General features: G+C 43.8%; 284 protein-coding genes across 284 annotated transcripts, besides 4 other annotated features; 143 read left to right on the forward strand and 141 right to left on the reverse strand.

The window, feature by feature from the left end:
* Window positions 1-1,271: 1,271 nt before the first annotated feature.
* N7516_007157 (chromatin segregase YTA7) lies at window positions 1,272-6,239 on the forward strand (the record flags this gene model as incomplete). Its single annotated transcript, XM_057219877.1, has 2 exons — window positions 1,272-3,291; window positions 3,346-6,239. 2 exons carry the CDS (start codon window positions 1,272-1,274, stop codon window positions 6,237-6,239), a joined length of 4,914 nt encoding a protein of 1,637 aa, XP_057073968.1.
* Window positions 6,240-6,813: 574 nt separating this feature from the next.
* On the forward strand, window positions 6,814-7,815 carry N7516_007158 (Sec63 complex subunit SEC66; the record flags this gene model as incomplete). The annotated part of the gene is made up of 3 exons (XM_057219878.1): window positions 6,814-6,919; window positions 7,030-7,340; window positions 7,438-7,815. 3 exons carry the CDS (start codon window positions 6,814-6,816, stop codon window positions 7,813-7,815), a joined length of 795 nt encoding a protein of 264 aa, XP_057073969.1.
* A 612-nt stretch (window positions 7,816-8,427) lies between these two features.
* Window positions 8,428-9,993, reverse strand: N7516_007159 (uncharacterized protein; the record flags this gene model as incomplete). The annotated part of the gene is made up of 1 exon (XM_057219879.1): window positions 8,428-9,993. One exon carries the CDS (start codon window positions 9,991-9,993, stop codon window positions 8,428-8,430), a length of 1,566 nt encoding a protein of 521 aa, XP_057073970.1.
* A 375-nt stretch (window positions 9,994-10,368) lies between these two features.
* Window positions 10,369-13,086, reverse strand: N7516_007160 (pentatricopeptide repeat protein; the record flags this gene model as incomplete). The annotated part of the gene is made up of 1 exon (XM_057219880.1): window positions 10,369-13,086. One exon carries the CDS (start codon window positions 13,084-13,086, stop codon window positions 10,369-10,371), a length of 2,718 nt encoding a protein of 905 aa, XP_057073971.1.
* A 30-nt stretch (window positions 13,087-13,116) lies between these two features.
* N7516_007161 (uncharacterized protein) lies at window positions 13,117-15,574 on the forward strand (the record flags this gene model as incomplete). Its single annotated transcript, XM_057219881.1, has 8 exons — window positions 13,117-13,176; window positions 13,233-13,445; window positions 13,503-13,576; window positions 13,629-13,863; window positions 13,917-14,056; window positions 14,109-14,382; window positions 14,429-14,550; window positions 14,599-15,574. 8 exons carry the CDS (start codon window positions 13,117-13,119, stop codon window positions 15,572-15,574), a joined length of 2,094 nt encoding a protein of 697 aa, XP_057073972.1.
* Window positions 15,575-15,860: 286 nt separating this feature from the next.
* On the reverse strand, window positions 15,861-16,953 carry N7516_007162 (uncharacterized protein; the record flags this gene model as incomplete). The annotated part of the gene is made up of 5 exons (XM_057219882.1): window positions 15,861-16,372; window positions 16,431-16,567; window positions 16,624-16,684; window positions 16,735-16,854; window positions 16,911-16,953. The coding sequence occupies 5 exons, from the start codon at window positions 16,951-16,953 to the stop codon at window positions 15,861-15,863; spliced, it is 873 nt and encodes a 290-aa protein (XP_057073973.1).
* Window positions 16,954-17,103: 150 nt separating this feature from the next.
* Window positions 17,104-19,890, forward strand: N7516_007163 (snoRNA-binding rRNA-processing protein NOP14; the record flags this gene model as incomplete). Its single annotated transcript, XM_057219883.1, has 2 exons — window positions 17,104-17,391; window positions 17,446-19,890. The coding sequence occupies 2 exons, from the start codon at window positions 17,104-17,106 to the stop codon at window positions 19,888-19,890; spliced, it is 2,733 nt and encodes a 910-aa protein (XP_057073974.1).
* Window positions 19,891-20,157: 267 nt separating this feature from the next.
* On the reverse strand, window positions 20,158-21,906 carry N7516_007164 (uncharacterized protein; the record flags this gene model as incomplete). The annotated part of the gene is made up of 3 exons (XM_057219884.1): window positions 20,158-21,198; window positions 21,277-21,636; window positions 21,697-21,906. The coding sequence occupies 3 exons, from the start codon at window positions 21,904-21,906 to the stop codon at window positions 20,158-20,160; spliced, it is 1,611 nt and encodes a 536-aa protein (XP_057073975.1).
* Window positions 21,907-23,236: 1,330 nt separating this feature from the next.
* Window positions 23,237-24,431, forward strand: N7516_007165 (putative G-patch domain protein; the record flags this gene model as incomplete). The annotated part of the gene is made up of 2 exons (XM_057219885.1): window positions 23,237-23,335; window positions 23,430-24,431. 2 exons carry the CDS (start codon window positions 23,237-23,239, stop codon window positions 24,429-24,431), a joined length of 1,101 nt encoding a protein of 366 aa, XP_057073976.1.
* Window positions 24,432-25,066: 635 nt separating this feature from the next.
* N7516_007166 (uncharacterized protein) lies at window positions 25,067-25,681 on the reverse strand (the record flags this gene model as incomplete). The annotated part of the gene is made up of 1 exon (XM_057219886.1): window positions 25,067-25,681. One exon carries the CDS (start codon window positions 25,679-25,681, stop codon window positions 25,067-25,069), a length of 615 nt encoding a protein of 204 aa, XP_057073977.1.
* Window positions 25,682-26,394: 713 nt separating this feature from the next.
* On the reverse strand, window positions 26,395-27,182 carry N7516_007167 (uncharacterized protein; the record flags this gene model as incomplete). The annotated part of the gene is made up of 4 exons (XM_057219887.1): window positions 27,085-27,182; window positions 26,698-26,976; window positions 26,501-26,607; window positions 26,395-26,445 (listed from the first exon to the last, which is right to left on the reverse strand). The coding sequence occupies exons 1-4, from the start codon at window positions 27,173-27,175 to the stop codon at window positions 26,395-26,397; spliced, it is 528 nt and encodes a 175-aa protein (XP_057073978.1). The 5' UTR covers window positions 27,176-27,182.
* Window positions 27,183-27,495: 313 nt separating this feature from the next.
* N7516_007168 (uncharacterized protein) lies at window positions 27,496-29,088 on the reverse strand (the record flags this gene model as incomplete). Its single annotated transcript, XM_057219888.1, has 1 exon — window positions 27,496-29,088. The coding sequence occupies one exon, from the start codon at window positions 29,086-29,088 to the stop codon at window positions 27,496-27,498; it is 1,593 nt and encodes a 530-aa protein (XP_057073979.1).
* A 1,157-nt stretch (window positions 29,089-30,245) lies between these two features.
* Window positions 30,246-32,743, forward strand: sip5 (Sip5p; the record flags this gene model as incomplete). The annotated part of the gene is made up of 2 exons (XM_057219889.1): window positions 30,246-30,611; window positions 30,671-32,743. 2 exons carry the CDS (start codon window positions 30,246-30,248, stop codon window positions 32,741-32,743), a joined length of 2,439 nt encoding a protein of 812 aa, XP_057073980.1.
* Window positions 32,744-34,058: 1,315 nt separating this feature from the next.
* On the forward strand, window positions 34,059-35,882 carry N7516_007170 (MFS transporter; the record flags this gene model as incomplete). The annotated part of the gene is made up of 4 exons (XM_057219890.1): window positions 34,059-34,131; window positions 34,189-34,554; window positions 34,617-34,673; window positions 34,735-35,882. The coding sequence occupies 4 exons, from the start codon at window positions 34,059-34,061 to the stop codon at window positions 35,880-35,882; spliced, it is 1,644 nt and encodes a 547-aa protein (XP_057073981.1).
* A 437-nt stretch (window positions 35,883-36,319) lies between these two features.
* N7516_007171 (uncharacterized protein) lies at window positions 36,320-39,565 on the forward strand (the record flags this gene model as incomplete). Its single annotated transcript, XM_057219891.1, has 1 exon — window positions 36,320-39,565. One exon carries the CDS (start codon window positions 36,320-36,322, stop codon window positions 39,563-39,565), a length of 3,246 nt encoding a protein of 1,081 aa, XP_057073982.1.
* Window positions 39,566-42,686: 3,121 nt separating this feature from the next.
* On the forward strand, window positions 42,687-45,349 carry farB1 (putative C6 transcription factor (Ctf1B); the record flags this gene model as incomplete). The annotated part of the gene is made up of 3 exons (XM_057219892.1): window positions 42,687-42,892; window positions 42,950-43,116; window positions 43,182-45,349. The coding sequence occupies 3 exons, from the start codon at window positions 42,687-42,689 to the stop codon at window positions 45,347-45,349; spliced, it is 2,541 nt and encodes an 846-aa protein (XP_057073983.1).
* A 216-nt stretch (window positions 45,350-45,565) lies between these two features.
* N7516_007173 (transcription factor domain-containing protein) lies at window positions 45,566-47,686 on the reverse strand (the record flags this gene model as incomplete). Its single annotated transcript, XM_057219893.1, has 3 exons — window positions 45,566-46,299; window positions 46,357-47,542; window positions 47,600-47,686. 3 exons carry the CDS (start codon window positions 47,684-47,686, stop codon window positions 45,566-45,568), a joined length of 2,007 nt encoding a protein of 668 aa, XP_057073984.1.
* Window positions 47,687-48,850: 1,164 nt separating this feature from the next.
* On the reverse strand, window positions 48,851-50,094 carry N7516_007174 (uracil-DNA glycosylase; the record flags this gene model as incomplete). The annotated part of the gene is made up of 4 exons (XM_057219894.1): window positions 48,851-49,144; window positions 49,212-49,670; window positions 49,743-49,892; window positions 49,948-50,094. The coding sequence occupies 4 exons, from the start codon at window positions 50,092-50,094 to the stop codon at window positions 48,851-48,853; spliced, it is 1,050 nt and encodes a 349-aa protein (XP_057073985.1).
* Window positions 50,095-50,421: 327 nt separating this feature from the next.
* pdiA (protein disulfide isomerase PDI1) lies at window positions 50,422-52,190 on the reverse strand. The gene is made up of 4 exons (XM_057219895.1): window positions 51,806-52,190; window positions 51,368-51,746; window positions 50,863-51,302; window positions 50,422-50,805 (listed from the first exon to the last, which is right to left on the reverse strand). Exons 1-4 carry the CDS (start codon window positions 52,180-52,182, stop codon window positions 50,454-50,456), a joined length of 1,548 nt encoding a protein of 515 aa, XP_057073986.1. The 5' UTR covers window positions 52,183-52,190; the 3' UTR covers window positions 50,422-50,453.
* A 442-nt stretch (window positions 52,191-52,632) lies between these two features.
* On the reverse strand, window positions 52,633-53,388 carry N7516_007176 (uncharacterized protein; the record flags this gene model as incomplete). Its single annotated transcript, XM_057219896.1, has 2 exons — window positions 52,633-52,928; window positions 53,022-53,388. 2 exons carry the CDS (start codon window positions 53,386-53,388, stop codon window positions 52,633-52,635), a joined length of 663 nt encoding a protein of 220 aa, XP_057073987.1.
* A 317-nt stretch (window positions 53,389-53,705) lies between these two features.
* On the reverse strand, window positions 53,706-55,539 carry atg22-1 (putative autophagy protein Atg22; the record flags this gene model as incomplete). Its single annotated transcript, XM_057219897.1, has 2 exons — window positions 53,706-55,354; window positions 55,413-55,539. The coding sequence occupies 2 exons, from the start codon at window positions 55,537-55,539 to the stop codon at window positions 53,706-53,708; spliced, it is 1,776 nt and encodes a 591-aa protein (XP_057073988.1).
* Window positions 55,540-55,637: 98 nt separating this feature from the next.
* On the reverse strand, window positions 55,638-55,897 carry N7516_007178 (uncharacterized protein; the record flags this gene model as incomplete). Its single annotated transcript, XM_057219898.1, has 2 exons — window positions 55,638-55,818; window positions 55,854-55,897. The coding sequence occupies 2 exons, from the start codon at window positions 55,895-55,897 to the stop codon at window positions 55,638-55,640; spliced, it is 225 nt and encodes a 74-aa protein (XP_057073989.1).
* Window positions 55,898-56,576: 679 nt separating this feature from the next.
* Window positions 56,577-59,871, forward strand: N7516_007179 (mediator of RNA polymerase II transcription subunit 14; the record flags this gene model as incomplete). Its single annotated transcript, XM_057219899.1, has 2 exons — window positions 56,577-57,269; window positions 57,322-59,871. 2 exons carry the CDS (start codon window positions 56,577-56,579, stop codon window positions 59,869-59,871), a joined length of 3,243 nt encoding a protein of 1,080 aa, XP_057073990.1.
* A 207-nt stretch (window positions 59,872-60,078) lies between these two features.
* Window positions 60,079-61,011, reverse strand: N7516_007180 (uncharacterized protein; the record flags this gene model as incomplete). The annotated part of the gene is made up of 1 exon (XM_057219900.1): window positions 60,079-61,011. One exon carries the CDS (start codon window positions 61,009-61,011, stop codon window positions 60,079-60,081), a length of 933 nt encoding a protein of 310 aa, XP_057073991.1.
* A 20-nt stretch (window positions 61,012-61,031) lies between these two features.
* N7516_007181 (DNA polymerase epsilon noncatalytic subunit) lies at window positions 61,032-62,372 on the reverse strand (the record flags this gene model as incomplete). Its single annotated transcript, XM_057219901.1, has 1 exon — window positions 61,032-62,372. One exon carries the CDS (start codon window positions 62,370-62,372, stop codon window positions 61,032-61,034), a length of 1,341 nt encoding a protein of 446 aa, XP_057073992.1.
* Window positions 62,373-62,751: 379 nt separating this feature from the next.
* On the forward strand, window positions 62,752-64,173 carry N7516_007182 (SHNi-TPR domain-containing protein; the record flags this gene model as incomplete). Its single annotated transcript, XM_057219902.1, has 2 exons — window positions 62,752-63,822; window positions 63,892-64,173. 2 exons carry the CDS (start codon window positions 62,752-62,754, stop codon window positions 64,171-64,173), a joined length of 1,353 nt encoding a protein of 450 aa, XP_057073993.1.
* A 294-nt stretch (window positions 64,174-64,467) lies between these two features.
* N7516_007183 (yippee/mis18 family protein) lies at window positions 64,468-65,166 on the reverse strand (the record flags this gene model as incomplete). The annotated part of the gene is made up of 1 exon (XM_057219903.1): window positions 64,468-65,166. One exon carries the CDS (start codon window positions 65,164-65,166, stop codon window positions 64,468-64,470), a length of 699 nt encoding a protein of 232 aa, XP_057073994.1.
* Window positions 65,167-65,582: 416 nt separating this feature from the next.
* On the reverse strand, window positions 65,583-66,501 carry N7516_007184 (ornithine decarboxylase antizyme; the record flags this gene model as incomplete). The annotated part of the gene is made up of 3 exons (XM_057219904.1): window positions 65,583-65,799; window positions 65,909-66,324; window positions 66,376-66,501. The coding sequence occupies 3 exons, from the start codon at window positions 66,499-66,501 to the stop codon at window positions 65,583-65,585; spliced, it is 759 nt and encodes a 252-aa protein (XP_057073995.1).
* Window positions 66,502-67,988: 1,487 nt separating this feature from the next.
* On the forward strand, window positions 67,989-68,290 carry N7516_007185 (uncharacterized protein; the record flags this gene model as incomplete). Its single annotated transcript, XM_057219905.1, has 2 exons — window positions 67,989-68,042; window positions 68,090-68,290. 2 exons carry the CDS (start codon window positions 67,989-67,991, stop codon window positions 68,288-68,290), a joined length of 255 nt encoding a protein of 84 aa, XP_057073996.1.
* A 699-nt stretch (window positions 68,291-68,989) lies between these two features.
* Window positions 68,990-71,030, reverse strand: N7516_007186 (cleavage polyadenylation factor subunit MPE1; the record flags this gene model as incomplete). Its single annotated transcript, XM_057219906.1, has 4 exons — window positions 68,990-70,281; window positions 70,336-70,436; window positions 70,493-70,790; window positions 70,859-71,030. 4 exons carry the CDS (start codon window positions 71,028-71,030, stop codon window positions 68,990-68,992), a joined length of 1,863 nt encoding a protein of 620 aa, XP_057073997.1.
* Window positions 71,031-72,218: 1,188 nt separating this feature from the next.
* N7516_007187 (histidine biosynthesis bifunctional protein hisB) lies at window positions 72,219-76,000 on the reverse strand (the record flags this gene model as incomplete). The annotated part of the gene is made up of 10 exons (XM_057219907.1): window positions 72,219-72,308; window positions 72,370-73,812; window positions 73,886-74,048; window positions 74,584-74,612; window positions 74,674-74,724; window positions 74,781-74,868; window positions 74,928-75,060; window positions 75,133-75,494; window positions 75,563-75,905; window positions 75,979-76,000. 10 exons carry the CDS (start codon window positions 75,998-76,000, stop codon window positions 72,219-72,221), a joined length of 2,724 nt encoding a protein of 907 aa, XP_057073998.1.
* A 560-nt stretch (window positions 76,001-76,560) lies between these two features.
* N7516_007188 (putative autophagy ubiquitin-activating enzyme ApgG) lies at window positions 76,561-79,121 on the forward strand (the record flags this gene model as incomplete). The annotated part of the gene is made up of 7 exons (XM_057219908.1): window positions 76,561-76,829; window positions 76,880-76,988; window positions 77,057-77,838; window positions 77,907-78,051; window positions 78,110-78,574; window positions 78,628-78,990; window positions 79,041-79,121. The coding sequence occupies exons 1-7, from the start codon at window positions 76,639-76,641 to the stop codon at window positions 79,119-79,121; spliced, it is 2,136 nt and encodes a 711-aa protein (XP_057073999.1). The 5' UTR covers window positions 76,561-76,638.
* Window positions 79,122-79,192: 71 nt separating this feature from the next.
* Window positions 79,193-80,380, reverse strand: N7516_007189 (RlmE family RNA methyltransferase; the record flags this gene model as incomplete). Its single annotated transcript, XM_057219909.1, has 6 exons — window positions 79,193-79,237; window positions 79,292-79,453; window positions 79,509-79,925; window positions 80,009-80,035; window positions 80,090-80,140; window positions 80,207-80,380. 6 exons carry the CDS (start codon window positions 80,378-80,380, stop codon window positions 79,193-79,195), a joined length of 876 nt encoding a protein of 291 aa, XP_057074000.1.
* A 248-nt stretch (window positions 80,381-80,628) lies between these two features.
* Window positions 80,629-82,295, reverse strand: N7516_007190 (uncharacterized protein; the record flags this gene model as incomplete). The annotated part of the gene is made up of 3 exons (XM_057219910.1): window positions 80,629-81,855; window positions 81,914-82,204; window positions 82,263-82,295. The coding sequence occupies 3 exons, from the start codon at window positions 82,293-82,295 to the stop codon at window positions 80,629-80,631; spliced, it is 1,551 nt and encodes a 516-aa protein (XP_057074001.1).
* A 349-nt stretch (window positions 82,296-82,644) lies between these two features.
* N7516_007191 (OST3/OST6 family protein) lies at window positions 82,645-83,824 on the forward strand (the record flags this gene model as incomplete). Its single annotated transcript, XM_057219911.1, has 4 exons — window positions 82,645-82,989; window positions 83,044-83,141; window positions 83,207-83,562; window positions 83,643-83,824. The coding sequence occupies 4 exons, from the start codon at window positions 82,645-82,647 to the stop codon at window positions 83,822-83,824; spliced, it is 981 nt and encodes a 326-aa protein (XP_057074002.1).
* A 667-nt stretch (window positions 83,825-84,491) lies between these two features.
* On the forward strand, window positions 84,492-86,140 carry N7516_007192 (oligosaccharide translocation protein RFT1; the record flags this gene model as incomplete). The annotated part of the gene is made up of 2 exons (XM_057219912.1): window positions 84,492-85,234; window positions 85,297-86,140. The coding sequence occupies 2 exons, from the start codon at window positions 84,492-84,494 to the stop codon at window positions 86,138-86,140; spliced, it is 1,587 nt and encodes a 528-aa protein (XP_057074003.1).
* Window positions 86,141-86,311: 171 nt separating this feature from the next.
* N7516_007193 (replication factor A subunit protein RFA1) lies at window positions 86,312-90,503 on the reverse strand (the record flags this gene model as incomplete). Its single annotated transcript, XM_057219913.1, has 8 exons — window positions 90,443-90,503; window positions 90,232-90,383; window positions 90,084-90,174; window positions 89,491-90,037; window positions 88,538-89,436; window positions 88,385-88,474; window positions 86,537-87,880; window positions 86,312-86,468 (listed from the first exon to the last, which is right to left on the reverse strand). Exons 1-8 carry the CDS (start codon window positions 90,484-90,486, stop codon window positions 86,312-86,314), a joined length of 3,324 nt encoding a protein of 1,107 aa, XP_057074004.1. The 5' UTR covers window positions 90,487-90,503.
* Window positions 90,504-90,960: 457 nt separating this feature from the next.
* N7516_007194 (ubiquitin-specific protease UBP14) lies at window positions 90,961-93,585 on the forward strand (the record flags this gene model as incomplete). Its single annotated transcript, XM_057219914.1, has 5 exons — window positions 90,961-90,991; window positions 91,050-91,117; window positions 91,171-91,311; window positions 91,373-93,381; window positions 93,441-93,585. The coding sequence occupies 5 exons, from the start codon at window positions 90,961-90,963 to the stop codon at window positions 93,583-93,585; spliced, it is 2,394 nt and encodes a 797-aa protein (XP_057074005.1).
* A 132,726-nt stretch (window positions 93,586-226,311) lies between these two features.
* On the reverse strand, window positions 226,312-227,334 carry N7516_007195 (putative mitochondrial folate carrier protein Flx1; the record flags this gene model as incomplete). The annotated part of the gene is made up of 3 exons (XM_057219915.1): window positions 226,312-226,853; window positions 226,922-227,161; window positions 227,325-227,334. Coding segments are annotated over 3 exons (792 nt in total), but the record flags the coding sequence as incomplete, so codon positions are not given.
* A 1,268-nt stretch (window positions 227,335-228,602) lies between these two features.
* Window positions 228,603-229,796, forward strand: N7516_007196 (U2 snRNP complex subunit HSH49; the record flags this gene model as incomplete). Its single annotated transcript, XM_057219916.1, has 4 exons — window positions 228,603-228,622; window positions 228,672-229,047; window positions 229,115-229,469; window positions 229,597-229,796. The coding sequence occupies 4 exons, from the start codon at window positions 228,603-228,605 to the stop codon at window positions 229,794-229,796; spliced, it is 951 nt and encodes a 316-aa protein (XP_057074007.1).
* A 542-nt stretch (window positions 229,797-230,338) lies between these two features.
* N7516_007197 (DUF2015 domain-containing protein) lies at window positions 230,339-230,859 on the reverse strand (the record flags this gene model as incomplete). The annotated part of the gene is made up of 2 exons (XM_057219917.1): window positions 230,736-230,859; window positions 230,339-230,658 (listed from the first exon to the last, which is right to left on the reverse strand). The coding sequence occupies exons 1-2, from the start codon at window positions 230,788-230,790 to the stop codon at window positions 230,339-230,341; spliced, it is 375 nt and encodes a 124-aa protein (XP_057074008.1). The 5' UTR covers window positions 230,791-230,859.
* A 422-nt stretch (window positions 230,860-231,281) lies between these two features.
* N7516_007198 (uncharacterized protein) lies at window positions 231,282-232,117 on the forward strand (the record flags this gene model as incomplete). The annotated part of the gene is made up of 5 exons (XM_057219918.1): window positions 231,282-231,324; window positions 231,414-231,508; window positions 231,593-231,616; window positions 231,731-231,852; window positions 231,946-232,117. 5 exons carry the CDS (start codon window positions 231,282-231,284, stop codon window positions 232,115-232,117), a joined length of 456 nt encoding a protein of 151 aa, XP_057074009.1.
* An 844-nt stretch (window positions 232,118-232,961) lies between these two features.
* On the forward strand, window positions 232,962-234,363 carry N7516_007199 (malate dehydrogenase; the record flags this gene model as incomplete). Its single annotated transcript, XM_057219919.1, has 8 exons — window positions 232,962-232,974; window positions 233,025-233,056; window positions 233,137-233,247; window positions 233,307-233,394; window positions 233,460-233,837; window positions 233,886-233,970; window positions 234,023-234,167; window positions 234,223-234,363. The coding sequence occupies 8 exons, from the start codon at window positions 232,962-232,964 to the stop codon at window positions 234,361-234,363; spliced, it is 993 nt and encodes a 330-aa protein (XP_057074010.1).
* Window positions 234,364-234,840: 477 nt separating this feature from the next.
* Window positions 234,841-235,642, reverse strand: N7516_007200 (trafficking protein particle complex subunit; the record flags this gene model as incomplete). The annotated part of the gene is made up of 4 exons (XM_057219920.1): window positions 234,841-234,972; window positions 235,031-235,120; window positions 235,217-235,334; window positions 235,419-235,642. The coding sequence occupies 4 exons, from the start codon at window positions 235,640-235,642 to the stop codon at window positions 234,841-234,843; spliced, it is 564 nt and encodes a 187-aa protein (XP_057074011.1).
* Window positions 235,643-236,128: 486 nt separating this feature from the next.
* N7516_007201 (uncharacterized protein) lies at window positions 236,129-238,088 on the reverse strand (the record flags this gene model as incomplete). The annotated part of the gene is made up of 6 exons (XM_057219921.1): window positions 236,129-236,606; window positions 236,660-236,885; window positions 236,944-237,049; window positions 237,120-237,436; window positions 237,493-237,816; window positions 237,947-238,088. The coding sequence occupies 6 exons, from the start codon at window positions 238,086-238,088 to the stop codon at window positions 236,129-236,131; spliced, it is 1,593 nt and encodes a 530-aa protein (XP_057074012.1).
* Window positions 238,089-238,510: 422 nt separating this feature from the next.
* On the forward strand, window positions 238,511-239,024 carry N7516_007202 (DUF2423 domain-containing protein; the record flags this gene model as incomplete). Its single annotated transcript, XM_057219922.1, has 3 exons — window positions 238,511-238,694; window positions 238,754-238,789; window positions 238,891-239,024. 3 exons carry the CDS (start codon window positions 238,511-238,513, stop codon window positions 239,022-239,024), a joined length of 354 nt encoding a protein of 117 aa, XP_057074013.1.
* A 1,891-nt stretch (window positions 239,025-240,915) lies between these two features.
* On the forward strand, window positions 240,916-243,936 carry las21 (mannose-ethanolamine phosphotransferase LAS21; the record flags this gene model as incomplete). Its single annotated transcript, XM_057219923.1, has 7 exons — window positions 240,916-241,112; window positions 241,177-241,221; window positions 241,291-241,579; window positions 241,648-241,775; window positions 241,831-242,201; window positions 242,311-243,309; window positions 243,395-243,936. The coding sequence occupies 7 exons, from the start codon at window positions 240,916-240,918 to the stop codon at window positions 243,934-243,936; spliced, it is 2,571 nt and encodes an 856-aa protein (XP_057074014.1).
* Window positions 243,937-244,054: 118 nt separating this feature from the next.
* On the reverse strand, window positions 244,055-244,632 carry N7516_007204 (uncharacterized protein; the record flags this gene model as incomplete). Its single annotated transcript, XM_057219924.1, has 2 exons — window positions 244,055-244,391; window positions 244,454-244,632. 2 exons carry the CDS (start codon window positions 244,630-244,632, stop codon window positions 244,055-244,057), a joined length of 516 nt encoding a protein of 171 aa, XP_057074015.1.
* A 1,186-nt stretch (window positions 244,633-245,818) lies between these two features.
* Window positions 245,819-249,029, reverse strand: N7516_007205 (putative meiosis protein MEI2; the record flags this gene model as incomplete). The annotated part of the gene is made up of 14 exons (XM_057219925.1): window positions 245,819-246,024; window positions 246,084-246,186; window positions 246,256-246,335; window positions 246,388-246,431; window positions 246,492-246,520; window positions 246,573-246,590; window positions 246,948-246,978; window positions 247,036-247,054; window positions 247,107-247,173; window positions 247,238-247,273; window positions 247,331-247,567; window positions 247,653-248,084; window positions 248,139-248,823; window positions 248,896-249,029. The coding sequence occupies 14 exons, from the start codon at window positions 249,027-249,029 to the stop codon at window positions 245,819-245,821; spliced, it is 2,121 nt and encodes a 706-aa protein (XP_057074016.1).
* Window positions 249,030-249,973: 944 nt separating this feature from the next.
* N7516_007206 (Rab GTPase-binding exocyst subunit SEC15) lies at window positions 249,974-252,743 on the forward strand (the record flags this gene model as incomplete). Its single annotated transcript, XM_057219926.1, has 9 exons — window positions 249,974-250,021; window positions 250,081-251,073; window positions 251,140-251,271; window positions 251,328-251,429; window positions 251,480-251,589; window positions 251,654-251,789; window positions 251,847-252,296; window positions 252,354-252,604; window positions 252,665-252,743. 9 exons carry the CDS (start codon window positions 249,974-249,976, stop codon window positions 252,741-252,743), a joined length of 2,301 nt encoding a protein of 766 aa, XP_057074017.1.
* Window positions 252,744-253,286: 543 nt separating this feature from the next.
* Window positions 253,287-254,445, reverse strand: hapE (CCAAT-binding factor complex subunit HapE; the record flags this gene model as incomplete). The annotated part of the gene is made up of 5 exons (XM_057219927.1): window positions 253,287-253,289; window positions 253,346-253,981; window positions 254,037-254,093; window positions 254,193-254,206; window positions 254,361-254,445. The coding sequence occupies 5 exons, from the start codon at window positions 254,443-254,445 to the stop codon at window positions 253,287-253,289; spliced, it is 795 nt and encodes a 264-aa protein (XP_057074018.1).
* A 741-nt stretch (window positions 254,446-255,186) lies between these two features.
* Window positions 255,187-256,209, forward strand: N7516_007208 (Fcf2 domain-containing protein). Its single transcript, XM_057219928.1, has 3 exons — window positions 255,187-255,369; window positions 255,425-255,575; window positions 255,812-256,209. Exons 1-3 carry the CDS (start codon window positions 255,233-255,235, stop codon window positions 256,184-256,186), a joined length of 663 nt encoding a protein of 220 aa, XP_057074019.1. The 5' UTR covers window positions 255,187-255,232; the 3' UTR covers window positions 256,187-256,209.
* Window positions 256,210-256,351: 142 nt separating this feature from the next.
* N7516_007209 (purine-nucleoside phosphorylase) lies at window positions 256,352-257,634 on the reverse strand (the record flags this gene model as incomplete). The annotated part of the gene is made up of 7 exons (XM_057219929.1): window positions 256,352-256,396; window positions 256,449-256,728; window positions 256,779-256,981; window positions 257,039-257,103; window positions 257,174-257,253; window positions 257,306-257,384; window positions 257,433-257,634. 7 exons carry the CDS (start codon window positions 257,632-257,634, stop codon window positions 256,352-256,354), a joined length of 954 nt encoding a protein of 317 aa, XP_057074020.1.
* Window positions 257,635-258,246: 612 nt separating this feature from the next.
* N7516_007210 (mitochondrial 37S ribosomal protein uS10m) lies at window positions 258,247-259,383 on the forward strand (the record flags this gene model as incomplete). Its single annotated transcript, XM_057219930.1, has 5 exons — window positions 258,247-258,297; window positions 258,350-258,543; window positions 258,600-258,644; window positions 258,722-259,146; window positions 259,229-259,383. 5 exons carry the CDS (start codon window positions 258,247-258,249, stop codon window positions 259,381-259,383), a joined length of 870 nt encoding a protein of 289 aa, XP_057074021.1.
* A 458-nt stretch (window positions 259,384-259,841) lies between these two features.
* N7516_007211 (tryptophan--tRNA ligase MSW1) lies at window positions 259,842-261,240 on the forward strand (the record flags this gene model as incomplete). Its single annotated transcript, XM_057219931.1, has 5 exons — window positions 259,842-260,225; window positions 260,291-260,371; window positions 260,433-260,548; window positions 260,600-260,718; window positions 260,792-261,240. 5 exons carry the CDS (start codon window positions 259,842-259,844, stop codon window positions 261,238-261,240), a joined length of 1,149 nt encoding a protein of 382 aa, XP_057074022.1.
* Window positions 261,241-262,135: 895 nt separating this feature from the next.
* On the forward strand, window positions 262,136-263,618 carry N7516_007212 (pepsin-like aspartic protease; the record flags this gene model as incomplete). Its single annotated transcript, XM_057219932.1, has 3 exons — window positions 262,136-262,228; window positions 262,297-262,615; window positions 262,678-263,618. 3 exons carry the CDS (start codon window positions 262,136-262,138, stop codon window positions 263,616-263,618), a joined length of 1,353 nt encoding a protein of 450 aa, XP_057074023.1.
* A 564-nt stretch (window positions 263,619-264,182) lies between these two features.
* On the forward strand, window positions 264,183-265,338 carry N7516_007213 (N5-glutamine methyltransferase family protein; the record flags this gene model as incomplete). The annotated part of the gene is made up of 2 exons (XM_057219933.1): window positions 264,183-264,469; window positions 264,534-265,338. The coding sequence occupies 2 exons, from the start codon at window positions 264,183-264,185 to the stop codon at window positions 265,336-265,338; spliced, it is 1,092 nt and encodes a 363-aa protein (XP_057074024.1).
* A 740-nt stretch (window positions 265,339-266,078) lies between these two features.
* Window positions 266,079-267,336, reverse strand: N7516_007214 (sterol desaturase family protein; the record flags this gene model as incomplete). The annotated part of the gene is made up of 2 exons (XM_057219934.1): window positions 266,079-266,859; window positions 266,921-267,336. Coding segments are annotated over 2 exons (1,197 nt in total), but the record flags the coding sequence as incomplete, so codon positions are not given.
* Window positions 267,337-268,461: 1,125 nt separating this feature from the next.
* Window positions 268,462-270,809, forward strand: rcoA (uncharacterized protein; the record flags this gene model as incomplete). The annotated part of the gene is made up of 8 exons (XM_057219935.1): window positions 268,462-268,561; window positions 268,746-268,827; window positions 268,901-269,220; window positions 269,289-269,830; window positions 269,902-270,372; window positions 270,442-270,574; window positions 270,638-270,713; window positions 270,785-270,809. The coding sequence occupies 8 exons, from the start codon at window positions 268,462-268,464 to the stop codon at window positions 270,807-270,809; spliced, it is 1,749 nt and encodes a 582-aa protein (XP_057074026.1).
* Window positions 270,810-273,099: 2,290 nt separating this feature from the next.
* On the forward strand, window positions 273,100-274,777 carry N7516_007216 (C2H2-type zinc finger protein; the record flags this gene model as incomplete). Its single annotated transcript, XM_057219936.1, has 4 exons — window positions 273,100-273,834; window positions 273,908-273,961; window positions 274,043-274,216; window positions 274,340-274,777. The coding sequence occupies 4 exons, from the start codon at window positions 273,100-273,102 to the stop codon at window positions 274,775-274,777; spliced, it is 1,401 nt and encodes a 466-aa protein (XP_057074027.1).
* A 625-nt stretch (window positions 274,778-275,402) lies between these two features.
* N7516_007217 (NCBP1 family protein) lies at window positions 275,403-278,264 on the reverse strand (the record flags this gene model as incomplete). Its single annotated transcript, XM_057219937.1, has 7 exons — window positions 275,403-276,268; window positions 276,326-276,507; window positions 276,565-277,460; window positions 277,518-277,785; window positions 277,843-277,949; window positions 278,045-278,139; window positions 278,204-278,264. 7 exons carry the CDS (start codon window positions 278,262-278,264, stop codon window positions 275,403-275,405), a joined length of 2,475 nt encoding a protein of 824 aa, XP_057074028.1.
* A 1,091-nt stretch (window positions 278,265-279,355) lies between these two features.
* On the reverse strand, window positions 279,356-280,989 carry N7516_007218 (GSK family serine/threonine-protein kinase; the record flags this gene model as incomplete). Its single annotated transcript, XM_057219938.1, has 7 exons — window positions 279,356-279,489; window positions 279,541-279,745; window positions 279,798-279,991; window positions 280,092-280,440; window positions 280,530-280,613; window positions 280,715-280,887; window positions 280,944-280,989. The coding sequence occupies 7 exons, from the start codon at window positions 280,987-280,989 to the stop codon at window positions 279,356-279,358; spliced, it is 1,185 nt and encodes a 394-aa protein (XP_057074029.1).
* Window positions 280,990-286,268: 5,279 nt separating this feature from the next.
* tom40 (TOM complex pore protein TOM40) lies at window positions 286,269-287,800 on the reverse strand. The gene is made up of 3 exons (XM_057219939.1): window positions 287,216-287,800; window positions 286,492-287,139; window positions 286,269-286,417 (listed from the first exon to the last, which is right to left on the reverse strand). The coding sequence occupies exons 1-3, from the start codon at window positions 287,525-287,527 to the stop codon at window positions 286,310-286,312; spliced, it is 1,068 nt and encodes a 355-aa protein (XP_057074030.1). The 5' UTR covers window positions 287,528-287,800; the 3' UTR covers window positions 286,269-286,309.
* Window positions 287,801-288,275: 475 nt separating this feature from the next.
* Window positions 288,276-290,571, forward strand: N7516_007220 (bifunctional fructose-2,6-bisphosphate 2-phosphatase/6-phosphofructo-2-kinase; the record flags this gene model as incomplete). Its single annotated transcript, XM_057219940.1, has 11 exons — window positions 288,276-288,289; window positions 288,470-288,658; window positions 288,723-288,758; window positions 288,816-288,913; window positions 288,964-289,133; window positions 289,198-289,278; window positions 289,334-289,441; window positions 289,490-289,609; window positions 289,662-290,036; window positions 290,090-290,266; window positions 290,320-290,571. 11 exons carry the CDS (start codon window positions 288,276-288,278, stop codon window positions 290,569-290,571), a joined length of 1,620 nt encoding a protein of 539 aa, XP_057074031.1.
* Window positions 290,572-290,658: 87 nt separating this feature from the next.
* N7516_007221 (ubiquitin-related modifier 1) lies at window positions 290,659-291,113 on the reverse strand (the record flags this gene model as incomplete). The annotated part of the gene is made up of 3 exons (XM_057219941.1): window positions 290,659-290,776; window positions 290,831-290,995; window positions 291,052-291,113. 3 exons carry the CDS (start codon window positions 291,111-291,113, stop codon window positions 290,659-290,661), a joined length of 345 nt encoding a protein of 114 aa, XP_057074032.1.
* A 231-nt stretch (window positions 291,114-291,344) lies between these two features.
* Window positions 291,345-293,818, forward strand: N7516_007222 (Elongator subunit ELP2; the record flags this gene model as incomplete). Its single annotated transcript, XM_057219942.1, has 2 exons — window positions 291,345-291,473; window positions 291,533-293,818. The coding sequence occupies 2 exons, from the start codon at window positions 291,345-291,347 to the stop codon at window positions 293,816-293,818; spliced, it is 2,415 nt and encodes an 804-aa protein (XP_057074033.1).
* Window positions 293,819-294,370: 552 nt separating this feature from the next.
* On the reverse strand, window positions 294,371-295,272 carry N7516_007223 (putative ABC transporter; the record flags this gene model as incomplete). Its single annotated transcript, XM_057219943.1, has 2 exons — window positions 294,371-295,080; window positions 295,140-295,272. The coding sequence occupies 2 exons, from the start codon at window positions 295,270-295,272 to the stop codon at window positions 294,371-294,373; spliced, it is 843 nt and encodes a 280-aa protein (XP_057074034.1).
* A 364-nt stretch (window positions 295,273-295,636) lies between these two features.
* On the forward strand, window positions 295,637-296,995 carry N7516_007224 (tRNA dimethylallyltransferase; the record flags this gene model as incomplete). The annotated part of the gene is made up of 1 exon (XM_057219944.1): window positions 295,637-296,995. The coding sequence occupies one exon, from the start codon at window positions 295,637-295,639 to the stop codon at window positions 296,993-296,995; it is 1,359 nt and encodes a 452-aa protein (XP_057074035.1).
* A 125-nt stretch (window positions 296,996-297,120) lies between these two features.
* Window positions 297,121-298,687, reverse strand: N7516_007225 (DXO/RAI1 family decapping nuclease; the record flags this gene model as incomplete). The annotated part of the gene is made up of 9 exons (XM_057219945.1): window positions 297,121-297,272; window positions 297,324-297,623; window positions 297,686-297,856; window positions 297,909-298,012; window positions 298,065-298,072; window positions 298,131-298,158; window positions 298,222-298,253; window positions 298,313-298,555; window positions 298,613-298,687. The coding sequence occupies 9 exons, from the start codon at window positions 298,685-298,687 to the stop codon at window positions 297,121-297,123; spliced, it is 1,113 nt and encodes a 370-aa protein (XP_057074036.1).
* Window positions 298,688-299,156: 469 nt separating this feature from the next.
* N7516_007226 (protein GET4) lies at window positions 299,157-300,450 on the forward strand (the record flags this gene model as incomplete). Its single annotated transcript, XM_057219946.1, has 4 exons — window positions 299,157-299,200; window positions 299,282-299,538; window positions 299,663-299,815; window positions 299,870-300,450. The coding sequence occupies 4 exons, from the start codon at window positions 299,157-299,159 to the stop codon at window positions 300,448-300,450; spliced, it is 1,035 nt and encodes a 344-aa protein (XP_057074037.1).
* A 102-nt stretch (window positions 300,451-300,552) lies between these two features.
* N7516_007227 (uncharacterized protein) lies at window positions 300,553-301,247 on the reverse strand (the record flags this gene model as incomplete). Its single annotated transcript, XM_057219947.1, has 3 exons — window positions 300,553-300,653; window positions 300,718-300,786; window positions 300,878-301,247. 3 exons carry the CDS (start codon window positions 301,245-301,247, stop codon window positions 300,553-300,555), a joined length of 540 nt encoding a protein of 179 aa, XP_057074038.1.
* Window positions 301,248-301,795: 548 nt separating this feature from the next.
* On the forward strand, window positions 301,796-303,087 carry N7516_007228 (replication factor C subunit 4; the record flags this gene model as incomplete). Its single annotated transcript, XM_057219948.1, has 5 exons — window positions 301,796-301,881; window positions 301,933-302,153; window positions 302,212-302,311; window positions 302,365-302,787; window positions 302,862-303,087. The coding sequence occupies 5 exons, from the start codon at window positions 301,796-301,798 to the stop codon at window positions 303,085-303,087; spliced, it is 1,056 nt and encodes a 351-aa protein (XP_057074039.1).
* A 642-nt stretch (window positions 303,088-303,729) lies between these two features.
* Window positions 303,730-305,635, reverse strand: N7516_007229 (amidase; the record flags this gene model as incomplete). Its single annotated transcript, XM_057219949.1, has 5 exons — window positions 303,730-304,638; window positions 304,715-304,909; window positions 304,971-305,243; window positions 305,314-305,335; window positions 305,388-305,635. 5 exons carry the CDS (start codon window positions 305,633-305,635, stop codon window positions 303,730-303,732), a joined length of 1,647 nt encoding a protein of 548 aa, XP_057074040.1.
* Window positions 305,636-306,062: 427 nt separating this feature from the next.
* Window positions 306,063-308,422, forward strand: N7516_007230 (CeGAL family transcription factor; the record flags this gene model as incomplete). Its single annotated transcript, XM_057219950.1, has 5 exons — window positions 306,063-306,179; window positions 306,267-306,358; window positions 306,407-307,414; window positions 307,474-308,071; window positions 308,153-308,422. The coding sequence occupies 5 exons, from the start codon at window positions 306,063-306,065 to the stop codon at window positions 308,420-308,422; spliced, it is 2,085 nt and encodes a 694-aa protein (XP_057074041.1).
* Window positions 308,423-308,687: 265 nt separating this feature from the next.
* N7516_007231 (uncharacterized protein) lies at window positions 308,688-310,398 on the reverse strand (the record flags this gene model as incomplete). The annotated part of the gene is made up of 3 exons (XM_057219951.1): window positions 308,688-309,749; window positions 309,806-310,102; window positions 310,162-310,398. Coding segments are annotated over 3 exons (1,596 nt in total), but the record flags the coding sequence as incomplete, so codon positions are not given.
* Window positions 310,399-311,009: 611 nt separating this feature from the next.
* Window positions 311,010-312,921, forward strand: N7516_007232 (glycoside hydrolase family 32 protein; the record flags this gene model as incomplete). Its single annotated transcript, XM_057219952.1, has 2 exons — window positions 311,010-312,501; window positions 312,560-312,921. The coding sequence occupies 2 exons, from the start codon at window positions 311,010-311,012 to the stop codon at window positions 312,919-312,921; spliced, it is 1,854 nt and encodes a 617-aa protein (XP_057074043.1).
* A 334-nt stretch (window positions 312,922-313,255) lies between these two features.
* Window positions 313,256-315,147, reverse strand: N7516_007233 (putative amino acid transporter; the record flags this gene model as incomplete). Its single annotated transcript, XM_057219953.1, has 2 exons — window positions 313,256-314,071; window positions 314,122-315,147. 2 exons carry the CDS (start codon window positions 315,145-315,147, stop codon window positions 313,256-313,258), a joined length of 1,842 nt encoding a protein of 613 aa, XP_057074044.1.
* A 327-nt stretch (window positions 315,148-315,474) lies between these two features.
* Window positions 315,475-316,644, forward strand: N7516_007234 (cytochrome b5 reductase family protein; the record flags this gene model as incomplete). Its single annotated transcript, XM_057219954.1, has 1 exon — window positions 315,475-316,644. The coding sequence occupies one exon, from the start codon at window positions 315,475-315,477 to the stop codon at window positions 316,642-316,644; it is 1,170 nt and encodes a 389-aa protein (XP_057074045.1).
* Window positions 316,645-316,864: 220 nt separating this feature from the next.
* On the reverse strand, window positions 316,865-318,257 carry N7516_007235 (O-phospho-L-serine:2-oxoglutarate transaminase; the record flags this gene model as incomplete). Its single annotated transcript, XM_057219955.1, has 2 exons — window positions 316,865-317,434; window positions 317,493-318,257. 2 exons carry the CDS (start codon window positions 318,255-318,257, stop codon window positions 316,865-316,867), a joined length of 1,335 nt encoding a protein of 444 aa, XP_057074046.1.
* A 746-nt stretch (window positions 318,258-319,003) lies between these two features.
* On the reverse strand, window positions 319,004-320,249 carry N7516_007236 (putative GPI anchored protein; the record flags this gene model as incomplete). The annotated part of the gene is made up of 2 exons (XM_057219956.1): window positions 319,004-319,307; window positions 319,369-320,249. The coding sequence occupies 2 exons, from the start codon at window positions 320,247-320,249 to the stop codon at window positions 319,004-319,006; spliced, it is 1,185 nt and encodes a 394-aa protein (XP_057074047.1).
* Window positions 320,250-321,458: 1,209 nt separating this feature from the next.
* N7516_007237 (glycosyltransferase) lies at window positions 321,459-322,830 on the forward strand (the record flags this gene model as incomplete). Its single annotated transcript, XM_057219957.1, has 2 exons — window positions 321,459-322,105; window positions 322,170-322,830. The coding sequence occupies 2 exons, from the start codon at window positions 321,459-321,461 to the stop codon at window positions 322,828-322,830; spliced, it is 1,308 nt and encodes a 435-aa protein (XP_057074048.1).
* Window positions 322,831-323,312: 482 nt separating this feature from the next.
* On the forward strand, window positions 323,313-323,702 carry N7516_007238 (uncharacterized protein; the record flags this gene model as incomplete). Its single annotated transcript, XM_057219958.1, has 1 exon — window positions 323,313-323,702. The coding sequence occupies one exon, from the start codon at window positions 323,313-323,315 to the stop codon at window positions 323,700-323,702; it is 390 nt and encodes a 129-aa protein (XP_057074049.1).
* A 1,901-nt stretch (window positions 323,703-325,603) lies between these two features.
* On the reverse strand, window positions 325,604-327,377 carry N7516_007239 (tRNA modification GTPase; the record flags this gene model as incomplete). Its single annotated transcript, XM_057219959.1, has 3 exons — window positions 325,604-325,622; window positions 325,684-327,221; window positions 327,282-327,377. 3 exons carry the CDS (start codon window positions 327,375-327,377, stop codon window positions 325,604-325,606), a joined length of 1,653 nt encoding a protein of 550 aa, XP_057074050.1.
* Window positions 327,378-328,345: 968 nt separating this feature from the next.
* On the reverse strand, window positions 328,346-333,872 carry N7516_007240 (formin sepA; the record flags this gene model as incomplete). Its single annotated transcript, XM_057219960.1, has 5 exons — window positions 328,346-330,369; window positions 330,461-330,773; window positions 330,844-332,650; window positions 332,703-333,386; window positions 333,451-333,872. 5 exons carry the CDS (start codon window positions 333,870-333,872, stop codon window positions 328,346-328,348), a joined length of 5,250 nt encoding a protein of 1,749 aa, XP_057074051.1.
* Window positions 333,873-335,112: 1,240 nt separating this feature from the next.
* N7516_007241 (uncharacterized protein) lies at window positions 335,113-335,702 on the forward strand (the record flags this gene model as incomplete). The annotated part of the gene is made up of 2 exons (XM_057219961.1): window positions 335,113-335,139; window positions 335,274-335,702. 2 exons carry the CDS (start codon window positions 335,113-335,115, stop codon window positions 335,700-335,702), a joined length of 456 nt encoding a protein of 151 aa, XP_057074052.1.
* Window positions 335,703-336,293: 591 nt separating this feature from the next.
* Window positions 336,294-337,645, reverse strand: fdh (formate dehydrogenase (NAD+) FDH1; the record flags this gene model as incomplete). Its single annotated transcript, XM_057219962.1, has 4 exons — window positions 336,294-337,179; window positions 337,233-337,408; window positions 337,466-337,492; window positions 337,643-337,645. The coding sequence occupies 4 exons, from the start codon at window positions 337,643-337,645 to the stop codon at window positions 336,294-336,296; spliced, it is 1,092 nt and encodes a 363-aa protein (XP_057074053.1).
* Window positions 337,646-339,858: 2,213 nt separating this feature from the next.
* On the forward strand, window positions 339,859-344,352 carry N7516_007243 (leucine--tRNA ligase NAM2; the record flags this gene model as incomplete). Its single annotated transcript, XM_057219963.1, has 6 exons — window positions 339,859-340,248; window positions 340,317-340,729; window positions 340,782-340,993; window positions 341,323-341,816; window positions 341,889-342,029; window positions 342,082-344,352. The coding sequence occupies 6 exons, from the start codon at window positions 339,859-339,861 to the stop codon at window positions 344,350-344,352; spliced, it is 3,921 nt and encodes a 1,306-aa protein (XP_057074054.1).
* A 142-nt stretch (window positions 344,353-344,494) lies between these two features.
* Window positions 344,495-345,496, reverse strand: N7516_007244 (uncharacterized protein; the record flags this gene model as incomplete). The annotated part of the gene is made up of 1 exon (XM_057219964.1): window positions 344,495-345,496. One exon carries the CDS (start codon window positions 345,494-345,496, stop codon window positions 344,495-344,497), a length of 1,002 nt encoding a protein of 333 aa, XP_057074055.1.
* Window positions 345,497-345,940: 444 nt separating this feature from the next.
* N7516_007245 (Sec1 family protein) lies at window positions 345,941-347,836 on the reverse strand (the record flags this gene model as incomplete). The annotated part of the gene is made up of 4 exons (XM_057219965.1): window positions 345,941-346,311; window positions 346,364-346,580; window positions 346,639-347,664; window positions 347,726-347,836. The coding sequence occupies 4 exons, from the start codon at window positions 347,834-347,836 to the stop codon at window positions 345,941-345,943; spliced, it is 1,725 nt and encodes a 574-aa protein (XP_057074056.1).
* Window positions 347,837-348,121: 285 nt separating this feature from the next.
* On the forward strand, window positions 348,122-349,979 carry N7516_007246 (lysophospholipid acyltransferase; the record flags this gene model as incomplete). Its single annotated transcript, XM_057219966.1, has 4 exons — window positions 348,122-348,143; window positions 348,210-348,254; window positions 348,317-349,435; window positions 349,495-349,979. 4 exons carry the CDS (start codon window positions 348,122-348,124, stop codon window positions 349,977-349,979), a joined length of 1,671 nt encoding a protein of 556 aa, XP_057074057.1.
* Window positions 349,980-350,783: 804 nt separating this feature from the next.
* Window positions 350,784-352,967, reverse strand: N7516_007247 (putative serine-rich protein; the record flags this gene model as incomplete). The annotated part of the gene is made up of 1 exon (XM_057219967.1): window positions 350,784-352,967. One exon carries the CDS (start codon window positions 352,965-352,967, stop codon window positions 350,784-350,786), a length of 2,184 nt encoding a protein of 727 aa, XP_057074058.1.
* A 1,330-nt stretch (window positions 352,968-354,297) lies between these two features.
* N7516_007248 (CAAX prenyl protease RCE1) lies at window positions 354,298-357,280 on the forward strand (the record flags this gene model as incomplete). Its single annotated transcript, XM_057219968.1, has 7 exons — window positions 354,298-354,349; window positions 354,402-354,442; window positions 354,534-354,914; window positions 354,980-355,512; window positions 355,654-356,347; window positions 356,407-356,699; window positions 356,749-357,280. 7 exons carry the CDS (start codon window positions 354,298-354,300, stop codon window positions 357,278-357,280), a joined length of 2,526 nt encoding a protein of 841 aa, XP_057074059.1.
* A 704-nt stretch (window positions 357,281-357,984) lies between these two features.
* Window positions 357,985-360,663, forward strand: N7516_007249 (Major facilitator superfamily domain general substrate transporter; the record flags this gene model as incomplete). Its single annotated transcript, XM_057219969.1, has 10 exons — window positions 357,985-358,151; window positions 358,217-358,291; window positions 358,365-358,401; window positions 358,464-358,530; window positions 358,599-358,810; window positions 358,861-358,967; window positions 359,021-359,285; window positions 359,354-359,950; window positions 360,407-360,532; window positions 360,601-360,663. 10 exons carry the CDS (start codon window positions 357,985-357,987, stop codon window positions 360,661-360,663), a joined length of 1,716 nt encoding a protein of 571 aa, XP_057074060.1.
* Window positions 360,664-361,869: 1,206 nt separating this feature from the next.
* N7516_007250 (lovastatin nonaketide synthase) lies at window positions 361,870-367,656 on the reverse strand (the record flags this gene model as incomplete). The annotated part of the gene is made up of 3 exons (XM_057219970.1): window positions 361,870-362,883; window positions 363,162-364,592; window positions 364,663-367,656. 3 exons carry the CDS (start codon window positions 367,654-367,656, stop codon window positions 361,870-361,872), a joined length of 5,439 nt encoding a protein of 1,812 aa, XP_057074061.1.
* A 229-nt stretch (window positions 367,657-367,885) lies between these two features.
* On the reverse strand, window positions 367,886-373,769 carry N7516_007251 (lovastatin nonaketide synthase; the record flags this gene model as incomplete). Its single annotated transcript, XM_057219971.1, has 3 exons — window positions 367,886-367,895; window positions 367,943-373,401; window positions 373,482-373,769. The coding sequence occupies 3 exons, from the start codon at window positions 373,767-373,769 to the stop codon at window positions 367,886-367,888; spliced, it is 5,757 nt and encodes a 1,918-aa protein (XP_057074062.1).
* A 938-nt stretch (window positions 373,770-374,707) lies between these two features.
* On the forward strand, window positions 374,708-376,288 carry N7516_007252 (cytochrome P450; the record flags this gene model as incomplete). Its single annotated transcript, XM_057219972.1, has 3 exons — window positions 374,708-374,899; window positions 375,087-375,680; window positions 375,746-376,288. The coding sequence occupies 3 exons, from the start codon at window positions 374,708-374,710 to the stop codon at window positions 376,286-376,288; spliced, it is 1,329 nt and encodes a 442-aa protein (XP_057074063.1).
* Window positions 376,289-376,882: 594 nt separating this feature from the next.
* On the forward strand, window positions 376,883-378,380 carry N7516_007253 (FAD-dependent oxidoreductase; the record flags this gene model as incomplete). The annotated part of the gene is made up of 4 exons (XM_057219973.1): window positions 376,883-377,590; window positions 377,645-377,762; window positions 377,818-377,913; window positions 378,001-378,380. The coding sequence occupies 4 exons, from the start codon at window positions 376,883-376,885 to the stop codon at window positions 378,378-378,380; spliced, it is 1,302 nt and encodes a 433-aa protein (XP_057074064.1).
* A 239-nt stretch (window positions 378,381-378,619) lies between these two features.
* N7516_007254 (dienelactone hydrolase family protein) lies at window positions 378,620-379,505 on the forward strand (the record flags this gene model as incomplete). The annotated part of the gene is made up of 3 exons (XM_057219974.1): window positions 378,620-378,707; window positions 378,779-379,213; window positions 379,297-379,505. 3 exons carry the CDS (start codon window positions 378,620-378,622, stop codon window positions 379,503-379,505), a joined length of 732 nt encoding a protein of 243 aa, XP_057074065.1.
* An 807-nt stretch (window positions 379,506-380,312) lies between these two features.
* N7516_007255 (FAD-binding oxidoreductase) lies at window positions 380,313-381,465 on the forward strand (the record flags this gene model as incomplete). The annotated part of the gene is made up of 2 exons (XM_057219975.1): window positions 380,313-380,426; window positions 380,476-381,465. The coding sequence occupies 2 exons, from the start codon at window positions 380,313-380,315 to the stop codon at window positions 381,463-381,465; spliced, it is 1,104 nt and encodes a 367-aa protein (XP_057074066.1).
* A 46-nt stretch (window positions 381,466-381,511) lies between these two features.
* On the forward strand, window positions 381,512-381,715 carry N7516_007256 (FAD/FMN-containing dehydrogenase; the record flags this gene model as incomplete). Its single annotated transcript, XM_057219976.1, has 1 exon — window positions 381,512-381,715. One exon carries the CDS (start codon window positions 381,512-381,514, stop codon window positions 381,713-381,715), a length of 204 nt encoding a protein of 67 aa, XP_057074067.1.
* A 1,067-nt stretch (window positions 381,716-382,782) lies between these two features.
* Window positions 382,783-384,954, forward strand: N7516_007257 (GMC family oxidoreductase; the record flags this gene model as incomplete). Its single annotated transcript, XM_057219977.1, has 6 exons — window positions 382,783-383,190; window positions 383,252-383,749; window positions 383,830-384,124; window positions 384,188-384,643; window positions 384,760-384,822; window positions 384,887-384,954. The coding sequence occupies 6 exons, from the start codon at window positions 382,783-382,785 to the stop codon at window positions 384,952-384,954; spliced, it is 1,788 nt and encodes a 595-aa protein (XP_057074068.1).
* A 1,788-nt stretch (window positions 384,955-386,742) lies between these two features.
* Window positions 386,743-388,512, forward strand: N7516_007258 (MFS transporter; the record flags this gene model as incomplete). The annotated part of the gene is made up of 2 exons (XM_057219978.1): window positions 386,743-386,956; window positions 387,014-388,512. The coding sequence occupies 2 exons, from the start codon at window positions 386,743-386,745 to the stop codon at window positions 388,510-388,512; spliced, it is 1,713 nt and encodes a 570-aa protein (XP_057074069.1).
* A 3,281-nt stretch (window positions 388,513-391,793) lies between these two features.
* On the forward strand, window positions 391,794-392,283 carry N7516_007259 (uncharacterized protein; the record flags this gene model as incomplete). Its single annotated transcript, XM_057219979.1, has 2 exons — window positions 391,794-391,881; window positions 392,189-392,283. The coding sequence occupies 2 exons, from the start codon at window positions 391,794-391,796 to the stop codon at window positions 392,281-392,283; spliced, it is 183 nt and encodes a 60-aa protein (XP_057074070.1).
* A 178-nt stretch (window positions 392,284-392,461) lies between these two features.
* N7516_007260 (uncharacterized protein) lies at window positions 392,462-392,650 on the forward strand (the record flags this gene model as incomplete). The annotated part of the gene is made up of 1 exon (XM_057219980.1): window positions 392,462-392,650. One exon carries the CDS (start codon window positions 392,462-392,464, stop codon window positions 392,648-392,650), a length of 189 nt encoding a protein of 62 aa, XP_057074071.1.
* Window positions 392,651-392,658: 8 nt separating this feature from the next.
* Window positions 392,659-394,361, forward strand: N7516_007261 (DUF3176 domain-containing protein; the record flags this gene model as incomplete). Its single annotated transcript, XM_057219981.1, has 2 exons — window positions 392,659-392,921; window positions 392,987-394,361. The coding sequence occupies 2 exons, from the start codon at window positions 392,659-392,661 to the stop codon at window positions 394,359-394,361; spliced, it is 1,638 nt and encodes a 545-aa protein (XP_057074072.1).
* Window positions 394,362-395,934: 1,573 nt separating this feature from the next.
* On the forward strand, window positions 395,935-396,174 carry N7516_007262 (uncharacterized protein; the record flags this gene model as incomplete). Its single annotated transcript, XM_057219982.1, has 1 exon — window positions 395,935-396,174. One exon carries the CDS (start codon window positions 395,935-395,937, stop codon window positions 396,172-396,174), a length of 240 nt encoding a protein of 79 aa, XP_057074073.1.
* Window positions 396,175-396,844: 670 nt separating this feature from the next.
* Window positions 396,845-397,591, forward strand: N7516_007263 (uncharacterized protein; the record flags this gene model as incomplete). The annotated part of the gene is made up of 3 exons (XM_057219983.1): window positions 396,845-397,263; window positions 397,319-397,396; window positions 397,453-397,591. 3 exons carry the CDS (start codon window positions 396,845-396,847, stop codon window positions 397,589-397,591), a joined length of 636 nt encoding a protein of 211 aa, XP_057074074.1.
* Window positions 397,592-400,782: 3,191 nt separating this feature from the next.
* On the reverse strand, window positions 400,783-407,812 carry N7516_007264 (ketoacyl-synt-domain-containing protein; the record flags this gene model as incomplete). Its single annotated transcript, XM_057219984.1, has 3 exons — window positions 400,783-401,580; window positions 401,687-407,587; window positions 407,660-407,812. The coding sequence occupies 3 exons, from the start codon at window positions 407,810-407,812 to the stop codon at window positions 400,783-400,785; spliced, it is 6,852 nt and encodes a 2,283-aa protein (XP_057074075.1).
* Window positions 407,813-409,809: 1,997 nt separating this feature from the next.
* On the reverse strand, window positions 409,810-410,910 carry N7516_007265 (uncharacterized protein; the record flags this gene model as incomplete). Its single annotated transcript, XM_057219985.1, has 5 exons — window positions 409,810-410,055; window positions 410,117-410,194; window positions 410,255-410,672; window positions 410,720-410,822; window positions 410,871-410,910. The coding sequence occupies 5 exons, from the start codon at window positions 410,908-410,910 to the stop codon at window positions 409,810-409,812; spliced, it is 885 nt and encodes a 294-aa protein (XP_057074076.1).
* A 540-nt stretch (window positions 410,911-411,450) lies between these two features.
* On the forward strand, window positions 411,451-412,841 carry N7516_007266 (dTDP-D-glucose 4-6-dehydratase-like protein; the record flags this gene model as incomplete). The annotated part of the gene is made up of 3 exons (XM_057219986.1): window positions 411,451-411,629; window positions 411,687-412,225; window positions 412,288-412,841. 3 exons carry the CDS (start codon window positions 411,451-411,453, stop codon window positions 412,839-412,841), a joined length of 1,272 nt encoding a protein of 423 aa, XP_057074077.1.
* A 1,379-nt stretch (window positions 412,842-414,220) lies between these two features.
* N7516_007267 (Major facilitator superfamily domain general substrate transporter) lies at window positions 414,221-415,796 on the forward strand (the record flags this gene model as incomplete). The annotated part of the gene is made up of 3 exons (XM_057219987.1): window positions 414,221-414,473; window positions 414,532-415,415; window positions 415,470-415,796. The coding sequence occupies 3 exons, from the start codon at window positions 414,221-414,223 to the stop codon at window positions 415,794-415,796; spliced, it is 1,464 nt and encodes a 487-aa protein (XP_057074078.1).
* A 659-nt stretch (window positions 415,797-416,455) lies between these two features.
* On the forward strand, window positions 416,456-417,976 carry N7516_007268 (uncharacterized protein; the record flags this gene model as incomplete). The annotated part of the gene is made up of 1 exon (XM_057219988.1): window positions 416,456-417,976. The coding sequence occupies one exon, from the start codon at window positions 416,456-416,458 to the stop codon at window positions 417,974-417,976; it is 1,521 nt and encodes a 506-aa protein (XP_057074079.1).
* A 1,663-nt stretch (window positions 417,977-419,639) lies between these two features.
* N7516_007269 (uncharacterized protein) lies at window positions 419,640-420,739 on the forward strand (the record flags this gene model as incomplete). Its single annotated transcript, XM_057219989.1, has 2 exons — window positions 419,640-419,858; window positions 419,915-420,739. 2 exons carry the CDS (start codon window positions 419,640-419,642, stop codon window positions 420,737-420,739), a joined length of 1,044 nt encoding a protein of 347 aa, XP_057074080.1.
* Window positions 420,740-423,072: 2,333 nt separating this feature from the next.
* N7516_007270 (uncharacterized protein) lies at window positions 423,073-423,465 on the forward strand (the record flags this gene model as incomplete). Its single annotated transcript, XM_057219990.1, has 2 exons — window positions 423,073-423,425; window positions 423,453-423,465. The coding sequence occupies 2 exons, from the start codon at window positions 423,073-423,075 to the stop codon at window positions 423,463-423,465; spliced, it is 366 nt and encodes a 121-aa protein (XP_057074081.1).
* Window positions 423,466-423,985: 520 nt separating this feature from the next.
* Window positions 423,986-424,289, reverse strand: N7516_007271 (uncharacterized protein; the record flags this gene model as incomplete). Its single annotated transcript, XM_057219991.1, has 2 exons — window positions 423,986-424,021; window positions 424,050-424,289. The coding sequence occupies 2 exons, from the start codon at window positions 424,287-424,289 to the stop codon at window positions 423,986-423,988; spliced, it is 276 nt and encodes a 91-aa protein (XP_057074082.1).
* Window positions 424,290-424,681: 392 nt separating this feature from the next.
* On the forward strand, window positions 424,682-425,281 carry N7516_007272 (uncharacterized protein; the record flags this gene model as incomplete). The annotated part of the gene is given in 4 exon segments (XM_057219992.1): window positions 424,682-424,688; window positions 424,703-424,782; window positions 425,117-425,170; window positions 425,243-425,281. 4 exon segments carry the CDS (start codon window positions 424,682-424,684, stop codon window positions 425,279-425,281), a joined length of 180 nt encoding a protein of 59 aa, XP_057074083.1.
* Window positions 425,282-425,891: 610 nt separating this feature from the next.
* Window positions 425,892-427,724, forward strand: N7516_007273 (uncharacterized protein; the record flags this gene model as incomplete). The annotated part of the gene is made up of 1 exon (XM_057219993.1): window positions 425,892-427,724. The coding sequence occupies one exon, from the start codon at window positions 425,892-425,894 to the stop codon at window positions 427,722-427,724; it is 1,833 nt and encodes a 610-aa protein (XP_057074084.1).
* A 296-nt stretch (window positions 427,725-428,020) lies between these two features.
* N7516_007274 (GMC family oxidoreductase) lies at window positions 428,021-429,763 on the reverse strand (the record flags this gene model as incomplete). The annotated part of the gene is made up of 1 exon (XM_057219994.1): window positions 428,021-429,763. One exon carries the CDS (start codon window positions 429,761-429,763, stop codon window positions 428,021-428,023), a length of 1,743 nt encoding a protein of 580 aa, XP_057074085.1.
* Window positions 429,764-431,130: 1,367 nt separating this feature from the next.
* Window positions 431,131-432,762, forward strand: N7516_007275 (uncharacterized protein; the record flags this gene model as incomplete). The annotated part of the gene is made up of 7 exons (XM_057219995.1): window positions 431,131-431,164; window positions 431,214-431,343; window positions 431,389-431,701; window positions 431,743-431,988; window positions 432,040-432,124; window positions 432,186-432,614; window positions 432,683-432,762. 7 exons carry the CDS (start codon window positions 431,131-431,133, stop codon window positions 432,760-432,762), a joined length of 1,317 nt encoding a protein of 438 aa, XP_057074086.1.
* A 463-nt stretch (window positions 432,763-433,225) lies between these two features.
* N7516_007276 (uncharacterized protein) lies at window positions 433,226-434,036 on the reverse strand (the record flags this gene model as incomplete). Its single annotated transcript, XM_057219996.1, has 4 exons — window positions 433,226-433,269; window positions 433,326-433,415; window positions 433,485-433,641; window positions 433,686-434,036. 4 exons carry the CDS (start codon window positions 434,034-434,036, stop codon window positions 433,226-433,228), a joined length of 642 nt encoding a protein of 213 aa, XP_057074087.1.
* A 935-nt stretch (window positions 434,037-434,971) lies between these two features.
* Window positions 434,972-436,027, forward strand: N7516_007277 (triacylglycerol lipase; the record flags this gene model as incomplete). The annotated part of the gene is made up of 1 exon (XM_057219997.1): window positions 434,972-436,027. The coding sequence occupies one exon, from the start codon at window positions 434,972-434,974 to the stop codon at window positions 436,025-436,027; it is 1,056 nt and encodes a 351-aa protein (XP_057074088.1).
* Window positions 436,028-437,418: 1,391 nt separating this feature from the next.
* Window positions 437,419-437,781, reverse strand: N7516_007278 (uncharacterized protein; the record flags this gene model as incomplete). Its single annotated transcript, XM_057219998.1, has 1 exon — window positions 437,419-437,781. One exon carries the CDS (start codon window positions 437,779-437,781, stop codon window positions 437,419-437,421), a length of 363 nt encoding a protein of 120 aa, XP_057074089.1.
* Window positions 437,782-438,191: 410 nt separating this feature from the next.
* Window positions 438,192-438,742, reverse strand: N7516_007279 (uncharacterized protein; the record flags this gene model as incomplete). The annotated part of the gene is made up of 2 exons (XM_057219999.1): window positions 438,192-438,368; window positions 438,434-438,742. The coding sequence occupies 2 exons, from the start codon at window positions 438,740-438,742 to the stop codon at window positions 438,192-438,194; spliced, it is 486 nt and encodes a 161-aa protein (XP_057074090.1).
* A 2,194-nt stretch (window positions 438,743-440,936) lies between these two features.
* Window positions 440,937-441,872, forward strand: N7516_007280 (kinase-like protein; the record flags this gene model as incomplete). The annotated part of the gene is made up of 1 exon (XM_057220000.1): window positions 440,937-441,872. One exon carries the CDS (start codon window positions 440,937-440,939, stop codon window positions 441,870-441,872), a length of 936 nt encoding a protein of 311 aa, XP_057074091.1.
* A 1,986-nt stretch (window positions 441,873-443,858) lies between these two features.
* Window positions 443,859-444,179, forward strand: N7516_007281 (uncharacterized protein; the record flags this gene model as incomplete). The annotated part of the gene is made up of 1 exon (XM_057220001.1): window positions 443,859-444,179. The coding sequence occupies one exon, from the start codon at window positions 443,859-443,861 to the stop codon at window positions 444,177-444,179; it is 321 nt and encodes a 106-aa protein (XP_057074092.1).
* A 1,765-nt stretch (window positions 444,180-445,944) lies between these two features.
* Window positions 445,945-446,663, reverse strand: N7516_007282 (uncharacterized protein; the record flags this gene model as incomplete). Its single annotated transcript, XM_057220002.1, has 2 exons — window positions 445,945-446,484; window positions 446,532-446,663. 2 exons carry the CDS (start codon window positions 446,661-446,663, stop codon window positions 445,945-445,947), a joined length of 672 nt encoding a protein of 223 aa, XP_057074093.1.
* A 201-nt stretch (window positions 446,664-446,864) lies between these two features.
* On the forward strand, window positions 446,865-447,629 carry N7516_007283 (uncharacterized protein; the record flags this gene model as incomplete). The annotated part of the gene is made up of 1 exon (XM_057220003.1): window positions 446,865-447,629. The coding sequence occupies one exon, from the start codon at window positions 446,865-446,867 to the stop codon at window positions 447,627-447,629; it is 765 nt and encodes a 254-aa protein (XP_057074094.1).
* Window positions 447,630-448,590: 961 nt separating this feature from the next.
* On the reverse strand, window positions 448,591-449,340 carry N7516_007284 (BTB/POZ domain-containing protein; the record flags this gene model as incomplete). The annotated part of the gene is made up of 1 exon (XM_057220004.1): window positions 448,591-449,340. One exon carries the CDS (start codon window positions 449,338-449,340, stop codon window positions 448,591-448,593), a length of 750 nt encoding a protein of 249 aa, XP_057074095.1.
* Window positions 449,341-450,679: 1,339 nt separating this feature from the next.
* On the forward strand, window positions 450,680-451,857 carry N7516_007285 (uncharacterized protein; the record flags this gene model as incomplete). The annotated part of the gene is made up of 3 exons (XM_057220005.1): window positions 450,680-450,915; window positions 450,969-451,455; window positions 451,510-451,857. 3 exons carry the CDS (start codon window positions 450,680-450,682, stop codon window positions 451,855-451,857), a joined length of 1,071 nt encoding a protein of 356 aa, XP_057074096.1.
* Window positions 451,858-453,441: 1,584 nt separating this feature from the next.
* N7516_007286 (uncharacterized protein) lies at window positions 453,442-456,129 on the reverse strand (the record flags this gene model as incomplete). The annotated part of the gene is made up of 2 exons (XM_057220006.1): window positions 453,442-455,333; window positions 455,382-456,129. The coding sequence occupies 2 exons, from the start codon at window positions 456,127-456,129 to the stop codon at window positions 453,442-453,444; spliced, it is 2,640 nt and encodes an 879-aa protein (XP_057074097.1).
* Window positions 456,130-456,813: 684 nt separating this feature from the next.
* Window positions 456,814-457,728, reverse strand: N7516_007287 (uncharacterized protein; the record flags this gene model as incomplete). The annotated part of the gene is made up of 1 exon (XM_057220007.1): window positions 456,814-457,728. One exon carries the CDS (start codon window positions 457,726-457,728, stop codon window positions 456,814-456,816), a length of 915 nt encoding a protein of 304 aa, XP_057074098.1.
* A 3,638-nt stretch (window positions 457,729-461,366) lies between these two features.
* N7516_007288 (uncharacterized protein) lies at window positions 461,367-461,898 on the forward strand (the record flags this gene model as incomplete). The annotated part of the gene is made up of 2 exons (XM_057220008.1): window positions 461,367-461,397; window positions 461,447-461,898. 2 exons carry the CDS (start codon window positions 461,367-461,369, stop codon window positions 461,896-461,898), a joined length of 483 nt encoding a protein of 160 aa, XP_057074099.1.
* Window positions 461,899-468,936: 7,038 nt separating this feature from the next.
* On the forward strand, window positions 468,937-469,422 carry N7516_007289 (uncharacterized protein; the record flags this gene model as incomplete). Its single annotated transcript, XM_057220009.1, has 1 exon — window positions 468,937-469,422. One exon carries the CDS (start codon window positions 468,937-468,939, stop codon window positions 469,420-469,422), a length of 486 nt encoding a protein of 161 aa, XP_057074100.1.
* A 552-nt stretch (window positions 469,423-469,974) lies between these two features.
* On the forward strand, window positions 469,975-470,480 carry N7516_007290 (uncharacterized protein; the record flags this gene model as incomplete). Its single annotated transcript, XM_057220010.1, has 3 exons — window positions 469,975-470,067; window positions 470,125-470,176; window positions 470,245-470,480. The coding sequence occupies 3 exons, from the start codon at window positions 469,975-469,977 to the stop codon at window positions 470,478-470,480; spliced, it is 381 nt and encodes a 126-aa protein (XP_057074101.1).
* A 487-nt stretch (window positions 470,481-470,967) lies between these two features.
* N7516_007291 (uncharacterized protein) lies at window positions 470,968-471,306 on the forward strand (the record flags this gene model as incomplete). The annotated part of the gene is made up of 1 exon (XM_057220011.1): window positions 470,968-471,306. The coding sequence occupies one exon, from the start codon at window positions 470,968-470,970 to the stop codon at window positions 471,304-471,306; it is 339 nt and encodes a 112-aa protein (XP_057074102.1).
* Window positions 471,307-472,289: 983 nt separating this feature from the next.
* On the forward strand, window positions 472,290-472,897 carry N7516_007292 (uncharacterized protein; the record flags this gene model as incomplete). The annotated part of the gene is made up of 2 exons (XM_057220012.1): window positions 472,290-472,808; window positions 472,874-472,897. 2 exons carry the CDS (start codon window positions 472,290-472,292, stop codon window positions 472,895-472,897), a joined length of 543 nt encoding a protein of 180 aa, XP_057074103.1.
* A 1,089-nt stretch (window positions 472,898-473,986) lies between these two features.
* N7516_007293 (DNA/RNA-binding domain E.t1.c1-type) lies at window positions 473,987-475,550 on the forward strand (the record flags this gene model as incomplete). Its single annotated transcript, XM_057220013.1, has 2 exons — window positions 473,987-475,435; window positions 475,500-475,550. The coding sequence occupies 2 exons, from the start codon at window positions 473,987-473,989 to the stop codon at window positions 475,548-475,550; spliced, it is 1,500 nt and encodes a 499-aa protein (XP_057074104.1).
* A 732-nt stretch (window positions 475,551-476,282) lies between these two features.
* On the forward strand, window positions 476,283-477,636 carry N7516_007294 (uncharacterized protein; the record flags this gene model as incomplete). The annotated part of the gene is made up of 3 exons (XM_057220014.1): window positions 476,283-476,381; window positions 476,429-477,287; window positions 477,356-477,636. 3 exons carry the CDS (start codon window positions 476,283-476,285, stop codon window positions 477,634-477,636), a joined length of 1,239 nt encoding a protein of 412 aa, XP_057074105.1.
* Window positions 477,637-479,502: 1,866 nt separating this feature from the next.
* Window positions 479,503-481,482, reverse strand: N7516_007295 (uncharacterized protein; the record flags this gene model as incomplete). Its single annotated transcript, XM_057220015.1, has 1 exon — window positions 479,503-481,482. The coding sequence occupies one exon, from the start codon at window positions 481,480-481,482 to the stop codon at window positions 479,503-479,505; it is 1,980 nt and encodes a 659-aa protein (XP_057074106.1).
* Window positions 481,483-492,866: 11,384 nt separating this feature from the next.
* Window positions 492,867-493,796, forward strand: N7516_007296 (uncharacterized protein; the record flags this gene model as incomplete). The annotated part of the gene is made up of 2 exons (XM_057220016.1): window positions 492,867-493,385; window positions 493,482-493,796. 2 exons carry the CDS (start codon window positions 492,867-492,869, stop codon window positions 493,794-493,796), a joined length of 834 nt encoding a protein of 277 aa, XP_057074107.1.
* Window positions 493,797-494,529: 733 nt separating this feature from the next.
* N7516_007297 (uncharacterized protein) lies at window positions 494,530-495,768 on the reverse strand (the record flags this gene model as incomplete). The annotated part of the gene is given in 4 exon segments (XM_057220017.1): window positions 494,530-495,011; window positions 495,030-495,127; window positions 495,209-495,532; window positions 495,587-495,768. 4 exon segments carry the CDS (start codon window positions 495,766-495,768, stop codon window positions 494,530-494,532), a joined length of 1,086 nt encoding a protein of 361 aa, XP_057074108.1.
* Window positions 495,769-495,911: 143 nt separating this feature from the next.
* On the reverse strand, window positions 495,912-496,174 carry N7516_007298 (uncharacterized protein; the record flags this gene model as incomplete). Its single annotated transcript, XM_057220018.1, is given in 2 exon segments — window positions 495,912-495,991; window positions 496,009-496,174. The coding sequence occupies 2 exon segments, from the start codon at window positions 496,172-496,174 to the stop codon at window positions 495,912-495,914; spliced, it is 246 nt and encodes an 81-aa protein (XP_057074109.1).
* Window positions 496,175-498,441: 2,267 nt separating this feature from the next.
* On the reverse strand, window positions 498,442-498,675 carry N7516_007299 (uncharacterized protein; the record flags this gene model as incomplete). The annotated part of the gene is made up of 1 exon (XM_057220019.1): window positions 498,442-498,675. The coding sequence occupies one exon, from the start codon at window positions 498,673-498,675 to the stop codon at window positions 498,442-498,444; it is 234 nt and encodes a 77-aa protein (XP_057074110.1).
* A 386-nt stretch (window positions 498,676-499,061) lies between these two features.
* On the forward strand, window positions 499,062-499,286 carry N7516_007300 (uncharacterized protein; the record flags this gene model as incomplete). Its single annotated transcript, XM_057220020.1, has 1 exon — window positions 499,062-499,286. The coding sequence occupies one exon, from the start codon at window positions 499,062-499,064 to the stop codon at window positions 499,284-499,286; it is 225 nt and encodes a 74-aa protein (XP_057074111.1).
* A 394-nt stretch (window positions 499,287-499,680) lies between these two features.
* N7516_007301 (uncharacterized protein) lies at window positions 499,681-499,983 on the forward strand (the record flags this gene model as incomplete). The annotated part of the gene is made up of 1 exon (XM_057220021.1): window positions 499,681-499,983. The coding sequence occupies one exon, from the start codon at window positions 499,681-499,683 to the stop codon at window positions 499,981-499,983; it is 303 nt and encodes a 100-aa protein (XP_057074112.1).
* Window positions 499,984-502,387: 2,404 nt separating this feature from the next.
* Window positions 502,388-507,517, reverse strand: N7516_007302 (uncharacterized protein; the record flags this gene model as incomplete). The annotated part of the gene is made up of 3 exons (XM_057220022.1): window positions 502,388-505,762; window positions 505,816-506,221; window positions 506,283-507,517. 3 exons carry the CDS (start codon window positions 507,515-507,517, stop codon window positions 502,388-502,390), a joined length of 5,016 nt encoding a protein of 1,671 aa, XP_057074113.1.
* A 1,384-nt stretch (window positions 507,518-508,901) lies between these two features.
* On the forward strand, window positions 508,902-509,774 carry N7516_007303 (uncharacterized protein; the record flags this gene model as incomplete). Its single annotated transcript, XM_057220023.1, has 1 exon — window positions 508,902-509,774. One exon carries the CDS (start codon window positions 508,902-508,904, stop codon window positions 509,772-509,774), a length of 873 nt encoding a protein of 290 aa, XP_057074114.1.
* A 12-nt stretch (window positions 509,775-509,786) lies between these two features.
* Window positions 509,787-510,429, forward strand: N7516_007304 (uncharacterized protein; the record flags this gene model as incomplete). Its single annotated transcript, XM_057220024.1, has 2 exons — window positions 509,787-509,877; window positions 509,939-510,429. The coding sequence occupies 2 exons, from the start codon at window positions 509,787-509,789 to the stop codon at window positions 510,427-510,429; spliced, it is 582 nt and encodes a 193-aa protein (XP_057074115.1).
* A 577-nt stretch (window positions 510,430-511,006) lies between these two features.
* Window positions 511,007-511,384, forward strand: N7516_007305 (uncharacterized protein; the record flags this gene model as incomplete). Its single annotated transcript, XM_057220025.1, has 1 exon — window positions 511,007-511,384. The coding sequence occupies one exon, from the start codon at window positions 511,007-511,009 to the stop codon at window positions 511,382-511,384; it is 378 nt and encodes a 125-aa protein (XP_057074116.1).
* A 147-nt stretch (window positions 511,385-511,531) lies between these two features.
* N7516_007306 (ankyrin repeat domain-containing protein) lies at window positions 511,532-514,162 on the forward strand (the record flags this gene model as incomplete). Its single annotated transcript, XM_057220026.1, has 1 exon — window positions 511,532-514,162. One exon carries the CDS (start codon window positions 511,532-511,534, stop codon window positions 514,160-514,162), a length of 2,631 nt encoding a protein of 876 aa, XP_057074117.1.
* A 2,148-nt stretch (window positions 514,163-516,310) lies between these two features.
* N7516_007307 (NADPH oxidase family protein) lies at window positions 516,311-517,182 on the forward strand (the record flags this gene model as incomplete). The annotated part of the gene is made up of 4 exons (XM_057220027.1): window positions 516,311-516,333; window positions 516,401-516,779; window positions 516,829-516,991; window positions 517,046-517,182. The coding sequence occupies 4 exons, from the start codon at window positions 516,311-516,313 to the stop codon at window positions 517,180-517,182; spliced, it is 702 nt and encodes a 233-aa protein (XP_057074118.1).
* Window positions 517,183-518,119: 937 nt separating this feature from the next.
* On the reverse strand, window positions 518,120-520,371 carry N7516_007308 (tetratricopeptide repeat protein; the record flags this gene model as incomplete). Its single annotated transcript, XM_057220028.1, has 4 exons — window positions 518,120-519,230; window positions 519,279-519,798; window positions 519,846-519,970; window positions 520,019-520,371. The coding sequence occupies 4 exons, from the start codon at window positions 520,369-520,371 to the stop codon at window positions 518,120-518,122; spliced, it is 2,109 nt and encodes a 702-aa protein (XP_057074119.1).
* A 324-nt stretch (window positions 520,372-520,695) lies between these two features.
* Window positions 520,696-521,424, forward strand: N7516_007309 (uncharacterized protein; the record flags this gene model as incomplete). The annotated part of the gene is made up of 2 exons (XM_057220029.1): window positions 520,696-521,012; window positions 521,133-521,424. The coding sequence occupies 2 exons, from the start codon at window positions 520,696-520,698 to the stop codon at window positions 521,422-521,424; spliced, it is 609 nt and encodes a 202-aa protein (XP_057074120.1).
* Window positions 521,425-523,756: 2,332 nt separating this feature from the next.
* Window positions 523,757-526,147, reverse strand: N7516_007310 (dynamin family protein; the record flags this gene model as incomplete). The annotated part of the gene is made up of 7 exons (XM_057220030.1): window positions 523,757-525,064; window positions 525,114-525,207; window positions 525,257-525,298; window positions 525,356-525,443; window positions 525,493-525,640; window positions 525,693-525,968; window positions 526,019-526,147. 7 exons carry the CDS (start codon window positions 526,145-526,147, stop codon window positions 523,757-523,759), a joined length of 2,085 nt encoding a protein of 694 aa, XP_057074121.1.
* A 1,647-nt stretch (window positions 526,148-527,794) lies between these two features.
* On the reverse strand, window positions 527,795-528,541 carry N7516_007311 (uncharacterized protein; the record flags this gene model as incomplete). Its single annotated transcript, XM_057220031.1, has 2 exons — window positions 527,795-528,424; window positions 528,497-528,541. The coding sequence occupies 2 exons, from the start codon at window positions 528,539-528,541 to the stop codon at window positions 527,795-527,797; spliced, it is 675 nt and encodes a 224-aa protein (XP_057074122.1).
* Window positions 528,542-533,397: 4,856 nt separating this feature from the next.
* N7516_007312 (uncharacterized protein) lies at window positions 533,398-534,335 on the reverse strand (the record flags this gene model as incomplete). Its single annotated transcript, XM_057220032.1, has 3 exons — window positions 533,398-533,718; window positions 533,787-534,023; window positions 534,096-534,335. The coding sequence occupies 3 exons, from the start codon at window positions 534,333-534,335 to the stop codon at window positions 533,398-533,400; spliced, it is 798 nt and encodes a 265-aa protein (XP_057074123.1).
* Window positions 534,336-536,403: 2,068 nt separating this feature from the next.
* On the reverse strand, window positions 536,404-537,184 carry N7516_007313 (uncharacterized protein; the record flags this gene model as incomplete). The annotated part of the gene is made up of 2 exons (XM_057220033.1): window positions 536,404-537,125; window positions 537,178-537,184. 2 exons carry the CDS (start codon window positions 537,182-537,184, stop codon window positions 536,404-536,406), a joined length of 729 nt encoding a protein of 242 aa, XP_057074124.1.
* A 1,891-nt stretch (window positions 537,185-539,075) lies between these two features.
* N7516_007314 (uncharacterized protein) lies at window positions 539,076-540,854 on the reverse strand (the record flags this gene model as incomplete). Its single annotated transcript, XM_057220034.1, has 6 exons — window positions 539,076-539,617; window positions 539,666-540,009; window positions 540,064-540,173; window positions 540,298-540,450; window positions 540,540-540,759; window positions 540,808-540,854. Coding segments are annotated over 6 exons (1,416 nt in total), but the record flags the coding sequence as incomplete, so codon positions are not given.
* A 1,062-nt stretch (window positions 540,855-541,916) lies between these two features.
* On the forward strand, window positions 541,917-543,828 carry N7516_007315 (cytochrome P450; the record flags this gene model as incomplete). The annotated part of the gene is made up of 6 exons (XM_057220035.1): window positions 541,917-542,251; window positions 542,313-542,506; window positions 542,564-542,604; window positions 542,656-542,959; window positions 543,019-543,229; window positions 543,294-543,828. The coding sequence occupies 6 exons, from the start codon at window positions 541,917-541,919 to the stop codon at window positions 543,826-543,828; spliced, it is 1,620 nt and encodes a 539-aa protein (XP_057074126.1).
* A 909-nt stretch (window positions 543,829-544,737) lies between these two features.
* On the forward strand, window positions 544,738-546,390 carry N7516_007316 (uncharacterized protein; the record flags this gene model as incomplete). The annotated part of the gene is made up of 1 exon (XM_057220036.1): window positions 544,738-546,390. The coding sequence occupies one exon, from the start codon at window positions 544,738-544,740 to the stop codon at window positions 546,388-546,390; it is 1,653 nt and encodes a 550-aa protein (XP_057074127.1).
* Window positions 546,391-546,835: 445 nt separating this feature from the next.
* N7516_007317 (FAD-dependent oxidoreductase) lies at window positions 546,836-547,741 on the forward strand (the record flags this gene model as incomplete). Its single annotated transcript, XM_057220037.1, has 3 exons — window positions 546,836-546,844; window positions 546,882-547,324; window positions 547,411-547,741. 3 exons carry the CDS (start codon window positions 546,836-546,838, stop codon window positions 547,739-547,741), a joined length of 783 nt encoding a protein of 260 aa, XP_057074128.1.
* Window positions 547,742-549,179: 1,438 nt separating this feature from the next.
* On the forward strand, window positions 549,180-551,408 carry N7516_007318 (FAD-binding oxidoreductase; the record flags this gene model as incomplete). Its single annotated transcript, XM_057220038.1, has 7 exons — window positions 549,180-549,448; window positions 549,513-549,605; window positions 549,670-549,877; window positions 549,986-550,973; window positions 551,028-551,092; window positions 551,145-551,187; window positions 551,311-551,408. The coding sequence occupies 7 exons, from the start codon at window positions 549,180-549,182 to the stop codon at window positions 551,406-551,408; spliced, it is 1,764 nt and encodes a 587-aa protein (XP_057074129.1).
* Window positions 551,409-552,054: 646 nt separating this feature from the next.
* On the forward strand, window positions 552,055-553,101 carry N7516_007319 (NAD(P)-dependent oxidoreductase; the record flags this gene model as incomplete). The annotated part of the gene is made up of 2 exons (XM_057220039.1): window positions 552,055-552,334; window positions 552,410-553,101. 2 exons carry the CDS (start codon window positions 552,055-552,057, stop codon window positions 553,099-553,101), a joined length of 972 nt encoding a protein of 323 aa, XP_057074130.1.
* A 277-nt stretch (window positions 553,102-553,378) lies between these two features.
* On the reverse strand, window positions 553,379-553,600 carry N7516_007320 (uncharacterized protein; the record flags this gene model as incomplete). Its single annotated transcript, XM_057220040.1, has 1 exon — window positions 553,379-553,600. The coding sequence occupies one exon, from the start codon at window positions 553,598-553,600 to the stop codon at window positions 553,379-553,381; it is 222 nt and encodes a 73-aa protein (XP_057074131.1).
* Window positions 553,601-553,644: 44 nt separating this feature from the next.
* N7516_007321 (MBL fold metallo-hydrolase) lies at window positions 553,645-554,551 on the reverse strand (the record flags this gene model as incomplete). The annotated part of the gene is made up of 3 exons (XM_057220041.1): window positions 553,645-554,062; window positions 554,153-554,292; window positions 554,351-554,551. 3 exons carry the CDS (start codon window positions 554,549-554,551, stop codon window positions 553,645-553,647), a joined length of 759 nt encoding a protein of 252 aa, XP_057074132.1.
* Window positions 554,552-554,871: 320 nt separating this feature from the next.
* Window positions 554,872-555,960, reverse strand: N7516_007322 (NAD(P)-dependent oxidoreductase; the record flags this gene model as incomplete). The annotated part of the gene is made up of 3 exons (XM_057220042.1): window positions 554,872-555,423; window positions 555,492-555,868; window positions 555,927-555,960. The coding sequence occupies 3 exons, from the start codon at window positions 555,958-555,960 to the stop codon at window positions 554,872-554,874; spliced, it is 963 nt and encodes a 320-aa protein (XP_057074133.1).
* A 1,187-nt stretch (window positions 555,961-557,147) lies between these two features.
* N7516_007323 (fungal specific transcription factor domain-containing protein) lies at window positions 557,148-560,071 on the reverse strand (the record flags this gene model as incomplete). Its single annotated transcript, XM_057220043.1, has 4 exons — window positions 557,148-558,198; window positions 558,246-558,361; window positions 558,724-559,814; window positions 559,978-560,071. 4 exons carry the CDS (start codon window positions 560,069-560,071, stop codon window positions 557,148-557,150), a joined length of 2,352 nt encoding a protein of 783 aa, XP_057074134.1.
* Window positions 560,072-561,056: 985 nt separating this feature from the next.
* Window positions 561,057-562,595, reverse strand: N7516_007324 (uncharacterized protein; the record flags this gene model as incomplete). Its single annotated transcript, XM_057220044.1, has 3 exons — window positions 561,057-561,771; window positions 561,848-561,977; window positions 562,037-562,595. The coding sequence occupies 3 exons, from the start codon at window positions 562,593-562,595 to the stop codon at window positions 561,057-561,059; spliced, it is 1,404 nt and encodes a 467-aa protein (XP_057074135.1).
* A 1,729-nt stretch (window positions 562,596-564,324) lies between these two features.
* Window positions 564,325-564,597, reverse strand: N7516_007325 (uncharacterized protein; the record flags this gene model as incomplete). Its single annotated transcript, XM_057220045.1, has 1 exon — window positions 564,325-564,597. One exon carries the CDS (start codon window positions 564,595-564,597, stop codon window positions 564,325-564,327), a length of 273 nt encoding a protein of 90 aa, XP_057074136.1.
* Window positions 564,598-565,620: 1,023 nt separating this feature from the next.
* Window positions 565,621-567,416, reverse strand: N7516_007326 (Major facilitator superfamily domain general substrate transporter; the record flags this gene model as incomplete). The annotated part of the gene is made up of 2 exons (XM_057220046.1): window positions 565,621-567,072; window positions 567,135-567,416. The coding sequence occupies 2 exons, from the start codon at window positions 567,414-567,416 to the stop codon at window positions 565,621-565,623; spliced, it is 1,734 nt and encodes a 577-aa protein (XP_057074137.1).
* A 1,848-nt stretch (window positions 567,417-569,264) lies between these two features.
* N7516_007327 (uncharacterized protein) lies at window positions 569,265-570,902 on the forward strand (the record flags this gene model as incomplete). Its single annotated transcript, XM_057220047.1, has 3 exons — window positions 569,265-569,924; window positions 569,987-570,425; window positions 570,493-570,902. The coding sequence occupies 3 exons, from the start codon at window positions 569,265-569,267 to the stop codon at window positions 570,900-570,902; spliced, it is 1,509 nt and encodes a 502-aa protein (XP_057074138.1).
* Window positions 570,903-571,542: 640 nt separating this feature from the next.
* N7516_007328 (uncharacterized protein) lies at window positions 571,543-573,352 on the forward strand (the record flags this gene model as incomplete). The annotated part of the gene is made up of 3 exons (XM_057220048.1): window positions 571,543-571,834; window positions 571,893-572,528; window positions 572,598-573,352. The coding sequence occupies 3 exons, from the start codon at window positions 571,543-571,545 to the stop codon at window positions 573,350-573,352; spliced, it is 1,683 nt and encodes a 560-aa protein (XP_057074139.1).
* Window positions 573,353-574,979: 1,627 nt separating this feature from the next.
* Window positions 574,980-583,269, reverse strand: N7516_007329 (type I polyketide synthase; the record flags this gene model as incomplete). Its single annotated transcript, XM_057220049.1, has 16 exons — window positions 574,980-575,864; window positions 575,924-576,407; window positions 576,466-576,803; window positions 576,859-576,933; window positions 576,984-577,265; window positions 577,317-578,180; window positions 578,245-578,270; window positions 578,334-578,430; window positions 578,483-580,629; window positions 580,678-581,127; window positions 581,195-581,633; window positions 581,684-581,796; window positions 581,848-581,971; window positions 582,039-582,552; window positions 582,611-583,161; window positions 583,213-583,269. The coding sequence occupies 16 exons, from the start codon at window positions 583,267-583,269 to the stop codon at window positions 574,980-574,982; spliced, it is 7,446 nt and encodes a 2,481-aa protein (XP_057074140.1).
* Window positions 583,270-584,037: 768 nt separating this feature from the next.
* Window positions 584,038-584,638, forward strand: N7516_007330 (mannoprotein; the record flags this gene model as incomplete). Its single annotated transcript, XM_057220050.1, has 2 exons — window positions 584,038-584,376; window positions 584,450-584,638. The coding sequence occupies 2 exons, from the start codon at window positions 584,038-584,040 to the stop codon at window positions 584,636-584,638; spliced, it is 528 nt and encodes a 175-aa protein (XP_057074141.1).
* Window positions 584,639-585,614: 976 nt separating this feature from the next.
* N7516_007331 (uncharacterized protein) lies at window positions 585,615-586,274 on the reverse strand (the record flags this gene model as incomplete). Its single annotated transcript, XM_057220051.1, has 1 exon — window positions 585,615-586,274. The coding sequence occupies one exon, from the start codon at window positions 586,272-586,274 to the stop codon at window positions 585,615-585,617; it is 660 nt and encodes a 219-aa protein (XP_057074142.1).
* Window positions 586,275-587,201: 927 nt separating this feature from the next.
* N7516_007332 (OPT family oligopeptide transporter) lies at window positions 587,202-589,984 on the reverse strand (the record flags this gene model as incomplete). The annotated part of the gene is made up of 7 exons (XM_057220052.1): window positions 587,202-587,540; window positions 587,603-587,892; window positions 587,951-588,128; window positions 588,271-588,816; window positions 588,873-588,989; window positions 589,092-589,652; window positions 589,706-589,984. The coding sequence occupies 7 exons, from the start codon at window positions 589,982-589,984 to the stop codon at window positions 587,202-587,204; spliced, it is 2,310 nt and encodes a 769-aa protein (XP_057074143.1).
* Window positions 589,985-591,391: 1,407 nt separating this feature from the next.
* Window positions 591,392-592,337, forward strand: N7516_007333 (glutathione S-transferase family protein; the record flags this gene model as incomplete). The annotated part of the gene is made up of 4 exons (XM_057220053.1): window positions 591,392-591,442; window positions 591,496-591,655; window positions 591,706-591,939; window positions 592,015-592,337. 4 exons carry the CDS (start codon window positions 591,392-591,394, stop codon window positions 592,335-592,337), a joined length of 768 nt encoding a protein of 255 aa, XP_057074144.1.
* A 1,067-nt stretch (window positions 592,338-593,404) lies between these two features.
* N7516_007334 (bZIP transcription factor) lies at window positions 593,405-594,331 on the forward strand (the record flags this gene model as incomplete). Its single annotated transcript, XM_057220054.1, has 2 exons — window positions 593,405-593,546; window positions 593,601-594,331. The coding sequence occupies 2 exons, from the start codon at window positions 593,405-593,407 to the stop codon at window positions 594,329-594,331; spliced, it is 873 nt and encodes a 290-aa protein (XP_057074145.1).
* A 173-nt stretch (window positions 594,332-594,504) lies between these two features.
* On the reverse strand, window positions 594,505-595,648 carry N7516_007335 (putative short chain dehydrogenase/reductase; the record flags this gene model as incomplete). Its single annotated transcript, XM_057220055.1, has 5 exons — window positions 594,505-594,781; window positions 594,837-595,277; window positions 595,336-595,401; window positions 595,451-595,499; window positions 595,558-595,648. The coding sequence occupies 5 exons, from the start codon at window positions 595,646-595,648 to the stop codon at window positions 594,505-594,507; spliced, it is 924 nt and encodes a 307-aa protein (XP_057074146.1).
* Window positions 595,649-596,618: 970 nt separating this feature from the next.
* Window positions 596,619-597,665, reverse strand: N7516_007336 (alpha/beta hydrolase; the record flags this gene model as incomplete). The annotated part of the gene is made up of 1 exon (XM_057220056.1): window positions 596,619-597,665. The coding sequence occupies one exon, from the start codon at window positions 597,663-597,665 to the stop codon at window positions 596,619-596,621; it is 1,047 nt and encodes a 348-aa protein (XP_057074147.1).
* A 742-nt stretch (window positions 597,666-598,407) lies between these two features.
* Window positions 598,408-600,134, reverse strand: N7516_007337 (FAD-binding oxidoreductase; the record flags this gene model as incomplete). The annotated part of the gene is made up of 5 exons (XM_057220057.1): window positions 598,408-598,688; window positions 598,754-598,968; window positions 599,024-599,457; window positions 599,518-599,985; window positions 600,033-600,134. The coding sequence occupies 5 exons, from the start codon at window positions 600,132-600,134 to the stop codon at window positions 598,408-598,410; spliced, it is 1,500 nt and encodes a 499-aa protein (XP_057074148.1).
* Window positions 600,135-600,753: 619 nt separating this feature from the next.
* Window positions 600,754-601,719, forward strand: N7516_007338 (DUF3425 domain-containing protein; the record flags this gene model as incomplete). The annotated part of the gene is made up of 2 exons (XM_057220058.1): window positions 600,754-600,895; window positions 600,956-601,719. The coding sequence occupies 2 exons, from the start codon at window positions 600,754-600,756 to the stop codon at window positions 601,717-601,719; spliced, it is 906 nt and encodes a 301-aa protein (XP_057074149.1).
* A 425-nt stretch (window positions 601,720-602,144) lies between these two features.
* Window positions 602,145-603,179, reverse strand: N7516_007339 (aldo/keto reductase; the record flags this gene model as incomplete). Its single annotated transcript, XM_057220059.1, has 1 exon — window positions 602,145-603,179. The coding sequence occupies one exon, from the start codon at window positions 603,177-603,179 to the stop codon at window positions 602,145-602,147; it is 1,035 nt and encodes a 344-aa protein (XP_057074150.1).
* Window positions 603,180-608,785: 5,606 nt separating this feature from the next.
* Window positions 608,786-609,287, forward strand: N7516_007340 (uncharacterized protein; the record flags this gene model as incomplete). Its single annotated transcript, XM_057220060.1, is given in 2 exon segments — window positions 608,786-608,834; window positions 608,851-609,287. The coding sequence occupies 2 exon segments, from the start codon at window positions 608,786-608,788 to the stop codon at window positions 609,285-609,287; spliced, it is 486 nt and encodes a 161-aa protein (XP_057074151.1).
* An 11,166-nt stretch (window positions 609,288-620,453) lies between these two features.
* N7516_007341 (uncharacterized protein) lies at window positions 620,454-625,917 on the forward strand (the record flags this gene model as incomplete). The annotated part of the gene is given in 6 exon segments (XM_057220061.1): window positions 620,454-621,429; window positions 621,491-621,700; window positions 621,752-621,816; window positions 621,859-622,375; window positions 622,400-624,348; window positions 624,361-625,917. 6 exon segments carry the CDS (start codon window positions 620,454-620,456, stop codon window positions 625,915-625,917), a joined length of 5,274 nt encoding a protein of 1,757 aa, XP_057074152.1.
* Window positions 625,918-627,998: 2,081 nt separating this feature from the next.
* N7516_007342 (uncharacterized protein) lies at window positions 627,999-628,220 on the reverse strand (the record flags this gene model as incomplete). The annotated part of the gene is made up of 1 exon (XM_057220062.1): window positions 627,999-628,220. One exon carries the CDS (start codon window positions 628,218-628,220, stop codon window positions 627,999-628,001), a length of 222 nt encoding a protein of 73 aa, XP_057074153.1.
* A 2,764-nt stretch (window positions 628,221-630,984) lies between these two features.
* Window positions 630,985-631,245, forward strand: N7516_007343 (transposon I factor; the record flags this gene model as incomplete). The annotated part of the gene is made up of 1 exon (XM_057220063.1): window positions 630,985-631,245. One exon carries the CDS (start codon window positions 630,985-630,987, stop codon window positions 631,243-631,245), a length of 261 nt encoding a protein of 86 aa, XP_057074154.1.
* Window positions 631,246-631,479: 234 nt separating this feature from the next.
* N7516_007344 (reverse transcriptase) lies at window positions 631,480-631,942 on the forward strand (the record flags this gene model as incomplete). The annotated part of the gene is made up of 2 exons (XM_057220064.1): window positions 631,480-631,570; window positions 631,674-631,942. 2 exons carry the CDS (start codon window positions 631,480-631,482, stop codon window positions 631,940-631,942), a joined length of 360 nt encoding a protein of 119 aa, XP_057074155.1.
* Window positions 631,943-632,529: 587 nt separating this feature from the next.
* N7516_007345 (uncharacterized protein) lies at window positions 632,530-633,411 on the reverse strand (the record flags this gene model as incomplete). The annotated part of the gene is made up of 2 exons (XM_057220065.1): window positions 632,530-632,840; window positions 633,081-633,411. Coding segments are annotated over 2 exons (642 nt in total), but the record flags the coding sequence as incomplete, so codon positions are not given.
* Window positions 633,412-645,284: 11,873 nt separating this feature from the next.
* Window positions 645,285-647,666, forward strand: N7516_007346 (uncharacterized protein; the record flags this gene model as incomplete). The annotated part of the gene is made up of 1 exon (XM_057220066.1): window positions 645,285-647,666. The coding sequence occupies one exon, from the start codon at window positions 645,285-645,287 to the stop codon at window positions 647,664-647,666; it is 2,382 nt and encodes a 793-aa protein (XP_057074157.1).
* A 1,551-nt stretch (window positions 647,667-649,217) lies between these two features.
* Window positions 649,218-649,678, forward strand: N7516_007347 (uncharacterized protein; the record flags this gene model as incomplete). Its single annotated transcript, XM_057220067.1, has 2 exons — window positions 649,218-649,403; window positions 649,652-649,678. The coding sequence occupies 2 exons, from the start codon at window positions 649,218-649,220 to the stop codon at window positions 649,676-649,678; spliced, it is 213 nt and encodes a 70-aa protein (XP_057074158.1).
* Window positions 649,679-650,072: 394 nt separating this feature from the next.
* N7516_007348 (uncharacterized protein) lies at window positions 650,073-650,954 on the forward strand (the record flags this gene model as incomplete). The annotated part of the gene is made up of 1 exon (XM_057220068.1): window positions 650,073-650,954. The coding sequence occupies one exon, from the start codon at window positions 650,073-650,075 to the stop codon at window positions 650,952-650,954; it is 882 nt and encodes a 293-aa protein (XP_057074159.1).
* A 1,133-nt stretch (window positions 650,955-652,087) lies between these two features.
* Window positions 652,088-653,574, forward strand: N7516_007349 (uncharacterized protein; the record flags this gene model as incomplete). Its single annotated transcript, XM_057220069.1, has 2 exons — window positions 652,088-653,201; window positions 653,276-653,574. The coding sequence occupies 2 exons, from the start codon at window positions 652,088-652,090 to the stop codon at window positions 653,572-653,574; spliced, it is 1,413 nt and encodes a 470-aa protein (XP_057074160.1).
* A 2,329-nt stretch (window positions 653,575-655,903) lies between these two features.
* N7516_007350 (uncharacterized protein) lies at window positions 655,904-656,718 on the reverse strand (the record flags this gene model as incomplete). Its single annotated transcript, XM_057220070.1, has 2 exons — window positions 655,904-656,572; window positions 656,620-656,718. The coding sequence occupies 2 exons, from the start codon at window positions 656,716-656,718 to the stop codon at window positions 655,904-655,906; spliced, it is 768 nt and encodes a 255-aa protein (XP_057074161.1).
* Window positions 656,719-659,990: 3,272 nt separating this feature from the next.
* N7516_007351 (uncharacterized protein) lies at window positions 659,991-661,183 on the reverse strand (the record flags this gene model as incomplete). The annotated part of the gene is made up of 3 exons (XM_057220071.1): window positions 659,991-660,180; window positions 660,231-660,396; window positions 660,448-661,183. The coding sequence occupies 3 exons, from the start codon at window positions 661,181-661,183 to the stop codon at window positions 659,991-659,993; spliced, it is 1,092 nt and encodes a 363-aa protein (XP_057074162.1).
* Window positions 661,184-661,877: 694 nt separating this feature from the next.
* On the reverse strand, window positions 661,878-662,159 carry N7516_007352 (uncharacterized protein; the record flags this gene model as incomplete). The annotated part of the gene is made up of 1 exon (XM_057220072.1): window positions 661,878-662,159. The coding sequence occupies one exon, from the start codon at window positions 662,157-662,159 to the stop codon at window positions 661,878-661,880; it is 282 nt and encodes a 93-aa protein (XP_057074163.1).
* Window positions 662,160-662,345: 186 nt separating this feature from the next.
* Window positions 662,346-662,537, reverse strand: N7516_007353 (uncharacterized protein; the record flags this gene model as incomplete). Its single annotated transcript, XM_057220073.1, has 1 exon — window positions 662,346-662,537. One exon carries the CDS (start codon window positions 662,535-662,537, stop codon window positions 662,346-662,348), a length of 192 nt encoding a protein of 63 aa, XP_057074164.1.
* Window positions 662,538-664,087: 1,550 nt separating this feature from the next.
* On the reverse strand, window positions 664,088-664,808 carry N7516_007354 (uncharacterized protein; the record flags this gene model as incomplete). Its single annotated transcript, XM_057220074.1, has 2 exons — window positions 664,088-664,711; window positions 664,794-664,808. 2 exons carry the CDS (start codon window positions 664,806-664,808, stop codon window positions 664,088-664,090), a joined length of 639 nt encoding a protein of 212 aa, XP_057074165.1.
* A 7,583-nt stretch (window positions 664,809-672,391) lies between these two features.
* N7516_007355 (uncharacterized protein) lies at window positions 672,392-673,632 on the reverse strand (the record flags this gene model as incomplete). The annotated part of the gene is made up of 2 exons (XM_057220075.1): window positions 672,392-672,612; window positions 672,660-673,632. The coding sequence occupies 2 exons, from the start codon at window positions 673,630-673,632 to the stop codon at window positions 672,392-672,394; spliced, it is 1,194 nt and encodes a 397-aa protein (XP_057074166.1).
* A 1,199-nt stretch (window positions 673,633-674,831) lies between these two features.
* Window positions 674,832-675,083, forward strand: N7516_007356 (uncharacterized protein; the record flags this gene model as incomplete). Its single annotated transcript, XM_057220076.1, has 1 exon — window positions 674,832-675,083. The coding sequence occupies one exon, from the start codon at window positions 674,832-674,834 to the stop codon at window positions 675,081-675,083; it is 252 nt and encodes an 83-aa protein (XP_057074167.1).
* Window positions 675,084-675,807: 724 nt separating this feature from the next.
* On the forward strand, window positions 675,808-677,326 carry N7516_007357 (uncharacterized protein; the record flags this gene model as incomplete). Its single annotated transcript, XM_057220077.1, has 2 exons — window positions 675,808-676,465; window positions 676,545-677,326. 2 exons carry the CDS (start codon window positions 675,808-675,810, stop codon window positions 677,324-677,326), a joined length of 1,440 nt encoding a protein of 479 aa, XP_057074168.1.
* An 898-nt stretch (window positions 677,327-678,224) lies between these two features.
* Window positions 678,225-680,283, reverse strand: N7516_007358 (uncharacterized protein; the record flags this gene model as incomplete). The annotated part of the gene is given in 3 exon segments (XM_057220078.1): window positions 678,225-678,764; window positions 678,782-679,949; window positions 679,982-680,283. 3 exon segments carry the CDS (start codon window positions 680,281-680,283, stop codon window positions 678,225-678,227), a joined length of 2,010 nt encoding a protein of 669 aa, XP_057074169.1.
* Window positions 680,284-682,031: 1,748 nt separating this feature from the next.
* On the reverse strand, window positions 682,032-685,280 carry N7516_007359 (uncharacterized protein; the record flags this gene model as incomplete). The annotated part of the gene is made up of 3 exons (XM_057220079.1): window positions 682,032-683,831; window positions 683,915-684,240; window positions 684,302-685,280. Coding segments are annotated over 3 exons (3,105 nt in total), but the record flags the coding sequence as incomplete, so codon positions are not given.
* A 1,498-nt stretch (window positions 685,281-686,778) lies between these two features.
* Window positions 686,779-687,621, reverse strand: N7516_007360 (uncharacterized protein; the record flags this gene model as incomplete). The annotated part of the gene is made up of 1 exon (XM_057220080.1): window positions 686,779-687,621. The coding sequence occupies one exon, from the start codon at window positions 687,619-687,621 to the stop codon at window positions 686,779-686,781; it is 843 nt and encodes a 280-aa protein (XP_057074171.1).
* Window positions 687,622-690,275: 2,654 nt separating this feature from the next.
* On the forward strand, window positions 690,276-696,539 carry N7516_007361 (uncharacterized protein; the record flags this gene model as incomplete). The annotated part of the gene is made up of 1 exon (XM_057220081.1): window positions 690,276-696,539. One exon carries the CDS (start codon window positions 690,276-690,278, stop codon window positions 696,537-696,539), a length of 6,264 nt encoding a protein of 2,087 aa, XP_057074172.1.
* A 1,690-nt stretch (window positions 696,540-698,229) lies between these two features.
* N7516_007362 (uncharacterized protein) lies at window positions 698,230-699,540 on the reverse strand (the record flags this gene model as incomplete). Its single annotated transcript, XM_057220082.1, has 3 exons — window positions 698,230-698,700; window positions 698,752-699,203; window positions 699,261-699,540. 3 exons carry the CDS (start codon window positions 699,538-699,540, stop codon window positions 698,230-698,232), a joined length of 1,203 nt encoding a protein of 400 aa, XP_057074173.1.
* A 1,167-nt stretch (window positions 699,541-700,707) lies between these two features.
* N7516_007363 (DUF3632 domain-containing protein) lies at window positions 700,708-701,757 on the reverse strand (the record flags this gene model as incomplete). The annotated part of the gene is made up of 1 exon (XM_057220083.1): window positions 700,708-701,757. The coding sequence occupies one exon, from the start codon at window positions 701,755-701,757 to the stop codon at window positions 700,708-700,710; it is 1,050 nt and encodes a 349-aa protein (XP_057074174.1).
* A 620-nt stretch (window positions 701,758-702,377) lies between these two features.
* Window positions 702,378-703,616, forward strand: N7516_007364 (uncharacterized protein; the record flags this gene model as incomplete). Its single annotated transcript, XM_057220084.1, has 2 exons — window positions 702,378-702,535; window positions 702,590-703,616. 2 exons carry the CDS (start codon window positions 702,378-702,380, stop codon window positions 703,614-703,616), a joined length of 1,185 nt encoding a protein of 394 aa, XP_057074175.1.
* A 303-nt stretch (window positions 703,617-703,919) lies between these two features.
* Window positions 703,920-704,763, reverse strand: N7516_007365 (Mitochondrial inner membrane translocase subunit Tim17/Tim22/Tim23/peroxisomal protein PMP24). Its single transcript, XM_057220085.1, has 2 exons — window positions 704,227-704,763; window positions 703,920-704,143 (listed from the first exon to the last, which is right to left on the reverse strand). The coding sequence occupies exons 1-2, from the start codon at window positions 704,647-704,649 to the stop codon at window positions 704,102-704,104; spliced, it is 465 nt and encodes a 154-aa protein (XP_057074176.1). The 5' UTR covers window positions 704,650-704,763; the 3' UTR covers window positions 703,920-704,101.
* A 2,210-nt stretch (window positions 704,764-706,973) lies between these two features.
* On the reverse strand, window positions 706,974-708,040 carry N7516_007366 (uncharacterized protein; the record flags this gene model as incomplete). Its single annotated transcript, XM_057220086.1, has 3 exons — window positions 706,974-707,566; window positions 707,622-707,769; window positions 707,834-708,040. The coding sequence occupies 3 exons, from the start codon at window positions 708,038-708,040 to the stop codon at window positions 706,974-706,976; spliced, it is 948 nt and encodes a 315-aa protein (XP_057074177.1).
* Window positions 708,041-708,051: 11 nt separating this feature from the next.
* Window positions 708,052-708,919, reverse strand: N7516_007367 (uncharacterized protein; the record flags this gene model as incomplete). Its single annotated transcript, XM_057220087.1, has 4 exons — window positions 708,052-708,298; window positions 708,357-708,664; window positions 708,724-708,753; window positions 708,812-708,919. The coding sequence occupies 4 exons, from the start codon at window positions 708,917-708,919 to the stop codon at window positions 708,052-708,054; spliced, it is 693 nt and encodes a 230-aa protein (XP_057074178.1).
* A 418-nt stretch (window positions 708,920-709,337) lies between these two features.
* On the forward strand, window positions 709,338-709,532 carry N7516_007368 (uncharacterized protein; the record flags this gene model as incomplete). The annotated part of the gene is made up of 1 exon (XM_057220088.1): window positions 709,338-709,532. The coding sequence occupies one exon, from the start codon at window positions 709,338-709,340 to the stop codon at window positions 709,530-709,532; it is 195 nt and encodes a 64-aa protein (XP_057074179.1).
* Window positions 709,533-711,188: 1,656 nt separating this feature from the next.
* Window positions 711,189-711,703, forward strand: N7516_007369 (uncharacterized protein; the record flags this gene model as incomplete). Its single annotated transcript, XM_057220089.1, has 2 exons — window positions 711,189-711,249; window positions 711,315-711,703. The coding sequence occupies 2 exons, from the start codon at window positions 711,189-711,191 to the stop codon at window positions 711,701-711,703; spliced, it is 450 nt and encodes a 149-aa protein (XP_057074180.1).
* A 918-nt stretch (window positions 711,704-712,621) lies between these two features.
* N7516_007370 (uncharacterized protein) lies at window positions 712,622-712,907 on the forward strand (the record flags this gene model as incomplete). Its single annotated transcript, XM_057220090.1, has 2 exons — window positions 712,622-712,658; window positions 712,735-712,907. 2 exons carry the CDS (start codon window positions 712,622-712,624, stop codon window positions 712,905-712,907), a joined length of 210 nt encoding a protein of 69 aa, XP_057074181.1.
* A 1,304-nt stretch (window positions 712,908-714,211) lies between these two features.
* Window positions 714,212-714,745, reverse strand: N7516_007371 (putative DRAP deaminase; the record flags this gene model as incomplete). Its single annotated transcript, XM_057220091.1, has 1 exon — window positions 714,212-714,745. The coding sequence occupies one exon, from the start codon at window positions 714,743-714,745 to the stop codon at window positions 714,212-714,214; it is 534 nt and encodes a 177-aa protein (XP_057074182.1).
* A 416-nt stretch (window positions 714,746-715,161) lies between these two features.
* N7516_007372 (uncharacterized protein) lies at window positions 715,162-719,992 on the forward strand (the record flags this gene model as incomplete). The annotated part of the gene is made up of 2 exons (XM_057220092.1): window positions 715,162-715,164; window positions 715,229-719,992. 2 exons carry the CDS (start codon window positions 715,162-715,164, stop codon window positions 719,990-719,992), a joined length of 4,767 nt encoding a protein of 1,588 aa, XP_057074183.1.
* A 1,445-nt stretch (window positions 719,993-721,437) lies between these two features.
* N7516_007373 (thioesterase family protein) lies at window positions 721,438-722,400 on the forward strand (the record flags this gene model as incomplete). The annotated part of the gene is made up of 1 exon (XM_057220093.1): window positions 721,438-722,400. The coding sequence occupies one exon, from the start codon at window positions 721,438-721,440 to the stop codon at window positions 722,398-722,400; it is 963 nt and encodes a 320-aa protein (XP_057074184.1).
* A 514-nt stretch (window positions 722,401-722,914) lies between these two features.
* Window positions 722,915-724,127, forward strand: N7516_007374 (Clavaminate synthase-like protein; the record flags this gene model as incomplete). The annotated part of the gene is made up of 3 exons (XM_057220094.1): window positions 722,915-723,222; window positions 723,278-723,344; window positions 723,417-724,127. 3 exons carry the CDS (start codon window positions 722,915-722,917, stop codon window positions 724,125-724,127), a joined length of 1,086 nt encoding a protein of 361 aa, XP_057074185.1.
* Window positions 724,128-725,007: 880 nt separating this feature from the next.
* On the reverse strand, window positions 725,008-725,427 carry N7516_007375 (uncharacterized protein; the record flags this gene model as incomplete). Its single annotated transcript, XM_057220095.1, has 1 exon — window positions 725,008-725,427. The coding sequence occupies one exon, from the start codon at window positions 725,425-725,427 to the stop codon at window positions 725,008-725,010; it is 420 nt and encodes a 139-aa protein (XP_057074186.1).
* Window positions 725,428-727,138: 1,711 nt separating this feature from the next.
* Window positions 727,139-728,767, reverse strand: N7516_007376 (CoA-acylating methylmalonate-semialdehyde dehydrogenase; the record flags this gene model as incomplete). The annotated part of the gene is made up of 2 exons (XM_057220096.1): window positions 727,139-727,546; window positions 727,625-728,767. 2 exons carry the CDS (start codon window positions 728,765-728,767, stop codon window positions 727,139-727,141), a joined length of 1,551 nt encoding a protein of 516 aa, XP_057074187.1.
* Window positions 728,768-729,292: 525 nt separating this feature from the next.
* Window positions 729,293-733,848, reverse strand: N7516_007377 (TRAPPII-specific subunit TRS120; the record flags this gene model as incomplete). Its single annotated transcript, XM_057220097.1, has 3 exons — window positions 729,293-732,565; window positions 732,642-733,612; window positions 733,683-733,848. The coding sequence occupies 3 exons, from the start codon at window positions 733,846-733,848 to the stop codon at window positions 729,293-729,295; spliced, it is 4,410 nt and encodes a 1,469-aa protein (XP_057074188.1).
* Window positions 733,849-734,377: 529 nt separating this feature from the next.
* On the forward strand, window positions 734,378-739,668 carry N7516_007378 (histidine kinase-like ATPase domain-containing protein; the record flags this gene model as incomplete). Its single annotated transcript, XM_057220098.1, has 2 exons — window positions 734,378-734,505; window positions 734,568-739,668. 2 exons carry the CDS (start codon window positions 734,378-734,380, stop codon window positions 739,666-739,668), a joined length of 5,229 nt encoding a protein of 1,742 aa, XP_057074189.1.
* Window positions 739,669-740,648: 980 nt separating this feature from the next.
* Window positions 740,649-743,045, forward strand: pabA (aminodeoxychorismate synthase pabA; the record flags this gene model as incomplete). The annotated part of the gene is made up of 1 exon (XM_057220099.1): window positions 740,649-743,045. One exon carries the CDS (start codon window positions 740,649-740,651, stop codon window positions 743,043-743,045), a length of 2,397 nt encoding a protein of 798 aa, XP_057074190.1.
* Window positions 743,046-743,486: 441 nt separating this feature from the next.
* med6 (mediator complex subunit MED6) lies at window positions 743,487-744,624 on the forward strand (the record flags this gene model as incomplete). The annotated part of the gene is made up of 3 exons (XM_057220100.1): window positions 743,487-743,580; window positions 743,632-743,993; window positions 744,061-744,624. The coding sequence occupies 3 exons, from the start codon at window positions 743,487-743,489 to the stop codon at window positions 744,622-744,624; spliced, it is 1,020 nt and encodes a 339-aa protein (XP_057074191.1).
* A 2,257-nt stretch (window positions 744,625-746,881) lies between these two features.
* N7516_007381 (LOG family protein) lies at window positions 746,882-747,757 on the forward strand (the record flags this gene model as incomplete). The annotated part of the gene is made up of 2 exons (XM_057220101.1): window positions 746,882-746,922; window positions 747,067-747,757. 2 exons carry the CDS (start codon window positions 746,882-746,884, stop codon window positions 747,755-747,757), a joined length of 732 nt encoding a protein of 243 aa, XP_057074192.1.
* Window positions 747,758-748,016: 259 nt separating this feature from the next.
* Window positions 748,017-748,918, reverse strand: pre5 (proteasome core particle subunit alpha 6; the record flags this gene model as incomplete). Its single annotated transcript, XM_057220102.1, has 3 exons — window positions 748,017-748,640; window positions 748,710-748,821; window positions 748,881-748,918. The coding sequence occupies 3 exons, from the start codon at window positions 748,916-748,918 to the stop codon at window positions 748,017-748,019; spliced, it is 774 nt and encodes a 257-aa protein (XP_057074193.1).
* A 402-nt stretch (window positions 748,919-749,320) lies between these two features.
* Window positions 749,321-749,905, forward strand: N7516_007383 (Vps55 family protein; the record flags this gene model as incomplete). Its single annotated transcript, XM_057220103.1, has 3 exons — window positions 749,321-749,359; window positions 749,416-749,629; window positions 749,772-749,905. 3 exons carry the CDS (start codon window positions 749,321-749,323, stop codon window positions 749,903-749,905), a joined length of 387 nt encoding a protein of 128 aa, XP_057074194.1.
* Window positions 749,906-750,398: 493 nt separating this feature from the next.
* Window positions 750,399-751,863, forward strand: N7516_007384 (uncharacterized protein; the record flags this gene model as incomplete). Its single annotated transcript, XM_057220104.1, has 2 exons — window positions 750,399-750,450; window positions 750,500-751,863. 2 exons carry the CDS (start codon window positions 750,399-750,401, stop codon window positions 751,861-751,863), a joined length of 1,416 nt encoding a protein of 471 aa, XP_057074195.1.
* A 362-nt stretch (window positions 751,864-752,225) lies between these two features.
* Window positions 752,226-753,152, reverse strand: N7516_007385 (UPF0220 family protein; the record flags this gene model as incomplete). The annotated part of the gene is made up of 4 exons (XM_057220105.1): window positions 753,032-753,152; window positions 752,570-752,830; window positions 752,367-752,464; window positions 752,226-752,289 (listed from the first exon to the last, which is right to left on the reverse strand). The coding sequence occupies exons 1-4, from the start codon at window positions 753,128-753,130 to the stop codon at window positions 752,226-752,228; spliced, it is 522 nt and encodes a 173-aa protein (XP_057074196.1). The 5' UTR covers window positions 753,131-753,152.
* Window positions 753,153-753,840: 688 nt separating this feature from the next.
* fes1 (Hsp70 nucleotide exchange factor FES1) lies at window positions 753,841-754,553 on the reverse strand (the record flags this gene model as incomplete). The annotated part of the gene is made up of 2 exons (XM_057220106.1): window positions 753,841-754,093; window positions 754,152-754,553. The coding sequence occupies 2 exons, from the start codon at window positions 754,551-754,553 to the stop codon at window positions 753,848-753,850; spliced, it is 648 nt and encodes a 215-aa protein (XP_057074197.1). The 3' UTR covers window positions 753,841-753,847.
* Window positions 754,554-756,309: 1,756 nt separating this feature from the next.
* On the forward strand, window positions 756,310-758,056 carry act1 (actin; the record flags this gene model as incomplete). The annotated part of the gene is made up of 6 exons (XM_057220107.1): window positions 756,310-756,316; window positions 756,429-756,459; window positions 756,663-756,718; window positions 756,858-756,888; window positions 756,992-757,763; window positions 757,826-758,056. 6 exons carry the CDS (start codon window positions 756,310-756,312, stop codon window positions 758,054-758,056), a joined length of 1,128 nt encoding a protein of 375 aa, XP_057074198.1.
* A 1,253-nt stretch (window positions 758,057-759,309) lies between these two features.
* ade1 (bifunctional aminoimidazole ribotide synthase/glycinamide ribotide synthase) lies at window positions 759,310-761,886 on the reverse strand (the record flags this gene model as incomplete). Its single annotated transcript, XM_057220108.1, has 3 exons — window positions 759,310-760,913; window positions 760,967-761,494; window positions 761,607-761,886. 3 exons carry the CDS (start codon window positions 761,884-761,886, stop codon window positions 759,310-759,312), a joined length of 2,412 nt encoding a protein of 803 aa, XP_057074199.1.
* An 838-nt stretch (window positions 761,887-762,724) lies between these two features.
* Window positions 762,725-765,580, forward strand: N7516_007389 (Pet127 family protein; the record flags this gene model as incomplete). The annotated part of the gene is made up of 5 exons (XM_057220109.1): window positions 762,725-762,922; window positions 762,987-763,578; window positions 763,633-763,696; window positions 763,748-765,039; window positions 765,081-765,580. 5 exons carry the CDS (start codon window positions 762,725-762,727, stop codon window positions 765,578-765,580), a joined length of 2,646 nt encoding a protein of 881 aa, XP_057074200.1.
* Window positions 765,581-766,677: 1,097 nt separating this feature from the next.
* N7516_007390 (uncharacterized protein) lies at window positions 766,678-770,589 on the reverse strand (the record flags this gene model as incomplete). Its single annotated transcript, XM_057220110.1, has 1 exon — window positions 766,678-770,589. One exon carries the CDS (start codon window positions 770,587-770,589, stop codon window positions 766,678-766,680), a length of 3,912 nt encoding a protein of 1,303 aa, XP_057074201.1.
* A 1,597-nt stretch (window positions 770,590-772,186) lies between these two features.
* Window positions 772,187-772,702, reverse strand: N7516_007391 (uncharacterized protein; the record flags this gene model as incomplete). The annotated part of the gene is made up of 2 exons (XM_057220111.1): window positions 772,187-772,555; window positions 772,610-772,702. The coding sequence occupies 2 exons, from the start codon at window positions 772,700-772,702 to the stop codon at window positions 772,187-772,189; spliced, it is 462 nt and encodes a 153-aa protein (XP_057074202.1).
* A 422-nt stretch (window positions 772,703-773,124) lies between these two features.
* his3 (imidazoleglycerol-phosphate dehydratase HIS3) lies at window positions 773,125-773,949 on the forward strand (the record flags this gene model as incomplete). The annotated part of the gene is made up of 2 exons (XM_057220112.1): window positions 773,125-773,443; window positions 773,534-773,949. 2 exons carry the CDS (start codon window positions 773,125-773,127, stop codon window positions 773,947-773,949), a joined length of 735 nt encoding a protein of 244 aa, XP_057074203.1.
* A 358-nt stretch (window positions 773,950-774,307) lies between these two features.
* On the reverse strand, window positions 774,308-775,033 carry N7516_007393 (uncharacterized protein; the record flags this gene model as incomplete). The annotated part of the gene is made up of 2 exons (XM_057220113.1): window positions 774,308-774,615; window positions 774,703-775,033. The coding sequence occupies 2 exons, from the start codon at window positions 775,031-775,033 to the stop codon at window positions 774,308-774,310; spliced, it is 639 nt and encodes a 212-aa protein (XP_057074204.1).
* A 1,604-nt stretch (window positions 775,034-776,637) lies between these two features.
* Window positions 776,638-777,892, reverse strand: N7516_007394 (glycosyltransferase family 32 protein; the record flags this gene model as incomplete). The annotated part of the gene is made up of 4 exons (XM_057220114.1): window positions 776,638-776,925; window positions 776,982-777,341; window positions 777,395-777,550; window positions 777,614-777,892. 4 exons carry the CDS (start codon window positions 777,890-777,892, stop codon window positions 776,638-776,640), a joined length of 1,083 nt encoding a protein of 360 aa, XP_057074205.1.
* Window positions 777,893-781,295: 3,403 nt separating this feature from the next.
* On the reverse strand, window positions 781,296-782,039 carry derA (putative ER-associated proteolytic system protein Der1; the record flags this gene model as incomplete). The annotated part of the gene is made up of 1 exon (XM_057220115.1): window positions 781,296-782,039. One exon carries the CDS (start codon window positions 782,037-782,039, stop codon window positions 781,296-781,298), a length of 744 nt encoding a protein of 247 aa, XP_057074206.1.
* Window positions 782,040-782,544: 505 nt separating this feature from the next.
* N7516_007396 (histone H3 family protein) lies at window positions 782,545-783,143 on the forward strand (the record flags this gene model as incomplete). The annotated part of the gene is made up of 2 exons (XM_057220116.1): window positions 782,545-782,695; window positions 782,797-783,143. 2 exons carry the CDS (start codon window positions 782,545-782,547, stop codon window positions 783,141-783,143), a joined length of 498 nt encoding a protein of 165 aa, XP_057074207.1.
* Window positions 783,144-783,760: 617 nt separating this feature from the next.
* N7516_007397 (uncharacterized protein) lies at window positions 783,761-786,029 on the reverse strand (the record flags this gene model as incomplete). Its single annotated transcript, XM_057220117.1, has 5 exons — window positions 783,761-785,255; window positions 785,304-785,419; window positions 785,471-785,488; window positions 785,542-785,652; window positions 785,712-786,029. 5 exons carry the CDS (start codon window positions 786,027-786,029, stop codon window positions 783,761-783,763), a joined length of 2,058 nt encoding a protein of 685 aa, XP_057074208.1.
* A 1,743-nt stretch (window positions 786,030-787,772) lies between these two features.
* Window positions 787,773-788,641, reverse strand: N7516_007398 (uncharacterized protein; the record flags this gene model as incomplete). Its single annotated transcript, XM_057220118.1, has 2 exons — window positions 787,773-787,788; window positions 787,890-788,641. 2 exons carry the CDS (start codon window positions 788,639-788,641, stop codon window positions 787,773-787,775), a joined length of 768 nt encoding a protein of 255 aa, XP_057074209.1.
* A 1,116-nt stretch (window positions 788,642-789,757) lies between these two features.
* Window positions 789,758-791,482, forward strand: N7516_007399 (putative hydrolase, alpha/beta fold family; the record flags this gene model as incomplete). The annotated part of the gene is made up of 6 exons (XM_057220119.1): window positions 789,758-790,534; window positions 790,592-790,752; window positions 790,809-790,889; window positions 790,940-791,063; window positions 791,118-791,246; window positions 791,297-791,482. 6 exons carry the CDS (start codon window positions 789,758-789,760, stop codon window positions 791,480-791,482), a joined length of 1,458 nt encoding a protein of 485 aa, XP_057074210.1.
* A 231-nt stretch (window positions 791,483-791,713) lies between these two features.
* On the reverse strand, window positions 791,714-792,473 carry loc1 (the record flags this gene model as incomplete). Its single annotated transcript, XM_057220120.1, has 2 exons — window positions 792,071-792,473; window positions 791,714-791,995 (listed from the first exon to the last, which is right to left on the reverse strand). The coding sequence occupies exons 1-2, from the start codon at window positions 792,368-792,370 to the stop codon at window positions 791,714-791,716; spliced, it is 582 nt and encodes a 193-aa protein (XP_057074211.1). The 5' UTR covers window positions 792,371-792,473.
* Window positions 792,474-792,682: 209 nt separating this feature from the next.
* On the forward strand, window positions 792,683-793,746 carry N7516_007401 (NADH dehydrogenase [ubiquinone] 1 alpha subcomplex subunit 6). The gene is made up of 4 exons (XM_057220121.1): window positions 792,683-792,812; window positions 792,918-792,979; window positions 793,158-793,304; window positions 793,483-793,746. Exons 1-4 carry the CDS (start codon window positions 792,770-792,772, stop codon window positions 793,600-793,602), a joined length of 372 nt encoding a protein of 123 aa, XP_057074212.1. The 5' UTR covers window positions 792,683-792,769; the 3' UTR covers window positions 793,603-793,746.
* A 248-nt stretch (window positions 793,747-793,994) lies between these two features.
* N7516_007402 (DNA-directed RNA polymerase core subunit RPC19) lies at window positions 793,995-794,747 on the reverse strand (the record flags this gene model as incomplete). Its single annotated transcript, XM_057220122.1, has 4 exons — window positions 793,995-794,128; window positions 794,220-794,296; window positions 794,429-794,520; window positions 794,634-794,747. The coding sequence occupies 4 exons, from the start codon at window positions 794,745-794,747 to the stop codon at window positions 793,995-793,997; spliced, it is 417 nt and encodes a 138-aa protein (XP_057074213.1).
* Window positions 794,748-798,606: 3,859 nt separating this feature from the next.
* Window positions 798,607-800,064, forward strand: N7516_007403 (uncharacterized protein; the record flags this gene model as incomplete). The annotated part of the gene is made up of 2 exons (XM_057220123.1): window positions 798,607-798,803; window positions 798,864-800,064. 2 exons carry the CDS (start codon window positions 798,607-798,609, stop codon window positions 800,062-800,064), a joined length of 1,398 nt encoding a protein of 465 aa, XP_057074214.1.
* Window positions 800,065-800,725: 661 nt separating this feature from the next.
* Window positions 800,726-801,944, reverse strand: rrp36 (putative pre-rRNA processing protein; the record flags this gene model as incomplete). The annotated part of the gene is made up of 3 exons (XM_057220124.1): window positions 800,726-800,745; window positions 800,892-801,759; window positions 801,810-801,944. 3 exons carry the CDS (start codon window positions 801,942-801,944, stop codon window positions 800,726-800,728), a joined length of 1,023 nt encoding a protein of 340 aa, XP_057074215.1.
* Window positions 801,945-802,482: 538 nt separating this feature from the next.
* N7516_007405 (NIF domain protein) lies at window positions 802,483-804,713 on the forward strand (the record flags this gene model as incomplete). The annotated part of the gene is made up of 2 exons (XM_057220125.1): window positions 802,483-803,394; window positions 803,478-804,713. 2 exons carry the CDS (start codon window positions 802,483-802,485, stop codon window positions 804,711-804,713), a joined length of 2,148 nt encoding a protein of 715 aa, XP_057074216.1.
* A 1,326-nt stretch (window positions 804,714-806,039) lies between these two features.
* N7516_007406 (putative translation elongation factor eEF-1 subunit gamma) lies at window positions 806,040-807,632 on the reverse strand (the record flags this gene model as incomplete). The annotated part of the gene is made up of 4 exons (XM_057220126.1): window positions 806,040-806,565; window positions 806,618-807,038; window positions 807,348-807,549; window positions 807,603-807,632. 4 exons carry the CDS (start codon window positions 807,630-807,632, stop codon window positions 806,040-806,042), a joined length of 1,179 nt encoding a protein of 392 aa, XP_057074217.1.
* Window positions 807,633-807,867: 235 nt separating this feature from the next.
* Window positions 807,868-808,982, forward strand: N7516_007407 (mitochondrial 37S ribosomal protein uS9m; the record flags this gene model as incomplete). Its single annotated transcript, XM_057220127.1, has 2 exons — window positions 807,868-808,699; window positions 808,769-808,982. 2 exons carry the CDS (start codon window positions 807,868-807,870, stop codon window positions 808,858-808,860), a joined length of 924 nt encoding a protein of 307 aa, XP_057074218.1. The 3' UTR covers window positions 808,861-808,982.
* A 1,506-nt stretch (window positions 808,983-810,488) lies between these two features.
* Window positions 810,489-812,088, reverse strand: N7516_007408 (uncharacterized protein; the record flags this gene model as incomplete). Its single annotated transcript, XM_057220128.1, has 3 exons — window positions 810,489-810,580; window positions 810,640-810,906; window positions 811,182-812,088. 3 exons carry the CDS (start codon window positions 812,086-812,088, stop codon window positions 810,489-810,491), a joined length of 1,266 nt encoding a protein of 421 aa, XP_057074219.1.
* A 4,033-nt stretch (window positions 812,089-816,121) lies between these two features.
* On the reverse strand, window positions 816,122-817,004 carry cnaB (calcineurin regulatory subunit B; the record flags this gene model as incomplete). The annotated part of the gene is made up of 5 exons (XM_057220129.1): window positions 816,122-816,132; window positions 816,199-816,533; window positions 816,633-816,706; window positions 816,764-816,816; window positions 816,887-817,004. The coding sequence occupies 5 exons, from the start codon at window positions 817,002-817,004 to the stop codon at window positions 816,122-816,124; spliced, it is 591 nt and encodes a 196-aa protein (XP_057074220.1).
* A 456-nt stretch (window positions 817,005-817,460) lies between these two features.
* N7516_007410 (uncharacterized protein) lies at window positions 817,461-819,387 on the forward strand (the record flags this gene model as incomplete). The annotated part of the gene is made up of 4 exons (XM_057220130.1): window positions 817,461-817,619; window positions 817,722-818,207; window positions 818,266-818,562; window positions 818,620-819,387. The coding sequence occupies 4 exons, from the start codon at window positions 817,461-817,463 to the stop codon at window positions 819,385-819,387; spliced, it is 1,710 nt and encodes a 569-aa protein (XP_057074221.1).
* A 549-nt stretch (window positions 819,388-819,936) lies between these two features.
* On the reverse strand, window positions 819,937-821,573 carry N7516_007411 (ribosomal lysine N-methyltransferase; the record flags this gene model as incomplete). Its single annotated transcript, XM_057220131.1, has 3 exons — window positions 819,937-820,644; window positions 820,703-821,307; window positions 821,423-821,573. The coding sequence occupies 3 exons, from the start codon at window positions 821,571-821,573 to the stop codon at window positions 819,937-819,939; spliced, it is 1,464 nt and encodes a 487-aa protein (XP_057074222.1).
* Window positions 821,574-821,895: 322 nt separating this feature from the next.
* On the forward strand, window positions 821,896-823,076 carry kae1 (O-sialoglycoprotein endopeptidase; the record flags this gene model as incomplete). Its single annotated transcript, XM_057220132.1, has 2 exons — window positions 821,896-822,247; window positions 822,334-823,076. 2 exons carry the CDS (start codon window positions 821,896-821,898, stop codon window positions 823,074-823,076), a joined length of 1,095 nt encoding a protein of 364 aa, XP_057074223.1.
* Window positions 823,077-823,637: 561 nt separating this feature from the next.
* On the reverse strand, window positions 823,638-825,105 carry N7516_007413 (putative Snf1 kinase complex beta-subunit Gal83; the record flags this gene model as incomplete). The annotated part of the gene is made up of 3 exons (XM_057220133.1): window positions 823,638-823,685; window positions 823,738-824,315; window positions 824,379-825,105. The coding sequence occupies 3 exons, from the start codon at window positions 825,103-825,105 to the stop codon at window positions 823,638-823,640; spliced, it is 1,353 nt and encodes a 450-aa protein (XP_057074224.1).
* A 335-nt stretch (window positions 825,106-825,440) lies between these two features.
* Window positions 825,441-825,961, forward strand: N7516_007414 (uncharacterized protein; the record flags this gene model as incomplete). Its single annotated transcript, XM_057220134.1, has 2 exons — window positions 825,441-825,614; window positions 825,698-825,961. The coding sequence occupies 2 exons, from the start codon at window positions 825,441-825,443 to the stop codon at window positions 825,959-825,961; spliced, it is 438 nt and encodes a 145-aa protein (XP_057074225.1).
* Window positions 825,962-826,399: 438 nt separating this feature from the next.
* On the forward strand, window positions 826,400-827,900 carry N7516_007415 (putative aminotransferase; the record flags this gene model as incomplete). Its single annotated transcript, XM_057220135.1, has 4 exons — window positions 826,400-826,432; window positions 826,497-826,957; window positions 827,019-827,734; window positions 827,896-827,900. 4 exons carry the CDS (start codon window positions 826,400-826,402, stop codon window positions 827,898-827,900), a joined length of 1,215 nt encoding a protein of 404 aa, XP_057074226.1.
* An 85-nt stretch (window positions 827,901-827,985) lies between these two features.
* N7516_007416 (transcription factor domain-containing protein) lies at window positions 827,986-829,071 on the reverse strand (the record flags this gene model as incomplete). Its single annotated transcript, XM_057220136.1, has 1 exon — window positions 827,986-829,071. The coding sequence occupies one exon, from the start codon at window positions 829,069-829,071 to the stop codon at window positions 827,986-827,988; it is 1,086 nt and encodes a 361-aa protein (XP_057074227.1).
* A 1,255-nt stretch (window positions 829,072-830,326) lies between these two features.
* On the reverse strand, window positions 830,327-830,918 carry N7516_007417 (uncharacterized protein; the record flags this gene model as incomplete). The annotated part of the gene is made up of 2 exons (XM_057220137.1): window positions 830,327-830,792; window positions 830,854-830,918. The coding sequence occupies 2 exons, from the start codon at window positions 830,916-830,918 to the stop codon at window positions 830,327-830,329; spliced, it is 531 nt and encodes a 176-aa protein (XP_057074228.1).
* A 733-nt stretch (window positions 830,919-831,651) lies between these two features.
* On the reverse strand, window positions 831,652-832,952 carry N7516_007418 (protein kinase family protein; the record flags this gene model as incomplete). Its single annotated transcript, XM_057220138.1, has 3 exons — window positions 831,652-832,331; window positions 832,386-832,527; window positions 832,581-832,952. 3 exons carry the CDS (start codon window positions 832,950-832,952, stop codon window positions 831,652-831,654), a joined length of 1,194 nt encoding a protein of 397 aa, XP_057074229.1.
* A 1,026-nt stretch (window positions 832,953-833,978) lies between these two features.
* N7516_007419 (uncharacterized protein) lies at window positions 833,979-834,285 on the forward strand (the record flags this gene model as incomplete). The annotated part of the gene is made up of 2 exons (XM_057220139.1): window positions 833,979-834,164; window positions 834,217-834,285. The coding sequence occupies 2 exons, from the start codon at window positions 833,979-833,981 to the stop codon at window positions 834,283-834,285; spliced, it is 255 nt and encodes an 84-aa protein (XP_057074230.1).
* A 3,815-nt stretch (window positions 834,286-838,100) lies between these two features.
* Window positions 838,101-838,535, forward strand: N7516_007420 (uncharacterized protein; the record flags this gene model as incomplete). Its single annotated transcript, XM_057220140.1, has 1 exon — window positions 838,101-838,535. One exon carries the CDS (start codon window positions 838,101-838,103, stop codon window positions 838,533-838,535), a length of 435 nt encoding a protein of 144 aa, XP_057074231.1.
* Window positions 838,536-839,891: 1,356 nt separating this feature from the next.
* Window positions 839,892-844,095, forward strand: N7516_007421 (uncharacterized protein; the record flags this gene model as incomplete). Its single annotated transcript, XM_057220141.1, has 6 exons — window positions 839,892-839,985; window positions 840,043-840,509; window positions 840,601-841,010; window positions 841,061-841,260; window positions 841,313-841,919; window positions 841,974-844,095. 6 exons carry the CDS (start codon window positions 839,892-839,894, stop codon window positions 844,093-844,095), a joined length of 3,900 nt encoding a protein of 1,299 aa, XP_057074232.1.
* A 969-nt stretch (window positions 844,096-845,064) lies between these two features.
* On the forward strand, window positions 845,065-846,365 carry N7516_007422 (uncharacterized protein; the record flags this gene model as incomplete). Its single annotated transcript, XM_057220142.1, has 3 exons — window positions 845,065-845,093; window positions 845,161-845,516; window positions 845,584-846,365. 3 exons carry the CDS (start codon window positions 845,065-845,067, stop codon window positions 846,363-846,365), a joined length of 1,167 nt encoding a protein of 388 aa, XP_057074233.1.
* A 311-nt stretch (window positions 846,366-846,676) lies between these two features.
* Window positions 846,677-847,291, reverse strand: N7516_007423 (GrpB family protein; the record flags this gene model as incomplete). The annotated part of the gene is made up of 1 exon (XM_057220143.1): window positions 846,677-847,291. One exon carries the CDS (start codon window positions 847,289-847,291, stop codon window positions 846,677-846,679), a length of 615 nt encoding a protein of 204 aa, XP_057074234.1.
* A 913-nt stretch (window positions 847,292-848,204) lies between these two features.
* On the reverse strand, window positions 848,205-850,416 carry N7516_007424 (protein kinase COQ8; the record flags this gene model as incomplete). The annotated part of the gene is made up of 2 exons (XM_057220144.1): window positions 848,205-849,307; window positions 849,357-850,416. The coding sequence occupies 2 exons, from the start codon at window positions 850,414-850,416 to the stop codon at window positions 848,205-848,207; spliced, it is 2,163 nt and encodes a 720-aa protein (XP_057074235.1).
* A 320-nt stretch (window positions 850,417-850,736) lies between these two features.
* On the forward strand, window positions 850,737-851,712 carry N7516_007425 (urease accessory protein UreF; the record flags this gene model as incomplete). The annotated part of the gene is made up of 2 exons (XM_057220145.1): window positions 850,737-850,863; window positions 850,919-851,712. The coding sequence occupies 2 exons, from the start codon at window positions 850,737-850,739 to the stop codon at window positions 851,710-851,712; spliced, it is 921 nt and encodes a 306-aa protein (XP_057074236.1).
* Window positions 851,713-852,201: 489 nt separating this feature from the next.
* On the reverse strand, window positions 852,202-854,689 carry N7516_007426 (E3 ubiquitin-protein ligase BRE1; the record flags this gene model as incomplete). The annotated part of the gene is made up of 6 exons (XM_057220146.1): window positions 852,202-852,375; window positions 852,426-853,496; window positions 853,553-854,094; window positions 854,156-854,207; window positions 854,273-854,416; window positions 854,507-854,689. 6 exons carry the CDS (start codon window positions 854,687-854,689, stop codon window positions 852,202-852,204), a joined length of 2,166 nt encoding a protein of 721 aa, XP_057074237.1.
* Window positions 854,690-855,024: 335 nt separating this feature from the next.
* N7516_007427 (transcription factor TFIIIB subunit BDP1) lies at window positions 855,025-856,978 on the forward strand (the record flags this gene model as incomplete). Its single annotated transcript, XM_057220147.1, has 2 exons — window positions 855,025-855,052; window positions 855,111-856,978. The coding sequence occupies 2 exons, from the start codon at window positions 855,025-855,027 to the stop codon at window positions 856,976-856,978; spliced, it is 1,896 nt and encodes a 631-aa protein (XP_057074238.1).
* Window positions 856,979-857,284: 306 nt separating this feature from the next.
* Window positions 857,285-858,229, reverse strand: N7516_007428 (DUF1183 domain protein; the record flags this gene model as incomplete). The annotated part of the gene is made up of 1 exon (XM_057220148.1): window positions 857,285-858,229. The coding sequence occupies one exon, from the start codon at window positions 858,227-858,229 to the stop codon at window positions 857,285-857,287; it is 945 nt and encodes a 314-aa protein (XP_057074239.1).
* A 2,952-nt stretch (window positions 858,230-861,181) lies between these two features.
* N7516_007429 (uncharacterized protein) lies at window positions 861,182-861,524 on the forward strand (the record flags this gene model as incomplete). Its single annotated transcript, XM_057220149.1, has 2 exons — window positions 861,182-861,437; window positions 861,466-861,524. 2 exons carry the CDS (start codon window positions 861,182-861,184, stop codon window positions 861,522-861,524), a joined length of 315 nt encoding a protein of 104 aa, XP_057074240.1.
* Window positions 861,525-863,248: 1,724 nt separating this feature from the next.
* Window positions 863,249-864,045, forward strand: N7516_007430 (uncharacterized protein; the record flags this gene model as incomplete). The annotated part of the gene is made up of 4 exons (XM_057220150.1): window positions 863,249-863,356; window positions 863,480-863,784; window positions 863,842-863,919; window positions 863,976-864,045. 4 exons carry the CDS (start codon window positions 863,249-863,251, stop codon window positions 864,043-864,045), a joined length of 561 nt encoding a protein of 186 aa, XP_057074241.1.
* Window positions 864,046-864,069: 24 nt separating this feature from the next.
* N7516_007431 (uncharacterized protein) lies at window positions 864,070-864,733 on the reverse strand (the record flags this gene model as incomplete). The annotated part of the gene is made up of 2 exons (XM_057220151.1): window positions 864,070-864,645; window positions 864,710-864,733. The coding sequence occupies 2 exons, from the start codon at window positions 864,731-864,733 to the stop codon at window positions 864,070-864,072; spliced, it is 600 nt and encodes a 199-aa protein (XP_057074242.1).
* Window positions 864,734-866,882: 2,149 nt separating this feature from the next.
* Window positions 866,883-867,651, reverse strand: N7516_007432 (glutathione S-transferase family protein; the record flags this gene model as incomplete). The annotated part of the gene is made up of 3 exons (XM_057220152.1): window positions 866,883-867,419; window positions 867,503-867,566; window positions 867,641-867,651. 3 exons carry the CDS (start codon window positions 867,649-867,651, stop codon window positions 866,883-866,885), a joined length of 612 nt encoding a protein of 203 aa, XP_057074243.1.
* Window positions 867,652-867,869: 218 nt separating this feature from the next.
* On the reverse strand, window positions 867,870-868,547 carry N7516_007433 (glutathione S-transferase family protein; the record flags this gene model as incomplete). Its single annotated transcript, XM_057220153.1, has 1 exon — window positions 867,870-868,547. The coding sequence occupies one exon, from the start codon at window positions 868,545-868,547 to the stop codon at window positions 867,870-867,872; it is 678 nt and encodes a 225-aa protein (XP_057074244.1).
* Window positions 868,548-869,670: 1,123 nt separating this feature from the next.
* N7516_007434 (uncharacterized protein) lies at window positions 869,671-874,571 on the reverse strand (the record flags this gene model as incomplete). The annotated part of the gene is made up of 9 exons (XM_057220154.1): window positions 869,671-870,091; window positions 870,150-871,239; window positions 871,305-871,617; window positions 871,667-872,596; window positions 872,657-872,900; window positions 872,960-873,303; window positions 873,366-873,817; window positions 873,876-873,958; window positions 874,024-874,571. 9 exons carry the CDS (start codon window positions 874,569-874,571, stop codon window positions 869,671-869,673), a joined length of 4,425 nt encoding a protein of 1,474 aa, XP_057074245.1.
* A 1,419-nt stretch (window positions 874,572-875,990) lies between these two features.
* Window positions 875,991-876,813, forward strand: N7516_007435 (uncharacterized protein; the record flags this gene model as incomplete). The annotated part of the gene is made up of 2 exons (XM_057220155.1): window positions 875,991-876,037; window positions 876,093-876,813. 2 exons carry the CDS (start codon window positions 875,991-875,993, stop codon window positions 876,811-876,813), a joined length of 768 nt encoding a protein of 255 aa, XP_057074246.1.
* Window positions 876,814-877,803: 990 nt separating this feature from the next.
* Window positions 877,804-878,391, forward strand: N7516_007436 (uncharacterized protein; the record flags this gene model as incomplete). The annotated part of the gene is made up of 3 exons (XM_057220156.1): window positions 877,804-877,839; window positions 878,068-878,223; window positions 878,368-878,391. 3 exons carry the CDS (start codon window positions 877,804-877,806, stop codon window positions 878,389-878,391), a joined length of 216 nt encoding a protein of 71 aa, XP_057074247.1.
* Window positions 878,392-879,492: 1,101 nt separating this feature from the next.
* Window positions 879,493-880,398, reverse strand: N7516_007437 (uncharacterized protein; the record flags this gene model as incomplete). Its single annotated transcript, XM_057220157.1, has 1 exon — window positions 879,493-880,398. The coding sequence occupies one exon, from the start codon at window positions 880,396-880,398 to the stop codon at window positions 879,493-879,495; it is 906 nt and encodes a 301-aa protein (XP_057074248.1).
* Window positions 880,399-880,543: 145 nt separating this feature from the next.
* On the reverse strand, window positions 880,544-881,891 carry N7516_007438 (uncharacterized protein; the record flags this gene model as incomplete). The annotated part of the gene is made up of 2 exons (XM_057220158.1): window positions 880,544-881,513; window positions 881,566-881,891. 2 exons carry the CDS (start codon window positions 881,889-881,891, stop codon window positions 880,544-880,546), a joined length of 1,296 nt encoding a protein of 431 aa, XP_057074249.1.
* A 1,542-nt stretch (window positions 881,892-883,433) lies between these two features.
* N7516_007439 (60S ribosomal export protein NMD3) lies at window positions 883,434-885,123 on the reverse strand (the record flags this gene model as incomplete). The annotated part of the gene is made up of 3 exons (XM_057220159.1): window positions 883,434-884,847; window positions 884,898-884,996; window positions 885,056-885,123. 3 exons carry the CDS (start codon window positions 885,121-885,123, stop codon window positions 883,434-883,436), a joined length of 1,581 nt encoding a protein of 526 aa, XP_057074250.1.
* Window positions 885,124-885,730: 607 nt separating this feature from the next.
* Window positions 885,731-885,968: a sequence feature (Protein overlapping with rRNA (N7516_007440, KAJ5932951.1) was converted to a misc_feature.).
* A 49-nt stretch (window positions 885,969-886,017) lies between these two features.
* Window positions 886,018-886,313: a sequence feature (Protein overlapping with rRNA (N7516_007440, KAJ5932951.1) was converted to a misc_feature.).
* Window positions 886,314-886,360: 47 nt separating this feature from the next.
* Window positions 886,361-886,476: a sequence feature (Protein overlapping with rRNA (N7516_007440, KAJ5932951.1) was converted to a misc_feature.).
* A 52-nt stretch (window positions 886,477-886,528) lies between these two features.
* Window positions 886,529-886,943: a sequence feature (Protein overlapping with rRNA (N7516_007440, KAJ5932951.1) was converted to a misc_feature.).
* A 1,234-nt stretch (window positions 886,944-888,177) lies between these two features.
* Window positions 888,178-889,047, reverse strand: N7516_007441 (uncharacterized protein; the record flags this gene model as incomplete). Its single annotated transcript, XM_057220161.1, has 1 exon — window positions 888,178-889,047. One exon carries the CDS (start codon window positions 889,045-889,047, stop codon window positions 888,178-888,180), a length of 870 nt encoding a protein of 289 aa, XP_057074252.1.
* Between the last annotated feature and the right edge of the window lie 3,744 nt (window positions 889,048-892,791).

Raw genomic sequence — 892,791 nt, forward strand, 5'->3', positions numbered from 1 at the left:
CAACCGTTGAACTATAGACAGATATCCAACGGGATCCATTGCTATTCTAAAAAGATCTAGTTAGAGAAAAAATGGGGGGGTTCCTTTGATATCACGATGGCAACGCAAGAGCCATTGCCAAGGTATAGTTTTGTATATATTGGAGAGTCTTCATGGCATTCATCGGTGCTGTAGTGAGACATAAGTGAAATGCTGTCAATAGAAAAGTCATTATAACAATTGAAAGATCGAGAATAAGTCAAATTGCACAAGAAAGACAGCGATATGTACTCTCAATTGGCTGGATGGGTATTGGTGCTTGTCCAGATTGTAGATCCCCAGGGCTTCAGAGGCAGCACGAGCCACTGCTGAGTCAGCGGCACATGATATCAGGTCCGGTCGAAAGCGTCGCAGAAAAAAAAGACAACCAAAAGGAAAAAACAAAGGGCCCTATTCTCGTCTTCTTCATGTCCCAAATTGCCCTCTAACACCTCCTGTCATCATTGTATCATGTCATTCTCCCACGCCTCCATCAATCCTGAAAGTGCCATATTGGGGCATCAAAATGGCCGAAAGTATCCATTTAGCTAATTCAGGAGAAGAATGGAGCACTACAATAGCTCGATTCATGGGGGCTTGATTCATGGGCTGAAGGGTGACAATGGCTATTGAAGCAATTCCCCCCATTGAGAGATGGTGGCACGTGCGCATTGTTGACTAATTAGGGGGCGCCACAATAAGTGGCTGATACATTCAGGCAGTCAGCCCCAATGAGCGCGAGTCCTTTCCGCCCTTCTTCCCTGAAGTCTTTGTTCCTCGAGTTCCCATCGTCTTTTACTCTCTTTTACTTTCAACAATTCTTTCTGTGTACTGCGCATCTATCCTGGTGGCTGACAGATTTCCAACACCTTTGTTTTCCCACGCGTTCCCGAGTCCGTGAGACCCTTCCACCTCTGCCCCAATTGCGCTCCACCATCGTGCCGTCTCCGCTAACATACTGACCAGCAATTGTCGGGGAAGAAAGTGTCAAGGTTGCTGCTGTGACAGGCAGATTTTTTTCCCTTCGATCGAGTGGTCCAGCTGTTGCTGGCGACAACTGAACCATTCGTAAGTGCTGTCCCTCCTGCCCGCATCGCGCAACATCAACAATCCGCCTTTTTGCATCTTTATATCTTCCTTATTGTCAGGGCATCTGAACCCCTTGTCTATGCTCTCATTGTACTTCTCAAATTGGAGCGGTTTGTGCTGACTCTGTGATTTCAAAGTGATCGCCTAATCACCAAAGCTCCGTCATGGCTCGTGGCGCAAAGCGTACCCTGCTCGAGGCTGCCAACAAGTCCGACTCCGACGACGAGGACTACAGCGACCACGCTCACTACTCGCGTTCGACCGGCCGGAAGTCAAAGGCCAGCCCCAAGAAAAAGTCGCGACCGGCCTCAAAGAAGAGACGGCGCACCTCAGACGACGGTCTCACCTCGGAGGAAGACCTGTCCGAAGACTTTGACTTCGATGAGGCGGAAGAAGAATCGGAGGAGGAGGTTGAACGCAATGTCAGAGGAACGGCACGTCGACGAACCACCCAGAGCCGTCGCCCGCACTACGAGGAACCCGATTCGGAAGAAGACCCGCTCAACGATGATGATGAGAATGAGACTCGAGCTCCTGCTCCACGCAAGAGCACCGTGATCAAGTTGAAACTCCCGCCCAATTACTTGGCTTTCTCTAAACGTGTAACCCGCCGGACCCGTGACGCTTCAGAGGATATCTACGCCCTTACCAACTCTGGTCGTCACATACACACCGTTGAGCGAGGTACACATACTCCAGAAGCTGAAATTCCATCGCCGTCTCGCCGCGTTTCCAGAGTCGATCGCATGGCCAAGCGCACGATCATTGATGAAGAGGATGAAGACGCCGAAGGACATGAGGATGTCGAAGATGTCATCAACGAAACGACTATTCAGGGCTCGCAAATGGAGGTACTAGAAAGTGACGTGCCTCAAGGCGGCGCTGAAGGTGATACACTGCCAGTCAATGATGGAGACCACGACCCAATTGACGAAGAAATGCCGGATGAAGACGTTGTCCCTGAATCGGAAAATGGCGACGCGAAGATTGATCATTCCGAACACACTGATGAACCCCCAACAACCCGGCGACGAGGCAGGCTATCCCACGAGCAGCTTCGCGAGGAGAATACCACGCAAGACGCCGAGACAAATGAAGAGACAAATGAAGAATCGCAGCTACGTCGATCCAGCCGTAAGCAGCCGTCTCGAAGCTCACAACGGAAAAGCAAAAATGAAGAAAGTGATTTCGAGCCAGAGGAAGAGCTATCGAATGATGAGGAGGAAGACTCGGAGCCTGAATCGCGTGCCTCTCCTCGCAAAGAACTTCGAGCTCGCGAGGATGCCGAGGATAGCTCTGCCAGTCGGCGCCCTGGCCTACGCCAACGGCCTTCTCGAACCCGCGCACCCTCAGAGGAGGCAGAAGAACTCGCTGAAGAATTGGAAGACCTTACTGGCCGTGCCCGTCGCCGTGCGAAGCAAGCGGCCGTGTACGAGAAACCGCGTCGCAATCGAAAGGACGTTGATTATCGCATTATTCGACCTGAAATGTTTCAACCTAACGAAGACAGCGACAACGAAGTGACCGGGTCTCCATCCCGCCGTGGCCGTGGAGGTGGAGGCTGGCAGCGCACTTTGTTCTCCACGTTGGGTCCATTCGGTGGGGGTGGCAATTCAGCAATTCTCGGTGTTCCTGGTGGCCCTACTGCAGTCGGAGGAGCGGACAGCGATAGCAGCGATGATGAAGGTGCCCAACAGCCAAATCGTGCTCCTGGCGTTGGAATTGCAGCCACCCACAACCAGTCGGCTGACCCTGGTCAGACCTCGGCCGGTACACCTGCAAACCTTGGCAAGTTCAATAACAAGCAGGCTTTGGCTGACGCCGATCCCCTGGGGGTTGACATGAATGTCAACTTTGACCATGTTGGTGGTTTGCAAGGGCACATTGACCAGTTGAAAGAAATGGTTTCTTTGCCGTTGCTGTACCCGGAAATCTTCCAGCGTTTCAAAATCACTCCTCCTCGCGGTGTTCTATTCCACGGTCCCCCTGGTACCGGAAAGACGCTGATGGCTCGTGCTTTAGCCAACAGCGTGAGCTCAGAAGGACGCAAGGTCACGTTCTACATGAGAAAGGGTGCGGATGCACTGAGCAAATGGGTCGGTGAGGCTGAGCGACAACTTCGGCTTCTTTTCGAAGAAGCCCGTAAGAACCAGCCCAGTATCATCTTCTTTGATGAAATTGACGGTAAATGAGGCCCCTCTGAACGCATATTTGACAATCGCTAATACTCTATACCAGGTTTGGCTCCCGTGAGATCCAGCAAACAAGAACAAATTCATGCCTCCATTGTCTCGACCCTACTTGCCTTGATGGACGGCATGGATGGTCGTGGTCAAGTAGTTGTCATCGGTGCTACCAATCGACCTGACTCTGTTGATCCTGCTCTTCGCCGCCCTGGTCGTTTTGACCGCGAATTTTATTTCTCGCTGCCTAATATCGAGGCACGTCGTGCTATTCTCGACATTCACACCAAGGAATGGGATCCTCCTCTTCCAAGCAACATCAAAGATGAATTGGCGGATATGACCAAGGGTTATGGCGGTGCTGACCTGCGCGCGCTTTGCACCGAGGCTGCAATCAATGCCGTACAAAGAAGATACCCCCAAATCTACAAATCTGACCAAAAGCTCGTGATTGATCCGAAGACAATCGATGTGGCCCCCAAAGATTTCATGCTGGCAATCAAGAAGATGGTGCCCTCTTCAGAGCGGTCGACCTCATCTGGTGCGACTGCCCTCCCTCCGAACATTGAACCCCTGCTTCGTCATCCATTGTCCGAAATCAAATCATTGCTGTCCAAGATTCTTCCACAGCGAAAGAAACTTACTGCCCTCGAGGAGGCCCAATATGAGGAGCCTGATGATGGTGCGGGCTTCACCCGAGAGCTCCTTTTGCAAGAGTTTGATCGCTCGCGTGTCTTCCGACCCCGACTCCTTCTTCGGGGGCCCCACGGCATGGGCCAGCAATACCTCGCAGCCGCACTACTGCATGTGTTTGAGGGCCTGCATGTGCAGGCGTTCGATCTCCCCACTTTGTTGAGCGACTCAACCCGCTCCCCAGAGGCAGCTGTCATTCAGCTCTTTACCGAGGTCAAGCGACACAAGCCGAGTGTGATTTACATTCCCAACATTCAACTGTGGTTCCAGACTGTCGGGCCTACTGTGATCTCTACGTTCATGAGTCTTTTGCGGTCGGTGCCTCCTTCTGACCCAGTTCTTTTGCTTGGCATTCTTGAATCACAAGAAGAGGAACTGGACGAGGGTCTATTGAAGAACATGTTTGGGTTTTCCAAGAAGAACCTGTATGATCTATCTGCTCCAAATAATGATGCGCGTCGTGAATTCTTTGGAAAGATCATCGAATTCGTCAAGACTCCCCCGAAAGGATTCCCCAACCCCGAAAATCGCAAACTTCGTCAGCTTGAACAACTGAAAGTCGCGCCACCTCCACCTCCCAAACCCGAGGCAGGACTCAGCAAGGAGGAGATCAAGGCTCAAAGGAAGAAAGATTACATATCCTTGAATCTTTTGAAAACCCGAATTCAGCCTATCATGGATCAGGTCAAGAGGTACAAGCGTTTCAGGTCGGGCGTGATCGATGAATCGCAAATCCGATATCTGTGGGAGGAAGAAAATCCCAACATTGTTACCAGTGATCTTCCCCCGGATCAACAAAACACATTCCGGCCTTATGAGAAAGCATACGACAAACATGGTGTGTTGGGTCTCCGTGAAACCGCCACTGGGAAATTCTACTACAACCTGGAGATTGTGACGATTGAAAAACGCCTTGCAAACGGATACTACAAGCGTGCCATCGACTTTGTGGCGGATGTCAAGCGAATGGTCAAGGACGCTCGTCAGACTGGTGACCCGGAACGCATTTTGCGGTCAAGTGAACTTTTGACCAATGTCGAAGTTGATATCGCCGGTGTTCTGGTAGCCGAACCAGCTCTTATGGCAGAATGTGAGCAGGTTTATCTGCGTGAGATGGCTCGCGAAAAAGAGGCTGCGGAGCGTGAGAAACGTGCCCAAGAGGAGAACGCAATTCCCATCCCTGACCCTACCAATGAGTCGCACGGCAACACTGAATCGGGCCTGTCGACAGGCCCGATTCAACTCGGCGAGGTTTTCCCCGACAATGAGGATGATAGAAAAGCAGCTTCGCGTCCCGTGACCCCCACGCCCCAGTTCAAGAGTTTCGCCAATGGAGATCATCACGGCGGTGGTTCGGATCTCAATGAGTTTGGTTCCCATGCTGTCGGTGCGAGCAATGGTACCCATGGAGATGCAGACGGCGACGTTTTCATGTCCAATTCTGATGATCACTCGGGTAGCAAGGACACCCAGGGAAGCTCATTCGGGCCCTCCGCACAGCCGAAGCCTCCTTATTCCCACACCGCGCCTTCTCAACAGATTCGTCGAGAATCCGGTCTTTCCAGCTTCTCTCAGCGAGGCCCCATGACTCCAATGGCCCCCGGATCTCAGCCAGCTGATTACACCAATGAAGCATCCACTACTCAGACGACCTCTGATAAGAAATCCTCTGAGCATCTGTCGAATCAACATGACCACACTCAAAGCCCTCATGTCTCGAGAACTGAATACCCCGACCTTACTCAATACCCCGATCGCGTGTCGCAGGAAGACCACTTGCCCGACACCCAGCAAAATGACAGCAGTCAGCCTTCCCCCAATCCCCGGGACTCACTGCTTAGCAATGCAGACACCCAGGAGAACAGTGGTTTGAATGGAAGCCAGTCGCAGTCAAAGCCGCAACCCCCGCTGTTCGATGCACCCAACATGCCAGCAGCTAATGCTTCGGCTAACTTGCAATCGATCCTGAGCGAAGAACCCCATGAGCCATTCGTCCTTGATCTTGAGGTTGTTGAGCGTCTACACACGCAGCTAACCCTGTCAACCAGCGGGTTCTCAGTGGAGCAGCTGGAGCAAATCAACACCAATCTGATGGACTACGTGTGGCACATGCGTGGAGAATGGAACCGTACCCGCGTCGCCGATGGTCTCGGCAAAACATACAATGCAGTCCTAGAAGACATGCAAGCGATGCAGGAGATCGGGCCTATCAGCCAACAAACCAAGGATATCCTGGCCAACCTGAGTTTCCAGTGAGAGCTGACTGATGGGTAATTCCTTACTTTCACCCTTTTCTCTTTTTTTTTGTCCCTTTTCTTACTTTGTCAATATTTTGACTTGGTTCATATTCCCCTTTGATCTGGCGATGGTTTTCTTTTCTTTTTTCTTTTTTTCTTCTTTTTTTCTGTTTTTCTGTTTTTTCTGTTTTTTCTTTCTTCTTTGTGGCGAGATGGATAGGGGAGGGGGGAGCAAATGTGTCAATTACCCAATTTCCTTAATTGTTTATGCAAAAACTAGTTTTAGTGGGTTATTTGACATGAGGAAATGTATGTAGACTATGAGAATAATGGTCTAAAATGTCGTTGTTTCTTCTTTGTAACTGTAACTCTTCTCTTGTCTACAACTTTTTATACAACAGAATGAACATGTGACATGACCCACTAAACACCCTGGCCTTTTGAGCTTGACCAACACCACATTTCGCAACTTCAAGACCCTTCTTTTCTTTATTTCACCTTCACATTGGTACAGATTGAATATTTCTATCTCGTCTTCTTCTTTCCTGGACCTTCAATCCCTATACCCCTGTCACAAAAACCACTTCACCGCAATGTTCGACGTGGACTGGCTCAGTCTCGCCGTCCCAATCGCGTACCTAGGCATTCTCTTGGGATCGCTTGCTACATTCTCCTCCCTCTACCGCAAGCGCAAGTCCCGTATGTGAAATATCCCCAGAAAGCGTTGAGCTCTCAACATCCAACCATCTCACGCACCGACGTGTCTGATTGTCCTTGAATGCTAATATATGATTTGTGAATCCTTATAGACAAGGCAGCATCTCTAGAACCATGGTTCCCCGCCCACCTCCAGCGCGATATCTACTTCTCTCTCCTCCACCTTGAACCCTCATCAACCTCCACAAAAGAGAAGAAGGCCCCCGCCATCCCCGACTCTATCTTCAAGGCTTCTCTTCTCCGTCGCGCAGCTGAAGACATCCGTCGCATTATGGCACTTCGCAGCCAGAAGCAAGCTCTCACAACACTCGTTCAACGTGGTAGTGTCGGGGATGATCTCTGGCAGCGATTCCAGCGCGCGGAGAAGGAGATGGAAGACGAGGTCAAGGATGTGGTTTCAGAGGTATGATAACCTCCGTTCTCCGTCGCCGATAAACCATTGTTCTCAGCGAACAAATGATTGTATATGCTTTTGTGCTTTGCTAATCAAAATCAAACAGGCAAATGCCTATGTCCCCGGCTGGGGCCAGACTATCTTCCAGTCCGCCAACGAAATGATGAATAACGATCTCTACCGCAAGCGCATGGACGATCAACAAAAGAAATTGGAAGAGGAGCGCCAGTGGTGGAGCAAGAAGAAGACGAGTATCCAGGAGGGATTTATGAAGGAATTGAACGAGGGCTCGGCCACTTCTACCGAAGAGGCGAAGACTACCAACACCACGACCAAGTCCGTTGAGGCACCACCCACAACCTCTACCGCCGGTACTTCTGTCCAGGGCAGTGATGACGATGCTGTTCTTGTGGAGGCTGAAACTTCCTCGAATACGCCTGCCTCTCCACCAAACACAAAGAAGAAGGCCAAGGGCAAGAAATAGATATGAGTGTTTTTTCTGTTTTGTTTGTTTTTCCTTTTTTTTTTTTCTTTGTACTTTTATCTGGGGTTCAAAATACACTCTCACTGCTAGGGTTTTGGGCCACGGGTTCAGGAGTTACATTATTATACCAGTTATAGTCATGGGTGAGAGATTGAATACTCAGAAAACCTATCAATATACCACGAACAGGCCAGATTCAAGTCCGAAGTGAACATGATGCTCAAATTCAACGACTTTTTATATGGACATCTGCCAGTCATGTGACTGCCTCGTTACCCTATAGTACGCACATTATCTAGGTAATATAGACTACGGGCATGTCTAGTAGAGGAGGTAGGGATGATATCAGTCTGAGAAATACTACATTTTCCAATACGCTGCGAGGTAATGCTGCCAGGTAGTCTGACTACAGGGTACAAAACTAGCTGCCCTTTTGACGAACAGCTGCAAACTAATCCGGGGGAAATATGTGACATTGGGGGTTTTTTTGAGTAACAACAGAAGGGCAAGGCCTAGGGTAACAATCCCCTAGTTCTCTGCCAAAGACAATCACATTCCCCTATCAAACATACATGACAGAACACCAAAAAAAAGGCTTAGTGGTTAATTGAATCAGGAGTGGTTTGACGAAGGGGTTCTCGAGTGGACTCGGGTCCCGGATAAAGCTTTAGGTAGGAAAAAGGTAGACATCGGAGTGGGTTGAGGTAGAGGTGACCACTTCTTGACTTGGGACTGTAGAGCCGGATGGTCCTCTAGGAGTGTATCATAGCTTTGTATCCTATCCCGGAGTGCTGTCACTTCTGCGCACTGCACTGTCAACATAGCGGACAGGGTCTGATTGACTGAGGATTGGTTATTTCGGCCCCGCTGAGTCATGCGCCATTCATGTAGTAGCACGGGCATCGTAACATCGTTCTGAGTACTGCCAGGGACTTGGGGGGACTGAGCAGGAATGGGTGGACTAGCCAGCTCGGGATGAATGGCGGAAGACTTCGCTGGGGATAAGGTGATCTGCCTCGAGGATGGGTTCTCTGAAGAGACCTTGCAGAAGAGATACTGTCCGACTAACCACGGGTTACACGAATGAACGAGCTGCACAGGCAATTTGAACCTCCCGTTCTCCACGGTTTCGAGAAGGTGAGCGTATTCAGTGCGGATTTGACCTCTCCATCGGAAGGCTGTTTCGTACTTTTTCCGGATGGTGGGTTTAAAGAAAAGCAGTGTCTCGATTTGTTTGTGGGTCAAGCGTTCCTTCTCCATCCCTTTAAGATCTGCGGGCAGGTCCTTCTCCGTTTTCCAATCCCAATGCCATGAGGACTGTTTGCTAGAGGTATCCATGATTTCATGATAGTAGCGATACACAGGATCGGTTTCTCTTTGCTCAAGGTGCCTCATTAAATCCGGATGTTTGCTCACTGATCTAGTGCAAATCTCTTTCCATCGCGCCCGGGCAGGCTCGGTGGGAGTTGGATCAGGAGCGGATCTCACCTTCTTGTTCGGGATTGGGTCAGAAGTCTGAGATCGGGATCGCTTTTGGTTGGTACTCTGATAGGCCACTCTCTTCTCTGATTCAGATGCAGGTTCTAGTTCAGATTCGGTTCTCGGTTCTGAATCACAGTCCATATCCGCCAGACCAGAGGTTGAGTCACGAGTAAGAACATGAGGACTGGGTGTTTGAGGTCGATTTGTCTTGGATGGAAAGCTTGTCGAGGGTTGGGTTTCCCCAGACTTGTGATGCCCAGGTAGGATTCCCTTGCAATGGACGTGGGTAGGCGAAACTAGCTCCTCGGGTTGGATTGGGCCAGTTGAGTCCACTGGATCACTTGGAGATTGCAGTCCTCGGAACGAATTCTCGAGGGCAGATAATTGAGCAGCCGTATACTCTTCTAGGCCTGGCGGTGGCGACGGAAACGGGTCATAACCTAAGTTTGGGAATTCGGGATACTCGGGTTGTAGGTGACTGGCGTAAGGTATCATTTGTGGTCGTGTATCCCGGATCGGGATATGAGACGGATGGTGTCTGCCTAGTTGGAATGGGGTGTTGTTATAGGTCGTGGTCCCGTACACAGCTCGTGGATCGAGGGCTGGTTGAGACGGGTCCCTGCTAGGTCTCATCGTCTGGACAAGAAGAGCCCACAGGTTCTGCGCCGACATTGAGAGTGTGGGATTTCCGGTCATTGGTTCAATCGAATCGGGAGTTTATGGAGGTAACTTACGGTTAGATATTGACCCGTCGTTTAGCTGTAGAGGGTTGGGCAGAACAGCTGGATTGGCGTGACAAATCGAGTGAAATTTTCTGGAGCAGGTAGGGAAGGAAAAAAGCATTGAGCTTAGGGAGTGAAAGGGGGAGGGAGGTATGAAGAGGAGGAAAAGGAAGATCAAGGTGTAGAGAGGAAAGATGGTGTGAAGGCTACATCGATCTAAGTACATTATGTCTAAATAACAAAGTAGTATACACAACCCTAATTGATTCGGGGGGAAAACAAAACCGACAACCCGTCAAACGCCATGATTTCCCATGCAATGGAATTCGCTTGATTGACATATAGTCAATTATAGAAGCTTGCTATCGTCTACCCCCAAGGGCGGGCCCAAGTCGATATGTTCAGCCAACATCTCCTTCGCTGCTACCTCGAGTTTATTTTCGACTTGAACTGGATCCAAGGCATCTGCTCGGCTCATCACGATCCGTAGTAGACTGGCCATGATCTCTAGTTGATACTGTTCCATCTCACGTGAATCCAGCTGTTCAAGACTCAATCCTTGCAACCGCAGGTTTTCAGCTTTGCGATCACCCAACAGTTCTAGCAAACGGCTGACTTGACCGATATTCTCTTTGCTTCGTGGTGTCGAAGACAAGCGGCGGAGGCGCCGTTTCGGAGTGTCGGCCGGTACACCAGCAAGTCGTGCAATCTGAAGTACTATCATGCGGGCAGTCGTGTCATCAGGTGCGAAGCCGAAGGCTGAATGCATCGAGTGTATGACGACCAATGTGCCGGAGAGGTCTTTGGAGAGACAGAAACATCGCACAATCTGATCAAATAGAGCTCTAGGAATCTGTGCTTGGGTGTTTTTCTGGGCGCGAGGAGATAACTGGGAGTACCAGGATATCATGTTGGCATAGAGCTGACGTGCCGATGGAAAGCCCACATCGAAGGCAGTACGCCCGCGGTCGTATTGCAGCTTGGCACAGTCCCAGAGGCAGGCGTACGTTTCTACGTCGGGCCGGATGGCGGTAGACATCGTCTGGAACTTGATCCAAAGTTGTTTCACGTCTTGCTTTCTGAGCTCTGCGTATAAAAGGTGGTTCATGAAGTAAGAGTTCGGCTTGATATGGGCATCCCCAAGACACTTGACCAAGTATCTAACCATGCCGTCGTCACCTCGGCGTGTGTAATGAAGAAGAAGGATAGAGAAGGTCTCGATGGTCGCAGGCGGGACCTCTCTCTGCATAAACTGGGGCATGCGTACAGACTCTGTCTCCCCAGATCTGACTCGAAGCTGAGGGGAAATATCGGCTGGTTGGTATCGCCTCCATACAACATCGATGCGCTTCTGGATCATGGCCCAGCCAAGTCGCTCTGCCTTGTCGCGTGCACTTGTGTTCCCGTCACGGAGCCAGCCCGCAATGATTCCATTCAAGTGCTTGCTATCAGGTTTGACACACCGCTCATACATAAGTTCAATGACCAGAGCAGCAGAGTCCACCTCGCCCATACCAATGAGCTTCTTCATCCAACTGGCATAGAAGAACCGATTCTGGAACTGGCGAGGCAACACCTTGAGCGCCGACAAAGAGACCTTATTTACTTCATTTTCGTTGATGCTGGATGCATGAAGATTACCCGCCAGACCCAACGCGGCTTTGTACAAAGCAGTCGAGTCATTGGCTGGGTCTTTTCCGGTCACCATCATATCCTTGAAGATTGCAACTGCAGTATCCAATCGACCAGCCGTGAGAAGGGCAATGCTGATTTGATCATAGTCTTCCATGATCATATCCGAGCCCAAGAATGTCTTCAACTGCAGATAAAGTGCCCAGGCTTTTACTTCAGCCTCCTTTCCGGGCAATCTTCCCCACGCTGCAATGACAGGAATGAGTACACGCGGCTGACGAGTTCGATCGTTTGCCAGGAAAGCCAAAGCAATATCTTGAGCTCGTTGTGGGTTGTTGTCTGCAGCAAACAATCGTACTCCGAGCTTCCAGTACTCTTCCAAATCCTCCTTCTTCTGGGACAGCTCTGCTTGATATGCCTCCCATTGCTCCAGTGCGAGGTTAGTGGAGCCAGTTTTATGCAGAGATGTGATATAAAATAGGATTTGAGGCGTAGCCAGTTCTTGGCCGATAGATTTAGCGTCCCGAACCAGGATTTGCAAATGCGTTGAGCGTGTAGCCTGGTCAGTCTCTCCTGCTGCTTGTGCATCCCATATTGTTTCGAGTGCCCCCTCAGGCATTATTGTTAGAAATCCTGGGATAGTCTGCTTGCATCGTCGGTACCACTTCCATAAGTCTTGTCGAGCCCGCTCGTCTGACATCTTTCCTTGGAGTTGTCGTAGGGAATTGTTGAACTTTATAGCGTAAGGATGAGACTCTGCCCCTGCACGCTTTGCTGCGACAGATCGCCGGGCGGCTAGTTTTCGCCGACTCTTGACGCCATCCTCCCAATTCTTTTCTTCCATGGCGAGGCCTTCAAACTCCTCCCGTAGCATATCATCAAGCTCTTCGTCGAAAACCTGATCCAATCCAGGCTCGTCTGCAGGCTGAGGATTTTCCTCGTCAAATTTTCTCAGGGCTTCTAGGGCAATCTTGCGGTCTTCTTCTGGTAAACTCTTGATGAAAGGGCTGCTGGGAGCAAAAGGTCCCTCCTCCAAAACATTCAATTCATCCTGGAGCTTCGCGAGCTCCTTTTTGACCTCATCTCGCTCCTCATTATCTTCGGCTTCGGGATCGATTTTGCGTCGTGTTTTGCTCTCGAGGGATTCTTGTTCGTAGAATGTGACTTTGTCGTTCGGTCCGCCAAATTTAAGACGCCGCGGAGCTATGGCGGAGAAGGCCCGGCGTGGAGCGCATGTCGATGGGTTGCGGGCCACATGCTGACACCATCGGGCTCCTTGAATAGCCTGGCGCAGCATGAAGTCTGAAGTCAATCGGTCATCGAATGCGACCAAAAAAGTTGGAGAAGTGAAGAAGTTCAAGTTCGGGAGAGAACCAATTATCACCTGATTGGGTTTAGCGTCTTGTCGCGCTTCCGCCCTTGAAGTCATCCCCATTGCGACAACCAAGTCCTTTTAAGCAGCAGCATGGATGCTGATGGATTGAACGATGCCTTGGGCTTGTCGAATGACAAGTCCCAAAATCTGGTTTGTCTTGAGTTCTCGTATGGACCTTGAGGTTGCGCGCTAACAAATCATCGCAGGGTGCGTATATCTACCAACCGCCCAAACATGGAAAATCAGCGGGCGAGCGACTTTCGAAGCGCCGCAAAGTCTCGTCAACCGCCCACAAGGACGAGCAGCCTGATCGACAGCGGTTTGTGCCCCTTTTGAACGGAGACGAGAACGCCGAGTCCGTCCAATTACGATATGATGCCTATCAGGAGCTATGGTCGAAGCAAGAACACAAGATTCAGGTCAGTCAGGTGAATTAGTGGGTGGTCATAGTGATAAATTACTCACCAGGACTCAAGAATATCCTCGAGGATGTCGATGCCGGGGTTTTGACGGATGTGTTGTCCTTTGTCAGAGACACCTCACCTCAGACGTACGTCCCTATCCCATTGCGATCCACGAACATGCTCTAACTAGGGCTTTAGATGTGATGGATGTATTCCTACGGCTCTGGTGACGGTTGGTTCAAATGTATCTTCGCTCAGCAGATTGCTATCACGGCTTAATGGTCAATTGATATCGACCGAAGAAGGCAGTGTCGTGGTATTGGAATCAGGGGATGCTCCCAATTTGAAAACAACGTTGAAAAACATTATCCGAGCTACCGTTACAAACACGGATGGCAATGATGGATATCAAAAGTTCCTTACAGATCGTGCTGTACGTGATCGCATTGAAAACATTGAATCATTGTGCTAACCGCCGTGCACCAGGGACCTCGACTTCTTGGTTACGATTTAGACCTTCTTCACGACTATGTGCAGAGAAAGGGAACCAAGAAATTAGTATTAGCCTTTCGAGATAGCGAGGCTTTTGACCCTGGCCTTTTGACCGACCTTTTGTCTCTATTCAAGTGCGATTGATATTCCAGACTTTGACCGATCCCCTAACTGACCCTCTACTAGATCATGGCTTGACCGTATACCATTCACAGTCTTACTAGGCATCTCTACCTCTGTAGAGTTGTTTGAAGGCAGACTGCCTCGCTCGTGTGTTGCTCTCCTTCGGGGAAAGCATTTTGAGGTCCAAGAGGCCGGAAACTGTGTCGACCGCATCTATGAGACTCTCCAGACCGACCCAGACACCAATCTTTGGCTAGGTCGCAACGTTACCAGCACTCTGTTTGAAAACACAAGTGACTATTTCCAAAGTCCAGAGGCATTCAGTCGCATGGTCAAGGTGACTATCCCCAATAGCTTTAAAAACAGACATCTAATTCATCCAGTATGCATACATGTCTCATTTCTTCGCAAATCCTCTGGCAGTGCTATTAGCCAACCCGAAGTCTACCATTCTTGCACAAAACAAGCTTTGTGAAGCCATCAGAAACCTACCATCATTCCGAATGTAAGTGTCTCCGATTCTCAAGTCATAACTCCACTAATGCTGTTCAAGGTTTTGTGAGGATCTAGTCGAAGAGGGCTCTATCAAGCAAGTCCGAGATATGCTAGAAGATGACGAATATCTTATTCAAGAAACGCCCAAGTACCTGGATGCAAACCAGCAAAGAATGCAAAGCATGTTCCAGGCAGTCCGCGTCGTACATACCTGCCTTCAATACACACAGAGCGCGAAAAAAACCAATGTGTCGGACCTTTCCATTCGCGCACTCTCTGGCGAACTGTCTGAGTCCGCTATTGTGGAAGAAATGGTCGCCACGGCGAAGACTCTGGATTCTGATAAACTGGATGAACTCCTCGTCCGTCTCCAGGGGATTATAATGAGTCCAGAGGCCGATGCGATCCAAGAAGATCTCAGGACTTTATTGGAAACGTGCCTGGACTCCGGTCCACTGCGCAGTGGATACAATATCAACAGCACTGTCACAAAAACCACTGTCGTCCAGCAGCGGATCCGGCTAAGCAAAGGGCAGGCCGATCTCTCGGAACAAGCCGTGGAATATACCAACATCGTCGACCGACTGGTTGCTCTTTTGCAAGTGCATCTCGCAGAAACCCTTATCAACCCACAAGATCTGTTTCTACATGAAGCCTTCTTGTTTGATCTACGAAATCCATTAAAGGAAACATTTGCCCCTCGGCCGCGCTTTGCAATCGAGCGCGCCCTAGCTACTCCCTTTGATTATTTGCTTTCTTCGTCAGATGTCACTGTGACCAAGGTCTCGGCCAAGCAACCTGCCACTGCAATTCTTTATCAGTTGTACCTTGATTCGGGCGCTCTGGTGAACGTCCATGATCTCTGGCAGGCTTTCTATGGTGTATTTGAAACTGGAGAGTCTGGTGGATGCGATGACCGAGTCGTAATGTCTTTGTTCTATGGCGCTCTCTCGGAACTAAAGGCATTCGGTGTGATCAAGAACAGTCGGAAGAAGACTGACCACTTGGCCAAATCAGCGTGGATGGGGCTTTAGTTTTATTTTGAGGTTCAAATGAAATTCATTGCATATCATCTTTCTGGTGTGGGGGGTATCATGGACATAAAAATACAGTAGCTAGCAGGCTACATATGTAGTTTTGAAACTGGGTTGTCTGTTGTAGACAAGTTGAAGATCATAAAGAGCACGCACTCACCGCGATCAATCAATAGGTCGTTGGATTATGTCGTCGTTTCCAATTGGCCGTCCACCGTCGCTCAAAACCATAGCTTCTCTCCTGCGTCGTCGAAGCGCTTGCTCTTCGGCACTCCCCTCCTGAAGTCTACGCGAAGGAGTTCGACCAAAGGAGCCCCCCTGCCTCATCCGCATCTACCATCCAAACATCACTATCCGCATCATCCTCGTCGTCATGGTCATTTTCTTCAATCATGCTGCCCATCAGTCCATGTTTCCGCAGCTGCTTGATCCCATCGGGGTGCGAGGAAAGCGTGCTGAAAATCGCGCTCATGACTACGTCATCTGACCACCATGTTTTCATGAGGATCACCACGTCCCGCCGGCGAGAAGGCTCAGCTATTGCACACGGGAATGGATATCTGCAGAGCCATCGACTGATGATCCCCGCTTCCAGTGCATCGGGTATGTTCTCTGGCAACAGGACATTCAGAATGTTCAGCGCCTTCTTCTCTCCCATCGGCCGTGTCTTTGGCAAAATGGGCGAATTGGTCGTAGACGTCTTCTCCACATGTTCTTCTAGTAAGTTGCAAAGGCAGTTGATAATGGCGGTAAAGGTGGATACGTCGGCGAGTCGACTGCAAATGGAGGTTCGAGTGACTGTAAAACAATATGAACATTCATAGACTGTTAAAATGCGGTAGAATGGGTGGCATACGGGCTCGGTTGGAAACTAAGAAGTTCAATGCATTCAGAGCTCGTCGTTGGTGCACTTTGTTCTTGGAGGCCAGTTCCTCCAATAGCAAGTCACGAGTATCCCCCTTGGTAGATCGTTCTGAAATGATGCGCAAAGCCCTAGAACGTATTAGCTGGCGCGCAGAGTGGTTCGAGAGAACATTGTTTTGGCGTACGCGGCTCGGAGGTCATGGCTTGTGCTTTGAGAAAGCTTTAAGAGGGTGTCTAACTTCAGAGCTATAGAACTCGTTAGTACAGTAACATGTTGGAAGTAGGTATCTATGCACCTTCTTCTGTTCCCTCGCTGATGATCTTGTCTTCTTTTTCAACATGTTTGATTTCTGTAAGATCGACGACTTGGCGGAGGTCTGTAGCGATGCCGCGGATGGCAAAGAACAGTGAAACGCCTAGATAAGTTAATCATCTGAGCCGAACTCAATTCATCGGGCAGATGCGTCCATACCTAGGCATAGCCATAGCACACCATCCCCAGAAAAGGGAGCCATAGTGGTTGTGAGAGTTGGAGAGATGCGGAGAACACAATCGGCAGAATCTTGATCGGCGCAGGCCGCGGAGGCGGTGTACCTGATTTTTTTGATGAGAATCACGACGGGGAAAAAAATCCCAACTCTCGAATTCAAACCCAATCACGCAAAATGCCACCTTCTCAGCTAAAACAGCTGAAGGCTTCGCTCCGTGATAATGGGGTTCTTGGTCCTCAGAAGTCCAAGAAAGAAAAACGACAAAATGCGAAGACCGGAGTCGGTGCGAAGAATCGCAACCAGCGCGAGGTCGCTTTGCAAGCCATTCGGGATCGGTTCAACCCTTTCGAGATCAAAACGATAAACAAATCCAGCAAGTTTGATGTCACAACCAGAGACGGCAATACGACCGCTGGAGGTGGCGCTCGCCCAGGTGTTACCAAATCACTGGGTGAAGAAAGAGTAGGTTTATCTACTTTCCTCAAGTACTACCATTATAAAGCTGACTTTGATTAGCGACGTGCCACTCTTCTGAAAGAGATGAACAGCCGAAACAAGATCGGTGGACTTATCGATCGTCGGTTCGGTGAGAATGATCCCACTATGACACCTGAGGAACGGGCCGCCGAGAGATTTGCGCGAGAGAGCCAGAGAAAGATGCGGAAGGAGTCCATGTTCAACCTCGAGGACGATGATGATGAGATGCAGCTTACTCACATGGGTCAATCTTTGTCGTTCGATGGACCGAACCAAGACGACTTCGAGGCTGGAGACTTGGATGACGCGGAATCTGACGAGGAAGCGTCGCGGAAACGGAAGCGTTTCCCCGATGGCGACGAAACTCAGGATCAGGACCAGGACCAGGACCAGGAGGACTTTATCGACTATGGAGACGAAGAACAGCCAGGGCGCAAAAAGACCAAGGCCGAGGTCATGAAAGAAGTCATTGCCAAGTCCAAGTTCTACAAAGCGGAACGGCAACAGGCCAAAGATGATGATGAAGACCTGCGGGAAGCTCTGGATAAGGAACTTCCTGATCTTTTCGAGGCTCTGCGGGGCGTCAAACCTGCAGCCAAGGCGGCCAAGCCAGAGGCACCGAAGCAGGATTTCTCAGAGATGAACCCAGAGCGTGCTGCCATGCTTGAAGAGTCGCAAAACAGCAAGGATCCAGAGAAGGAATACGATCAGCGCCTCAGGCAAATGACGTTCGATCAGCGATCAAAGCCCACAGATCGCACGAAGACCGAAGAGGAGAAGGTGGAGGAAGAGGCCGAGCGACTCAAGAAGCTTGAGAACGACCGCCTCCGACGTATGCGTGGAGAGCAGCTCACTGATGATGAGGACAGCATGGATCAGGACGAAATTCCCGAGGATGACGAGTCAGAAATTGACGATGCTATGCATTTCGGCCTTCCGACTTACCCCACTGAAACACGCCCTGAACTCAGCGTTGAAGATGAAGATGATTTCATCATCGACGAAGATCTAGTCGAGACAGATTCAAATGCCAGCCTTGACATGGGTGACAGTGACATGGAAGAGGAGGAAGGTTCGTTGAGCGATGAGTCTGACGGGCCAGATGGGGAGGACGAGCACATCAATGGAATGACGCTACCGACGGAGGATTCCGCCGCCGCTTCGACTGCTGTCGAAGTTAACAAGGAAGCAAACGGAAAACTCGCATTCACGTATCCTTGTCCAAAGGACCACGAAAGCTTCCTTGGTATCACAAAGAACGTGCCTGTCGAGGAAATCCCGACGGTCATCCAGCGCATTCGAGCATTGCATCATCCCCGGCTCAGACCTGGAAACAAGGACAAGCTTGGCCGATTTGCTGAAGTTCTTGTTGAACATGTTTCTTACATGGGTAACAAGACTAAGCAGCCTCCATTTGCCATCCTGGAGAATATCATTCGTCACATTCATTCTTTGGCCAAGACCCATCCTTTGAATGTGACAATCGCATGCCGAGCCCAACTTCGTGAGATTGGCAAGGAACGCCCACTCAATCTGCTGCCTGGCGACCTTATCCTGCTTACTGGCATCCCAACCTTCTTCCCCACATCAGATCACTTCCATACGACAGCCACACCCGCTCAACTCTGTCTGGCCCGGTACCTGGGTCAGTGCACCACCACCTCGCTCGCAGACCTTGCAAGTGGTACATTTGCCGCAAGTCTTTGCCTCCAATATCAAAAGACCTCCAAAAGATATATGCCCGAGTTTATTAACTACACTCTAAATGCTCTCTGCAATCTTACTCCTGCAGAGCCAACTGTCAAGTTCGGAGCCTTCCCCTACAGAAAATCACAGGAATCTGTTCAACTCGTGCCCTCCAAGAAGGTCACACCTCGCAAGCTGCAATTCCGCGATGTGACCACTTCTCCTTCTGATCCTCAGGCGCAGGAGGAGCTTAAGGTCTCCCTCCTCACCACTCTCGTGTCTCTCCTTGGTTCCGCTTCCGATATTTGGGCCGAGAAATCTGCTTTCACCGAGATCTTCACACCGGTCCGTGCCGTTCTGCAGTACCTCCGCCAATCCCTCAAGGGCAAGGTATACGCGGCAGCGCGGGAGCCCATCCAGAGCACCCTGGATAAGATCGATTCCCACCTCGCACAGGCTCGTCTCGTTCGTCGCCCGCTGTTCCTACACGACCACAAACCCCTGGCCATCAAGACAGCCATTCCGAAGTTCGAGGAGAACTTCAACCCAGACAAGCACTACGATCCCGACCGCGAGCGTGCCGAGTCCAACCGTCTCAAGAAGGAGTTCAAACGCGAGCGCAAGGGCGCCATGCGCGAGCTTCGCAAGGATGCCAGCTTCGTTGCTCGCGAGCAGCTGCGCGAGAAGAAGGAGCGCGACTCCGAGTACGAGAAGAAGTACAAGCGTCTTGTTGCGGATATTCAGAGCCAGGAGGGCCGTGCCGCCAACGAGTACGAGCGGGCGCGTGGCAGACGGTAATCTTGCATTTTGCAATTTGTATTTCAACTTCCTGTTTTACGTCTGTTTTTCTTTCTTCTTTCACACTTGGTTGTGCATCCTGTTGGGCTGGTACATACATCATTGTTCATCTGGCGTAAGGCTGGGAATAAAAGTCAAGTTCATCGAGATCCGCGATATCTACACAATTCGCTAGTCCATATTTCTTTTTATTTTTTTAGTAAAGAATTGACTGGTGCAAGGTTATTCGCAGTTTGATTTCCTTCCAAGGGGTATATATACTATATGCTACTGCTTCAGATCAAGACCAATGCTGGTTAAATATTTACATCGGTTTCTCTGTTCCTGTGGCGCCGTCTCCATCCTGGTCTCGTTGGTACGAATGAAGATCCGCTTATATCCATCACCACCTTTACCCCAAGTCTCCCATTTCGGGCTCGAAGGAAGCCGTTTGGTGTTTGGATCCAGAGACGTAATGAAGCTTGACCAGTAACCCTGCATCACAGGCACGATACCTGCGTTGGTGGTGTAGTACGAAGCTGGAGCTTTGTGCCCAGTATTGGCCGGGCCCCAGATTGCGTTCACTTCGATGGTGTGCGGTGTGCCCAATCCCGAGTGCTCGTTGCCGGGGTCCTGAACTGCGTAGTGGTAGTTCCAGCTTGGGACACCTGCCGCTGCGTAAATGGAAGACAGATCAATTCCGGGACAGATGTAGCGAATTTCGCCGTACGCCGTGCTTGCTGGTCGCCAATAGGACCCAGCGCCAGGGAATTTTTCCGTCTGGTCTGGAGTAAGATACATACTGTTGATCCTGGCAAGATGGGCTTGTTTTATTGCTGGGAATTGGTTCTGGATGAACGTATCTGCCTCGTCAACGCTGGAGATACTCTTGGTAACGAATTTCGTGCCTTCGTTGGTGTCATCGCCAAATATTACTGGCACCCTGATGAATTTGCCTTCATGGAAGAGACGGTATGTGTAGTCTGGCACCAGGTCCTCGTCGATTGTGGGACCGTACAGGTATAACGGCTTCCCCTTTGCTCCTGGGTTGGGTCTGTTGACGTTCTTCTCCTGCAAAGCACTGACATCGAGGTTGCGCAGACATGCCAGGGTGTTTTTACTACTGTCACATGCAGTCGCAGTTACCAGGGCGTCGTATGCAAATTGACTTTCGGTAACGTTGAGCATCTGGGCAAAACTTTGTGACTCTGCAGCAGCTCCAATAAACAGGCCTTCATCTCTTCCACCATACGCCGAGAGCATGAGAGTCACCGAGGCAGCACCTGCACTACTACCACCAATGACAACATGTTTGGGGTCTCCACCGAACTAGAAAGAGTGTCAAAACCCAGATATCAAACAACAAAAACCACACGAGAAGAACGAAGAATGGACGACTTGGCCTACCTTGCTGATATGCTTCTGAACCCACTTCAGTGCCTTGCGTTGGTCTTTCAGACCATTGTTTAGACTGCCTCCTCGTTCAACCTCTTCCCCAGCAAGAAATCCATAGGGTCCAACCCGGTAGTTGAAGGTGACCACCACCATATTGTTTTTAGATGCCTTGATCAACCCAGTGCCGTTATAGTTGGCATTTGAATTAACTGCAAAGCCTCCTCCTTGGATCCAAAAGAAGACAGGCAGTTTCTTTGAACCTTTTACTGCAGCTGTGGGAGCATATATATCAAGGAAGAGACAGTCCTCTGAAGTTCCTGGTGGGACTGCCCGGCCTTCACGTGCCACCGTGGGGATACATATACTTCCATGCTAGTAGTGAATGGTCAGTGGCTATCTATCTATGAAGAACTAAAAACAAGAGGTACATACCTTAGTGGCTTGCTGTATTCCCTCAATCGACAAGGGATCCTGCGGGGCAGCAAATCGTAGATCTCCTACAGGAGGAGCAGCAAACCGCATACCAAGCCACTGTGTGACTCCAGAGTGTGTATGACCTTCGTACCTAGCATAGCCTAAATCTACCACTGTAGAAGCTGATGCCAGGGATAGCAAAGTGCAGATAGCAAAGAACTTAGCCATGATGACTGACAGTCTGGTTGTGAACCGGTCGATGTCATGGTTTATAAAGGGCCCCGCGGACATAAAAGAAAAGCCGACCCTTGTCCATCGAAGTCACGGTGACAACGCACAGCCAAGTGCTGTGGGAGGGTAAAATGAGGACAAAGCCCTTGCTCCACTGTTGCTTCATTGAGATATGCATACTCGACGCTTGCGGGGATGTGTCACATGTGCCGCAAGGGAGCTTTTCGGGAAAGGACAGTGTCCATGGTGTGCATAAAAGACATAATACATGGGGTTTTCTAGTGATCAACAGACTTGTCGGTCCTAGAAGTAGGTGATAGGCACAAAAGTTCCATGATTTAGGTGTTCCTAGAAGTGATTTTGCTACCTAAGCATGGTACTAAAGCAACTATCTAGTCAGATACACTTTTACAACACACACTTTTAGGGTAAGAGGGACCGTGAGACATTGAAAGACATCTGAAACCATTCAATCTAAGGGTCTAAACAAAGAAGTGATAAGTTCCAGAGGGGATTATTCTCATGTACCTAGATAGATACTCGGGATAGTTTCTTTGTTTATGCTACACCATACAAGTTCATTTTGTTTGTTCCCCAATAAAATAGTACAGAAATGATTTTTTTTACTGTAATCTATCTAGTCTATACCCAATGGAAAATAGAAAATAGAAAATAGTGCATATAATAGTATGTACAGGTGTGTAAGAATGGACTAAATGTACTCCAAAGTACATCGAAGAGCCCCATGCGAATTAACGAGAGCCCCCACTTCCCCACAAAACCAAAAGCCCAAAGCGTTTTCTTTCCGCCTGCGGATCTGCCACTGGCACATAATTACCTGATTAGGTAGTTAGTTAGTGAACTAGTTAACTAACTAACCAACCAACTAACTAACTAACTAACTAGTCAGTTATCTCTGTCATTAGTTATTCCCTCACCGTCTTTTTGAAACATATACGCTAATTTCAATTTGAACTGAGCGTATTGTATTGAACATGTACCTAGGTATGTTTTGAATTCTTCCTTAAGTAGTTACATGTACCCTCTCTATAATTCAATCCTATTCAGACTCAATTCAATTTCAATTTAGATTTAATTTACTTTAGAAGTCCCTACCTAGGTATACCTAGGCTTCAATTAATAACGACAACATACAACATTAGTTTTATATAGTTAGTTAGTAAGAGTGGATCTAAATTACTGCTGGCAATATGAACCAATCACAGAGTTATGTATCGGTAGCATCCTTACCCGTACCCTCCCCCCCCAGGTCTTCTCTCTTCTTCATTTATTTGGAATTCTAGACCATACCTCAACTCTTGGCATAATGGCTTCAGATGATGAAGATGATTATATGAATATGGTCATTGAGGAACCCACTCAAAAGGAGACCTTCACCCAAAAAAAGCGCCGTGAACTACGAGAGGTACCGTATCCGTGTCCTCCACATTCTAACCTCAACGCCATATCCGTCTCCGGCTAAATGCCAACCCAATTCTAACATTCTTTTCCATTTACAGGCTGAAGCTCGAGGCCGAGTCCCATCCAAAGCCGAACGCGCAGCTCGGGAAGCCGCCCGCCGAGAGGAAGCCTTGGCCACAAGCACCCTCAACCCCACCAACAAAGGATTTCAAATGATGGCAAAGCTTGGATTCAAGCCTGGTGGGGTACTGGGCAAACCTGCTGCTAATGACAATGACTCTGGCACTACCAACACTGCCAATTTCCTAAAATCACGCGCTGAACCGCTAAACCTAACCTTGAAAGAAAACCGTGGCGGAATCGGGTTGGACACGGAGAAAAAGCGCAAGCTCCGTGAGGAAGCAGAAGAAGCAGCAAAGAGAATCAAACATGAAGAGGGAAGTTACCGGGATCGTGTTCGTGAAGAACGTGAGTTGAAACGTATCGAAGCGCAGGTGCGCGCGGCGCAGAAAGTTGCAGAGAGGCTGGATGGGGAATCGGAGAGTGGGGCTACCACCGACAAAGAGAAAGAACAAGGAACAGGGTCCTCGGCCAAGTCCAGCAAAGAAGAAGAAGATGACTCCACAGATCCTAGTCAAACACGGGACGGACCCGACGCCCCCGCGACAAAGAAGAAGCCAATCAAGCTCACATCCCAAATCAATGTCCTCTACCGCGGTCTTATCCGCGAGCGCGAACGGAACGATAGTGACCGCCAGGCACGCCATGCTCTCCAGTCCTCACTCCCCTCATCATTTTTCCCCAATCTACTACGCCTGCCAGAATACGATGACTCGACTATGGACCGGGAGGATAAAAGGGCGCTTGACCGTGCACTAGACAATGAACCAGATCAGAATACCTCCACACTGGAGATAGAGTTGGAAGAAGACGATGAGGAGCTCGATGCCTTCAATGCGCTAGAGCCAGCTGAGCGGCTACACAAGCTGGTCCTCTTTCTGCGCGAGAAATATCGGTATTGCTTCTGGTGCAAATATGCATACGAAACTGATCTTGAGTTGGAAGGGTGTCCTGGCCTGACCGAGGAGGATCACGATTGATCTATCAGAGTCGTTTGTACCATCTGGGAATCCTCTTGACACAACAATGAGCTGACGGTTTGGTATGGTACCTAGCACATAGCCCAACCTCTTACGGAAAGGTTTGTATCTCTACGAAATGTCACATTTATCTCACGAATGCTGAGGGGGAAAAAAAGAGTATTCATTATAAACATGCTTCAGTCGTCCTTGTTAAACCATAATATACACGAGGTTCTTGGTATCATAAAAAAAAAGGTATACAGATAAGAAAAGAAAAAGAAAAATAGAAAAAAGAAAAAGAAAAAGAAAACATAGCTAACAGCCTTGGCAGGACCTGTACTTCCTGCGGAGGTTATGCAATATATGCTCTCAAGATCATTTATACCAGTGCACCCGATATGACAAGGATATCAACAAATTAGACGAGTTTATCAACCAACTCCTCGACCGAACGATTCTTGCATTTCTGCAGGATCTGGTAACACGACTCGCAGATGCGCAAGCAACAAAACACACAGCGATGCCGGATCTCAATGTCAAATTTCTGACATGTCATACACGGCATCGGACACCACGTATTCTGCGCCACGGGCATATTGCGATGCTGCTGGTAGCATGTGAGATGGATCTCATTCAACTTCGGCGCCACGGGTTCAACATCCGGAGGGACAAAGGGTGAGGGGGGCCAGTTCCTCGCGCGACAGTTCTGGGACTGATAGTGGCGGTTCAACACTATCTGGGGTCGGGATGAAGTCTGTCGGCAGAGGGGAGCTGGCCTCATCGGCAGGAGCAGGACCTGGAGCTGGAGCTGGAGCCTGGACTAGGGTCGGGACTTGAGGTGGGGGAGAGTATGTCACTGGGGTTGGCTGTTGTTGAGGCGTGTGGAAATCAGGCTGTGATTTCTTGGTCCGCATACCTGTCATCCGAGGGGGAGGAGACTGCGTTGGGACAGGGACCCGTTCAACTGGGCGTCGTTCTGGGATTGCATTTCCGGGAATTGGAGGGAAGTATGGGTTGTTGGATGAGGCTGGAATGTCCACTTTCGGGGGAGCTGGTAGTTCCTTGTCCGGCGGAGGGGCCGGCTTTGGTGGTGGAGGGGCAGGAAAGGATGTCGGTTTAGGTGAGATTGATTCGTCAGACGGCAAATCAGCTGGCAAGTCGGATTTCTTTTGGAAAGAGAATTGCGATTTCGTTGCTGAAGACTTCAGTGCTGCGAGCGAGGGCACACGAAGGCCTCGAGGGCGCTTCTCGGAGTCGAAGATTGCCATATTCCGACAATTATATGTATATTATTTCTGGAATATAGGAAATAGATCAAGCCTTTAAAAGTGAGGGAGACACAGTAATTTAAGGAGAGAAAAATAGGAAAAATTCAGGAAAAAAAAACCCCCCATGGAGAGAGTCCAAGAATCCACTTGATAATTAGCATCCAATTGTTAGCCGATCCAAATGTGGTATTCTGGTATATACTCCTCCGTAAGGATCCTCAATTGCCTATTAAAAACCTATTAAACCCTATTAAACCACATTCCACCTCGAATTACTCCAATCTATTGGTTATCCATCCAATCTTCCCTGTTTCAGATAGTGGGGATAGGATCGGTCTAAAAAGCGCTAAGAAAAAAAAAAAAAAATAGATCTATCGACTTTGTAATATGACTGCGTACTTCGTACTCCGGTTATAGTTAACTAGATTATACAACATTAGTTAGTTATGTTGTAGTAGATTATACGAGTAGATTATACGAGATAAGCTGCGTGTGTATGGAGTAAATTGATTATTTACCCCTGAATTGATACTTTGATGTAGGGTGTACTCCCTACAGAGTACATCTTTTATATCCATTCCTCCTGATATCATATCGAGATCCTATGATTCCTAGATCCATCATATGTCGATCTCAACTTCTCTGTTTTAGGCACTTTGCTTAGATTTCTGCAATATTATTTCAAATTCTTCAAATTCTTCAAATTCAATTATTTAGCGATCGGATTCAGCAACGGGTATATACGACCTGCGTTCTCGTGCAGCCTAAATCAGTTAGTACATTTGTCCACAAAGATCTACCAAATTGGCATTGGCTTACCTCGACATATCGCTCAATCCATGGCTTGCAGGCAGCCCAAGCCAGCAGTCCACCTGTAGCAAAAATGAAAATAAACACTACCGCCTCGTCTTTCCGTGAATCTCGCTCTAATATCGCAAGACCCCGTCAGCATATCTCTTTTATAGCATCCAATTCGGTTCCTCTCGGCTGATCCACGGGTCCGGCAAATCACTTACGGAAGCAGGTTGTGTACACATCTTCCTCCTTCGCACCTTTGCAGGTCGGTAGCTCGTAGTCCAGACAGAACTTGCGATTGCAATCGTTGCAGCTCAGGGATCGATATTTCTGAGCTCGTTTGATGTATTCATCGGTATGTTCAATCTCAGAGCTGAGAGAGTCGCGCTCGTAAAAGCGGAGGACGTGGTCGATGCCGGAGGAGGTTTCTGACTTGGCGGGATTGAGGGGGATGATCGTACTATTGGAGAAACATGTACATTTGCAGAACGAAGTTGGTGCTGTAGGCATTGCGTATTAGTATCACATAAATATCGACGCAAAGATGGTAGCCATTTGATCTCCCACTTGGCGCATTGAGGCGGAGGAGAGGGAAGGATAGCACTTACTGGATGCTGCTACCAATGATGTGACAGACAAAAATGTAAAGAGTAGCAGCAGCAGCTGTATGCTGCGCTGTGAGGACCAGGTAGAAGACATCCTGGGCACACAGTGGACGATGCGACAAGTCCTGGTTTGGCTTGGGTTTAATGACGATGTATGGTCACATGACTATGTACGCAATCCAACAAAGACCAGCCCTGGAGCGGCGAAGATGTCTGGATGTTTTATATATATATATATATATATATATATATATTATGTTTATATTTGATCAAACTTGGAGGGGAAGTTTGGCTTAAATTACATGGTATTTGTTGTCGTTGAAAGGCTATTGGCAGCCTTGTTATGGTATGAGTACCACATCAGAGTCTAGATACACATCACTCAACTTCCCACAAAACTCAGATTTTTCGAATCTATGACTTTCCCTTGATTCCCTTCTTCCGGTTGTCTCTCTGTCTCTGCTCCTTGGCAGCATCACGTCGTCTCTTCTTCCAGGCGCGATTGTTGTCACCGCGGTTCTCCCAGAACCACTTGGCGAACTCGGTTTCTTCCATGTTTGCACCGGCTTCCACGCGGGCTTTTGTGACAGGACTGTCGATCGAAACGTCCTCGTCATCCGAGTCCTCACTCTCGTTCCACGTCATATGCCGGGTGGCCGCAGTAGTGTCGGGAGTGGGAGCTGCACTGCGCTGACCTCGGTTTTGTAGGTCGTTCTTTGTGAAGGGTGTGAAAGGTGTCTGAGGCTCAGCCATTTGAGGCTCGTCCTCGGATTCAATGTCATTGCCAAAGAAGCTGAATCCAGCCTCGGCCTCATGAGCTGGCTGGTTATCGGATGCAGTCGGGGCGGCCCGCTTGAAAAGAGCCTCAAGGGGGTGGACCTCCTTGGCAGATGAATCTTGTTCCACCTCTTGCGCAGCCTCCGTGGGTATCTCATCCAAGTCCGGCTGGCTCGGTGTATCAGAATCACCGTCGTTAGCCTCTGTGGACTTGGAGGTCTCTTCTTGGGATTGCCGCTTGACATCCTCTCCGTCAGAAGATAAAGAAGAATCTTCAGGATTCTCATCGACCTTGCTCTCATTCACCTCGCTCTCCGAGTCACTACCCTCGTCTGAAGATGAGCCACTCGATGAGGTATAATCTTCAGACTCGGATGATTCCTCTGGAGTCTTTTCTTTGCGCGAAGGCTTTCTTGTCTCTTTGGCGGCCAATTTGGCAGCTCGGCGCTTCTCCTTGGCTCCTGGGATCTGACCAGGCCGATAATTATCCTTCGAGATCTTTTCACTGGCAGGTTCTCTCAGATTCCCGGTGGAATCCACCCAGCCTTTTCCATCTTCAAATGTAGCCGTAGGCGCTGCGCTTTCCTCCGCAGTGCGTAGGAAGCTTGGCTGGGTCACCGTCTTCTCAAATTCATGGATGACATTATCCTTGGACTTCTTTTTCTTCTTTGCTTTCTTATCGTCGGAAGTTGCGTCAGATGCTCGGTTGGGTGGGATCGTTGCTCGGAACAGGCATTCGGATTTGTCGGTGTACTTGGACTTGGATTGTAATTTCTCTTCCTTGCTCTTCTTCTCTTTCTTCTCCGACTTTCGTCTTTCTTGCTTGGCATCACTGGACTCGGTCCAGCCTCGTTTCACTTTGCGGTCTGCGGGAAGCTCAAAGCCTTCCACTACACCATCCTCGGGCGTTTCCTTCTTGGTCTTCTTGGTCTTCTTCTTGGCGCTAGAGGGGGCTTCAGGTACCACATCCTCTTCCTCCCGATGTCTCTTTTGAGGGCGGGCGGCCTCGACTTTGAACTTCTTGCCCTTAAGGATGGAGCCGTTTAACTTCTTCTTGATCTTCTCGGCTTCCATGTTTGGTAGAGTCACGTATCCGTAGTTATTCTCGGGGAAGGTGGAAATCTCGTGGAATGATATTTCTGTGGCCAAGTTGCGAATAGAGGCTGGCAGCACAGACGGAAGGATATCCTGGGTGAAAGGCGTGATATGCAGTCTGGTTGTTTCAGTCATTGCCAGAGGATGCTTAGTAGATGAAAAAAGAGTAGAGGTATCACTGATGCATGACCTGTGGAGGATGTCAAGATTACAAGGTAAATTGGGGAAGAGCTTCAACACCGCTCTTCGATCTTTTTTTTTTTTTTTTGGGCAAAAAAAATAATGTACAGACTGATTTTATGCCACCGCCTTTTTAGGGATGTGTGGTTATTGGCTGAGATAGTTCCGAGGTTGGAGATCACAAGTTGGCCTGAATTGGCCTGAATTGGCTATTTCTGCCTGCAATTCCCTAAGGACATCCATGTATCCAATGACTTCACCTTCCCAATCACATAACTACCTAGGTAGTTAGTCAATTAGGTAATCTTTTAGATCTGCAAAGTGCAGCATCTTAAGGCCTATGATGTATAGTATACATCGCATTCAAAGTGGAAGTGGAGTGGACTGTGTAATCTGCCCATGACTTGACGATGACGATGGATCAACTGATGATCCTGGGTTGAGTAGTAAAAAGCTTGCTATTTATCTAACCTGTTTAACTATATAACATACTATAACATACATTGATAGTTATACATTGATATACATATAGTAGATAACCATAACCATGTATCTCTAACTATAACTAACTGTAGTCAGTTATATAACTAGTAATACCATAACTACCTAGGTATAGTCTAGACCTTTAAAATGAGAAAAACAAGTACTCCGTTAGTTATATGTTGCCCACTTATGAGATAAAATCCAAAATAACACAAAAATAACATCCGCCACATCCGATATTTTCTATCTATCTATCTATGTTGTATCTATTTTTTTTTTTTTTTTTTTTTTCTTTTGGAATCTCTTGAATCTGTTAAACACTTTGAATTGTTGCTTGGGGTCCTCACCCGATCTCACTTCCCCAGTTACTCCGGACAGATCACAATATCCCCCCCGCTCTGCTCTGAGAGTTACTCCTCTTACCTCCACTCTATTACAATTAGTCTTCCAACTTGCCGGCCTTAACCTCTTCTCCTTTACCTTTTATCCCCATTCCCCATTTCTACTGCCCACCCAATATAACACCCCCACCCCCTTGGGGGCCTTTCCCGCCATATTCCGATTTGGATCACCGTGACTGTGAATTAATATTTTCCCCTCACATCCTCACATCTATCTGGACTCCCAATATGGGAAACTCCCAAACCAAGGAGTCGCGCTCCACAGCCCCATCAAGTCGTCGAAGTCAATTATCCCCGGGCGCTTCCGATGCCTCAAGTCGACCGTATCATGGTTCTCGATCAGCAAGAGGCAGTAGACCTGACCTTTCGATTCTTGGAATCAGCAATCATGATCGAGAGGTGACCACATTGGAACGTCGGCGGGAGACAAAGCAAGAACGCGAGGCCCGCCGCTTGGAGAAGGAACGGGTGGCGCGTCTCGAAGAGAGGGAGCGTAGTATGAAGGAGGAGCATGTCGATGGAGGTTATCTCGTGACACAGGGCGTGTATGTGGGGACAGAAGACTACAATAAGGTAGTGGTGCGCCAACTGATGGTAGGTTTGCCTGAAATACCCCCTCGATGCGAATTAGTCAAGGCTGACAGCAGGGTTAGATCGAACGCCGACTGGCTCCCTTCTGGAGAGGTCTGAATGATTTCTCGGAGTCGTGGGCTGAGCATCAGATTATGGCGGCTGCACGAGGGATGCCCATTCCCCAGCCCGACGAGATCCCGCCCGAGTTGGAGTACAAATTGTCCAGGATCCCGGATGAAGCCTCCGTCGATCCAACAAATATTCAGCATCTCACAGTGCCGATTACGTCCAGGTCGCAATCTTATAATTCAGATGCGTCGCAGTCCTCCAACCCTCCTCAGTCATTACCCTCCGCATCTCCGATCGCATCCGGGACATCCACCTCCCCTCTTTTCCGAACAAGGGCGAAGACCTTGGCTGCTTTGACGACCTCTAAGCATAACTCACAGACAGATCTAACGCCCCGGGAACTGCAGCTTCCCAAGGACCCATTTGTCAACGGACAGCCGATCGAAGTCAATTTGTACAAAGACGCAAGCGAATGTCCTATCTGTTTCCTCTACTATCCGCCGTACTTAAACCGTACCCGATGCTGTGATCAACCTATTTGCTCCGAGTGCTTCGTGCAGATCAAACGCCCGGACCCGCACACCCCCGAGCATGGAGAGCCTAGCGCGAATGCACCTTCAACTGAGGGAGAGCAGGCGGAGTCGACCGAGTCCCAGTTGGTCTCTGAGCCCTCGGCATGCCCCTTCTGCGTCCAGCCCGAGTTCGGAGTCACCTATACACCGCCCTCGTTCCGCCGGGGCCTGACTTATGCTGCAGACCCCAGTGCCCGGCTCTTCCCTAACTTCACTTCTCCAGTATCCTCCACATCCTCCTTATCATATGCCACTGCCGCCGTTCCAGGTCGCCGCCGTGCGACCTCACTATCGGCCACTGACCCCACAGTGGTTACAACCGATAGGATTCGACCGGACTGGGCGACCAAATTATCAAATGCACGAGCCCACGCGGCACGTCGATCTGCGGCTGCGACTGCCCTTCACACGGCGGCATATTTGATCAACCCCAGTACATCTGGGAGTGACTCGCGTGGGTTTGGCATCGGACGGCGGGGGATGCGAAGAGCCACTGGTGGAGAAGGGTATAGCGGCCGGACCGCTTCACCCGCCCTCAATGCGTTGGCTTTCTTGACGGAGCGTACGGGTGCTGATCGGACGCCTCGAGCAACTGGACAAGACACAGATTCTGCTTCTACCGAAGAAGGTGCGGGTAATCCGGCTGCTGGTCGATCAAGCTCAAGGCGCAATCGAATTGACGATCTTGAGGAAATGATGATGATGGAAGCTATCCGACTGAGCTTGGCCAGTGAAGACGAGCGTCTCAAACGGGAGGAGAAAGAGGCAAGAAAGGAGGCCAAGAAGAGGGAGAAGGAGAAGGAGAAAGAGGCCAAGAAAGCGGATAAGGTGGCTCGCAAGAATGGCTTATACAGCAATAATGCTAGCGCCTCCGCTTTGGATGTCCTTGGCGAATCCAATTTAGGTAAGGGGAGTAGCTCATCCTCTATCATAGGCGAGGGTGTCATTGGTGAAGAAATCGCAGCTGGTAGCAAAGGCAAGGGAGTTGACCGTACACTGCCATCGACTGCAGAAGAAACGAACTGCCCTACACTGCTTGATCCAGCAGCACCAGCAAGCCAGTCGGTGGATCAGTCTGAGCCGTCACGACAGTCTCACCTGCGACAGGTCTCCAGTGCCTCTTCGTCGTTCTCTTCTGTCATGGAAACCACTCCAGAGGATGGCACAAGCGGTCCTGCTGCTGGAGAGGGCAACACGAACTCTCTTGAGCCAATGTTCAATTTTCGCAGTCTAGCTGCCGTGATTGGAGATGAGGAGAAAGTGGATGACTCTGCGGAACACGTTGAGGATACCTCCAGCAAGCCACAAACAGAGGGCTCTTCCTCAAGTGCCACTCCGTCGGTCCATCAGCCTTTCACAGAGGTGAACCCCGAATCAGCGCCTATCGTTAAGAAGTCTCGTGAGGAGTCTCGTGAGGAGTCTCGTGACCATTCTGGTACCCTTCCTAAGGAACTTGAGACTCGCTCTGTCGAGATCACCAATTCCCCCACGCATCCGGAAGCTACTTTGTGAAACCTTTGATTTATTTTTTTTTTATTTTTTATTTTTTCAGTTTGGCTTTGTTTGGTATCTAGATACAATCCGGACCGCATGGCATGTGTGGATTAGCCGGCGCAGGGGATTGGTCACTGGTGAAGGCATCATCTCTGCTTATCTCTTTCTATGCTCATTGTTTTTCTTCCGCCCCTCCCCCCTTCTCCCCTTTTCTGCCACGTTCGGCCTTCCATATCATCATTTCATACTTTCTGGCCAAGGATAGAAATCCTTTTGTGTTTAGCATTCAGATCGGTGAATAGTGAGATTTCTGATTTCTTCAAACTATCTATGCAAGGAATATGTCGATGGGTAGCTACATACAACTATGACAACTATGTACATCAGTCCGTAAGTATATGTATAATCTTGAATAAGTCGGCCGCTAATGTAGCTTCCTTGACGATGTATCTTAGTAATTTGATACCATTTGGCTTAAAATGATGGAAGGGGCGATATATTCAATTACCCTTTTACAATATATTTTGAATATCTTTTTAGGATTGTAAACGTGCACAATAAAGAAGTACCTAACTACATCGTATGTAGTACTACATATGCGGCTGATCTGCGGGGTCTAACTCAAATTACGCTGACCTGTGATTGGCCGAGAAGGGTTTAAGAAAGCAGAGTGGGGAAACCTTGGAAAACTCCCGAGGTCCATTGTTGTTTATTTATCTTCACATCGTAGCTATATGACATCCATGGATTATTACATATGTATTATACCTAAGTATTCTTAACCTGGTAGCTAGCTATTATTGGACAATATCCACTATCCTCGACCATTACCGAGATACCCGAACAAAATATGGTTCGCCACCCAAAGAGTTTTCATTCATCACAACGTGGGAAGAGGTACTAAATTACATGTACAAAATATACAAAACAAGATTCTCAGAAGTTAAGATAAATCCACATTTATTTCTCCAACTACATATTTATATTGCTATTTATAAAATATTAAGAATCCTTAATTGCTTTAGGTAACTAGGGTTCAGGGTCAGATGTTGTCCGTTCTCGGCGGTGGAAAAAATAGTCTCTTACCAAGGTTCTCCCTCTCCGACCTTTTAACCTCTTCTTCCTTCCACCTTGTCTTTGGTTTATACACTCCCAAGGAAAATACAGAAGTCGACAGTCTTGAGATAAAAAAAAAAAAAAAGAAGAAGCAAGACGGAAAGCAAGACCTCCCGCTCCGCTCATAAGGTACGAGCTGTGCGGTGGATAACAAGATCAACCTGATAGACACTGCCGGAGTGGATTGCCGTAAGATCTTAACTGCTTCTGAAGAACTATGGCATTGACACCACAGGCAAGATCTCACCCCTCGCCCGACAGCTTTCCAACAGCACAACTTTTCCTCCTAGGTATGTTATGTCCTACCTAGGTAGGCTCGTACTTGGCAATGACTAACACAGCAACAGCAATATGTCGGGTTGCAGAGCCCATCGCCTTGACGTCTATCTTCCCCTATTCGTGGGTGATGGTCAAGGACTTCCACATGGATAATGGCAACAATGCCTCCTTCTATGCCGGTATTCTGATTTCTGCATTCTCGCTGGCAGAGGCTCTGACCGGTATGTTTTGGGGTGCTCTTTCAGACCGTGTGGGCCGGAAGCCCATCCTTATATCTGGCTGCGTGGGAACTATGGCCTCTTTGATCCTGGTAGGGATGGCCCCGAACTTCTGGGTCGCGCTCGCTGGTCGAGCTCTTGGTGGAGCCTTGAATGGGAATATTGGAGTAATTCAGACAATGGTCGGTGAGCTTGTCAGGCGACCTGAGCATGAACGTGAGTCTATCGCCATTCTGTAATATCTAGCGGAGTTGGACGGAGGCTAATCTTACATACAGCTCGAGCGTATGCCATCATGCCTTTTGTTTGGTCAATTGGAACGATTATCGGCCCAGGTATGTATGGCATTCGTCTTCATATGGATATAATTCTACTGCAAATGCTAATTCCATTCAGCTATTGGAGGCTTGCTAGCAAAGCCCGCTGAAGGGTTTCCCTCCCTTTTCCCAGCCGATGGTCTCTTTGGCAAATTTCCCTACCTTTTGCCCAACCTCGTTTGCTGTGTCTTACTTCTCTTTAGCATTATCGGCAGCTGGCTGTTCCTGCAAGAGACTCATCCAGACATGCAACCCAGCGAGGCCTATGGACATTTCGACCAAGCAGCTGAGCAACCGCTTCTGGTTACATCTGGCGCAACTGCCAATGCTGGCGTGGACCTGCGAGCGGAATCTTACGGGACCTTTAATCGGGTTCACCTGCATAATGATGAGAGTTGGAGTGTACAAGCCGATGGCTCCTCTCCTACGTGGAAGAAGTTACCAAAGCCCAAAGTTTTCACCCGGCGAATCGTTATGCTTGTAGTTGCGTTGGCTATCTTTACTTATCACTCGATGACGTATGACCATCTCTTGCCCATCTTCTTGCAGGATAAGGATCCGCGAGGATCGTCACGTCTGCACCACTCGCCCTTTGACATTCCGGGCGGAGTCGGTCTTTCCACTCGAACTGTGGGTGTGATCATGTCCACCGATGGCATCATCGCCCTCGTGATCCAAAGCATCATTTTCCCCATGCTGGCACATTACCTGGGAATCTGGCGGCTCTTTGTCATCGTTACGGTGCTCCATCCAATCGCATACTTCATGGTTCCCTTCCTGGTCTTCTTACCCCGCCAGCTCATCTATGTCGGTATTTATGCTTGTTTGATCGTTCGCAATATCCTGTCCATTATCGACTATCCTATCCTCTTGATTCTCATCAAGCAAGCTAGCCCCTCAGACTCCGTCATGGGCAAAATCAATGGCCTCGCTGCTTCCGCTGGGGCTGCATCTCGAACTCTCGCTCCTCCGATTGCCGGCTTTCTTTACAGCTCCGGGGCTGAGATTGGTTGCACTGCTCTTGCCTGGTGGGGGAGTAGTCTCGTTGCGTTGGTCGGCGCTTTACAGCTGTGGTTCCTCCAGTGCGGTAAACGCTCATCAGTGACCGTGGAGCCAGCGGCGGTTTGTCATTATGTTGCTCTTCCAGAGCAGCCACACGATGACATCGTTCATATCATTGTCAATAGAGATGATGCGTACACAGAAGGGTCAATAGTGTCGGATTAGGAAACAAAGAGCGAATGGGGTGCTTTTTCTTATATAGAGTTCTAAGATATAATCATAGATATTACAATATGATGAACAAGACATTGGGCATTGTTCTCTCTCATAATATGTTGCACTTCATACGACGTCCATGAGCCAAATGTATCACTGATAGATGACTGAACTACGTCGTCAACGAGAGAGGTTATGTATGGTGTAGTTAACTAGTTAGTTAGTCCGACGCTCCGATTAGATAGTTTGGATGCACCTTTCCCAATTAGGCCTAGTTTTGTTTACCCAGCAACGTCAACACGGCAACTCTTTTTGTATACACAAACTCTGCCTTACTCTGCTTTCTTTTTGCCCAACCGAACTGGCTCTGAAAACAGTCCAGAGACGACTTTTTACGACTAACCTTTTCCCCCCTCTCTTTCCCCAGAGGTGCTCTTGCTTTCATAATGTCAAATCCACTCTCGCCTCTCTCATCTTCCTACCAGAACGCGCGCGCACAATCTCAAATGGCGAATTCTTCGCCCTTTCTTCACAAGACCCTTGATCAGCCCTCACAGCATGTTGCCCCTTCAAGTCCATTGAAGAAAGGACGGACAAGCCACGCCGCGCCGAGTCCGAATGCCTATGATGAAAACGAAGCCCACTACCCTAACGAACCCGAGAACGAGTATGAACACGATAATGACGATTTCAATGACGCCGACTCATATCAACACGGTGCCAGTTCACCGTTCCAGTTTGATGGACGCGAAGATACCGTGAATTTCCAGAAGCTGCGCGAAATGCAACAGACCTCGTCTCAATCACACCCGCAACTTGAACCGCTAGAGGAGGAGAGCCCTGTAAGCTCTCCGTTCCGTCCACATGCAGCAGAGGATACAGTTGATTTCCGCGGGTTGCGTGAAGTGCAACCCATGTCACCTGGCTTGGACAAGCGGCTGGCTCTAGGGGAGCCAATGAGCTCTCCCTTCCGTCCCGACGCGAGTGAAGATACAGTGGATTTCCAAAATATGCACGAAGAGCAACAGTCGTCTCCTCTGCCATACCCACAACTTGAGCCACTAGAGGAGGAGAGCCCCAGAAGCTCCCCGTTCCGACCTCATGTCCGAGAAGAGACAGTGGGTTTTCAAAAACTGCCCGAGGTCCAGCCTATGTCTCCTGGATTGGGAAGGCGGCTAGCTCTAGAGGATCCAGCGAGCTCCCCATTCCGCCCTGATGCGAGGGAAGAGACGGTCGACTTTGATCGCTTGCGCGAAATGCAGAATGACTCGCCAATTCCTAAATCACGGCTATTGCCTGAACCCGCTAGTTCGCCGTTCCGGCATGAGGCAGAAAACATAACAGCCGATCCACCGGAGCTAGATGATATGCAACAAGATTCACCAATGGTGTCTAAGTATCCTTCGCCTATCGTGGCACCGAACTCGCCCACCGGCCCTGAAGTACTAGAGACGACGGCTGATTCGCCGAAGCTGCGCGAGGTGAAACAAGACTCACCGGTGGGATCTAAGCGTTCATCCTTTGCTGCGGAATGGAGCTTGCCCGTCCGCGACGAAGCAGCAGAGACAGCTGATTCTCCCAAGCTACATGCACATGTGAAGTCACCGGTAGCATCTAACTCCTCTTCACCTATTCCAGTACCTACTTCGTCCTTCCGACCGAGTCCCAAGGAAAGCACCCTCGATCTTCATAAGTCGCGCCGGATTTCTCGTGCATCACTTGGAGTGAGTGAACAGCGCTCGGCTGCAGCAACTCCCCGCAAAAGATCTTATGACCAAACGCCCCAGGATCTGGATGATTTACAGATGACCGAGCGCCATAAGAAGGGTATGGTGAGTCGACCAGATGCACCAGCGATTCACATCGATGCCGAAGAGCCAAGTGTTCTCCATGACCAGAGCGTCCTCTCCGGTACAAGTGCCGTGCATGACCGATCAGCAATTGGCAACAGCATGATAGAGGAGAGACACAATGAGGGAATGAGCACAGTACTTCATGAAGATGGCGACAAGGAGAATATCTCCCACGAGGATTCGATGGTCGACGACTCAATGGATGACACTTGCTTGAGCACATTCTCCGCCATGCCTGATATGACTACATTTGCAAAGCTTCGCGCCCAATCGCCGATGAAGTCGATGCGAGACAATGTCGCCCCCAGCCCAGCCCCCACTCGGGACGGGCATCGACACAGTGTCGATCCAACCACCCCGGGCACAGGGCGCAGGGCATACAAAGCGAGTGCCTATCTAGATGGGAATTCGCCAATGGGATCGCCCACACCGAGACCCAGAGGCCCTCGGGACATGGCTCATCCGGTTGACTCTACCAATCTGCTTGATTTCTCTGATCAAATGAACTTCTTCCCTCGTCAGTCCATGCAAAGTACTCGTTTCTCCCCCTCGCGGCGTTCGCCTATGCGACCTGCCCGGCAATCCATTCGATCTCCCGGGAAGATGTCGTCACTGCTGGACTTTGATATTCCGGCTGCACCTACCCCTCGATCCATTCCCACGGTCACTCCCCGTGAATTAGAGTCACTGAAGTCCGGCTTTTTGTCTGACATATCTTCGCTCAAAGCCACTCTCAGTGGCAAAGAGGCCGAGGTTGCCAGCCTAAAGCAAGCAGTGGCAGACGCGGAGAGACGAGTCGGTGAAGCGCTGGAAGAGGTGCGCAACGAAGCCGCCGGCAAGGAGGTACTGGAGATGGAACAGGCCGAGTGGGAACGTCGAGTCAATGAGATGGAAACTGTTCTGCGATCTGCCCGCTCCGAACTAGTGGAGGGAGAGCGTGAACGTGACCGTCTGTCTCGAAAGGCGGAAGAGGCCGAAAAAACCAAAGAGACTTTGGAAGGCAAAGTTGTCGAGCTCGAAAGCCAGCTTTCCGCTGCACGTGCTGCGGCTGTGTCTAGCACTAGTAAGGCTAGCTCGTCTCACCAGTCTTCTAACTCGGCTGAGGATACTGCTCGCGAAGTTCAGGATGCCGTGGAAAAGGTCGCTCGTGAGCTTCATGTGCTCTACAAGGGCAAGCATGAGACCAAGGTTGCGGCCTTGAAAAAGAGCTATGAGTCTCGGTGGGAGAAGCGTTTGCGTGAGGCGGAGAAGAAGCTCACTGCTGCACGGGAGGAGAATGAACATCTCCGTGTCGAACGTGATACTGCGCAATCCGATTCAATGGGCGCGGCTAACAACAGTTACTTTGCTCGCGAGAATGACGAGCACGAGGCCGAAAAGCGTGTCATGGAGGCCCAGATCAAGGGTCTGCAGCGAGAAATGGCTGCTCTGAAGGACGATACCGAGCGAATTCGTGCAAACCTGGAGTCTGAACGCGCCGAGAAGGGCGAGCTTGTTGCTGCTGTTGACGAGTGGCTAGCCATGCAACAGACGCCTGCCCCATCTCAGGCTCGAGACCGGGAGCCCTCTGTGGCATCTTCTGTGCACAATGACCACATTGACGAACCAGCTCAGCCATCTCGTGAAGTCACCCCTGACGACTTCCGTCGCAGTGTCAGTCGTTCTGTGTCTGGGAGCATCCGTCCTCCTGCCACTACGGAAAAGAGGATACCCAGATTTGGTGCTCCCGGCGGTCATTCTCGTGGTAATAGCGGTGGCAGATCTGGCATTGCAATGCCTACTCCTGGCCGAGGCGGGATCATGAGTTCTATTGAGAGGATGGGCCGTGGCGGTGTTTAGGGATGGTTTATGACTTTTACTCGGTTATTTGTTTTGTTACTTTTTTTTTTCCTCATGGGTCATTCCTATCTTATTCCCCGACAGCAGTTGTGATTTGCGGTTTACCTGAATTTGTGTTATGATGTTTATGTCTACTTCTATTTCTCGGTGTCTATTCAGATTGGTCCACACTAAAGGGGTGTTTATTGGAATTGGATTCCTCAATCAATGATATGAAATGATGTAACGAGTCCCAAGGGTCCATTTTATGATTTTCAAGATCACTCTAGGCAGTGAGTAAGTGACTGGAGTCTTTGCTGTGCCACTTGGGGGGGACATCAGAGGGATCTTGGATGCCAAGTCAGTAGTTCTTGGGTATTTTTTCCTAGGTCCAGTTCCCTATTTTCAAGTATAACTATGAGCAGATAAGAAATCAGCATATATAGCCAACTCCTGGATGAACAGCGGAGACACTAAGAGATGAGAGATGGTGGGGCCAGCGGCTATCTATAGGCTATGAGGCCTAGCAAAAAAGCACCTCATCCATCGTTGCCACCTTCCTTACCAAAGGAGAGAAAAGAAAAGAAAAGAAGAAAGAAAGAAAGAAAAAAAAAAAAAAACACCCCGGAAATGGCAATTTCTAGCGGGGGGGGTCCACGGGTGATGAATACGGGGGAAGACTTGGACTAGGCCTAGTCACGCGTAAGATAGCATTAATACATATATACGGAGTATATATATACAAATATATATAATATATCTATTATATTAGATAGTATATTATCAATCCATAGCCAATGATTCATTGAAAGGTTCCTATTCTCCCCGCATTTGGAGGGGCAAAGTATGAGGTGGCTGAGACTCGGCTTTCCCCCGGACTAGGAAAAACGTGGGGTGGAATTATGCCGCACTGCCGTGTATTTCCTTGAATTATTTAGTATTTAGTTATTTAGTTATTTAGTTATTTACCATATTATTGACATGTCTGAGGGGTACATATGTATGTTCCGCCTTGGATTCTATCGAGTTGTACTACTCTGTATTGTCATCTAAAAGTTTTTTTATTCCGCTTCCTTGGAACCGAGTTCCGATTCGGATGGCAAAGTCGGCAATGTATCTGAGCATGTACGGAGTAAGCTTTTACCTTTTGCCCTTGGAAGTCCCCCAACTTCCTTCTTTCGGAAATTCCAAAGAGGAACAAGGTCACGATTACCCTCTTACCCCAGGATCTGGTGATTTCTTGGGTTTTAATCTGGGGGGGAACGGAATATGCCGGGGCAGAATTAGAATTTCTAAGAAGATCCGGTAATTAAAAATAAAAATAAAAATAAATAAATTGGTGTCCCACTGGATCCGCTCTCAACCTCGTGAGGGACCGGTTTGAGGCTTTGGAGGGTATGGCGTCATTGTGGCTATTTGAATATTTTCAAATGGAATGGACAAATGCAAAAGAAGATATAGAGTAACTAGGTATGTGGTATGTAGTTACTTGGAGAATGTTACATGCGTTCTTCCGGAAATCGGCACTTGGGGTCCACGTGAGGGTTAAGTCGGCAGGCCGTGTGAAACACGGTGCGGGATATACATCAATTCATTTGGGGGCCCGTTCAGGGGTATTCTACAGATTCCGGCTTGTTTATCGTCATTATTCCGGGGCAATACAATAATATGTCGAGTCAAATAACTAGTTAAACTATAAGAACTAAACACTGTAATCGGTAGCACCGAGTACTCTGTACAAAGCATAACATAGTTAACTACTACATAACTATACTACATATACATATTGTACAAAAGTACACTCATTTAATTGTCTCATAGAAAAACAGTGTTCCACCTGTTGAAGGCCTAGACTGGAAGATTAATAATATGACAGAGCTGCGTCAAAATGGAGCCTTTAGGACCGTGCTATTTATTACGTAGGTACAACATATAACTAGCCGGGTTCTGATATATTATATGTAAGAGAATCAAGAATGGAATTCTATAACCATATAGTTTCAGACATATACAAAGTAGTTCGATCCTACATGATATATACATATATGTATATTGTATAGAGCATCATAGTCCAGAATATAGGTGTACAACATATATACATATAAGAAACCTACCTAGAGTGCTGATATTAGTTACTTATCGGTCCAGACGTTAGGATACCCTCAAAAGGGTTAATATCCCTCCACAGGCTCCGCTTGTCGGAGACTGGAGAACTTTCTCCAGTCTTGGCTTGGCTGAAAAGTCTGGGTCGGGGGGAAAGTGTGAAAATCCTGAAAATTCCCCTTTTCCTATGTTGACCCACAATCTAGGATCTTCACGGGGGTTTCTTTGATTGCTTTGATTGATTTTAGCTCTGTCTTTGTTGGTCGGTGTTTCTCGGAGGATGGGGGCCCACTTTGAAAAGAGGGAATAAGAGTCAGAATATGGTTGTCCAGAATAAAAGTGAACAATATATTAAGAGATTTAATATGAATTGTTTAACAATCTCATATAAGATACAATATAAATATACTAACATACTAACATAGCATGAGTATATAGTCGACTATATATGTTGTAACATAGGGTGTATATGCTTTGAAGAGAATGATATCATAGACCGATAGACTTTCACATGGAGTCCCCACGCCACGTAACGTGACCGGGCCGAGGGATGGTACAGACCCAACAAAGGCCAAACAAAGGCCGCAACGGTATCCGAAGTACCCCAGTTTGACGGCCTTAGCCCCTGGGTTAGCGGCATATTACCTAACTGGGTAATCTTGACAATACAGTTAATACAGGTAATTTAGGTAATACATGGGGGGACACGGTAATTTATAATTTATTTCCCAGCGGATCTCTTCCCCCTCAAACCTTGGGTTGGTTGGTGGATTCAACCATGGTAAGAGAGTAAGAGAAACTGTGGGAACCTGGGGGGACATGACTTATTTTGGATTTTTGCAATTTAAATAAAATAAAACGACTCCTCTCTCTATTTCTTTCTACTTTGGACTTCTTTTTTCTTTTTCTCTTCTTCTTTTTTACCCTCTTCACATGTTAACACATCGTTCCCCTTTCAGCTCTCTATATCACATGCTCAGTGTCTTGTCTCCATATACCTCGAATGTCCCCCATTCGCCCCCGGACACAATAACACAACATGACTGATACCGAATCTGGGAAACGAAAGGCCTCCACGGCCGGACTCTCCGGTCATAACCGTCCCGTCAAGAGACGCGCCTCAAAAGCCTGCTGCTGCTGCCGTGCCCGTAAAGTGCGATGTGACGTGGTTGAGAATGGCTCTCCATGCACGAATTGCCGTTTAGATCAGGTTGAATGTGTGGTCACAGAGAGTAAACGCAGAAAGTTCGTGGAATTGAAATCCAATTTATCGAATGAGTTTCACTGACATGTGGGATCTAGGAAATCTCGCGTTGAAATAGAGAACCACTCCGAATCTCCGGAGGCCTCAGAGGAGAATCCTTTCCATCGACTTAGTGATATTTCAGGGTTGGCCGATTTGGTGCCGACGTCTCCTTCGCAGACCTCGGTGGATTTTGACCAGGGCCAACATATGCCTCATCTGCTATGTTCGTCAATTCCTTCCGAACTTCTAAGGTCTCCATTTGGCTGACGAGTAAAAAAAAACACACAGATCAAAATCAGGCTCAACGTATCGGATCTGATGACCACTATCGACGCCGTATGGCCCCGAACCCAGCAGTTCCCGCCTCCATGCCATTAGCAAATGTGACATCGCAAATCCAACAACTTTTGGACCCCAATTTTGGCAATACACGATCTGCCAGTGGGTTCCTACCGGATTACATCCGAGGACTCCCCGCACGACTCCAGAAAGAGGATATTGACTACTTGGCTGTCAAGGGTGCCTTGACTATCCCCGACGTGACACTGCGGAACGAACTATTGAAGAGCTATATCCACTATGTTCACACCTATATGCCCTTGCTCGACCTGGAGGAGTTCTTGCAGAATATCGTCCAGAACGATGGAATTCACCGCATCAGTCTGTTGCTTTTCCAGGCCGTCATGTTCGCCGGTGTGGCCTTCATTGATATGAAACATCTGCAGGCCGCCGGCTACCAGACCCGCAAGGTTGCCCGAAAGGTCTTTTTCCAACGTGCCCGTCTCCTGTACGATTTCGACTACGAGGTGGACCGCATCTCGCTCGTGCAGTCGCTTCTGCTCATGACCTACTGGTATGAGACCCCTGATGACCAGAAGGACACCTGGCATTGGATGGGTGTTAGCCTGTCTTTGGCCCACACGATCGGCCTGCATCGGGATCCCGGAAACTCGCGGATGGATGTGCGTCGCCAACGTATGTGGAAGCGGATCTGGTGGAGCACTTACACCCGTGACCGACTAATTGCTCTGGGCATGCGACGACCCATGCGTGTCAAGGATGACGATTGTGATGTGCCCATGCTGAGTCTCGATGATTTTGAATTCCACCCTTTCTCCCCCGAGATCGTGGCGATCGTTGGCAACTCGGAGATTCTCCAGAATGTCAGCCACCAGCGCGAGCTCGCATTGATGTTCATCGAGAAAGCGAAGCTCTGTCTCTGTGTCAGTCATGTATTATCTGCCCAGTATTCGGTTCTTAGCCATAAGTTTGGTGGTACCATGGAAACCACGATGATGCTCGTCCCGAAGAAATCCACTGCGGAGACCTTCGAGGTACGAAGTTGTGATCAGGAATTGGAGGACTGGCTGGCCAATCTCCCCGTCGAAACCCAATATGCCGCCTCGAGTGGATCGAAGCTATCTGAAGCAGACGAAGTGCTTCACTCCCACCGTGCCTTGTTGAAGATGGTCTATCTCACCACATCTAGCGCTCTGCACCGCCCACAAGTCCTCCCCGCCATCCCCTACCCCTCCACAGACGCCGAACTCCAAGACATGTCCCGGAACAAGGTGCGATTCGCCGCAGTCGAGATCACTGCCATCGCCCAGGACCTGCATTGCCTCGACCTGACCCGGTACTACCCCACCACCGGCGTCACAGTCCTCCTACCAGCAGTCATCATCCATCTCCTCGACATCAAGTCCACGGACCCAAGCATCCGCATGACCAGTCTCCAACGCTTCTATCAATGCATGCGCATCCTCCAGCGACTACGTGAGATATACGCCTCTGCAGACTTCGCCACCTCCTTCCTTGAAGCCGCAATCCGCAAAGCAGGCATTCAGCTCACCGTCTCTCCCCAAGATGTCCAGTCTTCTTCCGCCTCATCACATCCCCCCGACCAACCTACCGCATCTCCAGACCCCTTCCAATCCACCACCACTACCGTTCCCTCCCGTCTGCACACCCTGACGCCCCCGCCGGATTCCCTTGCTCAGAAGATCCCGGACCTCACATACCCTAAACTTTCCGGTCCTTCCGCGGGCGGACGATCTACCGGAGACCTTTTCGCTTCGACGCCACCGCACTCCGACGGAAGCGACAACGGTAGCACAAATAACCTTAATCCGAATGCCAACCGCCACAAGGATCGTGATGCCTTTGCTATGCCCTCTGAAATGAGTCTCACCGAACTCATGGATCTGGCGAATGATGCCGAGGTTACCCAGAATGACTTTGATGCCCTCATCAACTTTGACGATCCGGGCAATACCGATTTCTTTGTTGATGACAATGCCGAACACAATGGTGCCCCGGCTCAGGAGAAGGGGTTTGATTTTGACGTCGACAACGTGAACATGATGGGCTTTGATACTGATACAAAGGCCGTTGATTTCGCCCATCTGGCGGACAACGGTATGTCCGAGCATGAGCCTACGAAGCTTTCAGACTGAATACCATATCCGAGAGCCAACTCGGACTTGGCTACCGTCAGTCTCTGACATGTAAATACGATGAACGGCTCCTCGTGTGCCCCGGGTATATTCTACCTATTGGAAGGTTGCACAGGCGAACTGCTCGGCACTAAAATTCATGCTACATCATGTATAGTCTTTTTTTTATCTTTTTTTTTTATACATAGTATATATTTATAATGATGATGATTATGACTACGGATCATTCGTTTGCCCTTGAATCTCCATAAAGATAGGATCCCAGAAATGAGTGGGTAAAGAGATATCTAGGAAATCTCCAAACAAGGTGTCAATGTCTGCAAACCCATCCTGCATAGATGTATCCAGATCGTCCACCGGAGGTTGAAGGACGTCCATTGCGTTTTCCGGCGCCGGAGATACACCTGCAATTCCATGGCTGTTATTGCGCTGCCTCTTGGCTCGGGGAGAGGAATCATTGCCCTGGGGTGCGGAATTGATTGTTTCTAGCCCCTTTGATACCGAGCTGCCGGTGTTGATTGGTTTGTGCGAGGACTCTGCTACAAGAGGTGAACCCACAGGTTTTGTCCGAGATGATTGTGGCTTGCCTTGAATTTGGCGCAGGGCTTTTTGGCCCAGCCGGGCCATCGCCTCGGCGGAATACCAGTAAGGACTAAGATTTTCTAGGACAGAACGACACGCCTCAAGACTAGCTTTCGCTCGGTCAAGGTGCGTAATGAGTCTGCTCGAGCGGAGTTGTCGGTACGAAACACCCATCGACAAGGTGACGGAGTATGGCACGATTGGAAGAGGTGGTAGGTCATCTGCACACTCCGATGCGACGATGGAGTGAATGCGAACAGCTGCTAGTCCTTGTCTGACCGATGAGAGCCTGGTACTATCAATGTTCTCGGTGGGTCTATACCGACAGGACAAAATAGCAACAGAATGGTAATAGAGCTCCAAGAATCCTGCTCGCGGTTAGTTCGGAGCCCGGATAAGACAGCAAATATATCTATGAGACATACCTAGTGTAGCAAAATCCAGATCACCTTGGGTGTCCTCCCCCACAATATCCTCAAATGCAGGGAATCCCTCTTCCCACCCGCTAGTAGTTTCTGCGGAGGGTCGGTAGAACGAAATCACAGCTGCGAGCAGATCTGACACAGCAAGCCACACCTCAAAGGCCCCTCGTGACGCCTGAGAGCTGACATTGGGTTTCACGATCCCGATGTCGCGGTCAGCTAAAAGAACCGGCCGGCCACCGATACTTGCATGCATCTTGTCCAATGTCCATAGACACCAGAAGAGCTTAGTTAGGGAATCGGTGGAGGTTTGATTTGGCCGGCCGAGATGCAATCCTACTGTCTGGGCCTGGTGGATAGCTTGACAGAGGTGTGAAGCTGCTGCCTCGGCCCCTTCAAGGCCCTCACAGTGCAAAGACATTAGTGCAAGCACGCGGATCCGTGTCAACCGATCCGGTTCTAGCTCTGCATTCATAGCGATAACTAATCCTTTGTAAATCTCAGAACAGAATTGGCGTGACGGGAGGATTGGGCCGCCTGGCACAAGGCGTAAGTGGGAGTTGGCCGCGTGGGTCTTTGCTGCGGCGAGGCATATGGCTTTTTCAAGGAACACCGACGCCGACCCTTCTGATTGAGCTTGGTAAACCTCCTGATCAACTATTGGCACAATGTGATTAACTTTGGAGAAGTAGATAGCGGACAAAGACTGGCGCGTCGCGAGGGGTAGTTGTTCGCATGCTTGCATCCCCGCGGTAAACTGTTGGTGAAGTAATGATGCAATGGTTTGGCCATCGATTGCCCTTTGTACTGGGGCATTGGCTTCATATCCTTCATTTGTGACTTGTTCTCTCTGTACGCTCCGAGGCTTCGCTTTCTGCGCAGCTGGGGAGTTGATCCAGAGCCCGATACGATCCCGAAGAGGGCTCCCAGTCGGCCCATCTAATTTCTCCCGAATTAGGGATTCGGGATTGAGATCGCCCACAAATCGCTCGGTGGCAGGGACCGAAAACGAAGTTGGATTATCGGATGTTGCCTGCGTTGGGTCTATGTGCGAGGGTACAGGAAGCTGTTCGCGATTCAAGTCATCTCTGTGGATGTGCCTCCCAGGGTCATCGTTCAATTGGGGTGATGACTGTCGATTCAGATCATTGAAGGAATCCCATTTGGAAATTAAATGTCGGCACCGTTTCTGTTACAGTGTTAGATGGAGGAATTGCTGGATTCAATGTTCCTATTGTGTACGCACCTTTGATCGTTGACACGTGGGACAAGCTCTCAAGGCTCGAGTGCGATTCCGCGACTGAGGGATATCCGGAAGCCAAGTGAGTTCCATCTAAGAAAACCATTTACGGAGGTGCAATTCTTTTTTTTTTTTAAGAAAAAACAAAAAGTAGTATAGATTTAGTTATCTAATTCCCCTAATATTCCTAGGGGTTGTTGTTAATTCCTCTTTGGATGATCTCACCGCTGCCTTAAAATCCAGTACCGCCTTCCTAATATGGTAATTATAGAAATTGACACCTGGATCGGTCAACCACTCTGCACACCGCCTTCCACTTTCTTCCACCGCTTTTATATCAAACAACCTCACTCCATATAGTAAGTAGACTTGGACACATCCAGCAGCAAGCCAGGCAGAATATAACAAAATTTACTAATAAAATGCAGGTATTTTTACTATGTAAACCAGAATTAATATAGGAGGCAGAATATCCATCCATATATGAATGGAAGCCAACACAATGAGCTCATATCTTCAAAACCTTCTCTCTCTACCCTATAAAGATTCACCCACCTCCACTCATTTTTACTAGTGCAGATCCCTATACTTTCTCTTAATATAATCCTTTGTCTAGTTTTATACCTCCTTAATAGGGTTTAAATCAGGTAAAAGATAGGCCATTCTATCATAAACAACCCTAAGCTCCTCAAAGAAATCAAGAAAAACCACCAACGGCGAGGATTCTTCCTTGTTGCTCTGAATAGGAGGCTTTTGCCTGCCTCTGATGCTAATAAACAGTACTGAGCAACAAATATGCTTCAAACTCGTTTTCATATGTAAAGAAACGGTGGCAGTGTACTCTTCTATTGCTCTTATCGATAATGAGCGACCTCGGAAGCTTAATTAAGCTTACGTCGTGTATGTATTTTCCTACTAGGGATCTTGATGGCCTTAGGCCTCTAGATACTCCTTGCGGACCGAAGTATCAGTTAGTTTAGCATCTTGTTTGGCATCTAGTTTGGCATCTAGTTTATTCGTTTGTTTGGGGTATGTTGCTTCGCTTCGCTCCGCAACTATCGATGGATTAAAATGACAATTAGCTAGTGCACATTATACAAATGGGTCCGAAATCTATCTGACATGCCATGGATGCGCTTGAACCTTTGAACTCCTTAAGTATCCCCCGGCTGAAACAACATGGAAACAAACATAGCCAACGCAGGACTCTTCTCGGCCAGGAGGATGACATGCATGCATGCATGCAGGTGAAGAAGCCTAAACTAGACTTGAAGAATTTTCAGCCGCTTCAGCCGCCATTAGGGCCTCAATGGCATCGTCATCATCATCAAACTCATCAACCTTGCCAGGCCGGACTTTGACATCCTCAGTCTTGCCAGATTGAGGCTCAACTGGCACCTTGTTGGCCAAAGCGGTTGAATCTTCCTTGTCGGAGACACAAGGAGCCAACCGAGGATTTTTGGACGGTACTAAGCTCCAATCAATGATTTCATCTTCTCCGTATCGCGAAGCAAGCCAATCATTGCACTTCTTGAAGTGCCCGTTTTTGAACTACATTATCATCTTGTCAGCGAAAAAGGGGTTTGAAGGACAAGTCGATAGAGAACGATCCACTTACAAAGCCATTATGCGCGCTCAGAGGACTGGGATGCACGGATTGTAGGATGCAATGCTTCTCTTTGTTGATTTTTGCTACTCTGGTTCCGGCAGGCCGGCCCCAAGCAAGGAAGACGACGCCGTTAGTTCGTACTCGAGCAACGAGGTCGATAACCCTTTGGGTGAATTTCTCCCAACCCTTGTTGGAATGACTGTTGGCTTGGTGAGCACGAACAGTAAGGCAAGTGTTGAGCATCAGGATGCCACGCTCAGCCCAAGGTATGAGTAGCCCTCCCTTATCGGGCGGTGACTCGAAGTCAGGATAGTCGATCTTGATACCCTTGTAGATATTGAGCAATGATGGCGGGGCTCGCACAGGGGCACGGACGGAGAAACATAGCCCATGAGCTTGGTTGTGATTGTGATACGGATCCTGGCCAATGATGACCACTTTGACATTGTGCAGGGGGTGTGTCGGGACCTACAATATACGGCCTGGTCAGCATACGGATTTGGCCCAAATAGAATGTGGTCCGATTTACCAAGAATAGACATCCTCCTCCGGCGGGAAGACCTTGACATTGGAATCTTTCTCCTTCTTCAGGAATCGCTTCAAGTTCAAGAATTCAGTGCTGACCACTTCATCCTTCAAGTGAGCGAGCCAACTCTCATCTAAGGTATCAATTTCCAACTGTAATAGTTCCTTTTGTTCTGGCGTCAGGGAAGCAACCCATTTTGCCTTATCAAAGCTGCTTGACCGTGGGGTTGGGGTTGAAGTTGATTGATTGCTCGGGGGGGTTCGGCTTTGGAGCTCCAAAAAATGCAGTGATGCTTCCACCTTTTGGTTTTTTCGAGTCAGGGCCGGAGAGATGCTCCGATTTTCGTTTTATGGCAGGGCTGACCATGGTGAATGGGTAAATCTGAAGATTAATGGAATTGATCACAGAACGTTGGGAAGTTGTCGGGAGCTCCGGGGCGATAAGAGATCGACGCGTGTCACGCGACGCGATTGATCAGCAAGGCTGAGCTCCAGGGTTTGGCCGAAATCTATGTTGCATGTTTGTTGTACAGGATAGAATGTATAGAATTGATAATATTAGTAGAGTTATAGAATGCTAGAATGATTTACTGATTTACTCTACACCACTATATGTCTGGACTTTGGTAACAACAATCTACGGGGAATAAATGGCATCGAATATAGTCCGAGTTCAGACAAAGAATACAACATATGAAGTTACACATTCAAAAACCGAGTGAGCGCTTAAAGCTCATCGTGAATATCCTTCTCTTCGGATGCAGGAGACTCGGTGGCCTTTGGGGCCGCAGTGACCTCGGCACGCTCCTCGGGCGTCTTGGCGCCATCGGCCAGGCCGTCCACCTGGTACTTGCCGTTCTCCTTGATGAAGGTAACGAGGTCCTCAACAGTGCGGGAACCGGCGTACTCAATAGGGGAGTCCTTGGCACCAGCGGGGTAGAGCTTGATAGTGGGGAAGCCAGTGATGGAATCGGGCACATCGTTGGCAGTGGCGTCAACCTTGGCCACGGTGACCTTCTCATTCAACTCAGGGACATCGGCGTACAGGGCAGCAAGCTCGTCGTACTTGGGAGCAAGACTGGTGACAGTGAGTTAGAGATGGGACAAACAATAGACGAACTGTATCAGAACTTACGACTTGCAGTGTCCGCACCAGGGAGCGTAAAATTCGACCAGGACATCCTTCTCATTGTCAATGACAACCTCCTGGTAGTTGCGGCCAACAACAACAGTAACAGATCCCTCCTGAGTCTCGGGAATGGGCTCGGACTTGAGGCTAGGGTCAACCTTGCCGTCAAGAACGTCCTTGATGAACTTGCCGACATCCTTAGCATCAACCTTCTTGTTCTGGTCGTAAGGGTACTTGGCGTTCTTGGTAGTGTCCTGGATAGCGAAAGCAGGGAACTTCTCAGGCTCAAGATTGAGGTTGCCAGCGTGAGCGCCGAAGAGCTTCGCATCAAGGGTAACAATGTTAATAGCTCCACGGTGGCTCTCAGCGATGGGACGGAAATCAGCAGCGAATTGCTCGCGCTCCTCGGGAGTCTCGGCGAAGATGTAAGCCAGGGGGATACCGGCCTAATCATTGTAGAAAGTCAGTTTATTTTCTTGCTCAAATGCGGGACAGAAGAAGCTAGACATACCGCCATGTACTTTGAGTAAGTCTCGGGACCAAGCTCACCAACAAGAGGAGTGCTAGCGGTCTTAACCCATTCGAGGATGGCCTCATCCTCCAGCTTTCCGTCGTACACGGCCTTCTTCTCATCGAAGTCCTTGTAGAGAACAATCGAGGGCTGCTTGGCGCCCTCGGCCTTAGCGAGAGCAGCGTCGTTGGATGCAGCGAAGAGGAAGTTGTCACGCTGGGATTCAGCGAACGAAGTGAAGCTCTCGTTTGCGGCCTTGTCATCAGAAGCCACATATCCGATAATCACAATCTTGTCCAAGGCCTTGAATTCCTCCAGGTTCTCCTCATTCACGTTCGAGACGGCGGGCATGGACTGCTTGGTCATGTATGAAACAATTCTATTGGAGTAACGTGTTAATTTCCAAAAGACAACAACCCGAAATTCCGAATGACTTACGCGTCGGACTTGCGGGCACCAGCGTAGGGCTTGTGTGAATCGGGGCCACGGAAGACCTTCAGAGTAGGGTAGCCATCAACTTCGTAGGTTCGGCACAGCTCCTCCTCCTCGGTGCAATCCACCTTGACCACAGGTATATCCTTGGCCTTCAGCTCTGTGGCAGCCTCTTCATACTTGGGGGCAAGGGCCTTGCAGTGACCGCACCAAGGCGCATAGAACTCAGCAAGCACCAAAGGGTGCTCCTTGACGAATTCATCAAAGGTATCAGTTGTCAAAGTGACGACATTGGCGTCAGCGTCGGCAACTTCGGGCTCAGCAGCGTGAACTGCTGCTGTAGCTCCAAGGAGGCTTAGGACTAGTGGGGCGAAAGACCGCATAATGAAGAAAAGACTCTTAAATCAAACAAAAAGCCCAAAATGCTCAAGGTTGAATAAAAGAAAAATAGAGACAAGCTTAAAAGGTCCAGAGAGGGAAGGTTTTATTTGGGGAGAGGGGGAAGGGGGAAGGGAATGGGAACTTGAGGACAGTTTGTTCACTAAAGGTGGAGCTTTGTGACTGGGCTATGCGCTATGCAGGGCTGCAAGGGCGGACCTTTTCCCTTAGGTACCTGGTACCTGGGTGACCAACCCAATTTATAGGGAGATTGAAAGTACATGGCACTTATTATAATAACTAACTAGTTAACTAGTTAACTATACATGCATATGTATGTTGTAGTAATAGTCTACAATGGTAACGGAGACATGCCCTTGATATTTGACACATATCTTCATTGTTGACAAGTGGTCTTTATTTACTTAGTTATTAACTCTTAGTTATTGACAGGACTAGCTAGGAAGGCTTTCTGTTACATTTAAGATATATGTCCATGCTCCTACTATGGACTGGAAACCCCCGGGCGGACTTTGATGAGAACTTTTCTGCAAGTTCTGGCCGTATATCCTTGAAATGTAGGTATTCAATACCTGGTTCCGTCTTTTCTTTGATGATTTTGTGGACTTTGTGGATACTGCGGAATGACGAACCGCAACGACGATGGTATCCTCCGGAAGTGCGCTGAAGCACTTGCGGTCAATGGCGACAGAGTTGTTTGACATGTCTGTTTGGGCCTTGGTGATGGGACCTTCATAAGAGGTCGGGAAGTGCTGACATTTTGGCGCGCGAAATTAGTCTTGGTAAGCTTTGTATAAAGTTTCGATGAATGAGTCATCCTTACCTTTTCGATTGGATGAAAGGAAGTTGGAAGGGAGAGAAGGCGAGAAAGAGAGAAGAGAGAAGAGAGAAGAGACAAGAGACAAGAGACAAGAGACAAGAGACAAGAGACAAGAGACAAGAGACAAGAGACAAGAGACAAGAGACAAGAGAGAGAGATGAGAGAGAGATAAGAGAGAGATGAGATTGAGAGAGAGGCGGAAGGTAAGAGAAGGAAGGAAGGCATGGCCAGGAAGGAGAGGCTTTCCCACCTTGGCTCCAGCTTCAGGTTGATGAGAACGGATTGAGAACTTTTCGTCATTCAGGATTTGTTCATCTTGGTCACAGGCTTGGATCCCCATCGATTTCAGCGCGAGTAGGAATCCTTCCATCTAGATGGCGATGGGTGCCTCGAGCATACAACTCATTAGGACTATGTTAGATCCACAATCTTCCACTATAAGTCATTCTTGTTCATGTTATTCAAGATGTTGGTCATTTGGAAAGTCAGCTAATGATTAGTGTCTTATTAGTGTCTTATTATCGTCTTTATATTCGATGCATATCTGCATCAGAAAAAGCCCGACACCAGAGCAGTAGTGGACTCAGCTCTATTCTTTAAATGATGAACTCCAGAAATAGGAAAAACAGCAATTATCTTACTCGTCAACATCACAATCACAGTCAAACATACTCCGTACTTTAATCTTCACTCTTCAATCGAATCCTCTATGGTTTGACTGTCAGATATGGTCCCATACTCAGATCCTTGTGGTATGCCATCCAATTCGGCTCCCAACGCTAAGGCATCTCGTTTTCCACGGTCAACATCCACCAAAAGCATAAGTGGGAGTGGCACAATAATTAAAACCGCCAAGAACACAAACGCCGGTCGAATCTCACCATAGCGATCCGTAATGGCGCCAACAATGGCCGGCCCAAAAATGCTAGACCCTTTGTCGGTAATTGCATAAAGCGCGTAGAAAGCTGCTTCGTAACCTGGGGGTATGAGTTGCCCGAAGAAACTTCGACAGTATGATGACAGTCCACCCATGACAAGGCCATAAACGGCCCCCAAAGGATACATTTCCCAAGACTGATGAAGACCAAGCCCCACGCGTTGCACAGCAGGAATGAACCCAAGAAGACCATATAGCGGAATGAGCTCAAACAGGATAATGCACGCAATGATTGTCTGCGAGGCTCGTAGATTGAAGAAATTCGATATGTAGCTCCAAGAGAATGCACCGAACACTCCTGCAAGCATGACGATCACATTGATCAGTCCTAGGGCAGCAGGCTTCATGTTCAGTTGGGTTTTTGCAAACAGTACAGCAGTACCACTGACAGTGGCAATTCCATCACTGAGAAGGAACCAGGCAGCAAGGAAGATCACTATATCTTTCAGTTGCCGCGCCCGCGTCACTGTTTTTCCAAGAGATTTCCAGGCATATGCCATGTATCCGATCCACGAATGGAGTGGTTTGCCGTCACTGTCCAACAAAGGCGGGCCTGGCCGAGTGCGCAGCCACAAAGCTGCCGGGATGGTAAAAACAAACCACCATAGCCCAATCAAGAAAAGTACAAGGCGTAGTGAGAATGTTGGTGGGCGCACCACCATAACAACTAAAATAGAAAACATCTGTAGAATCACTGCCCCGATATAGCCTATACCCATACCATTGGATGAGATTCTAGTGGAGAGTTTAAGCTCCAGGGAAGTGATAGTGGCAGCGGACGTTTTTGTGGTTTCCCTGTTAGGCCGGAGTAGCGGCGTGGAGTCATTCACGTTTGTTCGGTCAATATCCCCGGTCGACGATAACAAAGGGCCGCCCCTGGGGCTCGTCACATTGTCACCTGACGGCGTCGACTCTTCACCTTCCTTGAGCGATGGGTGGTGGCGGACCAGAACAGGTAGAAACGAATTTAAAAGGACAAAAGACGCACCAAAACAAGTATTTGAGATGATTGCAAACAGTCCACCTAGGAGGTAAACTTTGGGGACCACAACCAAAAACAACATGGTCGCAATCGAGCCAATGAAAGCAAAGACAATCAAGAGTTTCTTGCGATAGGTTCCATGGTCAGCGGCCCCTGACATTGAAATTATCAGGACTGCCTGAACCAACACGCTCAGTGAAAAGGTATACAGCGCAAAGCTTGCCGTGTTGATTTCAGCGCCGAAGAAGTAGATGATACATTGGCCACCATCTGACACCTGGGGGAGATATACTGGTACATCTGAGCCTGGTGGTGGCAGCGAGGGGCTCCAGGTTTCGCTGCATGGTGTGGTTTTGTCAGACAGCAGAACACCCCGATCTCGAGCCATTTGCTCCAGCGTTATCGGAAGAAATGAACCTTTCTCAGATCAGATAAAGTCTAGGACGAACATTTATGAAAGCGGAAGCACACATACCCATGCCACAAACGACAAAGACCTCGGCCGCCCAGCCATAGCAATACCAGCCAGCAAGCTCCCTGTTGCTGGTCGGCCGGGTGTCATCACCTGGATATTGAGACTCAACGTTCTCCTGTATACTCATTGCTGGCGAGGGAAAGCTAAATTCATGACCAGAAAAAGAACGAAACAAGAAAGCATACAGTATTGTAAGGTGATACAGCTCAGTTAAAAGTACTTGGGTTAACAATGCCCAGGCAGTAGTGTTGGAGTGTTGGGTGATGGGATTAAAGAGGTGAGGACATATGAAGGAAGGGTGAATGTGGACTTGCTGGGGGTGAAGGCTCTTACAAGGTATGGTATTGAGAAGTCAATGAGAACTTCAAGGCCAGCGTTAAATTGTACTGTTGTTGTTGTAGCAGTACTTCTAATAATACATGGATTTATTACCATACTGACCAGAGTGATACATCATAATACCAGGCACCAAGGCATGAAGGCATTAAGGCATTAAGGCATTAAGGCATCAAATGGAAGGCGGTATGCAGCGCATCGCGCTTTCATCATATCATCTTGGGCTTGAGATATTATTATTGACCCAGTCCTCTTCTGCGCACTCATTTTCTTCCTAGGTGCTTCTTCTCCAGACGATCTATGAAACTTTAAAATTCGTCTCAGTTACTTTAACCGTCACTCTACCTTTCGTTTCCTCAGCCCACCAGATTGTTTTCCTACATTACTCGCATTGCGACAACCCTGCTATTATCCTTGAAATAATCAAGATCCCCGATCGCGCCCCTCGTCACAGCCAGTTTCTAGACAGGTCGAAGTTGAAACCTGTGCGATCCGGAGCATTTTTCACTGATTCCGACCCCAATCCGTTGCCATCCTCGCCCGAGCCTCGACCGATCGTTTGAGGCCCATTTGAAGCCAAAGCCGTACGTCAAGCTCCTCCGATTATGAGCGTGGCGTTCTGTTTGCACGGCCCGTGAAACGCATGGCATCAGATTGAGGACCTACCTGTGGCCTTATCTTTGATTTCGGCTTCGCTTCCTACCCCAGCGCCGACTGGATCGAGCCCGGAGCAGTGTCTGTGTTGCGTCGCTTGTTCCGCGCCGTGCAGAGGGCCGAGGAGGGGGAAGCTTTGACGGACACTCAAGCAGCTAGGCTGTGCTTCCAGAAATGCCCGGTGTCGTCATGGACAATGTCAACATTGAGGGATCTGTCCGCCGACCGGGCCTCAATGAGGCCAGAAATGGTGTACCTAATGCATTTGATAATGCCGATAAACCTGATCAACTCTCTGGTATGAATGGATCAGTTTACGTCAACGGCGCATCGAGCGGGATTGCTGCTTCGAATCAACATCCAAGAATGCTCGCAGATAAGGCAGTGGAAATCGTCCCGACATCGCCTTTCAAACTGCCACATATTACACAAGGGTTCTTTCCGTTCGGGACATTGGTCAATCGCTCAGTACAGGAATGTTGGAATGAGCTCTCGGAGTTGATTACAGAATTGGCTACGATACAAGTGCCAGCCTCGGGTGGTTCGATATCAACCAATGGAAAACCAGCCGGCAACCAGTCATCGGAGAATGTGCATAAGAAGTTGCGACTCTTGGATTTTGCTCATGCGAAGAGAGCCGAGTTCATCAAACTCCTAGTCCTCTCGCAATGGAGCCGCCAGGCTGCAGATGTCAGCAGACTCATTGATATCCAAGGATTCATTCGCACACGACACCAATCATACGACGCAGCTCTCCAGTATGTCGGTGAAGTGAAACGAGATCTTGTTCGAGCACAAGTCGCCAACCCGGATTTAAAAACGGCGGTGGAGGTGTTATCAAAGGGACGAGTCGCCTCTTTGCCAGATGTGAGTCCCCCCAATGGATTCGCAACCTGTAACAATCTAACATCCTACCTAGCTCGGTTATAAACCTCCTACGCCACTGACAGCACGAGCAACACTCAAAAAGCTACTTAAACTCAATCGAATCATTAGCGTGCGATTGGCATTACACGATTCAGTGCCTCCGCCATTGCGCAATTACCGGGTCCATGATGGCCGGGTGACATTCACAACTTCTGGTGAATTTGAACTTGATCTCTCAGTCGCGGAAGAGTCAAAGACTTCACAGTTTTTCTTCGTGGACATTCGCTTCCTTTTCTCGCCATCATCGCCTATTCCAAAAGGTCGAATATTCAATGAACTTGATGGTAAGATTAACGATCTACTCCGTGATGATGGTTTGGCGGGATGTTTCCAATTTCTCCATGGTCTCGTTCTCACGAACAAAATCAACGTTCTTTTCAAGCAGGCCGTGGACCTTTCTCGGGGCCTCTGGGCAGATGCGTTGCGTATCGAGCTACTACATCGAACACTTGTTGTTCAGTACTGGCCTCAGAGATCGGGGCCAAAGAGCTGGCTCGAAATCGGAGTCAAGAGTGGTCACCGCGGTGGCAGTTCTAGCGACCCGAAGCCTGGGATATCCCATCTCGGCTTCCGATGGATGCGTGACGGCCAGCAGGTCAGCAGCGATGCCATCAGGTTTAACCCAGGAGATCTATCTATGGAGCTTATTCTGAGAAGTGTCATTGCATTACACACGTCACATCTTCTCTCTGCCGCATTTACCACCCTCAAAAAGCATGTTCTTTTCTCGAATCACACACTATCACTACAGGCTCAACTATCACCAACGGAACCTGGAGATTGTCGCCTTGATGTGCAACTCACAGCCTCACGTTCTCTTCGGGTTTCTATCGAACCTATGTCAGGGTCCATTACCATGTGTAGGACACCACATGTATTGGAACGTCTCGATGGTGATCGAGGGCTCTATAAATCATCGATAGAAGAGATATTATCTCGTGTCGCCCGCCTGCGATGTACCACTGCAGTGGATGAGATTGACTCCGGCACAAAGGCACTCGGCCTCGAACCTGTGAACCAAAGAGTACTTGGGCTTGATCCCCGCAAGCTGTTCCCTCCTGGTGTAATGCGGACCGCGTTCTTCACCCATCGGCTTTGGAACCGGCACTGGGTCGCTGCAGCGACCAGTAGCATGGATGGTGACCGCTGGTGGCTTGTTCAACTTCGGCCAACCCAGCCAACGAAAATGGGACAATTTCATGGTATTGGCGATCATAGCGTGGCTGCTCCGCAGGCCCACGTGGTCAGTGAAACTCTCGTTCCTCCGCAGAGACGACTCAACTACACAACATGCGCCGAGCTGGTCCATGGGATCACTGGAATCCTGGCGATCCATGCAAATGCGCGTTATCTAGCAGACTTGCCAGCCATGAATTTCTGGCCAACGTTCAAAGAATTGCAGCTAGAAACGGATCTCACAGTCCCGGATCTCTTATTCAACTATAACTCGTCCACACTTCCACCTGCTTTCCGGGTCACCTTGCCCTTCGGGGCAAAGAAACAGTCGCAGTTCAAAGAAATGATTCGACTGGTTTTCCATGGAATCGACAGCCAGACCCGTTCTGTCATAATTATGGCTCACGGCAGTTTGAAAACCCGCATCAAATCCTTAGTCCCACTTGTCTCAAGTATGGATCCTTCTTTGATTATTCAGGACAAGGGTTCTGGCTTCGCGCTTCGTTTGCTTGTGCCAGCTGGGCATCCTGTCGTTGCTTGTCTGTTTGAACTCTTGCAGCGACTTGAGTGTGTTCTCTCTATTCTCCAATCCCTCATCCGGAAAGGAATGGAGCCCCGATCTTTGTCCTTGTCGCGGATTGATTTTGCCTACGGGCCCGAGAACAAATTCTCCGCTTTCTTTGATATGAGCGCCAAGGGACCTTCTTTATCTGACTACGTTGACGTTGCGGATGCTATTTCGAAGACTACCCCCATTTTCCAACTGAAGCTGGGCATCCAATTCGAAAGCTCCAGTCCTCATTGTCGCATTCAAGAACCCCTCACTGTGGCTTTGAACCAGCGGTTCACTGAATCCGGCGTTGAATCAACCCTCCAGCTCTTGGCTACCACACTTCCTCTGTTGCGGTCATTGGATCAGGTAACTCCTCAGTCGAATCAGACAGATCTGTCAATTGTGCAGGTCATCGCGCGTAAACCGACTGTATACCTGATTCATTATCCTCGGCTGAGGTCTCGTTTCCACTTGAGTGCAATGATGCACCAGGACCACTTGGTCTGGATGTTAAGGGATGCCAACGGAATGGACCAGTCTGGCCGGGGCCAGGTCGCAGCTTTTATACAAGAGAAACTCTACCAGTCCAAAGGCGATGGCTGGAATGGCCTTGGAGATGGAGCGGTAGCGAGTATCAACAAGGTTGGGAACCTCATACTCGAGCTGCACGAGTGTCTTAATGCTCCGCATCTTCAACTCGACAAAGAAGTGGAAGTCAAACCTGAGCAAATTCCGAAACAATTGCACATCAAAGGTTCGACATCTGCCGCTCCGCAGACAATGGGAAATACCGATGTCATCACCATTGACTAAGCATTGTGATGATCCATGATGACCATCCCCGTCTTCCCCAGGACTTCGGCGTAGCTCAATTATCTTTGATTTGAGCCTTTTCCGTTTTAATGCAAGAGCAACTACAATGTTCTCTTCACGATGTATTCCTAGGTCTCAATATGACATAGCATCTAAATGTATTTCTGTTCATGATGCGTGAAATTTAAGTAAATCGTTCCGATTAGGTTAACAGCGCTCTTCCCTGATCTTCCCTCGGTTGCGTAACACATCGTACTCGATCCATCTGGCCATGGGAGCACCACCTTCTGGTAGCAGGCGCCCGGGGTTCATGACATGACAGCCCTCGTAGGTCATGCAAAACGGTGCAGCCTCGGGGTCTGCAAGTACCAATGCGGTTGGCAGCGGGTACAACTGCAGGGCTGAGGCATGGTCCCATAGGACGGGCCGCAATGGTAGCGGAAATGGGGAGATTGTTCCCTGGTCCAGAATGGTCTTGACGAGTCTGCGGGCCATTGACGCTCCAGACGAGGCGGTTGCAGCCTTGGTTCCCTGTTGCTGGCCCATGTCTTCGATCTGGCTCTTGTCCTCAGCAAAGACCGCATCACCAGCAGTACTGCTCGAGGGTTCATGCATTGTAACATCTGACTCGGTGTCAAGGGTGGTGTTGACAGCGCTGCGTCTCAACCTTCCCGATATATCATCTCGGAAGATGGCGATGTCATGCACTGGCCCGAACCACGAAAGACGTGCCGGATTTGAGGTCCAAATTGCATCACCCGCGGGTTCGGGGGCTTGTGACCTATTCAACTCTGAGTTCGCTGTTGCAAATGCACGTCTGACTCGAGAGGTGAACAATTCCGGGATGGGTTGCCGTGGTACTGTTGAGGCTGCACCAGCAGAGAATGCTGATGCCCAAGGATCATTATCACCAGGCACGAATAAAAAGGTCGAGTGTTGTAGCAACGCGGGGAAATCAGATAAGACTAGCGCTAATGAGTCAAAGTATTCCTTGTATTCGATACTCCCAGCTCGGCCACCTCCACTGATGATAGCTTTCTGCGAAAAATTACCGATCAAGACGAAGGCTTGTGGGCGTTCAGGAAGAGACAGATCATTGTAGGTGCTGAAGACCTTCTTCAGGGCGTCCAATGTCTTCATGTTGTCTAGATTGACTTCGCTTATGATAGCGACTTTGAGCCTGGTTGTTTCTGGTGCATCCTGGTCCCCCGTAGGCATTTTTCCTGAATTCTTCTCATCCGTGCACCCTGGGCACGTTCACTTCCCAATCCGAGAAAGTCAACCCATCCAAATCCACCACTAGAGCTCAGCTGTCCGCTGCCGTGGCGGTTGCTTGTTCCTAACGAGATATCACGTCGCTCACAGGGAGGTCCGCAAATTGATATACCGACAAACTGGCCTCCGATTGCACCTCCGATTCCTGTATTTCCTCCCAACGCAGCACCTTTTACCATCTCTTCCTCTTCATATATGCCATCGACAAGCACAATCATGCCTGGCGCAAACCACGCGCCATCTTCGGGTATCATTCGGGCATGGCTCAAGTCCAATGCTACACTTCCAGTCAAGTCCACCAGGGATAAGTCTCCGGTGGGGGAAATTGCAAGCAATCCTAATAGTAGATGCGAGGTTCCACTTCTGCCGAGCAAATTTGCGATTGGCGTCAGTTTATAGGATTGTCGGTGGGCAATATTGGACGATGAACGTTGCAATGAAGGAACACCCGCGACACCCAATGAACTTTGAAAAGATTCATTGCGGAGCAATCGCTGATACACAAGATTGTATCGGTCTCGGAATAGTGCAGTTTTGTAAGATGGTGATGGAAACAAGGATGGCTTTGACTTCATGGCTTCGAAGTATTTCTTGTCGACGTTATACGTCAAGCGCGGAAGATCAAAAGCGTCAATCACCTTGAGCCAATGCCTTGGGTGAAGTGACAGCTGTGTGTCGTCTTCCTCGGCAGTCCCTTGTTTAGAGGTATCACCCGCTGTTTCAACCCGCCCATCGTCTACACCCAGGGTGGATGCCTTCAAGGAACCATCTTGGGAAGTCGTTTTCCCAACAACAACCCTTCCACCACTCATACTACCCTCGAGGGTTTGCAGTATTGTCTTTAGGGAAGCCCCTTTCCCTTCCTCAACAATTACGCCTCCGCCGGCTCTTTTCCATATCTTGGCAACCTCATCCAGAACTCGCTCTGCTAAGCCTTCCTCGCGCCATCCCGAGCCACAGTTCTTGCCCACAAACACTGCTAGTGTTTGAAGCGCAGATGATGATATTGTGAGGTTATGTTTGCGAGTGAAGGTTCGAAAGGCTACTGGGCGTAGGGTTGATGGAGGGAGTAAGATTGGTAAAATGGAGGTTTTGGAGGGAGGCGCATTTCCCTTGGGTATTCGAAATGGACGTGCTGGTGTGCCAAATGCAGGCGAAGAAGAAGGAATAGGGTCCCCTGTCGCCATTTTGAAGCGATCAGGATGTCGCGGTGTTGAGGCGTCCATATTGTGTCAAGATTTCAAGAAACGCGAAAGAGATAAATTTGGTATCGGTTCCGAAGCTCAAGCGAGGATCAATTTAGAATAGAAAAGTCTCTGGTAAAGATTTAGATAAAATGCATAATAAGGGAGAAGAAGGGAGAGTACAGAGACACAGAGAGAGAGAGTAGAGACAGAGAGAGAGAGAGAGAGAAGTCAATTAAATCGAAGACGCGTGACACGCGCGCCGGAGCTAAAGAAGCTTCTTCCAATCTCTTTCTCTCTTTTTCACTTCACTCGACTCTCCCACTTTTAGTCTTAATTTTTAAATTGTTAAGACTATCTTTTTTCTTTCTCAATTTGTTTCTTCCCTCTTTCAATATTCTTCACTAAAATCGTATGCATCATGGCTGATCCACAAGGCGTTCAATCCCCCGTCTCGGAGCAAGAGAAACGAACTCAACTCGATGACTTAATCGCACGGGCTGCTGCAAAGGATGCGACCAAAGATCATGACTCTGCCTCCGAGTTGTACTCCCAAGCTACTGAGCTTCAGGCCGAACTCAACGGCGAATTGTCCCCCGAGAATGCCGATTTACTCTATGCCTACGGAAAGTCATTGTACAATGTGGCTGTGAGTAAAAGTGATGTCCTTGGCTCCAAGGTAGCCGGTGAACAGCAGCCGCAATCCGGCACCGCATCTTCAACAAATACATCTTCCGCTGGATCGAAATCCACTAGTGATCCCCTTGTTCAAGACGCGATCGCCAATTCTATGACGGAGAAGTCGACTTCCGCCAAGCGCGCAGATAGAGAACCAGAGCCCACAGAATCCAAGCCATTCTTCCAGTTTACAGGAGACGAGAATTTTGTCGACTCCGAGGACGAGGATGAGGAGACCGCTGAGCAAGCCGAGGAGGATGAAGAAGAAGACGACGATTTCGCCAATGCCTTTGAGGTCTTGGATCTTGCCCGTGTTCTGTACCTCAAGAAGCTGAGTGCTGCAGAGGAAAATGATGGGGGCAAAGGAAAATCGACTGTGGTGTCCTCGGACATCAAGCACATCAAAGAAAGGATCGCAGACACGCACGATCTTCAAGCTGAAATTTCACTGGAAGCAGAAAGATTCAGCGAAGCGGTTACTGATTTGAGAACTGTTCTCGAATTGAGGAACTCGCTATATCCTCTAGAAGATCCCTCTGTTGCTGAGTGCCATTACAAGCTCTCCCTCGCCCTAGAATTCGCATCAGTCCAACAAAGTGGCGAGGAGGAAGGAAATGATAAACCCAAAGTTGATGAAGAGATGAGGAACGAAGCTGCCACCCAAATGGAACATGCCATTGCGAGCTGCAAGGTCCGAATGGCCCAGGAGGAGAAGAAACTCGAGGCCGATAAAGATGGGGATGAGGACAAGGCAACTGCGACAAAGCGAAAGATCACCAATGTCAAGGAGATCGTCACTGAGATGGAGCAAAGGGTAAGTGTTTTCTCTCTTGTCTGTCTTTTCTATATATGGTTCGAACTTGTTAATAATGAATTAAATCAGCTTGTTGATCTACGCCGACCACCTGTCTCAATCGAGCAGAATGACCAAGCCAACGAGGCTATGCTAAAGGGAGTTCTGGGTCAGATTATCGGTCAGTCTGCGACAGACCAGAAAGCTCAGCTTGATGCGGCTAGCAAGGGAGCAACAGATCTGTCTGCCTTTGTCAAACGTAAGCCTGCAAAGCAGACATCCGACCAACCTGAAACTGCCTCAAAAAGGCCTGCCGAGGAATCTGCGGAGAATGGCTCCAAGCGGTCCCGCGTTGATGATGCTTCCTCGTGAACAAGATGCTCTTGTGTCCTCTGACTAAACCGGAATGTTCCTTCTCTTTTATACGTCCTAAGACCCATCTAAATTACCAGGGTGTTAATGAATTCAATGAATCAGATTCCGTGCAGAAATGCCGGGCTTTTCAAAAAGAAAATAGATCATAGATCGCGAGCTCTTGTTTGCTGGAATTATAGTGGATTCATATCCAATGAGAAGAAAAAAAAGACAAGGCTGTGCAAAAGGGTATCATATCACATTATGCAATGGCCTCATCCCACAAGGTCCATCCCCCAGATTTCCTACGGCTTATGAGATTCCCCACATCGCAGGACGACGTTTAATCTCACGGTTTCTTCGGCGTGCAGCAAGTCCAGGGCTCCATATTCCAGCGAACAGGTCCTCGCACTCATCTTCGTCCTGGCTGTCAAACTCCGTATCTGCTGGGCTAGACTCGATTTCATGCTGGTGATCGGCTTGCAGAGTCTGATCCACACCAGGTGAAGATTCCCAGCATGAAGAGGCGGCGATTTTCTTAGTTTCCAGAATGAACTTGCCAACCTTGTACCGTTGTGATTCTTCTTCCGCTGCAACATACTTCCAACCCAAGACACAGTCACAGAATGTGCAGCTAACATCGCTCACTGTATGTGCTCCCGTGACAAGCTGACGAGGAACTGGACGCTGCAATATCGTATTGGGGAGAGAGGTTGTTGGCGAAGACGAGGCGCTGACCGACACAGCAGTAGCTACTGGCTCCGCCGACACAAGATAGGCACGGCCATGGCGACCTGTGAACCCTTTGCTAATAATTTGGGAGGTCCAGCACAGATGTGAGGCACAGCCTGCACAGCGCAGGTAGGAAACATGGCCGTCGAGATACTTCTCGGTCTTTGTGTTTTGGGGTCTGTGGTCCGTTGGAGAAAGCCCCGCACTACGTTTTGTAGAAAACACTGCAGGAAGGAGGAATTTGGGGAACTGGAGAGACTTGACGCGCTCCTTCGACATTTTGGGGTATTGTTTAAGCAGAAGGCTTCACTCTGAGGAGGACCTTAAAAAGGTTTTCCCAAGATGTGGGAGTGATACCCAGGTCAAGAGGTGAAGTTTAGGTGAGGTCATATATGACTTATCTCTTATCTTATCCATGCGGCTTTTGATTCCGCAAAAGCGGGGGAAAGTGACATTCTCATTAGAACATATACTATGTGTATACAATATATATAACTATATATCGTAATAAAGCACAGTACGCATGAAAACTAAATGAAAATAATGAAGCAATACTCGATACTCAGAATAAAAGGGATATCTGCCTTGCGCAACAAGCTCAAGCATCAACATACAAAAAAAAAGAGAAAGAAAAGAGAGAGAGAGAGATATAAACCCCTATCCAAACCGATGTAAACGAATCATGGATACTATCCCTAGACTTCAGCAACCAAGAAGAGCCATTTATTACTAAGGCATGACCCTTGGTTACCGCATGGGACCCAGGGTGTCAAGGTGGTGAGGTTGAATCCACACCATCCTAGACTTCGCACGAGCTCCATTTCATTTGTGCGCTGGGAACGAATGACACAGGCAACTATTTGCGAGCACCCAAAGGTGGCAATATCGGCAAGTTCAAACAGAGCGATCAAGCTGAGGGCAAAAGTCAGCGGATGAATCAAAAACACATACACAGGCCTGCCACTAAACAAAAGGGGAAAGCCTTGACTTGTCCAAAGAAACACAAGGAGTGTATACATACCCTGACTTGAGGCCATGTTCAAGTGCACGGTCCTCGAAGAAAACGAACAATGTCCGCTCCTTATTGTGTTCAGCCACAAATCCGCGGTAAATAGCATCACTAGAGTAATCCCACACTTCTATCCATCGCTGGATTTGACTATGCTGGTTCCCGATTTGATTTGACTGGATGTTTTGAAACGCATCCATCCCCAGTGACTCCTGTCCCACGGAATTCCTCTCACCCAGGAATGTCGCAGACAGTCTGTCACAGAAGAGTCTCTCACACTCTTCCGGGATGTTATGCGTCGCCTCCCCCTTGTACTCTGGCTTATTTCCAGGCCAGATTCGTTCCGCGCGGGAATCGAGGATGTCGTGGGGAGGACTTAGAAGAGACGGTTTAGTCCCCGAAGGGACCTCAGGGATACCACTGTACCCCTAAATTTCAATATTAGATCTCGAGCAACATGGATACGATTTGGGGGTTACGAGATACTTACCGGCGCCCAGGGTAGTGCAGTAGTGGAAGCCGTGGACCTTGGAGGTCGACGACTCAGCACTGTAGCAAGTAGCGAGAACGGTGCTCTGGGAGTCTTGGTCGAGGAACCGCTGCATTTGATTGGAATTACTACTGTGGTTATTCATATACTTCGCCATGATAGTTGATCTTTCAGGTAATTGTTCTGGGAGGGATTGATGGATGGTTGTAGGTCAAGATATCGAACTAGATCGAAATTTGAAATTTGGAGTGAGTGGGGAAGACACGATGAAGACGGTTGGTTTTTTTGGGGGTTTTTTGGTTTTGGTAAGGAAGAATTCAAGTGGTCTTGATGTTGAACAGAGGAAAGTGAGGGAAGTTGGACGATGTGGATGGATGTGGACGGTAGAAGTCGAGAGAGAGACGGTGTGAATTGGGCGTTTTCCCCCAGTCACCTGACTACAGCATATATTCCATGCAGAAACTTAGTAATCGCCGGCTAATAGCCCTGGAGCCCTGGAGGATCATAACTAATTAGCTACATACTAACTAACTAACTAGTTAACTATGTAACTAACTAGTTGGTTAACTACAATAACTAACTAGTTACTGGGAAGTTATATGGTATAGTCAATGTGCAATCGGGGCTTTTCTGATTCCACAAATTCTTTCACATTAGTCGACCCTTCGAGGAATTCGTCTGAAGGTATACCTCCAACCGCTCCGCTCCGGAAGTAATGGCGATCAGCGTTTTTAAAAGTGGCTGTTATTCGCGAATACGTCGGCCTTGTCTAAGTGAAACTATTAGCTAACTCTTTACCCGGTCGAGGTCGTGGTTAATACTTTGCGATCAACTGTTATCCAGCCGACCTCCCGATTCTAGAACCTATTCATCTTATTAGCCGGTGATCGTAACTTCCCAAATGGCGACGAGGTCCCTAGTATACCAATATGAGACATGATAGCATGTAGTCCACGGTCCGATAGAGAAGAACTAAGTACCATTTTGTTGGTTTAACTGTATCTGTGTCGATGACTGTATCCAGTTTAATTGACCGTATTGCGCTTAGGGGATAAATGTTGGGTTGGGTTGCTTGATTGTCGTCTGGATTTCACCAGATAATCATCGATAAGGTCATGTTCACGTCCGTATTCAAGTACCTAAGTATTTATGTATTGCGACCTTCTAGGGATCTTTGTGTTTAGTCGTATTTACCGGCTAAATATGCCATCGGCCACATAACTCTGTGATTGGTTCATATTGCCAGTAGTAATTTAGATCTACTAATGTTGTAGATGCTTAAAGATGTCTGAATACCTAGATTATAAGGTTATGGGTATAGGGACTTCTAAAGTGAATCTAAATTAAATCTGAATTGAATCTGAATTGAATCGTCCAGATTACGGGATCTGGTACGGAGTACACGAGGCTATATGCCTCAATATCCTAATTGTGGAGGCCAAGAAGACCGATATCGACAGCGGCGTTGCCCAGGCCCTAGGCTATATGGGTAAGTATCTCACAATATCTATCATATTATATATCAGGAAGCTAACCCGTCTAAACGACTGTATCCATCGGGAAAGGAAGAGATTCCCAAAGAGAGACTCGACCGTGTATGGAATGGCATCAAACGGGTCAGCGTTCTGGTTTCTTAAAATTTCGAATGATTCCAAGGTAAGCTCTTCTAATCCACTCCCTCCTATGGTTCTAACCTCTACTAGTGGTCCGAGCACGTTGTTACTGTGCGGGATAACAACTACGAGCGTGCTCTTGGGCTGCTCGTTTACCTATTTCGCCGGGCAGCCTTTAGATCCCCAACCCACTCGAAGGAAAGCTCTGCCCAGTCCCATGACCGGGAGGAGTCCGACGGACCCGTTGGCGCTCTGGGCGCTATAAATGAGGATGTTGAGATGAAAAACTGAGTTTTGATCTGTTCCGTGTCTTCGACTCTTCCTGTTTTGCCTCATATTTTATCTTTATACGGTACCATATGTTACCGTAGCTAGCTTCGAGACTACATATATATGTAGTGGAATACATCATCTCTTACCATACCATCAACTTGTACTATCCCATACCCCTTAGTTATCTCATCCGTAATATGATAGAAAGTCAGTCAGCAGAATCCAGCTAGGCTACGGTTATCAATATTAATTATGTCCTCACATTTTTTTTCCATTAGTTATTATTATTCTGATTTTTTTTTCTTTTCATATCGTATACATGATTTCTAGTCGTTCAATTCTATAGGTGTGTGTTATAAAATGATCAGAGTATTAATACCCAACGGAGAAAACTGTAAGATCGAAGGTTATACATATATATTCATGTCTAAGCCCCGTCAAGCCCCTAGGGAGTGCTTAAGAGAGAAAACAATTAAAGGTTGGATTATTCTTATTGCGGCTATGGTAGTAGTAGTACACATTCTGAAGAAGGTAAAAAAAAAAAAAAAAAAAAAAGAGAAAAGAAACCTCCCAGGATGACATGAGAGAATGAGAAATAAACATAGAAAGAAAGGGGGGAAAGGGGTGGAAAGACCGCTCTAGATAATATGCATATTCACAGTGTACTAGGAAAGCCATAATACAAATCCGAATAAGCCATGGTCAGCACTTGGCTATTCAGAGCTCCCTGTAATCGCTAGGCCGAACTCGTCGGTTTCGAGCCTGATGACGTTGCGGATTCACAGGTTGACGAAAATAGGGTGAATCTTCTTCCCGGGAGTATGGTGTGCTGAAAGCCGTTCGCTGCTGATTTGAGAAGTTGTTCATTCCAGAGTTTGATCCCTGGAAGCCATTCTGGGGCATGGGGAACATCATTGAAGGGTCACCATTGAACATATTGGGAAATCCGTTGGGCATCCCACCATTGCTTTGATCGAACATTCCAGCTTGAAGGGAATTGAAAGGCATGTTCATGGGATTCCATCCCGGGCCCATGCTACTGGGAAAGCCATTAACAGGCGCCATCGCCATGGGATTCATAAACCCCATGGATTCATTACCGAACCCAGGAGCCGAGAAAGGCATGATAGGTATGCCTTGCATTGGTCCAAAGCCGTTGAAGGGCATCTCCTGATTATTAAAATTTGCTGGAGCAACACCAGGCGCACCGTCTTGAACGCTATTAGCCTGAGGTGGGACGTCGGAATGACCGTCATCTGCCTTCTGTTTCTTTGGCACATTACCCAGCTCGGAGTTTGCAGTTTCATGTCGGCTGGTAGGCTCATCCTCAGCAGGTCTTTTCTTGGATTGTGTGGGCGCTGTCTCTGGAATTTGATTGGGCGGGCTCTGCTCTTTGTTGGCGGAAGATTCCTTGGGTTCGGCTTCGGAGATTTCGGGGATAGGAGTACCATCCGGGCCTGCGGGGATCTTTTCCTTCTCTTTCTTGGCTTCAGCCTTGTCGGCTTCATATTCCTTAATCTTTGATGCAGATTCATCATCGGGAGTGAGGTTATCAAGTAGGACCCCCTCAGTAGCACATCCCGGGCAAACAAAGTCACTTTCAATCAAGGCATTTGAAATACAATCATTGCAATATGTCCTCTGGCAACATGGTGTCTTTGTTGGCTCTAAAAACATCCTCTTGTCAATTGGGCACTCTAGACCTCGAGCTTGCAACGCTTTGCTCTCCTCGGCTGCTGCTGCTTCGGCTGCTGCTGCGGCCGATGCCTTCGCCTTTTCTTGATACAGTTCCCAGGCTGCTTTGTCTGGCTTGGCAATGACAAAGTCACCATCAGCATTCACCATAACCCCGGTATTCCTTGAGTCTTCAGTAGAGCCATCGGGGGCCAGGGATTCTGGTTTGTCGACTTTGGTTTGAAGTGAGCGTGGTATGCCGGTTGATCGCTTGACTCGATATTTGCCGTCAAACTTGGGGTCGTTATTCGTAGGGCATGCTTGGATCCAGTGGCCTGTATAAAAGGTTAGCGGTCTGTGGGTGTGGTGATTGAGCTAGAGGTGCATACCTTTTTCCCGGCAACGATAGCAAAGATACCCTGGAGGTGGGGGGTGGTCGGGTACATTGACGGGTTTCCCTCTGCCACGACCAAACGGTACGGGTGTTGCGCTAAATGAAATCAATATCTCCAATATAATCGAGAATCCGGTTGAGAGTGCTCTTACTTTGCCATTTCTTGTTGTTGCTCCTGCCATTGGCTAGCCTGTAGGTTGAAAAGAGCGTTGATCTTCTCTTCTTCTGTTTGTGCATTATTGAGTTCGAGGACGTTGTTGTTGACGGATTGCCCCGTTCCGGGTGCTACTCGGCTCATCGAGGGTTCGTTGCGAGGGGCACTGCGAGCATTGACTGGCATCTTGCCTGAAACATAACGAGCAGCACCGCCCTTCCCTGGGCGCGCTGCGGGTAATCGGCGGGCGATCACGGAAGTCGACCGAGGGATTATGGTGGTGTCATCGTCGTATTCTGTTGAATGTCAGAATAATTCCTGTTAATAAGGAGTAAATGAAGCATATTTGAACAGAGTAACATACCCTCTCTGGTGTCCTCGTTGTAGATCGAAAGCTCAAAATCACTCCCATCGCCCAATCTACTTTGGCTGATAATCTCTCTTTTGAGCTCAAAGACCGAAATACCAGTGCCATCGAAGGTGACCCTTGAGGGTTCTTTCTGGGACTTGAATTTGAAATGAACGGACGATGACATTGTATTCAATTTGGGAGGGGAGGTGATGCAACAAAGATGGCCGCAGGTGTATAAGAACCAGATTTAGAGGCACCGCCGCCGTGTACAGTGAGAATAGGGGATAATAGAGGGAAAAGAAAAACTCGTGAGATGAAGTGAAACTGGTGTATCACCAGTCACAACAAAAAGAAAGAAAAGGTCCAGAAACAGATTTTATCTGTTCAAGTGACAGAGAAAGCACGAGATAATTTTTTTTAAGAAAAAGAAAGCAGGGATCAATAGACCACTGAGACAATGGAATGTGTGAATGAATCTTTTTTGAATGCTGAATGGTGAGTGTTCAGGTCACTGCATACAAATGGAGATCAAAGAATTGATGAATACGATGATCGAAGGAACACACTGGCGCTGAATAAAAAAAGGTGTATTCAAGAGAGATTGATGGTCTGCCCTGTCCTTCAAGTGATTCGTAGAGCCACCCTAGCACCCTGACCTGTGTGATTGGACCTGTCTGGGGATCCTTGTAGACACCAAATCCAGTTATAGAGAGACCCTGTTAGGAATGAGCAAATCCACTGTCAAACAAGCCCTGGAGACCGTGTCGCAGTTGTTAGGTAATGTGGTTGATCACGAGACCGAATACCATCGAATGGTAAAACAGAAGACCGAAATTTCGTAAGGAAGTTAGGAGAAATAATGGACGCGCGGAGATGGTGAGGTTGGGAACGGTGTTTTTTGTTTTTCGTAGCACAACGCAGGTTATTGACTGAGGGGAGAGGAGAAGGTGAAGTGGCAAGTGAGGAAAAGTCAGATGATTTGGATCCTGCTTCCACCGCCTTCTAGACCGCTTTTGATCAGTGGGTGTTACCACGTGACCCTCTAAGCCCCGGAATAATATACTAACTATGACTACTTAGGTAGTTAGTTAGGTATATATAACTAGTTAGTTATTATATCTGTCCACTATCTGAATCATTCTAGCACTGTTTACTATACTCTGTGGCACCGAGGCCGTCCAAGTATCCAGGGCATGGAATTCATTATCTCAAACATATTGTATATGTGAATTTTATTTGAACTGTATACATACTAATCTTGGTTGATGGGCTCCATCCTCATGATCTCCATCTTCTATTCTCGTATAAAAACATAAAAGTTGCAAAAGGTGCCCCCATGTGAAAATATCACACTTTCGATACAGCCGAGTCTTTAGATCTCAGCCTCAAATTGGCGGACCAGGAATCCCTCAGTTTGCAGGTGGTCTTTCACTTGAGTCACAGTATATTCACCGCGATGGAACTGGGACAGGATTAGAAAGGCCGTTGCGAGAGAGAAGATACTTGGAAGAATATGAACTTACCATGCCTGCCCCCAATGCTGCATCAGTGGTGGTTTTGTTGAAGACCTCTGCAAAGTGCGCAGGTACTCCAGCCCCACTTGAAGCAATGACGGGAATCTTGATTGAAGCCTTGACATCTCTGATTAATTCCATATCAAATCCACTGTTGCTTCCATCTTTATCAATGCAATTCAGAAGAATTTCACCAGCTCCCATGGCCTCAACAGCCTGTACAAGTTGCCGCACATCGATATCGCGTGTTTCTCTGCCACCTTTGACGGTGCACTGATACCAGCAGAAGCTTTGCCCATTTGAGTTGGGGAACTGGGTTTTAATTGTGTGGTGGTGGGTGTCTTCTGGCTTATCCACATATACCCGCTTGGGGTCGACACTCACCACAACAGCCTGTTTTCCATAGGCTTTGGATATCGTCTCGATTGCTGTTTGGCCAGTCAATTTCTCACCGGCGTTGTAGTAGTCCTCAGCGGCAAAGACAGAATCGGAGCCAACACTGACTTTATCGGCCCCGGACTTGAAATACATCGTTGCCACATCCAGAGCAGGGACCCGGGTGCCATCAGTATCGACGGTGTCTTTGATTCCTCCGCCGATAGTCAAAGGCACAAAGACTGTCTCCGATGTTCGTCGCAGAATTTCAAGCATGGGCGTATCAGCAATAGGACAGTTTCGGAAAGAAGTGATGTTCAAAAATGTCACTTCATCCGCTCCTTGCTCATAATATTTCTTAGCCATATCAACAGGCTTACCAAGGTTACGAACGCTGCCGCCGGCGTCTGCTCCACTCTTCTCCCGGACATCATACTGGTCACCCTTGGTGACAACCAAGTCACCAGAGTCGTTTGTCCGAACATCAAGGCAAGCAATAACGCGACGAGTGAGCCCATTTTCTTTGCCAGTGACCAGGTCCTTTGAGAGCGACTGGAATTGATCACCATTCAAGAATGCGCGTATGGCCCGTAGCCCAGCCACGCCACTCTTCTCCGGGTGAAATTGGGCGCCAAATATGTTACCCCGACTAATAGCACCGATGAACTCTTCCTCGCCATATGTGGCTGTAGCCACAGACCAGCCGTCACTTTCCAATACACCCGGGTTGTAGGGGGCCGCATAAGAGTGGACGTAATAATACTTGCTGGTCGGCCTCAGGCCATAAAAGCTTTCGTGTTTTGTGCCATCAGATCCAGTGTTGATTGCGGAGTTCCATCCAATGTGCGGTACACTCTTTGAGGTATCGTCGAATTTTTGAATGCGCATAGGAATCACACCAAGCCCTGGAACGTCATTGTCCTCCTCTGAGCCCTGGAAAAGGGCTTGCAGACCAACACAGATCCCCATAAAAGGCTTCCCTGCTTCGATGTGCTGTCGAATAGGCTCCAAGAATCCTCCTTTCTCCAGTTGGGAGAGACAATGGCCAAAATGGCCAACGCCGGGGAGTATCAGTTTCTAAAATTCCATGGTTAGAATGGCACAATCCTGAGCCAACCGTGGTGGAATTGGTCCGGGGCCGTTGACTAACATCAGCATTCTTCACATCCTCCGGGGATTTGACCCATTCGACATCATATCCGACTTGGTTAATCGCATTGACCAAGGATCGGATGTTTCCGCAACGTAGTCCAGCAAGTGGACGGTAGGCATGGCTGTAGGAATCTGGGCCAAAATCACAACGGTGGTCGCAGCTAGCAGCGTGCAAGGTATTGGATTATCGAGGTTGAGCTACCAACAGTAAAGAAAGCCGGTCCGGCTATAAAGACCGTCGAGGGGTTCTTGAGGACCCCGCCAAAATTCGCACGCTGAGTCATACCTTTTTTTTTTTCTGCCGGTCAAAATGCGGAGAAAAGAGGTACATTGAGGTACCTCTTTAAAACGTAAAGTTACTATGTAATCTAGGTTCTTTTTATGCTTAATAAGTACCTGTGAGTCATACATAGTTAGAACGTGCATAGTATGTATAGTTATACGGAGTAGCTCTGGAGGTGTTTTCTTAATAATAGCCCTAGGACGTGTATTTCCATCAATGACCTCCTCTTTAATTACAATATCATCTGGGCCAGTTACTTCGTATAATAACTTTGACATAGCCCTGGGGTGGTGCAAATGTTTAGTTATTGATACAGGTGTTTTTTTTTTCTCCTCACCTAAGGTTAGGTTGCCCCGTGCCTTCACTGTCGTATTGTAGGTTATTGGTTTTCGGTTGTGACTGGTCTCTCCGACGCCTGAAGATAGATGAGTCCATTTGTAGGCTGTAAGTTTATAGTCAGTTATGTATAAAAGAGGTGGGGGTGTAGAAGGAAGATTAGCTACCGGGTGGAATTGCCGCAGTCGTACGCCTGCTTCTTGTAGGATAGCTGCACTCTGTAGATTCAAATCCGATTAATTGGAATCCTTGAAACAAACAAGCATTGACTTACGTCGCTATCCATGTTGTACCCTTGAGAGTAGACGACCTCCGAAATTCCAACTTGGGCTATCTTGACAGTGCATGTCAGGCAGGGACATCTACAATTCAGTGAGATTTTATCTTTGGCACAGTTCAGTTAAGAATGGAGTACACTTACGTATCACAGTAGAGGATGGCCCCCTCTCGAATCCGCTCTCGGCCTGCTTCCAGTAACGCGTTTTCTTCGGCGTGGAGGCAAAGACAGGTTGAGAGACCAACTCCTCCTCCATCCCCGCGATTGCACCGTGGACCTATAAGGATTTCTAGTGAGCGAGATGAACAATAGGGCCATTGGGATTATTCAGTTCTGGCCAGCATCGTACATCCACCTTGGTTGCAGTTCTGGAGATGCCGTGGTGTCCCATTATATCCCGTGCTGATGACACGACTCTCCCGAACGAGCACACATCCCACTCTTCTTTTCATGCAGTTGCTCCTTTGGGCAGCAAGAGAGGCCAGCTGCATGAAATATTGATCCCAGTTTGGCCTTAGCCGCTGTTCGTCTGCCAGGTCGAGGGACTTCAAAGCCGAGTGTAGCTCCTCGATGGAAGAAGAGGAGTTGAATAGACGCAACTGTGCTTTGTCGGTCAAGTAAACACGCCCAATATCCTTATCGTAAAGATTATGGTCATTCCACATTACGAACTTTTCAAGCTCGGGCGGATCCAGTTGTCTTCTCCAACATCTTTTTTGTTTATAAAAGTAAAGTAAACAGTCAGCTCCCAGGCATCAGTCACACGTAGCATCACGAACCTGTCGGCAAATCGTTTCCATCGGAGGCTAACTGGTGCATCGACGCTCACAAGGAGGAAGAAGGGGCGCAAGAGGAATCTATCTAGGGTAGTGGCATCTGCAATGTCTGTGGTAACCCAGCGATCTTGCCATCTCTTTGTTGCAAAGTCGAGTAGAGAGTCAGGATCTTGAAATGTAAGTTCTGGCGACTTGGGGTCCTCTTTCTTCTTGATTTCTGACGCTTGTAGTCGCAGGTCATCCCCCGAGTTAGAGATATGGGATTGAGATTTGCTGGCGAGTTCAAGAAGCTGAAACCCTTGCTGAATCAGGTACTCAGCAATCGCATGTTTGCCAGCGCAAATGCCTTTTGGTGTATACCCTCGTTAGTTCATCCGGTGTGGGGGTAAAGGATTGATTTGCGCAAATTATCTGCTGACCTCCACATAAGCCGATGAGCATTTTTAGGTGTTGAATACTTGTACTGTGGAAAAGAGGGAAAGTGGGAAAGAAAAGAAGCAGAAGAAGCAGAGTGTCCCAGGTGGGGCAGAGCAAAGTGAAAGTCGCGACGCGATTCTTATCGGCCTGATCTTATCGGCCTAAGAGGGAATGTTCCCAAGTTGGAATTCCAAAAGTTAGGCCGAAGAGATAGTATCTATGTAGGTATGTATTATATACATATGTATAGTTATATGTATTCTAAATAGTGTACAGTATCCATACCCCAGGCATATCCATGGATATGTTTATGTAGATCGCGTGTTCAGCATAGGTCAGCTGTTCATCTCACGAGGTATGATTGTAACCCTGATCCATTTAATATGTACATAGAGTAGAGAGAGATATGTATATACTAGCAAGTAGATATCATATATACACATATATATACACATATGTAGATTTAAAATCCACTATTGTTGATCTTATAAAGCATACAGGTAAGTAACCTTTGGATTATCGATAAGCCCCCCCCTCGTGACATCAGACCCTTTCACCTCCTTTTACACTTCTTCCCCCAACTTACCGATTACATCCAACCTTCCAAGTCTGTATCATTCAGGGACTTGATAATCTCTTCTCTTTCTATCTGTTCCTCCGAAATGCAGTACACACCGTTTGCTTCCGACATCGAATTACCTTTCTATACTTCACTGGCTTCCCATAAGATCAACCATGACAAACTAGATGACGCTGCCCGGCCCGTTCTAGGACTATACGAGATCCGTCCTTCTGATCCTGAGGCTGCGTCCTGTCGAATCCAAATCCATGGAAATGCCCTCACCAGCAGCGAGTAAGATAAAACGAAATTGTTTAAAAAGGTCCCTTCTAACAGCGACCTAGGGTTCCAGCTGGCCACTACAGGGCAGAGGGCATGATCAAAAATGTCAATACAGTTGAGGAATATCGAAACATGGACAGATCCCAGCTGCTCCATCAAACTGGACAAATGGTAGGAATAACCATAACCAGTTGCCTCAGAGAGAAAGATATATATAATGCTAATAAAAACTCTTAAAGATGTGGGATGCCATTCACGATGGCACAATCCTTTCATGCCCCTCCTTACTATGCAGCTTTGTGATTGTATCTTTTGCAGACCTCAAAAAATACAAGTTCCACTACTGGTTTGCTTTCCCAGCAATCCACTCAGATCCTCAATGGGTCCCTGTTCAACCATCAGATCAAGTACCCCAGCCACACCAGGATCATGATATTGACAACTTGAAGGGGAAACACTTATCTCCACATGAGAGCACTGACTTAGTGGAGGCAGTGCAAACATGGTCATATATTGTGGATCATCGACAACGAGGGTTCTTTTTGGCTCGAAGAGCCAGACAGCGTTCCGATAACGTATCCTCAGGCAATTCCGAGACGAATAGTACCCAGCAACACGATACATCAAATAGCAACTGGCAGATAGCGTCACTTTCCGAATATGAAAATGGATTTTTCAAGAATGTCGCTGCTGAAGACCGCTATTTCTGTTTCTCAGACCCATCAAATTATGAACAGGCTCCAGGCTGGATGTTACGAAACCTGCTCGTTCTGATCAAGCAGCGATGGGGCATCGAACGGGTGCAGTTGATACGCTATCGCGACGTGCACGCGAAACGTGATCAGGGGCGCAGTACAATAATTCATTTGGAGTCAAGTTCAAAACAAGATGTCCAGACCCCGAAATCACTGCAAACCCCAAAGTCGTTGCCGCTGCCAAAAGTGACCGGCTGGGAACGTAACTCGACTGGGAAACTGGCCGGGAGAATTGTCAATCTTACAGAGTACATGGATCCCAAGAGGTATGGCGTTAATTTGGAGATACCCAACCCGAAAACTTGATCAAGGGAGCTAATTTTTCCCCCTAAAGATTAGCAGATCAGTCGGTCGATCTCAACCTCAAGCTTATCAAATGGCGGATCAGCCCGACGCTCGATCTTGAGAAAATCAAACACACGAAATGTCTCTTGCTAGGAGCCGGTACATTAGGTAGCTACGTCTCCCGGAATCTGCTGGTATGTCGACGTCAACTTCCGCGCTCGGAAACACATGTTCTAATTATCATCTATACAGGGGTGGGGCGTGAAGAAGATCACTTTCGTCGACAACGGGACCGTTTCATTTTCTAACCCTGTTCGGCAGCCACTATTCAACTTTGAAGACTGCTTGAACGGTGGCGTCCGAAAGGCACATCGGGCATCCGAAGCCTTGACCCAAATTTATCCAGGAGTAGAGACTACAGGTCATGCGCTCTCGGTGCCCATGGCAGGCCATCCTATGGTGGACGAAGAGGTAACAAGGGCCGATTTTGATCGTCTCAAAACACTCATTGATGAACACGATGCTATCTTTCTCCTTATGGACACCCGAGAGTCACGATGGCTGCCCACGGTGATGGGGAAGGCGGCAGGGAAAATTGTGATGAATGCAGCCCTAGGGTTTGATTCCTTCGTGGTGATGCGCCATGGTGTCATGAAAGATGAAAAACCAGCCGAGCTTGGGTGCTATTTCTGCAACGATGTGGTAGCACCAGCTAATGTAAGAATATCCAAAGGAGGGGCCCGCTTTATACAGAGCTGACTGCAGGATAGTCTATTAAAGATCAGACTCTGGACCAACAGTGTACAGTGACCCGCCCTGGAGTGGCTCCTATAGCTTCTGCACTTTTGGTGGAGCTTTTTGTGTCACTCCTTCAGCACCCCCAAGGCGCTGCCGCACCAGCCCCCATGGCCCGCAATACCGAGCGTGATGATCATCCCTTAGGCATCGTGCCCCACCAAATACGAGGATTTCTCTCCAATTTCGAGAATTTGTCTGTCACCGGCAAAAGTTATCCAAGCTGCAGTGCATGCTCGGACAAAGTTGTCGGTGCATACCGCGAGCAGGGTTGGGACCTCGTGCGAAGAGCTCTGAATGAACATGGATATGTCGAAGAATTGAGTGGACTAAAGGAGGTCAGTCGGTGTCTGGAAAACGTCTCAATCCCAAACTGACACATATAAAGGTTCAGGAGAAGGCGGAAGCAGCACTCGCCGATATTGACTGGGATGAGGCATCTGACAATGAGGAGATCGAGATCCTTTAGGCAGACAGCGCGATTCGGCTCTTCGGCTACGCTGTGATCTGCCGACATGCAAGTCCGACATAGCTCTAGTCTCACGTTTTTCGCTCTAGGCCAACGAAAAATGCCTCCTTAGATTCCTGCCAATTGCTTTAGTCGGTGGATGTGTATAAATTGGGTAGGGCAAAGCATACACTGCGAGATGATTCGGGTTTTAGACGATGAACCTTTTTGAATAATTCCTTCAGCTGCTGCTCTAGTTCTTTGTCTTCGGCGCCTTGATAGAATTTGCAGACGAAATGACCGCCTGCCTTCAAAACATCCGAACTGAAGCTCAAAGCCGCGTGGCAGAGATCCTGCGTAAAGTCAGAAGAGGTTCACACCTATCAATTGAGTAACAAGAATTCATACCATGCTTCCAGCATGATCTCTGAAACTGACACCGCTGGTGTTCATCATCCTATTATAAGGAGCACTTAGACTTCGTTTCCAGAAACCGGAGGTCTGGTGCCAGGGAGCGGACATATCGCTAAGAACCACATCTACCGTTCTTTCAAGTATTTTATCGCCCCTCATATCTGTCTTCTCTGCCTCGATAGTGCATCCAGTATCCGAATTCGGCTCCAATAGACTGACACTGGAATCGTCCAGAAAGCCGGTTTGGCGCGGCCTGCCTCTGTCTGGACTGCGGAGAAAGTCTCGGATGTATGTTTGAATTTCGGGTGCAAGGAAATTGCCTTGGATTGTCGACACTCCTTTTGGAGGTTGAGCTGGGATTATATCGACGCCGAGGACTCGACCATGCGGTTGTGTACGGCTTGCAGCAACCTTCTCTGGCAGTTAATTACGGCCCATTTGACAGAAAAAGGGGGGGAGGCAAGTCAAAGGCAAAAGAGGAATGGCCGACACACCTGCGACCATGACCCTGGAGCATAACCCTAAATGCAACGAATTAAACAACAATTCAAGTTCAGGTTGAACGACTAGCATACCAAGTCGACAACTGTCTGCCCAGCCTTGAAGATTCGGTATTTCTCATCAATCTAACAACAGATGCCAGTGTGTTAGATCAATCCAGGAAAAATAGAGTAATTTCAGTGCTGGATTACCTGCAGCAATTTGAAAGCAGCACGGCTTTTCAGCCCTTGGACAGCTGCCTCTCTGGTGAACTGGTCCTTTTGCTGCCGGGCTTGCCAGCGCTTGGATGATGCATGTCTTGCTTGACCAATTGCTCGCCGGTGACAGGCATTTTGTGAAAATCGAATTAAACGTAAAGCAAACATAATGCGAATTGAATAATGTTAGGGGAAATAATTGGAGCCCTGAGAGCAAGAAGGCTTTTTAGTTCTGCCGGCAAAACAGATACGACCGCCGAACCCTTGAGTAGGGCAGCTCTTATCTATTAACTAAGAATATTCTAGTTACTTCATACATCCCGAGGTCATACATATATAACTTAGCTATAAAATGCACTATTAGAGTCTGTACCAGTCTGTACCAATAGAAATGAATATTTCTTCTGATATATCCATTAAAACCGTCTGCGATCTTTCTTCAAGGGAGAAAATCCCATGGGAGCTGCCCCAAGACCGAGCGCCCGTGGTAGACTAGTGGTACCAGGTTGTGGTCTACTCCCCAGCGTTGAAGCCCGACCATTTCCTATTGCAAGTTTTCGCCCAAATTTCTTATTGAGTTGAGGCTCTTCTTCATCCTCCTCATCGAACAAACTCCGATCCCGCTGACCACCAAGTTTGCGTTTTTTTGGCCTGGCCTGTTCATGCTCAAACTGCTCATGTAATTCATCGGTCTCAGTGGATGGCACTCTGTGATCTAAGCGATGGACTGGTTTCTTGACCTCGTTTTCCGCCGCTGAGGCAGGAATTGCGCCATCACGTGCCCTTGATTTGGTGAATTTGGTACTTGGAATGCGGTCTTCTGTTGGAGATAGCTGGCGCCGGAGGGCAGAACCCATACGCTTTGATTCCCCAAAAGTGCTTTGTTTGCCAAGTGGTCCACGAGGAGTGTCGGTATCTCCAAGAATATCGTCTTCGTCTCCAACTGAGCTCATTGGCGAATCCGCAGGTGCCCCTGTGCGGTTCAAGAAGGGAGTGATGGAAAACGCCGACTTATCACCAGGCATGGCCGAATCCCTCTTCAATTTCTCTTGCACACGAACAGCCCCAGGGGTTGCAATCGTCACGCCGGCATGGCCACTCGGACCAGGGCGCTGAAGTGGGACTGTACGAGAACTGGATTCAGAGTCATTTCCTGCGTGTGATTTGAGGCTGCGTCGCTGCTGAATTTCAATCTGGGCTTCCTGGAGCTTGTCCTTGGTTGACCGCAATTGTTGTTTGAGCGAATCGATTTTCCCTTCAAACGCCGCCCGCTGATTGGCCCATGTCGAGTTCTGACGGTGGTTGTCTCGTTCCTGCTGCTGTTTGGCTCGTAATTCTCCCGCTAGCTCATTCCGCAACTCTTCAACTCGGGCAGAGAGCTGGGTGATCTCTGTCAATTGCTGTGATCCCTTGGCCTGGGTACGTTCGTGGGCATGTTTTTCATTGTCCAGTTGAAGCTCCAGAGAGTTTATCTGCCGTTCCAACTCATGTTTCTCGGAAATGATAGCTTGATACGATGCATTTTGCGCTTTGAACCGCTCAAGCTCTGACTGTAGAGTTGAAAGATCTCTGGAGAGATGAAGTTTCTCTGCAAGGACAGTATTGTAACTGGTCGAACTATTTTTCTGGGCCAAGAGTTCTTCCTGTTGCTGTCAACATGAGGGATTATGCATCCAGCCCCTACATCGAGTTAAGACTTACTTTGAGTCGGTTAATCTCACCCGAGGATGCCTGTGCTTGAAGTTCCAAATGATCAATTTCCTGGCAAGCCTCCTGAAGTTGAGCACATGCCTCCGAATCAGCACTTGTGAGTCCCAAAAGATGTCCATTTGCTTCTTCCAGCTGGGATCGGAGAGTTTCGTTCTCGAATTTTGAGAGCAAGAGCTCCATACGTCGTACGCGATCCCTCTCGCCGTCCAGAAGACGAGCGGAATCCGAAAGAGTCTTCTCATACTCCTTCTCTAGACGCATAGTTCTCATGGACATTTCAAACTGCATGGTCAAGTTAGAATCTTGAGCAAATGCCCATCAATCCAGGAAAACCACATACATCTAAGGCGGATGCTTCTTTGGCCATTGCCATGACGACAGTGTCCACAATAAGACGGCAGCCCTTCGATATAAGAAAATAGAAGGGAAAGGCCCATAAATTAAATTATGTCTGTCCAGATCAAAAGAAATACCTAGGTAAGATATGTGGAAAAGTATATGATATAAATCGTCTCAAAAGGAAGATACGCGCCGGTGTTTTGGCGTCGCCCCGAGTATATTAAGTAAGCTGATATGCCCCCGATTACGTTGATAGTGGACACCTGGACTTTATCACCTCAACGTGTTCAAACATCTTCAATTGCAACCGATTGATAATTTTTCAATCAATTGCACTTTATAACTAACCTCTTTAAAGCTGTCCAGCTCCTTGGAATGTCAAAATGAAGCTCTGGACGGCCCTTTTTCTCCTTTTCTCGGTCGTGTCCGGCGTCCTGTCTGCGAGCTCAACACCGGACAAGTTTGCAAGATACCAATCCCTGTCTCGTTCGGGGCCTGTTGATCTGGACAGTGCATCATATGAAGACCTCACCTCGGCACGTCGAGATTATTATGCTGTGGTTATCCTGACTGCCACGGATCCTCGCTTTGGCTGCATCCTATGCCGCGACTTTGAATCTGAATGGGACCTGATCGCCCGAAGCTGGACCAAGGGCACCAAGCCTGATGACCTCAAGGTAGTCTTTGGAACACTGGACTTTGATAATGGCAAGGCTGTTTTCCAAAAGGTAGGGTATCTGTACTCGAGACTGAGCTATATGACATACGACTAACCTAACCAGCTCATGCTGCAAACTGCACCCGTACTCCTTGTCTTCCCTCCTACCATCGGTCCCTTTGCCAAGGTTGAAGGGAATCCCCTCCGGTTTGATTTCACAGGGTAGGTTTTTCTATCAAGGCTCTTGCGCCGAGCCCCTATCTCACTAACACATCAATCCCAAACAGCCCAATCTCAGCCGACCAGCTCTACTCTTGGATTGGACGTCATTTGCCTGAAGGCCCTAAGCCTCAACTAGTTCGACCCATCAACTACATGCGGATTGTATCAGCGATCACACTTCTGATGGCAGTTGTAACCGCGATTGCGGTCCTTTCTCCCTACCTGCTACCAGTTATCCAGAACCGAAACCTTTGGGCTGCAATCAGCCTTATCGCTATTCTTCTGTTCACAAGTGGTCAAATGTTCAACCACATCCGAAAGGTTCCATATGTTGCTACTGATGGCAAGGGTGGTATTAGCTATTTTGCTGGTGGATTCCAGAACCAGTTCGGGATGGAGACTCAAATTGTCGCTATCATATGTAAGTGATAATCATGAGGCTCATTGATACTGAGGCGTTATCCCCATGCCGATTCCTTGATTAACATTTTGGTCGCACAGACGCCGTTCTCTCCTTCGCGACGATCGCACTCGCACTAAAGGTTCCCCGGATGGAAGATGTCAAGGGTCAGCAGCTGGCTGTCTTGGTCTGGGCAACTGTTCTTTTTGCAACATACAGCTTCCTTCTCAGTGTCTTCAAAACCAAGAATGGTGGCTATCCATTCTATCTGCCTCCGTTCTAGAACGTTCAAGAGCCTTCCTGATCAATGGTCTGAAGACGGCAACACCTGGAAACATATTGGTTTGCAAACGATCATTGACATCTCAGTGGCTAGGGATCTCTAAGGCTTCCTGTATATGATGACAGAAGTTGACATGGATCAGGACGACTCGGAGGAAGCACGGTGCTTTGCGGATTTTGACCTATAGTGCCTCTTTTTCCTTTGCCATGAAAATTTTTGCATATCAAAAACATCATAGAGGGTTGTTTTGAGATGAAATTTCACAATTAGGTAGACACACTTGACTATATATACCTAGCCCAGTAGGACTCCAGGGGACCTTGGAAGCTACTTGTAAGCAAGTATACTGGGCCAAGTAGAATTCTAAGTAGATTTCTAGATTTCTAGATTTATTTATTGTAGATATCTATATGAAAACTATCCTCTTTTACATATGTATTGACCTTATTTCATCTGGCAAATATCTCTCCCATTCCTTGAAAGAGGCCCGTAGGCCCTACCAGTACCTAGGCCCCACCTATGTTTTTCACATCCTACATCCTCCCTCTCCTTTACAACCCCTTCCCATATGAACCTTACACCTCCCGAGGTCGGCTTGAAGTCTTGATTTCCTTGATTTGAGTACACCTTATTGCGTTCACTGTCATAGCTGGGTTAAATCACGGGCATGGCTAAACCTGACGATACCCATATGGGCAAGATTCTGGCGTCGTCAGCCACGGGCACAAGCTTTCTGATCTTGATACAATTGGCGTCCAGGATCTTTACCTTTGCCTCAAACCAGTTGATTTTGCGCAACCTTTCACCGGTCGTACTGGGAATAGCAGCACAACTGGAGCTCTTCCAGGTTTCCATCCTGTATTTCTCGAGGGAAAGCATTCGGATGGCCATCCAAAGACAGCCTATTCCATCTTCGCCCGACAAAAATTCTTCCATTGAAGCAGATGCTGTAGCGGCGGATTCGCAATCTGTGGCGTCTCAAGCAGTGGTGAACGTGTCCTACTTGAGCCTCGCCCTTGGGATTCCTTCTAGTCTGATGTTCGCTATGCTTTACCAGCGCTTTGTCCCAGAGGAAGCATCAGAGACTGCCTTCTTTTACCACAGTGTCATCTTGATTGGAGCTGCAGCTCTCATGGAACTTAGTATCGAGCCCTTTTTCTCGGTGGTGCAACAACATATGTTTTATGAGAAACGTGCTGTTGTTGAAATGCCAGCGGCATTTCTGAGAAGTGCGGTGACATCCTCTACCTTCATATATGCTTCTCAAGTCAACTATGACCTCGGTGTGCTACCATTTGCTCTTGGTCACCTCAGTTACTCGCTGGCACTCATATGTGGTTACTCGCTGGCCTTACTCAGAGGAACCAACACAACCCGCTTCTCTTTCTTATTGACACGTATACAATCCAGGTAAGGCTGGCTTGATCTGGTCCAAGCTATAGCACAAAGAACGACACAGTAACCATTTATAGTGACCCCTCTAACTACTTTCTGGGGCGGTTCTCACGCCAGTTAACGTCGCTTGCCGCAAATGTCTTTTTCCAATCTATGGTGAAACATTTACTCACACAGGGCGACACTATGATTCTTGCTGCCCTTTCGGGGCTAGAAGATCAGGGCATATATTCTCTTGCGTCCAACTACGGGGGGCTCATTGCACGGATCATCTTCCAGCCACTGGAAGAGAGCAGCCGGAACTTATTCTCAGCACTACTGAGCCGCGATGAGGGCGGGAAGCTGAAGAATATTCATATTCGCACTACCAGAGATCACCTCGTAGATATCCTACGAGCATACCAGTTGATGTCAGTCTTGATATTCCCGTTAGGCCCAATGATGGTTCCTCAATTGCTGCATATCTTGGGAGGCCGTCAATGGACTTCCCCCAAAACCGGGGACCTGCTCTCCGTCTATTGCTACTATATTCCATTTTTGGCATTTAATGGGATCACTGAAGCGTTTGTGTCATCTGCAGCAAATTCGCAACAGATACGGAAGCAAACAGCGTGGATGGGTGCCTTTTCTGCCTGCTATGCCTTGGCGGCCTATATGTTCCTAGAAGTAGGGAACTTGGGTGCGTATGGATTGGTTTTGGCCAACATTGTGAATATGGTGGTTCGAACCTCTTGGAGTTACAGTTTTATCAAATCGTACCTCCATCGAAATGGATGTAGCCTGTACACGAGTGAAGTGGCCATTCGACCTGCTAGCTTCATTCTGTGTGCTCTGGCGAGCTTATTCTTGGGCCGATTTGGCCTGGAATTGGGAATTATGAAAGCATGTACCTTGAGTGGCAGCTATGTTCTCCTCATGTGAGTACTCTGATCTGATCTGATGTTGATTTGTTCTTAACGCCTAACGAAAAAAAAAAATAATAATCACAGAATCTATATTGAAAGGGAATATTTGATGGGTCAATTGATAAAGCTTCGTCACATTTTATCCTCCAGATTCTCCAGAAAAGGTACCAAGTCGGAATAAACCCAATTAATCGTCAAATGTGATCTTTGTCGCTGTTTTGTCCATATCAACGTCCTTGTAAAAGGCACCGTAAACGTCGTGCTGCTTCTTCTTGACTGTTGTTCCAAACTTCAACAGCCCCTCGGGCACATCTTGCTTAGCTGCCTTGAGAACATTGATCAATCTGTTTCACAGTTAGCATTGCCCTGAAGGGGCGGTTGTGCAAAGGATAGGAGAATATGAGTAACATACCCGCCAGACAATCCCTTGTCAGTTTCAGTAAACATGGTAATGGCAAGGCCCTCAGCCCCAGCACGTCCAGTTCTTCCAATTCGGTGCACGTAGTCCTCAACGGTAAGGGGGAAGGTCACATTAATCACCAATTTCACGTTTGGGATATCTAGACCACGCGCCGCCACATCGGTTGCGACAAGAACGGTAGCATTGCCCTTCTTGAAAGCATCAAGATTTCGGAACCTATCTGATTGGTTCAAATCACCATGAATACCGGCGACTGCGAATCCCTTGTTTCTGATGAGATTCTCAATGCGCATAGCCTCCTTCTTGTAGAGGCAGAAAACCAGGACTTTCTCGGGCGATGGATGGCCACGCTGGGATTTAGTGAGCAGTTGCACGAGTCGACCCTCTTTGTCTCGGCCATCAACAACCTCGATGACCTGCTTGATCCTTGTGTTGGCTCGGGGATCCGCAGATGGGTCTCCGCCAATGGTAACAGTCACCGGGGTCTTCATAAAGGTTGCTGCAAGATCTCGAACCGACCGTGGCCATGTTGCCGTAAACATAACAGTCTGTCTCCTGGAGACGGGCATTGGCTTGACGATGTCCTTGATATCCTGCTCAAATCCTTTGTCAAGCATGCGATCTGCCTCATCCAAGACGAGGTAGTTGACCTTTCCAAGATCAATCGAACCGTCATTCTGGAGATCCTTGAGACGGCCAGGGGTGGCAACCACAATGGCGGCCCTTTGAAGAGCCCGACGCTGTTCATCTTTACCCACACCACCATAAATGCATGTCACCTGAGTCTTCTCAGTGCCGCCAAATTTAACAAGCTGGTCATAAATCTGCATTGCAAGCTCTCGCGTTGGTGAAATAACCACGGCCTTGGGTTGACAAGGCTTACTTTGCTTGGAGTCGATCAATTTCTTCAGACACGGCAAGCCAAAACCCAGGGTCTTGCCACTTCCAGTCTCTGCGATACCAATCACATCACGGCCAGCAAAAAGAAGAGGCCAGGTAGTGGACTGAATCGGTGTTGGCGCAGGGAACGACTTCAACTGGGTGTACAGACCAGCATCACATTCGGGCAGGTGATCAAACGAAAGGATTGGGCGGAATTGGGAGGAGTCGGGTGAGGAGGGATCAGAGATTTTAATCACATTCTCGGTCAAGAAACTGTCAATGTCTGACTGAGGGATCTCAGATAGAGCAGACGCATCAGAATAAGATGCAGCCTTCTCATCTCCATTTTCCTGCTTATCTTTAGAAGCTTTTGCGGGCTTCTCGGACTTGGACTTTTTCTTCGGTCGCTGCTCAGTTGCCTCGAGATGGCTTCGCTTACCCATGACGAGGATTCTAGAAAGAGGATATAACAAGATATTATTGGAATAAAAGATAAAGAGGAGCAGACTGAATTCTCTGCCTGGATTGTTCCAGCAGAAAAACAGAAAGGAGAAAAAAAAAAAAAAAAAAAAGGGAATGACATATTGCCATATAATTCCGCCCTTATTGGCTTACCGCTTTACATCTTACAATACCCTAGAACAACATCCCGAGGTCCATGGGCATGTTTCTCATCCTGAAAACGGTGATAGCCCGGATTGCAGACTCATAAATAAGAGTATAATATTGAAATAAAAGAGAGAGAAAAAAAAAAAAAAAAAAAAAACATACTAAATGGACAAAGAACATGTGGAAAGTAAGAAGCCATAACTAAATGGAATGGAATGATCATGGCGTAGCTCGAGCAGCATAAAAAAGTACACATGAATATTGATAAAAAATCTCTGAGTGCATGTAGAAATAGTAAAGCTAGTACAAAGCTGGACAAGGATATTTCCTTACTTCGCCTGTACTCACTCAATGCTGTAGGAGTCAATGATGTTGGCAAGGCGAGAGGCTTCATCCGAATAATTGATTGCTTGGGATGATGAGACCTGATATCGCACACTGGATGGCATAATTAGTATGAAGTTCACGTCATTGAAATTATTGTGATTCTATCATTCTTACCGCTGCTGGTCGCCGAAATTGTCTATCTGGGCTCGGCACCTGAAGCTCCAGGTCTGGCAATTGGCTCCCTGGAAGACTTCACCAAAAGCAGTTGGATCGTCTTCGCGAAGTTGCATTAACTCATCGGCCGTTGTGCCCATGATGTTTCTTCCAGTGTCATCAAAACAGCTAAGCCAAAGCTGGCCAGTATGGTCACTGACACTAATAGGCATGATGAAGCGATACTCTGGCTTGGGGTGGGTCTTGTCACACTTTTCGCACCGCCACTGTCCTGGATCAAGTTCCGTTACCTTCTTGTTGCAACTTTCAGAAAGGCAAGCAGGGTAGCACCAGGTGGAATCCTGCTTGATGTAGATCACAGTTGCTTTCAGGGAGAAGTAATCAGGAGTTTCAGACATGCCAAGCTGCTCTTCACGAACTTGCGCAATGGTTTTGAGCCGATCTGTTTTGCCAGTGGAGTTGGTCGCATTTGACAATGAAGCATGGGATGCAAAGTTCTCCGACCTGCCTTGAGCGTCATACCAACCTCTGAGTCGGTGAGCCTCCCCAATGTCAGGGTCAACAGTCATTGAGCCCGAACTCAGAAGACTCAGACTCCTTCCGCCAAAGTCAGAAACCTTGACACCTTTGAAGGCAACAACAGACTCAGGCGCCACACTAAAATTGGTTGCAGTTACACCCCAGATTGTCAAGCGGACAGAAAATCCTGTGTTATCGACCAGCGTAAGATCACGTTTGTCATACGGTTTGCCGGTGCTTTTCGATGTAATCTGGGAGGTCTCTCCAACATCCTTCAGCACACCAATAACATCGGTGGTCGTGTCTTTTTCAACAGTCTGCAAATCAGCAACAGTGGTGAAGTTGAATCGAATCTGAGGGACATCATTTTGCTCCTCGGCCTATAATAATAAAATGTGAGCGACACATTTGGTTCGTAAAGAAAGAGATGTTACCTTCTCAACGATGGTATTTCTCTCAAATGTGAGTTCATAATCGTTGTTGAGATTTGTGAATTGTTTCTTGGCAAGATGGACCCGACAGGGACACGAAATGTAATAAACACTGCCCTCCTGGAAGAGTTCATAGAGCATGTCACACTGTTCATTGAAACCGGTTGCCCGAATTTCACCACTGTCGTCCAGCAAATTCACACTGAACAGTTTACCCTCACCATTCTTGTTATGCCATGTTTTGATGTTGGACTTGCTCGTGCATCGCGCTTTCATCGTCCATTTGTTGGAATACGGGGAGATGGCTTCAATTGGGTAGATTGTTGCATGGGCGGAGGAAGTAGACATAGGGGCGGACATTGGCTGGGCTCGGCTGTTTGGCTGAGCCTGTGCACCCTCCATCTTGGAGCCGTAAAACCCATTACTGGATATTGTTGTCGGTTGGCCCACTTCCTCCTCCTCGGCTTTGACTTCAAGTGGCTTAGGTTCACCGATTTTTTCAGCCTCACCCAGTTCCTTTAGAACTTCAAGGTCCAAGATGATGAGGATTCTACAATAGTCAGCACAATCAAAATTGATAGAGTTCCCTCACATACTTCTTTCCCTTGACAGAGTTTGATTGAAATGATTTGAGCCGCACAAAAGACCCCTTGCGGAGAGACCCATCCGTCACCACTGAGTTGGCTTCTTGGGGCAGTCAGTAAGCCCGATGGTTATAAGGAGTACCGAAAGGACAACACATACGAGTAGCAAGCATGGTTTGAACATAGTTTGCAATATCACTGAAAACAGCCCGGTAACGTTCCGGTTGATTGGGCTGAGCTGGCAATGCCTTGATCTGCACACATTGAACAATCGGCTCTTGTACTTGGGGTTTGGTTTCATCAAAGATGGCACTGTTAATTAAACACTCGATTAACAAATATAGAGATCTTTGTATCAAATGGATACAAACCTTAGAGCCCCAATAGTGACTTGAGATGCCGCATCGGAAGCCATGATATGATGAATTCAAATTTCTGTAATTGACACAGTCGAGAAAAAAGTATTGGGAAAATACTGAAAAGGATAGAATGAAGGGATGGATCGGGGAAACAAAAAGAGGAAGAAGAAGTAGAAGATGGAGAGAAGCAAAGAAGACTGAACTTGACAGAGCAAGTCCAGATCAAGTTGCAAAGTAGTTGTAGGACAAGGTTGGAAACGCGTGTTGAGAAAAATAACGCGTTAAGTGGCATAACGCCCCCCCCACCACATGACTTGGTGCCTCAGGATATCATTGATAACAGCACGTGCAGGCGGTGAGGAGCAACCCCACGCATCGTAGCTTTGGCTTGATCTGCGGTATCTGATATTCTCTCTTTTGTCATCTTTACTTTCAATGGGATACTGTCACATCTTCTGAAGTCTCCGTCAAAAAATCCAAGAAATATTGTTGGCGCTTCGTTCTGAATTCCCGAGATACCCTCTCTGGATATGGCCACTTGTGTCCATACCGGTGCTGCGGGTTTGTGACATCACCTTGATAATCGCAAATCGAGCTAATAGAGAACACTCCTTTATAGATCTAAATCCACCAGGATCCTCCCAGGCGGTTTATCGAGAAGATTGCACCCAGTGCTTTGATTCTATTGTATGCCAGCCCCCTTGGTCCCTATGCTACTCCACCGACTCTAACCTTGCAAGGACGACGATGCTGGTCTAAATGTTTGTCTCCATTGCTTCAATGGTGGATGTTCTGGAAACAGAGACCATGCCCTGCTTCATTACAAGAGATTTGGTCATTCATTGGCTTTGAACATTCGAAGGACCCCCAAGAAAGTGCAGGTACAACCTCCAAACACTCCCTGAGCTTGTGACCAATGATTCTCACACCTCTGATTTACAGCGCGACGAGCCTCCGCCGAAGATTTCAAAGCTTTCCATCGCAGCCGAAACAGAAGAGGATAGATATGACATTGCTACGTCAGTGGTGTGCTATTCATGCTCTCAGGACAATGTGGACAAAGCCAGTGGCAAGCTTCCTGCTGTCATTGAAGGTGTTATGACCGCAATGACTTTCTCAAAAAAGGAAGAAGTCAAAGCTTGGGAGCAAGAGTTTGTTCCGTGCGAGCATACACTCTGTCTAGTTCAACAAGACAACATGCAAGCCGCGTCGACGGGTATTGATTCCCTGCAATACTCAACTGGGGGTGGTGCTAACGAAATTGCAGATTCAAATAATTGCTCGGAGTGTGATCTGGGCGAGAACCTATGGCTGTGCCTGGAATGTGGGAACAAGGGTTGCGGGCGAAGTCAATTCGGTGGAAGCAAAGGAAACTCACATGGGCTTACTCACGCAGACTCAACATCACATGCTGTGGCTGTCAAGCTCGGCTCTATCACGGCAGAAGGCTCCGCTGATGTCTACTGCTACAAGTGCAATGAAGAAAGAGTAGACCCTGAACTGGCGACCCACCTTGCGCACTGGGGAATCTACTTGGCTGGACGTGAGAAGACAGAGAAGAGTCTGATGGAGATGCAGGTCGAGCACAATCTAAAGTGGGAATTTTCCATGACGACCGAGGATGGCCGGGAACTGGCTCCAGTCTTTGGGCCTGCATTTACAGGCCTAGCGAATCTCGGAAACAGTTGCTATCTCTCCAGTATCATGCAATGCATATTTTCCGTGGCTGGATTTCGTGAGCGATACTATCGGCTGTCGGAAGAACCACCACTCTGCCAAGCACCAGCACAGGATCTTGAGACACAATTACAAAAGCTTGCCGATGGTTTACTCTCAGGCCGGTACTCTGAACCTGATTCTCGCGGTATGTTGTCAGCGGACATCCCAGAAGTCGCTCATCAGAAAGGTCTAGCACCAGCAATGTTCAAGTATCTTATTGGGCAAGGCCATGAGGAGTTTGCAACCATGAGACAGCAGGATGCATTTGAATTTCTTCTTCACCTATTCAAATCGGTCAGCCTATCGAAACACACCAGTCCGCAGATTAACCCGGTACAGGACTTTCGCTTCCAAGTTGAGCAGCGTCTTCAGTGTTTGCATTGCAAGAAAGTCCGCTATAAAGTGGATGAGCAAGATAACATTTCGGTTGCTGTTCCCGCACGTCCTGTCGCCATTTCTGATGAAACAGGAAAGCAATATGAATCTGTGGATTTGTCAGAGTGTCTAGACATCTTTACTTCGGCGGAGGTCGTCGAGCTTACATGTCCTGCTTGTGGCAGCCAAGGTGGCTTTTCGAAGCAGTCGTCTTTCAAAACGTTGCCTCGAGAATTGGTGGTCAATGCTCGTCGGTTTGAGCTCGTCAACTGGGTCCCTACAAAGTTGGATATCCCTGTGCTGGTCGACGATAACCCACTAGATTTCAGCTCCTACCTTGCGGGTGAGCATGATGCGGGTGAGGAGCAACTTCCGGATATTGAAGAATCCACCGCATTTGTCCCAAATCCGGAAGCGCTTGACCAACTAATGGGCATGGGTTTCCCTGCTGTGAGGTGTGAGAAAGCTCTACATGCCACTGGTAACTTAGATCCGGAAACTGCCATGAATTGGCTATTTGCCCACATGGAAGATCCAGGCATTGATGAACCGCTGGTCCTCGATCGAGTCGGCACCTCTAGTTCTACTGAGCAAGAAGTGACAAAAATTGCCCAACTAGGAGATATGGGCATTGAGGCGTCTCGTGCCCAGCGGGCATTGGCTGCGACCGACGGTGATGTTAACAGGGCACTTGATTGGGTCTTCACTCACCCGGATGATGTGGTGGAAAGGGAAGAGCCGAGTGTCGGCGATCACGATGCACAGTCTCATAGTGGCCCGGTTGGTCTCACCAGCTTACCTGCTCGCTATGAGTTAAGGTCAATTGTATGCCACAAAGGCACATCTGTTCATGCAGGGTGAGTGGCTTGATATGTCTCCGTTCTCGTTCCCTTGGGTTAGACTAACACATGCTAAGGCATTATGTTGCCGTGATTCGCAAAACATTGTCAGGTCAAAATGGCCTGTCATGGGTGATGTTCAATGATGAAAAGGTTGTCAAGTTCGAAGATATCGAGACGATGAAGAAAACCGCATATCTTTACTTCTTCACACGGGTCTAGTGGTGATCTGCGGTCCCTAGGTCAAGCCAGGGGCACCTATGTTGTTCTCTTAGGATATTAGCACGGTGATGGGTGGATAGATTAAATGTCTATGCTTTGTTTATCTCTAACAGACCGAAATCTGTCCCACCCCTTGGGGCCAGACTCCTTCCTGTAGATCTCTCCAGGTTGACCGGGGCCTCAGCTACGGGATGATCGTCTCCTTTGGAGATATAGATGGGAAAACAGTAAAGATCTGATGGTATCAATTGAGTATCCCAAGGGTTGGTCATCTAACTATGGGAGAGGGGGCTAGGCGGGGGCTAATGCCCACCCCCTAGGAGAGCGGTGATCTTACCGACTCTCCTTTTTGTCCGGTAGGAAGACTAAAAATATTGATCTGACTACGAAGGGGCCTTCATGAGGGGTTGCTAGAGGCCAAAGACAATATACAATACTACTACGAAGCAATGCAATTCCAACTAGTACTCTGTAAGAATATACTGGTTTCAGGTGTAAGGCCGGCGGAGTAGTCGTCAGGTTGTCAGGTCGTAATTTACCAGTTGCTCCTAGTAACTAGGTTATAGGGGGTAGTAGTAGGTTATATTTACTAATAGAAGGTAACAAAGATAAATTACGGCCTAGCGAGCTGTCAGGTTGTCAGGTTTGTCCTACTAGTAACTTACTTCGATCTACTAGTACAGTGACTGTTCATAAGTTTTAACACCCCCTTTAGCCCCACCCATATACCGCCTTCCCTAATCGTCTATACCGCCTATATGAAATGAACTGGTAGACCTCAACTCTCTTGAGTTCATGTCATATATCTGGATATTTTGGTTTATTGTCCTAAAATGATATCTAGCCTTTTGTAAACAATCATTAAAAGCCAGAGATTTTGATTTATAATGGTATTGAAGAAAATCTTCTGACCGGCAGAACATTATATAATCACAGTGGTGTGGGGCAGGGGTGTTAACACTTTTGAACAGTCACTGTAGACTTGGAGCTACTAGAAGGTCCCTCACAAACTGTCGCTCGTATTTTATCGTACACCTGACAGCCCGACGGTTTGATACATAAATTACCTTACAGCCCCTTTTAGATTTATGAGAGGTTATAGGGGAGTCAAAAATGAGAAAAAGAATTTAGAAATCAATTGTAAATCAATTGCAGAAAAGTATTATGATCATAGGAAAAACCATGAAGGATAAAAAACTAAGATCTAGGTATTATCTGCCATATATTTATGTTATATTCATAATGATTCATAATGTGTCGACCAGAATGACTCCTTGCCCGTCCCGTCATTACCAGATTTTCTCTTTGTATATAAGCAGGACCCACTTCTTGCTTATTAGTAAGCACTTAGGGATATATAGAGAGAAGACTTTGTACTTCTTAACAATTACACTCATTTTACTACTTGCTCGATATAGTAAGATCTTGGTATTAAGTCACTTGCCCTATTCCTTCGTTCGATAGTTATAAGCCCGGTTAGCTAGTAACTCTTCTTTATAAGATTACTACTTAGTCGCTTATCTAAGCCTCTAATAACCCCTAATACCCTTAAGTAAGAAGTATATAAGAAGTTAATAAGTTAATATACTAGACGAAGTATAACCTAATCTACTTCCTATCTCTTTCTTACCTCCGAATAATATAAAGAATAAGTACTATAATACCGAGATATTACTTCTTTATAATAATCTTACTTCCTTAGGTACCGACCGCGGTATTTATAAAGGAAAGACGATCCTTAGATCCTCGCTCTAATAGCGAACCTAGTTCTTAGATATAAAGAACTCTAGGTAGAGTCTAGAAGTATAATAATATCTAGATCTATTAATTTTAAAAAAAAGCTAGATTTTCCCTCTAATAAAATCTAAATAATTATTTAAAACCGATAAGAAGTACGCTAAAGATCTTATAAATAGTCGTCTATTTAGCGAAATATTTATAGATTATAATACTAATCGCTATAATTATAAGTAAGACTTATTAGATTACCGAATTATTTAAATATTATTTAATAAAGCCTCTAAGAGAATAAGATACCTTTTTTCCCTAGAGTTATAAAATTTAATAGTCGATATAAAAGATATAAAAAAGCTTTTTTAAATACTTTAAAAATACTTTTTTTTTATTAGTAAGATATAAATATAATTTATTAAGAGATAATAAAATAAGCTACTCTTTATCTTAATTAAGGATATAAATATTAATATATAATTATTAAAAGTTAAAAATCTTTATATAGAGTATAAAATAGCGAAAGTAGACTTTATTAAGTCCGAAAAAAATATTATTTATAACTTTTTATAAATATTAATATCTTATAAACTATAATTTTATTATTAATAATATATTAAAGTATTTATAATAAAATAATAGATTATTTTTATAAATATTATTAATACTTACTACTCTAAGTAAGTACTTTTTAATAGAAAGAAACTAAAAAATAAAGCTTTATAAAGAGCTTTTATAATATTTAATAGTAAATAAAAAGCTAAACTAATTACTTCCTCTATTAATTAGATAACCTCTTTATTAAATAAGACTTTAAAGGGATAGCTATAATATATATATAGAAAAAAGTATTTCTTTATTATATACTCTTACTTTATTAAATTAATAAGGCTAAATAATTAGAAACTAGATCTAGTTATTATTAAGAAATTAATTATTAATATAGAAAAGCTAAATAAGAAAATAAAAGAGAAAGCTAAAGTACTTCTTATAAAACTTACTAAAAAAGAAGATACTATTTAGTCTTATTATATAGAGATTAGAGAAGATAATAAAAAGTCTTTTTTAATTATATTAAATAGTTCTTAGTTAAATATAAAGAAGTAAGTTAAAAAACCTATATCTTCTTTATTTATATCTTTTTAATAAGTACTATCTATAATACTACCTCTATAAGATATCCTTTCTTTAGTTAATACTACTTTCTTAATTAATCTAAGATTATTAATTAAAGATTATTAGTTAGTTAATTTAGCTACTAGTAAGTATATTACTAATAATAAAAGCCTTTTTATTAAATTTAAATCTTTTAATAACTTATTAAAGATTAGTAATATAATAATTAAGCTTTATAGAATAGATAAAATCTAACTTTAGATTATAGGCCGCTCTAATAATCTTATAACTTTTACTTTATTAGAAGTAGAGTTCTTATCTAGTTTTTATTATAATCTTATTTTAGTTATATTTATAAAATAGAAAGGATATAAAACTAATTTTAATAAACTTATTATTATTAATAAGATAATTAGAAGGACCTTCTTTTATTTAAAAGAGATTAGTAACTTTTTTATACTTTTCTAAATAGATTTTATATTCTTAATAGTATTTATTATTATATTATTTAATACTAAATATTCTTTTTTACTACTTATTTTAAAAATAATAACTTTTTAATAATATTAATATCTTAATTATATATATAATAAGTAAGTTTAATAATTTATCTAGATAATAAAAAGAGTATAAATTATTCTATCTATAATTATAGAGTATAAACTAGAGTTTTATAAGACTTACTAACTCTCTTAGATACTATAATAAGTCTTATACTATATTTAAGATATAAATTTTAATCTACTTAGCCGGATATACTTTAATCTTATAATATTATAAAAAGCTTATAATAATAATAAATAAATCTTTTATTTCTATTTTAATAGGATTCGCTTTTATTAGATATAAAGTTATAAGCGAAAAAGTAGTTATTAGAAAGTAATTATTTAATTTATTTTATAACTATAAATCTAGTTTAATTTAGTAATCTATATATTTTAATCGGATAATAAAGCCTTTATAAATAAAGATATTATCTACTTTCTATAAGAGAATAGGATAATTATCTAATATTCTATTATCGATACTTTAAAATAAAATAATTTCGTTAAGCGATTTAAAAGGATAATTATTATTAGAGTAAGAGTACTTTTTAAGGATTTATAACTTTTTAAAGATCTTTAGCTAGAAATAGTCTAGGCTATTATATATATATTTAATAAATCGCTAATAAAATTTAACTTAGATAAATAGATTATTTTATAGTAAGAATTTTATTATTAGAGAATAGGTATCTTTATTCTTATTAATCTTTTAAACTTATAAGTTTATAATTATTATACTTATATAAGAATTTAGAGAATCCTATAATTAAATAAAATATACTAATATATAAAAATAGGCTATTTAATCGGATATTAAATAAGTAATATCTAGAAAGTCTAGTTCTTTTAAATAAATAATTATAAATTTATTTATAATACTACTTTTAATAAAAATCTAAATTATAAAAAATATCTTTCGGAACTATTAAAGATTTATTAAAAATAGATAGCTAATATTATTAATAAAAATAAACTTAATAAAAAGCTAGAATAAGCGATTCGCTAAATAAATATTATACTAATTATATAAAATAATCTTTAAGATAAAAAATAAGATTATACTTTCTAAGATCCTCTAAAATAAAAGTAAGATTATACTACTAAAGATAAATAGAAAGAAAAAGATCCTTAATATTATTATATAATACTTTTATTATTACTAAATACTATTTTTTTACTAAAAAGTACTTTATAAAGCTTATAATTAATTAAGATCTTATTTCTATAAAATAAAGAAACTTCTCTAATTACTTTACTATTAATAGCTATATCTTATATATTTATTATATTAGATAATAAGTCTTTTATTATAATTATTCTAAAGAAACTATAAAAATAGATTTTATAAAGATAAGGTAATTAAAATATAATATTATTTTATTAAATATAATCGGACTAATATAATTTATTAGTTTTATAAATATTTAATACTTTTTTTAAAGTTAAAATATTAAGAACTACTACTTTATTAAAAGTACTTATCCGAGGAGATATTATATTATCTAATATACTCTAAGATAAATAATAAAGATAAGTCTATAAAAATTTAGATATAATAAGCTATCTTATTTATAATAGCTCTAAAAATAGATTTAAACTAGTATTTATAATATTTATAATTAGTTTTTTAGTAAGCTATTTATAGCTAAATAAATATTAAAATAATCTTCTTTTAAAGCTATAAATATAGAAGAAAATACTAAATTACCTATTTATTAAAGACTTTCTTACTATTATAAGACTTAAAGCTAAATTAATTAAGATAAGGAGAATATATAAAATAGAATTATATCTATAAGATAAAAGTTTTAAGTACTTTTTCTAATCTAGATATTTATTTATAAATTTAATAATAATAGCTTTTTAATTAAACTAAAAACTAGGATTTATATAAAAGATAATCTTTAAATTATTAATTCTAAAAAAAAAAGAATAATAATATTTATTACTTAAATAGTAAAAGCTATATTTATACTTATTATTATATTTAATCTTAATATAATATAATTTAATACTATTAATATATTCTTAAATAATAATTTTAATAATATTATCTATATTTAAATATCTAAAAACTTCTATAATAAAAATAATATCTAGAGATTATAGAAAGTATTTTATAGACTTAGAAAGTCGCTATATTTATAATAATAAGAAGCTATATATATATTTAAAAAGTTTAGATTTATTTTTATATTTAAAGACCCTTATTTATTTATAAAGAAAGATATAATTATCTTTTTCTATATAAATAATATTATTATTATCTTTTATTAAATAAAATATTAGTAAGTTTTTTAATTAAAATAAGATCTTAAAAACTATTAAAAGCTCCGAGAAATAAGAGAAGCCGCTTAGTTTTTTAGGATTAGGATTCTCTAAAATACCGCTAAATATAAGCTTTAGTTTTATTAAGATTTATATATCTCTTTTATAGCGATTTATTATAGCCTTACTTATAATTATAAATATAAAATCCTATTTCTAATAAATAAAATAATAAAATTTACTAAAATAATAAGTAAAAAGTAGATCTATAAATACTAATAAAAGCTTAATTCTACTCTCTACCTAACTATTATTACTCGCCTAAATATAGCGAAAATAGCTAATTATTTAGCTAAGTTTCTTATAAATCTAGGCCTTAAGTATTAAAAAGTAGTAAATTAATTAATTTAATATCTTTATAATATCTAGTTTCTTATTCTTAAATACTATTTTATATATTCCGCGCCTACTCTCTTTTTCTTAAATAATACTTTTTTTAGTAATTATATTAATTAGAAAAGTTCGGGAGGCTTTCTTTATAAGCTTTTTAGAGCTACTATTAATTAAAAAATAAATAAGTAGAAGATAATAATAATATTAATTATAAAGATAGAGCTACTTACTATTTTAAAAATCGGTAAGATAGCTATATAATAGAAGAGGCTTTTTTATATAGTTAGTCTTAATTATAATATTAGACTTTTAATTAACTATAATAACTAATAAATTATAGATTTATTTACTAAAGAGTAGCTATAACTTCGTACTAAATTATAATATATTAATATTTATTATTATTAGCTTTATTAGGAAGTAAATAAAGGATATATTATAATATAGTAGATAGCTACTACTAATATATAGGTAGATAGCTTTATAAAACTCCTTCTAAAGTAAGCTTACGAAGTATTTATCGAAGCACTTAGGCTAGTTAATATCTAGCACTTAGTCGATAAATAGATTGCTTAATAGAAAGAACTTTAGAGTACTAGAAGGTAGCTCCTAGGGGGGTATATCGACTAGAATGACTCCTTGCCCGTCCCGTTATTACTAGATTTTCTCTTTATATATAAGTAGGACCTACTTCTTACTTATTAGTAAGCACTTAGGGATATATAGAGAGAAGACTTTGCACTTCTCAACAATTACACTCATTTTACCACTTGCTCGATATAGTAAGATCTTGGTATCAAGTCACTTGCCCTATTCCTTCGTTCGACATAATGATTCATATAATTAATCAATGATTAATTGATTCTATTTATTATTGCAAATTTAATCATTGTGATTCATAATAATTCATATAATTAATCAATATTAATTCTATTCAATTGATTTAATATTATAAATCATTATATAATTATATTTTAATGTAATTGATAAATGTTCTATTTATTTTATTTGTAACAATTATATTATATTTCTTATAATTCTATTGTTATAATAATAATATTATTCTTATAATCTAATTGTTTTTATAAATAAATAAATATAATATATTAAAAAGCTTTTAAAAGACTAAAAGAGCTTTTAATAAAGATATTAGTACTATATTATTGCGATTTAATAGCGGAAACCTAGATTAAAATTAATATTTTAAATAAAATAGTAGGAGGTATATTTATCTAAAAAGATATAGATAAGTAGTAGTATCTAATATTATTTTTTTAAAAAATACTTTTATTAATTAAGTAAAACTATAATATCTATAATAAGAAGATACTCGCGATTATAAAAGCGCTAGTAGAATAGAGAGCCGAGCTAGAAAGGCTATAAAAGAATAAGCTATTTAAGATATATATTAATTATCGGTCTTTAGTATACTTTATAATAAAAAAAACACTAAATAATTAGTAAGCCTAGTAGGCTTAAATACTTATATAATTTAGATTTACTATTAAGTATCGGTTAGTAGCGAAAACGCTATAGCGGATATATTATCCCGAAAGAATAAACTAAAAAGCTCGATCGATTATGAAATATAAACCTTACTATCCTTAGACTAACTAAATAAAGAGGTAGAAACTATAAGCGAATCTAAAGATCTAATAGTAGCTATCTTTATACCGATAAATACCCTAGTACTTAAGATAGATATTATAGAACGGGTTAGAATAGTAAATACGGAGTAACCTAACCTCGCGTAATATTAGAAAGAGGCGATAAATATAGAGTCGCTATATAAAGTTATATTAGTAGGATTACTAACTTATAATAGCCGATTAGTTATACTAAAGGATAATAACCTATATATATATTTATTAAATAAAATATACTATTAAGCGTTAATAGTATATACTAGAAAAAAGAAAACGGCTAATTTAGCTAGATAATAATACTTCTAGCTAGGATTATAAGACGTAGATAGATATATAGAAAACTATCTAATTTATAAATAAACAAAACCTTAGTATAATAAGAAGCTAGGATTACTATAATCGTTACTAATATCGGACCGGCCTTAGTAGTCTTAGACTAAGGACTATAATTTATATTAGAATTCTAGGAAGAATTCTATCGAATCCTAAGCGTAAAAAGAAAACTATCGACTATCTATTATCTATAAATAGATAGTTAAACCGAGATTATAAACTAATATATAGCGTAACGACTAAGACTATTCGTCGACTACTACTAAGATAATTAGTCGGAAATCCTACTAATAGTAGATTTCGTAGCGGCGGCCCTTTTATAGGATTTAATAGGGATATTATTATTTATTATAGAATATAGATATTAACCCTATATATTATAGGACTAGTAAATAGCCGGCCTACTCCTAAAAACTAGCCTAAAATAAAATACTCGGGAATTTATTAAACTAATAGAAGATATTTAGATCTAGACTAAACCTAATTTAAAATCGGCTTAAGATATATAGAAGCGTAAAGCCGATAAGTAAAGCGGGATTTAGATTTCGATATAAGTAATATAATTTTTATTATAACTAAGGACTAAATAATATAAAAACTAAGTCGGAAATTAGATAATTACATAGCTAAGCTATATAAAATCCTTAAAAAATTCGGTCGTTTTTTTAAAGTCGATATTCTAAAAATTATAAAAATTATTAGTATACTAGTATTATATAATCCTAATATTATATAAGATATATATATTATAGTATAAAAGGAGGTTATATATATTTTACCGGTACTATCTAAGCAATCCTTAGATATATAATCTATAGTAAACTATATTATGACTTACTTACTATCGCTATAAATATTAAAGTCATTCTATATTATCGTAAGATAATATAGCGTTACTAGAGGGCTATATCCTATTTTACTATTGCCTCCTAACTAGCTATATAAGGGATTAACTCTCCCTACTAGCTAATATATTAAAAAAAAGAGATTAATAATAACAATCAACGTATTTACCGACTCTAATTACTTCTCTAGCTAAGTATATCCTTTATTATATCTATAAGAGGTTATAGGGAAGTCAAATTAAGAGAAAAGAATTTTAGAAATCAGTTGTAAATCAATTATAAATCAGTTGCAAATCGGTTGTAGAAAAGAATTGTATTATAATTATAGGAAAAAACCATAAAGGATAAAAAACTAAGATCTAGGTATTATCTACTATATATTTATATTATATTTATAATAATTTATAATGATTTATATAATTAATCAATAGTTAATTGATTATATTTAATATTGCAAATTTAATTAATTATTATTGATTAATTATATAATTAATTGATTCTATTTAATATTACAAATTTAATTATTATAATTTATAATAATTTATATAATTAATCAATAATTATAATTCTATTTAATATTTATTATTAATTAATTTAATATTATAAATAATTATATTCTAATTATATTCTAATTAATCGATAAATGTTCTATTTATTTTATTTATAATAATTATATTATATTTCTTATAATCTAATTGCTTTTAAAATTAATAAACTTTTTATAAATAAATAAATATAATATACCCCTTTAATCTTTATCTTTAATTTAAATATATAGATTAGCTATTATATAGATTAGCTAACTTTACGAAGCTTTTATATAATTATAGATATAGATTTTTCGTTAAAAAATCGGCTAGTTAATATTTTATAGGAATATAAATTAATTTTATTTTACTATTTAATATAGCTTATCTTATAAAGTAAAATACTATTTTTATATATTTAGCTTTTTTATAGAATTTAAGATTCTTAGATAGTTTCTTAGTAGATAAACTATCTACTAGAATTTATAGAATAGATATTATATAATTAAGATATAAATTATCGTTAAGATAATTAAATATATTTCCTAAATATATAGCTTCTTTAGTAGCTTCTCTTAATACTATATATTCGGCTTCGTAACTACTAATAGCGACTATTTTTTATAATTAAGAATTCTATAATATAGGATTATTAATTCCTATTTCGGGAGATAAACTAAATAAATATATAAAGGTAGATTTTCTATTATTTAAATTATTTCCCTAATTAGTATTATAATATCCTTTTAGAATAAGATTATTTCCTATATAATTATAATATAAACCTCTAGTAGGGATATATCATAGATATTTCTAGATTTTAAAGAGAGTATTAAAATATCCTTTATTAGGATTACTTATAAATCTTAAATAATAAATTATAGTAAATATTATATCTAGTCTAGTTTTTAGAACTAGATATAGTAATAATCCTATTTACTTTTAGTAATTATTTATATTATTTATAGATACTTAATATAAATTTTTAATTAATTTTAAACTAGATTATCTAGGAATTTTAACTAGTTTTTAGTTTATATTAAATTTATTTAATAATTTTTCGATATATTTATTCTAGTTTATATAAAGATATTTATTTTCGATCTTAATATTATTATTTAGAAAGGTAGAAATAGGCCCTAATTCTTTAATTTTAATATATTATTTTAATTATAGTAGAACACTAATGGCACAGCAAAAAGTCTAATGGCACAGTCCACTAAGCCCTTTTGGTCCTAGCTTTCTTGGCACCCATCTTTCGGTCTAGGTGTTATTTATTATGGTATCACCACAGTAAAAAACACAGCCCCTGAACCACCCCAGCCACATAGTGCTCCACGATCTCCTCCTTGATCTGCTCCATGATCAGCCCCATAATGATGCCACCATTAGATCACGTGATCATGACTATCTACCATAAGATCACGTGATAATGATTATCCATAATAATTTAGATCACATAATCATAATTGTCTACCATTAAATCACATAATAGGGTTAATCAAGCCTTAACACCCACAATGAAATCTCTACATACTAATTATCGTCCATTAATTTCGATCTCCTATAGTAAAACCTTCATTTCTTCACTATTTTTTGCATAAAATATAGCAAAAAATGAAGCATATAGAGTGGGGAAAATGCAGAAGAAGGATCAAAATCTGGGAAAACCTAGGTATATATAGCCTATTGAAACCATCTGAATATAGTCTTATTTACTAGCAAACTATACAAACTATACAAATAAACTAGCAAATAGCAATTATAATCATATGATCTAGTGGCATTATTATAGGGCCGGGGCCGATTATGGAGCTGATCGTGGCTAGGGTGATTCAGGGGCTGTGTTTTTTACTATAGTGATACCATAATAAATAACACCTAGACCGAAAGATAGGTGCCAAGAAAGCTAGGACCAAAAGGGCTTAGTGGACTATGCCATTAGACTTTTTGCTATACTATTAGTATTCTAAAATATATACGTAGTATTAGTTATAATTACTTTGTAGTAGTAATTCGTATTATATATACCCTTAGTACTCTAATTATACCCTTTATCAGACCCTTTATAGTAGGTCTTTATATACTAAGAAGTTATTTAGAAGAAGATATTTATCTAGTCGGTTTAAATCTAATTAATATAAAGTCTATAATAAATATTATTAAGTAAATTAAATAAGTTAACTAAGAAAGTAATAAGCTAAAGGATTTCTAATAAATTACTAAAAAGGATAATAACTAAAAATAGATAATCGAAGAAGATTTACTTTTATTCGAAGGACGACTTAAGATTCTAGACGAAGGAGATTTATATATAAGACTTCTTAATAATATATATCGATAACTATTAACTATATATCCTAGAATCGAGAAACTAAAGAAGCTTATTTTATTAAGATATTATTAGCTAGGATAAGCTAATAATATAAAGCGATATATAGAAAACTACTTAGTTTATAAATAAATAAAGGCTTAGCGAGATTATATACCTAGATTATTATATCCTTTATCTATTCTTAAGAGACCCTAATAGTATATTTCGATAGATTTCCGCTTATTTCTAAAAGATTATTATAGTTATAATATTATCTTTATAATTATTAATTAACTGAGTAAGAGACTAATTTCTATCCCCTATTATAAAGATACTAATATTAAATAGATAACTCGACTATTTATTAATAATATAATTCGAATTATAGGTATTCTAAAGACTATTATATTAGACTAAAAAGGATAGTTTATTTTAGAATTCTAGATTAAGTTTTATTAGATACTTAGAATTAAAAGAAAGTTATTAATTACCTACTATTTTTAGACTAATAAATAAAGCGAAATCGCGAATTAATATATAATCTAAAGATTATAACTATATATTAAATAGAATTAAGATAACTAGTTAGAGATTTTACTAATAGTAGATTTTATAGTATTAATTCTTTTATAAGATATTATAAAGTAATTACTATTTTTTATTAAAAAAGATTATAAACTAGCTATATCTTTTAATTAGAGGGACTAAAGTAATCTAATAAATAATAAATAAGATATAATTAATATATTATTATAATTCTAAAATATCTAGATAAAAATAAAGAATTAGATTATAAAGTTTTAATAGTAGATAATTTAGTAAATAAATAAGTATTAAAGAGAGAAGGATTTTAATATTAATAATTAGATTTTTATTATAATAAAGAATTAGTAGCTTAACCGCTTAAATTAGAAGCTTTCTTATTTTATTAACGGATCTTATAAAATTATTAAGAAGATCGGAAATATCTATAAGCTCGATCTTTTAGAATCTATTAAAATTTATCTAATATTTAATTATAATAAGCTTTAAAAAGCCTTATTATTAGAACTATTATATAGATAGTATTTAGATCCGCTACTACTAATTAGGATCTCTAAGGAAGATAAATAAGAGATAGATAAGATTATCAATTTACGCCTTTACTACCGGAAGTTATAATACTAAGTTTAATAACTCGGCTATAACCTCGACCTATAGTAATATCCTATAGGGAATTTTAAGTATATATCTTAGAAGATTTAGGAATTCTATAATAATTACCCCTTAAAGCCCGGACCCCTAATACGTCTATAAGCCTAAATAGACGTAGCGAAAGACAAAGTCTTCCTTAAAGACTATAGGGATAATAATAAGCCGGTATTTAGGGGCTAAATATATTCTTAGTCGGGGGTTATATAACAATCTATAGAGTTTTCTACTAATTATTTCCGCCTTTAACCTAGGACCTATCCTATATTATCTTTAGTCCTATTATTAATTTCTTTTTTCTTTCTTTTCTTTTCCTTCCCTATACTTATTATTCTAGTTAAAATATACTCTTTAAATTAAGAACTAGCTAGTAATACTTTAAACCCGAATATAGATAAAGCTTTTAATAAGTATTTATACTATAATCTTAGATTTTATTTTAGACTATATATTACTTTTAATAGATAATAATATTTAGTTTTATTATTATATATACTAGTTAGTAAAATAGTATATATATTAGTATCTATATCTATATATATAAAACTATTTTTAATATTATATTATAAAATAGTCTAGCCTTTATTAACTATTATAATTAAAATTATATATTATATTTCTATTTTATATATAGTAGAAAATATTTCTAAAGAATTAATACCTAGCTATTAATTAAAACCTTAAAAACCTATCTTTCTATTATAGGTTTAATATTAGCCGGTATATTTTTAATATTATAGGTAAATACTATTAGTATAGCAAAAATCACTAATAGTATAGGAGTCTAACCTAATTAGGTATAGAATATCTTAGCGGTTATTTTTAGTCTAAGTATTATTTATTATAGTATCGCTATAGTAAAAAGCATAGCCCCTAAATCACCCTAGCTATATAGTACTTCTATAATCTACCCTATAATCTATTCTATACTCGGCCCTATATTAATTCCCTATAATAATACTCCTATAATTATACCTCTATTAAATTATATAATCTAGATAGGGCTAATTGTTAGAGTTAATTAAGCCTTAGTACTTATAATAATACACTATACTAATACACTATAATAATATACCTATTAAATCACGTAATTATAGTACTATAATTAGATCACGTAATTATAGTAGGCTAGGGTTAAGCGAGCCTTAGTATATAGTCTTATTTAGTAGTAAATAATATAAATAATACAAATAATACAAATAAATACTAGTAATTATAATCACGTAATCTAATCCTAGTACTATAATTATATAATCTATATCTACTACCGTAATCTATAAGGTCTAGTACCGTAATTATATAATCTATATCTAGTACCTTAGTCTATATCTAGCACTATAATCACGTGATTTAATAGGTATATTATTATAATATATTAGTATAGTATATTATTATAGATATTAAGGCTCGATTAACTCTAGTAATTAGCCCTATCTAGATTATATAATTTAATAAAGGCATAATTATAGGAGTATTATTATAGGGAATTAATATAGGGCCGAGTATAGAGCGGATTATAGAGTAGATTATAGAAGTACTATATAGCTAGGGTGATTTAGGGGCTATATTTTTTACTATAGCGATATTATAATAAATAATAGGACTAAAGATAATATAGGGTAGGTCCTAGATTAAGGGCGGAAACAATTAGTAGAAAACTCTATAAGCGGAGTTAACTAGTAGAAAACTCTATAGATCTCTATAGATTATTATATAACCCCTAACTAAGAATATATTTAGTCCCTAAATACCGGCTTATTATTATCCCTATAGTCCTCGAGGAAGACTTCGTCTTTAGCTACGTTTATCTAGGCTTATAGATATATTAGAGGCCTAGGCTTTAGGGGGTAATTATTATAGAATTCTTAAATTTTCTAAGGTATATACTTAAAGTTCCCTATAAGATATTACTATAGATCGAGGTTATAGCCGAGCTATTAGACTTAATATTATAGCTTCTAATAATAAAGATATAAATAAATAATCTTATCTATCTCTTATTTATCTTCCTCTAAGATCCTAATTAATAATAGCGGATCTAGATACTATCTATATAATAATTCTAATAATAAGACTTTCCGAAGCTTATTAAGATTAAATACTAAATAAACTTTAATAGATTCTAGAAGATCGAGCTTATAAGTATTTTTAATCTTCTTAATAATTTTATAAGATTTATTAATAAGATAAGAAAATTTCCGATTTAGATAATTAAACTATTAATCTTTTATTATAATAAAAATCTAATTACTAATATTAAAATCTTTTTCTTTTTAATACTTATTTATTTATTAAATTATCTATTATTAAGACTTTATAATCTAATCTTTTATTTTTATTTAGATATCTTAGAGTTATAATAATATTAATTATATCCTATTTATTATCTATTAGATTACTTTAATCTTTCTAATTAAAAAATATAGCTAGTTTATAACTCTTTTTAATAAATAATAATAATTATTTTATAATATTTTATAAAAAAATTAATATTATAAAATCTATTATTAATAAAATCTTTAACTAGTTATCTTAATTTTATTTAATATATAATTATAATCTTTAGGCTATATATTAATTAGTAATTTCGCTTTATTTATTAATCTAAAGATAATAAATAATTAATAACTTCCTCTTAATTCTAAATATTTAATAGAACTTAGTCTAAAATTCTAAAATAAACTATCCTTTTTAATTAAATATAATAGTCTCTAGAATATTTATAATCCGAATTATATTATTAATAAATAATTAAGCTATTTATTTAATATTAGTATTCTTATAATAAGAAATAGAAATTAGTCTTTTATTTAGTTAATTAATAATTATAAAGATAGTATTATAATTATAATAATTCTTTAAAAATAAGTAGAAATCTATTAAAATATATTACTAAAATCTTTTAAGAATAGATAAAGAATATAATAATCTAGATATATAATCTTATTAGGTCTTTATTTATTTATAAACTAAGTAGTTTTTTATATATTATTTTATATTATTAGCCTATTCTAACTAATAATATCTTAATAAAATAAGCTTTTTTAATTTCTCGATCCTAAGGTATATAATTAATAGTTATTAATATATATTATTAAAAAGTCTTATATATAAATCTTTTTTATCTAGAATCTTAAGTTATTCTTTAAATAAAAGTAAATCTTCTTTAATTATCTACTTCTAATTACTATCTTTTTTAGCTATCTTTTTTAGCTATCTATTAGAAATCTTCTAGTTTAGTATTTTCCTAATTAGCTTATTTTACTTACCCGATAATATCTATTATATATTTTATATTAATTAGATTTAAATTAACTAAATAAATATTTTCTTTTAAATAACTCTTTAGTAGAAATATTATCTATCTATTATTATTAATATAAGATAAGTCTTTTTATAATAAGATATTAGCTATAATATTCTTCTTTCCTAAATAATACTTAATTATAAAATAAAACTAAAATAAGAACTCGCTTTATTTTATTTATTATTAGTTTATCTATCTTATTATTATAAAATATTTAAGATACTAATAATTTATTAAGATCTTAAAATAATCTTTTTATACTAAATCTTTAAGTTTAAATTGCTATTCCGATAATATATAAATAATTACTAAGAGTTTTTTATTCTATAGATTATATACTCTTTAAGAAAAAAGCTACTAGATACTAGAAGTTATTATTTTTATAATATTAAAAAAAACTACTTTAAGTACTTTATTAGAAGTATTAATCTCGACTCTTATTTATTAAGCTAGATTATAATAATAAAGAACTAATATAATTATTAATTTTTTTTTAATAGTAAGAAAGTAGCTTTATATTATTTAGTCTATTTATAAAAAATATCTTATTAAGTAAGTTGATATAAAGATTTTAAGATAGTATTATATCTTTAAATAAATTGTTAGTAGAAATTATAAAATCTTAAAAATAACTAAATTTCTTTTATAATTATTAAAACTTATTATTAAACTAGGATATAGCCTCCCTAGGCTCTAAATAGGAACCGAGGTTTTTGTTATAGTCTAGTAGAAAAGACGCCGTATTTATTCCTATACTTATTATAATTAAATAATACTAATCTTTCCTAGATTAACTATAATACTATTTATACTTATAATAAAACTAAAGAACTTTATCTTTTATATAGAGAATTCGTACTTTAGTAATATTATCTAGAGATCTACTTTTTATAAACGTTAAAATATCTCTTTTATTTACTATTAGTACTCTTTAAAAATCTTACTATAAATTAAGATATTATCTATAAAGATTATAATATATTTATCTAGATATTCTTATAATATATTATTTATATACTATTAGAATATAGTAGATCTATTTATTAATCTAAATAGCCTAATTTTATATTTAAATAATTTATATTATATATAGAAAGTAATAAGCTCTTTTACTCTTAGTATTAAATAGATTTAGTAGAAATTTTATTAGATATTAAGTTTTATAAAGAATTTTACTTTATTAGTTTATTATAAGACTTTATTAATTAATAGTAATAAATAATAATTTTTTTTTATAATAGTATTTAATCTTTAAAAGTCGATATAAAAATAAAGATTATTTTTAGGTTTTTTTATTATTAAGATTAAGAAAGTATATAGTATTAAACTTAAAATAATAAATCTTTTTTTAAGATTTTTTATAATATACTCTTTTACTTTTTTTAATTTATAAAAGAATAATTTATAAAAAGGATAATATCTAGATTATACTTTAGCTTTAAATATAATATTATAATTAACTCTAAATCTATAAAATAATAATTTATTTAATCTTTTTTCAAAAAGATCTTTATAAGATTATAATACTCCTTCGATAGGATTTAAAGTATTTTATTAATTTTAAGATCTTATATTTAAATACTCTTAATATTAATAATATAATTAATCTTATAGAAAGAGATTATAAAAATCTTAATTTTTTTATTAATCTTACTTTTTATATAAAGCTAATTAAATCTAATATCTTTAATTATATAAATATTAATACTAATTAGAGACTACTCTTTTTTTATTAATATCTAGATCTTTAGAATTTTTATTTTATATTTTAAATTTTTATTTATCTTTTATTTTTTTTAATTTATTAGTATTTATATTAATACTTTTTAATACGTTAGAGTTATAAAAATAACTATTAATCTTATTAATCTTATTATCTAAAAAAATAATTATATTATTTTATATTAGCTTAATAATTAAGATTTATCTTTAATAGCTTTTTTAAGATTTTAATTAGAAAGAAAATAGTAATCTTATTTATAATTTTATTAAAAAGGCTTTTTTAATCCGATTAAATTATTTAATACTATTAATAATCTAAAAAAATATTATACTTAATAAATTATATCTATCTAAAGATTATATTATATTATCTAAAATCTATAATTAATATTAAGACCTATCGCTATACTGTACTATCTATATAAATTATAAGAATAATAATATATTATATTAGTTTAGTTAACTTACTATTAAATTTATATATTAGATATTTATAATTAAGTCTTTTTATCTTAATTCTAAATTACTTACTAAGTAGTATAATTATTATTAAGTTAATAAAGATATATTTATTTATTCTAGTATTATCTAATACTAAAATAGAAAAAAAGTAGCTATTATATATAAATTATATATTAAAAACTAAGTTATTTTTAGAATTATTAACTAATTTTTATAAGTCTAATATAAATAATAATACTTTCTTTCTACCTAAAAGAGAGACTTATTTTAGATAAAGACTTTTCCTAGATTCTCTTTATCGCTTATCTTAAGCTTTATAATCTCTTAAATATAAAAAGTAGTAATAATAGTAGTAGTTATAATAATAGGCTAATTTAACTTCTTTTTCGGATAATTATAGGTTATATATCTTTACTTTTTATAATTAAAATAATAATCTTCTTTTATTAAAGTCTCTTACTTAGATATAAAAAGACTAATAAAATTAATATTATTTTTAGGGTATTAATATATTTGCCCCCTCTTTAGCTATTCCTACCCCCCTTTTGGCTATTCCTACCCCCCTTTAGCTATTCCTACCCCCCTACCTGATTCTACCTGATTTTATAGTAGAATTCTTTTCTACTAGGTAAATCTCTACTTTTAGAATATTAATTTATATAGTAAAAAATCATATTTATAATAAGAAAAAAATGCTTATTCCTATATAATTAAAGCTTTTATTCGTATATAACCCCCTATTTTGCTTAGTCTATATCAAATCTCTATAGCAGCTCGGGCCTTAGGCTTAGCCTAAGTACCTTAGCGCCTCGACCATAAGATATTCTTATACTACGACTACGAGTTATTCCTACGCTACGACCTCGAGTTATAAGACTAGCGCGTTAAGCAGTACCGCGACTCGTAGTAGCTATAAAAGTAGAGAATAGATAGGAGATAAAGAAGAGAAGAAGTAGGAATTAGTAGAGAGAAAGGTAGGTTTAACGAGGCAATATTAATTTTAAATTTAATTTCTATAAATCTTTACTTTTTATAAAGGGTACTTATTTTTATTAGGGGTTTATATAGTAAATAGAGGTACTACTAGGAGTACTATACTTAACTAGAGAAAGCGGTAATTTAAAAAGGAAGGCGGTAAGAAGGGCGGTTAGCGGATGCCTAAATATTAAGGTAGGGGGGGGTAGGAATAGCTAAAGAGGGGGCAAATATATTAATACCCTATTTTTATACTTTATACAAAAAGTAAAATTTAAATTTAAACTAGTTATAATAATACCTATACCGCTTTTTAAGAGTAGATTTATATAAAAATAAGAATTAGTTGATTTAGCTTTTTATTATAAACTAATTTTATATAATATACTTAATAAGCAATCTATAATAGATTACGTAGAATACTAATAATATAGCAAAAAGTCTAATAGTATAGTCTACTAATCCCTTTCAATCCTAGCTTTCTTAGTACCTATCTTTCGGTCTAGGTATTATTTATTATAGTATTACTATAGTAAAAAAAACAGCCCCTAAACTACCCTAGCTATATAGTACTCTACAATTTCCTCCTTAATCTCCTCTATAATCTACTCTATAATTAGCCCTATAATAATACTACTATTAGATTACGTAATTATAACTATCTACTATAAGATTACGTGATTATAATTATCTATAATAATTTAGATTATATAATTATAGTTATCTACTATTAAGTCACGTGATTATAACTACCCTATAATAATTTAGATCACGTGATTATAATTGTCTACTATTAAATCATATAATAGGGTTAATTAAGCCTTAGTATCTATAATAAAATCTCTATATACTAATTATCGTCTATTAATTTTAATCTCCTATATTAAAACCTTTATTTCTTTACTATTTTTTATATAAAATATAGCAAAAAATAAAGTATATAGAGTAGGGAAAATATAGAAGAAGGATTAAAATCTAGAAAAACCTAGGTATATATAGCCTATTAAAACTATCTAAATATAGTCTTATTTACTAGCAAACAATATAAACAATACAAATAAACTAGCAAATAGCAATTATAATCATATAATCTAACGGCGGTATTATTATAGGGCCGATTATAGAGCTAATCGTAGCTAGGGTGATTTAGGGGCTGTTTTTTTTACTATAGTGATACTATAATAAATAATACCTAGACTAAAAAATAGGTACTAAGAAGGCTAGGACTAAAGGGGTTTAGTAAACTATACTATTAGACTTTTTGCTATACTATTAGTATTCTACTAGATTACTACTAAGAGGGAAAAAGTAGAAGAAAGATTCTTAATTGCTAAAACTAATTATATAGGGGTTTGTTTATATACCCTATAAACTATCTAAATATTGCTCGTATATAGCAAACAACAAATAGCAAACAAAAGAAGGCTTAGTCTATAGTAAACAATCATATATATATGCCTAGGAGTTCAACAATACTCTAATAATTTTATATAAATATATTAAATAAGATAATCTCTTAATTAATAATCTATATAATCTAGATCTAAAATAGATATAAGAGCTTAAAATATAGATCTTATTTTTAATTCTTAATTATAATAGTAGCCTTTTCTATAAACTATATAAACTTTATAAGAAAGTTAGTAAAGTTATCTCTTAGCTTTATCTTTAGTCGGTAATATATAATATATACTTTAATATATTAATTTAGATTCGCGAAGATAGTTTTTAGGTAAGTAATAATATCCTTTATATCTTTATAAAAAGTATTAGCGTTAGCGCTTATTTAAAGAGTAATATATAATTAGGTTTTATTTTTATATTAACTTTATATATAGAGCTTCTAATAAATAAAAAAAGGATAATAGTCTATATTAGCTTTAAGCTTCTATTAGATAATTATTTTCTAGATTTCGAATCTTATTTTTTTATTATTATTAAGTATTAATATATTAGGTATTTTAATTATCTTCTAATTAATATTAGCTTTTATAATTAGTATATTAATATTAGTTATATTTAGATTCTAGGCGGAAAGAAGATAGAAAGCTAAGTCTTTATATTTATAGATTATAAGATCGCGATAAGTAATTATCTTATTATATTTAATTATAAGTTTATTAATATCGATTCTTTTATTAAAAAATACTATAATCTTATTTTTTAACTCCTAGTTCTCCTACTTTAATCGTTAGTATTAATAAGTAAGTTCCTAGAACCTCTCTTTTAATAAAGTCTTCCGTAATTATTCGCGTATAAAGAATAATCCTTCTCCTATATTATCGTTATCTTTATTATATTTACTAGTATCTATTAGTCTCTCGGTATATAGGGTCTTCGGTATCGATATATTAATTATCCGATCGTTAATCTCTTCTTTATTAAGTATAGTAGTAACCGGCTACTTACTATAGTTCGTAGGGTTTCGTCGAGTCTTAACTATTCCGATTAATTAGATAGGAATTTAGTTTAGTTCGGATAGCTTAGCTATACGATATTAAGGAATAGAAAGTAGGGTAAGCTAGACCGAGATCTACTATAATAGGGATTTATATAGTCTTTCTACTTATTAAAAATTAAATAGGTACTTATTATTATATTACTAGCTAGTTCTTTAATAAAAAGAGTATATTTAACTAGAATAATAAGTATAGAGTGTGACGATCTGTAGAGTTTTCTGCCAGTTGACTCCGCCTACACAGTTTTCTGCTGATTGTTTCCGCCCTTAACCTAGGACCCACCCCATATTGTCTTTAGTCCTATTATTGATTTCTTTTTTCTTTCTTTTCTTTTCCTTTTCTATACTTATTATTCTAGTTAAAATATACTCTTTTAATTAAGAATTAGCTAGTAATATAATAATAAGTACTAATCAAATCTAATAAGTAGTACGACTATATAGATCTCTATTATAGTAGATCTCGGTCTAGCTTACCCTACTTTCCGTTCTTTAGTATCGTATAGCTAAGCTATCCGAACCGAACCCCTATTTAACTAATTAGAATAGTTAAGACCCGATAAAACCTTATAAATTGTAGTAAGTAGCCGGTTACTACTATATTTAATAAAGAAGAGATCGATAATTAGATAATTAATACGTCGACGCTAAAGACCTTATATACTAAGAGACTAGTAGATACTAGTAAATATAATAAAGATAATAATAATATAGGAGAAGGATTATTCTTTATACGCGAATAATTATAGAAGACTCTATCGAAGGAGAGATTCTAGGAACTTATTTATTAGTACCGATAATTAGAGTAGAAGAACTAAGAGTTAAAAGATAAGATTATAAAGCTTCTTAATAAAAGAATTAATATTAATAAACTTATAATTAAATATAATAAGATAATTATTTATCGCGATCTTATAATCTATAAATATAGATAGAGACTTAGCTTTTTATCTCCTTTCCGCCTAAAACCCAAATATAGTTAACGCTAGTATATTAATTATAAAGACTAATACTATTTAGAAGATAACTAAGATATCTAATATACCGATACTTAATAATAGTAAAAAAGTAAGATTTAAAATATAGGAAATAGTAATCCGATAGAAATTTAAAACTAATATAGATTATTATCCTCTTTTTATCTATTAGAGACTTTATATATAAAGTTAATATAAAAATAAGATTTAGCTATATATTACTCTCTAAATAAATACTAATACTAGTATTCCTTATAAAGATATAGAGGATATTATTATCTACTTAAAGATTATCTTTATAAACCCGAATCGATATATCGAAGTATATACTATTTATTATCGACTAAAGATAAAGCCTAGAGATAACTTTACTAATTTTCTTATAGAGTTTATATAACTTATAGAAGAAGCTATTATTATAATTAAGAACTAGAAATAAGATCTATATTCTAAACTCCTATATCTATTTTAAATCTAGATTATAGACTATTAACTAAAAGATAATTTTATTCGATATATTTATATAAAGTTACTAGAGTATATTATATAAAATTAGCTTATAATAAGAAGCTAAATTAATAAATTCTCGCTCTTATATAAACCTATCTTTAAAAAATAATATAGATACTATTATAATTAGTTCGAATTCTATTTCTTATATAAAATAGGAAGGTAGTACTAACTTTATTAGTCTTTTTATATCTAAGTAAGAGATCTTAATAAAAGAAGATTATTACTTTAATTATAAAGAATAAGGATATATAATCTATAATTATCCGAAGAAGAAGTTAAATTAGTCTACTATTATAGCTACTACGACTATTACTACTCCTTAGATTTAAAAAATAATAGAACTTAAAATAAGTAATAAAAAAAATCTAGGAAAAGTCTTTATCTAAAATAAGTCTCCCTCCTAAATAAAAAGAAAGTATTACTATTTATATTAGACTTATAGAAGTTAATTAGTAGTCCTAAAGATAACTTAGTTTTTAATATATAACTTATATATAATAATTACTTTTTTTCTATCTTAGTACTAAGTAATATTAGAGTAGACGGATATATCTTTATTAATATAATAATAATTATATTACTTAATAAGCGATTTAGAATTAAGATATAAAGACTTAACTATAAATATTTAATATATAGATTTAATAGTAAATTAGCTAAACTAATATAATATACCGCTATTCTTATAATTTATATAGATAGTAGAGTATAATAATAGATCCTAATATTAATTATAGATCTTAAATAATATAATATAATCTTTAGGCGGATATAGTTTATTAAATATAATATTCTTTTAGATTATTAATAATACTAAATAATTTAGCTAGATTAAAAAAGTCTTTTTAATAAAATTATAAATAAGATTATTATTTCTTTTCTAATTAAAATCTTAAAAAAGCTATCGAAGATAAATCCTATCTATTAAGCTAATATAGAATAATATAATTTTTTTTTTAGATAATAAGATTAGTAAGATTAATAACTATCTTTATAACTCTAATATATTTAAAAGTATTAATATAAATATTAATAGATTAAAAAAAAATAAAAGATAATTCGAAATTTAAAAGATAAAATAAAAGTTCTAAAGATCTAGATAATAAAAAAAAGTAGTCTTTTATTAATATTAATATCTATATAATTAAAAATACTAGATTTAATCGATTTTATATAAGAAATAAGATTAATAAAAAAACTAAAATCTTTATAATCTCTTTTTATAAGATTAATTATATTATTAATATTAAAAGTATCTAGATATAAGATCTTAAAATTAATAAGATACTCTAGATCCTACTAAAGAAGTACTATAATCTTATAGAAGTTTTCTTAAAGAAAAGATTAAATAAATTACTATTTTATAGATCTAGAGTTAATTATAATATTATATTTAAAGCTAAAATATAATCTAGATATTATCCTCTCTATAAGCTATCTCTTTATAAATTAAAGAAAGCTAAAGAGTATATTATAAAAAATCTTAAAAAAAGATTTATTATTCTAAGTTTAGTATTATATATCTCTCTAATCTTAATAATAAAGAAATCTAAGAATAGTTTTTATTTTTATATTAACTTCCGAAGATTAAATATTATTATAAAAAAAGATTACTATTTATTACTATTAATTAATAAAGTCCTATAATAAACTAGTAAAATAAAGTTTTTTATAAAGCTTAATATCTAATAAGATTTTTATCGAATTTATTTAATACTAAAAGTAAAAGAACTTATTATCTTTTATATATAATATAAATTATTTAAATATAAGATTACGCTATTTAGATTAATAAATAGATCTATTATATTCTAATAGTATATAAATAATATATTATAAGAATATCTAAATAAGTATATTATAGTTTTTATAGATAATATTTTAATTTATAATAAGACTCTTAAAAAATACTAATAGTAAGTAAAAAAGATATTTTAATATTTATAGAAAGTAGATCTTTAGATAATATTACCGAAGTACGAATTCTTAATATAAAAAATAAAATTCTTTAGTTTTATTATAAGTATAAATAATATTATAATTAACCTAAGAAAGATTAGTATTATTTAATTATAATAAGTACTAATAATTATAAAAAGGGTTTAGTCGTTCTTAAGATTTTATAATGTTTATTAATAATTTATTTAAGGATATAGTACTATCTTAAAATCTTTATATCGACTTATCTAATAAGATATTTCTTATAAATAAATAGAATAATATAAAGTAGCTTTCGTATTACTAAAGAAAAAATTAATAATTATATTAATCCTCTATTATTATAATCTAGCTTAATAAATAAAAGATCGAGACTAATATTTCTAATAGAATATTTAAAGTAGTTCTTTTCTAGTATTATAAAAATAATAACTTTTAGTATTTAATAGGCTTTTTTTTAAAGAGTATATAATCTATAGAATTAAATTATAAGATATAAAATAAAGAACTTTTAGTAATTATTTATATATTATAAGAATAATAACTTAAATTTAAAGATTTAGTATAAAAAGATTATTTTAAGATCTTAATAAATTATTAGTCCTTTAAATATTTTATAATAATAAGATAGATAAATTAATAATAAATAAGATAAAGTAAGTTCTTATTTTAGTTCTATTTTATAATTAAGTACTATCTTAGAAAGAAGAATATTATAGCTAATATCTTATCGCGAAAAGACTTATCTTATATTAATAATAATAGATAAATAATACTTTTATTAAGAAATTATTTAGAAAAAGATATTTATCTAGTCGGTTTAAATTTAATTAATATAGGATCTATAATAAATATTACTAAATAAATTAAGTAAATTAACTAAAAAATTAATAAGCTAAAGGATTTCTAATAAATTATTAGAGAAGGTAATAACTAAAAGTAAATAATTAAAGAAAGTTTACTTTTATTTAAAAGATAACTTAAGATCCTAAATAAAGGAGATTTATATATAAGACTTTTTAATAATATATATTAATAACTATTAACTATATATCTTAGAATTAAAAAATTAAAAAAGTTTATTTTATTAAGATATTATTAGCTAAGATAAATTAATAATATAAAATAATATATAAAAAATACTTAGTTTATAAATAAATAAAGACCTAGTAAGATTATATATCTAGATTATTATATTCTTTACCTATTTCTAAAAGATCCTAGTAGTATATTTTAATAGATTTCCGCTTATTTCTAAAAGATTATTATAATTATAATATTATTTTTATAATTATTAATCGATTAAATAAGAGATTAATTTCTATTCTTTATTATAAAGATATTAATACTAAATAGATAGCTTAATTATTTATTAATAATATAATTCGAATTATAAGTATTCCGGAGACTATTATATTAGACTAAAGAGGATAGTTTATTTTAGAATTCTAGACTAAGTTCTATTAAATATTTAGAATTAAAAAAAGTTATTAATTACCTACTATCTTTAGACTAATAAATAAAGCGAAATTATAAATTAGTATATAGCTTAAAGATTATAATTATATATTAAATAGAATTAGAATAACTAGTTAGAGATTTTATTAATAGTAGATTTTATAGTATTAATTTTTCTATAAGATATTATAAAGTAATTATTATTTTTTATTAAAAGAGATTATAAACTAGCTATATTCTTTAATTAAAGAGATTAAAGTAATCTAATAGATAATAAATAAGATATAATTAATATATTATTATAACTTTAAAATATCTAGATAAAGATAAAAAATTAGATTATAAAATCTTAATAGTAAATAATTTAATAAGTAAATAAGTATTAAAGAAAGAAGGATTTTAATATTAGTAATTAGATTTTTATTATAATAAAGAATTAGTAATTTAACCGCTTAAATTAGAAGCTTTCTTATCTTATTAGTAGACCCTATAGAATTATCGAGAAGATCGGAAACGCTTATAAACTCGATCTTCTAGAATCTATTAAAGTTTATTTAGTATTTAATTCTAATAAGCTTTAAAAAGCTTTATTATTAGAACTATTATATAAATAGTATCTAGATCCGCCGCTATTAATTAGGATCTCTAAAAAAGATAAATAAGAGATAGATAAAATTATCGATTTATATCTTTATTACCGGAAGTTATAATACTAAGTTTAATAGCTCGGCTATAACCTTAACCTATAGTAGTATCCTATAAGGAATTTTAAATATATACCTTAGAAAATTTAGGATTTCTATAATAATTATCTTTTAAAGCCTAGACCCCCGATACGCCTATAAGCCTAGATAGACGTAGCTAAAGACGAAGTCTTCCTTAAAGACTATAGAGATAACGATAAGCCGGTATTTAGGGGCTAAATATATTCTTAGTCGGGGGTTATATAACGATCTATAGAGTTTTCTACTAGTTAACTCCGCCTATAGAGTTTTCTACTAATTATTTCCGCCCTTAACCTAGGACCCACCCCACATTGTCTTTAGTCCTATTGTTGATTTCTTTTTTCTTTCTTTTCTTTTCCTTCTCTATACTTATTATTCTAGTTGAAATACACTCTTTTAATTAAGAATTGGCTGGTAACATAGAGAAGGAAAAGAAAAGAAAGGAAAAAAGGAATTAATAATAGGACTAAAGATAATATAGGGTAGGTCTTAGGTTAAGGGCGGAAATAATTAGCAGAAAACTCTACGAGCGGAGTTAACTAGTAGAAAACTCTATAGATCTCTATAGATCGTTATACTAGGTAGGCTTTATACTATTTATATTTTTTATTACTATCTATAGCTTCTTTATATTACTAGTTAGTTCTTTGATGAGCAATCTATGATAGATTACTACTAAGAGGGAAAAAGTAGAAGAAAGATTCTTAATTGCTAAAACTAATTATCTAGGGGCTTATATACCCTGCAAACCATCTGAACATTGCTTAATTGTAGCAAACAACTAATAACAAACAAAAGAAGGCTTAGTCTATAGCAAATAATCATGTATGTATGCCTAGGAGTTTAATATACCCCCTAGACTAAGTATCAAAAATAAATCATAAAAATCATTCTAGTTTACATAGTAAAATCATATATAAAATCATTAGTTTCTAAGTATCAAATTCTATTAATTTGTCGTTTTCTTTATAATAAGTCGTTCTCTTAATCTTTCGAAATCAATCTTCGGTAAGGCCTTTGTTAATATATTAGCTAGATTTGACTTTAAATTAATAACTCTAATATTAATCTATTTAGCCTTCTAGATATACTTTACGAAGTAGTATTTTATATCTAACTACTTAGTACTCTTCTTAAAAGTATTATTCTTTAAGATTATAACTATATTATCGCTATTAGTATAGATTAGGACTTAAACTTTATCTTTAATTTTAAGATTTAGCTATTAAAGGATTTTGATTAGGTATAATACTTCTTATACTATACTATCTAAAGTAATATACTCTATAATAGTATTTCCGGTAGTAATAATATCTTACTTCCGAGAGCTCTATAAAATCGGTATTCCGGTATAGTAGAAAATATAGGCCTTAGTTAATTTACCGTCCTTATAGTCGTTATACGAAGAATTAATATAGCTAATTAAACTATCTTCCTTAACTACTAATTAAACTCTATAATCCCGGGCGCCTTTTAGATAGTATAAAAGCTAAGATAAAGCTTCTAAATCCTACTTCCTTAGGTTAGTAGTTCTTTATAAACGATTTATAGTAAAGGCTATATCTAGCCTAGTTCTTATAGTTAACTAGCTAATCTTATCGATATCTTCTCTATATATAGATTTTTCTTATATTAAAACCGCCTAATTATTATTATTTATTATAGAAAATAGCGGCTTATAAGAAGCTTTTATTAGTAAGTATATCGAACTAACCCTATCTAAACTTACTATCTATAAAAGATCTTTAAGGTAAGTAGCTTAATCTATTTAGATACTATAATCCGATCTAGTAAGACTATAATCTAAAAACCTAGTAGGTTCCCCGATTATCTTAATCTTAAAAGTAATCGACTATTTTAATTATTTAATATCTTTCTTTAATACCGCGGTATAAAGAGTATTATTAATATATAGTAAAAGCTATATACTCTTCCCCTTATACTAAAAAATATATCTTTTATTAGGTAGTTATTCGAATCTAAGACTCTCTAATTACTATTTAATTATTTTATACTATAGATAAGCTAATTAACGTAAATTATATATTACCTAATTAATTATATAAATCTTATCTAGTATCTTATACCTTATAGGTAATCTTATAAAGACGTACCTCTTATTAATTAGAGTATTAAGATAGGTAGTTATATAATTAATCTATTCCTAAAATAAATTCCGAATTATTACTATAGAAAGGAATAGTCTTATACTCTCTAGCCTTATAATAAGTATATAGATATTATTAAAATCGAAACCTAGTCTCTATCTATTATTATAGATAATCTATTAAACTCTGAACTTAGTAATATAGTCTTCTTTATTATATTTAATATTAAAAACCTACTTACTAAGTAGTATAATACTTCCCTTTAGTAGATTATTAATAGTTTAATAGGCCTTAATACGATTAAGCTTCTTAATCTATAGATCTATTACTTACTACTAAAGTTCGCTTTATAATAAATTTAATACTTCTATTCGGTTATATAGAATTTTAATTTACTAAGTCTTTAAACCTTAGGGAATATTAATTACTACTAATCTAATCGATTTAATTGCTAATAAAACCTTATTATACTTATCCTATTTTTTATCTTCAAAACGTCTTAGTATATTCGATTGCCGTCTATACCTAGTTCTTACTAGTTATAGCGGAGTTAGAATAGGCGTAGATAACGGATCTAGTAATAATAAAGCTAGAGATAGTACTAACGGAGATAGTATAGGTATTAACCTTATACTTACCTTTAGCGTAGTAAAATATATAGTTTAATTATTATTATCTTTATTATCTAACTTAGTAATCTATAGTACCTAGTAGAATTAATCCTCTAGCGCCTAGGTATTAAGCTAGTTAATTAATTTATTAAATTTACCGAGAACGTTATACTATAATAATAGATAATCTAGTTCCTTACTTAGAATCTAAAAGGCTATCGATTACCTCTCTTTTAACGATAATATCCCGATTATTAAAGTAAGGAATTCCCTATTTCTATTTCTAGAAAATAACGTTTCTATATCTCGTTACTTTCCTAGTTTTAGGATTATAAATTCGGTAGATATAACTATTATCTCCTTCGTATCTAATAAGATAGCCTATCTAGGCCCTTAGCTGTATTTTCTAACTCTAGATCCTCCTCTCCTTTAAAATATAAATATATATCTTAGTATACTAAGTCTATAAAAAAGAAAGGGTTATATTATCGGGGGTTTATATATTTAATTATTTCCTCTATATAATTACTAATATATTATATCCTTTCCTTTAAAGACGGTTTATAATATAGTAAGTTATATTTAAAGCCTCGGTCTATAATTTCTTTAGTAATCTAGTATTAATTCCTATTATTCTTATAATTTAAAGAAGATAATAGCTTATAAATTCGGAGATACTATTTTATTTATAGATATAGGGAGTAGAAATAGATATAATAATTATCTTATTTCTTACTTAGATAATAAAGATAAAAAACTCTCTTCCTCTATTAATTCTCTATTTAAATATTATTATTTTCTATTAAATTTCTTCTATAAAAAAAAATATTATAGAATTAGTAATACTTTACTCTTTATAGTAAAGTATAAAATAAAATAATAATATATTATATTATCGGTAATTACTATTATATATTATCGATTATTTTTACTATTTTCCGGGTTATAATTAGGCGGGTTTACCGGCTATAGATCGATATAAAATATATAGGCGGCCTTTATAGCTCTTACCTAATTAGTTCTTAATATAATCTATTTAGATTTACTAAGATTATATATCTTATAGTCGAAAGGTTTATTTTACTCCTAAATATTATAACTAAGATCTATCTAGTTAAGTTTAGTTTTATAAGAACCGGTATAACCTAAGCGTTTATAGGCTAGTTTTATAAAAATTACTATAGTACTAAAAGAGAATAAGGCTAATTAAATAAATAGTACCCTATAAAAGTCTTTAGTAAACCGATTATCCTATCTTTATTATTATATAGGGTTTTTAATTTACTATTCTATTAAATCCCTATTTCCTTCTCTATAGTACCTAAAGAGAAAAGATTATATTAACCTACTCGGTAAATATAATAGATACTAATCTAATAATATATTATTATAGTATAATTAATATAAAGACTTAGTTAAACTAATCTATAATATTTAGCTTTAATCTTTTTATTACCGGAGGTTAACTATTCGTATTCTTATTCCTTCGGATATTTCTTAGTTATTAGAAAGATAGATTAATTATTATAGATATACTCTAAAGTACCTATATCTAAGATCTATAGATATATATATAGTAGCTATAAATTAAATAGCTATTATCGATTAATCTAGTTATTAAATTAGAAACCCCTCGATATTATTAATATTATCTAGATCTTAGTTATCTAGGTCCTATTCTATTATATATTAATCGGTAAGTATATAAGAAGAATTAAAATTATTTAGTAAACCGGCTATCGATATTATAATAAAGCTAGTACTTTTAGGTATAGAAAGGTTTACCTACTTAGTCCTATCTATCGGTAGTCCCTAGATCTATTAAGCTTTATCCTATTTAAATTCTATAGGGTTTATCGAATTGCCTTTACGATTATTATTATTCTTAAAGAACTAGATTCTAGGTCTTAGAACCTATCCTTCCGGACGTTTATTAGGATATAAATTTTAGTATAACGATATACTATAGCCTATTACCCTATAATAAGAATAATTACCGTTATTATCTCTCTTAGGTCTATATACTCTCTATTTATTAATATATTCCTAGAGAGACGTACCCTTCGGAGATAAATTTATTAAACGAGTATTCTAAGGATTTTAAGGCTTCGGAGTATTCGAAGGATTCGGAGGATTATTATTTTACTAGCGTTAAGATTAGTTATTATTAACCGCTAATATAATACTAAAAGAATCGGCGGAAGTAGACTTAATATAGTCCTAAATTACCGTACTATATCGATAGAAATTAATTATAGTAATTATAGTAACTAGGTTTTTAATAGTATTTAGCTTATTATCTTTTATAACTAAGCTATTTAACTCTAGTATCTTTATTAGCTCTATTAGCCTTATTTATAAAATAAAGTAGGGCGAAATTCTAGATTTTAAATCTATTAATATTTTATATATTACTTTTAATATAATAATAAACTTATTACTTAATAAAAACTTCTTCTATAAGATTAATCGGAAAGTTATTATAGCTACTTTTAAAATACTATAATCTTTATCTTTTATATACTTCCGTATCTCTTTTAAAAATTTATTTATAAAGATAATCGGGTTTCCCCGACTATTAATTTCCTCTATTAAGTCGCTATCTAAACTACTAGATATCTAAATACGGACTTACTTAGAAAGAGTCTTCTATTTCTAATTATTTAAGTCTCTTCGACTCGGCTAGGGGATCGATTATTTAATTAAATTATATAAAATTATAGCTCTCTAAGATCTTCTTAACCTTATCGATCTATTTATTAAGATCCTCTCTTTCTTTAAGAGGAGAAGTAATCTTATAAAGATTAAATATACTAATATCTAGTAGACCGATAGCTTAGTTAATAACTAAGACGTCTTCTTTATTATACTAGTTATTATTATTAGGTAGGTAGGTTGCTATCTTAACAAAACAAAAGTAAGGTATAGTATATAATACTATCCTTTAAAAACAAAGTTCTAAAGCAAAACCTAGTACTATTATAGCACTATCTTCGATAGATATTAATAAAATAATGATTTAGAGGTAGAAAAAGGGCTTTATAACCTAATGAGCAATCTATGATAGATTACTACTGAGAGGGAAAAAGTAGAAGAAAGATTCTTAATTGCTAAAACTAATTATGTAGGGGCTTATATACCCTGCAAACCATCTGAACATTGCTCAATTGTAGCAAACAACTAATAACAAACAAAAGAAGGCTCAGTCTGTAGCAAATAATCATGCATGCATGCCTGGGAGTTCAACATTCTTTAATAAAAAGAGTATATTTCAACTAAAATATTAAGTATAAGGAGGGAAAGGAAAAGAAAGAAAGAAGAATTATAGATAGGACTAAAGGTAATATAGGGTAGATCCTATATCGAAGGCGGAAATAATCTATAGAAATATCTATAAGGCGGATAAATACGGTAGAACTAACTAACTCGTCTAAAGGCGGAGTTAACTAGTAGAAACTTTAGTAGAAACCTCTATAGATCGTTATACTTTATAGGTATTAGATTTATTTAGAAGAGTAGTAGTTAAAAGAAAATTATTTATTATATTATTAATATTTAGAATTAGATTTTCTAATTTAGTATCTTTTATAGTATATAGAATATTATTTTCTTTATAAGATATTTAAACCTTTATTTTATATTTAGGGTCTTTTATTATATTATTATAGTTCTTTATATTAATATTATAATAGTTTATATTAGAATTATTTAGAGTATAGATATTATTATCTTATAATATTTATAATAAGGATTATTAAAAGATTTTTTCTTCTATATATTTTTAGATTTTATAACTATAAGTTTAGTAGAACACTAATGGCACAGCAAAAAGTCTAATGGCACAGTCCACTAAGCCCTTTTAGTCCTAGCTTTCTTGGCACCCATCTTTCGGTCTAGGTGTTATTTATTATGGTATCACCACAGTAAAAAACACAGCCCCTGAATCACCCCAGCCACGATCAGCTCCATGATCGGCCCCGGCCCCATAATAATGCCACTAGATCATGTGATCATAATTGCTATTTGCTAGTTTATTTGCATAGTTTGCATTGTTTGCTAGTAAATAAGACCATGTTCAGATGGTTTCAATAGGCTATATATACCTAGGTTTTCCCAGATTTTGATCCTTCTTCTACATTTTCCCCACTCTATATACTTCATTTTTTACTATATTTTATGCAAAAAATAGTGAAGAAATGAAGGTTTTACTATAGGAGATCGAAATTAATAGACGATAATTAGTATATAGAGATTTCATTATGGGTGTTAAGGCTTAATTAACCCTATTATGTAATTTAATAGTAGACAATTATGATTATATGATCTAAATTATTATGGATAATCATTATCACGTGATCTTATGGTAGATAGTCATAATCACGTGATCTAATAGTAGCATCATTATAGGGCTGATTATAGAGCAGATTAAGGAGGAGATCGTAGAGCACTATATAGCTAGGGTGGTTTAGGGGCTATGTTTTTTACTATGGTAATACTATAATAAATAACACCTAGACCGAAAGATAGGTACTAAGAAAGCTAGGACCAAAAGGGCTTAGTAGACTGTGCTATTAGACTTTTTGCTATGCCATTAGTATTCTACTATAATTAAAATAATATATTAAAATTAAAGAATTAGGGCCTATTTCTACCTTTCTAAATAATAATATTAAGATCGAAAATAAATATCTTTATATAAACTAGAATAAATTAAAATAGAGAGAAAAATAGAATATAATAATAAAGCTTTTACTATAGGAGATTAGAATTAATAGACGATAATTAGCATATAGAAATTTTATTATAGGTACTAAGGCTCGCTTAACCCTAGCCTACTATAATCACGTGATCTATACCTAGTACTATATAAAGACATCGTGATCACGTGATTTAATAGGTATATTATTATAGTACATTAGTATAGTACATTATTATAGGTACTAAGGCTCGATTAACTCTAACAATTAGCCCTATCTAGATCATATAATTTAATAGAGGCATTATTATAGGAGCATTATTATAGGGAATTAATATAGGGCCGAGTATAGAGCGGATCATAGAGCAGATCATAGAAGTATTATATACCTAGGGTGATTTAGGGGCTATATTTTTTACTATAGCGATACTATAATAAATAATACTAGGTAGTTAAAAACTATAGCCAGCGGGAGAAATACCTAAAGTAGTTTAATAGAAAGTGTGCCGTAAGCAAAAAAAGTATACCCGTAGTCTTTCTCTATCTAGAGATTATAGAAAGCGCTCTATAAATTTAGGAAGTTACTATATTTATAATAATAAAAAGCTATATATATACTTAAAAAGCTTAGATTTATCTTTATATCTAAAGACCTCTATTTATTTATAAATAAAAATATTATTATCTTTTTTAAATAGATAATATTATTATTATTTTTTACTAGATAAAATACTAGTAAGCTTTTTAATTAAAATAAGATCTTAAAGACTACTAAAAGCTCTAAAAAATAAAAGAAGCCGCTTAGTTTCTTAAGATTTAGATTCTCCGAGATACTATTAAATATAAGCTCTAATATTAAAATATAAGGTTATATATATAGATTTATATAGTATTATATTATAGAGATTATATAACTTCGAATATTAAATAAATTATATATTATATTTAATTATTATTACTATATAGATTATTAAAATAGTAGGTTTTATTATTCTAGAAAATAAGAGTTTTTAATATTAGTTATTTTACTTATATAATTTAATATAGATAGATTTCTATTAGTTATAAGTCTAGAATCGTTCTAATAAAGATTAATCCTATTATAGCTAAAATTAAGATAGTTAAAGCGATAAAAAAGAAGTTATCTATCTAGCGATAAAATAATCCCTAAATTAAAAATAAATCGTAAATCTATTTATAAAATTATTAATAATAATTAATCTATCTAAATTATAGCTAATTATCTCTTTATAGATTTATCCTCTTATATTATACTAAAGAATACTATAATATAAGATTTATAGCTAGCTAGTATTAAGTTAATTATTATTTAATTTAATATATAAGAGCTATATAATCCTAATAAAAAGAAGGAAATAAAACCTCTAAAAGTATCGGTAAAGATTATCTTAATAGCCGATATAAAAAAAGAGTATAAAGAGAAATAGTTTAAATTATTAAAAATATTTTAATCGGAATAATTAATTAAAAATATTATATATATATCTAATAAAAAAAAGATTAAATATAATAGTAATAATTATCTAAAATAGTATTTATCCGAACTATTAATCTTTTATTATCGACTATAAAATATTATATATATTACTTCGAAACCTTTAATAATAATATATAGCTAAATATAATCTAACTAATATTATTAGGCTTTATTAATTATAGAGAAATCTAAATAAAGAGTTAGAAAGAAATACGGATATTAATAAGTAGCTATTAAACTATAAGATAGTTTAAATAAGATATAAAAAAGTAAAGATACTAGAAGTAGATAACGCTCCGACTTAGTTCCTTAATATTATCTTAATAATATTATCTAGATTCTATAAGATATAGACTCTAAGACTATAAAATAAAGATATTAGATTTACTAAGCTTCTTAATTAGTATCGAGTTTATTAGAAAATTACTTATAATAAGCTAGCTACTATTAATTAATATAATATCTCTAAAGCTATATTCTTAATATAATAAGACTATAAAGAAGTAAAGCTAGAGTAAGTATTATTTAGTATAAAATTATATCTATATAAAGTAAATAAAGATAAATATATATTCTAAAGATATTAGGAAATATATAATAAAAATAAATCTTTTAGATATATAAAAAATAAAGATATTAAATAGAAGTAGAACACTAATGGCACAGCAAAAAGTCTAATGGCATAGTCCACTAAGCCCTTTTGGTCCTAGCTTTCTTGGCACATATCTTTCGGTCTAGGTGTTATTTATTATGGTATCACCACAGTAAAAAACACAGCCCCTGAACCACCCCAGCCATATAGTGCTCCACGATCTCCTCCTTGATCTGCTCCATGATCAGCCCCATAATGATGCCACCAATAGATCACGTGATCATGACTGTCTACCACGAGATCACGTGATAATGATTATCCATAATAATTCAGATCATATGATCATAATTGTCTACCATTAAATCACATGATAGGGTTAATCAAGCCTTAGCACCTACAATAAAATCTCTGCATGCTAATTATCGTCCATTAATTTCGATCTCCTACAGTAAAACCTTTATTTCTTCGCTATTTTTTGCATAAAATATAGCAAAAAATGAAGCATATAGAGTGGGGAAAATGCAGAAGAAGGATCAAAATCTGGGAAAACCTAGGTATATATAGCCTATTGAAACCATCTGAATATGGTCTTATTTACTAGCAAACTATGCAAACTATGCAAATAAACTAGCAAATAGCAATTATGATCACATGATCTAACGGTGGCATTATTATAGGGCCGGGGCCGATCATGGAGCTGATCGTAGCTAGGGTGATTCAGGGGCTGTGTTTTTTACTGTGGTGATACCATAATAAATAACACCTAGACCGAAAGATAGGTGCCAAGAAAGCTAGGACCAAAAGGGCTTAGTGGACTGTGCCATTAGACCTTTTGCTGTGCCATTAGTGTTCTACTAAATAGAAATAGAAGAGACTTAGATTAATAAAAAATATTAAGAAATCTAAATATAAGAAAAGATATTATAGTAAGCTAATATTATCTTTAATAATAACTTAGTATATAGCTTCTTCTCTATATAAATAATAAAGCTAAATAAAGTAAGTATATTATAGATAAATAGACCTTAAATAAATAAGCCGGCGGCTAATAAATAAATAAGTATTTTAACTATTATTATTATTATATCTATCTAAATCTATAATACCGAACTAGTTAAAAAGAAATAGATAGTTAATACTAGAACGTAAATATATATATATAATAACTAAGAATTATTTAAGACTTTCGAAGATATATAAAATAGTATTAGGATAGGAGATATAAAAATAAGTATTAATAGTATAAGTATTATAGTAATTTATAATATTAATATAGTCGATAATAATAAAGTAATTAAAATAGAATTATATAATACTAAATACTTATCTAATTTTTATAATAATCTAATATCTAATAGATTAATAATAAAAGTAAGGATAATAATAAACTTTAAAAAGAACTAGATTAAAATAATTACTAGAAAACTAATATATAGAATATATTAAGACTAAAAATTAATATAATTAAAATAACTAAATAGAAAGGATTTAGTTTTTACTACTATAAAAAAGTTAATCTAAGAATTAAAGATAAAAATATCGATCTAAACTTAATATAAATACTTAGGTTATATTAGCTAATAGCGTTTTATTAAACTAATAGAGATAATTAAAGAGATTACTATTAAAAGTAACCCTAATAAGAAGTAGGTATATAAAACTTATTAATTAGTAAATACCCTAAAATAAATCTCTTACTAAAAAATAAGCTAAGTATATAATATATTTAGATATATTTATCTTAACCTAGTATAAAATTAACCTACTTATAATAAATATATCTAATTAATATATTTTTACTTTAATAGTATTAAGTATTATTTTATTTTTATATATACTAAAAAAAGTAATTACTAAATTATTATTAGAAAATTCCTAGTATTAGTTAAGAACTAATTAAAGATAAAGATTAAAATATTCTACTATAATAATAAATAAAGCGTAGATTATAAAGTTAAAATTATAATTAAAGCTAAAGGATATATAATTAAATATTTATTATCTAGCTTACTAAAGATAAATAGTCCTACTGAGAGATCTAAAAAATTAATTATAAAAACTACTAAAGTTCTAATTAATAATATAGATCTCTCTAAGAATCTATAACTAGAGGTAATATATATAGTAATATATATCCTAAATAAGACTCTAATATAGATTAAAAATAATATTAATAATAATTAATAGATTATATCTTAAAAGGAATTAATAAAATATATTATATTAGATAATATCTATTATTAGATAATTAATCCTTTAAATATAAGATTATATAATTACTTAAATACTCGAGAATTATTAAAAAAATATAATTAGATAAGATAATATCTAAAGTAGAGATAAGATATCTTATAAAATATATCTCTAAGAATCTATATAAGATATAATTTTCTTATAAAAGCCGAAATAGAAAGATTAATATTATTAAAAATAGTATTTTTAATAAAATAAGATAGTATTTAAAATCGATACTATTAATATCTAAAATAGAAGATACTATTAGTATTATAATAAATAGATTAGATATATAACTATAGATACTTACTAATAAAAAAATATAAGCTAAGATTAGTACTTAAATAGAGATATTTAGATTAATAATTAAGATAATACTAATATATTTTATATATAAGCCGCTATTATAACTAGGCCGCTATCCTATCTATCTTTATTAAATTTAAATATATTTATTTTAACTATAATATAATTAAATTAATTAAACTAACTAGCTAGCCTATTTTAATAGTTTTCTTTTTTATACTCTAGTAATCTATATATTCTATAATCCTAAAAAGATTATTTATTTAGCTAATTAATTAATTTACTAAATATATTAAAGCTAAGAAGAGGTATTTTATTTGCTTCTACTAGCTTAGTAATTAATTAAGAAACTTTTTAAATAAATAAGCCTTCTCCGGTAGATATTTATCTTTAGGATCTAGCTCTTTTTTACTTCTACTTCTTATTAATAACGCGTAAATCCTTATTTTCTTTAGTAAGTAAGATAGTATTTTATATTATAAGATAGAAGCCCTTTATTTATAAGTTAATTTAATATATAATTTAATAGACTAAGCGGGCTTTAAGACCTAGTATAAAGTAAAGTTTTAATTAATAAAACTTACCGACGTAAGTCCTTTTTTATAGCCGGTATTTTAGATATAAAATTCCGGCTTAATTTATTATCTTAGCTAAAGAAAGGGGGGTATTTAAAGCTAGATATTAAGCTTCGAGATTACCCGATTAGGTTTAAATAATACTAAACTAGCTACTCTACAGCTATTTTAAATCGTCTCTAATTTAAAAGCTTTAATTCGGGTAGAGAGGTAGGCTTTAAAGGAAATTAAGTTTATTAATATAATTAATCCCGCTTTATATTTTTATTTTAACTATCCGACTATAAATATATTTTAAGACTATAAAACTACCTATATTAAGAGGTTATAAACGATAGGATAAATACGCTAGTATATAAATTAATATTATCTTATTTTATTTATAAATTTTATTAAATTTAGATATTAAATAACTTTTATAGTTATTAAGAATTAAAAGCTAGTAAATCCTTTTAGTCTATAAAGAAGTAGCTAGAATAAAGAGCTTTATAAGCTAACGAAGTCTAATTTTATCTAAAATCTAATTATTAAGACTAAATTTTAACTACTAATTATTCGGAAGCCTATTAAACTATAATTTAATAAAGACTTTATCTTTAAAAATTATATATAAAAAAAAAGCTTAATTAGAAGTATTTAAATACTTAATAATAGTTACTTACTCGCGATTTCTAGATTATAAAAATACTCGCCGATTATAGTATTTACTTTTTATTATAATCTTTATAATTATTATTAATCTTATCGCGAAACTAGTCTTATTAAAATTATAAATATTATTAGGATTAATTCTAAATTAAAAGATTATTTTTTAAACTAAATTAAACTATTTTTTAATAATTTTAGAATCTTTATATTTTACGCGCTTAGAATTATATTATTTTAAAATCTAAGAGGATAAGAGACGATATTATTTAATAAAATTTATAATCTAATTTTTACCGACTAAAAGAACTAAAATAGTTTTATACTTTTAAAAAAGAAGATCCGCTATTTCTTAAATTATAAAAGACTAAAAGACTATTTTATATAAATCTATAAAAAAAATCTATTTTTTAAATAATTTCTCTTTAATGTTTATTAATTTATATAAATTAGCGTATATAATATTTTATTCGATATAGCCTTTAAAATAGTTATATAAAGTTAAATATAATAGATTAAAGATATAAATAATAGTAGTAATAATACTTCTTAATAGCCTAAATAGCTAATAAAAGCCTATCTTCTTACTTTATTAAATTCTAAAAGTTTTAAAAGTAAATTAGTAGTATAATAAATAATTAATTTATAATTTAACTAAATACTAATTATTAGATATATTTTAAATAAGATAATAGCTCGCTTATAATAACGGCTTATATATAAAATATATTATATAATAAAACTAAGTATATTAAGTAAGCTAGTAATAATATAGCTAATATAACTAATAATATAATTAATATAGCTAGTAATAAAGATAATAAAGAGATTAGATAGAGAAAATAATAAAGGAAATAGCTAGATTATTTATCTTATAATTAATAATTAAACTAAAAAAGTAAATAAAAGAAGAGTAAATAGATTCTATACTAAAAAACTTTTTAGATATATTATCTTCTCTACTATTATTAAGATTATTATATATATTTCTAATATCTATTAATTAATTAATATCTATTAGAATTATAGCTTAAGAGTAAGAGAATCTATTAAATCTAGAATCTAGAGAAGTATTACTATTACTATTAAAATTAGTCTTATTATCCTTAAATCTATCGATTCTATTAAATCTAATACCCTAAGAAACTATATTATTATTATTAGATCTAATTTTTATAATATTATTAATTAAAATTAAAAGGCTAGATAAGGATATAAAAATAAAAGATAATATACTCGCTATTCCTAATATTATTATTATTACCTTAATAAGTACTAAAAAATATATTAGATAATATTAATATATTAAATATTATTATTAGTAATAGATCTAAGAGACTAAAAATAGATCTAGATTATATAATCTATTTATCTCTTAAAGACTAAGTAGAACTACTAAGCTTACTTTATATTTTTTTATAATAGATATAAATAAATAATTTAATAAAAAGAGAAAGCTTTATTATAATAAATTACTTTTATTATTAAAGAACTAGTCCTAAATTAAGATATATTAGTTTAATAAAGGATTTATAATAATAATTAGCTTTAAAATTTAAATATTAGAGAAGAAAAAGATTAAAGTACTAATTCCGAATTAAAAAAGAATATAGATATTATCTTTAAAGTAGATTTTTATATATAAATTTAATACTAATAGATTTCTTAAGAAGTTTAAAGTAAGAATCTATATTTAAGATAACTTTAAATAGTTATCTATAGAAGAAAAAAAATAGCTATACTAGCTATTAAAATAATAAGAGCTATTTTTACTTTAATAATAATATTTAATTTTAATATAATATAAAAAGATATAATTACTATATTTTTAAACTTAGTTTTATAAGATAAAGTCTATATTAAGTACCTACTAAGATTTAATATCTTAAATTAATACTAGCTATTTTATAAGACGCTCTATAATTTAAGAATATTACTAAAATTATAATAATAAGAAGTAATAAAAATATTAGTAAAACTAGGCCTAAAGATCTATATATCTTTATTATAAAAGATATTATTATCTTCTTTTATATCGATAATATTATTATTATAAATTATCCTTATTATATTAAATAAGCTACTAAGTTAGATAATAATATTAAGAAATAATAAGAATTATATAAACTAGATATAAATTAGTTTCTAAATATATATATTCTTAGAAATAGAGATTAGAAGAAGCTATAGCTATATTAAAATAGCTATATTAAGAGAATAATAGCTAAATATAATTTAATTATTATTAAGAAAGTAGGATCTCTATTAATTACTACTAAATAACTATAGTTATATAATAAAATAGCTATATTAAGTTAGATTTATAATTTCGAAATTAAGATTAGATCTACTTAGTATATTACTACTATCTTTTAGCTAAATATTTTAAAAGTTATAACTAAACTAACTAAATTTCTAATAAATCTTAGTTTAAAATATATCGATATATCGACTAAATTATTTAATATCTATATAAAATAAGATACTATGTTATTAAATATAATATTAGAGAATAATAAAGTAATAACTAAGATCTCTAATTTATTATAAAATTAATTAAATTTATAAGCGATACTTTATTCGGAGATAATAAAAATAAGAAGAGTTCTAAAGACTATATCTATAAGTTATATAGTAGTCTAATCGATTAAAAAGTATCGAAATAAAAGATAATAATAATATTAATAACTAAAATAAAGCTTTTTACTCTAATAAAAGCTAAAAAAACTATTTAATAATGACAGAAATCTGGCGTATTGAACTATATGGGTAAAAATGGCTGATATTGAGAACTCTGCATTTTCTACATAATAGAAACTGCTGTTTCTGTGCGGTAATAACTAAGCTTGATTACATAACCTTCCATGGTATCATCCCATGTATGCAACCTTGCAATTTGACAAATAATAATATTAAGTCCTCGAAGTACTAGGCTTTTAACTAGGGGATTATTAACGGTACCCCCCTCTTAGATCCTTATACCCCCCTTTAGATTATAGTACCCCCCCCTACCTAAATATTAAGAAATTAATATTACCGCCTTCTTAATTAGGGTATTATATTTACCTCGACACTTATACCTTCCTACCGTATTCCTTATTGCCTTTAAGGTTCTATACCGCCTTTATATTAAACTACCCCTTAATACTATTAGACGATAGTGGATACCTATAATTTATATATAAATATATAGTAAAAATAAGTTACTTTAGTCTTATATATATTATAGGACTCGAGTAGTAAATAATCTAATAATATAATTCTAGTTTATATATATTAACCTACCTTCTCCTAACTTATTTTTTATCTATATTTATACTAAATTATTAGTTTTAATCCTTTTTTTCTATTATTTCTATCCTATTTTTATTATTCTAGTAACTAAAATAGCCTCTTTAGGCCTAGTATACCTTAATTCGTCGGATTCCGACTATAGTTCGGACCGTAAGATCGTCCCCGAGTCCCTACCGGCGCTATTAATTACCGAGTCCCTACCTATACTACTAAGTACCGAGTCTCTACCCCTACTACTAAGTACTAAGTCTCTACCTATATTACTAAGTACCGAGCTCGCCGTTACCTTACTACTTCCCCCTCTAGACTAGTAGTTCGAGACCGAGGAGGCTAAGTATACTATACTTAACAACTTCGCCCGATAATATAGCTATATACTAGTCTCTATACATTTAAAATAGACGAAGAAGGGGGTTAAGAAGACTATTCGGCTCCGATATAACTAGTATAGCGCGGTACTACGCGATACGAATAATTCTATTCGCGATCCGAAGGATTCTAGTTAATAGAGATCTATAATACTTAGTAATAAGTACTTATTTACTATTTCCCTATAGCTTTAGCTTAATACCTAACTTTAGTATATTATAGTAGAGAATTTATCTTATAACTATAGTCTATCTCTTATATTAACCTATCCTATCTACTAATAAAACGAGCTAGTCTAAAAGCGTAAGATTATATAGTAGTAGCTGATGGGCAATCTATGTAAGATTACTACTGTGTGTGGGAAAAAGCAAGAGAAAGATTCTTAATTGCTAAAACTAATTATGCAGGGGTTTATATACCCTGCAAACCATCTGAACATTAATAACAAATAGCAAACAAAAGAAGGCTCAGTCTGTAGCAAACAATCATGCATGCCTGAGGGTTCAACACACCCCCCTAGACTAAGTATCAAAAATAAATCAGAAAAATCATTCTGGTTTGTATAGTAAAATCATATATAAAATCATTAGTTTCTAAGTATCAAATTCTATTAATTTGTCGTCATTTCCTTCTTAATTTTCTTCGTAACTAGTTGCTCTCTTAATCTTTTAAAATTAACTTTCGGTAAGGCCTTTGTTAATATATCAGCTAGATTTAACTTTAAATCAATGACTCTAATATCAATCTATTTAGCCTTCTAGGTATACTTTATAAAGTAGTATTTTATATCTAACTACTTAGTGCTCTTTTTAAAAGTATTATTCTTTAAGATTGTAACTATATTGTCGCTATTAGTATAGATCGGGACTTAAACTTTATCTTTAATTTTAAGATTTAGCTATTAAAGGATTTTAACTAGATATAATACTTCCCGTACTATACTATCTAAAGTAATATACTCTATAATAGTACTTCCGGTAGTAATAATATCTTACTTCTAAGAGCTCTATAAAACCGGTACTCCGGTATAGTAGAAAATATAGGCTTTAGTTAATTTACCGTCTTTATAGTCGTTATATAAAGAATTAACGTAGCTAATTAAACTATCTTCCCTAACTACTAATTAAATTCTATAATCTAGAGCGCTTTTTAGATAGCGTAAAAGCTAAGATAAAGCTTCTAAATCTTACTTCTTTAGGTTAGTAGTTCTTCTTTATAATCGATTTATAGTAAAGGCTATATTTAGTCTAGTTCTTATAGTTAACTAGCTAATCTTACCGATATCCTCTCTATATATAGATTTTTCTTATATTAAAACTTCTTAATTATCTTAATTATTATTAATTATTAGCTTATAACTATCCTAATTATTATTTATTATAGAGAAAGGTAGTTAATAGGACGCCTTTATTAGTAAGTATATCGAGCTAACCCTATCTAAGCTTACTGTTTATAAGAGGTCTTTAAGATAAGTAGCTTAATCTATCTAGATACTATAATCTGATCTAGTAAGACTATAACCTAGAAACCTAGTAGGTTCCCTAATTACCTTAATTTTAAAAGTAATCGATTGATTTAACTATTTAATATCTTCCTTAGATACTACGGTATAGAGAGTATTATTAATATATAGTAAAAGCTATATACTCTTCTCTTTATACTAAAGAATATATCTTTTATTAGGTAGTTATTCGAATTTAAGACTCTCTAATTACTGTTTAATTGTTTTATACTATAGGTAAGCGGACTAACGTAAACTATATATTGCCTAGTTAATTATATAAACTTTACCCAGTATCTTATACCCTATAAATAATCTTATAAAGACGTATCTCTTATTAATTAGGATATTAAGATAGGTAGTCGTATAGTTAATCTATTCTTAAAATAAATTCCGAATTATTACTATAGAGAGGAATAGTCTTATACTCTTTAGCCGTATAATAAATATATAGGTATCGTTAAAGTCGAAACCTAGTCTCTATCTATTACTATAGATAACCTATCGAGCTCTAAACTTAGTAATAAAGTCTTCTTTATCGTATTTAATATTAAAAACCTATTTACTAGGTAATATAGTACTTCCCTTTAGTAGATTATTAATAGTTTAATAGGCTTTAGTACGATTAAGCTTCTTAATCTATAGGTTTATCGCTTATTACTATAGCTCGTTCTATAGTGAATTTAATACTTCTATCTAGTTATATAGAATCTTAATTTGCTAGGTCTTTAAACCTTAGGGAATATTAATTACTATTACGCTAATAGCTAATAAAGCTTTTTCTTACTTATTCTATTCTTTATCTTCGAAGCGTCTTAGTAGGTTTAACTAACGTCTAAATCTAGTTCTCGCTAGTTATAGCGGAGTCGGTACGGATAAAGGATCTAGTAATAACGATACCGGAGATAGTGCTAACGGTAATAGTATAGATATTATCTTTATACCCGCCTTTAGTATAGTAAAATATATAGTTTAATTATCTTTATCTTTATTATCTAACTTAGTAATCCGTAGTACCTAGGTATTAAGCTTCGATAGTTAATTAATTTGTTAAATTTGCCTAGGACGTTATATTATAATAATAGGTAATCTAGTTCCTTATTTATAATCTAAAGGGCTATTAATTACCTCTTTTTTAACGATAATATCCCGATTATTAAAGTAAGGAATTCCCTATTTTTATTCCTAGAAAATAACGTCTTTATATCTTATTATCTTCCTAGTTTTAGGATTATAAATTCGGTAGATATAATTATTATCTCTTTCGTATCTAATAAAATAGGAGAAGGACTACGGGCACACTTTTTTTGCTTGCGGCACACTTTCCACTAAACTACTTTGGGTATTTCTCCCGCTGGCCACAGTTTTTAACTACCCAGTGTTATTTATTATGGTATCGCCATAGTAAAAAACACAGCCCCTAAATCACCCCAGGCACATAATACTTCCATGATCTGCTCCATGATCCGCTCTATACTCGGCCCTATATTAATTCCCCATAATAATACTCCTATAATCATGCCTCCATTAAATCACATGATCTGGATAGGGCTAATTGTTAGAGTTAATCGAGCCTTAGCACCCATAATAATGCACCATACTAATGCACCCATTAAATCACGTGATCATGATACCTTTACATAGTGCCAGGTATAGATCACGTGATCATAGTGCCTTTACATGGTGCTAGGTACAAGTCACGTGATTATAGTGCTAGGTATAGATCACGTGATTATGGCAGGCTAGGGTTAAGCGAGCCTTGGCACCCACAATAAAATCTCTGCATGCTAATTGTCGTCCATTAATTCTGATCTCCCATTGTAAAAGCTTCATTATTATATTCTATTTTTCTCTCCATTTTAATTTAATGAAAACGTCAAATAAGGCTCGATTAACTCTAACAATTAGCCCTATCTAGATCATATGATTTAATGGAGGCATGATTATAGGAGCATCATTATGGGGAATTAATATAGGGCCGAGTATAGAGCGGATCATAGAGCAGATCATGGAAGTACTATGTGGCTGGGGTGATTTAGGGGCTGTGTTTTTTACTATGGCGATACCATAATAAATAACACTGGGTAGTTAAAAACTGTGGCCAGCGGGAGAAATACCCAAAGTAGTTTAGTGGAAAGTGTGCCGCAAGCAAAAAAAGTGTGCCCGTAGTCTTTCTCTAAAATAGCCTATCTAGGCCTTTAGCTCTATTTTCTAGCTCTAGATTCTCCTCTCCTTCGGAATATAAATATATATCTTAGTATACTAGGTCTATAGAAAAGAAAGAGTTATATTATTAGGAGTTCGTATATTTAATTACTTCCTCTAAGCGATTATCGGTATATTATTTCCTTTCCTTTAAAGACGATTTATAATATAGTAAGTAGTATTTAAAGCCTTAGTCTATAATTCCTTTAGTAAACCGGTATTAATTCTTATTATCCTTATGATTTAGAGAAGGTAATAGCCTATAAATTCGGAAACACTATTCTATTTATAGGCGTAGGGAGTAGAAATAGATATAATTATTATCTTATTTCTTACCTAAGTAATAAAGATAAAGAACTCTCTCCCCCCGTTAATACGCTATTCGTAAGTCTAAGATATTATCCTCCGGTAAATATCTTCTATAAATTATTATAAAACCGGTAACGCTTTACCCTTTATTATAAGATATAATATAAAACAAAAACGAGTTATATTATCCGTAATTACTATAGTATATTATCGATTATTTTTACTATTATTTAGATTATATCTAGGTAGGTTTATAGGCTATAAATCGATATAAAATATATAGGTAGCCTTTATAGCTCTCGCCTAATTAATCCTTAATATAATCTATTTAGACTTACTAAGACTATATACTTTATAATTAAAAGATCTATCTTAATCTTAAATATCACAATCTAGATCTATCTAATTAATCTTAGTTTTATAAGAACTAGTATAGCCTAAATATCTATAGGCTAGTTCCGCGGAAATTACTATAGTACTAAGAGAGGGAGAGGCTAATTAAATAAATAGTACCCTATAAAAGTCTTTAGTAAAACCGATTACCTTATCTTTATTATTATAAAGGATTTTTAACTTACTATTCTACTAAATTCCTAACTCCTTCTCTATAGTACTAAAGAAAAAGAGGTTATATTAACCTACTCGGTAAACGTAATAAATACTAATTTAATAGTATATTATTATAATATAATTAATATAAAGACTTAGTTAAACTAAGCTATAATATTTAGCTTTAACCTTTTTATTACCGGAGGTTAATTATTTATATTTTTATCCTTTCGGATATTTCTTAGTTATTAGAAAGGTAGATTAATTACTATAAATATACTTAGAAGTACTTATATCTAAAATCTATAGATATCTAGGTATTATAGCTATAAATTAAATAGCTATTATCAATTAATCTATCGTTAAATCTCCTAGTTATTAAAACGAAACCTCTTCGATATTATTATTATTATCTAAATCTTAATCCTAAGAAAGTTCCGGATCTCTTTAAACCTAACTATAGCTCTAGTTAATAAGTATAAAAGAAGGATTAAAATTATTTAGTAAGCCGGCTATTAATATTATAATAAAGCTAGTATTTTTAGATATAGAAAGGTTTACTTACTTAGTCCTATCTATCGGTAGCCCTTAGATCTATTAAGCTTTATCCTATTTAAACTCTATAGAAATAGAATTTATCGAATTGCCTCTACGATTATTATTCTTAAAAAATTAGATTCTAGGTCTTAGAACCTATCCTTCCGGACATTTATTAAGATATAAATTCTAGTATAACGATATACTATAGCCTATTATCCTATAGTAAGAATAATTGCCGTTATCGCTTCTCTTAGGTCTATATACTCTCTATTTATTAATATATTCCTAAGGAGATATATCTTTTAGAGGTAAATTTATTAAATAAGTATTCTAAGGATTCTAAGGCTTCGGAGGGTTTAAAGGATTTAAAGGATTATTAGATTAACGTCGTTATTAATTATTATTAACCGCTAATATAATACTAAAGGAATCGGCGGAAGTAGACTTAATATAGTCCTAAATTACTATACTATAATAATAAAAATCGATTATAGTAATTATAGTAACTAGGTTCTTAATAGCGTTTAGTTTATTATCCTTTCTAACTATAAAGCTATTTAACTCTAGTACCTTTATTAGCTCTATTAGTATCGTCTATAAAGTAAAGTAGGGCGAAATTCTAGATTTTAAATCTATTAATATTTTATATATTACTTTTAATATAATAATAAACTTATTACTTAATAAAAACTTCTTCCGTAAGATAGACCGGAAAGTTATTATAGCTACTTTTAAAGTACTATAACCTTTACCTTTTAGATACTTCCGAATCTCCTCTAAAAACTTATCTACGAATATAATCGGGTTTCCCCGACTATTAATTTCTTCTATTAAGTCGCTATCTAAACTACTAGATATCTAAGTACGAACTTACTTAGAAAGAGTCTTCTACTTCTAGCTATTTAGATCTCTTCGACTCGGCTAGGGGATCGATTGTTTAATCAAATTATATAAATTATAGCTCTCTAAGATCTTCTCAACCTTATCGATCTATTTATTAAGATCCTCTCTTTCTTTAAGAGGAGGGGTGATTTTGTAAAGATTGAATATTCTAATATCTAGCAGACCGATAGCTTGGTCAATAACCAAGACGTCTTCTTTATCATGCTAGTTGTTGTTATTAGGTAGGTAGGTTGCTATCTTGACAAAATAACCACAAAGTAAGTACTATCTAGCACTATCCTTAATAGATATTAATGAAATAATGATTCAGAGGTAGAAAAAGGGCTTTATAACCTGATGGGCAATCTATGTAAGATTACTACTGTGTGTGGGAAAAAGCAAGAGAAAGATTCTTAATTGCTAAAACTAATTATGCAGGGGTTTATATACCCTGCAAACCATCTGAACATTAATAACAAATAGCAAACAAAAGAAGGCTCAGTCTGTAGCAAACAATCATGCATGCCTGAGGGTTCAACAGTAGCTTAAATAAGGTATTAGGGCTTCCTAGGTACTAATAAGGATTTAAGAGAGTGACCCTAATACCTCCCTAATACCCGGTTCTTGCCAAGCAACCCAACCCCCTGCGGGTGTTAGGTTACCACACACTAATACAAACTCTTGCCTAATACAAATTTTACACCACCCACCATTTTTACTACCATTTTATACCCTACAAATATGCCTGAAAAAAACATAGATTTGGAGAGATCATTGGCAAATGCCCTATCTATATAGTATGCTAGAAAAAAACTAAAAATAGCACTATTAGCGCGAGAATTCGGCGTTCCCTATACCTAGTTCTATAACCGTATTTACGGTCGGGGTTCTCGTTCGACGCGTTATACTACTAATCTAGTCTTAAATTCGGATTAAGAGTAAGTATTAATTAGCTAGATTACTATACTAGATAATACTTACTCTCCGCCTACCGCTAAGATAATAGAAGGATATATAAATTCGATAATTCTACGCGAAGACGCGTCGCGTTCGCTAGTAGATAAGAACTAAGTATACTAGTTTTTAAAATATATCCTATCTATCTATAACCTTTATTTTATAAAATAAAAACTAAAGGAAAAGAAGAGAATAGAGGCCGAAGATCTTAGTTATCTTACTACTTAGTATAAATATTTAAACTAGTATATTAAGAGTAATTAACTAAGGCTATAAGATATCTATAACTTTAATAAAACTAGCTTCTAAATTAGCTAAGAAAAGCCTTAAAAGATCGTTCTAAAAAGCTAGAATCTATATTTACTAAATAAAGATATTATAGAAGATATTACTAGTATTAAATATATTACTACCGACGGTTAGAAGATAATATCTTAGTTCTTAATTCGGGGTAGATTTTATATAAAGAATTAGTATAAAGATACTAACCTTCCTATAGATTATACCTAGTAATTACGCCTAATAATTATATTACCGATTAAACTACTATTTAATAGCTTAAGATCTTTAATTTAGCTATAAAAGACCGGATTACTTAGGATAGTAAACGGTTTTTATTAATAGATAATTATAGTTCCTATCGGACCCCGGAATTTATTACTTTTATAGCGGAAAATAGTATTATTCCCTATTATTTTATATCCTATATAACCTATCTATACTAACTGCTAGATAGTAAGTCTTTTCCTACTTTAAAATATTACTACTAATCGAATAATAATATTATTATTTAATAAGGTAGTTCGGTAGATTATAAAATAGACTTTTTCTAAGAGATTATTTCCGTCTATAATACCCTTATAACTAGAGTAATTAAGTTAGGATTTATTTATTATAGTATTTCTCTATTTAACTATATAATAGTACTTAATCCGCTTAAAAAAAAAGTAGATTATAGTAATAATCTAATTATCTTTAGTAAAGATAATAGATTAGAGGTAGATTTTCCTAGCTCTATTACTAATTTATTATCCCGCGATATCTCTTATATAAATAAGAGTATTTATAAATTAAAGGTAGATATAGAATTACTAGATAGCGAGCTTTATATAGCTATTCGATACCGAGTAAGGCTATTATATCGAAGTATACGGATTTCGGTAGAGCTTACTACCTAGCTTACTAAGGATAATACTACTCTTCTATATTATAAAGTCTACCGGGATACCCGAATTACTAAATAGTAGATTAATTTAGGGGGCCCCCTAACCGCCGGTAATACAAATCAAATAATCCCGGCGCGTGAATTAAAGGAGTAGGCCTAAGAAGATAGGCGGTTAAAAAAGTAGGGTCGGAAGTAAGTAATTATAGAGGATATACCGACACTAGGACCCCGTTTTATACTATAGATACCGCCTATAGATAATAAACCTACTATTTAACTTTTTTCTTATATTTTTACCTGATTTTATTAGGCGTTATGTAGTAGGAAAAATACAAAAACATTTGATACGTTCTTTAAAATTTGTATTAGGCAAGAGTTTGTATTAGTGTGTGGTAACCCAACACCCGCAGGGGGGTTGGGTTGCTTGGCAAGAACCGGGTATACCGTAATCTCTATAATTTCCGACGGAAGCTTAATATAGAATTCCTTACCGGTCGTACCTTTTTTTAGGCGCTTTTAATAGAACTTCTATAAGACGGCGATTAGGTTTTTAAGTACGATATTAATAATAAGAGCTATATAATAGCTTTATTTTATATCTATAAAATAGGTCTAATTATACTAAAATTAAATCCCTAGGTAATTTCTATAGATTATACTTATAAGACTAATAGATATAGCCTCCTCTTTCTTAATATTATTAGCTTTACTTTAACTAGATCGACTTTTTATATTATATTTATATTTATAAAAGATAAGTATAATAACTCCTACGAGCTTATCTTTTAACATCTCGCTAAGGTTTATAACTTATATAACCTTCTATATCTTAGTACGATCCTTATAGATAAAGAAGATATCTTAATAAAAGTAATTACCTCTATCTTCTTAGATATAAAAGATATAGTCTATCTCTAGTATATTAATCGTAATATTATAAAGAAGGCCCGTCTACTCCTTTCTAATTAAATCGCGTAAGCTCGATATAATTCCTAGTAGGATTCTTAGTAATGTGCCTAGTAGCGGCGCTAAACTAATAAAGAAATCCGGTAAAAAATTAAAAAGAGCTAGTAGTATATACTTCGACGTTAGTACCGGATTATATATACTATAACTATTAAAGAGATAAACTAGCGATAGTAATACTTCTAGAAGAAGTATAATAATCCTATCTTTAGGCCTCTTCTTATATATATTTAAAAGGAGTAGTTAGATAACTACCTTAAGCGGTTTCTATATTACTATATATCTTAATATCTTTATCTTAATAAGATTACTACTTCCTATACCGAGTTAGCGTATTAGCTTTTAAAGTAGGACCTCTAAATATCGATTAATAACTTACTTATTAATCTTCTAAGCTTTTAGCGCGTAATTACTAAATAATATATAATAATTTATTATAAAATTAAGACTAGTAAGATTAAAAAAGTACGGAATATTTAATCTCTTTATAGGCTACTCTTTAGCCGGATTTCCTCTAAAGGAATAACGCTTATATAGTAGATATATTCCCGGTATCTTCTAGAAGGAGATACTAAACCGCCTATCCCTATATTATATAACTATAATTTAAAGAATATAGCCGGTTTCCCTTATATATATATTATTAAGTAGTACGAGGATAAAGGAAAGAGTCTCGAACTATTACTATTTTACTAATAATAGTATTTATAAGATAAAGATATATCCCTAATTAATCTTATACTATTCCTCCGAGATCTATACTAGGTTCGACGCCGAGGGCGGCTAGCTAGTACCTATAATTTTGTCTAAAGTACTATCTAGTAGAGTACCTAGTAGTAAAGTATCTAGTAAAGTACCTAGTCTTTAGTAGACCCCCTTATATAGGATCGATCTACGTAGAGAGACCCCTTAGGCTTTAAGTATATATTATTATAGGAAGGAGGACGAGGACGAGGATAAGGATAGGGACGGGGACGGGGACGGGGATAGGGAGTTAATATAACTATACCTATTACTAAAAGTATTAATAGTAATACCGAGACTAGAGGACGAGGACGGGGAAGGGGCCGGAAACGCGCGCGGGGAAGTGTATAAGTAGCGTATTCGATCTATATAAGTAAATAAATGCTTAATTTAATAAGAATATATAATTTTTTCTAATTAATATATATATTTTTTTACTATATAAACCGGAATTCTTATAGTAGTTGTAGAATTATATAGTAGAAAACTCTATATTAGTAGAATTATATAGCAAAATCTAGTATCGTATCTAATTAAGAAAGCGGTGATATTGATTCCTTAATATTTAGGTAGGGGGGGGGTACTATAATCTAAAGGGGGTATAAGGATCTAAGGGGGGGGTACCGTTAATAATCCCCTTTAACTAAATTATTCCTTATCTATTATATATAATAATTAGTAGATAGTCGATCTATTAATAAAGGAAGTAGAATACTAATAGTATAGTAAAAAGTCTAATAGTATAGTCTACTAATCCCTTTTAGTTCTAGCTTTCTTAGTACCTATCTTTCGGTCTAGGTATTATTTATTATAGTATTACTATAGTAAAAAAAATAGCCCCTAAACTACCCTAGCTATATAGTACTCTACAATCTCCTCCTTAATCTCCTCTATAATTTGCTCTATAATTAGCCCTATAATAATACTACTATTAGATTACGTGATTATAACTATCTACTATAAGATTACGTGATTATAATTATCTATAATAATTTAGATTATATAATTATAGTTATCTGCTATTAAGTTACGTAATTATAACTACCTATAATAATTTAGATTACGTAATTATAATTGTCTACTATTAAATTATATAATAGGGTTAATTAAGCCTTAGTACCTATAATAAAATCTCTATATACTAATTATTATCTATTAATTTCAATCTCCTATATTAAAACCTTTATTTCTTTACTATTTTTTATATAAAATATAGCAAAAAATAAAGTATATAGAGTAGGGAAAATATAGAAGAAGGATTAAAATTTAGGAAAATCTAGGTATATATAGCCTATTAAAACTATTTAAATATAGTTTTATTTACTAGTAAATAATATAAATAATGTAAATAAACTAGTAAATAGTAATTATAATTATATAATCTAACGGCGGTATTATTATAGGGCCGATTATAGAGCTAATTGTAGCTAGGGTGATTTAGGGGCTGTTTTTTTTACTATAGTAATACTATAATAAATAATACCTAGACCGAAAAATAGGTGCTAAGAAGGCTAGGACTAAGGGGTTTAGTAAATTATACTATTAGACTTTTTGCTATATTATTAGTATTCTACTAAAGGAAGGATTAATAATATATATAAAGCTATAGTATATAGATATTAATCGACGATTAATCCTAGATAAAATAAAAAGTAAGCGTAGATAGACTTAATATAGACTAGATTTTAATTATAGTTATATTAGTAGATAGCCTTATAAAAGCGCTTCTAAAGTAAAAATAATATTATATCTCTTCTAAGAGATAATTAGAATAAGAGAAATTAGGTATCTAATTTATCTAAAAGAAATAGAAGAAAAGTAAAGAAATAAAGAAATTAGTAGCTTTTAAAAGCTAAGAAAATATAGGCTTTAAGAGCTAAGAGATATATTAAAGTATAAGATTATATATATAGATTTATATAATATTATATTATAAAGATTATATAACTTCGAGTATTAGATATATTATATATTATATTTAATTATTATTATTATATAGATTATTAAAATAGCGGGTTTTATTATTTTAGAAAGTAAGAGTTCTTAATATTAGTTATTTTACTTATATAATTTAATATAGATAGATTTCTATTATATAATATTAATATAACCCTTCTAATTAATCTATCCCTACTTATATAAGATTCTTTTTATATATATTGTTAAAGATAATCTTAAGATATATATAACTCCGCGAGTATCTAGGCTATCTAGGCTATTTAGTCTTCTACCGATCTATTAATCTAAATTTAAACGTAAGAAAGCTTCTTTATCTACTAAGATCTATCTTTATAGGAAATAAGCTAAGACTAGATTTATAATATATCTTAATACGCGTATAGTCGCGGTTAAAGGATAGATACTACTTAGGATTATAATTACGGTTAGGATCGCGGTTAGGGATATAGTTAGATTATAAAGAATACTATTATAAAGAAAATAGTTTAATAGATAATAAATAATTTTATTAAAATAGAAAGTATTAAATCTATTAAAATAAGTTTTTTTTTCTAGATAGAAAGATATATTTTTTATTATATAAACTAGAATTTAAAATTATTAGAAAAAGTTTAATAAAAAGAATTAATATCTAAAGAATAAGATAGAAACTATTAGGTATTCTTAAATATTTTTAGATAAAAGGATATTAGATTACTAAAAAGGGATATTAGATTATAGAAAGAGGATATCTTTATACTAATTCTTTACTTTTATTCAAAAAATAACTTAAGATTCTAGATAAAAAGAATTTATATATAAGACTTCTTAATAATATATATTAATAGCTATTAATTATATACTCTAATATTAAGAAATTAAAGAAACTAATCTTATTAAGACATTATTAATCTAAATAAATTAATAATATAAAATAATATATAGAAAGTTATTTAGTTTATAAATAAATAAAGACTTAATAAGATTATATATCTAATTATTATATCTTTTATTTATTCCTAAAAGTCTTTAGTAATATATTTTAATAGATTTCCGCTTATTTTTAAAAGATTATTATAATTATAATATTATTTTTATAATTATTAATCGATTAAATAAAAGACTAATTTTAATTCTTTATTATAAAGATACTAACGCTAAGTAAATAGCTTAATTATTTATTAATTATATAATTAGAATTATAGATATTCTAGAGACTATTATATCTAATAGCGAAAGATAGTTTATTTCTAAATTCTAAATAGAATTCTATCGAATACTTAGAATTAAAAAAAAGTTATTAACTATTTATTATCTTTAAACTAATAAATAAAATAAAATCGCTAATTAATATATAATTTAAAGATTATAATTATATATAAAATAAAACTAAAATAACTAGTCGGAGATTCTATTAATAATAGATTTTATAATATTAATTTTTTTATAGGATATTATAAAGTAATTATTATTCTTTATTAAATAAGATTATAAATTAATTATATCTTTTAACTAGAAAGACTAGGATAATCTAATAAATAATAAATAGGATATAGTAAATATATTATTATAGCTTTAAAATATCTAGATAAAGATAAGAGATTTAATTATAAAATTCTAATAGTAGATAATTTAATAAGCGAATAAATATTAGAGAGAAGGAGATTTCGATATTAATAATTATATTTTTATTATAATAAAAAACTAATAATTAAATTATCTAAATTAAAGCTTTTTTATTTTACTAATAGAACTTATAAGATTATTAAAAGAATTAAAAACGCTTATAAGCTCGATCTTCCGGAATTTATTAAAATTTATTTAGTATTTAATTCTAACAAGCTTCGGAAAGTATTATTATTAGAGTTATTATTAGAATAATATATTAATCCTCTATTATTAATTAACATCTTTAAAAAAGATAAATAAGAAATAGATGAGATTATAGATTCTTATCTCTATTATTAGAAGCTATAATACTAAATATAATAATTTAATTATAATCTTAATCTATAATAATATCCTATAGGAAATTTTAAGTATATATCTTAAAAGATTCAAGATTTTTATAATAATTATCTTTTAAACCCTAGATCTTTTTTATATTTATAAGCCTAGGTAGATATAGCTAAAGATAAAGTCTTTTTTAAAGATTATAGAGATAATAATAGACTAGTATTTAGGGACTTATGATATTTTTAATTAGGGGTTATATAATAATCTAAGAGATTCTACTAATTAACTCTATCTATATAAGTTTTCTATTAAAGATTTCCGCCCTTATTCGATATTTATATTCGTCTTATATTTATAGGACCTATCTATTTTATAATATCTTTAGTTTTATTTATAGATTTCTTTCTTCCTTTCTTTTCTTTTTTCTCTCTTTATATTTAATATTTTATTTAAATATACTCTTTAATTTAAAGACCTAGCTAGTAATAAATACCCTCTAAATATATACTTACTAACTTCTTAATAAATAATATTAATAATATCTTATATAAAGCTTTAATAGATCTAGCTAACTTAGCTAAACTAATATAGATACTATAGAAAGTATTATTATTATATATATATATACTATATACTAATAATCCTTATAAAGATTATAAGGATTAAAGGGGTATATTAGTATACTAGTATTATATAATCCTAATATTATATAAGATATATATATTATAGTATAAAAGGAGGTTATATATATTTTACTAGTACTATCTAAGTAATCCTTAGATATATAATCTATAGTAATCTATATTATAACTTACGTACTATCGCTATAAATATTAAAGTTATTCTATATTATCGTAAGATAATATATTATTACTAAAGGGCTATATCTTATTTTACTATTACCTCCTAACTAGCTATATAAGGGATTAACTCTCCCTACTAGCTAATATATTAAAAAAAAGATTAATAATAATAATTAATATATTTACCGACTTTAATTACTTCTCTAGCTAAGTATATCCTTTATTATATCTTATATAACCTAATTATATAAGATATAAGCTTATCTAATATTACTCCCCTACTAGAAATATTATAGTCTATTATAGACTATAATATATTATCTACTAAAGTATTAATAAAAATCTATCCTATTTATTATACTAAGAAATTATAAAAAGCTAGTATAATAGAACCTTTTATTAGATAAATTTAAGACCTCTTAAGGGCTATAATTATTAAAGACTATAAAGAGTATAAGATTAAGAGGATCCTAGCTAATAGGACCTATAATTATAAATTATAGTACTAAATTAAATAAACTAGGTATAATAATAATCTAATATAATATCTAGCTTCTAATTTCGCGTATATCTTATAAAAACTAATAGACTTCTACTAGACTGCCGCTAAACTTATTTAAATAAATAAGATATATAGAGTAAAACGAGTTTTAGGTTATATATCCTAATAATAACCGCTTAGTATTAGATAAATACTAATCTAATAATCTTATATATACGGATATCATTAAGGATAATTACTAAATCTAGTCTAGAGGTTATAAGTCTCTCTAGAGTTTCTAATATCTTAGGGCCTTCTTCGTTAACCCGCTAGCGCTAGTAAATAAATACCTATAATATATAATATATATAATATTAAGATTTAATCTAGAAAATTAGGATTTCGAGCTAGGTAGCTAGGAATATTATAAGAAAATAACGCTATTTATAGACTTATTATAAATCTTATTAGATAATCCGCTATTATTAGTAGAATCTTTATAATTCTCCTTTAATTAGGTAATCGAATATCTAGAGGAGGACGATTATAAGCTACTACGCGGCTTATAAATAGAGAAAGGATAGGATATAATAAAAGTCTGTTTAATAAGCTATATCTATCGGGATTACCGCGGCCGCTATTTAACTATTAATAAGCTAGAGGTAATAGGGGACGAGATATAATAAACGGGTTAATCGAGGGATTATCTAACTAAGCTTAATTAAAATATAGGCTTCTATTTATAAATAGGGAAAGAGGATATATATATAACTAGCTAGTTACTAGGCCTATCCTTTTTCTTTCTATTAATAAGATTCCGAGTTAATAAGTATCTTCTTCTAACTAACTAGTTAGTTATAATTAGTAGTTCTACTATACTTATCCGCTTATAGAGATTTCTAGTAGGGGATTCCGCCTAGGTTCGAGATATCTACTCTAAAGACCTTAACCTACCGAACTACTAAGACTAATAGATACTAATAAATATAATAAAGATAATAATAATACTAGAGAAGGATTATTTTTTATATATAAATAATTATAAAAGCCTTTATCGAAGGAGAGATTCTAAGAACTTATTTATTAATACTAATAATTAAAATAAAAGAACTAAGAATTAAAGAATAAAGTTATAATTCTTTTTAATAAAAGAATTAATATTAATAAATTTATAATTAAATATAATAAAATAATTACTTATCGCGATTTTATAATTTATAAATATAAAGACTTAACTTTCTATCTCTTTATTATTTAGAATCTAAATATAACTAATACTAATATATTAATATTTAATAATAATAATAAAAATAGAATACTAATAGTATAATAAAAAGTCTAATAATATAATTTACTAAACCCTTTTAGTCCTAGCCTTCTTAGTACCTATTTTTCGGTCTAGATATTATTTATTATAATATTACTATAATAAATAATATAGCCCTTAAACTACTCTAGCTATATAATACTCTACAATTTCCTCCTTAATCTCCTCTATAATCTACTCTATAATTAGCCCTATAATAATACTACTATTAGATTACGTAATTATAACTATCTACTATAAGATTATATAATTAAGATTATCTATAATAATTTAAATTATATAATTATAATTATCTACTATTAAATTATATAATAGGATTAATTAAGCTTTAGTACCTATAATAAAATCTCTATATACTAATTATCGTCTATTAATTTTAATCTCCTATATTAAAACCTTTATTTCTTTACTATTTTTTACATAAAATATAGTAAAAAATAAAGTATATAAAGTAGGGAAAATATAAAAGAAGGATTAAAGTCTAGGAAAACTAGGTATATATAGCCTATTAAAACTATCTAAATATAGTCTTATTTACTAGTAAATAATATAAATAATATAAATAAACTAGTAAATAGTAATTATAATTATATAATCTAACGGCGGTATTATTATAGGGCCGATTATAGAGCTAATCGTAGCTAGGGTAATTTAGGGGCTATATTTTTTATTATAGTAATACTATAATAAATAATACCTAGGCCGAAGAATAGGTACTAAGAAGGCTAGGACTAAAGGGGTTTAGTAAACTATACTATTAGACTTTTTGCTATACTATTAGTATTCTACTAATAAATCTTAATATTAATTATAGATTTTGAATAATATAATATAATTCTTAAATAAATATAATTTATTAAGTATAATATTCTTTTTAATTATTAACGATACTAAATAATTTAGCCTAATAAAAAAAGTCTTTTAAATAAAATTATAAATAAGATTACTATTTCCTTTTTTAACTAAAATCTTAAAAAGTTATTAAAAATAGATCTTAGATATTAAGCTAATATAAAATAATATAATTATCTTTTCGGATAATAAGATTAACTACTATTTTAATTTTTATACCTTTAATATACTATAGGGTATTATTATAAATATTAGTAAATTAAAGAGAAATAGAAGATAGTTTAAAATCTAATAAATAAAATAAAGATAATTATTCTAAAAATCTAACTTATAATAAAAAAAGTATTTCTTAATTAATATTAATATAATTAAAGATATTAGATTTAACTGATTTTATAAAATATAAAAGATTAATAAAGAAACCGAAATCTTTATAATATCTTTTTATAAGATTAATTATATTATTAATATTAAAAATATCTAGATAAAAAATCCTAAAATTAATAAAATACTCTATACTCTTTTAAAGAAGTATTATAATCTTATAGAAGTTTTTATAAAGAAAAGATTAGATAAATTATTCTTTTTATAAGTTATCTTCTTATAAATTAAAGAAAGTAAAAAAGTATATTATAAAAAATCTTAAAAAAGGATTTATTATTCTAAGTTTAGTATTATATATTTTTTTAATCTTAATAGTAAAAAGATTTAAAAGTAGTTTTCATTTTTATATTAATTCCTAGAGATTAAATATTATTATAAAAAGGGATTACTATTTATTTTTATTAATTAATAAAATCTTATAATAAATTAATAAAGTAAAGTTTTTTATAAAGCTTAATATCTAATAAAGCTTTTACTAAATTTATTTAATACTAAAAATAGAGGAGCTTACTATTTTATATATATAATATAAGAGAAGGACTATAGGCATACTTTTTTTACTTACGGTATACTTTCTACTAAACTACTTTAGATATTTCTCCTATTAGCTATAGTTTTTAACTACCTAGTATTATTTATTATAGTATCGCTATAGTAAAAAATATAGCCCTTAAATTACTCTAGCTATATAGTACTTCTATAATCTACTCTATAATCCGCTCTATACTCGGCCCTATATTAATTCCCTATAATAATACTCTTATAATAATACCTCTATTATATTATATGATTTAGATAGGGCTAATTGTTAGGGTTAATCGAGCCTTAGTACTATAATAATATATTAAATTTAACGTTTTTATTAAATTAAAATAGAGAGAAAAATAAAATATAATAATAAAGCTTTTATTATAGGAGATTAGAATTAATAGACGATAATTAGTATATAGAGATTTTATTATAGCTACTAAGGCCCGCTTAACCCTAACAATTAGCCCTATCTAGATTATATGATTTAATAGAGGTATAATTATAGGGGTATCATTATAGGGAATTAATATAGGGCCGAGTATAGAATAGATTATAGGGTAGATTATAGAAGTACTATATAGCTAGGGTAATTTAGGGGCTTTATTTTTTACTATAGCGATATTATAATAAATAATACTTAGACTAAAAATGACCGCTAAGGTATTCTATACCTAATTAGGTTAGACTCCTATACTAAAAGTGATTTTTGCTATACTAATAGTATTTATTATAAAGATAATAGTATACTTATCTAGATATTCTTATAAGATATTATTTATATATTATTAGAATATAGTAGGTCTATTTATTAATCTAAATAGTATAATTTTATATTTAAATAATCTATATTATATATAGAAAATAGTAAGTTCTTTTATTCTTAGTATTAAATAAATTCTGTAGAAATTTTATTATTAAGATTTGAGAAATATATAATATTAAACTTAGGATAATAAACCCTTTTTTAAGAATTTTTAAAATATACTCTCTTACTTCTTTTAATTTATAAAGAGATAACTTATAAAATAAATAATATTTAGACTATATTTTAGTTTTAAATATAATATTATAATTAATTCTAGATCTATAAAATAATAATTTATCTAATCCTTTCTTTAAAAAAACTTCTATAAGATTATAATATTTCTTTAGAAGGATTTAAAGTATTTTATTAATTTTTTAAGATCTTCTATCTAAATATTCTTAATATTAATAATATAATTAGTTTTATAAAGAGATATTACAAAGATTTTGGTTTTTTTATTAATCTTTTCTTTTTTATAAAATTAGTTAAATCTAATATCTTTAATTATACTAATATTAATTAAAGAATACTTTTTTATTAGAGATTAGATTTTTAAAACTATTATTTTTATTTTATTTTTTAAATTTCGAATTATCTATTAAAGACTTTATATATAAAGCCGATATAAAGATAAGGCCTAGCTATATATTACTCCACGAATAAGTACTAATATTAGTATTCCTTAAGGATATAGAAGATATTATTATCTACTTAAAGACTATTTTTATAAACCTAAATCGATACGCTAAAATATATACTATATACTATCGACTAAAGATAAAGCCTAGAGATAACTTTACTAATTTCCTTATAGAGTTTATATAGCTTATAGAAGAAGCTACTGTCGTAATTAAGAACCGGAAATAAGATCTATATTCTAAACTCCTATACCTACTTTAAATCTAGATTATATAAGCTATTAACTAAAAGGCGATCTTATTTAATATATTTATATAGAGTTATTAAAATATATTATATAAAATTAGTTTATAATAAAAAGCTAAATTAACTAATTTTTATTTTTATATAAACCTATCTTTAAAAAGCGGTATAGGTACTATTATAATTAGTTTAAATTCTATTCTTTATATAAAGTATAAGAGTAGTACTAACTTTATTAGTCTCTTTATATCTAAATAGGAGATCTTAATAAAAGAAGATTATTATTTTAATTATATGTCGAACGAAGGAATAGGGCAAGTGACCTGATACCAAGATCTTACTATATCGAGCAAGTGGTAAAATGAGTGTGTTTGTTGAGAAGTATAAGATCTTCTCTCTAAATATCCCTAAGTGCTTACTAATAAGTAAGAAGTGGGTCCTACTTATATATAAAGAGAAAAACTAGTAATAACGGGACGGGTATAGAGTCATTCTAGTCGATATACCCCCCTAGGAGCTACCTTCTAGTACTCTAAAGTTCTTTCTATTAAGCAATCTATTTATCGACTAAGTGCTAGATATTAACTAGCCTAAGTACTTCGATAAATACTTCGTAAGCTTATTTTAGAAGGAGTTTTATAAGGCTATCTATCTATATATTAGTAGTAGCTACCTACTATATCGTAATATATTCTTTATTAACTTCCTAACGAAGCTAATAATAATAAATATCGATATATTATAATTTAGTACGGAGTTATAGCTACTCTCTAGTAAGTAAATCTATAGTTTATTAGTTATTATAATCGATCGAGAATTTAATATTATAATCGAGACTAATTATATAAAAAAGCCTTTTTTATTATATAGCTATCTTATCGGCTTCTAAAATAGTAAGTAGCTCTATCTTTATAATTAATATTATTACTATCTTCTACTTACTTATCTTCTAGTTAATAATAGCTCTAAAAAGCTTATAGAAGAAGCCTTTTAAACTTTTCCGATTAATATAATTACTAAAGGAAGTATTACTTAAGAAGAAGAGAGTAGGCGCGGAATATATAGAGTAGTATTTAAAAATAAGAAACCGGGTATTATAAAGATATTAGATTAATCGATTTATTACCTCTCGATATTTAGGGCCTAGATTTATAAAAAACTCGGCTAAGTAGTTAGCTACCTTCGCTACGTCTAAATAAGTAATAATAGTTAGATAGAGAGTAGAACTAAGCTTCTATTAGTATTTATAAATCTATTTTTTACTTATTATTCTAGTAAACTTTATTATTTTATTTACTAGAAGTAGGGTTTTATACTTATAACTATAAGTAAGGCTATAATAGGTCGCTATAAAAGAGATATATAAATCTTAATAAAACTAAAGCTTATATTTAGCGGTATTTTAGAGAATCCTAATCCTAAGAAATTAAGTAGCTTCTCTTATTTCTTAGAGCTCCTAATAGTCTTTAAGATCTTATTTTAATTAAAAAGCTTACTAGTCTTCTATAAAGCCTAATTTTAGGCCTAGACTTTAGGTCTAAAGCCTAATTTATAATAAATTAAGGGTCGAATCTTTAGACCTAAAGCTTAACCTCTAGCCTACTATAGACTCTTATTAAGCCCTTATTATTAGCTAGTTCTTAATTAAAAAAGTATATTTTAACTATAATAATAAGTATAAAGAAGAAGAAGAAAAGAAAGAAAAAAGAAATTAATAATAAGACTAAAGATAATATAGGATAGATCTTAGATTAAAGGCGGAAATAATTAGTAAAAAACTCTATAGGCGGGTAAATATAATAGAACTAATTAATTAGTCTAAAGATAGAGCTAATCGGTAGAAAACTCTATAAATAGAGTTAACTAGTAGAAAACTCTATAGATTATTATATAACCTCCGATTAAGAATATATTTAGCCTCTAAATACCGGCTTATTATTATCCTTATAATCTTTAAAAAAGACTTTGTTTTTAGCTACGTCTATCTAGATTTATAGATATATTAGGGGTCTAGGCTTTAAAAGATAATTATTATAAAATTCCTAAATTTTCTAAGGCGTATACTTAAAATTCCCTATAAGATACTACTATAAATTAAGATTATAGCTAAGCTATTAAACTTAATATTATAACTTTTAGTAGTAGAGGCGTAAATTAATAACCTTATTTACCTCCTATTTATCTTCTTTAGAAATCCTAATTAATAGTAGCGGATCTAGATACTATCTATATAATAGTTCTAATAATAAGGCTTTCTAAAGCTTATTAGGATTAAATACTAGGTAAACTTTAATAGATTCTAAAAGATCGAGTTTATAAGCGTTTCCGATCTTCTTAATAATTTTATAAAATCTACTAATAAAATAAGAAAGCTTTTAATTCGGGTAATTAAACTATTAATCTTTTATTATAATAAAATTCTAATTACTAATATTAAAATCCTCCTCTCTCTAATACTTATTTACTTACTAAATTATTTACTATTAAAACTTTATAATCTAATCTTTAATCTTTATTTAAATATCTTAGAGTTATAATAATATATTAATTATATCCTATTTATTATCTATTAGATTATTTTAGTCCCTTTAATTAAAAGATATAACTAGTTTATAATCTCTTTTAATAAAGAATAATAACTATTTTATAATATCTTATAGAAGAATTAATATTATAAAATCTATTATTAATAAAATCTCTAATTAATTATTCTAATTCTATTTAATATATAGTTATAATCTCTAGGCTATATACTAATTTATAATTTCGCTCTATTTATTAATCTAAAAATAGTAGATAATTAATAACTTTCTCTTAATTCTAAATATCTAATAGAATTTAATCTAGAATTCTAAAATAAATTATCCTTTTTAGTCTAATATAATAATCTCTAGAATATCTATAATTCGAATTATATTATTAATAAATAATTAAGTTATTTATTTAATATTAATATTTTTATAATAAAGGATAAAAATTAGTCTATTATTTAATTAATTAATAATTATAAAAATAGTATTATAATTATAATAATTCTTTAAAAATAAGTAAAAATATATTAAAATATATTATTAAAATCTTTTAAGAATAAATAAAAGATATAATAATCTAGATATATAATCTTACTAGGCCTTTATTTATTTATAAACTAAATAGTTTTCTATATATTATTTTATATTATTAATCTATTCTAGCTAATAATATCTTAATAAAATAAGCTTTTTTAGTTTCTTAACTCTAAGATATATAGTTAATAATTATTAATATATATTATTAAAAAGTCTTATATATAAATCCTTTTTATCTAGGATCTTAAATTATTCTTTAAATAAAAGTAAATCTTTTTTAATTATTTATTTTTAGTTATTATCTTCTCTAGTAATTTATCGGAAATCCTTTAGCTTATTATTTTTTTAGTTAATTTATTTAATTTACTTAATAATATTTATTATAGACTTTATATTAATTAGATTTAAACTAATTAGATAAATATTCTTTTTAAATAATTTCTTAGTAAAAATATTATTTATCTATTATTATTAATATAAGATAAATCTTTTTATAATAAGATATTAGCTATAATATTCTTCTTTTTAAAATAATATTTAATTATAAAATAGAACTAAAATAAGAACTTACTTTATCTTATTTATTATTAATTTATCTATCTTATTATTATAAAGTATTTAAAGAACTAATAATCTATTAAGATCTTAAAATAATCTTTTTATATTAAGTCTTTAAGTTTAGATCGCTATTCTTATAATATATAAATAATTACTAAGAGTTCTTTATCTTATATCTTATAATTTAACTCTATAGACTATATACTCTTTTAAAAAAAAGCTATTAAATATTAGAAATTATTATTTTTATAATACTAAGAAAGAATTACTTTAAATACTTTATAAGAAGTATTAGTCTTAATCTTTATTTATTAAGCTAGATTATAATAATAGAGAACTAGTATAATTATTAATTTTTTCTTTAGTAATATAAAAGCTATTTTATATTATTCTATCTATTTATAAAAAATATCTTACTAAGTAAGTTAATATAAAGATTTTAAGATAGTATTATATCTTTAAATAAATTATCGATAAAAATTATAAAATCCTAAGAACGATTAAATCTTTTTTATAATTATTAGTACTTACTATAACTAAATAATACTAATCTTTTCTAGATTAATTATAATATTATCTATATTTATAATAAAGCTAAAGAACTTTATCTTCTATATTAAGAATTCGTATTTCGGTAATACTATTTAAAGACCTATTTTCTATAGATATTAAAGTACCTCTTTATTAATACTTTTTAAAAGTCTTATTATAGATTAAAATATTATCTATAAAGATTATAATATACTCGTCTAGATATTCTTATAATATATTATTTATATACTATTAAAATATAATAGGTCTATTTATTAATCTAAATAGCGTAATCTTATATTTAAATAATTTATACTATATATAGAAGGTAATAAGCTCTTTTACTCTTAGTATTAAATAAATTTAGTAGAAATCTTATTAGATATTAAGCTTTATAAAAAACTTTACTTTACTAGTTTATTATAAGACTTTATTAATTAATAATAATAGATAGTAATCTTTTTTTATAATAGTATTTAATCTTTAAAAATCGATATAGAAATAAAAACTACTTTTAGATTTTTTCGCTATTAAGATTAGAAAAATATATAATACTAAACTTAGAATAATAAATCTTTTCTTAAGATTTTTTATAATATACTCTCTTACTTCTTTTAGCTTATAAAAGAATAACTTATAAAGAGGATAATATCTAGATTATACTTTAGCTTTAAATATAATATTATAATTAACTTTAGATCTATAAGATAGTAATTTATCTAATCTTTTTTTTTAAAAAACTTCTATAAGATTATAATATTTTTTTAGTAAAGTCTAAAATATTTTATTAATTTTAGGATCTTATATTTAAGTATTTTTAATATTAATAATATAATTAATTTTATAAAAAGAGATTATAAAGATTTTAATTTTTTTATTAATCTTACTTTTTATATAAAATCGATTAAATCTAGTATCTTTAATTATATAAATATTAATATTAATTAAAGACTACTTTTTTTTATCGATATCTAGGTCTTTAAAACTTTTATTTTATCCTCTAAATTTCGAATTATCTTTTATTTTTTTTTAATTTATTAGTATCTATATTAATACTTTTAGATATATTAAAATTATAAAGATAATTATTAATCCTACTAATCTTATTATCTAAAAAAATAATTATATTATTTTATATTAATTTAATAGATAAGATCTATCTTTAATAGCTTTTTTAAGATTTCGGTTAAGAAAGAAATAATAATCTTACTTATAATTTTATTAGAAAGACTTTTTTAATCTAACTAAATTATTTAGTACTATCGATAATCTAAAAGAATATTATATTTAGTAAACTATATTTATCTAAAGATTATATTATATTATTTAAAATCTATAATTAATATTAGGATCTATCGCTATACTTTATTATCTATATAAGTTATAAGAATAGCGGTATATTATATTAATTTAGCTAGCTTACTATTAAATTTATATATTAGATATTTATAGTTAAACTTCTCTATCTTAATTCTAAATTACTTACTAAGTAGTATAATTATTATTATATTAATAAAGATATATCTATCTATTTTAGTATTATTTAGTACTAAGATAGAAAAAAAGTAGCTATTATATATAAATTATATATTAAAAACTAAGCTATCTTTAGGACTACTAATTAATTTTTATAAGTCTAATATAAATAATAATATTTTCTTTCTATTTAAGAAAAAGATTTATTTTAGATAAAGATTTTTTTTAGATTCTTTTTATCGCTTATTTTAAGTTCTATAATTTTCTAAATCTAAAAGATAATAATAATCGTAGTAGCTATAGTAATAAACTAATTTAATTTCTTCTTCGGATAATTATAGATTATATATCCTCGCTTTTTATAGTTAAAATAATAACCTTTTTTTATTAAGATCTCTCGCTTAGATATAGAGAGGCTAATAAAGTTAGTATTATCTTTTTATTTTATATAAAAAGTAGAATTCGAATTAATTATAATAATATTTATACCGCTTTCTAAAGATAGATTTATATAAAAGCAAGAATTTATTAATTTAGTTTCTTATTATAAGCTAAATTTATGTAATATACTCTAATAACTCTATATAAATATATTAAATAAGATTATTAATTAGTTAATTTAGCTACTAGTAAATATATTATTAATAATAGAAATCTTTTTATTAAATTTAGATCTTTTAATAGCTTACTAAAGATTAGTAATATAATAATTAAGCTTTATAGAATAAGTAAAGTTTAATTTTAGACTATAAGCTATTCTAATAATCTTATAACTCTTATTTTATTAAAAATAGAGTTCTTATCTAGCTTTTACTATAATCTTATTTTAGTTATATTTATAAAATAAAAAGAATATAAAGTTAATTTTAATAAACTTACTATTATTAATAAGATAATTAAAAGAATCTTCTTTTATTTAAAGAAGATTAGTAATTTTTTATATTTTTTTAAGTAGATTTTATATTTTTAATAATATTTATTATTATATTATTTAATATTAAGAATTCTTTTTTACTATTTATTTCGAAAGTAATAATATCTTAATAATATTAATATCTTAATTAATAAGCGAATTTAATAATTTATTTAAATAGTAAAAAGAGTATAAATTATTCTATCTATAATTATAAAATATAAACTAAAGCTTTATAAGACTTATTAACTCTCTCGGATATTATAATAAGTCTTATATTATATTTAAAATACTAATTTTAGTCTACTTAGTTAAATATACTTTAATCTTATAATATTATAAGAGGCTTATAATAATAATAGATAGATCTCTTATTTTTATTTTAATAGAATTTATTTTTATTAAATATAAAATTATAAATAAAAAAATAATTATTAAAAAGTAATTATTTAATTTAATTTATAATTATAGATCTAATTTAACTTATTAATCTATATATTTTAATTAGATAATAAAATCTTTATAAATAAAGATATTATTTACTTTTTATAAAACAATAAAATAATTATTTAATATTCTATTATTAATTGCGGAGCGAAGCGGAGCAACCAGTATCATAAGGGGGTCGCACGTCACGTGACCTGGATCTCAAACACTGGGTCGAAATCCATAAGATATCTGGATGTCTAGGCGGTGTAAACTGATCGCTGAGAAACGGCAGAATCCTATCCGGCAGAATAAACATTACGTAAGGCCTCGCACGTCACGTGACCTGGATCTCAAACACTGGGTCGAAATCCATAAGATATCTGGGATGTCTAGGCGGCGAAAATCTATTCGCTAAGAACCGGCAGAATCCCAACCGGCAGAATAAACATTACGTAAGGGCCTCGTACGTCACGTGATATATACTAATCTAGACTAAATTAAACAGCGGTCACGTGGCACTATAGGATAGATAGCCTTAGGCACCTAACTAGCTAGATCACGTGATATACACCGATCTGCTCCTAATTAGGTGGCGGTCACGTGGTACCTATAGGATAGATGGCCTTAGGCACCTAACTAGCTAGATCACGTGATATACACCGATCTGCTCCTAATTAGGTGGCGGTCACGTGGTACCTATAGGATAGATGGCCTTAGGCACCTAACTAGCTAGATTACGTGATATAGACCGATCTGCTCCTAATTAGGTGGCGGTCACGTGGCACCTATAGGATAGATAGCCTTAGGCATCTACTATATCCTTAACTATATAGTTAGCTAGGTAGATACTAAACTAGGTGCTAAACTGGGTAGTAAACTAGGTGCTAAACTAGGTGCTAAACTAGGTGCTAAACTAGGTGCTAAACTAGGTGCTAAACTAGGTGCTAAACTGGCTACTAAACTAGGTGCTAAACTAGGTGCTAAACTGGCTACTAAACTAGGTGCTAAACTAGGTGTTAAACTAGGTGCTAAACTAGGTGCTAAACTGGGTGCTAACCTAAGGCCATCGAGATCTCTAGCGTGTAGTAGCGACCAGAGTAAGCGTGCGGGAATGGTAGAGGGTGAGAGATAAGAATAGATGATATATAGAGGAGAGAGTTATTAACTAGGCGGCCTGATACCTCTATTCCGGGCGGCCGAAGGCCGCCCCTCCCCCCCGGGAGGGGTCCCCTGGAAGGGCCCCCGGAGGGGATCGCTTACTATTACTACTAAACGCTTCCCTCCGTAAGGACTATCGAGAGGCGTAATGCCATCGAGATCCCTAGTATTCTAGAATAGAATAGTTTCGCTAAGCGATCTAAGAGAATAATTATCGCTAAAATAAAAATATTTTTTAAAAATTTATAGTTTTTTTAAAAATCTTTAGCTAGAAATAATCTAGACTATTATATATATATTTAATAAATTACTAATAAAATTTAATTTAGAAAAATAGATTATTTTATAATAAGAATTTTATTATTAGAAAATAGGTATTTTTATTCTTATTAATCTTTTAAATTTATAAATTTATAGTTATTATATTTATATAAGAATTTAAGAAATCTTATAATTAAATAAGATATATTAATATATAGAGATAAATTACTTAATTAGATATTAAGTAAATAATATTTAAAAAGTCTAGTTCTCTTAAATAAATAGTTATAAGTTTATTTATAATATTATTTTTAATAAAAATCTTAATTATAAAAAGTATTTTTTAAAACTATTAAAGATTTATTAAAAATAGATAATTAATATTATTAATAAAATTAAATTTAATATAAAATTAAAGCGAGCGATTTACTAAATAAATATTATACTAATTATATAAAATAATCTTTAGGATAAAAAATAAGATAATACTTTTTAAGATCTTTTAAAGTAAGAGTAAGATTATGCTTCCGAAAATAAATAAAAAGAGAAAGATTCTTAATATTATTATATAATATTTTTATTATTATTAAGTATTATTTTTTTATTAGAAATTATTTTATAAAGCTTATAATTAATTAAAATCTTACTTTTATAAAGTAAAGAAGCTTCTCTAATTACTTTATTATTAATAGTTATATTTTATATATCTATTATATTTGTCACGACTGACGTCTTACGTCATCGTGCATCGTTCTCATCTGATCTATGATCACATGCCACTCCTTTGTTTGTTTGCTACTATGCTACTATGCCTAATTAGGTAATAGCTTGATAGCTACTAAGCCTAATCGGGTAATAGCCTTTCTTTGTCTTCTTTATTGTTTGCTTTAGCGAGAAGGACGGGGTTTGTATCGTTTATATAGATCTAGCATATATCTAGGGCCCTCTAGATCTTACTTCTCTTTCCTTCCTTTTCTCCCTACCTTTAGTATCTTGAATTGAATACTCTCTTGCTTTATTATTATCGATCGATTACTAAGCTTATAGACTTAGTTCGTTATATTATACTAAAGGTCCTCTCTACAAAAGGCCTATAGATAAGAATCGGGTATAGCGCTTTCGTATAGCTATATAGAGGTCTTATTATAAGTACACTCTTAGCTCGAAGTATCTCTCTCTATAGACAGCTCGGTAACGGGACGTACCTAAGTACGTGATCTAGAGATTAGGCTACTCCGGGTTAGATAGTAAGCTAAGTACGAGAGACTATCTATTCCCTTCTTAAAAAAGACTCTACCCCTAGATTTCTTCCCCGGATTTTTTTTCTTCTTTCTCTACTTTCTTAGGTATAGGTAATAAGTACAATTTTTCTTACCTCGCTTCCTTTCTCGATCCTTCCGTTAAAATAGATTAACTAACTCCCGATTAACTCCGAGCCGAACTTCGAGCTAAATTTACCTCTATAATCGACAACCTTTAGACCTAAATTTAGAATTAGGCTTAGTTAATCTCCGATCTTTAAACCGCCGCCGCCGCTTCCGCCGCCGCCGCCTCTAAACCTCCTTTATTAAAACGTCCTAAGTCCTCCCTCCCTAATCCGGAGAAGTTTTCCGGTCTCGCTATTAAGTACGATACGTAAGATACTTCTATCCGTACTAAACTCGCTATCGACGGACCTATTATAGAAGATTCGGTAGCTTAGTTTTATTACGTTTATCTTAATCTCTCGAGTTAAGTTTAAGCTATAGTTCTCCCTTAGCTTTCCTCTATATAAGATTCCGGTAACTACGATTATAATATAATCCTCGACTCTCTCCGCCGCGTCTATAATAACCTAAATAAGATTTAAGAAATAGAGGACTATCTTCTATCGAACGAAAGAACAGGGCAAGTGACTTGATACCAAGATCTTACTATATCGAGCAAGTGGTAAAATGAGTGTAATTCTTAGAATCCTCTGGCTAAAAACTCTGACCTCTATCAGACTTCTAGACCGCCCTTCTAGCTTCCGGTAGAAGCATAGACCGCCTATCCTATCTAACCGAGGTTAGAAACTAGTACTATAGACCGCTAAGGGCTTACTAATAATAAGAAGTAGGTCCTACTTATATATAAAAAGAAAACTAGTAATAACGGATAGATAAGGAGTTATTCTAGTCGATATACCCCCCTAGGAGCTACCCTCTAGTACTCTAAAGTTCTTTCTATTAAGTAATCTATTTATCGACTAGGTACTAGATATCAACTAGCCTAAGTACTTCGATAAATACTTCGTAAGCTTACTTTAGAAGGAGTTTTATAAGGCTATTTATCTATATATCGGTAGTAGCTACCTACTATATCGTAATATATCCTTTATTAACTTCCTAATAAAGCTAATAATAATAAATATCGATATATTATAATTTAGTACGAAGTTATAACTACTTTCTAGTAAGTAAATCTATAGTTTATTAGTTATTATAGTCGATCGAGAGTCTAATATTATAATCGAGACCGACTATATAAAAAAGCCTCTTCTACTATATAGTTATCTTACCGGCTTCTAAAATAGTAAGTAGCTCTATCTTTATAGTTAATATTATTATTATCTTCTACTTACTTACCTTCTAGTTAATAGTAGCTCTAAAAAGCTTATAAAAAAAGCCTTTTAAACTTTTTTAATTAATATAATTACTAAAGAAAGTATTACTTAAAAAGAAGAGAGTAGACGCGGAATATATAAGATAGTATTTAAGAGTAAGAAACTAGATATTATAAAGATATTAGATTAATCGATTTATTACTTTTTAATACTTAAGATCTAGATTTATAAAGAACTCGGCTAAGTAATTAGCTATTTTTATTATATTTAGATAAATAATAATAATTAGATAAAAAGTAGAACCGAGCTTTTATTAATATTTATAGATCTACTTTTTACTTATTATTTTAATAAATTTTATTATTTTATTTACTAAAAGTAGGATTTTATACTTATAATTATAGATAAGATTATAATAGATTATTATAAAAAAGATATATAAATCCTAGTAAAGCTAAAGCTTATATTTAATTATATTTTAGAAAATCCTAATCCTAAGAAATTAAATAGCTTTTCTTATTTCTTAGAGCTTTTAGTAGTCTTTAAGATCTTATTTTAATTAAAGAGCTTATTAATATTTTATTTAATAAAAGATAATAATAATATTATCTATATAAAAAAAGATAATTATATCTTTATTTATAAATAAGTAAGGATCTTTAGATATAAAGATAAATCTAAGCTTTTTAAGTATATATATAGCTTTTTATTATTATAGACGCGGCGACTTCCTAAGTCTATAGAGTATTTTCTATAGTCTTTAAATATTACTTTTATTATAGAAACCCTTAGGTATCTAAATATAAATAATATTATTAAGATTACTATTTAAGAATATATTAATAGTATCGAGTTATATTATATTAAGATTAAATATAATAATAAATATAAATATAGCTTTTATTATTTAAGTAATAAGTATTATTACTCTCTTTTTTTTAGAATTAATAATTTAAAGATTATTTTTTATATAAATCCTAGCTTTTAGCTTAGTTAAAAAGCTATTATTATTAAATTTATAGATAAATATCTAGATTAAAGGAAGTATCTAAATACTTTTATCTTATAGATATAGTTCTACTTTATATATTTTCCTTATCTTAATTAATTTAGCTTTAAGCCCTATAATTATAAGAAAGCCCTTAGTAAGTAGGTAATTTAATATCTTTTTTTATATCTATAGCTTTAAAAAAAGATTATCCTAATATCTATTTAATTATAAATAGCTTACTAAAAGGCTAATTATAAATATTATAAATACTAGTTTAAATCTATCCTTAAAGCTATTATAAATAAGATAGTTTACTATATCTAAGTCTTTATAAATTTATCTTTATTATTTATTTTAGAGTATATTAGATAATATAATATCTTTTTAGATAAGTACTCTTAATAGAGTAGTAATTCCTAATATTTTAACTTTAGAGAAAGTATTAGATACTTATTAAACTAATAAATTATATTAGTCTAGTTATATTTAATAAAATAGTACTATATCTTAATTATCTTATCTTTATAGAATCTATCTTTATAGTTTCTTCGGAATAACTATAATAAAAGACTTATTATCTAGTATAATAAATATATAAGATATAACTATTAATAATAAAATAATTAGAGAAGCTTCTTTATTTTATAAAAGTAGGATTTTAATTAATTATAGATTTTATAGAGTATTTTCCGGTAAAGGAATAGTACTTAGTAATAGCGAAGGCGTTATATAATAATACTAAAGACCCTTCTTCTTTTATCTATCTTTAGAAGTATAATCTTACTTTTACTTTAGAGGATTTTAAGGAGTATTATCTTACTCCCTATCTTAAAGATTATTTTATATAATTAATATAATATTTACTTAGTAAATTACTTACTTTAGTTTTATATTAAGTTTATTTTTATTAATAATATTAGCTATCTATTTTTAATAAATCTTTAGTAGTTCTAAAGGATATTTCTTATAATTTAGGGTTTTATTAAAAGTAATATTATAAATAAACTTATAACTATTTATTTAGAGGAACTAGACTTTCTAGATATTATTTATTTAGTATCCGATTAAATAGCTTATTTCTATATATTAGTATATCTTATCTAATTATAGGATTCTCTAAATTCTTATATAAATATAATAATTATAAACTTATAAATTTAAAAGATTAATAAGAATAAAAATACTTATTCTCTAATAATAGAATTCTTACTATAAAATAATCTATTTTTCTAAGTTAAGTTTTATTAGCGATTTATTAAATATATATATAATAGCTTAGACTACTTCTAGCTAGAGATCTTTAGAAAACTATAAATCTTTAAAAAGTATTTTTATTTTAGCGATAATTATCTTTCTAGATCGCTTAGCGAAACTATTTTATTCCGGAATACTAATAATAAAGTATTAGATAATTATCCTATTCTCTTATAGAAAATAAATAATATCTTTATCTATAAAGATTTTATTATCCAATTAAAATATATAGATTAGTAAGTTAAACTAGATTTATAGTTATAAAATAAATTAAGTAATTACTTCTTAATAACTACTCTTTCGCTTATAGCTTTATATCTAATAAAAATAAATCTTATTAAGATAGAAGTAGAAGATCTATTTTTTATTATTATAAGCTTCTTATAATATTATAAGATTAAAGTATATCTAGTTAAATAGACTAAAATTAGTATTTTAAATATAGTATAAGATTTACTATAATATTTAAAAGAGTTAGTAAGTCTTATAAAGCTTTAGTTTATATTCTATAATTATAGATAGAATAATCTATACTTTTTTTATTATCTAGATAAATCGTTAAACTCGCTTATTATATATATAACTAAGATATTAATATTATTAAGAAGCTATTACTTTTAAAATAAGTAATAAAGAAGAACGCTTAGTATTAAATAATATAATAGTAAATACTATTAAGAATATAAAATCTATTTAAAAAAGTATAAAGAAATTACTAATCTCCTCTAAATAAGAGAAGATCCTTCTAGTTATCTTATTAATAATAATAAGTTTATTAAAATTAACTTTATATCCTTTCTATTTTATAAATATAACTAAAATAAGATTATAATAAAAACTAGATAAGAACTCTACTTCTAATAAAGTAAGAGTTATAAGATTATTAAAATAGCCTATAGTCCGAAGTTAAACTTTACTTATTTTATAAAACTTAATTATTATATTACCGACCTTTAATAAGCTATTAAGAGATTTAAATTTAATAAAAAGGCTCTTATTATTAATAATATACTTATTAGTAGCTAAATTAACTAACTAGCGATTTTTAATCGACAATCTTAGATTAATTAAGAAAGTAGTATTAATTAAAAAAAGGATATCTTATAAAAGTAGTACTATAAGTAGTACCTATTAAGAAGATATAAATAGAGAAGATATAGATTTTTTAACTTACTTTTTTATATTTAATTAAGAACTATTTAATATAGTTAAAAAGGATCTTTTATTATCTTCTCTAATCTCTATATAATAAGACTAAGTAGTATCTTTTTTTTTAATAAGTTTTATAAAAAGTTTTTTAGCTTTCTTTTTTACTTTCTTACTTAGCTTTTTTATATTAGCGGTTAATTTTTTAATAATAATTAGATCTAGTTTCTAATTATTTAGCCTTATTAATTTAACGAAGTAGGGGTATATAGCGAAGAAGTACTTTTCTCTATATATATATTATAGCTATCTTTTTAAAGTCTTATTTAATAAAGAGATTATCTAATTAATAGAGGAAGTAGCTAGTTTAGCTTCTTACTTATTATTAAATATTATAAAAGCTTTTTATAAGGCTTTACTCTTTAGTTTCTTTCTATTAAAGAGTACTTACTTAGAATAGTAAGTATTAATAACAAGGTTTTAGGCCGCGCATAGCGCGGCCTCCTCCCTTGCTGTACCCCGGTGAGTAGTCCCATACTAACAATTTGTATTGAAGAAAATCCCTATCCGTCATTATTTGTTACTATTAGTAAGTGAAATATCATTATATCATTATAGCCTATACTAATAATGGTATTACCTAATATTAAAATATAGCTAAATCCGATAGGCGCTTCTAACTATCTTTATACAATTAATAGGGGGTAATTAGGTTTTTTTTATAAAGGTATACTTTAATGTCCCTAATTCTATATATGATATAGGGGCTATTTCGTAATTTTATAGAACTATTTGGGGGATATTATTATTTTTATACGATTAAAAAGGGGGGTATTCGACTTTTTATATATAGGTAAGTTTGAATAGTACTAATTCTAGGTATAATATAAGGACTATATTATAAATTTATAGAAGTATTCGGGGGGATATTATTCTTTTTATACGAAGGTAAGTATATATTAATAGTACTAATTCTAGATATAATAAAGGGGCTATATTATAACTTTATATAACGAAAAGGGGGCGATATTTAGCTTTTTATATAAAGGTAAGTCCTAATAACCCAAATTCTATTTACGATATTAGTATATATCTATAGATAATATATAGGAAGTAGGATAATATTAGAATTTTATTAAAAGTATAGAGGGTATAAGGAGTAAATCGAAGCCTAATTAGCTTTACTATATAGTATCTAGCGTATATTTATTAGGTAATAGTAAACCCGACGTATTAGTAATAGGTAAAGACCTATAGTTATATACCGAGATAACTACTACTATATAAGTCTATATATATATAATAAAACCCCTATATATATCCTAAATCCCCTAATAGCGCTTATATTTCTTAGACGTATTATCGGTCTCAGTTTTAATTATAATCTAATAGTTAGTATAACTATTATTATCTATAGGGACTATAGATTTCTTAGACTTCTAGGACTTCTTCTTCTTCTTCTCCGGTTCTAAGATTAGAAAAGGAGATTATAGGCGCTTTAAGGACTCCGGACGCGGAGTCTTATTAGTTTCTATAGGATTATTATCTTTATAAAGTAAAGATTCTCTAAGTAAAGAAGATATAGAAGCCGCCTAGTTTTATAAAAAAGGTATATTTAGACGAGGGGAAGGGGAAGTAATAAGGGATTTATTATATAATATAGTAGTCCCTAAGGTTAATAGCTCGTCTAGTAATAGAGCCTCGGCTATACTATTACTAAGTATATAACAATAACGTCGGCTTAGTATAGTCGAAATAAAAATAAAAAGTATAGTAAATATAATTCTAGATATAAAGAAGAGAGCGGATATTACTATATAAAGATATTACTAGTTTTAGTAGGTACTATATCTAATCTAATTACTAGAGGCTTAGAGCTACTTCCTAATTATTAGTATAGGGAAATTCTACTAGCGGTCGGTTTTCAGTAAAATATATATAATATTAAAAGATATTAATATATTAGGTTTCTTATCCTATATATAGGGTCTTTTATTATTATAAATAGTAGTATTAAGTACGAAGATACGGTTACTACTAGGGTTAGTTATTCTAGCGATAAAGATATTAAGGAAGGATAATGACCTATTAGTTATAGCGGGTATATATCTATTATAATCTAGATCGTTAGGTTTACTAGGAATACTATAATAATATATATTAGTTATAGATTACTAATAGGATTAGAGAAGGAATATATATAGAATAAATTAGTCTATATAGATAGAGATAAATAAGGCTATATCCTTAGAGATATAGACGGATAAGGTACCCTAAATAATTGCTATTATACTAGGAAGGAAACTTATCTTCTACCAGTTATAGTAGTTAACTATTAAGGAGAGACTATCTAAAGGATTAATAATATTATAAAGATAAGGGTAGGTAGGCCTTTAAGAAGAGATAAGATAATATATTTTAATAGCTTTTAGATTAGCTTAAGCGCTATCGATTATAATAATATCTATAAAGAAATAATAAGTATTTTATATAGTATTAGATAAAGAAAAAGAGCCGGAGATAAATATAATAAAAGATAGGAATTAGAAAATAAGAGAGAAAGATAATTTAAAATCTAAAAAAAATAGGAGGAGAGATCTTAAATAGAAGCGAGGAGCCGGAAGCTAAAAAAATAAAAACGCGGAATATAAATATTAAAAAGCAATTTTAATTACGCTAGTCCTTAATAAAATATAATAATAAAATATAATATATTATAGTATAATATAATATACTATAGTCTTCTTCCTAAAGCTAGGGCTCGCTAGCGATATACTAATATATAAGAGAGAGAGCCCTTAATATTATTTTAAATAGTAGATAGTTATAAAAAAGGGTTAATTACCTTATAGTAAACTATATTATTAATAGATTTCTCCTTATTATTAGGATATAAAAGGATCCGGACCTAACTCGCGTTTAATAAATAGGAGAAGGTAATATATAGCTAATTATACGCGAAAGGGGATATATAGAGATCGACCTTAACCTTAGTAAGTAATTAACCTTACGACTTATTAATAGTTATAATAAATATAAGCTATATAAGGAATTAGATCCGATTAACTATAAAGGTATAGTTATTATCCTTTAAAACTAATATTATAGGAAAGAATAGGCGGGTTTAGCTAAGATATAAACTACTTATAATTAATATCTTAAGATAAAGCAGACGGATATTAGTTATAATCGCGCGGGTATTATTATAAAAGCCGTTCTATATATTAATATTCTAAAGGAGTATAACCGGCGTACCTTTTTTTATATAAATATTACCTAGTAGGAAACTACTTAAAGAGAGAGTATATAGATATTATAGGATTAAATTATAGCGTAGATCGATATTAGAGTTAAGACCGGTATTAAGATTATATAAGTCTATAGACTTTAAACTCTATTTATAGCTAGAGACCAAGGGAAGAATCGATTTATTAAAAGTATTAATATCGAGATTCTTTATTATTAAAATCGTACGTTCTATAAAGAATTAATAGGAACGTAAAAAGATAGCCGGATTATCGATATTAGCTAACTAATATAAGTTATATTCTAGATAAATCAAGTTTATAAAGTTATCTTTATTATAGCCTATATTCGGGAGAAGATAATCCGGTATAAGAATTAATCCCTCTATTATTTTATCGGTATAAAATTACGAAAATTATTAAATAAGAGAGATATTTAGAGGATCTATTAACCGGAGGCGTATATTTTTAACTAAAGAGAGAATATAGATCGAACTATCTTATATATATATATATATTATAGGGTAGATTAAATAATTAACGCGCGGGTATTATTATCTTAAGCGCTAATTAGTAGTATTTATTAGAAGTTACTACTAAAGATAATAGGAATACCTCTAAAAGATAACTTACTTATACTAAGATAGTTAGTCTTACGAATATTATAAAATATCTTATTTACCGCGTTAAAGATATCGCGGTATATTATAGGAATTTTATTCTAGATAATTAATTATATTAGAGAGATTAACTTTATTATTATAGTATATTTAGCGATAGAATAAGTACTTACCTTGTCAAATTGCAAGGTTGTATACATGGATTTACATGGTATTATACCATGGCAGATTATGTAATCTAGCTTAGTCATAACCGCACAGAAACAGCAGTTTCTATTATGTAGAAAATGCAGAGTTCTCCATATCAGCCCTAAGGTCCATACATTTCAATACGTCAGATTTCTATCAGTTATGAGCCCGGCTTTGTTCCATTAATCAATTCAAAGATCAACCCTGCTTCTATCGATACTGAGGTAGTCAAAGTGACAGAAGAAAAGTCATCTACCTAGCGACGAAGCAACCCCTGAATCGAAGAAAAATCGGAAATCTGTCTAAATCATAGCCGATTATCTCTCCGCGGGTCCATCCTCCCGCGTTATCCTTAAGGACACCGAAACTTAGGATGTATAGATCGCTAATATCGAATCGATTGTAGTGCAATTTGACGTTTGGGAGCTATATAATCCTAGTAAGGAAGAAGAACCGGAGATATAGAAAGCTCCGGTAGAGATTATATCGATTGAAGAAGCGGAGAAAAAGTATAGCGATAAATAGGTCGATACTTATAAAGTGATTTAATCGAACTAGTCGATAAAGAATACGCTCTATACCTAGGAAAAGAAGGGGTTAAGTATGATTATAACGGTAATCCGGAATAGCGTTTATATAAACTTCTAGCTATTTATTATAGACTATAAGACTCTATATAGTCTACTCCGAAACCTTCGAGAAAGGTTCGCCTCGGAGTATAATCCGATCTATTCTACTAGGCTCTATTAATAATAGAGAAGCCTAGATAGAGGGTTAGATAAAAATATAAATATCGATAAATAGCTATTAAACTAGAAGATAGTTTAATTAAGCTATAAAAGAGTAGGAATAATAGAGGCAAATAACGCTTCGACTTAGTTCCTTAATACTATCTTAGTGATATTACCTAGATTCTACGAGATATAGACTCTAAGACTATAAGATAAAGAAGATATCGGATTTACTAAGCTTCTTAACCGGTATCGAGTATACTAGAAGATTACCTATAGTAAGCTAGTTACTAATTAAAGGGGTATCTCTAAAGCTACTTTTTCGATATAGTAAGGCTACGAAGAAGCTAAGCTAAAAACCTCGGATAAAAAGTCAGCTAATACGAAGTTAGCTAAAGAAGAACTACCGTTTAAATTAAAGCTATATCTATATAGACAGAACTATAGACGGCACCTACCTTAGAAGTATTAGGATATCTTTAATAAGGATAAGCCTTCTAGGTATACTAGAAACAAAGAAGCTAAGCAGAAATAGGAGAAAGCTATAAAGGCTAACCCTACTTAGAAAGCCTAGGTTAATAAGAAACGTTAAGAAAACCTATAGGGGAAGGCAGCGTAGCAAGCAAATACCACCCTTAATAACAAAGAGGATAACTTATTATATAGGTTCTTCTCTATATAGGCCGGCGTGCTAAAGGTAGGCAAGCCTTAGATAGGCTAGCTATAGATAGGCAAACCTTAGGCAGCTAAGCTATAGGCCGGCGTACTAAAGGTAGGTAAGCCCTAGGCAAGCAAGCCGGCGGCTAGTAAGCAAATTCCAACTTCTACCGTTATATCCACCTAAATCCTCGATACCGAACCGATTAGATAGAGATAGGTAGTCGACACCGGAGCGTAGATGTATATATACAACAATCGGGAGTTATTTAAAACTTTCGAAGATATATAGAGCAGCGTTAGGATAGGAGATACGGAAACGAGTATCGACGGGGTAGGCATTGTAGTGATCTATAGTATCAGCCCTATTAATAGAAAAGTAGTCAAAATAAAGTTATATAACGCTAAGTACTCGCCTAATTTCTATAGTAATCTAATATCTAATAGGTTAATAATAAAAGCGGGGCTAGTAATAAACTTCCGGAAGAACTATATTAAATCAACTAAGAAACCGGTATACTAAGTATATTAGGATTAGAAGTTAATATAGTTAAAACAACTAACTAGAAAAGGATTAGCCTTTACTATAAAGAAGTTAGCAAGTAAGCTAAAGTTAGAAGCTTTAATCTAAACTTAGTATAAATACCTAGGCTATATTAGTTAGCAACGTCTTACTAAGCTAGTAGAGATGACTAAGGGGATTACTATTAAAAGCAACCCTAGTAAGAACGAAACGTAGGTATATAAAGCTTATTAATTAGTAGATACCCCGAAGTAGATCTCTCGCCGGAAGATAGGAGAGACATATAGTATCTTCGGAAGGGTCTATTTCGACCTAGTACAGAATCAAGCAGCTTATAATAGGTATATTTAGTTAACGTATTTTTACCTTAATAGCATTAGATATTATTTTGTCTTTACCTATACTAAGAAGAACGATTGCTAGATCATTATTAGGAAGTTCTTAGTATTAATTAAGAACTAGCTAAAGATCGAGATTAGAGTATTCTACTATAGTAATAAGCGGAGTATAGGTCTTAAAGTTAAAACAATAATAGAAGCCGAGAGATATATAATTAAGTATTCGCTAGCTAGCTTACCGGAGATAAATAGTCCTACCGAGAGATCTAGGGGGATAGTAGTAAGAACTACTAGAGTTCTAATTAATAATATAGATCTCCCTAAGAACCTATAGCCTAAGGTAATATATACAGCGGCATATATCCTAAATAGGACTCCTATATAGATCAAAGATAATACTAGAAAGAATCAATAGATCATACCTTAGAAAGAACTAATAAAGTATACCGCACTAGATAGCATCTATTACTAAGAGATCAACCTTTCAAATATAAGGTTATATAGCTATCTAACGTACTCGAGGATTATTAAGAGAGTATAGTCGGATAAGATAGTACCGAGAGTAGAGATAGGATATCTCGTCGGGTATATCTCGAAGAACCTATATAAGATATAGTTCCTATACAAAGGCCGCAACGGAAGGGTAGACGTCGTCAGAGATACCGTTTTCGATAAATTAAGGAGGTATTCGAAATCGATACCTAAGGAAGAAGATACTATTAGTACTATAATAGACGGACTAGGCATTAATAATTAGAACTAGCTATAGGTACTTATTAATAATAAAGTATAGGCTGAGATCAGCACCCAGATAGAGATACCGAGATCGATAGCTAGGATAGCACTATATAATAAAACTAAGCACACTAAGCAAGCTAGAGATAATACAGTTGATGTAGTTGATATAGCTAATAATACAGCTAATAATATAGTTAATGTAGCTAATAATGCAGCTGATGCTATAGTTAATATAGATAATAAAGATAATAAAGAGGTTAGGCAGAGAACCCCACTATAGGTTAGGAAGGAAGCAGCTAGATTACCTACCCTATAGTTAATGATTAGACCAAGGGAACAAACAATAGGAGAGCAAACAAATCCACAGAGAGGCCTACTAAGAAGCTTCCCAGATATACCATCCTCCCCACTACCATTAAGATCATCATCATTACTATTAAAACCAGCCTTAGTATCCCCAAATCTATCGATTCCATCGAACCCAGGACCCAGAGAAGTACCATTATCGTCGCCAGATCCGATCTCCGTGATCCCGTCGATCGAAACTAGGGGGTGGATAGGGATATAGATATAGAAGTGAGTGATAACAAAACAGAGATAGAGAGACAGCTTCAAAGAGAAATAACCTACTCACCGGCACTAGCACCGTCCCATCGAGAGTCCTCCCAAGCATCATCATCATCCCAACGAGCACTAAGAGATATATTAGGTGATATCGATATATCAAACGTCATCACCGGCAGCAGATCTAGGAGACCAAGGACGGATCCAGATTATACTACATACCTATCTCTCAATAACAATCAAAATAATCTACTAAGCCTACTTTATACCTTCTCTATAGGTATAAGCAAAAGATTCGATAAGAAGCTTTACCGAGATAAACTTCCCCCGCTACTAGAAAACTAGGCATAGATCAAGAAGTACTAGTTCGGAGAAGGTTTTATAACAGCGGCAAGCTTCGAAGTTTAGACGCTTAAGAAGAAAGAGACCTATACTAAAGTACTAATTCCGAATTAAAAAGGAATCTAGGTACTACCGTTAAAATAGGTCTTTACCTATAAATTTGATATAGATGGATTTCTCGAGAAGTTCAAAGCGAGAATCTATATCAAAGGTAATCTTTAATAGATATCGATAGAAGAGAAAAGGGTAGCTACCCTAGCTATTAAAACAGCGAGAGCAATCTTTACCTTAATAGCAGCTTTTAATCTCGATATAATATAGAGAGACGTAGTTAATATATTCCTAAACTTAGTACTCTAAAATAAGGTTTATACTAAGTATCCGTAAGGATTCGAAGTATAAGGTTAATACTAGCTACTCTATAGAGCTCTCTACGGCTTACGAATATTACTAAGATTATAGTAGTAAGAAGTAATAAGGATACTAGTAAAACTAGGCCTTACCCTAGTACCGGAAGATCTATATATCTTTATTAAGAATAGTATTATCGTCTTCTTCTATATAGACAATATTATTATTATAAACTATCTAGATCCTTACTATACTAAATAGGTAGCTAAGCTAGATAACGATATTAAGAAGCAATAGGAATTACGAGAACTAGAAGCAAACTAGTTCTTAAATATCCGTATTATTAGAGATAGAGATTAGATAAAACTCTAGCTATACTAAGATAGTTATATTAAAAGTATAGTAGCTAAATATAGCTTAATTACTACTAGGAAAGTAGGATCTCCCCTAGCTACTAAACCCCTTCTTCTATTCGATAAAGTGGTATTACTAAACTAGATTTATAGTTTCTAGGCTAAGGTTAGATCTACTTAGTATACTACTACTATCTCCCGGCTAGATACTTTAAAGGCTATAGCTAAACTAGCTAAGTTCTTAACAAACCCCGGTCCGAAGTATATCGATACTATTAACCGAGTGATTTAATATCTCTATAAAACTAGGTTCTAGGCTATCGAGTATAGTACTAGACAATAAAACAAAAACCTCGGTTTAGATAAAACAAAGGGTCTCTAGTTTACTATAAAGTCAGTTGAATTTATAAGCGATACTTCGTTCGGAGATAATAAAGATAGGAAGAGTTTAGAAGGTTATATCTATAAGTTATATAGCGGTCTAATCGATTAGAAAGCATCGAAGTAAAAGACGGTAATAATATCGACAACTAAGGCAGAGCTTCTTACTCTAGCAGAAGCCGGAAAAACCGTCCAATAGTAGCGTAGAGTCCTTAAAGCACTTAGCTTCCAACTAGATCATCCCTTATCCATTATATACGACAATCAGTAGACAGTCGATCTACTTACGGAGGAAGGATCGACGATATATACGAAGCTACGGTATATAGATATCAATCGATCCTAGATAAAGCAGGAAGTTAGTATAGACAGAGTCAATATAGACTAGATTCCAACTGCAGCGATACCTACAGATAGACTTACAAAGGCGCTTCCAAGACAGAAGCAGCATCTCTTCCGAGAGATAATTGGAATAAGAGAAATCAGGCATCTGATTCATCCAGAAGAAGTAGAAAAGAAGTGAAGAAAATGAAGGATTGGCAGCTCTAAAAGCCAAGAAAATGTAGGCTTTAAGAGCTGGGGGGTGTGTCAAATTGCAAGGTTGTATACATGGATTTACATGGTATTATACCATAGCAGATTATGTAATCTAGCTTAGTCATAACCGCACAGAAACAGCAGTTTCTATTATGTAGAAAATGCAGAGTTCTCCATATCAGCCCTGAGGTCCATACATTTCAATACGTCAGATTTCTATCATACCTTATTATATAGTATTAGGATATAAAAGCGCTTATATACTATTCGGCTATCTTTAAAAAGTAAAGATATAATACTAATAGATACTATATAAAGTACCGCTATATTAAGCGAACGCTATCGGAAATAAGAGGCTAATATATAGTAGATAAAAGTCTTCCTTATCCCGTTAGATCTATATAAGAAGAAACGGGCGTTAGTTAGATTTCGCTTAATCTATCTAATAATATTATTAAAAGCGGCTTTCTAACCTTACGTTATCTAATTTTAGCGGGCTTTAAAGTTATAGCGTTATTAATTAAGATTATATAATAATTCCTCTTATATCTCTTTATATTAAATAGTAAGGATAAAGATCTAATTATTTATAGAAGCTAAAAGATTATACTCTTCTAACGTCTTATTAAAAAACGTAAGATCCTATTAGATATACTAAAAAGCTAAGTCCTTATTTAATCTATTATTAGGTAGATTAAAAAGATTCGATACCTAGCGAATACAGAGAGGAAGGTTATCTCCGAAATATTCTTTAAACTATTCCTAAATCCGACTTACTATCGAACTATCTAAAGAGGTATTTAGAATAGTAGATATAAATATAATATAAAAGATCTTACTAGTTTAATAAAAAGATTAATAATAGATAATTAGAGGGAGATAGGGATATAATTATATCTAAAAGTAAATAGTATCTTCGAAATACTTAATCTATTTATTATTCCGTTAAAGAAGGCCTTTAGCCTAATATAATTCTTTAAAAGTAGGATATCGAATTCTATTATAAGTATAAAAGTCTTCGTAACTAGTTAGTCTTAAGATAGATATAAAGAGATAGCGAAGGAAATAGATATCTCCTAGGCTTAGGCTTAATAGATAAATATAGCTAATTTAGATTTTACTAGATAATTAACGTAAATACTATTTTTTTATATAGTAGACGAAATAATAGGGGAATTCTTAATAGATATACCGCGGATATTTAGGATACTCGGTATACTAACGGAAGAACTTAGTTAATAGGATCTTCGAATTATTTAATAGCTAGTTAAGCTTTATATCGCCTAAGATTTTATCGAAGAATATAGATTACCGGTCCTATAGATAAATAATTAAAGGTAAAATAGAAGATTTAATATACTTAATATTAAACTCTAATAAACGCTAAATAGCTTTAGATAAGCTAATATACCGGCCGGAGATTAAGTCCTTAGCCTTATCGAGAGTAAGTTCCGCTATAGTATAATTAGGACCCTTATATAAATACTTATAGAGGTATTTTATAGTAAATATCCTAATATAGACCTTAATATTAATATATATATAGTATTTACGAAGTAAGAACGGATTATAAGGAACTACCCTCTCGTTACTAACCTAGATTTCTTAATTATAAATTAAAGGGTTTTTAACTTAGTAAGTAAAGCCCTAACGGTATTAATAAATAGGATATATATAATCTAGTAGAACCGTCTTATTAATATATAGCTTTAGAAAGGATTTCGAGTATATCTTCTATTTATTCTATTTAACTATATAAATAGTATTAGGATTAAGATCTCTATAGAGACTATATAATATATAAGTCGTTATTAACCTAAAAAGCTTAGGGTCTTTAGTAGGATTTAGGAGCTTAGTATAGATAAATTTATTAATAACGCGCGGATTATTATATTAGAAATCGGAGATCTAAAAAAGAATATAAGAATAAGATAGGCCGCGCTTCTAATACTTAATAATAAAGATATATATATAGTAATAGCCGAAGATCTAATACTTAAGAATATTATCTATTAATTCCTTATATTTTATTTTAAATATATAAATAATTAGATCTACTTAGTCCTAGTATCGTTATATTAGATTATTATTATTATCTTTAAATAGATTCCGTTAAAGTTTTAGCTAGTTTAGATTCGCTATAAAGGTAACGAATAGGGAGGAAGTACTATACTACTATATAATAGTAATAGAGTTATAGAATAAATTCGACTAATTATAAGGGCTATCTTTATATAAAAAGAATAAAATAATAAGACGGCTAAGATTTTTTATAGGAATACCCTACTCCGTAGTATTATAGCGATACTAGATAATCCTATATCGGTTATTATTAAACTATATTATAAAAAAAGAAAGAAGTAAAAGAGTAAAGAATATATACTTAATATACTCTTTTATATAGAACTTCTTCTAATTTTATAGGGCGGAATAAAACTCTAAATATTCTTTCTCTATTATAAAGTAAAGATTAACTATAAACTACTAAAAAAGGGACCTACTATAGTAAAGAATATTAAAAGAATTCGATTAGATATAGAGTAGAAACCTCGCTTATATCTATAAAATAAGTTTATTATAAGCCTTTAATACCCTAGACTATATTATATTATAAAGATATAACGTACGATAGTACCTTATACTATCCTCTAGCTAAAATAGGATATAATAAAAAGGAAGGTATAATAGATAGGATTAATAAATTAAAGTAAGATATTAAGGCCGTCTATTCGTACCTAGTATTTTATTAATATCTTATACTAAGTCGGAAATAGCGGGGATTTCGGCGCCTATATAGCTATATAGTTATTTATAAAGATATAGATATATATTACGTCGGCTTTTATAGACTAATTTAATATTAATATACTAAAGGCGGTTTAATTCTAGGAGAAAGGTACTAATCTTATAGATAGACGTTAGTAGGTTATACTAGCGCCTATCTTATAGATTAGGTATAAGTTATAGCTAAAAGTTTAAATATAATTAGGGTAAATTAGATTCCTCTAAAGCCGTTCTTATACGACGGAAGAGTAGTATAAAGTTATTATTTATCTTAATCTAGTAGTTAATCTTCGATATAATATAGTATCTAGTAGTCTAGAGGTTAGGATTTATATTATAATAAATATTATCCGCTATATTTAGATTAATTATATAAAGCCTAATATATAGCGGCCTCTCGCCTTATATAGAAATAAGTATATTAGTAAGGATATTTACTTAGAGCGAAAGGATATAAATATTACTTTATAAAGATCTAGAGAAATAATAGTTCGTACCCTCGATAGAGTATATTAGAACGGCCTTACTTTAATTAAGACGGCTATCTCGGGTTATAGAAATAAACGTAAAGATTAAGGCTTAGTTTAACTACGTAATATACTTACGAAAGTAAACCGAATTAGTATTATTTATATTAAAAAGGCGTTTGATTTTATCGGAAGTAGTACCTAATAGCGACTAGGGGTCTATCTTATTAAATACCGTACCCTATATATAGCACTTTTTAATCCTATTAATTATAACTTAAACCTTATTATTAAAAAAAAGTATATAATACTTATAGTATTCTACGACTAAGTCCCTAATATCGAACATATTAAGTACCTCTAGGCTAGACCGATACCTATATAGGATACCCGTACGTTATTATATACGCTAGTTATATACCCTATATAGACTATATAAATAGTACCTTTAAAGGTATACCGGAAGTTAAACCCTATATAAATTATAACAGCGTAGTATAGGAGTTAGGACTAGTGTTCTTAGGATTCTAACCCGGGGAGAGGGAGGTATCGGACGCCTAGGGGTTATAGGTAGGGATAAAGTAATAGGCCGGAATAGCGAGGAGTTAATATATATTAGTATCGGAGAAGAAGGGGGAAGTATAGGTATCGGCGTAGTCTTAGTAGAGATAGGTAGAGGATTAATAGACAAACGTTATAATTATTACCGTCGGCGATAATAATAATAGATATAGTAGATCTATTCGTACGTTATTCTCTTAGAGGCTTTATTAAGTAATATTCGAATAATTTAGTAATCTAATAAGTCTTACTTATAGTTATAGCAGTCGGTATTATAATCTATAAATACTTCGCTAAGTAGGCGACTACTTATAGGATCTTTAGCGTACTTCTTATTAGTTTTAAGTAATTATTTAGGATTTATTAGAGAGGAAATCTAGCTTTCTTTCGAAGTTAATAGATCTAGATATTACTATACTTTTAGGCTCTATCTAGAGTTCTCTATATCTAAGAACTAGATTCGCTACTAGAGCGAGGATCTAAGGATCGTCTTTCCTTTATAGATACCGCGGTTAGTATCTAAGGAAATAAGATTATTATAAAAAAATAATATCTCGGCGTTATAATACTTATTCTTCGTATTATTCGGAGGTAAGGAAGAGGTAGGAAGTAGATTAGGTTATACTTCGTCTAGTATATTAACCTATTAACTTCTTACGTACTTCTTACTTAGGGGTATTAGGGGTTATTAGAGGCTTAGATAAGCGACTAAGTAGTAATCTTATAAAGAAGAGTTACTAGCTAACCGGGCTTATAACTATCTAACGAAAGAATAGGGCAAGTGACTTGATACTAAGATCTTACTATATCGAGTAAGTGGTAAAATAAGTATAATTCTTAGAATCCTCTGGCTAAAAACTCTGACCTCTATTAGACTTCTAGACCGCCCTTCTGGCTTCCGGCAGAAGCACAGACCGCCTATCCTATCTGACCGAGGTCAGAAACTAGTACTATAGACCGCTAAGGGCTTGCTAACAACAAGAAGTGGGTCCTACTTATATACAAAGAGAAAAACTGGTAATGACGGGACGGGCAAGGAGTTATTCTGGTCGACATCTTCTTTCGATTAAATAGTCTCCCGACGAATCCCTCGCCGTTTATATCGCTAAGTTCGAACGGGTTCTCTATAAAGTAAAAGGATAAGATTAGCCCGACGTTATAAAGATCTCTATCTTCTATAAAGGTCTTTATAGCTTACTTCGGACTCGCCTTTCTTAATAACTAAATCTTCCGCGTACGTATACGGAATTTATTAGCATTATTCAATAGCTTACCGGTTATACTATCTCTATAATATCAAAGCTAACTTCGAATAATAACGATCGGATAGATCTTACGGTTCTCGACCCTAATACTAAGTCTAAGGATATTAACGCAATCTTAGATAGTCTTTGTGAATCGTGATCTAGGGACTAGATCGATTTTTACACCGGGGTTATATCACGACTGACGTCTTACGTCATCGTACATCGTTCTCATCTAATCTATAATCACATGCCACTCCTTTGTTTGCTACTATGCTACTATGCCTAATTAGGTTATAGCTTGATAGCTACTAAGCCTAATCGGGTAATAGCCTTTCTTTGTCTTCTTTATTGTTTGCTTTAGCGAGAAGGACGGGGTTTGCATCGTTTGCATAGATCTGGCATATATCTAGGGCCCTCCAGATCTTGCTTCTCTTTCCTTCCTTTTCTCCCCACCTTTAGTATCTTGAATTGAATACTCTCTTGCTTTGTCATCATCGATCGATTACTAAGCTTATAGACTTGGTTCGTCACAATATTAGATAATAAGTTTTTTATTATAATTATTCTAAAGAAATTATAAAGATAGATTTTATAAAGATAAAATAATTAAAATATAGTACTATTTTATTAAATATAATTAAATTAATATAATTTATTAATTTTATAAGTATTTAATATTTTCTTTAAAATTAAAATATTAGGAATTACTACTCTACTAAGAGTATTTATCTAAAGAGATATTATATTATTTAATATACTCTAAGATAGATAATAAAAGCGAGTCTATAAAGACTTAGATATAGTAAGCTATCTTATTTATAATAGCCTTAAGAATAAATTTAATTTAATATTTATAATATTTATAATTAGTTTTTTAGTAGGCTATTTTTAGCTAAATAGATATTAGGATAATCTTTTTTTAAAGCTATAAATATAAAAAAAGATACTAAATTATCTATTTACTAAAGGCTTCTTTATTATTATAAGACTTAAAACTAAATTAATTAAAACGAGGGGAATATATAAAGTAGAATTATATTTATAAAATAAAAGTATTTAGATATTTCCTTTAATCTAAGTATTTATCTATAAATTTAATAGTAATAGCTTTTTAATTAAACTAAAAGCTAGGATTTATATAAGAAGTAATCTTTAAACTATTAACTCTAAAGAAAAGAAAGTAATAATACTTATTACTTAAATAATAAAAGCTATATTTATATTTATTATTATATTTAATCTTAATATAATATAATTTAATATTATTAATATATTTCTAAATAATAATCTTAATAATATTATTTATATTTAGATATCTAAGAGCTTTTATAATAGAAGTAATATCTAGAGATTATAAAAAGTACTTTATAGACTTAGAAAATCGCTACGTCTATAATAATAAGAAGCTATATATATACTTAAAAAGCTTAGATTTATCTTTATATCTAAAGATCCTTATTTATTTATAAATAAAGATATTATTATTTTTTTTATATAGATAATATTATTATTATCTTCTACTAGATAAAGTATTAGTAAGCTCTAAACTTCTATAAAGCCTATAAAGTCTAAAGTCTAACTTAGCCTAACCTATAAATAGATTAAGCTTTAGGCCTAGTTCTTAAATTTATAATAAGCTTTAGGCTTTTTTTTTAGGCTTATAACCTATTATAAAGGCTTATTAGGGGCCTATTTTTTAATAAATAGTATAAATATATTATTTTCTTATAACTTTATAATTAATATATTTTTTATCTATAATTTTTAGTAATTCTTTTATAGTTTTTAACTTTTAAATAAATAAAAACTAATAGTATTATATATATAATATTAATAAAATATATTATAATTTTAATTTAATTATATATTAGTAGCTCTTAAATTTATTATCCGCTATAATCTTCCTCTTTCTTTCTAATATATATAATAGGAGAGTAGTCTCTAATAATTATAATTTAATAAGATTAGTATTATTTTTTTTATTAGTATTAATATTAATATTAATAAGATCTTTAAAATCCTAGTATTCTTTTTTATATTATTTATTTTAATATCTTTAAGCCTCTTATTCTTCTCTTTTTTTAATACTTTAATCTTATTTAAAGAAAAGAACTTTTTAAGCTTTTTTACTTTTTATATCTTTAGCTTAAATTTTAATATATAAAGATATATTATTAGTTCTTAAATAATCTTAGATTTTATCTAATTATAATAATAATAATAAATATTATAAGTAATATTAAAAAGTCTTTCTATACTAGTATTTATTACTAGAAATCGGTCTCATTAATCTCTTTAGAATATAAATAGCTTAAAATTAGTAATATCTATTAGAAAATTAGTATTTAATTAAATAAATAAAAATTTAATATACTATTATTAAAATATTAAAATATTTTATTTTCTACCGGCTTAGCTTTAAATTTATAACTATTTAGTAGATTATATAATAATAAGCTTTATCTTATTCTAATAAAAGAGCTTTTAGGATCTTAAAAGCTTATAAGATATTTTTAATAAAGAACTAATACTTTTTAAAAAGAGATATAATATATATTATACTATTTCTTATTTTAGTTATCTAAAAAAAAGAATTAGAATCTACTATTAGGGATTAATATAATATTAATTATATAAATATATCTTTAAATATTATCTATTTATATATAATATTTATTAAGCTTTTTTTAATTAGTTTTAAAAGACGTAAATATTTATTATTTTTATAATATATACTTCTACTTTAATTAGATTATCGATTTCTCGAAATACTTAAAAAGTATATTATAGATCCGGAATATAAGATATACTATAATATCTCGAGTTTTTAAAAACGCGAGTATATAATTAAAGAATAATTTAATAATATAAAAAAGATAATTAATCTAACGCTATTTTTTAATATTTAGTATTATTTTTTTATAATTATAATTTATATAAAATATCTTAAAGAAATTATAAAATCTTTTTATTTAATAAAATATTAAAAATATTAAGTTCTATTAAATTTATATATCCTAGATCGGTATAAGCCCCTACTCTAAAGATTAAAGTTTTATAAACGCGTTATAATATTAGGAGCTTATCTAAATATATATTATTAGATACCGGATCTTATTTAAAATATAGGAAATTTCCTAGTTCTAAGTCTATATATTAGTTTTTATTAAGACTAATTAATAGTTAGTCTATTTAATCTTTATAATATTATTAAGTAGAACTATTTTAAGATAATTAAAAAGCCGATTTAAGTTAAGTTAAATAATATATATAAGATAAAGGATTTAGATAATATTAATATTTAGAGATAAAGCTTATTATAGTAAATTAATTAATATTTTATTATTTAATATATTATTTATAATTAATCCGAAGATTCGGTTTTAAATATAATAATTAATAAAGATCTCTAAGAGAATATTATTTATATTTATATTTATATAAATATTATAAAAGGATTTAAATCTAAAAAGAATTTTATAGTATATCTAATTTATATTAATAAAATAGCTAGTAATAACTATAAATATTTATTTAAATAGAGATATCTAATAATCTAAAATAATTAATATCTTTTAATTTCACTAAAAGTATTTTAAATATAGATTATTATTATTTTTTAATTAAATAGATAATTAGCGATAAATAGTATTAATTAATAGGAGTTTTAGATTATTTAGGGCTAATTAAATTTTTAAAATTAAGTATTAAAAGATATAATATTTAATTAAATAGAATAAAAACCGATTAAAAGTAAGAAACTAGAGAATATTATATTCTTATTCTTTTTATATAAAGATTATATTGCTTAATATATTCTTAATAAATAAAAATTAGGAATTTAAAGTAAAATATTATATTTAAATAAATATATTATTTTTTAAATAAATTTTAATATTATTTTCTTCTATTAATTTATACTTATTATTTTTATATAAAAAAAAGTCTTAAGATATCTTATTATAATTATTATATTATAATACTTATTCTTTCCATTAATATCTTTTTTAATAATATAAAGGTATTTAAGGATCGCGGAATAATACTTATATATAATTTTTATAGTACTATTTATATTATATATAATCTAGATATAGTATTTTTAAATATCTAAAAGATAGTTTAAGTCTTAACTAATCTTATTTTTAGATTTATAATCGATTTATAACTACTATTCTACCTAGTTATTATAATTTATTTTATTATAAAATATATATAGTCTTTTTTTATTAAGTCTAATATATTTAAATATCGAAGGGGCTATAAAAAAATAAGTAGTTAAAAGAAGGAGTTTTCGAGTATATTAAAAGTCTATTAGTTACTAAAAAAGATAGTAGGGTAGTTAGTTAGGGTAAAATATATTAAATTATTAAATTCTATATTATATAAAGATAATATAAACTCGGATTACTAATTTTAAGATATTATAATATAAGTAAAAAATATAATAATAAAAGATAAGAATAGTAAAGAGGGGATATATTATAATTAAAATATTCTTTAGGATTATTATTAAAGAAAATAGATATTAAATAAAAAATACTTACTAGTTTCTTATTAGATAAATAATATAAATAAAATAGATATAGTCTATTAATAGTCTATAAAGTTATTAATAATTTATTAATAACTTATAAAACCTATTAATAATCTACTAATAGTCTATTCTTAGCTTATTATATAGCGATTTTTTTAAAAATATTTTATCTAGTCGGAAGAGGGATATCTATAGTATATCTTTATATTACTATAATATTAAGGATTTATAGAGAGTCTTTTTAACCGCGATTATAAATAATAGTAGATAGTCTATTATCTTAAAAAAGTTTTTTTAATTATAATTAGAAATAATAGTAGATATACCTACTATCCTAAGAGAGCTTTTCTAATTATAGTTAGAAAAGCTATATTAGAGTATATAAAAGAATATAAGAATAATTTATTTTAATTCGCGTACTAAGAAGTTACTAAATATATTAAATAAGAATATAAAAAAAAGAGAAAGGGGCTTTTTTTTAATATTAATTATATAGAAAATAAAATAAGTAGAACACTAATAGTATAATAAAAAGTCTAATAGTATAGTCTACTAATCCCTTTTAGTCCTAGCTTTCTTAGTACCTATCTTTCGGTCTAGGTATTATTTATTATAGTATCACTATAGTAAAAAAAATAGCCCCTAAACTACCCTAGCTATATAGTACTCTACGATCTCCTCCTTAATCTCCTCTATAATCTACTCTATAATCAGCCCTATAATAATGCTACTATTAGATCACGTGATTATGACTATCTACTATAAGATCACGTAATTATAACTACCTATAATAATTTAGATCACGTGATTATAATTGTCTACTATTAAATCATATAATAGGGTTAATTAAGCCTTAGTACCTATAATGAAATCTCTATATGCTAATTATCGTCTATTAATTTCAATCTCCTACATTAAAACCTTTATTTCTTCACTATTTTTTGTATAAAATATAGCAAAAAATGAAGTATATAGAGTGGGGAAAATGTAGAAGAAGGATTAAAATCTGGGAAAACCTGGGTATATATAGCCTATTAAAACCATCTGAATATGGTCTTATTTACTGGCAAACAATGCAAACAATACAAATAAACTAGCAAATAGCAATCATGATCATATGATCTAACGGCGGCATTATTATGGGGCCGATTATGGAGCTGATCGTGGCTGGGGTGATTCAGGGGCTGTTTTTTTTACTGTGGTGATACCATAATAAATAACACCTAGACCGAAAAATGGGTGCCAAGAAGGCTAGGACTAAAGGGGTTTAGTGAACTGTGCCATTAGACTTTTTGCTGTGCCATTAGTGTTCTACTAAAATAAGAATAAGAGATTCTATTTATATTTATATTTATTTTAGAATATATATATACTCTCTTCTATTATAAATATATATTTCTAATAGTCTATAATTAATAAATACTTAAATTAATATAATCTTATTATAAAATAATAAATATCGATTTCTATTAGTAATTAATAGAATATAAAGCTTATTAGCTTTAGATTTAGAGTATTTCTATAGAATTTCCAACCTATTATTGTAATAATATAGTAATATTTAATAGATAAATCTAAATAGTTATAAAAAATAGTTATTTATTTTAATAATTTAGTAGCTTTATAAATATTAAGACTAGTTTTTTATATAATCGTAAGCTTTTATAAAGGCTATAACGATCTATAGAATTTTTTATTAATTATTTCTATTTTTAATCTAGGATCTATCTTATATTATTTTTAGTCTTATTATTTTTTCTTTTTTTTCTTTTTCTTCTTTATATTTATTATTCTAATTAAAATATACTTTTTTAATTAAGAACTAGCTAGTAATATAATAATAAGTACTAATTAAATCTAATAAATAGTATAACTATATAGATCTCTATTATAATAGATCTTAGTCTAGCTTACCCTTCTTTCTATTCTTTAGTATTATATAATTAAGCTATCCGAACTAAACTAAAATCTTATTTAATTAATTAGAATAATTAAGACCTAACGAAACCTTATAAATTATAATAAGTAGCTAATTACTACTATACTCGATAAAAAAGAGATTAACGATTAGATAATCGATATATTAACGCTAAAGACTTTATATATTAAGAGACTAGTAGATACTAATAAATATAATAAAGATAATAATAATATAAAAGAAGGATTATCTTTTATATACGAATAATTATAGAAGACTTTATTAAAAGAGAGATTCTAGGAACTTATTTATTAGTACTAATAATTAGAGTAGAAGAACTAAAAATTAAAAGATAAGATTATAAAGCTTTTTAATAAAAGAATTAATATTAATAAATTTATAATTAAATATAATAAGGTAATTACTTATCGCGATTTTATAATTTATAAATATAGAGACTTAGCTTTCTATTTTCTTTTCGCTTAAAATCTAAATATAATTAATATTAGCGTATTAATTATAAAAACTAATATTATCTAGAAGACGATTAAGATATCTAATATACTAATATTTAATAATAGTAAAAAAGTAAGATTTAAAATATAGAAAATAGTAATCTAATAGAAATTTAAAGTTAATATAGATTATTATCCTCTTTTTATTTATTAGAGACTTTATATATAAAGTTAATATAAAGATAAGATCTAGCTATATATTACTCTTTAAATAAACGCTAATATTAGTATTTTTTATAAAGATATAAAGGATATTATTATCTATTTAAAGACTATTTTTATAAATCTAAATTAATACGCCGAAATATATATTATTTATTATTAACTAAAAATAAAGCCTAAAAATAATTTTTACTAATTTCTTTATAGAGTTTATATAGCTTATAAAAGAAGCTATTATTATAATTAAAAATCGGAAATAAAATCTATATTCTAAACTCTTATATCTACTTTAAATCTAGATTATATAGATTATTAATTAAAAGATAATCTTATTTAATATATTTATATAAAGTTATTAGAGTATATTATATAAAATTAGTTTATAATAAAAAGCTAAATTAATAAATTCTTACTTTTATATAAATCTATTTTTAGAAAATAGTATAGATATTATTATAATTAGTTTAAATTCTATTTTTTATATAAAATAAGAAGATAGTATTAATTTTATTAGTCTTTTTATATCTAAATAAGAGATTTTAATAAAAAAAGATTATTATTTTAATTATAAGAAGCGAGAATATATAATCTATAATTATCTAAAGAAGAAGTTAAACTAGCTTACTATTATAGCTACTATAATTATTATTATCTCTTAGATTTAGAAAATTATAGAATTTAAAATAAATAATAAAAAAAATCTAAAAAAAATCTTTATTTAAAATAAGTCTTTTTCTTAGATAGAAAGAAAGTATTATTATTTATATTAGACTTATAAAAATTAATTAATAGTTCTAAAGTTAATTTAGTTTTTAATATATAATTTATATATAATAGCTACTCTTTTTCTATCTTAGTATTAAGTAATACTAGAATAGATAAATATATCTTTATTAATATAATAATAATTATATTATTTAATAAGTAATTTAGAATTAAGATAAAGAGGCTTAGTTATAAATATCTAATATATAGATTTAATAGTAAGCTAGCTAAACTAATATAATACGCCGTTATTCTTATAATTTATATAAATAGTAGAATATAGTAATAAGTCTTAATATTAATTATAGATTTTAAATAATATAATATAATCCTTAGGTAGATATAATTTATTAAATATAATATTCTTTTAGATTATCGATAATACCGAATAATTTAATTAGATTAAAAAAGTCTCTCTAATAAAGTTATAAGTAAGATTATTATTCTTTTCCTAATCGAAATCTTAAAGAAGCTATTAAAGATAGATCTTATCTATTAAACTAATATAAAATAATATAATTATTTTTTCGGATAATAAGATTAGTAAGATTAATAATTATTTTTATAACTTTAATATACCTAAAAGTATTAATATAGATACTAGTAAGTTAAAAAAAAAATAAAAGATAATTTAAAATTTAGAGGATAAAATAAAAGTTCTAAAGGCTTAGATATCGATAAAAGAAGAGTAGTCCTTAATTAATATCGATATTTATATAATCGGAGGCATTAGATTTAATCGATTTTACGCGAGAAGTAAGATTAATAAAGAAACTAAAATCTTTATAACCTCTCTCTATAAGATTAATTATAGGGGATTGATATTGGCACCCCCCCCCCGGATGCTCGCACCCCCCCTGCCTGAAAATCCAGTACCGCCTTCCTAATTGGGTACCGCTTCTACCTCACACCTAGATCCGCCTAACGGTCTCCACACCGCCTTCCAATTTTATACACCGCTTTCGTGTCAAACTCCCTATACAATTGTACCAAGACAGCAGGTACCTGCATTTTGTATGTAAATCCCTAACAAAATTAAGTCACTTTTGTCATATAGCACTCTATATATAGGATCAAACAAATTGATACTCTAATTCTGGTTTACATATATTAACCTACCTTCTTCTACCCCATTTTCGACCTTCATTTTTATCCCAAAACCTATCATTTTCATCCATTTTCATCCATTTTCATCATCAATATGGCCTCTATAGGCCTCGAATACCTCCTTTCTGACTCGGATTCCGAGCCAGAGATCGTCCCCGAGTCTCTACCCGCAGTGCTAAGTACCAATCCCGAGCCAATCACCCAGTCTTCCCCCGATCCCCTTACCTAGGAATAGGATCGATCTACCTAGTAAGATCCCTCGGGATTTGAACATATACTCGCGTAGGAACGTGGACAGGGACGTGGACGTGGAGGAAAACGCGCGGGGAGGTGCCTAAGAAGCAGGATAATCAATTTGTAGAGTAGATCAATATAGAAATGAATGAATTGTACGATTTTTTCTGATTAAAATGATGCATTTTTTGCTATATAAACCAGAATGATATAGTGGTGGCAGAATATATGGCAGAAAACTCTGCACCTGGCAGAAGGTTTGGCAGAATTTAGTGTCGCACATACTATTATAAAAAAAGATTACTATTTATTATTATTAATCGATAAAATCTTATAATAAATTAGTAAAGTAAAGTTTTTTATAAAGCTTAATATCTAGTAAGATTTCTACTAAATTTATCTAATACTAAGAGTAGAAGAGCTTATTACCTTTTATACGTAGTATAAATTATTTAAATATAAGATTACGCTATTTAGATTAATAAATAGACCTACTATATTCTAATAGTATATAAATAATATATTATAAGAATATCTAGACGAGTATACTATAGTTTTTATAGATAATATTTTAATCTATAATAAGACTCTTAAAGAGTATTAATAGTAAGTAAAAGAGGTACTTTAACGTCTATAGAAAGTAGATCTTTAAGTAGTATTACCGAAATATAAATTCTTAGTATAGAAGATAAAGTTTTTTAGCTTTATTATAAATATAGATAATATTATAATTAATCTAGAAAAGATTAGTATTATTTAGTTATAATAAGTGTTACTAGCTAGTTCTTAATTAAAAGAGTGTATTTCAACTAGAACAATAACTATAGAGAAGAAAAAGAAAAGAAAGAAAAAAGAAATCAATAATAGGACTAAAGATAATGTGGGGTAGGTCCTAGGTTAAGGGCGGAAACAATCAGTAGAAAACTCTATAGGCGGGTAAATACGGTAGAACCAACTAACTAGCCTAAAGGCGGAGCTAGTCGGTAGAAAACTCTATAGATCATTATATAACCCCCGACTAAGAATATATTTAGCCCCTAAATACCGGCTTATTATTATCCCTATAGTCTTTAAGGAAGACTTCGTCTTTAGCTACGTCTATCTAGGCCTATAGACGTATTAGGGGTCCGGGCTTTAAGGGGTAATTATTATAGAATTCCTAAATTTTCTAAGGCGTATGCTTAAAATTCCCTATAGGATACTACTATAGGTCGAGGTTATAGCCGAGCTATTAAACTTAGTATTATAACTTCCGGTAGTAAAGGCGTAAATCGATAACCTTATCTACCTCCTATTTATCTTCCTTAGAGATCCTAACCGGTAGCGGCGGATCTAGGTACTATCTATATAATAGTTCTAATAACGAGGCTTTCCGAAGCTTATTAGGATTAAATACTAGATAAACTTTAATAGATTCTAGAAGATCGAGCTTATAGGCGTTTCCGATCTTCTCGATAATTTTATAGGGTCCGTTAGTAAGATAAGAAAACTTCCGATTCGGGCGGTTAAGCTATTAATCCTATTGCGAGGTCACGTGACCTTACATGTTTGCTCCCAGCTACTTGGTCCCCGTAACTTTAGTTTAGATAGTTCTTCTCTTCTTCTTCTCTCTGCGTAATAGACAATTTTCTAGTTTACCTATATCCTTTGTCTAAGAGGTTATAAGCTCCTAGCTGTGAAGCTATTAGTTTAATAGCTAGCTTTATACCCTATTTCCTCTATTTTTTCGGTGCCGTTACGTCGTACCGAAGCTTTTTATAGGAATTAGAGTTTTCTATTAGTCGAATTTTCCGACCGCCCTACTTTCCGCTATACGATTTAAGGATCTACGGCGATTATTAACCGGACTAGATTCTTATCTAATTTATAATACCTTAGCCGTCTTAACTTAATAGTTAATAGCTATTATTAATTAGGAACTATATCGAATACCCCCGAAGGTTCCCCCCTATTATCGGCGCTAGGTACGCGTCGCTATATCTCTATTTCCGCTATATCGATCTTTAAATTCGACTACGATCGTCGAAATAAGATCGATATTATAACGCTTATTCTAAAGTTAAAGGGCGAGTCTAACTAAGCTACCTAGGAGTAGAGTTTATATATAGCCTTAAAGGAGAATAATAAGGCGTATATTCGCGTTATAAATAAAGAGAATATTAAACCTACTTATCCTAATTATCTTAATATCTCTTCGAGTATTATATAGGAACTTACTCTATTTAGAGCCGCGAGTCTAGATCTTATTACTAACGCTATTATTTAAGAACTTATTAAAGAGTGTTAAAATAATAATAATTATCTTTATTCTAAATATAAAAAGGAAGTTAATAAGTAGGATTAGTATAATATATATATTTATAATATAATTATAAATATTTTAGAACTAATTCCTATCTTTTATATTTATTATATTAAAAACGCGAGGGATATATTTTAGGCTTTAAAGATAAAGTTTAATTCGCCTTTTTAATAGACTAACTATAAGTATTTTAAATATCTTTTAAATCTTTAATATAAAAAGAATAATCTATAAGAATTTATTCGAAAGTATAAAAAGATAATTTTCGATATTATATAATATAAACCGAAATTCGATAATTATACTATTTTAAATTATTTTATTAAGATTATCTCTTATAATCTATATTATTAGACTTTTATTTAGACTCTTCGGCCTAATCTTAATAATCTAAATTTTATAGTTAAGATATATTAATAATTTATATTAATAAAGGGTTCGATAAAGATTATTTTAAGTAATCTTCTATCTATTACTTTTACTTCGGCTAATATTACTTCCTTTAGTTCTAAGGACTCTTTTAATAATAAGAAGAAAAAGGATAAGAAGAAATCTTAGTAAAGCGATAAGCCTAAGGACTTTAAATTTAAGGATAAGAAATAGAAGGATAAGAAGCTAAAGACGGATTTTAAGAATAATATTATTTTTTATAAATTCTATAATTCTATAGGAAATTACTTTATAAAGAACTATATTCTAAAGAATAGTACTTCTTCTAATACTATTTTTATAGCTTAGCTATAATAAAGATTTTAACCTTAGTAGGTAGCTATATTATAATCTAGCTAGATTCTAGGCCTTATAAATACCTATAGTAGAGTTATCCTAACTTAGTATTAGTAGCCTTATAGTATAAACGCTATTTATACTCCGGTATCCTATCCTTAGGAGCCCTAATAAGGGCCTATTAATAATTAGATAAAACGATATAATAATCTTTTTATCCTTATTTTATTTAATTAGTATAAGATTTACTCCGTTTCTACTAATAGTATATTTACTAATAATAGTAATATCTTCTACTAAATAATTAATTCTAGTATTATTTATTATATAATATCTTACCGTTCTATTTTTATTAATTTCTAGGAGTATATTCTATCGGTAATAATAACTACTAATAATACTTTTTATATTAAAGATTATAGTAATATTATCCTTCGGATAACTAATTTATTATTATTAATCTTAGATAATATAGGAATATTAACTCTTTATAAGATATAGCTAGTACCTACTTTAAAAGCTAGTCTAATCTCTATCTCTACTCTTAATAAAGATTAGATTAGTACTTTAATCTAGAAAGGTATTATAATATTTAGCCTTCGAAATTAGGCTTAGTCCGGCTAATTAATTATCGGATATACTACTTATAAAGATAAGTATTACTAATTAAATTACTATAATATTTATAAGATTAATACTATACTTAATCTTTAGTCTAATCTTCTAATTAGATTCTTAAATTCTATCTTTATAATAAAGAAAGATAGTTCTCCCGCTACTATCTCTATTAACTTAGCCTATTAATAAGCCTACTATATAGGAGAGAACTAAGTTTATAAGATAGAAACTTATTCTAAAAGAGTTAAGCTATTAAAGGATAAGAAGGTTACCTTTCTCTATATTCTCTATATTAAAGATAAAGGCTATATCTTATCTTTCGGTAAATAGAGAATAATTAGATTAAAGTTTAAAGAATTTATTTATTTTAATATCTAGGGACCGATCTTTATTATATCTTATAAAGATAAATATTACTTTATAATCTTTACTAATAACGCTACGCGGTTTATTTAGCTCTATCTTTTAAAGTTAAGATCTTAGGTTACTAAGATATTTATTTAGCTTAAGACTTATTTAAAGATATAATTTAATTATATTATAAAAAGGATCTATAGTAACGATACTCCTAAGTATAAGCTACTTACTACTTATATTTTATTTAAAGATATAATCTAGGATCTAACTCTATCTTATACTAAGTAGCTTAATAGCGTTCTTAAGATTAAGAACTATTATCTTATCGAGCTTTTAGTTACTATAATAATAGAATACTAGCTTCCGAAATATCTTTAGGGCTATCTAATTAGTAGAGTTAATTATATAATAAATTATCTATATATCTCTTATATTAATATATCTCTATATAAAGCTTTATATAATAAAAAGCTTAATTTATCTTATTTTTAGGCCTTTAATTACTAGTATTAGTTTTTAATTCCGAAGGAAAAGAGGATTATAAAGTTTAATATTTATATAGAGAAAGTAAGATTAATTATCTATAATAAAGATAATTACTACGTTCTTTATAATATTCGAATAAAAAAGATTAAGTATTTTTAGAATATTATTTTTAATAAAAACCCTACTCCGGAGGCTTTACTAGAGCTTATTTATAATCTTAATCTAGCGTCTTAAGGGCTTTTATTATAGGTCTTATCTAATTATTATATTTTAATTAATTTCTTAGAGCCGTCCGAAGGATTCTAGGTTTATAATAAGTAAGTATTATAATCCTTATCTTTCTATTTTAGGTTAAGTACTCTACTATCTCTTTTAGTAAAAGATAATCTTAACGATAAAAATCTTTTTAGTCCGGTAAGCCTACTATTAAGTCTTATAGATCTTATAATTATAAAATACTATATTCTAGAAGTTACTAGTTTATCTAATCTTTTTATAGTCGAATAACTTCTAGCGATTAATAACCTCCCTAATCCGAATTCTTTTAATCCGAACTTTTCTAATAATAATATTATTATAGTAGGTAGCTTAAGAAGGGAAGTAGAGATATAAAAGATTAAAAATAGTCCTTATTTTAAAGTAGGTAGGGTATAAGCCCCTATAGGGCTATAGCTAGCTTTCTAGTAAGCTATAAATTAGGATATCCTATAACTAGCTTCCCGGTAGGCTATAGATAAGAAGTAAGACTTTTTATAAGATTATTACCTAGACTTCTCTTATTTAAATCTAGTCTCTAATAATCTAAAAACCTAGATTATATCTTAACTTCCTAAGGATCTACTAGTTAGTCTTAAGGACCTCCGCGTCGATCGACCTAGCTTTTAAAGCTATCCTAAACCTATATTAATAGTATAACTAGTCGATTATTCTTTAATACTAATATACTATAGTTCTTTATTAATACGCTAGATATCTTAATTAGTCTATTCTTTATAGCGATATTAAAGTTTAAAGATTAATATATATCTTCTAAACTAATATCTAAAGATATTAGCTTTAAGCTTAATAGATAGAAGGAGGCTATAGCTTATATTAAGAAGGATAAATAGCTCGCTATAATATATAAGAAGCTAAGTAGGTAAATTAAAAATAGTATTTAGAGATAGATTCTATAATCTTCTTAGACTTTAAAAAGAAAGCTACTAATATTATATTAGATCTTTAAGATTAAGTATAATAGTACTTATAAAGCTTATTTAGTAGCCTATAGTTTCCGATAAATTAAAGATCTTAACTTCTATAAGGTCTATATAGTAGTTACTAAGCCTATATCTTTTAAGATCTTTATTATTATTATAGTAGTAAAAGACTAGTAGATTTATTATATTAATATTATAATAGCTTTTCTTTATATAAAGCTAAAAAAACTAATTAAAATTAAGCTATCTAAGGATCTTTAAGAATAGTATCTAGATAATATTAGATTACTAATAAAGATAATCTATAGACTAAAATAAAGTCCTAAGGAGTAGTATAGACTATTCTATAATATTATAATCTCCTTAGGTTTCGTCCGAACTTAGTCTAATTATTTGATTTTTATTAAATATAGTAATAGTAAGAGTAAGGACCCTATCTTTATTATAATCTATATTAATAATTTACTTATTTTATCTCTATCGATTCGTCTAATTTAAGACTTTAAGACGGAGATTAGTAAGTATTTTAATACGTCTAATAAAGGCCTTCTAGAACGATACTTTATAATTAATATATATTATAGTAAAGATAATTAGATCGATAGATTAGCGTTTAATAGAGGGATAATTTATCTCTCTTAATCTAATTATATTAATAAGATTTTATAGTATTTTAGTCTAGATAACTATAATTCTTATACTACGCTAATAGATAAGAAGCGGATTTTTACTCTATTTTCTAATAGTATAATTATTAAAGCTAAGATTAAGAAATATTAGACTAAAATTAGTACTCTAATCTAGTTAATAATATTTACTTATTTAAATATCTTTTTTATAGTAATTAAGCTTACTAAGTATACTAAGAATCTAGGCTTAATTTACTTTCTAGTTTTAAAATAGATTTTTAGATATCTAGTAGGTTTAAAGTATTTATTAATTACTTTTTCTTTAGTAAATTAAAACTCTATTATAGCTTATTAAGATTATCTAATCGGCTACTATAACGCGGATTAGATTAGGTCTTATAGTAAAAAAAGGCTCTCTACTTCGGGATTTATCTTTAAGATATCCGGTAGCGTAGTATCTTAGATATTAAAGAAGTAGTTATATATAGTATTATCTACTATAGAATCCGAATATATTATAGAAGCTTTAGCGATATAGAAGGTAATCTAGCTTTCTTAGCTACTTACCGAGATTAGATTATCTAGTTTCTTATAGAAGCTTATTTATATCTTTATAGATAATAATAGTACTATTGTACTAGCTTTAAATCCCGAGTTCTATATAAATACGAAGTATATTATATAGTATTACCGCTTATAAGAGGAGGTTACTATTAGTAATATTAAATTTATTAAGATTCTAACTATAAAAATAGTAGCGGATGATTTTACTAAGCCCCTCTCTAAAATTATATTCCGGAGATAGATTTAATAGATAGGTTTAATTACTTATAAGCCTTAATTTTCGGTTTATATAGTAAGAATAGGGGGTATTTATTTTTTACTAGTTTTTTAGAGAGTTTCTAGGAAGAGAATTTAGGACTATAGATTAGTATAGACTAAATTACTAGTCGTAGGGGGTATTGCGAGGTCACGTGACCTTATATATTTGCTCCTAGCTACTTGGTCCCCGCAACTTTAGTTTAGATAGTTCTTCTCTTCTTCTTCTCTCTACGTAATAGACAATTTTCTAGTTTACCTATATCCTTTGTCTAAGAAATCCTTTATTATAACAAAAACCTAATTACTGATATCGAAATCCTCCTCTCTCTAATACTTATTTACTTACTAAATTATCTACTACTAAGACTTTATAATCTAATCCCTTATCTTTATCTAGATATCTTAGAGTTACGATAATATATTAATTATATCCTATTCGTTATCCGTTAGATTACTTTAGTCCCTCTAGTTAAAAGATATAGCCGGTTCGTAACCTCTTTCGACGAAGAATAGTAACTACTTTATAATATCTTATAGAAGAATTAATACTATAAAATCTACTATTAGTAGAATCTCTAACTAATTATCCTAATTCTATTTAATATATAGTTATAACCTCTAGGCTATATACTAATTTACGATTTCGCTCTATCTATTAGTCTAGGGGTAGTAGGTAGTTAATAACTTCCTCTTAATTCTAAGTATCTAGTAGAACTTAATCTAGAATTCTAAAATAAATTATCCTCTCTAGTCTAATATAATAATCTTTAGAATATCTATAATTCGAATTATATTATTAATAAATAGTTAAGCTATCTACTTAGTATTAGTATTTTTATAATAAAGGATAGAAATTAGTCTCTTATTTAATTAATTAATAATTATAAAAATAATATTATAATTATAATAATCCTTTAAAAATAAGTAGAAATCTATCGAAATATATTATTAAGGTCTTTTAGGAATAGATAAAGAATATAATAATCTAAATATATAATCTTATTAGGCTTTTATTTATTTATAAATTAAATAGTTTTTTATATATTATTTTATATTATTAGCTTATTCCGGCTAATAATATCTTAATAAGATAAGCTTTTTTAATTTTTTAATTTTAAGATATATAGTTAATAATTATTAATATATATTATTAAAAAGTCTTATATATAAATCTTTTTTATTCGGAATCTTAAGTTATCTTTTAAATAAAAGTAAATCTTCTTTAATTATCTACTTTTAATTACTATTTTTTCTAATAATTTACTAGAAATCCTTTAGCTTATTACTTTTTTAGTTAACTTATTTAACTTACTTAGTAATATTTATTATAAACTTTATATTAATTAGATTTAAATTAATTAGATAAATATTTTTTTCTAAATAACTTTTTAATAGAAATATTATCTATTTATTATTATTAATATAAGATAAGTCTTTTCGCGATAAAATATTAGCTATAATATTCTTTTTTTTAAGATAATATTTAATTATAAAATAGAATTAAAATAAGAACTTATTTTATCTCGCTTATTATTAGTTTATTTATTTTATTATTATAAAATATTTAAAGGATTAATAATCTATTAAGATCTTAAAATAATCCTCTTATACTAAATCTTTAAATTTAGATCGCTATTCTTATAATATATAAATAATTATTAAGAGTTCTTTATCTTATATCTTATAATTTAATTTTATAGACTATATACTCTTTAAAAAGAAAGCTATTAGATATTAAAAGTTATTATTTTTATAATATTAGGAAAGAACTACTCTAAATATTCTATTAGAAGTATTTCTTAATCTTTATTTATTAAGCTAGATTATAATAATAGAGGATTAATATAGTTATTAATTTTTTTTAATAATATAAAAGCTATTTTATATTATTCTATCTATTTATAAGAAACGTCTTACTAGATAAATCGATATAAAGATTTTAAAATAGTATTATATCTTTAAATAAATTATTAGTAAAAATTATAAAATCCTAAGAATAATTAAACCTTTTTTATAATTATTAGTACTTATTATAACTAAATAATACTAATCTTTTTTAGATTAATTATAATACTATTTATACTTATAATAAAGTTAAGGAATTTTATCTTTTATATTAAGAATTTATATTTTAGTAATACTATCTAAAGATCTATTTTTTATAGATATTAAAGTATCTCTTTTATTTACTATTAATATTCTTTAAGAGTCTTATTATAGATTAAAATATTATTTATAAAGATTATAATATATTTATCTAGATATTCTTATAATATATTATTTATATACTATTAGAATATAGCGGGTCTATTTATTAATCTAAATAGTATAATCCTATATTTAAATAATTTATATTATATATAAAAGATAATTAGCTCTTTTACTTTTAGTATTAAATAAATTTAATAGAAATCTTATTAGATATTAAGCTTTATAAAAAACTTTATTTTATTAGTTTATTATAGGATTTTATTAATTAATAGTAATAAATAATAATCTTTTTTATAATAATATTTAATCTTTAGAAGTCGATATAAAAATAAAAACTATTTTTAGATTTCTTCGCTATTAAGATTAGAGAAGTATATAATATTAAATTTAGAATAATAAATCCTTTCTTAAGATTTTTTATAATATACTTTTTTATTTTCTTTAGTTTATAAAAAGATAGCTTATAAAGAGAATAATATCTAGATTATATTTCGGTTTTAAATATAATATTATAATTAACTCTAAATCTATAAAATAGTAATTTATCTAATTCTTTCTTTAAAAAAACTTTTATAAGATTATAGTACTTCTTTAGTAGGATTTAGAGTATTTTATTAATTTTAGAATCTTATATTTAGATATTTTTAATATTAATAATATAATTAATCTTATAGAGAGAGGTTATAAAAATTTCGGTTTTTTTATTAATTTTACTTCTTATATAAAGTCGATTAAATCTAGTATCTTTAATTATATAGATATTAATATTAATTAAAGACTACTTTTTTTTATTAATATCTAAGTCTTTAGAACTTTTATTTTATCCTTTAAATTTCGAATTATCTTCTATTTTTTTTTAACTTATTAATATTTATATTAATATTTTTAGATATATTAAAATTATAAAAGTAGTTATTAATCCTACTAATCTTATTATCTAAAAAAATAATTATATTATTTTATATTAGTTTAATAAATAAGATCTATCTTTAATAGCTTTTTTAAGATTTTAGTTAAAAAAGAATAGTAATCTTATTTATAACTTTATTAAAGAGACTTTTTTAATCTAATTAAATTATTTAGTATTATTAATAATCTAAAAGAATATTATACTTAGTAAATTATATCTATCTAAAGATTATATTATATTATCTAAGATTTATAATTAATATTAAGATCTATCGCTATATTTTACTATCTATATAAATTATAAGAATAATAATATATTATATTAGTTTAGCTAGCTTATTATTAAATCTATATACTAGATATTTATAGTTAAACTTCTTTATCTTAATTCTAAATTATTTACTAAATAGTATAATTATTATTATATTAATAAAAATATATCTATTTATTTTAGTATTATTTAGTACTAAGATAAAAAAAGAGTAGTTATTATATATAAATTATATATTAAAAATTAAGCTATCTCTAGGACTACTAACTAATTTTTATAAGTTTAGTATAAATAGTAATATTTTCTTTCTATTTAAAAAAAAGACTTATTTTAGATAAAGGCTTTTTTAAATTCTTTTTATTACTTACCTTAAGCTTTATAATTTCCTAAATCTAAGAAATAATAATAGTTATAATAGTTATAGTAGTAAGCTAGTTTAATTTCTTTTTTAGATAATTATAGATTATATATCCTCGCTTCTTATAATTAAAGTAATAACTTTTTTTTATTAAGATCTCTTATTTAAATATAAAAAAACTAATAAAATTAGTATTATCTTTTTATTTTATATAAAAAGTAGAATTTAAATTAATTATAATAGTACTTATACTATTTTTTAAGAATAAATTTATATAAAAGTAAGAATTTATTAATTTAGCTTCTTATTATAAGCTAATTTTATATAGTATACTTTAATAAATTTATATAAATATATTAAATAAGATTATCTTTTAGTTAATAGCCTATATAATCTAGATTTAAAATAAATATAAAAGTTTAGAATATAGATCTCGTTTCTAATTTTTAATTATAATAATAGCTTTTTTTATAAATTATATAAACTCTATAAAGAAATTAGTAAAAATTATTTTTAGGCTTTATTTTTAATTAGTAGTAAATAATATATATTTTAACGCGTTAATTCGGGTTTATAAAAATAGTCTTTAAATAAGTAATAATATTTTTTATATCTTTATAAAGAATATTAGTATCGGCGCTTATTTAAGGAGTAATATATAGCTAGGTCTTATTTTTATATTAGTTTTATATATAAAGTCTCTAATAGATAAGAAGAGGATAATAGTCTATATTAATTCTATCGGATTACTATTTCTTATATTTCGAATCTTATTTTTTTACTATTATTAAGTATCGATATATTAGATATCTTAGTTATTTTTTAGATAATATTAGCTTTTATAATTAGTATATTAATATTAGCTATATTTAGATTCTAGATAAAAAGAAGACGGAAAGCTAAGTCTTTATATTTATAGATTATAAGATCGCGATAAGTAATTATCTTATCGTATTTAATTATAAGTTTATTAATATTAATTCTTTTATTAAAAAGCTTTATAATCTTATTCTTTAACTCCTAGTTCTCCTACTTTAATTATTAATATTAATAAGTAAGTTCTTAGAATCTTTTTTTTAATAGAGTCTTCTATAATTATTCGTATATAAAAGATAATCCTTCTCTTATATTATTATTATCTTTATTATATTTACTAGTATCTACTAGTCTCTTAGTATATAGAGTCTTCGGCGTCGATATATTAATTATCTAATTATCGATCTTTTCTTTATTAAGTATAGTAGTAACCGGCTATTTATTATAGTTTATAGGGTTTTATTAGGTCTTAATTATTCTAATTAGTTAAATAGGATTTTAGTTCGGTTCGGATAGCTTAGCTATACGATACTAAAGAACGGAAAGTAGGATAAGCTAGACCGAGATCTACTATAATAGAGATCTATATAGTCGTACTACTTATTAGATTTGATTAGTACTTATTATTATATTACTAGCTAGTTCTTAATTAAAAGAGTACATTTTAACTAGAACAATAAGTATAGAGAAGAAAAAGAAAAGAAAGAAAAAAGAAATCAACAATAGGACTAAAGACAATGTAGAACACTAATGGCACAGCAAAAAGTCTAATGGCACAGTCCACTAAGCCCTTTTGGTCCTAGCTTTCTTGGCACCCATCTTTCGGTCTAGGTGTTATTTATTATGGTATCACTATAGTAAAAACACAGCCCCTGAACCACCCTAGCCACATAGTGCTCCACGATCTCCTCCTTGATCTGCTCCATGATCAGCCCCATAATGATACTACCAATAGATCACGTGATCATGACTGTCTACCATAAGATCACGTAATAATGATTATCCATAATAATTTAGATCACATGATCATAATTGTCTACTATTAAATCATATAATAGGATAGGGTTAATTAAGCCTTAGTACCTATAATAAAATCTCTATATACTAATTATCGTCTATTAATTTCGATCTCCTATAGTAAAACCTTTATTTCTTCACTATTTTTTGCATAAAATATAGCAAAAAATGAAGTATATAGAGTGGGGAAAATGTAGAAGAAGGATTAAAATCTAGGAAAACCTAGGTATATATAGCCTATTAAAACCATCTAAACATAGTCTTATTTACTAGCAAACAATATAAACTATACAAATAAACTAGCAAATAGCAATCATGATCATATAATCTAACGGTAGCATTATTATGGGGCCGGGGCCGATCATGGAGCTGATCGTGGCTAGGGTGATTTAGGGGCTATGCTTTTTACTATGGTGATACCATAATAAGTAACACCTAGACCGAAAGATGGGTGCCAAGAAAGCTAGGACCAAAAGGGCTTAGTGGACTGTGCCATTAGACTTTTTGCTGTGCCATTAGTGTTCTACAAGACAATATAGGGTAGGTCCTAGGTCAAGGGCGGAAATAATCAGTAGAAAACTCTATAGGCGGGCAAATACGGTAGAACCAACTGACTAGCCCAAAGGCGGAGCCAGTCGGTAGAAAACTCTGTAGATCGTTATAATAAGTATTAGACTGCGACATCGCCCGTCCATGGGCACTAGAAAGTGTCCACGGCCCGTGGGCCTTTTGAAATTTGACGCCCATCGCCCACCATTATGCAAAATTAATGCAAAGATTACCCTATTAGGCTATTTTATGTACATAACCAGATCTTGGCAGTATCCACTTTGCCAAGAGTACCCGCATATGTCTTGGCGACGCTAAAAGTGTCTCCACTTTAACGGGCGTTGTCGCAGTCTAATAAGTATTAATAATTATAAAAAGGGTTTAGTTATTTTTAGGATTTTATAATTTTTATTAATAATTTATTTAAAGATATAATATTATCTTAAAATCCTTATATCGATTTATTTAATAAGATATTTTTTATAAATAGATAGAATAATATAAAGTAGCTTTTATATTACTAAAAAAAAATTAATAATTATACTAGTCTTTTATTATTATAATCTAATTTAATAAATAAGGGTTAAGACTAATATTTCTTATAGAGTATTTAGAATAATTCTTTCTTAGTATTATAAAAATAATAATTTCTAGTATCTAGTAGCTTTCTTCTTAAAGAGTATATAATTTATAGAGTTAAATTATAAGATATAGGATAAAGAACTCTTAATAATTATTTATATATTATAAAAATAGTAATTTAAATTTAAAGATTTAGTATAAGAGGATTATTTTAAGATTTTAATAGATTATTAGTTCTTTAAATATTTTATAATAATAAGATAAATAAAGTAATAATAAGTAAGATAAAGTAAGTTCTTATTTTAGTTCTATTTTATAATTAAATATTATTTTAGAAAGAAGAATATTATAGCTAATATCTTATCGCGAAAAGACTCGCTTTATATTAATAATAATAGATAAATAATATTTTTACTAAGAAATTATTTAAAAAAAGATATTTATCTAGTTAATTTAAATCTAATTAATATAAAATTTATAATAGATATTATTAAGTAAATTAAATTAATTAATTAAAAAAATAATAAACTAAAGAATTTCTAATAAATTACTAGAGAAGATAGTAATTAAAAGTAAATAATTAAAGAAGATTTACTCTTATTTATAGAATAATTTAAGATCTTAGATAAAAAAGATTTATATATAAGACTTCTTAATAATATATATTAATAACTATTAATTATATATCTTAAAGTTAAGAAACTAAAGAAGCTTATTTTATTAAAATATTATTAGCTAAGATAGGCTAATAATATAAAATAATATATAAAAAATTATTTAGTTTATAAATAAATAAAGACTTAGCGAGATTATATATCTAGATTATTATATCTTTTATTTATTTTTAAGAGACTTTAGTAATATATTTTAATAGATTTCTATTTATTTCTAAAAGATTATTTTAATTATAATACTATTTTTATAATTATTAATTAATTAAATAATAAACTAATTTTTATCTTTTATTATAAAAATATTAATATTAAATAAATAACTTAATTATTTATTAATAATATAATTTAAATTATAGATATTCTAAAGATTATTATATTAGACTAAGAAGGATAGTTTATTTTAGAATTCTAGACTAAGTTCTACTAAATATTTAGAATTAAGAAAAAGTTATTAATTATTTATTATTTTTAGACTAATAGATAAAACGAAATTATAAATTAATATATAGTTTAAAGATTATAATTATATATTAAATAAAATTAAAATAACTAGTTAAAGATTTTATTAATAATAGATTTTATAGTATTAATTCTTTTATAGAATATTATAAAATAATTATTATTTTTTATTAAAAGAGATTATAAATTAGCTATATCTTTTAATTAGAGAGACTAAAGTAATCTAATAGATAATAAATAGGATATAATTAATATATTATTATAACTCTAAAATATTTAGATAAAGATAAGAGATTAGATTATAAAGTCTTAGTAGTAGATAATTTAATAAATAAATAAGTATTAGAAAAAGAAGGATTTTAATATTAGTAATTAGATTTTTATTATAATAAAAGATTAATAGCTTAACTATCCGAATTAAAAGTTTTTTTTTTATTTTACTAACGGATCTTATAAAATTATTAAGAAGATTAGAAATACTTATAAGCTTAATCTTTTAGAATCTATTAAAGTTTATTTAGTATTTAATTTTAGTAAGCTTTAGAAAGCTTTATTATTAAAATTATTATATAGATAGTATCTAGATCTATTATTATTAATTAGGATTTTTAAAGAAGATAAATAGAAAGTAGATAAGATTATTAATTTATATTTTTATTATTAGAAGTTATAATATTAAGTTTAATAGCTTAGCTATAATCTTAATCTATAATAGTATTCTATAAAGAATTTTAAGTATATACTTTAGAAAATTTAGGAATTCTATAATAATTATCTTTTAAAGTCTAGACTCCTAATATATCTATAAGTCTAGATAGATATAATTAAAGATAAAGTCTTCTTTAAAGATTATAGGAATAATAATAAGCTAGTATTTAAGGACTAAATATATTCTTAGTCGGGGGTTATATAATAATCTATAGAGTTTTCTATTAGTTAACTCTATTTATAAAGTTTTCTACTAACTAGCTCTATCTTTAGACTAGTTAGTTAGTTCTATTATATTTATTTATCTATAGAGTTTTCTATTAATTATTTCCGCTTTTAATCTAGGACCTATCTTATATTATCTTTAGTCCTATTATTAATTTCTTTTTCTTTTTTTTTTTTTTCTTTATACTTATTATTCTAATTAAAATATATTTTTTTTAATTAAGAACTAGCTAGTAATAAGGGCTTAATAGGGGCTTATAATAGGCTAAAGATTAGGCTTTAAGTCTAAAGATTCGACCCCCGGCCTACTATAGATTAGGCTTTAGGCCTAAGGTCTAAGTCTAAAATTAGATTTTATAGAAGACTAGTAAGCTTTTTAATTAAAATAAGATCTTAAAGACTATTAGGAGCTCTAAGAAATAGAAGAAGCCGCTTAGTTTTTTAGGATTAAGATTCTCCGAGATATCGCTAAGTATAAGCTCTAGCTTTACTAAGATTTATATATCTTTTCTATAGCGACCTATTATAATCTTATTTATAATTATAAGTATAAAATCCTACTTTTAGTAAATAAAATAATAAAGTTTATTAAAATAGTAAGTAATGTGACGATCTACAGAGTTTTCTGCCAGTTAACTCCGCCTACAGAGTTTTCTACTAATTGTTTCCGCCCTTAACCTAGGACCCACCCTATATTGTCTTTAGTCCTATTGTTGATTTCTTTTTTCTTTCTTTTCTTTTCCTTCTCTATACTTATTGTTCTAGTTGAAATATACCCGGTTCTTGCCAAGCAACCCAACCCCCCTATAGGTATTGGGTTACCACACACTAATACAAACTCTTGCCTAATACAAATTTTATACCACCCACCATTTTTACTACCATTTTATACCCTACAAATATGCCTAAAAAAAACCTAGATTTGGAGAGATCATTAGTAAATGCCCTATCTATATAGTATACTAGAAAAAAACTAAAAATAGCACTATTAGCGCGAGAATTCGGCGTTCCCTATACCTAGTTCTACAACCGTATTTACGGTCGGGGTTCTCGTTCGACGCGCTATACTACTAATTTAGTCTTAAATTCGGATTAAGAGTAAGTATTAATTAGCTAGATTACTATATTAGATAATACTTACTCTCCGCCTACCGCTAAGATAATAGAAGGGTATATAAATTCGATGATTCTACGCGAAGACGCGTCGCGTTCGCCGGTAGATAAGAACTAGATATACCGGTTTTTAAAATATATCCTATCTATTTATAATCTTTATTTTATAAAATAAAAACTAAAAGAAAAGAAGAGAATAGAGGCCGAAGATCTTAGTTATCTTACTACTTAGTATAAATATTTAAACTAGTATATTAAGAGTAATTAACTAAGGCTACGGGATATCTATAACTTTAATAAAACTAGCTTCTAAATTAGCTAAAGAAAGCCTTAAAAAATTGTTTTAAAAAGCTAGAATCTATATTTACTAAATAGAGGTATTATAGAAGGTATTACCGGTATTAAATATATTACTACCGACGGTTAAAAGATAGTACCTTAGTTCTTAGTTCGGGGTAAATTTTATATAGAGAATTAGTATAAAGATACTAACCTTCTTATAGATTATATCCTAGTAACTACGCCTAATAGTTATATTACTAATTAAACTACTATTTAATAGCTTAAGATCTTTAATTTAGCTATAAAAGACCGGACTATTTAGGATAATAAATAGCTTTTATTAATAGATAATTATAGTTCTTACCGGACCCTAGAATTTATTATTTTTATAGCGGAAAATAGTATTATTCCTTACTATTTTATACCCTATATAATCTATCTATACTAACTACTAGATAGTAAGCCTTTTCTTACTTTAAAATATTACTACTAATCGAATAATAATACTATTATTTAATAGGGTAGTTCGGTAGACCGTAAAACGGACTTTTTCCGGGAGATTATTTCTATCTATAATACCCTTATAATTAAAGTAATTAAATTAGGATTTATTTATTATAGTATTTCCCTATTTAACTATATAATAGTACTTAATCCGCTTAAAAAAGAAGTAGATTATAGTAATAATCTAGTTATCTTTAATAAAGATAATAGATTAGAGGTAGATTTTCCTAGCTCTATTACTAATTTATTACCCCGCGATATCTTTTATATAAATAAGAGTACTCGTAAATTAGAGGTAGATATAGAATTGCTAGATAGCGAGTTTTATATAGCTATTCGATACCGAGTAAGGCTATTATATTAAAGTACGCGGATTTCGGTAGAGCTTACTACCTAGCTTACTAAGGATAATACTACTCTTCTACGCTATAAAGTCTACCGGGATACCCGGATTACTAAATAGTAGATTAATTTAGGGGGCCCCCTAACCACCGGTAATACAAATCGAATAATCCGGGCGCGTAAATCAAAGGAGTAGGCCTAAGAAGATAGGCGATTAAAAAAGCAGGGTCGGAAGTAAGTAATTATAGAGGATATACCGACACTAGGACCCCGTTTTATACTATAGATACCGCCTATAGATAATAAACCTACTATTTAACTTTTTTCTTATATTTTTACCTGATTTTATTAGGCGTTATGTGGTAGGAAAAATACAAAAACATTTGATGCGTTCTTTAAAATTTGTATTAGGCAAGAGTTTGTATTAGTGTGTGGTAACCCAACACCCGCAGGGGGGTTGGGTTGTTTGGCAAGAACCGGGTACTCTTTTAATTAAGAATTAGCTAGTAATATAATAATAAGTACTAATTAAATCTAATAAGTAGTACGACTATATAGATCTCTATTATAGTAGATCTTAGTCTAGCTTACCCTACTTTCCGTTCCTTAGTATCGTATAGCTAAACTATCCGAACCGAACCCCTATTTAACTAATTAGAATAGTTAAGACCCGACGAAATCTTATAAATTATAGTAAGTAGCTAGTTACTACTATACTTAATAAAGAAGAGATCGATAATCGGATAATCGATATATTAACGCTAAAGACTTTATATACTAAGAGACTAGTAGATATTAGTAAATATAATAAAGATAATAATAATATAAGAGAAAGATTATTCTTTATATACGAATAATTATAAAAGACTCTATTAAAAAAGAGATTCTAAGAACTTATTTATTAATATCGATAATTAAAATAGGAGAACTAGGAGTTAAAGAATAAGATTATAAAACTTCTTAATAAGAGAATTAATATTAATAAATTTATAATTAAATATAATAAGATAATTATTTATCGCGATCTTATAATCTATAAATATAGAGACTTAGCTTTTTATCTTCTTTCTACTTAGAATCTAAATATAACTAATATTAGCGTACTAATTATAAAAGCTAATATTATCTAAAAGATAATTAAGATATCTAATATACTAATACTTAATAATAATAAAAAAGTAAGATTTAAAATATAAGAAATAGTAATCTAATAGAAATTTAAAGCTAATATAGATTATTATCCTTTTTTTATTTATTAGAGACTTTATATATAAAGCCGATATAAAAATAAAGTCTAATTATATATTATCTTCTAAATAAATATTAATATTAATATTCTTTATAAAGATATAAAAGATATTATTATCTATTTAAAGACTATTTTTATAAATCTAAATTAATACGCCGAAGTATATACTACTTACTACCGATTAAAGATAAAGTCTAAAGATAATTTTACTAATTTCTTTATAAAATTTATATAGCTTATAAAAGAAGCTACTATTATAATTAAAAACTAGAAATAAGATCTATATTCTAAATTCTTATACCTACTTTAAATCTAGATTATATAAATTATTAACTAAGAGATAATCTTATTTAATATATTTATATAAGTTATTAGAGTATATTATATAAAATTAATTTATAATAAAAAACTAAATTAATAAAGGGTATTGATACTACCACCCCCCTTGGATAATACCACCCCTCTTTAGATAATACCACCCCCCTGCCTAAAAATTCAGTACCGCCTTCCTAATCGGGTGCGACCCTAGTTTCTGCCATACTTTCTGCCAGTGCAGAGTTTTCTACTATATAATTCTACTACCACCATAGGAATTCCGGTTTATATAGTAAAAAAACATGCATTTTGATTAGAAAAAATTGCACATTCTCATTGAATTAAGCATTTGTTTACTTATACAGATTGAATACGCTGCTTATACACTTCCCCGCGCGTTTCCTCGTCCCCGGCCCCGTCCTCGACCCCGTCCTCGGCCTATACTACTAGTTTTACTACCCTCTATTACGGTTATATTAGCTCCCCGGCCTTATCCCTAGCCTCGTCCCCGGCCTCGCCTACGTCCTCGTCCCCGTCCCCGTCTATCTTCTTACAAAAGCGTATATTCGAATACCGATAGTTCTCGCCGGGTAGATCGATCCTAGATTAGGGGTTCTAGTAAAGAGGGAATATTCGAGGTACTTTACTAGATAATAGTAATTAGGTTTCTCGCTCCCTATAGACGTCCCCGTTATCGAACTTAAAGAGGATCTTAAATAAGAAGGAGAGGGTTAATTAGGGATATAGAAATACTATATAAATACTAGTATTAGTAGTATAAATTAGGCTCTAGGCTCTTCTTATTGTTATTATACTACTAGATAATATATATATATAGGAATCTAGACGTATACTTTAAGTTATAGTTATATAATCTAGGAATTAGTACTTTCTCCGGTCCCTCTAGTAGGTATCGTCTATAGATATTATTTATATACTATATCGCTTTTAATAAGATCCTCTTAACTAGTTATAAATAGAGCGGTTAATAATATATAAGTATTTTAATCTTCTTAATCTCGATCTTATTTATAATTCGACTAAATTATAGTTTAATAACGCGTTTAAAGTTCTAAAGAATTACTAATAAATTATTTATTAATACTAGAAGATCCTATTTTAGAAGCTAATAGGCTCCCTCTATCCGAGAAGTAGCGATTTTATTAAGATAAAAGTATTACTTTATATAAAAATAAAGGAACTTCTTAGGGTAATCCTTAATCTATTTAGCCTATATATAGTTAAGAAGGGGACTAAAAATTGGATCGGTATATCTCTCTTTAAATACTTCCTATTATATATTAAAATTATTAATTATTAAGATAAAAACGACTTAGTTCTATCGCTTTAGTATCTTCTTCTAGCCTTCGTTAACCTTCTATTAGAGCTCTTTAGCTTCTTAGTCTTTTATACGACGGCGGTAGCGAGCGGAGTCTTAGGTTAAATCCGCCTAGATTAAATCCGCCTAGGTTAAATCCGCCTAGGTTAAATCCGCCTAGATTAAATCCGCCTAGCTTCGAGCTTCTTATATAGCCTTTTTAAGCTAATTAGAAAGTAGCGGGCGTACCTTCTTTATAATATTTATATTAATATACTATAAATAGATTATATTCTTTATCTTTAGGAAGATATCCTTAATAGCGTTTATTAGGGCTTACTCCTTATCGGTTAGGATTATATAGGGGGATCTAGTCTAAGGGATTTATAGGCCTTAGTAAGGTACTATAGGATAACTTTATAGCTATCCTCCTTCTTATCCTTTATAAAAGTAAAGCTAAGATAGTAGGTTAAACTAGTAGTAAAGAACCTAATAATATTAAGTAATAGTATACTATATCGATTTGTCTTATATATATAATCTATAGAAATTACCTAGGGATTTAATTTTAGTATAGCGATATTTATTTTATATATATAAAATAAAGTAGTAACGTAGCTCTTATTATCGATCTTATATTAAAAGATCTAATTACTATCCTTTAAAAGCTCTATTATTAATACTTAAAGCGGGGTACGATCCTAAAGGAATCGGCTCTAAACCTTCTTCCGGTAATTATATATATTACGGGAAGTTATATAAGAATTAGGATCCTTATATATTCTAGTTATAATCTTACGGGTAGGTAGTCCTTACTTTAGTATCTTCTCGAGATCCTTAGCCTTTATAAAAACCTCCTATTTCCGGTAAGCGGGGTAGGTTAATAGCGGCGATAGTTTATAATTATATATATAATTCTCTATAGTTAGGACCTACTAATTTATATCCTAAAGCCGAAGGGAAATAGCGAAAGGATAGTTAACTATAAGTATAGTTAATTAACGCTTACGCTCTATACTATCGGGACCCCGGTTTCGGTATATACGACCGCGGTTATAGTATAGTCTATCTTCTTTACCCCTATCTTTATAGTTTTTAAACGAAGTATTAATACTACGTACCTATACTAGCGCGCGAAAGTATTAATAGCTGTAATTCCTTCCTCCGGTAAGCTAAACTATTAGTTAAGAGAGGGAAGAGGTATCGAAATCGAGGGAATAGACGGAGAGGGAGACCTGGTGATTAGTAGCGCCGGTAGGGACTCGGGGACGATCTTATAGTCCGAACTAGGGTCGGAATCTAACGAATCAAGGTATACTAGGCCTAAAGAGGCTATTTTAGTTACTAGAATGATAAAAATAGGATAGAAATAATGAAAAAAAAGGATTAAAACGGATGATTTAGTATAAATATAGATGAAAAAATGAGTTGGGAGAAGGTAGGTTAATATATATAAACCAGAATTGCATTATTAGATTATTTGCTACTCGAGTCCTACAACATACATGAGACTAAAGTGACTTGATTTTACTATATGTTTACATATAAATTGTAGGTATCTGCTATCGTCCAATAGTATTAGGGGGAGTTTGACACGAAGGCGGTAAGGAGGTCGGTAGGCAGGTGTAGGTGTCGAGGTAAAAGCGGTGCCCGATTAGGAAGGCGGTACTGAATTTTCAGGCAGGGGGGGTGGTATTATCTAAAGGGGGGTGGTATTATCCAAGGGGGGTGGTAGTATCAATACCCTTAATAAATTCTTACTTTTATATAAATCTACTTTTAGGAAGTAATATAAATACTACTATAATTAATTCAAATTCTACTTTTTATATAAAGTAGAAAGATAATACTAATTTTATTAGTTTTTTTATATCTAAATAAAAGATTTTAATAAAAAAAGATTATTATTTTAATTATAAAGAACGAGGATATATAATCTATAATTATCTAAAGAAAAAGTTAAATTAGTTTATTATTATAATTATTATAATTATTATTACCTTTTAGATTTAAGAAATAGTAGAACTCGAAGTAAGCGATAAAAAGAATCTAGAAAAAGCTTTTATCTAAAATAAATCTCTCTCCTAAATAAAAAGAAAGTATTACTATTTATATTAGACTTATAAAAGTTAATTAATAGTCCTAGAGATAGCTTAGTTTTTAATATATAACTTATATATAATAGCTACTCTTTTTCTATCTTAATATTAGATAATACTAGAGTAGATAAATATATCTTTATTAATATAATAATAATTATACTACTTAGTAAACAATTTAGAATTAAGATATAAAGACTTAGCTATAAATATTTAATATATAGATTTAATAATAAGCTAGCTAAATTAATATAATACGCTATTATTCTTATAGTTTATATAGATAATAGAATATAATAATAGATCCTAATATTAATTATAAATCTTAGATAATATAATATAATCCTTAAGCGGATATAATTTATTAAGTATAATATTCTTTTAGATTATTAATAATACTAAATAATTTAACCGGATTAAAAAAGTCTTTTTAATAAAGTTATAAGTAAGATTACTATTTCTTTTTTAACTAAAATCTTAAAGAAGCTATTAAAAATAGACCTTATTTATTAAGCTAATATAGAATAATATAATTATCTTTTTAGATAATAAGATTAGTAAGATTAATAATTATCTTTATAACTCTAATATATTTAAGAATATTAATATAGATATTAGTAGATTAAAAAAAAATAGAAGATAATTTAAAATTTAGAGGATAAAATAAAAGTTCTAAAGATTTAAATATTAATAAAAAAAGAGTAGTTTTTTATTAGTATTAATATCTATATAATTAAAGATATTAGATTTAATTAATTTTATATAAGAAATAAAATTAATAAAAAAATTAAAATCTTTATAATCTCTTTTTATAAGATTAATTATATTATTAATATTAAAAGTATTTAGATATAAGATCTTAAAATTAATAAGATATTCCGGACTTTATTAAAAGAGTATTATAATCTTATAAAAGTTTTTTTAAAGAAAAGATTAGATAAATTACTATCTTATAAATCTAAAGTTAATTATAATATTATATTTAAAACTAAAATATAATCTAGATATTATTCTTTTTATAAATTATCTCTTTATAAACTAAAAAAAGCTAAAGAATATATTATAAAGAATCTTAAGAAAGGATTTATTATTCTAAATTTAATATTATATATCTCTCTAATCTTAATAGTAAAGAAATCTAAAAATAGTTTTTATTTTTATATTAACTTTTAAAGATTAAATATTATTATAAAAAAAGATTATTATCTATTATTATTAATTAATAAAGTCTTATAATAAACTAATAAAGTAAAGTTTTTTATAAAGCTTAATATCTAATAAGATTTCTACCGAATTCGTCTAATATTAAAAATAGAAGAGCTTATTATCTTTTATATATAATATAGATTATTTAAATATAAGATTACGCTATTTAAGTTAATAAATAAACCTACTATATTCTAATAATATATAAATAATATATTATAAGAATATCTAGATAAATATACTATAATTTTTATAAATAATATTTTAATCTATAATAAGACTTTTAAAGAGTACTAATAGTAAGTAAGAGAGATATTTTAATATTTATAGAAAATAGGTCTTTAGATAGTATTACCGAAGTATAAATTCTTAATATAGAAGATAAAGTTCCTTAGTTTTATTATAAATATAGATAATATTATAATTAATCTTTTCTAGATTAATATTATTTAGTTATAATAAGTATTAATAATTATAAAAAAGATTTAGTTATTTTTAGGATTTTATAATTTTTATTAATAATTTATTTAAAGATATAATACTATCTTAAAATCTTTATATTAATTTATTTAGTAAGATATTTTTTATAAATAGATAGAATAATTGCGGAGCGAAGCGGAGCAACTAGTATCATAAGGGGGTCGCACGTCACGTGACCTGGATCTCAAACACTGGGTCGAAATCCATAAGATATCTGGATGTCTAGGCGGTGTAAACTGATCGCTGAGAAACGGCAGAATCCTATCCGGCAGAATAAACATTACGTAAGGCCTCGCACGTCACGTGACCTGGATCTTAAACACTAGGTCGAAATCCATAAGATATCTGGATGTCTAGGCGGTATAAACTGATCGCTGAGAAACGGTAGAATCCTATCCGGTAGAATAAATATTACGTAAGGCCTCGTACGTCACGTGACCTAGATCTCAAACACTAGGTCGAAATCTATAAGATATCTAGGATGTCTAGGCGGCGAAAATCTATTCGCTAAGAACCGGTAGAATCCCAACCGGCAGAATAAATATTACGTAAGGGCCTCGCACGTTACGTGATATATACTAATCTAGACTAAATTAAACAGCGGTTACGTAGTACTATAGGATAGATAGCCTTAGGCACCTAACTAGCTAGATTACGTGATATATACCGATCTGCTCCTAATTAGGTGGCGGTCACGTGGTACCTATAGGATAGATAGCCTTAGGCACCTAACTAGCTAGATTACGTGATATAGACCGATCTACTCCTAATTAGGTAGCGGTTATGTGGCACCTATAGGATAGATGGCCTTAGGTACCTAACTAGCTAGATTACGTGATATAGACCGATCTGCTCCTAATTAGGTGGCGGTCACGTGGCACCTATAGGATAGATAGCCTTAGGCATCTACTATATCCTTAACTATATAGTTAGCTAGGTAGATACTAAACTAGGTGCTAAACTGGGTAGTAAACTAGGTGCTAAACTAGGTGCTAAACTAGGTGCTAAACTAGGTGCTAAACTGGGTGCTAAACTAGGTGCTAAACTGGCTACTAAACTAGGTGCTAAACTAGGTGCTAAACTGGGTGCTAACCTAAGGCCATCGAGATCTCTAGCGTGTAGTAGCGACCAGAGTAAGCGTGCGGGAATGGTAGAGGGTGAGAGATAAGAATAGATGATATATAGAGGAGAGAGTTATTAACTAGGCGGCCTGATACCTCTATTCCGGGCGGCCGAAGGCCGCCCCTCCCCCCGGGAGGGGTCCCCTGGAAGGGCCCCCGGAGGGGATCGCTTACTATTACTACTAAACGCTTCCCTCCGTAAGGACTATCGAGAGGCGTAATGCCATCGAGATCCCTAGTATAAAATAGCTTTTATATTACTAAAAAAAAATTAATAATTATACTAATTCTTTATTATTATAATCTAGCTTAATAAATAAAGATTAAGACTAATACTTCTAATAGAGTATTTAGAGTAGTTCTTTTTTAGTATTATAAAAATAATAATTTTTAGTATCTAATAATTTTCTTTTTAAAGAGTATATAGCTTATAAAATTAAATTATAAAATATAAAATAAAAAACTCTTAATAATTATTTATATATTATAAAAATAGTAATCTAAATTTAAAGATTTAATATAAAAGGATTATTTTAAGATCTTAATAGATTATTAATCTCTTAAATATTTTATAATAATAAGATAAATAAATTAATAGTAAGTAAGATAAAGTAAGTTCTTATTTTAGTTCTACTTTATAATTAAATACTATCTTAAAAAGAAGAATATTATAGTTAATATCTTATTATAAAAAGACTTATTTTATACTAATAATAATAGATAAATAATATTTTTATTAAGAAGTTATTTAGAAAAAAGTATTTATCTAATTAATTTAAATCTAATTAATATAAGATCTATAATAAATATTATTAAATAAGTTAAATAAATTAATTAAAAAAGTAATAAGCTAGAAGATTTCTAATAAATTATTAAGAAAAATAATAATTAAAAGTAGATAATTAAAGAAGATTTATTCTTATTTAAAAGACAATTTAAGATCTTAAATAAAAGAGATTTATATATAAGATTTTTTAATAATATATATTAATAACTATTAATTATATATCTTAGAATTAAGAAACTAAAAAAGCTTATTTTATTAAGATATTATTAACTAAAATAAGCTAATAATATAAAATAATATATAAAAAACTATTTAATTTATAAATAAATAAAAGCTTAGCGAGATTATATATCTAAATTATTATATCTTTTATTTATTCTTAAAAGATTCTAGTAATATATTTTAATAGATTTCTACTTATTCCTAAAAGATTATTATAATTATAATATTATTTTTATAATTATTAATCGACTAAATAAAAGACTAATTTTTATTCTTTATTATAAAAATATTAATATTAAATAAATAACTTAACTATTTATTAATAATATAATTTAAATTATAGATATTCCGGAGATTATTATATTAGATTAAAAAGAATAATTTATTTTAAAATTCTAGATTAAATTCTATTAAATATTTAGAATTAAAAAGAAGTTATTAATTATTTATTATTTCTAAATTAATAAATAAAATAAAATTATAAATTAATATATAGCCTAGAGATTATAATTATATATTAAATAAAATTAAAATAATTAATTAGAGATTTTATTAATAATAGATTTTATAATATTAATTCTTTTATAGAATATTATAAAATAATTACTATTTTTTATTAAAAAAGATTATAAACTAATTATATTTTTTAACTAAAAGAATTAAAGTAATCTAATAAATAATAAATAGGATATAATTAATATATTATTATAACTTTAAGATATCTAGATAAAGATAAAGAATTAGATTATAAAGTCTTAATAATAGATAATTTAATAAGTAAATAAGTATTAGAAAGAAGAGGATTTCGATATTAGTAATTAGATTTTTATTATAATAAAAGATTAGTAGTTTAATTATCTAAATCGGAAGTTTTTTTATCTTATTAGCGGATCTTATAAAATTATTAAAAAGATCGGAAATACTTATAAGCTTAATCTTCTAGAATCTATTAGAGTTTATTTAATATTTAATCCTAATAAGCTTCGAAAAGCCTTATTATTAGAACTATTATATAGATAGTATCTAGATCCGCTATTACTAATTAAGATCTCTAAAAAAGATAAATAGGAGGTAGATAAGATTATCGATTTATATCTTTATTACTAGAAGTTATAATACTAAGTTTAATAGCTCGGCTATAACCTCGATCTATAATAGTATCTTATAGGGAATTTTAAGTATATACCTTAGAAAATTTAGGATTTTTATAATAATTACCCTTTAAAGCCCGGACCCCTAATACGCCTATAAGCCTAGATAGACGTAGCTAAAGACGAAGTCTTCCTTAAAGACTATAGAGATAACGATAAGCCGGTATTTAGGGGCTAAATATATTCTTAGTCGGGGGTTATATAACGATCTATAGAGTTTTCTGCTAGTTGACTCCGCCTATAGAGTTTTCTACTGATTGTTTCCGCCCTTAACCTAGGACCCACCCTATATTATCTTTAGTCCTATTGTTGATTTCTTTTTTCTTTCTTTTCTTTTCCTTCTCTATACTTATTGTTCTAGTTGAAATGCACTCTTTTAATTAAGAATTGGCTGGTAACAAGTAAAGAGTAGATCTATAAGTACTAATAAAAGCTTAGTTCTACTCTCTATCTAACTATTATTACTTACCTAGATATAATAAAGGTAGCTAATTACTTAGCCGAGTTTTTTATAAACCTAGGTTTTAAGTATTAAAAGGTAATAAATTAATTAATCTAATATCTTTATAATACCTAGTTTCTTATTCTTAAATATTATCTTATATATTCCGCGTTTACTCTCTTCTTCTTAAGTAATACTTTCTTTAATAATTATATTAATCGGAAAAGTTTAAAAGGCTTCTTTTATAAGCTTTTTAGAGCTACTATTAACTAAAAGATAAGTAAGTAGAAGATAGTAATAATATTAATTATAGAGATAGAGCTACTTACTATTTTAAAAGCTAATAAGATAGCTATATAATAAAAGAGGCTTTTTTATATAGTTAGTTTTAATTATAATATTAGATTCTTAAAAAACTTCTTTTAAAATAAGCTTATAAAGTATTTATCGAAGTACTTAGGCTAGTTAATATCTAGTATTTAGTCGATAAATAGATTACTTAATAGAAAGAACTTTAGAGTACTAGAAGGTAGCTCTTAGGGGGGTATATCGACTAGAATGACTCCTTACCCGTCCTATTATTACTAGATTTTCTCTTTATATATAAGTAGGACCTACTTCTTACTTATTAGTAAGTACTTAGGGATATTTAGAGAGAAGACCTTGCACTTCTTAACAAACACACTCATTTTACCACTTACTCGATATAGTAAGATCTTGGTATCAAGTCACTTACCCTGTTCCTTCGTTCGACACCTTCGACCCAAAACCCAATGCCAAGAACCCAAAATTAAAGTTTAGGCATAAAAGTGCCAAGACTTGCCTAATTAGGTATATTTATACCGATTTTATGCATATTTTATGTATTTTGGGTTCCGATGGGTTCCGATGGGTCCTTGGCATGCCAAGAATGGGTTATAAAATGGGTTTTGCCGAAGTCTAAGTATTATTCTTATAATCTAATTGTTTTAAAGTAAATAAATAAACAATAAAATAAATGAAATAAATAAATAAATATGATATTATAGGACACACCCACAACATTTATGGTCCTGTCTTTATAGATTCTTTTTCTTCTTTTTCTTTTCTTCTCTGTACTTAATATTTTTGTTAAATGCACTCTTTTGTTCCAAAAACCTGGCTGGTAACATACTAGTATTCCTAACCAACCGGCTAGTAAGCGGGATCTTTAAGGTCGAACCTAAATACCACTATCGCCGCGTACCAGAGGCGGTCGTCAACTAGCGATAGTGGGTTCGTAAAGAACGCCCCTAGGCGCTAGAGCCTCTGGATCGTCTCAGCAGCAATGGTAGGAATTTCTTGCTTCTTAATAGCCTGGATAGCTAATAAAACCCTACCCTCTTGCTCTGCTAAATTTTTAGCTGATTGAGAGCGAATTGGTGGCATGGTAGGGGGTTGATTTAACTAAGCGCTAATTTACTGGACGCGATTTGGTTGGGGTGGCGGCTTGGTGTGAAATACGTTAGCTATTAGGACTACCCTAGTTAGATTAGGAATACGAAGGATAGGCGATAAATGGAAGAACGGGACTAAGCAAACGGGCGAGCCGAGGAGTTGCCTAGTTACGCCTAATTAGGATGTAGACTCCCGTCTATAAACGGAGGAAAGGGATATATATATAGAGCTAGTCACCAGGCCTACCCTTCTCTCTCTATCAATAAGATTCCGCATTGCCAAGTGCCCACTACCACCAACTGGCTAGTCGTAGATGACACTGTCACAATTAGTAGGAAGTATTCCATGGATTTTCCGCCAGCCGGAATAGGTAGACCTTGGTATTCTCGTATACCAGGAAGGTAACCCACGTACTTGGAAGGACCCTGAACAGATTTGGACCAAGACCCTTATAGAAACCCGCAATCCCCTCTTGGGCCCATACCTGGGAAAAGACATCAATGGCCCCACGGTAGATCAGGTGGGCCTCATAAGTTTGCAACCGGGACCTAATTACTTGGTAAGGATACGTCACGCTGCCAGCGAAGACTTTTGATAGACCGGAGATGACCAAAAAATCAAAATTACCCAGTGCCCGCTCGGGGCCCAAATGGTTGCTCTCAATTGAGTCCTTGGTATTCATCGACCGGGATCTGAAGAGTTTCAACTGCTCATATGCCATAAACTGAAGGGCACCATGGCTGACGCCAAATAGGGCTGGTATGAGACCTCGGTAGAAGCCGGGTATTCCTTCCATCTGGTATATCTGTTTGGCCCCGGATGCAAACGAAGAATATGCCCCTGGAGCATGCGAACCTGTTGACAACATGCGAGTTTTGATCACCCAGATTGGATTGGTGAGGACCGACGTAATGACGCCTATGGAGTTCCACAGGTTAACTGAGGAACAGAGAAACGATGCTGAATTGGACATGAGATGTGCATACCTGCACTGCCAGATGCGAGAAGATAATCAGACGATGTGAGAATCTGCTCCCTCTCCTCGCGATAGGCTCGAATAGTATCCTTCAAGCTGCTGTAGCATAAAAAGTACAACCCCCAACTTGTGGAATTTCCGATAAGATTGGGGGTAAGTCCTCGGTAAAAAGCGGCATAGCCACCCTCATGAGAGAAGATATTGCGAATGATTCGTAGTGAACTCCCAAATCGGGAAGATGATCGATCGACTACATATATGAAAACAGGGTTAGTCACTCTATAACCCAAGGGGAACCAAGATAATATTGAAGCTTGCCTTGTAGCCTTGTTTTGACCATGTCAAGAGGATGTAGAGACAGAGTTGACACAATTCCCGCTGTGAATCCTGCTACGGTCTCCACAAAGGATGACGAGAAGCCATCTTGACTAGTCATGAACCTGCCTTTAGACAAAGATACAAATTCGAACAGCCCAGAGATAGATGGAGACACTGGGGGAGAGTGTACGGAGAATGATGTCAGAGCAGAGGAAGATAAAGAAGATAAAGAGAGAATTCCAAGGATGTCAGAACATGTGACCGCTGAGTAACTCCGTATGGAATATATGTGCACCACAACACACCTTCTGCATTTACACAAAGCTTAGTGTTTAGTGTTTACTATGAGATATCACAGGATTACAGCAATTCCGTACCAAAGCAGACAAATATTCGGCCAAAGACTTTAAAAATACAAAACCATCCAGCTTTCACAAGCTTCAAACAGTGGTATCCAGAGATTCAAACCCATTATTCCTCACAGAGGGCTCTCACAGAGGGCTCATAGAGAGAATAATCGAAAGGTCATCCAAGAATATACTGGGCCATATCCATCCAACCCACATATCCAATATCATTTCTCCAGTCAACACGTAGTTTACGCAAGAGGCGAGAACAATCTAGGTGTCAAGTTAGTCATAACAGCTGGAACCCAAGGAGTTTTGAGACATACCTGAACAGTGTTGGCTTGGGCTCGCTATAGGTGTAGCCTATGGTTTTTCTTTTGGTTAACTTATTGTGTCAAGAACACCAAGTGTATATACATACCCAGATACACGATCAGAGGCAAGTATCCACTAGATGGTTATCGCTGGTTAGCTCGGAGGATGGCATGAAGGTGATACGAGGCTCACTAGTGGATTGCAACCCGAGAAATATCGATGACCTTGGAGACGCGCTCCTAAACAGATTAAAAAGAGAGAGTTAGAAAACCGGTCTCAAGGAGGATCAGATCGGGTTTGCGACGAACCTTGGTCTCCTCTGAGAATTGAACCATTGTGAATTTATGAGAGTGAGGTTAGGGAGGATTTAAAGGAGATCAAGGAGAATAAATTGGAGTTTGTTCAAAGTCGATCCAAAGGAACAAGTGGGAGATGTGGTTGATAGGTGAAGTGGAAACAGGGAGGATTTGCGGAATCAAAAGTTTTCGGGAAAGGTCACTGATCTTCCCTTAACTCTCCGGCTTTCCCTTCACTTCAACACTTTCATACCTCATTACCTCTCCACTTCCACTCAAATTAGTCTACTTTGTTGCTCCAAAGTTTTTACCACCGGGAATTTCACAGCTTATCAATTCTACTTGGATCTTTGAGTCCTTTTCCTTCAGGGGGAGCTTTTCCCCCCCACCCCTCTCCAATTAATTCACTGGCGCCATGTCGAACGCAAGGCATTGGTAAGACCCTCTTTCCTCATTATAGGATCCTGATGCTAACTCAACCTAGGGAACAAGATAAAGAGGCAACCGTTTACATTGGAAACCTTGATGAACGGGTCTCAGACAGCCTAGTATGGGAATTGATGCTGCAGGTTGGGCGCATTGTCAATGTCCATCTACCCAAAGACCGGGTCACGCAGTTACATCAGGGGTACGGGTTTGTCGAGTTCATCAGCGAGGAGGATGCCGAATATGCATCAAAGATCATGAATGGAGTCCGTCTCCACGGCAAGCCTATTCGTGTTAACAAGGCATCAGCCGATAAACAAAAGACTGTGGAAATTGGCGCAGAGCTGTTTGTGGGTAATCTTGACCCTATGGTTGCCGAGCAGGTTCTATTTGATACATTCAGTCGCTTTGGCAATCTTGTCAATCCCCCTAAAGTGAGTTCTTCCCCAGTACTAATAAGGTGGACACCGTTAACAGTGTGTCTTTTATCATCATTATTAGATTGCTCGTGATGACAATAATCTGTCCAAGGGATACGGATTTGTGTCTTTTGCCGATTTCGAATCCTCGGACGCGGCCATCTCCAACATGAATGGCCAGTACCTGATGAACAAACAGGTTTCGGTGCAGTATGCGTACAAGAAGGATGGGAAAGGCGAGAGACATGGTGATGAAGCGGAGCGAATGTTGGCAGCCCAGGCTCGCAAACATAATGTACAGCCACCCACTCAGCAACCTCCGCAGTTCCCTGGCGCTGCCCCTGGTGTATCAGCAACGCCTGTTATGTCGAACGGCGACAGCTCTCGACCCTTGGGCACAGCCCCGCCTCACACGCCCGATCTAGGCATGAATCGGGGTATGCCACCAGCTATGCCCTACCAGAGTGCACCCCCTCCAATGCCCTACCAGACCGCTCCCCCTCCAAACCGACATGTTCCACCTCCCGTCCCTTCACTCAATACCCCACCCCCCCGGACTCCCAGCCCGACCCCCGCCTTCTCAAGCTGGCTACGGCGGCCCACAATCATTTTTACCACCTGGATTCAATGGTGCAGGCCAGCCGCCCTTCGTCCCACAGGCTGCAACTCCCCCTGGGTTTGCGCCGCCTGGATTTGGACCACCAGCTGGGGCGCCTTCATTGCCACCGGGATTCCAACAGCCTGGATACGGAGGCGCTCGGTGATTCCCAGTGGCTTTCGATCTTCTTTGAAAATCAATCTCCCCCACAAAAGCTATGAGCCCTTGTCACTATTCTCGTTACTACGGGAAGTAGAATTCTACCTTTCTTCCCTTTTTTGACATGATTTGATGACCCAAGAACCAAACCGGTGGTCCGTGTGTTTGATCTTCTCATCTTGTGTGGCTACCTCGAACATGTTTAGCCGGGGTGGGGGGTTGGATCATTGACGCGGACTGGCTGTTGGCAGTGCCGGATGGTCACATGTAATATTAAGTGTCTATTGGACACGGAGAAAAACAGACAGACTTGTTGTTATTTTGATAGCACGTCAACTTAATAGGTTTCAATTGCCATGGATCATTCACAGACACAAGAAATCTACCGGCCGAAGTGGTAAGCCGTAGTAACCCAAGTGCTCCGATAGCACAGATGAGATATTACTGGGCAAAAGACATGACCTGTTTGTACGGACTCTGCTAGCAAGATGTCCGCTTTCACAATGACCAAGGAAACATTTTAGGATTGGCGACATGGTTGTAGGCTAATCACGAAAAAGAGACGAATTTGGGGTCCCTTGGCCGGCCGTCAGGCCCGATGTTATTCTTTGCAAATCGTTTCTCCGTGTATATTCGCCGTGCTTCATCAAAATTGACCTTTCGGCTCTTCATAATTTTGATCACCTCGGTCTTTGCTTGTTGGTCCAAGCCAGCCCTCGAATCCCCGCCTGCAAGATTGGTAGTAATGTCGAATTGTGACGAGCTGAGACCGGCCTCGAGATCGGCGGTAAAACTTGATGGGAGGCGATGATAGAGATAATCAGGCACTTGGACTAATGGCATCCATCGTGACCGAGTAAGGTATAACGCTATAGTGTAATTAGAACCAAACTTGTTATGAATGATTGCTTTGTTCCCTGTGGACTTGGAAAGACATTTGACCTACCTGTCCCGCCGACGATAACTGAAAAGAGTAGGAAATAGAAGAGAATGTAGGTCATGATGGTGAGTGATACCGGTGAAGATTCCGGCGTGTAGTAACTAACGGTAGTATAGAGTTGTTTTGCGATACTGCGAGGTAAGGAGAAGTAATTCGCCAAAGAGCTAAGAGATGACTTGTCCCATCAGGCAATAAGCGGTTGATGAAGAAGGCATAGGAATATTAGAAGTGGTTCTAGAAAGGAGAGTTTGGAGGGGGCAACGTCAGCATCGCGTTCATATTATTGGCAGCCTGGAGGTCGCCGGATGCTGTCAGTTATGCCTTAGAAAATAGGCAACGAGGGATGACATGATTCAGGTATTCAGGTATTCAGGTATTAAGGCACCAAGGCATCAAGGAATCAAAGCTATTCCTAAAGTAGCCGCCTTAGCGAGACCCCGTCGAATCTGAGGTCTTGGCATTCGAGACACACACAATTTGATCGACGTGAAGACGGTTTTGATAGTGATTTCGATCTTTCAATTCTCCAACTCAACATCCCCTCTCATCACAATGGCCTCAAACATCTCCAACGATCTGGTCTGGCAGATCACCCGTATGTCCGATTCTCCGACTTTTTCCTTTTCGAACTTTTATGTCATAGCTTTTGGAAACCGAACTCTAGCTCATCAATCTTGGGAATAGGCAACCAGAACTCCTTCCTGGTTAACCGCAACTCCGGCGGTGGCTTCCAGTTCTCCCGGGACCCCATGAACCTGCTGAACAAGCACTCCTACAAGGTACGGGCCTCGGGAATTAGACGGAATGGATGATGCTCTCCGGGAATGCATGGCTAACGACGGACCCTTCTGGGCGCATTATAGTATGCCGGTTATGCCAACAACAAGGTAATTATGCTCTACACTGCTGGTGTTTTCCCCTTTGTTTTCTTAAAAAGAAAAAAAAGGAAAAAAGGAAAAACAAAAGAAAAGAGTATGTGGCGCTAACTATTATACCTTCAGGCTGTCGGTGTCCAGGCCACTGAGAACGGTGTTGCCGTGACCACCAAAAAGCCCAGCAACCCCCAGCAGCCCGCTCAGAACGTGGTCACTGTGACCTACGGTCCCAGCACCTCCACCCGCAAGTAAGTGGAATGGAATTCCTTCTTCCCCCTCCCAGACTTGGTTTGGTGTATGTTACTGTCACAACCCAGTGCTAATCATTATCTGCTCTTCAGGATCTACAAGGGTGTTGCCGACAAGACCGCTAAGAACAGCTACCGTGCTGATCTCCGTGAGGAGGCCGTCGCCCGTGTTAGCGCCGTCCGTCGCTCCCAGCTCCCCAAGAAGGATACTCCTGCCCAGAAGCCCCGTGGCGCTAAGGCCCGTAAGGCTGAGGAGTCCGAGTAAATTTGGCTCGACATGAGACTGAATTGTGAACTATGAAGGATCGGGGATTTTGGGGTGGGGGGAGGAGACTTGATAAGGCGTATGTAAAACGCCATGCTGGACTTGGAACCCATGTAATCTAGCAGTCTTGCCTCCCAAGGTCCAGAAAAATCAAAATACAAAATCAGTGTCCTCTCTGATACCTTCTAAAGAAAGAGAAAAACAGAGAACAATGTCCTGTGAAATGGAAACGGAAAAGAAATTAGCCAATTAGCCAATTAGCCAATTAGCCAAGGGTATATATTCACAACCGACTGGTCCGAGTCACAATGTCTGGTTTAATGAGAAGATGATAGTCCGCATTTTCCCGATATGACAACCCGGTATAGCCCGGGGGAAGGGTGGAACAGTTCAGGTTAAGGGAACGAGAATTACCGGGGAGATCATTTGGATCAAGTATTGTATTGGGGATTGAGGGATTCATGTTAAGATATTAATAGTTAGGATAGGATATACTAGTTGGCCAAAATATCAGTCAAATATCAGTCAAATATAAGCCAAATAAAACAATTAAATATAACTAGATATAACAAGAGATAACAAGATATAACTAAAACAACTAAACCAACGAAAATCAAGGCCAATAAAGTGATGTCGACATAAAAAACACCCGTGGACCTCTCCAAGAAAGATCTGGGGTTGCCCCTCTCTCTCCCAGCACTTGCCCCTCTTATAAATCGTCCCCCTCTTCAAGCTTCCTTTCCTCCCCCATATTCCCCCCCATATTCCCCCTATCCATCATCTTCTTCTTCTTCTTCTTCTCCCTCTCTTTACACACATACACACATACACATAATAATTCATCATGGTCAAAGCTGGTATGTTATTCGCTGGTGTTTTGATCCATCATTTGCTAATTTGTTATTAGTTGTTCTTGGAGCTGCTGGTGGCATTGGCCAGGTATGAACAACAACAACCCCCCCAACAAACACCCAACTCATTGAGTCTCTTATTATGAGCTCAACTAATACATCATTTAGCCTCTCTCCCTTTTGCTGAAGGCGTGCCCTCTTGTTGATGACCTTGCCCTCTATGATGTTGTCAACACCCCCGGTGTGGCTGCAGATCTCTCTCACATCTCCTCGGTCGCCGTACGTATACTCCCGAAGCATTGCGAATAAGCCTACTAAAAAAAAAAAATGTGGACTAGAAAATCACTGGTTACCTCCCCAAGGATGATGGATTGAAGCTCGCTCTGACTGGTGCTGACGTTGTTGTCATCCCCGCCGGTATTCCCCGTTAGTAGATCCACAGATCGGGATGTGGTGTTGGGTGTTTTGCTAACATCCAGGGTGACATCTAGGTAAGCCCGGTATGACCCGTGACGACCTTTTCAAGTTCAATGCCGGAATTGTGAAGGGTCTCGTCGAGAGCATCGCCGAGTTTGCCCCCAAGGCTTTCATCCTCGTTATCTCCAACCCTGTGAACTCTACTGTCCCTATCGCCGCTGAGGTCCTCAAGGCTGCGGGTGTCTTCGATCCCAAGCGTCTGTTCGGTGTGACCACCCTGGACGTCGTTCGTGCCGAGACCTTCACCCAGGAGTTCTCCGGCGTGAAGAATGCCGCTGATGCCACCATTCCTGTTATTGGTGGCCACTCTGGCGAGACCATTGTTCCTCTGTTCAGCAAGGTTTCCCCCAGCTTCCAGATCCCTGCTGACCGTTACGAGGCTCTTGTCACCCGTATGTGAACAGTCCTTTCTGTGGGAGGCATTTGCTGATATTTCACAGGTGTCCAATTCGGTGGTGACGAGGTCGTCAAGGCCAAGGAAGGTACTGGCTCCGCTACTCTGTCTATGGCCTTTGCCGGTTTCAGGTATGTTTCGTCCTGTTAACCCCGGGCTACCACGGTCACTGACAGATACTAGATTCGCCGAGGCTGTCATCAAGGCTGCCAAGGGCGAGAAGGGCATTGTTGAGCCTACTTTCGTCTACCTGCCCGGTGTTGCTGGCGGTGATGAGATTGCCAAGGCCACCGGTCTTGAGTTCTTCTCCACTCCTGTGGAACTTGGTGTAAGTCTTCAATTTTCCAGTGTGTTAAGACAACTAATTGACATGTTCGATCTAGCCCAACGGCGCCGAGAAGGCCATCAACATTCTTGACGGTGTGACCGAGCAGGAGAAGAAGCTCCTTGAGGCTTGCATCAAGGGACTCCAGGGCAACATCGAGAAGGGCGTTGAGTTCGCCAAGAACTCTACACCAAAGTAAGGTTCCCTCCCCTCCCCTGGTCGGTTTGTCCACCACGTATGTCGGGTGGATCTCTTTGTGTCGGTAGACTTCTCGCAGGTTTCTCCACGACTGCGATGACACCGGAAAATGGCAGAGCGTTGCTAATCAATCTTCTCCCGGAAAGATAGGCTTTAAATGTGAGACCACGAGTTTATGAACAATGAGCAGACACGAATAGTGTACGGTCCGAAATCAGATGGGTCAGGTTGGACACACAAATATAGTAACCAACCTGCGAATGGAAAGAAGTACAGGTTTCACCGTCCATATTTGCGCGTTTGCAGTATCCTGTCTCATGTAACCAAGAGACTTTGGAATGATCCAAGATCCTTGTAGTAAATTGAAGGAACCGGAACCACAAGGTCTTTGCAAGATGGAACTGTCATAAGTCATAGATTAGGCGTAAATTGGTTGAGCAACAGGCTAGCCCAGGCCCAGGTGCAACCATGTTCATGTTCAAGGCCGAGGCTGGAGAGTTTTGATCTGGAAAGTTGCACCTGGTAGATCTGAGGTCTCGGCCTGCACGGTGGTGTTGATACCCAAATTGGCCAACGCACCCCGGATGATACCACAAGGAAACCAGAGGTACTAGGTCAATCTGTAAGCCAAGATATCCACCTTAATTAGGCAAACGGGGAATGCTTACTGCCTGCGCCATGGATATTGCTTCACTCCGTACCGCCATGCTCATCCTACCAAATGGCCGGAACGCGCTGTCGGTCAAAACATAGACACCCTATGGATTATCGACATTAGTTTTATTGGAGACCTCTGTGCAAGTGCAGTAATGTCGTATCTTCCCAGACTACAATGCTCTCTGTATTGCACATACCCGATGGTTCGTTTTCAAATTATCCACCTGTTTCTTGAATAGGACCATCCACAGATCCTTACAGAGAAACTTGATCACATCGAGATTATCGGTAAATCGAGGACGGTCTCGGGCGAAGCTATAGAGATAGATACAGAGTTAGCACGCCGTAGGACAGCAAGAGAAAAGCAAAGGGGCTGCAAAAGGAGATGTTCGTGCTTACCGTTCCGCCAGGCCTTGCCCAACACGATAACCCAGAGACTCTAGACGAAAGAATGTCGTCTCTCTAACCTCTTCGTCTTCAGTTTCCTTTCCCTCGGTCGCAAGATCCTTTGCCATACGCTCGGCCATTGGCACCAATTCTATGAGTAGGAAGTCAAAACATGAGGAGCTGAAGACGCGGGCATTTGAATCAGTATTTAACGGGGAAGTTGAATCGAATGACATTATGAAAGAGTCAAATGTGATCAAATTCAAAGGTTGAATGAGCAAGGGAATCCGGTTGATGTACGAAATGAGGATGCGTTGATGGTCAGAGGAATTGAAATTGGGGGAGTTGGGGAGTTGGAGAGTCTAAGCTAACCTCCGCAGGCCGGAATCCACCAGATATTGGCCTCTTGATCTATACAACTCTTATACAACAAAATATAAATACTATCTATATGTATTGTATGTTATTTTGAAAAAAAAAATAATAATAATAAGAGTAATAATAGTTCACAATATATTTCCAGGCTAATTGGCTGGTTAAAACTAGAATGATACAATCCCTCTTGGATACATAGCCACTTGTGATATCTTGAAGACTCCCCCTGCCAGAAACTCCATGGAAATATGCACCAGAAAGAGAAACAACAGATGTTTTTTTTTTTTTTTTTCTGGTCCTCAGCTTGACACAAGCCTGAATAGAATAAAAAAAAAAAGATTCCGAATTCACGGTGGGTACGACCCGCCATTCAGAGGGCTGCTGGCAGGCGGCATGTGGTACTCCTGACGAGAAAAAGCTCGGGATGGTAGACTTGAAGCTAGTCTTTTAGGAGGTGGAACAGGAGACTCTTCATCTTCATCACCGCTTTCAGTCAGGTCGATGACCTGAGCAATAGGTCGCTTTTTGCTGGACATGCGCATTGCGGAGGACGGGGTTGATGCCTCTCGTGACTGCGACTGTGATTGCGACTGCGACTGCGCAGGTGTTCGCTCCAGGGCGAAGTTTAGGGGTCCCGGTTCCTGTTTTACAACGGGCATTCCTGGCTCGCTGATCTCGATCAAGTCGTCGTCGTCATCTGACGCGGGAGTCATCCCTCCCGGTTTTGTCGTGTCGGAGTCAGTGGGGCTTGACCATACACCGTCAGGTTCAACGGTGACTTGGTCGATGTCTGGTGACGTTGACTGAAGAATGTCATCAACATACCTACACAATCAGTCAGGAAAATAAACAGATATGTCAAGGGGATGTGGACTTACTGGTCAACCTGTAGAGACTCAAAGCTGGTCGATTTGGAACACACAGGGCACATCCAAGTTGGAGCTTGTTTTTGCAATTCAAGGAATGAAGATGCATCGAAGCATTGATTGTGTGTACAAACAATAGAGCGGCAAGGCACCTGTATGCGCAGGGTAGATAGAGGGCATTTAAGTGACATGACACTTGATGTCGCGACAATGTCTGAGTCATTCGCGCGATTTTTCACTGTATATCTAGATTAGCATAGTATCACCCAAGGAAGAGAACCAGAAGGGGTTCTTACTTTCGCGTAATACTTGCTCCTTCGAGATGAGTTTGCGTGTCTTCAATTGCGAGACAAGATCATCAGTGGGATGCTGCTTCACGAGATTGGCAAGCGCAAAGAATTTCTGTGTAAGAAGTAGTTAGTCAAACAGTCTAACACCTACTCTACCGAGTCGAAACGGAATGGGACCCAACCTTTTGTGTCAATGCGTAAGTCATGACAATATTATTTGGATAATTGGGTTTTTTGCGGATCCAGTTGGTGACATCTGCAGGTTGTGTAGTCCCTGGTCTATTTTTCAGACCTCTGAGATTGGCTTTGACTTCATCGAGGTTTACTTTGAGCTCCACCTGATGTGGAAATGCGATGTCCGACTTGGTGTATTGTGTGAGGCCCGAATCACCGGCGCAATAAACCATCACTCGAAGATTTGAGTCCGTTTGCAGCCTGTAGGCAACTTGCTGAGATAGCATGACCTTCAGTTCAACACTATCCCGTGTTTGTTCGCGAACTGGATAAAATTAGACATAGATGTCCCACAAGGTTCAAAAGAACATAGTAACATACCTTTACATTCCACGACTGCAGTCAAGGGCTCGAGGATTGTGTAAAATGGACTCTCTTTGAAAATCAAAGGACCTGGAGATTTATGAGCGGCCACAGGAGGTTTCATGAGAGGAGCACTCCCACCAGAGGAGTATGGGTGAGGTGACATGGAAACCCCAAGCGGTGCAGATCGAGCCTGTGCAGGAGATTGAGAGACAGGCGATGGCTGGTATTGTGGCCTAGTGGGTGATTGATACGGCACAGTGTTTGGGAAAGCAGTAGCGCGGATGCGCCTGGCCAGAGCATCGAAACTGACAGGGTCAGATTCCGCAAGGGATTCGATTCCTATTTTGTTGGTCAATATACGGGTTTCTGTAAGAAGGGGATATGCCACAAAGGCTTGAAGAAAAGATTGGAGACCATGCAGAGGATAGAATGAACAAGTCATAATAAGAGTCTGGGAGAATTGACGAACTTTGAATAATGCGGAGCTGTAGGGCTACCTTCAACCCAGATACCTGGAGGCCCTCATACCTCAACAAATCTTTTAGTTGTGGATTTGTGAGGGGTTTAATGAAGGCTGTCAGTGTTGCAACCTCTGACGATATGGTCGACATGACTGCTTCACATATAAGAGAAGTGCGAAAGCAATCAAGGTGGACTTGGTTCGGGGTTCCTCGATAGACAAGGGTCCAATTCAGCCAGGCCAATTGTAAGGGCTCTGCATCGATACATCTCTTGGCTGGATTGAAATGTGAGGGAAACGTCACAAACCCCAGTCACAAAAGGGTGAGGTCAAAGTCGACAAGACCCTCGGAGGTGAGGTGAACCTTGGAAGTGCGGTCTCCGGATGACATAAGACGAGCCTATCGGGGCGGAAAAAAAAGTTGATTGTGTTATCAGTTGATCATTTTATTTCCCACCCGGACATCAATTCATCTATTCATCTATATCCTCTCAAGTCTTCATACCTTTATTGACCTTGTTTATATTGTTTATCTTGTTTGTCTGGTTGATTTCCCCTTCTTATCCTCATAAAATGGCGAAAAGTGTCCGAGCCAGCGTTTCCAAGCGCAACAGAGCCAATCTGCGCAAGAAGGTCTTTGGCCCACTGGTCGATGCCAGAACCGAGAGACTCGCTGCCAAACTACAGGAGCTTGCATCACAGCCACGACCTGAAGCCCCTGTGAAATCAAAGATGGACCTAGCCGAGGATGAGGCTGGTATGTATACTACCCATCATTTTTCCAAGGATACCGACTTATCTCATATTCTGTTTTAGCCGAAGCAGCCAAGGCCCAGACTGGTGACAGCGAAGGTTAGTCTTATGGCAATTCAACTTTGGAATCGCACCTTTGTTTTTGTTTTGTTTTTTGGCCTTGAACCACATAATGCTTACTTACCTTCTTCCTAATACAGAAATGGATATCGACACAATTAAGAGCTCCAAGAAGAAGCAGGCACGTGTGCAGAAGCGCAACCAGAAGCCTCGCAACTCGATTGTCTTCCAAAAACGTCTATCTACAGCCAAGAAAGGTCCCAAGAGGAAGTGAAGCGCGTGCCGAGTGAGGGGCAATGGATTGGATTATTTGACGAAACGGTGTGGCGGAGAAGAAGAAAAAAGAAAAAGGCGTTTGGGAGTCCACGATTACACCTGCGATTCACGTACATATGGTTTCATAGTCTACACCTGATATACCATAACCTTTCATTACAGGCTTGAGATATTACTTGGATTTTGATCAGTGGGGGAAAAAGAACCCTACTAATGTACCGACAAACAACCATAGTCAAGATTAATTAACTGATTTATGCCTTCCTCCAGTCTTGTCAACTTCTAGTTCATGAATAGAAGAGTATACCAGAGTATACCAGAGTATACAATCCTAAATCCTACAATCCTACTCGAGAAGGCGGTGTGGTGATGGATCCCCCAGACAGTTCACGTCTATTGACATTCAATATCCAACATCCCCAATCTCAGATACACCATGTCGACAAACAGATTCATTCAATCTTTTACTCAAATTCCCAAGGAGCTTTTCCGTATGAAACTCCGGCACCTCCATTCGACTCCGGGCCCAGGCCGGCCCTATGCGACCGAAGAATCGCAGCTTCGATCTACTTACAACTGACGGGAAAGTCCAGCCGAAGGCTCTCAATCCAGCCTCTTATGAATGTAAGTTATTTATGGGCCCAAGATATCTCTCATCACTTATTAATATATCTAGAGCCGAACGGTGCTTCTATGCGCCCTAACACTGCGACACTGCAGAATCTTATAATATAGTTCAATTCAATTCAGATTCAATTCACTTTAGAAGTCCCTATACCTATATAACTAGTGAATCCTATATTATACGTATTATGATAGAAAGTTTCTTCCGTCTAAGAAGGGAGTAAGATCCGATTGCTATATACGATAATACTTTGATATAGTATTCATTTGTAAGATTGTCATATAAAATACTACGCTAGTTAATTGTGTACCAGTAAAAATTAGTGGAGGTGGGTGAATCTTTATAGGGTAGACTGTTGTAGACGGTAGAGCCCCTGAAATTGCGAACAAGAGGTTAGATGCTACACTAACTAGGTGCTAAGATAGGTGCTAAATTAGATGCTAAACTAGGTGCTAGCCTAGGTGCTAACCTAAGGCCATCGAGATCGCTAGCGTGTAGTAACGGCCAGAATTGGATTATAAAAGAGTAATATCTCGTCGCTATACCACTTATTTTTTTATATTAGATTAGAGGAGAGGAAGAGATAGAAAGTAGGCCTATACTACGTTTAGTAAATTAACCCATCGTCTTCTTATATATCTTCGCTCGGGGGTATAGAGGCTTAGAGTAAGCGACTATATAATAATCTAATTAAAAGTAATCAAAAGAGTTACTAGCTAACCGGGCTTATAAATATCGAACTTAGGAAGGGCAATATAGCTTGATACTAAATTCTTACGATGCAGAGCAAGTGGTGCTTACAAATGGACACCAATAAGTCCTGCTTACATACAAGAAGTTCAGTAATGACGGGACGGACATTCTGGTCGACATCACATGACTACCGGGAGAGGGATCCTAGAGCCATCCAAACTGGTAGTTGTACAGATACAACAGATACAGGAGGGGAGATGGTACAGTATGGTCCGATGTGAATGATGATAATTCAAGCCACCTACAACATACTAGATAGGTAACCGTAGATAGGAGCTAACCACTAGCTAAGGGGCTGAGGTCACATGACCTCCAAGCTACAACCGGAGAAGAAGATATTAAAGTTTCTTAGGTAACTATGGAGACGCCAATCATGTGACCAATGAGAGATCTTGAACACCACCTATCTCCTCGGCCAAACAATTTCGCGATATGTGCAGTTAACCAACTAATTTGAGGTTCTCTGACATAAAAGTTGCCCTGAGCTATAACGCCAAGTCCAATTTGCAAGATGGTGGGCTTTAGCAGCTGGGCGACAGTCATTGCCAATTTGCTGATTCCAGTGGGCATACTCACCTTCTCTTCAGGATTCTTCCCTTATAAACCGTTGATCCCTGGATTAGCGAATTTTGATGAAACAGGCGAGAATGTCACAGCACCTGCGGTCTTTGATAAAGTTATCTTCATGGTGGTAGATGCGCTAAGGAGGTATAATTCGAAACAATTCACCTCCGAGATATCCCCAGTAACTAACAAGGGTGTTCACTTATAGCGACTTTGTATATTCGAATGACTCGGGTTTCTTGTTTACACAGAGGTGAGTATGAGTATCACTTTCAAAACCCAATATTTAATTGTTTGAAATCAGGAACTGACTTGATACTAGCTTGATCCGGTCCGGTGCTGCACTGCCATTCACTGCATATGCGAGCGCTCCGACTGTTACAATGCCTCGATTAAAAGCCATTACAACTGGTTCAGTCCCGTCTTTCTTGGATGTTATTCTCAACATCGCAGAGTCAGATACCACATCAACACTGGCATACCAAGACACCTGGTTGGCGCAATTAAAGGCCATAGGAGGACGGCTTGTGATGTATGGGGACGACACCTGGCTCAAGCTCTTCCCGGGGATGTTTGACCGGGCTGATGGAACTACAAGCTTCTTCGTGTCGGTCAGTTGTACTTTAGGTGATTGTGTACCCGCAGTATTAGTATTGAAACTGAGATTATTCTCTCGCAGGACTTCACGGAAGTAGATCATAATGTGACTCGACACGTTCCAAACGAGCTTGCCCAGGATGACTGGTCTGCTTTGATCATGCATTACCTGGGTCTGGATCACATAGGACATAAGGCTGGCCCGAAAAGGTAAATACAGCTCCTTATCTTATTCTTCACCTGCTCTCTAATCTTCAACTCCTAGTCCTTTCATGATACCGAAACAGCATGAGATGGACTCCGTGGTGACTGAAATCTATACTGCAATGCAGCAACAAGACCATCTTCAATCCACACTGTTCGTGTTGTGCGGAGATCATGGCATGAATGAGGCTGGAAACCACGGCGGGTCCTCTGCTGGGGAAACCTCCCCCGCGTTGCTTTTCATGTCACCCAAGTTTGAAGCCTTGGGTGGCCGAAGAGAAAGCCCCGTGGAACCGTCAGACGATATGCAGTACTACCGGACGGTTGAGCAAGCGGACATTGCTCCAACCTTGGCGGGACTTCTTGGTATCCCAATTCCTTTAAACAGTCTTGGTGTATTCATTCCAGAACTTTTAAAGATGTGGGATCATGGTATGTGCTCTGTTCCTAACTGGCCAAGCGAAAACAACAACAACAACCTATTTTCTTTCTTTTCTTTCTTTTTTTTTTTTTTTTGATTCAGGAACTGACACGGAAACAGGTTCTCATAGACTTCAAATCTTATATCAAAATGCCGAGCAGCTGCTGAACACGCTGACAACTACATTCCCTGGGTCTACGTTTGGCCCCGATGGCACCACATCCTGCCCTTCAGGAGTTCTATCGGGTATTGAGGGAGCTCAATGTGCTTGGACTCGAGTCCAACAACTTCTCTCCACCAGGGATGAATCAGATGATCCTTACGCTACGGCTGATACCGCTTTGTTGCAGTTCTTAAGGATTGCACAGGAGGTCATGAGCCGTACTGCCAGTAACTACGATGTCTCTAAACTCACTCTCGGCCTGTTGATCACGGGGGTTGCAGGCCTGCTTGTACTTCCGGCCACATATAAGGAATGCACGCGTTACGGATCTTCCGGGATATTTTTGATGCTCATGATCATCACCTGTGGGATGATGATGTTTGCGAGTAGCTATGTGGAAGAAGAGCAACAGTTCTGGTATTGGATCTGCTCGGGATGGATTGTCTACCTGCATATCAAATCGCAATCGCAATCGCAATCATCTACAAGACCGATCTTACGCAACCGCTTTGGACCATTGATATATTGGTCTGACAAATGCATCATTCTTATGCTCGCAATCACCCAACGGCTCTTGCGACGGTGGAACCAAACGGGACAGAAATTCGCGGCCGAGCCTGATATTGCTCGCACCTTCTTTACACGCCATCCAGAAATCTTCTGGGGTCTTCTTATCCTCACGTACGTGGATGCTGGCCATCATCTTCTCAGGAGTATACCGATCACTGGAATATTGAAGCTCAGTGCCTTGGCCCCTGCCGTGTTGGCCTTTACGTTCAAATTGCACTTTGTGACTTCGGAATCCCCCGAACTCCTCGATGAGACGTTCATCTTGCAAATCATGAAGGAATGGCCCTACAGTCTATCATTGGTTTTACATGCCAGGCTTGTGTTTTATGGACTTGCTGTCGTTGTCCTGCTAGCGCTCGTTGGAAACCGATCAAGAGTTCCCCGAGGTAAGCCCACACATGCTCTCGATTGCCTCTTGGAGTTGGAGTCGTCACTAACAACAAATTTGTTTCTTTTTGTTTTTCTTTTTAGCACATGATACAATCCATGAAGCTCTGCACCTCTTCTTAATGACGCAGTCCCGTGCCACTAACGTCCCCCTGTTCCTGCTTTTCCGAATTCAGGCTGGCATTCTCTCTTCCATGAACCTCACAGGGATCGAAGTGACAATCACAACCTTGATCTTCCAATATATGACCTTCTTCGCGTTTGGTGGCTCTAATTCAATCTCCTCTGTGGACCTTGCTAGTGGATATAATGGTATTGATAGCTACAGCGTGGTGCTGGTAGGGATTCTCACCTTTGCGAGCAACTGGACAGGACCTATTTGGTGGGCTTCACAGAGCCATCGTCTCCGGCCGAAGAATCCAGACCAAAACCCCTCGGCACTATTGACCTTCCATGTTGCCATGTCCTTGGTTTCAGTTATGGCCGCCTGTACAGTCCTCCGGACGCATCTTTTCATCTGGACTGTTTTCTCTCCCAAATATCTCTACAGTATGGCGTGGGCCACTGCCAATCATGTTGCTGTCAATTTATTGGGCGAGGTTATTTTCTCTCGATCTCGTTCATAAAAACAATCTTTCTAGCCTTTGGAAAATACATGACTGGACATAAATCCCTTGCAATTCCGTAAAACACACAAAAACACACCCCCAAAAAGGATATTGTACATAAAAGGATATATAAGTTTCAAAATAAACCGCTAAACAAATCATCGATGGCGTTCTTGTTCTTCTTCTTCTTTTTCGTTTTGGAAACTTCTTGAAGTTTTTCCGTGGGCTTTTCTTTGGCTGAAGCCGTGGAATCCGACAGGGAAATCTTGACTGGGACAAGTGGCACAGTATCAATTCGATGAATGCGTTCCCCAAGATCTTCCTTTGCGACTGGAATAATCTTGGACTTCCTCACAGGTTGCATCTTCAGCTGATGACTGATCCCCGTGATTTTGGACAGTCGCGCCAATGCAGCTAGCAGTACGATTCCCAGGGTAGAGAATTGGTTATCGGCAACGACAGTTGAAAAAGCACTAAGAAAACAGTTAGTTTGCCTTCAACTTGATCCTCCCTTTGCTTTTTCTTTTCTTCATACATGTAACATCTGGGGATTATGGTGGCCAGGTGGGATATTACCCCCGATCGGGCGAAATCCAAGGTAGCGCGTTTCAAAATGGATAGCCATTTCCACCATTTGGTTCGACGATGCTGATTTTTGTTGCGATGAAAGATTAGATGTAATGTTGAATGAACTGCCAGGATTTCCTTGTCCATTTTGTTGTATATTAAGGAAGATGGAGGAAGATGAAGGAAGATGGAGAAAAGTCAAGGGGGTGTGGTTCGGGTTTCCGGGTTTTACTGTCTCTACAACATCGTACATCGTACATCGTACATCGTATTCATTCATATAATCCAAATATAATCGAAAGAAAATATTCCATTTGACTAATTTCCTATCTCCAACTTTTTTTGGGATTTTCTAGATTTTTTAGGGAAAAAAAAAAAAAAAAACAAAAGGCAAAAGCCAACGCGCATTGAAAAAACAAGAAAAGCAAAAAAAAAAAAAAGACTGCCAGGAACCGCAGAAACCGCAGAAAATGCAGAAACCGCAGACCAGAGGCTCGAGGTGAGGAAACGTAAGAAACGCAGCAGCGCCTTTGGATGGTTGCCAATGTTGGTTGTCGGTCACAAATAAGTGATCTCCGGTGAGATTGGGGGTTAGGATCGAAGCAGGCAACGCAGGAAACACAGGAGAGGTAGAGAATAGATGTGAGCATAAATGAACGAGTTTGACCGTGAATAACGAAAGAAAGGTTAGAGCGAACACCGCGCAGAAGCACAGTTCCGAAATGAGATGAATTTCTCTTCGGAATATGCAATACAAAGGCACATGTCATCAGCAGAGCAAGCAAAGACTGTGCCAGCTATTCTGAGAAACTGTAGATGCCTCTGATTCCCTCTGTGTGGTAGAGGAATATTTCATGCTGTTCTCAATGGGGATACCACACATAACCTACTTGGGATATTGCGAATGATATCCTCTCCTGTCTGGGGCAGATGGGATCAAACAAAGGGACGTAGAAAGACCCCATAAACCAAGGATGCGATGTTTCAGTATCCAGAGTTTTGGGGCTCTGTGAACGGCATTGTGGTGTTCATTCTTTGGGTATCTCGCGAGGTTGAGCTTTTTTTTTTTTCTCGGGTTTTTGGTCTTTTTGGGGGGGGAGGGGGATCTGATTCTGATTCACTCGTTTGAAAATAGATCTGGGTAATTGGGCTGGCGCATTGTTTCATGGATGACTGGGGGGCGTCGGACTGGAGTGGAAGGATCGGTTGAATATTTCGAAAATGATTCGCCATTCAACAGCTGCATATGTGTCACAGTGAAAGTGAAAGTCAAGAGCAAGAGAAATAGCAAGAGGAAGAGCAACTGATTTTCTTGTAGATGAGCTCATAAGGCTTAATTCCTCGGCGAGATGAATTGACGGTCCTCTGCCCGCATCGAAGAAAAGTCGCTAGGGACATGCTGCACCGATCGTCCACCAGAATGCCGGGGAGTGCGGATGGATCCTCGACCTCGTGGAGTCTGGCTGAAGGACTGCGATTGGGGTCGCGTACGGTTGGTGTGAGGCGTAGTGGGAGGTCGGGTTCGAGGTGCAAAGAGGCCTGTGGAAGGGTCAGAACATGCCCACAAGCCAGAGGGTAAGGCATCTTACTCTTCTTACCTTGCTGAGTAGTGCTAGCAACTGAACGACGGAGCTTACTGGCATCATTGGGACCGGGGAAGGCTGCTTCGGTGCCCGCGCGGGGGCCGTCGATATGGAAGAGCTATATATTCAGTCAATATCGGTACCGGAGTGGGACAAAAAAGAAAAGAAAAAAAAAGATTAAACTCACACGAGGTCGTTCTCCGGGAGGACGGGTCATAACGTTACTGTTTCGGAACCTGTTCACGAGAGCCTCCTTCCCTTGGAGTGCTATTGAAACTGGTTAGACATCATTCCAATTGGCCATGGATGGGATACAAACTGGCGTAAGAAATCTCAGTTCTCTTCTCGGAGATGCAGTCGGGCCTGTAATTGTCTCGAGTCAGCAAACGTGCAGTTTCCTGGGGAAGATGGGGAGGACCATACCAAGTCTTGCCCTGTCGAGAGTGCACGAGCTAATAGATACTGGTAAGTACATGTCACACACTGACCCATGATATAACTCACGTCGATAATGTCAATTGCCTATATATTATATTAGTAAAAAGATCAGACGAAAGGGACATATGAAAGTAGGGCTAGTAAAAACATGTGACGAAAGGGAACATGGGACGAAAGGGAACATGGGACGAAAGGAAACATGGGACGAAAGGAAACATGGGACGAAAGGAAACATGGGACGAAAAGGGACGAAAAGGGACGAAAGCAAACATGGGACGAAAGGAAACATGGGACGAAAGGAAACATGGGACGAAAAGGGACGAAAGCAAACATGGGACGAAAAGGGACATATGAAAGTAGGGCTAGCAAAAACATGTGACGAAAGGGAACATGGGATGAAAAGGGACATGGGACAAAAGTAGGGCTATCAAAAACACTCACATCTCCGAAGTTCATGAAAGCATAACCAACGCTAGAAGGACAAAGGGTAAGCAACATTGAAAGCCAACAATGAGCAATCAGAACTTACTTGCAATGATGGGTAAAATCTGTGGATCGAATTAGCCTGAACAGGAGAATAAATCGTGGAGAAGCACTTACCCATGCGTAGGTAGAGGAAGTCATACTTCCCATAGCTGGACTCGTCAATGATGCTCTTCAACTGATCCTATTGAATGATCAGATCGAATTCGCCATTGAATATTTTCATAAGAAGATGGAGATAAGCATACCGATGTTATCTTGTTAGGAATGTTGCGGATCATGACCTGTAACGAGGCAATATGTGAGAAATCGGGTCATGTAGCAGATAGGTGAAAACTTACAGTGCTGCGAACATCTAGTCCTTGCCTGATTCGGTCGAGATCAATGGCGTGTTCTGCGCTCGTCTGACCCTCCTCAAAGGCCGGGGAAACATCGACCTTCTCAACGTGTTCGTTCACCTTGGATACGTGGCGATACGGCGTAATGGGGCTCTGAGGGGAGCCAAAGCTGGTAGTTCGAATATGAGACAAAGCAGGAATCTCTTCCTGTGTATCAATAGAGACATTGAAACGAAAACCCTGCACGAACCCAATGTTAGCATTCCACTTTCAAGGAACATAAAAGCAAAAATGAAGGCGAAAGAAGAAAAAGAAAAAAAGATACTTCGAGCTTGAATCCACCGAGACATGAAAAAGCATAAGTCGCGTGACGCTTGTTGAAATATTCTACTTGGTATCGACCCATGTTTGTGCCGTTCTCAATAAGCTTGCAAGAACGCGGGGTCCCAAGAGAAGTGACGACCTGTCGAACAACATCCTCCATAGGTTCCGTGAGCCACTGGTTTTGGATGGTGTACACAGAAAGCAGGAATGCACCATCTTGATGAACAGAGGAAGAGGTATTAGCTCCGTTGGTTCCCTTAAAATTGGCAAGATCTTTGCAATTGGCAGGCATGACGCGCCATGCAGGACGAGTTTGGCGAATTTTGTTCATGGCGCGGATGGCCTCTCGAAGGTCACTAAACGAAAACGAGAATGCACCCTGGGTCTCAACTTGCTTGAGACAAACATCCTCAAGGGAGGGGTATTCGTCAATCTTAATAGAGTCAGCTTTGGTCTATCCCATGAGAAGGTTGGTATTGCGACTTACGGGAAGCATCATAACAATCGAGCGGTGGGCGGTGTCGACAGGGACATTTCGCACGATAAAGCTTCGATGCTTTTCAGTAACGTTATGAGTTCCACCGGAGAGGGGCTGCGAAGACAGGTTAGTTGTACCAGTGGAGCGACCAGCTTGGCTACCACGGGAAATATGGGTCAAGGCGTTGTTGGTAGAAACAGGGACATCTCGAACTGAATCCTGGGTGGTTGCGAGCAAGCTAGATAAGAAATCCGGGATCGGCTTGTATTCAAACGTGATATCTTCACGCGATGGGGAGTACCGAGCGTTGGCAATGCTTGACTGAACAGGAGAGAGCAGATACTGAGATGCTCCCAGACGTGCCTGAGTATTAGTCGAAGAACGAGGCGAGTATGCCATGTAATCCAGCGACCGAGATGTCTGGGCATGGGAAGGCGAGTATCGCATTCCACCAGGACCAGGGTTTGTGGGATGAGCTGAAGAAACTGGGGTTTGTCCGATGACAGTTTGAGATGTGTTGATTGTGCGAGCTAGCCGAGGCGAAACAGACGAGTACTGGTACTGAGTGTTTGCCTGGTCAAGGGTAGCGTGCGCTGGATAGGGGTAGCCAGAAGCAGAGCCTGCGGTAGTGGTTTGAGATGAAGGAACGCTAGACGCAGACCCTGTCTCATTGGACCAACCAGCAAACGGATCACTGTAACGCGCGTTGACCGTGTTAGCACTTTGATCGTCAATGTATAAAATAAAACAACAACTAGTATCTTACGCAGTTGGACGGATTGTCTCCATCCCAGGCAACGAAACAGGATTCCCTCGGTGACCAAGAGGGTCGTAGCCCATCGCATTGAATGCAGTAAGCTGCGCCGATGGCGATCCTCGAGCTGGAGAAGGCCTCTCCATGTTCAATCCTAATGAGAAGATGAGCGGGAAAGCGACAATCGTGTTGTAAGACAGTCCACATACAATGTAGCAAGTTGTCCGACTTAATAGGTAGGGTTCGCGCGATGTAGCCACAGATGAGCAATTGAAATTGTTGCGAGAGGGAAAAAAAAGGAGTGTTGACGAGGGGATACAAGTCACTTATGTACTTGTTAATTGTCCCAGGGCCAACAAATGGAGTCACTTGATCGTCGAACGGTGCAAACAAAGCAATTAAGAAACCGTTGGGGAGTGAGTCGTTGAGCATGCATCGCAGCATATATCTAGTCATTAGACAGGCTGGTTATAGAGTTCTCTGTCTGCCTTCAATCTCATAGTGTCTCCAATACGCTCTCATACTGAGTCTTATGGAATGACTTGCTGTGATCCTATGTCAGTGATACTATTATAGTAAAGGGTCATTATACAGACCAGACCCCCAATAGAGAATATAACAGCCATTGCATCCACCTTCAGCATGGTGGTGATCGCTGCTCTCTGTCTTACTGTATAACTAACAGTGTTTATCTGACGTACTGTTCCCACAGTCTCTGAGCTGGTGAGAAGATTGATGAAGTTGTGTTAGGAATGCTAAAAGAACAAGTAAGTTGGGACGTTGTGTATAAAAAAAGGTGTTAGAAATAATTACCTTGGAAGAGTGATGTCTCGCGCAGGTTCCAGGTTAGGTAGTATACACCTGGGCATGTGATATTGGCCAAAGTTTACGCTAGTGCAAAGTAGGATTAGCCTCGATTACCTAGGGAGGCCTCTCGAAAGCGGTCATGCATATTGGTGGCAGATGGAACATCTGACCGCCTGTGACGTTCAACTAGTTACCTAGGACCTATAAGGATAAGGTTGCAAGCCTAACAGGTGTGAAGTATTAAGACTGTTAGGATTTCATCTGGCTATGAGGCTAAGCCATTATGCCACCTATGGCTCCAATGCTCAATGAGCCACATGTCCTGAACCAAGTGAGCCAGCCTATACACGTTGGAGAGTCTACCCAAACAAACTGACTTCTTGTCCATAGATTATCATCTCACCCTCTGACACAGACTATCTTGATCAACTCATTCCCTCAATCAGAGATTACAGTGTTGAAAACCGCACTCCACAACTGCTGCAATCGCTGTCCCGGTTTGCGGGTGACAAGGAGTCCGAAATCGAAAGCATATGCAACACAAATCACCAGGAGTTTGTCTCATCAGTCAATTCACTGCTTCGGATTCGAGAGGGGACAGTGAGCTTGACAGCAGAGATTCTGGACTTGAACCAATCTATTCAAACCAGTACCCAACGCCTAGCCGAGCAGAAGAAAGCACTGGTGGAGTCGCGTGGCCACCGGCAAAACATCGATGAGACTAGTCGCGCCATTCAGGATTGCTTGGAGGTTCTGCGTCTAGCCAACCAGGTCCATGACCTCTTGGCAAAGAAGAACCACTATGCCGCGTTGCGCGCACTGGAGGAATTACAAAATGTCCATCTGAAGGGGGTGACGCAATACAAGATTGCAGTCATGATACAACGCTCAGTTCCAGCGACACAGAGAGCTATCGCGGAAGCAGTGATGTCAGATCTCAACACCTGGCTTTACCGCATCCGAGAAATGTCTCAATACCTCGGGGAAATTGCGCTCTTTCACACGGACCAACGGAAAACAAGACAAAAACAAAGAGCGGATAAAATCCCTTATTTAGAGCATTTCAATTTGAACTCGGCAATCGAATTGGTGTCTGATGAAGACGAAGAGTATGACCTGCTCCAGAATGAAGATCTTCAAGTTGACTTCACGCCGCTGTTCGAGTGCTTGCATATCCATCAATCTTTGGGACATATGGACAAATTCCGAATTGAATACGCGACCACCCGCCGAAGACAAAAGGAACTCTTGCTTCCGTCTTCTATCACTCTTGTTGATGAAGATGGTTCTAGTCTGCACAATCTTTTGGAAGAGATGGCCGGGTTTGCCATTGTTGAACGGGCCACCATGAAAAGAGCCCCTGATCTCAGGTCATCCGTCGATGTAAGTAACCGTATCCCCTTCCCTTTAGCCCCCTCAAGGAATTATCTGACCCATGCCTTTGAGTAGATCGACGAGCTATGGGATTCGATGTGCCAAGCGGCTGTAGTGCTGATATTGAAAGCACTTCATGAAGTTGATAACGCCGAAAGCATTCTCAACATCAAGAATCTGATTGCTCTATTTATGCAGACGATGAATGTGAGTAGGCCCGACTATATTATCTTGGCCTCAAATAGCTGATACCCATATTACAGACGTGGAACTTCCCCGTGCGGGTCTTTGATGACTTCTTGTTGACGCTCTTTGGCAAATATGCTGAACTTTTGAAGAAGAGATTCAGTGATGATTTCCAGGAGGTAGGGCTGTTTTCTCCCTATCAATCTATTTTAACTGCTGACACTACCAGATTGTATCAACGGATGATTATATGCCTATGCCCATACAGACTGAAGAGGAGCATGACAAGGTCCTCAATGTTAGCTGGTACAGCCCGGAACAACCTCGCGAGGAACAAGTGTAAGTTGGGAATCAGCCTGGGCCGATTGGTCCTTGTTTAGATGTAACTGATCATTTGGCTTAGGTTCCCATGCATATTACCATTTTCCCGAATGTATCCGTTGTGTTGCATTGATATCCGGAATTTCCTGAACCAGTTCTACTTTTTTGCAAATGATGGGTTCGCAAATACAAATGTGATTGATGAGACACTGAAGAATGTGAGCTTGAACCAACGTGTACGCTCAAACTCCATGACTTGACAACTAACCTAGCAGGATCTGGATGACCTCCTTTCGCAAAAAGTCTGTGACACTTTAGTGGAGCGCCTGTCCTCGCAATATCTAGGCCAAATCGTTCAGATTCTTATTAACTTGGAACACTTCGAGCTAGCTTGCCGCGAGCTGGAACTCTTATTGGCAGCAGCCCGATCACAGAACTCCACCGGCACCTCAATCGCGCTGAAGGCTACCGAGAAGTTCAAAAGCAACAAGAAAGCAGCTGAGAAGCGTATCTTCGAGGTCGTCAATTCCAAAATCGACGACCTTATCGAGACCGCAGAGTACGAGTGGATGTCCCCTACACCTCCCACAGAGCCAAGCAATTACATGCAAACCTTGACTCGATTCTTGTCCAACATCATGAACTCCACATTGTTGGGCCTGCCAACGGAAATCAAGGAGCTCATCTATTTCGATGCCCTTAGTCATGCTGCTAACATGATTCTGGTGAGATTTCTATGGACCCAATCTGTCGAAACAGAGACTTGCTGACTGACCATACAGGCGCAACCATTGTCCCCAGATGTGAAGAAAATCAATCCCAACGGAGTGGCAGCATTAGCAAAAGATGTTGAATATCTCGCCGAATTCGTGGACAGCTTAAACGTCCCAATTCTTCGCGAGAACCTCGACGAGTTACAGCAAACCGTGCAGTTGATGCAAGCGGACAGTGCAGACGAGTTTTACGATATTTCCACGAGGAACAAGAAATATGGACGAGTTGATGCCATGCAGGGGCCCATTTTGCTCGAAAAGTACAGTTCAAAATCTACAACCGCATTGCTGTGAACTACCTGCTAACTAGTTATGAATAGGCTCACACGCAGTATTCAAGCTCCCACCAAGGTGGATAAGTTTGCGACTCTTTCATCACGCTTTAAGAAGACTGGATAAATCTATAAGTGTGTTATGTGTAATGCAATGTTCAACTACAACAATGAAGTACCCCCTTGGGACCTATTGAGAGAGCGTAAGTACAGAAATACAGCTAGAAGCGTACCTTGCCATATCCAGAACTGGTCAAAAGGCCATATATGAAACAACTTTGGACGGCCTGAGGATGTCTCTTATCTCATGGATTGTAACCTCGGCTTACTCCAAGACCGGTACGGGATATAGGAACATATATGATACTACAATCAACAAAGCCAATCACACATAATCTTCATAACGTCACATGTGGTTTCCTCTTTTTCTAGCTAGGATCAAAACCCGTGCTAATATAAAAGGTTCCTGAAAGATCGGAAAAGATCGGAATCAGGAGTCACTCAATCACCACTTCTACAGCATTGACCTTGCCATGTGTGGGAAGAAAAAAAAAAAAAAAAGAATCAAATAAAAACAGTAAGAAAGAAAAAGGAAACGGACCAAAATTCGCCTGAAAACGCGCGTGAACTAAATTAAAATGACGGACTGGACCATGTGCTGATGACACATTCACTTGACGACCAAAATTAGCTTGTCTGCTAAAGATGAGACATTTGACAACTACGTACCTGCTGGGGAGGGAGATGCGGGTAGGCATACATCCCCTCGAACATTTGGGATTGAGGCTGACCATATGCTGCAGTTGGGTCTGACTGAACGGCTCCGGGGTACATGGCAGGTTGTGGGCGGTACTCCTGGTCCTGAGGCATACCGTGCTGGCCAAGGGAAGCGTAGTCGGCAGGGCCCATGTGCTGGTGCGGTTGAACTCCATGCGGGGCAGGGGGCAGCTGACCCGGGGCAGCAGATGGTCCCGGGGCAGTGCCGGCAGCTTGACTCGACCGCTTTGCATGAGAAGTTGCCTCCTCGCGGGGAACTATATCAATGAGGAAGTCAAACATGTCCGATTTGGACAGAGCCGCGGCAATGTCGGATCGCTGGAGGGTACGACGTTTGTTGTCCTCGGCGTGGATCCAGGCACGCATAGTCAGCTCGGTAATAAAAATATCACAGCCCTTAGCAAACAAGATGGGTGCCTCTGCAGATATCATCTTGACCTCCGGGTCCGCCTTCATCACCTTCTTGATACGGGCCAACGGTAACTGGTGGATCTTGTAGTCGTGGTTGTCTGATTCCAGGTGGTTGATGACATGCTGCCAGTAGGTCGTCAGGATATCACGCGCGGTTCCTTGAAGGCCTTGGTTTACCTAGTTCTGGTGAGTACTGGAGCTCGATATGTGTTTGGTCATCTCAGGAGCTTACGTTGGCCCAGGTACCAGTGTACAACTCGGCAACTGGCGCATAACCTTGCGCCGAAAGCTATTTTCACCCAAATTTGATTAGTTGATACTCAAAACACTTCGCGCGATCGTCATAGAATGAAGATAAGGCCCGCGCGGCTCACTGCGATGGACATACCGCTGCGCTAGCACCTATAGATAAATGGCCGACGTTAGTCTCCCCTTCAATCAATTGGATAGCCGAAGAGGAAGCAACAAAACCAGCAGCTTAGCCCTGTAATGGACCTCGGTGCGCAGTTTTGGCGCGTAGTTTTTGGGTGCAGTGATAACCTTGGAAGGAACTTACCATAATGACCCCCATTTCTAACATCATAAATCGGCTGTGGTTGTTGTCTGCCTTGCTGCGCAGAGCCTTGAGGGGATTGCTCCATGATTGCTTCGGGGTTGCACTATATGGGCCTCTGGGTGCGTATCGGGTGGATGGTGCACTGGACGGACCGAGAGGATGCGACGCGACCGGGTGTGAGGTGAGATACGGGGGAAGGCGGGGTTGGCAGATATAAGAACAAAGAACGAATGGACTCAATAATAAAAACGATTATCAGATAAATATCACGCAGCCAGAAACTATTTGAAGCTAGTTGTGTTCGTCGAGGCGCGTTGCCAAAGGTGTTGAGCTGTCTGACGTTCCCCGGGGCCACCCCTCCGAGCTCGATGTATATAATACCTAACTAGTTAGGTGTACCTAGGTGTACCTAGGTATAGTTATATAACTAGGGGTTTTCTTTTTGGATATAATCAGGCCTAATTTAAAATAGTAGAAGGGTTATAAAGCATTGGATTACTCTATTACAATGAATGTATATATGTATGTATACACACATAGTATAACTAGTAGATAAATACCTCTGATAGGTGATTTCCCTTGGGGTCTTTGACTTTCAATACATGAGTACCATTTAATGAGTACTTTAATAATAAGTACTGGGTACTTCTGTTACCACCACTTAAATAACACTATTAGTTTGTACCAGGTACTACAAACAAAAGTATGTTCAATCACATGACCCTTACTCCACTCTCGCACTAAGCAGAAATTTCTCATAAACGTTTGTCCGGCTCCGGGAAGCAGCAAGCAAAGCTAAGAAAAAATATAAATTCTCTCCACCTCATCTTAAATCGCTCTTGTTTTTTTTCTACCCTCCCTATCCAACAGGGATGGCTGATTCAACATGTGTGGATGTTCAGGAAGACCTGACTGATGATCAGATCCAGCAGTTGCTTCTTGAGGCAGAGACTCGACTGAAGGGTTCCAATGCCCTAACCACCCAGACTGATGATCTGGCATCTCTTAGGTATGGGAACCTTTTCAACATTAATAAGCTAAGATCTAGGCTAACCTCCCTCTAGAATCCCGAAGTTGTCACCGGGGTCCTCACTGGAATCATACATTCGCCAGGGAGATGATGTTGCTACTGTCGATGCTGCAAAGATCACCGATCAAAAGCAGAAGGAGTTGGCCAACTCTCTTCGCGCGGCTGAGATCAAGAAAGTGAATACCGTGAGTCACCCAGTTACTTCCTTGCTATCCTATCTTCCCTTTTTTTTTTTTTTTTTGCTATGAGGAAAATATCCCAACGCAAAGCGCTTGATGCGGCGTAACCAGTCCGTCTTGGGCTGTGCTGCACCAGTGAGAGCCTTTTTATTCATAGTTACTCTGAGCATTCGTCATAATCACTATCTTTTCTTGGTGTGCGATATCTGTGGGCAATTGCTAACAACCCTCACCTTCGATAGGACAAGCCTACTGCTGGACCTGAGTGGTTCAACCTCCCGAAGACAGAAATGACCTCGGAGCTTAAGAGAGATCTGCAGCTCATCCGGATGCGTTCTGTGCTTGATCCCAAGCGTCACTACAAGAAGGAAAATGGCAAGGCCAAACCGCCAGAATATTCTCAGGTTGGAACCATCATCGAGGGCCCTACCGAGTTCTTCAGCAATCGTATCACCAAGAAGGACCGCAAGAAGAACTTTGTTGAGGAAACATTGGCACTCGAACGTGGCACCAAGCGCTTCCAGGCCAAATACAGGGACATTCAAGCCAACAAAACAAGCGGAAAGAAGTCCTTCTACAAGGACTTACAGGCAAAGAGAACCCGGAAGAACAAGTGAAATTTCGGTCTTTACTTTCCTCAAACTATGCCAGGGATGGCAACAACCCCATGTTAGCCATGGCTGACATCTCAACAAAATGGCCTCTGCTGGGATCCTAACAAGCTAGACATGGATCCTCACACGATCTGAGATCATCATATGCGTTCTGTGTCAAGCCCAGTCTTAAACGCTATCAAAGACATCCACGAGGGTTTCGACAACCAGTTTCTGGGTCAATGTCAGTTTCATTGTCTTCCAAGGATTGATGCAACGATCTTACCTGCATGTCAATGGCCGCCGCGCGGCCAGCTTCAAGAACCTCTTCGTGTCCTGCCATGCCCTCTTCTAGAAGGGCACTCAGTTCGCCTGCTGCTTTATTCTGGAGCAAATCGTCATCTCCGCGAGGTACAGGAGACAACACGGCCTTGTTAGTGACCAGACTGAATGCAAGCACTCGTAGGCCACAATGTCTGGCGGTAACAATCTCCGGTACTGTGGACATACCAACCACATCGGCACCAAGTATTCGAAGCATCCGGCTCTCGGCTCTCGTCTCGTAACTTGATGCTATCAGAATCGGATTTGAAGGGATTGTGTTGAGGTGACTTACGTGGGGCCCCCGCAAAATGCATATACACCCTCGTGCAGCTTTCTCTTGCTTTCCGGTGATATGACTTTCTTCCATGACTGATGCACGTGGCGACGGAGCTCAAGGTCATAGGCGTCGGACAGGGGCGGGAATCGCACTCCAAATTCATCTTCATTGGCTCCTCTCAATGGATGAGTTCCTGCCAGACCTGCGAGGAAGAGATGCTGTAACCCGATGTTAGAATAACTCCACGCGATGCCGTTGACGAGGATTTCTCTTACATCGTTCAATAGAACGATATCTCCCACAGCATACTCAGAATTCAAACCTCCGGCCGCATTGGTCACTACCAAACATCATTAATCTTCGTTCTATAACGTCAATCTTCGGGTTATTAAGGATCATGTAGAACATACAGACAACCGTATTCACTTGCAACTGCTTGAAGACTCGAATTGGGAATGCCACCTGATCAATCGAGTGTCCCTCGTAGTAACTAGGTCAAGGTCAGCTGTGCTATTACAAGCAGAATGAGGGCTTAAGCTGACTGAGCCCGGCCAACCATCAACACCGCAGGAATTTTCTGGCCGAGAAGACCAAAAACCAGCTTTCCAGCATGACCAACGACTGTGGAATGTTAGAACCTCCTCTCTAAGCCCGAAGAAGATGACCAACCTGTTGAGCGAGGGAAGTGGGGGATGGATGCGTAGTCAAATTCGATCCGTGACTCGGGTTGAATAGTATCTGCAAGCCCTCCTAGCCCTGAACCACATACAATTGCAACCTGAGGCTTTTGCAGGGTCTCTGGCAACTTGGTTCTGAGATAAGAAACCGCTTCGTTGGCCCGCTCAAATGAGGACAGGTTTATCTTTGTCATTTTTGCAGACGTTAGTGTTGTATACAAGAAGAAGTTTGAATATATATATATATATATATATATATATCAAGTGGGAAAGTAGGAGTAAAAAAAAAAAAAAAGAAGGGACGTTTCCAAGTGCGGAGTCACATGGTTCCATTGCCCAGGTCGCTAGTTTGGCGGGGGGTCGCAATGATCCGATTCATAGAAAACATTTGAGATAAGTGGCCTTGGAGGATAACCACATCTACTAACTCATCAAAGAGAATATCCTGTTTAAAAGCTTAGAGTAAGAGAGTCGATCATCTATTAGGGGGAACACTATAAATATCGACAGTAACATAGGGTTGTACAAAGTCGTTTTTACTCACAATTGGATCAATCATCAATCTCTACTCTGTAGATCATGGTCTATCTATATTTATATTTATTCTTGTTATATCAATAGTTTAGCGCATAGTATAATAGTATAATAGTATAATAGTATAATAGTATAATAGTATAATATAGAGATATCACCGTCCATTGTAGTTTCAGTTTCTCTATATCCTTCCTCACTCACCGCCCTGGACTCGCTCCCCGAAAAAAACCCATCCGCCAGCAACGGATCTTCCTCAAAATCAACCATTAACAATGTTCTCATACACATCGCGCTCTTTAATTGGAGTGGGCAAGCGCCTCCGGGTATGTTCTTATTCTGCGATTCATGATTGCTGTGCTAACACCTCCTTGAAAGGCCCCTGTGTCATTCCGCTCTCTATCATCCCCAACCCAGCCAACTCCGCCGGAGCAAGAGAAGACACCCGCTCAAGACCCAACACCGACCTCTACACCAGTTGCTCCTGCAGAAGCTGCCCCTGTTTCCCCTACTCCTGCTACACCCATCGCGACTCCCGCCGCTACCGCCCCTGCGTCGACTGCTCCAGTAGCGTAAGAAACCCTTCGAATCTAGTATTTTGGCTTTGTCGCTAATTGAGGTAATCCAGACCGACCGAAGCCGAGCAAATCACCAAGTCTAGTGTGAAAGAATGGTTAGTATCCAAGGCAATTGGCTCAATTGGCTCAATATCAAAAATAGATCAAAGATGAATGCTCACAGTTCGGTTAGGTCTGAACGGTTAGGAGCATTCGGCGAGGACAGCCGACTTCCACGAAGCGTGCAAGCTATATATCTACGGCCCTTACGGAGGAAGGTGGAATACGGCCTTCCAGTCTGCGACCTTCAATTGCGATCATACAGTGTCCGTAACGTGGAGTTCTTCACCGACTTTGCCATTCGTGCCGCTTACTACCTCAACCTCCCCGTGTCCGGGCCTGTGCCTCTCCCCCGCATCGTTGAACGCTGGACCGTACCCCGAAGCAACTTCGTGCACAAGAAGAGTCAAGAGAACTTTGAACGAATCACCCTCCGTCGATTGATTCAGATCAAGGATGGAAACCCACAAGCGGTACAGGCATGGCTTGCATTTCTCCGGAAGCACGCATTTTATGGAGTCGGTATGAAGGCAAATGTCTGGGAACACGACAGTCTTGGTATGGGCTACCCTTTCCCCCCACCCGCCTGGATAGCTAGCGTCTTTAATGATCAGGGTACTAACCATATTTTCTGTACTAGATGCTGGTAAGACCATGGATGACTCGGTTGCCGAGGTGGAAGAAGCTCTTCGCCCCGAGCTCGCACAATTCGGTCAGCGAAAGGACAACTCGGCCCCAGGCACGATATTCGATACTTTGAACAGTGAACGATTCGCTGAGCGCAAGCGTCTATAGATGGAATGGTAATCTACTGTTGAACTTGTATACCCGTGAACATCTGGACTTGGTGTCTTTGCTACAGGCGCTGTTTTCATTATTTTCAAAAGCCTTCTTGATCTAGGCCATATGTATTTTACTGTTTTACTATTCTCATTTCAGCCCAGATGAAAGGAAACTTGTATATACTGCAAGGAGGTTGCTCGCCCCAACCGGGTCCCTAATAGACGTACTACCACTTCGATATGATATTCCTGTGGAATATGTGGAATTTGGTTGTCATAGATGTAGACAATGCCCACCCAGGTGATGCCCAGTGCAGTTTCATCCGACACGATATTGGTCACGTGACACATTTCGCGTGTCGCGTTTTTCGGGGGCATTAGGGTCTACGAAAGTACAGTACGAAGTGATTGCACTTGAAATTTCCCATTCTCGCACCGTTTGAGTGTTTGTTGGAGATGTCTACCCACGCGATGCGACATGAATTTACCTCGCTGGGGTCATTGCGTGCAAAGCACCTCCATATCCGCCCAAGCAGGCTCTCCCTTTTCCAAAGGAGATGCGATCGATGGAATAGCTCAAACAGCACGCCAGCACAAGAGCCCATTATATTTTCCGGGATTCAGCCAACTGGGGTGCCTCATTTGGGAAATTATCTAGGAGCTTTACATCAATGGGTAAAGCTCCAGCAGGATGCAGCCGAAGGAACCAAGTTATTTTTCTCTATTGTTGATCTACATGCATTGACAGTACCGCAAGATCCAGCTCGATTGAAGAGATGGCGGAAAGAGGCCTTTGCAACATTGCTTGCTGTGGGCCTGGATCCTAAACGCTCGACAATATTCTACCAGTCCGGTGTAGGTTCCGTCTTCTAACTGTTAGCTGCTAAGCACAATCGAGACTTATATTGACATTTCATCAGGTGCCGGCACATACCGAGTTGATGTGGATTCTCAGTACAGTGGCTTCCATGGGGTATCTGTCGCGTATGACACAGTGGAAGGTGAGCGGCCCTATCGCTTTTTTTTTCTTTACATATGGGCATTCTATTGACATCCGTCCAGAGCAAGCTACAACTGCCCGACGATGCCACACTGGATGATTCGACGGCACGGGCACAGCTGCGACTTGGTCTTTTCTCCTATCCAGTACTACAAGCTGCTGATATCCTTGTGCACAGGTATGTTTCTCGTTTACATTGGCGATTTTTTTTAACTAACGATCACCCAAGAGCTACCCATGTCCCAGTTGGGGAAGACCAAAGACAGCACCTAGAATTTTCCCGATATACCGCGAACAGCTTCAACCACCTCTACGGGCCAATTTTCCCCATCCCAGAGGCATTGATATGTAAGATAACAGTTGCCCATGTCAGAAGGGACAGAAGGAACAGAAGGAACAGACCAGACACTAACTTGACTAGCTCCTGCCAAGCGAGTGATGTCCCTCAAGGAACCCACTTCCAAGATGTCCAAATCGCACGCCGATGAGAAATCTCGGATTATCCTTACCGATTCGCCGGCTGAAATCCGTCAGAAAGTCAAGGTAGCCCTGACCGACTCGGAAGCAAACATCACCTACGACCCGACGCGTCGGCCTGGGGTGTCTAATCTTATTGAGATCCTCAGCCACCTGGAAGGTGTACCATGTGAGGAGATTGCGACTGACTTCCACAGCACCAGTCTCCGGTCACTCAAGGAACATGTTGCAGACCGGATCGCATATCATTTGCAAGAAATCCGAGATCGGTATATTACGATCATGGAGGATCAGACTGGTTACCTGGAGTCAGTGGCTGAGGAAGGCGCCGAAGCAGCGCGGGCCAACAGTCGGGTGACCATGCAGCAAATTCGGGAAACGATGGGTCTATAAGTGGCCAGTGTATTACAATAGAGAGATTATAGTAAGAATGTACAATATCTAATAGTATGAATATCTATGTTACTATGAGTATGTTGTATATACCATCCGGAGTACTCCGTGTAAGAGTCCCATGGACTAAAGTGGAGAGTCAACCGCGTCATCGCCTCTACTACGTATGTCTTGTACGTGTGCTATATGTGGGTATACCTACAACATAAGGGTATATAATAAGGATAAGAACTGGTAACTTTTTAGATTACTATTATATATATGGAGTATATTATAAAAGGCCTTTACTAAATTATATCTGGTGACGACAGCACTTGGGAGACTTCCGGGTTACCCGTTCAGGCAACAGTATATCTAATACATACACTAACTATACATATGTATACTAATAGTACTATATAATACACTATATAACTACTAATACAATAAATATATCTAATAACTATAACTACTATAACTAACTAGTTAACTAGTTAACTAACTAACTATATAGTTACTAACTAATACACTATATAACTACTAATAGTACTATTATTATAACTAGTTAACTATAGTACTATTAGTGTTAGTATTAGTATTCTTATGACAGTACTAGTGCTAATACTAGTAATACTAGTAATAGTTGGAGCCGAGGATCTCCATGACCATTTCATCTTCTTGACTCTTTTTGCTTTTCCCTTTCTCAACTTCTTCCTTACTCTTACCGTTCACCAATCCTCATCCAAACCCACTTGGGAATATCGTCTCTTAAACCGTTCGAAATCACTAATTCGGGCCGAATTCGGGGAGGACGATCGGCACCATGAAAAATAGTTGGATCCTATTGGTCACTGGCCTGGTGATGCCAGTCTGGGGCATAACCCTCCATCGACGAGATAATCCCGCGGTGGTACAAATGGATATTCAACGAAACGATGTCTCCAACCCCGTCGCTAGAGATCAAGCAAGGAGGAAACGGTCGACAGTCAGTCAGGCATTGGACAATGAGGTACACATATCTATCTATATTTAGAGAATATATAATCTGACGGAATATATACTAATGTTTCTACCTAGGAAACTTTATACTTCTGTAATGTCACTCTAGGCACCCCCGAACAGACTGTACGTCTGGTTCTCGACACCGGAAGTAGTGATTTATGGTGCAATACGCCAAATTCTACTCTCTGTGCATCCACCAAAAACGTCTGCGCTGAATCCGGTACTTACGACTCATCCTCTTCCTCCTCATATTCCTTTGTGAACTCGGACTTCAATATCAGCTATGCCGATGGTTCCGGTGCCGCTGGAGACTATGTGACCGACACTCTTACCATCGGAGGCACAACTATTAAAGACTTCCAATTTGGCACTGGGTTTGCATCTGGTTCCCCAGGTGAGTGATTTTGTGTCAGATATACCAGGATCACAGAACTAACATAAGTTGTTTGTATACAGAGGGTGTGCTGGGTATAGGATACACCGTGAATGAAGTTCAGGTCGGCAGAAATGGAGACTCGGCTTATGCCAACCTGCCCAAGGCGATGGTCGACAAAGGAATAATCCAATCAAATGCCTACAGTCTCTGGCTGAACGACCTAGATGCGAACACCGGCTCGATTTTGTTTGGTGGAGTCAACACTAAAAAATATCACGGCGCCCTACAAACAGTCCCCGTCCAGAAGGTCCGTGGACTATACTCGGAGTTCATTATTGCGCTCACTAAATTGTCCCTCACCAATTCTTCTGGTGAAAATACCTACTCTTCCAGTTCCATTCCAGTGGGCGTGTTGCTGGACTCGGGAAGCTCCCTTACGTACCTTCCAGACGCCCTTGTTCAGGACATCTACGATGATCTCGGGGTCTCTTACGAATCGGAGAGTGGCATTGGTTACGTTGAATGCAGCATGGCAGATGACAACGTTACCCTCAGTTACACGTTCTCATCCCCGACGATTAACGTGGGCATCAAGGAGATGGTCATCGATGTTGGCGGTCTTTACTTCCGAAACGGCAAACGGGCCTGCGTTTTCGGTATTGTTCCCGCTGGAAGCAGCACAGCAGTCTTGGGAGATACGTTCCTGCGCAGTGCGTATGTGGTATACGATCTCGCCAATAATGAGATCTCCCTCGCCAGCACCAACTTCAACGCCACCGAGAATGATATCTTGGAGATCGGGACTGGCACCGATTCCGTCCCCGGTGCCACTGCAGTCTCGAATTCAGTGACTAATGCGCCGGTTGGTGGCACCGCTGCTCGCATTGGAGGCATTGGAGGAGGATCCGGCCTCTTTGGCTCTGCGTCTGCCTCCGGAAATATGGCCATCCCTAAGGCAACCGCTATGCCAAAACATCTGGCTGCGGGCCTTGCTGGTGTGGGAGCTCTTTTGGCTCTTTAAGGCCTTTGATTCACAAATCTTTTTTCCTCTTCCGTATATGTCTTGCATACTATGGGTGTATTTGGAGTCTGGGCAGGCTATACCTAGAATTCTTTTTCCGTCATACTCTCAATTATCTAGTTTTTATGTGTTATGAAATGGGCATTCGGTGATTTAACTACATTTGGAGTACTAATGTTGGTTTAGTTATCCTATTAGTGTTTCGCTCCTTAGATCCTTAAGATGTACTTTTCACTTCTCCCACCATCGTGAATTTTACCCTATCTCCTGCACTTTCATAACCCAAACCCTTCATCAACATTCGAAGATCAATGGCTGCCAACCGCGAGGAGGCATCATATGCTGCAGCTACGAAGGACGAGTAAATTGTCAATGACGCCTTATTGCAGTACCGCCGAACATGCCGAACTTCTGTGACAAGAGACAGTAGAGATAGTTGCATGGAGGATGAGTGTGATATTGGGGAAGTCTCACATACGAAAGTCACAAAACAGTCTTGGCATCGACGGAATCTCTTGGCATCAGCGGTCCTGGACTGACAACAACTCTGATGTTGTTCCCATAATGCCCCGAATCCCCTTTTCTGTCATTAGAAAAGCACAACGGGAAAATTATCTTCTTCCTGTACTCCTCAAAGAATGCCGCACAATCGATTCTGCTCGCAACGAACTTCGCTGGCTACGCGAGCGAGCAGTACGTGATAGCCAGGCTCTTTCCAAAGAGGGATGGAGAAGCCTCTTGAGATCTATGTGTCAGATGCGATCTAGAGGATATCCTCTCCAATACATCCTTGGAGATCAACCATTCGGTGACTTGGAAATTCTTTGCCGCAGAGGCGTTCTGATCCCAAGGTCTGCCTATCAGAATTTTTTATTCTATTTAAAAGCCATATCTCTTGCTGACAACGTTTTGTAGACCAGAAACTGAATCATATACATACCAAGCGGCCAAATTAGTCCGTCAAATGGCCCTGGACCGCAATGACAAGTCCGAGTCTTCCAATCAGACGAGATCCTTGCGTGTCATTGACCTTTGCACTGGCACAGGCTGCATACCACTTCTTCTGCACGCATTACTGGCCCCCCATTTCCAGCTGGAGATAACGGGAGTGGATATCAGTCCTACAGCCTTAATACTAGCCCAGAAGAACCTCGAGCATAACGTGAAATTGAGCCAATTGGCACCCACCGCAGGCACAGACATCCACTTCTATCGCGCCGATGTCCTCGGACATGGTAGTGACGATTCAGTACCGTCCATTGAGTCCATACTCCAAACTCAACCCCCCAATTTTGGAGGATTGGACATCCCATCACCCGACCAAGAAAGTGAGTGTGACCTGTTAATCTCCAACCCGCCCTACATATCCAAAATGGAGTTCCGCAACGGCACCACTGCGCGCAGTGTACGGCGCTTCGAGCCAAAGCTGGCACTTGTACCTCCACACTCGGGCTCCGGGGTGGAAGACTGCATGCCTGAGGATATCTTCTACCACCGCATTCTCACTCTGGCATTCAAGTTGAAGGCCAAGCTTACGGTGCTGGAGTGTGGGGATTCTCACCAGGCCGATCGAGTGGTTGCTCTTCACAAGCGACTTGCTTCTGCTGAATCCGGTCAGTTTAGTGCGGAGGTCTGGCCGAGTCAAGAGCAGGATTTGGCTGAGAATGGGTTTCATGCGACTGACGGATCGCGGAGTGTTATCATACAGGCTCTCCGGTAGTGAGTGTTAAGGTGCGCATCATTCTCGTTCCATCAGAGAAGCCCTTTCCCCTATGTTGGATCATCACCAAATGGCTTGTTTTCATAGGTGGGAGTGATCGCAGTCTTGGTCTTTGCCTCGCGAAGACCAGGTGGTCTGGTCTGTTAGATTTCGGCCGGCCATTCTTCCAAGGAGTGTCTGAATATTCGGGGCTAGAGTACTTGACGGAAACCAAAAATGGATATGGATTATGATTCTCAATATTAATTTCCATCTTATTGCATAACTTTGAACTAGTTTGGTATTTCTTGTTTCTTGTTTCGTAGATTTGAAAGTATCATGCATCTGTATCAATTTTCGGCTTTTAAGATGAACCCATGAACTTGCATCACATAGAAGAAAAATAAATGTACAGAAAAGTCCTAACCAAGTGCATTTCGACTGCCCACAGAAAAAAAAAAAGAAAAAACCCGAACATTATGTACAGAATGGGGTAAAATAACCAGTAGGCCAGAGTGCCGCCGGTCAGTTTCGAATATATTAAAACAGGTAAGAGGTGCGCAAGGAGAATTAATGTACTTGAATTAGCGTAAAAAATGGCACGGGAAACGACAGGGAGATGTAGAAAGTCCAAATCCAAAACCCAGGCTAAGAAAGCCAAGACATACAGTCCCGTCTATCGGGGAGTCTGCAATGGGCTTTGAATGGTCCCTGTAGTCTAGAACCAATCGTTGTGAAGTCGTGAAGAATGTCATGCCGTTTCAAAGATTCTTCTTGTCGGCGGAGTAGCTGCGATCGTCTTCGCCCTCGACATCCTTGAGGATCGACTCCATCTCCTTGGCCTGGCGCTTCCACTCCTTGTCGTCCATCTTCGTCTCTCTGCGGAAAAGCTCCTCATTGGGCTTGCGGTAGCTGCCACCCAGACGGTCCCAGAGAGTGGTAAACTGTCCATAGTTGTAGTTGAAGTACAAGTGGTGCATGGTGTGGCAGGCCGCACCGTTCACGATGGGGCTGTTGGCAACGTACTCGCCATCATGAATGAAGACGGTCCATAGGTTGATAAATCCGAACAGGAAGACGTAGGCGAACTTCTGCAGGGGGAAGATGAAGGGGAAGACGTGGTACGGGACACTCTGGGACCAGCCATCGAGCGGGTGAAAGGCGTGCGAGGCATAAGGGCTCGGCATGATCCATTTGTGGTGAGGCTTGTGTAGGGTCTTGTAGACACGGGGGTGGTGTAAGCCGCGGTGGATCCAGTAGATGAAGAAATCGGTAAAGCAGATGAAGAAGGGGATTTGGATGAGGCTGTAGTATGGGAAAGGCTCTTCGGCGGTGGTGTCGTAAAGTTTGGCGTATCCGCGGACCTCCAGAACGAAGAAAGGAGCTGTCAACAGTGACATTGGGGGCATTGCGGCCATGGCCTGTCTGATCTCCAACCCAATCTGGTTCTTGAGGAATTTGGGGTGGTTATAGGTTGTCTTGTCCCAGACAAAGATGTATGAAAGCGTTGCGACCAAGAAGTAGACGAGCAGACCAAACAGCCTAATTGATTGTTAGTTCTTGTGTTGACACAGGAAAAGAAGTGGCATGATTGGCGCATTACCAAGTAATCAAGAAAAAGCTCGTGAATTGACGGTAGACATTGTTCCTAGGCCAAGCACTCAGGTATGCGTATTTCGAAGGTTCCAGGTAGATCATCTGTGTAGCCTGTTCATAGACATAAGGTTCCGGGCCAAAAAGGGCCATTGAAGTGTTGGCGGCCGCATTGACAAAGGCCGGCAGCGAGACGGACGAAGAGAGCGAGGCGGGGGAGGAGTGTCGAATAGAGGCGATCACCAATGAAGGTGTCCCATAATTCGAGAATGATATCCATGATTGAAGACACAGATAGGATGGGGAAAGGAGAGAGGGAAGAATTGAAGTGGTACTTGAAGGAACAAAAAAAGAAAAAGGAGATAACGCGGCGAATAACAAAGTAGTCACACCAGTGCGGAACCGCCACAGCCGTTGCGATGCCACCTTTTTTTTTTTTTTTTTTTTTTCTTCTTTCTTTTCTTAATAAGCCAATTGATCCAGGGGGAATGGTCTGATGTTGGGATTATATTATATACAGCATATATAAAATATAGTTCTCTATCTTATAGTATATATATTTGGTATATCTTCACTTTTCTATACATACATACCTAACTACCTTGGTCTACCTAGTCACTAAAAGTTACCCCTGGTTTGCCACAGTTCATGCCTTGATGCCTGGAAGATCATGCCGTGGCTATCTGTGGCTATGGCCTTCTGTGGTTATGGCCTTCTGTGGCCTGATGGATCAGGCAATAATGACCAAAGAACCCCTTACTCCGCTTTGTACTCCGTAATGACAATACTAAATTGGTACTGCACGGACCAGCTCCACTTTTGCTTCCCGTACTCAGAGGTACCTCCACTGCCCACACTTGCCGGTGTAGATCCAAGTATTCCCTGGTATTCTCGGGTATCTTCAGCCATTGGAATAATACCGGTTTTATGTGAACCTCATGATCTGGACCCATCCATGGATGTACAACGTGCAACTAACAGTTATAGTAACTACCTAGGTAGTTAACTAGACTATCTGAAAAAAGTACTTAGAGCCAAAAAAAAAAAAAAAAACTCCCAGAATTATTGAGCATATAGTGTATAATGTTTTATTCATTTACAGATGTAATTATCTACTTTAATAAATTTGTATCTTTAGTTGTTAACTAGTCAAAAGTAGTCGACGGTAAGACCCGCTGCGCTTCTCGCCTATCAACTCGCTTCTCGCGTCAACCACTGCCGCCTTCCCCCCAAACTCAAACCTTCCCGCTTTAAAGTGTCATCTGCCAGCCTCTTCCACCCCTCTTACCACTACACCCTTCCCCTCCATTCTCATCTCCCCAGTTTATATTGCATCGCCCGCTATCGCTGTGGCTAGCTGCGTGGTGCTATCCACCAAGCATTGAAGCCTCAGTGATCAAGATCATTGAGTCCAGGTCAAATCCTTGGTCGCGATCTCATTTGCTGACCCAGAGCTACTATCCAATCATCGCTCTTGTCCCTCTCTCTGTGACTTTAGAAAAACAAGAAGGGGAAAAAAAATATCCTACCATGTACAACGCTCATCGTGGCATGGTGCCCGCTCCCAACTCCCGTCTGACGGAGTTGCTGGATCAACTGCGCCAGGAGTTTGAGAGCCAGTCACGAAACACCGGTGAATTTGAGCATCAGTGTATGTTACCTGTCCCCTCTGACACATTGTTACCCCTCTCTTTATACTCAGGCCATTTGGTGCCTTGAGCTCTCTCTCTCTCTCTCCAATCCTTTTTATACAAACACCCCCCCCTCCCCCAAATGACTGCGCTCCATGGGTTCCGACATTCGCTGAAATGTTATCTAACTGACAGATCATGCAGTGACTGGTCAACTCCAAGAGATGGAGATGATCCGTCAAAAGGTCTATCAACTGGAACAGGCGCAGATCAAGATTAAGCAAGAGTATGTATCCTTTACCTCTCTTGAAAGCTCCAATACTCCTCTCTGACATTACAATCTTCTTTTCTTTTTCTAGTTATGAATCTGAGATTCGAATGCTGCGACATGAACTTGAAGCGCGTGGCGTGCAAACCATCCCTTCCCATATCGGCGGACCCGGTGCGGCTCATACAGCTCCTTCCCAGCCACCTGCCTTGGGCCACGGCCCCAGCAATCTGTTTGGTGGTATCATGACCAACCCATCAGGTAGTGGCCCCGGTCTTGCACCTTCCCTTCCCCAGGATCAGCAGCCTCCCCAGCATCCCCTTCAACCGCCTGCTTCGGTCGCTCAGCCTGGCGCACCGCAACCCCAGCAGAGCTCCTTTGGAGGATATCCGGCTGGCGCTGCTGTGAACGGTATGTCGCCGTGTTTATGAGACTCATCGCCCAGTCCGCTGACCCGTTGGATCGTTTAAATCTCCCAGGCTATGGACCGCCTCCACCTCCCACTGCATCCCCAGGCCCCGGTAAAAGTCAGGGTCGTGGCCGTATTCCCCCAGGCCCTGGTACCCCCCAGCAAACGCACATCGCCTACCCGGATCCCCGTGCATCCCCTCAGATCCCTCGCCCGACTCCTCCGAACCCCCCTCTCGGCCGCACTGCCGAACGTCCGGGAAACATGCTGGCAAACTGGAATCCCGATGATTTACCTCCGTCGCAGAAGCGTGAGGGTTCCGATTGGTACGCCGTGTTCAACCCTGAGGTCCAGCGTGTCCTCGATGTGGAGCTGGTGCATCATTTGAATCACGATAGTGTCGTTTGCTGTGTGCGCTTCAGCCGGGATGGCAAGTACTTGGCGACCGGCTGCAACCGCTCGGCTCAAATCTTCGACGTGACCACCGGTCAGAATGTGGCCACTCTTCAGGATGAGAATGTCGACAAGGACGGCGACCTGTACATTCGCAGCGTTTGCTTCAGTCCGGATGGCAAATATCTTGCAACCGGTGCCGAGGATAAGCAGATTCGCGTAAGTTTTCGGTTTATATGGAACCCGTAGCATGTGCGAAGATCGCTGACTGAATGTGATTGGCGCTTTAGGTTTGGGATATCAACCAGCGCACCATCAAGCACATTTTCAGTGGACACGAGCAGGACATCTACTCTTTGGACTTTGCTGGCAACGGTCGATTCATCGCCTCTGGCAGTGGGGATAAGACCGTGCGCCTTTGGGATATTCTCGATGGCAAGCTTGTCTACACCCTCAGCATTGAGGATGGTGTCACTACTGTGGCCATGTCTCCGGATGGCCGTTACGTGGCTGCAGGTTCGTTGGATAAGAGCGTGCGCGTCTGGGATACTACAACTGGATACCTGGTGGAGCGCCTGGAGAACCCCGATGGCCACAAGGACAGTGTTTACTCGGTCGCATTCGCGCCCAATGGCCGTGACCTTGTCAGTGGCAGTCTGGACAAGACTATCAAGCTCTGGGAGCTTACCGTTCCCCGGGGCATGCACCCTCACAGTGCCATCAAGGGTGGCAAGTGTATTCGTACATTCGAGGGCCACAAGGTTAGATCTTGAGATTAACCCGAGAGACACAAGCAGAAGCTAACTTTTTTTTGTTTTACTACTATCTAGGACTTTGTTCTCAGTGTGTGTCTGACACCCGACGGTGCTTGGGTGATGAGTGGTTCCAAGGACCGTGGTGTTCAATTCTGGGATCCGGTGACTGGAAATGCCCAGATGATGCTTCAAGGCCACAAAAACTCTGGTGAGTTTCATTCAATCTCAGCCGGTGGTGATCATCTTCTCTAATTCTTCACCTTCCGACTAGTCATCTCGGTTGCACCCAGTCCTACTGGCAACCTATTCGCGACCGGCAGTGGAGACATGCGTGCACGAATCTGGAGGTGAGTTGTTTCGTTTATTTATTATTTTTTGTGTTTCAGATCATAAGCTGACTTTTTTTGCACTTTTCCAGATACTCGGCGTACACTGGACGATGAAAAGGGTTGATCCTTATGGGCGCATTATGATGTTTTTTGTTTTTTTTGTTTCTTTTTGCTTTGGTTATGGGCTGTTTGAATTTGTTTTCTATTTATCTTTCCCCTTTCCTCCCCCTTTTTCTTATATACACTTTAGTGTATACGTGAACTTGCTTTTTATCAATTCCAAAATTGCCATTTTCTCCCTGAGATTGTGTTTTGTACGGAGTAGATATTATGTAAGCAGCACGGACACAAGCTGAACTTCCCAACAACACCATCCTTGTCCGTCTGAATCATCACAGAGCCTCTGAAATCCATGGATATACGACATATGTTGTACTAAAGAGATTGGAAATAGTCTGAATAATCAGATTATTATCGGATTATTCGGTGGGTACCTATGGAGTACTGAGGATGGAGTACGGAGGAGGTAAATATACACATCAACTCCCCCTGATCCAAAATCTCCCCGAACTAGGCTTAACGCATATGCACAGGCTAGGTACCTTCGCCCATTCAGGAAGTAGTTCGTGAAGACTAGTCGCATCCCTGCAGGAACCATTACAAGTCCCGACACCTCATCTCGACGCAGGACGTGCAGGGTTGCCCACTCGTGTCAGATGGGACATGGCTGTCACTTCTCGGATCGTCAATATGGAGCCAACTAATCCCACGAGAGGCCATGATCGACATGGTCCATGAGCCAAGCCATTTTTACCCTAATTAAGGGGAAAATCCAAAGTTCATCGAGATCAGACCAAAGCCCCGTGCGAACTTCTCCGATGGGCTAAAATCAATTCTCTTTTTCCTCCCGCAAAGAAAAAAAAAAAAAAAAAAAGAGAGAGAGAGAGAGAGCCAGATCGCACTCGATGGGAAAGAAGCACATAACTTGATTGGCTTTTCCCAAGAGAATCAGATCACCCGACTGAATTTTCCAGGGCCTTAGGCGGCTAGCTGGGATATTCGATGGGCTGAGATCGGACACTATTGGCGACTATCGGGATGGCGCATCCTGATACTCGTAATTACGGCCCAGCTGGCCATTGAGCGATTGCTGACTTCGAGATCGACTGAATAATCTACATGTCGACTGCAGGTCGATCACGGCCCACTTGGGAATTTCCGCGATTTGAAGGCCCGGCCCGTCTCTCCTCGAGGGGAGAGATGCATAGCACGATGGGTTTGCGTGTTTTTCCTTTCTTTTTTGTGAGATTTGGAGTCTGACAGATGTCAGTCTCCTCATCAAGATCAGTTATAGAAGGTGTACAGGGTACGGGGAAAAACATGGAAGAAGTATAGGGAACAAAAAAAGAGAAACAAGGCTTTCGTCGCCAGTCGCGGCTGTGAGTATATATCAATTTTATTTTATTTCCCTGTGTGACTGACACACATTTCACACCGAAGGTCGAAATACATTACCACTAATGAGAATTTTACTATTTTCCTCGTGGTACAGGAATTCGATGCGTCCAAAGCAAATGCATCTCAAATGGGATGCAATGCACCTGTATGCTCCTTCAGGGCTTCAGGGCCAGGGCTCCCCAGGAGCTCTCCAGGGCTCTAGAGAACCCTCGGAACTCGATTTGATTTGATTTCTATTATTTCCCCCGGTGGAGTCAGGTCGCTTCAATCATCTAGGATCCTCCTGGAGATCGTCGAATTCAACACATTTGGTATGTTGTTATACATGGATCTCCGAACTGTTCTTCTTTCGCCCCCCCTTTTTTATTTTTTTACTCTCTCTTTTTTTATTATATTATTATTTATCAATTTCTAAACGTCATACAGACAAAATGGGGCTTTTCAACTATCTTCTCACCGGCTGACTCCCCCCTTGTCGCCCCCGCCATTGGCATTGGGGGGGCCCTTATATATCTAGATCGGGGAGGCGCCACGGTCGATGCGGAAGATCATCGCTAGTTGTCAATCATTATATTCACCCTCTTCACGGCATGACCTGCATATATTTGCTATTTCTTTTCCTCCATCCCATATCTATATATATACATATATAGATCCAGATCCAGATCTATAGACTGATTGCGCTTTGGTCGGCCGGTTTGTCTATTTTCCCTATCCTTGCTTCTTCCTGAGAACTCCCCAGCCAGAACCCAAATATCACCGGAGGTTGGGTTTCAGAACATATTCAAAGACTACACAGGGGAGAAAAAAAAAATCACACCCACCCCCAAATCCCGAAGACAAGTATACATTGAGATACCTGGGTATCTAGGAGAGATCCGGAAAGGAGAAGGTATCCTTTGTTTTTCTGAAAGATACTAAGAAGAAAGACCTCGAACATACCAAGATGGAGACTGCAGAGCCCGTATCTTACGAGTTTCCCGGCCATGCCGTGGGTGCGTTTGCCCACAGACGCCCGATGGACTCGACCCTGAGCCAAAATTTCCCCTTCTATTCGCCTCAGACAGCACCGTACTCGCTGCCTTACCAGACACCAAGTAGCTTGCCTTACAGCTTCGGTCACTCCGTGGGTCACACACATGCACACTCGAATCCCTATCAGCAATACTTTGTCCCTAGTCAGCACCCGATACAGCCGCAACCACTACGCCTCACAACGGAGCCGTTACAGTCTCTTCCAGAGATTCGCCCGGCGAAGAACGCCATCACTCAGACAGTAAAGTCTACTCCCGACCATGGTCCACGGCTGCAACTTTCAACTGGAGGCCACGATTCACCAGTCGGGCCAAACGAGGCGAAGCAAACCCCCGCTGACATCGCCTTCTCAACCAATGTGGATGTCCTGATGAAGGCAATTCAGGCCAAGCATGCTTCGTCACCAACCCAGCAATCGCTGCCACCACTCCAACATCTGGAAGCACCGGTACCACAGGCCTATCCTGTATCTTACCCGACTGCCTCACCCACCCCACCGCGCTGCTACCATGCCAACGAAGGTCAGCTATCGCGCTCAGGCAAGAAGCGCAAGTACAACTGCAACCTCCCAGGCTGCGGCAAAAGTTTCGCGCAGAAAACACACCTGGACATCCACATCAGGGCACACACAGGTGATAAGCCATTTGTGCGTACACCCATAGTTTTTCAAATCAAATTTAGGGTTAGGATCAGCAACTAACCGTTTTTGGGTGTGGCAGATATGCAAGGAGCCCTCCTGCGGGCAACGCTTTTCGCAGCAAGGCAACCTCAAGGTAAGCACATCAGCCTGCCGCGCCATGCGATTACGGTACACGAGACAAGACACTAAAAAAAAAAAAAAAAAAAATATATAGACCCATCAGCGCCGACACACGGGCGAAAAGCCCTTCCAATGTGAAATCTGCCATAAGCGATTTGCTCAGCGAGGCAACGTCCGCGCTCACAAGCTCACCCATGATCAATCTAAACGGTTTGACTGCCGTCTAGACGAATGTGGCAAGCAGTTTACCCAGTTAGGCAATCTCAAGGTATGTCTCTTGTCTTTCCCCTTCTTATCCTTCTACTATGTCAGCATCCATCATTTTCATTTTTCTTTTCTTTCGTGCACCGTCGTTCAAACCCAAGCTAACCAACCGCTTACCCAAAAACAGTCCCACCAAAACAAATTCCACGCAGCCACACTCCACAATCTCACCGTCCGCTTCTCACAAATGGGCGAGCACGGAGCGATGAACATGAATGCGGCAGATCGCGAGCTATGGATATATTTCGCCGGTTTATACAAAAACAGTAACAAGGGCATCAAGGGCCGTGGCAAGGACCGACGGATCTCGACGACGAAACGGTCCGATGCACAGAGTAGTTGTGACTCCATGGATCGAACACAGTCTGTTGAGTCCGAAGAGGGTGTGTCGAAGATGCAGATGCAGATGCAGATGCGCCGCGGGAGCTTTGAGGATGGCTTCTCCGTGTATAATGCTTCTAGCAGTGATGGTGATGACGGGGAGCCTTATTATATCGACCGCAGGACTCATGCCCACGGACATGGTCATGGTCATGGTCATGGCCATATTCATCATGGGCCTTGATTGGGCTTCGTCTCGGGACTTTTCTTTTCTTTCTATATTACTTTGTACTGCACAACCCCCCTTTTGATATCCCTGGTCTTATTACTTGCTGATTTCTATTGTTAATTACTCTTCACTTTTTTGGTTTGTCTCATTTTTCTTCTGTCCTGAGAATTGCGCTATATACAGGAACGGGATCCGACTTCCAGTTGGATATGTGTTTTTTTTTTTTTTTTTTTTTCTTCTATTTTTCCTACTCTTTTCCTTTAGGGTTTACCAAGATGTACACGATTCATGACTTTTGATATGTATTTTGGAGAGATATTCCCGTGCTAGGGTGGTACGGTTGAATCAATGAGGTCTTGGGGAGTGTTTCTTTGAAATTAGTTCTATACAACTCACTACGTAGGTCGACAAGGCGCAGATGACTCGGAATAACCGGAGAGAAACTTTCATATTTCTGTCGGCCTGGTTTGAAGACCCGGAGTTAAAGTGTACAGTACAGGACAAGGAAGAAGAGAGAGAGAAAAAAGAAAAGGCTCTCCAGGACATAAATCATTTAATGAAACAGTTCAGAGAGATCAAATGCGAGAACGCAGCATGCATAAGCCGATATCCTGATTAAGATGCCATTCATATGTAACATCTACTGGGCATCGGCATCGGCATCGGCAATATCCAAATCCCCATCCGCAGCATCCTCTCGCTCAGAAAAAGGCGGGGCCTGGGTACCGAGGGGAGTAGCATTAGCCAGGGCATCTGAGATGAATGATTCCTCGACGGCAGCCTTTCTCCGGAACACGCGGAGCCAGCGACGGCCCCATTGGCGGATGATGGCGTCCTCGGGCAGAGTGCCGCTACCATCACCGCGCTCCATCTGTTCGTCGTTGCTTCCAGCAGCGATGGAGACGATGGAATCCTCGATGTACTTGAAGAGGGCTTGCATGTCGGTACGCTCACGAGCGAGAGTCTCGTCGATGACGGTAAGCTGGGGCTCGTAGAGGCCGGGCTGGGTGCGCGCGGCGACGATCTGGCGCATGCGGTTAGTGACCTTGCCGACGGTGGCGGAGATCATCTCGAAGACATGAGGCTTGGAGAGGATGGTTCCTGCCGCGACAGACTCGGAGAGGGCCCATTCAAGGACGGAGAGCGGGCTGAGGATGGTGTAGTTAAGCAGCTTGTCGATGATATTGATGGCAATACCGGGCTGGTCGACCCAGTAGTCCATGACGGAGGTGATGATTTGGCAGCGGGCGTGTTGAGATTCCGCGCCGATGGCCAGGAGGCGATCTTTGCTCCGTTCGATGCATGACAGGACGTGAGAGAGCGATTTGGATCCGACGAAGCAAAGTGAGGTTACGAATGCATCTGTCGAAGGGATCTTGGGGTCATCGACGCCCTGGCTCTTGGCCTGGTCTTCGATGGCTGTGATGACGGGCTGAATTTCTTCGTCACTAGCCTTCTTCCGAATAAGCTGCATGAGTTCTTGTCCTTCTTTGGAGTATGGCGCCACTGGAAACTCAAGTTAGCAATTGTCCTTCTGCCGATTTGAGCACAAGATAAACTTACTTTCAGAGGAATATTTGAACTCGGGAGTATCCTTTTCTTTGCCTGCTGTGATCAACTTGGGGTAGGGATCGGGGAGAGTTCCCTTGATGCGCTGGGCAAAGCTCAACCGAATTTCCTTGTCCAAAGCACCGTGAATGAACGCCATTCTTGGATCAATGGCGGGCAGATCAAGATCGTCGGTCCTGTGAAATTGTTAGATTGCTGAGTACAACGGGTGGAAGGTGACGTTTTCGACATACCACTCGCTCCATTTCCATGTAAACCCGAAGTTGCTCAAGTGGTGAGCGAACCAGTCTAGGAAACGGTTGCTGAGCTCCAAATCCATTGTCTCCAGGTTGTTGTACAAGAATCGGATAGCACGGCCCAAACTCGGCGCAATTGCCGCTGGGGCAATCTTGCAGCACTCGGTGAGAACAGAGTGGTAGTAGACGAGTTTGTGCTCCGATGCTGGCAATTGGAATAGCTGCGAGAACACTGCATCCACTGCCACATCCTCGGGCTTCCACGGTTGCACCTCCCCAATGAGTTCGCGCATTCGGTCGAAAGGCGTGGCACGCTTCACGAATGTGGTAGAGGTAAAATAGCAGTCGATATCGATCAAGAACTTGGCTGTAGCAACACGGTTAAAGTCAAGGAGGTTAATGGTATCAACCAGTGCATCCCGAATAAGCGAAGAGGAAATGTCTGTGGTGGCAGGAACGGTGTCTACTTCTTGGTTGGCATACACCGAAAGGTAGACCTCCGGGAAGAGAGGACGCGCGCCGTTTGGTACCGGGTTAGGCACAGTGACTGTGGGGAAAGGAACCTTAGTCACCGACTCGAAAGACTTGGGCTCATCCGTCTCGGCGTCATGGACGTCATTCCAAGGACGAGGGAGGCACTTAAGCTCCCAGCCCTGGTGAGCCTCCGTTTGAAGCTGAGTCTGCATCAAACTGATAACGCTTTGGCCAGCTGCATCCTGGTTCTCCTCGGGGCTGAATGTGTTCACCAAATCGACGAGAGCGTGGGGCGTGGATGCGATGATATCGGTCTTCTCCAGAAGCGCGGAAGCCTGGGCCTCAAAGCCAGTGGCGGGGGAAAGCATGACATAAGGAATGGTGAACTGAATAATCTTCACCAATTCAAGGCCAAGAAGCTGAGAAAAGCTGTTAGGCAAGGTTCATCATCAGAAAGTCAACCCAATCCAACTTACATCTTCCGAAGAGGCAGTCTGGAGATCGACTGCACGAGCAAACAGCTCTTCCAGAAGAGGGAAGATGCCATCACCCTCATAGACCGGCTGGAGAATACCGAGGAAGCGAATAAGAAGCTTGACTTCACGCCATGCGCCAATATCAATATACTTCTGCAAGGCCTCAGCTGCCTTGCTCAAAACCTCCGATCCAAGCTCAGGCTTGAGACTATGTGCGACCAGGACCGTGCCGGCGATAAAAGGGATTTTCATGGGTTGTTCGAGAACGCTAGCACATATTCAGGTTAGTAACATTCCACGGTGAATTGAGTATACCGACACGTACAGATCAAGGGAGATGTTGACAAAGTCGCGGCGGATCTCCTCGTCGTCGTAGTTATCCGTGACTGTTTTCGCAATACCCTGGACGTCATCTTCTGCTCTGCGAGCAGCCTATCAATGAGACACAAGCGTTAGTTCATATCAACCATTTGTAGAGCGCAATGCGCGCGGCGCGGAAAAGAAGGGAAAAAAAAAGAGGCCCGTACCGATTCCGCGATGGTCAACAACTGTCGTCTGACCTGGACGAACAATGGCTCCTCATATCTGCGCCTTTGAGGGCGCCGATCAAAGTCATCATCATCTGTGAGAATCGCAAGTCATGTTAGCGTGCTGTCCGGTAAGCTTGTCAGATCCATGTCTCTTACCTCTGTAACGGCGTTTGCGCCCACCCCTGTAGCCCTGGTTTCGACGGTCGTTTTCGGCCATTATGTTCTGGAATCAATCCAATGAGCCTGTGTAATACCAGGTTTTCTATCGTAGAGACAGCGATCCTGGGAAAATGGAAAGCGAGGGTGACAGCTAGCTTGAGGTGAATGGGGGAGCTCGGGAAGGGGAAATTGAAGTTCCGGGACCCGGTCTACGTCGTGGAAGTATCTCTACAACCAATACGAAGTATACATACATACTCTACATAATTACACAATTACACAATTACACAGTTCAAATCCTATTTATTCTTTACGAAGTACTACCGGAAAGGAAAAAAAGAAAAAGAAAAGAAAAGAAAAGCAAAGAAGATCGTCTGCTTGAGAACTGGAATGACATATAGCTCATGGCCGGTAAGTCGGAGGACCGGGGAACCAGCCGAGCCCGATGAATCTGATACAAGGATATTGCGAACAAAAAAAAAAAAAAAGAAAAAGAAAGCAAGGACGCAAAAGAGAAGAACGAATGGGGATTCTAGCGCTGCAAGACGAGAGATTGACCATCATAGAAGGGTCCTCCCTAAAACGTGTATCCAAAGAAATCTTCAAGATCTCCGATGCATTTGTGGGAAGATTGAACCCCTCCATATCCGGGGTCGAGATATCGACTTGCTGCGTCTGGGGGTTCTTCCCCTCGACCGATGAAACTAGGCAGTCTCCGACTCCCAAAGGCAGACATGCACAGAAAGGGTATCACTTTTTCCTCCCAAGAGCTGTCTCAGACACCTCAAAATAAACTCCAGGCCATGACCTCCCATTGCGTGAAAACCATCAACCCTTACCACCCCCGAAGAAACATGGTTTCCGCTCCCCCAGCCATTAAAAAGGATGCACTTTTCCCACTTCATACCATTCCCTGCTCATTCACCAGTTCCCAAGGTTCCACCATGTCCGGGGTTGGGGCCATATCGAGTCCCAAAAAAAAAAAAAGAAGAAAGAAAAAGACAAGGCAGTGCAGTCTCAATTCAAGATGTTTATTCGAGATCATGATGGAACTTGGTTGGCAGGTCGAATCTCATGCAAAGTGCAGATGGCGACACAATGAACAGACGTATCCCTCGCGGAGGGCGGAGGACACACGCACTAGTCAACTCAGTCGAGGTGTGCAAGCATCTCTTCCTTGGAAAGAGGTTTGAAGGTATCGAGGCCGAGGCCACGAGCTTCGAGGGCTGGACGAGCGTGAGGGGGAATCATTTGGGCGTTGAGATCAGGGGCAATCGAAAGTTCTAAAAGTAGGATTAGTAAGGGGATTCATCTCTCGCGCGGGGATATTTTACCATGTTGTGAGAAATCGAAAAGGGCGGGGAGATCCTTGGAGGGGTTGTTGTGGTGACGGGAGTCCGGTAGCCGGGTGTTCGGGTCGCGGAGCTCATCGAAGAAGGGGTGGCACATCGCTTCAACCGCAGACAACCGTTGTGTCGGAGTGTATTCCAGAAGGGCGGAGATGAGGTCAATAGCCTCCGGTGGCGCCTTACGGAAAACCTGATTTGGGGTCAGCACCATGAGAGAACCGGAGGTACGGCGTAGTAAATACCTTGTTGAAGGGATGGGGTTTGATTTGAGGGAACTTGTGCTCCATATAGTTGGGGTTCATGGTGCGAATTTGTTCCCGAGTTGGGGTGCCCAAAATCTTGATGATTTCTACCAGCTGGTCAATGCCCGATTCGCCAGGGAAGAGGGGTTGTCCAAGCATCAATTCTGCCATCACACAACCTGTCGACCAAACATCTAGAGAGGGAGAGAAAAAGATGTCAGAAATTGAATAATGAATGTGCAAGGAAAAAAGAGAGAGAGAGAGAGAGAGAGAGAGAGAGAAAGGGATATGTACCAATCTTTGTTGTGTAGTTGGTGGCACCAAAGATTAATTCAGGTGCCCGGTAGTAGCGAGAGCAGATGTATGAAACGTTAGGTTCATTTTCGATCAGAATCTTAGCGGATCCGAAATCGCAGAGCTTCAGAACACCAGTTGCGGGATCCAAAAGAAGATTCTGGGGTTTGATATCACGGTGACAGATACCCTGGGAGTGAATGTAGGCCAGCGACCGGAAGAGTTGGTAGATGTAAAGCTTGACTTCTAGCATAGGCATCGTAGTCTTGAGTTTGTTGAAGTAACGGGATGCGCGGTACACCGTCTCGGGGACATACTCGAGGACGAGGTTGAGGTAGACTTCATCTTTCTATTTGAGGGGAAATTCCGGGGCACGGTCAGCCCACGGGAACGGGGGGACGGAAAGACGATCGGGCGGGACACCCAGGAGACACATACCCTGTCGCCGTTGGAGTAGTAAAAGGCCTTGAGCTCGACAATATTAGGATGGCGCACAATCCGCATGATTTGCAGTTCACGATTCTAGAGCGAGAGAGAGAGAGAGACTGGGTTAGTGATCCGACACACACACATACACACACACACCGACACCGACACCGATCTCAGGTCGAGAACTTATTTACCTTGAACCGCTTATCCTGCAGGACTCTCTTGATGGCAGCATCTTCCCCGCTCGGAGCCATCTTGGTCTGAAACACAACACCGAAAGAACCATTGCCCACAATCTTGCACTGAGTGTAGGAGATCTCCTTGGATTCGCCGGTGAGTCCATCTTGGACCTTCTCGCGGATGACCTCTTTGAGGGAATGGTCAGACTTGTAAGGCGATTGAAAAAAACGGATAATAACTTACCACCCATGCGCAAAGTCGGGAACAACCCGGGTCGATTCTGTGACATGGTGGGAAATGGATATGTGAAGTTGAGGAAGACCGTTGTTTAAAACCGGGGTGGAGTAGGGGAGGGGCGGAAGGACCGATGGGAAAAGGGAAGCAAAATGGCCAAAAGCCAAGAATGTCAAGTTAAAAAAAGTAGGGAAGAGGAAGAAGAATGAGAGAGAGGAGAAGGGCAACTTTTGGGAACTTTGGCGTAGAGAATGTTCAACCAATAAAGTCGAATCGAGTGAGAATAAGACGGGTTAGAGGGTTAGACTAGGGAAAGGTTAGGTAAAATTGGGGGCGTTCAGGGCGAAAGAAAAAGGTGACGTTGATGGAATGAATTTCCTTTTTTTTTTTTCCCTTTTTTTTCTCTCTTCTTTCTTTTCTTTCTTTTTGTTTTTCTTTTTGTTTTCTTTTGGGAGGAGATATGTCTTTTTTTTTAATTCAAAGAAACAAATAAATAAGAGGAGAAATAGATCTCAAGAATCAAAGCCAATGTCTTACGGGGTGAGCAATTCGGGAAGGGGAGGGGGGAAAGAGGGAAAAAAAGAGAGGGGCGGGAGAGCTACAAGTTCAAGTTCAAATCCGACCTTCTCTCATTGCTGTTTATGGTGTTGATAGGTGTTTATACTCTTCTTTTTTAAAAAATTTCCTTTTTATTTTAATGATTTAATTTCTTATAACCTACGGAGTAGTTAGTTACATATATTCTAGTTAGTTAACTAGTTAGTTATATTAAGGTATGTTATGTTATGTATGGGTATATAGTTATATATTATATCTTCCATTACAGTATAAGTATTTGTAACTTACTGTCATTTACCCAAGTTCGGGAGATGATATCATAGGTACAGTTGTCATGAACTGTATTTACCCATACAAGCCGGTGTACGAATGTACGAAAAACTCGGGAAACATTGAAAGAAAAAAAAAAAAGACTTTTGTTGGAGAAAGCGGAGTCTCCGGGGTAGTGGGAATATACCTTCAAGCTATATATACATAGTATATATACTCCGTAGTATACGGAGTACATACTATATCTGTTAATAACTATTACACCTTATATACCCCCCAAAAATAACCAGGTAATAGAAACAGGATGTCGGGTGACCCAACGGTGATTTTCCCTGGAACCACTTTCATTGGTTGAATTTACCTGTACTGTAATCTTTTTTTTTTCTATCACGAGACCAGCTGACCTCGACAAAAAACAAAAAACCAAAAAAAAAAAAAAGAAGCTTGGGCCGAAAGATGGTCCAAGTGGTCCAAGCTGCAATTGGAGCTAGACCCGTTCCAGGTTCAACGTATACCCATAGGTAGTTACCTACTAATAGTTAACTAATAGTTATAGTTATATAACTATGTGGACTAGTTATATACTCGACTAACTAAACTATCATTTAGCTTTTCTATCGGATTCTTTGCTTAGTTTCAGGGGCATTCCAATATAAAATAAAACAAAATTAAAATAACACACCGATCATTGGGATCTAGACCGAGCAGTTCAGAAAGCCATATACAACATACATAGTCAATCAGAAAAGCTATTCGGCCCGGAATATCCATCGGAATTGAAAAGGGGCCTCCCGTTCCACTTCCATTCTTTCGAGGATCTCTTGAAGTGTATACTCCGTACTCCGTGTGCAGGGATCCCTTGGCATGTGAGTCGAAGCTATCTCAGCCGACGCCCAGTTCGGGACAATCATTGGGATTCCAGCCGTAGTCCCGTCCATGCAGCCTCTTGTACCAACCTAGTCCGGTAGATGAACCCCGACTCGGCATCCACAGACATGATATATCAAAAAAGGGAAGCCCATAGAATATCAAAAAGAAGGAAAAAAAAACCCCTTCCACGTCCCCCCAAAAAAACAAAAGATAAAGTGGAAAAAGAACCCGTTCTTAATGAAGGGGGTTAGGAATGTTCCTGGCAGCAAGCAGCCGACTCAGGTACTAAAAAAAGGATGTACCCTCGATTGAACTTGGCCCCTGCGCTGTAGGGATGCACCTGGCTCAAAAGGTTAACGTTGAGGAGCTTACCAGGGCTCCTCGCACGGTCCATTTACCGTGTACTAGTGTTTTTTTTTTGTTGGTATTGGTATTTACATGGTATTTCAAAGTATTTTACATTTCCCATTTCACATTTATCAATCATTTTACTTCGTACAGAGTACGAGCAGAGTAGCATATCACACTATCTGAAATAAAACGTTATAGATCGATTTATATATATCCCAATCTTAACATTTGCCATCTAAGATTGAAATCTCTTGAAATCTCTTGAAATCTCCCTATATCAAAACATCTAAACTACATGAGTTTTCCCCTCATCGACGTCACCAGACCTAGAGCAGGTGACCATGGCTTGGGGATCGGAATCGCCACAGTTTGGTTCAAAGTCATGCGACTGTGAATCTTGACACGAGGGAGAAAAAAAATAAAATGACGCCCCCTCAGCAGGGGTCTGATGCCGTCAACTTGAAAGAGAAAGAAGAAGGAAAAAAAAACCAAAAAACCAAAAAAATGAGGAATCCGTGTCATATTCAGAACCATGCACCGGTACAACCATGACTACATATCTACAACTCGGGATTCCGAAATGTCCATCGGGTCTCGGCGAACAATTTAATTAGGTGGATATTCCAGCTCTTTGCTGACTACAACTCACTATCAACCACTAATAATCAAATTGCTAGTCCTGGGAGGAACAGAGTGGATGCAATTCAATGATCCATACCTTGAAGCCTTGGATGTTCGTATCATATACATACTCGAATTGTATAAAATTGCACAATACACATAGCAGTAGCACTCTCGTTTCACGGACCCGGGATGAGGAGCCGGTGTGTTCCTGGCAAAAAAGCAACTTCCCGGCTGGCACTGGCATGGGGTTTAAAATGTCGATGCATATGCACGGGAGGAAACCGGCGGAATGTCCCCAATAGTGCACCATCGGCATGTACGGATCGTAAAGCATGGAAGCAAGGAACGGCATTCCGTTTGTCTCTCTGTCAGACACGTGGGTTAATCTCTCAGCAAAATAGAGAGATACAATAAATATATACACGGGTATAATGAGTCTTCCCAGGGGTTGAAATTGGAATTGCTATTGCTATTGCTATAGGATGGATATCATATTATCCAAGGAATTTGCAAGTACAACATAAAATATGTGAATCATCTTGGAGGTTATTGGTTCAAGCTTGAAATTGGGTCTAATCTGCCTACACTATGGCTACAATATAGATCTACCATGTTCATGACGATCCAAATCTACCGATCTGTATGTTGTATATTATACAAAAAGCACTTATATCTATTCACATTCATTCCACAATAACCACAACAGATATCCACATTGTTTAGGGATGAATAGATTATTATATTGTATGATTCTACATTATGCCAACCTATAATCCATCCCGGATAGGTATACACCATGAACCTTGGGCAAGACCTCTATGGAACAGGTAGAACGAAATGCGAAAAAAAAACCCCGATTCTATTAGAAGTTGCTCGAATCTACCAATGAATCCTTTTCAAGGGAACGAATTTGCCTTGTGGACACAACTCCCCACATTCATTTCCAAAGGAAATTATCCATATAATTCAAGGGAACAGCATGTCCTCCGTACGTTGGAGGTATATTACCCAAAAACCAAAGAGTCCTGTTCAATTGGGCCGAGACACTCGGGCCTCCTCTAAACTATAATTGTCTCTTTTTCTCATTTTCTCATTTTCGTTTTCATTGTCGTGTTTTGATTCGTTTAGCATATCATCCCGGGTCAGCCATTTATCCGGGACATACATCCCTAGGTGCATCCCAGGCCTCCAAGATAACTGGCCAGTTTTTCTTATATTTCTTATATTTCTTATATACACAACCCGGTAAAGAGAATTACGAGAAAGTAAAGCCCTAAAAAGAGGGTTGAATGGAGGAATATGATGTCATTGCAGTCTGATAATGAGCGTCCGAACACCCGACTATCAACGGGGACTTCCAATCGCAAGGCAGCAATCAGACCCAGCCACACTCGAAGCAGGGAACGGGGTTGACGGTCCATCAAGACCTCCCAACTGACCTTTCCGTTTAGGTCCTTCAAACTTGGGGGTATGGAGTAAGTGGCTGAGGATCCCACATGTCATTCTGAGAAAGTACTAACTAGTTAATATAACACCTCTCTTTTAACTACGTATATTGTATGTCTAAACTAATAACTAGTGGTACAATATACTTCTTATACTTTTTTATACTTTTCATACACTCCTTACTATGTACTGCTTCAGTTTCTACCGAAAACACATACACTCCACAATAACCCGTATCATTTTCGAGAGCGAAACATGGAAGACACTCAACATATCAAATGAATCCACTTTACCGAGAAACTTAGTCCAATTGAGTGGAGAAACGAAGCAGAAACGGTTCCATTCGAGGAGATGCATGAGGCCACTGCGGCACTCCGGAGTCGGCAACCAATTGAATGAGTTGTCTTCGTGCCCACAGCATATAGTGGAGCAAAGTTGGATGGTTGATTCCTCCTGATTGGTTGTGGTCTTGGAGGATATGCCGTCGCTTGTCCCGGTCACCGCTTTGGGTATATACCGGCATTATCCGGGATTATTTCCCTCTCCGCTTTTATTTGTGTGTCTTTTAAGGGCTTGTTTGATATCTTTGTCTTGGACAGAGAGATATATATATATATAAAATAGAGCTCTGTCTTTAGATATATTAGTCTGAAGAATTTATGGTTCAAAGAACTGAGACCTATATATTTAATGGTCTGACCTGGGTGGCAATCTCAACACCTATCCATTGATATCCATGGAACAAAGAGGTGCATCTGTTCACTAGCGAAGCCTTTGAATAGAAAATAATCAGAAAGATTACAATGAAACAATTTGCAACTGATTCAACTAAATAAAAAAAAACTTGTTTTACATTGGCCCGTCTATGATGCGAAAAACATACCCAGAGCCATCTGCAGGCACAGCCGTGCATCCCAGACCTGGCAATCCCATAGACCCAAAACATGGTCATGCAAGGAAATGAACTGGAAAGACAGCAAGGAGACACAAGATATCAGACCACAAGCCAAACAGAGATGCAGCATCAGGTGGTAATGGAAAAGGAAATCAAAGAACCGGAGTGTGAATCTATACAAATAAAAAGGTTGGAATCTCCATGGCGCCAAACAACTGGTCACCTGCACCAGTAACCCAAATTCAAGAGGAGATACCGAGGAAGGGAGACAACATATGTCATTTCAGACATGGAGAGGGAAGAACTACTAAAACATGGGAGGCGAAAGGGTTATTATCTCAGGCGAAGCGAGAGGAGAGATTTAGAAGGGAGGAGGAATCATGCTGGCAGGGTCAATCTTGTCTTGCTGCTCCATGACATCCTCACCAGCAAGCTCAAGGGAGACGGCAAGACCGAGCTTAGCCGTTTGCTAGAGAGAGAAAAAAAAAAAAGAAATTAGTATCAAGTATTGAGGTTGTGATGAGAAAGACGAATGTCGCTTACCTTGGCCTGGTCGATCTCACCAGCGAAGGAGAGAGAGATGGGCATGGCAATGCGCTTCTCGAGAAGGCAGCTAACCTTGCCGGTGCTGTCAACCTGGGCGCGGAACGAAGAGGCACGGAAGTCGTACTTGGCACCAATGGCAGTGGTACCGTCACGAGCGGGGCCACCCATCATAAGAGTAGCGGGAGAGGGCTGGAGTTGGAGGTTCATGTCAATACCAGCCTCAACACGCTCGGACAGCTTGCGCCAGTAAGTGGCGTTGAAAGTACCCTGGGCTTGCAGCTGAGCGGTACCAATCCAGTCCTCACCCTTATACTTGGCGGAGTAGGACAGAGCAGTCTCGGGGCGAGCGGTGATGCCCTGGCGTTGCCAAATAGCCTCGAAACCAAGAGCGAGACTGGGGGTGATAGACTGCAGGTAGCTGCCGACGAAGATACCAGTGAGACCACCCTCGAGGCAAGAAGGGTTGAAGGCCTTGAGGGACGCGGAGAAGTCACGGCCAGTGTAGTCGTTATCGATCTGGACCAAGCCCTGGGTACCACCGTTCATGATCTGAGCATTGGTCTTGGTGACAAGGGCCTGGTTCCAGCGGTAGTTGGCGACGGCGGCGAGCGCACCGTCACTTCCGTAGTTACCTTGCATAAACACCTATCGGATAATAATATGTTAGGTACTGAGAATCGCAGGGATCGACACACGGATCGCATGGAATAGTTGTCCTTACCCTGGGGCTTCCGTACATGGCGGAGAAAGCATATGGAGGCAGATTGCCGGTTGAGCCCATAGAGAACGCATGCGACACACGGAACAGAGGGGACATGCCGAAGACCTTGGTCAGATCTGCCCGGAGACCGGAGAACATGAAGTTGGTCAAGAGAACATCCTTCTGCACTTCCCTGGCGAGGTTATCGACAGTGCCGGGGTTGGGCAGGTTAAGCAAAGCCCTTCGGTCGGAGAACGAGGAGTATGCATCGTTGATGGCCGCGGCGGCAGGGTTCTCTGTGAGAAAGGAGAGGGATGATAGGTAATCGGCCATTTTGGTTGGAAATCTGATAATTGACGAATATATTAGGTGTCGTCACGCGTGTTAGTCGGTCTCAGTTGAGACTCGGGGGAAAAACACAAAGAATTGAGAATAAAAGGGATTGAGACCAGCCCGAGGATCTGGGACGAACAAACGTCTCAGATGACCTTGATAAAATAGTGTAAAAAGGGCTGGATCTGATGCGCTCAGGAGTGTAGGGGAAGCAATTCAAGACTTTCCAAGCTGTGAAAAATGCTAGTCACCTGCCTCGGCGTCTTTGGTTGCTGTCGTTCGCCGGGATGTTACATAAGCCTTTTCGGGCTTTCCCGGTCCAGGGCAAGACTGGGTGAGGTATTGAGGAGGGATTGGAGGCTGATTGAGGGTGGTTGAGGGGCCTAAACTGATATTACTTGATATTTGAAGGACTTCTTTTTCTTTTCATTCCATTTAGGGTTGAATTGTGCCTGAATCGGTTTTCGTTTGGACTGCTTTGCACATTGTAGCCTGAAAAACAAGGCAACAATATGGATGATCTGCACCTGATATCTGGGCGTTGATCGATTTACCTATACCGCCTCTCAGGTACCCTTTCCTTGTTTCCCTTGCTTCACTATCTTGCCATCTGCTTGACGTGACTCGAAATATCTCTGATCTATCTCAGGGCTCTCTCTCACTCTCTCTCTCGATAATCCCAATAGGTTCAATACTGAATCTTTTGATATCTTGATATATCAAGATTGCGTCACCTCGCCATCCCACCATGGACACCTTACTGTAAGCTTACCTTTCCCGCTTCACAATTTCATGTTTTCTTCCTTGAAAATTGCCTTTTATGTTATTTCTGCTTGACAGCACTAGCAAAAGGAAGTAAAAAAAAGGAGTCATGTCCCCTATCTAGTCTTAGTGAAGTTGAAGAGTGAGGCCTGATAGTGGGATTGAACTAACATCATATAGCACCGCTGAGATAGTGGCCAACTCTCCACGATTCCGCCGCAAATCGTCAATCTTTGTCGATGCAATTCATGACTTGCCGGAAAAGGCCGATCTAGCTCCGGCCCAGCTATACAGCACCGAATCTGGTCGGCTTTTCCATTCGGGCCGCATTGTGATCATTACCGTCGGCCTGCCTGCCAGAGGCAAAACGTATGATACTTTCTACCATTGATATTAGTGTTGCTCAGTGGACTAATTTCAAAATACATGACAGGCACATCTCAGTAGCCTTGGCACGATACCTGCGATGGTATGCTTTACTCCTGTGACTTGCCCATTTCGAGAGGTATCCTGACGCAATTGATAGGCTTGGTGTTAAAACCAGGATCTTCCACCTGGGCGACTATCGTCGTGCAACAATTCCATTTGGCGAGGACATGCCAGATGATTATTTCTATGTCAATGGTAGGCATGATATCCCGGTTTACCAGAACGATATTAACATCTTTGTTTAGCGACTGCCAAATCTGTTCTTCTACGCCAAAAGATTGTGAGGAAATGCCGAGAAGACATCTATCACTTTTTGAACCATGAAAATGGTCAAATAGCGATATATGATGCCGTCAACCCGCTAGCCTCAGGACGGCGCTCGCTTGCAAAGGAGTTTGCAAAGCATGATATTGAGGTAAGTCAGAATTAGTCGTTTGAATACTTGACGTTATACTAATTATTGATTTTCTTTTTACCAGACCCTGTTCATTGAGTCTTGGTGTGACGACGAACATCTCATTGAAGAGAATGTTCGCAGAGTCAAGATATCATCCCCTGATGTGAGTCTCATGTATATCTTGGCATTGAATGAAAAAATCTAATAATCATGGCTAGTATGTCTCATGGAAATCAGAAGATGCCGTGAAGCATTACTTGAACCGTATCTCTTCTCGCATCCCTCAATTTCAGACCATGGAGGAGAAGGACTTGAACTATATCAAGGTACGCGCAATTTGATTTTGTCGGACTGCCATTACTCACCAAATATAGATGATTAACGCCGGCGAGAGACTGATTGTCAACAATCGAAGCTTCGGTTATCTTTCTAACCGCATAGTGTTCTATCTTCTGAATCTCCACATCAAATCGAGACGCACGTACTTTGCCCGGGTAGGTAATCTACTGTCCATAGCTACCATGCATAAACTAATGTTCTATTTAGGCTGGCGTTTCGCTAGACGTAGATTCATACAAAGCCGATGCCTCGTTATCAGAACAAGGAGAAGACTACGCCAAGAAAATGACGGCACGTCTACTAGCTCACCGAGAAGAAGAAAAGCAAGCAATGATCGAGCGAGGAGAGACTGGCTATGAGTCGAGACCCTTGAAAGTCTGGACCTCCACACGACGCAGGACAGTTGAAACCGCGAAATACCTCCATGAAAACGGATATAAAATCCGGCAGAGATCTCAATTGAGCCAACTGAACCCTGGTGTCTGTGAGAAGATGTCTGAAAATCGCATCCGAGCAGAGTTTGGGGACGAGGTTGCTAAGCACGAGCTTGATCCCTACCACCACCGTTATCCCCGGGCAGAGGTGAGACTTGCCTAAACCCTTCAAACGTTTGTAGCTGCTGACCTTTCCACTAGTCATACCATGACTTGGCTGTTCGCCTCGAGCCAATTATCCTTGAATTGGAGAGGGAGCAAGCCGATCTACTCATAATTGCACATGAAAGTGTTTTGAGGGTTTTATATGGCTATCTCATGGCCTGCAATGCTGCGGACATTCCGTTCCTTGAGTTCCCTCGCGATGAAATTATTGAGGTAAATTGGACTTTAGGTTGGATATTATCTATGGTTAATTGACACTTTTCCAGATCGTCCCCGAGAGCTATCAGAACGAGGCACAGCGGATCCATATCCCTGACCTCCCCGAAGAGATTATCCCGGCCTCACCAGAGGACTTGAAGATTCCAGTGCCCCCAAGCGGGGTGGTATCACCGACGCAAGGGCTTGGTACCCCTGAAGGTCAAGCAACCCCACAGAGTGGTCATCGAACACCCAGTGGAATCCGAACACCACGTGAGCGCGAACGGATCTCACAACAGCATGTTGAAGATGTGGTCTAGGTTGAATTCCTCCAGGCACACGTCGAATTCAGTTTCTCTTTTGTCTTAGTCGTCGTTGCTAGCATCAATACAATCCATCCATCGTGTTTAACCGCCATGTAAAGTCGAAACAAAAACAATGTTGTCCCCTTGTTGAAGTTCATAGGTTTCTTCGCCTTCGAGTTCCCAATCGGCATCGTTGATGAGGACGAGAATACCTGGTCGCCTGTCGACATCATTAATACTGTTTGAATAAACCCACAAAGTTATATTCACATACACATTGTCTTCCATGATGAACATGTCTATTCTCTGATCTTTCATGAGGTTGTCGACGAGGTATTTAAGCAAGTATGAGATGTTTGGCCTGCTGCCATCCTCTAAACGAGCGGGCAAAACGACCTTATGCTTGCGCTCATTCCCGAATAGCAATTCTAAGCCGCCGCTATCGAGATCAATTCTTAGCAGAGGTTGATCAATCGAAGGAAAGATTTGACGTACGTAAACTCAACAGTAATAGGAATGGGGAATTCCCCTTGGCTCGCATTTAAAGTACCAGCCATGGCGCTGCAGATGAGGGGAAATACAGAGAATATAGCAATTATCTCTCTATCTCTCTTGTTGGAAACGAAAGAGATCCCAAGTTGAGTCTGTTGAAGATGGAGGGGCTAGGCGGAGACCGAGCCTCTTATCGATAAGCCCCAATCCTCCCGCAATTTCTTTGCGGCTTTTCTCCAATTCCTAGTACAGCACCAACAGACAGACAAAGGGTTCACAAGCCCCCAGAATACTCCATGGTCGCCGTTGAAACAGACTACATTAGCGTAGGGGGAAACCGACACCCTGGTGCTGCGGATTGGGATGTGCAGACAGGCGTGCTCGCCTTCGGTGCGGACAACAATGTCGCCTTATGGGATCCTCTAGTAGGTCCATTGAAAACAGCTGCGCATTGATAATAAGGAAGAGCTGACACTTAGTCAAGGACAAGACTGAGCGTGGTATCTATTCCCTGCTTGTTGGTCATACCGACAAAGTCAGTGTCGTTAGATTTTACACATGCCCCGCCTCAGGAACGAGATTTATCGTCACCGGCTCCGTCGACCGCACAATAAGGGTATGGCAACAAGACAATGCCAATCCCCACAAATATGTCCTTGCATCTACCCTTGAGGGCCACACGGGCTCAGTGAATGCAATTGCCGTCGCCGATGGAACGGACATCATCACATCTGGAGCGGCTGATGGGACGGTTCGGATCTGGAGAATAAATGCGCAGCACGAATTGAAGTGCGAGCTACTTGAAACGATCACAATGACACCACGATTCTTCCCGTTGTCTTTATCATTGCAGGGACTTGAAGGCGACTCAGATATGCCATTGGTGTTGGCCGTTGCAGGTACAACGACCAAGGTTCAGATCTACGTCTCGGAAACCTCCATCAGCCAGCCAGAGTTCAAGCGCCGGGCTGTGCTTGCGGGACACGAAGCCTGGATCAAGGCTCTTTCGTTCACCCAGGACAAGCAGAGCAACGGTGATATTCTGCTAGCGTCTGCAAGTCAAGACAGATACATCCGTCTTTGGCGACTGCGTCGGGGTGAAGCAAGTGCCACTGCTCCGATAGATGATACCGATCCTTTGCTTGGAGGAATGGAACCTACGCTATCAAACAAAGCCCATGAGTTCGAGGCTGCAGGATCGAAATACTCCATTACTTTCGAAGCTCTTCTCTTTGGACATGAAGACTGGATCTATACCATTGCATGGAATCCTGATTCGAAGCGGCAGCAACTTCTCTCGGCATCGGCTGATAATACCATCACAATTTGGGAACAAGACCAAGCATCAGGCGTTTGGATGTCCGCAGAGAGAATGGGAGAGATCAGTGTCCAAAAAGGATCTACCACCGCGACTGGTAGTGCAGGTGGCTTTTGGATTGGGCTCTGGTCACCGGACGGGAAGCAGGTGGTGAGTCTTGGCCGCACAGGTAGTTGGAGAGTCTGGCGACATGATTCCGACTCGGATCTTTGGATACAGAGATTCGGTATTTCGGGCCATGTGCGCTCCGCGAACGGTGTACAATGGGAGCCCACTGGAGGCTACCTGCTTTCAACTAGCTCAGACCAAACCACCCGGCTTCATGCCAAGTGGGTGCGCGAAAATACGGGTTCATGGCATGAGTTTTCACGCCCTCAGATTCATGGATACGATTTGAACTGCGTTGACACACTGGGCCCCTCACAGTTTGTGACTGGTGCAGAGGAGAAGCTCCTACGTGTGTTCAATGAGCCGAAACCAATTGCTCAGTTACTCGAGAGACTCACTGGGTTCAAACAATCGAATGATGAGGACCTCCCCGACACTGCTGAAATCCCAGTGCTGGGTCTCTCGAATAAGGCACTTGGAGATGAGGCGCCAGTGGAGGAGGACGAGCAAAAAGCCCCAACTGAGGCGCTAATCGCTTCTGCCTCGCTGGCTGCCAACCACCCGCCACTGGAGGATCAGTTATCTCGTTACACATTGTGGCCGGAGCATGAGAAGCTCTATGGCCATGGCTATGAGATTTCGGCAGTGGCAGTGAGCCATGACCGCAGGCTCATTGCTACCGCCTGCAAAGCCAGCTCGATTGACCATGCAGTAATTCGCCTCTACGATACGTCTGACTGGCACGAGATCAAGCCTTCTCTCACTGCGCACTCATTGACCATCACGGACCTGTCATTCTCGAGTGACGATCGCTATCTTCTTAGTGTTGGACGAGATCGCCAGTGGGCGGTCTTCCAGCGGAGCGATGCAGACCTAACTACATTTACAAACCTCAGCGTAAACCCCAAGGGTCACTCTCGCATGATCTTAGGTGCAGCCTGGGCCCCAGCTACAACGGACCATGTCTTTGCCACGGCAGGACGTGACAAATCCGTGAAGATCTGGCAAAAGTCTGAGGACACTTTCGTCTGCAAAACGACCGTGGGCCTGACATCGGCGGTCTCAGCAATTGGTTTCTTGCCCGCAACATACAAAGGCACATATGTTATTGCTGTTGGCGAAGATAACGGTGTCATCTCTATCCACCGAATTTCTGCTGACACGCTCGAAGCACAGCACGTCGTGACCATTGATAAAGTGGCCTCCCCCTCAAAGACAATTACTCAATTATCATGGCGACCAGTGCCGGCTGTAGAGGTGGATAGTAGGGATGAGTTCGAATTGGCGGTGGCAAGTGAGGATACATCCACACGGATATATGCTATCTCGAACATGCTCTCATGATCATACAAAAGCAGAATGGTTTTACTTCAAGTAGCCCCCCTTTATGAGTCATGATGGTTCAGATGCCTTTTCGATGTGTTTTTGAAATCTCCTTCTAAGTTCTTCCTGTAAAGATACCCATCGTTTATATTGTCACATCCCCGTAGTTGCATCCACGTTCGTCTATTTTTATCTGCACTTACGCGGTGTAACTATTATACCAGTGCTATAGAGGAGGGATATTAAGGATCAGTTCGAATTGGCGCAGGCAAGGACACGTCCACACGCATAGATACTATCTCGAACGTGCCTCATGAATTTGTACAAAAAGAGAAAACAAAATGAGTCTTAGGCCCCCGTTTTATGAGTCGTGGTTGAAAACTCCCAAAATGTTGAATAAATCCTCCCTATAGATGCAGATGCCAATCCATAAACCCCGTCTATGCCTTGTGGTTGAACCCAATTGTTGTTGAATGGCACGTTAAATGACTCCTGACATCCAGTGCTTGCATGCGAAAGCCAAAAAAAAAAAAAAAAAAAAAAAAGCGTCGAATCGTTTTCCAGATTATTTTCTCAGTCATGTTTTTCCAGTCCATACCCCCCAATACCCTCGAGGGATTGATAGGTCTTGGCCTGATTACCACGACCATTTCGGGGACCTCTGGCCTGCATATCCTCCTTGAGCCACTTGAGAACTAGCTCTCCAAGGCGGCTATTCTCCGAAGTCCACTCAGGGACTTGTTCATGGAACGACTCCACACTACCCAGCGCCTTCACCTTACCCAAGTGCATGTGGGTCAAATGGGTAGGCCACTGGGCGAGGTTATCCAAGATATGAGTAGCATAAACAATAGTACAGGCACGGGTTTCAGTCTCCCGCTTTAGGAAAGCCAGGAAATTGCTCCTGGACAAAAGGTCCAGATCGACAGTGATCTCATCGAGCAGCAGGACCTGCCAGGGCCGCAACAAGCCCATAGCCAGCTGCACACGGCGACGTTCTCCGTCCGAGACGGCATGCATGCGCCAGCGCAGATCGACATCGAGGATATCGACCAGCTCGTCCCGGCGTTCCGGGTAAGCATTTCCGCCAACGGAGGCGAGCAGTGTCGGCACGTCAATGTCTGTGCGGACGATACTGTTCAATACCCACTCGACTCCCAGGTAGGTGACGCCGTCTAGACTGTCCTTGAAGGGGTCTTTGCCGCCAATGGCGATGGTGTTATTGGGTGCAAGGCGCTTCCCTGATAGGAGGCGGAGGAGGGTGGTCTTCCCCGCTCCATTTGCTGTGTGTTTTGGGTTAGTCTTCGAGATTAGTCTCGAATGGGGACGGGGTTTGACTCACCCCCGATCAATAGAGTGCGGCTTCCAGCTGGTAGACTCATGCTTACATTCTCCAGTCCACTAGAGCCATCTTGGAACTTGTACGAGAGGTTTTGTACCTCAATGTTTGGGGGAGTGGAATTGATATCCGCCATGACGAATGTGGGAGAAGGAAAGCAATGAGAGAACCACGAAATTGGATGAGAGTACAAGGAGGAAGAAGAGATAAAATGAGTGATCTCAACTGATTTGATGCTAATTAACTAGCGCTCAATGCAATATGAGACGATCTGGAGGGTCGCGCCAATGGATGAGGTAACCCGCGTGATAACCGATAACAACCTTTTCTTCCTCTCCCCCACCACGTCGCAATGAGCATCGCGGTATGCTCTCAGTCTCTCGACCTATTTGGCACAGGCAAAGAATTATGAATCCCCTCATAGCTGTTGTCGGTGCAACAGGCACAGGCAAGTCAAAGGTAATGGCTCCCAAGTCCCCCCCACACTTCCTCTGAACACAATGACTGATAGCTGTAGACAGCTTGCAGTGGACTTAGCCTCTCGATTCAATGGTGAAATAATCAATGGCGATGCTATGCAGATGTACCGCGGTTTGCCGATCATAACGAATCAGATCCCGACAGAAGAACGGAACGGTATCCCTCACCACCTCCTCAGTTGCATCGACCTAGACGCCGAAGCATGGCGCATAGGGCTGTTCAAGCGAGAAGCTCTGCGAGTCATTGAAGAGATCCGTGCCCGTGGCAAGGTCCCCATCCTTGTTGGTGGCACACACTATTATACCCAAGCAGTGCTATTCAAAGAACAGCTTGTGGGCGAAGGGGTGGACGACGAAGGCGAGCGGGAACAGCTCACGGAGTTCAGCTCAACGTCGACGAAATGGCCGGTTCTGGATTCGTCACCTGAAATTCTCCTGGAGAAGTTGCGTGAGGTGGATCCTGTCATGGCTGCGCGATGGCATCCGAAAGATGCACGGAAAATCCGGCGGTCATTGGAAATTTATTTCCAGACAGGGCGGAAAGCCTCGGAGATTTATAAAGAGCAGTTTTCTCAAAAAAGAAAAGCGATAGACCAGGAGGAAGGACTGCTACGATTCGAGAATACATTGGTATTTTGGGTACATGCCGAGAAGGAGGTTCTCAATGCGCGCCTGGATGCGCGGGTCGATGACATGGTCAAGCAGGGCTTGATGACCGAGGCAGAGAAGATGTCCGACTACTTGCAGGAGAAAGCCTCGCAGGGGATCGAAGTTGACCAAACACGTGGAGTCTGGGTATCCATTGGATTCAAGGAATTGGCGCCATACTTCAAGGCTATCCGGGACGGGGAAGCAAGCGAGAAAGAGATCGAAGATCTCAAACGGAACTCTCTTGAATTAATTCGGATCGCTACACGACAGTACGGAACATCGCAGGTCAAATGGATCCGCAATAAACTCTGGCAAGCACTCACAGAAGCCGGAGAGACGCATCGGCTTTATCTCCTGGACAGTTCCAATGTCAGTGACTGGAGCAAGTGCATCACCGAGCCGTCCGAGGAGATTGTGCAACTGATGCAGCAAAACAAGCCGACTCCGGAACCCAAATCGCTTTCCCAATTAGCCACGGCGGAGTTCGGTGCAAAGGAGGCTCAGGCCCAAAAACGTGTACAGACAGACCCAATCGGGAAGTGCTATACTTGTGATGTCTGCCAGAAGACTATGGCGTCGGAGGACCAGTGGCATATTCATCTGAATAGTCATCAACATAAAAGGGGACTCAAGTCCGCGAGTAAGAGAGCACAGCGAGATGAATATTTCCGAAAGAAGGAATTGGAAGTGCAGGGGATCCAACCCACTGAAACCGAACCTGATTCATGAGTTATATTGCATTTGCGTAGTCCAAAATAGAATAATATAAGAGACCTTCCTTATGGTATAACATTTGATAAACTCAAGCGATACAAGTACATTAGCACTACCTAGCATACACTGGACTATTTTAATCATGCTGAAGTGGTCGATCGCCAGGCCCTGAAAGCAGGTGAGAGAATATCACCATGTCCTTGCTCTTCAACTTGATAGACCTCGATAACCGGAGACTTCTCCTTCTTCCGAATTCTCCACGTCCCCTCCTGGTTGATGGTCTGCTTAAGCCCTAGAAAGTGTGTCAGTACTGCTATAAACTCAATCACGAAGAAACACTCACACTCCAAGAATGCACCTGTGAAATTGATACAGACATTTCCATCCCAAGAACGCCGGCCGACACTCAGTACTTTCCCGGGAATACTGGCTGTGTCCAGTTCCTCCAAGCTATGGCAAATGCCATTTTCATCACGAAATCCCACGATGATCTTAGGCACACCCAGCAGGAATGACTGAGCCCAAAACTTGAGCAATTTCCGCTCATACTTTATCATATCGCGTTCATTGCGGATCTGAGCTGATGTTTTCAGCTCAACCCAGTTAATGGGGCTTTCTTTTCTCGATGGCTTGCTGTCCCAGACTAGGGGGAAAAAGAAGTAAGCATTGGGTCTAGCGACGAGAACCAAGGTAAACGAAACATACTAGCATCAACCTCTCCACCGAGAATCATACGCACGTTACCAATCCCGGTGCGGACAACGGAACAATACTGCGCTGCATTGTTGACAACTTCGTTCTCACGGCCTTCGATCTCTTCACGAGTTGATTCATCCCACGTCTTCGAAAGTACAGCCAACTTTTCGAATTTGTAGCCTAGGATTGTTCGTTAGTTTAGGCATAGATTTGCATAGGTTGTTTTATATACCCCAATACATCATGAGTTCCTGTGGTGCCATTCCAGGTGGCGATCCTCGCTTGCGTTGGATCTCTTTCTGTTGGTTCTTATACTCGTTGTTTTCTTCGATAAAACTAGTACAAGTCAGCACATTATATAGCGACCTAGGTAGCTAAATATACAGACATGGTGCCCTATAATAGATATTAGATCATGAAAGTTAGACAGTCTTGACTGAGATTGATATAGTACCTGGAAACAAGTTGCATTCATCTCGAAGCTAGAGATGGTTCGGAGTTAGAGAAACAGCACGATATGTTGATAATAGATCAGGGCTACAAACCCATTCATATTATCAAATGGAGCTGTTAGAATCTGTATTTAGAAGTCAGAAGTCAGAATTTGGGTTGAAATTTGATGATATTCACACACACCTTGGTCATCATTCCTCTCCATGTGACAATGTCTACATCACACTTCTTTTCTGTTTCTTTCTCATGGGCAACAAGGGTATCAAGCAAAGCATCCAAGTGCTCATCGGGAACATCATTGAGCTTCTGGAATGTCTCATAGCCCTTGTTCAGGTCTGCAGGGAGAGCCGGCGTGTAGTAGTAGGCCATGGACGTATCGCCTAGCGAAAACCGACGCTGGTCATCATAAGAGAAGCAAGCAATTTCCTATCATCCAGTGAGCTATTCAGTTTCATTTGTTTGACATAGAGGTCTTCAGCTTACCCTTGGTCTCCGGATAGAGGTATTTGCGCCGCCGAAGCGGTGCAAGGGTTGGATGTTAAAAGTAGATCGGTTCATCATGAATTTGTCGCACTATTGGGTGATTGACATTGTCGAATAACCAAGAGCGAATGGCTTGGTCCTTGATATAGATTGTCGCGACCTAGTGTGAGATAGCTTGTATAACTATGTAGTCGTTAGGGAAGAGTCCGTAATGGCGTGGGTATTATCGTAAATATTCCCCCTATCAACCGGAAACAGGGGGGTCAATAGGACGAACAGATTTCCAAACAGCCGAAATAACAAATGTTGAGTCAAAACAAAGCTGGTAGTTTCAGCTATAAAACCAGATAATTCGGAAGGAGATGACGGAGATGCCATTCTTCTCTAGGGATCTCTGGAATTGCCGTGTCCCCCCCCCCACCAAGTCTCTCTCTCAACCAACTCCCCCCCCGAACATTCTTGCACTACACACTCTGCTTTGATAGCGTCTTCGATTCGACTTTTTCTTTTGGGTTATTTGATCAGCGCTTCCTTTTAATCAACAATGTCATCCCGGATTGATAAGGTCATCGCCCGCCAGCGAGAAAAGTGAGAATCCCAGCCCGTAACCACCTCAGACCACCTTGGACCCCAAAAGATCCCATTCTGACTATCTGTTGCTGTCTATAGGATTGCCGATGGCGCCTACTACGAAGCTCATCAGCAACTACGTGTTATTGCTGCCCGGTATATCAAGCAGTCCAACTACGATGCTGCGGCAGAGATCCTAGCTGGTGGCGCGAAGGAGCTATTGAAAGCTGGTTCTCAGCAGGGCGCATCGGCCAGTGGTGGAGATTTGGCCATCATGTTGGTGCTCGAGGTATACAACAAAGCCGAATGGGAGATCTCAGGTGGTACTGATGATGCAGAGGGTCGGTCTCGGAAGAGTGAGTCTATCAAATATCCTTTTTTTACTGCTGGGGGTTTTGAGTACTACAGCGTAGTGCTTCAGGTTGCCTCAGTAGCTGCCACAGACCTAGCATTGCTAACCTATATATTTTTATTCTGCAGAGCGCCTGATCGAGCTACTGCGCGAATTCCCGTCAGACGAACCTACACGAAAGAGATTCATCCAAGAAATGACTGGATGGAGTGCGAAATTTGGGCCACTTGAACGAGGAGATCCGGATTTACATCATGCTATTGGCTCAGTATACGCCGAAGGTGAGTGATTGTTAGAGCGCAAGATTTGATACACATTCTAATCTAGTCCCTCAGATAACGAGCCATACGATGCCGAGAAACATCTCATCCTAGGAACTTCCGAATCAGCCGAGATCCTTGCAAAGCTCGAATATGAGTGGTACACCAGCGATGAGCCACACACCGCAGCGATCTATGCGTCACGCGCAGTCTTCCCATACCTCCTCACCGGAAATATCCGCAGCGCGAATAAAGCCCTGCTTATTTTCACTTCACGGCTTGCAGCAGCCAATCCTCAGCTCGGTGTGCAAGATGTTAGCAGTGCCAGCTCCGACGCACGAGTGTTCCCTGCCCTTCCTTTGGTGAACTTCATCAGCATGTTGCTGTTGGCCATCCAGCGCGGAAGTGCCGATCTCTTCCGACAGCTCACTGCACACTATGCGACACAAATTCGGGAAGTTGGTATCTGGGACGATGCTCTGGCTCAGATTGGTGAGCAGTACTTCGCCATCAAGATCCCCCGGCAAGGAAACCCCTTGATGGACATGATGAGCGGTATGTTGTTTGGAGGAGGTCAGAACAAGTCAGGGGGCAACGGAGCATCCAGAACTGCGAAGAAGGTTGAGGCACCACCGTCGAGCATGGAGCTTGATTAAGAGACCAGATGCGTGGGTCTTTTTGAAGCAGACCTTTACAGGAAAACATATCCAACTGATAATGTAATGAGATCAAGATGCATGCAGCAAGCGCAGTCCTGTCTAGTTAGAAATCGAGTACTTCTCAGGCTCAAACATCCAATTATCGTCATCCAATGATGCTGCCTTTTTGCGTAGACTCTCGTGAACCATATTTAGAATCTCTATTTCAGATCAGTATATGACCACAGAAATAACCGTTAGACTCATATCAGATTGTTAGCTTACCATCAGGTTCACCATTCGATTGTCTGGTCCGATGCCGAACCATCATCTCCACAAGAGCTGCCTCGAACTCTTGAGTCAAGTATTAGCAGACTATACTGACTTCATAGCGGAAAATATCATCGTGTCAAAAAAAAAAAAAAAAAGAGAAAAAAAAACATACTCTCTTTGTCATACCCAGTAGGATCTGAAGAAATTAATCCTCCATCCTTCGGCGCAAGTTCAGCCAGCTCCTTTCCATCTTCTCCAACCAGAGCCTGCGGCAATGTCGGAATCTCGAGCTTGTAACTGCCATTCTTGTCCCGAACCACAATATCCTTGTTCTCCACAGTTTTGAATGGTCGAGTATTTGGCCCCGAGTCTGACGATGTAGACTTTAGCCGGTGCGAAGGGCGATTGGAAAGGCCGTTGTGATTTTGAGGAACTGCGCCATTGGGTGGTCCTACTGAAGCAGGTCGGCGGCTGAGGTTCCCATGGAATAGGTTGCGACGGACAGAACTTTGGTTCATCATTCCAGATGTTTGTGTTTGCATGACTGTACACACCGTGGTCTGTGTTTTTTTTTTTGTGATGTGTTTGGCCGGAGGTTCTTAAGTATGCGGGGAGCCGTGTGCGCGTCGCGGAGAGGAAGTGTGGAAGTGTGGACGTTTTGAGGAGTTGGTTGATTCCAACCGTGTGTGTCAGGGTGTGTAAATTAGAGAGAGCGTAGTCATTTCCCAGCTTCTAGGTATTAAGAATAATGGTTGTTTGGGGGTGAAGAGAGGAAGAATGGTGCGGAATGAAGTAAATGAGAAAAGAAAAGAAACGACCACAACAACACCAACACTGTTGAACAAAACTGACTGTGTAGCAGTGAAGGTAGTATGATCAATTGACTACTAATTATCTTATACTAATTATCTTATATACAAAAGAGTAAAATCACAGCTTTAAATAGCTTCAATACCTCAATACTTTGAAGTGCACAGGCCAACTGATAAGCCCCGTTATCGCGTTTCCACACGCGCTGCTCTTCTTTCGCGTCTCTCCTTCACTGCACTTCCCAAGGCTCTTCAATTTGAAATCAACCAAATTGCTCACAATGGTTCAAGCTGAATCTTCAACTGCTTCTCACAATGGTGCCAAGCCAAATACTGCTGGTGCCCCTGTGGACTATGAGCTTCCCTGGTAGGTTTTCCCTGCAAGAAGATCAGGCAGAGCTAACCTTTTGATTTATAGGGTCGAGAAATATCGCCCAACCTTCCTCGATGATATTGTTGGCAATACTGAAACAGTGGAACGGTTAAAGATCATTGCCAAAGATGGTAATATGCCACACGTTATCATCTCCGGCATGCCGGGTATTGGAAAGACCACTTCAGTACTATGTCTAGCACGACAAATGCTGGGAGATGCATACAAGGAGGCAGTTCTGGAGCTGAATGCAAGTGATGAAAGAGGTTAGTTTTGGCATATTTGCTTTGATGACTGAGTCGATACTGATGCTGTGTGGTCTAGGTATTGATGTGGTGCGGAATCGGATCAAAGGTTTTGCCCAAAAGAAGGTTACCCTGCCACAAGGACGCCATAAATTGGTCATCCTCGATGAAGCCGATAGGTTTGTTCTCGTCAGAGTTTCATTTTGACCATTAGACTCACATATCTCTGCAGCATGACCGCCGGTGCTCAGCAAGCCCTGCGCCGTACTATGGAAATCTATTCCTCCACCACACGATTTGCCTTTGCCTGCAACCAGTCGAACAAGATCATTGAACCCATTCAATCCCGTTGCGCCATTCTCCGTTATGCTCGGTTGACAGATGCCCAGGTTGTGAAACGGTTGATGCAAATTTGCGAGGCGGAGAAGGTCCAGCACTCCGAGGATGGCATTGCTGCACTTGTTTTCAGTGCAGAGGGTGACATGCGGCAGGCTATCAACAACCTGCAGAGTACTTGGTCCGGTTTCGGTTTCGTCAGCGGAGATAATGTTTTCCGAGTAGTTGACAGCCCGCACCCGGTCAAAGTTCAGGCCATGATCAAGGCTTGCTGGGAGGGCAAGGTGGATGTGGCACTGGAAGGTTTGAACGAGCTATGGTATGTTATTAATGTGTTTACTTCAAGGTGCTGGTGGTTTCTAACCATTTTTTTTTTTTTTTTTTTATCTATAGGACCCTGGGTTACTCTTCTCACGATATCATTAGTACCATGTTCCGAGTCACCAAGACCATCCCCACATTGTCGGAACATTCCAAGTTGGAGTTCATTCGGGAGATTGGATTCACGCATATGCGTATCCTAGATGGTGTGCAGTCACTGCTTCAACTGAGCGGCTGTGTGGCGAAGCTTTGCAAGATCAACATGAAACCCAATCTGTTCGAGCCTCCCAAGGCTTGAGACTCCAGTGTGCTTGTGTGCTTGTCTTGTTGCGTATTCCCACGGCGTTCGTCATTTAAGTGACTCTGGAGGCAGGTATCGCAGCTGCATAATGAGTTTATGTCTATAAAAAATTTATCTAGCGATTCACACAGTGAAAGCAAAGTCGAGGAATTAAGAACTAATCATGCATTTCCCTCATTTGATGTCGCGTTAGGAAGACCTGTAAGAATTAGGCAGTCTTGGGGCTCTCCTAGAATAAATAGTGTACTCTCTCTTCTACACACACCACTCTTACATTTTTAGTATTCTGGGGGAGTTTGAATATTTATACACCGTGATGTATAGCGACTAAGAAATGTACTGACGTTGTATGCTTAGATAATGCTCGTGAGGACCTTGTAGAAAAGCTCGCAATTAAGGACGAATTAGCGAACTAGGCCGAGTAGTAGGTAATAGAACTACCTTATACTATAGGATTCCTATTCACTTCCTATATAAAACATGGATTCTCTTACCACTTTCATTAGTAGATGAAAATCAAGTTGACGTACCCAAATAACAAGAGATTATATATAGTAGAATTAGATGTATAGAACAAGTGTATAACCATATGTTCACCCATTCTTCATCCCTTATATCTACAGAGGAGTCCTAGACAACTCAACTGGATTTGTTGACATGACATTTCCAGAGTTTCTCAATAACTGTAGCGGCCCCTAGTACCTTCTCTTCGTGGAGTTTCTTCCCGATGATCTGCAGATTCACCGGATATCCATCCACCTGTTTCGCATTGTAAAGATCACAATTCCACTCGTCCTGACTGTTTCTGGGGACGTAGGGTTCCGAAGGCAACACATCCAGCTCAGCTCTCACCCTATCCACTGGGAAAGTCAAAGCCGGATAGTCCAGGAAATTCCAAATCTTAGTATAGCCAACCCAACGGAATTTCCGATGAGGCACAGTCGTATGCGGCAAGGTAGGACCCAACAGAACATCGACAGCCCGACCCGACGGAGACCGCACCGCATTCCATTTATCCAGATATTTCTTCTGCGCGGTAGCTTTCCGTTTGTTCAACTGCCAATACTCATAAACCGAGATAGCCTTACCGCGGTTAACCAACCCTTCAACGTGAGGAATAAACGGTTCGCCGGCAGCGGCTACATCCCGTCGAATATCCTCACCCCCATCGACCGTGTAGAAGAGATCCATAATTTCAATGCAGCCGGCATGGTCAGATGTGTCCCAGACCACAACCTCGTGGCCTTGTGCTTTAAGCCCTTCTGAGAGTTCTAACAAGGCGCGCGCAATAGGCGGGTGGACTTTTACCACGCCATCATCCAGTATCAAGCCGACAACCATAGGTCGGTCTTGGAGTTCTTGGAATGCAGTGTCATTCCAGGGAAGAGGAGCGCATCGCGGATCAAGATCCCAGGGCTGACTGTTCGCTATCAGACGGCTCATGTAGCAGATAGACGAGAGATCTCGGGCCATCGGACCAATGGCAGATGGGACATGTTCTTGGCCTTCAGTAGAGACGGGTACGCCCTGGTAGGGGAGCCGAGCGCTCTATTTTTGGGGATCATAAGTATTCACCAGTGAAAAGAGGGAGAAAGGCAGCTTGTTCATGGCGGTTGGTGCTTACGCTTGGTTTGAAGCCATACAAGCCCACTGTAGACTGTGGGATTCTTGTGTTTCCGCCGATATCAGTTCCGAATCCAAATAGTGATCCATGCAATGTCAACAAAGCACCTTCACCACCAGTTGAGCCACCGGGTGAGAAAATCGGATTGCGAGGATTGGTCGTGAGTCCCCAGAGAGGATTCTCGGTTTCGGCCCACTGGAGATAGAGTCAATCTCCGAATAAGATACTGTCAGTGATAAATCTCAGACGAACGAACCATGATACTCTGTGGAACGTTTGTCTTCGCAATGATGATGGCACCCATTTTCTTCAAGATCTGCACGATCACCGCGTCTTCCTGGGCCGGGGCAAAGGACCTACCGACGTATCCCAGGGTCGTGTCAACGCCTTTGACGTTGAATTGATCTTTCAGCGTGATTGGAATTCCATGCAGGGGACCTTTGAGCTTTCCAGTCTCTGCAAAGTCAATATCTAGTTGCTTTGCCTGTTCTATGGCATCTTCGAATAGAATCTCGGTCAAACTGTTTGTCTATCCATGCCGGATTTGATCAGTGAGTTGGTTGGGAATAGAAATGGAAACGAAGATGCGAGGTATATACCAATTGGTGTGCTACCACAGCGCTACCGATGATATTAGTATGTGGGCTGTTTCAACCCTCAATAAAAGACACACCGTTGGATATATGCCTTGATCACTTGTTCTGCTTGGAACTCTCCTTTCTCCAGACATTCCAACAGAGAGATGACACTGTCAATATTTGTGATCTTTTGGACCGAGGGATCTTCTAGCCGAGTACGTTCCTCGGGATTCTGTACTTGCGGCAGACGTTGAGCTACATCGACTAAGTATGGTGCAAGGAGTTGGTCTCTGATGAGCCGTTTCTGGAAGACAATCTCTTTCCAAGTCGGTAAGCTGCCCATTTTTCTAAATTGGGGTCAATTGTAGTCTTATTGGAGGTCAAGACTAGCTTAATATAGTCAGCTAGTCTGCTCTGCTCTGCTGTCCGAGAGCCACTCTTATCAAGTGGAGAATGTGGCACACTTCTCGTCAAATACCACTGCGGGGGATATTTGGAGTAATTTTCAGTCTTTTTATCTTGTCGTGTTCTTTATATTCCCCAATAATTTGGAGTTATGTTTGGATATGATATCTTTTTTTTTTTATTTTTTTTGAATTGAGAATATGTTGAAGAAGAGAAAGAAGAAGAGGAAGAAGAAGAAGAAGAGAGAGGAGGCGGGGAAGGGGGCCAATTTGGATGTGGGTCCAACCTTCTTCTTCAACCTCTCACTAGATTTTTAATCTCATCTCTGCCTGTGATATAGCTCGAGTTCAAGAACTTCATGAGTTATGGAATCAAGGAGATCTCCTACGGGTAATACGCCCACTGCCACTGGTGCTATACGATCACATAAATCGGCTATCGCCAAGAGAGCGTGCGACCAATGCAAATTCCGCAAGATCAAGGTAAGACATCCCATTCCCCCTCCCCCTTTTATGTATCAAAATTTCTAATGAGCATATGAACATATGAACATACTAACTTGCTTCCAGTGTAGCTTGTCACAGCCCTGCAAGGCTTGTGAGTCCATGGGCTTCGAGTGCACATTCCTTCAACCACAGAAGAAGCGCGGACCAACCGGGCAGTGAGTAATCACCCGTGACTGTGAATAATATCACTGACTGGGATAAAGTCGCGTGTCGCAAATTCGACAACAGCAAACTGTTATAACCCCTCAAGAAGAATCTAAAAATGGCTTTCAATTTCAAACTCCAACCTCATCGGTGGAGTCCGGACAAGCCGGTGCTTTGCCCGGGGCAGCTTGGACCCCAACTCATGGTCCAACTACGATTCCCCTTGAAGGGGCCGGAGGACTGCCACCTTCAGGTATACCACCTCCAATGGCACCCTGGGGTGAGGAAACCCCATCTATAGATTCTCACAGCAACAGCGCCGGCGCCATGAGCTGGAACGATCGAAATGATGTCGAGTACTGGCTTCCAGATAATCTGGATTCTCAGGTCCCTGTTTTCGAATATCCAGGAAGTAATGTATATCTCAGGCCATCTCTCCCGTCTATCATTCAACCAGTACCCGATGCTGGCACCATTGGAATGCCTCCGCAGGAAGCTCCAAATATGCCATACTCACCAACTGTGGGGTCCATGCACTCAGATACCCAGGAGACTGATGCAATTTGGCCGTCCACAATCAACGAAGCAAATATGATCCCCTGGATTGACGTCTACTTTGATCGACTACATCCGACCATACCCGTTCTCAACCGATCATCCCTGTACACTTCGATGATCACACAGGAACATCGCAAGAACTCTCAATTCGGTGCCATGCTTTTGTCTCTATGTGCATTCTCGCTCACACAACCAATTGAGATCAACGAGCGGCCGACGACCTCATCTCGAGCTCTGCAGGCACGAGCCATGATGAACGAAGCGACCAAAATGCGAAGTTGTTCGGATTTTGGCGAGAACCCAACCATCGAAGCTGTCCTAACCAGCTTTTTCCTCTTTGGCTGTTTGTTTGGGAGTAACCAGCACAACGCCGCGTGGCTCCGGATTCGGGAGGCACTAGATCTTGCGGCCACGCTGGGGTTGAATGATCCCGAGTCTTATCAGGATCTGTCTGGGGAAGAGAAAGGCCAGCGGCTACGGACGTACCTCGTCCTCTCTATTACCGAAAGGTAAGAAACGAGAAACGACCAACTATCTTATAAATCGACTCGCTGACTATGAACTCCAGAGCCTATGCTTTGCAACGGCGACACCCAATCACCTTCTGGGGGAAGCCGGGATTCACCATGCGGTCAGTGCATGACTTTATCCACAGCGCCACGCATAGCGTCGTCTCCGGCATTATGGTCCACAACGAGAAAGATGCTGAGGGGATGATGGGTCTCGCACGAATGATGGAACTATTCGATGCTATCGACGAAGATGTCATCGACTGCTGGAACCGCCGATGCGATAGTAGCAACGGCTACTGTCAGCGGCTCACCAAAGCGAAGGCACTCGCCATTCATCAAAATCTCAATCGAGTCAACCAGGCTGAACGATATCGCGGCTATGACTGGTTCGAGCGAGCCAAGGTCGGCCGTGGCGAAACTAGCAATGCCACATTTGCCATGGGCCTACGAGAGACTCAAGCAGCCGACGTTTTTATCACCCAGAAATGGCTCCAGAACCGTGTCTGGCTCCTTTCCTCAACTCACGGGCTTCTGAGTGCCCATTCGGAACATCCCGAGCTAACCTTCGGATATGCCGTATCCGTTGCTGAGACCACTCTTCAGCTGTGTCAGTCATTACGGTTGAGCTCCATGGAAGCCCATGGCATCGGTCTGGTATGTAATTTATTCTCATCTATAATCTGTAAATGGGTTCGGCTTGTGAAATTGTCTCCTTACTAACAAATTAATATTTAGACCGAAAAACTGTACGATATCGCAATCTGCGCAACAAACATCCTATGCAATACAAGCCCGTCTTACGGGGTTGGCATGAACATGCCCGTCAATTTCACTGAAAGAATACCATCGACCACGACTTATACGCCCCAAAGTCTCGCGGAAGACTTCTTGTTACTTATGACCAGCTTCCGTGGTGGAAACCATCCTTATCTGGAGAAGTATAGAGCTCATCTACGCTCGCTCCAGATTATGGAACCCAAAGCCCCGGAGTGGCCGCAACGATGACTGAAGCTGTTACAGGGGGCTTTTTGATTTTTTCCAATTGTATGGAATGGGTTATATGATTTTTTTTTTTTTTTTTTTAGAACTCATTGACTCACGTTGTACATGGAAACCCCATTTTTGACTGGATTCTGCAGTGTGCCAATAGAGCGAGTTTAACTATACCCAAGTTTATTTATATGTCCATGGTATAATGCGAAGAGCACAGAGCATTTACCCTGCAAGTATATTACAACCTTCAATTAGAGTAGAGACATAAATAGTTGGATCATGTCAACCCTTTTGACGCACGGGACCTCAGCTCATATGAAGTCTCATACGACCTCCACTTCCACATAGGGATCTTAGCTGCATACATCTCATCGATCTCGGCAAAAGTGCGGCCACGCGTCTCCGGCATAAAAAAGTAGAAAACCACAATGATGGCAGCCATACAACCAGCGAAGATGAGATAAGTCTTCGCGCCAAGGTCCGCCGCATCCGCCGAAGTTAGCTGCGGCACGACGAGAGTGGTGATGACGGCGGTTGTTTGCGCACATGCAATTGTGTAGGCCATGGTATGGTGGCGGAGTTTGGGAGTTGCCATTTCGGAGGGCATGAGGTTTGACAGTGAGAAGAAGGAAGATGCCCAAAAGAAATTAAATATAAAGGACAAAGCGGCGATGGCCATAGTAGCTTTCTTGTTTCCTCTGTCGAAGGCTAGGCCACCGGCCACGGCGTCAATTACGAACAGAATCCCCATTCCAAAGAATGCTGTGGGACGTCGACCGGCACGGTCGATGACCAAGGGTGCGGCAATGGTGCCTGCTAATGTGCAACAAGACGCGATGATTGTCAAAGAGAAGGGATCTGCAATTCCCAGCACTGTCAGGAAGACAGTTGTATATGTTGTTGAAAGAATGATGCCTGATATTTGATTAAGAGAGAAGAACGAGCCCGCCGTCAGGGTACGTCTGAGGTGCTGTCGCTGGAATATGTGCCAAAACTTGGTCTCAGCGTGTAGCTGGCGCTCGCTCTCTTCAGAGAGCCTCATGAGACGGAGTTCATCTTCAACTTCGTCATCGCTGGACCCACGCAGTTTCCGTAGGCTATGTCGAGCGTCTTCGATCTTCCTCTTCCCGGTCAGCCACTGTGGGCTTTCTGGAAGGGACACTGTCAAAAGTATGAGCAACACAGGCAGAGCACACTGTACAGCCAGTGGGATCTGGTACGAGAGATTCCCATGGATCTTTTCCGTTCTGAAGACCACCGTGGTACCTACCACGCCAGCCGTTAGATTCAAGATGTTCATTGAACTGACACATCTTCCTCGTATAGAAGCGGGAACCACCTAAGAGTAAGAATAAGCGAGATTGAACATCGAACAGGGGGGTAAAGGATCAATACCTCGGAGATATACAAAGGGGCAGTTGCATTTATAATACCCAAGGCAACCGAATTGATAGAACGACCTCCCACAAAGGCCCCCAAATTTGGAGCAAAGACCTGTAGTAATCCACCACCCACAGAGACGAAATATGCAATAATCAACGGCCATTTGCGACCAAGGTGGAAATTCATTGGTGAAGCAAGTAGACCTCCAATCACCGATCCCACCAATGGAAGGGAAAAGACCAGATTTTGATTACGGGCCGTGAGAACATATTTCCCAGTGACTGGGTTAGGTCCTTGGAATTTCTCCACCTGCGTTGGAATCAGCTTTGGATCCTTGGATCTTTTTGTTATGATGCAGCAGCACCCACAAAACCCGGTAATGCAGCAACCGGTGATATAATCTTGTCATCGAATCCAAACAAGAATGAGGCGGCACCAAATACTGTACAGGCGAAGATTAATTGAACATTGATGGCTGACTTTCGATGTGAGTCCCTGTTGGAGTAGTCGACATGTTGTGTCTCCGTTGAACCACATTTGTAAGACATGATACGTATAAGGCCACACCCTTGAAGACAGATTTTCCATGGATATATATTAATTGGTTCTATATCGATTCATGGTTGAATGTGTTGAATGTGTTGGATGTTGGATGTTTGGGGAGGAGGAGAGAGGAGGATAGGGGAAAGGGAGATGTTCCCCGGATCCCCCGGATTTTCTTTCCCTAAACCCTAAGGCCCCCGGATTTATTTTTGTTCGAGTTTCTCCGAGATTTCCCATTTCAGTCAATTTCAGTCAATTTCACCTGCAAAGTGATGAAATGAGATCTCTCATGACTTGGATATACTCAATTACCCCATCGGACCATCTTCTGATCATCTCTTCGACTTATTTGCCAGTTTAATTGGATTTTATGGGAATTTCGCCGATAATCCTCCTGCAAATGCCGAATCTATTTCCGATTAACCCCCGAATCGGGAAATCTTCGTTGAAGATCAGGTGTTTCCATGATCAAGTCTTTTGTTTTCTGGGAGTTACAACCTCAGGCTATAATAAGGTACTACTGGATGTGTTTGGTGGCTGAAGTTAACCCTGCAATAGATCCTGGGAGTATATCTTGGGAGTATATCTCTATCTCCTCCACTTCGTCCCACGACGACACATCCTTTTCTTTTCTTCTTTTCTTTTAATTTTTGCATCAGATCAAATATTCAATATGTCTGCTCCAGTCATTACAGAGTCCGACATGCTTGTCCTCCAACATCAGCAAAACACTGGACAATATCCTTGCAAAACTTATGAAGAGAAGAAATGGCCTCAGAATTCTTCACAATGGAAACCATCATTTCATGTGAAACCACCAGCAGGATGGATGAATGATCCTAGTGGATTGGGATATGACTCAGAAACAGGGTTATATCATTTGAGCTTTCAATGGAACCCGCACGGGAATGATTGGGGCAATATGTCCTGGGGCCATGCTACATCGCCAGACCTGGTGTCATGGAAGACATCCACTGATCCCATCTTGACACCCTCTGCTGAATACGATCGCTTGGGCGTCTTTACCGGATGTCTACAGCCAACTGATATCTCCGGACAGGTGGGAGCTCTCACAATCATATATACCTCCGTGAGACATCTCCCAATTCATTATACGTTACCATATACATTCGGAAGTGAGACTCTCAGTGTAGCTGTTTCGCAAGACGGAGGCGAGACCTGGGAACGACAGGACTGCAACCCGGTTCTCACTGGCCCACCTTCACATCTCAACGTGACGGGCTGGAGAGATCCCTTCCTCACCACTTGGGCTGATGGTCCTCTTTCCAAACACACACCGTCAACATTATATGGCTTTATATCAGGAGGAATCTCCAATAAAACTCCCACCGTCTTTGTTTACACTGTCCAAGCAACAGATCTCACCAAATGGGATTTCATTGGCCCATTGATGGACGTCGGCCTCAATCTACGACCATCTCGCTGGTCTGGCGACTATGGCATGAACTGGGAAGTCGTTAATCTGATGACCCTGAGCAATGACACTGGCACTTGTCGGGATTTCATCATCATGGGGGCCGAAGGCTGTGTACCGTTGGATAGTTCGAACCAAGATGGGGTCCAAGAAGCACGCCAGAAACGAGTGGCCCGAGCCCAGCTCTGGATGTCTATCAAATCCAACGGGGAAAAGAAATCGATCTCCACAGACAGTCCTCTGGCCTCATATGCATTCTCTGGTATCTTCGATCACGGATGCTATTATGCGGCTAACTCGTTCTACGACCCTCAAACCTCACAACGTATCGTCTATGGCTGGATCACGGAAGAGGACCTGTCTGACTCTCTGCGCCATCGCCAAGGATTCAGCGGCTTGGTTTCTCTTCCTCGTGTGGTGGGATTGATAACATTGAAACATGTCAAGCAGGCACGAATCTCGCAGTTGAGTTCGATTACTTCAATCGACGCTGTCCCCGATGCACCTGGTTCTGGTACCTTTACGATTCATACCATGAAGATCAGCCCAGATAGTCGACTCACGCAGCTGCGACAAAGTGCCCGGGAGAGACATCTCGCAGGGGTAGCCCTGTCCACAACGCCTTCACAAAGTGATATGCTGTTGGGAACATCTAAATGGGAAATCGATGCCGAATTTTCGGTTAGTAAATCATGTGCCCGTGTGGGTATCAAGATTCCACACACTTCTGGTAAGACATTCCGGTCCGCTGGGTCTATCTCGTATATATACTGATACTGTTCTTCAAGATGGTCAAAACTGCACGACCCTTTCTTGGGATCCACGAAGTGAGACCTTCGAAATCCATCGACCTTTGATTGACAACACCGAAGTAAACCACGGCTATGAAACTGCTCCGCACACGCTATTTACTTTCTTGAATGAGCATGGCGAAGAGGTTGAAGAGACACTTCGAGTACACGCCTACTTTGACGCCAGTGTGTTAGAAGTGTTTGTCAATGACAGAACGGTCATCTCTACACGAATCTACCACCCAGCAGATCATTGCTTGGGACCACTGTTCTTCGCGGTGTCTGACGCCGAAGCAAACGATGAACAGCCAGCGGCAGTTCTCGAGCGGGCTTCTATTTGGGATGGACTTGGTGTATGAAGAATTGCAATATGCAAACATTAATGAACATTATATATAGTATGCGACATGTAGTATGCAGCGCAGTAGATTTTAGTAATAAAACAAGGTAGAAGTAGATGCGGCATGGGGCATCTTGAAACCAGCAAGAAGATGAAGCAATCAAAATGCACCCGCCTAGAGCTAGGTCATCACATCGTCGCCAAAAAAAGGCTTCCATTGCAAGCGCCAATACACACACGAACACCAAGCATAGCTTTCACTTCGTACCACACACACCCCAGCTATATATATGCATGGGTATCACAATCATAAGAGCAAAGAAGAACGGAGCGGACGGAGAGTTCCCCCGAACCTATCGAGAACCTCGCTTCCAGAATTTCCAGCTGGGAAGATCGATTCGACCATCTCGCTGGTAGATACGCCAGTAGTAGACAGGTACGCCGGTGATGATGAACGCGACAACGATGAGGGTTTGCAGGGGCTCGGAGATAACAGCCCGACTGAGGAGGAACAGGCTCACGCAGCAGAATATGATGGGCGTGGTGATCCAAGTGCGGTAGGGACGCTCCAGATGGGGTTCACGGATACGGAGGACGATCAGGCCGAGAACGGTGAGGAAGTAAAAGGTGTATCCGGCTACACCGTAGAAAGTGACAAGGGTGCCGAATTCGCCGACGACGATGTAGATGGCAGTCAGAGCGCTGTTAAAGGCCATGGCATAGATTGGCGTGAGGCCAAGTCTGGAGTCATCGCCGAAGAGGCGGGAGAGGGACTTGCGGGCCCAGGAGCGGCGACGTAGTCGGCTGCTTGCTGAAGGGCCTTGCGAGGGGGAGGCGTGGAGACCGATGCGGCCGAATACCGAGGGGAGATAGCCTTCCTTTCCGGCTGCGTAAACTAGACGGCCGCTTGTGAAGGTGGTTGCGTTGAGGGCTCCGAAGCAGCTGGCTGAGACGACGAGAGCTAAAATCAGGGCCCCGGCGGCGCCGAACACTTTTGCGCCGAATTGTACGGCGACGGTGTTGCTTGCCTCAATGGTTGAGTGAGGTAGAACGAGGAAATATGAGACATTGGCCAGCAGATAGGACAGGATAACCAGTGGCATGGCCGTGTGGATAACTCGTGGCAGATCGCGGTTTGGGTTCTTGAATTCGCCTGTCACGTAGTTGGTCTGCAATATGTGAGTGGGAGCATTTTAGAAAGAGCTGAGTCTCAACTTACATTGTCCCAGCCGTCAAATGCCCAGAGACCTGCATACAGGGCCACTGCAAAATCAGAGATCTCGGTGTTGGTTCCCTCGAACCATCCTGTTGTCTTCCATTCTTCGCTTGCGTTTCCTCCAGCCGAGAAGCCAGTCACCGCGACTATAATGCCAATGACGGTGACACCCAGCAGAGCAACGAACTTGAAGAACATGAAGAAATCACCAATGCGTGTGGCGAACTTGGTGGAGATGCAGTTGAGCAGAGTCACTGCGACAAGTCCTCCAAATGCAACACCCTTATTGATCCAAGGATTGACGTCGCCCACATCAGCGCCCACAAATGCGCGAACGACATACTCGCCAAAAATGAGAGAGATAATCGCCGCAGAGCCAGGTTTCAGTACTAACACAGCGCACCATGCAAAAAGGAAGCCCGTCAGCTCTCCAAAGATCTTGGACAGATATATCTGTGAGCCTCCATTCAATGGAATTGCCCCTCCCAGCTCTGCATAGCTTGCAGCCCCCGTCCAAGCCAATAGACCAGCCACGGCCCAAACGATGAGCGAGGCACCCGGCGACCCCGCGTTGGCGTTGACCTGACTCGGCGACGAGAAGATACCAGATCCAATAATCAGCCCGACAATGAGTGACAATCCGTTCAGGTATGTCAATGTCTTATTCCGTTCCAGCGATCCATCTGTGAATCCTGGCCTGTCTGCGGACGGAGTACCTAGGGGCGCGTAGCCACCTTGTGTTTGCGACAGCGGGAATAGAGTGCCCCCGAAATCGAAAGCCGAGGAGATGGAGTATGAGCTTTGAGCTCTGTGGCGGCCTGTTCCTAGCTCGGCATCTGTATGCGATTCTGCGAGAGGGTCTTCGTCTTCGAGGGAGAGCTTGCGGGATGAGGAGATGCCGTCGGGGGAAGACGAGCGTGATGACCCGCCTACGGAGCCGGGGGATGAGGATGCGAGGGAGGCGAGTTCTAGTGAATCTCGAGGCGCAGCGAGGCTGCCATTCTTGTTGCCTTGATATGTATTCGGCATATTCTCTTTGTGTTTAGCGTGTCTAGCGTCTATAGGTCGTCAAGGAGAGAGAGAGAGATATGGGGGAGGATGGCGGAAAGGTATGTCGTCAGGAGTGGCTAAGGGGAGTCTCCATTGCCTAAAGAGAATATCGAGAATATCGAGAATGTCTCGAATGTCAAATCTGTAGAGAGAAGAAATCCCCAAAGTGTGAGTTGAAGTGAAGAAGAAGAAACCGCTAAAGGGGTGCATTTTCTTGTCGATCGCCCAATCGGCACTCTCTTGGCCTCGACTTTCGGACTTCCGCCTCCCCGCGATTTCTTTTTTCTCCTTCACTTGCACTTCCATATGAACAACTTATCCTCTTTATACTGTAGAAGCAGTCAAGGTCTCGGAGCTGTAGCTCGGCCTGTACGCTATGCTTCAACCTCGGCAACCCCAACGTCGTCACCAAAGTCCTCCCGTTCCAACTCACGCCGCTGGCTAAGCATCGTCTTCGTGGGCGCAACAGCAGCAGGTACAGGCGCCTATATCCGATCTCAAAATACATCTTCCGCAACTTTGAACCCTGAAACATTTACCAAATACAGCCTTGTATCACGCGAGCCCGTGTCAGCAACCAGCAGCCTCTTCACGCTGCGACCACGCAAACCTAGCGACAGCAACTACGATGTTTACGAGGAAGCATGGCAGACAGGAGTCTGGAGTGTGATGTTCAAACAACCACAATTACAAATCGGACGAGATTACACGCCACTACCCACGACGGCGGCGACATCGCTAAGCGTCGACGACGAGAATGAGGGCTGCCTGCGGTTCTTTATTCGGAAGGATCCCTTTGGAGAGGTCTCGCGCTATCTGCATAACATCGATGTAGGCGCTGACGTCGAGATGCGTGGACCCAAGATCGAATGTGCTATACCGAAAGAAACGGAGGATATTCTCTTTATTGCTGGTGGGACGGGGATTGCGCCGGCTCTGCAGGCTGCATATTCTCTTTTGAATCGCAAGCACACTGAGCATCGGCCGAAGATCCACATCTTGTGGGCGAATCGGTTGAAGGATGACTGCGCTGGTGGTCACAGTGACTCCCTGAAGCCGCAGCCACGCCGGGGCTGGTTCCCTGGGTGGCTTGGCTCGTCGAATAGTCAGGATACTATGTCGGAAAATGTTGTGGATGGTGTGCGAACGGAAGACAGTTCTATTATTGTACGAGAGCTGGAGGCGCTCAAGTCCCAGTATCCCGGACAGGTCACCGTGGATTACTATTTGGATGAGGAGAACACTTTTATTAGAAAGGAAGATATCCGAGGTGCCATTGCACCAACTTCCACGAACGATTCTCGCAAGAGCAAGAGCAAGAGCAAGAGCAAGTTGATTTTGGTTTCCGGTCCTGAGGGATTCATCAGCTACATGGCTGGGCCCAAGCTGTGGGCACAAGGCCAAGAGCTTCAGGGCCCCCTAAAAGGAGTCATCAAGGAACTTGATCTCAAAAACTGGTGTGTGTGGAAGCTCTGAATACTTTCTCTTGGGCTTTTGAACCATTTTGTACCAATACCGGAATCATTTTGTCATTAAAGCATATATATAGCATGGATACACTGGGAGTTATGTTGAATAAACAGTCACAACTGTCCTGGACACATTCTAGCGTCCTATTTCGTTACCCATCACACATTCCTGGCCCAAAGCCCCAGGTTGAATTCGCTCAAACACCGATGTTATATCCAAACACGATCTACTGTTCTGCAGCAAAGTCCTCGAGGTACTTCACCAACTTCTGCACGTTCTCTAATGGAACCGCATTGTAGTTGCTGGCACGCATGCCGCCTACACTGCGGTGACCCTTGAGGCCCTGGAGAAGACGCTTCTCAGCGCCCGCGATGAACTCCTTTTCCTTTGCATCGTCGCCACCGCTGACACGGAAGCAGATGTTCATGCGGCTGCGGACGCTAACATCAGGGACAACCTGGTATACTTGCGGGAACTTGTCCAAAGCACCGTAGATAAGCTGTGCCTTCTTGTTGGCGATTTCCTCTTGCCCGCTGACCTTTTGGACGCCAAACTGGGCCACCAGGTCGGCCATGACCTGACCGGCAATCCAAAGGTTGAAGATGGGGAGGGTGTTGTAGAGGGAGTTGTTCTTTGCGAGGGTTGCGTAGTCGAGAACGGTTGAGCCGGGGAGACCGCCAATGTTCAACCGTTGGAGGAGAGCAGGGGGAGGAGTCGCAGTCTGGGGGGGAAGAAGATCCTTGCGAACGATGGCAATGGCGATACCGGCAACACCGATGTTCTTCTGTGCACCACCCTGTATATATTGTTAGTGTACTAGTCTCATAACGAGGGAAAAATCGAAGCCAACATACGAAGATAACAGCGTATTTACTGACATCAACCTTGCGGCTGATGAAGTTGGAGCTCAAATCAGCGACGACGAGACGCTCATCTTCGGCATCCTGACCCTGAGCCTCCAATGACTTGGGGAGCTGCTGGAATTCGACACCATCGACGGTCTCGTTGTCGCAGAAGTAGACAAACGCCGAACCCTTGCCGCCCTCCTTCTTGGTAGGAGTCAAGGACCAGGAATCTTCCGCGGGGATTTTTCCGAATTTCCCATTGTTGGCCTTGCGAGCATCAAGAGCAATATTGACGTACTTCGAGCCGATCATTCTGCTCGCTTCCTGGGCAGCCTTGAGTGACCAAGATCCAGTCACGAGGTAATCCAGCTTCAGCTCCTCCTCGATTTCCTTCTGAAGTCTCTGGAAGACCAATTCATCAACCTGAGCCTGTTCCGCATCGGGCTGTGCCTTCTTCACGTCGGCCTCGGCCCTGCGACGGCGGCGCTCAATCCAGACGGGGACCAGGTTCTGCACGACAGCGCTGAACCCGCCACTGCCTCCGGCTTGCATGAACAGGACCTCATAGTTATCAGGGATATCGAGGAGAGCGGAGAGGTTTGCTTTGGCATCGTTGAGGATCTTGTTGGCGGCGGGGGAGCGGTGGGAGATCTCGCCGAGACCGAGACCGGTATCGTTGAAGTTGACGAATGCCTTTGCGCCGGCTTCAACGACTGAAGTCGGGAGAGGGGCTGGACCAGCTCCAAAGTAGGAGACTTCTTGACGGGAAGGCATGATGTGATTAATTAAGGTGGGCTGAGGTAGAAGAGAAAGAGAGAAACGGGAGGGAAAAACCTCAAAAAGTGTGGACCGCAGTGGATCAACCTTGGAGGAAAAGTAAGAAGGGATATGGGCTTTTTATATGTTCAAATGACAGGGATTTATTAGAATTTGAACGTGTAGCAGAATATATTCACCGGATCTACGTTCATAAGCCGAATTGGCTGATTTATGTTGTATACAACATAGGTCCTAACTGTGGCGGGGGTATGAGTCAATTTGGTATGGGCCATTGAGTCACTATCTCGGAAGTTGAAGAACCAAAATGATATTTCTAAGTAAATACTACGTACTCACAGACTTAGGTATATCACTATTGTCTACAACAGTAGGCTCCAATCTATTCGAGGGTTCAAGATCAACATGGGAATGGCGGGGTTGATCGACACATACAAGGTTGTATAGTATGGAATGGTTGTTCTCCAGGTATATGTAAAAGGTATATATATATATATATATAAGATATGAAGTAAAAGATCCTATTCTCTTCCTAGATCCAATTGCTAACTATTCTAACTCTTTACTGAGTGAGACTGAGATGTAAAAGATCAAGACCGATATCGGCAAAAGAGTCACGTGCTATACTACCTGGTTTGCAGTGTTTGTCTCCGAAGTATATAAATTACAAGTCAACACCACCTGAACTGGTCGAACTATTTTAAATACGAAACCAAGGAAGACCACATACCATAGATTCTCCCCTATGAAATCCGATATAGTAGCGAGCCAAACCCAAGCACATCAAAGCCACCTGACGTCGAGCCGTAATTTCCACCACCACCCTCAACCCCGTCCGTGGAATTCGCATTCACCAAATCTCGGTAGGCATCTGTCCAAGAGGAGTCGAGGCCCTTTGTCTGGCCATAATGAGCGGAGAGCAGCTCGAAACCGGGACGAACAGTTCCCCGCGAATAGTTTGAAATAACAGTCTGATTTCCCTCGAAGCTTTGGTATAGGGTGTAAGGCACCTCATCGCCAACATTGTACTTCGCGACATATTCAGCCCTAGATTAATCAGTCAATAATTATGTTTGAAGCCAATGGTATTTTACTATAGAATACTGACGCATTGAGAATTTCGTTACTGTATTCGGCGAAAAGGTCATCTCCCTGGTTAAACGCCTGTTGGGCGATGATACCAAGAAGCACAAGGTCCAGTGTGGAATGGCCCTGGTCCCGGCCAGCTTCTTGTCCTTGTGTCAGGACCTTGCCCGAGCCAGATTCCGTGTAATTGGCAACCGCAAAAACAGGGAGAGCCCCGTTGGAAGGGCCGGTGCGGACATAGTTCAACGCGTAGTCGTACATGGTTTGATTATCGGTGAAGATACCGATAGCAAGAAGAGATGCGAGGTTACATTGATCCCAATTGGCGTAGTAGTGATAATTGTCCTGACCGTTATGTTCTTCCATGAACCGCGTGTTCATCGAGGCAAATACATTCGTCAACATGGTCGCAGTAGCAGTCTTATTACTGCTGTCCCAACCAGAATAATCAGACATCAGCTCTGCTGCATTGGCCATCTGGTACCCATAAATACCGGAGGCCAGGAATTTGTCGCTGGTACCATCGATGGCGGTCAGCGTGACAGCCCATGAATTCAGAATGTTGACTGCGGCATCTGCATAGCTCGTATCGTCGGAGATTTTCCAGCGTACGGCAAGTTGGTACGCGGCCGCAGTGTCTTTATACAGGGACGGATAGTTTTGCCCATCGACGCCGTTGTCACCTCGATACACCGTCTCTTTAGGGTTAGGCTGGTAAGTTGACTGAGCATAACCGCTCGTAGTCAATAAAGTCCATGTGGTGTTCCAAGGTTCATCCTTGTTAACGACATGTTTCTGGATGCGCTCGAAATCCGACGCGGTGTGAAGCGCCCCAGGGTGAACAAAGGCTGCTGTAGACAGCGAGAAGGAGAGTAGAGACAGATAAGAGAGAAAAGTGGGCATCTTGGAGGTGAAAGAGTGAGAGTACCGATTCAAAGTAAATAGCGCTGGTCTTTTGAATAAATAGTCGAACCTCCTGATAGACAACCCACTGTGTAGGATAGATTAAGCCAAAAGAAAAAAAAGACTATACAACATACGAACCTTAACCTTGCCCCCTGTTTCAAGTGAGAGCTCTATAAATTCACCAAAATCATTCAACCCTCAGAGGTGACGGGGAAAGGTCGGAGACTGTCCGGCTTAACGCGCGTCCACCGATCTGATCTTCAGTCCTCCGTATACTCCGTATACTATACTATATCCAGGTGTTCATGCATTAAATAAAAACCCATAGAAAAGGTTAGCTAAGAGCTGAAACATAAACTAAGTGACTATGGATTCTATTTTGACCAAAGGGCTGCTCCCCCCGTTGGATTTAAGCAGATCCTAGCCGGAATTGCGATCGACAACCGATATTAATACAACGAACATGAATTATTTTAATCTATACTCACTCAGGGGGTAGAGTCACACTTTCCAACTTGGGATACGGAGTTGTATGTTGTATATACCTAAGTAGTAGAGGCGAATGAACGACAATGTGCCCGTACTGATCTACGGAGAAGAGTACGGAAAAGAGCCCCGGGAGAATCTGGGGCTATTAAAAAGGCTACATAGACGTAGATAGATTGTAGAGAACACAAAATCCAAGTATATAACCGTCTATAGTCCAATCAACTCGGCGGGATTCGTTTGGATATCCCCAAGTCCGTAGTGGCCTGAGGAAAGGACATCGTATTTTGGGGGCCATTTCTATCCTGAATTTTAAGGAACAAGCTTCATTTCTCTGCTCTCTCATTCTCTCACAATGAGTCAGTCTCAAGTACATCCATCTCGAAAGATCTTGCCGGTGGTTACTACCGGGGGATTCACGCATGCCGGTAAAATTCACACGAAATGTGACAGATATAGATACTAAAAGAACCTACATAGCTCCTATTCTAGAAATTGGCCGGGTCCTGGCGGACCGTGGCCACGAAATTGAATTTGCGACACTCTGGGTGAAACCCGAGTATGACTTTGTCAACAAGCTTCATCAATTAGGTCCTGGGCCAACCGCCGAGCAACTCGATGGTCACTATCGACGTATGCAGGCTTGGGATATCACCAAGGGTATTGGACAAGCCATGAGATCCAAATACCTGTTTGACTCATTCTGGCCTCAAACCTACCATGGCCTCAAAAACGATCATGGATGATCCCGTCACTCGACCGGACATGATAATTGCGGATTTCTTCGTTGAAGCAGCCAACGATATTCACTTCGAGTACAAATTCCCGGTTGCAATCGTCGCTCCCAATATGCCTCTCTTCCAGTTACCTTGTTCGTACATCCCCGGCCAACCAGGCTTCCAGCTTCCAGGGACCATGACCTCTGAAAATGCTCCGATGTGGCTACGCATTATGAATGAGATCTTCCTCGTCCCGGATCTTCCGACTATCATACGTGCAGGGAAATGGAGCAAGAAGATGCGAAGTGACAACGGTGTCTTTCATCCACCTTACAAGCCCAGCAAACCAGACTATCTCTTCTTTGTCAACTCTTTCTTTGGGCTGGAGATCCCGCGCGATCTACCTCCAACCGCTGCTCCTGTAGGTCCTCTCTTGAGTCCAACCTACCTGCCACTAGACCAGGAGCGTGGGGCATTTCTGGCCAGCCATACATCAGTGATCTATATCGCCCTTGGGACTCATATCATCCTGCCCCATAAGGATGCTGCCAAGATACTGGAGGGTGTAAATCGTCTCAGAGAGGGTGGGTTGATCGACGGTGTGGTCTGGGCTATGGGCAAGACCTGTCGAGCAGACCTTGACCGCAGGTAAGAACTTACACCATTAATGAGAACAAATCTCCCCTTCTACTGACAGCTGGAAACTTTCTAGCGCCCGCTTCTCATTCAAAACCGGCAAATCGAATAAAACCATCCTGGGCGATCTACTTGACAACAAACATCCGGATTGGGTTTTCTCATTCTTCGCACCTCACCGTGCCATCCTGGCCAGCGAATCAACCAAGCTCTACTTCACTCACGGTGGAGGATCTAGTGCCAATGAGGGTCTTTATCAAGACAAGCCAATGTTATCAATGGGTATCCTCTCAGACCAAATCGCCAACTCCACACGGCTCGTCGCAGGAGGTGTCGAGTCATTAAATAAGTTTGACTTTACATCTGACAAGATCTACGACAAAGCCAAGAAGATTCTCAAATCCGAAAACGAAATATACAGCCAGAATGTGCTGCGCTTACAGCGCATTGCTCATGTTGCTAGTCGTCGCAAGTACCATGCGGCCGATCTTATCGAGGAAGTCATGTACGACAACGAGCTACGGTTCAAAGATGGTAAGGAACTGCGACCTATGCACTTACAGACCGCCGATATGCTAATGTCTGCTTTTAAAGCCAATAACTGGGATTTTTACGCTGTGGGTGGGCTTGCTCTAGCTGCAGTTGTGGGATCAACGTGGATTGCGGGTCACTGTGTGATCGGACAGGTTCGATATATTGCGTTTGCAGGTTGGGAGAGTTTGATAGAATACTTTTAACAAGTAGGGTTTGTTTGAGAGACATCGAGGCAGTAGTAAATTATTGAGAAATACACATATTGATTATGGTTATGGTGTAAATCTGGCAAGGCAAAGCTATGTGTAGGACTCTTCAGTGTCAACCGTTCAAGCCATGGCTTTTATAATTCCTAATGCTGAAAGGAGCTGATGTGAGTATAAGAATTATCCAATATACTAGGAGTATAATAATATAATAAGCTGGAATAGCTGGAATAGCTGAAATAGCAAACAGCGTAGTCAAGACGCGTCCCAAAACAGCAAGTACACTCTTCACTATAAAACGGGCACAAGTCCACCTCTCCTTCTTCTTCTTCTTCTTCTTCCCTTTCACTCCTTCACATTTCATCACCGTCCTCTATCATCCATCATCGATTATCGATCGTCTGTCGATATTCGACCATATCATTGACCATCGATTCACTTCCAATCCACCACTCTTCACATCCACACCCTCAACCACGATGTATCTGCGCCCTGCAGTACGTCAAGACCACGAAAACCCTCTGGGTCTCCCAATCTATGAATGCTGGTTTTGTCCAACCAACTGGATTGGATTCTCTGGTCTCCTTTACCACCTTGAAGAAGGTCGTTGTGTTAAGCGAGACCGAATTCGTACCCTCGCTTTTGAGACTCCCGAATATGGCTTCTATGGCAACAAGCTTACCGATCGAAATCCCTTCTTCTGCTTCCAATGCCGGGCCCAGTTTCCTGAGGTCTCTCACCTCTACAACCATGCCGAACAACATCCTTCCTGCTCTTACTTGCTCAACCCCTCTGAGTGTCTCGGTGCTCTCCGTGACTTTTACATTGAGTACTACGAGTGCCCTGGTTCTGACTATGTCAGTTACTAGGTTTCTCTCATCATGAATACTAATGTCAACCTGCCATTGCAATTATGGTGGGCTGTTTAGTATGGTATGAAGGACTTTGAGGGTCAGTTCGGTTTCAGAGAGGGAAAGAAGATATCAATGGTTTCTTTTTCATTTGTTATAGGGAAGAAGTGTGATGTGCAATATTGCAATACTGCAATATGGGTAGAATAGCTTCCATCTCCAAATAACATTCCAATCTTTTTATCTTCCAGTTCGTATGTTATTGATAGAACTTAGAATACTATGCCAGATGAGACTCTGTATATTAAGTTTAGATGATTTTCCAAATATATACATATATATATATATATATATATATATGGAAAGGCTTAGACAATAGATAAACTAAAGGAATAACACAAAGAAAGATGAAAGAAACACAAAACAAAAAAGCATGGTTAAACAAAACCCTTAACAGGGTACAAGTATCACTAAATAAAGCTAAACAGACCTTACAGCAAGAAACCATATGGATCGACAGGGATAATGAAGCTATTCATAGCACATCCTGCACGTCCTGCACATCCTGCACAACCAGACATCGGTAGTTATCCAGCCTATACTCTCCACCTTCACTCCCCCTACCAGCCTATTAGCTTATTATAGACCCTATTATTCTCTTTTATAAGCAAAATAAGGACTACTAGATAGTCCAGTTACATTCTAGTCCAAGGATGCAAGGTACTTGTCAGCCCCAACGACAGGGTAATGGGATGACGAAGTTCTGCACGAACACAACGTGGGTTTCTTATTTTATTCTCCGGGGCATTTTTGTCTTTGATATTCTTTCTTTTCTTTCTGTTTCTATTTTTGATTGGATTTATACAATCCTTCTAGAAGGGAATTCTCCATGCAGCTATCCCGCTATTCTTAGATCTGACATGAGTTTTACAATTGAAACATTTGAACCCCCCGATATCTTAGTCCAGTAGAAAATAAAGAGATAATACAACCAATAGTAAAAGAAAATAAAAAAGAAACAATAAAAAGAAAATACACAAGTATAGAAAGATCAAAATATCCCAAATGTGCGTAATCCCAAACCATCGACCACTAGGAAGCATGTTTCAACCTCAAACTCGGCATTTCTATAGGACTAACAGCTGAAGCTCGTCTCAGCATTAGAATCCTTCATGATACCGTAGCATCCATGACGACAAGAATAAATTCCAAGCCTCAATGTAATAATAATCTACGGCGTGCTATGTTACTATATTTCGGCCTCGGATACATAGCCCTAACTGAGACACAACGGCAAGTAGCCTAGGTACCTTACGGAGAGTCCCTATCCGGATCCCTGACTCAGATAGATCTTTCATGTTAGACAGACTTTCTCTGCGTCTTTGACAAGGACAATAGGAGTGTGTTTCGGAAATGACCCCGGGGTTCGTTGGATGCCTGGGATGTTGAATGGGGCCCCGGCAACCAAGGCAGACAATTTTAGGATGTCCTTTTGGCTTTCCTATAAGTATCGAGTTGTTGGAACGGTAGTGGTTCTTGTTCTATCATTGTATACATTATTATTCTATCGAGCTATTCATACATTCCATCGGCTTGTTCCTTCTTCGATACATCTCCTATCTACACGTTGAAGCTATTCCAGCATTTATCTCTGCCTAAATCATTCATCATGCTGCCTCCTGTGATGGGTCGAGGAGGGTACAATTTCCCAGCCAACCGTCCGTGTCCCAAGCTTCTGTCTGGCCAGAATTAGGCTGTCCAGAATGTACATGGACAATACACCCTCGGCAATCATTTCAATCGCCTCAATTGCAATCAGCAACCAATGGATATCACGACTCTTGCCAAACACTTGAGGTTATCATGAGACAGCGTTGCAGGTCAAACTCGTCGTTGGAGTCATACTTGAATCGGACTCTTCACTTGCCGACACAGAATCTACGACAGTCAGCTCACCATCCAGACCAGAAGACCAAGACCAAAATCCTCCAGTACTTACTTCTCAAAGACAACTCCCAACACATCCTCGACATCTCCACTCTCGCCTTTTCCTGTGATCTTGGCCAACATATCGGCCGCAAAGCGCAGATGTTCCGCAGCAGTGACGATATCGACTTCAGATTCAGCATGGGAATCAAGGGAGCCCAGTTCTTTCTCGTGCGAGGAATCAGAACATCCAGCAGAAGAAGCTTGAGATAGGAAGTCATCCAGATGATCAAGGCATCTTTGAAGATTGGAGCTTTGGCGATGCGTGACACCTAGAGAATCTTCCCAATATGAAATATCATACTCCCGATCTCCATCCACGCCAAGGGGTGAGGCAATCTGCTCAAAGGTCGTAATTAGTCCACGTAGAAAGACCTGTAGATTCCCGGGATCTGTAGTGGTATGGAGAGACGATGCTCCCCGCTTGGCTTCCTCGCAAGAAATGGCAAACACGCGGTCTATCGGGACCGAAGGGAAGATGTCGTGGATCGTATCAGACAATGACTGCGGCACACCACTTTCCAACGCGGAGTGTAGCTTATCGTACTTGTTGATGGCTACAAGGAGACATTTTCCCGCCTCCACGCAGTCATTAACAGCATCAAGCACTTCGGGCTCAACGAATAACCGAACCCCAGTGGCTGTATCTTCCAGCGAAACAACCACAATAACAACATCGGACTCCAAAGCTCTCTCTCTAGCCCTCCGAATTCCCTCTTTCTCGACCGCCCCAATCACAATCCTCCCACCATCTCCAGAACCACTCTCAGCCCGAATCCCCGCCATATCCCCAAGCTTACAATACCATCCCCCAAGATCAACCCCAACATCAACAATATCCCTCGTAGTCCCCTGCTCCGTACTAACAATAGCCGCCTCCTTCCCAACAACCCGATTAAGCAAGGAGCTCTTCCCGGCATTCGGCGCACCTAACAACGCAACCCGAATGCCATTCCTAAGCAACTCCCCACGCGACGCATTAGCAATATGGAAACCGATCTGCACGGTCAGCGCGCGCACCTGACGCGCAACAGACGAAACAAGTTCCTCGGTCGACTCATCGAAATGCTGATCCTCCGAGAAATCAATCAACGCCTCCAGTTCACCGCGCGCATATAGCAAACCCTGTCTCCACCGCTCGTACCGGTTCAGCAATGCATCGCTGGATCCACGCACGGCCAGTCTGCGCTGTTGCTCTGTATCTGCGGAGAGGGTGTCGCCGAGGGCTTCGATTTGAGGGAGACTTAGACGGTCGTTCATGAAGGCGCGACGGGTGAATTCGCCCGGTTCGGCGTAGCGGACTGTTTGTTCTGGGGTGTTTGTTTGGGCGATTGCTGAGAGGACTGCTTTTGTTATTGCTGGGCCGCCGTGGATGTGGAGTTCGAGGATTTCTTCGCCTGTTGCCGTTCGCGGGGAGGGGAAGTAGAGGACTAAGGCGCCGGCGTCGAGGATTGTGTTTGTGGTTGGGGGTTGGGTTGGGTCGTAGAGGGTACGCAAGGATGCATAGCGGGGTTTTGGGAGGGGGTGGTTTGGGCAGAGACTTTTGTATATCTAATTGGGGTTGTTAGTTCTGGTGATTTGGTGATTTGGGGTTGTCTTGCGGAACCATACCGAGGTACAGGCGGGACCTGATACGCGAACGACTGCAATGGCTGCTCGTCCGGTTGCAGTGGAGAGCGCATATATTGTAGAGTCTCCGTCTAGCATGAATCTAGTAGGGCTGGTCGACGAGAATGCTCGAGCTTGTCCGGGAGTCCGCCGGGGACCTGGCAATTCGGAGAAAAAGCCATGACGTCGGATATAAGATCTATTTGATATCGGTTGCCATGATCGGCTCGTTGATGTGCTGAAGGGAGAAGCCCAACGCAGTACTCGGCGATATGCTCGCATGCGCAAGATTGAACCAACGAAATATTGGTAGATGTCGAGAGAGAGTTCAAATGTTCAAATGTCCAAAATGTTGGTCCAATGTTTATCTGGCGATAAGATAGATATACACGTGATCGATAAGAACTATACAAGATACGAGTACGAACTACAAGTGTGACAACATTGGAATATTGAAGAGATAGAACATAGATTGTGTCTAACTGCGGGTATTTAAATGATCCTAAAAGGCACAAGCAATAGCAGTCCATCTAATGCGCCTGTAGTCAAGGATACACAGCAGATATAAAACTTGATCACGCCTGCGCTCCGAAAGTAGGAAAGTAAAGAACAAGGTGACAATGCAGGAAACATTGAACATCAAGCTCAATATGCAATTCAATGATACGCCCTCCAATCATGGCGACATTTCCATGGCAGATAGCGTTTGATGAAGACAGGGGAAAGAGGTTATGTACAAGGAGAGAGACGGGGTGTCGGTGTCAGGGTAGTATGCGGGAAGTAGATAACGAAAAGAAATCGGATAATGATTGCACATGAAGAGATAGTGTTAGGAGGAAATGGAAAAGAAGAAACAAGGAAAGGTATCATCACACCATGCTCGACTCGTCAAATCAAGGAGGGCGGCTCAAAAAGTAGTGTAGGTAAAGAATGGGTATTATACAATCAAAGGCGGTTGTAGTGGTAGTGGTGATATTGATGGCGATGGAGACCATTTGGGGTTGGCTCCATGCATCATCAATGGGAATCGATAAAACATTAAATTAAATCAGCTGTAGGTGACTGATTCAATTCGACAAATCAGTTGGTTTGTGAGGAGAACCGTCAATCGAGGGATCCTGTGATAATGACTCGCCTTGCTCCGATACGACAATCGAGGGCGGAGGCTGAGACTCGTTGGGCGGGCTAGGTAGTGGTTGGTCCTCTGGGATTATCGAGTCTGTCTGCTCAGGGGAAGCAGGCTCTTGAACTGTAGCAAGGCCACTAGAGCCATCCGCGCTATCTTTGCTCCCGCTTGTGGCGGGATTGCGGCGTCTCATGCGGCGATTACGACGCTCTTCATCTGCGCTCTCTCTTCTCCGTCTCTGGCGCTCGCCACCGCCTGCATCGGAATTACTTCTCAGACCGAGAAGCATGCTGGCGGCACGGTCGGCAACGTCTTCGCCTTCAGACACTTGAGCTTCCTTGCCATCTTCATCTGCGGTGGCTGGAGGGCTGAGAAGACCGTTCTCGTCATTGTTTTCGCCATTAGCCGTGCTTTCGGCTCCCTCTTCGCCTTCTTCCGCCTCACCCGAATCAGGTGGTGGCTTGGAGCCCGACGTTACGCGGACGGTATGCCGCTCCTTTAGACGAGCACGACGACGGCGATCTCGTTGATCCTTGGCTTGAGGTGCTGCAGCACGCAATTTCTCAAGTAATGAGTCCATAGCACCACTTGAGGCAGGCGACTGCGCGGCCTCCGCGGTGGGAGTGTTGTTGGCGAGGTTGACATTAATTCGCTTGCGGGCGAGAGATGCCTCTGTGCGCCTTCTGGATTCCTCCAAAGATGTGTTCTTCTCTCTGGATTTCTTCCACTCGATCAAGAACGCGCTCAACTTAGCAAAGAACTCTCGTCTAGCGTTCTCGTCTGCATTGTCTTCACCGTAGAAGACCATGATATCATCATAAGCCTTCACCATCTCTTCCAAGTAAAGCTGCAGCTGCTCGGCCTTCCGTCTAGCATCCTTCATCGATCGCTGGACGACTTGGCTGACACGATCCTGGGGGTGGAACCTCTTGGGGTCACTCAGGTTGCCAGCGTCCAAACTCGACTGTACGTTCTTAATGTTGCCAATGTACTTGTTGGCGTCAGTGCGGAGCTGATCGACATTAATCTTTTGCAGGCCAATAACACCGCTGATATCGTCGAGGAAGCCCTCCCACTCTGGGTATTGGTTGCGCACGATACGCTCGACCAGATCGGCGAAGGTAGTCTCATTCTTGTCATCTTTCACCATACCCAGCCGGGCGAGGGAGCTCAGCTTGAAACCCTGGGCCTGTTTGTTGGCGTCGTTCATGAAGTTTCCAATGTCGAGAATCAGACCGAGCACGTTCATCAACGAAACAGAGTCCCGCAAGGACTCGCTGACTCGTGCGACTTCCCGTAGCCTTGTGGAGATGTGCTCGTACTCTGGTTCGTAGGTGCGAGTCAGTGCAAGCGCTCTGTTTCTTGCTTTCCAGTAGTGATTTAGCTCAAATGCAGTGTAGAGATAGATTTGATCCTCGCGAGTGATCTCGGAGGGGTCCTGTTCACGATCGGAAGTAGCGGCGCCAGGACCCGTCCAATCCTTACTATATGGCGCCATAAGCTTGGCGACGTTTTCTGGTATACTGCACATTTCGTCTCTTTGTAAGAAATCCATAACAACATTGTTATCCAGAATATCCTTGTCACAGTGGATGATCATGCGAGTCACCTCCTCGGCCGGGTATTGAGAGAACTTGGACAGAGCAATCTGGAAGTTCTTGGATAGATCGTTCGAGATAATCTGTTTCTTGGCAGTGCGCTGCTTCGCACCAGTGCTGGCTCCGAAGATCTTCGTTTCTTTGGCCATGAACAATCGCTCAACCTCGTCCAAGACACCCTTCTTGGCAAGCTCGGTATATTTCTCTTCCTTCTGTTCAGGAGTCGGTGCGTGACCAGCCCAAACAGTCACCTGAGGAGTGTCGACCTTGTCCCAATGCAACGCCTTGAGCTTTTTCTTAGGTCGAATGGACGGCATGTGGATTGTAGACGGCGAAACATCTCCAGCCATGTATGCCGGTCGCCAGCCTGAACCTAAGGCAGCGTTTGGTGGTGGGGGCGGGGGGGATCATCAGGCCCTTGGCTCCAGGAATAGGGGGAGGAGGTGGAATCATTCCACCGCCACCTGGAGGCGGCGGCGGAGGCAATCCGACTCTTCCACCGGGGGGCGGAGGTGGAGGCGGCAATCCAGGAATACCCTTGGCACCACCTGGCGGAGGCGGCGGTGGGAGAGCCATTCCACCAGGCGGCGGAGGGGGAGGCAGACCAACTTTTCCACCTGGAGGAGGTGGCGGTGGAAGAGCAAAGCCCCCTGGTGGGGGTGGAGGTGGAAGAGAGAAGCCCCCTGGCGGAGGTGGAGGTGGAAGGATCTTGCCTCCTGGCGGCGGAGGTGGGGGAAGAGCCACAACTCCCGGCGGGAGCGGAGGAACAATCTTGCCCCCTGGAGGGGGGAGGCGGCGGCATAGGCTTTGTAGAAGCTTCATTGTCTTGTAGCCTGGGTACCTGTTCCCCTTCAACGGCATTGGGATCTTCAGCGTCAAACTTGGGAATCTTGGAAGCAAGCTCGCCTAGGAAGCCGGTAGCCTGGGCAGGGTCTAAGCGCGGACGATGCATTTCCACCAGACGAGGCCTCTCGTACATCGGCTCGCCATTGCTATCTAGTGGGATGTCCTCCTCGTCTTCCAGAGTCGAGTCCATTGTAGGGATATGACTGCGCTTGCGGTAAACAGATCCCAAAGCACCAGGGTCGAGGTTTCGGCGGGTAGTTTCAGCAAAGTCATCACTATCATCATCTTCGCCTTCCATCTTCTCGCGCAGCTCACGGAGTCGATCAGATGGTCCATGCTCGCCCCAGACCTTACCCTCCAACTTGAACTGGGTCTTAGTCCGCTCGAGCTGGCGTTCCAGACGTTCCATGAGTCGTTCACGGTCCATGATACCGGGCATCTGGGATGGATCTGCTACCTCCACCGTCTCAGGATTGTTGGCCTTTCGGGCATTGGCAGCGGCGATATCCTGGGCATCTCGGAGCATGAGGTATAGTTCTCGGGTTTCCAGCTCATTACGCTGCAATTCCTGGGCACGCAGTCGTTGTACTTCTGCAACCTCGGCCTTAAAGGATTCATTTTGCCTTTGCTGCAGCTCGATAATACCAGCCTGTTCATCAATCTGCTTTTGCAATTTCAAAACCAAGCCTTCTGCGCCGAGCTCGACCTGCGCTCGCATCTCATCGCGCTCAGCAATGGCAGCCTCCGCAATCTGCCGGGCCTCGAGAGACTCGTCATAGACCCGTCTTGCCTCAGCATCGGTATGCAGCCGGTCTAGCAGACTCTGCACAGTGAAGGTTAGACCCTGCCGGAGATCAAGGTCGGGCAGCCTCCGGTCCATGGCCACGTAGCTCAGCATGGCGTCAACCAGCTGGAACATACGCAACCCTTCCTCGCCGGAGTTCTCCCGAATGAGGAGCATATGCTGCATAGCCGAGAGGAAGTAGTCATGAGACCGGCTGCCGTTGATCTTGGATGTGATTGCATCGACAATTTGCATGGGATCGCTCATGTCCTTGACTTCGCCCTCGATGCTATCCTTCATGCTGCTGCCCTCCCGCTGGAGGAGATCCTCATAATCGATAGCCTCATTCTCGCGGAAACGCTCGATTTGCTTGTCGATAACCTCATACTGGAACCCCTCCATCTTCGTCAACAGACGCTTGATTCCACATGATGTGAATTGGGCGCGAATGTGGCAACGCAGCTGGAGGTCCGTTTCTGCTCCATCCACCAGCATATTGATGAGAATCATGGTTGAGACCGCGTACTCCATAAGGAGGTTCTCCATGCCAATGCCTCCGCTGCGGTACTCTTCGCTGGCACCCACCAGACTTCCCATCTTTCCACGGCCGTCGATGGTGACCTCAACAATACGCATCCAAGCATCGAAGCGACCAGTTTCGTTGTGATCATGTTTGACCTTGTCCATGGATTGCAGAACTTTTTGGTGGCCTTGTCCATCACCCCAGTGGCACAAGAAAGTGAGGACTTCGCTGACAAGCTTCCGAGTATTCAGGCGTGGCGATGATAATGAGCTGACGAGTGCCACTAGCACATTTTGATGCTCGAGAGCGTCGTCTGCGCCATACTTGTTGTTCATGAGACCTTTCAAACATTTGGCAATATCGTATTCCCGGTCTAGATCCTTATCGCCTGTCGGGGGAGCCGGGACAGGACCAGAGGCTTTTCTTCTGTTGATCTTCAAGAGGACATTGGTCAAAGCAATTTGACCTTGGGCTTCAACAAAGGCTTTCACCCAACTGTGTAGTTATTAGTGATATGTACGATATCGAGAAAAGAGGCATTACATACCTGATTGGCTGTGTCCGCAAGCTGACACTTAAACTAGCAAGCTGCTTGGACGTAATGGTGTCATCCATCACCTTCTTCACATACCACTCCGGGCTACCTTCTTCATCGGCGCGTTCAAGCAAACCAGACAAGCCATCATGGCCATGAGTTTGTCGCGCATTTTGTCGTCTTTTTTGCTCTCCTTGCAACTCTGTCAATCGATCCTGATGTACCAATGTCCATTTCTTTGAAGCGGGGTACGACAACATCTGCCGTTTGGCCTGTTCGGGAAGATTTTGCCATCCTCGCTTCTGCATCAGCTCTAGAAACAGCTGGTCCACAATGCGGTCATCTCTCGGTCGAGTAAGGTAGTTATCTTGTGGCCGGGGGACGGCGGCGGGTACCTGGTGGGAGGATCCCGCATTTGACAAGCGCCCCGAGCTGGAGCTGGGGAGCATAGTAGTACGGTCACTAGAATGCGAGGTTGTGAGAGTGCGAGAGGAATTGTCCGAGGAGAAGTAGCTCGAACCGCGCGTGTTCGAAGAAACGGAGGAGTAGATGCTGGCTTGGTCGAGGGAGGTGCGGGAGTTGGAGGACGAATCAATAGACGAGGAGTTGTGGTTAGGCCCGCTATTCGCTGCGGAGCTACCTGGTCGTCCCCATTGTTGCTGTTGCTGTCTGGTACCTCGATCGCCGGAGTTGCTGCTGGTCAAGGTATTGTTTGAGCCGTGCGGGGGGCGGACGAGGGCCAGAAGGATGTGGAGCGTACCCATTTGGCGCAGACGTCGAGGTCACAGTGGGATATTGATGGAAATCACCTCCAGCTTTACCCAGATGGTTGGGCGAAGGCTCATGGCGCGATGAGCCCGGACGGGCCATGTTGTCGATTGGAATCGGGGTCCTAGTATCGGTGGGGAGGCTTTCAAAAGGGATAGAGGTGATGACGCCTGAGGTGTGTGCAATACTGCCTGGGTCCAAATCATGGGTCAAGTCAACGGATTGAATTGAAGACCGCTTTGAATGGCGTGACGAGCGTGAACCGGCGGCGCTTGGCGGAGGTGCCAGGCTATCATAGGAACCAGCATAATTATCGTATCGATCCTCGGTCGGTTTCTCTTTGTACAATTTTCGGCCGAAGAATGACTTTCCACTCGATATTTGCCTAGATTTGTCGGCTTGTGAACTTGGCATTTTGGCGGGCGAGATTAAGATGATGCAGGGCGCAGCATAAGGACCCCTCCAACACTCTTAGAAACGGTATTAAATAAGGATGTCCGGATTTGCGGTAAGTCGCTGTCGATCGCAGGGGATATGGGAGAAGGCGATGACATTCAAATTGGGCGAAAGTGGCTCTCTGTTTTGTCCCTCCCTGGCTAGTTAGTATACCCGTTGCGACAGCGGAGTCGCGTGAGACTGAGGGGTAAGGGGATTTCTTCAAGGCACTCACCCCACAAGGAAAGCAAAATAGGAGAAAAGGAAATTAACATGCAAGCTTTTTTTTTGCAAATGTCAAGTCCAGTTTGACGCCAGGATCAAAGCCCGAGCGTTCTTCTTAATCAGTCTATTGATATTAGGGGGCCCCGGAGAAACTCCCCGACCGTGCACGTGATCGTCGAGATCACGTAAGCTTATACTTGGACCTCGGGAGGATATGCCCAGAAGTGTCTACCAAAGCAGCATGGACTTGGAATGAACGGAGTTTCAAAGTGAATGTGTAATGAAGCATCTATGTATTGAAGTTTAGGATTCACTCATACTGTCAACCATTTTATCAAGAGTTAGTTGAAGAATAATCACCTTGTAGTCACAATGAGGAAGGTGTGATATATATTGCAAGTGCAACCAAGAAGTTGAAACTCGAGCAACTGAGCTGAAGTCGATAGAAGGAGGAAAGGGAGAGACCAAAAGAAATGAAGGATTTGCCAGCGAGAAGATCTTATGCTGCGCATAAACACGGTCACAGCTGCCCAGATGCTCTTCCTGCTGTTGATTATTCGTGATAGCAAGTGATGAACTGAGGGACTGAATGGGAAAGAGGCAAAAACAAAAGAAGCCCTCGAATTTATCAGCAACCGTTCGAGGTACCCTGTCCAACATCGGCAGAGACCTTCCAATATCTTGGGATCAGGTCAAAAAAAACAGTTAAGGTGGTTAATTACGTATGTGTAGTCTAGTTAGTCTACTTAGGTAGTTTATCTATACTATACTATTTTAAGTAACAAGAGTGATTTGATATATAAAAAGCATATTTCAAGACAAAAGTTGACGATGCTCATATCCCGAGCCGCTTGTCGATCTGCCGATCCTCTGCCACGCGTTGGTCTTCAGGACCGTGGGACCCCCCGGACCTCAACTCCGCAATTCTTCACCCCTCAACCCTCACCACTTTACCATCCTCTCTTCGGCGCAGCCTAATATCCCAGCATTCAGCATGGGATCAACAAGTGTCTTTGCTAAGGTGCGCTCATAAAACCCCCTATCTCGACGCGCATACCACACACACACACCATCATCGTCATCTCCAGGGCACTCACCGTGTCCACGACTAAGACCAAAAGAAAATCCAAACTAACAACCAACCTACCCAAACAGACGATCCTCATCCCAGCCGCAATCGCACTATCAATATACATCCTAGCCTCCTGCGTGATAATCCCCTTCTTCCGCCGCTACCACCAGCGCTACTCGCAATACCTCCCGCTACACAGTATATCCGCACACACACTATCCCTACGCGATCGCATAGCCGATAAAGTGATGCACTTCTTCCTTCCCTCTCGATGGCGATGGGGAGCACATGTAGCTGACCATGACACGGAGAGTATTGGCGACGAGGAAGGGGAGGTCTTGGTTGGGATGGATATGGATTCTGTGAGGCGGGGTATGCTGCAACAACAGAGACGTGATAATCGGGCTGATACGCAGAGTCGGTTGAGTCGGGATTTGGAAGAGGGGTTTATGGATGATAGTGATTCGGAGGGGAGTGAGAGGAGGGGACATGGACGGGGAGGGAGACTTTGAGTTTGTTGAAGATCACGTTTGTATATACATATATTTGCATTCTTGGGGGTTGGGGTTTTTGTCTAGGGATGTTTTGGAAAGCCTGCATGGTCTGGGTTTGTGTGTTTGGTTTCGAGTATGGCTACTTTTGTGAATAGAGTTGTTTTGCCTTTCTTTTGTTTTTGGAATTGTATGTAGATAGACTTGGGTTATTTAGAAGTTGATATGGATTGTGTATACTACATACTTAGCCCTGAAGAATGTCCTACGGAGTACACGTTCTAGACTCCACCAAAGGGCTGGACTCAATTAATCTGGTGAGATCGACATGGCTCCACCGATCATCACAACTCTGCGTTGTACTCCATATGAAAGTACAGAAAGTACAGAAAGTACAGAAATCTCAAATGTAAGTCAATGTAAGTCAAAAGTGGAAAAAAGGAAGTAAAAGGTTATAAATATTATTCATTGGTATCGTGAAAAGATGCTACCTTTTTCAGCATCGCCCATGCTACGGAGCAAATGGGACTGTTATGAATATATAAACATGAAATATAAAAGGAAGCCACTCAGCCAGAGAATACCTCACACTGCGTCATGCAAGGACTTTCTTTACTTGCGCTGACCGTAGGCCTTGGTGGCATAGCCACCCTTGTGAACGATCAAGTCCTCAGGACGGTAGTCCTCACGGCCGGAGAAGTAGCTGTCGAGAATGTCCTTGGTACCGTTGGCGTAGCGGACCTGAGCATCGATGGAGGTACCGGACATGTGGGGAACCATAGCGTTACCGCCACCCCAGGGGTGCTCGGCGTAGCGGAGAGGGTGATCCTTGGGGGCGGGCTGGGGGAACCAGACATCACCACCGTATCCACGGAGGTGGCCAGACTTGAGGGCGTCAGCGACATCCTCCTTGACAACGATGGCACCGCGAGCGGTGTTGACGAGCCAAGCACCGGGCTTCATCTTAGAAATGAGGTCCTTGTTGAAGAGACCGCGAGTCTTCTCGTGCAGGGGGCAGTTAATGGTGACAACGTCACACTGGGCAAGCATCTCCTCGAGATCGTCGACGCGACGGCAACCGATCTCCTTCTCGGTCTCGGCGGAGAGGGGCTGGTAGTCGTAGTAGAGGAGCTCCTTGCAGTCGAAGGGCTTCAGACGGCGGAGGACACGCTCACCGATACGCCCGACAGCGACGGTACCGACGACCTTACCCTCGAGGTCGAACTCGTTCTTGGCGACGGCAGCGACGTTCCAGTCGCCGTTCTTGATCTGCTCGTGGGCAGGGACGAAGTTCCGGACGAGGAGGAGGATGGTCATGACGACGTGCTCAGCGACGGAGACGACGTTGGAGCCGGTGACCTCCGCAACGGTGATACCGCCGTTGGTGGTGTTGGCGGCGTTCAGGTCAACATGATCGGAACCAATACCGGCAGTGACGGCGAGCTTGAGCTTCTTGGCCTTGGCGAGACGCTCAGCAGTGAGGTAACCGGGGTGGAAGCTGGTTTATTATTAGTGGTGAGTTTTTCGGAAGTGCGTGGATAGAAAACGAACGGAGTGGTAATGATGACTTCAGCATCGACGAGCTCCTTGTCAAAGGTGGAGTTCTCGCCCTCCTTGTCGGAGGTGGTCACCAGGGTGTGACCCTGTTCCTCGAGCCACTTGCGGATGCCGAGCTCGTTTTCGGTGGTACCGAGGAGCTTAGGCTGCTGCTGGGAGTGCTCACCACCCTATATCACAAGAGTCAGCGATCGAAGTATGTATAGTTTGAATTGAGAATGACTTACATCGTAAAGAACCAAAAGAACTTTGCCCTGAAGATTCGAAGTCGCGGTTAGTGTACGTGCACCGGAAATAGAGCCAACCAAAGGTGAAACCCGAGTGAATGGGTTGGAGGCAGCCGATGGTTTGAGAGAGCTCAAGAAGGGTCGTCGCAATTGACGGGAAAGAGAGCGGATAAATACCATTGTGAAGGATTATGAAATGTTTTCAAGAAGTTGCTAAAAAAAAAGAAAATAGTCAGTGGGCTGTTATACGCATTATATACAGTTGATGAGGTCAATGTGGCGTTGGACAAAACCAGGAGGGAAGAGGGAAGCTCTTAAGGTAGGAGAAGTGGGGAAGCTTGCAGGCCAAGAGATGTTGGCTATAGAAGGGAAGGGGAAATAGTAAAAAGGAGTAAAAGAATAGTTAATACTTACAAGTAGAGTATAGAAAAAGGTAAGAGAAGAGTTGAATGGATGATAGTTTGGATAGAATGAGAAGAGACCGAACAGCAAATGGAGCTGGTTATATATTCCCCCTCTCTCTACAAAGTTCTTGTACATCCCCTCAAAAGGTAACATGGGACGTAGTAAGTGAAAGCCGGGACTGAACTGGGGAATCCACTTGGAGATCTCTCCGCACGAGGGACAGAAAATACAACATTGTACTCATCCACGGGTGTTTCAACAATTCATAACCAATCATATCTAGACTCACATAGCTTGTCATGTATCCCATGTATCCCATGTATCCACATGTATATTTGAGTAGAATGTATGAGCTACTAGTTAACTATGTTCTATTGCTACATTTGTACTATTCTAAGCATACATTTTACTCTTAAGGGATGAACGTGCGGGGACACTTTTTTAATATTGTAGTATACAGTTACCTATATTTATACATACACTACATACACTACATAGACTGCATAGTATATCTCTTTCTACTATAATAATACCTAGGTAGTCTACTACTATTCTCATCCCCTAATCTCATCCCCAACCTGTCAGCCCACCAAAAGTTGTGTTACCCCGCAGCGGGGTAACTGACATAATGAGCTGACATAATGAGGGGTAAATCCAAGGTCAACTACCAACTACCAAGAAGGTATACAGCCCATACAGAACCATCCCCAATTGATCTCCCAAATTATTACAATAATCAAGCATCTCCAACCTACAGTCTTAATCGACATCCTTTCTCACAAGGTACTAAAACACCCCAATTCCCCCCCCCAGCACCCCGTATTCTTCCTACGGAAGCCAATGCCGAACAATTTCCGTTCTTCTGCCGAAATTCGGCCTCTGTGCCACCTTCTCCAACTCCGGGCCCCGCTACTTCCAGAGCAACTCATGATGTAGTCCTGGTGTAATGTACATCGTCTCCTCGCGAGGAGGTTTTGGAGATCGCTGGGTCCACTGAGCTTCCGGATCAGATCATAGACATACAATATACGGAAGGCATGACCGCATCCAGAATCAAACTGGACGAGTGGATTTTTTTTTTAATTCACCAGTCTCCTGGATCGGAGACCCGATCATTTCTCTTTTCGCTACACGTTTGCTCGCAGTTAGTACTAGACTGCAGATCACGAGACAATTGCTGCGACGTAGTGTCCTACGTTGGGTGTCGGAAAACTAACATCGATGATCTGTGAATTGCATTTATACGATACGACTAATGTTATAGTTACACCCTTCGATCGCAGGAAGACAAGACTATACATCATTATACTTTCGCGGGATGCCAACGATATAACTACCAGCTATCGTTCCAACCTACTGTCGATCCCAAAATTGCCTACTCGAATTTTCGATCAATGAAACCGATCAAAACAAATCAATATGAAATTTGGCTGGGAGTTTGCATACATGGTATATGGATTCATATATCGTACTGTCGCATGACCAGTGCGGGGGACTCCGAACTTCTGTTTCCGTGTGCTATCGCCAGCTGGCACAAGCTTGCAAAACACAATCTCCATAATGAAGAATTGGGACCTGCAAAGCCTTGCTACCGAATAATATTCGATTTTGATAACCCCCGATTGGGATCATTACAGGCGAAGGAACCAAGCTGACCGGCTTGCGCGAGTAGATATATGCACTGCGCGCACCAGCCTACCAGAATTATTAGATACCATGGAAAATCACAGGAAGCCCATTCACCAAACATTCAAGTTCAAATGCCAACATTATACAGAAATAGCTATGTTGTAGATGTTATCGTAGAATAACCTGGGAATTGTTTAGATCTGCAGATCCAACGAATCAAACGCGAGTGATAATCTCCGAGTCGGACTCGGCACTCGGACATTTCAAGATTCACCTCTCTCCCAATTTCTGGACATTGTGTCTTTTTGTCCTTTGAATTTAACCCCCTTCTACCAACTCATACAAGGCCATAACATTTAATGCAACCAATACTCGCGCAATCGCTCACGCGCGCCTGGAGCGGGCGAACCTATCGCAACTGCCAAAATATCCGTCTACTGTCCAGTACCCCCCAGCGCAGCAGCAGACTCCGCGCACGCCTAGAAATCCCCCCTCCCTTCCCTGTTACCAAGACATGCCCCGAACCAAGTTGCAATTGTCCACCCACGCCCGCCCTGCCGGAGGGGTTACCGATCGATCATGAACAAGTCTTGAATGGAACGATGGCTGCCTACACGCAGCAGCTTCTCATCTGCACCGGACAGCCAGACTGGACGAGTCGCATTGAGGATGATGGTGAAAATAAAGGCTGGGGCAACCTCGTGAGAGGGCTGAAGACCCTGCTAGGTCGTGGCGGGCCATATCTTGATGTGAGTGGATCATATAGCCCGATGATGGATGCGCGAACTCTTGCTAATACGAGGTCTCCTCACTCTAGCCTTTCAACAATGTCTTGGTTACGAATTCATCTATTGCCCCAGCTGCAAGCTCCTCTCCCTCCTCCGCCTCAGCATTCCTCTTCCCCAGCTTCAAGTACATCCCCTCAATACCCGTGAACTCAGCCTCATCGCCCGACCAAACAACCGATCTAACAACCTTCGTACGCGCATATCTCCTCCCCGAACGACTCCACGACATGCACTCCTCTCTCCCCGCAGCCAAACAAGCAGACATGACGCGATCTCCGGACCTAACATCAAACTTCCCGGGAGTAATCGACATCAACCACTCCCCGACAGTGTTGATATGCGGACATGGAGGTCGCGACATGCGCTGTGGTGTCATGGCCCCCCGCCTTGGAAAGCGAGTTCAAGCGGGTGTTGCAAGCGCGAGGATTCACCTCCGCGGACAGTGATGGGACCACGGTGGATGGCCCCAATCATGCTAATATTGGTCTGATCAGTCATGTTGGAGGACATAAATACGCAGGCAATGTGATTGTTTATATCCCGCCGAAGATGACTGTGGGAAATTACTCAGAGCCTCACCCGCTGGCGGGTAAGGGGATTTGGTACGGCCGCATTGAACCCAAGCATGTGGAGGGGCTTGTCGAGGAGACTATTCTCGGCGGGAAAGTGGTTACGGATCATTTCCGTGGTGGCGTTGACAGGAGCGGTGATATTTTGAGGATATAGACTTAGAATAGAGTAGTGTGTATGGTGTATAGCGATTGCATATTCATTGAACATAAAAAAAAATCAATGCCTTACAGATATACTAAAGGACCTCGACATCTTCCAATCTCTACAATGTCCAAACCTTGGAAGTATATAAGTGCTGGTGCGCTAGTCCAAATCGGGACTAAAGCTACCTAGGCTCCGGGGAAGTTTTGAAGATGCGCAAGTGAGAGAGACAAGTCACACCTTCAAATCGCAGACATGGCCAATTACTCCAATTAATACTCTCCAATTTCCAAACATATCAGCCACATAATGATCGGCTAGCTATGCAATCCCTCTCCCGACTCCGATTAACCAGCGCCATCGCGCCTGGCCGCATTCACGCGCGTCCAACCCTCCGAGCCCTCTCACCAGTCTACACCCTAACCCGACTATCCAGCACCTCGACCCGCCGACTGGACCTGCCAGCACTCGACAAAAAATGGCACGCAAAATGGGAAAGCGACCGTGGGGCGCCGCACCTAACACCCAACACAACAGAGAAACCCAAATCCTACATCCTATCCATGTTCCCATACCCGTCCGGCACGCTACATATGGGCCATTTGCGCGTATATACGATCTCCGATGTGATCTCGCGGTTCTATAAAATGCGCGGGCATGATGTGGTCCATCCTATGGGGTGGGATGCATTTGGACTGCCGGCGGAGAACGCGGCGATTGAGAGAGGAATTGATCCTGCGGTGTGGACGCAGGCGAATATTTCGAAGATGAAGGAGCAGTTGAGGTGTATTTCGGCGGAGTTTGATTGGGATCGGGTATGTTGGTGTTGGTTACTTGGATCCAGCGGGTTTGGTCGGCATGGATGGCTAATTGATACTTATTGCTAGGAACTGGCTACGTGCTCCCCGGATTTCTATGAGCATACTCAGCGCATCTTTTTGATGTTATATCAAAAGAATTTGGCGTATCAGGCGGAAGCCTTGGTCAATTATGATCCTGTTGATAAGACTGTTTTGGCAAATGAGCAGGTGAGTCGGGATCAGAGGGTGAACTTTTGATTTGATCTGATTTTTTGTTCAGGTCGATGCCAATGGATTCTCTTGGAGGTCTGGGGCTAAGGTTGAGAAGCTGAACTTAAAGCAGTGGTTCTTTAAGATCACTGATTTCAAGGAAGCACTTCTGAAAGACCTTGATTCTCTTGCCGGGGGATGGCCGGAGCGTGTCCTGTCGATGCAACGCAATTGGCTTGGGAAGTCTTATGGTGCCAAGGTTACATTCCCTGTGACCATCGGACGGGATGCCCAAGTGGATGTGAATGTATTCACTACCCGGCCGGACACTTTGTATGGTGTGGAGTATTTGGCACTCTCGTTGAATCACCCTATTGTGTTGAAGGCCGCGGAGGAAGACGGGGCGCTTCGCACATTTCTGAGTGATGCATCGTCGCTTGCACCAGACTCCAAAGCAGGATACCGGCTGTCCGACATTGAGGTGTCTCATCCATTATGCAGTATCGATACAGAAACCCCCCACTTGCTCAGGAAGCTTCCTGTTTTTGTGGCTCCTTACGTTCTTAGCGACTATGGCGAGGGAGCAGTCATGGGTGTTCCGGGCCATGATACCAGGGACATGATGTTCTTTAAGGAAAATATCAACACCGACTCGATCCCTATTGTTATTGAGGCTGAGCCAAGTGGCAATGAGACAAACAGCAGTGTTATTCCGTCAGAAACAAAGGCTTTCACTCAAGAGGGATTCCTGACCTCGCGCTGCGGAAAGTACCAAGGGTTACACTCCAAGGAGGCATCAAAACTGATTGTCAAGGATCTGGAGCAGGTCGGCCAGGCTGCTTTCGTCGAGAGCTGGCGCCTACGGGATTGGTTGATCAGTCGCCAGCGATATTGGGGTGCACCCATTCCCATTATCCACTGCGGGGACTGTGGCCCTGTGCCGGTGCCCGACAAGGATCTTCCAGTGCAGCTGCCGAAGATCGAGGGAGAGTGGCTTAAGGGAAAGAAGGGAAACCCCCTGGAATCCTCAGAAGAATGGCTGCACACAAAATGCCCCAGTTGCAATGGTCCCGCTCGACGTGACACAGATACCATGGACACCTTCGTGGACTCGTCTTGGTATTTCTTGCGGTTCTTGGACTCTGCTAACAAGGAATCTCCATTCTCTCCTGCAGTGATGCAACCAGTGGATGTGTACATCGGTGGTGTTGAGCATGCCATTCTGCATCTTCTCTACGCTCGATTCATCTACAAATTCCTCTCTCAGTCTGAGCTGAGCCCAAATAAGAACTCTACTGCGCCCGCAGAGCCGTTCAAAGTGCTTCTCAGCCAGGGTATGGTCCACGGAAAGACCTTCACTGAGCCCTCGACCGGCCGCTTCCTTCTTCCGGCGGAAGTTGACCTGACCAATCCAGACAAGCCTTTGATAAAGGGAACCCAAGTCGCCCCTAGTATCTCCTTCGAAAAGATGTCCAAGAGCAAGTACAACGGCGTGGACCCTACAACCACCACATCAAAGTATGGCGCCGATGCTACTCGCGCACACATCCTATTCTCCGCACCAGTCAGCGAGGTTCTAGAATGGGACGAAACCAAGGTCGTCGGCGTCGAGCGCTGGTTCAACCGACTCTGGAAACTTGTCCAAGACACCCAGCAGACCCTGACGGAGGCATCATTCTCCGTCTCGGAAGCAGACCTGAAATCATTCACTACCCATGCCGCTCCCCTCCCATCATCACTCCAGGATATAAGCGACTCCGACGCAGACGCAGTCCTAGCCACCCACAACACCATCGCATCCGTCACAACCTGCATCGAAAGCAACCCCTACGGTCTAAATACAGTTATCTCAGACCTAACCAAGCTGACCAATACCCTGGCCTCAACCCCCGCCTCCTCCCCTCTCATTCTATACCTATCCATCTCATCCCTCCTCCGTCTACTAGCCCCCATCGCCCCAGCCTTAGCCTCTGAATCATGGGAAGTGCTACACGCAACCACAAATAGCTCTACCACACCGGTACCATCGGTCCTTTCATCACCCTGGCCCAGTACCCTCCTCACACCAGACCAAGCCGAAACCCTCTCCTCTCGCGGCGGTCAAACGGTCGCCGTCCAGATCAACGGAAAGCTCCGCTGTGCGGTAACAATTCCGCGCATGGAGTCAGCGACAGCATCGCAGGGCAAGAATGCCCCTTCGCAGGAAGAACAGGATTGGATTGTTAGTCGGGTGTTGGAGACTGCTGAGGGGAAGTCGTGGCTTCAGGAGAAGAATGATTGGGAGAAGAGACGGCGGGTTATTGTTGTTAAGGGGGGTAAACTTGTTAATGTTGTTTTCTGATTTCCCCCTTTCTATACATTCAATGTTGGTGATGTGGGATTTGTATTACCATCTTGGATAGATTTGTATATTATTTGTGATATTATATAGAGATTTCTCTTCTCGCTTGCTCAAAGTAATACCCTCCACCCCTTTTCCCAGGTCATGTATCATATTGGGTATCATATAACATATAAGACATTGAAAATATTCCAACAGAATCACCCATTACCCAATTCACTCCCCCTTCAGTCCCCTCCTGAAACGAAGACCTTTCACGCTCACTTCTAACCGGCAACTGTGCATCACCCACGGGGAAACTAAGATATTTCCAATCCTCAATCTCCTCAATAATACACTTCAACCGATCCCGCACACTCTCAACCGCATATGTACCCAAAATCAACCTCAGAGGCGGATAAGAGCAATGCCCAAGCTGCCAAACCAAATGCGCCGCCTTAACAGCACTAGCCGGCTGCTTATCACCAAGCCACATAAGCATGCGGCGGGCATGTGCCGCAGGCGACGTAGTCGTATTATACGGCTCACTGGGCGGCTTAACCAAGAAATGACCGTAAAGCGGCAAAGGCGCAGAAAGCCGATGTTCCGAAGGGTTGGGCACCTGCGGCGAAACCAAATCCGCGATATCATCCCGACGCATATGACCCGGTTCAACAAGGGTACCCTTAATATTAAAGCTATCCACTTCGTACAACATACTCTCCATCAAGCCCTCGACGGCATATTTGGAAGCACAGTATGGGCCGAGCCCCGGCACGCCGAGAGCACCAGAGGTCGAGCTGAAGATGAGATATCTGCCTGCGCGACGGTGACGGAAATGCGGTAAAGATAGCTGGATCATGTTCAGTGTTCCTGTGAAGTTTGTTTCGAATTGGTTTCGGATGTCGAATTCATCTTGGTCTTCGCAGGCGCCGATGACGCCGTAGCCGGAGCAATTGGCGATTATGTCGATTCGGCCGAAGTGCGATATTGTTTGGTCGATTACGCGTTTTACGGTCTCGCGTGCTCGTACGTCGCATAGTAGCCCGATGCAGTTGGGGGATTCGAGCTCTTTCATTGCTGCTGGGCTATTCTCGTAGGTGCGTCCGACGGCTGCTACGAGGTCGTTATTGCCAAGGGCGGTTTTTACTAGGGAACGGCCCATGTGCCCTGTTGCACCGAAGATCTGGAGGGGTGTGTGTTAGGTTGTGTTTGGGTGGGCTTTTTTATGTTGGTGGGGGTTGGGGGAGGTATACCAGCCATACGAGGGGTTTGGCGGGATTTTGGGGACCTGGTGGATCGGCTGTTGAAGGGAGATGGAGTCTTGGTTCGCGTGATGGTGAGGAAAGTCCTCCTTTTGGGGATGTTTGCTCCATTGAGGTGTGGCCGGCAGATATGTGGGGAGAAAAGAGGAAAGATGAATCTCTCCGCATTTTGATATGGGGGTCTTCACTCTCTACGGAAGGCAACAGCGACAAATGCGAAAATAAGTTGCCGTCAGCTATTTTCTTTTTTCTTTCTTTTTTTCTTATAGAATTGACTTCTCATTTGCAGGATTTACTTGATACAATGCTATTCCATTACCCATATACACACAAGCTACACACAATTATCGTCCCACCTCCCGTCGCAGCCGTCCCGCAGCCGTCGAGGGTCCTGGTTCGGGCCAACTACCCACTGCATCGTCAACCTCTTCCAAAAAGGTGGCACTATTGTGAATTGAAGTGCCGCCGAGAACGACTCGCACTCCCGGGGAGCTGGCATTGACCTGCGCTACCATCTTGGCCTCCTCATACGTGGTGCCGCCAACCATAAAGATGATGATGTCTTGCGGCTTGTCCCGCGTGTGTCCGCTGCCCTCGAGGAAGGGGTATTGCAGTTCCTTCAGGCGGCCTTTGATGAGATTCTGGAGAGTAACTTCCAGACGGGGGAGAGTGTTGTGTGTAGACGTTCTCAACACCTTTAAGGCCCTTGAAGCGGCTGCTTGCGCCAGAGAAGAAGGAGGTTGATTCGAAGAGGTCGGAGAACCCACCTGCGACTGGTGGGGCTTGGAGGGAGTGGTGATAGGCGAGGAGCTTGGGGATAATATTTACGCGGTTAGAGGAGACTTCGCCTGCTGTGACAAGAAGATCAAGGAGAATTGGCAGCGCGTTATTGGGTTGCTTCTCATAGCGAAGGGCGTAGAGAGCCACCAGACGCAGCTTATTATCTGAGGGCACATTTGGCAGCGCGATGATTCGTTGTAGTGACTAGGGAAGAGTGAGTTCGTGAGAAAAGCAAATTTAGTTTCTTCACATTTGAACATACCCTAAGATCATTGGAGTGGTTATCATTGCATGCCAGGCTCTGCTCCAACTCGCTCACATCGAGGAGGGTATTCTCGCCGACACGCCGACTGAGTTCGCCCACCAGGGTAACATGCTTGCTGACATTACCTGCCAGCTTGCGGAATTCGGGATAATCCTCCACAAAACGTTTCATGTCCGCAATGGATTCGATATTCGCAGTGCTTTGAGTTTTGGTTTGATACTGCTCCACATATTCTTTAATGTTCTGGCCCAGATCACCAAAGTTCTGATACATATTCTTCTTGAAGAATGGGTCCTGGTCCTGAGCCAAGACAACCTCTTTCAGTTCTGGTCGGATATCTGGCACATCCTGCAGATCCACGCGGCCATTGTTGATGCCAAGCATCTCGTGTACCATCGCCTGGTATGTCCATTGAGTCAGCAACGGGGTGATAGGATCATCGCGGCGGTCAAGAACGAGCAGGATAGGCGGTGTATCCGTCCGGCGGAAGTTAAATAGCTGCTCCTCCTGCGTGATGTGGTATCGGACCTCCGTCGCTAATTTCCGGGCCAATAGACTGTTCTTCTCGTAGCGAATAAGTGGATTTTTCTTTAAGGCGAGAAGCAGAGCTAGGACCCCCTCGGTGGCTCTTTGTAGTGAATCCGGATTCCATAAGTCCGGCGAATGGCTCCAGATCCGTTGCAATGGAAAACCCATCCCTAAAGAGCAGAGGTCCGGGTTGATTACGAGGAAATCGGCGAACTGTTCCTGGACCGACTGGACGACCTCGTGGCTGTCCGCTTCGGCAAGCCGCTCGAGGGCGGATTTGCGGATAATGTTGCTAAGATAGATGTAATATTCTCCATATTTGGGTTCTCGAAGCTCGTCGATCAAAAACTGGATAGAGGTGGGTGATGGGCGCACAAAGCACAGGCATCGTAGATGTCGCATCTTCTCGCGCGCGGCATTGTCTAAACGGTCGATGAGGTAGACCTCATGATTCAGGAGGGCGGATTGGGTAATTGCGGTCGAAACAATAGGAACCTATCACGATAGGAGTTAGCGATCTAGATGATTATTTTGTTAGCTAGGTAAAATCACCCACTGTCTCACTATCAAGAAGCAAGATCTTCATCTTGGATGACGACGCTCCTGCGGACTCACCCACGGTGACCATCTTGGAGATGTACCCCGAGGCTGCCGCAACGACGTCCATGGTGGGGGTGAGATTTCAGGAATTAAGTTCTCAACGTATTATATTAGATCCTGATTGAAGTTATTGAAGTTGTTGAAGCTATTGAAGCTGTTGAAGATCGAAGGGTTGAATGTGGAGAGGGCGGGAAGTTGTTGGGGGAGTGGAAATTCAACTTTCCACATGACAAGCTGTTTTTCTTGTCTTTTCCTCTTCTTCACCTTTTTTTCTTTCTTTTCTTCAACTCTCGTCTGATTTTTTGATTCTTCTTCTTGTTTTGTCTGTTTTCTCCTCTACAAGGTCAACAATATGTTGCCTTATGTAGATCAGAGTATGTCTACTTCCTACAAAGCTCTCTCAAAGCTCCTCGGTTCAACTAACACTCTTCTTCTTGCAGTATTTGAGGTACCAGCTCAATTGACTGGCGCATCAACTGATGAGCGTACGATCTTCCATTTCTATAAGCTCCCGACATTACTAGCAATTTCTGACCTCCAGCTCCAGTCAAGCTGATCGGCTCATTCCTCCTCTCCTACCCACTGGCCGCCCTCCTCAAACGTATCCCCGATGGCCAACCCTGGAAAAAGAATGTCTTTATTATCGCCGTGTCGCTGTTCTATATTGTTGGACTCTTTGACCTCTGGGATGGTCTACGCACCCTACTATACAGTGCCGCAGCCACCTATGCGATTGCCTACTACGTAGATGGATCATTGATGCCGTGGATTGGGTTCGTTTACTTGATGGGTCACATGTCAATCAACCACATTGAGCGTCAGAGGGCGGACGACAAATCGGCCGTTGACATTACTGGAGCGCAGATGGTCATGGTCATGAAACTTACCTCCTTCTGCTGGAATGTCCATGACGGCCGTCTGCCCAAGGACCAACTCTCGGATCCGCAGAAATACTCTGCTATTACGAAGTTCCCGGGTATTATAGACTATCTGGGTTACGTCTTTTTCTTCCCTTCTCTCTTCGCTGGTCCTTCCTTTGAATATGTGGACTACCGCCGTTGGATCGATACTACGCTCTTCGAAGTCCCCCCGGGCACTGACCCATCCAAGGTGCCACCCACCAGAAAGAAGCGCAAGATCCCTCGCAGTGGAAGACCTGCCGCAATGAAGGCCGTCGCCGGACTGGTCTGGATCTTCGCGTTCATCCAGTTGAGCTCATACTTTACCACCGACTTTGTACTTTCAGACGAGTTCTTGCAGTATTCCCTCCTGCGTCGCATTTTCACCGTACACATGCTTGGTTTCACTGCTCGCACCAAATACTACGGTGTCTGGGCTCTGACTGAGGGTGCCTGTATTCTATCCGGCATGGGATACAACAGCTTCGACCCGAAAACAGGCAAGGTTTTCTGGAACCGACTCCAGAACGTCGATCCGTGGGCTATGGAGACTGCGCAAAACTCGCACGCATACCTGGGCAACTGGAACAAGAACACCAACCACTGGTTGCGCAATTACATCTACCTCCGTGTCACGCCCAAGGGCAAGAAGCCCGGCTTCCGCGCCAGCATGGCTACTTTCGCTACCAGTGCCCTCTGGCACGGTTTCCACCCAGGATACTACATGACCTTTGTACTGGGCTCATTCGTTCAGACCGTGGCAAAGAGTAAGCACCAAGACGTCTCCATCGACCAATCCCTCCTCCCATAACTAACCACACAATAGACTTCCGCCGCTACGTGCGCCCCTTCTTCCTCACACCGGACGGCACCAAACCCACCGCAAACAAGCGCTACTATGACATCCTTAGCTGGCTAGCAACACAGCTAACCCTCTCCTTCACCGTCATCCCCTTCATCATCCTCAATTTCGACAAGTCCGTCACCGTCTGGTCCCGGGTCTACTTCTACGGTATCGTCAACTGCGCCGTCTCCCTAGTCGCCTTCGCCTCGTTCTCTCCACTTAGAAAATACCTCGTCTCGCAGCTGAAGAGCCGCAACCGTCCCCACGTCGCTCGTACGGCTAGCACCGAGTCCGTGCGCCCGCCTGTCCTCGGCTTGCCGAATGATCCCGAGCGTGACTTTGACGAGGCTGTTGCTGAGATCAAGGCCGAGATTGAGTCCCGTGGTAGACGGGGAAGTACGGTTAAGATGCCTACGGGTGAGGACTTGAAGGCTGCAGTCGAGCAGAAGATTGGGCGGAAGTTGTAGGTGGGAGTTGGCAGTTTTGGTTTGCGAACTGTGCGAGTGGTGGATTCATTGAACAGAGGGGGGATTGAATAGCCGTTGAATCGGCTTTATAGAACAGATAATTAGGAATGTTTCGTGTTTATTCTATTTAATAGTGGTGACTTGGTCGAGATTGGTCTCGTCTAGGTTTGAGGTGTCTATAGATGGTTTGCGCAGGAAATAGCAAGCTTTGGTTCGATTACTATTACTTTCCATACAGTTGAGTACATAACTATGTGTATATATATATATGTGGTAAAACCAGATTCAATATTTGGAGTCAATCAAATAAAAGGCAAATATAACAACAAGAAACATATATCCATTACGCTGATGTATAGCAATGCAAACCAAGGCAGTCGCCATGCATAGAAACGCAATTCCAGCAAACATATGAAACCACAGGTCAGTAGGCCAATGTTGAAAGCAGAAAAATGTAAAACAGAAGAGGATATTTATGTGCGTTGAAGTCGTGGAGTCGTTCAGAACAAATGTGCAAGCCGAGAAGAGAAAGAATCAAAAAGTAGAAGAAGAGCAAAGGGGGGAAGGCTGAATAGTCAATAATCAAAGAGAAGAGATCGCAGTAAGGAGAAAGTGTCTGCAGGATCCGAGAAGGGCAAAGAGAAAAGAAACCAGTCGACTGGTATGGGGGAGTTCAACCACCAAGGGGAAAAGAAGAAGAAAAAGAAGAAAAAGAAAAGCATCAAAGATAGTGTCAAATGATGAAAGGGAAAAACCCCAAGTCGTAAAAGCGTAAAAAGAAAGATCGCTGTGTAAATAAAAGCCCTAAAAGCCCGAGGTAGTGCCAATAACAGCAAGCACAATAATAATAACCAGAATAACCACCCCGAGAGAAATCATCCATCGATTAAGATTCCTCCACCAACGTGCATTATCCCTCCTCCTCTGCTGCAAATTCACACACTGAGCCTCGAGCGCATTACCAACATCCGACGCAACCTCGAACTCAACCATCTGCGCAACCTTCGGTTTAGGCGGCAGGGGCAGGAACGCTGCAACACACCAGGCAGGCGGGAAAATAAATCCCAGACAGAACGAATAGACCTGTATATTTCGACGGCCGAGAACAGGCTCGTGGCGCGAGTCGAGTGAGGGCGGACGCCACCTACTTGTCGAGCGTTGTAGGACACGTCGGTCGGGTATGAGATGTGGTGACCAGCTGTGTCGGAGACGGTGGAGATGGCTGCCGGTGAACTCGCCGTCTTCGGGTTGGGGAGATGGAACCCAGTGGGCGCGTGGATCGCGGGGGTCACTTTCCAGCCGACGTTGGGGGATTGGTTGGGGATTGCGTTGTGGGGAGGGAGAACGTGCTGGGGAGGGAGAACGGGTATGTTCTGGGGAGCGGGGATGGGGGATGTTGAGGGGGCCTGGGACTAAATTGAAGACGCTGGAGTTTGAAGTTCCGGGTCTGGTTGATGGTGGACGACTAGGGTCGATCATTGAGAGAGTGGAGTTTAGACCCATTGGTTCGCGGAGGTAGTAGACTTTTGCCCATGTTGGGAGGATGTTGAGGATTGTGCTTGAACCTGTTCCTGGGCGTTGGAGGCTGCGGGTGCTGTTGCTCCGTTTCGAACCCGAGGAGAGGCTTTGGGAGAAGATTGGGCGGGTGGGGAGTTTGGTTAGGCTGTCGAGACGTTCGTCTTCGCTGTCGTTTGACGGGTTGACGAGCCAGACGGAGGACCTGGTGTTTTCTGTTGCTAAGGCTGCTTGTGGCGGTGGGGTTGGCTCTGCCATTTCGCGGTCTGAGTCTGTGTCTGGTTCTCCGGCGAGATTGGTTGATTCGTCGGCGGACCAGATGGACGAGACTGTTGAGAGATGCGGGTTCCAGCGTCCTGATGCCAGGTGAGGATTGCAACGTCCGGAGGCAGGACCAGGGGTGAAGTCGCGTTCTGATGGAGCTGATGTACCGGCGCGGGAGCTTGAAGATGATGGCGCGCGAATACGTGGGTATTGAATAGGAACTCCATTGTCGATGGCTGCCTGCAAGTCAGAAGCGGAGCGGAGACTGCGAGAAGATGATGTTGCTGATTGAGAACGGCCGCCTGATGGTGCCCTGGATGATGAGTGGAACGAGGCTATGGATTGGGCCAGCGGGCTCGAGTGGAATGAGGCTATAGACTGAGCGGGCGGACTGGAGTGGAATGACGGGGATCCATAGGATTGCTCGGATGAGGCTGGTTGGAAGGCGTTTTGGAACCAGGGTGCAGAGCCGACGTGTCTGACGACGGTTCCTCGGGAGTTATATGAAGAGAGTGAATTCGTTCGCGGGTCTGACTCCGAGGATGCTGTAGCCGGACGGTGGAAGTTCATGCTCGAGTTATCCAGCATAACAAAGTTGGGGCTTGATGGGGCCCCAATTTGTTCGAGAATAGGACTGGAGTAGTCCGTTACGGACTCGGCAGAGGACTTTGGCGACATAGATGGCTCGGAGACTACGGCTTTTATCGTTGGGGTGGTCGTCGGCAAGACCATCATATCGTCGTCGGAGAACTCGGCTTCTGAACTCTCGGATCCATAGTCTGGTGCTTTTCCCGAAACGTCTGGCAGCGATGACTTGCTCGAGGATGGGTCATCATCCCACAACTGCGGAGGTGAGTTACCGGTATCCACGGTGGAGGACACATCCCAGCTACCAATTGAGTGATCTCTGGGGCTGTTGGGTGCAGGTTGGCTGAAGGTCGGTGGGGAATACGCCGACGTGGATGGTCCAAGGTGGTGATCTGAATAGCTGAAACCGGTGTCTGATATGTATTGTTGTTGTCTGCCGGGGAGCGGCAACAGAATCTGCTCGGGCTTGGTTGGGAATGGGGTAGCGGTGTACATATCGAGGTCTTCATCCGGAACCATGCGTAATGACTGGGTTGGTGATTTTTCGTTTGTGTGAGAGGGAGTACGCTCGTGTAATGCCCTTCGCGCGCGCGGCGAGGTCGACCGAACGGGAAAAGACATTATTTGGAGACCCTTAAGAGCATTGATTGAAAAGATCGAAAAGCACAAGCGAAGTCGAAGGCGATTGTCGAACCAAAATTGGTAAACAAGATGTCAAAAATGAGTGGATTTGTTTTGTTTTTCCGAGTATTCGAGTATTCGAGGTAAGGAATGTGGTGACCCTGGATATCAAGGATTGTATAGGCTGATATTCATCAAAAAAAAGAGCGTAGGTTCGTCAGAGATTAGTTCGTTTCAAACATCCAAGGCCATTAAAAGAGTGACTGGCAGGAAAACAATCATTAAAACGTTTCAAAACAAAAAAAGGACAAAAAAAAGGGACCAAAAAGCACAGAACGAGAAGTAAAGAAAGCAAAAGTCACAGAAGGAAGGTGAGACAACTTGGGGGAAGGGAGGAATTTTGTCGGTGAGCGTCTAAGCAAGTGAGATCTTAGACCGTGGGATGCAGGGGATTGACAGTTGTGGCTCTTAACGATTGGCCTAAATCAAAAGTACTGGTCAATTGGAATAGCAATTCATGCAATTCATGCAATTGATTTTTTCTTTTCTTTTTTGCTTCTTGATTGTGGTGGTGGTGGTTGTTCTTGTTCTTGTTCTTGTATTTGGACTGTGTTGATATTTCCTCTATACTCGGCTATCATCTTTAATATATATATATAAATCCTATCCTATTAGTCCTATAAATCCTTAATTAATGGAGTATCCGGCCAGAGCCACACTTGACTCCTTGAAACATCTTTCCTTATTTAATCGCCCTGTTTTAAGTGGAGCTGGTGTGCGTTGTCAGTGATGAACTGCCACTAGTTAATAGCCCATCTCCCTGACAGAACGGGCAGAACAGAACAATAATCATATGCTCATTGCCAATAGATCTTTGCTTCCCTCGTGATCGGAGAATAACCGTCCACGATCCCTCGCATTGACTTACATTTGAGATGAGAAGAGACTCAAGGGGGTTGGGATGAGAGAGCTCACATCCTGTTTTTTTTTTTTTGTTTTTTTTCTTTTGCACGGTCCACCAGTTCGAATCGAGTTTTGCTTTTTTAATGAACCCCTGTTCATTTCTTAGATACTGTTCGAGGATATATATCTATATATATATATAGAATCAATATCAAAAGGGAGAGAAGAGGAAAAGAAGAAAAGAAAAGAACAATCGCAACAAATTAACATTGAAGTGTGTGATGACAGTACCATACTGTATTATACCATTTCCATCCAATCATCACCTGTCAAATTGTACGGTATCAGGAACAAAGAAACCAAGTCATCCCTTTTTTCTCTTCTCATCTGAAAAATCCATAAATAGCAACTTGAACCTCCTCCGATCATGGCACCTCTAGGGATAATGGCTCAGCTCAGGAGTCTATACTCCAAGCAGGGTAGGTCAGGGGTAAATCTAAAAAAGAAATATCCCAACTAACACGAAACCAGATGAACCTGCCTTGTCAGAGCACACGGTCGCTTTTCTATCTGTATGTAGAACTCCTAGAAACATCAGAAAAGAAGAAAAAAAAAAAAAAAAAAAAAACTTATATCTCTAAATCCTATCTAACTCCCATATAGGTCCTCCTCACACTACTCTACGTGGTCCCATTCTACCTCTCCCCAACAACCCGCCCATCCCCAAGTCTCAGTCGCGATGCCCCGTCCGTGATCCGCGCCCGCATCCGCGCCGTCACGGGCTCATGTATCGTGAGTTCCGTCCTGGTCCTCTGGTTCATCGTCGAAGAGGATAATTCCTCCCTCAATGCCGGTGCCAGACTCCTCGGCTGGTGGCCCGTCGGCCTGCTAGAGACCCTTCGCAGTCTTCTCCTAACCGCCATTCTATTCATCGGTCCGCTCTTTGAGCGTGGCATTGTCGAGGGCGAATGGAAGTTCTGGTTCCGTCGTAGTAGTCTGTCCGAATGTCTGGGTGGCTGGATTGGTTGGAGGAATTATGTCGCGGTAAGCACTTCCTTTTTCCTTTTCTGTCCTTTTTGTATCAAACAAACAAATCTAATATCACCCAGGGCCCCTTCACCGAAGAAGTCATGTTCCGATCCGCGATGGTCCCGCTACATTTACTAGCACACACCTCGCCGGGCCGAATCGTGTTCCTGGCGCCGCTGTATTTCGGCATCGCGCACGTGCACCACTTCTACGAGTTCGGTCTCACGCACCCAGATACGCCAGCTATAGCTGCGCTGCTGCGGTCACTCTTCCAGTTCGGCTACACCACTATTTTCGGCTGGTATGCGACGTTCGTGTATTTACGGACGGGCTCGTTGCTGTCCGTGGTTCTCATCCATAGTTTCTGTAACTGGTGTGGATTGCCGCGGTTCTGGGGACGGGTTGAGGCGGGTGAGACTATTGGTCCTCCTATGACTCGGGGTAAAGAGGATTCTGATGATGTCAAAATTGGGGTCAGCGGTAACGGTGGTGGATTGGGTATTGGGTGGACGGTTGCTTATTATGTGCTTCTTGTTGCTGGGGCGGTTGGTTTTGCTCAGGGATTGTGGCCTTTGACGGAGTCTCGGCATGCTCTGGTTTCGTTTTCGGGGAAGTCGGTTTAGGTTATGACTTGTGACTTTCGGGGTCTAGCTTTGGTACATTTTGGTTTGCTTCCGGCGTCATCTTCATAAGGGCTGTTTACTGTTTATATTTGGTGTTCTGTCGATACAGTATAACCTAACACTTTGAGTAGATACAAGGCCGTGCAATCCAGGAGAAAGCAGCCCACAATATCATGCCTTGCCTCTCAGGCGCTGACACCGTCCGATACACGTGCATCCGTACTCGAAGAAGACCACTCCTCAATCTTCACTCCAACCCAGGTACCACTCGCCTCGGCCATCGAAGTTGAAAACAGCATGGGCGCGGACAACACCCTGTTAGACTTATACTACGAATACTTTCATCGCAGCCATCCCTTCGTTCTACCGAGGCACAATCTTCAAGCGAAGCTAGCATCAGGATGCTCCAGCCTGCGAGCACTGCTCGCCGTCATGCAATATATTGGTTCATCTTACGGGGAGTCTTCCTCGCAAAGAGAGAACATGCTAGACGAGCAACTTGTTGATGTGGTGGATGGATTCGTAGTTCAAACGACGTTATTAATGGCACTGACCAAGAGCATGTGTGCCGAACGAGCTGCCTCCGAAGCGCTTCTGGCAAAGGCGATTGAGCAAGCCAGGCTGATCGGCATGAACACCAAAGCTTTCGCCGATGTGGCCGCCGAGAGCGACCCCGTGCTCGCCGAGAGCTGGAGGCGGACATGGTGGATGCTTTATTTGTCCGACCAGAACTTTTCCGTTATTCGCTACGACTTCATTACGTCGATATATGATACGGACCACGATGTCGATCTGCCTTGTGATGACCTCAACTACTGCTCCACGGTAATATTGTTTCCGTGTGATGTGACATATATTTCGATTACTGAATAGTAGAACCCTAGGATATACCACGAACGACGCCCTCCTCCACCGATTACCGAAACCGAGAGTACGCGCTGGACACCATACGCTTCTCATCATTTGCCTATCTTATCGATGCAACGCGTATTTTTGTCTCCTCGTTGAGAGTGGCAACTCAATACGAAAACCCGTACAAGGCGGAAATCCTCTGTAGCGACTTGGAGGCCTCTGTCGTCGGTTGGTTTGTCATGCTTCCGTCCGACAAATGGCAGCTTGCCGTACAGCCTGTTCTCCTAGACCAGCTCATGTTCCAAGCTCACATGATGATGTACACGTATGCATCCCCGAAGAAAGAATGCTCGATGATTATACTAACAACACAGAGCTCTGGCGTATATTCATCGGCCGTTGTCGAACCTCCAACACGATCCCGCTGAAGATTTGTCAAGCTGTGGCACACCTCCACCACCTCTAGTCTCTAGCGCGATAACTACGGGCGCATTCAATCATAGAACACACTCAGACAAGCTATTCCAAGCCGTCCGCAATCAAAACCAGTGCTTGACCATCCTGCCTCTAGGTGCCGCTCAGCTCTCGCCCTTTCTCATTTGTATGATAGCGTGCTGCACGATTGCCTACCTGGTCGCCTGCAAGTCGGGATTCACACCACAAGAGGTTGAGGTGGCGCGGTCGCGCATACGAGTCTGCCTGGGCACGCTCAAACACTACGAAGATATCTGGCCCAGAGCTAAGAATATCCTGCATGAGCTGCGAGTTATCGCCAATGCTCTTATGCGAGAGGATTCTGTCCCTCTGCCACCAAGCACCGGATTTGACCTCCTCGCGGAACAGGATGCCATGGTTGCTAATTTATTTGACGGAGAGTGGTTTAATGCAATAGGAACCATGACCTAAGGCAATTTCAATGGTGCATTTTGGTCGGAGCACCATATATACCTGCACCTCCATCGGGTAAACGAAATATGCTTAAAAACACTTTCAGTTGAGAACAAATTCCGCTCTTCACCTTCTTGAGACGAAGCACCAACCCAACCCATCTTCAATTAACTATATTCCGTATACCTGCAATCGTTGATGGTATGCGCAAGTATACTAAGAAGGTATTCGCTCACACTGCGGGGTGGAAAAGCTCGGAACAAAGAGCGTATTAGCTGATAAAGGGTATTTTTTCGGAACACCTAGAACAATGTAAAAGTAGGGAGTATGCACTTTAGTGTTCATATTTAGTAGTGGAAGCCCAGTCGTCGCACTTCAAAAACGTGAGCCACTCGGGGTAACACTGCTCCCGCCGCCTGAACACCGATACAAACAAACCAAAGGGTGTAGATGAATGTCATCGAGTAGAAAAATCTGGATCCCTATTTCTGTTCATAACTAAGTTCTGTTGCGGTTGGACGTGGATAATCCCGAATAGCCTAATGGTGGGTCATACAAACTCCGACGTTGAGATGATTCCGAATTGCCTAACCGGAAATTGGTTCTTCTCGGAGAATTTAAGGAGAGTGCAAGAAATATTTCTCTTATTTATTGGCCTACCGTGTGCACTTGTGTTTTAATCATCATATCGTTCGTGCAATCGAGACAGAGAGAGAAACGAGATGGCGTATCTCTTTCGGACAACAGCACTAGGTGCATTTGCTCGACTAGTTACCGGAAACAAAGTCATTGGATTTCCAACCGAAAAGCATAAGTACTGTACCGGCGAAAACTCGAGCTTCGCTGAGAACAAAGAGGAAAAGGAGGAACTCTGGATTCCAGTGACATGGTGAGCAACGGTTTTATCCATCTTATTTGTGGACACCGTAACGTGCATACTTACATGATAAATAGGGTATCCGATGAGGATATAGAAAACCCTCACAACTGGTCGACAACAAGAAAGGTGGCGGTGGCGTTTCTTATTTGGTGAGTTAGATACACAACCCATTTAGCTGACCAGTTGTTAATCGGCGTGTTGGTAGTATCTACACATTCACAGTATACTGTGGATCATCAATATACGTCCCGAGCGAAGAGTACGTTAGCACACATCTATCATATGAACGAAGGGGTTATGTTGTTGACTTGACACAGGCAGGTAATGGAAGAGTTTGGCGTTTCAGAGGCCGTCGCCTCCCTGGGCCTAGCTCTCTACGTCCTCGGTTGTGAGTGTTGTCAATATATCTTCAATCAGACTGAAAGTACTTGATCAAATACTAATATGGGGGATTAGATGGCATTGGGCCCCTTCTCTTCTCTCCGTTGAGTGAAATTCCGCATATTGGCCGGAACCCCGTCTACATCATCACATTCGCCATCTTCATTGCCCTGTCGGCCATAGCCGCGATATGCAAAAGCTTTGCGGGGTTCCTAGTCGTGCGCTTTTTACAGGGCTTCTTTGGCAGTCCCTGTTTGGCGACCGGGGCAGCGTCCCTAAGTGACATGGTATGCTCGACGGCATCTATAACTACAACAAAGCTGACGGAAAACTGCAGTTTTCAGTTGTATATGCGCCGTACACCCTGGCGGCGTGGTCCGGTGCTATGTACTGTGGCCCTGCGCTTGGTCCGTTGCTATCTGGATTCTCCGTATCTGTCAAAGGGTAAGGCTGTCTTGCATCTAGCTGTCAGAACCTACTAACAAGGAGGTTGCTAGTTGGCGCTGGTCTATGTGGGAGATAGTCTGGCTCGCAGGCTTTGTCTTCGTCCTGCTTGTGTTGTTTCTTCCCGAGACATCGGCACCAACACTACTGTTCTACAAAGCCAAACGTCTCCGGCAAGAGACCGGTTCGGACCGATTTGTCACCGTCGATTCCTTGCGGTCTAAGGGCGTCTCGCGCAGCCAACTAGTGAAGCTTGCGCTTATTAAACCATTCGAGATCACCCTCAAGGACCCTGCCATTGCGTTTGCGAATTTTTATGTAGGTTCTACTTGTTCAAAGCTTGCGCTGATTTGGATATTGTGATGGTTTACTGACAGGAGATTCAGACCTCTCTTACATACGGCATCTACTACTCCTTCTTCGAAGTAATCCCCATTGTATATCCTACCGAATACGGCTTCAACATTAGCGAGACTAGCGTGGTCTTTGTCTGCGTTCTCATCGCATGCATCATCGGTGCAACTTGGTACTGCAGCTGGTACCGTGTCTTCGTCCAGCGCCGCTTCGAGCGACTCGGCACTTTCGACGTTCAGGAGACCTTTCTACGCCCCGGCCTCGTGGGCGTGTTAGGCATTCCAATCGGCATGTTTCTCTTCGGATGGGCGGCGCGTGCATCGGTTCCCTGGCCCGTGCCGACACTCGGTGTCGTCATCTTTTGCGGGTGCTCATTTGTTGTCGGGTTGGGTATCTTCCTACACCTCCCGTTGAGCTATCCGGAGTACGCGGCAAGCCTGTTTGCGGCCAACGATGCGCTACGAAGCTCATTCGCGGCGGGTGCGGTGCTTTTTGGGCGGCCGCTATATCTGAACTTGGGGGTAGGGAAGGGTTGCACCTTGCTTGGAGGGTTAAGCATCCCCCTTGTGGTAGGATTTTGGTATTTGTTCATGTATGGAGACAAGTTAAGGAAGAAGAGCAAGTTTACTGTCCATGCGTAGACAGACGGGCATACTCACCATGACTTTTTTTTTTCAAAATAGCAAAATAGAAAAAAAAACATACAACAGTGAGGATTCGCTGGTGGTCACCCACCCAACTACCAACTCACCGGCGTGTGGCTTATATGCGGCAGATAGTCGGGTGGCTGCCGCCCGGGTGAGTTTAGGGTGAGCACCGCTTTAGCGTCGCGCGACTAGGGTGAGATAGGGTCAGTGCGCAATAGATAGGGTGAGAATCCGGGTGAGAGCGGGTGAGAATCACCCTTCGTCGCGCGACCACTGCACTGACCCTCTGTCGCCTACGCTTATGCAGCATTAACTATTGGATAGTCTTGATCAGGCTGAAACAGTGCTTTCTTGGCACTTGCGGATCCCATTGAATCCCAAACCAAGGTTAGCCAACAGAACGGCGAGGCCGACTTATATCGCCTTGCGCAAAAGTAGTCTTATATCAACACGACAGCTCATCCGATCGAGGAGCTCTTCGCAGCCCGTGGATCGTATACAGGTACGCGCGGCCTCATTAGTATCCGTTCATCCGTGCCGAGACCGGTTCGCTACATGACGACTGTAAGTGGACTAATAATATCAGAGAATCACCCTCCAAACGGGCCAGGCTGACTTTAATGTTGCCCTAGGCTGATGAGGCTATTTTGGAACTTGGAACTCAGCAGTATGGTGCTTCGATGCTCGCAGACTAGGTCCGATTAATCGCTGTAGCCAGGTTTAAAAGTTAGTATGTAGTAGTAAAGGGAGTTGGTGGATGAACACAAACAAGTCCCGGCTGTTAACTAACTAAGCACAGTTATAACTAACCTATATGGGCCTTGATGTGGTTGTTAAAGGGGGTACGGCCCTTATGGGGAGACTTATTCAACAACTCCCTAGATGTGAGATAGGGATTTATACAATCAGCCATTTGTGGATGGGCCCAACCCTTGCCTAATATTTTCGGTTGTTTCATATAAACTTATTTCTGTACTCTTGTTCCAATTTATGAGTTCATGAAAGACTTGTTACGAAAGTGGTCGGGTCACAATTAAACTGGTTAATCAAGCGATACTTCCAGGGCTGACTTTTAGGGCGATAGCATTGTGTATTTGGCAATATCATCCCCCTTATTTAAATAGTGGGCCTTGGTGAATACGAGACTCGCTTGCTGAATACGTTAATTCAGGCCGGCAGGCCAAATATAGGCACCAAGGCATCAACATTTACCGGAAATAGGGGTTTGGCAGCTGGAGCCTATACCGCTGCGTAACTAAGGGCCATTTGTCCAGTGCTAAAATGAAGAAATTCGTTTCTTCTATGGTCTCAATGCCTGGTTTCGTAAAGATCACCCCTTCGAAACATTGACATGCAAATGGAGCATTTTGACCCCGAGATTATTCCCCTGAATTTTCCCCTACTCTCGAGTCTTCTATGGCTATAATTCGAGCATTTACTGTCTTACAATCTAATTTACCGTCTACATAGTTAGCCCTTGCACGCCGGTACTGCCTCTTTACCACATTGGATCTTGTGTATGAGTGACAACAATCTACAACTACACAACCCTTTTGATTTAGGTGCCAATCACCATGTGCGCCTGCGTATGTAGCGGTTCGCTCCTCTAAGCCCCGACTTCCTAATTTCTTGATACCCATCCTCCCTTTCTATAGGGGTTGCAGGTGAGGCATTTCTATCATTTTCCAGATCAGCGAGCTTTTTAGTTCCGCCACTCCTTTCCTAATGTACGGATTCGCAAATATTCTGAGCTTAATATACAGGCTGCAAAATTTAATCGCATTGAGGTAAATGATAATCATATTAATGTAGCCCCGAAGGGAACGACTATTCTTCAAACAAAGTACAAAATTAGCATTACAGTTTAGAACAACTATGAATGCCTAGCAAAGTCATGTGGGTCACTCTTTCCACAATGCCCGCAGATATGCCTCATCTATGGCCGGGCAAATCACCAAATCTTCCGCACCGGCTAGTGCAGCATCAGTGCAACTTCGATCCAACACAAACATATTATGACCCTGCTGGAAATAATCACCCAGGACCTCTCGGCGTAACTGTTCGTCCTCACCAGCATTGCCTTGGGTTGAGTTTGCAAGCCAGTCATCCACGCTGACATGTTGCCCAATCTGACCCGCGTCATCATCGCCACGGATGAGCCCTACCAGAGCCGGAAGTTGATCCAGAGGAAGGGGCCTAGGGTTGGTGATGTGGAAGACTTGAAGACCTCGAGTTGGGGAAATGGCCTTCTGAGAATTCCTCCGTTGCACCGAAAGCCGGGAGAGAACATCCACGAGGTAGTTCACGGGAACGAAATCGACCACGAAAGGATGATCCGTTGTTCCGGCCTTTGGAATGACGTTGTGGCGAATCATGTCTAGAATCATGCCTCGGACGAAGTCATTTTGGGAGGACGCGACGCCAGTGCTAGTGTTGCCGGTACTGCTGGAGGCTCGGTAGATGGTGATTGGGAAGCCTCGATCTGCCGCTCTTGTGAGAAGCATTTCAGCTGCCCAGCGAGACTTGAAGTAGCCATGCTGGCTTGTGGGCTGAGGAGTAAAATGACCTGCGTTGTTTTCGAGGATATTAATGGAGGGAAGGGATCTTTGAGTGTCAGACCAGGATTGGAGGTGGGGAACACTCCAGGTCGATAGGTAGTGGATGTCGCTCCCTCCGAGATGGGATAGCTCAATGAGGGAAAGGATAGAGGTAGTGTTGATATGCTTCAGGTCGTGGAAGGATTTGAGCAGGGAGACCTCTGAGGCGAGATGGTAGATGGTCGATATCGACCTTCCAAGATGCTCAAATTCAGTGGGTGAGAGCCCAAAATTGGACTCTTGACCCAAGAATCCATTGATTACATGAACACGAGTGAGAATTTGCTCACCCGTTAGTGTTTCGTTGATCAATCTGCTCTCCAATAGCAACGTGAATATACGGGCATGGTCGAGGGGGAATGCATGCCCAAGACGTGGATTATCACCCCAGGATGCTGAACAAGCAGATGGGCCAACAAATGAATCCCCTGAAATGTATCCGCGCCAGTGAGGAGTATATTAGTCATATCGGACTTTACCCCGGAAGCCAAAGGATAATAACGAGTATGGTTTGGCAGGCTAGTCTCCATGAACCAGTCGACGTGATCTATATTTCCTTCATGGGAGGTAGTGGATCCAAGAGCCCTTCCATGTACCAGATGGGCTAGTTGCATTGGCGTCGGTCCCCCAATCATGTCCTGCAAGCTGAGAGAGATATTCATTGCTGCTCGGAGCTTGGATTGGAGACGGAGGAGAAGAATGCTCGAGCCCCCCATTTCAAAGAAATTGGCCGTCGGTTGGACAGGGGTGTCCAGCTTGAGTACTTCCTGCCAGATTTGATTGACCTTCTTGATGGTACTTTCACTAACCTGCTCCGCCGGGGCTTGGCCACTGTGCAAAGAGGACTTCTGACTTGAATTCATCGAGGCTGTGCCATCCAAATCTGGACGGATGAAATCCATATCAAGTCCGAGAAGGGCTCGTCTATCTGTCTTGCCACTGGAGTTGGTTGGTAGTTTCTCAATAAACTGATACACGTTGGGAAGCATGTAATGACTGAGTGAAGACTTGGCGCGTGAGGACAGAAGCGTGGCGAATCTGGTCTTGTCAACCACAGTTGTCATAGGCTGCTTGGGAACAATGAAAGCGACAAGCCAGCGGTCGTCTGTCATTGAGCTGGAGTCATCGCCTGTTGAATAGGCCACGACTGCAAGATCGACAACGCCTTGGGCCTCATCCGGTGATGTAGACCGGTGCAGGACATGTTCAATCTCACCAAGATCGATTCGATATCCACGCAGCTTAATTTGTTTGTCGCCGGAGATGCGACCCAGGAATTCCAGGTTTCCGTCAGGCAGGAAACGGCCCAAGTCTCCAGTTCGGAAGAGGGTCGTCCATCCACGCTTCTTATCGTGCGCAGAGGCAAATGGGTTGTCCATGAACTGCTTACGGTTGACCTCGAGGCGATTCCAGTACCCGGTCGCTACTTGGGGGCCTCCAATGCAAATTTCCCCGATGAAGCCCCCCGGTAGGGGATTCATGCACCCATCCACGATATAATGTCGGCATTTTCCAAGAGATTTGCCGATGGGGATGTTAATAATATCATCCTCCGGCCAGCGGACCGGATGGAGAGTAGTCTGGACAACTGCCTCAGTTGGGCCCCAAGCATTATACAGAGTTGCCGGGCATTGCAACCGGTAGAATGCATCCGCGAGGCGTGAGGGCAATCGTTCTCCACATAGCAATGCAATACGATAGTCGGGACATGCCGCCAAGGCCGCACCGTTATGCTCTATCACCAGAGCAAATTGAGTTGGGGTGAAGTAAGTGACGGTCACAGACTCTTGGCGCATATATTCACCAAGAAGCACGGGATCATGTCGTATCCCCATGCTGGCAATGCAAAGCTTAGCGCCGATGGCCAGCGATGACCAAAGCTCCACCACAGAAAGGTCGAAAGAAGGTGAGATCTGGTGTAGAAACCGGTCGTCGGGGCAAAATTTGAACTTTTCCTGCATCGCTGCCAGCATTTCGTGAACATTTTGTTGGGAAATTGGAACACCCTTGGGTGTACCACTACTACCCTAAATCATTGGACAGCCAATGGTTAGCGCTTTCGGTCATTCTCCAGCTTGCCGTGTAGGGTCAACTCACCGAAGTATACATCACATAGAAAGGATCACCATGCAAAGTCTGATGAAGATCTGCCAGCCCTTGCGAGCTCGTGGCTTTCTTGATGCTCATCGTATCATAATGTCCTTCAGCCTGGGAGCGAATTTTGGAGGATAAGATGCTGCACGCCTCATCGAAAAGCAGTAAATCAATGCCGGAATCGTCAGTGATGAATGCCAGGCGTCCCACAGCCATGGTGGAGTCCATTGGAACATAACCACATCGGTTGAACAAAACTCCCAGCATGGCGGTCACCATGTCAATACCCGGGGTGGTGAGTATCCCAATGCGTTGCCTAGGCCCAATACCTGCACTCTGTAGCGAAAAGGCCAATCGACGAGCGGAGTCAACCAGAGAACTATAAGTAATGGCCTGACCCTCCGACGTCGTGATGGCAATGGCATTCCGTTGCATCTCTGCGACATGGAGGATTTGTCCAGCTAGGCTCGGATGCTGCCGAGAATCAGACCCTGAATTGCCATTCCAGAAATCGTCTCTCAGTCGCTCAATCTCCTTGGGACCGGATAAAATGACTTCATCGATCGGCTGTCGGTGGTCCTGAATGAGGCTCGAGAGGAAAGTCTTGAAGTTTTCAAGGAAAACGTGCATATCGGTGTCTCCATATAACGTGGTGGAGTATTCCAGCTGCAGTTGAAGGGCATTATCCGGGTCTTCTCGAGCTCGAAGAGTCAGTTCACAACCAGAAACCATATCTTGTGCTTCAGTCTTCTGAAAGACAAAGTCTTTAGTCTGATAAACTTCTTGGCCATCCGGTTGCTGATAGTTGATCATAACCTGGCCCAATGGGAAGTGACTAGTACTTCTATTCTGTTGGGTTTCCGTGACAATCAGGTCAAATGGCACAGCACTGTGGGACATGGACTCTAAAATACGGTCCCTTGTAGATAACAAAAGAGTTTCGAAGCTGCCCTCACATGTGCTTTGGCACCGAATCGGGGTCACGTTGACAAAGAATCCCAGCACGTCGCTTAAGTCCGCATGGGGTCGATTTCCATCCACCATCAAGATCGTCAGATCTTTGTCCGCAGTGTAGCGGTAGAGAAAGGCCCGGAAGGCGGCGAAGAGAAATTGGAATGGGCTGGCTTTGGACTGCAAGGAGATCCGCTTCATACGTTTGAGTTGACTTGGGCTTACCTCTGCCGTGGTGGTCGCCCGGCCATAATCATCCCATGAAGGCCGTTCCGACTTGGCGAATGGTAGCAGCTCACAGCTGGAAGGCATTCCAGATAGCTGATTCTTCCAAAATTCGATTTCCGAACTCATGGAGCTCGTTGACAGAAAGTCATTATGCCACAGAGTGAAGTCTGCGTAGTTCAACTTGGGACTTGGGATAGTGCTGATGTTTCCTCCCTGACCAAGGGTGTCGTAAATTGCGGATAGCTGCGTTATCAATGGCTGTGTGTTACTTCGGTCCGTGCAGATGTGGTGCATTATGAGCACTAAGGCAAAGTCATCTTCATTGATTTTGACCAAAGTTCCATCAATCACCTCCCCCTCTTCGATTTTCATCTGCTTCATCTTCAGAGCCGCAACAAGGGGCTTCAGGGCTTGGGTTGCATCTTCGTTTTCAGATACATCTTGACATTTGAGAATGAATTCTCGATCGTGCATTACTCTTTGCTCGCCATACTCCTCTCCCTCCTGGTATGCGGTCCGCAAAATTGGATTCCTGAAAATCAGCTCCGAAATTGATTTCTCAAGGATATTATGATCAGGCACTCCATGAAGATACATGACAACTGGAAGATTCAGTAGGGACTTGTCTGCAGCGAGCATGTGAGAGAACCATAAGCGGGTCTGAAAGGTGGACAGGGGGAGTGGCTGCGACAAGTCTGCTTTCGGGACGTTCAGAGCCTGCGGCGTAGCGCCAACTTGTGGTGAGGAAGCACTTGTATTCTGTGGCCCGGACCGAGGAGCTTTGCGCTCTTGCGTACCAAAGATAGTCACGCATTTATCTACCAAGGCTCTGATAGATGGGGCTGAAAGCACATCAAAGAGTGCTATGTCGACTCCCAGGGCTTTAGTAAACCAGTTGCGCAGCTCGATGGCCACTAATGAGTCTAGTCCATAAACTGGATCTGCCGGCTTGAGTGATTCGGGCGACAGACCAAGTAGAATGGACAGCTTGTTGACAAATCGCTCCAGAATGAGATCGAATCGCTCCAGAGGATCTGTGACCTGCTGAAATACAGCCAACAGACTCGTTTCTCCTCCAGCTCCTCGCTGGCCAGATTGCACGTTGAAGTCATGGTTGCGATATAGATTTTTGAAGATAGATCTTTTGGCCCAAAATACATCGTCACGTGCAAGAGTGACGCCTGTCAGGGTCTGGTACAAGGCAACTCCATTCAAAGAGACTTGCGAGGGGCTGTGCGAGAAGATGGCATTTTCTACTTGGTAGAGCAGCTCCTGTCGGTTAACCCCATCATAGCCTATATCCTCCATGAATCGTTCCAGCGCGGCATCTTCAGCTGCAACACCGTGCCCAGTTATACGCCCACAGTTCATAGTGGAAGCAGGTAGGCCAAGCTGTCGGCGATAGCCCATCAGGCTGTCCAGATACGCATTCGCAGCGGCATAATTGGCCTGCGCTTTACCGCCGAAAAATGCGGAAATGGAGGAGAAGCATACAAAGAAATTGAGTGGGATACCCATTGTCGCGTTATGTAGGTTATACGCCCCCTGAACTTTTGGTTGAACGCATTTCTGCCACTGAGAATAAGTCATGCTCTGCAGCGGGGCATCGGCCAAAACCATGGCAGCATGAATCACGCCGCCTAGATTTTGAATCTTGCTGATGCAGTTTTGTACATCGGTGGGGTTGGCGACGTCCCCTTTGTACACGGCGACCTTGACACCGCGTGTTCGTAGCCATGAAACTGTAGATTTTGCCTCCTCACGATCTTCACCGGATCGCGAGAGGATGGCCAGGCTTCTGGCTTGTCGCTGCATCATCCACTCAACCAGGCTGCGTCCCAAACCTCCCAAGCCACCAACGATGAGGTAAGTCTTGGTTGGACTGAGTTGATTTTTTAGGGTATTCCAAGTCGCCGGGCGGACCGCAACCTCGACCTCGTCATTGTTGGCTACCAGAACCACTTTTCCAGTGTGCTGGCCCATCTGCAACATTCTAAAACCCCTCACAGCTTCTGAATATGGAAGTGTGAATATTGTCTCGGGTAATTTAATCTTGCCTTCGTGGACCAGGTTGCAGCAGTCTCTGAGCAGCTGAGCACCTAACTGTCGATTGTGTTTGTAGATGGTCACCAAATCAACTGAGGAAAACGAAACGTTTCGTCGAAATGGCGCCATCCCAATAGTCGTGTTCTCATGGATGTCACGTTTTCCAATGTCGACAAAGCGGCCAAATGTGGCTAAACTGTTCCAAGACGCGTGAAGAAGTTCGCCAGCCAGACTGTTCAGGACGACATCCACGCCCCTGCCGTCGGTCAGCCTCATAACTCCGTCGACAAAGCTATTGTCTCGAGAGTTCAGAATATTCTCCTCAGCCAGAGCATACTGAGAGATCAGTAGATCCCGCTTTGCGGGAGAGCCAACTGTGGCGATGATATTGGCACCGATCATTTGGGCGATCTGAATTGCCATCTGGCCGACTCCGCCAGCTGCGGCATGAATCAAAACAGTTTCGCCAGGTTGTAGCCTTGCGGTATCGACAAGAGAGTAGTATGCGGTGGTCAGAATTAAAGGCACGGCGGCTGCCTGTTCGAAGGGCATTTGACCCAACCGGTAACAGTGGCAGGCAGGGTTTCGGACGACGGAACGATGAGCTCCCCTCCCGGGCCGCAGAGCTAACACGCGATCTCCAGACTTGAAATCTGCAGGATTGACATTTTTACCCACTTTCCGGACAATGCCAGCACACTCGTCGCCTAGCATATAGTCATCGAGAATACCCACAGCGGCAGCAACGTCTCGGGAATTTATGGGGGAAGCGCGGACATCAATTTCAATATCATCTGCCGCGAGATCCTCGTTGATAATCTCATGATCTTCCTCCCAGACAAGCGTTTCCAGTAAACCAACCTGGTCAATAGCCAGCCTGATGGGATGTTCGGAATTGAAGGGCTCCGCCTTGGCTCCTGAAGCCACGCCTCCTGGAACCCTTGAATTAAGGCCGTCATCGTTCACAATGCGAGGAATAGAAAGGACATTTTCCCGAAGAGAAAACTCTTCTTCTTGGATCGCTGGATTCAACAGTTGAGGAATCAACGTCACAACCGATTCGTGAGCCCATTCATCAGGAAGATCCAGAGTCAGCAGCCGCAAGCTTGCATTTTCGGACCGCGCGCTCCGACTCAGCCCAATAATTAAAGCCCCCATAGGGCTCGTCACGTTGGAGGTGGCTCCATGAAGCAGCCATAGGACATTCATGTCTGGGCGGGTGAGCACTTCCCTGGTAGCATTGAACTCGAGCTCATCCTCCTGCTTCATCTGCGCAAACAGATCTTGGTCTAAGCTAGCCAAAATGACCAAGTCGGAGTCCTCGCTCAATCTGCTAGGTAGCTCAGCGATCGAGACAGAAGAGATAGAACGCTGCTTGTTTTTAGCTTTGAGATGCGATACCAGGTCTAGCGTACGGCGGGAAGGCTTGGATGACAGACACAAGAGAATTGGTTTCTGGTAGCATAGAGTCTCTGTGCTCTTCTGCCACACATTGATGTTTTGCCCATCGAAAAGCTTCTTCAGTTTCGATTGATCAATGATGCAACCGTTGGTGATAACATAGCCGTCATCTTTGATGTAAGGTAAAACGTCTTGATCTTTGGCATTACTCACAATCACCAAGTCAAAACTCTGCTCTTCTGGTGCTTCTGAAAGAACAAAACCTGGCCGCTCTTTTTGCAGTACCGCTAGCTCATCTTGGAATTGATCATCGAATGACTTGTTGCACGCAACGGCTGTAATAGACTGGAACACACGCCGTTCGTTGCTATTGTCAGTCAACAAGTTTACAATCTCCCTGGTATGCTCAATATCAGAGGTGACATGGAGTATCCTTGTGTTCGGGTGCTGATGCACGAAGAGATGGAGCAAGTGTTCTAGGCCCGCCTGGTGTAGAGCCGGTGAAGACGACATCATCAGTTGATCAAAGGCTGGTTGCCATCGTGTACGGAAGAACAAAGAGCGGTCATTGGTATCATCCCCATTACTCAATGAGGTCAGTCGGAGACCGGCCACAGACACCAATGCCCGACCGGTGTCTTGATTGTAGACTACCAAATCACTGACGGCAGCTCGGGGGCCAGAGAAATGAGCTGATGATGCCACCCATACCTCCTGCGGTCCCTTAGCATCCTTGATCGGTATCATCTCGGGCAAAATTTCCAATGATTGGAGGAAGGTGGGCACAAAGGCTACGTCCAGGTCCTTTCCCATAAGACCCTCGAGAGCAGCAAATATGGTGTGGAACGTGGCATCTAGCATGGTCGGGTGAAGAACAGTCACATCTGCAGGTTGACTTGCATATTTCTCGGGACTGAATGTGAGTGTCGAGGAAGCAAAACCAGAGCCACACTCTATATTCCCAGTCAAAAGCTTGAAGCCTGCACCATACTGCAGTCCAAGGTCATGCAAATGACGGTAGAAGCCCCGTGCCGAGGAACACGAGGTGCTTTGCTTCTGTCGCAGCTCATGTTCCTCTAGTGACATCTGCCTGTTCGCATGATCCTCAACTGAAACCAGACCTGTGCAGTGCTCTGTGCATGCCTCACCACCAGCAGCATAGGAGAAAATGGAGAATTCAAGCCATGTATTGGACTTCGACTTGGCGGAAGTGGTTCGAGGGCGGATATCCAGGATCACCTCGGTACCCATATCAGAGTCGTCAAGAACTAACGCGGCTTTTATGGAAATGTCCCGTAAGGCTAGACCATTGAAATCACCAACCTCCCCCTTCGATCGGATGGCAGCTTCAATGGCAAGGCTCATATAACCTGCTGCCGGAAAGACGACCTTCCCATCCACCACATGGTCGCCAAGCCAGGGTAACTCTCGAACCCTCAAGTAATTCCGCCAACGGGTATGCTTCTCAATTGAGCCGGGCATAATGGTGCCCAAAATTGAATGCCGATAGGGACGTAGACGATGCTCATGGATGATTCGGGTCTCCGCCCAAAACCGCTCGGAATGATCCCATGCATACGTTGGCAGGTCGGGCAGCTTTTGAGCAGAGGATATTTGATGTGCAACATCATTTTCGGTAAGGTAAATATCACTGTTAAGCGCCGACAGGTCGACCGGGTAACCCAGTTGAAAGAGCTGGCCAGCCAAAGCCAGCATTCCCTCAAAATCTGGGGCTCCCCGTGTCAAAGATGAAAAATATGGCAGATCCATGTTTAAGCTCTTCATCACCTGCTTAGATGGGCCTTTCAGTGCTGGATGAGGTCCAATCTCGATCAGGACATCGAGGTTTTCATTTTCCATATCATCGAGGAGGATTCCGACCAAGGCGTCAGAGAATCGAACAGTGCCGGTCATGTTGGCGGCCCAGTATTCTGGTCCCATCTTGTCTGATTTGGCCACTCGGCCAGTAACACTGGAGAACATCCGTGTTTCAGAGGGCTTTACTACAAAACTGGAACATTCGACTAGCGCTTTCTCGTATGCCGGTGCGAGGGGGCTCATGTGGTGGGAGTGGAACGCCTGTTTTACCTGCAAGCGACGTGCAAAAACATTTCGAGCTTGCAAGCCTTCGTTGACAGCGATAATTGCATCTTCGTCTCCAGATAGAGTGACACTAGATGGGCTATTCACTGCGGCGATGACCACTCGGCCTGGATAGTCCCTGATCTCCAAGGCAGCTTCAGCTTGCCCTAATCCCACAGCTAACATCGCCCCTGGGATGTTATCCTTTCCTAACTGTAGCGCTTTGTTTGACATGTGCAAACCGCGATAATATGCGACACACATTGCGCTATCGAAAGATAAAATGCCTGCCGCATATGCACTTGCTACCTCCCCTGACGAATGTCCAGCACATGCTGCTGGAACAACCCCCCAACTCTTCAGGAGCTCCAAAATCGCCAATTGCACCGCTGTGCAAACAGGCTGAGATAATTCGGTTTCTGCGAGCCGGGACTCCTCCTTTGTCCTGGAAAGCTCTTCCACGATCAACCAACATGGGCCATCGGGTAGACTGGATAGAACACGATCGGCTCTCTCCAAAGTCTGCCTGAATATCGAGACCTTGGAAATCAATTCGCGGCCCATTGAATGCCATTGAGCACCCTGGCCGGTGAAAATAAATCCTAGTCGTAAAGGGTCTTGCTTGGCCCTTGTCCACGGGGGCACATTTTCCAGCTTGTTCACGACGTCCACTGCACTCGTTCCAATAACGAAGGATCGTTTTTCATGAAGGGTTCGACGATTGGTCAGACTGTAAGCCAAATCGGACACGAGGGTCTCCGGCTTTTCTTGCAGATAAGCCGTGAGGCTGTCAGTCCACACCTTCCCTGCTTTCTCCGAGTGCGAGGTCAATGGCACCAGGAACGGGCGACCAATGACATCGGCCTCAAAAGCTTTTAAAACCGTCGAGCCTGGTTGAACGATGTTGTCGGGAAATGGACCAAATGCTTCGAGAATTACATGTGCATTGGAGCCACCATAGCCAAAGGAATTGATACTGACTCTCTTCGTACCCTGACTGTTGGTGGGGAAATCGATCAAATCCGTGGGCACTTGAATCCCCCAGTCGTCAAATGCGATTTCTTTGTTCGCTCTCTTGAAATGCATATTTGGTGGGATTTTCCCCTTTTCAAGGGCCATTGTGGCTTTGATCAGGCCGGCGACTCCGGATGCCCCTTCCGTATGTCCTATATTGGTCTTGATAGATCCAACGTATAGGGGCTGACTGCGCTGTTTGGAGGCAAAACATGTACCGATGGCTCTCATCTCCAGCGGATCCCCGCGAGCAGTGCCGGTACCATGCGCTTCTACATATTGTGTGTCGGCGGGATCTAACCCACAGGACTGATAGGTTCGTTGGATCAGGTCCACCTGTGCCTCTGGGGAAGGCAGAGTGATCCCCTGTGTCATTCCATCATGATTAGACCCGGTGGCCTTCACAACAGCGCGAATCCGATTTCCATACAGTTGCGCCTTGTTCTGTCCGCGCAGGATGACGGCGCATATTCCATCTCCTCGGGCGTAACCTCTCCCATCGGCATCGAATGCCCGACAGCGACCTTCTTCGGACAGCATTCCCAAGTCCGTCATGGTGATGAAAATATTCGGATCAAAATGGAGCGCTGAGCCCACGATAATGGACATGTCACATTCTCCATTCTGGATCGCCTGGGCGCCGAAGTGGAAGGAGACCAGAGAGGAAGAGCATGCAGTATCGATTGTGAGACTCATCCCTTTAAGGTTGAAAGCATAGGACACCCGATTGGCGAGGATGGCGTTTCCTGTCCCCGTCACAGTATATTTGGGGTAGTACTCCAAATCTTTAGTGAGCATGGCATTGTAGTCATTTGTGAATGAGCCACATAGGACCGAGGTGTCTGATCCATCTATTTCATCCAAAGTAAGGCCGGCATCTTCGAGCGCCTCGTACACCACTTCAAGAAGGAGGCGCTGCTGGGGGTCCATAGCTTCGGCTTCCTTGCCGGAAATGCGGAAAAAGCTACGATCAAACACCCCCAGATCTTGATCAAGAAAGTAACCATGCTTGGTATTTGTCTGGCATGATATATCGCAGTCAGCAGTGCTCTGATCAACATCGCCCAAAGTCGGTGGGCTTAGAAGGGTGATGTTATTACCGTTCCCTTGTTTGTTCCTTTGGGATGAAAGAAATTCTCAATATGGAATCGATTAGAGGGCATCTCTTGCCTAAGGTCTTTCTGTTCGACAATGTTGTCCCAGAGTTTACTTGGACGATCTGCACCAGCAACGCGACAGGCATAGCCTATGATAGCAGCGTGGTTGGGGCCATGGACCGAGGATATGGACGATTCTGAGGGGCGAGAAGAAAACGGCGGCGAGATATCTTTACTCGTTGTGCCTGAATCTTCAGATCCTCGAAGATCTCTCGGCGCGATTGATACCATAGTGAGCGGTTCTCAAATGAGATAAAGTCAAGTCATACAGTTGTGAAGAGGCTTTGGGGAATGTTTTAAGACGACAGAACTCTCGTTCATTCGCAACAATAGAGATCCCAGGCTTTATCTAGTGTGCTAGTCATGCTTGATACCACGTCAGGATTGGAAACGGATACATATTATGATCTATGAATGTATAGTGTGGTACATGAAAGGGGCGGAATGTCTCGTTCAAATTCCGTATAGCATGGAATGGCCTAATCTATGTCGCAGTGAAGAAATCCTCCGTCCCACTCCAGATAAGTGCACAGCCGGTAAATTTGGGTCAATGAATCTCATGTCCTATTCAGGTAGTACTTTATATCCCTCCAAATAATAATCAAATCTTCTAATAAGGCCTTCCAGCCTTGAAAGTGTCATGGGACGGCCCGTTATCTCTGCCCCGCGATGTCTCATTGCCAAATACTCCAATACAACCTCGGGTTCTGCTCTAGTTCTGCAAACCTTGCCTCACTTATATCGAGCGACTAGGCAACCTCAAGAATGAGCAATGGAGCGCTGCATAGGTGACGTCATTCGGGATCACCGTAGAAGTCCAATCGTAGAGCAGCGGATATCTCCCCCGAGTATGAATGATTCCACCCTGATTTATTTCATACGCCCTTGCTTATCTTCAGGGCCGCACACGGCTGACCGGCCCACGGATATTTCTTGAATTTCTGATCGATGGAACGCCTAGGTATATCACATCATAGGGTGTAGGGAATATCGTTACACGAGAATGTTCATTTTTTCACGCATGTGGATATGGTGCTCGAGAGGAATGAGCCGTCTAATCACAATTCTCACGTAGAAAGACCGCGCGGTTTGTTCCCTTGTCTCGCTTTTTTTCTCTCTCCTCCACCCAATTCTTATCTAGAACATCAGTGCCTTCACGAACAGACAAAATGATCGCACACGTCCTATCTTCATCCGGACTTTCGGAGAAGCAGCTTGGCTGCGCATTGGTTTGCACCGTCACATTTGTTTTGTCACTCGTTTTCCTTTCGTTGAATTCTGAGGATGGGAAGAAATGTCCTCCTGCCCCAAATTTTGGACTACCGCGCATCGGCGACGCAGCTGCATTTCTGAAAGATCCTGTAAGCTTCATACAGAAAGCAAGTAAGAAATGTGGATCTGTATTTCAGGTTAAACTGCTCTTTGCAAACCTCATCTACTTGCGTGGAACCAGATATAACCGCATGTATACCGACGTTAAGGAGGACACATGGTCATTCGGTGGTGGCATTGTAGGACTTCCATTACAACTGAATCAAATTTCACCAGGCTAATGATCCGTTCCAGGGCTTGTTTCTTAGGAAAATCGCTCAACCAGGTTATTTTGACCACTTCCGGACCTTGGTCTCCTCGTTGAACCGCGGCGTGAATCGGAAGGTCGCTTTGGATCACTACACCCAGTTGGTCGAGGAGGAAGCTGACAAGGTGCTTGAGATCTGGAGCCAGCAAGATAGGGTCCAAATCTTCGAAGAGACCTCCCGTTTTGTGCACCGAGTGATTGTGCGGTGCTTAATGGGTCAAGACTTCTACGAGAACCATCTGGACGAGCTTTACGATATAGTGCATCATATGGAGACAGATATAGGTCATCCTCTTAACATGCTCCTGCCCGACTGGGTCCCCCATCCACCATCGCGTCGACTGCAACAACACAGAGACCGATTTAGGCGAATCTTTCAACAACAGCTTGCGGAGCGGCGCAAGGATCCTCAAGCATGGAAGGACTCCTTGGACTATATTTCGTTTACCCTGGAGGATCCACGAACCGCCCACCTCGCCGACTGGCTTCCTTCACATCATACAGTGATGATGTTCGCTGCCCATACAAGCACAGTAGCCAGCATTGCATGGACAATCATAGAGGTCAGTTACCAAAATCACCATGAAGTGCTGCTCGGATCATTGACGAATATATACCTTACCTTTAGTTACTTCGCAATCCGGAGTACATATCTGAGGTGCGCAAGGCATTGGACGCTCATGATATGGATGCACGCCACACTCCTGAGCTTTTGGCATGTATCAAAGAGAGTGGTCGTCATTACTCAGGGGTCCACATGTTTCGAACCACGCATCGCCCCGTGGACCTGGATGAAGGCAGGTATACGGTCCCTCCCAACTGGATTGTCTGCATATCTCCTTACCTTACACACCATGACCCTGAGATTTACCACGATCCACACAAGTGGCTTCCTAGGCGTTGGTTAGGGCACGATTCTGGCACTCGGAATCTGAACAACCCACAGGAGGTCGCATTCATGCAATTCGGTGCTGGCTGTCATCGATGCCCAGGGGAGGCACTGGCCGGAATTATCGCCCAAGGGCTGGTTTCTCATCTCCTCAAAAATTATGATCTCGCCTTGGAGAATGATGACCTACCTATGAACCTTTCTATGTTGGATTTCAGTAAAGTGGGAAGTCCGTGGCTTTTAGGGGATGCATTTATTAGGCTCAGTCGCAGAGAAGAATAGTGAGGTTATTGTCCTGCTGATTTTACCATGGGCCAGTGTTAGATTTTCTTCAAATAATGTGCGGATAATTCTTGAATACGCCATCTATGGATCACTCAACGTGATATCACTTCCCTATGTCCTTACTTATTTATAGTTACATCACTCAATCATAATGTTACAACATCGTATCCGCGCCACGGAATGAAGTTACTCTTGGAATGAAAGGCGTTACCGGATACAAAACCACAAACACTATATTTTTATAGCTTGCTATTTGTTTCCAAGTTCACATCATTCTTTTGGATTAAATTGTTCTGGCTTCCGGACCCAGATCTACATAGGTATGCAGACTCTTCCGAAGCGCCCTGCCACTAGACTGGATCCAAGGATACCTATTTATACATCCCTATACTCATGCTCCACATTGTCAGGCATGCATACTTACCTGGTCAGGTATCTTTAATGTTTCCGTGCCGACGGATAATACATGAATATATGTATATATATCAGGTATTCTCATAATACCCCTTGAGTCCAACCAATCTTTCTTTCCTTTCCTGGCAAGGGTCTTTTACATTGAAGACATCCTACTCACTTCCTACATTACATATCATGACTCGAGTCGCTCCAACTACAGATGCCCAGGTCATCATTGTAGGTGGAGGAATTGGAGGCCTGACATTGGCGGGTATCTGTAAAAAGCTTGGAATCAGCTATAAAGTGCTCGAACGCAGTGCCGAAATCACCCCCGTCGGAGCAGGGATCTCCCTTGCACCCAACTGCCTACGTATCTTGGATCAGCTGGGACACATGGACGCAATCCGACGCAAAGGACAGCCTCTTCGCAAGATTCAAATCTTCCGGGACAATACCTTGTGGAATGTCGTTGACTGGGAATGGATTGAGAGCAAGTTTGGGTACAGCCTCTACTCTATTGAAAGACATTCAATGCACCAAGCCCTTTATCAAGGTGCGGGGCCAGAGAATGTTTTACTCAATGCAGAGGTAGTCGATATTGAAGATCTGCCCACTGAGCCTACGGTCAAGGTGAGCCTTGCCGACGGTCGACAGATAACTGGTGAAGTAGTGGTAGGTGCAGATGGCATTAGGTCAGCAACCAGACGCATTTTGGCTGAGAAGGACGGACTGGATGGCACCACCATCCGCTTTACTGGTCGTACACACATGACCGGTTATACCCAGCCCTTGCAACATTTGAGTTCGCACGATTTGGGTGTTGCTACTTGGGTTTTTTACGACGACGCCATTTTGACCTCGTGGCCATGTATTGAAAACAGGCAATGGTTTGTAGGAGTCAAGGTATCGTATTACCTTTACATTTACGCATGACCTCTCCCGGCTGATAGTGGATAGTCATCGGAACTGAAAGATCCTAGTCGGTCAAGCTGGAAAGGAGCCTCGAAGAAAATGATCAATGACGTCTATGGCGACCGATTTCATCCGTTTGGTAAGAACCGTACGGTGCGCGACGGTAATTCCCCCTTGCCCAGAATGTATCCATGGTGGTCCTAACTTGAACCCCATAGTGGTGGATTTGGCCGAACGCGTGACAGCTAGTGACGTGTTCGAGGAAACAGCATTTCCCGCCATGGCTACTGGACGGGTAGCCCTTGTGGGCGACGGTATGATCTTGCCCAGTCCCTGACTTTCTCGGCCTTCGAGGCTAATTCAATCTAGCCGCACATTCCATGACGTCCTTTATCGGCCAGGTATTTGTCACACCGCCACTTCTGCAGCAGCTCCCACTGACTCAATGATGCATTACCAGGGCGCGTGCCAAGCAATCGAAGATGCAGGCGAGTTGGCCAATGTGCTCAATTCGTACTTCCGTGATCGGTCAGGCCACCCGCAGGCGCTACAGATGTGTCTGAAAGAATACCGTCAACGCAGGGAAGAGAGGGCCCGCTACGTTTTCGAGTTTTCCAGTACTTTTGCCTCACTGCACACCGGCAAAATGTCCTATGGATTGGGGCCGCTGCTTCGCAGGGTTGCATTTACCTGGGCCCCATTATGGTGCTGGGATCGTGCACTCACTCCCTTGTATGGCTACCAGCCTCACATCGAGGCACTGGCTGAAGGGTCGGCCTAGAATCATGGAGAGGGAAAGGATCTACGCATAGGGCTAATCTCTGAACCATGAGACAAATCTAATGCATTTTACTGTTTGGCTACTGGAAAATACGCCACATTTGGGGCACCAGCTCTGTGTAATACCACGCAAGTTCTTTCTGATAAAGATACACAAGAAGTCAAGTTCAACGCCATACTCATCAATCATTCCCTGCCTGTATCCATAGGCTGCCCTCTTGAAGCACGGATTAATCCATCATGACCTCCCTACCACCCTCACAGTGTTGCGCTGGTGGCTCGCTGCACGGGGGTCAGAGCAAAGGCGAGATCACGTCTATCGGGAACAGTATGCCGGTTTTTGTTCCCTTCATGTCACCATCCCCCAATTTTCCTCCTAACTGAATCGCATCAGTCCAGGCATATCTTTCCTACCCCCGGACAAAGAAACTGGCAATGCAATCTTATTCTTGTCTGATATATTTGGGCTCGAACTTGTGAACTCCCAGTTAATTGCAGACCAATACGCAGCCAATGGGTATTTCGTCGTCATGCCGGATCTCTTCAAGGGGGACCCGGTCCCCGTGGACCACCCAGAAAGCTTCAGCGTCATGGACTGGCTTCAAGGTCACCTCCCTCAACACACTGATCCAATTATCAATGAAGTGCTAAAGGAGATGCGAGACTCCTTTGGCTGCGAGTGGGTTGGAGGCGTGGGCTACTGTTATGGAGGGAAGTTTGTCTGCCGCTATTTACGTGCAGGCCAGATTGATGTCGGTTTCATTGCCCATCCAACGTTTATTGAGCCGGATGAGTTGAAGGCAATTCAAGGTCCATTGAGTATTGCGGCGGCCGGTGGGTGTTTTATAGTCTATGCAGTTTTTCTGATTTTATATCCCGCTCGCCTTTGTGTCTAGTTGCTGATTTACATGTCCTAGCCAATGACTACCTTTTTCCGCCTGGGAAACGTCATGAAAGCGAAGAAATTCTGGCCACATTGGATGTGCCTTATCAGCTGAGCATCTTCTCGGAGGTGGAGCACGGTTTCGCGGTTCGCTGTGATATGAACAAGAGCCGGCACAAATTCGCCAAAGAACAAGCCTTCAGCCAAGCGGTGGCATGGCTGAACCATTACCTCAGTAAATGAGCTCCTATGCTGCCTGGAGGAGTTGATGATAATGATATTTGCACTGAATTGGAAACCCTTCGTCTGTCTTACAAAGCTTATAGACTACAGTAATGTTCTATAGAAGTGACGATGTAGGCTTTAGGGCTAGGGAAGATCTCATAAGCCTCTTCTAAACTAGCCGATAACGTAGAAGACAAGACTAGACATCTGCCTTGTAGCCTGGACCTCTAGAGATAAGTAGCTACTCGATATTTTATCTCGTTCAATTTCTATTCGTTTTCTTTTAGAGCAATCTACTCTTGGGGCAAATATCCTAGGTGACATACGCATAGCCGGTCACTTTGAGTGGAGACATTCCTTTCATTGCGATGGAATTCTGACTCCATTCCCACATTGGGGCCAGTGATATGTATTAGATGAGATGCGCGATTTGTTGGGAACTTACCCTGCCAACCGATGAATTCGTATCCCTTTTTATCTTTATTTTTATTTTTGGTGTTTGTGGCGGTCAGAAGACTCGCATGACAGCAATTTTAAAAAGAGGTATGATGAGTGACACCTTGATTATGCTCTCCCGAGGGGCTTGCATTGGGTTACAATGAACTGTAAACCCCATGCGGAATACGGCACGATGGAAGAAGGGGCGAAGAACAGAGAGCCTTTGGCACATATTCTCTGGCAGAAGATTTTGCATATCGGCCGGCACAATTACGCGGCCTGGCTCCTTGCACATTTATTAGGCCCATTGTCTGCGCATCCCATCAACCATACAAAGCGCGGATACATCATACCTTCGTCTATGGTCCCTTAGATTTAATCAGCACAATGGAAGAACTGCGCAAACACCTTGAAGGCACTAATGCCGTCATTTTGACGCCCGAGTCTGACGGATATTTGGAGAGTATCAGACGCTGGAGTGACACGTGTGAAAAAAAGGCTGTAAGGAAACTACCTATTGAAAGACAAAACCCTGGCTAATCAGCAACAGGCCGCCGTGATCTTACCGACGACTACAGAGGAAGTATCCCTGTCAGTTAGGTTTGCAAGCAATCGTCAAATTCCCCTGGTGGTGCACAACGGGGGTCACTCAACCAGCGGCTCTTCTGCGACGGAGGGCGGAATCGTGATTAGTCTTGTACGTATGCGGCATGTGGTGGTCGATCCCGCTCGAAAGACAATTACGGCACAGGGTGGCACCATCTGGGAAGATGTCGACAAGGCGGCGGCAATTCATGGATTAGCGACCGTTGGAGGCACCGTGAATCACACAGGGGTGGGCGGGTTGACGCTCGGCGGGGGGTATGGATGGCTCACAGGAAAATATGGTCTCACGATCGACAATCTCCTCGCAACTACCGTAGTCCTCGCCAATGGCAGCATCCTGGAAGCCTCTGAACAAACTAATCCGGACCTATTCTGGGCGCTCCGCGGTGCGGGCCAGAACTTCGGAGTCGTCACCGAGTTCGTCTTCCAGGGCTACGATCAAGCCAACGAGGTATACGCAGGCATGTTGAGCTGGAACCCCGACCGCCTCCCCCAGATCATTGACTTTGTCAATGGATTCGAAGAGCCTAGTAATACAGGAGATCAAGGCATCTTTTTCGGTTTCTGCGGTACCAGCATTGTCGCAGCGATCTTCTACAACGGCCCTCGCTCCAGAGCAGAGAGATACTTCGCACCCATCCTCTCCATTGAATCTATCTCAAACAGCTGTGGTATGATGCCTTACTGTGAGCTAAACTCGATCCAAAACCCTCTCGCCACGTACGGTGGTCGTAAATCCTTCAGCGGAGCCTTCGTCAAACTCCCGCTCGAGGTGTCCTTCTTCCAGGAACTATGGGCCGACTATACCGACATGCTCAGAACATACCCAGAATCAGCTCGGACGGCGGTTTTATTCGAGCTCGTCTCCCAGAAACAGGTTCTGCGCGTCCCCAAGAATGCCACGGCCTTCGCTACTCGGGGGGCCCTACTATAATGTCGGGTGTGTCTTCCGGTGGGATAACCCGGCACTTGATCAGACCATGCGTATCATCCAGCGCGGCATGATGCGGAAGGTCGGTGAGAGTGCTGGTGCGGGTGCCCATGCCCGGGCGTACGCAAATTACTCGCATGACGGCCGGGCAGGGGAGGTCTACGGCGAGAACTTGCCGAGATTGCAAATGCTGAAGCAGGAATATGACCCGCACAATGTATTCAGGAAGTGGTTAAATCTACTACCGAATTGATTGCGAGGCGCTTATAACAGACCCTTCCTGTATGTAATGAGGAAGAATTTAGGTTTCAGAGTTTCGGAACGGTACGCGAATCTTGGCAACTTAAAAAATGGTCTGAAGCGGAAAATCCCGAGATAGTGGTGTAGACCTGGGTATTGCCGTAAGGGATGGGAACGGTGAGGGTCCCATTCCAGGGTTTACAATCCTCCAAGGTTCCTTCTCGTCTGGGCATTTACAGACATAATTAGCTTCAAATTGCAAGAATCATGTTCGCTCACCATATTTTCCAAGTTTTTTTTGTCCAAGAATGTGTTCCAGTGGATTAAGTTGAGACATAATTGCAGACATTTTATCCACATCTGATACAACGGGGCGGTGTGGATCTACTAGTCAGCCATGATGACCCACCTTTTGATTGCTGTAGGTATTGACCATGGATTCTCTAGTTACACTTTATTCTATGCTCGATCAGATCTCGAATTATTTTTGTGGCCATCTTAGCTGGTAGAGCATACCTAAAGCGGACTTTTTTTTTGCAAATGAAGTCTCAACACCGACCCCATAGATTTCTTGTTTCGAGGCATGTCTAAGCTAATCTGGGAAATGATCACTTCATACACTATGAACTGCGACATTTAGAGAATCATGTGCGGAAACCTTGGAAGGTCGCATTCATGCCGATGTTGTCGAAAGCAGAGGACCTTGGAAAGAGTCTGAATGGAAAGTAAGTGAGATAAAAAGTGCGATGGTCGCCGGATAGAGAATCTTTTTGAAGCGAGTTTAGACTGCTATTTACCCACCCTGGTTAAGGTAGCTAGTTTCTACTACGTCAAAATCATCAATAAGGTTTGAAAGATGGGGCTTCAGGGTGCCACCTTGAAATCCAAAGGAAGTCGTCATGATCCGAATTCAGAGGCGTAGTCGTGATATAATAGATGATGGCTACTATCTCATGATCTGGAATTGAATCAAAGTTTCTCATGTATAACACTAAAGTAGTCATATAACCAGAGGGAGTTACAACCCGGGCATCTGGCAGGTGAGCTTCATCAAGAGTAATAAAGCAAACAACATCAGACATGGCTCCAACTGTGTTGACTAAGGCTTTCTTGTCTTTATGGGCATTTTCATCTGCTGTCCGCGGCTACCCAAACGGTCCATGGTACCAGGTTCCCTTGGGCGAAAATGTCCTGGGAGATCCCACGAGATATCCTATTGCAGATGACAAACTTGTGGATTATGTCGTCGTGGGCGGTGGTGCATCGGGTCTCACTGTGGCCGCGCGCCTGTCCGAAGATCCTTCAGTCACTGTGGCAATTGTCGAGGCCGGTTCATTTTATGAGCAGACTGGCAACCACAGTGAAGTTCCAGGATACGCCGCAGACTTCTTGAAGGGAAATATCCCCCCTTCCCTGGACTGGGGATTCGATACCGTTCCACAGGAAGGCGCCGATGGCCGCGTGAAACATTTCACAAATGCAAAGACCGTACGTTGACAAGGAATTGGAACGAGAGACGAGTGTAATGGATACTAACGGACCTTCACAGCTGGGCGGCAACTCTGCCTTTAACCTGATGGCCTATATGGCCACCAGCACGGGGGCATTGCAGAAGTGGGCATACGAGGTTGGCGATGATTCCTGGACTTATTCAAATGTAGCCAAATACTTCCAGAAGAGCCTAAACTTCACAGGCATTGACTCCAGCAAGCGACGACTTAACGCAACTCCGGAACTGGATACCAGCCATATTGGACATGGGGGGCCCCTGGACGTCACATATCCTAACTACGGTCAGCCTTTCAGCACCTGGATCAAGAAGGCATTTGACCAAGCGGGTATGTTACCCGTCGGAGGTTTCATGTCTGGGGATATGTTTGGGAGCAGCTGGGTCTTGGACACAATCAATCATACTGATGGTAAGCGGGCGTCATCGTCAAAGACCTTTCTGCAGCCCATCTTGGGCCAACGTGAGAACCTATTCTTGTATAATGGTACTTTGGCAGAAAAGGTCTCGTTTAGTGACAAAACCGCGACCGGTGTGCAAGTATCCCGGGGGAGACTACTTTTTTCTTGTCTGCTGCGCGTGAGGTGATAATCACAGCAGGTGGATTGATGACCCCACAGCTGCTCCAAGTCTCGGGCGTCGGCGACGCAAATCTTCTCAAGAAGCACAAAATTCCCGTCGTCCTCGATGCGCCGAGTGTAGGGCAAAACATGGAAGATCACATCAGCTTTGGAATCGGCCACAAGGTCGATGTGCAGACCAACTCGGCCCTGAAATACAAGGACCAATATGACGAGGCCGTGAAAGAGTTTCAAGGGCAACAAGATGGACTCCTTTCCAGCCCAGGGCCAGACTTCGGCGGTTTCGCCGACATTCCGCTGGACCTGCGCAACTTCTCTGCAAGCACCAAATCAGGTCAGCCCATTTTCCTTTAAGCATACCCGATAGATAATATCCTTATTAACTGCTCGTCAACAGATCTCGCCAGCTTCCCCAAGGACTGGCCGGAGGCATTCTTCATCTCTTTCCCTGTCGACATGGGCTTCCCGACCGATGGATACAACTATGCAATGCTATTTTGCACTCTCATGACCCCCATGTCTCGGGGAACTATCAGTATCAATTCAACCTCAATGAAAGATAGCCCAGTGATTAACCCGCGATGGCTCACCTCCAGCACCGACGTTGAAATTGCTGTTGCAGCATTCCGACGTGTCCGACAAATCTTGCAAATGCCCGTCCTTCAACAAAACATTATCGTCGGGTCCGAGGTCACACCAGGATCCGACGTGAAGACTTATGATGAGATTCATCATTACCTGAAGCAAAATTTTGCCTCCATGTCCCACCCGGCGTCTACCTGTCGAATGGGAAAAGAGGGGGACAAGAACGCAGTGGTAGATTCCAAGGGTCGCGTTTTAGGTCTTAATCACTGTACGTTCTTTTCTTCCTCGGTTCTTCCTTCTCATTTGCACTTCTCTTTGTCTGCTTTCTGTTTACTTCACCTTTCCGCTGGACTTAGGAGAGCTTGCTAACTAAGGGACGAATAGTGCGGATTGCAGATGCATCAATCTTCCCTTTCTTGCCTCCTGGTCTTCCTCTGGGCGTTGTCTGTAAGTCATCCTCTTTGGAGTCTTGTCATGCAAGCAGGATATTTAACTGACTGGTGTGCTTCAGACATGGTCGCTGAAAAGATCGCCGGCGATATCAAGCACGCCCGCAAACCGCAGCATTCCGAGCTGTGAATAACAGAGAGGTGAGGGTACAGCTTACGTCTCACGTAAGCTGAGAGATCGAGAAGGCAAGTCGGTCTCTACCTCCCCTTATCGATGCTGGTGGTCTTAAATTCGTGGTATCATATGTAATGAGGACCTCTTAGATACTTCTATCTTGTCGATATATTTATATTGGAAAATGCTTAGCCACCTGTTAAAAATAAAGTATTGCTTACTTAGGCAGTCAAGAAGGATAGTGCGTAACGTATTCGGCAAGCGAGTGGCCACCCCAAAAACGTCATAGTAAATGTGATATTTTGTAACTTTATATCTCGACAACAAGATTCATCTCAGGTCCCTTTCTTTGTCGATAGCAGGTGATCAGGATTCTACATTCTGTATATACCAATATTAAAGAGATTAAAATGCTATAGTATCGCGGTATTGCAAATTAAGTTGCTAAGAATCCAGAATATATATCTTGCAATCACGACGTCTTATATTTCAATAAACTCCCTTAAGAGGTTAGATGTCACCTTAAAGATAATAACTTATAAGTAAACCCCTTATAGACAACTATTGTTGAGAGATCAAGTTGTAATTTATCGCATTTACTATGTGTTTTTGGGGTGGCCACTCGCTTGCCGAATACGTTATAGAATTTTGCAATGACTAGTAACCTGCTGCTGGGGCCTTATACATGAATGAATTCTAGCATGAATCAGAGAGAGCCCATCTACATTCTACAGTCAGGTGGCAATATGTTCATACATTGAAAGATTTTCCTGTACATAGGATAGGATAGGTTGGAAGAAAAGTCGAGTTTGGAACGAGTGGGAGATAATGGTACCTGCAGGTGCGAACAACTGATTCACTTGAGGGAGTCACAGGCGGGAAGGCCCCCCTCTCAGTAAGCGCAGTGTGGTCATCACCACTGGCAACCCCAAGAAACTACTTCCGTTTGCGCTACAACTCAATAGAAACCTGCTGACGGCTAGTGGAGATCTACATTACGAAACCAAACCAAGTAACAGACTGAAATCTGATTGCATACCTACATATGTCCTAGTAACGGTGACGGTGACGACGATGAAGGTGAAGGTGGTGAGGGGGTAAGGGGGTAAGGGGGTAAGTGGGATCTAGACATATGAAGCAATGATCGACGTTTTAGTTCAAAATATGTGGATACTGGCGGGCCGGGGCATATTTATCAGCAGGATGATCAGCCCTGGAACCTCGGAATGCTCTGTATGTTGTACAAAGGTACGCACCATATTTCACTTGCGCAACCTTCCAAGAATACAACCTTGCATATTGCTATATATTTACGGTTATTTACACAGAGATTAGATTTTGCATTATTCTGGTTCGCGTCCTTGAACTAGAATCTTTTCTTTTTTTTTTTTCTTCTTTTTTTTTCTTTTTTTCTTCTTTTTCTTCCTATCTTTTGATTGCTATGGTCTATCATGATTCACTGTTTTCACCGTTCTCTAGTTATGAGTCATGCACATAGAATTTCATGACTGCACATAGAATGCATCATAATCAAACTTCCTTACCATTGGGGTTACATATGTGGAACTGGATCATGAGGGCAATGCAGGTTCTCCTTCAACCACGGTAGCATCTTTCCAATGTCTACTCTATAGCTGTAAGGGTTCGGGTATTGCCCAGGAATGGAATGTCAGCATCTGTCTCTTGCTTCCTTGTTCAAGAAAAGTAAGAAAATATTTTTTAAAAAAAGAGTAAAAAGATTAGAATGAATCCGACTACCTACTCACCCTCTTCCTTCCTCCCTCCCTGCCTTCATGAAGCGTGATGGCTCACATCCTGACCAATTCGCCAATTGGCCTGATCGGCCGCTGGCTCTCGGGAGGACGCTTATTCCAACCCACCGAAAAAAGACAAGGCTTCGAGCTTCCACCACCGTACAAAGACGCTGCAGGTGGCAGCAAAACCCCACTCCATTATTCTGACTCCCCCGGGAGTAAAAAGGAGATATACGCCCAGGAGAACTCCATATTTGCTGATAGTAGGTTAATGTGTCTCAACTTCTGGTAAGAGACAACAAAACTGATGGTGAGAAAAGGCTCCCAGGCACCTTCTCCGTCCAATCAGCCAGAACTGGAGCAACAAGAATCGCAGCGGTCTCCATGGATCGAGCCAACTATCACGTCCGACGGGGCGATTCAGGTCGATTGGTACTCCGACCAAGACCTGGACAATCCGCATAATTGGTCGTTTGCCGCAAAGTTACTGGTATACATCGAAGTGAATCTCTTCACCTTCGTAGTCTACATGTCAGTCGCTATCTTTGCAGCTGCAGAGGGGGAGTTCATGACCGTGTTTGGCGTGTCGCGATCCGTGGGCGTACTGGGCATGTCGACGTATGTGTTGGGGTATGGCACAGGTCCTATGATCTGGAGTCCCCTGTCAGAGATTCCGTCCATCGGTCGCAACCCTCCCTATGTGGTCTCCATCACGATATTTCTTATCCTCAGCGTTCCCACTGCGCTTGTCAACAATGTACCGGGGTTTTTGGTCCTCCGGTTTCTCCAGGGCTTCTTTGGTTCCCCGGGGCTGGCCACTGGAGGGGCCTCTATCGCTGATGTAACCGGGCTAGTGCAATTGCCTTATGGGCTATACATTTGGGGCTTGTGCTCCATCGCAGGACCAGCTATAGCCCCGGTAATCTCTGGGTTCAGTGTTCCCGTGAAGGGCTGGCACTGGTCCATGTGGGAGGTCCTTTGGGCCGCGGCTTGCTGTTTTGTGTTTCTTATCTTCTTGCCCGAAACCTCCGGTCCAGCCATCCTGCACCTGCGTGCAAAACACCTCAGAGAACTGACAGGCAACCCATCCTTCCAATCTCAGTCAGAGATCAAGGTCAAGAACGTCTCCCCTATTCAGGTCATGTACGATGCTCTGATCATTCCCTGGAAGATTCATGCGCAGGACCCCGCCATCCTCTTTTCCACGGTATACATCGGGCTAGTTTATGCTATTTTCTACTCTTACTTCGAAGTTCTTCCGATTGTGTACATTGACGTCTACAAGATGAATCTCGGGGAGCTTGGCCTGATCTTCCTGGCTTCGGTTGTGGCCCCCATCTTGGTTCTCCCCTTCTACTATCTGTTCATTCACTACTGCCTGAACGCGGACTTTCGCCGGGGAATATCCCCTCGACCCGAAAAGCGGCTCATTCCTGCACTTCTTGGGAGTTTCATAGTGCCTGTTGGACTATTTATGTTTGCGTGGACTTCGCGACAATCGATCCATTGGATAGTGCCGACTATAGGTCTGTTCATAGAGGTAGCGGGCATGGCGCTGGTCCTTCAGTGCATATTTAGTTATATTGCCGTCGCTTATACGCGCTATAGTGCGAGTTTGTTTGCAATGAATGATTTGTGTCGTGCATATCTTGCCTTTGCAGCCATTATGTGGTCTGGGCCCTTGTATGATAGTCTGGGTGTGGCTGGGGGGACGACTTTGTTGGCAGGCCTTACAGTAGGCTGCGTGGCGGGCATGTTCATGTTGTATTTCCTTGGGCCAGCGCTGCAGAAACGAAGCAAATTCGCTGAGATCGATTGATTGTGATTTTGATTCGCGTGCGTGTGTATGTGTTGGGTATCCCTCGGCCGGGGATTCCTTTTTACTAACATTCGATTAAGCCAATGATGACCCGCTCATCGTTCCCTCCTTATGTTCACTTTGCTATGATCTACCTTGACTGTGATGGCAAGTTTAAGGTTGATGAATCATCTTCTATTCAAGAGCAAAACTCCACTGTGTTTACCCTAGAAGTCCGTCGGTACTTCCTCGAGATAAATAGTAATAGTTAAGATAGGCTAGGGTTATATATTCTAGATTTACGGTACTTCGAATTATTTTCCTATCCTCTACTTCTTATCGACCTAAATACGTATTCGTAAATATAATCTAATATATTACTACTAGTATATATAAGGATTATCTTAATTATAGATATTACGCCGGATAATATCTTACTTAAGTAGTTCTTACAGTCGAAATCGTAATAGATATTTAAGTATAATTAGATATATATAACGAAGACCGCTATAATTTTATAGCCTTTAATATTAAATACGATATAAATAGAGTAAGTACCCCTCCTAAATAGTAGTAGTTATAATTATACTATAACTAATATATAACTCCCTATATTCGAATAAATAATATTAGTAAGGCTTATTATTAAATTAGCCTATTTAGCTTTTAGATATTCCTCCGCTAGGACCTTTACCCCTATTATAACCTTATATATAGTAAGATCTTAAGCTACCCTTAGTCCGACTATTCTTCGACTAGCGTCTTAGTAGCTATAGGATAATCCCGAGTATTCTTATACTAAATTATACCGAACGATTTAAGGTTCTCGCGGTAGATATTAAGCTTAAAAAGGTTAGAAAGTTAAAGAGCGGAAATCCGTATATAAGGGGAATCTCGGCCGTAAAAAAGAAAAGAAAAGAAAAGAAAAGAAAAATACTTACGTCTATAGTAACCGGCAACTTATTATACCGGTCCCAATCTTAGCCCTCTAGAGGGTCTAGAACCTACGCCCCCTCTCCTTCCTAGGCAAGCATAGTAGGGATATTTGTACTATTATAAGTACTAGCAGTAAGGCCCTCTAATAAGTCCCGTTTCGCTATAAGATATTCTATTAGCTAAGGTCATCCGGTTTCTATCGTAGGTGATAATAGACGTCTAGGTTCACATACCTAGAACACAATGTAGGCAGTCAAGCCAAGCAGCTCCTCCGCCAAAATATCGTGAGACCTACCCTCCTTTAAGGCAAGCTGACCAACGAGGTCCTGATTCTATATCTCTAGAAGGACCGTTGCATACCTGGTTTGCCGTAGACTGGTAGAAAACACCGATAGTACCGGCATAGAGAAGGTTGAAATAGGCCGAGTCTACTTGTAGACCGCCTCGAGGGAATCCGCAACAAGTTGACTAGAATTTTTGTTAGCGATAGGAGGAGTGCCCGAGACTAATAATGCACATCCAGGGATAAATTCCAGTTTAAAATGATCCTTTGATAGCTCGGGCTTTGCCCGAGTGCGAGTAGTATATCAAATTTAGCTTGATGACTTTAGAACAGCCCTGGAGAGGTATATAAACTCTCCAGACGTCCAGTGTTTGAGCAAGTCCACGTCAACCTTGACCGATAGTTAAATATCGGATTCGCAAAATTCCCTACATCCGAAATATTTGCATACATACTACAAGATGATGCTGAGACAGGGGTTATATATTCTCGTTGCAGTCATATCTGCCGCCAACGCTATCACTATCACAGGATATGCTTCACAATCTTGCAGTGGCACTAGTGTCATAACATGCTCTGGCATAGCTCAAGTAAGATACTGAAAGAGAGAGAGAGAGAGAGAGGCATCCATCTACATGGATAGTCCCTCCCTCCTTACACTACTACATATATGCGTGCTTGAGGCACCTATCGTTAATATCATACATTTCGACGCTAGAATCACCGAGCTTTCCAAAAAGAAAAACCGATTAATATAATGGAGACATATATAGGCGGGCTAAAAGTAGTCCCTATCTGCATCCTATATTCCTTTTCCACACATAGCCTGACACATACGACCATAGGGTGTGGAAAACAGGGCTTCCCGTCCGCTCAGCCGTACTTAAGCCACACGCCGGTGAGTTAGTAGTTGGGTGGGTGACCACCAGCGAATCCTCACTGTTGTATGTTTTTTGTTCACCCGGTTTTTTTTTTACTTGTTCGGAAATTCCCTCTTGCCGCCCTACTCTTCAGTCCATTCACCTGAATGCCCTATTCACCTGAGTGCCCTGAACATTGGCTGTTATTCCCCTTCGCAAACATAAAGGATTACGAAACCCAAAGCACTTTCTTGTTAACACCTAACTCTTTGATTACAGGCTACGGCAAGTCTTCATATTATGGTTCTCTGGGTGGGCTACGGTTGAGTGAAACGATCCTTCATGCTTGGATTGAATAGTGTCGATATACTCTGACTGCCTCAAAATAGATGCGAAAGAAAATGAATCTTCGTTTGTGTGGATGCTCATGTGATACATATACATCGGATTTTAGGCCGCGCGACATGGCTTTCCCTTTCCGCTTTAGTGCTCACCCCTAGCCGCTTTTTGCTCACTGAGTAAAACTGAGCACGCCCCTGGGTATTATATAATCAATAAACTTCCAAGGTTGCTCACTGAGCATCGGGTTATCATTACATAAGCCCGATGAACTCGCTCACTGAGCGTGACCTGAGTACTCCGACTTGCTCAGTGAGCACGACCTGATTATTATATAAGCTCAAGGGCTTCCAAGGTTGCTCACACCTAAGCAAAGTTGGAGCAGCTAAGTCAGCAGCTCACCTTAATAAAATGCACCACGCTAGCCACATCCCAATGCAGTCGTTCACCCAGCACTCTTGACCGTTGTCCTCTCAACGAAAGGCTGGCGTTATCAATGTGGCGGTCGATCCTGGTTGTTTCGCCTCTAGTTGGGAGGCAAATGCACAGTGTGGCCACATTTATTGGCATTACTATTCTGCGGCTATGCCACTATTCAGCTCGTCAAGTCCCGCATTCACGATGCCATCTCTACATAGTTGCGGGAAATATCCAACCCTCTATTTTTGGTTCTACAATATTGAGGAATATCTCAGAAAAGTCCAGTCAAATGGTTTGTAAATCCAATTTAGTGTTTTATTCTGATTTTTCTTTTTCTCTTGATTCCTAACGGACTATCGCTCTTGCTGCCGCCACTTGCTCCTAGGAACAAAGGAGCTCTAGTGACCTAGACATTCGCAAAAATATTCTAGACAGGTCATGTCCACTGGATTGTCTACCTGCCCATGACGAAATTTGCTCTTGCAAAAGTAAGACTGCTTGCTCCGCGGACCGCTGCTTACGAGCCCCAAAGTGGCTGGTCGGAAGTAGGCAGTAGGTTTCCACTGCGTATGAGATTCTTTCTGCGATGACTGATTCCAGCACCTTGCCTAGTGCGCGATGCTGAACAGCAACTTTCGAAAACAATTTACCCCTCAGGCATGTATACTTGTTTCTCAGTCCGTTCCCGAGATAACGCTAGGCCAAATCCGCTTAGTCGGCAAATTAAAATGATCTGTAAGTGGACAATATCTTACCACTTGTCCTAATAAAGTTTCAGCCTGTTTCGGGTACGGGCCGACAACAAAGTGTGAGTGTCTGAGGGGTAAACTGTTTTCGAAAACTGCTGTATTCTAAAAAGGACGAACAGTGGAAGGAGGAGTAGAGGAGGAGGAGGAGGAGGAGGAGGAGGAGGAGGAGGAGGAGGAAGAGGAGGCAGAACGCCATAGTATCTAGCCGAGGTCCTGCAGGTGGTCTCGTGAGCCGAAAAACAGTAGGGGCTGGGGCGTAGCAAGTGGGTTGCCACAGGGGTAATAGAACTCAGCCTCACTAAGGATGACCCTTCCAGGCTTACAGATAGGATCTTATTTATTCTTGACCTCCACGGCCTATTCCTAAATAACCATTGGGAACCATGGAACAACCTATGGAAATGGCATTATTGGAACCCGAACAGAGTACGTACGTCGACGATCAGAAAAACTCCAAAGCTCCGTCTCTTGGCGAAGGAACAGATCAGCAACAGTGCAAGCGGTCCTGGTCATGGTCCAGCAAAGTCAACGATTACTGGGTTTGGGAAGCCCTTTTTGCACTGGAAGCTTAATTGCTTTGATGGCTGTCATTGTATTGCTTCGGCTCTACGATGGAAAATCCCTTCCTGAATGGCCGTACGGCATAACCATTAACTCGGTTCTGTCATGGATCACGCAAATTTTAACTTCGTGCATCGTCGGAGCAGCTGCACCATGCCTGAGTCAATCTAAGTGGATTCATTTCAGCACTGGTTACAGGCCACTTGCGGAGATGGACACATACGACTGGGCCAGCCGAGGACCGCTTGGCTGTGCGGCGTTTATATGGATATCGAGAATGAAGTATGTTTTCTATTTCTATTTTGCCTGATCTCAAGTCTAAGTACCCCAACTCACTATCGCTACAGACGTTCTGCTGCAGTTGGCGCCATTATCACGATCTTGTCTATCGGTGTGGGGCCTTTCGTACAGCAGATGGCCACTGTCAGAAACCAACTTGTACCATCTAGCATTCCTGCGTCTATGCCCCGAGCAGGGTCATATCAAGTCATGGCCCAAAGAACTTCAAATCAAGAAGCAATGGGTTGGGAGATTAATGAAGAGTCGATCGCTATCTACAATGCCGCGCTTGGCCAGTCAAACACTTCCGCAAGAGTCAAGCCTGATTGTCCAACAGGCGACTGCGACATCCCTCCTTTTCGATCACTTGCTCTTTGCTCCCATTGCAGCGATGTCTCACATCTACTGTCTTCCAGCTCCAACCCGGTACCCTGCTACACAGACTACAGTGTATTCAATCATTCTTTACCCACTGGGCTTAATCTCAGTTATACGAATATACCGTTTTTTTCCACGAACTCTGGGTCTGTTTCAACCGGCGCCAATATTGAGGGTTACCGTGATGAGTACCTGCCTCCTAGATCGAGAAGCTTTTGGCTAAATGCGGTCCTGAACCTTACCACAATTCGTGTCGCTGGGGTTGCAAACCTTTCAGACGCCACTGCTTCCCATTGCTCGTTATATTGGTGTGTCAAAACCTATTCAGGTGGGGTGAAAGGCGGTCAGGCATACGAGACAGTGTTAGATACATATTATGAAGCTGAGGCTACATATCCAGTTACATTTCGACTTCCAGCCAAAACAAATTTACCAGCAGCCAATTTCACCGTCCATGATGAAGGAAAAGGAGGTCTCCAAAGATGGCTAGCAGATAAGTTTGAGTTCAGGACTGGATTTGATTTGTCTTGTATTCAGGATTGGGGGAACTCTGAAACTTTGGTTTCCATCGAAAGCGGTCCATCCACTACTGAGTTTACCCAACCCTTTATAAGCTTCAAAACGCCTGATCTATTTGCGAGGATTGCCGATGGATTGACCGCCCATGTGCGGACGGTACAACCGTCAGTCGAAAGCGCAAAAATGGCAGGAGGCACGAGGTCTTCAACAGAACATGCCCTCGGCAAATCCTGGGTCATGGAGACCCAAATCCATATTCGATGGGTCTGGATAACACTGCCCGCATTTTTAGTTCTATTGACAATCACTTTCCTTGTTATGGTCGTCTTGCAAAGCAAACAAAGAAGGCTAGATTTATGGAAGTCGTCGAGTCTCCCTTTATTGTACCTGCCAGAGATGGATCAAAACATTCAGCAAGATATGCGTCTACTAGGGGATCCGGTGCAGGTGGGAAGCCTTTCAAAGAAAATACGCGCAATGCTTTTGAAAGATGATTCCACAAGCGACACGTGGCAGCTGCACTCGGTGGATAAGTTAGCTCATTGAATGTAGACATGATGCAGTATATGAAATTTTTTTATTCTGTGCCAACACGTGCATGCTAGAAAAAACCATTGAAGTGGTCATTTCCTTCCATGAGTCAAGTTTGGCAGCGTAGGAACCACCTCGATCCTGGAAAACCTTGCTCGGAATCATTGAAACGAACCTACGGACATTGTCTGCGGATGTCGTCAGGCCTCGCGTTGAGGCTGAGCCTGCGTTGCCATTGGCCCATTGGGTGACATGGTGTCTGGTTATATGATTCTTTGGGGCTCGGCTCACGAAATCATTATCCAGCTGCAAGGCTGCGCCATATCGTCATAATTCATGGGTATCTATCTCTGCCAATGATCCCGACCAGTCCCGGCAATGCCGGCCATCACATTCAAAGGACACAAGATCACGCCAGTTACATGACCCAAAGCGCTATCATTTACGAACAACGATCACAATCCAGCGCTATTAGCTGATAATCACTGCAATGTACGTACACACTAGCCATGAGACAATTTTTAGCCCGATCGTCGCTCGGTCGGTAACCGTGGCTTGATGAATTCCGAAGTCGGAGTCTGGCAACGGCCATAAGATGCAGCATAGATAGGGGGCGCGCGGCATTTTGGCTATTGACCCACATCGCCGGGCTATGCTTTCGAATATTCATCGACTGGTGGATAGAAACGTGAGAGACCGATGGTGACGGCGACTATGCTCCACACTATTCGTAGCCAGGCAACCGGACACCAATTTTCCGCAACGGGGCTGTATAATGCAACCTCAAATGGGGCGGACAGAGAGGGTTATACGGCATCGAGGGTATAGCAGCACTTTGCCGATGTGAAGGAGGCCACCGGAATCAGGATGAAGGCACACTGACAGAGGGAGACCTAGATAGCTTTGTAGTATGGTGCACAATCACCTTCCCAAGGAAGTAGTGAGATAATCGAAATGAAAGGATACATGATACCACTACCGGCTGTAGTCTAGCGATTATGCTCCTGTGGGACAGTCGTTGCCAGCTGGGCGTCGGATTGAGCGGCATCTCCGGTAAAATGAAAGGGGCAGTGCGTCGGGCTGAAAGTCAAGGCGTAGTGGTCGGCGGTGGGAATAGGAAAGAAAGGGTGCGACGATGAGTGCAAGATAGATGGGACAAGGAGGAAAAAGAAAAGGAAAAAGGTGGGAAAGCCGACGTCGGTCTTTTTATGTCCAGGCAGCCAGGAGGGGAGCTTACAGAACGTTGTATTGAGGCGCTAACCCTCAAAAGGCAGAATTGACCGCATATAGTAATTCACAGGTCCGCCAGTATGTACCATTGACTTCTTTCTTATTCAATGTGTTGAATTTCGGAGGAGCGAGCTGGACACATAATCTCTAGCGTGTAGCAAAATTGTGGAAACAGATTCTCGAGTGTCTGACAAAGCAATGGAGTGACCCTTCACCATAGTGACTAATTTCGCTGTTCTTTTGAGTAAATACTGTAAGCACTTCTGACTTGGAAGGAGTTATAAAATGGGTTTTCTCAAGTATCGTGACTCCTAAATCGGTATTTTCATATTCTATATTTCACCTAAACATCGGAATCATGCATCTCAAAACCCCTTTCGCCCTTGGACTGGCCATGCCAGCGTCTGCTCTGTGGTCCGTCACTTATTATACTACACCCCATTGTTCAGGCGCGGGAAAAGAGGTTGGAGGCTTCGAAAGATGCCAGACTCTGGATAGCGGCACGGAATCGGTCAAGATCTTTACCGACAGTGGCAACAACATTACCTTGGGCACGGATGGCTGCAACCACCCTTACGGGGATGTGTCAAAAATATAATCCGAGGAAGCTAAGACCGAGCTAAGCTGAACAGGAACTATTGGCAACTTAAACGACGTAACTGCTGTTGGAAGTCCGATCGGCAACATTTTCCTAAAGAGCTCAGTATCTTCTAGTTTAGTAAGGAGGCTCTTAAGTGCTCTTTGGGTTAATGAGGGATAATAACCTACCAGCGCTACCGGGTACATAAGGTTGTAAGGATGTGGTCGTGCAAGCCCCGGAAGAGGTATAACTGTTATAACGAACTAACAATCCCCTCAATATATGAAGAGCAGGCCATTGATATCCTGAATCTGACAAACAAAGCACTCAGTCTGTAAGCAAACAAGTCTGCACAATCAGGTATCAATGGGATGATCAAACAACAATATGATATTGACACAAACCTCCAAGGTTGGAATGAATGAAATTTTCGGTGCCTGATCCACGAGGCTGAGAAATCAATAAAGTCATTGTTACTCCTTCACCTTCTCATTTTCATTTTATTCACTCTACTCATAAACTTTAATCTCTGATCAGTTTTTCCTCTTTCTTTTTGCACTCTTGTCATCAATCTCCACACCAACATGTCTATCATGGGATATTCAGATCTTTGCTTAGGCACACAAGTGACTTTCACTCGCCTCAGAAGTGGGTTCTCGAGGAGAAGCTCACCGAGGATTTCCAAAGAATGACCGACTGTGAACTTGAGCTGGGTGGTGGACCTTCCTTCGCCGTGTTCAAGTACCTCTGCTACAGTGCGACAGACAGTAGCAAGAAGGCATTCATGAGAATTTACTTTCAGATTCCCAACCCCGGAACAGAGTCCCAGCTCCCCCGGCTTCGACAACAACAGGCAGCTCCACCCCGTGAGCATTTGGAGCTACAAGCTTTGAAGGATCTCAGTAAACAACACTGTACTGTGGTCCCAGCTCTCCTCGCCTACAAAGAAGGAAAGCAAGGCAAGGACGGCGTGGTTCCAGACGGCTACATAACACATATTGTGTGGGAAATGGTCAGCGGGAAGCCACTTGATACGGATCAGTTCTGGAGGCCTGAATCGGCGCGGTTACGCGAGGCTGTCCGCACGAAGTTCCGCGATATCTGGGAGTATGTTTACAGAATCCCCTTTTAGCGTGTTAAGAGTGAAACTGACAAACCTAAGAGAGTTGAAGCGTCATGGATGGCAGCCAGGGCTCCCTCTTCTGCAGAAGATTATCTACGACGAGTCAACCGGGGATATGTATGTGATATGTGATATACACCTATTACAAAACAGAATATGCTAACTATCTTTAGGCATATTGCAGGTTTCCGAGACCCCGACCGCTTCGATTCCGGCGAGAAATTTTCCGACATGACCTTTGTCTTTTGGCGTTTAACTACGCCACCCAGAAAGTCCGGTTGGGAGAAAGACCCTACCAAGTGGGCCTGGTAATCATCATGGATGTCCGTTATCAACCATCTTCATTGGATAACGTTATCAGTGAGGCCGGGAGCCAGACTAGTGCATCCGGGCGTCTCATTTCTTGTATAAAGGAGTGATACAGGTATACAGATTGCTTCCATTACGTTCCTTCTAGCCTTCTGGCAAAAGATCTTTTCCCATTATCTATATATCATGGCTGAAAAACAGGACAAGGTTCCAGATGATATTGAGGCATCACCACCCATGACTCATGTGCCTTCTTAGATGGGCGAGATTCTGGCTGGAAAAAATATCACCCATGATGCCGTGTTCGGTGAGGTGACTGAAGGCGGACCTAACTATCGCAATGTAAACTTCCTTCAGATTTACACATTCAGGATCACGCTTAACAATGACAGGTTGGATGGTTAGAAACCGTTGCCTTGATGATGGAGACCCAGATCGGTTTAGGTGTTCTTTCTATTCCTTCAGTTTTCGATAAAGTCGGGATGGCCCCCGGAGTCATTCTGCTGTGTCGTTGCAGGTATTGCTACGTGGACAAGCTATATGGTGGTGTCTTCAAAATAAAGCATCGCGGGGTTTACGGCATAGACGAGGCCGGCGGCTTGATGTTTGGTAAGGTCGGTAGGGAGGTATTTGGGATTGCATTTTGTCTTTGTGAGTAATGCGATCCGGTATACTGGGTATTTCCATCAGCTTGAATGCTGTCTCCAAACATGGAGCGTGCACTGCTATTTTCGTTGCTATTACCGCGATTGTAGGTTTCTTACTTGCCAGCATTCGGACTCTTGGCAAGATCACTTGGATTGCGTGGGTTGGATTGGTTTGCATCCTGGTTGCCGGTTGGTGGCTCAAGATCCGTCAACTATTTCAATGCTAACAGTAATACCTTTTAAGTTCTGATTGTAACCATCAGCGTTGGCATCCAGGATCGACCATCATCTGCGCCTCAAATGGGCCCTTGGTCTTCAGACTTCAAGATATTCAATTCTCCAACCTTCCCACAAGGAGTTACGGCTGTCTCATCACTGATTTTTGCATGCTCCGCCACGCCCGCCTACTTTTCCATCGCCGCCGAAATGCGAGACCCGAGGCTTTTCACTAGATCGCTCGTTGTTAGCCAGATTGGCTCAACTCTTATATACCTTGTCATTGGAGTCGTGGTATACTACTATTGCGGTTCCGAGGTAGCTTCGCCTGCTTTAGGCTCTGCTGGTCCGATTATAAAGAAAATCTCTTACGGGATCGCTTTGCCTGGTCTCATTGCGTCTACTACCATTGTCCTGCACGTAAGTGCGGTCTCTAGTTTGTAAGCTGAATCGGAGCTAATAAATTCCAGCTCCCGAGCAAATATGCTTTCGTTCGCATCTTGCGAGGCTCACATCATCTGACTGCCAATAGCTTGGTCCACTGGGGTACATGGCTTGGCTGCACCTTCGCTTCTACAATCATAGCCTACCTGATCGCTAGTGGCATTCCATTTTTCAACAGTCTCGTCTCCTTAATCGGAGCTTTGCTAGGTGCTTCCTTGGCCTACCAACCCACCAGCTGTATGTGGTTCTATGATAACTGGAAATCTCCCCATCGAACTTGGAAGTGGAAGCTTATGGCATGCTGGAGTACCTTTATTATTGTGATCGGAACATTCATGACAGTGGCAGGTACTTACGGCTCGGTTGTTAGTATCATTGACTCACTTAAAGCCGGAGGCTCTCAGCCTTGGACTTGTGCGGATAATTCCAATTCTACATGAAGAATGTATCAGAATTTTACGTGAACTTTACCATTAATGACTCTTGCCTTCTACGAGACAATTAGTTGGTTTCATGTACTACTCAAAGAACAATCGTCATAATTGCGAGTGTGGAGTACAATAATCGGAGTGACTCCCTATCCTATATTTTTATATATAAACATAGTAAGCCTTATCCTGACTGGCCACGAAATGATCTTAAGGATAAAAATGATTGGAGTTTGGCCTCAGAGTAAGAGGCGAACGAAATTGACAGCCACTCGGCCTTAAGCTTTGGCGCCTTTGTTGCAAAGTTATTCTATGCATCTACTCATGGATTCGAAGAATAGAGAACGCGCAAAGCTATTAAGTGTGGCATAGTTTAACCGGCATCTCCATAAAAAAAAAAGACACAGCAAAATGTTAAATTGATGTTAAACAAAAAAGAAAAAGGAAAAGCCAAGTGTTATGGCAAGGACTTTGAGCCTATTTTCATAATCATCGTTCAATGCCGATGCCTGCAGACTGGCAATATCTCTCCAGGAGATAACTTCCTGTATATAGTGCTGCCTCGAGTTTAATTGATAACACCGACGAAACATCTCGTTATGATTCAAGTACGGCCAGAGTAAGTACGCTTCCCTTTCCTCTAGAGGCGTTGTCTAAAAACACCCAGTCACTTTATCTCCCCCTCGCATACCTAGAGGTTGGTCCCAACTATGAAGTCCTGTCAAACGGGATCACATGCGGCCCCACATGCCTGTCACGTGATCTCCAACGTCAGTGTATGATGGAGTGTCATTCTTATATCCTACCAATTGATTCTAAATGACTTATACTCTATAATTCTCTCCGATGAATAAACTAGTACATACGACCACAGGGTGTGGAAAACAGGGCTTCCCGTCCGCTCAGCCGTACTTAAGCCACACGCCGGTGAGTTAGTAGTTGGGTGGGTGACCACCAGCGAATCCTCACTGTTGTATGTTTTTTTGTTTTTTCTCCTGCTTCGTTCAGGAAGTCGTCTTGCTGCCCTACAACATACGCTTCAGTCCCTTCAGCCCGTTCACCTCAATGTCCCCACATGCCCCTGAGGCTTAAACTGATCCTGATCGGAGCTGACCTCGGAGAATAGATTTACCATGGCTATTTCATGGCCTTGGCTATCTCTTCTCTAACGACGAGATGAGTTCCACGTGGTCCGAAATGCACATGTCTTCTCCTGCATTTCCGACCAACATTTCCCTTTTGGGAATTTTCGACCAAACGCTAACCCGCTTCGGAATTTTGAACCGAAAGCCCAGTTGAACAACTTCGAACCGCCAACACACAGATTCAGTAAAATAGATAAAACCACCATTCCAAGGTTGACCTTTATACCCGGACCCCTATATCTCCATATTGACGACCTACTCAAACGGCATTTTGATGTCCTCGGTTAAAAGCATTGATTCTGTTGTATATATATTTAAGCAAGAGCATTGACCAGGCTTGATCGAGCGGTAACTTTCTCCGCAAGTGCACGCGGGGTTTGGTTTACCAGCACATCAGCCGACTGCAACGTCGCCTCAAACCGTCTCAAGATCCAGTTCCGCAACTCAACAGCAACCAGGGAATCCAAGCCCAGAGCAAGGATTTCATCGACCTTGCCCACATCGACCGAAAGTAAGTGGGAAATTTTCCTCGTTATCGCCCGCAAGATAAAGTCGGCCACAGCCTCTTCGCTACCAGCGGCGATGACTTGCTCGAATGATTGCTCTTCTTCGTCATCACCACCCCCAATAGGGGCTTCGTTGATGCCGCGCCGTGCCTCACGGAACAAGGCGGAGTGAATGGGTCCATTGGGTGCGGTTGCACCGGCTAAAGACTCGGCGTCAAAACCAATAACAGCCTGGGAAATTCCGGCCCCATTGGGTTCAACAGCAGCACCGAGGATGTAATCGAGGAACCGGGTAAGATGTTCCACCTGAATAGGCTTGAGACCCACCCGCCGGTTTTCATTCTCAGGAGCACCATCATCGTTCACTGACAAATTGTCCTCTCTCCAATCGAGGTTCACTGTCATGAATTTGGTCTGAGATGACGAGTTCAACTGCTCCTGATGAGCCAGGGAATCTTGCCACGCGTCGACACCAGTGTTGCTGGCATCGATGTTGTTTCCAAGGAGATACTTGGCCGATAATATCGAAAGGAAGAATGTCAAACTGGGAGAGGCAAAGACACGGTAAAGGGCAGGCTTTCCATTCATTTCACCTTCGTGATATTCCTGTGGTAAAGTGTGAGCATAGACTTCAAAGTTCACCGAAAATGGATCAAAATCGCAGAGCAAGAAAAGATGGATGAAAGTATGGGGAAAGATTGGGTCAACTTACAATTTCGGCAGCGGCGGTCTGAATAATTCCATGAACAGTGGGCGCACCACGACTGGCGAGTGTACAAGAAATTTCTCGGATGGCGGACTCGGAAGATATATCTCCTTGGGCGATATACAGACAAGCTCCTGGTTGAATGGCCTGCAGTTTCGCTTGGAGGGTCTTTGTGTCATTGGGGTCTACAAGTCCCCTTGACACCAGAACAACATGCCTCGCGCCGCGACGCGCCATCTGCATCATGAGATTCCGCTCCAGGCTTCCTAGTTTGCCTGCAATGAGATATGTGGCGTTCTGATTGGACCAGGGATCATTTTCTGAGAAGGGAATGACTGGGACAGTTGACTCGGAGCTGGCTTGAAGAACAACCTTGGAGGCAGTGCCATTTTTCAGCGTCTTCAGTGCATCTGCGACTTCCGACACGTCGCGGACAGCTAGATTGAAGCCCCCCATCGGTATATGCTGGAATGCAGCTGTCGCTTGGGAGATAAGGGTGGTAGTTAGATTGGGACGAGCTTGGACAAGACTGTCAATGTCGACAAAATGAAGAGCCACGTTGGGCGGAAGCTTGCTCGATATCGATGACGAGGAATCTCCAATGACCACCACTCTGCCGAATGGCTTGATGTGGGTAAGTGCTTCTTCTGCTGGCGCCGAATTGCCCGCTGCATGAATCACGGCGTCGAGTCCCTCGGGGAAGATATCTCGGGGTAAGCGTCGATGGAATGAAGCACGCGTCACCAATACATCCGAGGGATCAATGCCCAGGTTCTCTTTGAGTAATCGAGCCTCGGTGGGGTTCGAAGCAGTTGCAACGAGGCGAATGCCAATTGATCTGGCAATTCCGATGGCCGCCCGACCAACCGCAGTGCCGGCTCCGTGGATCAGTACAGTGCCCCGGCCCGAAAGCATACCACCTACCTCGCGGATAGCATATGAAGCTGCCATGGCTTCCAAAAGCATTGCAGCAGCGTCGGATGGTAGCAACTTCATAGGCAGGCGGCCAGCGAGGGTTCCTGGTATGCGCAGTCGAGTCGCACCTATGACTGGGGCCAGGGCAATTACATGATCACCTGGAGCCAGTGAAATAACATCGGAACCAACGTTGGTGACGAAACCTGCGTACGCACCTATCTTCGGGCGAGAACTGGGATCTCCCATGGCAAGATTCTGGGCCTCAATCTCAATTGAGTCTGGACCTATGTGCGTCGCAAAGGTTTCTCGGTCCTCCAGAAACAGGTCGGCACCGTCCGGAGAAAGCACCAGAGGTCGTTCACAGCTAGCAATCTTTTGAAACTGAGGCTCAGCTCTTGAATTTCCAGAATTGTAGATGGCCCAGTTGAGCCTTTCGCTGCGGTGTAGGCGTGGAACCATGACGGCACCATTGCTGCGAACTCGATATTCACGTTCCGTAAGGGGCATGCCGAGGTTTGACACCTGATTAATTGTTCCAGCCACAATGTCGACCAGGCGTGCTTGGTTGAGGTCGCTTGCGAGGAACAGTGAGGATGCATGGACGGTAGTAAGACGGAGATCATCGTTTTCCACATGCGCAGTACGAGCAAGGCTCTCGTTCTGATGGAAAGACGGAGGTACATCAGGGCTGAGCCAAACGAGACGCGAAGAATTTGCCAAGAGTGTAGTAATTGCATCCGTAGCGACCGGGTCTGCCAGAATAGGTTGCTCTGGCTGGTCGTCAATGATTAGGACGGCGTCGTTGCATGTGTCTCCTAGTGCACTAGTGCGTTGAAGATCCTCCACGGCACTTCGAGTCAATTGATTGATCGTAACATTCTCGTTGACGGCCTGCAATGCTCGAACCAGTGCAACGGACCAAACCGGAGCATATTGAGGCACGCAATGCGTGAGGATGTGCATGGCCGGCATATTCTGAACTTTGGGAGGTAGTGCCAGAACAACAAGTCTACCGCGGGCGTCATCTTTGTAGACAACTTGCTCAGTCAGTGAAGTCGAGGTGGTGTTCTGTGATATGTATTCCTTGGACTCGCGTTGATTGAGCCGAAGAAGTACAATGCCGTTGGGTTTGACCAGCATTTCAGCCTGACCCAACCATTTGGTCGAAGTAGCCAGAACCAGATCATAATATCTGAGTTGAAGTCCACGCATCTTGGGGTCGCTGGTGGGGAACATGGTCCGGAATTGTACCAAGGGGTTCTCAAGACGCGTAGCGGCTTCGTCGAAAAGACCTGGTGTGGTGTCGATAAAATCGAAAGACGTGATTTTGTTGTTCGGAGACTCGAAAGCAGCAGTGAAGTCTTCCGATAGATCAACCCCAGCGCCAAGACCGATCACAGATAACTGGTCTTGTTTTGAGGCAAGCAGTCCGACAATGTCCGCAAATGAAGGGTTTTGGGGCATGTCTTCAGTTCGCAAATGATCGAGGTCGGGTTGCAAGCGTAACTCGTAACAGATATTTGCAGAAATATCGCCATCTTCATGCCGTTTGATGTTGGTTGGGGGTTTCGTCAGACTTTGGAGCTTTAGAGCGGAGATTGAAATCACCTGGTTGTGGCCGCACGCAGATGAGATACTCCAACTGGCTGGGTCAGATTCGATGGGGTCCAGAAGCGTGGATATTTCGAAACTTGAACCCGGAGCTTGCAAAAGGGACGATGTCGCGACTAGCAGCTCACTGATATGGCTTGGCATGATAGGCCCAGGGCCGCTACGAAGGGATTGTAGCGGAAAGACTGTTTGGAACATGCTTTCAAGTGTCGATGGGTGGATAATGAGCGGATTCCGGTGCCCATCAGACACCATGGCCACCGCATCTGGCACAATCAAGGATGAAGAAGATTGCGATCCATCGGGCGCAACCTTGATGGAGCTGATACCCGCAAAGGCAGGACCATATGTATTGCCTACAGAGTCCAGGTCCCTATATAGGTTTTGGTGGGGGATGATGTGGCTAGTGCTTGGCATTGGGGGGAATCCTGTGCCCTTTGTGGATGCTGCTGTGGTATTATCCTGTTCGGCGAACTCTGCCTCGATGATACCGGTGGCATGAGTATGCCAGTGACCAGTACAGTCGGAAAGGGCAGCAATCGAAAAGTCAAAAGCAACATCCGCGCCAGGGTGTTGCTGGAGACTCAATTGGAGTTCAACGCGCTGTGCATCATCTGGCACAAACAATTTTCGTTTGAATTCGACGTCACGAAGCACCAATGTTCCAAGCGAGGAAACTGGGAAGCGTCGGCGTGAAACCTGCGTCACGGCCTCGATAGCCATAGAGATGTACCCTGCGCTGGGGAACATGGTAACGCCATCAATGGTATGGTCGGCAAGCCACGGCAGCGATGTCCGGCTAATGAAATGCCTCCAGCGAGGTTGAGAATCAGTTGCATCAAGAACTGGCACACCGAGTAGCTCATGATACGGCTCATCACGCAAACGATAAGCTTGAGTCAGGCGAAATTCCTGGCTGTGCTGGGTGGAATGGTCCCACGAGTATGCCGGAAGATCATACAGTACGGCTGCTTGGTCTGCGCCATGAGCCATTGCGGACACGGCATTCCATTCGACATTGACGCCGCGTTCAAATAACTTACCCGTCAGAGTCAACGCGCTGGTTATAGAGTCTAGCTTGCGCTGCAACACCGGATGGTAGTCAAATGAAACCTTAGGCAGATCTGGGTGACTGAGACTCTGTCGAACTGGACTAGCCAAGCCCGGGTGGGGACCAATTTCCACGAAGAATACGTGTGATTCTGGGCGAAGTGTCTCTTTGGCAAGTGTTTGAATAGCAGCGCTGAAACGGACGGGTGAGACGATGTTCGAGATCCAATACTCTGCGTCGAATCCAGACGACTTCACTTGTCCGGTGACAGATGACATAAATACCACCTTTTCAACGGGAGCAGTTAAGCTCTCCGTGCTCATGGTATCAAGGCGGAACCGATAGTAGTCGGCCACGGCACTCATGTGGTGCGAATGGTACGCTGTCTCAACTACCACTTTGCGATGGAAGGTTCCATCGTCAGCTTGGGCGATGCGCTTATCAATCTCATCAATGGCGCTCATATCACCTGAAATAGTCACGCTGTTGGGACTGTTGACACAGCCAACCACGGCTTCTCCTGTTGGCAAATTGTCGAGATGTTGTGCAACTTCATCCTCACTGAGACCAACGGACAACATCGCACCTTGTTCCAACCCCTTCAGTTTTGCAGCGGCAGCTAAAAAGCCACAGTGGAAGGCGATTGTCAACGCTCTCTCCTGGGAAATGTGACCTGCCAAAAATGCCGCGGCTATTTCACCACTTGAATGGCCTACGACGGCGCGGAATTTCAACCCATAGGCCTGGAGGAGAGCAACAAGAGCGATTTGAATGGCCGTAGTGACAGGCTGGGATAGCTCAGCTTCGTTGATTCTGGACACTGCTTTGTCGCAAAGAAGTTCCTCCTCAAGGTCCCACCTGGCACCCAATTTGCAAAGGATGTCTCGGGAGAGGCGCAAGGAATCCCGAAAGACGGTAGAGGCTGTGGTCTCATACAACAGTAGCTCTCGACCCATGCCAGCCCATTGTGATCCTTGGCCACTGAAAACAGCGACAATATCGGGCTCTGAAGCTAGTGATTTTGTGATGGGGACGGAGTGTGATTGGTTGAGAATTTGCAACAGAGATTCTTGATCGTCGGCTACTGCGCTGAAACGATAAGACATGTCACAGCGCCGGTGTAATAGGCTGTAGGAGAGATCCGCCAGCGGGGTATCCTCAGTGTGACGGCTGATCCAGCTCTCATATGCGGCAACTTTGGCCTTCAATGAAATCAAGCTGTTGGCCGAAAATTTGAAAAGACGAGGGCAAGGTGCGCTAGACGTGGATATTGTGTGGGTGTTCAGTGATCCTCGCTCAAGAATAACGTGAGCGTTCGCACCATCCGACCCAATGCTATTAATCGAGACACGAGGAGTAATTCCAGGGTGGGTGGGCCAAGGTACTGCCTTCGTTGGAATAGCAATCCTATCCATCGGGAGACCTTGTTGAGGATTGGAGAACCCGGCGACTGCGGGAATCACTTCCCTGTCCAGAATGACGGCTGCCTTGATCAAGCTCGACAAACCAGCTGCACTCCCGCCGTGACCTATGGATCCCTTGGAGGAGCCAACGTAAAGAGGAACTGAGCGATCGTGGGATCCTCCAAAGGCCTCTGCGATGGCAGTTAGCTCCTCATGGTCGCCTGCCTTGGTGCCCGACCCATGTGCCTCGACATAGGCAACTTCCTCTGGCATCAACCCAGCACGGTTGTATGTCATCCGAGCCAGCCTGGTTTGATCCTGGCCGATGCCACTGTTGCGGATGATGGTGCGCACTGGGTTTCCATCTCGGACGGCGGCATCCAATCGTTTCAGAACCAGGGCAACTGCGGCCTCGCCGCGACCGTACCCATCACCACGCTCGTCGAACGGATAGCTCTGCCCAGTGCTTGTAAGAAGATGCAAGTTGGATGCAGCGACCAGAGCCATTTCCGAATCGCCATTGCGCAGGCTTTGACATGCTAAGTGAAGCGCAACGAGACCTTCAGAGTCTTTCGAATCTAATGTCAAAGAGGGGCCATGTAGGCGCAAGAACTGCGAGATGCAATTTGAAGGTTTGACACCACTTGTATGGGCGACTGGGAACTCCACAATGTCCTTGTTCAAGTGCCGATCATATTCTGTGGTGGAGACTGCTGTGTACACTGACGTCGCGGTTCCCAGGATGTTCTCGCCTGAAACACCGCCACTCTCGAGAGCTTCATATGCTAACTGTAGCAGAAGGCGTAACTGTGGATCGACTGCAGCGACTTCAGACTTTGAAAGACCAAAAAAGTCATGGTCAAAGTTGTAAACATCGCCAGAGAGGAAGTGCCCACCACGGTGATTGCCAGGATGCTCAGAGATCTACTTTCGATCGTCAGCTACCGTGATTTTCTTTTCTTTTCTTTTTTTTTTTTGCTGGGTATGATCACTTACATCTTCGTCACATCGCTGTTTGGGAATGTCGATCCATGCGCGTTCTCCACTTTCGAGAAGCTCCCAGAGGTCCTGCACGTCGTGAATCCCGCCAGGTAGACGAAATGACAGGCCCACTACCGCAATGGGCTCAATCGAAGTGGGTGCAACCATGACTGTGATCTAATGGCTTCCAAAAACTGATATACTGATTGGGTCAGCTCGATAGGCCCTTGTAAAAGCCCCACATCCACATAGAGGCGTCGGCGACTTACCTCGTTGGCCCAAATATCTTTATTTGCAAGGAGAAAGAAATTACCCTGTATGTTGATGCATCTATTGCCTGCTGAAGCCGTGGTTAAAGGCATTGGCACCTGGTGCATTTCTCCCGCAGTCAATGACTCCGAAATTCGGATACAAGCTTGCCCGTCCAAGAGTCATTCTTACTAACAAGCCCAATCGCTCTCGACCACAGACTTGGGGGGGGGCGAGCAGAGTGGCCTAAGAATATTGTGGCGGGGGTTTGACTGTGGTCTCGTATTCCATCGACTCTATACGGTGGGGTACTTGAACCCGACTCGTGACTCCGTGGATGGACGGAGTAGGCGAAGACAACTTGGGACTGGTGAAGCTCCTTATGAAGACATTGATTGGATGAATGTAAAGTAAGAAATTAGTAACAAATTACAGTAATAGTTGTTTCAATACAAGGCAAGTCAAGGGGATACATAACTATGTAACGACGAATACAACCTTGGAAGGCAAGTCGAGGGGATAAAGACGCGTTGAAACAAAAAAGTATGTGGTATAATACGAATGATATTGATACAATGGTATAATACGATAGTAATACGAAGACGTATAGGGGTCAGGCGTCAAAACCCAATCTTGGGGGGGATGTTGATGCCTTAATGCCTGGATTACCACCGCTTCATACACCGCTCTATACAGTGTACTGTAAATTGTTAATACATCAACCTGCAGCTTTTTGACACCATAAACATAAGGCATCCACGGATTTCTGGGTGGTTCAAGTCCGAAAAATGAAGCTTTTGACCTCCATACAAATCAATTAAACCGGCCAAAAATATGGAGATGTCTGATTTGTATGGAGGTCAAAAGCTTCATTTTTCGGACTTGCAACCACCCAGAAAATGGAGATGCATTGATTTGTATGGAGGGCAAAAGCTTCATATACCCTACCTCACAACGCTGTACGTTGATTATTAAGGCACGTGTAATAGTAATTCATGTATTTATTCTTTTGTGCCGTTCTAAAATAAGGCATTAAGGCACCAAGGTCCTCTAAAACTAGGTTTTGACGCCTGACCCCTATGCGTCTTCGTAATAGTATTGATCTATTGATACCGAAAATTTGATTCAGCGCCAAGATTTCCAAGGTATGTGAATGTTATATACTTACTACATTCTGAGGGCACTCAATTATGAGCATCACGGGATGATAATGGCTTGGATGTGTTATTTGAGACGAGAGACCACAAGAAAAAGAACAGTCATTTAGATGGCATAGTCCTGCATACTACCAAAAAGGCCCTTCCATGCAGACCAGAAGGCCGAGTTTGATCCCCGACATATCAATATCATATTATCATTATTGCCCTGAATATGGATAAAATGTACAGTATCAACAGATATTGCATATTGGGTTTTTATTTTTATCAACGTTGACTAGGATCAAGAATAAATAGCTACCTAGGTAGTATTGGCCGCTAACATCATCATGCCTTCCCGAAAAAGACATAAAAGAAGGTGTGGAAAGAGATCACGAAGAGGACCTTCGCGTGGAAATCACGACCGGCGAAATCACAGCCCGTGATGTGACAACTGTACCAACTGTAGCATACATAGTACATTGCAGCTTCCCGATCTCGCCGGATATCGAAGTTCTGCTGTATTCCTGACAGAAATTGAATCATTTCTTGGTCAAGGCTTGTGATAGTGTCCAGGTGCATCTATCTCGTGATCAATCCTTTTTTTGAAGTCAGATAATGGTGAATGAGTTACAAGATGGACTATCCAAGGCGATGCAGGCCGCAGATTTTGTAATTTTTGAAGTTTAAGACCAAAAAAAGCAGATGTGTTCATTTATATTGGACGAGATCTTGCGACATTTGCAAACAATCAAGAACTACGTATCAAGATAACCAAGCCTACAGTCCCCTCTTCGCCATGATCTGGAAGATCTCTTCGAGTGCCTCGCGGCGCTCCTTGACCTCGTAGCCATATTCTCGCAGTTTAGTCTGCAGCTTGCTTGCATCCAAAATGCAAATCGCACGTGGTGCTTTCAAAGTTGCCAGCATGTCCTTCAGTTCGAATGTTTCCCATTTAAGGTCGGGCCGGATGTATTGCTTGGCCATTTCCATGACCTCAACGTTACTGAGTTCGCCGGGCGTGACCTGAAAGAGGGCATTAATACAACCGAAGAGACAAGATGAGCCAGGATGTTATTTTACTTACAAAGTTGTAGATTCCGGTTTCGGAGTTCTCTGAGAGAATTACAGCACCCGGAAGCAAGTTGGGGAGACAGGTGCCAGACTTATCGAAATGAAGTTAGCCAATAAATTCTGTTCGCAAAGAATGGAAAAGAATACTCACGCCAGTCAGATCCAAGATCTTATCATACTTCAGCAGCCTCGCGACATGGTTATTTTGGTGGAGGTCTGCAGCTAGCGGGATCCGCATTCGGAGGAGCAAAAGGTTAGGATAGTGGCCAATGGTTTGCTCACTTAGCAAGCGACTCCGATGGTACCAAGCGCCTTTGAAGAACGGCTCCTCGGTCTCTGAAAAAGGTGCACGGCTTCGGACCTGGTCCTCCGGCAGGTTATAGATGCATGCCGATCCAAATTGCGTGACGTGGATGCCTAGCTGGTAGCAGCTGTCGACCACGTTGAGCGCACCCAGCACATTTGAGCGGAAGGTTTCGATCTTGTGGTCTTCACACCAATCGGCGTTAGGCGTTCCTCGTACGCCAGCGGTATTGATGACACGCGTGGGCTTGTGTGTGGTGAGATTGCTGCGTGGGTTAGTGGGATCTTCTGGAGATAAGAGTTCTAAACATACCTCATCACCTGCTCACGGTTTTCAATTCGAGCATTTGATACAAAGACTGCTTTCCCTTGTGCTTGCAGGATTTCTTTGAATTGACTGGCAATCCAGCCATTTCCTAGATATGGGGTCAGTCTTGAACATCCGAATCGCCAAGTCCACTCACCAAAAATCAGGAAACGTTCAGATGGAGCGATTGATCCCATCTTGAGATGTATCAGTGTCTTTTTCAATTGATTGCTGCCAAAAGAAAAAGGCTGTTCCCCCTCGATCATCTTATAGTATTCACAATAGATGATTCTCGTATTCATCTTAAGTCAGAACATTCAAATGTGACTCTGACTCTGAATCTGCTTTTCTCTTCCATGACTCTGGATGCAAAGGGGTGATTGGACCCAGAGATGGTGAGATTAGTACCAACGCGACAAATCTTACCAAGTCGCGCCGAACGGAGTAATTCCGGGTCACGGGCCGCGACACATCGGAAAACGAAGTCGCCCCCAATCATCAACTTGGACCGAGAGACAACCACATCCAATCTATCCATATGCCTGACTGAGGATATCTCTTGGAGTCACCGCAGCCTCATTGTTTATTGCCAATGTATTCGGACGTTGAACTATTTCAAGGGCCTGCGCGCCGCAGAAAAATCGAATTAGCCATAACACCAGCAGCAGCATCTTCGTCTTCATCGCAAAATTTCAAGAATCACTGAATTCATACAATCCGTTAGATTCCTGGACAAAATGCCTGCTCTTCGTGCCCTTACCCCTCCTGCGTCCCCTCCTCTCAAGAAGGGTCTTTCGCTCGCTCCTGCCAGAGCTAGTGCGAATGACATTGAGGGCCAACGTCTCATCGGAACCACCCGATTTGAGCCTCGGAGCGACATCAAGAGCATTTTGATCACTGGTGGTGCAGGATTTATGTGAGCAGATTCTTCATTACCCCAATTGTACATCACTGACATGGACATGGCTTTTAGTGGAGGTTGGGTAACCCGCCACATGGCGGTGCAGTACCCCGAATACAACATCGTCTGCTTTGACAAGCTCGATGTTGTCGCTTCTCTGTCCAATGTCAACTGCTTGGACTCTCTGACCAACTTCACTTTTGTGCAAGGCGACCTTACGGATCAGGCGGCCCTCGCCAAGGTTCTTCTGGACCACAACATTGACTGTGTGATGCACTTCGCTGCGTGCTCGCACGTCCAGAACTCATTCAACGATCCCCTCAGCTTCACTGTCAACAATGTTGTCGGTACTCAACAGCTCCTTGAAGCCATTCGTCACCACAAGGGGCCCCAAAAGGTGAACCGATTTCTCCACGTTAGCACCGACGAGGTGTATGGAGATGTTGTGGAGTCCGCATGTGATGAGACCAAGCAATTCATGCCCACCAACCCATACTCAGCCTCCAAGGCTGCTGCCGAGATGTATGTCTGGGCATACGCAAAGTCCTTCGACATCCCAGCTCTCGTTGTGAGAAGCAACAACGTGTTCGGGCCTGGTCAATACCCCGAGAGTAAGGATTACACCCCTCGGACACTTTCAAGGGGACGGAAACATGCTGACACATGAGATTAGAAATCGTCCCCCGCTTCTGCACCCTGCTGATGCAGCAGCAGCCGCTAACAATCCAAGGCACCGGCTTGAACATTCGCCGCTACCTCTACGGAGCCGATGCTGCCGACGGCTTTGACACCCTGCTGCACAAGGGTGTGATCGGCGAGGCATACAACATCCAATCATCCCACGGCATCACCAACCTTGAAGTCGCCGTTCGCACACTTGAACTGTTCGGCTTCAGCCCGCGAGACTTCACACGCTCACTCATTTGGATCCCCGACCGTCCCTTTAACGACACTGACTACTGGGTCGATGGCAGCAAGCTGGCTGCATTGGGATGGCACCAGCGTGTGCCCTTCTCCGAGGGACTCAAGGCCTCGGTCAACTGGTACCACAAGAACTTAGAGACTTGGTGGCCCGAGGTCTCGAAGACCATCAATGTCGCTTCGACCGCAACCACAGAGAGCTACATCCCTCCCCAACTCAGTGCGAATGCGGTCGAGGATGTCTATGATGGTGAGGTGTTGGAAGAATCATCGGGCTTGAGCACGCCTGTGATGGTCGCTGTGTGAGCTCAATCATGCAGCTTTCACCCCGTACACGATGTAGAGCTATTTTGGTGCAACAAAGGGCAAGGACAACTCCGGTTTGGGGTTAAATAAAGATTGTTTTTGAGTTTTATTGTTTGAAGTTGTGTTTATGCGTTTCTTATATATCGAGATTGGTTGCAGCTGCAATAAAGTATTTGTCTTAAGTTAAACCCCCAATTACTTGCACTTGCGTTGTTGGGACCTATGTGGAGGGCATGCTACGAAAACACTATATTATTGTACATATATATACCTATGTAGTCAGTCTATCCGATTTCAAATGTTTTCGGGGAGATACCTAAGGTATTAATATACACCACCTGGATAAGCACGTTAACGGAACATCGATCGCCAACTCTGCTTATTCAAATTACTATGCATGTAGAATTATAATTCTACTGGTTGATCACCTTTACACTACGTTAGCTAGACTAGATTCTAAATGGGTCGAATCAGAGTGTTCATTTGTTCTAAATGAATTCAGCAATCCGATTGTTTCAATTGATATATGTCTCCGGATCATAAATTTGAGCTTTCCAATCACACAAACTAGTTGAGATTGCCCCTGACTCCGTTTAAGTGGACCTGACTGGGACCTGACTCTGGAACTCCGAGACCAATACCTAACTAACTAACTAGTTAGTTAGTTAGAGGTAGCAAACAAGAGTAAGTTAGCCTCTTAATCATTTCCGTCTCAAAAGTGGCGAACATCAAAAACATACCAGAAAGGGTCACATTGAGAACATTTAAACAAAGAAAAGTTGAAAAGTTGAAAAATTGAAAAAAGTCAGATCTGTTCCGGAGTCAATTTTGCCACCTTCTAGTCAACGGGCTCTCTAGTCAACGGGCTCTCGACCAATGAATGCCATCAACCCCTGTCGTCGGCACGATAACGCGCCGCATTCTAGGCCTCTTAGCGGTTTTATGTGTCCGAAAGGCGAAGTTGGCAAAAAAAAAAAATTGTGTCCGATCACGGCCAACTTCGAGATTCAACGGGGTTATCGTGACTATGTGATGGGGGACTCAGTATATGTATCCCCCCTCCTGCCGTGGGAATTGAGAGTTCACAGATCCCACATTGAACGATAACTAGCCTGTGAGGTTGTGCCTGAAGAATCCGGCATCTGCGACTATTTGTTTCTTCGGTTTCGATTCATTGCAACGGTTCAGTTTAAGCTTCTTCGAAGGAAAAAAAAAGAATATCGATATGGAGTCCTGGTTCCAGTACCGCCGTCTTCGCCGGGAAGCAGAGGAAGACTTGGCCAACAGTCAAGCCAAGTCTGTGCGCACTAGTACCTCGTCGCCGTCTCTGGGATCAGACCCAGAGGCAGGAGTAGCAGAGAAGCCAGCCGTCTTCGACGATGCCCCCCCTTGTACCCGGTGTGGAGGTTTCTCGGCTAGGAGACAACGGCGAGGTTGTCTTCGTGGTTGGGTGGAGGGAAAACGATCCAAGTAACCCGCTCAACTGGTCTATGCTTCGCAAGTGGATGGTCATGTTGACCTGCTGTCTGGTTGCTATCGCCATGACAGTCCCCTCCTCGGTGGAGGGTGCCACTCAAGACGCCTTCGATGCGCACTTCGGTGTTAACGCCATGGCTGGATCCATGACAACCGGTACGTTTATTCTTTCCCTCTCTTTGGATATCCTGCGTTCTAACAAATCCATCAAAAGGTATCTTCCTCATTGGAATCGGCGTTGGCTCTCTTTTCGCCGGTCCATTCTCCGAGACCTTCGGCCGCAATGTGGTCTACTTCACCGCACTAATGCTCGTAATTCTGTTCGTGATGGCAAAGGCTCTGGCACCGAGCTATGGCGCAGCCCTTACCTTCCGCTTCCTGTGTGCTCTATTCGCCGCTGCCCCAATGACAGTAGCTGGCGGAACCGTCGGCGACATCTGGCATCCATTGCAGATCCCCTTCGGCCTGCCCCTCGTCACTATCGCCGCCTACTCGGGCCCGATCCTAGGCCCCGTGATCGGCGCCTACACGCCGGATATCGGCTACGTGTGGGCCGATTGGATCTCGATGATCATTGCCGGCGTCGCTCTGGTCGTAGTCACACTTGCCCAGCCTGAGACCTTCAGCCCTATTCTTTTGGAATGGCGCGCGAAGCACCTCCGCGAACTGACTGGTGATAGCCGGTACCGCGCTGCCCATGCGTCTACCTCTTCAAACGCATTAGGCCCGCGTCTACTCACCAACGTCTCCCGGCCCTTTGTCATGATCTGGACTGAGCCTATCATTCTTATCTTCAGTTTCTACCTAGTCCTTCTCTACTTCGTGCTGTTTACCTTCCTTAATGGCTACCCCTTCATCTTTGCCAATGTGTACGGTATCAGCACTAGCTTGACCTTCATTATCTTCATCGCCATGATTCCCGGTGTTATTGTTGCTCTGGCTATGATTCCTCCTCTGTATACCATGACCAAGAAGGCCGCAAGACAGGCTGAGGCTGAGGGTCAGGCTTTGCAGCCCGAGGTATCGCTCTACTGGGCCATGGCAGGCGCATCTATCATGATGCCGGTTTCTCTCTTCTGGATGGCCTGGACCTGCTACGTAAGTTCTTCTAATACACCATCTCATATGATATTTACTAACATTACCTTCTAGGCCGATATCAGTATCTGGTCCCCGATCGTGGCCTCCGGCGTCTTCGGCTGGGCCCTTGTTTGCATTTTCACGACGACATACATGTATATCATCTTCGTGTACCTGCAGTATGCTGCGTCGGCACTTGGATTCATGACCTTTGCGCGGTACGTCGTCGCTGGTGCTCTTAGCCCTGCTTCTGTCAAGATGTACGAGAGAATTGGTCCCCATTGGTCGGTGACTATTGTTGCTGCTCTGGCTACTCTTATGGCGCCTGTTCCCTATATGCTTTACAAGTATGGCCATAAGGTTCGTGCTATGAGCAAGAATGCGGTCAATAAGGCTTAGATACTTAGGTTCTTTTTTTTTTGTTTAAGGCTTTTGTATTTACTGAGAATTCGGATAGGATGTATGTGGTTGAGAGGTAGGTGGTTTTGGGGTTGTATAGGGCTAGATGGATTGATTTATATATTGCATTTTCTTTTAGGATAGAGAACAATTATTAACAAACACGACTTTACGTGCTATATCTCGTTATTTTGTCCAAAATAGGAAGCACAAAAAAGGCATAATTTCCTCATTTGACCTCATAGTATCATTTTTGAGCTTCTATCGTATTCCCAAAATTTGAAGAATGTCTCGATAATATCATTCTTGCAATTCTTGATGATGAACCTTAGGATTAAATTTATTTCTGATACACCTTGATAGAATATCTAGATCTAGACTTTTAGCATAATGAGTGCAAATCACAATTAGGATATAAGCCATAAATGACTCTGGTTGACTCCGATCCCGTGCACGAATATTCGAGCATTTTGATGTGAATAACGGAGTCACGTAAACCACCCACCTACCTAGCGTAACTCTGGAAGCTCGAAACATCGAGACCATCGTAGAAGCCAACCTCCTCGTAGCCGGGAGAGGCCCGTTCGATGCCAGAGTATAAAGCGAAGCGTAGTCTGTTCTCAAATAAAACCAATTAACTCAGATACAACTCCTCCAAAATGGCCATCGAGAATGAAATCCGACAAACGGTGAGTCCATTAGACTTCGTTCCACCTCTCAATTACGTCCGCCTTGTATTCCCCCTTCCCCTCTATCCCAACGCCGACGACAAGCTCGTCTTCACCGATCTCCACCAGGCACTCCACAAGACCTTTGTCCAAGAACCATGGGCAAGCGGCAAGGCCTACCGCCAATCACCCAGCACACCAGGATGGCGACCAGGGCAAATTGAAATGCGCCATCGACAGTACTCACTAAACGACCCACTCCCGTACCAGCTGCGGTATCTCAAACTTGAAACAGACTGGTCATACAATGACTTCAAAGCCGCCGGGTTCCCGAGTGATATCTTCCCCGAAGAAATTCTCCTGCTGGATGCGCCATTTCTAGGCGACGTCGACGTCGCAGGTGCCGATATCTTCTTAGCACAAGCGAACTTCCTCACCGGGGGCGTTCTGCTCGCTTTGACGGTATCGCACTCGACAATGGATGCTGGCGCCATGATCGGGTTGATGAAGCTGTGGGCTGAGAATTTCCGCGAGCTGCGCGGTCGCGACGAAGGGAATCAAGTCGCGCCCTCGCCGTACACGTCCATCGACCGAGATCACGCCCAGCCGGATCGGATCTGGGAAAGGGAAACTGCCCAGCGGATCATGAAAAATAGTCCCGACGACCCGTGGCTGCGAGCATTGGTCTGTTTGGACCTGGGCCAAGATGGCAACCCCGGCAAAACCCAGAAAGTGATTGAAGAAGTAGACACGGGCGAGCGAAAGATGTTAAACAGGGTCGTCTTTCTCTCCGGACCGGATCTCGCGGCCCTGCAGAAAGAATGCGCCGCAGAATCCTCGCTCCCCGGCGCGCCTCCGCTCTCCATCAGCGACGCCATCCAAGCGCTCCTTTGGCGGGTCCTGATGAAAGCCCGGGTATCAGCAGCCGGAGCACGATCGGCCCCACTCCGGGATGATATCTCTGTGTTTGAGACCCCGGTAGATGTGCGCAGCACGTTCGGACAAGGGTTCCCGCCCGCATACCTCGGCAATTGCTTCCTGATGAACACGGCCCGCATGCCGCTAACTGAGCTCCTGGCGCCGTCGACTTCACTCGGTCGCATTGCACAGGCTATTCGGCAGGGTGCGGCCCGGTTGGATGGAGAGGCTGTTCAGGATGCGTATGGTTTGTTGCGAGAGACTGGCGATCTCTCGCGCGTGCAGGGTCGCTTTGTGGAGAGGCCGGACTCTTCTGATGTTTTGGTTTCAAATATCATTTTCTTGCCGTTGGAGGAGATCCGTTTTGGGGATCAATATTTCAGTAATGGCGGTATGCCGCAGGCGCTTCGCGTTCTACATGGACAATATGCTGCGCGTGTGAGACTGGCGCATGTGCTTCCGAGGAATAAGAAGCACGGTGGTATTGAAGTGAGTGTGAACCTGTTTGATGATGAGTTTGAGTATCTTGATAGGGATGCGCAGTTCAATCGGTACCTGGTTTCGATAGCGCCGTGCAAGCGGGAGGCGGACTAGGGGTCTTAGAATAGCATTCTAGCATTCAACGACGATTCCACAGTTCTACAGGGATCAATCCGAAATTTTCGTGCCCAATCACGAAATTCTAATGGTAATTTCATAATTTTATAATTGCTTTTCAATTGTGAAGCGTACGTGGCCTACCCAAACCTACAACATAGGCATCGTGCAAACGAAAGTACCATTAGTGGGGGTCTACGTTATAGGGCATTATTTCACGATACATACAAATTCGTAATGTATATAATTAGAATTAGAGATAGAATTAAAATTGAGGCGAAATATATATTCTCCTTTTTTTCCTTGCTATATTTATAATATTTATACTCGAACATCTACTCCGTAGATTTCCTAAGGTCCTCCTTATAGGGACCCTCTTTGATAGAAGGAGACAAGTGCTTACATATGTACTCTATAAATATATAATACGCTAATATATGGCTTACACTAAATCAATTAAGACCTTATTTGCTAAATAGGGTCTATGTCCGATCACACTACTCTAACTAATAGATTAAATTTGTGTAGCATATTGTTAAGCTGTAATTACCTATTTAGGGAATCCCTTACGGCTCTACCAGATCTCACCGCTATATTGCCTCTCGCTTATCTTACTCGGATTTTATATAGTTAGTTAGCTCCGGGTGACCTTCCTATATGCTGATATGCATGATTCGTGTGCTATTCATCCGTAGATAAGTGTATTAATTGTCCAATAATCGGTGACAATCGCTGTCCCACTTCGACTAGATTGTATTCACGTGTGAGATACCCTGGATTTTAGTGGGCTATACACTAAAAAGTCTGTTGCAGGAATGTACTATAAAAAGATAAAAGCACCTATGCTATGCTTCATGACTCTAGTCATTTGATTTGATTCACCACTTCGAAATAGAAGACGGGTGGGATTCAAGGTCATTCTTCGTGCTCAAAGCACGGAGTAATAAGAAGCACGATATAAAATTTGAAATCCTAAGCCTCAGTACATGAACACACCCTGATCAAAATGCGCGACCGGCATAATTACACATGTGTTTATATAACAGTTTAGACTGTCGAGCTTTGGAGTTTTGAGAGGTCCGATATCTCATGTAAAATATGATTGAATGTTACATCTACCTTTTTTTCTTTATGTAGGCCCACTTTGCCACTACCGTACGCGAGGCTGCATTCTCTCTGGCATACGAATGTTTTAATGGGGATGCAGGGGTTCTTCAAGTAAAACAATGCCAAATTTGATGTGATTGGTCGAAAGCTCGAGTCTTTTAAGTCACCACTTGTCTAGAATAGTTGCTTGAGTAGTAGACAAGGAAAACAAACCTTTGAGCAGATTACAGAAACTACTTATTGTATTCAGCGGAATCAAACATACAAATGGCAAATGGCACAGAACCGGAGATCCACCGGGAGATATACATGCGGGAGGGATCAAAGCGGGCCGAGACCACAAGTCTCAGAATATTCTTGCAGGGAATCTGATCCTTCGGCACCTGCGACAGATACGAGTGGCGAAACAACTCGACCGGAGTCAAGAACCACCAGTAACACGAACCAACATGTAAGGATTTAGGCAATTCGGAAGATTTCCAATCCTTTATATATATAAATCACAGGGCGGTTCTCACCCAACGGCGAGGGGTTGGGAGAACCACAATTCGCCATGGATACCTCGACCCAGCTTTCTCCTCAGAAATCCCTGAAAAAAGGCAACTGGCTACCAGCAGAAGATCAGCGGCTCCGCAACGGGGTCGCCAAACATGCTACTCGCTGGGTCCTGGTTGCAGGCGAAGTCGTCACTCGGAATGGAGATCAATGTGCGAAGCGATGGAAGGAAAAACTGAACCCGGAGCTGGATCATAGTCCGTGGACGTCAGAAGAGGTACCGAGCTCTGCGGGTCACAACAAATCTAGGACACGCTGACCCCCTTCGCACAGGAAACTCATTTGCTGGAATTAGTTGATCGATACGGTCGCAATTGGAAATTCATGGCCGACTTTTTTCTTGAAGCGCGCGCTCCGTTGGCGCTCAAAAACCGGTACGCGTTGCTGATGCGCCGACTTAAACGACAGGGCTCGGGATCTACTGGATCCACTGATGTCGGTACCTTCGATGTCCCCGCCCATGCAGCCCTGGTCTTGCCAATACCCGCCACTTGTGTCTCGCCAATCCACGACATCGTTCATACTGCGACTGCGTTGATAGAGAACGAAATCTCTATCGAGTCAATCTTGGGCACTTCGCCTAAAATTTCAGCTTCTTCGTCGACGATCTCTTTCCCGAACGGGATCAGTTCTTCTATGGAAAATGTCACCGCGGAATTCCCTCCAATAGATACCCTCGGGCCTGCACAGGCAACATGCAAAAGTGCTGCTATTGCCTGGGACGGCGAAAATGTCGACTGGCAGCAGGTTATCCTAGACAGCATGATGGACCTAGATGGAGTCGAGCCTATTATAAGCAATCCCTGGGAGGGTAATAGTGCTTCCAAAATAGCGGTGGTCTCGACTGAGTCCGCACGGCCCTCATATTACAGCGACTCAAGTGAGAGAAGCTCTTCCCGGAGGAGTCAAGAGGACAGGTCCTCTAACAGCGACGGCAGTAGTATGACTTCTGGTTCTAAGGTCAAGTTCTCTATCACATGCCAGCGAGGCAAGCTAAAGTCGGTTGTGAAGCATATGGTCGACGCGGCTATGGCTGAGAGTGGTGAATTGGCGACGGAAGAAGATCAGGTTACGTTAACTTTGCAGTTAAAAGGCTGAGACTACCTAGGGTGTGGTCGAGATCTCTCACGGTCTTTTTATGAACTTCACGCCGATAGATTGCATTTTAAGTGTTCTATAATATATATCAAATTTCGATAGAGAGAATAGCGGGTAGCCCGCATTCTCGTTCAATTTGAAGAAGCGGGCTCTAGATAAACCCCGCCCTATTAATACTATCACCCTACTATTGTATATAACGAGTCTGGTGATTTACTCGGTTTCTAACGGTATATAATATCTCGCGTGGTTTCTAGGGTATTAGTATCGACGAATTACTAGGCGTGGCATTATTAGACCTTGACATTTCCCATGGGCATCCCAGAATCTTCGGCCCACCATACATGCCCATAGTTCCTATGGGAATTCCCACGCTAGCATCACTAACCTAAAATGGATGGATAAAATGCTGAGCTATCATAATAACTTACCGTTAACCCTGACACCCCCAAAACACCATACTAAATGCAATTTTTCAGATCAAGGAATATCAACAACCAGAAGCAGGTTTTGCTTGGTTATTAGTAGCGTATAAATTCTGAACATTATAAACAGGGTAGCCTAATTGTAATATCCAGAAAAGGATTATTTACCTATACTCCCAAGAATAATGCTCTGATCGAGCCACGCAGATATATATATCAAGGACTTTCAAAAACACCAGGTATGTAGGTATGGGGATAGGCTCACAAGACCTATATGGGTATTTCATAAATCATAGTACCCATAACAATTGTAGAGAGCTGTATATGATTTATAGTGAAAGGTAGATTTCGTGAAGCATGTAGACTCTATTTTGTATTCGCAACAAGCAAAAGGCCGTCTACGTCTAAAGTACATTTCCCCGAGAATGCTTGGCTCAGAAGCCTGAATGAGAATGCTTAAATTATCTTAGTCAAAGCAGCAACCTCCGGGGGTACCGTTACTGCTCGATAGGGAGGCATTGGCCGATGCCATTGATCATACTCGGGTCACAGATTTAACCTATGCAACCGAGAGAAAGACGCCAGGTATCATAAACATACTGTTTGATCGAGGCACAAATCCAGTTTTCAGATTAGGCGAGATGACAAGATTGATAATGTGAAAGGAAGAGTGCATGCACTTGAGGACCCTGGAAGGCATGCATTGGGTGAGTATGGACTTGCTCAAAGATCTTTGATCAGCGTTTCAAAGAGAAATCAGGGAAAAATGCGAGTGAAATATATGCCATTTCCGTCTTTCTCGGAAAATGATGTGGGAGTGTGGGACCATTGAATGTATCCAATCATTTACAATTTGGTTGAAGAATTGGCTGGCACCTGGTGTCTTAGATGAGTGTTTGATAGAGCATTTCAAAGACCGTCTAATTCCCAATGATTTTATTACAAAACATTTCTTCTCTTCTCCTACTCGTAAGAAAGTCAGCTCGAATAAAACCGCGTTCACCGAGTAGGTTGATAGAAAGTTAGTCAAATCAAAATATCTTATCTACCACTTGTTAGTTATATATAGTCAGAAGATTTCGTCTGACGCACAAAATCTCCATATGAACGATATGTGATATTAAAGTATTGTTTTTGATGATACTTCCTGGAGGACATATACAGCCCTAGCCCTCAGGGCTCTACGATACGGTATGTTACTTTCCCGCTATGCCTCAGATACCCTCATTAGCTGAGGTAGTAGCCCTTAGATAGAGTAAAAACAAAAAACATACAACAGTGAGGATTCGCTGGTGGTCACCCACCCAACTACTAACTCACCGGCGTGTGGCTTGAGTACGGCTGAGCGGACGGGAAGCCCTATTTTCCACACCCTATGGTCGTATGTACTTGTTCAGCTTATAAATAAGAATATATAGCATATGTTATATAGCCAGGGGTAGAAACAATCGGATCGCGATAGAGGGAATAGCCGTACTAAGGGTCTAATGGCCCTTACAAACGTAAAATCTAGAAATTAACTAACTATCTTTCATATTAGTAAATCATATAAAAGACCCCGGAGTACTTAATCTCTATTTTGCCTTTGCTAGGGTGCACTAATAACCAGTAGATAGGTATATTAGGCGCTTAGCACGGCTATCTATCGAGAATAGGCTTAAATATAAAACGAATAAAAACAAAAACATACAACAGTTGACTATCGCGAGACACTCCCTTTCCGGATTCGAGTATCTGGTCTCGGCATCTGAAAGCCGAAAGGACAGGAACATGACGATCCTCTCAGCATCTCGATGCTCAGGGCCGGCCACGGTGGGTACCGGGGCCGGTTCCGTTGGGATCACGTCCTCGTAATGAAACTCTTCGGTTTCTCTTCGGAAGTAGGGGAGGTCAGAGCATGTTATGGTCATGAAGAGTGCATACCTGAAGAAAGTGCCCGCGAAACCATATAAAACCAAGGAACCGCCGCCCGATCTGGAAGATTGCGATGGGGATTTGACTGCCAAGAAGAGAGCGCCGAAGAAGAAATTCCCTCCGGCGACGGCAGAGGATCTACCGAAGACTGTCCGGACAACGTGGGCGGAAAAGGAGTGGGATTGGACGGAGGACTGCCAAAGGTCCTTCGATGCCGTGAAAGCAGCCATTACATCAAACGCATGTGCGGCCCGGGTCGCCTGCAAACTGGCACCAGACGAAAGAGAACTGATGGAATCCGACGGAGAATTGCTTCTTACTGATGGAAAGAAATGGACTGCAAGATGGTGCTTAATTTCTAAAAAAAAAAGAAGGAAGTACAGTTGATGGTCTACGCACCGGTGGTGACTGCAGGGATCACCCGCCGTCGCCCGACCACCGCACAGACTTTCACAGCTCAGCGGCAGTTGACTGTTATTGGATCGTAGCGTTCGTTCTGAAACACCTACTCTCTTGGTTCTTTTGTTCGATCAAAGGCAGAATACGATGACTAGCGAGCTGATTTGAACATAAGCTATACCATTTTCAACCTAGTCCCCTTGTTCTCAAGGAGTGAGCATGCTGGACTCTACTAGCTACACTGTCGGCTAAATTCGTGCCATAACCATCTAGTATGTTGCTGCTTAAACATTTGTTCATGAACAGCATGCAGGACCGATACTTATGGCACCGAATGGTAGGAAGTGAAGTATCACACAGTAGATATATAGAGGGTCAGGGTCAGGGTCGCTCGTGAGCGACCCTGACCCTCGGAGGGGCGGGTGGAGGGTCCAAGGTAATGGACCACCCGGAGGGTCACTGCCAGGTCTAGATACGGTATATAGCTGCCGTAATAGATATATATTATTTAGATTTCCGAAGGCTTTAGATAAGTCACTGAAACCTAAGACTGCATATAAATGGATATATACATCGAACAGGCCTAGACTAAGATATTTGCCTTGGCAATCCACGGTCTCGAGTTCTGTTGGTGCGGGTGCGGATGATTCCTGGCCTAGATAGGCAATTTTCACATCCGTAGCGATAAGTGTCTGGTTTTCTATGATTGTGCCTAACGCGACATCAACAATATTGGCATTGGTGAATTTGTATCCCTTAGGTGCCGGGCGGGTCCACGATTTGATATCGGAGCTAGGGAGGTTCTGTGCCATGATGAATTGATGCGATATAAGATATTGCGATATACTGTTCATTCAAGAGATCAAGAGGTTAAATATTCCTAAAAGAGGTGACATGATTAAGCATTACGGGGATCATCGGATCTAACTACATCGGCAAGTTAACAGGCAGATTGCCGTCTTTATCGGACCGACGACCAACTCCACACGGTAATCTTTTACCGAATTGATTGGAGATAAGGATCCTCTTTTATAGCTAAGGGGAAACCTAGGGATTGTCTCTGATATAAAACATCTCTTTGTATATATTTAGTGAATGGTTGGTCTCCAATCGACCTGAAATCACTGCACTGAACCGCCTTTGTCAGGTATTTATCCCAATAGACAACTTCAGCAAGGATATCGCAAATAAGGAGTCCGATCGAATGACCGGTAAATTAGTCAAGCTCCGGGGCTCCTAGGCTCCTACACTGCCGAGGAAGAGAAAGCCGTTTTACGCAAGATTAACACAGTCATTCTGCCTTTAGTAAGTGGTTCTCGTCCTTCATTCCAGCCATACACTAGCTAATAGGCAAACCTAGATATGCTTCATCTTTTTCCTCCAATATCTTAACAAGTAGAGTCTGAGTTATACTAGCGTCTTCGGCTTAATCGAAGATCTCAACATAACCAGCTCGCAATACTCATAATCAAGCTCCATTTTCTACATTAGGCAACTAGTTTCTGAGTACCCCTTTATTTATCTAATAAGTCGACTTCCATCAAACAAATTCGTCGGTACCACCGTGTGAGTTTTCATCCGGCCTTCGTGTCATATCATTTCATATGCTAACAGCGTTTACTTATACAGAATTATCTAGGGCATCATCTACATATGTCTAGCTGCACCTCAAACCTTTGGCGGATTCGCTGCTGTACGTTTTCTTCTCGGATTCAGCGAAGGTACTATCTCCCCAGCATTTATAACAATAACGAGTATATACTAGTACCGCAAGCCAGAAAATAATGCCCGAACCGCGTTATAGGTTTTAATAAATAGACTAGCTCAAGTACTAGGCTGTTGTCTGATATACGGGATTAGCAAAAACACATCACTCACGATAGCCCTCTGGCACGTATTATTCATTATTCATGGTGGGATAACTCTTGCAGCCGGGGTGGCATTATTGTTTTTTCTGATGCCGAATGGGCCCAAGGATGCATGATTTCTCAACGCTCGGGGGAGACAGGTGCTATTTCTACGCATAGCGCAGGATCGGGACGGTGGTGACAAAAATCTTTCTCGGTCTAATTAAAAGAGACTATTAAGGACCCTAAGGCGTGGATTCTATTTTGGTTTGGTGTTATGGTCTGCATGCAATCGTGCTGACTTTTGCCTCACTTGGCAACTCGTCGGCGGATTTCAGAAGTCATTGAAATTTGAGACGGCAAGGTACGATAATCAATGTCGGGAGGTTGCCGACATCTGAACGTACATGTCATCTGGCAGTATTGTGGAAGGAGCGGTCCGAAAAGCTAGAATTCACCTTGGAAGCCCACTCAACTCTTTTCTCTTTTCTCTTTTCTCTTTTTTTCCTCTCCCAACTTCATCAGCAGAGATGTTCAGTTCATCCATTTGTTTTCTTTCAGATCAGAATGTCCACTTACAAGCCCGAGTTTCCAAGTCCCGCCTCTTCGGGCCCGCCAAGCCCGTGGAAGAGGCGTCGGCTTCTGAGGGAGTCAGAGGACAATGAAGGTGAAATGAGGCTGGAGGAGTTCCGTTATCGCACAGACCCCTTTCGGAGCAACACATTCCACGGACATGACAACTCGGAAATGAAGACCGAATTTCTCACTGCAGAAGAAAATCCAACACGACATCTTCGGCCTGAGATCGACGCAATCCTCAGTCAACACCGGATACCCACAGAATCTTTCCACCACACCCTGAAAGCACGAGTTACAGGCAGCTATTTCTTTTTGCTGCGCGTTACGGTGTCAGGTGATGGGTCAACCTTCATCCGCTTAGGGCCTATCAAAGACAGCCTTGTCAAGCTGCTTCATAAGAATTCCCTTACGAATGTGCACGTCGAGGTTCTCAACGGAGACCACTTCTCTCCACCTCATCTGTATCCCATTGCCTCAACAAGTGCAGTGGTTTCCGCCTTTCACACGCTCAAGCACAGTATTGTGGAAACGATGAGTTCTGCAGTGGGGGAGAACTGGCAAATGATTTGCCCGTTCAACGTCGGTGGCCCTGACATTCGCTTGGCGCGACCTGGAATTGTGATTTTCATCCAGCCACTACTTATGGCCAACTGGTACGAAATCCGGGCCCGGATCATCGGACAACTTTCATTGAAGGTGTCAGCTCTGCTTGTTGACGTGGAGTTTCTGCCGGGAACCCTTAATCTCCTGAAACATGATCCTTCCATCTCATTCAGAGATCGGTTTGATGACAGAGATTGGGTGGCGATGGGTGATTCAATTGGAATCAGCGGTGATCAGAATGCTGGAACTCTGGGCGGTTTTGTTGAACTAAGATATGACGACCGGGCCCATTTTGGGTTTCTAACTAACTACCATGTTGTGAGACCAACAGCACACACTCCCTTCCGCGATGAGGTTGATCGCACTGGAATTTCCGCCAATTTCCCCCCTGACGACCAAAATGCAACCATCATCGAGTCTATCGCCCAGATGGACCGAGACCGTACACTCGCGGATATTCAGCACCACAGAGAAAGCCTCGCATCCCAGAAGGCTCGGATCGAAGAGACCATTGAGCTGCGGCTTCTCGCCGGAGAAGAACCCAGAGAAGCCTCTCGGCAGCGGCTCCAGGACCTCGACATCGCCGACGCTAGTCTGATCCAGACACAAAATGTTGTGAAGTCTATGCCACACGTTCTCGGCAAAGTCAGATTTGCATCAGGACTATTGGTCCATGGCAAACGGTTCCTTGATTGGGCATTCGTCGAGCTTACAACCGAAGCCCAGCAACGGTACTTCCGCCCGAACATAGTACCTGACATCCCGCGGAAGCAGAGGCCCACGTCGACTAATCTCCTATCTGGTGGATCTGCAACCTTTCTTCCCCGGCCTAACAGCTCTATCACACAGTTTGGTGAACTACAGACTGATGAGTACTACTTCAAGAAAGGTCGTACCACGCAGGTGACTGGGGGCATCTGTAATGGTGCGAAAAGCGTCTGTCAGTGGAAAGGGCCACGATATGAAATCGATGGCGCTGAAATATCAATGGCAACCCATATCACCGAAGAATATGTTATCACGGGTGTGGATGGCGATTTCCTGGAGGATGGCGATGCTGGCAGCTTCGTGATCTCTGCCGACAGAGATGTTGCAGGAATACTATTTGCTGATGTGATCCACGAGGGAAACCGCATCGGAGTAGCTTTGAATATGCCAGATGTCGTCGAGTCGATGAAGCTCAGGCTGAATCACTCCGTTTCTCTGCATCTTCCTTGATGGTTCTTTACTTTTTCTGTCAGAGTATGCTGATAACTCCGCTGTACTCCTTTGACAGCATTTGCTGACTTCTCGCCATGTGCCTTTAATTTTGACTATTGCTGGCCTGTATTCTTATCATCATGGCTCTGCCATCCCCTTTCCTCTGTCGTCTTTTGAAATCCATAGCTTTTCAGGTGATCTCAACAACTACCTAGGTATTCACTAAACTAATTCGTTACGGACAATTTCATAAGTCAAAAAGATCATAACATTAGATCTTTATGCTAAAGGCTTACTCACTCCAGTTACCTAGCTTATTTGTACAAGTCGCCGTGGTCACGCTTGATGGCATCTGCACCCTTCTCACCAACCATGTAAACAGAGTTCTGGATCCTGCAGTCAGGAATGACAGGGATAACGGATGCGTCAATCACACGGAGGTTTTTGATGCCGTGGACCTTCAGGTTGGGGTCGACCACACCCTGCTGGATGTTTTTAGACAAACGAGCAGTACCACAAGGGTGAAAGGAGGTCTGACAGCGGTCCAGCACGGCCATTTTCATGAGTTCGTCGTCATGCAGAGGCATCTCCCAGGGATACTCGTCCTCAATAATGTCCTTAATGCCGGGTCCGTTCTTCAGGACATCGTAGGTATATCTGATACCCTCGCGGAGGGCGATGATATCGAGGTCGTTGTTGAAGTAGTTTAAGTTGATGTTGGGTTGCTGCAGCGGGTCGGCACTGTTGAGAATGACCTCACCGGGGTCAGAGACAGGGCGGACAAGGTCAACCATGACGGTCATGTAATTGCCCTTGCTTGGTGTGGGATAGTGCCACTGGAATGCGCTACCGAAAAGACAGATGAAGTCAAGCTCGAAGTGAGGCTGGCCGTACGGGCAGAATGGGTCATTATTTCCGTTCGAGGCCTTAGCCTGACGGTACAGGGGGTCATTTTCCAAGTACTTGTCAATCCGGGGGAATCCGACTATCTCAAGGAAGCCGGAGCCTAATGGACCGCTGTGATTGGTCTGGTAGGCTTGTATGGCCTGGTTGTTACGGGGGGTGCCCTTGCGTAGGATGTGGTCATCCATACCGAAGCCATCCTTGACGCGAAGGACGAAAGGAACACCAGGGTGATCTAGGAGATGCTGACCAACGTGAGGGTTATCGACGACCACCGGGATACCGTGCTTCTTCAGCTCTGCACTCGACCCGATACCACTAAGCATCAGGAGCTTAGGAGACTCGAAGACACCCTGGGACACGATGACTTCACGGGTAGCATATAGGTTTAGCTCTTGGTCAGAGCTCGTGATAACAGTCACACCCTTGCAGGTCTTATCAGCCTTGTCGATAATAAGCTTCTTCGAGTGCACCTGGGGAAGGATTGTGATGTTTGGCTTGTCAACACAAAGGAAACTACCAGAGCGACGACCCTTGTAAATACTGTTGACACTGTAGGTCAGGCCAACCATTTGACCGTCGAAGATATTCTCGCTGATTGGCTGACCAGTGGACTTCCACGCATTGGTGAGGAGGTTACGGAAAGTTTGCATCTCTGGAATAAGTTCGGAGTGGGAAATTGGGATCGGACCGTTTTCGCCGATCTTTTTCAGTTCTGGCGCGTATGCCTTATCATCGTCATGGTAGGTCGCACTCTTTCGCAGGTAGGGAACGAGCGGGTCCCAAGTCCACTCTTTTCCACCATACTCCTCCCACATATCAAAGGTCCCCTTGGATCCTGGAGCCCAGGTGAAGTAGTTCAGGGACGAACTACCACCAAGGGCTTTGCCGCGGGTGTTGGGCTTCTCAATCCGTTCATAGTCTTCTCGTTTGACTATGGTTGACTTGTAGGCCCAGTCATACTGGCTGTTTCGAAGTTGCATAGCGTTTGAAGGTGTTCTGATTTCCTCGTTGTCTTTCGAATTGCCAACACCAGCTTCAACAACTAAGATTTTAGCGTTGGGGTTCTCAGCCAGGCGGCCGGCCACAACGTTGCCGGCAGTACCACCACCAACGATAATGAAGTCGAATCTGGCATTGTCCTGAACAGACATGATAAATGGAGGACAATGGTAAGATAGTGCAAATGATTGAAGGTTTAAAAAAGGATGGCTTTCTCAGTCGACAAGAGACGAATTCTACAAGCCTTTTATAATTGAGGTAATGGAATTTCTGGTATAAAGGTCTCGCACCCCAGTTCCAACCAGAGTTGGGTGCAAGGAGCAAGGTACCTAGGTAGCAGTTCCACGTATGCAGGGATCCAGACTCGCGTAATAATCCCCCATTGGTCTGATAGTATTTCCATATTGGGGGTGCGTGGGATGAGTTGCGCCGGTTCTGAGTCCTGAGTCCTACACCTAGCATCACCTTGCACTCTCGCCCGTGCGACACATCTTAAACACGCCGAGAGCTCTGCAATTAGGTTACTTTAACTGGTAGTATCTGGCCGGCCAAGAGGGTCGTATTTCGGAGAGACCTACAAAGCTCCGACTAGATTGGAAAATCTCTACACCAGGTGGTTGGCTGTTTGGAAGCACGTAGTGGGCCGTCTCCCAGGCTTCCGTTAATGAGGGACACAGAGAGAAAAGTGTCACCAATGGACCCGCTGGGTTACCTCGGCATGACATCTGCTGCATCCACGTCTAGGTACAGCCTAGTTTGTACTCGGTAAATACGCGCTAAATAAATTTTATTGATTTTTCTCTTGGCCAGCTCTATGGAAATACACCGAGAAGGGATCCGCAAGCTCCGGATCCATACAGATGGCTAATATAGTATTCTAGAGCTGAACTATTGGTCCAGACTCCGTAAATAACATATGCCACCTCAACGGAATTGGAATGTAGGAGCTTCCTTAACAGAGTAGTTGGAAGTTGAAGGGCACAGGGCTTACAGGGAGTCAATCTCAATTGAAGAATCCAGTTACATGAGGACCACACCTACGCTAAGCCCTAACAAGCTTTCAAGACTTCCAAGGTTGAGATCCGAGGGTCAAATATAGTGGGTCCACGGATCCAGGTTCCGGCGCGGATGGATCTCCACTAACCAGATTTGGTAGTGGTATTCGACCAATGAGACGTTTGCCCTCGCTTTAAAGTTGCGACTTACCCAGGTAGTGCTTCTTACATCAACTTTAACTGCGTCATCTTTTACAAAGAGGAATATATGTGTTGAAGCTAGGGGTCAACGGCAGTGGACCCTTCCTAGCTGTCGATGGCAAAGCTCCAATGAGTGTAAGCGTGATACTAAGAGCTAACTTGAATTCAAAGCCTCTCAAATCAAAATGGGAGCTTTCCCTGGGGTTGAGACTACATACTTATATAATCTGCAACCCTCGAGCGAGCCTAACTCAATAATCACACACACACAATTCTTCTGTCTCATCTGAAACTATTACCATCACCCTCAATTTCCATTCAGCATGGGCGACAACAAATATTACACTTTGGCCGAAGGTACAAGACATTTTCAGTATTGGATTTGTTTATGTCTGACTATTCCTAGGCTGCCCCTTTGCCAGCAACAAAGCGACTGTTCTGATGCGGGATAGACAGGGCGGCGGGCTCGGATTGCTTCAGGATACTCGGCTCATTGAGACCTTGACTCATTTCTCGCGTGAGAGAATCCCGGAGCGGTTAGTGTCTTGTCCAATCGATCGGTTACTTTGAGGCCCGTATAGTAAACTGACATTGGACCCTTGCATAGAGTCGTCCATGCAAAAGCTGTTGGGTAAGCTGTTAAGGCTCCCCCGAAAACTTTCACGGATTGACACTATTTGTAGATCTTATGGCGAGTTCGAAGCCACCCGTGATTGTTCTGATTTTACCTGCGCCAGCTTTCTCAACAAGGTCGGGAAGAAAACGCCGGTGCTGCAGCGCGTGTCAACCGTCGGAGCCGAGTCAGGATCTGCTGATACCTCTCGCGATGTGCACGGATGGTCAATGAAGCTCTACACGGACGAGGGAAACCTTGATTGGGTTTTCAACAACACAGTATGCTCGGTTGTTACCTAGATAATGTCCTTCATACGCAGCAAGGAATACAGAATTTCACCCGGGAAGAAGCTACAAAAATTGCCGGAGAGAACCCTGACTATATGATTCAGGACATGTTTGAAGCCATCGAAAGAGGCGATTATCCTGTCTGGAATGTCTATGTCCAGCTGATGACCCCTGGAGAGGCCGAGAAATACGAAGTAAATATCTTCGATATGACCAAGGTCTGGTCGCATAAGGATTTCCCTCTACAGCAGATTGGTCGTCTTACTATGAACCGCAATGTAAGTATTTGACCTTTCTCCAGGATACATGCAGTGACTGAACTCGAACAGCCGCAAAACTATTTTGCGGATATTGAGCAAGCTGCATTTTCGCCATCAACGATGGTTCCAGGATTTGCACCATCCGCTGATCCAGGTAGGAGGGGCATTAAGTCTTTCTCCTAGAAATTCTCGAGGCTAACTTGCTTGTGACTAAGTGCTACAAGCACGACTCTTCGCATACCCCGACGCGGCCCGCTACCGACTTGGAGTGAACTACCAGCAGCTCCCAACCAACGCTGTCCAGGTCCAAGTCTACTGTCCTTTCCAGAGGGACGGAAAAATGCGATTTGACCACAACTATGGCGGAGATCCTAGTTATGTTGGCTCCACAATCAAACCCATTAAGTTCTACCAAGACGTGAAAGCATCAAACCCGGGAGCATTGTACTTACACACTGATCATGAAAAATGGGCGGGAGAGGTTTCGGCCTATTCTAGCGAGATCACTGAAGCAGACTTTGTCCAGCCCGCAGCATTGTGGGAGGTTATTGGTCGCAGCCCTGGTCACCAGGATAAGCTTATTAGCAATCTTGTCTCCAGCGTCAAGAATGTTCAGTGCCTCGAATTACGCAAAGCTGTCTATGGTAAGTACTATACTGGTTATATTCGAAGAGACCGGTCCGATATAGTGCAAGTCTAACACTGAATGTAGGCCTTTTTAGTCGTGGTGACAAGGACCTCGGGCTGAGGTTGCAAGAGCGTACCGAAGCATCAATCAAAGCGGCCGCATAGTACTGAGAAGATCAATCTGTTTCTAGTATTTCTACTGTCCTACTATACTTGATTACGTCTCTGGAGGAAAATTCCATTAGATGATATTGATATTTTGCTTTATGAATTATAACTGGAAAATAATAAAACAGCAATGATAGTAATCATTACTTATATAAAAATCGGGGGTTTTTGTTTCTTCTGGATAAGTCTTTTGATATTTCAGAGGTTCGCTTTCACTAGATGGCACAATAACCTTATATTTGTATAGCCTAGTATGCCGAGAAGACCAATAAGGTCAAGCGGAATCAATATAATGTCAATTGAAAATGGTTGATTGATTCAGGATCCTCTACAAGAACAGGAAATGTAAAGTATCCCTCCATGGGATGACATACTATAATTACTCCTAAGGATATTCTATATATACACATTTTTTCAGAATTACTAACATTCACTGGATGTGACAGACATATTGTAACTTTCAAGGCGAATTCGAGAGTCGACACAGATTGACATCAAAATTGTCTTCATCATTAAACATAGGTCGAACAACCAGAAAACAACAAGCAAAATAATCATACCGACTGAAAACCATAGTATAGCATTACTCTCTAGCTCTTGTCCCAAATACACGGTTGCTAGCGTGAACCCGACATTAGGAAAGATGAAGGCTATTATCATGTATGGGATTCATAATCAGCAATAATTCTGCAATGTCAAATTTTGAGGAGTATACTTACCCCACCACGTGTTGGTAAACCTCATAGGTATCACCCATAGACCATTTTCACGCGTGATAACCTCAGCCATGCAGACAAAGAATGCGAGCCCAAACAGCCACAGCGCAAAACCCCAAAGGAAGATACCAGCCCATGTTGCGAGTACCTGGAGGATTTCCTTGGCCATCGGATGTGTTGCAAATACCCATAGCCTTCAGGCACCGCACGGGCTGTGCCGATAAGCGCAACAGTAGTGAACCCGGCAGATCCGATACTCATGAACAAGCCCGGTCTCTGGGAAGGTTCTGGCCAGCCCTTCTCTAGAAGTTGACCGATGAACCAGGCCAGAAGGAGGACTGAAGCAGTCCAACCCAAGCCTTGGTACCCAATTCCGGCAACGATGATAGGCATTCGCTGAGGCGGCGGCTGCGAAGGCGCTATGGATCCCGCGATAGTATCTGTGAGCATGGCATTGAAGATAGAAAGAAACCACGCAGGGCTCATCTCCACCGCGACGACAGGTGTGTATTTAAAGGCAAGGGAGAGGTGTAGAGTAGAGTTGAGCAGAGTCATGGCGGCATAAATTCAGAATAATACTCCGATAGCCACCACAAGTCATTCTCGGACGTTCGGTTTGCCAAATTGCTGCATGCATATGAACATTGTCGCAAAGCTTAACCAGAATGAGCCATAGAATGCGCATTCAGGCCCTTCCGTAAAACATAGTTTGAAAGTCCTCGGGTTCGTAATCCAACGTAGGGCCATGAGCGAAATGAAACTGAGATATAGGACAATGTTGAATACGAATATGACCTTCCCGATTGTTTGCAATCCTTGAAATTGCTTAGGACATTCAGAGAGCACGATAGCTACACCGCCGCTAGACTGGGTGCAGGTAAACCAGGACCAATTCATATGATTTACGACCCATTGTCGCGGAGCCATTCTTTTGTAGCCATTATTTTCGTCATTATCTTGCATCTCAGTGTGAAAGAATCCATTGATGCCGCTATTAGAATTTGCTCCGCCGTTTGGTAGTCATTGGAATCACCCAAAACCCAAAATGTTGCATCAGAAGTACGTCGCAACACCGCCCTGTCTGTCTTTCTATTAGGGCGGATGAGGTCGGATGCCCTAACTCCGGAATAGGGTAAGCCATAGGTCTCGGCAAAATGCTGCTAGTATGCCCCTGCTTCACCTGAAGCTGAGAATAGCCATTTTCTGGTAGTCTAGGACGAGCTTTAGCACGAACCAGGTTTCTTTATCTGCATTCTACCTAGGTATACCTAGGTATCTTGACACCTAGGTAATTTCCAGAAAACCTTGTCATGGCTTCATTATGAATTCATAATGTTCCACTTAGGGATATCACTTGCAGCCAATGGGTCGGTACTGAACGTCCACCCATATGGCGTATCCACATTATCACAGATATATAGGGCACCTCTTTGCATCTCACTACTCTTAGTTCACACCAGACATTCTTTCCATAGAACATTTATATCACAATGGCTCAGCAACATATCCCCAAGACGGGGAGCCGCTCCCAGCTCAACGAATCAGTCTCCTCTTTTCTCGAACAATTTCCAGACCTGCACCTGGGTGGCCAAGAAGACTTCCACGATGAACGTTGCAAACACTTAGGAGTCTTTGGTATCCACAACCTGCCTTTGAACAAGGTTCACCCCATCCACAACGTGGAGTTTACTGCCATAAGAGGACCACATGGCACAATTCCCATTAGAGTTCTTTATCCGAGTAGTGGAGAGGATTACCGCGCATCTAACAAAGCAGTCGCCCTCATTTATTTCCATGGCGGAGGTTACACCGTCGGCTCAGTCGACGAGTTTGAGAATGGCCTGCGAATGCTTGCAGAAGCCAGCGGCGTTCAGATCCACGCTATTGAATACAAACTTGCGCCAGAATTTCGCTTCCCAGTCCAGCTAGACGAGTATGATGCAGTGATTGATGCCCTTCAGGGTGAGTTCGGTAGAGAACGTGGCATTCAAACAGTGCTCGGTGGCGGAGATAGCGCCGGTGGAAACATGACTGCTGGAATAGTGCTCAGACGCAAAGATGCCGGCAAAAAGCCACTGGATGCGCAAATTCTCTTTTATCCCGAGGCAAGGGTACCTTTTGATACGCCGGCTGCGGTCGAGAATAACTCAGGTTATTACCTCGAGTGTAATGGCATCTTTTCTTTTGCCGATCATTATCTCCCACGCGGAATACCTCCAAGTTCCCGATACGTCAGTCCAGGGATGCAGGAAACAAACCAGCTGTGTGATCTGTCTGCCGCATGTGTATACACAAACGGCTTCGATCCACTTCGAGATGTTGGAGTTGAATACGCGAGCAAGCTTCAAAAGGCGGGTGTCAAAGTCATGTGGAGACACTATGATGGTAAGAAAAGTCTGCACCTCAAGACACTTTGTGGCGTTCTGACATCCACATTAGACATGACCCATGGCTGGGTGCAAATGACGGCCTGGTCGCAAGCTGCTCGGACTGCTGTCAAGGACGTTGCTGGGGATATTAAATCGTTGGTGTATGTGTCACAGTAATGCAGGATGGTGATAGATAATGCGACAAGTGATAGACAATGTGAATAAAGGAACGATTGTACTGGAGGTTAGTCTGAAGAAGATTTCTTTTTTTCAAATTTGTGCAAGACGATCGACAGCAAACAGCACGGCGGATGCCAAACGTCGCCATCTTTTGCATAGTGCGGATAGCTGACCCACCGGCGGTGGGATTTCCGCTGTTGCCCGTGGCCACGAGGCCTAGAGCATATCGGCTCAGTCTTGAAACCATTTTTACCACACTCGGTAGATTGCGAGACTAGGCACACCTGGGAGAGTCCTGAAGTCAGCGATGATCAGTTTTCAAATTCTACTGTACTACCCTACCTACATAGAGATTGAGTATAGTTCTCGCCTCCTAGAAGCTGAGTCCATTGGTGCAAGGCGGACAGGGCAATGTGGCGAGATAATTGGAAGCGTTCATGAAGGTAGGCTGAGACCAGATAATGTAGAGATTCCTAAAGGCAGAGGAGAAAAAAAGCTTCCCTGCGTCAGTCAATGGACTGGTGAGGTCTTCCACTCATTGCGAGTCAAAATAACCACGGGGTAACGGGTTGACGTAACGCTGGAGTTCTCACCTGGTATAAAAATCAAGTGCATCTGGGAAGTGCTTGTGGTGGTGGTGGTAGGGTAGGAGGTAGAAACCGTTGGAATCGAATCCCTAGAAGCAGAGGAAGAAAGATCCGTTAGCTAGTTACGAGTTACTGTTGACGGGGGTTAGGAGTTGCGCCAAGACAGGGTACCCGATGGAGGATGCTACGATGTAAAGTTTCAATGGAGAAACAATGCATATGAATTCGTAGGGAGCAGAGTGGACAGAGAGAGAAGAGAAGTATTGTAGAATCTAAGAAGGATTGTATGAAGAAACAATATCTGTAGATTCGGAATGATTAAGATGGACGGAGGAGAGAAGAGAAGGAGGAGAGGAGAGAGAAAACTATCTACTATGTAGGTGGATCTGTCTGATAGTGGGTCCATGGGTGCCTAAGGCACCCAGGCACCCAACAAGAAGAGAAGAAGGAAGAGAGAAGCGATCTACTTCATGTTATATGATCTTTTGCAGTTTTATTGACCCTATCTCTTTGTTACAATCTCTTTTATTACCACCCTTGGACTTCCCGATCACCTCAGGGCTGCGGATGTAAATCTTCAGGGCAATGTATTCCATGGCCATATTACCTCAGACAGTAATATGACTATGCTAATGACTGGGTGAACAACAAGGGTGTCAATCATTGTCTCCGCGGGAGACTGCCGATTCGCTGTCGGGACCTTTCCTCCCTCAAATTGTACACGAACATTGCCAATATACCCATCATGACTTTTCCTGGACGGTTCTCCACGAAGCCTCCTACAGGGAAACGCCGGAATCCCTAGGGCATGTCCTTGATGTCATCAATAGTACAACTGACAGGAAAGCTAAGGTCACGATCCCCCATAAGCAAAGCTATGCCGGAGAGGGTGGCGGTGACACAGTCGGTTTTGTTGTAGGGTCTTGCGCTGCCCTCGAAGAGCGACCTGCACCGTCCTAGCAAGACATAATGTCTTGCACGAGTCATCGGACAGGTTGTATTGGCCTTTTCGGCTGCGTAGTAGCAGCAGTTGGAGGCAGATCGGGTGCACTGGGTCCACCAGGCGTTAAAGGGCGCGCCACAGTCTTCTGTTGGATCAAGGTCGACAGCAGCGGCAGGGCAAGCAAGTAAGGCAAGAGCAGAGAGAGCAAGCGAGATTTTCATGATGAAGCAGATTTTGTCTAGTAACGAAGGACGTCTACACAGGGAGGAGGTGTTCTTTATAAAGTATTCTCGCATAAATGCGGAGAATTCTGTTATAGATGGCTAGACAGGATAACATGCAACACCTGCTTATGCCGAATCTGGCGAGAATACGCGATCCCTGTAGGTGGCTTACATCAGTATGCATTTGCACCTTGCCTGACTAGTGGTTGCTGTAAACCCCCCGTATAGTAGTCTGGGTTCGTTTTGTCTTTCCGGTTATGGCGATCATCTTGATTATGGGTCATTTAATCGTAACAAGTGAACGTACACACTTTCCTCGCACATGCATCTGTAGGAAATAAAAAGCAACTAATGAAAGTCTCTGGCTCCTCAGGTACAACTAACAACCCTGATGACATAAGCCTCTCTTAGACCGGTTCACGCATGGACCTTGCCATATCAAGTTTCGCAGTTGGAACCAACCCTAATCCAACCAGCTTGGTGATAACACGAAAAGTCCAACCTTGGCAGTTCTCTGTCACAGACTTGCGATCTTTCGCTCTGGGGGGAACCTCTGCCGCTGCGACATTGCTCACCACCGCCTGCTGCTCTTCGGTTACAGCGGCTAGATGATAGATGTAAAAAAAGAGCCAGATTGGACAATATTAACGGCTCGATTAGAAGGCAGGTAGCTCATGTACTCTGCGTCTCCCTTGACCTGATAGATATATCCAGGTTGGTTCTCACGGGAAACAAAAAGTGCCCAATGCAGAGGTTCTCCTTGACCTTGTCGCTGATGAACGAGAGATAGGTAGAGGGGTGGCGATGGAAGAGATTGGTTAGAGCTGCTGGTTGAAGCGGTCTGCTCGGTCCATTGCTGTGTGCCTTTTCTCCTGGTGAAGGTGCGACCGTTGACCTCGCACACCTCCCTAAAAGCGAAGGTCCTTATGGGCGTCGTCGCGGATGGATAGTGGCTCATTTCTTAGAGACATAAGCATCAGTACCTTATAACCTGTGAGTTTGGGCATTTACTGCAAAATACCTACTAAATAGCTTATGTATTGTTATTGTTTGTGTTCAGCTTGGACGTCTGAGTTATCAGGTCGCTGAAAGAACGACCCCACCCCAAGTGAAAGACTGGATCTGTGATTTATGTATGTGGGGATGTACTTAGGTACCTAGGTACTTGAATACTTCTGATATCTATTTTTGGGAACATTGAGCTGAAAGCAATAACCCATCTTGTGCATCAGGTTGTCAGATCCTGCCCTTTTTACATAGGATCGACATCCTATAATTGGTCAACGTATGCAATCATAAAGTGAATAACAAGGTATGGCAAGAGAGAGAGACTCATCTCCCAATCAAAATTTCAGTAGAAAGAATTGCGCTATTTGACTGGCCTGGGAAAAGTAAGGCGCTAGGTACGAAGACGCATAGGGGTCAGGCGTCAAAACCCAGTTTTAGAGGACCTTGGTGCCTTAATGCCTTATTTTAGAACGGCAGAAAAGAATAAATACATGAATTACTATTACACGTGCCTTAATAATCAACGTACAGCGTTGTTAGGTAGGGTATATGAAGCTTTTGCCCTCCATACAAATCAATGCATCTCCATTTTCTGGGTGGTTGCAAGTCCGAAAAATGAAGCTTTTGACCTCCATACAAATCAGACATCTCCATATTTTTGGCTGGTTTAATTGATTTGTATGGAGGTCAAAAGTTTCATTTTTCGGACTTGAACCACCCAGAAATACGTGTGTTTATGGTGTCAAAAAGCTTCATTTAGGCAGGTTGATGTATTAACAATTTACAGTACACTGTATAGAGCGGTGTATGAAGCGGTGGTAATCCAGGCATTAAGGCATCAACATCCCCCCCAAGATTGGGTTTTGACGCCTGACCCCTATACGTCTTCGTACGCTAGGTGCAACTGCGTTGTGCTGGTCACCTGGGACATGGATTGGGGAGGGGAAATATCCAGCGCATAGCCGAAATACGACCTACGTAATTCCGGACATCCCGGGGTAATGTATGGACCACATAATGCCTATGACATGGCTCGTATACTGCCTAGGTGGCTAATTAGGTGCTGCAGCTTGGGAGTGCCCAGGTGTCTCACGGTGATTATATAAGCGCTGTTGAAACCTGTGGGCCGCCCGCAGCTGAACGGGACCCGTGAAAAACCAGAGTCCCGCTCAGCTTTTATGCCCTAATTTAATGTAGTTATGTGAGATTTTGTACAATAATCGTGCCAAGCCCACCACCACCTACCCGGTGGCACCCGATAGCAAATTTTCACCCGATAACAAATTTCACGAATTAAATATCTTTTGTATGGCAACTCCATACAAAAGGTACATAAACAAGACATAGTCATAACCTCAACTCTCTAAATGAGCAGACTAGTTTAAGGAAAATTAAACAGATAGGTTATTAAAATAAATCAGGCTTAACCGATCTACAACTATAATTAATTCTAAATATATAGTATGGAAGTGTAGGAAACTTTTTGGAAATCACCATATATAAGAACTTGTATGTAAAAGATTAACCATTCGTTTACTCCACACATACATTATTAAATTTACTAGAATTGATACTAAGTAATTGAGGGCTTATTTACACAATATATATCTTCCTATATGTTTCCTAACTATTTTGAGGGATGAGAAAATTGGGGTTATGATTATGTCGTGTTTATGTACCTTTTGTATGAAGTTTCCATACAAAAGATACTTAATTCGTGAAATTTGTTATCGGGTGAAAATTGGTGGTGGGCTTGGCACGATTATAGGGTAGACTGTTGTAGGAAATCGGGGATCAGGTGCTGCGACAAAACAACTTGACTGCGTACTCGAGCACGAGTAACACAACCACTCGGGGTCAAGCTCTACTCTACAGGCCTACTAACAGCACATACACAGAATGAAAAATAATGGAAGGTTGATTCCTCATAACTGGGGAACAGCTTCGGGGTTATTATACTCCTAGCCGGAGCGGGTGATCTCTACCCCCGGGACACCTGCACGTGACTGTGCCAGAGCTCATTGGGACCCGCTGTGGAGTGAAGGGGTCTGTTCCTACCGAAGCAACTTGGATCTTTATGAGATTTCCACCTTGTAATCACTGCTCAGCTCAACTTGGCTGTCGGTCAAGGGAATATCCACAATATGACCGAATCTCCAACTGATGAGGTTCTTTACGAAGATCGGAATCTTCACATAGGGCACCGATATATCAAGAAGGGCAACACTTTACTACCATGTCCCTCATCTGTGGATCCACTCAGCCTTGAAAATGAGCAAGAACTGATCCATGTGCTCGATAAGCAAATGGGCAGACTTGTTATTGAATGGGACGCTTCCTGGGTGACCAAGTCAGGGGTTGGAGTGCGATCTGCGGAAGCCGAAGCAATGAGACTTGTTTCTAAAAACACCGAGGTTCCGGTCCCTGAAGTGCTTTTCACCGATTTCAGTGCGGATGAAGCTAAAATGGAAACGGAAACGGAAGAATCTTCAAACCCCAACTTTCATGCACCTAAGGGGTTGATTGCGATGACTATTATTCCCGGGATACCCCTACAGAAGAAATGGGACAGCCTAGACGACGAGGCTAAAGAGTCAATATGTCTTCAACTTTGGGATCTAATCTTAAAAATCCGAAATATCGCTCGTCCGCAAGCGCTTGAGGGGCCGTATCAATGTGCCGCAGATGGCTCTCCATCCCATGACCCGATGCTTGAAGATCTGCAAAATCCCGTTCGCCCACTTACCAGCGACTTGGATCTACGTGCGAGAATATACGAGCGCTATCTCCGCTGTGGAGGGAGTCGGTATATGAATCAACTGCTGGATATGTTGCCTCGGTCAGAGCGCTCGGTGTTCACTCATGCGGACATTGCGCCACGCAACGTGATGGTAGACGAGCAGAACATGGTCACAGGCATTCTTGACTGGGAATCGGCGGGGTGGTATCCTGACTACTGGGAGTATGCACAGATTATGCGGCCGGCTTTTTGGGGAGACTGGTCGGTGTGGATGGAGAAGACGGCACCACAGCGGTGGGATCTTGAAGGAATCAATGCTTCAAGAAAGGTTTTGTTCTGAGTCTAGTTATAGGAGGGTACTACATGTTAACTGAAAACATTCAATATGTACTATCAAAGCCATTCCTACATTTTCCAGTTCCCCAGGCGCGGGATAACTGAGCAACTTACAAAACATTCTACATCAATTAGCAAAGTCCAATAAAACAGATCGCTTCCTGAAGTACTTATCATAAAGCATATTCCAAATCTCGCTATCCCGATATCCACTCTCCCTGGATATTATGGTGCAGGTGCCAAGATATCGGAGGTTTCAGGCACACGATTGCCGTTCGATTTACATACTTGCTGAGAGTTTGGACTTGTACTTTGCAGAGGTGTGGAAGCCTAAGATCTGCCAGGACTGGCGTTCAGAGATCCCAGAGTTGGACCATGGAAAGTCAGCCGTGTGCATATGCCAAAACGACTTAGTGTTCTAGATGGCGCCTCGTCGCCCAGCTATATTCTATTCTAGCTCCGAGGACGGCGGCAAGAGGGACTTTTATATAATAACTAAAACAAAAACATACAACAGTGAGGATTCGCTGGTGGTCACCCACCCAACTACTAACTCACCGGCGTGTGGCTTAAGTACGGTCAATAGTTCGGTGGGTGTCGCCTGGGTGAGAAATGGGTGAGCGCCGCTTTACGGTCGCGCGACCAGGGGTGAGAAGGGTGAGTGTGTTATAGACAGGGTGAGAACCGGGCTGACAAGCGGGTGAGAATCACCCTTGGTAGCGTGATGCCCGCACTGACCTCCTATAGTGACACGGAGGCGTGATATGATTGGATTACAAGTTGAACCTGAAACGTTTCGATCCTTGGCATCTGCATACAGCCCAAAAGAGACACTATGTCTTCAGTTAATTCGTTGTTGTGGCTTTGTCGCCTTGGAGACTCGCTACAGCCCTTCTGATTTGCCCATGCTTACACATATAAAGTATCCCAGTGCAAATAGGTAACTAGCACATAATCGTGACTAAGCATTCACCTACATAGAAGGTTAGGGGAGGGGAGGGGAGGGTCAATCCGCCTTAATAAAACTCAATAAGACAATAATGAGTTAAGGAAGCGGTAAAGGTAATGTTTTGAAATAGGTAGTACAGTGATATTCGAAATCAGTTTTAACTCAGGTCTCACTCTCTTTCCCTCCCGAGGCCCCACCTCAAGCGCACTAGTCCTTATTCGGATATATTCCCGCCAGCCTTGCATGGGAGTGCCAAGATATGGGAGTCACAATTAGTCCGCTCTCATGGGACTGTAAACAATGCAAACATACAGAAAAACGTGACATACAAGTTATATAGAAATTCCTTCTATAATTAAAGATTTACCTGATTACCTAGCAGATTTATACAGCCGAAATAGAAAATCCTTGGCAAAGTTATGCTCGCGTGAGACCAGGACATGGGACCAACCTTTTTTGGTCCCATGGGAGTTGGTAGACTGCGACAATGCCCATTAAGGTGGATACACTTCTAGCGTCTTAATATTGCATAATGATGGGCGATGGGCGTCAATTTTCAAAATGCCCATGGACGGGCAATGTCGCAGTCTAGGAGTTGGCAAGGTCTACTCGGCCGCGTAGGTCTGAAAAGGCAAAGAAGTCTCTAATTATATTTCCGACTGTCAATTATGGCTCTTGTTCCTGAGTGAGGTCAGTGGTGGTCTCCAGGGGTGGGGGCGTATCAATTTGCCGGGCGTTAATTCCCTCTCGGTAAGCACCAAGGGTTCCTCTCAGCAGTTATATCACGTGGAGTCATTCTAATGCATGAGCAATCACATCTCATTGGCCAATCAATCGTCGATGTGTGCCTGTAAGAGCGCGTTAGGTTCTTGGCGCGTCTGTGATAAGTCATAAAATCTTGCGGTGATATTTTTTTACCTCTACAAACAATTCCAGCACACCAGGCCCGGGCTACCCAGACAACAATTTCCCCTAATCGCCCCGACCAAGCCTCAACTACCAATACAATAAACTCGGCTTACCGCTGTTGACCAAACACTTATGCAGGCATTATTTGGGTATGAGCAAATGCTGGACCTGGATCACATTTCAATCGTTGACGCCGCCCAAACCCTCGGGATAGTGCTTAGCGACCAAGGCAAATTAAATGAGGCCGAGCGAATGTTCAGGTGGGCGCTGGCCGAGTACGGAAAAGCGCTAGGAATGGACAACATTTCAACTCTCGACACTGCGCTCTGCCTCGGGATACTATTCAGCGACCAAGGAAAACCAGACGAGGCCGAGCAAATGATCAGGTGGGCGCTAGCTAGGTACGACAAAACGCTAGGGCCGGACCACATTGCAACGCTCCACGCTGCCTAATGCCTCGGGATAGTGCTTAGAGCCTGAGGAAAGCCAGATGAGGCCGAGCAAATGGTTAGGCGGGCGCTAGCCGGGTACCAGAAAGCACTAGGGCCGGACCAACTTTGAACTTTGAATGCCGTGGAAAGTTTCAGTGTGCAATATCGTACATACTTATGATATACGTTGTTGCCGCTGGTATAGACGCATGAATGGATGTATTTCATTTGCCCTGACACCTCGCAATGAAAAGCAATATGCAGGCTATATTTACTACAAAGATATATGTTGATTGATCCCTGAGATTCTTCCAAACTGCCCGAATGATGAACATTGAGCCTCACCTGGTAAAGCCTGTCGTGGCCTTGTTGCTATTTGCAGTATTAGGCGGCCCTCGTGGCGTAGCTGTGATGGGTTGTGGGATTGTCAAGAAATGAGGTTACTTTAATTTACACTGACTCGTCAAAGATACATGGGCAAATGTGAGGTTGGCGGAATGGTTTCCTAATATGGACTAGAGTGTGGGGCGGGTCCTTGGGAGGTAAAGAGTATGAGAATTGAGTTAAAACTGATTTCGAATATCACTGTATCTTACTCGTAAATGCCATACAATGGTAATTCTCTGCCATACCCACCCACTTCAAGCAGGAGGCATCTTCACCCGACTATCTCTCTAGAACGTCATACTCGACCTCACAAAATGGCTCCGAGGCTTCCACCATCCAAGCTACATCTCATCCGCGACATGATAGAGAGCCAGTCACTTGGCACATCTAAAATGGCTGAAGAAGCAGAATGCAGCCAGGCTACGATTATAAATATTCGCGCAAACTTACGGCAATTTGGAAGTGTGCATGCAACCCCAACTCGTATAGGACGGAAACGGACTGTAACGCCACTGATGATCGAAGCCCTCTGCGAACACCTGTCTGAAAACCCCGGCTTATACCTCGATGAGATGGCTGTTTTCCTCTGGGATGAATTCCGCACCCTAGTCACAACCTCCAGCATCAGACGAGCCCTTGTTGCCAACAGTTGGTCTAAAAAGTGCACTCGGCAGCAAGCGAGGGAGCGAAATGCCGATTTACGAGAATGGTATCTACATAATTCATCGGATTTTCAGTCCTATCAGCTGGTTTACGTAGATAAATCCGGATATAATAAAAGGGTTGGGTTCAGGCGCATAGGCTAGTCACTACTTAGTGTGTCCCCTATGTAGGTATCACAGTTTCACCGCGACCAGCGATATCAGATACTGCCTACGTATACCTAGGATAGAATTGTTTTCTCGCGTGTCTTCCGCGGGTCCACAGATGCCACCGTGTTCGAGGACTTCATAGCGCAGCTTCTTCAGCACTGCGGAAGATGGCCCGAACCTAAATCTGTTCTGGTTATGGATAACGCCTCGTTTCATCATTCAGAGCGGATAACGCAGATGTGTGTGGATGCAGGAGTAAAATTGGTCTATCTGCCACCCTACTCGCCGGACTTGAATCCGATTGAAGAGTTTTTCGCTGAACTCAAAGCCTTTATTAAACGAAACTGGAGTTATTATGAAGTAGACCCCGATCAAGGCTTTGATGCCTTTCTTGGATGGTGTATTAATGTGGTCGGTGCAAAAGAAGAGAGTGCTAGAGGTCATTTTCGGCACGCAGGCTTGAAAATCGAAGAAGTATCAGAAAATTGCTAGTTCAACCTTCAATGGTTTCCTTTCATCTAGCTTAAATGCACTAATACCACTTGGTATTCTTACAGAGCCCCTGCCTTTGGTCTGCTCGCTAGATAATCAGGTAGTTAGTTTCATCCACATGACAGGAGCCAGAGCTGGACAAACCAAGAATTCCCCAAACTCTGCAACAAGCGTATCTTCTTCTTCACTCAACCGCTGTTCATCTGGCCCCTCAATCGAAAACGTAGTTGCGACGTCGAAATCGACCCATACCATCCGCTTTTGAACGCCTGGAACAACGAGTATATTTTTGGGGTATATATCTCGGTGGTGAACGTGAGCAGCGTGTATCTGCTTCATGCCCTCTATTGCTTTGCGATAACACGCCTCAGAATAGTTTTCGCAATTCAAACTTTCGGCATTCGGAAGGTATTCGAGTAGTATTGCTTTGGGGTGATATTTATCGTGCGCGAAATGTTGAAAAGCTGGATAGAACGCGGTAGGGTCGATTCGATCAATGTGGCCGTAGAAGTATGGGACTAATCCTCTCTCGCAGACACCGTGTTCCCGAAGATTCATGTAGGCGTTTAGTTCGCAGCGGAATCGGTTCAGGTCTCGACCATTCTCGGCAAATCCTGGATCCCCGTTGTCGTGAAACTGAGTCGTTAGTAACAAGCCAAGAGCAAGTAGCTGAGACTACTTACAAGTTTCATAGCATATTTCCGCCCTTCGAGTTCTATCTCAAACACTGAAGACGCATCGGAACGATCTATTTCTCTAACAATCCGTATGTTGGCAGGGACAACATCCAGCGAGCCTTGATTGCTGGGGCGCATTGTTGTTTTAAGAACCTACCGAGGTGTGGTCGACTTCGGCCAGCTCCCTGACTGATTACGAACAAATTCACGTGAGGAAGCCAGAACGAGCGGAATAGCGGAAGAACTATCTAACCGAAATCTACCCCGCATCTTCCGGGCGGGATTTCAACCATGGATCCTGAATGACCGCGAATATTAGATAAGAGCACATACGTTGAAATGGTACTCCAAACTCTGCTGGATTACCTTTCCGTTGGCCTTCCGCCGATTCCCGTAGGTGGCACTGCCCCATCTCGCAATACGACAAATCCTCGCTATGGTGCAGCGGATATCACCCAGGTAGTTTCTTGGCCTGAATTCAACTACTCCACAATCATCCAGCGATATGGTGTTCCGTTGCGATCGAAACAGATTCAGTCCGATCCCATCGCATCTCCACCTGCAGCAATAAGAGACGAGCCTCAGTTTCAGCTACGATTTGCTGAACTAATTTTACCCCGTATAAGGCGGTCCCTTCGGGCTGCTTTCGAGCAACTTGCATCCGAACTTGCGACGCGACGACTCTCGCCAGTCACGTTCGATGGAGGAAGTGCGGCGTCTATAATAGATCTGTTTCGACCCGATACTGCTTTCATAGCGGTCGGTGCTGCTTCGAGTTCCAACCGAGCTCCAGGGGACTTGAAGGTATCCTGGAAATGGCAGGCTTCATGGCGGTATTCCCAGACTTTGGCAGAACAGCGTGAATACAAGCAAGTCTTGGCTCAGGTTAATTTCTACATGCGCCAGCATAATGCCCGGTACGGCTATATTCTGACGAATACGGAGCTTGTTGCTATCAAGCGTTTAGAGGGAAGTGGTCGCCTGGCGGTCTCCACTGCTGTGCCCTGGAGAGGTGGAGGTGTAGGAGAATTATCGGTACTCCTGGCTTTATGGTACCTCGGAATGCTTGCAGCGGAAGATGCGACTTGGTTTCTAAATGCATAGCAGATCTCGACAGGATGTTTGCTTAGCTTTCGAAGTTATTTACTCTATATATATATGATAATCTCTATGAATACTGTAATGTAGAGCTTGTTCGACATCGTGCATTATCGTCCTTCTCAACGTCCTAGCTCCTCGGTCGTCAGGCCTGCATGTCGGAAATGGCCTTTGGCGCTTTTCTCTCGCGCACCCACAGTGTCAACACACCATTCCAATAACCCGCAGAAGCCTTGACTAGGGTCGTCCTCAAATAATTTCCAATTTTGCTTGACGAACGCCTTTAGCTCTGCCAAGAGCTCTTCAACCGGGTTAAAATCAGGTGAATATGGAGGTAGATATACTAATATAACCCCTGCTCTTAGGCACATCTGTTCAATTCTCTCCGAATGATGAAAGAATGTGTTATCCATACAGTAGTATTCGAAATCAGCTATACTTGTGACTTGATTCCCGGAAAATAAATCCGACAGTTGTGAGTTCTGATTGGATATGAAGCAAAGACGCCGCCTTCCAGACCGCTTTCTAAACTGGTGGGTGTACTTTACAATACTGTACTAAGACACAGCTAAATGTATTTTACGGGAAAATGTTATACGCTTGCTACATAGTTTTCGTTTTTGCTCCCTATAGCCCTCCTTTACTATCGTAATGTCGAATCGGCATTGGGCTTCTTGTGAACGCCAACATCGCCCGTCCAGTCATGCTGATAGACCCCCAGAGGCACGAAAAATTTTAGTACGTATGGCAGTTCCTACCACTATTGTATGGTTATTTCCCACGAGCTCATGAATTCAAGCCATGGGAACAGTACTCACAATGTTCTCCCCCACCCACGAAATGTAATGCGTTTGAAACTAGCGCGCCCGCTCACCCCTTCCCATAAAGATCATTTCATTCTTGAACGAAGTGATAGAACTTGATAATTAGCAAGTAAAGATCGTAATACCCTCCCATTTCTCTCATCTCAGTAGTCGTTGTCCTCAAACAAACCGCTGGCATCGTAGGAGGGGACGCGGTATTTGAAGGGTTTGACATCCCAAGGAGCCTCTTTAGCCGGGTTTAAAGTATCCATCATGCGATAACTTAGTGATGGGATGGCTTGGAGCAACTCATGGAACTTGGTCTGAAGTCGTAAGTTTTCTAGGCACCAAGCAGCATATTGAGCCAGCCATGCAGGAAGCTTATCGTGGAGGGGCAACTTCGAAAATGCCAACGACAGACAATCAATGACCGCAAGCTGTTCATCCAGATTCTTTGGTCTTCCTATGTCTCTCACAACCGCTGTGAACTTCTCAAATGACAGGTCTTTGAGTTCACTGACCAAATAAGTGTCACTAAAGATGTAGACTCTTAGATGGCATAAGGGGGTATGTGCCTGCAAAGTTTTGTTTTCGTCGCTCGTAAGCCCTGACTGAGGGGAATTGGGATCAGGCTTCTCTGCGTGGGGTACGTCCATAGGCGTGAGCTCATCCTCCGAGTAATCACCCCTATACGTCCATTCAATGAACCGTGCAACAGTGTCATGGGTTGTTTCCTTGAAGGTGTATTGCCCAGAAGTGCGCTCCGAGAAGTTCTGAGTAAATGCTGATTCCAAAGCTTTGCATTTTGATACCACAAGCTTCCGGTGAATCTTCCATGACTCAGAGCTTGTTGGAGTGTAAAGCTCGACAGTATCCGAACCTAGAAATCTGATTCTCATTAGCGATTTACTCATTTCGATATTGACTAGTTAGTCATACTCCTGGAAAGTGAGCGCCTTACTGGGCTTCATTATCGGGCTGAACTCAATGAGCTAGTTGGTCGCGCGTGGTGCAAAAGTTTGAAGAAAGAAAGTTTACGCCACCAGTATCTTCTTAGGGAAACGCTAGACGAAATGTTTTTAACAGAGGTCAACTCGTCATCACTAAGTAAATTTCGACGACACATTCGTCATCACATCGATATGCGGCTGTTCTAAACACGAATTTACTAAATTATTTGACGTCAACGAAAGTCGAATAACCAAGGAGCACATTGGGGTAGAAGTGGCGAGGCCCACATGACACAACCACTCATCTTTGACAGCCCAGGGGTTTGAACATAAATATGCAGTACATAACGCAATGTACGCTCTTGCGGTCTTGGGGGTAACATAACGCAGGATCAACAAATTTGCGACTATACTAAAATGCCTTCGCATTCGCATTCTATGACGAAGTCAGATTCGTCCAGAATTCAGTCATCCCAGGTAATTAAATTGCGGCTCGTCATATCCTTTTCTCGAGCGAGACCAACCTTTCTTCTAGGCTCGATCTGGCGGTGACATGTCGTCAAATAGTTTCGCATCCCGTGCTCAGTCAGCCGGTGATCGATCTGTCGCTTCACACTTTTCTGCAAATTCCGGGGGAGGCAGCGCATCTTCAAAATCCTCTGGAGACAATGCACAGTCAGATCATAAATCAGCGAGTGCAAATTCTTCAACATGAGACCGATAATTTTGAAAATTGAATTAAGCATCATAGCACACATGGAAAGTGGCGAAGGCACTGATTTAAAAGTGAATCAAGTTGCAGGCGACTAGGAAGCAAGCAACGAGATTTTGGAATGTATCATGAAATTGGATGTCTAAATAGTGATGAGATCGTGATTTAATTACAGCAATGCACAAACGATCCTCACATTTTCATAGATACAGTAAATCGCATATTATTCGTGACAACTTTTACCAGTGAATACAATACAGCCCTACATGGATTAACAGGGGAAGAGCTAAAATTAGATTAGCGTGTCTCCACTTAGGGTCCGGGGCATAAAAAGTAAGAGTTTAGAGTTAAAACTGATTTCGAATTCTACTGTATGAAGAATTCAGAGGTCGGGTCACTGAATGTCAGGTGACATAAACAGTCATGTGCTAAATGGTGACCTGACCTCTGAGTTAATCGATGACCCGAGCTGTAGTCACCTGAGGGCCTAGGCATATGACATCTGCCTATCTTATCAACACGTGATACTAACTGCTTGTCCTCTTATCTGCCACATAAACAACCTATCTCCTAAGGATATGGACACCTCTCATGGCGACTGAAATTACTCCACCGGGGAGTTTCCTTGAGTCTCCCCTAACACCGCCGCTTACCAAAGAAAAGTCGAAAACCACTCAACGCGTACTAAACTACTTCAAGCTCCATCGTGCAGGCCATAGGCCACAGTTTTGGTGGCAGCACCGGCTCGCTTTAGACGAATATACGGAAGTTTTACATGTCCTAGATGGGGACGACTCTCTCCGAGGATATATCGAAGACAAAGTTAGGTGAGTACTACTAAGCGACGCTATTTTAAGGCATTTATTCAGCTGTATTATAGGTACGACTACGACCCTTGTCGTTCCTACCTAACTATCCGAATGCCAAGTCCTCTCCATGATGTTTTCTGTGCAAAGATAGTCGAGGAGATTTCACGGCAACTAAAGCAGTTCCAACGAAGCGAAGACCCCTCCGCTAGTTTTGCGAATGAGGTCGTTCACCTTGCCACTTCCCGAATTATAATACCTGATGAGATAAGGGATGGAAAGCAGAGTTATTCCAAACGGGAACCAGATGCATCTTTTAAGCACCGGCGGGCACGCTATCCAGGTGTTATTATTGAGGTATGCTATTCGCAAAAAAGTCAACGCGTTTCGCACTTAGCAGACGAGTACATCCTAAACACCGATGGAAGCGTGAACGCCGTGATTGCCCTCGATGTTGATTATAAAGGGTCTAAGAAAGCGACTATCACCGTATGGCGACCAACATATACGACCGTGGATGGTATAGAGGAGCTTCAGGCGACCGCTGTGATCGAGGCTCTGGTACATTCCCTTTGCGCGCCAGTCTTCTTGAAAATTATATGCTAACATCTATAGCCATTTCGGACAGATTCTGGACTTCCAGTTGAGGCAACGACGCTCCGACTATCATTATGGGACTTCGGGACCGAGGACCTCTCGCGAGAGTATATAAGGCTCGATCGAGAATTCACGATAACATCGAGACAGCTATGTGACTTTCTCTCACGCGCTGAAGAAGAACAGAGAGCGCAGACACTTCAGCAAGGTTCTACCAATCGACTACGGCCGGGTGCGGGAAAGCGTCGTCGGCCTCAAACTCCTCCGGAGCATCCAAGTTCAGAAGAGGAAGGATCAGTCGAGAAGAACAGAGAAAGTAAACGTGGACGTTTCAGCAGCGACTTTTGTCCGGACTCGTCGCAGTGAATATGCCAACCCAAAGCTGGCCCTGCACCACGTGGACGAGATCGAGAAGTGCGTTGGTGTCGATAAGGTTAAGACAGGCTCGTATGCGGAGGATGAGAGCTTGGTAGGATCCCACTTAGTGAACTGGTCGAGAGACGAGCAAGATGGACGAGGGGACTATGCCTCGGTTTTATGGTTGGTCGTGCATGCTTAGTGTGCCTCCTTAGGCGTTACCGCAGCTTGTTCTTGGCGCAGCATTTATCATGATACTAGGCACTTAGTAGATTGGATCAATACGCCCACGGAGCTCGTGATGAGGATGGTGTCTTCTTTTCCATCACAAGGTGGAGGTTGACTGGTATAGTGGATAGCTGTGAGGAGAGAGGTCTACGGAGACGTCGAAGTGCATTGTGTAATGTGAGGTTGGATTGAGCAGAGAGTTGCTAAAGCTAAGTTACGAACGAGAAATCCTGACAATAGCCTTTGAACCATTTGCTCTCTTCTGTCGTATACTTAGTCGAAGCATATAGTGAACAATTGCCTTTGTCGGGGTGAGAAGCAAGGGAAGCTGGGTAGTGCCAATCATTCCTCTTAGAGGCCACGTCCAAGATCGAGGGAAAGGTAAATGTTATTTAATTATCAATGCATTAGACATCACTTTTCTGATTGAAGCTTTATCCCTCCTTCGCATTCTGTCATCACTTTGTTAGGGTGAGTTTCATTTTGGTCATGTGATACTATCATGTGATACTATCATGTGATATTATCATGTGATCAACACTACCGCATGACTGCCCGACTTTCGCTTCAATCCCCGCCATCACCCCTCAGGCATTCGCCCACTTTCTCACAACCTAACTACATTGTTCAAATCGTGCCTTCAACCCGAATATTCCACAACTGTTTTTCAACTGGACTCGACGATTTCTTAGAAGAACCTCAGACTGCGCCAAATATCCCCTTCGGATTTTCTCGTTATGCCGTATACGTCGCCATTAGAGAATGCAGCTGCTGTTGCAGCTGCTAAAGTCAGATCACAGATAACGCGGACATCTCATGATCGATACCCTTGGCTCTTCGTCTCACCAAGGAGCAAAGAGGATGTGCGCCCTGTCGTGGAATGCTTGCTCGAAGTATGCCTCAGTGCCCCAGATGAGAATGTGAATACTAAGTCATCTTGAAGGATAAAGCAAAATTGCAGTCAATTACCAGCGAAACCGGCATCACCTTTCCCGACGACCCTTGGCGTGCCGTAGTGGATTACTATCCTGTCGTTTGGACAAAAAGGGCAGGGAAGCTCGATCCACCATTTCCTGGAAAGCACTTAGTGATTGTTGGGCTGGAATACATGGATCATAATAATGGATTTCCCAAAATAAACCAAGGTTCATTATCGCCTGGAGATTATGTTGTTGTTTCCGGTGATAGTGAAATGCAGTTGACCGAAGAAGGAGGGGGTACATCGTTGTTTATTCTGTTAAGCACAATTTGATACTATTTTGTATGACTAATTGACCGTTGGCTTTGGAGGCAATTTGTTCTTGTATATATACTTTTATTACTACATGTCTCATGTATCTGGCCTGACAGAAAACAAAATGAAAGTCAATTCACCATCACCACGCGAGAATATTGCCGACTTTTTGATTGATCTCGAGGTTGCAACGAAGACCCACCAGTCATGGGTTGTGTTTTCTTAGTGACTCCTGGCACTTCCGCAGGGTGCTGGACTGATGTCACGTCTGCCCCATTCGCCCAAGGAGCGTTGGAATCAGAATGAGAGGTTTGCGTTAGTGCTGAGTCCGTCGCAGATACAACAGACCAGGCGTCACTAGCACCAGGATGGGGAACATTGCGACGATTGGAAACAAACTGGACTGCCGCTATTCCGGCCGAATTTGCCCAGGAGTTGCTGCAACTAGTTTGAGGTGCTTGAACTGTTGATGTTTTTGGTACTTCCGCGTCACTAGCACCAGAATAAGGAACATTGTTCATACATAGGTCGAGAGATGTGTTCTCAAGCATCTGGGTATAGGGATTTACCCAGGCATCGCTGGAATTGGGTTGAGGGAAAAAGTGACGGTTGGATGGAACGTGGTCTGCTGCTATCGCGGTTGAATTCGCCCAGGCGTCACTGGCATCGGGCTGAGGGATGTCTAACAAAGGACGGTTGGACAGAACATGGTCTGCTGCTATCGCGGTCGAATTCGCCCAGGCGTCACTGGCATCGGGCTGAGGGATGCCTAACAAAGGACGGTTGGACAGAACATGGTCTGCTGCCATCGCGGTTGAATTCGCCCAGGCGTCACTGGCATCGGGTTGAGGGATCTCGAATAAAGGACGGTTGGACAGAACATGGTCTGCTGCCATCGCGGTTGAATTCGCCCAGGCGTCACTGGCATCGGGCTGAGGGACGTCGTTGAACAAAGAACGGCTGGATGGAACGTGGCCTGCTGCCATCACGGTTGAACTCGCCCAGGCGTCACTGGCATCGGGCTGAGGGATGTCTAACAAAGGACGGTTGGACAGAACATGGTCTGCTGCCATCGCGGTTGAATTCGCCCAGGCGTCACTGGCATCGGGTTGAGGGATCTCGAATAAAGGACGGTTGGACAGAACATGGTCTGCTGCTATCGCGGTTGAATTCGCCCAGGCGTCACTGGCATCGGGCTGAGGGACGTTGTTGAACAAAGAACGGCTGGATGAAACGTGGCCTGCTGCCATCACGGTTGAATTCGCCCAGGCGTCACTGGCATCGGGCTGAGGGATATCTAACAAAGGACAGTTGGACAGAACATGGTCTGCTGCCATCGCGGTCGAATTCGCCCAGGCATCGCTAGCATCGGGTTGAGGGATTTCCAACAAAGGACGGTTGGACAGAACGTGGCCTGCTATCATCGCGGTTGAATCTGCCCAGGCGTCACTGGCATCGGGTTGAGGGATATCATTGATTAAAGGGCGAGTATTGGGAACATGGCCTACTGCCATGGCGGGTAAATTCGCCCAAGAATTACTAGAATCAGGTTGGAGTGCTTGGAGTGGTGCTGGTTCTATCAGTGGTACATCAGCCCACGCGGTCATTTCTGGCATGCTTGACCAGGAATGGCTGGTGCCACTTCGAGCGATTCGGGCTGATAGTGATTTGCGTATTTGGGTTGTAATGTTAGAAGTGCACTCAGCATCTGTGGTTTCTGGGCCTATGTCCTGGGAAGAATCTGAAAGATTTGACTCAGGGGTGTCAAACTCTTCTTCAAATGAACCCGAACTTCCTTCTGAACCAGTGCATCGGAAGTGAATATTTCCATTTTCGCCGAGGCAAGGCGAAGGTGATCTAATAGCACATTGTATTGTAGCTTGCTTAGGTGTAATAAGCCGGCCCGACAGCTGAGATTGTCCATTGGGCTTAGGTATATGGTCACAGGCCGAAGAGCTGATTTGCATACGCATCCGCTTGTTCGTTTGGTAGTTTTCCAAGTCTGCCCGGATATCAACGACTTCTAAGGAGAATATCAGTCAAAAGTTGATACCGACACCATCAGACTTACTATTGTAATATGTCTGCAGCTGGTCGTACCATACTGAAGTTTTCTTAATAATATCTGCAATGGAGGGTCGCGAAGAATGGTCTATCTCCTGCTCGTCCTCCTTGACCGACAAATCCATTGAAGTTAACTGGAGCAAATTATCCAGAAACTCTGGAATTTCCCCGTAGTTGAGGTACCTGAAAGGTGTGACGGTAAGAGCTGTGAAGGCAGATATTCCCGATGCAGTGCAACATTGCCCCCCATCGCCAAGCCTTTCTTTAAGCAGTCGTTCCATCACTAACTGTCTCATGCCAGCTTGTATTGCTCTGATGGCAAATGATGCATCTTCCTCCTCGATAGCCAGTTCATATGTCACATATTTGGAAATCTTGCCCTGACGTCCAATGTTGACTCTTTTCTTTCCCCTGGAAGATACAATCTCACATAACCTTTCAATATCCAGATAGCCAGACTTCTCACCCTGGAGAGCAAGCGACCTCTGAGCCAGAGCCCTCAATAATTTGTACTTTTCTTCAGCCTTGTGATCCCCCTCAACTCTGCGGACATCGGCAAGCCTCCTATCACGGACACGTGGGCGTTTGATATTTAAGACGTCTTTTGGTTGAAGATGAATGGATTCCCACACCCAAGTTGAGACTTTGTTCAAGGCATTTAGAAGCTTTGTCGATTTGGTCGGGCTACTTACGGCGGGTTGCTCGACGGAAGAGGCCTCGTGCACGGCTTCATGACTATCAGATATATTAAACATCGCCGTGAAGGTTTGAGGAAGGATGGATCTCACTGTGGGGAATCAAAATCTCTCAGACGCGCTTCAATTTCTCGAAGAGCCGCAACGGCTTCATTTCTGTGATCTTTTAAAGATTGGCTAGGGGCATTCCGAAGTAATTCAAGAGCCGAAGATATATCCATTCTGCTTGAGTGTGGTTATAAGAATGTACCTGGCTTTTGTTGGTTGTCAGGGGTATCTTAAGTCAGACGGGCGTACTGAAATGTACACAAGAAGATAAATTGGAGAGAACTCATGCACCTTACGTGTAGTCTGGGAGGAGAACCCTGTTAGACCCATGCCCCTTAGCAAAGACCAGAGAGCAAAGGCACCATGTGATGCGTGATGTGGAAGCTCAACGCGCCGGTGATTGGGTGTATTGGGGGACCAAAGCGTTCGCAGCCCACTAGACTGCCGGCCGTACATCAGCCCGCTGATACCCCTGTTTCCATACAAGGTTATCATCTCCCTCGCCCAAGTGATAGCAAAGCTCGGGGAGAAAAGATCATGATTAATGAATAGCTGAGGAAGAAGGCTGATCTATCTAGAAAAAGGGCCCTGGATAAACAAGGCGGATGTCTCATTTATCACAACCAAAACGTCATTGTATTAACGCTAGTACATTTGCTTAATTCGGGTAGAATCTCTATTTCTGTCCCTTTGCCATTAATACGAAGACAACCTATCCAAAACTTCTCGGCCCTTTTCATCCAAATTCGGGTATTTTCTCAGATGACGCAGATCAGTCCAGAAATCCTTCGCATCATCATATCCTTCGCCATGTACACCCATACGCTCTCGTAGAATCCTTTTCCACTCGGCGTCCTCCTCTGTCCACCCCCAAGAGGCCGAGACGTATTCATACCATACAGGATAATATGCAGCAAATTCCCAATCAAGAATCCCAGCCAGCCCTCCGTCTTTCACCATGATATTGCCCAAATTAAGATCACAATGAGTCAGAACGTAGGGTTCACATTTAGGCAGACGTTTCTTCAGATTGTTTAGGGCTCGTTGAGGGAACAATCTGGTAGGTGGATCGTGGAGAGTAAGGCTTATAGCATCCCAGAGTTCGTTGTCGGAGTGAAAAGGTCCGTGTGGCTCGCGGTCAGAAAAGAGTAGACCCGGAAAACAAGGACTTTGATCAATACTTTGTATAGATATTGACCTAAAGGATCGAAGCTGCTTTCGAATTCTAATAACATCATCTGCGATATCCATTTTCTGAGATTTTGATAACGAAGACCAGGCCTTCTCGAGCGTTTGGCCTTGTATCCGCTCTTGAAGTACAAAGTATCGCCCGTTGCCGTCAACCCAGTCACGTAGGATCTTTGGAACCGGGATATTGGAGTAGGATGTAAGGTGATTCAGGGTGATCACTTCGGTTTTCGGGCCTTCGTCAGGGCGTTCTTTTAAAATAACATCAGACCCGATCGACCACACTCCCCGCCTACTTGCACCATAGAAGAGTTTGACATGGCTCGAGTAAAAGCACTGCTCTTGCTGATCGAGCGTCCAACCACATGCGATGCAACCTTTAGATGATTCTTCAGACATCGTGGGGAAAGCTGAGAAATTCATGTTTTGTAGAAGGGGAAAAGGGATTTATCGTTAGTTATAGTCGAGGAGGGCAGCTGTTCACCGCCCCTGCCCTGTGCTGGTGCAACTAGCACGGCCCCGCTCTAAGTTTGCATATTGGATTTGTCGTTCGGGATCCCATTCGCTGGCAACTTTCCACATATTTTAAGTGACTCTCGATCATCCTCTAGGTGGGGCCATGCATACCTTCAATTGTGCCGGTGCGTCTTTCAAACCACACAGGGAAACATATCGCGCTTCGGCTGCGGAAAGCTCACATGGTGAGAACTATTGCGACCCTTCGATTAATGCAGATCTGCAGAAGTTTCCCAGCTGTGAGATACCAGAAACTATTTTGATTTTTTGAAATCGCAGGGTAAAAGTGGGGCTTTACCTTAGACTGGAGAGCTACATGGACTGAGCGGGGAACCCTGTCCTAAATACATGAATACCACTCACCAAGGGGTTCCAGTGCGGTACATATTATGAACTGTGTGGGATTAGCTGGAAATAGGCAGATAGCAACTAAACCAAGAGGTTCCAGGACCTGAAAGTGACCCCCCCCCGCCCCCCATGCATGTGATGAATGCCGCTGAGCCCTTGACCTATATGTTTAAGCCAGCGGCTATGTCGGTTGGTAGATATTGGGATTTTGCCAATGAGACTGTTGCACAGTGTACACGGAGTTTCTGAAACAGCATTTCCCATCATGATCAATGTAGCAACCGATTCATTAATATCTAAATATAGGCGATTTGTTTCTGTCAGACAAAATCGAGCGTCTTTTTGGGGAAAATCAGGGGCAATCGAGAGACGGGATTATTTAGGGCTGACTAATCCAATACTTTTACGAACGCCGAGAGTTGGTGCCAAAGCTAAGGGCATGATGGAATGATGAGTATTAATTACGTTATTTGTCCATTTGCGAGGCTAGCATTTGAGATCAAACTGGAGGTACCACATGGCCACATACCGGGAGTCAGTGAATTCCGTCAATTTGCATTGCCAAGTTGTAAGGATCCGACATTAGGGGGCAGCAGCCGGTAGATTACTCCAGCAACAACGATACCAAGCGAATACAGAAGGACAGTGTAATTGATTTGATATTCATGAAATCAGGTGTTTAATTTGCTAATAATTTCATGCTTAAAGAATGACTGTGGGCTATCGCCAGATGCCTGTCGCAAGGTACGTAGTACATACACGGTCAGGGTGCGACAGAGTAAAGAATGAACTGTGGATAGGATGCCCAAGGACCAAAGCATGATATCAATCATTGCAGTAAGGAGGTCTCTCGCCAGTACCACGATACATCAAAGGGGCAGTCCCGTGGATACCTCGTCATTCATAGCGTGGCCCGAAAGCTGCCCGTTCTGGAGAGTCTGTATTATCGAGCTCAGCTATGCACAAGGCAGACATTATGGACAGTTTTAGAAAAGAAGGAAAGCGAAATCAGACCTTTTGAGACCCTGGAACTTCTGCTTGGCATTTCTCACAGGGGAAGGGCTCCGGGTGAGTTATGTTATTGAAACCGCACTTTGCACACTTCATCTTGGATGATAAGAAAGGCTTGTTTAAAAATGATCTGAGTATTGTGCGGATACGGTAGAGCAAAATTGAATAGATACCAAACTCGAATGCCAGAGACCCCTACTTATAGAAAGCTGGTGCATGAATTACGCCGAATCACTCCTCACGGCCTTGATGCATCATCATAGATCACTTAGACACGGACCAGTGCTATGAAGTGGCACGTTGGTGCATGAGCCATCAAAAGGGCTGATTCAGTAGTATGGTAAGGAGCTAGCTACACCTCAGAAAATTCAAAACAGCCGCCAGCAGTTTCTATTGGCTAGAAGATCTAGGTCCGTGCTAACCCATCCCGCCTCGCGTAGATCCAATTAGAGATCCGAGAACCACTGCCAGCAGTAGTTTCTCATAGCATCTTCAGATTTTGGAGTCCCCAAAGAGTGTATACCTATCTCTCCTATAGGAATAGGAAGGAGTTCGCGTCCACTTGTGATGCTTCCAGCCAGGTTGTAGCAAAGTTGAGAAAACAAAGATTAATAACCAAAAGGATGAATAGGCCTGTCTTCTTTGCAGGTGATTCTTCTTCGGTCTCGAGAGCCCAAGAACATCTTGGTTCATGTCTTCTTATGATGACTACGGGATGCTGATCTATTCACTCTACAATATCATCTTCATATTCAGGCACATAAAGTCTAATGGTTTGGGGCCCCCATCTGCTGTCCGATATTCTTTCTTGCTATGGTTCAGGATCACATTATCTCGAAAGGCGTAGGAACGGCTTTCTTCAAAACAGAAAGCAAACTTCTTCATGGACCAGTCCAGCCCCCAAACACCTGGCACGCCAGAACTCGACGCCACTCTTATCAAGGAAGACGTGTTATCCCCCGGTTTCCATCTCCCGGAATTTACGCCTCCATTTCCAAATATCAACCCCGCGTGGACAATTTTCCATGTTGCTGACACACAAGGTTTGTTTGACTTATCAAATAGGATTGGGCTCTAGCTAACCACTACAGTGCCGATTGTGGTCGTTACAAAATTGGGCGCAAGATATTTTGCTATCCTATGTACCGAAGAACTTTTGAAAAATTGTCAACATTTATTCCTTAACCGGGGCATTATGTTTTCAATCGCTCATATTTATACTAGAATGATAAAGACATCACCAGACTCGACTCTCTACGGGCCGGCAGGAAAGGCTATGTTGCAATTTTTAGATTGGGATATACAATATGCTGACGACATCGACGTATACGCAGCAAAACTAGCCAAACGAATTCAGACGGATGTGTTTGTTCGGATAAATGGAGGGCAGATAGAACATGCCTATAGATATGATCTGCCTTTGAGATTAGGTGCACTGGTGTCTCTGAGGGAGGAGTGTAATTTCTGGTTCATTGAGGTTTTATGGGGGGATTTCACCACTCCTTGAGTTAGATTAGGAGATATCGCAGATCTACTGGTATGCTTCAATCTATAAGCGGCATATTTCACTGTCTCCATTGGTTAGAGCCAGTTTATTTCTATTATTTCCGCCTCTATCTTTACAGTGGAGATATTATAAGCTCGCTGGTCGTCATGATAGTATGGAGGGGTGGTAGGGAGATCCGAGGGAAATTGTTGGTATAATTATATATTTTTGGTAGCCGCGATTCCCCGATGGTGACTGCCTTTTCCTGCTTAATTCGAAAGACGAGATTTGTATCTAAGGGGGGCTACGTTGAAGTCTCCTTGGTGCGCAATATCAAACTAGCGTATACCCCGCCTCTATTAAGAAGCGAAGTCAAGTAATAACTCCCATATAAGAAAATCATATGAGTATGATTCTTATCTGCCTAGTATTATAAAAAAATCCAATAAATTAGAAAATCCGAGCCATATACTCCGTCAACTGTAATTTAAGAAGCTGCATTTCGGGGTTGGTAAACACCGAAGTGTGAAACCATGACAATATTCGGTCGCTTTAATTGAACTATGAATCAATTTCATGATTTATTTTTTTTCAACTAGAAGCGGTCAAGGATATTTCTTCCCTATGGAATGTATAAATCAATTACAAAATCCTATTCAATATTGCTCAAGAAGTTAGACTCAGCCAAGTGACCCAAACGATGGCATTTGGGATCGAGCTAGGCCAAGCGTGTATGTGCAACCCAAATAGACGTTGGAATTTGTCGCTAATACGAAGTAGATGTTATCAAACGCAACCAGAATGAACCCCCAATACTTCTACCGGTATCTCTGGTCAATGCGACATATGGGCCAGATGATATTTCGACGATATACGAAATCGAATACGCAGTTAGAGCCGTTGACAAGTTACGTTCGAGAAAAGACTTATCACGGGACGAGATATCAATGGAATTGTACAACCACATCCACAACAAGGACCTTTTCCAGAGCGACATAGCAAAGTTTATCCAAGCTTCTATGCTGGTTGGTTATAAAATCGATCCCAAGAGTTATTTCAAAGGGTCATGCGCTTTATGGGACGGGGAATCCCCGGTGAAGCTGATGACTGTTGCCTTCAACGGAGAAAAGGATTCCCATGGGCATGACCTAGTGCTACTGAAAGTTTCATACAAGCGATTATCTTTGGATATGGTCACGAACGTCACCCAAGTTTTTCGAATTGTATACTAAGACGCATGTGGTGTATTCTATCAAGGTGATGTCAAAATTCCTGTGGATTCGTCAGAAGTATGTTTCATCTAGTCCGTATTGTGAGGAGCCAATAATACAATACTACGAGCATGTTATAAGGGGGTTTGTCTTTGTTAGAATGAATCTACATGTTTAATTTGTTACCTTGGCGAGAATACAGAATTATTAATGAGTGCTGATTGGCCCTAGCACGTGTACATTTATTGTGTTCGACCAATTGGACTCCCTGATCTAAGGTTGTGACTAATACCTGGAGAGCCTTAACTAGATATCGGAGATATAACCTGTAATCGGCATCTTTTATGTGCGGTGGTATCCAAGGGTCTTGAAAGAATGTATCTTCTCACATGTAATTAAAAATCGGCCACAAGGTATAATTGCGTCCTGGTTCCCCTCGCAATTCCCTTGCTGATCCAGTACTATAGTAAAGAGCCAACTTCACCACAGAAAATTCAAAACAGCCGCCAGCAGTATTCTATTGGTTAGAAGATCTAGGTCCGTGCCATCCTACCGTCCAATTAGAGATTCGAGAACCACCGCCGGCAGTAGTTTCTTAAAAAAGCATTTTCGGATTTTGGAGTTCCTAAAGAGCGTATATCTTTCTCTCCTATAGGAATAGCAAGAAGTTCGCGGCCACTTATGTTACTTCAAGCCAGGTTGCAGCAAAGTTGAGAAATAAAGCTTAATTACCGAAAACGATAAATAGGCCTTTCTTCTTAGTAGGTGATTCTTCTTCGGTCTTACGAGCTCAAGAACATCTTAGTTTATTTCTTCTCATAATTACTAGTGGATACCGATCCATTCGCTCTACAAAATCATCTGTAGGTTCCGGCACATAAAGACTAATCGTTTAAGACCCCCATCTAATACATACAAGTATAATCAAACCGAATTACAGCGTTTTGATTCAAATAATTATACTACTATACCCTATACCAGTGGTTGCTTTCCGTCTCTATATTTGAAGAAGGAAATTTCAATTAAAGGGTAGCATAATAACAATACGGGCGTGGCAGTGACTAAGCCATCTTTTTCAAAGGTAGCTAACTAGTCGGCTTTAGAAAAGAACCAAAACAATATCAGTAGCCGGGACTAAGATCATCATCCGAAGCTCAGATCAAGCCGCATACGATACCACAGGCGGTGTTAAGGAGCCGGAGGTCCTGTCTCCATCACCAAAGTAATTTAAGAAGTCAGACTTGGTTGATATTCAAGTTTAATTGAAGCCCTATTCGTTGTAGCATAGGCTCTGTATCTAGAAAGAGAAACCTTTCGTATATTACATATATCCCTTGCCCTTTATCTGGATTGAAACACGAACATTTTTATTTCGATTATTTTCCTTTGCACTATTGTTGGTTTACCCTTACAAGAGGCTGCGCTCTCTGGTTTTGGATCTGTCCTGACTTGCTTCGTCTAAATAATTCCAGCCTCACATCTCCGTTGAAGCAACCAACGCATTGCTGTATAATTCCTGATTATTGAGGTTCGCCATGTTATCAACCCAGAGTGTATAGACGACAGGCTAATATGGCTTACAAGTGAGGCAGTCATCTATTATGTGTTGTCAATATACATACAAATATGGATGTGGATGCGAGGAAACGGTGCCATTTCCATGTGTTAACAAGGTCACCAAAGGCCACTGCACAATGGAAAAGGACCCACCAAGAGAACAGAATTTCCGACATCGATGTCCCCGGCATTCTCGTGGGCCTAAGAACTGAAGCTTCATGTATTCACCGGATGAAGGGAGAGGGGCGCGCTTGCCTATTTTGGTAAAGGGAAGAAGCCGCGAAGTCAGAAGCTTCGTCAACCCTATCACCAGCCAACCCTATGGGCTGGTGATATCAATACAAAGTACTAAGGCTCTGTAAAATTGTGCTCTGTAGAATTGTAGAGCATATTGACGTAGGACTTATCCAATGCGAATGGCTTATCAAATTAGTAATTGTTTGTTCGATATATCTCATTCGCTATTACATTTCATTTGATCTATATCATCAAGCAGGAAAACAAACCAAAAGTTCTTATTCGTGGAAGACACTGGCGGTATCCGCTCCTAGCACCAAAAGAGATCGAGAAGCGAGCAACCCCAGTGGTAGCCCGCTGGTGTTTTAACGAAAAATACAACTTGTTCATATGGAGCTACCTCTAGTCCCCTCCTTCTGGTATAAAGAGAAAAGTTGACGACGCGTTGGGATTTTGATAAAGAAATATCAATTGGCCAGTATAATAACCCATTGACGCTGCTCTGCTAGCCAACCTTTCTACACCCATCTTACCAGAATAGCTATTAGCTTGATAAGGAACCCCTATGAATTGTATTCCAACTTCATTGATACGAAGACTGCTTCCTAGCTGGATTTTATTCATTCAAGACGATTCGCCGTCCACCGGGGCAACCCAAGAAGAGCAGAGCACAAAAGGCAGAAACACAGAAGAAGCTATAAACCCCAACACTAGATACCAGCAGCCACAATTTCACGGTAGCATCCACTTCCCAAAATGCATCTCACCAGTGTGCTCCTCCGTATATACTAAGCGTGCTTATTTAGATACTATTCCTCCTGCTCCCACCCAATCGGCTCGATCTTCTATTAGTGATACCGTCATTATTCTTCCAGACCCCTTCTCTACTCCAATTCACTCTCGCACCCTCGAAAGGTTGTCGAAAAGGCCAATCCAGCGTATGTCGGTAGAAGTTGGTTATTTCAATCGTATAGAGTCTTGTAAGTAAAGGCCGGGTTACTTAGGGGAATTCTAGAAATGCTAACAATGCAGATTTGAGTGATGACACAGCTGCAGGGACCAGTCTTAAGCGTTCAAATTCTCGGCGAAATTGCTGATTTCGAGAGATACGAAGGTGTAGTCTGGACCCCACGATCTGTCTGTATGAAGTTCTATGTCAGATATAACAACAACCGAAAAGGCTATGTTTATAGCTGTCACTACGTTCGTGGAAAAGCGTCGTCCAAGCTCCACCTGCTCAACCTTCATTACAAGCTTAGGGTTGCAAAGAGTCTCGTGGGAGCAAATGAGTGGCGCTATATTAAACGGAAATACAGCATTGAAAGAGATGAATATTTGATTCTAAGTCGTGATATGAATTTGTGATAGTGTTCTACCTGTTTTTTAGCTTCATATACAACACTCATAGAGATTATTGTTGCTCTACTTTGCGATATAATGGTGTCTCCTAACAGAACTTATCTTAGAAGCAAACGAAAATCTCGCAATTTGGACCCAAACCCATGGCCAGTCTAGCCAGCGAGACTATGGGCAGTCGAATAGGGTTAAGATCACGAAAAGTTCAGGCAAAGCGAAAAGTCATATAATACTAAAACGTTATGGGTTTAAATGCACGCCCTACATATTTAGACAGCTAGTGTTACACGGGTTATGGAGAGTTATGGGATTATAAAGTTCATTCCCTTGAGGAGCGATGATCCGATTGTCTTACAACAATCGGCAACGGACCTTAAATCGAAGAAAGCTCTTTGCTATATACTCCTGCATTTAAAGTACCGACACGAGATTGAAAGAAAGCAAAGCTCAGCAGCAATTTTGGGATAACACATAGTCATGCTTACAATTATTGAAGGTCCATATAATCCCACAACGGTATAGCTCGGAATGCTTACCCTACATAGAAATTATATTGTTTATGGAGCCCGAATCGGCCTGTCGAGACCACCCGTCATATCAGTTGATTAAGCCAATGATCTAAAGGGCTGCGTAATAGGCGTAAGTTCCCTGATACCTTGCACCTTGCACCTTGCACCTTGCACCTTTTTCGACCTGATACCTACTTCGTATCCTTTGCCTTGCACCTTGCACCTTTTTCGAAATAAGGGTGGACTATAAATGTGTCGAATCTCACACGTTGAGGTAGCTCACCATACCCTTTTCTCAACATACCCGAGAATCCTTCCGTATCGTTGCCCACAAACTCCGTGACTCCGGCCTCAACTTTGTTCAATCTGTTTTCTCGAAAATCACTTGCTGCGAAGACTTGTTATTGTAAGTACCTTCTTTGATCATTCCCGTCTATAAGCTTGTCTCATATAATACCCAGCCAAAAACCAATCTCTCAAAATGAGCAATGACCGGATTCCCGCACCCTCGGATGCCCTTGGACGCACGCAAGATCAATCTAGAAGCTCAGCAGAGTGTGATATCGATGAAGCAATTTGGCGTAGTATCCTAGCGCTTCAGACCGCTATTGATTCCGCCCACTTAGAGAGCCTTGGAATGCAGCTGGATGCTCGATATCAGCAAACACAAAGTTCGAATGATCTCGAGGCAGCGATGGAGTGTTACCGCCTTGCGACTACAACGCCTACTCATTTCGACTATGAAGTACGCCTACATCGTCTAGTGAAATTGCTCAATTCCCGGTCCCACTGCCCGGCCCAAATCCTATGTCGCAAAACGAGCGATGATCAGCTTTTCCTACAGTTAGACGCCCTCGAGAGCAGTTCCCACGCTCAACATCAGTTTATAAACCCGACGGGTGATATCGATGAAGAAGCTCGGCTTAGCTTTCTAGCGCTTCAGGCCGCTGTTAATCCTGCACTCTTACAAAACCTTGGGATGCAGCTGGATGCTCGATACCAGCAAACACAAAGTCCCAATGAGCTTGAACTCAACACAGCAGTACAGTGCTGTCAGCTGGCGACTAAAACGACTTCCTATGCCGACTATGCAGCGCACCTACATCGTCTAGTGGGGTTATTCGAATCTCGATTCCAACACCTAGACCAAAGCCAACATCGCGAAACGAGCGGTGATCAGCTTTTCCCACGCTTATACGCCCTAGAAAGCAGTTTCCACGCTCCAGTTGAGCCTACAAACCCGACAGGTGATGTTGATGAAGCATTTCAGCTTGGCTTTCTAGCACTTCGGGCCGCTGTTAATCCCGAGCTCCTCGAGGACTTTGGGATGTCACTGTATCTACGATATGAACTGACAGAGGATATCGTTGATCTCAACTTAACGATCGACTATTTTTGGCTTACGGCTAAGATGACTACTTCCAACCACCCTGAGTACAGAATGCGCCTAGATCTTCTGGCGGGACTACTCGAAGCTCGATTCAAATCCACGGGATTTTTACCTGACCTTGATCGAGCGATTCAACTTACTCGTACTGCACAAATTGGCATTACAAATGGTAATGCTTTTGTACTGTACTGGTTCGAACTCGGGGAAAGGCTCGGAAGACGGTTTGGTTCTACAGGAAGTACCGCCGATCTCAACAATGCTATTTGTTGCCTTTCCCTAGCAGTTGAAGAGGCCACGGCCACTAGAGATTCCCCTTCCCTCTTCCATATCTTGGTTGAGCTCGCTTTCAATTTGGAAATCCGATATGACACATTGGAAAATATAGAAGATCTTCATCACGCGATCTCACTACGTCAACGTGCTCTTCAGACTACCCATGACCAAAATGAATTGTGGTTAGGTTGTACCCATGATCAAAATGAATTGTGGTTAGGTTGCATCCGCGATCTCGGAAACAACTTAGAAGCCCGATACAGACATATCGGAGGGCTCTCTGACCTTCGGGATGCGATCAACGAAGCTCACATTGCGATCAACAAAATGACGGTCATCAGCCCTCAGTATTATTTGCTTAGAGATTGTTTCTATGAGCTCGGGACTAAGCTCGGACTTCTATACGAAGCAACAAACACGATAGATCACCTCGATGAGGCCATTGTATGGTCTCGCAAGGCGGTGGGTGCTATTTACGCACGCATCGAGGTTTTTCGCCAACTCGAACACTTATTGACACTTCGTTACAAGAAAACACACCAGGTCAATGATTCCGAAGAAGCATCCAAGTGGGCAGAAGAAGCAGCCAGGTGGGAAAACGCAGTTTAGGAAGGATCATTGGCCTTCACTTTTTACGTGTTGCCTAGACGCAGAATTGTATTAGTCGTGAGAAATAGGAAAGGAAAGGAAAGGAAAGGATATGAGCTATTACCAATGTTTGATACTTGGACTTGAAATGCAGAAGTTGTTGTGCGTTATTAAGAATGTTGATATAGCTAGCTCTCAGAAGCTGCTTGGCGTTGGCTTCTTCGACAAGGGATAATCGGCGGAAAGTAGGCAAGACCGGAGCTAACAAAATTGCAATTCCTTCACCAAACTCAATCTCAAACCTCCTAATCTTTCGCCCCTGTTGAAGGGCACTACAAGCATTGTGATCATTTGACTGCCCTAGGTGACGAAGGAAAGACGGCATGGACCATACACCGCGGACCTAGCTCCCAGGATGTGCACGGTCTAATCCTTGCATTCGTAGCCATTCTTCCTCTCTCAAGGCCAGAGAAGACCATTCAAAGATGGTTTGTAGGCGTCGGATCCATAAGCGTGAACTCACACCACGTAAAATAAAATCCACTGAACTGGTTGTGCTAGTTTCTGCAAAGGCTGGAGAGACATCGGCTTCCAGAAACCTTAGAAAATGTTCCATCTGAGTGGATAGATCGTGAAGCAGACCTTCCGCAGTGACTGGTGGATTACGGCGAGCTGGCATTATCGACATGTGAACAAGGGAGATCGGATTTCGGTCAGAGCCCTACTGTAACGCTGACTCATAAACCCCGAAGGTGACGGAACGGGTATAGGAGAGCCCGCAGACTTGATTTCTCAGAATCCAGGCCCGCTCAGACCCTGAAGTCCAGAATCATGGTCTTTGTAGAACATGCCCCTGAGTTTTGGCCTCAGTTAGTGCGGTATTGTGATATATAAGTCTCTAAGTCCAGTGTACTTTTAGTGTATCCAAACACATATCTGCTCAACCCAACATGAACAATTATCTCTTACATCTATTCTATGCCTGCCTAGGACGCTCGAATGTACGGACTTTTACTCCTTGCACATTCAAAGCTAATCAAGACATAGAGTGGACCAAACAAAGGGCTGCATATCCCCCGTAAACCAAACAATGAAGACCTACCGAAAGCAAGGCCTCTCTATTGGATGGAAGACCCAATACTACGTCGAATGCAGAAAGCGGGGATGGGGAACCGCGATGTCAATGTCAGAGACGCGGAGAGCATCGCTTCTTATGCTGTCAAATTCGATATATTAGGCCTTGTCCAAACACAGAGCACGGAAGTGATCGGAATAAAGGAAATCCATTTTGAGGAGCCCTGTTTGGACAGCGCAATATTGTATGTCGAGCTAGAGAGCGATGGGTGCAGAACATTGTGCTGGTTGGAATTTGGAGATTTCAACACGCTCAGAAAAGCAGACGACGTTCTGAAAACTTTTAACCCTTCGTTCTCCAACAGAACGAATGTGATCAAAGTGCGCAGTGTTGAATACGCGAATGGCCTATTCGATATAACAAAATTACACGTTGAGCTGGACGTCAAAGGGAAATTGGAAATTTGCTGGCTGGACTACAAGGATTTCGAAAGGATCAGTGGAGCAAGAAAGGCCCTTGCGGAATTTCGCGGGAAGTCTGTCACTTCGCCATCCATGTAAAGGCAAGAACATGCCGATCATTATGGTCCGGGGGCGTAAGAAGGATCGGGATTAGGGAGGCGAGAGCATGGTAGCAGGTCACTGGCCAAGTCAACCGATATGCCGGCTGGCCTTAGCAGACTAAACAAATAACAGCGCTGATTCGGGCTCTGCACACGGCATAATATGTATGTAGGGTGTGTATGCATTCGGAGCTATGCCGTTTCGGGATTGAGTGGCCTTTCGATAGTGAGAGATATATCTCGCACGGAAAGAAGCAAAGTTAGCAGACAGATCAACACTGGGGATGTGCAAAGTTAATTTGGAAGTATTCGAAGAGGTCAAATCCCGAGGGATCAAGGCACGCGTGGCTACTGGCAGCGGATGCGAAAACACGGTGTGACCAATCTACTTGTTAGGCTACTCTTTCAGTCTCATTCATCTTGAGACTGGCTTGATTGATCTTATAGCGAGGACCCTAGGATATAAATACGACATCATCCACTCTCTGCAATGCATTCACTCGATAATCATTTTTCATTTTCTTCGGCCGTTTGATTCTGATTGCTTGATATGGATCAAAACAAGAACGAAGAACATCCTAGTGGTGGTCCTCCTGTCACTTCTCAGCACCATATAGATGTGGCCCTATCTTTGCAAGAAAAGGTGAGTTGTGATCAAGAAACTACCGGCTTCTAGCTAATCATTTGACTTTGGTTATAGAGCCATTCCTCTGATTTCGTTCCTCTAGGCGAGGATAAAAGAAGTCGACCAGGTATTGCGATATTGTCTCACTCCTTGCTGCCCTCACTTAAGAAAAATCTAATATCTCCTGCCCTATAGGTACTTCTTCCAGACGGTCCACACATGGCTTATTTGGGATAGAAATAGATGAAGGTTCACTTGTGATCAACGGCGACGTCAGAGGCAAGCATCCCGATAGAACCACGAGCCATATGATCAGTGGTGGGTCAGTGAAGAATAACAGCGCCGTGTACAATGGCGATTTGGATATAGAAAGTTTGATGAAGACTTTTGGCAAAAGGCGCAAGGATGACCAAATAGAAAACAATGTCTAGCAGGTAGTCTGATATTTACAGGGTCGATTCAATTGCCAATGGATTCTGAACGTACATGAAGTGGTCTCCTCTACAAATGAAGTCCAATCAGCATGAGAATGCCAACTACTATACACAAGAAGTGTGATAGTTGGTGGGACCGAGTGTTACAGACTACAAACTAGTCACAGTTATATCAGACAGGATCCAGTTATACTTGCCTTAGTACTCAGTATCCAACGTCAACGATCTGTTCTCTCGGCCGTACTGTTGTCCTTCTGAGGTATCGAGGAACGGTGCCAGATAGACCGCCGAGTAGATCTAACCTGCTGACAGATACGTTTATTTGGCTCTTGGTAGCCCATCTGGTAGTTGCGGGTCCCCACACTGATTGGTGACTGGCATATCCGTAACACAGAGCAGCTTAAATATCCAGTATCCGCCGCCGAAATGTGCAGCGAGCACAGCAGCATACCTCCTTCCTAAGTTTACTCACTATCTCCACGCCATGGGCTTTTCTAGTGTTCCAGTGGAAGAGATCGATATCCCCTTGGTCGATTTTCAAGAAAAACAACCCGACATCGCCAGATTTTCCGCCAGTGCTCTTATTTTCTGCTATTGCCCGCAAATGCGTACCCTTTGCCTTCTTCTCTGTCTACGGGCTCCAGTAGGCAAAGACGAGAACGGCAAAGACAAACGGAACTCATGGGCCTTCACCTGGGAGCCGCCTAGGGGAGCTTGTGAGAAAACCGATCAAACTATTTTGACCACTGCGAAACGAGAAACGAAAGAAGAAGTCAACCTACGTGGCCGGTGCGTTTCTCGCAAGGTCTATAGGGATAGCTAGACACATAAGGGAATTCCGATGGCCAGATACACAGTACCCATGGATGTCTGTGAGCCAATCCAGCCCCAACGAATATGGTGCGACAAACAGCAGGAGCCAGTCGGTATAGATGAAGGACCTATACAGTTAAGGGAAGGCGAACATCTTGATTACTGTTGGGCCACGGAAGCGCAAATTTGCGATTCGCCTCCATACGACGAAAAGAACCCTCAGCGCCGCCAAAGAGGGCTTGTTATGCTCGAGAGTAAGAAGGAGATAATTGTGGATGCATTCAAACAGTTGAAGAATTCACTTGATATGACATATGGTTTATGGTGAAATGTTACCTTTCCGAGCCTTGCACATGTCGTTTGAATCGGAAGCTTGTTAAGAGGAGACTAGAGAAAATGGTCCAGCCTTCTTCGGATAGACGTTGGTAAAACGGGGTTTCCTTTATAACGCACGGGGCCAATTCTAAAAATTTTCTAAATTTTCATGTCTGCTTGATGGTGAGAGGACTTCGGGCGCGAATAATGAGTGGAGACTTGAGATTCGATAGCAGTTGAGAATGACAAAGTGTTGATTGACATGCGGCTTGACGACCAGGCTGACTCGGCCCAGAAAAATAGCAAAATCGCCGCCCGGTATTGTCGGTCAGCTCGTATTTGACATGAATAGTCTGCAGGGTTATAGACCAAACGAGAATGACTGCTGACCACAAGCCCTATGGAGGAAGCAATGTGAGCATGGTCGTGGCCAATGAAGGTGAGCCTCTAGAGACGGGACGGTAAAAGATTTGCGACCAATCCCCATATTTCGATTGTCTTAGGCACGTAATGGTCTCCGTGATGATGTGTACTGGGCTGGCTCCCTAGCACTCACTATAAGTCTGATTGAGCGCGACGCATGGTTGTTTGTGCTTCCAAATCAAGTAAGTACCCGGGTACGTTCTTAAGGAAGATGATCCCGGCCACGAAGAAAATACATCGGTCTTTTACACCACAATGTCTCAGCGATTGTTTAACTTCCCAGGAAATGACGATGAGTATATCAGATTTCTCGAGTCTCAGCTGATCAATGTGCAGCCCATTGTACAGCCATTGTTCGGCGTTCCAGGCCCAATTAGTGCTCTGGCATTTGAGCTCCCCCAGAATGCAGGGGCCTCTACGAATAGTTTTCGTTTTGTCGAATGCATGCCTCAGCTTGCTGGCCCCGCACGACGTCTAGAGCCAGACAGAGGAAGTATTAAATGGAAGAAACAACTTGACAAGTTTGTTCACGCCATTCCCATTTCGGAAGCCCAATGGAACGAAGCCAGAAAGAAAGCAGGCATCGATACTGTTTTCCGGAACCAAGAGGCTCTGAAAATGATTCTGGGCTATTCTGGACCTATTTTCTTTCATGAGTACCAGGACGATATTGTCATACCTTCCTCGCTACCAACAAAATATGGGCATCTTATCACGCGGGGTTCTGAATATGGTAGCTTCATTGCTCGCTGCGCGGACGATCGAAACTTCGCGGTGCGTGTGGTTGCATATCAGAATCTAATTTTTTGCAGCTACTATGTGGTTATAATGCGAGCTAGAGTTCCGAAGGCGATGACAAATAACATGATGAAGCGATATACCGGTCAGGATCAAGGTGATCAGACACTAGAGAAGTATCGCCATAGCGCCTTGTGGGTTAATCGATGCGCGGCAGCGCTTCTAGACAATAGTTGGGGGTACAAGAGCTAGGAAATCTTTCTCCTAGGTACGTTCTTTGTTTCCCTGCCCTGGCAAACACTGCCGACCTTGAATGCAGAGAACCGGACACCGGCTCAATTCGCTCGTTTCGCCGCCAATAACGCAACGAGCTATCAAGAAGTAGTGAGACATCTAGGAAAGACAGACACCCCACATTGCGAAGAGGTCTGGATACCATACTGCATTCCTTCTATCGTCCATTATCTCACAAGTGGTACGATCCAGTAAGCACTCCGCGACACCATGATAAGGCACAATTGACATTTCAACATAGGCTGGCAGATATATGTGAATATCTTGGTTACAAGACACTTCACTTGTCCATCATATCTTCCCACTTCAAGGCCCAATCCGAGGCTATCATGTACTCGCTCACAGGACCGAATCTTCCAGAGCATGCACACTCTGGGGTCCAGCCTACGGGCGCTCATGGTGACTTTCTGCAAGCAGATGATCTGCTGTAGGACAGTCATTGGTCCCTGGTGCACACACATTCGTTCCCTGGTTTATCAGACATCAAATAATAATGTCTATGTAGGGTATGCATTCTGAGCTATACCGTTGTGGGACATGGACTTCGCACATATTTGCTTTATATTACGAGAATTGTTTCTATATACTATATTCTGTTAAAATCTCGGAATGGGCTGGACGAGTCTTATTGGCTGCTTTACTGTCGCTTGGCTTTCATATTAGCCAATAAATACGAAAAAGCCAACAAACCGGAAATTATAGGCCAGCAGTAATCGCCGTAAGGTCCTAGTCTAATGCCAGGGTATCTCGTATGCCCTGGGAGTTTTTTTTGGCCCACAACAGTGAACCTGTATCATATTCTTAACACTCTACCCCCTTATTGCACCCCTTCAGAATTTGAACTACGATCGTCAGTTATATTGCACTTACAAAATTCTCTTTACTGACCCTTTCTTTCCCTCAGAGCAGTGGCCATTGAAATGCATGATATCGACGGTGTCTCAGGTAATGCGTCGTTTCTCGAAAACAGCAGACCAGCAGACCAATGCCACGCAGGCTCAGGTGCTCAGGAAGGCCCTCGAGAAACGACCAAGCAACCGGTGATTACCGAGGGGCAACTGGTCAATGAAGTGAGAGGAATATATGCCAGACTTGTCATGCTAGAAAAGAAATGCATCGAAATCGGCGGACAACAATGGCACTCAAAAACCGAACTATCACAGGCTCAGTGGCAGTCACTCGTCTCACTACACCGAACACTACTCTACGAGTATCATGACTTTTTACTCGCCTCCCAACACCCGTCAGCTAGTCCTATTCTTAAAGCCTTACCTGATAAGCATGCGGTGCCGGCACGCATGTGGCGCTATGGAATGCTTTCATTCTTGTCGCTCTTGCTTCAGAAACTTCCCGGCTCAATGGAGTACATGCTCAACTTTATCTACTTCTCGTACTCGATGATAACAGTTCTGTTAGAACGCGTCTCGGATTTCAATGAGACTTGGATGGAGTTCTTAGGTGACTTAGCACGGTTTCGAATGGTTATAAAATCCGACAAGAAGGACCACAAGCGCTGGGCAGAGATATCAAGATATTGGTACAATCAGGCCGCAGACCGACGTCCAGAAGATGGCCGCATCCAACACCATCTCGCTGTTTTAGCTCGCCCGGACGTTCTTCGGCAGTTCTTTCATTACACGAAAGCATTGACGAGTGTGCACGCATTCTCTGATGCTCTTGACGGCATGACCAAGCTAGTCAGTCCTCTTATGAGTGTGCCGCCCGATGAAAGCTTGATCACCTCGTTTGTGACTACACACGGCACACTTTTCATGCAAGCTCCGGTTGAGGAATTTGTTTATCGGGCGAATGTGTTCCTTGCTACTCTAAGTAACGAGATTAGCAAGGTAGGCAGACAAGGTGTGCAACTCATGTCTTGCAATATCTCTGCGATATTCCAATATGGGAGTAAATATGGAGTGATAGATCTCTCGTCGCAGCTTGCACTCCAGGCAAGCTCTCTCGCGTTTCACACATTAATTGTTATGCTCGGTGAGATCGGGGACCCAAATATGTGTCCAAGTGTGCACATCTCAATGGCATTTGTGTGGTGTCTCACGCACAACCCAGCGGCCATACAACAACTGGGACCGCTAGTCCCGTGGCCACGACTGGCAACGTATCTGAATTCCTTGTTCCAACCCGACACGATCATTTCGAAGGTCGAGGACGAGGCATTCCCACTTCATGAGTCATCTATACAACAGCTACCAGAAGACTTCTTGATCAGAGGACAAACATGGACCCGGCTTTACTATCCAGAGAGATTCTTCGAAGGGGCCTCTGGAGAAGACAACAGACTGTATATAGAAGAACATTCGACTACTAGAGCACATCGATGTCTTTGGCTTGGAGTGCGGATTGCAACTGTTAGTCTTCCTTTCTCTCTTCTGCCAAATAGCACATTTCAAACTGACTATCTATCTCATACAGCGCACCGGCTGGTTGACATACAACAAGACAAGACATTTCACGCCAAGTTAATTAGCAGACGAGAACGTAGTTGGGTGAAAGAATTACCGGATCCCCTCTTGTTTAGGCCCACCTGGACACTGGGTAGGGTATACGCCATTTTGGGATTATGTGACATTTCGATTAGGAGACAAAGGCTTTGCACAGAAAAGGCAAAGACTTCTAGTGTGTTGAGCTCCGATCCATTGTTCGCCGCAGAATACGGTCGTTCCCATCCTAAGACTGCGTTTGATGCTTTGACACGGATGGTAAACGAATACTATAAAGCAGCGAATTAAATCTACATGTCAAATGATCCACGGTGATCAACTGGTTCGAGGGCAAAATAAATCGCCTTGAAATGCTCCTAAACCATTATCGAAAGGAGATCGAGTGCCCTCAATTAGATCTATAAATCTCAAAGTGATCGAGATTTTTCTTTACCTTTTACTTCCCCGTAGTTGAGATCGAAGTACTCTTTCCTAGAATAGGAAGGAAGTAGACCTGACCAGTTGAAAAAAATGAAATGTGATTTTACAGAAAAAAAAACGTCATGACCACCCTTGTCAAAATAAGAACCGCTTTAGTCGTACTAAAATTAATTCCCCGGGTGTGTTTTGCCAAGACTGGCCTGCGGCCCAGGGCATGTGATCTCATTTCAATATCCCAGGATACTGAAATATATAAACGTACCCCTTTCCTGTTACCCACTCACCGCCTCCATTCTTACTCCTTTTCTTATCATATATGTATTCCCAGACTGCAATGGATGCAGATCTATCGAACGTGTTGCAGACTGAGCTGATATTACTAGCTGGTCACTTTGCTTCTTGCACAAGCTTCGAAATTCGGGACAACTTGAAGGTACGAAAATAAACATTTAGGAGGTAACTTTCTACTGACTGAATTAGTTTCGAACCTCAATTCATGCATTATGTGAGAAAGCACCGAATATTGCGAATGCTATTGCCGAAGTTGTTCAAGAGAAGAAAGATGCCTCAATTCGAGAAATCTCCGAGGAATGCATGACGCCGCGGAAACGAAGACTTACCCAAGACCCCTCTTATCGTCCACCAAAATCTAGTAAACTAGATAAAAAAAGCGTCGATGGCACCAAAAAGAAGATGGATTTGCCGACTACTCCACTTAACAATTGCCACCACTCTAGACCCGCCCAGAACGATATGCCCACTGGCAAACTGCCGGAATCGCCTAGACCGGCCATCGAGGAATATCCTAGGCTTAGGCCTATTCTGAAGTTGATAATTGAGGCAACCAGAACTCTGCACCAGCTCAGTACACAAAATGATGGTGTTCCGAGGGATGTTCATAAAATGATACTGCAGACGTTGAACAGCCAAAGCTGCAATACAGTTGCGAATATCGAATGGTCGGACGGCTCTACCTGGGTAGAGATTCTCGAGAGAGGAGCATCTACAAGGGTACAACTTACTATCTTCAATATGCTTGAGTATATGGGCGCATCGAGGTGGTACGAGAGCCAGATCCAACTTGCTATGAGAACAGTAACCCGTCGGCAAGCAACTATAGGGGTGCTTGATAGCATTCAAGTCCAACAAACACAGGGAAGAAGTCGGAGTATGTGTGGAGTTGGACCACTTAAAATGCAAGACGAATCTCGCGACCAGTCTCCCAACCCCGGTTTTAGTATCCCAGAGAGGGAGAAAGAAGCCAGAAGAAAAGCTCTTCGCAATCGGCTCTCGAGAGGTCACAAACTAAGCACGAAAATCGTCAAGGAGTTAGGACTAGGTATACTATTTAGCCCGTCTATCTAGTAAGGGAAATCTAATCATAGGATACCGTTCAATCGCTAATAGTTTTAAGGAAATATACGAAAATGAGCCCCGAGGATCTTGATCTTACGATACAAAATATCAAGGATGATCGCGAACATATAGAACTCCTTGCCATCCTAAGCCCGCAGCTCCAACGACTAGTTGATTATAGTCTCCCCGATCTTCACTCATTCTATGCGGATCTCAACAGTAAAAAGCTGTTATCGGAGACCGAGATACAGGAGCTACAAAATGAATATATCTTAAAACAAGCAAGTACCAACCTAATAATCCTCCTCAACACTACTAATTCGCATCCTTAGGACAAATTACCATCTGGAAAACTTGATACAGCTATCAACATATTAATCAAAATGATTGAAGAGAATGTGTTAGATCATCAGAAGTTAGATGAGTACGATACTCTTGCTATTTGTGGAGGTTCTAAAATATCCTGTGACATTTTCCAGCTACTTCGTCCTAATACATGGCTAAACTCTTGGACTATATATGCCGCGATGCTAATATCGGACCGACCATGCTATGTTAGATATGGTTTAAGTGTCCCATTATATAAGGATGGACCCGAAAAGAAGAAAAGAGTGAAGGATCCACTAGCGGGCTGGGTCAAGGATATCGAAGAAGATCGGCAAAAAATGGAAATGCTCCAAATTTCTCAGGGCCTTTGGTTTATTACCGTCCTATCAACCATGGGAATCACTTTTCTCTTCTTGAAGTCAACGAACGGAAGAAGATAATCCGCCACTATGATTCAAATGCGACTGCAGACATCATCAAAGGCACAAAAAGAACTTGGATATCAAAGCTAGCCCAGAAAGCATTTGGGCACCTCGGATTTCCATATCAAGAAACTGTAAGGCATATTAACCTACTGGGGTTTCTACGATAACTAACCTGTTATACAAACTCAGCCGACCCCCCAACAAGACGATGGGTGGAGCTGTGGTATTCGGGTGATCTGGAACTTCCGCCGCTTATCAAATGAGCTGATAGTGGGGTCGTGGGATACAATCTTGAGTCCTGAACAGATGCTACTCCAAGTAGTAGAAGGGTTGACAGAATGTGTCGAAAATGGTTGTATAGAAAGATCTAGGCTGGGGGGGGCATATCGATAGAACCGTTTCTTCGTTTCAAGGGCAACACTCAATAGTGGTGATCGATTGATCTATCTATATGGCTGTAAAATGAAACCCGCAATGATTGTTTTGGCCGTTATGGCCGATTTCTATACAACCGTGATCCCTGCCGTAGTCTAGTACTTGGACCCTTTTTCGTTTCGCTTTTCTTTACTATTATGAAATACGAAGTGGACTGCCTAAGACTAAGGGAATTGCAGAGGAAGCTCAGAAGAGAAGTCGGGGACGCGTTCAATAGTGCGTCGAGTCTGCTGGGAGGCTCAACTAAAGGTGAGAAAGGTAAACCAGACACCGTCTCGCGAGCCAAAACGGTCAATGCCGTGCTGGACTTCGCTAAGGCGTCACAGCGGTTTTGCAGTCACGCGCCACAAGGGCAGCCTAACAATGGGAGCGGCAATTAGGCCACGAGAGGCCCTGACAAGGCTCTAAGTTCGTTTTCAGGAAGTGGATCACTCTACATGTACATACTCGGATATATATAGTTGTTGTATCCTACATATCGCTTTCAATTTGCGAGGGGTCAGGGTAGATGAAAAACACACACACACACACACACACACTGTACTATATCGGATTGCGGTGCTTTCTCATATCAATCCCATTAAAATACTATTCTTAAGATATCTAAGATTGCTTTTTGAAGGCCAGCATGCAAGGCTGAGACTAGCAGCAATCTTCGATAATTAAAAGATACAAATGAAGTGGGCCGGCCCATAACCAATGATTTATATCTGCTAGTGGAGTCCCGTTGTAGTATCGCGGACTTTTTACGAGGAGAGGAGCTCGTGAGATGGTGATGTATTGAGGAACTAGCTTGAATCTGGCAATCTGTAAGCTAAACAATAAATAAAACCAAAAGCAACGTGTAAAGCGAGATCATTAGAAAGACAATGAATTTCAGAGACGCCGGGGACGAAACAAAGGCAGAATCACAGGAAGACAATTTCCGGGCTTTGTAAGACCGGCTCATAGGAGGACCACAAAATAGGTGCTCATCATACTATGCTCCTCCAGCCTCCAGCGGTTGGTTCGCTATCGACGTATCCATCGCACTTTACGTGGCCTTTCACTGGCGGGTGCATTGCGGACGACGTCGCTATCTTCATCGGTACTTTCTTCAACTTGGGTTGGAGTCTGTTTGCGGCGTGAATGAGAGGAGCGAACAGGTTCGCTATGGTGCCTGGAGCTGTGGCTGTGTGAATTGGAGGAACGAGCAGGTTCGCTACGGTGCCTGGAGCTTTGGCTGCGTGGGTTCGAATAGTGAGCTGGTTCGCTACGGTGCCTGGAGCTTTGGCTGCGTGGGTTCGAATAGTGAGCTGGTTCGCTACGGTGCCTGGAGCTTTGGCTGCGTGGGTTCGAATAGTGAGCTGGTTCGCTACGGTGCCTGGAGCTTTGGCTGCGTGTGTTCGAATAGCGAGCAGGTTCGCTACGGTGTCTTCTGTTGCGAGTCTGATTTGACTGAGTTGAGATGTCGCTTTCGGTATCGATATCATCATCTTCGATATCATCATCTTCTATATCATACAACCCATGCTTTTTGCGGTAAGAATCCTCGAGCTCTTCAGCCTTTTGATATATCACCCTATCACCGTCCAAAGCCGAGCCCGTTGTGATACGGCGGATGAAGGATCGCCCTTCTAGAGTAAAACGACCGTCTTTCCATTTGACAAGAATCCGAGTTTGTGGATAGACTATATCTTTAGCGGGCAGGAGCAAGTTGAGAGGATTTACCCCTTGCTCATCGTCTTCTTCGACCTTCCAACCGATGCCAACGAAGTCTTCCACGTCTTTTCGTTGATATTTCCAAAACTCTTCTGGAAGCCCGTTCTTAATCCCGGTTACCTTAGCGGTACCGCGAGTCATCATGGTCAAAACCCGTTCTACCTGACTTGGGTTGTAGCTCTCATGTGACCCAGCACGAATGCGATAGATCGGCGTAGACCTACTTCCGTAGCGCACGAATATCTGAGAGCCAGTGCCTTTGGGCCACCAATACAATACTTTGGCTGAGTTCAATTGGCGTTGCTGTTTATTGGTTCTCACTTCTAAAGCATCAAGTCCTGTGGGTTGATGATCACTGTCAATATCAACGTCTGATTCGGCACTAGATTCTTCACTGGTCTCGTCAGTCTGGCTGTCGCCAGCCTGGATGTCGCCAGCCTGAATGCCGCTATCAGAAGTGGAGCTAATATCTTCCTCAATCCTAATCCTAGGATTCGACGACCCAATTAAATTCTCGGCCCACGCTTCACTAATATTCCAGGGCCTAGGGAGACAATATCGTTTGTTGAACCTTGTTAAAAGATCACAGGTCTTATTGTAAGCCTCCCAGAACTCCTCTGGGGAGCGATTGTCGATTGCTCTCTTTGCTGCTTGCTGGAAAGCCCGGCATAGGGCATTGTAGCCAGTCTCGGGGATAGTACCAGTATCAAGGTCCATGACATTATGCCGTTGGTTGGCCCCTCGAACGTGTTGGTTTAGTCTGCGAAAGAATGCCAAACATTCGTCGTACGATGGGTTTTCAGACGTAAAAAACCCCTCAACCATTCTTTCTGACTCTTTCGATGTCTCGCCTCGAATGACATCCTTGACCCAGCGACTTAGTGGCTGTAGCTTGTCTTCAATGGGACCATCTTGATCAGAAGAATCGCTGTCGAGATCCGATTCGCCATCTGACTTGTAATCACTCGCATTTGGGGCAAAGTCACCTGCACGGGTTGGACTTCTAGCATATCGGTTCCTTGGTTCGGGAGTTTTGTCTTTTGTATCTCGACCAGCCTTTCTCGATTCTTGTGTTCTCGAGGATTCGGCTTGTGGAGATTCAGAGCTTGTCCGTTCAGGGGCTTTGCCTTTTTTATCTCGACTAGCCTTTCTCAACTCTTGTGCTCTCGAGGATCCAGTTTGTTGTGATTCGGATTCGGAGCCAGATGCGGGTGTTTGGATATCACGGGCATTTCTCTGGGCATCCTTGGCCTTCAGTGCCTTCTTTTTCGCTTTCTGACGTTTAGACATACTCAATAATTTACTTTTTGAATGGCGGTTCTACCGTTAAAGTTGGAGAAAGCAGAATAGATTTATACAAATGTTGATGCGGCAGTTGTGAAATATACGAACCCGTGCACATGACTAGAAGAACAATACTGCAGACCAGAAACAATACTGCAGACCAGAAACAATACTGCAGACCAGAAACAATGCTGCAGGCCAGAAATGATGCTGCAGGCCAGAAATGATGCTGCAGGCCAGAAACGATCCTGTTCTTTTGGATGATTTTATCCCCAAATCCCTATTGGTTTATCACCTGACTAGTCCTCATTTGAGAAGGACAAAGTATAGCTTGTCTCAGAATTCATGTCTGTGTAAGACTGCGCCAGAAAAGAGAGCTCGGTCGGTTGCTACTAGAGCTACTGATCGCTACAGAGGGCGTTGATTTAGAGGACTCTACATCTCGACGTTTACATGCGGCAAAACTGTAATATATAACTAGAAACCTTAAGAAGAAGCTAGTGTTCACTTAGTATCAGATGTAGTGTCCTGTAAGAATGCCATCATTTGTCCTAACATATTTGAGCACTGGAAACATTTGGTCTGATACCACTCGGCAACGGCCATCCAGTTCAAAATGTCCTGTTGGTAAAGATGTATGGTAGTTTGCGCTTCCTGAATTATTGAATTCTGGTCTTTGATCTCGGCTTCCGCTTATGTTGCAGCCTCCTCGTAACGAGATGCTTTATCTTCGGACGCCCTTAGTCTCTCTGCGAGACTAAGATTCTCAGCTTGCACATAGGCAACAATATCAAGCTCCGTTTGGTTTTCTTTGCACTATAAACTCCCGTGAGCTTAATGATTTATCCACGAGGGGCCACTCTAGTTACTTTTGCAGGGATTGCATAAAATTTCTAGCCCACTTCGCGGTGAAGTAGCATATATGCCCCTACCGAGTGTTTACTCATATACTTCTGAAAAAGATGCTCGATAGATAGATCTTCTATCTACCATACATAGAGACATTCGGTATCTATCTTCAATCGCACCTCGGTAGGGTCCACTTTGATTTAAAGCCTCTCAACTGATTAGAGATGTTAGTAGGTGTGGCTCCGAAGGCTCTAGAGCTTACATATATGCTGAGCGAGTCGCTTTCGGCAGATTGATCTCCAAGAAGCTCGCTTCTCGTTACCTAAAAGCTGAGTTTGCTTATCCATCTCAGCCAAAAAATCAGACATCAATGATAAACCTCCTAGCTGCTTTATGTATTGCTACTTTCTATGCGACCGGTTTTAAGTGTCGCGGTATTATATTTTATCTTAAGACTTTCAAAGTAAGGTTTACCGTAAAATCCTCGTTTAATTCAATGATTCTATACAATCTCCTGTAAGTAAAAGACATTTCTGTAGGCCAATATTCCTAGAGTAGAGAAAGGATTCTGTCCGAATTTGCAGTTCTGAGTCGCCATCCGTGTTCCATGTTTCATGGTACAGTTGATTCCTGTCTTTAAAATATACTTGCAGTACTCTCCCATCTTGGGCTTTCAGGAACTTTTCCAAATCCAGGCCCACAAGCCAACACTTTGCTAGTTCCAGCCGTCGCAAGGAAGGCAAAGGGGCATAGGACACGAACCCCAGAAACCCCGGGCTATCTATCAGCGTCAAGCTCTCGACTTTCCCTAAAGCAGCCGTTGCAATTTCGAGGATATCGTCGTCTTTAGAGGTCAGCTTGGAATGTATTCCATCAATCTCAAAACATTTCAAGCTTAATCCTGTAGCCTGAGCTGCCGTGATACCCTTAAGTACCGTCTCAAGGTGAGTGAGAAGTGAGTTCCCAAGAAATACGCAATTAGAGAACCAAATAAGTTGATCTTCCTTCGCTCCGTGAAAGGAGAGCCTGACAGTATTCAGGTTGGAGAGATGTCGAAGTGATTCTACAAATATTTGGATATCCGTCCGCTCTTCCAGAAGTAAACTCTAAGCTCTTGCAAGTCCCCTGAAATAGTGAAAGATTGCCTTATAGGAAAATTGCTTTCCTCTGAGCTCCCATTGAAAATCCTCCTGATCTCTGGCATACTCCTGTGGTATATAAATGCAGGCAGAAAAATAGTCCCTATGCTAGATCACTAGAAAGATCAGTAAGGAGCTAGCTAAAAAGCTTCAAAGTCACATACATGGATCGATCAACTCTGATGCATCGTAATGAAGTATTTTCACGCATTATGCTAAAGTGGAAATTGCTAGCCCCTTTAGCCTCTTCATCCCTTGTTCCGAGAACTCGACTTTGAGCGTATGGAAGATATCTAGGGTGCTGATTGATCTGCAAGTTTTATTCACGAGAGATAACGATTTCAAGGAGTAGTAATCGAGGTTGACGACAATCAATCTCAATAACTCGAATGGTAGATCTGCGAAAATCCCCATTTGGCCTCGAAGACAGTAGAGCCTTGATAGAACTGATTAGAGTAGAGTGCAAAGAAATGTTCTACCTACCTCTGGGTGAAATAAGTATTTTATGCGACCATCAAGCTTCTGTGTGGTAATACATTGCAGCTACTATCCTGATCACGGAAAATGCTGCGACACTATTCCCGATACCCCAGTCCGCCTGCTAGAGATCTACCAACTCCCGTGCTATTTTCGGCTTGGTATTATGCAACCAATTTCCTGTAAGTAACCTACTAAGTTGCTGCTACAAAGTCACTTTTCAGACCTGCTAAAACATGTAGGACGGACACCTCTTAGGGCTCTGTATGTCACCTGAGAGCGAAGTTTCTGCTGGAATATAACGCCTATAAGGATATATGCAGAAGATCCGCCCGCAGATTCGGCCGTATAGACAGTCCGGTAACTCCATCAAGGGCCTCCAATGTGATCTCAGCTCAAGGACACCCCGAAATAGTGCTGCTACAATATTACCTGCTCTTCGGCGTTCATTGACCGCTGATCCTTGTTCTTGCGATCCTACCCCAACCGCGACACTGTCTCAAACTCGCGACAGAATCCCTAAGTTTTTCCTGGCTCGGTTCGGGCCTACATTCGAGCCGATTGGCTAATGAGGACAGAAAGTACGGAGACAAAAAAGCTACGTTCCACGTTCCGTCTATTCCCCGAAATTAAAATCCAACCATAGTTATGGAGATCACTACCTAAATGAAGGCGTAGGAGCTGCCCGCCCATTCCGAATCTTCCATTACAGTGACGTTCTGCCCCCAATACCTCCCCGTTGCGTTGGAAGGTACAAAATATTAATTTTTTAACTTTTCTTCCTTATCTTTCCTTATCCCCCAACGAGGCTCAATAATTGTAACATTCGCCGTATGCATAACATTAGCACGGATCGAACCGCTTTAATCGAGCTTCGTTAAAGTTTTACACCCTGGCGACCCTAAAGGGGGAATCTCGGCCTACTTCCATGGAACCCTGTTGCGCTAAAGGTCTCAGTTACCAACGGCGCGTAAAACCCCGCTTACATTGGATGTTACAATTTAGGTTACATCCGATTCCGTTTTTTTCGTCCCAAAACGCGGAGTAGGAGAACTCATGGCAAATGCCAAGTAAAAGGATCTGAAGGGCGTACGTCCCGTCGGTTGTTATGACTATGCATTGGACCTAGACAAGGACAGATGCTATAGACGTAGCGCGTGATAGGTAGTCAGCAGTTTCGTCCATCTACAACCTCGTTGCCTTAGTTCCCGTGCCGGCCAAGGCGGACTACATGAATTAGCTCAATATGCGGTACCTTCGCATCGGAAGTGGATTGAGACTTTTAGGCTACCATTAAACGGGAAAGAATACTCTTACGTAAACTCGGAAGAAATTAAATTGGGAACCTCACGGAGAGCGCAGAATCCATTTTTTGATACCTTAGCTCCTAGTGGAAGGTGTGTCCGTGATGATCTCGATATTCGATTCTTCCGACGAACAAACAGAGGACCTGAATAGCCCACCTTAGCCTGCGTTTCCTATAGGGAGTCGTTGAGACAACTGGTCTAAAGTATCCTAAAGGTCATACACGGTCTGTTCACGCGCATGGAGGAGAGACTGAAGACAATTGATCAGCTCTCGCTGACGTCGGTTCTCTAGCAAAAAATGCTCCATTATCCCCTTATCATCGACACATCCAGACCCCTGCTTGTCTTGATTCCATCGCTATAGCCATGAATCAATAGCTGGGTACAAGTCATTAAGACGAGACTCAAGCCCCCGCACTTTCTCCCTTTCCAACTAAAGACTTTGGGACAATGCTTGGCAGGTTTCTGTGGCATGGCGTAATGACAGCTCAAGCTGCGATTTTTGATACTGCATCCCAGAAAGCGACCTTTCGCAATAGACATGTAATTTCTGATATGCCACGGAATCGCTGTTGATTCTAAACTCTAATTGTCCTTGGTAATGCTTTGACTGCTGCTCTTGGTGCAACAACTTCTCTACCAAGAGAAAGATGTCATCGTCATATTTTGCAGAGTTCGCGTGATCCTACATTTGAAGCAGAATTAGCGTATGTCTTATGTACTGCGAATCAAGTTAGGCTTTACTCGAAGAATGGTTGCTGCAGATGGCGGCGCTACCTCTGAATTTTGATATTGGGCTTCGGAAGACATAGCTTGAAGGATTTGGTTAGCCTTTATCATTCAATAAAGACCAGAAGGCTCATTTCCTTTATTAGTTATTAACCACTATAGGAGGTGCGGTAGAGAGCTAAACACGAGCTGCAAGAAAATAATATTTACTTTATGAACAGCATTCAGTGTCGCAGGAATTGGTCGGTGTCGCAGGTTGTTTTTAGTGTCGCAAGTCGTTTTCAGTGTCCCGGGGAGATTTGCTGAGCCTTTTCAACCGTGGTGCGGGTATCTTTATCTGTAGATCCCAACTATAACACCCGCATATTATTGGATGAAATAATAATCTAGCAACCTACGCAATGGGAAAATTCGGCGGGTATTGGTGTCGATGCTCTGGCAAATATTCCGACACACATTTTGGGTAAGTGGCGTTATATTGTCACCTCTGCTTGCGTCATTGGGTGATAGAGGGCATCCTCAATAATATTTGCGTGCTTTTTGAATTCGTGTTGCCTCCATAAGCCTGCTATAATCTCTCCAAGGTTTCCGTACCAACGTGGAGGTCAAAGCCTCTTACTATCCTACTTGCATTTTTCACAAATCACAATGAGTCGGGGCCAACGTCTCGATCCCATATACGAGGAGATTACTCCCGTGGATCATCAAATTCTATGCCACGGAGGCACGTCATCCAACCTCGAGAGACTGCAGTCGCGGTTGCAACGTGCAAAAAGAAAATCGCCAGATTTCAAAATCCAGCTGGAAGAAACTGCGTATGAGATGGGCTATCTCAGGGCTGAGCTTCAGTGGCATAAAGAAACCAAACAGATACTCTTGCAGTTCCAAGAAACTGTGTTTGGTATCTTCGGCTCCCTAGAAGATGCCCTCGCCCATGCAACCGCGCGCCTACACGAGTCGGAGCAGCAGTATCTAACGCTTTGGGGATCCGATTCTAGAAGTGGAACTAGGGGATGTTTCTGAATTCTCAGATGTGTCAAGTCATTGGTTGGATATTGAAAGGCTCCTGGGCTGTGAATCTACGTGTTGCTGTCTTATTATACTTGGACTTCTTTTTATCTCCTTTAGAAATAGCAACGCATGTCACTGAATTTGCAATCTCACTAGCTCGTTATATCTCTCGCTCACGGTACTGACTTGTCAAGTCACCAAACTCCTGCATTACTATCCGTTCCTGCCTTATAACCTCGAGCAGATACTCATTGACAGTTTTGAACTTGGCCTCCAAGTCTTCTGTTCCCCGAGAGAAATTATCCATGGTGTACTTCATACTATCCATGCGGTGCTCCATACTGTCCAGACGGTGCCCCATATCATCGAAGCGGCTATTCAAGCCATCAACCTTGTCACCCAGCGATTGCGAAAGGACGCCAAGTTGGTTTATCGTACTCGTAAATTGCTTCAAGGTGATAGATAGCTCTTCATGCGAGGTGGTCTCAGTCTCCCCGGGGTCGTACGGACTAGTTGAAGATAATGCATCGGCTTGGCTGCTAGTCTGTCAGCTCTAGTTGAGTCATATAGGCGGGTGAGGATACCTTATCCCATAGTCGCACCCACCACAGTATAACTCTGTCATCGAACGATCCCTAGACGATTCCGGGCACGCCTCTGACTCAAGGCCGTCATTTCCCATGACCACGTCATGCTGTTGAACGAAAGTACTCAATTCGTTGTATGAATCAATGTCTGCCTGAGTGAAAAACGGGGGTTCGTTGGCGCCAAGACAGAGAAAAGGATCATGAGTCTCCCACAGACCATCTGGGATATTGATTCCCAGAGATTCTTCGTAGTCATGATCGTGGTTGTAATTCGACATGTTCAGGCAGGGCAGCAGAATAATAATAGGTCTCGGATGCCGGAGATAGATCTTATGTATTGATTTCTCTTAAACGCCGGACTCCCAATGGCTAGGGCAGCGCCACCAACTGTTGGATAATGAGAGCTGGGTATTGGTTATGGAACCCTGTTGTTGTTATCCCTGTTTGACCTTTGCCCCTGGACTTAGTGGAGGCGATAATGGACGTTAACAAAAGTACGTAGTCCGGGATCTATACCAGTAAAAGTGGGTCAAGGTGAGAACGAGGTGAGAACGAGGTGAGAACCAGGTGAGAAGTCTGTTTCCGTCCTAGTACCAGTCCCGTTTGTGAACTAATCCACCTAGAGGTCTTGTTCGCAAATGTGGATGATATTATCACCCTAGTTATGAAACACGTTGGTCAAATGAAGGGGTCAGATTTACATTTAAATATCTCGCACCGTGAGGCACCAGAGAAGCATTATTCTCACTTTTACTTTCGCCATGCAAAATTCGATAGATATTGGCTGGCTCGATGTCGGCACCCGTGAAGATTCCACGTTTGCAATCCAAGACCACGGCCGGCTACGCCGTGTAGTCTCCGAGTTGTACGACCAAGATAACCAATATCCATCATTATGTGTATTCCTCGGTGGGAAAACCAAGAATCACGCTCTTCAGCAGCTCTACCCTCTGAACAATATAAAAAGGCATGAATCTGAGGCTCCAATAACGCTGCGATACGATGTTGCGTCTTTGCAAAGCCGCCAGCCAGTATTGTTGGTTGATGGTGACATCCCGAACACTAACAAATTCTACACTGCCAAGAGACTCGATGCCGGCGTTGGCCATCCTGTTTCTTGGAATAACTATTCAGCGGCAAAAATACTACTAGTTCTGTGGTCACGGTTGATTTTTGTCTTCACGGATATAGTTTGCATCTTCATCGACGACACTGCCTGTCTTGACAAGGTCGTGCACTTTCTTGTCAGCTGTTTAGAGCTTCGTTCTGCGTCCTCGTTTTCATCACAACATTTACCAAGGGCGATATTTGTTTATGGCCCATCGGTGACAAAAGAAGAAAGGGGTATGGATGATATAGGATTACTCCACCGGAAAGTCCAAGAAAGCGGGTATAACGATCTATCAGGGTTGTTCTCCAGCTCTATATCTTTATACCTGCAGTATGATTTCTCTGATATCACAAGATTTCAACGAATCAAAGCGTCGATCACAGAACAGGTCGACGCCATTTCCTCCATTCGACAAGAAAATCAAGCCCGGCCAAATGGGACGCATTTGATAGCATTATTTCAATCAGCCATCCAACACACCGTAGAGGATATTTCTCATCCGTTCGATTTCGTGAAAGCTACAAGGAAAGATCGCCCTGTTAGTTTATGCGCAGAGCCACATTTGGCGTATTATCTTGAGATCGGCCACCACGCCAATCTCCCTCTCTCTGTATTGGCCGCCACAATTTCGTCCGCGCTTTTTATGGACCACTACGTACCCGAGATGCTTGGTGGGTCCTGTCTCAACATTTCATTTCATACGCTGAGGCTGACATCAGGTAGCCACGAATCCCCGCATAGTATTTAAAACTTTGTATCGCTCTGCTGTTAATACAGCGTATTGCATTTCGAAGGCTTTATGGCCCGATATATGTCCGGTAAAAGAAACTGATCTGGTGGAGCTTCACTTTGCGCGCTTATATGAACGCTTGTCGGAGAACGCAGTCTCCTCAGCAAATTTACGCAAAGAACAACTCAAGTCCTTCAGTGGTCAGGTATCTCGCATGCAAAGCAGTCGTATTTGTCTGGTCTGCCTTTTGCGTTCCGCACAACACGTTCTAGCATGTGGGCATACAGTGTGCGACCGCTGTGCTCAGATTTTCGGAAGCCCTACCTCCGGGCTGGAATATCAGTTCACTATTAAAGGCTGTCTCTATTGCCTCTACCAGAGGCCGTTAGTCGTGGATGTTCTTCCGCCGACTATGAGCCCCACAATTCTTGCCATCGATGGTGGTGGAGTTAGGGGGGTAATTCCGTTAGAGTTTCTACTTCTGATTCAGGAACACCTGCGCCCGTGCGCGATACAAGATGTGGTAGACCTCGCGCTTGGCACAAGTTCCGGTCAGTCAGGTCCCTTGTGTATGTTTTCAAATCAGGAAGCCTAATGGAGGATATTGTAGGTGGTCTTATCGTCCTAGGTTTATTCGCAATGGCATGGCATGTTACAGAATGCTCGGAGCGATTCGATACCTTGGCATGTCGAATTTTCCGTGCAAGACGCTTTTCTGTCTTCCCTCTACTTCTTCGCCAAATCTTTGGTTGTATATCTGTCTTTGGGGACATGGCTAAATGGGTCCAATGGCTCCTACACGATAGCTGCTACGATTCGCGGGTCTTCGATTCCGCCTTAAAAAGTGCTTTTGGGGAGCATCGTCGCATTTTTGGTGCCACCCGAGAAGATCCACTCGGACCACAACGCTCCGGTCCGAAGGTTAGGGTAGTAACCACGAGCATTTCCAGAGACACAAGTACTTTTGTGATAGGGAACTTCAACGTGTCCCATGACTCAGGGGACGAAAACGGCAAGTTCGACGATCAATTTGCCTCACGTTCCTACTAATGTGATAAGACTTCCGAATAATACGTCCCGATGATACACGAAACGAACCACCTGTGTGGAGAATATAGCCTTAAGCTTGCCATGCACCCCAGTTTTTATAGTCAGCGCTAACTGAAATCTAGAGGAAGGGCTACCGCCGCGGCCCCGTTGTAAGTCGATAATTCCTTATCTTATCGTAGTAGAGCTGACCGTTAGATCACAAGCTTTTTTACGCTAGCGGATCTACAGGGAATCGGTTCCTTTCAGGACGGTGGACTAAAGTACAATTTCGCGGGAGAGATTGCGCATCAAGTCTCACGCCAAATCTAGCCCACAGCCATAGGGTCTACAAGAATACTGTCATTAGGTACTAGAAAAGCGCAGCCGAGTGATCAGACTCCACATTTCCGCCACATCTTTCGTGACAGTTTCGTACGCCGGGGATTTGATACGTGGATGTCTACCATGGAGACAGATAGCGAGTGGAAAAAATGGAGAGGTCGTCTAAATGATTCAGTTAAAAGTGATAGTTATCGCCTGGACGTGCCTCTAGGAAATGGGCCTCACACTATTGACGCTGTCGAGGCCATGGAGGACTATCGCAATCTTGTGATCCTCCAAATCGGTAGTACACGGATGGCCCGGGATACGGCAACTACACTACTCACCTCTAGATTATTCTTTGTCGTTAGCTCATTGCCAGAAAACACCGCGACTCCATTCTGGTATTGCGGGTCCGTGCGCTGTAAAGGGCCGGCACAGATGGTGATCCAGGCTTTGGAAAATCTCTACCCTGATGGGCTTAGTTATATCTCAGATTGTGGATTGATCGATAGGTTTGGGGGTCTAGACAGTCTTTGCCCCTCATGTGGATGTTACAACCGCTCCATTTCTTTCTTGACTCGTCATCTGGAACACACGGTCAATATATATATACAGACCAGCTCTAAAAAGCGCTAGAGGATCGGGGGTTTCCTAGAGAGTATGGCATCGTTTGCTTTAAGATAAGGCCTACAGTCTTCGTTTGGTCAAGATAACCATGGGTATCCCTGCCGCCAACCTTGCCAGAGCTGTGACGCGATCCAGAGCCCTGTCAGGGGTAGGAGACGCAAGCGCGAATCAAAAGGCCCGGAGGTTGTTTATCCCAGGAAACGTTCACTTATCTAAACCTACATCGAACCTAGATTATGTTTTTATCACGTGTTCAAATAATAACTAGAAAACAAATTAGGGTATAAATATGAGACCTTTTTCATCCGTGTAAAATGCCCGTATGAAAAGGTTTACCTCATTTGAATTCTCTTATTAATTGAAGCCATAGGTGGGCCTGATCCTAACAGGAACTCGCGAGTCAAATTCACGAGAAGATCCCATATATTAAAACTCAAAGCTCACGAGCTTGCCAAGTTCTATAATGCGGATATATACTTAGTCATCAATCATCAGCGAGGATCGTTTGTCTACAACTCAGTTAATAATAAATCGTGGCCCCCTAGTGATAAGAAATTGGTGAGTTAGATAGTGCCCAAAAGAGGGTTCATTAAGCTAAGAGACTGGTAGGAACAGAAGCACCCTGATCTGGAACGATCGAACTTCAATAAAATGGAAAGCCTGCCGGAAAGCTCCGAGAGTCGCCTATCTAGGCTCACTCGGTACTTCGCCACCAGATCTGAGCGTTTTCGATCATTAGAGAACCTCTATAGGAAGATGGATCCAGCTAATATTGTTGCTGATGAAGAGGCTTTAAAGATCGTGTCTCCTAAGCATGATCATGGTTTTTGATATGACGAGACTATACTGGTTATTTCCAATTAGGTGAATACATACAATTTCTATGTACTGGTAGACGGTAGATGCGATGCAGAAAAGCCTGCGAGGAATTGCCTACAATCCCATACATATCATCCATATATCAACCTTCAAGCGGTATCTCCCTCATAGACATACAGTAATTGGCCTATCAAGGTTGCCGCGACCCTCAAATTCAACGATGTGAGAATTGCGGGAACGTTCTGTTCTCTACAGGCCATCTTGCAATTTGCAACCTAACGATAATAAAGCACCGGTAAAAATAAAGCCTTTGGGAGGCATGTTATTGGTGTGGTGACTGAAAGGATCTTCGGACGCGTCTCTCTTGCTGGCGACTGGCAGACTAATGCTGCGACACTGCTTTTGGTTTATCTTGGCCAATTGGGGACTGCCAACAGGTTCCATCTAAAGTGTCTGCCAGGAATGAGGAAGTAGGGCACGACTAGCTAATTAAAGGGCCATGTCCAAATTTCTTTCTTTTTTTTTTCCTAAATGAAGGACTCTCTCACACAGCCAAAAGCATAACGAAAAAAATTTCGCGGAGCAACACCCACGATCTATTCTATCTATCTATGAATTGAACCACAAAGGATCCGACGCGAAATTTACGGAATGGAGTCAAGCACCAAACGAGATACTATTCTACCAAATCAATTGTGGCCGAATAGAGGAGATGCCAATGCGAAGAAATCCGACTTCAATACAAGAGATGACGACATGAATGAGGACACCGTGGGTGAAGCAAGCCCGCCGAAAAGGCTGTTCGAGAAAAGCCATGTGCACCGAATGGGCGTTCCAGTCAAACCAAGCGAAAAGAGCGCATCTCTTGCTCTTCCCAAGAAAAGTTCACTGGACAAGTATCACAAATCATACAATATTGACCAGGCTGGAACAGGAGTAATAGCCTTGAAAGACACTGAGAATCTCCCCATTTGTCTGATCAAGGACCGTGACGCTAGAAAACTGCGAATTCGAGGACTGAAATTTGCTAGTCACAGAAACATTCTATCCTTGATTGATCACTTCCAATCTAGAGATATACTTCATTTAGTCTATGAGTATGAGCACTTGGCAATCAGTCTTGGTTATATTACAGGAAATGTTCAGTTCAGCGATACGGACACAGCGACAGTCTACAGGGAGATCTTAGAAGGGCTTAAATTCATTCATTCGGCTTTAAGGACTTCATATAGCTTGTTAGATTTCAGCAACGTCCTTCTTACTTAGCAAGGCGAAGTTAAGCTTGGTACGTCTTGTCCGCTCAATTTGAACTTCACTAATTCACGAGAAGCAAATATTGGCGAAAGCTTATTGAAAAAGCATTCCTCTGATACGATTCAGAAGGATATCCAAGACATTAGGTCAATCGTAGTGTTCCTAAGTGACCGGAGCGCCGCACTTCTTAGCTCAAGCCATGACCTTGATATATCACCGCTTTCACGGCTGGCCCATTCATTTGTGCAGAGAACTAAGGAAGATACAACCGCCGACAAGCTGATAAAAGTCAGTACCTCAAGCTTTTTCTCTTCGTGGCATCGCTGATTTCATTAAAAGGACGAATTCCTACATCTTGCCAACCCGGGGGGGCCTGGAGTTTGAAGCGACACTACTTCAGAACTCTGCCTTTAGGCATTCGCATCGGAAGTAAGGCTAATAAGGATGATAATTGAGATCCGGACGCTCCGCAGACAATTGATACACACACAATTCATTAATGCCCGGCGGGTAAGGCGAAAGGGCAACTATCACTGATCTATCAATATATGTTCTAGCGTACATGTGCCGTGTCTCCTTCGTAGCGGGTCCTCGTTGGTTAGTAACTTTGTTAGTAGACTGGCTTGAAGGCGCTTCTTCAAGTGCTTAATGTCCTATCCTTAGCAGTTGAAGCGCGTCTACCATATCTAACATAAGGTTGTTAGTGTGGGTTAGTTTCGGGGAAGAGTATCATTGTGTTCGTCGATATGAGTAAGTGGCGTCGAGTCGGCCCGTGACGTTTGCGAATCGTATTGAGACTCGACCTGCTTCTAAGTTCGACTTCTAGCTTTAGTCATCCGAAGGCGGTTTTCCGCCTAGGAAAAAGGATATATTACCTTCGGTAGGTAGAGGTATATTGCAGTATTTCTGTCTAGTATACAGCTCACTTCCGATATCGAAAGAGGAAGCGCTCTACGGTCTCCCTTGCTTATCTATATACACACTAATCCGTCTACGCGACGTTTATTCGATAGAGATATCTATTCAATCTTCAATCTAGCTATACCGATCCGAAGTTAAGCTAGTAAGCTCGCTTCATTCCATAACAGCTGCCGAGTGTGTTCCCTAGGAGTGCTGTAACCACTTGTTTGGCGTGTCTCCCGACGTTGTCTAGCAAGTCTTTGTAGTGTTCCTGGTCGGACCGTTGTCGAGGGTTCCTTAGCGTGAGAGCCACCGCTTTGTTACTCGTGAGCAGCGAGATTCTATACTGTTTGAGTCCTGGTAGTGTGCTCAATGCGTGTGCCATCGCTACCAGTTTCCCGGAGTATGGATTCTGCTCTGCTCTTGCCCCTAGTATGGAGAAGGTCTTGAGGTATTTGCTTTGGATCACTCCCCCAAATCCTACCAAATTGTTCCGTACCGAACTGCTTACCGCAATCTGCATAACTCCGCCCGTTTCGGTCCGTATCGCTGGGATCTGCACGCGTTCTCCCTGTAAGACCAATGCAAATGAGTTGATGGTCTCTCGTGTCTCCATCTCGATATTCTTCAGCGCATCTGCTACTTGATACAACGGCGAACGGTGGTATCTTCTGCATTTCTTGAACCGCGTTGTATTCCTGCGGAGAGGGTTGGTTTCTAGCAGGATGTGAGTGTCCGTCCATATTTTCACGACCCGTCTTCAGAACCAGTGTTGTGTAGTGACAATGTGGGCCTCCGCTTCCCGCTACGCTGGTTGCAACTTTGAGGAATGTCCCTACGATCGCTTGCGCTTCTCTTTGGACGCGGTTGGTCGGTCCGATGGCCATATTCTCGAAACCGTGCATCTAGGCATTGGAGGCGTGGTCACCACCGGGGCCACCGTCGATGTGAATAGCTGCCGCGCTGTTGCTAGGGATAGACCTTGAAGCTGTGGTACCTTCCCAAATGCTGCATCCTCTCCCGACTTCAGGTATTTAGCGGCTTTCCATATGTTATCGTTGTCTGCAAGGAATTCATTCCAGTGCTTTTTCTTTTGTTGCCGGATGGCATCGTGGTATTGTTTTGCCGCACCTTCGGCCGTCTTTTCCAGGTGAGATATCTTTCTTTCGCCCGTCGATCAGAGCAGGCGTGATTCCTCCAGTATGTGTATATATGACGGAGCTGTGTCAAATCTGCTGTCCACCATCGCTTTGCGTGTGGTGACGGTTTGGCCCTCGGTGTCGAGGCATACACCGTATCCTACACCGCAGACATCAGTCGGTCGGTTTTTAGTCGTACCGTGCTTTCTAATGGAGTGGCGGCCAGAGTGCCCGCAATTCTGGCATTTATCTCCTTCCATAGCGCAGTTCTCAGCAGAGCTCGTTCCTAGCGCTTTGGGACCGGCCACGGGGCATCAAACAGTCTCAGCTATCATAATCCGGTTCGTGTTTTCAGATCCACCGTGACAGCGCGACAGCACCAGTGCATTTGGTTTTCCATCGTCTAGATCTCTGTCTCAACCGCTGCTCGGATTGGGCCTGCGGAAATCCTCTCGTTTTCATTTTCTACCATCTTCGAGGGGTCTATTGTGGAATGTAACGTGTCGGTGAAAGTGGTTGGTATTGTGTTCGACATTGAGAGAGTCTGTACGTTGCTCGGGTGACTGGTTGGAGGAGTACGGGCAACGTCTGCATAGGACGGGGACCTTGCGGTGGCGGAAGGGCTGATTGCATTGCGTAGGGATTAAATTTCAAGAAGGATCTCATCGTGGCTGTTCTGAGAGCATACCTTGGAGTGGGATTGCGGTGTCAGGGGTCTATCTGTCAGGGTCTGTAGCTTGTGATAATTATTTGGTGGTTTGGTGGTGAATCTTCGTGTTCGTCGCGGTCGGGCGGTTCAGCATCGCGGCCCGTCCCGACATTGTTTTCTGATACAGATATAGGAATATGGATATTCCGTGTTTAATCCTAATATAGACTAACATATCTTGGCGTTAAGAGGTATGAGAATCAATCGAACAGGCGGAGGCGGGTTTCCGTATGTAGTAAGGAGTACACTGACGCAGCGAAGGTTTCAACGCCCCTTGCACCACACCCCCTATATTATGTAATATTTTGCCGGTTTATCTAACTAACTAACGCGTGAAGAGGGGAGCGCTCAAGGCTGTATCCTCTCAGGCGCTCTCAGGCATACGGGTCGATTCAGCACTCGCAGTTCAGTTCCATACCCGACTTTGCATACAAAAGAATCCAGGCATACAGCCCCAGAAGTCAATTCAGAGAGGTGTAGGAATGTGTATTATCCATCTGTGTCTATCTATTACTTGTAACCTCGAATCCCAATGCTAGCTTACATACCATACCGATTGAACAACATTAAAAGGAAGAAGGCGAGGGTGATGTGTACTGATCGGCCTCCCCACTACATACCTCCCCCCCATAGAGATATCGACAGAGGACGGTCGATCAATCTTCGCCACTCTCGGCGTGAAATTACAAAATAACTCACGTACGAAGCAATAACATTTCTAGATAAGTATGAAATACATTCAATACGAAGCAATACACACTGAACTTCCGGAATAACTCGCAATATGTACTAGCGTGTCTTAGAATAAGGGAAAGTAACGAGTGAAGTTGTTGCGCCGGTTTCGGGACGGACTGTACTATTGAATGCAATGTACATAAGAAGTTTCATGTCCTGGGTTATTCTTCATGCTTTTCTGACCGTTTCCCTGGAATAATATCGTATGAGAGGGCAAATCCTTAGACATGGAGAGGGTGTTCGTGGTTGCGAAAAACCCGATTATGTTCTCGTTTCAGTCTCTGTAGTTTGCCAAATCTATAAATATACAGCAGAATAAGGGAGCAGGCAACGGACAGGCCAGATGTAATCACGGTCAAAAGTACCATGATAGACCAATCACCATCATGGGCAGTGTATAAGCTAACAATCGTAGTAAGAAAACCAGCTAATACATTAAGAAGCGTAGGACTAACAAAAATTAGGCGAGATCTCCTATCATTAATACGTGACACTCACATAAAAATACGATTAATAAGCCAAATAAAATTCCCGCGATACTCCCAGAACAGCCAACCCATGATCGCTAAGCCCGAGACAAACAGTATACATGCCGTCGCGAGAAGTGGAGGATTCTGGATAGTATTTAGAATCCACTCCCCGGCTTCATTTTCGGCGAGCCCATTGTGGATAGTGTTCGACTTTTGGAGAGACGTGAACGTCCCAGGAATTACCAGATATCCAGCAAGAAGTATCCAGTGTGCTATACTAGCAAGAATGTTATCTTGCCAGGGAATTTCGTCCGCTTCCACGATCATTCGTACGTAACTGGATTCGAAGGGCTCGTAAGTCAAACCGCTGGCTTGATTGTCAGGATGAATAGAGTATTGAGTCGCCATATCTCTATTTGTGAATTGGATAAACTGTCATAGGGAGGGCAGCCTCTTATTCTTAAGACACCCTGCGGCACATAAAACAGATCGCACAAGAGCCTTTGGTAGAACGGAAACGAAAGCCGAAAGCATAATCCGATGCAGGCGACACTACCCACCGCTCGTTCCTGTCCAATAGAAAGGACGGAATCTCTCTACCTTATTTTGGCTAGATCATAGGGTGGCTACTTGGAATATGTTTACAGTACTTCCGGAAATCTGTCCCTTTTGTCTCCGGAACGCGTCCACGTGACCTTCGTTAGCTTACACCCCTGTCAAGGGCGTGAGGGTTCGCTGTTTGGGTTGTATCCAGAACACGCCGATTTCAATTGGGGATATCATAGTGTACGTGAATGCGATCTTGATCCGGTAGTGAGGTTGATTTTAGAAAGGCTGTTTATGGAAGCCTGGATGATGGCGCTCGCCTAGAAGCCTGACGGAAAGGTAGACTGCGTTATCAAGGAGAGCAATTCGTATCGGTGTCCTTCGATCCCAACCGGAACCTAGATAGGGGACTGGGAGTCAGTAAGGATAGTCGGTATAGGGGTTGAATGGGGTTACATTACCTGCTCACAAGTTCAACCTTCCTGGGCACAGTTCTGACAGTCATTTGAATTGCCGGAGTCCTGAACAAAGCGAAACTGGAAGCGAGGCCCGAAACCAAGCCCGGTCCCCGCCTGGGTCCAATTGACGATATTGAGCTGGACACATGTAAGGCAAAAGAGGAACTGCGGGACAGAGGTGGAGAGTTGAGCACGAACGTGCTGACGGGAAGAGTTGCTATCGCGAGGGGCGCGCTGACGCTCAGGCATGATTACTGAGTTTCTAAACTAAGAGAGTAAGTCAAGAGGTCAGCCTAAGAAGCGAGAGGTGTCAGGGGAGGATGAAAGAAACCAAGGAGCCGAGAGAGGAGAAGCGGTAGGATGAAAGAACGCGGATGGACGTGGCGTCACATGCGAGATAGGTGATGAAAGAGCACGTTGTGAGGTGGCGTCAAGTGATGGAAGGCAGGTCCTTTTACCCTCGGGAGAAGGTTCTATTAGACCGAAGAGATCTAGAAGTGAGACAGACTGGATGCGAAGTCAAGAAAACTTATTCAAAGTTGCCTATTCCTCCACTCGACTTTCACGACTCCCACACAGTGCTCAATTTGCTTGAGTTGCTACTTTGAACTAGCTGTCGCCCTTACGATCCTGAGATGGCCGGCCCTAGTCCCAGTCCTGACAATGCCACAGCCCTGTCCACGATAGAGACTATCTACACCCAGCCCTTGGGGGCTTCGGATCCTACCTTCCAGAGAGTCAAGCAAGCCTTAGAAAACCGCCCTCCGGAAGAACGCTATAACCTTCAGTGGGAGATAGGGGAGATGTCTGCTACTACGCGACGTATGTCGCGGTTCGTCCGGATCATACATGGGGATTGATGGCCTTCCCTTACTACACAAAAAGCGCGTATCCAGGAGAAGAGACAGGGTTCACACATATTGATTTGAACATTGGCCATTCCCTAGTAACTGGACGTAGTGGGAACGCAGTGCAAGGATCTTTTTACCAATGAGGACAGCGAAAACTGCACTATAGCCCCCCCCTAAGATGCATTTGCATCTTGAAGAATGGTGGTCCAAGATTGCGAGTCACCTAGATGCCCAGACGTCCGGCCACACAATTGTGATTTACCCTTGGATGTAGGGGAAAGCAAACAAAGAACAATTTGGAACCTCCTTTGTAGGGGCAATCTGTTAGGCTGGAGATGTCCGGTTGACACTACCGGTGATCCCATATGGTTCTACAGGACCAACCACGCGCCTTAGGCGCACAATGATGCCATGGTTTGGTGTTATCTATGAGGACCACGAGCGGATGGAAACTGCTGAAGCCGGGACATGGAGCAAAATTGACGACGCCTATCGGGATATGCGATTAGCTCCCCGAAAGCCATCAGGAGAATCGAGTCAGAAACGTGCAGTCAGAGACCTCCCCTCGTTCCTAGGGGTATCCCACCTTACCGGTCTCGGGGATCTCTCCGATGCGCTGCGCGGGAGAATTAAGTGGTCTGGATGGCCTATTGTTACTGAACTCGAAGCCCTCTTCGGAGAGGACAGACAGGCCGCGCATAAATAGGCGGTCCAATGGAGACTTCGTGCTTCTCGGCAGTTCATAGAAGCCTTTATACGAACTGTTTCCGCCGAAAAGCCAGCGTACGGCAACCAATCGTTCTTTCATCTTCTGAAGGAGGGGGAGCCGATTCCTAATGTTCACCTACAGTACCAAAAAAGGGTGCTTAGTGATAGCGAATGTGAATGTGAATGTGAATGTGAATGTGAATGTGAATGTGAATGTGAATGTGAATTTGAATGTGAATTCGCCATTACAAATTCTTTATTTGAATCAGAATCTTGTTCGAGCGCGAAGTTAGCGTGCCGTGTGCTGTCACGGCCGAAAGGAATGTTCAGCCGAAAGGAATGCTCAACCTCAACCTTCCCTCCGAGATCAAACTTTTCAAATCCACGGCTCTGGTTTTGGAGATCATTAGGAAGCTGGAACCTACTGGACTTGTTGACCTCAATGTCCTTAAGGAGGGCATGAGATCATTACAGAGACATCACTGGGCTCTATGTGGGTTTCTGGTCAGCAACTTGACCCATTCTATGTATTTGCTCTGCTTACAAGTCTGAGATGCTATGACCAAGCAGGCCTTACCTAATGGATACGCCTCTCATATAACGGAGATGTCAGTGACGGGCTATGGCATATATCAACTCCAGGAGGTGGCTTTGGCGTTATTCCATAAGCACTTACCTAAACATCATACTCTAGTTAGCACGTGCAAATTCTAGGCTATAAGAGCAATATACTAAAATTCCAGCCAGTACTCCCGGACAGTTCAACGAAAAAACCAAGCCGGTTGTATGGCCTTCATAACTTCTGCTATTCGTGACCTTGAGAAAAACGAAGCACATCTCAATGACCAGAACGAATCCGTGTCTGTTTTGCAACAACTGTATCTCACAACGACTTGTCGTTCGATGTTCCTTAGACAGCTCCGTGACTCTGGAGTTAATAGATACTCACAAAAGGAGTGTGGATGCATTGACCAGGGGAGTAATCGGAGGTCATCTTGGCTGGACGATATTGTCATTATCCGGGTTGGACAAGATGCGCTGGAAGATTATGCTATGTTTGGTAAATAATTACTGGAAGAAATTACACGCCGGAGAGTTCTGGAAGAAGCCAAGAGCCTGGAAGATATTGTGAGGACGTAGAAGGACATTTTTGGGCCTCTCTTCAACATCTTGAGCACAGTGAATCGCTCATTTTATATGAGACATTGACCCGGGTTACCGACTTAATTTCAAGTGAAGTAAATCATAGGGCTGTACCAATGAGATGAACACCAAGCTTGAATTGCTAGAAGGCCTATATCTCAATTTATATTGGCGTGTTCAATTTTCTTCGTGGTGTATAGCAGTCGGCCTTATGACGGATCGTTCAATAAAAGATTAACCAAATACGGCTTAGCGACTCCTATGACTAGGGTTTGAAAAGGCTGCTCTGCGTTGTCCTACATCGAAGGCGAAAGTGATACTATATCATTTTTCGTCTTAAGTGGAAGCGAGAGATTTAAAAATGCAGAACTAAAGTCTCATCCGATTCGATTTATCTGTCCGTTTCTTGTGGCAAAACACCCCAGTGCATGATTGTATCTAGATAATGAGGTATCAGATACCACGTCCGACTGTCTGGTTGCACTTGCTGCAAGAATGCATGCTGTGAGTTGTGAGCATAAGACTAAGGAACATTATATAGAGAGCCCAACCTCGAATAAGTAAGAAAACGATGCTGAGCTAATATGCTCTACAAAATGAATCGCATACTTCGACAGCCTAAACCCGATTTGCTGGGCTCTAACTTGGTCTTCGCGTTCATCTAAAGATCTCTGTGGATCACCGAGTTGAAGCAACAGTAATCCAACATTTTCGCGATCTAAATCCATAGACGTGGGTCTATCATCAATCATACTGTCTCCGATGTTTGCTAAACAATTAGTTATGTGTCGACGAATGAAAACAGTATGTGACACTTACCTATCTTAATGCCTCCATCAGAACATAGGATAATGTTGTCACAGTCGACATGCCCATGGACTATCAGAAGCTGTTCATGGATATACTCAAGACCCCTGAGAACGCTCCTGCAGATACACACACACACACACAATTTATTAACGCCCGGCGGCTAAGCCGAAAGGGCAACTATCTCTGATCTACTGTACATGTCATAATATATATAGTACTGTGTCTCCTCAGAGCCCATACATAAAGCCTTGCAATATATGTCATCTCAGATGTCTGTATCGCAGCGGATCCTCGTGGGTTAGTAATTTGGTTAGTAGGCTGGCTTGAAGGCGCTTCTCCAAGTGTTCAACATCCTATTTTCGGCAGTTGAAGCGCGTCTACCATTGGTAACACGAGGTGGTTGGTGGGTTAGATCGGCGAAAGGGGGTGATTTATGTTCGTCAGTATGGTTAGGTGGCCTCGAGTCGGCCTGTGGCGATGGCGAATCGTATTGAGGCCCGTACTGCCTCTAAGTTCGGCGTCCACTTCTGATCATCGGAAGGCGACTTTCCTCCTAGGAAGAAGGATATATTTCCTCGGTGGGTGTTGGTACATTGTAGTAGCTCCGTCCGGTGCGCCGTCCATTTTTGACATCGAAATAGGAAGTGCTCCACGGTCTCTCTCGCTTGTCCACACGCACACTGGTCCGTGTCTGCCACGTTGATTCGATAGAGATATCCATTGAGTCTTGCCATGCCAGTTCGGAGTTGAGCTAGCACGCTCGCTTCTTTCCAAGATAATCGGTCGTACAGCTGCCGGGTGTGTTTGCCTGGGAGTGCTGCATCAACTCGTTTTGCGTGTCTCCCTACGTTCGCTGGCAGGTCATTGCTGGGGACTGCTTGGGATCGTGCGATATTTAGTGTTGTTGACTTCATTCTCGGGACGCGTTCTTGCGGGAGAGCATCTTCTTGTGTCGCGGCTCTGGCCTGTTCTTTAGCCAGACCCCGCAGTTTATTGTCTTCGCTCGTTGAGATCCACCGGATATTGATCTGGTTTCCATTTCTCCGTAGCTTTCTCATCAACTTGTACAGTTGGCAGACGAATTCCTGGCCTGACTGTTGTCGAGGATTCCTTAGTGTCAGAGCCGCCGCTTTGTTGCTCGTGAGCAGCGTAATCCTGTAGTCTTTCAGACCAACTGCCATGTTCAACGCATGTGCCATCGCTGCTAGCTCCGCAGAGAACGGATTTTGCTCTGTTCTTGCACCCAATGTGACGGAAAGGGTCTTCAGTTTCAGTTTTCGATACCGAGGTGGCTGTCTCTCGATCGCCATCCCAAACCCGACTAGCTCGTTCCGTGCTGAACTGCTGGTTGCGATCTGCATTGACCCGCCTGGTACGGTCGGTGACTGCGGAGTTGCTTCAACGCCAACCTGTACGCGTACTTCCCATGGTGCCAATGTGAACGGATTGATGGTTTCCAGTGTTTCCATCTCAACGTTCTTCAGCGCGTCTGCTACTTGATACAACGGCGAACGATGGTATCTTCTGAATTTCTTGATCCGTGCTGTGTTCCTGCGGAGAGGGTTGGTTTCTGGCAGGGTATGTATGTCCGTCCACATCTTCACGGCTCGTCTCCAGAAGCGGTGTTGAACAGTGGCAAGGTGGGCCTCGGCTTCTGCTACACTGGTCGCAACTGTGAGGAATGTTCCTACAATCGCCTGCGCTCCTACCCTTTGGACGCGGTTTATCGGCCCCATGGCCTTATCCTTGCACGCGTGCATCCAGACATTGGACGCGTAGTCCACGACCGGCGCCACCGTCGATGTAAATAGCTGTCGTGCTGTCGCTGGGGATAAACCCCGAAGTCGTCGAAGCTCCATCGCGGCCTCCAGGCCCTTGGATGCTGCCCTCGCAATATGTTCCTTGTACTTGAGTTTCGTGTCCATGAGGACGCCCAAGATCTTGACATGGTCCTTGGGCTCAACGGTTTGTCTCTTGATAGTGAAAGGTCCCTGATCCAATTTGTAAGCCTTGGGAGCAAAGTGTATGATGGCTGTTTTGTCTGCTTCAAAAGTCGCTCCGCTCCTTTTCTCCCAGTCGAGTGCGTCATTGATAATTGCTTCAATGCCTTCCCGGTTGCTCTGGGCGGTCGGCCCGGTCACCCATGCGGTGAAATCATCCACGAACGCCATCGCTCCGCCCTGGCTGTCGATCTGTCTTTGTACGAGGTCTGCATTGAAGAAGAGGAATAGGATCGGGGACAGGGGCGAGCCCTGAGGTAGGCCAGCCTGTGGAAGGCTCTGGACCTCCGACACTTGTCCATTGATTTGGATGGTCGCCGTTCGTTCCGAGCAGAACGCTTCGACCCACCGGATCAGGACACCTGGTATGCCTCGCGCTTTCATTCTCTGGAGCAGTCGTTCTTTACACACCCCGTTGTAGGCGCCTTTGACATCGAAGCTGATCAAACTCAACACCCGTCGGCCACGCCACGCTGTGTAGATCTGCTCTTGTAGGAGTACAAGTGCCTGCTCCGCGGACCGTTGCTTCCGGGCTCCGAAATGGCTGGTCGGGAGCAAGCCGTGTGTCTCCACAGCGTGCGAGATCCTTTCTGCAACCGCGGATTCCAGTATTTTGCCCAGCGTTGCGAGGAGCGAAATTGGCCTCCATGCCTTCGCAATAGTGTAGTTTTCCTTGTTCGGCTTTTTGAGCGGTATGATCTTCGCATGTCTCCACTGTCTCGGCAACATGCCTTCTTCCAATGACGCCTGGAACAAGTCGAGAACCCTGTGCTTGACCGTGGGCCACGTCATCTTCCAGACTATCGCCGGTAGACCGTCTTCGCCCGGCGCCTTCCATGATTTCGCCGCAAAAAGCTGTCGTTCTACCTCCTCTAGGCCGATAGTAGGCATTTCCACCGGCTCTCTTTGTGGTCTGGTCCCCTCGTCGTCAATAACGTCAGGCAGTGGGGGAAAGAACTTAGACAGCAGCTCTTCTGCTTGCTCTTGATGATCCGTGGTGGTAGTCCCGTCTGCTCTAACAAGCTGCGGTAGCTTCCCGAATGCCGCGTCCTCTCCCGACCTCAAGTATTTAGCGGCTTTCCAGATGTTATCGTTGTCTGCGAGAAACTCATTCCAGTGCTTCTTCTTTTGTTTGCGGATGGCATCGTGGTATTGTTTCGCCGCACTTTGGGCTGTCTTTTCCAGGTGCGGTACTTTTCGTCCTGCCCGACGCTCCGAGCGAGCATGATTTCGCCAGTATGTGTATATATGGCGCAACTGTGTTAAGTCGGCTGTCCACCATCGTTTCGCGTGTGGTGACGGTTTTGCCTTTGGAGTCAAAGCATGTACCGCCTCGCTGACCGCCGTCATGAGTCGGTCAGTCTTCTGCTGCACCGTGCCTCCCGACGGAGTGGCGGCCAGAGCACTCGCGATTCTGGCATTGATCTCTTTCCATGGTGCGTTCTTCAGCAGAAGTCGTTCCAGATGCTTCGGGGCTGACCACGGTGCATCGAACACAGTCTCAATGGCACGGTGGTCCGAGCCGTGCTCTGTCCCATATATCGCACACTTGATCATTGAGTCTGTCAAATTATCAGAGGCCAGGACGAGGTCGATGGTCGACTCGCAGTCCCCGCTCCATCCACCACCATGCCACGTCTTTGTACCTCGTTTGAGTAAGCTGCTGAGAGCAAACTCGTTCATGAGGTCAATGATTGGATCCGCTTCGCCCTGTCTTCCCAGGGACACCTCGTCTCCTCCCCAGAGTTGGTCATGGCGGTTAAAGTCTCCCACAATCATGACCTCTACCACAGCGCCCGTGTCTCGCCGCACCTTTGCAATTGCCTTTCTTAGGTGATCACACACGCTAACTAACGCCGAGGCATCTCCCCCTCGACGTAAACTGATGCCATAAAAATCAGTCGCTCGGGGAGTCGGATGACCGCCGCCGTCAGATCCGGGGATTCTATAGCCACTTGCTCCGCTTCTATATCCTTGTTGACCCAAAGCATGCTTCGGATCGCCCATCTGCCTTCCCTCCAGGCGGAAGGAACCATTTTCGTCCACTTGTGATGTCCCATCGGGGTCGTCAAGAGCCTGCCGTGGATTCTCCTCGCTTGGGGTTCTTGGATCGCTAACACCGCTGCGTCTCGGGTTTGTTCGTCATTCATCAAGCTGTCATGCACCGCGCCCTGTTTTCTCACGTTCAGTTGGATGATACGGAAGGTTTTACTCATGACGCGGCGGATAGAGCTTCCGGCAGTTCTTGCTATGCGATTCATGCGGGCCTCCACACGGAATGCACTTTAGAACCGTTTGGTTGCAGTCACTATGGCGATGGCCCTCCGCGGCGCATCTTGCACACTTCTGGACGTTCTTACACTGGAATGCTTTATGTCCAATCTCCTGACAATTGTAACATTGCGTCGGTCGTGGACGATGTTCAAAGGTGCTAGTCACGCCGGATTCTCCCCCAGCGTGGAAGAATCCGTCGGCGAGGAGCCTCCGTGCATCAGTGCCCCTGGTTAGGTAAACAACCATCGACCCGTAGGCCTTTGCGCTTTCCTTTCTGCTGAGCCACGCGATCTTAGCAACGGTGACTTCGTTCTCCTCGCTGAAGGCCACTGTGGCTCCAGCTCGGATCTCATCTTTTTCGTCAAGAACTGCGGCCCTGTTGACGCTGTCGACTTTGATCGGGTAAAGCTCGTCACGAAGCACTCGGGCTCCTTCGCCGATCTTTGCTTCCGCCACTTTCTTGACTAGCTGGTGTTCAGCTTCATCGCGACATGCAATTCTGATCCGGTTTGTGTTTTTCGGATCCACCGTGACGGCGCGACAGCGCCAGTGCGTGTGCTTTTCCATCATTCGGATCTCTGTTTCAACCGCCGCCCGGATCGGACCTGCGGACATCTTCTCACTTTCGTTGTTTACCATCTTTGAAGTGTCTATCGTGCAATACAACGTGTCGGTGAAGGTGGTCGGTGTCGTGTTCGACGATGAGAGAGTCCGTACGTTGCTCGGGTAGCTGGTTGGGGGAGTGCGGGCAACATCTGCATAGGAAGGGGATCCCGTGGTGAGGTCTGCAGGACTGATTGCAATGCGTAAGGATTGGATTTCGCGAAGGATCTCATCGTGACCGTTCTGGGGGCATGGTTCGGAAAGGGGTTGCGGTGTAAGGGGTCTATCTGTCAGGGTCTGTAGCTCGTGTCGAACTTCTGCAAGGGCGGCGCTGAATTCTTCCTTGACTTTCTGCAGTTCTTCTTGTACTTTCTGCATCTCTTCTCTATGCAAACCATCTCGCCGTTTGATGTCTCTCCTGAGTTTCACAAGCTCTTTCACCAGGTCGGCGACGTCCAGGTCGTCGCTCTCGGTTAAGGCATCGTCCAAAGTTACCGCTTCATGTTGGGCTACAGGCTTGCCCTGGGCCTCATTCTTCCGCTGGGAGCGCGCGTTTCTCTGTTGGATGTCGATCTCTTGATCTTGGCCATAGTTTTTAGGCGGTCTGGTGGTGCGTCTCGGTCTCGACAATCGTGGCGGTGACTTTTCGTGTTCGTCGCGGTCGGGCGGTTCAGGGGTTCGCGTCTCGGCCCGTCCCGACATTTCTTGGGCAAATCGCAAATTGGTACCGCTAGTGGTGCGGCCAGATGTACAGTACCGATTATTGATACCTTATATTCATACAGCTTTGGTATGTACAGTCTCCTCGTCTGGTGCCGGATTTTTCCACTGATACATACAGTCCACCTTCGCTACTGATACACACACACACACAATTTATTAACGCCCGGCGGCTAAGCCGAAAGGGCAACTATCTCTGATCTACTGTACATGTCATAATATAAAAGAAAGCTACTGATACAGTCACTAGCGAAATCTGCTTCCTCCCTAACACTTTCTATTCTTTTCTCGGGACCCACTGCCAAGGCACTAGCGCCAAAATTAATTCAACGGGCATCAATTTAAAATCCATTCTGAATGTATTGAGTTGTAACTTACAGCGAAATTACCATTTCAAATATACTCAACATTTACATTGTTTTTGGTGAGGGTGTGCTCAGTATTGAATAATGCACGTGATCCTTGTCTTGCAGGACGATTGGCTATGGGAGATTCATCGATAGTTGCCGCCCTCGAATTACTGCTTGCTTCCATGAATAATTCTCCGTTTTACCGCATCAATTTATAAAGTCAGATTACCACCATAGTAATTCATTTTTTTACCCTTGCATTTGATTCGACCAGTTTTTTTTATTCCCGCTGTGTTGTGGGATCTTGACTTAGGCCAAGGACGCAGAATTCGGACGGCCCTGATGATTCGAAGATTAGATGCTGATGTTTTCCCTAATCTGGATTAGTGACTCCACATCCCAAAGAATATCATGGAATATTACGTCGGGGTTGGAAGACCGGATTATGGTATTTCCATGCCGCCAGACAACACGTCACTTGGTGAGGCAGGTCAAGGCAGGGTTGATTTACTATTGGTGCCCCTTTCGGTGGAAGTGGGTCCACGAAACTTGGCCTTGAGGGAGGTTTCGGTGCGGCGCACCCCGTTGCCAATAACAGGAGAACAAACTTGCCCAGGAATAGGACTTCATGGAAGGCCACACTCGTCATATATCTCTGCCAACAACTGTCAATTGCACCACACAATAAATTGGACAAGATGAGTGCATTCCAAGGCTGATCTTGGCATTTCTTTGCTTCGATGGGATGGAGAAGACGCCTCCTACCAATAGCATCTCTTCTCTTACCGCTCGCTGCTGCATGTCGTGTTCATCATGTGGCTGAGCCTCCCCAGTTGGCAAACATTGCCCTGTCTTATAATGCTTCTTTCCTTCTCTCAAGCCTCCTCCGTTCACCTTTGCTCATAGTGGCATATGCTGTCCCCATGAGCTAGGCCTCTATTGCACACCAGACATCAGGACTTACGAAAAGTCACGCGAGTAACTGAACTTCAGGCATTTTCTCTCGCGTTGAAGCGATGTCAGATCCTGCGCGGTATACTGTGGGCTGGATTTACGCCTTACCCGTGGAATACATTGCCGCACAAGAGTTTCTCGATGAAGAGCACGACAGACCCAGTTTCGTGTCGCCAAACGATGCCAACGACTATACGTTAGGCAAGATAGGCGAGCACAACGTTGTCATTGCCGTCTTGCCTGATGGTGAATATGGAACAGCTTCCGCGGCCACTGTAGCGACAAACATGCTTAATAGTTTTCACAACATCAGGATCGGCCTTATGGTCGGGATTGGCGGGGGTGTACCAAGTGAGACCCATGATATTCGTCTAGGCGATGTTGTGGTCAGTGCACCTCGCGATGGCGAGAGTGGTATATTTCAATACGATTTTGGCAAGTCGATCCAGGACCAAAGTTTTCAGCATACGCGGTTCTTAAATCAGCCACCAGCTATTTTACACGCTGCAATAGCGGGTATCCGAGCTCAATACGAGAGAAAAGGGCATCAGCTTGAGGAGGCCATCAACACCATTTTTGGGAAGAACATGAGACTTCGTCGGAAGTACAAACGGCTAGAACCAATCACGGATAGGCTGTTTCTCCCCGAAGTTATCCATCACCAAGCTGACTGTGCTATGTGTGCGGTTGATCCTTCCACGTTGGTACTACGAAGCGAGCGGGCTAACGATAAAGATAAACCTGCTATTCACTATGGCCTGATTGCTTCTGGCAATCAGCTGATGAAGGATGCTTTGATTCGAGATCGGCTTGCTACAGGGAAAGACGTCCTCTGTTTCGAAATGGAAGCCGCGGGGCTGATAAATACTTTTCCATGTCTGGTCATCAGGGGTATCTGCGATTACTCGGATTCACATAAGAACAAACAGTGGTAAGGGCATGCAGCTATGGTTGCAGCTACATACACGAAGGATCTCCTACAGAGAATTCCTCTGAACAGAATTAAAGCCGAGGAGAGGATAGGTGTTGTTGTGTCTGGTTAGTCTAGCGCAGTCTTTTAATGATTTTGTTAGCAAATATTGACTTGGGCATAACTTAGAGGAGCTGAAAGGCATCCAACATCGCTTAGACCAAGCATACAGTCAAAACGAACGTCACTTTGGTGAACAGAAGGCAAGAGTATTAACAGATCGGCAGCGCCTTTGTTACCAAGTGTTTAAGGTAGTTAACTACGCCGAGCAAAAGAATATAAACCCTAAACGAGCCGAGGGAACCTGTCAATGGGCTTTCCAGAGCCCCGAATACATCCGTTGGTGGGAGAGCAACTACAATAATCTTCTCTGGGTGTCGGCTGACCCAGGCTGCGGCAAATCTATCCTCGCCAGATCGATAATTAATGGTTACTCAGAGACCTTTCATCCAACTATAAGAATATGTTATTTTTTTTTCAAGGACAATAATGAACAGAACAGTCTTGCTACGGCACTATGTTCGGTCCTTCATCAGCTATTTAGCCAGCAGTCAGATCTATTGACATATGCCATTCCGACCTGGGAAAAGAATGGGGGGGACGCTCCGACAAGAAGTTGACGAGCTTTGGCGGATTTTGATGGCGGCAACATCAGCTAACATATCTTACAAGACCATTTGCATATTCGATACACTTGATGAATACCGTGAAACGGATCAGCGCCGATTAATTAAAAAGCTCCAAGCGTTTCATCGCCAGCCATCTTCATCAACAGAGGAAACCTATTTGAAATTCCTCGTCACCAGTCGTCCCTACGATCATATACAGGATCATTTTCGAGCAATCACCGATTCCTTCCCACATATATATATTAAGGGGGAAGAGCAGAATGACCAAATCCATGAGGAGATCGATCTAGTGGTAAGGACTCGGGTGAGAGAACTAGCTGAATCAGTGCCGCTCTCACCAGAGCTTCATCATCAAGTTGAAAAAAGGCTGCTTCAAATAGAACACCATACATATCTTTGGCTGCACCTAGCCATTGATGACATCCGTGCTACCTTGAAACACAGCCTTCGGCCCGGAGAGAACTCGATCACATTGGTACCGCCTTCTGTGAATGCAGCATATGAGAAAATCCTTTGTCGAGTCCCAGCCAGTGAAACGAATATAGTCAAAAGGGTCTTGGAAATCATTATGGCAGCACGACGTCCCCTGACAATACAAGAGATGGCCATTGCGCTGGGTATTGCCACTATCTCAGACCCGCAAACGATAAGACAGGCTAAGCTGGATCCAATCCAATTAGAAGAGAAGCTTCGACAACTTTGCGGCTTGTTTGTCTTCACAAACAATTCGAAGATCTATCTCATCCATCAAACAGCCAGGGAATTTCTCATTAAGAAGAAAAGTTCTAGCTATCCCAATTCTGCATACTGGAACAGCCTGACTCATGCGGAAAATCAGATGGCTGAGATCTGTTTGAGGTACTTGTTGATGGAGGATTTAGAATACGATGAAGACAGATCAGGCTCCCTTACTGGATGTTTCTTGGAATATTCAGCAGCACACTAGCCCGATCACGTACGAAACATGGCTTTGACTTCAATCCAAAAGGAAACCGACCGAGTACATCGATTATACAACATAAGCGGGAAACCGTTCTCAATATGGTTTCCCATTTTTTGGAAGACAGTCAGACCACTTGGGGGAACTCCTATAATGAGTGCGCTACATCTAGCAGCTTTGAATGGCCATGAACAGGAGGTACATGCTATACTTAGTGTGGATAAAAGTGATGTCAATAGACCTAATGGTACAAAATCATACCCGGTCATATGGGCTTCATTAAATGGACATGATAGGATCGTGGAATTTCTGCTAGGGCGAGGAGCCGATGTCAACGTCCAGGGTGGGTTTTACGGAAATGCCCTCCAGGCTGCTTATGATAGAGGACACGACAAGATCGCACAGATGCTGCTAGATCGAGGAGCCGATGTCAACGCCCAGGGTGGAGAGGACGGAAATGCCCTCCAGGCTGCTTGTGCTGGAGGACACGACAAGATCGCACAGATGCTACTAGAGGGAGGAGCCGATATCAACGCCCAGGGTGGAATCTACGGAAATGCCCTCCAGGCTGCTTGTGCTAGAGGACATGATAAGATCGCACAGATGCTGCTAGATCGAGGAGCCAATATCAACGCCCAGGGTGGGTTTTACGGAAATGCCCTCCAGGCTACTTGTTACCAGGGACACGACAAGATCGCACAGATTCTGCTAGGGCGAGAAGCCGATATTAACGCCCAGGGTGGACGCTACGGAAATTCCCTCCAGGCTGCTTGTGCTAGAGGACACGACAAGATCGCACAAATACTGCTAGGGCGAGGAGCCGATATTAACGCCCAGGGTGGACGCTACAGAAATGCCCTCCAGGCTGCTTGTTCTAGAGGACACGACAAGATCGCACAGATACTGCTAGAGCGAGGAGCCGATATCAACGCCCAGTGTAGAGAGGACGGAAATGCCCTCCAGGCTGCTTGTTCTAGAGGATACGACAAGGTCGCACAGATGCTGCTAGATCGAGGAGCCGATGTCAACGCCCAGGGTGGATACCACGGAAATGCCCTCCAGGCTGCTTGTGCTGGAGGACACGACAAGATCGCACAGATACTGCTAGAGCGAGGAGCCGATGTCAACGCCCAGGTTGGACGCCACGGAAATTGCCTCCAGGCTGCTTGTTCTAGAGGATACGACAAGGTCGCACAGATGCTGCTAGATCGAGGAGCCGATGTCAACGCCCAGGGTAGAGAGGACGGAAATGCCCTCCAGGCTGCTTGTTCTGAAGGACACAACAAGATCGCACAGATACTGCTAGATCGAGGAGCCGATGTCAACGCCCAGGGTGGATACCACGGAAATGCCCTCCAGGCTGCTTGTGCTGGAGGACACGACAAGATCGCACAGATACTGCTAGAGCGAGGAGCCGATGTCAACGCCCAGGGTGGACGCCACGGAAATTGCCTCCAGGCTGCTTGTTCTAGAGGACACGACAAGGTCGCACAGATGCTGCTAGATCGAGGAGCCGATGTCAACGCCCAGGGTAGAGAGGACGGAAATGCCCTCCAGGCTGCTTGTTCTGAAGGACACAACAAGATCGCACAGATACTGCTAGATCGAGGAGCCGATGTCAACGTCCAGGGTGGGTTTTACGGAAATGCCCTCCACGCTGCTTGTGCTGGAGGACACGACAAGATCGCACAGATGCTGCTAGAGCGAGGAGCCGATGTTAACGCCCAGGGTGGATGCCACGGAAATGCCCTCCAGGCTGCTTATGCTGGAGGACATGACAAGATCGCACAGATACTGCTAGAGCGAGGAGCCGATGTCAACGCCCAGGGTGGGCGCTACGGAAATTGCCTCCAGGCTGCTTGTGCTGGAGGACACGACAAGATCGCACAGATACTGCTAGAGCGAGGAGCCGATGTCAACGCCCAGGGTGGGCGCTACGGAAATTGCCTCCAGGCTGCTTGTGCTGGAGGACACGACAAGATCGCACAGATACTGCTAGAGCGAGGAGCCGATGTCAACGCCCAGGGTGGGCGCTACGGAAATTGCCTCCAGGCTGCTTGTGCTGGAGGACACGACAAGATCGCACAGATACTGCTAGAGCGAGGAGCCGATGTCAACGCCCAGGGTGGACGCCACGGAAATTGCCTCCAGGCTGCTTGTGCTGGAGGACACGACAAGATCGCACAGATGCTGCTAGGGCGAGGAGCCGATGTTAACGCCCAGGGTGGATGCCACGGAAATGCCCTCCAGGCTACTTGTGCTGGAGGACACGACAAGATCGCACAGATACTGCTAGAGCGAGGAGCCGATGTCAACGCCCAGGGTGGACGCCACGGAAATTGCCTCCAGGCTGCTTGTGCTGGAGGACACGACAAGATCGCACAAATACTGCTAGAGCGAGGAGCCGATGTCAACGCCCAGGGTGGGTTTTACGGAAATGCCCTCCAGGCTGCTTGTGCTAGAGGACACGACAAGATCGCACAGATGCTGCTAGGGCGAGGAGCCGATGTCAACGCCCAGGGTGGATACCACGGAAATGCCCTCCAGGCTGCTTGTTCTGGAGGACACAATAAGATCGTACAGATACTGCTAGAGCGAGGAGCCGATGTCAACGCCCAGGGTGGAGAGGACGGAAATGCCCTCCAGGCTGCTCGTCGGGGAGGATACCACCATATAGTGAAACTTCTCCAGGGACATCAGTTTGCTGATCAGTCGACCTCCCAACGTCCCCCTTCCAAGAGGCTTAAGGTTTCAACATGCTCCCACATTACCATGTTCAACTAAATTTTTTCACTACTTCGATATCTTGATTGGTTTTCTCTCCCTATGTAGTTGTGCTATAGTCCTTGCTCTCAGTACTGAAATACTTTGTCCATGATCCATAATCCTTGATCCAGCCGTTTAAACAATAATGGAATAAGAAGCACTGGAACCAAATAATAAACCTGCTTCGTCTTTTCAGTCGATCAACCTTTGTATCACTCAGTAAATTCAAGACCTTTCCTCTCATGACTTGGGCCGGCTGGCTATTGCCTTGTCCCACCTACGTTGTGGACTCATACGAGGGATATCGGATAACGTGATGTTACAGGATCCTCAGATTAATATGAAGCTTTCTGAACTGCTATACATACCCATGAGTTCTAGCAATTTATGGAGGTTTCATAACCAATCTGATAAGCAAACAAAACATGTCAAACAAAACAAACATTATTCTCAGCCTCCTTTCTGACATCATATCATGTGATAGATCATCAAGGCAATTTTGCTGTACTGAAAGCACAGTGTATCATCGTTTTCCGGTATTGTCATATTCAGCAACAACATAATTTCTTTATGGTTGACCGCTGAGTAAAAGAATGCGCACTAATGTCTTGAAAGTGGGGCCACAAAATAGAAAAGCAGTTCTTGGGGCGGAAGCTGATTTCGCTATCGACTGTACATACCGAAGGTGGTATACTTTATCATAATTTCCATTCAGTCAAGCTTGGCTCATTTTCTTAGAGCGTAAGCGGTCGGTTTTCGCTATGTACCTTTCCGGTGTCGCGGATGGCAGATAATACCCGAAGTTATGATGGGGTCACTGCCTGTCATGTTGTGATTGGGCCGCGGCAAAAGTAAAAGCTAGTGCTTTTCTAATATTGAGCCAGTCCTCAGACACTGGACTGGAGCTCCAGGTGCTCGCAAAACACAGTGGCAGCCACGTAAGCAGAGTTGCGGACACGAAAGCAGAGTTGCGGACACGAAAGCAGAGTTGCGGACATGAAGCAGAGTTGCGGATACGAGTCGCGCACACTGAAGCACCCTCCTTTTTCTCCTCGCACCGGCGGGCGTTCAAACCCCCTTTTTGCCCCGCAAAACCCTAACATAGACATTAGCGGCTACAGAGATATGATTGTGCACTCGGGCCGGTCATGCCAATAAAGGCCACTCGGTTTTTATCAACGCTGACCATCAGGAGAGATAATGGAGACGTATAAATATGCCCCTGGTGTCTGCTAAAGTAAATGAAGAAGTTTTTATCTTTTCCCGCATAGATGACTACTTTTGCCATCACTCATTTTCCGACTACACCGGAAGCAATTTACGGAGCGGTCGTCGGTTTTATCGCTTTCTCATTCCTATTGTATCGTCTTACTTTATGCACTTGCTCATTCTTATCAACCTCTCCTTTCTTATCTTCTCGTGTTCGGCCTTTCTTATTGCGCCATGTGATTTATGCCCGGTCCTACTGGCGGTTCCTCGGATTTGGATGTACATCAAGGACCCATTTAATACTCACAGTTGTTTATTTTGCCGGCACTGGCGTCAGCAATGTTGTGCGGGTCCATTCCGTTCAAGATGCTGGCAAGAGAGCAGCAAAGCTCTCTCTCATTAACTTGTTTCCAATGTTTTTAGGCGGTGGTTACGAGTTTGCTGCTCGTCTTCTTGGAATTTCCCTCCAGTCCTATGGATTTCTACATCGAACATTTGCGTTAGTGGCTCTATTTGAGGCTCTAGCTCATGTCATAATCGTTGCTCGATCGAGGCTGATTTCATGGGAAAACGAAATGCAATTTTACGGTCTCCTGGTAAGCTTTCCCGGTTTCTCCAAATTGTGTGTGTATACTAAACCTTAGCCAAGGCCGCCAGTATGTTCCTGGCTTTGATGGTTCTACCACTAGTTAAAAAAAGGGTCTACGAAGTATTTCTTGTAACCCACATTGGATGCGCGGCGACGATGATTTACGCAGTGTGGCAGCACACCCGATCAGCTAAAGGGAACTTTTGGGTGTTTCCACTAGTATTCATATGCACCCTCGTTATCACGGGGCTGATGCAGCTAATTCGTATTATCTATCGCAATGCAGTGGTAGGAAGAAGCCATGTCCGAATGAATTTACAACCCTATGTGGGTGATGTCGTTCGAATGACACTATCATTACCTAGACCATGGGTCGTGCGCGCCGGTCAACGTATCAACCTAGGCGTTCCCTCCGTTGGAATATTTTATATTTTTCAGTCGCACCCTTTTACAATCAGTTGGTGGGAGAATGATATCAATGGCCGGGCGGTTTCAATCTCAATTCTGCTTCGGCCCCGGTCTGGTTTCACAAAGAGACTGTTCGATCGCATTGAACCAAATAGAGACTGCGGGGCTTGGATTGACGGCCCTTTTGGCCCATCGTCTGTTAATTGGAATTTAAACAGCAAAGTCGGCGACTATGGACATGCCTTTTTTATTGCTACCGGTATCGGCATCGCAGCTCAGTTGCCATATATCAAGGAGCTCCTCGATGGCCATGAAAAGGCTCAAATATGCACACGGAGAATATCACTCGTCTGGCAGTTGGATAGGATTGGTGACTATGAGAGTGCACGAGACTTACTACAGTTCCTCGTCAGGCAAGATAATGGATACGTCAGTACACAGTTCTATATCGACGACGCTATATACTTACGCTAAGCAGATGCTTCATGTCTCAATTTATGATCCACTACGTGCTCAGTCGGAAGATGATATCCAGCACATTGGTGAGAATGGGCTCATCGATGTGCATAGCGGACGCGCCATCTGGGAAAAGCAGCTCGATATAGAGATAGAAAGCCAAATGGGGAAAATGCTAGTACTTGGTAAGCCTTGTTCTCGTCATCTAATACGAACTAGCCCACTCATCACGAAATTAGTGTGTGCGCAGGCCCAAACTCGGCATGATATCAGGAACTTGGTTAGGTCACACGTAAATAAGAACGTCGAGTTATTCGAACCTGAGTTTCAGCCTTGGGGTCAAACTGGAAGCTTACGCGCCTTCCTCAAGCCGTGAGAGAGAGAGAACGGAAGGGGTACAAAGCGTCGGACGCTGGAGTGAATGGTATAGTCGCAGAGTTAGGGTAGACACAGTCACGTGGGATTACTGGTATTCTATGTCAGCATCGAGTCGCTAGGGTTCTGATGTGCTATGTAGGAAAAAACAAGAGGGCAGAATGATATGTTGAAATATTGCGGCGCCCCACGAAAGCAATAGGCCAAGCCAAAGAAATTGGTGGCGGTGGTAACCATCCATCGAGCGTCTAGTTAACCAACATCCAGGAAATTAAAGGAAGAAGCGATGGGCTACTTCGAAGGCATCATGGCATAAGGGAACCGGTGAAAAAGTAAATGTACAGTAACCGTGCCAAGCGCCCAACCCCCAGGCACTTGTGGTTGGTGCACCCCATTAGATACCCATTTTTCACCAGGTACCCAATCTACAATTTATGTATCTTTTGTGTGAATTTCCCATACAAAAGATACTTATATACCTACATGACGTAGGTGGGACCCTGCCTTGTGTATCTTACTTGAAAATGCCATACCATCCACTCTAAGTAGGAGGAGGCATCTTCACCCGTTCATCTCTCTTAAATGTCACAATTGACCTCACAGAATGGCCCCGATACATACTTCTATCATTTAAGCTGCATCTATACTGGACATGATATAGAGCCAGTCACTTGGCACAGTTAAAATGGCTGAAGAAGCAGAATGTAGTCCGGCTACGATTATAAATATTCGCATACAGTAATCCTGCGACAATTTGGAAATGTGTACGCACCCGCCCCCCCCAACTCGATTGGGATGGAAACGGACTAGTTATAACACCACTAATGATCGAAGTCCTTGGCGAACACCTGTCTGGAAAGCCCGGCCATGACAAAACCGCCGGCTTCGTTCCTGGTGCTTGGCAGGGCTACCATGTGGCATCAACGCCCGGATGACGATCAATTGCATTGTTCCAAATAGTTCAGCCAATGACGCAGGCCAGGAATCCAGTACAAAGCTCCACCCGCATCAGCACATTTCTCAAGAGCATCTAGTTGATCCCGGGTCTGTTGCTCAAGATCGAAGAGCCCTTGACGATTTAAAACGTCGCACTGGGAGAGGAGGATTATGCGTGTTGTGCGTCCGCTGGCTAAGTTAAATCCCCGAAGGTTACTCATCGCTTCTGTCCAGTAGCGGAAGGCCTCCCCAAATTGGGACCGAACGTGAGATAGCTTAGCTTGGACAATTGCTAGGCGTAATTTATCCATCTTCATGAGCTTCAGTTGGCATTGGAACACGCGGCAGAGCGTTTCCTCTACCCCTGCAAGTCTCTTCTGTGCAAAAAGACATTCTGCAAGAGCAATGATCAATGCACCCTGCTTTGGAGCTTGACGGTTGATCGCAGCCTGGAGACAGCTCTCGGCTTTGGCAGGATCGTCCAGCTCAAGATACGTATCAGCCAAGCTACATGCCAGCTCACTTGTATCTTCAAGATAAATAAGATCCTTGGCGGTATTCGTAATGTTCTGGGATCTCTCCAGGTATGACAACGATCCTACAAAGTCGCCTTGGTAACGTAATATCTTTCCCATGGTCAATTGCTGACGAAAGAGAACAGCCTGTTCCATTGCAGAATGTGCCCAGGAAGTCGGCTGCCATATCCCTAACACTTCCGTTGCTTCGGTAAGTTGATCAAGCTGGATGTGATTTAGGGCAAGTTGGATCATGGTATTCCCATACGCAGCATGTAGCTTTCTGTTGCCTTGATAAGAGGCACCGCCCGTTAGGGAAATGAAAGCAAGATCTATCTTACCGGAGAGCCGGTGGATCAGGCATTGTCTCTGCGTGAGGCATGAACGCATGTAGCTGTCGTCTAAGCCAACCGTGAGTTCTTCTGCATGTTTGATCGCGGACTGCTTCCACTCCATAGCAGAGAAGCGAGCAGATTCAATAACGTTGAGAGCTATATCAATCCTAGCCATAGGAGTCATGTCCTCAACTTTACAATAGCGTCGAGCTCGTTCCAGGGTGTATCGAACGTGCGATACTAATAGGTTTGCGTCAAGTTCTCTGTAAGTGTGTTAGTCGCTAGAGGCTCAATCGGGACGGTAGAATTACGTCTGCTCCAGATACTTCCAGGGGATCGAACGGGACGCCAGGATGAGAGCTTGTAGACACCAAAATGAATGAGTACTGCTAGAAAGCATATGTAGCATCCCATTTCTTGCTCTTTTGCTCAACTTGAAACGCGAGTTGGATACCCAGTCAATGGCCAAGGATGATTGGAGTTTGGACAATACTTTCGTCAGCGTGTCAGGGGAACATATGCGTATCAAATCATCAGAAAGGCCCAATTCAGCTGAATCTCCTTTGACAATGTCTCCATCTTTACCCCAGCGCTTCCGAGGGGAAGCTCCGCGGCACAGGAGATCTGCCGGGACTTCGTAGTTTGCGAGATAGGACAGAAGTATCATCAGACGTGCAGAGTCGGCACACCCGGTGGCCTTCAGATGTGGTATCACTTCAAAGACCATGGCTATGGATCTGGTATCGTCGCTTAGAACCGCCTCGTTCCTTCCTTCACAACGGCTGAAACCCAGCATCGTGTGCTTTGGAGTGTTTACGAAGCTAAGATGCACTGTAAATGTGTCAGCATCGTAGAATACTTGGAGTTATATACCATACATTTCACTTCTTTGATGAGATTGCCAGCCAACTCGCTTAGCTCTTTCGCTTCACGCAATGTATTCGACTTTTTTAGGAGTTTGTCAAGAGCATTCCGCCATTGACTCTCAGCATAGCGTTCCCAGCTAACTGGTAGATTAGCCAAGATCGTGCGTATTCATTCCAATACTTACATGTATCCCTTTTCCAGAACAAGGAGAATTCCAGTAAGCGGTTGGTCTGATTCCCGTGAAATCCAGGACACAATAGCATGCCATCGTCTGCCGATCCTACGAGCGTTGTATATCGTATTTTCGGGGGATTCCACATGTCCTAGCGTAGCTTGCGCTTGATGCACTAAAGTTTTGATGGACTTGTTTTTCATGTGTAGTTCAGCTAACACGTACCGGACAAGCCGCTTCCACTTTTCGGTACCAGTACAGCATGTCTGTGTGATAGTGGAAATTATCATCCTCGTGCTAATCTGAACACCCAGCTCCAGCTTAACATAGGAATGGTCAGGGCTGACCTCTACCTTAGACGACATTGTGTTGAAGGTTAGCATAGGTTCCTAGAGCGGGGTTGGCACATTGACACACAATCGATCCATGTTTGTTTTGAAATTTTGAGTTTGCACTAATCCCGAAATGGCCCAATTTTGTACGACGTACAAAATCTATCCAAATTGGGTCTAGATGATTTAGAACCTTGCACTAAGCCAAGGTTCCGTCTGTCGCCTGCTGGAACAGCACAGGTCATACCAGGAGAGGTATGCTGAGCTGTAGTAGGTACTAAAGGCAGGGTCTACCCTTCATTTTGCACAGACAAAATAGTTGTCTCTCTTGTCTACACTGCCAACATCCGATGCGCTATGTCGAACCGCCCTATAGAGGACATTATCTCCTGCCTGGCAGTAAACACAGAAAAGAGTCTCCCAAATGCTGATATCAAAGGTCACTTTTTGATAGAGCTGGTAATTGTTACCAATAGCTGGGAGATACGTGTTCCCACAGGCCAAGGTGATGTTCGTCTTCGACACACGGAAGAAGGGCAGAGGGTTGGGGTGTATATCGCGGGTGACAAGTTGAGGCATTCAGGCAAAGAAGAGATGAATGCAGTATTGCAAGCGTCTTGTGTGTTGCAGGCGATCTGGGAGAACCCTCAAATTGGTCGTACCTGGATTGTCCAGTAAGTGTCCCCTTCAGTCAAACCTATTTCCATAATAACAGAAAATAGTTGCGAGGGAGTGCCAAAGTATCTGTTAGTATCTCACTAATAGTCGGCAAGGCACATCTAACATATCAGAAGATTTAATCTATACGCGGCTCTCAACAAAGACACTCGGAAACTCCAAACTTGTTCCTGTCACTGGGATAAAGTTTCAGCCATCGCCCGCCGGCAATTTGAGACTCTTAAGGGAGAGCTCAACGTCAACTGCAACGACCCCGAACTATATAGAAAACAGGAGATGTTTCATGTCCCGGGAGGAAGTGATGTTCGCCACATCCTTGATGATTACCAACACCAACTACAATTGCTGGAAATAGGTGGAAGGAAGAGATTGGAAGCAGCGAAACACACAGACTATACAGTAGAGTGACCAGAGTCTGACTCGAAGACTGTTGCTCTAGTACTCTTCGTATTGTATCTAGTGGTAATAATACTGGTTATGATAGCGGCGTCGATCTTTCGGCTAGATACTGGATATGATAGAGAACCAGGCCCACGTATTTCCAGCCTACCCTCTTCCATAGCTAGGAGGAAGACAAGGGGGGTGAGGTGGATGGCCTAGAGGGAGCGCAAAACATTGCGATACTCAATCGTTGTACGCCAAAGTTATTGTGGCATTCCGGGCCTGGACCGCGGACTCTATGCACGCAAGCCCGAACTTGGTCACGTCCGAGTAAACGCTGGAGTCTAGTGCCTGCAAAGACGACTACCTCAGGGGCTCCATCACCAACAGTAGGAACGTGCATAAAAGACGCCTCCGACCCAACCCCTTCACTGTTTTGTTTCTCTGTTGTTTCAAGATCCGCAATTTCCAGGCCGTCGTTCTTATCATGAGACCGGAATAAAATAGTTAATGTTCCACTATCTTTGTGGGGGGACTAAAATGGCCGCTGAAGTCAGGATCGCTTCCAGAATCATAATAGTGGATCCCGATAGTGGCAGAATTGAGGAGCGTCGTGCCTGTTAGGGGAGTGTTCAAATCCAATGCCTGCGACATAGTCTTCAACAATTGCAACCTTATAGGGGTCCATTCCTTAAAGAAAAGGAAAATCAGCACGATACACAATAAGAGGGAGAAGACAAGGACGGTTTACCTCGTGAAGAGATTTGACTGAACGATATAAGTTGCGAGAGGGACCATTGAGATTGTTCGGCTCGGCGTCATTCCGGAAAAAATAGATACTCTCTTTAGGTATCTCAGTCCTACCAAGAACACGTTCCGAAGCAAAGGGCGAGTATCCCATTATATCTGTCTTAGCTGCGATCGGTTGTCGGAAAAAGCCCCGTGCCTAAAGAGTGCGGTCAGTGATGGATGCTATTCCTGGAAAGTGGGTTTAGCCTGCATTTTCAATGACAACGTTGGGACAGCGTTGCGTGGTTTCAGGGGGTGCTGCTAGGCGGAAAGCTCCAAACCGACGAAGGGCAAGTTTCAGGTCAGAGACCAGAGTGGATGATATAGGTTTATTCAGATGAATCAAAGGTAGTTTGGCAGACATTCTGATGCACGCATCCGTATGTACGTGAGGGACTTGACGACGAAGCAAGCGAGATCTCCAAGCACCTGAGATCTCGAAAGGTTTGCAGAGTTTGCAGGGTTTGCAGGGTTTGCATTACTTAGCGGCCTCAGGCTCTGGAAGAGGGAGTTAATGCCTGAGGCCAACAGGCCCAGGGAGTAGCTCGCTTGTAGAGAAACAAGTTGCCTACCAGGATAAATTCTCTATAGCGTCACCACAGGCTTCTTTTGGATGCGAAAGAGTATAGGCGAAGGCTGCACGTGGCAAACTGACCAAGACAGAGAGAATGAAAGATATTCCCGGATTGTTACAGTACAGCAGACGCAAACATGAATTCTGAAGCTGTATTTTGGTCCCTCTCAAGACTGAACTGGTCAGATGATATGTAAGATTCTCTTTTGTTTGATCTGTTTGCACGATGGATTCTATCGGTTTCTACTGTACAAGACAAGAAATGACGGTACAGGATGGATCGAAATTAGTTTCACCACTTGCACACGGAAAATCTATCTCGAACCCTCTCTTGAAACACGCTATACTTATTACAGTTACTCTTCCCCTGAACCCCTGTCTTGGCAGTAATTCAATACAGTTGTAAATGACAAAATAAAAATAGCTTCTGTATTAACGTTGAATAGTCTGGGTTGTTTCTAGAACGTTCCTTTTGTAATCCGACGGATATATGGTACGGTGACACCTCTCAAAGCTGGGGGCTTCTCTTTTGAGGCAGTCGAAGTACCAGCGTGCCACGTAACTTTTTGATTCTCATAATGACCCACACTTGAAATAAATGGACATCGGAAATGCTTTGGCTAATTATCGGCGGTTGAATTGATTTGAGGGATTTTTAAGCCACAGGTCATTTTCCAGGCGTAGCGCAGTAGCCTATACTGTGAAATTCCACTTTATGGAAATGATGATAGAAAACCTCAAATAAACGTAAATAAACAGAAAAAACTGTAAACCGCGCGAATAGGCAAGCGCAGGTGCAACAAGAACAAAAAAAACCCAAAAAATTCCTTCTCGCATTCGCGCTGGGGGATAGGAAAACCCAGTGGGAAAAACCTATGCCCAGAAGAATTACACACAAAATACCCGATACGGAGATGAATCAGCCGCGCTATTGGGGAAATCTACATATTGCTGAGAGGCTCCCCAACCACTAAATGTCACTCAGCATACCTGAAATCATAGCACAGCGCGTTTCGCAATGTCCAATGCCTCTCTCAACCGTGCAGCCATGGATACCAAGTCGTTTCGCCGGCTTGCTGTGGAGAAGTTCTCACCCGCAAGATCCGTCAGCATATCATCATCAAAGCCGCCGATGAGATCTGGTGAAAACATTTTCACTGGGCCTTCCTCCCCTACTATGTATCTTTCAGAAACTTGAACGACGACGTTGTCCATGAAGCGCTTCATGGCCACCTTGTAGTATGCTTTCAAGATATCGTGTATGTCAAAAACGGCTTGTTGTTCGTTGCTCAAGTGAACACCTTTCAATACTGTTTTCATGTCGAAACCAAAGCCGTCTTGGAGCCCGAGACCTTCAAGTCTGGCTATGACTCTTTCCTGGCGGATCGAGGATAAAGTGTCAGCGAAATAGTGGTTCACGGTCTGAAGGATTCCTCCTCGTTCATCATTCACTATCATCAGCAGCTGGTTGTGGGCCTGGCGGTATGTCTCCTCTCCGGGTTGAGATAGAACCCCTTCTATTTTCTCTCTCACATCGTTGTCGGGGATGATTTTTGCAAAAACCTGTTGGTTAAAGGAGTGCACTGCAGAGGCAGTTTTTTCGAGATAAACTATCGCAATTTTCTCCCACGGACTGGATTGTTGGCGAAACATATTCTGGAGCACAACAGGGTTGACAGTGCCAGGTAGTTCAGAGCCGCGCGACTCAAGGTAGTAACGTCGTATCCAGTCGTATATATTTTCCAAGTCACCTGCTGGTCTACTAAATTCCGGATCGTTTTCATCTTGAATTGTACGAAAAACTTTGGCATGACCCCCTGTAGCCATTGATGTAGCAAAATCATCTGCATGCTGCCGCAGGTGCATACGAAGCTTGAGCGGGCTTTGTGCTTCCAAGTCGGCACTATAGTTCCCGGTCAATGCTCTATCAACTTCGTTTTGATAAGTAGATGCTAGGCGTGTCAAGAACCTTCTCTGCTCTGCAGGGGTTTGGCGAGAAGGTCCGAGGATCTCCAGCTCTTTCTGAGTCTCCAGAGAAAGCTTTTCGATATCTGCCACAACAGCAGGAAATTCAGAGCGAATGTGGTCGTATAAAAGGTGGCCCAGAAAGGACTTCAAGGCGTTGATACCGACTCGATCTTTCTTGAGTTCTGTCCAAGGATGCTCCGTTGAGAAAAACTCTTTCTCCTTTCGATGTCGGCCCTCGATAGTTACACCCTCTTGAATTTCCTTTGTGGAGCGGTTTCGTACAGCGAACCATCCGTGAGTGAGGCGCTCGACCTCATTTTTAGCGATACGCAAAACCTGATGCGTTTTCAGTATGGCGTTCGCCTCAACATAATCAGACACTTACACCAGATTCATCTCCTGCCTGCAGCGCATCGCATTTGGTGACGATTCCAACAGTACGTTTACCTGCTGGGTCAGCGGCACGTGCCATTGAAAACCTAGTATAAGTGAGCACTTTCAACACCGAACCGGGAGCATCTTCCTTACACTTCCTGGTTGGCAAGGTTATTACGTGCATCCATAACTGCGCTAATGATACGTAAGCCCTACAATTCTTCCATGACCCTCTGACAGGTATTTACTTACAGGATGATGGTACGCTTGTCAGTCATATAATCCTCGATTAATTTCCGGATAATGGCACGGTCCTCTTCGGTTTGAAACTTTGTCGGATCTTGTATCGAGGTTAGCTAAGTCATCAAAATAGTACAGGGTCTTCTCACTGTGGAAGAGACCCGGAACATCCACAACACTGAGATGCCGATGATTTGGACCTGAGAGCTCAATCTTGAGTATATCATCTGAGAATCTTTTTTCGACATCTTCCAAATTCTTCGCCTTTGGTCCTGGTATGCCCATACAGCTAGCAGCCTGTTATGATATCAACACGGGTCCTAAAATGCCAGGAAAATGAGATCCTGACCTCATCGAATATGTCTTCGAACTCTTGGCATCCGAAGTCTGCAGCGGCCAGGGTTTTTTCGAAGGTTAGAAGATTTTGATTCAAGGTTTCATCGAGTCGCGAAGTTGGTCCTGGAATGATCGTAATCCTGGCTCGACCCTCCCCTTCTGGGGCTCGACGAAGAACGATTTGAGTGGCAAATCTTGTACAGAGGTCACTGGCCACAGGGAATGAAAGACCCGTCAAACCTTCTAGAAGGGATGACTTGCCGCTCGATTGATCACCAACTACAACGAGCTACAATTGATCAGTGAGAGTCCATGGTCGGATCCGATATATTCACTTACCTGAGGAAGAGAGACATTCTCACTGATGCCTAGTTCTCGAAGTCGGTCAATGATCCCTAAGAGCCTTACTCGCTTCTCATTGTCCAGCCCATCTGCCCCTGTAAGGTCTATAGCACGTTTCCTAGTCATTTTGCTTGCCGATGTTGAGGATGAGAGAAAAGAAGCAAGGGCAGGTCTGAGGGGATTGAATTGATTTGGATGCTGCGGGGAGTTTAGCAAGGATTGGGAATCCTTTTATTTATGATCATTTGGTCACTGCATTCAAGCCCATTCCAACCACGAGACTGAATGTAACTATATTACACCCATCCATGCAGCATTCTTTGGCCGACTTTCTTTGTGCCTGATATGCAAGTGGCTTGAAGTATGCAATGACAGAACAAAAGATTGCAATTGGCAATAGGATACCATGCTACATTATGGAATTCTTTCCCGGTAAGGTTACAGTTGTAGTCACATGAATATCCTCTGCTCTCTCCTACTGAGTAAGACATGGGCTTAGTGATATGAAGGTTCTGGGTGGCTGCCCGAAAGAGGCTTTCGCCAATGTAACTGTCAAATTGAGTCTTTTTAGTCGTCCTCAGCAAGTGCTCAACAACTGTAGTTGCGGTAAATATGAAGCAATCACCAAAGAATGCATCTCGAAGCATCCTCAAGGAAGTCACATTCTTGTACCCATTCATGTAATTGAGGAATACTGAAATTAAGGAAATATCACATTATCGCATTTTGTCTAAAGGGCTTTTTTCGACGAATAATTCGGTTTTGCTGCCGCTAACTTTATTTGGTTGCAGATAAGCCCCGTTGAGATTAGCTCTCATATAGAAAAAGTCGACCTTTAGTACTCCTAGATCACACCGGTCAGGGATAGTCTTTTGATTTCCCATGGAACTCCCCGAAAAGGCATTCATCATTTAGAGCAATGCCCCACGCTATGTATCATGTATTGGCAACAGAATTGAGGACTTGCCAAATCATGCCTGGCGTAGAATCAACTCAATCTAATTTGTTAGTTTGGTACGCACTATCTGTTAGTAAATGGTCCGACTCCTATGATGAAATTGCATTGAAGAATGGGGTGGTGATATCTGAAAGAGGTGTTCGAGAAAGGAAGGGGCAGTATTTGTGGTATAATATTTCCAGTACTATACCGCACTCATTACCACGTGATGACACATTTCCATACGATTCAATCCTTGAAATACCGCTAAGCCAGATAACGATTAGGGTGTTTCAGAATAGGGTTCTAAAAACAATTTCTATAAGGTGGTGAAACTGATTTCGATCCACCCTGTACTATAATGTCGAATACCAAGGCCGAGTCCACTCGACAATTCGGCTGCCATACAAAGTGCATCGTTTTATTAGGTAAGCAATTACCGCATAGAAGCCATAAAAAGCGGATTTTGTCAAATTAGAACGATAGAGAAAATACAATCTGTTATTTACCATACATTGTTCGTGTGCCTGATTTCTGTCATATAACAATGACTCATAGTGGTTACCAGGGAATACAATATAGCCCTACATGGATTAACAGGGTCTCCACTTAGGATCTAGGAATTAAATTGGAAGAGTTTAAAGTTAAAACTGATTTACTATTCCACTGTATCATGGTCTTAGAACTCTTCCACGAATTTGATAAAAGAATATCTGGCATGACATGATACTAGTGTGAAAACTACTTGAAAGTCATCGCTCTTAACCATATCATGGCCCAATTCATCCTTTAATAGAAACAAGTCTAAATCAATAGCACCCACTAAGACCTGCTTATCACGTATCGCACATAAGTAGATCGGGGAAATTATTAACAGTGGACCGATCATCAGTTGAAAGAGACGAGGGTACACTCTCATCTTGCCGCTGCTCATGGTTTTCGGTGTCATGATCACCTGCGGGAAAGCCGAGAAATGCCTCTGCGAGAGATGTTTTCAAGTCCTGTAGCATCTCTTCGCGAGCAGAAAGAGCCCCCTGAAGATAGGTGTTCAGCTCTCGCTGACGCTGGTTTTCTTGAAGAAGTTGTTCCATATTTTGGCTTTTCTGAGTGCCATCGTTATCATTCAAAGAACAAAGCATTTCATCAATTGCTGGATACAAATGAATGAGACGAGATTCAAGCTGGTTCACTTTGTTTCTTTGAAGGTTGAGGTTGTTGGACATAACCTGACAAGATTCCACCGCGAATCGTAATGAAGTCTCTTGCTGCGATCGTATATACTCCAAGGCAGAGACTTTTCTCTCGACCTGAACGCAATAATCCCTCAATTTTAGATACGTAGAAGAATCCACATTGATTTTAGACTCGAGGTGTCCGTGGTAGCGCCTAGATTCTTGCTCCTGGCGTAATAACTTGTCCATCAGAGAATAAAGTCGTTTCTGATAATTGAATGTGGGGTCATGTCCCTAGGAAAGATAATCAAATCAATACTTGTCTGGTATATTGATTTTTTACGCTTTCTTCAACCTCGTACATACCTCAGCCGGGTTGTCCATGGACGGACTTCTACCATGTTCTGACATTTCGCTGGTGAATAGAAAGTGACTGGAAGTTGTTTTGTCGGTTTGGGAGTGGCTAATACCAGTGTATATAAATGTTCAACAGCGTAAATACAAGAATCCAGGAACATGGGTCGCAGCAAAAATAATAAATGACCCCGCTTGGGTCAGGTATGATGGATATAAAATCGCCGTTGAACAGACCAATCAGCTGAATTCTGCAGGTCGCTATTATGCTTAACAGCAGCCTAACTGCGACCCTTGTTCCCAAGTCTACCTGCGACACTCATTCTTACAATGTTCAAATTCAAACGAAGGTACGGCAACTAAGTCTTAACCCGGAATTTAGTGGCGAGTATATGGATATACTCCTGAGTAGGGACTCACTGGGGAGTAGGGACTTACTGGGGAGTAGGGACTTACTGGGGAGTAGGAACTCACTGGGGAGTAGGGACTCACTGGGCAGTAGGGACTCACTGGGGAGTGGGGACTCACTGGGGAGTAGGGACTCACTGGGCAGTAGGGACTCACTGGGCAGTAGGGACTCACTGGGCAGTAGGGACTTACTGGGGAGTGGGGACTCACTGGGGAGTAGGGACTCACTGGGCAGTAGGGACTTACTGGGCAGTAGGGACTCACTGGGGAGTAGGGACTCACTGGGAAGTGGGGACTTACTGGGCAGTAGGGATTCACTAGAGAGTGGGGACTCACTGGGGAGTAGGGACTTACTGGGGAGTAGGGACTTACTGGGGAGTAGGGACTTACTGGGGAGTAGGGACTCACTAGAGAGTGGGGACTCACTGGGGAGTAGGGACTCACTGGGGAGTAGGGACTTACTGGAGAGTGGGGACATACGGGGGGACTCACTGGAGGAGTGAATGAACGCGGGGCAATGCGCGACACATTTTTAAGTGTCGCTGGTAAATTTTAAAATAGCACCGCCACCCTCTCTCACAAATTTTCATGCGTCCTTTCCTATACCAAGCAAAACGAAAAATATGGACACAAGCGAAAATCTTCTTGGTCACCGAACGAATACCCTCGCCCTTCAAAGACTACAGTGTTATCAGGGATGCGCAATTATCAAGTTACAGAATCTTGTATTTGAAGCGAATAATCTCACAGGAACCCGAGAAATCGCTGAGAAAAAACGTGGAGAAACTTCTTAGAATGTTTGAAATCGAAGGCTACGGCAATCTAGAACCTGAGCACAGAGTTTCCGTGACAATTGGACAGGAGGCTTTGAGAAGAGCACTTGCAAAATCAAATGTCACCCGAGAAGCACTTCTGGATCCTACGAATCAGCCATATCTCACGTTAGAAGGAGAGGATCTCATGACTTGTGTATATGGAAAACATCGTCTGAAAGCTGGCGAGAGATTCGGGGAAATTATATGGCTGGCTGATCTCTATTTAGACAGTAGGGTATATCAGCAAATGTCTGTTTTCTTTAAAAACTAACTATGGTATTAGATATCTCGACTGACGCACTCGCCTAATTGCGTGAGGAATCGATAGCAAGTGTAAGTTTTACTGTCGGCGAAATATATCGATCCCTCAGATTCTACCAAATTTCACAAAATGCTGCCCTAGAGCAAAAATAGTGGGCTAGACTTAGGTCCGAAGACTATCGGAAACAGATACGACGCTTACAACTTAATACTAATCGGCGTGACATTCTAGACAAGTTGTTACCATACATTGGACTATGGAAACCTTTGAGATCTTCCCAAATCACTAGGATGTTAGGACTCAAATGCCCAGATGTATGTTTAATATCCGTATCTTTGGTTTATAGCTAACCTCCTAGCTCCTATATCATTACTTGTGCCTAATACAGGAACAATGGGCACATCTTTTTGGCTCTAGATACGGGTCGCTTGTGGACTCAGATTCAGTGTGCCATATTAAAGGATTGATGCCTCATATCTCTCTAGTAGACCGAAAACGCGTCACCGATCTTATGGATTCAAAAAATCTATTCCCTTATGTTAGGACTACTAAAGATAGGGAGGTCCTCAAGAGCCGACTTCTCCAAACACCGGGGAGAATAATATCTCTCCACACGCTTATCCAAGATACACTATTTATTGAACGGCCAGCAAGAGCTCTCCACTGTCTCTATCCACCGAAATTCAAAGGAAGCCTCAAAAGGGTCATGCTAAGTCAATGGAAAATCATCGGAACTAGAGGATTCCTTGAAGTTCAGACCACAGAGCAGGATTTTATAATAATATAAGAAGCTAAATCCTCGTTTTCTATATCTATAATACAGCTTTGGCTTTTTGCTTATAGGCATTTTGTCTGTCAAGAAAGCCGGCTAAAAAGGATTGGACAAAACTATACATGGCCCACTGAGGATATGAGCTTAAGTAAGCTTGCTATATTAGCTTCGCGATTAGGATTTAAGTCTGATCAAATTACCCTGCTTCAAGACAAAAATGTGGCGCAACATACGGCACAAGGCTTTTTCAAGTCTATTTGCAGGGAGGACTTCTACAAGTACGAAGATCATAAGGTGCAATCAATGTCTAACAGACTTTAGAGCTATTTAAGGAACCTGCCTAGGTATATAGAGGAAGAAGTTACTACAGCCCAATTCACGACAAACGACCTAGAACTTAAAGCGAGACATCGTTTTAACAGCCCTACGCGAGAGGAGTATAATCGGCAGCGAAGAATGATTTTTGCCAACCAAATGTTTGGTCCCGATCCGTTACAATCAGAATATATGACGTCGCTCGGAGTGATAAAAGATATTATCAGCTGCTTCTTTAGAAAATCTTTATTTCACCAGCTTTAGAATGAACGGCAACCTATCCCCCCACAAAGTCTCCTAGGGATTTCCGAAGCCGCGCCTGAATCTGTCGAAACAGATATAGATTTTAAAGAAGAGCGTCCAACAGTTCAACCTGTGAACTCGCCGCCTTCTAAAGAAGCCCCCAGCTATCTGCGAACTCCGGACCAGATGCGATTGAAGAAGAGAGTATAAGCGAGCCGGTAGAAATAGACCCACACCCACCTAGAACTCCCGACCATGATTTTCCACCATTGGCGGCCGGTTTTGAGGAAACATCTCAACCAATAGAAAAGAAAAATTTCGTAACCCTTCATCAGAAGTTTGCTAAGATACTTTCAACGTGGTTTAAATCATATCGAGAAGTGATTATTATCTACCTATTCGAACCACGAATTTACTACAAATTCCCCTTGACTGGCGGATACAATCTGCGAGCAACCTTACAAGATCTTGCAAAGAACCATATTTTTGCGGTAATTAATGAGTATGGGCTAGGAACCCCGGATGTGAACAAGGTATTTAAAGAAGGTTTGAAAGAACGGTTAATACTGGTCGGAAAACGAGACAATCCAAGTCATGAAAAACAGCAGGAAGGAATATTTTCAATGGATAAACTTCGACATTACGTTTTGAATTATGATGTTCACACAGGAAAGAGAAAGGCTGATTCTACAGCCAATAGACCTGGGAAGCGTCAGAAGGATAGGACATCTGAAGAGATATATTAATCAATTTACCAATTTGGACCTATAGGCGGATTCTTATGTTAAATTCTTCTTTAACTGAAGTCCCTTGGGCCGGTTTTCCGAACAAGGGAGCCATCTGGAGAACAGGTATATGAAAGAAAGACAAAAACACCCGAATCTTGCCCTGAATCAGATTAGCTTCCATGAATTCTGTCATAGGACTGTGAGCCGTGCATTGAATCTGAGCTGTGCATTTGACGGGTACAGTAGCTGACAAGTTCGGGTTCTAAAAGATTTACACTCTTTTCGCTCTTTCTCAGGGCTGTACTAGTCTATACTAAGCTTGAGCTGTAAATTAGGTATTTGACCTATTGTATTCGATGGTATGTACATAGTATATCTTCTGTCCAGAAACTAAGAAATAAATTCATTAATATAGAGAAACCCCAATTTTCCTGGATCTGGACAAGTCTCTAAATTGAGGGGAAACGAAACGTTGGTTCAAATGGATATTATCCCTGACTTGCATGTATGCGTCATGATGGATGATCGGTAGTCCAATGGTCAGAAACTAATACAACACGTGTGTAAACAGTATGTATGCAGATGAATGGATAATATTGGACAAGGAGGGGAGAGAGAGAAGGTGAGAGAAGGAGGAGACTATCTATTGATTGATATTGCGAGTTTTTGATGTTGTTTTTGCGTTGTCATATTTCGCCTGCCTTACGAGTTGATTTATTGTCTTGTTGATTTTTGATTTTGACTGTGATATACGCTTGTTTATAGGTCCGATGTGGACCTTGATATTTGATGTTGATGTGTTTGATTTTGATTTTGAGTTTGAATTTTGATGTTGATAGGCGTTTTTGACTTCGATACGCGATTGTTTATGGACTCGAGCGGTGATCTGTGGTGTGCTTGGTGATGATATTGGTTTTTGACCTTAAGATATGCTTGCTTATGAACTCGAGTCCTGATTTTGATACATGCTTGCTTGTGGTTTGCTGATTTATGATGTTGATTTTGGGATATGCTTGGTTCATGATACAAGCTACGGCTTAGCAAGGTGCTCGATCTCGCCGCCGAGGTTGACTTTCGGGCTTAGCTTGTTGTGATATAGGCACGATTTGCCTACCACAACATGCTTTTACTACATGCTAGCTTTGCCGAGGGCGAAAAGAAATAATTCTGGAGTGGGGTGGGGGACTACGTCAAGAAACGTCAAGAAAAATATGAGCAAGGGGCATCACATCGAGGGTGATTTGACCCGGAGGTGCATTTTATGCCCCATTGAAATCATCTTATCTGCCCCATGGCATCGCCTTTCAAACCACGAAACCAATGAATCAGCACACTACCAAGCTAGCACCCGCCGATAAACCAGCAGCTATTTAGTGAGCGGACCGGGAGGAGCGGAGACCAAGGCCCCGGAGCTCCACGGGCAGGATCTGAGCTGGAAACCGGTTAAGCCGGTCCGCATACTCTGCTTCATGAGCAGAGTATAGTGTACCCTCGTCGACGATTTCAATTACCCTCCGACGGAAGCTCACAACGGCCCCGTACCAGTGATAGACATGATCTTCAGTGCCCGTGGACTTGTGCTTGGACATTGAAAATTCTGCAAAAGCCTCGGGAGAGCCGTCCAGTTCGACACTTGACGGGAGGGGTTGACGGTGCAGGAGCCAGTTCCGGTACCTAGTACGGCGAGAACGCTAGCATAAGAAACCAGGAGTTAGCAAGCAAGAAGCTAAAAAGGAAGGCTTAACATAGGGGACCATACTGAGCAGCCAGGGTGGATACCATGCTCGAAGATGTGGTTTCGCGCGAGAAGCCGGAAGGAAGAGCAGAGCCGTCTAATCTCATCTCCTAGCTCGGCAAGAAAAGGGGAGGGAAGCAGCCAAGTCGGGACGAACGCGTCAGAAAACGCGTTAGTGGGATCGTAAGATCCCCACATCAAGTTCAACCAGGCGATTAAGGCGAGGAGTTCATAAAGGTGCCCCTCGATACCGGTGGGAACCTAACGAAAGGAACTGGAAGTCAGCAAATGGAAATATAAAAGAAAAGAAGGGGGGAGAAAGGGCTATTTTACCCGCTCGCAGGCGGTCCCGGTTTGATGACAACGCTGGCAATCATTTGACTCTCCGGAGTCCTGAAGACAACGGAACGTAAAGCGGGGACCAAATCCATACTGGGTCCCAGTGCGGATCCAGTCAGCGACGTTGGCTTGGATGCAAGTTAGACAAGCCAGGATCTGGGATACTGCGACTGAGAACTGAGGACGGGGTAGCTGCCTGCCGGCGCTATGAGGGACGATCTGTTGCTCGGACATGCTGCTTGATCTGAGATAAATAAGTGAGTTAGTCTGAGGCGTGGTCGGGCGCAAGAGAGACAAAGAGCCTTTTGAGGCAGCGGGTATGTATGGGCGAGACAGGTGAAAGAACAGGCGAGTCCACAAACCTTGTGAATGAGCGTGGCGGAGCAAAGTGAGAGTCCAGTTCAATGCAGGACAGAAGCTGAAAGAGAGGGAGCTGCTAGCAGAGGATATAGTAGGTGAGAAAGACGCTTAAGAGGATTGGTGGATGCAAAGAGATGCTTGGAAGAGAAAGAAGTTAAGTTGATGAGAGGTGACACCAGAAGAAAGAAGTAGGCAAGAGGTGAAAGAAGTGTGCGGAAGTGATGCTAAGGAACTACGTTTACTCACTGAAAGAATGACGCTCTCTATACTAGCAGATGGGTTCTTTTCGGCCGAAAAGATCTCATTATGAGTCTATATGCAAGGTGAGGCGACCGAGTTTAAAAGCGAGGGGACTGCTGCTTCCTCAGACCAACTCCAATCTCTCAAGCAACCCCGCGAACAGCCTCATATTTCCTCAAAACGTCGCGAAAAGCCAATCATCACGTCAATCATGGCCGGGTCCAGTGATTACATAACATAAATTACAAAACATGAAGGATAAATCAATCCTCCGGTATGCCGAGTCCATTATTCTAACAACAGAAACAATGTGTGTCTCGAGTCGGGATATGACAAGCGTGTAGGACGGTGACGAACTGTTTGGTCTCCACGTGGGGTGACACCCGATATTGTAAGTCAAAAAGTTTTAGATCTAATTGAATTTCACTAAGCAATAGCATTGTAAGGGATCCGCCCCGTTTTATAAACTAGGGATTCAACTCCGAGAGGTCTAAAATATACAAACACCCCCAATGAGATGAACATGCAACCCCTCATCCTGCTGCACAGATTCGTTGATGCGTTGACATTCGCGACGCGTCACCCAAAAATCCCACTCCTGCTTTGCCCAAGCAACGGTTCTTTCAAACATGATTTGATCCATCTTCTTGTGGATAAACGCCCGCTGTTCCTTCGATGATAGAAGGTTGGTTTCCTTCAAGCAATTCGCGCATAATGTATTGATGTTGATGCGCCGCTTAGCAGGTAGTAAATAGGACCAAACGCAAACAAGATAGGATCCGGGCTCATGTGCCGTAAACTTGATATTCATGCGATGTGAATCGCTGGCATGGCAAGATACGCAAACCCAGGAGACAGTTCCTTTCATTCTAGGAAGTGTCAGTATATATAATGTTTGCTAGATAATGTAAAGACTTACGTCCAATTAATGCCCAAGATACCTTGCTTTTATAGATTTGGATCCTGTTGATATCAGGCTGAAGGATTATCAAACGCCACGAGCAAGCTAACTATGGGGCAGCGCCGTTACTTAAGCTTCATTTGATAGCTAGAGCAGTAACACTAATCCATCCGGGCACCATGATGCCGCCACTGAAAGGTACATATTGGTGGGTGCCACGACTCCACAAATCTGTCCGTACTAGACAAAGCCATATCAGGGGGTCGAGAGGGAAGCTGGCCTAGGAGTCAAAATCAAGTCCAGGAATTAGTGGCACCTCGATCCAAAGAGCGTGTCGCAAAGTGTGTCGAAAAGCGTGTCGCAAAGCGTGTCCCAAAGCGTGTCGTAGGGTTGCGGGCTTATTGCCACATCTAGAGACTTATGGGCAATTAAATTCGCCGATCTGGCGCACAAACTCGTGCCTTTCCATCCTATCCTACCTTAAGTCCGGAGATACTACACACTTTGTATCTGCATATTCTTCTTCAATTCTTCTGAAGGTTAAAAACATGACATTCTCTACCTTCCTGCTTCTCGCTAGCATCTACATACGTGTCGCCTTAGGTGGCGCTCTCAAAGTTCTCGATTATAACCGTGAATGCGTGATATGGTCCGATGATAACCATGGTTGTACGGGATACTCGGCATCTTTTGGTCTCCTTGATGGAGATAGCTGTGCAGGTGAATGATAATCCACAGATATACGATTGGCATTAACGAAGTCCTAGATATAAGCAAGGTTGCACATGGTACACGAACGGGTTACTCTAGATTATATGTGGATACTTGTGGCAAAATAAATGACCTGCCTGTTGCATGGATTGAGGTAAACAAGGACGGGGTTGTTAACATTTTCAACCGAAAGGGAGACGAATCAGGATGTACATTGGAGAACGGATTGAAGGTTGGCAGCTCGTGTATTGCTTCCAACACATATTCATCGGCATCATCAACATCATCTTCCTCGACATCGTCTCTATCGGCATCGGGGTCATCTTTGTCGACATCGTCTCCATCAGCATCGGAATCATTGGCATCGGAATCATCGGTGTCGGAATCATCTTCCTCAACATTATCTCTATCAGCGTCGGGATCATCTTTGTCGACATCGTCTCCATCAGCATCGGAATCATCGGTATCGGAATCATCGGTATCGGAATCATCTTTCTTGACATCATCTCTATCGGCATCGGGACCATCTTTGTCGACATCGTCTCCATCAGCATCGGAATCATCGGTATCGGAATCATCGGTATCGGAATCATCTTCCTTGACATCGTCTCTATCGGCATCGGGGTCATCTTTGTCGACATCGTCTCCATCAGCATCGGAATCATTGGCATCGGAATCATCGGTGTCGGAATCATCTTCCTCAACATTATCTCTATCAGCGTCGGGATCATCTTTGTCGACATCGTCTCCATCAGCATCGGAATCATCGGTATCGGAATCATCGGTATCGGAATCATCTTCCTTGACATCGTCTCCATCAGAATCATCAAAATCATCGGAATCGACATCTTCTCCATCACCCACGAGTCATATTCAGGTCTCTAGCTGCACTACGTCCGAATAAAAGAATCATTAGGGACTATACAAATGGGCTCAGCCATCTGACTATTATTCATGTCTCCCGTTCTTAGATTGAGCGATTACTCCCTCTTTCTTTTCTATAGTGACAGATAAAGTCCGATAGCATTTAGATCTCTTTGGGTATGGTTTTTCCTACGGGGTTTTCCATACCACCAGCGCGAATGCGAAAGAGACCACCTTATATTTTGCTGTTCTATAAATGATATTTTTGGGCCTAGTGAGCTTGCTTTATAAAACCCAGCTCGTAAATGTGTATGTGCGTAATTGGTGTAGACCATCGATATGGTTGTTTTTGATGGCCTAGGCGAATCATTACTCGAAAAATGCTAGCCAGCTTTGGCACTTAGCCCTCTTCTATCTAAAATATGCCAAACATTTAAAAAAGCACCAAAAGGCTCCCCAGAATCGCTGCATGGTGTGCCGGTGAGCTACAAACATACATATGGAGTCATGTTGAGGGGATATATGTCTAGAGTGCTGATAGCCTTGATATTAGGTGCTGTGATCTTTCTCTAAGGGTATCTCGGCCTAGATGCAGAGCCTTATAGTCGCAAGATTTTCCGCTGTCATTTTAGCGTTGGTTAGCTTTCAGATATTGAAGCTATAATAAAGGAAGTTGTCTCTCCATTCAGGTCGGGGATACTCTACACCGTAATTTTTATTTTTACCTCAAGGAAGCCAAACTATAATCACCCCTATTCTTGACCACAGACATAGGGCTTGCTAAGGAAAGTATATCACTTGAAGAAAGATAAGTTTTAACATTCAAGTCTCTGACCAACCAATATGCAGTCAATCTACCACCATATAATCGTGTAAGAAATATCCAGGGATGATGAAGAGTCTGACATCAAGCAACTTCAGTATCAACGATACGATGTCACCTGGTCAGTAAGAGTTGTCACTAAAATGTATGAACTCCATAAAGAGATCATCTATAGAGCTCATATCCGGTTCTTCAAAAGTAGTTGACAGAGTAGGGGGAAATGATCCTCTAGGCCCGGCAATGTTTCATCGCTCAAGTCCATAGAGAGATCATCTATAGAGCTCATATCCGGTTCTTCAAAAGTAGTTGACAGAGTAGGGGAAAAATGATCCTCTAGGCTCGGTAATTTTCCATCACTCAAGTTCTCGAAAGTAGTTCCCGTAGACTCTGGCTAAAGCTGCCACTTCCTTTTTCGTTTAACACAATTAGAGCGGGGCTCTTCGATTGAATGTGCATCAAAGAAGTGCCACCGGAGATATAAGTTGTCAACATACTTCCTTTCTTCACAACATGGATGAGGGCAGAAGACTACGGTTGAAGAGTCCGCTGACCCTAAGTGTTCGTCAATGTGATTTAAAAGAGTCGATTTTATAACCCATTATTAAAATCTCTCGTCGGGTTTCTTACTTTTATCGCCTAAACAGAATAGACAGAAACCTGGGGCGACAAGTGTGGAACGGAAGGTCAGGAGACCACATCGAGGCTTAAGGCTATCGAGATGGCATTCGCAATGATTCTTCCAGGAGTCTTCGTCAAGGAAGATTTTAGCGCAAAGATAGCAAAATTAAACAAAGCTGCGAGGTGCGCGTCGATGGGCGCGCCTTTCGTTCTTATAGCGCTGCTGGTACTATGCACCATTTAAGGATTTTCTTCGACACTATAGGATATGCTTGGCTCTCCCTGGTAGTGGAACGCTGTCTTTTTATCAACCTTTTTGATCCATGATACTATTCAGGTAGACTCACTCTAGTATAGACTTCTTACATATTAGACAGCAGCCTTCCTCGGGGGCCATGCCGGGATAGTAAACGGTACGTTCTCTTAACGTACAAATAGTGACCATGTCTTCTAGGCACTATCGACCAAGTTCACTATCTAGAGATCCCTTCTTCAATAGGTTCTCGCTGAGACGGGAGCGCTCTGGTAGATATTTCTTGTAGACGTCAAAAAGAGGTGTTAAGTCGCGTTCGGAGAAGTCGTTCCCAGACACATACTCAGCGTATGAAGTATCCCACCAGTCTTTGACAAAATCCTTCTTCCAGGCTAGCAATCGTTTTGCTTTCTTGTCATAAAGACGAGCCCGTTCAAATACGAGGTCCCTATTTTCTTCCAATTTTCCAGCAATCTCCTGGGTTATGTGAGCAATTCTCTGATTTATCTTAACAATTTCATCGTTAGTTGTGAATTGTGCGATCGCAGCTGCATTGAGTTGGAGTGGCACGTTCGAATCTCGGTGATGAGACATGCTTTGTTCCATATCACGGCATTCGTAGTCAGGCTCTAAATCATAGAATAAGGCCTGTATATCTAACGCCTTGAGAGAAGACTGATATTTTATAAAGGTGTCATGATTCTGGTGATCAAGAGCCTGACCACGAGTAGCCTGGGAAGCCTTGGCTGAAATTCGTTAGTAATATTGAGGTTTGACGGCACAAATGTACTCACGGTCGATCTTGTTTGCAACGCCTCCTCGAATTCCATGTACACGCAACTGGTCTTTGAACCCATCGCGCTGGGCTAAGCTAGTGAAGTTATGCCGCAATGAGGAGAAGGTCAATGCCTTCGTTGATTTGGGTCCTTTAGAGTCGACCATTCTAAAGAATGGGAGGTCCTTTACGGTTTCGTTCCATTCTAGAGTCCATGACTCTCTTCCCTTAGGTGGCTTTGCGGCAAGAACCTCTGTCACAGTAGCAAGCCCTTTAAAGGCACCATCCGCCACCCCATGAACGATTACCCAGAAGACAAAACTCATTCCAAGAACTGGATGCTCCCTAAACCAATTCCTTGGGCTAATTCTTTATATTAGCCAGTTCTAAATAGAATAATTTTACTCATACACTCACAGGGTAGTATCGTCGCGATAACGCCAGCCTTTTATGAATTCGGGATCAATTGTTACCCAACGTATCAGATGCCCCTTTGCCTTGCTCCATTTAAGATGAAATGAAAGGTACTAATAATCATGAGTCAGTTTTAATATAATCAAAGATAATAATCATCAAGACACAAACCCTATAATATAAGCATTCGTTTGACTTGCGATAAGCACTTGATTCGACGATAGCCCCTGCTCTTACACCCGAGCCAGCAAATAAAGAAAGAGAACTTCCAGTCTGCATACGTACTCTTTCATATACATAATCGTGATGGTCATCCACAAAGAGGTGTCGAAGCAGGTAATCTATATCCTTTCCGTTGACTAGGAAGCGCTCTCTAGGCTTTGTAGGGAGCTTATATCTCACTGTTAGTTCGGTTCTAATAAACTTTTGTTTTTTTTATTAGCAGCAAGCTCTATAAAAGGATAGTTGCTATCCCTTACGTTAAGAACGTCGTCCTTGACTTCCTTAGAAAGGGATCGAGAAGTTTCACGCTCCCACTTTGACGTAAAGCTAGTAAAGTAACCACAAGCCGTTCTTTGAGACGGAATCTTTTTACAGGATTTGATATAAAACTCTGCGAAAAGTTTCAGACGTTCAGGAGTCGGAACAGGTAGGTTAGGAAAATCTGGGTCTGTGGACTCGTTACGAGAAATCCTCCATCTACTAATAATTAGGAACTCAGATCAGTAAAATATAGGTTAAACTTACAGGGCCCAGTTGCTAACTACATAATCGTATTTCTCTAGCGTAGCAGGCGCTAGCTCAGGGTGGCAGATAGTATTACCCTCTTTTTCCTATTCGTCTTGATATTCACGTATAAAGCCACGTGATATGGCACGTGCGAGACGCTCCTAGAGTGATTTCGGGATATTCTGTTCGGAGAACATATTATGCGTTATAAAGAAGTTCAAATAAAATCATGGCAGACTGAGAAAAGAGCCTTAGAGGTTGTATTATATATTTTTCTTGGGGCCGGCATAGGCTTGGAATGAGTTGGCCCTTATCACCCTAAGGGTGAGAATTGTCACCCCGTTCTCACCTCTCTCACCCTAGTCTCAAGACTTCTCACCCATATCACCTGTACTCACCCTGGAGTGCCGCTTAGGTGCTAGGGCCAAATTGAGTATTGACTGTGCAGAATAATGGGCTTGAGTACGGCTGAGCGGACGGGAAGCCCTATTTTCCACACCCTATGGTCGTATGTATTTACTTAAACTATGATAGGGAATATGTAGTATTGTGCTTTTGTTCTAGTGGGAATAGAAGAAAGCCTGTCAGTAGGCACAATGGGGGTTGTTTGAGCCTCGGAGATTGAGAAAGGTATGGAACTGATTAGGCATTTTATATCCAAGGCAGGGGTGAAATGAAATGAAAATGAAATGAAAACGAAAATGGTCGACACTCATGACCATTCCTTCGGGCAACCCACTTGGATACCCATATACATAGCCCACAAAATTACCCTACGCAGCGATTCTCAGAATTGCTTGAGTAGCAATGTGGGGGATCCTGGTGGACCATCTCACCCCACATCCGCCATCTAACTGTATCCCACTGGGCTCCTGCAATATCGAGTTTGGAAGGCCTCTATCTGAACTGCTTTTTACCTTCGGCGTCTCACGACAATAACTTACAATGTCTCAACACCGGGTAGTGTGTTGGTGAAGGCGATGCTACGGTTATATCTCGGAAGGCTACAATGTTTCCCGAAAAGCAAACATTCAGAAATAGGTAGCCCCTCCCATGTGGGGTGACCAGATTCTTATATGCCACCTACAAGCACCGAAAGTTAACTTCATCCTGCCTAGTTCCAAACCATGGCGCTAATAACTATTGGCATTGCGGCTGCCGCGACGGCGTTCCTCATCTACCACCTTCTCACTGCTACGATTTCCACGAGAAGACCACCAAAGGGACTGCGAGATGCCCCTGACGCCGGAAATGCATCCCAGTTGGGCGTTTACCCGCAGCGGCAGCTCCAAAAATGGGCTAGGGAACACGGTGAGCTCTTCAAGGTTCGCCTAGGTAGAGAGCAATGGATCTATGTCAACAGCCCAGCGGCCGTCAAAGAGATCTTCGACAAGCAGTCGCAGCATTCCTCCTCTCGTGCGGCGAGTCCGGTTGTGTCCGATATCCTCTCGGGTGGAATGAGGTACGAAGTCCCTGAGCTCTAGAGGGTTCTATTCATAGGATTCTTTCTGACGCCGAGACAGATTCCTACTAATGCCGTACACGCCTCACTGGAGGAAGCTTCGAGCAATTGTCCACAAGCTTCTAACCCCAAAATCATCCAACACCTTCATTCCGTCCCAGGAGTTTGAAGCAAAGCAATTGCTCTGGGATATCCTGACCGACAATGACAACCAGGAGAATTTCTACATGCATATTCGTAGATATACCACATCTGGTCAGTAAATCGGGAACTCAAGTCATGGTGGAGCCACTAACATGGTATTTCCTGCAGTTGTGATGACTTCAACTTACGGGCGGCGCACCCCTATTTGGGTACCTATGCCTTTCCCTTCGCATCTGAAACTTTATTGACACATACTGTAGGACTGTGAAGACATCCGCGAGATATATGGTCTCATGGACGACTTCAGCAAAGCTGTAATGCCGGGAAAGTACATGGCCGAAGCGCTGCCGGTGCTAGCTAAGCTTCCGGCATGGATGCAGTGGTGGAGGAAAGAGGCCCTCCAGTCCTTTAATCGGCAGGCGGCCATTTGGATGAAGTACTGGACCGGCCTCCGGACCCAGATGGACCAGGGTCAGGCGCCCGACTGTTTTGTCAAACAGTTCATCGAGACCGCCTACGAGAAGAACGACATCAGCGAGCTCCAAGCGAGCTTTGTGGCGGGAAGTATGTCCCCATATGAATCCTCCACCAAGTCTGCCTGGCAGCTAACGGCCTGCTCCCAGCAATGATTGAAGCCGGGTCCGAGACCACGTCGTCTGCCCTCAACAGCTGCGTCAAATATTTTGCAGCGTATCCCGAGGCCCAGATAAAGGCATTCGAAGAGATTCAGCGAGTGGTTGGCGAGGATCGCATTCCTACCTTCAAGGACGAGCCGGACTTGCCGTATATCAGAGCGTGTGTCAAGGAAGTTTTGCGGATCCGCCCAGTCACCAAGTGAGATGATTTCCACAAGATATCTACAAACCTACGCGTATTTCTGTACTGACCCGCTAATTAGTATCGGATCACCACACTACACGACAGCAGATATAGTGTACAAGGACTACTTTATCCCGGCAAAAACAGTCGTTTCTATAAACCAGTACGCACTGCACTTCGATCCGAATCGCTATGAGAATCCAGACGACTTTATTCCCGACCGGTATCTCAAGCACACGCTCAAGGCCGGTGCGTACGCGGCGCATCCCGACCCCTATGCCAGGGACCATTTTGACTTTGGTGCCGGGCGGCGAATCTGTCCGGGAATGCACCTGGCGGAAAATAGCCTCTTTATTACCATCGCTTGTATTATCTGGGCGTTTGAAGTCCTGCCGCCCATGGAGAATGGCAAGGTAGGCACCGTTGATGTGTCTGATGCGGCGTACGAGGATGGGGCGAATACCCTTCCCAAGCCTAGTAAGCTGCGGTTTGTCCCTCGGAGCCCCGCGTCGGAAAGCACTTTAAGAAAGGAATGGGCGAGGGCTGAGAAGGAAGGGTACATGCTTGGCCAGGTCAAAGTGAATGCGGAAGGCGTGGTTGTCCCTGCCAAATGACAAAGGCCGGAGGCCGCTTGGAGATAGAATGTTGCAGATGTATGTAAAATATGGATTTGAAAGATAAACGCGGCTTTTTGGGGTTCACCTATAAGTGTCAGTGGACCAATCAATACAATCTTCCATGTCACATTCATGGGGTAGAGGAGCATCGTCTACTGTCAGGCAGATTAAGCGACAAGCAAGATAGCAAAAAAAAAAAAAAAAAAAAGGAATGGACGCGTTCCATGTGCATAGTGGCTCGCAGTAATGACTAGTTGCAGCGATTCCGCGTCGGGATCGAATTTCTAGACTCACTTCCAGTCTCATTGAGCAGAGATGGGGCACCGAAATCATTATCCGTGAAGAACATGGCACGGCGGCATTGTCCAGACCGTGGATCTGTCCGTAGATCTATATGCTCCACCCACGCGACATCATTGGTGAATTGAAAGGGCAAATCTGGGGAACCCTGCAATCCACAATGTGGGGTGAATCTGGGGAACTCTCCTTGCGTCTCTCCTGCTCCAACAAGCTCCTTTCAGAACATCATGAAATCCCATTGGACATTGTGGGACTCATGAGCAGACTACCATAAGCTTATGCAATTCTAGATCAGATCTTACCTGGGTGGGACATGATCAACAAATCCCTAGGATTTCCTGGAAAGAGCATTGATAATACAACCTTGGGAAACAACACAATGAGTCTTCAGAACCTTAAATGACCCCCGGAATTGTGCCCACATAGAATACCCCAGATTCGCTGGACCCCACATGGCTTTCGCCGCAGTCACCAGTTCTCAGAATTGTATATGGTCCTGGGAGCACGACCCTCGGAATGGCAGCAGGTCCTTATTTGGTTATTCTCTATCGCTCCGCTGTGCTCTCTGCCTATTGATCTTACATCTCTTACACTGACGATTTCACCATGGGCTTGGGTGTACTTGACGATCGCTGTGGCTTGGCCCAGGTCCCTGGCACTGTTGCCCTAGCGGATATCGACCACCTCTACACCGAGGGGGACGGAAGCCCACGACTAAAACGAGGCACCGGCAAGGACAAGGATGTCATCCTCGCTCCGCAACCTTCCAATGATCTTAACGATCCTCTGAATTGGCCGTACCGCAAGAAATTTGTGATCCTCTTGGTTATGGTTCTGGGAGCCTGTCTAAATGCGTCTACAGTTGGCCCTCTGCTCAGCGCCAGTATCGTGGTGCTCGCTGGGGAATTCAACCGGCCTATTACTGACATCACCCTGCTCACCGGATACAATATGGTTGTTGCAGGCGCATCGTGCCCGCTGACCTCAGCCCTCGCCACAAAGTACGGCAAGCGGCCGGTGTTTTTCGGCTCTTCTGTCGCCTGCCTCGTGGGAAGTATCATCGGCTCCGCTAGTCAGAGCTACAACACTCTTCTGGCTGCTCGAATTATCCAGGGTCTGGGATTCGCAGCATACGAGTCACTGACGTTCAGTGTGGTCGGAGACCTGTTTTTCGTCCACCAACGTGGTGCTTGGGTGAATGTCGTTCAGTTTACTCTATCCGCGGTATCGAACCTGAGCTCGGTTATTGCAGGGCCCATAACAGCCCATCTTGGATGGCATTACCTTTTCCACATTCTGATTGCCGCCTCTGGTCTGCAAACGGTCCTGTGCTTCTTCTTCGCGCCCGAAACGAGCTACATACGAGATGGCATTTGCACTCAGCGTCTCAGCGCGGGAGGAGAAAAGCTTGACGTCCAAGTGAACGGAGTTGCAGAGCACCTCGAGGCTGCCGACAGAGCCGAACCATGGCACAGCCCACAGTCCCCGGCTAAGAAAACATTCTCGCAAGAGCTAGCCCTATATACAGGGGTGTACAGCGAAGAGAGCCTTTTGAAGCTGATATTCGGTCCCCTTGTGTGTCTCACAAATGTCGTTGCACTATGGACCGTCGTGGTCACAGCTGTCATCACATCAACCTACGTCGCGATGTCCTACGTTGTGGCCCAAATCTTTTCCCCGCCCCCGTATTTGCTATCCAGCGCGCAAGTTGGGTACCTATCGGCAGGACCATTCATCGGCGGCGTCATCGGAACCATCCTCGTAGCAAAGACGACGGACCGTCTAGTTGTCTGGATGGCGAAGCGCAACAAAGGAGTCTACGAGCCTGAATTCAGGTTCCCGCTTGTTCTATTCTCCTTCATCTGTACCGGCGGCCTCTGTGGTTTTGGTGCCCTCGCTCAAGCGCAAGGAAACCTGTACGTGATCGACTTCATGTGGGGGCTGACACTGGCAGGGATCTGTTTCTGCGTTGGCCCGTGTTCGAGCTACGCGATCGACGCCTTCCGCGAAATGAGTAACGAAATTTTCGTGGCGAACGTCATGGTTAAAAATTTCCTCTTCTATGGCTACAGCTACTTTATCAACGACTGGATTACGGCCCGTGGTGCAGCGACTCCCTTCTATGTCTTTGGGGGGGTTAGTGCCGCGCTGATTATCTCTACGATTCCCGTCTACATCTTTGGGAAACGCTATAGAAGCTTCTGGCATACGCACAACATCATGGAGAAGCTGGGCATTCAGGGTCATGCTGAGATATGAATGAATCTGGGTTGTTACGTGGAGCATCGCTCGTACTGGGAAATGGGAAGGATTTACTGCCGTGACTCTCTATAGTAGGGAAGCTATAGTTTAGTCTATCAATCAAAAGCTTTAACCTACAACAATGCGATACTCGAACTTCTAATTCTCATGATATTTTCTTCTCCGCTCCTTAACAGGCTCGCACGCCGCACATAGGAATGAGATAACACCTACTCCCATGATGTAAGGAATGGATGTCGGGGGTCCTCTTGGCCCTAGTTGGACCCCCACATGGATTGTGCGAATCTCCGCCTTGCCACAACCCCAACATAGCCACATGGATGGCATTTATAGCTGGGGAAATTCAGTCCATATGCATCGAGGCACCAAAAGGAAACGAGTTGACTCTATCACTTGCGCACTTACACCCAGGATTTCATCATGAAGGCAAGTTTATAAGTTCATGTTTGGTGTACGCTATGACGCTATTTGCTCATTAATACTCTCAGGTTATCATCGTCGGTGCTGGACCTTGCGGCTTGCTACTTGCAGTCCTTCTCTCAAAGCAAGGGGTGCAAGTCCAAGTGTTGGAAGCATCGACCGAACTTGACGACCAGCCACGAGCTTGCCATTACAGTGCTCCCGCCAAATTTGAGCTGGAGCGTGCTGGCGTCCTCGACAGCATCAGCGCGGAAGGGTTTTTCCCGCGAAGTGTATGCTGGAGGAAAAATCATGGGTCCCACATTGTCGGACTGAACCACGAGATCGAGCCGGAGAGCAGCGTGCATCGGATGGTTGCCCTCGAGCTGGGTCGCGTGGTCCAGATCCTATATAATGCCGCCACTGAGCAGGAAGGTACCGAAGTTCTGATGGGGCACAGGGTCACCGCCGTTGGCCAAGATGACCTCTCAGCTTGGGTGGAGGTGGCGCTGCCGTCTGGTCAGTCTGACCAGTTCAGCGCGGACTATATCATCGGATGCGATGGTGCAAATAGCTACCTCCTTCAACTAGGCATTTGGCTAACAGTGCTCGAACTAGCGGCGGCCTCGGATTGACAGGCGGAATTGCGGATGTCGGAGCCCTTTATGACGCTCTCGCTGGAATTCACAAGGGCGTGGCGGACGAACAAATCCTCACAGAGTACAGCGAAGCCCGGTCTGCCAAGTATCGAGGATATGTAGATCCGCTATCCACCGCGAACTTTCGACGCCTGTGGGAGAAAGACCCGGAGACGACTGTCGCTGGGGATGGGTTTTTCCAGATGGTAAGAGAGGCACAGGCGGATCCGGATGTGGCAAAGAAAATGCTCGAGGTACGTAGTTCCCATGATTCATTTGCCTATTGGAGCAAATGGGCTGACTTGGTTTAGGGATTCATGCAGTTGAGATCAGATCTTACTCAGTTCTATAAAGGGCAAGAATGAGCATGAGACTAACGTATTTCACATACGAGTGGTCCACCCCAAAACACCATAGTAAATGTGATAAATTACAATTTGATATCTCAACGACATTAGTCTATAGGCACTTCTCCTTAAAGTTTCCTAATTTCTATGTGATACGTAGCCTTTTCTGGGAATTTAAAGGGTTTTTATGGCTTTATTATTACGATATATATATTTGTAGTTTTAATGTAATTTTCGGGAATTTTCGAAATAATGATAACATAGCCTCCTACTCCAATGTTCCTATAAGATTGACAGATAGTGCTACTATGTCTTGTCAATGAATATCTACAAATAAAGGGATCAAATGACATGTTGGTTGTTGAGATATTAATGGAGAATATATCCCATTTACTATGGCATATGTGAAATACGTTAAGTCATCACTCCACCTTAGCTAGGTACACTACCAAACGATGTAGGGATAGGTTGATGGGGACGTCTTCTGGTATAATGAAAGTACTCTACTGGATTTCTCTGCCTCGCCCTCTTAACTGCCTTAAGGGATCAACTTGGGTACCCTAGGCCCAGACACCAGGTGGGGGACACTCTATGTGGGGTAGAGATTCCCAGACGTGGCGACGCCAGACTGCACCAGCCGGGCCACGTTCACATATCTAACTTACAAGCGAGGATAGACAGTGCCAATGAAAGATTTCCAAGCTCTCCGGGGTAAAAGAGTTCTATCTCTTGGCGCAGCAAGCGTCGAGCTCGTGCCGATTCTGCAGCCTAAATTCTGTATCTACCACTCCGTAAAGCCGTATATTGAATTATGCGCGCTTTACCGTGCTAGTAGGTGAGTATAACCAGAAGATTTCTAGTGTTTCAAACTGCTTCCTTGAGAGACTTGTAAAATATATATTTTCGAGTCGCCGAGGTGAATTTCCTAAGTGCTTGGAACCATACTGTAACTCAGACTACTATTCGGTTTTGATTGTAGGAGAACCCTATAGCTTAAAGATACCAATAAACGTCACAAGCCATATATGAAAGTACTAGTATAAAAACTAAGGTTTCTCTTCGTCTTCAGTTCTTGAAAATGGAACTGTGCAGGTGCTAGCAACATACGGTGCAAATCACAAAAGCGTTCAATTTTTGTGTACGGAGTGGCTACTCAGTATCCTAAACATCCGTGAATTTAAGAATACGTGAGAGATATTTTATCGATTGGATTAGCTGGCGCCAGATGCTATGATCTGAGGATTATGCACACCCTGCACTACTGGCAGGTCCAGCAAGGCAGATCCTCCGCAGTATTTCCATCTGACCCCCCACATGAATTTCTTTAAAAGCCCACAGCATTACCACAGCATAGAGAAGAGAGACTACTTCCACAGTACAGACTCAATAGCCGAACACCATCATGACATCCTCCCTGCCTCCCAAGACCTACTCCGATCCGGAGTACGAGGCAGCCCATCGACAAACGTTTGCCACCCCCAAGACCAAAATCCCAAATGTTCTACCACTTGGTGTCACAAGGGCCACATTTGACGTCGCCATCAAGGAACTCATATCTGCCGTCGGGGTCGCGTCGGTCTTTGTTGAGGAGGCTCTCGCTCATTATGTCGACCCCTATGATGTCTACGAGGATGATGAGTCCCGACGCAGGGTTCCAAGTGCGGCCGTAACGTGAGTCGAGTTCCATCATGGTATGGGCTTCCATTGCGTTTATGGCGTTGACTTGTTCTGTTAGACCGGGATCCCTGGACAAACTGCGCCAGGTCCTCAAGATCGCCAATCAACACGGGATCCCGCTGTGGACATTCTCCAGGGGAAAGAACCTGGGGTACGTATCCATGACCTTTCCCAGGCAAGTTTAAACTCGGATTACTAACGATATTGAATGTTAGTTACGGTGGGCCTGCTCCCGTCGTGCGCGGATCTATCGCCTTGGATCTGCACCTTATGAACCGCATTCTCGAAGTTAACGACGACCTCCACTACGCGGTCGTGGAACCTGGTGTAACATGGACAGATCTTTACAATTACTGCGTGGAGAACAGGAAGAAAGTCTGGCCAAGCGCACCCTCCCTGGGATGGGGCAGTGTCATCGGAAACGTAAGTCACGATGAGGAAGGAAGAAGAAGAAGAAGAAGAAGAAGAAGAAGAAGAAGAAAAAAAACAATGGATAAAGGTATATTGTGCAAAAGCTAATATCGCACACAGACTGTAGATCGTGGAACAGGTTTTGGGTCAAATTCGAACCATCATCAATGCGTTGCAGGATGCGAGGTGATGCTCGCCGATGGCGATCTTCTTCGAACTGGACAATTTGGAATATCTAACTCGCCTTCGGCATTCCTATCAAAGTTTACGTACGGACCATCAGTTGAAGGGCTTTTCTGGCAAAGCAATCTGGGCATCGTGACCAAAATGAGCATCTGGCTAACCCCGCAGCCCTCAGCCTTCATGTCTTGTGTCTTCAACATGCCAGAGTTCGACGACCTCGAAGTCATGGTTGACACCCTTGGTCTCATGCGTCGTAACGGAGTGATTCCTAACGTTATATGGGTTGGTAATGTCGTCGAAGCCCTCTGTATCCGGGGCCGGCGGCGGGACTATTGGAAGGGAGAAGGTCCTATTCCCGATTGGCGTGTTAAGGAACTTCAGAAGGAGTTGAACCTAGGCTGTTGGACTGCACGGTTCGGCCTCTACGGCCCTGAGCGCATTGTCCAGGCGCACTTTGATGAAATAAGCGGAATCCTCGAGGACAAGGCCCCAACTGGCGAGTTCATTGGGAAATTGTTCGCTGGACCTGACGGTGGTCTGCTTGACGCCGCGTCTGTTCCGTTTGAGGACGGAAATGTACTTGTCGGAATCCCAAGTCTTATGAGCATCCCCCTCATGAGCTGGCCATTACAGGAGGACGGTGCTGGAAAGGCTGCACATGGGGATTACGCACCCATTATCCCGTCGTCCGGGAAGAAGCTCCTAGATTGGATGCGGCGGGCGAAACCCATCTTTGAAGCTTCGGGCCTCGAGTTGATGACGGACTTCTTCATGCAAGAGCGACATGTCGTTGTGACAGGGATGTACAGCTTTGACCAGCACAGCCCGAGAGAGAGAGAGGCAATGCATAGACTGTTCCATGCCATGCATGAGGAGGCTAAGGACAAGGGATACGGCATGTACCGCGGACATATCCAGCACATGGGTGAGTTTAGAAAGCCTAATAGCCTTGAACGCGAGGGTACTGACCGCACTATAGATTTGATTGCGGACCTCAACGACTTCAACAACCATGCCTATAGCAGGTTTGTCGAGACCCTGAAGGTGCGTATTATCCTAGGAACCGTACGCAGACAGGATCTGACTCTTGATGTAGGATGCAACTGATCCAAATGGAATCCTATCACCCGGGAAGCAAGGTATATGGCCGCGTAAATACCGTCACTTACGAGGCAAGACTGGAAACGTTGCTCCCAAGGGAAGGCTATAGCTTCCGGTGGTGGGTGAGCCTTTTTCAGCTCCAGTTTACCAGGACCTTGTAGTCTACCAACAAGATCGAAACACGACAAGAAGGGATCCGGGATGGGCCAAGAACCTGCAGGATATGGTAACTGGCGGGGCGACTGTGTGCTGGAACTAATCTCGGGCATAGTTTTGAGTGTCCTTTTGGCAGGGCAAACTGGAGGGTGTAGTTTGGCTCTCTCTATACTGTTTGGGCAATCTCAAAGACTGATGGAGTTGTGGAATCAGAATAGTACTCCAACTGTAATTTGATCCTTTACATCAGTGAAAGAATGTTGACAAGGACCTTGTCAAGGCTTACCTGAGTTGACTATATCTTAATGCCATTGTCGTATAGGATAGGATACTGACCCTACAGCTACTGGATTTGCATGAGATGAAGAGCTTCATATTGTGTAAGCATAATTACAATACGACGTATAGAGCGGTGTGAACGGTACAAGATAAGGCATTCAGGCACCATATTCCCCCTAAAACTGGTTTGAACCCACAGAGCACCATAAGACTGGGTAGTCTTCTTTTACTACATACCTGGGCCGCCATGATCACAGATTGAGTGGGGTGCCAAATTGTCATCCCCAAATTAGCAGCACATCACCAGCAGCAGGTTCTGGAATGCGCTTTAGGGGTATGGTTTGGCTTGTTAGGATGTCCCCCGCACCCCACATAATCCTCTGGTTCTTAACTATGGGGAAGCCCGCACCATACACTGGCATCAACAGCCCATAGCCCTGCTTCCCAGATTGCCAAACAACTTCCACACAATGTCCGACACCAGCAATCGTCAGAGTGCACTCGTGGGCGTCATCGGGCCCGCTGGGTTCGGAGGATCATACCTGACAGCCGAACTGATCCGTCGGGGGCATACTGTCGTCGGTATATCGCGCAACCCGCAGTCTTTTGGCATCCATGAAAGATACAGACCACGTCCACTGGACATTGAATCATCTACGGTTCTCCAGTTGGCGGACAACTTCCGTGATCTCGATACTCTTGTCAGCGAATACGGACCTCACACCCAGGGTGCGGACGCACTACAGTATAGTACGCAAGCTATCCCACCGCCCAGTTGTCTCTTCCTTGATTGCTCTATCGCGCTCTGACATCCATTCATTGTAGTGCCCTATATTGAAGTCGTCCGCAAGCTAATTCTCGCGGTGAAACTGGCGGCCGTCAAGTACTTTGTATTTGTAGGCGGTGCTGGCAGCCTCGTGGTGCCCGGGACCCACGAGTCCCTGGCAGATTATCCAGGCTTCTTCGCTGCGTATCGCAAACAAATTGCAGAGAGCAACGCACACGTCTGCTACATGGAGGAGCGCCTAGGGCCACTCGGAGACAACCTACGATCCTACCGCAATGCACGCCTAGCAGAAAAGTCCGGCACCGCCACGGCGACTGACATTGACACGATAAGGACGTACGAACACGCCATTCGGAATAATGACAGGGCCTCTGACTATATTAAAGCTGGGAGAGCGAGTCTCCTGTTCTTTGAGGGCAATTCATCCTTTCCGTGGACGTTTGTCTCGCCCAGTCCGCTGTACAGACCTGGTCCCCGGACTGGGCGATATGAGGTTACGGTAGATTACGTTCCCCTTAAGGGAGAGCCAAAAGGGGAAGATGTTTTGGATGGCCACTTGACGGGGATCTCAGCTGCAGACTTGGGTGTCGCTATTGCTGACGAGGTTGAGAGTCGCCAGTTAATCCATAAGCACTGGAGCCTCTGGGGACTTGTCGGACGACACGCTTTATCCAAGCTACGTAACTGCAAAAGATATATGAATAGCATGTCCGAAAATGAGCAGCCATAAACTTTTACGTCCATTTTATGGAATGCATTGAGTACATCGCAATGAAGCTGCTTTACAGGCGACAAGGACTATATAACTACCAGCGCTGCTCTTCCCCGGACGTAGATTTAATCAACCGCTTGTAGCCGTGATTTTGGTCTTCTCCTGTCTGGCGTAGCTAGCACATACTTCAGCCTGGATATATTAATTTATGGTATCTACTCACTGTGCATGACGTATTATTTGCTTTCTGCCATACTGAGGGCGAAGGCATCCTTATAGGTAGAGGTTGAATCTACTAGAACGGCAGCTGTCGTGTGAGCGACTGGCGAATATCATGACGAAATTTATCATCCAGCAGCGACAGCAGCACTGCGTTCTTTCCTTCTTCCATCCAGGTAGCATCGTGAGCCAGCGCAACATGCACCCCAAGTTCTGACTCCATCACCCGTATGCGCGCCAGTGTATCGCGAGCAGCGGCAACATCCGTGTGGAGACAGAATGTACTGCCATCGGGCATCTCAAATGTCCCGAATTCTTTCAAACCATCAAGGATTTCTCTATTCAGCCAGCAGACCCCATATCAGTCTCGGTTATTCGCTCTAAGAGAATTGCAACATATCCACAGGCAACGTACCGTGAATGACAGCAATCAGAACCGAGTAGAACCCACTCGCCCGTCTCTAGTCTCGCACACGCGCACAGGTTCCCCGGCATATGACCCGGAGCTTGTATGACCCAGAAGCACCCGTCCCCGAAGAAGTCCATTGCCCGGTCGAATGGTCCGAATGGGACCCAGGGGCCTTCTAGCGTCTTCCACCGCTCGGTTGCCCGATCCGGATCGAAATACCGCCCATCCCAGAAGGATGATGGGTCTGCGAGGTGGCCTGGTGAGCAATACTCCGCCGTGCCGGGACCGAAGAAGACAGTTGCGTTCGGGAAGGCTTTGCGTGCGGGTCGGCAGTGGTCGAAGTGCGCGTGGCTATAAGATAACTTAACCAAATTTCCTTTGTCTCATGGGGATACAGGCGTGTATTTGGATAGAGGGAAACGGTGCAGGGCATCTTCACACCTGAGAATTATTGTGTCAAGCTGGTCAGCAGCGATGCCACTGCGACGCATTATTTGCGCTTCAAGCGACTCGAAGGGAGCCTTGACTCCTGTCTCTAATATTGGGCCGTTTGCAATGACAGGAGGGAAATCGTCGGGATTCTAGTCAGGGGACCCGGTTGTTAGCAGCATTCAGCATATTTACGATGGATAAACACACCGAAGACATTCCTAAGTCCCATAGTAGTTCGCGATCTTGTGATTTATGACGAATGAGGAAGCTCCAGTTGTACATTCGGAACTTTGTTGCTGGCTGCCCGGCGTGGAGTCGGTGGTATTCGGCTGTCATGCTTCCTCCATTCAGGAGTAGAAGCTCGACATGTGCCTTTGTGGTCGGCAGCTCGATTCCGTAGCTGGACATTGTACGAATTGCAATATTTGCCTGAGTAGGGCCTTTGGGGCACTGAATGTTTTACATAGCCAAAGACCACAAAGTGGGGTGGAGATGGCTACTTTCACCCCACTAACTTCTCAGATATACACGTCTTATGCTATTGGGCTGGTTTCCGTAATTCCTAATCCATAACGCCTATATTCTGTAAAGAACTGTCCTTGACAATAATTTCACGTTCTAATTCTCCTAGTCTCATACCCAAACCCAGTCCAAAAGGCTACTCCGCAGGCTCTTTTGGGGGTTTGTAAGGTGAAGATAGACCGACGATCCATCACGATCCTGCGTAGTCAGTACATAGCCAATTCCGGGCGCCCAACGCAGGACAAAAGACGACTTACAATGCATTGTGGATCCACCGCAGCCTTTTCATACACGCGAAGGGCGGCCTCTGCGACGCTAGGATGAATGCCGGTCGCATACCCAGCCTCCACACCCAACGACAAATCCTTGATCATCATCTGCGTCTTGAATCCCAGTCTGTAGTTGTTACTGCTGGGCGCATGTGGCACAACCCCGGGAGCTGGCTGAACATGGTCTGCCATGAAAGTCTGACCGGTGGAATTGTGGATAATTTCGTGCAGTAGCTTCGGGTCAACGCCTGACCTGACGCCGATGGCCATGGCCTCGGCGACTGCTAGGAGGATCGAGCATGAAAGATAGTTGTTGCTGATCTTGGCCGCGAGGCCTGCACCGAGCGCGCCACAGTAGAATAGCTTTTGCGGGTCGCCGATCATTGACACTGCTGCCTCCAACCGTTGCGAGATCTCGTCTGGCTTGGACGGTTTGCTGTGGCCGATGAGGAAAGACAGTGTCCCCTCGTTTGCTGCCGGAACTCCGCCCTGAAAGATTAACAAGATTATTTAACTAAATTCTCTTTAAGTGTGAGGGAGGGGACTCTTCCACACACCGAAACAGGGGTGTCGATGTAGGTCCCCGCCCCTGCCAGCAGCAGCTCCTCGGCGACATTGCGACTTGACTGGGAATCGATCGTGCTGCTCTCTAGGATGAGCCGATCGGGATTCCTCGCAGCGGCAATCACTCCGGTCGTCGCATCAAGATACACCTGTCGCACTTCCTTGGCTCCCGGGACAATGGAAATGACGGTCTGCGACGACTCTGCCGCCTCGCGAGGCGAATTAACAACCACGGAGTGCCCAATACCTCGCAACTCCAGGCAGAACCGCTCACAAACACTCTTCGACACATCGTAAATGTACAGTATTGCTGTTGGCGGCATTCTCTTGCGGATGTTCCTAGCCATGCCGTACCCCATGGCACCCAACCCTGTCAAGGCTTAGCCGATATCGAGTGAACACGGAGGATTTTAGAGGTTGTAGGTTACCAATAAAAGCAACGTTTTCTTTGACCTGAGACATGGTATCGTATCGATTATGTTGGATCTCCTTTGGTGGTTTGTTTTGTCTTCGCTGTTCGTTTTTGAGACCAGCCCCTGCAGTTATATATATCGACATCCCTCACCACACCCCACCTGGGTAATCCCTACGAGTGGAACTTAGTATAATTTTTGACAACCAGAACATAGTCTGCAATTTTCATTTCATTTCCTTTCTTGTTCTGTTAGATAGATAAGGCAGCCCCCGTCTTCCCTAAACATGAATCCAAACTATTGCTCTAAATCAAGCATTCGGGGGTGACAGTTTACCTGAATCTATCCTACTGAGGGAACAATTTCTGAAAGCTGTAGGCTGCCCATAATCTAAATAGCGCTTCAAGAGGGCTATATATATGTAAAAAAAAAATATATAAATAGGAGAAAAACGGCCTTCACCTACGCCAAAGTTCAGCATTGATCATCATTTCCCAGCGACGTACCCGTTAATAGCCGGTTACGACGGGATCCCACAGCAGATTAAACACCGGACCAAGAGCAAAAATGTCCTCATCGGGCACTAAGATGGTCCATCTGCTTCCTACCGACAGGGGGGGGCGTATGTCTAGGCTGATGGCTACGCGGTTCGTCCGGCGATGTCTATCTTTCAAACTAGCCCGACGAGACGAGATAGGCACGATGCTAGTTGCGCTAGTTGCGTCAGATGGTACGGACGGTTGCATCTCCACAAGTGGCGACGAATTCAAAGCAATTGTCATGCCATGCACTATATATATCGGAGCCTGGACAATCTGAGCGTAATGCTCAGATATAATGGTCCCTGGAAAGGCTATGCAACTCATATCATTGATGTTGCGTATCTATTCCTGAACTATAACGAATCATTATCTGAATCCCAATTTGCAGTTGCAGTTCAATTTGCCAAATATTTGATTACTCTCTCTAATGGGTGGGGATAAGACCGGAGTGCGTTGCACCCCACATGGACATCTCCAGGAATGGAAAAGGTGATTAGGACCAGTGGTCAGATCCTCAACTACAAGTAAATATGTTTGTTAACCCCGATATAGTTATTTCATGGCAGCTATGTGACCAAATACTACGTGCGGTAGGCAAGAAATAGATATATAAATTCACGATCCATCAGCTAGAGGTTGTGGTCGTATTTTTACAGTATGTAGGTTCCAGCCCTTCGCAACTTCCCATCGGCAATCATAATGCGATATTCTGGCCGTCAGGTTTTAAGAGAGTATCACTAATTACATGCAGTACGTCGCAATACTCCTGGACATTCCATTTACCCACCTCTTCTAGTTGGGAAGCAACATTCATAAAAGACCTCCGAGCGGCACCGTATGGACTGCAGTATTCTGCGCCGTGGAAGCAGACTGGACCGCCATTCTGAATGAACGCAGCGGCTGCCGAGACCGGGGAGGAAACACCTCCGTCCAGAGACTGCGACTCCAAACCCAATGTCCCAATATGGGTCCAGTCCACTTCTTCAAACACGTCATAGCACGCGCCGTCGCTCGATTTGAAGTTGGGGGCAGTGAAAAGATAAAACCCCATGACGAGTGCTGCATTAAATAACGCCATTTCGGAATGAAGCATCACTCCATCTGACCGACGATGATTATTGATCACCATGAACATTTGAGCCGCATGTAGGCAAGCACGACGGGCACTAGGGGATTCGGCCCATGGTCTCAGTCGTTCAAGGGCTGCCTTTGCAGCTTCAGGACCATTCCGACCAGCCGCATCCTCGATAACAGCAAGGTCACTTGTTAGGCGAAGGCACAAATAATGCCATAGGATCAGCAAGTTCGCATTTCCACGTTTGAATTCCCACGCATAAACATCAAAGGCCGAAGCCAGACAAGATCCAACAGATGCCGCATTGCTGTCCTCCGTGTTTTCACACGATAAGGTACCGTTGGGCGTCCAGGGCTCAAGCACATGGGCCGCGCGTCCTTGAACTTGGCGGCGAGGTTTGAGAATACGGAGCCAGATCAACGTAAGAGCTGTTTGAAGTCCCAGTCCAGAGAGCCCTGATGGAAGATTATGTATATCAAGCACCACAGAGAGCGGCTGCCTCCACGGGTCCTCGATCGCAGCGAGTTCTTTCCACTTCTGTGAAGAATATACTGTGAACAGGGCATCGCAGCATGTAAGTGGCATTTGGATATTCTCAGGTGAAAGGATAGGCGCAAGGTTCAGCATGTGTGCCGAGTACACATCAGCTAAAATCAAACAAGCCGTAAGACTAATTAAACGTTAGATGTTTACTTAGCCATCATTAACATTGCCTACCGTTGAGCGGATTGGATCCGAGCCCACGCTTTCCACATGATAGCATCGTCTCCCACGGCTTGTATGATAGAATGGCTATAACCGTGCGAGCCGAAAAGTCCCCTATCTTTAGCCACCTATGGCACATTAATGTTAGTTAGTCTGCAGCAGTGTGGGTGGTTTGGCTAGTAGCAGATGGGAGAATCTGACAGATATTGCTTCCTCGTAAAGCGATTGCCGTTTGTCTTCAAAGGCTATTTCCTGGCCCCGTGTCAGTATGGAAGGAGGCTTAGGAAAAGAGGGAACCCACAGCTGTCGAGGCGGCTACAAACAAGAGAAGGCAAGCGCTACCCAGAACGGTCAATAACTCCGGGCCTGCACAGTAGCGGAGATTTTGAGACGTAAGCTCAGATCTACAGTGGTGAATAGCACCCTATGGAGCTCAAACAATTTAGTATAAGTTGAGCCTAGTGAAGAGTGAGCCCAAAGGAGAACTCACTGGCAGATACTTGGCAATCAAATTGCGAGCTGCGCTTCTGTTAAGGATCATCATACCCACGAGGCACATGGGAAACAACAGGATACTGGGAGTATCACAGGCCTTGAATGTTCCCGGGTGAACAAAAGGTAAATGTACATGGAATTGACTAAAGTAAAGATCCAGACATAGGTCTAGAATATCAGTAGGGGGCGGTTCCCCGTCCCATGGCCCATCACGGTCGAGATCTATTGTTTGATCCGGACTGTGAGGGGCATAGGTGGTTATACTTTGAGCTAAACGGTGCCGGCAAGCCTCGGTAAGTCCCCAGGGTGACCCGGTCGCTGGTGATGGCTTAAGTCTTGCCATGGATTTCAATTCAGTGGAAGAGAAGATATTATCTTCGGGATGTAGAAGAATGTCATCCCAGCACATGGGAGACGGGGAGGGTGTAACTCTCCGACGCCTTGTGGGCCAGAGCCGTCGCACCTGCTCAAACTGCTCATTTGAAATATTATCTTTTTGGTGGCGATGGAGCCCCCGATATCCAGAAGCTGGTGGTGTCAAAAGCAAGTCATCCCACAGAACAGAGCCAAAGTCCATACCAGGAGGTATGGTATCGAACGTGTCACGGGTGATAGGTGGCTGTGCTATTCCCAGAGACGGATCCATATATGGATCAAATGGAATAAAATCTCGCCGGGGACTTGAAATAGGGGCGAGTTGCGGCCGACGCTGGTCGTCTGTTACTCCCGCGGTGCGGATATCTCCAAGGAACTCGGGAAGCCCCTCGGTACACGGGGGCTGTAGCCCCAGTATGTCGTCATCAATATGTCTCTCGTTCCAATTATCGTTGAGTGAGTCATGAATAATAATATCCTGTGGAGTCGGACATCCAGGTGGTGTGTTGCGCGGTGACGAGGAAGGCCTGTCGGAGGGAAGATTTCCGCTTCCAGTATCTGCCTCTTCAGAATAATTGGCATCCAGCGGAGGTCTGATCTCCTCCAACTCATCCGTCGCAGGCCTGCTTTGCGGGACAACTGCGCTATCCCCATCCTGTGGTGGTGCTAAATGATGATTCCGGATATGCCGATTGAGAACATCACTGCGAACTACCGCATCAGGATGAATGACGGACTACTGCAAGGATAATAAACGCACCTTCTAGCGTATGTCCTCCCACAGGCCTTGCACTTAAAGGGCCGTTCCCCCGTATCTTACAGAAGCATGGTTCAGCGTGTCGTCTTGCGGAATGGTTTCGGAAGATATACTCACGTGATCGATGATGTCGTCTCAAGTGCTCGACTTTAGAAAAGACGCGATGGCACTTGGCGCACTTGCGGGCCGCAACATCATTACTCCTCATCATGTCGTGTAGCAGAATGCTGGAGCAGAAAATTCGAGCAGAATGAAGAAGTAGGTTGAGAGAAAAGAAGGGGGGTCTCGCAAAAATGCGGAGAGTCGGGGTGCGGACCAGGGGGTGAGGAGTGAAGTTGGGGAAAACTACGGCAGACTATTCACCGGCCCCGCTTTTTCTTCTTCTTTTTTTACAAAAAAATACCCTCGCAAGCGTGTCTTCGCCTAACAAGTGACCTTGCTGTTATGAGTGCAGTAGCCGTAAAGAAGGGAAGACCAGGTCCCGCACCCAAAAGCGGCTAGTTCAAGGGATCATTAGGGTGGCTGTGGCACCAAAATTATTATTTTCCCGCGATGTTGGGTCGAGGAAAGTTATTGAACCTATATATATTGGAATTCAACAGACCAAGACCAAAAAGAGACCAAAAAGAGACCAAAAAGAGACCAAAAAGAGACCAAAAAGAAGCGAGGTAATAAAATGCCAGGAAGCCAGCATTCTCTTCGATTAGAAATACATCTAACACTTAAGAGGAGGCTGGGGAAAGAGCCTTGTACGATAGATGCATCATGCCTAGTTAGTTATATTATCTTCAACTACTCCGTACCTCAACCCCACATTCCATTCAAACTTAGTGGGGTAGCCTGGCTCTGGCCCATAGGACAAGGACTTCGGTCCTTTTTTGTCTGAAGTTATAGTTCTTCCTATTGGCTCGAATGTAGTTTGTAGAAGATACATATGTACAGTGTTTGCAACATTTCCACGGGCATGACACGGCAGATTGACATCACTAGTTGGGTGACTATATATATATCTATTGGAATACTACCCGTTGATTGAATTATATCGCTTATTAACTACGCGTCTATAAACCAAAATATTACAACATTACAATATTAGCAATTAGAATACGTACCTAGTTTAGAAATTCAAGTATGCATCCTTTTGTGTGATAACTGCTGCATTGCCGGTGTATACTATCTGCTAGAAATATCACCTCTCAAGTCTGAATAGGCTGGCCGTTGGCGACTTGAGTTGGAATGTTGTAATTTCCAAAGCACGCCTTCTGGTACAAAGCCTCCTTGTTCAGAGTCAGCACATTGCTTAGGAAGTGGTCAAGTGGACAAAATCCATTGTCAGCGTTGTCGCACAGTCCATCTAACGGAACAGGCGCATTGTTCAGCACAAAACGGACATATCCAGTCACATCTGACCGAGACGAAAGATTCGGATTCTCGTACATTTGATCCTGGAGACGACCTAGGTTTACATCCTTAGGGCACGTCCAGACTTCAGTGAACAGGCGGCCGCCAAAGGGCGCGATCTGGCTCATATGAAAGCGGTTGTGAGGAGGTGCGTGGGGGACGGAGGTTGGCAAACCATGGGAACCAGCCTTGAAAGCAGCATCGCTACTCATGATCAAACGTGACTGTAAACGTGCAGCCAATTCCAGAACGTAGCCGATACCGTTGGCGCGGCCGCTGGGGCTGCCGTAGAAACTCAGGTCGAGTAAATACTCAAAGTCGCGCCATTCCTGTTCTGTGAACAGAGAGCAGAAGGATGACTGGCCGAGAGCCGCATACTCGTAAGGGCATAAGCTGAACATGGCCTGGACATCCATGGAATCAAGGCCGAAGCCGTGGGGTAAGAACTGAGATAACCGTTCGAGAGCACCGTTTATTATCGATTTGCCGAAAGTCTCAGCCGCGCTATATCTATTGATGGATTAGCTCTAACATACTCCATATAGTATGTAATCCCCCCACCCCAAAAGAAAAAACTGCAGCTTACCCAACAAAACTGCCATTTGTGCAAGTAGACCTCGGGGACAGGGTGTTGTTGAAATGATCCTGCTCGGGGATAATGGTCAGCTCATACTCCGAGGAAGAGCTGTCGGCACCCGCTTTGGAAAAGAAACCACCTAAGCAGCCGCCATTGTTAGATCCAACCTCTAATCGTACTAGGAAAGAAAATACTCACTCAACCACCAGCGAGCACTGTCAACTATGCGAGACTTCGACGTCGTGCGAAAAGTGGGCTTGGGACGAGCCGTGCCGTTGGGATACACGTTTAACGATGGATCATATGAAGCATCACCAAGACCAGCACGGTACAGCAGGTGACCATACACGCTCCAGAACTGTGCGCCAGCCGCAGCTTCTGTAGCCGCACCTTGGGGCAGTAGCACGTCGTAGCCAAGCGTAAACTGCCAATTGTCGAGGAACTCCAGTGGACCGGTGCCTACCTTAATGTCCGGGTTCTTTTTAGAGTAATTGGCCAGCTTCTGGGAGAACATCACCATGGTCCCACCATCGAGAGGATATGGAGTGGGGTATCGCTGGCCATGGCGATGAAGTACGTGAACCTGCGACAGCTCACATCCCGCAGGAAATCCTTTGGGAATACCAAAGCCCGGCGCGTCGGTGTAGGGGCTAAGATTACCCCAGCTTGTTCTTATGTCGAACTCCGACACAGCCGCAGCCAGATTGCTACCAAAAAGACCGAAAAGGTCGAGTGCAGTAGAATAGAGAGCCGCCATGGGGAACAATTATTTGAGCCACACCTCAACCAAATTGAATGCCTGGAGTGATTAGGAGCTCACCACACCAGCCCCGAAGAGCCGGCCTTATATATGAATTCTTTCAAACTAGATAGAATATGGGCGATCGATAAGCATGGTTGTTCGCGGAGAGTTTCAAATTCATTGCCCTTCCCCAAATTACTAGGAAGAACTAGGTTTGGATTTTTAGAGCAGTCAACATACAGCATTCTAGGAAGTTTACCTATGCTTCAAGCGATGATACCTACGGGCGACTATATGGATCACCGTCACATAACTCTCTCATTGGCTAGTGCGTTAGAGCCTATTTTATCACCGCCTTCTTGAAGCAAGGTACATTAATTTCAACTTCTCTATTAGATGTTCTTCTTAGGGTCTTTCTAGTTGTCTCTTTACATATCTTATCTAAGGCATTATAAGGAATCATCTAGGTTCAATACTACTACTGACTATATAACTAGGTCTATGTTACTGCCCAGCAATATAAACCAATGAGAGAGTTATGTGACGGTGATCCCTATAATCGCCCGTAGATAGGCAACGTTGGACGCTATGTGGGGTGTCTTTCTTCCTTGCCCCACTTAACTGGGGTAGGTATTCCACTAGAGGACTAGTTAGGGAATCTGTTATACGTACTTCACTCTAGTATTCGAATCCTAGACTAGATTACGAGGCCTAGCCCTTTTAGGGAAATACCTTATGTTCTTAGCCTTCCTAATAATAGTGATTCTATATTAGTATTATCCTCGGCAATTGAATAGTATTTAACTGACTAACGGAAACTCTCGAAGGAAGACCTTATAGACACGCTTTCGTTCCTTACGGTTTATATCCTAGCGTATATAAAAGTAGATTTAAAATCTCCTAGGCGTTCTCTAGGGACCTTCTCCTATATAATCTATATATTATACCCTCTAGGAACTACCCCTAAGCTACTATCCTAAGAATCTTACTTATATGCTAGAAGTAGAGGTATATTTTGCGAGCTTTTTTCTTTAAGAAACTTATATGCCTTTAGCTCGGGGGGTATGAATTCAGTCGCTTCTTAGGCGCGGGTAGCTCGGTCCGCATCCTTATAACAAGTATATGGAACTTGGGCGTAAACGCGTATAAAATATAACTAGGTCTATGTTACTACCCAGCAATATAAACCAATAAGAGAGTTATATAACGGTGATCCCTATAATCGCCCGTAGATAGGCAAAGTTAGACGCTATATAGGGTGTCTTTCTTCCTTGCCCCACTTAACTAGGGTAGGTATTCCACTAGAGGACTAGTTAGGGAATCTATTATACGTACTTCACTCTAGTATTCGAATCCTAGACTAGATTACGAGGCCTAGCCCTTTTAGGGAAATACCCTATATTCTTAGCCTTCCTAATAATAGTGATTCTATATTAGTATTATCCTCGGCAATTAAATAGTATTCAACTAACTAACGGAAACTCTCGAAGGAAGACCTTACGGACACGCTTTCGTTCCTTACAGTTTATATCCTAGCGTATATAAAAGTAGATTTGAAATCTCCTAGGCGTTCTCTAGGGACCTTCTCCTATACAATCTATATATCATACCCTCTAGGAACTGCCCCTAAGCTACTATCCTAAGAATCTTGCTTATATGCTAGAAGTAGAGGTATATTTTGCGAGCTTTTTTCTTTAAGAAACTTGTATGCCTTCAGCTCGGGGGGTGTGAATTCAGTCGCTTCTTAGGCGCGGGTAGCTCGGTCCGCATCCTTATAACAAGTGTGTGGAACTTGGGCGTAAACGCGCATAAAAGCCTGTTGTCCACCTGTAGCATTGTGGCATTCGAACAGAACACATGCGTAAGAGTCGAGAGACGGGTCTGCGCATTGGTAGCTGTGCTTATTGACCAGTCTGTCGATTACCCATTCCGAGCCCTTGGGCATGTCGAGGGTGACCTTGTCTCCTGGATCTAGCCCCTTAGGGAACCATGAGTGTAGGACGTGGTCGTCGTCCATGATTAATTCGATGAGAGATAAAGGTGCGAAATAAATGAGAAGGTTAGAAAGCAGAAGAAAAGTGAGTTGCAAAGGAAGAAATTTGGTGAGTTGAAAGTGGAAACAAACTATGGTACTTGCACGTCACATGCTCTATTTGCATATACCTAGGTAGCACCTAGGTAGAGACCAAACGAACAGAACCGTGGTCTACGACGGGGTATATAGCGCTCAATGACAAATGCTTGAATTTATTGCCTGGATGCCTGAATTTGGCCTGGCAGAAAAATAAAAATACATGAATTACTATTACAGATCGCTTAATAAGCAATGTACACTGACTGGTTCCTTAGCCTACCTACAATACAGTGACTCAATAACAAAAAAACATACAACAGTGAGGATTCGCTGGTGGTCACCCACCCAACTACTAACTCACCGGCGTGTGGCTTAAGTACGGCTGAGCGGACGGGAAGCCCTGTTTTCCACACCCTGTGGTCGTATGTACTAGTTTATTTATTGGAGAAAATTATAGAGTAGAATATTGAAGTCAAAAAATTAAATTAAAGCGAGGGGAAAGTGGTATTATGAGACTATATATATCTAAAGGATGCAGATAGTGGGCACAAGGTTTGCATAACTTGAACCCCGAGTGATAGAAATTCGCCAATCCTAGCTGCGATCGAGAGTGGATCCTTATGGTAGTAGCCACCTAAATTATAGATTAAAAATGGTCAGCAGTGTATGGAATAGAAAATATTGAGTATCTGGATAGATAAAAGGAGAGTTTTAGGCTCATTGTGAGGGAAGCTGAATCGATGAATGCTTAATGCTGGCCGTCAGGAATAGCACGGGTCACCTAGGCCTAGAGGTGTGAGGATGTTTGTAACATTCTTCAGACAACACTTCGAAACAAATGGAGGTGAAGAGTTGCAATTGACAAATTTCGCAAGGGAAGTGGAGTGATTATTTCTAAAATCTAATCTCTCTATATATTAGTGTTTAAGTAAATATTGATACAAGGAATGACTTCGCTGACTCTGACTATTCCTCGAAACGCTGATTCCCAAGAGCGTGTCCCTTGAGATTAATTTCATCCAAAAACACCGAAGTCAGCAATCCCAGTCCACTAAGGCCAGTCATCGTATAAAAGATCGCCTGGAAGCACTTCAGATAGACCCTCAAAACCTGCTCTAGGATTGTAAAAGATACATCTAGTGATCTCAACTCGTCAATGAAGTTGACAGCATTGGAGGCGTCTTTCAAAGGTGCCAAATCCCCCGTCAGCTGAATGGTAGCATCAGAAATTGATGCCGCGAAAACACTGTTAAAAATAGCCGAAGAGATTGTAAGGCCAACAAGACCTCCAAACAAGCGAATGGCGAGAAACTGCCCCATAGCTAAGCTTGTGTCGTCAACATTTTTGACACTAGCTTGCATAGGAAGAATATTGAGACGTAGTAGCGCAACACCTTGTCCCCAAAGAATAGGAAGCCCGTAACGCATAGATGACGAGGTTCCTACGTCGAAAAGAGCTAGCAAACCGGTTCCCAGTGTAAGAACAACCCATGACAGTCGTAGAAGCCATACGTATCCTCCAAACAATGGGACCATCAACATTGAGACGGCTGCGACTACCACGCTTATAATAACAGTGGGCAATAGGGAGAGAGCCGATGAAATAGCACTCTCTAGCTCCACCGCTTGGTATAGCAAAGGCAAGTACTGTAGTATAGATACCATAATTATACCGTGGATGAAGCCTCCAACTAGTGTCAGATTTCCAGTCTTGGAGTGGAAAATTCGATAAGGAATGATAGGTGCCGCGGGCCTCGCCTCGTAAAAGACGAAGATGACAAACACCGCAACTCCCAACAACAGTGGAAGGAGAGTCTGCCAAGAAGCCCATGGAAATAAGGAGCCTGCCCAACTCAGAGGTACAACAAAAATTGTAATTGCAATGATAACAAGCGCCATACCGATCCAGTCGAGGCGTTTCAAGTTACTAGCTAGCGTTGTATCGAGTGGGACGGGGCGAAGTTTAAGGAAGAAGTACACCAATGGTATACCAATTCCTAACAACGGGAGGTTGATCCAGCCAATCCATCTCCAGGTAGCATAGGTCGAGAAAAGCGCACCGACAACAGGCCCCATAATATTGCCAATGGCCGAAGGAATGGCCATTAAGCCAAGATATTTCGGGCGCTCCTCGAGTGTCGTCATATCCGCGAGAATAACCATCACCAGAAGGTCAATTCCACCACCGCCGAGGCCTTGGAGGACCCGTGCGGCAATTATAGTGCTCATGTTTTGGGCTATAGCGAAAACAATGGAACCGATAAGAAATAGTCCCATAGATACGTATAGGGGTGGCTTTCGACCGAAGGCGTTGGAAATACTGGCCCAGACTGGTTGGGTGACCAGTCCAGATAGGGTGTAAGCAAGATTCGCCCAGAAAGACTCTAAACTTGAGCCCTTTAGCTCGCCTGCTATAGTCTAGCGATGAAAATTAGTCATTGGTGTGAGTAGCATGGAGTAGGGATGGTGTTGTGGCTCACTGGAAGGGCAATACCCAGGCAGGTGGCATCCACCTGGAAAACAAAAAGGCTGGCAGCCAGCCCTACGAAGGCGAGTTTAAAGGAGAGCGTTTTTTTTGGCGTTGGTGCCTTGCTTTTCACTCCATCTCGCTCTTGTGGGGTGGGTAGTTCCTTGGTTGCCGTCAATATTTCCACGTCTTCGGCTTTGCCTGAGGTTCGTTCCAGGTCCTGTTCTTCCGGGTTTGGAATGGTGGCCGGAGAGATCTCGGTACTTGGGCGGATGTTGGCCTCGGGGTGATCCATTATGGGTATAGGGAAGTGCCGACCACGTTGACTGATTATTCCAGCAAAGCAACATTCATATAAGTGTGAAAAGGAGTGTAAGTAGAGGTTGTGGAGATAAGTCCGATCAATTGGGACATCGGGCCGGCGGTGCTTGGCACTCTAGTGCGTGTGAATCTTCCGGGGTGGTGGGGGCCAAAAAAAACACAAACTTAACATAAACTTAAGCTTAGGTGTTGACCGTGGCATCAGATTCAACTGCCCCGTTTTCCCATCGATATCCTCCCGTTGACTCGGTCGCTAGCCTAGACTCTTACCGAGTTGATAGTCATCTGGAGATTGAAAGTGACCCTGGCTTAACGGGTGAGCTAGGTTGAGATCTAATCTCCTGGTGAGAACACGAACACCCATGACCTCTTCTTGGTATAGTTGAGCCAACATTAAGGCCTACCCTGGTACCTCGATAATATATTTCTCCGAGGCGAGGGCTACATACTATTTTAGTTCCATGTGTGGCTGCTTGAGCGGGCTGCGAAGTCCTTAAAATACAAATGGCCACATCACCTATCTACCTATTAGATCTTGCTTCTGACTAGGTATGTTCGTTCTCCCAATGATAGAGGAAGTGAGTTCTGCATATAGTGATCTTCAGCCTCACTCACCACTATCTAATTTGTTCTACTCTATAATTCTCTCCAACACTTAATATCATACATACGACCACAGGGTGTGGAAAACAGGGCTTCCCGTCCGCTCAGCCGTACTTAAGCCACACGCCGGTGAGTTAGTAGTTGGGTGGGTGACCACCAGCGAATCCTCACTGTTGTATGTTTTTGTTTTTCGTTTTTTGCGTCTCTCAGCGGCACCCTGGGTTCGGTCTGCAATAGACAGACTTCGAGTTGAGAGGCATTCCCACGCCTGGGAGGGGTAGAGAGATAGGGTCTATATGAACGATTCAGCTTCGCCTGTAGTCGTAATGCGGGTAACCAGATCGCGGGATAGATAAGAAGAGACGAAAAGAGGAGTGTGATTGAGTAGACGTTCGTGTATCGGCGAGTCTCGGGAAGCCAAGGTCCAAAGCGAAGAGTCATAGGGACTAGTTGATAAGATACTTTTGCGAAACGTAAGTTGGATAAAGAACCTTCTACGATTGTTCATTAGTTAGTTGGTAGTTGGCCTTATCTTATCTCATGTTATTGTGGACGTATAAGTTTCGTTTGTTTGTCCACCTATGGGCCGAATTATCCACGAATCGTATTATAGCCCCCAAACCCTCCGACTTGGCGACTTTCCGGTATCATGGGACACTGTGTACGCTTTCCAACCGGTCATTTGTTGGAGCCGCCCCCGGGGGAGTGAGCTTGTTGAGGAAGTTGAACAGAGCCCCGTGCGTTCTCTTCTCACATTGGTTATTTTGGGCATAAGGCTTTGGGTTTAGTGTGAGCAGGGGATCCTGGCCGCCCCATGGATTCGATTGCGTGGAAAGACTGAGAAAGAGCGCCGGCTGAAACGAGGTACGTTCCAAAGACTAATGCAAAAGCTGGCCGCGGCAACTGAATATTGTGGGCGATAGGGAGAGTGACATAGTAACAGCCGTCTCCTCAGTAAGGAAACAAAAAGGTAGAAGATCAGCGTTACCCGGCAGGGGTGTGGGGCGACTACACGGCATAGATAGGTATTGGAGCTCTGCTAAGTGAGCAGGTTATATGTTCGCCCAATAAAAATGATTATAAACCACAGATAATGTTTTACGCTGCTGATATGAAGTTCAGCTAACCAGTACATTACAGATATTTGACCACCTTATGAGCAGAACATGATATAAGGATGAATCCTCACTCCTGGTCCTCTGTTAACCAACCAGGCAACATGGACACCAAAGAAACTATTGCGCTCGAGGCAACCAAACAGGTGCCAACCACACACCCTGAGAAGTATGAGGACGGCGATGCAGCGCTGATGTTCTTGGCGCGGGATCATGAGGCTGGCGTCGATATAGCGGAAAGCAGAGCGTTACGGTGGAAGATTGACCTGCGAATCATGCCGATCCTCATGGGCATCTACTTCTTGCAGTATCTAGACAAAACTTTGCTAAACTATGCGGCCGTCATGGGTATCAAGGATAACCTGAAAGGGAACGAGTACAACAATATAGGAACCATCTTCTACGTCGGATACCTTGTTGCGGAGCCAATCACCGCGTACCTCATGCAGCGCTTTCCCATTGGCAAGTATATTGGAATCAACGTCACCTGTTGGGGCATTCTCGTTATCTGCCATGCCGCTTGTAAAAGCTATGCCTCTTTGATGATCGTTCGTATCCTCCTCGGTGTGTTTGAGGCCTCTGTGGCGCCATCTCTCATCCTCATCACGGGCATGTGGTGGACCAAGCCGGAACAGTCGCGCCGGACAGGTCTGTGGTACAGTCAGGTTGGAGTGGCACAAATTGTTGGATCGGCTATCTCATATGGCTTCCAGCATGTGAACTCCACAGCATTGGCGAACTGGCAGATCCTGTTCCTTTTCATGGTAGGTTGCTTTGGACTGCCAGGATCTTGATAGCACTGGAAGCTAACCAAGGTGAATTGCAGGGATGTCTTACTACGGCGGTTGGAATCGCCACCATCTTCTTCCTTCCGGACAACCCTATGAGTGCTTCCTTCCTCAACGACGAAGAGAAGGTTGCGGCCATCGAACACGTCCGCGTGAACCTAACTGGTGTCGAAAACAAGCATTTCAAGCCGTACCAGCTGGGAGAGCTATTGTTCAAGGACAAGCAGACCTGGCCCTTGTTCTTCATCACTCTCCTGGCTATGATCGACAACGGTGCTGTGTCCAACTTCTCTAGTATCATCATTGCGACATTCGGATTCTCGGAGAAGCGCACCACCATTATCCAGATGCCATCCGGGGCCGTCTCGATCATCGCCACTATTGGTGGTACCTACCTCATCGGGGCCATTGGACACCGCTCCTACATGATTGCCATCATTACGATACCCAGTATTCTTGGTGCTGGCTTGCTCCTGGGTATGGATGCTCCTTGGAAGACGATGACGCAAAATGATCAACTAACTAATCGCTCTCCCTGTGACAGGCCTTAGTGAACAGTATAAAGTGGGCAAACTATTCGGCGTCTATCTTCTCAACGCATGCCCGGCCATGCTTCCTATCATCTACAGTTGGAATTCCGCCAATACCAGCGGATATACCAAGCGCACGATGCGCAACGCTCTGACCTTGATGGCGTTCTGCGTGGGCAATCTTATCGGCCCCCAGCTGTTCCAGGCCTCCGACGCACCCAGCTATAATGCGGCCAATATTACCCTAATCGTGACAATGTCCGCTGTGGTTCTGCTGGCGTTTGCTCTCCGACAGCTCACGGTATGGGAGAACGCCAAGAGGGACCGGGAGCAGGCTGGGTCGGAGGACACAGCGTCCACGGCCGACCTTGCCTTCATAGATCTGACGGATATTCAGAACCATCGGTTCCGATATATCTACTAATTATGAGGCAGGCTCTAGATCATGGTGGGCATCGGTGAAGTGCCACAGTTGGCGTACTCGCAAAACGAATTCCTATCGGCGCAGTTAGTGAATGGTTACTTGGTTGGCGGCCGGTCGGTTATAGTGAGAGCACTATCTGAAATGGAATTATACCAATCCAATACCCCCTGAGCCCCAGATCACAGCTCTTGTTCGCTGGTCGCAGTCTTACTGTGGGTTGCGATAATCGAATCTTGCTCTCGGACTCTCATAATTGCAGTTGCAGTTGCCAACATGCTGTTTTTAGCCCGTAATATGAAAAAACAAAACAAAACAAAGCGTGCGTACATACTACTATGTACGGAGTAATGTATTCCATTTAATATTCGTATGTTGTAGAAACAAAGTGAGAAATCCAGACGGAAAGCACCGAGTTAACGCGATTGCCGCACTGACCCCTCAACTGGTCAATCATTCCAGCCCCCTGTGATACGACACTTCCTGAATCACACCGTCTTTTACCATCGACATAGTATACCCTTCTTACACTATCACTGTGATGCGTCCTCCACATGTGATGTTTTTACGCGCGCGGCCCCTTGATTGTTTGTTTAAATCGAGCCTCCGTTCATTCTCAACATCTACCCGCATTCTCGGTCCAATGGATGATTCTCGATTTTCAAATGGGCCAAAGGCTCAGAATCCCACTGCACTAAGGTTGGGAGAAGTTCTTTCAGCCTGGCTTCCCGACACACCACAAGGGCGATACGATCAGTATTTGCAAACACTGTCTCCGGCTTATGATCACTTGTTGACATATTCACGATATGACCGCATCTGGCGTCTTTCTGAACATAGCCCTCATAGACTGGGCTATAATTCTCAGATTGCTCTTCTATCGTCCCCGGTGTTCGTAATGGATATAGGCGACAACGATCGAGTTACGGATCATCGTCGCTATGATGGGACAGACCCTGAATCCATGGGAGCTCTAGAATCACATCTTTCCAGTACCGATCTCCATTCAGAGGATCGCCCTCGCCCCCCGCCCCCGCCCCCGAATTATCTGCGCACAACATATCACCTGCTTAAGCATGGAGGCGTTAGGCAGTGGGCTTTCTTTGGACCCTAATGTCTTCAGCCACCATATCGGGATATCGTTTAAAGATATCGAAAATAGCACGGGTATTTATAAGCTTTGCAACACAAAGATCGAACATATCCCTTCATCTGTCGGCGCCTTTGAGTATGAGAAAAACCTCCAGATCCTCAAAGGGCACCTAGGGCGACTTTCTATCGCCAATGTGGAGCATGCAAAAGACCTGATAATCCGGGATTCAATTGATAAATCTATTTACAATCTTCAGGGTCAATCTATCACATTTTCTGTGGATGTGCCACGGACGATATATGTGCAAGGATATCAATCCGAGGGTGACAGAACACAGCCTACTGGGAGAGGTCTACGTGCAAGAGTTTTGGCGCTACAGGACCGAGTGTTGAATCGTCGCATTGCTCGGAAGCGATTTGTGGACGATAGCATGTTCTGCGACCAAGGGGAACGATATTCACAAAATGGCCTAGACATTCTGCAGCGCATTACCATCCATGTCACAAATGACACTCACAATCCCGAATGTCAACAAGGTATGAACAGCTATAAATTTTCCATATTATTTAACAGCGCCGAATTTACTAACTTACTAATCTTGAAAGTGTTGATTTTATTTCCACCTTGTCCGGAATTTGATGGAGACGGCGCAGACAACGATCCTCATGTCTTTCTCGATCCTCTGACAAAGCAGGAAAACATTAAATCATTCAAGGAATTCTGTCTAAATCGGGACCAAGAGGACCATGGATCCACTAAAGCACCTACTGCGTCTCGACGGACTATGTCTCAAGATGTTGAAAACTTCGCCAAGGATATGCTCCTTGAGAATGAAGCCAGTGCCCCTAGAAAACCAGCAGCGGTTGTCCATCTTATACGGTTGTACGCTCTAAATGCGTGGTTTGACCGCCTGCAGACATTGAAAGACCAGCTTGGAGATCTCAGTCTACAAAGTTTATCCCATCGGGGCATACAGCACAACGAAGATCCTGAAGATCTAGACGAGGAAAATCTTGTAGTTGATGGGCCGATTAACGAAGATGGGATGAAAAGTGCCATTCTTAGCTACATCTCATCACTGGACATTGAATGCCAACGATTGAGACTTGATTTGCGTGCGGCAAAAATAGGATCACCCACAAACGGTTTCGACAGTGTTCGAACATTAAATCAGACGATGGAGAAGTATACTCACATACGATCTCAGATGAGCAATCTTCTCCTTGAAACCCAGCATTTAATCGACGTGAAGAACAGCAAGATACAACAAGCTTTAACAACTCGACAAATCAAAGAAAACAGAGAGTTCATCGAACAGGCAGCAACAGTAAAGAGGTATGATATCAGGCTACCTTACTAGAACTAGGGCTAATCCATACTAGGCTTATCATACTAGCCTTGGTTTTTATGCCATTGTCCTACGTCTGCTTGGCAGTTGGCATGCATGTTTGGTAAATGGATAGTCTACCTTGATCACTACCGAATAGATTGTTGAGATTAGGGAACTCAGCGAGATCGTTTGTACATACGCGTTGTTATACTACCCACCCCATAAATGCAGGGTTATTTTTGTGAAAGGCAATAAACTCATCACGGTGACTCGAAAATGTCTAGAGACAAGATACCTTGCTCTGGCACAAGTTTCGCATGGGGGTTCGTTCATCATAGTGCTATAAAACGAATAGAGACAAAAAAAAAAAAGAAAAACATACAACAGTGAGGATTCGCTGGTGGTCACCCACCCAACTACTAACTCACCGGCGTGTGGCTTGAGTACGGCTGAGCGGACGGGAAGCCCTATTTTCCACACCCTATGGTCGTATGTACTTGTTCAACTTATAAATAAGAATATATAGCATATTTGATATAACCGGGGGGTCCCATAAAGCCCAAAGCCCAGCCCAACCCAACCCGCAAATGGGTTGGGTTTGGGCTGCGGTCCTTAGGCCTATACCTCGAGCCCACTATGGGTTAATAGGGGCCTAAATAGGCCCCAAGCAATATAAATATGCCGAGGATTTGGATGATAAGATAAGTTGAACCCCTCTTTTAGGATTAATTAAATTACCTTTGTTTTACGTCTGTTTCTAATCCTGATCCCTAAGGTATTATTTTGTTAAATTTCATCATTTAGAATCAGTTACTAGAGTTCTCTCTATGCTACATAAAAAGACACGCGTTAATTAAAAATCCCCAAAATTATAGAGGTTTACTAGAAAGTTGGTGCTTCCCGCTAGATATATATCTGATATCAAAAATTAAAATTTATATTTTCGGTTATGTCTCAACTCCTAAGATTATATTTAAAATTAACATACGTACTTATAGTATCCCCTTTATTCCAAATAAAAAAAAACCCCGACCTTTATACGATTGGTAGAAGATCGTATACAACGATTAACTAACTATAGAGTCCGCTTTGCCAGCGCCTATATAGGTTTTTATAGGGCCCACTTATGGGATTTGCGGAGGTCTACCCATCAGCTTCAACTAGAACAATCATCCCATGCATATATGTTTGCTATTGCTACAGACTGAGCCTTTATTAGCTTGTTTGCTGCATATTGAGCATTGTTTAGATGGGTTTAACAGGGTATATAAACCCCTGCATTTCCAGTTTAATCAATTAATGATTCTTCCTCTGCTTTCCCTCCCACTGTAGTACTATCCACTACAACAGAATATCTACTAGAAATAGACTCAATAACAAAAACAAAAACATACAACAGTGAGGATTCGCTGGTGGTCACCCACCCAACTACTAACTCACCGGCGTGTGGCTTAAGTACGGCTGAGCGGACGGGAAGCCCTGTTTTCCACACCCTATGGTCGTATGTATCAGGTTATGGGTGGGAAAGACTGATAGAATGAGAAATACAGGTATTGGTTATTGGTGCGCCCCAGCAAACGTTAACTACTACATGGTTATGTCGTCTTGGCTAATAGGCCCAATAAAACAAAGAGGGACTTCATAAGATCGCATCTAACTATTTCTTCATGTACTTGGAGCGTAGCGTCTCAGTAATCAAATCCCCTAGTCCGCTAAAAGTGGCAGCCTTAGTTATCGCAATCAGTGACAGGTCCAAATCAAAATGACGACGACACCAGTTTCGGATCTCAACTGTCATAAGAGAGTCGATGTGTATGGTAGCGAGCTGCTCAGAGTCTTGCCCACGGGCAAAAGTCGAATATTGCTGCAGGGTCTTGGCGATCTCCAGCATTGTTTGCTCCTTCCAAGCTGGCCCATCTAGAGTATCGGGATCATTTTTGAGAAGGGAGATCATATATCGAAGGCTGGGGGCAACCTTGGAGGTATCGGCAGTTGCTTCTGGGTCGAAGTCGAGATGCGAATAAGCTCGGAAACGTGCATCCTGCCCCCAAAGTGGACGAACAGTGGCATCAGCAAGAGACTTTGTGCTGCTCATGCCAACAATCAGATTGTTCGGTATATTCAGCGAATCTGAGGAATTTGAGTTTCCTTTAAAGTCACCATTGAATATCGCGAGCTCAAATGCATCCAGAACTTCCTGTTCGCTTAGCAACCTCACAGAGGCTGAACGCATTCGCTCTCGAAGCGTGGGATCCTGCGCCGCAAGGAATCCTACATCGTCGACTCCTCCGAGATTCACAACAGAGGCCGGGAGTCCGTTTTGGAGCCGATACTGGGCAAATGAGGACACAAAAGCATTTGCTGCTGAGTAGTTGACTTGACCAGCGTTGCCCATAACACCAGTTATGGAACCACAAACGACGAAGAATTGGAGATCAGCATCGTTCCCATCCAGCGCGTTATGAAGGTTCCAGGTTCCGGCTACCTTTGAAGAAAGAACGTCCTGCCAATTCTTATGAGACATATCTGGAATGAAAGTGTCCTTCGGTGGTCAGCAATTACAGTTCAAGAACTTGGCGCACACGGGAGTATGAGACTTACCCGAACTATCATAGAGAGCTGAAGAATTCCTCCAACCGGACAAGGGCAAGCGGCTATGGCAGCTTGAACCTGTTGTTGGATCGTCACATCACACTTTATCATAATAACTGTAGAGCCCTGCAACTCCAGCTCATCACGAAATGACTGATCCTGACTAGTGGCTCCTGCCGATCGGGTCAAGAAGACCAAGTTTCTGGCACCGCGCTCTACCATCCAAGTTGCTATCGCTCGTCCAATACCCCCTAGACCCCCGACCAGGATATAGGATAGCCTGGGAGAGAACATTGACATGCGACGCGACTTGGAAATTAACCCTCGCTCTGATATTTCTGGCATCCTCACCAGGAGTTTGCCCATATGAAGTCCCTGCTGAAGCTGACGGAATGCATCAGGTGTATCAACGCTGGAGAAAATATTCAAGGGGCGAATTGCGGTGATTTTTCCTGCATCCCAAAGGTCTCGGACTTGGCGGAAGAGTCTTTCCCTCCAAAGTCAGTCACATAATTATCTTACTTGTTGGGAGAAGGCCTAATGATGCGTACCTTGTAACTGTCCCTGCCTTTTCTGCGAGCCGAATCAAATCAACACCGAAGAATGCCCGATTACCCCCAAATGCTTCCAACGCTAAGGTTCCATGCTCTAGGAAGTCTCGCTTTCCGATTTCTATCATCTTGCCGAATTCCGCCACACATTTCCATGAAGCGTGGAGAAGATCGCCAGCAAGGGAATTCAGCACAATATCGACACCCTGACCGTCAGTCTCCTTCATGAGATTGGGATAGAAGGAGGTGTCGCGAGAGCTGAAAATGTGACTTCGAGGAATCCCAAAGTTATTTATCAAATGCTGTACCTTCGTCTCACTCCCGACAGTTGCGTATATCTTAAAGAACAATGTGTTAGTTATTGGTCTCCTAATATCTATAGTCACATCTTACCTTTGCGCCAATCATCTGACAAAGTTGAATTGCAGCAAGGCCTACTCCTCCACATGCTGCATGAATCAAAACAGACTAAAGACAGGTTAACTAAAAGTAAAATAGATAACGGGCATCTGACATACCTGTCCTTTCTCCAATCTCCCGATGTCCATTATACAATACAGCGCTGTGACATAAACCACAGGCAGCGAGGCAGCATCTTCCAACGAAACCGACGGTGACATATGGATACATCGGGAGGTAGGTACTACCACGCGTGTGCGGAAAAGCCCAGGGTGCATTATCATGACTCGATCGCCCTTTTTGAACTCGGTTACTCCAGTGCCACATCTTTGCACAATCCCACTACCATCGATTCCCATTTGATCTTTACTTGCCATAAAGCCCAGTGAAATCATCACATCCTATGCGATTTAGCACCCTCACATATACAACCATGAAGATTGAGGACTCACTCGGAAGTTAAGCCCAACAAACTTGACCTCAACTTCGATCTCGTCTGCTTCAGGGGAGCCAAGCTCATGTTCTCGCCAAGACAATGAGTCCAGAGTTCCATATGAGGCAATGTCCAGCTTCATGGGTGCATCGATGTCAGGTGAGTATAGCAGTCTATCCGAAAGGGAGCTCCATCGTATTCGCGGAATGTAGACGCAGCCATCACGAAGGGCAAATTCATAGTCGACATCGTCCAAACCAGTTCGATCCCCTTGTCTGAAGAATTTCGTCGATACTTTGAGTAGTGCTGCTGCGGCAAAGCTATCAAAGTTGTCCACCTGAAATGTACCAAATTGAATTTCCTGTTCTTGTCGTGCGGTACGGGAAACTCCCATGACGAGCGAAAAGTTTGGATTAGCACATTCTAACTCAACTGAGTGAGTGACCCATAGGATCTGGGGGGAGGATTTTATAAGATCCTGGAACGCCATCCAGTCTTTCTCGCTTGTATCATAGAAGAATGGGCACTCAAAGTCGAGGAATGAGATCACTGGTTGCCCGTGTGGTATCGCTTCCCCTTTGGTACAGCGTTGCACTGTATGGCCATTCCCGATGAAATGCGTTTCAACTTCGATCAACCATGGATATTGATGCATCTCACTCGGACAAAGAAGATACACAGTGTTTCCCTGCAAATGGTTCTCTGGTGGAATGCGTGCGATCAAGTTTCGATAGATACGATACGGCGCTTTGCCGTCATCGCCCTTCGTCTCAACCCCGCCGAATCCAGCCTGTCGAAGTTTTCCTTCCCACTCCTCAGTTGACATATACTTGGCATTGATGTCAACTTGGGGCTCGTCAAACAACTGGGTTTGGGACGGGTTCTTGATGCAAGTCAATAATTATTCTCTGTCAATATCTGTCAAGATCGGCTCTGTGACTGCTTACTGATAGATAGTGCATCACCGGTAGTTCTAGATTATGTCAAAAGCCTGGTCAATCTATAGGTACTTCACCGAGAACACAAAGCAGCTTACCAGGGCAGTGTTCGCGAATTAGAACTCGTCCGCCAGGAGTCAGAAGCTTTCCAATACTCTTCAATGCTGGCGTCACGCCAGACATCCGAGCGCCAATCTTGATTATTGTTAGCTATTACCGCTATACGTATCAATTCTGGATTGCGCACATTAAATGCAATGACTAGGTCATAATAACTCCCTTTGAATTCCTGCTGAAGGGGATCTTTGTCGAGATCCAAGGACTTGAACTCTACTAGGTTATTATCTTTGAAGCGATCTTTCAGAGCGGCATCGATGTCAGGTGTCGTTGCCAGCGTGTACTGTGCACAGAGGACTTTTCCGTCGGAGGTAAGATATTGAAGCACAGAAGAAGTGAATGACCCCGTCTCGTCGCCAACCGCAATGATACGAAGATTTGGATTGGCGTGGCAAAGAAGAGAGAACCACCTCAATAGGTCACTGAGAGACTCGATCCAGTCGTTGAGTTTCTGCAGTTGCTTGACCTTTCTCGAGCCTAACGAAGAGCAATTTGATCCTTCAACAAGTGCTGTTATCTCTCTCACTGCCACCTGACTGAGTTCGGAGATGAAGCCCAGTCCCTCAGTCTGAAGCTGCTTATCTAGTGTCAGCCTCTGTGCCCGCAGATTATCGCTGTCCATCTGCGCCCATGATTGCGCTTCGGGCACAGCAGATATACCATCCGTCTTCAACTTCATGATTTGGTTTGATAGCCAGCCTTTGTAGCCCTCAAGGTGTTCTGGGCATGGTTCTACTTTGGCAATATTTCGATGCATGCAGATCATAGACAGCGTGGAAGCCCTACTCAACAATCCAACTGTATTGGCCCTGTCCTTTTCACTAGGTAGCTGAAGGTGGCCAGGAAGGAGATCAAGATCCGGACGCCACTCTGCTTCTGAGAGCAAAGGGATTCCAAGTGTGTCGTCCCTAAGACCTTGGTCCAATTGAGCCAGAGTCACTCCACGCATTGCGAGTACCGTGTTTGTACCATCACTCATCGAAATACTGCACTTGGCTTGGGTTCCGGCAAAGCTTTCTCCAGTGACTTCGACCTTCATTAAATCACTATTTTGACCGAGAGAAATTTCGTCAATGAACATCGGGATGAAGAGTTTTGTCAGATATCTTGCCCTCCCCTTGCAGGCTGCGACACTGAACATTTGCAAGCACTGGTCAATGACAGTAGGGTGGACAGCATTGCCGTTGTCGCTTCCTTTGAATATTCCGCCAACCGTGGCCCTGGCCGCGAAGCTGATAGGATCTGCTGTAATATCCTCTAAGCCTTGAAAGTGTGGCCCGTATTGTAGTCCCACATTTGCGAGCGAGCCGTACCAGGACTTTGTATTCACCGACCTTTGAAACCGCTGTGTTCCTGGGACATCAATCTTTAAATTCTCGGCACCTGCCACCACTTGCCCAGTACTATGTTTGGTCCAATTGTTTCCATCGTAGCATGCAATGGTAAATTCGAACCAATTGGAGTCAAGTCGGTCATTTATCCGCAATGGTCGCATTGTAGTGACAATTTCGATATTATGACCCTCGGTTGTTGGCACAACAAGCGGTACCTTGAGTTGTAGGTTGCGAATTGTGCATTCTTGGGTGTTAAACAACTGGCGTATTGCTTCGTTAATCATTCCAATATAGCCTGCACAGGGAAACACGACATCCCCGAGTACTTGATGATCGCTAAGCCACGGGACGGCCCTGGCCTTCAGGAAATTCCTCCAACCTGGCTCAATATCACTACCTTCCAACATGCGAGAGCCCAGCAGTTCATGATGGGGATATTTGCGGAATCTCCAATTGTGACTTAGGCGACTTTCTTTCCAATCAATGCTTTGTCTATCCCAATGATAGACGGGGAGATCGTGGAGAACATTTCCGGTGCCGTTTATTGCCGCGAAGTCGACGGGGTGTCCATGACAATACAGTTCCCCGAGTGTTGTCAAGATGGATTGTGTCGGGTCTGCCTTTTTAATAAGCGTAGGGATGTAATAAGCTTGAATTGACTGAGGCGAAACGATCTGACGGATAGGTCCAGCAAGGGTAGAATGGGTCCCAATTTCCACGAGCAGAGTTTTCCGATCCTTTTGCTGATCAAGCAAAGTCTGAACCGCTGTAGAGAACAGAACCGGTGATTCTAGACTTCTGCGCCAGTAAGCAGCATCTAGCCAATGCGGTTCCGTTATCACTGTGCCTGTCACTGTGGAATAAAGAGGAAGCATCGTGTCACTGTGAGCAATGTGAGAGGCAACGGCCGACTCGAAAACTACACCAGCATTCATCATAGACGCTGCACTCTATCAGTACCAAGAAGGCTGTTCACAAAAGGGAAACTCACGGGAATGATAAGCGACTTCGACAGGCAGCTCTCGAACGAATGTTTCTGGCATCCTTTCAACAATGCGATCAATGACCTTTCTCAGCTGTGACCTAGGCCCTGAAATATTAACGCTCTGAGGACTATTCTCACACGCAATAACTACCCCATCAATCAGGTATTCGTTCACAGTTTCCTTTCCAAGACCAATCACGCTCATTCCTCCACGCTGTGAGGTGGACTCGTTACATCGTCCACGGAGATGTGCGATGATGATAGCGCCACGCATCGAAATTGCCTTCGCTGCATATGCAGCAATAACCTCGCCACTCGAGTATCCAACCACAGCCGATGGTGAAATTCCCCAGCTCGCTAGTAAGTTGACCAAAGCGATCTGGACCGCAGCACACAGTGTTTGAGAGTACTCAGTCTTATCGACGCAGGTAGAAACATCTGGGTTCGAAAGCTCACCTGAGTGATATTTCGTTAGTCCCAAACACGATTAAGACACCCAGAGTGATGTGATGTGAGTTGGTACCTTCAATGCTCCATGAGGGTGGGGATTCGATCTCTTGCAATATCTGGTCTAGAGTGCGGATATCGCGCCGGAAGGTATCAAAGTGACTCATCAGATTTGTTCCCATACCCGTCCACTGGGCACCCTGTCCGGTGAATGCGAATACCACACGCGGGACTCCCGTAACTGCCGGTGGGGTTGATTGATTTTCAGTTATGCCACTCTTGCCGTCAACGATCAGGTATCCTCGATGGGACAGATGATCGCGGCAAGCTCCAAGAGTGTATGCGACATCATGTGTCGTATGTGGTTTTCTCTTCAGGTACTCTTGTATGCCCGCAAGTCTTGAAATGAGGGCCGGGGTGCTTTGTGCTGATGCGGGGAGAACATAAGGGATTGACTGCTTGTCAATAATATTTCTATCGACATCATCAACAACAGGGCCTGCATCTAAGATAGCCTGTATGTTTTGTTAGCCAAAGCAATGGATTGGGTATGAGTCACACTCACATGGGCGTTGCTCCCTCCAATACCAAAACAGTTCACACTGACGCGTTTCTGGCGATCAAGAGGCCATGGAGTGGGCTCAGCGGGGACTTGGAGCCCGCCTTTTTCGAACGGAACTAGGTGATGGTTAGAAATTTAATTTCAAGTGGAAGTAATTGAATACTTACTCCTGGGGTTGGGACGCGTAAAATGAAGATTCGGGGGGATTGTGGAATGTTCCAAGGATAACACGGCTTTGATAATGGCAGTCAACCCCGACGCACCTTCACCGTGTCCAACATTTGACTTTACCTAAACGGAGACATTAACATTGGAAAACAAACCAAAATATATGCTGTTGGGAGTAGCTGTCTCTTACAGATCCGATGAAGACACCCTTGCCCTCAAAGGCCCGAGCAATGGCAGTTGTCTCCACGATATCCCCGACTTGTGTGCCAGTTCCATGACACTCCACAAAAGCTGTTTGCCAGATGTCACGGATCTGAGCCCTTGAATAAGCCTCTCGGATGAGCTGCTCTTGGCTTTTTATATCGGGTGCGAATATCTTTGCTGACTTTCCATCATAATTTGCGGACGTTCCCCGAATGATGGCCCGGATATTGTCACCACCTGCGATGGCTTGATCTAGGGGTTTGATAAAAATAGCATTTACCGCTTCTCCACGGCCGTAGCCGTTTGCACTTGCATCGAAAACTTTGCAGTAACCGTCTGGGGAGAGAACCATGTTCTCGGACATGTTCACGCTCATAGAAGGAGTCAACAGCATGTTGGTTCCTGCCACCACGGCTGAGGAACAGCTTCCGCTGTAAAGAGCTTGGCAAGCTTCATGCAATGCAACCAGTGAAGATGAACATGCAGTGAGGATGGTTGCACTGCAATCTCATATTAGGAACTAGGTTAGGAGTCATTATGCTTAATGAGGACAAATACCTGGGCCCTTTCAAGTCAAACTCGTAGGAAATTCGATTTGCCAAAGTGAATCCCCCATTCGCAAATGAATACACACGCGGAACGTCCTGGGGCTCTTTGGCTGTCAGTTCATGCCAGTCCTCTCCAAAAACTCCCACGTAGCATCCGATCTTTTCTCCTCGCCAATTGGTTTGTCCTGCGTTCTCCATGCATTCCCAAACCACCTCCATGAGTGACATTTGCTGCGGATCGAGCTCGCTGATGTTGAAACCAGGCATTTCTGCGAAGAACGAATTGTCCGAACCCTGCATGTAATCGTCGTTGAGAAAATATCCCCGTCTTGTCTTCACTGATTGGGACTTATCAGGATGATAGAAGGCGTCAATGTTATAGCGACTCTTTGGAACTTCAGAAGAACAGTCCCTTTTACTGATAAGAAGATCCCAGAACTCGTCGCCTGTTCGAACATCTCTAGGAAGTCGCATCCCCATGCCGACGATAGCGACAGGTGGAACGGCAGGTGCTGGAACGAAGCCATCTTCACCAAATTCCGAAGTCCCAACATGTTTCTCCTGCCTGATGTTGGAATTTTCCATCGGTTTCGCTTTAACAATATTACATACTGTCGATGATTCTCCATACTTGATTGCGTCTGGTTTGGTTAAACCGGTCGTGGTCATCTTTCCTTTCCTTGCAATATCGCAGTGTAAAAGCTAATATTGAGATTCCAGATCTAAGAGCATATCAATGGGATTCCGATCTAGCGGTAGTAACATTGCATAACTCGTTTACCCCTTGCGTAGATCAGGTAAGGCGGAAAGATCACGTCGCACCAATATGTGGCTAGTACGTACCACAAGGATAGTCGGTCGCTTATGTGGCATCTATCCCTAACAATAGAAGCCTTTAACGATCTGTTGTGTTCGGCCCAAGATGATGTTAGGGACATCACATGTACGAGCACACCGACATTTCTTGGGATGTTGGGATGTTCTTTTTGATTCTCTTTTAGGTGTATTCGAAGGCAGTAGAAAGCAAAACCTGCATAGAGGAAGCTTCTATATATAGCGAGGGAGTTACAGGCCAGGCGGCCTAATGCGTCTGTAGGGTGCTTGATGTAAAGTAAATATGCCTCGATGCCTGGCTCCAATCTAGCATTTATCTAGCTTATGTTTGTTTGTAGAGAATCAATCCTTCTTCTCCCCGATCGCTCTCATGTCATATTACGATCGATCCTGCACGCGTTTCGGGCAAGATGCAAGATCTCCCAGGGGAACGCAGTAAATGTAACCTCGGGAGCAACATTCCTCCCTATAGGACCTCTCCGATCATTCCCTTCGGCATTATACGTAGAATTCCATGAATGCCTACAAGTATTTAAATTGTCCAATCTGCCATACCTATATTTGTTCAACTAAAATCCATCTTTGTCAACATCTCCTCCCATCATGCTGTGGATTAAAGTCAACATGCTCCTTGTGAGCGGCCTCTGTGCACTGTCACAGGTTTCAGGCGCGGCAAATGTCGCACAGCATATCGAATACATGAATGCTATGACTGGAAAGATTGGAGCCGCGAAAGACTCCCTCAATAACTATAGCGGAGGTATCCCATCCGCTCTTGGTGTTGCTAGATCCCTAATGGTTGCGCAAACCTCTACTCGAGATGCCCGCGAGAAACTGGCGGAAGAGGATACAATGACACCTGAAGAAGGCGACCGGTACTATGACACTTATTCGCAAATGGTCCCTGTTCTTCTCGATGCTATCCACTCTGCTCAAGAAAAGGTATGTTTGCCGCAGTTTTCCAAAGTCCTCATTTTTGATTGGAAACACTCATACTTACTGGACATTTATGTAGGCCCCCCTTTTTAAAAGGTCTGGATTGGGCCCTGAAGCTCGCACGTATCTGGGCAATCTGCACAACGAAAAGAGACTTTTTGAGTCGCAGGTCAAGGCCAAGCTCCCGGCGGAAACCTTTCGCAAGGCTCAGCCTTCCGTTGATGAGATCAGCACTGCATTCGACGAGGCAGATCGGGCATTTCGATGATTGGAATTAGGAGGATAAACTAGGTATGGACCTTCGTTTCTAGTGGGCCGAGCCGCGTCGCGTATGAACAGGGGGCTAGTTGTGGGCTTGAAATGCTCAATCGGGCTCACTAGTGAACTTGCATAAAATTTAGTTCTCCAATCGATTATCGCCATATTGTTGTATTCCCCGTGGTGTTTGAGTGTCGGAAATACCTGGTTTGGGGATAGTTGGCTTAGACGTCCATATCGTGAATGAATTACCCCTTCGTACACTATCATTGAACGTGTCTTCTCCCTTCATCATACGGATGCACTATTCGAGATCAGACAATATCATCAGTAAGGTAAATGAAGGTGACATTTTTTGTATCTCCCACGTTAATTACAGAGCCATTCTACCTAACCACACACACTCTGGAGAGTCCGCCTAATCTAAATCCCAAGTCATTCATCCATGAACTATCAGGATAGCCATATTTCGTTTGTATTTAATTGTGGTGCTATAGTTAACGATTTTTATTCAAGGAAACTTATACTACATGAAGAGGCCAAATATGCTAACCACTATACCATTATTTAAGGGTTGAACCCTGGCCCCGATAAATCTTCGTAGCATGGCTACATGATTTAATCCGCCTGCGCCAGATGTCTGTGATTTCGATGCAGTATTTCCCTCGCCATTTTATTATATTCTTGTTAAACGATATCTTTAGGGCTCTTAAAATGCTAGTATCTATCAACTTCAAACTTAAATTTACAGTCCTCGAAAAACTTACGTATTATGAAAACGTCTCAACTATACTATCTACGTTGTAAAAGATGGAACAAATAAGCTTCAAGTATGTTTATTGGCAAATTTACACTGAAGAGCAACAAGTGTGTATATAGATCCTGCACAAAGACACTAAATAAAAAACCTAGGCAAAAGAAAGCAAAGAAAGCAAAGAAAACAAAAGGGGCAAATCTGTGGATGAAAAAGAGCCAAAAATAAATAGTTAGTGTCTATGTCCGTGTCCATGTCCGTGTTCACGTCCGTGTTCACGTCCATGTTCACGTCCGTGTTCACGTCCATGTTCACGTCCGTGTTCATGTCCGTGCTCATGTCCCTGTCCATGAACCGGGCATTCATCATCATATCCAGGTCCATAGTCCTCAACACGATTGTGTGGGTAACAGTGCATGTAGTGCTTATAGGTTTTCCGTTCGAGCAGTCCCTTGCGCTCGAGTCTAAGCATTAGGTAACAAGCCCAGAGTTGGCAGCTCTGTAGTGGAATCTGCTCAGCCTCCATCATGACAATGTCTTTGTCTCTTCTCTCAATCTTACCGAGAAAGTGTGTGTGTTCGACTGACCGGCTATCAAATCTCATGTTAGGCTCAATAGACAATGTACGATCACCCATGCAGCCAGTGCTGTGGAGCCGGGTGCAACGATCAGAACCTGGATGTCTCATAGCAATCATCCAATGGATGGTAACACCGTCAGACCCTGGATAGCAAATTTGAACATAGAGTTCATACTCGTCGCGGTCCCTTCGTCCTCCACGGGATGAGCTGTGTGTAGGACGGATGGCTACTTCTCGACTAGACTGGGGACGGACGACTAGATCTCGACCAGTCTGGGGACCCATGGTTATACCTAGTCCTCGGATAGACATGGTTGCGATGTGGAAGGTTGCTAGGGATTGATATCTGTAATATGATGTGAGTAGAGTTTTAGAGTAATAGAAGGAGTATATTGATGATTATTTGAGTGTGAAGATTGTTTGCTGTGAAGATTGTTTGCTGTGAAGATTGTTTGCTGTGAAGATTATTTGCTGTGGAGATTGTTTGTTGTGAAGATAGAATTTATTTTGAGCGAGACTAGGTCATTCTTATAGACATCCCTCGAGTCCATCGAGTCGTGGTTTATACAATGGGGGTCGTAAATCTCTTTGTTCAGTGCAGATTGACAAAGCCTTTGGTTTCCATTATCCAAATTCCTTTACGAAGGCCTTCTATAATCTCTTTGACTAGCCTAAAATAGCTAACATTATATCCTCCAAATTGTATGTTCTTTGTTAAAAAAAGTTAAAGGAATCTATTTCATGTGATATATTTAACAATGACACAATGCTGGAATAGATCACTGTCACAAAGAGGCATATTCCGCGATTGTGTTCGTGCTAAGAAAGGGTCGAAAGGTCTTAATATGATAGCACTTTGAGGGCATAAAAATAGTATCTGGGTTTTTTGAAAATAGTGAGTAGGTCAACAGTCGAGATGTTGTACATGATTTGCAGCGCATTAGTCCTCTTCACGTTGCATGGAGTATATAGGATATCCCTAAGCGGTCAACTTTCTACATACAGGTGGTGCCACTATTATTTGGGACGGAGATGAACCTTGGAATTAAGTACGATGTACGATGGATGTGGTACAAATCCACGTAGATCCCGGGAGCTTTAAATTATTATGCCATTTCTCTGCCTCACATAGGCAAGTTCAGATCAATTATGTGGCTATATATCTTTCGATCCGCAACAGCGCCATTCACACTCCCGTGACCAGCTGTGTCACTGGATCCAACATTCAAATCACTTCCCCTACTCTGTCACAGGACACCAATCATAGTTTCCATTCACATTGTTTCCCCACCAGGAGGGGAATGGGTGCGAAACTCCGCCGGCGCCGAAAACAGCAAATGAGAGGACGAAGAGAACTGTCAGACTCGCGCCATCAAAGGCTCCCGTAATCAGGTATGAATATTCACTGAAAACCCGGGGCTTGTAGTTTCGAAGATAATACTGAACGTAGAAGCCAGCAGTGATCCAGGTGAAGATGACGCAGGTCTGACTTTGGTTGTAGGGAATAAAACCAGCGTATTGGATGTACTGCGGTAGATTGATTTCCGCAACGTCCAAGCTTCCAATTTTGGGCACAAACTAAAGGTTTCAAATTGGCGTTAGCTTCAAGTATAGTTAGGAAGGCCTGTAGGATTACTTACGTGATAAATGATACGGTGAAGAACCACAGCACCGGCACCAACGGCTAAACCAAGAGGTACTGCCCCGTATGGGGTCCCAACCTTGTAGATATAGGGAGCCAGGGCCCATGATGCGGCATTGGTGTTGTAAGACTGTATAGTTGCACCACTCCAGGAGGAGTTTCCATTTCCACCGACGAGAAGCGCTCGATTGCTTGACACAATAGAGATCATAATAGCGTAGTTGATGAAGCCGCCAAGAATTGTACCATATATCTGTGTTATGAACATTATACGTGGAGGGATTTTGACTAAAAGATGAGTTAAGAACACAGCTCTTGTAACTGAAAGAACTATGGGGAGACTCACGATATTCGCCCATCTTCAGATCTTGAGAAAGACTAACCGCATTTGCAATCACGTTATGCGACCACGCAGCGAAGTACATGTTACCGACCGGGCGTCCAGGAAGGATAAGTCCAGCCAGCATTTTTGACAAATTATTAGTAGCAATACCATTGCCGTAGCGAGAAAGAAGGATGACACTCTATACCACGGTCATAATCAGAGTCGTTGCATGAAGATTATAGTGACTGGACATAAGTTTTGCACCCCTGGCGCCTAGGTGGGGCTATAGGGGGTGCAAAGACTTATGTCCACTGACTGTAGTATCGAGGAACTGGACTCACAAAGGGGGCGATAATGCATCCCACTATCAGTGAGATAACGTACGCCCAGGGCGACAAGGTGATATTCTCTTTCACGGTCACAATGATACCGAGAATAAAGCTTCCAACAAGTACGATGATATACCACCACCATGGAGCCTCTTTATAATGCTTGGCCATATGCGAATGGTGCCGATCATCATATATACCCTTTCTCGCGCTTTTATAAGCCCGCACGATATCCTTGCCCCAAAATAGGAAGCAATGAAGGATCAGGGCACCCATGGCTGCGTTGGCCATAAACATCGCGAATGCGAACGATCCAGTGAGCCTCGGCAGGCCGTTCTTAAACAGGGCGGCCTCATCGAGAACACCACCGGGGAAAACGGTTTCGATAGGGTATGAGGTACCGTTGTTAAGAAGCATTTTCGTTGACATAAAGGGAAGATCTCGCGAATTCCAGCCATTGCCATAATATATGCCTATCATGATAATAAAGCAGGAAAAGATTCCAGCGGCCTGATGAACTTGGAGCTTGAGAGGAAGCGAGGTTTGGAAAGATGTGAGCTGCTTTTGTTAGATAATTTGCTAGATCAATGTGTAGTGGAGGGGAATCATCTCACATATTGCCAATCAAACGAAAACGAAAATAAGCCAAGACCCTGGTTGTTTGTGGCTCCACCAAAGATATTGTTGAGTACGGCACCAGTTTCACCGGTGGCCTTCTGTGCAGCCAGACACTATAATAAAGCCTGAAGTCAATACCTTTTTATTCGATGAGATTCCCCCGAAGCAGAGCATTTCATTCGGTTGCATCAAAACACCACTGAAATATCACGTACCGGAATAGAAACAGAGTTTAGCCACGGAAAGATGTAGGCAGGAATAATCTCGTATATCGACATGCCGGTGAATGCATACCAGAAATACCTAAGGGGTTTCGAGTTCTTGACTTCCTGCCAATGAAGTCCCTGGAGAGTCTTGACGGTAGGCAGATTACTCCAGTAGACGGCCTCGGGGTGCCAAACAGCGATAGGACGCAGGATCCCGCAGATTCCGTATCCAAACAGGCCGATAGAGATCATACTCAAGATCACAGTAGCCGCGCTGATGGGAAGATCATAGAATAGATCCTGTGCCGCAAAGACCTGTGAGGTAGGCGAAGCATTCGAGGCTGATGTAGCAGTGATAGAACAGATTGCGTGCTCTTTCAGAGTCCATTCCCCGGTATTCACGAATTTAGCCACGGTGATCCACAAAGGTAGCTTTCCTTGGCCGCCTTTCGCCCTCCAGCGAGCTTCCAATCTGTCGCCACGGGGAAGGAATTTAGCCCATGCATTGCCGACGAAGTAGGAGATGAGGACGATGAAGGTTCCCTGAATCGTTACGAGGGTCGGTTTGAACTATGTATCGACTTATTAGCATTGGTCTATATGGTAAATGGATTGAAAGTTACCTGATAAATCTGGTTCATCACAGCTTGGAAACACGCAAGACCGGAGGCAAGTAAGATACTGCGAAAGGTTAAGACGTTGTCAAAGTCATCTCGGAGAGACAACATATGAAGAGCCGCGTCAGCACCGGTAATGATAATCGCATCTGGATTGCCGTCGACATCCTTGTCACCGAGTGAATTCTCATCTTTGGTAGCAAGCACAGTAGCAGGGGTCTTTTCACCGATGGCTTCCTGGCTCACCACCGAGATATCACTGGTCTCGACAGGTGACTCAGGCATACTTGGGGCTATGTATCATGTATATGATGCTCTGTTCCAAAAGTCTGGGTTATCGCTGTAGAGTAGATCGACAAGTTCTTTTTACCCTAGGACATACGGACTTCTTATAATCCAATTCGGAGAAAGTACATTGTTATCGGAACGCTGGGGCAACTGTTTTTATGATACCATGCAGCCCTAAAATGAGCCACGCGCTTGAGGCGACAGAACATTGTTTTGTCTCAAACCGCACTATAAAATAATTGAGCACTGGTGTGCTTTTAAGAAAATCCGATTTGGCCCTGATGGTAACATTTCCCCTAAGATGTTAACATACTTGCCCTAAAGAGCTCGGACCCTTTATTTTCTATTGGGCTCTTTAACACCCGCATAATATTTCAATTGAATTTGGTTTATGTTAAGAGTCTTCCCAGAACTCGGTATTTGTTGTAATACCTGTCAAATAATACCACCATTGAAGCAGAATACAAAAAGCATACCTTATCTCATTGGGCGTTTTGCGTATGCAGAGCGATTTAGCGCTCTTTAGATAAGGGACGAGTTTAAGAGTACGGAGTAAGGTTTGCCCACTTGGAGAGAGGCCGTTGATGCTAATTTGGCCCAAGTTTGACACTAATCTATCACGTACTTTGTCCGAACTTTCCGTGCTCTTTTAGCCAATACACGTCGAGTTAAACACGGATTACGTGGGAAACCCCCCTGCTTCGATCAGCTGGTAGCCACTTGGCAATCGGACTTCCGACGGAACACCCACGCTAGAATCGCCTCTCCGTAGTTAGCGTTGCATTTTTTCTGCTTTCGTCCGGGCACGGGCGGAGATTGGATGTTCGTCCTTCTTTTTTATTTGGTTTAGGCTTTTCGGCTCTGTGCCGAGGCCCCATGCACTCGATACAATAGGAAATTCAGCATTCGCTGTTTTCTCTTTCGCTCTCTTTGTCCCCCCTCTTTCTTTCTCTCCGGTCTCTCCACGAGCCAATAGTACCTACCTAGCTGTACTGGTAGTGTTAATCCTGACTCTGTCTTTGTCTCTCTCTCTCTCTCTCTCTCTCTCTCTCTCTCTATCGCTATAGTCAAATTAACGTGAAGTCCTATCAAGTTCACAGTCAAATAAAGAGAAGGGCTATAAACATACTTCTTATTCAATAAAGAATTCAAATCAAGCATGTGTCCCAGAATTAACTAATCATATACTCCGTACATATAGATTTGATCAAGGGGTCCACGTCCACGGGTCCTATTAAGGACTAGGCCAACCGTTTAGGTTACATTGGCGAAACTCTGAAACATATAGCGGCGGCCAAGGCCTTTCTGCCTGAGGCGAATATAAAGCACGCGCCTGATAAGAAGCCACCCTTGGCAATCAGCAATTATTTGGATACCTTCATTTCACTTTGAGTTTCCGACAAAATGGCTGGCTTGTATACAGAGATAACCCCAGCATCGGTCAAGAATGCCAAGGTCTTGGCCCTCACAGTCGTATCGCTTTGCCTAGATGTTGACTATGAAATCAGGGCTTACACCTTATCACCTGCTTGACTCCCAACGGACACAAAGTCCAGATCCTTCTTGAGGAGTTGAAGGATATTTACGGGCTAGAGTGGACAACTTCTTTGATAGATATCGACACCGATGAGCAGAAGAAACCATGGTTTCTAAAGCTCAACCCCAATGGTAGGTTAGTCCAAAGTGTAGGATTGTGTGATTGCTTACATGTCTTATAGGGAAAATCCCCGTGCTCATTGACAACACCGGACCAGAGCCTTTCCCCGTCATAGAGTCATCAGCGGAGCTACTCTATCTTGTCGAGACAGTAGATAAGGACCATCACTTCAGCTTTTCCGACGGCAAGGAGCAGTCCCAGATGATGCAGTGGCTTATCTTCTGGCATGCTTCAGGTCAGCCTAATCAAGGCCAACTGAACCACTTTGGAAGATTTGCTTCTGAACACATACCTTGTGAGCCGACCTCTCTACTATAAACTTATACAGACCTTAAAAAAAGAGCATTCCATTAATTAATTAATACTGCAGATGCCATCGAGAGATTCAAGGCTGAGACACTCCGGGTTTACAACGTACTTGAGCTACATCTTTCTGGACGCCTGACTAATCATCCTCGAGAATATCTTGCTGGAAATAGCCTTGGCAAGTTCAGTATTGCTGATATTAATGCATATCCCTGGGTCCGGGGGTGGAAACGTAGCAAAATTTCAGAAGAGGAGATGGACAGTTACCCACATGTGAAGGAATGGATAGGTCGGATTGAATCCCGACCAGGTGTACAGAGGGGAACGGGTGATATTTACGATGAGGATGTTCACCCTGAATTACTCATTAGTACTACCAATGAATAAGTGTCCAAATAGTCTAGTCTAGTATACAAGCAAAGTATGATGCGAAGTATGGGGTTCTTGGACTTCGTACTCAAGGGCCAATGATATTCGCAATTTAAGCTCAAGATCATAGCAACATATATCTTAAAACAAAGTTTTCAACGGTCGCAAGGCTTTTATTGTGGATCTATTATGCTCTCGGCTGCGTATAGCTTCCTCGTAACTCTCGTGAGAGACCCAGCCATCGTGCTTAATAATCTATGTTCCGATGTCTTTTACTCTTTGAATTCGGCATAGGGGAAAAACCAATGGCTTCTTTGCCTACTGTTAACTATCCTAGATATCTTTGCACATGAATTCCCCTAAGGCGAATATATATATTGCCCCCGGACCAGCTGGCAATGTGGAATACCAAAGTCTTCAGATCGGTATCGCGTTTTATGGTGTCTAGGGCCTAACTAGAATCCGGCTTGAATTCCCTCGCTAGTGATCTATTCGACGCCCTACCTGGCATCGTTCCTCGATACCCGCGAAAGGATTGAGCTTGTATAAATACAACGGTACGGCCAGGAGCCTGATCGTTCACGCTGGACATCGTGGGTATATATATCGAACCATCTGGTAGGTGGATCCAATGAAGGCAGATCATGGTTTCTCTTTTCCTTCAATTCTCTTGCTATTGGATGCTGCACGTGATCGGCTAGCCGGTAGGTTGGTTGGCTCCATCGGTAGGTTGCGGCTGTAAGGGCCGTAACAATAATGTAAATGTTTATCTTGAGTCCATACGGTGCCAAGCCGGTCTATTCTAGGTCTGAGATATAAGTTGTATAGAATGGATGAGGACAGCATGTTGAGATCTCGAGCACCGCCGAGTGGAGCCTTCCAAAACCACGGAATGGATTAACCGATCCAAGGGTTTATCAAATCTAGTCCAGATTAGGTTAGAACATGTAAGCAACTTGCATTAGCGTAAATTTAATTATATCTAAGCCAATCATATTTAGGCTTGGCATAAGCACCCTGCATCTTTAAAAAGAGCATCTCGCCGCCATGATCGCCCAGGACATCCATTCTCCATGTCATCAAATATGGCAGCCGACCATCAACAAATTGAACTGATTCGAATGTCACAACAGGCGGCTATCCGGAAACCAGAGGATGATTGGACTGGTATCATAAACCGGACTGAACGGAGAAGGTTACAGAACCGTCTCAACCAAAGAATATATCGTACGCTTCCTCCTTCCTCCGATCACGTGATATCATAACCACTGACATGATCAGGGATGCGACGCCAGAACCGAAACACAGAAGACAAAGAGCATCCCCACAGCAACGAAGCCGTAGTTATACCATCCAGCTACACTCCTATCCAGATCGACGGAGATGAAACGGAATTTACCTGCACTATCGCACCCCCACAAGTGTACTCAATGATGCGTCAATTTGAGTCACTAGCCCTGGAAAGCTTTATTCGCAACTCCCCCGATATCGACCACCTCCTCTCCCTCTCTAGGCTAAATATCCAACGTGCAATCACCGAGAACACACGCTTGATTGGCATGACGATGGAGTGGATGCAAGATGATGATGCTATCTCCATTTTCAACACTCCAATGCCTAGCTTCTCGGTGTCAGCAATACCCCCGAGTCTTCGACCAACAGAATCTCAACAGCGCATCCCTCACCACCCCTGGCTAGATTTCTTCCCCTTTCACAATATGCGTGACAATCTTATAGCCATCCAAGAGCTTATTGATGATGAGGATTTGTGTCATGATCTGATGGCGTTCTGGGATACAAGAAATACCGGGGCTACTCTATTAGTGTGGGGTCCTTCGTGGGAGCCAGAAAACTGGGAAGTCACGCCGGCCTTCCTGTTGAAGTGGGGATTTCTGCTCAAAGGTTGTGAAGAGTTAGTGATGAATTCTAATCGGTGGAGAGCAAAGAGGGGCGAGAAGCCGCTTGATTGGAAAACAACGTTAGCTTTAATATACCGATCGCCTAGTGAATAGGCAACATTACCTCTCAAATTCTTGGAGCCGGCAAATATTTTTCATTTCGTTAGTGGCCCTGAAATTCTGCACATTTCGATATTGTCCCAAATGAACCTGCTAGTATTGACGTTATGCAATGTATTTGACCTAGACAGTTTTGGATTGTCACTCTAGCTTCATTTCTCACTTGTTCACGCAAACAAGCCTAGAGAGACAGGTGCCGATTTCATTTGATCTTCTTGTATCTCCTGGATTAGTGGACTCTGCGAGTAATCCTCCAAATCAAGATCAAGGTATCCATTATGAGTCCACTTTCTCCCTGAAACGAACAACGAATGCCCGTTAATGTTGACGTCGCTGAGGATTCTCAAGAGGGATTGGCCTGCATCTTCCGCCTTTGCAAACTCAACTCCCACGTTGGATACATGGTTGAAAACTTCTTCAGATAAAATGTTCGTTTTGACATACCTTGATGCCTTGTTAGCAATAGAAGTATGTGTTAAGGAGCGAGATTAAAGCTCACCATGGAGAGATGATGTTGACCCGACTGCCGTAGAAATGGGCGGTTCTTCTCAACGAGTGCATAATTCCGCGTGCGGCCCATTTGCTCGCACTGTACTGAGGGGCCCGTGGACAGTCCAGGAATGCTGCACCAGATCCGATCAAAACTAAAGAGCAATCCTCCTGTTTTTGTGATACTTCTGTGCCATTCTGCCGAATGAAATAATGTGCGGCTAATTTGGCCGTATAGAGTGTACCCTTGATGTTGACGTCAATGACGCTCAATTTGGGTTCTTCTGGCTCTTTATCGTCACCAGAGTACAAAAAGACTTCGTCCTGGCGATGAATACCCGCGTTGGCTATGACATGGGAAATCCTCCCTGTTGGAGAGAAGAGGACAGCTTGGCGAAAGAGGTTGATTTGATCACTCCACTTGGTGACATCGCAGCGAATGAATTTAGTCCTTTTGAGACGATACATGAGCGTGGAGCGCAGAGATGAAGATTCGACTGTGTACATACCCAGAGAGTTCTTCTTCCAATTTGCTTCCCTTTTGAACATCAGGGTCACCGATGCAGACTTTGACGCTAAACATGTTGTTAGCTAACGATTCGTTTCTCTAGCATCATCTCATACCCTGCGGCAACCAGAGCCCGAACATAGGCTTCTCCCAAACCGTTGGCACCTGTCTTCTAATTAGTAGATGCCCTGCATTCAATAGAAAGTTCCAATAGACGATGTACCTCCAGTTACAATTGCCGTTTTCCCCTTGAGGTTCTCCACATTGATTGGCTTGCTGCAATCAACAGGTCCTGTGTGGGTGTATTCTTGCATTGTGTCGATAAGTTTGTATGAATGTCGATAGATACCGAAGTTGGAGATATTGAGAATCGGGACGAAAGGAAGATTTTATAACCTGAGCTTTCACATATTGTTTCTTTGGCTATCGGATATCAGCACACAAGTCCGGTTCCAATGCAAGTTGCTTACATCCCAGGGTCAACACTCGGACCCTGTTATGCGCTCTGATTCGCCAAGTCACCGTCTTTTCGTACACCAATTGCCGGAAGAAAAGTGGAATTGTCTCGAAAGATCCACATAAATACCCCACTAAGTCCAGATCCATCCAGTTAGGAAGTGTAAGCATAATCTCCAGCACCTTGCGAAGTCGAGGATCACATGTTACCCGAATAAAATATAATTCGAACCGATTTGAAGGCAGCTTCGTCATTTAAGAGCGACAGGGTTGCGGACTACCAAGGGATTATCTGTATGGCCCGAGAGGAGGATTCCATGACGATGTAGACCAATAGCTGGGAGTCAACTATTCGCACACACACTGGAGACATGAGACTGGCCCTGATCGGCTGAAGCAGTGTCGTCATACCTGACCTCTCCGTAAAGGATGATTATGGAGCACAATCAAGGTACCAAACTAAGAGGCAGACGCCGTCACTGGGGCAATTACCACGCTGCGGAATGCCAAAATTGAACAAAGCTTCTCGGCTAGCCTTTGCGGAAAACTAAGGGTCCAAATTTCCATCAAAAACATTGCGTTTATTCCGAGCTTTTTTGCGGTAGGGGAGAGGGGAGAAGGAAGATCTGTATTCTATACAAACCACTAGCTAGATATCGACAGCCTTCCTGCTTCCGCCCCTTCCAGTATGTAACCCGCATTGTCCTCGGCCTACTATCGCCAACTAAATTGCCTCATGAAACGGAATTCACCAAACCAGAGCCAACATGCACCAATCAGTGCGAGTGAGGAGTATTTTAGATCTTTCAGCTCGGTTTGCTACTCACTCTAGCTGAGACTCGTTTGGAAGAAATGTGTGAATTTAGCGAATGGAATCAGCTCCACGCGATCATAAAGGTCAACGTGACCAGCGCGAGGAACCCAAAACAACTCCTTCGGTTCGCCCGCACGGGCATAAGCATTTTCGCTGAACTCGCGCGAGTGTGCCTGGTCACCGGAGACAAAAAGCATCGGACGAGGGGAGATTGTTTCGATATCGTTGAATGGGTAGAAATTCATGAATTTCGTGGTGGTCGAAAGCGTCGGGTGCGTTGTAAGATTCGCAGTCGTACCCTTAGGTGTGACTTCACCACGATAGGTACGGTAGTAGTCATAAAACTCACGGTCCACCGCAGTCGAATTCACTGTGAGTATATTCGGAGTCCCGCCCGTGACCTCAATTCTGCCACCCCGCACCTCGATCCAGCGCTGCTGAGCCGCCCCAGCGATGATCTCCTTACGCGCAGCGACGCTTTGCGCCTTCCGTAGTCCGTCCCTGTTGACAGCGCCCATGTCATACATTGTCGATGTTGCGATGGCTTTGATGCGTGGGTCGATCTTCGCAGCGCTGATCAGGAAGGAGCCGCTGCCACAGATACCGAGGCCACCGATTCGCTCGCGATCCACGTTCGTGAGGTTCTGCGAACCAAGGTAGTCGACTGCTGCGCTGAATGCATCGGCGTACAATTCGGCGGACACGGCATTTCGCGGTCTACCGTGGCTGCCGCCCCAGAATGGCATGTCAATTGACACCGTAGCGAAGCCCTGTTCGGCTAACTTTGTGGCGTACAGGTTCGCACTCTGCTCCTTCACTGCACCCATTGGGTGGCCAACGATAACGGCTGGGACGGAGACACTGCGGTCGAGATTGTTGGGGGTGAAGAGGTTACCCGCGATAATCGTCTGGTACTGGCTTGCGAAAGTGATCTTGTGAATCGTCACGTTATCACTGTGGTAGAAATTGTCTGCTCCGTATGACATGTTCTGTGCTATGGCTGACATGGTATGAGCCATTGCCATGCCAAACGTGGCAATGCTGTTTCCGACGATCTTCATGTTACTGCTGTTTGCTATTCAAGTCTGTACCAGAAGGAAAAGGATAATGTTTGGAATAGGATATTCCCAGGTAGGACGTGCCTATGCTTTTATATTTCATAAGGACTGGTACATTGTGACCTTGGAGACAAACCCAAGACTGGCCTCGTCATGCCAAGACACATCATTGGTGATGCCTAGGCTCATTTCATTTGAGAATCCAGTTAGATAGGAATAGGAACAATTAAACTTGCCAATATACATCTGCAGTTTTGGCCAAAATGGGGTGCCACTTCCAATCTTATGTCCGGTGCTTACAGTGGGTACGCCAAGTATCATTCCAACCTTAAAAGGGTTGTGTGGCTATGGCCTTGGATGAAGAAAGATTTGAAGATTAGTGAGAAATGCCAAGTATTTCACTAATGCAAGTTGCTTATGTTCCTAACCCTAGCGAATCGGGGTTCACCATTAGGTGACGATCATTCTAAGCCCCCTTGTCTTAGTGACTTTCTATGGCCATTATCTCAATAATCTAAGTTGCTCAAGAAAGCACCCCTCCACTTAGAAGATTTATCTACGGGCTTTCTCACAAATCCTTACGACCACGGATAAACACGATTAATGAAGCACGTATAAGAAGAGCATAGGTTATAAAACAGATTTATTCTAGACTCTATTTCGCAATCAACGAGCGGACTGCAAGAAAATAGGAGCAAAGTATGATGGCCCCAAAGGTGGTTCCGACGATACTAGTCTACACTGCCTAAAGCAGTTTGACAAATCCACTCCATAGACCCTTGGAAGTGAAGATTCCACGAGGATCCACAGCTTTTTGGATCTCCTTGAGTCTTTGGACGTTCTCCTCGCCATAACCGGGGAACACCTCGCTGGCTTGCTGGGCCGATGCGTAATTGATATATCTAAACCGGTTCGCCATACCTAGATCCTGGGCCGCTGACTCAATCCTATGAATGGCATTTGCAGTCATCTCGTTAACAGCCGCATCATCGGTTGCATCCGACCAGGCTGTGGAGAGCAAAATAACTAGAAAATGTGTTAGTGTTCTAAGTCAAAAGCCTTTCCAAATTGGGCGTTTGAGAAACACATACTAAAGAGAGGTTCGTCACGCTCGAGATCAATGCCAAGAGCATTACCGCCTCTTTGCTTCATGGCTGCGATGGCAGTCCTTTGCATCGGATAGCTGATGAAATTGGTCCTTATGCCGGGCACAGCCTTGATAGCTTCCACCTCCTGTCGAAATATCTCGAGACCCTGTGAGAGTAGGGGGCGGGATGGGGCCACGGTCAATGTAGCGAATAAGTTTCTGTCACATAAGAATGAGTAAATAAGTAAGTAAAAGGTTAAGGATGGGTCTTTACCGGGTGGTACCCATTGAAATAGAGCCATTCGACGCACTGCTCATGGAGCGTATGCTGGTAGACCTGCTCAATGTAGGGATTTGGTCAATTTCGCGGAATACCGGTGGGTTCTCAATTGGCTTCGCGTAGCGCTGGGTACCCATCAATGTGAAGTCTTCACTGCCTGCGGCGTAGCCATAGTATAGATCATAGCCCATGTCGACGTCATTGGTGAGATCCCTATCTGTGAATAAGTCGTAGATCTTATCCAGTACTTGCTCGGTTTGATTTGGAGAGTAGGATGTCCGTCCGGTGAAGACAGGACCTTGGGCGAATGTGCGGACCGTGAATGCCGTAACAATGGCGAAGTTATTGCCTCCTCCGCGGAGAGCGAAATAGAGATCATTGTTATGAGTCTCGGAAGCGGTGGTAATCGTACCGTTGGCGAGGACGACCTGGAAATGCGGATTTTAGTAATGAACAGATTGGTCGGGTTGCTGTAGAACAAAACACACCTCATATTCGAAAACGTTATCCAACGCCCATCCGTACTTGTTCGAGAATGGGGATGTTCCTCCACCAAGTGTGAATCCACCCAGACCCACACTACCGACTCTCCCACCAACGAAGGACAAATTGTGAGATTCCAGGGCCTGATATGTTTGGATAGTTGTTGCGCCACCACCAATACGTGCCTTGGTGCCGTTTTCCAAGACTTCAACCTGTGTCAAGAGGTCTAGGTCCACAGTAACACCGCCCACAGAATTGGAATCTCCCGCATTCCGAGAGTGGCCACCACCCTTCACTGAGAAGTAGCACCAGTGGTCAACGAGGACGTTCAGCAATTTGGCCACATGGGAGGCATTGCTCGGCTCAATACGACATGATGGGTGAATCTCCTGCTGTTTCGCATCCCAGATGATGAAATTATCATCAGGAGGGTAGTGGACCGCAGATCCGAAGGTTGTGGAGAGTTGTGTACACTACAGATAGTTAATATTGGAATACGAAGAAGTTCTGACAAACATACTGCTTGTTGACAGTTCGCAGAGGGTGTTGTGGCGGGTTTGATGGTTTCTCCTGCGTTTGCCACAACAAGGAGAGAAGCCAACCAAGCAGAAGTTTGCAGCATTGGAACGTAGCACAAGTGAAAATAAAACAAGGGGCTTGCGGTAGCCAGAGGAACTTTGTGGCTTTCTGTTATGTACAATTTATTACGGGGAGATCTGAGCCCTTATATATATTTCTGCTCAAACAAAATATTTCTACAACCAAGAATGATAACGTCGGCCAAGTTAAGAGCCGGCGCAATTATTGATGCGGCGGAATCCGAGGTAGACCTCATCCGATGCCAAGGTGATATGCATAGTTATCGCAATATTATCACTTGTCGAATCTGTGCAAGGGCATAATATATCAGCTCTGTAGCCTGAAGGTGCTGACAGTGTATAACTACATGGATCCATGGATGTCTACGGGAAAACTTCGGATATATACCATTCCGATTATGGATAAGCGTCATGCAGGTTGATGACAAGGTGGGGCGAATAAAGGCGTCTAATTGGCTTAACCTTGTGGAGTTCCAGGGTTCCTGTACAAAGGTAATTTATAATTTAGGTATTCTACCCGGACTTTTGACTTGCTTTCTTCACCCTTCAAGCTATCCCTACTTCTTACTGCATCCCTTTACTAGTGTCCTCAAGTTCCTGTCATCAAGGCGCATTCACAATATTGCAGAAATGAGGGGGACCATGGAGCAACCCTCTAAAAAGCGGATCGCTTTACGACCGTTCTCGGAGCGCCTCTCCGCATGGCCGGAGGAGGATTGGTCGGGTATAACTGACCCCAAAACACGCCGAAGACTGCAAAATCGCCTAAATCAAAGAGCTCGTCGTAGGTCTAATTCCCACCCTATCAGATAGCAAGCATGCATCTAATTGACCCTACATACAGGTCTGCAGAACAAAGAATCGGGAAAGCCCGCGGAAGACAGCAATAATCAACAGGACATCAACTCTCTCACTGCTAAACAACATACAATTACACAGAAGACAAATGAACAAGCATCAGCAACACACACCACAGTGGACGTGACCTCACTCATCTCCTTGGAAGAAATAGAGGATGTGCATATCCTAAACTCTCATTCAATAGCGACAAAAGCTACGATGCAACGTTTAGAGATGGTGGCGCGCCAATATCACATGCTGGGGTCTCCGCGGACCGATCTTCTACTCCACCTTATTCAGTTCAATTTCACCAGAGCGCTTATGGAAAACACAATGGTCTTGGGTCTCACATCGGACCAGCTACACGACGATGCCATTTCCCAATTTAATAGCATTGGTCCGTGGCAATATGACTATGAGAGTTACCTTCCACCCAGTCTACAGCCCACCCAGATTCAACGCTCTCTCCCACACCACCCCTGGTTAGACCTGCTTCCTATCCCCAACATGAGGGATAATTTGATCTTAGCTGGAGACTTCGAAGAGGAAACCCAGCTGTGCATTGATATGAAGGGGGGTGAAAATGCGCGCTCGGGAAGAACTGGTATTATTGTTTGGAGCGACCCCTGGGATCCGACAGGGTGGGAGGTTACGGAGTCTTTTGCTCATGCTTGGGGCTGGGTTATTAAGGGCTGTCAGGACTTGGCGCGTTCTACAAACCGTTGGCGAGCAATGCGGAATGAAAGACCCCTGTTTCGTATGAGCTGATCTGGAGGATGTGTACTTCTGATGTTGGAACTGGATAACAAGTGTGGATCTGAAAGATTGCGTGCAATAATTGTCGATCAATGCAGTTTGATGACATGTGTGGGGATAAACCCGCAACGCCACGCCACTTGGAGCTAAGAACTAACTACGGAGTAGTAGAAAAGATGATGGGGAAATGCGGGAATCGAATTCCGCATCTCATGATATAAAATAAAACGGGCTTCAATTCGTCTTGTATCTCATCGAAGAGTTCCTTTGACTTTTAGTGACGAGATACGACAGTACTAAAATGAAAGTGAGCTGGGATACTTTGTTCGATTAAACACTAGCTATCAACGAGTCTCGGGCCTGGTTCCCCTAACTAATACACCGGACTAGTTTGGAATAGCATGACTCCCCCCCCAATGAATCCAATAATGCACATCTCATTTGTGGCCAATCACCTTTTTGGGCTCATATAGGTCATCGATGCTCTTTAATTCTTCGGGAGTAAGCTCGAAGGAAATGGCGCGCACTGCTTCATCAACCCTCTCCTTCTTACTCAGACCCAGAATTGGAGCCGTAATAAAGGGCTTGGATAAGGACCAAGCAATTGCCACAGTAGCCATCGATACACCATGTTCCTTGGCAATCTTCTCGACCTGTTCGTTGACATTTCTGTCTGCCTCTGTCGTAGACTGGCCAAGGAAACCTTGACCCTGTCCCTCCCCGCGCGTGGTAGTAGAGAAGTCACGCCAGGGCCGGGCCAGGAAACCCATGGCAACGGGGCTCCAAGGGATGCCACCAATTCCAAATTTGGCACATGCAGGGTACATCTCCCGTTCCTCCTCTCGGTATATGGCATTGTGAAGATTCTGCATTGAGATAAACTCCGTCCAGCCGTGAATGCGGGCGGTATACTGATACTCAAGGAGCTGATGTGCCCACATAGACGAAGCGCCGATATACCGCACCTTGCCAGACTTGATGACGTCATGAAGCGCTTCCATCGTTTCCTTAACCGGTGTTCTGGGGTCGAAGCGATGAATCTGCAGCAAGTCGACGTAGGGAAGGTCTAGCCTCTTCAGACTGGCATCGATACTCTCGAAGATATGTTTCCGGCTCAAACCGTACTGATTGACGTATCCAGAGTTGTCCTTTTCGTCGTCTGTCATCGCCAACGGTTGTTCGGTACCGCGGCCAACGGGTGCCCACAGTTTGGTTGCGATGACGAGGTTCTCACGGCGCCAATTGTATTTCTTGATTGCCCTGCCTAGGATTTCCTCGGAAATCCCGCTGGAATAGGCATTTGCTGTGTCGAAGAAGTTGAGACCGGACTCGTAGCAGTGATTAAGTACGGGAAGTGCGTCTTCTTCCGGGATCGACCACTTGAAACGACCCTCGGGATTTCCAAAACTCATGCACCCCACGCCAATCGGGGCGATGCGAAGGCCACTAGTACCGAGTTGCACGTATTTCATATTGGTCTGTTCAATGAGGGTGGAATGAAAAGCAAGATTGTTGGGTTTGGTGTCCCCATTCCTGGGGACCTAGCAGGGTTTTATACCTTATGGCCGGAGTTAATGGATGGCCAATCTCTCTAACTCCTTATGGACGGAGATAGCGAATAAACAGTCTCTCTAGCCCCTCGGGAAAACTTGAAATGAGATTGCGCTACTCCGTACGGAGTAGTTATACACTTAATGGGACATGATGACAGATCGCATCTGATTGGTCACATTCCAGTGCGGGTAGATGTCGGATGTAGCCGTCCGTTCATCATTTTCTGCAATCGTTGCTCTGCTCCTTCTCATAATCCTAAAACCCCGAAGCCCTAATTATGTTTATTGTCATCCCTTCTCTCCACGTCGTGTTGATCGCGAGCCAGACAAGACAAATAGGGAGACGAGGTGAAATAGTGGGTCTTCCGTGACGTGGTCGGCCTCTTTCGGGCTGCCGTCTCCCGGAGCATGGTTCGTTCGACATCTCTTGGGCAGCCGTCTCTCGTGGTTCGCTCGATATCTTTAGGGCGGTCATCTCCCGTGACGTGGTCAGCCTTTTCACTGGACCCACTGATTCTTTGGAGTGGTGTTCGTCACCTGGCCCTCGGACTCTGCCACAGATGCGAGACGGAAAAGGTATTACGGGGGTAGAAACGACCCGGACCACAATAGAGGGAGAGAAATCCTATACATATAGATAGGTTTGAAGGGAATCTGTCGGAAATAGACTCAATATATAATAACAAAAACAAAAACATACAACAGTGAGGATTCGCTGGTGGTCACCCACCCAACTACTAACTCACCGGCGTGTGGCTTGAGTACGGCTGAGCGGACGGGAAGCCCTATTTTCCACACCCTATGGTCGTATGTACCAATTTGAACTAGAAAGAGGCATAACTAACTAGTTATATAACACGGGTTATATAACCTGGGATAGAAACGGCCGAATCGCGATAGAGGGAGGGAGGTCCTATGAGTGTTAAGGGAATCTTATTCTATCATTTCCCTTTGTATATGATCTAGTGAACGACCTAGACTCTCTCCGTCGCCTCTATGTATGTGCCCCTTATGGTACCGACCGGGCAGCTCTCTCTAACGACCAACCGCAAATACATATTGCGGCTTATCTCCAGTCTGTTGACTCGACTTATTCTAAATCTTCATTCTAAGTCGATTGCTTTCTATCATCCTTTCCCACACCTAATTTGATACATACGACCACAGGGTGTGGAAAATAGGGCTTCCCGTCCGCTCAGCCGTACTCAAGCCAATTATTCTGCACAGTCAATACTCAATTTGGCCCTAGCACCTAAGCGGCACTCCAGGGTGAGTACGGGTGATATGGGTGAGAAGTCTTGAGACTAGGGTGAGAGAGGTGAGAACGGGGTGACAATTCTCACCCTTAGGGTGATAAGGGCCAACTCATTCCAAGCCTATGCCGGCCCCAAGAAAAATATATAATACAACCTCTAAGGCTCTTTTCTCACTCTGCCATGATTTTATTTTGAATTTCTTTACCACTCACAATATGTTCTCCGAACAGAATATCCCGAAATCACTCCAGGAGCGTCTCGCACGTGCCATATCACGTGGCTTCATACGTGAATATCAAGACGAATAGGAAAAAGAGGGTAATACTATCTGCTACCCTAAGCTAGCGCCTACTACGCTAGAGAAATACGATTATGCAGTTAGCAACTAGGCCCTGTAAGTTTAACCTATATTTTACCGATCTGAGTTCCTAATTATTAGCAGATGGAGGATTTCTCGTAACGAGTCTATAGACCCAGATTTTCCTAACCTGCCTATTCCGACTCCTGAACGTCTGAAACTTTTCGCAGAGTTTTATATCAAATCTTATAAAAAGCTTCCGTCTTAAAGATTGGCTTATGGTCACTTCACTAGCTTTACGTTAAAGTGGGAGCGTGAAACTTCTTAATCTCTTTCTAAGGAAGTCAAGGACGACGTTCTTAACGTAAGGGATAATAACTATCCTTTTATAGAGCTTACTGCTAATAAGAAAAATAAAAGTTCATTAGAACCGAACTAACAGTAAGATATAAGCTCCCTATAAAGCCTAGAGAGCGCTTCCTAGTCAACGGAAAGGATATAGATTACCTGCTTCGACACCTCTTTATAGATAACCATCACAATTATATACACGAAAGAGCACGCATACAGACTGGAAGTTCTCTTTCTTTATTTGCTGGCTCGGGTACAAGAGCAGGGGCTATTGTCGAATTAAGTACTTATCGCAAGTCAAACGAATGCTTATATTATAGGGTTTGTGTCTTGATGATTATTATCTTTGATTATATTAAAACTGACTTATGATTATTAGTACCTTTCATTTCATCTCAAATGGAGCAAGGCAAAGGGGCATCTGATACGTTGGGTAACAATTGACCCCGAATTTATAAAAGGCTGGCGTTATTGTGACGATACTACCCTGTGAGTATATGAGTTAAAATTATTCTATTTGGAACTGGCTAATATAAAGAATCAGGCCAAAGAATTGGTTTAGGGAGTATCTAGTTCTTGGAATGAGTTTTGTCTTCTGGGTAATCGTTTATGGGGTGGCGGATGGTGCCTTTAAAGGGCTTGCTACTGTGACAGAGGTTCTTGCCGCAAAGCCACCGAAGGGAAGAGAGTCATGGACTCTAGAATGGAACGAAACCGTAAAGGACCTCCTATTCTTCAGAATGGTCGACTCTAAAGGACCCAAATTAACGAAGGTATTGACCTTCTCCTTATTGCGGCACAACTTCACTAGCCTAGCCTAGTGTGATGGGTTCAAAGACCAGTTGCGTGTATATGGAATTCGAGGAGGCGTTGCAAACAAGATCGACCGTAAGTACATTTATGCCGTCAAACCTTAACATTACTAAGGAATTTCAGCTAAGGCTTCTTAGGCTACTTATGGTTAGGCTCTTGATTACTAGAATCATGATACCTTTATAAAATATCAGTCTTCTGTTAAGGCGTTAGATATATAGGCCTTATTCTATGATTTAGAGCCTGACTACGAATGCCGTGATATGGAACAAAGTATGTCTTATCACCGAGATTCGAATGTGCCACTCCAACTCAATGTAGCTGCGATTGCACAATTCATAACTGACGATGAAATTGTTAAGATAAATCAGAGAATTGCTTATATAACCTAGGAGATTGCTGGAAAATTGGAAGAAAATAGGGACCTTGTATTTGAACGGGATCGTCTTTATACTAAGAAAGCAAAAAGATTGCTAGCCTGGAAGAAGGATTTTATTAAAAACTGGTGGGATACTTTATACGCTGAGTATGTGTCTAGGAACGACTTCTCCGAACGCGACTTAATACCTCTTTTTGATGTCTATAAGAAATATCTACTAGAGCGCTCCCGTCTCAGCGAGAATCTATTGAAGAAGGGATCTCTAGATAGTGAACTTGGTCGACAGTGCCTAGAAGACATGGTCACTATTTGTATATCAAGAGAACGTACCGTTTACTATCCTGGTATGGCCCCCGAGGAAGGCTGCTATCTAATATATAAGAAGTCTATACTAGGGTGAGTATACCTGAAGAGTATCATAGATCAAAAAGGTTGATAAAAAGACAGCATTCCACTACTAGGGAGAGCTAAGTATATCCTACAGTGTCGAAGAAAATCCTTAAATGGTATACAGTACCAGCAGCGCTACAAGAACGAAAAGCGCGCCTATTGACGCGCATCGCGTAACTTTATTCAATTTTGCTATCTTTACGCTGAAATCTTCCTTGACGAGGACTCCTAGAAGAATCATTGCAAATGCCATCTCGATAGCCTTAAGCCTCGATGTGGTCTCCTGACCTTCTGTTCTATACTTGTGGCCCCAGGTTTCTGTCCATTCTACCTAGGCGACAAAAGTAAGAAACCCGACGAGAGATTTCAACAATAGGTTACAAAATCAACTCTTTTGAATCACATTGACGAACACTTAGGGTCAGCGGACTCTTTAACTGCAGTCTTCTGCCCTTATCTATGCTGCGAAGAAAGGAAGTATATTGACAACTTACATCTCCGGTGGCACTTCTTTGATGCATATTCAATCGAAGAGCCCCGCTCCAATTGTGTTAAACGAAAAAGGAAGTGGCAGCTTCAGTCAGAGTCCACGGGAGCTACTTTCGAGAACTTGAGTGATGGACAATTACCGAGCTTAGAGGATCATTTTCCCCCTACTCTGTTAACTACTTTTGAAGATCCACATATAAGCTCTATAGATGATCTCTCTATAGACTTGAGCGATGAAATATTGCCGGGCCTAGAGGATTATTTTCCCACCACACTGCCTACTAGTTTTGAAGAGTCGGATATGAGCTCTATAGATGATCTCTTTATGGAGTTCATACGCTTTGGTGATAACTCTCACTGACCAGGTGAGATCGTATCGTTGATACCGACTATTGCAAGAAATGGAGTTGCTTGACGTCAGACTCTTCGTCATCCCTGGATACTCTTACACGATTATATGGTGCTAGATTGACTGCATATTGGTTAGTCAGAGACTTGAATGTTAAAAACTTATCTTTCTTCACATGATATACTTTCCTTAGCAAGCCCCATGTCTGTGGTCAAGAATGGGCGTGATTATACTTTGGCTTCCTTGATGTAAGAAATAATAATTACGGTGTAGAGTATCCCCGACTTGAATGGAGACACAATTCTTTATTATAGCTTCAATATCTGAAAGCTAACCAACGCTAAAATGACAGCGGAAAGTCTTGCGACTATAAGGCTCTGCATCTAGGCCGAGATGCCCTTAGAAGAAAACCACAGCACCTAATATCAAGGTTATCAGCACTTTAGACATACATCCCCTCAATATGACTCTCTATGTATGTTTGTAGCTCACCGGCACACTATACAGCGATTCTGGTCAGGCTTTTGGTGCTTTTTTAAATGCTTGGCATCTTTTAGATAAAAGAGGGCTAGGTGCCAAAGCTGGCTAGCATTTTTCGAGTAATGATTCGCCTAGGCCATCAAAAACAACCATATCGATGGTCTATACCAATTACGCACATACACATTGAAGAGGGGAACGCTCAAGGCTGTATGCTCTGAGGCATACGGGTCGATTCAGCACTCGCAATTCAGTTTCATATTCGACTTTGCATGCAAAGGAACCCGGACATGCAGTCCAAGAAGTCAATTTAGAGAGGTGTAGAGGTGTCTTTTATTCAATCTGTCTCTTCCTACTACTTGTATCCTCCGGCTCCCCAAGATTACATAATAAAACTACTTCGTAAAGACAGGACAGGCAATGTTAATACGTAGTGGGAGACAAGGTCCCCCACTACAACATTTATGAGCTGGGTTTTATAAAACAAGCTCACTAGGCCCGAACATATCATTTATAGAGCAGCAAAACATAAGGTGGTCTCTTTCGCATTCGCGCTAGTGGTATGGAAAACCCCGTAGGAAAAAACCATACCCAAAGAGATCTAAATGCTATCGGACTTTTACCTGTCACTATAGAAAAGAAAGAGGGAGTAATCGTTCAATCCAAGAGCGGAAGACATGAATAATAGTCAGATGGCTGAGCCCATTTGTTTAGTCCCTAATGATTCTTTTATTCGGACGTAGTGCAGCTAGAGATCTGAATCTGACTCGTGGGTGATGGAGAAGATGTCGATTTCGATGATTTTGATGATTCCGATGCCGATAGTGACGATGTCGACGAAGATGATTCCGATGACGATGATTCCGATGACGATGATTCCGATGACGATGATTCCGATGACGATGATTCCGATGACGATGATTCCGATGACGATGATTCCGATGCCGATGGAGACGATGCCGATAGTGACGATGTCGACGATGTCGACGAAGATGATTCCGATGCCGATGGAGACGATCCCGACGCTGATGATTCCGATGCCGATGAATATATGTTGGAAGCAATACACGAGCTGCCAACCTTCAATCCGTTCTTCAATTTACATCCTGATTCCTCTCCCTTTCGGTTGAAAATTTTAACAACCCCGTCCTTGTTTACCTCAATCCATGCAATAGGCAAGTCTTTTATTTTGCCACAAATATCCACATATAATCTAGAGTAACCCGTTCGTGTACCATGTGTAACCTCGCTTATACCTAAGGCTTCGTTAATGCCAATCGTATATCTGTGGATTATCACTCACTTGCACAGCTATCTCCATCAAGGAGACCAAAAGATGCCGAGTATCCCGTACAACCATGGTTATCATCGGACCATATCACGCATTGACGGTCATAAGCAAGAACTTTGAGAGCGCCACCTAAGGCGGCACGTATGTAGACGCTAGCGAGAAGCAGGAAGGTAAAGAGGGTCATGTTTTCAACCTTTATAAGAATTGAAGAATAATATGCAGATACAAAGTGTGTAGTATCTCTGGTCTTAAGGTAGGATGGAAAAGCACGATTTTGTGCGCTAGATCGGCGAATTTAATTACCCATAAGTCTCTGGACGTGGTAATAAGCCCGCAACCCTACGACACGCTTTGCGACACGCTTTGCGATACGCTTTGCGACACGCTTTTCGATACACTTTGCGACACGCTCTTTGGATCGAGGTGTCACTAATTCCTAGACTTAATTTTGGCTCCTAGGCCAGCTTTCCTCTCGACCTACCTGATATGGCTTTGTCTAGTACGGACAGATTTGTGGAGTTATGGCACGCACTAATATGTACCTTTAAGTGGCGGTATCATGGTGCCCGGATGGATTAGTGTTACTGCTCTAGCTTTTAAACGTAGCTTAAGTAACGGCGCTGTCCTATAGTTAGCTTGCTCGTAGCGTTTGATAATCCTTCAGCCTGATATCAACCGGATCTAGATCTATAAAAGCGAGGTATCTTGGGCATTAATTGGGCGTAAGTCTTTATATTATCTAGCAAACATTATATATACTAACACTGCCTAGAATGAAAGGAACCGTCTCCTGGGTTTGCGTATCTTGTCATGCTAGCGATTCACAGCGCATGAAGATCAAGTTTACGGCACATAAGCCTGGGTCCTATCTTGTCTGCGTTTGGTCCTATTTACTACCTGCTAAGCGGTGTATTAATATCAATATATTATGCGCGAATTGCTTGAAGGAAACTAACCTTCTGTTATCGAAGGAACAGCGGGCGTTTATCCACAAGAAGAAGGATCAAATCATGTTTGAAAAAACTGTTGCTTGGGCAAAGCAGGAGTGGGATTTTTGGGTGATATGTTGCGAATGTCAACGTATCAACGAATCCGTGCAATAGGATGAGGGGTTGTATGTTTATTTTATTGGGGGTGTTTGTATATTTTAGACATCTTAGAGTTGAATCCCTAGTTTATAAAACGGGGCGGATCCCTTATAATGCCATTGCTTAGTGAAATTCAATTATTGGATCTAAAACCTTTTGACTTACAATATCGGGTGTCATCCTATGTGGAGACCAAACAGTTTGTCGCAAATCTTTGAGAAACCGAACTTGTCAGCTACTGTACCTGTCAAACAGTTTCAATGCACGGATCACAGTCTTATGGCAGAATTCATGAAAGCTAATATGATCTACTGCAAAATTCGGGTGTTTTTCTCTTTCTTTCATATACCCGTTCTCTAGATGGCTCCCTTGTTCGGCAAACCGGCCCAGGGGACTTCAGTTATAAAAGAATTTAGCATAAGAATCCTCCTATAGGTCTAAATTGGTAAACTGATTCCTATAACTCTTCAGATGTCCTATCCTTCGGACGCTTCCTAGGTCTAATGGCTTTAGTATTAGCCTTTCTCTTCCCTATATGAATATTATAGTTCAATATATAATCTCGAAGTATATCTATTGAAATTGTTCCTTCTAGCTTTTTTTTATAATTTGGATTGTCTCTTTTTCCGACCAGTATTAACCGTTCTTTTAAAGCTTCTCCAAATATCATGTTAATATCCGGGGTTCCTAGCCTATACTTATTAAGCACCGCAAAAAGATAGTCTCTTATAAGATCTTGCAAGGTTGCTCGCAGATTGTATCTGCTAGTCAAGGGGAATTTGTAGTAAATTCGTGATTCGAATAGGTAGACAATAATTATTTCTTAATATGATTTTAACCACGTTGAAAGTATTATAGGAAACTTCTAATTAAGGGTTATGAAATTTTTCGTTTCTATTGGTTGAGATATTTCCTTAAAACCGGCTGCTAATAGTAGAAAATCACGGTCGGGAGTTCTACTTGGGTAGGGGTCTATTTCTACAGGCTCGTATATAATCTCTTCTTTAATCGTATCTAGTCCGGAGTTTGTAGATAGCTAGAGGGCTTCTTCAGAAGGCGGCGAGTTTATAGGTTGAACTATTAGACGCTCCTCTTCAAAATCTATATATATTTCGATAGATTCAGGTGTGGCTTCGGAAATCCTCGAGAGACTTTATAAGGGGGTAGCTTGCGGTTCATTCTAAAGCTGCTGAAATAAAGTTTTTCTAAAGAAGCAGCTGATGATATCTTTTATTACTCCGAGTGATATTATATATTCCAATTAGAACGGATCGGGACTAAACATTTGGTTGGCAAAAATCATTCTTCGCTGCCGATTATACTTATCTTATATGGGGCTGTTAAATCGGTGGCTCGCTTTAAGTTCTAGGTCGTTTGTCGTGAATTAGGCTGTAGTAATTTCTTCCTCTGTATACCTAGGTAGGCTCCTCAAATAGCTCTAAAATCTATTAGATATTGATTATACCTTATGATCTTCGTAATTATAGAAGTCCTCCCTACAAACAGACTTGAAAAAGTCTTGTGCTATATATTGCGCTACATTTTTGTCTCGAAGTAAGGTGATTTGATTAGACTTAAATCCTAATCGCGAAGCCAATATAGTAAGCTTACTTAAGCTTATATCCTTAGTGGGCTATGCGAAGTTTTATCTAATCCTTTTTAGCCGGCTTTCTTGATAGACAAAATGCCTATAAGTAAAAAGCTAAAGCTAGATTATAGATACAGAAAACGAGGATTCGGTTTCTTATATTGTTGTAAAGCCTATCTCTATGGTCTGAACTTTAAGGAATCCTCTAGTTCCGATGATTTTCTATTGACTTAGTATGACCTTTTTAAGGCTTCCTTTGAATTTTAGCGGACAGAGATAGTGGAGCGCCTTTGCTGGCCGTTCAATAAATAGTATATCTTGGATAAGCGTATAGAGAGATATTATTCTTCCTAGTATTTAGAGAAGTCGACTCTTAAAGGCCTCCCTATCTTTAGTAATCCTAATAAGAGGAAATAGGTTTTTTGAATCTATGAGATCGGTGATGCGTTTTCAGTCTGCTAGAGAGATATAAGGCATCAATCCTTTAATATGGTATACGGAATCCGAATCTACAAGCGATCTATATCTAGAACTAAAAAGATGTGTCTATTGTTCCTATATTACGTATAAGTAATGATACAGGAGCTAGGAGGTTAGCTATAAATTAAGTAAACGGGTATTAAACGTATATCTAGGCATTTGAGTCTTAATATCCTAGTGATTTGGGAAGATCTCAAAGGTTTCTATAGCCTAATGTATGGTAACAACTTATCTAGAATATTACGCTGATTAGCATCAAGTTATAAGTGTTGTATCTGTTTCTAATAGTCTTTGGACCCAAGTCTAGCCCACTATTTCTGCTCTAGGGCAGTATTTTGTGAAATTTGGTATGATCTGAGGGATCGATATATTTCGCCGATAGTAAAACTTACACTTGCTATCGATTTCTTACGCAATTAGGCGAGTGTATTAGTCGAGATATCTAATACTATAATTAGTCTTTTAAAGAAAATATATATTTGCTGATATACCCTACTATCTAAATAGAGATCAACCAGCCATGTAATTTCCCCGAATCTCTCGCCAGCTTTCAGACGATGTTTTCTATATATATAAGTTATGAGATCCTCTCCTTCTAATATGAGATATGGCTGATTCGTAGGATCCAGAAGTGCTTCTCGGGTGACATTTGATTTTGCAAGTGCTCTTCTTAAAACCTCCTGTCCAATTGTCGCGGAAACTCTGTGCTTAGGTTCTAGATTGCCGCAGCCTTCGATTTCAAATATTCTAAGAAGTTTCTCCACGTCTTTCTTAGCGATCTCTCGGGTTCCTGTGAGATTATTTGCTTCAAATATAAGATGCTGTAACTTGATAATTGTGTATCCCTGATAACACTGTAGTCTTTGAAGGGCGAGGGTGTTCGTTCGGTGACTAAGAAGATTTTTACTTGTGTCTATATTTTTCGTTTTGCTTGGTATAGGAAAGGAGGCATGAAAATTTGTTAAAGGATGCAAAGGGTGGCGGTGATATTTTAAAATCTACCAGCAACACTTAAAAATGTGTCGCGTATTGCCCCGCGTTCATTGACTCCCCAGTAAGTCCCCACTCTCTAGTGAGTCCCTACTCTCTAGTAAGTCCCTACTCCCTAGTAAGTCCCTACTCTCTAGTAAGTCCCCACTCTCCAGTGAGTCCCCACTCTCCAGTGAGTCCCTACTCTCTAGTAAGTCCCTACTCCCCAGTAAGTCCCCACTCTCTAGTGAGTCCCTACTCCCCAGTAAGTCCTTCCTCCCCAGTAAGTCCCTACTCTCCAGTAAGTCCTTCCTCCCCAGTATGTCCCTACTCTCCAGTAAGTCCCCACTCTCTAGTGAGTCCCTACTCCCCAGTAAGTCCTTCCTCCCCAGTAAGTCCCTACTCTCTAGTAAGTCCCCACTCTCTAGTAAGTCCCTACTCCCCAGTAAGTCCCCACTCTCCAGTAAGTCCCTACACCCTAGTAAGTCCCTACTCCCTAGTAAGTCTATACTCCCTAGTAAGTCCCTACTCCCCAGTAAGTCTCTACTCGGGAGTATGTCCATACTTGGGAGAATGTCCATACTCGCCACTAAATTTCCGGGTTAAGAGTTAGTTGCCGTGCCTTGGTTTGAATTTGAATAGGATTGTAGGAATCAGTGTCGCAGGTAGACATGGGAACAAGGGTTGTAGTTAGGCTACTGTTAAGCAAAATAGCGACCTCGAGAATTCAGCTGATTGGTCTGTTTAACGGTGATTTTACATTTACTATACCTGACCCAAGCGGGGTCATTTATTATTTTTGCTGCAATCTATGTTCCTGGATTCTTGTATTTACGCTGTTGAACATTTATATACACTAGTATTAGTCACTCTTAAACCGACAAAACAAATTCTAGTCACTTTCTATTCACCAGCGAAATGTTAGAACGTGGTGTAAGTCCGTCTATGGACAACCCAGCTGAGGTATGTACGAGGTTGAAAAAAGCGTAAAAAGTCAATATACTAGACAAGTATTGATTTGATTCTCTTTCCTAGGGATATGACCCTATATTCAATTATCAGAAACGACTTTATTCTCTAATGGACAAGTTATTATGCTAGGAGCAAGAATCCAGACGCTATTACGGACACCTCGAGTCTAAAATCAATGTGGATTCTTCTACATATCTAAAATTGAGGGATTATTGCGTTCAGATCGAGAGAAAAGTCTCTGTCTTGGAGTATATACGATCGCAGCAAGAGACTTTATTACGATTCGCAGTGGAATCTTGTTAGGTTATGTCTAACAATCTTAATCTTTAAAGAAACAAAGCGAACCAGCTTGAATCTCGTTTTATTTATTTGTATCTAGCAATTGATAAAATGCTTTGTTCTTTGAATGATAACGATGGCACTTAGAAAAGCCAAAATATGGAACAACTTCTTCAAGAAAACCAGTATCAGCGAGAGCTGAATACCTATCTTCAGGGGGGCTCTTTCTGCTCGCGAAGAGATGCTACAGGACTTGAAAACATCTCTCGCAGAGGCATTTCTCGGCTTTTCCGTAGGTGATCATGACACCGAAAGCCATGAGCAGCAGTAAGATGAGAGTGTACCCTCGTCTCTTTTAACTGATGATTGGTCCACTGTTGATAATTTCACTGATCTACTTATGTGCGATATGTGATAAGTAGGTCTTAGTGGGTGCTATTGATCTAGAATTGTTTCTATCGATGGATGAATTGGGTCATGATATGGTTAAGAGTGATGACTTTCAAGTAGTTTTCATAATAGTATCATGTTATGCCAGACATTCTTTTATTAAATTAGTGAAAGAGGTCTAAGACCATGATATATTTACTTTTCACCGGTTCCTTATTCCATGATGCCTTCGAAGTAGCCCATCGCTTCCTCCCTTAATTTCCCGGATGTTGGTTAACTAGACGCTCGATGGATGGTTACCACTGCCACCAATTTCTTTGGCTTGGCCTATTGCTTTTGTGGGGCGCCGCAATATTCCATTATATTATTTTGCCCTCTTGTTTATTCCTATATAGCACTTTAGAACCCTAGCGACTTGATGCTGATATAGAATACCAGTAATCCCACGTGACTGTGTCTATCCTAACTCTGTGATTATATCATTCACTCTAGCGTCTGACGATTTGTACCCTTTCTGTTCTCTCTCTTACGGCTTGAGGAAGGCGCGTAAGCTTCCAGTTTGACCCTAAGGCTGAAACTTAGGTTCGAATAACTCGACGTTCTTATTTACGCGTGATCTAACTAAGTTCCTGATATCATACCGAGTTTGGGCCTGTGTATACACTAATTTCGTGATGAGTGGGCTAGTTCGTATTAGATGACGAGAATAAGGCTTACCAAGTACTAGTATTTTTCCTATTTGGGTTTCTATCTCTATATTAAGCTGCTTTTTCTAGATGGTGTGTCTGCTATGTATATTGATGAGTCTATTCTCACTAATGTGCTGAATATTATCTTCTGACTCAGCACATAGTGGATCATAAATTGAGACATAAAGTATCTGCTTAGTGTAAGTATATGGTGTTGTTGATATAGAACTTTGTACTGATGTATCTATTATCTTGTTTGACGAGGAACTGTAGTAAGTCTCGTGCACTCTTATAGTCACTAATCCTATCTAACTGTTAGAGGAGTGATATCCTCTATATACATATTTGAGCCTTTTTATGGCTATCGAGGAGCTCTTTGATATATGGTAACTGAGCTGTGATGCTGATACTAGTAGTAATAAAAAAGGCATGTCTATAGTCGCCGACTTTGCTATTTAAATTCTAATTAATAGACGATGGGCTAAAAGGCCTGTCGATCTAAGTCTTGTAGTTTTTATTTGGTTTAATGTGATCGAATAGTCTCTTTGTGAAACTAGACCGGGGCTGAAGTAGGATTGAGATTGAAACCGCCTGGTTATTGATATTATTCTCTTACTAACTGATTGTAAAAGGGTGTGATTGAAAAATATAAAATATTCTAATGGAGGGAATATCTAGGTTGATGCGTTGACCGGCACACATGACCTATGGTCTAGGTAATGATAATGTTATTTGAATGATATCACTTATATAGGGTTGTAAATTCATTCAGATATGGCTTCTTCCTACCACTGCATTGTGATAGATAATATGAATTAGCTACAACAGCCCTGTGATAACGAGGGTGTATATGAATACTAGTAGAAACACCCAAAAGTTCTCTTTAGCTGATCGGATATACTGCCACACTGCGTAGATTATTGTTGCCGCGTATCCAATATAGATTACAAGAAATACTTCGTAGACCCTTTTTTTAACTAGTGGTAGAACCATCAAAGCCAGGAATATACTGGCGGCCTTGGCTAAGGTTTAGTATATATATAATTTGGAGAAACTGGGAAAGCTTACCAGGAGACTGTAAAATTGTATTTCGTTTTCCCATAAAATCAGCTGTGATTGAGCAACGATTATAATATGAGCTAGAGCCTCAAATAGAGTCACTAATGCAAATGTTTGATGTAGAAATCTATAGGACTGGAGGGAAATTCTAAGAAGACGAGTAGCAAACTCGTAACCACCGCCCAAAAATATTGGAAATAAGTTAATGAGAGAGAGCTTTGCTGCTCTTTTGCTAGTATCTTAAACGGAATGGACCTGTATAATATTGCTGATACCAGTGCCGGCGAAATAAACAGCTGTGAATATTAAATGGGTTCTTGATGTATATCTAAATCTGAGGAACTGCTAGTAGGACCGGGTATAAATCACATAACACAATAAGAAAGACTGAACACAAGAAGATAAGAAAGAAGAGATTGATAAGAATGAGCAAGTACATAAAGTAAGATGATATAATAGGAATAAGAAAGCGATAAAACTGATGACTACTCCATAAATTGCTTCCGGTATAGTCGGAAAATGAGTGATGGCAAAAGTAGTTATCTATACAGGAAAAAAAAATAAACTTCTTTATTTACTTTAGTAGATACCAGGGGTATATTTATATGTCTTCATTATCTCTCCTGGTGGTTAGTGATGATAAAATATGAGTGGCCTTTATTGGTATGACCGGCCCGAGTCTATAATCATATCTCTGTAGTTGCTAGTGTCCACCTTAGGGTTTTACAGGGCAAAAAGGGGGTTTAAACGCCTGCTGGTGTGAGGAGAAAAAGGAGGGTGCTTTCGTGTGCCCGATTCGTGTCCGCAACTCTGCTTTCGTGTCTGTGACTCTGCTTTCATGTCCGCGACTCTGCTTTCGTGTCCGCGACTCTGCTTACATGGCTGCCACTATGTTTTGCGTGTATCTGGAGCTTTAGTCCAGTGTCTGAGGACTGGCTCAATATTAGAAAAGCACTAGCTTTTACTTTTGCTGCGGCCTAATCACAACCTGACAGGCAGTGTCTCTATCATAACTTCGGGTATTATCTGCCATCTGTGATACCGGAAAGGTAGTGAAAACCGACTGTTTATGCTCTAAGGAAATGAACCAAGCTTGACTAGATGGAAATTATGATAAAGTATACCACCTTCGGTATGTATCAGTAGCTAGCTAATATTAGTCAATTCGAACATGCTAAAGATGACCCAATTTGAAGATTTGAATAATCCTTCCCTAACAGCTATTGCTAAGAACAATCCCTAATGCTAATTTAGAAACCTCGATTGTGATGGGCCTAATCCTGAAAGGTGAGATTTTCAATTACACTTTATGCTGGGATCTTAACGTATTAAAATACTAATTAGATATGGCCTATCCTATCTTGGATATCCTACCCTGAAGTATTCTATGAAATTGGAAAGTCGATCAGGCGGGTTGCGGATGGCTAAGTCTTGGTAACTATTTTGGATACTTAACTGTCTTGATTAAAACAAAGACTGCCGACAAAAAGCTTACTAGCTTCTTTAAACTGCAAGTTGCGTTCTACGAAAATATAGTGGGTCTTGTAGAGGTATTCTACGATAGCAGAGCCACTTATTTGGTTTACAATTACTGTGGATTTGCTGTCAATCTTTCGTAAGTCGGCTTAACTCCTGCCGTACAGTTAAGTGAGATCGATCTCGCTAGTATCTGCAGGAGCGTTCTTAGGGGTCTTGAGTATATCTATGAACAGCTTCTGATAGCCTATGGGCGTGTCGACTGTGATAACATTATCCTATGTTCAGATGGAGGTATTAAGATAGGTAAGTTTCATATACTGTTTTCATTCATCGACACAAAACTAATTGTTTAGCCAACATCGGAGACAGTATGATCGATGATGGACCCACGTCTATAGATTTAGATCGCGAAAAGGTTGGATTACTGTTGCTTTAACTGGGTGATCTATAGAGATCTCTAGATGAACGTGAAGACCAAGCTAGAGCCCGGCAAATCGGGTTTAGGCTGTCGAAGTATGCGATTCATTTTGTAGAGCATATTAGCTCAGCATCTTTTTCTTACTTATTCGAGGTTGGGCTCTCTATATAATGTTCCTTAGTCTTATGCTCACAACTCACAGCATGCATTCTTGCAGCAAGTACAACCAGACAGTCGGACGTGGTATCTGATACAGTCACTAGCGAAATCTGCTTCCTCCCTAACACTTGCTTTTCTTTTCTCGGGACCCACTGCCAAGGCACTAGCGCCAGAATCTATTCAACGGGCATCAATATATAGTCACTACGCATAAGTCTTCACACCCTTGGCCCCACATCGTATCATTATATAATATTCTGCTGGTCAAATTATCCGCCTAAGATTTGCCAGGTAGTTATTATATCCAACTTATCACGATAAAAGTCATCCTGCTAAATAGCAACTGGCCTCAATATGCAAGAGGAGTTTTGTCACGGGTGCTTTAGGTATTTTGGGCGTCTTATGGCATGACTTGGTGAACGTTTGGTAGGCGGTATCGTTAAGATGCGGGCGGTGTAATAGGTGGGGGTTTCAAGGGGGTGTTAAATACTTTTGAGTAGTCACTGTAAAATCCCTCCTGAATGTATTGAGTTGTAATTTACAGCGAAATTACCATTTCAAATGTACTCATCATTTGGAGGCATGGTTTTTGGTTGGAGTGTGCTTAATATTGGATAATGCACGTGATCATTGAATTGCAGGGCGATTGGCTATGAAAGATCCATTCGATAGTTGCCGCCCTCAAATTACTGCTTCCATGAATAATTCTCCGTTAAACTGCATCAACTTATAAATGTCAGATTACGATCATAGTAATTCATTTTTTTCCCTTACATCTAATTCGAACCGTTTTTTTATTCCCGCTGTATTGTGGGATCTTGACATAGTCCAAGGACGCAGAATTTTGATGGCCCTCATGATTCGAAGATTAGATGCTGATGTTATCCCTAATCCCGGAATAGTGACTCCTTATCCCCAAATAATATCATAGAATATTCTCTCGAGTTGATAGAGCGGATTATTGTATTTCCATACCGGTAGACAGCACGTGACCTAATGAATCAGGTAGGTCAAGGCGGGGTTGATTTACTATTGGTGCCCCTTTTGGTGGAAGTGGGTCCACAAAAGAGGAGGTTTCGGTGCGGCGCGCCCCGTTGCCAATGCAACAGACCAGACTTCCCCAGTAATAGGACTTCATGGAAGGTTATACTGATTAGATATCTCTACCAACAACCGTCAATTGCATCACAAAATAAATTGGACAAGATGAGTGCATTCTAAGGCTGATCTTGGCATTTCTTTGCTTCGATGGGATGGAGAAGACGGCTCCTGCCAATAGCGTCTCTTCTCTAGCCGCCGGCTGCTGCACGTCGTGTTCATCATGGGGCTGAGCCTCCCCAGTTGGCAAAGATTTTCCCTCTATCTTACAGGGCTTCTTTTCTTCTCTCAAGTCTCCTCCGCTCTGCTTTGCTCATAGTGGCATATGTTGTCCCAATAAGCTAGGCTTCTATTGCACACCAAACATCAGGACTTTCGAAAGGTCGCGCGGATAACTGATTTTCAGAATTTTTCTCTCGCGTTGAAGCCATGTCAGATCCTGCGGCGTACACTATAGGCTGGATTTGCGCCTTACCCGTGGAATACATTGCCGCACAAGAGTTTCTCGATGAAGAGCATGACAAACCGAGCTTTGTGTCGCCCAACGATGCCAACGACTATACGCTAGGCAGGATGAGCGAACACAACGTTGTCATCGCCGTATTGCCCGATAGTGAATATGGAACAGCTTCCGCGGCCAGTGTAGCGACGAACATGCTCAACAGTTTTCACAACATTAGGATCGGCCTCATGGTCGGGATTGGCGGTAGTGTACCAAGCGACAGCCATAATATTCGTTTGGGCGATGTTGTGGTTAGTACGCCTCGCGGTGGCGAGAGTGGTGTGTTTCAATACGACTTTGGCAAGTCGATCCAGGACCAAAGTTTTCAGCATACGCGGTTCTTGAACCAGCCACCAGCTATTTTGCGCGCTACAATGTCGGGGATTCGAACACAATACGAGAGAAAAGGGCATCAGCTCAAGGAGGCTATCAACGGCATTTTTAGAAAGAACATAAGACTACGTCGGAAGTACAAACGGCCAGAACCAATTACGGATAGGCTGTTTCTTCCCGAAGCTATCCATAACCAAGCAAGCTATGCTATATGTGCGGTTGATCCTTCAACGTTGGTACTACGGAGTGAGCGGGCCGACGACGAAGATAACCCTACCATTCACTATAGCCTGATCGCTTCTGGCAATCAGTTAATGAAGGATGCTTTGATTCGAGATCGGCTTACCGCGGAAAAAGACGTCCTCTGTTTCGAAATGGAAGCAGCGGGGCTAATGAATACTTTCCCATGTCTCGTCATCCGAGGCATCTACGATTACTCGGACTCACATAAGAACAAAGATTGGCAAGGGTATGCAGCTATGGTGGCAGCTACATACGCCAAAGACCTTCTACAGAGGATCTCTCTCAACAGAATTGAAGCCGAGGAGAGAATAGGTGCTGTTGTGTCTGGTTGGTCTAGCGCAGTTTTATAATTATTACGTGAGGAAATATTAACCTAGGGAATACTTAGATGAGCTGAAAGGCATCCGACATCGCTTAGATCAAGCATACAGTCAACACGAACGGCACTTTAGTGAACAGAAAGCAAGAGTCTTAACGGACCAGCAGCGCAGTTGTTACCAAGTATTCAAGATCATCAATTACGCGGAGCAAAAGAACATAAACCCTAAACGAGCTAAGGGAACCTGTCGATGGGCTCTCCGGAGCTCTGAGTACATCCGTTGGTAGGAGAGCAACCGCAATGACCTTCTCTAGGTGTCGGCTGACCCAGGCTGCGGCAAGTCTGTCCTAGCCAGATCAATAATCGATGATTACTCAGAGACCTCTCATCCAACGGTGAGAATATATTACTTTTTTTTTAAAGACAATAATAAACAGAACAATCTTGCTACGGCACTATGTTCGGTGCTTCATCAGCTATTCAGCCAGCAGCCTCATCTATTACAATATACCATTCCGGCCTGGGAAAAGAATGGAGGGACGCTCCGACAAGAAGTTGACGAACTTTGGCGGATCTTGATAGCGGCAACATCAGCTAACATATCCTGTAAGACGATTTGCATACTCGATACGCTTGATGAATGCCGTGAAACGGATCAGCGCCGATTGATTAAAAAGCTCCAAGCGTTTCATCGCCAGCCATCTTCATTAACAGAGGAAACCTGTTTGAAATTCCTGGTGACCAGTCGTCCCTACGATCATATACAGGATCACTTTCGAGCAGTCACCGATTCTTTTCCACATATACATATCAAGGGGGAGGAGCAGAATGACCAAATCCATGAGGAGATTGATCTGGTGGTGAGGATTCGGGTGAGAGAACTAGCTAGGACAGTGCCACTGTCACCGGAGCTTCATCATCGAATCGAACAGCAGCTGCTTCAAATGGAACACCGTACATATCTTTAGCTACACCTAGCCATTGATGATATCCGCACTACCTTCAAAGACAGCCTCCGGCCTACAGAGGATTGGATCACGCTGATTCCGCCTTCTGTGAATAAAGCATATGAAAAGATACTCTGTCGAGTTCCAGCCGGTCTAATGAATAGAGTCAAGAAGATCCTAGAGATCATCGTGGCGGCACGGCGTCCTCTGACAATAAGAGAGATGGCTATGGCGTTAGGAATTGCTACTAGCTCAGGATCACCAACAACCAAACAGGCTGGGCTAGCTCCAATTGGTCTTGATGGCAAGCTTCGGCGATGGTGTGGCCTGTTTGTCTTTACGAACAATTCGAAAATCTATCTCATCCATCAAACAGCCAGGGAATTTCTCATTAAGAAGAAAATTTCGAGCAATCCCACTTCTGCATACTGGAACAGTGTGACTGATGCGGAAGATCAGATGGCTAAGATCTGTTTGAGGTACTTGTTGATGGAGGATTCAGAATATGATGAAGACGAATCGGGCTCCCTTACTGGAAGTTTCTTGGAATATTCAGCAACACATTGGCCCGATCACGTACGAAATATGGCTTTGACTTCAATTCAAAAAGAAACTGACCGAGTGCATCGATTATACGACATAAGTGGGAAACCCTTTTCACTGTGGTTTCCTATTTTTTGGAAGGTAGCCGGCCCATACCGCGAAATTCCTGTGATGAGTGCACTTCATCTGGCAGCATTCAATGGCCATGAACAGGAGGTACGATCTATACTTAGCGTGGATAAAAGGGATGTCAATACACCTGATGATACAAAAACATATCCCCTTATATGGGCTTCATTGAATGGGCACGATGAAACTGTGGAACTTCTGCTAGAGCGAGGAGCCGATGTCAATGCCCAGGGTGGATTATACGAAAACGCCCTCTACGCTGCGTGTTTTAAGGGACACGACAAAATCGCACAGATGCTGCTAGAGCGAGGAGCCGATGTCAACGCCCAGGGTGGATTCTACGAAAATGCCCTCTACGCTGCGTGTTTTAAGGGACACGACAAAATCGCACAGATGCTGCTAGAGCGAGGAGCCGATGTCAATGCCCAGGGTGGAGAGTACGGAAATGCCCTCCAGGCTGCTTGTGCTGGGGGACACGACAAAATCACACAGATGCTGCTAGAGCGAGGAGCCGATGTCAACGCCCAGGGTGGATTATACGAAAACGCCCTCTACGCTGCGTGTTTTAAGGGACACGACAAAATCGCACAGATACTGCTAGAGCGAGGAGCCGATGTCAACACCCAGGGTGGATTCTACGAAAATGCCCTCTACACTGCGTGTTTTAAGGGACACGACAAAATCGCACAGATGCTGCTAGAGCGAGGAGCCGATGTCTATGCCCAGGGTGGAGAGTACGGAAATGCCCTCCAGGCTGCTTGTGCTGGGGGACACGACAAAATCACACAGATGCTGCTAGAGCGAGGAGCCGATGTCAACGCCCAGGGTGGATTATACGAAAACGCCCTCTACGCTGCGTGTTTTAAGGGACACGACAAAATCGCACAGATGCTGCTAGAGCGAGGGGCCGATGTCAATGCCCAGGGTGGAGAGTACGGAAATGCCCTCCAGGCTACTTGTGCTAGGGGACACGACAAGATCACACAGATGTTGCTAGAGCGAGGAGCCGATGTCAACGCCCAGGGTGGAGAGTACGGAAATGCCCTCTACCCTGCTTGTTTTGGGGGACACAACAAGATCGCACAGATGCTGCTAGAGCGAGGGGCCGATGTCAATGCCCAGGGTGGAGAGTACGGAAATGCCCTCCAGGCTGCTTGTGCTAGGGGACACGACAAGATCACACAGATGCTGCTAGAGCGAGGGGCCGATGTCAACGCCCAGGGTGGATTATACGAAAACGCCCTCTACGCTGCTTGTTTTGAGGGACACGACAAAATCGCACAGATGCTGCTAGAGCGAGGGGCCGATGTCAATGCCTAGGGTGGAAAGTACAGAAATGCCCTCCAGGCTGCTTGTGCTGGGGGACACGACAAGATCACACAGATGCTGCTAGAGCGAGGAGCCGATGTCAACGCCCAGGGTGGATTATACGAAAACGCCCTCTACGCTGCTTGTTTTAAGGGACACGACAAAATCGCACAGATGCTGCTAGAGCGAGGGGCCGATGTCAATGCCCAGGGTGGAAAGTACAGAAATGGCCTCCAGGCTGCTTGTGCTGGGGGACACGACAAAATCGCACAGATGCTGCTAGAGCGAGGGGCCGATGTCAATGCCCAGGGTGGAAAGTACAGAAATGCCCTCCAGGCTGCTTGTGCTGGGGGACACGACAAGATCACACAGATGCTGCTAGAGCGAGGAGCCGATGTCAACGCCCAGGGTGGATTATACGAAAACGCCCTCTACGCTGCGTGTTTTAAGGGACACGACAAAATCGCACAGATGCTGCTAGAGCGAGGGGCCGATGTCAATGCCCAGGGTGGAGACTGCAGAATTTCCCTTCGTGATGCTTGTTCCGAAGGACACTACAAATGTGGCCGAAGCCCTTTATCGCGCGCCGCCCAGAATGGAGACCAATCCGTGGTAAAGATGCTCCTCGACACTGGCAAGGTGGATCCCGACTCGAAGGACAAAGATGGCCGAAGCCCTTTATCGTGGGCCGCCCAGAATGGAGATGGAACCGTCGTCAAGATGATCCTCGCCATGGGAAAGATGGATCCCGACTCGAAAGACGAAGATGGCCGAAGCCCTATATCGCGTGCCGCCCAGAACGGAGACCAATCCGTGGTGAAGATGCTCCTCGACACCGGCAAGGTGGATCCCGACTCGAAAGACAAAGATGGCCGAAGCCCTTTATCGTGGGCAGCCCAGAACGGAGACCAATCCGTGGTGAAGATGCTCCTCGACACCGGCAAGGTAGATCCCGACTCGAAAGACAAAGATGGCCGAAGCCCTTTATCGTGGGCAGCCCAGAACGATGATGGAGCCGTCATCAAGATGATCCTCGCCACGGGAAAGGTTAATGTCGACTGGAAAGATAATCATGGCCGGACTCCCCTGTCAAGGGCCGCCGAGAATATAAACGTGGCCCCATTCAAGATGTTACTCGCCACGGACAATGTTTATACTGATTCAAAAGACAAGAATAACCGAACACCACTGTTTTTGGCCGCTAAAAACGGAAGAAAAGACGTGGTAAAGCTGCTCCTTGACACTGGAAACATCCACGTGGACTCGAAAGATAGCTGCAATTGGACGCCATTATCGTGGGCCGCTAGGAACGGACATGAGGCGGTGGTGAGGTTGCTCCTTGCTACGTGTAACGTTCATGTTGACTCAGGAGATAATTACAACTGGACACCACTATCATGGGCTGCACAGAATGGACATGAGACCGTCGTCAATATGCTTCTCGACACGGGAAATGTCAGCATTGATTCGAAAGACATCTACGGCCGAACCCCGCTGTCATGGGCCCGCAAAAACGGGCATAAGATGTTGGCCTATACCCTCATCGGTATGGGCAGTGTCGAGCCTTAGAGCCATGGATGGCAAGCTTCAAGACGACGTGATGATCGTACTGTAGCGAGAGATGCGGACGATACTATGAGAGTTCCATTACAATTGCTAGACCTTGGCCTTAGATCGATGTCAACAAAAGTTGGCACTGAGTCTACCAGAGGGAGTGGACACGGCTCTTATTTTGACCGATGGAGCAAGGAGATACGGAGTATTTTGCTCTCTGTTCTGTCGATTACCAAGGTTGAATACATGGATTTTGTCATTTTATTTATAGTATTGCATATCATTGATCCATACCATACATTGTCGTATGGCCAGATTTCTGTCATGTTGTTTAAAAGTGGGATCAAATACCCTTATGCTAGTTCTACTGTGCAGGGTATACGATATGTCGCTCATATGAGGTGACATGGCAGTTATCTCGGGTAAAGTAGATCAAAATAAAGTAGAGACTGATTTTTAGAAAACTAGAAGATATTGTCAGAAGTATGGAGGATCTATCTGTATGTGGATTTCTGGGTATTTCTACAACGAAAGTTAAACTTAAATAATAAATTATTCAATAATAGTATGATGTTTTATTTGAAAAACAAATTTGTTCACTATATTTCCAAATACCAGACAATACCTACACAGTTACAGTGACTGGACATAAGTAATTGCACCCCTTGGCCCCACACCCATTCTATTACGTAATGTTCTGCCAGCTAAAAAAAAAACCTTTATTATAATTACATTAACTAATATAGCACATAATTAAAGGGCTAGTCTTATGGATCTAGTAAATGAAGAATACAATCTTTGAGTCGCCAAAAAGCAACCTCGCGTGCTATTTTGAAATGGTACTGTTTATAAACAGTGTGGGCTTTAGGAAGGCGGTATCATTGGTGAAGGCGGTGGGGCCAAGGGGTGCAATTACTTATGTCCAGTCACTGAATCTTTATATTAATGTCTGTCAAATAAAATATTCCCTTAGTGTCTTGGCAGTGGGGCCCGAGAATAGAATGGCCATGCTTGGGGCGGAAGCTGATTTCGCTAATGACTGTACCTCATTATCTAGATACAATCATGCACTGGGGTGTTTTTCCACAAGAAACGGACAGATAAATTAATCGGATGAGATTTTAGTTCTGCATTTTTAAATCTCTCGCTTCCACTTAAGACGAAAAATTATACAGTATCGACCGCTTTCGCCTTCGATGTTGGACAAAGTAGAGCAGCCTTTTCAAACCCTAGTCATAGGAGTCGCTAAGCCGTATTTGGTTAATTTTGTATTGAACGATCCGTCACAAGGCCGACTGGTATATATAACACAACGAAGAAAATTGAACACACCAATATAAATTGAGATATAGGCCTTTTAGCAATTCAAGCTTGGTATTCATCTCATTGGTACAGCCGTATGATCTACTTCACTTGAAATCAAGTCGGTAACCCCGGGTCAATGTCTCATATAAAATGAGCGTTTCACCGTGCTCAAGATGTTGAAGAGTGGCCCAAAATCGTCCTTCTACATCCTCATATGTCTTCAAAATATCATCCAGGCTCTTGTCTTCTTCCAGAACTCTCCGGCGTGTAATTTCGTCCAGTAATTTTTCACCAAACATAGCATAATTTTCCAGCGCATTTTGTCCAACCCGGATAATGACAATATCATCCAGCCAAGATGACCTCCGATTACTCCCCTGGTCAATGCATCCACACTCCTTTTTTGAGTATCTATTAACTCCAGAGTCACGGAGCTGCCCAAGGAACATTGAACGACAAGTCGTTATGAGATACAGTTGTTGCAAAACAGACACGGATTCGTTCAGGCCATTGAAATGTGCTTCGTGTTTCTCAAGGTCACGAATAGCAGAAGTTATGCAGGTCATGCAACGGGCTTGGTTTTTTCGTTGAACTGTCCCGGAGTACTGGCTGGAATTTCAGCATATTGCTCTTATAGCCTAGAATTTCCACGTACCAGCGTATGATGTTAAGGCAAGTGCTCAGCGCATGGAATAACGCCAAAACAACCTCCTGGAGTTGATATATGCCATAGCCCGTCACCGACATCTCCGTTATATGAGAGGCGTCTCCATTAGGTGAGGCCTGCTTGGTCATAGCATCGCAGACTTGTAAGCAAAGCAAATAGAATGCGTCAAGTTGCCGACTAGAAAACCATATGGAGCCCAGTAATGTGTCTGTAATGATCTCATGCCCTCCTCAAGGGCACTGAGGTCAACAAGTCCAGTAGGTTCCAGCTTTCTAATGATCTCCAAAACCAGAGCCGTGGATTTAAAAAGTTGATCTCGGAGGGAAGGTTGAGGCTGAGCATTCATTTCGGCTGTGACAGCACACGGCACGCTAACTTCGCGTTCGAACGAGATTCTGACTCAAATAAAGAATTTGTAATGGCGAAAACAAGTAAGCTAGATCTTGGGTCGACCATTCGTGATTGACCGTTAGGCGTTGTCCTGAAGGTGGGGTAGTGGTGTTTCTGCCAGCGAAGCCTCCACTAATCAAATACCGGAAATACTAGGCGGTAAGCCTGCTCACGAATATATGCGTGAAATTACAATATAACTCACGTACGAAGCAATACACACTGAACTTCCGGAATAACTCGCAATATGTACTAGTGTGTCTTGGCATAAGGGAAAGGAAAGAGTGAAGTTGTTGCGCCGGTTTCGGGACGGACTGTACTATTGAATGCAATGTACATAAGAAGTTTCATGTCATGGGTTATTCTTCATCCTTTTCTGACCGTTTCCCCGGAATAATATCGTATGAGAGGGGAAATCCTTAGATATAGAGAGGCTGTTCGTGGTCGCGAGAAACCTGATTGTGTTCCCGTTTCAGACTCTGTAGTTTGCCAAATTTATAAATATACAGCATAATGAGAGAGCAGGCAACGGACAGGCCAGATGTAATCACGGTCAAAAGTACTATGATAGACCAATCACCATTATAGGCAGTGTATAAGCTAACAATCGTAGTAAGAAAACCAGCTAATGCATTAAGAAGCGTAGGACTAACAAAAATTAGGCAAGATCTCCTATCATTAATGCGTGACACTCATATAAAAATACGATTAATAAGCCAAATAAAATTCCCGCGATACTCCCAGAACAGCCAGCCTATGATCGCTAAGCCCGAGACAAACAGTATATATGCCGTCGCGAGAAGTAGAGGATTCTGGATAGTATTTAGAATCCACTCCCCGGCTTCATTTTCGGCGAGCCCATTGTGGATAGTGTTCGACTTTTAGAGAGACGTGAACGTCCCAGGAATTACCAGATATCCAGCAAGAAGTATCTAGTGCGCTGTACTAGCAAGAATGTTATCTTACCAGGGAATTTCGTCCGCTTCCACGATCATTCGTACGTAACTGGATTCGAAGGGCTCGTAAGTCAAACCGCTAGCTTGATTGTCAGGACGAATAGAGTATTGAGTCGCCATGTCTCCATTTGTGAATTAGATAAACTGTCATAGGGAGGGCAGGCTCTTATTCTTTAAGACACCCTACGGCACATAAAACAGATCGCACGAGAGCCTTTGGTAGAACGGAAACGAAAGCCGAAAGCATAATCCGATGCAGGCGACACCACCCACCGCTCGTTCCTGTCCAATAGAAAGGACGGAATCTCTCTGCCTTGTTTTGGCTAGATCATAGGGTGGCTACTTGGAATATGTTTACAGTACTTCCGGAAATCTGTCCCTTTTGTCTCCGGGAAGCGTCCACATGACCTTCGTCAGCTTACACCCGCTAACGCTACTGTCCGAATCACTCATACACTTACGAGACACGATACGTAACTTATTATCAAGAACCTGTGTCCGAATATAGGGCTACCGTTAATGTGAACTAGCACCTTTTGGGATTAGGGTCAAAAAAATACTGAAAGAGTGTATATGGTGACACCAAGTTCCGGACGTCCTGTATCAAGCTCTGATTGTACGGAGTACTGTGTACACTATCCAACGATTATTGAGAGCCAGGGGAGGTTACTGTACGCCATAGTTAGTTAACTAGATAAACCGGCAAAATATTACATAATATAGGGAGGGGGTGTGGTGCTAGGGGTGTTAAAATCTTCGCTGCGTCAGTGTACATACAGCTTACTACATGCTGTTCGATTGATTCTGATACCTCTTAACGCCAAGATACGTTAGTCTATATTAGGATTAAACGCGGAATATACATATTCCTGTAACTATATCAGAAAACAATGTCGGGACGGGCCGCGATGCTGAACCGCCCGACCGCAACGAACACGAAGATTCACCACCAAACCACCAAATAATTATCACAAGCTACAGACCCTAACAGATAGACCTCTGACACCGCAATCCCACTCCAAGATATGCTCTCAGAACAGCCACGATAAGATCCTTCGTGAAATTCAATCCCTACGCCATGCAATCAGCCCTTTCGCCACCACAAGGTCCCCGTCCTATACAGACGTTGCCCGTACTCCTCCAACCAGTCACCCGAGCAACATACGGACTCTCTCAACGTCGAACACAACACCAACCACATTCACCGACACGTTATATTCCACAATAGACACCTCGAAGATGGTAGAAAATGAAAACGAGAGGATTTCCGCAGGCCAATCCGAGCGGCGGTTGAGACAGAGATCCGGACGATAGAAAACCACATGCACTGGCACTGTCGCGGTGTCACGGTGGATCCGAAAACACGAACCGGATCAGGATAGCTGAGACTGTTCGATGCCCCGTGGCCGGTCCCAAAGCGCCAGGAACGAGCTCTGCTGAAAAATGCGCCATGGAAGGAGATAAATGCCAGAATGGCGGACACTCTGGCCGCCACTCCATCAGAAGGCACGGTAAGACTAAAAACCGACCGACTGATGTCTGCGGTGTAGGATGCGGTGTAGGATGCGGTGTAGGATGCGGTGCATCCCTCGACACCGAGGGCCAAACCGTCACCACACGCAAAGCGATGGTGGACAGCAGATTTGACACAGCTCCGTCATATATAAACATACTGTAGGAATCACGCCCGCTCTGAGCAACGGGCTGGGCGAAAGAAATCTCACCTAGAAAAGACGGCCGAAGGTGCGGCAAAACAATACCACGATGCCATCCCGCAACAAAAGAAAAGGCACTGGAATGAGTTCCTTGCAGACAACGATAACTTATGGAAAGCCGCTAAATACCCGAAGTCGGGAGAGGATGCAGCATTCGGAAGGTACCACAGCTTCAAGGTCTATCCCCAGCAACAGCGCGGCAGCTATTCACATCGACGGTGGCCCCGGTGGTGACTACGCCTCCAATGCCTGGATGCACGCTTTCGAGGATATGGCCATCGGACCGATCAACCGCGTCCAAAGAGTATGAACGCAAGCGATCATAGGGACATTCCTCAAAGTTGCGACCAGCGTAGCGGAGGCGGAGGCCCACACTACCACTACACAACACTAGTTCTAAAGACGGGTCGTGAAAATATAGACGGACACTCACATCCTGCCAGGAACCAACCCTCTCCGCAGGAATACAGCGCGGTTCAAGAAATGCAGAAGATACCACCGTTCGCCGTTGTATCAAATAACAAAGGCGCTGAACAATATCGAGATGGAGACACTCCAGACCATCAACTCATTTGCATTGGTCTTATCAGATCCCAGCGATACGGACCGAAACGGGCGGAGTTATGCAGATTGCGGTAAGCAGTTCGGTACGGAACAATTTGGTAGGATTTGGGGGAGTGATCGAGAAGCAAATACCTCGTTATAAACTGAAACTGAAGACCTTCTTAGTCACAATAGGGGCAAGAGCAGAGCAGAATCCATACTCCGGGGAACTGGTAGCGATGGCACACGCATTGAGCACACTACCAGGACCCAAACAGTGTAGAATCTCGCTCCTCACGAGTAACAAAGCGGTGGCTCTCACGCTAAGGAACCCTCGACAACGGTCCGGCCAGAAACACTACAAAGGCTTGCTAGACAACGTCGGGAGACACGCCAAACAAGTGGTTACAGCACTCCTAGGGAACACACTCGGTAGCTATTATGGAAAGAACCGAGCGTACTAGCTTAACTTCGGATCGGTATAGCTAGATTAAATAGATATCTCTAACGTAACGAACCAACGTCGCGTAGACGGATTGGTGTGTATATAGATAAGCAAGGGAGACCGTAGAGCGCTTCCTCTTTCGATATCGGAAGTGGGCTGTATCCTAGACGGAAATACTGCAATATACCTATACCTACCAAAGGTAATATATCCTTTTTCCTAGGCGGAAAACCGCCTCCGGGTGACTAAAGCTAGACGCGCTTCAACTGCTAAGGATAGGATGTTGAGCACTTAAAGAAGCGCCTTCAAGCCAGTCTACTAACAACGTTACTAACCAACGAGGACCCGCTACGAAGGAGACACGGCACATGGACACTAGAACATATATTGATATATCAGTGATAGTTGCCCTTTCGGCTTAGCCGCCGGGCATTAATGAATTGTGTGTGTATCAAGCTCTTGTCTGCGGAGCGTCCGGATCTCAATTATCCTCATTAGCCTTGCTTCCGATGCGAATGCCTAAAGGCAGAGTTCTGAAGTAGTGTCGCTTCAAACTCCAGGCCCCCCAGGGTTGGCAAGATGCAGGAATTCGTCCTTTTAATAAAATCAGCGATGCCACGAAGAGAAAAAGCTCGAGGTACTGACTTTTATCAGCTTCTCGGCGGTTGTATCTTCCTTAGCTCTCTGCACAAATGAATGGGCCAGCCGTGAAAGCGGTGATATATCAAGGTCATGGCTTAAGCCAAGAATTGCGGCGGTCCGGTCACTTAGGAACACTACGATTGACCCAACGTCTTGGATATCCTTCGGAATCGTATCAGAGGAATGCTCCTTCAATAAGCTTTCGCCAATATTTGCTTCTCGTGAGTTAGCGAAGTTCAAATTGAGCGGACAAGACGTACCAAGCTTAACTTCGCCTTACTAAGTAAGAAGGACGTTGCTAAAATCTAACAAGCTATATGAAGTCCTCAAAGCCGAATAAATGAATTTAAGCCCTTCTAAGATCTCCCTGCAGACTATCGCTATATCCGCATCGCTGAACTAAACATTTCCTACAACACAACCAAGACTGATTGCCAAGTGCTCATACTCATAGACCAAATGAAGTGTATCTCCAGATTGGAAGTAATCAATTAAGGATAGAATGTTTCTGTGACTAGCAAATTTCAGTCCTCGAATTCGCAGTTTTCCAGCGTCACGGTCCTTGATCAGACAAATAGGGAGATTCTCAGTGTCTTTCAAGGCTATTACTCCTATTCCAGCCTGGTCAATATTGTATGTTTTGTGATACTTTTCTAGTGAACTTTTCTTGGAAAGAGTAAGAGATGCGCTCTTTTCGTTTGGTTTAACGGAAACGTCTATTCGGTGCACATGGCTTTTCTCGAACGGCTTTTTCGGCAAGCTTGCTTTACCCACGGCGTCCTCATTCATGCCGTTATCTCCTGTATTGAAGTCGGATTTCTTCGTATTGGCATCTCCTCTATTCGGCTATAATTGATTTGGTAGAAGAGTATATCGTTCCATTCCGTAAATTCCGTGTTGGATCCTGTGTGGTTCAATTCATAAATAGATAGAATAGATAGTGGATGTGTGTTGCTCTGCGAACTTTTTCGTTATGCTTTTGGCTGAGAGAGAGTCGTCCTTGATTTAGGTGAAAAAAAAGAAATTTGGACATGGCCATTTAATTAGCTAGCCGTGCCCTACTTCCTTATTCCTGACAGACACTTTAGATGGAACCTGTTGGCAGTCCCCAATTGGCCAAGATAAACCAAAAGCAGTGTCGCAGCATTAGTCTGCCAGTCGCCAGCAAGAGAGACGCGTCCGAAGATCCTTTCAGTCACTACACCAATAACATGCCTCCTAAAGGCTTCATTTTTACCGGTGCTATGTCATCGTTAGATTGCAAATTGCAAGATGGCCTGTAGAGAACAGAACGTTCCCACGATTCTCATATCGTTGAAATTGAGGGTCGCGGCAATCTTGATAGGCCAATTACCGTACTTTCGGAAATTGGTGTCACCACCTGTAACATTTTCCCACCCAAGATGACGCTAGGCCAAACCCAGTTAGCTCAAGAATAAAACCAATCTTTTAAGTGTATGTAATCTTACTATGTATATCAAGGACACCTTTCCCATCAGATCTCACACGGGAGGTTTACCGAAGGCGAGGCTTAGCTAACCTATGTCTATGAGAGAGATACTGCTTGAAGGTTGATATATGGATGGTATGTATGGGATGGTAGGCAATTCCTCGCAGGCTTTTCTGCATCGCATCTACTGTCTACTCCTACCAATATATAGAAATTGTATGTATTCACCTAATTGGAAATAACTAGTATAGTCTTGTCATATCAAAAACCATGATAATGCTTAGGAGACACGATCTTTAAAGCCTCTTTATCAGCAACAATATTAGCTGGATCCATCTTCCTATAGAGGTTCTCTAATGATCGAAAATGCTCAGATCTGGCGGCGAAGTACCGAGTGAGCCTAGACAAGCGACTCTCGGAGCTTTCCGGTAGGCTTTCCATTTTATTAAAGTTCGATTGTTCTAGATTAGGGTACTTCTATTCCTACTAGTCTCTTAGCTTAATAAACTCTCTTTTGGGCACTATCTAACTTACCAACTTCTTATCACTAGGGGGTCACAGTTTATTATTAACTAAGTTATAGACAAACGATCCTTACTAATGATTGATGACTAAGTATATATCCGCATTACAGAACTTGGTAAGCTTGTGAGCTTTGAGTTTCAATATATGGGATCGTCTCGTGAATTTGACTTGGGAGTTCCTGTTAGGATTAGGCCTATCTATGGCTTCAATTAATAAGGGAATTCAAATGAGATAAACCTTTTTATATGGGCTTTTTATACAGAAGAAAAAGGTCTTATACTTATACCCTAATTTCTTTTTATATCATTATTTAAACACGTGATAAAAACATAATCTAGGTTCGATATAGGTTTAGACAAGTAAATGTTTCTTGGGATAAATATTCTTTGGGCCTTTTGATTCGCGCTTGCGTCTCCTACCCCTGATAGGGCTCTGGATTATATTACAGCTCTGGCAAGGTTAGCGGTAGGGATACCTATGGTTATTTTGGCTAAACGAAGACCGTAGGTCTTGTCTTAAAGCAAATGATGCTATACTCTCTAGGAAGCCCCTAATCCTTTAGCGCTTTTTAGAGCTGGTCTATATATATATATTGACTGTGTGTTCTAGATGGTGAGTTAAGAAAGAAATGGAGCGGTTGTAATATCTATATGAGGGGCAAAGACTGTCTAGACCCCTAAATCTATTGATTAATCTACAATCTGAGATATAACTAAGCCCATCAGGGTAGAGATTTTCTAAAGCTTGGATCACCATCTGTGCCGGTCCTTTACAGCGTATAGACCTGTAACACTAGAATGGAGTCGTGGTATTTTCTGGCAATGAGCTAATGATAAAGAATAATCTAGAGGTGAGTAGTGTAGTTACCGCATCCCAGGCTATCTGTGTATTTCCGATTTAGAGGACGATAAGATTGTGATAGTCCTTTATGGCCTTGACAGTATTAATGATATGAGGTGTATTTCCTAGAGGTACGTCTAGGTGATAACTATCACTTTTGACTGAATCATTCAGATGATCTCTCTATTTTTTCCACTCGCTATCTATCTTTATGGTAGATATCTATATATCAAATCCCTGGTGTATGAAACTGTTACGAAAGATGTGGCGGAAATGTGGAGTCTAATCACTCGGCTACGCTTTTCTAGTATCTAATGATAGTATTCTTATAGACCTTATGGCTGTGGGCCAGATTTGGTGTGAGACTTGATATACAATCTCTCTTGCGAAATTGTACTTTAGTCTACTGTCTTGAAAGGAACCGATTCTTTATAGATCCGCTGGGGTAAAAAAGCTTATAATCCAATGGTTAGTTCTATTACGATAAGATCAGGAATTATCGACTTATAATGGGGCCGCGGCGGTAGCCCTTCCTCTAGATTTCAGTTAGCGCTAACTATAGAAACTAGGGTATAGGGTAAGCTTAAGGCTATATTCTCTATATAGTTGGTTCGTTTTATGTATTATTGGGACGTATTATTCGGAAGTCTTATTATATTAGTAGGAATATGAGCTAAATTGATCGTCGAACTTGCCGTTTTCGTCTCCTGAGTCATGGGATATGTTGAAGTTCCCTATCACAAAAGTACTTGTGTCTCTGGAAATGCTTGTAGTTACTATCCTAACCTTCGGACCGGAGTGTTATGGTCCGGGTGGATCTTCTTAGGTGGTATTAAAAATGTGATGATACTCTCTAAAAGCACTTTTTAAGGCAGAATCGAAGACCTGTGAATCGTAGCAGCTATTATGTAGGAGCTATTAGACCTATTTAGCCATATCCCCAAAGACAGATATATAACTAAAGATTTGGTGAAGAAGTAGAGGCAAGATAGAAAAGCGTCTTGTACAGAAAATTTGATATGCTAATGTATTGAATCGCTCCGAGCATTCTATAACATCCCATACCATTACAAATAAACCTAAGATGATAAGACTACCTAAAATACCCTTTATTAGGCTTCCTGATTTGAAAATATATATAAGGTGCCTAACTGACCGGAACTTGTGCTAAGCGCGAGGTCTATCACATCTTGTATTGTGTATGGGTGTAGGTGTTCCTGAACTAGAAGTAGAAACTCTAACGGAATTACCCCCCTAACTCTACTACTATTGATGGTAAGAATTGTGGGGCTCATAGTCGGCGGAAGAATATTTATGACTAATGGCCTCTGGTAGAGGCAATAGAGACAGTCTTTAATAGTGAACTGATATTCTAGCCCGGAGGTAGGGCTTCCGAAAATCTGAGTATAGTGGTTGTATACTGTATGTCTATATGCTAGAATATGTTGTGCGGAATGTAAAAGGCAGACTAGGCAAATATGATTGCTTTGTATGTGAGATACCTGACTACTGAAGGACTTGAGTTGTTCTTTGCGTAAATTTGCTGAGGATACTGTGTTCTCCGAGAAGCGTTTATATAAGTGCGAAAAGTGAAGTTCTATTAGATTAGTTTCTTTTGCCGGATATATATCGGTCTATAAAGCCTTCGAAATGCAATATGTTGTATTAACAATAGAGCAATACAAAGTTTTAAATATTATGTGGGGATTCGTGGCTATCTGATGTCAGCCTTAGTGTATGAACTGGAATGTGGAGATAGGACCCACTAAGTATCTCGGGTACATAATAATCTATAAAAAGCGCGGACGAAATTGTGGTGGCTAATACAAAAAGAGGGAGATTGGCGTGATGGCCGATCTTAAGATAATATGCTAAATGTGGCTTTGTGTATAAACTAACTGGGCGATCCTTCCTCATAGCTTTTACGAAATTAAACGGATGAGAGATATCCTCTATGGTGTGTTGGATGGCTGATTGAAATAATGCTATTAAATGTGTCCTATTTGGCCGAGCTTGATTTTCTTGTTGAATGGAGGAAATGGCGTCGACCTATTCTGTGATCGACGCTTTGATTCGTTGAAATCTTGTGATATCAGAGAAATTATATTGTAGGTATAAAGATATAGAGCTGGAGAACAACCCTGATAGATTGTTATACCCGCTTTCTTGGACTTTCCGGTGGAGTAATCCTATATTATGTATACCCCTCTCTTCTTTTGTTACCGATGGGCTATAAACAAATATCGCCCTTGGTAAATGTTGTGATGAAAATGAGGACGCAGAACGAAGCTCTAAATAACTGATAAGAAAGTGTATGACCTTGTCAAGATAGGTAGTGTTGTCGATGAAGATGCAAACTATATCTGTGAAGACAAAAATCAACCGTAACCACAGAACTAGTAGTATTTTGGCTGCTGAATAGTTATTCTAAGAAACGGGATGGCTAACGCCGGTATTAAGTCTCTTGGCAGTATAGAATTTGTCAGTGTTCGGGATGTTACTATTAACTAACAATACTGGCTGGCGGCTTTGTAAAGATGTAATATTGTATTGCAGCTTTATTGGAGCCTTAGATTTATGCCTTTTTATATTGTTTAGAGGGTAGAGCTGCTGAAGAGCGTGATTCTTGGTTTTCCTACCGAGGAATATATATAATGATGGATATTGGTTATCTTGGTCGTATAACTCGGAGACTACACACCATAGCCGGCCGTAGTCTTGGATTGTAAATGTGGAATCTTCACGGGTGCTGATATCGAGCTAGCTAATATCTATCGAATTTTGTATGGCGAAAGTAAAAGTGAGAATAATGCTTCTCTGGTGCCTTACGGTGCGAAATATTTAAATATAAATCTAACCCTTTTATTTGACCAACGTGTTTTATAACTAGGGTGATAATATCATCCATATTTGTGGTGAATAAGACCTCTAGGTGGATTAGTTCCTAAAAGGGATTGGTACTAGGAAGGAAATAGACTTCTTATCTGGTTCTTATCTTGATCCACTTTTACTGGTATAGATCCCGGACTATGTACTTTTGTTAATGTCTATTATCGCCTCTACTAAGTCTAGGGGCAAAAGTCGAATAGGGATAACAATAATAGGGTTCTATAACTAATATCTAGCTCTTATTATCTAATAGTTGGTGGCGCTGTCCTAGCCATTGGGAGTCCGGCGTTTAAGAGTAAATTAATATATAAGATCTATCTCTGGTATCCGAGACTAATTATTCTTCTGCTGTCTTGCCCTGAATATGTCGAATTACAACCATGATTATGACTATGAAGCATCTCTGGGAATTAATATCCTAGATGGTCTGTGGGAGACCTATGATCCTTTGCTCTGTCTTGGTGCCAACGAACCCCCGTTTTTTATATAGGCAGACATTGATTTATACAGCTAATTGAGTCATTTCGTTTAGTAGTATGATGTGGTCATAGGAAATGATGGTCTTGAGTCCGAGGTGTGCCCGGAATCGTCTAGGGATTGTTTGATGATAGAGTTATACTGTGGTGGGTGTGACTATGGGATAAGGTATCCTTATCTGCCTATATGTCTCAACTAGAGCTGATAGTCTAGCAGCCAAGCTGATGTATTGCCATACCTATCTTCAACTAGTCTATACAACCCCGGGGAGACTAAGACTATCTTGTATGAAGAGCTATCTATTATCTTGAAGGAATTTACGAGTATAATAAACTAACTTGGTGTCTTTTCGTAAACGCTGGGTAACAAGGTTGATGGCTTAAATAGCCGCTTCGACGATATGGGGCACTGTCTGGATAGTATGGAGTACTGTATGGACAGTATAAAGTACACCATAGATAATTTGTCTTACGGAACAGAAGACTTGGAGGCTAAGTTCAAAACTGTTAATGAGTATCTACTCGAGGTTATAAGGTAGGAACGGATAGTAATACAAGAGTTTGGTGACTTAGTAAGTCAATACCATAAGCGAGAGATATAATGAGCTAGTGAGGTTACAAATTCTATGATATGTGTTGCTATTTTCTAAAGGAGATAAAAAGAAGCCTAAGTATAATAAGACAGCAACACATAGATTCACAGGCTAGGAGCCTTCCAATATCCAATTAATGTCTTGATATATTTAAGAGTTCAGAAATATCCCTTAGTTCCACTTCTAGAATCGGATCTTTAAAGTATTAGATACTGCTGCTCTGACTTGTATAGGCGCGCGGTTACACAGGCGAGGGTATCTTCTAGGGAGCTGAAGATACTAAATATGGTTTCTTGGAACTATAAGAGTATCTGTTTGGTTTCTTTATGTCACTGAAGCTTAGCCCTAAGATATCTTATTTTATATACAGTTTCTTCCAACTAGATCTTGAAATCTGGCGATTTTCGTTTTGCACATTACAACCGTGACTGCAGTCTCTCGAGGTTGGATGACGTGTCTCTAAGGTATAGAATTTGATGGTCCGCGGGAGTAATCTCCTTGTATATGGGATCGAGACGTTGGCTATGACTTATTGTGATTTATAAAAAATACAAGTAGGATAGTAAGAAGTTTTGATCTTTATGTTGGTACGGAAACCTTGGAGAGATTATAGGAGGCTTATAGAGGCAATACGAATTCTAAAAGCACACATATATTATTAAAAATGCCCTCTATTACCTAATGACGCAAGCAGAGGTGATAATATAATGTCACTTACCTAAAATATGTCTCGGAATATTTGCTAGAGTATTGATACTAATACCTGTCTAATTTTCCCACTACATAGCTTGCTGGATTATTATTTTATCTAATAATATGTGGGTGTTAGAGTTGGGATTTATAGATAAAGATATCCGCACCACTATTGAAAAGGCTTAGCAAATCTCCCTGGGATACTGAAAACGACTTGCGACACTGAAAACAACCTGTGATACCGATCAAGTCCTATGATACTGAATACTGTTTATAAAGTAAATATTATTATCTTGCAGCTTGTGTTTAGCTGTGTATTGTATGTCCTATAGTGGTTAATAATTAATAAAGGAAATGAGCCTTCTGGTCTTTATTGAATGATAAAGGTTAACTAAATCCTTTAAGCTATGTCTTCCGAAGCCTAATATCAAAATTCAGAGGTAGTGCCACCATCTGTAGTAACTATTCTTCGAGTAAAGCCTAACTTGATTTGCATTACATAAGACATACGCTGATTCTACTTTAAATCTAGGATCATGTAAACTCTATAAAATATGACGATGATATCTTTCTCTTGGTAGAGAAGTTGTTGTACTAAGAGTAGCAGTCAAAGTATTATTAAGGATAATTAGAGTTTAGAATTAACAGCGATTCCGTGGTATATTAGAAATTACATGTCTATTGCGAAAGGTCGCTTTCTGGGATGTAGTATCAAAAATCGTAGCTTGAGCTGTTATTATGCTATGCCACAGAAACCTGCCAAGCATTGTCCTAAAGCCTTTAGTTAGAAAGGGAGAAAGTACAAGGACTTAAGTCTTGTTTTAATGACTTGTACCCAGCTATTGATTTATGGCTACAACAATGGAATCAAGACAAGTAGGGGTCTGGATGTGTTGATGATAAGGGGATAATGGAGCATTTTTTGCTAGAGAACCGATGTTAGCGAGAGCTGATCAATTGTCTTCAGGCTCTCCTCTATGTGTGTGAACAGACCGTGTATGACCTTTAGGATACTCTAGACTAGTTGTCTTAACGACTCCCTATAGGAAACGTAGGTTAAGGTGGGCTATTTAGGTCCTCTGTTTGTTTGTCGGAAGAATCGAATATCGAGATTATCACGGATATATCTTCTACCGGGAGCTAAGGTATTAAAAAATGGATTCCGCGCGCTCCGTGAGGTTCCTAATTTTATTTCTTCCGAGTTTATGTAAGAGTATTCTTTCCTGTTTATTGGTAGCCTAAAAGTCTTAACCTACTTCCGATGTGAAGGCACCGCATATTGAGCTAATATATGTAGTGCGCCTTGGCCGGCACGGGAATTAAGGCAACGAGGTTGTAGATGGACGAAACTGCTGACTACCTATAACGTGCTATGTCTATAGCCTCTGTCCTTGTCTAGGTCTAATGTATAGTCATAACAACCGATAGGACATACGCCCTTTAGATCCTTTTACTTGGTATTTGCCATGAATTCTCCTACTCTGCGTTTTGGGACAAAAAACGGAATCGGATGTAACCTATTTACGCGCCGTTGGTGACTGGGACCTTTAGCGTAACTGGGTTCCATGGAAGTGGGCCGAGATTCCCCCTTTAGGGTCGCCAGGGGTGTAAAACTCTAGCGAAGCTCGATTCAAGCGGTTCGATCCGCGCTAATGATATGCATACGGCGTATGTTACAATTATTGAGCCTCGTTGGGGGATAGGGAAAGATAAGGAAGAAAATTAAAAAAAGTAATAATACCATCCAACGCGATGGGGAGGTGTTGGGGGCAGAACGTCACTAGTGTGGAAGATTTGGAATGGGCGGGCAGCTCCTGCGCCTTCATTTAGGTAGTGATCTCCGTAACTATGGTAGGATTTTAATTTCGGGGAACACACGGAACGTGGAACGTCGCTTCTTTGTCTCCGTACTTATTCTTGAACTTTCTTATCCATGACTTGCAGGGATCGACTGCGGAGCTCAGACCTCTGTCCTCATTAGCCAATCGGCTCGAATGTTGGCCCGAACCGAGCCAGGACAAACTCAGGGATTCTGTCGCGAGTTTGAGACAGTGTCGCGGTTGGGGTGGGATCGCAAGAACAAGGATCAGCGGTCAATGAACGCCGAAGAGCAGGTCACATTGTAGCAGCACTATTTCGGGGTGTCCTTGAGCTGAGATTGGAGGCCCTTGATGGAGTTATCGGACTTTCTATACGGCCGAATCTGCGGGCGAATCTTCTGCATATATCCTTATAGGTGGTATATTCCAGTAGAAACTTCGCTCTCAGGTGATATACAGAACCCTAAAAGGTGTCCTACACGTTTTAGCAGGTCTGAAAAGTGACTTTGTAGCAGCAACTTAGTTGGTTAGTTACAGGAAATTGGTTGTATAATACCAAGCCGAAAATAGCACGGGAGTTGGTAGATCTCTAGCAGCCGGACTGGGGTATCGGGAATAGTGTTGCAACATTTTCCGTGATCAGGATAGTAGCTGCAATGTATTACCACACAAAAGCTTGATGGTTGTATGAATACTTATTTTATCTAGAGGTAGGTAAAACATTTCTTTGTACTCTCTGATTAGTTTAGGCTCTACTATCTTCGAGGCTAAATGGGGATTTTTGTAGATCTACCATTCGAGTTATTGAGATTGATTGTCGTTAACCTCGATTACTACTCCTTGAAATCGTTTTCTCTTGTGAATAAAAGTTGCAGATCAATCAGCACCCTAGATATCTTCTATACGCTTAAAGTCGAGTTCTCGGAATAAGGGATGAAGAGGCTAAAGGGGCTTGCAGTTTCTACTTTAGCGCAATATGTGAAAATACTTCATTATGATACATCAGAGTTGATCGATCCATATATGTGACTTTGAAGCTTTTTATCTAGCTTATTACTGATCTTTCTAGTGATATAGTATAGGGACTATTTTTCTGCCTGTATTTATATATCACAGGAGTATGCTAGAGATTAGGAGGATTTCCGGTGGGAGCTCAGAGGAAAGCAATTTTCCTATAAGGCAATCTTTCACTATTTCAGCGGACTTGCAAGAGCTCAGAGTTTACTTTTAGAAGAGCGGACGGATATCCAAATATTTGTGGTATTACTTCGGTATCTCTCCAACCTAAATACTATTAGGCTCTCCTTTTACGGAGCAAAGGAAGATTAACTTATTTGGTTTTCTAATCGCGTATTTCTTGGGAACTCACTTCTCACTCACCTTAAGACGGTATTTAAGGGTATCACTACAGCTCAGGCGACAGGATTAAGCTTGAAATGTTTTAAGATTGATAGAATGCATTCCAAACTGACCTCTAAAGACGACAATATCCTCGAAATTGCAACAGTTGCTTTAGCGAAAGTCGAGAGCTTGACGCTGATAGACAGCCCAGGGTTTCTGGAGTTAGTGTCCTATGCCCCTTTGCCTTCCTTGCGACGGCTGGAACTAGCAAAGTGTTGGCTTGTAGGCCTGAATTTGAAAAGGTTCCTGAAAGCCCAAGATGGGAGAGTACTGCATGTATATTTTAAAGACAGGAATCAACTGTACCATGAGACATGGAACACGGATGACGACTCAGAACTGAAAGTTCGGACAGAATCCTTTCTCTACTCTGGGAATATTGGCCTACAGGGATGTCTTTTACTTACAGGAGATTGTATATATTAAACGAGGATTTTACGGTAAACCTTCGAAAGTCTTAAGATAAATATAATACTGCGACACTAAAAACCGGTCGCATAGGAAGTAGCAATACATAAAGCAGCTAGGAGGTTTATCATTAATATCTGATTTTTGGCTGAGATAGACAAGTAAATTTAGCTTTTAGGTAACAAGAAGCGAGCTTCTTAGCGATCAATTTGCCGAAAGCGACTCGCTCAGCATATATATAAGCTCTAGAGCCTTTGAAGTCAGACTTACTAACATCTCCGATCAGTTAAGAGGCTTCAAATCAAAGTAGACCCTACCGAGGTACGATTGAAGACAGATACCGAATGTCTCTATATATAGCAGATAGAAGATCCGTCTCTCGAGCATCTTTTTCAGAAGCATATGAGTAAACACTCGGTAGGGGCCTATATGCTGCTTCACCGCGAAGTAGGCCAGAAGTTTTATGCAATCCCTACAAAAGTAATTATAGTGGCCCCTCGTGGATAAACCATTAAGCTCACGGGAGTTCATAGTGCAAAGAAAACCAAACGGAGCTTAATATTATTGCCCATATGCGAGCTGAGAATCTTAGTCTCGCAGAGAAACTAAGGGCGTCCGAAGATAAAGCATCTCGTTACGAGGAGGCTGCAGCACAAGCGGAAGCCGAGATCAAAGACCAGAATTCAATAATCCAGGAAGCGCAAACCACCATACATCTTCACCAACAGGACATTTCGAACTGGATGGCCGTTGCCGAGTGGTATCAGACCAAATGTTTCCAGTGCTCAAATATGTTAGGACAAATGATGGCATTCTTACAGGACACTACATCTGATACTAAGTGAACACTAGCTTTTCTTAAGGCTTCATGCTTCGTTTTCATTCACATGTCTCTTGTTTTCATTCACATGTCTCTTGTTATACATTACAGTTTTGCCGCATGTAGGCGTTGAGCCGTACGAGTCCTCTATATCAACGCCCTCTGTAGCGATCAGTAGCTTTAGTAGCAACCGACCGAGCTCCCTTTTCTGGCGCAGATTTACACAAACTGAGACAAGCTATAGTTTGTCCTTCTCAAATGAGGACTAGTCAGGTGATAACCAATAGGGATTTGGAGATAAAATCAGTCAAAAGAATATCATCGTTTCTGGCCTGCAACATCGTTTCTGGCCTGCAACATCGTTTCTGGCCTGCAGCATCGTTTCTGGCCTGCAGCATCGTTTCTGGCCTGCAGCATCGTTTCTGGCCTGCAGCATCGTTTCTGGCCTGCAGCATCGTTTCTGGCCTGCAGCATCGTTTCTGGCCTGCAGCATCGTTTCTGGCCTGCAGCATCGTTTCTGGCCTGCAGCATCGTTTCTGGCCTGCAGCATCGTTTCTGGCCTGCAGCATCGTTTCTGGCCTGCAGCATCGTTTCTGGCCTGCAGCATCGTTTCTGGCCTGCAGCATCGTTTCTGGCCTGCAGCATCGTTTCTGGCCTGCAGCATTGTTCTTGGAACCCGCAACCTCTAGTCATGTGCACGGGTTCGTATATTTCACAACTGCGGCATCAAAATTTGTATAAATCTATTCTGCTTTCTCCAAACTTAACGGTAGAACCGCTGTTCAAAAAGGTAAATTATTGAATATGGCTAAAAGTGAAAAAGAGAAAAAGAAGGCACTGGAGGCCAAGGATGCCCGGAGAAATGCCCGTGATATCCAAACACCCGCACCTACCGAAGTGGGCTCCGAATCCGAATCTCAACAAGCTGAATCCTCGAGAGCACAAGAATTGATAAAGGCTGGTGGAGATAAAAAAGGCAAAACTCCTGAGCGGACAAGATCTGAATCTCCACAAGCTGAATCCTCGAGAGCACAAGAATTGATAAAGGCTGGTGGAGATAAAAAAGGCAAAACTCCTGAGCGGACAAGATCTGAATCTCCACAAGCTGAATCCTCGAGAGCACAAGAATTGATAAAGGCTGGTGGAGATAAAAAAGGCAAAACTCCCGAACCAAGGAGGCAGTATGCTAGAAGTCCAACCCGTGCAGGTGACTTTGCCCCAAATGCGAGTGATTACGAGTCAGATGGCGAAACGGATCTCGACAGCGATTATTCTGATCAAGATGTTCCCATGGAAGACAAGCTACAGCCACTGAGTCGCTGGGTCAAGGATGTCATTCGAAGCGAGGCATTGAGAGAGTCAGGAAGAATGGTTGAGGGGTTTTTTACATCTGACAACCCCTCGTACGAAGAATGTTCGGTATTCTTTCAAAGGCTAAACCAAAAAGTTCGAGGGGCCAACGACCAGCATGATGTCATGGACCTTGATACTGGTACTATCCCCGAGACTGGCTACAATGCCCTATGCCAGGCCTTCCAGCAAGCAGCAAAGAAAGCCGTCGACAATAGCTCCCCAGAGGAGTTTTGGGAGGCTTACAATAACACCTATGATCTTTTAACGAGGTTCAACAAACGACATTGTCTCCCTAAGTCCTGGAATATTAGTGAACTGTGGGCCGAGAATTGGATTGGGTCACCGAATCCTAGGATTAGGATTGATGAAGATACCAGCTCCACTTCTGATAGCGACATCCAGGCTGGCGACATCCAGGCTGACAAGACCAGTGAAGAATCTAGTGCCGAATCGGACATTGATATTGACAGTGATCATCAACCCACAGGGCTTGATGCTTTAGAAGTGAGAACCAATAAACAGCAACGCCAATTGAACTCAGCCAAAGTATTGTATTGGTGGCCCAAAGGCACTGGCTCTCAGATATTTGTGCGCTACGGAAGTAGGTCTACGCCGATCTATCGCATTCGTGCTGGGTCACATGAGAGCTACAACCCAAGTCAGGTAGAACGGGTTTTGACCATGTTGACTCGCGGCACCGCTAAGGTAACCGGGACCAAGAACGGGCTTCCTGAAGAGTTTTGGAAATATCAACGAAGAGACGTGGAAGACTTGGTTGGCATCGGTTGGAAGGTCGAAGAGGACGATGAGCAGGGTCTTAATCCTCTCAACTTGCTCCTGCCCGCTAAAGACATAGTCTATCCACAAACTCGGATTCTTGTCAAATGGAAAGACGGTCGTTTTACTCTAGAAGGGCGATCCTTCATCCGCCGTATCACAACGGGCTCGGCTTTGGACGGTGATAGGGTGATTTATCAAAGGGCCGAAGAGCTCGAGGATTCTTACCGCAAAAAGCATGGGTTGTTTGATATCGAAGATGATGACTTCGAAGATGATGACTTCGAAGATGATGATATCAATACCGAAAGCGACAGCTCAACTCAGTCAAATAAGGCTCGCAACAGAAGACACCGTAGCGAACCAGCTCGCTACTCGAACCCACGCAGCCAAAGCTCCAGGCACCGTAGCGAACCAGCTCGCTACTCCAGTCCACACAGCCAAAGCTCCAGGCACCGTAGCGAACCAGCTCGCTCTTCGAACCCACGCAGCCAAAGCTCCAGGCACCGTAGCGAACCAGCTCGCTCTTCGAACCCACGCAGCCAAAGCTCCAAGCACCGTAGCGAACCAGCTCGCTCTTCGAACCCACGCAGCCAAAGCTCCAGGCACCGTAGCGAACCAGCTCGCTCTTCGAACCTACGCAGCCAAAGCTCCAGGCACCGTAGCGAACCAGCTCGCTCTTCGAACCCACGCAGCCAAAGCTCCAAGCACCGTAGCGAACCAGCTCGCTCTTCGAACCCACACAGCCAAAGCTCCAAGCACCGTAGCGAACCAGCTCGCTCTTCGAACCTACGCAGCCAAAGCTCCAGGCACCGTAGCGAACCAGCTCGCTCTTCGAACCCACGCAGCCAAAGCTCCAAGCACCGTAGCGAACCAGCTCGCTACTCCAGTCCACACAGCCAAAGCTCCAGGCACCGTAGCGAACCTGCTCGTCACTCGCATTCACGCCGCAAACAGAGTCCAACCCAATTTGAGGACAGTACCGATGAAGATAGCGACGTCGTCCGCAACCCACCGGCCAGTGAAAGACCACGTAAAGTGCGATGGATACGTTGATAGCGAACCAACCGCTGGGGGAGCATAGTATGATGAGCACCTATTTTGTGGTCCTCCTATTAGCCGGTCTCACACAGCCCGGAAATTTGTCTGTTCTGTTATTCTGCCTTTGTTTCGTCAGCGGCGGCTCTGAAATTCATTGTCTTTCTGATGACCTCGCTTTACACGTTGCTTTTGGTTTGTTTATTATTTAGCTTACAAATTGCCAGATTCAAGCTAGTTCCCCAATATATCACCATATCACGAGCTCCTCTCCCCGTAAGCAATCTGCGATACTACAACGAGACCCCACTAGCAGATATAAATCCTTAGCTATGGGCCCACTTCACTTGTATCTTTTAATTATCGAAGATTGCTAGTAGTCTCAACCCTGTATACTAGCCTTCAAAAAGCAATCTTAGACATAGTTTTAAGGATCGTGTTACAATAGGATTGATATGAGAAAGCACCGTAATCCGATTCAGTATGTAAAAGGTGGACAGAGAAGGGTGGAAAGGAGAAACAAATCTGTCAAATTCATTGCCTGATTTATCAGGAATCCGACACATGTCACAGAGTTAGGGTACATCTAATCATGTGGGATTACCGCACTTATCTTTCGAATCCGGGCAGGCTCTTATGAGAGTTATAACCCGAGAAAAGTAGAGCGGGTATTGATTTCTTTAGATACTGCCAAGGAGGTAGAAGAAGATCTCGTTAAATGGAGAGATGGGACTCGCACTGTCGAAGGAAGATCATTCATCAGACGAATCACCATGTGATGGTCGCAATAAAGCCCAGCGAAAGCGCAGCAAGCGCTCGCGGTGGTCCTCAGAAGAGGTAGATTTTTTGCTGGAGTTAATAAGAGACGAGCAACGACCATGGTCGGACGTGACGAGCTTATTTTTGGACCGATATCCGGGAAGAAGTCCTGCTGCGATTCAAGTATACTGGAGTACGTGCGGGCGTCGAGAAAGCAAGGCCAAGAGTACAACAACTACCGTCTAAAACGAAGCATATGTTTAACCGTCTCCAGTACATATCGCTAAAATCTACGTTCTTGAGGAATACCTCCAATGTGGGACATATCCATATGAAAGCCACGGATCAGTAAAATCTCCCCTTCAGCGTAATACCTTGTCGACAAGTCGTCGTCCATGTCGAAGGTCTGGCGGCCGCATACAAGAGACGATCTGGGAACGGCGCCTTCCCATGACTAACTAGAGGAATTGTAAGGGCAGAACTGAAGTTATGAGCACTTCGGGTTGGCTTGGCTTAATTTTTCACAAGTCTTGCTCCGAGAGTGGGCCGTTCCTTCTGCCTTAATGATCTTAGGACTGGTATGGTTGGTCATGGCGAACGCCCTAGAATATGAATACGATATCGCCCACTCTCTGCAATAAGTTCACTCGACAACCCTCTTCTAGTACCAATATCAGCAGATAAACGAGTGACACATAATTGATTTTAACACCCAAGGGGGGTTGAGGTTCCACCGCCTGCCACGGAAAACGAACTGTCACGGGAGAATGCGCGTATGCAAGTTCACCAGTTTACTCACCCCCTGGCCCGATGCGGCCGAGGGTAGTCGATGACGATGATTGGATTGGCATGGGACGGGTGGACTATCAGCTGCAGGAGAAGCGCGGACTGGCAAACCCAGCGCCTGCAACCATGGCCCGCAGTGCGCCAGGCAACAAACACGCTTTGACCTTTTGTGCTTCAGAGTCACCGTTCCAAAATATATTAGTCTCGTCAGTATATGGATAATTTCAGTCCTACAGTCACTATGTCGAGAATTATTGTCTCACTCGTAAGGCCCCGCTTTCGCCCTCCAATCAAACCCGCTTTCTACACAGGACATGTTGAGAGCAGTTATCCAGTGCCCCTAGAAAAGCTAAAGCTAAAGCTAACTCGCAACCAGCAAGCTTGCAGCAATACATCACACACCCCACCAAAATAGAAACACGCACAGAATTATACGGATTCCTCGCAACCTACGATAGGCTAAGGCCGAAGAGAAGATTAGGTAATGTCACCTGATTAAAGGCGATAGTGTATGCAGACATGATTGGTTCGCTGTTACTCCTTCTCTGCCTTGGAGTAACCCCTCGATCGGACGCAAAATGATCAATCAAATATATTACCGTCGACTAGCTCGTCAAAATAGCAGTTGATACTATCACCGTTTTTTAAGCTGGTGTACGAAGTGGGATTTTGTAGCTTTATTGCTTTTAGAGAAGTCGATCGGCGAGGACATCCCGTTCGAAAATAAATCAAATTCTACGGATAAATTATTAACGCATATGATACATGTTTACCAAGGCTTTGTCGCGCCGATCGCCCCCTTCCTTCCCTTATTATAAAAGCCTTTGCTCCTGACTCCAACATCTGACCTCCCTTCAAAAAAAATCGATTCTTTACCAAATGGCCACCGAAAATACCTGTTCAGCGTGTAGCTGGTCCCAAACACGTCAAGACGCATGTCGTTACCAGAGTCACGTGAACCTTTTCTACGGGGTCAGCAATCGAGGGGTGTGGTCTTTAGGCTCAAACTTGATCCTAAAAGAACGGTCTACCGAGCCACCAAACTTTGAGGTCCCCAATATCGGGTTTTTGGCGTCAAGAACCTCAATTCCTATACCTCAAATCGTTGAAGAATGGCAAGAAGACGACGGGGCATATTTTCTCCTTACCAAACGAATTCGAGGTCAACCATTGAGTGAAATTTGGCCAAAGATGACATCGGACGACAAAGAACGCGTCGCAAAACAGACCGCTGAGTACTTGATGCAGCTTCATGAGCTTCGCTCGGACCGACTGGAGAGCATCGGCGGACAGCCAATCTACTCAGCCTTTCTTTTTCCGAATGGCTATGGCATTGGACACGGGCCGTTTTCATCTGACGATGAATTATGGGCTGAGATGTCGTTGGCCTTGGCTCAAGTGCCGGAGCAAATTCGTTCGAAATTGCGTCAACGGATGCCAGCTGCGGCTCCCTATACATTTACTCACGGCGACCTAACCAACGTCAATATCATTGTCGAGAATGGTAACCTGGCAGGGATTCTGGACTGGGAATCTTCGGCCTTTTTCCCTGTTTGGTGGGAATTTACTTGTGCGGGAATTGGCCTGGGGCAAGATGATAAAGAATGGAAGGACTTGCTTTGCACACATCTACCGGATCATACTAAGGCCCGCAATTTTTGGCTGGATTTCTTTGCATTGCGCAACTATCCTAAGTTGAATGAGAGAGGACTGGCATTTCTAAAGGAATGTGGTTCGGGCTTGCCAGAGAAGGAAACATAAGAATCGAAGAGAGCCATCGCTTTGTTCCACACATTGTTCACAGTAAAAGTAATGATTGGCACTGTCTTGGGCAAAACGCAGACTTTAGGATATATTCTTTCTTCACAGGTTTGTATCAGCCTGCTTATAAGCGATGGCAGCCATCTAGTATTTATGAGATTGGAATTGGAGCTCTGCCGGGATATTATCGAGACGTACCATATCCAAATTAATCTCATACATCGATGCAGGGAGTTCGGTATTGCAGAACTCGCAATGAGTTCTCCCGGTCACGTTGCCTTTTTTGCAAGTTGGGTTTGGACAATTCATATTTGATGGGCTTTTCGGCGGGGCGTTTTGTAGGAAGAGGATGTGAGGCAGTACTAATAGAAAGGTGTTACCTGACAAGGAATTGTCAATGACTTTATAACTTTTTCCCTCTTAGGGGTGACGGACTGGATATTGGTATTAGCGGGGGAACGAACGAACGGGCCTTTCTCCCACATTTCCAACAGCGGTTGACTATAATGTACTACGCTGTATGACAATTCAATCCAACCGATAGGTGTCACTAGAGAAATGATACTGACACGTGAAAAAAGAAGAAAGAGGCTCGTTTCCAATTTGAGTATCTCAGCACTCTGCCTCGCATTTCTTGGACGGAGTGCCAACCCCGCACGCGGTGGTGACATGGCATATCAATCAATCGTAGGACTGGGCTGGGCCAGTTCCCCACTGCATTGCTGTCCAATAAAATGATCCCGCCCCCATCAAAGCAGTGAGGAACTTGCCTGCATTAGGTGTGTGATAATGCAGGCAGACTGCGCAATGTTGTAATTAGCGAATCACTCTCATTCGATCGACTACACAAGCGAAGGCCCAGCTTTCAACTGCTTACCGCGCCTTGCGCATACGTAAAAGCTATATCAAAACAGACCCACATTTCGATGTTGAACACTCGAATGTGGGTCCGAACCCTACTCTAGCTATGCTATCGGGGCCATTCACAAACCACATTTTGAAGTTCGACACTCGAACGGGGCTAAGACTTGCCCAGAAGTTCGCATTGTCGACCGTGTGTCCAAGCTCATGGTAAAAACTAAAGATTAAGCCTAACCCCCGAATGCTATTTTGAACTATCTCATCTTATTGAAATGGACCTTCTAGTCGCCTTGGAGACAATACGCAATGCATCTGATGCCAATCTTCACTCGTATGCAGCACAGACCATTTTGACGCTTAGGAGAGTCGGTCAACGTCTTCAGCACAACCTAATACCGTCGACACCTGGTTTTCAGGCGACTCTTACGGACTCACCAAGCGTGCCATCTCCTCCACTTTCACCTCATCTTCTTCAAGTTGCAGTACCCGGACGTGTGCCAAATTCAAATTCCAAATCTCCTCAACCTCTTCAGGCTGCCGGGTTAACCGATCATTTTGAAACCCTAAGCGTGCCATCTCCTCCACATTCACCTCAACCTTTCCAAGTTGCTGGAACGACGGCACTTAGCAACCAAGGCGTCTTGTCTCCACAAACATCTCACTTCGCTAGCCTGCAAGTTTCCACTCCAACCACCCAGTTGATACCGATCAGAGACGCCTCCAGGAGTTCTATACCCGCGGAATCCAAACGTGTTCTTCTACCTCCAGACCATATCCCTGACTTATTGAAACGAATAAAGCAATCAGCAAGTTGGGTGTGGGAAGCTAGCCAAAAGTTACCAAGCCACCTACTATCTCGCAAGCGAAATTGTGACGAGGATCTTCGATTGGAGCACATAAGGCGCATAGATGGAGATCGAGGACTTGGTCCCGAGGCTAAGCTCTTGAGACTTCTTGCCCTTAGGTCCATTGCTCTGGAATTCACAAACGAACAGCTAGATCACGAAGTTTATCCGACGAAACTTGAGGAAATTTATAAACACATCTTGTCTCCAACTTCTTCTGAAATCAATATTTTCAATTATGGGAACAACAGTTTCTTCTCGAAAGCCTTATCTACTGGTCTCAAGCATATGGTTTTTGAAAAGATCATTTCCGAACGCCTAAAAGAAAATGATTTGCCAAGCATATGCAATGCAATTTCCGCCATTGCTGGACTGCATATAGATCAATTTCGAAGATTCCGCTATGACGAAATGCAAGGCTTTGCGGACAAATTAATTTCAGGCGATATATATGTCACGATTTTGCAGAGCAAGATACATCTGCTCGACCTAGTACGAGACCTTAGCCCATGGTTCAATCAATTGCAAAATTCCTACAATTGTGAGCTGACTTCGTTCAACGAGTTAACCTACTCCATGCTAACTTTTCTTAAGTGATTTTCTGTCATGGCCTAGTTTCGGGGATAGAATCGGGGAGAGAGAAGTTCCGAAGAACCGATAATTCCGCTGGATGCCCTGTCTCTGTTTCGCCAGATTCGGTTCCATCGAACTTGGAGTTTACAAACATCGATGACACCGACGACGGAGCCGAATCGCTAAACCCAGAGGATTGTACCGAGGCCGAATTTGCGCACCGTTTCTATGAACAAATTTCCAACCAACCCATTGATGTTTCCGGAATTATGGATGATATTGCCCAAAGGTCTTGCTTTGATTTTGAACAAATCACTCCACTGCACAATCTCGGTCTATGATCTCACCAGAAACCTCATGTATCTTAATGAGGATGTATATTAATGAGGTGACAATGCTAACTTCCCAATTTATACCCCCAAATCCCTAATTTCGCGTTATTCTCAATCACCAGTCGACTTTCACCATACACGTGATAGTAGTGATCCAACTGAACTGTTTCTTCGCCGAGTGTCACTTTCCCCTTGATGTAAAACGGTATAATTGCCATATAGGGTTGGCCAACTATATTTACACCTGAGGAGAAAACCTGGAGAGCAGGTCTTATTCCGTATTGTTTTAATCGGCGCTCCTTTCGAACGGGGTTATTCTATTCCAAGTCAGAACCCAATTATATTGAAGCTGAATCATGCATCCTCACCAAAGAGAGCTCTTCAATCTTGGCGATTACCTCCCTCCCCCGGCCCTGCACCAGCATAGTGGCGGATATCCGATCAGAAGGGATTGACAGGGATTCTGCTATAGACTGATCATTTTCGCAAGCCTCGGTGTAGATGTCTTTGATGGATGAAGGTATCGCCAAAGATTCCACCAAGTTGTCATCTGAACCCTGCGTAGCCATAGATAGATATGCGCTCGGATCGGATTGCGAGAGGAGCGACTGCGAATGTAGTTGAACAGCACCGAAATCTGTTGACCTTTTATCAGTATAGCCGATGCAATATGTTCTGGTTACTCACATGAAGTGTAAACGCCTGTTAAGGGTCTTGTAAAGATAATATTGGGCAGAAGTAGCGCGGGGCTCGTTGGACGCTCCGAAAGGCGGATAATCTCCCGGGGAGCGGTGGATAGTTCTTCCGTTATATGCAAGCTTAAATATCAAATCGAGCCAAGAAAACAAATCAAACGTTCTTATTCGGGGAAGGCACCGGCCGTGTCCGCTTATCAGCCATAACGGTCAAAACAATCATTGCGGGTTTCATGCCATATATATGGATCAATCGATCACCACTATTGATTGTTGCCCTTGAAACGAAGAAACGGTTCTATTGATATGCCCCCCCAGCCTAGATCTTTCCATACAACCATTTTCGACACATTCTGTCAACCCTTCTACTACTTGAAGTATCATCTGTTCAGGATTCAAGGTTGTATCCCACGACCCCACTGTCAGATCATTTGATAAGCGGCGGAAGTTCCAGATCACCCGAATACCACAGCTCCATCCATCGTCTTGTTGGGGGTTGGCTGAGTTTGTATGACAGGTCAGCTATAGTGGAAATCCCAGTAGGTTAATATGCCTCACAGTTTCTTGATATGAAAATCTAAGATACCCAAATGCTTTCTGGGCTAGCTTTGATATCCAAGTTCTTTTTGTGCCTTTGGTGATGTCTTCGCTCGCATTTGAATCATAGTGGCGGATAACCCTCTTCCTTTCGTTGACTTCAAGAAGAGAAAAGTGATTCCCATGGTTGATAGGACGGTAATGAACCAAAGACGCTGAGAAATTTGGAGCATTTCCATTTTTTTGCCGATCTTCTTCAATATCCTTGGCCCAGCCTGCTAGAGGATCCTTCACTCTTATTTTCTTTTCGGATCCATCCTCGTATAATGGGACACTTAAGCCGTATCTAACATACCATGGTCTGTCCGATATTAGCATTGCGGCGTATATGGTCCAAGAGTTTAGCCATGTATCAGGACGAAGTCGCTGGAAAATGTCACAGGATATTTTAGAACGTCCACAAATTGTAAGCGTATCGTACTCATCTAACTTCTGTTGACCTAACACCTTCTCTTCGATGCTTTTGATTAAGATGCTGATAGCAATTTCAAGTTTTCCAGATGGTAATTTGTCCTAGGGGTGCGAGTTAGTAGCATCGATAAGGATAATCATGTTGGTACTTACTTGTTTTAAGATATATTCATTCTATAACTCCTATATCTTGCACTCCGATAACAGCTTTTTACCGTTGAGATCCGCGTAGAATGAGTGAAGATCGGGAAGGCCATGATCAACTAGCCGTTAGAGCTACGGGCTCAGGGTGGTAAGGAGTTCCATATGTTCGCGATTATCCTTGATATTTTGTATCGCAAGATCAAGATCCTTAGGACTCATTTTCGTATATTTCCTTGAAACTATTAACAATTGAACGGTACCCTATGATCAGATTTCCCTTACCAGATAGACGGGCTAAATAGTATACCTAGTCCCAACTCCTTCACGATTTTCGTGCTGAGTTTGTGGCCTCGCGAGAGCCGATTGCGAAGAGCTTTTCTTCTAGCTTCTTTCTCTCTCTGTGAGATACTAAAACCGGGGTTGGGAGACTGGTCGCGAGATTCGTCTTGTACTGTAATTGGTCCAACTCTACACATACTCCGACTTCCTCCCTATGTTTGTTGGTCTTGAATCCGGTCAAGTACCCCTATAGTTGCTTGGCGACGGGTTACTGTTCTCATGGCAAGTTGGATCTGGCTCTCGTACCACTCCGATGCCCCCATATACTCAATCATATTGAAGATGGTAAGTTGGACCCTTGTAGATGCTCCTCTCTCGAGAATTTCTACCCAGGTAGAGCCGTCGGACCATTCGATGTTCGCAACTGCACTGCAGCTTTGGCTGTTTAACGTCTCTAGGATCATTTTATGAACATCCCTCGGGACACCATCATTGTGTGTACTGAGCTGGTGGAGAGTTCTAGTTGCCTCAATTATCAACTCCAGAATAGGCCTAGGATAGTCCTCGATGGCCGGTCTAGGCGATTCCGGAGGTTTGCCAGTGGGTATATCGTTTTGGCCGGGTCTAGCATGGTCGCAAGCGTTAAGTGGAGTATTTGGCAAATCCATTTTCTTTCTGGTGCCATCGACGCTTTGAATATCCAGTTTGCTAGATTTTGGTGGACGATAAGAGGGGTCCTGGGTGAGCCTTCGTTTCCGTGGCGTTATGCATTCCTCGGAGATTTCTCGAATAGAGGCATCTTTCTTCTCTTGAACAACTTCGGCAATAGCATTCGCAATATTCGGCGCTTTCTCACATAATGCACGAATTAAAGTACGAAACTAATTTAGTTAGTCGAAAGTTACCCCCTAAATATTTATTTTCGTACCTTCAAATTGTCCCGAATTTCGAAGCTTGTGTAAGAAGCAAAGTGACCAGCTAGAAATATCAGCTCAGTCTGGAACACGTTCGGTAGATATGTATCCATTGCGATTTGGGAATACATATATGATAAGTAAGGGAGTGAGAGGGGAGGTAGTGAGTGTATAACGGAAAAGGGGGAAGTTTATATATTTCGGTATCCTGGGATATTGAAATGAGATCACATGCCCCTGGGTCCGCAGGCCAGTCTTGGCAAGATATACCTGGTTAATTAATTTTAGTACTGTACAACTAAAGCGGTCCGTAATTTGACAGGGGTGATCATGACGTTGTTTTTGTTTGTAAAATTACATTTTATTTTTTTCAACTGGTTAGCTCTACTTCTTTCGTATTCTAAGAAAGAGTACTTCGATCTATACCACAAGGAAGTAAAGGGCAAGGAAGAATATCAAACACGTTGAAATTTATAGATATGTTTCCGGGCACTCGATCTGTTTTTCAAAATGCTTTAGGAGTGTGTCAAGGCGATTGAGTTCGTTCTTGATCCACTGGATACAGCGTTGATCATTTGACTTGTAGACTAAACTCGCTGCCTTATGGTATTGGCATATAATCCCCGTTAAAGCGTGAAACGCAGTCTCAGGATAAGAACGACCGTATTCTACGGCGAAAAGTGGATCGGAGCTCAACAACCGCAAATCGCTCCGGTCAGTGACACAGCATCTGACTCGTTCAACTATAGCTTTGTCGACCGCTAGGTCAAACTGGTCTTTGCCAAGAGGGATAACGATGACAACCATGCCATCATCCCCTGGCGGAATTTTCGAGTTGAGATGAACGAGAGGATGGCATTCGTCGGAAAGTCGGTTACAAAGTCCGCAGTCGAAGGAAACTTGGATACGCATAGTCTATGTGGTAGGCTTTAGTAACATGCTAGGAGACAAAGGAGGTTATATCTGACTATGAGTGGTTCCATTTGAAAGAATGTTTGTGCTGGCCTCTGGTTGAAAGGCCCGGTGTTTGGCAGACCCTGCTTTTGCTTAGGTGGCAAGTGGCTTCTTATAGGAGAGAACCTTGGATGTAAGAACTAGACGGACTCCGCCATTTATGCACAAGACTTTTTCTTATAAATACATAATTCCCAAACAGTATAGCTTAGAATGCATACCCTACATAGTTAACGTTAGTTAGACATTATTGCTTGATGTCTGATAAATCAGGCAGCGAATGTGACAGATCCCGAATGTTTTACATAGCAAGATAGTTCCCTCTCTTCCTCCTTTTACATATTGAATCGGATTGCATTGCTTTTCTCATATCAAGTCCATTGTAACATGATTCCCAAGAATTATGCCGTCTACAGAGACCGAATCGGCGTTATTAATCTATCAAAGCCAGCTGGCATGTCGGTTGATTTACCAGTGACTTGGTACTATGCTATCGCCTCCCTAAATCTTGAACCTTCTTAGATCATACCCCCGAAGGTCATACTGTCCCTTCCTACTTAGGTGGCCCGAACTTAAAGGGAAAAGTAAATTGATTAATGGCAAAATTCCTGCTCGACGATTCATGTCACCAAAGATATCTTAAAACCCAAAATCACGGCTCAACTCCATTGGACGTAGCATTACCAAAAGTCAAAGCATGGACAAGCACATCCAATGTTGCTATCGCATTGTGCCAATCACCGGGCTTTTCTTTCAATTGGAACTTCACTGACCAATCCACCATCCCGTAAGGCAGAACTTTAGTTAAGATATAGATCCCAATTTTGACTTTGGCTCCTGTGAGGTTGGCGATGACCTGGCTATCGACATACATCCCAAGTTTCAAGATGAGTATCGTCAACTTCCCTTCCTCTGTATTTAGAAATGTTGTAATTTGAAGCCAGCCCCGCATCAAGACCTTCATTTCCAAAAGTATGCGGGGTTTTTCTGTTTGACCCTCGTAATAAATCCATAGACCGCCATATATTTCAGCAAGCATAAGCTGCTGTTCTTGTCGGAGAGCAAAGAGGCAGTGGCATTCGCTATGCAGTTTTCGGGAGATGAGCCTGTAGGAAATGCCTCCTATGACTGGAGACCCATACATGCGTATAACTACCACATCTGTATTATGTTAATTTCCAGCTCCTAGTAAATAAGGACATGGTATAGATCCTTACCGCTGGGAACTTGATAGACACCTGGCATAATTTTGCATAGTGTTTGTATATCTGTATCTCGGGAAACAGAATAAAGAAGCTCGAGTACCTGCCAAATATGATCGCAATGTTTAGAACTTTGAAGGGCTTCATAAACACGAGTAAGGGAGAAAGATGTAGTGATGCTGCCGCACTCGCGCTGTAACTCGTCATCGATAGGCTCGTACAAAGACCCTGCCTTGATGAGAAAATCTGTCCAAAAGTTAGCTAATTGTTTGACCCAATTGGTATACTCTTTCTAACCACGCGGAACGTTATAGATCCCCTCCCGTATCTTCGAGAATTCGGCATCGCGTTCGCTAGATACTGAAAGGGCTTGTTTTAGTTTATAAAAGTAGGATCAGTGTTATATGTAATTCAACAAACATACCATCTTGAACAAACTGCATTTTGAGTATATGATGACCACGGGTATATTTGTATGGTATGTCTTCTCCGATCTATATAATATACTGGGCCTAAGTAAGATAGAGCTAGCAGGTAAAGGAGGATATATACTGACTTTGAGTGGTTCAATATGAAGTCTGTTGTGATGTCTAGCCAGCGTGGTTGAAAGTGTCAGCGTTCGGTGTAGCCTGATTTTTGATGGGGCGACGAGGGGCTTTTTGTAGTAGAGCATCTTGGCTATAAGCAGTGAATAGTCACCGCCAATTCTGCACAATGCCCGAGTAAGACAAAACACCACGTAAAATCAATCTACCTCTTTGGATATATTGTCCCAAGTCTCAAAGATTCAAAGAAGCGAAAGAATCAAGTAACATTTCAGAGCTGCAAATTGCTACTAGGCTCAGCCTTAATTGCTGGCCTCCAGAAATCGATGAATGTTGGATGGTCGTAGAGTTAGGGTGCATCTAGTCACGTGGGTAGCAATAAGAATTGGTTGTGTATGCTATCCCGGAACCGATTAATTGCCCGAAATTTAATTCCCAGAAAAGCAGTGGGCACTAGCCAAGCCCTTTCGTGTGTTTTTGTTAAGATCTACAGGCAAGTAAAGGAAGTCACAATGTATGTTATTGTGTATGTAGATAGATGTACAAACATAGGGAAAGCAGAGACTAATCTACTACTATGGACCACCCAGATCATGTGACCTATGAGAGGTATCAAACAGTTTTGAAATCTAAGAGCGAAATACAAGCTAACGACCTCATGTGCACCAGGAATCAATGACTGTCCTACAGCAGATCATCTGCTTGCAGGAAGTCAGCAGGAGCATCTGTAGGCTGGACCCCGGAGGGCGCCTGCTCTAGAAGATTCGGTACTGTGAGCGAGTACATGATAGCATCGGATTGAGCCCTAAAGTGGGAGGATATGATGGACAAGTGACGTGAGTTGTAACCGAGATATTCACATATATCTGCCAGCCTATGTTGAAATGTCAGTTATGTCTTATCATGGTGTCGCGGAGTGCTTACTGGATCGTACCACTTGTGAGATAATGGACAATAGAGGGAATGCAGTATGATATCCAGACCTCTCCGCAAAGTGGCATGTCTGCCTTTCCTAGATGTCGTACTACTTCTTCATAGCTCGTTGCGTCATTAGCGGCGAAACGCGCGAATTGAGCCGGTGTCCGGTTCTCTACATTCAAGGTCAGCAGTGTTTGCCAGGGCAGGGAACCAAAGAACGTACCCAGGAGAAAGATTTCCCAGCTCTTATATCCCCAACCATTCTCCAGAAGCGCTGCCGCACATCGATTGACCCACAAGGCGCCATGGCGATACTTCTCCAGTATCTGATCATCTTGATCCTGACCGGTATATCGCTTCATCAGGTCATTCGTCATCGCCTTCGGAACTCCAGCTCGCATCATGACCACACAGTAGCTGCAAAAAATTAGATTCTGATATGCAACCACACGCACTGCGAAGTTCCGATCGTCCACGCAGCGAGTAATGAAGCTACCATATTGACAGCCCCGCGTGATAAGATGCTCGCAGTTTGTTGGTAGCGAGGAAGGTATGACAATATCGTCCTGGTTCTCATGAAATACAACACGTCCGGAATAGCCCAGAATCAATTTCAGAGCCTCTTGGTTTCTGAAAACAGTATCGATGCCTGCTCTCTTTCTGGCTTCGTTCCATTGGGTTTCCGAAATGGGAATGGCGTGAACAAACTTGGCAAGTTGTTTCTTCCATTTAACACTTCCTTTATCTGGCGCTGGACGTTGTGTATGGCCAGCAAGCTGAGGCATGCATTCGACAAAACGAAAACTATCTGTAGAGGCCCCTACATTCTGGGAGGGCTCAAGTGCCAGAGCACCAGGTTCTGGAACGCCGAATAATGGCTGCACAGTGATCAGCTGAGCCTCGAGAAACCTGATATACTCATCGTCATTTCCTGAGAAATTAAACAATCGATGAGACATTGTGGTGTAAAAGACGGATGTATTTTCTTCGTGGCCGGGACCATCTTCCTTAAGAAGAACGTACCCGGGTACTTACTTGATTTGGAAGCACAAACAACCATCCCATGCGTCGCACTCAATCAGACTTACAGTGGGTTCTATGGAGCCAGCCCAGTCCAAACCACCATAGAGACCATTACGAGCTTACGAACATCGAAATATAGGGATTGGTCGCGCATTGTGGCTGCTGCTTGCCGTTAACTTTTACCGTCCCGTATCTAGAGGTTCGCATTCATTGGCCCCGACCATGCTCACATTGCTTTCTCGATGGGGCTTGTGGTCAGCAGTCATTCTCGTTTGGTCTATAACCTTATAGACTATTGATGTCAAATACGAGCTGACCGACAATACCGGGCGGCGATTTTGCTATTTTTCTGGGCCGAGTCAGCCTGGTCGTCGAGCCGCATGTCAACCGACAGTTTGTCATTCTCAACTGCTATCGACTCTCAAGTCTCCACTCATTATTCGCGCCCGAAGTTCTGTCACCATCAAGCAGACATGAAAATTGAGAAAAATTTAGAATTGGCCCCGTGCCTTACAAAGAAAAAACCGTTTTACCAACCTCTATCCGAACAAGGCTGGACCATTTTCTCTAATCTCCTCTTAACAAGCTTCCTGTTCAAACGACACATACAAGGCTCGGAAAGGTAACATTTCACCATAAACCATATGTCATATCAAGTTGAGAATTCTTCAACTGTTTGAATGCATCAACAATTATCTCCTTCTTGCTCTTGAGCATAACAAGCCCTCTTTGGCGGCGCTGAGGGTTCTTTTCGTCGTATGGAGGCGAATCGCGAATTTGCGCTTCCGTGGCCCAACAGTAATCAAGATGTTCGTCTTCCCTTAACTGTATAGGCCCTTCATCCATACCGACCGGCTCCTGCTGTTTGTCGCACCATATTCGTTTGGGCTGGATTGGCTCACAGACATCCATGGGTATTGTGCATCTGGCCATCAGAATTCCCTTATGTGTCCAGCTATCCCTATAGACCTTGCGAGAAACGCACCGGCCGCACAGGTTGACTTCTTCTTTTGTTTCTCGTTTCGCAGCGGTCAAAATCGTTTGGTCGGTTTTCTCACAAGCTCCCCCAGGTGGCTCCCAGGTGAAGGCCCATGAGTTCTATTTGTCGTTGCCGTTATCATCCTTGCCTACTGGAGCCCGTAGACAAAGAAGAAGGCAAAAGGTACGCAGTTGCGGGGAATAGCAGAAAATAAGAGCACTGGCAGAAAATCGGGCAATGTCTGGTTGTTTTGCTTGAATATCGTCCAAGGGGATATCGATCTCTTCCACTGGAACACTAGAAAAGCCCATGATGCTGGGATAGTGAGTAAACTTAGAAAGGAGGTATGCTGCTGCGCTCGCTGCACATTTCGGCGGCGGATACTAGATATTTAAGCTGCTCGGTGTTACGGACATGCTAGTCACCAATCAGTGTGGGGACCCGCAACTACCAGATGGGCCACCAAGAGCCAACCAAACGTATCTGTCAGCAGATGAGATCTACTCGGAGCTCTATCGGCACCGTTCCTCGATACCTCAAAAGGACCTATCCTGCAGTAAGGCATGTTAGGCAACAGTACGGCTGAGAGACCAGATCGTTGACGTTGGATACTGAGGAGTAATAAGGCAAGTATGACTGGATCCTGTCTGACCTAACTTGACTAGGTTGCAGTGCGTAACACTCGGTCATACCAACCCTGCTCGGTCCCACCAACCATCACACTTCTTGTGCATAGTGGTTGGCATTCTCATGCTGATTGGGCTTTATTCGCAGAGGAGACAACTTCATGTACGTTCAGAATCCAGGCAATTGAATTGACCCTGTAAATCTCAGACTACCTGCTAGATATTGTTTTCGATTCAGTCGTTCTAGCGCTTTTTGCCAAAAGTCTTCAAACTCTCTAGGTCCATATCGCCATTGTACAGGGTGCTGTTATTCTTCACTGACCCACCACTGATCATGTGACTCTTTGGTCTATCGGGATGCTTGCCTCTGACGTCGCCGTTGATTACAAGTGAATCTTTATTTATTTCCATCCCAAATAAGCCATGCGTGGTCCGTCCGGAACAAGCACCTATGGGGGAGGGGAAATCATATTAGATTTTTCCTAAGTGAGGGCATCAAGGAGTGAGACAAGATCGCGATACCTGGTCCACTTCTTTGATCCTCGCCTAGAGGAATGAAATCTGAGGAATGGCTCTATAACCAAAGTCAAATGATTAGCTATAAGCCGGTATTTTCTTGATCATAACTCACCTTTTCTTGCAAAGACAGGGCCATATCCTCGGTATGGTGCTGTGAATTGACGGGAGGGCCACCGCTGGTGTGTTCTTCCTTCTTGTTTTGATCCATCTCAAGTAGTGAGAATCAAATGGCCGAAGAAAATGGAAAATGATTGTCGAGTGGATACATTGCAGAGAGTGGATGATGTCGTATTTATACCCTAGGGTCCTCGCTATGAGATTAATCAAACCAGTCTCAAGATGAATGAAAATGGAAGAGTAATCTAACAAGTAGATTGGTCACACTGTGTTTTCGCATCTGCTGCTAGTAGTCACGCGTGCCTTGGTCCCTCGGGATTTGACTCCTCGAATACTTCCAAATTAACTTTGCACATCCCCAGTGTTGATCTATCTGCTAATTTTGCTTCTTTCTGTGCGGAATATATCTCTCACTATCGAAAGGTCATTCAATCCCAAAGGGGTATAGCTTAGAATGCATACCCTACATAGACATCATACCGTCTGCAGAGCCCGAATCAGCGTTATTATATATTTAGTCAGCTAGGGTCAGCCGGCATGTCGGTTGACTTGGCCAGTGACCTGCTACCATGCTATCCCCTCCCTAAACCTGATCCTGCTTATGTCCCCGGACCATAATGATCGGCATGCTCTTGCCTTTCCATGAATGGTGATGTGGCACTCTTCCCGCGAAATTCCGTAAGGGCCTTTCTTGCTCCACTGATCCTTTCGAAATCCTTGTAGTCCAGCCAGCAGATTTCCAGGTCCATGTTGACTTTCCGCTCAACATATAATTCTGTTATATCCAATAAGCTTTCCGCGTATTGAACACTGCACACTTTGATCACATTATTTCTGGCGGGGAACGAAGGTTTAAAAATTTTCAGAACGTCTGCATTTCTGATCGTGTTGAAATCTCCGAATTCCAACCAGCGCAATGTTCTGCACCCATCTTTCTCTAGCTCGACGTGCAAAATTGCGCTGTCCAAACAGGTCTCCTTGAACCTGATTTCCTTTATTTTGATCACTTGCGTGCTCTCTGTTTGGACAAGGCCTAATGTATCAAGATTGGCAGCAAAAGGAGCGATGCTCTTCGCGTCTCTAACATCGACATCGTGGTTCCTCATATGCGCTTTCTGCATTCGACGTAGCGTTAGGTCTTCCATCCAACTGAGAGGCCTTGCCTTCGGTAGGTCTTCATTGTTTGCCTTGCGGGAAAGATGCAGCCCTTTTTCTGGTCCACTCTGTGTCTTGATTAGCTTTGAATATGCAAGAAGTAAAATTCCGTACATTCGAGCATCCTTTGCAGGCATAGAATAGACGTACGAGATAATTGTTCATGTTGGGTTGAGCAAATATTTGTTTGGATACACTAAAAGTACACTGGACCTAGAGACTTATATATCACAATACCGCCCTAATGGAGATTCACCGCATATATGCGGTGAATCTCCATTAGGCCAAAAACTTAGGGGCATGTTCTACAAAGACCATGATTCTGGACTTCAGGGTCTGAGCGGGCCTGGATTCTGAGCAATCAAGTCTGCGGGCTCTCCTATACCCGTTCCGTCACCTTCGGGGTTTATGAGTCAGCGTTACAGTAGGGCTCTGACCAAAAGCCGATCTCCTCACGTATCGATAATGCCAGCTCGCCGTAATCCACCAGTCACTGCGGAAGGTCTGCTTCACGACCTATCCACTCAGATGGAACATTTTCTAGTTGACTTTGAACGTAGGTTTAAACTTCGTGAGAACATCGTCTACGTGTTCGGAAATCTGCGAATTTCAACCAGCGCACTGTTCTGCATTCATGAGCTGCCCTAACTGACAAAATGTGCGACATTAATTTGCTGGAGCATGCTAGCAGACTTGACGTCTGAAGAGGTATTTATATTCATCTATGAAAAACACGCCTCCATATCCGGATCGTGAAAGTAGCTAGCAACAAGGGCCAATGATCCTTTTAAACTGCTCTTTCCCACCTGGCTGCTTCTTCTGCCCACCTAGCTGCTTGTTCGGAATCATTGATCTGGTGTGTTTTCTTGTAACGAAGTGTCCACAAGTGTTCCAGACGGCGATAAACCTCTTTGGGTCCCTCAGTAGCACCCACCCCCATGTGAGAACATACAATGGCCTCATCGAGGTGACTTATCATGTTTGTTTTTTCGTATAGAAGTCCGAGCTTAGTCCCGAGCTCATAGAAGGAATCACGAACCAAATAATAGTCAGGGCCGATGATGTCCATTTTCTTGATTACAATACGAGCTAGGTCGATCGCATTTTCGAGGTCAGGGAGCTGTCCGATACTTTTATATCGGGCTTCTAGATCCTTTGCGAGATCGCGTTGGCAATCTAACCGTAATTCATCTTCATCAACGGTAGGTTCAAGAGCCCGTCGACGTAGTGAAATTGCCTTATCGAGATCCTCTATCTCTGCTAATTCGTCGAATCGGAGCTCTAAACAGAAAGCGAGCTCGATCAAGCGATCGAATAAGGAAATGGGATCTTTAGTGACCTCGACCGCTTGGGAAAGGTACCGAATCCCATTGTCGAGATCGGCGATAGTTCCTCCAGAGCCAAATAGTCTTCCAAGCCTTTCCCCGAGGTTGGACCAGCGACACACAATTTCATCGTCGTTATGATTTGTGGCAATGACTGCAGCATGAGTGAGTTGAACCGCATTAACAATGTCAGGCCAAAATCCCTTCGATTTGAATCGAGTTTCGAACAGTCCCGCCAGAAAATCAAGGCGCGTTGTGTAGTCGGGATGGTCAGAAGCAGTCATCTTAGTCGCAAGCCGAGAATACTCGATCGCCAAGTTGAGATCCTCGATATCTTGTGTTTCCTCGTATCGTTCATCCAGCTGCTTCCCAAGGTTCTCGAGGAGCGTGGGATTCGTCTGAAGCGCTAGGATATTACTCCGAGTTGCTTCATCAGTATCACGCTCTGCCGGACCTGTAGGTTGATCTTGAGAGCTTCCGAGGGCATCTAAGTGTGCGGAAATCCGATCACTGCTCATTTTGCGATGTGGACTTTCGTCTGGGTATTATACTAGGTAAGCTGATGGACGGGAATGATCAAAGAAGACACTTACAGTGACAAGTCAAAAGGCCTAATGTGAGACTCACAACAAGTGAACAGCGAGAAAACAGAGTAGGTTTGAACGTTTGAACGGGCTCTGAAGGAAGCTTGGACCGGAGACGGAGTTTGTGAGCAACAATGCTGGAGGATTCTTGGGTATATTGAGAAAAGGGTGAGCTATCTATCACCTTTATAGTCCACCCCCATCCAAAAAAGGCTAGTTGCGAGATAAAAGGTACGAAGCAGGCATAAATGTGAAATTACTCTAATTAAATGGGCCCATTACGCAAACTTTGGATCATTGGCTCAATCAACTGATATGACGGGTGGTCTCGACGGGCCGATTCAGGCTCCGTAGACGGCGTAATGTCTCTGTAAAGTGCGCATTCTGAGCTATACCGCTTTAAGATTATATGACCTTTAGACAATGGTAAGCATGACTATGTGTGAGCTCATATATAGCAACTGTAATTTAACTGCACAGAGGTCCCTAATAAAGCTTTCTGTACAGTCTTCTCATAAGACAGGAACTTTTAATTCCATTCTAACCGATCCTTTCACAAAAAGGATTTCGTTTCGCCGCAGCTTCCGCATAAACGGTCGGGTCTCCCGTATTTCCTTTTTCGGTAAATCCCCGGGGGGGAAGAATGTCTATATATGTAGGGCGTGCATTTAAACCTATACCGTTTAGTATTATATGACTTTTCGGTGATCTTAACCCTATTCGACTGTCCATGGTCTCGCTGGCTAGATAGACCATGGGTTTGGGTCCAATCTGCGAGATTTTCGTTTGCTTCTAGGATGGGTTCTCTTACGAGACACCATTATATCGCAAAGTGGAGTAACAATAATTTCTATGAGTTGTATGAACCTAAACAACAGGTAGAACCCTATCACAAATTCCTATCACGACTTAGAATCAAATATTCATCTCTTTCAATACTGTATTTCCCTTTAATATAGCGCCACTCATCTGCTCCCACGAGACTCTTTGCAGCCCCAAGCTTGTAATGAAGATTGAGCAGGTGGGGCTTGGACGACGCTTTTCCACTAACGTAGTGACAGCTATAAACATAGCCTTTTGAGTTGTTATTATATCTGACATAGAACTTCATACAGACAGAGTGTGGGGTCCAGACTACACATTCGTATCTCTCGAAATCAGCAATTTCCCCGAGAAGTTGAGCGCTTAAGACTGGTCCCTGCAGCTGTGTCATCAGTTATATCTATATTGTTAGCATTTCTAGAATTCCCCTCTAAGTTACCTGGCCTTTACTTACAAGGCTCTATACGATTGTAATAACCAACTTCTACCGACATACGCCGGATTGGCCTTGTGGGCAACCTTTCGAGGGTGCGAGGGGGAATCAGAGTAGAGAAGGGGTCTAGAAGAATAATGACGGTATCACTAATAGAAGATCGAGCCGATTAGGTAGGAGTAGGATAAATAGTATCTAAATAAACGCGCTTAGTATATACGGAGGAGCACACTAGTGAGATGCATTTTGGGAAGTGGATGCTACCGTGAAATTGTGGCTGCTGGTATCCAGTATTGGGGTTTATAGCTTCTTCTGTGTTTCTGTCTTCTGTGATCTGCTCTTCTTGGGTTGCCCCGGTGGACGGCGAATCGTCTTGAATGAAGAAAATCCAGCTAGGAAGCAGTCTTCGCATCAATGAAGTTAGAATACAATTCATAAGGGTTCCTTATCAAGCTAATAGCTATTCTGGTGAGATGGGTATAGAAAGGTTGGCTAGCAGGGCAGCGTCAATGGGTTATTATACTAGCCGATTGATATTTTTTTTATTAAAATCCCAACGCGTCTTCAATTTTTCTCTTTAGGCTAGAAGGAGGGGATGATAGGTAACTCCATATGAACAAGTTGTATTTTTCGTTAAAACACCAGCGGGCCACCACTCGGGTTGCTCGCTTCTCGATCTCTTTTAGTGCTAAAAGCGGATGCCGCCAGTGTCTTCGACGAATAAGAACTTTTGGTTCGTTTTCCTGGCTTGATGATATAGATCAAATGAAAAAGTAAACAGCGAATGAGATGTATCAAACAAACAATTACTAATCTAATAAGCCATTCGTAGTGGATAAGCTCTACGTTACTATGCTCTACAATTTTACAGCCTTTGTACTTTGTATTGATACATCAGGCTACTATGCCCTTAAACTTTGCGGACTTCACCAACCCGTTCAATGGTCTTCTTATTCTTGTGTTATCTAGTTCCTTCTATCTTTCACCGTGCTCGTTAATATCACCAGCCACTTGTCCAGTCGTGGGCTACTTGTATGGGCAAATCAGCACTCATTAACAACTCTTTATTCTCGCCGAGGTAACAAAGTAAACAGATAGATTCATTCTAACAAAGACAAATCCCCTTATAACATGCTCGTAGTATTATATTTTTGGCTCCTCGCAATACGGACCAGATAAAAAATACTTCTGACGAATCCACAAGACTTTTGACATCACCCTGATAGATATATAAAGTGGCCTTGAAGTACACCACATGCGCCTTAGTATAAAAATCGAAGAACTTGGGTGACATTTCTGACCATATCCAAAGATAATCGCTTATATGAAACTTGCAGTAGCACCAGGTCATGCCCATGGGAATCCTTTTCTCCGTTGAAGGCAACAGTCATCAGTTTCACCGGGGATTCCCCGTCCCATAAAGCGCTTGACCCTTTGAAATAACTCTTAGGATCAATTTCATAACCAACCAGCATAGAAGCTTGGACAAACTTTCCTATGTCGCTCTGGAAAAAATCCTTGTTGTGGATGTGGTTGCACAATTCCATTGATATCTCGTCCCATGATAAGTCTTTTCTCGAACGTGACTTATCAACGGCTCTAACTGCGGATTCGATTTTGCGTATCGTAGAAATACCGTTTGGCCCATATATCGCATTGACCAGAGATACCGGTAGAATTATTGGGGGCTCATGCTGGTTGCGTTTGATGACATCTACTTCGTATTAGTGACAAATTCCAACGTCTATTTGGGTTGCACGTACACGCTTGGCCTAGCTCGATCCCAAATGCCATCGTTTGGGTCACTTGGCTGAGTCTAACTTCTTGAGCAATATTGAACAGGATTTTGTAATTGATTTATACATTCCATGGGAAAGAAATATCCTCGACCGCTTTTAGTTGAAAAAACAAATCATGAAATTGATTCATAGTTCAAATGAAGCGGCCGAAGATCGTCAGGGTTTCACACTTCGGTGTCTACCATCCCTAAAATGCAGCTTCTCAAATTACAGTTGACGGAATATGTGGCTTGGATTTTCTAATTTATTAGTTTTGTTTAGAATCCTGGACAGATAAGAATCATACTCATATGATTTCCTTACATGGGAGTTATCACATGACTTCGCCCCTTGATGGATGCGGGGTGTGTACTGGTTTGATATTGCGCACCAAGGAGACTTCAACGTGGTCCCCGTTAGATACAAATCTCGTCTTTCGAATTAAGCAGGAAAAGGCTAAGTTCTACGTTACTATGCCCTACAGCTTTTAGTAGTACGAATAAGCCTTGGTTCAAACATTAACGCTCGATACTTGAATGCCTCAGTTATCTGTTCTTGTAGCCATTGCATTTACCACACTGGCGTATCTCCTGATCTCGCGGTTTCTTCCCCTTACAGGGGTTTTCGAAACAGGGAAGCTGGCCCGCTTTCTCTCTCCGACCCCCACAGCATAGGTAGACATAATGTATAACGTCACACATTATGCAGAATCTAAAAGAGCTTTTCAAATCAACAAATAATTCCAGATAGTATATGCGGTCCAGACTCACGGTTTGCTGTTTAATATGAGCAGTAGATTATTGGGGACTTCGCAGGGCGTTTGCCTTCTTGAAAATGACTTTCAAATTAGTATAAACTCGTGGGAAACAATTGGCTGGCCAATCACGATCTGGTATAGTGGAATTGGGCAACAGATTGGAAAAGCGTATTGTCTTCAATGTGTGTAGGATTCCACGATGGTGAGGTATTCAAGAGGGTAAAAGCTTTAATGCCAAATACAAGGGAGAAGAGGACATACATTTGCTTGCGTACGAGCTTCTGAAATATAACTTAAGATAAAGTGGCTCTAGGTGTGCTGCGCGGTTGGAAGAGTACGCTAACATGGGCTTGATGGGTTTATATCCTTCCCTTTCCTGTGATTCAATCAACGCCCTCCGAGGATATTCCTGTATCGAGAAACGTCCAGGGAGGATGATTAGAAGATGGTGGATATGGCACTCTGTCGCAAGTTGTAACAGACGTCTGGCTCTCCATTTTCCTGCATAGAAGGAAATTCAAAAGTTCTTTTGCGAGGAGCATGGTTGCTGCTTATTTCTGATTTGCTATTAAAGGTGTCTTGGCGCGTGGGTGGGCTCTTGATACCAACTATTGTGATATTAGTCTAAAATCATTGATCCCGAGTTTTGGGTTTAACCAAAGATATTGGGAAAGCCCCCAAAATTGTAAATTCGTTAGCAGTGGCGTCACATTCTAGCTGGACCTGTGGTGTGATGATGGGCCTTGTACGGAAGGACGCACATCGTGGTGAAAGGTGCCTGGCCTAATGGAGATTCACCGCATATATGCGGTGAATCTCCATTAGGCAGAAAAAAATAACGTAAGCATACCTCACAACCTTGGAACCAAATTCCGGATAATGAATGCAAGGAAAAATGTTTTTGTAAAATACTAACTTGGTAGATGCCGTGTGTTGGTAGAGAAAAAAAAAACTATGAAGCATGTTTAGGATCAGGACGGATGCCTGACATCTAAATAGGATCTCTACTGTGATCTCACGATGGGCACCGAAGGTCACGGGACCCGTCAAAATGCCCCTCTCACCCCGCGGTCATCAAGTGACGGCAATTACTCTTTTATCCATACCTCGGTCGCTCCAAACTTCTTCCGCTTGAAAAAAGAGGTACACTTTTTTTATCTGCATACTCTATTGCGTTATTTGACAATACTCGCTCATATCGCGTACTAACGTGGCTTAGTATGACAGACTCGTCTCTTGGCGAAGACGCAAAGAGCCTGCTAGATGCTCTTGCGCTAGCACTTTCTGACATCAATTTCAAAGACGATGGGAAGGGAAATCTGGAGTATGAGCACAAAGAGGTCTCACCTTTCGTTAAGCCTCTTCTCAGAACAGTTGGCCTTCCAGTATGGTTGCAAGTTTCTATGGACGGCGACATACTAATTTTACTGTTAGAATTGGAACTTTACAGTATGGATGTGGCACACATCTTTCAAATGGGACAGGTTACCCGGCCCCGTCAACATCATACCTATCTGTAACATATCGGATTCGGCGAGAAGCGAACCGGGAGGTGCTTTTAAGCATGGTCTGATGAGACGAATCGATGGGAATGTTACCGTTGAGCCTAGGCTCGCGGCTATCTTTGCCGTTCCCCCTATCACAAGGTACGTAGGAAAACCGTTCAGTGCTTGGCCGTCGCTAACAAATTCCTAAGCTGATCGCATACGGAAAAATTAATGAGTTGATCACTCAACTGCTAGCTCTGGCCTTACTTTTGCTTCTTGCATATAGCCTCCACAACTGGTTTCATTCTCGTTGGTCTACCTGTCGACTTGTATGCTTCTTCTGTTTCTTTCCCTCCTTCCTCGGATCACGAAAATACTTGGTTGAAGGGGTCAAAATTCACCACCGGGTCGTTATGTGCATATGTGAATGGATTGAAATTCACGACAGGTTCGCTGTCTGCATGTATGAAAGGATTGAAGTGCAAGGGTGCATTATTGAAGTAGTTTTCGTATATCGGAGAAACGAGCAGGATGCTATAACCCAAACTGTTGCAGATATCCACTAGCCTGTATCAATAAGCACATTTTCACCAATATTCATGAGGTCAATATACTTTAAATCGTTACCGGCGATCGCTTTAACGAAACAAGGAAGGCAGTACGGACTGAGTTCATTCTCAGCGAAAGGAAGTGCTGAATCGGGTGTCCCCATATCTTCCACGAAGGTTTCGAAACTGTTTTTTGTGTATGCAAATCTTCCGTATTGTTGGAGAGACCGGGGAACTTGAGGTGATCAGTATCAAGAAGTTATTCTGGATGGGAATACTTACATAAGAGGAAAGTTTCCCAACTTGAAAACCCCCAGTCCCGGTCCAACAACTTAGACATGCAACGATTTACCCATTTACATCCATATCGAAGTCTCCGGAGACTGGATGAGCTTATATCACTGATATATCGGCGCATCATCCAGTCCACACTATCAATGGGAGTTCCAATATCAAGCATGACAACACACAAGGACACAAATATGAGCTGTTGGTATTTAAAGATGTGAAGGAGAAGCTTTCCTTGCAGTTTTCTATCCATTGTCAACGCACCATAGTCGCACCCTCGCATAACCAAGGCGCTGTGTTCTGAGGGGTCTTCATTTGGGTATAAATTTGACTCATCGCGTAGGTTTGAGGTTAACGGTCGACCACACAGCGCGTCAATGATATCTCGATTGACTTCTGGGCGAGATAATCCAAGCTCTTTCTTCTTCTTGATCCAACGAGCATTCTTCGTAACGTCCTCAATGAAATTTCTGAGCTCCTTCATGCCTTGGACTTCAACGACCGATGTTTGCTTAAAGGATGGCAACTTGGAGAGAGCATTGCCGGGAAGATCGCTGTCGCGGTTTTGAATCGGGTCATAGTATAGAATTTTGAGATCACCTCTAGTAGACAAAGGAGGTCGTCCGGTCGAATGAGGACTGGTTGGACAAGAAGCCCGAAACTCTGAACATCCATTTGGATAGTCACTGAGCCGAGAGTCCGTTGTACTAAGCTGAGAGTCTGCTGTTGATGTTGATGTTGATGCTATAGCTGAAGTACCGTGCGGAGAGTCCGCTAATGAAGTCATAGAAGTACTCGGCTGAGGATCCGATGATATGGTCACAGAAGCATCGCATAACGAAGTCGCAGAGCCAATAAAAGCCTGGCAAGTTCCTTGGGTTAATGCAGCTGAAAGCCGACTCTCAAGGAAGGCTATGTAATCATTGTCGTTGCCTTCGAATTGGAATACACGGTTGCTTTTAGACATAGTCGTTGTAGAGTCCAAAGAGATGGATAGAAATTTTGATAGTTCCCAATGCGGCACCTAGTATATATGCATGTTGAACTTTCATGGCATAAAGCGGGGTAGCCCATAAATGTGACAAATAATGCAATAAGCTGCATAGTCACACGAGTCATCCCAAGTGCTTACTCCAGCCGACGATCATGTCCGATCGGGGGCGAGATAATATTACTGCACGGCCTATCGGTGTAATCCATCTGCCTTACCTTGCCTTGCCTAATGGGGGTTTTGCGCATAAATGCGCAAAACCCCCATTAGGCAACTTGCACAGCCCACGTAAGGTAAGGGTCAATGTTGATAAAAATACAGGAAAAGGAACATGCAAATTTAGACTCTACCACTTTAGTTTTTATCTAAATTCCAGTCACACGCAAAATAAGCGCGATAAACAAATATAGATTGTTGTTTAGGTACTGTCAGGTAACAGTCTAAGGCATAGCGACGACGAAACAATGTGAAAAAAGAATAACTTATATGTACCTATAAGAGCAAGACGGGCAAGTCTTTGACACTGATGCATCGGGGTGCAAGTTGTCTACCACGGTAGACAACTTATGATGATCCTCCTGCATTTCCCCGCGTTCGCTCATACGGAGCACATATTATATTAAATACGCTCATAAACGCCAGTTTTAGTGGAAGACATAACTAGACATACATTGCTCTAGCCCAAAAGAATGTACATACCATTTACAAATTGCTAGCAAATGCAAACTCTATCACCTCACATTGTCCGTTTGTATGAGTGAAACAGACAAGCTGGTCGACAAGATAATTTCATTGCACAGCCTACATGAGGTGCTTAGAATATGTGTCTATCAGACACTAGTCGTATGTCGTATTATGTTTTGTGCATTAGCGCAGCGCCAAAATTATGTGGGATCCAATCTCTAGGGAAATCGTGGCAAAGGGCCCAGCACCAAGTAACTCGAGACAAAAACAACGCCATGGCTATCACTATCAAGATACGAAGCACTTCACGAGAATAGGGGCTGTCGGGCATGTCTGAACTACCGCCATATCGCTATTTTCCTAGGCCCTACCTTATTTAAGACGCCAAACCGACACACATTTTATCACTTAAATCAATCCCAGTTTCCTCTACTCATATCCTTGCTATTTTTCATTGGCATAGCTTTGCTACCACATTATCCTTAAACAAAATGTCGGATATCGATCCCAACGCACGAAAGGAAGTCAACAACGCGCTCATTAGCTCGGGCAGCACTGCCGTCGGGCAGATGGTTGACACCGGCAACTCCTCTGTTCAGAAGCGTCAAAGGAACAAAGAGGAGAAAGAGAAACGCGAGGCCGCTGCGAGAGCTGCTAAGCAGGAGGCCGATGCTGCTGTTAGTCCACGAACCCTTTATCTCAACACTCAAGAAGTTGAAATTCCCAATCCTGTCATGTACTGACGTTTATCAATTAATAGAAAGCCGGCGCCTCTAGCTAGAGAGCTGTCTATCGTTGCACCCACGGCCTTCCTCCCTATCAGTCATTACTGTCGTTACCGATTACACATTTTCACTCATGGCTTGGAGACTTCTGATCCACCGGTGCAGGGGGTATTGCTACGGTGACTCTTTGTTCCATTTGAGTTTTATTTTTGGTATTTCAACAATACTATTAGTCATGGATTTTACCCCCTAGTAATTGCTACATATATTCTCCGTCTTGAATGAGTTAGATCCCTATATAAATAGGTGTTAGGAACAGCTTGTTTGATTTATCTTAAGGATGGAGAGCTAAGCCATTAATCATATATGTTGTGTATACTTTCTAATTGTACTCGCCTGAAACAAAGTTTGAAGCTTCGTAGTTCCGATCCGCTTTTGGTGCTTGATTCGAGTGCCCCGAATGGCTGCAGGACGGACCCCAATGGTCTTGGCAAAAGTTTATTTCTTTTCATGTGGTTGATCCAATCTGAAAAAATAATCGGTGATCGTCCTTTGTAGCCAGCCCCGATAAAAGCAAGCTGCGCCAAGAACATATTGCGGTGACGCCTAAGGCATTTAAAGACCGACCATAAAAACGTGGCATAGCCCCCTCGTCCATCTCGCTCGTCTCTCGACCAGCTCTCTCACCGAAATCGGATTCTACCACGCACTCATCCCCATCATTAAAGCCTACCTTCACGTTATGGACACCAACGCCCTTCTCGATCTCGTCCACGTGGCGCAGGGCCAGCTCTGGGTTGACAAGGTGAATGAAGCCCACCTAACAGGCCGTCTTTGCCAGTGGGTGTCGACTTTCCATCCAGATAAACTTCCTTGTGTGCTTGATGGTACCTTTCACCATGGCGCATTTAATGCCGGCATGAAGATGGTCTTCACTGACAGCACGGCCTGGATGGTTCGTTTCCCTCGTTTTGGGATGGTCTGTGAAAACTACACCGATGAGAAGGTTGCTATGGAGGTGTCGGCTCTAAATCTCATTCGCAACGCGAGTTCTATTCCCGTCCCAACAGTCCGGGCTTGGGGTCCGGCTGCCAGCAACAGACTTGGTCTAGGCCCTTTCATCATGATGGACTTTATAAACGGTGTGAGCCTTAGCAGCCTTCTCCAGGACCCCAATGCCGAGCGACCTAGCCGAGTCATGAGGGACGATATCAGTGATAGTGATATTGAGGTTATCTACAGACAGTTGGCAAACTTCCTACTTCAACTTTTCAAACTGGATTTCGACCAGATCGGCAGCCTACCATCGCCACAGACTGGAAGCCACAGCCCTACGCCACCGCGACCGTTGACATTCAAGGCACAGACTATCCTACAAGACGGAGGAGTCGATACTTTCGGTACGTATTTTTATCCCCCTTTTCCCTTCTTATCCCTATAGCTCTTACATAGTGCCATGGCTAAGCAACTGATATTTAGGCGACCGAGCCAAAGGGTTTGCTACGACAACCGAGTATTTTCAATATGTCGTCGGACAGGATTGGAAGCAGCTCGTTCATCAACCAAACTCAACTGTTGGTTTCTATGATGCTCAGAACAAATATGTCGCGTTCAAAGTTCTAGGAAGTCTGATACCTGAATTTATCAACGCAAAGTATGACCGTTGCAAGTTTAAACTAATCTGCGACGACCTCGGCTTGGCAAATCTGATTGTCCGTAGCACGGAAGATCTCACTGTCGTTGGATTAGTGGACCTTGAGTGGTCATATATCGGACCTGCCCAATTGTTTGGCTCGGCACCGTGGTGGCTTCTCCAAGACAGGCCCGTCAACAGCACGTGGGATTGCGAGAGCGAAGAGCTGCCCAAGATCGGGTCCCGGTACTTCAGATACTTAGAGATCTATATACGTATCTTGGAGGAGGAAGAGTCAAAAATGCAAGGGCATGAAGAGAGAGAACTCTCTAGTCTCGTCAAGTGGTCGCAAGCCTCCGGGGCTATGTGGTTGCATATGCTTCTCTTATCTGGTTTTAACGACCAATATAGCTTTCCATTTACGCAGTTACGTGCACATCTGGGGGCTACTGAGTGGGCAAGGCGTGGGATGGAATTTGACAATCCAAAAGAGCTTGAGGAATTCGCAGCGCAGAAGGTGAAGGAGATGGATATGTATGAAGAAGCCTTGGAGGAGGTAGAAAAGAGCAAGGCGCTTGTGGATACTGGAGATATGACAAAGGATATGTTCATTCAGCGTCACTCATGAACACTAGCTTTGATACTTCGACGCGTGGTATAGGATTAACGTTAGAGATTCTAAATCGATATTCTGCGAGAACATCTAGAGTTCACACCTTAAATAGTTCTGAATGGCAACAGCTTCACGGGCATCTGTTATAGAAGATCGTGCAACTATTAACGGTCTTGATTTCAACAAAGGACTGCTAAGTGAGAGGGCCCAACAAACTGAAAAGCTCGATGAAATCAATGCAGCGATTTATTGTTGCTGGCTTACGCTTCGGGGAACAGCTCATGATAATTCCAACTATGCAGCGCGGCAGTGGATGCAGCCATTGTCAACATCCCTCTCCATCATCTGAAAGAACTGTTTCCCGGCATTCAACGCTTCATAGCTATGGCTGTCAAATTTTCCTACCACCCCGATAGCTCACCTAAGCTAAGAGTTTTATTGATCTTGCGAAATAGGAAAGCTCATAGGGTAATACCTGGGAACCAGGAGGAGGAACTCCAGACGAAGAGAAGGACCCGACCATCATCCATTCCGCAGCCCGAGAAAGCGGAGGGGAGACGCAAATTTGGCCTTCGAGAATTGCTGGTAATGCTTTTACGAGTTCTTTCTATCATAGGGATAGAAAAACCGGCGATTGGCTGTTTCTGTTGAGGCAATGTAGGTAAAGTGCAAAAGTGGGCATAAAAAATTGATACAGATCGAAGCCCTGATTTATTTACGCGGATGCGGGCAGGAAATTCTCCATACGTTATCATGCATAATTGAATTACTAATCCAATAATTAAGAACACGTTTCACGTCGCACGAAGACGTTTTGGATCTCCTGTCTCTGGCTGACATAGCTGTCGTTTTACCGCTCGTGATTGCTGCAAAGTCGGTCGATATTTCAATGTGGAACGGTGAAAATCGATGATCAATGCTCGGCCAAGTTCTTCATTCCAAAGGACATTGTCACGCCGTAGATCTTCGTGAATGATTCCCAAGGCTTTGATTTCCTTGTTTGATCTACGAATTTCACGGTGAAGCCAAGGCGCCAGCTCCATCGATGCTGTACTTTCTCCCCCCAGCCCATCAAGAGCATATGACGAATCTCTCCAGCTCCATGAAGAAAGTAAATTTTCGCCAAGTCGATCGTACCCAGGAAAATAGGCACAGCAGACCCTTGGGCCTTGCGCAGGATTTGGTATACCTGCGCTTCGCGGGAGACTTCTTTCCAAAGCCCCGACGTAGTTCCTTTTCCGACGACAGTGTAGCCATATACGACACAAGTAAGTTTGAACGGCGCACCGTACGCCCCGCAACCTCCAAGGGGTGTGCATCGGTCAATGTTTTCGTCCAATTGTCCTTTTAGTAAACGCACCAAATCCTCTGAGGTAATTGGATGTTGGAGATCGTCTTTGCTTCGACGATGGAGCACCACATTTGGACAGCAGTCGTCTAGAACACCGCCAGACTGCAATCCGAGTAAACATCGCTGCGTGCAAAATTGCGCATTGCGATATGGCGCCTGTTTGCCTTGGTTATCCCCGGGTCCCGTTGACGACCTGCTCGTTGGGCAGATGGGGAGGATGTAACTTGGCTAATGCCCCTTTTGCGGCCTATTGCTTGGTTCGAATCGGAGCCTGATGAGTCTGGAGATTGCGAGCGATGCTGTACACCCGACGGTGCACATCTGGCCTGGGACCTTGTAGGCAATCGGCGAGCTGCTGTCGTTGGGGAATCCGGCGGAGATGACGGAGGCTCATAAGCCGAACCGGATTCCGGACTCGTGTAATCCAGGACTGTGCTATCGGAGTGGGCAAGGGTCTGCTGCAGTTCTACTTTGGGAATCTGAGAACGAGTGTGGTCAAAGCCGGTCGTCCAAAGAGGAAGCTCTGGTCGTGTGGAATTTCGCCATTCCTGGCCACGCGTAGGTGAGCGAAAGGCCATCAAACACAGACATAGGGTTCTTGCAATAGAAGTCTTCGGTTGTTGGAAACTATCTTCAGCATCTCCATCTACCTCGCTATTAGGATCACATAAGAAGTAATAAAGCGTGCTAGGATCATCATATGGAACACGGAGGAAGACACGAGCAATCCCGTTGGTGACGTAGGAGTACTCGAGCCCTTCCTGAATCATCACATGGTATTCCTGGACAATAGCGGAGCAGACGAGGCGCTCTGCATTATACCTCAACTTCGCTTCCTTATTCGTAGGTATTTTATTCGATTTGACCATATCCTTCCATAAGTCCATTGATCGAAGCCCTATCCGAAGGGTTGCGACGGGAAGCTTATGAGGCGGCTTATACTCGACAGTCGTGAGGAGAGTTGCAGTGTTGCCGTCGACACGATGGATGCAGAACTGATCAGGTCTTGGGTTGGGTACACTTGACGGTTGGCTTGCATCCGCTTCAGTGGTATCGTTATCGTTCAGGGAATTAGTATGGTTGCTGAACTGGATGCCATCCCCAAGGCAGAGCTCATCGCGGGCAGCGGGGAGTTTGCACAACTCAGTAACTATGTCGTGGACATGTTCTTCCACGGCAAATCGCTCATAGGCTTCGAGTTCTTGCTCACAGCTTATAGGCTTACGACAAAGTCGTCGGCCTAACCCTTGTAACTCATGTAAGGATGAGAACGAATGTGGCGCCCCCCTGGTGTCAATTGAAGGTAGCTGTAGACGGACCTGTAGAGCTCCGACATTTGTTCTGGGCAATCGGCCCAGTGTTCCAACCGTGTTGGGCAATATTTCCCGGTAGGAAGGGGTATTTTCCCTGTGGTCGAACGAGATGGTGTGTCGGCTCTCAACGGTCGAGAGAGCAGGTTATGGGAATGGCATAAGAACTCCACGAAATTGGTCGGTCGGGTGCGCGCTTCAGCTTGTTCACGTTTCTCTTTCTCCTGTCTGCCCTCATCTTCTGCCTGCTTCCGCCTCTCCTGTTCCTGTACATAAAGAGATTTGTAATCTGGAGAGCTGTTGGCGGCCATCGACTTGGTTAGAAAAGGGAAGCAATGGCTGGAGACAATCGCGGCATGTCCCGACCGGCGGACGACCCAGCAGGCTTATGTCAGCTGACCACGGCCTACGGTAACTAACTAGAGGTATTTTCCCGGGAAATGATGTATGTCTACTCAATATAGTGCAAGAAATCACGGCAGCTTTCGGCTAAACTAATATCCGAATCGTCCTCATAGCTCAAATAAGGGTACTGTAGCCAGTCGCTCCTAGAGTAGCAGGATGTGTAGGATGTTTCCTGAGTATGTATCATTGGTTAGGCAACAGTCTCTCTATAATATTCTAATATCCCAGGTCCGCTGCAAGAATTATTCACCCTGCCCACCCACTGTTACAGTACATCCCGTAACTGGTGTCACCACCTGCACTCTTCGATTCTTTCTCGAACCCTAATTGCCAAGACACGCTAGTCTATATTAATAGTTTTTCCGGAGCATCCCTGTCAGTGTGGCTTGTATCGTTTCGTACACAAGATACCCAGGGCACATGGCGGGGTATATTCACTTGTACTTTCGATACTGCTTGTACCTTGATACCCCACTCCGAATGTCGTCCCTTGGTACGCTCAGATATTTAATCAACCTCGAGTGGTCACACCAGGAGAGCGCCTAACCTAGCCCCTTTAAAGCACGAGCTTCTTCACCTGCACCGTCCTGCCCAGCACCAGCACCACTCTCAGCGTGCTGTTGCTGCTGCTACTCAAGAATATCAATATTGAGTCAACGCAACTCCTCCAGTTTCTCCGTCCGCACGCGGTGGTACAGTCATTAGCGAAATCAGCTTCCGCCCCCAAGCATAGCTTTCTTATTTTCGGGCCCCACTGCCAAGGCGTTAGTGTAGGAAATTATTTGACAGGCTCCTACGCAGTCCCATAGGGGCCAGGGGTCAAAACCCAGTTTTAGGGGGTTTGATGCCTTAATGCCTTCTTTTAGAACGGCAGAAAAATTAGGATACCTGAATTAGTTACTATTACAATTCCTAAATAATCAAAGTACCCCGATTCAGCTAGCGTTCTGAAAGTCCAAAAATGAAGCCTTTGGGCACCATACAAATTAATGCATCTCCATATTCCTGGGTGGTTTACAAGTCCACAAAAATGAAGATGCATTAATTTGTATGGTGCCCAAAGGCTTCATTTGAATCAATTGACGTATGCATGGTTTACAGTACACTGTATAGAGCGGTGTAGAAAGCGGTGCTAAAACAAGGCATTAAGGCACCAACACCCCCCTTAAACTGGGTTTTGACGCCTGGCCCCTATGGGACTGCGTAGGCCCCAATATACCGCCAACAGCTTCAATTACTGTATAATATTTTACAGTATCGTTACATTTGTGATTTTACTCAAGATGTCGTACAGTCCACAATGATTAACTACTAAATAAAATGCATACGTAAACCATCTATCTAAGTGACACATTCAACAAATCATAATATTCTATTGATCATGATACAGTCATTAGCGAGATTAGCTTCCGCCTTAAGCATTGTTTTTCTATTTTTCAGGTGCCACTGCTAAGATGCTTGTGCAACAATTTATTTGATAGGAATCAGTATGGACTGCTTCAGAGATACATAACCGAAATTTAAGTCTTTTTATATAGGACCAATTGACTGTAGCCTCCTCTGAACAGCCTCATCAGAACGTTTGATTTCCTGTTCTCTTCGAAATTTTATGCTGAGGTGTCTTTCTGATCCATTTCCCAGCTTTGTTCGTACGGCTTCGTCGATCATCGTGATTTCGTCTCATGATCTTCTTGATTAGGTAACTTCTGGGTTGCAGTAGTTTGATGATAGTGTCCCCTTCCGGGTTCGTTAAGGCCGCTCTTAAAACGCTTTGCGTGATCCTGGTCCCCCTGATTCCAACTTCCTTTTGATCTAGTAGGTACTTTATCATGTTGACACCACCCCACCAGTTCGCCGCAGCTGATTCCATGACCCTACTCGAGATCATAACATCCTTTCCTCCTCGGTCGATAAGGAGTTTCAAGATTTCGATTCCATTTCTCTCATTTGCTGCGGCCTTTTGGATAACACCATCAGTGATTTTCGCTTCTTCACCTCGTCGATTGAGAAGAAGTTTCGTGATTTCGAATTCGCTTCTCTCGTTCCCTGCAGCTTTTTTCATGACATCTTCAGTGATTTTGATTTCATCTCCCCTCTGGTCAAGAAGACAACTCATGATCGTCATTCCATTCTCTTCATTAGCTGCGGCTTCTTGCACAACATCATCCGTGATCTTCAACTTTGGATCTTTCCAAATCAACTCTGCAACATCTTTCAATCCCCACCTCACCGCCCAGAAAGCTGGAAGTGGCTTATTAGTAGCAACCCGATACCGATGCTGAAATTGTGGTTCTACGAAGCAGAACCATAAAGATATCTGTTTTTCTTCGCAGAGGTTAGCCGCTAGTTGGAGAATCTCAACTGCTAAGCTTTCCGCCTCTCTCATATGTTCAGTCCAATAGGTTGCGGAATAACTCAACAATAGATTGCTTTCCATGCGGGCTTGGTTGTCACCAGGTAGCTGAAGATTGTCCCTTTGAAGATTGTCTAGGTATAGGTAGGTCACGCATACTTTCGATAGCATTTGATGGGCCTTTTGGAGATTCAAACATTGCCTCCATTCTGTGCGCTCTAGCTGTGTATTCTCTTTTGCGATGAGAAACTCCCTTGCCGTCTGATGAATAAGGTAGATTCTAGAATTGTTGATGAAGATAAATAGGCCGCATAGGAGTCGTAGCTTCCAGCCCATGTTATCTGGGTTTATTTCGGCCTGTGCTGCTGTTCCCGATTCTCGGCAACGAGCCATACCCAACGCCATGGCCATTTCCCGTGTTGTCAAAGGACGCCTTGCCGCGATGATAATCTGGAAGATATTTCTCACGGTATTCACTTGGTCACACGGGACTCGGCGGAGAATTTTTTTATATGCCGTATTCACAGAGGCCGGGATCAGTCGGATCGATTCTTGATCAGGCAATAGGCTACATTTGAAGGTATCTTCAATGTCATCCATGGCCAAATCTAACCAAAGATAAGTGTGGTGTTCTATTTGAAGTAGATGCTGCTCAAGTCGCTGTTGTGTATTGGATGATAATCGTGCTGTTTTAGCCAATTGTCCCACTCTGATCTTCACCACTAGATCTATCTCCTTGTGGATTTGATCATTTTCTTCCTCCCCTTTTAGATGTAGATGTGGGAAAGACTCTGTGATATCTCGGAAGCGATTCTGGATGTGGTTATAGGGGCGACTAGTGACTAGGAATTTCAAACAGGTATCTTGTGTTGAACATGACTGAGAGTGAAATTCCTTAAGCTTCTGAATCAGCCAACGTTGATCGCGGTCACAGCATTCGTCAAGCGCATCGAAAATGCAAAAGGTTGTGCAAGATGCTTCGGCTGATGTTGCTGTTATAAATATCCGCCAAAGTTCATCGGCATCTTTCTGAAGTCCTTCCTCCTTCGTCTCGTAGGAGGGCAATGCATAGCAAAGAAGGTGAGGCCGGTGGATGAACAACTGATGAAGTATTGCACAAAGAGCGTCAGTAATTTTGTTCTGCTGGTCGTTATTGTCCTTGAAAAAAAGTAACACATAGTCACCGCTGGACTAGAAGCTAGCAAGCAGTTATCGATGATTGATTTGGCTAATACGGACTTCCCGCAACCTGGATCGGCAGATAACCAAATAAGATCATTGTAGCAGCTTTTCTGCCAACGAATATATTCAGTACTCTGTAGGGCCCATTGGCAGGTTCCTTCCGTTCGCATTGGATTGATGTCCTTGTGCTCCGTGTAATTCGATATGTAAAAAGCTCTGTGACATTTTTGTTGTTCAAGCCTCAAAGTTCTTGCGTTCTGCTCATTATAGTGTTTCTCTTGTTGATCGTACGCTTGCTGTAGTTGCCTTTGAGTGCTTTCCAGTACGTCTATGCGGTTCCCTTGGTCAATATTTGATATAACGTATTTCTAAGACTACGCCTTACTAACCAGATAGAATAACACTAATCCTCTCCTCGGCCTCAATTTTGTTCAATGGTATCCTCTGTAGAAGATCCTTGGCGTACGCAGCCGCCACCATCGCTGCATACCCTTGCCACTCTTTGCCCTTATGCGAATCCGAGTAGTCGCAGACACCCCGGATAACCAGATAGGGGAAGGTGTTTATCAGTCCGGCTGCTTCCATTTCAAAACAGAGAACGTCTTTCTCCGCTGCTAGTCTATCTCGAATCAAAGCATCCTTCATCAACTGGTTCGCAGAAGCAATCAGGCCATAGTGAATTGTAGGATTATCTTCATATTCGGACCGCTCACGACGTAGAACCAAGTTTGAGGCATTGTTTGCATAGGATACAGTATCACAATCTGATTCATGGTTGACAGACGGCTGGAAGAGCCTATCCGTGCTTGATTCCGGACGTTCGTACTCGCTGCGCAATCGAACGTTCGTATCGAGGATAAGATTGATAGCCTCTATAAGCTTATGCCCCTTTCTCTTATATTGCGCTTGTATCCCTGTTATCGCAGTGCGAAGTGTAGTTGGTGGTTGGTTTAAGAACCGTGTATACTGAAATTCTTGGCCTTGTATCGACTTGCCAAAGTCGTACTGGAAAACACCACCCTGACTACCACGAGGCGCACTGACCACGACATCGCCTAGACGAACGTCATGCTTTTCGCTTGGTACGCCGCCACCAATGCCGACCATAAGGCCTATTCTGACATTATAAAAGGTGTTCAGCATATTTGTGGCTACATTGGCCGCGGAAGCTGTGCCATATTCACCATCAGGTAAGACGGCGATGACGACGTTGTGCTCGCACATCTTGCCTAATGTATAGTCGTTGGTGTCATTTGGCGATACAAAGCTAGGTTTTTCGTGCTCTTCATCGAGGAATTCTTGTGCGGCAACGTATTCCACGGGCAAGGCGCAGATCCAGCCTACGGTGTAGTTCGCGGGGTCTGACATACCTGCTACTATAGCAGAAAGTGCCCTGAGATTGCGATATTGCTTGGTTTGAGCCTAAGTCAAGGATATGACACGATATGCTGATCGTGTACGGTTCTTAAACAAGAAAAGAAAGGTTGGAAAGGACGAGAGAAAGAGAGAAACCGGCATGAACCCGGAAGGCTCAGCCCCATAGTGGACACGAAGCGTAGCAGCGGGCGGCAAGATAGAAAACGCTATTGGTGGGAGGTGCCTACGCTGTCTCCATTCAACGAAGAAAACAATACTAGGATGTCAGTCCTTAGGCACTTATCTCTAGAGTAATTGATTGCTCTATCATTCACGTTCACGGTTCATGAACCAGATAAATAATTAGCGCGGTCTTCCTTCTGGTCTAAATCCTAGCAGTAATGCATTTTGTCGGCTGTGGGAGATGCCATACCAAAATTCCCATCAAGGCTGAGTATCGTAGACCCACCCACTCACACAGACAATCCACCAATAAATAATTACACCGACCTTCGCTCGAACCAAATGACCTCCCCAGATCACATTCGTGATCTAAATACCAGGTACAATAATGATGTTTGGCTTGTTTGCACAACGATCCTCAAAATTGTATCGAGAAGATCGACCCGTGGACCTTCCCACCTGGGCAACTTAGATAAGCGTAAGTATCTTTATTTTGAGGCACAAACCTGCGTCCTTTCTTAGTTCAAGGCAGTACAACAAGGCTAACAAGTTTCATCCATGGATTTGAATTGACATATAAAATAATAATCAAATATAGTAAATCATAAGCCGAGAGATATACCCATTCTGTAGTATATGGAGTCATGATTATGATTATATATTTGTTTTTCTGGTGGTGCTTCAATGATTTATTGTCACGGTCCCCGCAATCAGTAAGCTGAGGGCCGCTATATTACTCATCAACTTTTGACTGCCAAGGTGACCATGCTAGAAAAATCATGCGGGGTACGAGTGCCACGTACATATCACAGTTAGTTCACTTATACAGTCAGTGGACACCTAGGGGCCAGGGGTGCAAAACCTTATGTCCAGTCACTATATTGGAGCCGTAATTCTATTTCCAAATACCAGATACCAAGAGCAGGTATTACTAGATACAGTCACTACGCAAAAGTGTTAACACCCTAGGTTCTGCCGGTTCAATATCCACCAATAAAAGCCAATCGATAATGGGCGGTATAATTAATTAAGAAGGCGGTAGCAGAAGGGGGTGTTAAACAGTAAGTGTCTGTCAAATAATTTATTGCACTAGTGTCTTGGCAGTGGGGCCTGAAAACAAAAAAGTGATGCCTGGGGCGGAAGCTGATTTCGCTACCGACTGTAGGCGAGTAGGCAGCGCTTGTTACGGTACATGCAGAGGTGGTCGACTCCGCACTTATCATCACAAACTCCGAGGCTTTCACATTCCGCTACCATTTGTACTAGATACGCCGAGAAGTAACAATCTATAGCATGCTAGAAGTATGCGATTAGAAGACCGAGATCACTATCCTGAATCAACACCAATATTCGAAAAGATCATTTCCTCCGATCCCGCTATATACTTGTCACGGTCACCTTCGAGTGACAGATCATCATCCAGCGCGACCTCTATCATGTCTTCCATATCGCTTTGAAAGTAACGAGGGCGGTCATATCTCTCCCATCTCGCCTCTTTAGCTAGCGTTGCATTGTCAACGCTTTTGCTTGACAGGAACCGAAATCTGACCTTGCGATATTGCACCGCGATGATTTGCTCGCCTTGGGCCACAAACTGCCGTTGCAAGTCTTCCGCGCGCCCACTAGACCCGGCCAGTCTAGGATCAGCTAGTTCGCTAAATGGCACAACAACTCCTGATGCTAACAGCGCACTCGAGATTGGTATAGCTAGACTGCCATCCAGAACCTTTTGTTCTCGCGAGTGCTCGGCGATACGAGCATCCAAGACAGTATGGTAGCCAACCACAACATGTATATCCTCTCCCTCATCGATAGTACGCTCAATCCACCTCCGGACATCTTCTGATTTCACGCTATCCCGGAACCACTGTCCATTGTTGTCCAAGTAATAGGTCTTCACTTGTTTCGTCTTGATATGAATCGAGGTATTCGTCCGGCTTGATACGGCAGAGGAGAGGAAGGCGGTAAGCTCAGAACCAAATTTACGTTGGGCCCTAAGAGAGTCGGCGCCGTCGTACTGGGTTGCAATCTTCTCGATAATACGGAAATTCTTCCCTGGTCCCGGATCAAGGTAATCTCGGTGAGGCTCGTCAATGTTGATGACGAAACGTCCGAGCGTAATAGCAGACGGTGGTAGGAAGAACTGCGGGAGAAGAACGCTACTGCGCATTTCGAAGTAAATCGGATATTTGGCGTGGTACGAATAAGATAGAGCAAGTTGGGTGCCACATGAGCAATTATAGGAGAGGAAGCTGGCGACGTGGCAGAGTGGGTCCAGATTGTCAACTACGGGACCGGCCGCGCTATGACCTCTGCGGCTGAACCTTCCTCGCTGTCAGTCATCAGGGCTGAGAAACATGTGGATGTTCTTATCGAAAGACGATGTTATGTCACCAGGAAGAATTCAAAAATCCGCCGGGGAAGGGGTCCAAGTAATTCACCCGGAATTTGGAATTAAGGTCACGAAAAGTGAAGGTTCTGATAACAGACGAAGTAGGAGGTTTGCGGGCCACAGGATAGATTTGGGGAGGGGTAGAACGACGTGTCATTAATTAATTACTTCATTAGAACTGTAGCGGGGATATTCGGTCTATCTAGCGCAGGTAACATGCAGTAAGCAGAGCCCAAGAACATTAGCCCTATTAAATTTTGTTTCTACAGGATATGGGCTATTTCATTGGTGGAAGCACGATTGTGGATCTATGTACGGCTGAGTCATAACGTATTTCACCAGTGAGCTGCGCACACCAACGAGCTGCGCACCCCACCTAAAACGCGTCAACTAATTTACCCCCTTCTTCTTCAACCACCTACTATGCCACCAATTCGTACTCAATCTTCTCAAAATTCAATGGAGAGAGAGGGTAGGATCTTATTAGCTATACAGGCTATTAAGAGGCAAGAAATCAGCGCTCTTCGCGAAGCAGCGCGCCGTTTTGACGTACCCGAATCAACCCTTCGAACGCGCCTTCGTGGGACTACCTTTCGCGCTGAAACACGCGCCAACAACCATAAATTGTCTGAAACTGAGGAGGAATCTCTTGAAAAATGGATTCTCTCTATAGATCTACGTGGAGCAGCCCCCCCGGCCCTCTATGGTACGAGAAATGGCGGATCTTCTGCTTCAAAAGCGTAGAACTACCCCGGTTCTTTCGGTCGGCTAAAATTGGGTTACGAAATTCGTAAAACGACGTCCTCTTCTTTCCTCTCGATTCTCGAAACGTTATAACTACGAGCGTGCGAAATACGAAGACCCTAAAATCATGGGGGAGTAGTTTGATTTAGTTCAAAAGACAATCCTTCAATTTGGAATCGACCCTAACGATATCTATAACTTTGATGAGACCGGTTTTGTAATAGGATTGACTGCAACTGCGAAGGTTATTACGAGGAGTGAATACTACGGTCGGAGGCCGGTTTTACAACCTGGAAATCGTGAATGGGTGACTACAATTGAATGTACGAATACTTCTGGATGGGCCCTTCCTCCGTATATGATTTTTAAAGGCAAAGTCTTTATTGAATCATGGTTTGACGGCCTTCCGGGGGATTGGCGCTTCGAAGTCAGTCCTAATGGTTGGACCTCTGATGAAATTGGACTTCGGTGGCTTAAGAAGCTCTTTATTCCTAGTACTTCGCGTACAAAGGGGATATACCGGCTTTTGATACTTGATGGCCACGGAAGTTATTTAACACCTCAATTTGACGAAATTTGCGAGCAAAATAAGGTGATACCAATCTGTATGCCTGCGCATTCGTCTCATCTTTTACAACCTCTAGATATTGGTTGTTTTGCGGTGTTAAAACGTGCGTACGGTCGGATGGTTGAAACTAAGATGCGGAACGGGATCAATCATATTGACAAACTTGACTTCCTCGAAGCATACCCTCTCGCACGAATTGAAGCTTTTAAACCGGAGACTATTAAAAATAGCTTCGGGGCAGCCGGTTTAGTCCCTTTTGAACCGGAGAGAGTGATCTCTAAGCTTAATATTCGGCTTCGAACCCCAACCCCCCCTCCAAGCCGGGGGAGTGAATCAAGCCGGAATTTTACGCCAAAAACTCCATTTACAGAGAAAGATCTACGTCGACAAGCTTCGTCAATCAAAGCTTTACTTCGTACAAGATCTCGAAGCCCGCCCAGCCCATCAGATCGTGCATTAAACCAGCTTATAAAAGGCTTCCAGCTCCAGCTACAAAGTCATATTTTACAAGCGCAAGAAATCAAGGAATTACGCGCCGCCAACGAGAAGCATAAGCAAAAGCGTACTCGATCCCGAAGGCCTATTCCTACTGAAGAAGGCCTTTCAGTTCAAGAAGCCTCTGCATTAAATATACAGCAACAGGAAGCAACTGAAGCACCTCCCCCAGGCGCCGGCATACCTAGAGAACTAGCTATACAGCCACGTATACGCCCCCCCCGGGCCTGTGGAATATGCAGATTGCCAGGGCATAGAAGAGAAACATGTCCAGATAGATTATGATTTTAGTGTATTTAATTTAATGGAGTTTTGGTTGACATATTTACATTTGAAATTAGTAGGCTGGGTGGGGTGCGCAGCTCGTTGGTGTGCGCAGCTCGTTGGTGTGCGCAGCTCACTGGTGAAATACGTTAGCGGTAACTGCTGGAAAACTAGCGCTGCTGCATATTTGTTCAAGCTGATTCTGATTCTGCTGGCAATCAATCGGCTCAGAATTGTGGGTGAACAACTGTAAGTTCGATTACGCGAAGGCCTAATTCCAAGGACGTCTTCAAACCACGTGTACCTAGAGGTTGTACTTGAGAAGGATCAACCTAGGAAGGAAGCAAGGAGGTCGATACAAATGAACTCGGGAGATGGACTAATCGAAAGGGGGATCCGGGTGTCTCGCAAGGCGGTTATGACTAATCCTGATGGTCGTCCCGATCTTGCGAGGCGACTGGATAAAATCGGGAATAAGGTCGAATCTCGGTACAAACGAACTGGGCAGGTGGACGGCCTCGAAGAGGCAATCCAGGTGTCTCGCCAAGCGGTCCAGGCAACACCTGATGATCATCCTGATCTAGGAGGACGGTTATACCGTCTTAGCTTCGACCTTGGACGTCGTTTTGAACGGACAGAAGAACTGGACGACCTCGAAGAGATGATCCGAGTGTCTCGCCAAGCGGTCCAGGCAACACCTGATGATCATCCTGATCGCGCTGGAAGGCTAAGTAACCTTGGAAACAAGCTCAACGCTCGATACGATCTAAAAGGAGAAATAGCCGACCTCGAGGAGGCAATCCAAGTGTCTCGCCAAGCGGTCCAGGCAACACCTAATGATCCACCTAATGATCATCCTGATCTAGGAGGACGGTTATACCGTCTTAGCTTCGACCTTGGACGTCGTTTTGAACGGACAGAAGAACTGGACGACCTCGAAGAGATGATCCGAGTGTCTCGCCAAGCGGTCCAGGCAACACCTGATGATCATCCTGATCTAGGAGGACGGTTATACCGTCTTAGCTTCGACCTTGGACGTCGTTTTGAACGGACAGAAGAACTGGACGACCTCGCAGAGATGATCCGAGTGTCTCGCCAAGCGGTCCAGGCAACACCTGATGATCATCCTGATCGCGCTGGAAGGCTAAGTAACCTTGGAAACAAGCTCAACGCTCGATACGATCTAAAAGGAGAAATAGCCGACCTCGACGAGGCAATCCAAGTGTCTCGCCAAGCGGTCCAGGCAACACCTGATGATCATCCTGATCTAGGAGGACGGTTATACCGTCTTAGCTTCGACCTTGGACGTCGTTTTGAACGGACAGAAGAACCGGACGACCTCGAAGAGATGATCCGAGTGTCTCGCCAAGCGGTCCAGGCAATACCTGATGATCATCCTGATCTAGGAGGACGGTTATACCGTCTTAGCTTCGACCTTGGACGTCGTTTTGAACGGACAGAAGAATTGGACGACCTTGCAGAGATGATCCGAGTGTCTCGCCAAGCGGTCCAGGCAACACCTAATGATCATCCTGATCTAGGAGGACGGTTATACCGTCTTAGCTTCGACCTTGGACGTCGTTTTGAACGGACAGAAGAACTGGACGACCTCGAAGAGATGATCCGAGTGTCTCGCCAAGCGGTCCAGGCAACACCTAATAATCATCCTGATCTAGGAGGACGGTTATACCGTCTTAGCTTCGACCTTGGACGTTGTTTTGAACGGACAGAAGAACTGGACGACCTCGAAGAGATGATCCGAGTGTCTCGCCAAGCGGTCCAGGCAACACCTAATGATCATCCTGATCTAGGAGGACGGTTATACCGTCTTAGCCTCGACCTTGGACGTCGTTTTGAACGGACAGAAGAACTGGACGACCTCGAAGAGATGATCCGAGTGTCTCGCCAAGCGGTCCAGGCAACACCTAATGATCATCCTGATCTAGGAGGACGGTTATACCGTCTTAGCTTCGACCTTGGACGTCGTTTTGAACGGACAGAAGAACTGGACGACCTCGAAGAGATGATCCGAGTGTCTCGCCAAGCGGTCCAGGCAACACCTAATGATCATCCTGATCTAGGAGGACGGTTATACCGTCTTAGCTTCGACCTTGGACGTTGTTTTGAACGGACAGAAGAACTGGACGACCTCGAAGAGATGATCCGAGTGTCTCGCCAAGCGGTCCAGGCAACACCTAATGATCATCCTGATCTAGGAGGACGGTTATACCGTCTTAGCTTCGACCTTGGACGTTGTTTTGAACGGACAGAAGAACTGGACGACCTCGAAGAGATGATCCGAGTGTCTCGCCAAGCGGTCCAGGCAACACCTAATGATCATCCTGATCTAGGAGGACGGTTATACCGTCTTAGCTTCGACCTTGGACGTCGTTTTGAACGGACAGAAGAACTGGACGACCTCGAAGAGATGATCCGAGTGTCTCGCCAAGCGGTCCAGGCAACACCTGATGATCATCCTGATCTAGGAGGACGGTTATACCGTCTTAGCTTCGACCTTGGACGTCGTTTTGAACGGACAGAAGAACTGGACGACCTCGCAGAGATGATCCGAGTGTCTCGCCAAGCGGTCCAGGCAACACCTGATGATCATCCTGATCGCGCTGGAAGGCTAAGTAACCTTGGAAACAAGCTCAACGCTCGATACGATCTAAAAGGAGAAATAGCCGACCTCGACGAGGCAATCCAAGTGTCTCGCCAAGCGGTCCAGGCAACACCTGATGATCATCCTGATCTAGGAGGACGGTTATACCGTCTTAGCTTCGACCTTGGACGTCGTTTTGAACGGACAGAAGAATTGGACGACCTTGCAGAGATGATCCGAGTGTCTCGCCAAGCGGTCCAGGCAACACCTAATGATCATCCTGATCTAGGAGGACGGTTATACCGTCTTAGCTTCGACCTTGGACGTCGTTTTGAACGGACAGAAGAACTGGACGACCTCGAAGAGATGATCCGAGTGTCTCGCCAAGCGGTCCAGGCAACACCTAATGATCATCCTGATCTAGGAGGACGGTTATACCGTCTTAGCCTCGACCTTGGACGTCGTTTTGAACGGACAGAAGAACTAGACGACCTCGAAGAGATGATCCGAGTGTCTCGCCAAGCGGTCCAGGCAACACCTAATGATCATCCTGATCTAGGAGGACGGTTATACCGTCTTAGCTTCGACCTTGGACGTCGTTTTGAACGGACAGAAGAACTGGACGACCTCGAAGAGATGATCCGAGTGTCTCGCCAAGCGGTCCAGGCAACACCTGATGATCATCCTGATCGCGCTGGAAGGCTATATGGCCTTGCAGTCGATCTCGGACGACAATATAGACAGACAGAAGAAATGGACGACCTCGAAGAGATGATCCGAGTGTCTCGCCAAGCGGTCCAGGCAACACCTGATAATCATCCTGATCTAGGAGGACGGTTATACCGTCTTAGCTTCGACCTTGGACGTCGTTTTGAACGGATAGAAGAACTAGACGACCTCGAAGAGATGATCCGAGTGTCTCGCCAAGCGGTCCAGGCAACACCTGATGATCATCCTGATCTAGGAGGACGGTTATACCGTCTTAGCTTCGACCTTGGACGTCGTTTTGAACGGACAGAAGAACTGGACGACCTCGCAGAGATGATCCGAGTGTCTCGCCAAGCGGTCCAGGCAACACCTGATGATCATCCTGATCGCGCTGGAAGGCTATATGGCTTTACAGTCGATCTCGGACGACGATATAGACAGACAGAAGAAATGGACGACCTCGAGGAGGCAATCCAAGTGTCTCGCCAAGCGGTCCAGGCAACACCTGATGATCATCCTGATCTAGGAGGACGGTTGTACAACTTAGGAACGTATCTCGAGGCTCGATACGATCGAAAGGAGCAAACAGATGATCTTGAAGAGTCGATTCGGATGTCTCGTCAGGCAATTGCTGCTACCCAAAAAAATCATCCTGACATACCAAACCTATTCTGTGACCTCGGAGCAAAGCTTAACACCCGGTATAGACGAAAGGGAAAGATGGAAGACATCGAAGAAGCGATTCAGTTCTCTCGCCAAGCAGTTCAGGCAACTCCTAACGACCATATTGCTTTTGCAGTACGGCTAAATAACCTAGGGAACAACCACTCAAGTCGCTATGCACTTAAAGGACGGATAGACGACCTTGAAGAGGCGATCCGGTTGTCTCGCCAGGCTATTGGGGCCACTCCTGATAATCATACTGATCTTCCAATGTTTTTCAGTAGCCTCGGAACCAATCTTGGGCATCTATATGATCGAACAGGGGAAATGGAATACCTCGAAGAGGCGATTGAGGTGTCTCGTGAGGCGGTTCAGGCTGCTCCTTCTGACTATCGTCAATTTCCAAAGCTGTTAGATATCCTAGGGAGCCAGCTCCTAAGTCATTATAAACGATTAGGCAAGCTGGAAGACCTTGAAGATGCGATTCGAATGTCTCGCCAGGTGATCCAAATGACTCCTGACGACCATCCCGATGTTCGAGGGTTTTTGCAAACCCTCGCAACCTATCTCTATAGTCGGTATGAACGAACAGGGAACGCGGAAGACATTGAAGAGGCAATTCGGGTATCTCACCAGGTGATTCAGATCACTCCTGACGACCATCCCAGTTTTGGGATCGCGTTGAACAACCTTGGAATCTATCTCAAAGGACGGTATCAAAGAACAGAGAATATGGACGACCTCGAAGAGGCAATTCAACTGGCCCAACGTGTCGTTCATACAACCCTTGATGATGATTTCTATCGCGCAGCATGTTTAAGTAACCTCGGAACCCGTCTCAAAAGTCGGTATGAACGAACTGAGAGTATGGACGACCTCTCAGAGTCCATCCGGCTGTCCCGCAAGGCTGTTCAAATGTCCCTTGATGATCATCCTAATCGCGCAATATTTTTATACAACCTTGGGATTGATCTTGAATGTCGTTATGAGCAAACAGAACAAATAGAGGACCTCAAAGAGGCGATTCGTTTATCTCGCCAGGCGGTTCAAACCAAATCAACACCTCCTTTGGTTCGGATCGCTGCTGCTAATCTGGGCCTTCGCCTCCTACTTAAGCGCAAAGACTACCATGCTGGTTACACTCTATCTGTTGAAGCTATCGATCTCCTGCAGCTGGTGCACAAAAGGTCTTTGACCCTACAGGATCGACAATATGTCGTCTCACACTTCTCTGGCTTAGCTACGCAGGCCTGCTCCCTCACCATTCAGACTCGACAGCCCCTTTCCGAAGCTCTGCGCTTGTTAGAGCGTGGACGTGGTGTCATCCTTGGTCTTCTCATGGATGACCGGAGTGACACGTCCGAACTAAAAGTGGCCCATCCCGATTTATGTGCACAATACGAAAGCCTTCGCCTTGAGGTAAACACTCGTCTCGAGAGCACCGAATCTCAGCGCATGAGTAAGCAAATTTCCACAAGACGGCCAAAAGCTGTCGAGGAGCTCGAAAAATGCATACAATATATACGCCAACTTCCTGGCTTTGAATTCTTTCAAAACGGTCTTTCTGTGGAGAAAATGCTGGCTGCTTCTAATAAGGGTAGCATCATCGTGGTGAATGTCACCAACCTAAGAAGTGATGCTATTATCATCTCCGCATCCGGATTTAGCCTAGTCCCTCTTCCTCGGTTTGAGGCGGTCCAAGCGCAGCGTTGGGTCGACCAGGAAGTGAATTCGGCTGGGAATAACAAATCATACCGCCAATTTTTAATCTGGCTCTGGCGGGAGTGCGTAAAGCCTGTCCTCTCTGAACTCGATAATTCTGTTCAATCATCTCTAGAGGAACTCCCGAGGGTCTGGTGGATCGGCACTGGACTTGCCAGCTCCTTCCCATTTCATGCGGCGTGTGATATCTCTGCAGGAGAAAACACATTCTGTCGCGTTTTATCTTCCTACACCCCGTCAATCAAGGCATTACTACACGCAAGAGAGCGGGGTTCTGTCTCTACCCCATCAAACAAAACCCCCCGAAAGCTACTCGTGGTTACCATGGCCAACACACCCGGCGCTAATGACCTACCAGGGGTAATAGCCGAAAGGTCTACGGTCCTAGGAGTACTTGGAAACTCTGTTCAGGTGGAATGTCTCGACCAACCGGACTCTGCAAGCGTTTTGCGCCAAATTCGGGAATGCAATGTCGCCCATTTTGCTTGCCACGGAATCTCAGACTCGGGTGATCCTTCTCAAAGTGGCCTTTTACTGCAGACTGCGACTGCAAACCCAAGACAGGAAATCCTAACTGTTCTGAAACTCTGCGAAAACCACCCTACTCTTGGGGATATTGCATACCTCTCTGCATGCTCAACTGCAGAGAACCAGGCAGAAGGTCTGACAGATGAAGCCCTTCATGTTGTCAGTGGTTTCCAGGTCGCCGGATTCAGGCACGTCATTGGGACTTTGTGGCGATCTGATGATAGCGTGTGCGTGGAGGTTGCGAGATTGTTCTATGCTGAGCTTTGTCGGAACGGAGCTCTAGAGTACACCGATAGAGTCGTCGCGATGGCACTTCATAAGGCGGTTTTTGACGTTTCGAAAAAGGTTGAATACCGGAAACGGCCGTTACATTGGGCACAATTTGTCCATTACGGAGCTTGAGCATGGATCGGTGTTGTCATTGTGTGTGCTATCTGATGTGTACCAAGCCAGCCAGGGTTACCACTTGAACACTGACGGTGTAGGTAACAGAGAAATGACTTCTTGCCTGATTGTCAGATGGTCGAGACCCACTCCAGCTCCTGGAATTTGACTTGTTCGCATTGATATGGGAAGTTCCAGCTATTCCATACAGTAATGAGACACGACCTACAAGTATCTCTGAACGTAAAGTACGGTACAGGTAATCAAACGGGAATATTGATAGTCCGAGCCTATCCCCCATGCAGTATAGTAGGACTTGGCACTAGGGTTCGGGGAACAATCGAAGAGTGTAACTGGTGACACCAGTTACGGGACGTACTGTAACGAAAATTAAGGAATAAGAAATTAAACAATCAGTTTAATATTCTTTTCGACCAGATATCTTCGCCTAGAGGAACGAGATCTGAGGAATGGTTCTACAATTAAAGTCAAGCGGTTAGGAGGGAAAGGAGGTACATAGTTTTCTCTTGACCATAACTTACCTTGGCTTGCAAAGACAGGGCCTTGTCCTCCGTTTGGAACTAGGATGTTGGGGGTGAATCACCTCCAGAGTGTTTTCTACTTATGACAATAAATATAAGCTCGGACTACAAGAGTATGTTGTTTGATTTAATTGATTTGTTTTATTGGTATATGTGCTATTTGCACTGGGATGTATGTGTAAGCATGGGCAAATCAGAAGGGCTGTAGCGAGTCTAGAGAGCGACAAAGCCATAACAACGAATTGAACTAAAGACCTATCTCTTTTGGGGCTGTGTGCAGATGCCAAGGGTCGAAACGTTTCAGGTTCAACTTGTAATCCAATTATATCACGCTCCGTATCACTTTAGGAGGTCAGTGCGGGCGTCACGCTACCTAGGGTGATTCTCACCCATTTGTCACCCCGATTCTCACCCTGTCTATAGCGCACTCACCCTTCTCACCCCTGGTCGCGCGACCGTAAAGCGGCGCTCACCCATTTCTCACCCGGGCGACACCCACCGAACTATTGACCGCACATAAGCCACACGCCGGTGAGTTAGTAGTTGGGTGGGTGACCACCAGCGAATCCTCACTGTTGTATGTTTTTCTTTTTTTATTTATTTCTGCTAATTCATTCAGTTTAAGTAAATCTTGCCCAAAAGTAATATTAATACTCTATATCCTAGTGGTACCTAGAGGTACCGGCTCAACGTCGCTTTCTGTGTGCGTCATAGGGTGAATTGGAGTGTCAAGCTAGAAAAGACTTGAGAGAGGAATTCATCAATAGATACCATCCAAGTCCTTAGAAATCGTGTGCTCATTCAAGTTAAGAAAAGAAAAGAAAACAGGGAAGAAAAAGGAGCTGGCTGTTGCTCACTTCTCCGATGCCATAATCGCAAGAACAATGCCCGCAAACTCGGCGACGTCCCGTTCGTGTTGTATCAACCATGGCCCATAACGGGTCATGGTGAGAAAGCCGCCATTTGGCAGGCTAATGGCTCGCTTGCTGCGTAGCCACGGGAGGTAGGTATTGTCAAAACTGGCCACTGTGATATACATCTCAGGACCGTCTTGGGAGATTATATAACGGACCCTATATATTGTAATGTTAGCACTTTCGAACGCCTAGCCTCTATTTGAAAAAAAGGGCCTCCTGCCGGTTGTGAACGGCCGCGTCACATTTAAGTCATGCGACAACTTCTGCGGCTTCCTGCATTGACACAGAGGGCTCGTGGACCCTTCTGAAAGACCGTTTGGCCTCAACAAGGATCGCGAGGGAGCCATCTTTCCTTGTATAGTAGCCATCCACTTTGGCATTGAATGGGACCCCAGGCTTAAACTCCGCTCCGAAAAACCGTTGATGTGGGGTCCACTGGCCCTTGATTAGCGGGTATTTCGTAGCAAGAGCGGTCAGAAACACCATGAGACTAGTGTTGACTGATTCCTCGTCAATTAGACGCTCCAAATGGCTCTTTGGCACACTATCGTCATCAAACCCTATATAGGATTCTGCAGATGTCTCTTTTGAATGGGTCTGAACTGATGTCACCTCTAACTGGGCGGGAGACATGGTTTGTGCAGCACGGAATATATGCACAAGCAAACCCACCACCTCCTGATAATTGCCGAGGCGAGCACTAACGATATGCTCAGACCACTATTCAAGTTAGAGCATGTATGATTTGATGGTATAGTATAGTCTACTCACCTCCGAATCATTGTTGATCTTCAAGAACCACCAATACACGCCATCGGACACAACACCATACACAGTTGAATCTTTTTTCTGGAGGTCTTTTCGACGCCTGTGCACACAGCCCATATACCCAAGCGTTTGAGAGACCCCAGTTGATGCAGATAGAGTTCCCTTCGTTTCAACGATAACAACACTGACAGCCACATCCTCTTCATTGCCGTACCACAAGCTGTAGTCAGGGCGCCCAACAAGGTCGTACTTGGCGCCTTTATATATAGCTGGGCCATACCGCCAGAGGCCTTCGGCATTCAAGTTCAAGTTCAAGTCGTTCATTTTTATATCCGAGGAAGTGGTGCCTAGTTGCGACGTGACAAAATGATGGGCGAAGATAAGGAGGTTGTTAAGAGTGATCCGGGTTAACGCTTCGTTTGGTTCACTTTTGCCAAACGCGTCCATCCATTCGGCTTGGTCAAATCAGTTATATGTCACATTGGCCTGAACATTCCGTAAGGGACACGTACCATAGATAGGGGACAGCTCATCTGGAGTTCTGTTACGGAACTCGAGGTCGTTCGGTGACAAGCTCAGCTTAAACATAACCTGGATATCCCGGAGTTTTAAGGAGGAAATTGCTAACCTTGGTCGCTCGAACTGGTCTCCTTGTACCATTGATGTGAGATTTGCGAGCGACGCTTTTAGTTGGGCGAAGGATAGCTTGTGGGCCTGATTGTGAATGTCGAGGATCGTATGTATGAGCTTTCGTTTGCTTGTCTTTTTCTTGGTAACTTTAGTAGGTGGCATGTCGGATAAGCCACACGAAGGAAAGGTTGAGTTGAGTTGAGATTGAGTTGAGTTGGTGGAGGGAAAGAATAAACGCCAGGAGTGAAGAGTATATATACCTAGGTAGATCCTGAAAAGCTCTAGGAAGGCACCCATTTCCCAAGTAGGCTTAGCAGAAAACTCATTTCTTTGTAATGCTAGTTATCTATTTCCTAAATAGGCTTAGTAGCAAATTCACTTCAGATTCACTTCAGATTCATTTCAGATTCATTTTACTTTAGAAGTGCCTATACCTATATAGTATACCCTATATTATACGTCTTATGATAGAAGGCTTCTTCCGTCTAAGAAGAGTGAGATCCAAGTGCCCGCAGCCCGATCCGTAGTGTTGCAAGGTTGGGTTGACAACAATGTCGGCTAGATCTTCTTTACAGGAGCCGAACCCATATAGAAACATAATTAGGGGGCTAGAGTTCAAGTTATGGATTATAGAGAGATTGAGGTTTACACCCTTAACCTGAAGTGGAATTGTCACGTATGTGAGTGTCATAGTGAGAGGCTCGAACAAAGTCCAATACGAAGGGAGGAACATTTGAATACTTGATAAAAGTGATATGTCCGTACAATTTACCGGAAGACGCTACTTGTTGGGTGCCTGGGTGCCTGAGGCCCAGGACATGAGACTGATCCACATCTGTAGACAGTTTCTCTTCCTCTCTCCTCTTCTCTCTCTCTCTCTTGGTCCATCTTTACTATTACGAATCTCACTGCATTGTTTCTCCACAAGCATCTGTAGGTTCTCCATTACTACTTTCTTAAAATTTCGATCAATAGTTTCGCCGTTCCCGGTGGATCTAGCCAGTCCTACGCTGCATTTTAATTCTTGTCTACGGGAATGCTATCTCTCTGACTACTGTAAAAACTTGTAAGTAGCTACTATGTAATTCGTTTAGACAGTTTCAAAAAAATTAATAAGAAGAAACATACAACAGCATGTCTAAAGTTACCACCAAGCCATGCTAGCAGGTACCTTCTCGCAAGTCGAGTGCCTAGCTTCAATATTATTTCCAATATACCAAAGCTGTTTGATACAAGATTTGACAGTAAGGGGCGGAGAGAGTGACAAAAAGAGAGAAATTGGGGTCTACATGGCACTTTCGAGTTTCCTTCGAAGCTCCATCCAAGTTTTTACGACTCTGGCTCCTCAACGCGTGCAAGGGGCTTCAGGCACGAAAGATGCTTATCCTGATGCAGGGCATCGCCCCCATTTGCATATGCCCTGAGGACCTCGGAATTCCTCTCTTTGATTGTGTTGACCATGTACTCGATGCCATCAGTGGCAAGCTCCTCTAGGGCTTTCTCATTGGCATCCTTGGCTTCTACCTGAATTTCATGGAGCCGCCTCAGCCAGAACATGTATCTCCATGGCGAGAATCCAGCGGGTGATCGCTGTCCGAGCTCCGATTCAAGGAACTCCTCACCACCCTTGCTAATATCGCTAGGGCAGTCGTTCCAATACACCTCCGATAGTAAAAGGAGGTTATGGCTTGCTATTTTCAGCCAAGAAATAGCAGCTGGTAACAGATGAAAAACCTCAAGCTGCTTGATACCTCGGTTGGGGTCTTCCTCGTCTGACTCTTCCCCAGTGCGGAGTGCTTGACAGCTTTCAAAGAGATTACGGAAGATCAGAAGAGCAACTTGGCACAGCCTATCCTTAGCCACACGAGCGGATGCAAGTTTGGCTAGGAATGTTGCAAAGTTGAGACGGTGTGTTCCCGACATAGAAGCACCATTATTGACCCAGAAATCGGTCATATCACCAGCCAAGAAGGGTAAATCATTCCAAAGTGTACCGTCGATGGTTCTTGCAATATCAATCCCAGAGACTCCTCGTACAGGTCTAGTCAACGGCCCCATTCCTTGAATGCGGATGATATCGAGCACTATGCCCTCATGTTCAGGTGATTCGGAGGAGATGTTTCGGCCAAGCTCGTAGTACATATACCATAGCGAATGAATGTGGCCTTCAAGGGAATCTGCACCATCTCCAATATCGCAGTATCGGCTGGTAACGACCCAAGTCCGGTTACTGAAGGCCACCTCTCGAACTTCTTTGAATTCACCCCGAGCGATAGACTGGCGTGTACTTTCCTGGTCTCTACGAGCATGGTCGCCCGTTATGACAGCAGGAGTGCCCCTAGGCAGAGAGCTCAGCAGAGAATCACGGAGGTGGTGCATTTTAGGAAGCTGGCTGTATTGATTGATGATTCGACTAGAATTCTGAAGTGAAAGCGTTATATAATAGAGCCCCACGGGGACTTGAATTGTTGTAAGGGTCAACTTAAATGAGGAACAGACAGATTTCTCTTCGGGTCGACTTTTCTCTGCAGGGGACCCCTGCTAGGCAGCAACTTAGGAGGCTGACAGCCCAACCAATTTCTGAATGGTTGGACTTGAGCTAAGACAAAAATATATGTCGATCATACATAACTAACTAGGAGTTTAAAGGTTGTCAGTTCATCTGACACATATGCATTTCCTCATAGGCCTATAGGCCTCCGGGGCAAAACCTTCCGCTTGAGGGTAGCCTGAAAATCTACAACAATGGCTCCACATAAGTTCTAGTCTAATTCGCGTTCCGTTCCGCCTTGGCGATGCTTTCTCAATGCACCACTGTAAATAAGGTGTCGGCATTACCTTACGAATACTTGCATGAGACCGGGTCTATTTTGATCCGACCCGATGCCTTTTACCAGACCGGTATGGTATTTGACAGCAGACAACGATCTGACGCTACTCGACGTTTAAGGCGTACTGATCCCCAACCTCCCTCTCACAAGAGATTCTGTATTAACCCCATGACCATGAGACTTCTGTGGTGGATGTGCTCCTTAACATACTTCGTGTCTCTTGTGAGTGCTGATTCCGATTGTATCGGTACATGGTGTGACATATGCCTACCCGTGACTATTCACGATGCACCCGGGGTTGGCTTCGATCTGACACCTCTATATGGGTAAGTATATCGGTCCTTTGTTTATTACAAAGGCAAATATCTGATAGCATCCAGGACGGCCGTGGTGAATTATTACAATGGAACTGTTGTCGAGGTTGCTAAGATTCGGGGGAATCCGGAATACCTCGAGCTTATGGCACGCCTCGCTATATCTAAGCCAGTACTGCAATCAACTCGAAATTTTATGCACGAACTTTCATCCTACTTAGTGGAATATCTCTTCCCGAGCGTCTCGTCGCCCTGGAGAGACTGGTGGCGTTGGCTGAACATGAAACTAGGCCGGCCGATAAAAGCAGATGGTGTCGAAATTATTAGTGATTTACTCCAAGAACTGAAAATCGCCACCGAAAAAGCAATTTCCCAGCCTCTGGATAGGGTTGCCGTTACAGAGCCAGGTTTCCAGGCGCTAAGCCCGGCTATGGTCAACGCTGCACTCCGAGTCCTAGGTTTACGCACATGGCTACGCGATAGCGTTTATTACCCCTCTCGCTTAGTAGAAGGAGATGCTGTATATGCAGCGAACGGTTATGGTTTATGCATCAACTACCTAGATCGTTTCCAATGCGCGGATGAATTTGCAAATTCGCCAGCTCTTACCGTTTTTGTGGTTTCCTACAACCACAATCTCTTATACACTAGTATTATGGACTATGATACTAGTGAAGCTTTCCCTTACTTTTCAAGTCCTGAGGCGCAACTCGTGGACTACGAGCTTGGCCTAGATAATCCTCTCGATAATGATCAAGACCAAACCGTATTTTGGGATCGTCTCCGTTCACAACTCCAAATCCTTCCTCGGGAGTCCAAATATACTATCACACATATCCTGCTAGCTGGCGAAAGCGTCACACACCCTCGCTTCCTAGCTTCCCTCAGAGAGTCTATGTCGGAACTCTCGCTTAGTCCTACCACGGCCAAAATTCAACTCGCGATAGATCCAACTTTTGCAGCAGCGCGGGGTGCAGCACTTTACGCACGAAGGCGCCAAGAGGCGCCGAATGACTACTATGGAAAATTTGAATGCGAAGAAATGAGGTTACGCGAGCGTTTACACACTTCCACACGGGAGGAACTTCGGTAAAAAAGCTCGGGATTGTCAACACTTAAGAATTGGGTTACACGTGGATGACTAAGCCGAAATCAATATACACAGAAGAAATGCATCACATGTTTGTTAGGCATACATTAATATACAGTAATCCAAAACAGTCCCATCTTAAACGCTTTTTTGCAGGGTGAGTGGAGAGATTTTATTCAGCCACCTGGCCACAGAAAGAGACACGCCGGTCTTGGTACCAGCCACAAAAACAAACCGGCTGTCCATAAAGTACAAGTACAATGCTCCAAAAACACAGGCTGCGGGATGCGGTATTAAAAGCAAGTAAAGAAAACAGGGTCTTCTATGATATGTCGTTTAAGAATGATGAACCAAATTGGGCACCCGAGAAGAGAGACTTAATGTGGGGATGTCGTTATGAGGAAAGAGATGGAAGGGAGGATAAATCGAGGGTGATCGAGTGTATATAAGTCGATCGTGTTGGTGAATGGGGAGGAGGGGAGGGGAATTTAAGCCAGAGCCTTGTGCTCAGATGGAGGCGGGGGAGGAAGCTGTTGGACATTCGTGGTTAGCAGACACGTCTTAAACCCAACCTCCAAACGTATTCATTCAAAAATCAAAGAGTTCATCGTACCTCAAGCTTTGTGTTATCAGCCATCATACGCTGGAAACCAATGCCGACACCCTCAATCACAGCAAGGAAGACGGCACACATAATAGCGGAGTTTCGGGCAGCCTTGTAACCACCACGGATAGCGAGGGAACCACCGGTGAAGAAACCAGCGATGATAGCATTATAGGGATCTTCCTTCTTGCGAATTCCCTTGATTGAACAGTCGTATATACTGAAAAGTCCTCCCCAACAGCCGAAGTTACCACCGAGGACGGGGGCACGCGCCTTGATAGCTGTGAGAGCACCTATCCGGCGCTCACCGTAGGGACTATTGCGGAACCCCTTGACACCGTGCCAGACGGCACCACCGATGGCACCCATACAGAAAGCACCGCCGAAGTCGCTCAGGGCAACCCAGGGGCAGGGGTCGCGGGTGTGATCCATAATGTGTGAAAGAGGCTGGTTGAGAGCCGGTGATATAAAGGCAGATCGGCTGGTCAGGAACCGATTGTGAAAGGCGCCGGGTTAAAGGTCGAATATTGGCAAATAAGCCCAGTGAGAGAAAGATCACGGTGAAAGATGAGGGTTGTAAAGGTCGAAGATTGACAAGCACAGAGACGCGATAACAAGATAAGGGCGGGTCGACTTTTTCTTTCTCAGGTCGGGGTACACGTGACCACCGATGTTCGATCCGGTCGCCACCGAACCCTTTGATTTCTACGGATATCCCCCGTGTTTATTTGTTACTTTTGGATTATCATTCGTTCGGGTTAGGAATCCTCGGGTTCCCTACCCGGAGGACGAGAATATCCCGGTCACTCATCCCTGCATTATGTCTTGAGACCATCAGAAAATTTCCTCGTTCCTGCGCAATAATCTATAATAGTTACTCCACGATTCTTTAATTATCATTGTTTTGGGAGGGGCCAACAGAGCCAATCAGAGATCATAGATCCCAACACCTCGGAACTATTCTGCCATCTAAAAGAATCAGGGTCCTACGGCTGCACTTCTTTGTCTACCTATAACAAGTTCGCCCTACACTGGTGATCTCGTCGAACGACTCGGGAAACCACTCATTTACGTTCTTCCTCGCTTCACAAGTACCAGCGGTCATTAACAGAAGATATTCGGGGGATCGCATAGGAGGCGCTCAAGCTTCTCAAAGTATATAGATCCGAGCTTTATTCGAGCTAAACCGGGATTTGGCGAGAATGGTGCGAGAGGTAGAACAGGGGTAATTGGCATGAATTATCTTTGCGGAAACACGGAAAATTTGGTGGGCGTAGCTAATTACACCAAGAAAGAAAAAAGACACCGGACAGAAATATGAGTGATATATATGAGACCTGCATACTTCATAACTACCTATATGTGTATGCTCACATAGATCTATCTGTGGAGGCCTGATATGTGGGGTGTAGGTAGCCCCGAGGCCAATAGTTCGTGGTATTAACATCTATATGTCGGTCTCGCATCATGATTCCCTATTCTATATAATCCTCTATATCACACTCTCCCTGCACAACCCAATTGTTTGCCTTCTATAATTCTCTCCTACATATAACCTGATACATACGACCACAGGGTGTGGAAAACAGGGCTTCCCGTCCGCTCAGCCGTACTTAAGCCACACGCCGGTGAGTTAGTAGTTGGGTGGGTGACCACCAGCGAATCCTCACTGTTGTATGTTTCTTTTTTCCTTTTTATTTTTATTGCTTGCTCAATAAATTCGCTGAGAACAGACTGCCAAAATGTGGCACCGGTCGAGTATTGATTTCAACCTGCACTGTCAATACCTAAGTGAATTCTCACCGAGGCACTTGGAGCCATAAAAAAAAGAAAGACATAAATACAACCTGCAAGGTCCCTCTTTTACTCTACTATGATTTGCTTCAATTTGTTTAGCTAAGTTATCAAGTATATGACATGCCTCGTACTAGCGGCCACATGGTATCGTGTCCTGTAGATCCGTGTATTCGCCTTCGTATTTCGACACTATTTATTGTAGGGTCTATTATGTACGTTGCTACCTACCGCCATTTTTTCCACCCTGAGCAGCTAATAAGCGGTAAGGTGGATGTCGCAAACAACTATACGACCATCCATAGAGTTGAAATTGCGTGCTAAGGCCGCGAACGCCGCGAACGTTTGCTACGGCTTCGGACTCAAGAACCACAGCCTGTGCCGATACGAAGCGTCCGAAATCGCTGGAGTCTAAAGTATCTCATGATTCAGCGTGAGAGGCGAGTACTAACTAGTTACTATTATGTAGATTATAAGAGATCTTCAACACACCCACGATCATAGTCATATAGATCGTTTAAAAATTTGCCCCCTAGTTATAGTCCTTTCCGCGAAAAAAAAAAAAAAAAAAAAGGAAGTTTTCATAGTACAAAATCACTGTAAATATCACTCCGAAATATACCAATTAGCAGCCCCTAGCTTTAAGCTAATTTACTCGATAAGGCGACGGAAGGCCGTAGGCCGGCGCTCCTAATGGCTTTACGAAGCTATTTTCCGCTTGCTGCTAGGTAGAAATGTACTCGAACGTAATCAAGCTAGAAGAAACTTCTTGTCTTAGAAAGTAGTACCGTACTACAACATATTTTATTCTTGTTTCTTCATCCCATCAATATATAGTATTGAAATATTTACATTTAGCAGTATGCACTTTTAAAATCTACTTTTCATTGCATTGACAACATCCGTAATGATTATCATATTCCAATTGCACTTCGCCTCGAAAAATGTTGAAACGTGAGAGATCACCTTTGAGTTATTTGCTGCAGCTCGTGGGACTGCAGCGACTCTGACACTGGGTCATTTGACTTTCTATTAGTCGAGCCTTCAAGGGACCTTTTGTTAACCATTAAGCTAGCTAGAAGCCCTACCGCGGCAACGCAGATATACAAAATCCACATGGAACGAAGACTAGCGACATACGCTCCGCGGACTGCATTGCGCTGGTGGACGGGAAGTGATGCGATCAGGCCTACATTGGCTTCCGCGCTAGACCCGTCAAAATGTGCTGCCGTCTCATCTCCAAGGACACTTGTAAGTGTTGTGGCATGAGTTTGCATGCTATGCTGGAAGATCACTCCTCCGATGACAACAGAAAGAGAGGTGGCGATATTGCGAGTGAACCCAAAAGTTGCAGTCGCGGTCGCAAAATCGCTCGGGGCAACGTGGGATTGCAGCGCGATCAGAGGCGACTGGAAATTCATGCCTACGCCAAACCCAGCGACAGCCTCAATCACTACAATTTTGACTATCGACATCTGATCGTCGAAAATAATGAATAAACCGAAACCTAGTGTCAATACGGCCATTCCGGTCCAGATGGGCTCGCAAAAGTGGCCTGTGGGAGAGGGTAAGCGGGAAATTCAGTACGGAACAGAGTATTTGTCTCTTACCAGTGTGTTTTATGACGAACCCTGTGGCAATCCCTGTAAGACATTGAACGATAGCGATGGGAAGAATCAAAACTCCCGACATCAGGATCGATGTTCCCTTAACAGCCTGGAAGAAAAGAGGAAGGAAATAGAAGGCGGAGATATAGACCTGAATGATTCAACCCATCTAATCAATTGCTGACATCATGAGATAATTGACCCGAAAAACTCACAAAACCATGGCAAAAGCAAACCAACAATGATGCCACATTTGAACGATGCTTGAAAAGACGCATTGGCATTATGGGAAACCGGGCGTATTTCGCTTCACTAAGCACGAACAAGGGGATCGTGATAACTCCAAATACAATGAGACATAAGACCGTAGGCGACTTCCACGGAAAAGTTTCTCCTCCAAAATTCAGGCCCAGGAGAAGCATCAAAGTGACCCCTAAAATGGTGACAATTCCAAGCCAGTCAAGTCTTTCAGGCCAGATCGGAAGGATAGTCGGTTTGCTCCAGCGTCAACGTTGAGAAGCCAGATCAGCATGACAAACGCCAATGCACTGCAAGGCAGGTTGATCCACCAATTCCACCTCCATGAGACGAGTTGAGTGAACACTCCGCCTAGGACCGGACCGATACCACTGGCCAGTGCCCAGACCACACTGGTTAGTCCCAGGTACATGCTCCTGCGTCTTTGTTACTGTTAGCGAAGCCCAGTAGTCACATCGGAGGTAATCGCCTGCGATATACCTTATATCAAACATATCTGTGATGCAGATATTGACGAGGATAACGACGCCTCCGGATCCGCTTCCTTGGATCGCACGGCCACTGAGAAACATCGGCATATTGATTGATACTGCACAGAGGAGAGAACCGATAAAAAAGACCGCGACCGCAGTAAGCAGCATTGCTTTGCGTCCCCAGATATCGCTCAGCTTCCCCCATACTGGACTGGAAGTTGCATTTGCCAAGAGATAGGCAGAGCCGATCCAGGTGTAGCCTGAACCCGATCGGAAGTCTGCGACGATAGTGGGAATGGCGGGACTGGTGATTGTCTTGGAGCAGACTCGTCAGCTTAAATGACTTCGTCTTCGGGTTATCGAAAAAAACGTACAAAATCAAGAGCCGCCGTGAATAATGATAGCTAAGAAATGAACGTCAGCCGGTATGGCTGCTTCTACTGGGACTCCACCGGATCATACAAAGAGGCAGATGATCACGACTAGCATCCGCGGCCGGCTGAGTGTTGGGGGCCCAGCTGACGCCCTTGTTGTGAGACCACTCTCGCTATTCTCCGTCGTTGACACCATCTTGTACTAATCCAGTATATTAGCAATACTTGTTCAGTAGGAGGGTTCCATTAGGGGGGGAAAAGAAAGAGGTCCACAAGTCGACTGGGCACGGGGGAAAACCCCCTACTATTCTTACGGAGCGGGATAGTACTCCGTACGGAAGCCGCTTGCAGGGGATCTACTTATCTTGCATCTACTAGTACCTAACACATGCGGTGATAACAAGGGTAATCCTGATAAGAAATATGGTCAAAATGGGATCAGAGCTGCGGACATATATTCATCGCTAAGAGAAATCGGCGGTAGCCAGTGTCCCCCCCTTCTGGGAGGATATTTATATGTACTCCGTACCAATATTGTAAATCCACCTAGCATTCGTCTATCCCTCCTCAGAACCTCAGAAGCGCCCACAATTTCAATCTCACCAATTCCCATCATGTCAGCGATCTCTGCCAACGGTGTATCCCAGTTACACTTTATTGACGATCTAATAACGCTACGTAGGGGCGAAAAGGAGCAGCCGGACATTTTGGCCTGTACCAGTGGCACAACTATAGACCGCTACGAATACTTCACGGCCAAGAGACTAGATAATCTGATCAACAATACGGCTTATGTTCTTAAACAATAAGGCCTTTCTATTACGGGAATTAGCCCTACGACCAATAAATGCTCGGTACCTTGGTTTTCCCTTGCTATCCCTTGAATAAAAAGTGGTGATTAATATCTTGACTGAGAATCGTACCATAAAGGGAGAGGAGCCGCGCTATGTTGCAGTCCTTGGCACATCAAACCTAGAATATTTGACGAATATCTGTGCTCTCAGTCGACTCGGATATAGTGTTTTGATTCTTTTCCCAAGGCTATCTGTGCCGGCATATAACAATCTGCTCGATGAAACCAAATGCTCAACTCTTGTGTATATGCAAGAGTATAGTAAAATCGTGGAGCGACTGTGCGAAGTACGCCAATCACAGCTGGCAACCACACCGATGCTTCAAAAACAAGACTTCGATCGAGATGGTATCCCTGAAGCAAGAATAAAGCGGACTGCATTGAATGCTGGGCTTGCAAGTCCACACACTGCCTTTGTGATGCATGTCTATAGGCGTACCGAAGCCTATTTTCGATTCGCACCAACGACAGAGCTACTTTATAAGAGAGGGATCCTTAGGAGCTAGTTAAGCTATATTACCGGTAAGGATGTCGAAAAGACCGGCACCGAGAGCGTATTTAAGTGCGATAGACCACGATATAAAGTTAGATTCACCGGTAAGGGTAGGGACGAGCTCTAATAGCTTTAGCTCCACGAAGCTAGTTACTAGAAACATTTTAAGGATACGTCGAAGGGGAGGAACTTTAGATAGGATAATAGCACTTGATAAGGGCTAAATCCTTTACACGTTTGTAGTGACCGTTAAGAGAGAAGGGCACGTCTATTGAGACCGTTTGGTAGTATTAGGACTAGGCAGGTATTTATATATGGCGAGAGAGGCGCTAGTGACGATGGCGATAATAATAACGACGATGATAGAGGGGCGGATAGAGGATGAAAGCTGATGATGATGAGGAAGGTTAAATAGAGTTTCTGAGGGCTCATAACCTGTTAGGAGAGGTCCAAGTGGTGGACGTCAAAGTGCATGGTGCAATGTGAGGTCGATTGAGTAGAGATTTGTAGAAGCCAAGATACAGATAGACTATAAATGTGACAAGTCGTTGGTTTGATCACTGCTATATATAAACAACATTGATAGATGGATCACTCTGGTTATATATATCATCCATCATCTTCGTCAAAGCAATGGCAAACCGCGCGGGACTTTCTTCGCTCGGCGGTAATTCAACCACGACGACGTCGAGGATGGAACAGAAGAGCTTCTATACCAGTTGTAATATGCGTATGAGGGAGGCTCAGGGTCGGGGAGGACCGGCCTTGCATGATTGAAACGTCGAAATGCTTCTAATATAGCTCATTCAACGCTCATGTAACTTGGTGAGAATGTTCACTCTTCTATTAGTATTAGAACAACCTGACTTTACTTGTAGTTCAACTACCCCTTATCTGATGGTCTCTTCTCCATGCTCTCTCTCTCTCTTCTTTCTTTTTCACTGTCTCCTTCCTCTCCATTTTCTCCATCACCACATCTCTCTTCTCCCATCCTCCCCACAACTACCTCCAAACACATCTCTCATACAATTCTGAGGTATTTCCCTTCTCGGCCATAAATATTTGGGTGAACTCGACTGATACAGAGGTATTACTAGGTTAGCCTAAGATCCCAACAACATGGCGGCAAACCTGACTCCAATCGCGACTTTCGAAAGTCCATTCCCAAGGCATTTCTATGGTGAGGCAACCACCCTTCTATCCCAACCAGAAGTAACAAAACCTAACTCAGTCGCACATCACTAGATGGATTCTCCATCGAGACCCTGGGTGACCGGTTTATCGCCCTTGCCCAGAACGATGAAACAACCTTTCTCATCGTCCGTGGTATCGACTGGGACCACGCGGTACGAATCCCATTCGCAACACTCGTGAACCCATTTATTGAATATGGTCTCCCGATGTCTTCAGCTCGATTCGTCGAGATTTTGGCCTTGTCCGGGGGAGTATCGTCCGACGAGATCTCACGGACAGTTGCATTCGTCTACATCCACTGGCTGGACACCTCATTGGAGGTCCGCCCAGGCCATGACAATGATATCGAGCAAGCAATGCGGTGTCTGGAACGCGTCTGGGAGACCCAGGCTGGAGGAGATATTCTCCAGGAGCTCAACGTGGAGGTCATCCTGACATAATCTGGCGAAGTTATGTCTCTTAGGAATCTCATTTTCAACATCTTTATCTTGATCACCCATTGTATATAAATAGCAGCCGTATGACTCAAATATTCCTCCTTTATTCTTATGTCTTCGACCCTTTTTGTTGAGATGATGCGCAACGGTTGGGGAAGTCTGACACTATTCCGCGAAAATATGCGACTATACTAGCTTGGGTTATATATTGTAGGTGGATCTAAATGTCGACGATATGATCTGACCCATTTTGAGCCTCTTGAAATTCCGTCGCACACACAACTTTCTCACCCTAAAACTTCCAATTGATTCTAAATGATTGTATTCTATAATTCTCTCCAACACATAACGTCATACATACGACCACAGGGTGTGGAAAACAGGGCTTCCCGTCCGCTCAGCCGTACTTAAGCCACACGCCGGTGAGTTAGTAGTTGGGTGGGTGACCACCAGCGAATCCTCACTGTTGTATGTTTTTGTTTTTTTATTTTTGTTATACTTTTACTAGTAGCTCAACGTAGAGAGAGGTACAATAAACAGTCTACCTTATAAAGATTCACCCACCTCTACTCAATTTTACTAGTGCATAATTAGCGTAGTATTTTATATTGTATTTTTACACCAGTAGCCCCGAGGTGGATTCTTTAGCGCGTTCTTTGGGTTAACCCTTCTGTCACCACCAACACACCATTACTTTGATTTTAATGAACCAAGTCTCTAATATTTATATATCCCCTCTCATGCTTTCTTTTAGGATATCTCTTCGGCAAGTTTATATCCCTATTCCACCTTAATCATCCCTCAATCTCATCGCTTTACTACCACAACCCTATCGTCTCGGGGACCCTCTCAACGTTACTTTTATATATTCATCAGATATTAAACAAAGAGTCTGACTAGGTGGCTTTTGCAAGCAAAATCATGATCTACCAGACTCCCTTTCCTTATGAGTTCTACAGTAAGACAGCCACCCCTAGTGAAAATCCCAATCCACGCTATCTTAAATCTGGTGTTCGCCCACTACGTCCTTATAGTAACAAAGGCAAGCAGAGCGTATGATAAGGTCGAACTTCTCAGGAGCAAGTTTCTGAAATTGCCACCCTTTGTGAAGCTTGGGGAGGGACTGGCCTTCCATATGAATCAAGAGTGCGGAATGAGAGACAAAGCTGGGTGCTGGAAACTCGACTTCGGCTCTAATGGGAACTAGCTACGACTGATCTCAACTCATTTTTTAGGATGATTCGTGAATACTCGAAAAGTCAATACGGTTCCCCCTTTTTTTCATTTCATACCAATAATTGAAGAGCCATTCTCTATAGCGAACGGCTTGGGATATATATATTGGTTGTTGGCGCTGCCGTGTGCTATCCCACATGTATAGGTTCTCTATTGACACCAATGCAAAAATACCCCCTCACTCAACCGCGCCAAAATAAATAAGCACAGCACACTAACTGCATCTATCTCCATAAAAGTAAAAAAGATGGCCAAAAAACAAAAAAAAACATACAACAGTGAGGATTCGCTGGTGGTCACCCACCCAACTACTAACTCACCGGCGTGTGGCTTAAGTACGGCTGAGCGGACGGGAAGCCCTGTTTTCCACACCCTGTGGTCGTATGTACAGTGTTTTGTGTCTGAGAGAATTATCAAGTGCAATTGATTGGGCTGTTGAAAGGAGAGCGTCGCGCGCGATTGGGGGTGCACTGTAGAGAGGGTGATAATACCGAGCACTAGGCAGAAATCACATTGCTTCAACATACACCAACGGAATGACAATTTTTGTACCATTGAAGCACTCGCCCTAGGCCATACCTCACTTAATATCACTCTGTTATAACAAAGAGTGTCTGGAAAAAGCGCGCACTATGATATATTTTTCACCTTGATCTAGGTAGAATTAAGTGGGAGTGGCATCTTCTCTCTCTAGGGTGAGAAGTAGACCGAGTATGTTGGAGACCTTTTAGATAATAGTAGCGGCTATAACCCTTAAAACACTTTGTATACAGCCACCTGATACCACATTTGGGTTACAGCAACAATATTTGGGCTTTTCCCAAGTCTTTCCTAAACCCTGATACATTAACACTAGAGTCAATCAACTTTACTCTTGAAGTTAGATCAATACATTAACTAGTTAGTTATACGAGGATATATCAGTCAATTATTAATCAATCGATCATTCAAAGGTCTCTCGTATAAAGTATGTTCTGTTTACCGCCTTTGCATACACCTAAAAAAGACATCCAAAAGAGATCTAAGAAGACCACCAAAAAAATATGAGAAGGTCGCATAGGTGTCCGAATATTCTTGTATAGCGTAAATACGGTCGTATTTTTATAAGGTATACAACATAGTATGAGCTCTGGAGGGTCAAATTAAAATACAGAGCGCGTGGTCGGACCGGGCGGACCGTTCGGACCGGCCCGCCCGCGTATTTCCGCTCATCCTTTCCAACCTTGGAAGTTTTCGGTTGCTTAGCTAACCTAATCTTAGAAAGTCTTCCAAGATTCAGTGCCCATTCATGGAGATCTTAGTAATCTTGTCACGCCAATGTTCAACAGGGTGCACAACCTTGACACCGCTCGCCTCTAGCCTCTCCTGCCCGTCATTGTGCGCGATAAATGTCCCTGGCTCTTTGATTCCCACGTAGACATTCTTTATGGCGTTCTTGAGTCTTAAGATTCTGGTTGTGCAGGTCATGTTACCACTAAGTCTCTCATTGCATGGCTCCATCGTCGTGTACAGGGCCGTGTTGACCGGAAGAACCTCATGGATGCGTTCCTCAGGGAGGTTGTGTTCGTCGGCGATCTTGATAAAACAACACTGCTCTGCATGGGTGGTGCCTGGATCTCCTTTGTAATCTCGCGGATATTCAAGCGAGTACCCTGTTGATAAGACCTTGCCGTTATCGGCATCGACAAGTACAGCACCGACGCAGAATTTGTTCTCGCCGGGCGGTGACTTTTGTGCCTGGATGAGAGCGAAATCCATGAAAGCCTCATGGTCCCCAACCGGGAAGATTGGATTTGTCTGGGAAGTCATGGTAGATGTCTTTCTGAAATAATACACAGTGCGCAGATATTCCTTTCTTGGACCAAATCAACAAAACCTTAAGAAAAGGAAAAAAAAAGGTGCGGGTGCTTAAAACCTTGTGTTATTTTCTAAGACAAATAACTAGTTACGTGGCGGTCTTTTCTTAGCGGCTAAATCAGCGACCTGATTCGTGATTTGAAGCTTGGGGTGGGGATGGTGGTGAGGGGGTATTGGGCGCTTCACTACCAGAGCATACATACGTGCTTCGAGCCCAAGGCGTGAAACGTCAACAATTTCTCCCGAGAGAACTATATTATAAGATTGTTTCATTATTCTCCGAAATTACAGACCGTCGTGCCGACACCACCTTGCCAATTCCGGACAACCGTGATTGGCGCCGCCCTCCTACTAAGTTGTGGGCTACAATGGTTCACTCTCCGCCCCTTGGCCTTCCGGAAACCCCAATCCAACCTGATTGCTGACTTTTGGCAGTTATTTCGGAGGCAGCGGCGCGCAAACCCAGAACTACCCCCAGACAGCTCTTCAAGTAGCCGTGAATCAACCAGGAGCCCGAGGAGCCTGTTCTCTCTGCCAAAAACCCTGTCTAGGAGGGCATCAACCAGCTCGGGCGACCAATCGGAGGATGTAAAGGGACCTGTTGGATTGAACCTCCTGCACTCCCCACCGACGCCAGAGATCGACTTCATCTTTATTCATGGTCTAGGCGGCAATTCTAGGAAAACATGGAGCAAGTCGGCCCTACAATCTCACTTCTGGCCAAAGGAGTGGCTCTCCAAAGATCCCGCATTCAAAAACGTACGTATCCATAGCTATGGATATGACTCGCACTACCTGAAGGGCAAGGAGGACTGCTTGAATGTACACCACTTTGGCAAGTCATTCCTAGGGGCGCTCAGCACTTCGCCATACATTATGAATTCCAGCACAGACATCGTTGTCATCGGCCACAGCATGGGTGGCTTGGTGATGAAGAAGGCATATATCCTGGCGAGACAAGACCCAACGCACAATACGCTGGCTGGGCGAATTACCGCGTTTTATTTCCTCGCTACACCGCATCGAGGTTCCCACTTAGCAAAGATGCTGAAAAACCTTCTCAAGGTTGCGTACGACCGTGCTTATGTTGGCGATCTGGAACCGAACTCTGGGGCGATCCAAGTGATTAACGACGAATTCCGGCATTTTTCGGCCGAGCTTGAGCTATGGTCGTTCTACGAAACACAGGATATGAGGATATTAAACTCACTCATCGTCGATCCTGAGTCGGGCGTCCTCGGGTATCGTGAGGAGAAGCAGATACCCATGGCTGCTGACCACCGTTCAATATGCAAATTTGACACACCTGAGGACCCCAACTACGCTCTCCTACGAAACTCGCTCGCCTCTACTGTGAACAGAACCGCAACGGCGATTCTGGATCTTAAGTTGAAGCACAGTCGTGAGAGGATTAAAAACCTCAAGAAGTACCTGGAAATTTCCGGCTCTTTGGATGACGATTTTGCAAACGTCTGCGAAGCTCGGACGCACGGGTCATGCGGATGGATTTCGGCTAAAACCAGTTACGTCAAATGGAGAGATGGAGAATGCGGAAATGATAGGACGCTATGGATACAAGGCAAACCAGCAACTGGAAAATCAGTTCTTGCTGGCTATGTCATCGATCAGCTCAGGGAGTCAGGACAGGCCTGCAGTTACTTTTTCTTTAAGCATGGAGACAAGTCAAAGTCCAACCTAGGTGGTTGTCTCCGATCTCTGGCTTTTCAGATGGCTAGCTCCAACTCCGAAGCTGCTGATGCTATCCTAGGGATGCAAGCAGATGGTGTTTGCTTAGACCGTGCTGAGGGCCGTACCATCTGGAGAACCCTCTTCCTTTCTGGAATTTTCAAGGCAGCAATTGCTCGGCATTACTGGGTTATCGATGCCCTGGATGAGTGTTTGAATCCGCCGGTCCTTTTGCACGCCATATTTTCCAACATGAACGAATCTATACCCCTGAGAATTCTCATCACAAGTCGGGATACGGTCGGTCTAGATCAAGGTTTCTCGGCCATTCCACCGAGTCTAGTCCAGTCGTTACCAATTTCGACGAAAGACACAGAGTCAGACATCAGGCTTTTGATTGATAAGAGGACCCAGGTATTAAAAATTGTGGGACCTGATGATCGAGGTACATTGGCGGAGAAGATTCTAGTTAAATCTAAGGGGTCCTTCTTGTGGACAATCTTGGTACTCGAGGAACTCCTGCGCTGCCACAGCAGAAAGGAAATCCATCAGATTCTTGAAAGCGTACCGAGAGGCATGGAGCCACTATACAAGCGGACTTTAGACTATATGTCACAGGCGCCTCGAGGAAAGGAGTTGACAAAGACCATTCTCATGTGGGCCGCATGCGCGGTTCGACCATTGACAATCGGCGAGCTGGACGGAGCTCTATCCCTGGACACCCGCGACTCATTCCCAATATTGGAGGAAAGCATCGCGGCGCTCTGCGGCCAACTGGTGGTAGTGGACAAATATGGGAGAGTTAACATGGTGCATGAAACTGCCAGAGAATTCCTTGTAGCCGGCGGATATGCGACAGAGTTCTCCATCGACAAAACTCAGGCTCACACACGGATGGCTCAGGTGTGTCTCAATTACCTTGTCGGGGAGCAAATGAAACCTCCGAGGAACAGTCGACACCGCTATTCGACAAATTTGCCAGCAAGAAGACTGGATTTTGCCGCGTATGCATGTACAGCATACTCATATCACCTCTCGAGGGCAGATCCATCGGTCACACAGACGTTCCAGCTTGTTGTTCAGTTCCTGAAGTCCAACGTCCTCTCTTGGATTGAAATGATTGCTGATTATCGAAATCTTAACCAGCTTATCCGTGCCTCTAGACATCTCAAAATCTACGCCAATGCATGCGCCGTTGAGCGGTCACCGCAAGACCCTCGGATACAAACTCTACGACAGTGGACCACAGACCTCGCTCGAATTCCTGCCATGTTTGCCAACGCCCTCACGATATCACCATCGGCAATACACTCATTGATACCCCCATTCTGTCCCACCGAGTCTACGATCTTCAACACCGGCGGCTCCAGCCGGAGACTTGAAGTGCTTGGCGCGCATAACAAGCAATGGAATGATAGATTATTGTGCATCAATTTTAGTCAGGGTCAACCAAGGGCTTTGCGCTATGGAGACGAGTTCCTGGCTGTAGGTCTCAGTTCGGGAACTGTAGTATTGTACTATGCCACATCCTACCAGGAGTGCAAGATCTTGGAGCACGGCGAAGCAGTCAGGTTCATTGCTTTCAAACCCAAAACTGACTTGGTAGCAACGTGTGGTATGAAGTTGGTCAAGGTCTGGAACATCAGAAGTGGGCAGGTGGTGCACTGCTTAGCGAGCCCTCCACGTCCGCTGTGGATGGAATTCGATGGAGGGAGATTGCTAATTGCGAGTGGCAATAACTACGTTGCAACTTGGGATTTGGGAGACAACGCCCAACCGGAGTCAGTGCGGAGGCCATGGTACGATACCGATACGCCAGAGAAAGATGGAACTCAGCGTGGGACCCCGTGTGCACTGGCTCTCTCTACGAGCCACAAACTTCTTGCTGTCGCCTATAACGGCCAGCCCATTACGCTATGGGACATGGAAGAGGAAACCTACGCTGGTAGCTGTGGAAATGAACTTTCCAGCGGAGAGGCTAGCAGTCATGTCGTGGTCGCGCTTGCTTTTAACCCCAATCCTGATGTTAGCCTTCTTGCAGTCGCATACCTTGATGGTAAACTTGCACTCCTTGACCCCTTTTCCGATCAGGAGTTGGAATGTTTTCGTGCGAACTGCCAAGTCCTCGCCGCAAGCCCGGATGGACGTCTTCTCGCAGCGGGTGGTGCGAATGGGATTATCCACGTTTACGAATTCGATACGCTCAAGCTCCTCTATCAGGTGAAGTCATCTAACTCTTACATAAAGCAGCTTGCATTTACTAGAGACAGTATGCTTCTTGCCGATATACGAGGCACCCAGTGCACTGTCTGGGAACCCGAAGCTTTGTTACGAGAGTCCATGAGCGATGATAGTAGCGGGGCCACTTTTGTTACAGAACACGAGGCGGTTTCTATGGAAGCCAAAGCAAAGATTATTGCCATGGTGGTCCATCATACATCGGAAGTTATCTTTTGCGGAAAGGATGATGGATCAGTCGTACTATACGAACGGAAAACGGCTGCGAGCTTAGGGGCTCTCTACAGCCACAAGTCATCAGTTCGTCTGTTGGCCTGGATTGAACAGAGAGACGCCCTCTTAAGCGTCGATGCATCCAACAGGATCTTTGTACACAGAATCCGTCAGTCAGCAGACAAAGGTTGGCTCGGCGATATGACTCTACTGTTCAAGTCCCACCTCGATTCCGACAAGGCAATTATAGATGTCCTAGTAGGAGAAATTGCGGCGAAGATTTTGGTATCGACTCGCGAGTCTGATCACCTGTTCAACTTGGACAGCGGTAAGCAGGAGAGAGAGCGGACATATCCACAACTACCAGAAATTCGCAAATGGATCTCCCATCCAGAATCCTCTCTACACCTTGTCTGTATCAACAACTTCAAAGTCTACACCTACCGCTGGAGTGACTGGTCTGAAGTTTCATCTATTGCATTGACGCTGGACGAGACGGCAGAGCTCAAAAGCGCGATCCACTGTTCATTTGGCCAAAAACAAAAAATCCTGCTCGACCTTTCATGTCCGGATAAGTCCGTCAAAACTAATAGGATTACGGTACTTGACGGAGAGTACCTTTCCGTCGGAAACAATGATAGCAGCTTCTTGCTGGGCAACCAATCGGACGCTGTGGTGGTGTTGGATAAACATACCACAGATCAAGACGGGGAGAACATGCTGGTGGAACCGAGTCCAGGCCCTTCGCTTTGTTCAAGGATAATGGCATTTGAACTAAGCGCTGCCCATGTCATTGGAATTGATGAATCGGGGAAACTCATATTCTTGAACCGGTCTTTTTGGGTGTGCTCTATTGACCTCAGCAAGCTAGAGATTGCACTACCCATGAATTCCCTGACACTTGACGTCTTTGAGCACTTTTTCATCCCATGCGATTGGTTTGCTGGGAGAAAAGACATTATTTGTGCTTTGGCAAAGAGAGATATTATATTGACCCGGGGTGGGGACCTGGCGGTGATTAGGGGCGGTCTTGACTATTCTAAGAGAGTGTCTATAGAGTAATAGGTTTTAAACTTAACGAACGTATTCACACATAAAACCTAGATGTGCTCTCTACTTATAAGTATGTGATAACTAGGGGAGACTGTCTACATAGTCAAATTTCCGTGGGATGGGACAAGATCTCAATACAATATCGATCTTCCATTATGCACCCACCCTAGCTCCCTCAATGGTACGAAGTGGGATCTAGACTTCATGTAGACCATGTAGACCAATAGCGAACCCATCCGTGGGCTCTCCCGAGTACCAGGGGGAAGGTGAGGCCGTGAGGGTGACGATGTCCATCAATGGCAACGAAATAGTTAGTAATCAGTGAGATTACAAGGCGTAGACCAAAAAAATAGAACAAAAACATACAACAGTGAGGATTCGCTGGTGGTCACCCACCCAACTACTAACTCACCGGCGTGTGGCTTGAGTACGGCTGAGCGGACGGGAAGCCCTATTTTCCACACCCTATGGTCGTATGTATTTAATTAGACTATGAAGAAGTATGTATATACAGAATAGTTTATACAACTGGGGGTAGAAACGGCCCGGACCGCGATAGAGTGAGGTTCTAGTATGAGTTTTATTAGGATAGGTGTCACCTAACCCTATATAATAAGACTACAGTCTCCTCTCCCTCTTCTCCTTAGTAGTTAGCAGTTAGCACTTACGAATATAGTTGAATTGCTCTCTCTCTCTTCTCCTAGCTTCCCATCAAGTTTCAAGGGAATATCTATCGGAAATAGACTCGATTAATATAATCGAAAATAAAAAAGAACAAAAAACATACAACAGTGAGGATTCGCTGGTGGTCACCCACCCAACTACTAACTCACCGGCGTGTGGCTTAAGTACGGCTGAGCGGACGGGAAGCCCTGTTTTCCACACCCTGTGGTCGTATGTATTAGTTTATTTATAGGGAAGAATTATAGTATGTAAATAAACTGGCTTGTTGAACGGAGAGCGTTGCGTGGTAATGTCCCTCGATGGCTCCGACGGCTAGCGAGTACCTCCCAGGTGATGCTCGTAACTTGTGTATCGAGATCGACGAGGTGTATTGTTCTTGGCTTAAAATAGTACCAATGAAAGTTTTGGTTGAGAAATAATTCTGGTAATATGTCAATATCCCCGGCGCCATATGCATATGCGAATCAATCGGACATCTCGTATCGGCCGGCTGAAAGGAAAGTGGATCACCAAACAGAATCCACGTGCAAACCAGATCTCAACTTTCTTACCGATCTTGATAGTTGATACATACGGCAGACGGGTTCACTAAGCCGAGGTAACTATATCCGAGGAAAAATGGCAGATAAGTTTATATTCTCATTTATTCATATACTATATAACAAAAGTACTTAATTTTAGATCATCCTCTGTTTATCACCTACCATATCTTTTCCGCGCGTCAACGGTGTCTTTAAACACATCGGTCAATCCAACTATCGGCCACAACCATGGCGACCACTTTAGCTGGACATATATCGCTGCAAGAGTTACATGATCATTATGTTTCCACCCACCTTCCCCAAAAGATGGGGAATTCAGCACCCATCGCGTACGGAGGCTACGCTATCGCTCTCGCGATACACGCTGCGTATAAAACCACCCCAGATGGATTCCACTTGCACTCGGCGCTTGGACATTACCTCCGACCAGTAAGCACTGAAATCAATTTGATATGCACGCCAGTCAAACTCCGCCAATCGAAGAGTTTCGTGACCTACCGTGTTGCCGTCGAACAAAACGGCCCCTCGACTGGCCAACCGCACTTATGTATGGAGCTCCTAGCCGACTTCCACAGGGACGAGCCGTCCGTCCTCGCATTCTCGAGTAAACCCACTCGGAGTTACAGTCACTGGCGGGATTGTGTGCCCTGGGACCGCCTTGTGGAGGACTGGGTCAAAGCCGAGAAAATATCAGAGCCGCATTCCAGGGCTTTCAACACTCTATTCGGACTATCCCGGGGCCTTTACGAAGGTCGCCCATGTCCGGAAGGAGTCACGGCTCAGAATCTTATGGGGATGGCCAAGACCATCAAAACCAGCCAAGAGGAATTGTCCCCGACAGAAAAGTCGTCAGCGGACTGGTTTCGAGTCAAACATCCTCTGCGGACAGAAGGGGAACAAATAGCCAGCTTGGGGTTCATCATGGATGCTATTTTGTCGTTTTTACCGTTGGCTCACAACCACATGTTCTTCGACGACGTTGGCGTGTGTTCGAGCTTGGATTTTGCTCTGCGGATCTTTACGCCGCGACCCAAATTGGATGAGTGGCACTTGAGGGAAGTACTCAATCACCATGCTGGCAACGGCCGCACATACAGTGAGAGTAAATTGTGGGATGAGGGAGGGAACTTAGTGGCTTCTATGACACAGCAGTCGATTTTGCGAGTTCCTGCCAAAGCCTCAAGGATGTAAAGTTATTATTTCGCCTTAGATTTTCTGTTTGCTCTATAGAATATGAGATGTTGTAATAGGTTCCTAGTTATTCATTCAACAACCCAATTAATTATACTCTATCATTCTCTTCGATACATATATATTCTGATACATACGGTAGGGTGTGGAAATAAAGTATTATTTTTATATACCTTACGTATATACGAAATAATAAAAAATACTATATAGAAGCCACGTTTTTACAATTTTATAGGTTTTAATAGGTTTAATAGGGGTCTATAGAATGGGTTGGGTTGGGTTTTAGGTTTTATGTACTAGTATTACTCATCCGACCTAGAACCCTTGGAACCTTCCAAGGAAGCTAGCATTTCCTCTGAAGGTAAGGAGCTCTGTGTCTCACGGACTCTTATCATAGGTATCAGGTCAAAGTCGAGCTGAAAGACTGAATCTGTCAACTTGGATCTAACGTTAGAACGAAAAAAAAAAAAAACACTGACATCAGTTGACTCCCAAAGTGTTCATCCACCACACCATGGCCATACCCGATCCTACGACGACGGCAAAAGCTGAAGCGGACTACTTCCCACCTGATGTCCCGGTAGCGCATCTCCACACCATCAACCTGGGTAAGCTCCAAGCCAACGACGCAGCAGAGGTGCAACAGCTCTTCGAGGCGAGTCGGACGACGGGCGTATTCTACCTCGATCTGCGCTCGGGAGAGTCAGATATTCTTCCGGTCCTGGAGGACATTGGCTTGGTGTCGAAGGACCTTTTCGAGCTACCGCTTGAGGAAAAATGCGCTTACGACGTTGATAAGCTGACGAGTCAGAAGTGTAACGGGTATAACTCCATCCATCCATCCCTCTGAACACTGTCACTGAGTCAATGACCCTAGATACAAGCCTATAGGGCGGAACTACGGTGGACTCGCGCGGCAACGCGATGGATTTGAGACCTATGTGGTAATAACCCATCATCCACTCACTACCTTACGCTAGAATTTCCTTCAACGGCGCTAACGAACAGATCCACAGATCCCTAAAAATGGCATCCTAGGTCTAAAGAACCAAGCCGATTTTCCCCGTCCCCCGGTTATCAACGCGGCACTCCCAACCCTGCGCGCCCTCACAACCGCCGTCAACAGTGCAACGCAGACCATAACTCACCATCTCTCGCAAGCCCTTGCCCTACCCCCAGCCCACAACCTCAAGCACAAGCACGAAATAACCATGCCTTCCCCGGATATCATCCGGCTGCTCAAATACCAACCGCAGCCGGCCTCAGAGCAACTTCTTATCCCGCACGCGGCGCACACGGACATGGGGTCGCTGACATTCCTCTTCACGCGCCAACCGGGGCTGCAGATCCAATGTCCCGGGGAAGGAGAAGAGAAAGGGGACTGGGAATGGGTGCGACCACCACCCGATTGCCACGCCATTGTCAACCTGGGCGATAGTCTCTCGCTGCTAACGAACGGGATGTTGCGATCTTGTGTGCATCGTGTCGGGCAGTTACCGAACCGGGCTATGCCGACGCGGTATTCCTTTGCGTATATGGTGCGGCCGGCGGATGGCACAGTCATGTGTGCACCGCAGACGGGGCAGATTCCGGCGGCAGAGCCCGGGGCGCCTGTTTTGACGTGCGAGGAGTGGATGGAGCGGAAGTATTCGGTTTTGAGGTTGGAGGAGAGGCCGCAGGGGTTGGAGTGGATGATGACTGGGCAGCACAACAGCGGGGCAGCCTAGTCCTAAAAGGGCCTAGCCTCGACGCTATAATCTCTTCATTTGAGTAATCTCCTTTAGGACCAGCCTGTTCCCTTTTGTACCGAGATGCTTACGGAGCGGCTCCATGAGCGCACACTTTTTAGCGGATAGAGGTTTATCCTATTTTGGCGTACAAAATGGCTCTTTACGCACGCATATAGGCAATGAAAGTCGGAAGCACAGTAGACCATAGAGATAAATGCTCAATAGAACTTGATTCACTTATATAATGCCAGACTGAGATAACTATGTCAGTTGGTGATGAGGAAGGTCATTTCTGATGTGAGGCATTACCCCATCAGGTTCCCGGGGTTGGGTTGTTGGGTTGCTGCAGCGACGCTTGATCGTGCCCATTTATTTCAACTCCTGCCAAAACCAACCTCGTCAAATGTCGGTACTTCTGAAGTTCTCTGTTGAGAGATCAGCCCTGTTCTACCGTTGAGGGCTCCTACACAGCACTGCTATGACAAGGTACACTCCAATATTACACAGGGGGTGAGTCACTTGTTTCTATCATATATAGTAGTTTCAGTGGAGTATAGAGTGCTCTTCCATTCAGGAGGTGTTGCAACCCTTATCTCCAACAATCTATTTCTTTCGCTTCTACTAGGCGTATGCCCTTCACATCCCACACCGCATCTTCCAAAGGTCTCAAATTAGGCTACAGTACTTATACATTGACAAATGAATGATAATCAAAAATGTACTCTCCCGGTATCAGAAAGTTGGCCCGGGGCCTAATAATCAAACCCTGACTAAGATGTCAAGCTAGAAGCCGAAGCCCCCATCAATGGTATATTTCTGCATGACTAAATTGCAGAATCAATAGACCGAGGACTCAGCAGAGGAACGACCAAGACGTTCAGTTCTGGTTCTTGCAGGCGGCATTCTCAGCAGCACACTGAGACATGTTGGCGTCGGGGGCAGTGCGGCAGTCGTCGTAGGCATTCGAGCAGCAGGCGGCCTTATTGGCAGAACACAGAGACATGTTGGCGTCGGGAGCAGTGCGGCAGTCGTCGTCCTTGGTCTGGCAAGTTTCGGCGGACGACGGCAAAGAGCCAGTGCAGGCGGCGTTCTCAGCAGCACACTGGGCCATGTTGGCATCGGGAGCAGTGCGGCAGTCGTCATAGGCAGTCGAACAGCAGGCGGCCTTATTGGCAGAACACAGAGACATGTTGGCGTCGGGAGCAGTGCGGCAGGCGTTGTCCTTGGTCTGGCAGTTGGAGGCAGCCAGAGAGCCAGTGGCCAGAGCCAGGGCAAGGAGGAAATTAACGCGAACCATTATGGCGGGTTGTTTTTTAAGTGAGTTGGAGGGATTTGGATTTGTGGAAAGGATTGGAGTTAGATATCTCTTCTAGCAAAGGGTGTTACACCTTTTTATACTACTAAGCTTGAAAATATCACCAAAAGAATCGTGTCGATATTTTCCAGCGGTCGATGGCTTGTTAGCTGGCTAAAGGAGATGATCGTCTGAAACAAATACTTAGTTTAGAGATGTCTTGGATAAATTTAGCCGGGAAAATCTTCAATGCAACCCTGAAATGATCTGAATAGCGCGTTGGATATGAGACAATGTTTGGGTGATAAGAGGTCCACATGGGGACCCGTCGAGGAAGTATTCCCAATCACATATACGGGGCGCTAGGTCTTCGAGTTAGTTAAGCTATTTATTAAATATAGGGAAACGGAAGTTATTAGGCTCTTTGCGAAGGGTAATAGTCTGAACTCCCGATTGGACATTATTTAATAAAATTGGCAAGAGGATAGATATACAGGCTAGTGATTAAGTGTACACGGAAAGGCCGTTAGTCTCACTCATTCATTCTCCTGGTCCGCTTTTCCCATTAAATAAATATTAATGATCAGCATCTAAAAACAGGAGGCTATGGACTTATTGTACCCCACACGGTATATCCAGGAGCTTGTCGCCAAAAAGCCGTTCGTGTTCTGCCCAGCAGGGTAACTACCCCGAGCAAGACTCACAATGTAACTCCCCACTGGTAATAAGCTAGGTGTTCTCAAATGTCTAATTTAGGAGTTCCAATATTGAAGTACTCCGTACCATGTCCTTCTTTTCGACGGCATTAGTATCTAGGAGCTCTGGTTACACCCAAAGCCAAGATATACCAAGCTTTCAGTTCATCAAGGCCCATTTAGTACTTACTACGTAGTAGGGCCCGCAAACCTAAAACTTCGTGGGCAAACGGGGTTTGTCTAATGTCACAATGCGTCTACTATACCGAAGATTCAACCCATTTGGCGCCTGAGACACGCCGCCGTGCTAGCACTGATTGTCGGGGCTTTGTCCCGAATCCGAATCTCAATATCTCTTTTCTTCGGCAAATACATAAAAGCCTATTTTGGGAACATCGTGGACGATCGTCAACTGGAGGCACCTTTGACAGAGCACCTCGGCCGCCCGCGGGATCCGTATCTTAGTAAGCATAAACAGGAACCCCGGAAGGTCTCTACCGCAGCGACGAAATTGTGTTGTAACAGAAGAATATCGTTTCTAGCGACGTGGCCATGTCTCCCGTGTTAGACCGCCATATGTTATATGATTATGCACGAGTAGACCAATAGAACGAAGGACCACTCAGGGAGATCCAGGGTTCCCAATCTGAGCTTAATCATGCTTAGGTAATACACGATGCCAAGTCTCCAACCAAGGTTTCGCCGGGGCAGCCCTAAGTGGAACCTTGAAATTCCCTCCAATTCCCATGCAGAAAAAAAAATGAAAGACCAAAAAAGAAAATCTTAGGATTGGTTTTTAGGAATAGCCGAACGCGGGGGTCGAACCCGCAGCCTTAAGATTAAGAGTCTTACGCTCTACCGATTGAGCTAGCCCGGCTGGGCTGTTGGAAGACAGGAGTTTGAAAGATAGATGAGTTCAGCCGAGAAGGACCAGCAAGTAAGCGCCCATCACGATTCCCAACCAATCCCAAGATATACTTGCTTCCCAAGTCCGCCATAGGCAAGTTATTGACCACGAATCAAGTCATGGAAGTTGGCTTCTCAAGCTCAGTAGCATCCTCAGTTCTCCAGAGCGAGGTAACAGTCTTCCACTGTGTATAGAACCGGATACCATCCTTTCCATAGAAATTAAGCATTCCCGTTCCAGCAACACTTCGCTTGTTACCAGTGAAGGAGAACATGGGAAGGGGAACGGGGATGGGAACGTTAATTCCAACCTGACCGGACTCAACGCGCTTCTGGAAGTGAGTCGCGCTAGATCCGGACTGGGTAAAGATTACTGCACCGTTACCCCATTCGTTGCTGTTGATAAGATCGATTGCACTGTTGATTGTATCCGCATTCATGCAAAGCAACACGGGGCCGAAGATCTCCTCTTGATAGCATCTCATTTCGGGTTTCACTCCGGTGATAATAGTCGGTCCGACCTATTAATATCAAATTGACGCATTAGCAGGACGGTTTATAGGAGCTGAAGTTAACATAGGGACTTGGGACTCCCATACCCAGTTTCCGTTAGGGAAACCCTCCGGTTTCTGATTCCGACCATCCAAGGCGATAGTAGCACCCTCCTTCTCCGCACTAGAAATGAGGTCTACACAGCGATCCCGGCTCTGGGGTGTAATTAATGGACCCAGATCAGACCGTGCGTTGAACCCACTTCCAGCCTGGTATCCCTTGGCACTCTCAATCAATTCCGGGAGCCATTCCCGCGCTTTACCAACCGTAATCAAAACACTTAGTGCCATGCAACGCTGACCAGCTGCTCCAAATGCAGCACCGGCGATAGCATTTAAAGCATGCTTCTTATTGCTATCCGGCAAAAGAGCAGCGTGATTCTTAGCTCCCAGATTCGCCTGTACACGCTTTCCATTCGCGGTGCCACGTTCATAAATATATTCTCCAACCTTATTCGACCCAACGAAAGAGATAGCCTTGATCTCTGGTGCATCCAAGATAAAGTCAACGGCCGGTTTCGAACCATGGATGACATTCACAACACCAGGTGGGAAACCCGCCTTCTTGCACAGTTCAGCGATGATCATCGAAGCACCGGGTGCGCGCTCCGTCGGCTTCAGAATCAGACAATTACCAGTCACAATGGCAATCGGGAGACTCCAAAGGGGGATCATGGCGGGGAAGTTGAAGGGACAGATAGCTGCGACGACTCCAAGCGGGAGACGATAGGAACGGGTTTCCATATCCTTTGCTACCTCGAGGACCTCGCCGGGAAGTTGGGTGGTGATTCCGCAGGCGGTTTCACAGACTTGCAATCCGCGGAGAACGTCGCCCTTTGCGTCGGCGAAGGTCTTGCCTTGTTCTGTGACGATTGAGACTGCTAGGGAATCCATGTTCTCGCGGACTAGGTTGGTTAGCTTGAAGATCATTTCTTGTCGTTTCATGATGCTGGTGTCTCGCCAGGCGGGGAAGGCATTTTGGGCTGAGATCACTGCGTCTTTAAGCTCGTCGAGGGTTGTTTCTGGGACTCGGGAAACTACATTGTTTGTTGCGGGGTCGTGGACATCGATCCATTTGGTTGTCTTGGAGGCATGGAGTTCATTGTCGATGAAATTTTGGGTGTCGTAGATGGTATCAGGCTTGTTGTGGTCGCCTTTATAGTTTAAAGTAAGGAGGTGAGTTTGGGCCATTATTGCAAGTAGAAAGAGAGAGTCTTGGAAGTTGAATGTCCAAGTGAAGGGATATGGGGGGGTACCTGGGTATTTATATAAATGAGGGGGAAAGTGCGGGGAAAAGCCGTCATGTTCCCTCTACAATACGATAACTCTCGATATAATCACCTATGTTGTATATTGCTGTTCTTATTTATATAGAAAATATCTATATGACCAATTCTAGAGCATATCCGATTGAGGTATATTCCGTGATATATCTATATCTACTATATACCAACCTAGGTACTACTTCAATATCATCTTTTCACATATTCAAATATTCAAATATTCACAATTCATCAGTGAGAAACTCACTGAAATATCTATCTGAAGTTTATACAGAAGGGTGCTGGGGGTATGCTACATGGTCATCATCGAATTAAGCTAAAAGAAAGAAAAGAAAAACACAAAAAAGCTAGACAAGCTCTATGTATATGATGTCTATGCTCACGTTCAAATGACACAAGACCAGATCAGAACAGTCCAACACCAACATCATGATCATGAGTCATTCGCATGAATAATGCACAGCTCCTTCGCATGCCAAATGCGTCGTCGCCGCACAACATCCGCACCAAAGGTATCCATGATACCATCCTCGTTGTAGCGAGCAGTGGAATCACCATCATCGCCAAAAGACGGACGTAGGAGTCTGGCTTCCTCAATGCTTGCACCGAACTCGTATTCGCCGCGGCATAGGACCGTAACCCCGATGGAGGCGTTGGTGGACTCACCGCTGGCCAGGATGGGGAGTGCTTGTTGCAGCATCCCGGTCCACACGAGACGACGGGTGAGGTCTAGGGCGATGTTGTTTGGTTGGTGGCGGAGGCTGGGTTGGAGACGGAGGAGGGGATGGACGGGCCGAGAGGAGCGGTTGTGGACGGTGACATTTAAGGTGAGGAGATCGTCTGTCTTGACGCGGAAGCGTGAGCGGCCTGTTTGTTCCACTGCGTCGGAGGTCTCGGGTGAAGATGATGGCGAGGTCAGAGAGAATTGCATATCGACGTCTTCGAGACGCATGGCTTCGACCATGCGGTTGTTCAATCGGACGTTTCGGAGATCGATGGATCCCTCGCGGCCGGTGGCAGGTTCTTTCCAGCCTCCCAGAACTCTCTTGAGGAGCTCTTCCCGGAACCAGAAGGCCTCGCGCGACGCTGCCTCGGCTTCGAAAGAGAGTTTGTTGGCGCTGACGACGAATTGTCTCCGAGTGCCGGTGTTGACGACGGGAATAGAGGCATGTGGGTTGTCTAAGTAGACGCGAGGCAAAACCAGAACAAACCGACAAACTTGCCCGGGTTGGAGCTCCCCTTCGACAGAGTATTTGCCTTCAGGGTCATCCTCGGTCGTTGCATCCGGCGGGAGATTTGCCATCGTTTGTTCACTTACGCGCAACCACACCGATAGAGGACTCGGCCATGCGTTGCGCAGGTCAAGCAATACGACGCAGTGATCGGGCCCATAAGCCCCGTTGCCGAGACGCCCGAGGACTTGCGAGAAGGGATCGTTGTCAGTGGTGGAGAGCAACGCATCCGGCTTTTGTATAGAATCGATGCCGGCAGGTGAATCAATATTGTTCTTCCACGCGAAATCACCACTAAACGGAAGAATGTCACAGCGGGCAACCTCCACGCTCGCATTGACCGTGACTGTCAACGGCACAAACAGCTGTCGGGTATAGAATATATCCGGCAATTCACCCGGGGCTGCCCCAACGCAGGAATAGTCGATCTGGACTGTTGTGTCCTGCAAACCAGGCTTTCCGAGAACGTCAACGGTAAATGTTGCCTTCTGGCCTGCTGCAATCGAACAATCATTGGGGTCCTCGCCCTGCCGGCGCCATCGCAAAGCGGGCTTGGTTGCTAATTTGAGCTCTAGCTCGTAGATCTCGACCGGCAATAGATCCCGGTTACTCAGTGCAGACTGTAGCTGTCTGGTGGTTGAATCTTGGAAGGTGAATAGTATAAAGTCCACGGGGCACGAAGAGGCATTTTGAAGTGTAATGGTGAAGGTTTTGACTTCACCCTCGAGGACCATCATGGCAGACTGCGAGAGAGACATAGATTCGATGACAAGTGACGGCTGTTTAGCGATGACCTTGACTTCACATGTTGATGTTTCAGGACCTTTCTTGACATCAACCTTGCCATCCTTTGCGGTCGTTGAGCTCCAGGAAACCGGGCGCTCTGTAAGAGGCTTCTTTGCCCCCAGACCTGTTCGCTTAAACTTGACCTCAGGTTCAGGTTTCCAGAATGTCTTGAAGATAGGGAATCTTCGCGTTCGACAGTTCCGTACTTTCACAATACATCCCGTGATCTGAAGGCTCCCTTCCCCATGGGCGACACCAAAAACAGTGATCTCCTGCACAGAAAGGGGAGCGATGACAAAATTCTCTGCCACAGCATCAAACGGCACACCCGTGCTTTCTAAGCGCAATTGTTCAATCTCGATCTCAAATTCATAAGGATTTTGCAGAGTTACTTGGAACGGCGCAAGTTCATCAGCGACAGTGAGCATTTCCAGTGCCTTGCTGGTAGGCTTGGCGAAGGGGTTGTACAGGAACGGATCCTTTTTCGCCTTGTCCGAACTTGTGTTGACCGCATCCAGTTCCGTTTTGGACCGCCGAACAGGCTTTTTTGGATCTGCCAGTGACAATAACTGAACATCACGTACTAGGAAGTCATCCCAGTACTCTGCGACCAGATCGGAAACGCCTAGCCTGGTGCCTGCGCCCACAGTGCGCTTAATGTTGTTCAAAAGACGAACTTGTTCGTCTTGCGGTAGATACGGCGGGGATCTGATTGCTTCGCCCAGCATCATATCTCCCCGAATAGTTTGCAAAAGCTCAACTGTGAACCGAAGAACTCCGTTGAAATCAGGAAGCGCTTCGCAGCAGTTTATACATGCTTTCAAGACATCAATTTTCAAGTTCAGATCACCGTAACGATCAAGAACTACATGTCGGAATGCTCGCTCGGCAATACTAGCAACTGAATCATATGCAGAGCTTTCCTGCTGCTCGCTCACACCAGATGATTTGCTTTGCCTCTTCTCCCATTCGTAGAACGACGAAGGTTGAACACCGTATATTTCTCCAATGGTCGCAAGAAGGAGACGCACACTTGACTCCATATTCCCAGACCCCGTGTCCAGGGAATTCACATTAAACGCTGTGTCGCTGAGAGACGCCAACCCGGCAGCAGGATGAATGCCTACCTCCGCGGCACCAATTTTGCGTGCTTGCACTAGACTTGGTACCATTACCGAAAGAAGCTCACGCAAAATGAATGCTTTCTTTCTAGGTAGGTCAAGGATATTAAGAACAGCAACAACGCCAACGATGATGGGAACAGCGTCAGTTGCAGGTAGGTCCGCACCAGGGGAAAGCGGCAAGGCCCGGTACAAGAAGTTAGCAATCTCAGACTTGCGGAGCAAAACAGTTCCCCGAGGAAGCTCCAGCTGTAGCAATGGAACCAAGTGTTCATTCATCACGATGTGCTTCAAGGCATTGTCATCCAAAGCTCCATCACGAACACGAGCTGACACCATCAGCCGCGCTAATCGAATCACCGTCTCCGAGAACACCAACTGCGGAAGAGGTTCATCTGTGATATTTGCGGCGCGGGTATAAAGGTTTAAGATGTTGTTAGAGAGATCTGGCAGGAGGTTGGCTAGGTTGTGTAAAGAGATTATCCTATTCCCTGCGCTACTAGGAGTCGTTGAGTCGCGGGAAGGTTTGGAGGACTTGTCCGCAACAGGGTACAGGACTGACGGTATCTAGTAAGCAAGTAAGCAACCTAGCAATCACACAACTACCCAGGGTATTCAATGGCGCTGTTGGCCATTCACATACCTGAAAGTCCATTCCTGCCCAGCCAAACATCAGCAGGCAAAGAAGAATTGTTTCAAGCGCTTTAGCGTGCCAGATGTAGTCGCTGCTTGCTCGAGAATTATTCACGGCTTCGGTCAGTTCCTTGAGGGCATCGGGCCACCTTCCCGCCTGCAGGAAAAGAGTTCCAATGATCAGCCCGGCACGACCCTTAATTCGGTTCTTAGTTCTGTCAGTAGCACTCATTCCACTGACAGACATCCGATCGCGGCTATGCTCCTTCGGGGATGCTGTTGAAGGTGCTCTGCTCCGGGAATTTGTACGACTGGATAGGTGAATTGCCCGAGTGATCTCATCAAAGGTTGTAGGAGTCTCATGATCGCTAGGAGCTGGGGAGCTGCCGTTGGAGCTCAACGGAGTGCCATCATGTGTGCCATGCGGATTCGATGGTAGCTGTGCGGGCAGAGTCATACGATTCAGAAGTCGGTCTACTGGCCGTGGCCGTAGTTCTGGGTTTCGGTGCGGGCCCCATGAAGATGCTTTAGGTGACTCGATTGTCGGTATGCTTTGTATGGTCCTTGCAAACCCATCCAATTCGGAGAGTAAAACAGATGTAACATCGCATAGAACTGTCTTCATTGTCGTGGCCTTAGAAACCTGCGGCGGAGGAACCCAAAGGACATTATCCGGTCCATTCGTAATCTTATCCAAGCCATGGTGATCAAAGACCAAGAGTTGGTGTACCAAAGCCCGTGGGTTTCTCTCCTTCACCCCATCAAGCTCTTCCAATAATTGATACAGCCCCTCGGGAGTGGGATGCTTCTGCTCGTCGCCAGTGCTTTCGGAGAGTTCAGACCCATCTGCGATCGCAATAATGACCAATGGCTCTCTGTATAGTTCAAAAGGAAATAGCTCGAGATGCGAGGTCGGGGGGACCGAGAAGGAAAGGTCATAAAGAATCAACCCGGTAGGAAATGCCAGCGGTGAGAACATGTCTAGACAACAATAGTTAGTATATATGGTAGCAATATCCACAAGCTTCTCGCGATAATGTGTAGTGCATACTTCTGTTTGGCCGCGCATCCGGACTAATATCCCCTAGTCGGACTACATTTTCAGCTTGTAGTCGGGCGGCGAAGCTCAAAAAGCGCGAGCGCTTGATATTGCCTATGGGAAGGAGGAGCGCCCTGAGGCGCACGGGCGCAATTGGGGACAGAGGGTCAACACCCATCCTGTCAGTTGAGAGCGATTGATGATATTAAGTCCACATCCACACAATTATCAAGGCAAGCTTCCGAGCGTCATTCGATAGGGGAGATTGCGAGAGACTGGACGAGAAGCGGGTCCGGGGTCCCCTATGAATGTGTGTACACAACGGAGATCATACTCGGGACGAAGGCGGAGAGTGGTGGCAATTATACAACTGATAAGGATAAGCCCGACGTAAACTCCGCAGTCTCCAAACTATCTGCCCTCCTCCCACCGACTAACTTTCCTTTGCTTTGTCGTTTCTTTGCCTTTGTCGAAATTTAACCTCTGCTCAGCGTTCTGAAGTTTTGCTTTCTCGGTCTCGACCGCGCCTTTCAAGATACATGCGAACGGTGTACACGAGTTCACAATCTCCACGGCTGCCTAGACAACCTCGACCTTCTTTGTCAATACTCATCTGCTTCCATACGGAGAGGTATACATGAACTTCACTGCCTGGTTAAGATACAAGGCTTGGAAATAATCAGATAGAAGAATACATACACAACAAGATGGCTTTGAATGTGGATTTCAACGCGTTGAAGGCGCGGACCATGGGGTCTGGGGCCGACGAGGAAGCTGTGACAGTCGATACAAGAGGTTTGATCTCGAAAGTGCTTGCTCGATATTCCGGGAAATGGTAAGAAATGGTTGTTCTTCTATCTTGAGATCCAAATATTAACCTACTTTTGTTGTGACCAGGACGGTCCTCCGAGAAATGATCCAAAACGCCGCCGATGCCTCTGCAACGAAGGTTACGATAAAGTTTGAGACTCTTCCATCGACCACAGTACCGTCACCTTTATCAAGTGATCCCACCGCACATCTAAAACATACCATCACCAACCACACTCTTCGACGTGTTCTGATCTCAAACAATGGCGCTGCATTCAGTGAAAAGGATTGGGGAAGATTGAAGCGCATCGCAGACGGAAATCCAGATGAAACTAAGATTGGCGCATTTGGAGTGGGCTTTTACAGTGTTTTCGATGATTGCGAGGAGCCGTTTGTGTCTTCCGGTAACCAAGCTATGGCCTTCTACTGGAAAGGGAATGCGTTGTTTACCCGTCGACTGGACCTCGGCGACGCCGCAAGTCAAGACACCACTTTTGTTCTGGACTACCGCAATGATTCTTCCCCAGTCCCATCGTTGCTGCAGCTCTGTCAATTTTTGTCGAGCAGTCTGACGTTTGTCTCATTGCAAGAGATTGAACTCTGGTTGGATGATTGGAACCTTCTGCGGCTATCAAAAAAGACGGCTCCCAGTGTCGATGTCCCCATTCCGAGAGACATTGACACTAGGACTACAGAAGGTTTGATGAAAATTGTCAATGTCACTCGGGAAATTGCGCAGGTCGACGCTTCATGGATGCGAATTGTGGAATGGAATCCCAATGCGAGCTTGTTCCGCCTTGATAATCTTCGAGATACAACCAGTTCGCTAAAGACTTTCTTCTCTAAGTTCACGCAAGGTACACCCGAGAAACAATCTAACGCCCAGGACCCGGAACCCGAGCGCCAGGAAGACTCAGGAAACATGAATACTATGCTCACAGCGTCGGTCTTTTTGCATATCAATACGGCATCGCTCCAACCATCTATTAGTAGAGATCTGAGCAAAGAATTAGAACGAGCTACTCGGAAACCTCCGCCTAAGAAAGCAACCCTCGCAATCCTGACACCTTCTTACGATGCCAACATGTCCACCGGAACGTCCTCGTCGCAGTCAGAAGTTCTTTCATCAATCTTACCCTCGAAAGGTGGAAGAGTCTTTATTGGTTTCCCTACACAACAGACGACTGGCTTGAATGCCCACGTCTCTGCTCCATCTGTCATCCCCACTGTGGAGCGAGAGAGCATAGATTTAAACACTCGGTACATCAGCAAATGGAATCTCGAGATGTTGCGGGCAGTTGGAATTGTTTGTCGAATTGCTTGGTCTGCAGAGATGGCTGCCATAAAATCGAAACTCGCATCTAGAGTTGGACCATCGCGTACATCTAAGATTCGAAAAGAAGACATTGTGGATGTACTGCCAGAGGCTATTCATACTGCAAATCAATTTGCATTCCGTGAATCTACCCCATCTTCTGTTTTGGGACAGACGATCGAAGATGCATTCTGGATGTGCAACAAGAATGCCTCCATCGAGGTCCTTTCCACCTGTGGTGTCATCCCGAGTCATCAAACACGCATCGCACCCAAAGATCTCAGCTTCATGGATACTATTCCTGCTTTGCCTGAGGAGTTTGTTCAGGGCGCCAAAGACTTTGTCAAACGGCTGACCGACTTCGGGTTGGTCACAGAAGTAACGGTATCAGATATCAAGCGTGAATTAGAGTCGAATACCTTGCGATCCAACCAAGTCCTTGAATTTATCTCATGGCTTGGCCGTAAAGCAACCGCTGGCCAGCTTGATAGGTCTTCGGTCCAGAGTCTACTACGTGTAGCAGTGGCTAATGACGAGGACAAAGAAGGAGTTCCCACTCGTTTGATTATCTTTGCGGACATCACCTGCTTTTTGAACCCTCAGCGCATTCCAGCTGAACTGCCCATACCACCCAGTGTGATGCCTTTCAGGTTCACCAAGTCGTTGGACAAGCATCAACTGGAGGCACTTGGCTGGGTCGAGCTGCAAATTGTTTCATGGCTTAGCTGGATCGTCAAAAATTGCGGAGACCGCAATATTTTCTCAATAGATCAAGATATCACGCAGTCCGCAACCTTTGCGGCCCAGATATTGCCTGTCTTGTCAAAGCAGTGGGAAACTCTAAGTCAAACCTCTAAACAAAGTATTGTCGCAAAACTTCAACCCCAGACTGTGATCCCTACAAAGCTTGGGATGAGGCAACCTGGGCAGACATATTTTGCTTCTGTGCGTCTCTTTGACGACCTGCCTGTGGTTCATGGCCTGAATGGCGTCAAGGAGAAAATCTTGGTCCAGCTTGGAGTTCGCAAAACCGTGGAGCTTGGTGTGATTTTTGATCGTCTGATTAATACCCCGGTCTCTAGTGATGTGAAAGGTCCTGTGTCTAGGAAATGGAGTCACGTTGATCTTATCCGATACCTCGCCTCTGTACGAGAGGACATCCCTGCGAGCGACATCCAGAGACTAAAGGGGACCAGCATCTGCACTGCCGAAGGTGGAAGTGGCACCGAAGTTACACGTCACAAGATCTCCGAGCTTTATGAGCCGAAGGATACACTTCGAGCTCTCGGCTTACCGATTATTGAATGGCCAGGTAATTACAGCAGCAACAGCAATGAGGGTAAATTCCTTGCGATGATGGGGCTTAAGAGTTACCCACCAGCCGTTGAACTCGTTATGCTCATGTCAGCCGGGAGCACAGCGAAAGATAGCCGAGCAAGCAAGGCTCTGTCATATTTCCTCGGCGAGTATTACACAAATGATTATGTTTCGTTTGAGATCAGCGCGGTGACAGTGCCATTCCTCCCCATTGAGGGATCTGATAGCTTAGGCGCTCCGAAGCAGTGCTTTACCGATCAAGGTGCTGCCTTATTCGGGTTCAAACTTCTCAGAAACAATCTCCACCCCCATGCCTCCAGGCTGGGAGTCAAGGCCCATCCCCCCATGACGGACTGTCTTCAAGTCCTTGCGAAGCAGCCCCCAACCAACCAGAGGGATGCGCGAATTGTGTTTAAATACCTGGCAGGAAGGGTGGCCGATCTAAGACAGCAGGATATAAACCGCATTAGCCAGACTCCTATTATCCCAATCCCAATCCACGAGCGATCAGAAAAAGGAGCCAAATACCGGCTTGTGGCCCCTAGGCTGTGCTATCTTGGAGACGGGGAGGACTACAGGAACATATTTGACTTTGTCAATTTCGGACAGGAGGCGAATCTCTTCCTGATGGCCATCGGCTCAAAACAGGAACCAACTAAGATTGAAATTGCACGGATGCTGGTCAAGGAGCCCGCACGCATATCTGCTGCATTCCAAAGTTCCGAGAAATACCTCATGCTTCTTAGAACCCTCGCAGAGGTGCTCCCAATGCTGAAGAAGGATAGGGATCTTTTTGCTGAGATGCAGAGAGCAAGATTCCTTCTTGCCAGTCGAGACATCCCACCCACTGCATCAGAGCATGGTGGCAAAGAAAAGTCGTCTGTGAAGGAATTCCATGACGAGGAGGACGATATGGATATCAAAGAATGGAGTCTCGCCTCTGCCAAGGACATTATCGTGGTAGACGATTTCCAAAGTTTCAATCTCTTCAAAGAACATATCTTCGCTGCGCCACAAGAAGAGGCATTGGAGGACTTCTACACTGCTCTTGGGGCTATACCCTTAAGTGAAATTGTTGAAGAACAAGCCCGAATTGGAAACGTCGCCCCTGATCAAACTCCGGCATACAAACTGGAGAAGTTGATCCTAGAGCGTACGCGACTTTTCTTGCATGATCAACCTGCAGACTATGTTCTACATGGATCCCGATGGCTGGAGGATTCCTTCAAAGTCCATGTTGTTACTTCGATCAGTCTTACGAGATCGCTGAAGGGACGAAAGGTGTCGCATACGCAGAAGAAAAATGCAATTGTCGCACAGCTGGCCTCGGGCGTGAGCATGTGCATATGCCCGGATCGATACGACCTTTACGAGATCAGTCAGTCCTTGGTGCAGTTGCTTTTGAAGCGACCGAAGCTACACTCGACACTCACATTGGAAATGCTGTTGAAGACCGATCTCTTAGAACTCCGGGCTCGAGGTTACAACGTGGAACGTATTCTACGACAAAAAGCCCAAGAAGCTCGGATCGCGGAGGATAAGCGCCAAAAACAGGTAGAGCAGGAGAGGCGGGTCTTGCAGGATAGAGAAGCTGCCTGGGCTGCTGGTCAAGCCCAGCGTGACTCTCAGCGGGCTGATGAAGAGAGCGCTGAGGCACAGGCGCAGCACTCGATGCCTGGCGTTTTCCCGGAGTCACCGAAAAATGACAAGAACTTGCCGGAAGAACCACATGTCGCTCCTCCACAGAGAATACCGATGCAACGCATGTTCGCCAATCTGTCGAAACGGTTTGGCTTATCTGGCTCGAACCCCGGCACAGAAGCAGAATCCAGTTCTTTGCTTCCTGGGTCTTCCACACCTCCGCCGCCGCCTTACTCCCCTAATGACCCTCAGACTCAACAAAAACGCCCCGAGCAATCTGTAAACGCCAATTCACCGCACCGATTGAACTCTGAGCTTCTCTCCGCCGTCCAAGCGTGCCGCCCTCACGGATCCTCTGACGTGTACAGTCGCCCAGAGACAAACCAAATCCAGGAAAGCAAGTCCTACTGTGATGAGCGACCTAGTCACGACCTGGAATTCGTCGCCACACTGCCTAGCAGTGGCGTGAACGTCCTCTTCACAAAGGCAGTCACCGAGCGAACTGCATTCCTCTCGAAAAACCGCATCGGCTTTAACCTCTTTGCTTCGATTCTCCTTGACTGTGGGACGATCTTCTCGATGCGGGCCGACAGCCTGACCATCTTCTATGACCCAGGCGGCAAGACGATCGCATTCAACCGCGGAGGCAGTATTTTCTGCAACTACTTTTACTTCCAGTCTTTGCAGGAGCAGGAGCTACTCAAGAGCGCAACCCCAGACCGCGCTGATGCTATTGTTTATTGGTGGGTGATTCTGTGCCATGAGCTCGCACACAACTTGGTTGGAGATCACAGTTCGGCGCATAGTTACTATACGGAAGGCTTTGTGGCGCAGTATTTCCCTAAGGTTGCTGTCAAGCTCGCTTCGCTGCAGGTGCCAGCCCCAACCCCAACCCCAGCTCCTCAATCTGGATAGTCTTCATGTTTTGACTTGTTGGATACGCTCTACCCTCTGTGTTTGCATGTAAAGTGCATTAGCCTTGCTAGCAATTTCCGGTTGTTTTTTTTTTTGGGGTTCAAATATGTAGATGTGACAGTTCTTCCAATGATATATCATGTAAAAAGAAATTTCAGTAAAAAGCAATGTGTCTATGATCTGGTGACGCCTTATCTTCTAGAATTTTCATACTCGTCTACCAAACACTAACTAATGGTTATATATATTGCTACGGATATGGCCACAACTTGACAGGTACCATGCACTCTTTAGTCATTTATTCCTCGTTCTCGGTAGTCTGACGTTTCCTAACTCTTTTTAGCTAGCGTTATGCGCTGTCTCATCAATGTCCATACAGGTAGGATGAGTTATGTACTCCGTATAGGTCTAACTTCGGGGCTATATATACTTCTTCCACGTTAAGGGGCTAAAAAAGAAGCACTATATGATATATTACATTAGTCTTTACACCGACATTTTACTATTTGAGGTCTTCAGAATAAATACTCCGTGATCTTAGATCTTATTCTCCTAAAAAGTTCTTATATCAAAATCCACCCTCCTCCCATTGCCACATCGGTGAAAGTCCTTCCGTTAGTACCCGCTTTTGACCTTCCAATTTATCTTCAACCTTAATCTTCTTTTTTTTTCTTCCTTGAGTCAACGACAATGCATTGTTAGTTCACTTGCATCTCTGATTGTACAGTCAATATCGTCATCTGGAAGCTATACTTCTGAAGTTCTTTTTATTCTATTTTCCTCATTGGCGCATATTTGGAGCATATTGCCACTCTCCGATCTCGTCCCATCAGATAAGCGGCAAACTCATTCCGAGTACTTAATTCAAGCCTAAAAATTGGAGATGAGCTTTGATCTCCTGTATTCCATTTGATCTCAAATATTGTTCCGAGATCGTCGGAATTCTCCGATACACTCCGCCATCGAATGCAAACGTCAGCATGGCACCAATGCTAGGTGATTGGGATGCCCCAAACAATGAACAAACAGTACCACAACTTGACCCCGGCTCTTCCACTAAGAGCATCCTTTATGTTGATGCCTATGATTCATTCTCCTACAATGTTGTTGCTATGCTGGAGGAGACCCTGGAGGTCAAAGTCACAGTAATGACCATCGATTCAGAATGGCCTGATTCCAATATGAACGAGTTCCTCCAGCACTACGAAGCTGTCGTTCTAGGACCAGGACCAGGAGACCCCAACGTGCCCACTGATGTCGGTATCATGAGAGACATCTGGAGCCTTCACGACTCAGATCTCCTTCCTGTTTTTGGTATCTGTCTGGGTTTTCAAAGCCTTTGCCTTCACAATGGCGTTCCTATCGAGCGACTCCCATACCCGATTCATGGCCAGATCCACAAGATTTCTACGTCAGCGAAGGATATCTTTGAACATCTACCGGAAGTAGAGGTGACGCTTTACCACTCACTCTATGCCAACTCGGCTTCTTCAGCATCACCCGATTTGGAATATTTGGCTTGGTTGTCTCTAAAGGGTCCAAATGTACAGATACCCATGGCAGTTCGCCATCTTAAGAAGCCATTCTGGGGTGTACAGTTCCACCCGGAGTCCTGCAAATCAGAAATCAATGCCTGCAAAGCACTTCTCCGAAACTGGTGGAGGATGGCTCTTGGATATAACAAAATTGTTGGGCGTGGGGGATATTGTTCCCTTCCCAGCACAGTTATCAGCCCCATGACAGCTCCCAGTCCATTCCCTGATGCTGCTTATGAAATGCTCAACTGGAGCAAGTCAACCTCGAAAATTTCGGCTTCCCGGTCCCTTGACCGGCCTGACTTGACCGCAGAGGCTATAAGCGAAGTGTTCAATAAACCAGGCTCGCCATCAGTCCTTTTCCAATCCAACGGCCAATACAACATCGCCTCGGTGCCAAGTCCTGGCTCATGGCGGTTTGAATACAACGTCGAGACACATAAACTTCGATTATTCCAGCTGGATGGCGACTGCAAAGCGGTGGAGAGCTATATTACTGTTGCTCAATTGTGGGATGCCTTACGGTATTTGATGGAAATGAAGAAGGTTGATTCAGGGAACTCTCAGGTGCCATTCTGGGGTGGCTTCCTGGGTTATCTCTCCTACGAACTTGGTCTCACTTGTCTTCCCCACCCAGGCCATGCACAGGCTTCTGAGCCACCAAAGCCCACCAGCACCGATAAATCATCTGATTCTTCCTTTGTGGATCCACCCGATGTCAGCCTTCTGTGGTGTGAAAGAAGTATCGTCGTTGACAATACTACTGGCGCCGTTGTTATTCAATCAACTCGCAATGATGATGCGGGTTGGCTTGATGAGACACTGCAGCAGCTGCAAAAATTCTCGGATAGTGGCCATAACACATCTGCAGATCGGGGCTTGGATTCAATTCTCCGGGAAAGCAAAATTCAGTTCCCCGAGGAGAATGTGTACAAACGGCAAATCGAGACATGCCAAGCCGAGCTGGAAGCAGGTGAATCTTATGAACTATGTCTAACCTCTGAGACATCGATTACCTTGCCAGTTCCAGAACTGGAGTCGGATCGGTTGGTGTTCCCCTGGAAGCTGTTCAGGCGGCTCAAAACATACAATCCAGCTGCATTCAGCGCTTTCGCGGATCTGGGAGACACAAAGATTGCCAGCAGCAGTCCAGAGTGCTTCCTCAACTGGGACCGTGAATCGACACTGGAGATGAAGCCAATGAAAGGCACAGTCCGAAAATCACCAGGCATGACCATGGAGAAGGCCTGTGAGATCCTCGGCTCCACAAAGGAGATGGCCGAGAACCTGATGATCGCGGACTTGATCCGCCACGATCTGTACGGGATCTGCGGGTCAGGTGGCGTCCATGTGGAGAAGCTGCTCGAAGTCGCAGATTACGGCCGAGTCTACTCAATGATCACCCACATCAAGGGCAAGATCCGCCCCAACCATCCTGGTTTCGCTGTGCGACATATGTCCCAGCTGAATACCCCCAACATGTCCGTTCACGGCCTGACCACCCTCCAGAGGTGCCTCCCACCGGGTTCCATGACTGGTGCACCCAAGGAACGCTCTTGTATGCATCTTCGCACGATTGAGAATCGCAAGCGTAGCATCTACTCCGGTGTGATGGGCTTCCTGGACCTTGGTGGAGGTGGAAGTTTCTCGGTTTTGATCCGCTCGGCATTCACTTGTTATGGCGGTCGAGACTACACCGAGAATAAACAGCAGACCTGGCGAATCGGTGCCGGGGGTGCTATCACCACACTCAGCACCGCGGAGGGCGAATGGGATGAGATGTTGACCAAACTGCGTGTAGTTTGCAACGTCTTCAAGCCGCTCAATGCAGGCGAGGATTAAGATTCTTAATTGCTATGTACAGTTTTGATTTTTGCCCATTCTGACAGTTATGCTTGATCCCATCATGATCCACACTTTCCTTTGCTTTCAACATCCGGATCCATGCGTTGGGATAGTGATTCGATTCAACATTCAGCGTTGGCGTTGGCGTTGGCGTTTCGGTTCGCATTTTGCTATTGTATTAGTATCTTTGATTTGTCTATAAGCCCATTCAACATATAGAATTTAGAAATACAGATATTCATCACTCTCTTAACTGAATCTTCGCCGTCGTCATCGTATTCTGTCAAGATGCAAACAAAACAAACATCATTTTCTCCGCAGCTTCAACTTCCGAGCTGCTTCTTTCCTTTCAACTTCTTTCGCAATTTTCAAAAATAAAAGCTTGTCACGACCTTCGATAGACCGGAGCCGACTCAGTCTATCATTCCAGAGTCGCAAATGGCGAGCCAAGATGCCTCAATGGAGGAGATCCTCTGGCGGTCTCCCCCGCACGTCCAGATGATGGGGGATTCCTTCATTCCAACAATAGTGAGTTGCACACCTTACCACACCTGGGATTGAGCTTAATTGTCTCGTCAATTAGTTTTGTTTTACTTTGCCGAATCCCCTTTCTTTGATTCGACCTCCAACAACGCCTCTCTCGCCATCCAAGCGAACTACAACGATGCCTTCCGTCATTTCGTCGAGACGCGCGAAGCGTTCGAAGCCAGACTGAAAACAATGCAGGGTCTGGAGTTTATCGTGTCATATGACCCCCTCCAAGCAGCCGCACAGACAGACAACCGCTTCGCTCACGAGCCATCCAACATCTGGGTGATCCGCAAGCAGAACCGGCGGAAGAGGAGCGGCATGGACGACGAGGTGACCGTGATATCTACATACTTCATTGTCGGTGACTGCATCTACATGGCTCCTTCAGTTGCGAGTGTAGTGGGCAACCGAATTGTATGTGTCCTCTCAGAATTCACCAACTGCTCTGAGACAACTAATCTAATAATTCCTCCGCCCGAAGCTATCGGCTGTCACATCCCTAACGCAGCTCATGAAATCCGCCGCGACATTACCAACATTCACCGCCTCACATGGACATACCTATTTACCACCAGGAGTTCGCAGCAAAGAAGGCGCCGGAACCAGCCAGGCTTCCCAAAGCAAAGAAGCAACACCCATGCCAGACGTATCCTTCCCAACTACCGAATTCTCTCAATCGACCAGCAAATCAAGCCTGGGCGGCTCAACGGCAAGCTCCAATTATCAAGATACGCGCAGTCTAGCCGAATCATTCAGTCTGCTCACGCGCTACGGTGACGAATTCATGGACGAAAGTCCCCTCGTCGGTGAACCGGGCTCGTTCATCCTATCACGTACTGGTGGTGAGCCTACCGGCTCGGCTGTCAAGGGTGCGCCGAAAGTCGCTGTTAATGCGGCGCCGACTGGTACGCCTTCTGCTCTGCCTGTTAGGGCGTCGACGCCGCAGGTCCGCGTCGATACTCCCGGTAAGGTTTCTGAAAAGAGTTCGCCGCCTAGCTCTACTGGTGATAGGGGGAAGAAGAAGAAGAGCCGGATTGTTAGCTGAGTTGGATTTTTGATACCCTGTTGTTTTTTGCATCTCTGGGCGTTTGGGGTTGGGCATAGCATTTATGGGTATCTAGGAGCTGGTTATCAGCTATTTAACATATGTGATCTTAGCCTGATTATCATTGGGTTCTGATTTATTAACTCTTTGAGCATTTAAACGCCGTAGCTCATCTTTCTATTTTCTGGACCATGGAGTCCTCGAGCTGGTCTTCCCAGCTCTTTCTTTGCAACAACCAACATCTTAGAAACAGTTGCATTTCCCCTTAACGGATGTTCAGCTTCTTCATAACTGGGCGGACCATATGGGAGTATTTAATATAGAGACGCAGAAAGAAAAGAAGGGAGAGGGAGACATCGAAAATGAAAGACGAGTATCGAAATTAAGACAGTGTGTGCTAGGGTCTTATAAACAAAAGACTCCACTATATTTGATCACTGTCATTATGGGCTCTGCATTGTGATTGAGCACAATCTGATAATACCAAAAGAAGGGTATCAAGGTATTCCACGGTTATAGTCCTTAGAATGTTATTCTCGTGGTTAGGAGCATGAGGAAGTTGGAAATGGGGAAAACGCTTCCTTCTTTCTGCAATTCCCACATCCGAATCATCGTATTCTGAACCTATATAGCCTGCTACCAGTGTAGCGGTATTGAAAGTGACAGATACCCGAAGGATGAGAGGCAGAAGGAGTCACAGCATTTACAGCTAACAAAGGGATAAGGGATTCGGAATCAGTCTATTGGGCCAGTCAGAAACCTGCGAAAAAGAAGGCATGTTCAAATACCTATCAAATATTACATGGGCTGTGAGTTATTGTCTGCGAAGAAGAAGACTAACCAGGCATCCACGTTCACTCTTCTGGTGTCTATATCACCCACCTTCTGCAATTGGACAGTTTCATGTTCTCGCTCTTCACTGATCCATCACAAAATATAGATATAAAGATCTACTGGAATAAGAAGACCCTGGAAACTCTATAGGTGCATAGAGAAGAGAGAGAGAGAGAGAGGAGGATTTATCTACAAAGGTGACAATATATATAGTCTGAGAGCAAACAAGAGAGGTCGTGTGACCTTGACCTACCTCTCAACACCAGTATTGTTGTATATAGAATCAGACATACCTATACAGTAAATGCCCTTCTTGGCTTAACGGGGTCAAACCCGGAAGTCAACTCGACATCCGATTGGTTCAGCCCAAAATTAGCGTTTGGGTTCCCAACTTTACATCGATCGTACTTTATTGGCATAGTATATATAGGCATAGTATATATAGACATAGTATATATAGACACAGTATATATAGACATAGTATATCCAGTCGGATGAGGCGTTGATAGAATCCTCTCACTCAGACAATAATTCAAATACACATAGAACTCTTACAAATCTCTATTCCCCATAGCCACAGTAGCCAAGACTTGGTTTCTATTTCTCCAATTGGAAAATTTTTGGAAAAGGATTCACACATTCAGGCAGGAGAATCAAGACTTAAGTCCATTGGGGACCTGGGCCAAGAAACTCTAAACTGAAGTGCTTGATACATTGAACCTATTCTTACGCCGCGAAAAAAGATAACTCAACAGAAGACCAAAAAGAAATAAAAAGGCCCCATAAGCAGACGACTTATTCTTGTGAATGACCAGTAGAGTTTTGCAATTGTTATTTTTTTTGTCTTGGTTATGCCACGTTTTTCTTTGGCATCACTCGCCACTACTTAATCGACACAATAAAGTCAAAGTATATAGTTATTCTTATACTTTTCTCTTGGTATCTAGTCGGAATCCGAAGAAAGCTCTTAAATACAACCTCGAAGTATGTATAAATCACCATTAGTATGTACAGGAAAGATAAAGTCTATGAATATACTATCTGTAGTAATGCTTATGTTCCTGCAAACAGCCCAGTTGTGTACACCACGAAGGCCTGTCGTACACAAAGCTAGTCCGAATTCTCCATTTGTTCCAACCTCGAGTGGCTGGAACCTCACGAACAAACACCATTGAAATTCCATGTACAATATATATTTACCTGTAAAATCCTAGCTATATCACAAAAAATTACTTTTGGAGAGCAAAATTGGAGCCCCAACAGCCCTGACGTTATACTCCGCTATCTCTTATCGGAGTGGGGGGGGGTTGGTTCGCTCCTGCGTCAAGCTCCCTCTCTTCTTCTTCCTCGTCTTCATCCTCTGATTAAACCCTTTTCAAGACCCCTTATTTGTCTATACTATCAATCCTAACTACACACCAAAATGGCTGACTCGGAAACCAAACCAGCCGTTGTCTGTGTATTGTGAGTCATACCCCTCACCACCACCTGGAGGTTACAACAACACCATCTTGTCTATCTAGCGCGTGTGAACCCACAGTCTATATGTTCTATATACCCCATTCTTCCTTGAAACATCAAACTAACAATTCCCCCTCGGGTCCCTAGCTGCGGCTCCGTCCCAGGCAACAGCCCAGTGCACATGGAAGCAGCCCGCGCCCTCGCCGAAGAATTCCACAAACACAATGTGCAACTAGTCTACGGCGGCGGCACAACCGGCCTAATGGGCGAAGTAGCACGCGCACTGGTCTCACTCTCGGGCCCGAAAGCCGTGCACGGCATCATCCCCCGCGCACTAGTCAAAGTCGCAACAGTCGGCGGTATGCGCGAGCACACGGAGGGCCAGGCCAGTGCTAAACCGGGCAAAGCTGCGGAGCGTGTTGTCGAATCCTTTGATGCTGTTGATGCCGATGGAATTCCCGAGTCGGAATACGGCCTTACGACCATTGTCGCCGATATGCACACGCGCAAGCGTATGATGGCGGAGAAGGTCCTTGAGGGTGGACCTGGTTCTGGGTTTGTTTCGTTGGCTGGTGGGTTCGGCACTATTGAAGAGGTTATGGAGATGACGACGTGGAATCAGTTGGGGATCCATAAGGTTGCCGTTGTTTTGTTGAATATCAATGGGTACTGGGATGGATTGTTGGCTTGGGTGCGTAATGCTGTCAAGGAGGGTTATATCAGTGCTAGTAATGGGGAGATTCTTGCGGAGGCTAGGGATGTTTCTGAGGTCTGGCCCAAGTTGCTGGCTTATCAGGTCAGTAATGGGCGGATGCAGTTGAACTGGGGAGAGGAATGAAGCTGCTCTGTTTTGATCATCAAACAAATTCAGTACGAGGATATATAGATGCCGTCGCGTTCCATCGTGGTTCGTTTTTGTTCTGGTCGGGTTTTGGCAGAGGAAAACGTCAGGCATGTATACATACACGAATAAATTACTTCTTTAGACGGGCCTTATGAATTGATGATTGAACAACTGAGATCATTGGACGCAAACACAAGACAAAAGCATAATCAGGATTTCATGTCTATGCGAATCATTAAACCAAATCAGACAATTATGAATCAACCTCCATGGTCTCGCCCTCCGCACCAGCGGACTCGCGCTGCTCCAGCACCTCAAGCAGCGCAGCCGTGTCCTGGCCTTCGTACAGCTTGAAGTTTTCCTTCTTGCCATTAGTCACACCGACAACACCAACAGAAGTATTGTCCACTGTAAGCTCCTTATCCTGAGACAGTGTCTCCTTTAGCGCGCTCAATCCATGCTGAATCAGCTCATCACGACTGCAGCCCTCGAACTTATCAAGGTTTCGCTCCAAATACGTACGGGCCATCTGCGAACGGGCACCGATGGCACAAGCAGACATCTCGTGTGTCAGCCCAGAGGGCTGGAACTCGAACAGGTGCGGGCCGGCCTCATCAACACCGGCAACCAACAGACCCACACCGTACGGCCGTTTCCCGTAGTGCTGGGTGTTGGTCTGCGCGCGGTCGCCGATCTGGGCCACAATTCGGTCCAAGGGGATGGGCCGGCCGTAGGTCATCTTCGAGCCGAGGGACTGCTGCTTCATGAAGTTTGAAAGAACGCGGGCGTCTGATGCGAGGCCGGCGATGGCGATCGCCATGTGCGAGTCGATCTCGATGATCTTCTTCTGGTACGAGGAGAGCTCTTCTGCGTTGCGCTAGAGAGGGTTCGAATGTTAGTTTTGACGGTTTGGTCTGTTCGTTTTCTGTTTTGAAGGTCTGCGAACCTTGAGCCCAACCAGCACGGCATGTGTCTTATTCACCAATCCCACGACGACGGATCCTTGCTTCACTGCTTCCTGTGCATATTCCACTTGAAATATCCGACCCTGTGGAGAGCTGGGATCGTTCGAGTTAGCATCTGATGAATCCGAGGGAGGTCGGGGACCTGGTCTTACAAGGTGACGGCATCGTTGTCGTAATTGTTTCTGAACATCGTGACGGAAAGGGTTGAATGGATATCTAAGCAAATAAAGAAAGTAGATTCTTGTTGATAAATAGAGATTCAGGAATAGTAACTCAAGAATCCGAGGGATAATCCGGTGATGGAGGGAGAATGGGGAAGCTGGAGCAGGCAGTAAAGTGACGCGGTGTGAAGCATGAGCTGTTTGTGCCTGAGGCCACAATATCCAGTGACCTTCAGGCGCCAACGTCACTCATTCTCGAGCTCATCTCCAGCTTGTCGCTGTACTGTTCTTCTTTGATTTTTTGCACTCAGCCAATGGGGCTGTCATATTTGATCTGCTCTTGATATTGTCTCCTGGTTTCACCCAGTTCAACAACCCCTACCCCCTCCCAACTTTAATCTCATCGACCGGCTTTCGGCGACTCCGCAATCATGGCTGCTGGACTCAAGACCATTATTTCCCTCTCCTTTGTACGTTTCATTCCACTGCTTTCCTAGCTTCTGAATATTTGCTAACATCTGACTAGGTTCTTGCAATTGGCTTCCTCCTCGTTATCCTCTCTTCCGCGCTATGGCACAGATACTGGCCGCTGCTGGTGGTCGGCATTTACGTTGTTGCGCCGCTTCCCAACTGGATCTGCCAACGATGCGCAAACCCAGATGATTTTATGGACAGCTCAAGCAACTCGGCGATGGACTTTGGACGGTTCCTGACCGGATTTTTGGTTCTTACTGGCATTGGTACGTCGTTGGTTCAACAACCCCTCTTGTGGGACATATCATCCCTCGACTAGTCGGCTCTTGGTATCTAGACCATGCTGTGTCTATACCAATTGCCTCATCATTGCACCATTGATGATTATCCAACTAACCTATCCCCTAGCACTTCCTCTCGTCCTCGCCCACAGCGGCGCAATCGAGATCCCGGCAATGATCATGTCGATTTTCGGAGGCCTATTGATTTACGGCACCATTATTAGCTTCTCAATGTTCTTCCAGGAACAGGAAGAGTTCTGATCACTCAGACTGGTTGAGGCGCGGGGTTGCCAGGGACTATACCTATATCCTAGGCCAGTGGGTCCCGCGGCATCCGGCTTTCATGATGATATCTGTTTCCCTACTGCTTCTTTTGATTCCAGCGTATGCTTGATATGCTATGTATGAGTGATTTGGTGCGGGGTGTGCCTCACTTTGAATGGCGATGGCTCCAACACCTGGCTACGCTACTCTAGGTGTACTATAACCCGATGGATATAGAGAATTCTTCTGAAAAATGAGGAATCCAAATTTCAATTCTACTTAGCTTTTTAAATTATTCACGATTGTTCCCTCCCAAGGGTTTGACTGGTTTATTTAGTTTGATCTATTGTCCACGTGACCTCGCGCGGATTCGGCGCGTTTGCAGAGATTCGGAGATAACAGTAGATCGGGTTGGAAACAACACTACTGTGCCAAATTGATGTCACTATGCTGAACCCATGAAAGGCGTTTCCGGGATCTAGGTAATACGATGAATGTCTGGACAGGGTCCATTCCTCTCAGCTCGGACTCCAAGTTAGAAGGTAAACCGCACGCGTATCACATCCTGTTCCTCACTAACTACTTAACCAGGGATTCGACTGGTCGATCCGAATTCCTACTGGCAGTCCGAGCTATCCAAAGAGTCTCAACTCAGTATCCGCAGTTTCGTCAACCCAGCACTCGTCCCACTGCATGCACGCGCCGGTCCCAACCTCGAGCTACACACATCGCACGCGGGGACATCAAAATGGCTGCAGAGGAAACTAACCGGCGCCCTCTGGCTAAATGAAGAAGACCCAGCACTCCGACAATCTTTCCAATGCCCAGTCGGTTTGCTAGTTGCCGTCGAGGGCAACACTAAATCAGGCAACGCAACCCCAACAAGCTTATTAGTCTACGGCGTAATATCCAGCGCAGCATCATGCGCACGCCCACCCACCCCACCACATTCATCCCCCTCCGAGACCCCAGGTCACAGTAATGCACCACAACGTGCTCCCTACGAACTCAGAATCTACGCCGCGCCACTCTCAACATCCCGACTCACCCAAGCCCAAGCCTACCCATCTCCACCACCCTCAAACCCAGACCAACCCATCGCAAACCCACGCTGCGCAGAGTTCCTACCAGACACAAGCTCCCCGAGCCCAAAACGCAAAAGAGTAGCAACCCTCTTCGAAGTAGCCGCACAACACCACCGCCGCGTCCGCCAACGAGGCGGCGAAGCCGTCTCACAACTAATGGCCTCATCACGACCTCTCTCCTCATCCCAAAACCTCCAAACCCTCCGCATCAAACGCGAACCAGAAGAAGACGGTCCCACCCTCGACCGGATCGCCTCTCACCGTTCCCGATCCGTCTCCATCGGAGCAGGTCTCCATCGCCCAGGTAGCGTACGCGGACGCGCAACGCCAGCCCTAAACGCAGATCCGCAAAAGCGCGCTCCAACGCCAAACCCGTTCTTGGATTCCGGCCCGCGCCGTGCAGCGCACATGTCGCAGGCCCAAGGCCCGTCATCTCTTTCGGTTTCTGAGGAAAAACCAGTGTCTGCGCCTGGCTCGCCGGCTAAGGATCCTGATACTGTGATTGCGGAGAATAAGAATCTCATCACACGCACGATCTTGACTTGTATGCGTCTGTATGGATTCCACCGTGCGAATATGCGCTCTGCGTCAACGGGAAAGCCGTCAGGTGGTGCTGGTGCGGAGAATGATGCTGATCTCTCGGGAACGACGCCCGCGCCGGAGGCTTTGCGCGCTGAAACGCCTGCGCCGGGGAACACTGCCGATGATGATGAGTTCAAGGCTATGTACCATGCGACGTATAAAGCTGCTGCTTTTGCGCTCCGACGGTATTTGAAGCAGGCGCCGGGGTTGGCGCCTTTGGTGCTGGAGAAGGAGAAGGCTATGACTTGCATTGATGAGATATTGAGATTGTTCTGCGAGGAGCATTGAAAGGTTGGAGGTCAATGTGGGTGATGCTGATTTTTACGATTTTATGAATGCATACATGGGATCTGGTGTTCAGGGGCGGTTCTGCTTCGGCATTTGTTTCTTCATGCATAGCTGCAATGATACTTTCTCAATAATGTTTACTTCTACTGTTTACTTGAATATCTATGTGTTCTGGGCATCTCAGAATCTGTCTTAACAAGTACTCCCAACTGAGACCACGCAAAACGAAATGCAAATGAATTCATGCTAAAGCGCCAATCCCGGCCAAAGATGCGGATGCACGTAATGCATCCCGGCAAAAGTCATCAGAGCAAGGAAATCGAGTACAATACAAACAGAGTAATATATTGAAGCAGCCTGCCTCACAGAGCGAGATTGTAGGTGTAGTCATCCTCAATGTTCTGAGAGACCCAGAGGACGATCGAGCTAGATCAGAAATAGCTTGGTTAGCACGCAAGCCCAACTTCCCCATCGAATGAAATCTCATCAGCCAAAATACATACCTGAGCATAACAAGCCCATTGGCCACAATATTGGCAATACCAAAGTAAAGCGTCTGGATCGGATAATCCTTGATGAGATACTTGAGAACCATAACCGTCTATCGAGCATCAAGTCAGTAAAGCCCGACCCCAATGCCTCCGCCCCAACAGGGAAGTAGCAGAAAGAGAGAAAGAAAAGAGAAAAAAGAGAGACATAAACATACCACACTCCCGGCCAAACCACCAGCGAGCAACGCAAAACCCAAAAACAGCACAAACCTCGCCTTCCACGCAACCCCACTCCCGCTGTAACTAAAGCTATCAGCCTGCAATCGGCTCTTCTCAATCGAGTTGATAACCAGCATTCCGAGCGCGGAGCAGATACCGGGGATCCAGTCGACGAATTTGATATGCACGTCTGAGCCGTTGCGCGGGCTGCGCGAGAATGAGGCGACGTCGATTAGGAAGAAGAAGCCTGCTGCGAACTATTGTACGGGTTGTTTTTGTTAGCTTTTGATACTAAGGAAATCTTGTTGGAATTTGTTTGAGGAACGTTGTTCGAGACAGATCTAAGAATTCAATTCCATTTCCTTTTCATTTCATTTGGATTGAAGGCTTTGAGCTTGGGGTGTGTCGCGACAGCCTGGTCTCGGGTGGAGGTGGAGGAGGGTGGATCGGATGCTTACCAGGGCGCCTGCGACGTAGACGCCGCCATTGCGGACGGCGGAGTTATTCAGCCATTCTGGCTTGGAGAAGCGGAAGAGTCGGTTGCTTGAGCTGTCCATTTTTGAGGTTTGTGGGGGATGGAGTCTTGGTTGAGGGGATGGTGTGCTGGTGAGAGCTGGAGTCCAATGACGATGTCTGGGTGGAGAAATGTTGTTCCGGGATATCTATGGATATCATTAAGCAACCTTGGAAGGGCAATGTGAGTTCTAATCTGTAGGAAATTGACTTCTGCTTTTTTTTTTTTAGATCTTTTTTAATGAGCTACGGTATAGTTTGTATGGAGTTTTGTTGTTTTTTAATGTGTACTGTTGTAACTGTCCAATTTAGGCAGCACAGGCGCTGAAGTACAGGCATCGGGGATATGACATTGACAGTCGAAAGTCGGGGTTGAATTTAATATAGGACAAGAATGTCACTGGGTATTCCCTGGGTATGTACAATTCAAATATATGTTTAGACCACAAAAAACAGGGTTGTTAGTTAGATGATGCTGATGCAACCCTAAGGCAACCAAGTAACCAAGAAGCAGTGCAGACCCATTTCAGGTATCCGCACATCAAATGATCGCCGGCATATACCGGAATCGAGTCCTAGCGTCGTCATCACAGCGCTCAACGCAGTTGCAGTAATAGCTTTGCCTTTCGCACTGCGAGCGCCAGCCCTTGCCACGACACAGGGCCAGTCCCAAGGGACGGACTCGCATTCAGTGGGTATCTTGCTGCCTCTGTGTCTTTTGTGTATTCTGACTCTTACAGTCTAGTCACTGCTCAGTCCCTTCATGCAGAGGCATTGACCTGGTGGGACCGCAGCTTATCCATGATAATGTCAATGCCGTCCATGTCGGCAGCGTCGGTCTTGTCAGTGGGGTAGCCTTCTGGGAGGCTCTTGTTCAACGCATCCAGGGCGGGCTGGTGGTTACGGACTGCAGAGGAGATGGCGTAGATTGCCTTCTTGCGGGCTGCGGCGTTGGATTCTGTAGTGGCGAGGTTGACAAGGGTAGGGATTTCGTTTAGGTCGACAAGCTGGCAGATGTGTTAGTATTATGATTATACTTCATAAATCAATTGGAGTCTCTCATACCTGATCCTGTGCCTTGGGGTTGTTCTGCACGGCTGTTCCCACACACCAGGCCGCCATACGTCTGATATCGGTCTCGTCGTGCTTGAGCAGCTCAACAAGCGGCTTCCATAGGTTGAGCGGGACGAGGTTGTTCGCATTGTCGATCCCCTCAATCAGCTGCTCAAAATTGTCGAATGCGATCAACTTGTTCTCCAGGTCGGACTCGTTGTCGTGCACGACTTCCATCGCGGCCCGCATCATGTCGGCCTCGGAGGGGCCGCCAAAGAGCGTGTTGACCATTTGCGGGGTCAGGGTTGACGCGGCTGCTGGGAGATTTGGGGCGCTGCCCTCGCCTTCGGCGCCGACAGATGCCTGGGAGTTGGCGACACTCCATTTGAGGAGCTTGTTCATTTCGGGGTCCATAGTGGGCTGGCGGGGTAATTGTATTGTCGGTGTGTAGGGTGTGTTGTTTTTTGAAGGGGAGGCTAACGAAGAGAAGAGTAGGAAGAGAGTATATGTCGCAGGACGGAAATTGATTTACTGAGTATCACACAGTATTGTCACAGTCGCGATCTTCAATACTTTTCTACAGTTGGAAAAAAGGGCCGCTGACATAATCTGATGTCTCGGCGACGACTCTGGGTGATTCGCGCGGCGACCAGCGGATTCGATCATGTGACCATATCTCAAAACCTTGGAAGAGGAGCTAGAGTCATCATAGACTACATAGACTGCATACACAATATATAGACTGTGGATAGTCTCAATTGAAGAACCTTGACATCATGAAGGCGAGACCTCCATAATTTTCATCCCAAATCGTTGAGCTACGAACAGATTTGAATGTTTACCCTTTGATCTATATTCGGTTGTCACTGGAAACCTGGAGCAAAGTCCCTTCATGGCAATACGTGAAATATGAAGATATGGAAGAACTTTATCATCAAGTTTAGTTTCGGTTTGAATGTGATTTCCAATGGCTCGTTCGTCGTTTGCTGGAACCATTGAGCGGGTAATTTGGTGGGCCTAGCAGGGCTCTCATTTTGATATAGTCATTACCTTCGGGCATGGGGTTTCCGGTAGTTTATCAAGTGTTCGAATGTACTAGAACCGGGTTTATCAAAGCCGAGCCTCTGCCAAGATATATTTCAAGGGGCTTAAAGTTCATAATTCGAAGAACTTTGTTGCCGATGGAGGGGTGAAATGGGAGATAATCTGCCAAAAAAGGTCAAGATGGACTGACACTTTGAGTTCCATTTGTAAAAATCAGGAGATCATAAAATATAAAATAGGAGACAAACTCAGGGGTAAGGGATCCGATAGAAAAGAGAAGAGTTGTACACTTCGTATTTTCGTACTTCCTAAAATGTCACGTGGCAGTACTTCACCGCCTCACCAATTCTAAGTGGCTTAGCTGTTCTTCTTCGATGGCAAATGGCGGTAACCTGCGAGAAATTATTCTGGCAGTGACGGTCTGACGGTCTGACGGTCTGAGAGTCTAAGAGTCTCAGACCATATTATTCCTTGTCCGTATATTATTATGTGTGCGTGTCCACTTCCAACAACCTTGGAACGGGTGTTCTACCCCAAGGACTGGAGTCTGGGTCTGTTGTCCTATACTTAGAACATGCCACGGGGAATCCAGGAGCCTACCGGGGGAGTACTTGGACTTACAATTGTATGCATTTTTGTATGTCTGTTATGTCCAACACAGTCATCGTAATCATTATAATGCAACCTTAGCAAGTAAACGCCCTAAAAGGCCTAACCCGGTCAAGGTACGTACGGTACATATTGCCCCCCGTACCCAGAATGGGTCTGGAGGCTCACACCCCCCAAGAATGTCCACGCAATGCTTTAGGTAGACAAGGTTGAAGGGATCAAAGGCAATAAAGTATTCAAATTGAAAATAGTTCTGCCTTCGGATTACCTTATATATACATAAAAAACAGACCAAAAAGAACCCAAAGTTGTAGATCGGAGGGGGTCAAAAATAGAAGGCCTCAGGCAGCGCACAATCCCAGCCATCACAAACCCCTCTCCACTCTTCTCTCTCTCTCACTCTCTTCCTTCTTTCCTTCTCCCCTAATCCCAACTATATCCCCCCCCTCTAACCTCATTCCCATCTTTCTTTTCTTTTTTTCCTTCTCCCCCAGAGTTCCTTGTTTAATCTGTCACAATGGAGGGTATGTTATTCTCGATGTGGCCACATCAGCAGCTTCCCGGAAGCTGCCCCCCTGTTGCCACAGCTTCGATTCCTATTTGCGAATGACAACTAATCCGTATATCTCATTATAGAAGAAGTTGCTGCTCTCGTCATCGACAATGGGTATGTGCTATGCTTTTTCCTGGGAGCTTCTGGCTTGTGTTTGGGCTTGGTCGTCAAATCAGCCCGGTCGCGGTTGTCGCCACCCCTAAACCGGCCACGACGGCAGATGAAATCCATCCCAATGGCTTTCCATCTCCCTCAACAACTCTCAAATGGCGCTTCGAAGACTACAAAAACTATGATACTGATGATTTGCGATGTAGTTCGGGTATGTGTAAGGCCGGTTTCGCCGGTGACGACGCACCACGAGCTGTTTTCCGTAAGTTCAACCCCACAGAATATGACACCCCTCCTTGCGAAGGCCATCCCACCAACCCTTGCGTCGGATGGCTTCCCCTCTTTTGCTTGGCTGGAAGAACCTTGAATCTGAGGATCACATCACTAACAAAATTCAACAGCCTCGATTGTCGGTCGTCCCCGTCACCATGGGTAAATAATCCCCCCTTTTTGGCTCATTTTGGCCGTATACACCATATACGGCCAATTTGATCCCCAATGAAAGCAATCAAAAAAAATACTAATATGCGCGCAGTATCATGATTGGTATGGGCCAGAAGGACTCCTACGTTGGTGATGAGGCACAGTCCAAGCGTGGTATCCTCACACTCCGTTACCCCATTGAGCACGGTGTTGTCACCAACTGGGACGACATGGAGAAGATCTGGCACCACACCTTCTACAACGAGCTCCGTGTTGCCCCCGAAGAGCACCCCATTCTCTTGACCGAAGCTCCCATTAACCCCAAGTCCAACCGTGAGAAGATGACCCAGATCGTGTTCGAGACCTTCAACGCACCCGCATTCTACGTCTCCATCCAGGCCGTTCTGTCCCTGTACGCCTCCGGTCGTACCACTGGTATCGTTCTCGACTCCGGTGACGGTGTCACCCACGTTGTCCCCATCTACGAGGGTTTCTCTCTGCCCCACGCTATCTCGCGTGTCGACATGGCTGGCCGTGATTTGACCGATTACCTGATGAAGATCCTCGCTGAGCGTGGTTACACTTTCTCCACCACTGCCGAGCGTGAAATCGTCCGTGACATCAAGGAGAAGCTTTGCTACGTCGCTCTCGACTTCGAGCAGGAGATCCAGACCGCTTCCCAGAGCTCCAGCCTCGAGAAGTCCTACGAGCTTCCCGATGGACAGGTCATCACTATTGGCAACGAGCGCTTCCGTGCTCCTGAGGCTCTCTTCCAGCCAAACGTTCTTGGCCTTGAGTCTGGCGGTATCCACGTCACCACCTTCAACTCCATCATGAAGTGTGATGTTGATGTCCGTAAGGATCTGTACGGCAACATTGTCATGGTAAGAAAAGCCTTTGGAACAACACTTGGCGAAACCCCCCACTAATATATCCCTCTCTTTAGTCTGGTGGTACCACCATGTACCCCGGTATCTCCGACCGTATGCAGAAGGAGATCACTGCTCTTGCTCCTTCTTCCATGAAGGTCAAGATCATCGCTCCCCCCGAGCGCAAGTACTCCGTCTGGATCGGTGGATCCATCCTGGCCTCCCTGTCCACCTTCCAGCAGATGTGGATCTCCAAGCAGGAGTACGACGAGAGCGGTCCTTCCATCGTTCACCGCAAGTGCTTCTAAGCTTCTTGCTGCACTTTACTACTCGTATTCGCTCGTACTTTCCTGGTGTATCAAAAAGCAGGATGGAGGCACTGGTGGATTGCAAGCGTTGTTGGACTCGCATTATCAAGCGGATAGCCTGAAAATGGAATCTCGATTTTAGTGGAATAGAGTCGGTCGTTTTCTTTTTGTTACTCTTTACCTTACTCTTTACCTCGATCTCTCTATCCATCCATCTCTGCTTTGAGACATTTTACCTTTCTTCATTTTTTTTTTTTTTTTTTTTCCTCTTTCAAATTTGCTGTCCCGTCCGCCTCTCTGATTGTGTTGCCTGGACGGGTTGATAGCGCTGCGCAGACAATGCTGTACCTGTAGGGCAATGATGTATATGGAGTTGGTTATTAGGGATCAGACTGCGTTTTTTTTTTTTCGAGACGCCTAAGACTTCTGTCTTTGTTCTAGTCCCTTGTCTTGTCTTTAAAACCAAATTGCCCGACTTTGTCCGTAGTTTTAACGTGACTTTGACTGAAATCTTCCACTGGTTTCTTGTATTCTCCTAGAAACGCTGTCGACGAATTTAACGCCTGTGGAATTGTAGTGTCTTCTATGAATTACTAGTTTCAAGAACCTCATTTCCTTAACCTTTTTATACTGGATCTTGACCATGACCGATATACATTCAGTCATTCTATATAGATCTGCTAGGAACGGCTTGTTCCTTCTTCACACGATGGGCCTCATCGGCGATGGATGGCATCGGTGAATGTCTGCTGTGTAACCACCTCCCCTAACTGAGTAGAAGTAGAGAAGTCCTGCCATAGACGACGATGAGAAGGCGGGAAGGGATAGTAATGGGAAGTTGGAGGGAGGTGTCCGGGTTTATATAGTAGGAGAAAAACCAAGGTTGGAAGAATCAGAGTATCGGCTCAGCAGTACAGCAGTACAGCGCACATCCAGTATGTAAGGTAGATCAATGGAATTCTTCCTAGTATGTATAAATTCGTGCATCATGTAGGAAAATCGGCGTTAGTTCAGGACAAATTCAAAGGGCCTATATTATTATAGGCAGCCCCAGACAGAGAAGAAAGACGGGGAATACGAAGAACCAGAAAAAAAAATAAACAGTAAACAAAAAAGAAAATATCTATAAGATAGATAACCCAGGCAAATCATTTTCTCCATCCATATATAAAGCATCATGCATCAAATCAACATCACAATCAATATCAATATCAATATCAAATCTTAACGTCAATACGTCAATATCGTAGATATTACGCAGACCAAGACTCAAGTCCAGACAGCACACAACCCTCTTCACCCTCGGCGCGAGCACGCAGCTCACCAACGCGGTAAACAGACTCACCAGCAGCCTCGAAGGTCTGACGGATAGCAGCCTCGGAGGCAGGGTCGACGGCAATGATCATACCAACACCACAGTTGAAGGCACGAGCCATCTCAACAGAGGAGACGTTACCGGCACGCTGGAGCCAAGTGAAGACGGAAGGCTGGGCCCAGGTGCTAACGTCAACCTGAGCAGTGAGGGCATTGGGAAGCATGCGGGGGATGTTCTCAGTGAGACCACCGCCGGTGATGTGGGCAAGACCCTTAATGGCAGAGCCGTGGGCGTTCAGTGCGCTGAGGATGGACTTGACGTAGATACGGGTAGGGGTGAGGAGGGCACGGCCGACGGAGACGCCGGCGTCGAGACCAGGCATGGAGAAAGGTGCGGTATCGGTGTAGCTCAGACCAGCACGCTCGACGATCTTCCGGACGAGAGAGTAGCCGTTGGAGTGGGGGCCGGAGGAGGCGAGGGCGAGAAGGACATCGCCAGAGCGCATGTTTTCTGTGTGCGGGAGGATGGCACGAGCGTTGTCGCCTGTGGTGTTGATAGCGCCGACGGCGGCACCGACGGCGTCGTACGAGTCGTCAACAAAGAGGCCCGGCATCTCGGCGGTCTCACCGCCGATCAGAGCGCAACCGGCTTGGACACAGCCCTCGGCAACACCGGTGACGAAAGCCGCAGCGGTGGGAACGTCGAGGTGACCGCAGGAGTAGCAGTCCAGGAAGAAGAGAGGCTCAGCACCTTGGACAACGAGATCGTTGACGTTCATGGCGACGAGATCAATACCGACGGTATCGTGGATGCCAATGGAGTGGGCGATCTTGAGCTTGGTGCCGACTCCGTCGATGGCTCCGATTAGGGTTGGCGAGTGGGGGTGGTAGGCGGAGTTGGCAGCGGGCAGAGAGAAGAGACCACCGAAGCCACCGATGACGGCGTCAGTGCCGGGGCGCTTGGTGCGGCGGACGGAGCTCTTGATCTGGTTGACAAGCTCGTTGCCAGCGTCGATGGAGACACCGGCCTGGGCGTAAGTGAGCGAGGTGTCAGCGGTCTGGCGGAACGCGCGGTGGGCAATGTCCTTGCGGTAGAACATGTCCTCAAAGCTGATGGTCTTGATACCCTCGTAACTCTTAGCAACGGCCTCCTCAAGGGTTGGGGCGGTGGCCGTGGAGGCAATCACACGGCCTCCAGAGGTCTGCAACTCGTTGCCAGCCAGAGTTGTACCAGCGTGGAAAATGAGGGTTCCAGCAGGCGCGGGGGCCAGAGTGATGGCCTTGCCCTTCGCGTAAGCGTTGGGGTAGCCGCCAGCAACAGCAATGACGGTGGTGGAGAAGTTGGGCTCGATCTTGATTGAGACACCGTCCAGCCAGTGGTCAGCACAGGCCACCATGATCTGTGCGAGATCGGTGTCCTTGCTGAGCAGGGGCAGCAGAGTTTGGGTCTCTGGGTCTCCACCGCGGACGTTGTATTCAAGGACCTTAGGTCCGTTCTTGGTCATCATGAGACCGGTGAACAAGATACCAACGAAGGGGAAACCTAGACAGGATTAGCAACATGCTTTGGAGGATGCATCTCTTAATCAAACATACCATCCTTTCGCATTCCGTCAACGGAAGGCTGAATAATGGTGCGGTCAATCTCATCGACAATCTCCTTCGGCGCAATGCGCGTAGGCGCATAGCAGCCCATGCCACCAGTGTTGGGGCCCTGGTCTCCATCGAAGATGCGCTTGTGGTCCTGCGCCGGAGGAAGCGAGCGAATAGTATAACCATCACTGAAAGTAAGGATACTCAGCTCATCACCCTCCAAGCACTCCTCGATCACGACCTCGTTACCAGCCTGGCCGAACTGGTGGTCCACCATCATTTCCTTCAAGGCTTTGTGGGCCTCCTCCTTGGTAGTGGGCATGATCACACCCTTACCACCAGCCAGACCATCAGCCTTGATCACCACATTGTGCGACACAGAGTCGAGGTAGCGACTTGCGGACTCGTAGTCAGAGAAGTTTCCGAATTCGGCGGTGGGGATCTGGTGACGCTGCATGAAGTCCTTGGAGAAGGTCTTGGAGCCCTCCATGCGGGCAGCGGCCTTGGAGGGACCGAAGCATCGAATGCCAACTGTTTTTAAATACCATTGTTAGAATAATTCAACGCAATTGGTATAAAGAAAGGCCAGAAAAAAAAAAAAAACAGCCAAGAAAAAAAAAAAAAAGTGGCATGCGTGACTCACCAGCCTGGAAATAACCCTGGATGCCATCAACGAGAGGTGCCTCGGGGCCTGGCACCACAAGGTTCACCTGGTTCTTCTGTGCGAAAGCCACGAGGCCAGGGTAGTCATCACCCTTGACATTGGCATTGGTGATCTTGCTGTTGGTACCCAGGCCTGTGCCACCGTTTCCGGGAGCGACATACACAATGTCGACCAGAGGGGACTCGCTCAGCTTCCAGGCGTAGGCATGCTCACGGCCACCATTGCCGACAACGAGGATGCGCAATTGTTCGGAGGCCATGGTTGGAGAAGCGTCTCGACTATGTTGATGTTAGCAATTAGTATATAGAAAACCTCCGCGGGGTATGTAGTGCCCCTCCTTCAAGGAAAGCAAGTCGTAGAGCAATGAAATGGGGGTAAAACAATTTGGGAAAGACTTGAGGATAAGAAAATCAACAGATTACTTACCTCACAGAGACCTGAGAAGCAACTTCCAAGGTTGTATTTGGGAAGGGAATGGGAGACTTGAAGATGTTGAACTTTCCAACTTTTTTTCTGCCTCCGGCTGGGTGTTTCTCCGACCCCAGAATTTCCTGCGATCTCGGCGAAGGCAAAATATTTGATTTACTTCTTTTACTTCGAATTAAAAGGTGAATTTGAATGGATTGAAACGGATTTCAGTGGATTTAAACCGATTTGACAGGTTAAGATTGATTTTATATCTCTTATATTATGAATTATCGTACTAAATCTAGATAAGACTCATAGGAGTAGTTATAAGATTCTATACATCTTGTACAATGGAAGTCTAAGAAACATATAAATTTGATAGTCGCTTTATAGCAATACTACTGAGCACACTTGTGCTCCATTGATATATTCGATAAATACATAAAAAGAAGAGTCCTACTGTCATTTCATCTCTCCAATATCAGATATTGCCACCTCAGGCATCAAGCCACCCAGATAAGAAAGCGGTGACCCCAAACTTCCGGCAGAAGAAAAAACCGGAGAGGCAATTCGCCCGGTGGCTTATTGACGGCTTTTCTTGAATTCTCGAATTCTTCATTCCAGCTACTTTTAGGGGGGATTTCTACATTTATACCCTTTCCCAAATTATCCGTTGACAGTTCACCTGAATGCTTCGGACCTCTTTGCGGTCTGTGTCAGGCCCTTCAAGCCGACATGTTCGTCTCTCCTGTCTAACGCGCCCTCGCGCGCCCAGTTTGCGCCAATTCCACCGCATATCTGCACTCCGTACCGATTCAGTCGAAACCAAGCTGGACACCAATTCATTTGACGGGTCGACCGAACGTTCAGTGCCGTTGCCGGCCAATGTATGTTCTCCATTCTAAAGTACGCAAAAACAAAACAAATCCTAACAGAGTGTGTGTGCTATAGGATCAGATTCCAGAGACAATAGATGTCGCCTCTGACAACTCCCATAAACCCCAGCATGTGGAAGAACAGGGAGAACTTACTGCTTCCATGTGGGCTGGGATGAAGTCAAGACAAAAATATAACTACAAAAAACAACATCCCTTGCTCTACAGCAAGTTCAAGATGGAAGTGTTAAACAAAGACATTGCACCCTCCCAAGCAGCACAATCAGAGGGACTACCATCGGAAGCCGCCCCGTCGGAGGAAGCCCCATCAGAGGGAGCCCCATCAGAGGCAGCGCGGGTGGAAGCGGAAAAAATCAGGGCCTTGCAACAAAAGATGATTGAAGCGGATATGGAAGCCAAACGGGAAAGAAAGGCTAGGTTGTTGAAGAAAAAGGAGAAAGAAAGTCAACCCGAAGCCGAGATTTCAACAGACGGCCCATCAGAGCCATCATTCAGTGAACCCAAGGAGAGCACCGATGTGGTGGGTGAAAGTCAAAATGAGCCAGAGAAGACGAAGGAGAGGGAAATCCTCTATTTTATGAGAAACCATATCATCTCCAAGGAGCGTGGGTCTCTTTCCTCAAAGGACCAGCAATTGACCGTAAAAGGTGAGTTTTGAGCTCTGACACAACCGTTCAATGTGAGCTAATCCTCCACTCAAGAGTTGCCTATCCCCCTGCCTCCTGTCCCACGCGTTGCCTTTGGTCTCGACCGAGTGCTTTTCAAGTGAGTTGTTGAGTCTTCCCTATCACTGATCGATATACTAAGACCAGACAGTCCCGGTGTCTACCAGCTACGTGACCCTCGGTCTCTTGTCTACAATTTCGACCCGTACCTAGACCAGATCATGCCCGTGACGGAATTTGACTTTAATGCCTTGAAGCCGTATGTCACCTCTTCTCAAGATGTGACGGCTTGCGAATTGACCGAGAAGAACCGAAAGAAGTACTACGGCTCATCGTCTAGCATGACTTCGGTTCTCGCACATTTCCATTATCTTCTGTCCGCGTGGCGGCCTGTCGACGTTAGCAAAATTTCTCGAGGGTTTGACGACCCTCTGCGGACCTTCACCCGTCTCCTTCGAGCACCCAGTGCCATGTTCCTCCGTTATAAGGAAAAGGAGGATATTTATGCCATTGATGCCGACAAGGAATACGACTACGCTAATATTCTCCTGAACCTGGGCAAGTCAATGGAGAAGCAACTCACGATGCCCAAAGAACAGTTTGAGCGCTACCGCCGCAGTGATCCAAACAAGATCACCCCCGAGGAAGAAGCAGCCACCCCGGAGTCATACCACTACAGCACCGCAGGTAAATTCCTCATGCGATCTCAACTCGACGCCTACGATCCTAGACTGCCAGGTACCGGCATGTTCGACTTGAAAACACGTGCAGTGGTTTCGATCCGCATGGAAGCCACCGAGCACGAGCGCGGAATGGGTTACGAGATCAGACGCCGCTATGGCAAGTGGGAGTCCTTTGAACGCGAATACTTCGACATGATCCGCGCCGCCTTCCTCAAGTATTCCCTGCAGGCTCGCATTGGCCGCATGGACGGTGTCTTTGTCGCGTACCACAATATCGAGCGCATCTTCGGTTTCCAATACATCCCTCTTGACGAGATGGATCAGGCTTTGCACGGCTCGTCCAACACCACACTCGGAAACAAAGAATTCGAACTGAGTCTCGCTATGTGGGAGAAGGTCCTCGACAAGGCAACACGGAAATATCCCAAGAAATCTCTACGTTTCCACTTCGAGACCCGCGAACCTACCCGCGAAACTACCATACCCTACATGACCATCGTCGCGCAACCCGTCACGGATGAGGAAATCGAGGCCATCCAGACAAAGAACAAAGCCCACACCGATGCCATCCAAGACCGTCTTCTCAACCCGGAGCAATTCGCCGACAGGTCCCCGGAGGCAGCTGTGGCAGGCTCAGAGGAAGAGATGTCTGGAGAGTTCGACGACGAGGAAGCGGACGTCGAATCCCTCTATCGAGAGGAGGAGGAGCCCGAACCCGAAGCCGAATATTCAATCGATAGCGAATTCCGCCATGAAGATGGTGAGCTAGCCGAAGCCGAAGCCGTCAACCTCAACGCACAGAACGATCCCCCTTCAACTCTTTGGTCGACACACTCTTCCCCGAAGAGGAAGGCGAGGAAGTATCCGAAGCCGAAAAGTCCGAATACCCCTCGTTCGAACCCGAGCAGACCGCGGAGCCGATCGATCCCACCAAGTTCGTACCGAAGCGCGATCCCTTCCAAGAGGACAAAGTCGACGAGGACGTGCTCGGGATGATGCTCGTTGTACACAACAAGGTGAACGGTGAAGCGGTGCAGCGGCCGACGTGGTTCACCGGGAACGACAAGTGGGAGCTTGAATACGAGCTCAACGAGCTTGATCTGAAAGAGAGCAATGAAGCTCTGCGGACGTGCAAGAGGCGTCGTAGTCAGGCATTGAGAAAGAGCGTGACGGATCATGAGGCTAGTTACTTCCGCACTCTGGCAAGAGTGACCCACAAAGGACGTACTTGGCGGAAGAAGATGGATGAGAAGGACCGTGAGCGTGGACTTCTTGTTTATAAGGATGCTTGTGACATGTGAGGGAGGGTCTTACTAGGTAGGTCCTCTGATTTATATGGGAGGAGGAATTGGGGGAAGTGGAGAGAGGAATCTCCAATCTCCGTTTTGTAAAGTATTAGATTAATTCCTCTTCCATTGTACTTTATTTTGAGCTATACATTCATGGCGTTGGTTTTTACATAGTTAGACTGAAATGCGTTTTGGTTGGATGTTTGGGTGTTCTCGTTCGTTATGTACAACGATGAGCTGGGATCTGGCATATACATATAGGGGATCATATTATATATATTGACTCTTTGACCTTTCCATTCTTTTTGTCATGGAGCTCAAGTAAAACTTCGGGCGACGAGGACTTTGGTATAGATGCATCTAGCTGACAGCGAGCGCGAGAGCGTATGTTATCATGCAAATCCCTTGACAAGATACGCCTACGCCAACTACTCAGTCTTACCGGAGACCAGAAAACCAAACAGAAAGGAAGAATGGTATTCAATGCCTATCCAAACAGTATTCAATCCCCCAGAGCAAGGAACAAGGAACAAGGAACAAGAAACTAGCGAAAGGCAAAAATACCACCGCAATAAATATCAGACAGCCCAAAGCCCCAATAAACATTAGCCACGGATGCACACACGAGCGCCATTAACCCGCAAAACGAGGACATTTTCCAAGAGTAATAGAGCAAAGAAAAGACGAATAGACCAAGCGGTAAAACGGATAGGAGGATATTGATTGGAGGATATCGATTGCGTTGGGAAGAGATATTGGCATGGAAATTGGAAATTGAAGATGAGTAAGTATTGAACGCCGGGAGAATGCGGTGGCTCTGGTAAAAAGAAATTGGAACGCCAGGGTATCAGAGCCGACTGGCCGGTTTCGAGAAATGGGAATTGGTTGGGAGGTTGGGTGGTTGATGAGTTATGAGTAAGATAAATAAGATTCACAGGGAGAAAGAGAATAAAAATAAAAATAAGAAGGGTATGCAATCACAACCTGGTTCGTCGTATATATGTACTGCGAGGGCCAGGCTTCGTTCCGTGTTGGGGTGAGGTGTGGAGGATGCTGTACAAGGTAGAAGAGGGGGTATATTTTGATAGGTTTATGGAGGACGAGGAAGGCTACTGGAGCCCTCCCAAGTCAAGCTTGGGTGGTGTCCAGTCTAGCTGGGGCGGCTTGTCGCCGTTGACGCACACAGGCGAGGGGCGCGCTGCATCGGCACGGCGACGTTCCCTCAACGCGGTGCCACTGAGGAAGCCTCTTAGGGTAGATGAGGCAACGCCGTAGGCGCTTCGCGTACTGCCTGCGCCTATTGAGGCGTTGCTGGAAGAACTGCGTGCACTGCGTGCACTGCGGACGCTCTCTGCTTTTCCAACAGCTGGGGGAACAGCTGGGACCGGGAGAGCTAGGTGAGAGGCTTGGCTTGAAGAACCGTGACTGGATGGAACGAATTGTGCAGGGGCCGCGGTATGAGGGCGGCGGCTATTGGATGGAATGCGTTTTGGTTGGACGGCGGTGGTCTCGATGTTGGACGAAGACTGGGATGGGGTGTTGGATGCCTCTGAAAGTCTGATGACAGCAGGAGACTCGTCTGGTGGCGAGGACCGGATCTCATCTGCAGACACGGACACATCGAATTTGAGATTGTCAAGCATCGTACCCAAGCTCGCTGCTGTTCGGGGTCGTTCATCGCTGGTAGCATCGTCATCAATTTCCTCGATCCCATGGGCAATGTTGTAGTTGCGGAGGAGGTATCGATTGAGCCGGGAGACTTCCGTGTCCCATCTCTCGTTCAGAGACCGCAAGACCAGTTCAACGTTGTGATTGGCGAATGGAGAGTTTTCCAAGGCCGAAGCGACACTAGGCGGAGGTGTTTTGCTCAGTTTGTGCCCTTGCCCACTTTGACCAACGCTCATCGCTGCATACAGAGAGCGACGGACCGAGTTTCCCGTGGAAGACTGGTGGCTGTTGCTAGATTCCCATCGAACATTATCAACCTCCCGGCGCACTCTGTCCAGTGACAAGACTCGATCTCGGTCCATGCAGGAGAGAGTGAGAAGAGAGCGGTTGCACCGAAGGCCGTTGACCAACACCGTAAAGGACTGCAGATTGATATCATTGTTCTCACAGTGTACTTCACGCAGCGAATCATTCTCTTCTAAGACCGAGGCAAGTGTGTTGGCACCTTGAAGACCAAGTTTCTGGTGCTCAATTCTCAGGACCTTTAGAGAAGTGTTTTTCTTCAGACCAGTCAATGCAAGATTAAGACCAATGCCGAAGCGTGCAACATCAAGGTGCGCATTATCGCCGCTAATGTCCAAAGCTTCAAGAGTCTCATTATCCTCGAGCATCACCTGCAACGAGCGACAAGTCTCAGGACCAGCATCGTATGGGAGGGAAGCCTTCGAGATATCCAGGAACTTGAGGGTGCTGTTCTTCCGAAGAGAATCCACCAGCTCACGGAAATGGTCTTCTTTCTTGAAATCAATCATGCGCATCGACAGATGTGAAGGGGTCTGGTTCTTTGCAATAGCGCTGAAAACGTGAGAGCAGCCGTTGTCAATGCGGTTCTCATTGACATGCAGATGGAGACTGCGCGGGGAATCAGGCCCAACGGACATCGAGTGCATAAACATAGCCACGTCTTCTCCAGTCAGACCGCACTGATCAAGACGAAGCACACGAAGGTTTCGAGAGCGATCACTAGCCAGGTACGTAGCAATGGCATCGACGGTCTCGCGGTTCACAACCGTCCGACTGAGAGCCAGCTCTTCGAGTCGCCAGTTGAACAGCATTTCGGCCGTGATGAGCGGGTCGCTGCCAGACGTCCGGGAGATGCGAGATAAATTGATTTTGCGGATTTGTCCGAAGTAACCAATGTATTGCTGGAGTACATCTGGATTCAACCGGCCCTGCACGCCTGATATGTTGATCGCTTCGAGTGTTGATTCTTGTGCGACGATAGTCGACAGAAGAAGGTCTAGGTCATGCACGGATAATCCACAGTCTCCGACCTCCAGAGCTCGCAGGTGACTACGCCTTTGGGAAGCCGCATCGACAAGATAGTCCAGATCCGACTCACCCAGCTTGATGCCGTTGAGAACAACCCAGTCCACGCTGGTCAATTCTCGGCGGCACACGGGGAAGATCGCTTCTGGAATCCCGCAGCCTGGGTCACGAGTACCCTTGTCAAGAGTTGGTGTCGGTGTCCGTGTAAGGCAATAAGAGAAGTCGAGTCGGCGCAGCCATTTGCTCTTCAGGGCTAAAGCTCGCACCTCTTGCGAGAGAACAGTCAGATTCGCCTGGCCTGGAATGTGCACGGAGGCGCCTCCTCGGTCGAGATGGACGTCTGAATCCACCCCATGAATGTCACGAAGACCCTGCAATGCATCCATATTGACCCCCCGGAACGAGATTGACCGGAAGAATTCATTGTAGCGAAGTGTGCGCATGACCGCAATGAGTTCCAAAGCGTTGTACCGCGGGGTTTTCGGGGAAGCGGGCTTCAAGAGACGGAAGCATGGAGCATCCTCGCATTCCTGGTCGATTGTGTATCGGATATTTGATGTGTCGATGTCATAACTGGCGGAGTAGGCGACCAGCGTTCGGTCGAGGCATCCATAATCTTCATCTAAAGCAACAGTTGGGAAGTTGTCGTCATTTTGCAATTCTTTGGGAACAACGAATTCGTACGGCTGTCTTATCCACAACGGACGGAGATATTCAGTTTGTTGTCGGATCCAACAAGCGACTTCAACAGAATGAACAGAGGCCAGGAACACATTAAATGATTTCTTGAGAGGAACCCTAAAGGTCAGATGCAGACTGTCATCACCGTACTCCATCGACAACCCTGTGAGATTCATCAGACCAAACGAAGTACCAGCCTCCCAGTCTGACAGGGATACGACCGATGATCGATTGGTTGTCTTCTGCATAGGCAGCATATGAAGCTTGTGTGCGCCGATGGCAAGATAGCAGCCCGTGGGCGATAGCTTGGTCAGGTCATCCGAGGAAGAGCGCGTGATTGACTTGCTGGACGCGATTTGAATGACCCGGAACATGCGGAACACCTCCGGGTCGTAATCTCGTTCATGTTCTAGCATACGAGTTACATACTCAATCGATCCGCTGGTAAATGGCATTGGACAATTTGCTCTAGCCATCTGGGCAGCTTGGCGAATGCCTACCATCCAAAGATTCAATTCTTGCAGATCAGCAGTCTGCATTTGAACCAATGTGGCTTTGTGTGTGCGCTCATCGAGATAGGCCACTTCGACTGATGGGGACAATCGTGCATCCTCCAGCATGTAGACCGCAATTATGCTGTTTAATGGGATTCCGGCAGATGCATCTCCAGAGGCCATTAATTGCATGTCCTGTAGAGAACTGACTGAAGCTATTGATTGGCGATGGGAAGCTGGAGCGCGGGTATAAGAAGCGGGAATTGAACCAAAGACATCGGCAGCTTTGCTTTGATTCTTAAAGCGAATGAGGTGGGTATCCGTGAGGACCAAATATTGGCTCTTTTTCCTCCACATGCCGCCAGTCGTCTGAACTTCCCCGTGGTGGAGGATTGCAGATGACCAGATCCCATTTCGGGGACTGGCCATGGTTTGATCGTCCACCGCCGAGCCGACGGAGGCACTCAGAGGTTCATCGTCCTCCCATGAATGCAATGACCTCAGGGATCCAAAAACCGAGGTGCGCTTTTTCTGTAGCGACTTCCTCCGCGGGCGAGGTGTTGTTTCATTGACAGGCGTGGTCGCTATGGGGGTGGATGCTGACCAGACGCCGGTGTCGGAGCCTGCTGTCCCAGGGCGGCGGTTATTCGATCCATCGGAGGATATGTTGGGGCTGTGAGACCGGCCGAAGAAACCAGAGTTCCGTCGGTTTTTCTTGTCTCTGGTCAAGGTATCATCCGAGGGTGTCCGGTCATGGAGTGGAGGCCGGAGGGAGGTTGATATAGTGAGGGACGGACTGAATACGCTCAGGCTCTTTCTTCGTTGTCGTTTGCCGATGATTTCAGCCATATCTGGTTCGGTGTGGGGAGGGGGACTAGTGGTACAGAAGCAGGGGGAGTTGCGTAAGGTGTTGGGGAGAGTAGCGGCGCGAGTGTACTGAGAAAAGAAGCTTATCTCATCGACGACCTCAACGTCGTTCGTACTAGTCGATCAATTAGCAGTTTGAAGAGTCATGACGGGCAATATTGAATGTGTGATAGAGAGAGAAGAATGGAGCGGAGAAAGAATGAGGGGAAAGGCAGCACATACTGCAGACCGTCACAGCGCCATGAGAAGCAATTGGTGTGCAATTGCTAAAGCCCGGAAAATTCTTCCCTATATCTAGGATATTTTTTTTTCCCCAGACACAGTCAGGGACCTGTCAACAATACGATGGAGGTGATGGTTGCGGAAGGAAGTTGAATCCACAATATTGATGATATCAGGCAAATCAGTCAAATCCGTGCTCTAATGTGATTTGATAGGCTCTTTTCGGGAGAAGATCAGTTACCAGAGGGGAAGATAAGAGGAATTCTGTTTGAATGCGTAAAAACGAAAACAGCAAAAAGAATCCACAGGGATAACCCTCGAAAAGAAAAGAGAGGGAAAAGGAGAGAGGAAGAGGAAGAGTAGAGGAATGGACGGATGCAGTCAGGTCCAACTGTAACGATCAACTGGAGATGTTTCAGCTGTTTTTTTTTTTTTTTTACTTTCCCCAATGTTTTTTTTGTTTTGGACTACATGTATTTTTTAAATCTAGTTTTTATTTTTTTTTGTTATTGTATTTTTTTAATTTCAATGTTATATTCTTCTATTCTTCTATTCTAATTCAAATGGATTTCTTCTGATAGTTAAACTGGCTTATATTTTAACTTGAAGCTGTCAATAAGCGAACCCCAAGACATACGTTCACGACTATCTTCAATTCATTTCTAGTACCAAGGACAGCACGTAAGTGGTGCTCCACTAGATTTGATACTAGATTTGATAGTGCCACCATAGCTGGAACTACAGGGGACTACAGGGATTAGTGCAGGAGAAATTAAATTGGAACTCCTCTTTAGTAACCATCTTCGGCATATCGGTGATGATCACGGTGATCATTGATCTTTCTTTGTACTCCAGAACAACTTTAGAAACTACATGATACAGATGATGTACAACATACTAGTTAACTAAATGGTTCATTTTTCTTATTTATAAGATCTACACTAAAATTGATAATATAGCATCATCATAGGTTCAACTCTTAGGATCCACCCCCAAAGGATGATCGGCATTTACAACACTCCAGATGCTGCTTTCGTAGGGGTAATATCTCGGGTCCACGCGAAAAGAGAGATCATAATAGATCAACATGGCAATCAGGAGGGGAATAACCCCAGGAAACTGGCGTCATCGATGACGAAGTTCAATCGGGATCAGCAGTTGACGGACGCAGCTACAGAATATTCATCTCGTCTGTAAAGCTAAGCAGGGGCTGGGAAATGACTGGGAAATGAGATTCGGGTCATCCGGGAGGTATTCCGACAGAGCGGATATATTGTGTGCGGTGGAAAGTGAGTTCCACACTCTAAGCTCACGTTGCAAAATCCAGTCGGGCGATATCTCTCAAAGTAGCTCGTCATTACCGACGATTCCCCTCCACCCTCTCAGCCTCAACTCGCTCGGCACGTTTAATCTGTCTCACCAGCTCGATATATTCTGTCACGCGTTTCTCTTGCCAGATACAACCACCCAGAGTCATCGCCGCAACTTGGATGAAGACCTTGAACTGCGGGGTCAGACCGCGGTAGACGCGGGACCCAGGGGATATCCAGCTTGAGAAACCCTCCAGGGGCCGGTGGAATAGTCGTGAGCGGAGATAGTCGCGGGAGAAGATGGACGGGCGTGGACGGGGTTGAGTTGCGGAAGACGCGGGCGGACTTGGTGCGGAGAAGACGAAGGGGTGGGGCAGGGCAAGAATCATATGGGCCAAGATGGACACAGAGCCAAACTGGAAGAGATTAGCGATTGCATTAGGGCTTTGGATTGGAGGTCCGGTGCTTACCCGGAACACGCCGGTCATGAAGCCTTGGGCAGCTATCGAGGTGATTTCCTCCGGGGGTGCAACATCGCCCCTATGGTTGTGTGGTGTTGGCATTCTGGTATGTATATGTGCAGTCGCAAGTACTGGTGAACAAGAGGGGCCAGTCGGCTTGGGTTAGGAATTGAGATGGCGGTTCTTATCGAGGCCGAGTTCGGCGAAGCGATAAACAAAGTAAAAATACAGGAAGATGTCTTCTTCAGGCCCCAATGGGTAATATAAAAAGACAATATGAAATATCAAGGATGTGAAGAATAAAAGCCTGGACCTGCCAGTGTCTTAAACCTTGCTAACCTGAGTCTGAAGTATGTTTGTATACCTTTCCAAGATTATCACCTCCATAGAAAAAGTACGGATCAACGATTCTCCAGCGGACGAGTCAAACAAAAAAGAACTCCGATTATCAACCATCTACTCCATACAAAACACCGACTCAATTAAACTTGTCAATTCGACCTACACCAAGACTACAATTCACAATGTCTCTCACCACACGTACAGCGACCATCTCGCGGGCGACCAACGAGACCAAAATCCAAATCTCCCTCTCCCTGGACGGCGGCGTCCTCCCACCCTACGAACCATCAACCCACTTCCCCGCCCCAACAGACCCCCAAGAAGCCTCAGCCTCCAAGAAAGGCATTGTGCCACCCAAGGAAGCCAGCCATGCAACCCAATTCACCGCGACGCAGCAAATCACCATCAGCACCGGTATCGGATTCCTGGACCACATGCTGCATGCGCTGGCCAAGCACGGCGGGATGAGTCTTGCTGTCCGCGCGAAGGGTGATTTGTACAGTGAGTTCCCCTGCACACTATACACATGGAAATAAATCCTACAATATGAAAAAAAAAAGAAAGAAAAAAAAACACACTAATGTAAATCAGTCGACGACCACCACACAACAGAAGACACCTTCCTCGCACTCGGTGAAGCGTTCACACTAGCCCTAGGCGCACGACAATCGCTGGAGCGTTTCGGTCGCGGCGATGCGCCTCTCGACGAGGCCCTCTCATGGGCGGTGATTGACCTGTCCAGCCGTCCTTGGGCTGTTATTAACCTCGGCTTCAAACGCGAGAAGATCGGCGATTTGAGCACTGAGATGATCACGCATGGATTGCAGAGCTTTGCGCAGGCTGCGGGCGTTACGTTGCATGTTGGTTGCACTTATGGTGATAATGACCATCACCGTGCGGAGAGTGCGTTTAAGGCACTTGCTGTTGCTATTCGCAATGCTTGTAAGCGGAGGGTTGCGGGTGATGTTGGTGCTGGGGATGTTGTTAGTACTAAGGGTGTTCTGTAGGGGATGTTTGGATATAAACTATAAAAGTGTTATGAATGAGATGAGATGGATATACGGAGTACGATGTGGTGGTTTACTTATTGCATAGTATTATTACGCATTATAGAACGGTGCAGTGGTATGAAATAATGAAATGAAAAATGTAATGTAATAAGATCAAGGCTTTGGATATAACTTCTTTTTATTGTATACTAATCCTACCATAACCCATCAATCATCAATATCAAATGTCAAATATCCAACCTGACAAGCAGTAAAACCAACGCCAACATCGAAGAACCAGCTCCGGAAACACAAAGAGCAAACCAAACAAATAGAAATCCCAATCCCCAAAACCAATCCCATCAAAATCAAAAACCTAAACACCAATAGCCTTAACAGCCCTCTCCCAATACACCTTCCTCTCATCCGTAACCGAAGTCCCCACACAATCCGAGATAAACCTCTGCCAACCAGTCTCCGACCCATCAGCAAGGGCACTGCGCACCTCCTTCGAACACTGTGTAGTAAGGAACCAAGCGGCAGAACCAAAGTCCGTGGCACCGTCGTTGCGCAGGAGATCCAGTAGATCAGCGGGACTGTTGCTGACGGCCGGGAGTTTTTCTTTCAAGTCTGGCAGGGACGAGGCGTATTTTTTGTTGAAGGATGGGGATTGCATATTGCGTGCTGAAAGAATGATAATAATATGGTTAGGATACGGATGTTGCCAAAGAGTTTAGTTAGGGTTGAGGGGGTTGGTTAGGGTAAACTCACTGCCCTGTCCGGCAACGCCAGGAAAATGATTCTTATTATATTTGAAATCGTCGCTTTCAAACGCCATCAGACTGATGATGGCAGCTTGCTCTGCTTTCGAGGTGACTTTGTATGTGTCGAATGATTGGGAGGTGAATTTTGCTGCTTGTTTTGCTGTTGCGCATTCGTCTTTTGCTGGGGCGTCTGTGCAGGATTTGGAGGTTGGGGCGATGGTGATGAGTTGGGATTCCGTTAGAGCTGTATCGCGGGCGAAGAAGGATGGGAGGGGTGTTGCGGTTGTTTGGATTGTGAGGGTTAGGGTTAGGGAGAGGAGGAGGGTTTGGAGGTTCATTTTGGTGATTTGGGATTGAGGTAGAGGATATAGGAAGGATGGGTATAAGTTAATGGGTAACTATATCATATATAAGGATCAAGAGTTGAAAGTCAAGTATGAATAGACGGTTGTTATAGATGGATAGATAGTATAGGAAATGATCTTGGTGCTGTACTAGGAGTAAAGAGCAGCACAGCAGGTCATCTTTATAAGTCCTCGAACATGCCTGTCCGAGGCAGAGAGGGGATATGAACGAAGGGCTTGCATTGTCCAAGGCAGCTGGGACATAGAAAGGGGAGGCGGAGGTAAGATATTTCCAGTACCCGGTTCTTGCCAAGTAACCCCACCCCCTGCGGGTGTTGGGTTACCACACCGTAAACTCTTGCCTAACGTAAAATGTACCTTTTACTAGTAATCCACATATAAAAGGTACATCCAGAAAATTAGGGTTTCTCGACTCTCGAACTAGATATGATAATTATAGTCTCAGTACTAGAATGCTAAGTATCAAGAGATATATATTCTCTATAAAATATAATCTCTAGAGAGGGTATCGTGAATATATAGCGCGAACAACTTTCGGAGGCTGTTCAAAACCCCTTCGTGATATAACACCACGATAACGCCGGTTTTAGATATTAAAATAGTGCTATCTATTTTTATATGTAGATAAAATAGTACTATCGGATTCATTTTATTTTTTATCAATTTTTGTCGAATTTTGACAGATGATAGGCCGTATGTACCTTTTATATGTGAATGACTAGTAAAAGGTACATTTTACGTTAGGCAAGAGTTTACGTTAGGGTGTGGTAACCCAACACCCCCATGCGGGTGTTGGGTTGCTTGGCAAGAACCGGGTATGTGCATTGTAGGGTAGACGCGGAGAATGCTGGACTGAAGTATGTGGCCAATATCAAGAACACCAAATGGGGTATTTACTTTAAACCAAAGAACATGCTACAAGGTAACTAGTATACTATTTTTAAAAAAGACTAAAACCGTAGACTTGATAGGACGACTTGGAAAGCTTGTCGATGTGGTGATGCAAGGCACAGTGTTATTATCATTGGAGGGAGAAATTAGGGTTTCAAGATTTGGTTGTTTGGGGTTGGTATCAGATTAGTATATCAGATTCCTAGGTCTAATAAAACATACACGACTATAATTATTATCCTTTATACATTGTCATAGTTGAAATACCATTATTGGATCGTAATTCCCCCCGGAGATATCTGATCCGAGTGCATAGAGACATGTCCATATAATTTTCACTGCCTCCCCGAGAAGCGAAATCTAACTTGTTTACAAATCAATAGACAAAAATAATAATAAGAGGAAAAAAATGGGAGACAGTGAAACAGAACCAAAACACAAACACCAAGGGTGTCTGCGCACATGCCCGAAAGCAAACCCAATTGCTCCAGGTGAACATTCAATCCCGGATCCCGTCACAGGATTGAGACACCATGCATAATGCGCTCCTAAACACAGAAAGAAAGAGCAAAAGTTGTACAATAAATGCTGATGCAGAGATCATGTCCGAGGCCGTATCGTTACAGGCAAAATACACAAGCTGTAAAATGGCGAAGTTGCGAGTCGAGAAGTCAATCTCTAGATCTCTAGTCGTCGCGACGTCCTAGTTCGTACGAGGTCTCTGTGACCCCGCCTGCCTCTTCGTCTTCTTTAAAGCTGACGCGTCGCAGGATCGTCGGGACTGAGAGTCGCGACCGTCGTGTTGGCGATGTCGAAAGTCGTGACGGGTTCATGAGGCTGGGCACTTTAGTGTAGCGGTAGCGGTACTTGGCTCCCAGGAGCATGACACGTCCGTAGCTCCACCAGAGGCAGAATCCAACGACTCCGGCGAGGAGGAAACCGCAGACTGTGAGGAAGAGCCAATGTTGACCCATCTGCAAGATATTAGCATTTTTCGGAATATTTCGATCCCAAAGTTTGTTTCACTTACCCAGAAGATCAAGTGCGCATCCTTGCCGTGCCAGCTGTTACCCCGGTGGTGGGTGAAGAAGCTCCAGGAGAACTTGTTGTACTCGTCCTGCATGAGAATGCGCACACGCCCGGCCTCACTCGGCCCATCGCGCATATACTCTTTCCAGATGACAGAGAGGAACAGCGGTCCGGTCGAGTACATAACAGTAATGTATGGGAGGAGCCAGTGGCGGTCGTACTGTTGCAGCACTTCGATCGTACGGAGGAAGAATGGGTGCTGTGGTACTGAGCCCATAGCGTCATTGGAGATACCGGTGGGTGCGGTACGGCGTACCCAGGCGGGATAAGCTAGGAGAGGGTCCAAGCGACGGTTGCAGCCCTAATTGAGGTTAGAAAACGAAACACCATGGTCTGTCGTGGGAGTATACTCACGTCGTCGAGGTCAATGTATGTACCACCGAAGTGTGCGAGAATGAAGTATCGAATAGAATCCGCGCGTTGAATAGGATAACTGTAACCATCGAATGTGTCCAAGAACCAAGGGTATTCGGCGGCGATGAAGTCCCGCGATTTCTCATTTGTCCATAGCTAACGACAACATGTTAGAAACCGGTTTGAATTGAACAGATTGGGTAGGGGCCATGGACGTACAATATATTCATAATCCGGGTGCAGGTCAATGCAACTCTGTTGAGCATCGACCCAGACCTCTGGAATGGTCTCATTCTTGTATGTTTGGTGAATAATCTTCGGAATTATCTGGGGTCGTTGCTCGATCAGGCTCGAATTTGGCGAGGGCAGCTCCGCGCGGTGTATAGCGTCGGCGGCGGCATCTTCAACTAGTAGTGCTAGAAGCGTCGAGACACTGCGGACGAGCAATGAGAGAATAATGAGGTTGACGATGAGGAAGATCAAAAGACCGCGCCGCATGATGAAGGCGAAGGCGGAGGGCGAAAGACACGAAGGATTAGGTAGAAGCGTGATAACCAATTGAACCCCAACTATTTCGTATTTTATGTCGTAAAAGTCGTGCTAAGAGTATTCAGACCCTTAGGCCGTTTGATATGTAGTCAAAGCTGTATGAAAATGCGGTCATAAGAATCTGGTAATGATAAAAGGAACGAGAAAAGAGTATGTTTTAAAATAAAAAGGGGAGACTATTTCACGATAATAAGGAGTGACGGGAGTGGGGAGACTAAAGCTAAAGAAGGAAAGGAGAGACCTTGGGGGAGCGTTTAAAAATTGGAAATTCTGAGGCAAAAAATGAATTTTAAAAAATTAAAGAAAAAAGAAAAGAAAAAAGAAAAAAAGGGAAGGGAAGGAAGGTGACGAAGGGGAAAGTAAAGAGAATACGACAAGAGAACAAAGTCTGGGAAGAAAAGGTTGAGCTCATTTTAATTTTACAGAGAGGCTGAGTACAGAAAGGTGGCTGTGGTTCCAAGATTAGGCGGTTGGATCTGATTCTGATTGGTGGATTCATAGTGGGGCAACAAAGGGGGAATTCATTTTAACCTTTTTTCTTTTCTCAAAAAAACCAATCTTGTATGGATGGATGTATGAGTGTGAGCGTGGAATTAAATATAGTAATAAGATTATATCTTGAATTGCTATTAATATAATATAATATAATAGAAACTACATATAACTATAGTTAGTTAGCCATTGAACTATCTATGAGTGTATACCTCCATCGCTAAAATAATCCAAGTTTGGCGCGAGGACTCGTCATCGTATTGTAAATATACAACCGTGGGGAAAAATCCCCACGCCAACGTGAGAACGGTGTATTGAGCTAATCCTATTTGGACATGTTACTCGACCGTACCTTTCTCGGTCTCGGGAGGCTAGTGGGAGTTTGCATCTGCTAGTTCCGAAGTCTATTACCTGGGTTTTGAGAACCGGTTGCATACCGGAGCCCAAATGGTCTAGCTATAATAATAACTAACTATTCTGTACTCCGTACTTTATTGTACATAACTAATCAGTGTTCAGTGCTTTGTATATTTACATTATCTGTTGTACATGTATTTTACTACCCCCACGATTGTGGCGTGAATTACAACATATACGCCTTTGATAAGAACAATTTAGTGATGACACTATAAGTGACAGAGTATAATGTACTACGTATATGAATCCAATCCCACGCGTAAAAAGAAAGAACCAAGCCTTGAACATCCTGGCCACAGACTCCGCCAAGGTTATTGCCAGCACGAGAGGTAGGAATTGGCACCGATTTGCCAAGTGAACCGCCACTATGTGCCACCGCACAGGAGCGTGCACGGTGCGATTAGAGGTCTCCATTCTCACCCACCATTATTGGCCTCGATGATCGTATTCGTTTTTGTACTTTTGGAATATTTGTATTTTGCTTGTGGATACATGTGTAGCGTATGGAATAGATATGGAAAAGTGCAACTGGAATATTTTCAACCAATGAAACCCTTCAAATAAATATATTTCCATGCACAAGTGGACTCAACTGTATGGTTTATGTATATAACCCATTCCCATGGGAACTGTCACCCCCACTAGACCCGCCATTGATCTGGATGTTGTACCTAGGTACCCCTACCTAGGTAACGATATTGTATGGTACAGAAAAAAAAGAAGGTCCCATCCACTCAGGGAAACCCACCAATAACCCACAATAACCCACGGTTCACCACGTTGTATCTCGATTCCCATTTTAACTCTGTTGCCTATCACTCGTCATATACCAGCTTCTCCGGGTTTCCATTCTAAGATATGACGTGGGTGATTCTTTAATTTCAAATCTACCGTGATTGTACAGTACAAGCATTGCGCAGATCGCCTGCCGTGCCATGTTTATCAGCGGGATGTGGGCGCTAACGGTGAATTACTCCTTTGGTACACATCTGATATTAACACTGCGCGCCTAACACATCCATACTCTATGATTATCTACCTACCTAACTAGTTATACCACATAGGTGTATAGGTTATCAAGGTTTGAGAACAATTATACATGTATCATACAGACATGTACAGGGAAATTCGCAACTATTGCTTAGCTAGGCAGGTAGTGCCCGGGCCCTTAATTAAAAGCGCTGCATATCACCACATTGGTTTGTTCTGAAATATGGGGCCAAGACCTGAAATATACGGGGCGCTGGGCGCCATAAATGTACAATGTGTACTCCGGTTTACTATTATATTGCCTCGTGGCAGCCTTGGTCTGACGTTCTCTAGATCGTCCTACAGCCCTTTCTAAGAATAGTCGAGTACTCTACATAATGTGAGATGACTAGGCTGACTACATACAAGAATAGTCAGCCGCTTATGCAGCCTTGTCATGGCTTTTTGTCAGTCTTTTAGATGCTCTTTTTAGATGCTCTTTTTAGGTGTAGACGAAGGCAGTAAAAAAAGACATAGTTACTCTATGCAAGAGACTTGGCTAGTAACTAGTTAGTTATAACCTTTAATATACATTGTATTATATTGTATGCTGCCTATTTGTTAAGACTGCCTATGTATATGCAAGATCAAGCACAGCCCCGTACTTAACTTGGCATGTCCAAACAAAGTATCATCATGCGCTTCCCTGGCTACTGCAAGGTATTTTGATAAGTGGCTGGTAATGAATGCAATCACACATGCAATCACACGGTATTGATTTACTTTACTTTATTTTAACGCATGTGAATGTAAACAAACAGGGGTTGGTGCGTTTGAGTTTATTATTTCGAGGGACAGAGCGAAGTCAAATGCTCTCTCGTACTTGGGGTTGAAGGCCATAGCGAGCGTTTGATACATGTCGTCATCTTAAGGTATGTGTCTGCATACAGCTCTAAGTGGTATATAGGAGTAAAAAGAAAATAATAATCCGGGTATCTATGGCTATTCCAATGTAAACACATATGCACGCTCTTGTAAACATAAACGAAAGTCCTAGTCCTTGCTTCTTTTAGATAGATCACATGAGGACTGTGCCAAGGGGAAACATCCCAACATCATCAGATAAAAGGGAGCTATGTTGTATTCCGGACAGACCCCTCGCTAGTCTCCGTCATACCACTTTTGACACAGCTCTAATGTGGCCTGTTCACTTCTCCCCCAGTATCTCACCCAGTATCTCATGCAAAACTCACCGAATGATGTCGAATGCTCTCATCCGGTGTGATTTAGAGAAAAGCGCCAAGATGCTCGCTGGTGTCCAGTTTTGCCCCTTCCCTGCATGGCAATGGCTCTACTTATACCAACGAGATCTGTCTTTCGAATGCGGTCTAGTTTCAATTTCCTTTCAACGCCACAAGGAACCTCGAGATTCCATTCCAGAAAAGCGACACTTGATCAATAAAAAGAATAAGGTTCATCGAACCTCAGGCGCCACGGCAGCCGCAAACTCGCCATTCACAGCCGCACCCGTTGTACGCTCGCTTGGGCTGGGCGCAGACTCAAACAGACGGATCCACCAACGAGGCGGGTCAAGCGGACGGTGGCCATCATGCAGAGGCGGGTAAACATCGTTGAAGAAGTACCAGATATGACCGACAACAACGCCCAGCATTTCATCCTTCGGCACGATCTTATGCACAATCACACTGAATCCCATGAGCACCCAAGGTAGGTAGGGAGCGGTGAATACCAGCAAACCCAACAAACTGAGCCGGGTGTCTGGGTTGCGCCGGGCCCAGATGTAGACCAAGCTGGATGAAAGCGCGCTTCCCAGGAAGGGTATTGAGAGGAAAGGTGAGATAATGAGGAGAGATGTCATGGCGTAGAAAATCAGCCATGCAAAGTGGGCCGGGGAACGGCCGGATGTTTCTTCCAGAAGACGGGAGTAGCGCTGCAGGAAGAAGACATGGAATAATAGGTCGAGATTGAGGGGTCCGAAATAGAGGAATGTTGTGAGGAGTCGCCAGTACTGCGATTTAACGTAGACAGAGCGGAAGCTGTAGAATAGCTGGAATGGGGTCACGATGTGGCACTGCACCAAGACTGACGTTGCGACGGTTGCTACAGTCCACCACCGGGTGACGGGTGGCATCTCATAGAACCATTGTTCGAGGGGAAACTGGCCTGGTTGCCCATTGTTCTCCCAGAGAGCGGCCATAATGTGTGGGGGGGTGTTGTAACTTCTACTCCTAGTGGAAACAGAAATGAGACAGAAGCGGGAGTCAAGGCGGATGATCAGCACGAGCACTGAGAGCTCTCCAAAGTGCCTCCGGGGTATATTCCACGTATGACGGAGATAAGACCAGGTAGGCCAGTTTATCGTCACGTGTCCAGACACGAGGCGCGTGTTTACGTGAGAATCACGGGGGCTGGGACGCTAAGGCCCGAATAGTTCATATTGACAGCTCACCCAGCCTTCCCTTTGCAACAAAGGACTGTCTAAATATTAGCAGATAAGATTTTTAATCCCAATCCCTTCGGTTGAATCTCGCGTGCAAGCCTAAATCCCCTTCAATACTCGGACACGGTTCCCGCAAGGGACAATCTCGACACAAACGCGGCAATTCGCAAGGCGCTGGTTGCTAGGCGATAAACCTCCCAATTGATCGCTTTCCAACACCCCACTACCCAAAAAGACCTCTCCAGCACATTTCTGTACCACAATGCCACCTAAAATGGCCCGAAAGGCAGCACCGGGCAGCGCACAAAAAGGCAAAGTACGCAAGACAGCCGCCGCAGGAGGTGGAACACCAACAAAAAAAACGAAGGGAGGAAAGCAATCAACAGTCGCAAAGACCAACACCAACGTCCAACGTACGTCCTACCCTCCTCCTCCTACCACCCCCACAATGAGCGCCTTGGACTACTCAACTTGCGCAATTCCTATTCAACCCACCATTCTAACAATCCCCTAGCCGGAGATCCAACCCCCACAGGCCGCCGTCGCCGCTACAGGCCCGGCACCCTCGCATTGAAAGAAATCCGCCGCTACCAACGCTCCTACGACCTCCTAATCGCCAAACTCCCCTTCGCACGCTTAGTCCGCGAAGTCGCACTCGATCTCCTCCCCGCCGACGTCGGCGCAGAGTTGCGCTGGCAGTCGCATGCCATCCAAGCTCTGCAAGAAGCCGCTGAGGCTTTCCTTGTTCATCTATTTGAGGATACGAATCTATGCGCGCTGCATGCGAAGCGCGTTACTATTATGCAGAAGGATATCCAGCTTGCGCGGAGAATTCGCGGTGTTTGGGCTGGGCTTGGTTGAGCTGTTTTATTAGTATTTCGATTTTTGCGGCTTTAATATTAATTTCGCGGTGTGAGGGAGGGTCTTTTCTTCATCTGTGTGCGGATGAGGATAGATCCCTCGGCGGACATTGCTGGCGTATTGTGGGTATGGAGTTGACTTCAGCGGTGCTGTTGTCCTCGTGTGTTTTTTTTCTTCCTTCGATGTTTCATCAAGCGGAAGCTGGTGGAGCCTGTGTCCGTGGATTGCAGGCTGGTTTATACCATAGTGTTTGTACATTACGCATGGATGTCAGGTGTTTATGTTCTTTTTTATAGGGGAGCGAAGCAATTCATGATCTTCCTAGGGTGGTGTGATAGACACGCCCTGAGCTGAATTCTATCAATTTTCAAGTCCACGATTCCTACGTGTATCACTGGGTAAACCTCTGTGCTTAGGACATCGAAAAGGTATTTCTTGGTTCGGCAATAACATCATTTACCGGCTCGCATCCATAAAATATCAAACTCCTTCCCTGGTAGCCATCAAATGGTATCGTAAACAAGCGCCTCCCTAAGAACAGTCCTGAAACAAACGCCAAAGGGAAAGACGTTTTAAAAAAAAGGTATATCATGTTTATAGCAATAGACAAAAGCCAATCAGGCTGAACGTCTCAGACGGGGCGGAAGACCCGAGACCAAGCGTTGACCTTCCTCGCGGACGCTCTGCGCTTCCTCGCCCTTGCCCTGTCGCTCGAGGGTTTCAGCCAGCATGTCATCAGTGACACTCGCCCACATACGGTCATTAGCTCGTTTAGCCATTGCACGGCCGGCGCGAGCGCTTTTCTCGGCTTGCTCGCCGACCACGCCGCGGAAGTACTTCCAGCTCATGAATGTTAGGGTCATGCAGGTGATTTGGCTGTTGCTGATTGCGGTGGCAGACTGCAGGGCTTGCTGGAGGTACTGTTTTGTTTGGATGGTTGACTCGGAATGAACGGTTGCGCAGACTAGGTGGTAGGCAGCTTGTATGTACTTGTTTGGACTGTTTTGGCAGAATGGTTCGAGGGTTGCTAGAACAGCGCTGAGCAGTGAGTGCGACGGGTGATTTGGATCACGGAGAATGAGAACTGTGTTGAGACCGGCGAGGATGCGCGTATCACGACAGGGGTCATTACGTCCTGTCTTGCTGGTAGCGGGGTCTAGTGACAGAATTGGTGATTGGAATATATTCAGCGCGGCCTCGAGATCGCCAGTGGCTTGTACGATGGTACCGGCGGCATACTCCATCAGACATTCGATGGTATCCGGGAGGTTGGAACCAAGCTCTTCGAAGACTTGTCGAAGGTCGTTGAGGGTCTGGCTGGCAAGATCCCAATCGGTTCGAGCGCAGGCTAGGAAGACTCGTTGGAGGAGAAGGTTGCAGTAAAGGGACTGACGCCACTGAACCCGACGGTTGGCATTGACCATGGATTCTGAAATTTCTTGGGGGGCCCTGAAATTGCCTTGAACCATTCGAAGTCCTTCCTCAAGATATTTCTCTGCTTTCCGGCCGTCATATGAGTTCTTGGCACTGAGCGTGATTGAGCTTAAGAAATAGCAAAGCGCATAAAGATCGTGCTGAGGAAGCCAGTTGAAACTTAGTAGCAAAGTCCCATTATGAACCTGCAAGATGTCACCGGTGTCGATGGATGACGGCCCAGCAGATTTGCCGTTGAGAGGGACTGAAAAGGATCCATCGGGACGCCAGTTGCTGTCGCTCAATGTTTCGTCCATCAAAGCCTGCATGACCTTCAGCTTCTGCCCAGACTGGTTGACGTCGTACTCTAGAAGACTGCAACAGATATCAACCATTTGAATCAAGGTTGTGAGTTGGGGTATATGGCGAAGTTCATCGTTCAGTTGATGACTTCGCGCGGCAGCCACAGCGCGCTGTGCCTGCTCGATAGAATCGGCATTTGTCGCTTGCTGCAAGTGTGCAAGTGATTCGATGACAGCGGCCATTGCTGAAACAGCCTTGTCCCCGTTACGACTAGCCATAGCCGTAATTTTGTGAAGATGCTGTAACGCTTGCACAGAGTCTTGGTGTGACGGAGATGACAATGACAGTGATACTCGAAGGAAACGAAATGCATACTCCCATGCGGCATGGCGGTACCTATAGCTATTAGTATTCTGCGGTCAAAGAGAGTGGAATGGCACATACGCTTCCACATCCTGAATCATCCCATCGACTGCCTTCAAGGATGCTTTAGGGTTGCTTTTGTGGAGCATCCGTGCCAAGAGGTGTTGCATGCTGTATTTCAAGTCAAGCATACGGTTCTATAACAGTCAGATCAAAACGAATTCGCTATCAAGTTTCGGTTGACTAACTCGTTCACAAAGATCGATCTGCGTCAAGTTAGTGGCTACTTCTAGAATAGAGGAGGGAAACAAATACACACCCCTTTACTCAATGCTGTTTCCGCTTCGATGTCATTGTCTGTTTCCTCGAACAATGTACGCGCATAGCGAAGTCTAACAAGGGCTTCTTTGCGAGGTTGCAATCGCCAGTTCTATCGTATCATTTGTTTAGCATAGGTGCAGAATTTGTCCAATAGAGCAATTAACCAACCTTCAAGACAGCCTCCAAACAGCCCAATCCGGTAGCAACCAGCTTGTAATATTCCTCGACATCCGTCTCACGAGCGGTCAATGAGGTCGTTGTTCCATGCGCATGAGCAGCATTTAGATATTCATCGGCCAGGGACAACAGCAGAACCTGATAGTCGACTGGAGGCTTGGTAGACTTGGCGGGGGTGGGCTTTCCATGTTTTTCGACATTTGGCTGACTCGGCTGTCTCTTCTTTTCAATATGCTGCGGTTGAAGTTGCTTCTTCAGAGTTTGGGTTTGAATACTTGCTTGAACGACTGGAGAAGGAGCTGGGATCATGACTTGCGGGGTGGCATGTGTCACCGGCGATGGAGCAGGCTGGGGTCGTTTCGGCGTCGCAATAGGCGTAGAAGGCTTTTTCTGGGGCTCTACTTTGGGGGGATATTTGCTGGTTTGGGTTCGACTTTAATGATAGGGTGTGCTTGCGGTGTATGGATATTGGGTTTTCCTTGCTTGTTTTCGGTGTTTGGTTTGGGAGTAATAGGAGACGGGACTGGAGCAACATGGACAGGCATGACTGGCGGAGGAGGTGGCAAAGCGGCTGGTGGTATTTGGGAGGGACTAGCACTCGGGACGAAAGGCGGTTCGCCATACTGAGGAGAGAGTTGGGTGTATCGGGATCGTGGGGCAGTAGGCAGTGGTTGTTGTACAAACAATTGAGCCGGATTGACAAACTGATGTTGAACCTCTTCTTGTTGGATTTGAGGCGGAGGCGGAGGTGGGGGGTGGGGGGAGGGGGCGGCTGAGGTGGAGGGGGTGATTGTAGTTGAGGGAGTAGTGGTGGTGCTAGCTGTTGTTGCCCTGGCTGTGGCCGTGGTTGGAGAGCCTGTGATGGTAAATGGAGTGGCTGCTGCGGGGGAGTTTGCGGCGGAGGACGCGTTTGCTGCTGATGCTGCTGCTGCTGTTGTTGTTGCTGTGGCTGTGAAGTATATGTCGATGGGTATGAATATGGTGTCATAGTCGAAGGATACATTGCCTTGCCATAACTATCGTATGGGGGCGGAGGAGCGGCATTATTGTACAGTATCTGCGGGGGGATTTGCCCGTGTTGATACTGCGGTGGCGGTAGATAATGCGGGTATTCGCCGGGGCCAGGTGGTGGAAAGCTCATCGCCCCGAGAAACAGACAATACTCGTATAAATCGAGTATGAAGTCGAACGCGCGAGATGATGAGCGTGGATCTTCGTGTCGGTCCGGAGAAACTCCAGGGCGGTCAGCTGATAAGGGATGTTGCGATTACGCGACTTTTCCACCGATGTACCTGTATACTTCCTATCTACAACATAGGTTAACTAACTGATTAACTAACTAACTAACTAACTAGTTAGTTAAATAGTTAGATTGTTACGTCTCAAAGTTATGGAAGAGTCGTCTTTGACAGTTTCCAATTTTTTTTGTTTTGGGCTGTGTTGTCGGCCAATGAAGCACTTGGATAAGACAAAGGACTCTAACAAGGGGTCTTACAATATATGTCGAATCGAGCACCACTAAGGTGGCCTTCACTTCTTGTCTGAATGATTGAATTATTTGATAGTATGCCTAGATACTTGATGCCAACAAAAGACAAATCTAACGCGCTGAAACGACACTCACTATACAACATATATACTGACAAAATTCGTAAACGAGAGAAGGAATGAACCCCAATTGGTCAACCAACTCTTTATGATCTTGCCAAAGCCCCCAAGGCCTCTCTCGCAGCTGAACAAATTTGTTAAATCATGTTTATGTATGTGTAAAGTTGGTTGATGGGTGAGTTACCTATCCCAGAATCGATAATTTCTTGCTCTATACTTGGCGCGAATGAGAGCGCTGGATGTTCGCGCACTGTCCAAGGACATAACTCGTTGCAGTTGTCAACACTGACTGAAGGTTCGGCTGGATGAATTCTTTGTGCTCCCCAAACCGGATCAGGAGCTGGACCCGTCCCTCCAAGGTTTCTTTGGGTCCAGAATGAGTATGTCGCTCTGCCAGATTTTTCAGAGTGGAATGGTGATTTTCGTGGACATGTCAACGTTGTGTCACAAGCACTGCAAACTGATATACGGTTGCAAGATGAACAGAAAGAGTCGAAGAGGCGACATAGAGTGGTTTGGTGGACGCTTGAGAGCCACAGGTCGACTGATCGATGTGCACACCCAAAGCGTGGTGTCATATAATCTTCCTTGCCAACTTGACCTGACTCGGTGGTGAGTTCGTATTCCGTGCGAAGAACCAGCTGATTGTTGGCATTGATCACAGGGAACAAAGATGTCTTCAGCTCGGTTGGGCCATACTGCTCGGTGCATGTATGCCAGCAGTAGCGGTCATTAACGGCGTTCCCGAAGGTTGATTTCAAGGGTAGTAGTGCCACCTGCCGCACTCGAACATGATCTGCGAGATCGAGTTTATCACGGAAAGTCAATTTCTTGCATGGGCACAGGTCGACAACCCCTGCCAACTCTCCAGCATTGCATGTTCGATGCTCTGGCTTCCGCCTCAGCTCTCTGGATGAGAATGCGGCTCTAGGGTGGAGTTTCAAACACTTGGAGCATAGTTTCCAGCGGGAGTTTTCCAACAAGTTGAGGAATGACCACCGGGGCGTGACAAAGTTGTGTCCATTGCGATAATGGTGGAATAGCGGTGCAAAGTCACGACTGAACCGGAGGGATTTCGAGAGCAGGATCTCTCCGGATATTGCGAACATGCGCTTGTTGGTCAGCGCAAGCGCAGCCTCCGGCAACACTGTCAGATGGGATATGATCTCCAACAACAGCTCGGTAGGTAATTCCATTAGGTGGCAACGGCCGAGGCCATCTTCCTGTTGCTTCTTCGCTCGTTTCGAGGACCAGGTTCTCATTTTGATCATAGTCTTGAACTTCTCTGTGGCGCGGTGTAGACGATCGGACATGTCGGACGAGGACTTTCTTATTAAAGTCATGAGTGTTTGGATCCAAGATCGTTCAAATATGTTTGATGACCAGGCCTCATGAGAGATTTATGAACAATATGGATAGTGGCGTTTCGACTGTTACTATCATGTTGTAGTAGAGATCAAACGCATCGTGTGACGAACAAGTAGTTGCATCACCTTCAAAGGAAAAAGAGCGAAGATATGGATCCTTTGACCTTGAAATAGTCTGCTGGAAGATAAAGATTCCCGAAAACGGACCATGGGACCGGGTCATAAAAAGATGGGTGTTAATGCTATTAGCATTACATATAAAGAGGAAGAGGAACTGATCATTGGTGGCTTAGTCCGTTCTTTGTCTGATGATCCATATGCAGAACACCGGATATTTCAACATTTTAACCCTACATTTATCTTGTTTGATTTAAGAAAGGACATTGCTATTGTCGGAAGACATGGGGATATCTCCCTGTGTTTTCGCGCCGGAAGTGAGTTTAGGGCTTCCGCATGCGGAAATCAGATTGCCGCATTGGGAATCATATCATCATCACTTCATATTCGGTGGAATGCCCCCGACATTTCCCAACTGCACTAGATAAGGTGTGCTTCCTGCATCAAATCCGAGCTCAAACCTTGTATGCGCTAGGATATTGTCAACTGACTTCTGGCGTATGACAAAAAAACGCCGACATGTTATATCAGGTGTGTCCGTGCAAAACCCGCTCGGGTTGAAGTTCCACCTGGGCACCTCATATTGATGACTAAGCCAACCTTAAAGCCCAGGTCACCTGATACAACATGCATAACTATGTGAATCACGTGTATAGGAATAAAATAAACTTAATCATATTGAACCATGGCCCCGGGGGTAGGAGACCCGGGGGACTGGAAAATCTAAACATAATTTTTTTTTTTTGCCGAGGTCTGTTTCTGATAATCGAGATGTTTGGTTATCTTGGATCCAGTGTTTTGCATTTTTGCATTTTGCATTCCTAAGTCTGTCTTTTTTTTCTTTCTTTTCTTTCTCTACATATAAGAGTTAAACGACTTTCATTGGGATATCGATTTGTTCATTTGCTCGATTTTCAGCTTTCTTTTAGTGTTTAGATACCCCTCATGCTCGACATCATCCCAACGCTTCTGAATTCGATCCCCCTATCAGTCCTCTTATCTGGGTTGATCGCCATGGGGTTGATTTCATGGTTTCGTCCCAAGGGTCGCATAGCTTTCCATCACGCCAAGGACAATAAGTTGACATTGACCAAAGTGCCCGGCGCCACAGGCGCTAAAGAACAAACCACGTTCGTGGATGTCTGTCGGTCTGCAACACCAGAAACATGCAATCTAAACCCTTTCTTGTTCAATGGCCACCTACAGACATGTTGGACTACTGTGAAATACGACAATGTTCCTGTTTACTACAAACGTAAAATTTTCGAGTCGGAAACCCCCGCATTCACGGGTCACTATGCCATGGATTTCGTGGTCACACCGTACGAGGTTCCTCAAGACCCGGAGCTTATTGATCAAGCGAGGAAGTATACCCAAAAGTCTGGTTTGCCGCCGCGCACATCGTTTTACTCTCAGGATGAACTTGCTGCGTTGCCCTCCGATGACACTAAGCCCATGCTTGTGCTTCTTCACGGTCTGAGTGGTGGCTCCCATGAAGTATACTTGCGGGAAGTCCTAGCACCGCTTATCGAAGATGGCGCGTGGGAAGCATGTGTTGTCAACTCGAGAGGATGCGCGGAGACAAACATCAGTACCGGTGTTCTTTACAATGCCCGAGCTACCTGGGATGTTCGCCAGTCTGTGAAGTGGCTCAGGAAGCAGTTCCCTAATCGCCCTCTGTTTGGAATGGGCTTCTCACTCGGTGCCAACATCCTCACTAATGTATGCCCCCCCCGGGAAAAGCTGACTGTTTATACCCCTCACTGACAACCTTTGTAGTATCTGGGAGAGGAAGGTGATGCCTGTCAATTGAAGGCAGCCGTAATTTGCGCGAGCCCGTGGAACTTGGAGATTAGTTCTACAATGTTACAAAGCACCTGGATTGGGAAGGAGGTGTACAGCAAAACATTGGGGACAAGTATGAAGAAGCTCTTTGAGACGTGAGTATCTGTCTATTCGGATGATGTGAAAAGTTAACTAACCACATGGAAAACAGACATGTCGATCAAGTGTCCACAAACCCTCGTATCGATGTTGATGCGATAAGAAATATTACCTACCTCCATGAGTTCGACCGGTAAGAAGAATTCCTTCTGTCAAAACGAGTACCATTCTAACATGCAACAGAGCTCTGCAATGCCCGACCTGGGGCTACCCCACCGAAGGAGCGTATTACCGTGATTCTACTTCCACCGATTCCATGCTCGCTATCAGGATTCCTTTCCTTTGCATTCAAGCAGAGGATGATCCTGTAAGTTATGAAAGCTTTCCTTGTCAACCATGAACATATCGCTGACTTTGCTAGATTTCTTGCCGAGAGGCTCTGCCCTATCAGGAAATGACCCGAACACCATACGGAGTCATGTTGACTACATCGTGGGGTGGCCATCTTGGCTGGTTCGAGCTCGGAGGATCTAGGTGGTTTGTCAAGCCGGTATGTCTTTCCCAATTAACCATTGGCATCAAATACTAACTTTCCTTCAGGTGGGAAACTTCTTGAACAAAATGGCAAGGGAAATCGACACTAATATCCCTGGTGTTGTCGAACATCCTGAAAGACTGCCTGGAAGCATTGCCAGCCATCCTGGCGCCAACAAAGAGCCCGACCTGGCACCTAAGCCTGAATTCGTCCCGATGCGCCGCAAGCTCGCACTACCTTTGGGGCTGTAATCTGCCCTCAACCATTCCGGCCTCCTAACTAACTGCTAATAATCATGTTCGAAAGCGAGGCCATTCATGGTTTACAATGGTGAACCATTTTCGGGTTATCTCTGGTTTTATTTTTGCATAAATGATGTTTCTGTTCCGATAGACATAGATTGATAAACCGGTGAAAACGCCGAACCCCGACATCTAAATACATAATCAAAGTATAGACACAAATATTCAGACTTTTTTTTTTCAAGCAAATGCAACGCTCTTCTTCTTCGATCGCCCGGGCTTAGAGATACTATCCTTGATACTCGTGGGATCCGCAGCCTTGTCACCACCCTTGCCCTTCTTCTTTTGACGGATGGAATCCTTGACATCGTCGAACTTGTTCTTCCTTTCCTTCATGCGGCTCTCGGCCTCGGCCCTCTTTGCCTCACGGATCTCTTCTAATTGACGTGCCTTCATCATCTTGGACTCGATCTGGCCCTCCTTCTCGGCGTTCACCATGGCGAGAATTGTCCTCATGCCCTCCTATAGGTGATAGTATTAGTACCAGGTTTCCATAAAATGCAATCAATTTAACAGAACTTGGGAGATCAAACGTACCGAATCATCGACAAAAGTTTTGCCCTTCTTCTTGCCCTTGGGCTTGATCACTCCAACAGGTGTGATTTGGTTCAATTCGGGCAGATCAAGCTCCTTCTCGGTGTATACTCTCTTCTTCTTTTTCTTCAAGTTCTCGTTGGCAGTCCGGGGCTTGGTCTTCTGTTCCTTGGGCGGGGGACGCTTGGGACCATCTTTCTTGGCCGATTTGCTGACGCGCGAGGCAGAAGACAGGGCGGAAGGCTTGCTGCCTTTTGCGCCTCCTTTGGCGCCTCCCTTTGCACCTCCAACGTTAGGAGCCATTTCGTAGTCGAGGAATTGAACGGATGATTAAGTTGAGACAAGGCGGACGGAGAGAGAAAAGCAAAGATTGATAGGGTGACGAGAAATGAGTGGTAATGACTTCGAAAACCCAAGACGAATCGAATAACCCTGCAATAGAATCACAGATATCGAAAAAGATTCGACGGGAATAAAAAACAAGAGCAGAGAAACGTCGCGCAAGACGGTTCGATAATCCCCAAATTCGCAAAGATTTTTTTTTGAAAAGGCAGGCGGTGAGCCGGTCCCATTCCACCACCAACCTCAGATCGAAACCTCCACCTTCATAGCTCAGGAACCCACGTTCAATTCTCTCCCCGTCTTCCTACACTCAGTGATTGAACCACACTGGATTGAGTGGGCACTCAACTCTCCTCCAAAATGACTATCAACCCTACCTACCTGGCGCAGCGCACGCGCTCCTGTACGTCCCTTCCACGCCCGATGCGTTCCGCCGTCCACCCGGCGGGATCGTCAATGGAGTCTATCATACCCGCGAAAAAGTGCTAATATACCTGTTTGTTTTTAGCTGTCAACTGGGGCGATGCGAAATACCGAGTCCTGAAGACGTACCGTGAATGGCTCCGCGCGGTCAGTTTACCCCGAGATCCCAGCCCGATACACCTTCTCCCTTGATATATTCTGTTCCTCTATTCCAGACGGATATCGCAGGAGTGGATTGTTTAGAGGCTGTTTTTTTCTCTATGGCTTAAAAGGCTACAATTTGACCCCGCGGCGGACTCAGCTAACGTGATATCACCAAATATAGTCCCCAGAGATCCAGACCATGTACTCCCTGGGCATGCCCGTATCCGCCATCCGCACCAAGATCCGCCAGGAATTCGAGAAGCACCGCTACGTCAGCCAATTGCCTGTTGTGGATGTGCTGTTGTACCAGAGCCACGCCGAGTTCCAGGTTAGTCCAGTCCACCTTTTCTGCCTGGGATATATGACATGTCTCTTTCGACGTGCGGATCTTTCAAGAAGACCATTACGAGAAGCAACTGCTGCTTCTTCTTTGTCTCTATTGGATTGCCCATTGTCGCAGTCACTCCACAATTCCAGGATCAAATACTGACATCATTTCAATGCAGGAAACCCTTAACTACTGGAAGCAGCTTTCTCATGTTATGAAGTACTTCCGCCCAGAAGAAGACCCTGGCGCGCGGCTACCCCGCAACTTCGTCTCTGGTTTCCTCGAGGGTCGCAATTAAAACTCTCTTTCTGCTCCTTTCTCTCCCATTTCCTATCCTCTTCATCTCGTTTCTGGTCCGCGATGTGACAGTTCGAGGAACTGCGCCATCGATAGACATGATGTGTATATATTGTCTGAATAAGCCATTCCATTATCTTATTTCGTTCTCTAATTTCTGCATACGTCTAGCTTCGAGACTTGATGCTGAACCTATCCTATGACAGCACAATCTTCTTAGCAATATTAGTCTTATAGAACGGGTCACGAATAACTCTATCACCACCAAGTATTTCTTATAAATATATATACCAAGAAACCAAAAAAAAGCACTTGTCATGCCCAAGATAGAAAATGTACTTTTCCCTCTACCCAGAAACGCCAATTAAATAATACATATGCAAATAAACAATCTCATGCCTCCATCCGGTTCCCACTCTCCGCATTGAACTGATCACGCGAAGCAGTGAACTTCTCCGTTACGACATCACACAGATCCATCAGATCATTGAAACCCTTCTCCAGAGCCTCGAGAGCAGTAGTAGTATCTAAAGCCATGCGTTAGTAGCCAATTCACATTCAATATTCTTCCAATATGCAAGGCAAGAAAGCAGGGAAAGTAAAGTAACAGGAACATACCGTTAGTCTGGATACGGACGTTCATTTTCGGATCCGAGGGGTGAGGGATGGTGTAACCGCAGAACTCAACGGCAGGGCTATGTAATAGTTAGTTATGATATTCTTGTTCGGCAGACCAGACGATGGATTTCAATGGCTTGTGCGAAAACATGCGGTATGAAATGCCAAATACCAAAGAATCTAGTCTCGCAATCATCGTATATACTCACTTCTTCATAATTGCGTACCGCAGCGCATTGCCCATGGTGTGGCCTTCGCCTTCGAACTGGAATGAAGCGGCGGTTTCGGTGGCGCCGGGGAGCTGTGGGAAGTAACGGTATTAGCTTGGTTTTTTTTTTTTTTTCTTTAATATCTTGGGTGTATCAAAAGCTTGAGTCTGAGATCAATTCGGATATCCGCAGATCAGATACGTACCACGACAATCTGTCTCTCCTCGAGGATGGGGTCGTTGGACTGGGGCAGCTCGGTGGGCTGTTCTGCGTCGACCATGGACTGGTCCAGATCTTGGGAGTGGACGGATTCAGGCATTGTGTTTTTTTAGGGAGGGTGTGAGGTATGTAGGTTTGATCTAACGAGTTCGACGGTTTGTCGAGGGCTGTTCGAGTGGATGCGGGAGTTGGGGGTGCTGGTTGGTGGTTGGGGGTTGGCTGGGTTTGAATTTTCAAGACGGAGGTTAATGTCTCTGCTATGGTTTGGCTTGGTAGTTCAGTTGGAGTTTTAGCCTAAGAATTTTGCGCGATCTGGATCTCCAAGTCGAAGATGATTGCGAAGAAAAAAGGTGGGTTATCGATAGTCGACTCTCACCGCCTGCTATTTTTGGTATCTATAAAATTGCATTGTTGAGATGTTGGCTTTTGTGAAGATAAGGCGTGTGATAATTCTTTCTAGAAGATTGAGAGTTATGGATTTTGTATAGAAGTGTTATTTTTGTAGTCTTGTATGTTGAAAAGATCCCCCAACCTCTGTTCTTACAATATATTCCGTAGTGAATCATCAATCTCACTACTTGATCAAACTATCCTGACCCCCTCAATTACTTATTGGCCTAACACGATGGCCATAGCAGAAATTTTGTTTCTGAGCGGGCAAATTTTCCTAATTTTCAGGCACATGGACCAAGCTAGCATCGCTTAAGCCAAACCCGAATCCTCGGGTTTACATTCCTGATCCGAACAAAGCGAGAGAATCATCTCATAAAGCACATGATTTCGGATCTTTTTTGAAAAGCTCCTCAAAGGGGAAATTATCTCTAGTGCAGAGATGGCTCCACAAGCTAATCCACACAAGGGCAAGAGTCCGCTGTGCAACTGGAATGTTCGTTGCCTTTATGGCGAATTAGAACCAAATGCTGCAACTCTGGCGTTTGGTTAGTTCAATCCAGTCCATAAGATGAGGCAATTCGTATTTTGGCCCGAAAAGTACATACCCTACTTGAAGGTATCTCTCTATTATACTACCTTAATTCTTAAGAGGTAGGATTTCATTCAGCACTAATGTAACTGGGAATGGTTGGCTCTTGGGTGGCCTATCAGGAAGTTACGGCTCACTGTGAAGCAAATGACAGATGAGGTATTCGAGGGCAAAACCGCGCTCAAAATAACCCAAATCGACGATAAAAGCTACTTCGGCCGGTACCACTCGGAAGTGGTGAAGAACAGCTTAAATTGCGACAGATTCCCAGACTGCGTATCGAAGTAGAGACTCCAGATCAGTAGTACCATCACGAGCTAACACTGAACCAGTCTTAAGTTCCTTTAAACGGTCAAGAGTTTTATCAATGACCTCGCCTATCCCACTCGCGTGGAAAAATTTTGCAAGTCGATAGTGACAGTCTAATAAGACCGGGTGTGGAAGACGGGACTCTGACTCGGGCTGGGATGCATCTACGAAAAGTGACCTGGCGGGAGAGGAATGGTTTCATTTCGGCAGGGAAGCGGTTGAAGGTGACGAAGTTGTACGTATGTGGAGCGTTGTCCTAGGTTAATAGTTAGTCCTAAACGAACCCTTCTAGTTTCAACGGTTAGACCACAAACGCACAATCGGCTCGAAGGCACATCGGAAGCGACCGAATGTGCGGTGGATAGAATGGTGAAGTGTGATGCCATTCTCGATCTCATTTATTCTAGAACTTCGCATAACTATGCGTATCTCAGGGAAGCATCGGTAGAGGGTTTCCCACATGCTCGATATAACGCTTGGATAGAGTCTCTTCCTCCTAGCGGAAGCCAGTCAAGCAGTCCCTCAAAGCAGTCTTTTAGCTTTTCGGATTCATTTGTGGCTTCAAACCGACTAAGCCGTTCACGCGCGCGAGCTTTAACGTCATTCCAGTCATCTTTGGTCTTCGCGGCCTCAGTATGGGCGAAGCTAGGCTCTGAACAAATCCCTTGGGGCGGAGAGATTCGACGCGGTTGGCGGGGGCGGGTTGAGGAGCGGGGCGGCGGGGGGTGGAGATGACCCGCGCTTAGGCTTTGGCATTGTTAGGGGTTGCAGAGAACAAGTATTTCTACAAATGAATAACTAACTAACTAGTTAACTAACTAGTTAGTTAGTTATGTTGTATTAGTTATATTAATTTTTTAAAACAGGGCTCTTTGCACTCCTAACTCTCAACTCTGAACTCTCAATTTCTTACTATGTTACTATCTTAATCTGAATTGGATCTGAATTGGATCTGAAGTGAATCTGAAGCGAATCTGAAGTGAATCTGAAGTGAATCTGAAGTAAATTATAGAAGAATTCAAAATCATAGCTATACACGTTCAATACAATAGGCAGATCTCTTTAGGGTACATATGTAGACTGTTGGGTATTTTACCAGATAGTCATGTGACCATTAACCATTGGTACTAAGCATACCATACAACAGTGTCTAATACCGATTTATGAAACAAAGGTACTACTTTAAGACCCGAAGGATTCCTAAGGATCTCCGAGGGATCTATAAGGCCAAGGACACTTTAGGGGATAAATGTCATTTGTCAGCTTTCCTTTCATCCTATCACTTTTTATATTATATTATATACTATATATACCTAACTAAATATCGAAACACCTCTTAAGAACTGCACAGATGATATCTGTAAGAGCTGGAACCTGGGCACGCACCCATGGTCTGTGCATTTATGAACGCAGGACCGTGACAGGCCTAATCGGGTGGGCTCTAATTTCAGACAGATTAGGTAGGTAGTGATTGAGTCAGCATCTAAACTAAATCAACTACAAAGTAAACTGACTCAAATTAATTTTTTTGTTTTAGATGTTTCAGTTTCAGTTTCAGTTTACTTGGTAGGGTGTCCTCTGGAGTGCTCGCATGGGGCAGGTGTTGGTGACTTGTTTGGACGCCACACACTAGTGGCCCCTTTTGATATAAGCGCCCGCTGCGCCTTGTTTGACATATAACGCTGTGCGGGTGGAGGTGATTATTATTATTATTATTATTTCTTTCTGTCTGAAATGTGTTGGGGAATATGATTCGAGTTATTTTTTTTTATTTTTTTTTCTTGTACAGGTACTAGTAATATTTGCTTGTTATACTACTGTTAGAGAAAGGGGATCCACAAGTCCTAGACGAATTATACCCCAAGGTATAAATGGGGCTGGAAATGGTCATGTCAGTGTCCGAGACTATTATAGATATGAAGTAGTTCTATTAGGTCCTCTCTACTCCGTATACAACATAGTAATAGTATATATATATATATTATATATATATCTATAGATATAACTATCTATATAATAGTATATACTACGGAGTATGTAGATATGAATAATAAAATGAACGGTGGATCCCCCTAAAACACCCATCTCCTAGAAACACATCGTGTCTCAGTGGGATCCACCGAAAGGTCGGGTATCTGGTACTTAGCTGGGCTGACTGTTGATGTGTCTTTCCCCTCTTTGTACTTCTTACCATCTAAGTACCAGATACTTTGATCTTGTTGAACTCCGTATATTACCCCCTGGAATAGCTTGGTCGATCTCATATTTTTTCTTTTTTTTTTTTCTCCAGGGCCCAGAACTAGAACTGCTGAACAACTCCCTTCCCACACACGCTCCCCCCCTCCCCTCCCTCCCTCCAGATTTTCGTCCATTTCTCTCGCTTGTAATTCTGGACTGTCATACTGCCGCCTGACGCCTAACCGCCCTTCTCTCCATCTTTGGGGGATTCTCTTACTCTCCTTGGATATAATATCAGATATATCGACCTGGCCGATCCCACGATCCCACGTTTCGATCCGCTTTCCGGACATTTCCCGCACTCCAGATGCCCTTGCATCCTCTGAAGGAGATTTATCAAGTCATTATACAGTGAAGTACTTTGGACTGGCGCTCATCTGCGTCGTGATACCATAACCGGAGGAACTCGAATCATTTGTCTCCGTCGACCATGTCCACCGCAGTTGCAGCCGCAGCGGCCCCCTTGTCATCACCACACCCGACTCGCAACCCTAGCCCGAGAAACCTCCCGTCTTTGGCTCCTCCGAATAATAACCCGTCTAATTTCTCTCCACCCCGGATGTCCAAAAGCCCCAAGCATGCATCCGGGGCTCACGGTTCCCCGACCGAGAGAGGTCCGGCATCTCCGTAAGTCGAGAGATTCAAAGAGAATCGCGGAACTTCACATACTAACATTATTATCATCAGATCCCAACCTGGCAGCGGAGGCCCACAAATCACTGTCAAGAAGGAACCAGGTTCATCCCCACGCATGCAGAGTCGGCCCCGGCCTCGGAAATTGGATCTTTCGACTAGTCTGCCATCCTCCAGTGGTTTGACGGTTCGCCCTCCCGGGGGACCTTTGACAGCTTCGATGCAACATGTAGGCCTGGCATGCCTGTCGCCTGGCTTCCAGACCCACGATCCCATCATGCGAGAGCAGCTGCAGCGCAGCCTCTCCGTGCGGGATCAGCAGCGGTCGATCATTGAACAGCGCATGCAGAGATCAGCGAAAGATGATGGTCCGGACGGTATTAAGCCCTCCGAGTCGAATTTGATGGGTATGCCCAAGACCGGAAAGCGCAGACCTCCGGCCGGCCTATCCATCGTCCCTCCATCCGCCTCCCAGTTTGCAAACGAGCGAGTCATCCAATCTGCTCCGCTACACCAGACTTTCACTGGCAGGTACCAGCCACAGCCATTGACCCGTCACATCGTTAACCAGAGCCCGACGTTGGGCTCGACCTCCCACATGCATCAGCTGCCGGCAACCCAAACAAACAATCGTCTTCCTCCCCTCTCCGACGTCTTTGGTTCCGATACATTGGGTCGCGACCGGGATTCTGGCCTCGCTAATATCCACTTGAACGCATCGAGCACCAATTCCTCCCAATCCAACAACCTGGCCCCGATGCCCTCCCCTGGTTTGCCAGGTAACATGGCCCAAACCCCCAACCGACCTCGCGAATATCACTCAGCCGAAGAGGCCGTGCAAGAGATGTCCGGTGGACGAGAGGAGCTGCGGCCCCGCATTGTCCACTATGGAGGACACCAACCTCCCACTCCGCCATCCCCACAAATTCTCCACGCAGGCCCCAAGACCGCGCCTCTTGCCCCAGAACCCCAAGCGCCTCACGGTCCGCCTCCTGCCTCCTTTGGTATGTTCGCCCCGTCCGATGCCACCGCACGTCGGCGCCCTCGGAGCGAGTATGAACACGACAACGGAAGTCCGCCGCTGGGCCATGGCCCCGATTCTCAATACCGGCCCAACCCGGCTACCATGCCCAGTCCGCATGCTTCGTTCCCTGGACCTTTCGGTGCAGGAAGAGACTCCCCGGAGACGCAGCGGAGAAAGAAGGATGAATTCCTCGGTCTCTGTGCACGAGCTTGGGATTTGTTCCACTCGTGATGCGACATCGCTGTGTTAGTCTCAGCAGTGCCTTTTGCAGAGGCCGAGGGTTGGCTCTACTTCGCGAGTTTCAAGTAATGATGAAATTTGCTTGAACCAACTTGCTAGCAAATACCCCGACTCAACCATGCCCGATACCATCTATAAAGATTATCGCATCTGAGAAATTTTGCTGCTTTGGAATGCAAAGATCTTACTTGGATTCTATCAAGTCCCAGGCACTCTTTGGCCCTATTGGCGAGTCCAATCCCAACCGAGTCAGTGCCTGGGCAAATGTGAATGTTCATTCTTCCCCGACTCATCCTGGACGATCGAGTCGGGAAACCCTTTCCCCATACCCAATGATGCTTGCATCAATATCATGTTATCTATGCGACGACAGTATCGGCAGGGCACCTTGGCACCCTGTAAAAATTTTGTGTTCGGGTTCTTTTCTGCATCAAATTTGCTTTGGGCGTTGAGGGGGTGGTTCTATGTTTCGTACTATACCTTTTGAACTTGGTTTTTTTTTTTTTTTGTTTGGGAGATAAAGCATTATGGTAATGAGTTCTCTGCCTCTTATTGGCCTGTCCTGAATGCCTTCTTTTCTTCTCTTTGGAACCTTTTGCTCTTGCTGCCATATTGGTCCCCATCTCCAAGACGGGTGATCCTAATGCACATCTCACTTGAGATCATACATAACTATTACAGACCCGTGGACATGTAGACAAGATATTCAATATTCATATGCATAGTACTATATACTTTTCATTCCCAACAGATCAACGCCATAATCCAATACAAAGAAGGTCTACTCCAACCTCCGTCTCTTCCCCCATTAGGCATACCCCCATCCTGACCACCACCCTCTGCTCCCCTCCTTTCCCAAGGCATTTCCTTCCTCTCCTTAGAAGTCATCTTCTTGCGTCTTCTCTCAAGAGCCTTAGCCCGCTCCCTCGATCCCATCTCCTCATACTTCTTCTCAAGAACCTGCTTCTGCAACTCAGAGTTCTTAAGATAGTAAGGACTAGCCTTCTTCCCCTCCCGAATCAACTGCTTCTCGCGCTTCTTATGCTCAGCCTGTACATCCGCCTCCCGCTTCTTATTCTGCGCAGATCGCAACTTATCCTGCGCCCGTCGAATCTCCCCCTTAAGCTTCTCCTTCTGCTGAAGATTCTTCGTCTTCCTCATCTGCTCCTTCAAATCATTCAGTTCAGAAGCCCGGTACTCGTCCAAGAACGCATACGCAGTCCCGCCATGAGGGTGCTTCCCAACACCGCTGTGGCCCATGACCGCTGCGTCGAAGCGCGGGTCTCGGGACCGCGGAGCGGGCGGGAGTTCCACTGCTGTACGCTTGCGTGTCACGGCCCGTTTGGAGGATAGCTCCATCGGCGCATGCTTGGAGCTTCGGCTTTTCTTTTCTTTGGATTTGGATTTCGCGGCTGCTTCGAGCTTTTGTTCGCGTGCTTCGCGGAGCTTCGTGCGGATGTCGTCGAGTGTGGAGGCGGTGTCGTCTTTCGGAGTGCGCTTGTCTGTGCGGTTCTTCTCGCGCATAGAGGCTTGCGCTTTGGCTAGCGCGCCAAAGGAAATGTCCGCTAGTGAGGATTTGAAGTCGTCGCCTGTGTCGTGCTCGGATTCAGGCTCTTCTTCGATATCTGAGTTGCCTTCGGATTCGGAGCCTGTGCCTGATTCTTCGGCTTCGGAGTCATCCGCTGACTGGTTTGTTTGTTAGCTGGGATTCTAGAGTATATGTATGGTTGGCTTACTGATTGGATGGAGCCGTTGGATTCGGCATCAGAACCATCCTGCGAACCATCCTCGGAACCAGATGCTTCGGAGAAGACCTCGTCGTCTTCTGGACGAGCTCGCACTCGGCGATTGAGCAGATCGGAAATGGCCATTTTGTTGTTGCTGCAGTTGGAAACCCCCCGCGGAGGAAGAAGAACCGTCAAAAAGAAAAATATTGCCGCTCGGGCGGTCAGAGCGATAAGAGCTGATTAGATATTTTTCGCGATGCCCCGATGTTGCGATGAACGTTCTTAACTAATTTGCGCTTGTTGTTCTATAAATGTCCCTACATGCTCTACGAGGTCGAGCTTTCCCTCACTTCCAACTTACAAATTTCTCATCGCGTCACTCTCAGCCTCTTCCCAGGGCAACCAATCAGGTATTGCTTCCACTATCATTCGCTACGTGGATACCATTTTCGCCCAATTGTTGATTTATCTCTGACTTGCCTTTAAATAGCTTGTCCCAGTGTCGAATTCTGACGCTCTGAAATCCCGACTGAGATTCTCTACTTTACTCTCGTCACGTCCTACGTCCTTCAAGCTGTCTCGCGCAAGCAAAAGACTGAAGCGTGCGTCTAACGCCGCGGATCTTGAGCACCAGTCGAATCCGAACCCCCAGCATACCAATTCAGCCTACTATGTGGTAAATATGAACTCTGGATCAACACAGAATACACGGGGGGCCAGCCGGCCGGCTCGCTCACACGGTTCTTGGGACCGCAATGCGCCCCCTCAAGATACACATCGGAGTGCGGGATATGGAGACTATCCTATACAAGGCAATCTTCCACCGTCGCAGTATGCCCCTACGCCGAATATGAACTCGAACTTCGGTTATCAGATTCCAGCGACTAATCATGAGGCCTATCAATCTCGGGGCCACGCTCCTGCCATGCAACAGCACCAACCACAAATACCTTCTGGACAAGGTCAACAACAATTTGGCGCTTTTAATACTTTACCACAAGATCCAATGAGCATGGATCAAGCTTTCTTCCAAATGCAACAGAATATGCCTTGGATGTACCCGGGGTTTGACAGCGGGGCGCCATTCCCACCACCATTTCCTCTCCTCCCTTTCGATATGAATGCCCCACTACCCTTCCAAACAACCCGGCCCATGAGCACGATGACCGGTGGCACAGGACAACGGTTCACGCCGGATGTCCAAAGACAACGATCGCCAACACCGCCAGTCCAAGTCCCACTTCCAACATTACAATACACAAATCAAGCATCACTGAAGCCAGAGAAGACAGAAAAGCGACCACTCCTCGTCATCCTCGATCTCAACGGCACTCTCATCTACCGCAAGCTTCGCAGATTCCCACCGAAATTTGCCAGACGCACTGGTCTTGATCACTTCCTAGACATGCTAGTCAAGAACTACAAAGTCATGATCTGGTCCAGCTCCCAGCCCCCAACTGTAAACGCAGTCTGTGAGAAGATCTTCCCAGGTGCCATGCACGACGCCCTCGTCGCCCGCTGGGGACGCGACAAATTCGGCCTTAACGCCGACCAGTACAACAAAAAGCTCCAGGTCTACAAGGAGCTACACAAGGTCTGGGCGGAGGCAAATATCCAAGGCGCATTCCCAGGGAATGAGCATCTGAAAGACCCCCGGACCCATCACCAAGCGACAAGCCACCACCCAAGAACCGCAAGCAAAAGCTTCGCGAGGCTGAGGCTGCAAAGCTTCCTGCGGGCCACCGTTGGGACCAGACCAATACCATCCTCATTGATGACAGCAAGCTCAAGGCTTCGAGTGAACCGTTCAATATCCTCGAGATTCCGGAGTTCGCTGATGATCCCAATATCGATGAGACGAGGCTCTTCGCTAAGGTGCTTAATCGCCTTGATTATCTCGCACATCACGATGACGTGAGCAAGGTTCTCCGCACCTGGAATGAGCGTGTAGACAGGGGCGAGGGTAGTATCCTTGAATTGGATATTGGACTCGATGAGGATTCTGTCGATAACGAGGACGGCGGGATAAGTCTCCTCCCAAAGCAGTTGAATGGCGGCTCTAGTGCACACCCCATGCCCCTCGATGGTACAGGGGATGTCACTGCCCCAACAACTGCTAAGGCTAAGGCTAAGAAAAACAGAAAGGCAAAGGCCAAAGCAAAAGCGGCCGCCGCCAATAATCCAACCCAAAACACCAAACCCGCACTTGGCAGTACTGAACCCGTCAAAAGCCCACCAGCTACAAAGCCAACACAACCCCAGCAGAAGATAGAAGACCGAAAGGCCGAAAGCAGAAAGTCCCGCAAAGCGCGCAAAAGAGCCAGAGAAGAAGAAAGTCTTGCTACAAAGGCCGCCGCCGAGGCGGCACACCGAAAGAAGCACGGTGTTCCTCCACCGAGTGACAAAAATGAGACTAGCAAGCAACCAATCGCCAGCACCGAGCCAAAAATACCTGGTCTCGGTCTCCTTCAAGATCAATCTGCCAGTCTCGTTCAAGTCAAACCAACCCGGACATCCATTCGTCGCAAACTGAAGGCTGCAAAACAAAAGACCCAGTGCGAAGTTGATCCTCCCACCTCTACTTCTGCTTCTGCTTCTGCTTCTGCTTCTGGCTCTGGCTCTGGTCCTGGTCCTGGTTCCAAACCAGTCTTCGAATCCTCCTCTGCAGCTGCTCACACAGCCAATGCTGCTCACATCATAAAATCCGGATTATCACCTGAATACCTTCCGCCAGACGCGGATTTGACTGTCGGTATGGAATTAGATGTCACTGCGTATGTTCCGCCGGATGTCGTGACCGATTCAAGCACTAATCATAACCGCTCGCCGTCGCCTGTTTCATCAGTTGGATCGAGGAATTCGTTGCTTGATCGGCTTGAGGAGGGGCTTGGGATTAGGTCTGTGAAGCGTTGATTGGATTCTGAGAGGGATCTTTTTCTTTTTGTCTTTTTTAGGGGTGTTTTTATAGATATCCCCGTTCTATGTATTTTTTTCCTCCTCTTTTAGAGGTTTTAAAATGGTAGTATACATGTTTTATGACTAGTTGTTGAAGAATATTGTACTGAGTATCCCGGCTGTTCCTCTATCCATTCTAGCGATTCTACTGTCGTTCCACAGAAACCCAGGACAAGATAGACCACATACATATGTCCTTGCATGATGAACTAGCCAGTAATCAACCTCTGACAGAAACCTGTCCAACACTTTAGTCAGCTTGGATATTCATCAGCGGCTGGGAGTAACGCCTTCGTGGAGCTAGAACGGGTGATACGCCACACACACTATATACATACAAACGACCTCATTCTTCCTAACGAGCAAGCAGGTTGTCGAGGATGGAAACAAGTATCAGTCTATAGTTATATTGTATATGCAACCTATAATGACCCATCTACGCCACCAACCCAGCTGGGCCAGATAGATATGCTAAGGTTGGAATGGATAATTGAATGGATGGGATCTCATTTATGAGTATCTTGCTCGTTCAACCGAGTTGTTACAGAACCATGCGGGCAGTTAGAAGTAGTCTGTTTCATGTTGTGAAGTCTGAAGTCCTAACAGGCTTGCAGATGTTTCTTCGTAGAAAGGCAATGTGAGCTGAGCTCCGACGTCAGACTTGAAAGCATGCGAAGCCAGGAGTAATGCAGCGGCAGGAGGTACAGCGGCTGCATTGTGGCGAATGAAATACGATCTCTAATGCATAGAGACGGAGCAGGTCAGGCAGGTCAGGGAGATCTGTTGGTCGGCTTGTGGAAGAGGTAGACCAATGGTATATATATTTAAACGACTGAGCAAACGACGAAGAGACTGGTAGGATCACAACAATGGGTAGCTAAGGCACAGATAGCTACGAGACCAATTCCTAACAATACTACGTTATGATTCACAACTACACAGGAAAAATAAATATGCACTCAAGAAATCAGAGAACTGTCTCTGTACTTTCATTGCTAGAACTAAACTAGCAGCGACATGACCGGCTGGGATTGTCATAGTAGCAAAACCCAAACCAGATCAGTCGATCATCATTCCGCGTCGCAACGTATTCATAACCGTGATTCAACATCAACACGTAAGACCAAAGGTCAAGATATTTGGAAAATCCCAAAGAATTTCAGGCAAGAGGAAAGAAGAAAATGGACGTGAGGCGTGGGATGTCTTCACGCACAGCACGTCCATTGGGGTATTGGGGGATGAAATTTTATAGGAGATGGGGAGCGTAGATCGGGGCGAACACGCTTATTTGAAGACGTGGCCATCGGTCCACTCCTTGACCTTTCCGTCAACGGTGACGGGAACGTCCTGGGCCCACATGTCCTCGACGAGCTTGCGGTCAGCCTCGTTGGAGGGGTCGAGCTTGGTGAACTCGTAACCCTCGTAGTCGGGGCCGACAGTGAAAGCGGGCTCCCACTCCTGGCCGCGGGTCATGAAGGCACCGTAGACGACACAGTCGTAGTTCTCGCCGTAGACGGACTGGGCACCGAAGATGTACTTGCGGGAAGCCTCAAGACGGGTCTGGAAGCCACCGATCAAGTTGTTGGCCATGAAGGTGAGCTTGAGCTCGTTGTTGTAACGGTAGTTGACCTTCCAGAGAGAGTACTCATCGGCCTTGAGGTTCTCCCAGAACCAGGGCATGGCGACGGTGCGGGGGTCATCGTTGGAGAACTTGCGCTTCCAGTCATCAAGGATGAGAGTGGGCTTGCCAAGAGCCTCAAGGGGGTGCTTGGGCTTGGGGGCCTCGGCGGCGGGGGGCCTCAGCGGGGGCCTTAGGGGGGGCAGCGGCCTTGGGCTTGGGCTCCTTCTTAGGGGCGACGTACTTAATCACCTCCTCAGCGAACTTGGGGCTGGGGAAGACAGCCTTGAAGGCGTCCTGGTTGATAATGGTGTTGTACCACCGGGTGGTGGCGGGGTTGGCCTCGCGCCAGGTCTTGTCAAGGACAGTGGCGAAAGCACGGGTAAGGAGGGAGGCACCGAAGATATCGGCAAGGGTGATACGCTCACCAACAAGGTAGGTGTTGGCAGTGAGGTGAGTCTCGAGGGCAGAGACGACCTTGAGGGCGCTCTTGGCGGCCTCATCGACAGTCTTCTTGTTGTAACCATCAAGACCCAACAGAGGACGGTACCAGGCACCGAACTTAGGCAGAACCTCAGTGTTCACGAAGGACATCCAGCGAAGGATAGAAGCGTAGTCCTGCTTGGTCTTGCCGAGAAGGGTGGTCTTCTCGTTCTGGGAGGTGACTATGAACAGGACGTGTTAGTCAAGTTGCTTTGAATCTCAATTGGGTCCAACAATGGAGCGATCAGAGGTGTCGATGACACCATGTGTCCATTGCAAAAAAAAGGGGGTGATCGAGTCCAAATTTTCCCGCAGAGCGGGGTAGCCAATATTTTTTTTCAGAGTTGTTTTTTCTCAACACTTGTTATAACACAAGAGTTATAATTAAGACAGGGATAACTAATGGTATCTCATCATAAAGAAGAGAGGCATAAAAATGGACCGAGGGGGTGTGGTAGAATGCATTGGAGGGAGGAAATGTGTTCACATACCATAGACGGCAATGGCAATAACCTCAGAGAGGGTGAAGCCATTGGCACCCTCGAAGGCGGGGATCTTGCCAGTAGGGTTGAGCTTGAGGAACTCAGCGCCGGAGTTGAACTCAGCAGCAGCGTTGGCCTCAGTCTTAACCAGCTCCAAATCGAGGTCGTTGTGCTTAGCAGCGACCAGGATGGAGATGGTGCGACCGTTATCCTAAAAGAATATTAGACATTGAATCCAAGTAAAGAGACGAAGAAAAAACATACAGGCAGACCGTAGAGCTTTCCGAAGGCCATCTTGAATGTAATGTGTGGAAGATGAAGAGAAAAAAAAAGAAAGAAGAGAAAGGAGAGGGGCGAGCAAGTTTTTTGTGCTGGCGGGACGACTTCGGTGTTCGGAGGAACTTATCCTGCCGGGGAGCCACATCACATGACCCGACAAAAAACATGACACTCGGAGACCATCAACGGCCTCCATTTAGGACCTCAAATCCGAGTTTCAGCCCCGAATTCCCCGCCAATTCCACCAGCCATGGCGTGGCACAAACCCACCAGTCTCGCACAGGCGATGCAATCCCTCCGCCTAACCTCAACCCTCACAAAACCCTCAACCCAAGCCTCCCGAACAACCCTCAACACCCTCCGCACGCGCACCTACGCAACAGAAGCCGAGTCGGTCCCCGCGGCCGCAGCCCCGGAAATCAAATTCGGCTCCATCAACCAAAAGCCCGCCCGCATCATCCCCTCTTCCCCATCCTACTTCTCCGGCAGCCCACGGTTCATCGACCACGTCCTGGCACTGGAAGCGCTGCAAGCGAAGCACGCCGCACTCCCTATAGTGGCAACGAGCGAGGCACCACGCATGGCGTGGTTCAAGCTCCCACAGTTCCGCGACTTCGTTGGCGAGCCCGTGCCCATGAAGAAATACAAGTCGCTAGTTAAGATCCTACAGCGGCTGAACCGCATCCAGCCCGACATGGTTCCCGCCGAGGTGCGTGATACTCTCGCATCGTTCTTGCGTCCTGGTAACCCGTATGCGGTGGAGAATGTTCCCCGGACGGTGGATGAGAATGGACGTGCGCGCGGGAAGGGAAAGAGGAAGGAGTCTACGGCTGTTGTGCAGCTTGTTGAGGGTGAGGGTGAGGTGTTGGTTAATGGAAAGAGTATTGTGGAGGCGTTTAAGCGGGTTCATGATCGTGAGAGTGCGCTTTGGGCGCTGAGGTGTACGCAGCGATTGGATAAGTATAATGCTTGGATTCGGGTCCAGGGTGGTGGTGTTACTGGTCAGGCTGAGGCTATTACATTGGCTCTTGGTCGGGCTTTGCTGTTGCATGAGCCTGGGTTGAAGCCGGTTCTGAGGAAGGGTATGTTCTTGGTTCATTCTTATATCTCAATTTTCATTGACACAATTGCTAACTTGAATTTCTTTACAGCCGGTGCCATTACAGTCGACGCTCGTCGTGTCGAGAGAAAGAAGCCTGGTCACGTCAAGGCCCGCAAGATGCCTACCTGGGTCAAGCGTTAAAGTGGTCAGCGAGATCACTCGAGCATTTGCTATTTCTTTTTTGTTTCAATACTGTATTATTCCACCACGGTACCCCGAGTTCGCGACTTGTTTTATATCCTGTACTCTCAATGCATATGGGGATCAATTCTAAGGTTTCACTGAAACGCGTGTTGTATATCACCTATACCTAATTCCACGTTCTACTATCTCTACGTAGATGGTAACAAGTATCGATCATAGCTTATACATCTTCATCTTTGCTCTTGGCCTTTATTCGAAAAAGGTACGGGAAATATATACCAAAATGGTGCCAACTGGGGTCATTTTATTTAGTCAAATTTGAAAGCATAGATGCGGCAGCAGGACGGACATCGTAACCACCTGTTACGTGGATCCCGATTAGGGCAAAGATTGAGCGATTGATCTCTACAACCTACGTCTGAAGCACTAAAGTCCAACCTCCAAGATAACTCACTACAATGTCAAATATAAACCCTGGACAGTGAAAATAGTCATACTCGATATCAAGTAGATCGACACCATCTCAAATCTAATACTCGGAAGGGTATGCTGGCTCGAGGTACAAATTCAAAAATGCGAAAGCCAAGAACGAACCATTTATATCACATACCGAAGCAACAAGCAGTAAGACTACTAATTAGACCAAAGAAAAAAGGAATAAAACGAACCCCAGACCCCAAACCCCAAACCCCGAATCCAAGCCCAAGCCCCATTCCAAAAAGGGAACACAAAGGTTCCGTTCCATTTTTGCGCCGGATACGGCTTTGCCCGTTTTTGTTTGTGCCCACGCTCCAATGCAAAGCCAGTTCGGATCGGTTCAATACAAAGAACAGAGAGGGTGATGATGATGATGATGATGGTGATAGTGATAGTGATAGGAGATAGATATATAGAAGGTAGAGAGATGAGATAGGAAAGAATAACAAAGGCCAAAGCGCACCACCCACAGACAGAAGACTATGAGACTATATACAACTCGTCAATTCGTCATTAGGGTATTGTAAATGGTAAACGGGGAAGAAGAGGAAGAGGAAGATCGTGATAATTGTGGTTATGATAGTAGCCATGGTTGATGGTGGATGATTGCGGTGATAGTGGTATTGGGTGATGGCGAATGACGAGAACACGACAATGTTGGATTTCACACAGCCACCTCGTTAGCTCAGTAGATAACTAGTTAGACGATAGGTATAACTTCGAAGGATCAAGCGCTTCAGGCCAAGAGAGAGAGGCAGCGAATGATAGCCCCCTCTTAGGAGGGGAACGGATAGACCGACGACCGAAGACGGAAGGAGGGGGCCGGCCGATCTCTCATCAGAGCGAATGGGAGATTTATTGGTGCCCAACGAGGTGAGAGGTGACAGGTATACCTCTTTGCGATGTCAAATATCAACATCGGACTTGGCGCGACGCTAGTAGGCAATAGCCTCCCCCGTGGCGGCAGCGCTTGGGTGAGATTGACTCAATGCGTATAGTCTCCGATCGTCAGGACGCAGTGTCTTTCTTATTTGGGAGTGGACCCAATTTGATGTGACGTTTGGGGTATTTGAACTTTTTTTTGCAGTTTTCTTTTCTTTTTTTTCTCTCGGCTTTTCTGCTCTTCTTCTGTTGTCTTGGGACTTGGTTCATGGTCGTGGCACTGCCGTGGGTTCGGGTCTGGTAGGGATGTGGTGGAGGTCGGGACTACTGTCCATGAGATCAAGACATTGGCCCAAGACTAGGTATTTGTGTGATTAGGAGGTGATATAGATGCATTGGAGTATAGCGCAAACTCACCGGACAATATTTCTTCTTCCCATATTCCCATTTGATAATCCACCAACCCGTGTGGTTCAAGTTGATCGCAAAGCTGAATTAGGTCTTTTCCCATAGTCTCCATGCGATCTCGTCGAATTAGACTTGTATGCGCAGGTTGTTGACTTGTCGCAATCACTTCCATAATCAAATCTTTCTGTTTTTGACAGAGGGCTAGCCAGCATAGATTGAATTCGCTCCATAGCTTCAGACGGTCGGAGTACTGGATGCTATCGTCATGGAGGAGGCCTACGTATCAAATCAGAAGGATTAGCCTCTTGCTGTAGACCCACGAAGGTGTCAGATAATTCATGCATGATGTGTGCCTGCAGGCTCGGAAACATTGGGGGCAAAAAGAATAGGAAAAAGAAGGGCTGACTTTTATGCTACTAGGCGAGGAGAACTCAGAGTAGACTGTAGACACTTGTTTCTCTGTCTTCTCCGACGGGACAAAAAAAAGCAAAAACAATAAGAAATATTTGCCGGCGAAAAAAAAAAAGAAAAAGAAAAAGAGTGCATCTTACCAAGATCCCGTGCATTGGTCACAAGCCACTCGGAAATTTCAATCAACGATCCTCCGGCCTCTACCAATCTTCCGGCTCGAGTTTGATCAAAACTACGGCGCAGGATGCGTTGGTATCGTCCGATGGCCTCCTCTAGACTGGGCTGATCCGACTGCTGTTGCTGGGACTCTGTTTGGGGTTGATCGGATCTGTTCATGGACCCGGAACCGATTGCAGCGAAATCAGATATGGGTGCAGGAAAAGACTGGGTGGTGTTCGGGCGTGCCATGGGACCGGGTTGGTTATAAGGCTGGAGTTGTGCATTTAGATAAGGCGAGAGTCCAACGACCCCAGACCCTGCAGATTCCTCTGGCGCAAAATACTGTGGAACGGCAAATTGGTTCGACAAGACATCTATCGCTGCAGACTGCCGTGTCGGGTACTGTGGCACAACCTCGAATTGACCTTGGGTTGGACCCTGCTGACCGAACCCGTACAGCATGGGAGAATCATACGGTGAGAACGCAGTGGGATCATGAGGCTGCGCACGCCGTCGCTGAGGTTGAATAGCCGGTGCTTGTTGAGCTCGTTGAGCCCGTACATAGTCCTGAGGTTGATAGTTCTGCAAGTCGTTTGACTGCAGGGAACCGCCGTGGAAGGAGCTGCCTGTGTATCCGTAGTCGTAGGACATCGGGACTTGCTCCGGGGGTTGCGACATCCCCGTTTGGTCTCCACGTGGTTGTATGGCCGGGTCAAAACCCTCTGTTGCACGACCAGGTGCTCTGCGAGCGGCATTTCCAGACCGAGACATTGACCTTTCATTCTGCTTCATACGTTGATCGCCATCCATGAGGCTGTCCCAGGATCGGTGCAGATCAAGCTCAGCCCAATGCTTGGGGGACAGCGGTGGGCTTGCGTAATATGCCAGCTTGGATGATTTTTGAGGGGGATTTCAGGAGATCTTTTCTTTCCCACAAAGGTTCTTCACCCTTGGGGGTGGTGGGGGGTGGGGGAGAGGAGAAGATAGGAGGGATAGAAAGGATGAGACGTGATCCTTGCGGTTCAAGTAGACATTCAAATCCTGTCCTCTGACGCAGCCGCGGTACTGATTTAAGTAACAGAGAAAACAAAATTATTAACACAATATAATTGAAAAGGAAAAAAGAAAAGAAAAAAAAAAAAACAGGTGAAGAAAGAAGGGGGAAACTCCAGAATTATATGTAATTAGGCAGGAAATCAGGGCCAAATCAGGTAGATAGAGAGATATTAAAAAGCTGATGGATCTGAAAAGAAGATGACGAGCTGATCCAAAGGATTTCCAGTCAGAGTAAGATAGATAGATCAAGTATGTTGTATATATTCCAGTCCTTGAATGGGTCTAGTATAGTATAAAATTGTATAAGAGTGGATAGTATAAGGGGAAAAAAAAGGCATCAAGGGGGGAACAGAAGAAACTAGGGCTTTATTTTTAGTTTTTATTTTCAAGCAAAAGAGTCAAAAGATAATCCCAATGGTTCAAAAAGGTCAAATCTCAAATATAAAACATTCAAAAAGCCCTAAAGTCATATATAATATGATCGACGATCGAGGATCTCCCCCTAAACTCCATTTGGCGCTATAATCGGCAACCCAGCGCAATGGTTCCTTGGCCTCGGACTTTTGGGGATTTTTAGGGACATTTTTGACATTTTTGACATTTATTGGATTGATTTTTCGATTTTAGGCGTTCAGCTCTCAAGGTCAGGTGGTATAATATTGTATTTTTTATTTTTTATTTTTTTATTTTTATTTTTATTTATTTTTATATTTATTTTGCCTCTCTCTTTGTGTGTTGTTGATTATCAAGTGTGTAACACTGTCTATGTTGCCTGGGGCTGATAATGGAGAGTAAACATGAGACAAAATATTCTCCCCTTGCGTAGAATGTCAAAAGGGAAAAGGGAAGGAAAAAACAAAAAAAAAAAAAAGCAAAGGTTCTAAAAGTATAAGTAAATGCAACTAAACGCAACTAAACGCAACTAAACCAAATAGTTAGTCCTGAAGTGACCAAAAAAAAAAGGGGATGCTATTTACATTCCGGGGAGATTAGCCGGGCAGCTGCTGGAACCTCGCGGAGATGCATGATACTTGAGGCTGACATGAGGATAATATAATAACTAGTGTGTTTAATAGTATAATAGTATAATAGTGTAAATAAGATCAGAAGTCATCTGATTATTGCATATTCTACGGAGTATACATTATACATGAAACTATCTAGTCCAATATAAATCAATCCAAATCAATCCAAATCAATTCAAATATTATGGAGCATTGTTTGCCCGATTGGATCTGCAAAGGACGGCCACCTACATACGTCAGTTTCCTTTTCCTCGGGTTTCTGATTGCTCAGGTCTCAAGGGGGGAGGAAAAGCAATTATTGTTACTATGAAGTACCGGACAAAGCTATTTGTTTACTGTTTACTTCTTTCGATTTATTCTGTACCCTTCAGAAGTAATAACCTAATTGTCCCTGTCATATTCCACCATAAACTAGATCCGACAATCTGGTTGAGATGGGGACAATCCACTAGACTATTCCTACAGGTGCAGTAGGCATCTTTATACTTCTCTCCCGCAAATGATCGACCTACCCATTATTAACCTTACCTATTAACATTTCAGTCTATGGAGGACACCCTCAGGTACTCCGTACTTGTGAGGGTATGAATTACTCCGTACCTTTATAATATATATATATATATCTACTTCATATTGGCGATTCACAGGTTCACATCGAACCCGAAACAAAATAGCATGAGACAATCTGCGGATGTACGACATGTGGAATAAAACAAATTACCTAAAAAAAAGGGTAAAAAGAAGAAACTATCAAATAAATTAAGCCATTGGACAGACAAATAGACTCGCGTGGACTCGGACTTCTAGATGTGCTTCTCGGTATATCACCCGCAACCAGGAGCCCGACACGGTAGATAGACCAACCGGTAGCACAAAACACGAGGCTGGAACTGGGTATCATGGCCTTGGACATTTATAATGGGACGGGGAAATCAAGGAATGATAATACATTGTTATTGTTGAAACCATTGCCTTTGACTATATCTATAATACTATATACGGTTATCGAAAAACTATATATCCTACTGCACCTACGGAGTACATACTCCGTATATAGAGTCATGACCCCGTTTCAGGTTTAGATATCTTCAAACACGTCAGACGAAACATGCATCAATATCTAATAATATCTAATCTTAGAATCCAAACAAAAGCTTGGACAGTAACCTCCCTATTTCACCCTCCCAATCTCATAACCCAACAATGGGGCGTAGACATCAAATCTCCCACCTGAAACACGACAAACAGACACTACTGCTACCTAAATCGGATGTTGTATGTAGAAGGTAACTAGACCGAAGGTAACCTCACCCCCTCCCCACTTCAATGTTCTTTTGCCCTTCCATTCCTCTTCCCCGTTACTCTGCCCTTCCCTCCCTCCCCTACGTAAATAACAAAATTCTATTTTTTTAAAAAAGAGAATACAAACCACCATTCCCTCGAAACAACAGTGCCTCGCCTTGTACGACTTCCACCTCGGACTGCAGACCCAGCGAATCCAGTGCTTCGGAATTCCGAAATTATCGTCTCACCACGCTCCGGTTGCCCAGTCAGGAGCACGGACGTCGCCGAGACGGGGGTGGTCGATGGTTGGGAATGGCGTGTAGATATAGTGTGGTGGAATAGTTACATACATACTCGTAACGTATGTACATAGTTATGGAGTAGTTAACTAGTTAGTTAACTTGTACAGACGTACATGAAAGGTTATACATGGAAAAGTAAGTTTGCAGATTGTAAACCGTTTCCACCACGTATATTTATCCTCCAACATGAATAAGGGAGAAATATCATAGCAAAAAGACCCTGGAAAGATTACGGAAAAGATATGACAAGGCCGCTAAACGCAGCCGACTATTCTTGTACATATATACCAGCGAATGTATATAATCAGCACAGATGACAATGTTCATGTACATATACCCAAGTATACCTATTTAGTTAGTTATCCAGATGCGTTTGTTTACATTTTACCTTTACCTTCCACGCTTTCTTTTTCTTTATGAACATACCGGCGTGGCTATATGCACAACCTACATACGTTGTATGCAACAGGGATGAGACGGGAGCCAGGGTTCGGGAAAACGGGAAGAACGCCATAGAACAGCAGAAACGATGACCTGGGGGGTGGTGGTGGTGGTTTGATGCAAAAGGTTAAGGCAATAATACGATGCAAGATGCACCATTCTCGACCCGCAATATGCTGGGACGAACAAGGATTTTTTGTCACTGTGGCTGTTTCCTGTTACCCGACTCGTTGGGCTGGGAGTCATACGGTCCACGAGACTGCGGTCCAAAAGGAAAGGATGGTTCGAGGGAGGGAACTGGTGTCTGCCGAGGTTAGTTTGCGCGGAAACAAATCAGGGTTGGTCCAGATGGGAACGGGGGCTGTTGCTCATGCGGCTGAAACGTCAAGACTTTGTTTTGGGGTGCTGGTTGTTGTAGGGTTGATGTTGATTGAAGCGTGGTGATATGAGGTAGGGACCAGGGGTGTGTCGATGATGATTTGTTGGTAAAGTTGTTGAATTGTTGAGTCGAGGGGGTTGGGGGTGGCTTATATTGTACTTTAATATAGTCTGCAGGGTAGCATTATGTATAGCCATTGACATTGGGTGCCTCAGCTGATGGAAAACAGCGGGAATAAAGACAATCGGGAGAAAGAGATCATGGGATAATTTTCATAAGATGTCCTTCCCATATCGGGACAGAGAAAATAAACTACAAACACGTCGCTGATCATTGAGTCATGTCATGTCGAGACCAAGAAAGAGAAAGCCGAGCACTAAGAAGAAACACCATTCACTGAATATATGTCGCCACTCAACCAGTGAGAAGGGCAATCATATTTGATCTGGGCCAAAGTCAGCACGCATGAATACCTCCAATAAGATCGCAATAAGATCGGATCAAAACATACTCAGTGTCATACTGAGGCTCACGTCCGTATTTTCCACCATATCTGTGAACTCCTCGAAGCTGATCTTTCCATCCTGATCCTTATCAGCCTCCATGATCGTCTTGTCGACGATCTGCTGCAGTTGCACGTCCTTGAGGTTATTGCCGACCATCATCTTCAGCACGATGAACAGCTCGCCGTTAGAAATGTAGCCGTCACGGTCAATGTCGTACACCTTGAATGCGAATCGCAGTTTCTCTTGCTTGTTGCCTTTTGAGCTGAACGCTGACAGGCCGGTCACGAATTCCTGGAAGTCGACGTCACCGCCACCGTCTTCGTCGAAGATGGCGATCATCCTATCGTAAAAGAGAAGGGTCAGACACTAATCTTTATTTATATGTAGGTCGTAGATCGTGGGTGGGGGTGTGGGTATGGATGTTCGGGGAGCAACGAACCTTGTGGCGAGCGGGTTGGACGACACTTGGGGTAGGGAGAGGAACTCATCACGGTCGATAGTGCCGGAGGCGTTCTGTAGACCGCTTAGTATGCTAGAACACCTTCTGACAGTCCATGCTGTGCAACTGACCTTATCCAGCTTCATGAAGCGCTTGCGCAGGCGATCCACTTCGTCTCGGTTGACTGTTGTCGCGATGTCAGCCGAAAGCCCGATCCATCACCTTGACACCTTATCCGACCGTGGAAAACGTACAGTTCGATGTAGACACAATGTTATCGAAGAGCTGGGTGGTACCCACGGAGCCTCGGCGTCTCCGCGCATCGTAAATCGCAGCAGCGTTGGGCTCGTTGGAGGAGGAGGGCTGGTCCATGGTGGGTGGTTGGAGAGGGAAACGAGATGTAACGACGAGGTACAGTGGCAATTTATGCGATGGGGGCGGGGGACAAAGGTTGTAGGACTAGTGAAACAGCATATACAAAGAGCTAGATCAAAGCAAGACAGTAAAATAGGAGGCAGAAGGGTTGTTATTGCCAAGGGCCCGGGGAATCTGATATCGCCCAGCCCCGCACTAACCGTATCCGGACAGGCAAGCGAGCCCCTGAGGCCGTGCACTCGGCCAAAACAGGCCACCGCCGGCTGACATTACAACGTCAACCCAACCGCGAGCCGTGAATCACCCAATCTTGAGTCGTCAAAATATCCCCCCTCCATCAAATTTTATCTCAAAAATACGTCTACAAGAAAGCGCATGAACATACCTTTCTGCTGATTCCCATTTTACCCCGTCCCCGCCCATGGTCGTTGCCCTATTGCGCGTCCCGACGCTATGACTCGGTACGGGGGCCTGGGGAGGACGCGCCCTAAAAAGCTCACCTCCAAGGCATCCATCCCCGTTGTCCGGGAGTCAGAGATCGATGCCATCGACGATGAAATCCAGAGCTCTCTACAGCAGATCGAAACCGGCGTCGAAAAAGCCGAGGAGTCGGTGAGTCTCATCCCTATCCCAATCACGTGATACTATCGCCAAAATGACACGAGATTTTCACCCCAATATAAAATGACTCGCGCTGACCTAAGATTGTCTTAGGAAATTCACCTGCAACGCGCAATTAATGCCACTGCCCGAGGCAAAGTAAACGAGGCACACATCCCTACTCCCGAAACCATTCTCAGTAATCTTCAATATGACGAACTCTATCCTCCCATTTTCTCGCAACCTGCGACGTACATTCGCTTCTCCTCGACTGTCGAGGATTGCTGCGGATGCCCGTACAACATGACAGAGGAAGACGATGTCTTCCTTAAGATCATGAACCAGAAGCGCGATCCATCTGCTGGTCGTTGCACGGAGGATATCTTCGAGGAGGTCATGAATTTCTTCGAGGAGACGGCGCAAATGAAGCAGCCATACGCCTCCATCGATAATCCCCCGGTGTTATCCTTTGCAGAGATTCAAGATATGATGGATGCCACATTAGAAGATCCCATGAAGATGTTTGCGAAGGATATTTACGAGCACTGGAAGTCGCGCCGGATGGCTGTTCAAAATAACGCACTTGTGCCGCAGCTCAAGGTATGTTATTATCTCATGCAATTGCCCAATCCAGCATCACTAACGTCGATATCCGCAGTTCGAAACTGGTCAAGACACCGACGACAGTGATCCATTTGTCTGTTTCCGTAGACGCGAGGTTCGACAGATCCGCAAGACTCGTGGTAGAGATGCGCAGAGCGCCGAAAAGCTCCGACGTCTTCGCAAAGAGCTGGAAGATGCTCGGGAGCTCGTTGCTTTGGTGCGCCAGCGTGAAGTTGCTCGGAGGGAAATGCTCTCCATGGAGCGACACCTCTTTAAGCAGCGCGCTGAGGTCAAGGAGATGAAGCGCAAGCTCAACATCAAGGACGATGATGAGGACCTCATCAACCAAAAGGTAAGCATGGGTACTGTAACCGCGCAGTATATGCATGTGCTGACGATTCTCCCACAGCCGAAAAAGAGAGTCCTCGATATGCCACCTCAACGCCCCAATGCTCCTCAACTGCGCATGCCCCTCAAGGCTGGGCAAGGCGGAGAGGATTTGCAATTGCTGGAGGATGTCCAGGCCGAGAAAGAGAACGAGATCCTGCGCGATATCAAGCAGAACATCACCAAACACATCAAGTGGAACGAGGGATACGTGGATCACACCCGTGCACCACTTTCTCCTTCTCCAGAAAGGATATTCGATGCGGTTACCTTCCGGCCTGCATTCACAGCACAGTTGCCCACTCCTCCATCATCAGAATCATCTGGCGAGATGGATACTTCCTTAGACGTCACTAGCCCGCTTTTCTCCAGAGATAAACTTGCATCGCACGCCATGGATCTGCAAGATGAACCACACCGAATGCCATCTTTCCGACGACGAGTTGGACGTGGTGGCCGGTTGATGATCGATCGTCGAAACATGGGAGCCCGTAAAGTCGAGATGGATCCAATCAAGGCCGACCGATTCAAGTTCGACCACGAAGATTCCGACGAGGAGCACGAATATGATACCGATGCGTACAGCATCCAAATCATGCAGCACCGGGCTATCACCATGGCCAAGGCGCGCGAACAGGCTGCAGTGGCTGCCCAGGCTCATGCGCAGGCGCAAGCACAGGCAGCCCAAGCACAGGCTCAGCGACGACTGCTAGACCAAAATGGTCAGCACGCAGGAGGCTCCATGGGATCGAATCTCGGACCAACTGCCGTTGCGGTGTCAGAGACCTGAACAAATTTTTTCCCCTTTTCCCTCTTTCACAGCATTTGGCGGGCGTTTTCTTCGTGGCTCTGTTTTCCTCATCCCCTTCGTCTCTTTGTCTTTTTTTTCTCCTTTTACCACACTTGTAGTTTTATTACTCTCTCATGTTTCGATGATTTCCGCGGGCGGCGAAAGATGGCCGGTTTGATGCCGACTTCTTTTTCTTTTCCCTCTCGCGTTTCCACCCACCTCTTCTCACACATCTCTTTCTCGACATTTCGTTTCGACGCAGGTGCTAGCCACTCGTGGCTGAGCGCGTCTGCATTTATTAGTGTACATAGTATCTTTTTCTCCCGAATCTCGGTGGTGTTGGCTGGTGTCGGGCAGCCTTTGTATGATGGATAACCGAAGTTATGATGCAAGCGACGAATGGGAGGGCAAAGAAAAAGGCTCAAAAACATTCAGAAAATCTAAAACAATTTAATCACTCGCAAAAAGCACTTTTCTTTTGGTTCTGTTGGGATTCAGTAGAACAGACTGATATCGGCCGTAAAAAATGGAAGCGAGAGCAAAAGGCCTTCACACCCTCTGTGTCTTGAACTGTCGCGAATCACCACCATCGCCATTGGCAGAACGCTTCAATGAACCGGAAGTAGCGGGCTGCAGCATGCCCAAGACCGTCTGCAAAACCTCCTTCTCGCCAATGCGAACCTGCAAGGCCATCCGTACTCGACGAGCCGCCTCATCCACGTCACCAGTTTCAGGCAACGGAGAAAGCGAAGCCCTAAACTGGAGATCCGAGGGGAGAGACGTAGCGTATTGCGCCTGTCGCTTTTGCAGCGCGCTGATCAAGATCGCGGTCGCATTGGCGTCCATGACCGGTCTGGGAGCCTTGTCCTTAGACACACGCTGCTTGAATTCCTCGGGGGAGAGAGCCAACGTAGCTAGAAGAACTACCAACTCGGCTGGCAGGATGTCTTCCAAAGACGGGTTGGCGTTGACGGGTCTGGGGATTACATAGCCGTCCTCGAGAATGTCGAGGCTTGAGAGGAACTCAAGTCGGGGCTGGGACTCAGGATCTGCGTTCGAAAGTCCTGCGGCCTCGCAGATGGTTTCCAATGATAGCTCAAGTACGTCGTAGACAGCGTAGTTATCGGTCACATAGCCGTATCGGCGGAGGAGATCTGCGCGCGGGATCTCTCCGTAATCGTTGAAGATTTCCTCGCCTTGTTGAATTGGCTTGATTGCCTTCATGACCAGGGCACCTTCTTCCTGATAGAGACGAGCCTGATGAAAGCGGGTTAAAATTGGGGTTGAAGAAAAAAAATATCATGTCCAAACTCACGTTGTTTCGGTCCGCATCAGCGTTGAGCAGATCTGCGAGCGGGACCATACCCTTAGGCAGCTGCTCGTCCTCTTCGTCATCAGTCATGTAGCTCTCATCATTAGCCTCTCCATCATCGTCATCGTCCTCGGACTTTTCGATATCAAAGGCATAGGCCATAATGAGTGATCCCATGACGTGGCACACTTGAATGAGGGCAGCGTCACCGGCCTCGCCCTCCCAAGAGGCAAGACCAGGAGGAGGCAGGAAGAGATCAGGCCTCTTTGCTAGAATAGGGGTGATGGAATCCCTGATTGACTCCTCGGCGTTTGACCGACTAATCTTCTCAACAATAGTGCTAGCCTGCAGCTCCTGGAGCTCAGCCGGCGACCAGAACATCAGGGTGTCAAAGCGAGAAGGCAAAACTCTAAAATACGGAGCCCATCTCGACTTTTCTCCTTGTAGGTATTCATACACCATGACCAGCATCAGGGAAAGCCACGGACCCATCTGCTCCTCTAGATTCTCCCCGAGCAGGGTCCTCAGCTCCGAGTTCTGCACAGTGAGAACCATGGCGCGGGGAATCGAGAATAGTTCTTCACCTTCCGGGATGTTGCTTTGCGCCACTATAGCCCAGGGAATACATTAGAGACTGATTATAACATTTATGAAACCTTCACTTTTGGGAGGACTCCGAAGACGCTTTTGTGTGGTTGGGGAATATATTTTTTGAACACTTACCGACACCACGTCCAGCTCCAGTTGCCCGAAGATCTGCGAGTCTGAGCTTGGGGTTGAGCTGCACATCCGGGCAGGCTTGCAGCCATGACATGAAGTTGTCAGACTGTTGTTGAAAGCCCTCGGCGTCGGGGAAGTGGGCTGTCGAAGACATGACGGGGGAGATTTCCCTTGGGAGGGAAAAGAGGAATAGGGGGAGGGTGTAGAACGAAGCCACAAATGAAGTGGATACCAGTAGGGAAGAAGAAAATAATGGAGAAGAGGGGAAAGAAGAAGAGAGTCGGGAGAGTATGCAAACTAAAGTCGAGCAGAGTAGCCCGGGTTTAGTTCGGGCCAACCGACGGGTGCCGCTTTTAGCTCCGATAACGATAACGAAAATCATATCAGAGGTCTCTCGGGGTTTCATACATGGCGTATGATTTTATTACCTTTCATTCAACACACTCTCTCATTCATACCTTGAAATACCGCCCACCATGATTGCAATTGGTATGGAAGGCTCTGCCAACAAATTGGGTATTGGCATCATGCTGCATCCCAAGGATGGCAGCGCCCCGCAGGTCCTCGCCAATATCAGACACACCTATGTCTCCCCGCCAGGCGAGGGTTTCTTGCCTAAGGATACAGCGCACCATCACCGATCATGGGTTGTGAAGCTGGTCAAACAGGCTCTCAAAGAAGCCAAGGTCTCCGTCGACGATGTGGACTGTATTTGCTTCACTAAGGGACCCGGAATGGGTGCCCCGCTACAGAGTGTGGTGATCGCCGCGCGGATGTTGAGTTTGCTTTGGGGCAAAGAGTTGGTAGGAGTGAATCACTGTGTTGGACGTATGTATTCATGCATATCAGCTATAGACAGCACTTCCTATTTGGGGTTATGAATCGAACAAACCACTAACAATGTGAATCTCTAGACATCGAAATGGGCCGCCTCATCACCGGCGCAACAAACCCAGTCGTCCTATACGTGTCCGGCGGTAACACACAAGTCATCGCATACAGCTCGCAACGCTATCGCATCTTCGGCGAGACCCTTGATATGGCAGTAGGAAACTGTCTAGATCGGTTCGCGCGTACACTACACATTTCCAACGACCCGGCGCCAGGATATAACATTGAACAACTAGCGAAGCAAGGAAAGCAGCTAGTCGATCTCCCCTACGTTGTGAAGGGCATGGACTGTTCATTCTCCGGGATCCTGGCTGCGATTGATGGCCTGGCTAGGCAGTGGGGGCTAGGCGGGGAGGAAAAGGCACGAGAAGATGAGCAGAAACCCGTTGATTCTACAACTGTTGCGGATGATTCACTGGAGAGCAAGCCTACACGCGCAGATCTATGCTTCTCCCTCCAGGAAACTGTCTTCTCAATGCTTGTCGAGATCACCGAGCGCGCAATGGCCCATGTTGGATCGAAGCAGGTTCTTATTGTTGGCGGTGTTGGCTCGAATGAGCGTTTGCAGGAGATGATGGGTATTATGGCACGGGATCGCGGTGGAAGTGTCTATGCGACGGATGAGCGGTTCTGCATCGATAACGGCATTATGATTGCACAGGCTGGTATGCTGGCATATGGGACTGGATTCCGAACCCCTTTGAGTGAGAGTTCTTGTACACAGCGGTTCCGTACGGATGAAGTGTTTGTGAAGTGGCGGGATTGATATCTCGATGTCGTGTCTGAACCCAAAAATATATCTATCATGTGTTATGAATTAAGCAAAGTCAGGTCTGATATCCTTTTGAATTCGGTTAGATAAAATCGGAATAAGTTATTCAACATTCACCACTTATCTCAAGTGGGCTTCCCAGACATTTGTAATCTTGCATAAATCCAAGCGCCTGTACAGCTGTATGATTTGCTTATGATCAACTCCCAAATCCTTTCCCAGCACCCAACACGAAAGTAACGCCAGAGAAAATATGCAATATATGGTGATCTCACTGAGATGCCTTGTTCAACTCACATTCATGTGTGTTGGCTGTGGTCAATGACTGGGCGACCTAGTAGGAGGATTTAGTCGCCGTTATGGACGAGGAACCCGAGAACACCTGGTCAGATAGGAAGCAGACTGGCAAGGGCCAATGGGTCGAACAAGGCGGGAAATTGCTTGTAAATCTTTTATCTCTGCAAATCGGATAAACCCAAACATGCCCGAGGCAGTATTTGGTTAAAAAGAAGTGTATGCATGCAATTAAAAACGGCCTACATGTTTGCACATAGCTCATTCTGTAATATCGCCAGTCGGTTTGTACAAAATAGTCGTGACATACTGTAGAACTAGATTAGTAAATCCACGAAAAGTGTATGAAGCAGTGACTTACTTTTCTTTTATACCTGGTTGTCACGCTTGTAGCCAGGACACCATTCTTGATACTGCTCGTGGCGAGGTGATTCAGGACAGTGTGGTTCGGGTAGTTCAGAACACTACTATCGTCTTTCATGGGAGTCGTGCCATTGAGAATTGACTTACCCAAGAAGAGAGGTAGACTGGGAGGGGTAGCCGTATCTCCAATGACATTGGCAGCCTGGACATAGGCCGGACTATCTTCTTCCTTATCCAGATCGGCGAGGAATTGAGGGATGGCATCACCGAAATCACCGGGTGGCACCTCTTCGTCAACTTCTTCCTTTTCTAGAGGGTGGTCCTCGGTATCCGCTGGATCCTGTTTAGAGGAATCCGGGATGGTGTGTGGAAGGGGAGCTCCCGGCTGAACGGTGGAGTCCTTGTCATGAGCATCATCTGCACTGATTTCAATGTAGTTGACCAGGTGATTAGTGAAGTCGACGGCAGTGGGAAGGCTATCCGCAGCGCGCATTGTCCCATCGACAATGAATTTCAAGTGGTGTGTGCCTGGTCTGAGGTTCAAAGTAGCGGACATAACGGACGGATTTTTTTTCACTATCGAGGGTTAGTCAAGTCTCGGGAAACCCAACCATACCATGACCAACCTTCTGTGTAGACGGAACTTCTTCTCCCAGTTAACAAAAGTACCAGTAACATAGACCTTCTGAGCAGGCGCTGTCCATTCGATAACGACCGGGACGGCCTTCCCCGCGCCGCTGATGGTGTATGGCTGAAGCTCATCAAGCAACTCCTCCTCTTCAATAGTCGTATGACCTGGAACTAGAGTACTCGGATCCATTTGTTCATCCAAGAGGCGATCCGCGGGGAGCGACTGGATATGCGAGTCCTCAGGGCCGGCGACGGGCGATCCAGGAGTGGTGTTGGCATCACCAATTGGCAATGGCAAGCGCGGGGGATGTTGTAGATGTGCCGATGCGCTATAGTACGAGTTGAGGGGCGGGGCCGATGGTGCCACAGGATCGCGCCCCGGGACATGGCGCGAGACCGGGACCTGGACCGGGTTGGAGTGGTCGCGGGATGGGATATCCTTGATCGGGGAGGGCTCGACTCGAGGTGCATCTTGTGGCGGAGCCTTCTCTATGTTCTTTGGTGAAGATTCGGGGACATTTCGGGATTGTAGGCGCTCTTGCACGGATCCTTGGTATCCTGCCGAGTGCCCAGCGGCTGTCTCCTTTGTGGCCGAAGGATCGGCCGCGGTGGCTTTAGGGATTGCAATTGTGTTAACGGAGGATCGACGGGCGACTTTTCGATCGCTTGTAGAGCTGTGGTGGGCATGAGCGTGATGCGCGTCGCCCACCGGGCCTTTGGAAGGGTTGTTGCCCATCGAAGGCGGGGAAAGGTGTGATGAATTTGGGCCGAACTTTTTTTGCTGGGAGTTGGGAAAAGAGGAGGGTTGAACTAAGTCACAATGGCAGACTGGAGAAGGACACTTCCGATACCAGCTCAAGGTAAGGAGGGGCGGTGGGCAGTAATCAAAGTCGACTGATGTACTCACATTGTCTACAGGAGACACGCCGATGACGCCGGAAGCCCAATCCGGTAGCATAGGGCTTAGGGCTTGGCAGTTGGCCCGCGGCGCGTGTTGGATACCATAACATACCTAGGTAGTCGAGATGCATAGATTGATTTACTACATACCTACATACCTTCATAATAATCATGGGCTGGGTATCGATTCTAAAATATCCTCTATTGCTTATTCTTGGCTTGACAACTCAATTACTGTCCTACTTATTGTCAACACTTCTCTTCCTTGCATCGCCAGTGATCTACATTGGACATGTCGTCTTGTACCTGACACTGCTTCCATTGCGTATTCTCATTAAGCTAGAGGTAAGTTGTGAGACAGTCATCTATGTTATCCCACGCCTCCATATTGTAGCTCTTTGGTGGTGGCATTTACTAAGCTCTAATAGGCATTCATCTATTTCATGACCGGGGCAGTGCTTGTCGGGGCCACTATAGGAATGATCCTACATTTCACCGGCAGCACCATCTCAGAGTTCCTACAAATTGAAGAGTCAGAAGAGCCACAGCGGCCTCGTGTGAAACGGGAGCTTCTATATTCTGAACCCCAGCATCCATCCTTCGACTATCTAGAATCGCAGACGGAGGACCACAAGTTCCTGCCATACTCGACGATCTTGGAGGAGGAAGAGAACAGCCATGAATCAGGTTAATGTGCAGATATCTCATAAGCCGAGTGTATGATATTATAATAAGATGCAAATGAGCCTCGGTGGCGGGCCAGAAACAAAGCTGTCATTAAACCGCCAAGGATCCAATTAGGCAATGTAGGCGATCTGTCCAATCTTTACACGACATTATATTCCACTTGAAAGAGAAAAGAGTAGACCAATTTTCTGTATATCACCAGAGATGCCTACCAATGTGCACCAACTTCGCGGTCTGGTGGACCAGGACCCCAATATTGCCTAATTGGGCCACATATGCGATCCAGCCAATCATATCATCCACATCTAGTCTCCAACTCCAACAATACAAGGTACGATGTATATTGTATATAAATCCTTAAAATCCGTTATCTGAGTGTCAAAATTCTTCATCCTCTTTCATATTCCGAAACCCCCTCTTCACAATATCAGGCCCATCCCAAAATGGTCCGAATCAACGCGTTCGCCGTGGAGCAAGTAAGTCACCCTCAAGCCCCAAACCAATCACCTACCTAGTTACACAGAAACTAACATCTAGAAGTGGATGGACCTCTACGAAACCAGTGCGAAGCACAACCTTGCCGAAACATGCTGCGCATCCATCTCGCTCAATGACCTACTATCTCTGTCCCCGAAAAAGGACCTGGTAGACTACACGCAGAAGCAAGTCTATGGCGCGATACGGGGATCCGAGACGCTGAGAACCAACATAGCGAACTTATATTCGCAATCTGGATCTACCGAGGCCAGCCCTGTCTCTGCTGATCGAGTCCTCGTCACAAACGGTGCCATCCAGGCTAATTTCTTGGCGCTTTATACTCATGTCGGGCCGGAGGATCATGTTATTTGTCAGTATCCGACCTATCAGCAATTATACTCTGTCCCTGAGTCTTTTGGGGCGGATGTTAGTCTGTGGCGGTCGGATGAGGCGAATGGGTGGGGGATGGATTTGGAGAAGTTGAAGTCTTTGATTAGGCCGAATACGAAGATGATTATTTTGAAGTATGTGTGGATCGTGGTTCAATTGTTTGTTTATTGGATGTGTACTGATCGGAGTCTGTAGCAACCCCCAGAATCCCACAGGCGCGATTCTTCGCCGCGAGGAATTGCAGGGGATTGTTGATATCGCGCGTGAGCATGATATCCTGATTCATTCTGATGAGGTTTATCGACCTCTGTTCCATTCCCTTGACTCAGATGAGGAGATTCCTCCATCGATTCTTGAATTTGGGTACGAGAATGTCATTGCAACGGGTTCCATGTCTAAAGCTTTCAGCTTGGCTGGTATCCGATTGGGGTGGATTGCTTCGCCGAATTTTGAGATTATCGAAGCTTGTGCCTCTGCTCGTGATTATACTCTGATCTCGGTTGGCCAAATCGATGATAGCGTGGCAGCTCATGCATTGTCCAGTCCGTGCGTGGAAAACCTGTTGCAGCGCAATCTTCGCCTGTCTCGGCACAATCTCGGTGTCCTTGAAACATTCATCGAGGAGTACAACTGGGCTATGAAGTGGACAAAGCCGAAGGCCGGAACGACTGCGTTCATCAAATTTGTTGACAGGAAAGGCAGGGCAATTGACGATGTCGTGTTCTGTCAGCGACTCCAGGAAAAGACTGGTGTCATGCTGGTCCCTGGAAGCCAGTGCTTCGGAGGTGGTGTGGACTTCCACGGATATGTGAGGTTGGGCTATGTCCAAGACAGCCATGTGATAGTTGATGGATTGGACACTCTGAGACAGTTCATGCGTGATGAGTATGAGAAGCTGCCGCTGGCTTTGGGTGTGTAGACAATGACCAGGTGTTTTCTTTGCTTATAATTGCCTTCATCGCTTTATCCAGTATATACGACCATAGGGTGTGGAGAATAGGGCTTCCAGTCCGCTCGGTATTAATGCAATACCCCGTTCAACCGCTTCTGGAGAGTCAATAGTCAAAGGTAGACTAAAAGGGAAATGCAAAGGATCATGGGTATTTTGCAGGTTGCAGCGCTTCCCTGAACGTCCAGAGGAAACATTGTACGCTCAGAGGGCTTAGAATAGAACCAATTCCAATCCAAGATTAGAAAAATAGGTGTCCCAGGACAAGGATGTCCCGGATTCCCAAAACTTACTCAGAAGCTCTCGTGCTCTTGTAAAATTTCCCATACCGAGACTTTGCATATCGCCCATCCGCTTGTGGATAAACTCGCGTTCCTTGGTATCGTCGGTTTCACAGCCAACGCTGAACATGGGCCAAAGGATCAATATATTCGCAGAAGAGAACGGTGGGATGTCTTCTACTGCGGCTATGACTTTCTTGATGTCCTCTTTCACCGTCTCATGGGTTCTTGGAAGTGTTTGGACTCGGCGATGGAGGTGTAGTAGAGCGGAGTGTACAAAGGCAAGATGTGTACTCTGCAGCTCAAGGGAATCTCCATCAGAAACACTGCACTCAACAAGGGAAAAGATCTCAATCTCAAGACTTTGGGATGCTTCCAAGATGTCTTGTTGCATCGCAGGCCCAGTGTGACACTGGCGCTGCACCAATTGAGATAGCCTTGCAAGCAGCGGAGCCAACTTCAAGGAATATCCACATATATCGTCGACATGCGGGTTCAACAGATCAAAAGACCTATCCAGTAGCCCTGTATCGGAGTTCATTACACGGCTAGTGGTGAATCCCGATAATCCAGCGAGAACGTTCATTGTTGTAAACCATTTGACCAAACATTGAATGTAAGGGTCCGCAATTCGCGGTGTTCCTTGAGTATCCAAAAAGGCACCCAAAAGACGCATTACCCCACCAAGATGTGTCCGCCATGTCTGCATATTTCCATTGCACACATCGTTAGTGCACAGGGCCATGGCTGTTGTCACAGTCTCAGCCGTCAGTGTTGCCTTTGTTTCACTGAGAGCCGAGCGCAGGCTAGAAATTGACAAGTTCGTAAACCTCAAGCAGGATACCTTAGACTTCGGTCCTGTATCTTGGACAAGTCGGCTGTGGTGACTGCAGGCAGATGCAAGGAGGGCATAGAGAAGATGGGGTGTCTCTAGGGAACTTGAAATGATTCTTTGCAGGAAGAGCGCTGGAGCTGCGGGGAACAGCCGTGGGGCAGTTTCGGTGTTAAAGATGTGCATGAAAAATTGAGATTCTTTTGATGATAGAAATGGTGATAGGTTTAGAACAGGCTGGTGAGCGATAGGGTTTAGGCTTTGGTTGACGCTCTCATTTTGGCGATTCGCTTCACTCGGCCTTGTGTGGGTGACTACATTCTGGTTGATGATATTGATATCGTATTTGCATTCTTTGGGAAACCGCGTGCAGCGCGAACAGATAGGTTTCTTCAGGTCACACTAGACATTTTCTTAGCGATGCTCATTTGGCCAGCAAGAAATTCTTTACCTTGACTTTTTTCCGTCGACATTCTGTGCAGCCATCTCGCCTTCTTTGGGGGATGGGGCTATCTTTACCAATCCGATGGCTTGGCATAGCCAACCGAATTTATGGTAAATGTAGGTAAGATGGAGAAGAGAAGTAGAGAAGATCAGAAGAAGGTGAAGATAGCAGTACGGGGGATCACCGTCACATAACTGTCTCATTGGTTCATATTGCCTGGCAGTAACCTCGACCCACTCCCACTTTACAAAAACTAACCTCGGAATTAGTTGTGTAGTTACATATGTAGTAGTAATATTGAACCTAGATGATGCCTTATAATGCCCTAGAAAAGACAACTAGAAAGACACTAAGAAGGACATCCAAAAAAGAAGATCTAGTAAGATATTAGTGTACGCATATATACCTAGCATCGCCGAACAATAGAATTGTTTAGATATTCTTAAATGCTATTTCTTTTATAAAAGTACAAGAATAGTCGCTTACCTGACCTTATCAAGTCCTTTTTAATAGCCATTTTAGTACTCTCTGAAAATTATTCCGGCCTTAGACCGCTTATATTAACCACAAAATTGTGGTACGTTGATGCTGTTGATTTTCTTCTAAGTTATCATTTGGTGAAAAGCACACAGAGATACTCTGAAAAAATCATGTTCTCCGTCGTGGTTCGGCATAGAAGCGTCAAGATTATCGAACGACTCGTTAATGTACAAAATGTTAATCCTAACAACACCCTAGACAAAAATATGCCTATTACAATCGCCCTGACTTGTCGCTTGTCTTGTATATTCCAGCTTTTCTCTTGTCTGATGAGCGGACAATTGTCAACATGTTCGTCTAGACGCCAATTTGATAAAAACACGCCGAATGGCCTCACTATTTAGCCATAGAAGCCAAACAAGAAGAGCTGAAGAAACCGTGAGAAGCCGATAAATCCAGAGATTAACGAATGCAACCTCGTAAACGAATGCCACACTTAATTCAAGCTACACCTTTCTATTTCAGCTGGGAATGTTCCTGATCTGATCCAGCCTTATCAATCACCTGCATTTCGTAAGGGTGGCTCTGATCGTATGGAGGAGGATCCTCCATGGTCCTTGTACTTGTACGGCCCATTGACGGCTGGTGGATCGACTGGGATTGTGTCTTTGGTGAAGGATCGTATGGCGGAGGGTCATCCATGGTCTTAGTAGTTGTACGACGCATTGACGGCTCGTAGGTCGATTTTGATTGTGCTTGTGGCTTAGACTTGTTCACATTGCTGTCATGGGGTGAGCGAGGCTCGTGTGGAAGGTCCGGCGGGTGGGTATAAGGATCGTTTATTTTGCTAGTATCCTTATAGCCCATTCGCCGCTTGTTTTCAAGATAGAACTGTTGCTGGGAAGCTTGTCGGAGCCTTTGGGAAGCAGGTTGGATACCTTCCCTCTGCTTCCGCTTCTGATCCTCCTGTTCAGCGTAGGCCCTAATCGAGGATATATGAGTATGAGAGTGACACACATGAGTGGAAGACTTGAAGAACGCACTTGGATGCAGCTTTGATGAAGGTATAGCCATCACTCGAAGTATGGCCATTATTGATGAAACCCATGTCTTAGAAGGAGAAGAAGGAGTTTAGAATCTTAGTGGATTATTGAAAATGTGACGATTTGAAGACCGGGTAACCAAGGGGTATTTATATTATTGTCACCGGAAACTCAGGCCCCATACGGGATCTTGAATGACTCCGCCACGACATGGATCTTCGCCAAGATTATACGAACCGGATGTAAATGCCCATAGCGTCCAACATAATCGCCCCGCAAGATCACCTGTATGATGATTATCAATGGATTGCTCTCAGAAAACAGAACATGCGCTGGGTAAATCATCGGAAATCTATTTGTTTTTTGATGGTAACCTAATAGCATGTCCTTCGTAGTCAGTAAGCTTGGCCCCCTGATTGCCAAGACTGTGGGGTAAAATCTATACTCAGCCCCAAACAGAAGGGTTGGAGGCTTGGGTTTTACGCCGTAGGAAAGATCTGCACCAGGTAAAAAATAAAAAATAAATAATCATAATAATCATAATAATCATAATAATCATAATAATCATAATAATCATAATAAATCAGCCCCTCTGGTATGGTCTTGACTGAAGCTTAAAAAGGCTGCTGTACGTCTGCTGTACGGGCTGAATATTCCTGTGAAGAACATTTAGGTAAAGGAGTTGCCGATCAGTTTTTTGGAACCCATTTTTCTAGAAGACCCCGGTTCAAAAAAGAGAAAGATTCAGATTCCTAGCTTTGAGATGATAATGGAATTGACAGTCTATTCATTCGAGTCTCAGCACCCGTACCGATCCATGATGGCCCTGAATGAAGGATCTCGCAAAAGTTCTATTGCGGTCGGCCGTTTTTCTGGGTGGTAGACAAAGACCTTCGACATGATAGATTGCACATGTTGTCGCTCGACCAGATCAGTGTCGGGACGAAAATATGCAATTTTCGCAGCAAGGTCACGGTCATTATCTAGACCAGGAGATTGAGACTGATCATACCATGAATCAAGCCCGCCGGGATGTGTATAAAGGCCTTTCCACTGCTCAGGTAGGGGACCTAAGCATTCAACCATACCACTCACAACTCCACCCTCGAGAAATGTAGGAAACGGAGGAAATGTAAGGTAGAGCATAGAGAAAATAGCCATATAGCTCCACATATCGCAAGAAAAACTTGGTTCTTGTCCATGAAGTCGATCTGGAGAGCAGTAATGCATAGGTGGGTAGCCGCGTTCAGTAGTAAGGTCGCCGATTTTCTTTGCTAAACCAAAATCACAGAGATAGAATTCTTCTAGACGAAGAAGGCCTTTAGGAACTTTGATAGGGCTCACAAGCTCGCCCTTTTTCCAGAGATCGACAAATGGTATTGTCTGCTTTAGAGGCCGACCTAGTAACTCATACTTGGTGCTTCTACTAAGACCATCGATAGGAGACATTCCCCACATACAGTTCCTTGCATTCAAATCTATAGCATTTTTCTTAGTATATAAGAAAACGAAATAAGGGAGTTCCGACTTACCGCGATGTATGATTCCAGCTTTATGTAAACTTGCCACAGTCTCCAATAATTGTCGAGCAGCAGACATACGAGAGGCCATAGGAGTCACTTTTTTAAGGTAAGAGTACAGATGGATGGCCCTTTCATAGGGAATACCAAGACCCTATGGCAACTTTCATCGTTTCGGGGTAGAAAGAAAGTCGTAGTATACATAACCAGGCGAGAAGTATCCTGTACCGGTATAGTTTTGATAATCTCATCCTGGATTCGAGTTTCGTTGTCGCCCCATTCCCCTAGGGCCATGACTTTGAGGGCCACGTTTTTCTTATCTTGTAGGTCAAATGCCATCCAGACAGTTGAGCCACCACCAAAGCCAAGTTTATGTTCAACCAGATACCTCTCGTTAAGCACTTCCCCAAGGCGGACGGAATAGAGGACATTTTGGTTATCCTCTATGTCGTACCTATGCCATGGCTCAACAAGCTCTTCGAGATCAAGTTCCTCTTCTTCATCTTTCACGAAGTCACCAAAATCTGCCGTGTTTCCAGGGGACGCCTCGGTGTTCGCCATTTCAGAATGTGTGTCCATGGCAGAGTAGATGGATATTGAGAAGATTTGGCGAGGGAGATTAGGTGTCACTCGTCACACCGCCCGGTTGTGACTCCTGGCAATGATCAACTTCATACGCTCAGCCACCAAGTCCATTTACTCCATACAAATCCTACAGTATTGTTTCTCCGTATCTGAATCTCAATTCCGTAGGATCTCCATCACTGTATTATAACTGACTGCTAGCTGCTAAGGGGAAAAGAAGAAGAAGAAGAGGGAGAGGAAGCTATTTGTAGCTGCCAGTCCTGACAAACAGGATCAGGTGATCTCGACATTATGTTATTTTTAGTTGCCTTTTTGGATGTCTTTTTAGATGTACATGAAGCAGGTGAAAAGAGTTTATTCTATATAAGAGGTCATTTTGGCGGTATTTGTGCTGTACAGGTTGTCTGATTCCAGTGAGGATAAACCCTTTTAACTCGCGGTTTGCGGTTACCAATAACCAGGAGCGGTGATCGTGGGCCGAAAAAGGCAGGCGCCTTTTTGGCTCTTGCCTAGTTCCACCCCAGGTAGACCTCCGCAATGGGCCGAGTTGAGCCCGGACCTCAGGCCCATAGCCCAATCACCATTAGTGAGGGCCCATGAGGCCCCCAATAAAGCCCATTTCTATACATAAATCCAGTCTTGGCGCTCATAAACCTGCTGAATAATGCCTCTTTTTTACGCATGTTGTAGTCTGTAAGCTTACTTGGAAGATCTCGGCCTGCTAGCCCTAGTCTAGCCTATACGGGGGTTCAATAGGTGATGGATTATCAATATTTAAATATATATATTTTATGTAAATAGAAGTAGGTACATCTTTGATACGGGCTAAAAGATTTCACTTTAAGGTTATTATATAAATACCACCTTCTTCTTCTTCTCTCTCTCCCTCTCTCTCTATCACACACACACCCTTTACCACCCAAGGGCACCTTCCCCCAGATGAGTGCCAGAAATTTTCACTTAATCCTTTATTCCTACCTGACTTCTGACAAGTTCTTCAATCATACAAACTTCATCAAAATGTCGTTTCTAGATATGGAATTCGCTTTTTTCATTGCTCTAGGTATCACGATTAATATCGGATATTTCCTCTGGGTCTCCAGGGACTTCAATAAAAGCCCACCACCCGCTCCACTTTCTCTCGCCATGACCCTTGGGAAGACACTCCTTCCTGGTCTCATTCTTGCCGCTGTAGGCTATTACCTTGTAAGTCATACCTACATCCTACGTGTCTTAGCAAGAGTCTAAGTGTACATAGCACTTCCTCTATTCCACGCCCCCATCACCCCATTATGGTGGCCAATCGACCTCTGCTGGTATGTTATAAATTCCAAGCCAGGAAAACACCTTCATATAGTAACAATGAAGCTTTAGTGCTCGGAAAACGTGGAGAAACCAGCTCGAGGTCGTCCCCACACTGGACGACCTACCTCTTTGGGGCAACAGCAATCGTGTGGGGATTAATACGGGCGACTAAATATGCCACCCGACACATAACTAACTCTCTCATTAGTTACTCACCGTTTAGTTCACTACCGCCTTCTTGTTTAACTACCCTCTCTACAATACAATTCAATTCAGATTCAATTCAGATTCAATTCAGATTCATTTCAGATTCATTTCAGATTCATTTCAGATTAAGATGTAAGATAGTAAGGAATCAAGAGGTAAGACTTAAGAGTTAGGAGTATATAGAGCCCGGTTTTAAAAATTAATATAGTATTCATTTTGTATAACTATAGATTCAACATGGTGGATCTAAATTATTGCCTGGCAATATGAACCAATGAGAGAGTTATGTTTGGGTGGTCCACTTAGTCGCGCAACGAGGTAAACTCATTGACCGTGTTCCGTATCGATTTGAAATCCATATTGGAAGGTTCTACGTTGTAGAGTTTTAGAGATTCTTTACGGAGGGGATATTGTACCGTGTTAATGTGCAGTTCCTCCTTAGGTATCGGCAGGCTTCAATTAATAACTACAACATACAACATTGACTTTCACCGCCAGGTCCGGGGGTGTATGATGCTTTATATGGCGGGAATAGCTTCATTTTATTGGACTGAGGCACTTTGAGTATTTTGCTTAATACATATGTAAGGTACCTGTTATTGTAATTCATGCATTCTGTTTTTCTGTCAAGACCAAAATAAGGCAGAAACCAGGCATTTAGGCATCATACACCTTGGTATAAAAAGAAGTTAATAATCATATACCGCCGTCCCTAATTAGGCAAAGTGAGGCCAGATTGATGGAACCTACCTACCTAGGTAGTTCCATGATTTTAGCGATTCCGAGATCTTTTTTGGCGTCGGACGTTCGAATTAGCATCGCCCCATCCCTACCATTGCCGTTATTGTTTCAAATCTGCCAGGCTGCGATCAGTTCATCTTCCTCGGACAGAAACTTGTTCGGTCACTTGGACTTCATCTCGGTCTGTGAGAGCTGAACATCTCCAAAATGCCGTCCTTGGTATTTGCTGGTCGGTGATCCCTGGGCTACGGACAAGAGGTGGTCCACCGTCCGCGATCCCCAATATGAATACGCTAGCCGGTCTCCCGGTCGAGCTATTATTATCAATAACCGACTTCCTCCTTGTGGATGATTGGATTTGCATATCACTCTGCAGTCGCCGGCTCTTCGCCATATTCAACCGTCGGTATAATTCCGCCCGTCCGTTTGGGAAGATGAAACTGCCTGTTTTGTGCCGCCTGAACCGAGATCTACCGAAATACTTCATCTGCCATGTTTGCTTTATCCTCCATAAGTATGACGGCTCGGAGCGCTTTGGTCCATCTAGACCACTGATCGAGGCCAGTTGTCCTCGCCGGTATTTCCTATCTTAGGAGGACGACGACGACAGAGATTTAGAAATCCGCTAAGGAATAAACTTTACGCACTATGTGTACCGCAGATTCTTTTTCCTACATCTTTAGCTTGCTATGCGAAGGTTCTATCTAGGAGACCAGTTTGGAATCAGCACTGAAGCATTATCTTATACCCAAGTTCGGATTCACCTTAAAGAATCATTATACCCTGATATCACCTGTCTCTTTTCGACCGACGCGCAGATCTGTTCGGAGACGCCGGGGCTTTATTCAAGAACGCAGTGTGTGATACTCGTTCACCATATCAGATTAGAGCTACTGCTATCTGGACCTAGTATTATCGAATGTGCTGGGAAACCTCTAATGGTTATGTTTATTTGCCCACACGTTCTTGATCGGCAGAAAAGCGAACTACTAAACGCCGTGGTGTTCGCCTATCTCGATGGAGAGAAAGATCCCTATTCCACTTATACATGTAACCAATGCAATACAGATACCCGCATTGAAGTCTGTGAATATGGTTATCATGTGGCTCTAGTCCTTACAACGTGGATTAATCTTGAGCCTGGTTTGACGCCAGATGACACTGGATGGAGAATTTATTGTCATGGTTATAACAATTGTAATGTGACACTTGATCCAAATTACCGCACAGGTAGTCCACGGCCTACGGGTCTCTTTTGAGAATGCGTCGCCTCGGTCGTCGGGGGAATTACTGGCAATAAACCTTTCATAGCCCAAGGGCCAGCGATACAGAAAGGTTATGCGTCCACTTTCTGAATATTTTCGAGGTCAAGGCCTCTGGTACTTACCCAAATCACCAAGTGACAATATGCCTGAGGCTACCTGTCCATGTCCTGAGTAGACCTCAAGATAGTCCACGAATTGGCCCAACCCCAGCCCACAGCCCAACCCACAGCCCATTGATGGGGGGGCCATAAGGCCCCATCAAAGCCCATTTCTGTGCACAAATATAGTCTTGGAACGCACAAAGTAGCTGATTAATGGCTGTACTTTGCGCATGTACCAACCTATATATTCAGTATTATTATATTATCATAGTAAGTATGAATTAGGTAGATATTATAATGATTTTAGCATTATAATGCTAGATTTCATAAAAGATCACCTGGAAAAGATATAATTTGACCTCAATGCCACGAATTAGCACCTATAAAGAGAAATATATAACTATATTATCTAGAGGGGATTGATAGAATTATCGCTTTCTCTATAGTAATACTATTTACTATATAAACCTCTAATAAAAATAAGTACCTCTTGTAAAAAGTAAAGCTTTATGAAAATCAAGTTTGAATCTCCCAATCTACCTTTCTCTCTATCAATAGTTATCTACTTTCTCCAAGAAAGAAGATTTCTATATAGCTTCATATATAGCTCAGACAGTAATTTGAAAACCTAAAAAAACCTAAAAAGAAAAATGCATTAGTTATGTAGCTACGATAAATTGGCATAGTTGTATTGTTTAGTTCATAATAGGGGCCCACCATAGGCCCCTATTATTTTTATAGGCTTCCATTCCGGGCCACCGATGGGACCGAAGCATAGGCCCAAAACCCAGCCCATTTGGTGGATTGGGTTGGGTTGGGCTGTGGGCTCTATAGGCTTTCCTGAGGTCTAGTCCTGAGGAGTGGTGGTCGTGGGCCGGCTTCGGGTATCTGGCTGCCTCTTTGGCTCTTGCCTAGTTCCACCCCAAGGGCACCTTCCCCCAGATGACTGCCAGAAATTTTCACCTAATCCTTTTTCCTACCTGACTTCAGTCAACTTCTCCAATCTTAACAACAACCATATCAAAATACCACCGTTACTCGAAATTTTCGTGTTTCTATTCACTATTTTCGGTCTTGTGCCTTTCTTCTGGACCCTACAAAACAAACAGCTAGGTCCACTTTCTCTCGCTGGGCTCGCTACATTCCTAGTTTTATCACTTTCCACGATGTTGACTGTTTCGTTGTACTTTGTAAGTCACACCTACATCCTACAACAGTCTACCCTATAAAGATTCACCTACACCTAAACTAACGGCCAAGAGATCAGCCAGTTTTCTTCAAATTCGATTCAGATTCAGTTCAGATTCAGTTCAGATTCAGTTCAGACTCAGTTCAGACTCAATTCACTTTAGAAGTCCCTATACCTATATAACTAGTGAATCCTATATTATACGTATTATGATACATATTGTACGTATTATACGTATTATAATAAGTATATATATGTAGATAGTCCTTTTTCCATTCCACCTCCCCACCACATTCCACGTCCCCAAACGATTCTAGTGGCCAATCGGCCTCTAATGGTATATTATAAATTCCAAGCCAGGAAAACACCTTCATATAGTAACAATGAAGCTTTAGTGTTTAAGCGTGGAGAACCCAGCCCGGGGTCGTCCCCCCACTGGACGACGTACGTCTTTGGGGCGACAGGAGTCGTGTTTGGAGTTAACGGGGTAATCATAAGCCACGTCGCCCATAATTTCAACGTTAAAAAGTTGGAAGAAGAACAACGGGAGAAGAAAGAAAAAGAGGAAAAGGAGGAGGAGGAGGCGAAGAAGGAGGACAATATGGAGAAGCTCCGGGATGAACTGCGGGAACTACACAGCTATATATTCAATCAATACCCGAGGATTTCGGCGGTTGAAGGGGAAATCGCCAGGCTTACAAAAGAGGTTGTTTTACTCCAGCGGGTTCTTCTTGACCAAGCTAACGAAGCGAAAACCAAGGACAAGTAGAGAAGGTCCCGGCTTTCATTATTGAGTACAAGGCACCTCACAAGGTCTCTCTAGCTCACATCAACCTCGCTGCCTGAATTAAAACCGGCAGAAGAATTAAAATACCTAGATTTACCATAACACTTCCAATACAAAGTAGCTTGATTTTGCAGGGGCTTACAACTCTCAAAAATGAAGCCTTTCATTAGCATACAAATGCAGATATCTCCATGTTTTATAGTGGTTTGCAATTGTCAGTAGAGATATCTCACTTTGTATGGGATCAAAAACTTCATTTTTAACATTTGTAAACCGTCCAAAAATACGGAGATACTGCCATTCGTGTGCAGATGAAAAACTTCATTTTGGCGCTTGCAACCCATCCAAAAACATGGAGATGTCGCCGTTTGTATAGGGATCAAAAGCCTCATTTTTATGGGTTAACGGCGCCTAGGTAGTTATTGCATGCCGAGTTGGTTACAGGCCTAAAAGCGGTCTAAAACAAGGTAACTAAGGCAGGCAAAAATAAGGCATTAAGGCATTAAATTAAGGCATTTGTCCATAGTTTAGTTACAGTACATTGTACAGGGCGGTGTAGGGAGCGGTCAATAACCAGGCCAAAGCTAGGCATCAAGGCAGCAACATTTACCGGAAATAGGGTTTTGGCGCCTATACCGCTGCGTACTAACTATGTGGTTTATATTCTTACCGCCTTTATATGTATACGAAAAAGACATATATAAAGAGACATATAGAAAGACAACTAGAAAGACAACTAGAAAGACCCTAAGAAGAACATCCAAAAAAGAAGATGTAGTAAGTTGTTAGTGTATGCTTATATACAGTATGCCTAATACCATATTTTTCCAACATTGAAATCTAGAAGGAAACCTAAGGATAGACCTAAAGCCGTCCAGTTAGAGGTCTTTCCTTTGATAACACGGGAATTTGAGACCTAGCGTGACCTGTGAAGTATGTAGGTGTAAAAATAAAAGAGAAGCTGAAATTAATGTACCTTCAAAAAGGCGGTGATAAAATAGGCTGTAAGGCACTAGCCAATGAGAGAGTCATGTGACGGTAGTCTCTAGAGTCGCCCGTACACGGGGGTTGTTACTGTCGGACCTACCTAGGTAGGTATAACTAGTTAGTTAGTATGTACGGAGTACCTAAGCTATGCTCGTCCCGGGCCGCCCAACTGTCGACCCAATAAGACGTAGTACTAGCCTCAACATACTACGCCACGTAAAACTCCACACCCAAGAGCGCGCTTATGCGGGGGCAGCTGAACACCTCAGCCTCCCCTATGCATTGGTGCTTTGCTTCTCCCTTTGACTGTAACAATTCTGAGCTCTCGCAGTATCAACCTCAAGTGAAGCGATGTCCTCAATATTATGTTGTGGTATTTGGCGCCGAAACCGTGACGGAAAGGGTCCCAGGCAACCTGAGGACAATCTCGCACTAGAAGGTTCCGGTACGAAATTTCAGACCGTGGACTTGATATTCTGTCACCCAAACTAATACGTTCTAGTCCATAGCAAAATTACAACGGAAACCAAAGTATTTACGGCACCAGGCGATGCTGAGATGCCTTCAGCGCCCTCCGCCCAGCAAAGCCTCAATTCCGTTTCTCAGGTCCAAGCGCCCCACGAACCTCCAAAAGATCAAGCATCCAAACAATCGAACCAGCGGAGGCCATATGCTGACAACTACGACCTGTGGACTGAAGCCCTAGAGTCATTAAAGGAAGAAGAAAGGCGTGATGTGGAGGCGTTGCTGGGTGATCTGGACCGCGACGACACCGATAGGAAAGGGTTGGTAGAGGACATTCAAAAGCAACTGGATGTGGCATCGAAGAGCGAGCATCACGACAGAACGACATCTATTGACAAATTCTTATCCGTGTTGAACAAATTTCTTTCCGTCGGAGATGTCGTTGTCAGCTTTGACCCTGTTCATGCTGCCCTGCCATGGGCCGCTGTTCGATCTGTTATCGTGGTAAGTAGACCATTGGTTCCAGTGTGTTGTATGTGGACAATACGGAACTGGAACAACCTATTTTCTCCGACAAGAAAGCTGAATTCTTTAGATTTTGACCGCAAACCGCGAGTTAAAAGGCTTTATCCTCACTGGAATGGCCGAGGTTGCTTCGCTCCTCGTACGATGTGACATGTACCAGCAATTATACATGGCTCCAGATCCCACTCTCCGCCCGCCCGAAGACGCCTTGGGTAAACTGAGCGCATCCATTGTCCAAACTTATGCTGGATTACAGTCATTCCTTGCCTTCATGGTAAGACGCCAGCAGAGCAAGGTCAAGATAGATGCTGTATTCAAGCTCGAAAACGCACGAAGCCATATGGACAAGCTCGCTGGAAGTGAAAAGCAGTTACTGCAAGCTGCAGACGGCTGTGAAAAGGCTTGTGATCTATCAAGTCGATCTGATCTCAGAGAGCTTCTTAACATCACAGCGGAGATCCCTACCATTCGGTACCAGGTGTAGGTGACGAAAACCCCTGTAAGGGAATCAATGCTAACAATGTCCAAAGAGATTTGATTATGGAACGAATTAGCGTCAAGGACGAGCGCGAGCTTCTAGAATGGATCTCGCCGATACCATATGGAAAGCATCACACTTTTAGAGCGGAATCTCGAACTCACGGCACATGTGAATGGTTGCTACAAGACGAAGACTTTTGTGAATGGAGGGACTATCAGTCATCGGCGGTTCTGTGGCTTCAAGGCTCGAGTAAGCACACGACGGTCATTGTTTTAGACTTCTGTGACGCTAACCGTTTTAGTGGGAGCTGGGAAAACATACCTCACTTCCAAGGTTATTGACCATGTTCGGGATCTGCTTGGAAGCTCATCAACCGATGCGGGTTTTGCATATTTTTATTGCAATCGGAATGAAGAGGAACGAAGAGATCCACTTCGCATCGTTCAAAGCTACGTTCGCCAACTCTCAACCGCTGTTGGAAGTACTGGACATATACGAAAAAGGCTTCAGGCCGTCAGCGATAAGGCGAGATGTCAGGGATCTCACCTTGGTCTCGAGGCATGCAAGACTCAACTACTAGAATCGGTAAATGGGTACTCTCAGACCACAATCATTCTTGATGCCCTGGACGAATGCTATGAGCAGTCGCGCTGGCAGCTCATCGATGTCATACGGGAGTTAGTATCCAAATCTGATCGGCCGCTCAAGGTCTTCATCTCAAGCCGGCCCGACGAAGACATCAAGACGCAGTTCTCTGGGAAGAACATTGAGATCCAGGCGACAAACAATCAGGGTGACATTGAGAAATTTGTCAATGCCGAAATAGACAAGCCTAGACATTGGGGAGCGATATCCCAATCACTGCGGAACGAAATCGTCAGAACCCTCAGCGAAGGCAGCCAGGGAATGTAAGTTCCGCTTGGTTGAGAAGCTTTCATGATTTAGCTTATAAAAAAAAACAGGTTCCAATGGGCGTATCTACAGATTCAACAAGTGCTTGAATTGCCAACTGAACCAGACATCCGGGATAGGCTTGGGAGACTCCCGATTGGACTCAAAGAAGCATACGATGAGGTATACGGAAACATTGCGAAATTTCAGCATGCGAAGGTCCTCGTGGATCGCGCGTGCAAGTGGGTGATGAGTGCCTGCACTCCTCCCAGCAGCGATGAGCTTTTGTTTGCAATTTGCATTGATTCTGACGAAAATTCCATCAACCTTGAAAACATGGTCACCGAATCAGGCTTACTGGTTCTATGCAAAAACCTACTTGTTCTCGATTCTTTGAGGGGTGTTTGGAGGTTCTCCCACCTGTCGGTAGTGGAGTATTTTGAAGCCAACCACTGGGGCCTTTGGCAGGCTCATTCCGATGCTGCCAAACTGTGTCTCAGGCTTCTGATTGAGACGTATGGGAACCCAACCTACGCAAGCGGTATGGTAATCCTAGGCGACAAGAACAACATGAACCCCCTGAACAAGCCTCGCTCCGTTTATCCATTAATAATATATGTACGGCATCACTGGGTGATTCACGTTAGAACATACGAAGATCTAACCGCCAAGGAAGGAAAAGAAGTAGACCCTCGGTTAGCGAAGCTTTTGAAGAGTTTTCTTGGTTCTCCCGGCGAGAGCAGTTTTCAATACCGCGCCTGGTATCGTTGCCTTGACCCATACTTATATACAGCCCCACAGTCGAGCTTTTTGCGCGAAGTCGGCTACATATCCCAAAGGGAGAGTATCTCTCCAGAAAATGTCACAATTTGCGCTATGTGCCGCTTCCCGTTCTACATTCTCTTGCGGGACTGGTGGGACGATGCAGAGTTCACTGTTTCACAAACCAATGGGCATGGCGACACCCTCTTGACACTTGCTATCAAGGCAGGTTGCAAACCTATCTGTGAGACACTGATAAAACGAGGGATAGAAACGAACCTCGTGTTGCCAGAAAATAATTATGGGAGCGCTCTCGCCGCTGCCGCTAATTTCGGACATAAAGAGATCGTTAACCTCCTTATTAAGAATGGGGCCGACGCGAACCTTACGTTGTCGAGTGGAGACTACGGGAGCGCTCTCGCCGCTGCCGCTTGGGGAGGATATATAGAGGTCGTCAACCTCCTTATCGAGAATGGGGCCGACGCGAACCTTACGTTGTCGGGTGGATATTACGGGAGCGCTCTCGCTACTGCCGCTTCTGAAGGAGATGAAGAGGTCGTTAACCTCCTTATCGAGAGTGGGGCCGACGCGAACCTTACGTTGTCGAGTGGAATTTACGGGAGCGCTCTCGCCGCTGCCGCTTCTAAAGGATATAAAGAGATCGTTGATCTCCTTATCGAGAATGGGGCCGACGCGAACCTTACGTTGTCGAGTGGAGCTTACGGGAGCGCTCTCGCCGCTGCCGCTTGGGGAGGACATAAAGAGGTCGTTAACCTCCTTCTCGAGAATGGGGCCGACGCTAACCTTACGTTGTCGACTGGAGGATACGGGATCGCTCTTGCCGCTGCCGCTTCTCATGGACATAAAGAGATCGTTAACCTCCTTATCGAGAGTGGGGCCGACGCGAACCTTACGTTGTCGAGTGGAGTTTACGGGAGCGCTCTTGCCGTTGCCGCTTGGGGAGGATATAAAGAGCTCGTTAACCTCCTTATCGAGAATGGGGCTGACGCTAACCTTATATTGTCGTGTGGAGACTACGGGAGCGCTCTTGCCGCTGCCGCTTCTTATGGACATAAAGAGATCGTTAACCTCCTTATCGAGAGTGGGGCCGACGCGAACCTTACGTTGTCGAGTGGAATTTACGGGAGCGCTATCGCCGCTGCCGCTTCTAAAGGACATAAAGACGTCGTTAACCTCCTTATCGAGAATGGGGCTGACGCCAACCTTATATTGTCGTGTGGAGACTACGGGAGCGCTCTTGCCGCTGCCGCTTCTCATGGACATAAAGAGATCGTTAACCTCCTTGTTGAGAATGGGGCTGACGCCAAGCTTGCGCTTTCTATTGCCCCTTCTCGAGAACATGACAAGATCGTGGATGTGCTCGTCAAACATAGGGGGCTCCTGGCATTCAATGGGCCCCGATCGGCCTAATGTTTGGCATAGTTATGATAGAATATCTGAACCTTACACAACCTTTCGCTTATATAATTAATTTGTCCACTTGCGATGTTTTGTTGGGATACCGTAAGATGTCCACGAGACTATCTCCGACCTTGACTTAATCAACCATTGTTGCACTGATTGCTCTTAAATGTAGATAGGGTTATCCGACTAGTGAATCTATACATTAGCCTTCAGGCAGATCTTCCACACATAGGGTTAGAGAGACCCACGTTTGTTCCATGGTACAGAAACTTATAACTAGTGGGTCTTCGCAAAGATTTAGCCCCTTTCCACGGATCTGGAAAGCTTAATATAAGTATAAGAGGCAAAAGTCATAATATCCTGTAGGATACTTAGGTCGTCCTCTACTAAGACTGTTCGAGTAATACAAGGTGAATGGATACTGCACGTAACCAGAGACTTAGGAATGGAGAGAGGATTTAACAATGTATGGTATACAATTGGAATGTAAAGGTCATAGAGTCTACAAAATAGAATGTGTCGACTCTTAAAGGAGTCGCACTCACCACGCTAAGTATAACTAGCGCTATAATAGGGGTGTTGCGCAATACTTGTGGTGCTACCAGCCAATTTGTAGTTAGATACTTGGATGTTTTGTAATCAGTATAACCTTGGCCACATAATTACAGACGTGACGTATATATAACTACCGGTTTACTGTGTACATATGTAGAGGAAATGCAACAGCCTAGTCAGCCGTCAGCCCACGTATATCCCTGCTAGAGGTCGCCCTACTTTCAAAATAGATTGGGTCTCACTGCATTGTCAAAAGCACCTATTCGCCAAGTACTTGGCTTGTTTTGTCATGAGGGGTGGTCTCCGAGAGTCCCTACTTAAACACCATAACATTATATCCTAATCTTTCAACTTTCTCCAGGATAGCCTTTCATTTTCATCTGTCTATACTTCTCGTTTACCGGTTCGTTATTTTTGACCATGTCGTCCGACTCCAAGACACCTTCTAGGTATACATATGCACACAGGATCACGGTGTATTCATCACATAGCCGACTCTTGCTAACCCTCAAACAGGTCGATTTTTGCAAAGCGCCCAGTCAAAGTCGTCGTGGGCAGCGACGAACGCGTTTACTATGTCCACCGTGGAACCCTCGAGGTCCACCCTGCATTCGATGCCCGACTGAAGGCATCAACTGATGAATACGAGGAGGCGATTGATTGGAGTGGTTTTGACGAGCAAACAATTGATTGCGTATTGAACTTCCTTTATACTGCCGGTTATGAGGCACCTCAAGCAACCTCTGTGGCAGTTGAGGGTTATGAGGCAGATGCGGAGGAAGAGGCCCCAGCGCAAGATGGAGAAGGAGAGGGAGAAGAAGAGCAAGAACAAGAGGTAGTAGACGAGGCGGAGGAAGCGAACGAAGAAAACGGTAATAAACTCCCATCTTAGACCTATCAAAATTAAACCAGAAGCTAATACCAAATCAACCGATGCAGAACCAACATCACCACCTGACAGCCCGCAGTCAGAACCTTCATGGCCACACTCACCATCTCCAATGTCTCCTGCGCGTGCAAGGTCATTGTCCCCAATTGCCGAGTCCTCCATAGCCCCAGACTCGCCACCATCCGAGGCTTTATCAGAGCTCGACCTCAACAACCGACCCCTCACCCCGCTGGAATATTGCGATGGGGTCACTCTGGCCACGGAGCAAGCCTCGACGCAGAAGGTCACTGACCATGAAAAGAAAGACCAAGATGAAGAAGAGCCAGGACAAGAAACCGAAGGGAACAAGCCCGCCGAGATTTATCTCCACGCTAAAGTATACTCCTTTGCACGTCAACTCGAATTTGAAAAATTGGAGCAATTCGCCTTAAATCGGTTGGCTCAGGTCCTCGTTGCCCTGGAGCAAGGAAACAAAGACTTGTTCCCGTACTTGGTGGATGCAATCAGACTCATATATAAAACGACCAGTGCGGTTGACGATGCAAGGAACTTGTTATCTCAGTTCGTGGCACTGCGATACACCACGTTGGTTGGTGAAGATCTGGACGAACTTATTACCGAGGGAGGAGAATTTGTGGTCGATTTGTCGCATAAACTTGCGAGGAAGCTGACAAGCATTGCAGTGGCGTTTAAGAGGGTTGAGTATGTTACTCAGAGGAATGAGGAGTTGAAAGCTGAAAGTGCAGAGAAGGATAAAGAGCTGAAGACTTTGAGGGAGGAGGTTAGACATGCACCGGCACAGGGGTTCCCGGCTTTCACCTATCAGATCTGAAGTTGATATGTCGGGCAATATAGTCCACAGCCACTGTCCGATGGACTATTGAATGAATTTTTATTTCTTTTCTCGGATGACCGGTTTTAGATATCATCTTCATAAGTCTCACACATACCTCAATAAGCAGCTGACGACCCATATGCATTTCAAGTATCTAGTTAAAGCCCTTTCCACTTTCACTTTCCACTTTCGAAAAAGATATGAATGGAGACTACAGATAGTAATCAGCGCTTCCAAACCACAATCTGGATTATTGAATTTCTCTACTTTGATTCCGATAGCACCCAACTAAACCACCTCTTAATGTCTCATTCAATATAGCCTAAATCACGGAACGCTCGTGCTAGGATCTCATGAATCGTTTCATCTTTCCGTAAGGTATAATCCATCATCGAATCTCCAGCTATAGCGGCTTGTTCCGCAGCTTGGCGTTTCACTTTGGCATATAGTTCCAGATCCGACGGTGTTTTAAGTAGCCAATCACGAAAGATACGATGACGGGCAGCTTCGGGTGAGTCAGGGCCCCACACGTGCATATTGACATGGTAGGCTCCAGGCCAATCCTCCACGAAGAACCGGTGCTGGTGCCATAACGGTTCGCGCAAGGTGAACCGAAACCCTGCGTCTTCTAGAGGCTTCACGTAGGAATCTTCATCCGTAGCGTCTTTGATTGTCAGATCGACATCGATAATGTCCTTGGCTGGTAGGCCAGGGACACCGGTAGAGCCGGAATGAGCGACGTCCAGGACCAAGGGACCAAGGGCTTTTTGGATCCGGGCTTTGACTTCTTCGAACCGTTTCGGCCATTCTGGGTTGGGCCCAACTATGGTAATGGGAGGTTGTATTGTTCGTTGGGCTACCCGCTCTACTTGCTCCGGTTTGTACTCGTAATGCGCGAGAATCTGCGCAACTGTAGCGGGCATTGTAGGAATTATGGTAGTTGATTCTAAGGTGATGGTGGAGAAAGGAAAGGGAATTAGAGACTTGAAGACTGATTTGGACATGGGAAGTGGCAGTGTTTGAATTGTTTGCATTACTATGGTTGTGAATCTGATATTGGGATTCCCATTCCACGTAGCTTGGTGGCCCCTCTTTCAGCCTTCATAGCAGTGTACTGTAGCATAACCAGGTCTTGTATATTTTACCCCCAGATTTGCCTAGTTTATATACTAGTCAATCAACACTCAATCTCATCTACGATATTGTTGATCAGCGGCGAACTAACAACTTCCCAAATGGAAGAAGCTGCTGGCCGCATGGTGATATTCGACCTACATAAACGCTGTGTCTGGGAGGGAAGCGGTATTTTTGGACTCTCCTGCATGTCTTCGGTGTCCGTAACTGGTCAATTTTCAGCCCTACCACCAGCTTGCAAAGCAGAGTACTAATTTTGAGCAGAAAAAGAGTAATAGCAACTCTGCCTTATCCCCCCCAAAAGAGTCCTAACCACATCGGTATAGTTCTCACGTACCGAAGACTCAAGGAACAGTGGAATCAGTATAGATGGCCCAGCTTCTAAAGGCCGAAAATCTAGGGATGTGAAAGCCTACCATCACAGAGATACCCATCATAAACACATGAACACAACCTCAATTTGCTTGGGGAAATAATTACCGATGAGCTTGCCTCACTATTTTAATTGATGCCCAACTGGTTTGGGTATTCCAGCCTTGATCCGAATTTGGAGTCAGTCTACTTCGCCTACTGGGTAAAACCAGCCAGATATATAGAACCAAAAGAATCCAAACATCGTTTCCTCAATATATAGTATACAGTATACATAGTCTACATAGTCTATAATAGTACATAGCCACATCCACAAGTCTTCTACTCGATCTACTCAATTTTCAACCCCTTCTTCCGCGCCGCCTCAACAGCCTCAACAAACAAAGCCTTACAAGGCACGGAGCTACCAAGTCGGGCACAAAGCAAGAAAGCCCCACTCAATTTCCGGTGCAGCGAGTACGTCTCCTCAGGCGGCGGCGCCAGCCGTTCTCGAATCATAACCGGAATCAGCGCGCGCACACGGTCCGTGATCGTCTGGTTACTGAAGTCATACAGATCAGGCGAGGAAAGCATGAACGGTTCCGCGATCGTCGTGATCGAGCTCACGTGCGCGTCAACCATCGCCTGCGACTCCATCCCTGTCAGGTATCCCAGCTCGATAGAGAGGTTGTGGCAGGTTTGGCGGTCGTTGCGAGAGGCGGCGATTAGAGTGCGCACGTAGGTTGTTATGAATTCTTCCGGGTAGGCGCGGGAGGCCCCGAAGTCGAGGAGTTCGAGCTTGTTCGTTGAGGCGTTGTATAGGAAGTTTGTCCAGTTCGGGTCCGTTTGCATGTAGTGGAATTCGGCGATCTCGCGGAGGCAGAGGCGCATTATTTGCGTGCCGATCCAGTCGCGTTGGGTTTGCGTGAAGTCGGTTACTTTGGTTACCGCTACGCCGTCGAGCATTTCCATTGTGAGGACCTGTTTGCCTGAGGCGTGGGCGATTATCTCCGGGACGATGAAGACTGGGTCGTTGGCTAGGAGTTCGCGGAAGCGGTTCGCGCCTTCGGCTTCGCGGATGTAGTCGCATTCCCACGCTAGTTCGGTGCGTGCATTCGCAATTGTTTTGTCAAGGTACAGACCCTTTGGGAGGAGGCGGGAGGCTGTTAGGAGAATGGAGAGGTTGTTTAGGTCGCTGTCGATGGAGTCGGCCACGCCTGGGTATTGGATTTTTACGGCGACAGGTTGGCCGGTGCTTTTTAGGACGGCTGAGTGCACTTGGCCGATTGAGGCTGCTGCCATAGGGATCTCGTTGAAGGAGGTGTAGAGGTCGCGCCAATTGGGTCCGAGATTGTCGGTAAGGACTTTGTCACGCTGCCAGGCGGGCATATAGTCTGCGCGATCTTGCACGCGTTGGAGAACTTGCTGGATTGGCTCGGGAAGCATGTTGGAGTCTAGAAAAATTAGCATGAGCATTACAGTGAGCTAGACTATGCAACGCACCTTGGATGCTCAGCATCTGTCCTAGCTTGAGAGCTGCGCCGCGCATTTTTGATAGCTTGGCTACCATCCGTTCCATGTTACCAGCACTAAACATAATCGAGCCATTGTCTTGACTACCAGTGGCTCGCCGGAAACCTTCCCCGACCGCGCCAAAAGCCATTGAGGTCGCTAGACCACCGTACTGCCACAATCTGCCCAGTCGAGAGGACGGCACACGCGACTCCAGCATTTGATACACTTTTTGCTCCTTGACCTCGCCGACAGTGCTGTCACTGGGCACCACGTCTTCGGCGACGCTGGCCGCAAGCTCCTCCATCTCCTGAGTCTCGGATTTCGGAGTCACTGGTGAGACGGGTTTAACATCATCCGCGACCGACTTGCGAGGCTTCGCAGCTAGCTTCCAGTCCCTTTTTGGTGGTGGGTGTCCAGAGATCATGCGCGATACTCTCGGGCTGTGGAAAAGACCTTGGATCATCTCTTCGGACATCTCCTGCTCGACCGGAGCAGGTTTGCTCGCTTCAACAGACGAGTGGAAAACATCAGAATTCAACCCATCACTACCAACTTGAGCATCGCCCGCGACCTTGGGTACCTTCACTCTCGGCAGGCTCGAGAGATCCGGCTCTGACCGAAGCGATGGTTCATAGAAGACATCCTGCTGCTTGCTCACATCTAGAGCGCTCGGTTTGCCATCGCCGCTATCTATTGCCGAAGAAGCCGGGATCTGCGATTCGGCCTGACGTTGCAGTTTGCGGGCGAGGTCGGGGGGTGGCGACGTTACAGTGCTGGCGGGCGGCTTATCGGCCGATGTCGATTTGTCGGGCAAGTCTGCCGGGCTCGGCGAAGGTGGTGGCGAGGGTTCGTCAAATCGGCGTGCCAATGCTGCGGCGGCTTGAGCGGTCAGGATCAGGCCCTCTGTTTGGGCCTTGATGCCCCTGGTCAGGGAGGATGTGCGCGTATACACATCTAACTGGCGTTGTCGGATGGCCAGGTGCTTGGCTGCAACCGTCTTGGACACATTGAGGAATTGGATGGCGTCGAGCAGACGCTTGCCTGACATGGTTGTGGAGATAACTTTAGTTCATGACGCGGGGAAAACAGGGGTAAAAAAAAAAAAGATCAGCGAGATAGCAATAGTTAAATGACTGGTGTATGACTGGTGTTAATAATGTGAAACAGTCAAGCTGATAGGGAGCACTCGGAGTTGTGCGGCGGTATCCGCCCACTTTTTTTTTGCCGATCGGCGGAGCTTCTTTTCTATAAGACCGCCCTCGATATCCTCCGATGCAGATGTTACATTAGTTTTCACATATTAAAATCTATATTTTATACAAACTACATACATTATTATCTCTATACCACATATTCGATAACTACATTATGATCCTCAAAGACACCCAAGAGCTCGAAGCCGAGGTCACATTTCTTGAGTCGCAACTACAAGATGCGCGTGCCCAGCTAGCAGCCTCCGAATACCCCAGCCCACCCTCCTCATGGGCCGTTAAAGGTAGGCAAAATATATGACCTCCAATGTCGCATACCTCTAGCTAACCCATTCCTAGAACAATATAATACCAATAATAACAAACTCACCACCCCAACCCGCACATCTCTTCACGCTCTCCTCCTCCTCTCAGACTCCGCCCTCCCACTAGGATCCTTCGCATACTCTAGCGGACTAGAGTCCTACCTAGCGCACAACAAACCTTCCCGCACAGCTCCAATAACCTCCTTCCACCGCTTCCTCAAACTCTCTATCGCTTCAATCGCAAGCACCTCCCTCCCCTACGTGCTAGCCGGGCACAGACACCCCTCAACCCTCGACACACTAGACAACGACCTGGACGCATCAACGCCGTGCATCGTCGCGCAGCGCGCAAGTATTGCGCAAGGCCGCGCGCTCATCGGCGTCTGGGAGCGCGCATTCAGAGTCAGCTTTGCTGGGCCCGAGAACCCTGCTTCGGCGGAAACTGCAGCCGCCGTCGCTGCGATTGATGATTTGTCCGATGCGTTGAAGTCTTGTCTCGAGGAGGACGAGGATCTCGGCCCTAAGGGCCATTTTGCCCCGCTGTGGGGTGTGGTCTGTCGGGCCATGGGTCTAGACTTACAGCAGACTGCGTATGTCTTTGTCATGAATCATGCTAAAGCTGTACTCAGTGCGGCTGTCAGAGCAGGTGTCATGGGCCCCTACCAGGCGCAGAATGTGTTGGCTAGTCAGGCGCTGCAGGATACGATGATGAAGCGCATCGCGCGGGAGTGGAGTACGCCTGTTGAGCAGGCTGGACAGGTTGTTCCTGCGCTGGATCTTTGGGTTGGGAGGCATGAATTGTTGTATAGTCGGATCTTTAACTCATGAGAGTATTAAGCATTAAGAATTAAGACTTAAGAATCAAGAACCTTCACAAGGAAAGACATCAAAGTCATGGGGGTATGAAAAATCCTCACATTGCATTCGTCATGTTGCATTGTACTTTTGGGTTGCTCCGTACACGGTAGTCCTACATGACACAGAAATCTAGCATAGCTCAGTCTCCTGAGGAAAATCAGCGTGCGCCGGCCTCTCGTCCAGAGAGGATGAAGAACGACGCCCCTGCGCCTTGAGAAACCCACCATTGCTTTGGTTTGTAACGGGAAAAAAAAGAGGAAAAGGGAGATAATAAAACATGCCCCGAGTTAGGGCTAAGCGTGCATAACTCGTCAAACGCCGGCCCAAACCAGACCTGCTAAACCACACACAAAAAAACACCACACCATGAACCTGTCCGGATGTGACAAACTTAAAAAAGATAGGCGTAAAGAGGAAACCATCGAAAGGAAGATATAATACAGGATATTTGAAGGTCGATCAGAGGGTAATATGCATGTGGTCGTTGCTTCCGAAGGATTTACCGCAGTTGGGGCACTTGCGGGAGCGGGACGTAAGACGCTCTTCGACACAATCTTTGCAGAATACATGGCCGCATGTTTTGATCGCCGTGTTTTTGAAATTGCGACGACATACCGTGCACAGTGCAAGTGTCTGGACGGGGTTAGCTTTGGTTCATTAGCAGATGTGGGAATTCAACATACACGTAGCATTTCATACTCCGAGGACGAATTGCCGAGACTTTTGTTCTTCCAGCTGTCCAGACTCTTCTTGGTATCTGAAAGCGACTGTTTCAAGCCAGCGACCTCTGTCTCGGCTTGCCGCAAAGCAGAAGTTGTGCTTCCCAGTGCCGAGTCCTTGGATACTGAAAGACCCTTGAGCTCGACAACCTGGTGTTTCAAGCCTTCCATGAGGATGTTGCTCTCGGTCAGCTGCTGCTGAATGGCGCGGTGCCTGCCCAGGGCTGCATTCAACGCCTCCTTTGTTTCACCGGCTTGCTTGTCCATATTGGACACCAATGACCGGGTGGTGGATTCGGATTCCTTCAGCTGGGCTACAATATCTGACGTCTTGGAGCTTTGCATTCTGAGCGTTCGGACTTCGACATCACGTGCTTCTTTGCTTTTCATTGCAGCAAAGAACTTCTGATCCGCCTTAGACTTCTCCGCTGTCAGCCGTGCAACCTTCTCTTCCATAGCCCCAAAGTCAGTAACTTTCTGAGAGGCGAGAGTGGCGAACTTGGTGTAGGCCGTCTGCATCGATGTCAACTCAGTGTTGAGCATGGAGTACTGGCGTTCCAGGCTGGTGTACTTGGCGCGAAGCTCTTCCAGCGGCATATCGTTGATATTGTCGCCGGACTTGGAGCCCTCAATCTGTAGTCGCAACCTTTGGCTTTCCGACTCTAATGCTGTGATGCGAGCCTCTCTAGCGTCTGCCAGTTCTTGCAGTTTCAGACTGGAAGTCTTCTTCTGATCTTGTGCGGCCTTTCGCATCTGCTGGTCGGCCAGAAGTTCGTCGCGGGCATTTCGTATCCGAGCAAGATCCGTTTCAGCCCTCATCAACTGGGCTTCTTTCTCGGCAATCGTACTTTGTGTTTCATCTTCCACCTGGATCTTGTATGCGGTTCTTTCCGAGCGGTATTTCTCTGCTTCCTCACGAAGCTGAACATTTGTCGCTTCCAGGTGGTTGATTCGCTTAACGACATCATCGTATTGTGATCGAAGGTGTTTAAATAAATCAGTGTGGGCATAATCGTCATCGGTGAACTTTGAAGACTGGGATCCCAATGTGAGCGAAAAAAACGACAATGTAACGATGGGGTGAATCCAACCTTGACTTTGATTTCGGTGATTTGACCTAGCAGGCTGGCATTTTCGGCTTCCAGTTTCTGAAGTTGCTCCTTTTGTTTCTCCGAAATTGCGGCGAGTTTGTTATTGGCTTCCTCCAACTCGGGGTTGCGGTCTCCTGCGGGGGTTCCTCCATTTGCCGGGGACGAGTCTTCGCGCTTTGATTGTGCCGTTTCCCCATGTCGTGGAATACCCATAGACTGCTGCTTTTCCAGCTTTGCTACAGTCAGACTCTTCGCGCGGTCAAGTTTCTTTTCGGCCACTAGATACCGCAGCGAGGCTTCCTCTAGGCTTTCCTCCAACTGTTGCTTTTCGGCTAGGGTTTTTTCAAGCTCGACGATCGTTACTTTTTCTTCGGCCAACTTCTTTGCAAGGCGAGTTTGTACCTCTGAAACATCGGTAGGCCCATCATTAGACTTGGACTGGATTTGAGAAATTATTGCGCGAATATCCTCCGACCGCGATTTCAGATGCATCTCGAACTCTTCAGCGTTTTCAAACTGCAAAGAGCTTTTAAAGGGGTTTTCTGGAAATGTTGTTAATATTGGAATAGTGGGTGCGAGGCGGGGTAGGACGATGGTACTGACCTTGACCTTCTGCTTGCGATGATCCGAGTAGTAATTTCACTTCATCAATCAACTGGTCTAAAATTAGTCCTTGCTCCCAGATCATCGCGAAGTCGGTACAAAGAAACGAAAACTCACCTGTTTGAACCACAAATCGATAATACGGAGATGATCATTGTGAAACGTGGCAGCCTTTGACATCTGACTCAAACGTGATTCTAGTGAGGATTTCTCCCGCCTATACTCTTGCATCTGGCGCAAAATGGCTTCTTTTTGAAATCGCTATCGCAAAAGGCTCCGATTAGCTTATATCCAACAGGGGACCAAAATCAAACCCCCAGATCGCGGACGAAATCCAAAACACAAACTTACCTCCAAATCATCCTTCCATGGCATATCGGCATCCGGATGAGGCTTGCTGCCACCGTTGACACCGGTGGCCTGTTTCTTTAACGGCGGAGCGGAGTCATTGTTGTCCGCAGCGGGCCTCTTCCGGTCTTCCATCTTGACAAGACCGGATTCTGAAGACGCGACGGGGGGTTCGACGGCCGGCATCAGTGGCTAAACTGGCATGGGAGGGCTATTATCACCACCGGACCGTCCGTCAGTCAGCCAGACGCAGATCTTGAAACTGTGTCCAATCCTGTCGAAGGAAAGCCCGGTAGAAGAGCAAATAACTTGTAAAAGAAAGCGGAAGAAGTGGAAGTAAAGGAAGGGCGGGCGAGCAGACGATAGAAGGGGTGGGATGGCAGAGATCGAGGAGTTGAAGACAGGAGGATTTTCAACGAGGTTTAGCGTCCGCTAGTGTCGTCACGTGATTCACGCCCACTTCCCCGGCCTGGAACTTTTTACGATCTTCATCAATCCACACCTTACAGCAATGGGCAGCCATGAAGTCCTTTTCCAGTTCTGCGATTAGTGAGTATTATCTGAGCTAGAACCATAACTGTGCCATCTCTGACTGTCTGTTTGTTAGATAAAACCGGCAAGAAATTCGCCCCAAAGGCGCCTATCCGTCGTGCGCCTACTGCCGCGCCCGCGAGACGACCTAGTGTTGTTCAACAGTCGCCAGCCGAACCTGGTCAAGAAGACAAAGCTAAAGATGTAGCTGACTCTGCTGTGATCCCTTCTGTGACTGCAGAGCCGGAACCACCGGCAGTCACAGAGGTCTCACCCGCAGTCGCTGCCCCCACCACGGAGCAAACACCCATTGCTTTGAATGATGGAGTTACTCCCCCGATTGCTACCCCTACCACCGCTCCCACCACTACACATCTCGTCACACCTACTGCTCCTATCGCCAAGCCAACTCCAATCCCTAAGCCAACTCCAATCCCCAAGCCAACTGCGATCCCCAAGCCAACTCCTATCTCAAAGCCGACTCCAATCGCAAGGCCGACTCCGATCCAAAAGCCGGCTACGATCCCTCTGCCACAGAAACGTAAAGCCTCTATCTCCGTCGCGCAACCTGCACCTGTCTTGACCGCTCCGCCTACCCCTCCTTCAACTCAACCCACACCATCTCCTGCCAATGTCTCGACTAGTGAGGTTCAGCCTCCACCCTCCGAGGATCATGGACCGGAGACGGCCCTCCTAGAATACGCCAGGATTGAAACAGCGCGGGCCGCAGAAAACCTTGTCGATTCCAACGAAGCTCTACCCCAATCTCAACCTGAAACTGAACAAACTGCTGTCATCGAGGGTCGACCAGCAAAGCGCGCTCGAACTTTGTCAACTACAGCTACTGCGGTCCCGGCTCGAAAGAAATCCGTATCCGCAGCGGCAAGCCGTCGAGGCTCCCAGTCAATTGTGCCTACCATCGAAGACTCAAGCGCAACGCCCAGTGGATCCAACCTTTCGACCCCGGATCCAACAAAGCCAAAGAAACGAAAGTACTCAAAGGCCGGTACCTCGGATCCTGAGGGTAGCGAAAAACCAAAGCGCACCCGCAAGAAGCGCGAACCCACCCCGGAAGGCGCAGAGACAGTTGAAATCTTGCCGAATGTTGTGAAGATGTCCGAGCTTTGCAAAGATCTGAGAACTGGAAAGAAGTCCAAGCGCGAGACAGAGCTACGCAAGATTGATCAGGCGGAAGAAGAACGGAAGAAGCAAGACGGAACTCCTGGCCCAGGAACAGGAACACCTGTCAAGCAAACTGAACCCGAACCGGAGGAATCCGAAAAACCGGTCGATTGGAAACCCCAAAGTGGCCCTATTATGCGAATCGTTAACGGCGAGATCGTGCTAGATAATACGTCCTTGCAGGTCGATCGTCATGCCGATGCCGCCCGAGCCGCCGGTGACCTCGAAGATGTGGTGGAAAGTTCATTCACTCGGAAAATAAATCAGGCCTCGTACGGCAAGCGTACAAAGACCGAAACATGGGACGAAGAGATGACAGATTTGTTTTATCGCGGGCTCCGCATCTTCGGTACAGACTTCATGGTTATCAGCAAAATGTTCCCGGGCCGGTCTCGTCGTCAGATCAAGTTGAAGTTTAACAATGAAGAGCGCCGTGATCCGCAACGAATCAAGGAAACCCTGATGGGCCCGACTGAGGCCATGGACATTGCAACCTATTCAGAGATGACAAACACCGTCTACGATGATCCAAAGCTTGTCCAGCAAGAGCTCGACGATGAAAAGAAGCGCATCGAGGACCAGCACGCTAAGGAGAAGCAGATGCAAGAGGACATCCTGCGAAACCCAACTGGTGGTGATTCCAAGGATGACAAGAACGACAAGACCGCTGTGAAGAAGTCGCGCAAGAAGGCGGGCCCGAAGAACCAAGGAGGCGGAACAGAGGAGGTTCTGGGATCGATTGATGACTTTCCCATGGCTTAAGTCGGGGATTCTAATGGAAATCTTATGAAGCGAACATTATAGGTTACGGCGTTTTAAGTTGGGATTATCGGGTACACATTGATCCAGCCAGGATTTCCAGGCTATTATTTGCTAATGGATTTGTTACTTTGTTTCATTTCTCCCATTGTACATGTGTACATGTACTAGTTTCATAATAGCCATAAGAAGTTACAGCCGCGAGTTTGCGACCTGTTGCTTCCGTATTTTTTTCTCGGAGTGTCTTCTGGTATCTCTTTCCCCTCAGAGTCGATAGCAAATGACAGACCAAGTAAATTAGGTATGAGATCACCTACGCCTGGTCGACCCGAACCCAGTACTAGCAGTCGTAGACGAAAACTGCGGCGACGAGCGCGAGCGGGAACTGCCTTCACCTGGGTCATATCGGTCAGACCTGCCCATTGGCATTCCGCCTCGCGATCCACTACCAGCCCATCTCCCCATCTGATAACCCGCCGCACCACCACCAAGCGCACCAGTCCAGAAACCGGGCGTCCATCCCTGCTGACGACCAGCAGATTTGTAAGGATCGAAACTACTGTACGGAGGCGGAGGATCATTTCCACCTCCTCCACCACCTCCTCCCCAGAACCCGCCCCACCCCGGCGCCGGCCCCGCACGCCTACCTCGCCGGTTCCCCCAGCCGAAACATTGCGCCAACAGAGGCCAGAAGATCAGAATAAAGACAGCAGCAATGAACCCGAGGAATATTAAATCCCCGATCACGGCCATGATCTTCTGGACACCACCCCCGGACCGGTTCCCAGCCCAGTCCCACTCCGAATCACCACCTTTCTTCCCAAACCTCTTCTCCCCAGCCTCGGTCAGGAGTAGTCGGTACTCCACCCCACAACTCCCCTTCAACACCCACTTATCATCGGCATTCCGGTATCCCTCGCATATGACATCTGTTGCGCCGAGCTTGAATTCTACCGGTAGGTCTGCAGTGCATGTCCACTGCACGTCTTCGATGTCGTAGTCGTAGCCTTGGTTTGTGCAGCGCATTACTTCTGGTTGGTAGAGGTTGCATATTTGTTTTGATGGGCCTGCGCAGCTGAGTTGGGGAATTGGTGAGACGCGCCGTGCGCTTGTCATGTGGTGGGCGCGTAGTGTTAGGGTTTGAACGTTTGATAGTAGGATGGCGTCTTTGCCTGGTGGTTTTGAGCTTGAGATGCATGTTGCTGATGAGATAAGGAGTAGGGCTGTGAGTGCCAGTTTGTTGAAAGTGTGCATGGCTGGATGGTTGAGAGCTGGACAGCTCTCTGACAGCTCTCTGGCTTGTGGTGTATGGTCTGTGGTCTGCAGTGCGTATTGGTTGAGGTCGATCTGGAGTTGTGGTTAGTTGTAAGGTTGATATGGCTAGTTTCGATTGTAAGTGATTAGGCTTCAATGCTGTGAGTCAACAGGTGGCGATTACATTAAGGGTTTCGTGTCCTTTAAACTTGCTTGGACAGAGTGGAGAACAACCGCCATGGAATACCTTAAGTCTACATAGCTATGTTTGCTCTGTTTGCATGATACATCAAGCCCCAGGAATATAAAGCTACCTCTACCATGCAAATCCGTATCTCGCATGATTTCTCGGCGGTTTGAACATGAATTTAGTAATGGTCCTGCCTTATCACTTTATATTGTGGACGCCTGGGTTCCAATGCACCGACATCTCGTTTGGTAGTTCGATGGTTTGTATGGAAGCTCGCTCTCTCCCTCTTCCCAATACAACTCTCTTCTCTCTGCTTCTAAAGTCCCTACACCGTGGAGCCCCACAGGTTATGACCCCTCGCTTTTTTGGAGCTATCATCTACAATTAGCAGTTTGCAATTATCTTCATTTTTCACCTACCCCGTGCAGAGAGAGTCGCGGGATAGGACTCATAGGAGTGCAGGTCAACAACCGGAGGAGAAGAAGACTAGGAGAGACTGTGTATATTACATGATCCAAGCAGAAGTTACATTGCATGGTGTTAAATACAGAGACACGATGAATATTCAAAGTCTGAAAGATCCTAGAGTAATTGGAATATAAGTGCCCTAAGTGCCTGATTGACGAGGTTGAGAATTTTGGCAGAACATAACTACAACAGTCTGCTCCACTCATTTTCACTAGTGCACAATCAACTAGCGTAGTATTCAAGAGTTAGTTAGTTATAGTATTCTTACAAATGAATACTACGTAGTTATATTAATTTTTTCAAAACAGGGCTCTTTGCACTCCTGAGTCCTAACTCTCAATTTCTTACTGTCTTACGTATCTTACTATCTTACTATCTTACTATATAGTAGGTCCCCTATTGGCAGTAATCACTGCCTGGCACCTTAATAGCATACTATCAATCAGATCAGATAGGAATTCCTCCGGTATAGTATCCTAGGCCTCCGAAACCATACCACGAAGCTTCAATAAAGGGAAGTGCTGATCCCTATACTCCCTATACTTTCTCTCAATATAATCCTTTGGTTATCTAGTTCTATACCTCCTTGACAGGGTTTAAGATAGGCTATTGTTGGGTGCCTGGATGGATGCCTGAATGCCTAAGGCATCTGAACCCACATGATGACAGATCCATAGCTATAGATACTCTTTCTCTCTTTCTCCTCTCTGTCCAACTCAATCCATCAAGAATCTATCAACTTAGTTTCTTCATCAATATTCCATCATATAGATTCTACATTAGCTATTCTATTATAATAACCCTAAGCTCCTTAAATAAATCTAGAGTCTCTCAATCCCGAGTTGGTCGACAAGCTTCGACGAGTTGTGACCCTGGGGATCGCCATGGATTCCAACAATGCGACCAACGAGCTAAACACAGCCAAGAAGTCCAGAAGAATGTGCCCTTTATCATGCCAGCTAGACATGGAGATCCATATACGATATGGCAGGATACTTCTGCAGGCAACATTTATCCTCACCTTATGCCCGGCTCGACTAGTCCAATCTGACCTAGTTCCATCAAACCGTTACAATTACTAGTAGGTCCTACTGACAAAAAGTTAGAGGAAAGCCTCAAAGACTTTCTCGATGATGTGAACAAGCCCTTTGACCCGAAAACTCCTGCGGATGATAAACATTCATTAACTAATAAAGATATCATTAGTTATATTTATCATTAAATATATATGATCTTACTCTCTTCCTAGACGGACGAAACCTTCTATCATGAGACGTATAATATAGGATTTACTATATAGGTATGGGGACTTCTAAAGTGAATTGAATCTGAAGTGAATCTGAAGTGAATCTGAATCTGAATTGAATTTGAAGAAAATTGGCTGGCCGCTAGTTCAGGGGTGCTTTTTTTTGCCGCGCGGGCTCGGGCTCTGCGGTAGTCATCACGTGGCCCAAGCAAACCCTCCCACCGCCCATTGTGATTCGATAGCGATAACGATCGGATCGATAACAGGGTCGGATCGATAATGAGGGAGGAAAATGGAGGCTGGAGGGAATTGCCGCGCGGAAGAGACCGCCTTACGACTTACCGCCCTTATCGGGTGGGATAGTCCTTCCTCCCCACTTTAATTCGTATTCATTAGGAAATCAAGCACCATCCATTATTTCATCGTTTTCCATCAGATTAATTGTGTTTTCCGTCGAATTCATCTCACTCCAGGGATCTCCATAGTTGTCGAGGGGCGTCCCCGGTCTGGAGAACGCACCAGTAGATATCTGTTGGAAGGGTGAAGCCTGCGAGTGGTGCGGGTCAGATCCCTGTCTGACAGATTTCTTTGGTGGTTCCAGAGGGGGGTCTCTGACGCTGACAGGGAAGGTCCTTTTTATCGACAAATAACCAACAGCGTGACAAAAGTGGATGGCCGAAGAGTCATCATCAATTCCATCGAGTCCATCGAAATCATTGGATTCGAGAGCTGTCTGGCGGCTAGCAACCGAACACGGGGCACGATCAGATAGTGCCCACCTCGCCGACAACGATCATCTGGAAGTAGCCCGGCGGGTACTTCAGGGAACGATCATCACGGATACGCCTTCCCTCCCGGGATCGAGTGCTGAGTCATCACCCAAGGAACGGGAGATAACAGGGTCGAGTCGATAACGAAATGACGTTGTCGAGTTTCGAGAGGTCGAGAAACCACGTGGGGACTCAGTCTCCAGGGTGTCTGGCGTCAGGTAGCCTATCAGGGCTTGAACAGTGTTGTTGCTGCAAATCTATGCAATGTGGCAATTGCGATGATCAAGGACACGGAATCCCAGATTTTCGTTGATTTCCCTGGCCACGACTCTTTTGATGTCGTCATGCAGACACTCACGCGTGGAGATCCCGAAAAGTCTCAAGGCATGTTCCATATGCAAGCTGCGCGACAAAACCCGGATGGAACATGTAATATGTCAGCGCAACGTGACATCGATATGAGAGAAGAGTTCCTACTGAACACCAATCAGGACCTATTCGACTTTGTCACCGACTATCAGGCGACACGCAGCGGTAAGCCTACCAAGGCTATGCTCAAAAGCATCCAGAATTGGGATCCCAAGTTGGATCTTCAAAGAGCAACCAAAGAGCAACGCTTGAAGTGGCGCCGAGCATACACCATCAACTGTCACCTTAGGTGCACCCACTGTTATGAGCCAAGTCTTTATGGTTGAAAGTGCATTAAACTAGAAAAGCAAAGATGGGGAGAAGAGAAAGAGAAGTGCAGAGAGAGATCCAGAGGGGTTGATATAGTAGCTGGATCTCTGCAGGCAAACAATGCAAACAACCTCGCCTTCCACCGTTCCACCGCGCGTTCTTTCATCACATGCCATTCTTCATCCTCGAACTAGCTATAATCCAAATACAAGTACTACTATATAATCTCAGATATCAACATGATTAAATGGTTCAGACACTTCATATGTGAGCTATAACATATGCTGAAGGGGGTTAATTAACGTTAGTTAAGTGCTTAGCATTGTCTATTGGCCTAGTATAGTATATAACTACCATTAATTGCAGTGACAATTGGAGGTCCTGTGCCAGGAGGTTCCGTGGCCGAGTGCCCAATTATATCTGAGCATTACGCTCAGATTGTCATAACATGACATTCTTAGACGGAAGAAATCTTCTATCATGAACGTATAATATAGGATTTACTAACTATATAGGTATGGGGACTTCTAAAGTGAGTTGAATTGAATCTGAAGTGAATTTGAGGAAAATTGTCAGATCTCTTGGCCGCTACATATATAGTTTAGGGGTGGTTGGATCTTTATAGAGAAGACTGTTACAACGTGCCACTAGACTAGTGAGTTACAGACAACCTGGGCATTACGCTCAGGTTGTCCAGGCTCCGATATATATATTGCATGACATGACAAAGACTGTTCTACACAACATCACTCCAAGACCTCAAGCCAGCCAGCTGGACTATGCAGTAGATCGGCTTGAGCACGATCAAGCTAAGGCGGCCTGGCGCCAGCTCTTGTATGAGCGGATTGACCAAGACCAGGAATCAGTGGACCGTGAGGGGGAAATGCATGCAAACTGTCTGTGTTGATGGTTCGCACCTCCAAATGTTGATCTGTTGATCGCAACTGTCCGCCTAGTCCAAAACGTCGGGAAAGGAAGAAAAAGAAAAAAAAAACGCCTAAAGATAAGGACACCCGAGGTCCGCGGAATACGCGATCATGATTGAGAAAATGAAGGCTCGCCAGAGAGGCGAGGTCGCGCACTAAGGAGTTGCACAAGAGGCGGCTGTGGAATAGGGAGCATTCGACCCGGAGAGGAGCGGGAAAGGGAACCGAAGAAGGCCATCCTTGGGGAACATAAAGTTACGCCTACAATTTCTTTTTCTCAAACTCCGCCTCTATTTCCGAATTCTCATCTCTCTCTATTCTTTTTATTTTCCGAATCCCCATCGCTCTCTATTTGTTGGGTGCCTGGGTGCCTGTGTGCCTCAGGCACCCATGGACCCACTATGAGACAGATCCACCCATGTAGATAGTTCTCTCTCTCTCCTCTTCTTCTTCCTTTCTCCTCCGTCCAATCATTAGATTCTGTTGAACTCTCAGGCATGCATGCATGTTGTTTGCTACAGACTGAGCCTTTTGTTTGCTATTTGCTATTTGTGAGCAATGTTCAGATGGTTTGCAGGGTATATAAACCCCTACATGATTAGTTTTATCAATTAACAATTCTTCTTCCACTTTTTCCCCATTCTCGTAATCTAAATCCATACATTGTTCATCAGATTCCACAATACTATTCTTTTCATCAAGTTTCGCTCTTCGGCGTTCTCGTCAAATTTGTTCGTTAGAATGTCTAGTCTCGCATGCTCTGAACTTTACCTTTACATTGGTACTGAAGTTACCTTCAACACACCATCATCCCAAACGTGGGTTCTCGAGGAGAAGCTCACCGAGGGTGTTTAATAAATGACAACGTGGCAACTTGATGGTAGCGCGGGGCCTCCCTTTGCCGTGCTCAAATATCTCTGCCATAGTGCGGTAGATAGCAATAAGAAGGCGATTATGCGAATCTATTTGTAGATTCCTATTGAAGGAAATGAGTATCAACGCCCTGAGGTTCGACAACGAAAGGCCGCTCCTCCACGAAAGCATGGAGAGCTAGACGTCCTAAAGGATCTAAAGCTACGAAAATGTCCCGTGGTCCCGAGTCTCCTCGCTTATAAAGAAGGAAAACAAGGCAATGATGGCCTAGTCGTAGATGGATACATTACACATATTGTATGGGATAAGGTTCCGGGGAAGGAACTGAACCAGGATATGGTCTGGAATCGTACGTCAGGTCCACTACGTGAGGCCGTCCGCGCAAAGTTTCGCGATGTCTGGGGGTATGTTATAAACTCCTCTTTTACTAGTCGAGAGTAAAGCTAACAGACCGACCTAAGGGAGCTGAGGCGATATGGATGGCAGCCAGCCGTGCCTGGACTGGAGAATATCATCTACGACGAGGTTACGGAGACGATGTATGTGATATCTTCTATACGCCTAGTGACGAACAGAATAGGCTGACTATCTTTAGGCACATTATAGGCTTCCGAGACCCCGCCCTATTCGAGCCCGAAGAGAAAGACCAGAGAGAGTTTTTCTAGTTGAAATATCTTTCCATTGTTTTTCTACAGAGAATGACGCATCCACCCCGGGATGTCGTGCTCAGTCACCTCGAATTCTTCACCGGAGCATAGTACACGGGCATCCAGATATCTCTCACGTCTGGACTCGGACCCATGCGTCAGCTCGAGGTACTGCAGAAGGCAAAAGCATCGGTGAAGGGGAATCATTGGAGGTTCACCGAATCGTAGAGTTGGCCGAAGAAGTGGATGGGGCGGGACTTCATCTTCCTCCAGAACGTGGTCTGGGATCCAAAAGCGAGGCGGCATGTTGTGAATTGCTACAAGGTATCGGGCTCTGTTTTCCTCCACATTGTTGATTTCGTACTGTGTGATATTGTACTGCAGAACCGCCAGCACGCATACCATCCAGCATTGCTGGATGTACTCATTGGTGAGATCAACTCGTCTGTTGAATTGCAGTGCTTGGCCAATCTCAATAGTACTTGGAAATACGAGGCTCTGGCCGGGGAGAATAGATAAGAGTCGCATCGCCTCCAGGCACGGCCACATGATGATGAACCGCTGGAGGTCGATTATACTGTCAAAGCCGAGATAGGCTGCTACGGTTCGTTCGGCTTGCTTTGCGTGGCAATGATGGATGTTAGCGAGGTCTGAGATTCCATCAAAGATAACAGTTACTTACCAGGCTTGAGTCGACATCAGACATTTCACTTTGAGTATGAGGGAAAGGTAGTAGGAGATAAGAAGGGGGTGAGAGGGATTGGCTGAGAGATGTTTCTGCAGATGGTAAAAGTGAGAGTAAGAAATAGATGAGGTTGAATAGAGAGAGGCAAGCGAAAGGAAACCCTGAAGAGAAGAATGTGTTAATATATATACTAGGAATTGTTGGGTGCCTGGATGCCTCAGGCACCAATGGACCCACTATGAGACAGATCTACATAGCAGATAGTTTTCCCTTTCTCTCTTCTTCCTCCTTTCTCCTCCGTCCATCTCAATAATTCTGAATCTATCATATTGTTTCTCATACAATCTCATTAGATTCTACAATAGGAATCTACACTTAGTTGAAGAAAAGTGTAGATTCAGCGAGTGAATGATAGACAATGGGGGAGGAGAGAGTGTTGGGTGCCTGGGTGCCTGAGGCCCAGGGCCCCACTTGGGACAGATCCTCTTTGTGCAGTAGATAGTCTCTCTCTCTCCTTCTCTCCTTCTCCTCTCCGTCCAACCGCAAGCAGTGAATTCTACAGTGTTGTTTCTCCAATCTCAACTACGTAGATTCTCTATTAGAGAGAGAAAGTGGTGGAGAGCAAACTATGATCTACCCGAGTTGGGATCACTGTGCGGACACAGTGGTCCCAATATATATATATATATATATATATACCATGTGGCTAATGGCAGGCTTGGTTGAAGTATGCTAAGATATAAGGCGGATATTATATAAATTGATTCCTTTGGATCATAAATCAGCTACGATCCTAAGGAATATGTATATCAGGTAAGAAAACTACATGCCTGAGGCAACCTAATAGCTCCATCCAAAATCTACGCCACGTCAAGCTAAGTGTTGAACAATCTCCCATTCTTGCATGCATGTTTGCTACGGACTGAGCCTTTTGCCTGTTATTTGCTATTTGTTAGTTTTTTTGCTACAATTGAGCAATGTTTAGATGGTTTTAGCAGGACATGCACTAGGGATTTTTGCCATAAGACACGGAGAATCGAATGAGAATCTAGTTTTCCACTTTTAGATTTCTCACCTGGAATCAAGAAGGGAAAATATAATCAATTTGTTACTACTTGAATGTAATTGTGCCTAGCGAGTTCGATACATTGATATTCGAAATCAGTTTTAACTCTAAACTCTCTCTTGTTAGTTCCCGGCGCCCCACCTCAAGCGCACTAGACCATTATAGGATACATTTCCGCCCTTCCCACACTTGCCGAAGTCTCTTCGATAAGTTACCGTAAATTACAGTAATCAGATCCCTCAACAATTTGTGTCTCTAGATCCCGGATCTTGAGAGTTGTACCTTTACTGCTGATTACAAAACATCGCTTGGACGGAGCGAAGAGATCCCGTAGGTAGAGAATTTGGCACTAAAGAGAGCCCTCTTACAAGCCGGATCCTTGTTATCCGGGTGTAAGGCTATATTACCATACGTCGAAGGCATCGCCGCATCGCCACATTTGTCAGCAAACAACGCCAAGACATAATCTGGAATCGTGTTCGTGTGGGTCGAATGATGACTAAAAACGAATAGAAACACTGTTGTAACCGCTGTTCTCGACCTCGCAATTTCTTGGTATAGTATATTGCGATATATGCAATCCTTCCCATTGCTCATCCGTTCTCTCGGTCTGCGTGCTATTACTAGCCACCTATCCCACTCCCGAGTTGTATATGCAGCCTTTTCCCTTTCATTTTATTTACAGAAACTGCCCCTATCCTTGCCCACCGTTAGCTTCATCGTCTGTTGTCATTTGGAATCCCCGACCACCATAGGTCGTCATGTCTGCCGCTATGATCAACACTTAGCGACTAATTAACGAGAAAGACGTTGGCTAGTCTTGCCGTACTAATGCGCGTTTACTGTCTTCTACAAAGAGAAATAGCTAACCATATGAAACAAAATAGTTATCTTCTCTAAATCATATTGCCCCTACTGCAAAGCTAGCAAACTCTTGCTAGACCAAGTCGGAGCACAATTTCACACCGTGGAACTTGATAAGCAAGGTATGTCAACACTTTTTCTGCCCCCTTATCAATATACGAAACATACGTGGATTTCTGCTAAATGCCGATTTAAAGCCGACGGAAGTGATATCCAAGTCGCGCTTGAGGAACTCACCGGTCAGCGCACTGTTCCCAATATATTCATCGGACAGAAACACATTGGGGGTAACCTAACAGCCACCATGGCATAGACACGCTCATACCAAGCCACTACACTAGGATACTTCGCCCTCAGTTCTGCATCAATGACAACGGCAAACCCCCAGATGAGGTAAGATACCACAGTAACGTCAGCCAGGCTCAATCGGTCCTCGGTAGCAACCCACTCCCGTCCCTGTAGATGGTGCTCAAGAGTTGTAAGGGTTCGCTCGAGACGCTCAAAGGCCGTCCCCTCGACTTTGGTATCATACTGGGCAACGCCGAATCGCCAAAGCACCAACGGCGTTACTTGAGTGATAATCTCGGTGGTGGCGAAGTTAATCCATTGTTGGATGACGGCACGTTCCTGCGGAGTCTCGCCGACAAGCTGGGCAGCTAAGGGTCCGCTTTCGGCAACATAGCGCGCAATGGCGTCGGAATCGAATATGATGGTACCGTCTTTCCTTTCGAATGCTGGGACTTTGCCATGGGGGAATTTTGCCAAGAACGCGGGTGTCTTGGCTTACATCTATACCTATCACTTTATTCAGCAAACACGATCTATGTTCTATGCCCCGGCTAATAAATCCAGTATCGTACCGAAGGGCTCCCTCCGCGGGAAAGATCAGCATAACAAGGCAGTTCTGGTAGTCTTGGTGATGTCCTGGGTAATCTTAATGATTAGAAGCAGATTTTAATGATTAGAATGGATAGTGAACGTAGCTACGCAATACGCACCCTAGCAGCATGTTATCTGGGATAGTCGATGTGTTTTCATCCCAAATCACAACCTGTGATGCCGGGGTTTGTCTACGAAAAACCACTACGATTGAGGATGTAATATAGTAGAGTTGTTTCAGGTCTAATTTTAATTCCCTAGTGACATTGTTCGACAGGATTCAACGTCTTATATCCACGGATCATGACTGATAGATGCGGCTATTCGTGGTGCACAACAACCCTCACATCACCACAAGGGGTCCTTAGGGGCCGCAGCAGAAAGAGCAGGCTCCAAGTCAGGGTCTCCTCTCTTCATGGCGCGCTTATAGGCATCACGCTGTCCAATTCGCTCAAGATAGCGCACAATACTGGGATACTGTTCCAGGCTGAATGGGATGAACATGCGGAGCGTGGTCAGCGAAAAGACCGAAATGCAATCTGCTGCGGTGAATTCATCACCCGCCAGGAAGGGAAACTTTCCGAGCTGGGCCTCCATTGCCTGAAAGTTGCTCTGCAGTCTGGTTGGTACGACCTTGTGACCAAAGTCGCCGTCCGTATCGCTGCGCAAACGATCGAACATCATGGCAATCAGGCCAGGCTGCATAGTCCCGTTGGCCCGATGAAGCCAAAAGACGTAGTCCGCGTATTGTGGGTGTTCCACTGGGAGAACGAGCTGTCCATTGGCATACTTGGCCAAGATATACTCGAAAATAGCATTGGTCTCACCCAGTGTCACCTTGCCATCTTGGATGATCGGTGATGTTCCAGACCAGTGAAGGTTACGGTACTCGTCCGGCGCTTGCAGCGTTGCGGGTTGCCGGTCATAGCACTTGAGATTGTACGGAATCCCCAGCTCTTCGCAGAGCCAGATGATTCTCTCCGATTGAGACAGCCGAAGGTGGTGGATGGTTAGGTCACACGACATGGTGAAAGAGAGATTTGAGTCTCAGTAGAATCGAAACAGATGATCTTACGAAGCACAGATTAGGTAGATAGAGACGACAAGGTGCAGATAACTGCTAATTAAACGTAAATACTCGACCGCGTCAGGTGACGTAGCCACCAATGTGTAATGTTGTTCATATAAGGTTTCCGATTTTGCTAATGCACAATTTTAGGTGCATAGCGGATGATGACGGCCCGAGGATCAGATTCTAGACGGATCTGATTAGCAAGCCAAGATTGTTCGGGACGACTGCGCCACATGCTCCACCTGCTCCTAGCGTCCGCCTAATTACTGCTCCTACGGCTACACCCAAGCCAAGATATGTACGTGTACGTGACTCAAGCCAAGCGGTGACCCTCAGAACTGTTACAACCTGCCCCTGGACTGGCGAGTTACAAACTAGGCCACAAGACCGCTATATCTGAGCATTATGCTCAGATAGACCAGGCTCCGATATATATAGTGCATGACATGACAGGTGCTGACAGTTGTATTGGCCTTGGGTTCCAGACTTACTATTCTTAATCAAGACCTTTTCATGTGGAACTAAATACTAAGTTACTTAGGCATAAAGCGGGTCAAGCTTTTTGGTGGGTGATAGTCATGGAAGAAGTATCAGATGAAATTAAAACATGTAGTTATTGGAATGGATGGAAAGAGCTCTATATACTGAAACTCGAGAAAGAATGAAAGGAGTGTAAAGGCCGAAAGGCCTCAAGAATGAAAGGAAAGGGTCAAAAGAACGGCATCTAATGCACTAGGTGCACATAGACAATAGTTCTTCAAATGATACACCAGTGTTGAGTCTTCAATATATTTTTATCAACTGTAAATTTTGATTCTTGTACGACAATTTGACTTGCCTAGTCCAAGTCAACATTCCTTTTGTACCCGCCTAGGTTGAATGTTTGTTTTTTGTACAATATAGAAAAAGAACCCGCTGGTCTATGGAAAATGTGAAATGAACGAGACTAAAAAATGCACATTATATTTCTTCGCATGTACCAAATATGCAAGATGACAATGTCAACATTCTATGCAGAACATCACGTTCCGTCGAAACGAAACGCTGCTTTCGCTGAATTTGAAAGGAGAATGCTTTTTAGGCACTTCCCTTGGTCTTGCTCCCCTTGGGGACACGTGCCCACCAATAGATTCCAAGGGCAGCCACAATGTTGAATACCAAGTAAGCCCACATGATTCCAAAGTTTCTCCAGGCCTCGCTGTAGTGAGAGTCAACCTGGGCAAGGAAGGTATCGGTAGACGACATAGCACAATACGAACACGAGCTCGTTGCGTTGGGGTTCTGGATGTATCCACCAGTCCGTTCAGCATAAGCTGTAAGGTACTCGTAGCAGGTTTGAGAACCCGGAGGGTTGAAGGTGAGGATTTCATCGGTGCTGCAGATGACATCCGTGCCACTGACGGCGGTGGACAACATTCCTGATACCAGATAGGTGAATGGAGAAACGCGATACATGAAAATCCAGAATCCGGGCATGTCATCTGGGGTGGCGACGACACTAGAAACGAACAAGTCAGTACAAGGAAAACCAAGAAATAGGGATTGGGAAGACGTACCCGCAGAACAGAAGCAGAAGGGCGAAGAGCAAATTAGCTATGTTACCTCCCGTTTCCGCAGTCTCCACACCGGCAATGACCATATTCGTGAAGGTAGATGTGAACCAGAGGAAAACCAACAAGAATAGGAACATAAGCGCACCACGCTCATGCACGGCATCAGTCGGTTGCGCGTTCGCGTACAGGCCGACCGGATAGTACCAGCAGAAGAACATTAACACGGCAACCAGGAAGTTCCAAGGCAACTCAACGATAATATTCGAGGCCATAAACACCTTCCACGAGTACATCTTGGATGGGCGTTCGCGGACTTCGAAGATGGATCGTTGGATAATGAAGTTGGGCATAATCTGTTGAACAAGGTTTCCAAAGATGGTCATGAGCATGAAGATACTGAACATCTGGTTCTGCAGTCCCTGCTGGGTATTTTTTGCGTGGAAGAAAGAAAATCCGTTGTAAAGAGCCGTGAGAATTGAGAGAACAAGCTTAGACCAGATGTAGGACGGGGTACGATAGTATTGGGAGAAGACCCGTGATAGACACTGTACAAGCTGATCTTTGGTCGAAGACGCAAACTCACGATGTTTGGTATCGGCGTTGTCTTCTGGTTGTTTCTGAGAAAGAGTTGATTTCAACTCAGCCAAGTGACCAAGGACAGCCTGCTTTTCAGCACTGTTGTTCCAAGTCTCAGGCCAATCAATATCGCTGTGGGATCCAGGAGCAGCTCCAATCACATCAAGCATCCATTCTGCCGGATTTTCGCCTTCACTAAGAGCATGGCCACCATTGCGCATAAAATAGTCTGCCAAGATCGAAGAGTTTTCCCCAATGTTGCCGAAGTAGACAGTGCGTCCTCCCTTAGCGAGGAACAATAGCCGGTCAAATCGTTGGAAAAGCATGGCAGAAGGTTGATGAATCGTGCACAAAATAGCCTGGCCGTGATTGGTCAAGGTTTCAATTAAATCGAGAATGGACCAAGAGGTTTGACTGTCCAAACCAGACGTAGGCTCATCAAGGAAAAGCAATAGCTGGGGCTTGGCAACCAGTTCCACGGCAATAGTCAAGCGCTTACGCTGCTCAACATTCAATCCTAAAAATTGTCAGGAACTGCTAAAGCCAATGGAGGATAATCCCTTATTGTATATAATAACGTACCTACGCCCGGAACACCAACAACTGCATCAGCGTATGTTTGCATACCAAGCAGCTCCAGAACCTCGTCAACGTAGTCGAGCTTTTCTTTCCGGCTGAAATGGGCTGGTTGTCTGAGCAAAGCACTGAAATTCAAGGCCTCGCGCACCGTGGAAGTAGGCAAATGGACATCTTGCTGTTGTACGTAACCAGTCTTGCGCTGGAATGAGTCGTCTCGGGTACGGCCATCGACCAGGACATCGCCAGTCACAACACCCATAGTCACGCGAGTTGCAAGAACGTCAAGCAGTGTAGTCTTTCCTGCACCAGAAACACCCTAGTGAATGTTTAGCGAGATACCACACTATGCGAGGATAATGTCTTACCATCAATGCCGTCGCGGTACCGGGCTTAACCCATCCGTTCACATGATCAAGGATACGACGCTCCTCGGCTTTGATCTTGATGTCGTAGCAAAGGTCTTGCCACTGGAAAATGGCAGTCTGTCTTTGAATATTAGCTCCAGAACCCTCACCCTTCTCTTCCGCCCGGTAGGTTGCGTCTGCGGTGGTCTCAGAATCAGGCGCCTGGGCCTTCGGCTGACGGCCCCGACGGAAAAGAAGAACTTCACCCTTGGAGGCTGCTTCGGTAATATATTCAGTTGCGATGAGGTAAACGAACATAAAAAAGATCATGAACGCGATAACAATACCAAGATTACGCCAGAGATTGTCGTTGGTATAAGCATACGCAGTCTCAATGTAGGCATCTCCGTTAACGTAGCGTTCTCCCGCTTGTGATGAGACAGTGCTGCAGATAGTATTGATGATATCCACGTTTTCGTATCCCTCTCCAGAAGGAACAAATGCCGAACATTCAAACTCTCTGTTGCGGAACTCATTAACCATCATGCTTTCAAATGCATACGCAATTGGATCAATGTAATTCATCCAACGAGACCATCCCAGCATGTCTTTCGTGGGAATGATGAAACCAGTGTAGATCACAAGACCGAGAATGAGTAGAGCCGCAGGAACCAGAGCTTGAGACAGAGATCGTGATGCGGCACCAAATGTTCGGAAGACCATTGACATGGTCAATGTTGTCATGATGGAAAAGAGCCAAAAGATAAAGAAGGCGCCTGGCTCACGTTTCAGGTTGGCCATGAAGTAAAGCGGAAGATTGAATGACACGGCATTTGCGAGCTTATACGGTAGATCACACAGCATAGATGCAACAGCTTCCGTGAAAGGATGGTAGAAGGCATATCGAGATTGCTTTTCCACAATTGGTCGTTGAGCATAAAGAGTCAAGATCTATTATGATAATTGTTAGATCCCTATCACGAATGCGCTTGAGATAATCGGGTGCCTTACCTCCAGCGCACTGGCGAATGCAGCGAGCAAAACGGCATAGAAAAGCAGAACTTCTCGCGAGTAGAAACTTGAGGTATCGGCTGCAAGGTTGTAGAACACACTACCAAGGATGAGAGAGAGGAAGAAGTTGCCAAAGAGAGCGGAGTAGAACAAGCTCATATCAGCCTTGAGACGCTGGAAACCACGGACTAGGTTGAGTTGAATCTGCCCGTAAATCGAAAGCGTGTAGGGAGATTTGATACGCCTAGGGGATGATAATTAGCACTGCCAAAACACGCATAGAATGCTGGTGGCTTGGCTTACTGTTGATTTGACTGCATCTGGCGACGAGCTTCACTAAAAGTAGTGAAGGACTCACCACCGATGGGGTATTCCTTGTCAAAGCTGTCAATCTCCTGCAGAAGACGGGCACACTCCGGACTATTCTGCCAGCGCTGGGCAAACTCCTGCGGTGTCCGAGGCACTCTTGTTTCGTATCCTGGCTTTACTCTGCGCTCAGCCGCACTAGTAAGAGAGGTGAGGAAGTCGGCGGTGGTCTGACGCGACGGACAGTCAAAACCCATAGTGGTAAAGAAATCACGAGCCTCGCCAGTCGGGCCGAAGTAGATTTGTTGGCCTTCGTATAGAAGAACGACCTTATCAAAGACCTATCAGAATCGATGAAGGTTAGTGGAGAGCATATCAGGTAACATCGACAATTCCAACTTACGTCGTAGGCACTCTGCGAAGCCTGGTAGATCGCCACACAGGCCGTGGTGCCTGCGTAATCGCTCATCAAGCGAAGGTTCTTACAGAATTCCAATGCGTTGGCACTATCAAGACCTCGCGTACTGTTGTCCCAGCACTGAAGAGGAGCTCCACTAAGAATAGCCTCTGCAATACTAACACGCTTCCGTTCACCTCCACTAACACCACGCACAAAGTCGTTACCAACTTTGGTATTGAACGTATGCCGAAGCCCAAGCATGGCCATAACGACATCACGAAGATGCTCGGCGTATTGCTTTCTCGTCAAATTGGAGAAACGCGTGCGGGGTGTACGTGCCATGGCGGCGAATGTCAAAGTATCACCGACCGTAAGTTGAGGGAAATGCACATCAGTTTCAGCGCTGAAAATTGCCTCTCCCTTGAACTGTTTTTGCATGATTGGGGCCGAGATTCCTGTTATCGTGTGTTGGTTGATTGAGTCACATCTGATATCTTGGGCGCTGTTGCATACCTTGATAATTCAAATAGCTGTGGTCGTCGACATGGATACCGTTCATCTCACCGGAGATTGTCTTGAGGAATGTTGAGCAGCCACTGATGAACACTTAGAGCCGTTCTACTCAACCGAGATCTTTCACAAATTGGGTGGGCAAACTCACCTTCCAGGACGACCCAAAACCACCAACATTTCTCCACTCTTGACAAGTCCATTAAAGTTGTCGAGAATCTGAATCTTCTGTTTTCCACTTCCAACAAGGTTACGAACGAGACCGCCGATACTCAGGAGAGAATTCAAAAGGTCCTTTTGATAGTCGGTGGGACTTCCAAAACCATGGACGGAGAGATTCTTGAACGCAACACCGGCAGAGCGTTGGAGGAATCGTTCCGGGTCTTGCGACTGAGCGGCGATTAAAGACCGAATCCAATCCTTTGTCCTGAAATTAGGACTATCGGGATGCCAGGTGGTTTCCTTGTTCTCCTCAAAGAAAGGGTTGACTGCATTGGCCGAGGAGAAATGAGTGGATTGGCGGGTTAGTTGCCTCACCATCTCCTCCACCTCGTCCTCCATATCAACCTCAGGTTCCTTTTCTTCTTTGGTATCATTGTGGAGCGTAGTAGATGAAGCATAATGTTGTCTTGATTCACCGGTTGTCAGACTCTGCTGCTGCTGCGTATCCATGGAGGGGATTGCCCCCAAGACCGACATTATGAATAAAGATTCAATGCACCAGAATTGCTTCCAGAAGAATAGACAAGATCTATGTGGGCCTTTAATCCTTATAAGAGATCGACGGAAGTTATTTGATTACCAACCTAGGCTACCTAGCTGATGAATCAATCCAGAGCCGGAGCTTCCGTGTCCGTCATTTCACATCAATACTCCAGGGCCGGGGCTATCACGAACAGAGAAGCCAATGTCTCGGCTAATGATATTATGGAGATTTCCCCATCACTAGTTCCGCAGATATATTTACTAGGGACCACAAAGATACCCCTCGAAAACCGGTGTTTCAGCACTGGTAAATCCACCAAAAACAACCATCAACGAGTCATAGGTCCATACCAAAGCTTTATTGTGCAGTGGCTGTTTCCGGCCATATGGTTCGGCGGCAGTTCGTTCATGGTCCGTAGGTTTGATATATCTTCGAAATTTACGCGCCCATTACGCTCGGATGCAACACTTCCCGGTAAGATATCCCTCGGGAAGAGCTGTGATTGGTCAAAAAACGTCCATATGTAATTTATTCTACTCCAGTGCATATGAATATCCATCCTTTCGTCAACGCGACTTATCACACAAAGATGATGCGCTGCATGTTTGAATAGAGACCAGATTATATCACTATAAACTCATTCACGGCCGCTTTTTTTCACCAAGCACAATGCTTTTTGACCTGTATCCAGTCCTATTCTATTGAGAAAGGACTATAAATCCATACCCTGCTTCCTTTTCCTGCTTACTGAAGTAACTCTAACACAAGCATCTCATTAACGGTATGTCCCATTACAGCATATTTTTATATAATAGGATATTTAAAATTTTAACAAAGCCATAATAAAACATTATCCGAAAGGGGGAAATTTTATCTTGAAAAAAGGGGGCATACCAGATCCATACCATAATAGTTAGCTTAACGGTCCAGTTTCTTTAGTCTTAGCCGCAAAAAATCCGATCCATGGGCACGGGTGCGATCCGCCACGATCTCGTCATTTCCCTTATATCTTTATGGTTTATCCCTAGTCCACTCTCGGATGCTTGCATGTTGGAATTCCTTACTTTTGAAATTCTATCAGTCCGATATTCAGCGGGGTTTAACAAATAAGCCTAGTTCTTACTTTGGCAAAGAATACAAACTACTTGTTGTTATACAAAGTAAATTTGTATAGACTGCTCTTATAATTATGCCACGTCATACCACGAAGCCAGCAGCAGTGTCGAGAGACTCGCCGTATTCCACGCACGGTGCTCGTTCGAGAGTACAAAAGGCTTGTGATCGCTGTAGAAGAAAGAAGACAAAGGTACGTAACTGTAACGGTGTGATATCTGTTTCTCCTTTGGTCTAACCAATTTCAGTGTGATGGAAGCAGTCCTTGTCAGAAATGTCGAGCCGAAAATACCAATTGCATGTTTGGTGATCGGAAGAAACATCGAGAAAAGGTATATCCTAAGGGGTAAGTAACCTATCTTGTCAATATTCAATAAAGCAAAACCTAATTGACTTTACAGATACACAACCCTTTTAGAAGAGCAGCAAGGTTGGCTTATCCATGGCCTCAGAGAGCTATATCGATATGTGCGGGCTGGAGATGGCTGGTCTGGAGAACCACTGAGCTGTGGACCCAACGGTCTGCCTCTGGTCCATGATATTCTCTCTCGCCTAGGGTCCTTGAACCAACCTCAATCTGAAAGCACAACTTCCCAAGAGAGTGGACAAACCTCCATGCACCAACAAAGTCTACAAGATCAGAACAACCGACAAATGCAGCGACCACATCCCTCAATTGGTAGTTCTCACAACTGCTCCTCAGCCCCGGCTCTGCCACTTATTCCAAGCAATATCCTATCACCAACGAGTGATCAAACACAGAACACTGAAGCTGAGAACATCCCATCATTGATATCGATACAGGATGATTTCCCCGATGTCGGTAGTCTCAATGTTTCATCTCAGTTGCATCCCGGTATCAATTTGGATGGGCATATGCCAGACCCTGGGACTCACGCCGGATTGTTGTATAATGATATTAACACGAGCAGCCCCATGCTCCAATATCCCACCGAAAGTGACACCGTGGACTTCAATTTCGATGTGTTCACTGGCTCAGGGAATGGCATTAATGACTGGGAGATATTTTTTAATCCGTCTACGAAGGGCCAGTTGTCGACTGAGGGTTATTTGACGCCATTTTATGACTCCCAGCCCTTGCCCTTTGAGTATGCGGCTTAATGAACGACCCCTGTGCTGAGTGCAGTCTTACGCCCCTTCTCCATTCTTAATTTACTATGTATTTATATCCTGCTACGTCTTTTATACAATATATTGTTTTGAACCAGCTACATGGTATACTAGATAGCTCTCGCCGGATTGGAACCGCCCATATCGTCATTCCTTTACTCTAGTTATTACTTAGCTACTGCATGACTACCCGTGGACAGAAGTTGATAACTAAGCAAGAACGAGCTTGGAATTCGCCCATATTGGCATGGATTCCGATAAACACTATATTGCAGCCGCCACGTTCAGAGGAGTTCGTGATCATTGCAAAGGGCATCGCACAAGGTTTTAAGCACGATCCCCGGAAACCCGAAAAAAGTTAGCAGGGAGGAACTACTCGTAGTACTATTACAAAAGGACCTCGGGAACTAATCGGACCGGGGGTTTCCGACCCTTTAAATCCACTCGACCCCGTCAAATTAGCTCGTCAAATTAGCTCGGGACCCACCAGACAGACTTGTGGATTCTGACATGATTCAAGTGCACTAGTGGACTTGCAAGCCCCGGAACTATAACAGACTAGGTTTTCCTTTCCGTTCGGAAACACCCTTCTAGAGCACCGGATCCCGGGAACTTTCTCAGCCGGTATCCGCACCGGTAGGAATTTTAAATTCCGCTGCCCAGGTGAATGTGATATGGAGTATCAAAGAAAAAAATAGGACCTGGATATTATTCATATATCCGTTCCACCGAGTCTAGAGGGATGGCTAAAATAGTACTTGATAGATCTATCGCTGATATAGGGTACAGTATTCTTTTTTGGTATATAATCATTGAATCAACAAAATTTGGGAGTTCAAAATCTTATCAAGAGCTTGTGTCACCGTCCTAGAATTGTCAACGGGACTGCCACTTTGAACGTACTCGATTGAAGATCTAGCGGATGACATAAGTTGGCTAGAAGGCTGACTAAAATTACCGGTAGGTATCTCCATGTACGTCATGCGGAAATGGTCGATAATTCGCCAGTCGATTCTAGTAGGATAAATCTGATTGGCTTGTTACGTAAGTCCCGATACGTGTGTTCAGCTCGATTTTGAGATAGCTTTCTAAGTAGATCAACCCATCAGATTGGTCTAGCAAACTTGTCTACTCTCTAACTAACTAGGTGATACTTCCAGTTCTAACTGGTTATGTGCAGGTGCCAAGATGCCGAGCGTTTCAAGGAAAGCAACATGATCCAATGATAATCTGCCGTTGGTTCAGCTGAAGGGCCAGTATCGTGCTCGCGCGACTTGGGTGATTCTCACCCTCATTCTCACCCTGTCGGCTCCCACCCGACTATCTGCAGCACATAAGCTAACTACATATTCTGAGCAGTCAATAGTTATTACGCCCTTAGCACCTAAGCGGTACTCTAGGGTGAGTACAGGTGATATAGGTGAGAAGTCTCGATACTAGGGTGACAGAGGTGAGAACGGGTGACAATTCTCACCCTTAGGGTGATAGGGGCTAACTTATTGTGAAAACACTTACCCCCTTAAAAAGATATAAATTAACCCCTAGGGCCCTTCGCTCGCTCTGTTATGATTTTATTTGATATTGAAAATATGTTCTCCGAACAGAATATCTAGAAAGCACTCCATAAGCGTATCGCATATGCTGTATTATATGGTTTTATACGTAAATATTAAAATAATAAAGAAGATAAAGATAATACTATCTGCTATTATAAGCTAACGCCTGCGACGCTAGAGAAATATAACTATGTAGTTGTTAATTAGGCCCTATAAGCTTGACTTATATTTCCTCGACCTTGGTTCCTAATTATTAGTAGGTAACTAGAGGCTTTCTCGAAATAAGCTAAGGCCTAATAGATTCTAATTTCCCCAACTTACCTATCCTAACTCCTTAATTTTTGAAACTTTTCGTAGAATTTTATATTATATCCTGTAAAAATATTCCTACTTAAAAGTCGGCGTTAATATGTTTACTAGCTTTATATTATAGTAGGAGCGAGATACTTTTTAGCTTCTTTCCGATAATATAAAGTAGGATATTCTTAATATACCCCAGTCAATCCTTGGGTTACGACGGCAAATGTTATGGTTTGAAAACGCTCCCAAGAGGTTCCCCAGAGAGCCTAATATGTCTTGAAAATTTTCTCCGCATTTCTCTTCGTGAACTCACCTGGGCGACACCTACTGAGTTATTGAACGCACATAAGCCAAAGCCACACGCCGATGACTTACCTAGCTAGTAGACCGGTGGATGGCCACTAGCGAATTCTCACTTCGGTATTATTGTTTTTTTTTTTTTTTTTTTTTTTTTTTTACCTGTGATGAATTAATTCTTTCCGGTAGTAAAATTGTTGCTAGCGTATCTGGAAGAAAGGAATTGTTAAGTTAGCTAGCAGTCGATGAATTGAATGATTTGAACCATGCATAAAAGTTGCATTCTTTCCCAAGGTATTGACAGAGACCGGAGTATACCATCATCCATTGCATCTATAGCTACCTACTCACTGGTCTTTCCAACGTTGCAGGGTTCTGGGACGATCCTAGGTTAAATATATAGCCTGCTCTAACTTGAAACATATTCCACCGACTATTGCACCATGATCTTCCAAATTTTTGAGTTCCAGATCATTACAGCAAAGATTTTAAAACGATAACAATTCCATTAAGCTAGTTAGATCAAGATCGAGACCGCATTCCACTCCGGGCTCAGCACCTCATACGGGATCGTGCCCCAATCATCCGTCGCTTGTCCATAACCCCTAAATTCCTCCTCGCTATCAGCCAGCGCCGTGTAAAACTTGCCTGTCGCTTTTGCGATAGCAATATCCGCTTGAGACGTCTTGCTGCGATATACACGAAACTTTGAAGCAGCATAGACAATAAGGCTTTCTTTATTACCCGGTTTGAAGCTGAGGAGATATGGTGTGTGTGATGCTAGAAGCCATTCTCGAGTGTGATTCATAGGCAGTGCGTCGACAAGATCTTTCTCTGTGTAGTGGAGCAGATCCTGTAGTGAGGAAGGGGGCTCGGTGTACAGACAGGGAGGCTTGTTCACAACAAATGACTGATAGTAATTTTGCAGATAGTTCACCGCAGTATGTTGGGGAGAGGCGATGTGAATACACATTGTCACGCAGTCAACCAGTTCGGCGAATGTGCTGATTGTCGGGAAAGAGGGCAGATCTGCACCGGTGGGACTTCGCATCTCGGCAGACCAAGCTTGAATGCGGTCATCGCGTAGGACCTTTTGGTCTGCGCCGGGTTGGGGGTAGTCTAGTCTGAGCATGTCTTCGACGTATGACCGGATCTTGTGCCACATGCTGTAGATACATCTGGCATAAGCGTAGTTGTGGAATTTTGGTTGGTTGAGTTTCTCAGGAGGGAATCCGCGTTGACTGAGATCTGTTGGCACGTAGCGTTTCTTGAAGTCGAACGTCTTATACGCGTGCTTGATAAATTTATAGGCTTCACTTGGTTGGAACCCAACTAACTCGACAATGATGTGGGGGATCAGAGTGTTTCGGGCTGCGGCGTTGACTGCCAGGGTCTTCTGCCAATGTGGATACAGCAGCTTCATCACTGGGTGATTAGGGTCAAGCTGTCTATTAGAAGCGACAATTGTGGCCTCTTCAATGAGATGTGTGTTTGTGAGGTGCACGGTGACTTCATGTCGAAGCCAGTCGCTGCATTGCACACAAGTTTTTGCTAATTGAATAGCAAAGTCAGCCCATTGCCTCAATAGCGTGATAGTCGGGACCTTCACCATATCTCCAAGGCCAGTCATGAGCTTCGTCAATCACTTTTTCTTTAGGGGTTTCCTTATTGGTTCCTGACCGAATATCCGTCCGCTTGAACAATTCCCGGTTGTAGATCGTCACGGATTGCTCGGGACTGCCCCGCCAGTCAATAACAATAGCCAGAGGGTAAATTTGACCCTTTTCATTGAGATAAAAAAGACAGACAGATGCACAGCCAAACCGAACACCTTTTCTGCCTTTATCCTTTTCATCTGGCTCATCATACGCACATTTGATGAGATCAGTTGGATCCACACCAGCAGCCTCGCGAAAGTAGCTATAGTCCTGCATATACAAAGACTCTCGGGAGTCGCTATTGAGATCGGTGATGACTATTTTAGCCCCTGTATCTTCTAGTGCCTTTGCAGTTTCAATAAAGTGCTTTATCCAGCGATCCGAAGCTAGTTCAATCGTCGTGGGATTTGTCCCCGTGAACTGCTGCTGACAGAATCGGTTATCGCTGTACCAATCTAGCAAGTCGCCCACGTTGGGGAGATCAAAAATATCCTCGCGATGTGAAAGTCCACGAGCTTTCCTGTTATACCACTCCACGTCTTCAAGTTTGGTGCCTGCGTCGGGCGTGCCCATAGAGCCAAACCAAGCCCATGCCGCTGTCTTGGCGGCTCCTCTTATGAATTTGTTAGGCACAACGGCGGGTAAGAGCGAGCTCAACTGAAGTAGACGCATTTTGCTAAACAAATCAGCTGGCTGGAGTGTTGATTTCTCCGTTTTGTTTTTCTCCGCTTCTGCAGCTGGCACATTTCCAGCAAGATTGAGATGGGGCGGGTAACCGTCCGACCCATCTGTGAAAGCGAAGAACTTCTCCTTCTCTTCTCTGCTTAAAGGCGATGGCACCAACGGTTCAAAGTTGGCAACATCCATGAAAGACATGAAGCTGAAAAATATGTTAGCAATGGTTAAATTCCAAGTCGGTCAGATATGATTACCGCTGCTCTATCAGGTCATAAGCCTTCGTAAGTGCCAGCTTGGTCCCCCGATATGTTCCTTCGGGAATTGGAGACGGTCCTTGTTCATGGGCTTTCCAGTGTAGGTTCTCAGGGTTTTGACCAAAAGTCGTTTTGTCCTCGTCAGTAAGGGATTTGAGCCTCTTCGGCAGAAGATCAGTGTTCGCCAGTTCATTGATGAATACACCGCTGTCAATGGCATTCACAGCAAGCTCCTCAGGGTCTCTGGGCCATTTTCCCTGAACATGAGGAAGGTCGAGAACGACACTCGGAGCCATTGGAGTCAGCGTGGTAGGGTTTTCGGCCATGATGTTAAAACGTTGTTGGATAAACGGAAAAAATTAAATCAATGTACACTAGCTACTTGGATTTAGCGTCTATCGAACTGCTTTTGACATATTCCATGTACAATATTCAGAGGATTAAGTATGCAGGGAAGCTTCATGATGTCATGACTTCATATCGACAATGGAAAGACAACGCGAGTATTCGGATGCCAATAGAATACCAACAAACACCATGGAATAATAAGACATTTTATCCAAGATTAGAGAGTCGAATATGGTATCCCCCGGATTCGGAAATGCAAGGTGGAAACGAGGAGTCTAGAACGCTCTTCCGAGCCGACAGTCACTGAGACAAAAACGATGGAACCATCCCACTACTTGTATGGAGAACACCGGAAAAGGAATTATTTTTGAGTCTGGATGGAAATGAAATTCGAAATCTGATCCAATCAATCAAATTGTATGCCTAGCTTACAGTTTATGTGCGTATTTATTTACCACTGCGAGGCAAAGAAATCAAGATCTTTCTTATCAGGCTCGACATTGCCCAGAAACTTCAATGAGCGGGATATGAGACGCATCCGATATTTCTCTTTTGGGAGGAAATAAAGCGAGACCTTTATCAGAAATTACAGCAGAGCCGCTAAGGCCACAGAGCCTGGCTGCGTCCCGCAAAATTTATCGCCCTTCGCAAATGTTACGAGCAGTCCATACACAACCCTGACTGCAATGAAGGGCTTGCTTGTCAATGCCACCTGTATAAGAATCTTGTTTTCTTTATCTTGGCGGCTTTGCAATGAACAGAAAAAGACAGATGCTGGCCTGGGCGACGAAAAGAACTGCGACGATAATTGTGGACGGTGCGTTCAGGTCATGTCTTGACATGCCCATGCAGTCAGTGCTGAGGAATAAGGCGGCCCATTGGGCTAGGCGAATCAATATCCAGGCTTTTGGGGATATTGGGTTCATATATTGGATTTCTTTGCTATCCCATCACGAACCTCTCTCAATAAATGACTCATTTGTTTCGCAGGACTCATGGGCTTCAGGGCTATCTCCGATGCTGACAAAAAGCCAAGGGTTGAGCCCACTCCGTGCTGGTTACCCGATTAGGCAACCTTGATGTCTTAGCGTGAAGCTCTCACCTTAGTGCAGGACACTGTTTCGAGATTATGGTCCTGTTGTCGATTTTCATTACGTATTTCGGTCTTGACCTCGCCGCTGAGTTCCAGGCCGTACTCCACCGGTCGAATTGAACCAAAACCCAATCTCGGTGAATGCAAAGATTTCGCCAATGCATGACAGCAGTTGATACCATGCCAGTGATACCCTGGTCTTTTCATCGATGGTATTGCCAATCTATCAGGCATACTCCGTGCTTCATGGTCTCGCCGATCAAAATGAAGGTCGGTGCTGAGGAAAACATCTCTCCAGTCGACACTTCACCACTTTGCAAGTCAAACAGTTCATATTGTTCTCGAAAATGTCCTTGTATTTTCCTCAACTCACCAAAAAAAACCACAAATCCAGCCGCTATGCCCATAACCATCACATGCAAGTATCTCATTCATCAGCCACCTCGAGCTCATCCATATCATTAAGCAGTTCATTCATGTCAATTTCCGGCACTTCATCTTCACTGTCGTCGTCTTCTTTCACAGCATCACCCTGTGCCTGAACCTTATAAAGGTCCAAAGTCTGTCGCAGCTCCTCATCCTCCTCAACATCACGCAGGAACATCTCATAGTCCTGTTCGAGACGGTGAGCATCCTGCTGTTCACGGCGGGACTGCTGGCCAGATCCAGCACCACCAGCGGCTGCGGCAGCAGCCTCAGCCTCGTACTCATTGGCCATGCGCTTGAGGCGCCAGGAGCGGGCCTTGGACTTTTTCTTGCGGGCGTAGGATTTTTTGATTAACACAACGTCTGGGATGGTCGAGCTATACTTGCTGCTCGCTTCAATGGCTTCGAAGTTATCGTCATTGAATCTGGTGCCGGTAAGATGGTAACCTAACACCGCGTCGCCGGCATGCAAAATTCCACCGAGATGTGTCCGAGTGAAGTACGTAGTGTCGTTGGATCCAAGGTCAGAGGAGCGGGCGACGGTCGCCTCGGCGAGTCTGTATTTGCCCTTTGATTTATCAATGGACTCGATATCCATGATAATGAATTCTTTCAGTTCGGTTACGTCTGCCAGGTTTCTAAACGGAGCCCGCCAGTACGTGCCTGTCGGCACATCGGCGGTTTGAAGGGTGTTAGGATCCATAAGATTCACGGAATTTCCAACACGGTGACAGATAGTGAGGGGTGAGATGTTGCCTAGCTGGCGGGCTAGCTTGATAGGCAATGCGACGAGATCGTCTTTGCAGATAGGGATAATCTCGACGGAGAATGTAAATTTATAGGAGCTAACGCTTGTGTGGATGTCCTTAGAAATCAACTCTGCGGATTTCTTCGTCTTGCAAGGCACGACGGAAGTAAGGAAATCAACCATCTTTTCGGCGTGATTCCGCGCTGCAAAGTAGAAATCAAGACCATCCTTGGCCTCTTTAATGTTGACCGTATCCTTGTGAGCCCCACTCTTCAGGATAACTTGTTCGAGGTATAGAAATGTACGTTTATGCGGCACCTTCTGTCGGACTTGAACGGCTGCTCGCCATGTGTTGTGAGTAAATGACTTTTTGCAGTCTGCGCACTGTTGTGATGCAACCACATATTCGACCTCGAAGGTTTGTTGAATAGTTGTGCCTTGCGACGCTTCTTGTTGAATGGTAATCTTGAGTTTAATGCGGCGAGAGTGCGGTTCTGTCCAGATGAAGTTGGCGTCGATGATGCGGACTTTCGATAAGCCACGGAGACGGCGGAGACAAACAGATAGGAGTTCCTTCGATTCCGGAGCTGCAACTACCCAGCTGTTGGGTGGTTGAAGCCATCGCTCGCAGTCTCTGCAGCAGTGGAGAGTTCCGTCACGTTGGATACTGGAAATTGAGATCAGTGGTTGTTTCGTGCGTGAGAATTGCTGACCTACCCGGCAGAGGCATCCACATCCAGTCTCAAGCAATCAGAGCACAGTGCTTCAGCAGCAGTGGTTCCGTCAATGGCGGCACCGCAGTTGCAGCACAGAATACTGTGATACATACATTAGCACTGTGGCCGATAACAAATCGATCGCGATAAGAGACTCACGTCGCGGCGCCTGAATTTTGGTAATCCAGCGTCGAGATAGGGATTCCAGCATCCGTATCTCTCTCCATTTTGAAGTTGGGGTATGAAATGAGCTTCAGAAGCAAGACAGTCCCAGTTTTGAAATGCGCACGAGGATTTGTAATATGTTTTGCCCCGCGGACCCACTCCGTCACTTTTCACGGAGCTCCCTGTTTGCACTGTTTGGATGTAATAACTGATGCCTTGCACCTCAGGCGGGAAATGCCAAGCCCTTTCACATCTGGAGAACTGAAACTTTGCTCTGTTGCGGACTAGCCTCTTACCTGCTCCCCCGTTTGATGAGCGCTCGGTCCTCGCCACACTACTCAGAGTTGAGAGTGGAGTACTGTAGTTAACTTTCCCCTTCCGAGTCATGCAAGCCTCTCCCAAAGCCCTAATCACTCATTCCGTTTAATCGCCAGTCTACCTCGGCTCATTTCCTCGCTACTGCAGCACATCCATCCCCTGCAACTAGAAAAATTACTTCACTCGGGATAATGACCTCAACGTCCCAATTTGGTATTGCTTGCAAGACATGTCGTTGAAGAGGGCGAAAGTGTGATCGAAGCCTGCCCTAGTGCATGAGACTGCCATCGGCGTGGTGTAGAATGCGAGGGTTAAGCTCTACTTTGGGTCGGACTGGCAGTCAGGGGAAGCATGGCCGGTCGGACATACCAGCCCGCTACTTATGACACGGCCCCGCGGAAGGAGCAAGCTTCAGTCAGCTTAGTGTCGAAAAATGACGACGCCCACGTCGGATATGTGCTGCCACAGCGGCTGAACGCCACCGGGGTACCGGAACAAGACTCTTACGCCCACCAGTACAGCAGTTTAGCAAATTCCACTTCACGCGGCTTACTTACCCCCGGTAGTGTGCAGGTGTTCGTTCAATATTGTAAGGAGAACTCTCCATCGCAAAATATGGGCTATCACATAGTTTGTAGACGCGCGCGAATTAAGTACAGCTTTCTACCTGGGCAATGGTCCTGCGCGAACTCCCTATACGCAGTATACGCAGTATATACTACCAATGACCAAGAGCGTTCCCTGCATTCGGTACGCCGTAGGGGCGACGGCGTCTTGCCATATTGGCAACAGACTTCAAGACAAAAAGTTGAAAATACAAAGTCTCCATTTGCGGTTGGATGCCACGCAGGCGCTCAGACAGCAACTAAGAAATGACATCGAGGAAACAGACATTTCTAGTATTGCCTGTATGGTGTTACTTGCCCAGCTCGATGTAGGTGCTCAGATATTTCTTCAGGGCTACTCTGACAGATGTGACAGCTCTGCTCTGGGGACTGCCTGGAATTTGGAACACACTTAAAAGCAGCGAGTGAGATCGTGAAGCGGCATGGTTCGGATGGAACCGAGCAAGGCTTTTTCCAACAACGTCTTGCATGGTAACGTCTTTTCTCCGCAGCAGAATTCTCTACAATGCTTACATCTCGTTAGGCTGGATATCATGGGCTCGACGACATCGTCACGAATGATACAAATGAATCCTGAACATATAAAAGCTTTCTTGAACAAATTCAAAACCCCATCCGGTCGCAGATGGGGATTCGACGTTTTCGACTGCCCCATCGATCTATTTGAGTGTATTGCAGACATTGCTGTATTGCATAAGCTATACATGTCTTCAAGAATCTCATCCGATGTGGCCTTGAGAGAGGCCATCGTCCTTGGCAATGCTGCTAGGACGTGGACAGGATCTGATATCCTGTCCAATCAACGAGGAGACATGGTCGAGCCGCTCCTACTCCGATTGCCAATAATTGCTCGATATCTATTATCTCAAAGAAGATTCAAGTACATACGACCACAGGGTGTGGAAAACAGGGCTTCCCGTCCGCTCAGCCGTACTTAAGCCACACGCCGGTGAGTTAGTAGTTGGGTGGGTGACCACCAGCGAATCCTCACTGTTGTATGTTTTGTTTTATTGTTCGCTTTTTGTCTTATCAGCTGAGCATGGTAGGATTGAAAATCAACAGGCTGCCTGAAATGTCAGTACGGCCTTCCAAATTGGGTGCACCTCCTTGACAGGTAGTTCTGCTTAGCGCAATGATGATATATTATCTGCCGGGTTACCGGAAGCTATCTAGGCAACGCTGACTCAACATAAGGCTGAGTCAGCCGCCAACGGGCTACATCTGCCGACACCCGAAGGTGCCGGTCGCCCTCGACCGATACTAGGTACATATAAAAAATATTGCAGCAAATAATAGCCATCGCCATGTAAATGACCAATGCATCATCCGCAGCCTTCGACGAAGGCTGGAAAGGCTTGTCAAATGGCGTAAAAGACACAAGAAAAGCAAGGGGCAAGTGTAGACGAATCAGAGAACGACGATGCCAGGGCAACTTGACCAGGCCACGTCGTCGCGGCTGTGTCATGCGAGCGGGTTGTGCTAGATAATAAGTCGTGGTTAATAGAACTAGGAAGAGGAATGGGGGCGCTTCTCTGGGACAGGAACGCATGCCCATCCGTTCGAAATCAAAGGGTCCATAGGGTCCGCGAAACAAAAGAATTTAGAGCTCGTGGAGTACTTCATGGCCAAATCGGCCCAATACATAATCCCACATACTTCTCCATCCTCCAGGCAAATCGATTCCTCCCCTACACGCTGTAGCCGTACAAGAACTAAGCCACAGATACCTAAACGTAGTTGTGGAGCAGTCGTAATCATAGTGTCGTTAGTGGCATAAATGCCTTAGTGCATAATAACATATTTCCCGTCGGGCGGGTTCTCTCGTCTATCACGGAGGAAATCCTATCCTCTCTTACATCCCAGCACCCGTACTCCGGTATATAAAAGGCGCTGCCGGCCGGTAACGAAGCTATCAATAAAGAATTTGTCTCCTATCTTAACCCCGGTAAATAGGATAAGGACTTTAGCTGCTATTTCGATATCTAGGAATCTATTGCTAAACGCAATAGTATCGTCTAGCTTAGTAAGTCCGATGTCGGTTTCGTCGATACGTTCCGTCACATAACCGACCCTCGAGTTTGCTTATAGCACTCGGAAATAATTCGGATCTCCCAGGTGATCCAACCTTTCGTCGAACTCCCGATCCCAGCAGTGATACGCAACGGTAAGCCTCTACTCAGAACCCTTCTCCACCAAGACCCCAGCCGAGACGGTATCCTCTTGATCAGAACAAATCATCGCTCTAGGATTGAAGGACCCCGTAGCAGCAATATAGTCGGAGTCGTCTGAAACAAAGGTTTTCAGATCTGCTGGCTTAGGGGCTATAAGCCGTTTCCACTCGGTATTAGCGAGCAATCCATTCGAGTAGGTCAGTTCTAACGCGAGATTCGCGAAGGAACACGGTAGGGACCCGACTCTCTCTCTCCACGCATCCTCATCGATCTCGTCGAATTCAACCACAATGGCATTGAAGATGAAGGAGATGGCTGCGGCTTCCGGGAAATGTTGTATAAGAACCATAAGGAGCGTTTCTGGGTTTGGCATCCTATACGGTTTCAAGTCCTGAACCAGATTTTGGTCCACGTGAACGAACTTGTCTATTTCCGTCTCCCCTCCAGAAGAACCAGGAGTGAGAGTGGGCAGCGGGTCATCCATTCCCAGCCAGAAGGCTAAGCAGCCCGATATGGTAAAAGGGCGTTGGGCGGGATCCGGCCGGTCAGAGCAACGAAGGAATATGAATGGCTGCATAACCCACATGTCTTCCACCCCGAAATGCTCTCGTAAGTATTCAAAAAGCAAGTCATGACATCTGTCCCCTAATGATGGTGTCGATCCATCATCCTCAAGCAGTGAAAACTCGTTAAAGTCGAGTGCGGATGAGTCACTGCAATACGCTGAGTTGATTGCAGATTCCTCAGTTTTCGCGGTTGGGGACTCGGACCTGGCGCGAGGTGGGAGGGATGAATGCCTAGACTTAACTGGGCTGAATGACGGTCGCTTTCGCCGGTTCTGTTTTAATGTCAAAGTTGATGTGCTCGCCATGGTAATATTTCATCGGTATCAGATTAATCGCGGTGATAGAAAGATGGCATAAGAAACTAGACGTTATTGGCGTGGAGAGTGGGGAGGAGACCTCGGGAGCCCCGCCCGGATTATATAATCAGCATCTGGTTGTGATGACTAATAATTCAGTTGGGTTCCCGACCATCAAAATCAAAATTCTGTGGTTCGTCCTATAATCCTTGATATACATCCAAGGGTAGGTATTGATGATCTAGCCTGATTCTACTTTGACTTCCAGTTCCATCATAGGTTAGGTTCCACCCGTGGACCCTACCTATCCATGTCAGGATTCTAGATTGACAGTAGACTGCGGCATATCCGCTCTAGACTACGACATCGCCCATGGACGGGCGGGTGGGCATTGCCCACGGGCCTTACGTAAGTAGGAAATAGGCCCTATAGAGAGGCCCATAGACGGGCCCTACCCTTAGGGCCTATTGTCTATGGATACTGTGGGCGCCTATAGGCCTTTTTAGTAAGCAGAATTTCTTAACCTCGTGACCTACATTATTTATATATTTTTTCTCTATATTTTTGAGTAATTCGATTATATATATAATAACTTAATACTACTGTTAATTTTCTGATCTCGGTTAGAAAAATAAACTATAGAAGTCTTTATACAATGACTTAATACTATAGTCAATTTTCTAACCGAGGTTAGAAATAAGCTTTAGAAGTCTTTATATAATAACTTAATATATTATTACTTTTTTAACTAGGGTTAGAAATAAGCCTTAGAAGCCTTTATATAATAATTTAGGTATTTATTATAGTTATATATTTATACTAATATAATATAAATTAATTATTATTAGGTTTATTACGCTTCCTTACTTCTCTTAAACTAGGATATCTTTAAGTATTATCTTTATCTCTATAATAAGAGAGATAAAGACTACTCTTATCTTTACTATTAACTAGCTTACTTCTCTATTACTTCTATATACTTAGTACTATAAAAGAATAAAGAAGCTAACTTTCTATTATAAACTTATACTTAATTAGTCTAATAGGATTATTATTCTTAGAATCCTTACTATTACTAATTAGTTTAGATATATTAATAATAAGCTTAGTCTCTCTTTATTTATCTATTTCTTATATTAAATCTAAGGATATATTCTTATTAGGTAGTTCTTCTATTTTAATATTAAACTAGGTTTTATACTAGAATATTATAATATCCTAAACTATCTTTATACTTAGCTACCTATATTAGTAGTAATAGATATCTTATACTAAATTAAAAAGATATTTAATTCTAATATCTATTATAGGAATAGAGAGAATATTATAAGTAATACTTAAAAGAATTAAGAATTTATTCTTATATTCCTTCTAGAATTATAAAGAATTAATCTTTCTTTTTATTATTATAGATATTAGTATTTCTATCTATAATAATAGTAAATATAATATATACTTTTTAAGATATCTAGTAATTTTAAACTCTAATATTAATAGATTAAAGTAAATATAAGATAGAAGATTAAAGAGGATATCTAGATTACTTATACTAGCTAAGTAATACTTAGAAGATTACTCTTCTTATAAGGACTATATCTAAGTATATCTTTAGATATAAGAAGCTATAAACTAGTAAAGTATTTTCTTATACTAATTACTCTAGTTTATATTATTCTCTAATATACTCTATATCATACTTAAAAAGAAATAAAGCTTATACTAGAATATAAGAATTATTCTAATTATATAGAGACTATTATAGATCTCTTTTGTCTTTATATAGTAAGAGATAAGCTTTATTATTCTAGTATTAAGGGTTTATAGTATTACTTTTTTCTAAGATATAGTTTTCAGAATAAATTATATAATTAATTCCTTAAAGTACTTAAAGGACTCTTACTATTCTAAGCCCTACTAGACTATAGTCTAAACTTCTAAATATATACTAAGGATAGTACTAAAGAGAGAGAGATCCTAGTAATACTTATATATCTCGAAAAACTAAGATAACTAAGAGAAAAACTCGAGAAATATTAGCAAATCGCTATTAAGATATAAGCGAGATACTATAATAAATATTATGATCTAATAATATTTCGCCTAGGTGATCTAGTAGCTTTATCTATAAAATATCTTAAGTTAAAGATAATCTCTAAAAAGCTATCTCCGAGATTTATTAGTCTATTTAGAGTACTTAACTCTGTTAGGAAATAGATATATTACCTACTTCTTCCTAACAATTATATATTAATCTATAATATATTCCCTGACTTATTATTATAATCTTAGTATAAGAGAGATAATAACGATTTAGACCCTTTACTAATACCTAAATTGGATAATAAGAGTAAATAGGAAATTAAGGAAATTAAAGATAATATAGAGTTTAATAGAGAACAATACTATCTTGTTAAATAGATAGGATAGCCTTCTGAATATAATTAATAGGTAGCTATAGAGGTAATAGAATATACCTAAGAAGATATTAAATTATATATAAAACAGAAGCAGAAGTAAGAGCGAAAGAAGACTAAAGTAAAAGTAAGTTAAATCTAAGACTAAAATTATTTAGGGTTAAATATATAGACTAACTATAAAAATCTCTAACTATTAATTCTTCTTCTTACTTCTCTCTTCTTAAGTATCCTAGGATCTCTAGGCTAGAAATAGCCGGAGATCTCGAATAGCTCTCTCGATAAATGTGAAGACCCACTATGAAGGGTCTTATGAAGGGTATGATCAGAGTGCTAAGGGCATATACAATACGAATTACTACTGCGAAGCAATTGCAACTAGCACTGCGTATGTATTCAAACTGAACTATGAACCTTTTATCTATAGTTCCAAATCCACTAGTTATGCAATATACGTAGCCTAAGCGAGATCATGTGTATTAGACCCATATATCTCGTAGGCCATTAATATGTCTACGTAGGTCCCGAAGACCTCCGAAGGTCCACCTTAAAGGTGCCATCTCGGGTCTAGGCGGGTTCTGCACCTTACTTTATATAGTGTAGGACGTGATATTACCTCCTTCCTTTATGCTCGTCGACCTCGGCGTGCTTCTAGGTTCCCTCTATAAACCTATCTCCTTTATCTAGCGCGGTTCTTCTTTGTTAAATAGGGTATTCCGAGGCTTCCTAGCCGGGTTTCTATAGCGGTAGCGAGGTTTTTTATCCTTTGTTTAGCGTACTAAGTATAAGGTTTTTCGTCGACTACGAAGTTCTTTATAACCGTAGGTTTATTTAAACGCTATTTTTGCCCCCTTTTTCGAAGGAGTATACCCTTATACTCGTCTTTTACGATATAGCTTTAAATAATAGGACTATAAACTAGGTTTTTAACCCCGTACCTATAACTCCCGCGGAGGTATAGTATATACGCTGCGTTAATTCGATTACGAAGGTTCCTACGGGTTATATTAATTCCCCGGCCGGTAATAAATATAATTATTACTAGGTTAATCGGTAGGCCTATATTATAGTAAATACGTTTTTTCCCCTTACGTATCTTCTCCTAACGTTATCTAGATCGACCCCTATCTCGATACTATAGTAAACGCCGTTATTCTAGTACCGAATATCCTAGCTCGGAACGCTACTCGTAGAACTTTTATTAGTGCTTATAATGCTTTCTATTCTTAGATTAATTAGGGAACTATTCTAGTATTCGTTATACGAGCTATTCTAGTACCGGTAGTACTAGTTATACTACCGATTATATTATTAGTCGTATTACTAGTCGTAATACTAG

Source organism: Penicillium verrucosum (assembly GCF_028828655.1).
Source record: "Penicillium verrucosum strain IBT 35672 chromosome Unknown utg000002l_segment0_segment0, whole genome shotgun sequence".
NCBI classification, from domain to species: Eukaryota; Fungi; Ascomycota; class Eurotiomycetes; order Eurotiales; family Aspergillaceae; genus Penicillium; species Penicillium verrucosum.

Coding starts and splice junctions, on each gene's coding strand:
- pdiA (XM_057219895.1), bottom strand. CDS start 52,182: ATGCGGTCTTTCGCCCCACTAGTCCTAAGCCTCCTTGGAGCTACAGCA. Junction 51,303..51,367: donor CTTACTCAAAGTACATGGCG/GTATGTCTAGCT, acceptor TACAATGATTAG/GCCGGTATCCCCCTGGCTTA. Junction 50,806..50,862: donor TGGTGCGGACACTGCAAGTC/GTAAGTTCTGAT, acceptor CACTGTCACCAG/TCTTGCTCCCAAGTACGACG.
- N7516_007208 (XM_057219928.1), top strand. CDS start 255,233: ATGGCTGATTCAACATGTGTGGATGTTCAGGAAGACCTGACTGATGAT. Junction 255,370..255,424: donor GATGATCTGGCATCTCTTAG/GTATGGGAACCT, acceptor ACCTCCCTCTAG/AATCCCGAAGTTGTCACCGG. Junction 255,576..255,811: donor AGATCAAGAAAGTGAATACC/GTGAGTCACCCA, acceptor CACCTTCGATAG/GACAAGCCTACTGCTGGACC.
- tom40 (XM_057219939.1), bottom strand. CDS start 287,527: ATGGCCGATTACCTATCATCCCTCTCCTTTCTCACAGAGAACCCTGCC. Junction 287,140..287,215: donor CCATGTACGGAAGCCCCAGG/GTAAGGACAACT, acceptor ATTATCCGATAG/GTGTTTATGCAAGGTAACTA. Junction 286,418..286,491: donor GTGAGATCGACCAGGCCAAG/GTAAGCGACATT, acceptor TTCTCTCTCTAG/CAAACGGCTAAGCTCGGTCT.
- N7516_007365 (XM_057220085.1), bottom strand. CDS start 704,649: ATGGATCACACCCGCGACCCCTGCCCCTGGGTTGCCCTGAGCGACTTC. Junction 704,144..704,226: donor CTGATAACACAAAGCTTGAG/GTACGATGAACT, acceptor AATGTCCAACAG/CTTCCTCCCCCGCCTCCATC.
- N7516_007401 (XM_057220121.1), top strand. CDS start 792,770: ATGACTATCAACCCTACCTACCTGGCGCAGCGCACGCGCTCCT. Junction 792,813..792,917: donor GGCGCAGCGCACGCGCTCCT/GTACGTCCCTTC, acceptor GTTTGTTTTTAG/CTGTCAACTGGGGCGATGCG. Junction 792,980..793,157: donor ACCGTGAATGGCTCCGCGCG/GTCAGTTTACCC, acceptor CACCAAATATAG/TCCCCAGAGATCCAGACCAT.